This window comes from Eubalaena glacialis, chromosome 1 (assembly GCF_028564815.1).
Source record: "Eubalaena glacialis isolate mEubGla1 chromosome 1, mEubGla1.1.hap2.+ XY, whole genome shotgun sequence".
NCBI classification, from domain to species: domain Eukaryota; kingdom Metazoa; phylum Chordata; class Mammalia; order Artiodactyla; family Balaenidae; genus Eubalaena; species Eubalaena glacialis.
Window position 1 is genome coordinate 4,651,140 of NC_083716.1, and position 1,018,020 is coordinate 5,669,159.

Genomic DNA, 1,018,020 nt, shown 5'->3' on the forward strand with positions numbered 1-1,018,020 from the left:
GGGGAACAGCCCCGGTCAGGTGGGGCTAGGTAGCCCAGTGACTCCAGCCAGCTGTCAATATCCCTGCGTGGTGGCCTCCAGAGCCAGCCTTCTGTACAGGAGGCGATCACTTCAAACTCTGATGAGCACAGTTTTGCTTGTTAACCCTGCAGGGCTGCAGAGGCAGAGACTGTGATGCAAGAAGAGAGAAACAAGTTGCCTTTGTCAGACATCTGCTGTTGGAAAGTCAGCAGCTGGGGGAACATGATGAGGGGCAGATGGTGCCTCTCTCCGGGTGAGATCCTCTCTGCTGGACCCCAGCGATTCTTCCCGGAATTAAGCAATATCCCTCAACCTCTGAAGTCTAAAGACATTCATCATCGTCGTACAAGAGTGTGTTGTCGGAGACATCGATCCAGGGTTGTGTTGATTCCCATTCGGAAGCCCCTGGATCCTCCACATCCATCTTCCTTCCACCTCTCATGGGCTCAAGGCCCCTCCTGACGTCAGAATCAATTTCCTTATTCCCCTCCTAGGCTCTGAGGACCACCCCCAGCCTCTTGCCATCCTGAACACCTACGTACTCTCATCTTTTATGACCCCAGGACATGGCCCTTCTTACCTCCACAGCTTCCTCTTTAGCCCCTGACGCACTTCCTGTTTAAACCACCATCGGTTTCACATACGCCATCCTCCCACCTGTCTCTCACCTCCTCCTCTTCACCAAGCCATGCAGCTCCTTTCCTTTAAAACACAGCTGGAGGCAGTGTTCCTGTGACTGGTAATGTTAACTGTAGTTATTTGTCTCGTCTTCCATTTTACTGGAGGACCGGGCCTTTGGATTTCTCTGCAGGAACCCAGATAATGCCCGTCATGCTTTAAGGGCTCAACAGATGCCAGTCAAAGTTAAAATGCTGAGGACAGAAATGGTCTCTAGAAGAATAAGCAAAAAAGGCAAAATTGGTATGTAGAGAGAAATCAGAGTTTGCTTTTAAACATTGTCCAGAAACATTAACATAAAATTGCTCAAATTTAGGAGATAAAATCAGAAGGTCTTGGTGACTGTTGGCTACAGAGCAGGGCAAGGAAGGAAGACTGATTTTTTTTAATTTAATTTTTATTTATTTATTTACTTATTTATTTTTGGCTGCATTGGGTCTTCGTTGCTGCGCGCGGGCTTTCTCTAGTTGCGGGGAGCGGGGGCTACTCTTCCTTGCGGTGCGTGGGCTTCTCATTGCAGCGGCTTCTCTTGTTGCGGAGCACGGGCTCTAGGTGCGCGGGCTTCAGTAGTTGCGGCTCACGGGCTCTAGAGCGCAGGCTCAGTAGTTGTGGCGCACGGGCTTAGTTGCTCCGCGGCATGTGGCATCTTCCCGGACCAGGGATCGAACCCGTGTCCCCTGCATTGGCGGGCAGATTCTTATCCACTGCGCCACCAGGGAAGCCCAGGAAGACTGATTTCAGGACCTGTCCCCACATAGAGAAAACTCAGGATGGATGGCTATTCCAATCTCTAGAATGTGCCAGAATGAGTAACTCTAGTGGTCCAGAACTTTCCATTTTTACATTACCCATCTATCCTTCTCCCTCTTCTTTTCCCAAGTTATGCCCAAGTATTAACATTTACTAACCAGTGAAATCATGAGGACAGACCCTTTGCTGGAATTGTCCTTTACCCTTTTTTTCTTGGATTACTTTTCATTGTTGAATAATATATCATGTATTATAGAGATCCTAAATGTACAGTTTAATAAATAAAGACAAATGCATCTATCAAGATATTGAACATTTACATCACCCCAAAAAGTTCTCTCATGCCTCTTCCCAGAAAATCTCCCACTCCTGCTAAAGGCAGCACCTGTTCTGATGTCTATTACCATAGATAGTTTAACCTGATCTAGATCTTCGTATAAATGGAATCGTACAGAATATACTTTTTTATTTCTAGCTTCTTTCACACAGCAAAACCTCTTTGAGGTTCATGCTTTATTACCTATATCAGTAATTTAGGTAATGTATCTTTTTTCTCTCATTGCTTCAAAGATTTTCTCATTGGTTTTTTAAAAAATTTGATTAAAATATGTCTTAGTGCAGTTTTCTTTGTCTCTATCACACTTGGGATTAGTTGTACTTCTTGGTTCATAATGTATATAATATAGTTTATAATATCAGTTTATAGTTTTCATCAAATTTGGGAATTTTTCAGCCATTATTTCTTCAAAAATGTTTTCTGCCTGCCCTCATTTCTGGGACTTCATTTATATGTACATGGTATATCCTAATATTGTCCCATAAGTCACTGAAGCTCTTTAAACTTTTAAGCCATTTTTTCCCTCTGATTTCAGTTTGCCTAGTTTTTATTGCTATATATTTAAGCTTGCTAGTCTTTTCTTTTACAGAGCTTAATCTTCTCTTAAGTCCACCCAGTGAAATTTTCATTCAGATATTGTATTTTTAGGTCATCGAATTTTTATTTGGTTGTTTTAAAACTAATTTTTATTTCTCTGCCAAGTTTCTTCATATGTTTGTTTATTGTATTCAGCTTTCCATTAAATCCTTGACTATATTCATTATAGCACTTCTAAGTTCTTGGCTAATTTTAACATCTATGTTATCTTTGAATGTGCATCTATTGAGTTTTTTTGTCCTGATTATTTTCCTGCTCCTTTGCAGGTCTAATTTTTTTTTTTTTTTATCGTTTGCAGGATGCAACATTCCTGAGAGTTTAGATTGGTTGATCTTTTGTTAGAATAAGTCTGTAGAAATCCTTATAGGTAAGAGTAGCCCCAGTTTTTTTTTTTTTAATTTTATTTATTTATTTATTTATTTATTTATGGCTGTGTTGGGTCTTCATTTCTTTGCGAGGGCTTCCTCTCTAGTTGTGGCAAGTGGGGGCCACTCTTCATCGCGGTGCGCGGGCCTCTCACTATCGCGGCCTCTCGTTGCGGAGCACAGGCTCCAGACGCGTAGCCCCAGTTTTATGACAGACTTCACTGAAGTTTCATCCTGATAATGTACAAGTTAGTATTCTATGGAAGACTTCAGGAACCCTTATGCAGACCTCTAGAACTTCTTTTCTGCACAGATTTATTCTGCTTTGGCACCCCGTCTCACACATTCCAGCCTCCTCGGTAGCCACAAACTTTGATTTCTGTTCCTCTACTCAGACACAAAGCTGCTGTCTCTTTGGGCTTTACTTCTCTGTGCTGCAGTTTAGAAAACTTCCCAGGCAGAATGCTGGGGTTAATGTTGTAATCATCTCATATGTTTCCTTTCTTTCAAGGATCACAGCCTTCCATTGATCAAAACAAAACAAAACAAAACAAAAATGAAAAAACTTTACCATGTGTGTTTTTCCAGTTTCATACACTTTTATATGGCGGGAAGATAATTTTGATATCCTTACTTTGTCATGGCTAACACAGGATTTCCTACATTTATTTTAAATATTTATTGCATTGTTTTGTAATTATCTATATGGACCCCTTCCCCCAAGGCTTGGTCTAAGTCATTTTTGCATCTTTAGCCGCTATCAAGCACCTTAAATGGTGCAGAGTGAATGATTTTTGAATGAATGAACTAATATATATGTGTATATATGTGTGTGTGTGTGTGTGTGTGTGTGTGTGTGTGGCAATTCAAGTTTTATGTTATGTGCTGTTTAGAATTGTAATTAGTTTAGTAAAGTTATGTGGTTATGTTATTTAAATAGCAGTTAACTTTATACTCAAAAAAAATAGGGAACACATATACATGGCTCAAAATGAAAAAGGTTCAAAAAGTGAAATAATGAAAAACATGTCTCCTTGCTTCCTTGTTCCCCAGACAACCAATTCGCCTTTTTTGAGACAAAGTTAGTTACCAGTTTCTTGTCTAATCTTCCAGAGGAATATTAGGCATTTGCAAACATATGTATATATATGAATTTTCTGTTAACTAAATTGCAAGATATGGGTATTTTTCCATACTAGTACTTATAGACCTACTTCGTTCATTTTAGCCTCTGGAGTCAATATGTGGTTGCACCAGGATGTATTTAACTCTGCTTCTGTTGTAGACCACATAGGTTATTCCCAGTCATTTTCTAATACAAAAACAGCTATGTGGAATATCCTTGTTCATATGTCATTCATATGTCATTTCAAGTATATGAGTATATGTGTGAATATAGAATTCTTGGTCACTGGATCCAGGTTGTTTTTTTTAAAATAGATGAGCAATATGTGTGTGTGTGTGTGTGTGTGTGTGTGTGAGTGATTCTTTGGAGATAAGTTTTCACTATGTGAGTATGAGTGCAGTTACCATTCCACCTGTAATGACAAATAGCATTAATTACTTCTCTTCTTATATGATTAAGAAAGTTTGATTCAATCCCTTAAGTAAACTGACATCTAGAAACTGGAGTAAATACCACTGGAAGGCCAAATAATAAAACAATTCAGCACCTTCCAAGATCTGCTTCGAGGGATGCATGGAATTCCCTCCTATTCCCCACTCAAAAAATCATAAATGTTTATGCTTTGGCAAAAGTATATTTTTTCCTCAACTTCTTTGAGAAACTTGAAGACCTTCAATGGATTTCTGGCAGAATGAAATGACAATTTCTTTATTTTCCACCATGAAATTCGTGTCTGTAATCCACAGAACATTATTACTTGTGGAATGATTTAGTACCCACCTAGGTTTTGCCTTGTGTATACTTTTGATTTGCTTCAGGAATTGAGGAAAAATGTTGGTAATAGACTATAATACAGCACTGAGATACCAAGGAAAGTCTCTTGGTAAATAGGAGATAGACAGCTATTTCTTATCAGCTATTAAAGCAGGATAGAAATTTAGTTCTTAAATGTTTAATTTCCGGAAGTATTGCAATGTTAAGAAAGGCTTTTATGTATTAAAATATTGCCTGTTTGAAAGATAAATACCATATGATATCACTTACATATGGAACCTAAAATACTACACAATGAACTTATCTACAAAACAGAAACAGACTCATAAACAGAGAGAACAGACTTGTGGTTGCCAATGGGGAGGGGGTGGGGGAGGGATGGAGTGGGAGTTGGGATTAGCAGATGTAAACTATTATATATAGGATGGATAAACAGCAAGGTCCTACTGTATAGCACAGGGAACCATATACAATATCCTGTAATGAACCATAATGGAAAAGAATATGAAAAAGAATATATGTGTATATAACTGAGTCACTGCTGTACAGCAGAAATTAACACATTGTAAATCAACTATACTTTAATAAAAAATTTAAAAATTAATAATTAAAAGAATTTTAAATTGCCTCTTTAATGGAAAATTATGAGTATGTCTAGGCAGCTTCTCTATTAAAATGATCCCAAAGTACACACAGTCTACATACACTTTATAACAAAAGTGAAAATGTACATGAATTAATTAAAAATAGTAAAATAAATCCTGTTATATTCTTTAGAGTTCTAGGTGCTGTAAGATGTATACTTGGGATTTAAAAAAAATGTTAACCTTTAATAACCCACATGACAAACAAAAGAAGAAATCAGCAGCCTCAAATTGTAGAAATAAACAAGAAAGCTAACAGCTTGTCCCAGTGCTTTATCAGCTAGACTAGCACTTTCCAAAGCAAGAATCCTTTAGTAACGATATATTGTGGAGGAAGGAAGAGATGATTGTATATGGTAGACAGTACAAAACGGCCATTTTTAAACCTCATATATGAGTTGCATATTTATTTTCATGTATTTATTTTCATATTGGTACATCATCTGAGATTTTATTACAAGTAGGCTAATGGAGATAGTATCATAGTCAATTAATTTGTAAAAATATGAATATAGAAAAAATATTAAGGAATTAGAGGTGGGAATTCACATCTGTCAAAAATGGCACCAGTGGAGCTGGAATGATGGAATTGTGGGAAGTCTGGAGCCAGGGCCACTGCCCAGGCGCTGACATGACCTTCATCCTAGATTTTGGTCTTGTTCTCCAGTCTATGAAGTCTTTGTGTTCCAGACTGTGCTCTATTTGCAGCAGCCTCTATACCACAGGCTCTGACATCACTTTTCTTTTGTCTGCCACACCCAGCTCTGTCTATCTCAGCCCATACTTCATGCAACCCCTGCCCCTGGAGGAGTCCCTGGACATCTTTCACTCTTAACAGAGGGGGAGACGGTCCCCAATGTCAAGCCCTCTGAGATTCCCAAACCTAGTTGGAAAAGGTTCTTGACTTGAAGCAAGATCACAGATTCTGCCTCCCCAAACTCAAATGAATCAAAAACAAGACCACCTCCCCACAACTCTAGGAGGTATGTGTGTGACAGCTTTAGAGCTAATAAAATGCCAAGAGATTTCTGGGGTAGAGGCATATAATTGTTTTTTGCAATAAAGCTGAGAGGATAAAAGTTCTGGACAAGGATGAAAGTCCATGAACTCAGGAGCAGATCCAAAAGAAACATAACCAGGAAAGAGAACAAGACAGGTGACCTCGTTTGAGGCCCTGTACCAGGTTATGCATGGGACTTCCCTTACCTGAAACGTATGTGAGCTTAAGTCAACTTGATTTAGGTATTTTGTCAAAGCTCTGTACATTCTTTCCTCCTGGATGCATTCGGAGGGGGTGGCGGGGGGCGGGGGGGGGGAAGTGAAAGAAAGTCATCCAGCCAAAAACTGAAGCTTGGTGAAGATAAGACAAAGTGAGCCCAGATAAGGTAAGAAGAATATCAGCGGAAATCACTCACAACGTATTAGAACAAAGCAATGGTTGGACAGAACTGCCCAGGTTAAGCATAAGCAAGATAAAAAGAAATGCCAAGGGGACTATGTAAACATACAGCCAAAGGAAAGAAAGACAGAGTAAACCCTCTGGGGTTGGGAAAACACAATCCAATGAACAGTTTCCTCTGCATGTATTATGCTATGTAAAGACTTATAATAAGAAGAATTTATTAAAATAAGAAATGAATAATGAGATAATAAAACAATAGAGACGAACTGAAACTCCAAACCACACAATTTCAGATTAAATACATAAGCTAGAAAAAGACTTGACTGAAAGACTAGTTATCCCCACAGAGGAAAGTAATGGTGAGTGCACAGGAAGAAGGTAAAGAGACCAAAGCAATTAGAGAGAGATGGTGGATGTGGAGGTCAAAGATAACCCAACCCAAGAATGACTGATGTGCCTCAAGGTAAGATTTCAGCGAATGGGGCTCACAGTTCAGAAATATGATACAGAAAAAATGTATCTGCCATGAATTGAGTGAACAGATTGAAAAGACAATCTAAGAATGAGAAAAAAAATGATACAGAACAATCTATACAAAATGTATTCAGGTCAGCTATTGCATTTCATGAATAAAGGCTTTTATAACTATGCTATCAGAATAAGAAAGTCACAATCAGAGAGAAGAAATAAAGCCGACCTCAGACTCTTCCACAGCAACATTCAATGTCAAAAGACAACAGAGTAACATGCACAAAATTTTGAGGGGAAGAAAATGTAGCAGCCATGCTGTCATTCAAGAATAAAAGCTGACTGCTTCTTCTGACCCTGATGGAGGAACAGGGACCAGATTGGCCCTCCAGTAATAAAACAGAAAATTATATATATAAAAAAAGGGTTTCTAGACACTGGACATCAGGCAGAATAGGACTTTAATTCCTGAAAGAAAAGAAAAAAATGAGGTTTTACTGACCACTGCACCAGGGAGTTTCCAAGGAGGAATTCACAGGCAATGGTGCAAGAGAAGAAACCAGGAAGAGCCAGTAATCATCTGGAGTTGAAGAGAAAGAGAGCAGAGTTTGGGGAAGCAAAAGTGGCTAAAATTGGTGGTGCAGAGTCCTGGAGAGAGATAGCTGCCCAGGCAAGCTCTAGAGGTCTGCAGGGAGATCCCTCAAATCTTTGGTTGGTTGCTGGTCCAAAAGGGTGAGAGGAAGCCATCTGAGGTCACAGGAAAAGAGCCACTGGAAAGCAGTGTGACAAACAGTTCCTGGAGTTGACACAGAGCTGGGAAGAAAGACTTTGTAATAGAGAACCCAGAAAGAGACCCACACAATGTGGTCATCTGATTTTCAACAAAAATGCCACATGCCAAGACAATCTATCAGGGAAAGGGTAATCTTTTCAAGAAATCAAGCTTAAACAATTGCATACCCACATGTATAAGAATGAATCTCAGCCATTACTTCATACTATATTAAGAAAAAAACCTCAAAATAAGCAAATAACCATAAATGTAAGAATTAAAATTATAAAACTTCTAGAAGAGAGCATAGGAGAAAAATACCTTTGCAATCTTGGGTTAGGCAAAGATTTCTTAAATATGACATTTAAAGCACAATCCACAAAATGAAAACAATTGGTACTTAGACTTCATCCAAATTAGAAAATTTTTCTCTTCAAAAGATACTACAAAGAATATGAAAAGATAAGCCAGAGACTGGGAGAAAATAGTCGCAAAACATATATCTTAGTAAAGGACTTACATGCAGAATGTACCATATAAAAAACTCTTGAAACTAAAATGTCCACCAAGAAGGATATGTATAAATAAATTCTGATTACTTCATACAATGGTAAACCTGATGTATTGGCATGAAAGGGAGTCCTATGACAAACTGTGGAGATTTTTAACAGACGATTACGAAATAGAACACGGAGTAGAACTTGATTTTAATATAAACGTGTACGGGCATAAGAATATGGGTATAAAAGTCATTGCCCAAGTATGAACACAATTATTTCTTTTAGGATGAATTTTTAAATTATATTTGCTTTCTTCCTTTTTTCTGTGAGTTCCATTTGATATTTTTTCTAATGAGCATGTATAATGCTTGCATCATGATATAAAATTATTTTCAGACTGGAAGAAGGCTAGAAGGACATAACTACGGAAATTCTGTCCTATCCCTAAAAATGTAGTTAAAATGAATAGACTTAAGTAGAAAAAACTAGTTTTCCCCATAATATGCAACGCTGTGAAGGGAAAGATGCACATTCACTGTGTTAAGGGTGTGTGGTTAGCTTGGCACAAGTTTTTCTGATGAGCAACTTAGCAATGCATAGCAACAGCTTCCGAAAACGTTCCCATGCTTTGACTCCCATCTAGAACTCTAAGCAAGGAAATATTCAGAGATATGGATGCAGGTTTATCTAGAAGGATGTTCATGCATTGTTGTTTTTCAATCATAATTTAAAGTTTGGAGCAACATAAATGTCCACAATAGTGGAGTATTTGTGCATATATCCCCGATAACTCATTCAACAAATATTTGCTGAGTGTCTGCTGTGCCAGGCTCTTTGGCAGACCCTGGGTCTAGTGGTGACCCAAACAAACATGTCCACCTCCTGGTCCATAGTCTAGTTATTCTAGTGGGAAAGACAGACATTATCAACTCATTCCTCAGATAAGTTAGGTGCTATCCAAGAAAAGTACAGGATGAAAATGTGCATATACAATATTACTTTATAGCCAGATAAAGAATATAATAAAAAGAAGTGTACATAATATGCTGTGAACATCTATTTATTATCTCGAGAAATGATCTTCTTGCCAAATGGGGGACTTTCTCTGAGGGCCAGAAATGATCATTTACAAACTATTCGCCACTCAACAGGGAGAATGGAGTCACAAAGACTTAAAGCAGGAATGTTCAGAACCACTTCCATCAGAGAACTAAAGAGAAAGAGAGATGAAACCTCTCAAGTTATAATTTAAATAATGTGCAGGTGTCTGTTGGTGGGAATGTAAATTGATACAGCCACTATGGAGAACAGTATGGAGGTTCCTTAAAAAACTAAAAATAGAACTACCATACGACCCAGCAATCCCACTACCGGGCATATACCCTGAGAAAACCGTAATTCAAAAAGAGCCATGTACTAAATTGTTCATTGCAGCTCTATTTACAATAGGCAGGACATGGAAGCAACCTAAGTGTCCATCATCGGATGAATGGATAAAGAAGATGTGGCACATATATACAATGGAATATTACTCAGCCATAAAAAGAAATGAAATTGAGTTATTTGTAGTGAGGTGGATGGAGTTAGAGTCTGTCATACAGAGTGAAGTAAGTCAGAAAGAGAAAAACAAATACAGTATGCTTACACATATATATGGAATCTAAGGAAAAAAAAAAAGTCATGAAGAACCTAGTGGCAAGACGAGAATAAAGACACAGACCTACTAGAGAATGGACTTGAGGATATGGGGAGGGGGAAGGGTAAGCTGTGACAAAGTGAGAGAGTGGCATGGACATATATACACTACCAAACATAAAATAGATAGCTAGTGGGAAGCAGCCGCATAGCACAGGGAGATCAGCTCTGTGCTTTGTGACCACCTAGAGGGGTGGGATAGGTAGGGTGGGAGGGAGGGAGATGCAAGAGGGAAGAGATATGGGAACATATGTATATGTATAACTGATTTACTTTGTTATAAAGCAGAAACTAACACACCATTGTAAAGCAATTATACTCCAATAAAGATGTTAAAAAAAAAAATAATGTGCAGGTGTGATCCAGTTTGAAAGAGGAAATTTGAAAGGTGCACTTCTTTATCAAGGTCTAAAAATAAGGTGTCAACTTTTCTCTTTTCACTCTCCAGTATCTTTAGCAAGGGCTTCATCTCCTTAGGGTTTCCTTTTGGAACACTTGTTAGGGTCAAGTCATTAACCTGGGTAGGTGGGACTCTGTGTTGTTGGCTGCTAGAATCAGCAACATTTGGGGGGTACGGATCCTTTGCTCCCTCATTATTTAGGAATTCTAGTTCTCTCCTGACGTGGTAGGCTGAATTTTCTTCCAAGGCACTTGAAAAAGAGTTATAAATTAATTGTGTGATTGAGGAAGTCTTGGAAAGACCATGCCTACCCCCTTGTTCCTGCTGGTTGGCTGTAACCATAGCAACCTCTTACTCCAGACCAAAGTTCAGCTACTGTAAATCTTTATGACCGTGTTCATAGTCCAACGTTCATTAGTATGACCCTTCCTCATGGAGAGCAACGTTTTATATCTTACAAGCAAGTGTTAGACTCCATTTCTAAATACTGGACCCCAAATGAGAAGGTCCAGAAATATTATAAAAAGATCTTTGTTTTTTCACCCTAGGATCCTTATTTTCCTGAGAAGATGCCTACGGCAACGAAAAGTTTGATGTTCTTATCCAGCTTTGTCACAAGCTTGGGGGCTTCCATCGTAATTTGTTCTATTCTTACAACTCAAGAATGGATCCGCAGTACAGTTGTCATTAGTGACCCTTCTTCGAATGGTAGTGTGATTATCACCTACGGACTCTTTCGTGGGAAGAGTATTCAAGAATTGAATCATGGACTTGCAGAATCAGACAAAAATTTTGAAGGTAAATCATAACTCGTTTGAATGGATACAGTGAGATTGAATTAACTGGGTAAGATTCATACCATCCTGTATTTGGGCCAAATAGCCCTTCAAAAGTAATTTCCTTGTGAACTTAGCTGGGTTGTAGATATGAACGCATATTTTTAATTTTGAAAATTCACTGAATCATTATTTCAGCTTCCTCGGTTCTGGTTGTGTCTATTAGCAAAACAGTCTAAATAATTCTAACAGAGGCTATGCTTAAACAGTACTACAGAGTGTATTGATAGGTAAATAGTTAAGTAAAAATATGGAGCACCAACATGGTATTCTACGGCCAGTAGGGAGAGCATTTTTAACTGTATTGACTATGGATTTTTAGTTGGAGCAAGAACCTCTGTCCAGAACTTCATTACTGGCATCTACACAAGGAAAAAGTAAAGTGGAAAATATGGACAATTTCTTATCCTTATATCTCAAGTTCATTTCTTTCACTGATTTGAATTTGCAGTCTTACCTCCAATATCTCATTGCTGTTGGAATTGATACTAAATTTCCATTAAGTCTATTAATCGAATATTTTACAGGAATTCCTAAATTTTTTTCTGATTTCATACACACTAATGTCCTACACTCAATGGGTGGAAAACAAAAATTCCTTGAGAATGATAAGTTGAATTTAGCTATTTGTTTGGCATTTGAAGTTTGAATATATACCATTATGTTTTCTAAATTTAAAACCAAATTTGTAACTTGTTTACCACCTTAAATGGACTTTGTTTCAAAGGGTGCTGCGTGCAGCTCACTACACAGGCTTTATCAGGTATTATGCAGTCATTACCTCTTTCCTTATAAACGTACATCATTTTCTGCCTTATACAAATGTAATGTTTAGCCCTCATGCCCTGCATAATGGTGGGACATTAGCTTTTGACATTAGCTCCAAGTTCTAGCTCTAATTTGTGACTTTATTAATGAAATGATTTCCTTAAATCCAGAGCAACATAATTATATTTCCAAATTACAAATTTGCCTTTTAGACCTTAGTAAAAGCAACGTCTCCCCCAGTATTTTAGCAGCGTTACACATCTCCTCTGGTACCAGCCTCAGGTCCTCAGGAAAATGAGGAATATTCTCTTTGCGGCGACTAGAAAAGAAGACTTTCAAAGATTCACTCCCATTTTCAGTTCTGTGAATAGCATTTGCGAAACCAAAACTTGTTCTACTTCCTGAATTTCCAGACACTTGTAAAAATTTTAAAATACGAGAAAACAGCCTGTGAATTTTTTGATTTTCATACAGTGTCTGTTTGGAACCAGTTGGCTCCAATTTGAGATAACTGGCTTCAATGAGATCCCTGACTCCCTACATCCAGAGAAGCGCCAAAGAGGCCCGGGTGGGCCAGCGCCTGGTTCTAGAACCCCATGGGAGTGACGTGAGCATGGTGGCTTTGGGAGCGCAGGGACAGCTGTGGTCAAGGATAGCTCTAAAGGCGGCAGGGCAGCCCAGTGGGCCCACAGAGGAGGTGGAATATTTGCATTTGCTTTGCCTGGCGCTCCATTTTTACTCTTTTCTTTTTCCTACTTCTACCCTTTTCCCCAGAGAGCCACATTCCAACTTCATGTCACTGCCTCCAGTCACCCCAGGGGCTGTAGAAGATAAACGACCTCCCAGGCACTGAGATGCTACACCATTGCAGGGCGTTAAAATCGTCTAGGGACACCTCAGAGCCCAGGGGGTCTTCGGTGTTGATGGTTTTAACAGTCGTTGAACTGGGAACACTTGCAAACAGTCCTCTCGGAGAGGGAAAAGTCACGTAACCCGAATGTAGATGGTGGTTCAGCTGGTGCAGGTGTGTGGACATGGTCGCCCGGGAGCAGAGCTGCAAATGTGCAGTGAGACAGGTTCTTTAGGACCCCACGGGCTTATTTCCAATCAGAAACCAACCATTGGCAGTACAACAGAATCATCGTACAAATGCCACTTTCCTGCCCTGCCGTGGTGGATTGCCTTTTCATATGAGAAGTTAACCATGTCAGTTTCTTAGTTAGGATGAGGTCACACTGAAATCTCCAAAGAGTAATGAATGTTGCAAAGCTCTGCTATATTTCTACATAGGATTTATCACATGGTGCCGATTTGGGGCTGTAGATTTTGAAATGAAGTGATGATGGCTGAGTTCAACTTGCCAAAATAATTCAGCCTACAATACGCCAATTGGTGAGGAAAAGAATCAATCCAACCTGGGGTGGGGAACTCTCCGTGGTGTAGCTAGATTGTTCGGGCAGCTCAGGCTCACCAGGAGCTCTACTAGCCTCATCCAGAGGCATCCCAGCTTGTCCAACACCCAGATGAGAAGTGCCAGGTGTCCACCAGTGAGCACGTTGCCTTGCTACTCCAAAGATTCTGGATATTTAATTTTGGTTCAAAAAAACCTTCCTGAGCAGCTACTATGTGAGTGAGGGGCTTGGATCCCAAGCGGAACTGCACAGAGCTGGGTGGACTCACCACCTAGTCTTTCTAGAGAAAGACCCCGACCCCATCAGTTAAATCCATCAGCCCGCACTACTTGTAGGACAAAGGTGTGTGCAGGTCACTATGAGAACAAGGGGGAGTTTCACCCCAAATGTGCCTCCCCCTGCCCACCACTCTCTTTTCACTACCTACCGCTTTTGTTCTGGGGGAACTCAAAGTTTTACTCTTGGCTCAAGCTAAAAATAATGAGGAAAGTGAGTCGGCTGCCAAAATCAATTAACTGCAAGAATGACTGAACTGAAGAAATGAGGTTTATATCTCCAGAATTTACAAAAAGCCCCTTCTTACTACTCCTAAGTGTCCTCCCATACACATCCCATACTTTCCCCCCGGGGTGGGAGCGACATATCATTTGCCCCCAGAGACGTGACCACACTGGGAGGTGGAACATAAAGGGGCAGAAAAAGCTTTCCCCCATCCTTCTTTCCGAGACAACCCTCGTCAATTTCCTAGAGGCTGAAGCCATCAGCTGGGATGTCCTGGGAGAGCTCCTAGGCCACACTCTGGGATCCATGGAGTTAATGAGCCCTTCCAGGGATACACTGTGGTCCAGGGACTGAGAAGCTCCACTGGGTCAGGCCCCCTGGTGACCAGGTGCTTGAGGAGGGGGTGGAGGCCATTCCTCCGCACAAAAAAGCCACCGGCTCTCCCTCAATTTCCGAGGACTTCCTGAAAACCAGAGCTAGAAGGGCCAGATGGCCAGTGGGGCTTGAGTATAAATGTCCATGCACAGGAAGCCCGGATGTCCGGATGACCCCCATTTGTGCACTGCCCACCACCCAGTACATTTCGGCCTCCCAGCTGCGGGAGCCGTGGCCTCTTTCCCCGGGCCTGCCAGAATCCGAGCGATTAGTTTCAATTGTGAGGTGGCTTTCTCGATTCCGACGCTTGACCCCTCAAAGGAAGGAAAAAGAACAGAATGTATTTGCTAATTTTGTAGGCAGAGAGCAGCTGTCAGATGCTGTGGAGGTTGATTGTGATTTCATTCTTGCCAACTTTCACTGAATATCCAGCTTTCATTGTCTGAGTTCTGAGCCAGGAAGGGGAGGAGAGATACAGCTGTCCTACCTGTGTGGCAGGGAATTCAGAAGGCCGAAATAGAATTTGGAAATATGGCAGTTAAAATTAAGATAAATTGTCACATTAATTCATAGAAAAGTGTGAGTCAGTAGGCTCCAAATGGACTGCCTTTTGAGAACTGATGTCTAGTAGATCTTACCAACAGTCAAAAAGAAAGCCAAACCTGACTGTCACTTTCTAATTTACTCTGAAAAGGTGGAATGTTCACCATTTGCAAATGAACATCCATTTACAGCTTTTAATAAGAAAGCTTCCCCAGGGCAATTTGGTGCCTTGGACACAGGACATTTTTCCCACACTGAAATTTTTATTTTCTAGTTACGTACCCAAATTTTGTCTTATTGGCTAAGGACAGAGGTCATTTAGTCCCCAGCCAACTTCTGATTCGATGCTGGAGTTTCCTCCTTCATGTTCAGGCAGAGGCTGTGGGAGTGTGGTACTAACAGGAGCAGTTCTTGCCGGTGGTGACTAAGTTTGGAAACATCTGCAGCATTTGACCCTGCACCTCTGAACAGGTGTGTCCTGCTTCTTGTTTTTCCTATTCTGGTGTCATCTTCCACGAGCTGCAAAATAGGTGTGTGCTACATCACAGCCATGCCAAGCCCTCACCACTGCATCTCCGGGGTGAGCCAGGCAAAGGAGCTAGAGCCTCGGGCTTGAGAGCAGGGCCTTCGGAACTGTCCCAGCCCAGACGGCTTCCCGGAGGGCAGGGGGCCCATCGGGTCCCACCCAACCCCACGCAGGCAACAGGGGGTGGCAGAGAGGACCGCATTCTCGGTTTAACCAATGCCTTTCAGAGTTCTTACCTGGAGTGCATAACAGAGGGGGCTGCGCTGAGGACTTAGGCCTTCCCATGGGTTAATAACAGAAACAGTGACAAGGGCTGGGCACTGCTAGGGACGAGCAGACTGGACGTGTGTGCGCTGAACTTTGCACCCAGGCCCGTCTCACTGAGTGGTGAACTCATGGCCTCTGTGTTGTTGAACTGGTATTTCCCTCTTCTGTCCTCTCTGGTCTCCCGTGGGGTTTGAAGGGCTGGAGCTGTCCTCACGGGAGACCATACCCACATTTCTTTTCTCCTGCCCCTCGTCTTTCCTGACTCCTTTCTTGTCTGCTGGCCACACCCTCCTGCCTGCGGACAGCCCTGTGCTCATGGCATTCTATCCCTGCTCTGTCTGGAGACACTTCCAGCCCTGGGCTTGGCCACGTGACGTGGCCATCAGGATGAATTCTCTCACACACGAGGGTCTTTACAACCAGATCCCCAACGTCCAGATGTGTGAAGGCAGATTTGCTGGCCAAATCTCTTTCATGCCCACCCTCTGTCCGATGACAGGAAATTTACCTCTCTCGCAAAGTACCGCTGATTTAAAAAGAAAAACATCTGAACTAATAACATGTGGGTATTCAGAGATGGAGAGAGGATGGACCCCGCACAAGTATCATCACATCTTATCGGGAGAGTTGAGCCCGTCTGGCCAGCACGGGTAGGGAGGTAAAGTCAGACTAAATGTGTATGGAGTTGGGACCAGGCTGGCAGGAGCTTTGGAATCACGTCTTATGAAGAACACATTGGGGTTTATATCCCTTTTCAAACACTGGGAAAGGCTCCAGGCAGGAGAGGAGGGAGTGGATTCTGCGTAGCTCCAAAAGAGGATTAGGATCCAGGGTAAATGTTGTAGAGACGCAGAATGAAAAACCTTTAAATGACTAAGGAGACGCAGTGATGGAAAAGGCCACCTTGCAAAGAGAGGGCTCCTCGCTGCCAGGACACGTTTCAGGAGGAGGCTGCAGATCTCCTCTGGCTCCCAGGGCCCTATTCTTGAAACTGTGCCATCCACGGCGGAACAAGAAGGCTTCCATGGCCGTTCTGGTTTCTGTTCTTTAAAGTTGCTCTGGGGTGAAGATGTGAGAGGCTCCTGCTCTCTCCCAGGGGACCTGAAAAACAGGAATGGAAAGAAGGAAGCTTTTACTTTTTCTTTCCCACCCCCATCATGGTTCTAACACCTTGTAATTCCCAATGATGGTGTTAGTACATTACCAAGGACTCTGAAATCTTTTTCCCAATTTACTTTTTTCCTTCTGTCGCTGTGACTTTCACAGAACCTCTTGGTAAACACTTTATTGAATGTGGTGGCAATCTCCTAAGGGCCTAAAACACACTGGCTGCTCTTGGAGATGTTTATAAACGCATGGCTGGGTTTCCAGGTAAGTGCGGGGAGAGCGCGTCTCTGGTGTCTGCTCATTTTGTAAACAAAGGAGGGAGGAAACAGATGCCTGGGGAGGCTGGCTGCTGGTGGTTAGAAAGAAGAGAACGGCAAAAGCAGGAACTGATGGCAAACGGCCCAGGGCACCTGTGTGTCACGTTACACAAGTGCATATCCACGTCTGGAGCTCCCCTACACTTAAGAAGTATGCAAATTTTATGAAAAGGCTGACAGTTTCTAACCCCAGTGCCTAAGTGGGTAGAATGGGGTGCGTGAGGGTGGACCTGCCCTCCGGTCCAGAGTTGGTCTTTGCATTTGGTGCCACGTACTTACCAAACATTGCTTTAGTTTTAGGGACATTGAACAATTCTTCCCCAAAGACTCTGCACTTGGTGGTCATCCTGTTCCTGGTCCTCAGTTTGTTGACTTCGCTGTTGAGCTCTGGGTTCACCTTCTACAACAGCGTCAGCAACCCCTATCAGACGTTCTTGGGACCGATGGGGGTGTACACCTGGAGCGGACTCAGCGGTGAGTATCGGCCGAGACGACGTGCTCTCTGCCTCCGTCCCCCTGCTTCCCTCTCACACACGTGGACACACACGGTCACGGTCAAGCCATGGGCATTAAGAGGGCCCCCTGTGTGCTGAGTTGGGTGCTGGGGGCTGAGGTTTATTTTTGTAAACTTACAGCATTTATTCAGTATCTTTGGAAATAAAATTCTGTTTTAGGTGCCCAGGTAAGAGACCAGAGTGAGGTGAGGAAGGCGTGTTAGGTGTTAAAATATATGATATACCCAGTCTTTGCTTTGGAGTATCTGGTGTAAGGAGTTGAACAAAAAACACATGCATCCACAAAACATTCACTGGGCTCCTGCGGTGTGCTTGACTCCAAATGAGGCTCCACGTGATGTGTGGAAGTCAACACGTGAACACACATGCACACACATGCATGTGTGTTATTTAGTCTCCTTCTTGCCCCCATAGAACAGCACTCAACTTGGCTTAAAATCTAAACCTGAGAGTGGCACAGAGAGCCACCAAGAATGTCATTTTGGAGAATCTGGGGCCAATGCCCTTCTTGTGGGCAACCTGTGAGTCCCGGATGTTGCTGGGCGGTGCTGCTAGGTTGCATTACTTGTTTGCTGGGAAAGGTATTGGGGTGGGGGATGGGAAGTGGAGCCCAGCTTGAGTCACAGTGTTTTGGACTTTCTCTGGGTCTCATGGACTCTGTGGCCACTGTGTCTGCCCAGGGACGTGGTCACGTGGGAGCCTTGTTGCCCCTGCCGGGCAGCCGGGTTTCTCCTGCTCTTTCCCTCCCTCCACCATGAGAACCTGATCTCGAGATCGGATCAGAAGCAGCCCATCCTACTAACCGGACGGCTCTGGAGGTGGTCGCGTGTAAGCCACAGGTCGTGCATTTTTTTTTAAATAAGTTACTTTATTTATTTATTTTTATAAATTTTTTTTTAAATTTTATTTTTGGCTGCGTTGGGTGTTTGTTGCTGTGCACAGACTTTCTCTAGTTGTGGCGAGCAGGGGCTACTCTTGGTTACGGTGCACAGGCTGCTCATGGCGGTGGCTTCTCCTGTTGCAGAGCACGGGCTCTAGGTGCGTGGGCTTCAGTAGTTGTGACTCGCGGGCTTAGTTGCTCCGCAGCATGTGGGATATTCCCGGACCAGGGCTCGAACCCGAGTTCCCTTCATTGGCCGGCGGATTCTTAACCACTGCGCCACCAGGGAAGCCCGGTGGTGCATTTTTTTTTTTTTTAAAGATTTATTGATTGATTGATTGATTGATTGCTATGTTGGGTCTTCGTTTCTGTGCTAGGGCTTTCTCCAGTTGCGGCGAGCGGGGGCCACTCTTCATCGCGGTGCGCGGGCCTCTCACTATCGCGGCCTCCCTTGTTGCGGAGCACAGGCTCCAGACGCGCAGGCTCAGTAATTGTGGCTCACGGGCCCAGTTGCTCCGCGGCGTGTGGGATCTTCCCAGACCAGGGCTCGAACCCGTGTCCCCTGCATTAGCAGGCAGACTCTCAACCACTGCACCACCAGGGAAGCCCCGGTGGTGCATTTTTAACACAGACCAGGAACGTTCAGGGACAAAGAAAGGTGCCTTGGATATTAGGCTGTAAGGAAGCCTCAGAGGAGGGGCTCTGGGCAGCAGCTCTCTCCTGTCCCCCTGCTGAGAGGCCATCCTCACACTGGCCGGTGCAGGTGGCTGGAGGGGCCCCTGTGCTGTGGTTCCCAGCGGTGCGGTGCTGAGAACGAACACCCGGCTCTCGGGGGAGGGAAGCCCTGGCTGCAGCCCTGGCTGGTACGAGTGTGTAAACACTTCCACTGCGGCCTTTTTCAAGCTAATGGTTGAGGAGATGTGTGAGCCAGTCCCAGCCCAGCATGGATACAAGGGAGAGCCATGCAACTCACTGATCAAGCAAGCGCAGTTCATAACTATCGTGCACCACAATGGTGGAAACTTGGGCTGCCCTGGGCAAGCCTGCACCATGGTCACGTCGCACGCTCACCCCTCAGCTCTGAGCGTTTGGTGTCAGGCTGGTGTAGCCACATCCACACACGACTAGCCCTCTCCTTTCTTTCTGTGCTTTTATTACCTGGTGGTAAAAACAAACAAATGCCCCAATTTAAAGGGCATCTGCTGTGGGCCAGGCACAACAGTCCTGCTGAATGAGTATTCCTGCTTCCTGGCTCACAGTGGAGCTGGGGGAATTGGTTCCAAACTCAGAGATCCTCATCCAAATGCCCGGGTTCCTTGCCCCAAGCTGTTTCTAGGATGGTAGTTCACCTCTGTCAACCAAAGCAAAGGCAAGACTCATTGGCACTCATTGCCAGGGTAAAAAATAGATTATTTTAATTTTTGCTCATATGATTAAGAAGCTAAGGGACACTGTGGCTTCAGGTACAGCTGGATCCAGGGTCTCAGCCAGCACCATCAGAACTCTGTTTTCCTCCAGTGTTCCCTCTATCATTAAGCAGCTGGGCTGGTCCTCTTAAAGGCAAGAGGGCTGGATGAACTGGCCCATTACCAATGCAGCAACCCCAGGAGAAAAGACGACTTTTCCCCCCAAATCTGACTCTCACTGGAATTGCCCTTCTCCATTTCTGGAGCAAGCTCCATGGCCGGCAGGGTTGAATTCACTGACTGAGCCCCTTGGCAGAGGACTGACCACCTGGGAGCTGGGGAGGATGGATCCGAGAGGAATATCGGGCTCTCGGACCAGACGGGAAGGTCCGATGTGGGCCCAGTGGGACAAAGCCGGCCCCCGTTCCTCGATCTACACCTGCAGGGCTCGGAGTGCATCTCTCCGTCTCGGCAGGAGGGAGCCTCAGGCTTTCAGCCTCTTTCTCCGTGGTCGAGTCTAAGCTGGCTTTGCACAGGGCACGTTTGTGGAGGAAAACATGGAAAACGGGGCCTGCAGCCTCCCTCACCCCGGTCCCCACCTGCTTCTAACAACAAAAAATTGTTTGCCAGGCAGCAAACTCCCGCCACGTTCCCTCCCAGGCTTGGGGCAAGTTCTGACACACAGAGAGGCTGTGAGCTGGGCAGAAATACATTCGGAGACTTTGACTTTGCCTCTATGTTCAGCATTTGGCTTTGCCTCTGAAGGCCCTCACAGCCTCCAGCTTTGATAGGGCAGACTTGGGCCCCGAATCTGGTCGGAGAACTTAGTGAAAACTCAGTTCATGGGAGGCTTAGCCTGCAGAGGGTTTTGGCCACAGAGATGCCATCACTGTGTCCTTGCCTTGGGTCACCGTGGGGAGAGGGCAGGGGTCAGGCTGCCCTCAGGGGTCCTGGAGGCAGAGGGAAGGGCCACACACCCCTCTCCAGGCTGGGCTTGGACACCCTCTCCTTGGCTGCAGGGAAGAAGAGGGAGTGGTTCGCTAGTTTGTTTCTGAAGGATCAGGAGGGGGTTCTGCTTTTTTAAAATATTTATTTTTTTATTTTTGGCTGTGTTGGGTCTTCGTTGCTGCATGCAGGCTTTCTCTAGTTGCAGCAAGCGAGGGCTACTCTTCGTTGAGGTACACAGGCTTCTTATTGCGGTGGCTTCTCTTGTGGAGCACAGGCTCTCGGCGAGTGGGCTTCAGTAGTTGTGGCTCGTGTGCTCAGTAGTTGTGGCTCGTAAGCTCTAGAGCGCAGGCTCAGTAGTTGTGGTGCATGGGCTTCTCATTGCGGTGGCTTCTCTTGTTGTGGAGCGCGGGCTCTAGGCACACGGGCTTCAGTAGTTGTGGTGCACGGGCTCAGTAGTTGTGGCGCACGGGCTTAGTTGCTCCACAGCATGTGGTATCTTCCTGGACCAGGGCTTGAACCCGTGTCCCCTGCGTTGGCAGGTGGATTCTTAACCACTGCGCCACCAGGGAAGCCCTGGGATTCTGCTTTGAGGAGAAAAATACCAGCATCACCTCCCGGGCCCCTGTGCCCTCTGACCCCAGCCTGGTGTGGCCGAACCCTGACCCCAGGGGATAGAACTGTAGTCTGAGAGATGATGGAGCCGGAGAGAACCTTGCAGACGGTGTGTCCCAACACATTTGATCCTCAGCCCAGGAACTGAGAGCAGAGAGTAACCCGGCAGGTCACACGGCCCAATGGGGACAGGCTGGGGAGGGAAGCCAGTGTCCCAAGCCTTCAGGGGCTCCTCCTTCTACCAGGGGCTCCCTCCAGGCCCAGTAGATCTTCCGTCCCAGAAGCCGGACGACAGGCTCTGAGAGGCGTGCCCTTTTTCAGGGGGCTCAGGTCAGCATCCGTGTCCATGGCGGCCCCTCCCAATTCAAATCAAAGCATCCACTTCAGGAAAAAGCATTTAACCCATTTCCATCCTACCCCTTTATGACTAAGCTTTCATTAGAAACTTCCCAAGAGCACAGTGAAGGATAATTAAGGGGTGTGAGACGCATAGCGCAGAGAGCAGGGGGTTTGTATGTACCCACTCCTTTTATGATTAAGAAATAAAACCATTAGGTTGAGGATGAAAGACCGTCATCACGGAGAGTGAGAACTCCTCACGCAGAAGCCCTCTCATTAGGGCCTCTGGAGGGCCATTCCCTGGGTGTGGGTTACGATCAGGACAAGTTTGATGCCAAAATGTCCTTCTAGTTCTGGGTAAATGTCAGCAGATGACGAGTCACGCAGCCTGTGTCCCAGAGGACCTCCGTCCTGGGGATTCCTGGACAGCCACCCGGCGCGCTCAGGCCCCGCTCCACCCGACGGTGCGCCGGCAGCATCACGAGTCTGGAATGTCTGCGTCCTGACCTTCCTCCTCCCGCCTTTTTAAACAGCTTTATTGAGATATGACTCACATACCATGCAGTTCACCTATTTAATCTGTGCCATTCAGTGGTTTTAGTGTATTCACAGATCTGTGCAACCATCACCACAGTTGATTTTAGAATATTTTCATGGTCTCAAAAGGAAACTCCTCTCCCCAGCCCATCCCCAGTCCTAGGCAGCCACCAATCTACTTTGTGTCTCTAGCTCGAGCACATTGGAAGATGAGGGCGAGGCTCAGGGAAGCTAAGCTCATCTCCCAGGACCAGTAGCGGGAGCCCCTGAGCCCTGCTCTCTCTGACTCCAGAGCTGTGTTCCGTAACTAGGCCAAAGGAGCTTTCCAAAGTCAAAATGGAGGAATGTTCTCTAGTGAAGGACATTGTGAAGAATAAAAAAGGGAAGGTAAACAATTTAAAAGGCTCTTCTAAAATGAGTTTAGTAAAGAGATCCTTCCTGGTTAAATGCTGTACTCCGTTGTGTGTAGAATGAAATCCCAGCTCCCGAGCCGGCATTCAGAGCTCTCCAGGTGGGCTCATCCTCTGTATCCAGTGCTCAGGACCCTCAGGACCCCTCCCTGTCAGATGAGCTTGTGCCTCGCAGACCCGGATGCTCTGAGTTCATCATCCACCACGAGTCTCTGTTTGCGCTGCCTTTTCTATTTGTCCTCCCTCTGCATTCCCATCCCGCTGGCCTCTCTAGATAGTTTCCCCGTTGACCCCCGTGTTCAAGCGTTTATTCCTTACTTGTTCAGCACACCTGCTATTGCCCCGGGAAGTGGGCAGAGCAGCTCCTTCTGGAAGGACTCGAGCTGAATGCTTGTCCCTGTCCGCAACTGCCCTGCACCATCTTTAGCATTTGGCGCCTGGAATCTAGCTCGCGTCTTTCATTCCTTTTACATTCTCCCTAATGCTTAAAAGAGAGTAAATCCCAGTGTAGATATTCAGTGAGTACCCACAGGGTACGTGTGATAAAGGAAAACAGTGACATTAAAAAATGTATCACCATGTTACCTATGAAACTATTTCTTCCTTTCAGCATCCTTCATATTCATAACCATGGTGCTCTTTGTGGGAAACACACAATCCAATCACCTCTCAGAAGAGCTGGCCCAGAGGCTCTACCCACTTTATCCGGCAGCCAGTCACCGAGGAGCCTCACACAGTTACGGATACTCATTCTGGCTCTCCCTGCTCGTCATTCTTCTAAACATGGTCACCGTGGTCATCATCATCTTCTACCAGAAGGCCAGACACCAGAGGAAGCAGGAGCAGAAAAAGCCCATGGAATATGCCCCAAGGGATGGAATTTTATTCTGAACTCTGTACCCGCATTTGGTGGTTAGGTCTACTCTGTTGTGTGCCAGCTCCCCGAGCGGTAACTGGCTGGCTTGTCTGAATGATCAGCAGGTAAAGTGCAGCCCTGTTTGACTGTCATTCTGTGACAGTTTTTGTATCTCATGACACTATGTTCTTCATAACTGATGTACCCTTGAAAAAGGATTCTTCCCATGAGGGTGGGGAAGATGAAGAAGAAAGCTCTCCAGTCCTTGTAGTGTTCAAAGCAGTAGAATGATTGCGAGCCTATGGACCCTTCTGACCGGGTCTCAATCTCTTAGGTAATAAAGGTTTGGGTTACACACCTTCCCTTTGAGTTGCTCAAAGCACTTTGGTACCTATGATCTCATTCAGGAGAGACCACGCATTTTTCTTCCACTCTATGAAGGAAGACTTCCAGGCACAGAGAGATTCAGAGCTTGTTTTTCCTAGACCAGGTGTTGGAAGCAAAAGGAGAGACTTAGGGGTGTATGACCTGGTCCTGTGGACCCTCAACTGCCAATATAACTTAAACCCAATGGTGAGTAGAGATGCTGATATTCATTTTTGAGTTTCCAAGATGGGTTTTTTGTAGGGAAAAGATTAGGAAGGAAGAAGATCAAGGAAAGATTAAAATTATAGCCCTACAGCCTCATGCTAAGGAGGTTAAATCTATTTTTGCTTTAAAAAGATTGTGGTGAATTCAGTCAAAAGAGAAATGTCATATTGTGGTAAGTTCTAAAAACCCCATCAACCAAGCCTCTGCTTAGTTGCTGCAGTGTCCCCGACACAGGTGTAGATGGTCAGGTGGGAGTGTATCACCCATCAGCAGACTCCTGCCCAGCCAGAGGCTAAGAAATGGGTTCCAGCTCTATGGCTTGCACGTATACCCTGATGGTAGGTGCACAGCCCAGGTGATGGGTTGTGCACAGCAGGGCAGGTGCACAGCACAGGTGATGGGTTGCCTTCTAAGAACAGGTGGGTGGAACGAGTTCATGGCCTCATGAGAGGACAGTGGGTGACCTGGAATATTTTAAAAGACACCAGATGGATTCGACCTACTTCGCCAGTAGGATATTCTCCCGGAAAATCACTTTGAGAATCTTTTGGGCTTGACAGAGCACTGACAGAATTCTGAAATAATCACCTTTCATGTCTTGATGAAACCAGAGCCAAAAGAAGCAGAATTCCCTTAGCGTAATTTACAAAGCAGCAGCTCTTTGGACAGAAGGATACACCCTCTATGAAATTAGCAGAGATTAACCAACTTCTTACCCATTACTTTTTAACAATCTGCCCTAGAAATAACATTTTTCATTTAAGAAACATGCACTGAATGCCTGCGATGTGATTAATGCCTTGCTAAGCCAGGTACCTGCCCTCGCGGAGATCACAATTGAACAGTCAAGACAGACATTCAAAAAGCAGTCACTAATTCCGTGTGAAATCCGTTCTTAGTCACAAAACTGTGTTCATTCTTTGAAAGGTCAGTTCTCCATAACCTCCCTCCGCCAAATCCTACTAAAGTCAAAATTACTCTAATAAATCAACTTAGTGTGAAACTGAACATATTAAAAATATGATTACCCACAGTGAAACTGTTCTAAATTCTTTGAAGCTAAAAACATTTATGTTCTTTGGAAGTTTGAATTTTTGTATCAGATGTTGATAATAGGGATGAGTAACAAAGAGGAAACAGATGAGGGTAACAAATTTGCCCTCACATCCTGTATCGGTAGGAAGGATTCTGTAGCTGGTGAAGACTGTGTTTACTCATCTCAGCATTGGAGCAGAGCTCGGTTTCTTTAGAGGACAAACTATCTTAATCCTTATACCACAAATGGTCTTTGAGGAACCACTTAAGACATGGGAAAATCAGGTAAGTGGAGCTACAGTTCACAGTTCGGGACACGAAGAGCTTTGCTCTCTTACTACATCTGAAGGTAGAAAGTAAAGAAGCTGCCTGTGTGTTCAGTGGAAATCTTCCTAAGGAAGGACAGGGCTTGCTGACTATTCACAACCACAGGCAATGTGGCACGACCCAACTCTGGCCTCCTGCCCTGGCCCCCGAGATGGACCTTTTAGTGAATGTCCGTGGGGCAGGGAGGGGGACTGACTTTTTTTCAGGGAAAAAAGTGCCGTTGAATAGTAATTTGCTGTTCTAAAACTACTAATAAATGTGCTTTCTCTTACTTTTCTTGTAATGGAACCACCTGAAACACTATTTTGAAGGGGTCCAAACTGTTCCATGAAATATGAATGTTTCAAGGGTCGTGATATGACCCCCTAATCAGTCCACGTGGTCCTGTTATGATGAGCTTAGCTTACCATATAAAATATCGTGCTCTTCAGTTTTATAAGAACATAGAGTCTGTGATAATGATTGTAGGGAAAGTCGTACTTTACACTAATGTCAAAGTGATGGGGCTCCTCTAATGGGCTGATGCTTGCAAAGCACGGTGGCAGACAGGAGCCTTAACCTCCAGTTAAGCTTCGCCTTCATCATTACAATTTGATTTGATCATCTCACCAAAGCCTGTGGACCAGGCAGGGCAGGGGGAGTTGTCTCCTTGGATATGCCACTTCTCTGGGTCTAATTAACCATCCTGTAGCCAGCCCCACGTGGCCGTACAGGATTGGTACCCGTGGCACATAGCCATACAAGTAGACATATCAGCAGCCTCCTGCCTTCTGATTGGCCTCTTGGAAGCCCTAGGAGCCTGCAGTTCTGCAAAGCATAGGCAGGTGCCAAGCAAAGTTCCAGAACAGGTTCTCCCTCTGCCGGCCCATCGCCCACCCACAGTGCATCCTTCTTTTTCACTGAAACCAGCCACTGAGTGCAGACTTGAAGCCAGGTTCTTAGCTGTCTAACCTGATGTCTTTCTATAGCCTGGACCAGGACACAGAGCAGGCGTGTGTGGGACCAGATGTCTAGGAGTCAGGAGGCTTTCTGATTCTGAAACTCCAGCTTGGAGAGAAGCCAGGCTCCTCGGTCCCTGAGCCCCACAGGGGTCTCCTGACCCTGGGACCCAGATCCCCACTGAGGGCCTTGGATACATAGGTCCCCCTGCCAGGGTCGTGGAGGGCTGATGCCTGCATAGCAGCTGGGGCTGCAGTCTGCTCTCTGGGCCTCATTCCCTGTCCTCACCCCCAAACACCCCCCGACCAAGGACGCAGGACCCAGGTGGAGGCTCCATTTGTACACTGCTCTGACATCTCATAGGAGCCGCAAGAAGCCAGCAGTCCCCCCCCTTCTCTGAGCTTTTCTCATGATGAAAAAATAAGTAATAAATAATAGAAATGACAACCGGTGTGGGATTGAGCAGGGAACGTCTGCAGTCAGTCTGCCTGGGGTGGAGAAGTTAATCTCAGCAAGCCTCATTCTCATCATCTGTGAAGTGGGATCACAGTACCAGGCTTCACTCTCAGCAATGTGAGAATGAACTGTGATAAAGGATGTAAAGAACTTGGGGCCTTGATAACTGATGGCCATCCCTCTCCTCACAGAACTGGGAGCCTGCAGAGCGTGGTGGTGGCAACTTGAAAAGCTAGAGAATGGTGCCCCTTTAGCTACCACATTAATAATTCTTTTGTTCCGTAAATGAGCAACAAACAACTTAAACCCGGGGAGGCTAATAAACTTGCCCAAGTATCCACAACTGGCAAGTAGCAAAGCAGCATGAAAAACAGGTCTCTGGGCCCCTGTTCTTTTTTACTAATGTTTGATTCGGTTCCGTAAACATTTGTCTGCATCCGGCTGAGGGTGGACCGAGGGGACAGAGAAGAAGGTCCCTGCCTGTGAGCTCTGCCCGAGAGGAGGCATGGCCTTCGCGGTATTGCCCGTGGGGCTAAGCCACACATTTCACTGCATTTGTGTGTCTCACAGTGGATCTGGATCTGGTTCATTCAGAACACAAAAGAGCAGCTTGCTCAGGCAAAAGCACCCAATTTGTTTCAAATAAATCCTCAGCTGGGCTGGAGAGGGCGGGGTCCCCCGACGTGACCCTCCCACACACACTCAGATGAGGCAACGCCCCATGACCTAAGGACTTTGTGCTTAAAATAGAAAGCGAGGCCCAGGTTACTCATGGTGACCTGGATCACTGGATTATTAAAGCCGAGCCCAAGGAGGAACCGAGACCTGGGGAGTTTGTGGAATATTAAATGCCCTGAATGCGACTGCACGGAAGGTCAGCCCAGGCTGTTCTCCCTGCCCTTCCTGCTCTGTGATGTCACGCTGCCCGCAGACTCTGAAAATTCTTAGAGCATCACTTAGAATTCCAGACAACGTCCTAGTTACAAAAAAAGAAAAGTGAATCTGTCTTTGTGACAGGCTTCAGACCATGAAGGTTTCATTTTCAAAATGTTTAAATGTTTAGTTAAAAAACAAAAATTTAGCTAGAAATACGTTGTATTTTATGACTATTCCTTTTAAATGAACTACTTTAAAAATGAACACCCCTCTTACCTCTGTCTCCCACTCCTCCTCAAGAGGCGTAGACTTAATAATTTTTAACCTTGACCCTTTGTAGAATGCTCTGCCCCTCTGGCTGTCCTGGAGCAGGGCACGCCCACAAAACGGTCCCTTCCGGAAGCAGGGGTTTCTGCTTTTCTAATTCAGTGCACAGATGGTGGGTTTTCCAGAGAAGAGTGTGGTCACAGCAAACGTCACCGTCTCTCAACGTGTGCTTCCCCTAAATGCTCTACAGGCGAGAATCCATTGAATCCTCCTGGCAAAAGCAGGTGTTGGTTTAGAATTAACTCATTTCACAGATGAGGACTGAGGCTTACACTGGTTAAATGGTGTGTCCACAATCCCACAGCAAGGGAGACATTGAGCAGAGATTCCAGCGCAGACTGTCTGCCATGTCTTGGGTGAGGCACGTGCCCTGGGGGCCGATAATCTTACGGTGGCCCCTTGTGTCTGTATCAAAGGGTTGTAAAATGTCCCAAGTGCACATCCACGCACTAGACCTTGGCCTCCATCAGGTGTCCTCCTGGTAAGTTTGCTGGATTCCTGAAGTGCTGAATCATTCTCCTTTGGCTTAAAAGTTTAACTATTTTCACCAGACACTACACACTGAGTGTTATCTTTATGTACTTAAGGCAGACTAACCTCTTCTTAATGGCTCCATCACTGTGCTAAGTAGAGGTTAAGTATTCTGTTGAAGGCAGGTGAGGAAGTGCAGAAAGCACATGCTTATGTGCTGAGACTTAGGTTTCAGTGAATACACAGTGAACAAATATTTATTGAGTGCTAAGTCTATTTAAGATGGGTGGCAGAAGGTGGGAACCCAGCTGGACAGACAGACCTTGAGTCCACCCTGACGAGGCTTTCCAGCAGAACCTCTTTGGGAGCATCTTGAAGGTGAACCTAGACTAATTGGGAAGGTTCCCCGAGAAAGACGTGGCCTTTGCTCCACCCCGAATTCTGTGACCTTAGAGAGGATCTAATCCAACCCTCGGGTTACAAGGAAAGCAAGGGAAGCTCAGATCTAGGAAGTCGAGGGTTTCTAATCTCTGCTTCCTCATTTGAAAATAAGAAATAAAAGGGTAGAGGAAGATTTAGGATCCTTTAAATTCTTGGTTTTTTCTTCTTAATTTCATTAAGTTTATTGTTTAAAGAAACATTTACATAAACACAAAATGTGAACAGGTCAAGGTTCCAAGTATGCAGGACACATGTGATAAGTGTTTCCCAGGGAACTTCCGTTCCTATAAAAATTTTGTTTTTGCGAATGCTGCTATTATATTCCAGGAGGGGTATAACAAGCCTGCTCTGCAGGGGTCTTACTTTGCTGTATAGCGTTGTTGAAATGTTCCTTTCAGCATTTGCCTCACAAAAGTTAAATAACGCCGTCTGCAGCAACATGGATGGACCTAGAGATGATCATACTAAGTGAAGTAAGTCAGACAGAGGAGGGCAAATATCATCTGATATCACTTATATGTGGCATCTAAGATATGGCACAAATGAACTTATCTATGAAACAGAAACAGACTCACAGACATAGAGGACAGACCTGTGGTTGCCAAGGGGGAGGGGAGGTGGGGAAGGGATGGAGGAGGAGTTTGGGGTTAGCAGATGCAAACTATTATGCATAGGATGGATAACCAACAAGGTCCTACCATATAGCACAGGGAACTATATTCAATATCCTGTGATAAACCATATTGGAAAAGGATGTATATATGTATAACTGAATTGCTTTGCTGTACAGCAGAAATTAACACAACATTTTAAATTAACTATATTTCAATAAAATAAATTTTTTTTAAAAAAAAAGCACACACAAGAACCTCAGAAAAAAGGGCAATGAATGAATGATGATGACAATCAGGTACACTTGATAGGATAAGAAAAATTCGCTTCATATTCCAGAATGAGAAATCTTTGAAAAAATTTTCTAATTTCCAGACTCTTCCATTTTTATTTACAAATGAGTGCCCAGGAGCTCGTGGTGTACTGTTGAGGAAACTCTGAGGTCATGTGTCTGGGAGCTGTGTGGCTTTTTACTGAGCGTACCAACCCACGCATGTTTCACACCCTGCTGTGAACGCAGTGCCTTTGGAAGGTTTTTTGGCTGTACTCTGACCCAAGTCAGTTAATGTCACTCCACCTGATAAACTGCCACCCCCAGTGCGGCTCAATGCAAACATCTAGCTTAATGCCTCCATGAAAACTGGGCTGTCATGGACTCGTTCAATCAAATAAAAACTTGTAGCGAATTCTGATAGCAAGATAAATGATGCATCACTTTTTCAGAGGGTCATAGAGATGGATGGCATTTAAGATGCTCATGGCTAAAGATCAGGAGTTCTTAAACCTTTTGGTCTCAGGAGGACTCCTTTGCACTCTACAGATTGCTTGAAACCCTCAAGAGCTTTTGTTTATGTGGGCTGACGGTACTGATATTTACCACATTAGAAATGAAAACTGGTAAGTTTTCACAATGATCATTTTTTATTTATTAAAAAACCCCAACAAATCCATTACATGTTAATATGAACAACATATTTGAAAGAAAAATAACTATATTTTTTAAAACAAAAAATAATTTAGTGAGAAGAGAGGCATTCTTTTGTATTTTTGTGGACCTCTTAAATATTGGGCTTAACAGAAGACGGCTAGATTCTCCCATCTGCTTCTGTCTTCCATCTGTCATCAGTTGTTTGGCTGAAGAAAACTCAACCTCACGTGGTGATATGGTCAGAACAGAGAGGAGTGTTTTATGGCCCTTTATGGGTCTTTGCTTTAAGGTCAGTTGCCATGTGGAATCTGAAACTATAGGAGTGAATTTTTCCTTCTCTGTTACATTAACACATTGCATCCTTTGCATTGGTCTCTTTTGTACTGTGACCGGATCATTTAACAACCATGCATGATTTTGTAGCATCAAATATTGATCACTTGAAAAATACTGGTTCACTGACTTAGGCAGATCTTCCAAATGTTGACACATTAATTATAAACATCGAAAATTCACATTTGTTAATATTGCCACCAATCTCATCAGAAAAGTCTGGAAGGACTGGGAAGCTGGTAAGCTCAGGATGGCAAATACAAGTTTTCCAGAATTCTAATCTTTTGCTTGAAAGCTCAAATTTTATCCTCGGCAACAAATACTGTCAGTTGTTTTCCTTGAAGGGACAGACTCACTTGATTCATTTTTGAGAAAAAGTTTGCCAAATACTCCGGCCTGAATAACCGTAGTTTGTCAGTCATTCTTTCAAATAGAAATGGCACTGCATGAAAGAGGCAGTAAGTTTAGCTCACGTTTCTACCAATCTCACAAGTGCTTTCCCTGGAGACGTCACAGTGCTTGGGTATGCCGCAAACATGCTGTGGGCATATTTTCATTTCGATCAGAGGTGTTCTTAACTAGAACTGGCTTTTTTCCCCACTGCAAGTACATGGTGGTGAAGAGCATGGCAATGTCTGGTGAAGTTTGATGAGTGTCTTCATCTGTGCTAAAGTGCAAAGCAATTTTACCCACCATTGCAAGTACCAACCCAGTTCAAAAGGCAGATGACATCTTACTATTGTGATGAAGATAGTTTTGACCAGAACCCAGAACTGTATTGCAACAATATTTGAAAAGGAAGGTTAGGATTCCAAGACAGTTTCCAAGATGTAAGTGAGAGTCTGTGTCTTAAAACAGCCTCACAACATGGTCCCAACTAACAGAGTAAGACAGCCATGTCTTACTCTGTTTCTCTGGAAAGTGACAGTTACAGGGGATGGAGATGTAGAGAATGTAATTATATCCACATCATGCGACGTGATGAAGCAACTGAAAATGATGATTGAGAAGGAAATATGTACACATAATATTGTGTGAAAAAGGCAGGAGTTCTACTGCTAACGGGGGTATCCCAAGGTGCAGAGGGGCAGTGGATTTTATTTTTTCTTACATTCTCCTGTATTTCCTACATTTGGCATGCATTACGCTCATAGTCAGAAACAACGACCAACCTTCTTTCATTCTTTTTAAAAAGGCAGAGATCAGGAAATGGGGAAAATCAATCCATTGATCACGAGGTCAGCAGGTCTAAGTGTCGTAGTCAGAATCATAGAAAAAAGGTAAAATTTGAGTTGCAAAGCTTGCTGAGTCTCAGTCCAGCGGCAAAGCTGGGAGAGCAAAAAGACGACATCCACCCCGGCTGTAGAGGGGAGTCCCCAGAGTGAGAGATGATCCAAACTGGTCATTGTCGGGCAGATGCTGGCCACGGCTGCTACAAATGTTTATTGGTAGCATTTGTAGCTGTAAATGGCCTCCCATGTTTATTTGCTACAATCCCCAGTGGCAAGAGGTATCTTCCAGGATGACCTTGAACGTTTCCCACATTCTTTGGGTGAGGTTCTGTTGTGGGCTGAATGTTTGTGTCCCTCCAAGTTCCTATGTTGAAGCCCTAATCCCCAGTGGGATGGTACTTGGAGGTGGGCCTTTGAGGGTGATCAGATTTAGATGAGGTCATGAGCGTGGGGCTCTCCTGATGGGGTTGGGGCCCTTGTAAGCAAATGAAGAGAGGGGCTTCCCTGGTGGCGCAGTGGTTAAGAATCCGCCGGCCAATGAAGGGAACTCGGGTTCGAGCCCTGGTCCGGGAATATCCCACATGCTGCGGAGCAGCTAAGCCCGTGCGCCACAACTACTGAGCCTGCTCTCTAGAGCCTGTGAGCCACAACTACTGAAGCCCACGGTCCTAGGGCCCATGCTCCGCAACAAGAGAAGCCACTGCAATGAGAAGCCCGCGCACCACGACAAAGAGTAGCCCTCGCTCACTGCAACTAGAGAAAGCCCGCGCGCAGCAACGAAGACCCAACACAGCCATAAATAAATAAAGTTAAAAAAAAAAAATGAAGAGACAGCAGAGCTCTCTGTCCCTCCGTGAGCACCAAGGAAAGGCCACATGAGGACGTGTGAGCAGGTTGCTGTCTGGAAACAAGGAAGTGAGTCCCCATCAGGAACTGAATCTGCAGGCACCTTGATCTTGGACTTTCCAGCCTCCAGAACTGTGAGAATTAAATGTCTGTTGTTTAAGCACCCCCAGAATGTGATATTTCATTATAGCAGCCTAAGCTGACCAAGACAGGCTTTTTAGACCCATTCATCTATGGGGGGCATGGTCAACTTGAGCAGACGGGCCTCTCAAAGGTAACTGTGTTTTGTGATAAGCCCCGCAGAGCACTGGACAAAGGAAAGCAATGAATTGGGTGCTGGCTCTCAAGTGGGGTAAGAGGAGGCAGCAGGGAGCTAACCTTGGCCACTGCTCACTCTAGTACGTGCTGGGAGTGCGGGTGGTGGATGAGCCCACGATCAGGAGCTCGGCTCCAGCCGAGGACTTCCAGCTAATCAGCTGTGTGACCTTGAGCTGCAGCTTTTCCTCTTTGGGCCTCGGTTTCCTCATTCACATGATGGGAGGCCTTCCTTGACCCTGGCTCACTCCTACATCTAAATGTTGATTAGGTCCATTGGGGTCTTTCATGAGGGTTTGAAAAAGGCAATTCTGCAGATTTTTTGTTCCTAACCATGATGTTGCAGGTAGCCTTTGGGTGGGTAAGAGGGTGGGGAGATTGGGCTTAATCTGGGGTCAGGCATGCTGACAACGAATGGGCAGATGTGAGAGGAGGACAGATTTGTATCCTCCAGAGGAGGATGGATTCCAGCAAAGGGGAAGAAGCCCTGTGCTGACAGGCGGTCGGAGGCCCATGCCCTGGATCCACAGGCTGGCACGTGCTCGCCTCCGTCGCTTAGAGGACACCACGGAGCAACTTGTCCCTCTCAAATGATTCAGCGCAGGCTCGGGAGATGCGGAGACTGAAGAGGCCTTTCACAGGGCACACATCTGAGCTGTGAGCACAAGAGCAGGGCAAAGCCCAGGGCTGTCCCTGCCTGGGACCCAAGCTGTGAAGAGAGGAAATCTAATGGAAACTTCATGGGAGACTTCGTATCTTGTTCACCATCCGCTGAAGGTGAGAAAAGACAGCCATGATTTTTAAGGGAGCACCACAGCCAGGGTGATGGTGGAGGGAAGGGAGTCAACGGGGAGAGCCTGTTGGCCCCAGATGAGAATGAGAGAATTTACCGAGGCTCCCGCGGTTCCTCTGAGGGACACGCAGACCAGACACCATTGGCGAACAGCCTCCTTTTCTAACCACTGGGACACCTGCTCCCTTGCCTGAGACTTTCTGTTGGGAGCAGAGTTGCCAGTTACACTTCAGAGTGTTCACAACTGCCCAATTTCACCCACACGGTGATGTTTTGATGCTTTTCAACCAGAGAAAGCAAAGAGCCAGCGCTCAGGGGGCAGGTAGAATCATTAGCTCTCAGAGAAATGCAAATCAAACCACAATGAGACACCACTTTGCATCCACTAGCCTGGCTGGAATCAGAGGCAGAGAACAGTAAGCGTGGTTGAGGGTGTGGAGAACTCAGAACCCGCGTGTACAGCTGGTGGGGATGTGCAATGGTGCAGCCACTTTGGAAAACAGTCTGGCAGTTGCTGAAACAGGTAAACAGAGTTACACACAACCCAGCAATTCCAGTACTAGCTATACACCCAAGGGAATTAAAAGCACATTTCCACATAAAATTTGTACATGAATGTTCATGGCAGCATCATTCATAATAGCCAAAAAGTGGAAACCATCCAAATGCCCATCCACTGACGAATAGATAAACAAAATGTGGTGTAACTATGCAGTGGAATATTAGTCATCCATAGAGAGGAGTGAAGTACTGGCATATGCTACAACATGAATGGGCCTTGAAAACATGATGCTCAGTGAAGAATCCAGACACAAAAGTCCACATATTGCAGAATTCCATTCATATGTGATGTCCAGAATACAGAGATCAGGAAAAACAGAAAGTAGATCAGTGTGCTTAGAGCTGGGAGGGGGGACACAAGGATCAAGGAGAGACTGATCAAGGGTTCAGGGTTTTGTTTTGAGATGGTGAAAATGTTCTAAAATTGTGGTGATCGTTTCACCTATCTGTGAATATACTAAAAACCATTGGATTGTACATTTTCAATGGGTGAGTTGTATGGTGTGTGAATTAGATCTCCATAAAGCTATTTAAAAAGTCTGTTACATTCTCTTCTAATATTTTTACATGAAATAAACAAAAAATTGCTAAGACTGTGGAAGCCTCCTTTCTACCCTATCCCCGGTTTTGTTCCCCTTCTTCCCTCACCAAGGTAGCCACAATCACAGATTCTGTCCTTCTGTCCATGGTTTAGGTCACTTTTCCATAGCCTCTAAGCATCTTTTATTGTCACCACCACAAGAGCTCTGGGAGACTGAACCATTACTAACCCCATTTGGCAGATGAGCAAACTGAGGCCCAAAAGGTCAAAATTGAGCTGCCCAAGGTCAAAAGTCCTAGCCGACTCCCATTGGATGCTATTGTCCCACCCTTGTGTTAGCAACCTGCTTTTTCATTCCCTGTTTTTCCAACCACCTTCTTTGGTAAAACCTCACAAATGATCCCATTAATCTGTTTCCATGAAGAGAACGTTATGAATAACATTATCAGTGAATATGTTACACGCAGAAATCTCAAAACATCTCTGGTATTTTCCAGGAAACATTTTTACAGTTCTAAGGTGATTTTATAAATCCTTCTATAAAAGGTGAAAATTGCTATTCTGAACAGCTCGAGCAGACGATCTAGGTTTCTTAAGTAGAACTCAACTAATTCTCACCTGCCAGACCTGCGAATGTCACAAATCTTCCAAGAAGCCTTGAACATCTTATGGTTTTTGTCAGCAAAGGAGGAGAAACAGACAGAGGAGCTGAGAGCCTTTGCATTTCACACACTTCATCATGGAGAAGACGGACGTGCTGTGAGCCATGAAATATCTGCCAAGAAAGGATGAATGAAACCGGTAAACTCTCCTAGAAGCCCGACACGGGCAGCCCCCGACCACTCCCACCCCAGCACCCCTCTGTGGCTCACCCTAAGAAACTAGGCACTGCACCTCGGACGAGCCGCCCTGCTCACTGGCTTTTGTGGGGCCCCCGGGATCTGCGAGGCATCGTGGGCAGACACAGAGATGGACAAGACGTGGCCCTTGCCTTCAGCGCAGTGTTACCTATCAACTGATGTTGACTTGCTTCTTATCAAAAGTTGGCCCATAATAGTGAGAAAGAGTGGCTTTTTACGGGACCCTTTATATCCAGGAACAGAGATGCACAAATTGGCTGGTGCATCTCAGGCCACGGTGTTTGCAGGTGAGCCGGAGCCCACGGAACCCCAGATCCACTCGGGCAATCCAGGCGAGAGCCTCACTGTTATGGGCTGAATTGTCCCCCAGAAAGAGATGCTGGAAGTCCTCATCCCGGTGCCTGCGCATGTGACCTTATTTGGAAATAGGATTCTTGCAGATGTAATTAGCTAAGATGAGGTCACACTGGGTTAGGGTGGGCTCTTAATCCAATATGGTAGCCTTACAAGAAGAGGGAAATTTGGACAGAGACGCAGACACAGAGGAGAAGGCCAGATGAAGACAGACACAGGGACAAGACAGCCACGTGGAAATGAGGCAGAGACTGAAGTAATGCAGACACAGCCATGGAACGCCTGGGGCCACCGGGAGCTGGAAGAGGAAGGAAGGATCCCCCCAGATCTCAGAGGGAACCTGACCCTTCCATCACCTTGATTTTGGACTTATGCCCTCCAGGACTCTGAGAAAATAAGAGTCTGCTGCTTTAAGCCCGCCGGTGCGTGGCACTTTGCTGTGGCAGCGCTAGCAAACCAGTACACTCACTCTCTGAAATCCCGAGGTCCACTCCGCCGGGACCCTGTTCCTTCCCTTTTTTGGGCATGGGGTCCTGGACTTGGATCTTTCCCGCTCTCTGCTGTTCTTGGTTGTTGCCCCCGCTCCTGAGCCCTGGAGTACGACCTTCCTGCCTGTCCTTGATGACACATGGTCCTAGCCTGGCTTCATCCAGCAGGGACCCCTCAGGGAGCTGCCGAGACATGCTGGTGGGTTTCAGGACCACAGACTTCTCTGAGAAGCTCTGTCAATGACAGGACACAGAGTTGAATCCCCTCAGCCTCCTGACTAATCACAGGGTCTCAATCCAGGGTCCAGACAAGTACTCCCAGGGCTGTAGACCCTGGTCTACTATTTCCAGGAACCCAAGAGGAGCCTCATGGAAGATGCCCGTCTCCCAGCCCCGAGGAGCACCTGGAAACCTCTGCCAGCGCCAGCCCCTGCAGGACCATCTCCATGTTTCCAGGTCTCCGGCAGCCTTCTCTTTCTAAGAATCTGGGTCCAGAGTTTGTCCGGGTCCCTGAGACCAGGAGGGTGTGAAGAGCCAGGAAGCTGGGAACTCCTGGCCTCCCGGCCCCTCTGGGAGGTGTGGTTCCCGCCCTTGATGGGCGCCCATCTGACAGGAGGCCTCCCACCCCGGACCTGGGTCCTCGGTTGCCCAGTGGTGCATAGGTGGCATGTGTGGAGAGCTCCAGCCGGGCTGAGGGTCCCTGTGACCAGGGCCCGGAGCCGTGTGATGCCCCGTGGCCACTCCGGAGGGGATGCTCCTCAGCGGTGGAGCCACAGCCAGTGACTGTGACGGCAAGGACAGCCACAGCTACAGCCCTTCGGCCGGGACACGGGGCCCTGGGTCCCAAGGTGCCACCCGAGCCCCTACGTGACAGTCCCCAGACCTCACGAACCCCTCCTCCCCTCCGGCTGGCTTGGCTGACCCTGGACTAACGCTGCAGCTGGCGTTGCACAGGAGCCAGAGCCCAGAGCTCATTTCAGCCTCGGGTCTGCAGGCTCTTCATTCCCTGTCCATCAGGAGGCTAGAAGAGAGACCGAAGGCTTAGCAACTGTTATAGACATTCAACACAGTGAATTTATGCCTGTTGAATCTAATAATACATTTTACAGGTCTTTTTATCTTATTTTCAAGGTTTCATGTTTATTGAATTTTACAGAAGTATCAGTCCAAGACGAACTGAGAAAAAGAAATAAACCTGTCCTTAACCATGGAGAGTTTGGGATGCACTGGTCTGTATCCTGGCCCAGAAGCGAGCAGATCCCAGGGGGCCGGGGACCCTGGTGGTCTGCTTGGGGGTCGGGGCAGCTACTCCCATCAGGCTCCACTCTGTGGTCAAGATGCTGAATGCCTGTCGCTGGACCCAGCCTGGGGACGGGCACCAGAATGCAGGTGCCCTGGGGAGACAGAGGCGAATCACAAAGCCCCAGAGCTGTCCCGTGGGGCTGCTCTGGGAGCTGGGATGGCCTACTGTCTCACTGTGGGGCATTTCTGAGACAATGGCTGTGCCCTGGGGAAGCTGGGAGGAGGGTGGCAGTGGGCAGGCATGGGGTCAGGGGTCACCAAAGGCTGAGTGAGTGAATGAATGAATGAATAAAGGAGTGTTGGTGTGGGATGGAGGGAGACAGGAGGGACGGGAGGTGTCAGAGCTGAACGGGGCTCCCTGCACCCTCCCATCCGCATCCCACCCCCCCACACACACACGCACAGCTGAGGGACAGCGTGGAGACTCGGGGGGAGGGCGGCGGGGAGACTCAGGGAACTTGGCTTTGCTCCCACGGGGTCAGGATCTCACTTCCTGGCCTTGGCCACTCTCTGCCTCCTGCCCCTGCCCCTACCAGGGACCCTCCCGCCGAGCTTCCTCGTCTGTAAGCTGCAGCTCTAGGCCAGAGGCCAGCAAACGACTTCCCTTTCGTGGGCCAAGTCCAGCCAGGCCCCAGCTTTTGCGGTCACAGTTTTACGGAAGCACAGCCGTGCCCGGGGAGGTAGGCACCGCCCGCAGCTGCTGTGAGGCCCCCGCAGGGTGAGGGGTTGTGAGGACAGCCTATTGCCCTCAAAGCCCTTAACTGACTATTTCGCGTCGGGCCCCTGCTCTGCCGTTCTCAGTGGGAGCAACACTGCCTCCTAGCGGGCTATTTGGAAAATGTTTCTGGTGAGTCACTGGAACACTCTCATGTAACTTACTTTCAGTTCTTGCAGCTCCGCTTTCTATTAGGGTCAAGCCGTTATGTTTATCTTTTTGAAAGGTGGAGCATAAGCAGATGATAGTCTCTATGGATTCACTGTGGAGGCATTAGAGACAGCGGGACGACAACATCCTTACGGCCCCCGGGCGGCCCGGGACCCCGCCTCAGCGTCCCGCGGCCCTTTCAAGGCGCCACCACTAGAGGGCAGTATAAGCCCGCGAGTGCGTGGCTGGAGCCTGGGCCGCCGGCGCCGCTGAGGAGCAAGTGCCAGGGACTGGCAGGGGGTCCTGAGCTCTCAGCAGGATTCGAGGAACCAGCGGGGCCTGGGCCCGAACCGGGGAAGGGACCATTCTGGTACGTGAGCCATGGGGGAGCAGAAGCCCACCTGCCTTTACTTGGATGTCGCCCCAGCCCCAGTGATTTTGGAAATGCCTTGTCCTCAAAGATGCTCCTTCAAAGAGGGCTCTGCTTGGTCCTCCCCTGCAGAGTCACATTTACACTCTAAAGTTTCCAGAGGTCGGAGGTCAGACAGTGAAGGAATCCGCCCCTTCAGCTAAAATGACACCCTCTCCAATTTATTTGACATTAGGGTCTTGTGTGTGTGTGTGTGTGTGTGTGTGTGTGTGTGTGTGTATAACACCCACACCATGAAGCGGACCTCGGTGAATGCTGACTGACCCTTTTTGGGAATGCTTGGCTTTTGGTTTGGTTTTGTCTTTAAAGCTGGATCCTTGTTCATTTTCTAGCTGTCTTTGCCAGTAAACCAGGGCTGGTTTCTCGGAGGGGGGGAGGGAGCATGCTGGCAGGCAGGGTCCCATCCCCACAGGGCTGGAGGGAGCAGATCCTGTGCTGCTGCGGGAAGGAGCGCTTGCCAAGAGGGAGAGCGGGGCTCACGGATTCTAAGTGCTCTCGGACCACATCTGTCATAACTGTGGGTCAGTTCACTTCTCCTGATTTCTGTGTCTCCCCTTAGGCCCCCTCTTGTCTGGGAAAACGATGGGTGGCTGATAAAAGCAGCGGATAACTAACGAGAGAAAGTTGTGTAAGAAATGTGGAACGACCCCAAACCTCTAACATGGTTGCCCTGTTCCTCCTTGGACTAGGGCTCCCGGGATGGACAACGGGAGAGCCGGGAGTGGTGTGGTCCTCCTCTCCGTCTCCCCCGGCCTGAGAACACAGGCCGGTGCCATAGGACGCGGGCGCTGGGTGATGTAGCCGGGAGGAAATGCAGATCCCTGCATCCTGAGACGGATGGGGCTCATGTTGGCAACAGCCACTGAGCAGTTAGACTAACGTCACTCCTCTACGATGCGAAAGGTCAACTGCCGCAACAGAAACCTGGAGATGAGTCTCCATCACCATTAATGGGTGTCACTGTGCAGTTGATTTTTGCTGAAATCCTTTTAAAATCCCATGCCTGTTACATCCTTGTAGATTCCAAGTATTGGAAACCCCCCTCCTTCCCTCCTCCCCTTGACCTCACCCACTACCCATGACAATCTAATTCTTAATTCTTCCACAGTATGTTCAAGACCTTGAGAATAGGCCACCTCCTCCAAGAAGCCCTCTGGGGCCCCCTTTGCTGTGCACCCTCAGCATTTTATTTGCATCTCTCCGGTGCCCACTGTGATGGGCTGGGAATCCTTCTTGCACAGAGTAAGCTGATTGGATTAAACATGAATCAATGAAATAATTTTCAAGGCAGGCATCTTGGAGGTGCGTCATACCCACCCCTCTACCACCCACCCCTCCTGGGGGGCCCTGGCAGCAGTCCTGCCTTCGCCCTGCCTGCACGCTGCCCTGCTCCCGCCCACGGCCCCAGGCCCCCTCACCACCCCACGCAGGGCCATCCCAGCCCCACCTCACAGGACCTCAGCCCCTGCTTCCTCCCGGCCATCTGGACCCTACTGCCCTTGAGTCCCCAGCGTCGCACCCCAGCCAGGGTGGCCCTCCAGTCCTGTGTGCCTGTTCCTCTCTCCCCCTGAACTTCACTTCAGCCCACGGGGTGCTCCTGGGGCTGGGGGCGCTCTGGAGGCTGCGTCCGATCCCCCCTTGTCTTTCACGTGGACCGGTGGGGCCTGCCCACCACCCTGCCCCCCAGAGCTTTGGCAGTCACCCCCTGCCGACCAGCCCAGCCGAGGTGCATCCTCGGCCCGGCCAAGTCCCACGGTGCCTTGCAGACAGAAGGTGACAGGGCCCGGCCCCAGAGCAGTGGTCGGGGGTTTACAGACCACACTCAGAATTAACTTGGAAACCGCATGCTCTGAGCACTTGGTGTCATGTGCACACTCAGTTTTGAGTGTTCACTTCGTCCATCTCAGGTAGTGACATTTCTAAAAACTCCTTTCTTCTCTGCCTGAGGGATGGCGACCACAGCTGGACCTTGACCGTCTGCCCTCCCGTGAAGGGCAGTTGCTGCCAGCAGAGCCCTGGGAGTCCGGGGCGCAGCGGCCAGACCACGGCCTGTGGCCCGTGGCCCGTGGCCCTTGGCCCGTGGCTGTCTCCCTGCCTCCCTGCAGGGCTCACTTCTTTCTAACAGAGGCTCGCGCGGCCCAGGGCGCTGCTTGGAGAAACCAGCTCTCTGGCAGTGGGAACTGAGATGTAAAAGTTAATTGTTTTATTAGGCTTTAAAGAGCAGAAGAACAGCCCCCCAACAGCAAGTGCTTAGGAGTTGTTTTCTAATTTATTTTTATAACGAGTTTTCACTTGGTATTGATCGTCAAGGGCTCTGGGGGGGACCTGTGCCCTGGCCCCTCTTGAGGGCTGATGCAGTGGAAGGCAACGTGTCTTCTGGTTTATAATTAATTCCTTTCTTTTAAGGAAAGCAATCAGGAAGAATCTCGTGACGCTGGGGATTGTCCCTGAGTGAAATATTCTCAAAGGCATTGCCGGTCTTTCTGGAACAGAGCAGAGCAGCTTCTGGGGGGTGAGTGGGAGCGTTGGGTTAGCGTGAGTCTTGCTAATCCTTCCTAGAGTGAAAACTTGTTTGCATTGTGAGCAAACGACTTCCTTCCCGGACCTGGGGTGGGGCGGTCACACCAGCTCCCTCCCACCCTTTCCCCCTTTGATGGGATTACAGCTGCTTGGGGAGATTCATTTCACCTAATAGGCTCTGATGGATGGCCTTCGGCGGGGTTGAAACATCCCCTGGCCTGAGGGAAAAACTCGCATTTCTTCTTCTTGAAAAATTATTTCTCACAGACTCCATTTAAATTCTTTCTCAATAGAAATTTCCCATAAATTTATAGCTCTTGAAGATTATCATTCTCTCAAACAGAACCCTAGGAAGGAAGGTAGATTCTTCTTCTTTTTTTTTTTTTTTTGGTGTCTTTCCTTCTTTTAGGTGTTAAATGTCCATGTATGATTTATTTGAGTGAACACAGGTGGCTTAATTCTATAAACAAGGACCCCAGAGGAGTCGGTATTGCTGTAACGTAGAGAACCTTATTGTGACATAGGCCATGGAATGGCATTGACTTTCTGTGTTTTTCATGGGATTCAGAGGACATGTATGCATCGCATCCGCCTGCTGTGGACACCAGAGGTTGCTGAGCAGGTCCTGGGAGGGATGTGAGGACAGATGGACCCTGCAGGGACTGCGGCCAGCTCTTCCCTGTGCTGGTCCCTCTCCCACGGGTCTGTCCTTCTCACCCCCCAGCCCTCTGAGCAGGTACTGCCTCCCCACCCCCTCTCTGCCTATTACCCCCTGCATCACATCCCCACCCCCTCTCTGCCCGTTACCCCCTGCATCACATCCCCACTCCCTCTCTGCCCGTTGCCCCCTGCATCACATCCCCAGCACTTTATCTTCTGGTTTGTCTGATTCTCTGTCTCCACATTCCCGCTCTAAAACTTGTGCCCGAAATGGCCCCTGGACCACAGTCGTGCCCACAAGGGCTGCTGTCGAGTGAACGGAGGATGGAGAAGAACGGGGGTCTGGTTCAGGCCGCACCGCATTCGCTGTTTGGCTCTTGGGCAGGCTCTTTGGAGCCCCCAAGCACCAGTGCTCCCATCTGTGCTCTGCACCTGGTGGGGGGGGTGGGTAAGGGGGCTCCGGAGCCCACCTCCTGCCCCCTCGGATTGAAGGGAGGATGGCGGATCCCTTCTCCCCACGTCCTCATTATGGCATGGGGCAGGGAGGACCAAGGTGAGAGGTGAGAGCTGTGCAGGTGCCCCGATGGAAAGCCTAAGAGGGAGGAAACATCAGCTGGGGTCGGATGGAAGAGACCGCAGTTCTCAGACGTGTGAGCAGAGGCCGGGCCAGGGGGTCTCCCGAGGATTCCCAGGGCACCTGGCACCTCTGGGCCCCCTTGTCACACGATAGTGTCGTCATTCAGGGCCTGTAGCTCCCAACCCCACCTCTACCCATAGGCTGGTGGGCACAGGTATGGGGTCTTGTTGGTCTTGGCGTCCTGCTGTCCTGCAGAGTGGGTGCCATACAGGCGGACGCCCTCAACCAATGGCGATTCCGTGCGGGTTTAAGGGTGGGGCTGGGTGGCAGCAGGGTAGGATGCCTGAGTGTCCCCGGGCACCGGGTCTGTGCTGGGTGGGGTGAGTGGTGGGGACGGAGCCGGAAGAGTAGCCAGAGCAGGGCTTGCGCGCTATTTCAAAACTGCCTCCCAGCCTCGGGTTCACTGGCTGAGCTTTGTCTTCTCAGGATCCCCACCCACCAATGGCTCCAGGTCACAGGCAGCCTGTTCTACACGGTCCGGCTGGAACAGTACCTCCCAGTTTCTTGTTCCAAGTAGATTCTAAACGAAAATTATTAGAGGAAAGAAAGGCAGAGTATCTCTTGTGGAGTGAAATATAATCCAACAGTTGCTGAAAGAATGCTGTCTGAGCACCTGGCACTTCGGGGTTTGAGGAGAGTACGTGGAAACTAAAAGAGATGAATGTACATAGCACGTCACCCAGTCCCACGGTTAAGAGATGCTCTGCAAAGGGACATAGGTGTTAGGTTAAGTAAAACAAAACCACAGAGCTTTGCTTTCCAAGGTCAGAGCTCTGGTACCCCATCTTATTACATACATGCATGACACATAATTTTATGTATGTAAAATTGTATGCTATGTATGTGTATATGTAGTATATATGTAATAAAGATGGGCTATAAAATTCATAATTTTGTATACATGTAAATATATAATCAAATATATAACACACACATATACACACATATGCTATACCAGGGTCACAGCTAACCTCTTAAATGCCTGATTTAAGATGTTTAATTTAAAACACAGTTATCCTGTGGGCTGCAGTGCTATTAACCCTGGTGAATTTTTTTTTCCTGAGACCTGGTGATGGACTCCTTTACCCCAAATCTAAGAAACAACAGATTTGCTGTGTGTGAGCCCCAACAGAGACGAACATAGTCTTGAGTAGAATGTGCCTGCTACCCTTTAGGGAACAAAAGACAAAAATGCAGCATTTTCAGGGGATGGGGTGGGATGGGATGGAGGAGCATATCAGAGAAGGCTTCCTGGAAGAGGTGATGTGAAAGCCAGTAGCAACTAGTCAGGCAGCTAGGGAAGAAGCAGGTAGAAGAAGCAGCAGGTACGAAGCCCCTGAGGTGAGGGACTGTGCCGGGTTCTGGGGGCTCCACGTAGGGGAGGGTGGCTGGAAATCAGCCTGGAGGAAGAGAGCAGTGAGAAGGCAGAAGTGGAGGCTGGATTCCTCTGTGATCTGCCCTGAATGCATGAGATCCTGTGGGGTCTGAGCTGGGAGGGGTGGCTGTGAGTGTGGTTTATTTAGGTGGGCCATCTGGGTCTCTGTGCAGATGCTCTGGCCACTGTTCAGTGATGACCAGGGCGGGGGGAGGAGCAATTGGGAGGGAGCAGTGGGGCTGGGAGAGCAGGTGAGGGTCTGAGCCACGGAAGGATGTGGGGCGGCAAGGAAGACCATGATTTAGCCAAGATAAGAAGATGGGACTGCTGGGCTCTGGGGGTGGGCTGGAAGGGAGTGGGGGGCAGGGAAGCCCCTGTGGCTTCTGGGGAAGGCGGAGGGTGGCTGAAGGAGGGGCAGGTCCCGGATGGCGGGGGAGAGTTCACCGTGGGACATGCTGAGTTCAGGTGCATTTGGGACATGGGCTACCCAGGAGGAAGATGGCCATGCCACCGGGGTCCCCGAGAATGGTCTAGCTGCAGCTTCTGGAGTCATCAGTCTGGGGACGGGTGGTGGAGGAAGACGCGGGAAGACATTCCTTGGCCAGGATCGTCCAGAGCCCGAGAAGAGGCCGGGCTGAGAGCTGAGCCCACAATCGTGAGGCCCTCTCCCCCAAAACACACCCTCTCCACCAAGGGCCCCAGGAAGCAGTGCCCCCGACACTGCAGCCCCGAGTCAGGCGGCGAGTGGGAGGCCCCCTGCAGCCCCCAAGGACCCTCGCAGTGCTGGGAGCCTGCTCTCACGCCCAGCGGGCTGTCCTGGAAAGACGGAGCTGAAGATCCCCCAGATCAGTTTCCACGCCAGGTGAGCTGCTGCAGAAAGGCTGAGTGACAGCCACGATAGAGATCGCTCCCTGTTTACCTGTAAACAGAAAGCCGCTAATCTCTTCCTCTGCTGCCCCTCATTTAAGCAGGAGATGACAGGGATGAAAAGGCCCCCAGAGAGTTGAGAAGCCTGGGGCTTTGTCCTTTTCTGAGGGGGACTTGGGTGCCGGGAACCGACTCCCCGACAGGGACTCACTTCCCCTGTCAGTCCAGGCAGCCCCAGCCCAGGTTTAGCGCCCCTGTGAACAGACTAAACAAGCACATGGCCTGTCGAACAATAAAGACAAGGCTGAGTCCCCAGATTCTGTTTGTGCGGGAGAAATAGTCTGCTGTTCGGCTAGCTGGTGAACTTGGAGATGCTACGGCTGGGGGGTGATGGGGTGAAGGGGAAGCTGGTCGCCCCGGAAGTTGACAAGGAATTAATTATTAATTAATTAATGCCTTGCAGGGTGTTCTCGGGGATGGGGGGGCACTCCTTCTGCCCTCGCAGGGTCTCCAGGCTCTGGGCGGTCTCCCCAGGTTGACCGCTCACCTCCACCACGTGGTATGGCCCTGGGACCCCCGTTCCTCTCTTTCACCTTCAGGGAGGAGAAAGCACCTTATGCAGAATTTGCAGGAGGGTCTCTGCTGGGCTTCTGCATTTTCTCATTTCTCTGATTACATTTATTCTTTGGCTAAAGTTTTTCTACAGATGAGAGGCAGGCGGATGACATGGAGGGGGTCTGTCCTGGGAAGGCCCCAGAGGGTCCCGCTCGGTTACAGGTGGACCCTCCCTCTTCTTCTTGTGTTGTCTGGTCTGGACAGAGGCTGCGATGTCCTTCAGAGGGAAGGATCACATCCATCGCTCGTTACACAAATCTTTCCTTCACCCACTGGTTTACTCACCCTCTGTTAGGTGCTCTCTCCGCTACACAATTCTAGGAAGGACACAAAGACCGAAGACAGCACTCTGTCCCAGGACCCTGCTGGCATCTCACAAGTCTTCCTTAAACATTCACATACTCACCTGCGTTCCAGGTTTACGGGGGAAACAGCTGTGGGATAAACCCTTCCTGGAAAAGCACTCTAAAGGGTCAAAGCTTTCAAAATTAGACACCCACACACACAGTCACACGCATGCACACATACAGGCATGCTGTCTCTCTCTCTCTCACACACACACACACACACAGTCACACGCATGCACACATACAGGCATGCTGTCTCTCTCTCTCACACACACACACACACGCAGTCACACGCATGCACACATACAGGCATGCTGTCTCTCTCTCTCTCACACACACACACACACACAGTCACACGCATGCACACATACAGGCATGCTGTCTCTCTCTCTCTCACACACACACACACAGTCACACGCATGCACACATACAGGCATGCTGTCTCTCTCTCTCTCACACATACACACACACAGTCACACGCATGCACACATACAGGCATGCTGTCTCTCTCTCTCACACACACACACACACACAGTCACACGCATGCACACATACAGGCATGCTGTCTCTCTCTCTCTCACACACACACACACACACAGTCACACGCATGCACACATACAGGCATGCTGTCTCTCTCTCTCTCTCACACACACACACACAGTCACACGCATGCACACATACAGGCATGCTGTCTCTCTCTCTCTCACACATACACACACACAGTCACACGCATGCACACATACAGGCATGCTGTCTCTCTCTCACACACACACACACACACACAGTCACACGCATGCACACATACAGGCATGCTGTCTCTCTCTCTCTCACACACACACACACACACAGTCACACGCATGCACACATACAGGCATGCTGTCTCTCTCTCTCTCACACACACACACACAGTCACACGCATGCACACATACAGGCATGCTGTCTCTCTCTCTCTCACACACACACACACAGTCACACGCATGCACACATACAGGCATGCTGTCTCTCTCTCTCTCACACATACACACACACAGTCACACGCATGCACACATACAGGCATGCTGTCTCTCTCTCTCTCACACACACACACACGCAGTCACACGCATGCACACATACAGGCATGCTGTCTCTCTCTCTCTCACACACACACACACGCAGTCACACGCATGCACACATACAGGCATGCTGTCTCTCTCTCTCTCACACACACACACACACACAGTCACACGCATGCACACATACAGGCATGCTGTCTCTGTCTCTCACACACACACACACACACAGTCACACGCATGCACACATACAGGCATGCTGTCTCTCTCTCTCTCACGCACACACACACACACAGTCACACATACAGGCATGCTGTCTCTCTCTCACACATACACACACACAGTCACACGCATGCACACATACAGGCATGCTGTCTCTCTCTCTCACACATACACACACACAGTCACACGCATGCATACATACAGGCATGCTGTCTCTCTCTCTCTCACACACACACACACACAGTCACACGCATGCACACATACAGGCATGCTGTCTCTCTCTCTCTCTCACACACACACACACACAGTCACACGCATGCACACATACAGGCATGCTGTCTCTCTCTCTCTCTCACACACACACACACACACACAGTCACACGCATGCACACATACAGGCATGCTGTCTCTCTCTCTCTCACACACACACACACAGTCACATGCATGCACACATACAGGCATGCTGTCTCTCTCTCTCTCACACACACACACACACACACACACACTTTGTTTTGCAAGTCACTTCAGTGTCTCCCAGAAAACCTTAATCATAAAGGCTGTACCTATTTCCAAATATCACATTAATTTTAATCTTGGGCTCCTGGTCTATGTTTTCTCCTTCTTCCAAAGCACATGTTCATAAAGCAGAAAGAGGAAACTTCTGTTGCAGGCAGAGAAAGATCACTCAACATCTAAGTCTTAGTAGACCAGGATTAAAGCAAGTGAACACCTGAAATCAAGTTCCCGCTGCCAGGTGTGTCACCCTGGACTAGGGGCTGTCCCTGCGGACACCGCTGAGTGTGTACGAGGTCCTCAAGAGGTCCCGTGGTCACCATCCTCCCGCTTCCAAAGCTGGCTTCCCCGGATCAGGTTACCCAGCAGCAAGTGACTTGCCTGCGGAACAATGACACCCAGTGACAACCAAGCGTGGAGAAGGAGGCCATGCTGGGAAGTCCAGGCCTGTGACTGGGCTTTGAGCCTGGCCTTGGGTCTGCTGCTTGTCAGCCCTGGAACCTTGAGCAGGTTGATTCTATGGCTTCTGCCTGTTTCTCCACAGATATGAAGTGTCAGTTCCCTGCGGTTAAGAGAAAAATGGCTCCTGATGCAGAGCTTGGGGACAGCGCCAATGTCTTTATCGACCTGGGTTTTTGGGTTCACCTGGCTGGCTGGTGAAAGCCACATCAAGGTCCCTTAAATCACCCTGACAGGGGACCAGCCAAACCCGCCCCGTCCATCTTCCTTCATCTTTCACAAACGCAGGAGGAAGACCCAGCTAGCGGGGCCACCAGCTTACCCTGCCCTCGTATAAGAGATTTTAGAAGCCCCCAAAACAAACAGAATGAAACTTCTGATGGTGATTCCTCACGGGATTTCTGAGCTTGCTGAGAAGAAACAAACACCTTTATCTAAAAGTTGGGATTGTTGACGGAGTGAGATGAAAACTCTCCCTCTTGCCCCAATAACTCCTTGCTGCTTCTTGTTTTAATCTTTAGGAAATGAATGTCCATTCCTATTACAAATTGAGAGGCTAGAGAAATTTAAAAACATTTAAATTTATATTTAAGAATATCATAGCTTATATATCCTAGGAGGAAGCTATAGGAAGCACACAGTGAAAATTGCATGCTCTCCAAAGTACAAATCTTGCTGAGACATTGTGATTAATAAAAAACTATTTAGTAAAGCACAGTGACCGCCTTCTTTTTAAGAACAAGATAGGGTTTTCAGCATTATGAAATTAATACAAATACCTGGGAGCTAAGGACCTGTGGGGTAAGTGATGCTTTGAAACTGAAGCGGAAGCCAGCATCCTCCCGCAAAGGAAGGCAGCCTGGGAAGCAGGCATTGGGAGTGGTCCAGAGGGAGCCGCAGGAGGTGATCCTCTCCTGCAGATGCTGTGTAACTGGGCTGACTTTTTTTTTTCCTATTGAATGTCAACTTCCGGCAAACCAGTGGATTCCTTGTGTCCTCTATTTCCCTAAATTGAGATCTAGGCAGCTCCCTCCCACGCAGCCGCACCTCTGGGGACTGGAGTTTTCCCTTTGAGTTGAAGCTGTTCATCCTCCATCTGGATCCGAACCATCCCACTTGCCCCAGTCTTATGGCTACTTCACCTCTTGCCGTCACAAAACGTACAAGAAGCATTTCCTCAGATGCCCGCTTTGAGTGCCTGTTCCCCAAGAAAAATATCTAGTGAAGGAGCAGGTTTCTTCCCTTAAAAAACTACTTCAGGCTGGTGTCCAAGGACCTATCTGTTGTATAATTTTAGTAGGACAGATTCATCAGGACTTCTTGACTGCTATCTTGAGAATTTGAAAAGCTTGTTAGCACAAAAAAAGAAAAAAAAAGAAAAGAAAAAAGAAAAATGAGAATGTTTGGAGGCTCCTTTTTGTTATATCCCTTTAAGCAGAAAACCAGTTGTAACCAGCATGAGTCAGTTCAAGTGTGCTCTGTCCTGTAATTCACACCACCAGCCTGCAGAAATGAAGAAGAATTTCTCCTTTAAACTTTTCCACATTAAATGATGGGTTTTTATGATTTTAAAGTATGACTGTCACTGCGGTGAGAAAATTGTACACTCCCTTCATCTTGCTTTTCTTCAGGCTTTCAGATGAAAATGAGGGAGCAAAGTCCCCAAACCAGGAAGGTGGAATGTTTTCCTTTGCGCAAAAATTGCTTGGAGTCCTTCATTTGTACTAAAAGAGAGGTGACCCCAGCGAGAATCTCCATGACAGTGGAGTGTAATTGCAGTGAAAAATTAGTCTAAATTAGTGAAAAGATAAATGTTGCCATCTGTCAAATGACATTTCAATTGTCTTTACATTTTCATCCGTCTTTTAAAGTTTGAGTGTTTCAACCCAAAGAAAAGATTTTGAATGCCAAACAGAAAAAGGGCTCCACATTCGTATTTCCATTCGGCACGTGAGGGTGAAAGGGATTACATCCTCACACGAATGCCTCCTGAGCATTTTTCTAACTTCCTTAATTACTGGCAGTTTTTAAGGACTTTAAATGTGCCTCTGCAATTGCTCTCGGCATTGCCAAAGGGTCTGGACTTAACGGTTTCCACTGGGAGAAAAAAAATGAGCTGTGCATCTCGATCTGTGTGTGTGTGTGTGTGTTTGTGTGTGTGTGTCTGTGTGTGTGTGTGTCTGTGTCCCTACAGAATCTTCACTTACAAAGTGGTTGAGAAAGAGGGCTAGCTTCATCAAAAACAGACATCTTTCTACGGGTATCTACATAAACTGATGCTAATAGCAGATGTATGATTTGTAGAGACTTGGCATGGTCTTTCCAGGGAAGCTGCTTGGAAACCCCAAAGTCTTTTTTAGCAAAAGTTTATAGGCAGCTTCATACTTTTAGAGCAGGGATTCTCAACCCCAGCATGACTGACATTTTGGGCCTGATGATTCTCTGTCCAGGGACTATCCGGTGCATTCTAGGATATTTAGCAGCATCCCTGACCGCTACTCAGTGCCAGTAGCACTACCTCCTTATCCTAAAAACTGTGACAACCAAGGGTGTGTCTACACATGGCTGCATGTCCCTGGGGGCGAGACCACGAGAGTGAGGTCCACTGGTACTGTAGAGACCTGTGTGTGTGTGTGTGTGTGTGTATGTGTGTGTGTTACTGGTGATGGGAAGTTAAACGACCCCACGTATCCCAGACAGGCGTCCATGGGGCTGACTCCAAGCCATCTGACACGTCTCAAGGGACACTGGTGTCTTTTGTCCTGTTTACCTTAGGGGCAGGTGGCCGGCTGGCGTCTTTAGGAAGATTAATCAAATGCCTCTTGGAGAAGCTGCCCTGACTTCGCCTTCGGGGCTCTGCCTTTTGCCCCGACTCATCCCCCCCTCCTCCACCCCACCTGGTCCTCGGGATTCTTTGGGACATGGTGACAGGGAGTGTTGATTTCAGAAGATGCATGAGCTCAGGGAGCCCCTGGCTGTGTTCCCAGGACCCGCATCTCTGCCCTCAGCCCTGGACCTAGCCCACCCATCCTGTTTCCGTAGCCCCTGACACCACTTTCCTGATCAATGAGGGAGCGCTTGCCTCGGGACACGGCTCCCCCCTTCACATTCTTTGGAGGCCAGTGGACTCTCCCACAATCCCCGGGGATGTGGCAGCCCGGCCCTATTTGCAGCCACCTGGCCCCGAGAGCCACGTGTGCTCCGGCTGCTGGCGGTGATGCTGTTGACTATAAAGCTGTAAAAAGTCAGCGCCAAACAGACCGCCCTGGAAGATGAGGGAAACCGAGTCCGGGATTCACTCAGGATCACACAGCTAGTGTGGACAGGCTTCCCAACTGGGCGGCCTGTTCTGAGTCTCTCTTGGCCTCCACAAAGCCAGAAACGGGTGCCTTCTATAGGCAAAGAAAGGCCACACAGAGCAGCTCCATCAACCCTCCCTCTGGGATGCGTCCTCACTTTGAGGACTAGACCCCAGAGATTCAGAGGGGAAAGAACCACCAGTTCTGGCCTTGAAGATGGAACTTCATGGTGTGCAGATGAGGGTGGGGTGAGGAGGGGGGTAAGAGACCCAGATCTATCGCCAAAGACTTTCTCATTGATCTATCCACCACCTAGCCACAAATCACAGACCCCCGGCCTGCCAAGCATTGTGCCGGGTGCTAGGACCCAAAGACACAAAAGAGATGGCTCCTTCTCTCCAGGGGCTCAAGGTCAAGTGGGCCATCAGCGTTGCTGTGGCCAGACGTAGGGCCCCTCCTGGAGGTGGGCAGGCAGCTGGCACCTGCCTCCTCTCTCTAAGGAGGTCCCCCGCCCAGTCCCTGGAAGGTGACTCAGGGCCACGATTTCGGAGAGGTCAGCCCCCTGTCCCTGCCAGGATGAGCTCCGCGGAGCTCGGAGCCCGGTAGGCAGAGACCCGCCTGCTCTGCACCCCCCGGGGGCGCCTCCTGCAGAGAACCTTTGGTGTTGCTGAGGGATCTGTGTTGTTTAGAGAAAGAATTAAGCAACCACTTTTGTTTTTTTTTTAAAAACATCTTTATTGGAGTATAATTGCTTTACAATGGTGTGTTAGTTTCTGCTTTATAACAAAGTGAATCAGTTATACATATACATATGTTCCCATATCTCTTCCCTCTTGCATCTCCCTCCCTCCCACCCTCCCCATCCCACCCCTCTAGGTGGTCACAAAGCACCGAGCTGATCTCCCTGTGCTATGCGGCTGCTTCCCACTAGCTATCTATTGTACATAAGCAACCACTTTTGTTTAAAGACAAATATCATATGATATCACTTATATGTGGAGTCTAAAAAAAAAAGTGGTACGAATGAACTTATTTACAAAACAGAAATGGATTCACAGACTTAGAAAACAAACTTATGGTTACCAAAGCGGGAAGGAGGGAGGGATAAATTAGGAGTTTGGGATTAAAATATACACACCACTATATGTAAAATAGATAAACAACAGGGACCTACTGTATAGCATAGGGAACTATACTCTATATCTTATAATAACCTATAATGGAAGAGAATCAAAAAAAGAATAGATGTATATAAATGTATAACTGAATCACTTTGCTGTCTACCTGAAACTAACACAACACTGTAAATCAACTATATTTCAATAAAATTTTTTTTTCAAAAAGAAAGAATTACTAGGCTGAGGACCAGAGGGAGTGGGCGTGAGGACGGAGGGCATGAATCTCCTTAAACACTTTCATGAAGATATTGTCCTTGTCTCTGCTTCCTGTGGACCAATGTCTGGATCTCGTCTGTGCCTCATTCAGGGGACAGAGGACAGTGGAAACCTGACAACCCAAGCAGCTCGACTGGGGAGACTTTTGTCCTTGGAGGCCTTGGCTAACCCAGGGCCCGGGCAGTAGAGTTGCCCCATTGAGCAAATAAAAATATAGGAAACCAAATTAAATTTGAATTTTAGGTAAATAAAAAATGAGACATATTTACACTAAAATTGTTTGTTGTTTATCAAAAATTCACATTTAACCTGGCATCCTGCATTTATCTGGCACCCCCATCAGGGATGATGGGTCAGCTGACCCCTAGGGAAGCCCCCTAGTCTCACCCCAGGGGCACCCAGGAGGTGGGTGTCCATCTCAGCCCCGCATTAACCACCACCAAGTGACCTGGAGTGGCTCATCTTACGTCTCAGCTTCCACTTTCAGACAAGAAAAGCTTACCCAGGCCATCTTCAAATTATGGGTCCATAATTTAATTTCCCTTTGCTTTTTAAGTGTACCATCCGTTACATTAAAGCCTATACAAGTTGATAAAAAAGCACAACCTTCAAGGAAGCTGCCAGGTTTATGGATCCAACGCCATTATTTTCCAAATCATGTTCTTTAGGACAACAGTAGGTTAGACAAAATGAAGTGTTTTCTCCCCACCCCAAAACTACATTAAGAACTGCCAAAAGGAAACTGAAAACATTCTACAACTCTTTTTTTGAAGAAAAACTACCTGTCAACATGAAGTGAGGCATGCGAATTGCTAAGCCCAGTATTCACTGCAATTTAAAATACATTGATGAACAGAACAGGAATAAAGACATAGACATAGAGAATGGTCTTGAGGACACGGGGGGAAGGGGAAGCTGGGGCGAAGTCAGAGTGGCATCGACATATATACACTACCAAAGGTAAAACAGATAGCTAGTAGGAAGCAGCCACATAGCACAGGGAGATCAAGCTCGGTGCTTTGTGATGACCTAGAGGGGTGGGATAGGGAGGGTGGGAGAGAGGCTCAAGAGGGAGGGGATATGGAAATGTATGAGTGCATGTGGCTGATTCACTTTGTTGTGCTACAGAGGCTAGCGCAGTATTGTGAAGCAGTTATACTCCAATAAAGATCTATTTTAAAAAATACATTTTAAGATGAAACTTGAGCAATCTCTAGCAAGTCCTTCATTTATGCAACTTACATGAGTTCAGTCAGAAAACATTCTAAGAGAGGAAGAGCCTGTGATTAATGCCCCTCGCCATGGTTCTTCCCAAGTGCACGCTCCAGAGTGAGTGTGGGCAGTGATTCAACCCGAGAGCCCGCAGGCCTCTCCTGGAAGCAGGGGAGTAGGATCCTAGCCCCTAAAGATGTGGATGCAAAGTTATCCGATGCGGCGGCACCTTGAAACACAAGGCGACTACTTCAACCAGCGCTCAGATGCCCCAGTCTCAAGCGGGACCCTGGTCATGCCGAGTTACTGAAGAGGGATGTCGTGTTAGTTCCCAATGAGGCACCCCCTTAAGAAATATTCAGAGGAATGTTCTCGGCTGATTTTGATCAGACTCTCTTTTTAAATTTAGCACTCTGTTAGTTACTGACCTCCAACTTAGCATCTTAAAACCTCAAAACGCATTTATTATCTCACATTGTTTCTGTGGGTCAGGAATTTGGCCATTGCTTGCTGGATGGTTCTATCTTGGGGGCTCTTTTGAGGTTGCAGTCAAGAATTCAGGGGGTTTACAAGGATTCACAGGGATTTCAGGGACTGGCAGGGGGCCGTAGTCACCTGTCTGCAGGCTGGACTGCAGCTGGAGGAGCCACATCTAAGATGAGGTCCTCACGTGGCCACTGGCAAGAGGCCTCAGCCCCTGACCACGTGGAGCTCCCCAAAAGACCGCTTGAGCATCCTCACAACATGGCAGCTGCCCTTCCCCAGAGCAAAGGAGCCAAAACGGAAAACAAAGGAAGTTCTTGGGCAGGGGCCATGCTAATCTTCTCTGTATTGTTTCAATTTTAGTAGATGTGCTGCTGTACACCTGAAATGAACACATTATTAATCAACTATACGCCAATATAAAATAAAAATTTAAAAAAGTCCTTGATGCCTTTTATAACCTAGTCACATCCACCATGCTCTCTATTCATTAGAATCGAATGGCAAAGTCCAGCCCGTGCCCCAGGGGAAAGGGATTTGACTCCACCTGTTGACAATAGTTGTTGGCAAACCTGTGGACATAGTTTAAAACTACCACAAGGATAACACATTCTAAAGCTGTACAAGTAAAGCTCAAACAGATGGGGTTTCAGGCTTTAGCCAAAGGGAAGGCAAAGGTTGAATCAAGGTTCCTAAATCTACAGCTCCCAGGTGGCCGGCACTGCCTCTACTTGGGGACTGAGAGACGGTGCCTCTCTGGAAGCCCTGGCCCGGGGGGAGTCTCCTGTACCTGTGCCCTGGGAACCTGGCATGTAAACTGACCTCCCCCCCAGGGCACTCCTCTTGGCGCCAACGGGCCAGAAGGCAGCAGTACTGATGGGGAAAGACGGGCCACCTGGGCTCCCGGGCTCCCCTCCCTTCCAGACTCTGAAGAGGACATTTTGAGGCCAGCTAGGGCTTGAGAGAAAGGGAAAGAAAGCGAGAAATTACAACAGAGGCTGGGCCTGAGGGCCACATTCTGGAGAGGCTGCAGTGGAGGAAGGCAGAGACGGATCCAGGCTCAGCTCTCTGGGCCTCTGCAATTCTGCCTCCAGTGGACATGAGGTTGTCTGGCTCGCGAGGCTGATCTGCTTTTCGAGCACATATGGACACCAGACTAGGGCTTGCTTTGGGAACCCAAGGGCCTCTTCTGGACCACAGGGCCTGGGCCTCTCTGTGGTACCCAGGCGGTCTGCTGTCTTGATGGATGCTGGGATGGTCCCATGAAAGTGAGAGAATTTTCATTGGTCAACAACCATTGTAACTTTACACTCAAACATCATCTGAGGACAAGACCCCAGGTCTGAAGAGCATCACTGCTCCCCTGCTTCTGTCCCCCCCGCATCTGCTCAGACCCCCTTCTTCCCGCACGAGGCTGGTGAGCAGTGGTCTCCCCTGGTCCCCCCAACCCTTAGCTCTCCTTGTCACAGGCAGTAGCTTTTCTGGGCGTCTGTCTCCCCTCTCAGGCTGGCGTTCTCTGGTCCAGTGAAACGTCCTCTTCTAGGTCTCCTGAGGGTTTTTGTTCATGGGCAGCGTCACTGAGAACTCCAAACAATAACGAAGCTAATGGTCCCTGGTACTCATACTTACTCTGAACCACGGGCGCTAAGGAGTTCCCTGCACCCCGCGACACCCCATGAGGAGGAAGCAGGAGGCGGGTGGAACTCACCCAGCCTGCGGGCAGAGGACCAGCCCTGGGGGGCGCGCTCAGGGACCTCTAGGTCAGGGCTGTCTCACAGAGCTCTTGCCGATGATGGAGATGTTCTGTTGCCTGCACCGTCCAATACGTGGCCACCAACCACACGTGGCTGTTGAGCACTTGAAACGTGGCCAGGGCAACTGGAAAGACGAGGTTTTGCTCTTATTTAATTTTAACGTCTTTAAAGAGCCACGTGTGGCTGGGGGCCACCACGCTGGACCACGCAGGTCGTGGTGGTCCTGCCCCTTCATTTTACACCCATAGGAACTGAGCTGCACGGAGAGGAAGCAGACTGCTTAAGAGCCCTTGGGGGTTACAGGGAATAGGATTCCCTCTGGCGGCAGAGTCCTTGTCACCCACAGCAACTTGCTGACAGGGGCGGGTGTCTGCCAGGCTGAGTGGCAGGACAGGTCCCAGACGGGCAGGGAATCCCTGCTTTGTCCCGGCAGGTGCTCAGCTCTGCTGGGAACACAAAATCAACACCTCCAAAAAGCAGGGGAGGGTCAAATGCTGGGGCGTCACAGCGTGGAGCCCCACTGCAGACCCCACGAGGTTGGGGCCTCTTTGGGGTCTCCTTTTTGGGCCTGAGCACTCTGGTGACTATTTCTCCCCAGCTGACTCCCTCAGACACTGAAAACCCTGAATGAACATGCAGCCTGGCGATCACCCCTCAGATCAACGTAAAGGCCTGTGAAAGCCACGTGAAGCAATGAGTCCGGCGGGTATTTCTTTTCCACTTAAGCCCACAAATAATGCTCTCTGATTGTACAACCATTTGTGGACTCTACAAGCCAGACGTTTAGGCAACAGAGTCGAGCCTGTTTGCCTCAAGCAGTCTGAAAAACCCAGAGTTGCACGTCAAGTATTACTATTTTTAAATGAAATGGAGATCAGGGTGAGGAAAAGACTAATTTAGGCTAATCTGGCAAGTACATATAATTTACAAAATTATGCAAAAGTAAAAGACTTCAATTTCCTTTCCATCAAGGCATATTCTGTGAGAAAAACCAAACTGTCTCATGCCTCTGCATTTGTGCTGTTAGGTCCTGGGACTAATTTGGGGGATTTTTTTGTAGAACTCTGAGCGGTTCACCACAGGAAGTCTGTGAAAACTCTTAGGGGCTGTGCCAGGGTGCTGCAAAGGCAATGAACCTCTATCGGCAATAATTCTCCTTCTTCTCTTGTGGGCTGTTACCCTGGCAACCCTCTGGGTGGTACCCCGCTCCACCCCAGGTGTTCTAAAACGCAGAGCCCTCACTTCAGAGCTGGGACTGCTCTCAGGTGTCGGATCCTCTGTCTGAGGGAATTGCTTTACTTTCCTTCATTCCACAAGAATGTAAAAATTCATTCTTACACTGTCCTAAATTGAGAAAAACAAAATGTAATTATGTGAAAGTCAGAAGACCCTAACAGAAACCAGTGATGAGCACTGTGGGGTCATTGTTCCCTGTTTGTCATCCCCCCCCCCCGCCACCCAATCTATTTCCACTCTCTCTGTCCTGCTCTGTGCTCAGGAGGCCCCCTCTGTGGGGGAGAGAGGACCGGGTATTTCTACCCCCTTGCTGCCGGATGCTTCCCTGGAGGTGGTGGGTCCCTCTGGGACTCTGCTCCTTTGAAATGGGCCCTGTACAAACACAAGGGCACATGTCACAAACTTGCATACACATCAACGTACTAAGGAACAAATGATCGCCTCTCACTTGAGAAGTGTACTGGAACACGCCACCCAAAATGTGCCTCTTTGGCATAGCAATTATTTTGAGCTAAGGGCAATTGAGAATAGGCAGATGCAGGAAAAGCTCTTTACCTCTCCCTAGCTGCCTAAAAATAGAGTTAAACTTCCCCTTTTGTAAAGGAAATTTCCACTTATGAAGACTTCTCCCACCAGGAGGAGAGCTACCCCTGGAGACAAATCCATCACCCAAGAAACTCGCGTCTGCACAAGGCAGCCCATAATGGCGCCCATTTCCTCCCCTTCCCAGGGCTTCCCTCCACATCCAGAAGCCCGACCCCTTTTTCTTTGTTTAACCTAAGATGGTATGTAAACCTCAATCTTCTGGCCATCTCCAAGAGCCATATTCTTCATTGTGATCTCCCTTAAAACTTTTTTTTTCCTTGTTAATATCTTAGATCAGTTTGACTCTGGGGCCCCAGCCTAGGAGGGTAAAGGGAAAAGATTTTTCCTGCCCTACTTGCATACCCACCAGCATCTGTCCGGTGACTGAGTCCTTCAGGCCCCAGGAGACACATCTCTACAACTCTCCCCTGAGTTCTCATGGTGAAAGGTAACCCGGTCCTCCACCGTCTGGATCTGCGGGCTGTACCACGGCCAAAAAAAGTCAGAGAAAAGTCAGATGAATTCCTCATCAAGTCCTTCCTCTCGAGGGCAGCAGTGTGGAGACTCTTGCACAATGCAGCATCAGCCACCGCTGGTGCCGGGGGACCACTTCCTGACTTCTCCTCCTGTTCTGATGTTCGGTTCTGGTGGGTCTCACACAGCAGCCACTGACACATTTGTCACCAGGAGACATGGCCTCAGCTTAGCCAAAGCCACGCCATTCTTCGGCACCATTCTAAGGTCATAAGTGGTATCTTCTGCATCTGCCCATGCTGGAACATTTTGATAAAATGCACGTCAAATGTTACTTTGCAACCACTTTAGACACACAATGGAATGTCGACTACATGCTGTTAAAGCACTTAGGTTTGATTTAGGTGAGATAAGAGACACTCTGGACAGTTAAGGAATGAGAACAGAAGATTCCTGAATAAAGAATCTGGTCTGTCATGAAACATCAGATTAATTTTGAATTTGCGATGCTCACAGTTATTTGTTATAAACAGTTGCTTGCTGTTGCTCATGTCAGTAAAATTACACCAAAAAAGGTCAAGTTGGTCATAGTTTGGCTATTTTCACTTTTTAAAGGATTAAAAATGTTTTAACAATTTTTAGGAAAAAAATAAATTGAAAGAAACTGCAGGTGAAATATAAACTAAAGTGACATTCCAAAATGCATATCAGAAAATTAGAACAAAAAAATAAATATTTTGCATGATTATGAAGGAGACATTTCTATAAAATATTCCTGAAATGATTATTTATTTAGTCTGTAAATAAAACTATAATGTCAAATAAAAAGAGAGTTGAACAAGCTGAGCTCCATACTACTATTTCAGTTTTTTTTTTAATAGAATTCCAGCATTTAAAAATGTGAAGGAGAAGGGAAAAACTAACACTGCATACATCTATATGTTGGTTTAAGATACATGAAATTGCTTAATAAGTGAGAATAATTTATCTAAGCTTAACATATTGTGAATTATTTTTTTCAGTAAGGATAATTTATCGTAGGAGATCCCATTATAATTTTTGAATACAATATGTAAATTTTATGGTTCATTTGTGAATTTAAGCATTGCTTAAAATTTTATTGCCAATTCCAGCTGCTACAGCCTCAGCAGGGCAAACTGCCTCCAAATTGAACTTAAGAAAAGACATAACTAAGAACTACAGTAACTCCAGAAATGTTGTCTAATTTGGCATTACTGTCAACAGAATAGAAATAATGTAAAACTCTTGAATATGAGACATAATTTGTGATTTTCCTAAAATGAAGCCATGGAAAATAGATCTTGTGGATTAGAATATAAAAATGTATGGATTATGCAGGCATTTTGCTATTCATCCATATATTGCTAGCCTATCAACAGAATACTCAGAAATGGGTAATAATAATTAAATTTAGTTACTGTTGGCATTTTGTTGGCTTTAGACATATACAACTGTAGCTTTACTTATATTTTTCTATTTTGTCTTTATGCAGATGTATTTATCATGGTAGGAGGATAAAACAAGTTTTATTTAACAATTTGGTAGTTGGATATATCACTTGAAGATATTTAGACTTGTGGCATGCACGCCTTTATCTGTGTGCTTGCTGGGGCCTCTGTGCTCCCTCTTCCACCACCAGGCTCTCCGGGGCCCAGCTAATTCCACTCTCTCCCAGGCTCTTCAGGCCCAGGAAGGTTCTATCTTCCCCCTGTTGCTAGTTGCTGGGGCCTCAGCCTCCTTGGTGGTCCCTTAATGTAGCCCACACCTCCATAACGGTCCCTTCCTTTAATGGTTTTCAGATCAATCTTTTTGAGTGCCCTGCATGGCTCTCTCCAGGACGCTGACTGATGCTCCTGGTACGTTAGAGTGTTTAAGAACACACCCCATTGCCATGCATCCTTCTGTCCTTCCAAAATGCTCCATTTTCTTCACAACACTGATTCCCTCCTGACATTATAGGTTGGCCTGTTGGCTGCTGGTTGCCTGTCTCTGCCCTAAACTGTGAGCTCCCTGAGGGCAGGGCTCTGACTGGTTCCCTGTGGGAGTCCCAGGGCTAAAAACAGTGCCTGTCACATAGGTGCTCAATAAATGTTTGTTAAGTAAATTTGATGGAAGAAGAGAGCATATGAGTAAGGTCTACGAGAACATCTAAAATTCTAAATGAGGTCTAAAATTCTCCAAGAACTGGCCCAGCGTACGTTTTTATACAATAATCAGTGAAATGGGAGTGAAAGTGGGAAATATTTCAAAAGGACGTAGGTACCCACCTACCATGTTCTGCTGTTGAGAAGGCTGTGATAAGACACCTAATATGCCCTCAACGCCTGGCTTATGGTGGGCACTCAATCTACACAGTTCTCCATACGTCCTTTTCTTCGTTAAGAAATGGGAGGGATTTCCAAAGGCCCCTTCCCACCTCAATTACTTTCTTAGTTTAACTACTTTAAAATTGGGGGCAGGATGTTAAAATCAATGAGGTTAAAAATTGGCCAAGTGGAGAATTATAATCTTAAATTGAGAAAAATAGTGTGTGGCTCAGAAGTGCTCAATGTGTCCATTAAAATAAGAGTTGCCAATGTTTGACTCACGTAAATCCTTTTTTTTTTTCCCCTCCCATAATGAGCTGCTGAGTACTGTGATGTACAGTCACACAGCAATTACACGGAACCTGCAGCCCGACGAACAGTGTTCATTATTAGTTGAAGGGATTTCTGCAGAGTGGATGAGGTTGTGTGAGGGTCGGGCTGCCTGAGTGAGAAATGCCCTGATCTCCATCCCTCACGGGAGAGCAGGTTGGCGGCCCCAACCGGGGAAATTGCTACTTGGCTGCATAGGGTGACAGGCACACACTACACGGCTGTCCGGGTGGCATAGGAAATGAAGGAGTGTCATGGCAGGGTGTCAGGAGGTAATTAGTAGCCCCTCAGCTGTCTGTAAACAAACATTTTTGATGCATGCCATGAAGAGCTGAAGCTAGTTTGGTGATCAATTTTGCACTCCCAGGAAGCGGAATTTAATTACTTGTCTGATTCCCAGAGCCCTACATCAAACCAGCACCGACATGAGGGAAACGGGCTCCCCACCTGCAGAGGTGGCAGCTCTCTGACGCCAGGGTCTTCATTGTGTCGCTTTCTCACTCTTCTATAGCAAACCATCCGTCTCCACCAGTTCTTATTTAAGGGCCATTTTATTTTTGTTTCTAAAATCAATCAAAAAGCCCAAAGCATCACTAAAAGGCAGCAGCAGATAAACATAACAAGAGTTCCACAAACTTTTACTGAACGTCTCCTATTGACTGTATTCCTATGTCAGGGATGCGAAGACAAAGCGGAGTAAAGACCTAGTGTCCGGGCTCAAGGAGCTTGTAGTGAAACAGGAGAAGTGGCCGTATCAAACACAGAATGTCAAGATACAGTTTAGAATAGACTTTCATTTCCTATCTCTTGCGTTTTACCCCTAACTAAATTTAAATGTCCATTTATTAGTATCTTTAACACTAATTAAACAACTGAGTTAGACTCGGCAAAAGATATAATAGTTAATAAAAACAAAATAAAAATGATGTGCATCTATGTAGTGCCAAACCCAAGATTCAGCAAATGATAAATATTTAATAAAAGCAATTACTATTATCTCATTAATACAAAACCCAATAAGTAGGTATTGTGATTGTCCCATTTCACAGAAGAGGAAACTGAGGCTGGGAGAGACTCAGCTACTGGCTCAAAGTTACTCACCCTGGTCTGCCTGATTCCTAGGCTCTTAAGCCTAATTCCCTTCTAAATAAGATGTGACCCACGCTCTTAAGGTGCTCTCGCTCCGTTGTTGTGGAAGCAAAGAAGACAGGCATGTATGGACATAACCTGCACGAAGAAGAGGAGAGCATGGGGTGGTCCAAGTGTGACAGTCCCTGGCCTGTGGGTTACAGGTTAGGGTGTGGGAGGGACCTCTTCTCAATGTTATGTTCACTCCGCTCACCTCTGGGAAGGAGTCCGTCAGACCTGGAAGACACACCTGAGCAGCATGGGGAGCTGAGAGCCAGGGATGTGAACCTACACAAGGTCTTCTGTCCATCAATCAGGACAGTCCTGAATGTAGAACACATTGTACTCCAGGCCCTTCTCCTCCAGCTCTTTTCCTACATCTTGTCTCCTGGGATCTCCTTCTGGCCATGTCTACCAGCCATGGACTTCTCTGTGTCCAGTAGTACAGTATGCAGTCTAACTTAACAGTATTGCAGTGGGAGGAGGGGAACTGGCAGGGGTGGGGGAGAAAAGCATAAAGACAGAGGTAGAACCCTGCTCTCCTGATTTCAAGTCAAGTTTCCACTATTATTCCACAACAATTGAGAATGTATTAAGAAGGAAAATGCAACATACAGGTTTGCTTTTCTTTGAGGTAATCTTCCCCATCACAAAATTTTTAATCATACAAAATGTTATTGACTTCCCTTACAAAAACCTACCAAACCCAATGTTTTGCATGATCCGTTTCTCACATGTATTTCGGGCTGGCTCCAATATTTTTGTCACCATTTTAACTTTGTAGAAATTCTAATCTAAGGCCCTTCTCATGCATGACATCTTTCTTGAGGATCACCTAGTTGCAAGGAGCAGAAACTCAAATAAGGTTAATCCAAAGGAGATGATTTGCTGCTAATGATAGTATTCATGGTGTTGGTGGTAATTTATGATGGCGATACTGAAGATGGCGGCTATAGTGTGGTAAGGGTGACAGGAATGGCGGTTGTGATGGTGAAGATGGAGGTTATGATGGTCGTTGATGGTGGTTGTGATGGTGAAGATGGAGGTTATGATGATGACAATTGTGGTGACAGTGGTGGCGATGGTGATGATGGTGATGGTGGTCATGGTGATGGGGATACAGTTTTGGTGATGATGGTGATGATACTGGTGATAGTGATGATGGTACGGATGGTGATGGTGATAGTGGTGGTGATGATGGTGAAAGTAATGCTGGGGATGATGGTGGTGATGGAGATGATGGTGGTAATGAGGATGCTGATGATGGTGAAGATGATGGTGGTGATGCTGGTGAAGATGATGGTGCCTATGACGGAAACAGGTGGTGATGGCATCTTTGGGATCACATGGCAGAAAGCAGGGTCAGATTTTACAAGGGGCTAGACTTGGGCCATGAGTATTCCATTAATGTGGCTCCTTTTTTTGTCTCTCTGGAGGCACATGGTTTCTTGTCTCTGCTTCTGTCTGGGCCTCTGCAGCACCATCTTGTGTCAAAGGGTGAAAAATAACCACTCTGGCCCTGGCTGCACATTGCCTTCCGGTTAAGAGCTCTTCACAGACTAACTCAGTCTGGGTACCTTCAAGTTATTCAGAGCAAACAAATCAGATAGGTTCAGACCAGCCAATGACTTCATTTCTCTGGAGTCAGCTGTGGCCATACATCATTTAATACAAACAGAGAACCCAGGACAGTGGGAGATAGGTTCTCCCAGAAGACTGTGGGCCAGAGAAGGCAATGACAGGCATCTCTAGGACTGGAACATCTGGAACAGGAAGAGTAAGAGTGAAGATCTGACAGGAGGAGTCGCAGGGGACAAATTTGCTGAAATCCAGAGGAGATGGGTTTAAAGGTGAATATCTTCTCATTTTCAAATTCCAACCCTTGAGAAGTTTTGCCAGGAGAGAGATTATTTTTTCAGCCATATGGGTTCATACTTTCTAGTTAATACCTGCCTGAAAATTGGGGAACATTTAATCTCCCAGTTAATGGCCCTTTTTTCCTCCTTTTATATTAGCAATTAAATATCTGCTTATAGTGTATATCTTCCAAAACTAAGAGTTCACTTGTAAATGTATTTATGGTCAAGTAGCTTCCACAATTACATGGCAGTCGCTATTCAAATTGTGATTTTAATGATTTTAATGATCCACAGTGACAATTTTCCTCTTTCTTCTTTGCCCACTTTCTCTGTCAAAATAAGATGATAAAACAACCCCAAACTTGACACGTGTGATTTAGAAAACAAAGGGGACAATTGTGCAGACTACAAAGACCCAGAACGTACTTGAGGTCTGTGGATGATCCACTGGGTTAATTTTGTTCTTAAAAGATACTTGTGGGCATCTTCCTGTGCCATTATCTCTGCAGCAGAAGGTGGAAAAGAACTAAGTCTAAGATTCCATGGGCTCCTGACTGATGAATACCTGAGAAATTCTGCCATATCGCTGATCAAGGAAGTGAGATGTGTGTCTAAGAATCTAGGTTTTCTATAATGCACGTGGCCTTTTTATCAACCGGCCACTCTATGAGGTGGGAACACATGGGAAGGGGTGTTTAAAAGATTATATTTCTTAAAGCAAAGAAACCCCAACCTCCTCCCTGCCCCACCACCCCCGGAGTTTTGGTGACAAGGAACTTCAAGATGTTGGCACAATTTTCAGAACACAAGGGCTACCTTCCCCAACTACATGCCAAACCTCCAAAATGCAGTAATAGAACAATTTTTTCCAAAACCTTATTTGAAAAGAAGTTTAAAAATGGTTAGTAGAGAATGGTTAAGATTAGCTTACAGAAGCTCTGTGTCCTAAGGGAGGTTGAAGGCTGGTTTCACACTTGAGAGGTGCACATACCAGGGAGCATCAAGAAAGAAACATGGAGGTGGTGAAACCAAAAGGTCAATCAGACCGGCTTTATCAGCCTGGCATTTCACAGAAGGAATGGGCTCTGGGTTGACATCAAGGGGCCTGCCTGCCTTCATCTTGTTACCAAACTCAGGTTCGACTGCTTGACACTTGAAAGCCACTACTCAAGAGACAAGTGTTGGTAAGAAAGGAAAGTTTGCTTTATTCTGGAGGCCGGCAACCTGGGGAGAATGTGGACTCATGTCCAAAAGCCAACTCCCAACAGCCGATCAGGGAGTAAGGGTTTTAATGGAGAATTTCAGGGGTGCACAGGCAGAGGGAAGGGGGGCTACGTGCAGAACATCACAGTCAGCTCTGGCAATCATTTTGAAATTGGTCATGGGGTGGTCTGATCAGCATCATCTTGATTGTTTTAAGTACAGTTAATCTTCAGCTCCAGGGTCAGTTTGTGCCCATTTCCTTAAGGACAGTTCTTGGAATTGTGCAAGATGCAGAAGCTTATGTCATGGCTACAGTCTGGTCATCATATAGTTAACTTCTTCCACCTGGTGGGGGTTTCAGCATCTGCAAAACAGCTCAAAGGATGTGGCTCAGAATATGATCTATAGCCCTTGAGGAGGAACTAAAGGTCCTTGACTTTATTTAATGACTAAACTATTATTATTTTGTCTGGTTTGACTGCTTTCCTTTGCTTCTGCATTTTATTACTTCTCTGATTAAATTTATTCTTTGGCTAAAGTTTTTCTACAGACAAGAGCCAGGTGGAGGACACTGGGAGGGAGGGTCCTGTCCTGAGAAGGCCCCCTAGGGTCCTGCTCTGTTACATTCTCTCTCGCTCTCTTTTTCTTCCCTTCCATCCTTCTTTCCCTCTTTTTTCCCTCCCTCCCTCTCTCCCTCATTCCTTACCTCCCTCTCTCCTTCCCTCGGTCCATTTCTTCTCTTCCTTCCTTCCTTCCTTCCTTCCTTCCTTCCTTCCTTCTTTCCTTCCTTCCTTCCTTCAACTTCCTAGTCATGGTCAGTCCCAAGAATCTTCCAGCAGAGGTCACACTTTCCTTGGAGATGAAGCAAGGTATTTTTTATTTGAGAGAGTAACTTATCTGCTTCTTCTGGGCTGTAAATTTCCACACTATTTGGAGAGATTCCACAGTGACATGAGGCCATTGGAGAGGTATGGGACATAGTGTCAGAGATACAAGACCACCAATCAGCTACGCATCATACATCGTGATAAAGATAATAACACCCATATTGACCATGTCCAGATGCCCAGCGCTGGCCTTTTGTGCTGCCATTTGTGTTTATCCCCTCTTTGATGTGTTGGTTGAGCTAGTGATAGGGACCCCTGGACATTAGCCTTTCCTTTAGGGGTGTAAGCATCACTGGGGCCTCCTTATCAAAAACTTCCTTGTCCACAGACTGGAGGGGTTCCATGAATTCCTTAGGACTATTGCTGTGGGGTCTCAGCAGAGACCCACAGAAGGGTCTGAACTTACCAACAGCTGTCCAGGTGCTTCTGGTTTGCTGGATTGTGAATTCATCATTCATGAGGTTAGAGAGGACTTCATGGAGGTGGTGGTGAGAACAGAGCATGGCTTTAGGAGACTTGTTGAAACTGGACTGGCAGAGGGAAAGAGGAAAGACATTATGACTCAAGAAGAGTCAGAGCAATTTGCTTGGGGAGTCACGTGGGGCATTCTTCTGGGTGACAGTCCGTTTGGTTTCTAGCACTAAATGCTAAGAGCTGAGATCTACTGAGCACTTCTTAAATCCAATCCTCTGAGCTAAGTGCCTTCCGTACCTTAGCTCATTTGAGTTCTACAGTTGGGAAAATCAAGGTTAAGTAGTCTGTCTGAGATTGTGCAGCTTCTAAGCAGTAGAGCCTATATTCAGACCCGGTAGCCTGATTGGAGGGACTGAGTTTTAACCATTATTCTAATCGGCCCTCTTATCCTACCTCAACTCACAGCACAATCACTCAACTTCGTTTGGGTTGATAAGTACGGCTGGGGAGCTGGTGTTTAATATGATTAAATTATGACAATCTTAGTACGTGGTCAGCTCCCCATACTACTCAACTCCCTTCAATTCCTTTACACTCAGTTTACACACAATTCACACACATGCACACACACCTACCTACCAACTTTAATAATTTAAAATGAGCTGTATATAAGTTTCCTGGAGTTTAGTCCTTGAGTACTCTGCTGATGTAGATTTGATGTCACATGTCTACAAACTGAAGGTCCCAGGGCCCCAAAGAGGGATAAGGGCTGGCAATGCCCTGGTGTTTCTTCCTCTATACTTCCTCATTTCTTATAAGCTACAGTAGTTCCTGCCAGGATTTATGAACCTATTGCACTGACGGTACACGGATTACAAAGTAGGAATGTTCTTTGGCTGTCAGTTTTGGGGACAGGAGGAGTGTTTAAGGCTGTCACATAGGAAGTGCCATGAACTTACACAACAGAGGCCCTATTTTTCACTTGGACCTCATATAGATTTCTAAGGGGATTTCGCAATCTCTCTCCTATCACCACAGCCCACGGAACCCTGCTCATGACAGAGTCCGCACTGGAGAGCACATGGAAGAGAGGCCAAGTTTGTCCAAGGAAATGGTGAATAAGGCATGGTGCGTCAAGGCTCGCCCTAGCAAGGTGTCATGCAAAGGCCAAGATGCACAGATGGAGCACACAGAAGAAAACCCAGGCAGAGCTGTGCCCACAACATCTGGCAAAGGTTATCACCAGTCCCTCGGGGAGAAGAAACTAAAATTCCACCTCAGGACCTACTATGTACCCTTCGCAGCACCTTGCATAAAGATACGCAGAGGAAACACACATAGTTGTCATCAAGAACTGCCTGGACCCCAGTCATTGGCTATAAATAATTTTGTCTCATCTTGGAATCCTTAAATAAGAACCCCTTGAAGTAGTTCTATATTTTTACCTAAGGGAGCTCCAGATAACCATAAAAGTCTAGATTCTGGTGTCCAGAGTGGGCAAACCAGAAAAAAAAAAAACCCAAAACCAAACAAAACCCCAAAAAAATCCTCTCTCCTAACATGAGTTTGTCCTGATGGGGCCATGCGTGTCTGGATCCAGATAGACTCTATGCACACAACTGAATGGGTATTGCTAACCTAGCTTTTTTTATGCCTTGCACACATTGATGGCTCAGTTCGCTACCTGGCTTAGGGAAAGGAGCACGGATGGGGAAAGCTGTTGAAGGGAACGTGCAAGGAGGCTTGCTGGAAAATCGGGGTCTTGGCCAATCAAGATCAGAGGGAGATTGCACAGAGAGTTTGTGATTGACACAGGGACATCAACTCTTCACAAAGCTCTTGCCCACGGTGGACACAATTAACGTTTGCTAAATGAATGAATGAATGAATGGACAAAAATTACACTTTAATTCCACCTCTGAGGATCCTAGAGTTAACATATATCCTACATTAAAGAGCCTATGTATACAGATCCTGTATAAATGGGTTCTATAGTTAATAAAGAAATCCAGAGAAAGTCTGAAATGTTGCGTAGAAGAAAAGGCTGGAACATCAAATAGCCCGAATATAGAGACTCCAAAATAGTTCCTTGTGTGGAGAGCATCCGGTGAACCAAGCATCAGATCCAAAGTGCTTAGACCCTTTGGAATTATTTTTTAAAATCCCTGTGACATGGACAGAACATTCTTCTGGAACAACCCAGGACCACGGTTCACCTGGAGCAGCTGGAGGAAGCTAAGTCTTCTGTGTTGTTTGTCTACTGGGGATGCCAGGTCACTTTGCAGAGAAGAATTGTTTGCCCTGGAGTCCCTGATCAAATTTGTGAAGTTTCACTAAAAACCCACAGCAGCCCCAAACTGTCAGACTGCATTCTGACTTGACGGTTTGTCATCTCTTCTAGTGTTGCCTGTTTCATTGTGATCAACACCTCCAATATTTTTTGGTTAAGGGATGATTTGTTGATTTCCTCTCCTCCCGCTCAGTTTCTCTGGAGTGAAGTCTCAGGAATGTTGACACGTGGTTATTTTCAGCTCCTGTTAAATCACCATCACCCTTAGGGCTCAGATCCCATGGTACTGGGGCCCTGCTAAGACATTTGAGAGCCGAGGTCTGGGGCACGGGAGGTGAAACAGGAGAAGCCTGGGGTTTAAGCTTACATTCTTCTGTCGCACTGCTAGCGGGAGGTCACTGCTATAGCTTTCTGAGATTTTTGGTTTCCACAGTGGGGTGCTTATCATGTAGAAGATGTTAAAGGAATTATGCTGTGGGCTTCCAGAGTCATTACATGGATCTCGGGAGAACCAAGAACTTGACTTTTACCTCCTTTCTTATCCTTTTCTCATCTGTGCAAGCCTGAAATTAAAGTGCAAGCAGATAGAGCTAGCCCCAGGAAGAGTGGAAACCACAGGAAACAGATCAGAGTGTGCTCTTAAGGGTTTGAACCAGCTTTATCCACTGACTCTCTCGGAAATTGACCAAAGCAGAAAAGGTTTCCTTTTTCAATTATTTGTAACAGTCCAATCACACACTAACTTACTCTACACCTGTTTTTCTCCTTTGTATGGATGATTCCAGATTTTCCAGGCTATTTAGGAAATAATTGCTATACAGCAGCATTCACTCCATAAGTTAACAATTCCTGAAGCTTTTCCCCAGTAACAGGTATCATTGAAGTAAAAAGTATTTTTTTCCTCATCATTTTCTCCTGAGATAATACAGGTTTTTCAAAGCAGAGGAGCCTTCATTCATTCAACAAATATTTATTAATAACCTACTATGTGCCTGGAACTAGGCTAGGTGCAGACAACCGGTCTTTGCCACCATCGTCCTATGTTATAGTTAAGCAAGTAAACATCATACGTGGGCAAAACACAGTGTGGTGGGAAGTGCTACGGAGACAACTAAGCAGAGAAGGGGGTCGGGAGAGATGGGAGCATCCCTGAGAAGGTGACATGTGAGTTTCAATGATAGATGCCCCATCAGCAGGTGAAGGCTTCTCTTGGTGGAGTCTGGGGCACTCGAATTTTTGGATTGGACCAGTTGAAGCCTGGGGTTTAAAAATCAATAAAAGGCTAGGGTTGGAAGTGACCTTGCAAACCCTACTGTCAACCCCGTTCATTCCACTAGTGGAGACACCAACCCCTGAGATGTTAACTGACCAGCTGTGTCTCTGCTCAGCCCTGGGTTCTGTAAACTGTGCTTCACACATGGATACTTGTGTCTAATTACCTTTCCTCTCCCTGAGAATTCAGTCCACCTGCCCCCCTCCTTCATGGTTTTGTAGGTTGCTTATGGAGCAAACTCTAATCATTGTCAGGAACCAAAAGGCAAGCAGGGTCACCCCGCAACTGTCCATTGTCTTGGACTCAGAAGTGGCTGCAACCCCACATTGGACTATCAGGTCATCGTCTCTGTGGAATTGAATTCCATGGGCTGCTTGGCAACCCACTTTACCTTTCAGAGCAGGTATAGTGCATTCTCCCGTGTGCACCTGTAATATAAACTCCTACTGGCGTTGATCTTCAAGTGGGAGGTGAATTACACATAGAAGACCCTGCACACTTCTGCTGTCTCTACACACCAGCACAAGTGTCAGTGGCTACCATGTGTTACGATGCTAAAATGGCTGGCTCTTCTCTTTGTAGTTTTATAATGCATGTCAAATATTAATGCCTTCTTTCCGTCTGCTTGGAAAAGAGCAGGTGCAGAATTTGACATGTGAAAGTAATCGGGATTCTTCTGCTGGAAGCATGTTCTACAGGGTGGCAGGTCATCAGTGTTCTATAGGCTAGCCCACGGAGCCCAGGGGCTGTCATTGCTTTGAGCAAAATAAGAGTGATGCTTCTGTTCAACCATCCAGACAACTCAGGGGTCAAAAGAATGTCTCCATTCCTTGGGCAAAAAGCTCATAAGATGAGAGTATTTATTGGGATATTAAAGTTAACATATCATACTGGTCCAATCATCCATTAATTCAACACACACACAGATGCTACAAAGAAGAACAAGACAAACCATGGTCCTTCCTCTCTTGCAGTCCAGTGGGGGAAAGCAGACCTGTGAATAAATAGTTCTGTTTGGTAAGTGTTATAATCATGATAAGATACAAATTCTTATAGGGTGATAGAGGAGAGAGATACAAGCCCTGCTTGGGTTTGGGGTCAGGGAAGGCTTTTTAGAGGAGGTGAAATTCAAGCTGGGTCTTGAGGAATGGGTGGGAGCTCATCCATAGAGGAGAGAAAAGACTTTGTGGGCAGCAGGAACACCCAGCATGAAGACACGGAATTCTGCAAGAACAGGCATGGGGTCCAGGAACCAGGAGTCATTCCGGGTGACTGGAGTTTGAAGTGTGGATGGGATAGTGCAGTGGGCGCCGAGACCACAGCTGATGGGGCCCTGGGGAAAGGGTCTGCATGTCCCTCTGTTCTTTGGTTGGTGGAGTTGTTACCAGCACATATCCCCATCTCCAAAGGTGAAGACTGTCTCAACCTGCATGCCAGTCAGAATCATGAACATACAATTTGCACTGGGCTCCTAAGGATGTCTGGATGTACTCACTCCTTCCTAGGGTCACTGCCTTTCATGTGCCCACAGCAGAGCAGCAGACGTGCAGCTGTTCTGGAATTGGTGAGTTTCAGCCCTTTTCCAAAGACTGTCTTTGCACACCAGCTCCTACCTGCATCAGCCAGGCAGCCTGCGCTCTCTTAATTGCTGTGATCATTATCATTATAATAATGAGACAGGCTCCCTCATGGAATCGGATCCAATTACGTGGCTGCAAAGCCGGCTCAGCTTAGTGCCCGGGTCTCCACATCACCGTCAGATGAGTCATTGGCAGACAGAGCTAATTGCGAGCTGGCAGCTTCGCCGGCCCTGAGACAGGAGCGGGTCACTGCAGTAATTTCACATGAGTGCAAAGGGCAGCCTTGGGTAGTTTCCATCTCTCTCTGTGAAACAATAGAGCTGTTTGAACTTATCTTGGGGCAGCAGCAGAGGGTGGGTGAAGCTGCAGGAAATGTGACAGGCAGACCTCCGAGTGGAATCCTTCACGTGCTCCTGACGGTGGTCTGGACTACAGACAGTGAGGCATGGAAAAGTGTTTTCTCTCTCCCCCTGCCTCTGCCTTCTTCCTTTACGATTGCACCTTTTGTGTGAGGGGACAATCAATTAGACCACAGCAGAGAAGCCCCCATGCACTAATCCCTTCTTAAGGAAACCAAAGGCACACTTAGAATCCCTTAGAGTAAACCTCACTGCAAGGAACAAACCTCATTTTTAAAAAAAATGCTTATTCACCCTATTCCTAAAGCTTAGGTTTCATGGCTGTAATTAAAAAACAAGGATCTTATTTAAAAACTTAGGTTCCATTAAAAAGCACACACAGGGTGAACAATCCCACAAACACTGGCTCAAAAATAGAGTGCTGTGGATGAGGGAGGTGGCATTTTCAAAATACAAATGGAGAGGACCAAATGGGAGTAGTGACAGAAGTGTGCTCGATCAGTCAATCAGCTCTAGAAGATTTCCTGAGGGCAGAATACGGCATTATTGCTTATGATTAAAATAAACAGAGAAGACAGTATCTCTGCCCAGTAGGAGAATAAGCTTTTCTAGAGCAACATTTTCAACAAGTCCAAACAATAGATACTGTTCAAATAATGGAGTGCATTGTGGGGTGATGCAGGGGACAGCATCTAGAAGGGAGCTCTGACTGTGAACCTGTCCTCCCAGACAGGATGGTTCTGGAGACCCAGCATTCTGGGGTTGCCGGGAGACAAGTAGAGATTGGGGGCAAAAAAGGCTCAGAGGAGTGAGGTTCCAAGACCCTTGGGAGGCTGCAGAGGGAAAGGCGAGTCTGGCCAAGGAGGGGGTGGGGCACGTGGCCAGCGATGAACAGAAGTCATCACAGAGAGAGACGTCAGGAAGTCCTCCCGGGAGCCTCTGGATGGACCCTCTACAGGCCTCATGCAGGACCAGAGCTCTTACTGGGCTGTTTGTTTTGCACATCTTCCCACCTGCTGGCGTCCAGAGTAAGTGGATTCCCAACTCCTTCCTCTCTCAGAAAAGCCACGGGGCAGCAACAATTATGATCCCATCTCACTGACTGTTTCCCTTCCTCCTCCTGCCTCAGTCCACTTCTGGCTTTGTTCCCCCAAATCTTCAGGAAGGAATGCCATGGGAGTTTCTAGAATGAAAAAACCCTCTTTTGGACTTTTTGTCTAACCCAGTGGTCTGAGCACAGCCTTTGGAAGCTGAGGTCCTAACTACGCCCACTGGAGGTGACCTTGGGAGGCACCCCTGTGTTTTGTCCACTGTATTGACAGTCAACAGGGAGGGAGTTGTCCCAGCTGTTTAGAATGTCAGCGAAGGCAAGTGTGGTGGTGTTATTCTCACCAGCATAAAGATAATATTTACTGTAAATCATTCGAGTTGCTTCATATCTGCTAATCACAGTTGAAAAGGAAATAGGCTCTCTGTTGGATTACAAATAATATGACCCAGATAAGTGACTGGGTGGTCAATTCATTTTCATCCCAGGAGCTCTTGGCATTGGGGTGGAAAGAGGAAATCTGTAGGAACTCCAACACCAACTCCAATGTCATTAAAGGAAACCTCCGTTGTTGCATAGCCTAAATGTTAGTTTCCAGAGAAACACTCTGACGAAGAAATGAAACCATATTGATCTGCATCTTTGTCATAATAAAGTTCTAAACACGGATTTAGGAACGTTGTTTTGTTTTTCCACTGGAAATGAGACAACATGTTGGTGTTTACCAGGCTGTAGGCTGTGTCAGAAGCTCAGTGCTGTTACCGTGGCAACAAGATGCTCTTGCACCTCTCTGCAGTACCGCCATGGCTTTGCTTGGACCATTTCCCAAAGAGTCTGGAGGGTTATTTCCCAGTGGACATTTTGACCTGACGTTACATTTACAGAATCAACCAAAGGACTCACACAGAGTATTCATCTTAGATTCAGAAATCCTCAGAAATTTTGCCCCCCACCCCCAAAAAAGGCAATGGTCAGTCAGAAGTCTGTGTGAAGTCTACCTTAGCAGCCAGGGAGGGTAAAGGGTCAGGACATTCTCTACTGAAGAGGCATGATTTGGGTCCAAGAAAACAAGGAGCCATTTGTCATGCATCATAGATGAAGTCAACCTTAAGAAAAAAGCCAAGACCCAACACAAGGTCCCAAAGTCTCTGCTGGAGGCTACAGAGACCCCAGAGGAAAAGCAGGAGCAGCTAGAAGGAGAAAGAGAACGTTTTTAGGGAAATAGATGCATAAATATAGTCTTGAGGGCTTCCCTGGTGGTGCAGTGGTTAAGAATCCGCCTGCCAATGCAGGGGACACGGGTTCGAGCCCTGGTCCGGGAAGATCCCACATGCCGCGGAGCCACTAAGCCCGTGCGCCACAACTACTGAGCTTGTGCTCTAGAGCCCGCGAGCCACAACTACTGAGCCAGCGTGCCACAACTACTGAAGCCCGCACCCCTAGAGCCCGTGCTCCTCAAAAAGAGAAGCCACCACAATGAGAAGCCCACGCACCGCAACGAAGAGTAGCCCCTGCTCACCGCAACTAGAGAAAAGCCAGCGCGCAGCAACGAAGACCCAATGCAGCCAAAAATAAAATAAATAAATTTATTTAAAAAAATATAGTCTTGGGCTTCCCTGGTGGCGCAGTGGTTGAGAATCTGCCTGCCAATGCAGGGGACATGGGTTCGAGCCCTGGTCTGGGAAGATCCCACATGCTGCGGAGCCTAATTGCTCCGCAGGCCACAATTGCTGAGCCTGTGCATCTGGAGCCTGTGCTCCGCAACAAGAGAGGCCGCGACAGTGAGAGGCCCGCGCACCGCGATGAAGAGTGGCCCCCACTTGTCGCAACTAGAGAAAGCCCTCGCACAGAAACGAAGACCCAGCACAGCCATAAAAAAAAAAAAATATATATATATATATATATATATATAGTCTTGAGAGACTGTTCGATTCTTTTTTTTTTAATAAACAAATTTTTTTTTAATTAATTAATTATTTATTTGTTTGTTTTTTGGCTGTGTTGGGTCTTCGTTTCTGTGCGAGGGCTTTCTCTAGTTGTGGCGAGCGGGTGCCACTCTTCATCGTGGTGCGCGGGCCTCTCACTATTGCGGCCTCTCTTGTTGCAGAGCACAAGCTCCAGACGTGCAGGCTCAGTAGTTGTGGCGCACGGGCTTAGTTGCTCCACGGCATGTGGGATCTTCCCAGACCAGGGCTCGAACCCATGTCCCCTGCATTGGCAGGCAGATTCTCAACCACTGCACCACCAGGGAAGCCCTGTTCACTTCTTTATAAGAAGCCATGGTCTTTAGCATGACATGGACTGGGCCCAATACAGGTTCTGCTAAGTGTTAATTCTGTGACTTTGAGGAGGAACTTGACCTCTCTGAGTCTTGGTTTCCTTATTGGAAAAGTGTGGTTTATAATATCAACTTCTGCAGGCTTTTGGGAAAAGTATTGATAATAAATACTGTACCGCATGTGAGTACTGTGTCATGATGTCTGACACACAGTAAGTGCTCAGTGACTCCCTTAGCTTTCTCATTCATTGTCTATTGGGCATTGGCAGGTGATGCAGACATTCAGATAAACATGTTTCAGTTCCTACCTTCAGGGAGCTGAAAGCTAATTGGGGCGGGAGGAGGGGGATAGGTGTTCATCTAATGGTCATGCAGTGTGGCAAATCTGAGAGCAAAGGAGCAGACAGAGCGTCTAACCATATCAGAAGAGTTGGGTGGGGCACCAGAGGAAGTGGCCCCAAAATCATGCCTTGAAAGAAGCACCAGAATTTACCAATAGAGATGTAGCTGGAAGGGCATTCCTGGCCAGAAGGGCACCAGTGCAGAGGATAGGACTTCTTGGTGCATGGAGGAGCTTCACATGATCGGATGAGGCTGCCACATCGGGCAGTCACCCAATGCCCTTCAGCACCAAGGCCTCTGGGACAGTTCCCTGATCACTGTGTGTGTTCGGGGGTGGGGATGGAAAGGGGGTGCTGAAGGACCACAGACTACCTTAAAACTATGAGTTCACCTTGTCAAAGAAAATCAACACATACTAACCGCTTGCTTATTTTTTAAAAATAATATTTTGATTGCGATATAATTCACATACCATACAATTCACCTATTTAAAGTACACAGTTCAGTGGTTTATAGTACATTCACAGAGTCATGCAACCATCACCACAGTCATTTTTAGGAGATTTTCATCCCCTCAAATGGAACCACCTGTACACATCAGCAGTCACTCCCCATTTCTTTCCAGCCCCCAGCCCTACGCAACCACTAATCCATTTTCCTTTTCTCTGGGTTTACCTATTCTAGATACTTCATATAAATGAAATCATATAACATGTGGCCTTTTGTGACTTGCTTTTTTTTACTTAGCCTAATGTTTTCAAGATCCAGCACTGTTGTAGTATGTATCCGTACTTTATTCCTTTTTATGGCCAAATAATTCCACTGTATGGATATAACACATTATTTATCCATTAATCAGTTGATGGACATTGTGTTATTTTCCCTTTTTGGCGATTACAATTAATGCTGCAATAAGCTTTCATGTACCAGTTAAAATGGATAAAAGGGACAAAGGGTGTGATGACAGATGGAAACTAAAGCTTTGGTGGTGAGCACACTGTAGTATAGACAGAAGTCAAAATATAATATTGGACACATAAAACTTATATAATGTTATAAATCAAGAAACAAATAAGTAAAATTTTAAAAGAGGTTAATATCCAGTGAAGTTATCCTTTACAAATGAAGACAGGATAAAAACATTTTCAGATAAACAAAAATTGAGAGAATTAGTCAGCCACAGACATGTTAACAACAAGAACAAAAAATGCGAAAGAAAATTCTTCAGGCTGAAGGGAAACAGCACAACTAACATTTATCAGAGGAAGGAAGACTATCAGAAATGTTAAATATGTGGGCACATATAAAATATTATTTATATACTTTTTTCTCTTAACTTTATTAAAAGATATATGACTTTTCAAAGTAATTATGGTAGCAGTGTATTGATGGGTTTATAATATCTATAGATGTAGTATACAAGATATTGCTATCACTAAGATTGTGGGTGGAGATAAACGGAACTATATTGCTTTAAGTTTCCTATATTTTACCTAAAGTAACTCAATATTAACTCTAAGTAGTTTGATGTATGTTTAAGATGTGTATTGCAATCCTAAGAGAAACCACTAAAAATAATGCAAAGAGATATCTACAAAGTCACTAGATGAATTAAAAACGGAATATGAAAAGGTCTGATGAACACATACATGTATGCACACAAGGGAATGAAGAAGAGATGAAAAGCAGACAAACCAAAAACACATAGCAGAATGGCAATCTTAGATGAAACATCAGTAATTAAATTAAAGGCAAGTGGATTGAACACCCTACCAAATGACAGGATAAAATTCATGAACCAACTATATACTGTTATAAGATATTTACTTTGAATACAAAAACAAATAGACTGAACATTGAAGACTTGATAAAGACATACCATGAAAATTTGAGACGGAAGTGGCTATGTTAATATCACACAAAATACCCTTAAAGACAAGGACTAGGGCTTCCCTGGTGGTGCAGTGGTTGAGAGTCTGCCTGCCAATGCAGGGGACACGGGTTCGAGCCCTGGTCTGGGAAGATCCCACATGCCGCGGAGCAACTAGGCCCGTGAGCCACAACTACTGAGCCTGCGCGTCTGGAGCCTGTGCTCCGCAACAAGAGAGGCCGCGATAGTGAGAGGCCCGCGCACCGCGATGAAGAGTGGCCCCCGCTTGCCGCAACTAGAGAAAGCCCTCGCACAGAAACGAAGACCCAACACAGCCAAAAATAAATAAATAAATAAATTTAAAAAGAAAAAAGAAAAAAAAGGCAAGGACTATTACTAAAAAGAAGAACACATTTTATATCATGGTGATATTAATTTACTCTTTTTGCCATGCAAAACTTTTTCTTGTGAAATCAAATTTATCAATCTTTTTCCTTACTGATTGTGGATTTTGAGTTTCCCCCACTGAACCTATATAGACAAGTTCACTCATATTTTCATCTAGTACTTAAAAGTTTTCATTTTTAAAAAATATTTAAATCTCTGATCCATTTTCACAAGCACTGAAAAAGTAGAATAGTCATGAGAAATTTTTGCCTCAAAATCTACAAAAGGTCTTGATTTGGTGCAACTGAATTAAGCTGACATTTGTTAGTTAAGAATGATTGTATTTTCACTTGCACTTCCATGTGCATTTCATTGGTAAATAATCAGCATGCAAGTTTTGGATATGAAAGCAAAACTCTCCAAATACGTTCTCTTTTTATGATCAAATGGGTGAGAAATTTCACAAGCCTGAACTAGCTCAGGTCCCTTACAACTTTCTTGTCTTTCCATCTGTCACCACACCCTTGGTCCCTTTTATCCATTTTAACTGGTACATGAAAGCTTATTGCAGCATTAATTGTAATCGCCAAAAAGGGAAAATAACACAATGTCCATCAACTGATTAATGGATAAATAATGTGTTATATCCATACAGTGGAATTATTTGGCCATAAAAAGGAATAAAGTCAGCAGGAAGCTGCTGGGGCATGGTTTGGGAATGGATCCTTTCTGGAAAAGACAGGGCTGTGACTTCTGTTTCCCAGCATGATCATAGTCATTGAGTCTCTCTTTGGTATTAGTAGCTTTCAGAGTGTCTCCCGTAACTGTCCAGCGGGTGATGTGTGGCTCTATGCTAAGCCCAGCCCTAATGCATGAAGACGGGTCAGGTTATACAGTAGCAATGAGACAGGCAGACAGCCATGGGGGGTGAGGAATCTCTACACAGGCTCTCTTGATTCCAAGGGGTTCCCATGTCTGGCTTTTCACAACTATAATTTATTAAAGGCGTTAGTGGGATCCTGGTTAAGTTTCTCATTTTATAGAGAACTTACACAGTTCGTATTTTTGTCTTTTTAGAAGACATACTTTCAGGATTAGAATACACATATACATGTATACACAGACACATTTTATCTATCTTCTATCTTTTCTGGCTCTTAGATCAAGGTTTACTGCGGTGTTGTTTCTTTTGAAATACAAGTTGATTTGGAGATCCATAATTGTTATCAAATAATATGTATAGGGCTTCCCTGGTGGCGCAGTGGTTAAGAATCCACCTGCCAATGCAAGGGACGTGGGTTCGAGCCCTGGTCCGGGAAGATCCCACATGCCGCGGAGCAACTGAGCCCGTGCACCACAACTACTGAGCCTGCGCTCTAGAGCCCGCAAGCCACAACTACTGAGCCCGCATGCCACAACTACTGAAGCATGCACGCTTAGAGCCTGCGCTCCGCAACAGGAGAAGCCACCTCAATGAGAAGCCCGCGCACCGCAACGAAGAGTAGCCCCCGCTCGCCACAACTAGAGAAAGCCTGCGTGCAGCATTGACGACCCAATGCAGCCAAAAATAAAAAATAAAAATAAAATAAATAAATTAAAAAAATAATATGTATAAATAGTAATATATGTATAAATCATAGGTATAAATCTCAGTTCCTGTGACATGCAAATGTTGGAGCATGTGAGGATCTTGCAGTCACAGGCACTAATTTAAATAGTTTTAATGTGATACAGGCACCCAGCTTGGGGGGAGAGAGATGTTGTTGGAATATCCTTCAGTTACGCGATACTTTAGCAGACTTGCAAACGGATGTGTACTCCAGCAATTAAACTGGAGTCTGCTTTTCCTCATCTCTGGGAGGTGGGCCTCCCTTGGGGTGTGGTGGAAAGCGCCCAGAAATCAAAGTCTTGTGGCTGAGGCCAGAGTCCTTGTGTGGCTTCTTTGAGGCTAACTGCTCAAGCAGGGACCAGCCGCTTAGACTGTCAGCCTCGACCTCTGCATATGGAAGCTCATGATGAAATGATGTACAGATCTAAAGAAATGATACTGGGAATTCCCTGGCAGTCCAGTGGTTAGACTCCGCACTTTCACTGCTGAGGGCACAGGTTCAGACCCTGGTTGGGGAACTAAGATCTCGCAAGCTGCGCGGCATGGTCAAAAAAAAGAAATTAAAAACATAATAAATAAATGATACAAATGAACTTATTTACAAAACAGAAACAGACTCACAGACTTCAAAAACAAACTTATGGTTACCAAAGGGGACAGGTGAGGGGGTGCGTTAAATTAGGAGCTGGGGATGAACATATACACACTGCTATATAAAAATAGATAGTCAATAAGGAACTACTGTAGAGCACAGGGAACTCTACTCAGTACTCTGTAATGACCTACATGGGAAAAGACTCTGAAAACGAATGGATGTATGTGTATGTATAACTGAACCACTTTGCTGTACACCTGAAACTACCACAACATTGTAAATCAACTATACCGCAAGATAAAATAAAAATTAAATTAAAAAAAAAAGAAAAGAACATACCTACCCTAAGGCTTGTTTGTGGGGCTCAGATGGGTCATTTATGTATAATAGGCAAACTGGTCTCTTGGTTGTGGGAGGACTCAGTCACACTGGGTTCAAATCCCAGCTCTACACTTAGTTGCTGTGTCATTTGGGCAAGTTATTCAAACCTCTCTGTGCTTTAGTCTCCTCATGTATAAAGTAAAGATAGCAATAAGTCCTACTTCTTAGGTTGTAAGGGTTACATGAATTCATTGGTTAAAAACCAGTTAGAATAAAGTCTGGCACATAGTATGTTAGCTAACATTATTACAAAGAAAGACAATTTTAGAAATGTTCTGGAACTGCAGAATAAACAATTAACATGTGTTGTGTCCCTACCAAGTACCAGGCACATTCCAGGTATTTTATGTATATTTCCTCATTCAATCCTCAAAGAATTGCCGTGAGGTGGTGTCTTTTACCGTGGGGGAACGGGAGACCCAGGGAGCTTATGAATTAAATGGTTTCCCTCCAAATAATCCTGATGGTAAACATAGAGCCAGTGTATGAAGCCAATACCCAGATTCTACGTACTCAACCATAACTTTTTCCAAAAGCGACCACTTCTGTATAACCCCCTCTTCAATAGGCCAGCCCCTCTTGGTACCATAAGCACCCACTCCTTTGCCCTGGGGGTCAAGTCCTAACTGCCCAGAGGACTCAGTCCGTGCTTAGCCCTCCAGCCTCTTCTTATGCCACCCCAATGCTGGGCACCAGCCACGTTCATCTTTCACGTCCCTGAAACATCTCTTCTTCTCTTGCTTCCAAGTCTTTGTGCTTTCCTGCTGCCCAGAATACTTTTATATTCTTGTTCAGCGTTTTATTTAAACAAAAGTATATGTCGCCGTGAAACACAGGCAAAAGGCTTGAAAAACAATCTCAGGGACTTAAATTTCTTTTGTTTGTTAGTGGGCTGTGCTGAAAATTGTCTCTCTCTGTAAGAGAAAATAGACAAGGACACAGAATATTTATTACTCAGTGGGCTAAACGCAGAAAGCTGTTTTCTGGCTAACCAGGTTGAAGCCATGGACTTAAGTAAGAATAGACTTGACTGTACTTTGTTCTTTACCATTAATTAGAGATTCTCTTCTGTGTTCCTTGACATTCAATGTACGGAAGGAATGACTCCCTGAAATGTCAAATTATTTTACTACAGAGCCTGTTTTAATTTCTTAGGAATATAACCTTTCAAGCAAAGGCTTATGTTAACTCTGAAGTTGGTAAAACATGTTCTGGAAAAACAGTATGAAATCATTAAAGTGTTTGTTCCAGGATAACAGGATATATAGCAATAGTTCATAAAAGATGCCTGTGATTATTGGATTACATTGGAAGTAAACACACTTGGCTTTTATCTCTTCTCCCTTTGTTACTCTGAAAATGGGACTGTACCCTGGGAACTTGCTGGCGAGGAAAAAATGCACCCATGCCCAGCTACCTGTATTTAAAATGCCTCTGGAAGTTTCTGACGCAAACGTACCAGAATGCTGTCTTGCTTCCATCCCCTAAATACTGTGTCAGAACAGTTTTCTGAAGTTTCCAACTGTCACTCCCAGAATGTGAAGCTCTATCTGTGCCCATCTGCTGATGGGTTATAAAGAGCACCTCTCCCAGACAGCACAGCCCACGTGCCTTCAACTATGAATACTCATTCCTCAAGCAAATGTTTTCTGACCATCTACTGTATGCCAGGCTGCATTCTTACCAGGGCTCCAGGCTTTGCAAGCCACACACAGTCTCTGTCACATATTCTTCTTTGTTTTTTGTTTTGCTTTGTTTTGTTTTGCCCTAGAAACTTAAAAGCCATTCCTAGCTCAGGGCCATACAAAAACAGGCAGTGGACAGGATTTGGCTCCTGGTGATATTTCAAGGTGATATTGTGATGAAAAATGCAAACACAGCCCCCCCCCTCAAAGAGTGATGGAGAGCGATGAGTCATCTATGAGAGGAAGTAAGAGGGTTGTGAAAACAAAGACTCAAAGGCCAAACCCAGAGAGGCTTCCTGGAGGAGGGACACCGCCTGTGCAGGGAGGATAGAGGTTGTGAGGATGACTGCAGTGGGCACACCGGGAGGAGGAGTGGGGCCGAAAAAGCTGTTTGTGCAAAGTTGGTGAGGCAGGAGAGAAAAGGAAAGAGTAAGGCCCTGTATGGCTGCACTCAATAGCCTGAGGGTGTCAGTGTGGCCTAAGGTGCCTTGTAGGGTGTTCAGCCATGTGGGTTTAAAAGGAAGAAGGAGCTACTGAAAAGTGTGAAGCCAGGAGGCCAGGAGTCATCAGCCTAGGGCTGCAGAAGTGGGCGGATGGAGGGAGCCCCAGGGAATGTGGTCCAGACGGAGGCGGTGGAGGAATGCAGGAGAGAGAGGATGGAGCTTGGACTGACCTTGGAGCTTGCCAGCCCCTCTTAGGCCAGTTAGAGGCCAGAGAGAATGACTAGGAGGTGAGCCTAAGCCCTCTCCTTATAGGAGAATTGCTTGGAGAGTGGAGAGAGGGGCTTTGAGATCAGCCTGGGACCCTTCCCATAGCCCGTGGGACCTTCCAGAGACGAATCAAACTTCCACGCTCCCCTATTGCCTTAGTGATGGAAAGCAAGGTTCTGCAAACAGACAAAAAAGTACCCAAACCCTTGTCCTGTGTTTACTGAGAGTCCATCAATGTGCCCCAAACCTGGGTCTTAGGGGCCTGAAGAGTGATCAGCCTACTCTGTCTACAGGGAGTTGACTGTCCGGTTAGGGAGACAGATAGGCGAAGTGACCACAACACAAGAAAGAACAAGATGCGGTTAATCCTTAGTTTTAGGAAGACAGTGCTATAGGAGGAGATGGAATGATGGTTTGATGGGAAGGCAGCTTCCCAAAGGCCCTGGTGCTGGAAGCTGGAAAGGCTTATTTATTACTGCCTCTCCTAATGGAACGTTTCACAGTTTTCTGGACATCTGTTTGGGGAAACCCACCTCAGCCACACTTTGAAGCACGCATTGGGAAGAGGAGCGATCGGTGGGGCAGAGAACCCACCTAATTTCAGATGGCATCTTAGTCACCTTGATGAACTTGGCTACCTGCCCATCCGTTTGTGCCTGGTAAGTAAGGCAACTGTGCGAATGAATCTTCCCTTTCTTGTACCATCTCATGCCAACAGCAGCCTCTGTCCTGAGTGCTGGAGGGAGTCGCTAACAAGCCCAAGCCAGGGAGACAAGAGCTACTTGATGAGAATGACTCACATTCATTTGTGAGCGATAGTAATGATTCAAGGGAGAATAATGACAAATTTTCCTTTCTCTCAAACAAGGAACTTTGTGCCAAACTGGTTTTTGATGAGGTCAGAAAGATACTAAGAGGTCATTAACACACTTGTCCCAGTTTTGTGTTTCTATTGTGTAAAACTTTTAAAGAATCAGACAGATTTACAATGGATAAAAACGTGTAGACTTCTAGATCTTACTTTTTTTCAGTTATACATTTGTTGATGAAATGTGCAGAAACGTGCATATGATTCAGCTGAACCTTTGATTATGCTTTTCACAAATGTATTTTCCCCCAAATTATGGGATTGTCAATATGATGCTGAACTGGGTCATAGGAGAAGGACAAACTCAATACCCTTTCACATTCTACACTGATTAGAGGACCACTTGTGGCCTTTCTGGAAAAATAAAGACCCTAACTAGAGAGATAAATTTTATGGCCGATGGGGATAACCAGATGCAGTGGGACCCTCTTGTAATTTCACCATGTAGTCCTTGTAGGTGGTGGACCTGAGTTCTTACAGATAACACTGTTTTCAGTTCCACTGTTAGAAGGAATTACTCTTATTTATAATCTTCAGTGATGTTGAAGCAGTGAGCCTGTGATCAACAGAGCCTCCAGTTGGGAAGAGAGATGAAGGAGAGACATTCTGAACAATTTTTTTGGAGGCTTGTCTGATGGAGGAAAGTTGGGTTAGAGGGAAGAGAGAAGCAAGATGCAACCTGAGGGCCCCCTCCCCCAACCTGAGGGCCCCCTCCCCCAACTCCACCTCTAAACCTATCAGCAGCACATGACATCATCATTGGATTGGGCATCTGGGTACCTGCACCACTTCTGAGATAAGCAAAAGGATCAGGAAGGCTGGCATCAGCCAGCATAGCTGAATAGAGCCACCTTAAGTATTTCACACTAAATTCAGTTTAAAGAGATTTTCGTAGGTATAGACTTTTTTATTTCCACTGTTTATCAATGTATCTGTAAGTTAAAACGGAGGATATTCCTCAGAGGAATGACATCGGGAGAAATAGTTTTTAAAAATATTTTCATTTTTATTACATTTTATCCCTTCGATTCAAGAGAACAATAAAACTAGATCATATATGTAATCTGATCAGATTTTTCACTGAAAACTTGTAGAAGCTTTAAGTTCAATATTATGATTATTTTCAGTTAAGTATCTGAAGCCAGTAGGGGGCATTTAGGAAAAAATTTTGCCTATCAAGTATCACCTTTAGAAGCTGTGTTGCACCATCAGCTCTGAATTACTTCTGCTGATATTTAGTGCTTAAGCTTGGCTAAATCTGGGTCATGGTAATGCCCACTATGGCCTGAATGGTGAGATGTATCCCTTGCAAAAGGAAACAGAGCAAGATTTATCCAGTGTCTGACTGCTGGCTCATCATTCATACAGAATTTGAGTGTCAGTCTCTGGACAGAATAAACACACCTGTGAAAATTGCCTAGACCTGTTGAAACTGCAGTAAAATAAAAATATTAATGATAAAAAGAGATGGAAAAATAAAATAAAAAAAAAAGTAAAAAAAAAATATATATGTATATAAATGATAGTGGTTGGAGACCCTCTTTGCCAGAAATGCTGTCATGTTGCTGGGAACAGGCTTGTTCAGTGGAAACACCTAGTTCTGGGCCTGGAATGACCAGATGCTCAATATTGGGGGAAGCCCAGGTGTTTGGCAGAGGCAGAGAAGATACTGAGATGGGTCAGCGAAGACACATGAACCAAGTCTCACAAAGAACAAAATTCTAGCTCCATAAGCCCTTTCCCTGGGAAGGTCTCCTGAGAGGTTAATCTGGATTCTTCTCCCAGCATCAGTGCCACTGAACTTGATTTCCAGTTCTTTTCCATATCAGGTCTGTAGCTAGAGCCATCCCATATTTCACAGCCACGGTCCCCTACTCAACTGATGGAACCTCAGGAATATGGGTCACACGTTTACCCTCACATTCCCCTCATATCTAACTGCTGTTTCAAGACCCTTAAGTCTTTGCTCACCTAGTTTCTGCTACTAGGGGTGCCTGCCACTCTGCTCACGTGGCGAATCTCCACTCCACCTTCCAGGGTTCACGACGAGGCTCCCTCCTGATGAAGTCTTTGCTGGGCCGCATGCTGCTGTGGAGATGGCAACAACCCCTCTCCCAATTTCATTGGCCTCCTTGATTTACTTAACTACTTTTTCTGATGCTCCTGCAGGCTGTTTTTGTAGAATCCCAAGTATATACCAAGCACTCAAAGTTTGCTGAGAAAATGAATACATAGATCTGTTCGTAATTTTGATAAACTTTATTCAAGCCCCTCCAATATAACATCAATTCAGTGCCAAAGTAATTAATCTGCCTGGTATTTTCCCCCTCTCAACTATTTAAAAAAGAGCTTGACTCCAGCTTAATTAACCAGAAGCTACTCTCTACTGTTTTATGAGGCGAGTCTGACTAGACTTTAAAACACATTAATGGAGAATTTGTTTATCTGTCTTTTCCCTTTCTCAATGAACACACAGCTTTCCTTCATGCTGAGTCTTCTACATTTAAGTCTGATAATTTACTCAAGAAATAAAAACATGCAAAATGAGACAAATGAATGTTTAAAGATGCATGGGATTCTGCTTATTTTTCCCAAGTTGTATTATTGGTTAATACAACAATCAACTGTTTTCTCAGTGTATTTCTCTGAGGCCATGATAATAAGAGTGTCAAGTGGGCAAAGGCAAACCTAGAAATCAGCCAGGTAACCTCCAGGCCAGGATGAAGATAAAAGTCAGTGATAAGTGCAGATCTTCCCATTTTATAATAGTAAGCATTGTTTCTGTGCAATAAAATCCCATTTTCCATTAAAAATTTCAATTTTCATATTGGTGCTTAGTGCGGGAGCTAATATTTTTTGCTTGCGGTATACTGCCAACTTCTGACAGCAAGAGGTAAATAAGGGATGCGTGTTCTCAAAAAAAAAGTCACATTTTTTTTAGTGGGGAAAAAAAATATACGAATAATCACGCCTTAGGGTGTGCTATGGTCTGAACGTCGGTGTCTCCCCCATTATTTATATGTTGAAATACTACTGCCCAAAGCAAGGGTAGTAGGAGGTGGGGCCTTTAGGAGGTGCTTAGGTCATTGAGGGTAGAACCCTCAATGAATGGGACCAGTTCTCTTGACCCCACAGAGCCCTCTCGCCCGCCCCTCCTGCATGGAAGGTTATCAGGAAATGGGTCCTCACCAGATACTAAATCTGCTGGCACCCTGTTCTTGGACTTCAAGCTTCCAGAACTCTGAGAAAGAAATTTCTGTTGTTTATAAGCTACCCTGTGTGTGATATTTTGTGATAGCAGCTGAAATGGACTGAGACAGAGTGTCAGATGTCACAGAAAGTGTGTGTGTGTGTATATGTGTGTGTGTGTGGGGGGGTGTAAACGTGGATAGGGAGCTGATTCATTCTGTCTGGGAACTGAGGTAAGATCTTTAAGGGGGTATTCAGGATGTGGTGGGAGATGGGGAGAGAGAAAGGGCACTTGGCGGGGGGGAGGGACTGGCCCTGGCATACTCGGTGGGGATGAGTGAGAGGAGTTATGGTGGAAGAGAATGGAAATGATGTAGGGCCAGATGGTAAAGGACCTTGCGATAAGGTCCAAATGATAAGGAATTCGGACTTTATCTGACACTCATGGTATTTTAAGTATGGTGGTACCGTAGGCAAAGGATTGGAGACCATTGAAGTCAGGAGACCATTGGAACACCCTAAACAGAGATGGTAGAAACCTAAGCCAAAGTTGTGGCAGTGAGGATGGAGAGAAAGCCTCTGAGTTAAGAGTTATCTAAGAATGAGGTTTATTGATGAAATAGAGGGATGTGGGGAGGGCGTGGTCTGGTGTCTCAATGGACCATGGTGAATACAAGGCTAGCAGTTGGCTTGGTGGGGAGGCACCGAGGTCCAGGTTGGCAATGTGGAATTTGAAAGGCTGATGTGACATCCTCCTAATGGCTAGAGATGTGGGTCTGTGATTGAAGGGAGAAGGTGAGGCTGGAAATGATTTAGGACTCCACAGCCATCTGGGCATCAGTCAGCTCAACAAAACAGGGATTTTTGTTTCTTGTGTTCACCACCTCATGACCAGGCACATAGTAGGCATTCAATAATCTTTGAAAAAGGTATGAAGAGGGCTTCTAGTTTCAGCTCTGACATGTAAAGAGCTTATAAGTCATCACTCCCATCTTCACAACAAGAAAAAGCTGAACCAACTGAAGACCAATGACTTTTCTTGAAACCATCAGAGAACAAACTGCCACCCTAAGATCTAGAAAGAAAGGCAAACCTAGAGTCCCAGCTGAGATCTGCTTACCTGGGGTAGAAGCCACTGGAGCTATAAACTGTTAGACACACTTACGGGGGGAATTTGATAAATTGCTCGAGGCTGAATGCAGACAAGAGTGAGAGTGAAAAGCCCTCAGGGGGATCACAGTCTTAGGGTTCCCCTAGACTTTCCTGGGTTTTGTTTCCAGGGATCCCTCTAAGTTATCATGATAAGGAGCCAAGAAAACCCCTTGAAAGTCAGGAAAAGGGAAAGGATAACCATTGGGAAAAACACCCAGAGTGTTCTCCATAACAAAAGCCTACTTTCCAGGGAAAATGAATTTTACCAAAGCCTTGCCTCCCTTGGGAAAGAGCATTTCTCTGACTCTACCACCCTCTGGTATTCTTGCCCAAGAAAAGTGAGGGGGCAATAAGAAACACCTGTGAAGGTCACAGCCCAAGGACACAGACACACTCAGAGACTGAGATGGAATCACAAAGTAACAGAATGCTTCCCCTCCCCCACACAGTGGATTAGAGATGAAAGAACTACAGCTTCAGGTTTCTAAGGAAGAGGACTTCAGGAAGCCCAAAGCCAACAGGAGAGACAAAAACAAGGACAATAGAGAAATTTGAAGCTTCTGGCACCTACTGCAAATATTAAATGCAGCCCAACCTCTAGCCAGATTAACACACAACCTCACAATAAAGGCCAATTTACCCAATCCATCATGTTTAGCCTTCTGCAAAAAATGACCAGGCATGCTAAAAGGCAAGAAAAAACACAGTCTGAGGAGACAAAGCAAGCATCAGAACAAGTCTCCAATATGACACAGATGTTGGAATTATCAGATAGGTGATTTAAAATAGTTATGAATAATATGTGAAGGACTTTAATGAAAAATACAGACAACATGCAAAAACAGATGGGTAGGGACTTCCCTGGCGGCACAGTGGTTAAGAATCCACCTGCTAATGCAGGGGACACGGGTTCGAGCCTTGGTCTGGGAAGATCCCACATGCCGCGGAGCAACTAAGCCCATGTGCCACAACTACTGAGCCGGAGCTCTAGAGCCTGCGAGCCACAACTACTGAGCCTGCGTGCCACACTATTGAAGCCCACGTGCCTAGAGCCTGTGCTCTGCAACAAGAGAAGCCACTGCAATGAGAAGCCCAAGCACCGCAATGAAGAGTAGCCCCGGCTCACTGCAACTAGAGAAAGCCTGCATGCAGCAACAAAGACACAATGCAGCCAAAAATAAAATAAATTAAAAAAAATAATAATAAAGAAAAGATGGGTAATGGAAGCAAAGTGATGAAAACCAAGAAAAAATTCAAAGGAAATGCTGGAAATCAAAAACACTACAACAGAAATGAAGAATGTCTTTGATTGGCTCATCAGTTGACTGGCCATGGAAAGACTCAGTGAACTTAAAGATAAATCAGTAGAAAATTTCCAAACTGAAATGCACAGAGGTAAAATAATTAAAACACAACAAAATAAAACAGAATACAGAACATCCAAGAATTGCAAAATGCATAACACACAAGTAATTGAAATACCAGAGGAGAAGAAAGATAGAAAAGAGCAGAAGAAATATTTGAAGTAATAATGGCTGAAAATTTTCCAAAATTAACGACAGACACCAAACCACAGATTTGGGAAGCTCAGAGGATACCAAGCAGGATAATTACCCAAAAATCTCCCACCTAGACATATCTTATTCAAACTGCAAAAATAAACAAAGAAAAAGATAATATTAAAAGACACCAAAGCAAAAAAACCACCATACAGTTATTATTGAAATATAGAGATGTCTGCTACCTTTTCCACAGTACATTAGCATGGTTGACTGAGTTGAGAAACAGAATCTATGTATAACTCTGCCATTAACTGGAAGACCTACTTTGAACAAATTATTTGACCTCTTTCAATCTTCATTTATGTTATCATGACTGGAAGCAGATTTAATTCCACGTATGAACTCTGAGAGACAGGCAATGTCCTCCTGAAGGACAAAAATGAGAAAGATTCTGAAGATAACTGAAGATGGAGTGGATAAGAATCCAGTGATTGATTATTAATGTCTGCCCTGAGAGTGAGGAATGGAGAGACAAGTGCAATGTTATTATCCATCCCTGGAATAATGATCTCAAAGGGTCATTCTAGCTCTAAAAGGCTTGAATTTTAAAATACTTTTTAAACCAATACAACTTCAAGGTTTTAGTTGGAAACAATTATTTGAAGATACTCATCACAGGTTTTTATTTTTTAGGTGGTGTCTCGAAGTTTCTGACCCTCTGCTTGATATCAGAATTGAGACCTGAGTAAGGAACCTGTCCCTACCTTCATCTGGAACCTTGGTGATGGTCCCCAAAACTTTTAGGGACATTTAGTCTTCTCCTTTTGTTGTTCACCACTATATTCTTCTGCACCTTCTCTTCTTAAGACTCCCTTTCTCTTTCCTTAACTCCTCCTTCACTCCCTCCTTACTTAACTTTTACCTCTCAACAGGTAACTTCACATTTTGCTTCCCAGAGAAAGTAGAGCCTCACATGGAATTTCCCCTCTTCTCCGTGTGGTAACTGCAATCTTTCTTACCTCCTTCCCTCCAGTCACAAAGGAGCATTTCAGGGGTAAGAGGGTGGTAGGGGCTGAAGATACCCATTTTTCCTGATAATGGCTTGCTGATTCCTTTTTCTTTTCTTCTTGATCTGTCTTTCCAAATTTTGCCTGCTTTATTCATTTTTTGAAGAAACAACACCTGATTTTTTTGATTGTCTATATTGTTTTTTCTTCCATTTCACTCATCTATTTTTATAGTCACAATTTCCTTCCTTTTTTTAAAACCATTTATCTCTTCTAGTTGTTTGTATTGAACACAAAGCTCAATTATTTTTTATATCCTTTGTTTTTCCTAAATACATTGATTATATAAATGTAATGCTAAATGTTTCCCTCTAACAGCCATCTTTTAAGCACTTTTACAATTGTTCATTTCAATTCTCTCTTTACCCCATGACATGTTTAAGAATTTAAGAATTTTAAGAATTTATTTTGGTATCCAGACATTTTTAATGATCTTTTATTGCACTGTAGTCAGAAAACATGGTCTATGTGACAAAGTCCTTCCATCATTTTTGAGATTTACCTTTGTGACCTAGTCTGTGGTTACTTTACAAGATAAAAACTGTAAGAAATATGTATTAATATCATTTTAGCATATGGTTCTAACTATCTCTGTTATATCAAGTTGGGCAATTTTGATATTCAAGTCCACAGCATTACTGATTTTTTTTTTTTTTTTTGTCTACTTGATCTAGATAGAAGTGGGTTCAAATCCCTACTCTGTGGATTTGTTAAATGTGTGTCTTTCTGTCAGCTTTTCTTTACTGAATTGTGAGAAAATATTGTTGGTTATATATATTCTTTATATCTTCATGATGGTCAATTTCTTTTATTATTGTGTAGTTTTCTTCTTTATTCATATCCATGTATGTTCACTTAAATTTTATTTTTTATTAGTGTTGCTATACCAACTTTCTTTTTGTTAGAATGGGCCTGCTATTTCTTTTTATATCTCTTCACTTTCAATTCTCCTTGAGGTTTAATTCCAGGTATATTTCTTATCAGCAGCTTATAGTTAGATTAAAAATACATAAATCCAGTCCTCTGTTTTTATTAGAGCAGTTTCATCATTTACATTTATTATGATTAATTATGCATTTGGGCTTATTTCTACCATCTTATTTTGTGTTCACTCTCAACTATTTTTTCCCACTCGCCTTTCTATCCTCTGATAAATGTTGACAACTTTTTTCTGTAAAGGGCAGATGGTAAACATTTTAAGGTTTGTGGACCAAGGGTCAAAATTGAGGATATTTTGTGATACTTATATAACAAGAGAGAAAAAAGAGATTTCCACAAAATTTTTATTGATGACATTCAACTTATAACACATAATTACAATAGCACAAAATTGAGGACAAAAGCTAATAGTCTTAAGCAAGTTTACTTTTTCTGGATATTTTCTGAGCACATTTCTTCAACTGCTGCTATCAAACCTGATTTAATCAACACATCATGAATAAACAGTTTTTCTTACCCAGAACCTTACTTTGTCTGGTTGCAGCTTCATTTTCATTTCCTAATTTTTGTGGAGAAATTCTGCTGTGGTGAGATAGCTTGTTTAGAAAATAGACAGCTATTTTCTAATTTTTCTGACCATCACTGTACTGAATGGAAAGGAAAGGCTTAGTCTGGTAATGGTGATTAAAGTGTATTCTTTAGCACATGTATGGTGTCATTGCCTGATAAACACAGTGCCTGGCCATCTAACTCCATAACAGAATAATCCACCCTCTACTGTGTCTTAAAATTGCAACATTTGAAGTCCATTTTTTTTTCTTTTCTTGTTTTGATATAATGGGTATGCATTGGTAATATAAAAAAAGTCTTGGAACATCCACATACATGGTCCTTAAGATGCAGGGCTCTATCTGTCACTGGGATCTGCGGTGTGTGTAGCCATGAGAGCACGTTGGTCTCTAATGCAGCTGTGGTCTCTGATGCAGCGCCAAAGCAGCTGTGGACAGCACGGAACTGAATGTGCAGGCTGTGTTCAGTAAATCTATATTTACAGGCGTTGAAATTTTAATTTCATGTAATTTTTACGTGTCACGAAATATTCTTCTCTTAGGTTCTCTTTAAACCATTAAACAATGTGAAAGCACTCTTAGTTCGTGGGTCATGCAGAAACAGGTGGTGGGCCAGATATGATCATTTGGAATTTCCTGGCTGTAATTTTTTGTGCCCTCTTTTCAGTTTGGAGCCTATAGATTGTATTTCTGTTCATTTAAAGATTGCCCTTAATTTTTAAAATTATAGTACTAAATTCTATTTTATAATAAATAACAGTCATGTTTCTCTTTTCTAAAATCATACCCATTGAATTATGTTTTTTTATATAATAAAGTCCAAAGTCAGTGATGTTTCCATCCTGTGTCTGAGCTTTCCTGGGGATGGGACACAATGCATTAACATCTCTAGAGCAGAATTTGAGGACAGAGAATGCGGTGTTTCTCTGCCGCTCCCCGCAACCCCCCCTCCCCCCCCCCCCGCCATTAGCTACAGGAAAGGCAGTGCAGAAAGTAGGAAAACCAGTGACTTTGGAGTCAGACTAGTTTAGCTTTAATCCTTGGTCCCCACTGCCTTACCCACCTTGGGTGAGTCACTTAACCTCTTTGAGCCTAATTTTCTCGTTTGTAAAGATAAGTTAATACCACCTTCCTTGCCTAGTAGCTTTTAGTAGAAGTCATGTCTTTAAAGCCCCTGGTGACAGTGAGCACTCAGTACCAGGGCATCATCCTTGATGACCCAGGCCTGCCCGGTGCATCTTAGCGAGATTCCTTTCAACTGCAGGGATCTGTGTTCCTACAATCAAAACCCCAGCTCTGCAATTTTGCTCTCTTTTGACACTGTCACTCTGTAGCATGTTTGAAGACGTTGATTTGATTATCTCTAAACTGAACATCTCCACTTCACAAAGCCCACAGCATCGTGTCTGGATTTATGAAAGCCTGTTCCAGTGGATGGTGAACAGGGCATACGTCTCAGCATCGGCTCTTGTCATTCTACACCCAGTTATGCTAAAAGTCTTTTTTTACTGTGGATGCCCCAAAGGGAGCCATGGGGTTGCAGTATGAATGAGCCCAGGTGAAATCTGAGCCGGAGAGGGGTTCCTCCTGAGAGGTCAGAAGAATTCAGAAACATCCATCTTACTAGTTACTTGAAAATATGTGACTTTTTCCTGTTATAAATCTCATTTTAATTTTGTGCCTGCAATGAATGCATTCATATGATATGTGTACTAACAGACTTATACATTCAAACCCAGAAAATGAAGAAACATTCCTGCCAGGGATGAAAAAAATTCTTGCTAATGAAGAAATATTATTATTGTAGATTCTTATATATATTACGTTTCTTACATATCTTTTATGTATTATATATCCTAACTAGAGTGTTGTAGAAAAATTAAAGCGATAATGAATGGAAAAAGAAGTTTAAGGGCAATATATCTCTTAAGAATTGCATTACAAATGAGTCTTTAAAAGTTTTCTTCTTTCCTTCCCTTATAATTTCTTTCTTACATTGCATGTAAGTAACATGCAAGGTTTAAGTAATATGCCAAATTCCTTTTAATTTTCCTCAGTTAAAATATATGATGTGATTTATTCTTCTTAACAGAAATTTAAAAATAATAAATCAAAACAAACCAAAGTAAATAAAGCAGCAAGGCGATCTTGTTCCACTCAGGATTCCAAAAGAGCATAAAGAATTAAGCTCCAACTTTTCAAGAATCCTGAAACAGAAACCTTTCATTAAAGTATTAATTCTACTTACTCAAGAAAGTCCATCTTCCCCTAAACCGACCTGCCCTTAGGCTTCTAGGACTAAAGTGTTCCCAGCCCAGCAAAGCGAGGCCCAGTCAAAGGGCATCGTTCGGTTCAGGTGCAGAAGTTAATGTTCCCCTTAGGCAGAGGCAAACCGCCAGTGCGTGCAGGAGTGAGTAGTGGCCACAGGTGATGGGTTGCTGAGACAGATCAGGGGCCTCGAGCCAGGCAGACACCTGAACACTTCTAGAAGATGCAGTCAAAATTATCAATTGTACATGCACTCTGCCTCTCCCCATCTTTTAGTCCAGGCCCTGTGGGAGGATCACCGAAGCATGACCCAATTCTTGTCCTTAAATTCTTCCTGCCTTCTTGGAAGCTGAGCCTCATTCTGGACAAGGATGTAGGTCTGGGCAGAGCAGAGGTGACAGGGAAAGGTATTCTGGAAAAGGCCCAGGCATCACTGGCAAATAAAGACTCATCCCTCCGATAAACGTGTATACATAGCTAACCTCTCATCAAGGTGTGGCCATGGAGGTGTCAGCCTGGATTCTCTGTGACGTTGTTGGTATTATTATGATTGCTTTCGTGTTCAAAGTGAGAAACTAACCAGACCTTATTGGCATCATCTCCCATCACGTCTCTGGCTTTTCCTACGCGTAGCTCCACACTCCTCAGCTCACAGCACTCCAGCACAGGGCACTCTGCCCGACAGTGGTCTCCAAGGCTGTGTCTCATTCTTTTTTGTATCTGCAGAGTCCAGCTGAAGCTCTGGCTCTATACATGGAGGAATCAGGCCTGTCATAGGAGACTAGGGGGCCTATGAAGGGAGGGAGAGTGTATGGAAAGCTTAGGGTACAACTCTGCCCACTCACACTCTCATTCATTCATTCATTCAACTGCTACCCTCCCCACCCCTACAATATTGTGTCTACAATATGCCTGGCACTGGGGATGTTCCTGTGAAATAAAGCAGGCAACTCCTCCCCACATAGACCCCAGGAGAGGATGGAAGTGATGACAGGGCCTTCTGGGGGAGGCTGATGAGGCAGTCCATCCAGGAGCTGCAGGAGCAGAGCAGAGGGGCACCTAACTTGGACTTGGATGCCGGGGAAGGATTCCTGAAAAGTGAGCTCTCCCTCAGACCTGAAGGATGAAGTGGGAGGCAAGGAAGTCAGGGGCGGGTGGTAGGTAGGTTCTTGCTGACACAGCTCTGAATTCTCTGTGGCCTCTAGGAAACAAGCCACTTAATCTGTCTGAGCCTCAGTTTCTGCATCAGTAAAATGGGGATAATAATACTTGCCTCCCTGGCTGGTTGTGAGGGCTTAAATAGATGATGTCCATTAAGCATTTAACAGAGTCCTTGTCACCTTGATGTTCAATCAGTGTCGAATGAATGAATGGGTGATTCTTGGGGGTAGAGAAAACCTCAAAGACTTATCAGTTCAATTAGCTCCATGTTAAAGAAGGGATATAACTCTGATTTTTTTTTTGGTGGAAATCTAATTTAATATACTATTCATTTACCCTCTGCGAACTGAATGAAACTAAGAATATTTCACATTCTTTGTGTCCAGTCCCTGATGGGAGTTTACCAAAAAGAGTAGGCAGTTTACTGCAGGTGCTGGGCAAGTAGCCTTGAGGAATGTTATTTAGCAAATTTTACATTAGATTAAAAGAGAAAGAGTTCCCAAAACTTCAACAAATGGATGCAGGGATGCACCAAAGGAATCCATGCCCAGGAACCTTGGGGAAAGGCCAGCTCTGGTCCCATGAGTCGCCATCTCTTGTGACCATCAGTTAATAGATCTTCTAATAAGAGGACAGGCTTTATGTTAAAGTTCCCAAATGATGCTGTGGAGAAGGGAGCAGATCACACTTGTTCCAGGCCAGGGCAGCGTTCAACACCTGGCCTAAATCACAATGAAGTTATAAAGCTGAGAAAGCAAACAAACACTTCCGAGTTTTCGGAGTGTAGGAAACACAGCAATGAGGTAATTTTGTGTTTACAGATGAGATGGCTTATGGAGTTGATCATAAAGTCATTGTTTTGGAACCAAATAGCCACGGTCCAGCCTATAACTGCTCCTTGATCTCTGCCTCTCCCACTGGAAGGAGGCTTTGGGAGGGCAGCAACGGCCCAGGGTATTCACTGCCGGGCTTAATACAAAGCCAGGTACAGAGTTGACACTCGAAAGATTTACTGAACACATCGCATTTTATTAGGATGTGTGACTCCACCCCTACTACATTCTATGATGGTTGCACATGTTCCTCTCCATCTGAAGTCAAATCCTGAATGCAAATGTGATACTCTTTTTTTTTTTTTTTTTTGGCTGCTTTGAGTCTTTGTTGCTGCGCGTGGGCTTTCTCTAGTTGCGGTGAGCAGGGGCTACTCTTCGTTGCGGTGCGCGGGCTTCTCGTTGCAGTGGCTTCTTTTGTTGCGGAGCACGGGCTCTAGGCGCACGGGCTCTAGGCGCACGGGCTCTAGGCGCACAGGCTTCAGTAGTTGGGGCCTGCGGGCTTCAGTAGTTGTGGCTTGCGGGCTCTAGAGCGCAGGCTCAGTAGTTGTGGCGCACGGGCTTAGCTGCTCCGCGGCATGTGGGATCTTCTCAGACCAGGGCTGGAATCTGTGTCCCTTGCATTGGCAGGCAGACTCTTAACCACTTAGCCACCAGGGAAGTCAGCAAATGTGATATTCTCACAGTATTGTTTGAAAATACTGTGCCTTTGAGTATCATGGGTTTGTGTGGTCATCTATGGCTTTTTTCTTGAGGATCCTGGTCAAGACGTGGCTCAATGATGTGTGTGTGTGTGTGTGTGTGTTTGCATGCGCGCACACACGAGCAAACGGATATGTACACGTGAAGATGCATTTCTGAGTGTGAGCCATAGCAAGGTTGCGTGTCTATCAGGAGCCCTTTTAGTTCTCATTAGATGAGCTTCTGGAGATCGCTTAACCCTTTGACTCAGCTTTTCTATCTGCAAAATCACAATGAACTTCAGTCTCTTGTTTCACTGAAGAGTTAACAATAATTACTGTAAGGTTATTTCCCTGAATAAAAAAATGCCACTTGATTACAATGGATACACTCAGGAAATTAAAGATTAAAATTTGAACATGAATAGCCCAAGGCGGCATCGCCAAAATGCAAAACTTGCGTTCATCATAGGTGGACATACTCAATGTTGAATCCATATGTGAATTCCTACCTTGAAATCCAGTGCTCACTTTTTAAAACTCTAGTTACTACCCTTTAAAAAATACTTTTAACAAATATTTGGGATTTCATCACAAATGGTTCTTCTTTGCCTGGGGCACCTCTTCACCCCATGACTGTTTCCAGGGGAGGTAATATCATAATTTATTTTATTTTTATGCTCTTTGGTTTTTCAGTCACCTGAAAATTTCCACTATTATTTGGCAACGGAAAAAATTCCTAAAAACCTGGTATCCTGACAATTCTGTCTTTCTCCTCTGAAGTTGGAAACACATCATTTCTATACTTGAAACTATTCAGTGCCGCTGAAATGTTGATTCAAATGAAGAGTTGAGTATTTCAGTGACACTCCATCGTGTGCTTATAACATCTTACCAAGGCACTCCTTTCGTAAAGGTTTGCAGTTAGTTTTAAAACAACTTGGAATTTTCCTCAAGAGAAAAGCCATAGCTTACAGCACCTACCCTTGATATGCAAAAGCACAACATTTTGCTATTTCAAAGACCAAAAAGACAGAGGGGTGGAGATGGGACCCTGAGCCCTGGGGAGAGGATTCTTCTGGCCTCCTGGCCGCAGTTCCTCCATCTGACCAAAAGGAGCTGGTCCTTCAGTTGCTCATGTGCAGGCTGCTCTAGAAACTAAGGTCCGATTCACTGAGTCCCGGCCCAAAGAAGATATTTAATTATAAACCGGTAACAGGCTTCTTTGTTCTTTTTGCTTATTTTGATTTCAGCAGTTTCTTTCCTCTGGGAAAATATATCTTTGGGATAATGCAAAGTGGTTCTGAAGCTGACTGCCCCAGGGCCCAGAAACTGCATTTTGGTCTCTCCCCGTCCCTGCCCCTCCATTATAAAAATATATCCAGACACATAGACTGTCACGGAGAAGGGATGGTTTCTGATTTCCAAATGCCCTGCACTGCCAGAATTACTTTAAACTCTACTTTTCTCATGAAGATTCCATCTATTTGGTTATACCATTACCAATTAATGGTGTAAAGTATGAATGGATGAACCATTTTTAAACATCAAAAATAGATTTTTAGTCAAACAAACTAAAAGTTGAAAGATCTTTTTGAAACTTTTCCCCCCTCTATTTTGTCAGAAAAACCATTGTTGGAAGATTAAAAAAAAAGCAGCTTCGTACCAATTTCTAGCAGTCATGCAGCTATGATACACAATGTTTATATACATATTTATCAGCCAATTTTCTGAAAGCTCTATTAATTGTAAAAGTGTACGTTGTACTTTCCCAATGTTGTCAAACTTATTTTTAAAAATTCCTTTACTCCAAGTTTCCTGCAGATGCAGAGTCTAAACTGAAAATGTTGGAAATAGTGGTGGATTCTTCACATGTATAGAACAGCAAGTGGATTCAAGTTACAGTATGTTGGTGTTTATTTTTTAGCATTTGTTGTTTATTAAATGGGCCTGAGAGAAAATTCTTTCTTTTCGTAAGGTGATGATTTTCTTTTTCTGGTTTTCTTAAAGTGTATTACATTTGGGGAGTGTTTTCCCCAAAAAGATTTTGGGTTGGTTGTAAGTTTGGCTGGGCAGCATAGTATCACAACAGAGGTAGGACGCTGCTCGCCTTCCCACAGCCTGGCAGCAGACAGAGGCGACGTTGACCAGTCTGCAACTTTGTGCCTCACGACCCAGGCTCCAAATTCACCGCGACTCTTGGCTTGTTCTAGCCATGCCCGAAGCCCTTCCGCTTCCTCTAAAACTCGCGCCCTTGGAGGCACCTGCTCTGCTGGGCTCGCCAAATCCCCTGCCCTCCTCCAAGTTCGCAGGGTCCTCTCCCTGCTCTCCCCCAGGGAAGACGCCTCTCCTGCGCATCCCCAGCGCAGGGAAGGTTGGTGCGGGGCGACAGCCGCTCCGGGAGGAACCAAATGATCCCGGGCCCCGGCCGCCAGAAGCTCGGGGAGGTCCCGAAGCCAAAATTTTTCCTCCCAATGGCTGTTGGCTCCAAAGATAACCTTCTGGGTAAAAGTCATACAAATTGGGGAGGGGGGTTTACATTTGCACAGAAGGCAGCCGCTCCGCGCAGGAGTGGGGACTCTGGGGACCAACTTGGGGGATGAGGGGTACCGAAGGGAGACGAAAACAAGAGTCGTTTCTCCGGCGTGTGAGTGTGGCTGGGTGGCAAACCTAAACCCACCCTGAGACTTCAGCGCGCTCGGCGCGCCTCTGGTGGCCCCCGGAGGCTCCTGCTGCTACGACAGGGTCAGGGAGGCAGGCGCTGAGTGGCAGGGAAGGAGCTGGTGTCCCCAGGGCCGCTCATCCGCAGCCCTCCTCGCATCCAGCCCTCAGGAAGTCCCTCCTACGCGCGTCCGGTCCCCACCGTCCCAGGTGCCCCTCACTGGCTGCACACTCCCCCCGACGGTGGGGGGAAGCCGCCCGGCCCCCCGGGGCTGCTCCGGAACCCCGCGGGCCTCCCTGGAGCGCCAAGGAAAGGCCCTGTGCGCCGGGTGAGCCAGGCTGGGGAGGAGGAGAAAACCCGCCCCACAAGGGCCCGGGCGTCCCCACTAGCACGTATAAGAAGGCTCTTTGGGGTGCGCCAGGTTTCCCTCAGAAAGGCTGGGGTGAGCGCCAGCCTGTGGCCCCTTTAAGGCGGAACCCCCTGGGAGCGTGGGTTCGAGGTCCAGGTCAACTGGAAGCACAGACGGAGTGGGCGCCCGCTCGCCTCACCTGGATGGTCGCCTGGGTGAGGGGTGCACGACAGGCTGGCTCGGTTCCCTGCATCCCGACCCGGGGCCCTGCGCTCCCTGCGCTGCCCTGACCCCTGCGGAGCGAACACGTGGGGCTGAGCTCATCGCCTGTGGACACCGCACGCGGGACAATCCCCGGCCTCCCTTCAAACTTCGGTCCCTTCCCGACTGTAGACGAAGTGACCGACGCGGAAGCCGGTGGCCGCCGTCTGATGGCCAGCGGCGAAGCCGAGCGCGGGGCCGGGGGCCTGGGTACCGTGGGCAGCGACCGTCGTCGACCTCCCGAAAGAAAAGTCGCCCGCCAGGCCCCCGGGAAAGGTAGCGAGGCCTCCAGCCAGGGCGCCCATGGCCGAGGCGAAACTGGAGAAGCAGGAGGCTGCCTCGGGCGCGGGAGGGGACGACGAGAGCCGCAGGTCCGGAGAGGCGGCGCCCAGGGGCTCCAGCTCGGGCGCCTTGGCTCCTCCCGGGCTCCGGGCACCCGAGGGTGCGGCCGCGCTCGCCTCCCCCCTCCTCTTCCTCTTCCTTCGGAAGTTCCCGTTGTCGAACATCTTCTCGCAGTTTGGGTCCAGGGTCCAGTAATTGCCTTTACCTGCGGAAGAAGAAAGGGCCCAGATCAGAAAATCCGGGATTTGACCGAAGTGATGTGAGAACGTGAGAAATGGAGGTCAGCTTCACAGAGATCCCCCCACCGGCCCCTCCGTGAGCCCTCACGCCCACCCCAAACCTTGAGGGGGCACTTTGTACCGGATCAGGCCTCCACAGTCAGACTGGGAAGAACGTGGGCATCCCAGAATGGGCATCCTAGAAAGACCAGGGAAGGGCGACCCCCAGGAAATACAGAGCCTCTCTAAGGTCAAGGCCAGAGAGAAGACCTATGAGGTGTAGAGCCGAACCGGCTCTCCTCTGGCACTCGCTTTGCCAGTGGAGTGGAGCCCACCATGCCAGGCCTCTCTGCAGGCTCCAAGGCTTCCCAAAGCGGCATGTGATTTGTCTTAATCTTCCGGGAGGCCACCGTCTTTCCCATTTTACAACAAAGGACAAAGGCCCAGAGAAGTCACTCCGAAGGTCCCCCAGCAGGCTAGCTCTCCTGCTTCTTCCTTAGCGGGAGCGCGCGAGAATGAGAGACTCCTGTTGCCCTAGACCTCAAGTCAGGGCCGCGGGCTCTGCTGGCGTCCTCGAGCCGTCTGCGGCCAAGTACGTGTCTCCTCCCCACCCTCCTCCCGCCTCGGCACCCTCAGCTGTGCAAAGAGGACCCGGTTGTCCAAGGCCGCCCCGTCCCTAGAGTGCCAGCAGGCCAGCTGCGGGAATCCGCGGAGTCCTGGACGGGGCGAGGCGGCGAGCTTCTGTTACCTGGGTCGTCCTCGTCGCGGGGAACCTTCTTGAAGCAGTCGTTGAGCGACAGGTTGTGGCGGATGGAGTTCTGCCAGCCCGCCTTGCTGCGCCTGTAGAAGGGGAAGTTGCCGGCCACGTACTGGTAGATCTGGCTGAGCGTCAGCCTCCGCAGCGGCGCGCTCTGAATGGCCATGGCGATGAGCGCCGAGTACGAGTAGGGCGGCCGCACCAGCCTCAGCAGCTCCTGTTGGCCGGACAGGCTCAGCCACGCGAGGTCGGCGCCCGCCAGGCCGCCCGGGGCCCCGAGGAGCGGGCCAGGGGTCCCGTAGGGGGACGCGGGCGCGGGGCCCGGCGCGTAGGGCGCGGAGCTGAGAGCGGGCGCGTTCAGCCACAGGCGCGGGCCACCACCGCCCGCCACGCCCAGGTCGCCACGCGCGTAGCCCGCGGGGTGCGCGGCCGCCCGGGCCTGGCCGTGCGGGGCCGCGCAGGGCCCCGAGCCGTCGCGGTACGCGGCCATGGCCAGCCGCTCCCGGGCCTGGGCGGGCGGCTCCGAGCCGAAGCTCATGGGCGCCCCATCCAGCGCGGCCGCCAGCAGCTCCCAGTGCGGCCCGCCGGGCCCCGCCCCCCGCCCTTTAAATGCCGTCGGGGCCCGAGCCCCAGGTGAGTGTCGGCGGCGAGCCCCTCCCCGACAGTTTTGGAGGAGTGATGTCTCCATCCCCGCCCAGGAGTCAGCTTTCCGCCCCGCCCAGGTCCCGAGGCGCTCTGGACGAGACGCTCCAGTAATTCCCAGACCATGTGCTGTCTGCGCCATCTCGAGCCAGAACCTTTGCCACTGTCACCCTGGGTCCTCGGGGATCTCGCCGATCCCAGCCTCGTCAGGCCTTCAGGGCCCCGCAGCCCTGGCTGCCCTGCACCCTGCGGCAGGTACCACGTCTCGCGCAGGCCCCCAAGATTTCGGAGCGGGATCCCCGTCCAGCGCGAGACCCCCTTGCTCGGCCACCGGGGACTCGCTGTGTCTTTCGGGACACCGAGTGAGCAGCGAAGGGCTAGTGTGCGCGGCGGAGAAGGCGAGGGGCCCGGGCAGGGCCTGGCCGGATGCGGACGGTGGCGCTGGAGTCGTCGGGAGCCCCGATAAGCTCGAAGGCAGACCAGACCCCTGTAAGCGCGGAGACGCTGGAAACTCGGGACGCCCCAGTCATCCAGGGAGCCCGAGATCCCACCTGCCCAGTCCGCGCAGTAGCCTCGGGCACAAGGCGCGGTGGGTGGCAAAACCCTCTGCTGGGTTTCCCTGGACGCCGTGAAAACACGGACGTCCCTGCGGTGCGCCCGCCACCACCCGGCGGGCCTTGGCGCCACCCGGCTTCGGGCCGCGCCCGAGGCTCATGCGCGGAGCAGGGAAGAGCCACGCCGCCTCCCGGACCCCGAGCTGGGGCCCCTCGCCCTCGCGCGGAGAAGCGGTGATCAAGGTTCGGTTCAGAGATGAGGAGACGGGCCCCCGACGTTCAGCGCCCGCGGGGTTAGCACCCTTCCGGTAGAAATCGGTCTCGCCCTGGGACCTTCCCAGCATCCCGGGGCTGTGCAGGGTCAAAGCCACTACATCCAATTCATTTAGAAATCAAACGTTCCAACCCACCTGTCCCACGCCGCCCCCTCCCCGCACTTCTGGAGGTGGGGAGGGGGCAGGAGGAGGCGCGTGGGTGGGGCTGAGGATTAGACGGAGTGCAAGACCCGGGCTCTGGGAATCAGCGGCCCAGTTGGAGTCAGCCGTGAATCTCCGTGTGGTCTTAGGCCTCTCAGGTTGTGATTTCGAATTTCATGTAAAACAACCAATTTGTGGAACTATTTAACAAGTAGCAGAAGGGAGAGTCCCTCTATTGCCACGTGGGCCTCTCCTCTTAGAAGTAACAGCCCCCTGGGAAGTGGTCTTCGAACTACAGGCAGTTCTGGGGGTTTGTTTGCACTCTGAGAGGGTAGAGACCAGGGACCCTGGTCTCTCAGACGACGTCAGGAAAGACACCGCCAGAACTGGTTCATCGAAGTCAGCTTCTCAGCCGGCCTGTACCGGCCCTCCCCTCTCCCCCTTCCCAAAGATTTCCAATTGATGTCAAAAGCTTGTGGGTTGTGAGGATCCCAGTACCTTTCAGAACTCCCCCCCCCCCGCCCCCCATCACTGCAGGGATTGTTCTGGGGGGAAGGGGGACAGTAGTACTTGGGATGGGAAGCACGCCCCTGACTTTTCTTGCTTCTGTCAAAAAACAGCAGCCATTGTGTCCACCTAGAGGGGTGGGATAGGGAGGGTGGGAGGGAGACGCAAGAGGGAGGAGATATGGGGATGTAGGTGTATGTATAGCTGATTCACTTTGTTACACAGCAGAAACTAACACAACATTGTAAAGCAATTATACTCCAATAAAGATGTTAAAAAACAAAACAAAACTAAACAACAACAACACAGCAGCCAGAACCATTGGCCTGTCAGTTTAGAGATTTTCAGTACATCCTCACAATTTTAAACACACACTACCTCTGTAGATATGACAAGCTTTTTGGTGACTGCGTCTTAAAGACAGTGTCTTTCCATCAGCAAATATGACTGCAGGCATGACTTGGATGGGTTCATTACCAGCAAACTGGGTATCAGCCCCGCACACACCCCCTCCCCTCTCCTCCCCTCCCCTCCCCTCCATAGTAGCCATACTTAGTTTGCTGAGAGTCAGCAGTTTTCCACACCTGACACTTTGAAATGGCTGCTGGTTAGGGGGCAGCTTTCCAGAAACCACCCTTCGTGAGGATGGGACATCACAGGAGCCACGCAGCTCTGCCTTAACCCGAACTATGGGGGTGATGGAGAAAGAGTGTGATGGGAAACACAGCCGGGTGGGCGGACTTACCAGCCAGGCCTGAATCCACAAAGACCAGGCTCCGCCTTCCCTTTGTTCCAGCAGCTGCTGTGTGACCTGCAGAGGCCCCTGGAAGAAACCTGCTGCTCCTCGTGGGGGGTTTGATTGCCCAAGGCTTCAAGTGTAGGAAACACTTGTCTTGGTGGAGTGACATAATGATATGGAGGAAGAATCAATTTTATCTGCAGTTATCTGTACTGCATCATAATACAATCAAAGATACTGAATTCTAAAGAACAGCCTGGGTCATCTCTTGTAATGTGAAAGAATTAAAACAGTTGATAGTCCTTTCCAAATTCCTTTTAATTTTAACAGCCTTTCTTCCTGTTAATATTGTAACTCTTTACTACTTGTGAGTTTCAGGACTTCTAAGAAAATCAGATGAACCTCCGTGAAATTTCCCTCAGTTTCACCTTATAGAAGTCATTACAACTTGTGCTGTGCAGGAATGTCCATATTTTAATCAGCCGTCCTTGCTTTCTGAGCCCAGTGTGCATCTTCATCTCTACTGTAATCATTTCCTCATTTTTCAACAGATTGGACTCATAAAATGAGTATCAGGCGATGGAGCACAGTCATTTGGGGGAAAAATGTTTTAACATTTGAGTCAGTCTTGGATGGAACTCTGATGAGAATTTTCCAAGAGGAGAAAACCAACCAACTCCCCCCCCCCACCAAAACAAACAAACAAACAAAAAACCTCAGGTGAAGACATAACAAGGGAAAAGGCTATGCCTTTAGAGTCCCCAGCTTCCCCTGGGTCCCTGGCCCTGCCCAGGAGCCCTAAACACAATTGGTCCCCTCCCTCAAACATCTGACCCATTGCTTCTCCTTCTCAAACTTGACCCACTGCCTACTTTGTGGGTAAGTCTCCCCAACCTTCCTCCATCAAACTTCCAAGCACACCACGGCTGTCTTCCTTCCTCTGGTCACCATGGGAGAGGTGTCCTTTCTTCATCATGTCAGTCTCTCTCTTTGCTTCTCTTCAGCAGCCCAGTGTCTGGAAGGGTTGCCTCTGTTGGCTGTTGGTGCGTCCTTCTGTCTGGAGAACACACCTGTGCAGCCCAGACGGGCGTCCACCCCCGCGGCTCCACTGAACCTGCTCAGGCATAGTCTCTAGTGGCCTCTGTCACCCTAAGTCCAATGGTCACTGTTACTCCTTTTGCTTGACTCTCAGCAGCTCCTGACACATTTGAGAATCAACACCCCTTTTTCTACCTGCTTTTGAACTCCGTCCTTTGGTTTACCTCCTCTTCTCTGGCTCCTTCTCAGGCTCTGGCTTGGCCTGCCCTCCACTCAGAGCTCTGTTCCAGGCCCTCTCCTCAGTCCTGTGGCTTTAACTACTGACCGTAAACTCAGGGTTTCTCAACCTCTTCACTATTGGCATATTGGGCTGGATAATTCTGTGCTGTCCCGTGCACTGTAGAGCGTTTAGCAGTATCTCTGGCCTCTACCTGCTAGACGCTGGCAATACCCCTCTGCTGTGACACCAAAGATGTCTAAAGCATTGCCAACCATTCCCTGCAGGGCCAAATCACTCCTGATTGAAAACTTCTGCCTTAACTAATGATTTGGACATTTTTATCATCCATTTGGATGTCTTCCTCTCCAACTCAACATGTACTGAATTCATTATCTTCCACACATGAGCACTGAGAGCAGCCTCTAGCAGATGAGAGCACTCCCTACCCCCCCACAGCCATCGAGGAAGCAGGAACTTCAGTCCTACAACCACAAGGAACTGAATTCTGTCAATAGCAAGGATGACCTTGGAAAAGGACCAAGGTCCAGATGCAGCAGCCAGCTCCTTGATTTTAGCCTGAGCAGAGAACCTAGCCCTGCCTTGCTGGATATCTGACCTACAGAATGTGAGCTAATAAGTGGGTTTTGTTTTAAGCTGCTAAGTTTGTGGTAATTTGTCACACAGCAATAGAAAACTTAAAAACACAACCACCAAACCAAACAGGACCATGTCACCCCAGTTCAGTAACCCCACCTTTGTGGTCATAAGGAGGTTCCCACTTCTCCTGGGGGTTGTGCCTCCCCTGAGAAAGGCCCTGCCCCTGGGCCCTTAATTCTCACCATCCCCTGTGTGGAACTCCAAGTAAGGCACAACCACTGTTGGTCAAGGCTGATTGGTGGGGTCTAGTTAACTTTTTTAAACATTTGAAATTGGAGAGAACTCAAGGGGTTTTCGGTCTTTGAATGGATCAGTTACAACATCATCAAAAACTGGCCTTGACTTTTGCAGTTCTTCTCTGCCAAATAATGTCCCAAGTTCTGGAATTAGCTATGGATTTCTGGTTTCTTACTCTAGAAGGGGTCAGGTCAGGAGTCACTGTGACCAAGCGCTCAGGCCCGGTGTCAACCGGACTTTGGCTTGAACCCTGTGGAACTTAGGTCAATGATTCCACCTCTGAGTTCCATTTTTTCCCCCACCTGTGAAGTGCTTTGATGTATTAGGTTTCTCAGTTAATGCATATCCTGTTTCCTTACCACACCATGGTAGTTCATAACTGAAATTTACTTCAAACTCTTATCACTGAGAAAAAAATTGAGACAACATTCAGACTGTACAGATTGCCAAACCTTTTTTCAGCTGGCAAATGTAGAAGGTGAGAGCTTTAGCTACAGACAGACTTGGATTCAAACCTTGGCTCTGGTCCCAATCACCTGAATGGCTAGGCTGCTTAACCTCTCCAAGTCTCAGTTTCTCCTTCTGCAAAATGGAGCTAGTAGTGCCCAGCTCATAAGTTATTATGAAGACTAAATGAGATCATGCATGCCAAACACACATAAGCATTAAGTACTTACCGATAGTATGTAACGTATTTTTTCTCTCTCTCTCATTCAATCATCCATTGGTCTGGAGAATCCAGACCTGATCCTGAGTTCACAGTTTGTCTCCCTACATGTTAAATACACTTTCATACCTAAATATGTTATCCACATTCTTGACATGAAACTGAGGAAAGGCTTTATTATAATATGTTTTCTCCAAATACGCTCTAGCGTCCTTTACTAGGGAAAATCCTGGCTGTGCTGAACTATGTTTAAACAGACCTCATCTTATTGATTTTAAAACTGTTTTAAATATTATATATTTTAACTTTTATTCTAAAAATGATCAAACATTGAATTCAAGTTTGTACATTGTTGCTGTATTTGCTTCACCTCTGTGTAGATAATGTATTTTGTTGCTGAAGCCTTTAAATGCAAATTATAAATCTTTTGATTTATAATTATGTTTACCCTTAAACATGAATCAAGCTTTAAAAAAAAGACATTCTCCTGGGTAACCACAATATTATAACCACAACTAACAAATTAGCAGTGATTCTTCAATATTATCTAATATACACTTCATACTTAAATTTCTCCAATTTTCCCTAAATAACTTTTTAGCCTTTTTCTTTTCAAATCAGAATCCAATGTGCCCACGAGAGCTATCTTGTATTTGTCAGGTGCTTTCCATTTCTTTTATTCTAAAACAGCCCCGACCTCCCTCTCAAATTGAATATTTAAAGGCATTGACTCTTTGAAAAGAGCAGTCCCACCATCTAGATGTGTCTGATTGTTTTCTCCTGGTGATGTTTAACTTATTACCATATTCCCTGCATTTCCTTTATACTGGAAGTTAGCTCTCAAGATTGGTGCAGATTCAGGTTACGTGGTTTTCCCCCATCATATCAGGAGACACACGATGCCAGGTTATGCCTCTCTCACTGACTCTGAGTTTGATCACTGGGCTAAAGGAGTGACATTGAGAAGACAATTAGGAACTAATCCATGGGATGATGCTTGGATACAATAGAAGTTCTCTGGTGGTCCAGTGGTTAGGAGTCAGCGCTTTCACTGCCGTGGCCTGGGTTCAAGCCCTGGTCAGGGAACTAAGATCCCGCAAGCCGCCCAGCACGGCCAAAAAAAAAAAAAAAAAATCCAACTCCCCACGTAAAGGTATCCTCTCCAGGTAAGAATTGCTATTGATTTTATTTTCCATTAATGGTTGCTCCCTAAATCAATTACTCTACTGGGAGTTGCAAAATAAAAAATTTCTAACTCTGTCATTCTTTAACATTCATTAACTGTCATTTTTCTGTGAAACAGAGCTGTCATCAACTGGATTTATTGGGTTTCCCTGAACTATAATTTATATTAAAAAGACCAGAAAATTATACACTTATTTCCCTTTACTGATCAATTTTAAGAGTAAGGAGTTGGTGAAACAGTCATCTTAATTGGAAACGGTAAGTTCTAGTTTCGTTTTGTTGGATTTCTCTGAGTATCATTATGGACTCATAAATGTTTATGTATTTAATGTTTTAATAAATTATACTTACTTTTGTGATGCATATATTGTCCAAAACTGAGGCATTGGGGGTCCCTTTGAGCTGGCCACCGTATCTTTTTGACATGGTCCCGATAGGCATTGGACGTTTCTTTGCTGTTTCACACAAGCAGTCCTGGGCTTATTTTGTACTTTCCCTGACCCAGATCTTGAATCAACTATTTCTCCAATGGGCCCTGGCTCCTTTTTAGAAGGACTAGTATTAAGAGACTAAAATATAAGGAGTAGGATATTTTCCTGGCGAAAGGGGTAACATTGCTTTCAGACCTTTCAATGGACAGAGCTAGGAAATATATTTTTTAAAAATCATGAGTTAATATACTTATTAAAATTTAACACTTACAAGGTTTGTTTAAAAAAACTTTATACCTGTGTCTTCTTTCTCTTACACTGGAAATCTGATTCCTAGTCACTTTAGCATAATTACTTCTTGCTTTATCTCACAGCCTACCTCCAATAACCATGCCAGTATCATTATTAACAGAAAAACTATTGAATGAGAATTAAGACTTCTTTGCAGTTCTTTTTTTTATCCTTAAAATACATCCCACTAAAGAAGTATAGTCAAAGCAATATGTTGTAAAGTCCCTTGAAATTTTTCTTTTCTCTGTGTGGTCTGTTGCTGTTTTGGCAGATAGTTGGGCTCACTTCATTTTATTCCATGTATGTTTAAAGCCTGGAATTTGCTGAGCAGTAAGAAGTTGGAAAGCACACTTGGTCATTTAACTGTACAATATTTATTTCCTTTCCTGTATGTATTTAGTAAATAAATGTGATAGACTTCATATGGGGTTACTTGAGTATTAAAAGTTATGGCGACCATTGGGATCATCTAAGGATGTTCTAAGTGTCGTGGTAACATTTATTATCTTGTATCAGGCAGCCACTTTCAGGGACTGAGTGGGACCATGCTAACAGGGGTTGGCTTTGACAATGGGGAACTGTCAGATGCACTCCGGTTTGCATCCTGGTCCTGCCAATTACTGACTATGTGATCCTGGATGAGTTAACTTGGACCCTCCCTTTCCTCATCACTAATAGAGTAATAGTAACTGTCTCCCAGGTCCTCCCCTCCCCACTGGGGCAGAATGATATCATGCATATAGAGCACTGTGCACGTTTCCTGGCATAAAATACATGGCAGTGAGTGTTATTAGGGTGGCAAAGAATAGTGCATTTTCTCTCTTCACTAGTCTGCTTTATTTTTTCAGAAAAAAAAATTTTTTTTTTTTTTTAAATAATGAGCTTGGCTTGCCGTCATTGTAGCAAATAAACAGTAAACTCCAATAAGCTGGGGGTGAGACAATGATTTTATCCTTTTTAGAATCACGTGATGACTTTGTTTATTCATCCTGACTCTTCCCTCTGTAATTATGTGACTGTACTGCCATCTAGTGGAAAGTTATAGAGTCTATTTCCTCAAGTAGCCCCATTTCATAAAGAAAAATCCCACATTGATGTTACAAAATAGGTAGCTTAAGTTCCATTGCTTCCTCGGTATAAAGGTAATGAAATAGACAAGAGAAAAGAAATATTCAGAATCCATAGTCTTCAATAAAGATATTTTTGAATGAAAAACATTTAAGGATATAACCTACCTACAGAGAGGGTAGGCTTCTTTCATTATAAAGGTTTCTTTTATATTTCTTATGTCTGTATTAAAAATTCTAATGCCAATTTTCACGATCATTCTATTGAATATTTTTTAACGTAATAAATAGACAGGACTTTTTAACATTTTATTTAAGAGAAAGGCATTTTATTTAAAAGAAAGACCTATTGCAGTTAAGTACCATGAATATTCCTTTGATTTAAAAAAAATAATAATGTATTTGGAATGAAAATAAAGTTGCACCGATGGTGAAGCTAAGCCCATCCAGTTTAGCGGCGGCGGTGGGATTGCCTGGGAACCAGGGAACCAGCGTTCTCGTCTGGGTTGTGCCTTTCCCATCTTGGGTGACCTTTGGTGGGGAGAGTCCCCACCTGAGCTTCATCTGTAAATGATAAGGTTGGATGAGAAGGTCTCTCATCTTCCACCTTTTTTTTTTTTTTTTTTCCAAATAACCCATTAACTTTAATTTATTAATTTATTTTATTAATTTATTTTTGGCTGTGTTGGGTCTTTGTTTCTGTGCGAGGGCTTTCTCTAGTTGCGGCAAGCGGGGGCCACTCTTCATCGCGGTGCGCGGGCCTCTCACTATCGCGGCCTCTCTTCTTGCGGAGCACAAGCTCCAGACGCGCAGGCTCAGTAGTTGTGGCTCACGGGCCCAGTTGCTCCACGGCATGTGGGATCTTCCCGGACCGGGGCACGAACCCGTGTCCCCTGCATTAGCAGGCAGATTCTCAACCACTGCGCCACCAGGGAAGTCCTCATCTTCCATACTGTAGATCCTTGAATCCTTAACTACTGGTTTGTAAAAGTGAGGTCTGCTCTTTACGACTGCTACTTGCCAATTGTATGAACATCTAAGTCCTATTTTTCCCGTGAAATGTACATGGCCATATAAGTAGGATAGATCAGGATGGAGACTAAGATACTCCTGACTAGTGGATGGGGCATTTCTCCTCCTTCCTTGCTCCTGCCCAGATGTAACTCTGACTACATCTTGTAATGACTAAAGGTCAGAAAATCGTTTTCTTTTCAATTTCTATCATTTTGTTTCTTCAACTTAATCAATGTCCCCTGATTCCTGACCACTCTGGTTCAGGAGTGAATCAGGCCAGCAAATGCAGGAGGACAGAAGGGGCTGGGCTCCTGGCTGCTTCTCGCCAGAGATGCAGATGGAGATGATGTGAAACACTGAAAGGAATGGTGTCGTTTCTCCATCGTCGGCACCAGGTCTGTTTAGGGGCCACAAAGAGAAGGTACAGCTCTCATTTCTGAAGACTGCTGCCCCTCCAGAGATGAGGAAGGTCTGAGTGGTCTTCCAGATCTGGCCGATGCTCCGGCTGCTTCTCACTGCTCTCCTGTCCTGACACAGAGCATGAGCCCAGAATGCTTGTGCCAGGAATCAACAGGACACAAGAGCTCACATCCTGCCTAAGTGGCAGTGAAATTAGCACTTAAGAGCCTGGGCTCTGGAGTTAGGCAGTCCTGGCTTTGAATCCGTGTCGTTGCTCTGTGCCTTTGCCTAAGATACTGAATCTCTCTGAGTCTCATTATCCATGTGTGTGACATGCATATAATAATAATACCTGCTCCACTGGCTCAAGGGAGGATAAATCAGGTAACGCACGCTAAGCACCTAGCTAGTGCTTAACACATTGTAATTCAAGAGTCACTAATATATATTAAATCAAATATATTAATTTAATAATATAGTAATTACATTTTATATTTTATCCTATACTTTGTTATATGGTGTACAATATAATTATTATATGAACATACTATATTAATAATTATATATTATGTAAATTATCTATATTATACTGTATTATTTAGTAATGTATTAAATTAGATTAAAATATTGAATTAAATATTTGTTATATGGTATATACTAATATGTGAAAATTTATTTTTTTGATGATTTATTTATTGACTTGGTTTTCTGGGTGACCCGGCTGAAGGAAATGATGTTCCTATTTCCACATAATGATTCCATATAATTTGGTTCTTAGCTTCTGCCGTTTCCACAAGTCAATTAGATCAGTCTGGTTCTCCTTCCTCTTGCTGTCCTTTCCAAAATTAGAGCATTTTTCAGGGGTCCACCCCCCTGGAGTTTGCTTGCTCAGTATTTTTTACACCTTTGGATTTCTGCAATTTTGTCAATTTTGTGTGTAAGCTGTGGAGATGCTCTCTGGAATGAATTGGTACCCTCAGCTCATACCCTCTGACCTCACGGATTTCATCTGAAGGTCCCCTGTGCCCACATCAGCTCAAGCATTATCTACGATGATCTGGAATTGAACTAAAATGCTCTGTGTCCAAAGGACTTCCATCCAGAACGCTTTACCGTGCCAGGCACTGCTTCCTCCCTGGCCAATGGCCAAGCATTGCTCTCTTTCCATCAGATTCTCCCAGGGGCTGGTGGGAAACAAGTCATTTTCCTTGGTATTTTAGAAATTCCCCTGCGTCTCTAGTTACCTTCAGATAGCTACTCACACGACAGCTCTGCAGACATCTGTCCAGTTTGGTGGCACATCTATAGAGAATTGCATTAAGAAAAGGAAACCAATCTAATTACAAGATGATAATTAGCTGTGTGTCTCTCCAGGCGCAGTGGAGGGGGTGGCGGGCATCGGTTCAGGGTTGGTCCTGAGGCATCACGGGGGCAGGGGGGACCCAACCGCCCCACATAGGTTATGGCGAACAGGGCTGGTGGTCCAGCTTCATTTCCCACCCAGCCTGGCTTTTCCAGTTTACTGGCACTTTCCCTACTTTAGAGATGCTCCTGAGGGGCAGAGAGCCTGGCCAGGGCGGAGGATGAGGTGCTCCCAGCTCCCAGTTAGGCCACTGACCACCCCTGTGCCCTTGGGCGCATCCCTTAAACTTCCTTGAGCCTCAGTTTCTCTATCTGTAAAACATGCCATATCTCAGAGGGGTTTTGCAAAGGACAAAAAAAAAAACATGTTGTAAAAGCACTTGTAATGCGCTGTACCAGATTGGGGTTTTTTTCTCCACAAAAGAAGACACTTCGTTGAGAAGTAAATATGCACATCTTTTAAAAAGAAATAATATTCAATGAAACTTTTACAAAACCAGAAACATTTTAAAGGTCTACACTTCTCCCCACTTATTTTTAAAAGAAGAAAATTTAAAACTAACTTCAGCCTGATGGGTCTAAGTTTCTCCTTAGATATCAATGTGGTTACAGTGATCAGGGCTGTTTACTTTTACAAAGTAACAAATAATGAATTTAGTGCCAGATATTGTCTGTAGCACTCATTTATACTTCTGCCTTTCTAGGGTTTTTCTGTACGTTCTTTTGTTCTTCCAGCATAGAAGCCTTCAGAAGCAACTTTCCCATCAGAAGCAGGGTTTCCATTGGTTTCCTCCAATGGGAGGTTGAAAAGGCAGGGGAAGGCATGAGCTACTCTGTTTCGGGTGGTGCCACCAGCCAAGGCAGGGCCACGAGTCAAGGGGCAGCTGCAAGCTCTGGTAGCAGCACCTGTGGCAGTGGGAGGTGGGCTGACTTCTTCCCGTGAAGCTGGGGGCCCGTAGAACATGACTCCTGGAATCTTGCTCAGGGGAGCAGAGACAGTGGGCCGTGGGCTCAGGTGAGCCCTGGCTGCAGCAGCGACGTGACAGCTTTCTGCAGCTCCTGATGTCGTTGTAACGCTACCTTTATGCAATTAGTTTATCACTTAATTCCCTGTGTTAAATCCTCTCTGTTTGTAATACCTGGAGTAGTGTCTGTTTCCCAATTAGACACTGATACTTGGAGAGTTAATTTGGTGGTTGTTGTTGAATTATTTTGCTGTTGCAGTGTTACTTTTGGTGGTTTGATTCTGAATCAGTGCTACCAGCAAAAATGGTAACTCTTCACATGTACATGTGCTTTGGAATACACAAAACACCCTTAGAGATGTCCCATTTGAGATTTTCTGGTAGTCCACGAGACAAGAAAAGTAGATCGCTATTATCACCTTTACACAGGCAAGGAAACAGAAACCAGGGGTGGTTCAGTCAAGTTTCTTAACTGTAAACCTCCTGTTTCAGGTTTAGTTCACCTGTCAGAGGCTGATGTGTGGTACCCAACATGTATACTCACCAGAAAGCACTTCCAGGAGGAGAAGGTGACTTCTCCACTTTAAACTTCACACGTCTCCTCCACCTTGATTGCACAATACCCTCTGGATGATTTCTTTTTCCTCAAGGCTTGTTCATGGTCATCACTTTAACAAGGTGGCACCTGCATGAAACCTGCAAGGTTATGCCAGTTTCTGTGATTTTTTTTTTCCTTGTCTACACATCCTAGTTCTCATGAATTACCACAAGGACATGTGTTAATTCTCAATCAACAAGAATTTACTCAACACCTACTATAGGCCAAGATCTGTGTTAAGTCCTGGAAGGCATGACACTCATGCCAGCAAGCCAGTGAAGAAGGTCTGAGACAAGCATCTAACTGCAGTGCAGGGCAGCAAAGGACCAGGCAATGCAAGGGCACATATTGGTTCACGGTGGAGGCGTGATGTTATCAGAATCAGGAGGTCAAGAACGAGGAAGAGGGGATGGAAAGGGCAGAGGCACTAAGGGAGAAAAACCTGGGACAAAAATTTGGAGCAGGCGAGGATAGCTAAGCTTGTTATGATAAGATATATATGCACTATTTTCTTCTCTAAGCCAGGAATTTTATAAGGTGCTCAAGTTGAGCTGGAGGTGAACACGCCCAAGAATACATCAAGACTTCTTCCCTGGTTCAATTCATGTTTTTTTTGTAAATGTTATTGCTATTTCTACAGATAAGTCTACAAATCAGGCGTACAGCTTGGCAAACTTTCACAGAGTTGATTCATCTCTGCCACCAGCACCCAGAAGTTTACAGCACTTTAGAGAATTCCAGAAGGCCCTCCTGCTCCCAGTCATGGCTGCCCCTCTTGAGGAGTAACCTCTGTGCTGACTTTTAACTTGGATGAGTTATACCTGGTTTTGAACTTTATATATATGCTAACATTAGTATGTGCTGTTTTGTCTAGTTCCTTCATTCAACATTTTTTGGTGAAATTCAGCCATATTGCTGCAAGTACTTATAGTTGATTCTTTGTTGCTGTTGTTGTTCTGTAATATATTCCATTGTGTGACCATATCAAAATTCATTTACCCATCTCTCCTGCTGGTGGATATTTGTTTTGTTTCCAGTATTCTGGCTACTAGATATAGTGCTCCTATGAACATCTTAGGCAAATCTTTTGGTGAAGATAAGTATGAATTTCTAGAGTAGAATTACATACTCAGTGAGGTATGTATACGCTCAGATTTATTAGATATTGACAGCTTTCCAAAGTGGTTGTACAAATTTACACACCAGCCCCGCCTGTCTGAAATTTCTAATTGCCATGGTCCTCACCAACTTTTGATATGTCCGACTTTTCATCGTATTGACTCAATACCATTTGGGTGGACGGTAAATGTAGGGTTTTGTCTTCAGGATTTGTAATGGTTAAGGTCCATAAATGCAGTATCTTGTCCTGAGCCCTAGTAGTTAGATTGGCAGTGGGCTATGTTTCGCTGGATCATGTCATTGAATTTTCAAACCTCTGACATTTTCTTCCCTGAGAGCCCATATTTCTGAAATGAGAGCTTCTTGTTATAGCCTAACATAGCTAAATACTCTGACATAGACACCAAATCCAGGTTCTGGGGGAATATTTTTTTCAGCATACATGCTTTTGATGTGAACAAGAACTTTAGCAAAAGTGAAATGTAAGACTTGAAAATCTAGTCGCAAATGTCTTCAGAACATAATTCATTGTTGCTGCCATTTTGACAAAGAAAGACTATGAGTCTTTTTTTTTACAGCTGTCTACCTGCAGGGGAGTAATGCAGTAGAGTGAAAAAAAGGCATACGTTTTGAGCTTGGGACTACTTAGTTTTGAATCCTCCTCCACCATGACTTGTAACTAACCAAGTTACCTAACATAAACTTTAATTTCCTTATGAGTTAACTTGGGGATAAATCAGCAGTGACCATCCCATAGCATTTTATTTAAACACCAAACATGGTAGCTCACGTTAAAGCATTTAGTTCAGTAACTGGCACTCAGTAAACACTCAATATTTGTTAGCTAGAACATTTTCCTTTTGGAGGGTTGCTAGATATTTTGATATCTATTTTGTAAATTGCTATAATAAACTTAAATATGTTCATTTTTGATCCTGTAGTGATTTTGTTTTTATTTGTTATTAAAGTAATATGTACATAATGCTAAAGGTTTAAAGTGAAATATTAAAGTCTCCTTCCCCATCACCAACCCTATTCCCAGAGGTAACCACTTTTAATTCTTTCTGTGTTAGATATTTTGAAGTTTCCTCTCTAACTTTAAATTACATGCTTGTACCTGTTTTCTTTTTTTAATTAACTTTTTAATCAAAGTAATAGAAAATTATAGCAAAAACTTATTTTCTTTCCCTCCTCCGTACCCCATTCTGCTCCATAGAAATAATAACTTTTAAGCTCTTTTACTTGATTTTTAAAAGATTTACCTCCACATTTCAAATAATATGCAGATATTGTTATTGCCCGATTCATTAATTTTTAGCTTTACCTATTGGCTTTACTTTAAGGGAGATGAAATTTTGGTTCCCTTATACCTAATCCTCCAACTCATTTTTCCAGTTTAGTATCATAATTTTTATTTAAATACATTTTCAGTGTTTTAGCTATTATAATTATGTAAATATCATTCACTGCTGACGAAGTCAAATATGATTACATTTTCTTTTATGTAAATTTTTATTTTTCCAAGGGTTAACAATTGCTTCAGTTTTTAAAATTTACATTGTTTCTCTTGAACAGCTGAGTCTTTCTATACCGCCAATACTCGCTCCAAGGCTTATCAGTACAATTTTTCACATAGCCTAACTTGTGAGACAATAAACTACCTAGTTTTGTGTATGTGTCTGAGAAGTAGTCTTTCTGGAGTCCTTCTTTTAATTTCTCTAAACCAGGCTGCCTACTATTTTCATGGGGACTTTTCTCCACCATTATCCAGGGGATTTCTTTTTCCTCTTTCCTTCTTGAATCTCCTGCTTTCTGGGTCTCATATCTTTCTCTTTCTTGGATTATTCAGTTCTTTTAATGGAGGGCACTTCTTGTTGCTTCTCAAGAAAGGGCACTTGGGAAATATTTGTTCTTCAGATTTCATACTTTGAAATTTCTACCTTCATTTTGATTACTAGTCTATCTGAGTATAGATTTATATGTTGGAAATTATTTTTACATAGAGTTTCGAAGATGTTTTTCCATTATAGTCCAGCTTCAAAAACTTCTGAGAAGTACACAGTTATTTAAAATTCTTGAACCTTGGGTTGTGGTGTATATTTCCCCTTGGAAATGTTCAAGGTCTTCCCTTTGTTCTTGGGATTCTGAAGATTCATGATTACGGGCTTCTATTTCTCTGATTATTCTGAACACATTTTCTATCCAGAGGCTCATGTCCTTTGATTATAAAAATATTCATATTGACATTGTTTTTAGATCATTTTACCCCATTCTTCTCTCCTCTCTCTTTCTGTAATGCCTACTAGTCAGGTGTTAGACACCCTAGATTGACCCACTATTTTCTTTTCATTTCTGTCCTATTAATTCTCCCTTTTCTTATTATTGTTCTACTTCCTGGGAGAATCCCTTGATTTTATGTTCCAATTCTTTTATTATTATTTTAAAATTTTCATGGATACTTTTAATAATTTCTTTTTAACCAGAGTACTTTCTTATTTTTTGACTGTTCCTTTTCACAGCTTCTAGTTCTTGTTTCATGGATGCAAAATTCTCTCTTACCTCTTTTAAGATATTAACTATAATTGTTTTGAAATTATCTTCTTCATCCTGTGTTGCCTCTGCTTCCTTTGAGTTCATTTAAACTTTTTAATATTTCATTCATTTCCATCTGTATCTTTCATATTGGAGCCTGTCATTAAAAGTCTAGTGATGCTTGGCCGACCAATCATATTTAGGAGTGAGGCAATAAAAAAGTTGGTTGGTAGCTGCGTGTGTGTGTGTGTGTGTGTGTGTGTGTGTGTGTGTGGACGCGCACAGAAATCAGGGCATCTTTTGAGTCGAACCCTGAATGTCAGCTCAGAAAAAAATATGTTGTGGAGCTGGGAAGGGGAAGAATACTCATGTCTCACTGTTCATTTTGTAGACTCCTACTTAATCTCCCCAGTGTGAGTAAGATATTTTTCTCCCATTTTCCTCTGTGCCTGGTGCTCTTAAGTCTGAGACCCTCTGGTTTAGTGTTCTTTCTTTTTTTTCTTCTCTTTTTACCTTAAATTACATTTATTCAATTAAGTCTTTAAATGCAAATACTAGTGTTGTTTCTTTTATGGGTATAGGGTACTCACAAACATTGGATGGGGGTCTAATTGCTCTCTTATATGGACTTTCAACAAACCATCCCTTTGTCTTTAGTCGTTTACCCATCCCTGCCTTTTTCTGTTCTTAACATGTATTAGCTTGCTCCCACCTACGTGTTGAATCTCAAGTTTTCTAAGGATTAGCATTTGGGGACCCTATTCTCAGCATTCCTGCATCCCCATCCCTGCCTTAATCACCAACCCCTCTATCTCTGTTTATCTAAACTTCAAAACCTTTGAGAAGTTACAGAATCTCTAAAGCAATTGTTGAAACCAGAGCTTCTGACCTATTTCTGTAAAATAGCTGGTCTCTAGGCATTAGACTGAGACCTCCCTGAGTTAAGGCTTAAAGATTATTTTACCATGTCAAGTAACAGGAGAATAATTCTGTGTGGGAACCAGAAGTGTATGGAGTTGAGTGTCTGTAACCTTCTATTGGGGGAGGTGTAATTCCCAGACATTGAGTGTCACAGAGGAGGAAATGAATAGAAAGAGAATCCCCCCTGGTGCTTTAGGGAAGGATTCTTCATCTGATTCTATGCAGGGAACAGCAGGGGTGTAGGTGAGACAACACCCTCTTGTTTCAAGGAAGCAGCTGACACCGACTCCCAAGCACTTAATAGCCCAGCTGGATACTTTTGGGGAGTCATTACAGCATTTGTCCCTAATGGGAGCCCCCTCAGCAAAGGCGAGCCAGCCTCAGCTCGTAACTTAATCCTCACGACACCTTCACTGATGACACAGAAGACCTGAGAACGGGAGGCTTGACCACGAACACAGTTTAATTGGTCATAATAAGAATCACTCTTGGCTGGTGAGCCGACATCCCAGGCGGCAGGACTCCTCTTGGCAACAATTAATCACTCAAGGGGGAAAATAATCAAAACTCCCATCATGTCAAAGCAGGATGGATACACAAATTCTTTCAAGAAGTTACCTGGGGTCTAGAATCTGCCTTGAAGGAATCATGGTTTTATTTTTCCAAGTACCTTCCTTTAAGTGCAGAGGTGATCAAATTACTGATTGCAAAGGACAGTTCCAATTTGGAATTAACAACCCAAATCACCGTTGAACCTTTGCAGCATGAACTTCCTATCATGTGCATGAGGGTAATTTTGCCAGGAGCTACAGCAGATTGAACCTCCCAAAGGGTTCTCCAGCTCTGAAACAAGCACTGACAATGCTTTAGTGGATAACAGGGTCTTTCTAAAAGAGAAGGTCACGGGCTTAGTCTTTGCTTAAGCAAGGTGGATGTGCATTATTCAGCTCTTTACAAAACTGCTGCTTTCTGGAAAAAATCAACAGCCATATCATGTGTCCTGTACAGTAACTGATTAAATAGCTGTCAAAAACCAGACTGGATCCTTCTGGTTCTGATTTTATCTGAGGCATAACTGAAAAGCACATATGTTGCCAGGGTTAGTATAGCAGCCCTGAAGCTCTGGGCAGTGTCCCTGCCTTTGAAGACCAGGACTGGTCCTTCCTGTTACCCCTGCCTTGTAGGAGACGTGGCAAAACAAAGTGACTTTTTAAAAAGCTCTTTATTTATTTACCGAGTGTTATTTCTGCACACTGCATTTCAAAGAGGGGTTCATAAATATTGTATAATTCCTTTAAATACCGACATTTTTTAAACAGAAAAGAAGATTTAAAAAGTGTATCTTATAGTAATTTTCCTGGTGAGTAAATGTACGTGAAATTACTGTGAAGGATGATGTCAGAATGCATTTTATGGGTTTAAAGACAAGTGTTAAGATACGTTTTATCATGGATTAGTCATATCTTTCGTGTAAGAGATTGTTGCTATTTTTTCTTAGACTAAGGTCATTGGAGGGGAATTTAAATTGAATTGGTAGAAATTTACTTGTCCCTAAAACTGTGTTTTAAAAAGGGTCCTGTAAACTTTCTAAAGTGGAGTGGCTTTTCATTGTTGATTGATTTAAGTGCTGTTAATGATTCCTTCTGGAAAAAAAAATTTTTTTTTAAGAAATAAAATGTCCCAAACTGTTAATGTACACTTTATTCTCTTCACTGAAGGTTCAGAGAAAAATAGGAAGGTGAGACATCTACATGAGTGTGTACATTCAAAATGAAGAGACAAGCCTAATTTTAGGCCTATCAATCTTGACAGCTCCTTTTAAATCCTTTGGATTTGCACAGATATGCAATCAGAGGAATCAGAAGTGAAGAACTCACAATTTAGAAGTCACATCAGGGCTAAAACTGCTTGAGAGGTGCAACGATTTGTAATTCGTTCATTACACTCTGAATCCAGAAATCTATGGTTCTATTAAAAATGGAAACCAGAAACCATCTATAATGTACAAATCCATATGAATGACATGCTTATGTGTAAATGTCAAATCTGAGGAGCCACAGATATGCTCTACACAGAAATGCCTCGACTTGTCTGCGAGTGGGGTGTCTTCCCACTGCCCCCTTGGCACTGGGAAAATGAAGGCTGATACATAAATGAAACCATTAGCATCCTCCTACACAAGTCTTACAGGGGGATAAGATGGGCCTTTTAAAAACGCTGTAACAGAGCCTTTTAAACTTGAACTTCTCCCAGTCCTCTTATTCCCAAGTCAAAATTGGTCATGTACTTTATACTAGTTGAATATTATAGTTTGACCTCAATGCAAATGGAGGACATAAGAATCTAAAATGTATTTCTCCTAGGAACTGAATGAACCTCAGGATTCTACAGTCGTGTAGAGCATGAAGGTAGAAACCATTTAGCCAGGTGAGCTCCATGCTTTATCTTCTAGGTGGAGCATGGCTGGCTGCCGTCCAGAAGCACTTTCATTAAATCACGGGCTCTCTTTGAGCTCTTGATGCTCGGGATACGGCGCCACTGTAAGTCATCCGTCTGCTGGGCTAGTAAACCACCGTATGATCAATTCCTCTGCGAAGGATGATCATAAAGTTTTTCAGAGGTAACTGCAGAATTCTCATTTCATGAAACATCATGAAGTGACGCATTATGATCAATGTTTAGTCAAAGACAGGGATTAAAATATACAGCCAAGGCATGTCATGGCGGAGGAGGTGCTTCTGAAATGTGGACGCTAAGCAGACACAACGCAGGTCCAGCTGGGTTGCTAAGGGGCCTGGCCATTTTCATCACGTGGCTTCTGTGAAATGACTTCAGTCTTCATCTGACACATCTTCCCCCTCACTGCTCCCACCCCACTCCACCCAGCTGGCCCTCGTCCTGTGAAAACTTCACATTAGCACTAACTTATATCTCTGCCGGAATTCTCTGCAATCGGGTTTGAACTCACCAGGCAGGAAGACTAAGCCACCCCCACAGGAGCAGAACAGAAAGGATGCTGGATGCTTCAGAGACAGCGGTCCAGCAGGATGCTCTGCGCTGGCCCCAAGTTCAGGGCCAAGTAGTGGCATTTCTTTCTCTGTGACCTTTGAACATAGAAGAGGTGTAGGAGTGGACACTCCATAAGCTCCTTCAAGTTCTACAGTGTTGATGTCTCATTGCTACTCAGCTTCGTCACAGAGAACCCTGGAAAGAATGAGAATACTTTATTACATACGTGGCCCCATAGCAGTGGCACGCGTATCACTCTGTTGGGTGCCAGTTTTTCTTCATGCTTTATGAATAATCCCATAATATGTGGAAAGAAGGAAACAATGGTGCGCAGCAAAGCACTCTGACTTTGGAGGGAATTCAGGGGGAAGGGAGTCTTGCTTTAAAGGCCAGAACTGAAAAATATACAGGGAGCTGATGCACATTGCCGGGTTCAGAATTCCGAGCTCCTGTGGTGTGAACGGCTCTCTCTGCTCCCACTTTCCAAAATCAGCCAGTGGAAGTGATCATTTCTTGATGGGATCATTTCTGGCAGCCAGGAGGCTCCCAAGTCACCTCTCACTGTCAGCTGACACTCATTTTCTCTTTTTCTTTTCCTATTCTTTCTTCTTCCCTCCAAGTGGTGCGCACACGTAGCTGTCCTTGTGATGGGGCCCCTCTTGTGCAACATATTCTTTTCAGCATACAATCCAAGAGCTTCGTCTACTGTTTCCTCCACAGGTAATTCTCAGCATCTTCAGCATCATATTTTATGTGGGTGAGCAGGCTGACGCTGCTACCTGACACCTTTCAGGGACGTTGACTTCCTTTTGTGAACTTGTACAGACACTTGTCTAAATTATTATTTATGGAAGATTTGTGGCCTATTGTTTTAGAAAAGCACTCAAAGCATTTTCTACACATATTAGTATTTCAAAGTTGATGAGTCAATAATTTGAATTCCATTCTTGAGGTAAGCTTTTTTAAAAAGGTAAAGAAAACCTATACCTAAGCATTATCTACCAGTGTTAAGTATTTTCTGTGTCTTTAAGTTGTATTCTGGTAGCATCAGCATGCTGATAAAATTATGGAAAGTGGTATTTTAAGAAGCTAGGTAATATAATTTTTAGTGAAAAAATAAAGTGTGAATGCTGTTTTTAAAAGTAATTGTAGGTAAAACTAAAAATATATGCACAAACACATCTCTTTATAAACACACATGTGTATATAAACGCAGACATATGCATAGACACACATTTGCATATACATAAATGTATGCGTGCACATATAGTTTTAAAAAAATTATGCGTATTGCTTGGCATTTTAGTTCCTTAATTTCACAGCGTCTCAGTTATCTATCTCCTTTGTACTCCTGGATTGGTTTCTTAATATCCTCCTATGGGTTTACTACATTTTATTTGCTGCTAGTGAAACCCTGACTCATTTTCTCTTGGGGCTGGGTCGGAGTGTACATGAAAAATATTAAATATCAACAGGAAAAATGACTCATCCTCCTCAGATTTCAATATGTGCTTTTATTTATTTATTTTAATTATTATTTTGTTTAATCTCTAATTCCCTTTAACTTTCATGTTTTCACTCATCCCACCAAGAAGTAGATTTCATATAAAAATAAAATTCCTGTTTATAACTAATTGAGCTGTCTTTCCCACCCTCTCAGTTGTACTCTGTAGCAGGAATGCTTTTGCATCTGAATAAATGTCAGCAAACAAACATCTTGTGTTGAAATAAAGGCTCCTAAGTGCATACAAAACTCAGTATTGTTTTTAAGTCTCTAATCTTTAAAAAATGTTTTTCACTCTATGATTCCAATTTTCAGCACATTTTAGTTTGGTTTATAGGTTTGTAGAGCATCTGCATATTCATTTACTCAGTGAATGAATTTATTATTGTAACATTAAATTATTTTCAATTGAACTTTGATAAGGATCACTTATTACAACTGAAATATATCTCATATTTTTATAATATATGAATTTATTTTGATATACTTTAAAAAATGGACTTGGGAGATGTAATTGATGTTATTTATAGGGAAAGGCAATTGCCCCAATACGCCAAAACAGCGCTCTTGTCTCTGAAAAGCCCTTCGTCGTTCACGGGGCAGAAAGCTCCGAGAGGATGTCTTCAGCCCATGGCCTGAGAGAGGATGGGGCAAACGGAGCTGCCATACGAGCGTTGTCAGCAGGGGGCTGGCACATGCTGCAACCAGAACACCGTCATGGCCATAATTAAAGTAGGTAAATGGAGAAATGTTCACAGACGTGGACTATTAAAACAGAGGACATTTAGGCCTCCCCGCGCCTCTTTCGCCGCCGCCGCCGCCCGAGACTCGCGCAGAGCAGTCAGGGCGGATCCCGCAGCGCCCGCGCCCGCAGTCCCGGCTCCCGCCCAGGTCCCGGACTCGCCCCGGACTCGGCCTCGGCCTCCGGGCCCGAAGCCGGCTCGCAGCGGCCGCGGTTCTCTCCCGACCTGGGGTCGGGCCCTCAACGCGGCTCGGTGCACCGCCGGCTGGGGCGCCTCGTCCACGGCGAGGGCGAGGAGGAAGCCGCGGGCGCTCGGGCTGCCCCCAGGCGGGGCGCGGGCCACGAGGAGGGCCGGGCCGCCCGCTGCGCCGCCGCTACGTGCGCGTCCGGTGGTACCCGAGGGCGCAAGCAGCACGTGGAGACCAGGACCAGCCGCTGACGAGCCGCGATGTCGCGCTCCGCTCCAAGTAACTGGCTGAAACCCTAGCCGGAGGGAACCAGCAGAGCGATAGGCAGGGTGGGGCTCTCAGACTTCCTCAAAGTGACCCGCCATAGAATAGACGATACATCGGGACCCAGGACACGTGTATGTTATATGTGCGCCTGGAAAAGTTTTCTCGAAACAGTACTTAGGGGCTTCCCTGGTGGCGCAGTGGTTGAGAATCCGCCTGCCAACGCAGGGGACACGGGTTCGAGCCCTGGTCCGGGAAGATCCCACATGCGGCGGAGCAACTTAAGCCCGTGCGCCACAACGACTGAGCCTGCGCTCTAGAGCCCACGAGCCACGACTACTGAAGCCAGCGCACCGCAATGAAGAGTAGCCCCCGCTCGCCGCAGCAACAAAGACCCAATGCAGCCAAAAATAAAGTAAATAAATTAATTAATTAAAAAGAAAAAAAGAATACATTTAAAGCAATTGCCCTTAAGACTAGTCCTAATAGATGTTAACATGTTAAATGAAGTCCCATTAATGAATCTAGTTTGGCCCTGAAAAAGGATGGACAATGCAGCGGAAGAGAGCAGCAGATTAACAAGAGAATCAAACTCAAAAGGTAATTTATAATATAATATAGGTAAGCACTTCAAATAAACGGGGAAAAGAAAGATGATTTATTAAAAATATAACCAAACTATAGACTGGCATTTAGAAAGAAAGAGGGAGAGAGATTTCTATTTACTTCTTATAATCAGTTCTAAACAGATTAAAGAGTAAAGCACAAATAAAATAAAACGAAATAAGATAAAGCCATAAAAGACAAAAAAAAAAACCTACACATGAATTTATATATAATCTTACAATGTAGAAATCCTTTTTAAGCAGGGCATGGAACTCAAAGCCATAAAAGAAAATTGAGGTTTCTTTACTTATAAAATTAAAATTTCAGTATGGATAAAATGTCTTAAGTAACGTCAAAAGACAAATGACAAACTAGAAATATTTGTGACACATATGGCGAATTAAGGGCTAATTTCCTTAATTTACAAAAAGCTCATAAAATAAATGAAAGTAAGACAACCCAATAGAAAATGAAGGTAGTAAACATGAAGTTCACCACAAAGAAAGGCTCTGACTAATTAACCTAAGAAAATCTTATGCATAATTAAATAAACATGACATAGCATTTAAAAAAAATTTATTTATTTTATTTATCTTTGGCTGCTTTGGGTCTTCGCTGCTGTGTGCAGGCTTTTCTCTAGCTGTGTCGAGTGGGAGCTACATTTTGTTGCGGTGCGTGGGCTTCTCACTGCAATGGCTTCTCTTGTTGCGGAGCCCCGGCTCTAGGCACGCGGGCTTCAGCAGTTGTGGCACGTGGGCTCAGTAGTTGTGGCACACAGGCTCAGTAGTTGTGGCTCGCGGGCTCTAGAGCACAAGCTCAGTAGCTGTGGAGCACGGGCTTAGTTGCTCTGCGGCATGTGGCATCTTCCTGGACCAGGGATCAAACCCGTGTCCCCTGCGCAGGCGGATTATTAACCACTGCGCCACCAGGGAAGCCCCTGACATAGCATTTTCAAATCTATCTGATGGTTAAAAATTTGACAATACCCAGTGCTAGCTTAAGTGTGAAACCTGAAACCCCAGTTACTGTCAGTCAGAGCATATATTATGACAACAATTTTTAGAGGGCTTTGTTCTAATATTTTAAAATTGAAGAAAATATGAACCAAGATTTCTGCTTACAATAATGATGGAGTAGCTTACTTTAGGCTAATCCACATAAAACAATTATAAAATATTTTAAAATAATTATTTGAATGTACTATAAAGTGACCCAAAAAATGTAGGAAATGGAAAGGGTTGAATGTTGACATGAAGGAAAGCATTGGGTGAGATTTGCATTTATGCAGCCTTTTGCTTGAAGGCACTCACCAGTCTTCTCGGAGTGTGGTAACTAAAAATGAAACAGAAATCCACAGGTTTACTGCATTGTGAGTAAATGAGGACTGAAACAAGGGAAGAAAGCCCTTTCTCTGCCAGGCACATCAGGACTTGGTAAGTAGAGTTTGGGCGGGGACTTAGCCTTCACTTGACCCCTTGGTTGGGCAAAATCATCCCCTGTACAAACTGCCCAACTGTATGCATAGCCCCTGGAGGAAGCCATAAAACCCTGGGAGATGGGCTTGACTCTGGCCAAGGGTTCTAGCTTTGGTCTTGGACAGCTCTGAGTTTTGAGTCCCCCTCACCCACCCCCATCGCTTGGTAGATATGAGATTTAGAGCAAAATATTTAAAGGCTCCTTCTTAATAAGAGAAGAGAAAGTCTAAATATGACTTTTGCTGATAAATCATTACTGAGTTTCCTGTTGTTTTTAATCTTCAAATGGAAATGCCTGGAGGCATTTAGGCCTTCATGTCCTTTTTTAAAAAGTAGCAGCTTTATTGAGATATTATTCACATGTAATTCACTCATTTAAAGTAAACAACTCAGTTGTTTACTAAAAATGCAGAGTTTTGCAATCATTGCCACAATCAATTTTAGAACATTTTTATCATTCCAAAAAGAAACCCCATACCCTTTCGCTATCATCCCTCAAACCCCCAGCTCCACGCCCTGAGCTACATAAGCACCAGCCTACTTTGTATCTCTCTATGTTTGCCTATGTTTGTCTGGACACAATATAAATGAAATCATAAAATATGTGGCCTTTTGTGACTGGCTTCTTATACTTAGCATACTATTTTCAAGGTTCACCTATGCCATAGCGTGAGTCATTCCTTTTTATCGCCAGATAATATTTCATGGTATGAATATACTGCATTTTCTATCCATTCGTCAGTTGATGAACCTTAGGTTTGTTTCCATCTTTCAGCTCTTCTGAATAATGTGGCTATCAGCGTTCATGTACAAGTTTTTGTGTGGACATATGTTTTCCTTTCTATTTACACTTAAGGTAAAGCCACAAACCCATGTCATACGCTAAAGGCCCTACCTGGTTGTCTCCAGATACTCTTGCTCCCTTGCCAAGCCCCAGACATACTGGCAATCTTCCAGCTCCTTGAAGAAACCCCATCAGGTTCTCTGCCTGTGAAGTTCTTCTGTCTAGAATGTTCTTCCTCCAGGATTTACCTGTCCCGTCCTACTCTTTCTTCAGGTCTCAGTTTCAGAGCAGCCTTCCCCGATCCCCTTCAGAAAACAGTCCAGCTGCAATCCTCATAGTACTTTGTGCTTTTTCTTGATAATCTTTATTGCAGTTGGTAACTATGTTTTTATTTGTGTGATTATTATTTGTAATATCAGTCTTCTGAAGGAGTAAGCTCCCCACTAGGACAGGGGTCAGGTATGCTCTGATTTTCCTTGTATTCCCAGCACTTAGGCCCTGGCACGTGGTTAGAGGCCTGGTAAGTACCGAGTGAATGAACAAATGAATGAATGAAGAACAAATGGATGAATGAATGAACAAATGGATGAATGAATGCACGAGGCGGAGGTAGACCTCTTAGAAAAATTGAAAACCAAGACATCTAGGTTTTAAGAATGGACCAAGACTCAGTGTCACAAAAGGGTAGTTTGAGTGTAGACAGAAGTGGGTCTCTTGGCATCACTCTCCCTGTGGATTCCAAACATTCAGCCCCATTCTCTTATCAGTTTAGTGCTTTCTGGCGCTTGATTCCAAGCAAGGTAACACAATTCATGTCACGGCCTTGATGTGTCCTTTCTGAGAGCGCTAGCAATCAGTTTGTCTCCTGATTACCTTTATCCACCATGAATAATTATTAATGTTATTATTAGACTTAAAATGTGACTAACAAACAGCCCTCTTGAAAGGCCTCTTACGTTATACATAAAGATCCTCCAGGTGCTGTTGACATTAGGTGGACGAGGCCGGGAGCTCTCCCTAGACTTTCTTTCAGGATCGGATTTAGAGGGGGTTTCTAAGACCTTGCTCCTGCAAGGTTAGTTAGTGATAAATTCTGAAATTCTGCTCACCACGTGCAGAGCACCATGCCAAGCGGTTTACATGTGATTCCTCACTGAATCTGTACAGGAACCCAACAGGAGGTAAGGGATACTGTCATGGCCATTTTGTGGGTGAAGGAACAAGCCAAGTGGCGTGAGATAACTTGCTCCAGGGCACCCAGAGAATCAGTGGCTGAGCTGGCTGGTCAAGCATATTCCAGGACTCACCTTCTCAAAAGCAATCTTACTTGTTGGACTTGAGGGGGAATTCTATTCCCTGACACTATGAAAATCCGTAAAAAAATCCGGGCATGATCTTAAGAAGGCTCAGCAAGGCCACGTCCATGACCTTTCTTTAATCACAGTTCACAGTGTGGGTTACCGAAGAAGAGTCTGGACCACCCTGACATTTCCCGTCATAGAGACCGCCACGTTTTCCCAGGAGATTCACACACAAGACTCTCACTTCTGGCCCAACAGGGTAAGCAATCGTTTTCATCTTTACTACTCTTCACAAAGTGGTTAAATTAAAAATGTAATACAATTCTTCTTCTAGATTTCTGTAGTTTTATAATCTACTCCTATGGGAAACCATGAAACCTCAGACAAAATAGGTCATGGCTTAAAAGGGAAGAAATGTGAAAATCAAGTATATTAATAAGATTTCTTAATTTAGAGAAGCACCAATATTGGTGATGGGACAATTAGTGAAATGCTCAGGAAACGAATTTCAGTATCAGGGAAGGTAGATGAACTCTTTTTCAGATTGTGAGGACATTAGGGAAATAGCCAGAGTCAAGGAACCTCCAAGCTTGAATTGACATTGGAGATAATTTCACCCAATATGTTCATTTCGCTGACGAAGATCCAAGTGGGATCATTTCCCACTTGCACACCTGATTGTCTCTTTAACTCAGAGCTCTTCTGCTGAGAGAGGATCCTAATTTTTACCAAATAACAAGGGAATAAAATTGGCAAAACAGGAGAGAATTTCTTGGATTCAATTTCAGTTAGCTCCTGGCTTGTGTTCAGTTTGACTTTCCCTTAAAGCCAAAGGACCCTGGGATAGTTATTCTTTTATGATGTGACTCAAGTGTCAGGCTAGATTTTTGTACTGTTTTTGGAGGCAATTTTCTTCCAGAAGCAACCGTACATCCCTTATCCTGACGATCCAGCCATTTGTTGAAGGCAGATATACAAAGAGAAGCCCAAGCAAGCAGATCTGAAGAGGCACAAAAGGAATAAAACATTTTTAGCTCAAATGTTACTGATAACTTCAGTAGATAACACTTATACTGCAAGCATTTTTATTTGCAAGGGAGTCACAGAGTAGTTTATACATTTTTTTTTCCAGAAAACATAACTTCAGGAAAAATGTTGATCTAATATATTCCATGAGTTGAAGTCAGTATTTAGAAACTTTTAATTTTCTGTACTTGATAACAATTGCCTCACCTACTTTTATTTAGAGTGATTCTTGGATACAGAAAACAGTTTTTGTTTTGGTTTTGTTTTTGTTTTTTCTGTATATTATAGTGATCATCACTGTAAAATACAACACTAAGTATATAGAAATTCAAAAGCTAGATTTCCACTCTTCTCATTAGACTTTTTTTTTTTTACTGCTGAAAATAAACATGTTCTCATTTGATGCCACATTTAATTGGAAGCATTTTTGGCTTCATTTTCCATTCCTTGTCAGAACCATGTATTACAGAGTCATTTAAAACAGACTTGAGCTGGGCAATGACCGAATAAATCCATTCCAATGAAAGGAGATCTATTCTGCTATGCATTTTGGAAATCCACCTTTTAGCTCATATTTTACCACATGCTACATAACTGGTAGCAAGCTGCAAGATGTATTGTACTCTTGGGCATTTTTGGAAGGGAAAGAAGTCAAGGACATTACTTGCCAGAAAAATATTTTTACATGAGGCAGAATACATTTGTGAAGTTCCATGGAAACATCTTTCTCTCTAGCAGCCTCCCCAAAAGCACTGTGCAAGAACGGTGACTTGACCTTCTTTCTGCCTCCCCAAGTGTCTTGAATGAGAGCCAGGGCCATGGGTTCCATGTCAGAGCTCTGGGTATGATTCAACCTACAATACAAAGCTAGTCAAATAATTTCTCAAGGATGTACAGAGGAAGTAGCAATTCTCCAATTAGAAAGACAGAGAAGGACTTTGTATAGGATTATTATTAATTATATATGATACTAAAAAATATTTAGAGGTGAGCTCAGACGATTTTAAAATTTATTTGTCTGGGCTGCCTCCCCCTTCTTTATATGGCATTAAAGCAGAGTGGTATCAGGAGACATTTGCTGATGAATTTTTCTTCTCTCTGTTGCCCCAACTCATGTCTTTGGAATACCACCATATGTACCAATTCCTTCTGATAGGATCTGGTCCCACCGATGTGAACAACTTAGGTGACTTGGGATCATCAAAGCATTGTGTAGAATTTGCCCCTGATGTCAAACATTGGACTCTTAAAGAGTGAGATAAGACCACTACATAATCTCAGGTCAGAAAACGTTCTTTCTCTCTCTTTGTGATATGGAGACTGCAAGGTGCAGAAAAGGAAAGTACTGGATTTGGAGGAAGCTGAGAGAACTCATGGAATCTTTGTGAACGCTTATCTCTCTAACATTGGCCTTGGGTGGGACATGGCTGGATTCTCACTCGTGCAGAGTAGATACCACATAAGTCATCAATTTGAATATTCTTCCAGTGAAATGATGCGGTATGTTACCCCCATTAGTCATCAACAGAGGAAGGGATATTTGTTAGGGACTTGACATACCCAGTGGAACTTAGCAGCTGGAACCCACGAGAAAACATCTAGTGGCAAGTAATTCAGTGTACTTGTGGAGGTGCTTGATTCAATAGGGTTGTTTGTTTTGTTTTTAAATTGTGGTGGAAAACACATTACATAAAATTTACCATTTTAACAATTTTTAAGTACACGCTACAGTAGTGTTAACTATATTCACATTGATGTGTAACTAATCTCTAGAACTTTTTCATCTTGCAAAACAAACTCTATATCCACTGAACAACTCTTTACTTCTTCCTGGACCCAGCCCCTGGTAGCCACATTCTACTTTCTGTTTCTGTGAGTTTAACTACACTAGGGGCCTCATATAAGTGGAATCATTCAATATCTGTCTTTTTGTGACTGGCTTACTTCATTTAGCATGTCTTCAATGTTCATCCATGTTGTAGTGTATGACAGGACTTCCTTATTTTTTAAGGATGAATAATATGCCATTGTATGGATATGCCACATTTTCTTAATCCACTCATTTACCAGTGGTCAATTAGGTTGCTTCCACCTCTTGGCTATTGTGAATAATGCTGCAATGAACATAGGTACAAATGTCCCTTCGAAACCCTGTTTTTAATTCGTTTGCATATATACCAAGAAGTGATATTACTGATCGTAGGGTAATTCTATGTTTAAGTTTTTGAGGAACTCCCATACTGTTTTCCATAGCAGCTGTACCATTTTATGTTCCCACCATCAGTACACAAGGGTTGCAATTTCTCCATATCCTTAACAGCACCTGTTATTTTCCATTTTTTTTTAATAATAACCATTCGAACTGGTGAGAGGTGTTATCTCGTAGTTTTGATTTGCACTTACCAGATAATTAGTAACGTCAAGCATCTTTTCATATATCTGTTGGCCATTTGTATGTCTTCCTTGAAGAACTGTCTATTTAAGTCCTTTGCCCATTTTAAAATCAGGTTACTTTTGTTGTTGTTGAGTTGTAGGAGTTCTTTATATAGAAAAGAACCCAACATTCTTTTGCATGTGGATATCCAGTTTTTTCAACATCACATGTTGAAGATACTATCCTTTCCCCATTACGTAGTCTTGTTCAATAGAATTTTAAAATAAAGATGGTTTGAGAAGGTGTCATGAGTTAAATTGTTCCCCACAAAAATTCATATGTTGAAGTCCTAACTCCCTGTGTCTCAGAATATGACCTTATTTGAAAATAAGGTCACTGTAGTTGTAATTAGTTAACATAAGGTCATACTGGAGTAGGGTGCATCCCTAACTCAATATGACTAATGTCTTTATAAAAAAGGGAAATTTGGACACAAGCTCATATACAGAGAGAATACCATGTGAGCATGAAGACAAACATCTACAAGCTGAGGAGATGGGACGGGTCCTCTTTCACAGTCTCAGAAGGAACCAGCCCTTTGGACTTTGATCTTGAGCCTCTGGACTCCAGAACTTTAAGACCATAAATTTCTATTGTTTAAGCTCCCCAGTTGTGATCTTTGTTACAGCAGCCCTAACAAATTAACACAGGAGGGATATTGTAGGAAGAGTGGTTGAAAAAGGCAATTAGGGGCCATATCAAGGAATTTGGATACTTTGTTTAGCAATTACATGAAAGGGGAAGTGACAGTGACAGTTTTGGGGTAGAAAAGGGAAGCACATACCTTGTGCTTCAGGAAAACAGCACATGGAGACCTGACTGCCATAGTTGGGATGGGAGGCCAGGAGCTCCGAGAGCTCTCCTGTGGTCCAGGCAGGAGGAGAAGAGCCTGGCAGAGGCAAGGCTGTGGGACAGGAGGCCTTGTTGCTGATGGACTTTGAAGGTACTGCAGGGGAGGTGGTAAACCAGGCGCTGAGATTGCAGCCTGTTCAGAGCAAGGAGGAATGGTTTCAGGGATTCATTTTGGAAATACTGGTCTTGTGAAAAAAATCCATCCATATGGAGAGTGCTCAGTAGTCGGTTATAAGTTTGGAACTGGCCATGAAAGCAAAGCTGGAGATGTCTATTACGGAGCTGGCACCTTTGGGGTGAAGCTGAAGCTGCCACTGTGGACAAAAGCACCAAGTGGGGGACTCTGAAAAGAGGGAAGAGAGCACAGTGTCTGCCTTTGAATGAGTCCCTTAGGTGAAATTCTTGAAACGCCCATGCATATTTTTATGCCTCTTAGTATGTGCTGCTAAATTGCTCTTGAAAAGGACTGTACCAATGCCACAAACTAGCACTGCACGAGTAGATCATTTCCTATTACATTTTACAATCTATGTGTGGTCTGTGCTTTGAGCCATCCTTGACTTCCTGGGGTAAATCTTGCTTCATCAAGATGAATTACTCTCTGAATGCATAACTCAATTTCCTTTGTTAGAGTTATACTGTGATTCATTTCCTTTGTCATTATTTTTTCCGTGATCACCATGACTATCACCATCACCATCAACACCACTATCACGTTAGCAGAAAAGCTGGGGCTCACCCAGTGTCCTATGGTAGGTTGCCAGGGAAGTCCTAAATCCATGGATGCAGTGGACCTTCATGTATCTGTTCCCTCCTTTTTCAGTTTCTGCTTTATTCAGACACTAGATGTGGCAAGGAGTGTGGAGCAGGACCAGCCACGCACAAAACTGGAGTGAGGTCAGTTGGGAGCTGAGAAGAGAGGAAGTGGAAGCTGAGGCAGCAAACGAAAAGGAGGCTGGATGGGAAGGAGTAGGTTCTACCAATGATCTGGGAGCACAATTTGCCTGATACCACCGTTCTGTTCAGCTAGGGAGCCCCTCGCAGACACACTGAAGCGTGAAAGGATAGACCCATGGTTACTTAAGTCAACTCATGTAGAGCATTCTTTGTGGTCACCAAGCTAAAGCACCATCCCATAGGTCAGACATTCTGGCTTGTTTTCCTTAGATCCCAGCACACAGCTTAGGGTTCCTCTGGACTCAAGTGCGGTCAAGGGCACTTGTTTCATGTGCACTTGGGAAGCAGAGACTGAGGCTTGAAGAGAAACAGAGACCAGCCCCATGTGTGGACGCATTCTGAGACCCACCGGCCTGCCAGACTGCTCTCCTCTGCTGCCTGACCTTTTGTGCTGTGTTCCCTTTATGACAGTTACGTGCCTAATTCAATGCCAGAAGGAGATGAGCGCCTCCACCATTGTAAATGTAGCCTGAAGAACTCACCTCTGCCACAAAAGCAATTATGCCCATAGAGCACGGTTAGTAGGATGGACTTTTTTTTTTTTTTCGTAGGGTGGACATTTTTCCTTTCTGTGATGCTTCTGTTATTCTTTTACCAAGTGCAGTTGTTATGATGTAAATGCTATGTTTTAATTAGTTTTAATACATCTGTTAATCCAATTAGCAGCGTTTTTTCCACGAGCAAGATGAGCGGAGTCTAGCTAACGAAGTGCGCATGCGCACACGGGGCGGGGAAAAGTTGATTGATGGCCCCAGACACGTGGCAAATAAAACATTTGACAAGCAATCTTCTGTTTTTAATAACATGAAACATTTTGAGGGAAGAGAAGCCAGGAGGAAAATAAATCTATTTTTATAGAGCAGAAGAAGCAATGAAACGCCATATGAGAAGGCCAAGTCTGTGTTCAATAAGATTATCATTATAGGTGATTTCAATTATTCCAAACTAATTGAAAAATCTCTAAGGTATTCTGCGCCACAGCCGCCGTAAGGAAGAGACATGCAGCAGAGAGCTTGGCTATCTTCTGATTCTGAAACTCCCCAGAGCAAAATTCCACATTCCTCACCACGGACCAAGATGGTGCCTGCAAATTAGCATTAGCCAAAGACACCAAGGTCAAATCGGGCTGCAGACTTATTACAAAGACGACAGGACATTTCATTTAAAAAGAGTATTTCTCTCTGCTCCTTGGAAAGTGCCTTCCATTGTGTGATGCTTGCTGAGTGATTGCAGACTGGATGGAAGCCTTCCAATTGCCTTCCAGGGTACCCAGGCTCTTCCTGGAGCCTCACTTCCGTAAGTAGGGCCATCTTTTGAGTAATACATCATCGGTGTGTCCTGTGCAGATTATTACACTAATATATCATTAGGCCAACAACTTGCTTTGGTGATGGATGGCATAATTGCACCCTGGGAGGTGCAGTTCACTCCGTGATGGAATGCCCCCTCGTTCTGATATATACTCACAATACTGCCTTACGGGTCCTCTGTGAAGGAGAGAGGACAGACTTCAGAGTGGGTTTTGTTTAAAGAAGCACAAATGAAGCTCTTTACAGAGGAGTGTTCCTTGTAGATCAAGCCAGAATATGATTTGTATTCTGATCACCAGGCAATAAAATGACAAAAGCATTTCCAGCATTCAGCTAGATTCTAAAAAGCCCATATCTTGGGTAAGCCATATTGAAATTTTCAAAGGGAGTGGCCACTTTAGGACATGTGTGTCTCAACTACTGGGGCAACAATGGATTCTCTTTGATTTTCAATGAATGTGTTACTCTCGGTGTCCTGTATGTCAGTTTTGAAAGGAGAGCTATAGCAGCCCTATTTTCTGATAGATTAGGTCTACTCTTAGGTAAGTGGGACAGTCCTAAAAGTCAAACTCTACCAGTTATAAGAAGGGTTTGATTTCTGCCTTGCTTAGCTATGGATTACAAGTGGACCCACTTGAGTGCAGGAAGAGGAGTACCGTATTCATGTATAGGCGTCATTCACACCCAGTTAAGTCTTCTGCTATTTATAATCCTCAGGCTTGTCATTTAGCAAATCAACGAATAAGATTTCCCAAGTCTCTGGATGATTCTTTTAAAAGAAGCTAATAGTACAGGGGCCAAACCTGGGGCATCTTTTAAGCAACTTTGGTTTTTGCTCTAGTTTAAGATTATTTCAGTGAATAGGTATAATGAAATATGTTAATATATTGATCTGTACAGTTTGGATCATCATGGGAATGATTAAGAACAACAGTAACCTCATATTATTAGAGTCTTTTGAATACTAGAAAGCATAGCCACATCACTATCCAATTTTGAAGGCTCTCCACACATCAACCCATCATATAGGTTGGGCAAGTATTAAGGTCCCCCTTTACAAAAAGGAAATTGATATGTGAGGGGTTAATGGTTTTACCCAAGGCCATCATGCCCCTTTGGGTCAGAGCCAATGTTGGACACATGCCGAGGCACTGGCAAGTCCCACCTGTTTCCCTTATGCCAGGCATCTGCCGTCTTTACCCCATGAATCATTTCAGAATCCCTGAAGTCCTGACCACTCCTTCAAAGTGAAATACCTGGGAAAATCAGTAACAATATTGTAAAATAAAGTCGTGTGTAGAGGTATTTTGCTGGAGTCATCAGAGTCATTTCAGCTGCAACTAAAATTTCAAAAGTGAAGGAAGTGAACAGGAACCTCAATGGACCTGAAGGACCCCAACGTTCCTGAAACCACAATTAGCCGGTTTAAAATCATGTCTCCAACTGGAAAGATAATTCTTTTTCACTTCGAAAGAGTCTTGAAACTGGACAGGCTCTCATAATCCTATTCTCTGCCCCTTATGGATAAATAACGCCCAACTCTCCGACTTCGACAGGCTCTGCTTGTGTTTAATTAAGGGTGTGTTATGGGCTGACTGTTCTTTCTGTTGGTTGTCTTCTGGGGACAAGATCCTGCCTTGGGTGGTTCGCCCCTGCTGGGGGCCACTGCTCATGCTGGCTCAGCACTCAGCTTTCTCAGCTTGTCTGGGAACTTCTACCCACTGGAGGTGAGAATTTCCCCCCAAAGCATGACTGTTTAATGTCACTCCAGCTACCACCTGGTTCCCTCTTTGATGGCAGAGGGCAGACTAGCCGCTGTCCTGGAACACGACGCTTCCTCCACAATGGACTCTTTCTCAGTATTTTCACACTTACAGTGAAATGCTTATTTCTGAAGGTAATTTATCTCAGCCCCTTTTATCCTTTCCTGTGTAGCTTTTTCAGAACCTCTACCAGTTCTCCTAGCAAAGGTTTGTGGTAGATGTTTGAAAAGAAGTTCCGCTGGATCTTGATGTTTGTTTTTTACATTAATTAGCAATATTTAGTGTTCTCTGTTTTTTATTTTTGCAGAAAGCTTGGGATTTATGTGGTTTTATTTGTTCTGCTTGTTGATTGGTAAAGTTTGTGGTAGATGTGTGGAGATATTTGTATTGAAGTGTGTAGTCTCCATTGCTTTGGCTACCAGGAAATCCCCTTGATGCAGTTTTTTTTTTTTTAATTAATTTTTATTAGTATAGTTGCTTTACGATGTGTTAGTTTCTGCTGTACAGCAAAGTGAATCAGCTATACATATACATATATCCCCTCTTTTTTGGATTTCCTTCCCATTTAGGTCACCACAGAGCACTGAGTAGAGTTTCCTGTGCTGTGGAGTAGGTTCTCATTAGTTGTCTATTTTATACATAGTAGTGTGTATATGTCAATCCCAATCTCCCAATTCATCCCACGCCCCCTTTCCCCCTTGGTATCCATACTTTTGTTCTCTACATATGGGTCTCTATTTCTGCTTTGCAAATAAGTTCATCTATCCCATTTTTCTAGATAAGCAATATTATGTAATACTTGTTTTTCTCCTTCTGACTTACTTCACTCTGTATGACAGTCTCTAAGTCCATCCATGTCTTTGCAAATAGCACAATTTCATTCTTTTTTATGACTGAGTAATATTCCATTATATATTTCTACCACATCTTCTTTATCCATTCCTCTGTTGATGGACATTTAAGTTGCTTCCATGTCCTGGCTATTGTAAGTAATGCCTCAATGAACATTGGGGTGCATGTATCTTTTTGAATTTTCTCTGGGTATATGCCCAGGAGTGGGATTGCTGGGTCATATGGTAGTTCTATTTTTAGTTTTTTAAGGAATCTCCATCTGTTCTCCATAGTGGCTGTACCAATTTACATTCCCACCAACAGTGTAGGAGGGTTCCCTTTTCTCACACCCTCTCCAGCATTTATTGTTTGTAGATTTTTTGATGATGGCCATTCTGACCAGTGTGAGGTGATACCTCTTGGTATTTTGTTTTTTAATAAATAAATAAACTAACTAATTTATTTATTTTTGGCTACGTTGGGTGTTTGCTGCTGCGCGGGCTTTCTCTAGTTGCAGCGAGTGGGGGCTACTCTTCGTTGCGGCGCGTGGGCTTCTCATTGCAGTGGCTTCTCCAGTTTCAGAGCACAGGCTCTAGGCATGCGGGCTTCAGTACTTGTGGTGCACGTGCTTGGTAGTTGTGGCTCGCGGGCTCTAGAGTGCAGGCTCAGCAGTTGTGGCTCACGGGCCCAGTTTCTCCATGGCATGTGGGATCTCCCTGGACCAGGGCTCGAACCCGTGTCCTCTGCATTGGCAGGTGGATTCTTAACCACTGTTCCACTAGGGAAGTCCCTCATTGTAGTTTTGATTTATATTTCTCTAAGAGTTAGTGATGTTGAGCATCTTTTCTTGTGTCTGTTGGCCATCTGTATGTCTTCTTTGGAGAAATGTCTATTTAGACCTTCCTAAATAATTTAATTTATTCTTTATGCATGCCATTATAGACGGGAAAAAAGATACTTACAGAATAAGTGGAAATACTTTTCTTTAAAATTTATTTTGTGTAAAACAATTAAATACTTGATAGTAAGACACATTTGTTTGATAAATCTTCATTAACATACAATATAAATTCAATTGTTAATATAATTGGAATATCAGTCAATATTGTGTATCCTACTGAAAAACTCATAATAACACATTTAGTTTATTTAAAATTTCTGTATTTCATGACATTTGAAATTCTGGACCATGTATGAATCCTCTGTGAAGTACTGATAGCTTAACTATGTCTCAACACAAGCTTCTTAAATATAATATTCATCATGCTATCTAGAGATGGGTAACAGCAATGAAAACAAAGATAATTAAATAGGATTAAACTGTACAATCCAGAGGAGTTAACCTTGTTGAAAATTTCTTAGTGTTATACCTGTTAATAAATAATTTCTTAACAGTGATTAGAAGTTTGTTTATACATTATAATTGTATTGTATAATGAGTCTTCCTGTTATGCAGATTATAAAGACAACTGGGATGTACTTTGGAGAAAATGCTGAAGTTTAATTAAAGATATAAATTATGGATTCAACAAATGCAAAATAATAAGTTTGAACCATATTGTTTATAGACTCAAGTAATCATTCTCTTATTTTCTTCTAATATCCTGTTGTTATTAGAAATTTTATACCCTATTAATCTTCCTTGACTTTTTCCCAGAGGTAACATTACTATTAAACACACACATTTATATACACACAGACGTTCACATACAAACAGGCACCTTGTGAGTATAATTACTAACATTGATAGTGAGTAGTAGTACCACTGAAATACAGAAGAGATAACAGACATATCTTCCTAAGAACGTAATGGACTATTTTCTAGCTTTATCCTAAAATGTGTGAATTAGGAAAATTTGAACTCAGAGGAAAATATATGACTAGAAGTTGGAGTGGTATTTTTTGTGTGAGTCTTTGAATTTGAGGAATTCAGGTTAACGTGATTTTGAAAAGCATCTGGCAGCCCAAAGGTTTCTGAGGTGTTTCTTTCAAAACCACAGAGGAATCCTGATTAAATGAATCTTCCTTATGGCCCTTCGTAATTCCTTGTGAGAGACATGATCCAAATTAATTTAATGTCACCTGAGGAAAAAGGTTAAACTTATTGACTAAAAGTCCCTATCTATGTGTAACATTTATTCTCTAAGCATGAATAACCCAGCGTTGACTACAGGAGCAGTTCACCTTATATTAAATCACACCTGTTTCGGAAATATTCAGAGTATGTATAACAAAGGGGGATGGGGATGGAAAGAGAATGTTTAATTGCAAAAACATTCTGTGATGCTTTAAATTCTTTAAAGTGCATTTATGTGCACTTGAACTAAATGAGCCACCTAAAACCTGTGGATTATGTAGAATAGGTATTGTCATCCCCCATTTGATACATGGGGAAACGACAGCTACAGGAAGTTGCCTAAAATCACTTGGCCAGACTAAGATAACTGGGGTTTGGGCAGAAGTCTTCTGTCTCCTCATTCAGTGTTCTCTCAACTACATCCTTCAGCTTAATTGCTTGCAAATTGATCCAATATTCTCTAGTTAGACTGTACTTTGGAAGCCAGCACTAAAGCTTTACTCACAACCAAGGCGTCTTTATTGACTTAGCTCCTGAATTGTTTCTACTTCATAGAGAGATTTGGAGAGTGGATGTAGAGAGGGAAACAGGGAGTGGAGGAATGAGAACCCTTATTGATCACTCAATTATGGATGAGATATTTGATCCTCATCAAACTCAGAATGGCAGGTTAGTGGCCCCTTTTTCTGTTGACTTGGATACTCCATCAAAGAAGCAAAAGCCCTTGATACACTGGGCCTCTAAAAGCATGCAGCCTAACCATTTTTCAGTCAGTAGAGGGACCGCAATTTCTGATGAAGTCTTCAAAGTCTGAAGTCTTTGGGTGAATTTCCTTCCAAACTGTTTTCTGGGCCGAATTTCACCTCTGCTCATAAGTCTTGATCAGATCAATATGAACCCAATGCTCACACTTTCTGACACATTCATCTAAATCATTTTTTTTTCTTTTCCCACTATGGAAAATCCATCCTTAAGACAGGAGTGAAGCATATTTTTCCACATCAAAATAGTGCACACAGAAAGTCATATTATTTTTTTGTCATATGTAATACACACATTATTTTCACCCATGGAAGAGTCAGATTTGATTCCTGTAAAGGAAGGGTCAGTAATAAGAACTTGAGGGGTTTCAAATCCTTACTCAGACTTCTTTAAGAAAGGTCAATGCTGAAATATCTGGTCCTGTGGTCTGAAACCCAGTGTTTGAAAACACAGACACACACAGGCACACACACAGACATACACACACACACACACACACAAGTTAATGATTCTCAGCATAAGATAGAATCAGTATTACTCATCGCATTTTTATATTGATTTACACTATAATTTGGGATGTAAAGTCAGTATTTCAGAGAAGGTATTCAGGGAGGTGAAGTTATATGGTGTGATTCCTTTTGCACAGTACTAGAAGCTGTGCACTGGAAGTTAAGACCCAATTTCTAGATTCATAGCTTACCCATAGGAATATATCTCAGACTGATATTTGACACATGATATAACCCTTGATTTATTAGAATCCACTTTTTGCATTTTGGGGGGATAGCAATTTGGTATTTGAAAATTCAGGGCCAAATATGTTAGGTCACATTCTTGCTTGCTGTGTTATAGTGGCAGCTATAATTAATACTTTTAATTGGGGCCTCTCCAGGGTGTTTTTAAACAATATTTTGATCTCAGTCTGTAAGTATGAAAATCCTGTTTTTCCCCTGATCTAAAAGCGAGGATAATTCAGGTGCAGAAGTGCGTCTTCTTTCTGTGCAATATGTTCATCACACGAAAGATATATATGCTTCTTGATATGCATTAAGTTTACTTTTCTGGAGTAGGAGAACTTTCAGTTTATACATAGGTCATAAAATAGCTTTGCCAGCATCCTAAGTAGTTATTCAGGCTAAAACTGAATCACTGAAAGTTTGGAATTCTGGCTGAAATTCTTCTAATCAAGAAAATTCATTTCCTGGGTGTTGGACCTTGGCATTCTGATGTATGTGATAAACTGAAAATGGTTAGAAAAAAGTAAGTGGATAGAAATATACCCTTGTGTTTCAATAGGTTGGAGAATTTAGACATTTTTTGATGTCCTTTTCTACAACATGAGGAAACTCTGTATGTGTATGCTTAATTTTGATAAATATGATACTTTGTTATTTTAATTCTTTTTTCTTAGATGTAAGGTCTAGATATGCCTTTTTCTTCATCCTCCTTTAAATACTATTATAAATTCTGTTGGAATATTTCTAACTTTAAAATTTTATATTTGATATAACTCGATTTATATCATTGCTCTCCAAGTTAGGAACTTCAAACTTTCATTTTTCTAAGATCATTTTTCATCTTTCCTGAATTCATCATCCAGCTGAATTTAGAGACCTGGACTCCAGGGTAAACCCATCTTCTCAAGACAGAAAGACCTGCCTTCAGGTCTCCTGGGTACATTTCACATCTCCCACTTTTATTTCCCGTACTCCTTCCCTAGGTATTCATTGTTATTTCAGCAATTTGAGTTCCACAAGCTGTGAATGCTAGTACTCTAAGGCAGTGGTCACCAATGGATTTGGTTTATTCACCCCAGAAGAAGAACTTGGAGAAACGGCCTACCCTCTAAAATATTTTAAATTTTACATCCAAATGCTTTCAACGTATGAGTGAAATATGCAAACAGGCATCATTTCCAGAATATCGTAAGTATTTACATTTAAAATAAAATAGTCTGTCATTCTTTTTAATGATCTAAAGGAATCTGATACCATAGTGATTCAATATCCGCTATCATCCATTTAAGAAATACACAAACTATCCTTTAACAGTTAGAAATTATATATATATATATATATATATATATATATATATATATATATATATATATATATTTTTTTTTTTTTTTTCTATTTGAACTTGCATTTTCATTCCACTTCTGGAACAGAATTTTCTCTGAGTCTAGCATATTTTATGATTGAATGTCTTCTGTTGATCAGCCTTTAATGCTTCTTTGTAAAAAAAAAAAAAATGATACATACGTAAATCTAAAGTTTTAAAAATTTATTGTGATCTAAGGCTATGTTAAAAAATTTATTCTGGCTGAGGCTACTATTAGTATGCAATTGATCAACTCACCATAGCATATAGTATAAATTTTAATAAGTAATTATTAAACATGTCAAATGTTATTGGAAATACATCTTTTGGTAAAATGGATGGAGATCTTTATAGTTGATTTGAAATGCATAATGAATATGGCTGAATATGACATTGTTGGAAATGTGGCAGAGTCTGCATCTATTTTAAAAAAGATGTAAATGCTGAGAGGACTTGTCGACATCAACGAATAGGTAAAAGGAGTTTCATGATAGAAATTCTCTGAAATACTTCTGAGTTATATGTCAAAAATCTTAGTGACCTAAAATTTCAAGAAATTAATTATCTGTCAGCTGCCAGCTCTATTAATTCCTCCTTTAGTTTTGCTAAAAGCAAAGGTTTGGGAAATACCTGAATTGAAAAAGGAGTTGGTACCTATTCATTAGAGTAATTCACATTCTCAGAGTGACCTGGATATTTCCAATTACCCTTTGTGTAGGGCTGGGCTTCATACCCCAGAGCAATATGCCAAAGTAAGATATACGTCTTTTTTTTTTCTGTTAAAGGGAGAAGGTGATTGTGATAGAAAAGGAAAGAAAGGAGAACCTACATTCTCAGGGTCATTTTTAGGAAAAAGTACATATGGGATGGAGATTCCTTTAAAACAATGATTGGTTGCATATCCCTTGAAAAGCCCAGAGACCTGAGTCCCCACCTGAAGGTGGTTGAGCTAAGGCAACATGGTGGCGTATTGTAGTCCATGAATTTCAGTGTGTAAGCAGAAGTCCTGGATGTGGGGTGAGGAGAGGCTGCTTAGACAAGTCTGTGGCCAGTCTCTTTTTCCTCGTATTCCTCATTCCTTATTAAAATTCAGTATGCCTGGGAGGTAGCCCAGGAACCTGCATTTTAGACTAGACTCCCTGAAGATTTTGTTGCAAGTCACAGACAAGTCATCCTTTGAGAAACACTGGATCGCAGGAAAGAGGATGGACTATGGCCTTAGCCAAGAATCTTCACTCTCTTACCTACTACCTATGCAGATCCTGGGCCAACAGGTGAACTTCTCTAAGCCTCGGTGTCTTCAGGTAGCTTTTTGGGGAAGTGATCCTGTGAAGCAGGAGTAAGGGACAGGGGAGAGGGAGGGAATAAGGTTGCTTTATTGATTTGGCCACTGTGGATGACCAGTGTTGCATTCTACTGGGACTTTCTGAGGAGCCCTATGAAAGATGTTTCATGACCATCCACCTGAGGTCAAAACACAGAAGCATTCTGCCCCCTTGAGTGTTAACTGCCCACACTTGCAGGGTGTACAGGTGAGAGCACCTGGCAGGTTCCCAGCAGTGATCCACATCATGGGAAAGGATGGAGGAGCCCCAGAGGCAAAAGTAAGAAGTATAATGATTGCTCAGTAACTTCCCTCCACCCAACATCCTAGTATGTAAATGGTCTGGGTAGGAGATTTGGCATCTTTTAGAGTACTTTAGTGTTCTCTTTTTAAAAATAATGTCTATTCCCATCTTGACTTTCAGTTCCCGCTGGCAAATTTTCATTCTCCTCTTTTCAATCAGAAGATCTTTCTCCCTACAAAGAAGAGAAGAGCAATATGGCACCTAAATGGTCCCCATCACACCATGAGCACTGATGGCTGGTCAGTTTGCTTCCTGCTTATTTTCTTGTTTTCTTTGTAATTCTACAAGCTCTTAGTTGACCTTAACATTGATTAGGATCCAGTGTTTCCTTCAATTCTTTGCTGCTCCTAGTCTCAGCTCAAGTATCCCCTTCTTATTTTGAACAACCCTGTCCATTTAAAACTGCAAACCGCACCCTCCCTCACTCCTGATTCTTCTTCCTCTCTTCTACTTTAAAGAAATAGCACTTAGCACCTCATAACACGCTGAGATTCGCTGAGATTTGCTTATGGTTATATTTAAGTTCCACAGGACAGAGGACTTTAACTTTTGGGTTCACTAATGTATCCCCAGTAGCTAGAACAGGGTCTGACACTTAGTAGGTGCTCAATAAACATGTGTTGATTGAATGAATACATTGTGAATAGTTCTGGCACATTCCTTAGTAAATAAAAGCAGGGTTTGACTTTCGACAAGCATGTTGGAATTTTCTATGGATTGAAGCTCAATGAACGTGGTCACTGTAATCAATGCTGAGGCCTTAGTTGAATTGATAACTCGCCTTGAGAAGAAAAGTTTAAAGAGATGCACAGTGAGTATTATTTTTGACTGCTCACCATCAGGAAGAGATAGAGAGCTAACATAGGCAGCTGGCTCCCTTCCCAGTCCAAACTTGAAGGTGCCAAAAAAGGAAGAGGAAACGGTACAGATTTGGAGAAGGAAGATAAATCCCACGAGGACCCCTGGGGACTCAGATGGAGTGGTGACTTGTTTTCGGGAGAAAATAGCAGTAAAGCAGTGAAGGAGCAGATGGTGGGCTGGGCTGGGGGAGGAATAGGTCGAGCAAGAGATATTAGTTGCACTCTTGTCCTCATGGCACAGCCCTGGGCTGGCCATTGCTCTCCCCATCACCAAAGTGGCACAGAACAACAGAAGTAATACCCCAGCACCTTGGCGGTGAGGGTGGGAGACTGACAGTGGAAGAGCAAAGAGCTCCCCTGTGACAGGTGTGGGCATTCTGGCTCACCCCTTCACCCTCTGCAGGCTGGGTGATTAAGATAAAGGGGGAAGTCTCTCTGAAGACAGTGATCATGGGATTTTGGTTTAGGCTATATTGAATATGAACACATGGACCACACTGAATTTGGCTGAGATGAGAGAAATATGATTTCCCCTCTGATGTGCTCTGTGAACTCAACTAATGAGAGCTATCACTTATTGAGCACCTACTATGTACCTCATACTTGCTATCCACCATTCAATTTAATCCCACCAAAAGCTTTGCAAAATAGGTGGCAATCTCCCGTTTTTCCATGGGCAATCCTGAGGCTTCGAATGGTTGGCGACATTGTGAGTGTACCCAGAGGCACTTAAAAATGGCTAAAAGGGTAAATTTTATGTTGTGTATTATTTTACCACAACTTAAAAACTCACACCTCACATTACATTAACCATTTAACTACGTTAAAAAAAATGATGGTAAGTGTCACAAAAAGGGCTTGACCCCAGGCCAATGAGAAAGACCTTGCTTTTCCTCCTGCAAGTAGTTTGCATTTTCCCCTGCCCGACACAGGTTAACTTCTACCGTGCAAAAAAAAAAAAAAAAAAAAAAAATCACCTCAATACTCAATGGCTTATTATCTTTCCATGGAATTCAGGAGTGGGTCAGTGGGTTGTTCTGGCCTGAGGTCTCTTGTGAGGCTCATTTGGATGTTAGCCAGGGCTGCAGTCATCTCAAGGCTTGCCCGGGCTGGAGCATCTATTTCCAGGATGGCACATTCACATGGCCACCAAGCTGCTGTTGGCTGTTGGTGGGACGCCTCCGTTCCTCTCTATAGGGGCCCCTCCACAGGGCTGCTGAGGCCTTTAAACAGTATAATCTCTGTCCCTCAGAACAAGAGATCCAGGCAGAAGGTGTACTCTCTTAAAGACTTACCTGTGGAAATGACAAAGCATCACGTCTGCCATGTTAGATGCCAGGCACTAATTCTGGTCCACATTCAAAGGAAGAAGAATTAGTCTCCAGCATTAGAAGAGAGGAGTGCCAAAGAATTTGTACATTTTTAAAAAATTCAATATGGCTTTCCAGTATTTTTAAAATTGTGGCAAATAAAGCAGATCTAGCTTCAGACATAAGATGTTGTAGGTTATGACTCGATGCAGAAGCTTAGTATACAACACAATATTTTTTGCCATGTTCTATATATTTGTCCCTAAACAAAAGTTATATTCAAAGCTGCAGTTTTAAACAATAGCTATATTTTTAAGTGATCAAAACATGAAGCAGATGTCAGTATATATAATGGCATAAAATGGATATTCTCTCACGTGTGAATATTTCAAGTAAATATATGGTATATATTCTGACTTTGTGATTTGGATTTATTTCCAGGGTCTTATTTGATCACATTTTGAGAGTAATCTTTATATCTACTGTGAGGTAGATTTACATCTAGAGAAGCATAACATTTTTTCACAAGGTTCACTTATTAGGCAGTAATCTCTTTTTAGAGAGAGAGAGAAAGGAAAAAAATTTGAAAGAATCTTTTTCGGTTGTTTTCAAACATTTACCAAAATTACCTCTCTCTCTCTCTCTTTTCCTCTCTTTCTCTCTCTCTCTGTATATATATGTATAAAATTATAAACTCAAAATAAATATATAATAAATAACATATAAGTAAATTTTATATACAAACATATATAAACATTTATTTTAGGGAAGAGATATGGGAACATATGTATATGTATAACTGATTCACTTTGTTATAAAGCAGAAACTAACACACCATTGTAAAGCAATTATACTTCAATAAAGATGTTTAAAAAAAAAACATTTATTTTGTGTTTATAGTATATATGTAGACTCTACTATCCAACTGAATTTTTAAAAATACTTTTAGATTATGAAATTAATACAATGTATATATTATTTATTTATTTATATTCTTTATTATAAATATTTATTTTGAGTTTATAGTTATAGCTTCATAATTTCATAATCTAGGTATTTCTTTTAATTCAGTTGGCTAGTAGAGTTTATCAAACTTTAAATTTGCAGTTGAACGTAAATTAAATTTTATTTCGTAAAAAGTTCAAATCTATTGATTTCATATATTTGTAATGGACATATAATGTCAGTGAAAACAATTATTTTTAACAAAGCTAAGCAGTCCATACATTCTTTAGACGCACATTTGATTCAATTGTTGGAATCAACTCTGGTATATTCATATCAATACATAGTCACATTCAGGAACACTCACCTTATGAAGAGTTAATAAAGCACATTCTCCGGGATTTACAGTTTCTAATGAGCTGAACATTTTAGAGCATCTCACCCCAGTAGCTCCCAGGGTGTTAACAATCCCAGGGAAAATGATGGGTCCAGAATTTAGGTATAACAGGAGCCTGCTGAAGGCTGCTTCTGCTTCTAGAATAAGAGCTTCTAAGTGCTATTGTCATCATTATTTCTCAGGCACAAAGTCCCCAACCTCATATTTCAAACACATTCAAAAAAGGCATTCAAAAAGGAAAGGAAATAAACCAGGGGATTATTTAAACCTCTTTAAGTGGTACTAAAATATAAAGCATTTAGCACAGCAAGCAATGAATAGAGCATCCTGAACAAGAAGTGGGACATTTTTTGACAGGGTGAGCGTTCTGATGCCCCAAGGAGAGGTTAGAAAACAATAGCTTCTCTTATTTGACATTGTCCTATAAGTTTCTAAAAAATTAGAAACAATGATGGGTTTGGGTTTGCTATATATAGGTCAGCTTTCTTTCCTCTCTGTCTTTCCTTCTCCCCTTTCTTTCCTCAGTATATTATATATATTTTTAATAAAAGTATTCTAATCACTTTGAATTAAAAATTGAAAATACAGAAAACCATCCAAAGTGTATAAACCTAATAAAATAACTTAATACCACTTTGGAATATTTCTCTCACTTGGTCCCTTTGTTGCCTAGATTAACACACACACACACACACACACACATACACACACACATACACACATAATTAACTATAAATTTTCAAGACTGCATAAGATTTTTTTCAACTCTTCCTACATTGTTCAACATTTCAATTATTTTTAGTTTTTCTAAATTATAAATATGCTGTATTATGCATCCTTATGAATACATCCCCCCAACCTACGTTTAGAATTGCTACCTTGGAATTGTTGGATCAAAGAGTATGAACTTTTAAAAAATGTAATACCTATTGCCAGATTGCTTCCAAAGGAGTTGTACCGTTTTACACTGTCATCAACAATGGTGGTGTCTGTTCACATCACCTCACCCTCAGCCAGCAAATTAAAATTAATATTTCTCCTTACTTTAGTGGAGTGAAAGGGAGCCCATTCATTTAGCAAACTCTTATTAATCACTTGCTGGAGATAGTAACGAAAGACCCACGGTCTGTGTCCTTGAGGGTCTCACTATCTAGTGGTGAGAAGGCTGCTGGGTAGCTCATGCTCCCGTCTCCCTTCCAAGGGCATCCTTCCTGAGCCCAGGGGACCAGGCAGAAGGCTCTGGCTTGTTGTCTCCCTCAGGGCCGCCCTCTGCCAAAAGGCCGGCTAGTTTGTGGGATTTTTACACTGTTCCCGAATCTTTGGGGAAGGTAGGGGGAAGGATGGCCAAGCCCTGCAGTCAAAGGCGGATGTGGATTCCCCTGGTTGGGCTCCTTTGCAGTGTTCTTACCAGCACAGCTGCGTAGGGATGCTGGGGCCTTATGTGAAGCCCACCTGTGACCACCTGCAGCCCTCTCCAAACCAGTCACCCATTTTTGAGAATAACCCAGTGTGGATCCAAATTGAGGACGAGCTGGCTTCTTTTCCGTGGCTCCATTGTTCTACAGAGGTGTGTGTGCTTCTTCCCTGCTTCTCCCGGATCCTACCTGATCAAAAAAGGTGCAGGGCAGGTGAAGGATGAAGATTCCAGGCTTCTCTGTGCCTTGGGGGTCTCATCTGGAAGATGGGCATAGGGATCATGGATCATGTCTACCTGACCGGTGTAGTGAGAAGAATAAATGAGGTAAGATATGGATAACTTGTAACCCAGCATTGTTTCAACTATACTTTCAAGCACTTCCTCTACAGATTATTTTGAAACAAATCCTAACCGTATCATTTTATCTACAAAAACATCAGTATGTATCACTAAAAGCTAAAATATCTTTGTGAAAAACATCACTACAGTACCATCATCAGACTTTAAAAATTAACAATAATTCCTTTATATCAAATATACGGAGTTCGAATTCTGCATTGTCCCCATACTTGTTTTAAGGTGTTTTGTTTGAATGAAGATCCCTATAAGGTCAATACACAGCAACTAATTGATAAGTCTCTTAAATCTTTTAAAATTCATGTCAGTCTCTGTCTCCGTCTCTCTTTCTCTCTTCACTGCAATTTATTTGTTGAAAAAATATGCTTTGAATATAAGGCCTTTTGACATAAATATATACGTGTGTGTTATATAATACATAATATTTTCTTCCATTGTGTGACTTGCCTCATTGTTTTCTTATCAGTGTTTTTTTTTTTTTAATTCGGGTTTTTCATTTTTTTTCTTTCTTTTTTTTAATGCTTATTTATTTATCTATCTTTGGCCGCACTGCGCAGCATGTGGGATCTTAGTTCCCCGACCAGGGATCCAACACGTGCCCCCTGTAGTGGAAGCATGGAGTCCTAACCACTGGACCACCAGGGAAGTCCCAGCCGTGCTCTTCAAATATTAAAAATTTTGAATTTTGATAAAGACCAATTTACAATATTTTTCATTAGGGTTCAAATTTTTGTGTCCTATCTAGGAAATATTTTCTTAAACCAAGGCCATAATATTTCCCCTATGTTTTCTTCTAGAAGTTTCATAGTTTTAGACTTTACATTGAAGTCCATCATTTATGTTGGGTTAAGTTTCATGTGTGGAATAAGTAAAGGGTCAATGCTTGTTATTTTATATATGAATATCCAGTTATTGCAGCAACATTTGTTGAAAAGAATGTTTCTTCCTAGAATTGCCTTGGTAGTTCTGTCAACAATCTACTGGCTATAGATGTGAGGATTTGCTTCTGGACCCAGTTTTGCTTGTGTCTATTTTTCTTTCAATATTGTATTGTTCTTATTACTGTAGCTTTATAGTAAGTCTTCCATCATGTAACATAAGTTTATTATTTTAAAAGTTACTTTTATTATTCTGGCTTATTTGCAATTCCATATAAATTTTATAAACAGCTTTTCAATTTCTACCCAAAAAAAACCTACTGGAACTTTGATTGAAATTAGATTGAATCTATATACCAGCTCCTAGAGAAGAGACATCTTAATAATATAAAATCTGCCAATCCAGACTAGGTGTATCTTTCCTTTTATTTGGGTCTTTTAAAATTTATTTCAGCAATGTTTTGTAGTTTCCAGTGAAGAGGTCTTGCGTGTCTTGAGTTAAATTTATTCCTAAGTATATTATGTTTTTGACTCTATCGCAGTTGGGATGATGTTTTAGTTTTCTTTCTCTAGTTCTCTTTTGCATCCTTCTGACGAGCTGTCTCCCTAGGAGTGTTTGAGTCCTATCTTGCTTTCTAACACAGTGAGATGTACTTTTCTTGCCTGAGGCGTGGAATGAATAAGTTTTTCAGGTAATTCTGGTTTCCCCTTTAGTGCAGAATGACATTTTATCTTTAGATTTTATCCCACTAATGATGTACAATCAATGTATCGAGACAAAACTCACTTGAAGTAATATCTTATGATCTTATGTTACTTATTTAATATACTCTTGGGTTTATTTGATCCCATTTAATTTCAGTCTTAGGCTTGCTTTTCTTACTGACTTAATTTCAGTTTTTGAATATGTATAATATTAACTTGGCTCAAAAGGCCAAACTGTATGATCTCAAAGAAGTCTTACATCTTCATCTCCTCCATATTTCCCATACAATAATCATTTTTATTATCCTGTGCATTATCTTTCTGAAGGCTTTGCTTTTTGCTACTATGGGTTCTTATTTCCCCTTCTTTCTTTTACAAATTTACCATGATACATATACTTAAATTTTTTTTTTCATTATGGCTTATTACAAGATATTGAGTATAGTTCCCTGTGCTATACAGTAGGACCTTGTTGTTTATCCATTCAATATATAATAGTTTGCATCTGCTAATCCCAAACTCCCAATCCATCCCTCCCCCACCACTTGGCAACCACAAGTCTGTTCTCTATGTCTGTGAGTCTGTTTCTGTTTACCATGATACATATACTGCTCTGCATCTTGTTTTTATCATTTAATATAACCTGGAGATTACTTCATATAGAACGAAGATGACTTTCTCGTTCATTTATATGGCTCTATAATATCCTTTTGGGTGGATGTACTATGGTGTTGTCAACCAGCCTCCTGCTGAGGGACACCTGGGTTGTTTCACATCTGTTGCTATTATAAATAATGCCATTTTTTTTTTTACAAATTTATTTAATTATTTGTTTTCATTTTTGGCTGTGTTGGGTCTTCGTTGCAGTGCGTGGGCTTCTCATTGTCGTGGCTTCTCTTGTTGCGGAGCACGGGCTCTAGGTGCACGGGCTTCAGTAGTTGTGACACGCAGACTCAGTAGTTGGGGTGCACAGGCTTAGTTGCTCCGTGAGATGTGGGATCTTCCCCGGGCCAGGGCTCGAACCCGTGTCCCTTGCATTGGCAGGTGGATGCTTAACCACTGTGCCACCAGGGAAGCCCTAATGCCATCATTAATAACCTTATGTATGTGTTGTTTCATATTTGTGGAGGTATATCTTCAAGGTAGATTTCTAAAAGGATTGCTGGGTCAAAGGAAAATGCATAAGTAATTTTGTTACTTATTGCCTAAGAGTTCCTACTATTTTGTACCCCATTAACAATAGATAAGAATGCCTGTTTCCCTACAGCCTCACCAAAAAAAACACTGATCCTTTTAGTTATAACTAGAATATTTTCTGAGACTACCACGTTTTTTCAAAGATCATGTGATAAAACCCACAGATAAAACTTGTGATGTTAAGAATTTGTGATTATCCAATAAGGTAGTTAAGACCGATTCTATTCAAATCATATAACCGGGTATTTGTTATTTTTACATAATTTCTCACTGCAACTCAAAATATTTCATACTTTCAATCTCTTGGTAACAAAAAATATAATAAGTTAGCTCCTGGAGAGATAGGATTTTGGCAATATATCATTTTCTTTTTAATTAAATATGTAGGAAAAGTTTAGTTTTGAAGTGTATTGACATTAATGACATTATTGCTGACTTTATATCCATTTTATTTAATTTTTTTCAATAGCGAGACACCAGCGTCTGACACGTGAACATATAAACAGTTTTACTGAAGAATGCCACATCACTTCCATTCTTCACTTTAATTTGGTTACACACTAGTTAACTATTGTGTATAATCACTCATAATTTAGCTCCACGTCAGTGTATTAATGCTAATTAAGTAATGAGACATAACACGTTGATTTATCTTGTTTTAAAAATTAGTACAAGTCCTTCACCCATTTTTAAATTAAATTATTTGTTTTTTGCTACTGAATTGTATAAGTTCCTTTGGTTTGGATATTAACCCCTAACTGGATATATGGTTTGCAAATATTTTCTCCTATTCATAGGTTGCCTTTTCATTTTGTTGATTGTTTTTCAGAGTCATCATTCATAATGCTGACTTTCCTCCTTATTGTGGGTGCTCCTTTTTGCCCATTGATATTGAGAATGACAGGCCGGGAGCTGATATGGGAATTGCAGGTTTCTTCTGCAGTACTGGCCGAGGGCTGGGGCTGGGGAGCTTGAATGCCTAACAGGCAGTTCTGTAAGCTGGTTGTTTCTACTAAAAAACTTTGCATCATGCGAGCAGGAGTAGAGCAACCCTAAAAATTAGTGATGTACATAATGATGAAATCAGAATGCTTGGAAGAGAATTATGATAAGATATAAGCATAATTAGAGAAACATTTCCTCAGTTAAAAAAAAACAAAACCTGATTATATGCAGATTGAAAATGGCCACCATCTTCCAGACAAAATTAATTAGAAAATAATTACATTTCTGAACAAGATAATTAAAGGACAGATCCTAGAAACACCTGAGATAGATGAGGCATGATGCTCATAAGGACGGAAAACTCAGACGTCTTTGAAAAACCACAGTCCAGAAAACAGAGGACCGTTGTTTACATGTTCTTGGGGAAGAAGTCTTGTAAGGTCAAATTTTATACCCAGCCAAATTTTGATCATGTGCAGAAATAATGCAATGATATCTCCATCTGTGCAGGGTCTGAGATGTGGTCTTTAAAAACTTACCTTGATATATATGTCCCAGCTAACAGAGAAATACGGTCTCATTAAATGCTCCAGGTTGGGTTACTTGTTAAAGAACAGCTTGTAAGAGGTAAGCTAATTAAATAGACAGCTAAATGTGAATACCTGTCACTAGAGTTCTAGAAAGACCATAAATATAAATAAACATTTTTGAAACTTCAGAGCCATACCATAAGAAATGCATACCATGAGGAATGCATACTGTATGACTGAAATGCAGATTAGTTATAATAATAATTATGGCTTCAAACCAAGAATATGTGAAATTCTTCCTTTTACTTGGGGCAAGGTGAAACAAGAAGAAATAAATTAATTCTTGACTTTGTAATTAAAGAAATGCAGATGTAACTGTTTCTAAGAATGCTTAAAGTTACACTCTATTAGCATTTTTTTAAAAATGGAGAAAAACTAACCAAATATAGTTAGCCCATAGAGAAAAAAGTAAACAAAGAAGAAAAGCATAAAATGAAACTGAATATGAGATAGGATGAGAGAAATGAAGTGAAAATTATCAGTGTGACAAGAAGTGAAATGCCTTAATGATTATTAAACACGTTCTTTAACTAGGATGTTTCAGAAACTGGTTTTCACCATTAAAATGCAGACTCCTGGGCTCTACAAGAGTTTGGTTTGCTGAGGCAGGGTTTGCAGAAGTGAGAACAAGAATTTGTAGTTGAATTCATTCCTCTGGAAGTTCTGTTTGAGAACCTTGACTTAAATGTTGGCAAGAGTTTAGATTAGATTTAAGAATAACCTGCTGCACACAGCCTAAAGACATACAATTAAAAAATAAAACTACAATTGAATGTTAAAATAAAAGGATGAATAAAAATTGACTAGGCAAATATAATCGTAGAAAGGAGTAGCCAAATTGGTCTCAAGCACAGCAGAATTTAAGGCCAAAACCATTAAGTAGGAAAAGAGTCATTTGATATTGATGAAAGGTGTCATTCACAAGGAATATAATAATGACTGGACTATGTTGAAATAAACAAAAAATATGTAAAACAAAACATAAAGAAGTTACGAGAACCCTTAACTTTTCTCTCTTTCCCTCCCCCCACCTTTGTATCCTAAAACCAAGAAACATCTAGAAAAATTAGGAGCCTATAATATATAATAAAAATGAACAAATGAACAATTCAATAAATTCTAAAAAGCAAAAATTACTGTCCAGATCGTCTGACCATGCTGTAATTCATATGCTTTTAACTAGCATCTATTGAACTTATACAATATAACCACATGTTGGGCTCTCTGTATTATATTTATTATTTCCATCCTCACCCTAGGCTTTTCTGGAAAGAGTATTATATGTACTCAGTGGATTAAGAAACTGTGAATCAGAAATGTTACAAAATTTACCCAAGGTCACTAAGACTAAGAGTGTGAACTTAAAGCTCTGTTGGCCTGAGATTTTTCTCTTATCATTACACCTCATCCATCTATTAATTCAACACATATTTTCTGAGCACCTATAAGGTGCCAGCCACAATTCTAGGTGCTGGAGTCCAGTGATGAACAAAACTCACATGACCTGGCTTAATGCTCTTATAAGACAGTGAGGAGAACAAACATAAAAATATATATATACTCATTATTAAAATTGGTGATACAGGCTAAGAGCAAAGATAACTAGAGGGATGCATTCTTAGACCTGGAGAACAAGGAAGACCTCTCTGGGGAGGTGACTTCAAAAAGGAAACCTGAAGGATGAGAAGAAGGCAGCCATGCAAACAGCTGAGGAAAGAGCATTCCTCCCAGGGGCACTGTATGGGGAAGGGCTCCGGGGTGAGAGGAGCTTGTTGTAGGAGCTGGAAAACCCGTGCAACAGGTACAAGTGATTGAGAGGAACAGCAATGACAACTGAGCTTTGAGAGTGGACAGGATCTTAGTCTTGAGAGGATTAAGATGTTAGGATTTCATTCCAAGCAATTAGCAAGATGGGAGGATCTTAAGCAGGGGTTGAAAATCATCCAATTATGTCTCTAGCTGCTCCCTGGAGAAATGATTGGAAAGGAAGTGGGCAGAATGATTAGAAATCTATTAAAGAAGTCTTGCTGAAATATAATGATTAATTGGATGGGATGATAGGAGTAGAAATGGAGAAAAAAATCAATGCATTCAAGATGGAATCCACAGGAATAGGTGATGAATTGAATGTGAGGAAGGATAAAGAAGATGCAAGAATGGCTCTTAGTTTTCTGGTCTGAACACTTAGATGGATGGCAGTACCATATTTTAAGATAAGATATTACTTATCGTTTTCCAGATACATGCATATGTATCTGTCCAGAAAAACTAATAAATACTTGGGCTTCAAAAAATAGCACAGAGCAATAAAAAGAAATGAGTTAATATACCATAAATAGACATGGATGAATCCTAAATGCATTTTGCTTAGTGAAAGTCAGTCTGAAAAGGCTCTAAACTCTATGATGCCAATTACATGACATTCTGGAAAAGGCAAAACTAGAACAATAATCAAACAGATCAGTGATTGCTGAGAGTTGAGAAGAGAGGGGGAAGGTTGAATAAATGAAGCACAATGTAATTTTTAGGGTGCTGAAATGATTCTGTATGATACTGTGAAGCATTTGTCATGATATTATGTAATTGTCAAAACTCCTAGAACTTTACAGAACAAAGAATGACTATTAATGTAAGAAAAGAAATTTTTAATCACTTAGGAGATTGGAGGACACCAGGATGGAATGTGGAATGTGATAAATGAATCTAACTGTATTATAAATATATGAAACAATCTCATTGAAGCAGATGGGAGTGTAAGATGCTGAGGTAGGTAACGTTGGAAATGTCACTGTAAGAGGAGAGGAAAAAGAAGCTGCACACAGTATGCTAGCTGATTAAGTTGCTACCCATGGAGATGGAGGTACAGATTAACAATGCTGGCAACATGGCACGTGGAGACAGAAGCTGAACAATTAAGGTAGATGGATCGCAGATGCTACAACAGGCTTATCACTGTTCTCAAGCTCACTAATCTTTTCTTCCCCAGTTTCAGCCACTGATAATCTCTTTAAGTGTAGTTTTCACTTCAGGAAATATTTTTCATTTCTGAAGTTTGATTTGGGCCTTTTTGATATTTTCCCCTCTCCTCATCATGTTTGTTTCCTCTATACCTTGAATGAATGGAGAATGTGTATAATAGCTGTTTTAACATTACATTTGCTAATTCTATCATCTCTGTTATTTTTGTCATTGATTTACTATTCATTGATTTCTTTTTTTTCTGGTTATGGGTTGCACTTTCTTGCTTCTTTGCATGTGTGGTAATTTTTTATTAGATGACAGTCATTGTGAATTTTACATTGTTGGATGCTAATTGTGTTTTATTTCTTTAAATATTTTTTGGCTTTGTTTTGGGATGCAGTTAAGTTATATGAAATCAATTTGATCCTTTCAAGGCTTGCTTTAAAGGGGTTAGTTCACCAAGAAAACATTATGGGAGTGATATCCCATGTTCATGGACTAAGACATTCAATATTAAGATGTGAATTTTCCTCAAATTTATCTATAGATGCAATGCAATGAACAAGCTAATTCCAAAAATAGCCAAAAAATGTATAAAGAAGAACAGAGTTGAAGGACATACTGTACCTGATATCAAAACTTATTATAAATTTACAGTAATTAGTCAGTGTGGCATTGACAAAAGACAGATATATAGATCGGTGGAACAGAATAGAGAGTTCAGAAATAGACACACATAAAATTTGCCAAGGCAATTCAACAGTAGAAAAGATAATCTTTTCAATATATAGTGCTAGAACAATTGGACTGCCATATGCAAAAAAAAAAGAGTTCCTATATCACACCATATAATAAAAACTAACAATAAGAAATAAATGTACCTTAAATTATAAAATTTCTGGAATAAAACATTTTAAGGAATTCTTAATGATCTTTGCTTAGGAAAATTTTTCTTAAATTGTACACCAAAAATGCTAGTCACAAGTATTGGATCCTCAGGTTAACCACACTTCTGTCCAACTTTACTGCAAAGTCAGTGGCTTCCCACAACTCACCCCCCCGCCCCAATTTCAGGTTTGATAATTTACTAGACTGGTTCACAGAACTCAGGAACAATCTTTACTTACTCTTGCTGGTCTTGTTCAAGTGAAACAGCTTAGGGACAGGCAAATAGAGGAGATGTACAGTAAATTATGGGGGGGACACACGCTGAGCTTCCGCTCCCTCCCTGGGCACCCTATGCTCCCAGCATCTTGATTCATTCGCCAACCCATAAGTTCTCTGAAGGTTTCATTATGTAGGTATGATTGATTAAGTCATTGGCCATTGGTGATTAACTCAATCTTCAGCCCCTCTCCCCTCCTGGAAGGTTGGAGAGGCAAGGGCTGAAATTTCCAACCCTCTAATCAAGGCTTGTTCTTTCTGGAAAGTCCAAGGATTTTACGAGCTACATGCCAGGAACTGGGAACAAAGACCACATATTTATTTTTTATTGCATCACAGAAGCCTTTGGAAACTATGAGACGAGGAGTGACATGATACAGGTTGCATCTTAAAGGACCACACTGGCTGCTGTAAGGAAAATGGATCATGGCAGGGGTAGGGTTAAGCAGGTGACACTTTTGAAGGCTGTTGTGATGGTTCAGGTCAGAGGCTTGGATGGTGTTGGTTAGAAGGGAGAGTGGTTAGATTTTGGATGCCCTTACAGGATAGAGCTGTCGACTAAAAAATTATATTCTCAACCTAAAAGTTGAGAATTATGTTTTATTCGGAGGGAATTTTTAGGACTTCAAGCCCGGGAGGCAGCATCTCAAGTAGCCCTGAGGAAACTGCTCTGAGGAGGCGAGGGACGAGCTAGGATATATAGGAGTTTTAAAACAAAGGTCAGGTAGTCAGAACATCAGAAGATTACTGTTAATTAAAGAAGACCAGACATCCCAAGTTAAGGAATTTAGTGCTTTTCTATGTATGGGAAGACACAAGAGTCTGGGCTTATTGAAATCATTCCTTTGATATGCACCTCAGCTACCTGGGGCCAGTATCCTGTGTTTTTGTATCCTGAGTTTCCTTAGGGCTCACCAGAGAGAGTGGCTGCAGTCTGAGGGCTGCTAGGTGGCAGGTATTCTTTGTTTCCTTCCTGAGTTCCCTCAGGGCTCAGCAGCTCACCAGCTCACCTTTGGTGGTGGCTGCAGGGCTGCAATCGCTGAGGACGGTGGCATCCTTTGTTTACTGATATGGCGGGCAATAGTCATTGATCAGAGCCGAGTGGCTTCATCCAGCTATTGCGCCATTGAACTATCTTTAAATTCCATTTTCATTTAAACGTTCACATATTTATGTCCTGGTTCGCCCTGGTTGTGAGTGCACTGAAAGCGTGGTCTTCCTTTGAATCCTTGCAGGACTTTGAGCTTGGCTGGTGTTCGTCCACACCTGTGATTTTCATCACACTCAAGGCGGGTGATGTGGGTCTCTAAATTCTCACCCAATAATAGTTGCAGTGAATGTTTGTAGAGGTCTTGGTATTTGCCAGTCATTGTTCTTAGTGCAGAACTTGTATTATTTCATTTAATTGTCCTCACTCATCAATAATGTAGATATTATCATTATACCTGTTTCAGAGCGGAAGAAAAAGGCTAAGTCACTTGCCCAGGGTTACACCACTAGCAAGTGGAGCAGCCAATCCGATCTGCTTCCTGCTCTCAGGAGCCTGTCATTGGTCGCCTCTGTCTTGCACGCCTCCCATACCACCCCAGTGCTCTCTGGCCCACTGAGAACTGGGAAGAGAAGGCAGGAGATGCATCCCCCTTGGTTTTCAAGGAAGAGCCATGTCAGTTGTGGCATGTCATGTGGCATCATGAATGATGCACAGAACGACCTGGATTACCTTTTCACTCTGCCTCCTAGGATGTGTCTCTGTGGGTCACACGAGGGATGGGGTGGGCAGACAACCACCACACAAGGAGCTGCTGAAGCCACTCTGCGTCTCAAAAGTCTGCCTACCTCTAGAGCCAGGAGGAGCTGCAGGATCCTCTTTGTCTACAACCACTGTCCCTGCCCCTCACCAGCCAGCCTCCCGACACACCTGTACCTTCCTCTGCCCTTTGAACCCTCTCACTCCAGGCTCACTAGCTCCAACCCTTTCTAAGCCGGGTGTGGTTGAGTAACACAACCCCACTAGCCATAATGTGGCCCTGGGGCAGGAGGCTCCGTGGACCCGGGATCTGGTAAGACATGAGTAAGTCCTGGGAATCCTCATCTTCCTGGGGTCCCAGGTGTCTCACCCCACATTTCGGTGCCCGGGTCAGAATACTCCCTTCCTGTTAGCCTGCTGATTTCTTTCTGCGCCTGGAACCTGGACATTCCACCTGTCTGGTCAAGTCCTTCTCTTTCTGTCCCTGGCAATGGGTCACCAGCTCAATGTGGTGAGCTGAAAAATGGCCCCCCAGAGACATCCACATCAAGTCCCCACAACCTGCAGATATTACCTTATATGGCAAAAGATGTGATTAAGCAAAGGATCTTGAGAGGAGTGATTATCTGGATTATCTGGGTGGGCCCTAAATGCCATCACAGGTAGCCTTAAAGGCAGAAGGAGATTTTTGGTTTTTGTTTTTTTTGAATTTTTGAATTTTATTTTATTTATTTTTTTATACAGCAGGTTCTTATTAGTTATCCATTTTATACATATTAGTGTATACATGTCAATCCCAATCTCCCAATTCATCCCACCACCACCCCCACCCCGCTTTCCCCCCTTGGTGTCTATACGTTTGTTCTCTACATCTGTGTCTCTATTTCATAGGCAGAGGGAGTTTTGATATACCAGGAAGAAGAGAAGACAATGTGACCACAGAGGCAGACATGGGAGTGAAGCGGCCACCAGCCCAGGAACACAAGAAACCGGAAGAGGCAAGGAACGGATCCTCCCCCAGAGCCTCAGGAGGGAGCTCGGCCCTGCTGACACCTTGACTCTGGAAGTCCAGCCTCCAGAACCATGAGGAAATGTGTCTGTTGTTTTCAGTCACCCAGTTTGTGGTAATTTTCTATAGCAGCCCCAGGAAAGGAATTCCGGGTCTGATGAGTTTTGCTGAATCCCCAGTTATGACGGCCCCTTCTGATGGACCCTGAGTGTCTCTGCTCTCGGGGGCCACTGCAGTGCCTGGCAGGTCAGGCTCCTTAGACGCCCACAGTCACCGTGATCGGGAGATGCATGGCTTCCCGGCTGCTGTGTGGGGACCGCTCTTCTCAGCCCTGGTCCCGCCTGAAGCATCCTCACCAGCACTGGTTGCCAGTCTAGCTCCCAGCCGGACACGAGAGGTGGGTGTTGACTGAAAAAGCAATGCACAACCTAAAAGTTGACAGGTATGATTTATTTGGCAGATAAAACTGAGGACTTAAGCCTGGGATGTAGCATCTCAGAAAGCTCTGAGAGGCTGCTCCAAGAGACAAGGAAGGAGCCAGGATTTACAGGAGTTTTACAACAAAGGGCAGGGAGTCAGAACATCAAAAGATCGCTGTTAAGTAAAGGAAACCAGACAACTCAAGTTAAGGAATTTAGTGCTTTTCTGTGTATGGGTAGATGCAAGAGTCTGGGCTCACTTAAATCATTCCTTTGATGTACACCTCAGCTACATGGGGCCAGTGTCCTGTGCTTCTCATCCTGAGTCTCCTCAGGGGGCACCTTTGGGGGTGGCTGCAGGGGCTGACCGCTAGATGGCTGGCACGCTGTTTCTATCCCAAGTTCCCTCAGGGCTCACTGTTGGGGCGGCTATCATGTGATGGCTTGATGGCTGCAACACCCTTCGCTTACTGATATGGCAGGGGGCATTTTTTCATTGACATGGGCAAGAGTGGTGTGGGAGGGTTCTGCCTTTGCAGCAACCTCAACTTACCCCTTCCATCCTCACGTACACTTGACACGTCCACCTCCCTCCCAGCCATCCTTTATGGTTAGCTGTTCCTCCCAAATGTGGTAAGCACCTGCACTGGGTGTAAGAAGTACTCTGGGACCTCAGAGAAACAGTAAGTACAGCAGACAAAGCTCCTGATTTCATGGAGCTCCTATTTTAGGAGGGGTAACAAAAAAAGAAGCAAATAATTAAACAAGATGATTTCAGAGGCAAGTGACAGAGGTCCAATTCAATCGGAAGAAAGCTAACAGAGAATTTTTTGGGTCATGTATTTGGAAAATCCAAGCGCTAAACCAGCTTTAGGCCTTAGGTAAACAATGTCATGGAGCCTTCGCCTTTTTCTATTTGCTGTGTCCTGTCCTGCTGGGCTCGTTTCCAATTGTCTCTCTGCACATGGAGCAGATGGCTTCTGGCCGAGCCTACCCACCCCCTTCAGCCTTTCCCTCTCGGAGGGCTCTGACTGGCCTGGTCGAGTCACGTGGTCATCTCCCAACCAATCACTGTGGCTCAAAGGGCTTTGGTTTGCCAGCTGGGGTCACGTGCTCACTCCTGAGCCTCTCCCAAATCAAAGGGATTAAATGGGATTACAGGGAGATGGAGAGCTCGACTCCCCAGGGAGGGTTTGCTGGTCAGATAAACCTGTGCACCACAAGGTTCTTACTTCTTCTCTCATATGTGCCCCCCAGCACCTCCTAAAAGAGGAAAGCAGTCAAGAGAGGAGAGAGGGCAATCAGCTTGGCTGCATCTCTCTCAATGAGTTTTTATCTTTGCTTTGGGGAAAGGGTGACGTCACAGGCTACTAGGTCTTGTAAGTGTCCCTTACAAGAGCTCCCAAGGCCTCTTCCCCAGGGCGGTTTTCACCCCATCAGAGGATGAACACTAAGGACACATTGCCACTCAAAGGCGATCGTTCTTTCAGGTTGCAGATGTTATCAGCTCCCTTCCTTACTAAGCGCTCTTCAAGAAGGAACAGATTGTTTTTATTTTTAAAAAACAAAAACCACAGCTGCCCAGCTGTACTGAATGGGGTCATCTCGGAGGGTTTTGCCGGGGGAAGCCAGCAGGCTGGCATTCACTTCTGCCGCGTTACCCACCAGAGAGGTTGTGTTTGCAGGCATGCTGACCCTAAATCCACACGAGGCGGCTGCTCATCCAACAGCCGCCACATCACCACGCTGGGAAGAACGTCCCTGATGCATTTACTAGCAGCCTCGCCAGACCTTAGGGGAGCAGATTAGACCCTGCAAAGGGGGGCATAATCCAAAGCTGTGATTTGAGCCAGGATCTTGTCACAGTTACATGCAGCTGTTGCATTCAGAAATACATTATTTTTTTTCCCTTCTAAATAGACTCTGTTCATTTCAACCGCTTCATTTACTGCCTTTTTCTACCGCTTTGGCAGTTGGGTATAATAACGAAACTGTTGAACTCTCTGCTGTTAACAACCTTTTTTTGTGACATTCTTTGGATGTTACAGGCACTTTTGAAGAAGGAAATGTTTCCCCTTTCTGTAGTTTTGTCAATCATGATTTTCTTTTTAATAGCATTTCATGTTTCCTCGCATGGTTTCAAATCCCCAGTATAAACAGAATGAAACTACCTGCTGATACGAAAACCCCTAGATGACTTTATAACATGGCCAGCTCTTTTTGTTATGATGGTATTTAAAAGAAAAAGTACTTCTGTCTTGAAGTGCTACCGTCTGAGATACTGAGACCACCCTAGCGCTGGTGGGGGCTTTTTGTGTTTGTAACTATGAATTAATTCAATTTTTTTTCTTGTAGTAAAAATAGAGAAGATCTCCAGCGTCTGAACTCTGGAGTGATTGAGATGTTCCATTTATCTTCAGCAAATCGATCCACACAATGCAGTGCGTGTCTATTAAGCACCTACTATGTCTAAGTCTTTGTGTCCCATTCAAGGCGGGATTCAAAGATGAATTGTTCACCTTCTGCCCTCTGGAAGCTTGCTACCCAATGAGAGAGTCAGACAGGGTGACAGCTATCTCTAAAGAAGGGCAGAACATGGATATATTACAAAACACAGAGAGTATAGCCATTATTTATGGTAACTTTAAATAGAGTATAATCTATAAAAATATTGAATCACTGTGTTGTACACCTGAAACTAATATAATATTAAAATCAACTATATTTTAATAAAAAAAATAAAGGAAAACAGAACACTTGGAGGGTGATTGAGTAGAGAGATGCCCGCTGCCCCACAGACCAGGACACTGTGGGAGGCCCCATGGAGGGGTAGCATCCACTGGGCCTTAGAGAGTGAGTGGATTAGATGTCAGCGCATGAAACGGGTGGTCAGAGGCTCAGCCGCAGCATCAAGCTGTTGGTGTTTTCAGGTAATGATGAGTGGTCAGGAATATGCAGGCAATAGTGGTGGCGAGACGGCTTGATTGCTGGGGCCAGACTTTGGGAGAACCTGATGCACCAGCCCAGGAGGATGAAAAGCTTTCCAAAGGCGGGGGATTCCCCGGGCTCATCTGAGCTTCGATTTTCTTTTTGGAAAAATCTGATCTAGAATATCCTTCACTTGCTGTCCTCATTCTTAGGAGGTGCACGCCAAGGAATTTGGGAGTGAGTCTCATGATGTCTGCAATTTATTCTCAAATAGTCCAGCAGAAAAGGTCACACACATACACACACACACACAGAGAAAGAGGAAAAACATGAACAAATGTCAAGTCTAGAGGAAGAATATATGGGTGTTCACTGTACTGTTCTTTTAATTTTTCTGAAAATTTGTAAGTTCTCACAATACAGATGGTGAATAAAAAAGAATGGCTCTGTTCTACCAGAGAGTGTAGACCAGTTAGTAATATCTGGGTTTTGGAATTTAGCTCTGGTAGCAAACATTCTGTTCTAATAAACAGTTCCAGCTTCACCATCTGCGAGCCACGGGGCCACAGACAAGACACTAAAGCCCCTTGAGCATCAGCTTTGGCGTCTATCCAAAGGTTGCGAGGACAGGACCTGCTGGCCCCCAGGGCTGAGGGAAGATTAAGGGAGAGACTCCACATCTAAAGTACGTAGCGTGAGGCCTGACGCATACTGCATGCAGCTCAGGAAATGGAGCTGATTGTTGTTATTGTTACAACTACTGTTATTAAACGTTATGCTGACATCTTCTAAGTCCTATATCTGCCCAGCGTCCATGATTGGTGTTATAGGCTCAGAGCGGCATCCCAACGACTCTGCTGACACCACATCCTCCAGTAAGTGCTGAGTTACAACACTCACGACATCCTGCACTGGAAAATATGATCTGTCTGTCCAACCTGATGTATGGAAAGGACCTCCCAAATTGCACTGGTGAGCAGATTCTGAACATTCAGATCAAATGTCAATGTCGTCAGTGGGGTAGTCATTTGGTTTAAATTAAAAAAATATTCAAATAACGTGAGAAAATGGTACTATTCTTTCAACTGCATCAGCAGCCCCACTGTCCTTTTTACTATTTATTGTTTCTAAACAAATCAAACATTTCGGTGTGACAATAAATCGTCATAAACGTGACATGATTGATTTGAAGATGGCCAGAAAAAATCTCAAGGATCATCTTTTCCCTGGTGCATTCTGGTCTTTGCCTCGTCCCTCTTGTCCCTATAAAATGGCTTTACTCTGATCCAGGAGACATTCTGCATTTAAAATAGAACATTTAAGAGCGCTCGCTCAGCTAATCAAAAGTAAGCTCAAGGGACTTTCCTGGTGGCTCAGTGGTTAAGAATCCGCCTGCCAATGCAGGGGACATGGGTTTGATCCCTGGTCTGGGAAGATCCCACATGCCACAGAGCAACTAAGCCCGTGCACCACAACTACTGAGCCTGTGCTCTAGAGCCCGCAAGCCACAACTACTGAGCCTGCGAGCCTCAACTACTGAAGCTGGCGCGCCTAGAGCCCTGCTCCGCAACAAGAGTAGCCCCCGCTCGCCGCAACTAGAGAAGCCCGCGTGCAGCAACAAAGACCCAACACAGCCAAAAAATAAAATAAAATAAAGTAAATAAAATCAATTTTAAAAAAAAGGTAAGCTCAAAAATTCTGCATTGAAGCCGTGTGTGTCTTTGTTTTATGTTTGCAAGTGTTCATAAACATACATGTGTACAGATACCCAAAGTACTAAGCAAAATAAAATAAGAGTGACTTAGTGCATATGTTAATACCTGTATGACTGCAATGCTCCAATAAAATGCAATTCAAGCTATGAAGGTAACGAAATAATATAACTAGCCAAGTAAAACCACTTCAGCACAGCTACACATGAATTCTAGGCCACCACAAGTCCTTCTCCATTATCTCTACTTTTAAGTAGATTTTATTTTTTAGAGCAATTTCACATTTATAGAAAAATTGGGGGGATGGGATAGACAGCTATCTGGTACCTCACACCAACTTCCTCCGTTATTACATCTTTACATTATTATGGTACATTTCTTACAGTTCACAAACCAATATTGATATGTTATTAACTAAAGCCCGTACTTTATTCAGATCTCCTTTGTTTTTACCTAATGTCCTTTTTCGGCTCCAGAATCCCAACCAGAGTCCTACTTACATTTAGTTGTCATGTCCTCCTAGGTTCCTCTTGGCCGTGGCAGTTTCTCAGATGTCCCTTGTTTTTGGTGACCTCGAGCTTTGAGGTCTCCTCATCTTGTTATTGGCTTCATTTCTCAGCCTTCCTATTTCTAATCACTTTGCCTTGTAAAACTAGAAGCCTTCAACATTGCTCACATGCTTTGGACGGCCTTGTATTATCATGTCAGAGCAACTGTGATTGGCTAGTAGTTATACTTTAAAAATGTGCTCATGTTGGGCTTCCCTGGTGGCACAGTGGTTGAGAATCTGCCTGCCAATGCAGGGGACACGGGTTCGAGCCCTGGTCTGGGAGGATCCCACATGCCGCGGAGCAACTGGGCCCGTGAGCCACAACTACTGAGCCTGCGCGTCTGGAGCCTGTGCTCCGCAACAAGAGAGGCCGCGACAGTGAGAGGCCCGCGCACCGCGATGAAGAGTGGCCCCCGCTCGCCACAACTAGAGAAAGCCCTCGCCCAGAAACGAAGACCCAACACAGCCAAAAATAAATAAATAAATTAATTAATTTAAAAAAAAATAAAATAAAAAAAAATTAAAATGTGCTCATGTTTAATAATAGGTTAGGGCATTTGCATTCAAAATTGTTTTCTGGTAATTAGATAATTTTGAGATGTGTCGGAGACCCCCGATTTTCATTTTATTTGAAATTACAGTTTACTGCAATTATAAACATAATCCGTTCACATTGGCTCCGTCTGGTAGTGATATTATGGGCATAATTACAACTCTCCTGTACTCATGTCCCGCCTCACTCTGTAAAAACATAACAATTGCCAGAAAACTAGAGTTGGAGGGAAATTGTTAGAGAGGAGAGCTGATGGATGGCATCCCATCCTTCTGTCTCCTTGCTTCCAGGTCATAAAATCCTAAATCACAAAAGCCTCTGTCAAGAGCCTTTTGCCCTAAACACAGCTGTCAGGTCTTTGAGAGTCCATGGACCTGCTTCTTCCCTGACTTGAAAAGATACCCAGGCTCTCTGTATAAAGCACTTGGCATGAACAGTGCAAACGCTCATCCGTGCCTCATGGACCAGTCTGTCTAGGGACACAGAGTGGATAAACCACTCAAGGCTTGGTCTACCCTGTCTGTATAACTACATCACTGTGCTCTGCACCTGAAACCAACCTAACATTGTAAATCAGCTATACTCCGATATAAAATAAACATTAAAAAAAAGACATGGTGGGCTTCCCTGGTGGCGCAGTGGTTGAGAATCTGCCTGCCAATGCAGGGGACACGGGTTCGAGCCCTGGTCTGGGAAAATCCCACATGCCGCGGAGCGACTAGGCCCGTGAGCCACAATTGCTGAGCCTGCGCGTCTGGAGCCTGTGCTCTGCAACAAGAGAGGCCGCGATAGTGAGAGGCCCGCGCACCGCGATGAAGAGCGGCCCCCACTTGCCGCAACTAGAGAAAGCCCTCGCACAGAAACGAAGACCCAACACAGCCACAAATAAATAAAAAATAATAATAAAAAAAAAAAGACATGGTGTCCCCCTACGTTGGGAGAGTCCCAAGTCTTGCCGTGTTCCCACTCTTTTTTCTCCTTCTCCAGTCTCTCTGATGCTAACCTGCCACCCATGTGGAGTTTGTCTGTGCTGCTGCATTACTCGGAACGCTGCTTGTGACTCACCCCAGCCTGCCTGGTCACGGGCCAGCCCCCTTCCATCCATCTCGATGCCCAGTTTGGACTTGCCTGAGATTTCTTAGCTCTGACAGCTGCCCACTTTGTTAGCCAGGCCCTGCTGCCTGGCCTGTGAGACACTGGATAGTATTCATGGCAGGTTAGACAATGTAGAAGAAAAGAGTGGTTGAACACATAGTAAACACAACTGCTCAAAATAAAACAGAGAGAGAAAAAGACCTAAAATAATTCATAGAAAATTAGTGAGCTGTAGGAAAAATTCAAGTGACCTATTGTATGTGTAATTGGAATCTGCAAAAGAATAGAAAGAAGGGAAAGACAGAAAAAAAATCTGAAAAAAAAATAGAATTTTCTAAATTTTCATACAAAGTTGATTCCAGGGCCAAGAATATTACCAGAGATAAAGAAAGTCATTTCATAATGATGTAAGGGTCAATTCATCAAGAATGCATAACAATCCTAAACAGGTATGCACCTAATAAGAGAGTTTCAAAATATATGAAGCAAAAACCTGGTAGAACTGAAAAGAGAAATAGCCAAGTTCAAAGTTGCCAGAGATTTCAACCCTCCTTTTCAATAACTGCCAGAATGAGTCCACAAAAAACTGGTAAGGAAATCTGAAATTTACTTTGATATTAACATAGCCAACACAGATACAGTTTTCTTTTGATCAGTGTAAACATATCTTTTACCATCTTATTACTTTTAACCTATTTCTGTCTTTATGTTTAAAATGCATATGTTATATGCAGCATAGAGTTAAGTAGAGTCTTACATAGTCTAATCAACCACATTGACATAATCAGCAATTTTGGGATACTCTGCCAAACATAAGAGAATACACATTTTTTTAAGTACACACAGAATGTTTACCCAAATTAACCAAACTCTGAGCTTTAAAATATGTCTTAATACTTTTAAAGGGACTTGATTTGTGCAATGTATGTTACTTGGCTACAGTGGAATTAAATTAGAAATCTAAAACAGAGAGAGTGCAGGTAATTCCCAATTATTTGGAAACTAAATAATATACTTTAAAATAATCAGTGGATTAAAGAAGAAATCAAAAGGGAAACAGAAAGTATTTTTAAACAGTAGTTTAAAACAGAAACACAGTATTTTGAAAATGTATTAATATATCTGAAAGCATGTGCCAGAATTTGTGTGATGCAACTAATGTAACACTTGAGGGAAATTTATGGCACTAAATATCTATACAAGAAAAGAAGAAAGATTACAGTTTATGATCTCAGATTCCCCCTTAAGGGGGAATTTAAATTTAAAAAGTAGAGCTACTCACACCCAAAGTAAGCAGAAGAAAGTAGATAATAAAAATCAGAGTGGAAAACAATGAAATGTAAAACAGGAAATCAGAAGGGAAAATCAATGAAACCTAAAACTGTTTATTTGAGAAAATCAAAAATGTTGATAAGCTTCTAGCCAGGCTGAAAGAAAAAAAGAGAGTAGATACAAATTATCTATATCAGGATTGAAATAGATGACAACACAACAGATTTTACAGATATTTAAAAATAAGGGAATATTGGGAATTCCCCGGCGGTCCAGTGGTTAGGGCTCCGCGTTTCCACGGCACGGAGCACAGGTTCATTCCTTGGTTAGGAAATTAAGATCCCGCATGCCGCGCGGTGAAGCCAAAAAGAAAAAAAAAAAAATTAGGGAATATTATGAACAACTTTATGCCAATAAATTCAATAACTTGGATAAAATGGAGAAATATCTTGAAAGGCACAAAAACTACCAAAGCTCACTCAAAAAAAAGTCAAATTTGTAGTTAAAAATCCTTCCAGAGAGAAAACTCCAAATGACATCACTGATGATTTCAGGAAGAAATAATACTAATTATATTAAAACTCTCCCAGAAAATTATACAGGAAAGAGTATTCCTCAATTCATTCCATGAAGCTAGCTTTACCCTGATACCAAAACTATACTAAGATATTACAAGAATAGAAAACTACATACCAATATCCCTCATAAAAATATATGCCAAAAATAATGTATTATGAGGAAATGGGGTTTTTATCCCAGAAATGCAATGTTGATTTAACATTGGAAAATCTATCAATGTAATTCAACACATTATCAGACTGTGAAAGAAAAAACAATACCATATGACCATCTCAACAGATGCAGAAAAAGCATATGACAAAAATGTAACATCTGTTCCTTATTTTTTTTTTTTTAATTCTCAGTAATCTAGGAAAAGAAGGAAGTTTATAGTCTAGGAAGTTTATCTTCCTCAATCTGCTAAACACTACTTAATATTGAAAGACTGAATTCTTTCTTCCTAGGAAGAAAGAACTCAGCACTTTTATTCAACATTTCTCTGGAATGTTGAATAAAACATGTGCCGTAAAGCAAAAATAGTCAGCGCTGTAAAGCAAAAATAAATAAAAGTTATCCGGATTGAAAATGAAGGTGTGAAAACTCCCTTGATTCATGGACAATATGAGCATCTATGCTATATTATCTACACAAATCTACTGGAACTAACAAGTGAGTATCAAGTTTCAGGATACAAGATTCATATACAAAAATCAATTGTAATTCTAATCAGTAGCTATGAAAACTTGAAGGTAAAAATAATACCATTTACAATAGCATCAAAAACATGTAACATACTTCGGGGTAAATCTGTCAAAGGGAGTTCAAGACCAGTACACTGACAACTGTAAAAGTGAGAGACATTAAAAGGACCCAAAGGGGCTTCCCTGGTGGCACAGTGGTTGAGAGTCTGCCTGCCAATGCAGGGGACACGGGTTTGAGCCCTGGTCTGGGAAGATCCCACATGCCGCGGAGCAGCTAGGCCCGTGAGCCACAATTACTGAGCCTGCGCGTCTGGAGCCTGTGCTCTGCAACAAGAGAGGCCGCGGTAGTGAGAGGCCCGCGCACCGCGATGAAGAGTAGCCCCCGCTTGCCGCAACTAGAGAAAGCCCTTGCACAGAAACGAAGACCCAACACAGCCATAAATAGATAGATAGATAGATAGATAAATAAACAAACAAACAAACAAATAAATAAATAAATTTTAAAAGGACCCAAATAGTGGAGACATAGGCCATGTTCATGCACTGGAGGCCTCAGTGTTGTTATGTTGTAACTCACCCCGAATAGATCTATAGATTCAACACAATTCCAGTCAAAATTCAAGCAGGAATTTTTTTTTGGTAGAAATTAACAAGTTTATTCTACAATTCAGATGGAAATGCGAAGGTTCTAGAATAGCTATAACAACATTGATGTGAATGTACAAAATTTTCATAGCTGCTTTATTTATAATACTCCAAAACTTGAAATAACCCAAATGTTCCTCAACAGGTGAATGGATAAGCAAATCAATGGAACTCAGCAATCAAAAGGAATGGAATACGGGTGCGTACAGCAAAATGGATGCGTCCCAACTTGACTTTGCTGAGTGAGCCACACCAAAAAGAAAAGTGCATGCTGTCTGATGTCATTCATACAAAATTCTGGAAAATGCAAACATTCTATCATGACAGGAAGGAGATCAGAAGTGGCCTGAGGACAGGAGTAGGAGCCAAAGGAAGGGGTGGAGGGGCAGAATTACAAGAAGACGCTAGAAAACTTTGGGGGTGGTGGGTGTGTTGTATTTTGATTGTGTTAATGGCTTCATGGTTGTATACAAATGGCAAGACACATCAAGTTTTATACTTTAAATAGGTACAGTTTATGGTATATAAATTATACTTCAATAAAGCCATTAAAAATATACTACCTACACTTCTACCCAGTAATCCCACTCCTGGGAATCTATGCTTTCAAAACCATGTCACCTCTGGGTAAGGATCATGCAAAGGGATGTTACTGCAATGCTTATCATTAATAAGTAAGTAATTGAATACGTCTGGTACGTATTTGCCTTGGAATGCTATGAAGCTCTTTGAAAAGATTGAGCTGGATCTCTAGCAGCTGGTAACTCATCTACCAGATGTGTTAAGTGAGAAAACTGATACAGAATAGTGCATGTAAGTTAATTCCCCTTTTGTAAAATGACGAACACATTTCTGTCACATGACTGTGTGTGTGTATGGAGTATTGTTAATATTGGTTTAGAGTCAGGGAAAGAGGGAAAGGAAGGGAAGAGAAGAGGGAAGCAAAAATAAAATTTCAGTTTTAAAAATGATGCTCAACTTAGCTTGGATTCTAATTCAAATAAATTTTAAAATATGAGGTAATCAGAAAAAACTGAATGACAATATTTGATGATATTAGGGAATGACTAGTGAGGTTTTTTTTAGCTGTGAAAATGGTATTGGAGATTTGTTCAATGTTCCTTATATTTTATTTTATTTTTTTAACATCCTTATATTTTAGAAACACTAACAGAAATGTACATTCACGAAATGATATAATTCTGGAATATAACTCTAGGATTTGGAAACAGTGGGAGGGCGTATAGATGAAACAAGCTTGGGTAAGACTTGATGATTACTGAAGCTGGGGTATGGGTTTGGGGGCTTCTCTAAGACCGTATATGTTAATTTTTTTCACAATAAAATGATTGAAAACTGTAGTTTCTGGTCTGACATATAAAGATATTGGAAATTGCCACTGGGGACCTCACAACAAGAAAAAAGCTGAACAAACACTTGTTAGATCTGTCAGAGAACTGAGCTCACGGGGTAACAGCTGCCCCCAGAATGGAGAGAAAGGTGAATACAGAGAATCCCAGCTTCTGGAGCAGACGCCCAGGAGCCGAAAAGGCCACCAGAGCCAGGGCTGGGGTAAGAGACCCTGAGCTGTAGCTGCCGAATTGCTGCAGGCTGCACGTGGACCTGCTTGAAAGTTAAGAACTCCAGGGGGACCCAGTCGCAGTGCCCCCCACATTTGCAAGAGTTTTACCTCTAAGAATCCCCCTAGATTCTCAGGGTGTAGAGCAGAGAGAAATGGCGCTTCTGGCAGGGGTAAGGGCAAAGCACTCATTTTCTGTCTTTAACATTTTTATTGGAGTATAATTGCTTTACACTGGTGTGTTAGTTTCTGCTGTATAACAAAGAGAATCAGCTATACATATACATACATCCCCATATCTCCTCCCTCTTGCGTCTCCCTCTCACCCTCCCTATCCCCCTCCTCTAGGTGGTCACAAAGCACCCAGCTGATCTCCCTGTGCTATGTGGCTAAAGCACTCATTTTGAAATACACCCAGAGTTTTCTGTTCTCCGTCACAGAAGCCTGCCCTTCTGTGAAACTGTTTACTAACCACCTTGGGTTTGACCGCAGGGTAACCTACCTAGGGGGGAGGGAAATGTCCAGATCCAGCCCCTTATAGCCTTCCTCTCCCATCTAAGGGGGAAAACAAAACAAAACAAAATTGAGCAGCACTTGTGAAGGTCACACGCTGGAGACACAGAGTCCCTGAAAGATGGAGACCCAATCCGAGGACCATGGAGCCTTCCTATCCCCACACCTCACCACCGCCTCTAGAGCTCCTGTGTGAAGACAGGGGATTACAATGGAAAGAACCACACATCCCAGACCTTACTGAGGAAGAAATGTCTAGAGAATCCCAATGACAAAGAGGGGGGGCGACAAAAACAGGCACCAAAGTAGCCTCTGACACCAGAGCTACAGCCCACTGTGACTACAGCCTAGCAGCTAGCGAGATAAACACAAATCCTGCACTGAAGACCTTTTCCCTCGCCTCCTTTCACTCACTACATCGTGCCTGCCTTTCAATAAAAAGATTGAACGCTAACTAAACAACAAACAAAAGGAAAAAGAAGTACGTGGGGAAAAAAAGTACGCACACATCATCGGAACCTCACGTCTTACCATCTCCATGGCTCCTACTCTGGTCCCTGGTCCCTGGTCCCAGCCGCCATCATCTCTCTCTTTTTTTGGTCATCTTCAAATTCTGGCCTCAGCTCTCCTTTACAATTTAGTGTCTCCTCTTTCCTCCCTTGGCCCTGAGGTTAGGACGTCCAAACTCGACTTTATCTCCTGAATACTCTCCCCTAAACCTGGCTTGTGGGGTGAGCAACAAAGGCTTGGCTCACACGACTCTATCTTCTTGTGGGGGGGAGGATCGCTGCATCCACCCTTGAAGATTCAGCTTCTCTCCGACCTGTACATCTTTTCCTATCTCCTCCGTTCTGAGCCGTCCCAAGGGGTGAAGCCAGCACGAGGGCGACTTGAGCGAGGGTATCCCGGCCCGCGGCTGTGCCACACCCACACCTGACGTGACCTTGAGCAAAAGCCATGTGTGCGTTTTAAGTCCCACGTAACTCAGAATGAAAGGAATATCTCCCCTGTATCATTACCTCAGGATTGCTGGGCGAGATCTTCTGTGAAGGATTTATGAACTCATATAGTATGGTTATTAAGAAATCGTGGACTGTTACTTTATTTTCCATGCATTTGTCTTTTCTCCCAAGGAATTTGCAAGCTCTCGCCGGCCAGGGTTTCTGCACTCGCCTTCTTTGTATGCGCTGAGCAATTTGCCTTGTGCACGTAGCAAGTGCACAGTGAATGCTTTTCTGAACCAATCATGGCTTTGTTGGCTCAAAGGTGATCTTTCTGGCATGCTGTCCCATCCGCATCTTCAGCAGCAATATTTGTCATTGCCAGTTACGGAAATCTCTGCAAACAAAATCCAACTCGGTAATTGAGTTAACATTTCTTTATTTTCTACAGTGTTTTGTTTTACTTTACAAGCAAAGTAACATGAAGTGGCTTCTTAATTTTTTTAAGCAAAATATGAGTTGAGTAGTCTTTTCTGGTCAGTAATTGCATCACATTTTCCTTATGTATCACTTTATAGCAGGCGTATTTCTGCCAAAATGGTAGTGATCGTGTGGTCGATTCTGAGAGCATGATTTCACACAGACCCCTAGCTACCAATCAATCAGAATTTCAAAAGTTACGGATATCCATGGGCGCCTAATCGGATTTTCCTAAAATTACTATATTTGAGGAAAGTAAACTGTACATTTCATATTAACCTGTTACAAAATATATGAAACAGCTATGATTTTTCTTTTCAATCTTAACCTTTATAACCTATGTCTCAGTGGACTTAACAGCCCAAATTTCATCTCCAACTCCTCAGCTTGTTGTCATCAAATCACCCTTTAACACAAACTTTAAAAAGGATAAATTAACTGTAGTATATTTATATAATGAACTGCTATTCAGCAGTAAAAAGTGAGAGTTTTTGATACACGGAACAATATGGGTGAATCTCAAAAATATTATGTTGCAGAATAAAAGAAGCAAGGAACAAAATAATACGTAAGACTTTTTATATGAATTTCAAAAACAGGCAAAACTAATCTATGGTAGTAAAAGTCGGACTAGTGGTTACCTGAAAGGTTATGAATTGGAAATGTTCATTATCTTGAGAGGGTGGAGGTCACCATGAGTGTATACAAGTATAAACATTAACTAGCTGCTCACTGAAAATGTGGGGATTTTTCTGTATGTAAACTATATATCAGTAAGTCCTATTAAAAAAGAATTAAGTGTAGACTTCCTTCCACTTCTGGAAAGATGAAGTAGACATACTTTCTCCTATTCCTCCAACTAAGTACAACTAAATACCCTCGACATTGTATATACAAAACAAACATAAGAAAACCCTAAAATGCGGGAAGAAGAGGGCAAACTCATTAGGGACCTCAGGACCCAAGGAACAACAGAGTGGAGGTTCTTTGGGTTTTCTTTTTGCCTCATATATCCCAAGACTTGAGTGAAAGCAGCCACAACCTGGCTCACGCGTTCATCACTGGTAAGAATACGAAATGGTACAGTCACCGTGGAAAACAGCTTGGCAATTTCTTTTTCTTTTTTTAATAAATTTATTTATTTATTTATTTATTTTTAGCTGCATTGGGTCTTCATTGCTGCACGCGGGCTTTCTCTAGTTGCAGCGAGCGGGGGCTTCTCATTGTGACGGCTTCTGTTGTTGCGGAGCACGGGCTCTAGGCGTGGCTTCAGTAGTTGTGGCACACGGGCTCAGTAGCTGTGGCTCGCAGGCTCTAGAGCTCAGGCTCAGTAGTTGTGGCGCACAGGCTTAGTTGCTCCGCGGCATGTGGGATCTTCCTGGACCAGGGCTCGAACCCGTGTCCCCTGCACTGACAGGCGGATTCTTAACCACTGCGCCACCAGGGAAGTCCGGCAGTTTCTTCAAAAAAAGAAAAACAAACCTCCAAATACCACTTGACCCAGCAATGCACAGAGAAATGAAACCTACTGTTCACCTGTACACAACCATTAATAGCAGCTCTATTTACAATAACCAGAGCAGGAAGCCACCCAGATGTCCTTCAACAACTGAGTGATTAAAGAGACTGATGCAAAAAACAATCAAACAAACAAACAGACCAGTGTATCCATACTATGGAAGACTACTCAGCCATAAAAAGGAAACTACTGGTTTATGTGCAACCAGGATTAATCTCCAGAGAATTACACTGGGCCGGGCAATCCAAAAAGGCTACATACTGTATGATGTTATTTATAGAATATTCTTGAAATGACGAAATTATAGAAATGGAGAACAGATAATTTGTTACCAAGGGTTACGGACAGTGTGAGGGGGGAGAAGAATGGCTATACAAGGGCAATGTGAGGGGTCCCTGTGGAGATGGAGATTTCTGTGTCTTGACTGCATCAGTGTCAGTATCCTGGTTGTGAAACTGTGCTGTAGTTTTAAAAGATGCTTCCTTTGGGGAAAACGGTGGAAAAGTTACATGGAATCTCTCTGTGTTGTTTCTTGCAACTGCATGTGAATCTACAATTATCTCAAAATAAAAAGTTTAATGAAAAATTTTAAAACATCATAACAGAGCAGGGTTTGACTGGGGAAGGTCATGAGGGAACTTTCTGGAGTGATGGTAATGCTTTATACATTGACAGAGATTTGGGTTACACATATGTATGCACTTGTCAAAACTCAGCAAATGGTAAGATTTGTGCAATTATGTGTACATACGTTTTACATTTAAAAAAAAGAATTAAGTAAAAGTGTCTGGTCCCCACATCCCTGCTCTAGGGATGCTGAGAAAGCCACCGTCCTTTCAACGCTCTGGGGAAGCTAGTGGAGGGGCTGGGGCTGTACTTCTCCTGGTTCCCCTGGTTCTAAAATTGTACTTGCATTGATTCTCTGTCCTGACTCTGCTGCTCTCGTCTGCCCTCTGTGTGTTTCTTTCCCCACTGCATTGCTTAGCTGGGGCCCCTACCCTTCCACTCAGCTCTGTGTGTGAGTGACTCAAAACCAATCAACTTAAAATCAGGTATTAGGCATCCCTGTGCTTACAAGTCCTTCAGCCATTTCTGACCCTGGGAACCTCCACTGGTGGCTTCCACTCAGGCTCTGGCCACTTGTCAATTTCTGGATCACACCTATTCCCCTCTTTTTATCCTCCCCCCTGACTCCCTGACCCTCCACCCCAGCTCATTCTTATGAAAAGCTTCCCCACAGCCCAGCCTGACCCCTAGAGTGTTGTATAGGAGATGGGAGCTTGCCCAGAGGTTGCCTTCCTGTAGTGCCCAGATTCTCAGTCACCTGTCTTGCTCCTAGGAGTGTCGAGGCAGCACTGGAAGGGTCTCTGCTCTGCTCCTTTCCCTGGTGCATCAAGCCAGCCTTGAATTGGGATGCACAGATGCTCTAAGGACCATCTGGATGCTCTCTTTCCAGAATCTCAGACCTACGTGACCAGGGGGAATTAAGGTTGCAGATGGGATAGAGGTTCGTATTCAGCTGACCTCAAGATGGAGAGATTTCCCTGAATTATCCAGGTTGGTCCAACATCATCAGAAAGTTCCTTAAAAGTGGAAGAAGGAGGCATAAAAGGAGGATAGGAGGTGAGTGTGTGATAGGGAAGCGGGAGCAGGGAGTGACAACGCTGCTGGCTTTGAAGACAGAGGAACGGGTCACAAGACAAGGAATACGGCGACCTCTAGAAGCCAGAAAGAGCCCAGGAATTGAACCTCCGGAAGGAACACAGCCCTGCCAACCCCTTGATTTTAGTCCAGTGAGACCCATGTCAAATGTCCATCCAATAGAACCGTAAAATAAGAAATTTGTGTTGTTTAAGCAGCTAAGATGCGGTGATTAGTTACAGCCACCATGGATAAGGATCCACGTAGGAATATAGGTCCTGTGATGGGTGAGTGGGAGCACGGAGGAAAAGAAACAGTGCCCAAAGGCTCTGCAATGGAGCGGTTTACTTTAACACCCTTGTAATAATGTTCAACAGTCATTGCTGGGCTATCTCTGTAAAGCAGATCAACCTCACCAGGGTTTTAATGATTTTTTTTTAAAGAGAGTTACATCTTTCTAGGGGAGTCAGTTCTACCCTGACCAGGCATTTCTATTTGAAGGGCCCTATGAATGAACATATTCACACGGTCATGGAATTTACCAAAGTAAAGTATTTTAACTCCAATCAGCTTAGACTAGTGCCCATTTCTGCTGCAATATTTCCTCATTTTGGGTGGTGTGGAATGGCCACAAGCATTTTGGGGGTTGGCTCGGGAAAGCTGATTGAGGATGCCTTTCTTTACATTTGGTGGGAGATGTGATTTCAGTTACTTTCATGTGCATAGTTAGTACAGCCAGTTTCAAGCCCGCAAAACACAGAGTTGGATCCATACTCAGGTTTAGAGGTCTCGAATTCTAATGGTCTTAACTCTGCACTGTATGGCCTTTCATATGCTCCCAATGTGTCAGGAATTGCTAAGGGTCCAAGATTCTATCCCCTTTGCACATTTGACAAGTGAGCCTGCCACAGTTTCACAGATGCTGGCAGAAGACATGAGAGCCGGGGGTCAGAGACAAAGGATGCTAGTACTCACATACATCAGACCTTTACCTCCACAGGGAGAATTTCTTTATTATCCTGGTCAGGAAACAAATCGGCCCTTTGCTGGGAGGTACTCTCTCTGTCTTCCAAGGTCACGTGCAAACATCCTTGGAAAGCTAGCCCTGGGAAAAAGCCATCGGTCACTCTACTGAGAAGATGTGCAGAAATACTAGAGAGTGTGGGGGACTGTCTCCAAAACAGAGATTCACGTACAGGCCTTGAACCTTGACCCCAAGGCAGGGGGGCCACTCCCAACCTCTCGGCAGCAGTAGACAGCCTTTCACTTCCCTCCTTGAATCTCACCCGTTTTCCCCATCTTATCCCCCTCTCCTCCCCTTCGCTACACACCATCCATCTATAGGAACCTGCCCAAGCACATTTATATAGGTTCTTTTTCAATTTCTTGCTGATTTGTCATGAAATTCTGACATAAAAGGTAAGAAAAAACAATAAGCCACTACAATGTGAGAACTGACAGCAAACTGGTTAGTGAGGGTCCTCATTTAAAAGAGTAAGTTAAGATTAATTCCTTCAGAAGAAAACTTGAAATGCCCTGAAACTTTACAGCTCACATTTGAGAAACTTGATAGTTTTTCTAAACATGACAATAATTCTAAATAATTCATAATATTACCGATAATGACTTTGGGAAGCTTAAAATCAAACTTTCTAAGCCATCAGTAACAAAAAATAAACGTTGGTCCTCCATGACAGAAGAAAGACTGGATTATCTTTCTAGTTTTGATAGAGCTGCCCAGTCCCATATGGTAGCCACTAGCCATGTGGCTACAGAACTCTTCCTGTGTGGCTAGTATGATTGACAAAGTGATGTATGTGTAAAAGACACACCAGATTTTGAAGACTAATTAAGGAAAAACTGTAAAGTATGTCATTAATATTTTTATTAATAATATGTTGATATCATAATATTTTGGCTATATTGGGATAATGAAACATAATTAAAATTATTCTCACCTCTTCCTTTTTAAATGTGACCACTACTAAATTGAAAACCATACATGTGACACATTGAAGGGTTTGCATGATATTTCTATTGGATAGCATTGCTTTCTAGAAAGTGATGGCCAGATTGTTTTTGTATGAAGAGATCATTAGAGTATGCAGCCAAATACCTAGGAAAATATATTATTTTTTCTGGATTTTTTAGTGTTTGTGGATTTTTCAGGCCTTCTAAAATTTGTAATTTGTTGTAATTTATCATGTTAAATAAATATTTACTTTCACACCTATTTATGTCTTTATAATTCTGCATTCTCCTTCTTAAAGAAGTACCCCCAAATTGTATAAGCTTCATGCCCCAGCAAACCTGGATCCGCCCTGGGTGTCAGGCTCCATGCTCTGCAGAGGGGCTGGAGAACATTAGTCAGTCCAAGGGTGGGGTCCTGGAAGTTGATTAAGAGATCTTTTAATGTGTTGTTTCCAGTTTGCTTCTCACGTGGTTCAAAGTAGCTGTGGGATGAGAGGACAGGTGAGAGAAGATTGCTGCGGGGTGGACGGATGGATGGATGGATGGATGGAGAGGAGGTGGGGGAAAGAAGAACGGAAAGGTAGACAAACTTCCCACTGAGGGAAATTCCTACTCTTTATTCTGAGGTCATCCCATGTGGTATAAAGTCCTTCCTTTTCATTAGCACTGATATTAAAGAACAGGAAAGAATGAGTTAATGGAATTCAGTTTATATAAACAGAGCAAGAACAGAGCACCTCTGGAAGGAAAGGAAAATGTTTTCATAAGAAAGGCCAAGCAAATTTGCAGGCAGGTGTAGTGATGAGGGAAGTCAGGCAGCTCATCGATGAATCTGCTTTTACACTGCGGAGGGACAGAATCGGAAGTTTTCTAGTAACTGAATTTAAGGACAATGCAGAAAGCAGGAATTAAAAGACAGCCAGGTAACCCTGGATCAGAGACTTCCTCAGAATTCACGTTCGAACCCCCTGGAGTCGGAGCTGTGCTTTAGCCCACTGCAGTAGCAGAAAGTGAGAAAATAGCAAAAAGATATGTAAAAGGGAGATCAGGCATTCCTGGGATATTAGTTAATCCAGTGAGGTAGTATATACTATACTATATATAGGACTTGGCGTCCAAGTCCTTCCTTCTGCCCGTTGCCCTCTTCTCCTGCAGGGCTCTTCCCCTTTCTCTCCATCAGTCCACCGCGCATGTGCTCACCTCCTCAGGCAGCAGCTGGGTTCATCCTCCTCCAGTCAGTCATCACTAGTCCCTGCACCTGCGTGGACCTCTGCCTTTGGACATTCCTGTGGCTCCTGCTTTTGGAATCATTCCTATTCCAGCCACCCGGTAGTCCTTGCTACTTCTGGTTCATATCTTACTTTCCACTCTGTCGTAGTGACTCTGGCTTAGCCTTCCTTTTCCTCTCTGGCTGGGAGAGATGCACACTTGGCATACTTTAAAAACATTGATGGAGTAGGTCTTGATGTATGTTCTAAATCATCAAAGAGGAATTCAATTCAATATATTAAACTGCTTAGTATTTTTTATGTTTGTGTTTTCAAAAGTGGAAACCCATGTGAGCTATTTCACGCCATAACAATCAGTTTCAGTGTTTGAAGTCAGTCCTGGAGGCGTACTCTCTCCATCCATCATTCTGAAGTCTGCTCTCATAAGTAAATAGGGGTCTTGGTTAATCAATGTATTGAACCAATGGATAGACCCCCACTCAGAAAGAGGCAGAAATAGGCTGAACCATCGCAAATATAACTACTAAAATTACAATTCATGATCATCCAAAGTTCCAATTCAGATCAAGTTAAGCAATAAATGGGGCAAATTTGCCAACATAATTGGGAAGGACAGGGCAGGAAGGAAGGGCTCAGACATCACTGAGTTGGTTCAAATAAGGCCTTTAGGATTCTCGATTTCTGTCCATCTTTCCTTGTGGCCTCTGTCCCTTTGTCGCCCTCATCTCTCAGGATCCTCCTGGTGATGGGGATGTAGATTCCGCAGCTATGGTCCCATTCACGCAGCGGGCCAATTTCTCCCCCCAGCGCCCTTATGTAATTGGCCTGACTTGGCCATGTGCTCATCCCTGGACCAATCTCTTTGCCAGCACTTGGAAACCTGGATTGGTCAGGCTAGATCCCATGTCCACCAGTATGGCCAGACAGAGAGAAGGAAAGCAGGCTGCGTGGATGAGGGGCAGTTAGCACAGTTACCAGAGGAAGGGGCATGCGCAACACACACCAAGCAAATAAAAGCAAAGGTGCCCCTGCATTTAAACATTTAACCGGCTAATGTATTTGCTGGTCATAAACAAAGACATGCCAGAGGGAGCAGGAAGAGCCCCTCGATGATAATGTGTCGGTGAAATTCTCTCGGATCTTCCTATTATCATTTCATTTGACTTCGGTTTCCTGAATTCTGACCTACAGAGATGTCTTTGTTTTCTTCCTTGTTCACGTGGGATAACAGAAGTCCTGCTCTCATACCACCCGCCTGCCTGCCACAGCTCTCGGAATTGCTGCTGCTTCTCCTCTACAGTAAAAGTGCTTTACTGTGCATCATAATTGCTTCAGGGTGAAGCATCACCCTTCTCTGGGACCATCTCCTTGAAACTTCAAAGACCTCAAATCCCACAGATTCCCTTCTTTTCAGCTCAAACACAGAAGCTAATGAAGGAACAGAGTAAGTGAACCTGGCTGAAGGCCCTTGGAGGACCTCTGATCGTTCCTTCCAAGTGGGATGAGATTCACACCAGAACTTTCTCCTTGTTCAGCATCACGATGCTGTCTTTGCTAAGCCTCACTCCAGTTTTACCAGCTAAATTTCTTAACGGAATGATGTTGGTATTTTAAAAATCTCCTTTCTTTGAGTTATTTGAAACTGACTTTGAACCTAAGAGTGATTTCAAAGCAGTGTTTACACAATGAATATCTTCAACCACACAACTTAACAACTAACAAGAGCCTATTTCCCGATTCCCATTGAAATAGGACATGGTGTTGTAGCCAGATTCTCTCTCCCTTATCTTTTGCATTTTTCTTTGTATAAAAAAAGTATCTGAATCACAGAATTTTATCCCTTTGTAAAGCGGGAGCTTTCTCACCAGCAGGTTAGGGAAATACATGGATTGGTGGGGATCATTTAAATTCACACCTTAATTCATCTCAAGATTATCTGTGGAAAACACATAACAAGTTGGCATCCTCAGAGCCAATTTCTGGTCTTGGCTTACAAGTGAGGCCCAGGAAACCTCTTTATAACTTTGCTTTCTGTAACTTGCACACTCTCTGATTGCTTGAATATTTTTATCAGTAGAATTAACCACCATTTATTTAATGCTTGCTATGGGACTGGCTCCGTGCTAAGCAATTTCATTTAAACATTACTGCAGCCCCTAAGTTAGGCGTGAGCTGCTTCCTTTGATAAAAGAGGAAAGTGTGGCTTACAGAGGTGAAGTACCTTGCCCCAGGTCAGCCAGCTGGCAGTGGGGCCCTAGGACCAGAACCCACATGCCCCTAACAGCTACTCTGTCCAGTGAAAGATGGTCTGGGTATAGGCAGAGCCTTATTTAGAAAAGTTTTGTTTCTAATCCTCTTCCATTCATTTCAAAATTATCCTTCAGTCTCCAAATTTTCACTCAATCTTCACTTTACTGATAAGAGAGGCTCTTCAACAAGAGGCAAAAAGGGTTCCTTAAAAAATCCCTACATAAGCATTCTAATTCTGAAATCATTATTGGAACAAAAGCTTCATTTTCTGATACTGTGGTTCAGCATGGTCTACAGGAATGTAAGTCAGCTTGCTTACCCTTCTAGGAGATGCAGATTTTGCATGGAGTTTGGTGGAGAAAGTCCCATGGTACCTTGGACCAAAGACCTCAGTGCTTTCCAGTCTTGTGGCTAAACGTCACACACACACACACACACACACACTCACACACAATAGCAATAACTCCTTTTAACTGTTTATATATATTTATAACCAGCTGTGTGATAAATTTACATTTAGAAAATTCACCTTCTACACAGCAGTGAAAGGAAAACCTTTGATGTTTTAAAAATTGTTAATGATGAGTTATAAACAGAAGCACAAATGAAGTTATTTTGCAAGTCCTGTATAAACAGGACTTTATTGCCTATGAAACGACAAAAGAGTAATGAATGGATATTGGACTCATTTGTCACCACTAAGGAGATCATACATTTGAAGCAGTTTATAAATTTTGGACTATTTCCCCTCACACAATTGGAAGTGTCACACGGCAGGGGTCGGTGGTTTTCGTGAACAGCAGTCCCAAGGCAGCAGCTACCATTATTTATCTGGCATAATAAAAACAAAATTTAGTACACAGGAGGGCTCATAAAATGCTACAGAAAGTGAAGTGAGTTCACTCTCCTTGAAGTAAGTAAAGAGATTGATTAGCAATATGCATTTTTTAACCTAGTTTAAATGATAAACATTTTATTTTTCCCAAAGTTATGTTTGTAAAGAGAATCTACATTGGAGATGTCCTTGGTTATAGAGTGTATGATATCTTTCATCAATAAATGGCACATCTGTGTCTTGATGAGCAGACTGGGGTGGGGATGGTAGAGGGTGATGCAGAGAGAAGAGTGGAATGGAGGCTTGGACGGGGCTGGACTGGAGAAAACCCTCGACCTGACATGCTGCCGCCCTGGAGTGTTGCATTCTCACCAGTTTTCACTCACTGATTTCATTCTCAAGAATACATAATCTCTACACCTGAAACTAACAGAACATTGTTAATCAACTATATTCCAATATAAAATACAAAGTTTAAAAAAAAAGTGTTTTGCTGAAACCCTTCGAGGAGTTTGGGGGTTTTGGGCACAAGCCACCTGTCTCCGTGCATAGCCCTGCAATAAACCTTTCTCTGCTCCAAAAAAAAAAAAAAGAATATATAATCTCTTGAAACCCCTGTAATCCTGTAATGGGTTCTTGTAAGTATATTACTTTAAAAATATATTTCACGGGTAGAACTTTCATGTCTGATCAGTGTACTAGTAATGATTTTATTCAAATTAATTTTTGTATAATCTTGAATGTTATTTATAAATATGTCTGGCTTTCTTTCCATTTAAAAAAAAGATGCATACTTTCAATTAATTTTAAAAGCAAAAGCATAATTTGACAAAGATAAAAATTTAAATGGCATATGGTGTCACCACTGGGTTGGGGACCAAAAATGTATCAGTACATTGAAACATGGGCTGATTGTTAAATACATGTGGCGGCCGTACTCTTTGGAGATACCAGCTCTTCTGACCTTCCCACCTGGAAGGGGAAGACTGGGAGCCCCTCCCTCCATCTTTTGCCACAGAAGCTCTCCTCGCAGCCCTGGATTTCAACCCCACCTAGAACCCTGACACTAGACATTCCCAACCTCACCCTACTGACAATTTGGCCTGGATGATCCTTCATTGTGTAGTGCTGTCCTGTGCTCTATAGGATGTTTCAGGGCACCTCTGGTCTTTACCCACAAGCTTCCAGGAGCACTTATGACAGCCAGGTTGTCACAGCCATAAATGTCTGCAGGCATTGCCAGTGCCCCATGGAGGGCAAGCTCTCCCCAGGTTGACACTGTTTAATAACATCACCTCATCTGCTCTCCAGTTGGCCTCCAAACTATGGCCCACGTTCATCCCTAGTGTGGGAGAGGAAATTTCATTTTATATAGGCACAAACATGCTAAAATTTTGTTTTAAAAATCCTTTGCTTAAAAGGTTCCCCCCCAAAATATTTTCAAATCTAACAAGTGTTTACTAAACACTCACCTTTTGCAAAGCATTGTGTTGGTCCATTTTTCTCCTTTATTGGTTTTCCAAGCTCTTTTCATGTCTCTTTAGCAAACAAACAATTTCCAAATCCAGAGACAGCCTATGAGAAAAATACCTTATTTTGCCTTTAACACTTTAACTTTGTCAAGTTTTCCTTTGCAAAAACCATTCTTTTTGTACGAGGAGGGAAGGAACTGAAGCTGCCAATTTACGTTAACTCATGTCTTTGTATTCACACTGATGTTACAAAGATTTGATTTTGCAAAATTTGGAGAGATTTTGCTCCAGAAATTTCCACTGAAGGTGCAGAGTCATAAATCTCAGAGAAGTGAGACGTATACAGGAATCTCTCACACATCCTTCATTGGTTCCCTGTGGTGTCACCATAGACTGTGAATAAAGGACACGTGCCTTGTGATGCAGAAAACCTCTCCAAACCACCCTTAGACCAAATTTGCCACATGCAGATAGAACACTAGATGTATCATCTAGCTAGTAAGACCAAGAGGGAAATGTCATTTGCTTCAAAAGCACGTACACATTCACCTTGCCTTCCTTTATAAAATCATAAGAATTAAAATAAAAGCTTTTGCTAACATTTTTCTGAAAATAAGTTAGGAATCTGGGAAGTCAAAACAAAATCTTTTTGTTTTATCCAGTTATTTAAAAATAAGGAAGCATACCTTCATAATTAAATCTGCAGAGTCAGGAAAGAACCAGTTCATAGAAATGCTGCCAATGCCAGTGGGAAAAAAAAAAAACTTGAGCTCTGTGAATGTCTTCTTTTAACAGGTTATTTATCCAGGCTTTTTTCCTGAGCATACATCCTCTAAGACGTCTTTGGAGTCAGGTTTTTCCTTGGGCTATTTAGAACCAACTTTGCTGTGTAGTGAAAACTCAGTTTTGTTTTTTGTTGGTATGGTTTTTTGTCCATCCACCCACATACCTCATCCATCCATCTATCCCTCTATTCACTTATTTATCAGACATTAGTTGAATGATTCTCCTGGCCTTTGTGTGATTTCTCTATGCCAGGGACCGTAGTAGGCATAGAGATTCAGAGATGAAATAGATCGTCCAGTTATCACAGACCTTACAGTCCTAGAGGGCAGCTGTGTCTGCATACTCTGGGTTTTTTAAGACTGCCAGAGCCACATCTCCATTAGAAGAATTAGGTATGTGCCTAGTAAACGTGATTTATGTAGAACTGGGTAATTCAGAATCTTTTTTGATGTTGTATTTGGCAGGGGGCTGTCTATACTTAACAATCATTAGCCACCCATCATCCTCTTGGCCTAAATTAGCAGCAGAGACAGCAACAGGAGGCGATTTCTTCCAGACTTAACCTCTAACCCTCATTTGCTTCTGCAGCCACTTGCCAAGCCCTTTTGACCAACTGTGTGAAGTTCAAGAATCTCTCACTTCAGGATTGCAATAAACAATATCAACCCCAGCACTTTTCTTGCCATAGAATTTCTCTGACATCCCAATGGCTTATTCGGTGGAATCAAATTTGGCAAAGGGAAGAAAGTATTAGTATTTATTTCCAAAATTCAATTTAACTTTCTAGTCTAGAAGTAGCCTGCATCTAACAGGGCAACTAATTGAAAAAAAAATCTTTCTTCTCAAAACGTTAGCTCACCAGAATTCAGTAAAACCTAACAACCCAAATCAATGCGTAGACAATTCATCCCATGAAATTTTGCAATATTAACCAGCTTCCAAAGTATTTCCTGGATCTCTACCAATTAAAATTTCCTTAAATAGTCCATGAAATTGCCCAGTTAACCACATCTTCACTTGATATTATCATTTAGGCCAATCTGCTTGGAAAAGAAATGCATGCCTATTCATGTTTTATAAATATTTTCCTGATTATGAGGGTACTTTTTTTTTTTTTGGTGTATTGCCCATTTACATTTCGTTATCAATCAATTGCTGTTAGAATTCTTTTCCTACTTTTATTTTGAGTTGTTTGGGTTTTCTTTGAATGTGGAGGGCTGTGGGGGTCATTTTAGATTTTCTAAATTTAAATGAACTGAATTTAAACTTAGAATTTAAATTCTAATCCCCCAACTGAATTCCTGGTCTTCCCCCTCCCTCCAAACATGTTTACCCATAGGCTACCCCGCCTGGGGGATTACAACTCCATCCTTCCCATGACTTATTGAAAAGCACCCACTTTCCGTCACCTGAAATGTTCCTAGTAGCTTTTGTAAATTTACCCTAATGACAACTTTTACTCATTATAAATAAAAAACAAAAGCAAAGTTGTATTCAAGTTACATTGCCTCTCTGCCTTCCTCTACACTTTCAAATCAAATATGGGAGAGTCTTTGCACCTCGTTAGAACCCACAAGGTAGAAGTCAGAATGACAACCAAACATTGGTGGTTTGAGATCAGGAAGAAATGTGGTGTTCCCCAAGATGCACAAGAACCAACTGCTGTGTTGTTGTTTAAATTCTACATCTGAACACACTGTGGAGGAACTTTCACTGGGCCTTCCTTCTTGTTACCACAGAGGAACCATCCGTATCCTCATCTGAAGCTGACCTTCCCTCCCCCGCTCAAGAGGGTGCTCCAACGAGATCATCCTCTCTCTGTTCATCAGTGGCTCTCCCCCCTCCTGGGATCATCCCATAAATACACAGACACCAGACACCCTGGACTTTCTCCATTAAGAAAATTAACAAACAAAACAACCCCAAGAACAAGAAAACCCTTTCCTTTTCTAGCACCATCGGACCCATTCCTTGGGCTCTTTAGAACGCTGTTAGTCCTCAGGATGCTAAGTACCCTGGAGTATAAAAAGAAGGACAAGCCACAGACCATCTTGAAACCAACCCCAGTGAGGGAGGTTAAGACACGGGGGAATCTCCTTGGGAAGTGGGCCACGGGGGATATGGGCAACCAAGTTTTTGTATTTGTCATAGTTTTAGCAATGGGAATTTTATTAAGTCTCCTTCACATAAAAAAAAACATCGCTAAGAAGGCATAGCTCTTTTTTCAGTCTGGATTTGTCCTGAGACACCCAAACTCACTTCAGAGGCCCTCTGTCTGAGACCAAGTAGACTGGGAGCTGAGGCTCCGCGGCTGGGAAACGCGTGACCGCCCCAGTGAGCTCCGGGTGAGGGTCATGGAACACAGCCGCAGGCTGGAGCACGAGGAGTTCCAAACGTGAAAAATTAATTAAAGTGGATCCTAACGGTGTAATTACCTGTAAGGTCCTGATCCGTCATTATTCGTGTCATGGGATGGTTTAGGTTCCCCTAAAACAGATGGGGGAGCACAGACTTCTTTTTCAAGAGTCCTTCAGTTTTCTAAAGCGAGCTCTTCACTGGCTGGCGTGACCCAGTAGTCCTTTGCCGCGTGTAAATTTGGACACAGAGCGTCTTGGCGCGTTGACAGTAGTTAAAAGTGCACCCAGCAGATGGCCCGACTGGTTCACGTTAGAAATAGACAGTGTTTGGAGAAATTCTCACTGTGCATCAGAGGTTTACCCGCCTGAACTCCTGGAGGGGGGGAGGGGGGGAGGGGGGGAGGGGGAGAGGTGGCATCAAGTTGCGAAATCTGCTCTGCAGGGAGCCCTGGAAAGAACCACCTTCTCCTGTCTGCTGGGGCTTAGTACGTGGTTGACACAGAGTAGGTGCTCAGTAAGTGTTTAAAACCAGGCTTCTCCTCTGCTGATGACCCAGTTTCATTAAGGTGGAGAGTCTTAGTCTTGCGCCTTGGGGGATATGCGCGTGGCTCATGGGGGAAGTGGGGTCAGCTCCATGCACGGAGTGTCCTCAGCTAAGCCCCGCACATTTGTACCCCTACTCCTACTCACTCCAGTAATTTCCACCAGTGACCTAGGTGCTGTCCAATGGGAAATAGTGTAGCTGCTTGATTCCAGCTCGCTGGGTGCGTGTTCTAAGGTAGGAGCCCTCTAGCTTGGGTCATCCAGACGGTCATCAGTCTTTGACCCACCGAATATTTCTGCTGGACGTACCCCCACCAGTAGTCCTTTCCCATGAGCTGAGTGCTTTTCGCACCGGAGTGGAGGTAAATGTGTTTGGCTCAGGGCTCACCTTCAACCAAGCGCTGAGGTTGGGGAGCGATGGGATTGTCACCAGACGAACTGGTGTTGAATTCAAAGACTGCCCTGGTTCCCGCCAATCAGGTGAAGAAGTTGTGCTCCATAAACACTTTGTTTACAAAAACTATGTCTAAGCTATGGGTCAGGCACAGAGAGTTTCCTGATGGCATAGACACGCTAAAAAGTGGAGGGTTTTATGAGTTCCTGTCTTTCTTCATTTGCCATTTTAAGGTGTAATGATTTTTTTTACAAATTGATTCCCTTTTGTGTTTTTTTAAAAACTGTCATTGGAAGTTTATTTGGGGGAAGTAAAAACTTGTCCTCGGCGCAAAATCTTGAACTGGAAGCCATTTTTCAAGGGAATGTGTCACTTCCTGAGCCAGTGTTTGATTACAGAAAATAAAATTGGCCCATATTTATTGGCTTGTTTATTTACAAGCCAGTTTAACTTCCTGCCATTGTTGACTTGGCTCAAACGTTTTGTTTATCAAAATGCAACTATTCCTGGTTCCAGTTGCAATGAATTTTCATGACAAAAAGGACTACAAATTTAGCTCTTGCTGAGTTAGTGCCATTCTTCATTTCCCCTGTTAAAGCATTATAATTTAAGAATTATATTTTAGATTGGGAGCTTGAAACGGATTGTTTTTAAAAAGGGAAGTTAGAAGTCTTAGCTTGAAACAAATGAAAATATACTGGGTAATGAAGACATTCAGAGCCTTCTGGAGTCACTGAGGATTGAGGCAGACTTGCCTTTGACTCTGAAGCTTCAGACATTGAACTTGATGTACCAGAAGGTGCTTCAAGCACAGCCAACACACCAGAAGCCAGCAGTGTCAGCCAATCAAGAAGGCATGGATGTTCTTAGAAAGTTACCTGAAAGATGAATTTTGTAATTGTGACAAAGCAAATATGCTTAAATCTTATTGTCTCCTGTTTAACAAAACTGAATAATAAATTATACCAAACAAGATCATGATGGGATATTTGAAAACAAACCTGCAAGCTTTAAAGAAAATCTGAGAATATTTTCGTAGCTAGAAAGAGTAGTCTTTTGACTAGAAACAATGAATGAAAAGTAAAAGCAATAAAACTTAAAATAAGAAGTTGCTTGTCTCTATCATCAAGCTTGGTTTCAGAAATCACTTGAACGGTGAAATTCACCTTACAGGAGAAAAGCTGGTGAAGTCCTACCCTGTCAGTATGATTGATTCTAGTTTGGAACCAAATATAGGCAGCCTTGCTAGAAACATACCCTTCTCAAATGGCATGATAAGAATGCATTTTATTCTGATTAAAAGTCACACTTTGCTCAAATAAATGGATAAGAGACTGAGTTTAACTCAATTCTTTCCCTTGCAGTTGGTTGACCCCATTACATAGATCAGTGTTCACAGTGCTTATGATGATGATATCTATAAACATTAATTATGCTGCAAAACACCTTATGGTTAGATGTGGCACAGAAAATTTCAACGATGGGTGAGCATTTTTTTTTAGTAATTGCAGAATTGACTAGGGGGAAAAATGATGTACATTTAGATGCACTGATTAGGCTACAGTGATGACAGTTGATGTTTTAGTTTGGGTTCCTGAGAAGCATTCCCGTAGGTGAAGATGTCTGTGAAAGTAGTTTATTAAGAAGTGATCCCAGGAAAACTGATATAGGAATGAGGAGGCAGGACCAGGAAGGCAAGGATGACAAGTGAGGTGAGCATCAGACGAGGCCCCAGAAGGGCAACTTGGCTCAATCCCTAGGGGAAACTATGGAGATAAGTACAGTTGACCCTTGAAGATGCAGGGGTTAGGAGTGCCCACCCTCGATGTAGTTGAAAATCTGAGTATAACTTATAGTCGGTCCTCCATACAAGTGGTTCCTCTGTACCCCCGGTTTTGCATCCTCACGTTCAACCAACCCACAGGTCCTGTAGTCCTGTAGTACTTACTACTGAAAAAAATCTGCATATAAGTGGCCCCATGAAGCTCAAATCCCTGATGTTCAAAGGTCAACTGTAGTTCACGTCTCAGAATCATTCCTATTAGTGTAAAGAGAGATGAAGCACTTATACTATTGTTTAAGGGCTGATCCCGGTGTGGCGGAGGTGTAAATTCTCAAGCACTTCCCTTCTTTTTCTGTATATAAGTGAAGTATGCTTCTGCTGAAGCAGCCTTCCAGCGAAGAGACATAGGTGCTGCCTATTAAGAGTGAAAGCAGGTGTGCATGAAAATGATAAAGAATCAGAGGATGCGAACATTGTTGATACATCTGCTAAGGTCCATTGCACAATCTAAGTATATCAAGCACATCTCCCCTCAAGTAGCCTGTCCCTTGATTTCTGTATTTTATGGTAGAGTTTCTCCTAGTTGCCTGGTCAATATCTAGTCCCCCCTTTTTCCTCATTAACAGGACCTTGATTGTGTTTCAGGCACCAGGTCCCCAGCTAAACTATGCACATTTCCAGACTCCCTTGCAGCTAGAAGTGGCTGAGGGGATGCTTCTTCGCCTCTCTTCTGTCCTTTTCATCTTCCTTGTTGAGGCCAGCCTGCAGGGACGTCTTGTGACAGCAGACGTCAAGCATGCTGATCAGGAGGACTGCCACAAAGGCAGTGCAGTGCAAAGATGGAAATGTGGAATCGCCTAGATCCTGGAGGCACCTGTACCAGCCTTATTTGGTCACCTCCTAAATTTTTATGTTGTGGGTGAAATAAATTCCAAGCTAAGCTATTGCTGGTGATTATTTTCAGAGTGTTATTTGCAACTGGAATTATTCTTAACCAAGGCAGCACTAAATGGAGTGGTAAAAACAATATATTGAATAAAATAGACAGCACTTTTTTGTTTATTTTTGGTCAAATTTTAATAAAAAGGGAGGTGGCCTTGAATTTTTGTCCTGATCCATGAATATTAGCTGACTTGGTTGGAAAAAGGCACTGGTCAGTGTTTTCCTATTCATGGTCAAATTGCTTTTCTTCAAGGAGGAAAAATAACAGGCATCACTTGGACAAGGGGAATGAATTCATTATTCATCCAAATGCTAAAGAGTAGCTCACAGAGATGGTTTATTTTAGCAGATGTTTAACACACTTAATCAACAATTTCAAGGGAAAATGGAATACATTTATTGCCGTTGACAAGATTGTTGAAATGAAGATGAGCTTGGGAATTGGATGAAGACAATTGATCATGAAGATGATTAATCATTGGAGACTCTTGGGTCATTTACATGTGATGAGATTTACTGCATTTGCAGCAAAATAAAGTACATCATCAATCGTCTTTCCTTACTGAGAGATAGTTGTGATGACCACGTGAAAGACTGACCAGGGTGCACTCCCTGCGCTCAGTCCCCAAGCCCCCCGTCGTGTGACTCGCAGCGGGTGAAATTGCCAACCTTCCCTACCAGGCTCCGAGCTCCAGGAAAGTAGGATGTGTCCCTTGTTCCTTGTTTTATCTCTTTCCTTGGCCACATGATGGACTTGCAAATATGAATAATCACAGAGAGGGTCAGAGACCCTTTTAGTCTGCCATATGCACAAACAATTGGCCTCCAATCAGAATATGTGTTTTCTGAGATCCCCACCAGCGGGAGCCTAGACTCTGCACAGTACAATAACCTGGGCAGCGTTGGGGGCGTTTCTCATCAGAATTACTCTAGCTCCAGTGGTAGAAAAATGTTAAAAACACTGACGCCATTGATATTCATGCATTTATGCTAGCCTGGATTCTCGAGATACTGAGCTAACAAGTCAGAAGGAAAAAGGACCTGGATATAGAACCTGATATGCAGAGACAGCTTTTTTTGCAATTCATTCCAGTTTGGGGAAGTGGGCAGAATCACTGCACCAGCATTTTATCTGTTAAGCAACAAAGCAGAAAGAAAATCTTTTGTTCCTTTATGATATACTTAAACCATTATTTTTCATGGTAAAGCATGCATAAATACTGAACTGGAATACAGGATTTACTTGTGATTGAGTGGCAGCAAGAAATTCCCAGTCGGAAAAAAATCAAAAGGAGTTAAAATTTTTTTCCGTCTAATTATCCTTTAGAAGGAATGCACTGGTATGCCCAGGGGTGTATGGTGAAGGGCAAAGAGGCCCCATTGACATAAAATTTTCCTGAAATTCTAACAGTTCTGAAAAATTAACATTTTATATATTAAATTTCTTTTAATCTATAAAAACCAGAATAGTAGCACAAATGTTTTGAAGGAATAAAAGTTACACAAAGGCTTTAAAATTTTTGTTATATAACACTACATTCTAGTACTGAAGGATTGGCAGTTACATGCCTTTTTTATCCTTTCATTTATAAAGGAGAGTAATCCAATGGAGAAAGAATACTTTTCAAAAACCATGCTGGAATAACTGGACATGTATACCCAAAACAATAAACATTGACTTACATTATGTTATATTCAAAAATTAACTCTGGGTCGATGGTTGTAAATGTAAAACCTAAAATTATAAAACCACTAAAAGAAAACATTTGAGGAAAGCTTTATGACCTTGAGTCAGGCAAAGATTTTGGATACAAGAAAAAAAAATATGCATTATAGAAAACAAAAAGATATTTGGACTGCTCTTTGAAAGATATCATTAAAAAAAAAAAAATGAGAAGACAAGCCTTGGACTGGGAAGACATATTTGCAAAACACATATCTGATAAAGTACTTGTACCCAGACTGTATGAAGAACTCTCAAAACTCAAAAGTACCGAGAAAAGAAACAACCCCCAGGTACTCAGGCACTTTACCAAAAAAGATAGATGGATAGAAAACAAGAACATGAAAAGATGGCCAACATCATCAGTCATTAGGAAAATGCCAATTAAAACTGCAATAAGATCCAGGGCATACATTTCATAGCAGCTTTAAACAAAGAAGACAGAAAATATCAATGCTGGCTAAGATACAGAGCAAGTGAAACTCTCATTTACTACTGAGGGGAATTCAAAGTGATACAACACTTTGAAAAGCAGCTTAGGAGTCTTTTATAAAATTAAACATATACTTAGTTTTCATCCCAGCAATCCCAAGCCTATATATTTACCTAAAAGAAATTAAGTGCACAAAAACCTGCACACAAATGTTTGTAGCAGCTTTATTACTCATCCCCTAAAACTGCAAAAAACTTAAATGTCCATCAACTGGTAAGTGGATGAACAAATTGTGTTCCATCCATATGATGGAATGCTACTCAGTGATAAAAAGGAACAAACTACTGATATATATAAGGACATGGATGACTCCCAGAGGCATAGGCTAATTTTAAGAAGTCAAACTCAACAGGCTTCCTACTGTATTATTTGATTTATATGACATTCTGGAAAAGGCAAAATCTTAGAAATTAGATCAGTAGTTTCCAGGGGTGAGAAGAGGCAAGGGACTGGTTATCCAAGGGCTACAGGGAATTTGTGGCATGATGGAAATATCCTGTATCTTGAAACTACCACCAAGGTAGTTTCTTTACTATATAAGTTGTCAAAATTTATAGTCATACACCTAAACATAGTGACTTTTACTCCAGGTAAATTCTGCCACAATAAATCTGTGGGGTGGGGGAGGAAAGAGACATGATAACCAAGTGCAATGTGTGATTTCAATTGCATCCTGAGCCAAAAAGAGAAGCACATAAACAAAACAACATTTTAAAAAACCCAACAGCTATAATCACATTATTGGGACAGTTGGGGGGAAAAAAATCAGTGAACTGTATATTGGTTAATATTATTGTACAAACGGTGAATTTCTTGGACATGATAAAGGTAGCATGATTGTATAGGAGAATGTCTTTTCTTTGGAGCTGCAGGCTGCAGTGTTGAGGGGTGAGAAAATATTATGATGTCTGCAAGTTACTTTCCAAAGTCTTAAATTGTTCAGGGAAAAGACTCTGTGTGTGTGCTGGGGGGAGGGGGGAGTGGAGAAAAAAATGAGCAAAATGTTTACAGTTGGTCAAACTAAGTGAAATCTTCATTATACTATTCTTTTTTTTTTTTTTAATAAGTTTAAGCTAACTTTTATTTATTTATTTATTTATTTATTTATTTATTTATGGCTGTGTTGGGTCTTCGTTTCCGTGCGAGGGCTTTCTCCAGTTACGGCAAGCGGGGGTCACTCTTCATCGCGGTGCGCAGGCCTCTCACTATCGCGGCCTCTCTTGTTGCGGAGCACAGGCTCCAGATGCGCAGGCTCAGTAATTGTGGCTCATGGGCCCAGTTGCTCCATGGCTTGTGGGATCTTCCCAGACCAGGGCTCGAACCCGTGTCCCCTGCATTAGCAGGCAGATTCTCAACCGCTGCGCCACCAGGGAAGTCCTATTATACTATTCTTTCTATTTTTTTCTGTAGGTTTGAAATTTTTTCAAATAAAAACTTGGAAAAAATAAATCTGTTAATCCTTTTTCCTCCAACAGGGACCTTTGAAAAAGTTTATCCTAATAAAAGAATTAAAGTTGTACACAAAGATGCATGAAAAAAATATACTCAACACTACAAGGTTCATAAAGCTAAAAATCAAAATGTCTGAGATGTCCAACAACATATGGCCCCTGACACAAAGTGGCACTCGATACCTTTTTATTGAAAAAAATGAGATTGCATTAAAAAATAATGGGTAAATAAATTACAGCATAATAACACAATGGAATATTATGTAAACATTAACCATGTCTTGCTAAATATTTAAGGAAGTGGGAAATGCTTATGCTATGTTAAATGAGAAAGAAATCAGGATGCAAAACCTGTATATATGAAGCTATTTTTTCAAAACACACTTAAAAAAACCACAGAGTGAAAAACCCGGGAAGGTTGGGTCTGGTGATAGGGGTTTATTTTTTGTTTGTAGTTTGCTCTGTTTCCAATTTCCTACACTGAGTCTATTATTTTATTTTATTTTATTTTATTTTATTTTATTTTATATTTTATTTTTGCAACCTCTGAAAAAGTGTTTGAATTTAGCAATGCAGTGCATTGGAAAGGAAACAAAATGTATGCAGAAGAATCTCTTAAAACAAGTATTGCAGGTAATGTGATAACGGGGATGAGATATTAGAAACTTTGTATACATTCAACACATGCATGGTGGATTAATTGCTTCACAATAATCTACCTCATTATAGCAAAGCTTCTGGACTTAAATTGTTACCTTCACTGAGAAAACATTTTCAAATATGCTTTAATAAAATGACAGCACTTTCTAATTGTGTATTACTCTTACCATGTAAAAACAGCATGAAATAAAACCTTCCATCAGATGAAGCAGGAAAAATCCAGTTCTATTTTTCCAGAGTTTTCTTGGCAAACCCCTTGACCCCTGGTCCGGTTCTGCTCTACACTGGGTGGGGGTGCATAGGAAGAGGCTCCTTCCGATTTGTTTCCACCTGAGATTGTTCCTGTGTTAGTTGAGTGACTTCAAAGAGCAGTAAAGACTTTCTTTTTGAAATCATATGGCTCGAGGGAGTGAGCGCAAAACAGGAGAGAAGTTGTGAAAAGCCCAAGTGGAAACTGTGTAAAAATGCAGAGCTGTTTGTCAAGATCTCCCAGCCAGAGGCACCTGAATCCTGTCCCCCAAGATCAAGTTCGGGTCACGGAGTGGAAGCCCGAGGGCCCTGGATTTCAGAAAAGGTCCATTTGTGCAGCTGCGGTTGTTGCATCTCCTGGATGGGGAGGGCTGTGCAGGGGCCCCGGGCAGCGTAGGGGGAGAAACCTGGCAGACCTGAAGCACAGTAAGATGTGCTCAAGCTTTGAGCCTGGAAGCCAAGGTCCTCGGGTGATGAAGCGGAGGTCAAGAGCGTCTAATATGGGGAAACTGGCCTTCAGGGAAGTGTTGGGGATGCGTTTGCTTTGGGGATTTGATCACTAGAGTGGAGGAGAAGCTCCAGCAGCCCAGACTCAGGCCGAGCAGAACCAGGAAAGCCAAGCACATCCTTCTGCATCCGGGAGAATTCACTGTGAGGACGAGGCCCGTGGCAGTGAGGACCTGGGATGCGTGTAGAAGAACTGGAACCATTCAATAATTGATCACCATCTCTCGCTAAAACGAATACCATGAACTCCTTTAGGTCTTGATATCATTATAGTGTCAGGTTGATTGGGTGTTAAGAGAAAAGGTTGGCAGTACTCCAGCAAAGATTTTTCAAGCAAATTATCCTTTAAAAAAATTATGAGTCAATTTTTTGAGAGAAAAATTTTTGAATAAAAAATATTTTTTATTTTTTTTCTGGGGATCACTATGAAGGCCTGAGGGAAACTCAAAATAGTGGCTTTGCACCTCATTTTAACATTAACTACCATGAAATTCAAGCGCTGTCAGTCACTTATAACATCCTGAAATGGACACTTGCCTTTAAATAATGTAACAGTGTTGCAAAAATACTTTCATGCCTGTGAACTCAATTAAGTATTAAGTGTAAAGAGTTCTATAAATCCATGCAGTTAATAAATGGTGTTACAGCTTAATGTGGGTGCTTTGGAATCTTTGAGAGTTTTTATCTTCGTATTTTAAATTCTTAATGATTCCTCTCCGTTTCTTATTAAAGCCTTTTGGCTAAATGAATCTTTTTATTCAGGAAATCCTTAATATTTTCCTCAGTAGTTGGAAGGAAAGGGATCCCAGTGAATGCTGTCTCCACCCCCCCCCACCCCCCGGCTTCTATCTGAGTTCAACTGAAACAACTGGAATTAAGTTTTAGTGTGAAAATTCAGTTGCTATGATTGTGGTGTATGGGTGGGGCATCTACATGCTTTCCCATACTAAGCTCTTACTGTAGTGAGAGCCCTATGTGCGTGGATGCGCACACACACACACACACACACACACACACAATCATGGTTGTGGGAAACATTCGAATATGAGTACAGCTGAAGTACTCCAGCAATCATCTGAGTCCAACTCTTTCCTTTTACACATCAGAAAACTGAGGTTCGGAGAGGGAAAGTAAAGTGCTCAAGTTCACCGATGGGTTTTAGGCGGCCTGAGGCCACTGCCCAGTCTACTTGTCTTTCTGTCCGGCCATGTGGCGTGGAGGGGGCAGGAACTCCCAAGTCTGAATATCAGCCCTCTGGTTTGCCTGCCCTGTGAGCTTCTGCACGTCACTCATCTTCTCCGAGCTTGTTTCCCACCCCCAAAGTGGGGCGGGTGTCCCCTACCCCACAGGCTGGGAGGTGAGAAGGGGTCATGCATCTCAGAGCTTTTTAGGGTGCCTCACTGGAAGCGGATTCCTAGAAACGTTCAGTGGCCACGTGGCCCTGCCTTCAGTCCCATCGTGCTGAGGCTGTACTGCGTGGATGTGAAAGGGACGCAGCCGGCACAGCCAGCCTCCCCGTGGACATTCCTGGGGCACAAGTCTCGCCCCACGCGCGGTGAAAAGGGGCTTTGTAATGAGATAAATGGGGGGACCACCACGCGTTATTCAGCTTTGGTTAATTCAGCAGTTCCCGAAATGACTGGACCCCATTCACCAACATCCTACTGAATTAGGGTGGTCAGGAACACACCAGGCTTTGTGACTCCAGCTCGAGGTAGGTAAAATCAAACCAAACCTCAAGAAAACAAAGCAAAAACCAGTTCCAGGGCTGAGATTCTCCAAAACGGCCAGCCCTCGGTCACCCCTCTCCCAGTCTATGGTTGCTGTGGCTGAAGGGCTGCTGCCTCCTGGTCACACACGTCCTCTGGTCCCACGAGTGACCCCTACCCGCCTTCGGTGCTCACTTGAACTTGGCTTCGGTGGGGCCTCCAGTGTACTGTTTCTCACTCCCTTCCCTGGAGCCCAGCGTTTCCTGCCCTCTCTGAGGAAGAGCCTAGAATGTGCTTGGTGCATGGAATGTGTTCCGTACGAGTTCCACGAGACATGAGCTCCCTCGAAGGCTCCCTGCCCTCCTTGGTAAATGACATTTCTGAACAAAGCGATGGGCTCCTGCTCCTGGTGTCACGTTGACCTGGATGAATGCATGTAAGTATTGAGATAGTGACTCCAATTTTATAAAGTTTCATCAGGTCTTGAGTTCTGTTTCATGCTTGTCAGATGTAGCTGTTTGGGTTTCTTTTTTTCCTTCTTTTTCTGTTGTTCTGTGTCTTCATACATAAAGAAATCTCAGGTCACTTAAACATGTTCGAAAGCCAAAATAACTTCTTTGGAGTATGTCATGTACCAATGCAGAGATAAAGCTGGATCCCATTTCAATGGGGAAGGAAGGACCACCCTCCAAGTCCTAAGATGCTGCCACAGGACATTTACTGTGACAGGCCCCTAGCCTGGGCTCTCCTTCCTTTTATGGAAGTGAGGACAACTGTCCCATGAACAGGAGGATGGGCCCTGTGCGATTCACAAGACTGAAATCATGAAATTCAAAGATTCCCACTGTGAACCATCACTGCCCTTGAACATGTTTTACACTTTGGCCCAGGGATGGCCAACACAGGCCTTCTTCAGATCATTTTACTCTTCAAAGCACTGAAGAACAACTGGCATTACGAGACGCTGGTAATTTTTATGAAAAGAAGAAAAATTACTTTAAACTAGAAATTGTGCTCCTTTTTAAATGAAGGGGAAATGACTAGCTTATTTCACTCAAAAAAAAAAGAAAGGTAGTCAAAACCATTTATTAACCAGCTGGTGGCAGTGTTTTCACGAAGAAAAGATAAAGTGATGTTATGCACAATTTACTTCTGATGCATTTTTCAAATGTTCAAGAGGAAGGATTTTAGGTCTTTCTCGTTAAAATGCTTAAAACGCCAACTAAACGATGGGAATCAGAGTTTTTGATAGTTATTGAGCAGTTTCTACCACCAGGCAATGATATAAATTGTATGAGGCGAGATTACAATATTTAGCGTCTTTTCTATTGCTAGCCGCTTTGTTAAGGTATATACGGATAGACAGCAGTACTGATTGGCTAGGGTTACACTTCCACTGACTGGCTTACCAGTTGACTAGAGCTGTATGACTAAGACACTTTTTTAAAAATTGAAGTATAGTTAATTTACAATGTTGTGTTAGTTTCAAGTGTACAGCAAAGAGATTCAGTTATATATGTGTATATAAATATAAATATACTTTTTTCTTTTTCAGATTCTTTTCCATTACAGGTTATTACAAGATACTGAGTACAGTTCCCTGTGCTACATAGTAGGTTAAGATGCATGTTTGATGGCTTAAATGTTCCTCTTCCTGTCTTCTGTCAAAAAAAAGAATAGAGTTGTATTCAGCTTTCTTCTCTAAAATTATCCAACCAATCCTTTTCTCACACATTTCCTGCAGACAGCACCACTGAGTCATACGTCACAGACAAGCAAATCACCCTAAGTTTTATTTCTGTAACACAATCAGGTGACAAACAAGCTAGCATCCTTGCCAGTGTTTAAGTTCCATTATGCCAGAAAGGACTGCCAATCAGGTCTGGGAATAACATTGTCCTCCTACTGAAAGGCACCAAAAATATCTACAGCCTTGACCTCTCCATCTGGAAATAGGATTTTACTCCTTCTCCAAGGGACTGAATCCTCCCACCTGTATGTGCTACCGGTACGATCTGCACCGTCTCCATCTGGGAATTGGATCCTAAACCCACGCAGGTACTCAAAGCCAGTGCCTCTACCCAGCAGCCACCCTGACCCCTGGGCCCAGCAGGAAACACTGGCAGCACAGAGCAACTTGTCTGTCTGTATCTCATCCCTCCTCAACTAGAATCTATGTCTGCCTCCTCTCCCTGGGATCAGAATTGGGTTATTTTGTGTTCAGAGTTTTATTTCCAAGGGTATGTTGATCCAGTTGGCATTGCATTTAGGACCATCTTTATTAATTGTCATTGCAAATCTCCCTTGTTCTCCCCTGCTCCCTGTAAGATGCAAAGCCCTCCATATGGATGGAGGATTGGGGTCACCTGCCCAGGGTTGCACAGCAAATTACAGGAAGGTGAAACTGATAGACTTGGATTTGCAGTTTTCAGTCCATGAAAACTATTGTGTGTGAGTGAAGGGCACTTTGTTGATTTAAATTTGCAGAAGTACAAAACCTGCTCCAAGAACAGGAGTGGCATGACCAAGAGCAGATGGGCCTTGAACACTTTTCTACGGTTACTCCAATCTTCACACTATTCAATCTCACATAAGCTTGCAAAGATTACTAAGCATAATGCTTGCAACAAAAGCTGTCGTGAAGAGCTTATAGCAAGGCCATCTGAGGACCTGAGAATCCCAGTATCCTGTGGGATTCGCAAAATGGCCATCAGAGGGGAGAAAGCTTCCAAATGCCCTTGAAAGAGACCTTGGCCAATAGTCCAGGACACTCATGTCCTCACGGGTGCTGGTGCCTGGAAGACACTCAGCATTTGATGCAGAAGTGGTCGTAATTTGGTCTTAGCTTCAAACCATTGAGTGGGAGCCCAAGAAGGCATGGGGGCAGAGTAGCTGTTTTCAAATGCTCTTAAGGGTCATCAGATCAAAGAAAGGAGTTGACTTAAATAAGTGGCTGATTCCAACTCAGTGTTTGGAAGGGCTTTCTAACAATTCAAACCACCCTCTAGATATTACACAAGTGAGAACATTCCTACATGAGGCATTAGAATGACTTGAGTGCCTGGGTTCAACTCTTTACCAGCTGGATGATCAGTTGAAGGTTATTTAACTCCTCTGATCCTCTGTGTTACCTGGTCATCCTACTTTTTAGGACTGCTATGCTGGCCAAATAAGAATGCGTGTGATGGGTCCAAATTTGAATTGTAAATGGTATGGCTTGAAGTGGTCATCTTTTCTAAAGGGTGGAACCAGTGGCTACCAAGGTTATAGATGAGGCAATTCATTGGGTAATAATAGTTTCATTCACTGAACCACTAATATACCAGACATTGTGTTCTGCTTGTTTACATGCTCTCAGATAATCCTCTCAGGAATCTTTGAAAGAATGTTGGAATCCTCATCTCATAGGTAAGGAAATTGGGGCTTAGAGATATGACATCCATTGCCCAAATGAATTGTCACGCTGAAATTTGAACCCAAATCCAGGGAACCGTTTAAGTCACCTCCCACTCAGCTGCTCTCAGTCTCTTGACTAAACCCCTTTTAATCAAGAAAGAGGGTTGATATTCAGTGATTCTGACAGGGTCACTTGCAACGCAAAATAGAAGGAGGATGGTACAAAGATGTGTGCACCTTATTACAAGTCTCCTCCTACTGAAGTCAGATAACATGCGGGAGGAGACCAGCATCAGTTTAAAGGTTGCTTGCCTGTTACTATTCCACAGAGCTGCCCTGTTCCTCTCTCCCACGTGGCACCCAAACCTGCAAGTGTATAAGGCTTGAGAAGATCAAAAGGCTGTCTTCAAAAATCTGTTCTAAATAGCTGTAAAGTACTCCTTTAATCTGAATTGTAAATTCTGCAAACATAGCCGTGATCTCCCAAGTATACCACAAATGTGTGAACAGCTGGGCAAAAGCAACACTGGTGTTAATTGACTCACCTCAGACACGTCCGTCTTAGCCCAGCCTAAATTGGGAGAATTTTCCTGTGACATTCATTTGGTTTGTTAATGAATGATTATAGTCAGTTCAAGAGTGAGCTAAAGCTTACAGTTACTGTCATGAGGAAAGGAGGGAAAACATGCCGATGCACACATGGTAGACCAGATCGTGCAATCTGAAAACTCTGCAGCCTGAGTTCCAGAGCCTTGGACCCATCAGCCAAAGGGTGGTCTGCCCAGAAAAAAACAAGCTACGTGGCCTTTCCCTTCATTCCTCATCCCTCTCTTTCATTCTTTTCCTACTCCCTCCTCCCTTCCTCCCTCCCTCCTTCTCTCTCTCTCTCCTCTCTGTCAATCTCTCTCTCTCTGTTAGTTTTTAGTTTTATCAAACTTACACATGTGCGTAGATTAAAGAGTCAACCAAACAAACTTCCTTATAAAAACAGCTGAAAATCCTTTATAAAAATCCCCCACTTCACACCCACTTTTCCCCTTTCCAGAGGCAACAACTCCCATCACCGACAGCTGATTATTTTGGAGTTCACCTCCATATCTCCAAGGATAGGCTTGTATTTCTTCTCAATTTTTCAGTTTTAGGTATTATACAGTTAAATCATAATTTTGGTGAGATCGGTATGTATTGTTTATGTATTGTGACTTTGTAACACTAGGCACAGGTAAGCCATATAGAAAGTTAAGGTTACTTTTCTTTTCCTGCACAACTTTTGTTTTCCCTTGAGATCATATTTTATCTCTCTAATTTGCTTCATTTTCTATGCACTTATGATTAATCCAACCACGAAAACGTCATTAGTGGCATAATCTCCTTTCAAGACATTCAGACACATCAGCATTTTTATCAATCAAAACTTCCTGGTGGGGCTTCCCTGGTGGCGCAGTGGTTGAGAGTCTGCCTGCCAATGCAGGGAACACGGGTTCGAGCCCTGGTCTGGGAAGATTCCACATGCTGCGGAGCAACTAAGCCCGTGAGCCACAACTACTGGGCCTGCGCGTCTGGAGCCTGTGCTCCGCAACAAGAGAGGCCACGATAGTGAGAGGCCCGCGTACCACGATGAAGAGTGGCCCCCGCTTGCCACAACTAGAGAAAGCCCTCGCACAGAAACGAAGACCCAACACAGCCAAAATAAATAAATAAATAAATAAATAAATAAATAAATTTATTAAAAAAAAAAAAACAACTTCATGGTGCAGCATCTCCCAGAGTCTTCTGACCAGCTCCAATCTGGAACAGTTGCCCTTTATGCTTGGGCACTGCTGTTCCCTGGATCTCCCTTCACTGTCTCTCCCAGGGTTCCCTTCATTTGTCTTCTGCCTGGATCACCTGCTCTTTTATCCCTGTGTTCCTGTATTTCTTGATCTATTCTCTATTTGGTGTGAAGCACATTCTCCTATAGTGTCCTGAGAATAAGTGCATTGGAAGAACATTTCCTAGACTGTACTTCTCTGAAAATATCTTTATTTCACTCTCACAATCTATCAATAACTTGGTTGGGTATACAATTCTCTATTGGAAACCATTTTCTTTGGAATTACAAAGATCTTATTCCATTGGCTCTCAGCTGTTCATTAGTGTTATTGAGAAATCTTTCTGATTCTAGATCCTTTGCATGTGACCTTTTTTCCTTTCTTTCTAGAAGCTTGTAGGATCTTTTTTTGTCCTAAATATTCTGAAATTTCATGATGTGTGCCTTAGTGAGGTCTAGTTTCAACTATTGTGCTATATGTTTAGTGTATCCTTAACTGGAAACTTACGTCCTTTAGGTATAGGAAATTTTCTTGAATTATTTCATTGATGGTTTCTTTTTCTGTGTATTCTCTTTTGGGGACTACCATTGTTTAAATACTGAACCTATTGAAGTGGTCCTCTAATTATGTTCTTCTATGTTACCTTTCCTCATCTTTTTGTTCTGCTTTCAGGGACACTTTCTTGACTTATATTCAAAATTTTCTGTTGACTGTGTTTTTTATTCCCAATAATGTCCTTTTTGTTCCTTGAATGTTCTTTTTCTATAACATCCAGTTCTTGTTTTGTGGTTTCATTATATTATCTTATCTCTGTAAGGATATTACTGATGGTTTATTGTCATTGTTCCTTGGTTTTGCTTTGGTTTTTTCATGTTTTCCTTTTCTTGCATGGCTCTATTTTCTCCAAGTTGCTTTTTTCTATTTGTAAGTGTAGGTATCTATCGTCCCTGCTAGAGCCTTTCTTCAGACTTCTCTCAATCCTTGTTTGTCTGCTTCTACTAAGTCAAGGGCATTGCAGAGTTGACTGAATCCTCTAAATGTGTATGGAGGTTGTCATCTGTGAGCCCTGCTGCTATGTGAACTGGCTGATTGCTTAGTCGGGGAACTTTCAATGTTAACATCTTTAGGTCTTTCCTTTTAGCCAAATAACCAAGGGAAGAGTCTCCCCGTGTCCCAACTGGAAGATGAAGTTCATCCTTACAGAAGCTGATGCGAGCAGAGGGTTGAGGTGGGTTCCCAGCATCCAGGACACCCACCTCCACCTGACCCCTAAGTTCTCAGTAGAGTACCCCTGTATTTAATCATGCCTAGTTCCTTTGATCCAGAGACCCCCTTTCTTATCCTTGCTAAAGAATAAAATTCCAGTTTTGGACCATGCAAAGGGGGCAAGGTGAGAGGTGGTCACAGAGAATGGGAGATGGAATCTGGAGGTCTAATTGCTTCTTAAACAGACTTCTAAAATTGCTCCTTGTTTTAGTCACCCCACTTTAACCTGCTTCCAGAGGCATCCAGTGCCACTAATTACTGGGCCTTCTAAGGATTAGGTAGTATAAATCAACTCAATTCTAAAATTTTCCTGCTGCCAGTTTAGGATTAAGTTTTCTGGGGTCCACTAGGTCATTTATCCTTTTCTATCTTCTTTCTAACTTCCCAAATTTGCTTGCTGTTATTTCCTCTCTCATTCTCCTTAGTCTTGTGGGTTTATGCCTGTTTTTAAAATTCCTTTGTTATGATTTTAGTGTAGTTGCTGGTGGATATAAACAGACACATGTGTTCCTTCTTCCATTTTGAACTGAAAGGCCAACCAACGTTTCCCTGTAAAAGGTATTAAAAATCAATGCCATCAGCACAAATCAACATATCTATGAAGCAAAAACAGACTCACAGATATAGAGAACAGACTTGTGGTTGCCAAGGGGGAGGGAGAGGGTGGGGGAGAGAAGGATTGGGAGTTTGGGATTAGCAGAGGCAAACTATTATATATAGAATGGATAAACGACAAGGTCCTACTGTGTAGCACGGGGAACTATATTCAATATCCTGTGATAAACTATAATGGAAAAGAATGTGCATCATTTTGCTGTACAGCAGAAATTAACACAACATTTTAAACCAACAGTACTTCAATAAAATTAAAATTTTAAAAATAAACTAAAATACAAAAGTTAATTAAATAATAAAAAATCAATGTCATCAGAAATCATTTTATGTCTACCTCAACTATCACATATTAATGTTTAACTCATTTTCTCTTGTCCCATTTTCCATGAAGATGAAACACAGCTAATCAATGTCTTCCATGTTCACATTGTCAAGTATACTATTAAACCACTATCAAACGTGAATGGAAGTGACTCCTCTCTTTCATTAATAATCATCTTAATTTTTAATTTGTGCTTAAGTGCAGTTTATTATCCATTGTGTTTCCTTAAGTCTTTTTTAGCTCTACTTATTCCTAACTAGTTATTTCTTAAAAATAAAGCAAGGTGTAAGTAAGTGAATAACTTATTCATTTAGTCAGTAAGCATTTATTATTTTCCAGTCACCGTGTTAAGTACAGGGATTGCAAGAGTAAATAAGAAAAATATACTCTGTCCACAAGGACTTTACACCCTGTTCTAGTGGAGCACATATTCTATGTTCATTTTCTAAACTGATCATTGAAATTTGGCATGACCTGTGTTCTCCTGACTGGCTATTTCTCAAGAGTTTGTAGTCACTTTGAATTCTCTTCAGAGGTTCTCTCCTGCAGTGTGATGATACCACTGTCTCAAACAAATTCACAAAAAACTGAATAATCATTTTAGATGCCATTTTGGTGGGGGGAAGAACATCACTGTTCTTCTTGGAACATTAGTTATCTTTTATATGTAACATGGAAGTGCCACTTCACAAATCTTCTTTCCCAAGTTCTAATGATGTATAATAAAAGAAACATCTTATATTCTTCTGTGATACATAATGACAATTTTAAACATTTTACATAATACATTTAGATTTGCCTTCCATTAAAAACTATAAAAATTTTTACGTATTTATAAGAACCATGTTTGGAAAGCAAAACCATTATGGTTTATCACAGGATATTGAATATAGTTCCCACAATAAAAAAATATATGTTTAAAAAAAAAAACATGTTTGGGACATGGTTATTCTTAAGGACATAAAATAAAAATTGAGAATATACTGTATGAAGCAAATCAATTGCAACTGCTGTGTTTTTGCGTCAGGCTGGAAAACTGGCAAGAAATAAGAGAACCATATTGAAACTTGGAAATAAGGGTGTACCTATGCGGACTCTGTGGATATACTTAGTTGTGAAATCGCCTGAGGATTTTCTAATCACCCAATGGAAGTGGCTACTCAGGCCAAATGTGCCCACAGCTATACATGGCCAGGAATCCAGGGCAAGTCATAGTCTCTGAGGCAAGCACCCCTGGGGGCTTCCTCTTCCGCGAGGCTTTGGCTCCCATGGTTGTGCAGGCTGGGAAGACTTACAACGGGCTGTCTACAAGCTGGGGAGCCAGGAAAGCCAGTGGTATGAGTCAGCCTGAGTCAGAAAGCCTGAGAGCCAGGAGCTCTGATGTCTGAAGGCAGGAAAGATGGGTGTCCCAGCTCAAGAAGAGAGAGAAAGAATTTGCCCTTCCTTCACCCTGGGCCCTCAATGGACTGGATGATGACCACCCACATTAGTGAGGACAGAGCTCTACTCAGTCTCCTGACTCAGATGCTAATCTCCTCCAGAAACCCCCTCATAGACACACCCAGAAATATGGTTTTACCAGTTACCTGGGCAACCCTCAGCCCGGTTATGTTGACACATAAAATTAACCGTCACACATCCTTTTTCCAATGAAGTGTCCAAGGAAGGGCTATGAAGGGAAGCTGGCCCAGAGGATTGTGGAGGTGACACTATCACCTTATTGCTCAGGTCACCTGTCCTATTCCAAAAAGCTGAGGGGAGGTGCTTAGATATCAAGAATGACCAACCCTGCTGACCAAGTCCAGTCCACAGCACATCAAAGCAACTGGCTGCTTAATTGTTTTTCCTAACTGATTCGTCCTTGCATTCTGATGTTTTGTAGACTCTCTGGGAGATTCGGTGAAGGGCTGTTTTGGAATGAAAGACCAATGGACAACTCACCTTCTAGGGCATGTCCGTGAGATTGTCTGTCCTGAGTGGCTCCCTTCTGAGAATGACCCTCCACATCATGGTTTCATGGTTGTCACCCATAAATGAGATTTGTTCATACGTATGTGTGGTTCATACATGAGATTCAACGTGTTACACACCATGTTCATACAGAAGGGTCTTCACTCCTGGCCCCAGCCAATTGATCCAGAGGAGGGCACCTCCTTCTCAGTGGCTGAAACTGTTAGATGAGCTCAAGGTGGCCCCGTATCTAACTACATGAGGGAAGCTCTTGTATAGAATTAAAAAAGAGTGAAGCCAACACAGAGAGGGAATGGAGGAGAGCTATCCAGACAGAGAGAGCCTGGCAGAGACTGAGCCCTGGTCCAGAGGTTCAGCCAGTCTTTACGCCATATCTTTGTAACACACTTATTTATCCTAAAACCTGTTTGAGTTGGGTTCTTGTTATCTGCCAGCAACGGAGTATTAACCAATGCTCTCCCTACCCCAGCGAGCACACTTTGGTTTTCCTCAGGAGCAGCTGTTCTGACTTCCTGTGGTTCTTCTGCCTCCAGCACATGAAGCCAAAGCCTCTCGAGAGGCTGGTGTGCCTCTTCCATTGGGGTTGCTCTTTTCCCAGAGCTCACCTGGAGCAATGTTTCAAATTAAAGTGGAGAAGGGGAGAAAACAGGCAATGAGAGTCTGCTGGGATCAAAGTTGCATTAAAATACACAGGACCTATCTCTCTGAGCCAGCAGTGATGGGGGAAACCAACCACCATGAGAGGTCCCTCAGAGGGGAAGCTTATTCCTCTGCTTATGAGAAAGTTCCTTTATGGAGCATGGAGCCAACCAAGGGTGAATCATCGCATCTCTTTCTGCACTGATTTACCTGCTCATGCAATATTTCAACAAGCCTCCTACTCAATGGCAGCTGCTTGAGGACCAGGATGCATCTTCTCTTTCCCCTTCTCGCTCTCCTTCTTCCTTGAATCCTATGATAGATAGTAGAAGAAGGTCACGACAGATCCTAGTATATTAATAGCTTATCAAGTGTCTTCCTTTGACAAGGATCTGATTATCATGCAATAAGACAAATGTTTTTCCTGGTGCCCAATAATACAAAAAACTTGTCATATGATTATGCTTATATCCCAAGAAACCAGAATTATTATGTTTCAATGTTTGTATTAGTGGCTTCTCCTGCTTCAAATCCCAAAACCAATTATATTACGACCAAAAACAAAAGACCACCACATCGCTCAGAGGGCTGTGTTTGCAGTTTCACAAGGGTTAGAATTTTGGATTTTATACTCACAAAGAATTGCTATAAGTTAACAGGATTTTGGATTAATAATCATGTAATATACACTCAGTTTTCTATGTGTACATATTTTCTGCAAATTTGAGTGCCATCCTAAAATTAAATGTGGAAAAAGAAACTTGTGCCCATAACTTAAGCAAAGAAAATTTAGCCCACATAAAAAGACATCTCATACAACCACACTACCATAAGAATTCTAAAATCTTAAGATTTTTAAAAGTATGTCGTCTAAATTTTATAATTACTTTTCTTCTTTCTAGCAATTTACTATGGAGAAGAGGAGGGAGAGAAGAAGAAAATAGATTTTTAAAATCTATTTTTCTTAATCTTTAGCCTATTTTGTTCCAACATCTGTCTCAGATCATTTCACCAACAGGGGAAGGCTTTCTTTTCTTTCACTAAGTCAGATATTTTGGAGGTTGGAAAGCTTTCAGCAGCACTTTGCACCAGTATTTTCTTAGTGAAAATACCCAGTTGGAGGAGGTCTCCTAATAGCAAGTGATTTTCCAAGCCATAGCTGTTTTTTGTTTCTGTTTTTGTTTTTTAAATATATTTGATCATAACGAGGAGGCATGAATCAGCAGGACTGGGGCAAAATGAAGACTTCAGATTTAGCTCCAAGCAAAATTCAGAGTCCGGAATTTCCTCTTGGGCTGTGCGGCATTAGAGCCCTGTGAGGAGAAGAGTGAAAGAAAAGCAGAGTCATCACTACAGACAGCCACAGAGGCTGATTTCAAGCCACTTAGGATTAAGGCTATAAAATGGAAAACACCCACATGACCCACTAATTTGCAAGTCCAGGGCTTGTAGAACAACTGAGTCATTTGGCTTGAACGACGAGACAAAAACATTAGTGTAAAAAAATTACGTCTCTTGTCATATTTTATGCTGACTCCTGTGTGCTAGGCTTGAGGTATGGTATGCAAAGCGCACTTCTCCATCGTGGGCAGACAAGCAAGAACATGGACCGCTTGAGTCAGGACACTAAGTTACGGTAGATCACGGGCAGACAGCCATAGCTAGATTTCCCAAAAGAGAGACCCAGCTTAGTCTGATGACCAGGACCACGATGATGATGTCGATGATGTTGGTGGTGCTGTGCTAGGATGATGCCAAAAGTAACAGTGACACTTGCTGAGCCCTTCAGGTATCAGGCCTCGCACTGAGCTTTTATATGTCTTGCCTCAGTGGGAGGTTGGGGTCAGCAGACATAAACTTTTTGTATGGAGTGGATAAACAGCAAGGTCCTACTGTAGAGCACAGGGAACTATATTCACTATCCCGTGATAAACCCTAATGGAAAAGAATATGAAAAAAGAACTTATATACATATAACTGAGTCACTGTGTTGTACGGCAGAAATTAACACAACCTTGTAAATCAACTAGACTCCAATAAATGGCCAAGAGGCACATGAAAGGATGCTCAACATCACTAACTATTAGAGAAATGCAAATCAAAACTATAATGAAGTATCACCTCATACTGGTCAGCATGGCCATCATCAAAAAAATTCTACAAACAATAAATGCTGGAGAGGGTGTGGAGAAAAGGGAACCCTCCTGCACTGTTGGTGGGAATGTAAATGGATACAGCCACTATGGAGAACAGTATGGAGGTTCCTTAAAAAACTAAAAATAGAGCTACCATGTGATCCAGCAATCTCACTCCTAGGCAAGTATCTGGAGAAAACCATAATTCGAAAAGATACACGTACCCCAATGTTCATTGCAGCACTATTTACAATAGCCAGGTCATGGAAGCAACCTCAGGGTCCATCAACAGAGGAATGGATAAAGAAGATGTGATGCATATGTACAATGGAATATTACTCAGCCATAAAAAAGAATGAAATAATGCCAATTGCAGTGACAGGGATGGACCTAGAGATACTAGTCATACTGAGTGAAGTCAGTCAGACAAAGACAAATATCATATGACATCACTTTTATGTGGAATCTAAAATAATAGTACAAATAAAGCTATTTACAAAACAGAAATAGAGTCACAGATGTAGAAAACAAACTTATGGTTACCAAGGCAGAAAGAGAGAGAGGAATAAATTGGGAGATTGGGATTGACATATACACACTTCTATATATAAAATAGATAACTGAGAAGAACCTACTGTATAGCACAGGAAACTCTACTCAATACTCTGTAATGACCTATATGGGAATAGAGTCTACAAAAAGAGTGGGTATACAGATATGTATCAACTATATTCCAATAAAAGTTATCTTAAAAAACTATACTTCAATAAAATAAATATTGAAAAAAAAAACCCTGCAAAATAGTTATGACATGAGATTGTCCCTGGCTCTATGACACAGAGCCCATGATCCTGAGAGAGACGGGATGAATCCAGGGCACCTCAATCCCAATCCCACCTAATTTTGCTCATTGATCTGAGGCCAGGAGCCCAGGAAGATCTGCCTACTCACATTCTATTCGCAATGACATAGCTGTTTCTATCCCACAATTAGAGTTGTACTTCAACTGTCATCTTGCAAATGTCTGTCCCTCCTACGTGATACAATTTGCTGCCTCTGAAATGATAGCCTTAAAGAGATATGAAATTGGGTAATGATTTAAACCTTCCAAAAGTTCTTCTAAAATATTGAATGTAGCCTTTAAAATTAGTTAATTTTAGGAGTTACTAACGAAAGCATAATGGCAACTATAATGCTGGCCCTTTGCAAAGTCCTTGTATAAATTAGAAACTTCTGGGATCTTAAACAAGAGATTTTGCGTTCTCAGTGGCAAGTTCCTGCGTGCTCCTCTTGAATTATAACATGTTAATATCATCTGAAAGTCTGAAAACAGAGACAGCGCTTATCATGAGAACCCACAGAGTTGGCTACTCAAAAATTATAGATTCGTAATTAGTTATATGTCCTCAGCTTGTTCCTATGGATCTCAGTTTCATCAACTGTAAAATGGAAATTATAATATCTTTTCTACCTATGTCAGTTTAGATACAGGATGTGAACTCTCTTCGAGAAATAAAAAGATAAAAGCCTTATCCAAATGGAGGACATTATTTTTTATGGTTATATCCACAAAATAAAGCAAAAAAATGTAAAAGTGTCATCCACCTCTTCCTTCTCCTGCTCTTCCATTCTGTCACCGTTTTTCATGCTCTCTGGCAGGAGTTTATAACGGAAGATGTCACCGCCTTTATTATTCCTCTCTGCTCCCAGGTTATACGAGGCAGACGTTGAGTGCACATTTGAGATGGAGGGTAATTCAGAGCCTTCTCAGACCCACTCTCGTCCTGGGAGTATATTAACGTTCACTTTGAAGCCAAGGGAAGGAAGTCTCCCACTTAAGACGAGGGTAACTTTATATTGATTTTGCTCGTTGAAATCTTTATGTAATACTTCTAGTGAAACAACACCCTAAGGCAGGTCCCTTGGGCAAATGAAATGCTATGGCCAAGTTATTAGAGAACATCCAAGTTATTTAGTAGAAACCGAGACCTTGGAGGAAGGGCTGACATCTGACTTCAGCACAAGTAGAGAACAATGAAGCTCTCGCTCAGGTCCAAGCCACAGAGGTGCCCAGGGTGCGGTAGAAAGTTTGCAAGCTGCAGGAGACTCAGCTCAAAGCTATTGAAGTAAAAGGAGATTTTACTGGCTCACATCAAGGGAAGGGTGGTGGGACCTGAGCAACACAGCCCAGGAGTATGGAGAAGGGAGTAGCCCAGGGGAAAAACTTTGATGGAAAGGAGCAAGCAGACCAATTTGACCAAAAACTCGGCAGACAAATGATTTACACCTCCACCCCCTTCTCCAGTGAACTGTCTTAAGACCAGCGGTTCATGTAGTCCCAGAATACCAACTATGTTTTTTGATGATGGTATGACCAGCTCGTAACGCACAACCTTGTATTTGCTATTCCTCCCTCTTCGTTTCACTTCCATTCTCCTTTCATCCTTGCTGTCCTGGAATTGCACTCCAAACAGAGGGTTGCCATGAGGTGTTGCCCACATTCTGTGTTCTGGGGAATTCAGACTAAGGTAGTGATCAAAATGTGATAGACGTTGGATATTGGATATGGATATTGGGTTCCATGAATTAGAAAATAAAAGAGTAGAATTACATGATAATAAAATGTAAGAGAAGAGAGCTTTCAAGGAAGTACCATGACCTGGACAATTAATTAATAGAGAATGATAAATATCCTGATAAGATTTATCCTGATAAGATTACTGAACTTTAAACTTTTAAACTGAACTTTTAAGAAAACTAAAATAATCTTACAAATATGCAATAAGAAGAAACAGGTTACTCACAAGCAAAAAAAAAAAAAAAAAGAAAAAATATTAAAGACAAGCTAGAACTTCTCAGCAGCACAAGATTCCAAAAGACAATGAAGTAATCAGATATCTACAAAATTTTGACAGAAAAAAAAAAAAAGTCCCAACCTCAAAATGCTGTAAGCTGTTATTTACATTAGAGGTCAACCAAAGGGCATTCTAAATATGCAAAGAGGGCTGATGTACGTTTATGTAAATACACTTGAGGATGTAATCTAACTCAGCAAGAGATGATGTCCTGGATCAAAGACTTAAATAAAATCTTAAAACCTTTTATTTTCTTGGAATGGGAGCATTTTCTTTCCCATGACCCAATAGCCAGAAAATGTGAAGGAGAAAAATAAAAGATATTTGCAAGTTAAATACAAATAAAACAAAAATATAATCACAAAATATGACAAAAATGCTCAATAGCCTGTTACATAAGGAAGTTTTAAAATTGATAAGAAAGGATATCTAATTGAAAAATGGGCCAGGTACATGAAAAAGCAATTCATAAAAGAATTCCAAATGTGTGTGTCTGGGTTGGTGTGTGTGTAGGTATGTAGATAGATAGATAGACGACAGCTAGATAGAGAATAGATAAATGTTTAATCCTACCAGTAATGAAAAAATGAAAAAGTACAAATTTAAATATCTGATACTGCTTTTTACCAACCAAATTGGCAAATTTGAAAAAGATAGGCAATGTCCAGTGTGACCGTTCCAGAGGACACTTCAGCAGCATATGTTGAAATTTTAAATGTGTATAACCTGTTGACCAGCTTTCCCAGTTCTAGCATTTTATTACAAAGCAATTGACCAAATGTACAAAAGTATGAGTTGTAGCATTTTTCCTATTAACACAATATTGAATGATTGAAATGTCCATTAACAGAGGATGATTTAACTAGTTGTGATACATGCATACAGTTGAATCCTCTGCAGACCTTAAACACAATGGTATATTTCAACATCGACAGACATAGAAAGCTATCTATGCATATTGTGAATTCATAGAACAGATTTCACAATTTGAACTGTGTAACCACATTTATATAAAAATGTGCGTGCGTGTGTGCAGGCCTCTGCTCCCACATCATATAGATGTCTGAGGACACAGAGAGGTTACTGATGGGCAGTGAGATTAGGGTTACATTTTTCAATTTTGGGTTTTTTTTTGCCTTTTGGGGTTTTTTTGCCTAAGTTTTCTAAATGTCTGGTTTTTAAATTTACAGTAAGATAAGTGAGTAAAATGTCTTTATTTAAAAAAAAACCAAAACACTGAAAAAAGTTCAAGCCAACAGATATTTACTTTCAACCAATATTGTAGATTTCCTGGGCAGTTTTTCTTCATGTATGTCACCTTGGTTGTATCTATTCATGGAAACAAATAGACCACCCAAATTGGAACAAACAGGCTATTTGCCCACAGCTTGCCATAGCAAGGGAGTCAGCCACCGTCACTTGCGTTTGACAGAGACTCGAAGACAGAGGAGTACAGAAACTTTATAGTGGAAAAACAGGGAGGTTTCAGGTCTGCCCTGACTGGAGGCTGTTGGCCTGGAGAAGGTGGAGGCGGGCTGACTAGAAGTGGGGCATCTTATGTGATTGGTTTGAGAGCATATTTGACTTCCTCTGTTGGTTATGAGTTGGATGTGGGGTAAAAACACTAGAGAAATTGGCAGTCATTGACCAAGTCCTGACGGTTCTGTGCCAGTTGCTGCAGAAATTGACTTCCTGGCCTGGTGGCTGCAGAGGCGCGGGTCTGCATCGTCCTGTTTATTCTGGTCCTTGCTGGTCTGTATATTCAATCTCTCAACGTACTTGCATTAATCTACGTTATCGGTCACACTATTTCTAGAGGGCATAGAACATTTCCCTCCCGATCAGCCATACCAGCATCTATAATAGCTTAGCAGTACACTCAGGATAACATCCAATCCATACTTCCATCATCAACAAACCATATCTGCCTCCAAATCTTCACCAACTTAATTTGTAAGTGCGAGTTATATACCGCATTTTCTAGGCAATGTTAGACCGGGATGTTCGGTACATTCTGCTGCAGCTGGTCACCGTCTACAGAGCACTCAGGTGGAGACCTGTGTTAGGTGCATGACACGTATTACTTCACGTACTTCTCACTACGGCTTTATTGTCATGTCACCCTGGGTTCCATTTGACAGATGAGGCAACTGAGGCTTCAGTTTCCTGAGAAGCCCAGGATCATGTCCAGCCACCAAGCTTATCAAGTGGAAAGCTGTTAAAGCTCCCATAGGTCTAAATCAAAGCCTATGCCTCTAAATCTCAAGCAACACGAGACCCCTCGGAACTGACTGGCCACGCACAGCCTGGGTCACCAAAGCCCAGAGGATCCCGGGCAGAGAATACAGTGTGCTGATTCTGAGCTGCAGATTTTGTTTCTTAAAGGCTATAAAAGCACCTTAACCCATAATTCTTCGATATACCTGGAGGGTTTCCACCATGGTGGCAGGAAGCAGGATTCTAGCTAATGTCATCCTGTGGCAGTGACCGTAATTCACTTTGATAATTACTAACCTGCTTGCCCAAGGATATGAGAAGGCCCATCATGGACAGGGGAACAAGAGTTACACACCTCCTGGAGGCTGTCTTCTCCAGTATAACTTTTAGCAATTTTACTGCTATAGAAGGAAATACTCTCTCTCTCTGTTATTTATAGAACAGTTACTTCACGATAGCACATTGCTATTTATCAAGGGCAGAGGCAGCTCCTTCATAATTTCCAAATTTTCTAATTGAACTGGATCCAGTTATTTTCTAATTGCTTCTTTGCTCTCTCCCACAAGAACACATTTCACCATGGGAAACATGTCTTGGAAATTTCAAATACACCATTTCCTTTCACTGTGTCCTTTTTGCCTTTTTGCCTTACTCCCTAGCCTGTCTTTCCTATACTCCAGCTGCAGCCAGCTTTTCTTCACTCGCCTGTGCCATTCAAAAATGCCTGAACACTCCCAGGAGACGGCAGCTTTCTTCGTCTAAGGGTTTTAGACGCTGAGTAGGGGGAAGATCCTCCATCTCTGGAGTTAGACCACCTGGGTCCCCATCTTGACTCTACTGCTCACAAGCTATGTGACCCTAGGCAGGTTACTTAACCTCTCTGCCCCTGATGCCTTATCTTTAAGATAGTAAGAGCACCTACCTTAGAGGTATTTGACTGTATTCTTGAAGAAGTTATCGGAATTGAATGAGCTCATGCATGAAACTCTTTAACCAGTGCCTGGCATATAGTAGAACCCCAATAACTTAATTTTCACTCTGCATTTAAGCCTTGAAATCAATCTAAGTCTTACTAACAGACCGCCAGTCTGCCAGACCACCTTTGGTGTGTATCCTACTCCTTCTCAGAGCTCCGGTCTAGAGACAAATGGTTCTCTCCCACAGCCAAGGCCAGTCACCCATAACTCCCCTGTCGACTCTGAAGTGGTGCCCATGATCCTCACTTCCTGGTGTTCACACCCTTGTGTAAACCCTCCCCTTGAGTGTGGGCAGGACCTCTGACTTGCTTTTAGTCAATAGAATATGGCAAAGGTGGTAGATGTCACTTTCATGACGATGTTACAGAAGACTGCAATGTCCATTTACTGCAAGATTCTCTGTCTTGCTGGCTTTGATGAAGCTGGCAGCCACGGTGGGAACCCACATGGCAACGACTGATGGCAGACTCTAGAAACTCAGGACAGTCTCTCAGCCAGAATGAAACTGAGACTCTCAGGCCTTCAGCCACAAAGGACTGAATTCTGCCAACAATTACGTGAGCTTGAAAGTAGATCCTTCCCCTGTTGAGCCTTAGGTGTGACTGCAGTGTTGATGACATCTATACTGCAGTCTTGTGAGGCCCTGAGTTAGAGGACCCAGCTGTGTCTGGACTCCTGACCATCAGAAGATAACAAATGTGTGTTGTTTAAACCACTAAGTTTCTGGTAATTTTTTAATGTAGCAACAGAAAACTAATACACTGTGTTAGTCAGGGTTCTCCAGAGAAACAGAATGTATAGGACATAGGAAGAGAGAGGGGGAGAAGGGGGGCAGGGGGGAAAGAGAGAGAGATAATACGCAATTGGCTCTTGCAGTTATGAAGGTTGAGAAGTCCAGACCCCGGAAAGCCAATAGTATATTTTCAGTCTGAGTCTGAGTCGAGAGCAGAGAAGACCAATGTCTCAGCTCAGAAACGGTGAGGCAGAGACAGCGAGTTCTTTCCTACTCAGCCTTTCATTCTACTCAAGCCTTCAGGGGACTGGCTAAGTCCCACCCACACCTGGGAGGGCAACCTGCTTTACTCAGTCTGCAGATTCAAATGCTAATCTCATCCAGAAACTCGGACACACTTAGAATAATGTTTAACCAAATATCAAGTCACCCCATGGGCCAGTCAAGTTGACACATAAAATTGACCGTCATGTACACTTTCTCTGATTTCTTATTTCCTTCTCTTCTCTTCACTGCCTGACACCATACCTGTGGGCAACTGGACATCACAGGTCACAGGGCACCTTCTCTGCAGTCAGGCAGACCTGCCCTTTACCTGGTATTTGACCTTGATCCTCTATGAGAAAACCACTGGATCGCCGAGCTTCAGTTTCCTTGTCTGTCCATGGAGATAAGAGCATCCCAGGGCCCTCTCCCAGGGCTGGGGTTGTGGAGAGTACAAATGGGATGGAGTATGGAAAGCACTTCAAGCAAAGCCCCCAACCTGGTAAGTGGGAGTTTGGAGATCACTGCAGAGGAGACAGTTTGTGACCACACCGAGTCCCGCTTAGCAAAGATCTCTTTAGGTTCGGTTTTTTTTTTTTTTTTTTTGCAAGTTTTCTCCATCTAGGGCATTAGTCTTGATGGGCAGGGGTCAGCCAAGACGGTGTCAGCCAAAGGCCCAGGTTTAGCCTCAACACCACACCATGGAGGGCAGAGGTCAGGGCAGAAGGCCCAGCAGCTGGGCAATGCCTGCAGGGCCTGTTCTGGGTCCCACAGAGAGGTGTGCTTGCACCTGCATGGCTGGACTCACCACGGTTTGTGCTCCAGGAGAGAGGGCCTGCCAGCCATCTCACTTTCTGCAGGTCAAGCAGGGGAATGGATTTGTTAGCTGGGAAGAAACAGTCTGAACTGGATTGTCAGCTGCTCAGAAAGTTGCATATCCCAGCCTGGGGGGAGTTGAGGGGGGCTCAGCACTCATGAAGAGGAGGAGGACTGACGACAGTCATCCCAGGCAGCTCAGGGGCAGCTGTCCGGCATCCAGAAGACAATCCTTCCTCCATAGAAGAGAATTAAAGCAACAGACTTCCATCAACAGAGAAACCTGCCTCTACACTTAGCATGTGAGTCTACATGAATATTAGCAGAAAGAAACACATCTGGAGGGAAGGGTCAGAGAAGAACCTCCTGATGTTTCCTTTTTGCTGTTCTTGTCTGAGGGCCAAAAGGAGATGAGAATATTGAGTGTAGAAATGGGACTTTGATGTCAAACTGCTATATTCTGGGTCGTACTATATGAGAGAAATGAAATTCAATTGTTTTTAGATTTTCCTTCCCTAAATTGTTTCTCCTTCTGTGACGGCTCAAAAGTGAATGAGGCTGAGTGTTTGGAGTGGAAATTTTGTAGCAGGCATCCTTGTTTGTTTTTTCATGTTTCTGCATTAGAAATAAATCACCACCAGAAGGAAAATGAGAAGAGCATCTCAAAAATTCAAGTGTGTGAGTTGAAAGCTTAATTCTTATATTTGTTTGCTTGAGCTTTCTACCCACAGATTTACACACTCATGCATCCCTCCCTCAAAATTTGGGATGTTTCTATGGGAATCTCGGTAAATGTTTGAGAACAAAATGTTCCATATTTGTACATGAAAGAGAATCCAGTGAAATAGAATTTCACATTTAAGGTGATTTTTAGTGGATGGGACAGGAATCTGACTCTCAGTCATGTTCTCTCAGCACCTTGGAGAGTGACAGCTCTCCCTTCCCATGTACTTGCCCAATCAAGGGTTCCCGCTCAGTTTATTTCCCGGGGCAGAACTATGAATCAGGCTAGGAAGAAAAGCAATATGAGTTCCTGGGTGTCAACCGTAGAATTAATTACTGCTACTATTATTGAGACCTACTATGTATGTACTTTATTTCTCATTCTTACAAATCAATGAAAGCTGAAAGATATATTTGATAATGTCATTTCTCTGCTCAAAACTCTCCAGTGCCATCCCATGTCATTCAGAGGAAAAGCAAAAGTTCTGACAAGACCATACAGAAGCCCCCTACCAGTCTGGTACTGAAACGGAGCAGGACCCTATGGTCTTGGCCCCCATGTCCTCAGCCTGCCTCTCATCTGTGGAAAAACTTTAGCTAAAGAATAAGTTTAATCAGAGAAGTAAGAAAATGCAGAAGCAAAGAAAAGCAGTCCAACAAGACTAAATAATAATACTTTAGTCATTAAGCAAAGTCAAGGACCTTTAGTTCCTCCTCAAGGGCTATAGACCATATTCTGAGCCGTATCCTGCGAGCTTGTCATGTAGATACTGAAACCCTCACCAGGTGGAGAAGTTAACACCATGATGACCAGAGTGTAGCCATGACATAAGCTGCCACAGTTCCGAGAACTGGCCTCAAGGAAACGGGAACAAACCAATCCAGGAACTGAAGATCACCTGTATTTAAAACAATCTAGATGATGCTGATCAGATCACCACGAGACCAATTTCAAGATGACTGTCCGAGCTGAATGTTCTGTTTCTGCATGGAGCCCCCTCCCTCTGTCTGTAAAAGCTCTTGCCCCCTGATTGTTGGGGGCTGGTGGGGAGATGGCCTTTGGGCAGGACTCAGCCCTCCCGCCCCCTCTGGTTGCCGACCTCCAAGATAAAGCAAACTTCCCTTTCCACCAATTGGCTTTTGAGCAGCGGGCAGCCAGACCCCACTTTCGGTTACAGCACCGTATCCTCCCACCCTCTCCCTGTTCACTCTATTCTTGGAATTTGGGGGGTTTTACTAATCATTCTCAACAACGCCTTCCCTTATGACAGTATCTGAAATTATGCCTCCACTCCTAGACCCTCTGCCCTCCCTCTCCCGCTTCATTCCTCGTTCTCCTTATCACTTATCCCTGATCCCCATCTAATATGTATAACCTTCTTTTCTCCAACCCCCCTCCCACTCCACTAAAAGATCAATGAGAGCAGGAATTTGGTCTGTTTTCTTAACTACTGTACTGCATTCCCACTGCCTAGAACACTGTCCCTGGAATATAGTAGGTGTTCAATAAATATTTGTCAAGTGAATGAATTGGCAAATGAATGGACAATCCTGTAAGGTAAGTGAGTATTAGTCCCATTTCATAGGTGACGAAACTTGGGCTCAAAAAATTCTAGAAGCTTGAGCAAGGTCATGCAGCTGAGTAGACACCGGCCCTGGGATCCAAGCGCGGTTTGTGTGGCCAGGGGGTCTTTGGCATCCTGCCTCCCCAGGTCCTGCTTTGTGGTCTTTTTCTCCACACAACATTCTCTCCCCCAGGCACTCATGGCCCTCAGGACTTTCTTCCTTCCTCTCCAATTATACCTTTCCAGGTAAGAAATGAAACTTAAGTGAGTGAAGGTAGAGTTGATCAGAATGAACACACAAAGCTACTCCTCCTTCGGGATGCTTGCATTCTGAGGGCTTCTAACCCCTAGCCTGAGGCAACTGGCTCCAAAGGTGAAATTCAGGCCTCCACTAATACCCCCTGGTGACAAAGGGAAGTCACCAGAGTCACTAACCTCTGGTGACCCTCTCATCACCATGCCCTCTGACCCCAGGCCATTCTTCAGGCAGCCTTGGGAGTAGACAGCCTTGCTCAGGACCCTGCAGAAACTGATGCCAATGACTGAATATGACCCACTGGCCACTCAGGTGCTACACTGTCTTAGGGTTCACTTTCTCCAAAGGTTTCCATGGTCATCCTTCGGTCACCTCTCTAATGACACTATCTAAACACGACTTGGCAGTCTTCTTTATCTTAAACACTTTATTCCTAAAACCTTATCAAGAGGTACCATTTTTCCTCAGAAAGCAAATTTCCCTGCCTGCCAGTTTTTCTCTGCTACAATTTTTAGAGTGCAAATACTTCCTCATAGGCCAATTTTCCCCTTGAGGTTAGAATGATATTTCAGATCCAGAAATGGGAAGAGAATGTTTCCAATTATGTTTTTGATGTTTTATTATTCCAACCAATTCATATAAATGCAAATAGAAAATTAGGAAGATTCGTCTGCAATAAAAACCTTCTCTCTTCCCTACACAAGGTGCCTGATGGACACCATGCTTGCCATGAGCTTATTAATGCAGTAACTGTTTTTCAGCTTTGCAGGAGTAAATAATGTCTATTGGGCTATTTAATTAGCTTCCCCACCAACAATTCTAGGCAGATAAAAAAATACCAATTTCCCTGACAATCATCTGTCAGATTTTCCACAGTTTCTTGGGGGCAATTTACATCTCACCCGTTAAGTCTCCTGGTGCCGCAGAGCCTGTCCGCAGGCAGGGCGTAGATGGATTCCTTCCTGCCATTTCCAGATGCTTCGAGGGGAGTCCAGGCTTGCAGTGGAGGGTGAGGAGAATGGAGCTGCCAGTACCAGTTGGTTAGATTTCTAAAGCTGCCCTAATAGGAACAAAGGCCAGGACTGCAGGGACAGAAAACAAAAGGACACAAAGGTCCCGAGTCCTAAAATGCATTAGGACTTTTTCACCTCATCTGTGTCTACACCGATAGAGTGAAATGGAAAACGTAATAACTTTCTTGGCTAGAATGCCCTTAGTGTGTTGCAGAATTAAACACGCACATACACATTTATGAAGATTATGCTGTTGAAATAATAACACAGCAACCAGTGTTGCATTATCCTTTAAAAAAAAAGTAATGTCAGGGGATTTCCCTGGTGGCCTAGTGGTAAGGATTCCGGGCTTTCACTGCTGTGGCCCGGGGTCAATCCCTGGTTGACCTGCGGCTAACAACAAAAAAAAAGTAATAACAGGAGTTTCAGTGGAAGGGGTTTGAGGTCTTTCCTGGAGTGGGAGGGAGTGGGGCTTTAATCAACACAGTTTTGGGGAGCTGCCTCTCAAAGGACTCCCTGCACCCTCATACCACTCCTGGGCTACCAGCTGTCTCTCTGCTGTCTTTACTGTTACTGGCGATATATCTGTGTTTTAAGATTTAAAAAGAAGACAAGTTTCCGAGACAAAACAATAACCCATGTCTAAGTATATCTGGTGGAAAAGGGTAGCAAGAGTTACATCCAGAGGGCCCTGGTCATGTTTGTTTCTGGTATCAATCGATTGAGGAAATTACACTCGTGTCGTGAATCTTAGCTTTTGTTAATTTCACAAGACTCTCTTAGAAGCTGAAATAACACATCCCAAAAGCATTGGCCTTGCTAAAGTCATTCCAGAAAACCATATTTAAAGGGAAAAAATTCAGTATTATGATATGATAGGCAGGGGAAAAAAATCATACCACTGTCGTCATAGTAAAAATGCTCATACTTTCTGGCCAATTTAAGATCAAAGCAAATGTGTCCATGCCTATTCCGGAAAGTTACTAACTGATCACATAAATATTTTATTCTCTCACAGTGGAAGTTTGACACGGGTTTACATTTTTTTAAACTTAATTTATTCCGTACCAGCTAGGAGAGGGAAGATATTTGAGAACTGAGAGCATAGCAATACTAAATGATAAAGATATAAGTGACTTTTAACACATTAGCCACACCGTACAAAGTCTGAGATTAATTCCCAGAGTCCTTTGCACACTTAGTCATGATTTTGCTCTTTGAAAGGAAGTTTTTTTCATTCCTGTGCCAACTCCATTGCGAAAGGACCTTTTCATAAGTGTCTTCTCCAAAACTGGCTTTAGAAAATCCAGTCCCTCTCTCCTGCCCATCCTCGTGGGGCAGCTGTTCAGCAGGACGACAAAGTAGTCAGATTTTCCAGACACCTGGCAGTAGAGATGGGGGAAGAGGGAGAGAATACAGCTTTAGGGTTCAAAGTTTATTTCAATAGTAACAATTTTCAAAATCTTATGGCAATAAATCCAATATATCCAATATTTAAAGAGGGTTTTACTAAAACACCTTTTAAAATATACACTTTATCAAAATACAAAGTACTATTTGGAGCTGTCTATCCTCTTTTCTAAATTTTACACTACTTATGTGATTGCAGCTCTTCAGTGTTTGCATCCTACACTGTACAGTTATCTTGTTGCTATTACTTTATAAAGAATCTTTCAAGTGGCTCTAATTAGTCTTGGGACTAGTTTTTTAAATTCACTGAGAAAAACAACCCATGATAACCAAACTCCAAGTTTCAGCTGGAACCATTTTCCTTCTGGGGTCTGTCCTGGGCCATTTGCCAGGGTTATCCACAAGGATGTCTTTGAACTTGAGAATTGACATCTTTGTCTTTTGACTTTGGTTCAGTTCCTCATCAGGGCCTCAAAGGCCTGGATGATGTAGGATAGTGTAGGGAGCACTTTGTCGTAGAAGAAATAAGTCTGGAATCTTAGACCTCAGATTAGCCGTTGAGAACTTGCAGTTCATACTAACCCCATACTTTGTAGATGAAGAAACTAAGTACAGAAGCAAAGGGGCATGATCAGTGATCTTTGTGCTACATGCTTTATGTGTATCATCTCATTTTATCCCCTCAAAAAGCTTTATGAAATCGGTACTATTATTTCCTTGGTTATAATTTCCTTTAAATGAGGAAATTAATTAAATGGCTTGTAGGTGAAGCGGGATTTGAGCTGAGGCATCTGACTCCAAACCCATGTTTTTCAACTGTATGAGAACTATAAGAGGACAAGGGGGCTGAATGTCCCCTTTACAAATAAAGAAACATACTTCAGTGTCAAAAGCACACATTTTCCTATCCTGATGCAGGAAAACAAGTTTGGTTTGGGGTTACTTTGGAAGTTGAAATGGGGCCAGTGCATAAAATACTCCCTGGGATTCTCCACCCGTCACTGGGTGGCTCCCTGGAGGGTCCAGCAGTCAGAGCTCCGAGGAAAACCATTCCCACTGTTCTCTGGAAAAAAAGATGGGCATTTTTGGATTTGGGATCTGGGAATTGTCAGAGAATTTCAGAAGTATTGGTCATGGGAAAACCAATCAAAAATTCTTACACTATGTGTTTTACCCTGTGTTAGCAGAGGAGATCTAAGTGTGATGCAATGCCATCTATTTTAAATTCCCAGCAAGGAGGGGCCTATGAGTCATTTCAGGAAGGGAAGCATTCCAGTTCTTTCCAGAAATTCTCATGATGCCACTTTTATATTGCAAAAACAAAACAAAACAAAATGCATCATTTCTAGTTATGAGATCCCCAAAACATCACTAAACATCCCTAAAAGGATACTGATGCACTTTGCTGATCAACGAAGGGAACCCGTATCAGGCAGACTCGTTAACTGAATAATATGGTAGATTTGCCTGGTTGATAAACTTTATGAAGTTCACAACAAATATGATAAAAGCCTATATGTCCTTTGCATAAACACTCACCCTAAACAGTCGAATTGGCACCATTATTACGTGATTCAGTTATAATGAGAAAAAAATTGTCACATGAAAAAGTAGAAATACAGAAAATGCAGTGAAGGAAGAAACATTTCATTTATGGACAAGGATATCTTATAAGAACAACAGAAGAAAGAACATTCTTAATTAAAAAAAAAAACCCTGCACACAAGTGCCTATTGTTCAACAGAAATGTCATGAACAAACCTTCAGGGAAAGAATAGAAAGTAATTAGCAATACACTTGAGAAAATATACCAATTTATGGATCGTGAGTCATCTACTTGATCAATGTGGTGTCTTATAGAATCAATGACTAAATTAGTGAAGAATGCTCATAGGAGTAAACCAGGAAAAAAGAAACTAGATTAAGTAAACAAGAAATAGAAAAATGACAGATACAAAGATTAGTGAGAAGACTCATAAGTAGCTAGATCATTATGTTTGGACATATATTTATTATTGAGGATTCAGGTGGCATCTCATTATCCTAAACGTGGTTTCTTAATTACATCAATTTCAGTAATTACAGTATGCTTTTAGTGAAGCAAAGTTAAAGTACAAAACACTATCAATGACAAAAGATATTTAAAATTTTTAGACAAAGTATTGACATAAAAAACCTGAAATATCATGTAGCAACAGCATTAAAAATTCCAAAGAAAGACATTCATTTTCTGAATGTGTGGAACAGTTCAATGAATATAGTTAGGAGTTCAATCAATAGTCTTGAATAAATATATGAAGTAATATTTTATATGATATTCATTGAGAACTAGCATATTATCTATATTCTGTATCTGAAAAGGTTACCATTTTTGTAAAACTAAGAAAGTTGCTGTTTTTGAAAAATAATCCATTGTATTTTTAATACAGTTTCAATGGTTAAATGTTCACTTTGATTATGAGTGGATGCATGTGGAACAAATAAATTGTCATGGGCAAAATAATTTACATTTTACAGTGAAATGAATGCAGGGGCAAACTTCTAAATAATTCAAAGCAAATTTTAGTATACTATGCATCATCTATTGTAAAAATGTTTCTTTTTACCTAATTTTATGACTCTACTTACATTTCTTTCATTGTAAACTCTAGTAATAAGGGAAGTAACTTTTCTTTCAGATATTCCTAGAGATTTTTTGAATTTACGTACTCTGCAATTCTAGTCATTTAGTCAAGCATCAAAAATAGAGGCAAATCTCTTACCTTAGAAGACGGAACTGGATGACACCAAAACACATGCATTGTAGAAATCAATAGAAATAGAATAAGATTGGATTTTAATGAGCTGCAGAGTAGAAAAAAAAAAAAAACAACCTCAGAAAAGTCTTACTCAGGCAAGTATAAATTAAAAAGCATATACAAATTCAACATTTTTCTTTGTGGAAAAATACAATCTTTTACCTGATCATTTTGGACTTCCTGAAATCTCTGTAGCTCGGTGATTTTATTGCCAAATTCCTCACCCTTACTGTCAGATCCTCCGTTGGTGATCCTTTTATACCAGGAAAGTTCAGGAGTAAAAATAGCATCATGTCCCATCATATTTGACTAACTGATCTGGCCATGGCCTTTTGTTCCTGTTAAGTTGGAAAAGGACAATAACATATAGGCATTGTCATTGACCTGCCAACCATTGACTTCATTTAAAGTTTGCCATTAAAAATGTCCTTCAAAAGTGCTGTCTTCTAAACTGTGTCTCTGTGACATAGATGGCCAGAGGTCTCAAAAGGAACCAAAAGTTTGTTTAGCTCAGAGTTTAAACACTCAAGAAGTATGATATTATTTCCTTGAATATCCAGACATCTCTTTTCAGAGGATAACGCAAAAGGAATCCTTGCAGGAATGAAGAGCATCCACCCAAAAAACGTGCACACACTGAGTTTTCTATAACAGATTTCCTTCTTTTAGGACTTCTGAGGTTAAAACAGGGAAATAAATGTCATCCCCTGCTTTGCCGTTAATCATCCAAATAAAGGAAGGACACTATCTCTACCCCCCTTTCCATGAGCATCCCGAAAGTTCCAGGGCCAGAGTTGTAGGCGAACCTGCCTGCAGTGGCCTCTTTTTCTCTCCAAGACATGGAATTTCTCCAGGAAGCCTCTTCTGTCCTTGCACACCAATGGGCATCCACATTAATAATGGATTCAGAAGCGCTAAGTGTGAAGGAACAGATGTTGCCAAGGCTTACAATGGAGGGAAACACCAAGCGAGGTGTTTTCTGCTTGTATAGATCGTATTTCTGAGATGGAGCCAATATTTTTGGAATAGAAAGAAGTGGAGGAAAATCCTTGCCTTCTCAAGATCAGCACCTTTTGGAGGACAAAGCTGTCTTAGGTCTGGGACCTCCGCTGCTCATTTGTCAGTGCTGCAACCCTTTCTTTTGTAAATTGCCCCTCGGTATGATTCTCATGTAGCTGTCAATCAGTCAATCATATAGTCACACTTAGCCTTCCACAAGGAAAAGCAGGTGACCTGACTTTCAAGAGAATCCAGATCACAGAAATTAGTGCCAAGTTGGGAGCTGGGGCACGTGATCCAATACCTTTGATCATTATCCTTTTGGAGACACCAGATGGAGTTTGGGAGAAGAGCCTTAAGGGCACCAAGGAACTGAACACACACACTTACTTTTAGTCTCTCCTTAAACCCAGCAAAAACACACACATAAGAACAAAAGGAAGGGAGAGAAGATGACAACAACAGCATTTTGCTGAGTGAGGAGCAATTGATGAAGCAGATCCGAGGAAGGTGCCTATCAAAATGGTGGTTTAGTAACAAACCCTCAACGGACTCAAGTATTCATGGAACCAGTTACTTTCAGATGTGGTGAAGGTGGCACTAAAACACGGAGGATCAGCTGGAAGTTTAAGGATCTGTTCAATCCCACATCCCCGCCCCACTTCCCATGCCCAGACAGCTTCTGCTTTGTCAGAAGACCATAGATTTTTTTTTTTTTTTTTTTTTTTTATGGCTGTGTTGGGTCTTCGTTTCTGTGCGAGGGCTTTCTCTAGTTGCGGCGAGTGGGGACCACTCTTCATCGCAGTGCGCGGGCCTCTCACTATCGCGGCCTCTCTTGTTGCGGAGCACAGGCTCCAGACGCGCAGGCTCAGTAATTGTGGCTCATGGGCCCAGCTGCTCCGCGGCATGTGGGATCTTCCCAGCCCAGGGCTCGAACCCGTGTCCCCTGCATTGGCAGGCAGATTCTCAACCACTGCGCCACCAGGGAAGCCCCCCATAGATTTATTCTAAAAAGAGGGTAAAGCAGGAGACCTCCTGAGTGAGGGAATCGGGAGACTCCCTAATGACATTAGGAAGTCTTCTGAAAACAGAGGTTGAACAAGCCTTTTGCTCAAAGCTGAGACCCATGGATCTCTTCCCTGACACAGGTGCCAGCACACTGTCAGCTCTTTACCCTCAAGACAAGTGAAAGGAAGACCCGTCTTTGGGGTTCACCCTAACCTGTAAATGTCCGATGCAAGGTTTTTCTTTCAACCAGGATTTGATTGTGGGGAGAAGATAGAAAGCCGATTACTGGATGCCTAAAAATGTGGGGTGGATTCTGGGCATATACTGTGGAGGGGGGATGGGACTGGAGTCAGGAGACTCCAGAGAACTCTGCCCGACGTTGGCTCACAGCCCTGGGACTGACCATTTCCTTTGGTGACCGTGCCTGTCCTGTGATGTCTGTGACAGGTGTTTATGGTGCAATTGGAACCTGCAGAGACTCACGTCAACACCTAAAGGGCAGGTTAGCACTCAACTTGGAATTTAATGGACTTTTCATTGAAAGTTTACCCTCTTATTCATCACAGTGTAACCGTCTTAGAGTCACCCAAGCCCTTTTCACACATTTCCTCATGACATCAGTGTGAAAGCCAGAGGGAGAAGGAACAGATTCTTTTTGACTTCTGCTTCTCATTGGTCAACACTGAAGTTGACAGACATGTCCTGAATCATGCCTCAGAAGTTCAAGCACATCAAGTCAGATGTATTTTGTACCGAAAAGATCAATGAAAGCCTTTTCTTTTCTAATTTCCAGAGCTTCCTGTTACAACACCAAGAAACTTCCCCCAAACACCAACTCTATCGCTACTGTGTTTGGCTCCTTGCTAAAAACAGGACTTGGAAATGTGTTAAAATGATTTTAACACATGATTTTGCAGGGACAAGCTGGAAAAGGTCATCAGCTCAGAATCATTTAGAACTTTGGTGTCTTAAAAATAATTCTACAATTGATTCCATTGTCCCCAATGATAACACACATTAAGCCCTGCATCTTTCAGCATATATGGAAAAATCAATTCAATTTTATTGCTTCTTAATTCATACAACTGTTATATCCTCTGAAAGTATAATTAAAATGTAGAATGTGGCTAAGTGCATTTTCTGGTTTTATACTAGAGTAGGGGAAATAGAGGCTTGAGCAGAGCTTAGGTTAATTTATTGAAATAAATCATCTCTCCAGTTCCTGGTTCCTCCTAAAATGCTCTATTACAGTTTTCACATGGGCATTCAGAACAGGCTCAGTGTTGAAGATCAAGGTTCTATGGAATAAAAGGCAAAGAAAATCCAGAAGGTGAGGGTGGAATGTAAAAAGTGCAAGGAAGTCTCCTTGTTTTAGAGCATCGTGTCTCGGTGTCGGCACTGTTGACATTTGAGGCTGATGGTTCTTTGTGGTTGGGAGCTGCCCTGTGTGTTGCTGCTTCCCTGGCCTCTACTCAGTAGATTTCAATAGCTCCACCATCCCAGCTGGGACAACTGAAAATGTCTCTGGACACTATCAAATGTCCCCCGGGTGGGGGAACGAAATCACCTCCACTGAGAACCACTGTTTGTAGATAAACAAGCTCTCTGCTCTCTCTCTCTCCTGTTGGACGTGGAGAGTTAGCACGGACATACATTTCACAACCACGGCGTCACTGTTCAGAGGCAGCATGTTTTTCTTTCTTGACGATGCATAAAGTAGTGCTGTATCTTCTAATGGATAAAGTCTTAGGTTCGATATAATAGTACTTACTTTTATAAACCATCAAAGGCAGTATTTGAGATATATTACTTATATATTACATGTTAACTTAAATAATTAGTAATAAAACATGCTCTTAATTTTTTTTCACTGACATACGTTCTCAGTTACAAACTTCTGCATATTGTCCTATTTTTCACACACTTTGGTTTTATTTTAACAATACTCTGAATTGTTTTTAAGAAAGCAGATGTTATATTGGACATAGTGTCATCATATCATGAATGGCATTTTGTTTAATAAATTCCATTAATCATTGATGTGATAGCTACAGTATACTACTTATATACCTGGCGAATAGCAGCCTGAAATGGCCTTCTTAAGGAATCAACATGAGAAGAGAAAAACCTGCTATAAAGCATCTTGTTCTGCCCGGGCAGAAAGCATTTTTGGGAAAGATCTTTGTAGCAGCCAACACTTCATTTATGACTTCATCAAAGAATCAATGAAGGCCCACTCTATGCCAAGAGCTGTGTGACTTTCTGGGGATGCAGCCATAAAGAAACCCCACAAAGGGTAAACACAGGGGGAAATGACAACTCCAAGGTCAGGGTCGGGGTGGGAACGGCACCTAAAGGAACTTGGCCTTGACTATGAGGAAGGGCAGAGCAGTGTTTGCCCCACAGGGACAGGGAAGAAACCCACCGGTCGTCTGAGGACACGAAGGTGGCTCAGTCTGGTGACTGCAAAGACTCACTTGGGAGGGCACAGGGGGTCCCCACCGTGCAGGGTGTGCACATCCTGGACTTGATTCTGAGGCCCACAAGGCTCATCACACGCCTTTAAGCAGGGGTGGGACCTAATCGGATCTGTGTTTTAGAAGAATGGTCTGGCTGCCAGGAGCAGGCGGAATGGGAGGGCCAGGGACCAGGACAGAGAGGACCCCCTGTGGGCTGTGGGGTGAGTGTCCAGATGGGACGATGGGGCTGTGAGCCAGGGTGGTGGCCCTGGAGCCAGAGAAAAGGAGATGCAACTGAGACATTTGGGAGACGGAAATTAATTGACACAGTTACTAATGGGAGATGAGGTGATTCAGTGATCTTTTTCACCAGCTCATCGTAGCCACTCAAAAAAGCTGCTCCTCCAAAGGTCAATGGTGACCCAGCCGACCACATTGTCCCATCCTCCCACCCGCTCCCCCATCCCACTCCTTCTTCTCCAGAGCCTCTGACGCACAAGTGTCCCACCTCTGTTCCTGCCTCACCCTCACCATCCATCACACTCAGAGGGGTCCCTCCTCCCCCACCACCCAGCTCAGAGCCCGCAGTCCATCGTTATAATGATGCTCCCCGAAAGCACCCCCTCTCTCACAACTGGCCAAACTCCATCCTTAAGTGACCCCATGTGACCCCATCTCTGAGCCTCACTCAAGTTATGACCATAAAAAGCCTTACAACAGTGTTTCCTAGTCTCGTGTAAAAATTCATGACCATACGTCTCCAATGAGCTCCAACCCTACCCAATGAGTATGATGTACCTGGTAAGGAGGTCCATCCTCTTAGTATGTAAAAGGGGGATTTCACACCTTCTCTCCTCTAATGTTCACATGGCCCACAGTCCTCCTCCACGCCCCCCTCCCCCCCCACAAATCTGAGTTGATGGCTTTGCCTCTTTCTTTGTTGAGAAAGCAGAAGCAAGGAGTTAGGGACTCTTTCGTCTTCTCACCATAAAAACCACCAACCTACTCATGTCTGTACCCATGTCCTGATTCCTGCCTTGCAGCTATGGATAAAAATCCTTGCTCCTATTGGGGGCCAAATCCCCTGATTTCCCAAGGACTTTGTGCCCACAGCTATCTCCCCTCACTCCCCTGCATTCTCTCTCTCTCATATTTTACTACCATCAGCTTCCAAACATGTTGTTATAGTTTGTATCAGACAAAACATCTGGATATTTTAAAATAGAGCCTACACGAGCTTCCCCACCAATTCCGAGCTGGTGCCTCCACCAAGACCCTTCTGTTAAGGGGACCAAAGATCTTAGCAAACATGAGGTCACCTCTCTGTTCCTGTGTCACTTGATCCTTCAGCTGCTTTGGATCCAGATTGCCAACCTCTTTCCTTCTTGAAACACGTTCTCCTCCAGCCATCCATGATACTCCACCCTCATGATCTTCCTCCCTCTCTGACTTCTACTTGGCCACCTCTTGCTGGCTTCTCCTCCTCTCGCTCACCTCCCAATTTTCCAAGTGCTGAGACTCCATCCTGGACCTCCTTCCCGTCTCTCTGCACAATCTCCCTATAGAATCTCATAGAGTCTTGAGGCCTGTCCCTGACTCCCCACATTTTATCTCCTTCTCTGATACTCCCTGGAGTGCCATATGCATTTAGCCAACATACCTGACACAACCTTGTTGTCCTAAAGTCATTTCCAGTTGTCTCCATCTCTGTAAATAATGACATGATCCCTCCATTGCTCGAGCCAAAAATTCTTTGATTCTTTTCTTCCTTAGCCTTCCCACCAGCAAGTCCTACCAACTCTTTCCCCAGGATAAAGTCTACATCCATCCACCTCTTCCATCTTCCCACCATCATTGTTCCTGGAACGTCTGCAAGAGCTTATAAGCTGGTCTTTGATACACAATAGCCAGAGTGATCCGTAACCATCTTTCACCATGTAAATTGAGCACTGTCATTCCAGTGTCTCCTCACTGCGTTGAGAATAAAGTCCAGGCTCTCGTCCCTGGACTACAAAGCCCTGCTCAGGTGGTGCTGACCTCTTAAAGGGGGTTGGAGATGAAGAGGTGTGCACTCCTTCCCGTCACAACTACTTGCAAGTACTATTTGCACTTAGTGCCCAAAGCCCAGAGGCAGTCCCGCCCACTGAGGAGTTGACTTGTTCACAGTGTCAACTACGCCCCCCATGGAGACAATGCATATAACCGGGACTCAGCCCACCTCCCAGCCTCATTTACCCTCTCCTCCCGAGCACACTGGCCTTCTCACTCTCTTAGAACCTGGAGTGCAGTTCTCTACGTGGGATGTAATTCCCTCTGACTTTGTATGCCTGGTTCCTCTTGCACTTGATCTTGGCCTAAACATCACTTCCTCAACAAGGCCTTCCCTGAACCCTCATTAACCCACCAGGGAACCCTGTACCACATCACCATGACCATCTGATACTTTCGTTTCTTTAGTTTATTTTTGGTACCCTGCCTTAATTAACACACAAAGAACAGTAAGGATTCAATCATTACTTGTTTTTTTTGTTGTATGTATGTATGTATGTATGTATGTTTGGCTGCATTGGGTCTTTGTTGCTGCATGCAGGCTTTCTCTAGTTGTGTTGAGCGGGGGCTACTCTTCATTGCAGTGTGCAGACTTCTCATTGCGGTGGCTTCTCTTGTTGCGGAGCATGAGCTCTAGGCACGCCGGCTTCAGTAGTTGCAGCACACGGGCTCAGTAGTTGTGGCTTGTGGGCTCTAGAGCGCAGGCTCAGTAGTTGTGGTGCACAGGCTTAGTTTCTCCACAGATCTTCTCAGACCAGGGATCAAACCCATGTCCCCTGCATTGGCAGGCGGATTCTTAACCACTGAGCCACCAGGGAAGTCCAATCATTACTTGTTGAATGAACAAACAAACATAGGAAGTAAGAAATCAAGAGAATGAGTGCCTTCTAAGTAACAGATGGATTATAGCAAAGTTCTGTTGTATGAGGAGAATAAACTGTTCAGTTTCACTCTAGAGGAAGAATGTGTTTATACAACAAGTATTTTTTGAGCTCCTGCAGTCACATCCTGTTCTATCAATCACAGGGTGGGCTGCAGGGGGAATACAAACTATGAAGTGCCCAGGGGTTGTCTTCTTCCTGCCTTTCCTGCCTGAGGTGCTGCTAGCCACCCACCCCCACGCCCCTTTCCAGCCATGATGGGGGAGGGGCGAGGCATGTCCAGTGCTAACGGGGCTGCCGATCAGCTTGGGTGAGATGGGTATGAGATGGGTGTGCAACAATGCAGGACAGTCACAGCCCCCAGGTTACATACTTTCTCCAGCAAAGGGGGGCGCTGGGAGAGCACCATAGATACCACAGGTGCCTGGGCTCCTGCCTCTGGGAATTGGCAATGGGTGTCTGAGGGTCTTGGGACATCATCTAGGCTACCCATGAGGATGCTCCTGGGATGGTTGACCAGATGTTGCAGTGCAGGGCGTCATGCCAAGTGAAGCCAGGAGGGGTTGATTGATTAAGTGTGACAATGGGTTTGAAGGAGAGGAGTACACCATGATCCGAAAGAGCAGAGGTGAGGAGGAAGCAGGGGAGGAGGGAAAGGAGACGAGGTCAGAGGAGGAAACTGTAGCCCCCTTGGCTGGTGGGTATGGAGACACTGGAGAAACCAAGCAGAGAGCAAGTCTGGAAGCTGAGAAGGAGAAGTCAGGTTAACACATAACTCTATCTTCTTTTTGAGCATCTCTCTCTTCCCCACCTTCTCCCATAGGAGACTAGACTGAGGTGGGCTGGGGAATGGAGGACAGTGTGTCCCAGGCATTGAGCTAAGCATTTTACGGTCACCGACTCCTTTCATCCTAACCACGGCCTCGAAAGGCAGGGGCTATTCTGGTTCCCATTAACGGGTATGGACCCAGAGACACCATGTGGGCTCTGGTTTAGACATCCTGAGTCACTCTCCTGAGGCTCCAGCCAGGGCGTGACCCCACACAGCCATGACCAGGGAGAGTCTGCAAAGAGATGACCATCAGCTCCTGGGGCTCAGCCCTGACTCTCCTTCCTGCTCCTCTCCTTCACGCTTCAGAGGCTGTTCCCCAGATGATCTGAGTATCGTAAAGAGGAAAGCAGATGCAAGGAAAAGGAACAGCCCTTGCCCGGCCACTGATACTCCAGCAGCCCCCATCGTGGGACTGGGGCAGAGGAGCACATCCCTGACAGAACTCTGCCTGGGATTTCCCAGCTTAAAGGCTCAGAGTGGAAAAATACCCCTCAGAGCCTTAGGGCTGCCGCGGGGAGAACCTAGCCTGCTAGATTTGCTGAGTGAAGGCTCTTCCCTGCAGGCAGCCCTCCGGGATTCCCGTAAACGCTATCTCTCAGGATGACCATGCTGAATACAATCTTGCTTTTAACCTCTCTCCTCATCCTTTTCCCCCAAGGTTTAGACATCACATCCATAGATTCTGCCATCTAGTTTTTACGAGCACCGTAGTTATTTTCCAACGATGTACCCATTTAAACTTTACAGTCTTTTATTAGGGTTGTATTCATGGACAAATAAATACAAGGCACTTGAAACTTTATCTACTGGAAGCTTCCGTCTCTGCCTACAAGACGATCCTGATCTCCCAACTAATTTCATGTCATTATCTCTGAAAGAGAGAGCTTTCTGAACTTTATGTGCCTAAACAGGGTGAAGATAAATTTCTATCTAACTGACAATCTTGTTATTTTGTGGATTTTTTTTTTACTGTTTTGAAAATTATTGTATTAATATTTAGAATTCTGAAGCTGTCAATGAATGTTAAGTACATATAATTTCCTGCAAAAAGGAACATTAAGTTGATTACAAGTATGAAATGTACACTACATGCATTTGAGTTTGGGGTGGGTGGTTTATGGTCATGTGCCGCAGCTGTTGCCCTGCCACATCGCATATTTAGGCTGGTTATTTACATGCAGTTACCCGTGAACATTTCAAAGGCATCCAACTAATATTTTAGCCATACAATTAGTAATAGACACTATAATTCACTCTTGAACAAATGAAAGGTTTCGGAGCCCAGTGAAAGCATCTCATTTGCTTTAAATATGTGTGTCATTTCTCCTGATCTTGACTGATGTTTAGTTGAGAAAGATTTGTAATACAGGTCAGATGCTGGCCAGAAGGAAAAATTAAAAACCTGAGAAGTGTGGGTGTGGGGGAGGAAGGAAGAGAGAACAGAAAGTTTCAGGCAAGGAGCCGCTTCATCGGGAAAATTAATCCAGCTGGGCAGCAAAGCCAGAGGGCATGCTTACACCCCCTAGGACAGAAGTGCCCCAGCCCCGTGCGCATGACAAGAAGATTAGGATGGTTGAAATTGGGGGCTACTTGTCTTCATTCCCTGCGCTTTCCTTCTGCTGGCTGAGGACTTGTCACTAAGATCGACAGATTCTACACAGCCTCTCTCTTCCCTGAAAGAAGGTGGGAATGATCTGAAGGTGGCATTTCAGGCTGCAAGAGGAGCAAGGCGATACATGGCCAAGTTGCCTTTGGGGCTCCAGTCTGAAAAGCATTAACAATAGCATGTGTTCAGTCTCGCTTTTGGACACCACATTCATTTTTTTCAAATGTACTTTGAAGCATTTGACCCTTAAAACAACTTTGTAAATTTAGGAATGTTTATTTTTATTTTACAAACAGGGCGGCCGAGACACAGAGGTAAATGAAAAATAATCATTGCCTCTATTTTTGCTATTTGGTGATTTCTTTCTCTGCAAGATCCATACCAGGATTCTTGGGGGAGGGGAGGGCGAAAAGGGTGTCTGGAAATACACTACACTTGCCACTTAAAGGTCTCTCGGTTGCCAGTAAGGGTCTCCTTCTATTGAAACAGCTGCCTTCACATCCACCGGGAGTGTTGGGGTAAGGACTCCATCCCTGGCATTTCTCCTCCTGCTTCTGTCCCAGAGCATCCCGGGAAGCACCTTGTGGCAGCTGGCAGGGATTCCTGTTTATGGGCTGGTACTTGCTGGAGCGGGGGTATCCTCTAAACATCCAAGACTGGCCTGACTCTCACCTAGCCTGCTCTGACCACCCCATCTGCCCTGGCCTGCTCACCCCACAGCCTCGCTAAGGGGCCCGTCCTTCCCATGTCCTGACCACTCCATGCTGGAATGATGGCTCTCCACCCTCAGTTGTTCTGTACATCTTCCATTAGGAGAAGCAGGAACTTCTGGATCCCTCCCTCTCCACCTGATGGCTGATGGAGACCTAGGGAGTTATCTTTGCCTTCTTTCTGGCTCAGAAAACAGTCAGCAGCATGGTAACTCTAGTTTTAATTTTCTGAGGAACCTCCATATGATTTTCCATAGTAACTGCACCAATTTACATTCCCACCGATAGTGCACAAGGGTTCCATCTTCCCCACATCCTCGCTGACACTTGCTATTTGTGGTCTTTTTGATGATAGCCATTCTGACAGGTGTGAGGTGATATCTCATTGTGGTTTCGATTTGCACTTCTCTGATGATTAGTGATGATGAGCATCTTTTCACGTGACTGTTGGCCATCTCTATGTCTTCTTTGGAAAAATGTCTATTGAGGACTTCTGTCCATTTTTTAACCTTACCTCTTGCCTCCTTTTTTTTCCCTTAGGGAACACGAAAGGCTGCCTTTTACCTCCATTTTCTGAATTGCAAGGAATTCCCAGAACGATACTGTGGCTCTTCTTAAGACAGCCGTCTCGCTCCCATTCCCCAGTGGAGGGGCAGTAGAAAAACATGAGTGATAAGTTATACAGGTTACAGTTTTGTTTTCCCTTATTTAACATTATCCAGATATATACCAGTCGTACGAGGTTGGAAGACCAAGGAATGCCCTCTGAGTGGGGACCTCGCATTATTTCATGTGCACGTGAAGAAACGATGACCACGGGAAAATGTACCGAAATGGGTTAAACTGGCAAAGTTCTTTACAGCTGGCTTCCATTGCTGGGACATCTAGTTTAGGTGGGGAAAAAATATTAGGAAGTATTAGGGCTTTTTGCTGTTGGCAGTAATGAATCCCGGAACTTCCTCTTGATCGAGTCGGCCTCAGAGATTTAATGATTGTAAGAAAACTCCTAGCGGTCAGAGACGATTTGGTTTAGGATTCCTGACTGTGGCCTGGGAAGTCTTCTGCCCGTGTTCTGTCCCAGAGTCCCATCCACCTCTTTCTGGAGCCCTGTTTCTCCTTATTGCCCAGCAGGACCCAGAGGGGACTTGTTGCAGATCAATCTCTGAGCTTCCATCAACTCTTAAACTTCCCTGGGAAAGAAACATGCACGCCACCCCCTTCCTCTGAAAGGACTCTTCGGGCCTCGTGCTGGACTCTGCTTTGCCAGGTCACTTTATCTCCCAGTAGCTGTCACAGCAGCTCCTCGAGCACGCCGGGGGCGGGAGGGGGCAACTTCCCCTACTGGAGGTCACAGCCCTCCACAATAGCCTTGCAAATCACTCCTTTCCCTCAATGGAGAGAGCTCTGCTGGCCCACCTCAGTCTGCTGGCTCAAGAAATTGCCAATAAAAACCGCTGTGGAGACATTGCCAGTGAGAGGGGCGAGGTTCAAGCCTGGAGAAAGGAACACATTAGGGGCTCTCTGCTCTGCAGATCCCTCTGGGTGCTGCAGCCATGAGGCAATGGAGGAGCCTCCTCGGTCCCGCCACGTCGTCCCCTCTGCGCCGTGCGCATCCTCGCAGGACTCCCTTCTCATTTTAGGAAGCTTTCCTGGCTTCTTGGCACTGCTTCCACCTTTTCTGATTGTACATGCTGCCCAGGAGATTTATCAGCTCTGAAGTCCTCTTAGTAGCTGCATATTTTTTCCTTCTTTTCAATACAGATTTCTGAGTGAATCCCCAAGAATCAGCAGGGTGGAGCAAGGGAGGACTATATTCTCGGGATTTCCAACTACGAGATTGAGGCAATTCCTCCAGGGAGGGGCCCAGAGAGGCAGACTCTCCTGAGTAGGTCCTGCTCCATTCCCAGGCTGCCCTGCTCCAGCAGTGGGACCAGCCCTCACTGGTCAGCGAGAGCTGGCAGAACCTTCGCGCAGACAACTTCAACCCCAGACGTGAATAGCACGAATAATCTAGTTTTGAAAGATTTGTGAGGACTTTGGAATGCCACTCCTTTTGGAATTATTTTACTTATTTTCCATGAATGCCCATTAAGGCTTGCCCCATTCAGCCTAAAGTATCAACACGCATCTACATGGCAGATCATTCATTTCCTTTACATCCATATATGTGCTCCCGGAGAAGGGCGGTTGGGGGGGTGGATGCAGGCAGAAAGTAGGACAACCTTACAAGGTTCGGAATGTGACGCCCGACGCCCAGGCTGCACCACCTCTTCTTGGCAGCAGTTAGAGAACCTGAGGGGCCGTGTCTGTCTGCCAACATGGATTATGATTGCACAGGCTGCTCAGAGAGATTCTAAAGGAAGTTGCTGCTCGAGAAAGATGTCAGCATTACGAAAAAAAACCACCTGTCAAAGATGAAACCTCATTTCACTTTGAATAAAGAGCTCCTTTGGATTCTCAGCTGAGCGTACGATAAACATGTAATTTCTCAGTGCAACCGCAAGAATGGATTTCCAGTCACGCTGTGAAAAAGCAAAGCTGCAGGAATGTGAAGATCATATTATTTAACTTTTAACTTGCATGGCAAACGCCCCCTTTTTCTGAATAACCTCTGCGTGTCAGGTCCGTGCCAGGCAGGATGCGAGCATCATTCTGTCACCACACCCCAGTGTGACAGGCAAGGTCACCGTGGTACAGAGGAGCACCTGAGGCCCAGTACAGTTAGAGCTCTGCGATCGTAAGAGACAGATGTGGGCTCTGGCTAATTCGGGCCTGGAGAGATTGTGGGAGGCTCACAGAATTAAAGGAGGATTTGAACATCTGTGCCTGGGACAGGGCCTGGGCTGACCCAGTATCTCAGTAGCAGGAACTCACAGACCAGCTGAAGTGGGATAACACTCATCAATGCTGCCCTGGAGGACAATTCCCAGGAGGGAAAGTCAGATTAACCTGGATGGGTCATGAGACCTCATGGAGTGGGTTCAGAGAAAGCAAGAACCATTGCATCAGAATCATCCAGAAAAGGGGCGGGGCCTTCCCAGGAGGCCAAGCAGAGTGCTGCTACCACAGGAAGCCCGGGGACACTGGGCTGCCAAAGGCACAGACGGACTCAGGGAGAGCAAGCTCCCGCCTGAGAGGCAGCGGAGTGTAGGGCTATGAGGACAGACTCTGGACCACTGTCCTCGCATGTCCTAGCTCTGTGACCTTCGACATGTGGCTTAACCTCTCTGTACCTCAGCGTCCTCATCTGCAAATGCAGCCAATATAAACCCCAACAACTACCCTGTAAGCTTGTGGGGAGATGCTTTAATACGAGCAGGATGCTTAGAACGGGGCCTGGCGCTGCATGACGGGCTGCTGCTGTTCTCACGTTCTTGTCAAGATCCAGGAACTGCTACACCATTTGTGGAGCCCGGTGCAAAATGAAAACGTGGGCGTCCTCTGTTCAAGACTAGGGGGACTTTCTAGGCAGCAACAGCAGATGGTTACAGCAGCCCAGGCCCTAGGGGGCACGGGGCCCCGAGGAACTACACGGACCCCACCCACGTGAAACCAGCCCTGCCTGGATCACACGGTGGGCAGAGCTGGAATTTCAACGTTAGACCGTCTCCTGCAAAACCCAAGCATCTTCTGCTTTGCCGCATCGCCTCCCTGTACAGTTTCCCTTTTTCTAAAGAACCACCTCGAGGAAATAGCTGGGCTCTCTTGGGGGCTCAGGAATTCGGGAACATGAGAGGCAGAGTAGGTTGCTGACGACAGGCCCCTGCTCTCTGGAAGGAGGCGAGCAGCCCGACCCTGAAAGCTGTGGACAGACCGCGAGGCGGGCTTAGTGACCAAGTCAGCCAGACCGCCTTGAAATCTCTTAGGCTTGTGGTTCTGCGGGGAAAACTGTGTGGGCAGAGTGAGGTATGAAGTGAAGGAAAGAATGTCAGGTGGAAAGGAGAAAGGCCAGAAGGAGTTCAGCCCCACACTATCTCAAGGTGACACGCTTTATTAAGAAGTGACTGGCAACAGAAAAGAACCGCTGAGACTGTAAATGTCAGTTGGCGCCCAGAGTTGATGCCTTTCATCGCCTGCAAAAAGGTCCCTCTTAGAGAAAGCAGCGGTGTCACAGCCGCACACTCCCAGCCCGCGTGATGAGCCTTGTCTGGGTCTGAGCCCCTGGCCCGGCTTCCACTCATCCAAGGCTATCAGATGCTCTTGGGGAGAGAGGGTTCCAGTCTCACCCCCTTTGCACCAAGTCTGAGACTTCTGCCTTGCAGGCATCATTTTCTGGATGCCCCATGGCCAGGCCACAATTTGTATGCGTTAGTGATTTGGGACTACCTGTTGGAAGGCTGGGAAGAACAAATGCATTTCTTTCTTCTCCTAAGAAGCCCCTAAGTTCACCACTTTTTAAGACAGAAAAATGCAAGTGGCCCCTTCTGAGCCTCAGGGCTGGCGGTCACTGGCTAAGGTCCCTAGTGACCACATAGTCCCGTTTTCTTGCTGTCTTCCTTGCTCCCCACCTAACTTTTCAGGACTTGTCTCTCTTTCAACCACAAACAAAGATTCAGTCCCCTGCTCAGCAGCTCTCCGGTCCCTGTTGGTGGATTCTGTGCCCCGGCCCTGGGATGGGCTTTTCCACAGCCAGCGCCCAGGGCTCCGGGAGGAGAGGGCAGAGCGCGGGGAGCCGACATCCCCTGACAGTCCTTAACCAGGAGCTGTTCTTGCCCGGGGGAAAGCCTGGCTGTCGTGTCCCCATTCGGGGCTGTGCTGAGACATCACTTAAGAGGCTCAGCCTGGAGCAGGGCCATGTGACGCTTTTCATGGGCCTCTTCCTCCAAAAAGAAATATAAAAATTCCTTTGAAAGAAATCATTAAAATTACATTTTATGACGGCGTTAGTAGAAAGACAAATAAAATCCAGGCCGGCTTGTAGTCTTCTGATTTTAAAAGAAATTGAAACATTTTGGGAGGCCCTGAAAATAGCGTGGGTCCCTGCTGTGCCTTGTGGAGAAGCCAGGTGGGCTGGAGGGGCTCTGTGGGCGGGTGGCCAGAGCTCACATCCTTCCTTCTTCCCCGGTGCTGCTCCCCCAAGCCCGTCCTGGACTCTCCCCGGAGCTGGTCCAGCCCATCCCCTCCGCCACTGGCCTCCAGGCCCCGCTGTACATTTCCCACCTTGCTTGTCCATGTTGGGGGGGAGTCTGTCTCCCCAGGTCTCAGAACCACAGCTTCCCCAATAATACCTGGCCCGTTTTGGACCCATGATAAAGGGCACACAACAAACGCCAGCCAAATACTGTTGAATTCATCCATTCATTCCTGAACAATCCTTCATGATAAATTGAAGTCGGCAGACACTTTTTTAACCCAAAAACCATTATGTGGGAAAAAACCGACACTTAATTCCAAGTCTGAGAGAATAAGGAAGACTATTCCTTTGCATTTCCTCACTGTTGCCAACCATTTTAGCCTTGGATGGAGTTGACTTTCAGAAAGAGGAAAAAGTCGTTCAGAACCAGGGCTGAGAATTCAGTGGGGAATCAAACCAAGCATTATTAGGACAAAAAATGAGCCATGGCTGGGAAGCCACGAGAATGATTTTCTGGAGTTTCGAACAATGTGGCTCTGAAGAACAGAGCAAACGATTGTTTGAGCGATCACAGAAACACTGGAAAACGTAAGTCGACTCAAAAAGTGATGATTTTGGGGGCTTCCCTGGTGGCGCAGTGGTTGAGAGTCTGCCTGCTAATGCAGGGGACACGGGTTCGAGCCCTGGTCTGGGAAGATCCCACATGCCGCGGAGCAACTAGGCCCGTGAGCCACAACTACTGAGCCTGCGCGTCTGGAGCCTGTGCTCCGCAACAAGAGAGGCCGCGATAGTGAGAGGCCCGCGCACCGCGATGAAGAGTGGCCCCCGCTTGCCACAACTAGAGAAAGCCCTCGCACAGAAACGAAGACCCAACACAGCCAAAAATAAAATGAAAATAAATAAATTTTTAAAAAGTGATGATTTTGAAAGGGAGTGGTACTCTCCCGTATGCGTCGGTTCAGGATTATATTAAAAAGCACATTCTCATCCCATTGTAATCATAGCTCGTTACATCTCTGAAATGTGGCATGTGTTGATGATCCGAAAGTTCTTTAAAAATGTGATGTACTTTTCAGAGTTAAATAACCAACAGAATTGCAACCTTTCCAAGCACATTGGTAATCACCAATAACGACCTGGGGCCTCTCTAACTCCTTATTTCTGTGATAAAGTGGAAATTGGATCACACACACTTCATAATGCTTCATTATCACAACATTGATAATGCTGGAAGGCAGGGAATTTTTCTGGTGATGTGGTATCAGGCCATTTTTGATCCAGCAAAGACTAAATCTTTATTCCCATTTGTCAACGATCAAGAATTTTCAGTCTTTCCTCTATTGTAGGTCTCTGACATTCTCAAGTCTCATTTTCACGTTGGAATGCTAATTTGTGGTTTCAGATAACTGCCGTAGTATTTTCTTCTTTTAGTAACACTTTACAGCTCAGAGTCAGGACCACATTTTCAGAGCATCTTCATAGTTTAGGTGCGTTCGGCTTCCTTAAGTGGTTCTACCCCGGTGGCTCTGCCCACTAGGGGGTCCCCTCTCCAGACAGCCTGGCCACCTGGGGACACCTTGGCTCCTGCCTCATGGCCACACCTAACTTCCTCTCATGAACACGAGGACGGCTTAAGACAGGATGCGGCTTTCCAAAATACTCCAAAAAGACAAAAAGAAAGAAGATACCTTCTCGTACATTTGATTTGGCTTTCTCCTACTGACATGGATTCTCTTACAGCCATTTCATCTGGCACAGGTGAACCAGGAGAAAATATTAAGGACGGTTTGTCCTGTCAGTGGGACCCATCGCCTGATACAGAAACTATCTGCCTAGCTGCCTCTGGGAGCTTCTTTCTCTTCTGCCCGAGGAAGAGGTGCTTTATTCCACCCCGAGGAAACTTGAGCATCAGTTCTTTTGCTCATTTGATGGGACAGCGTTTCTCACTCCTGGTTTCTGGCTTTGTGAATTCAGTTTCTTTCCTTTCCCTCAGGAATGTTCTGCATTGCCAACCAGTGCTTTTAGGTTTTTGCATCATGTTGCAGAGTTGGAAAGAGGTGGGGCGGGTCCACAGAGCGGGTGTGGAGAGGCATCTAAGGAGAGAGATGCCAGGTTCCCTGGAGCACGTGAGATAGGCAGATAGAAGAGGAGGGAAAGTCCCCAGGCACTGTGTAAGCCATTCACATGAGTGAAAATACAAGTAAGGACTTTGGGTTGGTTTGAAATTACTTTCTGTTGGCTGAGCTGATACTTGATCTTCTGAGATAGGGCTCTGAGGGTTAGGGCTTCAATAGTGATCCATTTCCAACCCAGTCATCCTTCCCTCCTTCAGTCTTAATTAACTCCAAGCTCTGTGTGAAGCCAAGTTCTGCTGAATCTCTGTACCCATCTTGGCCTCATCATCTTCTTTGACACCGTCCCACTGCTAATGGCCGTCATCTTCCATCTGGATGATGAGAGTGGCCTTCTAATTGTTGCCTCTGCTGCCAAGCTCTAGGCCAGTGGGTACCATGGATCAAATACAAAAGATCTTGCTCAGGCATCATCCATAGGCTGGTCCTGGTCAGTGGGTGGCTCTCCTCCACATGGTGATCAAGGACCAAAGCTCCTTCCATGTCAGGACTCCAACATCATCTAGGGCCTGTCGCTGCTCTGAAGTCTTGGTCCTGAGATGGCACCCATCATGCATTCACTAGAACTCAGTCAGATGGCGGCAGGGGAGGCAGGAAAGGAGCCCAGGAGAGAAGGTGGGTGTGGATGAAGAATAGCCATCTCTGCCACGGAGTAAACAGTGAAGTTCCCAAGTCTAGGAGAAGGGCCCACAAGGCAACCTCAGCTTGGTCACTACCCACCTGAAAGGCCCAGCTCACTTCACTTTGAGGATTCAGTTTATTAGTCATAGGGGAGGGTTTGATGAGGCAATGCCTAGGTGCTAAGAAACCACGGTCAATGTTCAGTGTGCTTCAGAACCATCCAGAAGTGTTCAGGCAGTTCTTCTTTAAAGAAGGCCTTTTGACTCTCCTGTCATGAACTTCCTCTCTCTGGTTGTCTCTTTTTTAAAAATCTGTGATTGAAATTGTTAACGAGTAGCATTAATTATAAAGTTCTTCTTTGCTGCTAAATACTTCAGTGCTCACTTGATACTGCTTCCCCTTATTTTTATACCCATATAACCATTTCCGCTTAGAAATTTAAATATAGGTAATTGAAAGTGTATCTTGTAGCTGGGTAATAAGTGGAGAGCCTGTCCATCTGTTGGCAAAGAAGGTAGGCACGGTTTACCTCTCCCTTGAATCTGCCTTCCGTAATTTGGGCTGCAGACAGCACCACCTGTTTCCAAAATCCACTTATCTGGAGTCGAGCAAGAGGGTAATAACTTTCCTGGGCTGGATTCAATCCACCCCTCACTTCTGACCAGCCGCCATCCTCCTGTCCCATCTGTGAGAAAGACTGACAATGGACAGCTGGGATCCCAGGCCAGCTCAGCCAGGAGAGCCTGCTTTCCTCCAACAAAGGGGATGCATCCTGCTCCCCACAAAACCCTTAAGTCCAGGAGGAAAGAAGCTGGGAAAGCGCCCTGAACTGGTGTATATGAACACATTTCTGTTTCCCGGGTAACGACTCCCTTTGTGTCCTGGGATCAGCACAGAAACATTCTATATATTTTCCTCTCAATGATAGTCTCATCTTGCTGATGTGCAGCATATTGAGAAAACCCTGACATTTAATAAAACTTGGATGGCAATCCACTAAATCTGATTAACCCTTTTTAGCATTAACTGTCACTTCCTGACACCCACAGCAATGCTAAAAGCTTTAAGCATGAGTACAACTCATTTCAAGTGATAATACAACATCTCGGTTACAGGAGAGACTCCCTCACTTTCCAACTTGTGAAGGGGGGAGGCGGCGGGAATAGGGTTTAAACCATCTGGTATATTCTTAGCAAACCAGAAAGAACTTTGTAAGATAAGACAGCTGGTTTGGTCACTAGTCCTGCCAAAGGAAGGCTTGGGGAGAATTAAACTCAGATTCATTTAGCTGAGTCATCTGTGAACAACGGTTAAATATGGGAAGCTCATTAAGAAGAGACTTTCTTCATTGAAATTTGTACGATAGTCAATTCATTCTTACCCACAACATGATTAAAATCTGGAGTCACAATTGCCACTTAATCAACATTCTATTCTACATGCTTATTTCAAAAAAAAAATCTATAATAAAAAAGTGCTAGTAGTGTGTACATAAATTTTCAGTGGTTGTTCCCCCAAATTGCTGACTATCTATGTCTCTACCCAATTTAGAGATATTATCCTAGAAAAGTAACCTGTGCAAAAACTACTTTAATGCCAGAATTAGATCACTGTTATTTGTACTTGTCTTCAACGCTAATAGGAGAGGCTTCAAACTTTTGGAGGGCAGAATAAAAAGAGCTCACATGGAACTGGGAAAAACTGGCAAAAGGACATAAACGATGTCACTGATCAAGGCAGGTTCACTGATGGCCCTGGGGCTCCCTGCTGTGAAAGGCGGGCAAAAACCAGACAAGGCTGCTCTCCAAGGGGGTTGACAACATGGGTAAGAAATTCTGGTTCTACTTAAGCCAGTATTTCTATTGCAATACTCTGAGAGCAATAAAACAGTACTCATCTATAAAAGCCCTACTATGTGCCAAGCACTGTGCCAGGTTCCAGAGACTCAAAGAAGTCTTTGTCCTGCTTTCTGTCCTCAAAAGATTTATAATAGAGCTGGAGAGACGTATGCACAAAGAAAGTGGATGGTTCAAAGCTGCCTGAAAATGCCAGCAGGAAGGCACAGGAATGGGAAACTCTTGATGTCATTTCTACCTCTCATGCCCGTGCAGGCAGCACTAGTCAATCATGACACTCGTTTTGTCTGAACTGAGTTGTAGTTGCTGTATTTTTTTTTTTTTTCATAGCATCTATCATTTATTTAAAAATACATGTCTCCTTGGAAGGAACACTGGTAAACCTACCAGTGTCATGCTTACATTGCTTCTTTGCTATTCCTCCCTGGGAGGGCTGGAAGGTTGAGCATCATTCAAACTATGTCACTTACTTAACATCAGAGAAATCAACACTCCCTGCTCACCCCCTCCTCACCAGAGTCGTAAGTGGCCACCACTTTACCCCTCTTTGCCTTCAAACCAGGGTCTTGCTCAGGTAAAGCTGCCGCCCCTTCTTTACCCAAATTCTGGGCCCCAAACTTTACAGTTAGCCTCATCGTGCTGGTAGAAGAAAGTTTAACAGATTTCCTAAATTTTGCTGGTGGTTCTCAAAGCATCTTCAACACGTGTTGTTTGCACTGGTCATAACACAGCGGGCTAGGATTTTTCCCTACGTGGTCCTCCATCCAGGCAGCCATTGATCAGTTGCAGTTGTCACGTGCAAGGACACCCACGTGCCATCCCTGGCCTGTACAGTCTGTGCTGGGAGGAGAAGGAGATGCCTCCGTGGGATCATATCCACTGATATTTCAAAGGCCAGTCTGTCTAGCTCTTCAGAGCTGAGCCAGAAGTGACAGAGAAAGGTTAAAGCTCTTGGGAGCAAAGTACCTGAGTGTGGAAGAGTCACCACGACTCCTCTGGGCAAGCTCAGATTCCTGATGTTTGGCTGTGGAGGTCTGGGGTGTGATTCCATCCTGGTGAGAGACGAGGCTACCTGTTCTAAGCCATTTGAGAGGGGGTAGGATGAGGGGGTGTGAACTGAGTCCCCATACACAGTTTCCAAGGTGAGCAGAGGGTGAGTCTTGCCTGGAAGGGACATTGTCAATGTCTTGTCAAGCATCCCAGTCCTACCATTTGGCTGGGATAAAGCATGTTCCTTGGGACAGAAATGAGACCTGCAGGGGAGGGCTGAGATGGGTGTGTTTTGACCTTAAAAAACAAATAACATAGCAGGAAGTAAGATACTCACATTTTGCAGAGACCAGAGACCAGGAAGTGCCAGACTAACAAGATAATATGTCCTTGAGATTGGCATATGGTTATCTCAGGAACAGAAGCTGTCTTCAAGAAATGTCCTCAAAAAATTCATTCGTTCAACAAATATCTCCTGATTGCCTACCACAGGCAGACCACAATGGCAAGCAAAATACACCTGGATTCCATACTCGTGGGGTTTAGAGTCCACTAGGAGAGATAGCATTCTTCACCCGAGCCCACAAATGGTGATGTGCCACTGGGTGATATTTTGATATATTACTGTACTACTGATCTCAGAGAGGCAGCCGTGAGTGGTGGCGTGAAACGAGATCTTCATTCCCTGCCCAGGAACTGAACCTGGGTAGCGTGGATGAAAACCAGGAATCCTAGCCACCACACCCCCTGGCTCTTGCCCCCAGTGAAAAAGGCATTTCTCACGGAGGCAAAACTGTAAAAACAGGTACCAAGTTTATTAATAGAGACATAGCGCAACAACAGGTGGGAGAGCTCACAGAGAAACAGTTTGCTTAGTTAAGACAGAAGCAGGGCAGAGACGCACCCCCGGAGAGAAAGGGTGTGGGCGTCCCGTCCCCCCTAAAGAGGAGGAGAGCCGTGAAGAGGCGGTTAAGTCACTTATATAGGGCAGTTCTTCCGGGTCTCTGTTTACCTCTGGCCAATTATCTGGTTTCTTTTTCCACCTGACCTGCCCTGGGACCCTCCCCAGCATGCGTGTGCAACTTTTTTCCAAGATGGATTACAGCCCAGAGGCCTATGGGACGGCCTTAGCATCACCTATTATGGGGTGGTGCCCCCTCCTTTATGACCCCCGAGGAGCCTTTCTGCACACGTGCAATGTTTCCCTTGCCCCAAGGATGGGAAATGCATGACCTCTTGACCTTTTAACAGAGTTTAGTCCCACTCTGTCCCTGCCATAAAAATGTCCAATGTCCGGTTATTTACCCTATTTCTGTTGCTGGCTTTTATATCGAGCTGCAGATCTTGAAATATAGACAGGAGTCCAGTCATAAACATGTAGTCCTGGAGCCCGTTTGTCTCTTGCTTCAGGGAATGTAAACAGGGGGCTGGTAATGAATGTCCGGCCTGGAGCCCATCTTCTTCTCACCCCAGGAAGTGTGAACAGGAGCCCAGTTGTAAATGTCTAGCCTGGAGCCCATCTATCTCCTGCTTCACTACTTTCCTATTGCTGCTGTAACAAATTACCACAACTGTAGCGTCTTAAAAGCAATTCAAATTAATTTTCTTAGCGATCAGAAGTCCAAAATGAGACTTATGGGACTAAAATCAAGATGTCAGCAGAATGAGGAAGAAGGCAGTCCTGCCATTCACCACAACATGGATGGACCTTGAGGGCATTATGCTAGGTGAGATAAGTCAGAGAACACAAATATTGTATATCACTTATATGTAAAATCTAAAATGCTGAACTCATAAAAACAGAGTAGACTGGAAGCTACCAGGGTCTGGGGGAATGAGGGTATTGGGGAGATGTTATTTAAGGGTAAAAAACTTGCAACTGATAGATACGTAAGTTCTGGAAATCTAATGCACACACAGTGATTACAGACAACAATACTGTAATATAAACTACAAAGTTGCTAAGAGACTGGGTCTTAATTGTTCTCGCCACAAAAGAAAAATGATAATTATGGGATGTGATACAGGTGTTAGCTAACTCTAGGGTGGCAATCATATTGCAATATACAAAGTATCAAATCAATACCTTGTACATCTGAAACTAACACAATGTGGTATGTCAATTCTATCTCAATAAAAAAAAATAGTTTTAAAACACATTTGATTAAAAAAAGATGTCAGCAGGGCTGTATTCCTTCTGGAGGGTCCTGGAGAGGATCTGTTTCCTTGCTTTTTCCAGCTTCTAGAGGCTGCCCCCAATTTCTTGGCTTGTGGCCCCTCATTCCATCTTCAAACCTCATCTCTCCAAACACAGGTTCTGTTGTCGCATCTCCCTTTTCTGATTCTGACTCTCCTGTCTTACATTTATAAGGACACTTGTGATTACATTGGGCCCACCTGGATAATCCAGGAAACTCAACCATCTCAAGATACTTACCTTAATCACATCTGCAAAGTCCCTTTTGCCATTTAGGTAACGTCAGTGGTTGCAGAGATTAGGTTACAGAGGTGGTCATCCTTGGGCAGCCGTTTTTCAGCCTATAATAGTAAGGATTTGTTTTTCCTTTTAATTCCTTTTACTTCTTCCCTCCTCTCCACCATTCAAGCAGGGAGAAGGGCTTTCTCTATGACACCCTGCCCCCCCGCCTCAAAAAGTAGCAATAAGAAGATAGGAGGAGACCAGAGCATATGATGATCTTGAAAGCTACCGTGTCCAATTCCAAGAGCCAGGCCCTTGAGAGAGAAAAGCTGATTTGAATGCCAAAAACCTTTGTTTGGAAAATCAAAAGCTCAGGTCTGAAGGATGAGAGCATAGCGTTATTCCATATATAACAGATGAGAAAGAGAACTCGCTTGTTTCTGTTTAAAAGGGGATAAAGCTTTGCCCAGCTGGCCACAGGAGAGAGACTAGAGGCGACTGGCACGAATTTAGGAACAGTGGGTCCCTGAGAAGTTCACAGCCCTGACCCCTGCTGAGGTCAAACCCCAGAAGATGCGTGGGCAGTGTGAAGCATCAGTCGCCAGGTCCCTCGAGCTGCCCTTGGGCCTCTCCGATGCTCAGAGCAGCCAGGGGCGGGCACCTCTGCAGGCTCTTACCCTGTGCACCCCACACTTCTGTGCACCCACAGTGGGGCAGGAGGGCACCTGAGTCATTGTTTCCCTCCAGGCGGGAGTGGAAGGACCTAGAAAGGAAATAATGGGTCCCACAGTTTAGGAAGAAGTGGGGCTCAGCCTTCAGGAGCAGTTGTTGACACATAAGGATGGGGCAGGATGGATGAGCCTCATCCCAGGAGAGGCCAGCAAGGACCGAGGCAGCCCAGACCCCGGGCCCACCCCCAGCTCCAGGTGACACGGGAGCTGCTCCTGCCCGGTGGCGTCTGGACCGCCACCCGAGAGTGAGCGCGGGGATGAAGGGAGGGGAACCTGAGTGCTGAAGCCCAGGCCCCATTTTGACCACATTTAAAGCAGAAAGTGACTGGGTTACCTTTAATGGGACTAAGGGGCTATAGAGAACCCCTAAAACTTAGATCTTAAAAACAGGAGACCCTGGTCTAGACGGGTTCAGAGAGGGTTGCTCATGCGGAATGCGTGAGAGGGGTTCCCTCACCAGGAATGATGTTCGAGACGCTGAGATCAACAGCTGTTGTGTCATTTTGTCATCCCCAGCTCTCTGATCCCCCTTAATACTTTTTGAAGGCGTCAACCCAGTGTCTCGTCGGTACCCAGCGAGGGAGCCATAGTCACCGTAACTCACCGATGGAGGATTGGCTGTGGGACAGTTACGCAGCCCAGCACTCTGTGTGCATCCTCTCACGGGCTCATCACCTTAGGTTTAAGAAGTAGGTCCTACTGTTGTGTCTGTTCTGCACATAAGGAAACTGAGGCTCAGAGAAGTTGTCACTTACCCGAGGTCCCACAAAGAAAAATTCTCTATCTGGCCAGAGTTTGTGCCTGGAGCCAATAACAAAAGAGGTCTGTCTTCACACGCTTCTGAAGGGGGCAGCTGGCCAGGACCATGTGGAGAGCCCACGAGGAGGAGGGTTTAATTCCTTCAGTCCCATCTGGATCTCAGCATCTTGCCACCCAACCATCCCCTGCTTCTGACATTGGTGTGCCAGCCTTGGTGTAGGAAGGCAGTTCTTAAAGTTTCTGAATAAACTTTGAACGATTTCCTACAGCGCCAATATTCCTTCAAGATTTAGGAGAGGGCAATGAGGTACTTAATCAGAAAACAATTTCAATGTTTTCTTAAGAATATAATCAAGCATATAAAAAGTTTGAGCATAACTAACATACAGACAAGTTGAAAGAAGAGTAGCCTGTACTAGTCACCATCTAAATCCACACTTGTCAATAATCAATTGACAAAATGGTAAATGGTAAAAATAATCAACTTACCTGTCCAGGTCGGTTGGTGTTGAACCATTAAAAAGTGAGTTGCACGCATCCTGACACTTTACTACTAAATATTTCAATGTGTATCTCTTAAAAATACGAACGTTGAAAATAGGGATTGTTATCACAGCTGAGAGTATGAATGATAATTTCCCAATCTTGTCTAATGTCTAGTTCATGTTCATATTTTATCTGTGGTCCCCAAATGTCTTTTATAGCTAGCCTGTTTTCTCACCAGGAGCCCATCAAATTTCATGTACTGCATTTACTTTAGTTGTGTCTCCAAATTCAGATAGTCTGCCACTTATTTTTAACAGCATTGGCTCTTTGAAAAGACAAGCCCCGTTGCCTTGAAGAATGTCCCATATTCTAGGTTTGTTTGATTGTTTCCTTGAAGTGTGGCTTAATTTGTCCTTAATTCGTAGACCGCCAAGCTTTTATAATTCATATTTTTAGTATTTATATATTTATAATTTCACTAATTTATAGCTAATTACAACAAGAGGATAAAAATTTGCTTTGAGCCAAGTAAGTGTGTGTTACATGCATTGTCTCATGGAATCCTCACGGCAACTTACAAGAAAGACATCCTGACACTTTCATTATGTCCAAATTGCAATGACCGGTCTTTGAAGTGTTCACTTACTTTCTCAAGGCTACAGAGCGAGTGGTTGCACTCGAATTTTAATACTATTCTGTCTCCAAAGCCCAAGCACCCTCAGCCTCATGCCTGTGCCACCCACTGGAACACAGGCCCTTTGAGGATGAGGCCACGTTTTAACCTCTCTAGACTCCTGACATGTGGCACAATGCCTCTGCCTTAATACAGACTCAGAACCAGGAACACTGAGTGAAGTTAGTTCTCTGCCATAGTCCATAATGATGAGTGGCACATAAGACATGCATTTCTTGAATGAATGAACGAATGAATGAATGACCATCTTTTGGGTTATTAACTCAGCCTTAGATATTTAAGATTCATTAAAATCCTAGACTGGGGAGAGAGTGATGAACGGGACTGGTTTTTACACCTGGCCAGTCCAGGTTGCCCTTAAAGGGGGCTTGTGTACTTCATGACGGACAGCACTGACCTTACTGTGATCGTGTAATCCTTCTGCAAATATCACAAGGTTTCAAACAGTGTATTACAAGGAACGAGTAGCTTTGATGCTTAACACCTTGTCACAGGTTCCCATTTACTAAAACATTTTCTCTAAAGACAGATTTTCCTCCCACGGTCCTTTGCAATCTTGGCACCTAAAAAGCCAACTTGGGAGAATGAGAAGTCAGCCTTGTACACCGCTGGAGCGTCTGCAGGACGAGCGTTGATGAGACAAAATTCATCTGTAATTCTCAGGAGGCGAGACGTAGGCGGCACCCACACAGGAATCATGAACTTCTTGCCTTCCCGATGGGATGACTGGAAGCGGGTGCTTTGGAATCCAGCAGGGTGGACGCCCTGCTCATCCTGGCTTAGAGCACTGACTCCACACTGCTCAGAATTAGAGACGTATATATGCATCAAACAGTGTGCATTTTCAGGATGTATTAAAATATTTTATGTGCTTATTTTCTCCTGAGAATACCAAAAAGGAAAAGATTGCAGAAATGCTCTCACTGTTCTTTGATCACCATTTCCCCAGCAGGATGCTAGGAGGAAAAGGCCATGTCTGATTCATTGATGTTTCCAGAAAGAACCTGCAAGGTGTCTGCCCAGCATAGGTCTCATGTGCTTGATAAAGCCATGTTGAATAAGTGAAGTTTCTTGGGAGAAACTGAGACATAAAAGAATGATTTCTCATGGAGTCAAATGGCACACTCCATTTCCTCCGCCTTGTTTGGTTTTTCAAAGGAGAAATCTAGACCCGTGTTCATTTTTTTCCCGGATAGGCGATCCCTCCATGAGTAACTAAAGAAGCCTGCTGGCATTCAGATAACCATTTAGAGCTGGGGAGCTTATAAAAGAGACTCTGATTTCTGGTCTTTGCTCCTAAAGATTCTGATTCAGCAGACCTGGGATTTTGCTCAGAAATCTCCACTTTTAAATACCTATTGGGATGATTCTGAGCAGGCCCATTGTGGGAACCACAAATTTATTATTATTCAAAGCCAGCTGCAAGTTCAGCATACTTTGAAGGATTCATTCACTGAAAGATGAAAGTTAGATCATCTCAGATGGCAGCTGAGCAGCTAAAGCATCTCAGTCCTGGGTGCACATCTCAGTTACTCGGAAGAGCCTTTTTAAAAACAGGATGCTGTGCTCTCTTTCCAAACCACTTGAGTCAGAATCCCTGTGGCAGGGTCTGGGCATTGTTTACTTTTTTAGAGCTTCCCAAGAAGATTCTAGAACAGCCAAGATTGAGGACACGATTGAGTTAAACAAACCTGTTCAAATACACATCAATTCGGTTGCCTTGTGCTGACTTTCCAGGTCATTCAGTCAAAAAAATAAAAAATAAAAAAGAGTCCTTCTTGCTTGCTGTTTACCTTAATAATGGTCTATACTTTACAAAGTACAGTCTGTAACACTCTGAATTAGGTAGGGCTAATTTTACCACCTCCATTTTTTTACAGACAAAGAAAGTGATGCTAAGAAAGGTAAAAGTAGTGCACGAGTCAGCACAGCTCCAAGTGATGGAATTAGCACGAAGGGTTACAGCTCCAACCTGCGAGTTACTAAAGGTTTACTGCCGAGTTTGATCTCCCTCAAGTTAGAGGTTATTTGATAATTGCTTTTTAAAGGTCCATGTGATTCTTTAAGGTTGCCTTTGAGTGGTGGGTAAATGTCCAGGGCAGAGGGGAGAATCCACACGATCACATACCCTCATAGAAGACAGCCGGCCAAGGAGGGACTGAATTTTCTGTGGTGTCCATAACATACATCTTATTAAATATGATCCAAAAAGAAAATATCTTCAAAGACAAGCAGCTAAGTGGACCAAAAGTTTGCAAGGAAAGGAATAAATTACTCAGGGAAAGAGAGAGCAAAAACAAGATAACAGAATGTATATATTTAGGATCAAATTTCTAATTTACTGCAATCTGTAGTACTCTGAATCTGACTACATTGGGTATAATTATTTCTGTCTAAATACTTTTGCAAACTTGCAGCATGATAACTCAGGCTCACAAATCAGAATCAACTCTGCTATGCTCACAACACAGCAATAATTACATTCTTGAGTTGGTACAGCTTCTCACAGCTTGGTGCAAAGTAATTATGTTTTCTTCTTTATGCAAAGCATATTAACCTGTGGAAATTACAAACCATAAAGTCTAAAAAAAAAAAAAGTCTATTTCTAATGGGAAAGTACCAAATTTGGCCTACAAAAATTCACATCTAAGTGAATTAGGTGGCGCTGTGAGACCTCCCTGAAGAAAATTAGTGGTCAGTTTGTCAGCTTCCCGCTTGGATAGAGAGCACTTTTCAGTGGAAGAGATACGAAAACAGCTACCTCCATGCCCAATAAAGATACAAATGTGCATTTTATTGTGGAAAGGGCACTGGAGTGTTTCAGATCTATCCAGGTTGATACCTGTGGTTTTAGTCATTCATTTGCATGGCTGTACATTCTGTTCTATGAATATATTATAACTTGTTTATCAATGAGTGGTTGCCTCTGGGGAGCGATGAGGGTTGGTGTGGAGTTGAGTGAAATGTGATTAAAGAGAAGTACTCAGTGGGTTTCTGCTACAGTTAGGATGCTTTACTTCTTAAGCTGGGTGGTGATTATGCAATATTTGTTGTATTCTTGTCCATATTTTTGGTTCACCTGAAATAATTTATAATTTCTGTGATGGTTAATTTTATGTGTCAATTCGACTGGGCTAAAGGATACCCAGATAGCTGGTGAAACATTATGTACAGATGTTTCTGGAACAGATTAGCATTTAATTAATGAACTGAGTAAAGCAACCAGGCCTCCCCAATGGGATGGGCATCATCCAATCTGCTGAGTACTAAAATAGAACAAAAAGGAGGGGCGGGGGTTCTCCATTTGGGCTGAGACATCTATCTTCTCCTGTCCTCTGTGCTCCTGGTTCTTGGGCTTTCAGGCTCAGAGCACAACCTACATCATCTGTCCCCCAGTTCTCAGGCCTCTGGACTCAGATGGAATTCTACTACCAGCTTTCCTGGTTCTTCAGCCTGCAGATGGCAGGTAGTGGGACTTACTGGCCTCCATAAACACATGAGCCAATTCCTACAGTAAATCTCCATTTCTCTGAAGAACCCTGACCAATACTATTTTTTCTTACAAAGGAAAAAATGCAATTCAGGGAAGATGGCAGGGGGTATATTTTGGGAATTTTCCAGAATATCTACATAAGAACAGATAGAGCAACTACATTGCAGGTCAAAACTCATGGACAAAATTTACAACAAAACTAGGCAGTGAGATATTCCTGCAGACTCCACAATACAAGCAAGTAGAGAAAAATCTCCAAAAGCCACTAGACTTTTGGTGTCAGTACGGGAGAAAGTAGAAGAAAGACCTTAGAAAAGAAAGACCTCAAAATAGTTAACAAATATTTACTGGTGAGCATAGCCTGCCAATCTGAGAGCAGCAGCTGAAACAGAGAGAGGGTTTTGCCTGTTCCAGTAATGAGAGAGGGCCAGGGACCTACGTTAAGAAGGTTTGAAAGATCTGAAGCTGTCCAGCCTGTGAACTCTTGAAACTGACCCTCAGGAATCTCATCTAGCACAGAGTTCCAAATTGAGAAGATACGGTTAGAAGTGCCATCAAAATTGAGCAAGGAAGGGAAAACAGAAATGAAAAGTAATATAACAGCATAGGGATAGAGGAAACAGAGCCAAGAAATAGAAAACAAGCAGCCTTATTTTGAACATCACATTTAAATAGCAGGTGAAGGAGCTCTATGAAGTTAGGAAAGCTATATTTGAAACAAGCCTCCTTCTAAAAGTTAAGAAAAACTAATTTCACTTAAAAAAAAAAACAACCTAGAATACAATCAAGATCAAATCCCATACAAAGTTACATAAGAAAAAATGGATTATGGAACAGAATAACATCCCTACAAACAATGAAAGCACTCCAAAAATTCATACCAAGAAGGAAAGAAACCTATTTCAAAATGAGCTGAAAGACATGAAGAAAACAACATGAGACACAAAAGAACAACATATATCAGAATTAGAAAAACTCAGAATGAGGTAACAGAACTCAAGAAACACTTGGAAATAAAAATTTTTGAATATAATTGGAAACGAGGGTTAAACTAGAAGGAACGCAAGCACAAATAAGTGAACAAATAATTTCTTAGTACAAATAGTAGTGAAAATGAAAAAGAAAGGAAAAAAATGTAAAGATTCAAGGTAATCTTTAAAATTTGAAGATAGGCAAAGAAAATCCAACATACAGATAATAGTACCTAAAGAAAAAACGAAAGGAAGGATACAGAATAGATTATACAAACTCGAATGAAAGGAAACGTTCTTGAAATAAAGAAAAAGATATGAAACTACATATTGAAACAGCACACTATTTATCTGAGAATACTGACACAGAACCAATAAGAAGATATTTTCTAGTAAAATTATGAGACTTACTAAAAGAAAAACTGTAAGGAAAAAAATCCTTTTGATATCTAGACAAAAATAAAATGTGATTTATAAGGAAAATAAAATTATATTTTTATCAGATGATTTTTCCAGTGTTGTTTTCATGCCAGAAGAAAATGAAGTAGCATATTTAAGATATTTAAGGAAATAAAACGTTAGTCAGGATTTTATATCCGGCAAAGCTGATCTTCAAGTAGAAAGAGCTCATACAAATGGTTACCAAGATAAAATAACTCAGGGATTATTGTTCATGTGAGATTTTCCCAAGGACTCAACTAAAGAACAAGTTTCAGGCAATTCAAGTGATCAGAGTCATGAGCATTAAGGACTGGCAGTGAGCACTAAACATAGAGTTACCTATAGAAGTAGAACTAAAATTAAATAAGAGCTAAAGGGGAAATATGTATGTAATGGCTATATGACCTGAAATATAGCTAGAGTATCAGCATAACAAAAAAATTAAAATGTTTTCAATAATCACAGTTGGTAGTAGTGCAAGAATTGTCATCAGGAAACTCTACTGTGTATAAGTGGAATGAAGCTAATGAGTCATTTTGGAGTATTCTACTTTTATCATCCCCTGTGTTCTTTAGAATCAAGACTCAGTGTAAAAGAAAAGAAACTCAGATGTAATATAGTCAAGGTCAAATTAAAACCTTGTAACCTTGAATATAATTTGGAAATATCAATATGAGCTCACATGTTATTATATCTGTATTTGGGGGAGAAATACATATATCTCCTAATTCTGTACACTGTAACTATGCACACCCAGTAGCAATGCTCATTCCAAGAACCCAAATTGTGGTCTTGAAATATCATATCCCAGTAAAGGAAACTAGGGCTTAGAGAAATTATTGATTCCAGGTCTGGAGCAGGAGATGTATAAGATGAATTTGGAACATCTTGTAACAACCAGATAACAAGGAAACTACTACAGCTACTTCCACTGATCAAATATGGGATAATTAAAGTGAGCTTCAATAAGAAAAAAAAATTGCAGTGGATTGAACTCTAACAAATATATTTAAATCCAGGAACGAATGACAGGAATCAAGTCACCGTCTTGGAAGCTGGAGAAATAGAGAAAAGAATCAAGCATTTACCCTGCCTTTCCTATGTGAACTATGCCACCGGATGACCAAATAGCAGGTGAAGGAAATATCTCCTTAGAAAATTATTCCAGTGAATCCATGCAAATGAAATGGTAGAATCAGTACATCACTATTCTACAACCGCCAGTAAATTAATGGATCAAGGCATCGAGCACCATGGCTCTAACCTTTGAAAGAGCATAAACCGAATCCTCTTTCCGCCCAATGAAAGAACACAACTTGTGGCCTTGCCAAAGGGGTCCAGCTGAGCCTCATTCAGCCTCCAGATCCAACTGCCAAATTCCAGGAAATACAGAGGGCCGGGGCATATTGAACCACACCATGATCACGCACTCAGCAAAGTCCAATCTATGGGGAACCATAGGTCAAAAGGCTACACAGATTGTACGGAAAAGGATGTTGATTACACAAAACTTAAGAAAACGTATTGTTTCAAAATATGGGCAAGATTAAACTATAATGTCTAAAGATGACTTGAGTGACAAAAACATAAAGACTCCCAAGGATGTGGTTACTCTAAAAGTCAAGTAGTAGTGACTTTTGGGAAGAGGGAGGTCTGTGATTGGAATGGGGTACATGGAGGAATTTATAAGGTGGCTGGCAAAATTCTATTTCTTGATTAATTGTTGCAAGATTACTTGCCTTATAATAATTCGCTAAACTATTTAAGAAATAAACAAATGAATAGATGGTAAAAAGAAGGAAAGATTACTAAATTTGGGATTAGACACCCCTGGGATTAAAAATATATCCCCTCTTTTATTAGCTATTTCACTTGGGCAAGTCACTTAGCTTTGCTGAGACTTGGTTTTTCTCCTCATCAAAACTGAGTTGAACTTGCAGAGTAATGGTAAAAAAAAAATGCTCCTACCTCCAAATTTTTGTGAAGATGGAATAAAATATGATAATGTAAGTAAATTTCTCTGAGCCTCGCTAGCACTAAAAAGATCTCGGGAAATGATCTTGGGATATGAATATGGATCCTAGAGGCAGCTTTGATTTGGAAATAGGAGTTGTGGATTGGCCAGCCCTAGTGACCAGGGAAAATCACTCAGAAAATGGGAATGCAAATGATACCTGCATCCCTGGGTGACTGTGACAATGGAGGGAAAGGATGGGCACGTATACCTGGTGAACTGTCCATTCCTTACAGAGAGCGAGCTACCGTCATTACCCTGCAGCACCCGGAAGGGGTGCTCTGCCTAATAACCGGTGGGATGATCAGCTGTGTCCCAATGATCACTCCAGCCCATGCAACATTTTCAAATTCATCTTTTTTTTTTTTTTAACATAACAGGAAACCTTTTCTGAGTGATTGCTATGATTCAGGTATCAGGCAATTTGCATGGATTAAAACATAAGCAACAGCATTATCATTCCCACCTAGAGAGATGGACACAGAGTGGGCCTAAGTCACAAGTTCGAGATGCAGCTAGAGGAGCAGGATTCCGCGGGTGGCGACACAGCCCAGCTCATCATCACCGCAAGTACCCCGTAAAGGAGCGCAGAGGAAAAAGAAAAGCATCAAAACCCTCCTCAGTGCTTTTCCACCCCGTCCCTCAAGCCACCCTTGCTCCTGGGTCTGAGCACACCGCTCAGAGGTGGAACTTGCTCAGGGAACCCCTAGCCTCAGCGGGACTCCTTGGTCTCATGGCTCCCTGTCATCCCTACCACAGGGTCACTTTGGAACCATAGACTTGCCTCAACTCTCAAGGGGCTTTGCTCACCTTTGAGCCATGTTCCTGGCTCCCCTGGGGCAAGGTTCCTTTGTCATCTATTTCATTATCACTCTCTGCCTTGATGCTTCAACAAGGCTGCTGCTGTGTTAGAACAGATCGACTCTGCAAATGTTCTTGTTGGAACATGGACATTCAAATCCACTATTGCCCTTTAAAAGTGGGAGGCAAATAGCCCAGAGGGTAAGGGTTTAGACTTGGGGATTCAATTAACTTATACTGGTAAGTTATATGCTTCAAATTCTGTCTCCATCTCACACTAGCTAGATGGCCTTGGGCCTGTTCCCTAACTTCTCCATGTGCCTCAGTTTCCTCCTTGGCAAAAAGGGAATCATATGGACTACTCCCTAGAGCCGGTGCTTAGCACAGCCCTAGGCTCAGAGTAAGTGCTCAGTGACAAAAGGTAGCTTTCATCATTATTATTTTATTATTGCAGTGAGGCCCAAGTTGGGAGGGCATGACCTGCCCTGCCTCTCAAACACCCTCTGAAGTATTGCAAAGGAAGGTGTGTCCCTTAGCATTGACCCTAAGAGAGAAAGCTTCTATTTCGTTTTTTAATTAATTAATTAATTTATTTATTTTTGGCTGCGTTGGGTCTTCGTTGTGGTGCACGGGCCGCTCATTGCGGTGGCTTCTCCTGTTGCGGTGCACGGGGCTTAGCTGCTCCGCGGCACGTGGGATCTTCCCAGACCAGGGCTCGAACCTATGTCCCCTGCATCGGCAGGCGGGTTCTTAACCACGGCGCCACCAGGGAAGTCCTGAGAAAGATTTTTAAGTTTCATATTTTATGTTCAAATGTCATATGATTTCTGAAATTTTTGTTTTTTAGAAGACTTTATTTTTTAGAGCAGTTTTAGGTTGACAGCGAAATTGAGGGGACATCAGAGATTTCTCATGCACCCCTGGTCCCCCCCCGCAGGCACAGCCTTCCCGGTGATCAACACTCTCCACTGAAGCAGTAGCTTTGTTACAACTGATGAACCTGTGCCGAGTCCATGGTCTACATTAGAGTTCACTCTTGGTGTTGTTTATTCTGTGGGTTTGGACAAATTCATAATGACAGGTATACGTCATTATGGTATTACACAGAGTAGTTTCACTGCCCTAAAAATCCTCTGTGCTCCACCCCTCCCTGCCAATTCATGATGTTTACATTTTACTTCTTTGTTTTCTGGGAGAAAATATTTACATATTAAAGCTAAGACAAATCTCTTAACATACAAAAAGTTATTTAAAAGCAATAATAAAAGGGCCATAAACCTGATTTCAAAAATAGGCACAAAACACAAAAAATTTAAAATAAAATAAAGATAAATGACCTTTCACTATATGAAAACATGCTCGGTCTCAGTCATAAAAACAGAAAGGCAAATTAAAGCTAACTGAAATATTATTTATTACCTACTTTTTTGAAAAAATGCAGACATTGAAGAAATCTGTGGAGAAATGGGCTCTCTACATATTGCTGGTAGAAACACACAATTATATGAATTCTAGGGGAATGTGGCATTAGCTAGCAAAATTGCTATATTTGCCCATGACCAAACTATTTCCTTTCTAAAAAGTTGCCTTGAAGATAAACCTCCACGAACACAAAAACATGTATGGTCAAGTTTATGAATTGTGGCCTCTTTTAGTAATTGTAGATAATTGGAACCAATCCATATGTCATTAACAAGAGACTAGTTGAATAAACAATGGAAAGTCCATGCAATAGAGTACTATGCAGCCATGAAACAGGCAGGAAGATCTCTATGTATTGATTTGGGGTGATCTCAAGCACATGTTGTTACACGAAAAGAAGCAAAGTGCAGAACAGTATATATGGAATGCTGCTTTGGGGGTAAGAAGGTAGGGGAAATACAAAGAAATGTACTATTTGCCTATTTTTGAAAAATAAAAAGAAACCCTGCAAGGATAACTGCAAGTGAATGAAATGATTGTCCAGAAGAGGCAGGGGAGGGGGAATAAAGTGAGAGCAGATATTGATGAAAATGTGATTTCTCAGAGATCCTTTTTTATATAATTTTGACTTTTGAATCCTGAAAATCTTTTAGATAGTCAAAAAGGAAAATTAAATATAAAAGAACAAAACAAAAAAACCCCTGAAAACTAAAAGTCAAATGGAATCTATAAAACTAACGACATACCAAGTTGGTAAAATAATCACACAGAAATGAGTTCTTCCAAGTGACATTTGAACACAATACAGAGGTCCATATCCAGTGAGATCTATCACCATCAAATGAACAACAAATAAATTTAAACTTCACTTAGTGATTTTATCTATAGAAAATATATTGGTATAGTAATTTTAAAACAGTTTAATGTATATTTTAGGGTAAAGCAAATAAGTTAATAAATTAATATATTATGTTATTAGGAACCAAGATATTTAGTGTAAGAGAAAAGAGGAGGTACAACTATAAAATCTAAAATACTTTTTCAACGTTAAATTTGAATTTAAATATCAAGTCATATTAAAAAAAGAAACCCTAACTTTGCCTACTGAGAGGGCCTAGAGGCAATGAACCTACCTAGCACCCAGATCTTGGTCTGTGCATACCATTTTTCCCTATAAGGAAATAAGATTTCTTAAGGTAGGAAATAATGATTCCAGATATGAGAAAAGATGGTGATCCTGGGACATAATTTTGAGCCAGAAGACACAAAAATACTCAGAGACTAAATAGACCTTGTCAAAATGCACCAGGAGTCATTTTGGAGCCCCGTTGGCAAATTAGGGATGGGTGGCAATCTGAACTTCAAAAAACATGACTAATTCACAGAGTAACAAAAATCCATGAGTCCACAGTGATACGCTGCGGGGGTGGGGGGGGAGAGGGAGGGGCAGGGATCATTTCCCAGTGTTGGAAGTGAGTTTGTACCAACTTCTTACTCTGAAACTTGGTAAATGAAGGGGGGAAATAACCATTAACTCTGTATTATCTGAGAAACTATAGTTTCATCTCCAATTTATGCTGGCAAGCTCTTCTTTCATAAGATTAATGCTACCAAATGTATAAATAATGAGGAAATGAGAAAAATCACCATTCTGCAGTCCTCCAGGAAATAACTGATACAGGCAAGGAGAATCAAATGATGCTAAAACCATTCTGAAGCATTCAGAACAAAATATATTGCCTGGTGCTGGAGTATCCCCTCCCAGATTTCTGACTTCTCACTAGGGGAAAACCTACCTTCACACGGAGAGATCCCATGGTCGACCCTTAACAAAGTGGTCAGTCTTAGCATCACTAACGGAGACACAGGCCAGCATCACTGTCCTCCTGATGTGATGCTTTAAGACCTGCACAACATCATCTAGAAAACATTCTTTCCAAAAATGTTTAACCTGAATCTAAGCAAGCCATAGAACGAACTGCCGGTTTACAGTAAATTTGGGGGATAAGGGGACATATCAAAGAGTTGTCACAGGAGAGAACCATACAAAGCCAAACACTGTAGGACTTAGAAGGCATTATTCCCTCAGTATGCATGTTTCTGAGTCTGTTCTGAGGTTAAAACATGGGCTCATCCCCAAAGGGCCTGTGTTCTGGTGGAAGACACAAGCCCGCACCTTAGAGCTTTCATGGGCTTTGGAGAAAAGGGGCTAAAATCCTGGTGCGACCACTTCCTCTGCAGTCTTGAGAAAGTAACTGAACACTTCAAAGCCCATGTCCTTATTGTAAAATGGACCTGAAGAAAGCGTCAGGATGTCTTCCCCATAAAGTTTCTGTGAGGACCATGCACGAGGTGCACTTAGCACAATTATCTGGCCCCAGGCACATGTTCAGTACATTTAGCTTCCTGCTTCTGAGATCCATTCTTCTTTTTATAAAAGCTTGAAAGCCACGAGGTGTTGGAGAATGGCTCGTATCCCCTGGTGATCACAGCTGGGGGAAAAGTCTCATCACACTTGCCAACTCCACTAATTGAAGGGAGAGTCCAGGAGTACTGTGTAGGGAAAAATTTTTTTTTTTGAGAAAAACACTGGATCTCTCAGAAAAGAAATTACTTAAGCTGAGTCTGGTGGACCAGAAGGGTTGTTTCCCGAAGTTTCTTCGGAAACTTTCAGATTTTCAAGGTAGATTGTGACAGAAACATATGTCAACCTCTAGAAACTTCTTGTATCAAGGGAAAAATGCTGCCTCTCTTTCCTCCCAGTTGTAATTCTCCCTTCCTATGGGCTTGATTTGATGGAGATCATGTTAGAGAAATAGGAAAAATAACAAGTTATGTGCATTGAGATCTCCTGTGTCTGAGGTGAAGGATGACGGCACATGCTGAGCTGGCGCAGGAACCACACGGCACAAAAAATCCCGCCCCCACCCCATCCTCCAGTGGAGCCTTCCTTGGTACGGTGGTGGGCACAGGTGATGGGAGCGGCTAGGGAGGTGAGTTTCGCCTTCCAAGACCTGCCTGTGGTTCTCTCTCTGAATCACCCTGAACTGGAATCCATGAAGGGAAGGCTCAGAGGAAGCACCTTGGAGTACCAAGTACCTCCTCCCAGTACCCCCACTGACAATTTAAGCAAACACAGGCTGCTCTGTGACCAACGTTTACGTATTTCTTTAGCTGGTTCGCTATGTCCGTGATGGCAAAGCATTCAAAGTCAGAGGATCCAAAGTTACACATTTTAAGGGCAAGTTCAAAAGATTCGACTGTGTAAAAAATACTCAGTAACAGCGTCTTCCTACCCCAGGCTGCCAGTCCTAGAAGAAGCCATTGTTAACAATTCCTTTTGTATACTTTCAGATATTGTCTATTACGTATATATATATATATATAGTATATATATGTATAAAATAAACTTACACTGAGCATCTTTATCTGTTGGAAATATTTCTAGTGTTTCCTCCACTAGCTGGATGCTAGCTTTTGGTCTCACCTTGTAGAAAGACTTCTATCATTTCCTAGTTCATTAAGAGAAAGTTTTTATAGTGTCAAGATTGGATGTTAAATTTTTTAACATATATATTTTGCCACCCATGGAGAAGGTCATTTGATCATTGCTTTTTGATCAATTAACATCTTGAATTATAATAACGGATTGCCTAATGTCCAATCATCCATGCATTCCCAGGGTGGGGGGGGGACATATCTGGTAGTAGTAGATTCAGGTTTTTGTGATACATTGCTAGAATCTATTGCTAATATTTTATCTCAAATTATTGCATCAGTACTCATGGCCTTAGTCTTTTTTGTTGTTTTATGCTGTTTGTCAGGTTTTATTTTCTATGGGATTCTGGTTTCAATAAATAATTTAGATTATGTGTCTTTTAAAGTTTTGTCAAAATTTGCCTCTGAAACTTACAGACAATTCTTTTTCTTTCATAGAAGTTTGTATACTTCGATGCTCTGTATCTTTGTATTAGTTTTCTATTGCCGCTGTAACAAATATCCACAAATGTAGCAGCTGAAAAGAGCATCCATTTATTATCTCACAGTTCCGTAGGTCAAAATTCCATGCAGCCTCAGCCATCTCTTCCGTTGAGGGTTGTGTAAAGCGGAAATCAAGACATCAGCTGATCTGGGCTCTTAACTGGACACTCTAGAGGAGAATCTGCTTCCAGGCACATTCAGGTTGCCAGAAGAATTCAATCTCTTGTGGTTGTAGGACTGATGCTCACATTTCCTTGCTGGCTGTCAGTGCAGGACCACTCTGTTCCTAGAGGCCACCTGCATCCCTTGTCATGTGGCCCCTCCATCTCTGCTCCAGTAGTGGAACCATGAGTCCCGCTTACACTTCGAATCTTTCTGACTTTCTTTTCTACTATCAGCTGGAGAACGTGCTCTGCGTTAAGGGCTCGTGTGACAAGAAAAACGTCCATCTACATAATTTCCCTACTTTAAGGTTAGCTGTGCCAAGTCACAGAACACAGTCATGGGAGTGATATTTTACCATATTCACAGATTCCAGGGATCAGAGTGGAATATCTTTGGGAGACCATTTTAGGTATTCTACAACAATCTTATAGGGCTAAAGGCTGATTATTAATAAATCAATAAAGCATCCTTTCCATCCAGGGTATTTATGCATATTATTAATGAAGTATATTCTTATTATAACAATTATTTTAATTACATTTATATTTGCTCTAATTTTTCGATCTCTTTTGTGATTTTTGACATTTATGCTTCTCTCCTTTTCTCTTAATTATGTTAGCTAGAGTTTATCTCCCCCACTGCAAAGAACCACCTCTTGAAGTAATGAATTAGTTCTACCGGGTTTCTATGTCTGATACATTAATTTCTACTTTTATCTTTATTATTTCATTCTGGTTTTATTTGTCTTAAATAGTGTTTGTTTTATACTCCTTATTTAAATGACAATTCATTAATTTTCAGCCTTTCTTGTTTCATAACATAGGTATTTAAAGTTAGAAAAATAATTTTAATCCTTTAGCTAGTTATAAGTTTTGATATATAGTTCTTATTATATTTTCTAGGTAATTTTGGTTGTTATCTCCTTTTCAACTTGTGCTTGAGAGTTTTTAAATATCCAGGCGATAAGAAATGTTTAGCTATTAATGGATAGTTTTATTTCATTTTGAGCAGAGTATATACTCTGTATAATTTCCACTTTGGGGGAATTTTAATTAGTTATATTGCTTTTTAAATTCTTTTAGGAGTTATATTTACCCTTAACATATTTAAACCTTTAGTTCAGTTATTGTCTTTACTTCACTTATCATCTTTGAAAACATCTATTAAAAAATGAAGAATCCATGCATTTACATTTTTTCCCACTTCCTTGACACTCTCTACTGCCTGATATTTACACTTAGATTATTCTACATTTCAAGGTTTGCAATATTTATTCTGTTTTGTACACACAGTTATCATATTTAAATAAATTCAATGCTCACCAGCAATCCTTTCACTCTGATTTTTTTTCATTTTGCTGGATTTTGTTGTCATGTAATATGTTAAAGAAGGGCTCAAATATTCTCTATATACTTATTTTACTAAATAAGTGATTTGAATTTTATTCCTTTTTGTCTGATACCCATACAACTTATTCTTTGTCTTTAAATTCCAGACCATCTCTCCAGTTTTTATTCTGTACCAGTTCTTCTTGTTGCTCTTTCCAAGTTCATATTCAGTCATTCCGTTATCACAGGCGTTGTTATATCTTTGAATATGCTTTCAGTTCCATTTCATCTTTTCTTTTTTCCAAGAACACCAGTCTTCTACACTGTGTATGTCCTTTGGCTGCCTTCCATACATAACACTTTCCCTATAATCTTTTAAACTCTGCTTTTTTTCCATTTTATTTCCCCAAATTTCTTCTTCATATCTCTGACTGCAATTTTAGCAGCACCAGTCTCCTTTTTTACTGACTCTAGTTTGGACTTTATTTCTGAAATTTTTCTGATTTTTCTCTTCCATTTATTTCTTAAACTCTTTCAGTTCACTTGTCACTACCTTCTGTTGTCTTATCATCTGCTTTGGGGTTTTTATAGCTCATTTATGTGTGCTTATTTCAAGGTGACCATACCGTCTTTTATTTGTTTGCTAACATAGAGAAGTGCTTGTCCACAAATAGCTGCTATCTCATGGCATAATTCTTCTTCAGTTGTGTAATTTGGATCTACATTTGATTTAGTAGATTCTTTTTATTTTGCAGTATCATTTTATTCTGCAGTTTTACTTCTGAGACCCATGTAGATTCTTTTTTGGTTGCTACTCATCTTTAAATGAGTTCTTTCAAAGCCAGCCATTTGCTCAAGAACAGCATGGAGGATGGACCAGGAGAGTGAATTGGGAGAGGACTGAAGAACATTGTCCTACCCACCAGGCAATCTGCCCTCAAGACAGATCTCTGCCTTGGGCAAGCGGGAGATTTGACCGGCTCACAGAGAAGTATTTACCGGGTTCTTCTGGTGGTAACTTAATGTTTACATCTTTTCTGTTGACTGAGATCAACAGCTGCAGAGCTGCTCACCACCAACCCTCTTTCTTACAACACAACACTCAAACAATCATCTTGCAAACACGCTGTGTCTGCATGAGTCCTGCTTCAGCGCAGCCTTAACCAGAACTCTGCAATGTCACAACCTGCTCAGGGATGCTCCACCAGAACCCACGATTCCAAGTGGTTTGGCCCCTTGGTCCTACAGAACTTGGTTTACTGCCCAGCATCTGCAGAGCCTGTTCCCTTTCTTGGCACACTCACTACATCCTCCTGCTGCTAAACTACCAGGCACACAGGTGTTCATCCTCCATAAGCAATGTTTGCATCCTGGCAAAAAGAGAGCCTTCTCACTGGAAGCCCACTCATTTTACAATAAGCCAAGACGACATTTCCAAAAATGTTTCTTTGAAGCCCACAATTAACAGGTGAGGCTCTACGTACTGAAACATAAAATGGCGTCTGCATGTTTGCTGACGTTTATCACGGATGATAAATTGAGTAGGAGTACCAGCATTTTATGTTCTTCCCGAGATTTTCCATCTCTTTTATTTTCTGCTAGCCAGAAAAATTGGGCCATACTATGTAATAAAAAATCTGCCGTCTGCCTGTTTTCCCGGGTTGTTACATTGAGACAGGAGCGCCCTGATGGGACAACTCAGCTGTGATGACAATATGTCTGATTTCAACCTTCCTAGTGTTAATTGGGGAACTTTCCTGACACACAGAATAACAAAGGTGGAAGTGATGGATGTAGTAAATGATTACATGTCAGAGGCATTATCAGGAATGCTTAATGTCTGGATCCATTTCCAACTAATGACCAAGATGGTATTAGGAAATCAGTGAGAGCTAGACACTGGGGTCAGGCCACTGCACAGTGATGAAATTGGTGTAGTGTGGAAATAAAAGAAAAGCTACTGGCAAAAATTAAAGTGTCACTCCAGTAGGCAGGAAGGATGCTGGTGGAGCACATACAAGTCAGAAGAACTCAGATCCTGTGAAGCACTTTCGTCTACAGAAATAGAACAAACACGGAAGCCATGGCTTCTCTGAGAGGCCGTGATTTGTTTACTGAAATGGCAATGGAAACACAGTTGTACGAAAATGAAAGGCTGATTACAGAAAAGACTTTGCAAGAAATCAAATAAATATGGTGCAATGTTAAGAAATGGTCGTCTTCACTCTGAAATAGAACTGGGCTTCTGGAGTAAAAGGAAAACCACTTCAATTTGGGGATATGCTTGGAGTGGACTGGATTCCTGACCCCACTCCTTCACTCCTGTTACAGGATTATATACAAACACAGCCATCGCCATGTTACTTTGCATCCCCCTCCCACTGTCGGAAGAATAGTCTTTCCCTGTCCATTGTTTTGGTCTTGACCATATGGCTTGCTTTGGTCAATGGAATGTTAGCGGATGTGACATGAGCCAGGCCTTAACTGCTAGCACAGTTGGCTTTGGTCCCTTGTGCTCCTGCCATTGGCTATGAGAAACTCATGCCCCAGGGAGTTGCTGGCTCAAGGGAAAACCCATGAAGAAGACCCAAACTGCCCCCCTGCCGCCCGCAGCTTGGAGCCCCAGGCAGCCCACCCGCCACTGACAGAGCTGTTCAATCCAGCCCACTGCTTATTTCAAAATTTTTTTAATGAAACTCAATAAAACTCAAGTCTCTGACCTCTAGTCTAATGTGGTTTGTCTTTTTCAATGGCTTTATGTTTTGTGAAAAATCGAAATCCCAGTTACATGAAAAAGTTTAGAACTTTTAGTAAGTTATATCCATATTCATAGCACTTTTTCAAAATTGTGGTTAAATATACACAACGTAAAATTTACCGTTTTAAGCATTTTTAAGTTTGCAGCTCAGTGGCATTAAGTATATTCACATTGTTGTGCAACTATCACCACCATCCATCTCCAGAACTCTTTTCATTTTGCAGAACTGGAGCTCCCTACTCATTAGTCATCAGCATTGCATTCCCTACTTCCCCAGCTCCTGACAACCACCAACCTGCTTTCTGTCTCTGTAAATTTGACTACTTTGGGTGCCTCACATAAGTGGAATCACACAGTGATTTTGTAACTGGTTTATTTCACTTAGCATAATACCCTCAAGGTTCATTCATGTTGTAGCATGGGTCAGAATGTTCTTCCTTTTCAAGGGTGAATAATATTCCCAAGTATGGCTACAACCACATTTTGCTTATCCATTCATCTACAGATGGACACTTGCGTTGTCGCCATCTTTTGGCTGTTGTGAGTAATGCAGGTACGAGCATGAGTGCACAGATATCTCTTGGAGACCCTGCTCTTAATTCTTTGGGGTATATAACCAGAAGTGGAATTGCTGAATATATGTTAATTCTACTTTTAATTTTTTGAAGAACCACCATACTGTTTTCCACATTTCAAAGGTTTTTAAAACTATTGTCTTTTGGAGGCAGAAGCACCCACATAGACCACAGACCAGGCCCTGCATATCTTAAATGAAGAAACTCAGTCTTCAGAGAGTGGGAATTCATACCTGCTCACAAATATCTACGTTACTGATAGGTAGCTTTGTCAATTCCAGTTTTGCTAGAAAGCTTTAAAAGTTCAGCTCAAGAGACACTCCCCCTGGGAAACCTCTCTTGATTCCCCCAGAGGGTACTGTCTGCCATACACTCTGGCCCCTCTGCACCCTGTGTGCGCCTCTGTCTTCCTTTCTAAGTCTGTCCCCCCCTCCTAACTGTAAGCTCTTGGGAGGCAGGGCCAGCACCTTTTTATCTTCTTTCTTGAATCTGCAGTGATTTGCATAATTCCCAAGTGCTTAATTGGCACTCATTGGAGGCCTCATGCAATACTCACCTCTGAATCCCTGTCTCCCCATTGGCCCTCAGGCCACCAGGATTTGGACCCCATCATGGCTACTGTGCTCTCACAGCCCCTTGTGAGCTGGTTTCCTGACCCACCGAAGCGCAGGGTATGGTTGGCCCCTCCCTCCAGGGCAGGATCCCTGGTCTGGCCTCTCCTCCCCAGCTCCGTCCCACTCTCTGGTCACTGCTCCCCTCCTCAGGGTCCTTCATGACTGTGCTCTTACCCATGGCCTTTGCTTGCTAGTCAACAGTCCCTGAGAGGGTCCCACGCCCACCCACGTTTCAATGTGAACTCCATCCCCTCCCCCTTGCACCTGCGTATTGGCCCCTGACATCTGTTCTGAGCTCAGCACCACTTTCCCAAGTGGCCTGGGAGATGTTCCTACATGGAGAGCCTTCAATCCTTCACACCCCTCCTCTCATCCTGAGCAACTTATTTTTGGTAATGGCCTTGCCATCTTCCCCATTAAACCCAGAAGCCACTCCCACCCCTCTCCCTGACATCTGCTAGTTGACTAGAGCGCTCGGCCTGCCCCCCCCCCCCGCCCCGCCCCGTGGCTCTCAGGGCGCTTGTTCCCTTTGCTGGTACCACCACTGTATCACTGAAGCATTTGCCACTCTGTCTTACTGCCTCCAATTTATCCTGCTCACTGCTACCACGGTGGAATTTCTTGTACACCAAACCCCTCCTCCAATGTACCTGATGGCCTTTGACCCTTAGAGCGCCGGCAGACACCCGGGCAGCTGCCGGCCTGGCCCCATCACTCTCTTCTTTGCCTCTTCAGCCCTCGGCCAGGCGCTGCAGGGAACATGAAATGTGCAAGTCCTGGTTCCAGCCCTCACTTAAAATGTCACTGGGGAGAGAGCCTAGACACACCCAAGTCACAGCTCCACCTTTGAAACGTGTCACTATTTTCTGGTTTAAAGAGAGAGAGATCTCAGAATAACCCATCTCTGCCCAGACTTGTGTCCTCACCCCTTCTCCTGCAGAGTCCTGTGGAGGCTGCCTCTTGCCTCCTGCATCTCCCTGACAAGCTACATCTGTCCTGGGTTTGGCACAAAATTTCATCCTAGGAGCGCTGAGATGGCAAACCTCCCGCTCTTGGACTCCCCTTGTCCTTGCCGCAAATGTGTCCACCTGCGCTTGGGGTGCAGACACGGGCCAGGTCAGGGTCTTCATCGTGGACGCCTGTCCCCTGCCTGTTGGACCTGCTGCTAAACACCATTCGGAGGCTGCTCCGGCCCCACGGGCATGACGGAGGGATCGCAGGAAGAAGCTGCTGCTCGGGGCCACGTGGATTAGCGAACGGACAGATGGTCTCCTCTCTGGACACCTTGACAGTACGCTCGGGCTCAGCTGGGGCTGATGCCCCGGGCTCAGCTAAGTCCGCTCCCCACCTAGCAGCCTGGGCGCTACCAGCCAAGGCCTGCAAAAGAGATCAGGAGCGCGCGTTAAGCAATTGTGATCCCTGCGTCTGCGCAGGGAAACCGAGGCGAGCTCTGAACCCACCAATCCGCAGGTGCTACCAGGTGGGTGGGGCTAACAATCCTCTTTAATCAGACGAGATTAATTTTCAAGAGGCAAAGACCACTAGGGAAAAGAGGACACATTCCAGGGATGGTGGATCTCAGAAGAGCTGATCCATTACAGACACAAATCCTTACAAGTGCCAGGACCACTTCCAGGGTTCCCAGTCTGGACCCGCAGGCCCAGAGCTGCAGCGGGATGGATTTAAGCTCCAACAGCTGGGAATCAGCTGGCTAAGGGGAACCACAACCAGACATGGCCCGAGTGTGCACTTCAAGAATAAATTCAGGCCCGGCCACTTCCTTCCCCGCATCATGAAAAAAAAACAATTAACCCCCCTCTTCTCTAGAGAGTAGGAGATTGTGTACATCCTTCGACCGCCCAGAAGGGCACGCACGGTTGGCTTGGGAAGCTGAACTAATGTCCTTGAATCTCTGAAGCGGCCTTAAAACACTGTCAGTGACAGTGCATACGAAATCAGTTATTTGGATACTTCAGAGGAGACACTGATGGACTTCCTCGTGGCAGGCTCCTGAGAAGGAAGTGAGCCCGGGGGGACACAGCCAGGGACGTGAAAGTAGAGAAAGTGCCGGTTCATTACATAAAGCAGATGTTACTTACCCACGCAGGAGCCAAAGGGAGGCTTTGCCACGGCCGTGGACGGAAACCCTGGCAAGACACAGGTGAAGAATCCAGTGACAGCTCGCAGGCTGTCAGGATGAGCCATCTAGAGCAAGCTACCCAGAGGAGACTGGTGGGGGGTACAGAGGTGCAGGCAGAGGACAAAAGTAATCAGGGTCCTACCAGAGAAGGAAAGTGTGTCTCTGAAGAATTCAGGGGCAGTATATACCATAGCGGGACACACAAGGGCCCAAAGAGGGACTGGAATGAAGGCAGAGCCATTAGGATCTTGAGAAAACAAAGAGTCTGAGATGGGCAGCCCTTAGAAGACTAGACAGAACACATATGGACTCCAGGATCCTAAAAAGGGTGGCCCACATGGGATTTTTAGGGCAGTGAAACTGTCCTGTGGTCAAGTAATTTGCTAGAGTAGCTCACAGAACTCAAGTAAACAGTTTACCTAATAGCTTGTCTGTTTATTAGTAAAGGAGATAACTCAACAACGGCCAGAGGGAAGAGATGCATAGGGCAAGGGAAGGGGTGCAGACCTGCCATGCTCTCTCTAGGTTGCTGCTCTCTCAGGACCTCCACGTGTTCACCAGCCTGGAAACCAGTACTTCGGGATTTTCGTAAAGGCTTCATCACGTAGCCATGATTGATCATTGACTCAATCTCCAGCCGCCTCCCCTTTGTGGAGATGGGAGGGGGAATGAAAGTTCCAAGCGTCTAACCACAGCTTGGTCTTTCTGGTGACCAGCCCTCATCCTGAAGCCATCCACCCAGAGTCACCACATTAGAACAAAGTCACTCCCATTGCCCAGGAAATTCCAAGGGACCTAAGAGCTCTGCATTAGGAACTGGGGTCAAAGACCAAATATTAGAACAAAAGATGCTCCTAGTGCCCTGATTACTTAGGAAATTACAAAGGTTGTAGGAGCTCTGTGCCAGGAGCAGGGGCCGGAGACCGATATATGTATTTCCTACTATTTCACAGACACAGAGGAGGTGATCAGAGAAATTCTCTGTGACAAGAGCTTGGCCTGCTGTTGCTGGTTTTGAAGAAAGAGGAAGGGGCCACATATTAAGGAAAGCAGGCACCTCTAGAAGCTGGAAAAGACCAAGAAATGGATTGTCCTCTAGAGCTTCCAGGAGGAACCAGCCCTGCCCACACCTTAACTTTACTCCAGTGAAACCTGTATCATCCGTCTAACTACCGGACTATTAGCTAATACATTTGTGTTGCTTTAAGCCAGTAAGTTTGCGGAAACTTGTTACTTCCACACGAGAAAACTAACCTATAAAAAATGACATTGACTCAACCAACGTTTATGGAGCGCTGTCCGTGTGCCAAGTACTTAGCTGTTTTCTTGTTCTATCCTGACGACAATTCTAGAAGGAGAACACCTTTATTTACCCCCATTTTAGAGCTGAAGCAACTGAGTCATAGGAAGATTATTGTTTAAAGCATAAAAGGTGTCAGGACCAGAATTTGAATGTGGGAAGTCCACCTGCTTCCCACCGAGGGTCTGCAGTTAGAAAGGGAAGGAGGCGGGAAGGCCCACAGGCCATCCCAGAGGCTCTGATGCCTCTTGGCAGAGTTCCTAACAGGTGGGAAAAGAAGCAGGATGAGCAAGAGCAGCCCTCGTAGATATAAATCATGCACTTTTAAAAACAGACACCACCTGTTGTTGGCTAATGAGGAAGACGAGGCATAGTTCTGTGTTTGCAGGATAGTAAGTTAGCACCGCGGGGAAGGGAACCCAGGAGGGGGGCGGGGAGAAGACGGGAGAGTTGTAGCCGCAGAGATGGATGCTCATGAGATGGCTGGGAATACGCTTTGCTGAAAACTGGGAAAGGTCATGTCGCCTCCAGAGAGCCATCTGATTTACCTGAGAGAACATGGCCTTGAATTTAGATGAAAATCTATACAACCTATTGAAAGATCTTAATTGTGAGTCTGCCGTGTGCCACTACACACATACAGGGGGGTCCACACCCTCAGGGAGCTCATACCTTGTTGGCGACATAAGATGAACTTTCTACAAGCAGAAGCAGAACGTCAGCAATCCCATCACTGTCATTTCTTATATTAAGAGGTTAAATGGGAAAACCATATGGCCATTTATATGGATGCCAAAAAGACATTTACCAAGATTGCACATCCGCTTCTGAGAAAAATTCTAAGTCTCTGGGGAGTAAAAATACATTTTCGAAAATTCAGAACATCTATTAGAAACATCAGGCAGGCACCATACTTAACACTCAATCATCACATGTCCCCATTAGAGTGGCTAACTGCCAAAAATGGCCACGCATCCACCCGCCTGTGGGTGTGCCCTCCTTTGCAGTGCTGCTTTGCCACTTGTCCCGTAAGTGGTGGAGTCTCCAAGGTGGTGCAGTTCCCACCTCCTGAATATGGGCTGGCCTCATGACATGCTTTAACAATGGGACATAGCGGGAGTGACATCGTGTGAGTCCAAGCCGAGGACCCTGGAGGCCTTGAGTTCCTGCTCGTGCGCCTGGGGAGCACTGCTCTGAGAGCACCCTGGGAGGAAGCCCAGTCTCGCCCACAGGGGATGCAAGGCCACGTGGAGCCGAGCAGGGCTGTCTCAGCTGATGGCCAGCACCAACTGCTAGACTTGTGAGTGAGGCTGCTCTTGGCCACTCTGCCCTGGTCAAGCTGCAGATGACCGCAGCTGTATGAGGGATCCCAGGGGAGACCAATGAAGGACAGTCCAGCTACGCCCAGACCAAACTGCTGACCTACCATGTGATGAACAAATGAAACAGTGACTGTTCTAAGCCACTAAGTGTGGGGTGATTTGTTATATGCATTAGTTTGCTAGGGCTGCCAGAACTAAGTACCCAAACTGAGTGGCTTCAACGTAAATAACAGAAATGTATTCTCTCACAGTTCTGGAGGCCAAATGTCTGAAATCAAGTTGTCGACAGTTCTGAGGACTGAGAGGGAAGGAGTTGTTCCAGGCCTGTCTCCTTGGCTTGGAGATGGCCGTCTTCAGTGTTCACATAACATTCTCCCTGTGTGCGTGTCTGTGTGACCAGTCTTCTCCTTTTTATAAGGACACTAGTCATATTGGATTACTGTCCAGCCTAATGACCTCATTCTAATTTGACTACCTCTGTAAAGACTCTATCTCCCAATGAGGTCGCATTCAGGAGGTTAGGACATCAACATATAAATTGGGTGGGGGGCATATAATTCATGCCCTAACATTATACAACAATATATGACTTATATAGTCAGGAGCAAGAATAATTGCTATTATTCAACTTTTGTCCTGAAACTTTAACTAATGTAATAAGGCAAGAGCAAGAGGCAAAATGTTTAAATATTGGAAAGGAAAAGACAAGATTATAATTCCTGGAAGATTAGCTTACTGTCTACATGAAAAATCAAAGAGCATTAACTGAAAAAACTATTGAAATTAAAAAGAACATTTCCTAAGATTCTTACATTTAACATTAAAATATATTTCAAAACACTTTCCTTTATATCAGTAATAACCAATTTGAATATATCATTTTAAAGACTATATATACAAAGAGTTGTATATAAATGTTCATATCAGCTTTATTAATAATAGCTCCCAAATAGAAAAGAAACTCAAACATCCATCAACTGTTGAATGTCTAAACTGCAGTGTATTCATACAATGATTGTTACTTTTGATAATGTATACATATGTGGTATACACATTTTTATTCAAAAATGTATTCATTGGGAGTATAAAACTCATCAAACCTGCACTTGATATGGATGCATTCATTTTATTGTACGTAAGTTATACCTCAATAATGTAACTTTTTCGGATTCTAATTTTATTAACGGGATAAATCTAAAAATATTAGAAGACATTAAAATGCCAAAAGAAAATTTAGAAGGATATTTTTTATAACCATATGGTAAAAAATAATTTAATTATCATGACAGTAAAGCAAAAGCCATAAATTAAAAGATTAAAAATAGATGTTATATAAAACATTTTACACGATTTGTATGTCAAAAGGCATCATCAAAAATGTTTAAAAATCAGCCACAAACTTGGAAAAATTGCAACATAATAGGCAAACAATGGAGCCTCATGAAAAACCCTGGTCTAGGGTGTGAAGTGAGAAAAGAAAAAAACTATTGGAATTTAGGAGATCCAGGAACTGAGAAGATGGGGATTTTAGATCCAGGTGGATCTTCCAGGAAGGAAAACAAGAGGAGGGGCTGGCAGATAGGTCCTGCATGAGGTGTCCACCACAAGGGGTGGTGGGAGCAGTAGGGACACCCTCTCCTTATGTGTTTAGCTCGATGAGTAGTGACCTGGCTTAGCAGTTAATGTGATACAATCAATAACCTATGAGATTACCACCTCCCCTCCTTGGATAAGAGTGAGGAATGATGAGACACACGTTCTATGCCAGCAGTTCTCAAACCTTTTGGTCTCAGAAACTCTTTACACTCTAAAAAACTAATGAGGATTCCCCCAAAGCATTGTTTATCTATCAATATTTACCGTATTAGAAATTAAAACTGAGAATGCTTCTAAATGTTTACTAATACATTTTAGAAGAAGAAGAATAGTCATTATGCGTTAACATAAATTATTTTATAAAAATTAGCTAAATTTTTCAAAACAAAAAAAATGATGAGAAGAGTAGCATTTCTGCATATCTCTTTAATGTCTGGCTTAAGAGAAGACAACTGGATTGCCACGTCTGCTTCTACGTGCAATGTGTTGTGATATGTTGCTTTGACTGAAGTATATGAAGAAAATCAGACCTCACACAGATATGTAGCTGGAAAAGAGAGCAATTTTTTTTTTTTTAAAGAGTGTGTTTTTTTTTTAAATTAATTAATTAATTAATTAATTTTTGGCTGTGTTGGGTCTTCGTTTCTGTGCGAGGGCTTTCTCTAGCTGCGGCGAGCGGGGGCCACTCTTCATCGCGGTGCGCGGGCCTCTCACTATCGCGGCCTCTCTTGTTGCGGAGCACAGGCTCCAGACGCGCAGGCTCAGTAATTGTGGCTCACGGGCCTAGTTGCTCCGCGGCATGTGGGATCTTCCCAGACCAGGGCTCGAACTCGTGTCCCCTGCATTAGCAGGCAGATTCTCAACAACTGCGCCACCAGGGAAGCCCGAGAACAATGTTTTAATAGCCTCTCAGATCATTGTGAATATTCTTCTTGCATGCTACAAGTTATAGGTTCTAAATGTTTTGTTGCAGTGTGGAACCCAAAACCCCATCAATGAACTTTCTCTACTCCAATCCATTAAACGCCATTGGTCCATCTTGTACTTTGAATGGATTGTTTTCTCACACACAATTTTGTACCATCATTTGGAAAAATGTTGGTTCACTGAGTCTGCAGGTCTTCCAAATGTTGACACATTTCATTATACAACATAAAAAAAAAAATCGTACTTGTTAAAATCACCCCCCTTCTCATAAGTCAAGTTCAGAAGTACTGGGAAGCTGTCAGACTCATGGTGGCTGATACAAGGTTTCCAAAATTCCAATTTTCACTTGAAATCTCAAATTTTATCACTGGCAAAAATACTGTCAGTTGCTTTCCTTGAAGTGACAGGTTGACTTTGTTCCTTTTTGAGAAAATGTCTAGCAAATACCCCGGTCTGAAGAGCCCCAGCATGTCTGTCAGTCATTCTTTGAAGGCAAAGTGGCGTTTCCAGGAAGATGCAGCTTGTTCAGCTCAAAACAGAAACTACTGCATGAGTGCTTTTCCTTGAGACAATGCACATCCTAGGGTAGATAGCAGAAATGCTTTATGCGCAAGTCCCAGGATAGGAAAGAGATGTGTACACAGGGTCAAAATTTTTAAAAAGTAATAGTTTGTACTGCTTCATCAAGGGCATTTTGAAGTGAACCTAGCTGTTTTTAATTGTAAATACATGAAATGGCCGTGAAGGCAGTTTGCTGCCACTGCTTTGATTCCTGCTAAGGCATCGGCTGCTTTACCCACCATTGCTTTTGCACCATAGTTGCAAATGTCAACACAGTTAAAGAGAGAAATGACGTTTTAGTATTATCATGAAGAGTTTTGACTTCACAGACTCCCTATAAGAGTCTCGGGGACCCTCAGGGTCTACATTTTCAGACACACTATGTTATGCTACTCCAAGGAAATAATCAGAAGATTGTTCAAAGATGTATGGTCAAGCAATTCCACTGCTGGCTATTTATCTGAAAAAAAATGAAAACACTAATTCGAAAAGATACATGCACCCCAATGTTCATAGCAGTATTATTTACAAGGTAGGGATGCAACCTAAGTGTCCATTAACAGATGAATGGATAAAGAAGATGTGGTGTACATATATACAAGGGAATGCTACTCAGCCATAAAAAAGAATGAAATAATGCCATTTGCAGCAATGTGGATGGAACTGGAGGGTATCATGCTTAGTGAAATAAGTCAGAGAAAGACAATACCACATGGTATCACGTATGTGTGGAATCTAAAAAACAAACTAGTGAATATAACAAAAAGAAACTAGTGAACAAACTAGTTTTATAGAGAACAGATATAGAGAACAAACTAGTGGTTACCAATGGGGAGAGGGAAGGGGGGAGAGGCAAGACAGGGGTAAGAGATTAAGAGGTACAAACTACTATGTATAACATAAATAAGCTACAAGGATATATTAAACAGCATAGGGAATATAGCCGATATTTTATAGTAACTATAAATGAACTATAACCTTTACAAATTGTGAATCACTATGTTGTACACCTGAAGCTTGTATGATATTGTACATCAACAATAAATTTTTTTTTAAAGATGTATGGTCAGAGATGTCAGTTTCAACATTGCTTGAAACAGTGAAAAATTGGAAATCATCTGAACGCTCCTAGGTGAACACCACTGTTTAACTAAACGTTGGTACATCCATGCAATGAGAAAAGCAGGTTGGATGTCAAGGGGATCAGACAAAGGCAGAGTTTTGCACAATGGAGGTTTGTCGGGAAGTGCACCTGGGAACATCTCTAAGGACCGGCAGGAGGAAGGGTTGAGTTGATGCTGTTCGGAAAGAGGCCCCAGCTCATCCCACTTTTCAGAGGTGCCCAAAGCGTAAGGCACGCGGCCTCTGCACCCTCACATGGGCCAGTCGTCGGAGTGGCTGGCACAGGCACGGGCAGCTCTCCTCCTCCGTGTCAGTGCCCCTCGGATTCTGCTGTGAGCCATGAGCGAAGCGCTCTGTCTGCCAAGGGAACGAGCGCCCTCTTCCTGAAGGGGGTTCTGGGCAGCGTTGTACAGAATCCACTGCAAGCTATTGAAAGAGACAAGGCACTCCTGCAGCTTTTAATGTGAAAAGATGTTTTCAAGTAAAGTAGAAGTTTCTAGTGTAAGTCCATGCTCTGTGCTGAAAAATAAGATCTCAAGAGTTTGTAATACTGATATGGGAAAGGAATCTGAAAAAGAATAGGTATATGACTATGTATAACTGAATCACTCTGCTGTACACCTAATACTAACACAACATTGTAAATCAACTATAGTCCAATATAAGATAAAAATTAAAAAATAAATAGGGACTTCCCTGGCGGTCCAGTGGTGAATACTCCGCGTTTCCACTGTAGGGGGCACGGGTTCGATCCCTGGTCGGGGAACTAAGATCCCACATGCCACGCGGCACAGCCAAAAATAAATAAATAAATAAAATCTAGGAAAACATTTTGTTTAGGGTGTCCAGGTGGGAGCTGGTGGTGGTCAACACAAGAGCGGTGGCAGCGGGGATGGAGAGCTGAAGGGCTCGGTGTCCAGAGGAGCTCGAGTGGAACGGATGTGGGGTTGAGAGACAGGGAGAAGCCAAGGAGGTGTCCCAGTGTCCCAGCTGGGCAACCTGAGTGCTGATGTGCCATGCACTGAACTAGGGGATGGGAATGCAGGTTGGTGGACAAGGGCAAGGCTGGCAAGGCTGGCAAGGCTGGAAGGTACAGAGCCAGTGGGGATGTTGTACTGGTCAGCAGGGAACAGAAGGCACACCCATCAGGCTAACCACGGGGAGGACAGCGAAAGCACCAGTGACAAAGGTGCGGGCAGGATTTAAGGGGCAGAGGGATGTGAAGCTGCCAGCAAATGGGGTGGGGAGGCCAGCACCACCGCAATGCCAGAAGGTGAGGGAGAGCATCAGTTACCTGAGTCAAAAAGAGTAGAGTTATGTGGAAAGGGACACGGAGTCAATCTCCAGCCCCATAGGGAGGGGTCTGGGGAGAAAAGCCCTGACCTCAGTCTCTCGAGCCCCGACAGTCTCCTGCAGAAGCAGAGGGTGAGGGAGCCAGCTGGTACCTCCTGGGCACCAAGCAGGGTGGAAGGTGGTGGAGAGGCAGATGGAGGAGAGCCGGCACAAGCACAGTGACTGTAGGGCCTACAGGGCGTTCAGGTGAAGCTGTACCCAGATGGTTGAGTACGTACACCTGAAGCCCGGGTGATCTGAGCCAAAGACACAGAGTGATAGGAGCCATCAGCCTGCGTCTGGGGCCAGCAGAGGAAGATCCCATGGAGGTTCTTGAGAGGGGCCATCAGGGAGGTGGGAAGAGAATCAGGAGATGTTCCTCAAAGGGTGCTGCGTGGAAGGCTGCTCACAGGGGAGCCGAGAAGGGCTAAGTATTGCCCACCAGTGTAACAGAAGTGGCATTGGTGGTGACCTTAGCCATAAGGATTTTACTGGACTAAGGAGGGAAAATCTTATTTGCACTCAGTTGCTGGGGGAGGTAAGGGAGTGGAGGTGTCAGGGGTGGTTTGGCTGTGAAGGGGGTAAGGGCAGAGCTGAAGGATGATGATGATGGTGATGATGATGGTGATGATGGTGATGGTGGTGATGATGATGATGGTGATGGTGATGCTGATGGTGGTGGTGATGATGATATTGATGATGGTGGTGGTGATGATGATGATGGTGATGATGATGGTGATGATGATGATGATGGTGATGATGATGATGGTGATGGTGGTGATGCTGATGGTGGTGGTGATGATGATGGTGATGGTGATGCTGATGGTGGTGGTGATGATGATATTGATGATGGTGGTGGTGATGATGATGATGGTGATGATGATGGTGATGATGATGATGATGGTGATGATGATGATGGTGATGGTGATGCTGATGGTGGTGGTGATGATGATGGTGATGATGGTGGTGGTGATGATGATGATGATGATGGTGATGGTGGTGGTGATGATGATGGTGGTGATGGTGGTGGTGGTGGTGATGATGATGATGGTGATGATGATGGTGATGATGATGATGATGATGGTGATGGTGATGCTGATGGTGGTGGTGATGATGGTGATGATGGTGGTGGTGATGATGATGATGATGGTGATGGTGGTGGCGATGATGATGGTGATGGTGGTGGTGGTGGTGATGATGGTGATGGTGGTGATGATGGTGATGGTGATGATGATGATGACGATGGGAGGTTCTCTCTGGTGCTGGAGGATCCAGGGGTGAGTGAGTGCAGAGCCAGGAATAAGGCTCCTTACAGACTCTATTTCCCTAGCCCAGGTAATGCCATGTTTTCTGTGGATTTGGATCCAGGTAGGCCACTGGAACCTTAAATAAAGGATATTGGAACATCTCTTTGCCAGGCCAATTCCTTTTTTCCATACTGAGGGGAAGTGGGGATGACAAGAGAATTCCCTTCCTGGACCACAAAAGGAGTGAAGGTGAAGGGGGGATGTAGTGGGCACAGCCTTGTAGAAAACAGTAGAACACTGACTCTGTAAACACCCAAGATTTTCCAGGCGGTGTTGAAAGCCAACTGATGCTAGTCACGGGTAAGTAATATGACCTTGAGAAAATTCCTTGGCCGCTCTGTCCCCCACTGACTTCATCCACTAACTGAAGGTCATAATGTCCCCTCCATAGTGTTATGGTGACAAATGGGAGGATGATTGTCAAGTGCTGGAGAGGGACTGGCACGTAGTAGGTGCACAATTGGTTAATTCTCCAAACTCTCTGAATATTTCTGGAAATGTTAATCTTGGCTCTTCGATCAACAAAGAAGACTTAAAACCTATAAAGTCAAAGGAAATAACTTGAGCACCACAACAGGAGGACCAAGGCAGGTAATAACTCAGCCTTCTTCTAAGATAATAACTCACCCTTCTTCTAAGATAATAACTCACCCTTCTTCTAAGACACTTGAGTGTCTCTTTTGGAGGAAGGTTTTAATCTGCAGACATTCTGACAATGGAAATCCTTAATATATTAATGACTTAGAGCAACCAAAGAAAAATGCTTTATCAGATAGCATTTCACCTGGTGTTTCAAATACAAACAGAATAAACCTTTTTGTCAGGTTGTTCAATCCTTATTTAATGTTGGTTTTAATTAGTTCAAGCTGTAGCTACCTAAATTATCAGAGGAAAAAATTAAACCTAGCCTGCTAAAAAAAAAAAAAAGAAAGAAAATGTTCCGCTACTAGCAAACAATTGAAGAGGGCAGGGAGAGGGTATTCTATTTTGTTCAGCATCTCTTAACTGTTCTTGTTTGACAAGAATTATTTTATTGTCAACAGATTTGTTACAAATTTATGAACCATTTTAAGCTTTTTCTATTGCACGGGGAACATTTCCTGGTGAAAGAATTTGAAGAAATTGTTCAAAGCAGACTCTTGGGTGGCAGTTTCCCCCTCCCTCCCTGGAGGGTTCCTGGGAGGGTGATGGACTCTGTAGAACAATCACTCGAGTCTGTCGATAGGAGCGTAATATTTAGGACGTTTAGAAGTCATCTTTGTAATACAATAAAGAGAATGAAGCGCCAAGAGATTATTCATGCCCATTGACCTATGAAAGTGAAAGAAATGATGTGACCACATTAAAAAAAAAAAAAAAGAGGAGGAAATAAAGTTCCCTTTATGGAAACATTTTATAAACACTTTACTTTTCATCATTGGTCAAAATACCCCCAAATTACTATTGGTCAATCTACTTTTCTTAACCAAAACTCACCTCTGATATTCAGGTAGAGGGCATAGCTACATCCATGATAAACTGCTAGAAGGAGAAATATGAATGTCCGATGAGCTGATTACATTGTACCCTTTAGACAGGAATCTTTGTCACAGAGCTCTAAAACAAGAGAAAGGGATTAAAAGTCTCACTATCGCTTTTATTGCACAACGAGGTAAATTTTGTGTAGAAATGTCATCATCTCACTAATGAGCTTTGAGGATGAGCATTAGGATATGATCATTTAGCCAAAGTGTTGCCCCTTTCCTTCTGCAGAATGAAAGCTCTCGAGTCAAGTTTTCAAGCAGTGATGAGACTCTTGCTGTGTGCAGTGCCCTCATTATGCCTTTCAATTAGTGACAGAATCCAACGAGCATTCAGGGAGTCAACAGAATGGCAGCAGCCTTTCAATGTTTTGACCCACGGACCTTTTTGCAAATTAAAACAATCTCCAAAGAAAACTCTGTAGTTTAAAAATCCTTGAAAATGAATATCATAAAGAAGAAAGGGAGGCTTCCCTGGTGGTTCAGTGGTTAAGAATCCGCCTGCCAACGCAGGGGACACGGGTTCGAGCCCTGGTCCAGGAAGATCCCACATGCCGCGGAGCAACTAAGCCCCGCGTGCCACAACTACTGAAGCCCGTGCACCTAGAGCCCGTGCTCCGCAACAAGAGAAGCCACCGCAATGAGAAGCCCGCACATCGCAACGAAGAGTAGCCCCCACTCGCTGCAACTAAAGAAGGCCCGCACGCAGCAATGAAGACCCAACGCAGCCAAAAATAAATTAAATTAAGAAAACAAAGAAAAAATATTCTCTAAAAGAAAAAAAGAGGAAAGGGTTACAACCTAAGCTCCTGATAATAAAATAAAATAATATAAAAGGAATTGTGCTCATATAACATTCAAGGTAGTGGTAAATAATCTTTCTTAAAAATATCTTCATATACCATATGGTATCTTGCATGTGCCACACAGAACAGCAGTTAATGCAACTAAGTAAGCGTTGGATAAATAGTTAGAAACTGAACATTCCAAGAATCTTAAATCTACCGTGTACATTAGACCTTCACAGGCAGTAGCAATTCACCTAGTTGGCTACCTGTAGGAACCAGGTAATTTGAGCAAGGCAGGGGATGTATTTTTAACCTCCAACTGTCAGACTGGATTGAGAATAATGAAGCTTGACAAGACTCAAGTTGAAAAAGGGTTCATCACAATAGATCTGCTACAAGGTCTGAATCTTAACACAAAGGTAATATTGTGCTGTGATTGAAGAATTAGCTAATCTGTGTGTTTTTCTATAAAACACAACACTTCACAGAGAAAATGTGCACCCAGCCGACACTAGAGTTATCGGATTTGGAAATACATTATTCAGTAAACATTTACAGATGTATGTATTTGAATAACATTATTTTAAAGAACATTTGCTATTCTGTATCAAGTATGGTGCTAACCCCTGGGCATGCAAAGAGGAGGGAGCCCTAACCTGTCCTCAGAGAGGAAGGAAGGAAGCCATCGACTCAAACTGGCTGGGATCACTCCAGTCATAGTAATATAACTAAGTGCTGTGAGGACCCAGAGGTGATTTGGGAAAATTATCTCTTGTGCCTGAGGGTCAGGGAAAGCTTTGTAGAGGAGATGATGTTTGCTTTTACCTCTGAAGGAAGACTGAGAGTCTGACAGAGTGGGGAGGAGAAATATTTGAGGCAGAAGGGACAAAGTGATCATATATATTTTTAATTGTATTAATATTTTTTATATTTATATTTATGCACACATACATATATCTGAATATATAATATAATATATAAACATATAAAACTTTATCCACCCTATATCTAGGGTATGCATTATTCCAAAATATACATACATGGACCATGTATAAAAATTTAAAATATTCTAGAAAGAGAAGAATGTTTAGGTCACCTTCTCAGATCACAGTGCAATAAAATTACAAATGTATGATTTTTTTTAAAAAAATTAAACCATTTTGGAAGTAAAACATTTCAGTCCTGTAGTTAATACTTGAGACAAGAGGAAATCAGAATTGCAATTACAGAATGTTTATATAATAATGACAATGGGAACTTTAAAGGTAAAATCCTTAGTTATCCTCTCATATGCTCTTTATTATTAAATTAAAAAAAATTAAATATGCTTATCATTCAACTAAAGAAGTGAAAGAGATAAAATCCTGAGAAAAACATGGTGAAGAAATTAATCAAGATAAAAAGATAAAATAATAAAACTGGAGTATATTTTTAAAAACGCAAAACATTGGCAGGTCCAAGCAATGTTTCTATAAAAAGCAATAAAACAGACAAGGCTCTCGAAAATCTAATCAAGAAAAATCGTTGACAACAAAAGCACACTGTTCTGAGTGAGGAAACGATGTAAGCACAATACAATCATTTCAAAGATAGAGAATAAGCAACTCTATGACAAGACATTTTAAAGTTTGAATGAAATGGATGATTTTTTAGGAAAACATAACTAGACCAAAATCACTTTTAAAAGTTGAGGACTTCCCTGGTGGTGCAGTGGTTAAGAATCCGCCTGCCAATGCAGGGGACACGGGTTCGAGCCCTGGTCGCGGAAGTTCCCACATGTTGCGGAGCAACTGAGCCCGTGCACCACGACTACTGAGCCTGCGCTCTAGAGCCCGCGAGTCACAACCACTGAAGCCCATGCCTGGAGCCCGTGCTCCGCAACAACAGAAGCCACCGCAATGAGAAGCCCGCGCACCACAACGAAGAGTAGCCCCTGCTCGCCGCAACTAGAGAAAGCCCGCGCGCAGCAACGAAGACCCAACGCAGCCAAAAATAAATAAAAAATGTTTTTAAAAGTTGAAAACAAATAAGCCAAAAATAATTTAAAAATCTACCAAGAAGCTATCACAAAATCAAAAACCCAAGGTCTGATGCAGCTGAACAGGTCTGTCCATCACATTTAAATCCACCGCTGTCTACCATGAATACTTCTGTTCCCCACTTACACAGCCACCCCACCTCTCTCTCTGTCTCCCTCTCTCTCTGTCTCTCTGTCTCTGTCTCTGCCTCTCTCCCTCCATCTTTTTCTCTCTTTCCTATGTCCATCTCCATCCCAGCATCCCCACTCTCCTTTGTCATAATTCTTCTCTCTTACAGTCTTCTCACAGCCCTATTGGTCCAGCCCCACATACTTAGACAAATGAGTGACATTGTACATGTGCACCTTTGTTTCTTATTTTATAGAAATTAGTCTGCATCCTTCTTTTATAGATTCTAACTCTTGGTTTATTTTGCAATAAATGAATCACGGTATGGAAACGAGATAGGAAAATATATGCACTCATGTACATGTGTGAGTGTGAGGGATGCCGTCATAATGCTTCATTTACTATTATTTCTTATGACAAGATTTGCTTTGATTCATCCAGATTCGCTTTATATGCAGATTTCCAGGAACACGTTTGCAGCTGAAAGTCGCTCCTATTTAAAGCCATAAGGACTCACTATCCTCCAACCAAACTTGCTGTGCTTTGATGACCTCTTCTCCTTGGCATGTCAGGGGCAGGTGAGAACTGGGAGGGAGCACCGCTGGGGCATCCAGTGGTCCACGGACCTGGGGATGGAGTCCCTGCGGCAAGGAGTTGCCTGGGTTGTTTGCATGTGGAGACTGAGGGCAAGAGTTGTGAGTCCAGGTTGGATTAACTCCCAGGACAGAGACAGGCAGCAGGCAGGTCTGCCAAGTGGTCTTCCATGTGGTCCTGTAAATCAAGCCTGCATTTCTTCCCTGCTTGTTATTTCTATTTCCCAGGGAAGAATTCCTCCTCTCCAGCATACTCCACTTTGGAGGATGCTGTTCAGGCCATTCATCCATTCACCCGCCCATCCATCATTCTGACTAAGCACCCATTAAGGGCAGAAGTCCAGGTGCTGAGGGGCTGGAAAGACAGACCAGCCTGTGGCCCGCCCTGATAGGAGGACCACGCCCTGCAGGCTAAAACCAGGCAACCTCGGGCACTCTCTCTTCTCGTAACAGGGCGATACACACTCTGGAGTAACCAAACCCCCTTTTCACTGACAAATACTATCCTTAGTATCATGTTCAGCTTCCCTGGAAATTAGGTCTATTAATACCATCTGAGGACACAGCTTGCAGACTTGCTAGGAGTGTTGCTTTCATGACGGGCGGACCGTGCACTTCACGATCAGGCAAGTCTCGGGGCTGTGAGGGACAGGGCCAGGCTGAGATCAGAGACCAGGGGATGCTGGGGAACCCCTCCGCCTGTTGTGTGGTCCAGCTGGTGGATTGGTGTCAGCATACCCAGGTTATGGAGTGAGTTCTTCCTCTGTGCTGAGCCCACCTGGGGACAGCCTTCCCTGCAGGATTCCAAACCACCTCCAAGGAGCAGGGACCAAAGCTCGCCACGTGATCAGAGAAAGGTGGGCCTGCCAGGGGCCCTGCAGAGGACCTTCAAAGGGGAAGCAGTGGTCAGTGCACACAAGCTCAACAGTGATGATGTGAATGGACCGGGCTGCCGTTGACCAGGACGGCTGTCATCATAACAGCCAGGGATGCACTCCACCCATGGCTCTATTCAGCCTGTTCTGGGTATCCAGCTGTCAGTTGGAAACAAGACCCCCTCCAGCAAGCAAGTTCTAGGATGAACAGAGAGAAGGAACTAGAGGCTGGACCTTGAGTTAATTCGTAAGATGAAAGGCTCTAGACCATGAAGCCCAGAGTGTTTCCCTGGACTCAGGGAGCGGACCATGGACCCATGAAAAATCTGAAACAGAAGACTCTCTGTCCAGTGAATACTCCTTGGTAAGGCTCACATTGACTCTCATGGCCAGGCAGGGCTCCATACAGACATATTTTAGATTCTGAAATTCATTACTGAGGAGCTTAACATTTTAATACAAAAAGAAGTTCAGCAAGATAGGCACTTGGATGTCTCCAAAGTTGATATGCTCAGGAGAGAGCCATATATTAAAGATGATGTGTTTTAGAGGTTTTTTGTTTTTTTTTCTTGTTATTATTGCTCCTAACATGAGTTTCTGCTGACTTCTTTTATCATTCCCGTAAGTTTCTCATCACTTAGTGTGATGGTTTAACTCATTCAGCAACTAATAGTTGTGTATTTAATGTAGAAAGAGCCAGGAAATGAGTAGCTAATGGGAGCCCAAGAAAGTTAAAGTAACTGAAAACCAAGCCAACTTTCTATGGGGTGAGCCATGCGGCCAGGGGCAGGTTGGACAGGGGGCCAGGCTCAGTTTGAACTGGGTTTAGAAGGAAGTGATGGGCATGGCCTGATGGACACAGGAGAGGAAGGTGTGCCGGGTGAGGGGGGAGAGTATGAGTCAAGGTGTGAAGTAGGGCTGTGTAGACATGCAGACGATAGAGGGATGGGTGAGGCCCTGAGCCGGGATCCCGTCTTCCCATCCAGCCGTGACCGCCAGGGCCCTCTGCTGGCGGACTGTGTGCACTGCAGTTTGTCAGGTGCAACACCTTGCTGGTTTCAGAGGCAGGCTGGCTCCGCCCCTTGTAAAATCCGACGGCCTTGCCGCAAGCCGGTCCAGTACAGGGCTGGAGGGGCTCCAGCCTTTTCCTTTAGGTCGCCAGTCGGCATGCTGTTCTGTCCTGGTCACCGAAGCCTCCGGCCACGACACTGGCTTGGCTGGCCTTGGTTTCCAGTACTCTGCTCCCTCCTGGTGGGGCAGGGGTTCCTCCCCTGGGGCCTCCCGCCACATTTACTCCCCGATTCATTGGGCCCAGAGCCTCTGTCGTACGCAGCCCACGTTTTCCCAAAGTGTGGAACCTGAGACACGTAGTTTATTTGGGGACGTGAAATGCGCACACATAGGGGATGATGGAGCCGAACTCACCTGCCCCCCTCAGGGCCGAGCCTCCGTAAGGAAGTCCCAGTACACACGCTGCGGAGCTCGACCACCTCTTCGCGCGGTTCCTGGGCGCTGTCGCACACCACGAGGACGCTGGGTCTCTTCTGCACTGGGAGCTGCTGCTGAGAGAAGGCCTCCTCCCGTGCCCCTGTGGCCGGGGTGGGTGGGATGGGGGGCAGGCCTTGGGAGGAGGGGGAGGGAGGTTGAAACCCGCACTGGGCCCCAGGTGGGTTTAGCACGTCTGCCTCACCTCCTGCAAACAGCCGGGGGTGGGGTGGGGTGGGGAGTCCAGCTTGAAGCCAGTTCGATCCGGCCTGAAGTGCTGGGTCTCTGGTCAGCTTCCTCTCCTGTCAAGTGGATACAATCCTGTCTAACAAGGCAGAGGAAGTGTCTGGTGCAGCCGGAAATATAAAACAGATGACCTTTCTGTTTCAACAGCTATTTGTTAGCATCAGTTTCTAAAGCATCTTGCGTGTGCTCGTGTGCACACACGCGCACGCGCACACACACACACGCGCACACACACACACGCTCTCAGACACTTCAGGTCACAGGAGATGAGCCACTGCAGCGTTTCCCAGGAGCTAAGCAGGGGTCTACTGAGTCTTCAGCTATTGCTCAAAGAACCTGCCTCTCCCCACCATCTTCACCTACAAAGGGAGAGGCATGGAGATGGCCGAACGTTCCAGAACCACTCTCCTCACTCTATGCAGGGGGCACAAGCCCCCACGGGCCTCTCCCCAGGGCAGAGGTGTGCTAGGAGGAGCTGGGGCAGTGGGTCTCTCTGGAGCTCAGAAGCATTAGCTCATGCCACATTCCTTGTGTTCTTATTTTAAAAAATTCATCTTATTGAAGTATAGTTGATTTACAGTGTTGTGTTAAATTCTGCTGTACAGCAAAGTGATTCGGTTACACATATGTACACATTCTTTTTCATATTCTTTTCCATGATGGTTTATCACAGGATATTGAATAGAGTTCCCTGTGCTCTACAGTAGGACCTTGTCGTTTATCCATTCTCTATATAATAGTTTGCGTCTGCTAATCCCAAACTCCCAATCCATCCCTCCCCCACCCTCCCTCCTCCGCGTGCTCTTCTGAGGCAGCACGGGGAACGTGTGCGCTGAGCGAAACACTACCTGGCATGCTGCCGTGGAAATGGGGACCTTCCTTTGATGGGAAAGACTTGGCCACATCCTAAGGGATAATTATGATCAACTGAGAGTCAGAAAAGCCCCCAGTGGTTCCCCACTATTTCATTAATGTGCAATACCAATGAGGTGGGGCTGGAGTTATCAAGACCATTTGGGAAATTCACTGATAGGAGACTCAGTGCTTTTAGGACACATGGGGCTGGGCTCCATCAGCCCCCAGAGAATGCCTTTATTTACCAGCCTGGGTCAAGCACAGGGTAACGGTGGTCCTGTAAGAGCCTCAGGCCATCCCAGACAACAGAAGACCTGCAGCCCACCCCCAGCATCCTCAAAGACAAGAGTGTTTCCTTGTATCCAAGTGTCTTCTTCCTCAAGGAAGAACACCCACCCACCCACGGCTGCGTGATGACAAGCCACTTTCAGTTACGCTGCCCCATCGCTTAATGCTCTACGTCAGGCAGAAATGAGAGCAGTGGAGGCCAGGCAGTTCTAAGAGGAAAATTGTTTCTTTAGTGCAACTGTGACCTGCAGAACAAGCGACCGCTCCCAGGGAAGCGACATAATGATGGGTCAGCAGGCATCGTAAGCTGCTCAGCAGCAGTGGGCACAGCCCTTCCACAGTGCAGGCTGTCATCAGCTCAGGGACACTCCTCCCCTGACAAAGGCCAGAGAGGCGTGGGAACAGAGTCTCTGCCCGGATAGCCTAACTTAGGAATTCGATCCAGGTTGGAATCCCAGCTTCTCCCCAGTGAACTCTGAGACGTTGGCAAAGAATCTTCTCAGACACAGCTGTCTCCACCATAAAACGGAGTTAATCGTGGTGCCTGCTCCCCTAGGTGCTGATTTCCAAAGTGAGAGAGTCAAAGGACAGCTGCTATTTGCTGTGCCCAGCACTGACTGTACATCACGTCACTTCACCTTCTCAGCCACACAGGAGGCAGGGGACCAGGGAGCGTGCTTGCAGCTGGAAGTAACCAACGCCTAAGAGAAGAGCAGGCTAAACGCAAAGCAAGCAGAATGAAAGAGTGACGAAGATGAGAGCAGAAATAAATGAAATACAGAGAGAAAACCAGTAGAGACAATCACCAAAACTAAAAGTTGGTTCTTTGACAAGAGATCAACAAAACTGACAAAGCTTTAGTGAGGTGGACCAAGAATAAAAGAGAGATGACTCAAAATACAAAAATCAGAAAGGAAAGGGGAGACATTGCTGGACCAACCTTGCAGAAACAGATATGCCACTCAAAGAAGCAGCAAAAGCATTATTTCACATAATTGCAGGTCCAGAGGCAGGGCATGGGGGGATGACGGCTTAGCAATGCCATCAGGGACCCAGTTCTCTCTGCTTCTCCACTCTGTTCACCAAACATTTCTATGTCCCCTGCCTTCCCAGGACATGGTAGGATTACACTACCCACGCCCCACCCGCTCTTGACTTGCTTTGGTGAATGAAATGTAAACAGAACGGCCTGGATCACTTCTGGGAGATTGTGTTGAGGCACGTTCTTTTCACCGCGCCCTTTCCCCTGCTGTGATGATTGCGGAAGCCAGTGTTGAAATGGAGCCTCCGTCTGCTTGGACTACCGAGCGACTACTGAGTGAGCAGGAGCCCCTTCTGCTGTGGGCAGGTCACGTAGCATGAGTGAGAATGACGTGTGTGTTGCTTTAAGCCACTTAGCTTTCAGGATTGTCAGTGCATGTGGCTGATACACCATCTCCTGCACCAGCGCCACGCCGAGGTCGGTTTCCTTCATGATCACTACAGAGCTATGCAATGGGGCCAGTGCGTCGTCATAATGGACAGCGAAAGCTTTCCCTTTCACGTCCATCAGGAGGGAGAGAACCTCCTCCCCAAGCATGAAAAATAAATCTCTTGCTATGGCCTGATTGGGTCAGTGTAGGTTGCATGTCCAGCTCCGGATCAATAAAGGTTGCCAGGGGGATGTCCATGCTGATTGGCTGGCGCTATAGTCAGCTGAGGCATCCACCCCAGTCTCCAGTACATGGATTCATATTATTATTCATATTACTAAGCATGATTGATAATCATGACATGAGGCTTAGGTTATTAACTTGCTCAAGGTCAACAGCAAGCATGCAGCAGAGCTAGAATCGTACTCTGCTGTCAGATTCCAGAGACAGAGTTCTTACCAGGTTGTGAGCCCCCTGAGGGGAAGGAAGAACTTTCATCTACTCATTCATTGCTTTATCCCCAGCAACTAGGAAACCAGACATGTGTTGAATGAATGAATAAGCTACGCTTCATCCACCCCATGGGGTGTTGAGAGGATTGAACGAGACGTTTGTGCTCTAGGGTCCATCGGATGCCTGGCTGGGCTTGGAACAGGCCTGTGGGGAGTCACGGCCACATGTCACTCAACCATCTCACGTGTCAATTCCTCCTCCATAAAATGGGAAGAGAAATATGTTACTCCTCTTACCTACTTACAAGGCAATTTTGAGGATCTGATGAAATAATAAACAAGGAAGTACTTTGGAGAACAAAGAAGCTAATAACAAAAATAATAATTATTATTTTATCTTATATCCAATAACAATTCATCAACATGATCATTTCTTGACCCACTACTAAGTGTCTCCAGGAAGCTGACAGCAGGGATTAAAGTTTGGTGAAGATTTTTCTACTCGCCATTTCCCCAAACTCAAGATGGCATTTCCCATCCCGCCAGAGAAGTCTGGAACAAGTGATGGGAAAGGGTGAGTTTTAACCTTGCCAGAGAGAGGCAAGCCGGGGCATCTCGTGGGCATTGACTGAGACTTGCTGGGGTTTTTTTTTTCTTTCTTTTGCTGCGCATTCTGTGAGTCTGTGAAATTAATGGCAGGTTCCCCAGTGAGTACAAATTAGGTAGCGGTGCAGGGCAGTTAACCCCCTTGGGCCACCCTAAACCAGTGGGAACCCGAGTCTAAATGCCCCCACGAACTCACTCTCAGGTCAGGTGTACCTAAGAGCTGGGGCATGAGGATAAGGCAAATCGTTGGCCACCAAAGGGACAAGATGACTGTGAATGCTGGTCTTGCACAGGGCAGGAGGACGAGGAGGGTTCACCGATTTGGCGAATTTCTACAGTTGACCTGAGCTCCGGCTCTAGAGCATGTGGAAGGCTCCTCCCTGCATCCAACCTGCCCCTTCGCCTGCGGAAAGAGCAAATGGTTTTTGAAGATATGGTACGAGGGACAAAGGCCCACAATGGAAACTGGGTAGCCAGCCATTCTCCATCTGCAGCAGGAGCTGAGGATTTGGAGTGGGTCCCACGGGTGCTGCCCCGAGTGCAGAGGAGGGATGTCCAGGGGGAGAAGGGGCGGTGGCTGGCAGGAAGGAAGCAATGATCCTCGAAGCAGGAGGGATGTCCAAGTCCTTCCTCAGAGGCATCACCCCTCCTCTGCCTTCACATGTGCCATAATCACATAGCGGGAACTAGTGGGGAGAGCACAGCCTTCTGAGCTCCTCCATGCCCACCCAGGAAGAGTCTCCGATAGCCAGATGGCCTCTGTGGCCTTCAGGGAGGCTGACAGAACCCTGGGAGCAGAGAGCTGAGACCTGGAAGGAGGAAAGACTTCCAAAAATGGGGAGAAAGACACCTAGAAATGCCTGGACACACAAACATTTGGGGATGGGAAGGAGTGAGCTCTCCCAGAGGGTTCTAGAGGGAACTGGGAATGGGAGACGAGAGTGCAGGGGCAACAGGTGTATCTGTGCTGAGGATAAAGGGTGACGGAGATGGGAAGAGGGTATTTTGAAGCTGGTTTGTGGGGCTTTTCAACAATATGCCTGCTGCTCTTCCCCTTCCTTTAAACTCAGTAAATTTCTGTAAGACCACTGGCTTCAATTCCATTTTTCCATCCAAATGATGTTTCTTTGAATTGACTTTTCTCAAAGACTGAGTCACCCAAGGTCCTGGCCACAGTGTGAAGACCAGCCCTGGACGGGGCCCCTTCTGAGAGCAAAGGTAAGCACGGTCCAGCCTGGTGAAGAATGGTCCACACCTGCACTTAGCCGTCTTCTCTTTCTTTCAGCGTGGTTATCTGTGAGAGGTGATGTGAAATGATTGCTGCCCAAATTACTGGCAGGATAACAACTCTGAGTAATTAACACACACACAGTGTGGTAAGGTACCGTAGCATGAAGAGTCATCTTCGGGAACTGCAGCTCTGGCTCGCAATAGCATCATTGTTAGAAAACTAACCGCAGCCCCGTGGGCTACTTTGTCACACTTGTAGAGAGAAAAATAAAGTGCCCAATAAAGCAGCCCGATCTGCTGCTGGTTTTTAGTACTGAGTTATGCTTAACACCAGTTGGGGGAGGCTTGGAGCCTTAAAAAAAATAAAAGACTCGCCAATGAAACGGCCCATTTCTAATCCAAAGTGAGTTCTAAAAATGTCACCATATAGAAAACCAGCTATGTGACATTGGTAAGTCGTATGACCATTCTGTGCCTTAGATAAGTGCCTTGTGCTTACTGGATTCACATTACACGTTCTGATGAGTAAGGAATCTTAAAACTGAGGATTTTGAGCCATATAAGCTCTAAGGGTCTCTCCTAACAACATTGTGGGACTTGTATTCTCCATTTCTAAAACGTTAAGTCTGTGCCAGTCGAGGACGCCCCCATTTCCTTTATTCTGATGACAAAGCAGCCAGAAGGATGACCGTGGTGAATTCGTCCTCCCTGGCACCACGGGTTCTGAAAATTCGAGGCTGCCTTGCAGAGAAGGCAGGCTCTGGATGCCCCGTTTCCTCTCTGCTGGCACATCGCTGACCCCGAACTGCTGGGAGCTGGGCCTGGAATGATTCCCGTATCACTGAACCTTCTCCCTAATTTATTTCATTAGGCTTGTCTCAGCAAGGGGGACCAAGGCACCTGGGACTGTACAGTTCCGTTCTTCAATCTTTGCATGTAATTCCCAGCATTCCTGCCTTGGGGAGGCATCATCCAAGGGATGATCAAAGGAAGAAAGGCTGCAGCCACAGGCCCCATCTTCTGCCCACTTTGCCTTCAAGCTGCCAACGGAGCCTCCTTTGGAGGCCATCAAACCAGAGGAAGCAGCTGGCTCTTTTCTCCACGGCTAAAATATCAACAATATGGTCTTCCTTTCTATCGAAGAACCCTCATGCCACTAATGTTTCTGAAAAACTGAGAGATGAGTCTGATGTCGCTTTTCTGTTATGATAGCTTTGCCCTCCAAAGTTTACTTTTCATGTGAAAACACTTTAGCAAGGCAGTGAAAGCCCACGACGCTGTCTTGTGTTCCCTGCAGAGAAATCAAAAATAGGTAGTTTAAAAATAACCCTGCCTTTTCCAGGTAGCTCCTCACTCGGTATTAAGTGCCCTTCTCTCCAACGCAAGTGTTCATGATGCTAAATTAACTGTTACCAAGGACTTTAAAATAGTATAATGTATGCTAATTCAGAAATATTCCCGTTCCCAAAGTGATTATTTTTACCTTCCAAATTGCTGCACTTTTGCATCAGCAGCTGAGGAGTCAGGGCGCTGTGATCAAGCATCTTTCTGAGTGGCTTCTGGATTCCTGGTCATTTCAAATGCGTGGTTTCCACGGAGGCACACAGCTTGTGTACAGTGTGCTCTGGATGTGATCTGTCGTGATTATGGGAGAGGGAGGATGCCCCCAGCACTGACCGCTGCTGAGTGTCATCCCTCAAGGTCAGGGCAGCACAGGAAAAGCCATATGCTCCTGCCCAGGCCAGCATCGTGGGAATGGAGGGGCTCAGGCTTGCTTGTTGGCCTCCTGGGGGTGCCCATTTCTCCCTGCTCACCCCCCCAAAAGATCATCATGAACTCTTGTGGTGAGGACACAAGCGCAAAGCCCACTGCTACTCTGGGGGGGCTTTTTGCTTTCACTGAGATGTGGCCATGGTGAGGATTCGTCTGATGGAGTAAAGTTTAGGAGACCTCGTGGCCATACCTTCCATTTCTCTCCAGTCCTTTGAAGGAGAGTCCCACCTGCCCCCTACCCGGGGGGGACACTGCTCATCTCTCCCTCCTATGGCATTTGGCTGTGACAACCATGGTTCCCCCATCCTCTTCCCCAGCGTCGATGCCTACCTTGCTTTGTCCCAATAATGGCCAAAGACTGAATTGTTCAGGGAAGAAGGGAAGGGGAAAGAAAAGCAGCTTTATTTTTTGAAGCGTGAAATCTCTGAGAAAGTCCTAATGGCAGGAATCAGATGCCCCTGGAATCACCTGTGATGAGAAGCAAGTCCACTGGTGAGCTACGGAGGGAATGCGGGAGTCCCCCAGCAAGCAAGATGGTGCTGCTGCCTCTTGCGTTTGTGATTCCACCAGAAGGCTCATGAAAGCCAAAGAGGACGGGGGAGGGATAAATTAGGAGGTGGGGATTAACAGGTACACACTACTATATATAAAATAGATAACCAGCAAGGACCTACTATATAGCACAGGGAACTCTGCTCAATATCTTATAATAACCTATAATGGAAGAGAATGTAAAAAAAAGAATATATATATGTCTGTATAACTGAATCACTTCGCTGTACACCTGAAACTAACACAACATTATAAATCAACTATCCTCCAATAAAAAACTTTTTAAAAAGTCAAGGATAAATGGACTCCATGCTCCACATCCTCCATCATGTTCCATCATGGTCTATCATGTTCCATCATGGTACATCCTGTTCCATCATGCTCCATCATGTTCCATCCTGGTCTATCATGGTCTATCATGCTCCATCCTGGTCTATCATGTTCCATCCTGGTCTATCATGTTCCATCATGTTCCATCATGGTCCATCATGTTCCACCATGCTCCATCATGTTCCATCCTGGTCCATCATGGTCTATCATGCTCCATCCTGGTCTATCATGTTCCATCATGTTCCATCATGTTCCACCATGCTCCATCATGCTCAATCCTGGTCTATCATGGTCCATCATGTTCCATCCTGGTCCATCATGTTCCACCATGCTCCATCATGCTCCATCCTGGTCTATCATGTTCCATCATGTTCCACCATGCTCCATCATGCTCTATCCTGGTCTATCATGGTCCATCCTGGTCCGTCATGTTCCACCATGCTCCATCATGCTCTATCCTGGTCTATCATGTTCCATCATGTTCCACCATGCTCCATTACGGTTTCTGTGGCTCCATTAGCGGAGAACATGACATGGAGCCTGTGTGGATCCTCCCACCCTCAACACGGGCCCTGGGGTACACAGGACAAAGCCCAGGGTGCTCACAATAGCTTGGGAGCATACGAAGCCCCCATCTGGATGCTGCCCAGTTCCCTGGGCTTCCTCAGCCTGCTCCTCCACACTGGACCCGCTCTGCTGGTTTTCTGGAAGTTCTTCCACAGAGCGGGGCTCCCCCTCATGTCTGGGAGGTAGCACACACTGCTTCTTCCCGTCCCTGACCCTCCTCCAAGTCTGCCCAATTCTGCGCATTCTCCAGACGTCCCCCAAAGTTTGTGTGAAAGGCCCCTCTGCTCTGCCCTGCCCAGTGCTCACCACGTGTCCTTCAACAAACCAAATCCTACTTGGCTGTTGGCTCATTCATTCCCTCACCAGATTCTGAGATCCATGAGGACAGGACTGGGTCTCTCTCCTTCCCCGTTGTGCAGTGTGCCTGGCACGTAGCTGTAGACACACTCCAAAGATTTTATAAAACGGCACAACCAGTTAAGAGAAAGAATAAAGAACAGATGAAATTCAGCACTCCCCAATAATGAAAATAAACGTGAATTATTAGCAACAGCTGAACAGGTGGCAATAGGTGTACAAAACTAAAGGAGACCAGGGAGGCAAGGAAATGATGCTGTGAAGCTAGAAGAAGGAATGGGATTACTTCCCAGTGGTGGGAGAGGCACCACAATTGCCAGAGGATTGTAGAACAAATTTTGGAATCTTCAAATCTTACAAAGGTCGACAAGAGAAGAAAAGAGCAAGAGAGCACGGCCGCTGCGTGAGGCCACTTCCAGGACTGGCCAGCTCCAGAGCCAATGTTAGAGGAGCAGCAGGAGATGGTGCAACCGGCCGCTCGGGGAGAGGATGCAACTTGACCCGGAGGGGAGCCCAGACCGAGACTGGGTGGACTGAGATGAAGGGCGCCCCACACCCCTGCCGGGTCGCATGGGAGGGTCGCGGCCACAGCCTCACCATAGCTTAGCAGAGAAAATAACTCTGTTCCGAGTTTAAACAGGGAAATTCTTGGCCAGGCGAAGTAGCCTCTTACACATGAAACAGTAAAGGAGGATGGAAGACAGCTGAAGGGGGAGAGAGGGAGACACAGACAGAGACAGGGAGATAAAGACAGAGAGAGAGGGAGACAGAGGCAGGGAGACAGAGATAGAGACAGAGACAGACAGAGAGACAGACAGACACAGAGAGAAACAGAGAGAGGCAGACAGAGACATACACAGAGAGGTAGAAAGAGAAAGACACGAAAAACAGGGACAGAGAGAGAGGGAGAGAGATAGAGATAAAGACAGAGAAGAAAGAGAAAGATACACAGAGATGGAGACAGAGAGAGTCAGAGAGAGAGGATGCTCAGCCAGCCCCAGCGCCAGACCCATGGAGGAAACCATTTGGACATTCCAGCTCCAGGAAAACAAATAACAGCATGGGCAGTTCGTATTGTCAGCGTGTGACTGAGGAAGAAACCCGTGCATGGCGGGGCCGAGTGGCTGTCTGGGGGCTCCAGATTCTGGACTTCTACCCGGTAGCTTTCCTCTAAAGCCTACCACTTCACTGAAGGAGGTTTGCTGCCCCTTGTCTTTTGCATGAATTATCTTGTTTTGAACCTCTCATGACACTCTTGTATCGTGGTTCTCCACAGAAACAGAGCCAATAGGAGATACATATAAATAAACAGAGAGATGTATTTTAAGGAATTGGCTCATGTGCTTGTGGGGTCTGGCACGTCCAAACATTTGTAGGGAAGGATGGAAATGCAGGCGGGGTTGATGCTGCCCTCTTGAGGCAGAATTTCTTCTTCTCTGGGAATCCTCAGGTCTTGCTCTGAAGGACTTCGACTGATTAGACGAGGCCCACCCACATTACAGAGGGTCACCTCCTCTACTTTAAGTCAGCTGATGGTCGATGTTCACCACATCTACCAGCAATACCTAGATTGACGTTTGATTAACCGGGCGCTAGAGCCTAGCTGAGTTGACCCATAAGACGAACTAACCATTGTAGGTCTTTTGTCCAGGGCTGACACAGTATTATCAACTCAGTTATAACAACTGAGTTGTTATTGTAACAACTCAGTATTATCAAAATGAACTCTGCTGTGCCCCCCGTCCCACACAGTTCTTTTTCGCCTCCCCTCGCAAGCTTGGGCCACTCACTGCATGCAGGCCTTCACAGGACCTGTGAAGGGTTATTGGCTCACCAGGTTTCCTGTTACCATCATCACCAACTAAACAGCAGAGTTTAAATAATTCAGAAAAGGCAGATTGGAAAAAAAAAAAAAGTAAAAGTCCCCAAATAGACTTTAAAAAGTAAGCAAAATACTAAAAAGTAATTAGAACTAAAAAGCAAAAGCCAAAATCCATTACACCAACAAAGACTTTGGTGAACATAAAACATAAAGTCCAATGCCATAAAAAAAAAAAAATCCAGAGCCGAAGATAACAAAATCTGCAAAATCTGTACAGAATTGAAAGAGATCAAATCTTTACATGAAAGAATAATCTTAACATTGATTAAAAAATAATTTTTTAAAATATAATACTAGGAAGCAATCTTCAAGCACCAAGAGTTGTTTTTCAATAAGAAAAAATTTTTACACTTGTAAGACATAGCTTATATGCTATCTTCTTTTAATAAAGATTTGGGGAAAGCACATGTTAAACTGAATAGTTAAAGATGGATTTGTAATACACGAGGAAGTATTGTGAAAGGCAAAAGAATAAAACCAAATTTAACTGAATGTGTGAGAGCTAAATTTGGCTTTGAGCTTCCTGGCCATCAAAGCAAAAATAGACAATAAGACCCTCACCATTCCTGTTTTAAAGCAAGTATTCTCAACGAGGCAATATCACCCGAAGGTGATGAAAACTGGTTCTTGGGGAACAAAACAATAATCTTACTTTGTCAATGTAAAAAGCAGAGATAGTCATAAAGTATGTAAATAGATGTATAGTATATCCGTACTGTTAAAACTTCTTGAGGGAATGATTAGAAAAAAAAATGTCTAAAAAGACTCCTGGGAGGCAATTATGAACAAAGGTTGAGAAACACTGTTTCTGAGTAAAAGGAATACATTAGTGCATCTAGAGAGGCAAGCTGTCCCCTCGAACCTCCTTCTAGAAGGAATGTCTCCAGAAGACACTTGATGACACAGAGGTTTCTCCTTGACTATAGTTTTGTAGCCCATGTTGATTTAAAAGGTAAAAAAATAAAAATAAAAATGTGTCTGCCTAGCTTGAGAAGTTCACTTTTTGTAAATATACTTTCATATTTATATTAGGAAATTTCTGTAACACCTGTAAAAAGTGTCCACTTTTCCTTTCCTAACTGTTGTGTTTGCCACGTACCTGGCAGCTCTGGAGGCCAGCGTGGAATTTCCGGCGGCTGGGGGGATGGGGACATGGGGGCGGGGGTGGGGCAGGGGGGACCCGGGCGGAGTGTGCAGTCCAGGGATCATCCAGGGGGACTTCCTGGGGGATGCGCTGGTGCAGGGCAGGAACTAGAACCCAGATGCTGTTCTAGAATAAAAACAACCATTGCCACAGGGCCAGGAACTATTTCTATAAATTTCGGCTAGAGCTTCCGCGAAGTGAAATACTGACTATCCAAATATCACCCGCGGCCAGAGGCTGGCCCCTCCCAGGTGGGTGTGCCCCTGCAATTATTTTAGGATGGTGGATAATATCTGGTTTCTAACATACTCAGTGGAGCGTGAATATTCATGTTGGTCAAAGAGTAAAAATTCAAGAAGAAAAAAATTCCATATTCACGTGTGTCTAAAATTCCCTGGGGGGTGGACTGGATATTTACAAGTTCGAATAAACTGGGGACCAGCCATTGAGCCAGAGAAGGATCCTCCAAGCCTCCTGGGGGGTTCCGCAGCAGCCTCCTTCGAGGCCTGGTTAGAAGGGGCAGAGTCACACCCTTGTGTTTAACCAGGGACACATTTGGATGGAAAGCAGGACCCCAGCGCCTTCTTTGTTTCTTGCCACCTACGATTCAGAGAAAGCTGGGAAGTCTGATGCCTCTCAAGTGCAATGACACACCCCAGTAAACAAAGCCCTCTCTCAAATTAGCAGCTGAAAAGGCTAAAAGGAGATGTAAATAATGGGCAGCCAGAGGGCCCCGGGGTTGGGTTGAGGGGAGAAGGCTCCAGCCTTCGCTAGGCTCAGGTCTGCTCTGTCTGTAAGGACATGCAAAGACGCATGCAGAGGCACGTGGGTGCTGTCTATCCGGCCTCCAAGTCAGAGACAATTAAACACAGATGATTAAGACCGGTGTCTGAGGAGGATGCACATACAGATAAACGCGCGTCACCAAGCTCTTTAAGAAAGCAAAATGGAAAACAGCGGCTTTTAGATTTTACATCAAGGGATAAAAACATAGTATGTCAGACACTGCGAGTCTTTTTAAATGACATTTTATTTTTCGTTGTCACGGATTAACTTTCGAGCCTACTAGAAGAATATCATGATTACAGTGAATAAAAAAATATAGATGATAGAATAAAAATATTAGGTTATACTAAGTTAGTTTTTTTTCTTTTTTTTTTTAAATCCTTGTCGACAATGATTTTTAGGACGAGCTTTGGGGGGAAAAAAACCCAGAAAATTTAATTTGGGTTTTTTTTACACTTCCCTCAGTTAAACGTTAAGAACACATATTGGGAACCATTTGCGGACACATATTACAATAGACAGAAGGACCACAAAAATTAAAACAAGTTCTAAAGACCCTCATATATACAAACTTCTGTACAGAATGGCACAAGAGTTCACCCAATTAAAACCATCTCCTGTGGTCTACGTTTTGTTTTTTGAAAAGGAGAGAAAATTGATCTGCCTATACTCATTTATTTTTCCACTTGATCCCAGTATTTTTAATGGTGTCTCCACTCCATAAATTAGTTCACTGTTCAGTAGCGGAGAAATATCCTATTTTAAATTATACCCAAGGAAATCAGGAACTTCCCTGAAAGGGCTGACCTTAGTTGCCTGATGTAAGTTGAAGGGACACTCAACCAACAAAAAGTCACGCCACCAGGTGCAGCCAGGAGGGTTTGATAAAACATCCTGCAAGAGTCAGCCGGGGTTTGGCCTCGAGCGATGAGGGTCCCTAAGCTGTTACTACACAGTTCTGCAGTGAAGGCCTAAGCTCTCCTTACTGCGCTCCACTCAGGTCAACTGGCCTCTTTGCTAATGCGTCATTTGGCACAAAAAGAAAGGACTTCTGGGCAAGACTTAGGCTCTCTCAAGACGGACACACTCAGAAGCCTCCGACTTTGCTAAACATAAAAGCACGTCCCAGGCCCGTATCCACCTCGCTCCCCAGTGCTAAAGCCCTCTCACTCCGTGGCTGGAGACGAACTCCTGTTAAGGAAAAGCAATTGCACTAAACGTCAGACATCACAGGCCCAATGAGGTAAACGCCAGGCGTGGGAGAAGATGCGGAGGGAGAGGAAGGATACCAGCTCGCTCTCCGGCGGCCGCTGCGCGTTCACTGCACGATCCCGGAGTCCACCGAGGTCTGCTTGCGCGTTGTCTTGGGAGGCGGCGGCGGCGGGGTCTTGCTGGGCAGCGGAGGGGGGAGATGCTGGAAGACAGAAAATGAGGGAGACTCCAGGCGGGTCTGAGCCGGCGGGGGGGGTGGCGGTGAGGGCAAGTTGACCTGCAGCCCTGGGTGGGAACTGCCCTCTCCTCGTGACTCGGGGCCGGCAGTCGGCCATACTCAGGACCACGTGGCTGTGGCCCCGGCCACTATTTCACACGTGGTATGTCACACGTCTGCACAGCCCCTGAGACGTGTAACCGCTGCTCTTTGGGTGGTGGTTTTAAATCCATGTGCTGTTGACCTAAGGGCCCCTGGAAATGGACCGGGTTCAGAAGCGGGCAGTTGAAATGGTCAAGGACAAGTGAATGTGGGCAAAGCAGGACCCAGGGCCAGCCAGGCAGCCTGGCCATGTCACAGCTGAGCCTCCCAGGGTGAGGACCACCCAGAGGTCCCTCCTCATGCCCCCTGAAGATGCCCTGAAATGGTTCAGGGACAAACAAGTCCTTGGAGATGCTCTCCATGGGTGGGTGGGTGAGAGGTCTGCTTTGCTCTCAGAAATGGAAAGGCCACATGAGAGAGGGTCAGTGAGTGGGTGATGGTGGCACCTGCGGCCACCATCCAAGTGACCCATTGACAAGGTAGTTTCTCATCCACAGTCTCTTCCCAAACTGTAAACAGAGGAGGATGAACAAGGTTAGGGGGATGTTTAAATTCTTCATGAGGGGAGCACAGTTTATCAAGAAATGGGTGCAGTTGTGTTCTAATAAAAGTTTATTTACAAAGACAGGCGGCGGGCTGGACGTGGCTTATGGGCCACAGTTGGCCTTAGGTTCTCAAGAATGGATTTACAACCGTAACGGCGATAAGAGAAACGGGATGTACCTGTCAGGGTGTGAATGATGGAGGGCAGCTGGTGGCCTTGCTCTTGGTGGGCACGTGACACGCACAAGAGGTCAACGTGTGTTGACCACATACATAAAGAAATGAGTGAACAAATGAATGAGTGAATGAATGAGCAGAGGAACATAAACAGACCAGGATAAGTGGGCACACGCCACAGGCAGAACAAACCAGAAAGAGATCACAAAGCACTGGCCTCTAACTAAGGCTGACAGTGGACTGTTAACAGCCTCTCAGGGGAGGTCCACATTTAGCTCAACGTGAGAAAAGGAGTTTCAAGGACAGAACAGTGACGAAGCCGCGTCTTAACTCACCGCCCAAATTTCCTCCTGATTCTGAGACACACAAATACTAAAGTGATCTAGGGCTTAAGAGAGAGAAGAGAATCCATGTGGAAACACAGAACTGATGTAATGATATTTAGACATTGTAACCAGGCAAGCAAAAGAACAGACTTGTAAATCTTTTTAAGTTGGTATGCACGGTCAAAAGAAAGACCGATTTCCGGCTCTGATGAGGCAGCAAGCTTGTTGACACGTGGAAGTCAACAGTGCGGGCCGGTGTGAGCGGCGCGGGGCCGGGCCACGGTCGGAACTGCCCTCTGTGCCAGAGACGTGCATGGCGGGCTCGTCACCACTGAGCGGCTCGAGAGCTCGGACGACCGGTCGTAACAGCCATTTCGAAAGAAGTGACAGCTTAAAGTGGCAACAACTAGAGAGAGAGTTGACTACAAGCCTGAGGCTGATCAATGAGAGTGACAGGAGGACATGGGTCAGCCCCCATGGAGGGCGAACCGATCATGATCCCACAACAGCTCTTGGGGCCTGAAAGGGAGGCACCCCTGGAAACCCAGCTGCTTCCAGAGATGACACCCTAGCCCACAGGCATGCCTCCTGAAGGGGTACTCAGCTGCAGGTACGTCAAACAAGACACCGACAGCAAGGTGACTTGGGTAATTAATCTCATGGAACTCACACCCCTTTATAAATGGAGCCCAAGCTTGTGCATGTTTGTCCTTCCCCCAACAGCGGTGGCAGCAGTAACTCAGATGATGTGTCCCAGAAACCGAGACCATCAAATGTTGCCCCTGAATTGATTTGTAACAAAAATGGACTCGCTCACACTTCCAAGTTCAGAATTTTCAGTGTAGGGAGACCTGGGGGACACTCTTGCTTTTCCGATAAAATAAAGATATGAAAATCAAGATGGAAGCAGTTAACTACGCTGTTAGGAAAACAACACCCCAACCAATCAACGGTCTCTCTCAACTCCCTGCGCCTCTTTTTATTCTAACCTGTCGTGAAAATCTGCGGGAAGGGTCAGACTTACATTTCCTTAGTTGCTACAAACTGTTCCAGCTTCCTAAAAAGCCATCATGGGGCACCTGGTCCCTTCTCCGGCCGGTCCCCCATCATGGAATCTCGAGGGACAGAGGGCTGATCCGAAAGGCACTGCAGCCTCGGAAGGACAAACCATCCCTGCAGCACCAAAGAGGAAGCCCCACTGCTTGTCTGGTTTTCTTACGCAAAAGGAATAATCGAATAAATATACTGTCAATATATCCCCTCTTTCTTCCGCTCCTCTCACAAGAAGGTAATAAACTTGCAGAAAGCTCAGTGAAAAAGTCTCCATTAAAAAAAAAAAAAGAAAGAAAAAAGAATGTAGGATTTATATTGTTTTAGAAGGGGAAAAAACACACCTTGCTGTTATGAAAAGAATCGTGGCCACATGACTACCTCACGTCTTCGATGTTCTACAGGAGTTCTGTTGCCGTATAATTACGTTATAGAGGCTGACCAGCTGCACGTGTGATCGGGGATATTCTACTCTTCAGCCTGCATGGCTTTAATTTCATTAGGCTGTGAATAGCGTGGCTGGGGGAGGGATGAACCTGGATGCGGATCTCCCGGCGCTGCTGGGTCATTTCACGTGGGCACGCGGACCTCTGCACGCAGCCGGGCCAGTGAACAAAGGAGAGGCCTGTGTGACAGCAGCCTTAAGAAGCAGGAGAGAATGCGGGGGGATCTCAAAAGAATGTTTCTAGAGCCGTGAGCCGGTAACAGAGGCACGGGTTTAGGTGTTTTTTTCAGACTTTTAGCTGACGTTTGCATAAGCAGGCAGGCCCAGAGGCCAGAGCAGTGAGCACATAAGACAAGATTAGTGAAGGTTTCCAAGGGGGGACCAGCCTGGGCACCAATGTTGACGAGGGTTCGAGTTGGCTGACCATGCTTGCGGCAGCCAGCACCCCGAATCTAAATGGGGTGGGGTAGGCTTCAGGGCTAGAGGTGTGGCTAGGGATGGGTGGCCTCGGGGAACAGGGTTTGCCCAACCTTGCTTCTCCTTTGCAGATTCTCTGTGCAGCAAGTGCCTGTCCCCACCCGGGAGTGGCCGGTGTGAGGGCGGGCTGCCTGGAGGAAATGCCGGGACCAGGGCTTCTCAAGGGCAAGGCTGGTGTCCAGGAGCACAGGCCCCCCACCACGTGTGGCATCGGCCAGCTTCTTAAAAAGTCAGACAAACCTCTTCATACAAAAGCTACTTCTCAACACCACACTTTCCTAAGAAGTGCAGTGACCTCCAAGGTCACGAGAGTGGCCCTTCGATCCACGGGCTGGAGTTCTTCCCCCTTTGCCTTGTCCTGAGGCCCCCGTGGGAAAGTGCGTCCCTGCAGCGAGGACACAGAACGACAGACCACACGCGCCGGCGTTCCAACCACTGTGACCTCTGCTCGGAATCACATCTCGGCTTGCCCAGAGTAAACACGCTAACGCCAGGAAGCAGGGGCTTCTACCTGGTGCAGAGAAGGATGTGAGCAACCCCCTCCCCGAGTCCTGACTTACCCTCTGGTGAGGAGGAGGGGGCAGGGGGCTCGGCAAGCCCGCCAGGTCCAGGTTCTCGGTCAAGGTCCCGTAGTCTGCGCTGGTGCCTTTGAGAGGCAGAGGGGGTGGAACCTCAGCCACGTCCAGCCCAGTCATGCCGTTCAGCTCCAAACCTGGGAAACAGGGTGGATGAGAATGAAACCCACCCCCCCAGCAGGCGTGGGCGCACACACGGCGGCTCTGTGCTCTCTCAGGAGTGGCAGGGAAGCGGGAACCCCTTCTCCTCCCAGAAATGCTTGTCAACAGGGCACAGAAGAGAGCAGAGAGGGGCAGAGAAGGCCAGGGGTGGCATCGCCTCCGAAGGGCATGCCCTAGAAAGAGAATACCAACTATCACGAGATGCCTAAAACCTGAGCTTAAAGGACAGATCAGACCACCGGAAAAACAGCCATGTCGACCTGGGACCTTTATTTATTTATTTATTTAATTTACTGTTTATTTATTTACTTACTATTTATCTATCTATTTATTTATTTATGCATGCTGCGCCTTGAGGCTCGCGGGATCCTAGTTCCTCGATCAGGGACCGAACCCGGACCCTTGGCAGTGAAAGCACAGAGTCCCAACCACTGGACTGCCAGGGAATTCCCAACCTGGGACCATTCTGATCCCTCCTAGGCCCCTCTGCCTTGGTGGCATCTACACAGCACGGGGTCACAAGGACTGTCTACGCCTGGAGTTTTCAGAGCCCAGCCGGGACGCTGCACCAGGCGTCCTGCAGTTATGAGCCGGGGAGCTTCACTAAAGCCAAGTCTAATAACACAGCTCACAACCAGCCACCTGCCTTGCAAAACTCTCACACCAGGAAAAGCCAATTGTACGAAATGCAGTTATTAGCAGTAGCAGCCGCTGCGGCTGGTGCTTTAAGTAAGCCAAGGGGAGGTACCATTTTTAAAGCAAACGAAAAAGGAGCTGTTTTCAGACAGAGGAGTGATCATTAAGGCAATATACTTTCTCAGCCTTTGTTGAGACTCTTAGAAATAATTTGTTTGTCATTTATGTTAAAGAGAGAAAAACTGACATTTTTGCTGTTGGGTCTCTTTTAAAGTTTTCCCCGATGATGCATCTGATGAAAAACCCTTCACTAGGAAAGTGCTTCCTAGGAAGAGTTGTGTCAATTTATAAGGAAGTCTTGCAGTTGAATCCAGGAGCAAGAAGGTGGTCTCTGATTGAATGACTGCCCTTGTGACTGGTTGTTTTTATTATGGTATTTATTTAAAATTTACCATTTTAACCATTTTTAAGTGTACAAATCAGTGGCATCGACCACATTCACACTGTTGCACAACCATCACCACTATCCATTGTATCACCCCAAACACAAAGGCTCTACCCTGAAAGTGATGATTCCCCCTCCGCTCTCCCCCCAACCCCTGATAACCTCGAATCGACTTTCTGTCTCCATGAATTTGATTATTTCACCTATTTCATATAGCTGGAATCATATAATATTTGTCCTGGCTTATTTCACTTAGTGTTTTCCAGGTTCATCCATGTTGTAGCATGTACCAGAACTTTTTTTTGTAATGGCTGAATCATATTCTATTGCATGGGTATTTCTCTGGATGCACATTTTAGTTTAACTATTCACAAAGTGATGGACACTTGGGTTGTTTCCACCCGTTGGCTGTTGTGAATGACGCAGCTATGAACATTCGCGTGCAAGAATTTGCTTGAGTCCTTGTGTCCAAGTCTCTGGGGTAAATGTCTAGGAGTGGGCTTACTGGGGGTTATGGTGATTCTATGTTTAATTTCAAGGAACCACGAAAGTGTTCTCCACAGCAGCTGCAATGGTGCCTGTTTTTAGCTATTTATAAAAAAAATTAAAATATTTTTGAAGCAGATCACTGGTTATATATAGTGCAAGGATGTGAAACTAGGACACACCAGGAGACCATCTACCTTCCAGAGCCCAGAAACGCGGGGCTCTCTCAGGCTCATCACTGTGGCAGCCCCGACTCCCGACCAGATGGACCATCTCCCGATTCTGCCGTCCCCTTGCAGCAAGAAGAAACCAGATGCCGAGGACAACTGTTTGCTGCCCTGCACAAGCCACTCCTCAGGGTGGTGCGCCCTGTGCCCCCACCTTCTTTTTTTTTTAAGATTTGGACCATTTTTTAAGATGTGGACCATTTTTAAAGTCTTTATTGAATTTGTTTCAATATTGCTTCTTTTTTTAATGTGTTCTGGTTTTTTGGTCACGAGGCATGTGGGATCTTAGCTCCCCGACCAGGGATGGAACCCGCACCCCCTGAACTAGAAGGTGAAGTCTTAACCACTGGACCGCCAGGGAAGTCCTCCCCATCCTCCTTCTCCGGCCGCCCTCATTCTACTGCTGCCCTCAGTCCCTGCCACTTTCTTCCTGCCAGGATGTCGCCTCTCCGGCCGGCCTGGCTTTAGTGGTGAAAAGCCGGGTACCACTTGCAGTGGGTTCCACAGCATCTGTCCACAATTCACACCCACCCAGGACCTCAGAATATGACCTTCTTTGGAAATAGTGTCTTTACAGACGTATTCGTTAAGGATCTCGAGAGGAGATCATCCTGGATTTACGATGGGCCCTAAACCCAATCTCCAGTCTCCTGTAAGAAGAGGACAGAGCACAGAAACACGGAGAACAAGGCCTGGGAAGAGAGGGGAGGGATTAGAGTGATGCGTTGACAAGCCAAGGAACGCCAAGGACTGCCGGAATCCACCAGAAGCTGGAAGAGGCACGGGCAGATTCTCTCTCTGAGACTCTACACGGTAGCAAGGCTGTTGATACCTTGATTTCAGACTTCTGGCCTCCAGACTGTGAGAGAGTAACTTTCTGATGTTTTAGGCCACCAAGTCTGTGGTGATATATCGAGCGGCCCTAGAAATCGGGCAAAACTGGAAAAGTTAAGTTCTACCCTTAGCCCCTCAGCGCAGCCTGGCAGGGCTTCTTTCCTTCCCATTCCTCCTGGACACAAAAAGGCCCACAACCCCCCACCCCGCCCCCATGGGCTGCATTATCTGGTGGCACGAAATGGGGGACATCCCACATGCCTCTCGAGTTACCCCCAGCACACAGGAGGTCTGGAGAGCTGAACGGGCCCCACGCTTTCCTCCCAGGGAGCGCAGGAGCCCAGGACTGGGCTTTGGCCTGATTTGCTTTAGTCCCCGGGGACATTCCCAGGCAGTCAGGTGCTCGTCAAAACTCTCACCATCTGCTGGACAGAGAGGGTAGGTCTAACTTTAGAGACTTCGATCGAGGGGGAGGTCACACAGCAACGGCAGGAATTCAAATGCGGACAGTGTTCCACTTACTAGACTGCAGGCTGAAGCTGAGCTTGGCCCTCGGTGTGGCCGGAGGCGGCGTGTGCTGGGAGGATGGTGAGGACGGCGACACCGAGAAGCGCCTTTCACTCCCCATGACGTTGATCACCTGGCTCTTCGGTCTCTGGGGCCGCAGGGGACTTATCTACATCAGAGGGGCGGAAAGAGCATAGTTAGGCTCTGTCATGGGCTGAGTTGTCTCACTGCAAAAATTCCTATGTTGAAGTCCTAATCCCTCAGTACCTGCGAATATGACCTTATCCGGAAATAGGGTGTATGCAGATGGTCAAGTTAACATGAGGTCGTTACAGGGGCTCCTAATCCAATATGACTGGTGTCCTTATAAAAGGGGGAAATTTGGACCCTGACACATGCATACAGGGACGGCGCCACGGGAACACGAAGGCAGAGATCAGGGTGATGCTTGTACAAGCCAAGTGAGGCCAAAGACTGCTGGTCGACCGCCAGACGCTGGGGAAGAGGCCAGGAACAGATGCCCCTCACAGCCTCAGAGGGAACCAGCCCGGCTGACACCTTGATCTTGGAGGTCCAGCCTCCAGACCGTGAGACAATCAATCTCTGTCGTTTCAGCTGCCCAGCCTGTGGTACTTTGTTACGGCAGCCCTGGCAAACGGACACAGGCTTCACAATAATCTCCTTACCCACTCTGGGGTAGATGTCACACCACATGTTTCCTGGACATAAATGTAATGTGGGCCATTCAGTGGGGGTGAGAGCACACAGGGAAAGCTCCAGCGGGTCACGAGTGGACTCAACAACCTGCTCAGTGACCAGAACGCCTCAGGCGCCTAATTTCTTGGTCTTTCTTGGCAGGTACGTGAAAATCTAGAAACTTGCCAAAGGATTTCCTTTATTCATCTCCTGTTTCTTCTCTCATGCTACGCTATTACTGAGTAGGAATTCTTTCCACTTTTCATTGCATTTTTCCTCCCCATCTCTGACTTTCGGATGCACTTGACTTTTCCCACCTAAGCCTTTTCCTGCACCTGTAACATCGAGGTGTTTTATTTATCTTTTTCTTACAACCTGGTCTCAGATCATTAGGCCTGGGGGAACACAAGCGGTTCAAAATACTCCAAGGTAGGAGTAATTAGGAAAGTTATTAACCCAGCTGAGAAGGAGGAATCAAGATTTCCGCTCCAGGATGGGCAGGGCGGGAGGGCAGGGCTCTGGGCCTGGTTCCGGGGGCTTGATTCCTGAGCCTGCTGGTGAGGGTCAGCTGCAGAGCCAGTGGGCGGCAGCATGTGCCTCTAAGTGGTCTGCAAAGGCAGGGCCTCCCTGGAGGCTACTGAGGCTGGAAGGAGGGGAGGAAGGCTTAAGCCCTTTGGTAAACGGGGAACTGAGGGCCGTTTCACAGGCCCTTTGGTAAACGGGGGACTGAGGGCCATTTCACAGGCCGACTTCCAGAACTATCCCATGCCAACGAAGGAGATACCGGAGACCAGGTGTCACCCCTCATCTGCAGAAACCGATGAGTTCCCTGCAGCTCAGCTGCTGCGGGAGGTCTGGGACAGCCTGCCGAGCTCGGGCTTCTCCTCGGGTGCGTGTGTATGGGGACTGGAGACGGGGATTCAGGGATTGCATAGGTGCTCCTCCCATCCTTCCCACCCCATCCCATAAGTGCACATTCTGACGATTCGGGGAGCAGAGGACATTTTACTGGTGAGATGCAAATTGCAGGTGGAGGGCGCCCCTCCTGCCCCAGGCAGACTCTGAGAGGCTTAGCTAGAGGTCATGAAATTGTTGATGATGCAAACTCAGGCAGGAAGCCGAATCCAGCCCCGTGGAGGGAACAGAGAAAACCTCTGCAGAAGCACGAGGAGGCCAGGTGGGCGCACAGAGCAGGGCAAGCCCAGCGCCGCCCCAGGGAATGGGGTTACTGCCACCACTCAGTAAGCCTCCCTCTCACGGGCCCCACCAGCCCACCTGCTCTGTCCCGCAGCACCTGGCCAGTCACAGGCACACAGAGGTTTGAATAGGAAACTCCAGGTGCCTAACTGGACTCACAGACCTTGCCAGCAGCTGTAACCCGGAGGACAGACTGGTACCTGGGCTGGACAAGAGCAGCTAGTCTGCCTCCAGCGAGAAGTCAGGAGGCCTAGCCCCTGGAGCTACAGCGGTGGTTAGTCTGAGACTCCTCAGAGGCCGACAGCGGGGTCAAGGTTCTGTGCTCTGACCTTGGTGGGTTCTTGTGGATTGGCTGAGGGTACCCCGGGCCAGCCATGGGGGGCGGGGTGCACTTTGTGCTGAACTCAGCCCATCTTTGCTAGCATCCTCGCGGGAAAGCAGGGCCACGGCGGGGAGGGACAGACTTATACTGTGATGATGGCTGAGCCTGGCACGTCCTTTCCCTTCTCTGCATGCAACTTAATTCTGTTCAACTCTGCCACGTGGCTCAAATTCTCTGAGGCCCTCAGTTTTAACATCTTAAAGTGGAGCTTAAATTAAAATGTACGAAAGACTCGCACAGGGTCTGCACGTAGTAGATTTTCAAAAAATGCTGCTGTTCGTTCCCCCACCCAGTGATGGTGTCTGGACTCTAGAGAGAGGGGGGTGCCAGCCAGTCCCAGCAGGGTCGCTGGCCCCCCAACTTTCCAGAAGAGTGGACAGAGCACAGGGGGCAGGGGCGGGTTCATCAGAAACCTCTGGATCCCCCTGCGTGAGGTTGCATCTGGGCACTTAATGCTAGCCTGTGGCCAGTCCCGCCCCGGGCCCTACACCCTGGGCCACCTGCACTCTGCAGTGAAACACCGAAGCCCAGCTGCAGTCCGAGCTGTGTCCAAAGGCCTCGCGAGGGCATCTGCCTTCATGAAGACCGCGTCGTGGCTCTGGGGTCTCCCTTCCACCTCTAAACACCCAAGTAGCATGTGACTGCTGGTCTCCATGGCATGCGGTCTGGATGAAACATACCCTCTGGTATTCAAGATATAAACAAGCAGTGAAGTATGTCTTATTAAACGGTGGTCCCACCTGAGCCCTTTGATAAGCAACCCTTCAGTAACAGCCAGGACAGGACTCCCTGCCCAGGGCAGGCACATTCTTGGCCACCGTACAGGCAAACGTCCATCCATTTTGAGAGGGAGGCAGCTCTAAGCCTGACTTAACCTTTGAAGCTGACGGCCTCGGAGAGCCTCTTCTTTATTTTGTCTCCAGTCTACAAATAGCACGTCCTGAATACAGTTCACCCCAGAAGCTGTCTGTGCCTCATTTCTGCCCCCAGACTCCAAACGCTGCTATGCGCTGCTGGGCCCAGCCCTGGGAGGAGAGCATGCTGCTTGGGTTCCACTGCCATCGCACAACCCCAGACTCTGGAATGAACGAGATTCCCTGGGATCCATCTTTAATGTCAACTCACCAGCACGTGTCATGTTAAGTCCCTGAAAATCCTTCTGAAAGATGGCCAAGGGATTTAGGCATGGAGCACATGAGGCTTGGAGGATAACACGGACCTGTGTACAGCTGGCACAGCCCAGCGGGAAGGGGCTCTGGGACTCTAGCTGAGCAGATGATAACATTCGGGCAGAAACGGTGGCTTAGTGATTTCTGGTCAGGAAGGGGCAAGGGAACAGCGTTAGCTGGCCCGCAGTACTGCTCTCTGACAACAAAAGCATCCTGTTCATCTCCAGAGACGTCTGGATGTCTAATGGAAGCAAGTCCAACACTGCCGCGGAGCCTAGAACCATGTGGGGCCTGCTGATGGCTGGCCCTGCCCCCAGCCCCTGTGGGATGGAGGCTGGAGCACGGGGGCAAAGACAAGCATCCTCCGGAGAGATGCAGCTCTCCTCTGCGCCTCTGGATGCCCTACGGCATCAGTTATACAAGGGGAGAGCTGGGAGAGACCCCCGATTTTCAAATGACTATTTCATAGCCAATGCAATGAAATCCAATTGACAGCCCCCTTGGCTAAATGTGGAGCATAGACAGGTCCCGGCAGCTACCGCGGAGCGAGGGAAAGCTCCCTGTGAAGTTACCGTTTCTGAAAGAATCACAGCCTCAGATTGCTGCAGGGGAATGTCGGTGGGTTTAAATTCTTTATCAAATATCTCTTGATGTTTGCTGTTCCTTTTTTCCTTCTTCTTGTCCTTCTTCTCTTTATCTGGGTCGTCCTTGTCTAGCTTGTCCTGGGACCGGGAGTGCATTTTCTTTGGCAGGAGGGGCTCCAGAGCAAACCTAAAGGAAATGGTTCTTTAAATCAATGACGTCTTACTAGGACAGCCACTGCTTTTCGCCCTGCAGCTCCATGTAAAGTCACTCAAAATGAATCAGGTGCTCCCTGGGAAATGCCCAATTTTACAAGGAAAGAAAGGATTTTAAAAGGAAGGTCAAGGGAGACTTAAGATACACATTGCCGATTGCAATGGTTATAGTTTTGAATTTCTATAAAAACCAATTGGAAAAAAAATAGAACACTTACAGGATGATGAGGGAAATGTAAAGTCTTACTGGATATGGGATGATTATATTCAGGGATTCTTGTTGATTTACGACGGGAGGATGGTATTTGGGGTCTATTTCAAAAGGGAAGCCCTCACCTTTGAGAGAGTCATACTGAAATATTCACGAACGCAATGAGGAGAAATAGGCAGATGCTAATGCAAAGAAATGTCTGTATCGGTACACAGGTAGCTTCCATTTGAGAACCCTTTGATGGCTCAGTGAGAAACAAGCTAATTCCAGCTTGCAAGGATGTGGAGATGCCCTCAGTTTTTTAGCCGAGAACTGAGCTTGAGACAGAGATTCTGGGTCTCAGCTCTGCCACCTTCTGGTTAAGTCTCCACAACCTCTAAGCACCATGGGCTGGATGTCCCCCTTCACAAAATGAAACGGAATGAAAATGGTATTTAAGAAGAGATATGATCTCTTAAAAGAAGCTAGAGTCATACAGTCATATAGGAGAAATAGCCTATATTGTGATTTCTGATAAATGTGTTTTTTAAACTGTGGTCTACCCATCATTCCCATACGGTTAAGAGAAGCAAAGTGGTCAGCTGAGAGGGTTCACGGACGCTCCCTGTCCTTGAGCTGCCCAATGTCAGGCAGCCCCTGAGCCCCGTGGGAGGGCAAATCCCACCCCGGTAACGCAGGTTGTCAGGATAAGGGGCCAGGTCCCGAGCCTGCCCCTGGGAGCCCCCAGTCCTCACTGCGACCTTCCAAGCCTGACTTCCTGGGACACCTGGAGACTGAAGTGTCTTCTTCAAGGGGACACTGATTGTAAGAGAAGGAAATCTAGAAAGCCCGTCACATTGTCATCCTAGCTGTGGTTTGTTTCAAACTTATTTGTGAATGGGACATTGAGAACAAAACCACTGCTCTGAATAAGACCATTCCAGCACCTTGGCTCCCCAACATGGGAGAGGTAACATGAAAGTCAACACTTAGATGGATCATTCACAAAAGCACATTTCAAATCCATAGAAGACGCTGACTGCTGAGAGCAAGAATCACATCTGCTACATTTTGTAAAAAAAAAAGGAAAAATTGGATGGTCAGCAGGATTTGAACAGTAATGGTATTGAATGTAGGCATTGATTATCAATAGCTGCTAACATCACTGCAAGGGAGAGAGACACGAATGTCCTTCTGAATGGAAGAACATTGAAGTCATCCTGTCCCCAAATCATGCCTGAATGTGCACAAGCCTCTAGATGTGACCACTAATCTGCAGGAAATACGAAAGACGGAGATACACAGTCAATAACACTGTAGGGGATGCAATAAGCAAAATCCAGACGACACCAGAAGCAACCTGGATTTTTTCAACAAATAAATTACAAGGAAAAGAAATGAAAAGAAAAAAGTAGAAGGGGAAATCTATTGATTAAAAGAGAACTAAAGAGATACAGCAGCCAGCTGCAAAGTGGGGCTCTTATTTGGATCAGTTTCAAACAAACTGAAAAGAAAAAAAGCCATTTATGCCCCAATTGGAAATTAAAACCAATATTTGATGATAGTATGGAATTACTGTTCACTTTTTACATGTGCTAAAGGTAGTATGATTGTGTTTTTGGTAAATTCTTACCTTTTAGAAATTCACACTGAAATGTTTACGGATGAAATGATATGATGTCTGAGATTTGCTTCAGAATAATATGGAAGAGGGAGACGGTGGGCTAGGATTTGATCACTGTTGAGGCTGGCTCATGGGCTGGTACAGGGCCTCATTATGCTATTTTGTCTCCTTTGTATAGGTCTGAAATTTTTGCATAATAAAAACTTGAAAATAATGAAATACACCAGTGTTGACTTTGATTATTAAGGCATTTCTGGGCATCTGGACTTTTCCAGTTGGATACACAATAACTAATAGATCAACATCCATTAGGTGTTAAATATTATCTCTCTTCTACTCTAAACAAAAATTTAAAAATCTTCATGATTTTATTCTAGGTTTGGCAGAACTTGGGATAATAATTAATGTAGGGAAACAAAGGATTAGTGGACATCTTAAAGCTCCGGGGAAAACCTGTGCTGTGAAATCCAGACGAATATACAAGAAACCAAGAGGAAGGCTGAGCTTTAAATTTTTCACATTATGAGAACCACCTGCCGACAGGACGAACTTTATTCTGCACATAACTGGTGCCATTTGAGACCAAAGCCTCATTTTTTCCACATCCATTAGGTAGTGAAGGGTGGTAACCCCGAGAATGAACAAAAATCTCGACTCTAATATATTAGATGCCTTCTAGTTCAAGGTTAAACAAATACGGCTCCAGGGGTGGAGACAACGATTCCCACTCATGTATTCACATGTGCAGGACAGTACTCTTCCATCTAAAACCTCTAGATCACTTTCTGCCCTCACCCCTACGTTCCTGGAAATATAAAAACCTTTTCATAAGTAGCCTGGGGATTTACCTGGGGAGAAGTTGAATTAAGTTTCTTTAGCAATCTTGCTCTCAGTGACAAGCACACTTGATTTAAATACCTCTAAATTGAGGTTTTCCATATGGACTTGGCCTTATAAGTAGCAGACACTGATAAAAATTACTGTTAGGAAAAAAACGTGGGAACAATTTGCCATCCTTCATTGGGCACACTGGTCGTCGGCAACAAAGGGCACTTGGGTTGGAGCTGTCCCTTGGGGCGCTCTGGAAGTTTGTGTCTGCGTGTCGCAAGGGCCAGGAGCCTGTGGGTTTGATAGGATGGGATGATGGATTGTAAACCAAATGGGCTTGGACAAACACACAACTGTGCAAACTTGACAGCAAAACAGTTAGAAGTTCTTCTCTACTGTTTAAATTGCATGTGACATTTTTTCTTTCTGTATAATCAGAACAAACTTTTCATATATGCTAGTCACAAAACACACAAAAATGTCAATAACGAGGTTCTTTTTGCAGGAGACACAGTGGGAGCTCAATGAAACGTTTACCCGTCCGTTCCGTTCTTGATCCCTTCTTAGTTGCTTTGTGCCATCCGGTGCTCAAGAGCAAAACTGGGTCTCCAAAGAGATCTTGTAGAAAGAAGGTGGCCCTGCCAGCTCTCAAGGAAGCCTGCCTGTGTGTGACAGTCCTGCCCTAGCGTGACACCTTGGAAGTGAGCAAGAGATGAAAAGTAGAAGCACGCAGCTGGCAAGGAATGCATCACACTGCTTCCGGGACTTGCTGAAAAGGACTGAACACTCACCTGGAGGTTTTACAATTTGATGGAAACCTCATCCAAAGTGGTACCCAAAGCGAGAAATTTTTTCTCAAAAATTCACAAGACTCTACAAGTCTTAGTGGCACCATGATTGTAAAAGTCTTGGATGGTCTCCATTTCAAAGAGAATTTTGATTTTTAAAAATCCTCTCAGGTGTGATGAAACAAACCCAGGGCCCTGGGTGGCTCCTCGAAGCCCCTCCCAACCCTCCTCGGCTGCTGAGCCAGACTCACCCGTCGGAGCCCGGCCTGGAAGGGGTGCTGTCTGATGACAGGGACGAGACAGAGGCCACAGACAGAGGCCGGGACGAGGAAGGCATTGTGAAGGATCGGACCATGGACCGGGGACGGCTGCCTCTTCTGTCATCCAGACTTGAGGGCTGGGTTGGGCAGAGGGGAGAGAAACAGAGAGAGAGAGACTTGTTTGATGCTGTGGCAAAAGGCGCCCAGCCTGGCACGGTCAGACACCTCGGACCAGGTGGTCTTAGCAGCCCGGAATCTAGATCAAAATTGTCCACACTTTCATGAACAGTGCATGTGCTTGTTCAAAGCTGAAGACAAAAACGATGATTATTTGGAGGCTTTTTGAAATCTGATTTGATATTGTGAAAAATACCAGGAAGAACTTTGTTTTTTTTTAAATTTAAAATGCAGTTTTCTCTACCAAGACCACAAGGCATCAACTTGTTCCAGAGTCATAGTACAATGTACTGATCAGAAAATTTAACTTGTAGAAAAATATCTAGAATATGAAAGAATTTACAAGATCTTTAGAAGAACTTTGTATCTCTGCATGGTGACAAACCAAGAAGATCATTAAATATATGGATGCATAATGACTGAACTTCTCTAGACTAAAATAAGATGCACCTGCTGCTTAATTAATGCACCTGCTTAATCCTCCCCTGCCAGTGACTGGTACAATAGATTAGATGGATCCATGGCTGGAGTTGCTAAAACTCCTCCTTCTCATCAGGAAGTGGACCAGAGTGATGCATTCTAGAGAACAGTCTCTGGATAGAGTTTTCCATCGTCTCTTTGTCATGTCATACTATTGTATATTAACAAAATAAGTGTCACTGAAATACAGCACATGTCAACACCTAATTAGCTACAAAATGCTAGTGTACCTGCACCCCGAGCCAGATGTTGGCACATCTGGGATGGCAGCTGCAGCAGAAGCTCCTTTCTTTAACCTGAGGATGTGGAAACCAAATTCCTGTAAGGCATTCCCTCTCTGTGTGGCTTCAACCTCCCTAAAGCCCATCCTCACTCCACCAAAGCTGGTGTTTCATTCAGCCCATCACCTATAGAAGACCTGCCCGGGACCACGGTTGATTACAGATTGTACAACACCATTGAAAAGACAGTCTGTTTCTTAAATATTTGTTTTGCCCATGAAATACTATTTGATCTGTACACTACCTCTTCAGTAGTAAAAGGTTCAACAGACTTGTGGTTGCCAAGGGGAAAAGGGGTACAGGAGGGATGGATTGTGAGTTTGCGATTAGCAGATGCAATCTATTACATACGGAATGGATAAACAACGCAGTCCTACTGTATAGCACAGGGAACTATATTCAATGTCCTGTGATAAACTATAATGGAAAAGAATATGAAATAGAATGTATTTATATATATATGTATGACTGAATCATTTCGCTGTACAGCAGAAATTAAGACAATGTTATAAATCAACTATACTTCAATAAAATAAAATTTTAAAAAATAGTAAAAGGTTCAAAATTGCTAAAGAACAGTGTAAAGCAGAAGCTGGTAACTGTTTTCTGCAAAGGGTCAGATAATAAGTATTTTAGGCTTGCGGGCCATACGGTCTCTGTCCCAAGCATGAAAAGAGTCATAAACAGTACAGAAATAAGTGAGCACAGCTGTGTTCCAATAAAACTTTATTTACAAGAACAGGTGTCAGGCCATAGTTTACTGATTACTGGCTCAATATGCAGCTGACATCTGCCAGCACAGAGGGTCTGGTCCGTCTTGGGTTTAGCACCAATGATGGTGCCATGGCCCATCTCCAGGGAGACAGCCATTGTCATTAATTGGCTTTTATAAGGAAAACTTAAAAGGAAGTGGTTACTTGCAGATTAACCCAAATTGTAAAAATGTTTCTAGAAACTCAAAGTCTACAATATCCTCTTCTCAGCCATTTTTTAAAAAGGTTATATTCCATTTATAGTTATTATAAAATACTGGCTATATTGCCTGTGTTGTACAATATATCTTTGTAGCTTATTTTATACCTAATAGTTTGTACCTCTTGATCCCCTAACCCTATAGTGTCCCTCCCCTCTCCCTCTCCCCACTGGTAACCACTAGTTTGTTCTCTATATCTGTAAGTCTGCTTCTTTTCTGTTATATTCATTAGTTTGTTGTATTTTTTAGATTTCACATATACGTGATATCATACAGTGTTTATCTTTCTCTGTCTGACTTATTTCACTGAGCATAATACCCTCCAAGTCCATCCATTTTGCTGCAAATTGGCAACACTTTATTCTTTTTTTATGGCTGAGTGGTATTCATATATATATATCTCTCTCACATCTTCTTAGGTTGCTTCCACATCTTGGCAATTGTAAATAATGCTGCTATGAACATTGGGGTGTATGTATCTTTTTGAATTACTGTTTTTGTTTTTTCCAGATATATATCCATGAGTGGGACTGCTGGGTCATATGGTAGTTCTATTTTTCATTTTTTGAGAAACCTCCATACTGTTTTCCACACTGGCTGCACCAATTTACATTCCCATAAACAGTGCACAAGGCTTCCCTTTTCTCCACATCCTCACCAACATTTGTCATTTGTGTTCGTTGTGATGACAGCCGTTCTGACAGATGTGAGGTGATATCTCATTGTGGTTTTGATTTGCATTTCCCTGATGATTAGTGATGTTGAGCATCTTTTTATGTGCCTATTGGCCATCTGCATGTCCTCTTAGGAAAAATGTCTACTGAGGTCCTCTGGCCATTTTTTAACTGGGTGGTTTGTTTTTATGATGTTGAGTCACATAGGCTGTTTATATATGTTGGATATTAACCCCTTAGCAGTCCTATCATTTGCAGATACTTTCTCCCATTCAGTAGTTTCCCTTTCTTAAACACGTTCAGACGGCAAGCCAAGGCCAGAAGTGTTCCTCTCATCCAGCCTCTCGGCTGAGGCCTGGGAGCCTGTTTTGTGTCCCTCTGTTCCTGACCCTCCCAAGGAAGAGTCCTGCCTGCTACTCTAGGTGCGTCCTGACCCCCCCCATCTGCTACCCCTGGTACCACCCCGCCCAGCTCGGCTACTGTTCCTCTCTCTGGCATCTCTGTGGGACTCTGACCCTCTTTATGCTTTGAGTGAGACCTGTTCATGGCCTCTGCCTTTCAAAACCCAGGCTCTCCCCTGACAGTTCTTCCACAGCAGCAGCTTCTGAGGATGGCTCAGAGGTGGGGTTCAGCGTTCCGGAAGTTGGGGACTGTCTTTCCGAGCACCCACCTGCTCAAACCACCTCCCGACCCGCGAGGGGCTGCCTTCCCACTTCTCCCCGGCAACCGCCTCAGCTTGACTTCAACCCCGTCCTCTCTGGATCTAGGTGACGGGCAGAGGAGAAGACAGCCATCAACCTCGTGCTCGGGTTATTTTTCTGGCTTGGCAGATGCTGCCTCCGTTGTCCATCATCTTCTGAGCACATGGAGACACAGCCTTCCAGGAAATGCAGCTCTGCTTACGGTGGAGAAGAAACACGACCCATCTGACATCTGGGTGCTGTGAGCCCCATTCCTAAGAGCGCCCAGCATGACGGTTTCCATTTCTCTGATGAAATGATCTTCATGGCAGCCAGCGTTGAGGGAGGGGGTGCACAGGAGGGAACCGGTCAGGGACCAGGAGGTGCAAATGGCCACAGGATGACCTCATCCAGCACGTGGGAAGGCCCAGGAAGCAGCCGTGGACGTCCTGCCCCCAACCACAGAGGGCTGGCGATTTGCCCTGAGAGGCAACCTTGAGTCTTGGTCGGGATGCACAAGCACGGATTGGGAAGAATAAAGGAAGGGGGACGGCAGGAGCCGGCTCTGGCAGAGGAGGGAAAGAAGCCAGTCTTGGTCCCATATCAGCAGGGCAGCCACTGGGTGTGGCCCTGGGTTCTCCCGGGCCATTCACCTCCCAATTCCTTCTTGACCAAGCAGAGCCTCTAGAAATTGAGGATCCAGGGCTTCTGTTTTTTCATCTGAAGCAGTTGGTCTCTCCCAGCCCTGATGGGGTAGCTCCAGCGCTAGGACACTTAGAGAGAGGGGACGTCTCTGTCCCTGCAGCGGGGCAGGCAGTGGGGGGGGAGGTTAGAACTAGGCGGGAATGTTGGCTCTGGCACAGACTAGGTGACCCGGCACAAAACATGGAACTGCTCTGGGTCTCAGCTTCCTCCTGAGCATGTAGGGAATAATCATGACACCTTGAGAGGCCGGCGAGGATGAGCTGAAATGACGCAGGTGATGCGCGTAGGGCGGGCCACGCTCTGAACCACAGCCTCCGTGGCCCTTGCCATTGTTACCACGGCCTGAAGCACAGACTCACTCCAGCCCCCTCACCAGGAGCTGGGGACCAGTGCTGACCGTGCCTGGTGCTCGTGGCCTCTTCTCTGGGGACCCTGGGTCTGCCCTCCTCACTATCTAAGTATAAGGAGGAGGCCAGGCTCCTGTGCTTTCATCCGGGGAGCGGTGGCACCTTAGAGCCCAGGACTGTCTGAATGAAGGCCAAAGCTGAGCGGGCCGGGGGTGTCTCATGGAGGCGCCGGTGGAGTAGGAGTCAGGGGGTGTCCAAGTCTTCCCTTTCTATGGCTTAGGCTGACCCAGAAAAATTGACAAAATGGTTTATGTCCTTTCTATGGGATTTTTATTTTTATTTTATTTTTTAAAATTTTATTTATTTTTTTGGCTGCGTTGGGTCTGTTGCTGCACGCGGGCTTTCTCTAGTTGCGGCGAGTGGGGGCTGCTCTTCGTTGCGGTGCGTGGGCTTCTCATTGCGGTGGCTTCTCTCGTTGCGGAGCACGGGCTCTAGGCGCCCAGGCTTCAGCAGTTGTGGCACGTGGGCTCAGTAGTTGTGGTTCGCAGGCTCTAGAGTGCAGGCTCAGTAGCTGTGGTGCACGGGCTTAGCTGCTCCGCGGCATGTGGGATCTTCCCGGACCAGGGCTCAAACCCGTGTCCCCTGCATGGGCAGGCGGATTCCCAACCACTGTACCACCAGGGAAGCCCTGGGGTTTTTACTTTTAAATCCATCTTTTTCAAAACAGGATGATACTGTATTGCTTTTGAAAGTATTCTGAGAAGCTTGAAAGTTCTCAAAGTAGGTAAGATGGGAAAGCCTCATTCCAGACGGCATTTTATCACCACATTTTTCAGAGAATGTGATATCTGCCTGACCTTTTGTCTGCTCAAGGGAGGCTGGCCGCAGAACCTGCCTTCGGGGTCCCAGGATGGAGGCAGACTCAGGGAGGCGGCTCCAGGGGACAAAACATCCACGGGTGGAAAATGCATCCTTAATTCTGTTCCCAACTTAATTCCCAATAAGTCTGGTCAACCCCTGGCTGGGGGGTGGGTGGGGTGGAGATGCCTTGGCTGCCCCTGCCTCGGGGTGGGACTTTGGTGGAGAAGATGCCGTCTCAGGCTGCGGTGCAAATGGCTCATCACCGGCCGAGGACGCCCCACTGCCTACACAACCGCCCCGCCCTCCTGCCCTTGCTTCCCTCCTCCTCCGTGTGCAAGCACAAGCAGGCAGAGAAATCATGAATCACAGCAGAGAAAGGGATATGAAGGACGTCTGGTGAGCCAGACAGATTTCTGTCATCCTGAAATATACATGCAATGATTGATCAAAGAGGAAGCTTTTCACTTAGTAAGAAAACTTGGAGATTTCAGAAGTGTTTACTTCTCAGAAAGAATTAAAAGTGGCATCAGACTTTGAAAGAGGTGCACCGTGATGCACTTTGAAACTCTTCTGGCCACTTGACGCTGATTGTAATGAGTCACAAGCTCCAGAGTGATCAGGCACGGCTCGAGGATTCTGACTTGCAATGAAGGCTCCTCCAGCGTGGTCCTGATTTCTAAGCCTGCTCACCTGTAGCAGTTCCTGCTGGGCTGACGGTCCCAGATTCCTGCCTGCTGAGTCTTCAGACCATAGCCCGGCAGTTGTGTTACTCTTGGCTTGGTCAGGCTCATGCTCTGCTGTGGTCAAGGCCAAAGACACCTCATTTGATCAGCACTAGGTCCTGGGCTTGGAGGACCTGGGCTCGGGGCCCAGGCATGGCCGGCAGGGCTGGGGAGGGTGGGAGAGCATAGAGCATAACCCCTCTCAGGGGTGGTCCGGCTCTCTTACATGTCTCTAACCACAAGGGCAAGAGAAGAAGAGCTCTGCCACTTACTAGTGTAAGCTCGGGCTAGTGAACCTTCCCATGTTCCTGTTGCCCCATCTATAAAATCGGGATGTCCACAGTGTCTCCTTCCTCGTGTTGCAGGAACCTAGCAAGTTCATAATTGTTAAAAACCTCGGAAAGGTCCCTGGCACATGGTAAGCACTAAATTAGTGTTTGCTAAGTGAGATAAATGTGTGGACAAAAAGAAGCCAGCTCAACAGGGAGCAGCAGAGGACTTTAGAGAACGGCAGAAAGATGGAGCTGGGTCAGAAAAGAAACCAAGACGGCGCACCTGGTTGGACACCTGATTCTTCAGGAGGTAGAGCGTCCTGTGTTAGGAGAGGTGGAGTAGCTCCTGCAGCCTGCCTTCCCTTTGCAGGATAACAGAAGACCTGCTCGCATACACCCGCTCCACGCCAGCAGGCATGGGATCCCAGTAGACCAGAAGAGGTCTCGCTGCCTCTTTCTGCGACACTGATGCTCACCCCCGAACAATGGAGAAAGGGGGCCTCAAGCCATCTGCTAGGCCAGACGTTTCCCGAGTCCACAAGCAGTCAAGGCTTGGACTCACCAAGGCTCCCAGAGACCCTGAGTAAGGGTGGAAGTGATGCTCTGAACTGCACCACAGGGGTGCTCTGATGTGAGGTGTCGGGCCCTGCCCCCGGAGCTGCTCAGACATGGCTCATGAAGACTGCCTCAAGCCCACCATTAAGGCTTAAACTGTCAGGGATTTTGCATCCATAAAAATGCCTAGCCACTTTATCATGCTCCTGATCTCAGCCCTGGCTAGGAGACCTTCCACCAACTCTTAGCAAAAGCCCAGGTCTGATCTCCCTGTGCTATGCGGCTGCTTCCCAGTAGCTAGCTATTTTACATTTGGTAGTGTATATATGTCCAGCCCACTGTCACTTCGTCCCAGCTTAAAGTAATTATGCTCCAATAAAGATGTTAAAAAAAAAAAAAGCTCAGGTCTGTCCTTCATCCTGGAACATCCTGGCATTCCAGGCTCCGGGGGGCTGGTCACCTTCCCAGCTCCTCCTTACAATTTGTCCTCTGCCCAAGGCATGGCTGTGTCTGCACCGGCCCCTGGCCTGCCATTCAAATCCCTGCCTTCAGCCTTTGCTGAGTGAGTCCTCTCTCCAGCCAGTGTCCCGCCCATCTCCTGCAACTTACCCTTGGCCTAGATCAGTGACCCCTTCCTCCAACAGGTAACAGCTTCAGACCTCAGCAATCCACTCCTCCCCTCAATGACTCTGACCTTGGCCTGGGCACAGGCTCTACCTCGGCTTTGGGACATCATGAGTGCTGTTTCCCTGTGTGTTATTTAACCCTTCGTGCGTGTTGTGTTACTGTAGGTGTGGTCTCTGTGAACCAGCCTGAGTTGCATGGATCTATGAGATTTTTCTGTTGATGGATCTATGACATTTTTCTGTTGATGGATCTATGAGATTTTTCTGTTGCTCGACAACACTATGGGTAGCTTGTGTTCACAGCCATAAGCAGGATATTTGGTGATCAAGCAAATTCATGAACGTTTACACACCCTGACATTTCCAGTTATCGAAAGGTGGTGGCTAGTTTGTTGGCACACGAAATGATGAAGGGGCGGAGGTTCCTTATCTCACTTCCTAAGCAGGCATCACGTACACAACTCAAGTACTCGGCCCTGTGAGCCTGTCACAGCCAGACAGTGTGACACAAAGACACGCTCCCTCCCCTCTGCCGCGCCAGCCACTTACCATGGTCCGGACTCCGTACTGCTTCTCCACTTTTTCCTTTAACTGTTTGAAACAGGCTTCCATTCTCTCATGAAATGGCCTCAGTGCTTCTGTGACTTTGTCTCCATGAATCCTGATCCCTTCGGCCAAAAACGGAATCTGAAAAACATACAGGTTGACGTTCCTTATTTCTTGCTTAGTGGTCTAGGGAGAGAAATGCACACCAGACAGCAAGTGGCAACGTGCAAAATGCATCTGCTTTGGTTTCCCAGTCAAACCGGCTGATTAAATTCATCAGCAGGCAGGTTACTCCCCCAGACCAAAATGTGTAAATGACAAGCATTTGTGTTTTAAATCGGACACGTCTCGTGCGCTGTGCAGCACACGGCTGCTCCGTTACTTTGCCTGACTCACATTTGACCATCAACCCCAGAATAGACTTCTCCGTGCTTTCCACTTGAATTCGGGAAGGGCTGCGTTTTGGATTTGTTTAGCTATGACTTGATCTGTTAGCAAAGGGCCAAGTCACAGGACAAAGATTTTTTTCGCTAAGAATATTGCCTCTACAGGCAATTGAGAACCCTATTCCAAAATGTAAAAACCGAATAATACGTGATCTATAGTCCTGAAGGATGTTCTTATTTGGAAAGGAAAACCAAATTTATTCTTCCTTAAAACTAAAAAGAATCATGTCTCTGCCAACACTGCTGTCACAAATATCCATGCCAAGACTTCACATTGGAGTGTGGAGATACAGCTGACCTTTAAAAGCGTCGTAGAGACATTTTTATTCCCCAGCCCCAGAGACCCTCCGGAGTCACAGCCGTTGGGGGTGGGTGTGCGAAAGCCTCCTTTCTTCCCCTGGCTTCTGCTTCCCCTGAGGCTCAGACTGGGAGGTAGATGCTCTTCAATGCAATCAAGCTAAGAGGCTTCCTCTTAATAATTTACCATTAAATCAAAATACTGATTAAAAACAGATTTTCTTAATATGACAGAACACCAATCTAAATGAGATTTATTAGTAAGAAGGATAGTAAGTACACGATTGAATTTCATGTGAACAAATTCAAGAAATCTTATCAAGATGAATCCATGCATAAAATGTATTTGGCTGCCATTTACAGCATGCAGCTGGAGCCTCTTGTGGTGCTCCAGGAAAGGACGGAATAAGTGAGCGCTCCCCTGTGTTTACACCACCCAGCCTGCTCTCGAGCTGCCCTGGCACAAAGTGTGTTTGGCTGACAGTTGGGCTTATACCCAAGGTACACGCCAGGCATCCCTTTCCGAACAGCTATCACCAACAGGACAGCGTGCAGCTAAGGTTTCAAACCAGATGGGACGTTTTACTATTCCATATGAATTCCTCTTGCAGATGGCAGCCTCCAGGGGCTAGCTGCAGTTCGTTCACGTTCAACGGAAGAAAATGCTCACAGAAATCCTTGTGCTTCCTGGGGGCCAGCACAGGCAGGCTGCAGACAACTTTTGGTGGGATGGTAAACGTGTCGTGGCTATCTGGGCGTGAAGACAAACGTCGGGGTGCTGTCTCAAGGTTAAAGCACAGCCACTCTAGATCCTGAAAGCATCTTGTAAAATGGCCCTCTCTCAAATGTATAAAAGTGTGGTCCAATCATTTCTGCATTTTTTTTTTGTTGGTTTGATAAAACTCTTAATTGGCCAGATTCTTGACATCAAAGAAGCTACTTGCTGGACTAAAGTTAAGACCCTTTGGTTCAGGTCTTGGGACTGAGTGAACGGTGATCTGGCAGGTGAAATTTATGGGGTATGAAATGTATCCCCTCAACAGGTCCCTGACATGGGTCAGACATAACCTTCTACAAGAAGGGTGGGATCTGGCCCTTGTTCTATGTCTGCTCGGGGCTGAACTGAAGCTATGAATAAAAAGATGCTCTGTGCAAACACTCTAACATATGAGGTGCTTAGTACACAAACAGAAGCCATGGACTGAGGCCTGGAATGGTCTTTGGATTCCAACCAAGCTGAGCGTCAAAATCTCTCAGGCAGATTCCTGAATCCCACCCCCAGAAACCTGATTTGGTCTAGAGTAGATCCCAGGAGTCTGCACATCTAAAGAGTTTCCCAGAGCCCAGAGAGTGGGGAGGACTTCCCCAAAGTCACACCTCGAGTTGTTCAAAGAGAGCATGCAGCCTGCTCTCAAAAGACACCCTTCTAAATGGCGGTGCTGTATTTGAAGTCTGCTCCTGCGTGTCTCCTACATGGATTCATGGCCTGCCAGCGGCAAAGAACATTTGGAAGCACTGCTAAGTGTTCCAGGAGCACCACCACTGGCGACATCGGTACGACTGTCATCGGCTGGGGATGATGAATGGGTTTGGTCTTTCATCTCTGTGCATTTCAAAGAGAAATATGGGGCTTCCCTGGTGGCGCAGTGGTTAAGAATCCGCCTGCCAATGCAGGGGACATGGGTTCGAGCCCTGGTCTGGGAAGATTCCATGTGCCACGGAGCAACTAAGCCCGTGTGCTGCAACTACTGAGCCCGCGTTCTGCAGTTACTGAAGCCCGTATGCCTAGAGCCCGTGCTCCACAACGAGAGAAGCCACCGCAATGAGAAGCCTGTGCACCGCAACTAAGAGTAGCCCCCGCTCGCCGCAACTAGAGAAAACCCGCGTGCAGCAACAAAGACCCAACACAGCCAAAAATAATAAATAAAATAAATTAAAAAAAAAAAATATGCACGCACCACAGTGGTTTCATATGAGTCTATATGGATTCATCTTTGGACACACAGCAGGGATGCCCAACAAGACAGCTGCGTGTGGGGAAAGATGGAGCTGTGCCTTTGAGGAAGGGGCTGGCGCTCACTGCTGACCTGGTGTCAGCCGCAAACCTAGAAGAGGCCCCAGGCAGCCTGCACCCGACCCCAGCTCCTGCCTGCGAGGGGATTAGCTCCCTCTGTTTCAGCAATGGCAACAGCAGAGCCAGGAGCTGCCTGGGACTTAATAACCGACCTTCACAAATGATTTTAGGCACCAGTGATGGAAACTCTGCCAAGGAACCCTTGGGACTCCCAGGAGGAAAACCTCCCTCTGCCCTGATGGAGTTTCAGGGAAAAAAACAAACCAAACAAATGAACACAAAACCAGAAGAAAGCATTCCGATAACCCCAAACTTCTTATTTTTAATGACCGTATGACTCAATTACTGATATTAAAAGATGGGTCTTCAAAATATTTGCAGATAAAAGCAAGGTCACAGGTAATGTTTTGAATATGTATTTTTCATCACTCTTTGATTTAATGAAGTGGCTAGAAAACAGATTTTTTTCCCCTGACTTTCCTGTGAGCTACTTTAAAATTCATCCTTTAATATACTTATTAGGGGTGATGACATAGTGCTGACATAAAGTTCTCTCTGGGGAGCAAATTATTTTCCTCTGTAGGGCTTGAAACTCTTAAAATCCAATTTTCTGTAAAAGCTTACAGGAAAAAAAAAAAAAAATCAATAGAACTTTTGCAGACCAAACTAGTTTTTGTGTAGCAATGGTTTTATAGCCTTCAGTGGAGTTTTGAATTTTGTACCCTTTGGTTTTTACAACATCTAAAATGGAATCATTCAGACCTTTAAATTCTCTCCCTCTTTTTTAGTAACAGAGGGAGACTGCCTACCTGAGGCTTACATCTTGTGCAAAGAAACCATCATGGCCAAAAAGTTCCCTTAAATTCAGCTCCCAGGGTGTCTTATCACAGAAGAATTCCAAGGCAAATTGATATCAAATGCCTACGGATTTGTGGCAAAGTCACACCCATTAGGATGGCGGCTATAAAACAAACAAAAAGAAAACCAAAAAATAACAAATGTTGACGAGGATGAGGCGAAATTGGAACCATCGTGCATGATTATTGGTGGGAATGGAAAATAGTGCAGCTGCTGTGGAAAACAATACAGTGCTTCCTCAAAAAATTAAAAATAGACTTATATGATCCAACAATCCACTTCTGGGTATATACCCAAAAGAAGTGAAAGCAGGAAACAACAGATATTTGTACACCTACGTTCATTATAACATCATTTACAACAGCAAAAGTGGACGCAACCCAAGTATCCGTCAGTGAATGAACAGATAAGTGAAAAGTGGTCTATACAGACAGTGGAATACTATTCAGCCTTAAAAAGGAACGAAATTCTGACACATGTTACAACACAGATGAACCTTAAAAACATTATACTAAGTGGAATAAGCCAGTCACAAAAGGACAATGTATGATTCTACTTATATGAGGTCCCTAGAATAATCAAATTCACAGAGGCAGAAAGTAGGATGGTGGTTTCCAGGGGTGGGGAGGATGGAGAGTTATTGTTTACTGGGTACACAGTGGTTTTGCAAGATGAAAAAGTTCTGGAGATGGATGGTGGTGATGGTTGCACAACGATGGGAACATACTTGATGCCACCGGACTGTGCATGTAAAAATGATTAAGGTGGTAAATTTTATGTTACATAAATTTTATCACGGCAATATCCATATATATTTATAGATACAAAATAAATACTTGTAATTAGGCTTGAAACCAAAACTCAGCCCCGCTCCACCCTAACAGGTCACACAGCCCATGTGCTGATGATGAAGCCAGGACGGTGAGGCTCCACGGGCACTGGTCACAGCCTGGGACCCCTGGGCTAGGGTGGGATGCCACCCAGGCACAGGGAGACCCTGGCCTCTGCCTTCCTCAGCCCTCTTCCCTCAGCCTGGCGTGTGGGGTGTAGATAAGCAGCACCCTCCTTGCCTCCCACGTGAGAAAAGGAAGCTTAAAGAAGCAAGTTGCCCAAAGTCCAGAGCAAGTAGGCAGAGCTCCCACGGGAACTGGGTCTGGATGTCCCCTCCACCTCCAGGCTCATGAAAGCTCCAGAAGCCCAGACACACGAACAGGGAACTTCCAATGGAGCCCAGGACACCCTCCAGAGCTGCCCAGCCTTTCCAGACCATGTCCCGCTAAGGAAAGACTCAGAAGGCCTCAGGAGTACAAGCAGAAAAGCCAAAGAATATGCAGAATTACAGCTGAGGAAACAGAAATGAGGACCCCTTCCCCCAACTCTGACCACCAGCAGGGGCAACAGGAGGGTGGGTGCTCGGCGGTTCCCCATCCCCGCCTCTCACGTCGATGGCATCGGCTCGAGCGCCCTCCCAGGACAGGCTGGAGCCACGGTCTCTAGGGCATCACCGTCCTGACCTTGCCCGTGATGTTCCGTTCTGTCGATACCAGACAAAGATTTTCCAGCAGGCACTGCACTGACCGAGGGGAGGAAACAGACCAGGTGCATTTGCAAGACAGAACTTTCTAGGTGTTCAAATGCACGACTACAGCCAGGGGTCGAGTTAATCACGGCAGTGGTGAATGGGTTTATCCGGGACAAACATGGTCACGGGTGCTCTGGCTGATGTCCAGGGTCCTCCGTGGCGGCTGGCAGGTGTGCCAAGGTGGCCCTGGTGGATCTGGTCCCAGACTCCACTTTCCCCGCCTCGGGCCCTGCAGCTGCCGCTGGACATTTACCTGCCAGGCAATCAGGTCCTTGAGCTTCTCGATCTTTTCGTGGGCCTCAGGGTGCTCCTGCAGGTACCGCTCTGTAAAGAAGGCCTGGTGGAGACAGGGAGAGCCACTTAGTACACGAGCACACGTTTCTGTACACCAGGCCTGGGGAGAGAGCTGTGTGTGAAACAGATGCACACGCCGGCCATCACCCAGCTCATTCTCCCCAGGGTTGGATCCTACCCCAGCGAAACACCCAGTAAAGTCAGCACAACAAATGGACATCGTTCACTCACTGTGGCGGCCCCGTCCACGGAGCCCAGCAAAGCCACAGCTGACCCGGGTCGCTCACTTCGCTGGGAGGCAGCTCCCCATCTGCTCTCGTGCCCCTGACCCCCATCCCGGGTCCGCCCTACAGCTGAAGGCAGCTGGAACAGAGCATCACCTCTCTGTCCAGGGCAGTTTTGCCTCACAGCCCGCTTTCAGGCAGAGCCCCTTCTGCTTCAGTTTTCACTTTGTCTAGATCAGGGGGGCAGCAAACCTTTTCTGTGAAGGGCCTCAACTCTGCCACTGTTGTATCAGGAAAACAGCCACAGACACCAAGTAAAAGAATGGCTGTGGCCACGTCCCAAACTTGATTTACAAAATCAGGCGGCAGCTGTAGTGCAGACCCCTTGTCTAGAGCACATCCCATGATCTTCAGCTTCTGCCTGATCTTATTGAGATATTTTCCAGGGAGACCAGCTGGCTGTCCCCACTGCACCAGCCTCCCATCTATTTTAAATATTCTAAGTCTTTTGTCTTTCACTGAAACTGTATCTTTTGGCCTTTAATGATCCCAGGTCTCTGGACAGTCACGAGGGTCACTCTCTAGAGCTCCATTAGCACAGCCCGGTGGGGGGTGAAGATGAGGGGACAATGCCCAGGCCGGTCGGGCCTGGGGTGGGGCTTTGACCATCGGGAGCCCGCAGAGGCTGCCTCTGGGCAGCCCGGCCCAGGCTCGGTCACTGCAGAGCTCGCTCAGCGAGACCAGGGTGGTTTCCGGGCTTGGAGACAGGGTTTGGAGACAGTCCGTCCCAGGACAGGGCTGGAAAGAGGAAGCTGGCGTGTCACGTGCCTTTTCGTAATTCGCAAAGCCTCCCATGACGGCGGGGTCCACGATGCCGTTCAGGAGCATGGAGAGGGGGTTGATGGGGAGGCTGGGGTCGTCCAGGTGCTGCTGCACCATGCTATTTATCTTGTCATTCGTCAGCTGCATGGTCTCGATGGCGTTCTCCAGGGGGCTGATCTCCACCTGCGCGAGAGGGAGGACGGAATGACATCGGGCCAGCTGCCTCGTCCCCTGCCCCGCCAGGGCCTCTGCTGATGCCTCTGGCTCCTCGCCAGAGGACACACATTTCTGAGTGGGGCAGGCTTCCTACTCTCCATGCACTTTTCTTCCCAGTGGCTTCTTGGGGCAAGGTCCCTCGTCACCCAGCCAAGAGAAGCTGGGCATTTTAGGATCTTTATGTGTTTCCATAGACCTGTCCCCACATGCAAATTCCAAAGGCACAACGCAAGGTCCCCTAGTCCTGGGGAATGTGTGTGCACATGCACGTGTGTGCGTGTGTGTGTGCACGCATGCGTGCGTATGTACACGTATGGTCATCCCAGGAAAACACAGCCCTGAGTGGCGCTTGAGCACGGGCTATGTGCTTCACAAAGCAGGCATGTTAACTATGGCCTTGTTCGTTGCTTGTCTTAAGGAATTTTGAGCAATCTCTCCCTGTCCCTGAGGCAGGAGGTCTGGGCGCTTTGTCCCTGGACTTGCTTGGTTAGGGAAGCGGGGGAGGGGCAGAGGGGTCCTGCCGTGGTCTCCACAGGAGGCCACACGCCCTCCTAGGAAGGAAGAGCTCCCTCCGCCCGGTGGTCACCACTTCAATTGGACCTCACGGGCCTCCCTTGCAAACCCGCCACTGGTCAGCGGGACCTTCAGAGCAGGAGGCGGGGTGAGCCAGCATGGGCCCACCTCGCCACCGCTCCTGCACCTCTGCCCACACCGCCAGGGCCCTTCTTTCTCTGGGGGCCCCTGCAGGGCCTGGCGAGGCCCCACCCCGCGCTCCTCTCTGGCTCAGCCCGCAGGTGCCAGGAGGGTGTGTCCGCATTTAAAACAATACCACCACCTTCCCACCAGGCCTGGCTCTAGCAGACCCTAGGCTGGGCCCTGGAGCCACGTCCAAGGGTGCCCACAACACATGATAATCTGATGTTTCCCTTCCCCAAGGGCAGTGGGACGGGTCCCCACCTGTGCCGGGGACCCTAGGGTGTCTTCAGCAAATGGCAAAGCAGAGCAGCCTGTTTTCTCCTTCTACAGCCCCTGGGGATTGTCTGAGAGGTAGAGAGGGGGGTCGGGGGTGCAGAGATGTTCAGAGAACGGAGAGATCCTAGACTGACACCCTCAGTCGCCACTGGCGAGCACCTGCTGGAGAGGTGACCTGATGGAGAGGAGGTAACACGCAAAGAGGTGGCCGCCCAGGTGCTGGCCGCTGAGGGTGCCCCCTGGTTGCACGTGCACCGCAAACAACACGTACCCTAGGGCCTTTGTTTTCACCCCACACCTGGCTTTATCAGACCCTGGAATGCACCATCCCAGACACATAACTTCGCCAAATGGACTCTCCAGGGCAGAATTCCATTTTGACTGATGGCTAACTCCCTGTCACTGATCCCGCTTGCCACAAGAAAGAGCAGTGTCCTAGCTTTATCAAACCAAGAGGGTCAGCTGCTGCCCTCACAGTATCCCGTGCTGGTCTGTTCCAGCGATGGCGGGGCCAGGGGTGTGGACAGCAGGATTATTACAGTCCTGCCATCCTGGGATTATTCAGCCTCCAGCTTTCTTCGTTCACTAAAAAGGGCAAGCATAGCCCGTGGCAGAGCCACATCCTTACAGAAAATCGGGGCTCAGCCCTTGCCACCTCGAGCTGTTAAGCACCGTCCTCACACATCCTCACGCATCCGGGCTGGCTCACGGAATCCCCGATTACAAACGGCTTACGGGAAGAGGCTCATTAGGAGGATAGGAGTGGTGTCTGTTTATGGAAGGGTCTCCTGTCCTGTGGTCTCCCACATGTACATCACCAGCTCCAAATGGTGCCAGCGAAGGCTTGCATTTCTGCCAGCTGCCACGTCTCCTGAGCCCTCCAGAGGTCAGGGCCCGCCTGGGTGCTAGGAGGGGACAGAGTGGGGTCTCTGGGGACACAGGAAGTGGAGGCGCCCTCCAGGGGTGGGGAGGTGGGCACAGAGCCCTAGGGCTTCAGAGCAGGAGGAGGGGGCGCTGGAGATGGGGATGGGAGGCAGCTGACCACAGGCATGCTCAGGGAGAGGCCCAGAGCTCAGCTGGCGTGGACGAAGGTCAGGAGTGGAAACAAGGCTGGGAAGACAGGCGCCAGCCACGTCCTAGGGCAGAAGCAGGAGTTTCCAAGGGGACTCATGGTAAACTGAACAGTGGGCACCACCCCTCTGGTTAAGATCCTGCCAGGTGAAAACCAAGGGCATTGAGACACATGACAAAGCACACATATTCCAATCAGACCTTGTTATACTGGCAATGGTCACGCTGCTGCTGCTATACCTTCAGTAAGAACCTTCTGCCCAACTCTGGCTCCTGTGATTGGAACTGTCCGATAGCTCAGCATCAAGGCAAAGTGTAGCTAATGAGATGCGGGTCATTATTTCTTTAAAAAGTACGGGTGAGGGGTATATTCTCAAGCTATTTTTACTTGAAAACGAGCAAGTACTATTAATCAAGTTGTTTGTCATGTAAATGGCAATAAAACCATCAGGAAGAAAGATCTTGAAAAGCATATGTAAATTGGAATTTGTCAAACTTTTCATTGCGGTAACAGAAAGAACTGTCAAAACAGCACAGTGAAGACTAGATTTAAATATTTTGTAAGAAGAAATGAAATCTTAGTTCTGGTGTCTTTCTACGCTAGAGGAGGTTGTGATTACACGGCATTTCCACCGCAGTATCCGTGGACGGGGAGAGTGATTCTGGGTTAAGCCTGATGTAGGGTCCGAAGCATGCCTGCCGGCCACGGTGACCAGGTGACACGCCCGGGGAAGAGGCCGTGTCAGACCGTAGAAGAAGGGGTGATGGGCAGTTCCTCCTGCGGGGTGTGCTTACCATGAAAACAGATTTGACCTCAAACCACCTTAAAATGCCAGGCAATTTATACGCAGTCGTGTATATGGTCCTTTCGATCCACATATTCTGCAAAGGGAACACACACAGGACACTTGTTAGGAGAAGGATGTTGCAGGTAGATGACAGCTTCTGTCCTCACGGGGATTTGCAAGGGTCTGGGAGGCAAGGTCACCAGCCGCCCGGGGAACACCTCACAGGCCATGCTCTGCTGAATTGCCAGACTGTTACACAGGACACCGCGGCCCCCTGTTCCCTGGTCAACGGTGCCCGTTTCCCTAGCATTTGGCCAAGAAAATACAATAGAAGGGGAGAATTATATACGTCCACACGAGGGAGGTTCCCTCTGAGCAAACATTTTTGGAAAGGCTCCAATGAGCTTTACATTAGCCTTACTTAGTGTTCAAAAGAAACTTGAAGATGCAAATCCATTGAGGAAGACTGGGCTTCATAAAAGTGACCTCTCAACATTCTAATAAAATCAGTCAGTACTTCAATGATGAATTTTTTTCTTTTTTTGGCGTAACATATATATTTACATCAGAAAATGAAGATATGGAAATAGAAGGCAGAAAAATCACTCAGTACCTAAAGATGACAACCTAACCTTTTACTATCTGGGGTTCAAGGCTTCTTACTAAGCATTAACAAGTGTGTATACGTGTATTTTCAATGAAAATGTATTCTTCCTAAGATGGTATAGTACATATCGCGGGAAGCTGTTTAAAGCCAATAAATGTAACTCCACCCCTCTTTAATGGTTGCACAGAACTCCGCTGCAGGGGTGAACCATAACCCTTTCGTCCCACCCCCTACTGCGGGATGTCTAGCTGGTAGCAGCCTTTGCCTGGTAAACCTCCCAGTAACAGAGAATCGCTGAGCAGTCTGAGGCTGTCCATAGTGATCCAGGTATAAAAAGATGGTGTAATGGATTGTCAACATTTCCAGAAAACTGGCTGGAATTTAGAAAGCATTTTCTCCAAACCTCAGATTCCAGGCTGGGAGAGGGGAAGGACCTGGCCGAGGCCCCAGGGACACAGGCCAAGGCTGCTGCCGCCCCCAGGGGCTGCTGGCTCAGGCACCGGCCTGGAAACTGCAGGCTGCACTGCTCCCCACCAATCCCAGCGTCCCCGGGGGGGGGGGGCTTCGGGTTCCACGTTGACCCTGTCTCTGGCTCCCTCCTCCTTGCCGGCTCTGGGTTTCAGAACTTCATGCGTGGCCAGGTTTGGAGGCACCAAGCTGCTCTGAGCTCCCGGGATGGCCTGGCAGGGCAGCTTTCCCAGCACCCAGGCCTGTGAGCCAGGCTCCCTGCAGCAGGCCCCAGCCTGGCCTCCCATTACCACCCAACCCCCTGCGCTTATCTGGAAGCCTGGGGCTTTGTCAAGCATGTGAAGGACTAAATCCCGTGGCTTCTGAAAGCCTCATCTGTGTGTGAGAACCTAACGGGGCCATTAGGGGATTTCTGGGCCATTTAGAAACAGCCCAGCCTCTAAGGTTTAGCGCAGCTCCGGCATCAGGAGCCGTGGTTATTCTCAGCTCTGCCTCGAATGGCTGCGCAACTGTCGGCAATTTGCTCGACCTCCTTGTGTCTCTTCCTTCACAGTATAAGAACCTACATCGCCGCGAGACGTGAGAGGCCTGAGGGAAATTCAAGAACTGCCCATACACCCTGCAGCCAGGATGCTACACAAATGACAGAGTGATTGCTGTGATGACCAGAGCAGAGATGGCTCCGAAAGCCCAGCCCCAGTGTGGGTGTCTAGGTGGGACCTTGCCTCTCTCACCACTGCAGACGGTGCCACAGTGCAACCAGTCACCAAACAGGTTCAGGATGCCACACTAACCAAGAAGTAGGGCTTTGGTTTTGAAAGAGCCAGCGATGAAACTGGGGGCAGCCTTAGAATTTCCCGACTCCAAGATCCTAGTTGACACACAGGAAACTGGGCTCGGGAAGGGCAGGGCCTTTCAGGGGCTGTGACTGGAGACTCACAGGCATCACCGTGGGGATCAAAAGATTATAGGAAACAGGGCTTCGAAGGGAGGGTGGGTGGAAGGCAGCTTTGCTGCAAGTGCTCTGGGCTTCCCTTTGGGTCAGCAGCATGGTGCTAATTCAACTTTGACCCCCTGCATCCCTAGAGACCTGCAGACAAGGTCCCCGCCAGGGGTCCTTGGGGCTAATGCCACCTTGAAATATGGGCCTATCTAGGGATTTCCAGAGGAGGTTTTTCAGGGCAGGAGGGGAGAGAAACGTTAACATTAAAAATAAATAAATAAATAAATATAACTATGCTTTCAACATATAGTTTTGAGGGCATTAGCCCACTGTGGCCCCCTTTGCCTGGTAAAGCAATAAAGCTATTCTTTTCTACTTCAAAAAAATTAATTAATTAATTAATTAAAAAATAAAAAAGCCATGCTTTATTTCTTGCCTTTCCGAAATGGAATCCACTAAACCAGTTGTATGTATATTTTTTAAAAGGTTGCAAGAATCTGTGTTAACATTTCTATGACTCTAATGCAGTGCCTTCAACAAGGCACAGACGTTTAGCAATGTGTGGAAACATTTGTGATTCGCTGTCACACCCGGGGAGGCTCTAGCTGGCACCTAGTGGGTAGAGGTCCCGGAGGCTGCTCAACATCCAACGAGGCCTGTTATTCAGCTGTGCCCGCGGGGACCCTGTTCCGGCGTATTGTGCCACAGTGAAGTTCAGGTGTGGGCACTGGATAGTGAGCCCAACTCACCTCCTGACTGCTTGTCCCCTGCAGAGAGCCATGTAAACACTCGGCACCTCCGAGAGCTTATTTATAACTGAGACACCAGCACCTGCTCCAGGACCCGGGGCGCAGAGGAAGACTCAGATACACGCAGGAGGGAAGCAAGTGTGCTCAGAGCACGGAAACACTCTCAAAGCACTAGTTACCTTCTTACAGTATCACAAGCACCTTAGTGATGCTGTGTGTGAAATGGTCTTCATTTCACTAAATTTGCATGGGTGATATGCTAGGATCTCTGCACATAACACACAAAGGCATTCAATCCTGCACTGCGGGAGCCTTTGAGAACACACTTTTCCATGCGCAGTTTTGTTAGTGGTGGCATGAGTTTGGGGGTGGTTTTTTTTTTTTTACCGCAAATTCGTTGTCTGGGTTTTTCTCTCCCTTGCGGATCGGACGAGAATATTCAAATCGCTGGACCTCGTTTACTCTGTAAAAACTGTACAGAGATAGAGAAATCATTAGACATTTAACCAGAAAAGCAGCCGATTTGCTTTTAGACACAGGATCCGGTCTCCCTATAGGTCACTGCATCCCTTAAAACATCTCCAGCCTTGACCTGGAGCGATAGCTGGGCTTTCTTTCCCCGCCAGCCTCAGAAGAGAGACGTTGGCAGGTGGAAAAATTACCTTGAATTTTTGCCTCTTCCCTGTCCCTGACAACGCTCAAGGGAGAAGAGATGCTGAGTAAGAGTGAAACCGGCAAAAACAGAAAAGGTGAAGCAAAGGAGAGGGGGAAAAAGGCCTTCATTCTCCATTTATGCGTTTATTATTTAAAATTTGAATCCATAATTCAACAATTAATTTATTAAATAATTTAATCTAATAAGTTATTAAAAATTTAAAAATATGTCTTATTTTTTAAAAGGTCTTGCATACTTTAACTTCAGATCTACAAAAGGCAGATTTGGCAACCACCAAGGGTGGCATACATAAGATGGAGACTGTACCTTCCTCCCCTGGGGAGGGGGTGGGTTTCACGCATGTCCCAGAGGCAGGCTGGGAGGCTCACTCACCCCCCTGCGCTGAAACACAGGTGGGCACCCCACATCAAAGGGAAATATCTGAGCATACACTACAGTTCACTAGTGCTTAATGCCTCTCTGAGAAAAAATGTTGCAAAACTTAAAATCTAAGCCTTATGAAAGCGATCATCCATCAATAAACCAAGTCCTGGTTTATTTCCCATGTTTGCTGATGAAAGGTTAAAGAAATGGTAGTGAATTTTGTAGAAGAACCCAATCCACCAAACTTCAGGATATAAAATAAGCAGATCCTGAGCATTATTAGGCCATCAAAGAGGTTAGTTGTTTTTTACCAGTACATGGATCAAATAGAAAATTCTTCATATCAAAGAGACATCTAGTGTAGGTGTTTCTACACCACTGCTAAGTCAGGGGCAATTCAATGTAGATGCGTAATATCTCACTCTAGTTTGGACAGTTGGCCTGTGAGTTTTAAAATCCACCTCCGAATCCCATGTTATGTAATCACCCTGTTGTAGGGGTGAAGGCTTCTTCTCATCCCCCACCTGGTTCTCCATCACGAGCACATGTCTGAATCCCTATTCCTGCCTTCTGGGATCCAAATGCTCAGGCCACACCACAGGCACACAGACTCATATCTGTGGGGTGAGGGGCAGGGCCTGAGCCCTGGAGAAAAGGTCTACAGGGGGTCTCTCACCTGGTGGCTCAAAAGGAGCCCAGAGTACCCTTCCTCCCCCTGACTTTCCCTGTCTCCCAATCTCGGGTATAAGGAACAGCCTTGCACCCTCCCGGCCACACTTGTTCACATCTTCCTTCCCCTTTCTTTGATGCTGAACACGATTAGCTTCCCTTGCTTTTCGAAGTAAACAGAAAGAGCATCTGAAAAGTTAATCAAAGGCTGACATCCACCCTCTGAGACGTGAAATTATGAAGCGATCTGAGTACGCCTCTCACTACCCTCATGTTGGAAAATGTTACCTTACAATCTGCTCTGACACAGGCCTGTGAAATTTAGGGGGCAAATCGAGTTTGGGCTTTACTGTGAAGCACTGAATATCTGAAGGTCAAAGGGGTTAAGGATCATAAGGCAGAGTGGTCATCAGCCAGGAGCAAGGTCCCACGTACACCCAACCACCCAAACGACATCGCCATCATTTTATATCCGACATGGTTGTCTGAAAGGATACACTGGCCAGCAGAGTTTTTAATATCGTCGCCTGGTGGAGATGTTGTCTTCATTTTCTCAGCATTTGGAAACTGAGTTAATAGCCGAGCTTCAAAATCTTCCCTGCGTTCATACTCCTTCCCTCGGTAAATGAAAACTTTCCCCTGGAAACAATGACATTCATTAAATAACACCCCAGGGGAAGGGCCAGGAAAAGTTCACACATAAAGGCATTGGTCTTCAAAATGGGCTTGACAGTTTTTTATTAAATGTCACTGAATTGAAGAACAGCTTGTAATTGCGGTGATCTTACTAATCAAGAACACAGGAACAGAAGCCAGGTAAGTTAATACTGTTTGAGAAGCACTAAAGATGACGTTACTGAAGTCTGGTAGTACATTTCAGTCTTAACAGTAGCAATCAATTTACAAAACCATGAGAAACCAAGTGAGTGATTGAAGCCCACACACTAGTGGGCATGAAATGGTCAGACAGGGTAAAGGCACCAAGGCAAGTGGAGGAGAATGGTGTCCGTATCGTCTCCCCCCGCACCCCAGGTAGGCCCTAATTAAATAGTTTCCATCCTGCCAGAAAGAATTCAAGGGAGAGATAGCCTCATCCACCAGAGGGCAGACAGCAGAAGCAAGAAGAACTACAATCCTGCAGCCTGTGGAACAAAAACCACATTCACAGAAAGATAGAAAAGATGAAAAGGCAGAGGGCTATGTACCAGATGAAGGAACAAGATAAAACCAGAAAAACAACTAAATGAAGTGGAGATAGGCAACCTTCCAGAAAAAGAATTCAGAATAATGATAGTGAAGATGATCCAGGACCTCAGAAAAAGAATGGAGGCAAAGACTGAGAAGATGCAAGAAATGTTTAACAAAGACCTAGAAGAATTACAAACGAGATGAACAATACAATAACTGAAATGAAAAATACACTAGAAGGAATCAATAGCAGAATAACTGAGGCAGAAGAACGGATAAGTGACCTGGAAGACAGAATGGTGGAATTCACTGCTGCAGAACAGAATAAAGAAAAAAGAATGAAAAGAAATGAAGACAGCCTAAGAGACCTCTGGGACAACATTAAACGCAACAACATTCGCATTATAGGGGTCCCAGAAGGAGAAGAGAGAGAGAAAGGACCCGAGAAAATATTTGAAGAGATTATAGTTGAAAACTTCCCTAACATGGGAAAGGAAATAGCCACCCAAGTCCAGGAAGCACAGAGGGTCCCATACAGGATAAACCCAAGGAGAAACATGCCGAAACACATAGTAATCAAATTGGCAAAAATTAAAGACAAAGAAAAAGTATTGAAAGCAGCAAGGGAAAAACAACAAATAACATACAAGGGAACTCCCATAAGGTTAACAGCTGATTTCTCAGCAGAAACTCTACAAGCCAGAAGGGAGTGGCATGATATACTTAAAGCGATGAAAGGGAAGAACCCACAACCAAGATTACTCTACCTGGCAAGGATCTCCTTCAGATTCGATGGAGAAATCAAAAGCTTTACAGACAAGCAAAAGCTAAGAGAATTCAGCACCACTAAACCAGCTCTACAACAAATGCTAAAGGAACTTCTCTAAGTGGGAAACACAAGAGAAGAAAAGGACCTACAAAAACAAACCCAAAACAATTAAGAAAATGGTAACAGGAACATACATATTGATAATTACCTTAAACGTGAATGGATTAAATGCTCCAACCAAAAGACACAGGCTTGCTGAATGGATACAAAAACAAGACCCATATATATACTGTCTACAAGAAACCCACTTCAGACCTAGGGACACATACAGACTGAGAGTGAGGGGATGGAAAAAGATATTCCATGCAAATGGAAATCAAAAGAAAGCTGGAGTAGCTATACTCATATCAGGTAAAATAGACTTTAAAACAAAGAATGTTACAAGAGACAAGGAAGGACACTACATAATGATCAAGGGATCAATCCAAGAAGAAGACATAACAATTATAAATATATATGGGCCGAACATAGGAGCACCTCAATACATAAGACAACTGCTAACAGCTATAAAAGAGGAAATCGACAGTAACACAATAATAGTGGGGGACTTTTAACACCCCACTTACACCAATGGACAGATCATCCAAACAGAAAATTAATAAGGAAACACAAGCTTTAAATGACACAATAGACCAGATATATTTAATTGATATTTATAGGACATTCCATCCAAAACAGCAGATTACACTTTCTTCTCAAGTGCGCACGGAACATTCTTCAGGATAGATCACATCTTGGGTCACAAATCAAGCCTTGGTAAATTTAAGAAAACTGAAATCATATCAAGCATCTTTTCTGACCACAACGCTATGAGATTAGAAATGAATTATAGGGGAAAAAACCGTAAAAAAACACGAACACCTGGAGGCTAAACAAGATGTTACTAAATAACCAAGAGATCACTGAAGAAATCAAAGAGGAAATCAAAAAATACCTAGAGACAAATGACAATGAAAACAAAACGATCCAAAACCTATGGGATGCAGCAAAAGCAGTTCAAAGAGGGAAGTTTATAGCTATACAAGCCTACCTCAAGAAACAAGAAAAATCTCAAATAAACAATCTAACTTTACACCTAAAGGAACTAGAGAAAGAAGAACAAACAAAACCCAAAGTTAGCAGAAGGAAAGAAATCATAAAGATCAGAGCAGAAATAAATGAAATAGAAACAAAGAAAACAATAGCAAAGATCAATAAAACTAAAAGCTGGTTCTTTGAGAAGATAAACAAAATTGATAAACCATTAGCCAGACCCATCAAGAAAAAGAGGGAGAGGACTCAAATCAATAAAATTAGAAATGAAAAAGAAGAAGTTATAACAGACACTGCAGAAATACAAAGCATCCTAAGACACTACTACAAGCAACTCTATGCCAATAAAATGGACAACCTGGAAGAAATGGACACATTCTTAGAAAGGTATAACCTTCCAAGACTGAACCAGGAAGAAGCAGAAAATATGAACAGACCAATCACAAGTAATGAAATTGAAACTGTGATTAAACATCTTCCAACAAACAAAAGTCCAGGACCAGATGGCTTCACAGGTAAATTCTATCAAACATTTAGAGAAGAGCTAACACCCATCCTTCTCAAACTCTTCCAAAAAACTGCAGAGGAGGGAACACTCCCAAACTCATTCTATGAGGCCACTATCACCCTGACACCAAAACCAGACAAAGATACTACAAAAAAAGAAAATTACAGACCAATATCACTGATGAATATAGATACAAAAATCCTCAACAAAACGCTAGCAAACAGAATCCAACAACACATTAAAAGGATGATACACCATGATCAAATGGGATTTATCCCAGGGAGGCAAGGATTCTTCAATATACGCAAATCAATCATTGTGATACACCATATTAACAAATTGAAGAATAAAAACCATATGATCATCTCAAGAGATGCAGAAAAAGCTTCTGACAAAATTCAACACCCATTTATGATAAAAACTCTCCAGAAAGTGGGCATAGAGGGAACCTACCTCAACATAATAAAGGCCATATATGACAAACCCACAGCAAACATCATTCTCAATGGTGAAAAACTGAAAGCATTTCCTCTAAGATCAGGAGCAAGACAAGGATGTCCACTCTCACCACTATTATTCAGCATAGTTTTGGAAGTCCTAGCTGCAGCAATCAGAGAAGAAAAAGAAATAAAAGGAATACAAATTGGAAAAGAAGAAGTAAAACTGTGACTGTTGGCAGATGACATGATACTATACATAGAGAATCCTAAAGATGCCACCAGAAAACTACTAGAGCTAATCAATGAATTTGGTAAAGTTGCAGGACACAAAATTAATGCACAGAAATCTCTTGCATTCCTATACACTAATGATAAAAAAATCTGAAAAAGCAATTAAGGAAACACTCCCATTTACCACTGTAACAAAAAGAATAAAATACCTAGGAATAAACCTACCTAGGGAGACAAAAGACCTGTATGCAGAAAACTATAAGACACTGATGAAAGAAATTAAAGATGATACCAACAGATGGAGAGATATACCATGTTCTTGGATTGGAAGAATCAATATTGTGAAAATGACTACACTACCCAAAGCAATCTACAGATCCAATGCAATCCCTATCAAAAGACCAATGGCATTTTTTACAGAACTAGAACAAAAAAATCTTAAAATTTGTATGGAGACACAAAAGACCCAGAATAGTCAAGGCAGTCTTGAGGGAAAAAAGTGGAGCTGGAGGAATCAGACTCCCTGACTTCAGACTATACTACAAAGCTACAGTAATCAAGACGATATGGTACTGGCACAAAAACAGAAACATAGATCAATGGAACAAGATAGAAAGCCCAGAGATAAACCCACGCACCTATGGTCAACTAATCTATGACAAAGGAGGGAAGGATATACAATGGAGACAAGACAGTCTCTTCAATAAGTGGTGCTGGGAAAACTGGACAGCTACATGTAAAAGAATGAAATTGAACACTCCCTAACACCATACACAAAAATAAACTCAAAATGGATTCGAGACCTAAATGTAAGACCGGACACTATAAAACTCTTAGAGGAAAACATAGGAAGAACATTCTTTGACATAAATCACAGCAAGATCTTTTTTGATCCACCTCCTAGAGTAATGGAAATAAAAACAAAAATAAACAAATGGGACCTAATGAAACTTCAAAGCTTTTGCACAGCAAAGGAAACCATGAACAAGACGAAAAGACAACCCTCAGAATGGGAGAAAATATTTGCAAACAAATCAACGGACAAAGGATTAATCTCCAAAATATATAAACAGCTCATGCAGCTCAATATTAAAAAAACAAACAACCCAATCCAAAAATGGGCAGAAGACCTAAATAGACATTTCTCCAAAGAAGACATACAGATGGCCAAGAAGCACATGAAAAGCTGCTCAACATCACTAATTATTAGAGAAATGCAAATCAAAACTACAATGAGGTATCACCTCACACCAGTCAGAATGGCCATCATCAGAAAATCTACAAACAACAAATGCTGGAGAGGGTGTGGAGAAAAGGGAACCCTCTTGCACTGTTGGTGGGAATGTAAATTGATACAGCCACTATGGAGAACAGTATGGAGGTTCCTTAAAAAACTGAAAATAGAACTACCATACGACCCAGCAATCCCACTACTGGGCATATACCCAGAGAAAACCATAATTCAAAAAGACACATGCACCCCAATGTTCACTGCAGCACTATTTACAATAGGCAGGTCATGGAAGCAACCTAAATGCCCGTCAACAGACGAATGGATAAAGAAGATGTGGTACATATATACAATGGAATATTACTCAGCCATAAAAAGGAACGAAATTGGGTCATTTTTAGAGACGTGGATGGATCTAGAGACTGTCATACAGAGTGAAGTAAGTCAGAAAGAGAAAAACAAATATCGTATATTAACGCATATATGTGGAACCTAGAAAAATGGTACAGATGAACCAGTTTGCAGGGCAGAAAGTGAGACACAGATGTAGAGAACAAACATGTGGACACCAAGGGGGGAAAGTGGCAGGGGTGGTGGTGGTGGGATGAATTGGGAGATTGGGATTGACATGTATACACTAATATGTATGAAATGGATAACTAATAAGAACCTGCTGCATAAAAAAATAAATAAAATAAAATTCAGAAATTCAAAATAAATTAAAAAAAAAAAAATTCAAGAGAGCATGAGATTAAGGTGGGGCCTCAGAGCCTGAGCTCGACTTTCCAAGCTGGCTCCTATAGGTCACAGCCAAGAGATGAGCAGAACTGGAGCGAAGAGGGTCCAGACCAAAGCAGAGGGACCCAAGGCTCCTGGCCTCCCCTGGTGCTGAGAGGGCGGAGGTGGTGGCCGGACTCCCCTCGTGGAACGTTTGGAGTTGTCATGTGCACAACAAGCCATCAACGGATGACAGGGTAGAGCATACAGAGTGCTCCTCCTAAAGGCTGGAGTCTGTCCCTCTCAAATGCCACTTCTGTCACCTCCACAAAGTCTGGAGAGTCCATCTGGGGGTTGTTTTGGGTGGCTGGGCTGGGCGACCTCGAGGGAGGGTGATAAGTAGGTAAGCATTCCTCTCTACTCAGGCTGTCTCGTTGAGACCTGTCTCGTGACACGGTCACTCTGTAAATACGTCTGTCAGGAACGTTCTGATTCCAAGATGGAACTGGTCTCCATACCTTCAGAGATTCAACGAGTGTGTTCTGAGTGGCAACTGAATCACAGAAAGGTGTCACACATCACCCATCACAGTGGGTGGTGTGATGCAGCAGCTGGTTCTCGAAGCCCTCCACCTCCCCCCACCCATCTTCTTGCCCCATCTTAGGGCTGTCTCAACATCAATGAAAACTGCCACAAGGTTTTCCTCGTTGCAATGAGCAGAACCCACAGAACCCGAGGAACAGGAGGCTGTGGGCTCGTGCTTCTCCTCCTTGGACTTCGTTGCTGTTTCATCAGGGACCCTGGGCAAGAGGGTCCGGGCCAGCCGGTCATGAGTTAGGGGCAGCCCTGTTATCTGCCCTGACCCTGGACGGATGCCAGCGTGCAGGAAGGGGAGAGGTGGGGAGAGGGGGAGGAGGAAAGGGAGGGGGCAGGGGAAGGATGGGGAGAGGGAAGAGGAGGAGAAGGGGGAGGAGGAGGAGGAAGGGGAAGAGAAGATACACAAACAGATGCATCCTAGAGACTCAGCTCAAAGCCAAATTAAAATTTGTCTAATTAATGAATTTTCACAAAAACAGAGCCCCTGTGGCATTCCATTTATCCCCTTCCCTAGTCCAAAGTTATTCCGAGTTCTTGTAAATCACTAAAGAAGGAACAATTTAAAAATTGAATATGTTTTTTTCACTTTGTGCTTAGGTATGTCTTAAAGTACCCATTACAGGAGAAAAATGTGCTCTTTCTTTAAAAAAATAATCTGAAGCAGAAACCAAAGTAATATGTAGTCTTAATTAGAAATATAAATACACACTACGGGCATCTTTTAGGGCTATAAAAAGCCAAACATTTCAGAAATTCAGGGTGATTTAATGTATAACAGGCTACTACGAAACTAGCATGCATTTATTATGCTTTACACTAGAAGGAAGACATAATAATAAAAATGTATATAAAGGCTTTAACAGAAAAACACTAGTGAGTTATAGATGAACACACTAATCACATTTTCTAGAAATGTCAATTACTTTGCATTTTGAAGGGGTCCATTCAAGCCTGAAAACAGGAGGGAAACGTACATATAGTCAAAGATATTTATTCCTTGTAAGAATCATAAATATTCATATAAATGCAAAAAACCCCAATGCGATCAATTCTCAAAGCAAAACAGAGGGGCCAGCGAGTCAGTTCTCAGAGGCTGTGCTCCCAGCACTGAATGAAGTAGACAAACATCCCACCCACTTTTTTGTAACTGCTAATGTCATTGTCAGATGGAGCCCTGACAGGTAATCTGTGAAGCGTAATGAATGTATTGCTATAGCCCCACAGAATTATTCAGGGGTGGGGGGGAAGTCAGTTCCATATTAATCAAGCCCGTTAAACTTGTTATTCGTACTCTGCATTTTGCCCTTGTGACGGGCAGGTGACCCAGCACGGTCCCTGGAGCACGGATCTCATGTGACCTCCCAGGACAACCCTGGCATCAGTTGGCTTGGGGGCTGCAAAATGCTCACCTCGCCCTGCTGCCTCCTCAGGACACCAGGACAGAGCCGTAGTGGCCTTAAATTATGGCACTGTCCAAGAAGGGCCACACACACACTCTACACCCAGCACAGCACAGGTCAGCTGTGATTTAGGGTCTGTCCCTCCCTCTCAGTCTTTCTTAGAGACACACACACACACACAAACACACACACACACACACACACACACGGAAGCATATGTACATATTCACATACCTTAATTAAAGCCTTGGGCAACATTAGGTGACTTCAACTCCAGGCTCATTATCCCCTTTGGATTGGTTTTTTACTTAAAGTTAATTTCAAAATCCTCCCTAACCACTATCTTAAATGCCACAGCTGCACAATGAAGGTGACGGTGTTAAGGAGAGACTGACCAGCAGTGACAGGGACAGGCCAGATGCCCCAGGCGCCCAGCCAGGACCCTGCGTGAGCGTATCAACTAACAGGTCACCTTCTGGAGCTGGTCAGCCCTGAGAAGGCCACTTGCTGACGTTCCTATACAGAATGACAGGTCCTCACCAAGTAAGTCCTTCCTGCTGGTGCCAGCGTGAAGGGATGTCTTATACTATCAGGGCCTCCTGGGGGATCAGAAACACCAGGGCCAAAGGAACACACCTCTGGGGCTACAGAAATCTCCCAACTGGATCTAACTGCCCCGGACAGGTGTGCCCTAGGCAGAGAGCTCCTGCTTCTCTAAAGCCAGAAGGATCACGCATGGTCTCCCAGGATAAGAGAAAACCAGGTGACATTAAAAAAAAAAGGTCATAAGAAATGACAGGAAATCATGGTCAATGGCATCCAAGAATGAGTTTTTGAGAAACTTTAACAATTCTACTAGTAGGCTAGGCAGCATTTATTTACACAATTTCTGGCCTCATGATTATTGGGTGACTTGGCTGGTGATCACAGTATTTCTTCCATCATGTGTCAAAGAGCACATGCTTGCCTCAGAAATGGAATATGATTCTGAGTTTCCAGCACTGGGAATCCATTTCCAGTTTCTCATATAATTAAAAATACTCATGTTCATAGCAGTGTTATTCATAATAGGCAAAACAACCCAAAGTCTATCAAAGGACGGATGGATAAACAAAATGTGGTACATCAGTACGATGGAATATTACTCTTCCATAAAAAGGAACGACGTTCTGATACACGCTACCACATGCATAAGCCTTGCAGACGTGATGCTCAGGGAAGTGAGCCAGACACAAAAGGACAAGTTTTATATGATTCCACTTAAATGAGGTCCCTAGAACAGGCAAATTCTGAGACAGAAAGTAAGAGCGTGGTTGCCAGGGTCTGTGGGGAGGGGAGAAGGGGGAATTATTGTTTAATGGGATCAGAGTTCTAGTTCGGGAAGATGAAAAAGGTCTGGAGATGGATGGTGGGAATAGTTGCACAACAAACTAAATAAACTTAATACCATTGAACAATACACCTAAAAAGGGTAAAGATGGTAAATTTTATGTTATGCATATATATCTTACAGAATTTTTTTTTTTTTTTGGCCGTGCCACGCGGCTTGTGGGATCCTAGTTCCCTGAATAGGGATTGAACCTGGGCCCCTGGCAGTGAAAGTGCGGAGTCCTCACCACTGGACCACCAGGGAAGTCCCCAACCACAATTTAAAAAATATACATTAATCTCTGAACAGGAGTTCTATTTGGGAAAAATGAGATGGAAAGTTTATATGCAATCAAAAAATATGATCAGCCCCTCTCTGGCACCCTAAGCCAAGCACAGAGCTGTTAAAATAATACAAAGAGTCGGACTTCGGATGCAAAGTCCAAATTCTTCCTCGGAAAGGGAAGAGGCTCGCTGCCCAGGGAGCAATCCTGACCCAATCAAAACAGAATCCAAAGTTACCCGAAGGAACGTGGGGAATCCTTGTCCGTAGTAACCGACAGCAAAATAGTCAGGCTTGGGTCTTATCACCTTGACGATGTTTTCATAAAATTGAGCCTGTTTTTTCTGAAAGGAAGAAAGGAAATGCATTTCAGGTTTGAATGGAGTAGTTGAACATCCACGCATCTGGATTCTTCCAGCTTTGGCAGTTCTAGCGGGTGGGAGGGGGAGAAGGCGGGGGAGCGGTGCTGATGCAGGCATTGAACTTAATCTCACCACGAAGCTTTGACAGTACTCCTCACTCATCCTCCAACATTCAGCAGGGGAATTTGACCAAAAAGCCAAATTCAGCAACCAGTTGTGATTCATAGGTATTTTAATAACCAAAGAGGTGCCAGAGAGATGGTTTTTCTTCTGATTAAATGTCTGATCTTTAGGATTTTTTAAAAAAAGGTATCAGTCAGATAATGGGATACATTACAAGAGAATTTAAAAGGGCAGAATTCTGTTCCGCATTCATGATACACATCACAACATCATAAGTCGATCTGCTGAATACAAAAATGATACAGCAGAGAAAGCAGTAGTTAGAAACCGATAGCTTCTGTGTCAGGAGAAAGGTCTGGGCTAGCCTCCATCCGTCCCCCTCTTGTAGACAGGCTCACAGTTTTAAACGAGTGGAGACTCCTGGAGACCTTTGGGCCATCAAGACCAACGTACACCTAGACTCAGCAGTTGTTCGCATATAAGTCGTTCAGAGGCGTCTTAGAGTTTGGTTACAAAAGCTCACTGGGGAATAAAAAGTGAATACTCGTGGGCCAGAATCAACCAGCAAATAAATCAAGTGTCCTCCTGGACAAAATGAAGGAGAATCCCAACGTTCAAAGGAAAAGAAAAATTCCAGAAGAACAAGCTGAGACTGCATGTTCATTTAAAGAGAAAGAAAGACCTACCAGCAATTCGCTAAGTTGTTCATAATCAAATATCTCGTTTTCATACTGTTCAGCCAGTTCCTTGCCCAGGGCGATGGCCTCTTCCCACATCTGTGAGGGAAAAGAAAGAAACAAGGGAAAGAGAAACTCAAACCTGAATCGTGCGGTCAAAGAGTAATGCTGCAACACAACCGTTCATGATGAAACAAGCTGGAAACACACTCGCTTAATCTGAAAGCATTGGAAAAATACAGATATTTTCTAGAGGCTCATGGCCTTTGGCTCGGGCACCAGTTGACCAAACCGGTCAGCTACTGGCTCATCAATCATGCTGGCCACTGCCGCCGGTCGGAGCAGTCGGCCCGCCAGTCCTGCCTCGCCTGCTGCTGGCCGCTGACGCCCGTCTGTCGGAGCAGCCGTGGAGCTCAGAAAGGAAACCACAGGGCGAGGTTGAGAGGAGCGTTTGCGTAGAAACCACAGGCCTGATTTTGCTACTTCCCCAAACCATCCCATTTAATAAGCTCTATGTGTCAGTGGTCAGAAAAACAAGGATCTACTTCAACTCTAAATTAAGGCTTTGCAAGAAGTTCGTGTTATGTTTGCAGATACCGTCAGGATGTAAAATCTGCCATCGTTTGGAAAGGGAGAATTTTTTATGGTAATGGTTTAAAAGCGGGTTTCCCAATCAGGTAACATTTATTAAAATGCTGATAAACTTTTGACACATGTGGATTAATTTATTGATACATGTGGTAGGCCTGAATTTCCCTTATTTTCCTTGGGAAAAATAAAATACAGTGGTTTACTTGAGAAAATATGGAGGAACTAACTCCTCCAGAAAGCCTTCCTGGGTGCCACCCACACTCTTCCTCTGTGCTCCTACAAGACCCAGGGTTCCCCTACTAAAAAAACTTTGGGTAATGTACTGAAAGTGGAACGTTCCTTTGTCATTCCTCCTCAGGGACTATAAGCCCCTTGAGGGCAGGGCCTGAGCATCATCAAAACCTCTGGACCGTATGGAGCCCAGAACCTGCTCAACAATGTTTCTCAAACAGAAATGAAGGTTGTTGACTTAGAATCAGGAAAGTGCCACACCACCCCACATACTGGGTCCCCCCCTGCTCAACAATGTTTCTCAAACAGAAATGAAGGTTGTTGACTTAGAATCAGGAAAGTGTCACACCACCCCACATACTGGGTCCCCAGACACGAATCGCCCACTTCTCCGCTGGAACCATCCCCACAAGGTGGTAGCACTGTTAGGGCAGTGACTGCAAGCTTATTCTACTTCCAGCGAGATGCCACCTGCATTGTCTTGTTAAAGTCCTTCGCCTTGTCAGGTGGGGTATCTTTATTACACCTGTTTGGCAGATAAGGAAGTTGGGGATCAGACAGGTAAGTTACCTGCCCAAGGGCACACAGTGGGGTGTACTCGGCCCTGCTTGGTCTTTTTCTGAAGTTCTTGCTCTCGATGACTTAGTTGGAGGTGCTATAACAAAATCCCACCCAACAGGTATTTCCTTCTCACAGTTCTGGAGGCTGGGAAGTCCAAGATCAAGGTGTAGGCAGATTCAGTTCTTGGTAAGCGTTCTCCTCCTGACTCGTAGACAGGCACCTTCTTACTGTGTGCTCACATGGCCTTAGGAGAGATCTTTCTCTTCCTCTTCTTATAAGGGCACTAATCCCATCATGGGGGGCCCCCACCCTAATCATGACCCAATATAAACATAATTACCTTCCCAAAGCCTCACTTCCAAATATCATCACATGGTGGTTAGGGTTTTAACATATGAATTTTGGAGGGATGCAAACATTCAGCCCATAACAATGACCATGTGCCCGCACTTCCAGCTGCCCCACACCCCCTCCTCCTGGAATGGGTTTTAAAGGATGCTAAGCTAGTCCCTAACTCCAGGCTCTCACTGAGACCACAGGGAGCCGGGTCCCATACGTGGCATACCCTTGGCACTGAACCCTCACCTGCCTGCCAGTCTTTGCCTTTTCTTAGTAGAACCACACTATCAAAGACCTTACTTATTACTGAATCACCCAATAGACTTAAAATACTCTTTACACAGCTGCTACTTAAAAAAACCGTCTGCTATTTTTGACGAGAAAAAGCTATTCCGAAATTGCATTTTAATACTTTGAAAGACATCTTAAAAATAAGCCCAGAGTAGAAAAAGATTTCAGAGTTAGGACCAGCAGCCAGGGAAGAGAGAAAGTGGCTGAGATGCTCTTCCTAGAACCACACACTTCTCTTCCCAAGAACCCCTACCTGTCTCCTTCATCCTGCTGAAGCTTTGCATCCTTTGAATATATTCATCCGTTGCTGCAGCTAGCTCAGGTCCTTTGCCAGAGCCCAAGCTCACATTTCTCGGAAGAGGGAGCTTCTCCACTCGGAATGTTTCTTTTAAGCTCCAGTGACCAATTCCTCCCTTAGTACATTTCCATTTCAAAGAAATCATTACCTTTAGTTGTAGTTCTCATTCATCCAATTGATTTTTCTTTAGTTTTCCGCAAGCTAATACACCACTCTCTTAGCTGCCTAGAATCTTAGGGCTTCTAATTCACTGCTTAATCTGTTTTTATCCCAAATGACAGATGAGATGCTTTAACCTATCAAAAGTAATTGTTTTTAAAAGAAATATGTCTTGAATAAATATTTTATCCAACTCATCCAGAGGTTACACAGTTGTGTTCTGTATCAGATTTTCTATAAACATACATTCCCCTCTCCACCCCCCTCACCCCGGAATGTTTTAAAGGATTCTGCATTAAGGAGATTTTCATCTACTTTTAATTGGCTAGGGCTCTACAGAGTGTGGGATGCTCATATTTCCCGTGTGAATACCTTGGAAAATATCTCTGTGCCAGAGAGAAAACAAATTCAATATGATCGAGATTTAGATTATCTCGGTGGAAGAATCGCTTTAATCTGTGTGATTGAACGTCCTACCCTGGCTCCATTCTTAGACATGCAGTAGGCAGATGAGGTTTACCACAGTCCCAAATGAAAAAGCACCCTAGCAACGCTCCGCTTTACTTTCTGATTTGAAATCCTTAGTCCATTTTACAGCATCCTTGGCCTTGTTCGTTTACTTGCAACACGGAGCACACTCTTCCCGCCTCCTCTTTTTATCAGATGATCTCAGCCACATTCTCTTGCGATGATCACCTTTTCTTTCTGAACCTCTCGGTTCCAGGAAGTCCCATTTCTGCAAGTGTCATGAACAGAAAACTTTTAAATTTTTTTCTGATGAAATTCCTTCGTTAGTTCCAAGACTGAAGTGGCTGCACAGCACATATCAGCGATTGCTTTCCTACGGAGAACTGTGAGGTTGACGAGTGGCCGGTCGGGTAGAATGACAACATTGATCTAACGGGATCAGGGAGGCAGCAGATGAAAACCAAGATGGCAGCCTGGACAAGCACCCTTTACAAATAATTCAGGCCAGTGATGACTCACCAGGATGTTGGTGTGCAACTGCGGTTTAACCTGCTAACTAGCTCGAAGTCCCTCACCAGTGAAGACGTTTTATGGGATGCTCTTATTGCAGTCATTCTAAAATTCATCTGGCTTTCCAGGCAGTTGTTGGGAAAAGAGTCATATTCAATCACCCTCTAAATTTCCAGTGCCCTGCACAGGAAATGAAGAGCCAATGCTGTGGAAGATTCCAGAGCACTGTTTGAGGGCCCTCAGCTCTGGAGGGGACCCATGTGGCCCAGAACTAGCCTTATGCCCTGGCCAGTGAGTGCTTCACTGAAGGAATGACGTGAGTGAGAATCTCTTTCCAGTCCCTTGAGGATGAGGGGCTGGAGTCCCCAGGAAAGATGTGTGTCATAAGTCTGGATGGCGACTCCAAGGGGTGTGGTCCAGCCGAGAGGGGACCCAGCCAGTCCCAGCATTGCTGCAACCTCTTCTTACAGAATGGAGACTCCTTATGGGCACCTCCACTCTCTCTAGGCCTCCCCATCTCTCCCGGAGCCCAGCTGCATCCTGGGTCCTCCTGCGGTTCTCAGCTGATCTCCACTAATCTCAGCAAAAGCTGGACACTTTCTGAAGACATTTCTGAGAGTGAGTCAGGCCCCGCTCTCCCAGCCCCTGCAATGGAGCATTTGCTCTGTGCTCTGCACCAAAGCCGCCCAACCGTGCAGTAACGACACCACCCTCTCTCTGAGCGCACGCATGACAAAGCCAGTGCCCGAGAAAGGGGGTCAGATGGGCTGGTTGCCCTCTGGTAGGGCAGGAAACCCAGTGGGATCTGGGACTTGGGCTGGACTTAGGAAGCCTTGCTGGAAAGGTTCTTACACCGACTCGAAGACGAATCCTGCCTTGTGGTGCAGTCAAGTACTCAAGAATTACTGACCATTGAAATCATGTTCCTTTTTTCCCCACAGCAATTCTTTATTAGTCCAAATGGAAAACGGTTTGCTCAGTTTTAATGCCCCGGGGTAAAAATGGAGAAAGCATAACTTTTTTTTTTTTTTTTTTCCCCTAAAAAAAGGGATTTTTTTCCTTTTTCTTTAAGCCAGGACATCTGTAGTTCTGCAAGCCCTTAGAAAGCCTAAGCCAGACAGCGAAAGACACAGTTGCCTTTTGCTCGGTGGTTTGATTGGAAGGAGAAGGGACACATCCTGTCACTCACCCCCTCATTCTGTAGATAATTATTGGGCACCTGTGATGGGGGTGGGTTCAGGGAGAACAGAGGAGGAACAGGAGGGGTACACACAGCTCTTGAAGGAGAACTGGAGAAAGAAGAGAAACAGGCAGTAGCTGGAGAGGGGAGTCAGAACGAGAGAGAATTTTTTTAAAGATGGGAGAACTAATGGCATGGTTGTAGGCGAGTGTGTATCAGCCAGTGGAGAGGAAAACAGTGCTGCTTGTCAGGGAGACGGCGGACAGGCCAGAGTGATGTCCTGGATGGGGAGGGGGATCCCGGGCTCAGAGGGGGAAGAGCGGCCTTGGACATGATCACGGAGGGCTGTCCCCGGGACAGGAGGGACAGATGCAGACCCGTGGACGAGGGTGTGACGGGGCCAAAGCTGCGCCACACAGCCTGGGTATCACTAGCTGGAAAATCAATTACTTTGAAAAAGAATTCACACGTGAAGGAATGGAGCCTAATCACTCAGAGCTGCTCGAACTGCTTGGAAGGAAGTAAAATCTCCCTGGACGGATCGGAAGTCACTTCCCTGCCAGCTCTGCGGCCGCGTGAGGCTTGTTTTGCTCCCGGCGTCTGAGCCACCCTGGTACCCGGCTCCGCTGGGCGTTCACACATCTGACATTGACCCCATTTGAGAGACACTGTGTGATCAGCTGACTTCAAGTCTCTGGAGCTGTCACCTGCCTCTCCTCATCCCTGCTGCCACCACCTTTCCCTGGGCCACCACATGTCAGGCTCGGACCACAGCTCCAGCCCTCCACCCTCAGGGCTTCTGCCACCTTGTAGCCAAAATCACTCCCTGAAAAGAGGAAAATAAAGGCATCCTTGCCTATGTTCATAAAATCTCATTGGCTCTTGTGCCTTATGGGGTAAGTCAAATCTTCAGGAGACACACAAGGCCATGGACAGACTGGCTCCCAAGTTCTCTGCATCTGTGTCTCCCAGGACCCCTTCCTCGCCCCCCCGAGAGACAGACTTCTCGGCTTCTCCAGAAAAGTGAGATGTCTTCGGGAGTCCTGGCCTTGACCAGTGTGATTCCCATTCTTCTTTGGAATCCCTGCCCTCCCAGCCATCATCTGGCGAGCTTTGTCTCATTCTTCAAGACCCAGTTTACATGTCACCTTCTCGGGGACAAGGAAGTCTCCCCTTTCTCCTCAGAAGAGGGAATCATTCCCGTACCTGTTAGGTAGGTTGACTCAGCGCCCACCAGTGCAACAGACCAGAGGAGGGTTTTGGTATTTACCTGCTCACGCCTCGAGGCAGGCCTTTGTCCTCCCGCCCCCCTGCACCCCGTAATTCATGGGTGCAGGTGGCACCTGGCACCCAGGAGGCTGGGTGGTGGAAACACGTGTGAGGGGTCCTGCAGGGCGGGGCGTGGGGCAGCAGGGTTGTTACCGACTCTAAACCTTGATTTTCTCATGCTCTGATCGTAAATCGTTCTTTTTTGGGGGCGAATCATAATTAACACATGATCTCTGAGCACTCCAGCCAAATTCTTGCTAATTGAACAGATTCTGGCATATATCAGGATTTTCAAAAATTTTGGAAATGCTGAGAACAAACCAAGAAGAGGGTGATATGATGCTCGCACCTGTAATTCCTCTCAATGACAACTGTGTTTTTAAAAGGAAACTCAGAGGATGAGAAAATGTCACCCCCAATACTTAGAAAAGAAATCCAACCATTTCATCAAAAGTGGAAACTTGCTTCCAAACCCCTATTTTTAATTCACGAGATGAGGCAAGATGCCTCCTCTTTTGACTTGGGCACAAGGCAAAGTGCAAACTTCGTCAAGGCGAGGTTATTTTAAGGGAAAAGAAGACAGAGCTCCAGCTGAAAAGAATCCCAGAGCTTCATACATCACATGGGCTGTCGGCTATGTGCCCCCTTTGCTGACGCTGCCAGGCTGCTTCATGGCTTTCGAAGTGGTTAATGTTGGTTAATACTGGCTCCCTCACTCTGACTACATTTTCCTGAGAGCAGGGCTTCTATTTTAGACACACCCTCCATAGAGAAGCCTGGTAATTTTCAGTGCAGTGCTTGAACTAAGGGCTTTATTGAAAATTACTAGGCCTCAACCAAACACAATAAGACAGACAATTCAGAGCATCTTCAGGACAGAACGCTCGACTGCCACGATAAAACCCGAGAGCAGGCTTTCCGGAGATGCAAAAACAGGTGGTAAAAAGAGAAAGGAAAAGGAGCAAGGAGTAATTATTAGCCCAGGAAGGAAGAAGTGCAAAAGAATGAAAAGGGAAACAGATGGAAATGACGTTTTTTGGAGAGAAAGAAACAGATGAAAAGACCAAAAGCTGGGCTGAAAGACATTCAAAACTTTTTTAAATGGTGGAAAAGCAAAAATAAAAGAATGATTTTTGTGAAGAAGAAATACAGAAAGATAACAGAACATAATTCAAAAACCGGAGTGTCCACTATGAAGGAGCAGAAAATCCATTCAGCGGTGCTGCTTTCAGAGCACAAAGGTAGACAGACTTTTAATACAGTCTGACCCCAGTCTCTGGCGGGTGCCCTGGGTTGTCCCTGCAGGTGCTGGCATCCAAGGGATGGGGTGGGAACCCGCTCCTTTAAGGGCCTGCGCTCACGGTCTCCAGGACACAAATCTGCCTTGGGTTCTGTAAGTCCCTACTTCCCCTGAGTAGCTGCATACATTTAAAACAGTGAAAATTAGCTCTAGGATGTGTAAAGTTTCCACCTATTAAGGACATAGTGAAGATTTCCTTAATCACATAAGGTGACGGCCTGTATCACTGGCGCTATAACTGAGTCATACTTTTGCCAGGCTCAGGTACCGGGTAGAGTCCATTTTACAATTGTGTGGTCCTCAGCCATCACTGGTCTTCAAGTCCAACTGTAGTATTAAGGCCCATTACCCAAATATATGGTTTTAAACCAAAATTGCAATTTTTTTCCCCTAAAATGAAACACGTGTAAAATCAAACCCAAGAAACTCCTGTGATTTAAATACTCATGCACTGCAGGAGAACATTTAGAACATGGACCTGGGATGGACCTTGAGTCAGCAGTGAAGTCAGAGCCTGTGGCCGATGCCAGACGGCCCTCCCCGCATGACCATCCCTGCCCGTTCACTTGATCCACCCCTGCAATCATTCTGACCGAGGACTTATTTCTAGCAGACGTACGGGAGTCCAGGCAGGACAAGCCGGCCCGGGTCTTGGAAGAATCTGTCTTTATTCCATCCACAACTTCTGCAATGAAGGCAGAACGTAAGCCAAGTCAGCATCAGGCTTGGGAAACGAGCCTGCGGAAAAGGCAGTCCCAAGACCGGCACCTCTGGAATGAGGAGAGGGATCTGCCCCAGGGGGCTGCCGGGCAGGAGTGGGGGGCAGGGGGGCATGCCCTTCAGACGTTTCTGGGGCTCAGAGTCTGCGCCAGGAGGCCAGACCACACACGCGAGACAAATAAGCCCCATGTTAGGAACTCTGTGGAATGTCTGAGTGATGGCGGCCTTTTCCAGTGTTTGCTCAAGCATTGGCCAGAATGTGCTTAATTCAATAAAAATGACACTGTTAACAGTGGGAGAGGCTGCACATGTCGGGGGAGGGGGGGCAGGGGTACATGGGAACTCTCCCCATCTGCTGCTCAATTTTGCTGTGAACCTAAAAACTGCTATTAAAAAATAGTCTACTTAAAAAAAGTGACTGAATACCCAGTCTGTGTGCAGCACAGGGCTCCCGAAGAGGGACAAACAGAAGTGTCAGACACAGCCTGCCCTGTCCCCAAGGAGCTCCAGTCAAAGCAGGACCTGGTGACCCAGGGGTGGACCCTGGCCCAGCTGCATTGCCATTACTGGGAGCTGCATAGAAATGCAGAGCCTCAGGCCCCTCCCAAAACCTAGTGAATCAGAATCTGCATTTTTTTTTTTTTTTTCTTTGGCCGAACCATGTAGCACGTGGGATCTTAGCTCCCCGACCGGGGATCAAACCTGCGTCCCTGTAGTGGAAGCGCAGAGTCTTAACCACTGGACTGCAAGGAAGTTCCCAGAATCTGCATTTTAACAAGATCCCCAGGGGACTCAGGGGACCATTAAAGTGTGAGATACTCAAAGGAGGGGATACAGGATACATAGAAATAGCTCCTGGACAGGGCAGGGAGAGCCCAGAGACAGGACTCTTTCTGCATGGGGGGCAGGAAAGGCTCCAAGGTGGAGACAGCATGGAAGCATGCGGAGGAGGTGGGAAGGAGTCACCACAGGAGATGGCAGGTGAGAAGGGGCCGTTCCCCATCCGGGGGAGACCACAGAAGGTCCCGGGGCTGGGAATCAACAAGCATATTCAGAAAGAGGCAAGACGCTGTGGGTGACGAGAGGGTAGATACAAGGGCAGAGCCCTGCTGTAAGGGGCCTCACCTGCCAGGTAGAAGCCTGGATCTGCCTGTAGAGGAGGTTGGGGGACCCTGAGGTTTGGGCATCCTTGGAGCGATTCAAGCTATGATGCCGTGGCCACTTTGTTAGAGCCCAGAATGGTGGCCCGGGGAGCAGAATGGCAGGGATGGATGTGGGTGACGCATCTTGGACTGGGAGCCCAGGGAGGCTGAGAGCTCACGGGGAAAACACGCCGGATGAGCTGACGTCTGCTCCGAGACCCACACCGTTCAGCAGCGTCCCAGGCAGAACCCGGCCAAGACGGTGCAGACCTTAGAGCCAGTCGGTCGGTGACACTCATCCCCGAAGGCACGCGGACACACAAATCACAGTGAGAAAACGTGGCTCATCCTTAAGAGCTTGGGAAACCAACAATAAGATTACAATAGACTTTGGTCAAAGCACAGAAGAAAACAACTGAGAGGCAGAATTCTAAATTTTAAAAATAAAATACATTCAGTACCAGAAAACTCCATCTTGCTCCAACAAAGCTATGTTGCTTCTTCCTGATTTCTTATGGTTTATCTTCATAACTGCCTCTGTTTCTACTCTTTCCTTCCCTCCCTACCATGTGCCTTGTCTGTATTTCCTTCAGAGGATCTTCTGTTCATAAAAGAGCCCCTCACATGCCCGTCCCTCCAAATCCCCTAATGCTAAGAACAACCATACTCTGGACACTTATTTCAAATTACAGAAATGACACTGGGTCACAAGAAAAAAAAAACCCAATTTTGGTGCTTGTGATCATGCTTCCCCTTGTCATGCTGATGTACATTCTATTATCTCCTGGCTTTGGTTCCCATTTCCTAATTCTCTTAGATTTATTTCAGTTTTTCAAAATATTCATTTAGTGTAAGGAATATATCCCAACAAGCACGTAGCGATGCCGCTGCCTGTGATGACCCCAAAGGACATGCAGTAAAGCTTCGATTTACCAGCAGCCTGTGGATGGATGTGCTAGCAGATACCGTTCTCAACAAAAGCAAAGTCTTTGGCTCAGAGCTGCACTCTCCAGTGGAACCATCAGTCAAGATACATGTACAATTTTTCTAATAGCCACAATTTAAAAAGTGGAATTAGGGACCTGGTGGCGCAGTGGTTAAGAATCCGCCTGCCAATGCAGGGGACTCGGGTTCGATCCCTGGTCTGGGAGGATCCCACATACCACAGAGCAACTAATAAGCCCGCGTGCCACAACTACTGAGCCTGCGCTCTAGAGCCCGCGAGCCACAACTACTGAGCCCGCGTGCCACGACTACCGAAGCCCAAACACCTAGAGCCCGTGCTCCGCAACAAGAGAAGCCACCGCAATGAGAAGCCCGCGCACCGCAATGAAGAGTAGCCCCCGCTCGCAGCAACTAGAGAAAGCCCGCGCACAGCAACGAAGACCCAACGCAGCCAAAAATAAATAAATTTATTAAAAAAAAAGAAAAAAGCTTCAAAAATGAGCAAACTCTTAAAAAAAAGTGGAATTAATTTTAGTAATATTTACTATACCTGAAGTATTCTTTCAAATGTAATCAATAACACAAAATTAATGAGATGTTTGACAGGCTGCCATTAACAAAGTTCCAAAGATTGGATGCCTTAAACAAATTTATTTCCTTACAGTTCTGGAGGCGAGAAGCCAAGGCCGAGTTGTCAGAAGGATGCTTTCCTCTGAGGCCTCTCTCCTTGGCCTGTGAGACAAATTCCCACCCTGTGTCCTCACCTAGTCCTTGCTCAGTGTGTGTCTTTGTCCTAATCTCCTCTTCTTATATGGAGTTCAGTCATATTGGATCAGGCCCTATCTCCAAATAGTCACCTTCCGAGGTACTCGGGTTAGGGCACCAACACATGAATTTCTGGTGGACACAATTCAGCTCGTAACAACAGTCTCTTGTTCACGCTGAGCCTTAGAAATCCAGTGCTGCTGTACGCTGATGGTGCGTCTCAGTTTGGACTGGCCATGTTTCAGGTGCTCGTGGCTGCATGGGTCCTGTAACTCTTGTAGCAGACAGCTCAGGTCGGAGCCCCCCAGAGGGCTGGCTCCCTGGGCACCTCTACCCAGAGGACCCCACAGTGAGCGGCCTTCCTTCAAGTTCCCATGGGCTGAATCACTTGCCAACTATCACCCATTTCAAGATATTTTTTTCCCCAAGAATCGACAGAGGAGTATGGATAAAGGAGAGGTGGTATATAAACACAATGGAGTAGCACTCAGCCAAAAAAAAGAATGAAATAATGCCATTTGCAGCAACATGGATGGACCTAGAGATGATATACTAAGTGAAGTAAGCCAGACAAAGACAGATATCATATGATATCACTTGTATGTGGAATCTATGAAAATGATACAAATAAACTTATTTACAAAACAGAAATAGACTCACAGACATAGAAAACAAACTTATGGTTACCAAAGGGGAAGCGGGGGGGAATAAATTAGGAGTTTGGGATTAACGTGTACACACTACTATATATTAAATAGATAACCAACAAGGACCCACTGTATAGTACAGGAAACTCTACTCAGTATCTTATAATAACCTATAATGGAAGAGAATCTGAAAAAGAATATATATACATACATACATATATATATATATAACTGAATCACTTTGCTGTACACCTGTAACTAACACAACACTGTAAATCAACTATATTTCAATTAAAAAAACCAAAAAACAAAACTTCAGTCTGGGCACGGAGTACAGAAATGTGTGCATCTAGTCCTTCCCAACGTGAAGTTCTGAATCTGCAGCAACGACCTCAGCCATTGTCTTATTCCAGAGAAGGCAGGAAGGATGTTCTTTCTCAAATCACCGCATATACCCACACCTGGCAGGTATAACAAGACCATGTCTCGGTCTTGTTTCCTAAATGAATGTGATTCTAAATCTGGCAGGAAGAGGCAAACTTACTTTCTGCTGTGACATCCTGCCGCCCCGACTCCCCACCTGCTGAGACTTCGGGCGTCCTGGCCACAGGGAGCTGGAACCAGTTCTCAGGTGCTACTGCCCCTGCACTGCCCAGCCCGGTCACGTCGTTCCCAACCCCTCCCTAACCCGAGGAAGAAAGAAATTCAACTACGGAGGAGCTGGCCCAGCACCAGTTTCTGGAGATAGCTCTATTCTCGCATGTCCAGTTGTGGGAAGCTGTGCAACTGGGGGATGAGAGGGAATATTACCTTTTTAGAACATACATATACTTAGGTAATTTCCACGTGTCTTGAGAGCCCTAGGTTAGAACCGCGCCTCACTTGTCCGATTAAACGTCCTGGTAGTTTACCTGGTTTACCTGGTAGATGTAGGCGCTACGTACATTGCCTTCCCTTCCGGGCACTTCCCCATCCACTGAAGCTCGTTGTGGCCGCGTGATCTGCTTTAGTCAATGACACGAGCACAAACGCATGTGTCATTTCTGGGCCAAGTGTGTAGGGGCCGGGCAGTGACTTGCTGTCCCTCTGAGGCTGCATTCCTTTGCGTTGGGACCTCCGCTCACCTGGGTCCCCAGAAGTGAGGACGGACTGGCAGCATGAGTGAGAAATCAATCTGGGTTGCGTAGCACCACTGAGACAGTGAGAGGTTGCAACCCCAGCAGATTCGAGCCCATCCCAGCTCATACAGAAGATGGATACTTACTTCCTTCTGTTACTTTTTCCCCAGGAAATTTAATGCTCGTTGATGTCAAAACGATTTTTTTTTTTTTTTTGCTTTGCGGCTCATCATCCAGGTACTTGAAATTTCGTTTGATGAAATTTTCTCCCTCACCCTCACGTTAGCCTCAGAAAGATGCATGAACTTCTGTTTCTTTTTAATGTTCTCGTGGAGAAGTTATGGGCATTCAAAAATGGCTTTTCAGTCTCTTTTGCCAGTACGCCTCTAACAGCTGCCGTGAAGACAATTCTCCTCAGTTTTGATTAACAAGTTCAATCAAGTTGAACATTCTTGACTCCAGGTGAGCTAAGTGCTCACTTTACCAGAGCCATCTTTCTGGCTCCTCCAAAACACAGAAACATGTGAGAACATTCCTTCAGCCCCTTTCTCTTTTTGTCTGTAATGCTTTATCACTTGAATTCGCTTTTTTTTCAAAACCAGGATTTCTCAACCTGGCCACTACTGACATTCTGGGCTGGATAGCTCTGTGTGGTGAGGGCCGTCTGCCTTGTAGGACGTTGAGCAGTATCCCTGACCTTGACCCACTTGATGCCAGTCACATCCACACCCCCAGGCATGATAACGTGAAAGGGTCCCGGTTGAGAACCACTGTTCTAAACTGAACATGTTCATTTTTTTCCCTCCGTATGAGGCGACTTTGGCTAAAAACCAAACCAAACCCACTTGGTTCCTCAATTTATTATTTATTGAAGGCCAGCTGTCCTGCTGTCCATGAGCACCTCTCATGTGTCCGAAATCACCCTTAAATGCTGAGTATTCACTCATTTGTTTGTGCATTCTTTCACTGATTTCTTTGTTCATCTAACGAACGCCCCTGTGTTACGTGCCCGGCTCTGTCTGAGAGTTACATGTGTTGTGAGGGATTACACGTGTGCGGCCTCTATCTTCACAGAGCTCATGGCCTATGGGAGACTCGCTAAAGGAATACACGTGCAAATCTACTGTTGCAAGTTGTGGTAAGTGCTATACAGGAAAAGAAGAGGACATTGTGGGCATCGGAGCAGAGGTGACATTAAGCTGGATGAGGACAAATGAGCCGAGGGCAGGAGCAGAAGAGGCCTGCCAGGCAGAGGCAGGAAGGGCTGGTGTGGGTGAGGACCCAGAGGGGGTGGTGTGGCCAGAATATAAGGAGCGAGGCGGGGAGGAGAGCTGAGACGTGGCTGGAGGGATCTCGGGGCCAGTGCTGTCAGAGGACGTGAGAACCCAGAATGGCTATCAGCAAAGGCACACACTCTTTCAGCCCCAACGACCTCTGGCCCTCAGGCTTCCTGGGCCTCTCTGGGGTCCCACCTCCTGTTCTGCCCCTTCCATAACACCTGATTACCCTTCTCAAAAACATAATAAGCCAGAAAGCCATCGGGGGAAGGAATGGATCCACTTTTTTAGCAGTTTGTGGAGAAACGGAATTCCCCTGGCTAAGCTAATAAAATTTTAGCAATTGGCCTTAATTGTGAAACCATCTCATTTCTATGAAGAAATATATTCTGTTTCACTATAGGACCAGGTGTAATTCATAGACCATTTCTAAGTGGCCTCTGGCCAATCCTCATGCTATTCTGAATATTTTGATTTTTGTCCCATGTCAAGGACCCCAGGGAATAAATAAAACACACACGATCTTTTCAAAAGGGTTCGGTTTATGTCAACAGCCACAAAAAGGGTCAGCCATCATCCTTTCCTGATATGGGTGCTGCTGGGGGTAGAACTGGGTCCCCCCCAAAAGATATGTTGAAGTCCTAACCCTTGGTATCTGTGAATGTGACCTTATTTGGAAACAGGGTCTTTGGGCATAATCAAGTTAAGATGAGGTCACACTGGATGGCGTGGGCCCTAAATCCAATAACCGGTGCTCTTAGAAGAGGACGATTTGGACACAGTGACACACAGGGAAAAAGCCACACGAATACGGAGGCAGGAACTGCAGTGATGTGTCCACAAGCCAAGGGCTGCCGGCATCACCAGACACTAAGAGAGAGGCAGGAAGCAGATTCTCCCCCTGAATCATTCTCTCTCAGAGAGCACGGCCCTGCCGACACGCTGACTTTGGTTTTATAGCCTCCAGAACCGTGAGAGAACAGATTCCTGCCCAGTGGGTAGGCCTATGTTACCGCAGCCCTAAGAAACGAATACAGGTACCGTCGTGGAATTCTCTGTTCACTCTTCTCAAGGTTAAAAAAAAAACAAAAAAAAAAAGGCTGATAACTGAGATGAGTTAAGAATCCTGATGTAGGCACAGAATGAGCTTCGAAGTCACTTTGGTGGCAGATTTTAAAAACTTCTTAACTGAAGGAGCCCCTTTTTTTTTAATAGTTACTATTTATCTGAATCACATGAACTACAGTGATGAGGTCTATTACTGGCTGATTAAAATGATGGCAGGTTTCCTTTTAGTAGAAGTCAACAGATTAAATAATTTTGTTTGAGCCAGTTAATGGAGAGGCCACCAACATGAGCGATATTGGTCTTGCCGTGGGGTTAACATTTTGTTGACAACAGAAAAACGCAAACTGTCAAAGGAAAGCATTAGCTCCAGCGTAGCCAGAAATTCCCCCAAATCAGCGTCCCAGCCTGGGTTCTCTCTGGCAAGGACTATGAAAATACTTGCGCTTTTCAGTCCTAACTTTCAGCAGAGCATCTACAAAAGGGTGACTGAGTTTTTGTTTTTTTGGTAGGATTTCTACTTAGAAGTGCCAGCGGGAGGGCCATGCATAAAACCTTCAGATATACAACCTGTAACAAATTTCTGGTACCACAAACACCATGTGTTAAAAAGTGTGTTTAGAGTCCAACCTCCGATCTGTTTAGTAAGAAGGCGCCTGTGTCTGGCAGAGCCGGTGTGAGACCAAGAGACAATCCTTCCCAGCCGCCGGGATAATCAAGAGTTTTGGCCGGAACTTTGAACACACACCGAGATAGTGAAGAGCCAGACGAAAAGCACAGACTATGGCGCTGAAACGGATTAATAAGGAACTTAGTGATTTGGCCCGTGACCCTCCAGCACAGTGTTCTGCAGGTCCAGTTGGGGATGATATGTTTCATTGGCAAGCCACAATTATGGGACCTAATGACAGCCCATATCAAGGCGGTGTATTCTTTTTGACAATTCATTTTCCTACAGACTACCCCTTCAAACCACCTAAGGTTGCATTTACAACAAGAATTTATCATCCAAATATTAACAGTAATGGCAGCATTTGTCTCGATATTCTAAGATCACAGTGGTCTCCTGCTTTAACTATTTCTAAAGTTCTTTTATCCATTTGTTCACTGCTATGTGATCCAAACCCAGATGACCCCCTAGTGCCAGAGATTGCACGGATCTATAAAACAGACAGAGATAAGTACAACAGAATATCTCGGGAATGGACTCAGAAGTATGCCATGTGATGCTACCTTAAAGTCAGAATAACCTGCATTATAGCTGGAATAAACTTTAAATTACTGTTCCTTTTTTGATTTTCTTATCCGGCTGCTCCCCTATCAGACCTCATCTTTTTTAATTTTATTTTTTGTTTACCTCCCTCCATTCATTCACATGCTCATCTGAGAAGACTTAAGCTCTTCCAGCTTTGGACAATAACTGCTTTTAGAAACTGTAAAGTAGTTACAAGAGAACAGTTGCCCAAGATTCAGAATTTTTTAAAAAATGGAGCATGTGTATTATGTGGCCAATGTCTTCACTCTAACTTGGTTATGAGACTAAAACCATTCCTCACTGCTCTAACATGCTGAAGAATCATCAGAGGGGGAGGGAGATGGATGCTGAGTTGTCACATCAAAGGAAGCAGCATTATTCTAACAGCATCCATTCTTGTTTAAGCCTTCCACTGTTAGAGATTTGAGGTTACATGATATACTTTATGCTCATAACTGATGTGGCTGGAGAATTGGTATTGAATTTATAGCATCAGCAGAACAGAAAATGTGATGTATTTTATGCATGTCAATAAAGGAATGACCTGTTCTTGTTCTACAGAGAATGGAAATTGGAAGTCAAACACCCTTTGTATTCCAAAATAGGGTCTCAAACATTTTGTAATTTTCATTTAAATTGTTAGGAGGCTTGGAGCTATTAGTTAATCTATCTTCCAATACACTGTTTAATATAGCACTGAATAAATGATGCAAGTTGTCAATGGATGAGTGATCAACTAATAGCTCTGCTAGTAATTGATTTATTTTTCTTCAATAAAGTTGCATAAACCAAAAAAAAAAAAAAAAAAAAAAGTGTGTTTACAACGCTGCAAGAAGGTGCACACAAAGATGAAAACACCGGAAAAACTGCATTTTTTTTTTACCTTGCCTTTGTCGAAGTAGTGGATGATTTCCTGGTAGAGCCGCTCTTTCAGCTGTCCCTGTGTTGTCGCCTGGTACCCGTCCCGCTGGGTGAGATGGGCCGCGCACACGTCCTCCGACCACTGAGGCAAAAGCAAAGCGTGAGCGGTGCCAGGTGAGGGCACGGCCAGGGCGACCGTTTCCCTACCGTCAGGTCAGAATGCACAGTAAGCCCTGAATTCGGTGTGGGCACTCGGGCCATGATTCCGGGGATCGTTGGAGCTGCTGCCATCAGGCTGTCGGGTCTGGAATTGAGGGCAGAACCTCTGTGCAGAGGCCTCAAGACGAGTGAAAGAAAGAGAAAGGCAAAGCTGGGTCTAGATTCACACAGAAGAGAAACCCAGCAGGTTCTGGACAGCACAGAACTGTCAGCTTGCCCATGATGCCTTGGAACCTTCCAGATGAATGAGGAACCGGGTGATCTGTGGCTGCCTCAAGTGGGGCATCCCTGGGCGGTGGCCTCAGTCCTGTGCTGCTCAACATTTTAATCAACAGCAGAAGGCACATGGATTCCACTTACAGGTCGTAAAGAAAGCTCCTTACAGACAGGGAGGTGTCTTGGGATCTTCAGCTCTAGGCACATTGCCTGTCGCAAAGGCAGGGCTTGGCCAGCGTTTGTGGACGTGACAGTGGACTTATGGGATGAAAGAAGGATGCATCAAAGTGAGGCAAGCTCATTTGACACCTAAACTCCTAAACTTATGCTCAAGAAATCAACGGCACTAAATATAGGGTTCAATAAACTTCAATATTTGATGGGGACCTACTATGTGCAAGGCACCAGGTCAAAGATGAGTCAGAAGATGCCTGCTCCAGAGAGAGTGCTATTACAAATTAGAGCACAGTGGTATATAATAACTCTGCAGAAAAGATTTCATGGGCAATTTAAGGGCGGGAGGCAGGACGAGGGGGTCTGGGGAGGCTCCTTGGAGGAAAGAATCAGGATGGGCTCACGCATCAGTTGGACTCAGGAGGTGGGTCTTGACCCTGTTTTAAGATAGGACAGTGAGGATGCTACCAAGAAAGCAGCAGACTTGCAGGCTGCCTGGACCACACGGGGGTGGGGGGGTCCCCACTGGACTCAGGGCTGGCCAGGCCGCATCTGGAGCAATGGGACCAGCTGTGGTGCCACATTTTAGGGGTCATGACAAATGGACAGGAACCACTGGGGCAGAGGGCAAAGGCCCCAAGGGACAGGCCTGCAAAAGTGCAAGACTCCCTAAGGGGCGGGCTCTCACAGCACACACCCCCTCCCACCTTCCCGAAGCCAGAGGGGCTCTGGAGCACTCCGTGTCGGACCTCAGGGCTCCAAAGAACAGGGTGAAAGGGCCATGGGGCCAGATGGGCTCTCCAGCACCTGGAGTGTCAAGTAAGAATGAGAAACCTTTACGCTGCTGCAAATTCTTTCACCTTCAAATGAGAAGTGCGTAGCCCAACCATAACTGAGAGTTTACAAACTCAATTAATTGTGGCATTTTCACCACATGGCCAGATTTCTACTTTTATGAAGGGTAAAAGTAAAATTTTACATGATTCTGAAATGTAACTACAATAAGATAAATAAGAATAAGAAAGTTTGGATGCCAAATAACTTCCTTGGAGTTTAAAATCACCTAAAAAAATATTGAATGGAGAAGCAAAACTCCTTTATACCTTCCACTGAAACAATGAGTTGAAATAACTTGATTGCTAGGCGAAAGGCTGATGTTTTTATTGCCCTTGTTTTTTTGACAAAATAGCCTTGATCAAAAAAAGAAGACCCTATTTGAGGATTTTTACTTAATGAACAAGAATATATCAATCATGGTGAAGAATTTTCATAAAGATACAAGTAACGTTCTTTAGTACGTTGATTAACCAGCATGAATTCACATTTACTGCAATATCAAAACATATTTAGGACAAACTGCAAAATGTAATGATGTAAAAGATATGGAGAGCGATTATGTGGCATCTAACTGGAAAATTCAAAACCCCAGTGGAAATAATAATGCAATTGGGCCGATTGATTTGGGTTGTGAAACATCCTTGTACTGTTTGTGACAAACCCGTCTGCGCTCAATAAGTGCAATGATTAAACAAATGATACTTCATACACATATATCTACTTTCCATTCACACGCCCGTAGAAAAGTTTATGTACTATGAGAGAGACTAAGGGTGACCAAGCAGCTTGTCAAGCCCATTTTAATTTCCCTGGTGTAAAAGAAATATCTTCGTAGTTTCAAAATCACCTTGTTACTAAAATTTGGGTTTCTGGGTTTCCCTGGTGGCGCAGTGGTTGAGAATCTGCCTGCCAATGCAGGGGACACGGGTTCGAGCCCTGGTCTGGGAGGATCCCACATGCCGCAGAGCAACTGGGCCCGTGAGCCACAGCTACTGAGCCCGCGTGTCTGCAGCCTGTGCTCCGCAACGAGAGGCCGCGACAGTGAGAGGCCCGCGCACCGCGATGAAGAGTGGCCCCCGCTTGCCGCAACTAGAGAAAGCCCTCGCACAGAAACGAAGACCCAACACAGCAAAAATAAATAAATAAATTTAAAAAAAATTTATAAAATTTGGGTTTCTAACTAATGAAAGCTATTAGAATTCAAAGTGGGATGGCTGGTGTGAGACGCCCCAACTGATATCTCTATCTTCATAAATGACAGTCCTTAGGAGAGCTTTATATGGTGCAAAGCCAAAGGGGTACCATGGATGACTATGGATGAGGCATTCAGATTGAAACGAGTCTCACTGTGTTTTCTTTATAAGGACTCTTGTTTTCAGGCAAAGGTAAATCTCCACACTCCAGTGTCCCTAAAGCAGCTTATAAGTATGCATATCACACAAGCTACTGGAGAGTTCAGGACTGGGCGAAGGGCTGGAAGATTCTTGCTGGGGTTTCACCGCCTAACACAGCACCCTCCTTAGTCCTCTCATCACCCAGCAGACACTGCTTAATGCTCATTTTTAATGTAATCTCATCTGGTTTCCTTTCATTCAGTTTTTGGTACGTGGTGGGGGGCTGGCTTGAGTTTAGACACAGGATCCCTTGAATGAGCAATCTTTATGTAGGGACACTCAACTCAGTTCTAACTCTCATAGCTGTTCCTCTTTACCTAGTTTATAATTTTTCAATTTTTTATGAGGGTGTAATGGGAAAGATGATCTAGTGACTTGCTAAAGTTTTGAAGTATAAAACTAGAAGTTGTAAAGAATTCCCTCATCTATCCACCTACCTACCCACACATCCATACACCCACACATCCGTCCATCCACCCACACATCCATCCATCCATCCATCCACACATCCATCCATCCACCCACACATCCATCCATCCACCCACACATCCATCCATCCACCCACACATCCATCCATCCATCCATCAACACATCCATCCATCCATGAATCCATCCATCCATCCACCCACACATCCATCCACCCACACATCCATCCAACCACACATCCATCCAACCACACATCCATCCATCCACCCACACATCCATCCACACATCCATCCATCCATGAATCCATCCATCCATCCACCCACACATCCATCTTGCCATCCATCAGTACAAACAACCACCCAGTTATTTACTGTGGGTCCACTCTGTATGACCGACTGGGCTGAAGATGGATACGGGGAGAGCATGCAATGTCCAAAGCTATCTGAATAACAAAAGGACACTGAGAGCTGAAAGCTGTCATGCCAGACCTATGCTGAGGGGTAACATCCCCCAGGAGAGTCAGGCAGGAAGTCCAACATGAACTGATGGACCAACAGGAGATCTCAATGGAGCCGCTTAGAATGCACGGAGAGAAAATTCATGATCTGGTCCCTACACTCTTCGATAAAATGAGAGGTGGGCTCATCCTCTCTCTTAGCTATTGTACCACAGAAGTTCCTTCTTATTGAGGTGGCCCTCCGGCATTACTGGGTCCTGTTGGCAGGAATAAAGAATCACAGAATCTCTAACTCACTGCTGGCAGACCAATGATGGGTGTTTAAGATGCTCAGTGATAACTTGCTCTGACATCTTGCCCAATTTGCATTCAGGAGAGCCAAATCTATAATCAAAGTACTTCTTAATTATCTTCGTTTATGTCACTGCATTGAGTCAACATCCATTAAATCTTAAGTTCTAGGTTTACTGAAATTTGTCATGGAAAAATCAAATGTTAAATGATCTTATAATTTATAACGACAGGATCATGAAAGTATATGGTAATTTTTACTACCTTCAGAAGCTTCGCATGGAGAAGCAAGGTATAGGCTGCTTCAGTGTAGTTATCACATTCTTTGTGCAGGTCACAGAGCTTGTACAAATACCTGAGACGATAAAACATAGGTACATTCTTAAAGCATCACCAAATAATTTGTGTTGAGAACTGCAAGAGCTAAATTCTACCTTCAACAGTAAATCATCTCTATACTTTCTTTTTACAATCTTCACAATGCATAATGCCTTGGAAGCTTCTGGTACACAAAGCACTAAGAAAAACCAACCAGAGTAATACACAATAGATATATTTTTAAAATTTAAGTCCTCTCTTTTCAGGACAAAACTGAAGACGGCACAAGGAGGTGGAATTATACTTCAAGGTTTCTCATTCTTTCTCATCTTTTCCAGAGTTTTCTTCATACAATTGAAGTGAGAGTACACAATGTTTGATTGTGATTTCTTACATTTCTATTGAGTCCAAATATACACACACACAAAATCCATAAAATACAAATCCATAAGAATAAAGAGCTCCAACAATCACAGCGAACGTGATCAAAAGAATTCCTCTGCCATAAAGAAATAAAGGTTGCTTTTCTAATATAAAGCAACCTACATCTTTTTTTTTTGTATACACTTTTTTTTTTTAACATCTTTATTGGAGTATAATTGCTTTACAATGGTGTGTTACTTTCTGCTTTATAACATATACATATGTTATACATATACATATATCCCCATATTTCTTCCCTCTTGCATCTCCCTCCCTCCCACCACAGCCTACACTTTGGATAAAAGAAACTGATTGTTTCCTCAAGGTTTATTATATTCACATGGTACTGTTTTTAAAGGACAAAGTTAAAAAGTCTTAGAAAGCAAAAGTTAGAAAATCATGTTTTTGTTTACTCTTTATACAAATAAATACACTAGAGACTTAACAAAAAAAGAAAGAAAATAATGCTTAATGTAACTAATCTATCATTAAACTCTAATGCCACATGGATTATATAATTATTCTGGTCTCATAAGTGGTAATCTTACTAAAATTTGACACTGGCCCTTAAGAGTGACCAAGAAGGAGAGGGTACCAATCATAGCCCACCAACCTAGAGAAAAAGGCAAGTGAAGGAGAAAAATCCAGAAGAAAATACGAAACTTGAGAATTTGGTACCCAGGTAAGAATAGACTGAAAATTTATAATATTGCCTTATTTCTGATAAAGTTAAGACTGGACTTCTCATTTGATCATACGGCTTACTGTGAAACAATAAAATCTGTGGCAGTGCCTTTTTTCTAAAGGGCCATAAAGGTCGGTCAAGAGGAACAAAACCCCTGTGAAATAATACTTTTCTTCTGAGCTGGCTAAGGATGCCCCCCACCCCAAACCTCCGCATCAGCACGGACAAACTGCACCAGGCCTGATGATACTTCTGGGAGCTCCACCAATTTCAAACTCTAGCCTTCACGATTTCCTACAAGATCAACCCCTGTGGCTATAAAACACTTTTTAGCATGGACTTGACAAACAGCAATTATCATAAACAGGTCGAGGGTGCAGACGAGCCAGATGCTCACATACCTTATATACATTTCTTCTCTTTCAATCTCTTTGTAGAAATTCTGAAAAATCAAAAAACAACACTGTTTTAAGAAACCTGTTCTATAAAAGGTGTCACATACGCATTAAAAATCCACAGTTCTTCAGCCTGTGTCAAACACAGCCAAATGGACCCAGATCTTTGGATATGAACCATAAATTCACATAAAATGCAAAAACACCTTACACTGCTCTTCATTTTTTTTTTTTTTTGGTTGGGGGGGTGATTCTAATGAATAAACTTCCTATACTTTAAACAGTGTAGTGTGTATATGTTAATCCCAAACTCCTATTTTATCCCTGCCCCCCACTTCCCCTTTGGTAACCATAAGTTTGTTTTCTAAATCTGTGAGTCTATTTCTGTTTTGTAAATAAGTTCATTTGTATCATTTTTTTAGATTTTACATATAAACGATATCACATATCTGTCTTTCTCCATCTGACTTACTTCACTTAGTATGATAATAACTAGGTCCATCCATGTTGCTGCAAATGGCATTATTTCATTCTTTTTTATGGCCGAGTAATATTCCATTGTGTATATATATCACATCTAAATAGACAGCCAACAAGAACCTACTGTATAGCACAGGGAACTATACTCAATATCTTGTCATAACCTATAATGGAAAAGAATCTATATATTCAGATATATATAGACCTGAATCACTTTGCTGTATGCCTGAAACTAACACAGCATTGTAAATCAACTCTATTTCAGTAAAACAAAAAGGAAAATAAAAACATGCTTGGCAACAAGTTTTTAAAAATTAAAAAATGAAATAAACGCTGTGATGGCTTAAATCTACTTCTGTCATTTGAAAGTCACCTGTTTTCAGTTAAAACAAAGGATTACCCAAAGATATGATATCTTCACCATTCTTAACCGTTGTAATCTCATTAGAAGCGAAAAAAAAATTTTGGAATAAGCATCATCAACATGATTGAAAGCATGCTGGGTCTAGCCTCACTTACCAAGAGCCACAAGAAGGCAACGTGGCATTATAGACCTGATGTCCAACACAGTAGCCTCGAGCCACATGTATTCAAATAGAAAGTCAATTTAATTAAAATTGAATGAAGTTAAAAATTCACTTCCTCAGTTGCACTTGCCACACACTTTTGAGTGCTCAATAGCTGTATGGAGCCAGTGCTACTGTCTTGAACAGTGTAGATACAGAGCATCTCCATTACCAAGAAATTTCTATCGGAAAGCGCTGTTCTAGACAGACCTTCCAAAACACAGTAAGAAAACTGGTTGCTGCTTAAGAAACACCTCGTGTACGGCATTGATAGAGCAAGGTTAGTTAGCAAATTATCAACAATGGGCTAATTCTACATACTGTACACTATTTTCAGGATGGGCATAAATATTTCTATTACAATTACATTTCTTAATGTGAAATCTCTATAAACACTCTAAAACCTTTATCGTTCACGAGGCACCAGAAAGGTGCAGAACAGTCACCTAACAAGGCCTAAGGTATGGAAACACCATTGCCACTTTCAATGTGAAATTTAGCACCTGCACACAATGTTAGAACTCTAGAATGGGGGCCTGAGATTACCAGTGAATAGCACCATCATAAAGGCATGCAATTACCCAAGAAGATGAAACAGCCTGTCTCATTTCATTAGCCAAAGAAAGACACTGCTTCCACAGCTGACCTCTCCGAAAAGAAATCATAAACAAATGCAGAGTAAGCGGGGCGCGTTTAGAAAGACGCACTGAGATTTTCACATTTTGCAGCACCTGAGATTTGCGTGTCCTCTGGTTCGTGTGCTGTGTCTGGGTAATGAGGATATTTTCAGCTGACGGCTCGGAGCGATGTAACAAAGGGAACCTACATCAAAGGCAGAGGATGAGCCCTTCACTTCCAACTCACCAGTATTTACACGCTACGATTTCACACCACCCTCTTCTGCACTCCTATTTTTAATCCTTTCCTAAGCTTTTGATCATTCTCTTCTACAATTTCACAACGGGGATATCATGCGACTTTCCTCCCTCTCTCCGAGATATGGAAGTGTCTTCTATATCCTGCCTGCTCTGCGTTCTGTTCCCTGCCTAGGACTTCAAAACCTCCCTAGAACTGAAGGAAGTTCATCTCAAATCCCAATTTCTTTATAAAACTTTTTCTTTCTTTATGTAGAAGTTCACACTGCTCGGTGCCCCACTTCTGGGCTCTGCGGGCAGCCTCCCACCCCCCATGGTCCTCTCCGCACCAGGGCTGACATCTGTCCAAGCAACCCTGTTGGGACTAGGTCCCCAATTCCAGTCCAGCGCTATGCGTTGATCTTTCAGAGCGCAAGCATTTTCACTGTATTTCAATTTTGTACTCCTTCATAACTAAGACACATCCTAAGATTTTTAGAATTCTAGTTGGAACCACCTTAATTAGCCTGTAAAGGGGCCATGAAGGACCTAACTTATGTCTGTAAAACAATGATTCTACCATTCTTGGGTATCAATACGATGATAAGTGCATAGAAGAGCCAGGTGACACACAACAAATCATGAACCAGTAATTAAAGATTGCATGATTATGAGGTGATGATGAAATTCCACTTAATTACAAATATGCATTTTGCCTAGCGGGAACCATGATCCAGTACACATGCAGACTTGCTTGCAGAGGTACATCTAAAGGACTAGGCCGCTGGGCAGAATCACAGCCCCTGTCTCTCATTTTTTAATTTTAATTTGTTTTTTAAGTGATAGGGAGAGTAGGACATTAACGAGCCCACACAACTTAGAACGTTCCACTAACTCTATTAAAAAAATAATAATAATAGTGCTGGTTTTAAAGGAAATTTTGCAATGAGCTTACATTTATTTATTGATGAATAAATCTTACGTTCTTTATTTTTTAACCTTAGGATTTCAAGGGGATTTCTGCTTAGTGATCAGTTGTGTACATTTTATATGTTTCTAGATGTATGTTTATACATCCATACTCATCTAGAGATGGATAGACATATTCACTTCTATGAAACTCTATTTGTTTCACAAGAAAAGTACCAGGAGAAAAGGTAAAAATGAACCCGGAGGTTAGAAATATATTTATATGATTAAATGTTCTTGGCAGTGAATATTAAGAGACAGAACATCTACTGAAAAAATCCATTTTTGTTTCTCTGTAATCCATAGATCTCTATTTTTTAAATGAAAGAACTGTGATAGTCTGGGATCCATCTTATCCTCCCCAGGAAACAGTTAAGAATAGAATACTTGACTCTTCATGGAATGATTCAGGATGTTTCAAGTTGAAGGAAGTGAATGATGTCCGATAATCTCAGGATGAGAGAGGAACACGCAGTAACGTCAGGAACTATCATCTCAGGTGTCCTCACGGGACCTTATTTTTCTGACCCTGATTCTGATTCTGATTCTGAGTCTGATTCTGACAAAAGGCCCCGTTCAGAGCTTGTCACCATTTCTCCACTAGGTTTTGCATCCTGGTGAGCATGAAAGATGCTGCTTGAAACAAATAGTAGTCAATCATCAAAGCTGGAAACCTAATCGACATAATAATAATTCTTCCTCTGGACACAAATGGGCCTTTTGAAAAGGTTTCTGTTCCTCTCCTGCAGAAAGACACTGATTTCTATTTCGTGTTAACCACACTGGCATCATCAAAATAAATTCCTACGGACAGAGGCAAGAACGCAGGAAGATAACAGAGCAAGAGCCAGGCTCATTCCTGAGCAAACGATCGAGGCCCTTACCTGGGGCAGAGCTCGCTGCCGCCCTAGCACAGTCAGGCTACAGGTGGATGGAGAGGCAAACATAGCCAGTGGGCCAGATCTCAGGGATGGATGCCAGTAACTCCTACAGTGGCCCCCGACCCTTATGATGCACATGCAAACATATTTAGGTGTTTCAAGCTCAATGATTCTTTCCTCAGCCATGTCCAGTCTATGGATAAGTCCAAAGGCATTCTTCATTCTGTAAGTGTCCAGCATTTTCTCTTTGATACTTTCTTAGAACTCCCATCTTTCAGCTTATATTACCTGTTCTTCCATAACGTCTACTGTTTCTATTAGTGCCCTTAGCGTATTTACCATGGTCATTTTAAATGCCCAGTCTGATAATTCTAACACCTCTAAAGTCATGTCCAAGTCCAGCTCTGATGTCCTGTCTCTTCAAACTGCATCTTTTTTTTCCTTTAAGACCCCTTGTTATTTTATGATGAAAGTGGCCACGATGTACTGGGTAAAAGGAGTCCAGTAACGGCTCCAGTGTTAGTTTCTGCTCCGGGAGGCTGTGATTCTCTGCATCACAATTTTGGGAGCAGGAGTTTTCCCTGTGGATCGAAGAAGAGTTGTTGATTTTCAGTTTGCCAGTTTTTTCCTTGTGGTGAGGAGAGGAGTAACGACTTCCTAGCTCCTTTTACATACTGGACCAGAAACCAGAAGTCCCCCGTGTTTAGATTTTCAAGGAAAAAAAAAAAAAAAATTGCTCTGGAAATGTTTATCATTGGCCAAAACGGGTTGCCCGGCCCCTGAATGTAGGGCTGAGACTGTGCGAGGTTTCAGCGGCCGGCTCGTCGTGGCAAAGCTCAGATTCGGTGTTGACAATAAAGGAGATGGAAGGTGAAAAATATTCCTTTTTGTTTATCTTTTTAATCCAAACATCTCTGGTGATTTTCAAGAATGAATGATGTGTCCTGCTCCTCCTGGCACAAAAGTCCACTCCCATAAGCTCAAAGCACCTACAAGTCTGTATGAATGGGGGAAGTCAGGGCAGGGCAACCACCTGCTATCCACCAACCAGGTGGTGATGAGGACAACCCAGAGAAGTAAAGAGAAGAAACCAGGCACAGTGTTTCCTTGCATTCCTGCGTTGGGACAGGCGGGGGAAATTGAGGAAAACACTACCAGGGCCAGGAGTCTGCTTGTCTAGCTTCTAGGAAGCAGCAGAGGAGGAAGATGCAGAGAGATGCAGAGAGCGCTGGAGCCAGATGTGGTGGTCACGTGGCTCCTGAGAGCCACGAGGCCAACCAGCCATGCCCTGCAGCTGAGCTTGTCGTAAAGCTTCCTAGAAGTTCATCGCCCTGAAGCATTTCCTGATGTACCACAACTACGTCAAAAACTGATGTCCACAGAACCTGACCATGTCACAGTGAGAGCAGCTGTGCAAGACACCAGTGGATGGCGGTGGTCAAGTTCACCCAAGCCATCATGTGGCCATGCACGAGTTTCTTATGGCTGCCATAACAAATTACCACAATCTTGGGGACTTAAAACAATAGCTCTGCATTCTCTTTCAGTTTTGGAGGCCTGAGTCTGAAATCCAGGTGTCAGCAGGGCCACATGCCCTCTGAAGGGACTAGGGGAGCTTCCTTCCTGCCCCTTCCACCTTCCAGTGGCTCCAGGTGTTCCTTGGCTTGTGGCCACGTCACTTCCATCTCTGCCCCTCTCTTCACGTGGTCTTCTGCTCTGGGTCTCTGTCTTCTCCTTTTCTGTCTCTTATAAAAATACTTGTCATTGGATTTAGGGCCCACCTGGGTAATCCGGGACGGTCTCATCTCAAGATCTTTGACTTAATCACATCTGCTAGGAGCGTTTTTTTTCCAAACAAGGTCACGTTCACAGGTTCTGAAGATTAGGATGTGGACCTATCTTCCGGAGGCCACCATTCGACCCACTACAGGACATGTTTACAGTCTCCTAGTAATGAAACACTTAGGATCTGTCATCCGTAAGGGTGCTCCCCTGCTTACAAAATAAGGTGGCTCATCATTCTGAACCAGGGGAAGAACAGTGTGAAAACACCCAGAAGGAAGATGATTTCGCTGACGTGCTTAAAGCAGATATGCAAACAGTTCTTCCTTCCTCCTTCCCTCCCACAGCCAAGGAAACAGGCAAAGCATGCTGTGTCCTGCTCTGCAAAGCTCTGTGGCCAGCTTTCACAAGGCTTTGAACTTCTGGTTCAATCTCCGGCTTCCTGGGAAGACTGGATATTTAACTTTTCACTCACCAGCACGTTGACCGTGCAGCTCATGCGATTTTCTTTGTTCTCATCATGCATGATGGTTCTGTAATCCAAAAGTCTTTCCATCAGGTGCACGACGAGCTTTACAAAAGTTTCTCCCGTTTTGGCGAGGTACTTGTGCTTCCTGCAGTGCTCTAAGAGACTGAAAAATAATTACACACACCTTGTTAATCACACTCAGCAAAAGAAACGTGACTGAGGTGCAATTTAAAATATTTTCCATTATTAACACTTTTTTAATTATCTCTGGGCTACAAAGTTCATTGTCGTCTAATTACAGTCTCTGTCTCTATTCTGACATAAATCCCACTGTTAATCAACACTTACATTTTATCAAATAACACTTTGTACTGCTCATCGCCTCTACCTCCTTCCACTTCATGATCCAGCTTGGTGATGATCTCATTTTCAAACTATAATTAAACAGAGAAAGCGTAAATAATCAGCATGATGGATATTTCATTTCGTGACTTGAGCGTCAAAAATACATAAATCGCTGACAGATCATCATCGGAGAGTTGCCCTACACCTTTGAAGCCTGATTTCATTTAAGAGTTGTCCTTCCCGGGGCTTCCCTGGTGGCGCAGTGGTTGAGAATCTGCCTGCCAATGCAGGGGACACGGGTTCGAGCCCTGGTCTGGGAAGATCCCACATGCCGCGGAGCGACTGGGCCCGTGAGCCACAACTACTGAGCCTGTGCGTCTGGAGCCTGTGCTCCACAACAAGAAAGGCCGCGATGGTGAGAGGCCCGCACCCCGCTTGCCGCAACTGGGGGAAGCCCTCGTATAGAAATGAAGACCCAACACAGCCAAAAATAAATAAATAAATTTAAAGTCCAAATTTAAAAAAAAAAAGTAAATAATGAATGATGAGGATTGAATTTAAAAAAAAAAAAAAAAAAGAATTGTCCTTCCCAAACTCCTGGCGGTTTCTGATGAGCCCCTGTCACAGGGGGAATCTTTCATTTTCCTTCCCTGGTTAATGAAGCCTTGATGCATATTCTGATCACAGGAGCAAGAACCAGAGAAAGACAGACAAGGAAACTATAGGGAAGAAAAATCAAGGAGCAACATGAAAAAACATCCCAAACTTCATCTTTATGAACAAGTAACAGTTAAAATAGCTCCTTGGTTCTTGGAAAAGAACAGATGCCGTGTCACTTGCCCGCAGAGTTCTCTGCAATCTGAAAACAGGCAAAGGGCCACTTCCCTGCCATTCCTTGATGGATCCTAGTGAAATACCTCACTCTGGCTGAAAAACAGAATAAAAAACAAGAGGGGCAATGCCTTTCAGACAGACCAGCAGACACCTCAAAAAGGTCCATCCCAGGCCTTTCCTGGAATTCCCCAAAGCTTCTGATTGGATTTCTAGAATATCATGGTGGGAAAGGGTCCTCACAACTGATGGTCTCTCTGTCTCATGCTTTCAGGAAAACTCTAAATTCTGGAGAAGAGCGACTCTCTAAAATGTTGTCACAGAGGTCATGGACCCCATGGCCGATCAGGCTGGAAATAACTACCGCAATAATGATGGACATTCATCCCCATCCTCGCTGCCCAGTCCCCCATCCCTGGCAGAATTCAGAGCCACCTCAGTACTGGGACTCTGGCCAGGTGAGTGCCCCTGTTGCAAGGGGATCCTGCAGTTACTCATGGATGTGGGCCAGGTAGGAAGAAGGGGCTGCAAGAGCTTCAGCTCCCTAGAGATGGAGGCACCCACGCTGAACTGAAAGAAGATGGGCAAAGGAGGAATTGAAGGAAACAACAGCTGAATTCAGGGTTCACAAAGCAAGCAGACCATGGCATGTATGCAAGGGTCTCTGGGATCCCTTTTTTTTAAAACATTTTATTGATGTATAGTTGATTTACAATGTTGTGTTAATTTCTGCTGTACAGCAAAGTGACTCAGTTATACATATATATATATTCTTTTTCATATTCTTTTCCACGATGGTTTATCACAGGATATTACATATAGTTCCCTGTACTATACAGTAGGACCTTTTCGTTTATCCATTCTCTATATAATAGTTTGCATCTGCTAATCCCACACTCCCAATCCTTCCCTCCCCCACCCCTCCCAAGTCTGTTCTCTACGTCTGAGTCTGTTTCTGTTTCGTAGATAGGTTCATTTGTGTCACATTTTAGATTCCACATATAAGTGATATTAGATGGTATTTGTCTTTCTCTTTCTGACTTATTTCACTTTGTATGATCATCTCTAGTGGGATCCCTGTGAAACGTATGCTCAGACGTTGCTTCCCCAGGCAACTATTACTCGGATCCCATAAGAATTTAAGCTGCGTGAGAGAAAGAACTTTCCTCTCTCTTGGTCACTGCTGTATTCCCAACCCCTAGGACAGCACCTGACATGGATGCTCTAATGGGATGAATGTGCTATGTGCACATAAATTATTGGATAGAGTTGGTGCTACACTGAAGCTGGGGAGGGCTGAATAGGGCCCCAAAGGAGTGCGCCAGTAGGTTGCTAAGACACAACCTGCTCTCTTGGCCACACAAGCCAAGTGGTGAACACATTCATTGAAGTGCTTGTAATAGGTCCGTCAGGCACCGTCTACTGCACTGGGGACCCAGGGCACGGCTGCTGCAGTGCCACCTGGTTGTGGACCCTGGGAAGCAGAAGGCAAGGGGGCTGGTGAGACCCAAGGAGGGGCCTCAGAGCGTGACCTTGATCGGGGCACGCTGCCTGAAGCCACAATTTCATCACGCTACAGATGAAACAAAGGCTTAAAACAGGACTGGAGAGAAGTACTGATTCTTGCTTGACATCAAGGACTCAGCAACATCACAAAAACTAGGACTTCAGTGAATCCCTGCAATTCTCTGCTCCATTGCCTCCTCCCCCAAATAAACACCCTCTTTGATTCTGTTGGGCTTAAGAAGTTCAGGGATTTTAGGAACAGAGGAAAAAGCATAGTTCTATTGAAGAAGAAAGCACGAGTTGCTTTCTTTTTGTTCACCTGAGATCTCATGATAAGGACTTTTACTATATAATAACAACCTTTGGATACTAACCCGCTATTACTCTGTTCATTACAGAAAAAAATTCTGCAAAAGGCGGTTCTTCTTGGAAACTAGCACAAGAGAGATGGCTTGCCACTAGACCAAAAGTTGGCAGCCCCCTCTTCCGTGATGGGAATGCCAAATATTAAGTGGTGACTGCTGACTCTTCAGAAGAAATAATCGAGAGACAAAATAAGGCTAAATTTAATTAAAACACATGATTCAATTCCACACATGTTTAAGGAGCATACAACAAAGAAGGCTTAGAGAATGAAGAAAAACATACCTTAACCTAACATTGGCAAGCACACACTGGCATTTCAAATTGCTCATCTCTAGTTAATCAGAAGGTATTTGAATTTGGAGTCTACTTTCTGGAAATGGCATGTTTTCTCTGCTTCCACATAAACCTCACTGTCACAAACAAGGGCAATAAAGGAAGCTCCAGCTCCTTAAGTATGCTGCTTATCAAATTTTGACTGATGAATTTAATGTTCTCTAAAAAAGAGTGGATGAATGATAAGTAAATCAGAAGAACACAGCTGATTCTAATTTTACTAACCTCTAGTCTAAACTCTGTAATTTCCACAAACACCTGGCAACCCTACTCCGTTTATCAGCAAGGATTCAATTCCACAGATCTGCAGCCAGCCTCGAATTCTAGGGCCTTCGTTAATTTTTACAGAATATACTAGAATCAGTTTGCTCCTGTGCTGTGAATTGTTATCATAATCAGGATTAAATGATCCTGTCCAAATAAATTGGAGAAAGTAAGTCTGAGAGAGGAGAGCTGGTTTTATAAAAATTATGCTTATTATCTTACTCGGAAATGCATGCTGTCTGGTAATTTGCAAAAGGATTCTCTATGGTTAGGATAAAATCAGCAAGGGTTTACTGTGTTGCTCAAAAGGTAGCAGAGGCTCACTCATGTGCTAAGCAAAATCATTATCTTTTCCTCTCTTTTCTGAAACACTAATATGGCTTCGAAAAGATCCACAGAGTGTCCAACTTAAAATATTGAGCAGAGCAGCTCTAAGCATCTGATACCAGCAGCCCTCTGAGAATATGAAACATAAGAGGCCACATATATAGGGCTTTTCAGAAGGTTGCTATTAAGTTGAACACAGTGGAGGATGTCTGGGTGGTGGTGGGGGGAGCCATGCTCTCAGGGGTAATGTATTAACATCATCGTTAATTCAATGAACTTAGAAAGAACCATTGCTTTCACCACTCAGTGCCACTGTGAACCATGGGTTATTGGCTCCAATTTAGGAGATCATGGAGTGAAGGGTCTCAGCAGTGGATAATCCAAAAGCCAGTTCTCCTTGGTTTGGAATGCTTCATTTCTGTTGGGGCTTAGATTTACCATTCTTGCTATAATGCATTTATAAGTGTATAAAAACCAGGCTTGCATTCTCCAGGCATCCAGGGACACATTTACAGAAGAGATCTGGGGTTATGTCAGAGCAAGGGAGGACCAGGATGGAAAGGTTTGCACAAATAACTCACCACATGGGTAAAGCGCTTAGAGGTTACCAAGAGCTGGGAGAAAGCTGAGCTCTAGGACCGCGGTCAGCTTAGTGCATTAGCTAAAGGGTTTCTTTCAAAACCCTTTATTAATAACCCTAAATAATAACCCTAAATTATTCGCAAATAATCCTGGGTGCAGGCATGCTTCTTTTTATTGTGCTTTGCATTACTGCGTCTTTTACAAATTGAAGGTTTGTGCATTGAGCAAGTCTACTGGTGCCATTTTTCCAACAGCATTTGCTTACTTTGTGTCTCTATGTCATATTTAGGTAATTCTTGCAATATTTCAAACCCTCCAGCAGCCTTTACGGCTCGCTGAAGGCTCAGACGATGGTTAGCATTTTTCAGCAATGAAGTATTTTTTTACTTTTTAGCAATGAAGTATTTTTAATTAAGATATTGCTTTTTTAGACATAATACTATTGCACACTTAAGAGACTACAGTATAGCATAAACAACTTTTATATGCACTGGGAAACCAAAAACTTCATGTGATTCGCTTTATTGAGATTTCCCTTTATCGCGGTGGTCTGGAACCAAACCTACAATATCTCCTGGGTCTGCCTGTATGGGTGCACTTTGCCCTACTTTCTGTTTTTTAAGAAAAGCTTCTCACAAGGTTCTGGAGGTAGGACCATGGTTTTAGACCACCCCGTAGTATTAGAGAGCTCGGGAAATTAGATTCTCTTTGGTTCTGCACCCCCCCCCCCCGTTGGAATTGTCCAATCCAACAGCACTGCAGAACCATGACCTTCTCTTCAGCATCACTGGAGGGGCTGCGGGGGAGAAAGTCACTGAACTGTGTCTGTGTGGGTCACATGGCCAAGAAGAGGGCACTGGCCTGGCACAGAGCAGCCTGCTTCTCTGACACCTTTGGGGCTCCGGGCTCACATGTTGACACCCAAAAAGTAACTGATCCCCCCAAATCTGTCACTCAGCCTTTAATCCTTGTGCCCAGATACACTAATATTTTGATGTATATTGCATTCCTCTTGCTTAACCACTCTGTAAACTTAATTACACACTTAATTAACCTCTGGCACTCCATATCCCACGTTCTAAAATCCCCACATCCTTCTACGTCTAACAAGCGGGCAGCTCAGTGACCTTGAAGCTTTTGTGAAATACGCATGAGCCTAGAGGCCCCAAGCCCCAGACCTGCAGCAGCCTGGCGGGGGAACTGGCTGCTACACCTGGCAACACCTCGGACAGGTGTAGCTGTGCCCCACTGCTATACAGCCCAGACCGAGGATTGACTTTAGGGCTGTATTCACTGACAGTGGACTCCAGGAACAAGTCTGCACAGTAAGTCCTGTTGGTTAAAGGAGATTATGGGAGTCTAGGCATCTCTTTGCTGGAGAGCTTTTCTAATAGGATTCAATGTCATCAGAACTCTCAGAGTCCAGGGTATTATTTTCCATGATCTCTTGGCCCACTTTTGGGTCTGGGGTTCAGTGAAATAAAAGCCTAATTCTTGGGCCATATTTCCCCTCTAATCATCCAAAACGACAGAATCAAGTATTATTTTTTAAATGAAAGCAAAAACAAACCAATCGACAAAATCCTAATGAACTGAAGAATAAACAAGATAAGATATAGGGGTATATGTGTAGTTGATTCACTTTGTTATAAAGCAGAAACGAACACAACATTGTAAAGCAATTATACTCCAATAAAGATGTTTAAAAAAAAAAAGAATATACAAGATAAAATCACCACCAAACTTATTCACATTCGTATTACAGTTCAAAATATATTGGCTTTGCCACCAAGTGGCAGAAGCTGCCAGCATCCACTTGGGTTATTCAATTATTTGCTTAAGGTTACCAGCCTGGGTAGTAGGAAGAGATTATTCAAACAGGAACTTGGAAACATTGCAGACACAAAGATTACTCACATTCTAATATTTTTACAACTAAATAGGAATTTCTGGAAGTTGTGGAGCATTTTGCTGACCCTCACGAAGATGACAGAAAATAGCTCCATGATTGAAAATATTACTTTGCTGTGGAGCCTTTTCCATCCCATTTTTACGAATGGTCTAAGAGCCCAAATAGTCATTTGCTGCAATTCTCAGCTGTTAGTTCTATATTTTCCAAAGATATAACAAATGCATTTCTTTAAAAAGGTGCTACGAGAGAATTTAAAGGTATGCTTTTCTTCTGAAGCAAAATCCAATGAGGCTAAGACTCAGAATGGTACTCATTTGGGGGCAGGGATCTCAGTGAGATGGGGGAAGCGTTAGTTAAGGCTCATCTTGTGGTTACATGGCTCAGCTGGTCCACTGGATGATGTAAGAGGCCCTAAGACAAGGATGCCCCCAAACCTCTCCGTGCTAGCTGGGCAGATCCTGAAATCTTCACACATAAGGTCTCTCCTTTGGAAAAAAACAAAAAAACAAAACAAAAAAACCCCCAAGATTTCCCAAGGTCCTCAGTTTCAGGGTAATCACGCTACTCTGGGATCTCCGGGATTGGGGTAGGGTAGGGTGGGGACGGGGGACAGTGGCTGACAGTGAACACACCTGCAGGGATGACTTGAAGATCGGACGCATGCCAAGGAAAGTGAGAAGAGAATGTATCCACTGCGACTAATGCACTGGAGGGAAGCAAGCTCTGAGAGATACAGCGAGCTCTAAAAAAGCAAGGCTACGTCACATGTTCAAAACACTAAAGTTCTGTAAAGATGAAAAACCTTCATCTTCCCCTAACTCCATTAGGTTTGTACATCTGCTATGAAGGTAGAGCCAGTTTAAGCCTTGTTCATGTGACTAATAAGGTTAGATAATTGGACTCCATCCTAGGAGCTCCCTGGATGGAGGCAGGGAAGGCTGTGCCCTGCTGTTCTGTGCACGTGCAGCTACACATATTCACCAGCATCACCGACAAGGAACAGAGGGCATGCCTTGTGCTTCAGGAGAGCAGCCACTGGAGGATGAGAGTTGAACCGAGAACAGAAAGGAGTCAGAAAAGATACAGCAAGTCAAGAGACAAATGCTGTGGTCCAGGAGAGCCCTGGGATAGGGGGTGAGGGAAGCAGACGGACACTGGGGATGAGACAGAGGAAGAACCCACAAGTCATTGCAACCCACCACGGAGGCCAAGAGAGCAAGCCAAGGCCAGGCCAGTGGGACTGGACCCGTGAACCGAATGACAAGGAGCCAGGCAGAAACGGGGATGATGGGGAAGCAGCAGAGCTGGGAAGGATGACGTCACGTGGCATCCACGTGGCCTCCCGCGGGAGGCTGAGATCGGTCAATAGAAAAATAGAGATGTCCCAACGAAAAGGAAATTGATCATTTCGCAATTCACCAGAACACATTAATATGGCAGAGAGATTTTTTTCACAAGCTTTCGTTTTTCTGCCTTGATTTTTACCTTCGAGGTGTTCTACCACCTGTCTGTGAGGGTACAAGCAGATGACAACACAATGAACAAATGGCCAAGGATTCTTCACCAAAAAACTCGAGCAGCTGTTTACACTTAGCCCGAATGTGGGTTCTTTTTTTGTGGACCTTTGTCTTCATGTTTGTGTTTTTATTTACACATGTCCAAGTGAGGCATGTTTTAGGCTAAGGAAGTTGTTGTGAGGTGGAATTAAATAGGTGTAACTACTTCATGGTACGACTTAAACCATTTGGTTTTCTGGAAAGATGTCTCATGATGTTGGGACAGATTCTGAAGCCACTACTGGGCACAGGGTGTTGAGAATGTAGGCAAAAATGCTGTGACTCTTGTCAACTTTGGGCCATTTACTGACAAACCTGAGAACTCTGTGAACTGGAGAAAATGAAGCACATGCGCATAAGGCGGTTATAAGACATTTTAAAACTATGGTGAAACAGGAGTGAGACAACGAATGGGAGGATGAGAACAATTCAGAAACCAAACTCTCAATTCCAACGGCCCTTATTTTGACCCAAAGACTCCTTGAAAGAATGACAAATGACATAATGTTTTAAAGGTTTTTGATCTTACATTCCCGGGCTAGTAACATATATCTATATAAATACATTTTTCTCCTTTACCTGATTCTTTAATTTAATAGCATCTTTCCATAAGGTCCTTCTTTGAGGCTTGATTCATACACAATTCAAAACATCTGATGCATTTGCAGCCTAGGGAAGAGCATTTTAAATTACAGTTCCTAGTTCTGGTGAGTTGGCAGTGAGACGGGGCCATGATTTCGTGCCGGTGGCAGTAGGGATGGGTCACATCTTATGGCAATAAGATCAATTGGCAGTAATGTCAAAAGTCACAAAAAATATTTTGAATCAGCAATTGCATTTTTGAGACTGTACAACAGGAAAACTTTCAAAAGAAATTCAAGCTACATGCATGATTATGTTCACTGCATATTTATTCATAGCAGTGAGTACAACCTAAATGCCCCACTAAAGGGGACAGATCAGAAAAGGATGAGGCCACTCATTCTATGAAATGTTACACCATCCTCGAAATCATGGTAACTACGCTGCAGTCGAGGAAAACGTCCTCAATATATTGACAAACAAGAAGAGCAACGTTAACAAAAAGGGGACAATGTTTACGATGTGACACCACACGTGTACAAAGGCTGACGGTGAATCCGAGAAACCAAACCAAACGAGTTGCTCTTTCAAAATAGTCTAATTTTACAAATAAATAAATGTAAGGAAATCTTCCTCACCCAAAAGGAAGAAAGAAAAGAAGGAAAGAAGGAAGGAAGCGTGGGCTTTATGGGTTTGATTTTATATCTTACAACAGCTCTTTCGAATAGATTCTATTTCATACCAATTTTACAGCTCTGAGCTGGAGACATACAGATGGTCAGTGATCTGCTCAAGACCCAGGTGGTTCCTGACTGAGCAGGGCTTTAGGGTCTACCCAGACTTCAGCGTCTGAATGCCATGCTTACTCACAGACAGGGCTTCTTTGGGCTTTGTATCTGTCTTTTGTTCTGGGAAATAGTAAAATTGCTCTTCATGGCTACTAGCTTCATGCAATAATGACGAAGACTGACCAATTAAAGCCTATAAACTATTCAAAGTTTCTGAAACTGGAAAGTACAAAAGTGAGGAAGGAAAACCTCCTCTTTAAATATTAGATCTCACTAAAATCATGTTACCTTGATTGATGCAGTTTTGATTTCCATTCACTATAGGAATTTCTCTCTAAATTCCTCAAAAATTTATGTAAAATGCTTAGTACATTAACTCCCCTGAATCACTATAATATTTTAACAGAGGTAGTTTTCAATTTAGAGGACCCCCTATCTCTGGGTTTTTCTCTTGCCTCCTGCAAAGCATCATAACCAAACCATTAGTACACAAAGGAGAAATCCATTATATGTGCATGTGTGTGGGCCTGTGCGTACCCACCCAGGAATCCATAAACACCATACTTATCCAGGGAAGGAGATTTTGTTCCTTTTCACATGTCAATTATTCAGATTTTGTCCTTCATGTTGATACAGGATGTTTCTAGCACTTTACATACACTTTCTTTATGGAATTTTCATCAGTTCCATTGCACAGGTAAAAAGACCAAGGCACACCCTTAAAATAAAGGCAAAGACTTTACACTTAAAAATAACGTAACTCAGTAAGAAACAGCCGGTCTGACAGAATACAGTAACATCTGATCAAAAGCTCTAGTGCACATACAAAGGAGAGCCAAAGAGAGAGTTTTACCCAGTTTTAATGTGTCAGTAAATCCACTTAAAAGTAAATAAAAGCTAAAAATGGAGAACAACATTCTCTAAAGACGAGAGTGATCCTCCCTAAGAATGACAGGCTTCTTCCACAAGGAGAGTCTAGGACTTTTCTCTCTTAAGCTGTAGGGAATTATGTTTTCCATATTCAGCATGTGTAACTGGAGAACCATCTATACGTCTCAAGGTACTCAGGCTTGTTCCCCTTTCCTCTCCAAGCCACTACTGCACACCCACGTCCTTACCATCTGGAAGCTTCGGGTGGAATGGAATTCACACTGCATCATGTCAAAGAAGATGGGGATGGTGGCTTTGCGAAGCTCTGTCTCAGGAATCAGTGTCATTTCTAATATTGGGCCGACCATTTCTGGAATGAACTTTATCTTGTGTTGACCTTGAATAAAGAAGTGCATTATTCAGAAATGTTTTAAAAAAAGGATTCTGAAATGAGCTTCAATGGACAGAAACAAAACTACACAGATCACTGTGATTTTGAATGCTAGGATCTTGGGAATATGTATCCATTTCTCACCTACAGGCAACAATTTTGAGTGTGTCCAGCCTTTACTATAAGAAGTGAACTGTATTCCAAATAGTGTAAGTGAAGCTGTTAAAAAAAAAAAATCTACCCAATATAAGGCCTGCAGTCATGATTTGTCTGTTACCGACGACAAATGCCATTTCACAAACAGACAATTACATCACACACATCGGGGCGTGAGCAGCTTACGGGTACCCAATTTTGGAAAGAGCAGGGCTGGGAGATGGGACCCTTGGCATCTCATTTTATGAACAATGAACAAGAGCTGATAAAGTGAAGGGGTTAGGGCAGGTGGTCTCTTGGGCCCTTTCTGTCTGCAACATCATATGAAAAAGAGTTTACTATTTGGAACCTCTGTAAATAATGTCGAGGGATCTCTATAACATTCCGAGTGACTGATCAGAGAAATCAGAACCAGATCTCAGAATGTGAAGCTGTGAAAATAGAAAGGACTCTGCCTTTTTGGACTTACTATTTGATTGGATAATGCTTATTAAAATAGCTACTTTATTAATCTTATATCCCAACTATCTTGTCCAGATATGATTTTTAAAGCATAAGATTATAATACTCATTATAATTCACAAGGGCAATAGTATATGCTTAAAAACAACTTTTGAGAAAACTTTTCAAAAGTTGTTTTTAAGCACATACTACTGCCCCTATGATTAATAATGAATATTACAAAATTAGCTAACATTTACTAAGTACGACTACATGCCAAACCTCATAGGAAGAGTCTCACTGAATTCTCAACATAATTTTGTGAGACGGCTACCATTCCTCTCCTCTTTTTAAAAAACAGACCGTATTTTATTTTTTAATAGACTTTATTTTTTAGAGCAAAGGTGAGCAGAAGGTACAGAGATTTCTCCTATACCCCTGCCCCCATTATGACATCCTCCCCCAGCGGGGGTGCCATTCTGAACTCTGTTTTACGGATGAGGAAACTGCAAATTTCCCCAAACCAGCGTGCTGTTCAGTGGAAATGGTGGAGCAGGATTGGAACCCGGGTCTGTGATTCTGAAGCATCAGCTGTGTCCCCCGTGCCCTGCCTGCTTGTCACGAGATCTTTCCAGGACACTAGGCCTCTCCATCTCTTGGTAACAGAAACGATGCTGGCTGTCCACAGCACTCCCTTACCTGTGTGCTGTCATAATAACCCAGATGCAGAGGACAGCGACCTGTCATTTTATCTAGCATTACTGGGGTGTCACACTTCTAAACTGGGTGCCCCAGAAAGTAGAGACAGGATTCTTACAGGCTCCAAACCTTTTTATTTATTTTTTTCTTTTCTATTTCAATTATTTTGTTGGAAATCTGGGTATCACACCTTTTGAGGCTTCTGCCTTCGACTCAGACACTGCTAACTCAAAATCTCCATTTTTTCATTTTTTCGTTTTTTGCTGCCATTTTGCCTCACCCCAGCAGTGGCCTCCACACCCTGCTACATCTAAATTCCTGAGGGCTGGGAGTGATGTGGGTGAACTTCCAGAGAACTTGAAGTGATAAAAGGCCGCCAGAGGGAAGGAGCTGTTGGAAAACTCATTTCTGAAAAAAGGGGGCATTGACCTTATGTAAGGTGATATGATTAAATTTAGAGGCAGGTCCCAACACGGAAGTGGTCTTTTATAATTCCTGCCTTCTTAACTTTAATTTCAGAAATCCTGATTTATTTTCATTTCACCCCATTACAATTTATATCTTTTTGTTTCCAACATATAATAGAAGAATGCACAAGAATTAAATGCTTGAATGAATTATTTGTGACATTTTGTTATTAACACTCGTAATTTATCCAGAGTTAATCAATGTTACTAATATTTTTACACAATCTGGAAATACAATGGATACACTAAATTATTTCATTTTCTTTATAACTCAGCTAATGCAGATTTCTGTAAAGAGAACCATAGCGATTAAACAAATTTGGCTATTATAAATAAAGACCCTTAACAAAATACATAATCCTCATAAGTGGTCTAAAGTATTCAGAAATTTGTATTGGGTGGACACGTACATAAAATGTAACCTTCAACAAGGAATCTGAATATAATTAAAATCTTATTAACCTTTACTAAATAATACTTTGACTAAGGCCCTAATATAACACGTTTCTCATCGCTTCCCCAAGTGCTTAATGATTCTGAAAAGCATGTAAGTGATGCAAAGCATTCTCTTAAAAATGCTATTATATCCAGTCTCTCAGGTGACACTTTTCTTGTATTATGCCTAAAAAATGTCAAAGCCAATGTTTCAGAAAACAGATGCTGGTGACAAAGAGTTCTTCATCAACCACAACTGCAGTGTCACAGAGGGCTCTGTCACTGACAGCCTTTATTGTTCCAGGCTGGGAGGATCGTATAAGGGAGAAACAAGTGGTTGCGAACGCAGGGATTGGAAAAATATGTTCCAAAAACGAAGGTGTCCTTAGCTTTGATTATTACCCCTCCCATTAACACAGGACACGTTGGCTGGGGGCCAGCACTGAACTTCAGCCACAGTGATATCCCCAGGGTTTAACCTCGGAGAACCAATGGTCCTCAAGGTGAGTAAGCGTTGGATGCAATTCTCCAGTATTCATCTTTTTTCTTTCTTTCTTTCTTTTTTTTTTTTTTTGGCATTTGCATTATGGATTTCCCCTGGAGCATCTCTTGTTCAAATTTAATGATGAACTCAGGTTTGGAATCAATGGGAATCAAGGTGACTCCTGAAATGTAGGCTTCAAGAAAAAGAGGATTTACTTTTTTTTTTCCCTTTTGAGATAAAGGAAGAACAAACTAATTATCGGATCACAATGGGAATCGACGGATCACTCTGGTCACCTTGGCCAAACTCCTGGTTACCACTCCTCAATTCTTAAAAACCCACCGAGAGTCTTTCTTCTAGTGACAAAACACGGAGCTTCTTCCCTGGGAACCAGACCGCGCTGTCTCAGGGAAGCCGGCTTCTCCCCCATCAGCAGCCTCCCCCTGGGTGCCTGGATGATCTCTTGACAATCATGAGTGTTCAGAAATCCGGGACCTTAAACATCGTCTAATCCCAGGAAAATCTCCATATACACAAGAGTAGACAGAGCAAAAATTTCCATCACCCAGTCCAACGGATTAGGCCCCATTGTATGTGGGTTTTAATGAAAAGCACACAATTTTTTCCAAGTCTCCAAAAGTACCCATGAAGGAATCCCTGCATGACAAATGTCCCAGACCGAGCCTGGCAGATAAAGATCTTGCTGCGAGCACATTTGTTCTGGACAGATTGGAGAGACTGTGGGGTCCGGGGTGCTGTATGTAACAAACAAAATGTAAATCGAGGTGAGGAAGGCGAGAGAGAGATCAGGTGCTCTGCAGGCTGCCGTACAGAGTGCGTTTTGATAAATAACTGAAGAGTTGAGTAAATAAGCACATCCGCTTCCCCCGCCCCCCGCCTTTTTTGGGAGAGAGTCTGCCTTTGATTTCTCCTTTCACACTCAAAATATGACAGGTTTGGGAGGAAAAAAAAAAACAACCCATGCTGCTCTGTCCCGTGGGGCAGCACTGTTTCTGCACTTGCATTAAATTGAGCAACACAGACCCTGGATCCTTTGCTCCGATGCTGTGCAGGGAGGTGGGTTCTGGGCCGCTCACACCACACGTGTGACCGGAGAGACTCGAGAAGGAAACGGTCTCACGGCACATTCGGCTCAGGGCCTGATCCAGTGACAGGTGACTGATTGTAAGAGGATAAATATATCTGACGTCTATTTTTATTTTCTTGGCGGAGCTGGCTAGATCAGACTGCCCATATGATCTCAAACCTGAGCCCGTTTGAAAAAAAAATTTTTTTTTTTTTGTTCAAAAGCTGTGTAGAAAATAGGTTGTGTACATCTTAGGAAACGGAGATGTGCTCTCGTTAATTTCTAGAGTGGCATCCTCAGCAATGACACTGGCGGGCAGGATCCAACACCTGAGATTCACAGCAGCAAAGAAAGGGCCAGGTGGCCGGAGGTGACCCCACGGAGCTAGCCTTAGCCATTTCGAGGGGAAGTTGGGCCAGATCTTGGGAGCAGCCGACATGTTTATTATTTTTTTTTAACTTTCAAACATAATTTAATTATTTTATAAGCAAGGGACCCAATCACGTGGGTTAATGATTATTTCTTGCTGTTACCAAATCCCTGCCCTTCACTGACCACAGCCACAGTTTACATTTGACCTCCTGGCCGCTTCTCATGCTAGAGTCAAAGGTCCTGGTAGAAAGCTGCCAAACACAGAGCTGATGCATTCATCACTGTATTCCAATCAGCAATGGACAGGGAAGAGACGGGACATTTGCTCTCTTAACTGTATCCTTTATGTTGCAAATCAAAAGTCTCTGTCACTTGACTCAGCCTATTTAGAACGTAATGACATAATGTCGAGAGAACCAACCATTCTGACCACTGGAGGCTTCACGAGGGCCCAGAGGTGGCTTCACAGAGAAGCTCATGCTTCCCTGGGCCCATCTCACTGTCCTCCATTGAAATCGGAGCAAATGAGAAGGAGTCAGTTTCAAACTGTGCTCGATCTTAGGGATTCCAGAGATGACCTTGAAAATACTTTGAAGAAAAAAGAAAAGAAAGAAAAGAAAACCCGAGTGTCAGGAACGCCCATGTGTCAGGCCAGCCTGGGCTTGAGCTGGCTTTTGGAGGCTCCCTCTGAGCCAGGAAGTGGCCCTTCAGTTGAAGGTCAGAGAGGAGGGGAGGGTCCCGGGTGAGCTGAGCTGAGACAGCAGCTACTAATCAAACAAGAAGGATGCCTTTGAGTGCGTTAAAAACCAGTCTGAATATCTACCAGGGTGGCTGTCTCTACTTATCCTAAATGATGAGAAAAATATTACCAAGGCATTTCGGAATGAAGCATTTGAAAACACACCTAAAACGGTCCTTTTAGGGGAAATAGACTAGCTCACAGTTTGTACTTTAGAGGTGACACTGAACAATTCAGAAGGTGTTGTCACTCTCTCTGGAAGGGCCGGGGTGAAAGATGACCTCAGAGGGCCCTCATGCAGAGGCACATCAGGTCCCCGCTGAAAAGCCTGGCCACAGTGGGTGCAGCCCATCACCCACTGGACTCTGGCACCTAGAAGAGCCCTGGGCTCCCACCTGTCCAGCCGAGAACGACTCCCTCCATGCCATCTCTCTGAACCTTCCTGCCCGCCCTCACCTGCCCCTCCCTCGGAATGGGGCTACAGATAGAACCTTCCTGGCAGGAGTCCCACAGTGTCTGACCTGCCAGGAAACATGACAAATGAACCTGTCAGAGCAGGATCAATTAAAATGAATCATGAACGGTTCTAGGAGCCTTAGCATTTCACTACCGAGATCACCATATATATATAAAAAGCATTATTGAGCTTCAGAGTTAGAAGGCTCTTGAAAACTTCCGTCCAGCCTCTGCATCTTACAGCCTAGAAAGCTGAGTGAGGGAAGCCCAGACCGACTGAGTCACGCAGCCAGGCAGGGACAAGGCAGGATGGAAACTCAAGTGGAACTCATCCAGTCTCTTCCCTCGGAGCCCAGGGTTCCCGCTCTCTCCCCAGGGACGGCAGGAAGACCAAGGATGGGACAGTGCCTGGAAGGTTCTGTGTTGGAGATGCAGCCAAGCACTTTGACACCGAGAGCCAGTACTTTGATTCTGGACGTTTAAGCTGCTGCAGCAAAGTCCCAGCGGAGAGTTTCCGTAAGGGGTCCCCAGTTGACTCCAGGACTGATGCCCACACGGCAGGTGGGGAGCGGATTCTCCTCCCACTGAGAGCACAGGCAGAGAAGCCATCCCCACCAGCTCCTTCTCTCCACCTGGGAGCTCTCGCACTGGATTTTTATTCTTGAGAACCCAGGAGGCGCCTCACGTTAAACCAAGCTTCTTAATTTCCATGTTCTTAGTATTATCCACAGAGTATCGATTTCCTCCCCAAAGAGCTGTACACTTATTTTTCTGGATGAAGACCCATTTGAAAAAGACTCCATCCTTCATATAAACGGAAAGACAAAGAATATTTGGAAATTCTCCTAACATTCCCTAGAGATGCGACAGAGCCTTCCTTCACACACTTCTGCTGACCTCCGGGCACTCAAGAAGGATTAGGAGTCAAAGGCCTCTGAGGAAACCTGGCTTCAGTTGAAAAGAAGCCGCTGTGAACGTGCTGACCGCTAAGCCAAGTAGCAGGGCTGGCCCTCAAAACTCTGGCCCTGTCTGCTCAAAGGACCATCAGGAGGGGGCTGGAGTCCAATGCCACGCCTTCATCAAAAACCGTGTTTAGTTTTGTCACCTCGTTTCGTTCTGCCCAAGGAATGTAGATACATCAGGGCATCTTTCCAGCCACGAAGAAAGCTATTCCAGAAGCACGCAGGTTGGGATACAGCTAAGGCGCCCCAGCCCTGGTGGAACAAACGAAACCCGGATGCAGTGGGGTGACTAGAAGAGCTTCATCTCAACTAGGAGAGGCCAGGTTCATAGAGGACACATAAAGGTGGTGAGGAGACACCAAATTATAATCAGTTGTTTATTCCTTTATAAGGAACATACCCAACGGAATGACATGTCATAGTGGCTAACATTTTAATAGAGGATTCCTTGTTATATTAATTAATTCACTTAGTAATAAAATTGAATTAATTGTATTAATTTCTTATCATTTTTACTTTTTTCTTGCTTATTGTAAGAATACACTTAAGATGAGATCTACCTTCTTACATCTTTACATGTACAATACAGGATCATTAACTTGAGGCACCACGTGTATAGCAGATCTCTAAAATGTATGCATCTTGCAAAACTTCAACGTTTCACCCTTTGACCAATACCTCCCCACTGCTCCCTCGGCAAACCCCTGCCCCTGGCAACCACCATTCTGCTCTCTGCTCTAATGAGTTTGACTCCTTCAGAGATCTCATATATGAGGATTCATGCAGTAATTGCCCATCTGTGACTGGCTTATTTCACATCCAACAGTGGTCTTCAGGGTCTTCCATTTTTTTTCATATGATGGGATTTCTTTTATTTTAAGGCTGAATAATATTTCACTGTACATATATACACCACATTTTCTTTACCCAGTCATCTGTTGATGGGCATTTAGGTTGTTTCCATATCTCTGTCATTGTGAATAATGCTGCAATGAACATGGGAGTGCAGATATCTAGATTCTGATTTTAATTCGTTAGAATATATAACCTGGAGTGAGATTGCTGGATCATAGGGTAGTTCTATTTTTATTTTATTGAGGGACCTCCATACGCATCGTTTTACATTCCCACCAGCTGTGTACATGAGTTCAAATTTCTCTACATCCTTGCAAAAACATGATTATCTTTTATTTATTTTCTTCATAACAGCTATCCTAACAGGCAATAGCTCACTGTGGTTTTTGATTTGCATTTCCCTGATGATTAGTGATGTTAAACAACTTTTCATGTACCTACTGGCCATTTGTCTGTCTTCTTTGAAGAAATGTCTATTCAAGTCCTTTGACCATTTTTAAATTGGTTTATTTGTTTTTTTGCTATAGAATTGTAGGAGTTCCTTATATATTCCGGATATTAATCCCTCATCAGACATGGGGTTTGCAAATATATTCTCCCATTACTTTTCATTTTATTGTTTCCTTCCTTTGTTGTGCAAAAGCTTTTTAGTTTGATGTAGTCTACTTGTCTTTTTGGTGCCACTTCCAAGAAATCATTGCCCAGGCCAAGGTCAAAAAGCTTTTCTCCTATGGTTTCTTCTAGGAATTTTATGGTTTCAGGTCTTATGTTTAAGTCTTTAGTGTGTTATGAGTTGCCTTTTGTGTATGGCGTTAAGAGTCCAATTTCATTCTTTTGCAGGTGGATATCCAGTATTAACAACACTATTTGTTGTTCACAAACCACTTGTTAAAGTCACTTTCCTTTCTTCACTGTGTATTCTTGGTTTCCTGTCGAAGATCAGTTGACTGCATATGTGTGGGCTTATTTCTGAGCTCTCTCTTCTGTTTCATTGGTCTATATGTCTGTCTTTATGCCAGTACCACACTGTTTTGATTTCTATAGCTTTGTAATTTATTTTGAAACCAGGAGGTATGATGCCTCCACCTTTGTTGTTCTTTCTCAGGATTGCTTTGGATATTCAGGGTCTTTTGTGGTTCCACCTGATTTTTAGAATTGATTTTTCAATGCCTGTAAAAAATTCCATTGGAATTTTGATAGCGATAACAATATCAAGTCTTCCAATCCATGAACATGAGATGTCTTTACATTTATTTGTGTCTCTTTAAATTTCTTTCATCAGTGTTTTGTAATTTTCAGTGTACAAGTCTTTCACCTTCTTGGTTAAGTTTATTCCTAAATATTTTATTCATTTTTATGCTACTGAAAATGGGATTGTTTTCTTAATTTGTTTTACAGGTAGTGTGTATAGAAATGCAACTTTTTTTTTTCTATGTTGATTTTGTATCCTGCAACTTTTCTGAATTTGTTTGTTAGTTTTAACACATTTTGGAGGAGTCTTTAGGGTTCCCTACATATAAGATCATGTCATCTGCAAAGAGAGGTAATTTTACTTCTTCCTTTCTGATCTGGATGCCTTTTATTGCTTTTTCTTACTTAATTGGTCTGTCCAGGACTTCCAGTACTATGTTGAATAGGAGGGGTGAGAGTGAGCATCCTGTCTTGTTTCCAATCTTAGAGAAAAAGTATCAGTTTTTTACCACTGAGTATGATATTAGTTGACAATATATGCCCTTAACTATGTTAAGTTACATTCCTTCTATACCTAGTTTGTTGAGTTTTATCATGAAAGGGTTTTGAATTTTGTCCAATGATTTTTCTGTATCTATTGAGATAATCTTATTATCTTTCATTCAATTAATGTAGTCTATCACTTTTATTAATTTGCATATGTTGAATCATCTTTGCATCCCAGAGATAAATCCCACTTGTTCCTGACATATGACCCTTTTAATGTGCTGTTGAATTCAGTTTGCTAGTATTTGGTTGAGGATTTTTGCATGTGTTCATCAGAGATGGTGGCCTACAGATTTCTTTCTTTTTTTTTTTTTTTTTTGTAGTGTGTTTGACTTTGGCATCATGGTAATGCTCATGTCATTAAATGAGTTTAGAAGTGTTGCCTGCTCTTCAGTGTTTTGGAGAGGTGTGAAAAGGACTGGCATTAATTCTTCTTTAAATGTTGGGTAGTATTCACCAGTGCAGGCATCTTGTCCTGGACTTTTCTTTGTTGTAAGATGATTCAATCTCTTTACTCATTATTGGTCTGTTCAGACTTTCTATTTATTCATAATTCAGTCTCAGTAGGTTGTATGTTTCTAGGAATGTATCCATTTCTTCTAGGTTGTTGGCACATAAGTGTTCATAGTAGTCTCTTATGATCCTTTTTATTTCTACAGCATCAGTTGTAATGTTTCCTCTTTCATTTATGATTTTATTTTTTTGAGTCTCCTCTCCTTTTTTCTTAGTAATCGAGCTAAAGGTTTGTCAATTTTGTTTATCTTTTCAAAAACCCAACTCTTAATTTTATTGAAGTTTTCTATCCTCTATTTTGTTTATTTCTGCTCTAATCCTTATTATTTCCTTCCTTTTGCCGACTTTAGGCTTAGGCCTAGTTTTTTTTTGGTTGTTGTTGTTCCTTGAGGTGTAAAGCTGGGTTGTTTATTTGAGATCTTTCTTCACCAGTAAGCCAACACTATAGATCAATGGACCTAACAGACATATACAACACATTTCCCCTAACGGCAGCAGAATACACATTTCTCTCAAGTGCACAAGGAACCTTCTCCAGGATATGTCACACGTTAGTTCACAAAACAATTGTTAACAAATTTAAGAATATTGAAATCATACCAAGTATCCTTTCCTACCATGATAGAATAAAGCTAGAAATGAGTAACAGAAGGAAAATTGGAAAATTCACAAATACTTGAAAGTTTAAAACTGCACTCCTGAACAACCAATGGGTCAAAGAAGAAATCAAAGAGGAAATCAAAAATTATCTTGAGACAAATGAAAAATGAAAACACAACATACCAAAACTTTGCGATGCAGCAAAAGCCATACTAAGAGGGACGTTTATAGTAATAAATGCCTATGTTAATTTCTTATCTTAAACACACATATCCCTTATTGTTTTGATTGCACAAGTACTCATCCTACCACCACCTGGTGGCAGTACACCTAAATACAGGGTCCAGTTTTGAGTTGGCAAATAAACCCTTTGGAAGGTAGATTATGTGAAACTGAATAGAATAAGTGATGGAATATATAACAGTAGGATGAGCTACATGCTTTGATTCATGAGAAACGGAGAGAATGGTAGTGTTGCCCAGGAGCAAGAGTTCCAAGGCAGAGCTGTGCTCACCCGACACAAGAGGGCGCTCTATTGACTTTTCTGTTTTCTCCACCAATCAGATTTTCTTCCCTTTACTTTGGTCTCCCATCTCTTATTCACTGAAAGCACTTACTGCAAAGGTAGCAACTGCTCTCGGAAGAACAGAAGCTGTTCAGATTTTTAAGATGCCCCAAAGCTGACAAACAGGACCAATGGCATCGCCCACGACCGAGTCACGATATTCACCGTGATGCCCTGAAGTCCCGGTTACTCACCAAGGTTGTACCACATGTCCCTGATTTCGAAGCCAATCTGTCTCCTCATATCTCCGTACCTGAAAACCAGGGACAGGAAAAACGCTGAGTCACTCTGTGGAGCATTTGAAAATCAGACTTGGATTATTTTTAAGTGCAATGAAACTCTCCCATCCCTGAGACAAATAAAGAGAGTGTCAAGGCATCAACTTCTTTGGCCACCAAAAGGAACCGAAGGAGGAGGAATCCAGCTAGGGAATCTCATTTTCCCATCACCACAGATTACATAATATCCTCCCCTCTGTGGAAACACTGGGGAGGTGGTGGAGAGAAATGAAAGTATTTTCCTTTCTTCAGTCTCTAATGGCAGGAGAAAGAGAACCCGGCTCCTTGGCTTGAGGGGGAGTTTGTTTTCCACGCATGTTATAAGCATCCAGGCACCAGACACCAAATGATATCCTACAGCCCGGCACACAATAAGCAGTTCTCACATGTTAAATTAAGCCCTGGAGTCTTAGACAATCAGAGCAGGGAAGGCCTCTTCCATATAGCTCCCAGCTCCTGGCTCTTTCTTTATCATTTTCAATGTAAGGAAGGGCTTAACACCAAAAGACGTCAACAAACATTTCCCCGTTTTTATGTACTAGCAAAAATAAATGCTAATTTTCTTCCCAGTGGGTCAGCAGAGGGGGTGTGTGTTTCATGAGTAAACAGAATTTGATGCTTCAGAAGATAAACCTTTATTAGTTTGTGAGCAATTTAACATTTTCCTTTACTGCCTAAGGAAAAGGCTGATTATATTACAAATAATAATTTGCAAAATTATCCTACAGTGTTACAGTTTAGCAGCTGTGTCGTGGCACCTGCTCTGTGCTTCCTTATGTCAGCTGATGTGGGAAGAAAAGCTCTGATTACAGATGACCGACTTGTGCCTCCACAGGTAGAGATCCCGGCTGGTAAATCAACAGCCCCAGCTGGCTGCTGCCCTTTATCAAAGTTTCGGGTACCCTAAGCACCTGTCTGTCACTTACAGCAGGAAAGGACAGCAGACCCTGCGAGAATCTCAACCAGGAAAGACGAACGCACCCAGCAGCTCCTCTTTGGAGAATTCAACCTGGGGAGCATCACAGCCGGACAGGTGCCAGGGCATTCACTGTACACGTGGAGAAACTGAAGTGAGAGGGCAGCGTCATACCCCTTCCTCCGAGGACAAGCTGGTCCTCTGAGGTGAATGTATTACCTTGCAGAGCAGCCCAACACCAGGTGAGCACTGCTGCAGGGAAGTTCGGTGAGTGAGAGAGAGGGGATCTCTGCCCAGGAATGCTCCCAGCACCAAGCCCCAGGGAGCAGGGACCAGGTCACCCTTCTGCGCCTAGCTGGCACCCAGAAGTGCCCCAGGGGCACAAGATCTGAGCACCAGTGAGGCGTGCATCCTTTTGAGGCTTGCAGAGCTGTTTTCCAATCCCCATTTTGCTCCTGTAGGAATGACAGAGGGGTCCCAGCACCCAGGCCTGGAGAGGATGCGGGTGGCTGCATGATGACTCACTGGGAAGACCATTCTCTTGGCTTTTACCAGAAGAGGACCGGGGAGAGGAAAACCACGCTCCATCCAGCGCAGATGCTTCCTCCTCAGGCTGGAGGGGTCCTCGCTGTCCAGGGGGCTGAGCTGCCTTTCAGGGGAGCAGGTGTCTGGGGAGGTGAGGGGTGTGGCATTGCAGGGAGGATCCCGAGAATGTAGACATCCCAGGCCCTGCTACCAGGCGTTCAGACCTCAACACAGTGAGGACGCCAGAGGCCCAGAGGAGGCGAGAGCCTGTCCCAGGGGTGGGCCTGTCACTAACTCAAGCTTAAAGACTCTTAACTGCCAAGCAACTCCTTCTCAGCCCGGAACAGTATCTCTTGAAAAATACGAATGGTTAAAGCCAGGCTGATCTCCATCAGGGTCTGCGCCTTGCTGGCCCCTGACTCAACTTCCTCTCCTCTTCCTCTTCCTCTCTTATAATAATTCAAATCAAACCCCAAAGTTCAGAAAGATAAAGTGCAGGAGAACCTTGGCAGCAGCGGGCTCACGGTTTGGGTTTGGATCACCAGCAGTGACCCGATGGATGTCTCAAGTCCTACAGTGACTGCTGTTTGTCCAGAGCTGGACTTGACCCGGGGACCCCAGGAGGCATGCGAGGAGAGCGAAGCCGGCCCCCGTCCCTGTCTCTCCGCCCAGCGCCCCTGCTCCTGGTGCCGGCGGAGCGTGAGGGGCTCAAGGATGCCTGGGTTACATTTGTCAGTGACGCTTTACTGTCTTCTACGTGGGGAATGATGTGTCTTCACAGTATTTCAGAGATTAGCAAAGATCTGAGTGCACATCGCTCAGGAGAGTCAGGCCTCTGGTAGAAAGGTGCTAAAAATGACATTATAATAGTCAAGTAAGACACAGGTGCTCGAGGCTGGTACAAGCTGAGTAAAGAGCTGGAAGGTGAAGGGCAGGACCGAATCTCCCTGGCAGTAAGATTGATCTTTTCTCTCATTTTAATAAGGAGGCAGCTTTGACAAATCTATGCACGTCTCAGCGTAATCCCCAAATGGAGTCACAGCTGTCACCAGAACTTAAGAGGGATTCCTGAACCATTTGTAATTCTTGCCCCAAGGAGGAGAAAAAAGCAGTAATGGAGAGTATCTGGGATCATGCTCCTACCTGGAGAGAGAATTCCAGAGCTGGTGGCAGCCTTAGAGATCGTAACTAAGTCCATGACTAAAGATTTATAGTTGAGGGAACTGAACTACTGCTGGGGGGGAAGCAAAATGACTTGGCCATGGTCACAGGGCAAGGGGAGAAGAGACTGCACAAGTCTCCAGACTCCCAAAGAACTCCTGTTCTTCACCCCCAGCATGCACCTCGAGGACCAGAGAGGGCAGACTTCCACGATGCCACAGCACAGCACTGTGTCTCACCCCTCAAAGTGCATGTGTGGTGTGTTTCATTTGATTTGATTCTCAAAGTAAGACCACAAGGTGAGGAAGAAGACGTTCCCGTAGCCATCTTCCCACGGAGGAAGCAGAGACTCCTGGGGGTGAAATGACATGCCTGTTTCTGCAAAGCCGGAGTCACCTGGTGCTCCCCACCACACCCAGGTCGCCTGTGCCCACCCACAAAGTGAGTGGACAACTTCAAACGGCCAGCCCGAGGGAGCTCCCAGGAGGCATCCTTTAGACAGCCCAGGGAGATCCCAGATCCCACATCCAGGCCTGTAACTCTGACCCAAAATAGCATGACTCTGGTCTCTGAGACCTTACCTTAGCACCTGCTTTCCTGAATCTTTGCCCCAAAAAGCAGGAATCCCATGTCCACCAGAGATAGCCTGAGCTTGGGGGTAAGACCAACCTGAGACCAAATCTAAGCACACTGGGAAAATTACCTGACCACTCTGACCCTTGGTCTCCTCATGTGTAGTATTGGGATAATGATGGCATGATGTTCATCTCCCAGGCCTTTGGGAGAACGAGGAGATGGTGCCCTTGTCTGTCCTAACAAGCAATGAAGCCAGGCTGGTCCTTCCTTTAAAAGCTCAGAGTGGGCCTCATCACAGCATCCCCCTCATGGTTGCAATGGTCTTTTAGATTAATTTGTTCTGTAAGCATTATTCATTGTTTAATGAATTACTAAATGCTTACTGAAGGCCAGGCACAGAGCTAATATGGGAACACTAATATAATGTGGAAAAGAGACACAATCCACAGACCTGAGGGACTATTAACATGTAGTAGAGATGGGCATTAAATAATCATACAAGACTCACACATATATGTATATATAGTAGTTTTTTTTGTTATTATTTATGTTTTTTTTGAGGTCATGGTCACAATTCTTTAGGAAAAATTGGAGGAGTGGGTCCAGGTTGGCTGTGGGAGAAGCTCTCTTAGACAGTAATTTTTACCCAAGATTTGAAGAAGGAAAGGTGTAATCCAGACAGAGAGGGGAAGAGACCAGCAGGTGCAAAGGCCCTGTGGCGGGGGTGGGGGCGGGTAGGTGAGTATATGGACCAAAAAAGGCAGTGAGACTGGAGGACAGGGAGCTTGCCTTACTCCTTCCCCTAAAAAGGAGGGGTGTGCTGTGAACCAAGGCTGCAGAGGCAGATTTATAAGTATTTTTCTTAAGTTTCAAAAACTCTTTTGCAATAAGAAATATACTTTACTAAGCAGCATGCATAAAAATGTATGTATACAAAAGTTCTATGAAATAATATTTAACTTTACTACCTGCAATCAACTCTGATGCTTTCTTATATTCTATTTCACTGAAAAAAAAAAAAGGGAAAAAAATGTATGTTGGTCTTGGCTCATGTGGTTGACTTGTGTCTTCCATAAAGATCTGTTAAAGCCCTAACCCTTACTACCTGTGAATGTGACCCCCTAAAGAGGGTCTTTACAAGATGTAACCCTGTTAAGATGAGGTCATGCTGGATGGGGCAGGCCTTAAATCCAAGGACTGGCATCATTATAAGGAGAGGGATACATTTAGAGACATAGACAAACAAGGCTGAAGGCCACGTGAAGAGGGAGGCAGAGACAAGAGTTAGACAGCCACGGCCACGGAGCACCAAGGATGGGGGCCACGGCCACGGAGCACCAAGGATGGGCGCCACGGCCACGGAGCACCAAGGATGGGGGCCATGGCCACGGAGCACCAAGGATGGGGGCCACGGTCACGGAGCACCAAGGATGGGGGCCACGGCCATGGAGCACCAAGAATGGGGGCCACGGCCACGGAGCACCAAGAATGGGGGCCATGGAGCACCAAGAATGGGGGCCATGGCCACGGAGCACCAAGGATGGGCGCCACCCACCCCCCAGAAGATAGGAGAGAGGCATGGACAAGGTCCTCCCTCTGAGCTTCCAGAAGGAAACAACTCTGCTGATGCCTTGACTTCAACCTCTGGCCTCTGTAACTATGAGACAATAAATTTCTGTTGTTTCACTTAGTTTGTGTTGTTACATTATGGCAGATGACTCTAAGAAATTAATACAATGGCCCACTAAGTTGCTATCCCAGCCCAATGAAGGGCTGAGATGCACAATTTAAAAGCTGCTATCTTAAGGAAAGAGAACAGAATGAGAAGGCCTAACACCAAGACTTGAAGAGCTCCTGCACTTAATGGGTGGAGGGAGGAGTCTGAGCCTGACAAGGGAGGAGCGGAGAGGCCAAAACTAGGAGGAAAACCTACAGAGGGGTTCTGGGAGCCCAGGACAGAGCTGGCCCGCAGCCAGCATCAGGAGTGGGTGGGGGGTGTGGAGTGAGAGAGGCACGGAGGGAGCTGGAGGGAGATGATGGGTGGGGTGAGACATTTTTATTTTTATGGGAAAGACTGGTAAGTTCTGGGGAGGTGGGAGGAGACGGGACCCCAAATGTGACAGATGGGAATAAGCCTTACTAGACACAGGGGTCTGATGTGTCCTCCACTGCATAAAGTTTTATCACGTTCAAAAAAATTCAGCATCCCTGGGTGGTGGTGGGGGGGGTGAGGGGGTGGTGGTGGTGGGATGAATTGGGAGATTGGGATTGACATATATGCACTAATATGTATAAAATAGATAACTAATAAGAACCTGCTGTATAAAAAAAAAATTAAAAAAAATGTTTTTTAAGAAAGAAAATAAATATGTGCACAAAAAAAAAATTCAGCATCACTAAAAGAAGATGTGGTATATATTTACAATGGAATATTACTCAGCCATAAAAAAGAATGAAATAATGCCATTTGCAGCAACATGGATGGACCTAGAGATTGTCATACTGAGTGAAGTAAGTCAGACAGAGAAAGACAAATACCATATAGTATCACTTGTATGTGGAATCTAAAGTATAATACAAATGAATTTATTTACAATACAGAAAGAGACTCAAAACAAACTTACGGCTACCAACGGGGAAAGGGATGGGAGGAGGAATAAATTAGGAGTATGGGATTAACAGATACACACTATTTTATATAAAAGAAGTAAGCAATAATGATTTACTGTATAGCACAGGGAACTATATTCAATATCTTGTAACAACCTATAATGGAAAATAATCTGAAAAAAATATATAACTGAATCACCTTGCTGTACACCAGAAACTAACACAATGTTGTAAATCAACTATACTTCAACTAAAAAAAAAAAAAAAAGAATATAGCATCGCTAATGCATGTGGGACACTTAATTAACCCTTCGAAAAGGACCTTAGCACAGGTTACAGCTTGTTGAGTCCATCTCCTTGGGTCCCCTTCTAATTCTTAGTATATAGTGAATTTATCTGGAATAATTTGAGTCTCTTGGGAAAAAAATTAGCACAAACACAAATTATTTCCTTTTATAATTTGGAACGTTCAACTGCAGCTTCAGATTAGGTCACACTGCAAAGCAAGGCTTGTCACTGTGTACTTCTTTCCTTTTGGTTTCCCTAAAAAGTAATGTGTACAGTATGAATTAACACACTGATGTTTCAGAACCCAGTGTTTGGAAACATTGTGATATTTTGTTTATGAGGTATTTTGGTCCAGTAGTGAAACCTGTCCTCTTAGAAGAGGCAGTGAGCTGAGGATAGACTTCTATAGGAAAAACAAAACGAACCAGAAAAGGATGGGAAACATCCCGGGACCAACTGGGGAGAGGGTACCATGAGGAACCCACATTAATCACATAGGTTCAAATCCACTGACCTGGGCTTGGCCATCACGCTTTACCCTCTCGGGCTGGAATTTTTAAATGGGCATTTTATGCTTAGCGCTGCTGAAGGCCTATTCATGGACCCCTTTCCTCTTCCAGAATGCAGTCTGGTCCTGAACACAGAAGGCCATTTGCAGTCCCATCACCCCATTGCCCCAAAGCTAGGACACACGATGTCTTACAAACTAAAATGGTCAAGCTGGCTGCTAATCCAAAGCCAACTCTTTCACATTTGACTCATGCTTCCGGAGCCCCCGTAATGTACAAGGCGTGGGGGATGGAGGGTGGGACATTCATGAAGGTCAGGGTTAGCATTCTGTCGCCTTCTCTGTCTTTGTTAGGAGTCACTAGTGCCAAGGATGTCTGAAGGTGAGTCAGTTAAATGTTCACATTATGGACTTAGATTCCTAGAGGTTATTTATTTTGTGGCTCATTGCCAAATCTTGTACTCAGTTTGGGTCTGACATAATCAGTGTTCTGCACGCTATGGCCCATTCTTTGATGTTACTGCCACGTGCTTTGGGGAATGCCTTTGGAATAAATATCCTAATTATCTCCCCAACCTAGGTCACCAGGAGGACGTGAAGCTTAACAAGAGGGAAGGAACAGGCAGATCTTCTGATACTGGAATTTTCTATTGTTCTGAGCCACAGTGCTGTGGACCAGGCAGACGTGAGGAGCTGCAGGCCGCGGCAGAGAGGAAGGGCAGCGTTGGGGTCACGAGGGGGCTCACGCCGAAGCCCTGGGCTGGATTCACAAACCCTACAGCAGTAGACAAGCTGATGTCGACGGCCAGAGGCTACTAAACAGGGGGGCATCACTCCACTTTCAGACCCCACGGCCTTTCCCTCTAGAAGAAAATAACCCCCTGAATCACGCTCCACTGTGCTGGAAATCAGTAGCCAGCCATTTGCTCAGACGCCTGGGGTTAATCCCCGTGTCACCTGGTCCCTCGCACCTTGCCCCAAGTCCCAATCACTCCAGGCTCGGCCCCTCACTTATGCTTCAGCAACGCAGAGCATTTCCGCTTATAGAGTGGGCCATGCCCCTTAGGACGCCATGACCCCTTTTGGGACTGGCTGTTTGCTGACAAGGGGCTCAGTCAATCAATCTGGTAAACATCTCAGCCACCTTTGCCACCCAGGCTGAGTCCTACGTGCCCACCTCCAGGCTGCCAAGGCATCTGGGGAGCACTTACGTTCTACTCCAATCATGTAATTTTGCACAGCTACCTGCCCCCTAGACTGTGAACGTTTTATCTCTGGGTCCCAAGCACCAGGACTCTAGTGCCATGAGTACATGGCACAATGTGAAACAAATTAAAACATTTCTAAGGCACTAGAAAATTTAAGCATTTGGGTAGGACCATCTCCTAATATTTCTCATGCAGGTTTTGCTATTTAGAAATTAAAATTGCACATGGATGATAAAGTGTTCAAGGTGTGGCGAGAGGCAGGGTGAATACAACAAGTGAACCAACGTTTTATCTCAGCCACGCGGCCTCATAGGCCAAGAGCGCTCAACACGGACGCTGGAAATTCCTTCTCCTCGGTGGCCTGTCATGGCCACACACTGAACCTGTGCCCCTGGGAGAGGGCCCCTCGGGCTGCACAGAAGCTGAGACACTCCTGCAAAGACAATTTCTGAAATGTTTGGGGCTTTTTCCCTCGGGGGATCCATGAGACAATTTCAAAGGGAAAATCCGGAGTCTCTCCTTGCCACGGCTGTGAGAGAGAGAATTCTAAAAGCCCGATTCAGAGGCCCTCTGGGAGGGGCGACACCAGCTAGCTGTGTTTAATTTTCCTTGGCTTTGAAGCTTCAGAAGGCACAGCACGATGTGGGAAGCAAACGTTTTCTCTGGTGGACAAGGCCCTGTGTGGTGAATGAATTTATTGGTGTCGCTCTAGCTTAGATGTTAATGCTCTCACACCACCAAGGAAAGGGCCCAGGGAGAGAGACGGGCCCCACCCTGACCGGAGAATGCTCAGAATCAAATGGTTTTATTCGCCAAACTGTGAAGGAGACGTCAGCTCTTTTCAGGCAGATTTCCGGTTTAAACTCAGTTCTTCTCCGCAGGCATCTCTAAGGGTAGGATGTGCTACGAGCTTGGCAAGGAATGGGCACCAGTGTCGGCTGGAGCTGGGGCTGGACCCCAGCCTCACCCCACATGAGCACTGCACACAGGAGGGCAGGACAGGATAACCAGGGCTCTGGAGGGCTCTGGGGGGGAGCGGCTAGGGCCGAGTTCTGTGTGTGCTGGTTATTAGTGTTTCCATTACCAACAGCTTTCCCCATGACAGCCTTTCATCAATGACAACAAGCTGGGAGCCATCCCTAACTTCCTGGGAGCACTGAGGGAATGTAAATTTCACAAAGTGGTAGCATCCCTGTTGAGCCAATCCCCGGAAGGTGCTGCCTAGAAAAGTCTGTCTCCTGAGCCAAGATGAGGGATAAACCCTGCTGGCTCGGAGGGGGGGAGGCCATCTTCCCTGCCATCCCCGCTGGGCACCCACTGGGCCCACGCCACCCGGGGTGCATTTCCCTTTCTGAAGAAGGAACACTTGTCTCTATCAACGGCCAACAGACCAGTCATTCAACTGCGGAAGCTTGAAGGAAAGACGGCTCGATGTTTTGTTTTGTTTTGGTTTTGGTTTTGGTTGCTCCACGTGGCATGAGGGATCTTAGTTCCCCGACCAGGGATCGAACCTGGGAAGCAGGGAGTCTTAACCACTGGGAAGGGAAGCCAGGGAAGTCCCAAGATGACCCGATGAAAGCTGACTTTCAGATGGTCTCAGGGAAGGATTTAAGGTTCTAAAAGCAGCCCAGCTAAACGTCTCGGGCTCTGAACTGCCCGAGTTAGAATGACTCGGTGTGAGACATGGGACCCTGGTTCACAACCTGCTTCACTTCCTCGTCTGGAAAATAAAGATGATAAGAGAACCTATGGAATAGTTTTGGTTTTTGTTCGAATGATTCTATGTGAAAAGTGCATAAAACGTTCTTAGAAAGTCACTGGCAGGTCATACGTGCTCTGTAAATATCCGCTGAACTACTTCTTACTCCCCAGGGATAGTGTGCTTTCCATTTGGTCTGCAAGGGAGACACACACTCCTGGGATGCCAGGAGGGCTGAGCAGCTGTCCCCTTCTGAGAGGCCCTGGAATCTCTAACCTCAGTGATGGTACCAGGCTGGCAACGCCTTGGAACCGTCAACACGGCTCAGAGGGATTACGAAATGAACAGGGACGGATGACTTAGCAACGTGATGTACTGATGGAAGGGGCCCCCAGAGAACTGAGACGCTGGTGAAACTGAGGCAGAGAGAGAGCCCAAGGGTTGCAAAGAAACCCACGCAAGGGTTCTTTTCCTGACCCTGGACCAGGATCTGTTCCGGATGCAGTGCTGAAGGAGCCAGGCAGGGATCCTGGTTTCCCCGGGGCTTCTCAGACGTTTTCAGGATAATCCAAGGGCTAGTTAAGCCCTTTCAGAGCTCCTGCCTGGAAGAGGACCGGGGTCATCTCTTGCAAAGAAGGAACCCCAGATGACTCCTCACTCCGCAATGAGTTGTTCCCCAATCCCAAGATGCCAACAGCTTCCATCAGAAGCTTCCTTGTTTGAAGCAGCGTTGGACAATTAAGCAATACAGCAAACCATACGTGGCGTGACATCAGCACGGTGCACAGCGAAAGCAATTATCTCCCGAACCTCCCATTCTGTTCGGTGCTAATAGTCTTGAATGACACTGACTTGCAGCCCACCAGAATGAATCTGCAATTTTAGATCTGGATTCATGGGTCAAAAAATGCAATACTCAATTCATGGTTTGAAACCACCCTCTCATTACACCATGATTACATCTCAATTGGTACCCAGTTGGCTTAGAGGACGCAAGAAGACTGTGCTAACAGAATTGCAGGCTCCTGCCCGTGCAACTGGGGCTACGTGGACTTACTTGTTCAGGATTTTCCCTCTCTTTGCACTTGAAAAATTCTCCAGCTGCAAGGACTCTTGAGTGAGGAAAGCGACAGCCAGGTGAAAATAGTTGTTCCACAGCTGAAACCAAAAAGGGGAGATGCTAAGGTGCCGAACCGATTAATATAGGATCTCAGAAACGCTCCGAGACGTTTAGAATAGCATTTGCCCAGCACACACTTCTGAAAGGTTTGAAAGCCACACTCTCTACATACACATTGCTAATCAGCCACCCACGGTGTGGTTCAGGGCTGAGCATGGGCTCTGACAGTGCAAGCAGTCAGATCCCAGCTCAGCCACTTACTTAGGCAGACACTCCAACCTCTCTGTGCCTCGGTTTCCTCAGGTAAAGTGGGAATTTCAACAGTACCTACCTGATAGGGCTGCTCAAGGACGGAGGGAGTAAAGACATGCAGTCCCCATCCAGTGGTGCCGGGAGCACGGTAAGCACGTAATAAATGTTAGCTGTTATTAATACTGTATTATGGCGCCCCTTACCTCATAGTATACAGCAAGTCCCCTACATATGAAGGAGTTCCGAGAGCACGTTCGTAAGTCCAACTTGGTCATAAGTCCAACAAAGTTAGCCTAGGTACCCAACTAACACAATCAGCTATATACCACTGCTTTTACGCTTGCTTTCGGACGTCCTGGGCTTGAAATAAAGATACTGTACTACTGTACTCTATACAGTACTGTAAAGTACACAAAAGCACAACCAATTGTAGAGGATGCATGCAAGGGACAATGTACGCCAGACACGTGAACTAACGTGCGTGATTGGACATGCGAACGCACATTTGCATTTTTGAAAGTTCACAACTTGAAGGTTCGTAGGTAGGGGACTTACTGTATAGATATCTATAATTTATCATTTTTGTGATACGAAAAATATATAAACACTAGAAAATTGAGGAAGACGTAAAAAGATCCAACATTTCATATTTCAAGGACTTACAGACTGTACGTGGCTTAAATGACAATTTACTATAAAATGATTTTGTCATCGTAAAGCTCTTCACTGGAAGCTCTGTGTATCTGGACACAGTATCCCATAAAAGTATTCTTCAACAAGAAGTGTTACGATGGGTAGATTCCTAAAGTCATGAAACTAAGACCCCCTGATTAGGTCAATGTTTAAGACCAGGTGAAGAAAATTAAAATGAAGGACGAATTCTTGGATCATGAATGGGGGCTTTCCGCTTGAACTCAATAAATGGCACGGGCATACCCCTCACTGCCCAGGGGAGAAACCTGGGATTTATTCTGGGCTTTGTCCTTCACAGCATCCCACCGTTTCAATCAGCAAGTCCTTCCGCTTCACCTTATAAATCCCTCCCAAGCCCACCCACTTTGTCTCAGTGCTGGGGTATCACCCACCCCAGGTCAGCATCATCCCTCACAGACCAGAACAGCCTGCTTCCTGTTTCCTGTCCTCGCCTCGTCCCACAGGGCAGCCAGAGGGAACTGACACTAATCTGAGGGGGCCACACCCCAGCTCAAACCTCTTCAGGAGCTTCCCACACGTTTCCGGTCAGAACAGAGTTTGAAGGGGAGTCCCGCGGCCTGGTTCCCTCTGCTTCCGCCTTGCAGCAGCCTTTCCATCCATACTCTGCACCCTTGTCTTCCCATCAGATCCCTGAGCTGATGCTCTCCCCGCCCCTGGGCCTTTGCAGATGCCGGGTCCACCCCCCTCTCCTCCCTCACTGGGTCTCAGCATACCTGGACCAGGTGTGTTCGCCCTCTCCGCACCCTCGAGCACCTTGGTCTGTCCCTACGGTCCTGCCCTAATCATCCTCCCTTTACACTCCACGGTACACAGGGTAGGGGCAGGATTCCAGGTCTGGGGCAGAGCCTGGCTCAACCTAAGTGATCCATCAGGAATAATCAATATTTGAGGGATGAACGCCTGGGGATTTCTCAAATGCAAATGAAAACTCTAGGGACATTTCCTCCAGATTGCTTCCATCTGCATCCTCTCTCAGAGGGCGGCACCCGAGGGTGGGGGATTGGGGAGAGCAGGTGAGAGATAAGCGGGGAGACCCTCCCCACCCCAGGAACTGCAGCAAGGGGCTCAGAGACTGGCCATCACAGATACTCCTCAGTAGACCATTCTTGTACCACAGGATATTTCAGGGGAACTTTCACCTGCTCCCAGTGGAAAAGAGCTGGACAGAGTTTCCATCACATGTCCAAGCTCCAAGGTGCCTTCAATGATCTTAGGAAGAAATTTGTGGGTATTCATTTTCTTATTTACAAAACAGGGATAATATTCATTGCATCCAATGAGATGGTTACACAGAGTTACGTAAAAACAAAGTGTTAACAATAATGACTCTATTTTCAGTGACCAGAGAAATAAAAGAGGAAATTTTCAAGCATGGATGTAGCTAAGAGTGTGGTGGGCTTCATTTATCCAGAGCTCCTCAGGAACCGGCATTTCCTCAGGAACAGAGCAGCTCATTCCCAGCTAAGTGCTGGTCTTCCCATTTCACAAATGAGGTTCAGAGACTTGCTCCAAACCACAAAAAAAAACCACGTGAAGCAGAACAAGGGTCTCCAGCGGGCCATCCTGGACCTCACAGGCCACACTCTTTCCTGCCCACAAAGGCACTTCCTCTGTTAGGCCTTTTTATAATAAAAGGGGTGACTCAAATCAATAAAGTACAAGTTGCTTCCTTTGTTTCTGGAACTAACACCGCCCCGCTATGGCCACCCATCTCCCAGCAGTGCCCTCCTCTCACAGCACTGGCAGGGGTCCCTGGCCACGTTTGGGTCAGGGGCACCACTGGAGCAGGACCCAGAACGTATTTTAATGTATACCTGCTGCCCATAAAAACAACATCAACAAAAATATGAATGTGTCTTTTTAAATGCCAGTTTCACTAACTCTATATTCCTTCTCTTCACTCACACAGCGGCCAGGACGACAGCTGAGCCACAAGTCTCCTGAAAACCCTGCCCTGGGAGATATTTAGGGGAACTGCGTAGTCCAATGCCCTGAAGAAGGAGCTTCCCCCGTGGCCCGCGTGCCTGGCGACCCAGCGTTTCCACCTGTAAAGCAGGACTGGGACCCACAGGAGATTTTTATATCCTTAGGAATGAGGAGCCTGCCTATTGTGCATCTCAAAAATCCCCTGGCCATTGTCAGAGCCTGAACAGGACGAGGGGGCCCCCCAGGAGTTGGGAGCATCTGGCATGGGGGGCAGGGGTCATGACTTCTGTGATGTTCCTCCCAAGGGCGCAGTCTGGGTCTAAGCACTGGGGAACGTGAGGCAACCCAAGTGCAGGGCCGTCTGCAAACCCAGACCTGTGCTCTGCTAGAGTGCCGAGGACAGAACAGCCAGGAAAGAGTGAGCAACTGTGCTAGCCTGAAGGAGACGAAAGACACACAGAAACTGAACGTATCGGGGGAGGGAGGGATGAATAGGAGGAGGACAAGGAGTTTTAGGGCAATGGAACTGGATGCGTGTCATTCTCCATTTGTCCAAACCCACAGAGTGGACAAAACGTCTACAGTGTACCGTAATGTAAAGTAAGGACTCAGTGATTATGATCTGTGAGTGTAGGTCCATCCATTGTAACAAATGTACCATCTGGTAGGGGATGTTGATAGTGGGGCAGCTTCGTGTGCAGGAGGCGGGGGTCTACGGGAAATCTCTGCACCTCCCTCTTCATTTTGCTGTGAACTTGAAACTGCCATTAATAAAGTCTTTAAAAAAATCACATAAAAATACAAACATTAAAAAAAAAAAACCCTGTAAGCTATGCGTGATTTCAGATGTGACAACTAACGGCATTTGTGATGCTGACCTGTGAAGGATGGGATTGGGACGACTGAACTTGAATGTGGTCTGAGGACTGGTTAGGGGTGATGAGAATGTAAGTTTCCTGCATTTCGTATTCTTACTCTAGTCACGTAGGGGAAGGTCTCTGTTTGTATGAAATATACACTACAGATCTGGGGAGGTGATAGGGTGTCAGGCTGGCAGCTCACTAGGATAAGGTTAAGAAAAAAGAGTTCTTGGTAGCATACTTGCTGGCAATGAGAAGCAGACCGAAGAGGGACAGAGGGAAGCAGAAGCAGCCCACAGGGATGATTAGTTAAAGGAGAAGGAAGTGTCAGGAGAGAGAACTGTGCAGGGAATGTCAGAACATAAAAACGCACCTTGTGGGAGCGCCCGCTGCCTGGACCACACGCTGAAGGCGGCCTCGGCCACATGGCACCCAAGCCTCCCCCTGGGGGTGGGAGGGTGGGAGCCCTCCAAAGTGGAACAATCAAATGCACTTCACACTTGCCAAGGGACAAAGGCCAAAAGGGCTCACTGCAGCCAAGGTGTTGGGCCTGAAGGGAGCGTCCAGAGGACCGTATGCATGAAACAATGCACAAGCTCAGCAATAACCAGTAAGCCCACACCCACAGCAGTCACACCTGAAATACACAGCCATGTACTCAGCACGTGATAGGCACGGCCTACATGGATAAAACAAGAAAACCTAATGAAGGACACATAAAAAGGCCTAAATATTCCTGTGTGGGATGGGAAAAAAAAAATACTGCCACGTATTCCCCGAAGTGCTGTTACATTTCCCCTACAATTATTTATGAATTCAATAGAATCCTAGTTAAAATGTAGACAGCATGTTTAAGAAGTTTAACAAGGTGATTTTGAATTTCACACAGAAGAGGAAACGCGCAAAAAGAGTCAAGATAATTTTGCAGTAACACACTAGCGGGGAAGTCCTGGTTATACTAGCTGGGTATAAAACCCATAGGTAATAACACAGAAAACAGAACTGTACACACATGCATTTGTAATTATGAGTTTTCTCAGTGGCAGTTCAAATCATTGGGAAAGAAGAAACTATTTATAATGTGAAATAAAATTCATATGTTATTTAAACATAAAAATTCTTCTCTGCCCTTTGGACTCCTTTCTCCCCTCACTGTGCATTGTGTATCTGCATTAGGCATTGACCAAACCTCCGCCATTGGCAGAAAATAGCTGCTCAACCATAAAGAGAAACATTCTCCTCCCATCAATAAGACAACTCCTTAAAAGATAACATCCCATTGTATATATGTGCCACATCTTCCTTATCCATTCATCCGATGATGGACACTTAGGTTGCTTCCATGTCCTGGCTATTGTAAATAGAGCTGCAATGAACATTGTGGTACATGACTTTTTTTGAATTATGGTTTTCTCAGGGTATATGCCCAGTAGTGGGATTGCTGGGTCGTATGGTAGCTCTATTTTTAGTTTTTTAAGGAACCTCCACACTGTTCTCCATAGTGGCTGTATCAATTTACATTCCCACCAACAGTGCAAGAGTGTTCCCTTTTCTCCACACCCTCTCCAGCATTTACTGTTTCTAGATTTTCTGATGATGGCCATTCTGACCGGTGTGAGATGATAAAAAGAAACAAAATTGAGTTATTTGTAGTGAGGTGGATGGAGTTAGAGTCTGTCATACAGAGTGAAGTAAGTCAGAAAGAGAAAAACAAATACAGTATGCTAACACATATATATGGAATCTAAGGGAGAAAAAAAAAAAAAAGGTCATGAAGAACCTAGTGGCAAGATGGGAATAAAGACACAGACCTACTAGAGAATGGACTTGAGGATATGGGGAGGGGGAAGGGTAAGATGTGACAAAGTGAGAGAGTGGCATGGACATATATACACTACCAAACGTAAAATAGATAGCTAGTGGGAAGCAACCGCATAGCACAGGGAGATCAGCTCTGTGCTTTGTGACCACCTAGAGGGGTGGGATAGGGAGGGTGGGAGGGAGGGAGATGCAAGAGGGAAGAGATATGGGAACATAGGTATATGTATAACTGATTTACTTTGTTATAAAGCAGAAACTAACACACCATTGTAAAGCAATTATACTCCAATAAAGATGTTAAAAAAAAAAAAAAAGATAACATCCCTTCTTGACCTTGTAAGGGGTCACACGAAACAACTTGATGACTTAGATCTGGATTATGTAAACTGTCAATAATATGTCATTTGATGTACCACCCTCTGTCTCAAAAAAACTTATATAAGTGTGCCTTGATTTCTAACTGGCAGAACAGTTCTCAGAGCTTTCTGAGATGTTCTCCCTGGGTTATAATCCTCAAATTCAGCTTGAATTAAATTTTCCAATTCTTTCTTAGACTGACTAATTTTTTCTCGACAATAAAATAATGTGGGAAAAAGTGAAGTTAAACTCTAACCCCTAACACTAACTATAGAAAATGCAGATGTAGATAAACAACACGGACCAACTGTATAGCACAGAGAACTATATTCAATGTCTTGTAATAACCTATAATGGAAAAGAATCTGAAAAAGAATATAGATAAATATATTTTATATATATATATATATGTATCTGAATCACTTTGCTGTACACTTAAAGCAAACAGAACTGTAAATCAACTATACTTCAATTTTTCAAAACTCATTAAAAAAAGAAATCACAGATGGATTAATCATTGGAAAGTTAAAAAAAAAGCAGAACTATAAAGGTAGTAGCAGAGACTATCTACATAAAGAATAGTTAAATTCATAATCAAAGACGGATTTGCCAAGCAAAACATAAAACCCAAAAGCCATAAAAGAACTGACACATTTAACTACAGAAAAATCAAACATTTCTATACGATAAACCTAAACCCATGACTAGGCTATATCATGAATTCCAACTTACAAAAAAGTATGACAAATAGCCTAAGAGAAAAATGAGCAGAGGAAATGATCAGACAGTTCATACTAGAAATCCTCACAGCCAATTAGTACTCTCAACCCAACTAGCAATCAGAGAAATACCAATAAAAATAAGAATCAACAATTTTAAAGAAATTGGTATGGGAGAAGACTCTAGACAATGACTGCTCTCAGAGAAGGCTGGTGAGATTGCAAATTGCTAGCGCATATTAGGTCGGTAATTTATTAGTGTCCATGAAACTTAAAATATCTTACCAGTCAGCCTGGCAATTATGCTTCCAGGAACCTGTTCTATAGCAATGCAGCACTGAGATGCGTGTGTCACACTGTTCATGGAAGCACTGCTTGGAAACGGGAAAAACTGAAAATAGCCTGCAGGTAATCAGTGCAGGAATGCCTGCACCAATGTTGGTACATTTATGTTGTGGAATATGATAGAAGTGAAAACCATGGGTGGCATGACCCAATTCACGTTCAAAACCAAAAGAAAGCAGGCCTAGGTCCAGATACAACTGACTCTTGAACAACTCGAGTTTGAATTACTAGGGTCCACTTACAGGTGGATATTTTTCAGTAGTAACTACTACAGTACTACATAGTCTGTGGTTGGTTGAATTATACTCAGATTAATCACCTTCCACCCCGCCCTCCCACATTTTTAAGGGTCAACTGTAAATGCTTAAAGAAGCCTCAAGGAGAACACACAACAATGATTTTAAAAGTTACCCAGCAGAGGGAGAAAAGGGTGAAAGGGTGGTAAGGGGCCTTTCATATTTTATTCGATGTGCGGATTTACCCTGCATAAATATTTTACGTGCATGTATCTGTGTATTAGGACATGTGAAAACAAACATTAAGCAGAGAAAATAATGAAACATTTAAAACTGTGAAAAATAGTAAGTAACATTTCCAAATACACGGTACCGGATGTACTACTATGTACTTAAATGACGATAAAACATTTTTAATTTAAAAAAATGATACAAGAAATAGGGCATAGGCACCTAAGAACTTAATCTAATAAACCGAGTAGCATATTAGCTCTAAATTTTCTGAAGACAATGCAAAAGGGAAGGTAGATGGTTATCTAATTTTTGTTATCTGGTAACTCATTTTTGAGCCAGACCACCCTCTGGGTATACATAAATTCTTCAGGTTCCTTCTCAGTGAAAAATCCCACCCAGGAAACTAACCTGTTTGCATTTGGATGCTTTTATTTGCAAACTTTAGTAAATGAAACTACATAATGGCAAAATCATGATTAGCAGAAATATATCTGAAGTTCAGTGGAAATGAGAGTCACAAAGAGCAGATGCATAGTAAGAAATCATGCCAGGGAAAAATCAATCCTTTTTACACACACACACACACACACACACACACACACACACACGCACTCCACAAGCAATGGAGAAGTAGGGCCAACATGGAAGGATCAGCTGACCACAACCCAGGGGTGTTGCAGGGCTGCGACCTTTTGCCTGGTAAAGGCCAACTGGGGCAGCACAAAGCCGGAAGAGAATATATCAGGGGAAAATCTATATCTACAAGCAAGCTGGGCTCCGTGATGCAGACTCACTTCGCCTCCTGGGCTGATCCTCATCACATTAGGATGGTCTGAGACAATCCTGGCAGCCTCACCAATTGAGACGTGGCAGCCTTCCTGCTCAGAGAGCCCCTACTTGTCACTCTGATTCAAGACTTTCACTCTGAAACAGCTCCATCTCCTTCCTCGATAAATTGAGCAAATAGCCCAAAGGCATCATTTTCAATCCTCAGGTTCCAGTATCACACACTGTAAATTCCATTTCCACACCTTAAATGGGAAAACTTAAGTTCAAGGATTAGAAATATAAGATATGGGCTCAGACCAGCAATTTGTTTTAACATGATTTCCCAACAAAGGTCACGTCTACCTCTTCTCTTACCTGCAGCTCAAAGTTGGCTTGATCCAGAAATTTTTTGTTCAGCATATCTGCATACTGATTAATCGCTCGCAGAAAGACTCTGAAAGATCAAGAGAAAATTACATAATTACACACTTCTGCTCTGGCACCTTTGGAGGTTTGGCATTTCAATTAGCTACAATCCAAGACTGTCTGGCACGGGAACTCTCTAAGTCCTGTGAAAAGCTGCGAGGTTTTGCCAGTGAAAAGCCCGGAGAATTATATGCAGATGTTCTCCAAATTAATCAAGGAAACATGCAGAATAAAAGAAACAGGCCAAAATAACAGTGTGAAAGTAACATATGAAAAATATCACTAAAAACCCTAATTTTTTTAAAAAAGAAAAGGTGCAAATTAAATACTTTTCTCAAGTCACAATGTATTAGTGTTATAAAATTGGTCTTTGCTTAGCTGGCTTTTTAAAGTGAAGCATTTGAAACCACTATTACACACTGTCAGGCTTGGAATGGTTTGGCATGTCGACTGGAAAAAAATGCACAACCTAAAAGGTGAGAATTATGTTTTATTCGGCGGACAAAACTGAGGACTTAAGCCTAGGACACAGCATCTCAGATCGCTCTGAGGGACGGCTCCAAAGAGGTAAGGGTGGGGCCAGGATCCACAGAAGTTTTTGCAACAAAGACCAGGTAGTCAGAACTTCAAAAGATTACTAAGAAATGGACAAATTCTTGGAAAGGTACAACTGTCCAAAACGGAACCAGGAAGAATTAGAAAATATAAACAGACCAATCACAAGTAATGAAATTGAAACTGTGATTAAAAATCTTCCAACCAATAAAAGTCCAGGATCAGTTGGCTTCACAGGTGAATTCTATCAAACATTTAGAGAAGAGCTAACACTTATCCTTCTCAAACTCTTCCAAAAAATTGCAGAGGGAGGAACACTCCCAAACTCATTCTATGAGGTCACCATCACCCTGATACCAAAACTAGACAAAGATATTACAAAAAAAGAAAAGTACAGACCAATATCACTAATGAAGATAGACGCAAAAATCCTCAACAAAACTCTAGCAAACAAAATCCAATAACACATTAAAAGGATCATACACCATGATCAAGTGGGATTTATCCCAGGGATGCAAGGATTCTTCAATATATGCAAATCAATCAATGTGATATACCATATTAACAAATTAAAGAATAAAAACCATATGATCATCTCAATAGATGCAGAAAAAGCTTTTGACAAAATTCAACACCCATTTATAATAAAAAAAACTCTCCAGAAAGTGGGCATAGAGGAAACCTATCTCAACATAATAAAGGCCATATATGATAAACCCACAGCAAACATCATTCTCAATGGTGAAAAAGTGAAAGCATTTCTTCTAAGATCAGGAACAAGACAAAGGCGTCCACTCTTGTCACTATTATTCAACATAGTTTTGGAAGTCCTAGCCACAGCAATCAGAGAAGAAAAAGAAATAAAAGGAATACAGATTGGAAAAGAAGTAGCAAAACTGTCACTGTTTGCAGATGACATGATTCTATAACATAGAAAATCCTAAAGATGCCGCCAGAAAACTACTAGAGCTAATCAAGGAATGTGGTAAAGTTGCAGGATACAAAACTAATGCACAGAAATCTCTTGCATTTCTATACACTAACAATGAAAGATCAGAAAGAGAAATTAAGGAAACAACCCCATTTACCACTGTAACAAAAAGAATACCTAGGAATAAACCTACCTAAGGAGGCAAAAGACCTGTACTCTGAATACTATAAAACACTGATGAAAGAACTCAAAGATAACATAAATAGATGGAGAGATATACCATGTTCTTGGATTGGAAGAATCAATATTGTGAAAATGACTATACTACACAAAGCAATCTACAGATTTAATGCAATCCCTGCCAAACTACCAATGGCATTTTCCACAGAATTACAACAAAAAATTTTGCAATTTGTATGGAAACACAAAAGACCCGAATAGCCAAAGCAATCTTGAGAAAGGAAAACAGAGCTGGAAGAATCAGGTTCCCTGACTTCAGACTATACTACAAAGCTAGAATAATCAAGACAGTATGGTGCTGGCACAAAAACAGAAATATAGATCAATGGTACAGGATAGAAAGCCCAGAGATAAACCCACGCACCTGTGGTCACCTTATCTTTGACAAAGGAGGCAAGAATATACCATGGAGGAAAGACAGCCTCTTCAATAAGTGGTGCTGGGAAAACTGGACAGCTACATGTAAAAGAATGAAATTACAACACTCCCTAACACCATACACAAAAATAAAATGGATTAAAGACATAAATGTAAGACCGGACACTATAAAACTCTTAGAGGAAAACATAGGAAAAACACTCTTTGACATAAATCACAGCAAGATCTTTTTTGAGCCACCTCTCAGAGTAATGAAAATAAAAACAAAAATAAACAAATGGAGATTGATCCTTTGTCAGCTGCTTCATTTGCAAATATTTTCTCCCGTTCTGAGGGCTGTCTTTTAGTCTTGTTTACATTTTCCTTTGCTGTGCAAAAGCTTTTAAGTTTCACTAGGTCCCATTTGTTTATTTTTGTTTTTATTTCCATTTCTCTAGGAGGGGGGTCAAAAAGGATCTTGCTAAAGCAGAAACTAACACACCACTGTAAATCAATTATACTCCAATAAAGATGTTAAAAAAAATAAACAAATGGGACCTAATGAAACTTAAAAACTTTTGCACAGAAAAGGAAACCATAAACAAGACTAAGAGACAGCTCTCAGAATGGGACAAAATATTTGCAAATGAAGTAAGTGACAAAGGAAATACTCTCCAAAATATACAAGCAGCTCAATATCAATAAAACAAACAACCCAATCAAAGAGTGGGTGGAAGACCTAAATAGACATTTCTCCAAAGAAGACAGGTGGCCAAGAGGCACATGAAAAGATACTCAACATCACTAATTATTAGAGAAATGCAAGTCAAAACTACAATGAGGTATCACCTCACACCAGTCAGAATGGCCATCATCAAAAAATCTACAAACAATAAATACTGGAGAGGGTGTGAAGAAAAGGGAAGAACCCTCTTGCACTGTTGGTGGGAATGTAAATTGATACAGCCACTATGGAAAACAATATGGAGGTTCCTTAAAAAACTAAAAATAGAACTACCATATGACCCAGCAATCCCACTACTGGGCATATACCCTGAGAAAACCATAATTCAAAAAGAGTCATGTACCACAATGTTCATTGCAGCACTATTTACAATAGCCAGGACATGGAATCAACCTAAGTGTCCATTGACAGTTGAATGGATAAAGAAGATGTGGCACATATATACAATGGAATATTACTCAGCCATAAAAAGAAAGCAAATTGAGTTATTTGTAGTGAGGTGGATGGACTTAGAGTCTGTCATACAGAGTGAAGTAAGTCAGAAAGAGAAAAACAAATACCGTATGCTAACACATATTTATGGACTCTAAAAAAAAAAATGGTTCTGAACCTAGGGGCAGGACAGGAATCAAGACGCAGACGTAGAGAATGGACTTGAGGACACAGGGAGGGGGAAGGGTAAGCTGTGACAAAGTGAGAGAATAGCATTGACATATATACACTACCAAACGTAAAATAGATAGCTAGTGGGAAGCAGCTGCATAGCACAGGGAGATCAGCTTGGTTCTTTGTGACCACCTAGAGGGGTAGGATAGGGAGGGTGGGAGGGAGACGTAAGAGGGAGGGGATATGGGGATATATGTATACATATAGCTGATTCACTTTGTTATACAGCAGAAACTAACACAACATTGTAAAGCAATTATACTCCAATAAAGATGTTAAATAAAAAAAAATCTACAAACAATAAATGCTGGAGAGGGTGTGGAGAAAAGGGAACCCTCTTACATTGTTGGTGGGAATGTAAATTGATACAGCCACTATGGAGAACAGTATGGAGGTTCCTTACAAAACTAAAAAGAGAACTACCATATGACCCAGCAATCCCACTACTGGGCATATACCCTGAGAAAACCCTAATTCAAAAAGACACATGTACCCCAGTGTTCATTGCAGCACTATTTACAATAGTCAGGACATGGAAACAACCTAAATGTCCATCGACAGATGAATGGATAAAGAAGATGTGGTACATATACACAATGGAATATTACTCAGACATAAAAAGGAATGAAATTGGGTCATTTGTAGAGATGTGGACGGACCTAGAGTCTGTGATACAGAGTGAAGTAAGTCAGAAAGAGAAAAAAAAATATCGTATACTAACGCATATATGTGGAATATAGAAAAATGGTACAGATGAACCTATTTGCAGGGCAGGAATAGAGGTGCAGATCTAGAGAACGGACATGTGGACACGGAGGGGAAGGGCAGGGTGGGATGAATTGGGAGATTAAGATTGACATATATACATGACCACGTGTAAAATAAATAGCTAGTGGGAACCTGCTGTATAGCACGGGGAGCTCAGCTCGGTGCTCTGTGATGACCTAGATGGGTGGGATGGAGGAGGCGGTGGGAGGGAGGTCCAAGAGGGAGAGGATATATGTATATACATACAGCTGATTCACTTCATTGTACAACAGAAACTAACACAACACTGTAAAGCAACTATATTCCAGTAAAAAAAAAAAAGAAAGAAAGAAAGAAAAAGAAAATCAGATATCTCAAGTTAAGGAATTTAGTGTTTTTCATATATGGGAAGATATAAGAGTCTGGGCTCACTGAAATCATTCCTTTGATATGCACCTCAGCTATCTGAGGCCAGTATCCTGTGCTTTCTCATCCTGAGTTCACTCAGGGCTCACCACAGGGGTGGCTATAATGTCATGGCTTGATGGCTGCAATATCCTTTGTTTACTGATATGGCAGGTAACATTTTTTTTTTTTATCGATAGGTGAAATATCACCAAGCTTGGACGTATGGCTTACTTCAGTATCATTTGTCCTATATGCCAAATGCTAATTTTAGTCACTGTTTACTTGTTTAAATAAAATAAAAAAGCTTTAGTAGATATGAGAGTAATTTGACAAGAGTTTTAGCAGGAATTTTAATTCATTGATTTATTGATAAGGTACCATTTTAAGAACACAGGACAAAATATCACACCCTTCCACACCTTGACCTTTCCTTTTCTGTGATGAAATATATTATACAACTCAGGGTTGTCACAAATGACTCCAGAGTACTAAGTGTTTCACAAGGTTGTTTGTTCAGTAGATTTGTTTTATTACTCTGGAGAGTGTTTACAACAACAGAGCTTAGTCCTGATACTTCTTTTGAAATGACCCTTCTCCCTTTGCACAAAGGCAGGACGCAAGAGGAATTAGCATTTGGTCGCAGATAATAAACTTCATTACACTTCCTCTATTTAGACAGCAGGAAGCAGCCAGAGTGTAAGAGAAATCTAGGTTACTTCCTAGGAACTGGTGCTCTCTGACAACAGGATCTCTTTAGCTATGCATGCCTGGAGAAGCTCCCCAGCCCTGACAGTCCCAGAGCCACTAAAGGCCAGTTAGCCTGGGAGGAGGGAGAGAGGGAAGGTCCACCTGGGGCTTTAAGGAGGTCTCCATCACCACCTCCCACCATCACCTCCTGTCCAACACCCGCTATCATGCAGCTTTCTCTGGCATAGCTCAAAGAAAGAGGATTTGCAGACATCATTTCATTAAGAGACCTATCAGGGATCCAGGACCAAGAGTACGACAAATGACCTGTGCCGGAGTTTGCTATCTTAGTGGCTGAAGAAAACCGTAGCCGGAGTTATCTGAATTCTTCCCCGAGGATGTTAAGACATAACCAGAAAGGAGGAATTGGTGCTGGAAGTGACTATTAATGGAGGGGCATGGGCGTGCTGGCTTGTCCACTAACCAGGAGCATGGAGTGGGCAGCAGCATATCCATCAGCCATAGGGTGGCCAGATTCTGCCACTATAGGACGCCTAGTTAAACTGGAAAAATAGATCTTCTGGCTGAATTTCATAATTTATTGAAAAAAAAGCTGAGTACAGGGCATTGAGGGCATCCTGACAAATTAATCCAGGACCAGGACAAAATCACTAGATTCAGGATATGCCTCATATATACAGGTCACCTGGCAACCCTAATCAGCCCTCCAGTCTTGGGCTGAGGTTGCCCATGTCATGTTCGGTCCTCAGAAGTACGGGATGCGTGGCTCAAGAGAAGATGCTCTACCTGGCCCACGTGACCCTTGGCAATTGTGTTCCATAGCACCTGGGGATGTGCACTGCACTGACCCCAGCAACCGGAGGAAGTCCCAGGTGTCAGTGGAGTAAAACAACTTCCTGTCATGGGGCGGAGAGGGGCTGTCATACAGCACAAAACCACTAGGCTTACGGCCAGGGACATTTTCTTTTTCCCCTTAACTTTTCCTTCTGCTTCAGAAATTGGCCGTTCACTGGCGTAGCCCAGAGTCCTTATGAGCTTTAAGGAAGCCACTCCCTCCAGCCCTCTATGACAATAACGACAAGTTCACTAGGACATGCATTATTATTATGGGCTAATTATTGTGCCTCAAGATAGCACCCAAACAGCTGCAATATGCTACTTCTAATTGAGCTCTGGAACAATTTCAGCTAGTTAAATAAAGATATTGCTCAAAATGACTTAAAAAAAACGATGCCATGCTGAAATAATATGAAGGCTGAGCAAACACTTTTTAATGAACTGACAACTGAGAAGGAGCAGTGCTGAGAGAGAGTCTATACTTCACAGTCGCTATAACGGTTTTCAAAAGCCAGGACAGAAAACCAAATAACACAGAATACAAGTTGTAGGGGAAAAACTAAAGGGATGATCAAATAAAAACCATCATCAATGCTGCAACAGAGGTGAGCCACTCAGGCTACAGGTATCAAGGGCCACCTCACTTCTGCAGAACCATCCAGGACACACGTACATTCCATCCTACCTTTCACACTTGATGGGATTAAAATCTTAGCAATGTTCCAAGTCCACCTGAACACAAATCAATTAACTAGGCAAAAAGAAACATAAACAGAGGCTAACTTTTAGGTAGGAATATTTAATATCTGCTGTAATTCATGAGTTATTTCTAATAACTATCAAACTGAGGGAAATAAGTATGAAAGTCACATTAGAAACTTTTGCGTAACAACCTGCTTTCAGTCAAAGATTATGGAAAGCATCAGAGCTAAGCCAAGCGATTGGACAGCAGGATGCCTTACTAGTCTGAAATGAAGGGTTTCAGCCCAGCTCAGCAGAGGGGAAGAGCAAGTCTTTTCTGTCGGGGAGCAATGAGAGGGAGGATGGGGTGCAAGTGGGCTCTGCTCTGCGTCCCTGGCGACCCTGTCCACGCTGGGCACCGCTGGAGTTGCACTCAAGGACAGAGAAGCCCTCCAGACTGTTCCCAAATGGTCCTGTTTATTCACCCACGTGTCTGCAATGCCAAATTGGCATCTGGCACATCACATATGTTCACTACGTATTAGCCACAGGAAAGAATGAATGGATGAATATGGATGGATGGATGGATGGATGGATGGACGGATGGACGGATGGATGGACGGATGGATGGATGAGCTGGCCCAGAAGATCAGGCCCTGACCCACATCAGAGGGCTCAGGGAGGCTAGAATATTTGGTAGCCCCCGGCTCTCCCTGGAGTCCTTGCATTCCGAGTAGATTTTCCACTGTGGGGTTCAGCTCTTTAGAGGTTCTTGATAACCAAATTTCTCTTTAGGCATTTGGCATTTATGGCTGGGCATTGCTCCCCTCCACTTCTGGAGCTAGTTCCTTAATGGAGGGAAGCTCGTCTTTTACACATCAGGATCCCCCAAAGCACATCTTACCACTGTGCGTATTTAGAAATGTTCTGATCTAACGGAGCATCAGTTTATAACTGCACTAACAGATGTCTCAGAGCCAGTGGTATGTCCAGGAACTCCTACCACGCAAACAAACACCCATACACACACACACACACTCAGCGCCTGCTCGAGAGGGGAGGGGGAATCCACCCTCTGGCAATCTGCATTGGTCTTTATTCTCTCCATCCAACATTACTGTACATAAACGTCAGGACCCGGTGAATAGAGGTCATGCCTACTGTTCATAACGTTCCCAGCTCCCAGGAACACGAGAACGAGATGCTTGCAGGGAGGGGACAGAGAACATGGCGGGTGGAAGGCAGGGAGCAGTTCAGACAGGTGTTGCTTTGACTCTGCCAGAAAAGAGAGGGAGTGGAAGAGATGTGAACCAAGCAAGTCATGTCTCATTCTGAGCCACGAGAATGAAGTAATTTCTAAAAAACGAAGCTAATGGTGTGAGAACTAAATGCTTTCATGGATGCTGTCCCACACGGTCAAAATGATTAAGAAAAAGGGCAAGCCAATATTTCACAGAGCTCTTTTCAATCATTTTTAATCTATGAAAGGATTTATTTATAATCTAAAAATTTTAAAGGTAAAACCAAACACACAAAATAAATAATGTAGAGAGAGCCACAGGCAAATCCCCCAAAGATTCAGAAGCCCTAAGGTCTGGATGTACTGTCTGTAGACATTCAAATTATTCAAGACAAATGGCTGCACCTTTTCTTGTTAATGGCTCCATGGAAAGAACTCCATCTCACTCTGCTTGGTAACTGACACCTTCCTGTCTCCAGAGAGTCAAGGTCACCACCTTTACCCCTCTCGTCACAACGCTACCCATTTTAAATAATCTGGGGGCCTGGTGACACAGACATCATTCATTCCCAAAGCTCATACAATTAAAAACAAACAAACAAAAAAGCCCAGGAAGTTTTCCTTGACTTCCTTCGCTTCTGCATGGACATTTACCTACAGTGAGCTGCCACTGGAAACAAAATGCTGTGCTATAATTCCTGATGGTGTCAAATACGAGTTTAATTGTCTACACACACAGACACATCCAATTACAGTTTTAATCTAATTATTTCTATCAACTATTATCTATCTATCTATCTACCTATCTATCCATCCATCCATCTACCTACCCATCCATCTATCCATCCATCCATCTATCTATCCATCTATCTTCTATCTACCTACCTACCTATCCATCTACCTATCCATCTATCTATCATCTATCTATCTATCTATCTACCCATCCATATCTCTCTCTCTTTACATCCATGTAAACATTTGGCTAGAAGACCTTCAAAAGGTGCCCAAGTTTTTGAGATTCTCCTTTTTTCAACCAACACATAAAGGTACTAAACTATGGGGCCTCTAAACTATCTTGAACTTTAAATCTCAGGTTGTTTGTTTTTTCTTTACCTTTGAGGTTAAAGGTAAGGAAGATGTACTGCCACATAATTCAAAGTCATTTGAACACTATGATGTCGGCTGACGCTTTACAAACTGGTAAGTAGCATTTGGTAAAAAGGGGACACAAGCCCCATGACTCGACTTTTGCATGTGTTCGGGAGAAGGCTGGGTGAGGAGGGGCAAGGCTCTGAGTAGGAGGCAGCTGCCGGTTTCCAAGTCTCCCAACCACAGGCGTTTTCCAGAAGCCATCCCCGGGCCTTGCCTCTCACCCACATTCCCACTGTATCCCTGCACAAAAGGGCCAAGGCTGCCTTGTGAGCTCCAGCACGGGACCGTCCCCCAAAGCTACCTATTGGAAAGCAGTGTGTGCTGAGCAACCAAAGTAGCACAGTCCTAAATAATTATGTGTTAACTGAGAAGAAGGGAACTTAGAAAGCGGAACATAATCAGAAACCAATTTAACTACTAGAAGCTCCTGGCACAATTACAGCCCCTAAAATGACTTTATTATGACAGGGCCACAGGCATTTCTGTATCTCTGTTACCCAGTGTTCACTGCCAATGAAACTGGAAGATGAGAGGCCTTATTACTACAGAGAGAAATACATCTATCGAGAGATGCCCTGAGCTTCCAGTGCAAGGCAAAGCCCCATTTCTCAAATGGTGAAGCTGTGGGGCTTCTCTGATTCCTTCTCTAAACTTACTTTAAGCTATATAATTAGATTGTACAGTTCAATATGAGGGCATTTAAATACCTCTGGCATTCACATAAGAGCCGCTCTGGGGGAAAAAAAAATCTGCATCTTTTAACAAAATGTTTTGCCCAAAGTGGTTAGAAAAAAAGGCAACAAATGTAAAGCGACGCATCCTATCCCTGCAGAACAATAAGTCAAGGAATCATAGCTGGAAATTTGCCTGAAAATGATTTCCGCATCGTTCAGGAATGCTGGGAAGGAGAGGCAACTTCAGGTGAGGTGATGAAAGTGGTGCAGAGGCTGCCACTTCAATTCCAAGGGACGGACGCTTTCCTCCAGCTGATAGGTCTCCCGGCACCTCCCACAAGCAGCACGGCATCAAGTCAGTGTCTGAACAGCATCAGCCACTTCCCCTGGTGGGATCTTGGGTGAGGAACGAAGACCACATGAACACAGAGAAGTGACTTCTAGGAAAGACCCTGGTGTGTCTCGAGGTGAAGTGATGCACACAGAAGGTGGGGGGCTTTGGTGGGACTCGCCTCCAGTCTTTGCAACTTGGGAAACAGTGGGAAGACCAGTGTCATGAGAACTTTCTGGGAATGAGGCTGGAAGAGTTGGCTGGGGCCGTGAGAGGTTGGAGACAGCAAGGTGCAGAATCTGTACCTCTGACGGTAGGCAATGGGGGCCCTGAAGACTTTAAAGCAGGGAAGAGGCCAGAAAGGCAAAAGGGTCAGCCGCCCTTGTTTCCTGAATGCATGAGATTTCCTCATTTCTTTTTCAAATCAATAAGCCTTCGACATCCATCAGACTCCTAACTAAAATGCAAATCGCTCTGAACCTTTCTGCTGGCCAGCTCTGGGAGAAGTGGGCTCAGTCCATGAGGCCCAGCAATACAGAGAATTCCCAGGGAGGGTCTGCTCCAGACTAAGAAGGTCTCATTGCTGCTGGGGGTCCTCCTGGAGCAGACATCTGTGGGCCCTGGTCTGCAGGTCCGTCTCACGCTCAACACACTGGTACTCTGGATGCATGGTCTGTCTCCCGTCTCAGGTTCCGGCCAAAACAGTGCGTGTTGCGCAGGAACCATTGTGGGCTGAAGGCGAGACACCCTGGAAGTGGCGGGACCGACCACCGCTCTCTGCCTCTGCCACTTGACCACCCCCCTAACTTTCTGCGGCTTTGCTGGTGAGCATCTTCTGAGCACCTTGTATGTTCCAGGCAGTGTTGTTACTTCACAGACATCACTGTGTGCGATGCTCACAAGTCTTGGGGGGTATGAATTACCTAATATTTTACAAATAAGGAAACGAAAGCTCAGAGGGGCAAAAGTCCATGTTCCTTACAGTAGGCTTAGATCAAGGTGACAACGGGTCACAATTATGCCACCTTCCTTAGGAGCGTCAATCAGTGAGGTCAGCATGATACAAGTATAACCCTGCAACTGTGTTCCTTTTACACTGTATCGAGGAAAATTTCCAACATACGCAAAAGTAGACAGCAAAAGAGACCCCCGTACTCCTCACTCAGCTTCGACAATTACCACCTTCTGCTCGTGCTTGCTTCCGCTGTCCCCCATCCTGCCCCCCTCCCACATTATTACTGTTGTTGTTATTTTTAAACAGACTTGATTCCTAAGGGCAGCTTTAGGTTCACAGCAAAATCGAATGCAATGTACAGAGAGTTCCCCACCCCCGCTGGCTCCTACACGGCTGACATCCTGCACCAGGACGGTACATGCGTTCTAACTGATGGACTTAACATTGACTCATCATCATCACCCAAAGTGCAGAGTGTCATTAGGGCTCACTCCTGGGGTTGTACATTCTATGGCTTTGGACAAATATACAAGAACACATTTCCACCATGACAGTATCATACAGAATAGTTTCACGGTGCTAAAAACCCTCTGTGCTCTGCCTTTCCATCGTCCCCCTCCCACTGCGCCCCTGGGAGCCACTGATCTTTACTGTCTCCATAGATCTGGTTTTTCCAGGATGTCATTTTGTTGAATCCCACAGTGTGTAGCCTTTTCATAGTGGCCCCTATTATTTTTAGAATGTTGTCTAATTTTTCCCAGGTTTAAGACCCTTAACATTTAAGGCACTTTACAGCAAAGACTTGAAACACATTCTCTTGTCAAACTCTTTTCTAACTCATCTGGGCAGCAAGTGCCCGCCGTACACAGAGTTCATGGGTCATCGCGGCCTCAAAGCACATCCTGCACCATAGCCCGGGCTAACGCTCAGCAAGAACCTCTGCCCCTGATGGGCCGGATGGTTTAGGGTGGGTCGCTCTATGGAAAATGGGTTATTAGCACGGACCTCACCAGCCTTTTCTGACGTCTCCATGTCTGTGATGTGGCAGTTGTCCCATGAACGGCATCAATTACTGTTACGACTAATACACACCCACCCCTGGTTTCTTCCCATGCTGCCTGCAGCTCTCTCTCCCATCCTTCAAAGCAAGGCTCCCCACAGCCTAATTTTGTAAATAAAGTTTTTTGATTTCTTTTTTTAATAAAGGTTTTAAAAAAAATTGTGGTAAAGTACATGTAACACAAAATCGACTATCTTAACCATTTTTAGATGTACGCACGTTTCGGTGGCATTAAATACGTTCACATTGTTGTGCAACCATCACCACCATCCATTTCCAGAGCTCGTTTCATAAAACAGAAACTCTGTCCTGATTAAACAGTAACTCTCTACTCTCTCCAGCCCCTGGCCCCTGGCAACCACCCTTCTCCTTTCTGTCTCTAGGATTTTGATTACTCTAGGGACCTCACAGAAGTGGAATCCTACAATGTCTGTCATTTCGTGTCTGGCTTACTTCACTCAGCATAATGTCCTCAAGGTTCATCCAGGTCGTAGCATGTGTCAGAACGTCCTTCCTATTAAAGGCTGAATAATATTCTATTGTATGGATAACGCCACATTTTATTTATCCACTCATCCATGGATGGGCACTTGGGTTGCTTCCACCTTTTGGCTACAGTGAAGAATGCTGCTGTAAACATGGGTGAACAAATATCTCTTCAAGTCCCTGCTTTCAATTCTTTTGGTTCTATACCCAGAAGTGGAATTGCTAGGTCAGGTGGTAATTCTATGTTTAGTTTTCTGAGGAACCTCCATACTGTTTTCCACAGCGGTCGTACCATTTTACATTTTGGCCAACAGTTCAAGGTTCCAATTCCTCCACATCTTTGCCAACGCTTGCATTTTTTTGTTTTGGGTTTTATGTTTTTGCTTTTGTTTTTGGATAGTAGCCATTCTAATGGGTGTGAGGTGGTATAAATGAAGTTTTCTTAGAACACAACCACGTTCTTTCATTCAGGGATTTTCTATGGCTGTCTTCCCACGACAAAGGCAGTGTTGAACAGTGATGCCTGCAAAGGTACCTGGCCCTTAACAGAAAGTTTTGCCGACCTCTGCAAAGCTGTGCTTAAGTTCTGATCTGTCCTCTACACAGATTTTTTGGAGAGTTCTTCACCTATTTCAGGAGGGAGCCAGGGTTCTCATCTGTTTCTTGTTGATCAAACAGATGTTAAAAAGCCCCCTCCAAAGCTTAGAGAAAGCAGCTTCCCTCTTTGAGCCTGGAAGTGGTGTTACCAAGAGTTGGGAGAGGGACCTCCCTGGTGGTCCAGTGGTTAAGACTCCGTGCTTCCACTGCAGGGGGTGAGGGTTCGATCCCTTGTTGGGGAAGATCCCACATGCCGTGAGGTATGGCCAAAAAAAAAAAAAAAAGAGTTGGGAGAAAAACGATTTGGAAACCAAAGTCGGCAGGTTCCCTCCATTTGCACCTCCAGGGCACCAAGCATGTCTTAACTAACGGTTTTATTTCAGGATCAAGTTTTTTACATGTATAAAGCCACCCTCTCCCTCTACTCTCTAGTACCTCCTTCTTCTACTTTCCTCTCCATCCCCAATCCTGCCTGCCTCACCTATTTCAACATCACACAACATCACAAAATAAGTGTTGGCTGATTTAGGGACATCCTGAGTAAAGGAGGAAAATCCCCAAGACAGACACATCAGGAAGGCCCAACAGCAAATGCTAAGAAGTGAGATGTCTCCATTGATGGAGGGGCCATGCAAGGGACAGGCATATCCCCATTCTAGAATCAGCCATGGCGAATAAGCGAGGGTCCTGGCTGACCCCAGAGACCCCTGCCACCAGCACCCCAGCATCCATCTGGCAAGCCTCCTCCCTCCTCTCCCAGGGTCCTCCTGTTGTTCCCGTGATTATAACTAGAGGCGGCAGGACAGCCATGGTGGATCTGCCCAAGGACAGCCACGGGTGGGTAGGCTAGGGGGCAGAGGAAGCGGGAGGGAGGCGTGACCACTGACCCATCCCTTGGCCATAAGCCCCAACTGCCCTGGAAGACGTGCTTTCCAGGGTGTAAGAGCGTGTGTATCTGTCACCAAAGTATTTTCTGAGTTCCAGATATGTGGGAGTAGGGGGTGGCGGTAGAAATGAGGACTCAAGAGTTGCTTTTTAGTGATGAAACATTTTGGAAATAAATAGTGGTGACGGTTGCACAGCAAGGTGGATGGAATGAATGCCACTGAACTGTACCCATATATACGGTTAAAATGGCAAATTTTATGTTATATATATTTTACCCCAATAAAAAAAAAAAGAAAGAAAAAGAAAAACATGAGAAGGGAAGAGAACAGGGTATTTCCAGAAACCGCAGCGGGGGGATCCTGATTTTTCTGTTCATAACCCCACCATCAGTATGATGCAGTGCCATGATTTAAAAACAAACAAAAATAAACCAGCAAATGAAGAAAAACCAACTTGGGAATAAGAACTTCTGAATTTTCCTCCCCAAAGAACCAGGTTGTTCAGATTTATTTTGGGAGGAGGCAGGGCATTAAAAAAAAAGTGTGAATATAAATAAATAGAAACCTGATGATGACAACAAGCATCCACCCAGAGGCCTTTAAGATCCTAGTACGTCATTTCTCACTTAACCTGACACATGACAGAGGTCACCTAACACGGCATGTCTCAAATCTACTGCAAGTCCATTGACACTTTATTCCCTATAGCACTCAGCAGTGTATCTTGTATAAAATACAGTACAATTGAATCCGCTTAGTAAGCCCAGGAACACATGAAGTCAGAGGTCAGAGGCTCTGAGCCAACTGCAGGGCCCAGGGCAAAAAATCTTAAGAGAAACTAGCATAGTTACACAAAGGGGATGATTCTTTCCAGCTATTTCACACTCGGAATATACTAGCTATGCCCAGAATCTATCCTGGTTCATTTTCACGACTTGCTAATGGGCACTGTCATCATTTAGCAAACGAATGTAATTTGCTTTAGGTTCGTTTGCCAAAGGCTAACAACTGGGACAAGGTTTTCTGCCCATTCAGGGGGCTGGGTGCTTGCACGTGTGCATGGAGCGGGCACCTGGCAGCTGGCGGTGTTTCCACATTTCCCCTCCTCACTGGTGTTCGGCTACTTCTACTCACTACTCGTTTAGCTTCTCTCCCACTAGGCTGGTGGGCCTCTCTGTGGTGGGGGGTACCCCTCCGAGAGCTCTGTGCCTAAATCACGTCCCATCCCTCAGGCTGTGCAACCTTGGGCAAGTGAACGAACACCTCTGAACTCCAGTTTTCCTTATCGAGGTCTGGGAGTGGGGGAGATAGAGGGGTCAGTGTTTGCAAAGGGCTTGGGTTATTCTAGCTGCTCAGTAATCGGCCGGTGCTATCAGGAGTGTGATAAAGACACAAAAAATGAAGACCTCTGTCCTCTTCTTTGTTATTTGTTTCCAAAGAGGCCTCTGAAGGAGCTCTTCAGCTTGTCGTGAGCAAAGGAGACTTTACGAGATCAGTGTTCATGAAAGCTCAGCTGTTGTTGAAGCTCTTAGAGAAGAAGAATGTCTTGTAACTTCAGGTCTTTGATTTTATTGGGGCTTAGAATTCTTATCACTCAATGGTTGAGTGTATGGAACTTTCTTCCACTATCTTTGTCCGTGGAGAGCAGCTCAGATAGTGCCAAAGACTTTCATGGAAAGGGTAACTTCTCAAGACGGAAAAGGGTGGCCTGGTGAGGCTCACGCTCGGGTTTTGAGACGAACGGTGCTGCAGAGACAGGTCCCAGCCCAGGGCCGCAGCTCATCCCCAGCTCCTGGCCGGACAGGCATCACGGGAAGGCCACCTGCCCTGGGCAGTGCCACCATCTTGGTAGGTTGTCTGCTGGTGTGTAACAAATTACCACAAATGTAGTGGCTTCAACAGCCATTATGTCACAGTTTCACAGGTCAGAACTCCCTGCAGGCTAAGCTGGGTCTTTGCTTGAGGTCTCAGAAGGCCTTGGTCCAGGCATTGGCCAGGGTGGGTTCTGCTATGGAGGCTCTCGACTTCCAGGCTCATCCAGGCAGAAGCCAATTCTTTGCAGTTGTAGGTCTCAGGCCCCCATTTCCTTGCTGCCAGCTGGGGTCCCCTCTCTGCTCTTAGGGGCTACCTGCATTCCCTCTCATGCGGCCATCATCACGTCGGCATCTGAGCCCTTCTGATGCTTCAAACTCTCACTTCCTTCTGCCATGAGCCAGAGAAAACACTCTCCTCTTATAGGACTCCCGGGACGACATTAGGCCCACCCAGATAATCTCTCTATCTTAAGATCCACTAATTATATCTGCAAAAATCCCTTTTTCCAGGCGATGCAACACAGTCACAGGAACGTTAATGTATCCTATTCATACTCCCATCCACGCCCCAGCAGAGGAGATTCTCCAAGGACCCTCACTGACAACTTGGAACCACAAACCTCTATGCCAAACTGCTTTTTCTGGGTCCCACTGTCATTCTTCTGCAAGCCCGAGAGGGAGAGGGAGAGGGAGAGAGAGGGGGAGAGAGAGAGAGAGAGAGAGAGAGAGGCTGCCATCATGGAATTCTCTCTTTTGTTGGCCCCCGTGCTGTTCTGAGTATCTGAGACAAGATAAAAGACTCAGCTTAGTGAAGGGGAGGTTGGTGGAAGCTAAAGCTCGAAATACCAACCTGAACCAGGTCTTGCAAGAATGAAGTGGCTCTTTCAGAAGCCGTTTGTTTGCAACCCACCGAGTGACACTTTCTATTAACAGGCATAACCTTATTCCAAGCCCAGGATGCCGTCTGATTCCAAGCTCATTTGCTCGCTGGATTCAGTGTAGCAACCCAGAACACAAGAGCTCAAGAACTGAATAATGATTTTCTTCCCCATACAGTCCATAAAAATCACCTAAGCAGCCATTCTTATTTACATAATTCCTCTGATTTATCCTAAAGAAATGAGGCTTTCTTTTTACCGAGAGTAGCATGGTCTTGCACATTAAGTACAGAACTAGAATTTCCCATGCTCGTGTTATAACCCTAAGCAAGGAAATATAAAATTGGACAGTATCATATCTCAGAGGTCAGCAAACTACAGCCCATGGGCTAAGTCCACTCCTCTGCCTGTGTGTGTAAATAAAGTTTTACTGGCACAGAGGCATGCCCATTCATTTACATGTTGCAACAGGGAAGGCAGAGCCCACAAAGCTGAAAATATGGCCTATTTTTTATTTTATTTTTATAAATTTATTTATTGTATTTTTGGCTGCGTTGGGTCTTCGTTGCTGCGTGCGGGCTTTTCTCTAGTTGCGGCGAGCCGGGGCTACTCTTCCTTGCGGTGCGTGGGCTTCTCATTGCGGTGGCTTCTCCTGCTGCGGAGCACAGGCTCTAGGCGGGTGGGCTTCAGTAGTTGTGGCTTGCGGGCTCTAGAGCGCAGGCTCAGTAGTTGTGGCGCACAGGCTTAGTTGCTCTGCGCATGTGGGACCTTCCCAGGCCAGGGCTCGAACCCATGTCTTCTGCATTGGCAGGCGGATTCTTAACCACAGTGCCACTAGGGAAGTCCTGACCTATTATTTAAACAAATGATTTTCAAGCAGAAAAGATGTAATTACCTATTCCAATCTCTAAATTCAGTTTCCACTACTTTCTCTCTGTAAACTAATTAATCCTCCCCTATTTGCTAGTTTAAATCTGTTTACTTTTTACTATTAAGACCGTTTGATCTTGTTTATTCTTTCCTGGAGAGAACAGTGAGCATCTCCACATCCTCAAACACAGCCATCAAGCAACCCTGAGCTTCCTCCTCATCAAAAGCCTCGCCACGAGATGGAAGACTGGAGTCAAGCCTTGGTTAGTGTTGCGAGGCAGGTCAGCACAGTGGTTAGAGCAGGGACTCCAATGATAAACAGCCTGAGATGAAATCTGGCTTCTACCACTGACCCACTGTACAAACTTGAGCTGGCTTCCTCCTCCATGAAATGGGTGTCAAGAGCATTCGACCTGCTAGGTGGTGAAGGTTAAATGAGCTAAAACGTGTACAGTGCCTGGAACAGTTGCTGGAACACAGTAAGTTCAAGGTGAGTGTTAGGAGGTCTGAAAATTACGCTCAAGCACTTCATCAGAGAGTGCTGGTTTAAGGGGTAAATTCTAAGTACTACTATAGACAGTTGGTCATCAACCTTTAATCAGAAAACCACATTCCAGAAGACTGCTTGGGCAAGTGCTCTGGCTAAGCTTCTTGATAGGAAGCAGAAGCGTGAGAAGAATAATTGTTAGAAATTGTTTTCTTTTGGGAAATGTGTGCCTTCTTAATGAATATAATGGTTCATAGAAGTGGGCTGTCCTAGTGGAAATCAATGTTATGCAAGGGAAGTGGATCAGCTAAAATATTTTAGGGACTGTTCGCTCCTGTGTGAATAGGGTGCTTGGTTCCAAGGAGCCCAGTGTTGACGGACGGGGCCCAGAGCTTGACCCTACGCTCTAGTGGCAAGTCACTGATCTGGAGGACTCTGGTTGCCTGATGGTGACTATAAGCTTGTATGAACCTTGCCTCCAGCAGATTTTCTCAACACCTAAACTGACCGAGAAATGGGGCATCTTGAAGTCTCAGAACAAACTGTGTGCATTGATTGTTGGTGAGAAAGCGTTTCCTAATAGACGTCTGTCTCTGTGTGGCAGACTTCAATCTGACACTTTCACTATAACTTGGTAGCAAAGTGGTGAACAGCCACCTTTCACCCATTTTCAGTAATGAACAGCTCACAGTGTCTATGAAAAAGAACCTAGAATGTGCCTTCGGTCAGCTTCCAGTAGTACTGCTCTCCCCCAAACAGAGGCATGATGGGCGCTGGACTGGACATCAGCTGTCACATCTGCAAAACGGGCTTAGAGACAATGCTGCCTGGGAGATGGCGTACATAGGGGTCCCCGATCCTGCCCTGGAACCTCAGTGGGGGCCAAACAGAGCTGTCTTCTTCAGCTGCCCCCCCTCCGAAATCAACTTTCCAGTCGTTTCTAAATTCTAATATCGACACGTTACTTTAACGAATGCCCAATTAATGGCAAGTCTGAGATGACAAGGGATGACGGTGATGTCTGCTTCATGTCTCCCAGGAGATGTGGCTGGTGCTAGGTTGTCAACTGAATTTGAGATGGGTTATTTCTGCTCAGCCCCTCTCTGTCATTTCGGGTCCAGGGGTTGAAGGCGTCAGAAGCAGATTTCATTTCCCATAAAGTCTCCTCTGAGTCAGCATCTACAACACACTTCTTGAGGGCCTGGAGAATGTCTCTGTGGACCCGCTGCTTCCTGATCCCATGACAACACACAGCTAAGCTGGGAGAGCCGAAGGACCCCGCCCACCTCAAGATTCAAGAACCAGCATCCTCCCTGAAATACTTCTTTCCACCTCTGCTGCGACCCCTCACCCTGGAGAGATGGCACAAGACTCAGATGCATGGTGGATTATTCCACAGTTGACCTTGACACCACCCATCAGTGAGAGAAACACTGGACACCGGCCGAGATGCTGAAACGCACAGTCGGAGAAAAGTCGGCTCCTGGTCATCCCATGCGAGGACAAGAGAGGCAACGTGATCAAGCAACCCTTACAAGCACCTATTGTGCCAGGACTCACCTGTACACTCATGTACGCTCAACAGTACACAGGCGGGAACCATGAAATCAGCCCTCACCCAGGTCACCCAGACAGTAGGTGCAGAGCCAGGAAGCCAAGTGACTGCCCGTCCTTCTCCCTGCCCCACGGCTCACTGGCCACACGGTGTGCAGGAAGTGGAGGCTGACGCCCAGACGCAGGCACCCACATGCAGGAAGCACCCCACAGATGTAACGGAGCTGCCTGGCCTTACCATGGAGGTACCCTTTATAGATAACTTAGATTTGGCCTTTAGAAGATACACGAGGGAAACTACAGTTTAAACAGCCTGCCTTCCTTTTCCACAACTGGCTAAAAGGAAATACACGCACTTGGCTCAAGCCCCAGAAGCATCCATGGTCGAGACGGTCCTGATGGAAGGGGACATCCCGAGAGGCTGGGGAAGGACGGCATGGAGCAAGAGGGCACGTGGGAGCAGAGCCTTCCAAATATCAAACTTGCTTGGCGGACCGGGTTGGGGGGGAAGGTCACGTCTCCAGCTTTCCCAGGAAACGTTAGTTTACACGCTGTGGGAAGCAGCAGTCACACAGCCCGGTACTGGGGGCAGCTGCTCCCACTAGGGGGCACCACGGTCAGTGGGGGGCTGGGGTAACCTCGTGGGGGTCACAGAGCTCCAGGTTATGGGGAAAGCAGGGCGGATGTCGTCATTCTCCACTTTACAAGGGAATGTGGAAAAGGCATGGGAGGGAAGGACAGGTGGAAGAGGTGAGACTTTGTACCCACGGGAAGTGGCTGAAGTCACCCCTATAAGTGCACATGTTGGGCCGGATTATTCCTAAGATTCTTAGGGCTCTAACGTGGAGTGACTCGATAACATCTGAGCACCCAGAATTTGTGACACAGACTGTGAAGGACACAGGGGAAGCCCTCATCCATGGCCAGACCAGGGGCTCTGCCTCGAGGGTCATCTCTGCCCAGCCTTCGGCTCCCCACGTCCCCACCCCAGGGAGCGGGCAGAACACTGTAAAAGGGAAACCGAAGGTGGAGGGGAGCTCGGGAAGGTCCCTGGAGAGGAGGGCAGAGCCTTTTGAAGAGCCGAGGGTGCAAGGGAGAATAACCACCTTTCTCTCTGCTCCAGACTGAGTCATCCCACTTGCCCAAAGTGTGAAGCAGCATCATGAATTTACAACTGTAATGCATCTAATTACTTTTTTACTTTGAGATAAAGAACATCTTTATGAAACTGCCATTTAGAAGGAAATCCACAAATGTCAAGTTAAAACAAGAGGAGGGGACAGCCGTTGCTCGGTGCTGATTTATTCTCAGGGCCACAAGCAGACATCACTGGGAGTCCCGGACCCCTACCTGGCCCGGGTTGCAAAGAGGCAAGGCCAAGAGGACAGGGGAAGTCGAGCGATGTTCCTGAGTGTACTACTTTCCTAAGGCTGCTGTAACAAATTACCACAACTTAGTGGTTTAAAACAACACAAATGTATTATCTCACACTTCTGGAGGTCAGAGTCCAGAACGGATCTTACTGGGCTAAAATTGAAGTATCAGAAGAGCTGCATTCCTTCTGGAGGCTCTAGGGAAGGTTCCATCTTCTTGCCTCTTCCAGCTTTCCACTTTCCCTCTGTAACCTTAAGATGCCCCAGCCATGTAGCCTAAGGTATTCACAGGATCGGGGGGTTGGGGTATGGGCATCTTAGCGGGACTCGTGCTCTGCCCACCACACTGACAGAATCAAATGATCTGGCAACCATAACACCTGTATTGGTCCAAAGTACCGATATGGTGCATCTCTCCCTGCTCCAGCCACCTGAGTTACTGCCCAAGGGTTGATATTCTTCACTATTCCTTTCATGATAATGATCCTGTCTCCTGCAAGGCAGAGTCCACAGGTAGTCATTTTCTGTATCCTCCAGACCATCATTTACATAATAGGTTCCCAGTTAACATCAGAATGATTGATTATCGATTATTAATTATTGATGACAGCATGCAAATAACATGTCCATCATTAACATGGCATTTACCATGCTGGATAGTTTAGTCCAGGGAGCAGCAAACTTCTTCTGTAAAAGGCCGGATAGGCTTTGCCAGCCATTTGGTCTCTGTTGTAACTACTCAACTCTGCTGTTGTAGCAAAAACCAAATGAGTGGGTGTGCCAATAAAACTTTTTTTTACGAACACTGGGATTTGAATTTCATATAACTTTTGTGTGTCACGAAATGTTATTCTTTTGACTTTTTGCTTTCGACCCTTTAAAAACGTAAAAACTGTTTTTAGCTCGTAGGCCATACAAACAAACAAACAAAAATGACCGAACCAAATAAAACAAAACAGGTGGCAAGCCAGATTTGGCCCGTAGGTTGCAGTTTGCCAACCTCTGGTTTAAGAAGTCACGTTTGTGTCCATTTCCCACGGCCCCTCATTCTTGCCCTCTGGTTCTGGAATGAGACTGGGCACCCACTGTGCACTGGGAAGTGTGCTGATCAGGGGTGAGTGAGGGGCTGAAGCTGGGGTGCGGCAGGAGCGCGAGGCTTCAAAGGCGCCAGGATGGAAGCTGCCATTTACGGTGATAATCACCGTGATTATCACTGAGAAAGCTGAGAAAGCTCCTCTGGGGAGTGAGATCTTGGCTTCAGGCTCGGGGTCGCACTGCTGTCAGTGAGGTCTGGGATCAGGTGAGAGGTCAAGGGTGGGATGTACACATTTGAAACTAGATCTCAGCCCAGGTACAAACAGATCCTTGTGAACGGATGAGAGAACACGGAAAAGAGATTTTAGAGTAAGTGGGACAAAAGGAAGGCCAAGAATAGAGCGTAGGGAAACTCCAGCCTTTCTGGGCAGGGGAAGTAGAATCTGGAGGCGAGGGGAGGGGAAGGGAGGGGAGGGGGAAGGGTTCCCGTGGTCTGGGCTGGGCTGACTCCTTTCCACACCAGCTGCACTGACCACTCCATAAATACTTCTAGAGCAAACCAATGCCCAAAGGAACGATGTGAGACCGGATTTTAAACTTGGGATCTGCCGCCTGTCACCACTGCTGCTCTAGCCCCTTCCCTGCTCTCGCCATGTCCAGGCTTTGGGCTCATCACCCGCCCCGCACACCTGCTGCTCAGCCCGTCTGCCTTGGGCCCATTTCTCAGCTTGTTCTCCGGTTTACAGCCCCGTTGACCGGCTCTGCCCTTATTTTGGACCTTCGTCAGGTCCATGGTGTTGGATTTAATGCTATCCAACCCGACGTGCTCCCAGCCACGCGGCTGCGTGGGAAGGAGCCCTGGGCTTCCCGTTCTACTTACCCAGCTGCTTGTTGGCTGCACTGGCCGCTGTGTGTCAGCAGCCCCAGCCTTCCCAGCCAGCCTTCTGGAAAGGCTCGAAATAGATTAAAACAAACAAAAAAAAACAAACAAAAAAAACTAACTCCACATCTGCCTCTGCTCTCCCCGCCAAATTCCTTCTTCTTCTTTTTTTTTTTTTAAATGACCCCTTTATTCCTTTCATGCTCTCACCCTAATCGGCTATGTTTGTGCTAAAGAGGGGAGGGGGTGAGGCAAAGCTTGAGAGTCTGCAAAGCCAGGCCCCAGAATCTTCTGCCTAGTAGACGGCTACTGGAACAAAGAGAGGGAAAAGAATCGTGAGCACAGACTAGGTGCAGAAGGGCTCTGGGTCCTACCTTTTTACCCCTGAGAAAAAGTCCAAGGGGCAGAGTCCACTGCCTATAAAATATGAAGGATTAGGGCTCCACCTCATGGGTTGATTTAAGATTAAGTGAGATGCAAGATGAGTGGATAAGGGCTAGCATCCCTTTTTTTTCCACATTAAAAAAATTTTTTTAAAAATTGAAGTATAGTTGATTTACAATTGTTGTGTTAGGGCTAGCATCCTACTTCCCCTTTACCTAGGAGTCCATGAGGTTCTCATGCAGGAAGCAAGCCGTGGAGCAAAGACCAAAGACTGCCTGCTTCAAAGCCCACGCTCCTTAGCCACAGTTAATGAAACAAAGCAGTTCAGACACATGTGGCCATGCTGTGCTCTGCTTCTGGAAAGCCTAGCGGAGATGATCCAAAGGCCACCTTCTCACATGACTATGATTTTTGGGAACCAGACACGGCTTGGGCTGAAGGAGATGGAATCCAGGATCTCCTTATTCTGTCTAGTCAATTGCATTCACCAACAAAATAATTCCGTTTTCCGTGTTACTCCACTTTTCACCACCCGAATGCGGCCATGACCATGGTAGGCAGTGACTTCGCTATTAACAGGAGGCAGTTGGGTGATCACGGGCTAATGATCATCTACTTGCTAATGCTAAGTGACTTATTACCCATAAAGACACGTGTAAAGGGCTCCGGGAAGCCCCCGCCAGCCGAACACATGCAAGTTAAGCTTCTTAATTGAAAATATAATCTGTACTGCAGAGATTAAAATATATTGGATTCATTTGGGCTCTATTCTTCCCCATTGTCCCACATACATTTTCTTTATGCTACACAATCAAATTAGTTCCCCTGCTATGGAAATTATTTCCACACAATAAATCAATTTTACAGTGAAGCTATGTCTGAATGTCCTATTTAAAGGAAAAGCAAACTGGGGATGGAAACAATTTTCTTACTGATGCGATCAGTGTTCGCACCACATGCTTGGCAATCTTTGTTGGTTTTATCTCTTTTGATTTCTTAGTTTTCTTGTCTTCCCCTTTATCGTCCTCGGGAAGGCTTTGGTTCTGTGCAGTGGGGAAAAGGCAGGTAGGAGGAAGCCTGAGAGGAAAAACCTCGGTATTCCAGCCTCTCGTCTAGGAACGGCCCATTCCCACCCTCCCCGGAAGCCATCCGGACCCCTGCCAGGGGCAGCACAGCCGTCCAGGGGCTCTCCAGCCCCCTGCCATATTTATTTTTTCATAGCACTTATAGTTGCTGACGTTACATGATCTAGTTATATATTTGGTGATTACTGAGTCCGCACCAACTAGAAGGCAAACCCCATGAAGGCAGGGGCTTGATCCGACCTATTCAGTGTTAGATACCTGGTGTCTACAGCAGGGCCTGGCACAAATCTAGACCAACAGTCAAATACATTACAAAATGAGATGATGCCACCATATTGGGGCCGACACGTGGTGAGCTTCGTTCCAGCTGGAAGGGGGTGAGGGAGGGAAAGTGTTCATCAGAGGTGTCCTCAGGGCCCTAACACGTTATGGGGATGTGTTAACTTGTAGGATGAGCCTAGGCCTCACTGACCTTTCAGTGCTTCCCACGTGCAGGACCTTTGCAAGTGCTGTTCCCACTCCCTAGAGGGCTCCTGCTTCCTGCCTGGACACACCTGGCTAATTCCTTCCAATTTTTCAGCTCCCAGCCTTCCCAGGCCCACTCATCCCTCATAACATGCGCCTATAGAACCATGTATCTCTTCACCAGGGTGCTTGGGTCACATCTGTCATTAGACATTCACTTGTTTGGTGGTTTGAGCCAAGTCCAGCATCCTCCTGTGGACCCTCAGCTGCCTGACAGTAGGCTCCACATCTGTCTTTGCTTACATTTATCCCCAGCATCTAGCACTTTATGTGGCCTTAGTAGGCACTCAATAAACACTTGACTAGAGAAAGAATGAACCAATGCTGCCATGAAAATGATCCCCAAGTTCATTTATCATTTCAAATTTGAATGAGGTTGAATTGAGCAAATCAGTGTCCATTTGTCTCACGTATGTCTCTACGTTAAGATGGGACTAAAGAAGGTTAGTAACTGCTGGGTGCAGACTCTGGTCCGGATAGGCTGCAAGACACCCTGCCTGCCTTCAGAATAGGGGCTGATTATGACCCAAAGGCCACTGTCTTCCTGGTCCATCAGCATCACTAAGGCAGAGCCTATGCGCGCTAGAACGGCAGCAAGTTCCACTGGTGGGGGCTACAGTGTACCTCACAGCACAGCGGCTGTGTGTGTTCAAACACCCTGGGGTGTCCAAGACAGAACTCGGGTGTCCACCAGTAACGCACGGGGCTGGAAAGGCACCAGCATATTAGTGGAACACCATGTTAGTGGCGTTCAGAACTTTGAAAGATTGAACGTTGTAAGTTGTTCAAAGCCTGCCGTGTTTATTATCTCAACTAACCAAACCCTATGTGATGGCTCCAGGACATGTCTGTCTTGAACTGCCATCCAGGACGCTGTATCCCAGGCTGGGGTTTCAGGGAACTACCTTCTCAATGTCACCAATGAATAAATTGGAACCAGAATCCAGAGCGCCTAACTCTGGACATTGGACATGGTGTATGTGTTCTCACCAGCCGACTGTCACTTCTATGATTATAAATTAATTCAGGTGATCAGAGGTGCAGTGGCCTGCTTGAGCAGCAAGACCCCTGCGCTCCAGGTTAGACATTTGAGAATTACCTGTACGAACAGGGCAGGCAAATGAAGAAAAATTTGTACCATTTCAACAAAGCAAAGGATTTCAATATTATATATCAAGTTTGAGAAAAAAACACCATTTCAGTGCTGTTCTGTAAAAGGCTGCAGTGGACTAAGCCTTTCTCTCTGGGTCCAGCCACACTGAGATGCAAAGAGTGCACTAAAAGGGGAGGGCTGTTTTAAACTCAGGATCCTGGAATCAGAACACAGTGCGTGTCATTGCACCCGGACCCACAGGCTTACACAAAAATACACCCTTAATGAGGTCACAGAGTTAAGACTGAAATGGCTGAAATGCATAGTGTGGGCCCAGAAAAACTGTCAGCAAAGTCTCAAAATAGCTTTACTAAGGTCTGTCAAATTTGGGGAAATAATTCAGGAAAATGATACAAGTGCTACATAGACGCAGCAGCTCATTTGAGCATAAGGCAGCTCAGGGAACAAGGTTTGGGGTGAGACATTTGATTATTTAAGGGGAATTTCTTTGTTCCATGCTGACATTTTTCATCACCTCAGGGTGTGTTTGGGTCTTCATTCTTGGTGGCGGTGTCTATTTCCAAGTTCACGGGCACAGATGCCTGCAAATGCTCTGGGTGATGGCGGTTGGGGAGTGGGGTGGCCCCAGAGGTGGCAGTTGCCTGGGGAATGTGAGGGATCCCTGTCTCGGGCCCTAGTCTGTGGTTTCCCTGTCCTTTTGCTTTAGTTTTTCTGCAGGATAATGCTGTTTCATAAACCCACACTCAGTTGTCTTGTCAACACTATCCCATTGGGTTAAAGTCATACATCTTTGCTAAACTCACCCACGGTCTGAAAAAATAAACCCAAAAAATCACAAAAATAACAACCGAAACACAGCACTTTCAAATACGAAAAAGAAAGAAGAAACAAAGCAAAACTTTTTGGTTTTAATGCTCTGTTTAAAATGAATCCAAGTAAAAGCTAAACAGCATACGGATGGCTTTTTATACTTTCTTCTAAACATGATTTCTGATTTCTGAAAAAAAATAATCAATATTCCCTCCTATCTTTTCACCAATGTCGTGGAGTTTTACTATTGGATAAATATAGTCCATCCGTCTCTTTTCCCCAGAAATTCTAAATAAAAGTACTCAAATGCTTGTTCCCCAGTTGGCTGAGAAGGATGCATGAAACCCTGAAATTCAGCTGATGTGACTTCGGGGGCAGCCCTCATAACAGGTAAAGAAAATAGGGTTCTGTATTCATTTGCTAGGTTTGCCGTAACAAAGTACCACAGACTGGCGGTGTACACAACAGAAATGTACTTCCTCACAACTCTGGAGGCTGGGAGTCTGAGATCAAGGTGGCGGCAGGGCTGGTCTCTGGTGAGGCCTCTCTCCTTGGCTTGTAGACGGCCGTCTTCTCCCTGTGTCCTCACACGGTCCTCCCTCTGTGTGGGTCTGTGTCCTGATCTCCTCTTCTTACAAGGACACTAGTCAAATTGGATTAGGGTTCACCCTAATGATCTCATTTTAACTTCAATTATCTCTTTAAAGGCCCTATCTCCAAATACAGTCACATTCTGAGGTCCTTGGGTTAGGACCTCAACACATGAATTCTGGTGAGGACACAATTCAGCTCAGAATAGGTTCACTCCTGTGGAATCTTTATCATCTCTTTTTAACAGTCCACAGAACGTGGTTCCCATGATGTACCTATGGGTTTGGTGGTACTTTTTCCCTTTGCCAACTCTCCATGCCACCGAATCCCAAACCTTTGTCATGGGGGAGGGGACAGGTCTGCACTGTGCCGACTGGATAACCCCCTTGGCATAAGGAAGAATGAGCTGGCCCAGTCCAACCCTAAGACCAGGAAGCACCTCTGGCCAGCACCAGCTGGGCTGGAATGGGGGACTTGCCTCTCCCGGGGCTCTCTGCCCTGGCGGTGCTGCTCATATGCTACAGTCATCACCTTATCACTGTCACTACTGTCTTTAGGTGTCCATCTGCCCATCTCCTTGAAAGCAGAGCCCAACTCCTTCATCTCTGAATCCCCAACGCACAGAGTAAAGACACAACACACTCTAAACAGCAACCCCTACAGTGTGTGGACTCCTAAAAGCCTGTGTGGAGCACCTGTGCCGGTCGTAGGAGGGGTAAGCCAGGTCAGGGTTCACAGACCTGAACGACCAGGCGAGACAGACAAGGTCCCTTCCCCTACAGCCATTTTCTAGAGGAATCTGGGGAGACTCAGAAACCAGCTTCCCTCAGATGCACTTCCCTCGGATGTGACTGATTTGGTCACATCATGGTTCCTAGTTTTCAACAGAAACCTAACGTTGCAGACAAGATACATGTGGCTTTGCCTACATATACACATACACTTGAAATCACTCAGAGAAGCAGCAGCTCTGGGGCCAGAAAGCATGCAAAATAACTTACAACTTAAAGAAACCCACTTATAATGGAAGTTGCTGGAGTTGTTTTGGACTTTCCCCAGTACCAGCATGGTACTCAGCTCAGAAATCAGCAGGTGCAGCTTTCCATGGTTCATCCAGAACACAGCCCAGGAGAACCATCATTCATTTCCAAGTGGCCTTGGCCTTTGTTATGCCTTTTCCCTTCTCCCATCTTACAGTTGAGAAAAAATGACTCCCAAATCATACTTAAGCACACACAAACACACAATCCCAACCAACTCTAAATATTCCCACTCCTACGGAAAGCATTTCTATGGCCTGCCCTTCCTTGTTTTCAAGATGCACTAAAAATAGACATCATTACGCTAACCCAGGTCCCTGGAGGAATTTCATGTCATGAGCAGGCTCACCAGCCAAAGTGTAAAAACAGGTGCGTGTGACATGCTCTGAGTCAAGAGGAATATTTCCAGTCTCAATATTCCTGGGCATGAAAAGTCATTTTCTCTGAAGGGTGCAAAGCTCTAAAAAACAACGCATAAAATCTGTTCCACACAAAACATCTTAACAGAACAAATCAATTGTGCACATCAGAGAGCTGCTATACAAAAATAACACACACACACAGACCCAGCTCAATTGCAAACATGCCCAAACTCAGAGCCGAGCCAGATAGGAGCCCCTGTGAGCCAGGAGTCCCTGGAATCACAGGGCGGGGGCTTTAGTTCTAGACTGGGTCTCTCTGCCCTTGGGCAAATCCATCCCAAGAAAAGGCACTTGACAATACATCTCCAAAGGGAGGTTCCAAGCAAAGCCATGATGATATCAGAAAATGAGAAATGAACTCATTGATTTGAGGAGGAACTGTTTCCTTCGACAAAGTCTCTGATAATGTGTGGGGATTTTGGAAATATCATTGGCTATTTTGTTGACTTCAAAACACTCGAACTGGAGCAGTCAGTAGACTACTGCCTTTCTAGCCCCCTTTGAAGTCTCCTTAAGTTCACGTCTTAGTGGACTTCGGGGAGCAGGACTTCCAGCAGGCTACAGTGAAAGCAGAAAAGGCAAGAGACCTGTGGTCACACTCCACTGCCTTCATCCTGACAAGTGCCTTAGCTCCTTGCGGAGAACTTCTATCTACAGAATGAGGACAGATTGAGGAGTTGTGTGAGGATAATAAGGGGAAGCCAATGTACTGTAATAAGAATGAAGCAAAACACACCTCATATCCATTAGGATGGCTACTATCAGAAAGGAAGGAAGGAAGGGAGGGAGGAGGGAGGGAAGGAAGGGAGGGAGGGAGGGAGGGAGGGAGGGAGGGAGGGAGGGAGGAAGGAAGGGAAAGAAAGAGAAAGAAAGAAAGAGAAAGAAAGAAAGAAAAAGAAAGAAAAGAAAGAAAAAGAAAGAAAGAAAGAAAGAAGGAAAGAAAGAAAGAAAGAAAAAGAGAGAGAAAAGAAGTGTTACTAAGGATTTGGAGAAAATGGAGTCTTTGTTCACCACAGTGCGAATTTAAAATGGAGTAACTACTGCAGAAAACTATAATGGAGGTTCCTCAAAAAACGAAAAATAGAATTACTATCTGATCCAGCAATCCCACTCCTGGGTATATACCCAAAAGAATTAAAGGCAGCGTCTCAAACGGATGCTTATACACTCATATTCATAGCAGCATTATTCACAATAACCCAAAGTGGAAGCAACTCAAGTGACCATCAACAGATGAATGGGTAAACAAAATGTGGTCTACCCATCCAACGGAATACTATTCAGCCTCAAAAAGGAAGGAAATTCTGGCACATGCTATAACATGGATGAGCCTTGAGGACATTACGCTCGGTGAAATAAGGACAAATACGATATCATTCTACTTATATGAGGTATCGAGAAGAGTCAAACTCATAGAAATAGAAAGCAGGGGGTGGGGGTACCAGGGGCTGGGGGAGAAGAAAATGTAATTAGTGTTTAATGGGTGCAGAGATTCAGTTTTGCAAGATGAAAAAAGTTCCAGCACAATCACATGAATATACTTAATACTAATGAATTCTGTACTTTAAATAGTTTAAGATGGTAAATTTTATATTATAGATACTTTGCCACAATTAAATTTTTAATTAAAATTAAAAAAAAAAAAACAACACCCACAGTCAGCATGCTTATGACACAGGAAGGGCTCCATACATTGTTTTGTTAATATCAGCCCATGGATTTTGGTGCTGTACCAAAAAGTCCATTACCGCTGGTCATCACTGGCTATTCTTCTCTGTGAGTGAACCGCAGGTTAATTGGTCTCTTTTCATATTGTAAGATGGGGAAAGCCTTATCTGCTATGGGTGTTAGCAGCACTGGGCAAAGATTAAATAAGATTCGTGGATCCTCACAGGCTGCAGAATTGGAGCCCATCCCAGGTTATCAGAGAGAACGTCATGGGCCAGTGTCACGACCAAGGCTTACAACGATTACAACAAGCCCCGGTATCCTGAGGAAAGCAGCAAGGCTGACTCAGGCCAGAGAAAAGCTGGAAAGGAAACAAGAACTTAAGTAGTTTAAGCAAATCCTGGAACCACCACATGAGAGGCGGGGGGACCTGCCTTCTCTTCAGTGGGGTTGAAGCGAGAAGGGAATGAGCCTTGGGGAAGAAACAGGGAAGAACCCCTCCTCCGGGGAGGAGCAGGAGAACGGGGTGGGGTGGGAAACATCTGGCTGGCTGGGCGCTCACTCCCCATCAGCTGTGGACAGAGAGTGCTCGATATAAAGGGTGACTTGAAGCTAGTTTGCGGTTCTGCCTGCAATCAACAAGGATGGGTGAGAACCTTGCTCCTTACCGTGTGCCCCATGGAAGAGCTGCCTCGGAAGTACCTGGGAACTTGCTAGAAAATGCAGAGTTCCAGGCTCCTTGCCAGATCTTCTGGATTCGAAGCTGCATTTTAATAAAATCTCCAGGAGATTTGTGTGCACAGTAAAATTTGGGAAGGACTGGGGTAGATGGCCCCCTGGTCCATTCTTATGTCTCATCATATCCAAGTATCTGTACATGAAAAAAATAAAATAAAATCCACTGAAGGAGCGTTAGGTCCAAACTCGACTGGAACTTATGAACAACACATGGCTGCCTGCATCACACTCATTTCAGATTAATTTTCTGCCATTGGCTTCAGTTGGCCTTTCTTCCTCTCTCCTTCTAATTATCATCTAATAAGACATAAGAGGAGACAAATCAGCCTCCTAGTTTGGGGCATTAAGAGATCGTAGTAATGTGTTCTAGCAGCCCACTGGAGTTTATTTCCTTCTATTTCATGACAACCGAGGCATTATATAGTCTTAAATCATCAGGCTATCCCTTGCCTGCTCTGTGACCACTCCTGTGGTTTTGAAAATCCAATATGAGAAATCATTCTTTATCGCAACCTCCGTAGTTGCAAGTGAAGCAATTTAGAGAACACTTTTCTGAGACCAGTTTCTACATACTCTGCTTCTGTTACAAATTACTCCCTCGTTTTGACAATACTTATAAAATACACAGTTTAAGTAATACAAATGGCTTATCAAATTTCCATGATGTAAACAGTCAGAAAAGTTGTTTCCTACCAACAAATCCATAATAAGCAGCCACAAAGCTCAACTACTGACTTGCTACCCAGTCTTTCCAGCTAATTGGGCACCAAGCTGTCGGAAGAGACCTTGAGACCTATTTCCTTCATTTGCCAGAGTAAATTCCCAGGGGTGGTGGGGTCTGGGGTACAACATGCGACAGGCTCCCATCCATATGATGGGAGTCCTAGCTCTCAGATTTGATATCACCAGAACCTTAATGGAAAATGCAGAACACAGAATTCCCTTGACCTAGAATATAAGATGTGAAGGGAATTTTTTTAATGCTGTGAGTCATCTCATTGCTTAAAAAACATTAACGTTGAAAATTAAGAAGGTCCTCCATAGGCTGGCCCCGATAAGTCTTGGAAATGGTCAGAGAAACAGAAATGTGGTCACAGCTGTGTAATTTCCTAATTACAAGATGTAGATAATCCCAAACTGAGATCAGAGAATGGGCCCTCCATCTCAAGTCCCCTCCACCACGAATGAAGAGCAAGGACACGGGGTCCTGTACCGGAGGGGCAGCTGGCCAGATGTCTAGCACACAGACCATGTCCAAAGCAGATACTAAAATACTCATCAGGATTAGCCAAAGAAAGGGTAAGCTCAGATGCAGCCATGCCACGAGAGACAGTCCCGTGGCAAATCAAGTGGTTTCTAAATTTCCACAAACCATGAAACCAACAGGATGGGATTGAGACACAATCTGAGACTCATTCTACGGTGCTATGAGAAACAGAGTAACCTCGCCCACCACCAAGTAGACAGGACAACACCAGCCACAGATCTCCTCCTGGTTCAAAAGGCAGTCTTAAATGCAACCAGCCCACCAGGGGGCCATTCCATTACCAAGCCAGCCAGATGGCCACCTGCCCACCAGCCCCACACAGAGTCTCACCTTCTGGGCTGTGACAACTCCAGGGAAACATGAGATAAGGAGCTCCCACAAGAAGGCTGTAGGTGGCAAGAGACAGAAGACGCCTGGACAGGGGGATGTCCCAGAGATGGTGGCCTTGTCTGGAGATGTGTTCAGACACTGGGGGTGGGGGGCGGGGGGGGGGGCAAGCATTCAAATGTGAGACCCAGGAAGTGGGCCAGGAGCTCTGCAGTGAAAAGGATCCAAACAGCACCCAGACTCAGAGTAGGGCCTCCCCAGGGGAGAGGCCAGGGCTGCAGAGGTGTCTGGATGCCACTTCTGTCCAGGCCACGGTGGTGGAAGGGTCACCGCTACGCACGTCACCCCTCCCAGGATCTGAGAAGGATGCAGACAGCAGACTGGGCACTGTTCACTAGGATAGACAGGGCATCGAACAGGAGAATTTCTTTTGAGGATTTGGTGTCCAGTTTTAGAGACCAGGTTGAGATCTAAATCATCTCAGAGGAGATGGGGATGGGTGGGAAAGAGTGGATGGTCCCACAGAGAAAGTGCAGATCCTGAAAAGGTAAAATGTCAAAACATGACAATGTCACAATATGTTACCACGCCACCCCATGCCAAGGACCTTGCTGCCCAAGTGTGTGCGGAAGGAGGACGGATTCTCACTTGTCTTTCACAGTGACAAGCTGTCAATCAAAGTGATGAAATGCCAGAAAAATAAGAGATGCCCTCAGTCTGATTTGCACAGTTCCAGTGGGCTTTCTCCACCACTTTCCACCACTTTATATTTAAGTTATCAAACTAACATTAAAAAACTAAAATGAAAACATTTTCTTATAAATGGATCTTACTTTTAATCCTAAAATGGTTCCCAAATTATTGTCAGTGTATCGCATCTTTTCAATTATGGCTAATTTAATGGTTACACTTTGCACATAATACATGTAAATATTTTTCTTAATTCTTATCCAGAGAGACATTATGGTAAAATTCTTTTTAAGAAATCGAGATGTTGATTCTCAAACTTCAATTTCAACGCCCCCCATGGCTTTATTTTTGGTTTAATTTCATAAATAGCTAAAAATCTAACACATAGAGATAAATGTAAAAGCCCCCCAAACAGTTATCCAAGCTTCCCGTAACGTAGTCAGTATAAACGAAACATATTTCCCTGATAAACTCCTAAGACCATAAAATGCCAAAGTCAGAGAAAAGTAGGCCTAATGCTGAACTGAGAACAAACTTCTACGTGAAAGAAAAAGAATTATCATTCTCAACAACAGAAATATGTTTTCAGGTAATCAGTCTCCTAAATGCCGCTAAGATCTCCTATGATACCTAAATTTTTGCTTCTACATGCAATTACAAACCAGGTTTTAAGATGAACACCCACATTCACTGCTCCTCAGTGTATGAGCCAGAGGCACTGCAATAGCACAAAACGCCAAGAATTCATTTAGATCAAAAAGTAAATGTGTCCCTAATAAGAACAATGTTTCTAACAACCCACTTTTGAGGTTTTTAAATTGATATACCAACTGAAAATCAAATATATATCTAAAATATACTGGAGCTAACCACAAAAAACATTCAATTTGTGATTACCTTATTTAGATACATAGATCCCACAGTCCTGGGTTCAAGCCATCTGGTCAACCTAGTACAATGAAGGTCAGGGGCCTGATCTACGAAATGAGCAGGTGAAAAGAACCTGACCCGGAAACAACCACCTCTGAAACCAACCAGAAGAAACAAATCAATAAACTTCTACCTCAGTATAGAAAGGGTACAAGCAATGGAAATCTCAATTCTGTAACAAAAAATACAGTCCCTCTGGATTCTTTTCTGATTACAAATAGATTGCCAATCTATCATAAGATTTGGTTCTTGAGGGTAAATTTTTGAGGTTGGAGAGCATGTTCCAGCTACTTTTGGCCTTATCTCCCCAAGGGCACATCACTTTTTTTGCACTGTGTTACCAGACTGCCATCCTGTGTCCTAAACCACGTGCCCTAGGGCAGGGCCGGGTCATGTGCATCATGGGTATTCCCCTCGAGACCTAGCACAGAGCTAGGCACGTGTTAGGCACTCAACTACCTGAAAAAGCCTCTGAAATCATTTCTAGGGAAACACATTCCCAAGTTCACCAACGCTCTGCAGAGCCTCAGTGAATTATACTGACGGGTGTCCTGGGCACGATGACCATTGCAGCCACAGGCTTCTGACTTCCTAGACTTTCTGGGCTCCTGTGGCCACACTTTCTAGACTTCTAGACTTCTGGGCTCTTCTGGCCACACTCTTCAGGGCACGTAATCCCAAGGTCAGTTGGGTAATTAAATAAGATATGAAGCAATGAATTGTGAGTGCCCAAAAGGAAGAACCATGTTTTGAAAACTAAATTGAATGCTTTAGAAAGATTATAAAGGTAAATAGTTTAAAAAATTCTGCAAAAGTAGGCATGGGTGAGACAACTGGAAAAACTAGAAAATGTGAAGATCTCCTAACTCCACTTTAAAGGAATCTTAGACAGAATTGATTGACTCTGTATTACGAAAGTGAATCAGTGGAACCACATTCAAAAACAGGCACTGACTCTACATAAAAATATCAGGAAAAAAAAAAAGTGAAAAAGGCACACTTCTGTGTTTTATGTAAAAACAAAATAATTAAGGGGTATAATAATCAAAAGGGTAGCTTCCACTTTTTCAACTGATCCCCTAACTTCTGGTTTAACCACACTGTAAGATTCCTGCTGCTCTGGAAGGCCCTAGAATTTAACTGAAAGTCACAAGTGCACAGAAGAAACTTCAGGAAAAGGGCTGACATCTTCCTCTTGGGTATGACTCCTGAAAATGCAAAAATACCGCAGAATTTTGGTCATGATAAAAGAGGAAATTATTTTCTGAAGCACACGAAGGACCCCTACACTAATCTCACATCACAGCGAGCTGAGTGACAAGGTGCTAGGGTAATACCTCATAGAATAGCATGGTTTTGATCATTGGATAAGTTTCAACTCCTGTCCCTCTGTGCCCATTGGGCCACATGGAACCCTGCATCCTGAGAGGCAAGAAAGCTCTTGTGTTCTTTACACTGCTTTGCACATGCTGTTCCCTCGCCCCCAGGCCCTTTCCACCCTCAAATGCTCTCATCCTAGCAAACTGTTAAAACTCTTTTAAGAACAATCCCCAAAACAGCTTCTCCGCTGAACTCCCCCAGTTTCAGGCTGGCCCGGCTGAATCCTTCCAGTTGATAAGCCTGCACTGTGTCTTGTATGAGACCCCATCCCAGCACATCTCAATGCACTGTGATTACATAATGCCCTCTCATCCTTCCTCCACTAAAAAAATATTTTTAAACCCCAGTACCGAACCCAGAAGAGGTCAGTAACTGTTGAGTAATAAGACTAGGTCAAGTGCTGACAAAGACTCTCTTTGATGAAACTTGAGTCAGGCTCCTCTGAGTCCTCTTCTTGATCAGGCTTTGACTTTAGCCCCCATTGTTGCTGGGCCTTAACAGCCTGGTTGTGGCAAGAATCCTGCTAAGTCAGTTTAGATACAACTCCCTCCTCCTCAATTTCTAATTAAATTCTTCATCCCCCACTTCGGATATACAATCAGCCCTCCATATCCACGAGATCCTCATCCATGGATTCAACCAACTATGGATCAAAACACCACTTTATATAAGGTACTTGAGCCTCCTCGGATTTTGGTACCCGCAGAGGATCCGGGAACCAATCTCCTGTGGATATCAAGGGACAACTGCCTAAGTCCTTGGCCTGTCTTCAGGCTTTAGCAACAATCCCCCAACCCTTGATCCTCTTAGTAATTCTCCACCCACTGACCCTCCCATCTTGCTCCTTGGCTATAAATCTCCACTTGTTCTTATTGTATTTGGAGTTGAGCTTGATCTTTCTCTGCTACTGCAAGTCTTGACACCCATCACAGCAGTCCTGAACAAAGTCTTCCTTACCATTTTAACAAGTGTCATAATGATTTTCTTAACTGTGCGCAGCGTTTTTGTATTTTATTGCAAACTTAAACACGAGATTTAATTGTGCAACCTCATGGTAAAAAAATTTTAAGATCACACTAGTATTTTAAGAAGCTAGACATTTAAAGAAAAATGCAGCTTTTCTAGTGACCTCACACTTGTGTTTTCATTGCACACAGAGCTGGCATCCATGTTGGATGTTCTCATGACAAGACCCATTTAGAAATGTTTCTTTTCCATCTGTTTGAAGACCCACACACCTACCTCCTTCATGTAAGAGCTGAGAAAAAGCTGTACCTGGGTATAAAGCAGTACACCTACAAACTATCAGCATCAACCACAAGACTCCAATGGAAGTAATAAAGTTAAAAAACCAAATTGTTTGGATTGTTGCCTTGAGCACTCCATTTCTTAAACCACAATTTCCATGCAATGGCCTAGACTTTAGACACAGTGCTAGGTGAGACTGGATTCTGTGGGGAGATATCTTTGCCATCCTCAAGATGCCTCTAACTATGAAAACAGCCACGGCTTTGATTCAGAGACAGGCAGAGCTAGCAGAGAATTAAAAACAGCCTCAGAATTCCCACCGAGAGTAGCTCTGGCCCCGCAGGAATTGTCTCCTGGGGCCCTCGCTCCAAGCTCAGGGCCCATCTTGTCTGTTCAGTGATGCCTGAGCACACAGGTCCCCTCAGCGCCTCCCTCACCCACCTGCCTTCCTGCCTGCCTCACAGGTGCGTGTGGAAAGGGCAGGCATCTGGGGCTCCAGGTGCATGGTGGGCTCAGGTGGGCCAAGCAGAGAGGTCAAGGCTGGCTTGAACTCCTCCAGGGCAGACTGAGGGTGGGAAACACAGGCTGTGGAAAAGAGCTGGGCCAGAAAGGGACCTAGATCAGCATCCGAGACTCTTACCTTTATGCACAAGGGACCCTGGATTCTGAGACCTGCCATACTAACTAACCCATGGGGCCACCGGAAGGAAAAAGGCCCAAGAGACCATCGCCAAATGAAAACACAGAGGTCTGGGGGCAGCGGGCTCACCGGGTGCACTCATGCATCCTCAAGTAGCTGACTTGATATAAACCCTTGCCTACAATACATTCAACTTTTTTTTCCAAATACTGAAACCTGAATGTACATATTCACAGGTGACCACAAAGCCTTGAGAAATTATTATTCCACGCAATGAAAGTGAAGCTATTTTGCAAACACCTATCATCCCTCCTACCCCTCCCTCTGCAAAAAGAAGCCACTAGTACAGTACTCACTAAAGTTAGTTTGACAGATTCATATTCGTTATGTCAATCAAATATTTGGGTCATTTTGCTAGGGTCAATACACATGCTAGATGTTTAAAAAAGAATGCAAAATCTACTTTTCAAAGGTTTTGTTGAATCACGCTGGTGTGTAAAACGGGCTCAAAGAAACGTAACCATTAACCCGCTAATCTAGACGAAACCTGTGCTTCAACCCCTGCATCCAAGTGCTTTGGAAGCCATGGCCCAGCGCGCACTCAGAAATGGACGTCAGCCTCTCAACTGGAAAAAGCTTCCAAAACCCTCCTCTTTGTTGATCTTGGCTTCTTTCATAGAGACACAATCACACGGATGTGCACTGACTCTGCTAGGACAGAAAACTCAGCTGCTCTTTCCAGGGGAGGCGTGATTCTAACATCTCAGCTCCAGTGTTGGAATGAGGCTGGAAGGTTGGGAAAAGCTGGTATCTCTTCTGGAGGCTGCAGTGGAGGGGTGCACCCAGCCTTCACACCAGCCTGGCTGCAGGGGAGGCCGGAAGTGTCTGTCATCGCCTTCAAAATGGCCAGGAAGAAGTTCTGATAGAACAAGTTCCACCACAAACGCAAAACAAAGAAAGTCAGGTGGTGCCCCAGGGAGCACAGGAGGGCCAGCTGAAGAGGAAGGAGGGAAAAGGCCTGGTACAGCCATCCCAGGGGTGGCCAGGGTGCAGACCAAAGGCCCCCTCAAATGAACAACCAGAAAGAATCCAAAGGCAGATCTACAAGGAATCCCAGGGCCCGCAAAGGAAAAAGAAAATACACTGTAAAAGGGGAGGGGGCAGACCTTTTCTGTTTCGTGACCTAACACAGTTTTCCTGGAGGGCAGTCCCTGATGGGCCATGGTCTATGCATTTGCATAAGTCCCTGCTATTGTCTCTGGGGTCCTTCATTCTAGTACATACTGACCTTTGCTACTTCGGCTGTCTTTGTCCACGCCGAGTCTCTCAGTGGCTGTTTTCCTATTAGGCTTTTTCTAAGTAGCTCAGGAAAGAATCAGAATTATCAGGAAAGCACAAGGAAGATGGGATGGGTGATGGAGAAGAGGGCAGAGGGGAGCAGACGCAGGAGAGAGGGCTTCCGTTGTTCAATGTCCCCCTTCACATTGTGGTCTCTATCTGGCGATTCCCAAGAGCCCAGGTGGGGACACGTGCTCCCAGGCTGCAGCCCACCAGCACCTGTCATCAGGGGAGGACGCCAGCTCAAGCCCAAGGCTGCCACCAGCCTGTGGGATGTCCCTGAGGGGAAAGGCCAGAATTTGCTGAGCCCACTGAGGCCACTGGTCACCTTCCTGTCTGTGCTCCTCCCGGCCTTTCTGCCTGAATCACCTCCTCCAAGCACACAATTAATGTTGGGTGGGTGGGTGGAGGGTGGGCTGGCTTTGGAGAGACAGAGTCAGGTCCCAAAGGCAGGGCTGCTCCAAGAAAGGACACAGAGTCTGGGAGAAGTAACACTGCACAGATACTTTTCTCTCTTAAAACTACATCTCCAGAAAGACAAGCAAAGGATGGGGGTGTGAGGTTTGGTTTCACTGGTTGAGGTGAGTATGTGGTACAAGAACTTAGTTGAACTGAGCAAGTCCTGTCTACCCTTGACCACAGCATGATGACCTTCCAAAGTAGCCACAATGGGCCTGGGAGGTCCCATCAGGACTCAACCAGACTGGCCGAGGTGATGTCCTAGTGTCCTAGGACTTTGGTAACAAATGACCACAAAGTGGTGGAGTAAAACAACAGAAATTTATTCTCTCACAGTGCTGGAGACCGGAAGTCCAAGGTCAAGGTGCCAGAGAGCCGTGCTCACTATGAAGCCAGTCTGGGAGACCCTATTCCATGCCTTTGTCTTAGTTTGTGGTGTCCCTGGCATCCCTTGGAGATACATCACTCCAATCACTGTCTTCACTGTCACATGGCATTCTCCCTGCAAGCTGTGTCTGAGACTCTGTTTTCTCCAGTCATAGGATTAGAGGCCACCCTACTCCAGTATGACTTCTTAACTTGATTACATCTGCAAAGACACTATTTCCAAATAATGTTATATTCACGGGTACCAGGGGATAGGAACTCAATGTATCTTTGCAGGGACGTAATTCACCCCCAAACAGATGCCTTGGCTGGCTGCATCCCACCTCTACATCATCTGTTCCTTTATGAATGAAACGATCACCAGGCTTTTTGTCACCCTTGGGTAGATTTTCTCTTGTCTCTCACGAGCAGGACCTTCATGTTCCTTCCCCAGGCCAACAAAATCTCAAGAAATTTCTGGCAAATGTGCCCAGCTGATTTTCCAAAGTGATGTTCTGCTCACTGCGGTCTCTGGACCTTGTGATATGAACCCAGAGAAGTTTGCAAGGTGTTTCCCTTGTAATCAACCAATAGCAGTTTTTATGCATCTTCAGAAGGTTTAACAAAGCCCAGCTCTGAGCAGATCATCAGCTCTCGTGTCTCAGGAGCAGGCGGTAATCTTGGTTGTGAGACAATTTATGTCCCAGTTGGGGAAGAGGGAGATACTGAAGGGAAACGCTTTCTGGCTGACAGTGGTCAAAGCAATTGCTTGGGTCACTCAAGGAGAACTGAAGGATATGCCAGTAAATTTAAAAAGAAAGGAAAACTCCCGATTAACTCAACCATGAGAGATAATTTAATGAAAAGATTTCATTTCAGTTAACGAATGACTTACTGAAAATGCAAGCAAATTCACCCTCTGCTACAGTTATCACTAGAATTCCAAAAGAGGGAATTCACTCTCTAATTTGTCACAGACTAAAACTAACCCTAAACAAAGGGATTCATCTGTGAAACATATGATTGGCTGACCAGTGATATTTTTAAAAATAAATAAATAAATTTATTTATTTATTTATTTATTTTTGGCTGTGTTGGGTCTTCGTTACTGCACGCCGGCTTTCTTTTTAGTTTCAGCGAGTGGGGGCTACTCTTCGTTGCAGTGCGCAGGCTTCTCATTGCGGTGGCTTCTCTTGTTGCGGAGCACGGGCTCTAGGCGCACAGGCTTCAGTAGTTATGGCACGCGGGCTTCAGTAGTTGTGGCTCGCGGGCTCTAGAGCGCAGGCTCAGTAGTTGTGGTGCACGGGCTTAGCTGCTCCGCGGCATGTGGGATCTTCCTGGACCAGGGCTCGAACCCATGTCCCCTGCATTGGCAGGCGGATTCTTAACCACTGCGCCACCAGGGAAGCCCTGACGTGTGATTTTTTGACACTAATTACCATACAGGTATTATTTGTATGGGTATTAGGTTTTAAGGTCACAGAACATGGTATCACAAAGTATGCATAAGCAAATACCAAAATGATGGTGCTCATAACTAGGAACCAATTTGATCTTAATAACAGTTTCTAAATTCACATTGATTCACACTTAATGGATTATTTTCCCTACAGATAGGTTATTATATGGAGTGGGAATAATTACTTTTCCAATATGATGTTTGGTGAGATTAATTAAGTAGTATTTGTTTCCCCTCAAGATAAAATAAACAAAACCTTGAAATGAATAATATTCAGACCAGGAAGTGGAGAAGGCATCCTGATACGTCACAGTGGTGGAATTGGACTCCTGCTCCAAAAGGATGCTCAGAGCTGTTATCACTTCCTTCTAAAAATGCTTCCTGCATTTCCCTTCTCATGGAACTGATTTCACTGCAAGCGCTTCTCAAGCTAATGCTAGCAGTGTTTGGTTTATGTTTTCAATATTCCAAGATGCTAAAACCTAACTACAGAGAGTTACTAAAATTTATTTCTGTAAAATTGGAAGAGGGATAGAGCATGATTGAGAGCTGCTTCGCTTTCTGAGGAATATCATTCTGTTGTTTAATTGTAAGAACTTGATGAGAACACATCCCACCTGAGGCTTCCTTCCTTGGCATCAGTTACACAGGCTGGTTCTTCTCTCTCCTTCACTGCTCAGTGCCCCTCTCTTTTCTCTACCTGCTTCCATGAGGATGGTCCCCAGGACAGTGTTCCCCACGTCTTACCACTCCCTCCCGCTCCGGAATCAGGGCTCATGATTCTCGTGCCCCATCGCCTCTCTACCTTCCACCAGGATAAGCTATTCCTCCAGAGGCTACTTGTTTCTCAGCTCCAGGCCTATACTTGCAGGTTCCTACTGGTCAGCCCATCCCACCTGTAGGCATCTCAAACTATGCATGTCCCAAATCAAACTTACAACGGCCTTCTTCCCTTCCAAACCGACATCTGTAACGACAGCATCCTGCCTTGTCTTTTCTAGGCCCCTCCTTGCCTTCCGCAGCCAGCTCACTGGCACAACAACAGATTCTGGCTCCTAACCACCTCTTGTTTCCCCCCCTCCTTTGTACTCGCCCAGCTGCTGCTGTCCTATGAGCTGTGAATAGCTGCCCACTCTCTCTGCTGGCATCCCTGTCTCCACAGCATCCTCACCTGAGGCCTCAGCAGGTGGTCCAGAACCCCTGACCCAGTCTTCTTCTGGTGGACACGTGAACGACCCCACCTCCAGCCGCTGACAGGACAGGGTGCACCTCTCACATGGGGGAGGACGCCCTCTAGGATGTATTGACGGATGGCTCCTCTCCTTCACGTGCCGCCTGAGATCCAGGCGCACGGGGCCACCCCCGTCCACCCATCAATCTCCTCCCTGTTTGGGAAGGCCCCCTCCTTCCTCGTGCACACACCACGCAAAGGCCACCTCTGCCAGCCTCTCCCTCCTCGCCCTCATCACCTTGTCCTGAAATTGGCTGTGTACAGGCGGCCTCTCCTGGGGACCAGGGTTTTGCAGAAGGTCAGCACTGAGGGAGGTGAGCAGAAAATACGCTGTGCAGCAGCTATGCTCCAGCCGCCGTGAGCTCAGCGCCGAGATCAAGTGCACGCAGGGGTAAGGGAAGACTCCACCTTCCCTTGGCGGGGCCTGGGTGGCAGGTTTCTGGTTTGCTTGCTTGCTTGGCAGGCAGGCAAAGAGAGAAAAGCTAACTGAACTGCTGGATAATCCTCTGTTTTGCCAATTAAACCACAACTAGTCTGGGTCACCCGTTGGGCACTGAGGTGTGATGAACAGGTGGGTGTGCTGGGGCCCCAAGAGGAACACAGGACTTTCCGGGAGAGGCAGGGGCCGAGGGCACTGTGCAGGGGACGGGCTGGCTCCAGGCCCCGCCTCGCCCCCTTCTTCCGCCTTCCCTTGTGAGTACCTTGACGTTTTGGTGTTTTATAAGGACCTATGTGAAAACTAATTGGCCCGTCTGCTTCGTAATGAAATCTGGTGCCACCCGGCAGGTAATCAGTCAGGTGGAAAGAGGCAATCCCACATCGTTAAAAGTACAGAGGCAGACTTTTTGAGTGAGAAGGGACTTCAAAAATCATACAGCAACTATAACACCCACGCATTTCATAGATGAGGAAGGGAAATCCCAGAGAGGTTAAGAAACTTGCCCCAAACTGCACAGCATGCTCTAAGAAAGCCAGAGCCTGTTCACCCAGAATTGACCCCTCCTGTACTTAACTCTACTTAAAAGCACAATTATCAGTATCCGTTGGAGAAGAGTTAAATACCACAAATCTGATCTTAGGTTTTTCATGTTGTTGAAGGTTTAGTTACACCTATCAATTGTTTTTAAAAACAAAGATAACATAACATATTCTAGCCATCCAAATGGGTAATCCAGGGGTGAGTCAGGAATCCTGACCTCCATCAGAAGCTACGGGCCATGTTTGTTAAAGGGGCTCCTTTCCCTGGCCCCAAATCCCTCCCATCATGGTTCTGTCATCTTTATTTAAGAATAGGAAAATTCACATACAATGCAATACTTCGTACAAATACACGTCTCTTGGGAAAAGGTTCAACTTCAAAATTGTTCCATTCCAAGTCTATCTGAGTGAGAGAGGCCTTAAAATAGGCAGGTGATGACCACCCAAAGGAACGTGAGGATGGGGGGCAGGAGAAATGACATGAGCTGAGTCGGGGGGACAGATGGACCGCAGGAGGCAGGCACCCACACCTGCCCTGGAGGCTGCTTCCCTTCGCTGTGCATCCGCAGCATGGTCCCCGTGGCTCCCCAGAGAAGTGAAGAAGCTCCATGCACGTGAATGCGGGGGGCAGACCAGATGGTCGGAAGGTTCTAAAACCATGCCAGAGGCAGAGTCCGGGAGCTGGGAAGACGCCGGCAGAGGAGGGCTCCTGGCTGGTCTCACCAGCTTTTTAAAAAATGAAGAGCCCTCCCATTTTTGCTGCTTTCTTTTTATCTTGTGTAGTCATTCCACAAATATCTATTGGGTGCCACCTCTATGCTAGGCTCTGGGTGATCTGGCCACAGAACCTGTTGCCCAGGTTCAGGAGGGCTGATCGCCTGGCTCACTGGGCAGGCAAGTACCCCGGTCCTCACAGACCCACGGCCCCACACTCACCCCCCACAAAGCTGCCCAGCAGGCTGAAGAGCATGACCTGCCCACGAGGGGAGAGGGGAGGGAGGGCGTGTGCCTCGGTCAAGGACACATGTCACGTCCACCTCGGCTGCAAAGCCACTGCTCTGTCCCCTGAGAACGGACCATGAACCCAGTCTGGGCGGGATGCACCAAAGGAGGATGCAAGTAACACCCGAAACTCGGTCCTGGCCCTTCAGGGTCCAGACAAGGGAGCAGTGTTCCTCCACAGCCTGAGGCACAGGGAAGGGAGAGTCACAGCCGCCTGCAGGCCACCAGGGCTCTCTCCGCAGAGGCAGGCATTTGCTTCTTTTCCCACCTAGACTATTGCCCCCTCAGAGATAACAGATTAGATGCCAGCCATCAGTGCCCCATGTCCCCATAAAGCCCATGCCTCCAAGTCCGTGCTTCTTCGGAAGATCCGGAGCAGCAGTTCAGAGCGCCGGGAGCCCCACGTCTCTGAAGCTTCCTGACCCCAGTACTCTCGCCCCGCCCAGCAGTGCCATGTGGAGGGGGCCCTTGTGGGATGCTGCAACACTCCCACCACTAACAGCCCCCCTTCCTCTCTTCATCTTGCGGAGTTCCTGGCCGGCAGGTCCGGCAGGGCACTGCTGGGCTTCTGGATTCCTTCTTTCCCTCAGAGCCTTTCACGTTACAAATTGAACCTGTCAAGTTGGGACTTCCCAGCCCTGTTTCTAATGTCCCTAACAACTCCAAGGCGGCAAGCGGGTGGCCAGGAGACAGGGCATGAAATCTGTCTGCCAATATCAACTCTCGGGGGGTCGAGTGTCACTTCGCATCATCAGCAGGTTTCCTCGGCAAGAGGAAAGCATAAAGCCCATCGCTGCGGGTGAGACGTGAGAACAGCTTTTATTTCTCCTTAAATAAATGTGGTCAACAGCCTGGCACCTTTCAGCAGTCAACAGGAAGGCAAAAGTATCCAATGAACTTACTTACAAAATGGAAACAGACTCGCAGACACAGAAAACAAACTTATGGTTACCAAAGGGGAAGGAGGAGGGGAAAATTAGGAGTTTGGGATTAACAGATATACACTACTATATATAAAATAAATAAATGACAAAGACCTACTGTATAGCACAGGAAACTATATTCAGTATCTTTTAATAACCTATAATGGAAAAGATTCTGAAAAAGAATATATATATGTAAAACTGAATCATTTTGTTGTACACCTTAAACTAACACAACATTGTAAACCAACTGTACTTCAATTTAAAAAAAAAAAAAAGGGGTATCCAAAGACGCGTGCAATGACGCATGTGAAAATAAGCGTCTCACAGGTAGTAACACCACACCTGGGATTTGTCAGTTACCAATGTCCTTTACTTCACAGCATTATACCCATTGTTCCATGGCCTCAGTTCAGTGTTATTTGGGGCATGTGACCCTGAGGCCCTGTGACAAACGCTGGTGGCCCATCTCTCCTGTAAAGACACATAAAGGCCCAGGAGCACTGTTTCACACTCCTGGTCCATGAAACAGCAGAAGAGAACTCTGCAGCGAGGCGGACATCGGCCACAGGGGATGTCCCAACCAGCGGAGAGCAGCCCAAGTCCCTCTGGTCCTGGGGCTCAGGGAGAACCCTCACCTTCCTTCCCTGGGGCTGGCACACAGGGTCTGGAAAGATCCCATCTGGCACAGACATGGAGACCCCAGCAAACATTTACAGAGGATTTAAAAGGGGGAAAAACAACCACCTGGAGAGACCGGGAGTGGTCTATTGGAAATGCACATAATGAAAACTGTCCAAAATCAGGGTGGTCTGTTAGAAGCGCTGTCAGAGGCCAACTGTGACTCAGCCCAGGCAAGTTGATGAAATAGACGCAGAGGTGCTTTGGACACGCAGGGTTTTCAGGGATCCGCTGCTGCTTTGTCCTTGTCAAGCCACAGATATTCACTCCAGAGCAGTGCAGGGCACAGAGCCTGACGCAGCCAAGGGTCGGTGAGCTTGGCTACATCCTACACCATCCCACACCATGTAGGATGGAGACAGCCCGGGCGAGCCCAGTGAAATCCCTTTCCTCACACAGGCCCCCTACTGCCAGACCTCTTGTTTAACAGATTATCTATGGCCTGCATTTCACTTGACTTGGCTTGTGCCTCGAATTGCTGTCTGTTCCTCCGTGTTCTATCTATTGAGGCTTATAATAAACACTACACACCCACTGTAATAGTGGAGCAGGAGGCTGAGCTCTCCCCAACAAGGTGGAGAAAGAAGCAAAGCCACGGGGTAGGAGGCAGCTTCCTGGCAGGGGTGGCTCAGCCACTGAGCCACTGGATGGCTGGATCGAGCCTCATCCCGTCAGGTTCTCCCAGCGAACTGACCAACAGGGGCGCCTCTGATCAACAGGTGACAATCCCACCTCTGCTGCCTGCTCGCTACACAGGGCTGTGTACTAGGTATCGAGCCACAGGAGCATTAGAATTCCACTCGAGGGCTTCTAGAACTCACACGAAGGGGCAGGTACACCCGTCTGTCTGCGAATGGGAGCTGCGTGTGGCAAGTAGCCCTTATTCCCCACCTGCCACAAGGAGGGGCGGGGGGGGGTGGTACGGGGGGTGCATGGTAGCAGGAAGAAATGAAGCTGGCCCACACTGAAAGCGTCGAGAGGTACTCAGCAAGCCACTCCTGCAGATTACCCCCAGATACCCATCAAAGCTGTGCCTGACATGTGCTCGCATAGTCTCTGTTGTGCCTAAGCCCCTCCTAGCCTGTGTCCTGACCCTTGTAACCAGGAGTCTTGACTAATTCAAAAGATGAGGATACGCGGGCATGTCACACCTTCCCAACCTCGACCCGTCCCAGCAGTACTCAGGCTCCAGGTATGTGTCCATGGTTGAAGCAGGGGGAACTGCACATGCCCCCTGCACTTAACACCACCAAAGGGGTGGGCAGACCACCTAAGCCACACCTCCCACCTGAGCCCTGGACCTGTCCCTACCCTCACCCCATATAAGGAACCAGCTCGCCTTGCCTTGGGGGAGTGAGCAAGGGAACGTGTTACTTCCTTTCGCTCCCTCCTGCTGCAGCAGGGGGCCCAATAAAGCCTTGCCTAAATTTCTTATCTGGCCTCTTATCAATTTCTATTGATTAAGGAGGTCAAGAACCCTGGTTGGTAATGTATTTACTTGTATTAAAAGTTAAGTAATAATGTACAGATGAACAACAAAGTAATAAAAATGGTTTCCTATAGAGAAAGGGAGGTGCAGAAATGAAAGCACTTTGAAGACACCTATTTAGTATATTCGAAAGACATAACAATATAAGAAAATAAAAGAGTAAGCACTAATTTTTTTTTACAAAAAGAAACTATTCTAAATATCACATTGATGACTTTAACCATACAGGAGGAATCTCCTCAAATGTATGCAAAACACAATAATTTGACTGTGTATTTCTTGTAGAACACATCCTCCAGAAAAATAAACTATTTCCAGTAATCATATTGTTAGTAATAATATTAGCATTGCTATTCTGAAACTATTTTACACATGTGTGTGAAAAATATATAATATATGCTATATATTCTATATTATGTATTATAAATTATTGTATATTTTATCATCTATATACATATATATGGACAAAGCAGTAAGTAATTATGCTAGTGTCATTAGAAACCAAGATTTTTAGTGTAAGAAAAAAAATTACAAATAAAATAATCAAAGAAGATAAGTTAAAAACTCCGTAACTCTAAACTGGAATTGGGACTATCGGTATGAATTCCTATTATTGCTTTCTCTATTGAAAATGTATTTCCCAGCACTGCCCACTAAGACCTAGAAACAATGACTAATTCAGGTGCAATGAGCACCCTTATTGCCCAGCTATGGTCTCTAAATACCAATTCCCACTAAAAGCAACTAGGCTTCTTCAATGGCTAACTCCAGATTTGGGGCAGGAAATGTACCAAATCAGCCTGGGACAGCCTGTCATATCAGAAAGCCAAGCCATTATCCAAGATGACTTGGGCTGTGTGAAAAAGACCCAGGCATCCACATGAAGAAAGTCCGGCTGGCCTAAGATGGCACAATTGGGCAGCAAAAACAGTAATGATGTCAATAGCCTGAGACACATGATGATTCATGATAATACTAAAGGAAAAAAAACACAACTCATTGGTCATTGTTGGAGGATACTAGCGATCCAATTCACTATTTAGAAGATAAGCAAATAAAAGAGGCAAGCATTTATCCTTTTGTTCCTTTGAAAACTGCTCTTTGGGCTAACCAAATATTTTGTGAAAAAACTTTCTATTTTGTGAAAGAATTCCAGCTAATGAATGCGGGTAGAATAACAGAATATAAATAATAAATTTTTGTAAATGTTCCCCCCCCCCCGCAAAATAATGGACCTAGTCAATGATCATCATTGGTTGCTATAATCATTGGGTGAAAACTACTACATTTTTAATAAATCCTAAAAAAAAAAAAAGGATAAGTGCTGACAATACTGTAAGATCCTAATTAATCTCAGCATTATAAGACAGACAGACATGATGTGCTTCTCAGTATGAGGGAACAGAAAGGACACCAGACCACCTGAGAGGTATTCTTACCAAGAAACAAACAGAAAATAAATCTCACTGAGTTTGTAAATATATCAGTTTAGGGTAAACATAGTGGACTGGGAGATCCAATTTGCGAAATCCAGAATGTGGAAATTCCTACAGGATAAACATGGCAATATTTTCCTTAAATAATTTTTTTAAAGTGAGAGGTTAAACCTCAAGATTATAAGAAACTCACTAGATATAATAACCAAATGCAATGTTTGTACCTTGTTTAGTTACTGATTTGAGCAAACTATAGAAAATACATGTAAGATGATGTTTTTAAGGCATAATAATACGTTGTAATGGTATTTTTAAAATTCTTATTTTAAGAGCTATAACTAAAGTATTTATGTACGACCTGATATAATGCCTGGAATTTGCTTAACTATAATGGTGAGAGAGAAGTTGTTCAGGTGATATCTAGAACAAGCTTAGTCACGGTTTATAACAGTTAAAGTTGAATGATGGTTATAACAGAGAGACATTATACTATTCTAATTTTCCATATATGTATAAAAACTTCCATAATAAAAAGTTAGAAAAAAAAAGAAAAATACATTGGCATTAAAATTCCACTGGAGAAAAAGACACATTACCTTCAGACAAATAATAAGACTCTGTAGAATAAATAAAAGCCAAAAGATAGTGGAATAATTACCTTCAAGAAAATAACTTTTTCAAACTGAAAAAGAGTCACTGCCAGCCTAAAATTATTTCCTGAAATATTCTTCAAAAATGAAATTAAGAAGATATTACATAGTAAAGAGAGAATTCAAAATCAGCAGACCCAGCTGTTCCTCAATCAGAAAAAAAAAAAAAAAAGATCCCAGATGGAAAGTAAGAGATACATGAAGGTCATCATTTAATTATCATGGAAAGGAAACAAGATGGAGGCCTGCACAGGAAGTTACCTGGAGGGAAGGCAGGAAAAGTAGAATTGCAGAAAAGCAGGCTGGCAGCTGAATCTAGGAAAGCACGATGGGGGCTGAGTCAGTTGAAAAGCCCACCAGAAAAGGGCATTCGGGGACACCCTGCACGGACCACAGGAGAACACCTGCTCTGGCTTTGTAGGATGATTTGAGAGTGAGGTGCCACCCCTATGTTCACTGGAGCCCGATTCTATCCTATCAGCTCACTGAATAATCCGCTTAGACAGCTACACTGAGCCCAGAGTGAGGTCTTTCAGGTAACTCCTTGCTACAAAGCCCCATCTTCACAGAGAGCATACTGTCAGTCACTGTGGCAGGGATGCTGAAGCGTGTTCTCCAATCTGAAGGGCAACCTCAAATTTCCCACATCACCGCCACCCTGCCCAGGAGCACTTGATAAAGACCCCAGCGACCAGAGGACAGCATGACCTTGGAGGTCTGACTCCACCTTTACCAACTGACCTCACCTGCACTCCTAGCTGCCTGGGCCTGGTTCCCTACAGATGGGACAGATGGCACCTGGGGTCCTCAGCATGGAGTCCCTCTCCAACCTCCACACTGAAGGTGAAGCAGGGCTGGGAGCTGAGCTGTGAGGCTACCCCCCACCACTGCCAAAGCCAGGAAAGGAGAAATATGTGCATACACCCAAGGGTCTACATTAAATCCAGGTCAGCAAGGTCATTTGTGGGCGATGAGCCACTTTATTTTTTATCTTCTAATACCTTCCATAATAAACATGGATTTCTTTCATGAAATAAACAAATACATTAAGCATAAAAGTCAGCACCATAAAATGTGCCTGCTTCACACTTAGATCTAATGCAAGTCCAATCAGAACGTGAAAAAAATTATTTTTGGTAGGAGATTTAACAAAATAATTTGAAAGTTCATTTGGCAGAATAATAAATTCGAATATTAAAGAAGAATCAGAGAAAGAGTAATAAAGAAACACTGGTGCTGTTTGATATTAAAACATACCATAAAGCAGTAGTAATTGAAACAATGTGGTCATGACCCAAGAATAGAAGATTATATCATGGAAGCAACAGATTGCCCAGAAACGACCAATAACATTACCTAAAAAGTTAATTGAAAGAATCATTTTAAACTATACAGGATTATTTAATAAATGATGTTGTAATAAGTAGCTGAAATTTAAAAATCAATTCAGAAATGCTTAGCACAAAAAATCAAACTCAGATAAAACTAAAATCTTAAGTATAAAATAAAAAAATAAAAATAAAACCTAGAATTGAATATCACATTTGTGGATGGAGGATGCCATTATGGAGAAATCATAAAGAAAAAGATGGAGAGATTTGATAAGTTAGAAATTTGGATATAAAATAACAAAAGCAAATTCTCTAAAAAAACATAACCAAATGAAGTAGCAAACAACAACACAGGAAAAATAGTTGTAGAAATATCAAATGGGTTAATATGAGCACTGTATAAAAATGCTAATAAAATTCTTTAAAAAAACCATTAAAAGACAATAGATAAATAGGCAAAGGTTCTGAACAGTTTACAAAACAAAAAATGCAGTTAGAAAGAAAATGAACGCAAACTATTTTCTCTTGCAAATAACTGAAAAAACGGAAATGTAAACGAAACACGGCCACTTTTTGCCTGCTAAATTAACAAAAAAAATTTTTTTTAAGATAATACTGAATTCTGGCAAGTGTGCAATAAAATGGGTAAAAATCCTTTTGGAAAGCAATTCAACAATATGTATCAAACTCCAGTAATCCCATTTCTGGGAATGTATCCTAGGAAATAATCCAAAACACAGAAGCCATATGCAGGAAGACACTCATCACAATGTTATCTACAACAGATAAAACTTGAGAGCCATCTAAGTACAAGAAATGAGAGAACGTCCTGGCAAGTCACGGGATAGATTCATGTAGCCAATAAGAACACTGGTGATGACAATTCTGTGCTAACATGGAAAATTGTCTGTGATAGACTGGTAAGTGAAAAACGTAGCACACAGATGATATTTATATCAGGATTATAAGAAAGTAAAACATACATGTAAAAAGATCTGCCTAAAGCCAATTTGAGAAAAGGGTTATATGTATTTTTTTTACTCCTTTCAGACTAGGTATAGGATGGTTTCATTCCTCCTATATTTACTGTATATAATGTATTGAAAGGAAACACTATGCAATTCTCCCGTGCCCTGTGAGGTTGGAAGCAGGCAGCATACCTTCTGGAGGCTTCTGTAACCTCTAGGGTGATAAATCAGGTCAAGACCACAGAACAGGGTTCGGGCCCTGCTCTGGGCTTTGCTCTGACCTCACTGGCTTGTTTGGCTACAAGCACACTCTTTCCGTCCCCACCCTGACCTGCTCCTTCCAACAGCGACTACCCGTGGCAGACAAGGAACACAGCCGCTCCATCCAAGAGCAGAAGCGTGAAAGCACAGATGGGAAAAGAAAACCGATGATTCATTCTTTAGTGCAGCCAAGCAAGACCCCAGTGTGATGCTCTGTGAGCAAAACTTCCAACTGGCATTCAGGGCCTTTTCGCAGAGCTAAGCAAAGGGCACCATAGCCCACCACAGCCCCAGCAAGGCTCCGTGTCTCAGCCAAACAGGACCCACAGAAGCATGGCGCTTCTAGCACATTTTCAACTCACAGGACACTTGGCCCTTGGGTGGAGAACTTTCCACATTTATCTGTTCTTACCTGGTGGGAAGAGAAAGGGTAGGAAAGTATTTGGTAAACCCATGAGTTACCTGGGTCCCCTCTGGCAGATCCCGAACACACTCCAAAGAGACTGTCCTTTTTTTTTTAAAGTCTGCGACTAACAAATGACAACTGGTTGTCACCAAAACAGCTTGCTCTCAGGACTCAGGGTGATGTCGGAAATAGCTGAGGGAAAAAGAATATGTAGCCGAGAGAATCTTGTTGCTGCTGAAGAAGTAAAGAAAGAAACGGGGCGGGGGGGGGGGGCGGTGGAGAGGAGGGTGGGTAGGGAGTAGGGGAGGAGTGCTGGCTGGAGACAGGAGGCATAACGAAAAGGTGGAGGTGTGCTGTCGCTTCCCTCAGGTGACCTCCTTAGGCTTCCACTGGCTTTTTAAAATTAATCTTTGCAACGGAATTCTGAACACCATTCATTCCCGGGCAGATCACCATCTGGTGGCTGAAGCCACAAGGTTTCTGAGAGAGATCAGCTGCCCGGCCCCGTGAGGGGGAAATCGGCCTGCGTGTCTCAGGTTCGAGGGAGACCACAAGCCACATCCAGGGACCATGGGGCTCCGTGCAAGTCACATTCGCCTGTGCCTTTGGCCTCTCTTCCAGAAAGAGGAAAAAATACAGCAGAAGGAAAAAGCCCCGAAGTCATCTATACTAAACTCAAAGGCCCAGAAGCTCAGAGCCTTCCAGAGGACAAGACATCACTGAAAGAGGAAATGACAGCCGTCTTTTCAGGCATATGTGATTTTGCCAAGCAAAGGAATCAGCATCACAGTTAATAAAGATGCTTCTCAGGATTATAAACTCCAAACATTTCCACTCCTTCTCCCAATATGATATCATAATCAAGTAGGTTTTGAAAACCATCTACACACTTAAAATGGGTGAATTTTACTGAGTAGACATTATACCCCAATAATGTTGATTAAATTAAAAAGTCAAAGAGGAACTAGCTCTAACTCCTTTGAAACATGATGCTGCTGTAAAGCAATAATTGACTATTTCCCGTCTTGGAAGAAGGATAACTGCCTTCCCTTTTGGTTCCTCAAAGTAACTTGTAAACCTCTCCTCCCCACTAAAATAAAATAAAATAAAATAAAATAAAAAGAACGTTTAACAGCATCAAAACATGAATTATGCCAATTTATATACATAAAACTTCATGTTCTCTAACCACCTCTCAAGATAACATTGTCTTTGCTGAATAAAAGACTTGTAACAACCAAAGCAATTGAGTCTTTCCTGATATTTTTGGGGGGTGGGATGAATGTCATGATTTGATAAGATTTAATAGGTGTAGGGTTTCCCTGGTGGTACAGTGGTTAAGAATCCGCCCGCCAATGCAGGGGACACGGGTTCGAGCCCTGGTCTGGGAGGATCCCACATGCCGCGGAGCAACTAAGCCCGTGCACCACAACTACTGAGCCCATGTGCCGCAACTACTGAAGCCCATGCGCCTAGAGCCCATGCTCTGCAACAAGAGAAGCCACCGCAGCGAGAAGCCCGTGCACCGCAACAAAGAGTAGCCCCCGCTCACTGCAACTAGAGAAAGCCCACGTGCAGCAACAAAGACCCAACTCAGCCATAAATAAATAAATAAATAAATAAGATTTAATACGTGTAGAAAAGCCTAAAGTTGATTAAGAATTTAGCTGATTAGAGACTAACTCAGCTGAGCCAAAGGAGACAGCTCACCTTGCCCTGAGCAGGAGACTCAGAGGAAGGGAGACCACCTCCACAGAGGATGCAACTGGCATGTAATTTGTATGAAAGGGAAACTTTTGGTCAGTGCCCCCATAAACCTTGTACCAGAACCTCCTAGAATAAAACAGATGTATAGGTACATAGATATATCTCCCAGTGGCAGGAAGGAGACAAGAAAGAGGAAAGCAAACATTCGTGGTATACCTACTATGCATTCCAGGATAATTTGTGAGCACCTAGTAAGCGCCAGGCCCTATTCTAGACATTCACATATTGGGACCAACAAGACAAGTCTTGCCTGCTTCAGTAGGCAGAATAATAGCCTTTCCATGCTACCTTCAAAGATGTCTATGTCCTACTCCACAGAAGCTGTGAATGTGTGTTAGGTGACATGGCAAGGGAGGAATAAGGTTGCAGAGGAAATTTAGGTTGCTAACAAGCTGACCTCAGGGCCTGAGTCTGTCATTCAGGACTCCTGCTACCTGGCCTGAGAGCACCTCTCCAGGGCCCCATCCTGCTCAATCCTATGGGTCCCTCTGCCCAGCCATCCTGCGTCACCAACAGATGCCCTAACCCAGGCCCTGCATAGCACTGGGTCTTTGCATACCATGCTCCTTCAAGTCACAGGAACCTTCCCCCCGCTTCTGCTGACTGAGTTCTATTCTGCCTTTATAGTCCAGCTCCCAGATCCCCCTGTGCTTGGCACTTTTCCTGAACCCCTGTGAGAGGAAACCTGCACTGGTGCCCACAGTACATGCGTACCTCCACTCTGAGACCATTTCCTCCCTCCTCATCCCAACGGTTTAGCCTTGGTGGTTTGCACATCCTCCCTAGACAGGACTTCTCTCAGAGAGAAGGAGATAAGAGGAAGGAAGGGTGGGGACCAACCAAGCCGGGAGCTGCAATGTTTTCTGCAGTCTTTTCCTAGAAGTGACATACCACCTCTGACCTGTAGGGCAGTCAGCGTCTTCATCCCGGCAACCCCAGCATCAGGGGTGGGGTCAGGGCCCCCATGGTGCGAAGTCAGCATCTGCTCGTCTGAACCAACTTGGGCCATTTGGTTCTCAAAGCATCCTGTTCAAACAGGCACCCAACTCTCAAGATGAGGCTGCATGAGCACGAAATCGGCCCCAGGTGTCTTCAGCAGGCCTTTGACTCTCACAGGCCCTCTGGGTCCCGTCCCCAGCAATGCCAGTGAAGCACGGAGTCAGCAGACAGGAGGAACCCAGTCCTACCCGTGCACCTGCCGGGGGTGTGACATGCCTGTGTAGCATCTGCGACCCACTCCCAGGAACAGCACTGATCCCTGGCATATAGTGAAAGACTTGCCTCCTAAGCCCTTCTGGAATGATCTGTCCTTCTATGTTGCTCCCGCAGGGTCGAGAGCTGTCCTATTGCGAATTCTCCCAGCAAAAGCGGTCTTTGTGTCACTGTCAGAGAGCTCATGAACTCTAAGTTCTGTGTCATTCTCTCAACAAGCCACAAAACTACCTGAGACAATTACAGTTTGCTGTGCCACAGCTCAACAAGCTAATCCCTCTTTCTTGCGAACTTTCTACCAATTATGACTTTGGCAACGCCTTTCAGGAAAGCTGCAGCTTTATGAATTTGCTTCTTGAAGGACATTAAACAAATCCACTTTTCAATTTAAAAATAAAACTGTATCCGTGTGGCAAAGCCCGGGGGCCTCCATTTCCCGCCACGATGGAAACACAGAGACAAAGTCTCCAGCACAAACCAAACAAGGAAGCCAGGGAAGTTATTTAAAACAAACACTCACTAAATGGAAATATATTAAATAAGGCTTTACTGTAAATTCCAACGGAGTAACTTGCTAAACTAAATAGTGTCAGTGATTCACCAACTCAGGGAATAAAATATGGACCATGGGGCTGACCTGATCTTCATTTCCTTTGGACATTTCATAAATGGAAAAGCTGAAAATATTCCTGATTATTCCTGGCTTGGGGAGAAAAAAAATAAAAGGGAGGGAAAACAGACAGACACCTTCAGTTTCAAACCAACACGGATTATCAACGGCCTCATTAAGGCCTCTCAGTACATGCTGAAGAACCAGGGCATTTTGCATTTCTCCTATAAGCCCCTAACTTACCTCTACATCAATTTGCCTCCATAGTCACTGATCTATGCCCTGAATTCTCTGATGTCGAAGTGCCTGGCAAGAGGCTAAGTGCCTGTAAGAACAGTGAACAAACTGCCAACTTTGTCCCCAGGAGTTGTCAAGGCTGAGTGAATCCCCTGCATTTTGGCCTTCAATTTTCCAAATGTCTGAAAGCTGTCTGAATGCAAGGTGATGGGAAAGGGTGAAGATGATGCTGTGTGAAATGTGTGGTATTTTTGTCTGAGTTATGAAAAAAAAAAAAATCTTAAAAAGAAAAAAAAAACAAAAACGGTTCACTGCCAGGGCATTTTACTCAAAGAACAAAGGTTTCTCCCTTTTTAAAAAGTAAAACATATAAAATAAAGTTTTTAAACCACAAACATATTTCTTAAAAAAATGAATGTGCTCTCAAAGTATGACATTTGACTCGACTTTCGGGTCACGCTTCTACAATTTTACTGATGTGGAGATATTATGGAAAAGCCACTGATGGGATGAATGAGAAAGGATGGAGTGAAATAAGTATTTTCTTTGCGTGTGACAGTCCCTTTTGGGCAGCCATGCTCACAAGTGCAAGAACGCGAGCTGCGGTCTCCTAATGCAGCTGCAGCCGGGGGAAAGTGCACCAGGCTGACTGGATCTTCCTTCTGCGCTGTTCTTCCAAAGCGCGCTGCAAAAAGGCTCTGCAGTGAACACTAGCACATTTCTTTACTTGAATTCCAGCCATATTTCTGCCCCTGACAAAGATCTTCTCCTTCATCAAACTCGGGCTCCCCTGAACTCTCTTCTCAACTAAGCCCTGACCTGTGGGCTTCCGTGGTTGTCTCTGCGTCATCCAGTTTTAACAAGAATCCACCACCCTCCATAGCTGATCACCCCGGATATCTGATCTGGTTCCTCCCCCCACCTCCACCCAGGTGATGTCTGATCACCCTGGTCTGCCTTCAGCAAGAAACCTGTTAGGTTGGTTTAGCCAGCATCTTCCCTTACCTCTGATGCTTCCTTTTCATGATTTAACATCCACTGATCCCACCCTGCTCCTCGGCTAAAAGTGCCCACCTTTTGCTTCTTATATTCACAGGGAGTTGAGCCCCATTTCTCTCCACCACTGCAAAACCCCACTACTGTGGTCCCTACAGCCATCAGGATCGTCCTGAATAAGGTCTGCCTTACCAATCTCTAACAAGTGTCAAGAGTAATTTTTTTTAATACCCCAAACATTTATTTAACTGACAAAGGGGCTGGAAGTTCTATATCAAAACAGTAGGGGAAAAAATGTTTATCCAAGCAATTGCATTATTGGATAATCTCATGCCTTCTCCCCCATTCACATTCTAAAGGGTAAAGAAGGTACAAAGGAGGTGAAAAATATAACTGGAGATTAAAAAATTAGAAAGTGAACTATGGTGTCAGGCAAACCGGGGTTTGAATTTGGTCCTCTCTGACTTATTAGTCACATGACCTGGCATGAACTGACAAAATCAGTATCAACTTCAGCTCCCTCACCTGCAAAATAAGGATCATATGATCAGCCTTCTGTGGCTACAGAGAGGATTGTGTCAAAGGATGCAAGGAAAGTGCAGCCCAGACTAAAGGCTTGATAAATATCAAATGCTTTTATTATGATCTTTATTATCCTTGATGATAATTCCTGTAAAATACACCTACAAGCCTAAGAATATAGTTGGGGCTTTTGAAGCTGTTTCAAAGCATCATGAATGCTATTTTATTGTGAAAAAGCCAAGTGTATTGATTTATACTCCTTTGTAGAAAACACTACATTGCAAAAGCATTAATTACATATAAAGCAGGATCAACAGATTCATCTAATATTTCTTGGGAACCCAGATGTTCAGGGCACTGAGCAGATGTCCTGGGGGCACAGGAGCTACAGTAAGTGGTGGGTCTCACCCTGGTGTCTGTTCGTTCAGACCTTAAGAATCCGATTAGGTACTTATTTTTGCACCCATCATCGTATAAGCAGCAGATCTAATAACCACTTGATCTGATCTCCTGTTTGTCACACAGAAGGAAACTTTTTATTTGGTAAACAATGCTAGAGCATCTCATTAGTGTGCTAACATCAGTGATTACATTTTGATAAGAAGAAGCACATCTTTTGAAAGGGAAACAAAATAAGGTTTTCTCCTCTCCTCTCTTCACCTCCACCTGCCTCGCCCCCTCCCCTGCCAGTCTCACAGCCTGGGTGATGCTTTATCCTGTGATCAGTTAGCATGTGATCAGGTTCCCCCTGCGCTCATCTGTCACCACGTGATCAGGTGGTGCTTTACCACATGAGCAGGTTCAATACTCAGGGTTAGGAAAGAACATAAACCTTTTAAGTTTAATCAACCTTCTTTTATAGTTTTTTTTAACTTACTTTCCTGGTACTCCCTAAACCTCATGTAATCTTCCTCCAGACTGGATGTGAGATATTTAGGAGAAAAGTGAGAACAAAACCCTCTGGTCCCTTGAATGCCAGTTGTGCTTCATTTACTACTTTTCTCTCAGATCTTAATACTTGGTCTCATTTTCTGAGGATCTGAGAGCTTACCCACCCGCCATCTTTGAGAGGTCGGCAAAGAGCTAATTAGAAACAGTAGGGAACCCTCTTGTACTGTTGGTGGGAATGTAAATTGATACAGCCACTATGGAGAACAATATGGAGGTTCCTTAAAAAACTAAAAATAGAATTACCATATGACCCAGCAATCCCACTACTGGGCATATACCCAGAGAAAACCGTAATTCAAAAAGACACATGCACCCCAATGTTCACTGCAGCACTATTTACAATAGCCAGGTCATGGAAGCAACCTAAATGCCCATTGACAGACGAATGGATAAAGAAGTTGTGATATATATATATACAACGGAATATTACTCAGCCATAAAAAGGAACGAAATTGAGTCATTTGTTGAGACGTGGATGGATCTAGAGACTGTCATACAGAATGAAGTAAGTCAGAAAGAGAAAAACAAATAACGTATATTAACGCATGTATGTGGAACCTAGAAAAATGGTACAGATGAACCGGTTTGCAGGGCAGAAGTTGAGACACAGATGTAGAGAACAAACGTATGGACACCAAGGGGGGAAAACCGCGGTGGGGTGGGGATGGTGGTGTGCTGAATTGGGCGATTGGGATTGACATGTATACACTGATGTGTATAAAACTGATGACTGATAAAAAAGAAACAGTAAAGGCCAGTGGTTGCATAATTGCCAGGAGTGCATTTAATGCTAATTTAAGTATGTTGATGTCTCTTTTCTTGGGAAGGTCCAACACTATCTAGTTAGGCCTTTTTCTTCTAATGCACACGGATTTAAGAGACATCTGTATGCAAAATCCCTTACACCCAACACCAATCGAGGAGGACCTAATATTCACTTTAACAGAGATTTTTCTTTTTTTAGTCTACACAACAGTGACACTACGGGTAACATTAAATAGCTCTCCTTCGATGTGATCATGTAACCTCTATAGTTAAGAACAAAGCACATACACACGTATGGTTTGTACATACAGTTGTGTGTGTTCCCTACCTGGTTTATATCCAGGAAACCTGTTATCATAACTGCATAAATTACTTAAAAATTATATGAAATGATAAACTACGACTATGAAAAGAAAGTTGACTTTCATGTGAAAATGAAGTCAAAGCTTTGAAAAGACTACACGGATGACTTGCTTTAAAAACTGCTGTCAAATCAGATGGGCGTGAGAGCATCCCAGAAATCCAGGAGCGTTCAAACCGCTGTGTTACTGGTCTTGAGTTTTCCAGTTTTTAAAGGCATGAAAACTCACTTATTGCAGATGTTTTATGCCAGAAAGACAATGTGGAGTGCTAATCAGTAGACCCATCTTAAATTAAACAAATAAGGTAGAGCAATGTGGCAAACAAATGGACCTTGTGAAACAAATGTACGTTTACATCTTACAAGTTAAAGTGTGCAAGGTATATATGTACTATCTTTTTTTTAGTGATCTACCCCTACACCAAATGCTTTGATTAACAACCAATACTGTTCGTGATTGTACTGTATGAAATGCTTCTACAGTAATGAAAACAGAGAATTTTTTATTGAAGTATAGTTGATTTACAATATTGTATTAGTTTCAGGTGTACAGCAAAGTGATTCCATTCATATATATATATATATATATATACATATTCTTTTTTGTATTCTTTTCCATTATAGCTTATTACAAGATATTGAATATAGTTCCCTGTGCTATACAGTAGTTTCTTGTTTGTTGTTTATTTTATATACAATAGTGTTTATCTGTTAATCCCATACTCCTAACTTATCCCTCTCCCCAGGAAATTTTTTAAAGTCAAAAGGACATTAGAATCTCTGCTGCTCACAAGATATTTCTACACTCACTTTTTCTAAAAGGGAAACTGATTATGTTCCAATTGAGCTTGCTCTCCACTCTCAACATCAAGGCAGCTGAAAAGGGAATCCCTTCATCACGGCTGCCCAACTGGCATTAGCATTTCCAGCTAGATCAGAGAGAGGAGACACTTCTACGTGAATGTGATCAGTGAGATGCATGAAGGCCATTAGCTTTCAGGGCTCTATGCACCCTGACCTGCTGCTCGCCGGCAGCAGGGACATGCATCTTATGTCATTGAGGAACTAGAAAAGTGAAGTTAGCAACAGAAAATGGCCCATAACGCTCAGCATGTGATTTCTAAAATCCCTTCATGCATTCTGCAACCGAGCAGTTCAAACAGCAATGGAGACCAAAGAGCAACTAGGATGATGGAAGAGAACGTGGTTCTCAAAATTCTTGCTGCGCCCGAGATTTCCTGGGACTGATCAAGAAGCGCTGAGCAGAGCTTCTGCTTCTGTACCTCTAAACAAAACAGAGAAAGGATGGCAAGCCACCAGCCTGAAGTGTACCACTGCTGGGACTCTGGACCACTGTGCCAGAGTATGTCCTAGGCTCCTGCTTTTCCATCCTTAAGGGCTGGGGTGCGGGGGGGGGGGACACAAGATCGTAATCACTGACTTTTCCGAAAACCCCTTCTTGCTAATGATCTTGCTTCATACTTTAGCGAGAAAAGAGAAACAAACATGCTGAAATCTTCTCATCATACAACAGTCACCTCTACACCTGTGATGACGTCTGTACCCACTCTGTCTTCTTTCCTGTTACAAGGGATCCATTGTGTTCGTTCCTATCAAAGGCCAGCCCCTGCCCTTCCATCCCATCTACTATGGACCCCAGAGCTCACACTGAGCTCCTCCACCCAGCCCACCACCACCCCTCATCTGTTTCTCTCTTCACTGGATGATTCCTATGTCAACAACAAATACATGTCAAACCCATCTGGCATCACAGTGTCCCCCAGACAGCAATGCATCACTACATCCTGACAGAGGTGCCCGGTCAGTGTGTCCACTCTCTCCATGACCCCTGCAGGCTGGTTTCCTCCTTGACAATTACAAGGATACCGCTCTGGTCAACAGCAGCAGTGACCCCTGTGTGGCCGATTCCTCTGTTCACTTCTCTGTGATCTTACACACCCTCTCATCAGAATTCAACCTCGTCTTCCCTCTCCTGGCTTTTCTCCTTTGATGACATCTCTTCCACTGTTAATCCCTTCCATGCAAGAGTGTCTTGAGGCGTCAGCCTGGTCTGCTTCACTTTTCCAGCCACACTCACTCCCCAGGTGGCTTCAATTTCATCATCTAAATGCTAGGGACATCCAACTGTATCTCCTAACCTCCCCTATCGTCTGAACTCCAGTCTGAATTTCCACTGCTAGCTGAGCTTCTCTACCTGGCTGTCTCCTAGGCATCTCATTATTAACCAGCTTGTTCATTCTCCACAGGTTGATATCTCCCCTAAGGGGGTGAATATTGGTTCTTGGGGAAGATGTAGAACATTTTAGACATTATACTGGCCTGTGGCCCTCCAAGCTCACCCTACCTACAAAATTTTACTTCTTAGCACTTAATGTCTCTTCTTAATTAAACTTAAATCTAATTCAATCCTTCTCCTTAGGAGGGTGATAATGAAAAAAAAAAGGTTGAGAAACACTGAACTAGGCCGGAACAGAGCTCCCCTCAAACCTGATTTTCCATCTCATTAAAATTTCCACCCATCCCTTTTTTGTGTTTTTTGGTGTGGTTTTTTTTTTTTTTTTTGGTATTACTGTTATACCTCTTTTATTATAGTTGATTTACAATATTATATTAATTTCAGTTGTACAGCATAGTGATTCAGTATTTTTATGGCTCATACCCATTTGAAGTTATTTATAAACTATTGGCTATATTCCCTGTGCTGTACAATATGTCCTTGCATCTTATTTTATCCTTAGGGGTAGGGATTTAAGAGGTGAAAACTATTATTTTGCCCCCCCATCCCTTGCCCCATCGGTAATTACTAGTTTGTTCTCTGTATCCGTGCATCTGCTTCTGTTTTGGTCTATTCTTTCGTTTTACTTTTCAGATTCCACTTATAAATGATAACATACAGTATTTGTCTTTCTCTGCTGTATTTCTCTGCCACGTCCATCCATGTTGTTGCAAATGGCAAGACTGTGGTCCTTTTTATGGCTGAGTAATATTCCATTGTATCTATATCCACCACATCTTTATTCTAAGAAATCTAAGGTTTCTCCTTGATTCTCCATTTTCCTTCCCTCCCTACACAGTTTGCAACAGGTCCATTTGACCCCGCCTCCAAAACATGCCCCGAAGTCCCCATTCCTCTTTCTCTCCCCAGAGACTATCTGAGCCCAGGCCACAGACATCTCTTGCCTAGATTCTTCCAGTGGCTCCTCATTGGCCCTCCAATGACACAGTTCTCTCTTCTTCTCTACTCTTGGCAAAGCAGCCCAAACAGTCTCAGAAAAACAAACGTCAGTGATGCCATTTCTCTGATTTAAAGCTTCCAGCAACTTTCCAGCTCAAAATACATCTCTGATAGAACAGCACGACCAGCCTTCTTTCTGCTCCTTGTATCTTGCACACATCCCACCAGACAGCCTGTGCCCACCTGCTCTCTGAACAGGACACTCTTCCATCCACCGGGTTGGCCAAAAAGTTGTTCATTTGGGTTTTTCCATAACATCTAACAGAAAAACCTAAACAAACTTTTTGGCCAACCCAATACTTTAGTGAGGATTTTTTTTTTTTGGCTGCTTCGCGCAGCAAGCAGGATCTTAGTTCCCTGACTTGGGATTGAACCCAGGCCCCTGGCAGTGAGAGCTTGGAGTCCTAACCACTGGACCACGAGGGAATTCCCTCTTCCATCTACTTTAGGTCCCAACTTCACGGCCACTCCCCTGCAGAGCCCTTCACTGAACCCTTGGTCTAAAGTAAGCCACCGAGCCTTGCCTATCACAGCCTCCCATTCCAATTCTCTGAATGATCCTCATCACCATCTACATTTTCCAACATGCCTCCTTCATTTATTTTTTTAAATAAGTAAATTTACTTATTTATTTATTTTTGGCTGCGTTGGGTCTTCGTTGCTGCGAGCAGACTTTCTCTAGTTGCGGCGAGCGGAGGCTACTCTTTGTTGTGGTGCGAGGGCTTCTCACTGCGGTGGCTTCTCTTGTTGCAGAGCACGGGCTCTAGGCGCGGGCTTCAGTAGTTGTGACACGCAGGCTCAGTAGTTGTGGCGCACGGGCTTAGCTGCTCCGCGGCACATGGGATCTTCCCGGACCATGGATCAAACCCGTGTCCCCTGCATTGGCAGGCGGATTCTCAACCACTGTGCCACCAGGGAAGCCCGCCCCTTCATTTTTAAAAAATTTTAAGTAAATTTAAATCTGGGAATAGGTTTAGATTTACAAAAACATTTGCACAGAGAGTTCTCGTACATGATTGTCACTCCGTTTCCCTGGATGTTAACATCTTACATCACCGTGGTACCTTTGTCTCCATCATGGAACCAGTGCTGCATCATTGCTCTTCACTAAACCACACATTATTCAGATTTCACTAGTTTCCTCCCCATGTCCTTTTACTGCTCCAGGATCTCAGCTAGGTTACCACATCACTTACAGTCCTCCTGTTCTTTGGGTCCCTCTTGGCTGTGACAGTTTCCCAGACTTTTCTTGATTCTTGATGACCTTGACTGGAGCACCTGTCAGATATTTTGTAGAATGTCCCTCAATTGGAGATTGTCTGAAGCTTTCCTCATGGAGAGACTTAGGTGTATTCATGTGCTTGTCCGTTTGTTTCTTGGCCATCTTTTCCCAATGCCCTGGACCCCAGATGCCTCTGAACTCTGACGACTGAAACACCTGCAGCTCCTGGAGGCTGAATCAACTCTGTTTTACTCGTTCTGTGTCCCCAGAGCCAGAACAATGCCCGTCCCACAATAAACTATCAGTACACATGCATTGACACAGGGGCAAGAATATAGACACACACCACAATCTAAGCCACATGAAATTTTCTCCCATTTTATAGGATCATGCAAAATCATACATCTGTGTCCGAGGATTTCACACTGGGTTAAAGATGCTCACATGTAGTTAAGATAAAACTCCATCTTAAGTCTATTTGCAGCATCCTCCCTCTCCCTATCTCAGTGGGAACACTATACTTTTTAGAAAAGTCTTCATTCTTAGAGGCACCAAATTCTCTCGCTATTTCCTGGCTTTGTTGTGTTTTTGTTTTTTCTTATATTACAAGATCCCGTGCATCTGCTTCAGGCCAGTTATTTGCTTTACAATATCTTCTGGAATGCTCATTGCAAGCCACTGTCATCTCCACTTCAGGAATGAGGAAGCTGCAACTCCAGGAATTAATGGAGTCACCAAGGCTGTGTGGCTTCTACGTGAAGGAACTCAGGTCTGAACTGAGAGCCTGAGCCTCGGTCTGGTCCCTCCACAGCTTTGTGGACCATCCATTGCCTCCTGGTTTTGCCTCCTGGAGCATCTGTGTGGCTGAAAGGAGATACGACATTTACCGGAACGGATGTCCATCAGTGCCTCAGATGCAGGAGAGCACGCAAAACCGAAGGAAAACACCACATGGGAAGCCAGGGAAGAGATGAAGGTAATGAAAGCTGGAATCTCAGCAAGTGTAAGAACTTGAGGAATGTGAAGGAAAATAGGGCAGAAACGGGGTAAGACATGCAAGCAATGGCTAGAAAGAAGGCGACATAGCTAAGAGGCAGGGAGACCGAATGCCCATTGTTCATAGAATGAAAAATAAAGACAGCCCACGTTGCTTATAGAAGGTGTCCTTTTTGCAAATACAGATTGCCAAACTATAAAGTCTGGGAAACGGCAAACTTGAAAGCTCTGTGCTATTTTCATCCCTTTGTCGAGGATTTCCAGAAGACCAGAGGCATCTTTAGCTATCCATCCCTTCACCTCCACGTCCATCCAATAACAATTCTTTAAATCCCAAATTTGTGTGCTGCTCTGTGTGAGAGGCTGGGCTGACCCTCTGCAAAGCAGGAGAAGAGCCGTCCTTGAATAGCTCACCTTTGAAGCTGAAGTGGGTATTTCAAGAAGATGAACTTAGAAATTCAAAGGGAATTACTTGAAAGAAATAAACACCTGAATAAAGTGAAATGTAGCAATGAGGCGGAACAGGACCACCTGTCTAAAAGAGACACAGTCATGTGCATATCACCCAATAATAGGACCTAAAGATGGTCTCCTGCTACCTACGGCGCTGCAGCAAGCCCCCACGCACTCCCCAAAGCAACAAGAGCGTAAATAACTAAACTGATGAACGTTCCCTTTTGTGATCAGCAGAATCCCAAAGGAACTGATAGACAGTGCGGTGCTTCCTCGTGGCCCCTTCATCACAGCGATGCCTCGTGACCCTGAGTGCAGAGTCTGCCCTTGCTTCCTAAACCTCACTCCAGCCTCGGGCATTTCCCAGCCCTGGGAGTACATGATCTAGAATTGTCCCTCAGAGAACAAATCAGAAATCCCAGCAAATAAAAAGAGTTCCCCTTGAATCTAAACTCAAGAATTTTCACTGATCTCAAGACAACCACTACAAAATCTGCCTCTAACTTGGTCACCTGCGGTCTCGGCCAGGTGGTCTTTCACAGGCAGTCCCGCATGTAGCTGACCAGAGGCTGACATGAGGCTACCAGATCCTTCTTCTTCTTCCTCAAGCCCAGAGCCTCCCCACCCGCAGCTCTGGAGGCCTCACTGGGCTTGACCCTGGGCACAGGGTCAAAGGGTGGGTAGTTAGTGGACCTCAGCACCTTGATGTGGAAGATTATAGCTCCTCCGATACAGGAGCACTTCTGCGGCCCCAGGGGAACCAGCCACTTTCTTCCAGGAAAGGTTTTTGGCTCCAACACCCCACAGATCTATAAAGTGTAAACAGAAGCCAGCCCTGAGGGCGATTTTCTTTTCAAAGCTGTACAGACTGAGCAGGAGAATGAAGGGGGCTGCCCAGGGGCAGCCCCCAGGCCTGCAACACAGAGAGCAAACTCTCTTTGGGGGGGCATGGGTTTAGCATCTTTGCAACTTCCGTCATTTGGAGTGTCAGAGGAGATGGGCTTCATCCCACAGGAAGGCCACGCACCTCAAGGGATGCAGAGAACAGCTTCCTGGCATCTTAGGGAGGCCGCAGAGCAGGGATGGACCCTGTCCCCATTGCCCTCACTGCCAGGACCAGAGTCAAGGCCAAAGGAAAGGTTGATCCCCCCTGAGGTCGGGGAAGTGGACGTGAACTGCACTTAACACGCAAGGTCATCCCAGCCACCCAGGCAGGGTGGGGTCGGGACTCTCTCAGGGCAGGAACACACTGAATCACAAAATGTTGCCTCCTGCGGTCCCGCTGTGGATTTATCTCCATCCACTAAGCGGAATCACAGGCACTGCAGAGAGCTCGATGCAGACAGCTCCCGTGTTGCCCCACCCCAGGCCAGCTCAACTGACAAGGGAGAGAAAGGGGGCCAGAGCTGCGTTAGCTGCCGGCTTTCCAGGCTCCCAAAGCCCCACCCCTGCATCTTGCTAATTCAATAATGATCATCCAATAACACTCATCACGAGGATGGTGAGGACACTCCCTCTGGCACTGGTGGAGGGTGGCTCTTAGCTGGCCACTGGCATAACCATCGTGAATCCTTCCAGACGGCTGTTAATTCACAGGGGGCTGGGGAAGGCAAACCACTGCCTCAAGGCTGTCCGACTAGCAGGGGTGTGTTTGAACCAAAGTCTGTCAAACTCTAAAGCAGGTGTGCTTCTCCATTTACAAAGGGAGCTCCTTACCTGATGCAACCTTAGTGACCTTGATAATAACATTACAGAACTGGGATTCACTTTTCTGTCCTTTCACCCAGGTGATCATGAGTAACATAGAAAGAAGACTTGTGCCACCTCTTCGAATCTGACACTGAGGACATATTCTATGATGTAAAACAAAACAAAAGCAATTGCAGCCTCACCTCTAAGGACCAAGATAAGAAACTTTCATAGAAATTTACATCAAGAAACATGGGATTCCCCTGGAGAAAGCAGTAGTTCCTTTCACATCAGACCCCAAGGATGATGGCACTCACACTGTCCCTCATTTGTCTGGGCGGAGACACATAGTTATGCCTGGGTCCCACAGGGTTCCCTCTAGCCCCTTCTTATCCCAACAATCCCAGCTCAATACATGTTTTCTTTCAAGTGTTGTGTTATGTATATGGTTTCTTTAAACTGAAAAACCACCAAAATCTACCTTTGGGGCAGACGATCAATAATTAGCAGGATGTTTGCCTTCTCGCCGTTTTTCTCAGTATGAGAAACTCGCTTTATAATGCACTGGATATTGGGGAGCTTAGTTCCAGGAGAGAACACCTAACTATTTGACAAACACTGCTCCGAAATGCCAGGCCCCCCAAAATTACATGCAAACCATGTTTACCTCCAAGGATGTCTCATAAAAGAGAAGCACTCCATTCCCTCTAAATCAAGCTTAATTCGTAGGTTTAATATCAAAAATAAAGAAATCTATCCAATATGCAGCTTCTTCTCATATTCCATTTCCAAATCATCTGCAGGTTAATAGCTAATTAAAAACACCTTGGACACAATACACTGTAGGATCAGATGGGAATGAGATAGCCATTTACTTGAGTGGAACAGTAACATTCAGCTTGAAGAATCAAATCAGATTCCTGACCCCTTAATCCCAGGGATGTTGGGGAAAGCAGAGAGGCAGCTGGCTCCCACATGGCAGGGAAGGGGGACTTCCAAGGAAGGGCCAAAGCTGCCCCCATCAATGCCTCCATCGCTGCCTAGCCCTCCCCAGCCAGGACAAAGGAGGAATCATGACAAAGGTGTGCAGGATGAAGGTGTGGAAAGGTCCCTGAAGCAAAGCCACCCTGGGAGGTATTGATGGTTCAGCCTCCGTCAAAGGAGCTCAGCCCTACGAAACACCCCCCCTCCCCTTTCAACACATACATCCTATCCCACCGAATCACAGGTGGGGAATTCAACCTGATAACTTCAGATTTTCTGGCTCTTGCACAAAACCTCACTAAGTTTTTCCTCTGAACATAATGAATCAAGAAAGAGAAAGGAGAGATGAAGGGGGCTCTCCTAACCTCCTCTCCCAAACCTCTACAACCCAAACAGCCCCATGTTAGGGATGCAATGGCAACAATTCAGAAAAATATGGGGAAAAGATCATCTCTGCATATGAAAAATGGATTGAAAGCTGAAAAAAGTGGTAAGTGCTAAAAAGCTACCCACGGGTCAGACAGCTGGAGTGCTCCAGGGATGGTTAATATTTATATTCACAAATATTAACATTTAGCACTTTCTATCCCTTCCTAAGATCCTGTGTACCCAAGACATGGAGTCAGTGGACACTGGGTCTTGAGCAGAGAGAAGGGCTCACGGCATCTCTGATACAGCAATGCGGGAAAAGGCTTTGGCTATGGGGCTTTTGTTTGGAACCATTAGAAGCCAATGAAATGAAAACAGCAAGCTGTCAGAGTTCATTTTCTTCCTAAATCAACCAAATGTAGAATAACAAAATATTTCACTTTTCAATATAATTTGTATTTTCAATTTACTTGCAGCTCTGGGAATTTGACAGGTACGGTATTAAGTAAAACCCTCCTCTGAAGTCTCACTGGAAAGGTTAAGAAGAAACAGCAAGCTCCAGCAGACAGCAGCCGGCAGACAGCAGCTTACAGACCTGCAGTCAGAGGCTGGCTCGTACGTACAAACACGGGTCTCCCTCATACATTTCTGTGGTACATTTAGAACACCTTCAATTATGGAAATTCATTAGCTAATAGCTAATCACTAGCTAATCATCTGTTTTTTGTATACCTACATCTGGAATTATTTCTTTGTGGACCCAAAAATAACAAGGGTAACTGTGTTTCATTCCTGGAGAAGAACCACTACAAGAGTATGTCATGTATTTTATCAGTTGACTTTGTAATAAGAACATTCCCTATCGACATTCATTCTTTTCAGTCAGGCAGTTACTCAGCCACTGTTTGTTCAGCACCTACTATGCGCTGGACAGCAACACCGAACTCCGAGCATCACTGAGATGATGAGTGATTTCCCACAATGCAGAGTCCAAGGGTCATGCACAAAAGTACAGAATCCCATGAAAATGTACCACATGACACATAAAAGCATCTTATATGAGCAAAAATGTATAGAAACCATCACGAACCTAACATTCTGAGTCCATGGAGAAATTATACTAACAGTATTATCATTTCTTTATACACCTGCAAATGTACTACATACGTGAATTTTTTTTTAAGTATTCCACTGTCAAGCTGAAGATGGAGATAAAATATTACTCAACTTTATTTCCCATCTTGTGTCTAGAGAAGAACAAGAGCTTGATAAATAATGGTGTAATTCCATGTTCAATCTTCAAGATGATTTCATGTCAAAAACTGCATTTCACGGACCTTCCATATAGAAAAAATGTTAAGCCCCACTATTTGGACGGTCACCATGCTTGTTAGGACCAACTGACCAGCAGGAAGTCCACTCGGTTTCCTTCTGCAAGAGTCCTCAAAGATTTTTTTTAAATAAATTTTTTCAAATAAAAAATTTTAATGTCAACCCAGAAACACCACTCTTAAGAGGGGGTAAAAAAAAAAAAAGGACTCACTGAGTAAGAAAAGATATCAGCAACACACATCCCTGAAACAAGGTTCAAAGATGCATGGATAAAAAAGATGTGGTGTATATATACAGTAGAATGTTAGCCATGAGAAAGAAGGAAATCCTGTCATTTGTGAAAACATGGATGGACCTTGAAGGCATTATGCTAAGTGAAATAAGTCAGACAGAAAAAGACAAACACTGTATGATCTCACTTGTATGTAGAACAAAACAAAAACAAAAACCGTAACTCCCCCATAAGAGACACTTGCTAATATTTTCCACACATGTCCTATGTGCCAGGCACTAGAAGGGCACTCCTGGGATCTAAATTCTTATCAGTGTCACTTACTCTCATTGTCACGTGAACCTGAGCCACGCCCACAGGGATCTTCTGTGAAGCTGTAGCACCTGGCAGGGCATCTTGGGGAAAACTGCCTCCAATCCTCACCCTCTACAGGAAAGCTCAGCCCTGGCATCGTCAGTGGACGGCTGCTATTATTTATGGTAAAGGCTCCTGTCTTTGCTGGGGTCATGCAACAGAGAAGGGTGGCTGAGAAAAGCGGAAATAAAGAAAAGAGGATCACTGAAATGGATGACATATATTTCTATTAATTACCTAACATTACTGAGACTCAGTTTTTTCATCCATAAAATGGGGACATAGTTGACATGGGGGGGGATGATTCTTTGCAGCAGGTGACTCTCACGTACACGGAAGGATGTTCAGCAGCATCACTGGATTCTCCCCACAAGATGCCAGTAGTCCGCACTGTGATACCAAATTGTGTCTGGACATTTGCCGAATGTCCTCTGGGGGGGAAAGCGCCCCGGGTGGAGAACCACAGAACAGATACCTAAGACAATGCTGGCAACACAGCAAGCATTCAGTTATCATGGGCTTCCTCCTCCACCCATTCTAGACTTAAAAGCATGACACCAGAGGGTCTCACACTACACACGCTTTCTGCTAAGTCCCAGGAACACTGGAGGTAAAATTTTAGGATGGAAAGATCTGGAATACAACCTATAATAAATATAGGAAAGATCTGGAATACGACCTATAATAAATATAATAAAATATATGGAAAAATATAAGGAAATATATGGAAAGATCTGGAATACGACCTATAATAAATATAATAAGATATATTGCCTCCATTTTGCTTTGCATTGAGAGCAGTCTCATGCAGCAAATAGAGAGGGCACTTGGCTTCATTCCTCCTAAAGTGAAGTACATCCTCTAGCATTAAGTGCCAGGAGGATGGCGTCGTCGACACCAGCCGGGAGCTCATAGCAAGGTGGGCACTGGCTCGGAGAATTCTTAAACAGATTTTGCCCTTTCAAAACCTTCCTCTAAAGCACGCTTCCCTAAATGAGAGTCCTGGCTAAGAGTGCTTCATCACTGCCATTCCTTGGAGAGTACTTTGATTTTTCATCTCGGAATTAAATAAAGAGGCCATTTGAATAAGACCCAACTGTATAAAATATCTATGCCATGTGCAATAAATTAGTGGTTATCAACAACCAGGTAAAATCTGGAATTATCTGTTTTAATTTTAGGCCAAGCTTAATTATTAAGCAAAGAGCAAAAGTATCCATGCCAGAGAATAACTGTATGGAAAATGGTAAAATAATTTGTGAAAATGCCGTAAAGGATAAACAGAATTCCAACTAATAGCAAAGCACTGCGCACGTGGGGTCCAGAGCACCATTCCTAGATCCAAATCAAGAGCTGGCTTAGAATCTCGGTGCTTCACGATGGCCACCTCTGCCTCGGAAGAAGATCTCACGTGTTTCTCCCTGAGACTGGCCAGAAATGTGCTCGGCTGCAGCCCAAGTGGGCCCAATCCGGAAGCAGGCCTGGGCCTCAGTGCCCGCAAACTGGGGTCTGAGCTGCAAAACATCTCCGCTTAGCCCAATTTCCCTGTAGAGGATTAAGGTTCCAAGAGTGATGTTATGAAGTGATGTTATGATGTATGAGCCAAAGAATGTGCAGGCATGCTGAGCACTAGGGAAATTTTCATTCCAGAATGTTTTCATTATCCTGACTTTGAATTCCTGTTTCTTCACTCAAAAACAATATATATATTTTTCCTTTTGGTCCTTAGCTAGTGGGGTTGTGACAGTGTTTATGTCAGCTACTGAATACTGTTTCAAAGGAAAAAATGATACTTAGGTGTGCTTAAAACCGTCAAGTTATGGGATATGTAAAACCTCAAAAGGAACCCAGTTATTTTCAAAAATAAATTAAAAACAACAACTAAAACCCCACGCTTCAAAGAAAGGAGAAAAGATGTTGAGAAGAAATAATCCAAGAGTCTCTTGAGCCCAAAATGCTTGACACCCATGCTTTTAACTTGCACAAAGATTTCAACCCCATACCCTTTCACCGGAGCAGCGTTTCCTGGAAAGGAGGTTGAGTTGGAAACAAAACACGCTGTCCTTCCAGACTCGACCATTAGGTATCTGTTCTGGCTGTGGCTAGTGCCACAGTACTTCAGGCTGGTCCCCAGAAAGTGGGGACCCCTACCTTCCTCTCTCCCGAAAGCAAATGGTACATATTCTCTGATCTAAGCCCAAGGCACAGAGCTGGCAAGGACGAAAATTCTTCCACAGCAATGAAACCCAATGGCACTATACCTGCAAAGAGCCTACCCTGCAAATCTGCCTTCTGAGCAGTTTCACGACGTCTAAGAAACCTGGCATCTCAAAGATGGAATCCCTTTCTAAGTCTTAAGGACCCTTCCTATCATGACTATATGGCAGATTAATTTTGGCAGAAACAGCCGTGAGCTTGCCTTCCTGGATGCTGATACATCTGATGAATACTACTTATCAGCGGGAAAAATGCCATATTTTACAGGAGAAAAATAGCTAAGTTACAAAAATATGCATGGAGAATTGACCCAATGAAAGGAGCCATATGTGGTTGTAAGTGTGTGAATATGTATTGTATGCATTAGGTTGGTGGAAACATAATGCACTGTGTTGATGGACTGAGGAAAACACTCCCTGGTCCAAAAATGCCTGAATCACAGGTGAGAGAAGAGGAGTAGAAATCAGCCAACACTGCCATGCAAAGACGATCGAGAACGCAGACTGTGCTCCCATCACCCTGGACTGTTCGGCCTTCAAACGGCCATGATCAAAAAACGAGTAACACCCAGACATGTGACATCAACAGCAGTATGATCTCATAAATTCCAAGCTGGGAAGAAATGTCAGTGTTTGAAAGCACAAATTTAAGATGAAACCGTGACTTCAGGTAAAGTCAAACCAGACAATAGTTTAGATGGGTTGGTCTCCAATATTTGAATGGTCAGCAACTAGACAAGACTAAATTGGGCAGCTCAGCAAAATCCACTACGTTCGAGAAGCTAGCCTTTAGGACGCGTCCAATGATGCCCAACTGCTCACGGTCAGCATGCTGCCCAGTAACACCTTAAGCATCTCAAAATTGAAATAAAAATAATCTCTTCCATTTTCTGTGGGCACAATTTTGAGTTCTCAACTGATTCCTTCAATGTGGTATTCTTTTGCTCAGTATGTCATATATAAGGATCTCCACCATAAATTGCCAGTCTCCCCTGACAAATTGCAAGAATCTTTTTTATCACCCAGTGAGAATTTTGCAATCCATTATATTTTCCTTCGTGCTCTGTCTCCCAGGCAGCTTCAAGTATTTTGGCTTCTAAAAAACTTCCAGTTTTCTCTATGGCTTTACATGGTCTATTTTATACTCACAGTCTAGGAATCCTTACTTGTAAAATATACCAAGTTCTGTTATGAATGTGTGTAGGATATTAAAAAAACAAATTATAAATATAACCTCCTTTAGGCCCCAGCTTAACATGGACAAAACCAAGGAGAATGAGACACAAAATCTACACCAAAAGAGGACACTGGAAAATACTGATAATCAGAGCTGTAAACAATGAGAGCTCTGAGGAAGTAAAAATGATGGTTTAATTTATTTTTCATCCTAAGAGAAGAGGACACAAGCAACAAGACCTAGTGAGAAGCTGAATCAGGGTAACTGAATTTTTAAAATTCTTCTGCAAGTCTGAAGGGTGGACAAATGTAAGAAAGGTTTTATCCCATTTTCTGCAGTCCACATGAATAAGAAAGTCTAATTCTAAAAATCTGAAAATTATACTCAATCCTGCCCCTGTTTTCACCCCATGGCACACAGTAGAAATGTCTTCTGCAAGTAAATAAAAGCAGTTAATAACAAATGCTTCCTTCAAGGTGAAAAAGGAACTCAGTCAAACCAACAGACTCATTTCCTACCAAGTCACTCCTATACCTTAAAATTCTAGTCAGGATTATTGGTGCTCAAACACTCTACTGGGATGAATTCAAGCCCTACAACCGGAAGAAAGACACAGAATGCAACTAAGTGGTCACGTTTGTGTTAACAACCAGAGAGAACTCTAAGAGAGCCACAGCATAATTCTTCAACATTAGACTAGGCTACACACACCACAAACTGTAAACCTGAACATTTTAGCTGATAGAAGTTCAAGAATGGCGACTAGCACTTATATGCCAACAGTGAAGGTCTATGCGTCCAATACCACCTGAGATCTTAAATGGAAACTTAGCATTTGCTTCCCTCTGGGCAGATTAAATAGCACTTCTGGATGCTAACACACAAGTACACATCTACTATATCTGAACTGTGCTTATCTTAAATGTCATCTCACCGTCTGACACTAGTATATCCTAGAGCAGAGTTATAACGTCAGGCCGTTGCCAATCACTTACTATCTTGAATATAGTAACCAAGTGACTACTGTCCTTTGGGATATTCATTGTATCCTATAAATTTGATTCCTGATTTACAAGTTGTTGCCCCAAAAGTAATGTAAAATGTAATTAAAGACAGCATCCAAGCCCCACGAATTGAAGAACAGTCCATCTGCAGAGGCAAAGCTGAACAAGCACACGAATATTTAAGGGGCCGTAGAGGCTGATTTTGTCGATTTCTAAGCTGTAGGTGGTAAAACTGCATGTCCAGCTGTGCCATTAAAACTTAGATACAGACTCTGGAAACTTCTGGGAATTACTGCTTATCCCAAGGAGGCAAGGAAACATCCTCTGATGCATGCTGGAAGGAGTGGAGGAGGAACAGACAACTCTGGCAGCATGTAAGATATCAAGCTCTTAAGTCATAGGAATAAAAAGGGGCAAATAGACAACGACAAAGAAACAGTGTTATATGGTACCTATGTAATTTCTATGGGAAATTATTTTATTAAGATATTAGTGAGATTCTGTCCTAAAAGTTCACAGCAGGACTCCATAAAGCTCAGTAATGGATGCGATCCTCTGTAACAGCATATACTTTTAATGGCTCCAAAAAGCTAAGTAGGAACATCTTGACTTCTGTGCTTAAAATTCACTCAGGTAAGTAGTAAATCTTGCAGAAAAGTTGTGTTTTAAAGACATAAGGATTAAAAACAAAACAAAATACTCTCTTCAGGAAACAGGAGGCATACTCAGGGTAGCAGGGTGGTTTTAGGCTACGGGCTCTTTAAATACTGGCCCTATAACCTCCCAGCTGTGTGTTTTTTGGCAACTTAAGAAACCTTTGTGCCTCAACTTTCCCATCTGTAAAGTGGGCATAAAAACAACAGCTGTCTCAGAGTGCTGCTGAGGGTATTAAGGACATGATGATTTGTAGTCTCCCCCCAGAAGTGCTTGGCACGTGGAAAGCATACGTTTCAGCTCACCCTTAGCCTGAGGATGAAAACGCACAACACATCACAAAGAATGCGTGTGTTAAATGAAAAAGGAGATAAACCCTCCTCTCTGAAACTGGCATTTAAACAAGGATGTTAAAGAAAACTAAAGGGTCACCAACCAGATGTCTTACGACAGCTTTAAGTGTTACCTAGTTGGTTGCATGGAGGCAGTATCTTCCTCAACCACCTAACCGATTCAGCTTCTAAAACCCAATATTGTTTATTCAACAGAGGGGGCAGCGTTTTAAGGCAGTAAGATGTAAGAAAGAAAATTACAATGATCACAGCCCCAACTTTTTATTTATTTATTTATTTATTTATTGACTTATTTATTTATTTTTGGTTGTGTTGGGTCTTCGCTGCTGCGCACGGGTTTTCTCTAGTTGCAGCGAGCGGTGGCTTCTCTTGTTGCGGAGCACAGGCTCTAGGCACGCGGGCTCAGTAGCTGTGGCTCATGGGCTCTAGAGCACAGGCTCAGTAGTTGTGGCACACGGGCTTAGTTGCTCCGCGGCATGTAGGATCTTCCCGGACCAGGGATCGAACCCGTGTCCCCTGCATTGGCAGGCAGATTCTTAACCACTGCACCACCAGGGAAGTCCCTCACAGCCCCAACTTTGATCAGAGTCTAAAATGCCTCCTTCATGGCCTACTCTTCTGCTACTCCCTGTGGCTGGGGACCTTGTGCCTGCAAAGTGTGTCAGCTGTGAGAGGAAGGCGGATTGGCTGCAGCTTCTCAGAGTCAGAATCTCTGCAAATAAAAGTTTAGGGAACTCCCTGGTGGTCCAGTGGTTAGGACTCGGCGCTCTCACTGCTAGGGCCTGGGTTCAATCCCTGGTTGGGGAACTAAAATCCCACAAGCTGTGCAGTGTGGCCAAAAAAAAAAAAAAAAAGGTCTTTACTTGGTATCAACAAACCCACACACACGTACACAGACACATACACACATGTGCGTGCACACACAGCCACACACATGCACAAACGTCCACATACATGCGCATGCACACATACCACACACACACACACACACACACACACACACACACACACACACACACACAGAGGCATACACAGACACAGCTCCTGCTTGGGACGTTCTGATGGAAGAAACGCTGTCAGCTGGAAGACTTGCCTCAGAGTACCAGAATTCTTGATGAGACAGCTCCGTACATTTTAGGCACAACATAAAAGAAACCACAGGGCTTTTACATTCTGAGTGTTTCCTCCTTTATGGAGATGTCTTTTAGGGCTGCAGCCTATGAACATACTGCCCAAGATAATAGGATGGACTTCTGGCTCCAGACCCTAATTCCATCATCATCGACACAAGACTTTATCCTCAGAAGTCTCCGGCATCTGCCTTTACGAGGACACAACAAACTGGGGCTTCTGCCTTGCAGAGCTGCCTTTCCCTATGAACAAACAGCTCTCCTCCCTGTGGCTGAGACGCAAAGGCTTGGGTTGGTGGAGATGCCACGGCACACCTGCATCTCTGTCACGTGGCTGCACCCTGCAGAGTGGTACGTGAGGAGGAATGCAGGGATGAGGCCGGCTCTGGAGTGCAGGGAACGCACAATTCCAGCAAGCACGGGTCAAGCCACATCCTCACCCCGGGAACTACAGAACATCTTGGGAGAAGCTGGACAGGGTCTCCGGAGAAGGAAACTCTGAGGGCTGCGCTCCGTGCTTTGAGTCACAGAGCACGTGGCTTTCACCCACGTGCAGGTCTGGGGTGATGATCAGATACCTCAGTGTTGGCAGGAGAAGGCAGAGGACGCAGTAGCAGGAAGAGGCTATGATGCAACCGTAAGGGTATAACTGAAAACAGACTCTCCATCATCATCAAAATAGCATCAAAGTAAAGTGTGGCTGCATCCTCCTCAATGGGGTGACAGTTTACCTCGGTGGGACCCCTGGGACTGGGGTCCCCAAGTCACACAACTTCTGAGGACAGATGGCATCTGACGTTGCAGGAGCAGCCCTCTCCTACCCTTGTCCCCAGGGTGTGGAATGCACAGCCTGGGTGCCAGGACACGGCCACTCTTGCAGGGGAGATGCAGCACAGGTGAAGTCCACATGCGGGGTCATGCGTCCACACGCACGCCTCCCGACCACACCCGGGGCCGCCCGGCTGCCTGACTCAGCGGCCGCCTTTAGTTCTACTCAGCGGAGTAACGGAGTCGTGGTTTCACTACCGAAGTGCCAAGTTTATCTGCCGGGTCTAGTTAAATGCAGAGGCCCCGAGTTATTTCATTGCTAGACGGCAAGGACGGGTCTGTCGTTTTCAGCTACAGCATCCAGCAGAGCAAGGAGAGCCCGAGTCTTCCTGTAGATCCAGGACAGCGGGTTTTGTTTGTTGTTTGTTGAAAATAGGCCACTGAAAACATGAACACTGCAGCTCTCTAGACGCATTCTAAATTGTCACTCACAAAAGTTAATCCCGACAGAGAAAAAGGAAGAAACTCCTCGTGCTTTAAGTTCCTCACTTTCTGGGTGAGGATTCAGATCCCAAGAGGGAGCAGGTGGAAACGCAAGAGGCCAAGGCCAGGACCCCTGCTGTGAATGCTGGCCACGTTTACATCTCCAGCTGTGAGATGCCGCTCCCTCCCAAGCCTCTCCACTTAATTCTCAGATGTTGTCCGATGTGAGCAAGGAGGCTTCAGCCACAGCAACGTATGACTTAAGATGGACAACACTTACTTCGGCTCAGCCCTAGCGGAGGCTTGCTCAGAACCCGCAGCTTATGGTACACAGGGCCGAATCCATCCCTGCTGTCCTGGAAAGGAGCATACCCACAAAAGGCAAAGGGAAAGGCCCTTGCTGTTATGAATTTATCCATAGGGCGGACAAATCATTAAAAAGAGGCAAAGACATCAGGGAAAACGTAAATGAAAACCACAACGAGACATCGTACACACGTACCAGAAGGGCTAAAATGAAAAATGGTGACAACAGCAAATGCTGGCGAGGATGCAGAGAAACTGGATCTCTCTTACATGGCTTGTGGGAATAGAGAATGGCAGAGTCTGGCAGTTTCTTACAAAACTAAACATATGATTACCATGCAATCCAGCATTTGCATCCCAGGACGGTTGTGCCAGAGAAATGAAGACTTAAGTTCACACAAAAACCTGTACAGGAATGTTCATAGCAGATATATTTGTAATAGCCCCCAAACTGGAAATAGTCTAGACGTCCTTCAACAGTAAAAATGGTTAAACCACCTGTGGTACATCCATACTAGGGAACACTAACTCAGCAATGAAAAGGAACAAACCACTGATACGAGAACCTAAATGAGTCTCCAGGGAATTAGGCAGAGTGAAAGAAAAAAAGCCAATCATCCCAAAAGGTTACAGCCTGTATGATTCCATTTATATAACATTTTTGAAATGACAGAATTTTAGAAATGGAGAACAAATTAGTGGTTGCCAGGGATTAGGGAAGGGGGAGGGTCACAAATGGGGAACCAGAGGGACCCTTGTGGTGAAGGCAATGTTCAGTGTTTTCACCGTGAGGGTGGATTTGAGAACACATGCATGTGAAAAAACTGCAAGAAACTAAACACAAACACTAATGAGTACAAGTCAAGCTGGGAAAATCTGAAGAAGATGGGTAAACTGTATCAATGTCAGTCCCCTGGTTGTAGTTTGGTGCTACGGTTTTACAAGGTTTTACAAAATGTTATCATCAAGGAAAACTGGGTAAATTGTACACAAGATCTCCTGTTTTACTTCTTACCGCGGCACTGACTATGAACCTACAATTATCTCCATAAAAATTGCAAAAAGAAAGAAGCAGAAAAAAGAAGTCAACAGAAATTCCTTCTAGAAACCACATGTGATTGAGAACCCCATGATCTTTGTTGGCGCTTACAGAAATTATAAAACCCAAGTGCTAGAAAATTAACCAACAGCCCTCACAGGAAGATGATGAACAACGCACGTGTTTAATATTTAATAAGTATGATGAAAATGCTCATGATTTTTTTAAGCTGAAATATGTGAAATGCAAACACTTTTCAAAAAACTCCCACAGAGCTGAGAATCGCTTTGGGTAACAAACACATATGGTTAAGATTAGATGGCAAACTGATGCCCTTGACAAAGGTGAAGGGAAAGGCGGATCACATTCATGTTTGTTTTCTCCAGGGGGCAGAGCCCAAGTTCTCAGCCCCAGAGCCTGTGCTGGCATAAGGAAAGCACCCAATCTCCAGGCCCATTTCTCCAAAGGACCATCTGCATCACAGAAGGGGGCGCACCCGGTACATTGTGGGAGCCCCCATGGTATCCAGGCAACACCTCCCTTCCCACCAGACATGAATCAGGCACCTCGTCAAGGAGAGCCTTCCCCCCTACTCACTTATTCTGCATCATGTTCATGATCACCCAGTCGAAAGGGTAGACATTCTTCCCAATGAGGTTCTTAAACATGATGAATGTTTCCATCAGGAAATCCTGAAATAAAAAAGAGAACATTGAAACAACCCACCCAGAAAAAGGTGAAAACCAATGCTCCCTGGAATAATTACATTATAAATGACTTTTTTTTTCTTTTACCTGAATGAGAACATATGAAAAAGTAATGAAGATGTATTTCACAGGAGGTATGTATTACCCTTCTGCTTTTCTGTTTGCCTGAGCACCTCGTGTCCTGGAGAACTCTGTCAAGGACATATTAAAAGATACTCCTTGGGCATATATAAGAGTCACAAAGAGTAAATCCCCAAAGGTTCCAAATACATAGTCACACTCTTTCTGCTTAAAGAAACCTTTTTAAACAAACATAACATGCAGGTTGTAACTATGTCTTATATTTACTCTACAGAGGTTTTTCATTATGAACAGGGCCCATTGGGTTGAATATGCGGTATTATTATCCTTTCCTTTTTCTTATGTAATTTAACAGCTGAAAGGCTCAAACAGGAACTCCTGACCATCTGCACCTATTCAGCTCCCAGTAAACCATTTGAGCATGCGGTCGCATTGCCAGACTCTTTTATGTGGCATCCTCAAATCCATAAGCTCCTCAGTTATGCCTCTGTTGTCTCCTAGATAGTCCCTGAATTTCACGAGTGGTGCCCTGCTGCCCGACCTTGCTTCCTGGCCAATTAGACCGCTCCTGGCATCAGGAAAGGGGTTCCCCTTTCCTAGTGGGTCCACTCTGTGCCTGTCAGAATTAGGAGAATTTCTTGAATCTGACAATTTAGTGCTTATTCTGAGCTAACCTGAACAAAACAAGCGGTTATCCTGAAAAGCACACATCCCGGTAGCCCGGGATGCATGCTCCCTCAAGATCTGGGTGGGAAGGGGACAGGCAACTGAGAATTCATGTAGGAAAATGAGGTCATAGTCAGAGATGGCCAAATAGAGTGGATGTTTCTCATTTACTTAATCTACTGATTCATAATTAGGTACAATGGCTGTGAAGACCAAGGTGGTGAACAGAATTTATGCAGCCAAGAAAGCAATTGCCAGCACAAAGTTCTACCCAAGAACTTCTTGCAAAGAGACACCAGTTCCATCTGACAGCAGCAATAAGCCAATGTTCAAAGATGCTTCCTCTGCAACAGTAACAGCAATGCCAGGTTACAGCGAGTCATCTCTGCCTTGGGAGGGGTTTGTCAAGCCTCTTCCCATGAATAAAAACTCAAGGAGCGATCGTGATCACCCTTTTAACAACAGAGGCCTCCAGTGCAGGAGAGGTTAGGATCCCGGGCAGAGTCAAGAGGGAAAAGTCAGTACCATGTCCTCCAAACTCTGCCCACAGGAGCCCTGACCAGCAGGGCTTGTGAGCAGGGGTGTTCTAGGTGCCCCCTGACACAAGGAACAGTTTCTCTCCCCAGTTTAATTACTGAAATTCATACTTCACTCCTTAAGTTTCCCCACTTTGTCAAGAGTTTCACATTTTAATGACCAGGTTGCCTACTTTGCCGGCTGAGTGCCGTAATTTAGTCACATCTCTATTTGCATGAAATTGCTGGCTTTCTTGCTGATCACTCCTCAAAGCCTAATAATTGAGATACAGGGTCTGGTTTTTATTATTCTAGAAGAGAAGCATACTTTCCCAATTCCTTTTTTTTTTTTTTCCTCTAGGAAACACAGTCCCATACTTCATTAGTATGGCTCAGCTGTTAAATGTTGGTACTTTGCTGATCAAACAAAATGCTGCAGATTGTCGGATTTGAGGTTTTGCAAGGCTTCCCTGTTGGTCTGCATAATTTACTAGCCAGGGTGGTGGTCCCCACCACTGCATTTGCCTAGAACGGCTGATGAGGCTGAACAGACTATTACCACTGCTATCTCCAAGTCAAGGAGGGGAGTTGGAAGATTAACATGAGATATTCTGTGAAAATTTCATCTTTTTATAATCAATCCATCCCTGCTGCATTTTTAGTTTGATTATTCACAAGATGCTCCATACAATAAGAGGACAGCTCTAACAAGAGCCATCAGTGTGTTCCACAGGCAAAATCTTCTTGTAAAACCATCTGCTTCTGTCCATCTCTATCCCCACCCACTTGGATAACTGATCATCCTTTTTCACCTGGACTACCAGTGGGGAGTCCTAGCCCATCTACCTATGGTCATTCTTGTCTCTCTTGGTCCCCACACTTCACCCAGAGTGACCTTTTCAAATTACAAATCTGATCAGGGCACCAACACTTCCCCCAATCTCCCACTGAACCCACGTCCTCAGGGGCTTCCCAGTGTTCCTAGATTAAAGCCAAAGAGTCTTGATTCTCAGAAGTAGGAAGTCACCATTCTCTTAAGTCAAAGAAATAACTGTTTCAGACAAAGACCATCAATATATGCTAAACTTATCAGATGAAACACTGCTAGAGGATAGGACCTTTGCAATTTTCTGCAGATGCCAAAGTATTACCCAAAGATTACATGATAATCTTTAAAGGGGCATGTATCTTCACAACAGAGAGATCTGGCAGTTACTCCCTCTTAACCAAGTGATCAAACCCAGCATCATCAGTAGTGGTCAGCCTGGCATTCCCAGACTCCCAACAGACACACCAGGGAATGCTTAACACCAACTTCTATTCCGCTTGCCAAAAGGGTGAACTTGAATTTTAGATCAAGCTTCCAGTTTGCAGGACACAGGAATTTGCAGCAACAAATCTGCACACAAGGCAGCAATCAAACATTCCAGAATGGGTGAAAGTCTGCAAAGCTAATGACTTTATCCCTTCAGAAAAATAAACAAAAGTGACAGAATGGGTGAAAGTCTGCAAAGCTAATGACTTTATCCCTTCAGAAAAATAAACAAAAGTGACAGAATGGGTGAAAGTCTGCAAAGCTAATGACTTTATCCCTTCAGAAAAATAAACAAAAGTGAAATAAAATTTTAAAAAGCAATGCCATGAATGGGAAGGAAAAACGAGGTGATGAACTTATTCTAGAAAAAAGAAGAGATTAATGAGAGATAACCAAATACGACATGTGAATCTGGACTAGATGCAGATCTGAGAAAGCCTATAATGAAATACAACAAAGACTGGGGAGAACTGAGGAGAAATCTGAATATAGACGGTATGAAGAGATGATTGTTATGTTCTGGAAGGTCATTAAGGCCACTGACTATCGTCTTCAACCTTGAGAGATGTTTGCTGAACCACTAACATGTTTCTCACATGCTTACGGGATTTGGCTACATAGAAAGAGGTACATAGAGATACAGGGGAGGCAAATATAGCAAAGTGCTTGCAACCGATGAATTCAGGTGACAGGAATAATGGTTTTCATTGTACTATTCTTTCAGCTTTTCTGTATGTTTGAAATTTTTCAAGATAAATAGAGCAAAGAATTCAAGCAAAATGGAGAGAATCAACATGAGATCAGTGAACTGTATCACCGTCAACATTCTGATTTTGACATTGTTCTATAGTTTTGCAAGATGCCACTGTTGGGAGAAACTGGGTAAAGAATACAGGGATGCTCTGTATTATTTTTTCCAGCTGCATGTGACTCTACAATTTTCTCAAAATAAAAAGTTTACTCAAAAAATAAATGCTTTAAAAATAATTTTAAAATAATTAAGGGAAAAACGGTAAATAAATGATACAGAAACGGAAACCAAACAAGCAGAAAAACACAAAGCCTCTTAGCATGACCAATGGGGCCCCATGCAGTTTGATGCCCCAGCACCTCTCCGGCTGCACCTCACCCCCAGTACCCTTGCCGCTCTACCACCTACAGTGCTCTTTCTTCTATTCCTCGATAGTCCACAATCCTCTCCTCTGCAAAGAAGGCTTCCTGACCACCCGACTCAGTCCAGTCTGGCTGCTTTACAGGGATCATTCTTCTGGAGCATGGATAACCTGGGTTATTTGAAGGACTCCCTGACTACCTGTGATATTCTCCACTAGACTGGGGGCCACGAGAGCAAGACCCGTCTGCATTGCCTGCTGTCACTTCCTCCACCTGTTAACACAAAGTCAGTCTCCAATGAATAGCTATTGAGTGAATTCACTATAAAAGGATTCTGCACCCCCAAACTCATCATCCAGTGGAGACAGTCTTCAATAAAGCTTCATCTACGAGGAATGGTCACAAGAAATAAAGAAACGGATGCTCAGAGCAAGGCTCCCCCTCCTACTCATGACATTCTCTACACAAGCTTGCGAATCACCCTTCGGTGGCCATTTCACATGGAAATCAAGGCTCTTTAAGACCAGGCCTGCCCAATAGCAGAATGTTTCCTAGGCAAGGACAGTCACCTGGCAAATATTCTTGCTTTCAGAATCCCCGTGAGCATCCTCACCACTTTCCATTTGTGAGAAGTCACTCTGGACCACCCCAGCACAGGCTGATGGTTGACTGGGATGGACAAGGTACAAGGGAAGGGGCAGTGGGCGATAGCCACCAGGTGAGGTCAAGGCAGGTGTCGGGTAGGGGTTCCCAGCAGGGGTTGGGATGGAAGCTGAATGGAGGCAGGAGGGTAATCCATGAAGAGGACGCTGAGAGCTCAGAGCTCTGCCTGACCAGGCTTCCCTACATAGCCTACAATTGGACAGGACTGGGAGAGGCCACAGAAAGAGGTGGGGATGCACGGTAGCCTGTGGCTGCCCCTGGGTCCTCCTTGGAGATGAGAGGGACCCCACAGCCTGGTTCTCTCAACCTTCGCTGTCCTGTATCCTGCATTCACTCAACCTGTAACCAATAAGCGTTACTTCCACCTGCACTGTTCTTGGATACGTCATTATTCACTCAGTCACTCCACAAACATTCCTTTATGGCCATTTAGTGGGAAGTTGGGACAAGTGTCAAGAGTACAGGCTCCCCTGGAAGGTCCAGAGTACTCCTCATCACCTCTGATCTTACTACAGATACTGAGTAAGTTCTCCACCTGTGGTCCTGCTTCAGTAACTTGGACACAAGACAGCTAGCAGCCCCTTCTGCAGGCCAGCATCTCCACTGCAGAAGAACTTAAAGACCCCGCATGGCTCACCATCCTAAAGGGACTGTCTCTATTATGAGAGAGTTTTGAGCCAAACATGTCCACCCTTTTCCTTTCCTGGATTAGTCTTTCCGTTTCATGCTGTGGTCCATCCTTTCACTGTCTTGGGGTCCAAAGGGTCATTTGAGAGCCTGTAAAAGTACCAGTTCTGAGGCCTGTGACTTTGGTGTCGATAATAACTGAGATTTTGTATGGGAATGACTCATCCAACCAAGAAAGAGCTAAATTTGAAAACCTGAAGTAGCACTTCTTACAAGGAAGTAGTCTTGAGAAAATGGTCTAGGCTATTCGTACACTGCATTACTAATAAACTTCCAATTATTTAACACAAAATGATCTTTCATTTTTGTGAGCATTTGTCCAAGTAGAAAAATAGTCAAATACTCTCTATGTATAGTTAATAGATAGGAACACATTTTACAAAGGTTCTGACAGATTAACAACAATTAAAAAAGGTTTACAATCCTTGCAGTATGAATTCATGATATCCAAACCACAAATGCCATTTTATAATGGAAATCAAATTGTCTGCAAATAATTGATGTTCTGAACTACTGTGTCTAAGGAACCAAAATCCCTTGGGAAATCAGGACCACAACATGCAACAAGTATCTGATGATCTACTCTGTGCAAGGAGAGAGGGTACACACTTGGAATTCAGCAAATTACAGTTATTTTTAAACACTATTTTGTATAATCGCTTTTCACAATACATTGAAGCTTCCCTACCCACAGCAACACTGAATAATTCAGATTAAATATTTTTAACAGTTTGCATGAATCGTGTGAGTTTGATCATGTGACTACTCTGATAAAGGGCAAATAATTAAATGGAGTCCTAAGTTTTCAGCACAGGTAATGCTTCTCATTCTGAAAAGTTTATTATTCAGCCTGAAGTGTTGTCTGGGAAATTGTTCATAAAGGTTCAGTTACAACTATCCTTCCCCTGATCAAACATGAGGCATGAAATGTTTCACATGGCAAATCTGATTTCACTATGCCATGACTGCTGAAGAATCACAGGATATAATCACATGTGCTATATGTTACACGCATGAGTACAGTCCTACATTAAACTGCTCGTTAATATTTTTAAAGAAGACTAAACACAGAGACACACAAACACATACACAACACATTCTTGTTCCTTGACTTTTATTTAAGGAAAATTGCTATGATTTTAAGGTATAAATCCATTTTTGTATCTTTAGAAATTTAAATACATATATTTATTATTATGTATTATAATATTAAATATTATATATACATAAAATTTAAATATACATATGCACGCACACACACATATAGCAGCAACAGTTAATAAGGTAGTTTTTTTAATTAGAATTAATCCTTTGGAAAAAAGCCTTAAATGCACTGTCTCTATCCCTTAATAAGATTGATGTAAAGTGCAACCAACCTTGTTCTGGAAATGCTAGTAGAACTTGCTGTAGTCTATAGGAATCTAGGGGCCCCAGAAATGGAGTCTGTGTTCCCAGACAGGAGAGCCAAGGTAGACATCTACTCAGAAACTCTGCAGACACATTGGCTGCGGCTTCGCAGAAGACATCTGCTGTATGGCCCTGCGATGTCAGCTTGTTAGGGACAGAGCTCCTAAGTTCCCCTCTGTACGTCTCCTAATTAAGTTGTATCATAGTCTCACTGAGGATGACTAGAGAATTATTTCGAGAAATGCTAATGAGCTTCCGTGACTAGAGCTAATTAATAACGGAGCACAATTTGAGGCTGAAAATGCTCCCTGGCTTCTGGTATTGAAAGCCAATCCATAAATGAACAGCAGTTAATGACAGACTCTCCATGGGTAACATCTCCAAATTTTCCGTGACCACAAAGCATGGGAGAGAAAAGAAAAAAGAAAAGGGATTTTTCTCGGCTGACACCCTGAGTCACTCCCCAGGTCAGCACGAGGAGAGAGTCTGTATCATGACCCTTATCTTCTTACAAACACGCCTTTAAGTTAGACCATCCCTGGTGGCTTCTGAAATCACGTGGAGGCAAGTCCAAAATCGTATTGAAAATGGAAATACTTACATCAGCATTTTGCCTAAAATGCTGGCCTCAAAACACAGTTATAGAAAGTCAAAGTTACACTCACCACCACGTCGGTCCTCATTTTCCCAAAAGTCTTGATCAAATGGGCATAATGATAATCTTCCATTTGTCGTAAAATAGCTGTCATACAGGCCACGAAGTTCCCCTGTAGACAAATCAAAAGATACAATTAGATGAGGAGACAACAACACTCATGGGAGAAACTGATGTAAACTAAGAGTCTGGGATCAAAGCCCATCAGGGAGAAGCCATGTGCCAGGCTGGCCAGCTGAGTGACCGGTCACTCCAGCCTCACCATCTTTTCTTTTGCTACATTTCCTTCTAACTACATTACATGTTTCCTGATACATGACTGTCCAGTCTGGAAAAAACAAGCTTGAAATATTCTCGCATTAAATATGTGCAATGAAAGACAGGCTCAAAACCGCCACCACTGTGCGTTGTGTTCCCTGGAAAGTTGCTGCCCCTGTTATCAGGCAAAGCGTGTGTGCAGCCCCTGCTCCCGGGCTGTGGCAAAGAGAGGACTTTTATTTCTCAAAATCTGCCTCTATCCCCCTTGGCCAATTTGGAGGCAATAACCACCGACTCCACAATGAGTTATGGCTCACTTCTCCTCCACCAGAAGCATGTGAGGAGGAATGCAGCCTCATCAGAATGTAAAGTGGGAGAGACGGGAATTTCTCATACCAGACAGAGCTGGCAGGAAAGGAAAAGAAGGGGAAAAAAGAAACCACCAAACAAAATCAAGACATGGAGAAACTGAGGGGCCAGAGCACTTAGCAACAGAAGTGCCCAGCATGCAAGTGGCTGTGCATGTGGACGCGTTTGTGTGTGCAGGTCTGTGCACCTGTGTGTGTGTGTGTGTGTGTGTGTGTGTGTGTGTGTGTGTGCAGACACACTAAGGGGGATTTGGTCTAGCGGGGGAGCAAGGGGTGAAGCAGTCCCACTGCCATTAACTGCATTGTATCACTTCTGGGGTTCACGGCTAACAATTCCCTAAAAGACTTCTTTGCTTTTAAATATTTTCCCCTAAAGTAATGATATTTCAAGAAACAGAGGACATATATTTTCTCCCATTAAACCAGCACAAGTCTGGTAAAATTATAGGATGAGATATACTTTGAGACATGTCCTTAGTTTTGCCTTATTAAATGAGTTCACAAATTGCATTCTTTTACTAACTGTTTTACAAGCAATGTATTTGAATGCCTAAATATCCCTTGTATTCATTTCAAATGCACGCTCTACAGTGAAATGTTAAAGTCCAAAATTTTTCCGGATCCATTTTATATCTATAATATACATATATGCTTCCAAATGGGTCCTCAGAGGATGCATTACGTAAGTTGAACAAATAAAATAATGATAATAAGGTATCTTCCATTTGCCCAGAAATGTAAACTATTTATGAATGATAATTGCTGAAATTTAGATTTCAAGTTGGTGTTCAGGGAAAGAGCTAAATAATGCTTGTTTTCCTTTGGAGGAATGATTCGTAAAATGGTAAAATGTCTATTTATGAGTATACGCTTTTCAAATATGTAAATATTTGGCATCCCGTTGAGCTCAAGAGAAGCCGCCTTTGTATCTTCTTTACTCCTCATGAGATGCCACCTTTGGGATAACAGTCTTCATAATTTTACACGTTGACCAATTGCAATATGTCAGGTGCTGTGCTGAGGCCATTAGAACCATGGCCTCATTCAATCACACCACAGATTCTCATCTCGTCCCATTTTATAGGCAGTAAAACTGAGGCTGGGTGGTGTTCCCCTCTCGATGAGAATATGGAAAACCGGTTGTGAACCCAGCACACCAGCTACAAGGTGGGTGCTTAGTGGCTGAGCTAATTTTCCTCTTATCCAGATAGGCATATTAATTCTTTTTCTGAGAAATCTGAGGTCACTGACAATGGCCAACATGAAGCAGAGACTTCATGCACTTCTGTGGTCATCAGAGTAAGTTGGGAAGAGGATGAGGAAATGGAAAGGCGGCCACAGACAGTGTCCCAATTTCTACCCTGACCGAGGTGGCTGTGACCTGGACTCCGCCCTACTAGACAGGGAGCTTTTCTAGAGCAAGAAAAGGCCTACATCAGTCAAGGTTCACCTAACAGGGGCTCAGATTAATTCTCTGCAGGTCAAAAGAGTTAAAGAATAGGGACTTACAAATTAGAATCATTGAAAGCACAAAGCTAGCTATGTATAATTCAAAGCAATAGGCATATGTACTGTACTTAAGATATCAAGTTGAAAGTGGAAGAAAAGAAGACCCCAGAGCAGTCTTGAAAATGCAAAGGACATGCACACTGAGTAACATTAATGGAAAAAAAACTAGAGCATCAGGAGTCTGGCCAGATACTCGAACAGGTGACGTGGACATACTCAATTTAGGGAGCAGAGTGCCATGTAATGCTGAAAATTCATGCAAGGCAAAGGCTAGGGGAACTGACACGATGCATAAAATGAAAAACTGAAGAGAACGTAGCAATTTCCATAAAGCAAGTCCTGGGAATACTTAAATGGCCGGTCGGGAAGCCTTCTCTTTGGATGAGAACATCACAGAAAGGGCAACCAAATGGCCTCTTATTTAACTGTAATGGGGACTAATTGGAGTAGCCCAGAGAAAGGGTCAGAGGCAGGTCATCGCCATGAGTTAGAGGTCAAAAGGCCAGCAGGTGCAAATGTGCTCTTTACTTAACTTAAGGAAATGTTCCAGAAGCAATTTGTACTGTTCAGTCTTTCTTAGAGGAAGCAAATCTTGCTATTTCAGCCCTTTTCTAAGCTGAAGCTTTAGACCCCACTAGGAGAGAGGTAATATGCCTGTCAAATTTCACAGAAAGGCTCCCCCTTTCCTTTGGAATGGAGTCCCATCCATGGGGGCCAGTATCTTTAGAGAAGAAGCATAGCGGACGCTATGCAGCATGACTGCCCACGTGAACTCAACGGAACCCTCTAGAGCAGAGTGGTGGGTTTTTACGGGTAGATTAAAAGCAGGTATTTATGGAAGCTGTATTTGAAACCAATCATACACTAGAAACAGAAATGGGGGAGAGCTGTGAAAAGAAACTTATTCTGCAGGCTCAGAATAAAATTACTATTCTATGCTTTGTCGCTGATTTATTGGAAATGCAATTTAGAAGTCCTAGGAAGCTTTCATGTCAGACAGTGGGTGGGTTGGCAGGTAGGCTGGTGGTGACTGTGCAGAATTCTTCCTGGAACCTGAGCCTGGGGACGGGGTTCCAGCCCCAGTGGCTGAGTAAAAATGAGTAAATAAATAAAAATAAGACATATTCCTTATGACTTCAAAGCGATGCAAAATAGGAACAGAGAAATCAGGAGGTAGTGGCAGAAATTTTAAAAATCAGGTCATAGAAAGAAAGCCTCATAAACAAGAAATGTGAACTTCATTAGTAATCAAAGATGAAAACGGTGTATCATTATTTGCCTGGCGAAATAGCAGAGGAGTATTTAAGTGATGATAATGTCAGCAAGGGCGCGGGGATGAGCACTCTTAGACGCCACTGGTGGGACCATAAATTGCTATAACCTTTTTAAAAAGTGATTTGGCAATAGGTTTGCAAAGTCTTGGGGAAAAAAATACTCATCTCCTCAGGGTAATTCTACTTCTAACAAGCCGCCCAAGGAAGTAATTCAGAATTAGAAATTTTATGCCCAAAGATGTCCATTGCATCACTGAAAACATCTCAGTGTTCAACAGCTAGGAACTGTATAAGTAATATGAGACTTTGTAAGATTGCAAGATAAAATACAGGATGCCCAGTTCAATCTGAATCTCAGATAAATAAGTATGTCCCAAATTTTGCATTGGAAATTTCACATCAGACATTCATATACTAAGAAAATGATCTGTTGTTTACCTGAAGTTGATTTTTATTTGCTAAATCATGTAACCATACCATAGTTTTCTGATGAAATATTATGCAACCATCAAATACTAATCATGAAAATATGAACTATTTCAATAACATAAGAAAATGCTCAATGATGAAAATCAGACATAATTATGGTACATATACTTTTCAGCAAAACAAAGAATATAAATATAGCATAGGAAAAAAATAAAAAAGAAGAAACAATTAGAAGAAAAGACACCAGACAGTCGTGGGATGGGAGGAGGAGCCCAGATTACTTTTATAATGGAAAATATATTAGTATTTTATTTTTCATATAAATTTTTATTGATTGATTGATTTTTGGCTGTGTAGGTTCTTTGTTGCTGCACGCGGGCTTTATCTAGTTGCGGTGAGCGGGGGCTTCTCTTGTTGCAGCGAATGGGCTCTAGGCGCGTGCTTCAGTAGTTGTGCCATGCGGGCTCAGTAGTTGTGGCTCGTGGGCTCTAGAGCACAGGCTCAGTAGTTGTGGAGCACGGGCTTAGTTGCTCCGCGGCATGTGGGATCTTCCCGGACTAGGGCTCGAACCTGTGTCCCCTGCATTGGCAGGTGGATTCTTAACCACTGTGCCACCAGGGAATTCCTTGTATTAGTATTTTAAAAGGTAGTCTTGAGAGAAACAGATGAGCTCTCCACTTTCTCCCCCTGCCCGTGAGTCCCCATTTCCTACTCCCTTATCCTCAAAAATCTCTTTCATGGGGCTCCCCTGTCCACGAGGACTAGGTCACTGCTGCTCAAGCCCTGGACTGAACTTGCCTCTGAGCCCTCCCTCCTAGAACTACCCTCAATGCCCCAGTTTTAAATCTGTCTGGCACCCCAGTGCTCTAGGCAGGTGGACAGGTAGAATGGAGGACAGATAGGATGGAGGACGGGTAGGACGGAGGACAGGTAGAATGGAGCACTGGTGGCGGAGCAGGGGACACTGAGTGGCAGGCTAGTGAACGCACAAAGTCCCTACAGGATATAGAGACAAAAGGTTTTTAAAAAAGAACAGATTTTGGAGAATGGGAACTTAGGATGAGTTCTTTTCAATGGTATCTTTGTCATCTTTGGCTAGTCTAAGGTCCAAGACTGAGTACGTGAATTAGAAGGAAAAATCCCAAGGATATGAACTCACAGTCCTGAGTTGTGAAGGGGTGCTTCCTTTATGTAATAACATCAGGACTGAGTTATGTGGCTCGAACAATAAAGTATGAAACTGCTCTTGGTAATTCCATCAACCAGTCCAGAATGTTTCATATGACCGCGGAGCTCACATTGTGCATGGGGCACTCGGCACAGGCAGAAAATTTAACTCTCTTCCAAGTGTTCTAAACGCCAAGGGATTTGGGGGCAGCTCCAAACCACAGAAGCTATTGGAGATGCGGAGAGAGCCCCAGGAGCATGGAGTCTGGAGGATGGGCACCAGGCCTGAATCAGAGGAGAATCTATTATTTGAATCGGGGATTACATTTCTTGGTGGCCAGTGATGACATGTTAAAAATTTTAAACATGTTTTCACGAAGACAAGTGCTTTGAAGAGGAATTCCCATTTATATGTTTCATTTCAAATATATCAATGAAAACAAACCTACTTCATCACCATTAAAAATTAAAGAAAAAGTAATCCTCCAATGATACTGCTAAATGACACTGGGCAAGAATTGTAGTAAAGACAGGAAGATGGATGACTTGGTGGATTCTGGATGACTTTCGCATTGGGGAGCATTCCAGCCGAAGAGTCAATACTGTACAACAACATAATGAGGACGAGGATTTGGGAAAGGGAATGTAATTGAGAGCTGGGTGCTCTGTTTCAAAGACAGGGGTGACGTGAAATAAATCCCCGTACGGATAAGTTCTTGGACAGATGAGGAGAAAGCCCTCAAGAATGCAAAGGCTTTCTGTTTTCAAGAGGGAAAGCCAATGGTGAAACACTTAAAGGTTCTACTTGTTACAAGGAAATTTAAGAGAGAAAAAGAGGGAGTCCAAAAAGATAACACAAAGAATATCCCAAAATGTCATTAACTGGCCCAAAGCGTCCTCCAAAGTCTCTGCAGAGTTGATGTTTGTGAAAATATACGTAGGGGGCTTCCACGTAACAAATTTAAAACAATGAAAACACAAACTCATCTGTCTCCTCACATTAAACTGACAATAAAAAAAGTTTCTAAAACTCACAAACCAGATAGCTAGTGGGAAGCAGCCGCATAGCACAGGAAGATCAGCTCGGTGCTTTGTGACCACCTAGAGGGGTGGGATAGGGAGGGTGGGAAGGAGATGCAAGATGGAGGGGATATGGGGATATATGTTTATGTATAGCTGATTCACTTTGTTATACAGCAGAAACTAACACACCACCGTAAAGCAATTATACTCCAATAAAGATGTTTAAAAGAAAAAAAAACTCACAAACCCACAAAGACCAAGAGACACAACTACAGACAAGAGAATTCTGGAAGCTGACAAATCGATGCAGGAATGGTTACCGGCGGCCCTGGAGGCAGGAAGGGAGTGAATATCTATCAGGAATCCTGTTGATTCTGGGCAGAGAACCCTAGGAAGGCTCGGAAACTGGAGGTGCCAGGTACTCAGAAAGCGAGGCTGCATGTCAGGTGGAAACCAAAAGCACTGATGTCTTTAAAACGTGGCCAATATGCCCACCCCAGCACATCCACCAAGGGAACCCACTCACTCCCGGCAGGGAACCAAGTGTTTATCGTCTGGACAAAGCAAAAGAGACAGCGTGGCAGCAGCCACCTGGCTGAGACTATCCAATGATAAGAAGCCAATCACTGGGTGCTTCCCTGGTGGCGGAGTGGTTGGAAATCCACCGGCCAATGCAGGGGGCATGGGTTTGAGCCCTGCTCTGGGAGGATCCCACATGCCGCGGAGCAACTAAGCCCACACGCCACAACTACTGAGCCTGTGCTCTAGAGCCTGTGAGCCACAACTACTGAGCCCACATGACACAACTACTGAAGCCCACGTGCCTAGAGCCCGTGTCCGCAACAAGAGAAGCCACCACAATGAGAAGCCCGCACACCGCAACGAAGAGTAGACCCCGCTCGCCGCAACTAGAGAAAGCCCGCGCTCAGCAACGAAGACCCAACACAACCAAAAATAAATAAATAAAATAAAAAAAAAAAAGGAAGCCAATCACTGTAAACTCCCACTCTGCTCGGCTCAGCTCCCAGCAAAGCAGCAAGGCTCAGCCCCTCCACCAGGCTTAGTCCCATAGCAAACTGGAACAGGAGACTGGAAGAATCCTCTTTGGAGACACTGACCAGCCCAAGAGCATACCCACTAACTTCCTATGGAGGTTCTGACAGCGTGAGAGCCCAGCCCACAGTGGTTTGCCATGCAGCGAAGCCCACCAGCCTCCAGGCTCTGTGAGAAAAGTCAACCAAGTATTAATAAAGGAGACCTGAACAAACAAAAACAGAAGCCAGAGGAATGAAAGAAAATTTAGAAAATATAAGAAAATTCAAAGAACTATCATTATTTTCCTCAGGTAGATAGGAGATTATATCCATAAAACAAGAACATAATGTTATAAAAAGAAAAAAAGGAACAAAGACAAAGAAATGCTTCTGGAATATTTCAGCTCTATTAGCAAAAATAAACATTTTAATAGAAGCGTTGGGATAAAAAACTAATGAAATCTTCCAAAAGTAGAACAAGAAGACACACAGAAAGAGAGAAAAAATTCCATTTACAAAAGCATCGAAAAAATACTTAAGAATAAATTTAACTTGGTCCCCGAAAACTAGAAGGTAGTGTTAAAAGAAATAAAAGAGGACCTAAATAAATAGAAAGATACCCCATGTTCATGGATTAGAAGACTTAATATCATTAACATGGCTATACTCTCCAAATTGAGGTACAGATTCAACCCAATCCCTATCAAAATTCCAGCTGGCTGCTTTGCAGAAATTGACAAGCCAGTCACAGATGATCATATTTTGCATAATTCTATTTCTAGAAAATGTCCAGGATAGGCAAACCTATAAAAGCAGAAAGTTAGACTTGTGATTGCCAAGGGCTGGAGGTTTGGGGGGAAATGGGGAGTGACTGCTATTGCGTACAGGTTTCCTTTGAGGATAATGACAGTATTCTAAAACTGATCATGGTAATGGTTAAACAACTCTGTGCATACAGTTAAAACCCTTAAATCGTTCACATTAAATAGATGAATTTTATGGCATACAAATTAGATCTCAATAAAGCTGTCAAAAATTTTAAATAAAAGTTAATTAAAAGATGTAAGATAATTTTTCTAAAATGTCACGCATATACAAAATGAAAGGGCCCACTGTGTGTCAAGCACGACCCAGACTCATATTTGTGAGATTTTGGAACACTACGGATAGAACAATGAATCTCGAACATTCAAGAACAAACGAAAAGCAAAAAGAGTTGCAGGTATGGATCAGGAATTGATCATGGAGGGGACGGTGAAGGGGCAGCTAATTCTCAGGGCAAGTCAAACTATCCGTCCTTGTAAACCAAGTAATATACTATTCTGATTTAAAATAATAACCTACTTGGAAAACTCCTTCCAATTCTACGATCCTTGTGAAATTGTTCTTTGTCTTTAGATTTGTGAAATAGATACAAGTCAGTTTTTTTCACCTTTGCTTTGATTTCTTCACTTACATGTTTTCCCGTCATATGAAATTACTTAACCCTTTTAGGATGGGGGTTACAAGGAAGAAATGATAATGCAGATAGAACAATGGTGTAAAATGGAGAGAAGACAGTGTCCCACGTGAAAAACATCAGAAGGCAAAAGTCACTGCTGTACTTTGCAGAGTATTTCACATCTTGTTAATTAAATATGTGCTTAAGCATAAGATACAACAAAACGGCTGAATCGGGTACTACTGTTAACACTGAGGTTCTTGGAAAAATAAATATTCACTCACATCATTTGAACTTAGAAACAGACCAAGCCAACATCTGTCAATAATTTTGTGTTGTCCTTTCCAATCGCTGTAAGCTGTATTTCTGTTTCTGGACTTACTACACAGGCCCTCACCACCAAGACAATGGCAAGCTGTAATAAGAGCCAGCATCTTTGGGTTTTTTTTAGAGATTTTAATGGGCATGCATGCCTTTAGGGTCTAATGTTTTACTTTTATTTTTTTAATTGAGATTTAATTGACACAGTTTAATGCATACAATGTGTTGATTTCATACATTTATATATTGCAATACAATCACAACTTGAGGTTAGCTAACACATCTATCATGTCCCATAATTGCCATTTTTATGGGTGGTGAAAATATTTAATATCTAGTCTCCTGGATATTGGCTTAAGATAGACCTTAAGATGTTAAGGAAAATTCCTAACCTAGAGATCATCTCTGACAAAATATGTGAAGCTAAACAAATAGGATTATGGATATTACTAAAATATAAGAGTTTTATATTGAAGGGCAAAAAGATCCAGCAATAAAATCACGCATCAAAAGAGCACATAGGGATGCTGTTAAATTTTACTAAGGGGGCAAGAAAGGTACTGCCCCCTAAAATAAATATGTAAGGTCAAGCTATAATAAAACAAAACTTAGAAGAGGGACATTTCTTCATAAATCCCATTTCCTAGGAAAGGCATCATCTAACAAACATTTACAGAGGCACACTGTGTTAGGCACTATTCTTGAAGCCCTCATGAAACTCACATTCTATTGGCCAGAGTGTGTTGATAGGGAGCTTACTGTCAGCTAAATTTAAACAAGAGCTTCACTCAACCCTGACAAGTGAAGCTCTTGTCTAAAGCTCCTTAGTATCTTAAGGAGACCCTCTGGTACCTGCTCTGAGGTATCATCATGCACTTGGTAAGTATACACTGTAGGTACTGTCATATCACATTTTGCAAAAACAAGACAAAACCAAAACCCCTTCCAAGATGTTGAGAAAAATATTCAAGGGGATATCAATCAAAATATACAGCGAGTACCCAGAGTTATGTATACATTATTCACATCTATCTATTCCTATGCAGACTTAATGAAAATACTAGAAGAAGCCATTCCCCTACTCTTATCAAAATTTAGAGCTGTGTCTTGTAATTACCAATCATAATGGTGACCACCACAGTTTTCATTATGGAATATAAAACACTGGTTTTTTAAGATTAATCTCTTTGAACCAAATACACATATTTTGAAGATTAATGTTTTAACATGACAATCATAGACATTTCAGCTACTTGACTCACGCATAAAAATAAAAAGGAAGCATCGGCTCAGGGGGCTCCGCTCGCCTGCCCGCACGTCGCACGCCGCCCGGGACCACTCAGACCCCTTCCGACAGCCCTCTCTGCGCAGGCTGGGACGCCTCTCCCCCATCCGCCCCCGCCGCGGAAAGTTAAGTTTGAAGACGGGGGGAAGAGAGAAACATGGACATGAAGAGGACGATCCACCTGGGGCTGAGGAACTGGACCCCGGCAGCTGTTCGAGAACTTGTCCTGGACGATTGCACATCAAATGATGGGAAAATTGAGGGCTTAATGGCTGAATGTGTGAACTTAGAGTTCCTCAGTTTAATAAATGTAGGCTTGATTTCAGTTTCAAATCTCCCCAAACTACTAAATTGAAAAAGCTTGAGCTCAGTGACAACTGAATCTTGGGAGATCTGGATATGTTAGCAGAAAAACTTCCAAATCTTACATATCTAAACTTAAGTGGAAATAAACTGAAAGATATCAGCACCCTGGAACCTTTGAAACAGTTGGAATGTCTGAAGAGCCTGGATCTGTTTAACTGTGAGGTTACTAACCTGAATGGCTACGGAGAGAGTGTCTTCAAGCTCCTGCCCCAGCTGACCTACCTAGATGGCTATGACCGAGAGGATCACGGTGCCCGACTCAGATGCCGAGGTGGATGGTGTGGATGCAGAAGAGGACGATGAAGGAGGAGAAGATGAGGACCAGGAGGAGGAGGAGGAGGATGGTGAGGAAGAAGAGTGTGATGATGAAGAGGATGAAGATGAAGATGTAGAAGGGGAGGATGAAGATGAAGTCAGTGGGGAGGAAGAATGTGGACATGATGGAGAAGCTGATGAAGATGAAGATGAGGAGGAAGAAGAGGAAGAAATCGGGAAAGGTGAAAAGAGGAAGAGAGAAACAAATGATGAAGGCGAAGATGATTAAGACCCCAAATAACCTGCAAAGAAAGAACTGTTCAGGATTGGTTGGACTGCTCACATGGATTTGGTAGCTGTTTAAGAAAAAAAAAAAAAAGGTAGCTGAGATTACAAACCCCAGGACACCCACCCACCCAAAGAGCCAAAGAATAGTTTCTGTGACATTCCGCCTTCCTCCATTTAGTCCCTCTTAGAAATCCACCACCAAGCTTGGGGACTTCACCTCAACCAAATTATAAGCGTTGTTAGGTTTTTGTGTAAGACTCCTGCTGTCGCGTGGAGAGCTGTGATTGGTGAGTCAACCATCCGTGGCTGCCAGTTACACTGAGATTTTAACAGCATTTTTACGTTCTGTACAACAAAGAAGCTTTGTAAATAAAATCTTAACATTTAAAAAAAAGAAAGAAAGAAAGGATGCATCACAAATCACATTGGTTTCCCTTCACCTGAACCCAAAACTCTCATCACAAGTCACATCGAGAAGATCTAAATTGGGAGCCACTTTTCAACAGATGTTCAGCAGAGATTTTTTTTTTTTTTTTTTAATCTTGCTTAGACAAGATCTTAACAGCACGTAGTGGAAGGTAAATCCAGAAAATCGTACTATAATGACTAATTTTAATTACTTTCCAGAATCACTCCTTGTTTGCAAAATTGAGTATGTTTTTCACAAGCTAATTATCTGGCTACACAGTTAAAAGTCTGCAAAATGTAGTGATCCGAGTTCCTGTCTCAACAAGAAGTACATGGGATAATGAAGCCCACTAGTTTTGCATTTAAATCAGCTGTTTTGGTGTCATGAAGGGGCAAAAAGCAGAATTCTAGACTGATCAGTTAAAGAGAAGCACGGTCAATAGGAGGTATTTGTTTGAAAGAATTGGAAACTTCACACAACTACATGGGAACTCTGGAAAGGAAAGCACCATTATTGGGGATGAAACCATTATCACAAATAATAATTTCTAATGTCGACCAATGAATGGGCCTACAAGACCATCCATGAGCTGTCCCACCTCTCCACAAAATACCCCTGACTCCATCTCTGATATGAGCTGAATTTTGTCCCCCCTCCCCTGCAAATTCATATGTTGAAGTCCTAACCCCCCAGAATCTCAGAATGTAAACATATTTGAAGATGGGGTCTTTAAAGAGACAATTAAGGTAAAATAAGGTCATTAAGGTGGCCCTCATTCAATATTACTGGTACTCCTTAACGAAGAGGAGATTAGGACACAGACACACACAGAAGGAGGGCCATGTGAAGATGCAGTAAGAAGACGGCCATCTACAAGCCAAGGAGAGAGACTTCAGAAGAAACCAACTCAGCAGGACACCTTGATATTGGACTTCTGGCCTCTAGAACGATAAGGAATGAATTCTGGTTGTTTAAGCCACCCACTCTGTGGCTTTTGTTATGGCAGCCCTAGAACCTAATATAACCTCATGGCTTCAGTCACAGTCTCCATGGGGTCTTGGAACTTGCCCAGACTCTCCCCTTAAGAGGCTGCCCTGCCTGTGTCCTCTGATGAAGGCTCCTCCCCAAGAAGCCCGCCTTACTCGCAACCCCTTCCTCCAGCGTGTGGCTCCAGGGCCTGCCTCCCCAGTACTGATGCTGCCCCATCCCATTCAAAGCTAGACCCCCGCTCAGGCCCCAGCACACCCCATCCTCTTACACCACCTTCTCCAGCACGAGTTACCTTCATACACAGTCACATAATCCACCTACTTATTAGAATTGTTGTTGATCAACTCTCCCCACTGGAATATAAACTCCAAGAGGGCAGGGATCACTGTTTCACTCGCCAACCAAGCTCTAATGCCAAGAAAAGAGCAATAAATCCTTGGACGAAGCAGACTGAACGCCCATGCTGTTGTCATTTAAAAAAAAAAAAAATTAAAGCAAAAAAAGGCCTAATATAAACAAATAAAAGGGAAATTATTCAGTCCAGCAAAGGCCATAATTGGAAATAAGGACAGATTGATTCTATCAATTAAAAAAAATGTACTTCTAATGAAGTTATCCATTTCTTTCTAGTCTTTTTAAAGATTCCTAAACCTACTGCTAAATCACACTTTTCTGAAGAAATTCATGTACCAAAGTATTTTTTACAATCAACTTGAAATGTATGTTCTGAGACGTTGACAATACTACCAGAATTTTTTGGTACCTAATAGTACTGAATTCACATTACTTAGCAAATGTCTCTGTGGTGGGGTTTGCTGTGAGGGCATCTGAATGTAAGAAACTACCTTGGGGATTCGCCATCTGCCTTTTCTCTAAAGAGAGCTCTCTCTCTGGGTTATCATATTCAAAGCAAATTTAAACGCTGTCCTGGAAAAAAAGAATTGCCAGATGAGCCTTAAAGCAAAGCTGCCTGGTCATTTAATGGACATTGCATTGATAACGACAACCTGATATGCTAGAAAATTTGTGCACTTTTGTACATGGAGTAAAAGCCCAGGGCCCTGTTGTAAGACATGGTCTGGGAGTCTATTTACTGGGCAGTAATAGGTGTGTACAGGTGCAGCCAGTGGCTTCCATCCCACGCAAAGCTTCACCTGAGTCACATCACGTCATTGTAATAAGCCTCCATCAAAACACAGGGCAAAGGCAAAAACCAAACAAGAGTGCGCTGGTAGCCACCCAGCGATCACAATGCAGCCACGTAATCCAGCAAAAATGAGGAAGCAGAAAACCTCATTTTGCTTACAGGCTTTGTATAGCGTTTGAGAGAACATTCCGCCAAGCGCACCGTGCTGCGCCCCGTCCCACAGATGAGAGAGAAAGAGTCTTCCCACCACCTGGGGACCCGGGCACGTTCCTGTGACTCAGGGACACCTTTCTGGAGGGTCTCCTCATCTACACTCCATCAGGAAGGAGAGAAGCCCTGCAGCCAGATGATTCAACTCCCCTCCCTCTACAACCTGTGAGCAAAATCCATTCGTACGAAAAATAGGCGAGGGCAAATGTGGCTCGTTTTGAAATATTAAAATTATCGTCATAGAACACAGAATGCAGAGAAGAGTGTGTTGAAGCCCAAAGGACATTAACCCAGCATGTGTATGTCACCATTTGAAAAAATGTCTGCTTTGAAAGAACAGAGAAATTCAATAACATACAAAGAAATATGTGTGATCAAGGAGATCTTTATAATCTGACAGAGAAAAGGACATATTTATTTATTATTTTGAGATGCTAATGGCGTCAATAAAATTCTGAGAAAATTTTGATATAATGAGAGTCTGGTTAGGATAACGAGGTATTTATATGGTTCACATTTCTTGTGTATTTGATAAGTCCTTACGTTGGCATAATTGCTATGAAATAAATTTCTATAAAGTCAAAAAGATAAAAATAATAAAATCATCTTCAAATTTCTAATATTTTCATGATTTTACCAGATGGAAAATCTACTCGGTTACTAACAAGTATCAGTTATAGGGTAGGCAGTAAAATTTAAGCTAAGGGTTATAAAGGTAATGGGGAAGAGATCAGTCAGAGCTCAGGAACATCCAACAGAGCAGGTTTATGCAAGGCTCAAAAAGTCCTACCTTGTCGCATGTTACTCGGAGGGAGCTGAGGGGGATTGCTAGGAATCCATGCTCAGCCCAGCCTGAAAGTCACTCCGAGATCTGGCTTCCAGATCTGACTGTGTCTGAGCCGCAGTGAAACCTCACCAGCAGCGCCCCAATGGGAGAGTCACACATCAAAGGAGGCTCATCCTGATTCTGCCAGCATGGAAGGAAGTGTGAGATTCTCACTGCCTGGAACCCTAAGAACAGGAGGAAGGCTTGGGCATCACTATGGCCCCGCCCCTTTCTACACACTACCTGCCCTTTATAACTGGCCATGAAGTAAGCCTTTTCCAACCAGAGGGCAGCATTTCCAGGAAGAGCAGGGTAATTTCCAGGGGAACCAGAATCGGAGTAAAGTGTCCAGACCATCCGCTGCAGCCAGGCATTTCAGATAAAGGGCTGCTGGCGGACAGCTCAGAATGAAGCCAGTAGAGGACGAGAGAGCCCACCTCACATCCATTTTTTGTCTGCTTCCTGCCCATCAGTTGGGTGCTCAGGGCGTGTCTGAGGATACAGAACGGAGGCCTTAGGAATACCGCTTGTAAAATGTGTTGGTTACAAATGGTCACCAACCATGCTGCAGCTGAGGGAGGCCCACACTGGCAGAGAGTTACAAGTCTCAATACCTTCTCCCTGCCCTGGGAAGCTCTTATGATGGCCAGGTGTCTTCACCTAGCAAGTATATTCATGCTGCCCTGACCCCGAAGAGAGGGTGTCCAGGACAGCAGCTCTGGAGCAACAAGGACAAAGACTAAGCCAAGTGCAAGAGATAAAGGAGAGCACAGGCAGGGCAATGAATTACAGGTGTGATCTCCAGCGAGCAATCGAGAGCTACCTGGTGAGTGGGAGGAGTCAAGAACGGCCACACGGGGGAGCTGACTGTACACTAGGACCTCGGAATCATCCACTCACTTATCAACACACACATGCATCATTACTTGCTACAGGGCCAGGTCCTGTGCTGGGGCTTGGAATATGAATGGAAATAAGCCACAGGTGCCTGCCCCGGTGTCTGGTGAGAAAAGACCCATTAAAGAACAGTTGTATTAGCGTGGCAGGGTCAAGACGGGGTGACACGGGTGCTGGTGGGGAATGGAACAGGGGCACCCAGCCCGGTGGAACTGGGAAGAGAAGTGGGAGAAATTCAGTCCAGGCAGAGATGCTCCCTAATCACAATGGTGAAGGTCCCTGGAGCCTGGGAGCTGGGAGCCCAACAGGCCCCTTTGTGGGAGCTGGTCAGAGAGGCAGAAAGTAAGACAGAAGCAAAGACAGGGCAGGGACCTCAATGCTCAACTTTATTTGCCTCCAAGTTTCCTGTGTCTTTATACATAGTTATTCTCTTTGCCAATTAGATCCTACGCCAGTCCACAAGTACGATCAATATGCTGGGGATAGAAAGTTGCCTATTAGGAAAATTTCAAAACATCAACAACTTTGGTGCTCACTTAGAAAGGAGCATATTGTATTAACTACTTCTTACGGATGACAGGTTTTATCTGGCTTTCTCTTTGCATACTCTTGTACAGGAATGCAAATCCTTCCCTGGCAATTACAGAGTGAAATAGTGGAAAAGATACTTTTGCAACATCCTGTAATTTTCTAAGCTATGTATCCAACAGCTAGAACTCGGAAGGCTAACTTGTCTGCATTCTTCCAAAGCAACCCTCACTCCTTGGAGAGGAATCCTTCAATCTAATTGTAGTTAATTAGACAAAACTGATTAAGCCTTGCATTTGGTTGCTGGCAGTCTGGATCAACATGAGATGGTGAACAGAATAAACAAAGAAAAGGACAGGCTTGGCTGCATCCTATGTTGAGCCCTTTCTCTGGGATCTAAAAGGAAAGAATGGTGATCAGAGAAAATGTCAATATTCACAAAGCAGAGGGCACACCATGGGCTCACCTGTCCTCTTCAGGGAAGTCTCTGACACACCCCTCTCTTGCCTGTAGCACTGATGCAAAAAGTGGGGCAACTCTTTGCTTGACTAAAACTTGTTCCTTTCCTGTCCTTACCAATAAAACACTCAATTATAAAAATTTTTTAAAGTCAGTTTAGTACTTAGAAAATTCAGTTACGAGGGGCCTGCAAACAAATTACAATTCTTGTTCCCATCTATTACTTTGTGTACTTTTGACACATAACAACATATGAATTCCAAACCTCTCTCATTCAGATTTACTGGCAGAGAGAGAATAGAGTTAATCGGTGGAAAATGTGAATTTCAGTATATATTTTGTAAACATTGATTTTATGTACGTAAAGGAACTTACTCAAAACTAGATTACAAAAGGATATATAGTAATTTTTCTGATACTTCTAATTTAATGGTTACATATAACTTTTTCTTATTCCAACGGCACAGTTAACATATTCAAGTTCATTAAAATGTATTTTAACTTTCTACTAGTTTGAGTTTAAGCAAATTTTTTATCATATACACTCCTTTTTGCCCTTCCACAAAACTCCTGCTTTAAATTCTTGTTTATTTTTATTTGAAATTCTTTATTACAAATAACTTAAGCCATGGTAAAAAAAAAATGTATACACATTTTAAAACAGTATTTCTTAATAGTCCTTCTCCATCCTAAAAAAAATAGTCCAAAGTTATCTTTGGATATAATTAAAACAGGAATTTTTTTCTTATTAAATAGTTAATGGGACTTCCCTGGTGGCACAGTGGTTAAGAATCCGCCTGCCAATGCAGGGGACACGGGTTTCAGCCCTGGTCCGGGAAGATCCCACATGCCACGGAGCAACTAAGCCCGTGCGCCACAACTACTGAGCCTGAGCTCTAGAGCCCGCGAGCCATAACTACTGAAGCCCGCGCACCACAACTACTGAAGCCCATGCACCTAGAGCCCGTGCTCCGCAACAAAAGAAGCCACCGCAATGAGAAGCCCGCGCACCACTACGAAGAGTAGCCCCCGCTCACCGCAACTAGAGAAAGCCCGCGCGCAGCAACGAAGACCCAACACAGCCAAAAATAAATAAATAAACAAATTGGAAATAATTTTTTAAAAAAAAGACTGCTTTGAAAAAAGAATAGTTAATGGGTTATCAAGAAAACCTGATTTTCCAGGGACAGAAAGTAAATACATAAATTTTTAAGAAGGCGCATGTGAGCCCAAAGCATGGCTGTAAACATATACCCAAGAAAACATCAGTATCTTATTTTTCTGGCGAGTCTCCAAGTCATTTTGATAAGCTAAGTAGCAGAAAGCAAACCTCAGCTGGTCTGTAGTCCCTACTGATAAAAGCTTACGGTGAAAAAAGGCAAACTGCGCTGATCCGGGGAGTGTGTGTACGGAGATATGGAGAGACCAATGACAGAAAGGTGATTTATTAAGCTAATCACACAATTACTTTCAACAGGCCATTTGTAAGCACAAATCTTGATAAAAAATAAATGCTGGAAACATCAGCGTGTATAAAATTCGACATCTGTACCCCTCTGTGCTGCTCCTGGAAGCTCAGATACAGCAACTTCCCTCCCTACACACATGGCTAAAGGCGACAAAGACAAAAATACTGATCGATGCTATGAGAACAGCATCTCCCTGACAGAACGTCATTGAATTAAAGGGTGTCTGTCAAACACTCTCACCGTAACCGTACTTTGCTGTCCAGCACGCCAGGCTACACATGGTTCAGCTTTCTACTCTCCTCCGAATGAGGCCTCAAAACAGAAAAGCTGAGCTTCACAAGATGTAGACCGTCCTCCCAAAGGTTTAGTTCAAGAGTCTTTAATTGAAAAAGCACTGAGCTCTACATCAAATTAAGGAAATAACTGAAGGAGACTCAGTAAAGTAAAGATAAGCCATGAGGTGCAAGTTCCACACAAGATATCATCTTTTTAAGATGTTGTGATTCCGAGAGCTGCACATTAAACCACTTGCTGGGTATCGCTTCTCCTCACTCTCTCTGGACGAACCTTACACTATTGTACCTTTAAATCAACTGAGAAAGGCAACTGCTCGTTCACCCAGGAAGGTACAATGAAGATCAATCCAGGACACAGGAGCGGAAGGAACTTTAACCAGATGACATCTTTGAACATTTTTGGTTCTGTCATTTATCCCTAATGCTCCTAGCATTCATTCTGAACCCCATACTCTGGGCCAGAGACTGTGGGAGAGGCTGAGGATACAGAAATATGAAGACACAGTCTCAAGGCTTGAGAAGCTCCAACAGTAAGGGAGGGGACAGTGTGAACAATGAAAAGGGCTGCATGAGTGACAGTCAAAATGGTAAGAGCTGGTCTACACCTGCCACTGGTGTAGGCTGGGGACATGGTCAGTATCACAGACTGGGCTGGGACAGAGATGGGACAGAAGGTAAGGAAGACAGGGTCTCACTCAGCACTGGAATCAAGTGGGCTGAGAAGATGACCAGGGGATTCCACACCAAGGAATGCTTTCAAAGCCAGCCCTGATTGTCTAGAGTAGTAAAATCCACAGAGACAGAAAGTAGAAGGGTGCTAGGGTACCAGGGGCTGGAGGAGGGGAGAAGGGAGAGTTAGTGATCAATGGGTATAAGAGTTTCAGTTTGGAAGGATGAAAAGAGTTCTGCAGATGCACGGTGATGATGGTTGCATAACAGCGTGAATGTACTTAATGCCATTGAACTGTACACTTAGAAAAGGTTAGGTGGTACCTTTTGAGTTACGTATATTTCATCACAATTAAATTAAAAAAAAATTAATTAGCTCCGACAAGACATAGTACTCCCTCCCTCCCCTTTATAGACAAAATGGCCAAGATGTGAGTAAGTAGAATGATGGGAGATAAGGAAGTTAGCCAAAAGCTAAGTACATAACCCCAAAATAGCAGTAAGCTTAACCAAAACCTTTACTTCTTTAGGGCTGCTTTGAACAGATCATGAATCCACATGTTCACACTTGTTAGGACTTGTAGAATATATTTCAGCAAGTCCAGTCCAACCACAGTGCACTGACAGTTTCTTCTTTACCCCCAATCTTCTTGAACCTAAAAGGAAAAGCTCAGGGCAAATCCACAGACCCAACTCTGAATCTGGAGAATTAAATAAACAATATCTAGAAGTTTGACCTTAATAACTGATTATCCTTTGATTGGGAAATAAAAGCACAAAATAGGAGGAAAAAATAAGGAAAGGACCGTGAATTTCAATGTGACAGAGACAACGGGCATCAACAGTGCAGAGAGTATAGAGACATGTGAACTCTGAAAAAGCCCTGCTTTGTCTCAGTGCAAACGGTAGGGGGTCATTGCCAAGAGCATCCTTGGCTGGTGGAGTGAGAAAAGTTTGATAAGCACAGGTGTGGGCAGGAGATTAGATGGGATAGAGGTCAGAAGCCACCTGTCCTAGTCGTTGGCAGCAAGCTAAGTAAGTTACCAATTTTTCTCATTTAAAGAAGATTCCGCCCCCACCCCCAGCCGAAAAGTAAAAAAAAAAAAGGTTCCTCCAGTTCAAAATGTTATGACTTGATGATTCCATTTTGAACCAAAGTTATTTATCTGGCTCTACTATTAGTGATACAAAAAAAAATAGCAGATTCTACTTTGACACAACAATATTTTCAATGGTGTGTCTCACATATACTACTGCATATTAAGTCAAATTATGCTCCTATTTCTATAAAGGAAATCCCTATTCAAATATTTTGATGTTCTTTTAATGAAAGTAATTATATTCTAAAATTTTTAATATCTCATAAAAATATTTTCCATGTGGCATTTTTCCCTCTGATACATGGCACCAGCATACAAGAAAACTTTGTTCTTCAACATGCAAAAGCATATATGAGCATACTCACATTGCCAGTATGCTGGCATTACATGTCTGAAGCATGACTTTGCCATTATTTCCATGAGGATCTCCAAACAGATAAGCAACTGGTAAGTGAACTTAACATTTATTAACTGGAAATCTTTTCAAGATATATCTTTGCTTTTTTTTTTTATAGTAGAATGAGAAATCCCTAGGAGCTCAGAACCTCCTGGCAAAGCACAGTATGCTCAACAGACACACAGTAGGATTCTCATCCTTTTGGCTTCCAGAAAATTAGCATACTATCAGTTTATGAGAATTATGATCCAAACACAGTGTCATTAATGAAATAACACCCAGCGTGAAACTGCTTAAACCGCTTACACTATCCAGTTCCAAGGAAGTAATGTGCAGAATCCAATTAAAAAACTAGTTTTCATCTCTTAAAGCTGGAAATCAGGGACAAAGGCAAGTTACATTGAAAGGAGAGGGTCTTAGCAGGTGTCCCATGAGCGGGTTCTCGGTACAATGGCACGAGATGCCTGACTTTGGAATGTTTCTTACTTTTCCCTGCCCTCACCTTTTCTCTCCTCCTCCCCCCTCCCTCTGTGTTATAATAAAGCCCCGCTGAGGCCAGGGAACAAGGCTGATGGGTGCAGAACTGAATGCCTAGCACTTAGAACATGGGAATGTGGTAATCACCTAATAAATATGGCGACAAGTGAATGAGTATCTCCTCCAACTGTCGCCTTTACTACCCTCTGGCCAGACAACAGCTGGAGGGAAGAGGAGAAATGATGGTCAATGATCACTGCTCTTTGGACTTGACTGGATCAGAGCTATAGGATGAACTATGCAAGAACACCAAACCCTGCCCCTGATACGGACTCAACGATGGAAAGGTGATGGCTGCAACCAGCAACTGGGAGGCCACTTCCCCAACCAACGATTCCTCCCCTTAAAATTCTGCTCAAATCTTCACCTGACTCCAGCCATTATTCCTAGCAGAGCTTGCCCATCTGACAACCGAAGGCTTCTATAAATTCCTCTGTCTGGCTACAGTTGTGAACACGTTGTTCTGAAGGCCAAAAATTTTCCAGCAGCAGGCGAGAGCATTTAGAAAATTAACGAACCAGAATTCTGTTACCAGTAAAATCTTGCTTTAGTATAAGGACCAGTCTGGGTGCTCACTGTGGGACTGGGTATCTCAATAGTTGGCAAAATGGAATATGGAATATTGCCAAGAGGAAAAGTGATGAAATTCAAACATACTTGTAGAAATGTAAGCTCCTGACCATTTACTGAGATCCATGATTGGCTTAGAATCAAGGCAACATGTTGCTTACAAACATAATGAACAATAATACATAAATAGGCACTTAAATCTTTTCTGATTCGTAGATAGCATTTCATTTTTAGCTTTTAAGCTTGCGCTTTAAATTTGATTTTCTGTTTTGTTCATCCAGTCTCCCAAATTGACACGTTTAAGTCCTCCCTTTAAAATGCTTTTGACTCAGCAACATTGCTTGTGGGAGTTGATCCCAAGGAAATAAACCTAAATAGAGAGATGTTTTGGCAGAAAGATGGTCCATGAAGCATTACTTATCCCTAAAAATAACTTAAATATTTCATAGTTATAAAATAGTGAAGAAAAATAAAGAACACTCATTTGGTTGATAAAATTTATACCTAAAAGTGGATGTTAGGAAGACAAAGCAACGACATGGGAGAAGTGCCTGTTGTAGGAGATTAACAACCTCTAGCAAATGATGGGACATGCAGACGCAGAACACAGAAGTTTGCAGAGAGGTCAAGATTTGTGCAGGGACTATTCCCAATAGCCAAAACATGGAAACAATCTAACTGTCCATCAACAGATGAATTGATAAAGAAGATGTGGTGTGTGTATATATATATATATATATATATAATGTAATACTACTCAGCCATTAAAAAAAAATGAAATAATGCCACTTACAGCAACATGGATGCAACTAGAGGTTATCATACTAAGTGAAGTAAGTCAGAAAGAGAAAGACAAATACCGTATGATATCACTTATATGTGGCAACTAAAATATTAGGCAAATGAACCTATCTATGAAACAGAAACAGACTTGTGGACATAGAGAACAGACTTGTGGTTGCCAAGGGGGAGGGGGTTGGTGGAGGGATGGAGTGGGACGTTGGAGTTAGCAGATGTAAGCTATTATTATATGGAGTGAATAAACAACAAGGTCCTACTGTATAGCACAGAGAACTACATTCAGTATCCTATTATAAACCATAATGGAAAAGAATATTTAAAAAAAGAATGTATGCATACGTATAACTGAATCACTTTGCTGTACAGAAGAAATTAACAAAGTGTAAATCAACAATACCTCAATAAAAAAGAAAGAAAGAAAGAAAGAAAGAAAGAAAAAAAGGTTTGTGCAGGGAGATAATAAGAAACAAAACAAGTTGAAAGAAAAATATTAGGGTGACAACAGTATGAGGATAGCTACGCTAAAAGATGCCATAAAAAAACAATGATTAGGACTTTCCTGGTGACGCAGTGGTTAAGAATCCGCCTGCCCATGCAGGAGACAAGGGTTCGAGCCCTGGTCCAAGAAGATGCCACATGCTGCAGAGCAACTAAGCCCGTGCGCCACAACTACTGAGCCTGCAATCTAGAGCCCATGAGCCACAACTACTGAGCCCGTGTGCCACAACTACTGAGCCTGCGCTCCTCAACAAGAGAAGCTACCGCAATGAGAAGCCCACGCACCACAACGAAGACCCAATGCAGCCAAATATAACTAAATAAATTTATTAAAGAAAAAAAAAACAATGATTAAAAGTGCTGAAGGAAGTAAAATAAATTAAAATTAGGGTCATAAATGAGGGATTACAGTGTATTTAAATAAAAAAAACAACTACGTCGTGAAAGAATTCCAATTTTTTCATAAATAATGTAAACCAGGGAGATTACTTAATCTTTCTGAGTATCAATTTATTCATGTATAAATTTAGGGTGTTTAATTCTACCCTCAAGTGTTGTTCTGAAACTAATAATGGTTTGGCAATGTGTCCTTTTGGTCTATCCATCAGCAAAAGGAAAGAGGTACTCAGATGCCCAGGAAAGACTCAGGAGGATGAGGGCTGTCTGATCGGCATGGGATGTGGTTATCAGATGATGTTAGGGACTCCAGGACAGAACAGTTCCAGAAGGGAGGGGAGAGAAGGCGGGGGCATGGGTAGTTAGAAGTGGTGGCAACAGCTAGATAATCTCTAGGAGTTGCCAAACGGTGAACAGAACAAGACAGAACAGACTCTAGCAACCTGGCATGAAGCAGGGATGGTCGGCAGCATTTCTGGGGCTCGGAAAGTTCTACGCACAGAACAAGAAGCGAGAGGAGATGCAGAGATGGGAGATGCAAGAGGACATGGAAGAGTGAATGCAGCAAGTGCTAAAAAGGTGAGGGAAAGAAACCGGGCACATGCAGAACTGGCTCTGAAAAGGAGACGGCACATTTGCCTCCAATCCAGGAGAGAACTGTAGGCAGGACATACAAAAACAGGCAGTTTGAAGTGAGTGAAGGAAAAGGAAAACGACCACTCACATCTGGTGGCTCAGATTAAACGTATTTACCAAGCACGAGCTCCATGCACGGAGCTCAAATTGGATGGTCATGTCACCTGCAAGGCAGCAGTAGGGGACACGGGCGGACGCTAAGAACAGTAACAGGAAAAAAAAGTGCTATCCTGCAAACATCCATATCCTGCGGGGCCACCTAGCAAAGCAGAGCTAACCGATTAACAGACACGCAAACTTCTAAAAGGCAAGGGTCCTGGCCTGGTCTCAAGGCAGGATCTCAACCAGATGGAAACGGCGCCAGTCCCCGCAGGACATCTGCACTGCAGAGGACACGTATCCACTCGGAAGGGAGAGCAGGGGGTAACAGGTGTGGTGCAACTACCTTCTACTCAGGTCTGAATCTTCTGTTAAATTAGCAAATTGGCAAACTTCATCCACACTGAAAAGTAAGGAGAAAAGGCAACAGTTCTGAAACGTAGGCTGGGGACGTGCGTATGTTTCCTGGACAGCAAAACCCTCGAGCATTTGAGGGTGAGGCACATTATTATTATTGCACTGGAGAAATTATGAACTTATCAACAGCAGCCTTTTGCCCAAGTATGAGAGTCGGTTTGAGCCTCTTCCTTTTTCCAGCAAATGGAAGTGAGGTTGTCCGGCCCAGAGGCTGTAACGCATGGTCATCAAGAACATATATATGTATAACTGAATCACTGTGCTGTACAGCAGAAATTAACACAACATTGTAAGTCAACTATACTCCAATTAAAAAAAAAAAGAAAAACTATTTGAAGGCAATCTGCCAACTTCCAAATAATGGGGATATTTTAGTGAATATAGAAGGAAATAACTTTTTTTGGTCACAAATATATGAAGGCATTTGATACTTTTCAAAATCATACACTTGTTGAAATTTAAGAAAGCGTAAAAGTGAAATGTTTTCTCTTATTAAATATTAACTTTAATCCCCACGGAAATAGTCATTTGTCCCAAGCGGGTACTCTTCTTTAAAGAAGAAATGATTAAAGAAGAAATGCCAACATTATGCACTGAAATAATTTAAAAATAGACACGTTTGGGGATAGCCTCTGACTAATTACCAGTACCACCTAAATACATCAGTACAATGTATCATATTTTAGGTCAAAGAACCTAAAGAACAAAAAGTTTTGTTTAAAGGAAAATGTAGTCCAAATGAACGGCAACCTTTTGACTTCATAATAAATACTCAAGGAATCAAAATATACATTTTAAGAATCTAGCCAATTTAAGCTTTGGTTTGGATTTCCATTGTCTTGTCCTCCAAACTTTCAACAATTAATAAATATTAAAAAAAAAAAATACTCCCAGGTGGCACCTCCTGGGTACCACGCTCTCTCTGAAAGAACACCACTGCTCTGACAAGTTTCCACTAAGTAGCGAGAGGTCTTCCCTTAAAAGCTGGCAATGCTTCTAAGGACAGGCACCAATCTGTCTTCTGCTTGTCCTTGCCATTGTGTCTGTATCATTCACTTTCAGATTGGTTCCAAGGACTTTTTAAATTTTTTGACCAAATATTTACTTCTGTGTGGAGTCTGGTAGAAAAGCTCACAGAAGCTACTTCCAAACTTGGTACTTAAAGAGTCACTACAACAAATAATACCTTGACCAACAGGTTCCAATAGCCCACAAGTGACTCCAAAGGGGGGTTCTTGTGCTTTGTTTTCCGCACTGCAGCCCAAGGATCTGGTAGACTACACACCTTCTAGAGAACAATTTCATTCATGAATTCCGCAACTGACCCCCAGGTATCAGGGATTCTATTATGCCCAACCCTGTGAATCAATCCTCCCGTCACAGCTCAGATACAGCTACTGGGGAGCTACATCTCCATGAGTTTACATTTCCGATGCAAAGGTGCAGTCAGATAACTCAGCAGCAGAAACACAAGTGAATATTCAGAGCCACATCTGAATAGAAGAGGTGCAGTTCCTGTAGGCTGAGGGTACAGGGTAATAAAAGGGAAATCTTGCTCTCCTGCTCATGTTATTTAGATGTTTTTGCTGTTGTCTTCTGGGTTTTTTTGTTTGTTTGTTTGTGTTTGCTACCAAAAAAAAACAAACAAACCTGGATTTTGACTATTTTGAAAATGCCCGTAAACCATCCCATGTGTAGGTAGGGTTTTTCTGCCTTTATTTTCTTTAGCTCTGTATAATTTATCTTGAAATCAACCTTGTGGAAGCAAGGTTTTAAGCTTCTGAATGAGATCTGGATACAAAAAGTGCCTATCAGTCAAAGAGGATTATCAAAGCCATCCTGTCTATTTCAGGGTCTAAAAAAACAAGGCAGAGCTATTTGTTCACAATCCATCATTATTCGTACCTGCTAGCAGGAACTCATGATAAACAGGGTAGAGAATTGAGCTGAGGCTTCTGTTCTAAATTGTCTTGGTTCAATGCCCTGGGCTCCCAGGGGAGCTGGAGGCTCAAGAGAGATGGAGGGGAGAATACCCAGCTTCAGGCCACCAATATGTTCCCATCACATAGAAGGGATACGTGTATATTTAAAAATACGACCCCATAAATACAAGTCTGGATTAGGAAAAGAGAATAAAGATTAGCCTGAGAAGGAATCACAGTGTCTGTGTCTATGTTTCACGATTACTGCACAGACTTTTAGAGCTTAAGAAGGATGGGGGATTCTCTTTGCCTAAGGGTGTATTTGCCTAAAAGAGATGCTCTACCCCCAGGTACATAACCTAGAGAAGCTTTCACACAGGTGTGCCTGGAAATAGTGAGATGAATGATCTTAATGGCACCGTTCTCAGCACAAACCCTGATACCACCCATATATCCAAGCATGAAAAAGGGATAACTCAAGTCGTGAACTATTCCTACAACTGGAATAGTACACAGTAAAGAAAATGAACGAACCACAGCTGCAACCATTGACACGGACAGATTACCAAACCATAATGTTGAAAGTAAAAAGCATGCCACAGAAAAATATGTATTGGATGATTCAAGGACTAAAGCAGGCAAAACATAAGAAAATACTTTTAAGGGATACATAAATATGTGATGAATAATTAGATCATGTGATGAATAAAAAGATCCAGGCAATGGAATGTAATTGAGCAGTTAAAAAAAAAAAAAACAAGAGCTATTCAGAAGAGCAAGGAGATAAGCCAAAAACCTGACTAAAGATTCTACCAGAAAACGGTAGAGGGATACACTTGAGGGCCAAGGGAGCATCCAAGGATCCTGAGCTGGAAATGGCACAGTAGACCATTTTATTATTATTTTAAGCCGTACATACTTATTGTATTTACTCGCTTGCATGCATGATATATTTTGATTCAAAAGAAAAAAGAAAACAATGATGCTGATGAGCACCATCTGTCAGCTGGAATAAGACAGAAACCTCAACAGGGGGAAAGCTCACGACCATACATGTAATAGCCCATGGAGCATCATTTCCCAAGGTGTGTTCCCTGGAACACTGGCCATGGCACGCTTCACAAAAATAAATGGAGAGCTCCCTAGAAAGGAAAGTTAGGAAAACATTGCAAGGCTAAGCCCTATCTCGTCTTCAACAAATTCATAGGATACATTCACATATTAAGGTTTCTGAGACCACTTCTATAAGGCAACATTTTCATTTGGTTGAACTCCGTGTTATACAACCTCATATGACCAATCCATTATGTAGAACTCATCACTATGCCAAAAGGAAATGTTTGACAACACCCCAAAATATGACGCTCAATCAAATAACCTCTAACCTAGCCCAAAAGTAGACAAGAGTACTCTATGAAGAATAAATCAGATTTTTCATAGGAACTTTCTAAATATATGATCTTTCCAAAGCACTAGAAAATATTATTGATTGCTCTAATTAAAAAGAAAAATTATCTGCCATGTTTTTTCTCCATCTAGAATACGACTAGTTGCCTACAGTACTAACCCAAACACCTAACTTCCAAGTCATGTCTTAAAATAACTCTTCCACCATGAAGAACAACACAAATGTATTTGCAGCAAAGATAATTAATACCAATAAATTTGTTCTGAAAAATTAGGGAAGACATTATAGCCTTCAGTTTATAGCAGACGAGGAATGCTTGAAGAATATTCTGGTATAATAAAGCAAAACACTTTAAGATCTGTATCTATGGACTGCACGAATGCCCATGTTATACTGTCAAATGAAAAAAAGCAATCTGACAAAACAACGTACTCTTACGTTAAGATCCTTGGGGCAATTTTGCTCCTTGGTATTTACCAAAGGAGTTGAAAACAGATGACCACGTGAAAATCTGCACACAGATGTTAATAGGAGCTTTCCTCACAATTGCCAAAAGTTTGAAGCAACCAAGGTACCCTTCAGTAGGTGAATGGCTAAAAAACTGTGGAAGATCCAGGCAATGGAATGTAATTCAGCAGTTTAAAAAAAAAAAAAAAGAGCTATCACACCATGAAAAGACATTGAGGAACCTTGAATGCATATCACTAAGTGAAAGAAGCCACATAATGTATAATTCCAACCTTCTGGAAATGGTATGGGGCCAGCAAAAAGATTAGTGGTTGTCAGGGGTCAGAATCTCAGGGAGGGATGAATACCCAAGGACCCACAGGATTTTCAGGGCAGTGAAAGGATTCTGTACAATGCTATAATGGTGGATATGGGTCATTATACATTTGTCCAAACCCATAGAATGGAAAATACCAAGAGTAAACCCTAAGGTGAATGAGGTACATTGGATGAGTATGAAGTGCCATATGGGTTCATTAAATGTAACAAAGGTACCATTCCTGTGGAGATGTTGATAGTGGAGGTGTTGTGCATGTGTGGGACCAGGGGGTATATTGGAAATCCCTGTGCCTTCCACTCAGTGTTAATGTGAACCTAAAACTGCTCTTAAAAAACAGTCTCAATTAAAAAATTAAAAAAAAAAGCAATGAAGAGTAATAGGAACATATTAATTCTACTCTGTAAAAACACACAAAACACCCCCCCCTCACCATCCCAATAATAATCTGAGCTTACATGTGTAAATAAAATATGTATGTATATTTTAAAATTGCATAAGTACTTATGAACAAGAGGAAAGCTGTGTAAAGAAACAAGCCAAGCTGTCAACATTGTGAGTGACAGGAGAGGGTGGGAAGAGGGACTGGGGAGAGATGAGATTAGATTTGACTTTGTACATCCTTCATTGTATTTTTGCTCATTACAAAAAAACCTATATGACTGCTAAAAATGAAAAAATAAGGAATTTGGGGTTTTAATTTTCCCACGTGAAAACACTTCTCCAAATTTAAACTTAAGAAGCAGGAAATCATCATGGAAGTGAGATGCAGGCAATCAGCCTCAGAGTAAGTGTGATACATATTCTCCATCCTTTTGAGGGGACAGGGTGGGGAGTGGGGAATTAAGAAGTGCTGACAACCACACAACCCAGCAATCCCACTCCTGGGCAGATACCCGGAAAAAACCGTAATTCAAAAAGACACATGCACCCCAATGTTCACCGCAGCACTATTTACAGTAGCCAGGACATGGAAGCAACCTAAATGTCCATCAACAGAGTAACGGATAAAGAAGATGTGGTACATATATACAATGGAATATTACTCAGCCATAAAAAGGAATGAAACTGTGCCATTTGCAGAGATGTGGGTGGACCTAGAGATTATTAAGTCAGACAGAGAAAGACAAAATCGTATAATATCGCTTATATGTGGAATCTAGAAAAATGGTAGAGATGAACTTATTTGCAAAGCAGAAATAGAGACACGGATGTAGAGAACAAACGTGTGGATACTAAGGGGGGAAGGGGGAGGGTGGAATGAATTGGGAGATTGCATTGACATATATACACTACTATGTATAAAATAGGTAACTAATTTTTAAAAAAGTAAAAAATTTAAAAAATTAAAAGTATGAAAGGTCAAAAAAAAAAAAGTGCTCACAAAACAAGTCACCTAACTAACAAGGACTATCAAGGTCCTTCAGAGAGAGCATCCTTCACAGAAGGGCACATAACAGATTTGGTAAAGTCATCCTTTATTGAGAGAAAAAAGTCCACACAAATACCCCAAATACCCATAAATGGAACGAGAGCTTCTGAATGACTGGGCATCCAGGAAAGCCCACAGGGAAAGGCTTAACTCACCTGGGGGGATCTGAAAGCACAAAAAGAAAATGAAGTAAGGACTCTGGAAGCATGAAGCCCAGTCCTCAACAGCCAGCAAGTGCCTGGCTTATAATATTAAAGTCTTTTTACCTTCTCCTGGAAACCCATTTTCAAATTCTGTATGGATGATATCACGTGCTTACATAGTCCCTTCAAGCACACCTAGGTACAAAATAACTTACAAAATGAAGTCTCGCTTTTCTTGAAATGCAGCCAGTGTTGTCACATAGTGGCCACGTGTACATCTGCTTCAAAAAACATTTCTTACGAGTGCAAAGACCAAAAGGATTCTTGAAATAATCTCATACATGATCTAAAGCAGATACATAATAGGAGGCCAGCAGGTAGACAACTCAGAAATCAGTGAGCCAGGGTTAAATAACCCTTCTTCTTTCAGGATATTATCCTCTGAGTCCTTGAAAAAAAAAACGCACATAACCAAAATGATACACTCACTGGTGATGGGTATTTTTTAAAAATACAAAAGAAATAAAATTGATTTTTACAAATCGCCACGATAAAACCAGTTTTGAATAATTTTGCAATGCATGCTTATTCTCCAAATGGATGACTCCTTCAAGGAGGAAAACACTGTATTCTCAAAAGTAAATTGAATTTGGTTTGCAGGTTTAAGTCTTTGTAAACGGTGCTGTTTTCAAACTCTGCAATCACGGCACACTCGGCAGTGGTTTGGAACGTGCGGCAGAGTTGTTGACAAGGACAGGAAATGATTTGCAAAATTCACCTCCATGTGGACAAGGCGAAGGGCCGGAGTCAGGGAAGGGTGAGTGTTCACAGGAACAGCCTGCACCTGGGGGCACGTCCCTGGGAAGACTCAGCCCCACCCAGGGGGTGGCTGCAGAGCACAGGTGGACTGCCTGCGATGCCATCTTCCTTTTTCACCAACTGCATGTATTACTTCTGAATATGTTTTTATAAAAATGATGGTGCCTGAATTTTTCTTATTTGACCAGTCATCTAACCTATCATTTCGACTAGGGAAAAAAACCAAAACTCAGTGTATAAAAACTCAATAAGAAAAGCTGTTAAACGTTAGAGGCAAATATCACAATCATAAAAAGCACAGAGCATTTTTAGGGCAGTAAAATTATTCTGCGTGACCCTATAATGATGGATATGTGTCATTCCACATGTGTCCAAACCCACAGAACATACAACGCCAAGCCTGAACTAATGTCATCTATGGACTCTGGGTGATCATGATGTGTCAGTGTAGGTTCATTGATTGTAACAAATGGCCCCCTCCAGTGGGAGATGTTGATAGTGGGCGGCGGAGGGGGGCTGTGCATGTGGGAGAGCAGGGGGCGAGGGAGAAATCTCTGTATCTTCCCCATGATTTTAATGTGAACCTAAAACTGCTCTAAAAAAAAAATCTGGAAAGAAAAAAAAAAAAATCAGTACTGAAAGCTGTTACATGTCAGAGGCAAACATGCCAATAATGAAAAGCACACAGACAGCTATGCTTCTAAGGGGCACCTGATGCTGGTCAGATCATATCTCAAGACCCCAAATTCACAAAGGGGGTCAATCCACACTCCCCTATAAAGGCAGAAAACAGGAAACACAGAGGCTGGCTTGGCAAAGGTCAATACATGAGTTTTGGGGGTAACCTGAGGAGGAGCCTTTCTCCCCTTAAGGTGTCTGATAGCTTAACCCACTGAGTAAATTAAGAGAAATGCCCTTCCCAAAAAGGAAACAGGCAGACCCCATCTGTCCAGCTACCTGCACTTGGCCTTCCCCAGAGGCCCTTCCTGCGATGGGTGTGCAGAGCTGGGCAGCCCAGCTGGAGCTCTAAAAAGGATGCCAAGAGCCACTGGTTGTAATGCATTAAGTCACTAAGTCTTTGTCACATTTAGAAACCAGCCCCAAGAATATTCTGAGCTTTTATTTCACTCTTTTAAAGAAATGTAGTCATGCCTAAGACAATGCAGCAGAGGGAGAGAATGTGCATTATGCTTTCAATTGCATGTGCTGAGGAAATCTTTGGGGAAGGAAAACAAAAAGAGAGAGACCAGTAGAGGTCATCCTGCTCCCAACCTCGACCAGCAGCCCAGCTCCTGCAGGGAGGGGCAGAGTGGAGAGCTAGGCCTGGCACCCACATATTCATGGCCTATGCCAATCGCATCTAGAGGTGCAACGCCGGATGGACAGGAGAATTAAAGGCCAAGAAAGCAGAGGAGGAGGGACAAAGAAACAGCCTGACTTAGCTCCTGCTCAATTTGCATGTCTGGATTCCTGGGCTCAACTTGACAGTTCCTTCCCAGGAATCCCAGAAAGTCCCCTTCCGACTGCATGAGCGTCCAATGGTACTGGGTCCCCCATCCCTCAGAATAAATTTTCCAGCGTGGGCTCCTTTACGCCGGCTCTAATGCCTCACACCACCTCCCTGGCCCTCCAAGGCTTCTGTGGGAGTCCTTTGCAGAGACAAGGAGGGGCCCTTCTTCCCGGGATGAGCACTGGGGCCACGTTACGAGCACTGATGGTGCCCAGAGTACGTGTCGATGGGAGCGGAATGGAGTCTTAACGGTAGTTTCTATAGGCAATGGGACGATAACCACCAAATTTAAGATTCCATAAAAAATTTTCATTCTCACTGTGAGGGAACCAAGGAACTGAGATACAAATCTTCTCTTTTTTTTTCCTGATTTGAAAAAAAAAAAAAAAATCCTGGCAGAGCATCATAATGAGTCGAAGTGACTATAAAGTGGGAATGATGACTTATACCAGCTGCACAGACGCCAAGCTTAGGATTTCCTTAAGCCAAGCCTCCATGTCCTTGGAAAATAGCATAGGGGACATCGAAACCCTTGCGGCCCTGCTAGGGTGAACGAACATGAAAATGAGAAGTCTTGGGAAATGGGCCCCAGCTGAATTCATGTGCTCCAGGGCCCTGCATATTTGGGTGCACTGCTAACAGGAGGGGGGCACTGCTAACAGGAGGGGGGGCACTGCTAACAGGAGGGGGGCACATCCATGTATAACTGGAGTTGCGATCCCTAGGCCTCTCTGAACAGAGTTCCTTCAATAAATTCTACGTGTAACACTTAACTGCCCCGGTTGTGGGATGTATTTATTTTTACAACTTATTGGATGGAGCACTTACTGGTGTGAATCATCTTCTTGCACTTTTACTACTTTTCTATTTTCCAAATCCACCATTTTAAAATGAAAGGCAGCTCCAACCAAGGGAAAAAAGAAGAATCGCTCGGAGGACTCCCTGTAAGCCTCCCCCCTCCAGCATGACATGAGGTATCAGATTCTCAGTTCTGACAAAAAGGATGAGAACTACCCTCCCCGCAAGTCCAGGCAAGTCATGGAAAACACCAGGTCACCAAAGACTCCACGGGCTTGACCCCATCCCGAGCCCCTGCTCTCCCTGTAGTTCCAACTTGCCCTTGCTCCTTTCTTCAACCTTCAGAAAATCTTGAATGCGATTTTCCCACACAGGTTGACCTCAGATTTTGCTTTCTTTTACAAAAACCCAAATCAAGCCCTAGAACACACGCAACACACACTTGCCTGTGCTTTTCTTCTTCAACTCCAAAGGCAGGGTCAACCTTCTCTTAACTTCTATGTGTTAAACATTCTGATTCATCAAGTGAAACCTTAGTATAAGAATGAAAACTGGTTCTCAGAACTGCCACTCGTTGTCAGCTGAAGGAGAGCATAAAACCAAAGAATTGCCTCTGGGTATTCCAAGGAATCTCAGTACTTCCAAGAGTTATACAGTGAGAAGATAAATTCAAAGACGCTTCCTTCAGTTAAACACACTTGAGAGAAATGCAATGTATGTAGGTTAAGATCCTCACTGCTAGGTAAACACACGGCCATTGCCAAAGAGACATTATGTTAACTGCAACTTGCTAAATTACAGCACAACACACAACAAACTAATTTTAGTTAATAAAGGTGCACCATAGTCCTAATGACAGGCTACAGAAAAAAATGTTGTTATATAAAATTAAATTAAAATGCAAGAGAGAGGAAATATGGGGATATATGTATACGTATAGCTGACTTACTTTGTTATACAGCAAAACTAACATACCATTGTAAAGCAACTATCCTCCAATAAAGATGTTAAAAATAAATAAATACATAAATAAAACCATGGTAAAGTGCAAAAAGAAAAAAAGTTTATCTAATGTCTTTAGAGATTATCACAAAGTACCAACAGATGATACAATACTGACAAATCTTTTTTTTTTTTTAACATCTTTATTGGAGTATAATTGCTTTACAATGGAGTGTTCCGACAAATCTTAAAGTTGGGTGACGATACACAATGAAGTTTATTGAATTCAATGATCACTAGGTCACATCTTTGGCATGTTTAAAAAAATGATACAGGGACATGAAATCTCTGCTCCCTGATAATATTCAAACCTGAAGGATTAAGTATAACATTAGTAAGGATATGTGAGTATTTATTCTTATTTTAGTGAGAAATTCATATGAAGCTAATACTTAATCATTTTTCATATGGTTACAAAGACCAATGATAGAAACTTAACTATTTATCTCAACTGTTTGGAAACTACCAAAACAAAATATATCTCATATCAGTCACCATAATAGCTCCAGTATTAAAAGCCTACAGCAAAGACATTCCATTTGGTTTCTTGAAGCACCTAAATAAATCAGGCATAGATGAAAATCCAATAACAGCTGTCTAGCATTGTCTCGTCTTGACTTATACAGTGTTCTCTCCAGGGGTGTGGAAGTTCAAAGGCCCCAAATACACTCACTTTCCCTTTTACTGCCTTTTAGTTCCAATAACTAGAGTATTCCCATAACCAGCGAAGCAAAATCCTTCTGGTACACAATGACAAAGATGTTGCCATTCCCAGTTTTGTCTTTTTGGTTTTTGTGTTTTTCCACGAATGTGAATCTTGATGCATGGAATTATCTTCTGTTACTCAAATAGTAACAGATGAACTGCTCCATCACCATATCGCTCACCAGAAGTAATCCTTGATAGGATACACTGATCTCATTCTGCATAAACCTCAGATGAAGCAGTATTACCTAGAATCCAGTGTATGTGAGAAGCAGAAGGAAAAAACACTGTTTCTTGTGATGAGTCAAATGCTTTATTAATTCATCCGTAAAATGTGGGCTTATAGATGGCACCAAAATTCTTCAGAACAACTTATGCTATGTATCAGGGGTCAGCAAATCTGGCCCACTTCCTGGTTTTATAAATAAAGTTTTACTGGAACTCAGCCATGCGTATCTGTTTACCTATTGTCTGTGGCTGCTTTCCTGCTTCACCAGCAAAGATGAGTTTTTACAACACAGATTGTATGACCCCCAAAGTCGAAAATATATTTATTATGTAACTCTAAGAAAAAGTCTGCCTCCCACTGCTATAAATTCTTCTTTCCATTAACAATTAGGTAATAAAGTCAGTTGCCTATTAAGGCAATCCCAAAATTGCCTTATGATAATCATCCGTGTTCTCAACATGTACAAGAATGAATGATGTTCTGTTTTCCTGGGGAAAAAAGGGACAGTACTTCCAGGTCTCCCAAAAGTTTATTGGTTCATTCATGTACAAGCTGAAAATTAATACTAACATCTATATTTTGCCTCACTGAAAGTTGAATTGTTCTCCGATATTTCTGGAGAAGATTCCTAATCACCCACAACTTCTTGGTAGTGGTTTTTAATGTAAGATTCCAGACCTACTCAGTCACATGTGTAGACCTCTCTGTGCTTCTTTTCTTCAACTGACATGGTGCTGATAACCATGACCTCGGTTCATGGAGCTTTTAGGAAGGTTAAGGTCCTAATTCATGAAAGGTCTAGAACCATGACCAGCACAGAAGAACCAATGGGCGTAAAGTGAGTCAGCTCAATGAAGACTAGAGAATGAGGGTGGTGGTGTTTTCTATTTCCCCATGAAGGTCAAGAATGTAATAACAGTTAATGGAGAAAAGATGGTACCCGAAACTGACTGCACTTTATGGAGAATAGAACCGGGGATGCCAAGGCTTTTCATTTATCCAGAAGAAATTAGCATATATTTAAATGAAATATTTAATAAGCCAATACATCTATTTATATTAGCGAGAAGAGAGTGTTGGCTACCGTAAAAACAGGAATAAACTCAACTAGACAAGGCCTGTAAAGTACTTAGAAGAACACCTTAGTAAATTCCAATTTACTATAACTCTGAAAAGTGGTGTAGGCAAAAAAAAAATCTTCCAAGATGCTACACAACCAGCCCTTCGATTTGCATTTCACACGTTACTACTTCATAACGTTGTGGAGGCGATGAAGTAAGAGAAAACATGGAAAGCATCTAGCACAGTGCCTGATCCTTTGGGAGGTAAGTCTACCTCTTTATTTTTTTAGCTCTGGTTTGTACTCAGTAAATGTTATAGAGAGGGTAAAGGGGAACTTTAGCAAACCGAGAACACTGATAGTCTGCTTTGACAACCCAAATCATGTCTAGACTATCTTACTCGGGGAATGTGTACAGAAACCCACCGCAGGCAATTTCAGGAGTTTCCAGTGTATACGTGTATTCATATGTGTGTATAAACAAGATTGTATAGTAGACGATACTTGATGCAAAAGATGTAGTCCTGCAAAGTCACGTATTAAGTAACTTTTGACAACCTGAATCCCTCTAAGTGCATGAGAGACAGTGGTTATTTGAAGGTAGCCTTCGTCGAAATGAGCATTTGGTAAAGTTATCAGTTTGCCTGTTGCCAGGCCATCCTTTCATATAAGGAGTTTGCTTAAAGTGGGTGGCACCCACGAATGAATAACTCTTTTAAAATATTGATTCTGTTCTGTATTCAAATGAAGAGATTATGCATGCTTGTCAAGAAATAAAGAAGAAAGAAGTCTATGGGAGATCTTTGCGTTTTACATGGTATACAGACATTATTTCTGCTTTACTGGAGCTTATTTAAATTTCATGGCGAACTCAGCCACGTTTCAACACTTGCCACATGCATGCATCACACCTTAAGCTGACTTCACTACAGCGATGTTTTAAAAATGTCCTTTAAGGACTAACAAAGTATGCTTGTCCATAGGAAAAGCAAGAATTCAACAAAGAACTCTACATATGCCCAATGTACAACAGGAACACATTTCTCTGGAAAGCCACACGCTCCGTGCTGTGGGCATCTGCCTCGGATCACTTACGCGACCAGGAGGGGAGTGGTTACCAAACTACGACGTGGCTTTAATCTGCTTACTTGCTTATGAGAGGTTGTGTAAAATATCAGATCGAATTCATGCAATTCACCCACAACCACAGAGCCCGAACATGGAATTCCCGGAGCTGAGACCCAGAGCTTGACATCCAGAACCCTCATTCCTAATTCCGGATGGAGTCGGGAGCAGAGAAAGCTCCAGAGTGAAAATGTTCGTTAACACCCAGGGACCAAAAAGGAAAGAGCCAACAGCTGATGAACCTGCAGGTGAAGATGTTGGCTCTTTACTATTTTCATGGTGTGAATGAATCACAACTCTTGTTTTAAGGGACTTGGAAGTATCATCAGCAATTTCACGTGACAGTATTTACTCTGCTGGAGAGAGTGGGGAGAAAGTACCATTAAAATAAATTTCTTCATGTTCATATTTGGATTCAGTGAAATAAATAAATCATCAATAAATTTCATCTTCTACTAGAACTTTAGGGCACAATGCTCATAGCCCAAGACATCCTCATAAAAGGATAATTTTACATGTGCTCATGCTGAGCAAAGGTAGCAAGGTGATCCACATTCAAATGGGTAAAGAGATCTGAAGCATGAGATGGGCCAGGAGGGGACAAATCACGATTAATGAGGACACGCTGAACTGAGGCCAAGGGAGGCCATTTAGGGACTCAGCTGTCAGTCTCGAGAACCCTCACTGATTGCTGAAATGCCAAGCCTCGGTGAACATTTTCAATATTTAACAAATTCTGAAACATTACATGTTGGGGGTCCATACTGAGGACAGAATAAAAATGAATTAAGATTTCCTTGAAACCTGACACTGAGTAACAGATTTCTCTACTAACGCTATTTCATCTTTTTGGTGACTCAGTTTCCAAATTCACACCTCAATTTTATTTTTTTTAAAAACAAATTGATTTTCAAGTTGCTTCCTTTAATCTCCTGAAATAGCCAACCAATGAACACCAATGAGAAAAAGCTTTGTATGATTTGCCTCTGTCCCTGGAATGAAATGCATGTTCTGGGATATAAAGACCCCTCCCCCTTCTTCTGAGCTCAGAAGCCTGGGGGCAGGGAGAGAACCCACCAGGGAACCGTGATCCACTGTACAGGGGCTGTGGTCAACCCTGGCCATCTGCACCACGTTCTAACCATACGCATTTTAACCTACCACACTGGGTTTTGTACTTAAAAAAAAGGGAAAAGAAAAAAAGAACACTAAGCAACATTTAAAAACAAAATGTTTTGCTTTTCTTTGAATCCTGTAAGAAGTTAAATTTGTATAAGAAATGTGTTAAAATATGTCTTCGTTTATTGCTTTAACTTTAGTTAAAGGTGCACTAGTATTAACACATGGGAACCCAGAAGTGAGCTTCTAAGGCCAGGTGCACGTCTAGAGTGTAACACTGCTCCAGAATGTGCCAAAACACAAATTAGGCAAATTGGAAACAGGGAGCTCTGCAACGCGACAGCGCAGTGGAATTAAAGTAATGGCCTATTTAATTCTCCAAGGATTCGGTAATACGAGGAAAAAAAAGAAATATTTATGAAAAACACAGAACTGAAAATCTGTGTGTAACCTTAGAGATCACCAAACAGAACTAGAGACTTTTTAAAATTCTGTACTCTTCCCACTTGGAACTTGGCGTTTAAGAACAAAATGCTTGCTTTCCGATGGATGGCAGCTGGCTACCTCATCACCCAGGGTCCACCTTACTAAGCAAATACATCTAGAAGACCATTGTAACACAGCGTCATGATACCTGGCCCCGGAAGAAACTGAGATGGTCTTCTGTGGTATATACGGAACATGTATATTATGATGGATCCTTTTAATAGCAGGTATTCAATAGAGAAAATGTGTGCTAAGATCATTGAAATTACATTGGAGAAGCAAAAGGTGCTATCCAAGTTCGAGATGATTATGGCATATTGCTGTTCCAAAGTATAATTGATACAGTGATCAGATGACGTTTAGGGAATAAAGGAGAAACAACGCCTGGCCAAAACCGTGCCTCAGGCAGCCTGGACACGTGATCTGCTTTATGAGGGCTTGGCATTAGCATTTAACATTGCTAGTCAGAATCTGTTCCATGACAGAGACAAGATGACACCACAAGAGCCTGGAGGGGTGAAGTCCACTCTAGACACGGGTAGCTGGTGTGGCCAGGAATGGATCTCGCTGGTTAAGGCCACTCCTCAGGTAGGACCATGATGTCTGACCAGTGCGTGGTACAAACAGGGCAACACTCAATCTGTCCCTGAGCAAAGCTCAGATTGATACAAAAAGCATAAACCTGAGTGGGCCAGTGTAGCATTGTGGCAGTCAGCAGTATTGGACTTGAATCTAGACGCCATCACTTCCTAGCTGTGTGACCTTGGAGAAATTACTTTCTTGTTCTTCCTCTGTGAAAAGAATATATAGGAGTATCTATTTCATGGTTGTCTTGTGAGGACAACAGGAGATACTGCGCAGTTTACCAGGTACGTGGCATTCTGCAGAAATAGGACCAAGGAGGACCACCATTATCGTCAAATGCGGTTTGTGGAAGGAAAAGAGTGAAAGAACGAGGGTTCCTTGTTTTTCTCCTTGCCCTTGTGCCCATCCCTCCTCCATGTCTGTGAATCCCCAGCTGCGAATAGAAGGCAAACAAATTAATACCTGTATCGGATACCCCACAGCAAGTGCTGAGGGGAGACCACAGGCCTCCCTGAGGCCCTGCCCACACTGACCACAGGCCTTGTGTGCCCCAGGGCAGACGGCTCAAGGAAGGGTCATCAATAGTCTGGACACCAGCAAAGTGGGTTAGCAGAGCAGATACTGACATTTGAAAGCAATTTTTATCCCTTCTTGACCTAATTCTGGTCAAAGGTATCATTCTTCAGCCGGGGTCGACTGCCTGCTTGACGAGGGGTTGACTTTGCCACCTCAGAGAGGCAGCCAGCACCACCGGCAGGGATTAAGCAAAGCCCCTTACCTTCTACCTCATCCGGAAGAGATCTGCTCCCCAGCAGATTAGACTTGGATGATGAGAAATCCCCCATGGGCCCCATCACCCAGACTCACCAAATGAAGGTCAGGTAAATAAGGTCCAGGTGTTTATTTCTCAGCACACCCACCTAAAGGAGAGGGGGCAGTAACGGCCTTGGGGGAGGGGAAAGCCTCTGGGTTTGCAGAGCCCTGCACGTGAGGGGTCCTGAGCGGCGAGGGGAGAGTCAAAAGCAAGTGCCCACTCCTCACCGTTTCTCACGTACCATCGCCTCGGCTGCGTGGTGTGTTTAAGAAAACCTACCACCACTTTTGTTCTCTTCACAAATAAAACCATTCCATTTCCTACTGATAAATGAGATTCAGAATGATGCGTTATAGAACACCAGGAATTTCAACTCATCTGCGTGATGTTCAGTTTTTCGGAACCAAATTGTGTTCCAAGTCAATAGCATCATCCCTCGTTGCTCATCGTGGAAGGGAAAGAAACTAGGGATGGGGAGAATCCCCAGCACTCGAGAAACACAGCTCTGATTCCTACCAGGAGGAAACGCGGCTTTGTTGCCAGGACAATGGAAGAGCCACGGGCAAGGGACTCTACACAGAAGGAGACTCTTAGGCGCAGAAAGTCAGTCCTGAAAGCGGGCAGTAAACGCTTGAGCAGAATACGACGAAAGGAGTGATTCAGAAGCCTTCTCACTCGTCTCTGAGGCAAAAGATGAGGTCTGGCTGGAGCCCCTTTGAGTGCTATATCTTGTTCTTGAAAGAGAAAAGAAAAGTGCCCTGATGTATCTGATCTCTCCCCTACAGGCTTAGGTCAACCCGAGTTCCCTCCCCTCCGTAGGGGCTGAGCGTGGCTGATCTGTACCCACAGCTTCTGAACTGAAGGGTGGAACCTGCCATCACAGACACAGGCTCACCTGACAGTCACTGCAGAACATGAAAGGACGAGGTAGGAAAATCATCTCCAACGTGAACTCTACTGTGGTTGTATCCTGAGAGTCGAGCAGATGTCTAGGAGCAGCCTCCCAAGGAAGGATGCTCCAACATGCAGGTAATCAGTGCCTCACCCACAGCACGAGTGAGTCTGTCGACACCCCTCTTTCTCTGGGCTTGGGTTTTGGAGAGAAGGTCACTTCGGAAGACACAAGCTAATTTCACTGACGGATAGATAAGCTGGTTCATTTAAAGGGATAGATTATTGGGGGAACTTGTGTGCAGACATTGCAAAGACGCAGGGACAATGTGCAGACAGAATGGAGGCATCCTGAAAAAAGAGAACGTCTCGATGAACTTTTCCATAAGTACACAACTGTGCAACCACCTGGTTCAAGATACACAGAAGGCAGTGTGACCCTGTATGACGAGTGTGCTCAAAGATAACCATCCTTCTGACATTTACCACCATCGGTAAAATTTTCACCCTCTTGGACTTTATTTAAATGGAATCATATGACACTGACTTTTGTGTCTGGCTTCTGCCGCCCAAGGTTTGTGAAGGTCACTCATGTTATCATATGCATCAGCAATAACTTCCTTGCTGTGTAGTATTCCACTGTATGAATAAACCCCCCCATTTTTATCCACTCTACTGTTGATAGAAATTTGGGTTATTTCCAGTTCGGAACTCAGATGTACAAAACTAATGAACATTCTTGTACATCTTTGACTATATTCTTGTCTTCTTTAACGTGGAAATTGAGACCTCAAAATTTACTAAACTGTAGGACTGAAAAGCTAGCAATTCTCTGCACAACACCTGCCCACATCCAAGAAGGAGGCAAATGAAAAGACACTCGGATATTTTCTTAATCATCTGTCTTGTACTTTCTTGTATTTTTATTCTTAGGTGCTTCTGCTTTCGGGAAATTCCACTTTAAAAGTAGCTATTTTTTTCCTTTTGCCAGTCCATCTTTTCCAGCAAAAATCTGAAGCAAAATGTAAGAACCCAATTTTTACCAAGCTGACTCCTAAAATGAATCTACTTTCTACCAACTTTTAACTCCTTTTCCAAAAGAACTAAACATGATCTATTCTATACCCTAAAAATACGCACACTTCCATCCATAAAAAATAATGCCATGGGGATCTGGGAGCAGGAAGATGGCTGAATCCCCTGTGTCCCCGGCCAGCCCCCAGCACAGCGTTTGCTTTAAAGATTAGAGCATGATGAGGCATCAACTTCACCCATGTGGAATACCTCTCCACAGCCTAAGGTAAGGTGCAACAATGTTTCCCCATCATTTACCTTCGTGAAGTTGAAGACTTGCCATGAACTAATACGACAGACAATTTTTTACTTCAAAAAAGAGGGGGGATACCAATAATTTTAATAGACTCATGTCTACTAGATCCATGAACAACTAAAAGTAGTCTTGATGATATGAAAAAGGACAATTAAATCCTCCTCTTCATATTAAGTGGGTTTTCTAACCTGCCAATTACAGCTTTCCATTTTCTTCCCAGAATTATACATCATGTGGGTCACAAACACCATTGTCCCTGGAGCTTGCCAGCTTCACGCTGCCACCTGTGGCTCAGCTCTGTCCTCGGCATGCATTTACGCATTTATGTTTATCTGTTTTCGCTCATGGTCCCTAAAAATTTAGTTTTCCGTTACCACCAGCACAATTTCAGGATGCCCTGGCAGCTTTATTTACAGTGACATGTTTAAGAGATGGAAGACAGATTTCGATGTCGTGCATTAGCAATAAAGCAAGATTTACAGAAAGTTGCCCAGACCACTGGGAGAGATTATTGAGCCCACATGGCAACAGCCCATTCCCGGAGGATTATGTTGCAGGCATCCATGGCGACGATCCCTCTCACCTGGCACTGAATGTCCCCAAGTCCTACACATCCCCAGTATCAGTTCCCTTCCAGGCAGAACAGGGGTTACAGGTTTCCGGGCTGCTCACACATCACCTGGCAAATCTCTCCAGCCAGCCCCACCAGCGCCACTACCAGCCAGAGAAGTAAACAGGCTGAAAATGGGCCTTGAAGAATCTAGGTTAAGAAAGGATAAGAAAGAGCACGGTGACAGAGTTCGGATCCACAGGTTCAGGATTCCCTTCCTGGGCATATCTGGAGGCCGAGGATTGTAGAGTTGTATCCCAAAGGATGAGGGAAGAGATTTCAGGATGCTTTTCTTGTGTAATGTCTGGACACATCACCCCAAGCATCCACGTAGAGACAAATAAAGAATTTCATATAAAGTGAGTTATAAAGAACTGACACCATATACAGCATGGAGCTAGGCTCAATTCACCTCAGTGAACAAGGACCCAGCAGTGTCTGAGTCCCAGGCACAGGGCTGGAGCGTCAGGGATGAGCAGGCAGGGTGTGTGCACCAGCAACTGTGTCTGAAGAGATGCTTGAGTGAAAGGACGTCACCAACTGTCCTCCCAATGCATTCCCCAGAGCCTGGCACTGCCCTCCAGTCTACCATTTCTCTGACCTTTCTTGGGAAATATTAAGTCTAATGAACGTGGCTACTTTCACACATTTTCAAAGAGAATGAACTTCAAGCCCCAAGCCTGAGAAAACTTAGGGAGCCAGGTGACCCGCAGCTAGCTGGCTGTCGCATCGCAGGCACCAGGTCCTGCCAGGAATTAGCAAAGCCCCTGGGGCCAGGTGCTTTGAGCTCAGAGGACCTACTCATAGGTGGGTTTGGGGGGCAGCGGGTGTAGCTCCTTGTGCCTCCCCAAGCGAGCTCCACTCTGGCCTGAACCTAACGCAGCAAGCGCCCTGGCCTGGCAGGTGGGTGGTGAGCGTCAGTGGAAGGGGAGGGTCTCGGTTAGGAGCAGCGGTGGCGCCGGCTCTGGAGTGTTCCTAAAGGTCCTCAGACAACGGACGCCGCGGGCAGCCCCACTTCGGTCCCCAGGCCAGTCGCAACGAGCCTGCCGGTCAGTCTCCACTTAGGGAGGGCTGACCCCGGGTTGGGCCCAAGGCAACGCGCCCCTAACCCTGGCCTTCACCGGGCAGCAATCCGCAGGTGAGGGGGCAGGCGCCTAAGCCCCCCGCGCTCCTGGATTTCAAAGCCCCGCTGGGCTGGGTCGGCCGGCACAGCAGGCGGCCATCGCGCGGGGTCCCCACCGACCCCTCCCGGTAAAAACCTAGGGGGCCCCGCCCTCCAGCTGCTCCGGAGGCGGCTCCAGCTCCAGGGTAGGCTCAACAAGTTCCCGGGCCGCGCAGCGCCGCCTGCAGCCCAGAAACCCCGAGGACGCGCCGCGGTAGAGCCCGGCGCGCAGGCGGCAGCCGCCGGCGGCTCCTTCCACCTCCTCCCTGGGCTCGGGCGTCGGCGGGCGGGGGCTCCTGCACTCCCGCCCGCTCCGCTCCCTCCGGTCCCCCCACCCCACGCACGCGGCCCGGCCCGACCCCGCGCCGCCCCGGCTCCCGCCCCGCGGGGCCCCGGGCTCCGCCCGCCTCAGTGCCAGCCGGGCGCACAGGCGGCGGGCGCGCGGCTCCGGCGCCCTGTCCTCCGGCCGCCCGGCTCGGCGGAGTAGCTGGGACCCGGGGGCGCCGGCAAGGACTTCCCTCCCGCTCCCTCCCCGTCTCCGCCCCCGCCTCCCGGCCTCTGCTCCGAGATCTCGCCGGAGACAATCGCAGTAAATGAGGACATCGGAGGAGCACGGAGCCTGGTGGCTGTGGCTGCCTCCGCCGCGCCGCGAGCCAGCGAGCGCGCGGGCATCCCCGGAGCCGGCCAAGCCGCTGCCTCCCCGCGCGCGTCGCTGAGCCGGGCCGGAGGGACGCGAGCTGCGGCGCGGGGGCCGGCCGGGCCGGGCGGGCCGGGCCGGGCCGGCGGCGGTGGAGGGGGCGGGCGGCGGGCGCGCAGCCGGCCAAGTCTCCGGAGCCGAGCCTTCCTCCGCGCGAGCCCGGCGAGCCTCGCCGCGGATGCCCTGCCCTGAGTGCTCCGTGCCGCGCCAGGCTTGCCCGGGTCCGCGGCGAGACATGCCCGAGCCCGGCGCTGCACCGACCTCGACTTATCTGTAAGCAGCCGAAGGTAAGCGGAGCCCCGCGCGCCCTCTTCCCGCGCCCCGGCGCCCGCTGCACTTGGCCGCGGGCAGAGCACCGCCGGGACGGGCGCCGACCCCGGCTCGGGAGCTCGCACTCGCCCCCGAACGGGCTTCGCCGGGGACTCGGTGGCTCCTGGGGCCGGGACGCGGCGGGCGGCGGGCGGCGGGCGGGGCCGGGGGGGGAGGTTACGCAACTGCATCTGGCACGGCCGGGTCGCCGAGGGGCGTCAGGCAACTTTGGCGACGGCCAGGGAGGAGCGGGGCTGCGTGTCTGCGATGTCGGTTCTAGACAAACGCCACAGCCTCGTGAGCGCCCGACAGCCCGAGTCAGGCAGAACTGGGGGGATCGGGGGCGGCCGTGGCCCCGGCAGATTTCGAGGTTTTTAAGTCTTTTCCAAACTAAAGCGAACTGGCAAGTACGGCTGATTAACTTCGGGGGCATAAGTCCGAGTGGAGGGGCCCTGGCGCCGGCCGCGATGGAGAGGCGTGGGCAGAGCGAAGGCAGCTGCCCACGTGAAATGCCCGTCTCTTCCCGTGGCGCCAGGGCTCGCTCGGGTTGGCACCTTCCCGGGGCTGTGGGCCGGGGTCGGCGCCCGCGGGTCTTCCGGGGGCTCGGCATCCCGAGTCAGACCGGGACAGGCGTGGGAAACCAACCAAGGCTGCAGACCGAGCTAAGCAGGCTTGCTGGCGAACCAGGGCAGGAGGGAGGAGGGAGCCCGCGGGCCGGGCCGGGGCCGGGGCAGCGCCCGGAGCCCTAAGTCAAAAGCGAGAGTCTGCGTCTTGCTGGTTCATGCTCAGGGTTCCCGGCCGGCATCTCCATCGCCAGGATAAAGAGCCTGTCCCCGTGACCTCAGCATTCTCCTAGCCCAAAATATGCCACAGGGAGATGGAGCTAGCGATAAGGGGATGCCAGGAGTGGGGGAGGAGAGGCGCATCTGGTGTAAATCGGGGAGGAACGGGTGCGTTTGGCTCATCTACAGAGCGGGGCCCTGACCCCTCTCCTGCTGCAGGTCTGTGCCGGAGGGCTGGACGCCCGGTCGGGCCGCTGAACCATGAGCAGCAGTGAAGCCGTTTAATTTGACCTTGTCTGCTTCGGCGCTTAAATTCTGCGGAAGCATCCCGAGGTGAAGTGGCCAAGAGAGGGAAGGAACTTTGGGCCAGCCCTGCCTTGGCTGGGAACCCACGCGATCATTTCACAGGACTACAGCTCAGACTAGGAGGGTCCAGGCCGGCGCGTTGGGAGGTTTTCCCTTGGACGAGCACTAACCAGGAGGTTCCCTTTCCATTTGCCGGGGGAGGGGAGGGGGGGAATGTCAAGGTTACCGGACTGGGGATTTGATTGAAAACTACCACCCAAATCACCTGACCTGGGCCATTCCTGATGAGTGGTACACGTATGAAAACGCTTTAACCTCATTAAGCTCATGCTACGGATCCAGCAGAAAGTATAACCATCATTTCACTTTGCAGAGGCGGAAAGTGCCGGGTTTTACGATTCACATTGTGTGCTATTTATTACATTCATATCCTGTTGAATGTTACTTTTCAAAGAAAAGTTCATATTCATCTTTGCCATTTTTTTTTGCCAGTATGATTAGCAAACGTGCTGTCAGCTCAAAGGAAAAATGGAAGTCCTGCCATCTGCATGCCTCACCAGATATTAATAATTCACTATCTATGTTTACTACTTACATTAGATGGCACTGCTACTCATGATGGTTTTATTACAGGAGCATTTGGAGAAAAAAAAATGTCTAGCACAGCTATCACTAATTGCATGATTTTGCATAAATTATGTTAGCTACAGAGAGTTTGAGCTTTTCTTCACTTCACGAAATTCATCATTTCCTTAAAGACAGGACGATTCAGTTTAACTTCTTAGCTAAAGGAGAGGCCTCTACTTAAAGATGGGTACCCTTGAAAAGCAGAGATTACCTTTAAATTTACTATAGTTTATTATTGTGATTAAGACATTAGCTTTTACTTAACTCAGGCCCATTATCCCATTGAGACACACAACCACTGGTGATGACATAGGTTAATCAGGCCAAAGCTGGAAAGCTTTTGAAAGCCTAGGGAAAGTTGGGTACTCTCTTCGTCTCCTGACTTTGGGGGCTTCTCTGTTCTGCCACATTTGTTTTCCCCACATGTAGGGTATTTCTTTTATTTCTCCCTCTGTAGAGAAAAAAAAATTTAACTAAATAAGTAAATTAATGAAAAGACTTGTGCGTGAAAGGCATTGGTCTACGGGGAAGATTCCTGCACAAGGAAATAAGAAGTCAGAAAATAAAAATGATTCTCAGAATGAAGAGTTGAATCCAGCAAAGCAGTTGGACAGATGTGTTCACTTAGCTCCGCATTTGTATTCTCTTGTCTGCTCTCACCCATGGCTGCCTCATTTAGAGCTACAACAACTGAACTCTTGTATGAGAAGCAGATTACTTATGTGGGGGACAGGCTGCTTCCGCATGATAAAGAAATCACAGCTACACTGCAAAGCGGCAGTCCTACGGACCAGCATCAATTTAGGGAGGTAGTGACCAGGACCAGGTAGTCATCAGGACCAGCCCACCGGACACCTGAGTAGGTGCACAGCAAGGCTGCTGCTTTAACCAATCAGAAGCTCGGGGAACCACACCAGTTATGCCTATTTAAGGCAAACCATGGTCATTTAGGGACTATGAGGTCATGATGATGCCCCAGACAAAACTGGCATTGTTATTTTAAACAGTTCCTTCATCACCAATTCCCTTAGCAACCTCTTCCCCTGAGCCCTTCATTCCCCAGCCAACGAAATGAGCTGACATAATTTATGAAGCAGTTTCTTTTGTCTCCTCACATATTTGATTTTAATATTTCATTATGGAGTGACTTCAATACTTTAAAGCAAAATTTAGTATGATTGATATGACATGACAACACATTTATTACCAGGGTATTTGCATACAAACATTTGGATAAGTCTTTAATATTTGGGCTAACCTATAACATAAATGTAGAAAAACCTTATAACTTTTAATCAGTGTATATTTAAAGTCTATTTTTCTTATATATCAAGGACAGAACATAGAGATTTAGTGCCACATTGTGGGGACCCTGCTGGGATTCATATGAAGAGGCTGTTTAGTATTAAACAGTAAGCCGTACAAATTACAGGTTTGAACCTTTGGACCGTGTATGATAATGTATCTGTTTCAGGTCCAGAGGCCCTGAAGTGTCTCCAAGCACCCAAGAATCTTACCTCTCAGATTGACAAAAAACATAACTTGGAGACATTTCCGGGTTCCAAATTCAATTCCTGATATAAACCCTTTCAAACACCCCCTCTACCACAGGGGTAGGTGCACAGCAATATCACCATAAGCCACCGTGACATTCAGTATGGGTCTGAGTCATACGTACTTGAGACATCGTTCACAACACAGTGAAATGAGTTGAGGGGCTCTAAGGTAGACAAAGATATTAATTATCAAGTGACAAATCGCTGATGTAAATAAAAACAAAACACTTTAACCTGATGGCTCTGTGTCTTTCTGCTGAGTGCATATTCCCAGCTCTAGTTGGGAGAGAAAGAAAATTAACTTGACTACAGAAAAGCAGATATTAAGGACAAGAAAGACTTAGGTTTCTAAATTATAAACCTTTTGGCTAACACCATATTTTCAAGGAATTTGGAAAGAACAGTCTTCAAATTTATCATTTGCGAATATTGCTTCTGTAGAGTATTGAACTGATTATTCAAAGTATTGTACATCCACAGACAAGCTCTCTTTACCATGTCATCTTGCTATTAGGAACTGGAGCAAAAAAGGAGGAAAGAGACTCACGTTTACACACTGAACCTTCACCCGAGTTACTCTATTATGGCCACGACACGGGTGAAGAAACTTTTTGAAAAATCACAACAGCATAGCAAAAGGCTGGTCAAAGTTTATATTGCAGTTACTATGGAAAATTCCAATTCAATCCTTAATAATCTAGCCTCGGGCATAAAATGAAATGCAGTAAACTACAGCATATGAAAGACATGAGAAGGAGGATTTGGGATGCCAGAAATATTACAAGCAGCCCTGCAAATAAAAGTTACTCTCTCGCCTCACCAAGACTCCAGAGAGAAAAGGGCAGGAAAAGGAGGCTGATGGTCTGGGGCCTCCTTTCAGCTGCTCAGTTAAGAAATCACCCTGGAGGTTCAGCATCTCCACTGTCAACGATAATGAAACTGACCAATCTTTGTTTGTGTTTCTAGGTCATTCCACCAGTGATGTGGGTCGCTCCATAGTGGTTGTTCCCTAGGAAGTATCCAGTGTTTGTCAACTGCCTATCTCTTTAGCTTTTCTGTGTGTACTCAGTAGTTAGACTCAGAACACCTCATATGATCTGCATTTTGCTCCCTGGAAGCTGCTTGCTTCTGTAGTAAGTGATTTTAGCATCCTTGGAAATGTAATGGAACTATTAAACCTGGACTTGATAATGGGCAAGCACTGGAAAGTAGGTTGATACACAGATGGCTTGGTCCAGAAAGGAAGGCTGGTTTGTGGAAATGTACCCGACAGTAGCAACAGTGGCCATGGCAATGTGTGAGGTGTTGCAAGATGAGTGAGAGGTCCTCAAGAAGTTCAAGGCCAGGAGGGCGAGAGGAGGTGGGAGGTAGGATCAGGAGTGGACCAGCGGTGTGCTTTGAAGGTTCCCAGGCAGGAAAGGGTAATGTCCTGGCTGAGACAAGGGTTGAGACTGGCCCCGTACACACAAATTCTGCAGCTTAAGCACAGCTGCCGCGTACTCAGAGCAAGAGACTTGTGTGGGAAGGGTAAGAAGTGACACTGGGCAAAGGTCTCGGGGTGAAGATCAGAGAGTGAAGAAGCAATTTGAAGTCAGTTAACAGAGGAACAGGCAGGAAAGAAAGGTCCTATGTTCACTGGCGATGGGTAACCACTGAATGTTTTGAACAATCACATACACTTCCAGAAGATTAAGTCTTGACAGCTAGAGATCGGCTGAGAGGGTGTGACAGGTGAGAATTAACTGGTAGCAAAGGTGACTGGTGACAGTGGGAACGGTATATAAGGGGGTGGCTGGGAGACAGACATCCCCAGCGGCAAATCTTTATGACATGGCAACGTGAAGAAGGCATTAAAGATGCTACTAACCCAGGCAGACAAGGTGGCTGGGGACTCAATGGAAACAGAGAAGCCAGGGAGCCAGCAGATTTGGGGGGGGAAGATATTATTACTATTAGACATTTGAACTTGAGTTTCCAACTGGAAATATTATTTTAAAACATAAGTTCTTCATCATTTCTTACTTCTTAGAATGTCCGTGAGATATACTCTCAAAGAGAAGAAAACTGGATCAAAGGATCCTCAACACAGAGAAATTCTTAAAGGACTAAGAATAGCCCTATCAAATAACAGGTGCTTCATGAATATTTAATGAGGCTATTAACAATAAACCTAGTCAGTGATCTTGCTAGAAATTCACAGACTCCAGATTGGACAAAATTTTTTTTTCTTCCATTTCAAGTTGTTTTGAAGTAGGAATTAAAAGGAAGTCTTGTGAGAAGATGCTAACAATGAAGACAGCTTCTGGAGATGAACAGTCCTTACATCTGCGCCATACAGTGATCAGGAAAGAAAAGAGGATCAAAGTTCTGGGGTTTTCCACCCCCAAACTCAACCTTATCGAGTTTCCTTTGGTAAAAGTTCACATGAGTAGAAGCTGAGTTTTTAAAGAAAGAATGTGGGCTCTCCCTGGTGGCGCAGTGGTTAAGAAGCCACCTGCCAAGGCAGGGGACACGGGTTCGAGCCCTGGTCCAGGAGGATCCCACATGCCGCAGAGCAACTAAGCCTGTGTGCCACAACTACTGAGCCTCCGAGCCACAACTACTGAGCCCGTGCACCACAACTACTGAACCTGCACTCTGGAGCCTGCGAGCTACAACTACTGAGCCCGTGCGCCACAACTGCTGAGCCTGCGCTCTAGAGCCATGAGCCACAACTACTGAGCCTGCGAGCCACAACTACTGAGCCTGTGTTCTAGAGCCACAAGCCACAACTACTGAGCCTGCGCTCTAGAGCTGCGAGCCACAACTACTGAGCCCATGAGCCACAACTACTGAGCCTGCGAGCCACAACTACTGAGCCTGCGCTCTAGAGCCACGCGCCACAACTACTGAGCCCACGCTCTAGAGCCACGAGCCACAAATACTGAGCCCGTGAGCCACAATGACTGAGCCCGCACACCACAACTACTGAGCCTGTGCTCTAGAGCCGCAAGCCACAACTACCGAGCCCGCGTGCCACAACGACTGAAGCCCGCACGCCTAGAGTCCGTGCTCCGCAACAAGAGAAGGCACCGCAATGAGAAGCCCATGCACTGCAATGAAGAGTAGCCCCTGCTCGCCGCAACTAGAGAAAGCCTGCATGCAGCAACAAAGACCCAACGCAGCCAAAAATCTATAAATAAGTAAATAAATTTTAAAGAATAAAGAAAGAAAGAATGTGTTTAAGTTTAGTGACCTAGTGTTAGAGTGAAAGAAACAAGGGAGAAGAACAGGACAGATGATGACTCTATCTCGCCTCAATCCAAGAGATTAAATGCTCTTTTACCCCAAACGCTGACATTTTGGGGTTGAAAGGAATTTTCACTTTACCAAAATACCGGAGAGTTCACTGGGTCAACCCAAGACCACCAGAAGATGTCTGGTCTCTTAGCCTTGACCCCACCTCTCAATATGACGTCATGACATGTCCACTCCATTGGTTTTTGTGCCAGACCCATCAACGTAGCACTTCTTTTCTAATCAATACCAGAGTGGCTCATAACGACTTGGGGTTTTTTTGTTTGTTTGTTTCTTTTTTCCTTGTTGAAATTGCATGGCACAAACAACTAGACAACTAGTTCCCCATTAGTCATGCACTTAAGACTCGCCTAGCTTGGGGAAGTGTGCCGAAGAATCACTCCCAAGAAAAGTTCATACCACGTGCAAGCGTGGAGAGTTTGAAATTTTAAAAATGTTAAAAAAGATAAGTTGCTCACTTTTAAACCATATTTTTCATTTGACTTCTCAGGCCATTGAAAAACCCCATGATAACTGCTTTTCTCAAGTATTTACTGTCTGTCTGTTTTCAAAGTAGTTGTTAGTTCAGTGGCTTCATAGAAGTATTTTCCATTCTTGTTTGTTTTGTTTTTGCTATTTCTATTTGTCTCCATGTATACTATTTACTGTCCTCTAAGTATGTCTCTGCTTTATTTATTGTTTCTATCAGATTTGCTAGTGTGGCAAACATCCCCAAGGGTTAGGCTAAATGATGGAATTTATCACATGGTTGCAACACTGGGTCTATGAAAATATCACCTGCTCTTGCTGCGCAGGGGAAGCTCAGGGGAGGCATCGCTTCTCGATGGGGCATGATCAACTGCTGAGTGAGTGGGAGAGAATGGACTGGAATCCAGGGCCCCTGGCTCTCAATTCATTCCTAGTGACCATTTAAATTCTATTTACATCAAAGCATCACATCAATTCTAACTCTACATCTAAAGATTATGTGAAAAGGACCACTGGCATGCCCTGTTTTCAAGTAAAAACCTAGGACAACTGTAAACTTTTTTTTTTTTTTTTTTACTTATTTATTTTTGGCTGCATTGGGTCTTCGTTGCTGCACGCAGGCTTTCTCTAGTTGCGGCGAGCGGGGGCTACTCTTTGTTGTAGTGCGCGGGCTTCTCATTGCAGTAGCTTCTCTTGTTGCGGAGCACAGGCTCTAGGCATGCGGGCTTCGGTAGTTGTGGCACGCGGGCTCAGTAGTTGTGGCTCGCGGGCTCTAGAGCGCAGGCTCAGTAGCTGTGGCGCACGGGCTTAGTTGCTCCGTGGCATGTGGGATCTTCCCGGACCAGGGCTCGAACCCTTGTCCCCAGCATTGGCAGGCGGATTCTTAACCACTGCGCCACCAGGGAAGTCCAACTGTGTACTTTTTAATCAGCCAAAGTGGAAACCTTACAAGTGGTTCTCAAACCTGTTTCTCTCAAATAACATATCCGGTGTCATCTACACCCGTAACGTATTCTTAAGCGTGCTGTCCTTGTCAACAGCGCTTCATCACCAGCAGCAGCATCGCCAGGACCACATACTGAGGGCTTCATAGGCACCTACCTCCTGAGCCCTCATCACAGGATCAGAGCACTGAGAGCCGTGTCCAGGGGACACTGTCCACACCTGCACCCCCAGTTCTGCCAATTACTATCTGGGTGATGTGGACACGGGCTCATTTCTCAGTGCCTCAGTTTCTCCGCCTTTTAAAATATGGTAACTCCTCCTTCAGAGAGTATTTGGAGAATGCAATGTAAGAACATGGATAAAGTACAAAATGGTACCTAACCCATGCCAAGCAGGATAGAAACATTAGCTTTTTATTACCTTTACTTGGCCAGGTCATATAATGTGCTCAGGATTCTGGGCTAATATGTGGAAGGGCCAGAACTCAAAGCCAGGCAGTCAGTCTCTAAACCCCAGTTCTTAAGCACCATGTGACACGACATAGCCAGGAACGACCATGACAAGAAAACACTAGAATGAGTCTAGTCTAAAGGGATGACCTTGCATACCCCCTTGCTAACTTATACAATCCTACATCTAAATCATTCACTGAAAAGCACTGGCACTAATAACTGATCTCAAACCCCAGATCCCTGGTGAGAAGAGCTGCCCCCACCCACAGAATTCCCAGGAAGGGGCAGAATCCTAGATGTGCTGCATCCCCAGCCAGAATCATCAAAAGAAAAAAAGATGTCAATATGTCATATTCCTGCTATGGACCTGCCAGGTGACAATTTACCTGGAATTCGCCACTTGATAATTAATGCACATTGCAAAAGACCTGTATTTTAAACGATGACAATGACAGGTCACTAACTGTCCCTCCCTGTGGAAGGGGAATCCATGCCCACTGATGCTCCATGAACAGAGCCATGGAAAGCCCACCCTGCTGGCCTCGACCTGGGCTCTGTTTGGTGATCAGCAACCCCTGGCTGAGTCCCAGGTTCATTCTAGAAAAACTAGAAGGGGACGGCTCTGCTTGCTCCCCTGGGACATCATTCATTCATCCCTTCATTCAGTAAATATTTATGGGTACCTTTTATGTGTCCCATGTAGCTCCAAGCTTCAGGGATACAGCAGGAAATACAAGAGAATGAGGGGAACAAAACAAGACACGGAGACCGGTGGTTCTTCATCTTGCATGCATTAGCAAAATGATCTCGGCCACCCTGTCACCAGTTTCCCCAGAAACTCTGACTACCTAGACTGGGCTGGGGACCAATATATGTATTCTAGAGAGTCAGGCCCAAGGATGGAGGCCTTGAGGAAGATGCGTGTTTTCCTACTTCCTCTGGGATAAGCACAGCCTCCCTTCGGATTCTTTTCCCCTAGGTGGCCAGAAAGGCTGTCTTTAAAAACAACAACAACAAAACTTGTAAGAGGTACCACTTCTTCAATGCTGTGCTCTCCTCCAAAGTTTCAAGAAAGCCAAGTATAGAGGGGTCGTTTGAGGTTTCGGAAAGGCTTATGTTTTCCTTTAAAACAGTATTTTTAGGATTCTGATGGGTGCAGAGAATCATTTCAAGACCAGCAGTACTGCTTACGCACAACGATGGTAACTTCTTGAACCTCCACAATCTTACCCCTCTGTTCTCTCTCCCTTTACCACAATCCCTGTGAAGGAAGAGAGCATCAGTTCCAGCAAAGTGCCAGAGAGATTAAAAGGCAGAAGCAGAACACAGAAATGTCAACTTGAAATGTGATTATTCATTCAGTTTAACACTTGTGTTCATTGTGTGTTGGGTGCTTCATAAAATGTGAAACTGTATGATGGTCCCGCCTCAGTTACCTGTCCTTGGCTTGATTTTTGTTCTGCCCTGGGAGGAACTGTCCAGCTCCGTTCTGGATGGGAGGAGAAGGGTTGCTGCAGCTGCCTGATACAGAGCAGTGGAAAGCTGACGGTAGTGGCTCTGGTCCATCAGAACGATCTGTGCCTCCATCCCCAGTTAATAGCACTCAGGATGTAATGCCCTCTGCCTGGACTGGCTTCCCTGAGCACCGCCCCTTCCTCTCCTGTGCCTGTCTGTGCGGTTCTAGCATTCACTGTTCCCCTCACATTCTCCCTCTCATTTTATTTCCCCATTTCCCTTTTCCTTCCTCCCCATGTTCATCACAAACAGTAGCGTAGAATTATATTTCTAACTACTGATTTTATTTATTGAGTGCAATTTTATACTTTATGTTCTCATTTCAAAGTAAGGAAAAATGAAAAGCTATTTATTTCATTCAACACCTTTGGGCCAAAACACACATGCTCTGAAGTAACTCAATGCAAAGGTGCGATTCCCAACCCTCTATTGATTCCCCACCCTCGGCCCTGAAAGGTCAGGGGTTCCTCCTCTATAGTAAAATCTAGAGTCCAATTAGAAGGCTGAGATTACACCGATTCCACGCTCTCTAACATGTTTATGTTCTCCCAAGCTATTGAGATTTTTGAATTAAATTCTTAATTTATTCTGCCATGACCACATCCCACTCCCAAGAAGAAAGCCGGGCAGTGTAAGAACAAGCCTGCTGGTCACATTTACTATAACAAATATGTTGTAAGGGCCCCAATGCACTTTATGATTAAATATAAAATACACACCACTTCTGAACCATCTACTCATTTTTGTGAGTGTGTGTGTCATCTCGTTTCCCTCCACCTGCACAGAAAATAATTAAAAGTAATACCGTGTAACAACCAAACTCAAGATGGTTACGCCAAGGTTCAGAAGATAAAAATCTGTGGACATGGTTTTACTCAAACTAATGAAACTCTGTCCCGTTCCCTTTCCACTCATCCGATCCCTACCCAGGTTGCAGAACACAGCCATGTTCACCAGATCTGAGGATCCAGGTTACGCAGAAAGACTCCATGGAAGCCAGTAATACTGAGTACCTACTCTATACCTTCTTAAAATGTCATGGGTAAGGCCCCTGCTGTGAGGATCCTGGGATGTATATCATTATATTCTTAAACTAATTAGCAAGGATCAAAGGCTGATTGAGTTCAAGAGAGAGGAGATGCTTAGCGGAACCTAGTCTACAAACACAACACTTACATAAGAGAGAACTGGCACATCAAAGAAAAGTGACTCAGGCTTTAGGCCAACTTTTCCATGTCTCCCAAGGGGAGGCCTGCCTTGACTCCCAGGGAGCCCTCTCTCAGCACTTTCTTCTTCCTGACGCCAGGATGGTCCTGAGCACAGTGGGCTGGTGCTATCCACAGAGGAATGTCTTTCCCATGCTGAGCTGCACATTGCCGAGGACTGTTCCTCGATTCCCTGGGTGCCCAGCACACGTCACTCTCCACATGCAGGTGCCATTCACTGAGTCAATGGAAGCAGCCATGAAGACTGGAGTAGCCAGAGAAGGCAAGGCTAGACCCGGACCATTAAAAAGGAGGGTGGGGCACAGCCCCAGAACATGAACCACCGGAAGCAAAGACACAAAGTAGGGAGTGACCAGGGTGTATTCTAGAGACAGTACAGGAACTGACTTAACCTGAACAGACAGAGTTTGTGAGTACCCATGAGAAGTCCAGGGAGATTAGCAGGATGGGAAAGATTATAGAGGACCCTTAAAAAATTGCTTTTTGGAAGCACTACCAAACTGGGACTCAGGTAGGTACCCACAGAGAGGAGAGATGTTTGCACTTGAAGCCTGGGCTAAGAGAACATGCAGGATGGAGGGATAGAGAGCTGAGGGCAGGGGATGTAAAAACACCAAGGTCAAGGTGGGAACGGTGGGAACAAAATGGAAGAAATCAATAGGTGAAGCAAGAGGAAGGAAAAACAAAAATCAGTGGGACCTGGTGATGGCTGGGTTGGGGGCATTAAACTAGGGAGTCAGTCAGGCAAAGCAGTGTCAGCAGCTGTTAAGGCACCCTCAGAATAAAAGGACTCAGAGACGCACACTAGCCTACGATGGATGGGCTGGGATCTCTTGACCCCGCGGTAAGACAAGTTCAGTCCTGCATTTAACACCGGGCACCTTTGCTCCATGCTTGGCTGAGGTGAGCACAGTAGCTTTGTTACTGGGTTGAGTACAGACCACCAAGGTCTCAGGCCATTGCCCTGTGCCAGCCCTCCTCCCAGGAGGGCACAGAGTCCTCTGGGCTGCCAGAGATGCTACTGAGATTTTCATGTGGGGGAGGGGTGTAGCTTCATTATTTTTTTTACAAGTAGCTACATATTGTTATGCACGGAGAAGACAGAAGTTCACAACAGCTGTTAGTCAAGGAAGGAATTAACAAACCAACTGGCCTGGCAGAGTAGAAAATCCCACCAGGATCAATGAGAAGTCGAATTTATGTTAAGGAATAAAATGTGACAGCTATTTGGATGCTAAAGTGTGTGACACACAGACACTTTTTGTTTTCTCTTTTTCATCTCCCACCCCTAACAATGACATTTTGGGTCCTGAACACTGAAAGTTCACCCTTAGTGCACCTGCAGTTGGGAACTATCACTTGCTACTAGTAACGTTCCCTCAGTTTCCCTGTCCTCAGTGAGAGTGTACACTCTCTCCCTGCCGAGCCTAAGTTTGGTCTACACTGACGACATCGCTCTTGAGGGTAATGAACTACTTCTGAGGTTCCCCCTCATTGTTCATCAGCTGCAGTGGAAGGAAAGGGGTCTTAATTCATGTCCTTTTGGTCCTCTCAGATTAAATAATGCCTGCATCATTTTTAGCCCAAGAATCAAAGGAAAGACTCAAGTGTTCAGACCAAGCAACCTTTCCACCCTGGACCCCAGCTGATAAAACATGAGCCATACGTGGGAAGACCACACACCCTGACTCTGACTGTGGCTTTTTGTTAGGATTCTGACCTGGGCGGTTGTCTCTCTACATTTTGCCACCCACTTATAAATAGAAGCCGATGACAAGAAATGCTCATTTCTCCCTTTCTTTCTTGGCTTGCTACCGCTGCAGTACACCCAAGACCTTGCAAAGTCTACAGTTTGGCCAGACCACGGAACACGGGAGACACACTACAAATGAAAAACACACGGGGGATCCGTTTTGATGGTAATAGATGGACACTCCCATGGCCTTACCAGAGAGATGGATTACATCCTCAACTCTAATTGATTTCAACTGTAGTGAATGGTAACCTCCAAGCAGAAACCCTGCCGGGGTGTTCCAATATGGTATCCTGAGATTCAGCTAGTAGAAGCAGCAGGGAAAACATACTCTTTTGACAGTTATTTCTTGGGGAAATTACTGTTCTAATTTTAGCTTCAGATATATCACGAGTCAAAACGTGCCATTTAGTAAAAAAAAAAAAGTATGGATTCACCATAGTTCATCAATAAGGCAAAACAAGCCCAAAGCCCATCCCAGTATGCACACGTTCTCAAAGGAGTGAGATTCCCATAAATAGTCTAAGAAAGGAAAGCCATCTCATTTGCATCCTACTAATTCCAGCCTCTTGGGGTTGGGCCCCAAACTACCAGCTGATTGTTGCTTAATTACTTGGAACCATCAGGGAATAGAGTAGGTGAGCTATTTGCTACAGTAATCTAAATGCACTCATAAGCTATGCTCAAAACTAAGGCCCTATAGTTAACATTTTCTGTAATTGTCATACCGATGGGGGAGAGAAGAGGAGTTGGGAAATCAGTTCCTCTGACCGGTCTTACAGATGATTTTGGTGAGCTGTTGGAACCAGGTTTACTGAATTCTTTTGGACATTGTTAGTTAGCAAAGCTAACTGCGACACATAAAATTTCTTACAGTGATGGGGCTTCCCTGGTGGCGCAGTGGTTGAGAATCTGCCTGCCAATGCAGGGGACACGGGTTCGAGCCCTGGTCTGGGAAGATCCCACACGCCGCGGAGCAACTAGGCCCGTGAGCCACAACTACTGAGCCTGCGCGTCTGGAGCCTGTGCTCTGCAACAAGAGAGGCCGCGACAGTGAGAGGCCCGCGCACCGCGATGAAGAGTGGCCCCCGATCGCCGCAACTAGAGAAAGCCCTCGCACAGAAACGAAGACCGAACACAGCCAAAAATAATAAATAAATAAATTAATTAAAATTAAAAAAAAAAAAATTTCTTACAGTGATGTAACACCTCATTTGGAGGAGGTATTTTTTCCAGTTGGTTTTTGCCACCATCATAAACTTTTGCTAATTCATTTCTAGTAATTTAGATTCTATTTGGACAGAGGATGAACAAAGGTTAATGTCAGTATAAGCTGAACGTCAAAGAACTAAGTAAATAGTGAAACACAAGTGAAGAGGAAAGTCTGGTCCAAAGGGCGTCTTCTGGTTCTTCTAAAACCTCCACACCAAACCCAAGCATCCATGTAGAAAATGGATGGTTCACTCCCTCTGTTCCCACTCATTAGAAACAGGCCAGTGAGAATCTATTTATGTTACGTGGCTGAAGTAATTGAGTAAAGGTTTTCAGTAGGTTAAAATGGGTTTTCTGAAATCAAAGATATACATGAGCCAGGGCCCCACCTGCCATGCTGTTTCTTCTGCCCAAGACCTGCAGTGAAGCTCCCTGAGTGCCCTTTGCCCTGCTTCCGACTGGATGGTCCTCACTTCTTAATGATGGAGGCCTCACTGCAATAGTGCATAAATCCAGGGATTGGGGTGTGACTTGGGCGTTTCCTCCAATGGGCCACCGCATTGGAGGCTGAGATGGGAGCAGCCTCTGCCCAGGGCTCGATCTCAGGGGGGTGTCGGCATTCACTTTTTTACCCCATTTCAGCCCTCTTAATGACCTCTGAAGAAGAGAACAACTGTCTGGGAAAATATCATTTCAGTGTATTAAAGGAAATTAAACTGGATAATAAATCTAACTAAGACACAGTCCAAAATCTATAGCAGTTAGCTTTGCCCTGAGGAGAGGAGGGCTCCCATTTTGGAAGAATCAATCAGTCATTAAGACCTATAAAACAGGTCTTAATGTTAACTATTTCAGAAGGCAGATGAATTCATTAACGGGTGAGGCTCTGTCTCACTTCCCTTTCCCTCCGGGAAGCAGCGTGTTAAGGCATGGGATATTCTTTTTCACCACTCCCCCGCTCTGAGTAGCCTAATGTTCAGGCATTCCCTCCGCATATAGAATAAAATGCTGACCCAATTAATCTTGAATCCCAGCCAGTATCTTTGACACCAAGGTGTCTCAACAGTGGGAAAGCAACGAGAACAACCAATGATGTCACGCAGTCCCTTTCCAAACTCATCGGGTTGCTTGCCTAGCTTTTTTGCTGTATCCACTGACGGATGCGACCCTGGGAGGTGTCTTAGCAAGGCCGTCCCATTCCCCAGCCCCCACTGTCAGTCGACTGCATTATGCCATTTATATCACAGCTCAGGGCCAGACTGGAAACCTCTCAGGTCCCTGCAGACACTAAGAACAGAACTAACCCAGTGGAGATTCTCTCTCGTGCTGAAATCCCACAAAGTTTCCTTCAGATGGTAACTGCAGATTATAGGTCAAAACTGCTTGATTCCTAATTAAAACAGATGGCAAATTCCAGCCGACAGTGAGTTTTCGCACATGTGGATGTATCTTCTACTAAACGCTCCCTGGATCTCCCAGCCAGTCCGCACACACCTATATACAGAGGCATGTATGTAGATGTCTACACCCTGCAGATACACATACACACACACGAACACTGTGAGGATTTTGAAATCCATTTTCTTTCTTTATCCAAGGTTTCCTCAAAACAAGAAAAGATGACCTTTGGGAGACTGCTTGTACCCAGATCTAATCATTTCTAGGTTTTTCTTCTTTTGATCCAAGTGTTTCTACTTTCCAGAGGCCTGATCCTGTCATGCTGCCCTAAGGTGTGGACTAACTTTGCCCTGTGTTTTTTTCATTGGCAAACAACATAACGACACTGCAACTCCCCCTACCCAAACTGGAAAACAGAAGGGAAAATAAACCTCCCCGACAGCACTGTCTCAACACCACAATGATGACCAGTTTTGTTCATGTTCTTCCAGTACAATTTGGTAGATTGCTTTCTTTCACTTAACATTATTTCGTAAGCGTTTTTTTCCGATACTAAATAATCTTTTTTTTTTAAATTAATTTATTTATTTTTGGCTGTGTCGGGTCTTCGTTGCTGCGTGCAGGCTTTCTCTAGTTGCGGCAAGCGGGGGCTACTCTTTCGTTGAGGTGCGCAGGCTTCTCATTGCGGTGGCTTCTCGTTGCAGAGCACGGGCTCTAGGCGCGCGGGCTTCAGCAGTTGTGGCAAGTGGGCTCAGTAGTTGTGGCTCGCGGGCTCTAGAGCACAGGCTCAGTAGTTGTGGCGCACGGGCTTAGTTGCTCCGCGACATGTGGGACCTTCCCGGACCAGGGCTCGAACCCTTGTCCCCTGCATTGGCAGGCGGATTCTTAACCACTGCACCACCAGGGAAGTCCTAAGTAATCTTTATAATTATCATTTTAATGGCCTCACTGAGTGAATGTACACCATAATTTACTTAACCGTCTACTTATTGTTAGGCGTTTAGTTGCTTCCATTTTTCACTCCTTTAAGCTGGGACGAACATCTTTATATAAGCTATTAATTTAAACCAGCATGCAGAGATGACTCTCCATCACTAATCTAAAAATACAGGGTTTATAATATTTACAACTCACATTTGATTATGAAATTTAATTTGAGGGTAATTAAGACATTTATATTCCAAACAGCTCCTTGACATCAAGCTCTCCCCGAGCTAGCCAGGCGCAACCATGACTTGCCATTTTCACCTCAAGACAGCACAGTCCAGTGAATTCTAAAACACAATTTTCTTATGAAAAATAAACTTTCTGAACTCTTGCTGCTTTAGAGCCAAGAGATTAACTCCAAGAGTCCATGGTTCTCTGCAGTGACACAGCCAAGGCAAGCCATCGTTGAAAATGCCATTTTGGTGTCATGCTCAATCCAAAATTCAAGGCAACCCTTGTTGAGTCTGTGCTCTAGGACCAGGTACGTTCCTGGGACCTACCTGGAGGTTCTCTGCATAACCTGCACCCAGATACTTTGTGGCAACAGGCCAAGGAAATTGCTTATGTGAGTTGCAGCTGTTTGATGCTTTATGAGGTTTATCATGGGTCACTTCCAGTTACAGATTTCCCCAGGCAGGGGTAGTTGTTTAATGCATGGGACTTAAAGGGATGTACATGGCTGTGTGATTCTGAGCAGGTTTCGAAAAAATCTTGTGCCTCAGTTTCTCGATCTGCAGCTTGAGGATAACAATAGTACCGCCCCTGTGAGGCTGTCATGAGAGTCAAGGAGAAGATGCAAGTGAAGTGCCTAGGACAGTGCTGGCATTTGGTTAGGACACAGAAACAGGGAACTTATGGACTGAATGTTGAGGTTACACTGTAACGTGTACATGAACAAATGCATGAAGAAACGATGAAAAACGAGTGTGCCAGGAAGTTCCACTTGTCTCAGACTCTCATCTAGAGAATGTCCAATTTTCTTTCATGACACAATCATTTTTTTATTTGTTTTTTTAAATTTTATTGAAGTATAGTTGATTTACAGTGTTGTGTTAATTTCTTCTGTCCAGCAAAGTGACTCAGTTATACATATGTATAATTCTTTTCCATTATGGTTTGTCACAGGATATTGAATATAGTTCCCTGTGCTATGCAGTATGACCTTGTTGTTTATCCATCCTATGTATAATAGTTTGCCTCCGCTATTCCCAAACTTCCATACAAAATCATTTTCTTAATGGTAATCACTTCAAGCCCAATCCCCCCCAATAAACAGTAAATGAACACCCTGGAAAGATGTGCCCAACTTGATATAAAAGTGATTCTTAATGCCCAGGAAAATTCCATTGTGAAGCTTTAGAAAATATCATCCAGTCATCAGTAGAGCTCATAAACTCATCTGAAGGCAAAATAAGTCATCGACAAAACTCCTTGGTGTCTTTACTACCAGTGAAATTAGGACGACTTCATTACTATACTCAAAAAAACTTCAGCAACAGCAAACTAAACTGATAAAAAAATCTTATTTATCACCATCATTTCTACTAATAAGGAAATGATTTTTATATACTTTGCAACTCCCTGTGAAACAGAGAGGTGCTTAGGAATTTTTTATTATTATTATTTTGCCACTGGCAATTAATTCTTCTGATTTGTTTTATTAGTTTGATGATTGGGTCCAAGACTCAGAATATCTTTCCAAACCAGCAGACTGATGTAAAAAAATTATTTCAGTGCAGTTCTTGGCAAATCGTGATGACGAATAGCATGGTAGGACAAACTTATTCAGACACACATTTTTCTGTAGTGGCAGGGAAAAGGCTGAAAAATTACTGTAAATTGCTTTTTGTAAAAATGCTCTCTCTTTCAAATTTTCCCTAGTATGAAGGTCTTCCGCAGAATGATAGCACAATACATTCGGACATACCTGGACAACAAAGGCATTAAAGAATGAACATGAGATAAGAGTGAGGGTTAAGATTTCATTTCCTTATTATCCCACCCCCCCCATACTCTCCCCAACACGAGGTCCCTTGTGTGCATCTTTCTAACCTCATGGAATAAGTGTCTCTTAACCATATATATTATCTACCCTTAGCGGGCATGCTCTGTCCCCACCACCCATAATCTAGTTCAGTCTGTACCTCTCCCTTTTCTTCTTTCCAAAACTGCCTAGTTTTTCGAGTTTCAAATGACAAAGGTCTCCAAATATCCTCAGTACCCAGTAGAGCACCAAAGACCAAAGAAGGCTTGTTCTCTGTCTTTTCCAAACTACCCTCGGATTGTGATTGTTTCGGATTAATTCTTTTGTCGGAGGACACACAGGCTGCAATGGAGTGAGGAGTTGCCTCGATGCTGGCTCAGCACAGAGCTGGAACTTTTCCAGATTGGAGTGTCAGAGCTGGCACTTTGCAGACACCCTGCCCCCTGGGAGGTGGGACACTGCCACCCCTTCTTGGTCTTTCGCGTGGCTTTCCACCCCAGCCTTACCTTCAGGACACACTCTAGCCACCCAAGGTTACAGGTCTAATGTGGTGGTTCTCAACTGGGGATGGTTAGCCCCCCCCCCCCGACCAGGGCCATTTGTCTGGAGCCACTTCTAGCTGTCACTTTGGGGTGGAGGTGCTACTGATATCTAGTGGAGAGAAGCCAAGATGCTAATAAACATTCTATACTGTGTAGGAGAGCCCGCCCAACAAAGAATTACCCAGCCTGTAATGCCAGGAGTGCCAAGGCTGGGAAACCCCGGTGTGATCGAAACCAAACTCTGCAGGGATTATTTTGGATGTCCTCTAACATGATTCCCAGCTCACTGTTCAAGGCAGAATTGATGAAGTACCTGCATTTTCTCTAAGCCTTTCGTTCAGTAACACTAGTGAAGTGCTGGACCGCGCCAGTGCCATGCTGGCATGAGATGTCAACCTAACGGAGTCCCCAGACTCCAAGGGGGGGCAGTTCCATTAACTCACTCTCAGACAGGGGCTCCAGGCTTCTCCTCTCTTCCCCTTCTCTGAACCACCACCCCCGTTAGCCTGCAATCCTAAGTCAGTAAGGACTAGGGACGTGGGGAAGTGTCCTGCCTCTCTGTTCACTGGACACCTGAGGGACGAGAAACAGCATGGACTCGGGGGTCAGGTAGATCAGGATCCTGCCAGTAGGTCTTACTTGCTGTGTGACGATGACTAAGTATCATAACCTCTCTGAACCCGTTTCCTCCTTGAAAAGGGACGTGTGGCACTGGAGGTACTAGGTGTGGCCCTCCTCTATCCGCAGAGCTCCTGGGGCCCACACACCCACTGGGTCCCAGAGCGGCAGCCACGTGATCGCACTGCCGCTAGCATTTCACGGAAGTGCTCTGGGAGGGACATGGTGGCCTGACCCTGTTCTTGTTCCCCTCTCACCGGCTCCTGTCAGTGACCTGGCCTCTCTGGGCACCTTGCTTGGACGCCAGTGCCCTGTACAGCCTAGCTTCCTCCCATGTGTTTTCTTCTCAAACACAGGGGGAAAAAAGTGAATGCTAACTCACAAACAGCATACTTAACTATATTTTCTCGCTTTCAGTTCAACCCTCAAGAAAGTTCTTCCATGTGCAATACACAGCTGTGAATCTGCCTAATAAAGTGAAGGCATTTTACCCACTGGTATTCCCCCAGAGCAATCATTGGCCACCTGCATCTTTTTAGTTGCATTTAATAATTCAGCCCAAGATGAATTTGCATGATTAACATAAAGCCTTGTGATTTTATTTTCTTTCAGGATTTAAATCCTGAAACAACCACCATTGTGTTCATTTTCAGAGGTTGTGATCAAAACACAAAACTTGATTTTAGAATGAATAATTTCTTTAAAAAAAAAAAAAACCAGTATTTTCAAATACCGCTCTGCACAGAATCAAAGAAAAGAGTTGCTAACACAGACTTTGTAGATGTAGGGAAACCCATGTCCTTTCTATGGCTACTGTTAACCCATTAGAAGCAAGCCATACTGCAGAGATTCTTTTCCTTTATGCTTTTCCCATAAAGCAGCACAGCCCACTATCCCATGGCATCCAGAATGGCTACCATAAATAGATTTAGCTCAGTTCCTCATCGGAGGGCTCTCCACATTTATCCGATCAGGAGCTAGAATCCCCAAGAAGTCTTCAAGAAAAAATAGCAATTCTCTCGGATTCCAATAATAGATTAATCACGTCATCTTCAAAAAAAGTAGTAAAAACCCAAACCAAGTAAGTTGCATTTGGAAAACCATCTGCCTGTGAAGTGGAGATGTGCGTGTGAAATGGCAATTTGCAAAGCAGAAGAGGCAGCGCCGTCGGGTTTCTTCATGAATATAGTAAAACAGGTTTCTCTAATAGGGAAACATGCCTTACTATCAAAAGAAAAACGAGTGTATCCCACATGGAGAAGGAAGCAAGCTTTAATATCTGAGAAGCATTTCAAGCTGTGCCTGCCAGCGATTCTCCGCCTGTCTGATTTTCCTTAACATAAAAGCCGACCTCACCTGTTTAAAAATAATTAGGGAGCAGGCAGTAGTCATTCTGGCCAAAAGTTTGTGCTGCCTGTGTTTGCGTGTGTGTTTCTGTTCCACTGACACGTCCTTTGCTGTCTCCGACTGCAGGAACCATGGTCAGTAAGGAACCCAGCAAATGCGCACTCACGACCTCGGCGAGTGAAGTGGAGCCTGCCGCCTGCCTGGCCCTGGAGATGAAATATGCCCTGGATCCCAACCGGCAGATTAAGAAGCGTAATAAAGCCCTGCAGGTGCGGTTTAAGGATATCTGCGAGGCACAGAACGAGCGGAGGGACACGCAGCTCTCCTCGGGACAGCTGGGCGACAAGCCGGCGTCCTACAGGGCCACCTACCGCAAATACATGACCGTGCCCGCTCGGAGGTCCATCCCCAACGTCACCAAGAGCACAGGTGTGCAGACCTCGCCAGACCTTAAGAAGTGTTACCAGACTTTCCCTCTGGACCGCAAGAAAGGGAATCTCAAAGGCATCCCAGCCGCGGATGCCTTTAAAAGCCAAAACAATGGGTTTGTAATTGATGCGAAAGAGAAGAGTGAGGAAGGGCCCGGGGAGGAGTCCCGGCAGTGGGGCGCGGACCGGGTTCAGAAGGCGGCGGCACTGGTTTTCCACTCCGATGAGCACGAGAACGCGCTGGACCAGCCCGCCGGGGTCAACGGCGCAGAGCCACGCAAAACCCCCGACCTGCACCGCTGCCGAGATGCTCCTCTCCAGAACTCCACTCGTCCTCCCTCCCAAGAGCCCGATGACCAGCTGCACGGGAAGGCAACGCACGACCGGGCGACCCCAGACGCCGAGGAACCCGCTGCATCGGCCCACGGCATGGTGTTTAAGACGGAGGTGGCCACCGTTTACGCACCTGCCCCTGGCGCTGGGGCCCCCGAGCTGGCCTTGTCGAACTCCGCCCCCTCGAGCGAGTGGTCCCTCTGCCCCGTGGCCGACCAGGAGCGGAGGAAGGCCTCACAGGCCAATGGGCTCCAGGCCCCGCCGGGCGCCGCCCTGGCCTGCTCGCCGCCGATGCAGTGCCTGTCTCCCGAATGTAGTGAAGCGTCCCTGCAGACTCAGGCCCCCCCGGGGCAGGAGCACCAGCCTTGTCCGACAGCGCTCGCTGTGGGTGAAGAATGCCAACAAATCGTGCCTCATACGGAAGTGGTCGATCTGAAAGCACAGCTTCAGATGATGGAGAACTTAATCAGTTCAAGCCAAGAAACCATCAAAGTGCTCTTGGGGGTCATTCAGGAGTTGGAAAAAGGAGAGGCCCATCGGGAAGGGTATGTATGTTCACGCCTTTCTTATGATGCTCTGCAGGCTTATCACCCTCAGGGGCCATCAGTAGCCCCCAAAGCCCAAATCCTTAATGAGACTAAAGCCTGCATTTCTGAGAACAGGCTGTAGTCTGAGGACAGAGCAAGGTCAAAGCAGCCCCAGATTATTTTATGATGCTAGACCTCATTCATCCTCACTTGCAAGATCGACTTGTTGGTTAGCATTCCTGTGCCTGGCCTGGAATTCAATACCTATTTCTTGAATGAACTGATGGAGCTTTCCTTTTTATCTCCCAGGGCTAAAGGTTTATGATACTGATGAAGTATAATAGGTATGCCAGTCCAGAATATCTAATCTAAATAAGAAGCTACCTGCCTCTTAGGAATCATATTATAGAAAAGAAATTCGGATGGCATTTTGAAAAGTAAATGCTGACTCGCTTATGCTAAATAATTGGAATAACATTGATATTCAGGACTGTATGAGGTTTTATATTTTATACAACAGACAATTTTTTTTTTTCTTATTTGGAACGCATAGAAGCAATGCCCATCCTTAGACAAATCCTATCTGTATATCATTAGGAGCAAGATGCCTTTCTCCACGAGTTGCCCTGTGTGTACAGATGGGCAGTAGAGAGAATGAAAACAGCCAGGACTGTCTGCCATTGATAACAGATTGCTGAACTTTGTTTCCCATCTTTTGTACTTGAAATTGTGCTAGGACGCCCAGGCAGTGTGCTAGGCTGATACGAAACAGCCAGCACTGCTCTGCTTCCATGCTTCTTGAAACAGTGTCATGGCTCACTGGTTTTGTCTAGACGGCCAGACCTTCTCTTTCCCATTCCCCCATGAAGCTGTCTGGATTCCACCAGCCCATGTTTTGGAGGTGGCATCTGAGGCAGTGCCCTGTTGCCTCACTGTGATTAGCACGCTTCACCCTGTGGGCTCCTACCCCTGGTTAAGTGAGCTGGCAGCCAGCATGAAGATAAGCCAAGAAATGCACTGTCAGGGCAGCAAACCACCCTTGCGCAGGATTGCTGTGGTTGAGTTACATTGTGTTTGCATATTGCAAACAAAGGGGAGGAAACAACCTCTGTGATCTTAAGGCCTGGCCCCAGAGGCAAGATGCCTGGTGCAGATGTTGCCCTTGGTGTCTGGCTTCTCCAGCTTCGTGCAGGTGGTCCATCTACAAAAGGAGTTAACTCTCAATAACCCCCACCTCCTACGACCTAGCATTGTTTGCAGGCTACAGTATTCAGCAAAACAAGTTGCTAGCCAATCGTAAACTAATCTAACAGTAGATTAATAGTAACCTACCATTGTAGAATGGTTTTCAAAAGGCTTTCTTAAATTTTGGGTTTACATCTCCATTTTCATCCCACTTCAATCATTTAGACTTGAATAAATACATAACCAAAAGCAACACACTAAGGTGGGTCTGTAAGGGATGTGTGATCAGTAGACCACTCCCACGGAAACATGAAAAGCCCAAACAGGGACCGATCACTGACGTCGATATAGCTGGTAGTGACTTAAACCAGACAGCAAACTAGAAAGATACCAACATCACCAAATGGGAAATAAAATTCAACAAATGGTATAAATCCAAATGCATCTACTAAGTCGCGTGCATCTCACAGGGGTGTGTGCCAAAATAAACACCTGCATGGTTTGAACATCCACAAACAGCCCGTGCAAGGAGAACTGTACTCTACACGGAGGTTCCTTCTGTTAGAACAGGGCGGAAAGTTGTTTTAAATGGGATCCTCTTAGTTCTCTGAGACTACATCAGTCTTCAAAGTGGTTCTGAGTTTATTAAGACATGTCTAGGTGGGAATTCTGGCTCTGAGGACTTGGGCGAGGGCTGCACCTCTCTGTGCCTCACTGCTTCACCTGTAAGTTGGAGCTCATCACCCGTCCTGCAGACCGAGGGTGAGGAAGACAGGGAGTGACCTTCTAATGCATGCAGCCCAGCACCAGGTGCATCTGAATGGGTTGGTGTCTGCTGGTGGCGTGAGGGTTGCCTTGCTGGTCAGCGGTGTTGGGGTCTGGGGAACACTTAGTGGCCCCATGTCTGAGTCCAGAGTGATGGATGCACCCCACACACTCTCAGTACACAGGCTGCCACCAAGTGCCATTCCTGCACGCCCTGACCTGCTTTGTCCAACACAGTGGCCACATGTGGCTATTGAAATTCAAACTCGAGTTAATTACAATTGAAAATTCCGTTCTTTAATCATATCGGAAATATCACAGGTGCCCAAGAGCCACCTGTGGAGACTGACTCCTACACAAGACAGAGGACATTTCCATCACCACAAAAAGGCCTTCGCCCCAGTATCCCCAAAACAAGGGACAGTGCCTGGCTCCTAACCATTTGAGGAGTGGGCACCTTAGATCAAGGCAAAGGATGACTTGACTTAGAAATCAGTCTCTAGGTCAGTTGTTGTCTGCACAGGACAAGTTCACGGTAGAAAAGCAGGACCATATCCAGGTGAACTCCCACATCTGTTCCTAATAATCTTCATTTCCACCTCCCTCTCTGAGCTCTCTGGATAACAGTGAGTCAAGTGGTTTCAAATTCCAAAGCCACCTTGAAGGTGACCCCTCTTGCTCAATTGCCCAGGGTCATTAATTTGCCCAGAATTCAAACTTCCACCACTCTTTTCCATGTCATAATATGGAAAAGGAGACAGCAGCCTCAGAGGCGGGCAGATAAGAAGCAAGCTCCTTCTTCATCCCTTTCTCAGGGGTCTGGGTCCAGCACAGGGTGGGAGAGTGGGGGAAAGGTCTGCTGGTACATTTTTAACAACTGGCTCTCAAAGAAGGGGGAGTAGCATTTGCTGATTTCCATGGTGTAAATACTGCTATTGTGGCCAATATCAAACAGCTCATAAAATCCCGAAAATTTAACCTTCGGCTCCTCTGAGCACTGGACCAATACCCTGAAAGACATGCACCAGGACAGTCACTTTAAAGGAGGAATTCACAGGACTTATTTTATGTACTCAATCTAAGCCAAGAAATGTTATCTTATCGTTGCATCTCATGGTAGACAATAGGAAAACTCACTCTACTTTATGTAGATTATTATTATAGTCATTATGTAACATGACAAGGAATTTCATGACCACGTTAAAACATTGGAAAACACTCCACGTCATCACCTGTGAAGAATGCTCAGAACCTGGGTACAATCCATTTCTCTCCTCGCCCTTCACCCCCAAATTAGCTTGCAAGGGCCTCTGTATAGAAATTTACCTTCAGTAAGAGAAGTCTCAGTGAGGGAAGGAATTCTGTGTGCACTTGACTTAGAAATCAATCTAAGAGCTCACGACTTTGAAACCAAGTGACACATTTTGCCCCCAGATCCCCACTGCACTGCAGGCTTGAGCCAGGCCTGGCGAGGCCTCGGGCTTGCTCTTGTGGGTGATGTTAGCACAGACCAAAGGAAGACAATGCTCGTTGAACTTGGCTAGCATGGCCATGGGCAAATTATATTGAATGTATAACTTGAATAGAACTTCTTTTCATTGTTGAGTTTGTTTATCCATTACCAAGTTTGCCAGGCAAGTTCTTGCAATAGTTCTTACTCTGTGCGTAGAAATTTCTGTATCACCAACCAGGACCATTTTCAGTAGCTTCCAAATTATTTTTCAGAAGAGACTCTTTCTTTACTCTCGTTTGGTTATATAGATTTCCGAAAGGCCTCAGCAGAGAAAGTTCTCAGTTTAGGCAAGTTGCTTAATCTCAGCGAGCTTCAGTTTCATCTTCTATGAAACAGGGATGCTAGAAGCTTAACAATGTTGTCCACAAAGGTCTCAGCAATAACCAACACACAGCGGGCACTGAAAAAGGACCTATCCTAATATGAGCATTTCAGCGGGATGCATTCTGTAAGCGAGTGGATGTGCACAAAGTGTTCAGGAACATGCCTTCTTATCCTTAGTCCCTTGTAAAATGTCTGGGCAATTCACTAAAACCGCTCACTTTATACAATCCAGGCAGCCTTTGATCCCTCTGTTTGCGTGAATGCCAAGAATGATCCTGCTTATTTCAAAGCTCTCAGCGTTATTCTTGTCTCTTCCCAGGAAGTTCAGGGTCACACAGGGTATCTAAATGAGCCACAAAAGTAATCGCTGAAGGCTGAGACCGGGCAAACGGGGCACTGAGTTTAGAAACCCAACCAATTCTTGTAACAGTCGTAATTCCCCAGAGCAGCTGTGGGTTGCTGGGCAGGTGACCCTCCGACCCAAGGCTGTGGGGCTGCAGCACTCAGCTCAGGTGCTGCACCCTCACCGGCCACCTCGGCAGGGAGATGGCTGCTTACTTCTAAGATGCTGGCAGCCCCACACGTGTGGTGTCTTGAGGGGTTCACTAGCTGATGACAACCCAACGATCCTCGGTTCTTCAGAGAAGACCTACAGATGCCATGAGAAGCTTTACTCCACCCATTAAGCAAGAGGGCAGGACCTGCCATTGCCCAGAGTGAGATAGGTTCTTTCACTGGTCGGGTCTCTCCCAGCACCAGCCAAGTGTTACCTGCAGGCTTGGGTGTGTGGGGAGGAGGGAGGAGCAACCAAACCCAGGCCACTCCTGGCCCTTAAATGTGACCAGCAGGCAGAGACGAAATCATGAAGCTCTGGGGGCTCTGTACTGAGTCAGAGCAAATGTGAGGCCATCACATAAGAGACGAAAATCCTAAGTAACCAACCAGCCCAAGGAGCCTGGTAGCTTGCAGTGAGGGTTATAAATCTAGTGATTCAATCTCCCAGTCATGGGGTCCTATTCAACCTCACTGAGAAACGGGCTTCTCCATGGGGGGATGTCCCGTTCTCCCAAGTCCAAGTCACACAGTGACAGGAAAGGGAAAAACTAGCCAAGGGAATCACCCTGAGATCAGGGGCCCTTTGAGGGCACACTCTCAGTGGCTCTGCAGGCGAAGGCGATAGAAATAAAGGTCTGGGGACGGCCACGAGTTAAGACAAACCCAGTGTGGAATCCTGTAGTCATGTTTGCTCAACTTTGTTTTTCCTTTTAATCACTGACAAAAGAGGCAGCCACAGAATGGGTGAGGGCATGTGTGGGTGGTACGTACATTTAGAAATAAGGACCTAGGCCTGCAGGATCTATTTTTACTGAAAGACCTCAGGATCAGCTTCCAATGTAGCAGATGTCAGCAAACTTTTTCTGCAAAGGGCCAGACAGTAACTATTTTAGGCTTTGAGGGCCGTGCAGTCTCTGTTCAAGTGGTTCAGATCTGCCACTACGTCATAAACACAGTCATGCACGACACACGTACGAATGAGTATCGCCATGGTCCTATGAAACTTCACAAAAACAGGCGCTAGCCAGACTTGGGCCAGTTTGCCAGCTCCTGCGACATGGTCTCGTAAGTGTAGTAACCATAGTTCCTCGACCTGAAACCAGGTCACAATATGGGCGCAGGGCAATCCCAGATGTGACTGCCCCACAGACGAGTGTATCGTTCATTCACAGGTTCAAAAGGCTTCTACCAGGAGTCTCCTAGGTGTTGCACACTGTGTCAGGCAAGGTGGAGGGGGGAGGGTACAAGTCAAAGAACTCAGGCCCTCCTCTGAAGAGTTCTCAGGTCACTGACACTCTGTCTGTACAAGCCTACCCTTAACTGTTCATCAGCCCATCAAACCTTCAGGATTCTGCTGGGGAAGTGTGCATGTGCGTGTACATGTGTATTATACACAAACCTGTAATTTACATGCATATACATACAGGATGTGGAAAAGGTCTCACTCTCCCACCAGCAGCAGTAAGAGGTCATCACAACACCTATTTATATGATGTGACTTGCTTTCACCTAGATATTAACGCTGGATGGACAGAAATTACATACTTGCTTTACCTTATGTCCTTATATTGACAGATCACTCAGCATCAGGCACTCTTCAGAGGGACCTGTCAGGGGATGAGAAATCTCTCCAAATTTTCTCTAATTATCCATGCCCAAACAGAATAAATACTGCATTGCAATTACAGAGGAAGCATAAAGGGACAATTTAATTTGTTTAAGTCACAGAGCAGAAAGAACCCACAGGAAAATCAAACATCACTGCAGCAGCCAGGGAGTAGCCCGGAGTCACGGAGGTCCCTGCAGGAGGCGTGCAGCCTCCCACCCGGAGCCCAGGGGGAAGCCAGGCACAGTTAGGCAAACCCATCTCAGGTCGGCTGTGCACCCTCTAGAAGGAGACTGGGTTACTCTTGCCCAAACCCACCCAATTAATTGAGATCAAAGTTTTCCACCTGGTTAGCTGGAATGGCCAAATGTCAAAGAGGGGAGGTGGGTGCTTCTGAGGTCTTGACAAGCATCCTGGCGGATGTCTCTGGAACGTGAGCACTGCCTTCCCAGGTGTCTGGCCCGACAGCGCATCACAGAAAAGAGGGTGTGTGAGCCGAAAAGGGAGAGCAGCACACAGCATCAAGCTCAGAAACAAAAAGGTTCTCCTCCTGCCAGCTGCACCCCTGTCCCCTCACGCTCCCTATTTGAACGGGATGGAAATGTCAGCACTTCATTTTCTAATGTTCTTGAGAAATCAGTTTTGGTGTCTCTGGCCATTTGTTGCAACCCAAAACATTTTAAAACATGCCAGCCAGCGGACTGAGGTTCCCTCCTGTTCACGTGGTTTTTCCATTTTCCGAGAATGACCGGGGCTCTGCAGCCAACTGGTCCTGAGCTGGCCACTTTGCCCCGTCCCTCCCTGTCCTACATGTGCTTGGGGATGGTTATTAACCTCTCCAGTGCCTTTCTCCAGAGGCTTCTGACTCTGTGAAAGAGACCGAAGAACACCCGCCCCTCCTGGGCTTCCCTGGGAGATTAAATAAAATACCGAGGACCAGGCTCTCACTCCTTTCAAGTTACTTTGTTACTGAGAAGCAGCCTTCCAGGTGCTAAAATGCAGGGAGGTGATGCAAGGGTGCAGGCGTGAACACCTGCAGAGAGATGTTCTTGCTTTACTCAAAAGGCAGGTTTATTTCCAAGGATTAGGAGGGGCTGAGGATTACAGAATGGAGGCATCAAGCTTTGTACTTGTTTTCAGAGAAATGTACAGGGCAAGGTTATTTGGTGTTACAGCTAAGGCAGCTGATGTGGAGTCAGGAAACGTGGTTTTGTTCCCAGCTCATCCTAGCCTCGCCCCTCTGAGCCCCACGCTCCCACATGAAAGGAGGACAGTCCACACGAGACAAGGGACCTCAAGGGTCCTTTCTAAGAACGAATCCTCCAGAGATGTCCAAGAACTTCATAATTTCAGCCACTGCTGTAAATACACATGGAAGTTGAGAGAGAGAGAGAGAAAGCAACACAGCCCTTTCTACGGATGTCGGTTAATAAATGCACACAGTGGTCCCACTATTAGGTTTTCTTTCTCCTCCTGATGCTTCAGCCATCCCTTATCTCTTCCACTGCTACACATGCTGGAACTGGCCTCTGTCCTTCTAGCTTGCAATCCTTTGAATAGTCTTCAGGGAAACTCCCCTTTTTTTCTTTTTCTTTTATAACTAATGGCTTTTATATATTTGTGATAAAATATTCAAGTTCTAAAGTCCAAGTATAAGTTACCGTGTTTTATGATTTTGAAATAGAAGCACACATGATATTCTCTTCTAGCATTTTCTTCATTTAATACACAGGGCTGCACCGAGTCTTTCCTATAGCTTAAATTTATATAACGTTGTAAGTACTATTTTTAAGTTTTTAAGCAATAATAAGCCTTTCCGTCCTTAATAGGAAAAATGAAGCACATATATTTATGAGAATATAAAACAGATTCCAAATTCTTGCTTTGGGCTTCATGTAGGTATCGCACATACTTGAAAATGTAATTTAAATAATCTTCCTGTGCAGAATGCCAAAAGAGATTTCAAATACCTCCCTAGCCTTTTAAGTTGGTAGGTGAATAAAAGCCTCACTACTGAGCCACTAGGCAATTCAGACACCCCATTCGTAGATAAAATGAGCAATTCAAGGCATGACATGAACGTTTATGGAATTTATGGATTTGTGTCCCAGAACTCGGATTTAAAAAAAGAGAGAAATGAAATGCAAGTTCTACTTTTCAAATACTTTTTTTTTTTTTTTTAAACCCCATGCAACTTCTGCTAAGCTACGCAAAAATGGTTTGAGCTCTATTTCCCATTGGCTCTGGGGGAGAGTTCCGGTGAAATGTGTGTCTCTGGGCAGAGCACCAACAAAGCTCATCCATTCTGAGCACCTACAATATGGTGGCCATTCTGCATTGTCTCATTTAATCCCCAAAATAACACTGTAAGGTAGGAATTGCTTCCACCAGGAAACTAAAGCTTGGATATATTAAGTAACATCCCCATGGTCAAGACTGGTGAGAAACAGTAAAGACAAAACTCACATCTAGACCCATCAGGCCCCAGCAGCATCCTCTCCCTCCTCTGAAAATGGGAAACCTGGATGTCTGCACAGATTTGAAAAGCAGACATTTTTATTGCTCCTGCCAATTCTGGGTTCTTCCTTTTACTTGAAGGGATCAAGAGGCTCCTACACCCAGACCTGGTAAGGTCCACGTGAATTTATGTTCTGGAGAAAGCACATTTTTAACGCTCGAGGGAGCAGAAAGCACCTTGGAAGGGATCCCGGGAATAAAGTATGTTTTTAAGGATTCCTAATCAGTAAGAGGAATCCCCTCTGTGGGGTAGTTTCAGAAAAATCAAAGCCGTTGATATGGAAGTCCAGGGACCAGCAGCCATCCATGAGCAACCTTCCCAGAGAAACCACTTCAAAGCTTTCACGTACCGCCTGTCACCTAAGTGGCTCGTCCAGTGACCACCAAGTGCCACCCGAGCTCTACCTTAATCAGATTTCTGTCCACATTCATGTGAGCAAACGCTGAAGCAAAGTTTTTAATGCACCATAAAAACAAGCAAACTTGTGTTTTAAAAGCCAGATCTGAACAGACAATTATGAAAAATGAGTTCCTCTAGGTAAAGAAGGTCTAAAAATGGGCCTATTTTGACCCAAAACGGAGTCAGATTTTTTTGGTCAGTATCTCATTGGTTACAGCACTAGACTAACTCCCCAGATAGAAGTCTCATAATTGGACATGAAGAATTTTATACTTGCTGACACCAAAATTTGAAGATTTTAATCTTCAGCTACAAGAGCTCTGAAGCATTTGTTTAAAAAACGAGTGCAATGTCAAGCTTCTGAAACAAAGCACAGAAGCTTCACGGAGAGGAAGTCTGATTTAAAATTGTGAACTAACGTGCTCTAAAAAAAATACATCAAAAGAAATTATACATCAAAGATAAAAGCTCTGTGGTTATTTACCATCGGAACCACTGCCCAACGCACATCATTAATGCTTTCAAATTAAAACCTCTGTAAGATGGTAAGTGACAATACTACAGCTGAAGAAAATGGCAGCCCAGAAAGAAAATTTGTTTTCATACAGTATACTCACATTCCTATTTTCCTTCTAGTTTGGTAGCAATGCCACCAAAACTCACTTTCATTAATTTTCAATAAACTATATAGCTTTAGCTTTATCTCTCCTTCAGGAAACAAGTTAATCAACTCAGCTTCAGCTCAGCCCTAAAAAGTTGTTTCCTTTATTAATAGCTACTCCTGGTGCCCTCTGGGGCCAGTGACTTTTTTGTCATTATTGTCATCATTTTGCAACTTAGCGTCTCCTTGATTTCAGGAATATATGAAAGAAACTGGAAGCTCTGCCCTATTTGTAATATAACTGGGCAGTTCTACATGCCAAATAATAATTAATATCTGCCCCGATTTTTACATATTATGATTTTATATTATGGAAATAGGATTAGAAAACACTAAAGAAAAAGTCCTGCCCTAATAATAGCGTTCATCTCCGTGTCTGTCTCTGTTCAAATCTCCACGTATTTCTGATAGGAGTAATAATGACTATGCAATAATAAGAAGACATTCCCTCTTCTTCATCATGCATGGCTCTGTGTAAAGGGAAGGAAGCAGAGAGCTGGGGCAGGGCCCAGGGAGAGGAGAGGCAGAAACAGTGAGACGCCATGCTGGAGGGGAGGCACGCAGCTCCTGCCAAACCCCCCCCCCGGGGGACGAGACGCTGCATGGCCTTGACCCCCCATGCTGGCGGCCATGCTGCGCCACTCACCACCATTACAGTTTCCCTTTAATTCTTTGTAATGAAAACAAGCATTAAAAGCTTCCCTCACAGCCAGAGCCTCCCCAGAATAACAGAGTCACTGTATTTGTTGGGGGGCTGGGCTAATAAAAGTTAATTTGTCAACAGCGTCTAAAGAAAGCCACCGAGTTCATTATATATGGTGTTTGCCACTGAAACGTGTTCACCAGGATTCCTTCTGGGATAAAGAAATGACATTTCCTGGGGTGAGGAGGGGAGCTGGTTTAGGTGCAGACTAAGCCATTTATTTTAATAACTGGGTGTGGGAAGCAGAGGATGACTGACCTTTCCCACTTGTGTGGGGAAATTTAAGATGGTATCAGGGTAATACTTTTAGACAGGTGTTTTCACCTGATCCAGCTGGGAACATCACGGAACTGACCACCCTGTGGGTGGGTATCAGTTAATCCAGCAGAACACTCAGGCAGATTCTTCATTCATTCATTCACTCATTCATTCACTCGTTCATTATTCGAAAATATTTCTTGAGTACTCGCTACACTTCAGACCCCAAAGTGAGCACTAAACATCCATCAGGGAATAAACAGACAAAATCTCTGCCCTCGGTGCTGACACTCTAGTAGGAGAGACAGACTAAAAAGCAAAATCATAACTCAAATTTATGGCATGTTCCATGGTGGTAAGTTTAAAGCAGAGAAGAGAGGTAGGGTACTGACTTTCTATCAGTCACGACAGAAGCCGGCGTTGACGAAGCACAGCTCCAGCCCTGCTCTCCAGAAGGTACCAAACTATGTGCTGGGATTGGGAAGATGGCTGAAGCCGTGTCCACAGCCACCAATATGCTGTCAGCCACACAGGAGAAAGACACCTCTATTGGACATCATCAGCATTCACTGTGGAATGATCTGGAAAAGAGCCACAACAGGGTGCTGGGAATTTGCCAGAAGCCATGCTGGGCAGCCTATGAGGGAAGAGAGGAGCTGGTCCGGACCAAGGATGCTGGTGTGAATGAGCACAGAAACTGCCCCACGGAAGGAGTGCTACTTTTTGAAGTTACACAACTTACTCCGTTAACTTAGAAGCAATTCCTTCATCTTGGAAACAGATGTCCTCTAGATTTTAAGTGTCGTGAGGGCAAGGTCTGTGTTTTATTCATCCAAGCAACTTCTCCCCAGCAAAGGGCCACGCACAAAGCTGGCGAACAAGAACCATCCCATGAACTGAACACGCAAACACGGTGAAAGCCAGTTGGTTACTTTGGCTAATTTATAGCAAAGTGCTTGAAAGTCTAAAATCAGAACACTACACAGAAATAACTAGGATTACTGAAAATCATCCTGATGTGTTTAATAAGCTCACACGGGGTTACATAGAGAGCTCGTTCTTCAAGGGTCCACATCTCAATTCTTGGCTCTGGGAGAATGGTGCGTGTACAACTTTGAGAACTTCACCCTCTGGTGGAAAAAATTAAGTAAGGGTAAGACTAAGGGGAAGAAGAAAGATCCAGCTCAAGCTATGATTGGGCTGTGCTCCAAAACATCACCTCTAAGTAATTTGTTTGGACCTCTGCACAATTTCCAACAAGCCAAAATCATACATGGTGTTGGAGTTCCCAGGCTAGCCCTCAAGTTTTTTCAGCTGTATTGAGACTCAACAGAGAATGCTGTGAAATCTAACAGTCAAGTTCGTAGAGTGATTATTTCTTCTAACACAGGACTCCAAAAATGGACCTCCCTTAAAGGTTCCAACCAGAACAACTCTTATTTTATGCAAGCGACATCTGGAACATACACATTCAAATTCAGGAGGATCGCATGAGTGTGTGTGGAAAGAAGTATTCGATGTCCTTCAATCTCAATGAGAGCCCTTTCCTCCAAAAAGAAGTCCAGAAGACAAAACTAAAAACAGAGGAAACCAGTAGTTAATGAGAATGGCCTTACTGCCTGACCTCACATCTACAGGCAAAAGAGCACGAGAAGAGAGAAACCAGGGCCCTAGAATAAATGATTGCTGGCTAAAATTCTCTAAATACAAACAATGCAGCGATTGTAACCAAGAAACTAGTGCAGGCACTGCTCTACCACATTCAGGGTAATAAACAGAAAACATGGAAGTTAGTCTTTTAAAGCTTTCTTTAAATGTCAAGAGCTGCCAAATTCCACTGAAACAGAGATCAAACCAACCCTCATAGATCGACTGAGACAAAGTTACCTTCCCAAATAACTTTATCTTTCATTTGCTCTTTCACTCATCATTCCATACATCCAAAGCCTTTCCACCTCTCCTGTGCCCAGCAAGCCAGATGTTGGCTGGGCAAACAAAGAAAAAGGCAAAGCACGCCATGACGATACCAAATGCTGGGAGTGCTGGTGGAGGAAAGTCATTGAGAGCTGGCCAAAGGGCACCTGAAGAGCAAGTGATGGTGCCGAATTCTAACAAGGCTTCACAACAACCAGCCCACTTAGACATCCCTAAAGCAGGGGAAAGCAGGCGTGGTGAAAAGATCTGGGGTCAGTGTTAGTCTGTGTTCTTCAAACTGCAACCTCAGTTTTTAAAACAAACACACTGCTTTGTCAGCTTGGGGATTCCAGGCCACTAATGAACAAAGAATCGCTCAGCCTAACACAGCAAGTCTGCCACTGGCTACAAAACGGCTCCCCTCAGCTACTGGGAAAAAGGGACCTGGTCAGACCATCACCAGTGAAAGCCAGTACTGCCCTTTATTGACCAATGGGTGTTCTTGGCGTTTGTTAAGAAAATTGACGTCATATTTTTTTAACAAACTTAAATTGGATGTCCCCCAAATCCTGGCATTTAATAGCTCAAGTTAATAAAACAGATATAGTTGAGTTTCCCTGGTTATATGGGGAAAGTCTACATTCACTTTAGCCACTAAACAGCTGATATAGGAACTAAACTACAGTTGCAGGGCATAATCTGGCAAATTCCTAGTGAGAAATTAGACTTAGGAACAAGCCAAAACTACTGCCAGAGGTGGGCTTAAAACATAGGAGACGGACACTGAAAACAGCTGAGTTTGACTATTTTTGAAATTTAATTTCCCCCAACAAAAGTAGTGGTATCACTTTATGCCTCTAATTAATGTCACTTTGAGACTATTAAGTTGAAAAGCCCTTTAAGATGCTGACATAAATGATGGCTCAGTTATCAAGAAGGCACAGCTGGAGCACAAACCTGGCCTAGAATGCGGATGGGAAAAAAAAAAGGGAGAAGATGAAGTGAGAAGGCTGAAAGAACAAGAGAGATCAAAATTAGGAGAATAAATTAAACAAGGGCATAAAATGATCACTGAGAGCAGAGACTGTGCCATGTTCTTCGTTGCAGCAAACCATGTCCGAGCAGCGGGCCTAACACATGCCTTTGAGTTCATTCAACGTGACTCAATAGCCTACGGAACCAGTGTTTTGAAGACCCCAATTCAAGGATCACGCCCTGATTTTAACATTACCCAAACACGTCTTTCGCTTACATGCTAAGAGCTCTAAACTTGCTGAAAATCACCGTGTCATTTAAAAGACCCACAAATTAGCAATGGGGTCACTTGCGCTGTGTGTCCTGTGCCGTGCGCCCTGCTCTATGTCCCAAAGTGGAAGTGGAGGAGGGGCCCCTCCAGGTGCATGCTGACACACTGGTGATGCTGGTTGAGAGGAGAATGCTTTTCTGAAATCTAAAACCAAACACTCCATCCACAGTTCCCCGGGGAATGTGAGAAGAGATTTTTCCATGGGCGATTTAAGATCTTCTGGCGAAAACAGTGTTGTGAGATGTGGCAGGAGAAACAGCACGTTAAAGCCCATCCAGTAATCCAGTACCAGTGATTACAATTCAATACCATAGAATTATTGCCACTTGCCAACCACGCTTCTCTGAGCTGCTTATAACTTTGTCAGACTTTGCTTTTGAGAGCAGGCACAGTAAGAGACATTTTTTTCCCTTTCCTGACCTTTCCACCAAACAATTTTTCTCTGCTGGGGCTGGAGTGGAGACACAGAGTTGTCAGTCTCCACTCTCAGGCCCCATCTTCAAGGTCTCAGAGACACTGAGCCACTTGGACATGGAGCCAGGAAGAAAGCTTCCGGTGACCTTTCTGTGACATTTTGCAGCGCCCTCTCCTACCACCCAGGGCCCTGCTATCTTAGATCTCCCTGTGATGTGTTCATGAAAAAGCAGATGCCGTCCGTCCCCCCGGTCCCCGGCTCTCCATCCCTGCCTCCCAGGACACACCCGTGGTCCAGCTCAGGCTGAAGCTGGCAGACATCCTCCTTTGTTGATCATTCCTAAGGCTTTGTGACAAAAACCGCCACACCAGCCCTGCCCTTGGCCTTCCCTTCTTTGTTTCTGTTTTTTAAATCCCATTCCTCATTGCCTCTTTTGTTGCTGATCTGCAACGGGACTAACTGAAGACTTGCAGACCCAAAATTGTCACCAATGCTGTCTATTTCATACAAGTGGACAAAAGTATATTTTTACCTTCAGGAATTTTTGATAATGACAACTAAAGAATTGGAGCAGATGTCCTCAGAAGCCAAAGGTAGCTAGAGAAACTGGTGAACCACATTCTGAGTTAAACTTGAAAATTCTAGGCCATTAAGAAAGGAGGGTCTGATGTTTTCTTTGAATGGGGTGCCCCAACTAGAGCTCCATGCTGTCTTCTATAAAGGACCCTCATTTTACTTTCTTTAAAGTACAGCAAGGTCTTCGGAAGAAATCTGTTTCACTACAAAGTGGAAGTGGAAATGACTCTCAAACTGGACTCCACCAAAACTACCTTGTAAAATTAGCTTGAGCAAAACCTTCTGCTTTAACAAATCAAGAACAACAATCCCTCCATGTGCTTTCCACAAAGTCCATTCTCTTTACATCCCCATTAATTTCATAACTGAAGTCTAGTCTCCTTTACCTTTCAATAAAGCCCACCCTGACCAATGAGTGTCCAAAGGGCATCAAGGAAGGAGAAGGTCAGGATCCCAGAAATGGTCCCTGGGTTAGAACCGTGATCTGGAGGGATGGGAGTCAAGAGGGTCAATGGAACAGGAAAAAGGCACCTTGGACTCTTGGCGCTGTCCTTGGTGCTGAATGTTTTGCTTTCCACTCCCCCACCTCCCCCCACCATAGTAATATAGGCTGTTGAGTCCAGAACATTGACAAATGGCAACTAACTGTAGTGAGATGATAAATAGCAAGTGCTGCAAAGATCAGTGCATTAAAAAAATCCATGTTTGCAGTGAGCATGCCTATCACTGGGATCCAAGAGAACCAGAACTTTTCATAATTTATACTTTTCATATGCTTTTTGCACTCAGAATGTTTTTCATTAGATTTGTCTGTTACTGGACTTCCATATGAGAACACAGAGACTGACTGTATTATTTGGTTAATAAATTAATATTAACCAAACACCCAGCGTGTACCAGGCATTGTGACAGGCGTGGGGTTATAAACCTATATAAGGTATAGGTTCCTCAAAACAAAAGAGAAGAGAGTTTTATAAAGGTAGCAATTAATGTGCAAGACAGAAAATTTATAATCTTTGATCAAGATGTTTTCCCTCTGTGGCTTTGACATCCATAATCTAAGCTCTCTCTTCTCCCAACTTCTAATCACAAAAGACCTCTAGCCCTACTGTCACTGGAGAAGCATCTGCTCCAGCAGTTCAGAGTTTCTGGATCGCTTCTCTTTTTGGCAATGGCAATCCAGAAAGATAATCATTCCAAGTACTGGTTTTATGACTTGTTTCCAAGCGAGAAGGAAAAAATAGGGACATTCCATAATGGCCCTTGGTGTGCCCTGTCCTGTAGAAAGGACTTATCTGTTTTGTCTGTATTTGGAGAACACATTCATTCAGATTCTGCAACACAATTATTAATGTGACCATAAAATCATCAGCGAAGCCAAACCCCACATCTTGGAAGCCCCAAGGACAATTAGATGGATTATCAAAGCAATAAGCACAATGGGTTACACAGTTTAAGCCCTCTACTAAGAACACCCTCATGCTTAATAAAATTGTAGTGGACATACCTTGATTAACAATAGCTACTGGAGGCAGCCTGTGACTTAACCATATGACACAAGGACAACACTTTAACTTTTATCCACAAATTTATCTCTCACTGACATCCATTTTTATGAACTACCTTTTTGGACTCCAAACATTTGAATCCTTTCAAAAAGAAAGGTCCTTAACAAAACCATGGAAACATCCTGAAGGGTCTTCCCAAGAATAGTTCGTGGCAATGAGATCTTGAAAACACTTCTCACACATGGTGGCAATATGGCGGACCACCAAATTTTCATTTAAATTAGCTAAAAAAGGGGGGACCACACACAGATATGTCTCTCTATAAAGCAGATATTATGACTCACTTGATTATAATCAACAAGCATCAGCCAAACCATACTGTATCTCAGGATTGTGTGAGTTAGGTTGGGCTACAAATAAAAGAAGGGAGAAAAAAGAAATTGAACGCAAATGATGTGATAGAAAGGGCGGAGTGAGAGTAAAGGTTAGGAGGAAGTAGGTTCCATGTCATTCTGTCATCCACGTATAAATAAACCTCTACAGTGGCTTCCCATTAAATTTACAACAATGTCCAAAGAGTTTCCTATTTTATATGATCTGTTCTCACCTCCCACTTCTCTCATGTGCTCCAGCTATTCTAGCCACACTGGCCCTTTTTTCTGTCCTGCAAACATGCCAACATCATTCCCATTATGATGTTCACAAGTGATGGCCCTTTTGTTTGCAAAACTCATCTCTAGATCTGGAGATGACTAACTGCTCTTTCATTATCATCCAGGTCTCATTCCAAATGCAGGGTCCTCGGGGGGTTAGCCAAAGCCACCCGTACAACATTTCCTTAACAACGAGCCGTATCCAAAGTCATTCATTCATTCATTCATTCATTCATGTGTTCATGTGTTGCCCGTCTGGCTCTCCCACTCTGCTGTAAGCTTCGAGGACAAGGACACAATCTTATTCCAAAATGTCTCCTCAGTAGCCAGAATAATGTCTGACACCTAATGGCACTTAATCATTATTTGCTTACTGATTATAACAGGGAAAAAAGGCGTGCTTTTTACAAAGTGATAAGAATAGTCTGTTCAGAAAGGGCTTTAAAAAGAGCAGTTTATAACTGAAGAACCCCAAGGTCCTGGAAGAGAGTTCTCTTGTGCGTTTTAGGTGCCTGAAGCCTTTGTCCTGTCAGTGCTGGACTCATTGACTATCCCAAGGTGGCAATTATACAAAGTGCAGAACACAGGTCCCAAGGTTCGAGCAGGGCGTCACGGAGCATCAGAAGCCTGGGGTCTAAGAATAATGAGATCCCAGACCTGAAGTGTTGCTATATTCTCCTCTGTAAAATGAGGTAGCATAATTAATTCGAGGACTCGAGGCTCTAATGTAAGTGAGACACTTGGGAACTCCATGCTCCTGGGCAAGGAAGGGGTGTTGGTGTCGATGAGAACTGATGCAGATTCGTCCTGAGGTCTCGAGCAGGAAAGTTCTGCAAGCATGGAAGTCGGATTTTCCTTAGAGCCCAGTAAGCGTGCCCCTCAAATAAAGGTTAGGAAATGCCCTTGATTTCGTCCGTTTTCTTTTAAAAGCCTAAACTTTAGAATGTGACTAGCGCATACAGAAAACTATTACATATCCTCTTCCCTGGCTGGTGCTTAATACACACCAATGCAACACACAGAGGAGCAGCCCCTCGTCTGCAGCCCAGCCGAACAGCGGGACAGCACGTCCTGTAGCAAACACGTCATTGCCAGGACACGTGCTCAAGTACCATGCTTATTTCACCATACAAAATGACCATGGTCAGACGTGAGCTTAGGACAGAGCACTAGTAAAATCAGTGGGATGGAGAAAGGCCTTTTATATATAATAAGGCATGGGAGAATGGAGGTCAATGTCTAACACAAGAGGACCCTTGGTATGGGTTCAGCAAATCTGGAGCCAGGGAGGAAGGTTCAGGAGGAATGTACCCTTGGGGCTTGTCATCAGGAGGAAAGGGCTAAGGAAAAGAGGAAGGTGTGATGCACAAGCTCTTCCCTGCTCCCCTCCTGACAAAGCTCGGGGGAGAGGAAAAGACCCCAAGTGGGCATCCAAAGGCGTCCAATATGGGGGACAGAGGTCAACACAAACGCAGCCACAGGGTGATTCCAATCCTGGCTCGAATATCATGGGCCACAGGCACTGACTGGTGACACTTGAGGACAGAATATTGTCACTTGATTAATAAATGAAATGCACAGAACTCAAAGGTCAAGTCCGAGTTCACCAAAGCTCACTGCGACAACATGGCATGGAGAGGAAAATCCTTTTGTCAAATGTTTATGCAACACCAAATATAATGAGGAAAACAAAAGTTAATTTCAATTCAAAATCCATGACGCATGCAAGAGAAGTTTACATAGGGAAGGTGATAAAATATCGACTATCCATGTTGACAGAAAACCTTCTGAGCGCTATTATTATGGTGAGTCACTCTCCAAACGTAAATGTGCCCCCGAAGTATGTATAAGCCAATTCAGATGGAAGCTTTTTTTCTGCCACTAATTTAACAGATTCTGGTTACCATGTTCGTCCCTTAGCACAAAGTAATATTCAGAATAAAATATGCCTGCACGTTAAAAATATCAGAGAGGGAAGGCCAGCCAAAGTGGTGGGAAAAACATTATGAAAGCTCCCCAAAACTAGCTTCTTGGGGTGACTGGGCTGAGAAAGATTCAAGAAAAGCCTCTCATCAAACCTTTAAGTCTATACAACCTTCCAGAATATACTCCAAAAAGTACTCTAAGGTTATTTCTGTTAATGGGAAGAGAATCAGCACCCCTACCTCTCCTCCTAAAAATGTCTAGTCTCATAGGGCTGACAGAACTCACCAGAGAATATAGCCAGGGACGGTGTCAGAAGGCATTGACAATGCAGCACGATACTCTACCACATAGGTCAGCAAATTTTTTTCTCTACAGAGCTAGAGAGTGAGTATCCTGGGATTTGCAGACCAAGGGTATTGTAGCTACTAACGTAAAAATTTTCACTATTCTTTATTATCAAAACTTAAAACTTTATTTATGGACACTGAAAATTTAATTTCATTAGTTTTCACGTGTTCCAAATATTATTATTCTTTCAATCTTTTTCAACCATTTATGAATGTAAAATTCAATCTTAGCTTGCTGGCTCAGAGTGGGATTCGCCTGAGGGCCCCAGTCTGCAGACCCCTCCTCTCGCAGGCCAAGGGGTGGTGGGGCAGAAACAAGTCAGAAGATCTGGGGTTGGTTTCCCATCGAAGTTTCTTTTAAACACCATAAATATCAAGCTGCACTGAAACATCCCAAATTCCCTTTGCTTATAACAAAATCAGATTATTTACTTCATCCAGTAGTTTATGTTCGCATCCTAGATTTAATTTAAATATCAGCTGTAGAGGTTGCATTGGTTGTATACAATAAATGCAGAGACAGGAGCAAAATGGGAAACACGCTGATCGATTTCTATTACCATAACGAGCAATGGCATTGGGAAAGAATCTGACTGGAGCTGTGTGCTCTAGAAAAGCCAGCAGCCAGCAGCCACCACGTGTAATGCTCTCCTGTTCTTATCTTGTAGGCTTTCATATCGGACTGGGCAAGACACAGCTAATTGTGACACATGCAGGAACAGTGCATGTATTATCTATAGGTATGTCAACGTTCTCCTCTTCCCACTTTGTTATTATGAGTGACAAATGATGTTTACCCACGAATGCAAGAATCATCTGGGATCATGCTGGGGTGATTACATCAGACAAAAAGTAAAGAACCTCTCCTGACCATAATTCTAGGCTGCTTCTAAATAGTCAATCTCACATATAGAATCACGGGATGAGGGAGAGCTTGAACCCATGTATCTTGCAAATGTATCTTAGCAGTGTTTCCAAAATCGGTGTAAGTTTGATGGCTTGCTCCCTCAAAATCGATAGCCATGAACACTATACTGTGTGTTCCGGAACAGCTGTGAAATATAAGCCCTTCAGATGGTATAGATCAAAGGCTGCAAACCACACTGTACGTGTTAGGAATACCACAGAAAAACCCAATGTGCAGTTTATTTCCTGGGGAATCACCAGGGTTGTGGCACTTACGTCCCTTGGGGCATAAGCCCCTGTCTAGAGCCCTATGGCTGGTCTTCCTGTTTTTCAATTTGAAGTGCGTTTAGATTACTCACATTGACAAGAATACAGCAGAAACTTTCAACAAGCAAAAAGCATGTTAGGCTTTTGGCAATAATTCAGGATTTTAAGACATGGTCATGACCTTCAGAGAGGTTACTGTCTTTTGTTTTTCTTTTTGGAAATGTAATTTTCATAAGCAAAATATGAGAGCAGTGAGAGATGTTATGATTTAGTTCATTTTTTAAAATTATGCCTGAAGAACAATTTTACTTGATTTGCCAAATTATCAACAACAAAAAAAAGCTGCATAGTTTTATATCTAAAACTGTATAAAGGAACCCCAATCTCAACCAAAAAACACCTTCTAAAGAGATCTTCAAAGTTACCACCCTCCTATCAAGAAGGCAGAGACAGGGAGAGGGTATAAATGTCTTAACAATGGCAAAAAGCTTGAGTCCGCACAGTCTTGGGTCCATCCCATCTCCAATCCAGACGGAGCATCCCAGACCGGGCCCCAGGTTCTTTAAAAGTAGAGTTGGGTCACCTGGTGACTGGTGTGGCTGCAGCAGAAGAAACCACAGGGCAGACACGAGCTCCGGTACCACCGTAGCAAAGTCCGTCCTGCAGAGGTTCTCAACCCAGGGAGATTTTGCCTCCCAGGGCACATTTGGCAAGAATGGAGGGAGATGCTTTCAGCTGTCACAACTGGAGAGGTGCTACTGCATCTACTAGGTAGAGGCCAGGGATGCTGCCTAGGACAGCCCTCCACGACAAAGAGTCAGCCCGTCCAAACTGTCAGTTGTGTCAAGACTGAGAAAGCCTGCCTTGCAGGAACCATGGCCTGGTTACGATCTAGTAAAAGGCACACAAACTGCTAAGGCCTCCTGGCTACCCAGAGGGACCCGGGTCCCCTGCAGCAGCCCTGGCCCAGCAGGCCAAGATGCCTGATTGCTCTCCACTATTAACAAGGAGGTGAAAGTCAAGCGCCCAGGCAAGAAACGTCACACACTCCAAATACAAACTTATCAGAGAAGTTTGGTTGGTGGGAATCTTTTTACTACACCCATATTATGGGAAACAATTTTGAATCAACAGGGAAGGGATGTTAAGTGACATAAAATAAAACGCTTTCAAAGAAAAAAAAATGCTTTCACTAAACCAGTCAATTAGGAAAAGAAATGAAGAACTGAGAGCTCCTGGCATAAATATCCTCACCATTTAGCTTTTGCTACTCTGGGAGCTAAAACTCCTCCAGTCTCCAATGCTACAGAGTCGAAGTGAACACAGATTTCCAAAGACGTTGCGAAGAGTGAGCTTGATGACGTAAACCCACTTAACGTTTTGTGGGTGACGGAAAGAAGAATTTATTAGGACACTCTCCAATGTAAATTGAAGTAATTTACATAAATTTAGCTCTAAATCCAGAAGTAACTTACATTAAAAAATAAAAAGTGATGTTACAAGTGACTTAACAGTCTGTGAAGGACAGGAATTAGCCTTGAGTGGTTATTGTTTAGACAAGGCTCACCCAGCGATCTGTGTGAATCCCAGTACACAGGCCACTGGCCCATTTATCATAAGAACTGGGAGTTCCAGCACCACAAGAATTTGACAAGATTTAGTAAGACTCACCCACCAGGTAGAGGGATTGAGTCATTGCGACCACTTTGCTCATCTCCTGCAAACTGGGGAAATGCGTATCTCTTCATAGAGACCTTGTCATCAAAGACGTGACTGCAGGGACCGTGCATCCTCAGGAACTGGGTACAGTGGGGGCCTCTACAGCCATGCCGCCCTACAGTAAGTGAACAGAGCATCCCGGGAGAGGCGGTACTAGAGAAGAAGTGGAGTTTTAGATCGCTCTTTCGGGAAAGTGTTTTAAAATCCCCCCATCAGACTGATAGCAACAACAAAAATCTCCCAACATGCCAACTTCTGCTGCAAAGAGAAGTTACTCGGAAGGCTTAACAGTAACATTTCAGCTAGACTCCCACTGCCCCAAAAAGCAGTCTTCCTGCTATGAATTCAAATAGACGTCTCTATATCATTACCAAGTTGAACATATATATTCGTCAAATTCTGTTTCCCAGTTTTCCTATCACTTTATATAGGATATAATTTAAAATTATAACTCTTAAAATTTAACAGTTACTCTTGACATTGGTTACTGACATTAGCAAGAGTTTTCTGAGCACTACAGATGAGAGGAAAGAAAGCTCACTTCTGGTTCACTAATTGGAACACCAGTCAAAAGGGAAATCATACACGTAAACATGTTATTTGAATTTGAATCATACAATTGTCTTACAATGTACATGATTTTAAGTTATGCCAGTCTTTTGAGGTGAGGCCCAGATGTCTCCTGTGCCCGTGGTCACCCCCACTGGACTTCCAAGGTATCTGCCACGAACCACACCCATTTTCCTGAGGTAGAACACCGTCTTGTGACGGAACCTGATTTCAGGGTCCTTCTGGATGCCGATTTGCCCCTCCCTTTGTCACACTCAGTAGTTTGTAGCACGCTGCTCTGTCCAAAACATCTAACCCACAGAAATAATTCTCTCTTGCCTCCAGTATATCTCATTGGTTTATGTAACACTCAAATAAATCACATCATTTCAATGGTGAGTACAAATGGCATAAACAGATCCAAACCCAGCATCCCCTTGGTGAGCACACAGCTGGAGAAGTGAGGACAGAGGGTCAGGGATCAACAACAGTGGAGCCTGTCTGCCAGGAGCATCCAGCCCTGCGTGGGTGGCAGTTCCATCATGGGGGGGCACAATGGTGGTGGCTAATCCAGCACCTCGGTGAAGGGGGCTTTTATAATCCCATCAGAAAACCAAAGACCGGTACAAAAGAGTGGTGGCTGGCAGTTGTTGATACCTCCAGATAGGTAATTTCCCTTAGGGTTCCCTTTTGCCAGAAAAGAATGGGGAGTGTAGAGCAAGGGAGAATTCACCCAGATGATTTCTCAGTGTACGGTCAGCCCTGTGATTCAATCCTCAAATGTCAAATGCTTCATGAAGGATAGAGGTTTCTTTGATAGAAAAGCATTCAGAACGCAACAGGCCTTGGGCAGAAGAAGTCACCTGTCCAGGTGACCCTGTAGCAGTGCAAATGGGCAGCCAGAACATCTCAGAGGTGAGCCAGAGGGAGTGTCCAAATTGCAAAGGCTTTATGATTTAAGCGCATCTCTTTTCACGGAGGACGCTGCAACAAATCCTCCATCAGTTCCAGCAAACACCTCTGTAGAGACGATCCCATCAGAAGGGGATGAGTTCAAGCTTGGAGTCCCTGCAGTTGGTTCTATGCCTGGCTCTGCACCCAGGCTCTCAGGTACCAGGGCCTGCACCCTAGACTTCAGGAATGTTCTAAGAGTCCCTGTACCACCATCTCTGCCACTCTTCTGGGTCTTTCCCAGAGGATGCCCGCAGCACCTCAGAACTGAATAGGTTGAAGAAGTTTCAAAATAAAGACATTTTAAAATGCCAAAGGCCTGTGGTTGTCCCAGAGCCTGGGCAAACACGAGGGGCCATCAGAGCTGCCAGTTAACACATGTTGTCATTTGTCATACCTGTTTGCTGGCAGGCAGAGAGCCCTGGAGGTCAATGAATTTGATCCCGCCCATCTTGCATTTACACACTGCTTTTCACCCGAAACCCAAGTACCCTCTCCGAGCGGTGTAAGAATCCACCATGTTGCCAGTAACACTTGGCCTAGGGACATGCAAAGGGGGCCGTGTCCAAGACACGGCTGCCTGTGGTTCTAGCAATGCAAGCCCTTGAATAAATGTGTGCCTTTCCCATGGGTGGCAGTACATATTTCTCTGTAAAAAAATAAGTCTGTCATGGAAAAAAAATATCAAAGGGACAAAAGATCTTGAAGCGATTTCATGGAAAAAGGGCCTCCAGGACCACAAACAAAAGGTTGTGAAAATCAGCCTGCCTGGGACTGATGCTCAGATAGGGGGCGCCCCAGAGGTTAGGGCTGAGCTGCCATCCTCTGTCTTTGGAGGGGTGTCCATTAGATCTCCAAGTTCTGCATGATTGAAGGAAGGGATCAGGTAGGTCCTTTCGAGCTCTGAAATCCCGTGAGTCAGTGATCTACAATTATGAAAGGAATGGATCTGAGAGCTTCAAAAGAAAGTCTACGTGGAGATAAAAGTTTGGGCATTCACAGGGCATTTCTCAACCAAATAACATCCATTCCTGTATTGGCAAATCGATTTACAAAGAGCCGAAACAACCATCCTTGGGCAATGGATTGCCCTGCTTCCTAGACACTGAAACCCAAGCATCAAAAGTGATATCTTCCATCACTGGGAATTTGGAGGTGGTTGACATGACTACAGTTTTTGTTTCCTAAAATGACATTCTTTCCATTTTGATCTGGACCAATTGTGAAATTCTAATTTAAGACCATCTCAGCATGAAACAAGATAACAAGAGATACAAGTTCTAGTTTTCTGTAGTAAAACTTTTCTGGCTTATCATCCATATTTCCTGTCAAAATAGGCTGTAATTATTTCAGAAAAATGTTTGAAGGATAAATTACTAATATAATCTGTGCTCATAAGCAGTTGAAATCCTTTGTATCCACCCTATCTCAGTAGGTCTCTTGTCAGACTAATCTGATGAGTCACGCTAACTGATGATTCATCCTTTGTTCAGATTTTGTTTCAAAAAGGAACAATGCAACATACCATTTCCCAGCTTTACTGAAGTGGTTAATTCGTAAAATAATACCACAACAAAATGGCTTGAATTCAAATTTGTGCATTTTTATGAGGATAGCCTGTGCTAACCTCAGTTCAAAGGCTTTGGGGAATGAAAGCGAGCTCTGAAAGATAATGATAATGATGATTCAGACTAATTAAGTAGAATCTTTACCAGAATTTAAATCTTCCTGTAAAGTATTAGAATTCCTACCATTAGTTTCAAGTCCTGAAACACCTGTCCCCTTCAGGAGGACACTGCCCGCACCTGCTTCCTTTCTGTATCATCAAGGCCACCCACAGCCAGCCTCAAGTGACACTAATAATTATGCAGTGAATCTGTGAGTGGACTTGGCCCCCGAAGGGAAGGGAACACTGCCCGTCCGCCTGTCACTTTGTTTTCAACACCCCAGAGGGAGGGACTTTGCAGGATGCCCTGTTGTCTATGTTGTATTTTCATCTTTTGATATGATCCATGGATGGTCAAGGATAGACAAAATTTCAAACAACTGTTTTCATAAAGTACCCGAGTCCCTTCCATGTGGTGCTTCTGTGAATCTCCTCAGCAAGCATTTTTCATGGAACTCCTAGGAGATGAGGGGCATGGTCCCACACACCGGGAGACGGGAGGAATTGGTGATCTGGCTGAAGACAAGCCCGTAGAACCCCTACCGTAAGACCTTGTAACAACAGAGTGATAACAACAGGGAACCTTCTGTACCGAAGGTGTGGGCCACAGACACAGTGAAGAAAGGCAGAGGACGGGGAGATGAGGCAGCCAGGGTGCTCCACGTGGGGACAGCTGACGCAGAGGACAGAGCACCACCTTGGAGGGGTACCGTATTGGGGAGGGTTTACATGTGTTCTGCAGAACACCTCCCCCACCCCCCAGGCTAGAGGGTTGGAAACAACCAGAAGGATTACGGGGAGAAACAGCCAGAGCATTTCCAGGGATGAAAGGGGATGCCTTGCTGCTGGCACGTAAGCATTCAGCTTTACAGCAGCTGGGGAACTTTCCAGTGCATCGAAATCTTTAACTGTTTATCAAGGAAGCTCCCAAATTCTGCAAGGTCCTTTCCAAAATGATTGGAGGGTTTCAGGAAAGACGAGAAAAATACCCTAATATTATGAGATGGAACAAGGAATTCACAGAATTAATGGTTTGCAGTTTCTCAAATCATCAATAGCCAATTCATTGCATCACCAATAAGAACACAAAATAGAAGGCTGCAAAGATTCCAGACAGAAATGTGCACGGAAATGTCACTGATTCCAGAGTATTGCAAAAAAGGAGCTGCAATCAGGACAGCCACCAGAGCTGGAGGCCTCGAAACTAATGAAGTCTTATTATTAAGAGAGGTAATTGCATTCGTATGCAGAACCGGGGCCAGGTCTAGCCTGTCCAGAGCCCACTTGGAGTGGAATCTTTGCTGCCTTTGTCATTTAGTGATTATCTCTTAGTGGAAGTGGCCTTGGCAGGCCTGCTTTCGATCACCACCACTTGTGCATATTAAGTTCTTTACCAACATGAACTGATGTGGAGGAAATTAGCTTTTGTCTAATACTTAGTGCTCTGTTCCTAGTATTTACAGTGACTGATGGGGCGGGAGGAAGATGACAGAAAGGATTTCCTTGGATAATACTTTAGGCGATGTTATTCTGATGTAAGGAAATATGTCTTAATAAAGTAAATTAAACGTCAGAAAAAAAAAATGACTTAACAGACCTCAAAATTCTCCTTGAAAATTCCCCAAACCAATAATCCAAGTTTTGTCTATTCCATGAGAATTATAAAAATATATTCTTTCTTTTTCCCCCAATATGTAAGGATCAAGTTTTACTCATCTTTAGTGACCTTTTACTAACCTTTAGTATCAAAATTCTATGTGTAACTGATTACAGCTGTAAAAGTGAAAACTGATTACTCATCTCAACATATTCTTTGTAAAGCAGTTAGTTAAAAAATTATTCAGCAGAGAAAGGTTAATTATACTGATAGCCCTCCTCTTAAGACCCTCAAAAGTCAAAATTAACGAGGTAGTCACCTATGTCCAAAACAGTGTGAAGGAGTTACATTGTCAGTGTCATGAGCAAATCAGTGTAATTCACTTTTAGACAACCATGTAGATTTTTCTACGAGCTAGATGCAGCATCCAGTCCTTACCTGAGTGCCCTAAGTTAGCATGTAAACTTCCTTGGGGACTCAATGACAAAAGAAACCACCTAGGGTTTGCTGCCATCACTCAGCTGACTCTTCTCCCCCCATCAGCCACCTTGAAGGAACTGATCCCACAGACAACACATCCCTGGAGGTGTGGTAGGGAACCCGGGGGTTTAGACAGGTCACCAGTGACACCATAAGACATGCACAAGAAGCTAATGGTTTTCTGGCCTCTGCACTGAGAACTGTCACTGCTCCATATCCTCTCTCTCTCCGCTCATGTCAGAACAGGGGAAGCTCCTGAGAGCGTCAGCAACTCAGCGTTCTGGGCTGGTGGCTCAGAGGGGCCGGGTTGCTCTGCACTTTAGCTCAAGCACTGTGACCCCAAGTCATTCCTCTCCGGGCAACAGATTGTCCATCCTCAAGATGAGAACAGCAGACAAGGTCACGGCCAAGATCTTAGCCGACCCGACTCAGGTCACCTGGCTGGGTGTCCCAGCCCTGGCACCTGAAGGACCCACTACAAACAATTTTGGAGAGTCCTGTGTTGTCTCCTTTTAACTGGAGTTACAATGCACTTCCTGCTCGAAGATTAAAAAAAATAATTGTGTGCTCTTTGTTGAGGCCAGGGACAGCAGTGAATTGGCAGTCCACATTTAATTTAATAATTATCCATCCCTTCTAAATATAATGTCTGATCTTGATGGCTTGCTAGCAGTGTGACATCACATATGCTTAATACACATGTGACACTCCTGTGAGTGATCTGGTCCCTTTCTTACTCGAGAAATTATTATGGTTGGAGTTATAAACAGCGCTTGAGTCTTTGTGCCTCGACCTCTCTGTGACGCAAAATTATAGGAGGCTCAAACGCAGTTCCCTGATTCCTGTGCATCTGGCCAGCCCTCAAATTTGGGCACTTAGATGAAGCCCGGGTGCCAGACCAGTCTTTGTATTCCAGAGGAGTCAGAGATAAGAAAGATACCGAGGATGGAGCTTCAGTCAAGCATAAAAGGAAGGACTGTCCTCCTGCGTGGTCAGGCTACATACCAAGATGTATTCAGAAAGGTCGCTGTCTATAACTTTGGATACTTTGGAATATACTTTATAGCTAGGATAACTGGCTAATGTTTTGCTTTTTATAACCATAACCATAACTTCCTTGCCATAGGCCATCACGAAAAGGGGACAGATCTTATAGTTCAGGTATTAGTATTATTGAATACCCATCTATTTCTGGTACTTTAAATCCTACAGTGACTCTGTAAACTTTGATTATGCACCTACTGTGTGAAAGAGTGGCGGGAGAAGGATTCAGAGTTATGATGAATCACTTCTATGTTCAAATTATTAATATTGGAAACTACTGGAACAAGCTCCATATATATACACAACAGGTATATAACATATGGACATATTTTGTGTACGTATGTTCGTTTTGATGAATTAAGTTATAACTAGAAAACAGAGCAGCATTCTGCGGAGACTGGAGGTGAGGGGATTCGGGTTCAGTTCATCAGTTTATTTCAGTTCAGTAAACAAAGAGGTCACGTGCTGAGTCTGTCACTGTATTAAAGGCATCACAGATGCAGCTGAATTCAACACGGTCTATCCCTCAATGCGCTTCACAGACCTGAGAAAAAGGAGCTATGATCCCACATGAGCCAGAAGTGCTCTGATAAAAATGTGCAGAGACCCTGAGCAGTGTGGCCCAGAGGAGTCTGGACAGGACGGAGGGGCGGGCACATGTGGTTAGTCTAGAAAATCCACGGAAGGAAGAGGCAACAAGTGCCCTCGGTTTAAAGGATGAGTGGAAGTTTGTCAAGCAGTTTCAGGTTTTCCTAAGGTGACTCTGGGACTTGGAAAACGCGTTAGGACAGGAGAGAGATGGAGAGAGGAAGCAGTGGACGGCTGTTTCAGTGGCCAAAGTGAAAACTGCCCAAGTTCTTCGGGGGCAGAGGAAGGCGCTGGAGATTGCTGAGGGCGGCTGCATGGTACCCAGCTGATGGAAGCAGGCGGGAAGGGCGAGTCCAGCTAGATGCCAAGGTGCCCGGCATGGCAGCTGAGTTTGGGAAGCCAGAGCAGCAGCCGGGGGAAACGATCTGATTCTGGACATGCCGGATGGATGGGGCCCCTCAGTAGTCACACGGAGATGCGTCCAGAGGAGTATGATGGCTATTTTGGGTCCTGGTTCTCCCACTGCCTAAAGGCACAGCCGAGACCACATATGTAAACTGAGGCCGACAAGTAAACAAAAAGAGATGTGCCTGGTTCACGAGGCTTGCAAGGGAGACAACCCAGCCTGTTACTTGGAGCCTGACTTTCAGCTTCTTCTGAACAACACCGTGTCATCCAAGGCGCTGACGTGAAGCCAGCCGGACATAAAGCACTGCATTTTGAGGACACCGTGAGAGCCATCGCACGCCCCAGCGAGCTGGCTGCCCTGGGTTTGCCTGAGTTTCCGTGCAGGCGTGGTGGCTCCATGGAGCCCCCTGGCGGTGGGCGTGCATCTCCACTGTCATTTCACAGCCCCGGAAGCTCAGGTCCCTGAAGGTGGGATGATGTATCCACGGTGGCAGAGAGTGGGTCAGTCAGAGCCACACCGAGCACGGGGGACTCTGCGATCTGATGCAAAGAAAATTAAAAACGGAGGCTTCCGCTCTGCAGTCCACTGAGCCCCGCCAACACTGTCAAGGTTGGAGAAATCAGAGATTTCGGGTTTTCTTCCAGCCCAGAAAACACACAAGTGCCTGGGAGCCGAACTCACCTGCTTTTAACTCTTCACTGCTACACCCAGGGGACTGGAGAAAGGAACGTTCTAAATCCATTTCCCCTTCAATTAACTCAAGGAGCTGGCGACAGCTTGCTAAGGAAACTGTGGCAGGGCCCGGGTATTTATAGGAGCAGCAGACAAGCAGAGCATCCGCTGGAGATGCTGGGACCACGCTCCCCTGCAAAATCGCATGAAGTCGTGGGGAGAAGTGTTACTACAAAGCCCAGCAGAGAGGCCGGGAAGCAAATAAAGCTGGTGCCAGCTGACAGAGCAGCCTGAGGTTCACGGCAGATTTTTATTTCTTTGGAAATGTACAGAGTAATAATTCTGTAAGCAAAGTCCCTACACATAAAACTTCTATTTTCAAGAGGAAAAGACTAACCAAAAAATGCAGTCTGCAGCCCGTGGCTTTAATCCTTCATCACCGTGAGTCACGTAGATGTGGCCAATGGCTTTCGGCGGCACGCCTGGCAGCACGGCTTCAGTTACCACGGAGCTCTCAACACAAGCGTTTTGTTGGATGGACGCAGGCAGGGGAAGGAGAGATATAAAACGTAAATAATGATAGCTCCCGGGGATTTATATCTTGTAAACAGCCCCAGCAGTCCTGGGGCCGTTCTGGATCACCCAGCACAGTCTGCAGTCTGCATTGTAACTCAGGCACTAAAGGAGAGAACAGCCAGCTTAGGGGAGGCTGGCCTGGCTCCAGTCCCTTCACACTCAGGCTCGGACTCTCTAGAGTCAGGACTTTTTCCAGGCTGCTTATCCTCGGAGGTGCAAGTGTTCCGCATGATGCGTGTGTCCCCTCGACGGTGCGCTACAAACGCCAGATCTGGCCTGCAGGAGGCGGGCGGTACCACCAGCAGCCTCCAGCCTCGTGTGCGGCCGGACCCCGAGACCCTGGACATTGCAGGAAGCTGTGCCAACCCCCAGCCGAGTCCTAAGAGATGAGGACAAGGTCTAGAGGCCAGACTTGGAATACACATGCTCCTGTCTGCCTGTTCAATTAGCGGGTAAGTCTCTGAGCTGGAACTGCTCTGGGAAGGCAGGTCCAAACCGCACAGGGCAGGTACACTGTCCTTGACGGAGCTTAGAAGCAGCATCATGCAGAAAACCACACCAGGGCCTCCAGCCCACCGGAAAAGTGGAAAGGGAATCAAAAGACTCCCGGGTTCGAAGAGCACAACTGACCACACCCTGCTAACCCCACCCATCTTAAGATTTTACCACAGACTCTTCCAGAAAAGGGGAAGCCAGGAGTAGAAGCAGGGGAGGCAGGCTCCAAACAGATCCTGGTGTGTGTTTTGCAACAAAAGTTTCAGCATCTTCTTCGATTAAGTTCTGAGAGAAGGGAGCCTGGCCACAGATTCCACCGGGAGTGGGTCCAACAGTGCTGCCTGGGGGAGAAGCCCTGTTTACCGGCAGTGAGGAGGGGGCTCGATGGGGGGGAAGAGCAAGGGGGCACAGCCAACATCACCGACCAGGACAGAACAGCCCAGGGCAACGGGGACGAAAGACGAGACGGGACTTGTCTTTTACGGCTCATGCGTTAATTCTGTAAGTATTACATAGGCAACTGCCGCGATTCAGGCCGTGCTGTAGGTGCTGGGAGCAGAGACGGGACAATAGTCACCTCGTCACAGCAGCCGCATTCGGGGGACGGAGGCAAAATGATACGGAGACAAATGCAATCATCTGTAGTGAGTGCCAAGAAGGAAGAAAGGAGCGGAGTGGGGGAGCTTTCAGTAGGTGCTAGAGAGTAAGGAGGTCATGTGTGCCTGGGGACAGAGGGGCAAGGAGTGGCCAGGACACGTGCTCCGGACAGGGGAGAAAGTGACAGCCCTGAAGACGGTGACGGTGCCCACACGCACCGTCTGCCGGGCAGCTGCAGCCAACCCCCGCCAACACGCACCCCGTGTCCCTCCGATCAGTGTGGAAGCCCAAATCGAGGGCCATCGCTTCTCCACGAGGCAGCACCCACCCCCCATCCCCCGCTCCCAGGCCCTATCTGGACAGCTCGCTGTGTTAAACAGGGAGGGGCTCTGGGCACAGAGTCCAAGTGCCCTAGACTGTCCACCGCTGGCTTCTGTCCAAGTCCTCTGTGCGGACCAGGGCAGCAGGTGCTGCTTTATTCTGGCCATTTGGCCGCTAAGACTGAAGGGACCTTTGCTCTGTGTCAGCTAGAGTCGGCCCGACTATTAACCTTCGGACACTGCCCTCTCCAGCCAGCTGTCTGCTTCAGATTCACCCCCGTGACTTGGTGTGATCCACCCTAAAGGAGAAAAGTCCCCCAGTGGAAAGCACTGGACAGAGCCACGTTATTCCTAGCTGATAGCAGGGCACAGCATCCCCTGGTACCCAGACATCACCTGACAAGCAGGTGCACTGCAACTTGGGGTTACAGACCGGGAGGGAGGCGCAGGGCGCGAGGTCACCTCACTGCAGGCACCTCCCAGCGGGCGCTCACGGCCACTCACACTCCCTCCACGAAGACACCAGCTCCTGGCAGCAGCTTCTCGGTCGTGGGGGGGTGCAGATAGGAATCAACTGACAGATGAAGTCGAGTCATTTTGTTAACAAGAACTCAGATTAGATTACGCTGTGATTACAGCGGTGGTTCTGCGGTGTGATAAATTGGTTAATAATAGGATTCCCAGTGTAGGAGCTTAATGGGAATTCAATAATTACAGGTACCCAGAATTGTACTGTTAACCCAGCAAATGCTAGCACCCACCCTCTGATCTAATAACACAAAACCTATCTGGGCCTATTGAGATGGTTATGATCTGGAGATCATGCTTTCAATACTAACCAAGCACCTTGACAAAATTACTCTTTTGTACCTAAAATACCATACTGGATGCTACACTGTCTTACAGACTCAGTGGCAAGGTTCTTGTTTTCCTTGTTAAATGTCCAAGTTGAAGAATTCTTGAATAGGTATTTCTTAATCATTGTTAGCTCTTGTCCCCATTATACAATCAGTGATCAACAGACGATAAGGAGAAAATAATATCTGAATTGCATCTTATAGTTTAGGAAACTCTTTCTTTCAGGAGAGAGGGAGTGGGGAGGATCCTTACCATTTTTCAGTAAGAGACCAGGACAGTAATTATTATACCCCTTCAAGTGAAGGAAACCAAACCTTAAAGAGGTTAAGGGATTTATCTGAGCTCCCACTCCCCCCCTTCCCCCCTCCACAGCATCAGATGAAAAAGCCAGGATGGAAATCCCTGTTCTTCCTACTGAAACGATAACTGAGGCTGGTGTTTCACAAAGGCAGCACGTCCTGAGATTTGCACTTTTCACAACTGTCCCCAAGAGGAACCATGAATACATTATCCCCTGTTCTAGATTAGCAAGTCATGAGTTCACGGGGGTTTATTCTATTTCCTATAAACTGCAGCATAACTCAAAGAGGCCCTTTGAAATGAGGGGGGAAAAATAATTTTTGTTTTGGGAACAGGGGGAGAACTAGCCATAAACTTCTCTGACAATATTTTTAGTTTTTTCACTAATACAGTCATTGATGATAAGAAAAATGGAACAGTGGATTTAAAGCATAAAACGGTCCATTAGATGGGTCTTGAACTTGTTTTTAAAACTCCAGATAATACAGCTTTGCTGTTTTTGTCTTTTCAAAATGTCAAAATGTGGCTAGGATTAATGGTTCTCTAAATCAATAGGGTATCATGTTTGTAAATGGTTTACAGTTCCGCTGGATATAAAATGTTCTGAGCTCATGTATTATCGTCACTGCTGAGCCTTTAGTGAAATCTACTGACATTTCCACTGGCATCCAGAGCAGAAATGGAAGGAGTACAGAGTGGGCATCTCCGGAGGCCTGGTGTGATGCAGCACCCAGGTTCAACTTCTAGGGGTACAGGCAAGGGAACCAGAAGGGAGGCGAGGCCCACTGCCCCTGGGCTGATCACAGAAGAGTGACACTGGAGCAGGGGGGTCCTACCCAAAGTTAGGGGGTCAACAATGGTCCTTGCCAAAGCCATGGACGGATGGGAGGACTCTAGGCCAACTGCAGCATTCTCAGGAGAAATTTCCTAAGACTTAAGAAAACCAGCTTTAACCCTGTCGTTCTAACACAAACCCTATCACTGCTGGCAAATGTCCTTCCCCGTGGCTACATGTTTGCACATTTTCACCGAACACTATCTAACTTTTTGCCTGGAAAACTATCTTTGCGAACAACTAACTGAGTGATATTCAATGGTGTTGATTTGATAAAACACACTCTTTTCCCCAATGTTGGATATTTGGGCTCTTACCAGTTTTTTAGGCAGGTGAGATTTTGCAAAGGAGACCAGAAGGCAAGGTCACTTCATTTTACAACTGTTTCAGGTGAGATAAATGGTTTTCTCTGACCTTGTGAAAAGTTGCACAGAGCTTCCAAATACCTGGTGTACATGCACTAAGATGACCCCTGAACACTCATATCTTCGGTTACCTCTCTGTCCCATGAAGCACATGTGTGCAGTCTATGGACAAGGGTTACTCACATGTCACAATTCTCATTTCAACAAACACAGTCTATGCTTTCACACCAACTGTGTACATTAATAAAACTTCAAAAGTTGGCAATGAATGCAAATGAGTTATTTTTCAAAGAAAATGAAACTTTCTGAGATAGTTCACAGTGACCGAGCACTAAAACATATTATAGCCCATTGCTTAACACTGAACCGTCAAATGGCATTATAAACATCATACGAATGATCATTACCCTGCTGGGATGGCACCAAATTCTGCTGTCTCTAAGGGAGCTCTTTATATAGGAAAGACCAAGCACTAAATTCTTCCCTCTCTTTTCTTTCTAGTGTGGAGCTAGATTTTAAGCAGCAAGAAGACAAACTCCAGCCAGTTCTGAGGAAACTCCATCCTTTCGAGGAAACTCAGGTCGCACACTCGCCTTACTCTCAGGAGACTTACTCAACTCCCAAGCAAAAACCCAAAACTGAATCTAAAAAGCACGGACGATGGAAACTCTGGTTCCTTTAAAACTCATGGTGTTTGGAGTCTAAAGGCCGTCTTTAAAACCCACTGGAGTTCAAAGTAAATCCTTTTCCAAAACGAATAGGACGGAGTGAACGGTGGCTGACTCGGACGCCACCAGTTCTCACCCCGCTTACCAAAAAGGCCTTTGTAACAGATCAACGCACAGAAGCGAAGCAGTACATGTCACACCTTGCCTGCTGTTCTTTGCAGTTCGTGGATGTGGGATGTAAAACCGGAAACGAAACTTAACATAGTCAAAGATGATAAGTAAAAATTCTATGCCCGCACCCCAGATCAGCAAGGATTACATTATCAACCTGCAGAACGGCGGGCTGTCACTCTGTAACACAGCTAAAACTCATAATCATTTTCAAGCCTTTATTTTTTTTTTAATCCTGAGAAGAAAAAGTAGCCCTTACGTTTGCAAAGGACTTCATTTTTATGTTTAATTTTGCAAATAAGCGGGGGGCGAGTGCAATTTTCAGCACATCAAATTCCGGAGAAAGCACAATTTTTTTCAAGTGGTCGGAGACCATGAATAATCTCTAAAATGTGACTATATGTATATTTGCCTCATGTGCTGTAGCGCTAAGCCAAGTGACATCTCAGCGTCACACTGAAACCTCAAATTCAGCGTTTGCTTCAACTCCAGACCGGCGACAGGCTTACTGCTCATCCTCCAAATGCCCAGCCAGGAGTCCCCCAAAGTCAGGACATGCCTTTAATCACTGCAAGTTGACAGGGTCAGAGCTTTCGGACACTAAGCTTTCATAGATCTCATTTTTAATCTTTTGGTACCCAAAGGCCAAATGATAAATCCTGGCAAGAATTTGAAAACACACGTGGAGATACACAGCTGATAATACAGTCACCAATAAATCACAGGCGTTCTCTGCCACCGGAAAGTGTTTCTGTGGATCAATCTTTGAGACACTGTTCATCATGAAAGCTCAGCCAGACGTTTTATACAATTCGTTATGCTTTGTAACAACTGTAGAAGATCTGACCATCTCAAAGAGAAACCGCGTGCTTAGTTTAGCTGCTACCAACAAACCAACTAACGTCACCTACGTTTAACCTATTAGTGAGTTGTACTAAATGACATACCTAGGGGAAAGCTGTGAATCAAATGTTTTTAGGTCTTTTTTAAATAAATCGTGACACTTCGAGTTCTCTTTTGATTACACATTGCAATATAAATCTTAGTTCCTTTATTTTTTCACTCATTCCTTTGCACCTTTGCAAGTATCTTTTTATAGAAATCAAAAGCCCCTAGTCTATTAAGGACTCTTGTCTATCAAGTTTTGGCTTTTCACAGTAGGAAGTAGGGATCTTCTTTTGACTTCTTTTGGTTCAACTTTAATTTTGAGTCGTTTGTGAATGTACAAGGAAACCAAGTCTTCTGGTCTCTGTCCAACCGTTTCTTATCTAATCTCGTGCTCACACGCACACCTCATTGACCAGATGCCAATAAGGTGATCGGCCTTAGTGAAAGGATCTACCTGTGCTTCTCAGATTGGAGCTATTTCTTGCCACACATTTTCCTCCTGACTCAACAGCAAATCTATTTTCATTCTAAGTGTTTTGATTCTAGAAAGACCTTAGTGGACTTGAAAAAAAAAGTGACAGGAGTATCTCATGTAAGCATTCTTTGGAGGTTACTCAAACTATATCACAGATGTGTGCTTTAATTAAAAAAAAAAACACGCATCTTTTGTGGACACGATACATGAGGATACAAATCCTTGAATATCAGTTAACAGAATTGAGAAATACTTTTGTGCAAGAGGAAGGCTAAGTTGATCCTGTACCATGAAGGAAGTGCAATTGTTTCATGTAGAGATAAAATTTAAAAAAATGTGTTTCATGTATTTTCTACTGTTTTTAACTAAAGTTATAAAAAATGTTTGCAACAAGCTATCTCTCCTTGTGTTTTCAGAATCCCGACTATCTCAGTGAATTGAAATAAGGGTGTTAGCAGCTCTCTGATTAGTACCATAATTCCGTCTAAACAAGAGGACATCTAGTAAACAAAGTTAACATCACTGTTTGAAAGCAGTCTAGACAAAAAAAAAAAAAGTTAATATTTTCAGAATCAAAAAGGAAACTGAAGATAAACAAATTCCTATTTAAAAATGAAACTGTCTTCAGAATAGAAAAAAAAATATTTTCAAACTCATTTCATAGTTTAACTGCAATGTGTCCTAACAGATGATGACTCTTCTCTTAGAAAGATTTAAGTAAAATCTTTGATACAAAACCGAGGTAAAAAGTACAGTGTTCCCTCATATGTAGATGTACACATGGCATTACGTATAGAGATTAAATTATTATACTTGTCACTAAGTTCTTTATTAATTTTTAAATAAAAAAAAATCAAAGGTCATGTTTTGTGTGGCTATTAATCTTATTTCGTGGTTTCAATAATTTGGGAAAAAAGAAGTAATCTGAGGAAATAATAATAAAGGAAAGATGTTCGGGCTGAAGAGAACTCCATCGGGTCTTTGGGAGAGGAGAAGGGGCGTGGGCACTGCCTACTGGCCTGGCCTGGCTGGGGAGGGGGCAGGGCTGAAATCCAGCTCAGACTCAGTTGACCAGACCACGCACCCTGGCATGGGCTTCAGCTGCCAGGAGAACAGGATGGCTTTTAAGGGCAAAGGGCACCGTACACAGCAGCATCTGGCTGAGGTCTAATTTTTAAAGACCCTCCGGGGGACAACTGAACACATTGGTGTTTCCAGGGCAAATCCTGTCATGCCCCCCTGGAGACAGATTCTCTCTAGATCATCCATCAAGCAGGTCCGCAGCCCCAGGGGGTCGGCCACCTCCTTCCTTTCTTCTTCCCTCCCCGGGGTGGGGGACCAGTGCCCCAGTGGCACTGAGCACCCTGCCTCTCCCACGGAGACCAGCCCAAACCAACCTCCTCTCCCAAGGGAGAGGGCCCCCTGGAAACTTAGGAGAGGAGAGGTCACCACCCCCTTTCCTGGGCTCTGCAATAGCAGAGTCCACTTGCAAGGTGCAGGAGCAAGGATGGGGCTGAGAGGGAAGGCTCCCACTGCCTCACAAGTTCCTCTGGGGAAAGAAGTGGGTGAGTGCAGCTCACGTACAGGATAGAGAGGAAGACTCAATGCCCGGGGCACCGGGGGAAAAAACTCCAAGTCACGTTCTACAATTATCTGTGAGCTGAATACTGGTGCAGCCTCAGAGGTCCTCTCTTATCAATAACTAGATCCAACAAAGGGCATTCTGCCACATAGGTGCCCACCAGTCATTCTGAAAGTGTGCGACTAGCCTCCAAGGAGAGGTCCCAGGCCTCTGCATCTGGTCCTTCGATCTCAGACTCTCCCCTAAAGCAGAGTAAAATTGGGGAGAAAATCAAGGTGTGGGGAAACCTCGCTATCTTGGAAAGGGCATATGAAGTTGGCAGAAGTTTCCCGCATCCTATGAGGTTGCCAAGGTGTCCGCTGCCATGGAGACCTGAGGTGTGGCAGAAATGGCATCATCATTCATGGACCCACACCAGGCCGAATGCAATCGCAAACAGCAACAACGAGCACACCTTGCAAAGCCATTCTCCTTGGGGTACCATCATAGGCAAGGCAGATACACAATCCTCAATTCCAACTCAGAAGACACACCATTAAATTCAAGTGCTTGCTTTGTGCTTCTTATTGAAGAGAGCAAGGACAAAATACAAGAAATGGGCATGAACTCCTCCATTCCACCCTGTCTGTGAGGGCACAACACGTTTACAAAGCCCACCACAGCTGGAATGATTCTTTGGGAGCATTTTTATCAGCGAATAAAATTTGACGTGACTAGTAAGGAAGACAGTGTCACTGGTGCAGTGTCACCTAAAGATAATAGCAGCTGCCTCGACATTGATATATCTCCTTTTATCTAGAAAAGCTCTACCACTGGCACATCTGGCATGGGATAAGTGTGCAACCAACTTATTTACCGGAAGAGAAGAACTATATGATTCAGAAATAATGTTCTGTTTTGTGAACTAGGGATAACTCATCGTGCTATAATGCGCAGCATACGTTTTGGCAGATGAGAAGGTCATATGCAAGCAGCATAATGCCTTTTAAGGAGCTCAATAATTAATTTAAGATATGGTTTGGGATGAATATGCAAGAACTGCACAGCATATTTTAGCCAGGTAATGATATGGTTTTCATTTCCTCTGCAGTAAATCCACAGTCAGTGACCAACCTTGAAAAAATACTACGGCCACAGAAACATGTGAAAGGCAGGAAAAATTGCTATACCGATACCATATGGAAATGAATTTATAAAGTCATCACAACTCACACGTGTACCTGTGATAGGATGATTTTCTGGAAGTCAGATGTTTTCTAAGTAGGTTTATTAACAAACATACAAGTTAGAGACACTTTTTGCAACACTCACAGAGAAAAACCAGATACTGTCCACTTGAAACTTTTATAATGCATTGCTTTCTTTTGCAAGGCAAGATTAAGAATAGCATTTTGTTAAAAGCACATTCATACGTAAAGTCCATTAGAATAAATATCGCAAAACGAATGTTCGTGCATGGGGAAATAACATCTTTGTGTAAATATTTGATGATGAGTCTTGGTAAAAGGGAGACCAAGTCTATTACAGTATCTTTTAAATGAAGAAGTATGTCAGGTCATTATAAATCACGCAGGCTCAAAGACATCAGTGGATTTTCACTAGCAGCATCTCTTCCCCACCGATGGTGCTGCTGTCACAATGAAACACACCGCACCCATCTACGTCCCCTACAGCTGGTGTTCGGAGTAGAAACAAAAGAACTTCCATCACTTGAGTCTAGGGAATCAGGAGGTCTGGTGGTCACAAGAACAAGTGGAGAATGCAGGAAGAATGTTTCCCTTTCCTAAGCCTACTTCTGTGGATTTTCCAAGGGAACCTTTCTTTTGAAGAAGGCCACATTTTCATTTTCGTGAATTAGTAATTCTCAGTCCTCTGGTGTGTATCCAGGCCATAGAAAAATCTTTAAAAGTCCTTCTCACTCAATTACATTTTTAAAGGACCCATTAACAGAATGTAAATCTGATTATCTGAAAGAGGCAGCAGAGGCTAATATCACAAGAGAAGGAAGGGTCACGTGTACTACTCACCCTGTCTGCTCTCAACCCAGCTTTATTTACAGCACTTACTCCAGCAAAGACACAGGCATGTGTGTGTTGGTGGGGGGGGGTCAAGGGAGGGGGTAACCATGTCACCTGCCCACCAGACAAGAGCACCTAAGCCACCACGGCCCCCTGCTCAGAGCCGTACACAATGACCAAGAAGGTGCCCAACGCTGATGGCCTAGAAATCTTTTCAAAGAGGAAGAGAAAAATAAAATCTGAAATCAGACAATGTAAAGCTCAGCACCTCACTCAATTATTCTATAGCATTAGACGATCCTGGAATAAAGATAAAATGGCATCTTAATTCTGTGGCAAGGTTACTGCAAGCCTTCTGTGTTAGGGCCTGCTGTAGGCATCCACGCAATCTACAATCCTACACTTGCCAAATGGAGTTTTATTTGTTAAAAAAACTATAATACTTAGGATCATGGCATATTTTTATCCTCTGCCTGAGATGCATTCCAATAGCCCATTTCAAATATAAAGCTGAAAGGTATAAAATGAACTAAAACAAATGATATATAACCAACTGCATGGTGTTTGTAAGGTACCACAGATACAGTTAAAAGAAGACGCTTATACAGTACATCACAGCTTAGCCAATGGCGTGTGAAGCTCCCCACTTCTCAATTCCATATATAAACAGATGGGGAAACTATCAGGCCACAACTGATCCCCAACGAATAACTTGTTTTGATGGAAAGAGAGGTCACGCTTCTATTACTGTTGACAATATCATGAAATAAACCATTAAGTGAAGCACAGCTATTCAAAACCTTTTTAATCACTTAAATTGTTAAAGTCCATTTTCAGCGATTATTTAGAATTTGTGAGCTGATTCACAGTTATACCATTTCCATTCCACTGATGCAAAAAAGAGGAGCAAACACATAAGGTTTGGAATCTCTGTGGTATAATGGAATGTTATAGCTACGCCCAAACAGGCCTATAAACCATTTTCTGCTCTTCTTCCACTCTAAAAGGGCCACCGATTAAGTTTTTTGGCCACCTTGTCAGGGATATTTTTTTCCCCAGATCTTCCTCTCATCTAAATTCACGGAGCTACAACAGTGACGTTAAGAAGCTAATGCATAAATCTGCATGGGAGCCCATGTGGAAAGCAAGGCTCAGCTCACCAAGCAGGACAACATTTCAGTCTCACTGCTCGGTGGACGCCACAAAGGGGACTCGTGGTTCCTTGACGACGGAAAGAGTCTCTGAACATCTCCAATTTGAAATGGACAATGTCCTTCCTGAAAACATCTTAATGCTGTCATCACTCATTAAATAATTACAGTATATTCAGTTGTTTGTTTTGTTTTTTGTTTTTTTTTTTTTGAGATTCCTTCCCTGACGGCCTAGTTCATTTTAGGAAGGAATTTCTGGGCTCCACATTAGAGATGCTGGCATTGGGAGGAGTTAGCTTAGGACCTCAATCCTGTTCCTGCTTCTGGAGACTTCTGCTGGAGAAGGACAGGGCGGTGGGGGGAGGCGCCTGGATGTAGGCAGCTTGCTCTAGTGCCCCCCGGCCCCCGACGGTGCCCCGGACCCCACCACCTATGCAGTAGGAGCAGGGCCACAGCTAGGTAAGACTGAGCCTGGGTCCTCACTTCATGCCCCCTTGGTAAAGGGGCAAGGACTCTTCCCAGGCGCCCCTAAGGGTTCCTTAGGACACATGGCTTCCTCCAAGCCCTTCAGGAAAGGGGCAACCGATCCGTGGTCTGGCCCGTCTTCCTCCAGGACATCCTGACATTTGGTCCACGAAAACGACTGAAGGTGGCAAAGGGCAAAAGGTGCTTATTTCCCTGGGCGGCTGCCTCACTAACTACGATGCAGAACCAGGAGGAATTCTGAGTCCTCCTCTGGACCTCCTGGACCACCACTGAGATCAGCATCATGAGCCTCAGTCTTACAGAAGACACCAAGGAAAGCCAGCTCTGGCGCCAAACCCGGGCTCCCCACAAGCGCCGCCACGCGAGCTGTGGGTCTGGGACCGTTTCCCATCTCTCTGCAAGGCATTTCTGCAGGGGCCTATGCACGAAGAAGGGGAGGGTTAAGTGAGGATCCTCCATTCATTATACAGTGCCCAGCACGTCCACAGATTCTCGGTGAGGAGCAGCTATTACTTTCGCCACTATTATCACTATGTCTGAGATATGAGAAATTTCCCAAAGGCATCCGGGACCACATGGTCTGAGAGAAGTCACCATGCTCCATTCTAGATCCTCTGATTGAGCTGCGAGCACGTCTTACAATCTTGCCCCAGGCTAAGGTCCCATCCAAACTGTTATGGGCTTCCTCCCTGCCTTCCTCTCCCCAGTTCAACTGCTGGCCAGTGTGGGCTTACAACCCAAGTGAACACACCCCTAACCAGAGACAGAACCATCTCGTCAGTTCACTGGCCTCCACATCGGCCATCTCCTCCATCTGCCCATCGTGAGTGCCCAACACGTTCACTGTGACTCCATGACAGCCAGGATGTCGCCTCAGCCCCTCTGCTCCAGCCTGTTCCAACAGGGGTCTTAGCAGAATGACACCAAACTTGGTTCAACTTTAAGCCACATTCATTCTTTCTACTTAAAGCCCTCTTGAGTTCCACAACGAGAGAGTGTTCCAGGGGCACCCAGGGCACAACCCCAAGAAGACAGGAACACTGGACCCCGGGGGTGCCCCTGGAGTCACCCCAATTCTTCCTCCACAGGGCTCAGTCTCTACCCACGTATACAAAAGCATTTCCAGATTACAGGAAAGAATCGTTATGATGAAGAGCATGAAGAGGCAAGTGAGGGTTACAGAGTAATGGAAAAGTCCACTGCAAGCAACGCCAATTTATAAGGAAATATTTTATTCCCTAATTTATGCATGCTATAATCCAAACCTAAAAGACATATACCTTAAAAAGGAAAATCTTCACATAACATGTGCTAAAACTCTGAGACATAAACTAGGCAATTTTACTGGATGGAAACATACAAAGGCAGCAGTTATTCTCCTGTGATTCACCCAAAACCACAGACCGCATCCTTTACTGTGATGCAGCCGCAGAAACCAACACAAGTCCAGCGCTCCGGTCTTGCTTTGCTGTCTGATGGAGATAGACGGGTCACTGTACTTGATCCATTCCCAGGCTACGCAGACAGAACTAAAATCGCCCAAGGAAGACCAATGTGCCTAGTCTGATTGCCAGCGAAGACTCCAACTGGATTTTCTGTTCTGTGATTAGGAAAGCTATTTTTTTGAAATGCGATCCACCAAACTTAGTTATACGGTAACATGTACTACAAATGAAAGAAATTAAATGGGACCTACAAATGCATCTTTTGCCCACGAAACCAAATTTAAGAATAATGATGGTGAGGAGGAGAGTGGCAAACTCTGGAAAAAATCACCATAATATGAAAATGGGAAGACTGTCTAAATTATTGTTAGAACTCTGAGAAAAAGAACAGATACCATTCCTTGTCTCGACAATCTGAACAAGACAAGACATCTACAATACTTTAGAGTAGACATTAAATAGCGAAGTCGGAGTGCCTCAATTCCTTTTTAAGGTCCTTCATAAAATTTTATTAATGGCATCTTAAATGTAAACACGCAGAAAGAAACTGCCATAAGAATGAGGACTTAGAAGGACATATGCATCCTTTGCTAGAAGTAAGCAATGAGAAAACTAGAACCAAACGTTGGTTTGTTACTCTTCAACTTTGACACTTACTTACAGAATCGTGGAAATGAGTACCTTTAACCTACTAGACTGTAAATAAATGCATCCCAACTGCTTGCTATATCGTAGTACAACACGGTTAGTTTCAAAAGGCAGGTGGAAAAGAACCACATGGATTTTCGGGCTTGAGAGTGAATGACTTTCCCGGGAAAGATGCTCTCAGCCACAATGAAACCCACAAGCGCGTGTCACCGAGCACTTACGATGAGTTCGGAATCCCGCCCCATGGAAATGACGGTTCGGTTCACTGTCCGGAGAAGCTTCTCCATGATAATCTGGACATGCCTCTGAGTTGGTCCCTGCAGGAGGACACACCAGTGTAAATAAACCACCACCTAAGACAGTCATTAACATGCCAGTCCCACAGCTGTCACTGAATCCATTTATCCTGTAAAGAGGAAATCAATTACAACCCTTAACGAGAGGAAAAATGGCCCTTGTCAGAGGCAAAAGCCTTCACAAAGAAAACTCAAGGCATTTTATTAATTATAGTCCATTAATGATAATGTGTTATATAATCATAGTAATTTAATTGAAGCAAACCTTAAAAATAAAAGCAAATCTGTTTAAACAATATAATGTTTATGATCCCTGATTAGCTCACCAATGAGTTTTCTAAAGACACTTGGCCATTTGTAAATGGAAGGCTGACAGATAACAAACAGAGATGGCTCTGCATGTCAGATCCCAATAATGTGGGGAACAGTCACATAGAATCAAATGTTTAAATATCATTTTAGCACACTACTTAAAATTCAGAGTGCCAGAGAACCTTCTATCAGTAAGAATTTGCTCCTTTATTTTGTGTGTGATGGGACTGCCGATTCTTCTTCATGAACTTTGAACGCGTTTAAATGGGCTTTCTGGATGCTTCCGCACAGGCCAGGCAGGCACTACCTCCTCTGTGAGGCTTGGCCACACAACCTCTTTACTCCCAACCTTTCATCTGATAAGAAAAGGAAAAGGCCTGGCATGGGACCCCTGGAGGTTGGCCTTTGGGTTAAGGCTTCCAACACCTTTCAAAGGCAAAGCATGGGAAGAGCGGATGCAGCCACCATCCCAATGAATTATTTTACCTTATCTCTTTCTTCAAGGGCAACACCCAGGCTCTGAGAGAATGAGCAGGTGCAGCAAGAAAGTGGGCAGGACAGGCACGCGTGCACGCGTGTGTGTGTGTGTGTGTGTGTGTGTGTGAACTGGGGAGGTGGCAGGAGGTCACGTGGGGGAGAGCTAAGAGAAAGTCCTGCTGACTTAAAGTCCTGGCCCATCTGGCCACTGCTAGAGGCAGAGACAGACACGGCCCTGTACACCTGTCCAGACACACCTGGAGAACCAATGACTTTACATGTGTGTGCACACGTGTGCCCAAATGAATGTAGCGGGTACAATGGGGTCAGGGAAGCATAGGGTCAGATGTTTCCATATGTGCTTGCACCAGCTTTTGATTAAGACAGAAGGTCAGTGGAATAAGCATACAATTGAGAAATGCAAAAGGAAATACCATTTTAAAAAAAAAAATAGCCAAGAAAGCACAGAAAAAAACTGCCTGTGGGGGGAGGAACCCGGGAAAAGGGGCAGAGAACTGCTCTTCTCAAAACTCTCAGATGCACTTAAAACAACCAACAACAACTACATGCATGTATAAAATAATAATATTATCTATTTATTAAATATAAAATAATAATTGAAAGAAAGTAGGCAATTAGCCTCCCTTTGTTTATTTCCAATTTTTAATATCAAAGCCTTTGACCTTAAATATCAAATCTAAGTCTTGGGAGCCACCTGGCTGAGAAGTCACAGGAAACAAACATAAAACAGTATCTTCAGTGCTGAAAAGCACATGTGATAATATAATCATCATGCTTTACACATAAATAAAAAATAATATGAGGATGCAACTCTACAGAGAGAAAAAGAAAGGGTAACCCTTAAAATTCAGGCCATACTTTTTTAACTAAATCAAACGTGACTTGGTCCTGGGAGGCCGGGGCCCCTGGGGATCGCAGGCCCACACTTGCTGCAGGGTCCACAGAGGCAGCCCCGCCATTACTCACCACGTCCTTCCTGTACAGAACCTCCAGGATGTTGCTGAGCAGCTGGCAGCAGGCCTCCAGATCTTCCTGTCTCTCCAGATGGTACTTGAGCTGATCCGTCATCATGGGAAGCAGGATCTCTCTGCAATCTGCAGGGGACACCGGGTTGCCAGTCAGCAGGAGACCCACCAAGATGCAACTCTGTTTGCTAGAAGCTTGTTTTCCTAGCTTGTGACACTGCGTGTTACATTTACATACTCTGCAATGTGAAACTGACATCTGGAGGGGGTCAGACTACTTGACTGGGAGGAAATCACTTGTTTTCTTATAAAATAATTCACTCACGTGTGCACGCATATGTGTGTGTGTCACCATGTAAATACACAACGATAATTCAAAAACAAACATATAAATACATATTCACATATATCCAATAGTATGTACGTAGATACAAATGCAAACAAGCATGCTGGGGTTTTAACTAATTTTCTGTGCTGAACTGTAAATTTACTGATTTGCAACTTTAGAAGAAATACTTGTTACAACAAAAATGATTTGAATTGCAGCTCTTCTTATTATTTCCTAGGAAGACCAGAGCATGGTTCCTTCCTGCCCCCATATACCTCCCAATGAGCTTGGCCGGCTCATAGCTTACTAAATTCCCCACTTAATGTTTACCCACTCAGGGACAATTTTCTGCTGGGCTCACATCTGCAGAGGGACAGTCTGCAGGGGGCTGAGAGCTCAGGCTCTGGAGTGAGGTTGTCTGGGTTTAAATTCTGTTGGCTTCCTTGCAAGGTTATCTCGGGAAGAGCTAGTTACCTCTCTGAGCCTCGGTTTCCTCATCTCTAACATGGGCACAGTGGCACTAGCTACTCACAGGTTTGAGGCACAATGTACTCCTGCAAGGTGAGGCATGAAGGCCTGGGCCTGGCACAGGTGAGATGCTCAGGACAGGGTACTTGCTCTTATGATGTGATATAGATACTGGTGAACAGCCCCAGCCCCTCTCTGGTCTCCCAGACCCCTGGGCTAATGAGGGAGGAGGCGGCGGGGAGCAGGTATTGACCCTGGAGGTGAAAGTTAGGGAGGCAATACATTCACCTGCTGGGAAGAGGAATCAGAATTTCCCACATAGGGTGGGCCATCCAGGAAAAGGAACCCTATTCACAAAGTCAAGTAGACAGGAGCAGATGACTTATTCACAGAGCCACACGCACAGTTCAGGAGGGTGGGGAGAGGAGAAGCAGAATAAAAGACCAGACGGGCAGTTGGATTTCATCCTGAACATGATGGATGAGACAGAAAGAGGAGGAGAACTGGAAGATGCTGACAGGGAAGGGATATGATCAGATCAAAAGGCCAGAGAGAGCCGCCGTGATGGCGCCAGGTAGGGCAGTGGAGATGGGAGGCTCATTACTGGACAGTTAGCTACTGTAAGAGTCCAGGCAAGAAACAGTAAAGGCCTGACCTCCTGCTACAGTGGCAAGTTTGAAAGAAGAGGCCTTGAACAAAAGCAAACTGGAGGCAGCCTGAACACAGTGGCAGGTGATGAAGTGGAGAGGAGGGTGGGGGCTAAAGGAGAGTCAAACACAGCACCCAGCATCTTCGTGACGAGTTCATCCAAGGCACCGTATGATGCCATCCAAGGAGAGGAAACTGGGGACAGAAGGGTGTTTAAGGGCAGAGAAAAGGACCAGGTTCTGGACAAGTTGAATTTGAGTTGCTGCTGGACATCCAAGTGGCCTCATCTAGTAGGCACTTGGATAGAGGGTTCTAGACCTTAGAGATTTCCGGCCTTACAGACTGAAGAAGCAACAGCGCTAGGCCGTAATAAATGCCAAGTATGTGAATAAGACCATCAAAGAGGAATGTGTAGAATGAGAAGGGAAAACTGTGAATAGCAGTCAGGATGTTGGTATTAGAACAGAAGATGGAGCGAGGAAAGATGTGGGCTGACGCAGATATGAATGACGTCACCCAAACCAAGGGAGGGCAGGTGGCCAGCGTGGCCAAATACAGTGGCAAGAACGGGTAGAAAAGCACAGCCCTGGGATGTGACAATAAAAAGCACACGGAGGGGAATTCCCTGGCGGTCCAGTGGTTAAGACTCTGCGCTGCCAATGCAGGGGGCGCAGGTTCGATCTCTGGTCAGGGAACTAAGATCCCACATGCCGCGCGGTGCAGCCCAAAGATTGAAAAAAATAAAATTAAAGAAGAAATAAATAAAAGCAGATGGAGTCCTTCTCAAGGCAGCTTCCTGGAGTGGGATGAGAAGACAAAAATAGGAGCACAGACATGGCTCCGGAAAGCACAGCTGTGAAATAAAGGCACACTGGGGTCTAAGGATTAAAGATCACTTGGGTTTTCATTTGTTTTTTAGGTAGGACAATAGAAAGAATGTTCAGAAAAATCAAAGAAAAATAATGAACCAGACACAAATAAGATTCGAGATGAAATGCAATTACTAATTGTCTCTTCCTGTCGGGAAATCCCGTTTAACACCAGCACCATCCATCCCCCAACGTGAACTGTCTGCTGACAACACCAATTCTGTATGGTGAAACCAGCCCAGCCACTGTAGGTCCCTTTAAAATGCAGTGCACGAGAGAAAAGACAGCAGAGCTCGGGAACATTAAATATCCTGTGCTTGTTTTTAGAATTTTACATTTTAGGACTTCCAATGTTAATGATACCTAAAAGCATGTTTTGCATTAATGTTTCCTGAGTTTTCTGAATATAAGGAAAAAATAAGCATGCAACATTGGAATGGCTCCTGAAAGTATGCAGAGACTCGCTTAGAAGACTTTCCCAAGAAGTACACGGTAAAGAAGCCATGGGGATGGAGGTGCGAGGCAGCTCAGGGGGAGGTGCAGAAACCACACACGCCCTTCCACTCCTCTGCCTTCCAGGGGACCGCATGTAGGAAGCTCACGCTAAGGCTTTTTCAAGCTCCATTTTGATTTAATTCCTAGAAAAGGAACTGATAGCAACTCCATTTATCCAGATTGAGTTTTGTCCAATGAATATATAAGTATATACATTTACTTGTTGATGTCACCATTACAGTAATCAATACATAGGCAGGGGTAACGCAGAGATGCTGAAGTGCTGCATATCTTCCAGGCAGAGGCCAGCCGGCCTTGGATGACTATGATGTCAGGAGTCGCCGAAGGTGAGGGAGTGAGAGCACAGCACAGGGAGGAGGCGCTGTCCCAGTGGGGACCAGGCAGTCTCTCCACATTGGTGCTCCTGGATGTCACGGGCCATCACACGATTCCCTTATCTTCCCACCCAACCCTTCCTGTGATGCCAAGGGTGAACACAGGGCCCCATGGAGAGCATCTCTCTGAATGCCACAGCCCCTTGAACTTGTAATGGAAGTGCTCCCAAGCTGAGACGGGCCGCCAGCGTGGAGGGGAGGGGGGAGCCCAGGCGTCAGAGAGCCGCCCAAGGACAAAGCCAGTCCAAGGGACATGCCACAGGAAAATGACCACATGCAGTGAATCCAGCCTGAAAATGCAGCTGCCCAAAATGCTGACCCACTGCATACACAAACTCCACAAGCATCCCAACCCAATGTCTTTCCTACACAATCCTGACGTTCACAAGTTACATCCGCCCCAGTAGCTCTGTTGACCTTAACCACATCACAGCACAACGTCCGCAGGAGGGGCTACACTCCCAGCTCCCAGAACCCAAGGGGCAGGAGAGGTCCCTTGGCAAAGCTGTCTGAGTGCAGCCCCGCCTGCGTTCATCCTCAGGGGCCCAGGCAGAACATCTCCAGGGTGAGTCCTCTTTCCCTCCCACCTGAAACACATCACCCAGTGTGACCTCAACAGGGGGTGAGCCCTCGGCCACCCCTGTCCACGTGGTCCTCCCTATCACTGCCACCACCGTCCTGGGGATAAGTCTAGTCTCCAAGACATGTCAGTGGGAGAAGTAAGGGCCACGAAGAGCTGAGAAGGTAAAAACAGACCCTGACCACATGACCAAGGAAAACATGACAACGGAGGCTTAGCAACGCCATGTCTGAAACAAGCCTGGGAGGGACCCAACAGCGGCAGAAGGCCAAGTGGGCTTGCTACGCCAGCACGGGAGCAGGCGTGTGCCCACGAACAGCCCTAGAAGATCAGAGGAACACAGCTCTGGACTCAGAGGTGGCAGAAATGCCTCTTTAGGCTCTGGCAACCCAGATGCCCTGGCCGAAGTCCATCCCATACGGCCTCATTTATCTGTCACGCCGGACAGGCAGGTGTGCACTTCACCGTTCCCAGAAGTAACTGAGTGTGTTGGTGTCGTCTGTCAGAATTACTCCAGGGGGAGGGAAGTGATGGGCGCCCCGTCCATCCTCCCCAGGGAGAGATGCTATCAGCCATCCTTGGCTACCTGGTGGGAACGCCCACCCTCCTCCCAGCCCAGGGGTCTGTGATAGCTCCGTGCATTTGTTATCCAGCCTCTTCTGAGGCTTTGGACACCAAACTTTTGGACACTTCGCTACCATTCTGTCACGTTTAGAGACATTTCATTGTCCTAGCCCCTGAGAACATAAAAAACCCATTTGTTATAATCCTTCAGATGAACCCATAGTATTTACACGTGGGATGTTTTCAACATCCATAGGACAACTGTAGCTCTAACTCTATAACCCACCCCACCTCTGTCTGGTCAAGATAAAGGCGGGTCATGGGGATAAGCCTACTTCATCGAGAGGATGAAACAAGACAACACAAGCAGGACTTTGTGAAGGTCCAACATTCCTGTGTGGAGGACCACACCTCCGGCCCCAGGACAGAGCCCCAGCCCCTGACCACATGCCCATCACAGGACCAGATCACCAGGCAGGAGCAGCCTCATGCCTGGGCTTTTCTTACAGGCACAATGACCACTCCAGGCATCTCATGCAGGCCTCCAAAGACAGAGGGTCACAGAGCAGCAGCACCTTCAGAAACACGTCCCAGGTCCCCACAGGAGGAATGGCAACGCCCCAGAGTCCTGCAGCGGCCGCAGGGACCAAAGCTGGAAGCAGCCCACCTTCTTGGTGAGCCGTGATCAGCAGGCCCCAGCTCAGCCCCCCGACGGTCCTGGGGACAGGCAGGCCTCAGGTGGCAGCTCTTGGACTGCTGGAAATTACAACTAGCTCTGTGACCTGTTTCTCCTTCCTGGGACGCAGTCTCCGTGAGAGAAGAGGTCTTGTTCTCATCCATGGCAGTAGCCCTCACACATACACTAAGACCTGACAGTGGAAGTGTGCGTGTCCATGCGTGCACATATGTGTGTGCAGTGACTTCAAGCACGTGTGCAAGCGTGTGTGTGTGCACGCGTGCATATGCTCATGTGGAGAAGCGCACTCTTCCCAGCAGGACAGCTGCTGCATAGGACTTTTGTCCATAGGACTTTTGGTCCTTTTTCATGAGCAAACGTAGCACTTTGCTCCTATCAGTCAAGGAGAGACCCGCAGCCGCCCCGTCCCATCCTGGGAAGACACCAGAGGGACAAAGGCATCATAGCAAGATCCCTCCTGCCTTTCTGGTGACTCAGTTTCACTGGATAGTGTCCAAGCCGATCCGGACAGCAGTGTTCAGGCGCACGGGTACACGTGTCTGTGCTCGCACCCGCACACGAGCGGTGGTCTGGGGTCTCTGTGATTACAGGTGCAGGGTATCACAGGAGAGTCTGCAGTGAGAAGCAGGTCCACCTCCTGGTGCCGTCCCAGCCACCCAGCAGCTCCCAACCAAAGCAAAACAAACCTCACTTTACAAAGGACGTCCCCTACTCTGCATTTCAGCTCCTTCTAATTTTTTTTCAAGAAGTGGTGGGACACAAGTTTGGAATAACACTAAAGATCCTGAAATTTTATTGCAAGTCAAGACAAAAAATTAAGACCACAGAGGAAGCTACTACCCCCCCACACTCACAGCACACACACTCACACACACACTCACACCACACACACACACACACACCACACACACACACTCATACCCCACACACACACACCACACACCACACTCACACACACACACCACACACTCACACACACACCACACACACACACACACACTCACACCACACACACTCACACACACACACTCACGCCTGCAATGAGCTGTTTTAAAGCATCCAAGGAAGAGGAATCTCCTGTCATATTCTGAGTGTCCCAACTCAGTGTCCTGAATACCCTTCTCCATGAAAAGAATGTCATTTCTCTAGCATGATTTGTGCCCATTGTCCCATTTGGTTCAAAACAGGTGGCCCAGGAAGCTGACAATCCCCCCACTCGAGAAAAAAAAAGAAAAAAAAAAGAAAGAAAAACAATCAACCAAACAAACCCTTATATTTTAAAAAGAAAACACATTTTAAATAAACTACCCATAGATAACCACATGGAAAACAGCTGCAACAAATACCTCACTGGAAGTCTAGGAACCTGGGTCAGTCTATTCGATTTTGTTTGTTGGCTTTTTAATTGAAGTCGAGTTGATTTACAATGATGTGTTAGTTTCAGGTGTACAGCACAGTGATTCAGTTATACATATATCTAACCTTTTTCAGATTGTTTTCCATTATAGGTTATTACAAGATATTGCTTATCAGAAGGTCCTTGTTGTTTACCTATTTTATATATAGCAGTGTGCTTTTGTTAATCCCAAGACTCACAGACATAGAAAACAAACTTATGGTTGCCAAAGGGGAGGGAGAGGGGAGGGACAAATTGGGAGTTTGGGACTAACAGTCTATTTGATTTTGGAAAAGCCTTTTGGCCTCACTAAAGTTCAGTTTACCCATGCACATAGGAAATAATAAAATCCACCTTGCTCACTCTTTGCCTTGAATCTTAGGCAAGTTACTTAAATTCTCTAATCCTTAATTGTCCTTCTTTGCAAAATAGGCCTGATATTGTTAACCCCTCAGGTTTACTGTGAGAATTAGATGATACAATGTGTGCATCTGGCAAGTAATAAGCATTCAATAAATAGTAGTTGTCAATAACAGTAACAGAAATAATATTATTATGCAAAGTCAGCCTTTTCAACAAAGTACACACAGAAAACTAATGCCTTAGAGTTTGTTATCCAGTAGGGTAGCCAGTGAACCCCTGAAATGTAGCTAGTAGCTGAGGAGTAGAATTTTCCATTTCAGTTAATTTTATGCAATATTTTAACTTAAATGGAAAAAAAAGACATCTGATTCAGTTATTGTTAACAACTGTTTCGAACAACGGGAACAAATTGGGTATGTAAGTCTACTTTTCAATGGTAAATTATATTAAATGTTAAGAATACAGATCAAGTATCTGTGATGAAAATTTAGCATCCAAATTGAGATGTGCTACAAATGTAAAAACCACACTGGATTTTAGAGACTTCGTATGAAAAAAGAATGTAAAACATGCCATTTGTCATATTTAGATCAAAGTCATGTTGACATGATATTTCAGATAAAATATATTATTAAAATTAATTTCACCAACTGCTTTGTACTTTTTTTTTTACTGTGAACTGTATAAAATTATAAATTACATACGTAGCTGGCATTCTAACTCCGCTGGACAGCGCAGTCTCGGAGTATGCTAGGAAGCAGATGTTAAAGACCTCTTGTGCGATTTCTCATTTTAATAAACCAGTGTTCATCTTTGGAAGGAGAATCAAGGCCACAGCTTCTTCCTGTCAGATCATCTTCACACGTACAGGACTGCAGGCCTCATCGGTGCCTGGTAGTCTGAGTCAAGGCATAGGCCTGACCCCACAAGGAAGCGAAAACCAGCCAGCACAGTTGTCCTGGTTTTCGCTGCCGTGCACAGAAGGGAATGCTGACAGCCCAGCCCAGACAGCCAGGAAGGAGCAGGCAGCCCGTGGGCCCAGACTCCATGCAAATCAGCCGTGGGGATCAGGGGTCCTGCAACACACCAGCCAGCCTTCCACACCCCCTTTCCCAGTGTGATCCACTATGATTACAGACAGCAATGATTTCACATCTGTTCATCCTCAGCTATGCAGGCTGAAGCCATGATGATTAATGCTCTGGTAATGGGCACAGAGTAAAAAATATTAATCTTTATAAAAGGTATTCAACAGGCATCATCAGCTTATAAATGTCCAAGCAGAATATCCGTCTATAACTCCATTACAGCTCTACATCAAAGCAAGATGCAAATACAAGAATGAATTTGTCCATTTAAAACATTCATTTTATGAACACTGAATAATGTGCTTCTTAATTTTTAGTTTGGTCACATTAAACAAATGATCCATAAAGTGCATTTAATAACCTTGAGCCTGTTACTCAGAACTGAGATCCAGACGAACACTTTTAATGAGAATTAAAGAGTAAGAGCCATATAAATGGGGGATGCTTGCTATTCATCTTACACAATCATCTTATTTTTCAACAATCTAAGAACTCTGTACCCACATGATTCGATTTGTTCAAATAATTCTCTCCTTCCATACAAATCTTTAAACACCAGAAATAAAGAAAACAGAGCCAGCAATGGAAGGGATCACAGGAGCAATCTACTCATGTCCAAATTTTACAAATGTGGGAACCAGGAGCCTGAATATAGGGACCAGGCAGCAGCTGAGCCAGAATTAGATGCCTGATCCTGAAGCCAGAGCTCCTTATGACCCATGCACGTGCACGTGTGTGTAAACATGTATGATTCAGGTATCTTTACATGTCTAATGCAGATTAAATTTTTCCAAGAATTACTTTAATTCGCTTTAAGTAAGCTGTGATCATTAGCAGTACCAGAAGAATAAATTCACATCAAGTAACCCTAAGTATGTCAGTTTTCCTTTCTGAACTTCAGTTTCTTTGTCTGTAAAACGGAGTAAATACAACTGCCCTGCACTGTGTTTCGATTCCTATCTACGGGTAGTACCTCTGTAAGTATTCTGGTAAGAAGATTCTCAGCACCACTTGGCTGAATGCTGAAATGATCAGAAATAAGATAATCTGCCTGTCAGCTTTGAGGTACCCAATGTCACAAAATTTTAATTGAGAGGGTGACAGAGCAATTAAAAGTATCTTGAAAATTGGAAGGGAACATGGCAAGATACAGATTGCAGAACAATAGGAAAAAGAAGCTGGTCAAAGACACATCTTCTGGATGAAGCCACCGGGCCTCGTAAAAAGTGTGTCATCTTTTGAAAGAAGGGAGTGGGGCAGCAGATATTTTGTATCCTGTAGTTTGGAGAAGTATAATCATAGAGGTTAACCAGCCACTAGTATTATAATAATAAATACTTTGTCAGAAGAAAGAAATGGAAGAAGAACCAATGGAGAAAAATCTAAAATGAGTCCCATTTAAAAGCAGATGAAAATATTAGAAAGACTCAAGCAAAATGCCAGGGAAGATAGTGTGGAAAGTACTGGTCAGACCAGGAATCTATCCTCTGGATGGAAATGCATTTAAGGAGGTGGCTTGGTACATTTGAGAGGAATTCGATAGGTCTGCCAATCCTTGGGCAGAATCTTACCACGTGGAGGATGAGAAAACAGAGAGAAAAACAGAGCTGGGGAGTCATGTGCATGCTTTTACCCAAGAGCATGAAGCTAACCAAGAACACAGGTTTTGGCCAGTGTGGCCCAGCACACCTCCTCTACTGCTTGCCCCCATATTGAGCTCTACAGTTAAAAAAACGTCAAAACCATATGGTCTGTCCATTCTATCTTGAGGGAAGGACTGTGCCCTCAGGGAGGGGTTTACGCAACAGAAAAAAGTAGGGTCTAGAAGGAGAACATAGGAGACTGCAGCCTGACCTGGGGCTCCTCCAACTGTCCCAGGCAAGTTTCTGTAGGCAACACGGTGCAGGTACAGAGCTAAGCTTGGGGCCGGGAAGGAACCGTGAACTGGGGAGACACAGAGACCTGCCGTCCCAGTGCCAATGTGAGCATGACTGGATATGGGACAACCATGGCAGCCTCTTCTAAGACTGCTCTTCATGTCCCCAATATCAAGCAACAGGGACAGGAGTCCACTCAGAGGTGGCTGCAGAACAGAGAGCCAACAGACTATGATAAAGGTTAGACCAACTACACCCTGAGGAACTTAGCACTGCCAATTTGATCACACAGAAAGAGAAAAGGCTATGAAAACTCCATAAGCACATGAACACAACACTACATGGTTTATGTTTAATCTATTTATGTGTTTATTTATTCACATACTTGTACTTTATCTTGTTCCATATGGCACTTGAAGTGAATTCAGTTTTCAGAATGCATAACTCATATGGTGGATGTGAAATAGCTTATGAAAAGAGTAGGGGATGGATTTGTAACAAGACAACTCCCTAATCAGCACCACGGTGGTGGACAGCTCCTTGCTGGGATTTTGCTTGCAGACTAGGACTTGCTACTTAACTCCTGGGTCGTTATCTGTAAATTAAAAAAATTACTCTTTTCCAATTATGCATTTTTAAACTGATGGCTCTGAAGCCATTCTCAGAGGAATCAAACTTGCTAACCAACAGTCCTGAGCACATAGTAGGTACTCAACAAATTACAATGGAATTGGAACGGATATAATTAAGAAACTGAAACTGAGTTCACCCTCCTAGATTCATTAAGCCATTTCTAAAAAGGCTGCACTGTTTTAACAAATGATCTTTTCAAAAACACATATAATGAAAGCTATAGAATGATATATAGAATGAGGGATGAAAAAAGGTACAGTACTTTACAGATAAAGATTAAAATTTTCTCAGGGCATGAAAAAAAAAATGAAAGAGGAGAAAATTGTATTCATATTCCATCATTACTTAAAGAATTAATCTTTGGGGTTCACAGCTGGTAACGTTCATTAGAAGTCTTCAGCACAACTATCTAATTAAAGTATTCCAGAATGCTATACGAGTGGTACATTAAGTAATTATGGCATATGATGGTCCCAACCCCAATTTTTCTTTCTGTGAAACATCCATCAAGTTAACAAAAACTACTACAGAGTAGTCCTGGGTTTAAGAACCCTTTCAATAAGAGAAATATCTCTCCATTCTCCACAGTGGAGAAGCTCAGGAGATTTTATTTTGATTTGTTCATGGATCCAAAGCATTCAGAAGGTATATTTTACTATAGGTCTGTATTAAACACACAGCTTTTCTTTCTACGATTTAAAGCACAACAAATTGATTAACAGGGTAATTTTTTTAGAGATATAAAACCTTGGATCGAATCACAGTGAAAACGGTCTAGAAATCTGACTTTGCTAATTCCTACTAGCTAGCCCCAATAGGCATCTGGGTCTTTGCCCTCAGATTTTAAAGAGCTGCTGTAACTAATGTTTCCACCATTAAAAAGGAGAATTTTACTCTGCTTGACAACTGGAAGAATCATTCACCTTGAAAATAAGAATGAGGAAAATTATTTGAGCTCTCCAGGCTTACATTTTTAAGGAGCTCTGTATTGTTCAAAAATGGAACACAAATGGTTCTCATGAACCTAGGGGCAGGACAGGAATAAAGACACAGACGTAGAGAATGGACTTGAGGACACGGGAAGGGGGAAGGGTAAGCTGGGACGAAGTGAGAGAATGGCATGGACATATATACACTACCAAATGTAAAATAGATAGCTAGTGGGAAGCAGCCGCATAGCACAGGGAGATCAGCTCGGTGCTTTGTGACCACCTAGAGGGGTGGGATAGGGAGGCTGGGAGGGAGCCACAAGAGAAAGGGGATATGGGGATATACATATGCAAATAGCTGATTCACTTTGTTATACAGCAGAAACTAATACAACATTGCAGAGCAGTTATATTCCAATAAAGATGTTAAAGGAAAAAAGAAAACAAAAATGGAACACAAATGAAGTTTTATGAGGTTGATGAACACTGTCTAAAAGGAGCCTATTTGTTATATTGAAGGAAAGAGCTACAGGAATGGCCAGAGAATGAAGGAATGGCACATTTTCCATTCCTACTCACTGCTAGATTCCAAACATCAGGGAAAAAATAAAAAACAAACAAACAAAGTGGCCCCAATGAACAGTAAGCTTAAACCAAAGTAATCCACCAAGAGTATTAAACTAAACTACTATCAAGACTATAAAGGGATTGTCTTACCACTAAATCTTCAAATCTTTATTCTCCAAATCTTACACTCTTCTGCAAAAACAAACTTATGACATAAGGTAAGTAGACAGTAAGCTCTAAAGGAAATCTGTCAGTTGCTTTGGTCTCTTTGAATATGAGAATATGGAAAGACTAGATCTTGAAAGGCAAGGAAATTCAGCGTTAACTGGAATGAGCTTTCCCAAGGTCTCAGGTTAAGGACTGCAGCAGAAAGGAGCCCATGTGGGTAAGAACACAACTCCCATCTCAACTGAAAGGCTTCTTGCAAGGATGTCCAATGCTCTTGACTAATGTAAAAGTTAATGGTATCTAAGGTTGATTTCTTTTATTCCAATTCCTATAACATTAATGTAAAATATTTGTGTGGGCATAAATCCCAAACCTTGGTGTCCTAGTGTTTATTTTAAATTAATTATATTGAAACTTTTCATTTCTATAATAGGATTTAAGCTTTAATTTTCACAGCTTTTGTTAGATATGTGGGCAACAACATAATCACATGGGAACAAAGCTACAAATGTACAAATTATGAAGCTCTGACCTTTCCGTCTCTTCGTAACTTGCTTTGAAAATCTGCTCACTCCATGCCGCAGATTACATGCAAGAGTCATCTTTTTGTGAAGCACATAATCTATTTAAACCAGCTTTCAAGTAGTCAAGTCACATCTCAAAACAATGCTTGGAGCCATTACTGCCCATTCATTGGCTGTGCGCACACAGCATGATAATGAGTCCAAGCCCTTCACCTCAGCTGGAGAGCAGGAGCCAGAACAGCCAAGGTGGGTTCCTGGCACCAACGTGGGGATCCACCCCTCTGCACATCCTTCGTTTTCTGAAACAATGCCATTTACTCTGACCACAAACTTACATTTGAAAAGACACCCTCATGAAATGCTGTGAAGGCTGGGATTTGCCTCCAAATACCTGGGGCAGGGGGAGGGATGGGCTGGGAGTTTGGGATTAGCAGATGCAAACTATGATGTATAGGATGGATAAACAATAAGGTCCCACTGTGTAGGACAGGAAACTATATTCAATATCCTGTGATAAACCATAATGGAAAAGAATATGAAAAAGAATATATATATATATATACACACACATATACACACACATATATATACGTATGTATAAGTGAATCACTTTGCTGTACAGCAGAAACTAACACAACCATGTAAATCAACTACACTTCAATAAAATAAATTTAAAGAAAATATCTGGGGGAGGAGCACCGAGATAAAAACAAGACCATGACTTGGTAGGTTTTGAAGCCCAGCGAGGGCTACATAGGCGTTCATTACACTCTTCTCCTCATTTTCCTATATGTTTAAAATTTTCCGTAATTTTAACAAAGAGCTATCTTGAGTCCAGAGATAGAGTTGAGCTGTCCCCTCTGCCACTTCATCTTTCCACAAAACAGGGGAATAATAAAATCAGAAGCAAAAAGACAATCTTAAAAAAAAAAAAGCCCCATAACATTGTAAAGCAACTATACCCCAATAAAAATTAAACACACACACACACATTAATATATATATTAATATATCTATATCTATATATCTATATATATAGATAAATAGATATATAGATAGATCAGGGCTTACCATGGCCCCTGGCACACAGTAAGAGCTCAACACTATTTAACTATCATAATTATCATCTGCATCCAGACCTCAGCACAGTGGATGGGACACCAGAGACCCCACAGCAGTTGTCTGGGAGGCCAGAGACGGTTTCCTGGGTAGATGCAATCATATAAAAAAAAAAAAAAAAAGAAAAGAAGACAATCTTAATTTTATAAAACTGCTCACGAATGACCCTCCGTATCTTAACTCTCTCACTTATCTCTTTCTGTTACTCCTCCTCAAAGACACCTCCTTCCTGCTCCACGACCAATCCATTCAGAGCCCAGACGGGGAGAGACAGCCAGCTTTCCCGTGTGAACACAAGACCTCTCCTCCCTCAGATCATGTGAACTACATATGCATGTCATGCTTCCTTCTCTGCACTGCTCCCTGGGGAAAGAAGTGCTGGATTTGAACATGCGATAAATACGCACTGTGAGCCAGGCACTGTTCTAGGCACCAGCGATAGAGGAACAACAAGATGAACGAGAAGGCCACGCTCCAAGACCTCTCATTTTAAGGAAGGACCAGAGAAAATAAGCGAGCCAAGAAGTAAAACCAGGCAGTGATTGCACGCTGTGGGGAGTGGCAGGAGGAGCCCAGGGGCAGTGTGTCTGGGGAGATTTTATTTATGCAGGGTGATCAGAGCGCCTCTCAGAGGAGGCCCGCTATGTAATCCCTTCCAGTATTTGGTCCAGGTCTGTTTTCTTTTGCCCCATATTTGACATGATAGCCCCGCCCCCCCCCATGAGGGCAGGGTCTCACCTGCCATTTTTCTAATGAATCCTCAACAAAAATGAAAAGACATGGCTAACATTTCTTGAATGTTCATGAAACGCTGAGTGTAAATCTCAGTACCACACATGTATTAATCTTCAAGATACGTCACGGAGGCAAGAAGAAAAGGGCAGCTGGAGAAATTGAAGCCTGGAGGGTAACTTACCCGAGGTCACTGAGTTAGCAGGTAATAGAGGCAGGATTTGAACCCAGGCAATGTGATCACACACACTCGCAATCCTCTCGTGAGCTGCCTGCCCTCATCCCAGCAAGGGCTTCAGACATGCATAGTTCTTTATTAATGAGGAAGTAAAATCATTTACAGGAGAAATGATGCAAACCAGTCATTCATTTTATTTTTTAAGCAAAGCAAAGGGAGAGAGATATGTGCTCAGAGAAAAGGCTAATGTGACTGGCCCCCCACCACGCACTCCGAGTCGCTGGAAACCTGCGGAGGGGCTGGAGCCCTGGCATGGTCAGTAATCTACTGTGGCAGACGTGCAGGACGGCCAGGTCCACACACATCTTCTGAACAGGCTTCTTAAAGTCGGGGGAGATTTCTACATTATGAGCTCTCTTTCCCCAGTACAGAAGCCAGAACTCAAATCCACAGCCACCCTTGCAACTACAACTATGTTCCAGGTTCTGCCAAGGAGGCGTGACTTCTTAGGATGGCAAGTGGACATGAGCAGCGGAAAGGACAGCTCTGTGAAGAACTCTCATTTCCTTTGGACCAGGGTGGAGGTTGCAGAGGCAGCGGGAGTTGCAAGGTCCTGATTCAGAAGGAGCCTTACAGCTGGTACGGCTGGGAACAGATGGCAGTGACAGCAGCCATGGTGTCCACACCAGCTGGGGCCAAACACAACCCGATTTGCCAAAAGACACATCTCCTGTTGTAGCCTAACAAACTCAGCAGGATGCGCCCTCAGTCTTCTGGTCCTTAAAGAGGACAGAAGAGGAGCCAGGCTGAGCCGACCAGGGCACTGGAAGCCTTGGCCTGCTAGGACCCAAACCTGGCAAGGGAAGGCTTTCCTGCTGAGGGGCAATGGCAGTTTCAGAATTCACTGCCAGCCTCACGGCACCCAGATCAGCTTCCCGCTTCCATCAAAGTAAGACTCTCAAAACGATGCAATAGCTTTGATATTGGAGGGAGATGGAAAGAAACGTTTTAGAGCAAGGCAACAAAGTGAGTCTCTTCTATGAGTGAAGCAACACACATGCTGATGAGCAAAGACGTGCCCTGGAGCCCAACAGAGGAACCGAAGGAGCCAGACAGCGATGCACTCTGACCACATCCCCCAGAGAACACTGACGAAGGTCTAGCACATCCAGTAGCTTGTGCAGCTAAACCCCGTTACGACACATTCCAAAAATCCAGACACGAAGGGAGTTAGTTGGACTGATTCCACTTGGATCAGGAAAGAGGACACGGACAACTACATTTTTTTTTTTACAAATTAACAAGAAATGGAACAAGGCAAGAAAATCACAGCCATCATATCTCACCAGAAAATGGCTTGGCTTTAAATATTTATACCAAATGTGGCACAGAATATTTTGCACAAGTAATGACATCTTCGTAAGAACAGACCAACCGGATGATTTCCAGTGATAAATCTTTCCTGACAAGGAGGTGAGACGGCTCTTGGTAACTTTGAAGCAGTAGGGAGCCTGAAGATGAGAAAAATCAGGGCTGTCCTTGCTGTCTTTACCCAGAAAGATTCTTAAAACTCAAAGCCTGTAAGCGGGGCCATTTTCACATTGGACAACGCATTCTGAAATGCTTCCAGGCAGCCAGTGAGCGTCTGGAAGTACATTTGCACTGACGATTATGGCTTAGACAATGTCGACTGATTGGACGATTCTAGAACTGCTTGTAAGACATGAAGCTTCAGGCTAATGTTGGCTCATTTTGCCCGTGATAATTCTGGATTCATGTATTTCCTACAATCTCATTTACTACGTTGGGTGCAACTGACTCTTAAGATTAAATTCCTACCTTTGCAATATCTAGAAAGATACTAAGTTAATAATTCCAAAATGTTACACATCCTGAGAACTCCCTGTCAAACAAAGCTAAATATTTATTTGCATGCTGCATTATTTCCAAAACGAGATGTAAGGCAGTCTATGATAAAAGACTTACAGAACAGGAGTGAAAACAGAAATGGAGCACAGAAAAGAGAACCGCAACTGCCAAATACAACGGCTGATACAATTCGCAAAAGTCAATACTAAGTTTGCCTTCAAGCTATCTACTAGCTAAAGAAATAGAGTGTCCATAGAAGAAAACATTTCCTTGAAATATACTCTTAAAAGAAGATCTATTTTAAATATTTTTAGTTGAACCATTTATGCCTTAGGTCCTTATTCAAAGGACGTGGAACAAAGTTTTGCAATAGAAATTTTGAAATGTATGTAAGATGTCCTCAAGAAGGTCGTCCCTGTATCAACACTCAATAAAAGCCAAGCACAGTCAATCCGTGATAACTGTTATTTTTTTGATAATTGTTAGCCCAGTGAAGGCACTGGTGGTGGCAGCAATGGTAATGGTGATGGTGGTGGTCGTGGTGGTGTGTGTTTTTGCGTGTCTTGGGGTTGGATGGTTGGAAGGAGAGATATTAGTAAGCTACCTAATAAGACCCAGATATAAAACTTTCAGGGGATTTCACCTGCTGTGGTATAAAGTTTAGTCAATATGGAAAGAAACAACGAAGCAGCATCTCCACGTATCGCCTCCATGCCTCCCTGGAGTCTCACAAAGTCCCAAGCTTTAGAAGACACCTGAAGAATAAGCAATTCAATATCCAGCCTTCCAAGAAGAGCCTGAAATACTGACGGTTGGAATTACTGGCTTAAGGAGATTCATGGGCTTTGAGTCCCAAATAACGGCGACACAGTTGACTTTCTTTTATGCCAATGAAAAATAGAAAGAGATGTCTGTTTGGAAGGGCTGCAGAAAGCTACTCACTTCTTGGTGTGATGTGTTTTCTCCAGAAGAACACTACCACCCAAATGAAGTCTTAGCATTTCCTCTTGACATAAGCCTTAGCTATAAGTGCAGACTCCAGTGAATTGTATAAAGTTAAATCAAGAAATAAGATTAAAAACATAGGGTCCAGTAGTCTAGATGGTACAAAGGACTAAACCAGACACACACCGAGTTCTCAACAGGGACATCTCAGGCCTGAGCTGCTCCATCCCTGAAACACCACACGTGAGGACAAAAGAAAATGAACGGAACAGCCAAACGTCTGGACACCAATGGAATAGAATAAATGTATGCCTCTCCATCAGAATGTCACTCAACAGTCTTCACATTTATCTCCAATAAATGAGGAAGGTTGTGGAATTATGCAAAGGTCTCAAGCTTTCAATAAAACTTCTTGACAAGTGTAAAATATTAATTCAATCTGTCCAAACAGAAAGAAAGTGATTAATAAAAAGGGTAGGGAGATAACGTGTGGAAACGTGAGGTGTTCCTTGGGATAAATGAATTGAGGAATCATTAAAATTCTTTTTCCTTTGAGCAGGGTTTGAAGAAAGCCTGTCACAGAATGCAAAGTTCAGGCTAAGACATAACCATGACTTCTACATTTAAAGAAAATTTGAAATATTTTGTTGCAATCATCTCAATGGAAGCCAGTGATTGCCTCCCCAGGATAGATAATCACACATCGTAAAGGCTACAATGTATGCTGATTATCCTAGGGCTCTGGTGTATACCTAAATTCCAAACTACAAGGTTTGTGCCTTCATTTTTCAATGATCTGTTACCTACAGTATATGCCAATTACCATTCTCTGGTAAGGGCTAAATCTTCCTGTCTTGTAATGGAGCTGTTTTAACTGGCTGCAACCTCCCCACTCCTTTTGACAAAGAAGAGAGAATTCAGACGGGGCGAGGTCTACAGACAATGACGAATGTGACAATTTAACGATTCTCAGGGTTTCACTCACCATGCTGTGTGAAGAGGTCACTGTGAATTATTTCAATCAAGCAATATAGCTTCTGAATGGTCAGCAAACCCACGGGAACATTTAGGATGAAATCAGTAAACATTTTGCTATAAAAGGAAAAACACAAGTGAAAAGAGATGCTGGATATACTGCAAAACGACCCAGTGGGATACAAGACAGTAACGAGACGCGAGTTCAGTGAATGGTCATTAGATGCCACCAGAATGTTGGAATAGGCCCATTATACAATATGGGCCAAAATCTCTTCCAAAAGAATGATGTTTTAAAATGTTATTTTTCACTTCACACCCACTAAAACGGCTATAATCCAAAAGACAGCCAGTAACAAGTGGTGACTAGGATGTGAAGAAACTGGTACCCTCATACCATGCTGGTGGGAATGCAAGATGGGGCAGCCACTTTGGAATACTGTTTGGCAGTTCCTGAAAATGTTAAACATAGTTACCATACGACCCAGCATTTCCACTTCTAGGGATATACCCAAAAGAAATGAAAATATTTATCCATACAAGACCCTGTATATGAATCACAGCAATGTTATTCATAACACTTGAAAAGTGGAAAAACCCAGATGTCCATCAACTGATGAATGGATAAACACAATGTAGTAGATCCACACAATTCACCCATAAAAGGGAATGAAATCCTGACATTAATAGACCTTGAAAACATTATGCTAAGTGAAAGAAGCTAGTCACAAAAGGTCACGTATATTATACGATTCCATTTATAGGCGATGCCCAGAAAAGGCAAATCTATGCACACAGTAAGTAGGTTAGTATTTGCCTAGAGCTGGGGTGGGAGTGTGCAATGACTCTTACTGGGCACGAGGAATCTTATTGGGGTGACAAAACTGTTCTAACAGTAGATTATGGTGATGGTGCAGAAGTCTCCTTCCTGATGTGGGAAAACAAGATGTCTTCAGCACAGGAGTCCGCTGTAAAATAACAAATGTAATGCTGAATTCTTTTAGGGGTGTATGTACATGTGTGTTAGTGTGTGTGCACACACGCTTGCACACAAAAGATAACTAGAAAGATCCAGATCCTCGTGGAATTAACTTTGAGTTATTCTCCTCTGTGATCTCTTCTGTTCCATCAAAACATGACTCAATTTTCTAAACAGGGAAAAATACATCCATGATTTTCAATGTCATTTTTTTAAAAATCAGTAGGTAAGGTGTTGAAGAGGAACCCACGCACGCAGAAAGAGTCAAGGGCCCAAGAGCAGATGGGGCCGGTCCCGGGGAAGGGAGTCTTCCTTGGATCTCCAAGCACAAGGCACAAGCACCCGTTGTCAACATGGATGTCACCCCGCTAGTGAGCAAAGGCCTGGTCCCCGTGCCCCAGGAGGACAGGCCCAGAGTATGGCCATGGCCCACCCAGCTGCAGCTCCCCCCTCGTCCTCTGTTTCTCCAGACCTGAGGTTCTCAAACAGGAGCATTCATTGAGAGTGTCTAGAGGCATCATTAAAACCAAATAGCTGGGCCCCACCCCCAATGTCTAATTCAGAAGATCTGGGAAGGAACCCAAGATTCAGCAAATTCCCAGGGGCTGCTGATACTGCCCTTGTCTGGACCACTGTCTGAGAGCCGGGCTGCAGAGACAGAGCACACAGAGACCCAGGAGGGCAGACCTGCTGCCCATGGGCCCATCTGTGCCTCCTTTTCTCATTTAGAACCTGATAAACTATAACCAGTATTGTCAGTGCCTGGGAGCAAAAATAAATGTGTCCATGCAGGACACTAAATCCTCAGGCACATCAGACCCGTGATGATTCGTGGGGAGAGCAGCTTCCCAAAAGCCCCTCACCCTTCACTTCCAGGGCATGAGTGACCTATGGTGGACATAACGTACGGAAGGGTGACCGTTTTTCATTCTGTTTAACCACCCGAGGGACAGATGGCCCTTTACTAATATTTAGGTGGACTTTTCTGGCTGGTCAAGTGGTGCCATCACCTGCAGGTAAGTTTATTGTGTCAAATGTTAAATCAAAACCCAAACAAGGAGCAGACGAGGGCTGTGCTGTGGATGTCTGGGGTCACAGAGGCCGTGCACCCACTTGCTCAAGACACCTCTTTTCCAAATGCAGTGACATCTGCACAGTAAACAACTGAGACTGAGCTTGGATGGTGACGGTGACAAAATCGGAAGGTGAAAGGAAGGATTTGGTCCCCAGCCTGACTCCTCCATCTGAAAGCCAGTGTCCAGCTTGCCCAGAGTTTTGTTTTGTTTGGTTTTCATTTTACTATAACCTGAGCTGACAACTTGTGGCTCCTCTGTCTGAGGCTCACAGCCCTTGGGCAGGAGCCCCCCGAGAGAAGCTGTATGGTAATGAGGTGGAGGAGGTGAGACACCAATATTAAAGCTCCCGAGTCAAAACGTTTAGGTGCTGAAACCCAAACCCAAACCCAAGAACCACTTATTGAATTTTAAACTCTAAAGGATGCAAAATGCCCAATTTGTATTATGTATGCATGAGGCTATAAATAATCTTCTAAAGAAAATATTGTGACTGTTGATGACACCTTTTCCACATAAAGACATAATGAGCAAAGTGTCACAGACACCATCACTAGAACATGTTCCAGAAAGATCCAGGGCACTGAACTATGTGGACATGAGACAACCCAAGCATCCCGTGAACTAACGCCCTCAAAAGGAGGCCAAGCGTGGCACACGGGAAGCCTTCGCCTTGGGTACTTCCTTACCTGAGCTCTTTGGGATCAAATACCAATTTCACATCGTTGACAATGGTTGGCAAGTATTTCAGCGCTGCACCCTGCAAACCAAGAACAAAGAAGAATGTTGAGCCTAAGGCAGTTGGCAAATGTTAATATGAAGTTGTAATTACTTTGAAAAACCACACACATACCAAGAAGACAAAGATCACTTTCCAGATGAGAAGCTGATGGTTAAACACAACAAAAATAGAGGGGAAAAAATAAAGCCTCTGATCCACAAACAGTGGAGATGTGTTACATGAATATCCTGACACATAATAAAAGTGATATTAGCAGAAGCCAACATTCAATGCTTGCTCACGAATGCCTATACTGTGCTAAACTTTTATGTGATTTTCCCCTTTACCCTAAGGAAATCCTAGCGAATGAAGACCTGTGCCCCCAGAAGAATCCTCCACCAACAAATTCACTGTAGCGCTACCACATTCAACAATTAGAATGACTGCCTTTGTTCCATTCCAAAAATGACTGCCTGTATATCTAGGTCCCTGAACTTGGAATCACTTTCTTCTTTAGTAACTTTATCTCCTATATTCACATTCTGTGTCTTCTAGAAAACCCACACTTTCAGAAAATAGAGTGATGGTAATAATGATAGATCCTAATACATGCTCTGTGCTGTGCTAGACCCTTGTATAGTTTATCTTTAATTCCAACAGACCTCCTACAGGGAGTTAGCTGTGTAGGAAGGCAAGGAAACTGACAATGGAGCTGTTAATTACTTTGCCCCTGATCACACAGCTAGTACTCAACTGAGCTAGAATTAAAATTCAGTTTGGTGGGAAGCCAGAGCCTCAGCCCACCCTCAGCTATATGCGATTGGGAAAAGGTCCTGGATTTTAAATGTTCTGACCCTGGCTGGGACGCCCCCCTCTGCCTCTGACTCTAAGTGACTCCTTCTACCAGGGGGGCTCCCCCTTCCTGAATGAAATGGAGGAAATAATACTCATGTTAAATACCTCCAGGGGCTGCAATAAAGCTCAAAATCTAATTGAAAAGAAAACTGGATAATACTCTGAACACTGGAAAATGCCACACCTAATACCTAAACAGCTGTTAGCATTCTTTTCCAAAAGCAAGTAGGCAGAAACCCACCTTAAACGGATTACCCTGAATATATATGGTCAATTGATTTGCAACAAGGGACAAAGGTGCCCCCTCCTCCAGCACCAAATAAAATTCCTTCCATACCTCACACCCTATATGAAAATTCACTTTAAACGGATCATAGATCTTATATTCTTAAAACTATAAAATGTCTAGAAGAAGATACTTGTGACTTTGGGCTAAGCAAAGATTTCTTTCATATGATACCAAAAGCATAATCTGTAAAAGAAAAAAATTTGATCAATTGTACATCATCAAAATGAAGAATTTCTGCTCTTCAAAAGAACTTCTGCTGAGACAACAAAAGACGATGAGCCACACACGGGGAGAAAATAATTGCAAATCAAGTAAAGGCACAAGTGAAGTGAAGTTGTTTGCCAGGATTTGGAGCCAGTCCACCTCCAAGCCCCTCAAGCCTTAGCGCTCCACAGTCAGGATGATCAAGGACAGGTAAGCAAAGTTTACCTCTAAACCTGCACTACAGAGTTAGGGGTGTTTTTCCCCAGGTGTTAACCCTGACCTTCCATGCCGCCCGATCAAGGAATTCCAACTCTCTGCTTTGAGATGCAACTTTTGAAAAGAACCTTAAATAGAAACAATTTCATTCTGGCTTCCAAAGTTCTGCTTCAAATACCTTGGAGTTGCTTTGAAAAACTAAAAACTCTTTATTGTGACGTTTAATAATAAGCGTTTGCACAGCTGACTGCTCGGGCCGGAAAGTGTCTTGTCTAGTTTGTGAGGGTCCCGCGGGCGAGGATACATCAGCATAATGTGTTTTATCCTGTACCCCACGAAGCAGCATCTGCCTGGAGCAGCGTGATAAATACCATCTTACAAGGACAAACAGCGGCAAACAAGACAGGCCTTCGTGGCCCACCCTCTGCTCGCTGCCCGGGGGCCGCCGGGCGCTGCGTTAACCGGCTCCCGAGGGCTCCCCGACCCGAGGTCAGGCGACACCCACAGAGGGAGGGCTGTACCCGCGGAGATCCCCAAATGCTGGTTAACAGGGAACTCTGCCTAACTGACCCAGATCCTGGGGACGTCACGTTTTACAGTTCATGAGGGTCACAGAGAACAGAGAGCAGCCACGAGCCCACGTCAGTCCTGGATAACATAACAAGGACAGACAGACAGAATGAAGTGAAGGCGAGGGGGTGGCCCCGCACCCTATTTCCAGCTCTGTTCTCTCCGTTCTCCGGCGATCGTGGGCTCCTTTCCACCCTCCGCCTTCCCCCAGTGACCATCTCAGCCTCTCTTCGCTCTCCTCCAGCCCAGGATCCCACCCCCTTTTCGCTCAGCTCACCTCCTGCTTCAGGGAAAACCAAAACCATCAGGAGAACAGGCTGGGCAGTTCTGCCCACCACTCAAGCCAAAACACTCCCGGACGCCCGGCCTCCGCCTGTCCCTCCAGGCAGAGGGAGGGAGCACCTGCCTCCACTGGGGGGGATCCTGCCCGCTGGGCACGGCCCCTGCCCCACCGTCAGATCAAGCACCTCCTGCATTTCCCATCCCTGCCCTCTCCAGGCGGCCCAGTTCTCACCCCAGCTGCCCCCTTCCCTCCACCCTCCAGCCCACGGCAACCGCTCCCCTTGAAACCACCCACAGCCCCAGGCTCCCCGCTGCCCACCCCGGCACAGACAGCTCCCAAGCTGTGCACTCACCCCGGTGTCCACTACCAGCGCACTCGCCCGACCTCCCTCCCCGCCCTCTGCAGCCTGACTTGGCCGCCATCAAGTCTCCATTCCTGCCAAGGCCACAGCGACTCCAGATCTTCCCTTAGGTGACCTTCTCATGACACTGCTGTGACCCCTCATCTCCCGGGGCATCCACAGCCCTCACTGCCAGGGCGACCACCTTCCTCTGTCCCCTGCCCCTCCCTTAAAGGTGGGTGTCCTTGCAGTCCTGTTCTAGACTTTCCTCCTCCCTCTCCATACCCCTTCGGCCAGCTTCGGACGCCTAATGCCTGTCTCCCAGGTCACCTCTCTCCTGAGCTTCACACTCACACACCCGGCGGCCACTGGGCTCGTGGCTGCCCCACAGATGCTGCAAACTCCCCCTGCCTTAGAGGAGGCCCTACCCTACGCCCCGGTGCTCCAGGCTCAGGGCGCTGCACCCGGGAGCCCCCAGGTCACACGGTCAGGATGCTCTGTCTTCGGCACAGCCCACTTCTGACCAATCACAGAGCCTGGTGGATCCTCACTAGTCCATACCCCCTGCCTCTTCCGCCTTCTCCATTTCTACAGTGTCCACCACCTGGCCCAGGCCACTTGTGTCTCCCTCTGGCAGGAAGGCACGGCCTCCTAAGGGACCTCCTGCCTCTGCTCTGACCTCCTCAAGGTCATGTCCCACACGCAGCCAGAGCAGCTTTCCTAAGATGCAGATCTAACTGAGATACTTGGGTGGCAACGCCCTGCTCCTGGGATACAGGCCTGACCACCCAGCATCCTCAGAGGCCCGGGCCCCACCCCCCCGTGTCCCAGTCAGTGGTCTCCACCTCCACCTGCAGGACCCTTTCCAACAATGTGGAGCCTCTTCCCGTCTCCCCCGCGCTCCGGACCCCTCTGCCAGCTCCGCGGCTGTGCCCATGCTGTTCCCTCTTCCTGGGTCACTGCTCCCCCACTCCTGCCCCTGCTCCTAAACACGCAGAGTGAACCTCGTGACTCCTCAGCCCTTAGCTTAGCCATCGTTTTCCTCAAGACACACGGATTCCGGGTCAGCCATCTAGGAATACTACCGCGATGGGCCATGTGTCTGTAGCCCCCAAACCAGGGTCTCACGGCTGTGGCCCGGCCAAGGACCCTAGACACAGTAGAGCCTCCATGACTCCCTGACCAACAGAGCTTTGCCCAAAACCACCTCTTTAACCTCAAGAGACTCTCCACCTCTTTGCTTTGCACCCACAGAAATCGGCCTCGTTAGCTGAGAGACCCAACTGCATCCCCTCCAGGATGACGAGCAGCCAGAAGAGGCCGAGGGAACCCCGAGGTCCCCCCAGGGCAGCCCAAGCCTCCTGAAAAAGCACACGCCATCCCCCACTCTCGTGAAGGGCACAGCCAGCTTTGCCATTTCTAACACTGGCTATTTGATGAGAGACTTGAGTGTTTTCGTTTCCGCTCGCGCTTGCAGGAAAAGGCTCCCGTTTCCTCAGTGGAGTCAGGCTGCTTCACTGAATTCAGGTCTCTTTCAAGGGCAGGGGCTACTGCTTCGAGAGCTTCTCAAGATGTGCAGCGCGGGGCAGACAAGGCAGGGCTCCCGCTAGGTGATGGACAGCGCTGGGTCGAATCTCATCTGCAGAAGACGCCTCCAGAAACAGAAGGCCCGAACGCAGACGAGAGAGGGTAGACGGCATGACGCCCAGGAGCGGGTGCCCCCCCACCCCGGACAAGGACCCGGGCTCCGGACCAGGCTGTCGCCTCCGCCACCCACTATGTGAACTCAGGAAGGGAGCCTTTCCTCTGGGTGCCCCTCAGTGCAAAAGGATGGAGGTTAGTAGCGGTGAACGGGGCGGCCTCCAGCGGCAGTCAGGAGAATGGAAGGGCGCCGAGGAGGTGACGGGACACCCCCAACTCATCACTCGTGCTCACGGACGGTGCTCACCACTCGTTGTGGTGGCAGGAGTGTGGATGTGTGCAGATGTGAACACACACACCTTCTTCAACGTGCAAAACTCTCCATTCAGTGAAAACTTCCATTTATAAAGTCCTGATTAAAGTGGTAGGTAATGAGTAGAATCATTTGCCAAATCTCAGAGGTAGTCGGGTAATAGGAATGGAGGGCATTGGAGACGTCTCTTTTTCTGTTGTTGTTTTATATTACTTTTTGTAAACCAGTTATTTATTTACACAAAATCTTGCTCAGAACATGCCAGCCTCTTTCAAATGGTAGGGGAGAGGCCAGGACGCTGGCATGGCATGTCAGCAGCCACCAGGGTGCCTCCCAGGCCTTGGCTAGGGTCCCTGCAGGCAGTGGGAGGGGCACGCATCAGTTCACTGGGCGAGTGGGGTGGGGAGGAGGTGAGGCCTGTGGGATGTGCCCGAGAGGCAGGGCTCAGCTTGGAGTGGAACCTCCTAGCCCACCCTTCCCGGGGCTGTGAGCCGGGGGCCACATAACCTGTGTGAACACACGCACCTGACAGAGCCTAGCCGGGAACAGAGACCAGCACAACAGAGGAATGTAAATGAATTCAATGTTTGAGCTTTGTTTATCCGTCTCCTGTGTTTTAAGTCATAATTGAACTTACCAAATCAGTGTTTGCTTTTTAAGAAAGTTATTCTTTCACAGTTGACTTTAAATTTACCTAAATCAACAAAATGGCAACTTAAGTCCAGGCTGGCAGTTCTCTTTGAACTTGGAAAAGCTTTGATCTGTCCCCATGAGGACGGACGGGTCCAACTCTAAAGGCCTTTGGGTCTCAAATACGTGTGCAATGACCCACTGACATGCTGAGCACACGCACTTCAGTCCCCCACACACTCAGGTACGTGAAGGATTCAGGTACAACTGAAACTACCACCAAAAACAATAGGGCTCCCTGCCATTGAGCACTGATTGAAAGGCAGCAATCCACAGAAAGATACAAGAAACAAAATCAGGGGCCAGTGGTAAAGCTATTTCTACTAATATTAAAAGACAGGCAAGTTGCTGAGTGGTCCTCTTAATACTGGGTTCATCACTTAACATCCAGGCAATCAAGAACTCATGGTATCCATAGTTACCATATGATCCTGCAATCCCACTCCTGGGCATATATCCAGATAAAAATATAACTTAAAAAGATACATGCACCCAATGTTCATAGCAGCACCACTTACAATAGCCAAGACATGGAAGCAACCTAAATGTCCATCGTCAGATGAATGTGTAAAGAAGATGCGTGATATATATATACAATGGGATACCACTCAGTCATAAGGAAGAATGAAATAATGCCATTTGCAGCAACATGGATGGACCTAGAAATTATCATACTAAGTGAAGTAAGTCAGACAGACAAAGGCAAATATCATATGATATCACTTACATGCAGAATCTTAAAAAATGATACAAAAGAACTTATTCACAAAACAGAAAGACTCACATAGAAAACAAACTTATAGTTACCAAAGGGGATGGGGGGGGGGGAATAAGTTATGAGTTTGCGGTTAACAGGTACACACTACTATATATAAAACAGGTAAACAATAAGGACCGGGCTTCCCTGGTGGCGCAGTGGTTAAGAATCCGCCTGCCAATGCAGGGAACACGAGTTCGAGCCCTGGTCCAGGAAGATCTCACATGCCGCAGAGCAACTAAGCCCGTGCGCCACAACTACTGAGCCTGTGCTCTAAAGCCCACGAGCCGCAACTACTGAAGCCTGCGCACCTAGAGCCCGAGCTCCGCAACAAGAGAAGCCACCTCAATGAGAAGCCCGCGCACCGCAACAAAGAGTAACCCCCGCTTGCCGCAACTAGAGAAAGCCGCGTGCAAAAACAAAGACCCAATGCAGCCAAAAATAAATAATTAATTAATTAATTTCAAAAACAATAAGGACCTACTGTACAGCACAGAGAACTATACTCAATATCTTGTAATAACCTATAATGGAAAAGAATCTAAAAATATATATATATGTGTTTGTATGTGTATAACAATCACTTTGCTGTACACTTGAATCTAACACAACATTGTAAATTAATTATACTTCATTTTAAAAAAAAGAGAGAAACATCTCTGAAGAGGGCAATAATAAAGTAAGATTTAAAGGTTAAAACAAAAAGAACTCATGGTATCACAACTCTGAGGAAGGAAAGTGTGGTCAGAACTGAATCAAATGGACAAAAAACACATTGAAACCAAAGTTCTAGAGAGAAAGAAATGAAACGCGTAAAAGAATTATGAAATGGCAGAAAATTCCAAAAGTTTTCTAATTGCTGAAATAGTTCAGGTTAAAGAAATTATATAAATTTTATACTCTTCTCTAAGCAAATTTAATTGTCATGCATCTCATGAACATGCCAACTTAATCCAAACTGTAAAACAAAACAAAAAATGCACTTTCCATCTAGTATCGGTTTAATGTTGTAAGTGTCTCTCTGGCTAAAAATATTACTACTGATGATGATTAATAGACACTATTATAGGGTAAAGTTCAGGCTACATTTTTCAGTATAATTAGTTTAATTAAATCCATTAGCATATCTTTATATAAGATTATAAGAGCTATCTGTGATACAAAACAAGTTTTTCTTGAATAATGTATGAAGCAATTATTAATTTACATATTTCTCCAGAAAACACATATTAAAATGATTCCATTTGGAGGTTTTGAGCTAAAATATATATGGTCCACAAATTCCCCTTTCAGACTTGGCTCAGAAGAACCAGAGCATCCTGATACAGGAACATATAGCAAGAACAGTTCAGCCAATAGGTGCCCCTGGACCAGAGCGTGTGTCTTTCATGGGGCACGAATGAGATGGAGCACATGGCTGGACATGAAGGTTTCAGGCAGTTAAAATGGAAACACATGGCACTTTGGAGAGATTCAAGGATGAGCCACGCTGTTCTGAGACACAGAAGAATCCAGAACAAAAAGAAAGATGATGACAGTGACTGCTTCCGCTCCTTACACCCTATTCCATCAAGACTACCTACAGGGCTTCCCTGGTGGCGCAGTGGTTGAGAATCTGCCTGCCAATGCAGGGGACACGGGTTCGAGCCCTGGTCTGGGAAGATCCCACATGCCGCGGAGCAACTAGGCCTGTGTGCCACAACTACTGAGCCTGCGCATCTGGAGCCTGTGCTCTGCAACAAGAGAGGCCAAGATAGTGAGAGGCCCGCACACCGCGATGAAGAGTGGCCCCTGCTCGCCGCAACTGGAGAAAGCCCTCGCACAGAAACGAAGAGCCAACACAGCCATACATACATAGATACATACATACATAAATAAATAAATAAATAAATAAATAAATAAATAAATTTAAATAAAAAGCTAGAGACATGCAGTATTAAAAAAAAAAAAAAAAAAAAAGACTACCTATATCTTCTGTACCTTAAACCTAAAAATACCTTTTCTCTTTGTACCAAGCTCCCTTGAAGCAGATTCTGGTCTTTAAAATAACATTCCCCATCTCTACCGCCAACGTTTTGGTTCATTCAATCCCGACTGACCAGTGAGCAGCTGGAGGAAATCACTCCTCTGAGTAGTTTTATGTTTCACTATCACAAAGTCCAAATGAAAAAGGTACAAACTTACTAACATTAAGATTCTTCAGTGAGGACTTCCCTGGTGGCGCGGTGGTTAAGAATCCGCCTGCCAACGCAGGGGACATGGGTTCGAGCCCTGGTCCGGGAAGATCCCACATGCCGCGGAGCAACTAAGCGCGTGAGCCACAACTACTGAGCCTGCGCTCTAGAGCCCGCGAGCCACAACTACTGAGCCCCGCGTGCCACAACTACCGAAGCCCGCACACCTAGAGCCCGTGCTCCACAACAAGAGAAGCCACCACAATGAGAAGCCTGCACACCACAACGAACAGTAGCCCCTGCTCGCCGCAACTAGAGAAAGCCCGCGCGCAGGAGCGAAGACCCAATGCTGCCAAAAAATTAATAAATTAATAAATAAATAAATTTATTAAAAAAAACAACACAGAACAACAGAAAGTAGCGGGTGTGGGCAAAGACATTGAAACCTCTGTGCACTGCTGATGGGAATCTTAATGGTACAGCCACTGAGGAAAACAGTATGGAGGTTCCTCAAAATATTAAAAATATAACTACCATATGACCCAGCAATCCCACTTCTGGGTATTTATTCAAAAGAAATGGAAGCAGGATATAGAAGATACATTTACACACTCCTATTCACTGCAGCATTATAAGCAACTGCCAAGAGGTGGAAGCAATGCAAATGTCCATCAACAGATGAATGAATGAAGAAACAAAATGTGGTCAACAGGAGCTTCAAGACGGCGGAGGAGTAAGACGCAGAGATCACCTTCCTCCCCACAGATACATCAGAAATACATCTACACGTGGAACTGCTCCTACAGAACAGCTACTGAACGCTGGCAGAAGACCTCAGACCTCCCAAAAGGCAAGAAACTCCCCACGTACCTGGGTAGGGCAAAAGAAAAAAGAAATAACAGAGACAAAAGAATAGGGACGGGACCCGCACCAGTGGGAGGGAGCCGTGAAGGAGGAAAGGTTTCCACACACTAGGAAGCCCCTTCGCGGGCGGAGACTGCGGGTGGCAGAGGGGGAAGCTTCGGAGCCACGGAGGAGAGCGCAGCCACAGGGGTGCGGAGGGCAAAGCGGAGAGACTCCCGCACGGAGGATCGGCGCCGAGCAGCACTCACCAGCCCGAGAGGCCTGTCTGCTCCCCCGCCGGGGCGGGCGGGGGCTGGGAGCTGAGGCGCGGGCTTCGGTCGGATCGCAGGGAGAGGACTGGGGTTGGCGGCGTGAACACAGCCTGAAGGGGCTAGCGCACCACAGCTAGCCGGAAGGGAGTCCAGGAAAAGGTCTGGAGCTGCCGAACAGGCGAGACACTTTTTCTTGCCTCTTTGTTTCCCGGTGCGCGAGGAGAGGGGATTCAGAGCGCCACTTAAACGAGCTCCAGAGACGGGCGCGAGCCGCGGCTATCAGCGCGGACCCCAGAGACGGGCATGAGACGCTAAGGCCGCTGCTGCCGCCACCAAGAAGCCTGTGTGCGAGCACAGGTCACTCTCCACACCGCCCCTCCCGGGAGCCAGTGCAGCCCGCCACGGCCAGGCTCCCGTGATCCAGGGACAACTTCCCCGGGAGAACGCACGGCGCGCCTCGGGCTGCTGCAACGTCACGACGCCTCTGCCGCCGCAGGCTCGCCCCGCCTCCTCCGTACCGCTCCCTCCCCCCAGCCTGACTGAGCCAGAGCCCCCTAGTCAGCTGCTCCTTTAACCCCGTCCTGTGTGAGCGAAGAACAGACGCCCTCAGGCGACCTACACACAGAGGTGGGTCCAAATCCAAAGCTGAACCCCGGGAGCTGTGCAAACAAAGAAGAGAAAGGGAAATCTCTCCCAGCAGCCTCAGGAGCAGCGGATTAAAGCTCCACAATCAACCTGATGTACTTGCATCTGTGGAGTATCTGAATAGACAATGAATCATCCCAAATTCAGGAGGTGGACTTTGGGAACAAAGATATATATATTTTTATCTCTTTTTCTCTTTTTGTGAGTGTGTATGTGTATGTTTCTGTGTATGATTTTGTCTGTATAGCTTTGCTTTTACCCATTTGTCCTAGGGTTCTGTCTGTCCGTTTTTTGGTTTTTTTTTTTTACTTAAAAAAATTATTTTTTCTTAATAATTATTTTTTACTTTTTATTTTAATAACTTTATTTTTATTTTATTTTATCTTCTTTCTTTCTTTCATTTCTCCCTTTTATTCTGAGCCGTGTGGATGAAAGGCTCTGGGTGCTCCAGACAGGTGTCAGGGCTGTGCCTCCGAGGTGGGAGAGCCAAGTTCAGGACACTGGTCCACAAGAGACCTCCCAGCTCCACGTAATATCAAACGGCAATAATCTCCCAGAGATCTCCATCTCAACGCCAAAACCCAGCTCCACTTAATGACCAGCAAACTACAGTGCCGGACGCCCCATGCCAAACAACTAGCAAGACACGATTACAACCCCATCCATTAGCACAGAGGCTGCCTAAAATCATAATAAGGCCACAGACACCCCAAAACACACCACCAGACGTGGACCTGCCCACCAAAAAGACAAGATCCAGCCTCATCCACCACAACACAGGCACTAGTCCCCTCCACCAGGAAGCCTACACAACCCACTGAACCAAGCTTAGCCACTGGGGACAGACACCAAAAACAACGGAAACTACGAACATGCAGCCTGTGAAAAGGAGACCCCAAACACAGTAAGTTAAGCAAAATGAGAAGACAGAGAAACACACAGCAGATGAAGGAGCAAGGCAAAAACCCACCAGACCTAACAAATGAAGAGGAAATAGGCAGTCTACCTGAAAAAGAATTCAGAATAATGATAGTAAAGATGATCCAAAATCTTGGAAATAGAATGGAGAAAATACAAGAAACGTTTAACAAGGACCTAGAAGAACTAAACAGCAAACAAACAATGATGAGAAACACAATAAATGAAATTTAAAATTCTCTAGAAGGGATCAATAGCAGAATAACTGAGGCAGAAGAACGGATAAGTGACCTGGAAGATAAAATAGTGGAAATAACTACTGCAGAGCAGAATAAAGAAAAAAGAATGAAAAGAACTGAGGACAGTCTCAGAGACCTCTGGGACAACATTAAACGCACCAACATTCGAATTATAGGGGTCCCAGAAGAAGAAGAGAAAAACAAAGGGACTGAGAAAATATTTGAAGAGATTATAGTTGAAAACTTCCCTAATATGGGAAAGGAAATAGTTAATCAAGTCCAGGAAGCACAGAGAGTCGCCTACAGGATAAATCCAAGGAGAAACACGCCAAGACACATATTAATCAAACTATCAAAAATTAAATACAAAGAACAAATATTAAAAGCAGCAAGGGTAAAACAACAAATAACACATTAACGGAATCCCCAAAAGGTTAACAGCTGATCTTTCAGCAGAAACTCTGCAATCCAGAAAGGAGTGGCAGGACATATTTAAAGTGATGAAGGAGAAAAACCTACAACCAAGATTACGCTACCCAGCAAGGATCTCATTCAGATTTGATGGAGAAATTACAACCTTTACAGACAAGCAAAAGCTAAGAGAATTCAGCACCACCAAACCAGCTTTACAACAAATGCTAAAGGAACTTCTCTAGGCAGGAAACACAAGAGAAAGAAAAGACCTACAATAATAAACCCAAAACAATTAAGAAAATGGTAATAGGAACATACATATCGATAATTACCTTAAATGTAAATGGATTAAATGCTCCAACCAAAAGACGTAGACTGGCTGAATGGATACAAAACCAAGACCCATACATATGCTGTCTACAAGAGACCCACTTCAGACCTAGGGACACAAACAGACTGAAAGTGCGGGGATGGAAAAAGATATTCCATGCAAATGGAAATCACAAGAAAGCTGGAGTAGCAATTCTCATATCAGACAAAATAGACTTTAAAATAAAGACTATTACAAGAGACAAAGAAGGACACTACATAGCGATCAAGGGATCAATCCAAGAAGAAGATATAGCAATTGTAAATATTTATGCACCCAACATAGGAGCGCCTCAATACATAAGGCAACCGGTAACAGCTCTAAAAGAGGAAATCAACAGTAACACAATCGTAGTAGGGGACTTTAACACACCACTTTCACCAATGAACAGATCATCCAAAATGAAAATAAATAAGGAAACACAAGCTTTAAATGATACATTAAACAAGATGGACTGAATTGATATTTATAGGACATTCCATCCAAAAGCAACAGAATACACATTCTTCTCAAGTGCTCATGGAACATTCTCCAGGATAGATCATATCTTGGGTCACAAATCAAGCCTTGGTAAATTTTACAAAATTGAAATCGTATCAAGTGTCTTTTCCGACCACAATGCTATGAGACTAGATATCAATTACAGGAAAAAATCTGTAAGAAATACAAACACATGGAAGCTAAAAAACACACTACTTAATAAGCAAGAGATGACTGAAGAAATCAAAGAAGAAATCAAAAAATACCTAGAAACAAATGACAATGAAAACAGAACGACCCAAAACCTATGGGATGTAGCAAAAGCAGTTCTAAGAGGGAAGTTTATAGCTATACAAGCCTACCTTAAGAAACAAGAAACATCTCAAATAAACAACCTAACCTTACCCCTAAAGCAATTAGAGAAAGAAGAACAAAAAAGCCCCAAAGTTAGCAGAAGGAAAGAAATCATAAAGAACAGATCAGAAATAAATGAAGGAAACAATAGCAAAGATCAATAAAACTAAAACCTGGTTCTTTGAGAAGATAAACAAAATTGATAAACCATTAGCCAGACTTAACAAGAAAAAAGGGGAGAAGACTCAAATCAATAGAATTAGAAATAAAAAAGGAGAAGTAACAACTGACACTGCAGAAATACAAAGGATCATGAGAGATTACTACAAGCAACTCTATGCCAATAAAATGGACAACCTGGAAGAAATGGACAAATTCTTAGAAATGCACAACCTTCCGAGACTGAACCAGGAAGAAATAGAAAATATGAACAGACCAATCACAAGCACTGAAACTGAAACTGTGATTAAAAATCTTCCAACACACAAAAGCCCAGGACCAGATGGCTTCACAGGCAAATTCTATCAAACATTTAGAGAAGAGCTAACACCTGTCCTTCTCAAACTCTTCCAAAATATAGCAGAGGGAGGAACACTCCCAAACTCATTCTACGAGGCCACCCTCACTCTGATACCAAAACCAGACAAAGATGTCACAAAAATAGAAAACTACAGGCCAACATCACTGATGAACATAGATGCAAAAATCCTCAACAAAATGCTAGCAAACAGAATCCAACAGCACATTAAAAGCATCATACACTATGATCAAGTGGGGTTTATCCCAGGAATGCAAGGATTCTTCAATATATGCAAATCAATCAACGTGATACACCATGTTAACAAATTGAAGGAGAAAAACCATATGATCATCTCAATCGATGCAGAGAAAGCTTTCAACAAAATTCAACACCCATTTATGATAAAAACCCTCCAGAAAGTAGGCATAGAGGGAACTTTCCTCAACATAATAAAGGCCATATATGACAAACCCACAGCCAATATCGTCCTCAATGGTGAAAAACTGAAACCATTTCCACTAAGATCAGGAACAAGACAAGGTTGCCCACTCTCACCACTATTATTCAACATAGTTTTGAAAGTTTTAGCCACAGCAATCAGAGAAGAAAAAGAAATAAAAGAAATCCAAATTGGAAAAGAAGAAGTAAAGCTGTCACTGTTTCCAGATGACATGATACTATAAATAGAGAATCCTAAAGATGCTACCAGAAAACTACTAGAGCTAATCAATGAATCTGGTAAAGTAGCAGAATACAGAATTAATGCACAGAAATCTCTTGTATTCCTATACACTAATGATGAAAAATCGGAAAGTGAAATTAAGAAAACACTCACTTTTACCATTGCAACAAAAAGAATAAAATATCTAGGAATAAACCTACCTAAGGAGACAAAAGACCTGTATGCAGAAAATTATAAGACACTGATGAAAGAAATTAAGATGATACAAATAGATGGAGACATATACCATGTTCTTGGATTGGAAGAATCAACATTGTAAAAATGACTCTACTACCCAAAGCAATCTACAGATTCAATGCAATCCCTATCAAACTACCACTGGCATTTTCACAGAACTAGAAGAAAAAATTTCACAATTTGTATGGAAACACCAAAGACCCCGAATAGCCAAAGTAATCTTGAGAAAGAAAAACGGAGCTGGAGGAATCAGGCTCCCTGACTTCAGACTATACTACAAAGCTACAGTAATCAAGACAGTATGGTAGTGGCACAAAAACAAATATAGATCAATGGAACAGGATAGAAAGCCCAAAAATAAACCCACGTACATATGGTCACCTTATCTTTGATAAAGGAGGCAAGAATATACAGTGGAGAAAAGACAGCCTCTTCAATAAGTGGTGCTGGGAAAACTGGACAGCTACATGTAAAAGAATAAAATTAGAACACTCCCTAACACCATACACAAAAATAAACTCAAAATGGATTAAAGACCTAAATGTAAGGCCAGACACTATCAAACTCTTAGAGGAAAACATAGGCAGAACACTCTATGACATAAATCACAGCAAGATCTTTTTTGACCCACCTCCTAGAAAAAGAAATAAAAACAAAAATAAACAAATGGGACCTAATGAAACTTAAAAGCTATTGCACAGCAAAGGAAACCATAAACAAGACGAAAAGACAACTCTCAGAATGGGAGAGAATATTTGCAAATGAAGCAACTGACAAAGGATTAATCTCCAAAACATACAAGCAACTCATGCAGCTCAATATCAAAAAAACAAACAACACAATCCAAAAATGGGCAGAAGACCTAAATAGACATTTCTCCAAAGACGATATACAGATTGCCAACAAACACATGAAGGAATGCTCATCATTATTAATCATTAGAGAAATGCAAATCAAAACTACAATGAGATATCATCTCACACCGGTCAGAATGGCCATCATCAAAAAAACTACAAAGAATAAATGCTGGAGAGGGTGTGGAGAAAAGGGAACCCTCTTGCACTGTTGGTGGGAATGTAAACTGATACAGCCACTATGGAGAACAGTATGGAGGTTCCTTAAAAAACTAAAAATAGGGGGACTTGCCTGGTGGTGCAGGGGTTGGGAATCTGCCTGCCAATGCATGGGAAACGGGTTCAAGCCCTGGTCCAGGAAGATCCCACATGCCGCGGAGCAACTAAGCCCGTGTGCCACAACTACTGAGCCTGCACTCTAGAGCCCACGAGCCTCAACTACTGAGCCCACGTGCCGCAACTACTGAAGCCCGTGTGCCTAGAGCCTGTGCTCCACAGCAAGAGAAGCCACGGCAATGAGAAGCCTGTGCACTGCAACAAAAGAGTAGCCCCCACTCGCCGCAACTAGAGAAAGCCCACACACAGCAAAGAAGACCCAATGCAGCCAAAAATAAATACATAAAATAAATAAATTTATAGAAAAAAAAAAAACTAAAAATAGAACTACCATACGACCCAGCAATCCCACTACTGGGCATATACCCTGAGAAAACCATAATTCAAAAAGAGTCATGTACCACAATGTTCATTGCAGCTCTATTTACAATAGCCAGGACACGGAAGCAACCTAAGTGTCCATCAACAGATGAATGAATAAAGAAGATGCGGCACATATATACAATGGAATATTACTCAGCCATAAAAAGAAATGAAACTGAGTTATTTGTAGTGAGGTGGATGGACCTAGAGTCTGTCATACAGAGTGAAGTAAGTCAGAAAGAGAAAAACAAATACCATATGCTAACACATATATATGGAATCTAGAAAAAAATCGTTCTGATAAACCTAGGGGCAGGACAGGAATAAAGATGCAGACGTAGAGAATGGACTTGAGGACATGTGGAGGGGGAAGGGTAAGCTGGGACAAAGTGAGAGAGTGGCATGGACATATATACACTACCAAATGTAAAATAGATAGCTAGTGGGAAGTAGCCACATAGCACAGGGAGATCAACTAGGTGCTCTGTGACCACCTAGAGGGGTGGGATACGGAGGGTGGAAGGGAGACAAAAGAGAGAGGAGATATGCGTATATATGTATATGTATAGCTGATTCACTTTGTTATAAAGCAGAAACTAACACACCATTGTAAAGCAATTATACTCCAATAAAGATGTTAAAAAAAAAGTAGATAAATAAACACTTGTTATGCCTCCCTTGGAGAATATCAACAATGGGGGAAAGGTCTCGCTGTTTCTCATGGGAGGGATGTCATTTTCATTGGGCAGGACAGCTTTTACCACCTCTCTGACTCCTGCCCATTAAATGCACGTTACCCCCTGCCCATAACAGACACACACAGAGTCACTGTCACAATCAAATGATGTCCCTGACATTCCCAAACAGCCCCTGGCTAAGAACCACCAGGTTAGACCAGAGCTTCCCCTTCTGTGTCACAAATGGGTCCCCATTGGGCAGAAGCCCTCAACCCTTGGGTCAGCCTGGCCAGACCCAGGCCTCTGGATCAATGGGCTAGTCCCCTCTGGCCAAGAGTAGCTATGCTATACAAGGATGTGCCCATGTATGGAAACGGTGGGGACGCACGGGCTCAGGTGTGGCTCTGCTCTCCCTCGTTTAGCTCCTCTCAGTGGTTAAGACTCACTCTTGGAACAAGCTCCTGTACCTGTTTCATCCTGGTTCCCCGATGCTGGGCACATGGGACACCAGAAGGGAGTTCGCTCAAGGACGGAATGAACTATAGGACATGAGGCCAGGGGAGCCGCCATGACTCAGGAAATGAGGCCAGGCTGAGATGCTCAGCAGAGCACAGGGGCCCTGCAGAGTTGGCTCTAGGTAGCAGGACCACGGTGCAAAAAGTACAAGGCAAGAGACAGAGAAGGGGACAAATTAGCACATTCAAGAACAAAACCTTCTTCTCTGGAGCCACTGTGCTCTCCCTAGCCTTCTAAAATCCATTTGCCAAGAATTAAGTCATGCAAAATAGGAGTATTACCGTAATGTCGGCAAGAACAAATTTGAATTATATTATGAACTTTTTTTTACTTTTTATTGGCACAGCCATGTAGCAAGGAGGCCCAGTGAGAAGGGGACGATCCTTTAGAACAGGCTTCCACAGCCTCCAAATTGGCGAAAATTAGTTACCTGTCTAGACAGCTTCCAGGAGGCAAAGCATGCCTTCCAAATGATGGCGATTTTCTAAAACACACTTGAAATTCCGAAGTCGACAGACAAGAAAATGGTCCTTTCAAAGCATGTTAAGGGGCTGCATTTACACAGCCTTTGAGGAACAGAAATGGGTGGACGAAGGGGCTCCAGCAGACAAGGCAGGACGGAAGATGCAGGAGGGAGGCTGGTCTCCTCCACCCTCCCAGCACCTCCCGCTGCCTGCTCGCCCCAACCCACCCGACCCCGCCTCAGGAAAACCATTAGAGATGATGCTCAAGGGTGTGGAGACACTCAACAGGCAGATGTAGCCAAACCGGGTGAAGAAAAGGCCCCTCAAGAGAGTAAACAGTGAAAACAAACAGGGCCCAACACTCGGACCCAGGCTCTCCCTCCCACTCCTACCCCAACCCCAAGCCCTGTGCACACTGGCTGCCCTGCATCCAATGCAAAAAACAGCCCATTGTGGGTAGAACTGTGCCCCCCCCCGGCCAAAATATGTTCCACTTCTAACCCCTGGGACCCATAAAAGTAAACTTATTTGGAAATAGGGACTTTGCAGATGAAATCATATTAAGATGTGGGCACACTAGAAAGGGTGGGCCTTAAATCCAATGCCTGTGTCTCTGCTTTGTTTATTTACTCGTATATTGTGATTTACTTATATTTATTTATTTTCATTGAAGTATAGTTGACTAACAATATCATTAGTTTCAGGTGTATAATATGGTGATTCGATAATTTTATATATTATGAAATGACCACCCTGATAAGTCTGGTTACCGTCTGTCACTATACAAAGTTATTGCAATATTATTGATTATATTCTCTAGGCTGTACATTACATCCCTGTGACTGACTTAATTTATAACTGGAAGATTGTACCTCGTAATCACCTTCACCTATTCCCATCTCCCTACAGGTCCCTCCACTCTGGTGATCACCAGTGTGTTCTCTGTATCTATGAGTTTGTTTCTGTTTTGTTACATCTGTTTATTTGTCTTGTTTTTTAGATTCCACATGTAAGTGAAATCACACTGTATTTGTCTTTCTCTGTCTGACTCATTTCACTTAATACTCTCTAGGCTATCCATATTGTCACAAATGGCAAGATTTCATGTTTTTATGGCTAACATTCCTCTGTGTGTGTGTGTGTGTATACACACAACATGTTCTTTATCCGCTAATCTATTGATGGGCGTTTAGGTTGCTTCCAAGAGAGGGGGCTGTGCACAGGGGCACAGACAGGGGAAAAGGCAGAGGCTGGGGGGAAAATGAACACGCAAGCCAAGGAAAGCCAAGGATTGCCAGCAGCCACCACAAGCTGGAGGAGACAAAGAAAGAGAGAAAGATGCTCCCCTAGAGTCTTCAGAGAGAACATACAGCCCTGCAGACACCTCCAGAACCACGAGAGAACAAATTTCTGTTGCTTTAAGGCATCCAGATTGCGTTCATTTCTTAAAGCAGCCCTGGGAAACTAACGCACTTCCCATCCCAAGACCAAAAGGAAAGGCTTCTCCCACTACCTGTAGTGAAAGACGAAAGTTTACTTTTATTTTCAGTCTGTTTTCAACCAATAGCTTTGTAAAATAAAATTAAAATGATTTTCTAGTAACTCGAAATGCCACTTGGGTGACATAGCTGTGTCAAATTACTGTATAAGTTCCTAAGCATTTACTGTCAATGCTTGTGCTGATCTCACTAGGGAGAAGTAATAAACACCCGTGCACAGGCAAGGGTCTGAGACCACCCGCTTTCAGTGACACCAAGAGCAGCATGTCCAAGTCCCCTGGGGGTGGGGATATGCCTTGGTCAGGGATGACGGAGCCGGGATTAGAGTTCCACCTTTCCAGGTTCAAATCCTGACACCTCCTCCCACACCCTCCTCTCCAGCACATCAACATTACTGCTGTGGTCACCCCAGTGTTGTCTCGCCAGCCCTGTCCAGGAGAACTTCCTGCAGTGATGGAAGATATCCTACAGTTGCTCTGTCCAACGTAATAGCCACTAGGTACATGTGTCTATGGAGCACTTGAAATATGCCTAGGGTGACTGAGGAGGAGAAATCCCAGCTTTATTTAATTTGAAAGGATTTAAATTTAAATAGGGCAATGCAGGTCCAGGAGACACCCCACAGCAGCATTCCTCAGTGTGCTCCTTTTATCCCAAAGTTGGTCCCTGAACCCTGGGGTAGGTTGGTATTGATTTCTCTTGGATTCTCCCAGAGGACGAATCTTGTGAGAATTAAATGGGAACCTGCAGGGAAGACGTCTGATGCACGGTCAGTGCTCAATCATTTCCTTGAGGACAGGATTCGAGTCTTCTTGGCCCTGAGGCTCTTCCATGTCATAGGTTCTAAGATTTAGGAGGTTGTAAATAATACTGATGTTGCTGTCTTTGATTAGGAATGGTGGGTTTTGACAGGGTGTACTCCTGGAAAAATATATCTGTTGTGATTTCTAAATTCTCGAGGTTGATTTGCTGTCCCATGACTCTGACCTTATGTCTCCTCCTTCTCTTCTTTCTGGATGCCCTATCTCCTGCTCAGGGAAAAACACTGCATGAACTTGAATTCTTTGGGTCTTGAATCTCAGTGAAGATCCTAGATATTTGAAAACATAAAATACAGCCCTGCATTTGCCCTACAGAGAAAGGTTTAATATAATAAAGGAGGGGGGACTTTTCCATATCGACTTTCATGTGTAATCCAGGAGTTCATACGATACCGTACATTAAAGAGATTCACCATACCACCCAGAAGTTCCACTCTTAGGTCTATTCCCAAAGAACAAAAACAGGTCTTTAAAGAAAACCTTGTACAAGAATGTTCATAGTAGCATGATTCACAACAGTCGAAAAAGTGAAAGCAACTCAAATGTCCATCAACTGATGAATGGATACACAAAATGTGGTCTGTCCATACAATGGAATTTGATTCTGCCATAAAACGGAAAGAAGTACTGACACAGGCTACAACATGGATGAACCTTGAAAATATGCTAAGTAAAAGAAGCCAGACACAAGAGGCCACATATTTCATTCTGTTATTTACATGATATATCCAAAATAGGCGCATTCATAGAGACAGAAAACAGATTAGTGGTTACCAGGGGCTGAGGGAGGGAGTAACAGGGAGTCACCATGGGAACAGGGTTTCCTTCTGGGGTGGTGAAAATGTTTTCGAACTAGGTAGTGGTGATGGTTTCACAACACTGGGATTGTACTAAGTGGTTGCTTTAAAATGGCTAACATGGTAAATTTTACGCATGTACATTTCACCACCAAAAAATTAATTTAAAAAAAAGGAATGTGCTGTCCCCCCAACTATAAATGACACCCACAAGATTGCTCTTTATTTAGTCCTTCAGAGTCACTCTCTGTCACTCGAGCTGTGACACACAGGACTGACCCTCAGGATGGTTTCCAGCAGAGACAGACCAACACCTTGGAAACAGCACGGTGCCTCAAACTTCCTCTAAAATGAGACATGAAATTAGTCATCATAATAATGATTCCAATGTCACCGCCTGGTTCACTGGGAAAGCTACGTCTCGCCTGAAGCAAGCCACAATCAACGCTTTAATTAAGCAAAATGTAAAACAATCCACCAAAGTAGAAATCCAAGGAAACCAGAAAGGAGAGCCACCCCAATGCCCCCAACACCAATCACTGCCCCGAAATGCCACCCCTAAGACCCCCCCTTTCCCACTTTTCTATAGCTGTGTCTCAGCATTTACCATGTGGGTCAGAGGATTCAAACCATGAATACCTAAATTAATAACTTTGTAAAAAGGTACTCAGAGACGTGGAACGGGGAATTTTTATAAATGTTGCCGAAATAAAGAAAAGCTTGGGGTTAGGTAATTAAAAATATTTCTGCGGGTCAGTCTCTGCTCCTCCATTGGAAACGCTGGTTGGGAAGACTAATTATCGCTGTACCAGACACCAGCTCGGGGCAGCGTCTCTCCTGGAGACCCAAGTGTCAGGTGCTCTGCTGCCCCACATGCCCCTCATCCCCTCGGCAGCCCTGGCCTGGTGCCAGGACTCGGGAAGCCTGCTCCCCTGGCTGGGGTTTTCTCTCCTAGAATCTTAGATGCGGGGACCTGAATCCTCAGTTATCCTGAGGTCCCCCAGAGGGGGAAGCAGGATGTCACAAGGGGACTGAGATGAGACCAAAGGAGTGGAAGGAAATAAAGTGGGTGCACAGAGGGTGTGAAAGCAGAAAATGAGGGGGGCAGGCTGTGACCCGCCAGCGAGGCGGGGGAAGGCTGCGGGCACCGTCTGTCCTTCTCTCTGAATGGAGCAGGTGGGCCTGCTCCAGGAATGCAGACGCTAAGAAGGGAAGGCGCCCCAGGTCAGGGCTTCGTGGACACAGAGGGAACAGACAGGTGCTGGAGAAGGTCACAGAGGGACCAAAATAGGCGGACCGGGGAGGACAAAGGAAACCCCAGCAGGGCTGAGTCACCGGGGAGGACAAGCGCATGGGCCTGGATCACCCTCTGGCTGCCTTGGCAAGACCCCCTCCCCTGGGCGGCAGGGTGATGAGGAGGAGGGGGCTAGGAAGTCAAACCCAAGTTTAGGCAACTCACTGGGATTTGCTGTTACAGGCCGTGTGAGTCAGCAAGGGGTGTCGTAACGCCCACGGATAAGGTGGCTCCTAGAAGCCCCAGATCGAGGTGTCACCAGGGTGGGCTACTCCTTGGCTTGCAGAGGACCTCCTTCTCCCCGGGTCCACCCCGGGTCCTCCCTGTGTCTCTCCTCTTTCCTATGTGTCCGTGTCGTAATTTCCTCTTCTCATAAGGACAGACTGGAACAGGGCCCACCCTAAGGGGCCTCGCTGTCCCTGAATTACCTCCTAAAAGCTTTGTCGCCAAAGTACAGTCACACTCGGAGGTACTCAGAATAGAGCTTAAATTTGTTGGGGACACAATTCAGCCCATAACATATTGTTCCCCTCTTCTCCCTCCTTTGTGCAAAGGTATTTGTTTATTAATAAAAAAGACTTTTTTCTTCTACCTAATGGCATTCTCATTGTTTTACGTTCTTCAGCACAGAGCACTGACAAAGGCTCTTTTGAAGGAAAGGCAAGCCCAAGCGGGGAAAGTTCGAAGTCAGCCAACAAATATGTTCTCTCAAAAGTATCTTCTGCAAACCTCCCCACCTCCAGCCACGCAGGCACGAGCTCCCATCAGGACCACAGGCCGAGGACTCCTGCTGCCCTGGCCGCAGACAGCTGCGCCTCTGCAGATCCCTGGGGAACTAGCGCCAGGGATTAGAGCCCACGGGTTAGGAGATGCCAGACGGTCAGCGTCCTGAAGCCAGAGACCAGCACCTGGCACACAGGAAAGGTCAAGGCATGTTTTTGGAAAGAACTGTAAGAGATGATTATGTGGGGTGTTTTGTCTAGCTCCCAGTGGCTGCTGGAGAAGAGAGAGAACGAAGCCCAGAACATGCTGCCGGCAAGCTAAGGTTCAAGGGAGCAACGCCATCCCCACACATGAGCAGCAGGTCAAGTCAGCTGGATGCGAGGAGTTAAAGAAATGTCTCTGGTTCTGTAACAGCACACGGAGCAGGCACACGGGGTGCTCTGTGCAGAACGAAAGGGTGACCAGGAAAGACGGCGTCTGTGCACACAGGGCCTCCCCCAAGCGCCGCTCAGCCCACCGGGCCTGCTCACTGGTCCTCCTCTGCCCTCCATGACCGCTCATGAGTCCCCACGAGCTGGGGCTGTCTGTGTCCAAAGCCCACGTCCTCTGTGCCCAGGCCGCCTCCCAACACGTGGGCATGATTTCCAGCAGGAAAGTCCTTCCTCCTCCGCCATCTCCACCCGCTTTCCGGCTGGAAGGTCCTTCCCCCTCCCCGCTCCGCCATCTCCAGCCGCTTTGCTCAGTGCTTCCTCCACTGGGACGGGTCACCACGGCCTGGCACCGCTCCTCAAGGATGCCGAGGTGGGTGCTTTCCGCGGGAGAGCAGGGAGCTGGTGCTCCATGTCCTCCAGAGCCCCGCAGAGCCTGCAGTGCTCCCGGTGGATACGGCTTCAACCACCGCAGAGATACCCACCCAGTGTGCCGGGCTGGCTCAGCATCTTCCTTGCTGAGCACCTCCAGGGATCTGGAGCCCCAGGAGGCCAAAGTCCCAGCTTCTTTCCCTAACACACAAGACAGCCATAGCCTGGCCACTCCCCACTGACTTTTCCATCCCCCAAAGCTAGGCTCCAGCCACCTTTACTTCTTTCCAGATTCCTGAGAATGCCAGGTGGTCCTGCATCCTCCCCTTTGCCTCTGCCACCCTCTGCTCTCTAACCCACTCACTGAGCCCTTGACCAGGTAGCCGAGATGCCCCGGCACTGGCCATCCATTCATCCCTTCCTCAGATACACATACAGACACAACCCAAGGCTAAGACCAGGGCGAACTTGACCATAACCTGCTGTGAATGCCACCATTTTCTATTAACCCAGCCAGGCTATAGCAGCCAGCTGTTCAATCAAACATTAGCCCAGCTGTCCCGTGAAGGAAATTTGCAGATGTGATTAGGAACTCCAATCAGGTGACTTTAGGTAAAGGACACCATCCTGGACAAGCTGGGTGAGCCTGATCCAATCAGTTGAAAGATGTTAAGAACAGAACTGGGATTCCCCAGAGTTTCCAGCCCGCCCTGTAGACTTCAGACTTGCCTAGGCAACCCCACGATCACGTAAGCCAATTCCTTGCAATTAATAAACATATACCCTACTAATTCTGTTTTCTAGTGGATGCCAGACTGACACACCTCCCACGCACATCTCCATCAGAGCCCTGCGTGAGCTCGCCTAGACCCGCTGGACCAAGCACCCCTGGAGGGGAAGGGCCTTGCCTAGTTCTGCTGGATCTCCCAACCTCTGCCCCGCCGTGACAAGACACTCAAGAAAGAACTGTGGAACAGGAGAGAATGGTGCTCAGTAATCAAACACTAAATTAATAAAAGGGGAAAAACCACAAATGCTCAGCCAATTTACAAAGGCAAGAAACCCTGCTCCACATGATTTAGCCATTTACTCACTCGTTAAACCAAAATGCACTGATTAGCAGAGATGTGTTAAAATTCCAAAGAGGATGCTCAGCAAAGCTGTTGAACCCTCTAGAAGAAACCTTCCAAGTACAGGGTTTTCCTTTTTTAATAGCTTTGACCCCTGAGGAAGGTGCCGTCTTTGACCGTTCAGCAGACATGCGATCCTCAGTCCCTTTCAGGCCTGAAGGCCTCCGAAGTGGATGCAATTAAACATGAGAGTCAGGGAAAAGGCAACATAAATTCATTTAAAGTGACTTCCCCAGAACCTGGCTTCAAATCCATTTTTCCAGGTAATGCTAAGAGAACTAAGATGGACCTCTCGTGTTTTCTTTCCTTGATACAGTTCAAATAAATTGCAAGCACCATAATCATTGTTACTTCCAGATGCAATAACAGGAATGATAGATTAATTTGAACCAAAACAAGAGTTCACAGAAAGACATAAAACCAGGGCAAAATCAAAAAACAATGTTGAGGCTTCTACTGCAAAGATAAACAGTAGTCAAGTTAATAGCTTTTAATGATTTCTGAAGGGTATTTTTAACACAGACATGGGAGGAACGTCCCTGTTTGCAATCTGGAAAAAAATGGTATTTTGCTCCAGAAGAAGACAGCACCGGCTTCCAAAACTGACTGAAGGATAGAAAAAATGTCAGAGAAAATGACAGTAAACAATGCAATAGTAAGTGAAAAGGACAAAAGCCCCAACTTCCAATTTATAAAAGGTTTGTTATTTGAAGACTCCACAGTGTGTCTGAACATATAATTAAAAAAAAAAAAAAAATCTGAGGCACTTGATGGCAGCCAACTGGTTATCAAGTTAAATAAAATTTGGAATGAATTTTACAATTACACTCATAATTGCCACCATCAAAACAGAAAACCTGCTAGCTTTCACTTGGCATTTGTAAACGATGATTTAGAGTGAACGAGAGAAAACTTTGCAATTAAATACAAAAGCAACTGCAGGAAAATAATTACATTTATTGGAAAATGAAATGACATGATTATCAGAGAAAATGACATAATTCAGCTCTCGATCTTGGAAGGTCTAGAATTTGACAAACACAAGAATATATAAAAATAAAGCTGTGAAGAAGAAAGTTCAGGATGAGACTCCCCGTTAATGTCTAAGATTTGTATTTGTAAACAAAAGTCATTTATCTCTTTTAATGACCAGTGACTACCAAAATTATTCTGGTTCTACTTAACATAGATGGCCCTAAATGATGCAAATTTTTAGCTCTCCAGTGCCACTTACATTTCATCGGAGTAATCTCACAAAGGCTTGGCTGCAATCCCAAACCCCACAGAACCCTTGAGAAAGAGGAGGGGAGGGGCAATGTTTCTTGGGAATGAAGTCTGCAAACTAATGTTCCTTCACTGCCCTCACATTCAATAAGCCCCCCAACCCCCCCCCCCCCCGGTTAACCCTTAATTGGCTTCTGGAAGAGTGAGCACTCATGATTTCTCAGGGACCCCCACCCCCCGAACTGTGATCCATCCTTAACAGCCCCTGGGACCAACCCCACTCAATATTCTCCCCAAGATGGGTCCACAGAGCGGCCCTGTCCCTTTCCCCACCCCCATGAGCATCACGAACTGAATCCCAGCATGAACTTCTGGGACTTGATCAACCAGGACGAATGTTATAAAGCAGTGATCTATCTGATTTGATGCTCTGAACATCGCAGAGCTTCTCAGCATCCACTCGAGAAGGTGTTTCATGTGCTGCTTGGAAAATGACAAGCCCATCCTCTGAAAACTCTTACTACTTTGGCAAGCATCGCGTGAATCTAATACACGCATTACATGAACAAAGGCTCTGTTTAATCGCTAGTGCTCTAAGGACAAGCTGCAGAGTGGATTTCCTTCCATCCAAACCTGACCATGTTCCTTCACATTCTGGAGCCTTCTGGAGCCCACCGTGAACATCTCTTGCTATATCCACTCCCACCTACCCAGCTGTATGGAACTTCCTATGAATCAGCTGACCCTGGATATAAGACAGTCCCTCATTTTTCCAATGAGAGATTTTCACATTTTGGCCACTTCAAATATATATACTTTTATGGATATAGGGAAAAGCCAAGTGTCTAGTTGTAATATTTATACTTCATTAATTTAACTATGTAACATCTTAGTATATGGATATTAATTTAGAAATATTTTTGTCCACTCTCAGATTTCACAAAACTATTCTATATTAACTTTTTACTTGCACCTTTGATATCTAAGTACATATTCATGATCTTTCATGATCTCCACAATGTAACCAGTTATTCTATTTTATAAATGACCTTCAAAAGGCTTATTATAATGACAACACTTGAGTTCATGCTAGCAGGAAATCACAAAATGTGTTAAATTTCTTTGCTCCCCTTTTATCCATTCTACCAGGTAACCTGTAAAATCATGGCAAACTAGCATCAAGGTTTCAGGCTAATGTGTTTTAGTATTTTTTTAACAAAATAATGAGAAAGATGTTCTAAGACCAGAGAGAATGTTACTTAGCTTCGAGAACTAGGAGGCAATTGTGGGGTGCACAGACCTAGGCCATGACACTGAGAAGAGCAAGCCGGGTTCCTCCTCCTGCATGTGGGCGCTTCTCCAGATCTGATTTGTAGGACTTCACAGCAATTTCCTACAACTCCCACACATCCCAGGACTGAGGGGGCCCTGGTCCCTCTCACTGGGGTCCTCTCGCACCCCATCACTCACTCAGGACCTCCCCAAGAGCTGAGACCCTCTTATCTTTCTGCATCTCCAGCACCTTCCATAGTATCTGGCCTTGAGTTAGTGCTGGCAAACGTTTGTTACACGAATACACGTATGAATAACATCACCAAAATGCTTTAAAAAAGAAAAAGGAGGGGCACGGGATCCAGAGGTGAGACCTGGGGAACAGAAAGAAGGCCTTTGGTTCAAAGAGTTCTGAAGTCAGAAGTCTTAAGTACCTGTGGGCAACCTAGGGTGACCCACCACCGTCCCCCCACTGGACTGTGAGAAAATAAGAAAAACGGACACAAAGAAATAGTTTTATTACGGCCCAAATTTTTAAAAATTTAGACCTGTGTCCTATTATGAGATTGGGGCCCTTCTTCTTTAGGAAGGTTAGGAGGGCCTGTCTTAAATAAAATGACAGTGATAATAAACAGCAGTTGATTTTTATTGTTGTTTATCACTAAGTGACAGATGACTCCATTCTCTGCCATCTCTTTCCCCTGGTTAGAATGTAATGCCGGCTTTGCATCCACCCCCCTCCCCAAGTCCTAGACCACTGACAGATCTCCATGCCTAGAATATTGCCTGGCAAATATACAGGGGCTCAAAAATAGCTGGCGAATACGACTTTTTCGTCGGTGGCAATTTCTCCTTAGCGGCCCATCAAAATCCCGCTAACTGTGCAAAACCACCCAGGAAGCCCACGCAATAAAGAAGGTCAAGGGTAAGAAGGATTCTTAACCTCCCTCTCTTCTACCAAGTCTTTCCCAAATTCCAGGCCCACGGCTGCTCCACGCTGCAGAGGCCAGAGGTTGATGGGATGGGTCAAGAATCAGGGTTGGGGTAGACAATGGGCTAAAATGCAGAGATGGGATCAGAGAATGATGAACATCCAGGAATCAAAAGGCAGAGAACTCCTGGTTTCCATCCCACTTGGGGTAAGACAGTCTCAATGCCCTGGTAGCTGTCCCAGGCTCCCACCTCACCATGTCTTCATGAGGGCAAAGGCCTCCTCCGGTCAACCATCTTTTGCAGAAGCCACCCCCTACCCTCTTCCTCACTTTTGCAAAATTCTGTGTCCCCCTGGTGGGTACGGCAGGGGGCACCAGGGAGCAGCCTGGGGGCGGATGTACTTTGCAGAGAATCTACTGGAATGTTTGAGTTCTATCCCTTGAACAAGGAAATCCTCATAGAAACTCATTGAAAGACAGGGCAAACTAATATTCTGTTGAGATAGTAATTTGTGTTTTGTTCTCACTGACATATGACACAGGAAACAAGTGGTCTCTCTGCGTCCCCATCCCAGGAAGACTGTCCTGCTGTGTTGAACAGAATACTGCAACCACAGGATTAGTAGCAGCATCTGTATGTTTCCACTTAGGTTCCCAAAGAGAAGCTGCTGCACACTGTGAGGAAAACCCCGACCCCGTTCCGCTCGCCGGCCCCTCCAGGGAGAGGGTCTTCCACACTATGATTAGATTTAATGTTTTGACATGCTGGTGAGAGAGGGGCTTTGAACCAGAAGTCTGCTTAACAAAAATAAACGAGGAGATCAGTGATTATAAGGAGGTCACCAGATGCCTCCCAAACCCAAGTGCTGTAGCAGAGAACATACAAAGTTAGCTCAAAATGGCTTTATATGTTATCTTCCTAATTGCAATATATAACAATCACTCACCAATGAAGAATTAATTAGTTATAAGTGATGAAACACCCACAATATGAGAGATTACTGGGTGAAGAATTTAAGGATAAAGAGGATAAAGGAGGTTAAAACAATAGCATTATTTAGTCATCAAACAACAGAACAATATTAAGTACAGTCAGCCCTCTATATCCGCAGGTTCCTCATCCGCAGATTCAACCAACCTCAGACTGAAAATACGCCCCGCCCCCCACCCCAAAAAAAATCCCAGCAGTTCCAAAAAGCAAAACTTGAATTTGCAGCACTCTGGCAAATATTTACACAGCATTTACATTGTATTTACAACTATGTACACAGCATTTACTTTGTACTTATTACTATTTACATAGCATTGTATTAGGTATTATAAGTAATCTAAAGATGATTTAAAGTATACAGGAGGATGTGCCTGGGTTATATGTAAATACTACCCCATTTTACATACGGAACTTCAGCATCCATGGATTTTGATATCCAAGGGGGGATCCTGGAACCAGTCTCCTGCAGCTATGGAGGGATGGACTGTAAAGGGATTTGGAAAGATTTAGATTCATTAAGAATACTAATATTTTGGTGGCAATACAGCAAAAGAGGGAAAATATTTTTCATGTCTAAAAACCCATGATTCTGCTTATGACAAGCGTCAGAAACCCGATATTGTGATCAGTAAAACGTCTAGGAACTTTGTCCCCACGTTAACAAAGCACAGCAGAATGGATGTCTATAATTTATTTTCTCTCCTGTGTCACAACATAATAAAGGGACAGATAAATAACTCAGTTCTCAAGCTTTAAACAGCTTCTTAAAGATTTTAAGCAACTATTCATGGGCTTATTCTTTTTCTTCTGTGTATCAGAGGAATTTGTTTGGAAGATTAAGGAATCACCTTAGGAAAAACAGAAAAGAGGACTCACTAATCATCTTCCATTTAGCCTTTTATATGAGTAAACAGGGAAATCATTTATAATCACATCCATTATAAAGAATTCAAATTACTCTACTCTGTTTTATTGTCTGTCAACAGGAAGCATACTTCCTCACTATGAAGTTCAGTTAGCGTGTTAATCGTATGATCAGCTCCTACGGTAATAGCCAAAGGGTCTCTCAAATCAAAGCAGTCAGGTCAGGAATTGACACCAAAGGAGACAGCAAGAGGTGAGATGCAGGCACAGGGCACACTCCCCAGCCACACGACAAGGAGGTACCGCCGCGGAACCAGGGATGCTCAGCCCACCTGGAGGTGTCCTGGAAAGCAACGGCACCAGGTGTTCTACAGCTCCTTGGATGCCAACAGCAGGTGTGTTTTCAGAGTAATTTTCTAATCTCCAGTTCATGTGTTTGTAAGGTGCCAGGCCAACTGCTCAAAGGAAGAGCGTCTTGATCTGTGGGAGAAGCAGGATGTGCAAGCGACGATCGCCAACACACCTGCTTGCTGTCATTTAATAAAAATGTGGAGTCTTGCAGAGGACGCTGGGAGGCACCTGCTCGAAGCACAGGAGGCCAGGACAAACTGGTACCAGCAGCTTCAGCACTGGGTTTCAGAAGCTGACTGGCAGGTCCCGGCGGGAGAGGTGAGGGGAGCCTGCATTCCAGGGAGAGAGATCTCCGCATGCAAAGACTCAGAGACAGGCAAAAGCACAGCACGGCCAGGAAGTGAGCAGTCCTGTTTGGGGCCACTAGACGAGAGGGAGCAGGGAGGAGTAAGGCTGACAAGGGCTTGGAGCCCGTCAGGAGCAGACTGCAGGGGGTGGGGGGACAGATGCCCAGGGCACGTTCCGGCTCCTTCCACACAGCCGCTGTCACCTTTTATTCTCCCACTTAAGCCTCTATCTGCCCCATCCACTGCACACCAGACCTGGGCAGACACCAACTCCCCGGGCCTAGAGGGACTGGGCATGACTTAACATTTCCACATACTGAAGAAGCAAAAAATGACTGGGAGAAAGAAGACTCTTGTGTCCAGGGTGAGGAAGTGATACCTGGTGGGGAAACTTCTCCTCGTTACCACAATTAACCTTCACTGGCCTGAGGTGTCAGCAGCTTCTCACAGTGACAAAGGGAAAAGAGGAATTAAAATAGAAAAAAACTGTAGCTTAGAGAAAAATCACAGCAGAAGCCAAAGGAAAAGAGATCAGGGCTCTTCTTCTCCATCTTTGGGTACAACTGCTCTCCTGTGAAGAACCAGCATACATATAAGCGTCGAGGGGCTGGCAAAAGAAGCTCACAGAGGTGATGAAATATTCTATCTCTGGATTGTAACAGGATGAGACGGTGGGTACATTTTCAGAACGCTTTGAGCCATAAACTCAAAAGGATTGCATTTGTAAGACGTAAATTATACCTCAATAAAAGTGATTTTAAAAAGAACTCTCAGGACTTCCCTGGTGGCGCAGTGGTTAAGAATCCGCCTGCCAATGCAGGGGACACGGGTTTGAGCCCTGGTCCGGGAAGTTCCCACATGCCGTGAAGCAACTAAGCCCGTGCGCCACAACTGCTAAGCCTGCGTTCTAAAGCCCGCCAGCCACAACTACCGAGCCCACGTGCCACAACTACTGAAGCCCATGCACCTAGAGTCTGTGTCCCGCAACAAAGAGAAGACACCACAATGAGAAGCCCACGCACCGCATCGAAGAGTAGCTCCCAGTTGCTGCAACTAGAGAAAGCCCGCACGCAGCAACGAAGACCCAGTGCAGCCATAAATAAATAAATAAACTTATACAAAAATTTTTTTAATAAAATAAAATAAAAGAACTCACAAGGGGCCACGATTCTGCTTGTCCAGGGCAGGGCAGGAGAACCGCAGAGATGGCCTGAAATTCTGAGCCAGGACACAGGGATTTCCTTCCAGCCTTAGACTCAGGCCACGTGGCTATTGGAGTTGCTCTCCCTGGAGAGGTAGCGACCATGGAACAGCACAGAGAGCACCAGAAAAGAGACGGAAGCAGACGAAAGAAGAGTGAAGGCAGGAAAGGCAAGAACCATGCTGACCCCTGGGTCTGGTCTGTTGTAGGCAGAGCGTCCAGGGGACACATCCTTTCTCAGACCTGGGGCCACAGAAGCAGTGTGAAAGGCCATGAACTGCCCATCAAGGCAGGAAGTCTCAAATGAACAACAATGCCCACGCTTAGGGTCTGCACAAGTGCAAATCAGTGAGCAGGAACTGTCACATATACAGACTGCAGAAATGCCAGCAGCCACTTCTTCCAAGGTGAACATCAGTTGATAGTTACATGCTTCATAAGATCATTATATCTCCTAATAAAAGGAAATATAAATGGATGGGTTTTAAATTCTCTGCAAGTAGTATTTATTTTGCCAAAATATAGCATCATGGGTTCAGGAACATTTCAAATAGAGATGACACGTATAATTCATAGAGAGAGCAAAATCCCACTTAACTACCTTGGGGGGGGTCACAAAGGGTTGAGAGTGAGATCACACCAGACTCCGAGGAGGTTACGAAAACAATTATGAGCTAATGAGTAGATGCTGGGAGGGTGAGAGAGGAGAGCGGCAAATTGTAGGCTGGCTAACTCTATCCTCACTCATGACAAATAAGAGACCAAAGATGTCATTTTTAAAATATTAAATTATTGGGTAGGAAAGTCCAAATTCAAACACAGAATAAATAAAACCAATCTGTAATAGCCTAGCATTGAAGACAGGTTGGTAGACACAGACTCAGCGTGAACTGTGATACAGAATCTACTCAGGGCTCCTTCCAGCAAGGATATGCATGTTCAACTCTGTGAGATGCATGAGCCAGCGGGCCTAGAAAACCCGGAGGACCGTGACCACCCAACCCCCAGCACGCCAGATGATGCGATTTTCCACATCCAGTGGAAGGGAACTGCAGGGAAGAAAACCTCAGGATGGTTAGACATTAACTAGCACTTATAATACACAAGCAAATATCAATCAAACCCTGGACTGGAGGGCAGTGGGGGTGAGGGTGGGAAGCAGGGGGCACAGAGATTAGTAAAAAGTCTGAGGTAAGAAGGATAACTTTTCAAAAAACAAAATGCTATTACTTTCAAGTTTTCAAAGGAAATTAACAGCCCAGGTCAGCATGATATTGGCAAGAACTCAGAATTTCAGAGCTCGAGGGGGACCTGGAATTCATCACTTCTAAGCTCCTTGGTAGAAATCTGGTGGAAAGAAGAGTTGAGGAGGACTGATGCATAATGCGGTACCTAGAAAGATGCTACTCTCTTGGGCTTCCCTGGTGGCACAGTGGTTGAGAATCCGCCTGCCAATGCAGGGGACACGGGTTCGAGCCCTGGTCCAGGAAGATCCCACATGCTGCGGAGCAACTAAGCCCGTGCGCCACAACTACTGAGCCTGTGCTCTAGAGCCCGCGAGCCACAACTACTGAGCCCGTGTGCCACAACTACTGAAGCCCGCGTGCCTAGAGCCGGTGCTCCGCAACAAGAGAAGCCACAGCAATGAGAAGCCCGAGCACCGCAACGAAGAGTAGCCCCCGCTCGCTGCAACTAGAGAAAGCCCGCGTGCAGCAACGAAGACCCAATGCAGCCAAAAATAAAATAAATAAATAAATTAATTAAAAAAAAAAAAAAGAACTGTAAAAAGATTCTACTCTCTGAGGAGGTATAAGCACGCCATCAATGACTTAAACCTGCTCACACTATGGATTTGTCTGGCAAAGCTTCATTTTCCTAGCTGGAAGACGTGAATGGCAGCCCAGCCACTACATTAATTATCCCAAATTATGCATAAGTGGGGTGTGAACGAGACTGTGCTCCACTGAATTTAACATAGGGTCAAAAAAAAAAAAATGAGTTGGCAAAAGATTTTAAATATCACACAACTGGCATACTAATTTGGGGAGTTATGATTTGTTTAAAATATAAAGATGAAGCACTTCTAAAGGACTGACTACTGCATTACACACTCAACTGGCTTCTTTTAAACATTCCATCTCTGTACACACTTCAAAGAAATTATTTCCCAATGCAAGCCAATGATGGCATTTTGACCTTTTCAGCCTGTGCAAAGTTTTCTTTGATGTTCATTGTTTATTTTAAAGAGGTGTTTATTTTAAAGAGGTGACCGTTTCTACAGAGAGGGTCACAGTGTGTAAATGCAGGGGCAACCTCAGAACACAGTCTAAACCATTTCCTTTATTTTACTGATGGGAACAAGAAAACTCAGTGGAGTAAAAAGTTTCATTCTGAAGGAACCAGAGCTGCTGAGGCAACTGGGATTGAGAGGCTCAGATTCCAGAGAAGAAAAGAGAAGAAATGCACCCAATACCACCAGTCAATACACCCAATGTACAAAACTGGTGATGGAATGCTCTTTATTTTGATGGAGGTGTGAGTTACATGATGCAATCATTTCTCAAAACAGAGTAAGCTGGACACATCACATTTGTGCATTTCAATGTATATGAATTATACCTCAATTTAAAATTCAGTTTTTTGATATAGGTATTGTAAACAAAACCAAAAAAAAAAAAAATCAGTAGATTAAATACTCCAAATAAATGACAAAGGTTTCAGACTGAGGAAAAACAATACCAGTAGCTGTCCTTAAATATAAGAACAAAGAAAGGTTGAAAATAAAAGGGTAAAGGAGCTATTTTATGTAAACGCTCACACACAGAAAGTGGATGCAGTTGGAATACACGAGAAATAATCTAAATTCCTGCCCCCAATAACACAGCTTCCGCCCGTTTTCTGGGTGAGATAGTGCCTCCCAGCCCCTAATGCAGTGTTCTTTCCGCCCCACAGAGGAAAAGGCTTGCTGGCGTGGAAGTTGCTGGCACACTAGGTGACCGAAAAGCCCACAGGGCAGCCTGAAAAGCTGCAAGGGTCCCAGACGTGAAGGAGAGCCATGAAGCACAGAAGGCGGGGCCCCCGGAGCCACCTTCACATCAGATGACGACTCAGGACACGTCACATCCTCTAGCAAATATGACTGACACACTTGGAAAATGGTCATGATTTCTACAAATACATTTCACATACGCAAGACATCATCACCTCTCCAGCTGAGCGAAGCTCGAGGAGGGAGGGACAGGGGCCACTCCCCCATACCCCCAGCAGCTTCCCTGGATGGAAGGTCACCACCCCTGGGAGAGCTCCCAATGACAGCCACAAAACTCTGAGAGGGGACTTCCAAGATTCCAGGAAAACTTTTTTTTCCACTAAAAACATGTTTTACCTAAAAATACAAATGAAAAAAGGTATCCGTGACACAAATAAAAGAACAAAGAATTCTCTAAGATAAAATTTCTAGGATCTCATGTAATTTTCATACTGAGAGACCCCTGGGGGGAAAGTCCATTTTTTACTTCCTTAGGAGATCCTGTCCTTTTCTAAAAATGTAATTTTAGATCAAAAACCAAACCTATATGCCAATTCTCAGGGGGTCAGTTCAGAATCTCAGAGATTACTACCTGATTAACAGAACAGGACTGCATTCCTCTTCTCAGCTCTGAGGTCCTGGGGTCGGACCAAGGCTGCCCGCCCCCCTGCTCCTAATGCAGCTGGCCACTCCAGTCCCTGGGATGTGGTCTTCTCACAAAACCAACCCGTTCCCGCCATCCCACCCTCTCCTTCTTTTCCTTCTCCCTCCCATCCCGAACCTTCTGCCCCCTCCCTGGAATGTCTGCTTATCTCTACTCCCACCAACCCTTAAAGTTCAGAGCCAGCCCTATCTGCTCCCACCATGCCTTATCTGGTGATCTCAGGCCACCTCCACTTTCTCTGGGTCCTTGTCTGGCCTGCAGTCTCCCATCTGGATGCCCAATGATGCAATAATGCACCACCTCATCTGTTACCTACTTTGCGGACCAAATACCTGCTTTCCTCTCCTGCAGATAGAAGGCTACACCTTCCTCTGCGTATTCCTCATGTCCTTGGGCCAGGACGAGTCCACAGCTGGCACCAAATGAGCATTTAACAAGCTATAAAGCCAAGTAATCCAATCCACACCACCTCTGCATACGTGTTAAAAGTGCATATATATTAAACTACTAAATCTGACAGCAACATCATGAAGATCACAACATCTAAAGCAGACCTGGAGACGCGCTTAAGGTTGTTTTCTCGGTAAGAATTTAATAAACGTCAGGCAAACACCGCACAGATGTTTAAGTTACCACAACATTTTTTCCCCCAAGAATAATCCACCTGGCCACTCCCACAGAGGCACCAGGTCCCTCCTCACTGTGGACACGCAGGCTACTGGCACCTACCCTCCTCCATCCGCGGAAGCCTGCAAAACGCGGCGAAACTCCAGGCAAGAAGGCAGGGAGGAATTTGTCGGAGTCACTGAAGAAGTCCTGTGCCCACAGAGAAACAAGCAGGCGCAAGCCCGACGTGGACATGGCCCCCGGGAAGAAGGAAGGAAGGGGCGGGCCCTGGAGGAAGAGGAGGAGGCCTGCTCAGCGGCAGTGGGCGGTGCTGAGTGGCTGTGGGCGGGGCTGAGGCCCACCTGGATAGGCCAGCGCAGGTGAAGCAGGCACAAGAGGCAGGCCCATCCCTCGCAGCAAGAAGAGAACCAGGAGGAACGGAAAGGACGTCAGAGGCCTCAGGTGCATCACGGAGAACCAGGGCTGCCCTAGAGCCCCAGTAGCACACCTGCAGACCCTCCCCAGACCATCAGCACTGACGCTGCCTTAGGCCTTGAACTCCAAGGTTCCCACTGAGGTTTACACGGAGACCCCTGCTTTCTGGTTCTTTGCTTTTCCTTAATTATGACTGCTGATCATTTTGACTGAGCTTTTTTGTGTCATGTACTGTCAAGTAGTTCTGAATTTATCAGCATTTCACTGGATCCTGATTTGGTCCAAGCAGCAAGTCTCTCTGTGTCAACAAGAAGGTATCTATTCTGTAGAAAGAAGTGCATACATGCTGTGCGGGGAAACAAAGCAGGGGACAGCGCTGGCCAAGTATTTATCACCGGGTTATTGGAAATCACATGTATAATCCATACAGAAACAGAAAGAATTCAGACACAATCATGACCAAAGGGCTGACAGTGAGTAAACTCTCACTGGTAGATTCATGTGTGTTATTTTGTGGTACTTTACTCTTTTTTGTTACCTGTCTTTGAGAAGCAATCAAAATAAAGAAATGAAATTTTCATTTAAAAATAGTCCTATAGTTTCTGTTAGCTCAAGGTTCTGTGCTAGGCAAAGTTTTAATAATGAAGCACAAAGTACACTCAGCTCCCACCCCAGCTCGCTGCCACACAGAGCTGCCCGCTGCCCCAGGGGTACCTCTGGCTGCAGAGGAAATTGTAGGAAGCTGGGAAACTAGAAGGGGTAAGTGCCTGACACTCACATCCGAAACACACCCAAAGGGCAAATTTCAGTAAATAAATCATATAACCTGGAGCCCTCCGACGTACTGCTGAACCAGTGGTTTATCTTCAGGTCCGGAAAAAATAAGGCAGGGGAAAGGAGAAGGGGCCAACCGGTAGACCATGTAAATCAGCAAGGTGATTGCCAAGGGTAATGGATCCACGAAGCTGCTCCCCTTAAGGATGCATTGATGGGAACACATCAGCAGAGTCATGACCTACCAGGAACTAACAAGATGATCAGCCTGACAAATGGCAGCAGGAATAGTTTTTTTTCCATCTCAGAATGAATCGTTTAAAAGAAAAACAAAGGACAGACTTGGCGGTCACCTAATTTCTCAGTCATATCACCTTTGTACTTCATCTTGAGTGGTGACCATATAAAATGTGTAATGTCACAACGTGTATTTCCTGAGATTTTCTATGAAAATCTCATTTTCAAAAATTAATTACACTTTAGTTATGTTTTATTTAATCAGACAATGGGGGCTGTTGTTCTTCCCTAATCATTAAACTAGAGAGAAGACAATTTACGTTTCAAAAAAAATATTAGTAACTCTAAGAATCAATCACTGTATCTAAAGATTACACAGGCAAGAATAAAACCTGCTTTATTTTTACAAGATATGCCTTTTATAGCCTTTTCTTTCCTTTACCTTTTCCCTAATGCAGTGTACCATATTGAATGCATAGGATTTCCCAAGGGAAAAATAATTCTACTCGAATTATAAAAGCGTCACATTCACAGTTCATGGAGAATGATACTGCTCAGATTCTCATCAAAATTATTCTGCCTGGCACAGGATTCTCAGGTTTACAGTGTAAGGTATAAGCTTAATGTCTGATTCGGGATATCATGGGGAAAGCAATGGGCTGAAGAATGGGAAAGCAACGGGCTGACCCTCCCTCACAGAACCATTCTGTCCCCTCATAAATCCCTGGAAAAACTCAGGTATGACTTTTTCACTCCCCAGTTCCCTGATTTCCCAATGTTAACTACTTGAGCACTTTTGCAATTCAACATAAAGTCCAAGATTTCGTCCATACATACACAAAAATAATTTATTCCATCATAAAGTTCTGAAAAATAGCTTTCATGAAATTTTGTAATTATTTGATCTAAGTATAATGGAGCTGATGATTTTTTAAGCTCAAGTATGAAATTTTTTTTTTCACACTTGCTAATGCTCTAACACTAGCCGACTCGTTTCTCAATAAAATTCTTCCTGGGCATATTTAAGGGTATATTCTCCTCTCGGGCCTCAGCTTGGGCTACTTGGCATGCCGGCTGGAATACCAAGCCTAAACGAAGGCTTTTACTACCCTTTCCATCAGCCCAGCAGACAGTCTGGAAAATAGCTACAGAAGCCATTTCACAAGGTCACTAATTTGCACTGGCTTCAGCTACCCTCACAAATGTCACATCAGCCCCCCTACTGGCTGCCTTTACCCCTCTCTCTCTACTCTCTGCAGCAGGAAGCCCCCATTGCTCTTCTCAACTTGCTTGTCTTTTCCTTTCAGGGATGGTGCCTTCCTTTACAGGAGGATGGTTAGTGAGGGTTCTTTCTGTGGATGGTTTTGGCCTTGAAAAGCTAGACAGTCATTCTGGGTCCTCTAGGATTACAAATAGTAAGAAAACTACAAGCCTCTGACTAGTGGTGGCCATTCTTCTCTCAAGCAGAGAGAAGAAAGTACTGAGCCGAGAGGGAGGATCTCTTTCAACCCCTGGACACAGTCATGACTAATGCCTTGGCCTCCCCAATGACATGAATCAGTTATTTTCCTTCTTTCTGAAGTGAATGTGAGTCGGGTTTATGCATTTAGATTACTGTAGCTTTCCAGAGAGACCAGAAGTCAAGGAGTGTCGGTGCTCTGATGTTGTTCTCCTTCAGTATGGAGTGGAATGTTCTGGGTCTTCTGCCCTCTTCATGTCACTTTTGTCAATAGTGACACAGTAACTTGCTGGGACTTTGACTTGGGACGGCATTGAACCTACAGATCAAGTTGGGAAGGTCTGACATCTTAACAATAGTGAGTCTTCTTACCCATAAACTGGAATATCTTGCCATTTATTTAGCTCTTGTTTGAGGTTTACGTCATTTGCAATCAAAAGAAGCCTCAATCCACAGAAACTCACAATACAAAAAGAACCTACAAGCACATGCACTTAGAAGCAGCATTCCACAAGCAAGGCGCACGTGACCTTTGCAGACCCTGTGCCTGCAGTTCACCCGGGAGACCCTGCTTTAGATGGTCAGACTGCTTTTGACTCTGTTTTAAACCCCCTCATCTTTCCTAGAACAAAATCTTGGAAGGCGCTCCACGGGGCAGCTGCAATGTGAAGATTGCAGAGGAGAGCCAGTGGATGTGGGTTCTAAATGTCTCCATCGACGACTCTGCTATTGAACTCACCGACTTTACATGATCGTGTTTCCTGCCCCTCCCTTCTGCATGCTTTTTCATTATTACTTTGAACGGGGTGCCCTGGCAGCGCTGGGAGCATCACAGGAAGGTGTACTGAAAGGTTCTGACGAGTGAGAGCGCTGCACAAATCGAAGGGATTAGGATTATCTCAGGCTCCCTAATCCACCTGCACAAAAGCAGCGGGTAAGATCTCTCCAAGCCATATAGGAGTCTGGGTTTGGTACTTTCCTCCACTGTATTATGTAACGTAACCAAGCATCCAATAGCAACAAGCACTGTATCTGTGTAGACACCTCCAGCCACCCAGCCAGCAGCACCACTGAGTAGACACCAGACAAGGAGTGGAAACTGGACGCTGTCTAAAGAGAACCGGAAAATGAGAGCCCAGTCCTAAACGATGGTCACGTAGTTAGAAATGTCAGGTAGATACCCAAAATGCACGTAAATAAGGACGTTTTCAGCACACTACGGCTGCACAGGAACATGTTTCCCGTGATGGAGTGAAGCAGAGTTACTAGCACAGCCGTTCTCAGAAAGAGATAACTTTTAAGCAGGGTCTCAGGAGAAGCCCACCCTCAATGTCCAAATATTCTAGAATCTTCACCCGCTTCTTTATTTTTTTTAAATAATTTTTAAAATTTATTTATTTTTGGCTGCATTGGGTCTTTGTTGCTGCGTGCAGGCTTTCTCTAGTTACGGCGAGCGGGGGCTACTCTTTGTTGCGGTGCGCAGGCTTCTCATTGCGGTGGCTTCTCTTGTTGCCGAGCATGGGCTCTAGGCGCACGGGCTTCAGTAGTTGTGGCACACGGGCTCAGTAGTTGCGGCTCGCGGGCTCTAGAGCGCAGGCTCAGTAGTTGTGGCGCACGGACTTAGTTGCTCCGCGGCATGTGGGATCTTCCCGGACCAGGGACTGAACCCATGTCCTCTGCATTGGCAGGCGGATTCTTAATCACTGCGCCACCAGGGAAGTCCCTTCACCCGCTTCTTAAGGTGTCTCTCCATTGCGCAGTGGCTTAAGCCAACGATTTGGGAGGTGATGACACCGCCCTGCCTCTTCCTCATCTCCCACATTGGAGCCACCACCGCAGTCCGTAAATTATACCGGCAAGTCTCTTCCTCCTTCTCAAAACTCATCACCAATACTGGAGCCCAATGTCTCAACCAGGGGCAATTGTGCCCCCACCTCAACCCCAGGAGACATTGAGCACTATCTGGACACATCATTGGTTGTCACGCTAGGGAATGCATCTAGCGTGTAGAGGCCACGGATTCTGCTAAACACCTGTAGTGCACAAGACAGCCCCACAACCAAGAAGGATGGGCCCCAAATGTCAATAGTGCTAAAGGAAAGAAGCCCGCTCTAGCCCCAGCCCCATCGTCTCTTACCTGGACTTCATGACAGCCTCTCACCCCACCGTGTCCTCTCTTAACTGCTCCAGCCCATTCTGCAGACAGCAGCCAGATGACCCTTTGAGAAGCCAAGTCTGACCTGACCACGCCCATTCCGGTGGCGCCCACGGACCCTGAGCAGGACCACAGGGCTCTGCCCCAAGCGCCTCCCCCGCCTCTCCATCCTCTCCCCCCAACCCTCACTGGCTCACTGCCCACCCCGTCCAGCCACAACCACTGATCTTATGGCCAGTCCTTGAAAGCAGCAAATACCCTCCTGTCTACTGGCCTCTACCTGGAACTTCCCCCACCTCATGCTTTCTTCACCCAACTCCTCCTTGAAACCTTCCTTGAACCCCCCAACTCTTCCCCATCCCCTGATATCCCTGGTCATCCTATCCCTTACTTTCCTCAAAAGGACCTTTTACAATCTAAAATTAGAGATTTATGTCTATGGTTTGCTTAAAATCGCACAACTATATATGTGTGAGTATGGTGATTTGATTAATATCTGTCTCGCTGACTTAAATGTAATCACCATGAGAACAGAGCCCACAGCTGTATTATATGTGTGTGCCCAGCACCTGGCACAGTGCCTGGCACACAGAATGAACATATTAGTAAATGAATTTTTAAAACAAATGAGCCAATAAATGAACAATGAGGGGCTAGGCATAAAGCCATCCATGAGACCTGCTCAGTTTCACAGAGCACTGAATAAATCCTGACTGTGATGGAGGAAGGAGAAAAGGGCTGGGGGGCACCTTGCCTGGTGGAAGAGGTGGGCAGAAGGCTTGGATAAAGAAGGGGAGCTGGGGGAGAGACCCCTGAAGGCCAAGGTCAGGAGCCAGGAGAAGGCAATCCCTCCAGGTGCCTGAGCTCTGAAGCCACGAATTGAAAGGAGTGCTTTTCCACTAGAGAGCATCACTGAAGGGGGCAGGACAGGCAAGGTGGCGAGGAAAGGCCTGAAATCCTGCGATCCCAAATTAAAGCCCTGTCCTCCAACACAGGCAGGCACATGAGGGTAAAGAACATGGAGGAAACCCACCACAAAATTAAAGGAAAGATCAATGCCACCAACTACTTCTCAATGAAATCGTTCACTGCAGGCTTAAAATGCTAAAAGCAAAAATCCTAGTACTCAACAATGGAAAAATTAATGATGAAAAATCATTTGATTAAGCAAACGAACGCACATCAATGCAGGCACGTGCTCTGAACTGGCACAGAGCCGTTACAACTACAACTACTCATTCATGTGGAAAGGCACTCATGATATAATGACAAAAAGGGAGTAAAGCGAACCTCATCTAGGTTGTAACTATAAAAATTCTCACGCACGTGCACCATAACTTAGGTAGAAAACCAACACAAACGGTTGGTTTGCTGAAGGAGAGTGGAGAACAGAAATGATTTTGCTTTCCGCTAAGGCTGCATTTCTGCTGCCGCTGCAAAGTCCTGTCCACTACAAATGGGGGCAGGGAGGTGGTCAGGAAACAAGTGTCTCCATCCAGACAGCTCCAGACAAAGTCTGCCCACATGGGTGGTATCTCAAGTGTCCTGGGGCTACAGCCGAGAAGACTGTGCAACTCCCCTGCAAGGAACTCTGGCCAGAAAAGAGATTCCAGAAATCCAACACTGGGCGAATGCTCTCCACATTATACACTGGGGGAAGCTGGAAGCCTCAGTGTTGGTTGAGTTCAAATTGGAAGCATTTTGAGCCAAAGGTTTACCAAGCAAACGACCTAGAATGTTTTCTTCAACTTTTTTTTTTTTTGGCTGCTGCTTCTTTTTTGATGCGAGTCATGACTTCACTTACAAGTGTCTTATCATCTACGCATAAGGAAAACTTGTGAAATCAGAATAGTCCAGAACATCGGGCAGCGGAGGGCTGATGCGCAGGTGAAGCCAGCCCCGAGGGGAACACCTGCACCTGCCTGGACTCCCACGCCCCCCACCCTCCAGGGCAGCCAGGACACTCACTGCGCAGGTGAGATCCAACCACACCCACCTCAAAGTGTGGCAGGGACCAACATCAGCTGCACTCACTGGGTGATGATTGGAAATGAAAACCCTCGGCCCCCTCCCTGGAACTACCGAGGGGGAATCTGCATTTTCACAAGACCCCCAGGTGATGTGTGTGCACACACTGAGGGCTGAGAAGCACAGGTCTCCAGCTCCTCTGGGGTCCAGACGGCTACGGGAACCTGGGCCAGGGTCACCTTCCTCTCCAGCTGTTCATCAACCACTGGCCAGGGTGCCGTTGGCATCCATGATGATTCTACATTGACCTCTATTGTAGGTTCAATTTTATCCCAGAAAAAGCTATATTCAGATCCTAATCCCTGGTACCTGTGAATGTGACCTTATTTGGAACTAGGATCTTAGCAGATGCCATCGAGTTAATGTAAGGTCACGCTGGAGCAGAGTGGGCCCGAAATTCAATGTGACTGGTGTCCCTATGTGAAGAGGAGACAAAGACACAGACACACATGGGGAACACCGCGTAAAGGTATAGAGAGAGATGGGTGTGACCCATCAACAAGCCGGGGCTGCCAAGGACCACGGCACCCAGCAGACACTGGGAGAGGGCACAGAACAGGTTCTCTTACAGAATGTCTGAATGTTTGTGCCCTGAGCCCTCAATTCATAGGCTGAAACCCAGCCCCACTATGTGATAGATTAGGAGGCGGGATCTTGGTACGTGATTAGGATTAGGTGAGGTCAGAAGGGTGGGGTCCTCAAAATGTGATTAGTGCCCTTATAAGGGTCACAAGAGAGCTTGCTTCGTGTCTCTGCTATCCACCACGTGAGGATGAAAGAAGTCAGCTGTGGGCAATGCAGAGGAAGGCTCTCACCAGAACACTGCCCCGACGGCACCCTGATCTTGGACTTCCAGGCTCCAGAAACGTGAGGAATAAATTTCTGTTGTTTATAAGCCACCCAGTCTATGATATTCTGTGACAGCAGCCCAAACTAAGACAAGCACCCAGAAGGAAGAAATTTGATTCAAGCTGCCATGTTTGTGGTATTTAGATGCAGCAGTCCAAGGAGACTGGTGTCACTTCCAAGCATGGCTTGGTCCCCTCGGCCCCTGGAGTCTGGGACCACCCTCTCCTCCCTGTTAGTAGGAGAACTCTCCAGAAGGCCTGGCCCGTTGCTCATTCTCAATCAAATGTGGCCGTTCCCTTCATGGCTGTCTTCTCCTGAGCTGCCAGCCTTCAGCTGCTGAGTACCCTGGTTCAGAAAGTTTTCCCCCCAAATGGACACGTGACCTGGAAAGTCACCATCCAAGCCATCTCGGACAAATGATGACAGACTTGCAAGCAAAGCCCTGACTCGCATCTGCGGCATCCTGGATCAATCAACACAATCAACAACCACCAGCCCCCACCCTCAAAAAAAAGTGAGGAAAGTATTTTATTCTCCCTCCCACCCTCCCTATCCCACCCCTCTAGGTGGTCACAAATCACCGAGCTGATCTCCCTGTGCTATGCGGCTGCTTCCCACTAGCTATCTATTTTACATTTAAGGAAATGAAAACCATGCTTCTTGGAGGGCAAAACTCACCCAACAACTGCATTTACTGTGATTACCGTATAGCTTATTTATTTCCAACACAGTTCTTCCCGGAGAAGGCCAGACAGAAGTGGCACCACCAGGGGTCAGAAAGGCAAGCAACAAGGAAGCTGGCACCCAAGGGGCAGCCCCCTGGAAGGAAGGCAAAGCCTCACGCATCTGTGTGCCCATCTCAGCTCAGGAGCCTCAAATTCAATTTATCTTCACCCCAGTCCAATCCACATGCTGGTAAGGGAATTCACTGAGCACCAGGGACCTGTGTATTTACAATGGAAGACACACAGAACACTAATAATATTTCATACTAAACCGAACAAGAGGGTGGAAGAAATAGAAAGAACGGTAAAGAGCAGTGTTTTTCAAATGTGGGTTGAGATACGTTCGCTGTTCAGGAAATAAATTTAGTGCCTGTCAACCAGCAATTTTTTTTTTAGTGAAATACATTAGTTCAGAATAGACTAAAGGATACCAGAATAGAACAGAAAATGCCAGAGTACATCCCATGGAATAAAGGGTTAGAACTTTTTCATGAAAGACTTTTCAGCTTCACACATACACACAGAGACACGCCCAACAATGCATTTTTTATTGTGGATCAGGGTCAATGTTTCCCTCAACAGAAAGTTCTAGAGATTTCTAGGGAGGCTATGCCTAGTTCACAGGGTAGTCTTTTCCAGGATCATCCCACAGAGTTGTAAGATTTGTGGAACAGAGTGAAAATGTCAGTGCCTGTGTTAATTCTGATGGCAAAACCCCAAGTGCCCCAAATCTAGCACTGCAATCCACGAGTGGTGAAGAAACAGAAGCCTCTCTGGCCAATGCAGGGGGCCCATCACCGAGACCCATCCTCCAAGAAGCCTCAGGACCAGCCCCATGGAATCGCCTTTACCTCCCTCCAGACACAGCCAATATCTGCTGGCATAGCGTCCAAGTTTTTTAATTGCTTTATGCCAAAAAACACAGGACATATCCACTCCGATGAAAAGCTCCACAGGGAACGAAGCTGATGTCTTTACAGCCCCAAAGCATCTGATCCAGAGCTGTTGTCCATCGATGTGGACAACCACTTTAGGCCCTGTTTCTGAGCCATCGGATCGCTGGTGCCCAGTGACCCTCTCTGGGGGAACTGAATGGAAGGATGTGGCTCTGGATCCAGGCAACGTGGGCTTAAATTATCCCTCTGCCTGGTCCCATGGCCTTGGGCAAGTTCATTAACAGCTCTAGGTGTCTCCACCTAAAATCAATGATAGCACCTACGGAACGGGATTACTGTAAAGATCATAGAAGATGATAAACATAAAGCACTCAGAACGGCAAGTGATCGATGAATATCAGCCGTTGGAGCTCATGCTTCTTTCTATCAACCTTTGGAATTAATCCTCCGGGTGGCTTCCGAGCATCCAGAGGGGCACTCTACTCGTGTCTCTAAGAATCAAAGCCTAGGAGAGTTGGCTGGATTGACTGTGAAGATTCTGAACGGCAGAACCTGGAACCTGACCCATTTCTCCAAGGCAGCTGGAGAACATCACAGCTTCCTGAGAAAAACAAGTCCATTGCCAGATGTGAGTTTTAGGGAAACGCTGAAATACAGTCAGGGAACAAGAAGGGCAGGTACAGCACTGAGGGTGTAGCGAGTAAAGAGAGGTCCTGCCATAATTTCATCAAGAGTAACTGAGCACCAGACACACAGTGGCTCGTGATAGGCACGGCCAAGGTGAGCAAAGGAAGAGAAGGCAATGGAAGAGGATGATCGCGTCTGGCTTGGAGATGCTGCAGGTGAAGTGTCATTGGGTCATGCGTGAGGGAGAGGCAGACGGTGACCACACAGGGTAGAGCAGAGAACAGGACCAGACGGCGCTGGCCACAGGTACAAGGACCTGCTCATGGGGAGGGGAGGGGAGGAGACGGAGAAGTGTGATGGCCAAGAAGGTTCCCCGAAGCACCTGCTGAATGCTGAGAATGTCTGGGGGTGGCTGTAGGCACGTGAAAGGGGCAATCTGATGTGCAGACAGAAGATTCCAGACTGAGAGGAAAGGGTGAGGGATCCATCAGGACCGCAAAGGAAGGGGCAGGTAGGGGAGAACTCAACACAGGTGGAGGGTTAGTTTCAGGTAGTAGAATGGACTCGTATTCTTCGGAAGGAAGCGAGAAAGGAAAGGTGATGTTGGACAGGTATTAGAGGATATTTTCAGCACAGCAGACAGACCAGCATCATTTGCTAAAGGTGGAGGGGGGTGGGTAATGAGCCTCAAGCTTGAGAAGCTGCCAGAAATACTGTTAAGATAAATGGAACGAGAAATCTTTTTTTTTTTAATTTTTATAAAAAATAAAATGGTATGGTTGCTGTGGAAAATGACATGGTAATTCCTCAAAAAATTACACATACAACCCAGCAATTCCACATCTGGTATAGACCCAAAAGAAGTGAAAGCAGGGCTTGAGCAGCTAGTTACTTGTAAACTTACTTTCACAGCAGCATCATTCACAAAGGCCAAAAGGTGTAAAGAACCCAAGTGTCCATCAAAAGGTGCATGAATAACAAAATTTGTTAGATACATGCAATGGAATACAATTCTGTCTCAGCAAGGAAGGAAATCCTGACACCTGCTACAACATGGATGAACCGTGAGGACATTATGCTAAGTAAAAGAAGCCAGTCACAAAAGGACACGTACGGTATGATTGCACTTGTACGAGGAACTTGGAATACTCAAGTTCATAGAGACAGACAGCAGCACGGTGGCTGTCAGGGACTGGGAGGAGGGGAGGAAGGGGGAGCTACGGTGTAACAGGTACCGAGTTTCTGTCTGGGGAGATGAGAAGGGTTCCGGAGACGGATGGTGGTGATGGTTTCACATCCACGTGAATGTCTTTCATGTCACAGAACTATACTCTTAAAAGTGGTTAAAGTGGTCATTTTTCATGTTATTTACCATATAAAGAATTTTTTTAAGGATTTGGCAGCAGCTCTGAGGTTGGGGGTCATGAACTGAGGGATCGTAAAGCAGCACAATAGTGAGTGTGTCTCTAGAAACACATGGGGGCCCCAGAGCATGATCTAGAAGAGGAGACCTGAGGCCACCTGGCAGAGCATCGCCCACATATTCACCGTGGTTCCCTCTCCCATGTAACAAAAACGTACCCAAGTACGCTCCTGCTTAAGTTAAACGACCCCGCTAAAAACTCCAAGTGCAGTGGAAGGCAGAGCTGTTGAAAATTCTACTTGGATGCTGTGTTTATCCTGCAGTTAATTATTATCAGAAACTCCTCTCGCCTCTCCCTTCACTGAGGCATAAAATGCTGACTTGAATCCGCAAGGTGGGTGTAAGTGGTTCTTACAAGTCTGAGAAGGGTGGCGGCAGGGTGCTCAGAACGGCCACTCCCACCCCACAAGTCCATCAGGTCACGCTGAACAACGCCAAGAAGGCATGGAGCACGCTGAACCCCTACTCACAAATGAGATCATCTCCAAGACCAAAACAGCCAACAGGGGCCACCCTTAGGAAACAACGTTTAAACCCCTAAGAAACGCCAGTCTTTTTCATATTTCCTCTACGTAAGATGACTCACTATTGTATTCCCATTTCAACAGAGCAAAACGTAAAAAGTTAAAACAACACAAAAACAGGATCCCGTGATGGGAATTCTTAAATTTCAGAAGTCGAGGAAGCACCTATTGTGCAAGAACAAAATACAAAATTAGCAGCAAGGAGGCAACATTTCAAGTAAAACTCAGTCATCTGTCTTGCAGATGTAAGGTTTGCATCAATGCACAAACGTCACTGAATTCACCCATGTCTCATAATAAAACACCCACTGAAGGAAGGACTTCCAAGTCTGCGGTTACTAAATGCCTTGACATCCAGGGAGGTGGGCAGACACAAGTCAAGCCCAATCAAATTTAATAATCTAACAGTATATTTAGAAACCAAAAAGGACTTCTGGGCTCAAAACTTCCTGTCATTTGTATCTATTCTTAGACTCCCTGCGTCTGTTTTTCAGAAATGCCAGAGCATTTCATAGTAAATGTACCAAACACATTGTTAATTTTAACTTCAAAACAATAAGGCAGCTTTAGGCAATAAGTTGCCAAAATAATTAAGCCGAAGCTTGAAAATACACGCCACATAGCTTTCTCTGTGGATCACCGGCTCTACATGAAGACTGAGAAATGATACCGAGGATGGCACGGCTCTGCCAGACAGCAGCTTCACCTCTGAGATGAAAGGGCCATCGTGACTGTTCATGTTTAGTGACACTGCTCCCCTGGTCACAACAACCGTGACACACATCTGAGCACACGTACATCTCTGTCCCAGACTTAAAAGCTGGGAAATCACTTTCCCACAATATTTTTAATAGCCATAAAGATGTTTCCTGGGAAATGATACAGTAGAAGAACATTCAAAGCGGAAAGTAAGAATAGAGGCTGCTACAAGGAGCAGCGGAGTGAAAGCTACAAGTTAATCGTTTGGAAGATTCTTGTCCTTTGTAGGAATTAGCACGGGCAGCACACACAAATCGCACGGCTTCTTCTGCAGTAATTCAGCCACACTGAAACTGCCAGACAGGGATGCTGGCGAGTGTGCGGGTCCTGGGCTGCTCCCTGGGCCCTCCCCACGCCCCACCTCCTGGCACCTCCATGCCGGCGTGTCCTGAAGACCACACAGACCCCACCTGAGACGCAGGCATCTTTTCTCCCAAAGGACCACAGGGCAAGAACAGATAATAAGGTGGTGAGAAGAGCAGGACCACGGGAAGGTCAGATCCCTCGGTTGCTCTTCCAGACTCGCTGGAGGGACGAAGATATGTCACTATCAGCATAGGTCAGCCTGAGGTCGGACAGATGCCTGGGGCACCTACAGCCTCAGCCTCCCACACCTGCTCAGATACCGAGAACCTCTCCTTGCTGAGAAGCAAAGAACAAGGGCAGCATTTAAGAGCACCTACAGAGGAAGCAAAAAGAACCCCATTACAGGGACCACCGTCACGGTCACTGCAAAGCCACTCCTGAACCTTCCGCTCAAGTCCAGGCTTCGAAGGACACGCAGACCCTGCTTTTCTCGGCCTGCAGGGAGTCCTGCATCTAAGAGCGGGGCCCTGAGTGTGGTCGGCGCTGCCCCGAGGACCTACCTTCACCCGGACGGTCTGGTCCGACACGCCGCCCATCATGTCGCTGATAGATCGGAACAGCTGCACCAAGGACTCCACGAAATCGGCCTCTCCTTTGTTTTCATACAGCCTGCAAAGGAACACACAGATCTGTGGGCCTGGCACACGGCACATCACCACTTTCTGCTCCTGCATCTACAGACATTAAAGTTGCTGTGAGGGAACATCCTCAATAACCATGGAACACGGGAGCTGACTTGGATTATAATCTGGACCTCTCAGCTAGGGAGATGTGCCTTCACGCTGAAGAAGCCGATTTTTAATCATTCTATTGATTGCCTTTTGGCTTGTAACATAACACATTCTACAAATCTGAAAAACGCAGAAATGTATAAAAAGGGAGGGAAGGAGGGAGAGGGTAAGGAAGGGAGAGAGGAAGGAAGGACGGAGAAATCCAGCTTTAATTCTACCCCACAGAGATCACATCATTAATATTTCAGTGTATATCCTGCCAGTGTTTCTTAAACCCATAATGTCACATAATTGACAATCACAAAGACAACTAAGTTTAACATGATCTTAGAACCTTCTGAAAATGACACTATAATAATAAACTCAAAATTACTTGATTTCAGAGTAATGATACTATATACAAATTCTTCCATCATAGAATTGGTGGTTCCGGGAAAACATTCAAAAAGTGGATCATATTCAGTAAATGGATAATAAGGAAGTGGTACATTGGTTACATGTATGCAAATACGTGCTGCTAACTGTAAATAAGTTTCATCTATAAATTATTTATTAGCAGTTACTTCAAGCTGCCATGTTACTAACAAGCAATACATTTGCATTTTAAAATGCTGCAGCGCAGATGTTTTATTAATAGACTAGTTTTCTGCCTAATTAAAAGTATACCATACCTGAAAACTTGTGTACAATGGAAAATTTTGTAAACTAAGTGATAATTAATTACCCTAGAAGTAATCTTATATTTAAATGAGTTCCATTGTAAAGCAACAAATTCTGTCTAAAATGGGAAATTGCAACCTAGTGTATCTGTTTTGTAAAGGGTTTTCGAATATGGGTTTGTATAAACAGTGTACCAAACTGACAATTATGAAGTCATGAACTTCTGCTTGCAGGTGAAAAGGAACAAGGTTTGGCAGACTGGTGCAAATACTTGGGGAGGCTTCTAGCATGTACTCATCCATTCTCCCCCATTCCCCCCCCCACCCCGCTCCCAGTATATTTGCCAATTCCTAAGGCTCCATGGCGCAGGGGACTGAAAACCAAAATGAAAACATCTACAAAGCAGAGTGGAGTGTTTATCTGTCTCCAGAGATAAAGAATACAGTTTGAAAAATGCCAGGGAGAGGGGCTCCAGATAACACAGCAGACTCTCAGTTGAAAACCCTGGGGAACCAGAGGAAAACCATATAAGACTGAGGCTCACAAAGGCTACATACAGCCTCTGTAGTGTAAAGGTTCAGTCTCATTTTCTCTGCCTAGAAAAGAAAAGGATGAATCATCTCTTGAAGAAGATCGCATCATCTGGAGCTTTGACAGTTTTATATATTCACAGTCCTGTATTCAAACAAAGTCACTAAACACAGCAAAATACCAGACCACATGGCCAAATCAAAAAAGAGACAACAGAAACAGATCCACAAGTGATCAAGATATTGTAGTTAGCAAGCAGTTACATCCTGTATCAAGAATGTCAAAATAAATGTAAGTATTATATTGTAAAACAAAAAGAAAAAGATGGAAAAAATAGAAAACTGGAAATATGAAAATAGAGAGATGAAGAAAACAGAAGGTAAGACAAAAAATTCTAGCAGAGAAATGAATGTACAAAAAAAGATGAAAATTCTGAAACAAAAATATAATATCTAAAATTAAGAATTCAGGGACTTCCCTTGTGGCACAGTGGTTAAGAATCCACCTGCCAATGCAGGGGACACAGGTTTGATCCCTGGTCCAGGAAGATCCCACGTGCCGTGGAGCAACTAAGCCCATGTGCCACAACTAATAAAGCCCGCACACCTAGAGCCCACGCTCTGCAACAAGAGAAGCCACCACAATGAGAACCCTGCGCACCGCAACAAAGAGTAGCTCTCGCTCGCTGCAATTAGAGAAAAGCCCGCACGCAGCAACAAAGACCCAACGCAGCCAAAAAAAAATTTTTTTTAATGATAAAATAAAATAAAGAATTCACTATATGGGTTAACTTGAGATTAGACAGAGTTAAAGACAGAATCAGTGAAATGGAAGACAATCCACAGGAAAATAAACAGAAGAGACAGAAAATATAGAAAAGTGTGCTAGAGATATGTAGGACACAATGAAGAGATCTAACATACAAGTAATTGAAGTTACAGAAGAAAATGAGAGCTACAATGTGACAAATGCAACAGTAGAATAGATAATGGCCATGAATTTGCCAAAATTAATAAAGATATCAATCCAAAATTCAAGAAGCAGGCTTCCCTGGTGGCGCAGTGGTTAAGAATCCGCCTGCCAATGCAGGGGACACGGGTTCAGTCCCTGGTCTGGGAAGATCCCACATGCCGCAGAGCAACTAAGCCTATGCGCCACAACTACTGAGCCTGCACTCTAGAGCCCGAGAGCCACAACTACTGAGCCCACGTGCCACAATTACTGAAGCCCGCGCACCTAGAGTCCATGCTCCGCAACGAGAGAAGCCACCACAATGAGAAGCCCGCACACCGCAATGAAGAGCAGCCCCCGCGCGCCACAACTAGAGAAAGCCCATGTGCACAGCAACAAAGACCCAAAGCAGCCAAAAATAATTGATTGATTAATCAATTAATTTTAAAAATTCAAGAAGCTCTCAAAATCCAATGTAGGATAAATAAAAGGCTAACCATTCCTACGTAATCCATAGTAAAACTGCTAATAACCACAGAAAAAGAGAAAAATTGTAAACATAGGTAGAGAAAAAATTTTAAAGACACCTTTACCTTCAAAGATGTAAGAGTAAGTCTGAAAGCTGACTTCTCACCAGAAATTATGGAAATCAAAAGAGAAAAGAATAACATCTGGAAGAAGAAAATAACTGCCAATGTAGAATTCTATATTAAAAGAAAACATCCTTCAAAAACAAAGATGAAGTCAACGATTTTCATACAAACAAAACCTGCAGCAGACTTATACCCAAAGAAATTCTACATGAAGTTCTTTGCACCGAAGGAAAATTATCCTATAGAGAAACATAAAATTAAAAGAAAGATGGAAAAACAATAATAAATATAAAACATGCTGAATGAATACCAACTATACAAAATAATAATAGTAATGCCTTAAAATATATGTAGACTTGAAATGCGTGACAATAATAACACAAAAAAAAGAGAGAAAATGGGATAAGAAAAGAAAATTTTGATTGGTACAAAAGAAGGCAAAAAAAGCAGGAAAAGGAAACATAATACAGATGGGTAAAAGAGAAAATTAATAGAAAGACAGTAGATATATTATTTATAAATGAACTAAACACTCAACTTTACAACTTACGATCAATGACTATTCAGGAAGCTAACAGCAGGTGACAGGCAAACACTCAACAAAGCACCAGAAAGACAGAAGAGGAACTGGGCAGTAACTAGCTTTAGTGACTGGATTCAGAAGGTCTGGTGCAGGATGTGTCTATTTTCTGGCTTTCCAGTTAATGTGACCCGCCCACTTAGAAAACACAGACAAACAAAACCAGTGGAGAAGTGCCCCTGGCTGTCAGGAATCTCTTGGTGGGTTCCCCAGGAACCAAATATCTTTGGACCAACTACTGTTCTCATTTCAAAACAAAATGAGCTTTCTAAACAAAACAAAAAGCATGGATTTGCATAGTGAGAAAGACAGTGGAGTAACAGTGATAAGTTTCAATACCTTCTCCTCCAGAGTTTCACCCCTTCCTTCTTTGGAAGGATTACTGTCAATTATCATGGCATTTTACAAAGCTACTACATTATGTGAAAACACAGTACACCAGTTTGAAGGAAGAAGAAAAACAAAAGACCTCAAAAGTTTATTCCAACTGCAAAAAAGAAAAACACAGCTGTCAATTCCAGCTGTGAACACAACTGTTTTTCTCCCAAGGTAATAGGTGTGTTGCAGGTAAGAAAATGAGGACCTGAGTGTGATTTCTTCCCCACCTCAAGAAAACCATGCATCAGAGCTGCTTACAAATCAAACATCCCAGACATCTGTGAAGGACACAGGATGGCTTTTTCCTTAAGCAGACTATACAAAATAGGAACAGTGTTTCATCTCAATGCCTTTGATAAGACAGATGAAGAACTACTAAAATGGGCCGGGGGGCGGGGGGGGGGGGCGGTTTGAGGACAAGACGCGACCAAGAGACTTTAGCCCTGTTGTCCATGATTTTAAGGTTATGATTTTTTTTCCTACCATAGATTCTTCTCAGCAATCTCAGACTAAAGATTTAAATTTAAGAAGTACTGTATCTGTGCAGTGTGGCTACAACTGTGTTCTAGATTCCGAGAGGAAGGTATGTCCTTCTCTGCCCCCGAGAATCGTAAAGGCAGCCAAGATACGTTTAGGGAACATTTAGAGAAGAAAACTAAGGTCAATATACTATAAAGTATATTATAAAAGTATACTATAAGAGTCTGGGACAGTCAGGTCTCCAAAGCTCATTAAGCGCTTGGGAAGGAAGGATCCTGATTGCTACAGTATCTGGTGAGATGAGGTCAGGATTGTCCAGACAAGGGTCTTGGAAGGTTCTGGAAGCCTCACTGCCTTTTGGCAATTGTTGCTACTCACCTCTGACCTCTTTGCACTTTTGGTCCTGGACAGTCTCAGCTCTTGACAAACATGTTAACCTGGCAAAGAACCTCAGCTGGGGATCAGCCCTGGCTCCTCCCACTCCAGGACAAAGGCTGGCACCGGGATCCCGGTCTGTGCCAACACCTTGTGGCCAAGGGTCAAAGCAAAGGCATTCCTAAGGATGTCTAAACTTAGAACACTTCCTGGGTCACAGGAAAGGGTCTGCTGAGTATTTCACTCCATTTCTGTGTAACACAGTAGGACTGAATCACGTCTTGGATCACTTAGGGCTCAGTGACTTCAAGTCAAAGAGATACTAGAGACAGGAGTCTCAGAGACTGACCCCCAAACTTATGGGGAAGAAAGGCTCTCGGGGGCCTAATTACGTAGGATTTACTAATCCAGAACAAGTTAGGGATGTTCTAAACTGTCAGGAAACAGAAATTCTTGGTCAAAGCTATGAGAAAGAGAATGTTCACTGCCCATCCAATAAATACTTCTCCTTTACTACTTTACTAAAAGAAATTTGATTTTGTTGAATGCATCAATAAATCCTTTCTCACCTCCCTTGCATCTAGGGTGGTCATGTGACATAGTTCTGGCCAATGAGACGGAAGCACCTGACCCTTTGTAGGCACTGGGGACAATGCTCTTTAAAAGGAGAGTAACTGGAAGAGCTGTTTACCCCTCACCTTCCCTACTCTGCTGCCTGGAATGCGATCCTGACGCCAGGAGGGGCAGGAGCCACTTTGGGGCCATGAGATAGACACAGATCCCTAAGGATGGTGGGGCAGAGAAATAAGCAGACAAGGACCCAGAATAAGTAACCAGAGACCAAGTGCACGAGCTCCGGACTCTGGGCTCCACGTCATGTGGGGAAAAAAAAGTCAACCTCATCTGGTTGAACCACGTTAAGCTGGGTTTTTCTGTAACATGTAGCCAATCATATTCCTAACCTCTGTTAAGATCAATCAAACTCAGTAATATTTATGGACCATGGTTCTAAAATCTCATGCCATTTGTATTTTGAGGTTGAAAGAGATTAAGGAGAGACAGAGAGAAATAATTTTGCTACTGGTCCACTTGGGTGCCCCAATCTTTTCTAAGTAGCAGTATTTTGTAAAAGATTAGAGCATTTACGACAATAGCAGGAACACACCGACCACCAACACACACTTCTTTGCATTATTCATCTCTGGATGAGAAGGAAAATCAGCAGCGTGTTTGGAAAGGAGATGGGCATCAATGAACCCCTAACCCAGTGTCATACTGATCACAAATTGTACAAGATGAAAAATTTTTTCAAATAAAACATGACATAATCCGTGCCACCTGACTGTTCCGTTCTTTCAAGTTCATCCTCGCACCTTAGCATCGATTTTGTTTTAGAGTACCCAAGAATTTAAAATTAGTGGGGAAACTTTATATAAAAGCAAGATAGAGGGTGCCAAGAAGTTCATTTTTACAGAAGTAATTTTATTAAAAAATAAAACACAGGAAAACAAAACCTAGTTTACTTGTTCATCTTTCATACTGTGACAGTGAGAAAATCATCAACAGCTTTGACCTTGAAGAAAAGAGAAAGCTTCGACCCACATCAAGAGTCACACTTATCCACAATAAGCAAAATAGAAGAGTGTGCCTTTGATATCTCAGTCAAGGATAAGAGCACAATAGCCTCAAACCGTGGGTCTTAGATCACGGGAGCGTCAGAGTGAACAAAGCACAAACAATCCTTGACCAGTAACACAGGGGCTGTGACCACTGATCAATGGTGGGTACTACCCCGTCTGTGACTCTTTTTTTTTTTAAGGATTTTTTTTGATGTGGACCATTTTTAAAGGCTTTATTGAATTTGTTACAATATTGCTTCTCTTTTATGTTTTTTGGTTTTTTGGCCTCGAGGCATGTGGGATCTCAGCTCCCCAACCAGGGATCGAACCCGCACCCCTTGCATTGGAAGGCAAAGTCTTAACCACTGGACCACCAGGGAAGTCCCTCCCATCTGCGACTCTTACAGTTGTACACACAGTCAGTAACTTGCTCCTTTGGCTTACATGTACCATGGTGCGCACAGGCTGGATTTTGAATACCTTCCCTTTCTCCCCAGCCCTTCTGGAGAAGCTGACTTCAGGCCAACAAAGATAAAGTAAAGAGTCAATAAGGAGGTACCAATGTGGGTCCACACTCGCTCAATCCCGAAGTATTCACTGATACGTTTCGAGAGGGCTGTGCTTTTAAAACTCACATGTATTCTCTAACTCAGAGGGACATTGATTCTTAAACTCCATCTCTGTGTTTAGAACTCACCACAAGAACGTCAACCTCCAATAACCAACAGCAACCAACACCATCCACTGTAGGTCACCCAAAGCAGCTACAGTAGCAGAGTGAGTCAATTTCAACACCCCAACACCCAATCTACCCACTTCACATCTCTTCATTCATAGAGTTAAATATTGTGGACCAACTGAAAGCTCATTTAGTTTAGCACATCTCTTTCATCTAGAGATATATAGGAAAAAATACTAATGTTCTCTATAAAATAATGAAGTCATTATTTTAAAGTGGATTGGGACTATCCCAATCCACTTTAAAGTTCAAACACAACTCATAAATTCACCTAGATAGTGTATGAAACACATCACTAGGTTAAAACGCTGAGTGTCCATTTGCACGGCAATCTTGTATGTGGGAATCTCTCTCTAGAAACAAAACATGATTCTAGTTGAAGGAAAGAGGGAGGAAGCCCCACAGTCTTCCCAAGTGAGGTAGTTTCACTTGGTTTTGGCTTTTTGCTGTTGTTGCTTGTTTGTTTTAATTGTGTTTGTTTTTCAAGGGCTTTTTTCTCTGTAAGATATACTGAAAAGAACTTCAGAACCCTTGGTGTTCAGTCTGCACTACCTCTGAAGAATTGAATTTCTTCAAACTACCTGGACCAACGCTTTCAGGAGACGATGTCTGACTCACAGGCACACATTTCAGACTCAGGGCTCAAGACTCAAACTCATGCTTGCCTTTCACTACACGCGGGAGCAGTTACAGTGAGTGTGGGCAAACCCAGCCCAGGACTGTTATCTGTTACTGCTGTGTCATGCTAGACAGCAGGGGAAGGAAGGAGAAAGACGGGAGGAAGGGGGAGAAGCAAGAGGAAGGGGAATGGAGAAGGAGAAGGAGAAGGAAGGAAGGAAAGGATTTCCTACAAGTCCTCTGGAGAGCCAGCACGGCGATACGCACTGATTGAACAGGATGCGGGAGCGCACGATGAACTTGAAGATGTACTCTAAAGCTTTCATGGCTTTATACAGCTGGTCGCTGATTCCTGGCTTCACGGCATTGTCCACGTAGTTCCTTAACACTTTCGTCAGCTTCCTGTTCACAATGGAAACACAAGTTAACAAGTTCAGAAGATTACAATATCTCAGTTCTTAACTGGGACAAAAATACACAAGTGGGTTCTTTTTATTTGGGTACACACTTATCAGTATATGCGTATTTGTGAAATGTATTTCAAGCAGATTAAAAGCGACCCACATAATAACTCTCAGAGGAGCGAGATCTGAGCATTTAACAAGGACTTTCTAAGTTTTAGATGTTTTTGTAAGCATTTAAATGTATTATATAATTTATTCTTCACAGCAACTCTATAAGGCAAGTGATGAGTTTTATCCCTAATTTACAGATGGAGGAGCCCAGGATTAGGTAGGTAAACTAGCTTTCCCGATGCTAAATAACAAAAATCAAAGGGATTTTTACAGACATATCTATTTTCATAATGCTCACTTTTTTTTCATTGAGCATATGGTATTTTCAAATGATGGAGGCAGTAATGGTAATAATCAGTTTTTGATTCTGTCCAAACGTCTATATTTCCTACCACTACTGGCCCATAAACGAATAATCACTGTTCAGTGTTCACAAGGATGACCCTCAAGCTATGCTTTCTAAATCATAAAAGAAGAATTAAATTAACTGCACTATACTATCAGCTTTTAGTGTACTGGGCTACACTGTAACTCTCCAAAAACTAGCAGCATATGTAAAACCTGTATGACAACCACCGACAAGACTACTCCCTAAACCAAACTTCTCCACTCCCCAACTTCTTATGTAATCAACAGAACTTCCCTGTGGCTTTTAAATATTCATCACAGTCATAAAAATAACCTGCCAGGGTACTCACAGCATTTCCCGTTAAGCTGTGAGCCAGCATGCACTAGCTTGTTATTCGAGATTATTACAAGACGCTCATAAGAGCAACTCTAACTTGGATTCTGGATGACCTCGGAACAGTTCTAAGAGTAACAATTCTACTGATAAATCACAGTAAAAAGGCTTTTGGGTGACTGAGTGGATACGAAGTCATTTCTAACACTGATCAGGCTGCAGAACTCAAGAAATGTGAGACTACCATAGAAGCCTTCCTGCCAGTATGTCCTGAAGAAGCGAAGCCAGAGAGATCCCCTTCCCACAGGCTCCCTTGGCCTCGATGTCGGGAAAGGTATTGTCCCATACATGTCTCCTGATGGTTCCTGAGGCACAGCAGAACATCTCAAGTCCTGGCATAAAACCTGTTTCACTCGGTTTAACTTACTTTCCCAAACTGATTGGACCACACACCTTTTACTCTTAAACCTTATTAATATCCCAAGAAATATACATTCCATAGAAATACATTTTGGAAATCCTTCCAACAGATTAATCAAAGAAAAGAATAAAAAGAAGGAATGATTCACAAAGAGAATGACCCAGAACCAGAAAATAAATCTGGAAGTCAGAAGACCCGAATCCACGCCAGCCATGCCACTTGTAACTGCAGAAAGACCAAATTCCTCGGCACCAGCTGAGAGGGGCAGACCAAATGGCACATCGGTTCAGTGGGAGGAAGGTCTGACCCAGCTCTGGGCAAGGCAGCTCTGTGGACAGAAGGAGCCTGTCCTGCTGGTCTTCTGGAAGAACCGTCCCCGAAGCTGACACCTCCCTCCCTCCTCGCTTGGACCAGAGCCGGTCACTCTGATCCGTGAACTGCCCACGCAGGGGAGCTCCTGCTTTGTGAGAGTCGGAGGGCTAAGAAGTAATGCCCATCGCCTCCAGTCATCTTTAATTTCTTCTCTTGGAGTTCTTTGCAAAGAAAGGCTACAGATCTCAACATTTATCACAGGAAAGACATAAAGAAACTACCTGGACCAGACTCTAACCTAACCAAGGCTCCTAGAAGAGGCGGAGGAGAGACTAGCTGTGATGACACTTAGGACCCGAATGTCCCCTGGGCCAGAGAAGGCTGAAAGTACTTCATTAGTGCAGACACGGCCTTCCATGATTGGGTTAGAACTGCGTGAACCACAATTATCTCCTCTGGTATTTCAAGGCAAAAATACTCAGATTCCAACGGCTGACGAACCACTTGGGGTTGCTGGTTTACCAAAACATGACAAGAAGACTTATTTTCCGAAATTAAAATTTCCTTTTTGGCAGGGGACAGACTGAATGAGAGGATACCGATTCTCAACTCTGTCCCATCGTAACTTAACAATAAAATGGTACTTTTTGTGTCTCCCACTGAGTAACTTGCCCAAAGCTCCCCAATGTTCGTTTTCCACCTTTGAGAATAAGGGCACCGTTCTCCCCAAAGTCACAGGCAGGGGGACGCCAGCTAGAGGACCTGGAATGCGGCACGGTGACCTTACCACTGTTCTGATTTTCTGAAATGAACGTGCAAAATCTAATCTGAGCAAAGCTGTTTGGCCCCCTTTCAATAAAGAAGGAGAATGGTGAAAGCGACACATATGGATGGCACCCAGAGCAGTGTGCAGGCCACGCCCACAAACCCTGGGCTCCCTTCTGGTTGCTATAGCGAGATGGTGCCACATGATCAGCCCTCCCACAGTCTGCAGGGAACTGTCCAAAGTGTGACAAACTGGGCTTCTCCACTGAGAGAACAGAATGTTTTAAACAAACGCTTATTAGTCAGCAAGCACAAAGCTTGTCACAGCTTGCACTGCGTGGTGAGGACATCGCTGCTCCCCGCCCACTGGGGGCTCCACCCACTGCCCTGCAATAAATATGCACTCAAGCAGACAGGGAAGAATCCAAGAATCAGGGACAGGACTGCTGACCTTGAGTTCCCACAGCCAAGGACAACAGGTTCTGACCTAAGTATGGTCAAGACACAGATGGGAGCTTTGACTCAACTTCCTGGCCCTAGGAGAATCATTTCTAATGATTCTAATGATTCTAAGTGGAATGCTCTTAAAGAAAGTAAACCTTTCTTTTTCACTGCAACTCACACAATAAAAAGTCTGAATAAATGCCAATAAATCCCATTGTGAGAGAATGAGGAACTCGCCCTAATAATTCTAATAATAACAAAACCTAACTACTGCTTGGTGCTTTCTGAGTGCCAGGGATTATTCCAAACACTTGACATGTAATAACTCATTAAAATTCTCAAGAAAACCTACAGCCGTGCTGTTGTACAGATGAGAAGGCTGAAGCTCACAGAGTTTAAGCAACTTAAGCTTGAAAGTGACAGAGTGGTAACATAAGCCCAGGTAGCCGGGTCCCAGGGCTGTGGCATCAACACCAGGCTTCACACTTTCCCCTTGGTGTCTAGTACACCCAACAGGGGCCCATGTGGGGATGTAGGGCAGGTGGAGAGCAGCTGGGTGAGTAGTAAGAATCCTAGTTAGTTAGAGCCGAAGCTTCTGGAACAAAAGGAAAGGCACTCTTTAAAAGGCAAAAAGAATCTGAAAACAATATATATATGTGTATATATATATTACACACACACATTTTTATATATGTATAAGTGAATCACTTTGCTGTACACCTGAAACTAACACAACGTTGTAAATCAACTATACTTCAATAACAAAATTAAATTTAAAGAAAAAATAAAAAAAGAAAGAAATGCAAGAGTATTAAAAGCCAATATCCAGATGAAGTCTAAAAACAACTGTCAAACCTGCAGATGTTTTATCTGGACAACGTTAACATTCTGGCTCTCTAAACATCACTAACCAACCAATTTAAAAGAAAAAATAATTTTTTTTTAGATCTAATTTTTTTTTGGCCATGCTGTACGGCTTGCAGGATCTTAGTTCCCCAACCAGGGATCAAACTCGGGCCATGGCAGTGAAAGCGCCGAGTCCTAACCACTGGACTGCCAGGGAATTCCCGAAAAAAACAATTTTATCCAGCTTTGTCCAGCAGAACAAAAATAAACAAATCACCTGCAACCTTAAAAATAATAATAAATAAATAAATAAAGAGCAAAAAGATAGATTGAAAAGTACAAAACTGAATTTTATGCACACTAAATAACCAATAACCTCAATACAGGACCACGACCATTTATTCATTCATCAAACAGTCGTCAGGAAGCTGCAGTGCGGCTGCATTCATGTATCCGTTTCATCAAACACAAACTGAACATTTCAAAGACAAACAAAAGGTGTGGAGAAGAACAAAAACTTATTCCGGAATCTTATAATAAATCACCTATCTCTTTCAACAAGATCTTTAGGTCTGTTAAGAGAGAAACAATAATAAAAATGATCCCAGTAAATTCACAGTTGGGGAAGGGAAACGTAGAATCACAGGCAAAAGTATATGGAAAAGAAGATTCTTACAAAAATATACAGAAAGAAGTACTGGTTTTAAAACAACAAAAAAGAACTTACGTGTAGGCTAATGTTGCACTAAAGTGTTTCTTAATGTAGGTTTCCAAAACAGGATTAAAATGCTGAAATTTTCTATCAGCAATTAGTCCAATGATAAATACCTGTTAAATTAATATTTTCATTAGCAAAAGAAATGCAAACCATTTTGGAATCTTCAGCTGAATCACTTGCACCTCTGTGTGAGTCAACGAGCTATAACACTTTCGGACACAGGTTGGTCAGCCACTTTACTTCTTCCCCTACAATTTACATTTGCCTAACTACAGTGTTACAGTGGAAGAAACTTTCTACCTCTCAATTCATCTGCTTTGATTGGGTTTACAACTGAAAGCGCTTTCAGGGTTACTGTGATAGATCCCGCCCCAGCTTCAAAGGCTGCAACATGAAAGCGTCCCGTAATATCTGAGCAGATGCAAAGTCAAGGCCTCTTACCAGAGCATCAAACACTAATGTATCAAAGGTCTCGCTCTCCGAATTCTCCATCATGATGTTGAAGAGGGCATCCAAGGTGTCCTGGAGGAACTAGAGAGACACAAAAGGTCAGCAGACGAGGTAAATTCACCCCACTCTCCCCAGCCTAGAACAACTATCATCCTTGGCAATACTGCAAACACCCACCTTTCCCAAATGGCACCTACCAAGCTATAGACTTTGGGGATTTTTGTCAGTCATTAGATTCACAAGACAAAAATCTGAGATGAGTGAATTCAGAACAAAGACATGCCACCCTGAGTCAAGCAGAGGATGGGCAGCAGGGAGATGCCCTATAGCCCACCGCCCACCCACCCATGAGACCTCTCCAACCCTTCTCCTGATTTTCATCAGGACAAAGAGCTCAACAGCAACCCTGGGAAGACCGAATCTGACTCATTCCATACACTCTTGAGTGTGGGACCTGAGCTAGCAACTAGCCAGAAGCCATACAGGGACAAATTTCTAGTATAATAAAGGATCTTCTACAGACACAGATGCCCAAGGGCAGAAGAGGTGTGTGATTCTGAAACGGGGGTACAGAACAGAGAGCCATGAGCTTCACTTATTCAACAGTAATTTAGAAATTCCTTTTATGCTTACTGTAATTCACCAAATAAATATTACAGCATAGAATGACAAAACATTACGAATTTAATTTAGAAAAAATTAGGAGACTTCAAAGTTATGTCACACTAGAACTTGGCTTTGAACCCTAACCCCATTCTCCCCTGAAAGAAGTATAAGATGAACTAAAAAAGACTACATTGGAAGTAATGAGTTCCCTGTTTACGGGGTAGTTCAAGACTAGGCAGAATGACACACAATGGAATACTGACCATAAAAGGGAATGAAGTATGGCTATATCATCATTAGTCACTGGGATTAGTACATCGAAATCACAATGAGATATCACTCCAGACTGAGGTGACTGTCATCAAAACGATGTACAATAGTTAAGTGTGGGAAAGGATGGAGAGAAATTAGAGCCCTTATACAGTGCTGGTAGAAATGTAAAATGACGCAATGGCTTTGGAAAACAGACTGACAATCCCTCAATGGGTTAAACGTAGATGTACCATGTAACGCAAACATTTCATTCCTGGGTATGTAACCAAAAGAATGGAAAACATACATCCAGACAAAAACTTGTACAGAAATATGCATAGCAGCTTTATTCATCATTGTCAAAATGTGTCCATCAGCTGATGAATGGATAAACAAACTGTGGCATATCCATACAATGGAATATTTATTATTCAGCCATAGAAAGGAATGAAGTTCTGATACATGCCACCCCGTGCCTTGAAAGCATTACACTAAGCTAAAGAATGCCAATCAAAAAAGGCCATATATTGTCTGATTCAATTTACATAAAATATCCGGGGTAGTCAAATCCATAGAGAAAGCCGGTTGCAGGGAGAGGGGAAGTGATGGCCAACAGGTATGGGGTTTCTTTTTCCGGTGATGGAACTGTTCTGAAATGAGATAGTGTGGACAGGTGCACAATTCTGTGAATATACTGAAAACCACTGAATTGTACAAAGGAAAAGGTGCTTTCAGGTATGTGAATTACCTCTCAATCAAGTGGTTATTAAAAACAAAAGGAGTAAGTGAGACAGGCCCACAGCCAGGACAAAGGTGTAACTGAGTGAGATCCCTGGACCAGATCTTCCTGGGCGGCTCAGCCCATGCACAGAACCTCAGGGGCCTTCATGTCCCCAGCAGAGGATCTCAAACGGTTCGACCCGCAGACAGAGACCTGCTCCCCAGCCAGCGCTCACTCCCCACCCCCCGTGAGCCGTGGAACCTTGCAAATCTAGCACCCCACAGCTCTTCTTCCTGAGGGAGGCCGCGTTCCCAGACCTAGGAAGTGATCTGAGACGCGTCAGGCATAAAATCCTCATTCTATTCCACCGTGCCACCTACCACCTAGTCTGTGCCAAGAAGGGTCACATATAAATGGCATGGGAATGAAAGCAGCCGGACCAGGAGGCATTCTGGTCTGGACATCAAGGGCTCCGTCCACTCCGTAATTGTTTAAGCCTGCACCACCTCTCGTTACTTTTGTATCATTTCCCATCATTTCAGATTGTAAAAGCTTTGCGAAGGTCAAAACTTGACGCCGCCATCTGCTAACAGCCCAATGTTCCTGCCAACAGACACACCAGTGTCCAGCGCCAAGCCCTGGCTTTTCACAGTTCATGGAAAGAGGTCTACCGCCCCACCCAGACAAATGACACAGAAACAGGACAGCAGACAGCGGGGGCCCTGTGTATCTGGCCGTCGAGCCGCAGCAGTGCAGGGACACGAGTGTCCTGAAGGCGGCCCCTCACACAAGGCCACGAAAGGACTTCTTTTGACACCCACCCTCTCTCCAAGACCATCCACTGGAACAGCACAATCACCATTTTCATTTCCCACTAAAATGGGAAACTACACTTTTTACTAAATGAGCAAATACTTTTCTCAAGCAATGTCACTTTTACTAAACAAGCAAATACCTTGCTCAGTCTATCAAGCAATGTCATCTTTCCACTAAAAGTTATAAAGACACAGAAGGGAGGTCTTGAATAAATGGAATAAAACCCACAATCCATCAGTGTCCTTCAACAGAATGAAAACAGCCCCATGCAGGCTGGGATTCCCTCTGTTCCTGGCTCCATTAACAGCCTGGTGGCCTGAGACGAGTCCATTCCCTGCTCCAGGCCTACAGGGTATTAGGATACGCTGTCAATGGGAAGGAATAAACAGGCAAAACAAGTAAGGGCCGGACAGGACATCCAAGCCTGGGCGGTACCAGTGAACACAGGAAGGAGAGGGAGAGAGGTGAAAACCATCTCCAGGGATGAACAACAGGATTTGATAATAGATTAGATAAGAGGAACTGAGGGGGGCAATAAAACCAGATGGTTCTAGAATTTCCCTGGTCAGTGTGTCAATAGTTCAACATAAATACAAGTAATTCCTGATGTGATACAGGGACCGAAAAATGAAAGAGGACAAAATTTCATTAACTGTGGGTCTTTTAAAATGATGTTAACTTATTCACCCAGTTTTCACCTGAATTAGGGAATTCATAGAACCCAGGGAAGTTTAAAATGCAGTTAATATTGTCCAAGCCAGTAGAAGAAGACAAGGGCCAGGAAAAGGTGATTAAAATTTGAAGATTAGTGAGGATATGTTTGAACAGTTATACAATGAATTTAGGAGAGCGGTGCCACCAAATTAATTTCTACTGAATTAACCACATTGCTGTTTAATTAAGGCCATTTTAAGTAATTAATTTTCACAGAGATAAGGTCATCTCCCTCAAGCACCTCTCACGGAGGATAAAGAACTGAGGCAGCGACACGAACCTGGCTGTGGGTACCTTGCTCACGGACAGCCACGAGTGGTGGCCCAGCTTGTTGCACGCCAGCCAAGGTGGAGCCCAGTGGCCACGGAAATGCATTTCCTTACATACAAGGAGAAGTCACTGAGCACAGGAGTGGCAAGGAGAGCCTTTTACTGAAGAAAATATTGGAACCACCAACGATTACCAAATCTGAGCGCTCAAAGGGACCTCTGATCACTCTGGTCTGACTGTCCTATCGTAGATGAAGATTCAAGAGGACACCTAGCATTGCTCCAGGGCCTGCTCTGTGTGAGGCTAAGAAATCAATCCAAGACCACACGGGAGGAAAATGGCCAAGACAAGACTGAGCGCTGTGATCTTTGTGACACACCACAAAGCTCTCCACATCAATGACAGGGCTTCTAGGTGAGTCGAGAGCCAGGGTTAACAATCACGGGGATGGTCATGACGGTGATAATGATAAATCCTGATACTACCAGACCACCTCCCAGGGGCCAGTACCTCATTTAACCTCCACAGGGACCCTCTGAACAAGGCACTCTGGTTATGTCCATTTTACAGCAGGGGAAAGCAAGGTTTAAAGATGTTATTTAACCTGTGTCAGCCCCACAGTGAGGACCCGCTGGAAGAAGAAGCAGAACTCTAGACTTGGTTGATTCCAAAGCCTGTTTCCATCACAGTGAAGCCAGGCCGCCCTCCCCGGACCAGAGTCCAAGAAGGATTCTGTCGTTTAGAGGCGTATGTCAACATCCCGAAGACTCTAGTTGTTAAAAGGCCTATGACCAGGCAGACCTCGTTTTATTGCACTTGGCAGATATTGTGGTTTTTACCAATCAAAGATTTGTGGCAACCCTGGGTCCAGCACGTCTCTTGGAGCCATTTTTCCAACAGCATTTGCTCACTTTGTGTCTTTGTGTCACATTTTGATAATTCTTGCAATATTTCCAACTTCATTATCATGTTTGTGATGGTGATCTGCGATCAGTGATCTTTGATGTGACTGTTGATTATCACTCACTGAAGGCTCAGGTGATGGTTTAGCGTTTTTTAGCAATAAATTATTTTTTAATTGGTTTTTTAATTTTGAGGGTTTTTTGTTTCTTTTGTTTAAACTTTTTTCTTTTTTTTTTTTTCCCACTCACTGCGAGGCATGTAGGACCTTGGTTCCCCGACCAGAACCCGTGCCCCCTGCAATGGAAGCGCACAGTCCTAATCTCTGGACCGCCAGGGAATTCCCTTGTTTGTTTTTTGGTTGTTTTGTTTTTAATTGGAGTATAGCTGATTTACAATGTTGCGTTAGTTTCAGGTGTACGGCAAAGTGATTCCGTTGTACGTACATATATCTATTCTTCTTCAGATTCTTTTCCTTTTTTTTAAATTGTAAATAATATTTTATTTAGTCATTTTTGTTTACAACTAAAACTCTTGCAAGGAATTTGAGGGCATCCTCCTCTTTCATTTGCAGGACGTGAAGGGCTCTGGACATTGTGAAAGGTTCCCTTTAAGTTACGTCGGGAATCCAGAACAACGCTGTAGGGACCCCTGTCTGGGGTCTAGCTCGGAAAGCCAGATCCTTTTCCATTATAGGTTACGACAAGATATTGAGTATGGTCCCCTGTGCTATGCAGTAGGTCCTTGTTGGCTATCTACTTTATACTGTACCTATTTTTTTCACATGATGCTACCGCACGCTCAGCAGGCTACAGCAGAGTGTAAATGTAACTTTGATACTCACTGGGGAACCCAATCATTCGTGTGACTTGCTTTCCCGCGGTGGTCCGGAACCGAACCCGCCGTGTCTCGGAGGCGTGCCTCTACCGTCTTGGGAGGCAGAGCCTACACCTCTTCATATCCGTAAGGACAACAGAACAACCAGAACCAGCGTGGGAGCCACGTTACCTTCACCACTTCGCCACCATCCACCTTCATCAGCTGCCTCAGGTTCTGCTGCAGCAGGTTGGTGTTGGATCGCCACTTCAGCAGCCCCAGCAGGTCCACTGGAAACAGTAAACAAACATCAGTTCCTCACAGCAAGGACTCTGTCTCCCTCGTTCACCCATCATGGGAGGTCCTCTACATAATTTTTTGAACAGATGAACCAAGCCTATTTGGAAACGTCCGCCACGCAAATATTTCATTACTTTCTAGCAACATCCTTGACACACCCAGTGTGACTGGATTCATTATTTCCAACTACGTTTACCATGAAATGACTTCCACGTGGAAGCTTTCAAAAGGCATCTGGGGAGCCTACGGAAGAGGGACCGGCCTTCCGAACCCACAAGAAGGCAGATCAGAGCATGGAAGAAGGACCAGCCTTTCCAACCCACAAGAAGGCAGGTCAGAGGAGCAGCGGCCTGCGAGGCTGCTGGCCATTCAGTGCTGTCCTGGCAGCTCCTGCCAAGGGGTTTTCTCCTGTTCGAGAATAAGATTCTGAGTTTTTTAAGATAAAATAATAGAAAATAAATAACCAACACAAATTCAAGTACTGAGAATGCAAGGGGACAGTCCCCAAAGGAGACAGGAACCCTGGCCCCGGAGACCACTGCCGCACTGAGCTTGCCACCTTTACCAAGTCCTGGCCCTTCCACAAGTTTTTGTATGTTTGTTTTCTAATAGAAAAATCACAAGTTGAACGTATTGGTTTTTGCAGACTAAATGTGGAAGACAATGTTGAGAAATGACTTTGTTTAAGGCAGGAAAACAGAATCCAAAACATCTCTAGGAAAGGACGTTTTCATTTGAAGTCATATTAATATCCCATTACGTGAAAACACACAGTTAGCAAAGCACATCTAATTTACTGTTTATGCTCATCGGGAATGAACTTCTGCTACAGAAACTGTCTCCATAAAGAAAAAAAAACCCTAGTTAATACTGAAAAGAAAAATATAATTTTGGCAATAGGTAGAATTTCAGAGAACACAGGACACCAGTTATAATTCAAGGATCGAACCACACAAAAGGCATACAGGTGATGAGCACCAAACACACATTCTCATTTATATCACCTTACCCCCGAGTACAGTTGATGAAGGGAAGAGTTACAAACAGGGAAATGTGAAGGGGACAGCATCCTAGTGTCTTTAGAATGCGTAGAGAGTAGACTCAAACACCAGCCGGGCCACACCACCAAGATGTGACCTTGGACAAGTACCTTCACCTCAGTTTTCCTATCTGAACAATGGGTACAGTGTTGCCTGGGTCACAGGGTTGATGCAAGACTTAAATGGCAAGACGTGGAGAAAGAACTTAGTGTGATGCCAGGCAGGAAGACCAACAGCAGCCACCCATCAAAGAGATGAACATTTTAGCCATTCATCATGAAGGTTAACATGTTTTAATTTCTAATTGAAAGTGAAGTCATGAGAAGGGCTACACCCTGCCCAGACACGCTCTCAGTCCCAGGGTTAATGGAGATTTCCACCTCATAAGAGTTACCACCGTTTTTTTTTGTGGGTTTTTTTTTTTGTTTTATTTTTAAACAGCTTTTGCGAATGCTAGAAGCTACTGCTTATCTTTGGTTTTTTGTTTGTTTATTTTTGGCTACATTGGGTCTTCATTGCTGCACAAGGGCTTTCTCTAGTTGCAGCAAGCAAGGGCTACTCATCGTTGCGGTGCGCAGGCTTCTCATTGCGGTGGCTGCTCTTGTTGTGGAGCACGGGCTCTAGGCACGCGGCCTCAGTAGTTGTGGCATGCGGGCTCAGTAGTTGTGGCTCTCGGGCTCTAGAGCACAGGCTCAGTAGTTGTGGCGCACGGGGTTAGTTGTTCCGTGGCATGTGGGATCTTCCCGGACCAGGGACTGAACCCGTGTCCCCTGCATTGGCAGGCGGATTCTTAACCACTGCACCACGAGGGAAGTCCACCAGCGTTTTTTTAGTGGAGGTGAGTTAATACTCTGGATCCCATTCATGCAAAGTTAGTGGCACTTTGGATTAGAGGGAGGCTGAGGTTTACCTCAGTGTTGTACTTTTGAGAAAAGATACAGCTGGGCAAATTAGCAGTGGGCAAACACCTTTGAGGAGGGGGAGCTTGCTCAGCCCCCCTGCCCTCTCTGTCCCCTCTCATTCCCAGGGAGCCACCCCAGTTTGGCTCGTAATAATTCTCTGCCTCATGGCTTCTCTCTCTCTAATTACATAGTAAGCTGATGGAGGAGAGGAACCACGTCTCCTACTTCTTTTTATATCCCCCAAAGCATCCAGCATAATGCTGAGAACAGAGATGTTTAATAGAAACCTCGATGAATAATTCAGCCACCACTTTTCCCTAAGTAATGGAACTTCGCAGTAACAAATCACGGTTTCAGAAAAATGACTCCCTCAAATGAGAATCTGGGACTCGATGCCAGATGCCAATTGGGGCAGCCCCATCTTGCACACACCTGACACGCCACCATCCAGAAAAGAGGCATTGTTGGCTGGTGTGAAATGAACAACAAAAGATGTGTCCCCCTCACGCTTAGTGAGCTGCATCACATCGGAATTTCCTGGTTGCCTGGCAACAGCCACTGGCGAGACCAGGGTGCTGTGCCCCTCAGTCCCAAAGAGGGGATTACCCTGTGTCTGGTGAGATTCGAAGAGCTTAAAGGTGAGAGGAGGTGGGACACATCTCCCTGGGAAATTACTGTGACTTAATACCTTGAGAATGTCCTAGTTCACAGTCGTCTTCTCCAGGGATATGTGGGTTAAGAAGGATTCTGTGCGTAGGCCTCACAACCTAACTGCTGTTCAACACAGTGTTTTAATGGGGAAAATATATTCAAGTTCCAAATAACAACTTCCAAACGTGCTTTTGGAATATGACCCATTTCTAAGAAGGTGGCTTCCCACACAGTGAAGATGGCAAGACACAGCAGAAGCTTAAGTGCCCCATTGGAGAGGCTGCCCTGAGTTAAATGAAGCCCTAGAAGGAGTAGCCAGCCTTCAGGCTAGTGGACTATCAGGGCCGTATCCAGAGGGTAACATCTGACCTACGGGGTCATCATTTCTATAACCCAGTCTCAAACCAGCACCCGCCTTGCTGACAGCACGTTCCCTGGGCACTAAACGTGCAAACTCCCTGCGCATGATCTACCCCTCTCCATGCGTGCAGGGAACCCTACCCCTCTCCATGCGTGCAGGGAACCCAGTGCCCCAGGGAAGGGTTTCCACCTGCTCGTGGAGGTCCCTACAGCAGGCGGTGAAAGTCTATCAGGACCCGCACTCTCCACTACCACGCAGGGCCTTCCAGATGACGGGGCTACTTCTGTCCTGTGATCAGCCTGTTAAAGTCCAAATGATGACTGTCCCTTAAGCCCATCCGAGACCACTGCCAAGCTTTACGGACAACCCCCGGGAACACGATTCACGACAGCAACCGACATTAATGATTAAAATCCACATCAGTGGCTGAGACGAAAAAAAATTGGAGTTTCAAGCTGACTTTCAAGAGAGCGTAAAGCTACTCTGCACGGCTGTGAGACCATCACATTTGGGGAACTCGATTTTTCAATGGAAGATCTGTGCAGAGGACCCTCTGCCTCAACCAGACAGCATGCTCTGAATCAGGAGCGCCCCCGGCCGGACAGCCACGCCCTGGGGAGGCTGCAAGCCCGTGGGAACAAAGCCGAGCAGCCCGGCCCGCAGCGTGGGGACGCCGGGCACCATCTAATGCTGCGTTAAGGCCGCACTTCGCTGTGAGTGCATCAGCAAGGGGCGCCTTGTCTCGCTGTCAGGGGGACCAGAAATGCCATCAACACCAACTTGTAAAACTAAAGGTAACTGGTAATTATCTCAACGCGCAGCCGAGAGAGGGGAAGACCCAGGGAGGGTAGGGGCCTCGCCCCCTGGAGCTCCCGCAGCCCTCAGACAGCCCTCGGAGGCAGGCATTATAGCCAGGGTATAGATGAGGAAAATGAGCTCAGAGACCCTAGCTCGAGGTCATTCCCAGGGTTATCAGCACAGGGCCAAGGCTCAAGTTCAGGGCTTTGGTCTGACTCCAAATTGTGTGGATTTCTCCCTTCCCTTGGCCAGAAAGCTTTTTTTTTTTTTTAAAGTAAATCCATTGCTTTCCCTCTCTTTGAGATTCATCCTTAGCATAAAATCAGAATGTGAGTTTCAAAGCAGAACAATGTCACCCTCTCCCTCTCTCCTTGTCCAACAGCATCCACACGGGCCATTACGGAGGGAAGGTATGACTGACTCGCCGGCAGGGTTCAGGGACCTAAGGAAGCCTGCTCCATTCAGCAGGGAGCACGACAAAGATGGGGTTGAAGGAGAAAAACTCCAGGGGTGAACCCGTTTCTGGCCCCAAACTCACCATTCTGGGTCAGTTTGGTGGAGCACACGAGAGTTGAGATCTGGAAGGAATCTTTGCTGATCGTGCAGCTCCCGAGACTCTGCATGCTCTTGCCCGTCGCCGAGTGGCCCTTCTCTTCTAACTCAGCTTTGGTGGACGGCAGGCTCAAGTATGTGCCGGCGTCTTCCAGCTTCTTCGCTTCAGCCTGTGGGTTTGATGATGCAACAGGTCAAATGCAATTGACAATCCCATGCAATATTTTCTACCCCTTAGGATCCTTAATCTTTTAACCATCATGATATTTGCTCTTTATCATTTGCTAAACCGCTATTTTTTTTTTTTACTTTTTATTTTATATTGGAGTATTGCTGATTAACAATGTTGTCTTAGTTTCAGGTGGACAGCACAGTGATTCAGTTATACATACACATGTGTCTATTCTTTTTCAAATTCTTTTCCCAACTAGGTCGTTACATAATATTGAGCAGAGTTCCCTGTGCTAAACTGCTTATTTTAATGATTTCCCGTATTCCTGTAGATGAATTCACATTCACACAGAGGATTTTTTTAAACAGCACTTAATGTGCTATTGTGTATCAGCTTCTCTCCTTAGGGACAGCTGGTCATCTGTTCATTTACATCATTAAATGTTGCTACATAGCAGTGTTCTCACAAAGATGGGAAATGTCAGCTCAGGCCAGGAAGCCCAAAAAGACTTGAAACAGCCAATATTAGCAACACTGCCCCAACAGAAGAGCGTACCTTATAGACAATAAGATCATGTTCCCCGTCTCTCAGGGTGGTCCCATCATAGCGCATCAGCTTTACAAAAGCGAGTGCGAATATTTTCTCGGATTTATCCTTAGCTGCAATAGAAATTAATAATCATTTTCTACTGCCATCACGACAAAAAGAACATCATAAAATGCTACAAGGGCTGCCTTTCTGAAAAAAATTACAAAACTGTTCTGACAGATGTTAAAGTAAACATAAACAGAGATATAGACAATGTTCACTTATCATAAAGGGATCAGCTGTGCTCAAACTAATCTGTAAATTCAAAGCAATTACAATCAAAATCTCATGGGAGAGCTTCCTTGTGGAACTTGAAAACTGATTCTACAGTAAAGGACCAACAGTAGGAGGATGGTTTTGAAAAGGAACGTGGAGGAAAGCCTGCAATACTAAAACCCAACAGTAACTGGAAAGTGGTAACAATGAAGACAGTGGTTTTTTAACACAGGGATTCACAGACCAGTGGGAACAAACAGGGCATGAAAACACAGGCCATTGCAAGTGACCACTGGAAGGGGCAGACCCTTCAGAGTGTCAGCAGGGACAAACAAAACGGATGCTCACCTCACACCCTCCACAAATGTAAGTCACAGGTGGACTAAACACCCTGCTGTGAAACGTTGGTCTCTTTGGCAAGAAAGTCCTTCCCCCAGAATTTGCATGTGAGACTCATTCTCTCACTTCTTTCAAGTTTCTGCCAAAGTATCACCTGCTCTGAAGTGACCAGCCTGCCTAGAAGAGCAAACGCCTACCCTGGTCACACTCCTCCCACTCGACTGATTGTTCTTCATAGTCGCTATGGGCTGAACTGTTATGTTTTGTTTTGTTCAACAAAATTCTTATGCTGAAGCCTAACACCAACCCCCGCCCCCCGCCCCCACAATGGCTATATTGGAGAAAAGGCCTATAAGGAGGTTCTTAAGGTTAAAAGGTCATAAGGGTGAGGCTTTGATCCTATAGAATGGGTGCCCTTGTAAGAAGGGGAACAGATACCACAGCGGTCCCTCTCCGTGTGAGCTCACAGCGAGAAGGCGGCCGTCTGCAACCTGGGAGAGGGTCCTCACCCGAACCTGACCATGCTGGTACCCTGATCTCAGACTTGCAGCCTCCAGAACTGTGAGAAAGTAAATCTCTGCTGTTTAAGGCACGAAGTCTATGGTATTTTGTTATGGCTGCCCAAGCAGATTAAGACAACAGATTACCAAGAGATTACTACCAGATTACCAAGAGATTACCAAGCCTGTAGGGTGTCTGTGCATGAGAAAGGGCCAGGGGAGGGGGGAGACGAGGTGGTGTTTATTGTTAGTTTCATCCACTGGGCTTTCCCATGCAAAAGACGTTGTGTATTTTTTCACTGCTATTTCCCCAGTGCATGAAATAGTGCCTGCTATATGTTAGGTACTCAAATATTTGTTCTAGATGGGGAGACGCCAACAAACAAGTCCTTTCAGGGACTTCCGTGGTGGTCCAGTGGGTAAGACTCCATGCTCCCAATGGGGGGCCCAGGTTCAATCCCTGGTCGGGAAACTAGATCCCGCATGCATGCCGCAACTAAGAGTTTGCATGCCACATCTAAGGAGCTGGTGAGCTCAACTAAGACCTGGTGCAGCCAAAATAAATAAATAAATAATAAGTTTTTTTTTTTTTAAGTCCTTTCAGATAACAAAGAAAACAAAATTTGGTGGCTTGTTAAAGCATGATGATGGGAACAGAGACCACCCAGCTGGATAGTTGGAAAAGGTCTCTCTGAGAAGGTGGATGACATAGGAGCCAAGATGTAAACCCTCCAGGAAAAGAGATGGCCAAATACGGAAGCCCTAAAGTGGGACGGGCCTGCCTTGTTTGGGGGCTGGAAGCCAGTGTGGCTGGTGAGTGGTAGGCAGTGACAGCTCCAAGGTGGGCAGGTGCCAGATCAGGTAGAGACAGGTGAGGAGTCTGGACTGAAGAAATGGATTTGCGACGAATTTTTCAAGATGCAAGCTGAACACAGCATGGAAACACTGAGTTTCAGGGCTACAAAATACCTTTAAAATTACAGATCCCAGATTCTCTTTTTGGAGATGAAAGGACAGAGGTTGAAGAGCATACATCTGCCCACCTTGAGTCAGGAGCTCAAAATATTTGCTATAGGACATCACTGCCTGAGATACCATGTCTCATTAGTCTTTGCGTTCCTGGTGTCCATCGGGATCTGGCACACATTAGGTGCTCAATAAATGCTAGCTAATTAGCTGGGTGAATGATTGACCAACCAAAGCTAAAGGGAGGGATAAAAGCAAAAAATATGTACTTCTAGGAATTGAAAGAATAACTTTGTGAAAGGGTTCTTAAAAACATAAAACTCAGTGTTCAGTTGAGAAGGAACAGATCCTTTAAGTTTGGGCTGACATGAAAAAAATTAAAACACATCTCTCTGAAAGCAGCTGCAGTTCAGGACACGTGACCATATCTGCCAACAGAAGGCTTCCCCTGACCCTACTCTTGAGTAGCACACAATTTAAAAGTGCACCTTTTATTAATACTCTGCATCTTCACATAGGGAATGGACTGCATTTGTTACATCCTCATTAGCAGCCATTATGAGGCAGACAACAAATTTACAAAACGCCAGGGGCCACAGAAGAAAGCCACATGCCCCAGAGGGCGGGCAGCGCTGGCCGACCTAACCAGCCCCCTACAAACAAGGGAAACTCAGCTCCTGGCAGGCCGGCCCCAGAAGCCACTCATCTGCCCGCATCCACGTAAAACATCGGCTGATGCGTTTGGAACGGCTAACAAGTTGCAGAAGAGTGTTAGACGTTCACACCAGCGCCAAACTTCCCAACCCCAAGGACAGACCCCAGTACGAGAAATCCCCTCACTTTCTTCCACTAGGGGTAAAGAGCGCGCGTTTTGCCTGGGGCGGCGGGGAGGGCGTGCAGTGTGGCCTTCCTCCCATTTCTGACCCAGAGCATCTGCAGACGAGGCCGCAGCAGGGGCCCCGGTGGCCCCCATCCCTCCGGCAGCGGACGGCTCGGGACTTCGTCAGCATCACACTTGCAGTGCTCGACACGTTCCCCAAACCCCACCAGCTGTGGCCAGGGAGACTTCATTAATTATGCAAATGTGTCGCGGGAGCCGGGTGATAGCATCTTGTCTATAATGAGTACTTAAAACTGACAAGAAAAACAAGGATTTTGAAAATTAAAATGCTACCAAAGAGATCCCTCTGCCCTGGTGTAATCTATTAATTAGAGAGAATGAGCTTGTTCTAAAGAGGGAGCGTGCTTCTGAGACAAGTCCCCTGTGCATTCTACAACTTTGTCCTTGCCCTGCAACAGGGCTCCCCATCCTCTCCTCCCCTGCAGCCCATTGCCACCCCTGGCAACTTCCGGTGTGCAGGGCGCTGGGCCCACCATACCTTCTGGGACTTGGCTGAGGACATACCTGCCCCCAATTCCCCCAATCACCCACCTGACCCTGCTCACCCCACACCTCTGCCTAATGCATGCGACGCTCCCAGGCCGCTGTTCGGCACTTGGCTCTTGCGAGCCGATCTCAAGCCTCAACCCAACCTAAGTCTGGCAAGAGGAGAACTCTCTCTGTGAGTTGCATATACAGCAGGTGCTAAACAAAGACCAAATGACGGCAGTGGCCTCGGTGCTCCCCAAAGGCAGGGGAGACACAAGGACTGGGGTGGGAACCAGAGCTCTTCCACTGACCATTAGGTGACTTTGGGCCACTGAGGTGGGGTCTCTGAGGCTCAGTTTCCTCATCTGTAATGTAGGAGGCGCCAATGATCCACCACATGGCATCGTGGTGAGGACTCATCTAAATAACGTGGTAACAATACGTGCGCCAGGAGAGAGTAGGAACACGATGAACACGTACGAAGAGGCGTTCACATCCATCCGAACATCTGATCCATCCACGTTTCAGCCGTCCAGGAGTGCCATGCACAGTCAGCAGACCCCAGCCCACTGCCTGGCGGCCTGGATTTGGCCCGAATGGGGCGGGCCCTGCTTTCCAAGCTGCCCAGACTTCACACCCTGCGCTTCCCACACTGCTTGAGCCCCGACCCCTTCTCAGCTGGCCCCTTAAGCACTGGGACAAGGGGAGGGGTGGAATGATTCTCCAGAGCACTCCCACCACTCCCCCCCGGCACCCTCCACACGCCCCCTCACCACGAGGGACCCCGCGCTGCTCTAGACCCCTTGGTTCCGCCACCTCCCGGCCTCACCCCACGCAAGCACATCTTCGGGCTGATATTCACACTTTCCACACACCAGCCCTGTAGTCCTCAAGCCTCTTCAACCCCTCAGAGCTTCCCACTGGTCCCACACGGGGGTCTACACACCCCCAACTTCACGCCTCTGCTCACGTGTTCACCCTCCCGGCTGCTCTCCTGCACCCTTGCCTCTGCGGGCTCCACGCTCTGGGGAGGGCACAGGTCAGGCGGGCCCCCAGAAACAGTAAGGAGGGTGGACACACCATCACAGCAGTGGTGGTCCTGTGGAGCCCTATCCTACGGCCGGCATCGTGCTGAGGGGTCGGCAGCCCCCATGCATTCCCCTCCTCAGGCTGAAACATCTGTGAAGACACACAGAGCCAGGGCTCAGGTCGCCCAACCGCAGGGCTCCGGCCCCCACAGGCTGGTGGGTGACAAACGCGCCCACCCAGACCACCGTTCCCTCGATGCCGCTGCACACACGACCCAGCATCACTTATTTTCTCAAACCTTAGCCCACTGTCAGATGGATACAGACCATGAAGGGCAGGGGGCGTATCTTCCCCTTGTGATATCTTACTTAGTGTCTAGCACAGGGTGACATCCTTAGCAGACAATGAATTCAACACAGGTAAGGAGAAAAACTTCAATCATCAATAATAAATCCTCCTGGAAGGTGAGTGATTCGAACTTCTCTCCTCCCAAAGTCTTGGCATCACGGCCAAGGCTACACCAACGTGGATGAGAAAAGGTATGCCAGAGCTCCAGGCACCAGCAGCTGCCAGCAAAGCCAGAGGTTTTCAACGCCAATGCAAGAGCATTAAGGGCAATTTTTGAAATCTAGGTTATTATATCTCAGTGACTCTTCTGATGGAGGGGGCAGTATTACAAGCCAAAGGGGAAAGAGGAAACCCAAGGGGAGAGTAGGAAGGAGCAGCACCTCATCAGACAAATTCGAGAAGAAACCGAAGATCTCCTGGGATCAACTCAGAGTGGACGGCGCTTCACAGCAGCAGGTTCACGTGGGCACCGAGCTGACGTGTCAAGACCTCACTGTGTTACGGTAGCCACATTCTAGAGCAATCCGGAGTAAAGTGCATGATAAACACGGGATAACGGAGCGTGTGGTTACTCACAGTCCTGGGACGATCTGTGTCGGAAGGTAAACCGTAGGTGACTGCGGTTCACGTCCTCGATGGGGATGGCCACCTGCAGAATAAAGAGGGAAGCTGAGCATCTTCTCCCTCGATCAGCTTTACTCCCCCGGAGACATCCTGGACCACTCTACACTCTTCTACACTGCAGGGAGAAGATACCGTACGCCTCATCTCCTTTGTGATTCTCCCAGAAGCAAATGCCTTTTGAAAATTTACACCAGATAATATTGTCCAGGATGCCAAGCAGACTGGACAAGGCAGCTGAATTTTTTTTTTAAATGTGCTGATCCTCACCATGAAGAGTCTATTTTTAAAAATTGCCATTTTCATTTTTAGCCCCGATTCGGAGGTGTCTATATTCCCTCTACAGTCGTAGGGACCTGCCCTCGGCTGCAGCGAGAAGGCGGTCCTTTTGTGACTTACAATAAAAGGAAAAAGACTTAATACCTGCTGCCTTTAAGCCAAGATTGTCCCTAATCTCATAGCTAACATCCGTATTCCAAAGCCAACCGCTGGCCTGGTGTCCCAGTACCCAAGCCCGTGGTGTGTGGGCTGGTTCACCACGGTGGGCTGCGTGGGGTATCGGCAGGCTGCATTAGGAGCCTCAGAGCACCAAGGCCAAGGGAACAGGATCCATCTCTCCAGCAATGCCCTCCATGTATTATCATCTCTATTTTTTTCCATTTGGTGTAAAGACAGCATGCCACACATAAAACAGACCCGAGAAGAGAAAGATGATAGCTATCTTTAAAGGACTCTGTATGTGTCTCCAGGAAAAGTCCTGTTTTTAGGTCCAAAAGGAGATGAGAGTAAATGTAAATTCCAAGAAACACCAGTGTGGTTTCTTAGCAACCCTAAAGGACTTTGTTGAAAATGCCTTGGGGCCGGCGGAGGGTGCCCACTGGTGGGCAGCCCTGGGCTGGGCAGGAGGCGGGGACTTCCTCAGGGTACAAATGAGCATTTCATAATCAACCCCATGGGAAAAGGACCATGCAAATGATACCTTAACCGTCTCAAACCAGCGTGGCTGTTTCACTTGGTAATAAATCACGGACTTGTATTCTGAAATAGCTTCATCACCAGCACCCGGGAAAATCACATGCTTTAAAAGAAGGCATAAAGAGATCGCATCAGCCCTCACAGAGCTTGAGGCTGCATCCATCTCCCCCAACCCCCCGCCCGGTTTGATGATCCAGAAGGAGCGAGGGCCCTCGGGGAACACCAATAACCCCGTCGCCCATGGAACACCTCCCAGCGATGGAAGAACAGATCCGGCTGGAGCCAGCGGCCAGCAGAAAACCTTGCTCACAGACATCTAAGATCTTGATCTTGATGGCTATGGGGACGCTACTGTCCTCCATCCTTCGTACCCTTACCCTTAATAACTTTCACCCTGGACCTGCAGGAAGTTGCCTGACTGACTCGGCAGCTGGAGTAAAGGGCTACAGACCAAAAAGGAGGTGGCAGCACTCTGTCCCTTCTCTAGCCACAGACACTGACCACTCGACTCTAGGGAGAGCGATACTGGTAAAGCCCAGGGGAAGGACAGGGACACTGGACACAGGCCACCCAGAGAGAAAGGATGCCACCCACCTCCTGGCACAGCTGAGCCTCAGGAGCACCCACAGGGCATTGCTCTCGGCCATGTGGGCCCAGGGGAGCCCAGGCTGCAGCCACGGGCCAGAGAAGCAGCTGGCAGGGGACCCCTGCTTGGGCTCAGCCTCCAGTCCTCAGAGGAGGCCACAGCCTCTGAGCACTTCCCAGGACGCCCGCAGGCTGCTGTGACCACGCACAAGGAGGTCTTGGTAACCACCACCGATAAAGCACAAGGTTCAGAGGCCCAGATTCACAACCCAGTTCCACCTCTCATGAGCTCTCTGACCTTGAGCAAGGTGACTGATTTCTCTGGGGCTCAGTTTCCATCTGTCTCAAAAGATGCTAATAACAGTATCTGAGGGGCTTCCCTGGTGGCGCAGTGGTTGAGAATCCGCCTGCCAATGCAGGGGACACGGGTTCGAGCCCTGGTCTGGGAAGATCCCACATGCCGCGGAGCGGCTGGGTCCCGTGAGCCATAATTACTGAGCCTGCGCATCTGGAGCCTGTGCTCCGCAACAGGAGAGGCCGCGATAGTGAGAGGCCCGCGCACCGCGATGAAGAGTGGCCCCCACTTGCCGCAACTAGAGAAAGCCCTCACACAGAAACGAAGACCCAACACAGCAATCAATCAATCAATCAATCAATCAATCAATCAATCAATCAATAAATGAAATTAAATACCAGCTTGACTTCTTTAAAAAAAAAAAAAAAACAGTATCTGAACTTCTAATGTGATCATTCGCCCTCTGAGCCTCGGGTTTACACCGGCAAGTGGGACCCCAGGATAGAGTCTGGAAAAGAAGGTGGTCAGTGGGACTTCCCTGGTGGTGCAGTGGTTAAGAATCCACCTGCCAATGCAGGGGACACAGGTTCAAGCCCTGGTCCGGGAAGATCCCACATGCCACGGAGTAACTAAGCCCGTGCGCCACAACCACTGAGCCTGCACTCTAGAGCCCGAGAGCCACAGCTACTGAAGCCCGTGCGCCTAGAGCCCGTGCTCCGCAACAAAAGAAGCCACCGCAATGAGAAGCCCGCGCACCGCAACGAAGAGCAGTCCCCGCTCGCCGCAACTAGAGAAAAGCCCGCGCGCAGCAGCAAAGACCCAGCGCAGCCAAAAATAAATAAATAAATAAAAAGAGGGTGGTCAGGACCCCAGGGTCGTCCTGAGACAGGCCGGCTGCTGGGACCCGGTAGAAACCAGCCCTCTTGGGCAAGGGAAGAAAAGGAAGAAAAAGCAAATGCTCTTCCCCAGAAATGAGACTGTAGCTTTTGGCATGCTGCAGCAGAGCCAAGGTGCACACTTGGGAAGTAAAACTTAAACACTACAGGTTCAACTTTGCAACAATCAATACCTCCAGTCGTTTTCCATCTTCATCGTAAACAGACACTGTAACCTCAACATTCTTTGCCGTCGTTTTGCTTCCTTTATCAAAATCTCCTTGAACTAATGTTACGTAGATATCGTTTCGGACATCACCTGGGGGGAAAAAAATTACACCTTTAAAACCAATCCATTATTCACAGTGTAACTGTGAATTTTGCCATTCCTAGCAGAGTATCATAAATACTGTATTAGACGATTATGAAATATTTTCTACAAAATAGTGTCCGCATTTAACAGCATGACAAAGGCAATTTTCATCATCACCGTAAGACTTGCAAGAAAGAGGAAAATGTCAGGGCCCCTAATTATCTGCTTGGTGCTTCACGTGGGCAGAGGAGCTCTTACACTCCGTGGGCAGCCCATGCCCGGCGCAGCTCGAATGCTGTCAGTGGGTTTGCACAGACGCTAGACACCCCCAACCCCCAGCATCCATGGCCCATTGCAACCCACATTGCCACCCCTTGTTAGGGCACGGCTGCGGTCATCTGAGTCTCAGTAGCCAAGGAATATCCCAACACCCACTGGCGCACCAAGGATAACCAACAACACTGGCCTCCTTTCCGTTCCACTAAGGAGTTGAACAAAAACAGTATTTGAACCACAAGCCAATGTCCTGAGTTGACACTTAGGATCAGGGACTAGGGATGGGTCAAGAGAGAAACTTTCTGCAAAGAATCCTCTCTCCTCCTGGCAGGCAGCTGTCAAGATCCTGAACGGGGATACAGGGAGCAAAGACTCATACATTTTTAAAGTGAGATGGGCCTTAAACTGTGCCCAAAAAAAATACAACCACACACACACACACACACACACACGCAACAAATGAGCTCAAGACACTTCCTCCTCCTGAGAATACACAAAGCCCCCGGCAATGGTCCGACTGGGAAAACTTTGCAAGCTTCATTAGCAACATGATTTAGAGGAAGCATCGCTACGCTCTGACGGCTGCTCTGCTGTCTGTCTGGCTGCCTCAACAGTGTGGCCAGGAGCAGCAAATGACCTGCTCTGGGCAAAGAACAAGGATCCCTGAAGAGAAAAAACCCCCTTGGTTTCTTGTTTTTCTTTTGCTTTCTAGACTGCTCTATTCTGGCTTTTAATGTATCCAACTATTAGATTAAGCTTTCATTTAAATGTCATTATTGTAATAATCCCAGCGGGTTGCTACCACTGCCATAGTAGCTGCTGGAAAAGAAGCAGGGCTGTGATCGCTGAGAGCGACCACGGAGAAGTTAAGAAGGATGGCGCACAGGGCTGGGGGCAGGAGGCAAGGCTGCCGGTCCAGGACCTGCCGCTAATTAGCTGTGTGACCTCAGACCAGTCACTTAACCTCCCAGGCCACTCACCACTAAATGGCCTTATCGATAAGGCAGGGTAGTCTGTACAAGCGCTCCGCCTGAAAATTCTATCGAAGCACCAACGCCATAATCAAAAAGGGCCACAGCAGCTTCATACGGGCCTCATCAGCCAGAGAAGCAGCAGGCGCTGGGCAGGGAGGCGGTTGAACCTCAGGGTCCCCTTCTCCTATGGGCCTAGGGATCCTGACTCCAGCCCAGAAGTAAGACCCCAGTTATAGGAGGTCAATACCCCCGATGGGCACTCACAAGAGGGTCTCAGCGAATGCCTCCCGGGCTACAAGGTTCTCATTCTGGGGAGGAAGGAGGCTGGAAGCAGACACAGGTGGCCCATCCAAGCCTCCAGCCGCCTTCCCAGCTCAGGAGACAACTCTGCTTCCCCACCAGGATCCTTCAGAAGGACCCAGGGATTCCCAGTGGGTCATGAGAAGGTAGGAGAGCCAGCAACAACAGTGACACGGCCGGCTCTCCCACTGTGCAAAGGAGACGCACGTCTCCATAAACACGCGCATACAAGAAGGCACAGGTTCTGCGAGGCTGAAGGCGGGGGTCTGAGCGAGCCCCCCCAAGAGGGTAAGATGCGGTGCTCACAGCCTCTCAGCGGTCACTCTGCCACAGAGGACGTGGGGGACTCACTCAAGCCGCACTTGCTCACTATGGGAAGCCCAACCCCAGACTTAGGACATGGAACAAGCCAGAACAATGGTCAGCTGCACAGTTTTCCCATGCATCGATCATGAGATTATCTTAGAGGTTTAGACTTACTTTTTAAGTCTATCAATTGTAAGGGAGGCACAAGCAGTGTGAACTAGAAGTTTCCCAGGTTTCCCTGTGCACACGAGGGCCTCCTAAGGTCACCCAAGATAAATGCATGATGTCAATGACGTTATCCTCATCTATAAATTTGCACCTCGAATCCAAATGCAAACAATATGTCCACTCGGAAGTCCAAGTTAATTAGCTGCATATAGAACAGACTTGACTCGACTTGACTCATACAAGCAATAGGTGTTCCATCGTTTCTTAACTTGCCGAGTGTCACGCTTACCTCCTCTACAGGTGAGACTGGCAAACATTCAATCTAGCTGATGTTAGATGTCTTTCCTATCGTTTTAACAGACAGAGTAGACAATGACCCACAACAGCCCTGAAAGGCAGAGGGAGGAGAAAGAACAGGTCCCTAAAATGCCCTAAAATAAACAAAGCAATAACTTTGAGGCACACTGAGTGACCAGCTCTCCCTGTGAACCTACAGCAAAGCCCTGTACCAGGAGGCTGCAGGGAAGCACCGACCATAGGGTGGTTTGGCCCCGTTTCCACTGCTCGTTAGCCGTGTGACTTCAGGCTGTGGCTTAATCTTGATGGGAATTAGTTCAACACCAATTTGTAGGCTTCCAAGATCCTTATATGGAATCAAGCTAGATTATTAATGGGAGCAGTATTTGCAAACCAAAAAGTATCCCACGGACATCAAGGATAAAGATTCATGCTTCCCAAGATCTCGTGAGAATCAAATCAGATGATTAATATGAATGTCATTTGGAAACTGAAGGCATATGTAAGTATCAGAGATTAACCTTAACATGGGCTCTCATTATCAGTTCAATAAGTGTAAAACCCATGGTTGGGTTGGGGCGATACTAGTGTGATAACTAATACACACTGAGCGGGTACCAGGTGTAAACATTCACAGGCTCCATCCATGGAACCTGTGCATTCGCCCTACAGCAGCCTTTGTGTTGGGCTGTCACTTTCTGCTCCTCCTTCCTTCTTTTGATCAGATATCTATCCAGACATGTGTAGTGTGTCCCTGTCTCCCTCACACAACCCTTGCAGCTGGGGGGAGCTGACTCCTTCCAGAGGTCCCTGTGGCCGATGTGCATGTGTCACCACCATTGCTGTCCAGGGTCCCCAGGGGACCTGAGGAGTCCAGGCCAGATGACGCTCGGCCTGCTTGTTTGGAAACACTGGGTGGAAAGCATGTCGTCTTCTTCAGGGCACTGGGATTTGGGAAGAATATGGGCGCCAGCAGGACCTGTCCCCAGAGGATAAAGTCAATACACAAAGGAGACAGCTCAGCAGAGGGGGCTGCAGAGAACCGGAGCCAGTGGTCCAGGCTGACCTGGCAGCAGGCTCTGTCTCTTTTCCTCATTCACATGACCAACAAATATCCTCAGGGTATGGCCATTTGACCTGGCCTTGTGTTTTCTGTTACTTACACCCTAAAGCATCCTAACTCCAACCAGATCTATAGGTAGGAATTATTATTATTCTCGTTCTTCAGAGGAGGAAACCACAGCTAAGAGAGATCGGGTAACTTGCCCAGGGCCAGGGAGGGGCAGAAATGAAATTCATACCAGAGGGTGGGATGCCTGCACTCTCACTTCTGGGGCCAATGGATGGGGTTCAAGGCTGTGGACCACTGTGGTGAAGAGACATTTAACCCATAACCTACCAAAGAGGGTATATTTACCCAAATTGTGCTCCCTTCATTTTGAACACATTCTGGATAATTCAAATGCTGTTATAGGATCATAAGACGGGCCCAGGACCATCATCGTGAACGTACATTATTATCGTAAAGGAGTCGCCTTAGTCCTACCCAACCATCATAATCAATCCATTCCTCAGAGCCTAGAAGTCAATTCTGCACAGCTCTCCAAACGGCCCCCTGTCTGATCACCCTCTATCACATTATTAAGTATCACCCGACCAAACGCACTCAGTCCTTCAGCCAGGGTGAGTGGGATGTCACACGCCCATTCTTCCATTCCAGACACTGTGGGGCAGAAGACAAATCGCAGGCATCCTGATTAAAGACAACAGCAGAACACGGAACGGCAGTGCATTTGATTACGATCATGACGGCGTTTCGCCCAGCTGGCGACAGAAACCATCTCGAGGTCTCAGGGCTGGGTCTCTGGCCGATGCTGCTTCATCCGCTTACCCCTGTTCCTGTATCACCAGGAGTCGCTCCACACCAGCCCTGCAGGGTTATTATAACCAAGAGAAACCTCGTCCCCTAGGCCTGACCCCGGGTGCTCGGCTGTCACGCTGGCCGCAGCTCCTGCCTGCAGGAATGACCCATCGCCGCGCTGGGCTTTACACCCTCGACCCTCTGCTTCCTTGAGCTCCTACCTAAATGTCGCTCTTTGCGGCCAGCTACATAAACCCTCCCGATGCCGGCCGCATCCACCCCACGCTCAGAGGGGCCAAAGGATTCATCCCTTCTTACCAGGCATGATTATCTCCGGAAACCCCGTTTTCCGAGCCACTGCTGTGGTCCTGTCCACCAAATGAGGAAATTCTTTTCTAATCTGATGGATATCTCCAGGAAGTAATTTCAATGTTACCCACAAACCTAGAAAAGCAATGGATGCATGAGTCACATTTTATCTTGTACATCTTTATATCTTGTACATTTTTAGAAGTTTTCATGAAATCAATTTCAATGAATGAGCAGCTTTTAATTCACAACACAATGCCTTAAGAGGAAGTGTGGGTGGATGAGAAAGACAGGAGCGGGACCAGGAAAAAGGTGCCTGGCACAGATGCCTGCATCTGATGAGCTGGGATGCAAATCCCACACTGGAGGAGCCTAAGGATGTAACAGCAGTTATGTGCTACCTCTCCCTGGGACTGATGGCTCTTCTGAGCTGATATACATTGAAGATAAATCAGAAGGTAGCATTTTTCTGGAAGGGGATTGAGAAGGCTATCATTTTCCATTCTCCCAAGAAGGATGAGGATTCAGGAGGTAAATTCGCAGCTTCACAAACCCACGAAAGCATCCAGTTGCTCAGCGGCACCCGTGCTCCCGGGAAGGGGAGCCGCAGAGCACAGGGCTGGGCACCACCAACGGGCCACCCACACGACTGGGACAGCGGCAGTCAGGGCAGCCCTGTCCCTCTGTTGCACAATGTCACAGCGAAGGAGCAACTAATGCTCTGGCCACCACTCAGCTCCTTTCTCCAAGGGGGAAAATGAAGGCTTTCAAACCCTCTAAAAGAGATGCGAGGATGCCCGAGAGAGAGAGCACGGTGTACCTGGGAGGCGTGTGTGCCCTGCCCTCTCCCCCTCCCTCCACAAAGCTGACGCATTTTGTAGAAAATGCTCCAGTAGCAGCAATCAAACAAGAAGAGGGAAGAAAGCCGACACTTAACAAAGTCAAAGGCAGGACACAAAGCAGTCGCTTGGCTCTGTCAGTGTTTTCAAGGACGTGCTTTCCTAGGGAGGGAGGGGTGTCACTATCAGTTGGCAGGTTGGGGTCTCCATCCTTGAGACTTCGGGGCAGGTCAGGGTCTCCATCCTTGAGACTTCGGAGGCCTGGCCTGCTTGCTCTCCTCTCACTCAGCTCTGCGGGACCCCACCTGCCCATCAGAACGTTAACAGTACCTGTCCTCACTCACATGACTATTGTGTGTGTGCCCACGTGTGTATGTGTCTGTCTGTCCAGCTGTCCCTCCTCTAGATGCATGCTTCCGGGGACCACTCACCACTGTTTAGCTCAGCACCCTGCACTCAGTAGAAGAAAATGGGAAAACCACAGACCTTGTTCACAAACAACTTTCATTCTAACTGGACCTGGAAGACAGCTGATGGGGACACACAAGGAACACATCTGAGGCTGCTTCTGCTGCGAGCGGCTCTGCTGAGTTAAACCTCACGCCTCACTCCCTCCCCCTCCCCCCTCCAGCCCCCTCGTCTCCCAGCAGCTGGCCTGTCCTCTGCAAAGATTTACACAACTTGTCGTTGAGAAAGTCCACGGTCACTGATGACATTTTATTCTTTACCAGCTGGTGAAAGCCCTCTCCTCTTGCCAACTAGACTGTCCCTCTGATTTATTCAAAAGTACCTAATGTGCTGAGTGCCAGACACACACAGGGCACTGCAGACACAGGGCAAAGACTCACTACACCACTGCCAGGGGCTCACTTCTATTCCATGAGCCAAACACCAAGGGTGTCTCTCTGTGAAATACGTGCCTACAAAGAGCTTTCTAAAGCACACGTGGAGACTGAGCTCCTGGGCGTCACAGAGGCTCCCCTGAGGAAGGAACACTGTGCTGAGATCTGAGGGGGGAGGAGACGCTAAATAAGGAGCTTCCAGGCTGCAGCCCCGAGATGCAGGGGGAAGAGGCGTGGGATGCGGCTGGGAAAGCAGCACAGACCTGACCCCAGGGTCTGTCGGCCGTGGCAGGAGCTATGGTCCCCACCAAAGGGCCCGGAGGAGGAGTCCGACCAGAGTCTGACCTGACAGGACTCAGGTGGCTGCATGGGACTGGGCAGCTGGGAATTTAGAGCGAGGTGAGGACCCCAGTGAAGAGACCACTGCAGGAGCCCAGGCGGACACTGGTAGGACTTCAGCACCGGGGGCAGGGGTGTTGCGAGCAGCATGGGGGTCACATCAGAAGTGGAGGAAGGAGGAGTGGAGGGGGAGTGGCTCTCAGAGATGGCGACAGTCCTGGGCATGACCAACAGCAGGTGCTGGCACACCCTGCATCCCAGTGGAGACGTCCTGAAGGGTCAGAGCACAGAGGGAGGAGAGCAAGAAGACGCCCGTCCTGTGCCCAGGAGAGCTGCTAACATTGAGAGTCCGCACAGGGAAAGAGAAGTCGGCGAGAGACAGGGGAAAGCAGAGGGCAGAGAAAAAGGAAAACCAGGAGCGGGTGGCATCAATGTGGCCGATGGCACAAAATGCAGCCCGAGGAAAGGGGAGTGTCTGCAGCACTGGGCAAGCAGGGTGGGCCTCAGCAGGAGCCCTCCTGGGGGAGGCGAGGGGCAAACGCTGCTGGGAGAAGGACAGAGAAGTTACAGGAGACGAAGGGCGGACAGCAGGCGAAAGATTCCACTGAGAAATCAACAGTGCAGTCAAGAGATAGTCAATACACAGAGACAGAGGGAGAATTTTTTGTTTGTTTCCTTTTCTTTTCTTTCCTTCTATATTTTTCCCCTTTCTTTCTTTTTAAGATATAACATTCCCAATCATGAGAGGGAAAGTTGAAGAAGTAGGAGAGAAGCATAACCAACAAAAAGAGGTCTCTAAAGAGTCGTCAGGGGGTAGCACCCCAGCAGGGACGCGTGCATCATTGCTCAGGATGTGCACTGCACAAGGCAACTAGCAAACAAAGGCAAGTGGGAGCTAAATCCAGCCTGCACTCTGCTCACCAAGCTGTGCATCCTGGCAGCGATGCCTCTCCCCACTCACCCAGAGGACAGACCATCTCTTTCTAATTCACACAAAAGCACCACACGCGGGAGTTCTCTGGTGGTGCAGTGGTTAAGAATCCGCTTGCCAATGCAGGGGACATGGGTTCGACCCCTAGTCCAGGAAGATCCCACATGCCGCGGAGCAACTAAGCCCGTGCGCCACAACTACTGAGCCCACGTGCCACAACTACCGAGCCTGCACTCCAAAGCCTGAGAGTCACAACTACTGAAGCCCGTGCACCTAGAGCCCATGCTCCGCAACAGGAGAAGCCACAGCAATGAGAAGCCCGCAACGAAGAGTAGCCCCCGCTCGCCACAACTAGAGAAAGCCTGTGTGCAGCAACAAAGACCCAACGCAGCCAAAAATAGATAAATAAATAAATAAATAAATAAATAAATTTACATTTAAAAAAAAAAGCACCACAAGCTGGCACAGCTCCAGACCTGTAGGATGAGTGAACAGACGGACCCTCGGAGTGCCGGGCACCTAACCCCTGGCTCTGTCCTCCCGTAGAGCAGACCAGGGAAAAGGGACGCTCACAGAAGTGCAAGGGGAATTATCACTGCACATGCCACTTGACATGAACGTGGTCCCTGCTGGGGACACCAGGACGCACCTAAATCTTAGGAGTCTGAGTCCCGAAACCTCCCAAAGGAAGGAATATCTCCAGAATAAATCTAACTCGAAGACACTTTTCAAGGACTTGCAGGATGTGCTGAGATAATTATTTAAGAGGGTAAAAGTAAAGAAGTCTTTCCATCACCTTTTCTTTCTCACAAGTACCAGCCTGCTCAACTAGTTGATGAACCAGTAACTTGGTGACACAACTTGTTATAACACAATTTAAACACAGAGATTAAATTTGCCCAGTTACGTTGGGTTTAAAAAACACTTTCCTCAGAGGAGGAAATGAGGCCAATTTTCAAGGGAAAAGTGCATTTTAGGTTGACTTTTGCTAAACCAGAGTAACTAAACACAAAAGGGATTAGCATATGCTATATTTCAAACAACAGGAGCAGATGTCTGGGGGTGTATGAGGACTCACCGTCCACATAAAATACCCAGCGCCTCTGGGTTCAGGGTTCAGAATAATTTGGGCTAAATATAAAAGATGTCCATTGCAACAAGTAAACATGTAGATGTTAACCTAAACTAGGCCAAAGCCTGGAGACCAGTTCAGAAGGGACAGGCCATGTCCCTCCAAGTCCCTTCCACAGCTCTGTGCACTTGACTGTGTGACTTGATGGATCACCATGGATGGAAACATGGGGCTCCACTGGGCAAAACCCCGCAAACCTAGCAGCTCGCTCCGTGCTGCATTCACTGGGCCCCGGGCCTCTCAGCTCTCCCTGGAATGCACTGAAATAGGCCTGAGAGTGAGCCCTGGCGAAAGGTCACTCCATCACTTCCGGTTCAAGGTCAACCCGAGCCAGTGATGTGGCCCAAGGGCATTTTGGTTCAGGAAGGCACCAACCGTCCCTCTGAAAACAATCAATGTTCTTGTCGCTTAGCTCTCACTGTGACCTGAAAGCACCCCTCCTCCCCCCCAGAGTTCAAGGAATCGGGGTCCCCTGGCAACAGTCCATCTCTGTGACACAGATTTTGGCCACAGTACCAGTGGGACTGACAGAGGCGGGCCATGGGTCCTCTTTGTGAGCAAGTTCCTGCTGGCCGGCCACCAGTCTCCACTTTTCCTGTGTGACTCTGTAATAAAAGTGTATCAAAACTCTGATGACTTTGCAAGAGGAGCCGGGGGCCTGGGGCCACTGCCTCAGAGCGCTCTAATCAAACAGCTTTAATTGGATCTCCCTGTGGTTTTCAATTAAAGTGCAAATTGGGAGGGCTGGTAATTTATGAGAAGACAGGTCCTGGGTCAGCTGAAAATTGCTCTGTCTAGAGAGGCCACGATTCATTAACGTTTTGGGTTGGGGTTTTTGTTTTGTTGTTTTCCAGGGAAGGGGGGTGGTTCATACCAAAAGAAAGCCAAAAGTCCCTGCAGAGGGATAGGGGCTGTTAATTCCTCCAGGACATTCTTTAGGTTTGATTCACGCTCTCCCTTAGAACAATGGGAAATGAATCAAGATAATTGTTTCTTAAAAGTCTGGTGACATAAGGTAACTAGACAATGAAACAGGTCTATTCACCTCAGCTCTACTGAATTTATGGTTAAGTCTGCATCTAATCAAGGACTGAGGAATGGGTATTCCCACTGGTGCTAAAAGCAGCCTCAGGTCAGAGCAACTCAGAAGGTGACTCCCCCAACTTCCCTTCCAGCTGGAAGCGGGGCCTCAGTAAACACTTGTTTTCCGGCAGCTCTCCTGGCCAGCCAAGTGCCAGCTGTCACCAGCCCGTGGTGATTGATTCATTGCCTCTGCCAACAGAGGGTCAGCCGCTGGGAAACTTGTCAGCGTGGGATTAAAAACGATGACTGCAGGCTGGGGAGCAGGGGAGGAGAAATCCCCTCGATTACAAAACTGAAGGGGAACCAGTCTGAGAAATGGAGCCACTTTCTCAGGGGGACGGGGTGCGGGAGCCCCGGAAAACAAGGTGGCAGTGATTAGTTCACAACACGAGTGAGAAAAACCAGCGAGAAGAAGAGCACGTGGGGAGGTGGGTGATGCTGAATGTCTCTCTGTGTCTCTAAACAGCAAGGTGGAATCACAGGCAGTGGACAGTTATTTTATTCTCTTGTGAAGTCATTCAAGTGTTCTGAACAGAGGAGGTGGCTGGAGAAGTCTGAGGAAAGCAAACAGAGGAGCTGCTTCCAGTTCTATCAACTCTGGGCTCTTTCCAAACATTTCACTGTATCCTAGTCAGTTTTCTCCTCTCATCCAGGAGCTTGGCTCTCAGCAATGCTTACAAAGATGATCGGCAAGAAAACCCTCATAGGCTGTACATCAGGGACAATGAGTACACCATCACCCAACACTGCCACCATCATCATTATCAGCATCAGCATCAGCAGCACCATCAGTATCATTGTCATCATCATCATCGTCGTCGTCATCATCATCATCAGTATCATCATCACCATCATTGTCATTATCACCATATCAATATCACCATCATCAATATTATCATCACCATTATCATCATCATCATGTCATTATCACCATCATCACCATCGTCATCATCATCATCATCAATATCATCATCACCATCATTGTCATTATCATATCAATATCACCATCATCACCATCATGTCATTATCACCATCATCATCATCACAGTTATCATCATCATTGTTGTCATTTTCATCATCAACATCATCATCATCATCATCATCAAACTAAAATTCAAACCACAGCATGTTCCCAAGTTCATGTAAATGGACTCTTATAGAAACAAAACCACAGAATACATACCCTGGCCCTTGTGGTTGACTTCTTTGGCAGCAATGACTTTGTTTATAACAGTCTGAAGGAAGTCATTCTCCCCCGCCACCCTGGGTGAAAAACGGGATGACATGTTCAACGGCTTGTGTCGAATGGCGTCGTCCAACGCGAGCCTGGAGGGCACGGGACGACCAAGACCACAGGAGACAAAGGGGCACAGGGACCCAGAGGTCACGGTAACAAGGGAACACAAGAGATCATCATCACCGAGTGCGAGGGAGAGTCATCACAAGTCAATGCACGACAAAGGACAGGATAGGTGACAAGAGACACAGGGAAGAGCATTGATCAGGAAAATGCTGAACCACACGAGAGAAGTAAAGCAAACGAGGTCGACCCTATCCCCAGGAAATAGAGGTGAACCAGAGCCCCACTCCATGTCTATCAGACAATTTACAAAAAGGGAACTTATCTGAAAATAACATGGTCGAACAGCATTTAATCCCAAGGAATGTTTATGACCATTTCTTCTTTTTCATTAATTCCTGACCATATAGCATAGGTCAAGGGGTGGGTGCTTTGAGGGGAAAAGCAAAATCAAGACCAAAAAAACAAAAGATCCCTCGGACCTAACTGCTTGGGAAGCTTGGGTAGCAACCACTCTGCTCCATCAGACTGTGTACTCAACGTAGCCTAAAATAACTAAATGTGAAAAGAATGGCATAATCTTCAGAGAACACAACTACCATGCCTGAAGAGTAAAACTGTGACACAATTATGAATGTAAATCATCAATGTTTTGGGGACTCATGGATCAGGAGCTTTTAATAGAAGCTGCACTAGGACTGAGAAAATAAAAACAAACAGGCGACATGGGCAAAGGGAGATACCATGTAGCACAGCAAAGCACAATATGCAATAAGCAAGAAAATATACGTCATGTATATAATGTTTAAAATTATTTCTAGAAACTAGGACAAGTGCTATTTATCACTTGAGCCCACATTACTCAAGAAAGCTGAGGGCTGTTTTCATTTACTTCACCAAGTTAAAAAAGACAGACAGAGAAGCGTACTCTATGCTTCCTTCCCTAAAATTTATCCTGTGGTATAATAAATCAGTTTTAATGGAGCAAAAAATGGGTTTCATTAGCATGGCATTTCCCAAAGAACTACTTTCATTGCTTATTTTGCTATTAAAATCATGCTTCTCTTTTGTTTCTAACACTGAACATATGAATCTGTATATCAGTCTTCCTTTAATGGAGCAAGACGTCACAAATTACAGTAAGAATTGAACATGTAATAATATTTTTTAAAGTGGACATTTCACTACGAGAGAGAAAAAGATGGCAGCAAGATGCCACCTCAAGTAGGTCATAACACGTCCCGGTGAAATTGAGATTAGTGAGTCTAAAACTAACCCCCCTCACTTTTCAAACCATAACCCAAGTTTTTTTTTTCCCTTGACTTTTCCCAGAAGACACTAGTAGGCAACAGGTAATTTCAATGCAGTGGTGCATTTGGGCATCAAGAAACTCTGAGGTCTAATGAATAAAACGGCATTCAAAACATCACTGGGCTGCATTGTTTTTCTCATGGGCAACTTAATATTACCGTTTTATAATGGTGTATTTTAGTTATTACCTCAATATCTGCCCATATTCCAAGATTATGTTCTCCTTGTTTACTAAAGAAACTTCCAGATTCTGCAGAAGGGAGTTCCCTTTGTAACTTTCTTCACCAGGTATGATTCCAAAGTATCACGTTCCAACAGAACGTTCTATGATGACGGGAATATTCTCTACCTGCACTGACCAATCTGGTAGCCACTAGCCACCTGTGGTACTGAAGACTTTAAATGGAACTAGTGTGATGGACGCACTAAATATTTAATTGTAGTTAATTTTCATGAATTGAAATGGCCACACGTGGCTAGTGGTTACAGTGTTGGACAGAAGAATAAATCTAAAGCAATGAAGCCACAAAAAACCTTCGCCTCCAGCTGTGTGGTGAGATACGTAAAAGTGAACCCCAATTTCAAGCACGTTAATGCAAGGTTTTCTGTTATTCTAAACGCCTACTGAGCCATGCTTCAAGATGCTGTCTGACCAGATCACCTGCCTGCAAAGGAAACCACTCTGTTCCACCTTGAACAAGTGGTTCTCAAGCCCGGGGTTGAAGGCGCGGTCCGTCGTGCAAAGACAGGGGTGCAAAGGGAGACCACCTCCCACCTCCTGCTCCCCCATCCCCCCAGGACAGGACTCCTCCCACCACCCGCCAACCTCCAAACCCCCTCAGCCAACACCTGCAAACAACCAAAACTGGCTAAAATAAAATTTCTTTCAAGCCTGGAATCACTTAAGTAGAAACAGAAATGAGGAGAAAAGACAGAATGCAGGGCACTATGACAGGTCATTCTAACTCGATTTATCATCTACTCTTTCTTCTAAGATTTCACACCGCCAGGAGGAAGCCCCCTCTTGCAGCTAACCTAAACCCCTCTAATTCCTCCTCCTTTCTCTCTGTCTAAGGTGGAGAAGTGCCCTTGAAGGGACTACAGACCATTATCCAGGTGCCCTCTGGCTTTAATCTCCAGGGAAATAACACCAATTCTTTCAGCCTTTTCCACGGGAACTACCTTCAAATCAGAGAATCAATTTAATGAATCTCCTCCAAGTGCTTTCCAAGCACGCCTCTCTATAGACTTCAGGTCAGAACTAGACAAACCCTAAAAATGGCAAGCACAGACAACGTCCACTTGAGGCAGCCCCAGAGACAGAAAAATCACAAGTATTATTTCTCGCTTTACAAAAGAATTCATTCTTACTGTGTGTGGTTTTTGTATTTTGAAGACAGCAACTTCCCATGAGGAATTTGAAACTACTGTATTTTGAAAATGTGAATAGCTACTAGAATAAATCAATTATGTAAAGAAACATGCATGCTCAGATTGGAATTGTAATTCTGAGTGTCCTACATGATAAGGCAATCAGGGATCACATGTAAAATCTTCTACTCGCGAGACCGTAAACTTTAACCCAGGTTTCTGGCAACTACAAAAATGCCCTTCACTAGAGCAGCGACTAAACAGATGTTTCATTATTATTAAATAATCAGTTCCTGTTTGTGCTGAATTTATACACTGAATTATAAAGATAATTATTACAAACATACATTTTCCATATTCTATCTGGTTAAGTACTTTGCCCCATACTTACGGCTGAAAGGGAATGAAATGCTGTTTGTCTTCATCATCTACTTTTCCATTTATTATATCTGTTACATCCATCACTGGGGACGAGAAAAGAACAGAGGTGGTTTTGTTTAAATGCTATCATCATAGAAAACAAACGAACAAAAGAACATCAGAATGTCCTCTGACCAACAACAAGCATAAACTGGCGGAATTTTTTTACATTCTAGTTTAAAGTATTTCCATGTTTGAAAGACCAATTAAGTTATCTGAAACCCAAATGGGGTTGGGGCTTAAACAGCAGAGTTCTACTTAATAAATTCCTTTGTCTATTATCCAACTGGCACTGACTGAGCTGCATTTTCCAATAGAACCTTGTGTGGTGATGAAATGTTCTATCCCAAGGAGCATCTAAAATGTGGCCAGTGGAATGGAGGAACTGAATTTTTACTCTGATTTCATTTTTATGCCAAAATAGCCACATGTGGCAGGGCGACCATACTGGACAGCACTGTCCTGGAGCCTCACATCAGCCACTGCACGGCCCCAATAAGGAAACAGTACATAAAGTGGCTACGGTTTACCCACCCCGTGCTGGCATCTGTGGACACCATTTCAAGAAACACTGGACAGCTAATCCCCACAGTCACCTACTGTATGGTTGAGGAAACTAGGCTCAAAGACCTGAATGAATTTGCCCAAAATCTGGCAGCTGCAACATCACCGATGCCCAGCTCAGACCAACACAGCGAGAAACCCCAAGAACAGCCCTAGGGGCACTGGACATGTGCTCTGTCTCTGCTCGGCTACCACAACTGACTGCAGGTAAGTGAGCAACACGCCTCATTTATTTCCTTCTGCACAATCCCCTCTTTAACAACATACAATCATATATTAAAAATGGGGACAATTTCCATTTCTACCACCTCCCTCCACCCAAGAAAGGGGGAAGAGATTTGCAGGACCAGAACAGAAGCATCCCACCTACTGTTAAGATGCTCATATGGCCAAGACCACATCTTTACCACCAGTGCTGAACCAACAAATAGAGCTCATTTTTCAGCCCAAGTCCAATCAGCCTTTGGTATTTGCAGCGGCAGCTCAGACAACTGGCTCCATATGGGTCAGAACAAGTGAGTCTAAACCCAGGAGACTACCTCCTACAGCCCGGGCCGCAGTGAGCAGCCTTCCTGTGTCCGCAGACCTCTCTCCTCTGGGACTCATCCCACCGGCTGACTTACGAGTCTCTCTGATGATCCAGCTCCCTTGTCAAAGCCCCGTCTCTAGCCCTGGACACATCCAGGAGCCCAGCAACTACTGGCAGGAGGGCAGCATGTGAGCAAGAAACGCAACCTAGGTCTGAGCACCAGTAAGGTGAGAGCAGCCTTAGCTCTGCTACTTCCTGGGAGTGACAGCCCCTTTGGGCCCCCAGCCCAGTCTCAGAGGGAAAGGCGTTGAAATCGCCCATCACCATGTCTTCCCCTCACTGGTCTTCAGCACACAGGCCCTGGCGAAGAAAGTTCTCGCTGTGATTGGAACTTTGGGCATCAAAGGTCCCCGCTGCCCAGGGAAGAAATGAAGGACTTGGGGGTGTCACCCCCAAACTAAGAGCCCAAGCGTTTCTGTGTTCAGGTATGAGGGTCCGTCTTAAGAAAGCCAAGAGTCCACTACTGGGCAGATACCCTGAGAAAACCATAATTCAAAAAAGAGACATGTAGCCCAGTGTTCACTGCAGCACTGTTTACAATAGTCAGGACATGGAAGCAACCACAGCATCCATCGACACAGGAATGGATAAAGAAGATGTGGCACATATATACAATGGAATATTACTCAGCCATAAAAGGGAACGAAATTGAGTTATTTGCAGTGAGGTGGATGGACCTAGAGTCTGTCGTACAGAGTGAAGTCAGTCAGAAAGACAAAAACAAATACCGTATGCTAACACGTATATATGGAATCTAAAAAAAAAAAAGGTTCTGAAGAACCTAAGGGCAGGACAGTAATAAAGATGCAGATGTAGAGAATGGACTTGAGGACACGGGGGCGGGGGGAGAGGGGGAAGCTGGGGCGAAGTGAGAGTGGCACCGACATATATACACTACCAAATGTAAAACAGATAGCTAGTGGGAAGCAGCCGCATAGCACAGGGAGATCAGCTCGGTGCTCTGTGACCACCTAGAGGAGTGGGATAGGGAGGGTGGGAGGGAGACGCAAGAGGGAGGGGATATGGGGATATATGTATATGTATGGCTGATTCACTTTGTTGTACAACAGAAACTAACACAGTATTGAGAAGCAATTATACTCCAATAAAAATCTATTAAAAAAAAAAAAAAAAGAAAGCCAAGAGTCCAGCTGTATATAGTCACTAAGGGCGTGTGACAGAGGAGGACCTAAACGGCCCAGAAACATGACATCACACGATGCAGGGGGTAGACGGAAGGTGGCGTCAGGATGCTGGTGATGGAGGAGGGACAGCACAGGTAGAAAGCCAAGAAGGCAGGGATGAGAAGCAGGCTGGAGGGGCGACGGGCCGGGCAGGCTCGAGTGACGCCTCCCTACAGCCTGCTCATAGCAACTGGGCACCACGCATCCAGGTGGCCAAGATGCACAGCATCCGCTTCTAGGGGTTCATCCTCTCCCAACAGTCAGAAGAGACACAAAGATCCAAGTTCAAGGATGTGCACTGCCTACCTGGGGAAGAATATGTTTTAATAGCTCCCCAGACTGTGTATATGATTGTATGAGTGCAAATGAGAAATACACTTAGGGCTGAGAATCGTTGCCTTAAAAGATTTACCTTTTGTGCCCAAAATGTACATGGCCACATCGCACGATGAAATGTCCTCCCTCCGTCTCAGAGCAGATAGGAGTAGGAAGTTGGGAAATACAGAAGCAGAATGCTCAGGTCCTTACGTAGTATCTGTAGAAACTCACCAGCTCAACAGCTCAGGAAAGTCAGCCCTCTGGGATGAACGTGGACGGTAAGAGATCGCCTGCCCCCTCCCTACCTCACCTCACTGCTCACTTCTGCTCTGAACCTAAAACTGCTCTAAAAATAAAATCTATTTAAAAGGGGCCAAAACAAAACGAAACGAAACGAAGCCCTGAGCTTCCTGGTAGCCCAGGTAAAGTGTCCTTCCATCTCCGCTCATACAAGAAATCCAGTGATGTATCAGAAAGGAAGAATTTTCTCACATACCTATTGATGTAAATCCCAAGAATCACAAAAAGGACAGGAAGAAATAGAGGGCTGGGTAATGAAACTCCACTGCAGCCATCAAATCGTGAGAGAAAATCACTTCCCAAACTGTGAAAAGTGAGAGTGACGCTTAAAGAGGTCAACTAATTAGGACGTCCTGGGGACACTTTCCTCTCCCCTCCACAGGGATAACTCAGCACTCCCTTTACCTGTGTCGTCACCAAAAACAAAACAAAAACAGAGCACACGTCCGCAGGACAAAAGGCCCCTATGTGAAGAGAACTCTGTCCTCTCCGGGCTTTCTGCTCCTACCTTTTCATCCCTTTGACCAGTCTGTGTAAATTCATTCCTAAATCAATCAATCACCAAGTCCAGAAACCCTGCAACCCTCCAGTGACCGGTTTCCCTCCAGGTTGAGCATGTGGGTCAGGGTCTCCTCCAGGAGATAGGATCCACTTTCACACCAAATATATAACTTGCACCTAAAGCTTGTGGAGCAAAGACCCTGAGCTGCATGTGGACCTGAACCCATGCAGAGAAGAACGAATAGATTTTTTTTTTTTCCTCTCCAACAGAAAAGCTTATAAATCAAGCAGCCCACTGTCCAATATTCAACAGCAGCTCATATTCACAGCAAAGGTGATGATCTTGAAACTCTTAAGAAAAAGGAAAGAAATGGATTACCGGCCACCCCGAAAGGCCGCCGCAAGCCGGAGGTCAGCTTCCTTGTGTTATTGTCTCTCAGTTCCATGCGACCCACTCGAACAATCTGACACACAAAACTGATTTTCTCCCTTTTCAGGTCTTTGCTTCCGAGATCCTAGAAATATTAATTTCCATAAGTTATTCTGGAGAACCATTACTCAATGCAGGTTCAATTGAAACAGACAGTAGAAAGATGGATTGCGACTCTCTTCTCCAACCAGTTTTTAGCATTTTAGTAAGTCATTCACAAGACAAAAAGGAGCTAAATCACGAAAGTCAATTAGCATTAAATGAATTTAAGATCCAAGTTTAAGAGACATACTCAATGTAATGGAGTACACATCTTTGTTGTGGGGATTCTAAGGGTAGCTAAAGACCCAGAAGATTCCTGGGCAGTTATGTTATTATAGTAAATTAACAAGTATTAAAGGCATCCCAAGGACCCATGCTCTAGTGTGGTGAGAAGTCAGACGGCGGTCATTAAAAGTCGTCATTACAATGGTGGGCAATTCAAATGAACATCTTTGGTTGCACTTACAGTGAAAACAGCTCGCAAATTATGTAATCTGTCTATATCTTTAGGCAATCCTGAACTTGACCAGCGAACCAGGTAGTTTTCACTTGAAAAAAAGAAATAAAAGCACATTAATTTCCCAAATAGAACAGGGTACCAAATGTACATCCACACTGACTTTTAATGAATACCACGGAGGTCCACTATGCAGACAACTAAATGGGTTCAGAAATATCAACCACATCAGATACAGCTGCTCTGCCATTACCATGTAAGCAATTTCCATACAGGATAGTACGCAAGGACAGCCTATACAAAATCCTTGAGGTTTTAATTTTGGATATCCAGGGTTATAATTCCAAAGGAACTATATGCAAATGGCATTTCAAAGTTTTTATTACTTTTTTAACCACTTTTTAAAATTGAAGTAGAGTTAATTTACAATGTTGTGTTAGTTTCAGGTGCACAGCGCAGCGATTCAGTTATATACATATGTATTCTTCTTCATATTCTCTTCCATTATAGGTTATTACAAGACACTGAATATACAGTTCCCTGTGCTATACAGTAGGTCGTTGTTGTTTATTTTACACAGTTGTGTGTATATGTTAAAAGTTTATTATGAAAAGCATATTTGTTCATTTGGAACAATTATAGTCTCACATTCACCATTCATTCATTTATAGTATAAAGTAAAACTGCCTGATTATTTCAGAGCCTGACACAAACCAAATATGACCTAAAAATACATACTGAATCCTACAACAAGAAGAAATAAAGTCCTTATCAGAAGTGGCTATGAAATTTGTTCTGTTTTCTGTCATATACTAAGTTTTTAAATTTTCAATAATACGAGTGAAGATTCTAGACTTTTAAAACACACACACACACACACACACACACACACACACACACACACAGTTTAAACCATACATTTTCCCCTCTGGACAAAGAGAAAGTTATACTGAGGAACAAAAACAAGAACTGAGAAAGAAAGCACATGAGAAAGGACAGACATGGCGGAGATGGGATTTACAATATTTTATTGAACAAACATTCTTTGAGAGCCTTTACATAGCAGGCACCGTTCTAGACACTGTATCCCAGCCAACCATCTTGGAGAAATAACAGTAGGTCAAAGGTCCAGAAATGACATTCACAGAGAACCAAAGCTCGAAAAAGCAAGATTAAGACAAGAGCAATATATTGGGTGGGGCTGGGGGGGCGGTGGTCAACAAACAAAACATCCTCTAAAGACAACATAGGAAGCATGACTTCAACCTGTAGTTGCCAGGTCCTTATAACATTACAAGACTACAGCTTTACCATCAAATATCCACGTATGCGCAGGAAAGCTGACCCTGACGCAGAGTTCAGCTACCTGGGGGAAGTCTGGCCAGCTGATCACCCCTAGGGCTCCCTGCAAGAGCAAGACTTTGTGGGGGGTCCTGAGGCCATCTTCCCAACAGTAACCAAAGAGGAAAGACAGCAGCCAGGGAATGTCACTGACCTGATGAACTTGGACTCCACAGGGTCATACAGAGACATGAGCACTTCAGCATCTTCTCCGATTTTACACACCACGTTTTTGAGGTTGACAAACAAGGCCAGAGAAGGGGTGGCAGCAAACTTGGCTTGCCTGTTAATGTCTATGTTCTGCTTTTGAGACTGTCAGTGGAAATAAAACAATACAACAGAAAGTCGACAAGAGCAACACTCTTGGCTACCGCTTGCTTTGTTCATTCCCGACAGAACAGAAAACCATGTGAAAGTAGCTGCAATAACACAGCAAGGCCCTTCATGCAGTGTCTTCCTTGTCCTCACCTGACACTCTCATCACAGGCACGCACCCAACTGAAAATAACAGCGCCCTGTGCGATGGTCCCAGTCCCATAGCAGCTTACACTGAGTATTTTCTTCAGATACAAAACATTTAGGGGCCCAGTCAATGAATCAGAATGGAGACTACATGCGGAGCTGCTTGTTTACTTTTTGGTTCTCCCATTAGATCAAACCCTCCGAGGACACCTCTGTTATTCATCATTATGGCCGCAGTACCGGCGCAGAGTAGGTGCTCAACAGGTGCTGAATGGATGGCTCAATCAGGCAATCGAGTTCTCAGTATCAACTACATACAAGATACCATTAAAGGCCACGGAAGATGACAAAGATCAATGAGATACGTGTTCCCTGCCCTCACTGAGCTTGTTTTTTTTAATTAATTTTCACTGGAGTATAGTTGCTTCACAATGTCGTGTTAGTTTCTACTGTACAGCAAAATGAATCAGCCTTACATATACATATATCCCCACTTTTTTGGATTTCCTTCCCATTTAGGTCACCACAGTGCATTAAGTAGAGTTCCCTGTGCTCTACAGTATGTTCTCATTAGTTGTCTATTTCATACATAGTATCCATAGTGTATATGTGTCATTCCCAATCTCCCAGTTCTTCCCACCCCCCGTTCCCCCTTGGTATCCATACATTTGTTCTCTACGTCTGTGTCTCTATTTCTGCTTTGCAAATAAGATCACTGAGCTTAGATATGTCACTCTCCTACTCCTATCAAAGAGGAAACACAGAATCGAGTATTGTTTCCCATGAGCTAAGACCACAAAGCCAATGTCATTAAAATACTGCCCCCTGAGCTGAAGCACACCCCCCTCAAGGGATGAAATGCTTTCAGGTCATCAGCAGCATGTTTTTGACGCTGGGCTCCATTCCACCCCTTGTTGTATGAAATATACTGTGTAGCTGTGCCTTTTCAGGTCCTTTTCAGTGCACATAATGGGCATCACTGGTGATGTTTTACTAATGTAGTAAACTGCTGCTGAGAAAATGTGCTCCATATGTAAATGGCATATTACAGAGAAGTGAACTTACTTTTTCTTCTTGTAATCTTTCCTCCACTTGTTTAGAAGCTACTTCGTGAGCTCTGAAAAGACTAATCGTGCTAGTTAGTTCTGGATCCAGAATGTTCCCATCTTCATCTCTCACCACCAAGTCCAAATCAAGGATCCTAGAACAACAAGAATTCAGAACTTCACAACCCAAGGGCTTTGAATTCTCTAACAAACTTCAGTCCCAGCAACTGAGCAGAAAACATCACAGAAAGTCGGGGTCATCCATACAATATTAGGAAACACAGTTCTGCAAGGTCACTGCCTTTAACTTAAAATGTATACCCTTGGAATTAAAAAAACAAAAAACAAAAAAAAAACTTATTCAGTTTTTACTTCCATTGCCATAGTGGCTTTGTCTTACAGATCTACAAAGTCCAAATGAAATGTATGTTGCTAATTACCATGTGAAGTGTATGGACAGTTTAAAGCACACACATGCCATGTATATACTGCGGCATACGTGTGTATATAAATTTGCGTGTGTACGTGTACGTATATACAGTCACATGCCCACCAGTATGCCCAAATATATACAGCTGGTGGCTGGGGAGAGGTGAGAGGAAGGAAACGCTGGAGCAGAGGCACACCCACCGCTCCATGTCCTCACCGCTGTCTCTGGCAGGTTCCACTGCACTACTTTCCTTCTACCTAGAGTCAGTTCTAATCCCTTAATTAACCCAACAGAAGATTTTCGATAAAGACGTTCTACCGTTTCGACATAGAACATATGGAAGTCATCCACAGTAATGTTAAGCAACGTTCTGGCCAGATGGCTAAATGGAGTAGCCAACTTAGAACACAGGCAGCATCTGACTAATACACCTGTCCGTCTATATCTGGAAATGTTTTTGGCAACATTCTCTCCATTTCCCCAAATCCAACGAAATAGTTAGGTGATTTTTACCACAATGTTTATTTAAAGAATAAACAAAGGCAATTATATAAAGAAAGAAACCAAGAGCTGTGCTACGGTGGTATGTTCTGGTGTCCTTTTAACAAGACATGAGGATCTTAACCACAGATGCCTTATACTTTGCCTTTGGGATTTTTCCTCCGCCTCTTAACAAGTCTATAGAAGCAGGACATTTTTATTTTTTTTAACCATACAACAAAGGAAAACATCTTTTGAAATGAAGATAAATTTCAATTAGAGAATATGTTTAACAGTTACAAGTTGAAGAGGAAAGTTGACTTGGCAGTAAAACTTCCATTTAGATGAACTAATCTCTGACTTCTCAGAGGTCACACACCTTAAAGCTACACGTGAATGAGTCTGATAACGTGTCAAGCAGGTTTAGTTTTGTGGGTTGTGCTGGACCACTGCACTATTTGTGGAAGGCAACCACAAAAACCTCATTTTATCCTGTTAATATATCTACTGAGCAAACTCACTGATGGTGAAACAAGACCAACCGGGCCTGTCGGCAGCACGAGGGTAAACAGGCTTTTAAACAAATAGAGGGTTTTCCCTTTGCGTGAGAAGAACCTTAGTGGCTGTAATGATTGTGAGGGGTTTCAAGAGGTACAGGAAATAAAACTTTTATGCTCTTATTAGCTGTCTTTGTAACAAGATTCACCAATTTGGTAAAGCCCCTCCCTCTTAAATATTACTACTCATCCCCTGGGAGGAGCCAGTGCTGGTGTGGGTGGAGTCAATGCTAATGAAGTGGGATCTGTTCTGATGTGGGCGGGGTCAATGCTAATGAAGTGGGATCCCTTCTGATGTGGGCAGGGCCAGGGCTGGCATGGGCAGAGTCACTGCTGTTTAGGGTGGGTAGGGGTTCCTGTTCTGGTGTGGGCAGAACTACAAAGCATCTGGCTTTAGGAGGACTCGCCAGAAGGTCCTGCAGGCCACACAGAATCAGCCTCCCTGAGAAGCAGAGGCTCTGGCCATGCTCCTGCTGTGTACATCCTGCCATGTACCTCAGGCCTGCCAGTACAGATGGTCAGACCCATTTCACAAAGGAGGAAACCTAAGCTCACAGAAACATCTAAAAGACCCCAGGGCCTGGATTCTGAGCCAGAACCCTCTCATGGCAGAGCCCATGCTCTTTCCAGAATGCCACATGGAAGCTGCCATAGGAAGTGGTCTCTCAGGGATCTTCACACCAACCATTCCATGCGCTGTTCTCAACAGCTGGTGTTCCGGTGGTTCTGAATCCAGACTGAGCCTCCACTGTGAAGGTACATTGCAGCAGAGCAAGGGGCTCTAACACCATTAGAAACTAAATCCGTGGAAGCCCAAAGCACCCTTTGGGGGGAGGGACCCCTGAAATTATGTGCAAAATTGTGTGTGTGTGTATGTGTATGTGTTATGTATGTGCATTTTCCTAGAGAGATGGTCCATGACCTTAATCACATTCTCAAATGTCTCCCAGAAACCATTTTAAAATCTGACTTTCAACACAGTGATTTTATTTTCTACTATTTTGTTTTCTGAAGAAGGAACTAGAAAGATATGCACAGAGTATTGGGCTTTAGAGAAGTTATGGAGTAGATCTGAGTTCCTTGGGCAAAAACCTATCTTGTTAAGGACTGCATTTCCTATCAAAGTAGTAAATTACGTTTGGAAATACTTCCTCTCTTAACTAGATTGTTCCATGACATAATGTATTTTGGCTTCCCGCGGCCAAATTAAGCAGGTGGTTTCTGGACATAAGTTCAAAATATGATACTCCAAGAGAAAATAAAATCAAAGCTCCAAAAGTTTGATTTTTTAGGCAGGTGGTCTTGAAATGGGTTTCACTGCAGCAATATCTAATATCCTATACCCAGAAATCTCTGGCTTTCTGGGGGAAAAAAAATTAAAAAGCCTTCTCCTGTAGCCTTTTCTAATCCAAACATTACATCTTACTAATAATGCAGCTTTTAAAAACTTTTCACACTTGAAAGTCTGAATGACCAGAAAACAAAACTGTTATAATTCTGATTTTACAAAACACTTTTTTAGTTTTTCCAGGGCTCCCTTCAGCTGAATGGAGCTATTTTCTGAGCTTTACGTCCTAATGTGTAAAATGAGGAGGTTGGACTAAACCAGGAGTTTCCCAATCTCCTGTCCATCACAGTGCAAGTCTGTTTTTAAAGACTGGGATTTCTAGCCAGCATTCCAGACATCAGCAATCAGGATCTTAAGGAGTGGTTCCCAGGATTCTATACTTTGAAAGCTTTCCAAGTGATTCTGATATAGACCAGCATTTGGGGGTCCTGTGACCAGATACTTTTTAAGGCTTCTTGCAGCTCTGACATTATATGAACAGTCAAATAGCTTTCCGGTAGAAAAGGGCGTGGCCTCATTCTGGTTACAGAATGTGGGAGAACTGGGATGCCTGTGCATGAGAAATGCATGCCCACACTAGAACAGGCATCTCTGTGGGAGAGCGAGTGCACCATTGTTAAAGGCATTCAAGCAGAGCTGGGCGGCGCCCTGCTGTAAATGGGAACTTTTGCATGACACATGCTCCTGTAAAACAATTATGTGTTGTTTATATCGAAAATGCAAATTTAGCTGGCTGTATTTTTTTTCCAACAAAAGGTCTCACATATTTATTATTAAGCCAAAGCACTAGTGCAGAAAAACTGACACAAAAATAAAACACATCCGGCTGTTCAGATAGTAGTGATGTTCTCAGAGAGATATGGTAAGATGCACGTGATCTTGACCCAGCATAAATGTGTGCCACCTCATGCGAGGCTCCTTATAGACCCAGCTTGGTTCTTCTCCAATGTCTTCTCTTGGAATTGTACCTGATTTTATTACCAGTTTTCATTCGAATCCATTGGGGAATAGGACAATTCTCCTTTTGTTCCTTGGCCAGGAATCACTTGATCCTGAAAGTCTTGTGAGAAGACATGGCAAGGAGCAAATTCAACCACACATAGGATGACGGAGAAGAGACGAGACCAGCTGGCTGTATTTTTGTTCGCCAAATCTGGCGTCCCTACACTGGTGACAAGTTTTAAGGTGCCCTTCGATGCCCCTTCCAACTTTCAGAACGCAGGATTGCACAGAAAGAAACCTGGTGCTTGTTACTACACAAAGTACCCCCATGTCTGGACTCAAGGTCAAATACTGTCAGCAGAAAGGAAACGTTCCGCGTCAGGGGAATCACTGTGCGGTCCCCTCTGGAAGAGTGACAATGACAGGTTACCCCAGGCCCATCTTCTTGAAAAGAATACTTTTCAAAAATGACTCAGAAAACTCCTGATCTTCAGGATCCAAGAGAATATAGCTCATCCTTTTAAAAATGAAACCCGTGCCATTATTTTGATGTTAGAAATTTTGTTTTATCGTAAGATAGGATTATATTCTCCTCAAAGTTTATGGGGATGCTATTATATTGGATAATTTAAGCATGAAATCATCTTTCAAATAAACAAACCTGTTTCCATAATCAATTTTGGCAGTGACTTTCTTCTTCAGTTCTTTGAGCTCATCCTGTGGCAGAGTTCCAGAAAGAATTTGCGATCGCCACTCAATAAGGTCGTAGATCATGTGCCGAACGTTTCGAAACATCTCCCTGTTATCTTGCTAGACGAGGGGGGAAAAGCCAATTGTTAAGTTCTTGATTTAAAAGAGCATTGTGGATTTCTTTTTTTCTCAAATAGACATGTCTGTGCTTTATATGATGGTGTTCAATTAATTTCAAATTAAAGATGTTTTTAGCATGAAACTGAACACATTAGATAGAATTTGGTTCCCAACACACACGAAAAGATTAAAAGAATAAAAGACAATGCACGATCTTGCATATTCCAGCCAACCAGAGTGGACCAGGGCAGGATCTGGACTTGGTGCCTCAAAGCCAGCACGGGAGCTTCTAGAATTTGGCCCATGAATGGGCAACCCTTGTAGCTCCCTGAGGAAGTGCCCAGCCTACAGATCTTGCCTACTGAGACTTCAGAATACCTTCTCCCCCAACAATTCTCAGCACACAGAGAAACTCAACCCTGAGGCCTGCCTGTCAGCTGAGCTACAAGAGAATGTGGCTCTGGGCTCTTCTGGTGACTGTGGTGCATTTGGCATGTGCAGAGAGGCTTCTGCAAAAGGCAAAATCTGAATCTACAAGCTCTCGGTGCGTTTACGCCAAAAGGGAAGCACAAACAAGATACAAAATTCATACCTCTTATCACTTTCTACATATTCCAAGGGGTTTGATGGTACAAAGAAAAGCAACAGTTTTGCAACAGCAAGAGTACAATTCATCAAGAGGGACTTCCCTGGTGGCACAGTGGTTAAGAATCCGCCTGCCAAGGCAGGGGACACGGGTTCGAGCCCTGGTCCGGGAAGATCCCACATGCCGTGGAGCAACTAAGCCCGTGCGCCACAACTACTGAGCCTACGCTCTAGAGCCCGCGAGCCACAGCTACTGAAGCCCGCGCGCCTGGAGCCCGCGCTCCGCAACAAGAGAAGCCACCGCAATGCGAAGCCCGCGCACCGCAAAGAGTACAATTCATCAAGAAAATGAGGAATTACCCAAAGGAAAAAGAATCCTGTGGTTATTTCCATGAAAAAAAATCTAGGTGAAACCTAACTTGATAAAATTCTACATGGCATGGTGCCTATAAAAAATTAAAATGTGGTCATTGCTACATTTTAGAGTAACTTCTCCTCTACACAGCTGCATCTCTCACCCCCACTATTTCTATATTTGACATCCTTTCTAGGAATTTCTAAGATCCCCACCACTTACCCATCCTATCATGCCCTAACAGATTATCTTCCATCCCATGAGCTTTTTTCCTTAGTATCATCCTAATCTTAATTTCTTTCTATTTTTTTTTTTCCACCACACCACAAGGCTTGCAGAATCTTAGTTCCCCAACCAGGGATCGAACCCGGGCCCACGGCAGTGAAAGCACTGAGTCCTAACCAACCACTGGACGACCAAGGAATTCCCATAATCTGAATTTCTTAAATGAAAACTAAATAATCAAAATCAATGGTTTATTCTAAAATTAAGTTTGTTTCCATCTTATTAATTCTCCTTGTCCAGTTTTATAAAGCATTACCAAATATCCAAAATCCTTAATATTTTCCTAACTTGTCTACAGCCACAGAGCAGAGGGGAAAAAAAATATTTATGAGCTATATGTACATATAATATATATAAAATAAGCATTGTTGTTTAGCTTTGCACAAATCTAGCAATGTAAATCCCTAAGAGGCAAAAGTAAATTTTTTAAAAGGAAACCAAGGTGATAGTTAGGAATGCCTGTTCCAGGATTGTATGGCTAAAACCGTGTCCACTAACATATTTGTCAGCATCCACTCCTGTTTGTTTTGCCGCTGCATTTTTGTTTAAAAATTGCTAACATGAAACACCGACTCCAAAATTGCTCAGATTTACACAAAACATTCATGGCTAACTTTACGCTTTTAGGTTTTTGAGAACATTTGATGAACAATTACTGCAACTGCTTATTACTGTGCATTTATAGGAAACCACTGTATAATCAAAGGCAACAAGGCTGCCTGGAGAGCAGCTGTGGGACGTTGGGAAGTTTTCTGTTCCCGAGAAATTGAAGCATGGCCTTCCCTCCAGAGTCCAGGCTTTGTGCTGACAACATTAGCAGGTGAGAAATCAAGACTCTGAAGAGAAATACAGGCTTAACAAAAGGTATTCGTCTGCAAATATGAATTTATGTGCAAAGAAATGCCCCGGGGAATATGAAATGGAAGATGTCAGGGCTCCAAACTCGCCGCATTAATAAGGATTCTTCCATCATCAGGAGAACTGGACATCGCACACGAAGCCAGAAAGTAAACTATTTCCCTCCCTCTGCAACAGACACGCTTAGGTCTAGAAGACTATGTCATTTTTCTCAAATGATAAGAGGCATTATCTACATGCAAACAATGGCAAAGATAGTCATCCCTCTCTACTGCATCCATAAAGAAGCACCTACGACAGTTTAAAAGCAGATTTCCGCTTTCATACTCACATACAAACTTTGAGGGAACCCCAGCACGGGTTGCCTCAGCCTGTCTTCCAAAGCCTGAAAGCAGCCCATTTCCCTTTTCAACACAAGGAAAGGTGAAACCCATGGCCCCTTCCTTGACAGCCACTTCACTGCAGTGAGCACGGCTACACCCCAACACAAAGCAGGTGGAAGGGCACATGGTCCCTGAGGGTGGCCAGAATACTGGGCCAGGCTGCTAAGTATGACCTGCTCCCACAAGCTCTGCTTTTGAGGTTCCCGGAAAAAGGAAAACTATCCTGTTGGTTCAGCAGGGTCCAAAAAGACCATTCTCTATTGCTAAGCTCTGATTCAAAATCCCATTTTCTCACCACGTAGAGCTGCCTCCAGATGGTGGACCACTCTCTCAGTGTTGTGGTGACTTCCTGTATGAGCGGGAGGTCGCCTGGGATGACCGTTTCATGTTGCCTGGGAAGGATGGAGGAAAGGACAGAGACGGTCATGGCTTCGTTAAACCAGGGGTACCTTGTAAGTTCCAAATCTAGGCCACAGTGTGCAATATTTAAGCAAATGGAGAGACAGTATACAAATAAGACTGTGCCCACAAAGGAATACATACATCTCTAAGAATGACAAGTAATTTCTGTACAGAGTCTGAGAATGTTGGTACGTCATCCTCCGTGTAAGCCATCTACCTCGTATGTCAAGGTAAGATGAAGGAGGCAAGTAATATCCCATCAGAACATCAAGGTCTGAGAAGTGGAAAGTATATTCATAATACGTGTACCCATCTATTTTATAGATGCCATAAATTACCACCAGTCTGTGTGGCATTAAAATGCAGGTTTGGGATAAGATGATTTTTTACATTTCCATCAGGCCTAAAACTCATTATATGATAATATACATGAAGCGGTTATCCTTGCGAAATATGAGCGAGGTTACAGCTTTCAAGTGTCCACAGGTGCCCTGATCCCCAAATTCTGATTATCCTCTTTCCCTTTTCTCTCCACCCCAGAAGGTTAACCCTTGACTTATTCTTGACTCATGATCTATCAATATTTGTGCACTGGTTTTTATTAAATCAACCGTTGTTTTCTGGTCATGTGCTCTGCGTCGGGCATTACGCTAAGTAGGACTCATAATATTGATATTTGGGACTGGCTCAGAGACTGAATTTGGTGGCTTGTGAAGTTAGACCACCTGGGCCTACAGGTCCTGAACAGACAAGACTCCCATCAACATGAAGTGTCCAGGGGGCATTGAAATAGGTCCCACCTACCTATCTTCAACTGCCTGGAGCCCAGACCTGTGGGCAGGACCCTGACTGCAGCTCACAATCGGGGTTCAGGGCTGTGATGACTCATTGATGGCGGGGTGCTCCCCAAGGAAGAAACACTGGAGTTCCTGAGAGAGGGCCAGTCCCTCCAGAGAGGTCTGGCCACGTGCACCAGCGAGAGTAGCAGGGACCAGACGTCCGGGGAGGGCTGCCCGTGGGACCACCCCACACAAAAGCGCTGTTAGGAATTACCCTTTGATGGGACATCATCAGGATCCATTACAGGACGTGACGGTTACAACAGCCCTACCACCTCTGTCACCGAGTTTCCCAGTAGGGATGTTGATGAAAATGTGGTTGACATCATATGACTCTGTGATGTCATCCTTGCAAAGCCTCCAGGGAGAGCTTCTCTACTCACAGTGCGAGGACACTCGTCAGTAACTGGGTTGCATTCATGTCACAGAGCCTGAGTTTCATGCTGGGTCCACTGGGCTCTTCCCACTGGCTAGGAGACACCTGGAACTCAATGAGACCCCGCTTTCCCCGTGGGGAGAGGGCCTCACTGCACACGGTGGACCCTGGTCTCGGCTCTGGATCCTTCTCACCTTCTTTCCTGAATTGGCCTGATCTGTCCCTTGGACTAAGTGCCAGCTGGCTCTAAGGTATTTGATGCAGCTGTGCTGTTACCTCTGTAATCACCCGGTTACCTGCTGGGGGCCAGCAGTAAACAAACCCAACAGCGCCTGTCACAGGTGGTGATTCATATGAGCTCCTTGGCTCTGCATGACCGAAGCAGATGTCCTGGGACAAGTCAGGGCCAGAGGTCCCCATCCAAGTGTTCCCCACAGAGAGGGCAACAAAGAACCAGGAGAAGGTAAGGAGGGCGCCCTGAGAGGGGCAGGCAGGGGTGAAGCAGGGCAGGGAAGCCTCAGAACCCACAGGAGCTGAGTGCAGCGGACGCCCGCCAGTGTCAGATGCGATAGACAAGCTCCAGAGAGGACGGCTAAGAAAACACTGGCGTCGGGGATTAGGAGGTGTGGTAACCATGTCAGTGTCAGGGGAGGGGACAAACGGGAATTGCCTTGGTCACGAGGCTAAAGGTACAGGATCGGTGGCAGCTGCAACATAGCCACGATCTGGGGTGTCTGAGCGTGAAGGAAGGCCGGTGTACAGAGAGGAGAGAGAGCCTGCAGGAGAGACAGGATAATGAACTTGGACAGCAAGGAGACAGGCAGGGGCAGGATGAAGAGTGGCCGGCACTGAAAAGGAGGAAGGACCAGGAGAAGAAAGGGAAGGTGATGCCCACGGTATCCGGAGGCAAGTATGGAGTGAGACCACCAGTCAAGTCTGAAGGCAGGAGGTTCTTTGCCAGGAGGGAGGCGGGAAGCAGCCAGGTTTGGGTGGGAGCAGCTGAGGGGGGGTTAGGGCAGGTTTCAGTAAGAGCAATCACAGGAGCTCTGGAGCATCAGCAGAGAACTTTCTAGACTGCTGGTTTCACCGGTGCCCCATTCGTTTGCTCACACTGGGGCATGTGACACTAACCCAGTGACAGGAACAAAAGTGTCTGTCTGCCTGTCCATCTGGCTGTCAGGGGGTGACTCCACTTACCAAGAATCCACACAATCCCTTGTGCCCTTCACTATTATGCTTCATAATTACATTTTACATATACTCATTTGTATACATCAAAGTGCTTTTTAAAAAAATAATTCCTATACAGTCTGATGTCCAGACTGATCCTGATACAGACCGATGTAAAATACACGAAAAGCACACTTTATTCAACTATTTCCACAGGAGGATGAAAGTTTCAAAACTTTCCTCTTTTTACTTCCCTTTGAAACTGTACATACAAAACATTTTATCTGTAGAAAAAAGGACCCTATTACAGGTCATCACATTTATGCCTCTAAATTATTTTCTTCGTTTTAATCATGCATCATGGAACTACAGAACCCGACCTAGTCCTTTTCGTATGTTAAAAGTACACTGCTTGGAAAGGCAATTTTGTAATCAGCCGCAGAGATGTCATTATGCAGTAATCATATGATTAGTAATTTTATCATTTACATATTTAACTGAGTGTGAAGATGTAGCAGAGACAAAAAAGGAAAACATCTTAATGTTCCTTCCTCCAAGTTCACACCTGGCTATTCATTTGCCATTCCTGCCTAATGGGTTTCTGTTCTACAAATGTCCTTTTAAAGATCTTATACATCAGTTTTATGACCTCTAGGAAACATACATCAGCATTAGGCAACATGTAAATTCACACACGCCCCAATTTAACAACTGTTGCTTCACCCTCAACTCCATTTGCGTCACAGCCTGCAAAGTCTTCCGGAAAAATGGATTCAGAGCTGGGGGGCCGTGCAGCCTTTGCCTAATAGGGTGCCTCACAGAGGAAGAACTAGGAAGCTTTCCAAATCCACATCAGGTTCAAGGAGGTTGACTGCAGTTCCGACGCTGACTTAACTTAAGACTGTGTAAAGGCTCAAAGCCATGTTATGGACAGCCCTAGAGCAGAAGTTTTCCTTCTCTCCCCAAACTCCTGTCACATCAGGGTCAATGGCACCCATTGTCCAACCCCCAACATCGCCCTGCAAAGAGCCTCAGGACAAATACAATCACTGCATGACTTCGTTTAAATATCAAGACCAGACTCACCCTTTTCCTTCAACTATGGCTTCTTTAAGATGAATATATGAAGCAGGAAATATACCCTTTGGGAGGAAAAAAGACAGTAGGTTTTATTATTAATATGAGTACTGATTGCAAATCAAACGACTGCCCCCCCAAAATGGAGGTGGGGATGGCTGGATCACTATTAAATCTGCAAGCCTAATGCTAAGTCTCATACACAACATAGCACAGAAAACAAAGAAGTGTAAAAGATGGCAACTCAGTCCGCTTGTGTTTCAAAGAGGCTGCAGATGTCTTAGAAGAAAACAGACGCAATCTGTTTGCAAAGAAAAAAATCCCACAGGGACTTTGCTGTGTCTTCTCCATGGGTCACACCTCGTTTTTACTGCTGACCTCAACACAGGCAGATCCACAGCCAAATGATGCCTAAAAAACAATTTCTGACAATGGCTTCTCACAGTTCTTCCTTTCGAAATACTAAAATTGTCATCAAAAGTTAGTTTATACCGTTGATCATCACATATGCACTGACTGCTTACCTGACCCAAGGAGTCTTTCTCAACAATCTCCAGAGGGGCCATCAGATAAAATAGAGAAACTGGGTGCATTTCGCCCAACCTGCCAGACTCCTAGGGGGAGCACACCAGGTTACACGAAGACAGTGCTCAGCACCCCCAAGTGTACGGCACACAGGGGCCCAACAGACAGTTCCGAGGGAGACAGTTCCTCAAGAGGACGGTCAGTGTCAGGCGCCGTGCGTGAAGTGCCAGGAGCTTTACCAAGAGTTTTGGTCCTGCTTCCTGAGCAAGGACACTACCTCCCTTCCTGGAGGGCAAGCAATGGGGCACCAGGCCCTGGGATCTTGCAACGAAGCAACGCAAACAGGTTGCGTCTTCCCACGTGAGATGTCATGCACGCAGCAAAAAAGCCAATCAGTGGCCCTGGTGGCTTCGGGCACCTGCTGTGGGAACAGGAGCTTCCGACTAGGTTTCCCTGGCATCTGGCCCCAAAGGATTTCCACAGGAAATCCAGAAACCACCCTACTAATCCTGCTTGGGAAGGGGGCATGGGCACCACTGGTTCAGACTCCTCCTGCCTGCCAGGGAAGTGGCCGCATTTCATGTAAAGAAGAATTATCACAGAGAGGGAAGGAGTCAGGCAGAAAGACAGAGGCTGAGCACCAAAGAGGATTGCGGGGGCCCGATGCTAGGACACCTCCAGATCCCAGGACGGTCTCCAGGTGCACAATTGATGTCAACAGGTGAGCACGGGGCGGGGAGGGACGACGGGACGGACACACATACAAATAAGCCAGTCTCTCCCCCTGCCCATGTCCATGGACAGAGATGTCCCTCAGTCTCGGTAAACCTGCTCTCGAGAATCATGGAGCCACAGAAGGGACAGTGAAAGAAATGAGGCTGGACATATCTGGAGGCTTAAAATAAGCGACTTTTTTTTTTTTTTAATTCATTTTATTTTTGGCTGCATTGGGTCTTCGTTGCTGCACGCGGGCTTTCTCTAGTTGCGGCAAGCAGGGGCTACTCTTCGTAGCGGTAAGCGGGCTTCTCATTGCGGTGGCTTCTCTTGTTGCGGAGCACGGGCTCTAGGCACGTGGGCTTCAGTAGTTGTGGCACGAGGGCTCAGTAGTTGTGACTCGCGGGCTCTAGAGCGCAGGCTCAGTAGTTGTGGCGCACGGGCTTAGTTGCTCCACGGCATGTGGGATCTTCCTGGACCAGGGCTCTAACCTGTGTCCCCTGCACTGGCAGGTGGATTCTTAACCACTGTGCCACCAGGGAAGCCTGAAATGAGCAACTTCTCCAGCTGGGGCGGTCAGGACCAGCCCAGATCTATTGCTCATTTGTGAATACCGATAAAAGGATGCTTCCAGAACACAGAGTCATGTTACTAGGAGCCAAGTCCCTTCTCCGCTACTGCCTGGGGCAGGGGTGCTGATGCAAAATCACGATCTTTTTAAGGCTTCAACTTCCTCATCTGCTAATGAAGATTTTAGGTGGAAAAATAAATATGCCCCTACCCAGCTCTATGAGCTGTAAAGTCAGGGCCCTGTGGTGCAGGGTAGGAAGGATTAGCGCTCACAGAGGCATGGGGAGTTGGGAGAGATCCCCGACTGGGAAGGTGGTACCAGACACCAAATACCAAATATCAAAGAAAAGTGAACAGCTTCCCTGGGATGCACCTAGCACATGAAGTTGCAGCTTTGTCACTGGGGAGGGGGGATGGTCCATGATCCTAATCTCTTTATTAATAAAGTCCTCAATTGTGGCTTTCTCACATGAACCTCAGGTTTTCATCTGTAGGAATACATTCTTTTTTTTTTTTAATTGAAGTATAGTTGATTTACAATGTTGTGTTAATTTCTGCTGTATAGCAAAGTGACTCAGTTAAATATATATATATACATACACACACACACATATTCTTTTTCATATTCTTTTCCATGATGGTTTATCACAGGATATTGAATATAGTTCCCTGTGTTATACAACAGGACCTTGTAGTTTATCCATCTTATATTTAATTGTTTGCATCTGCTAATCCCAAATTATGGAAGAGATAATCAAGGTGAAAATAGAACTTTCCCTGGAGAAATCTATTCCACCAGCCGCCTGGTTGGAATCTACCTTGTTCAAAGCTCAAGGCTCCAGGTCACTGGATGTGTAGAGACTCATAGCCCAGTCTGAGCTTGGCAGGGCGGGGGTGGGAGGTCCTGGCTCCCATTTGCAGATCTGGCTCACCAGGTATCCCTAATAGCATCTCTCACATTAGGACAGACTATGCCAGAGAAAGGCTGCCGTGAAGCTCAGCCTGGATGCCTCCGAGGTGACTGAGACCAGAGGATGGACAGCTCCCACCTGTCTGGCACAGCCTGGTAGCAGGGCGTCTAGGGAAAGCAGATCAAGAAGGCCCTGTGCTTGAACAGCTGGACTTCAGCAGCCTTAGCTATAGGCTCAGGACCACAAGAGGAGCCCAGCCCAATAAGTAGATAATGAGAGGCCAAGCTAAGAAACAGAAGTAAAATGAACCATCTGTCAAGTATAATTAGAGTTTATAAGGTAACGTGGACAGCCAAACCACAGCTTAGAATGGACAGTACTTCAGAATCATAGAATGAAATAAATGGAAGAGCCATCATTAGATTTTATGAAGCTCAGAATGGAAAAGCCACAACAGAACTGCATACGGGACTGTCCACCGCAATGTAATTGCACATCTTAGCTTCAGAAATTCAAACAACCACGCATGCAAACTGCCTTGGAAGGCAGAACCTCTTTCTTTTGCCAGCGACGTAAGCAGCATAAAAATAGTTATAAGCAAGAGGGGGAAAAAGCAAGCATGAGCTCTGCAAATCTGCTAATTTATCATCAAGGATAATGCAAGATTGAAAATCATGAGCAGTACTTTTTTTCTCAAGTCATTATACCCAGATCATTCTCTTACACATCCTGTGGTTAAACAGGATGCAGAATTCTACCAGGAAAAGAAGAGTCCACCTCTCTTGACAACAGGTCAACATCACCCCACAGCCCAGCCATTCACTCATAGAAATGAAATTGCAATTTCTACGTACATATGTTGTTCAGAAGAAAACAATTCCGGAAGGGAAGTGATAAATTAGAAGTTTGGGGTTAACATATACACACTACTATATATAAAACAGATAACTAACAAGGACCTACTGTATAGCACAGGGAACTCTACTCAATATTTTGTAATAACCTGTATGGGAGAAGAATCTGAAAAAAAATGTATATATGTATATGTATAACTGAATCACTTTGCTGTACACCTGAAACTAACACAACATTGATAATCAATTATACTACAATTAACAAAATAAAAATTTTTTTAATTAAAAAAATTTTTTAAAGAAAACAATTCAGGGTAGCCCACATTTCAACCCATGTATTTTTTTAATTCAGAGAAAGAGATATATAAGGACAACCCTTAGGCACCATGAGACAGAATTTATTTCCTCACCTGTTGTGATTTACGAAGGGACATGCACTGTGTTTAATAACAAGAAGGACTTACCTTCTTAGACTTTTTCCTTAAGGTGTAACCTCTGTACCACCCTAAACAAACACAAAAGTGAAACAGTTAGTACAAGGAGACATCACAGCGTCCTAACAGCACCTTCCTGTTGTCAAGAACTCATTGTTTGCAGAACCAGGGAAGTCAGCCTGTAACAGAACTCAGTAATCCTAGGGCTTTGGAGAGATGCTATGGGGTTTCCTAAACAGCATCTCAAAACCATGCTTGAAGCCTGGCCAGGGGCCTTCACACACAGACCTCCAGCTCTTTCACCTCTATCTGCCGCACGTGGCCTTGAAGGTGCCAATGAGAACTGAAGAAGCACAGTTCCAGGAGGAGGAGTGGTCCTTTTGACCATTTGGCCCTAGGCAGGCTCCTGGAGTGTGCATTTTCGTATCTGTTCCTTCGCCGGATGGAGCGGGGTCACTGCCAAGTGCACATACCAGCATCCTCAGATCATCAAGAGCTGCCGCAAAACAGAAATCCTATTGAGAGCCGACTTCCTCCCTCTAAGGGATGGAGGGGGGCTTTGCCCTGGAGCAGCCACGATCACACAAAGTGCTTCTGTGGCAAAGACTGGACCCCCAACAGGAAGCACCGGGCCCAGGAATACGGGTCCGCCTACCCCCTTGGGGTCTGGCCTAGATTCAAGTTCCCATTCCCTCACGTGGGGAGGACAAGCAAACAGCGCAGAAGACAGACGTGCTAGCACTGTTGGCAGGAATTAAATGCCAAATGGAAGAGACATTCAGTGCCGGACTGGACCTGACCACACCCTTGTCCCCTCTGCTTCAACTGAGGGCAGAAATCGTCCCTGCCAGTGCCCAGGGGTCCACGGCCGGTCACCCACCTCCCAACAACTCCGCCGGACGGAGTCCTGCTCCGGCAGGACGTCGGTGGATGTTTCCTTATCCCAAACGCTCTGAAGCTGCTTTAGGCCACCTCACTCCAGAAAGGAAATCAGAAGCTCAGACAAATTCCAACTCAGCCCCCCAGGAGCAAAAGGACGGAGATACTTGGAAAGTGCCAGTCGAGTCAACTCCCAGAGGACAACCAAGTATTGGGATTTTATACAGTATAAAATAGTCAAACCTCGGAAACCTGGGATACATGAATGAAGGTTCCCAGAAACTGAAAACGGGCCTATGTTGCACCAATGACCACACACCTCTAACAGAGCAATAATTTAACAACCAGAGGTGGAGAGGATCCAGAAAGTGATGGGGTTAAGATCCTCCAGGGATTATGAACAGATGCTTTCTGAGCATTCAGAAAAGAAGCTGGAAATTGCTAGGAGCCTCGCAAAGGATTTGCTAAGACCTAGATACCACCAATGAACCCATTTCATTTCCTGACAAGGGAACGACACAGATTGATTAGGGGGCACCGCAGACACAAAATGTCTAGATTTTGCTGCACATTTGGAGGATTACCTCCTGAGAGCCATGCACTGTCTCCTTCGGTGGTTTCTACCTGCCAAGGCCAGAATCAGCGTCCACCTAGGACAGTGTCCACAGACAGTGAAATGGAAAAAGATGGAAGGTCAATGTAGTAAGTTGTTCAAAAGGCTGTATTCAATGTAAAGGACTGTCCGCTATCCTGTTATTTTATCCTTCCCGTATTTTCAGTATTACTTTGCCCTTCCTTTTCTGAAACTGACATGGGATGAATGTCCTAGAACATCTAAGGAAATACTTCAAAGTGACAAGAAGAAGACAGAAACCAAGTCAAAAATAAGCAATGTTTATAATCAATGTATAGAAGAAGGAACCTAAAAGACTTACACATGAATGAAGAGATGCTCACACTAATAATCAGATAAATGAAAATTTAAAACATAATGTTACTGCACGTTATTATAGGGAGGGAAATCTCAACGCTGCAGGATGCAGGCAGCCCCTGGCACTGAGGATGGGAGTGGAGACCACACAACCAGTGTGAGCGTGACCCTACTTATCCAGAGTATATACCCCACACCCCGCGAGCAGCCACGCGCCCCAGAGACATCCCACATACCCATCCACACGCAGCGGGGCAGACACAGGAGGCCCATGGCAGCATGACCTAGGGGGGCAGAACGAGTGCCCAGAACTGGGGGATGGTTAGTAAAACATGCAGGTGCACACAGAGCACTGAGGGCCACGGACTAAATACATACACACAACAGGACTGCGTCTTGGAGCACAGCGCTGAGTGAAAAGGTAAGAAACAGAATGAGGGGCTTCCCTGGTGGCGCAGCGGTTAAGAATCCGCCTGCCAATGCAGGGGACACGGGTTCGAGCCCTGGTCCAGGAGGATCTCACATGCCGCGGAGCAACTAAGCCCGTGCGCCACAACTACTGAGCCTGTGCTCTAGAGCCCACAAGCCACAAGTACTGAGCCCATGTGCCGCAACTACTGAAGCCCGTGCACCACAACTACTGAGCCTGTGCTCTAGAGCCCACGAGCCACTACTACTGAGCCCACGTGCCACAACTACTGAAGCCCGTGCACCTGGAGCCTGTGCTCCACAACAAGAGAAGCCACCGCAATGAGAAGCACGCGCACCGCAACAAAGAGTGGCCCCCGCTCGCCACAACTAGAGAAAGCCCGTGCACAGCAACGAAGACCCAATGCAGCCAAAAATGAATAAATAAATTTTTTTAAAAAAGGAAACAGAATGAGAGCTACAACCACATTTATATACATGACCTAGAGGGGTGGGATAGGGAGGATGGGAGGGAGGCTCAAGAGGGAGGGGATATGGGGACATGTGTATGCATATGGCTGATTCGCTTTGTTGTGCAACAGAAACTAACACGGTATTGTGAAGCAATTATACTCCAATAAAGATCTATTAAAAAAAAATATATATATATATATATATGCATACCAACCAGTACAGGCCAAGAGAAAAATTCACTTCAAACACAGCAGAAGGGTTTTCCAGGAGAAGGGAGAGGAGAAAGAGCTGAGCTACAGGGATAAAAAAGATAAGGAGTCTTTTTCTTTTATTTTACTTTATGATAATAGATGGTGGTTTCTTTTTTAATGGCTTTCCTAAGCAAAAGGAACACCTAGGGTTTCCCTTCCCAAGAATTTCTGCGTCTGTTATGCCTTCCACCAACTGAGCCCCCAGACTATGTGCCAGAGGCCACGCTAGACAGAGCAAATGTAGAAATATCAATAGATTAGACCCAATTTCTGCCCTCCAAGGGCTCACACACTGGAAGATTCTCCCACGACAAGCAGGGCTCAAACCACCAACAAGGGCAGAGATTTGAGCATGAAGGAGAGAGGACATCCCTGCAAAGGCTTCATGTAGGGAAGCGGGGGGACACAGAAGGATGATGAGTGGCTGCTGCTTTGGAGGGGCAGGCCACAGGGAATGCAGCTAGGCGCAGGAAGATGCACATGGCTCACTGAATTAACAGGCTGATTCGCTCCTCCCAGGCAGGGCTCAACCAACCTGCTCCAAACAAGAGACACCCCCCACCCAAGAGACACCCACCCAACGGCAAGTATAGGTCAGACGTAGTCCCGAAACTCAGGGAGGGCCCCGTCCAGCCCAGGAAAATGGCAGCCAAGTCAGTGGGTACACTGGAGCGTTCCCAACAGGACAGGAGCACACACGCTCAAGTCCAGGGCTGGAACCAACTGAGGACGGGACCAGGCAGAACAAAGCAGGCGCAAGGCAGCCGGAAAGGAGCTTCTGCCCAGGGAGGTGTGCTTAGGCGGAGTCTTCAAGGATGGCTAGTCAGATGGAGGAAGGAGGAGGGAGGCCCAGCAGAGCACAGGTGCAGAGGGGCGCTCACCAAGCATCTGAGAAGCCACCAGCAGCAAAGCTAGGACACGCATGAGAAAAAGGCTGGGGGGACTTCCCTGGTGGCGCAGCGGATAAGACTCCATGCTCCCAATGCAGGGGGACCAGGTTCGATCCCTGGTCAGGGAACTAGATCCCACACGCATGCCGCAACTAAGAGTTCACACGCCGCAACTAAGGAGCCGGCGCAACCAAATAAGTAAATAAATTATAAATATTAAAAAATAAAAGGCTGGGGCTCAGGTGGGACAGGAGGAAACCAGATCACTAAGGTCCTGGGTCCTGCCCAACTCACAAGTACCTGCCTGAAGATGGACAGCACAGTCACCTGTGTCAGGTGTACTGTGTCCTGCTCTGAGTACTGAACAACAAGACAGCCAAAGGCCGGATCTGACCAAACCATGTCCTAATGGACAGCATCTGCATGCACACTGGGTGTTCTGGAGCTGTCCTGGGTACAATATTTTGCAGGCACCGGGGCGGGGGCGGGGCGCAGACCCAGCCCAGAGGATGGAGGTTCTGGAAGCAACACAAGATGAGAAGCACAGCTGCGGTGCTCTTCCACTGGGCTGGGGCCAGGTGGCCAGTCACCTGGGACAAGGTGCAAAGGATGCCTGCTGGGTGGAGGCTGCACTGGAGGGCCTGGTGGTCTTCTGTGAAATGACAGCCTTATCAACATGACTACTTTTCCCAGTTTGTTGTGGGTTGAACTGTGTTCCGCCCACCCCAAACAGATGCTGAAGTCCTAACTCCCTCTACCTGTGGGTGTACCCTTATCTAGAAATAGGGTCTTGGCAGATAATCAAGTTAAGATGAGGTCATTACAGTGGACCTAATCCAATACGGTGTCCTTATAAAAAGGAGGAAAAGACAGTCAAAGTCAAGCACAGGGAGGACGCCATGTGATCATAAAGGCAGAAACTAGGGCGTTGCATCTACAAGGCAAGGAATGCCAGCGATGTCAGCAAACCACCAGAAGCTTGGGGAGACCCGTGGAACAGCTTGCCCCTCTCAGCCCTGAGAAGCAACCAACCCTGCCGACACCTTGATCTTGGACTTATAGCCTCCAGAACTGTGAGGGAACACACTTCTGTTGTTTAAACTCTCCACTGTACGGTACTTTGTTACAGTCGCCCCAGGAAACCCAGAGGCAGTCCTCTCAAGACCTTCAGTTGACAGATGCTGGTGGCAGGAAAAGGAATTAAGGTGCATTTTGGAAGAAAATAGATCATTATCACTTTGAAAAATTTGAATGAATTAAGTTCCAGTGTTGTGGTTTCATCAAAAGAATGCCTTCCTAATCTGGGTGCAATCTCCTCTCACACAGGCACGGCATCCAGCCTGTGGAGATCCTTCTGGAAATGAGCAGGTGATAGGATTGGCACCTCCTTGGCTGGAGAGTCACTTAATCAACATCGGTGACCTGGGCTCACCTCTCCTGTCTGGCTGACCCTGGACACTGCTTAAAGGCAGAGGCATACCCCGAATGACCCCTCAAAGCTCAATCCACCTCCCTGGTGACCGGAAAAGTTCTTTTCTTTGTTCTGTGCTCCAAGCCTCCATGAGCCTGAGACAGAAAAATTAACCATAACTTCCAGATAAATGTGTTCTTTGAACCTTAATATAAGGAATGATCATCTAGAAATTATATTCTCCAGAGCAATCCCAGTAATATCCTACCCTGAACAGGATCACATAGAAAAGGAAAGTTAAATTTGACAAACATAAATAAATTTTCTTAGGGGAAAAGTGGAAGGGGCGAGGAGAAAAGAAGAAGAGAAGGCCAAATTCTAATATAATCCATAAAATTTAAATAGAACAAGAGGAAATAGCAGAAAAACAATTATTCCATTGTTATTTGATGATAATAAAGTCACCAAGTTTCCCAAAATCAAAACTACTTCCCCAAATGCATTTCTCCGATAGGATTCTGACTAAAACCAAAAAAAGACAGCAGTTAAAGAAGGGGAAGTCGTTTTATGTTACAGGGTCTTTACAAAGACTGGAATATTTTTATCAGGACTTAGAAGATTGATGAGCCCGGAAACTAAGTGCTCACTGAAGAATCCTTTATCACGATGCTGGCCAAAAAGTCAAATGCCTGCCACCAATTTTTTTTTTTTTTAGTTAAATGTACAGGGATCATCGACTCACCTAAGGATTCCCCTGTTTAAAGAGTGCATTCTTCTTACAAAGCAAAAAACAAGAAGTCGCAGCCCCTGCTACCCCGGGCTACACAGGAAATTGTTATCTATTCAGGAATGATGTCATTGCCCAGTGTTTATTAACCAGGATTTCAAATGCAACTGACCGGGGGCAGAAATAAAAAAAGATGTAAGAGCACTCTTCCTTCAGATCGGAAAAGTGTCCGAGATGAGAGGTTTGATCCTTAACCTCTTGTTAATTTCTCTGTTTCCTCTCAGCCACTGGCCATATATATACTGGGAGCAGATAAGGCAATCCAACTGTCAGCTGTAAAAACTGAAATCAGGCAGAAGGTGCCCATTGCAGCTACTCATGCACATAAAGACCGGTTCTGTTTTTGCAGTATTACATCTGCTTCCAGGCATATGCCATGAAAGCTGATTTTTTTTCCCCCCAATAGGACATTTCTTAGGGTAAAAGGTGCAAATGGAATGGAATTCCAAGCCAGCATGAGTCGGATGGGGAAGTGAGGGACATGGACGTGGACATGGGTATTTTAATGAGTTTGTGCTTCTCCAGGAACATGCGAGCAAGCTGCAGCTTGCCTGCTGCACAGAGGCTGAACGCTACGTCACTCGCGTGCAGAGAGGATTCTGAAGACCGAGTCTGAAGATCAATTTGTGATTACTGTGGGATGTCTGCAATTTCCTCTCCCCATCGCCCAACCTCCTACTTGGAAGGGTCTGGCTAAACCCAATCTGAAAACCATTTTGCTGTTGGAATTACCAATTTTAATCTGTTCTCTTTTTTCCTATGTTGTATGGAAGTCACCCCTGTGAACAGGAAACAAAGCCACCAACACTCCTCTCACACATGTGAGGAGTGTAAAACTCAAGCCCGTCATTGCTCCTCTTCTGTGCAGCGACAAACCACAGCATAAAACGAAAGGTGTCCCGTTTTAATGATTTGCAAAACCCTAAATATGAAAACCAATTGTCTGAAAAACCAAGGACATCAGGAAACCACTGTCACCCTCAGTATGTTTATTGGATAATTACAACAATTGCTTTACTGGACCGCATCCCACAAAGCTGTAACGATCTCTGTTCACCCCTCAGAAAATGGGGTCATAGATTTTTTAAAAAGGAAATAAGAAATGACAATGTTGGTTCCTCTCAGGAAGTTGTTAACAAGTCTACGTGAGAGTATAAAAAGTCTCACCATTCACATAAAACACCTCAAAACAATGAGCCTAACACTAAAATATCTTCAATGTATTTAAAAAAAATTTTTCAAGTGGTCAGTTATTAACAGTCAAGATGGACATACATTTGCAAAAAAGGAAACAATGGGGGTTTTTTTCTTAACAATAAAACAACTATTTCAACAGAAAACTTGAGAGGTTAAAAGTTTAGGAATTTAGTTTTAAGTTCACCTTAAATTAAAAAAAAAAAAAAAAATGATTTAAATAACAGATAACCTCACCACTGCCCTTTCCCGACACAGCATCTATCGTGCAAGAAAACCAACCATACACGCTTTCCTAACGGGGTAATGCTTTGCCCATTACGCACTGAAAAATGTACTAACTGCACAAAACTACAAACGGAAAGACACCAAAACAAATACGCACCTTCATACGTTTCCAGGATGTGCACGGTGTCTCCTATTTGTAAAGAAAGTTCATCCGCTCCCCTGGCATCATAGTTATAAAAAGCTGTTCAGAGGAAAAAGAGGTAAGAAGATATTAGTAAAGGTAACTATGCTGGATTGTTTCTGCCCATTTTTAAGATTGAAATATTCAGTCTTTGCCTGGATCATCCTCTCTGATACCCACAAAACGAGGCTTTTTTTTCAAGGGTCCTCAGTTTAAGAAGAAGAAATTCATCACTACTCATAACGCCAGAAAACCACAAGTGGTTTACTGTGGTAAAATACGTATGATGTGAAATTTGCCTTTTTAACTATTTTCAAGTGTACAATTCAGTGATGTTAGTTACATTCACAATGTTGCTCTCCCATCACCACCATCAATTTCCAGAACTTTTTCATCACTCCAAACAGAAACCCCATAACCATTAAGCAATCACTCCCTATCACTCCCTCCGCCAGCCCCTGATAACCTGTAACTCACTTTCTGTCTCTATGAATTTGACTACTCCAGCCACCCCATTAATCATACAGTATTATCCTTTTGTGTCTGCTTCTTCCACTTAGCATAATGTTTTCAAGGTGTATGCACATCGTACCATGTATCAGAACCTCATTTCTTTTTATGGTGGAATAATGTTTCTAATAGGAAGAAAACTAAAGCTCTTGTCAACAACATTTCAATTATCACTTCATATGCTATCTTATATTTCCATTAACAGACTTTTTTCATTAGATGACTTTTTCCTATCTGTAAATCAATGACACATGGACTGAATATTTTTTGAAAACCAAACTGATTCTTTAAATTACCATATAGCCAATGCTGCTACCAAGCAATCAAATAGGCAAAAAATATGTCTAATATTAGGAAGCAATCCTTCAAACTGACAATATGCAACAAATGTCTGAAATCCCTGGGACTTCCCTGGTGGTCCAGTGGGTAAGACTCCGTGCTCCCACTGCAGGGGGCCGGGGTTCGATCCCTGGTCGGGGAACTAGATCCCACATGCCGCAACGAAGAGTTTGCATGCCACAACTAAGAAGTCTGCATGCCGCAACAAAGATCCCGCATGCTGCAACTAAGACCCGGCGCAGCCAAAAATAAATAAATAATAAACTAATAAATAATTTTTAAAAAAAAAAAAAAGCAGTTCTGTTCCTCCTAGCTAAGCATGTAAAAGTCATTCCATTAAATTCAGGCCATACTTTTGCTCAAGCATGGAGATAAAGGCAACTATCACACTGCTTATGATTCCCAAATATTCAATTAGCCCATAAATACAGTGATGTTTTTCCTTCCCAGTGGATTCTCCCTAAAAAGATGTCAGACTTGAGGCAAAATTCATCGTAAACCTTTCATCAACCAGGATCAAACTCTCATCCATCCATCCTGAACACCCTGTTGGACTAGGCTGTCCTTTACAGGCACCATTACTGTGTCTATTTCTGAAGTTCTCCCTGGTCACATCATGTGCAAACTTCTCCAACAAGCATGGGGGGCCTCCATCATCTGACTGACCGCCTGGCCCTCCTTCCAACCACACACTCCTGGTCCCTGTCACTGCTTCTCCTTGAAAGAAAGAAGCCACACCTGTGTGTCACTCCTTATTCCTCCCCTGCCAAAGGGGTCTTCCCACCAGTGTCACCTCTTCCAGACAGCCAAGTCCAAGCACGTGTTGGCTCTTTCAAACCCCTTCTGCAAAAATACCCAGCAACACAGCACACTTCCTGTCGCCAGCTCCATAACCAAGCTACATTTGTGGTCTCTGGAAGCAGACAGAATGGGCAGGGTACCACCTCTCCCCATGTAGACCTGGGTGACCTCCAGCAAATGCCCTATCCTCTGCATCTTCAGCTTCCCCGTCTGTATAATAAGGAGACTGATATCTACCTCATAGGATGGTGTGTGTACTTTGTGTCTTAAAAGAAAACAATGCTGGGACTTCCCTGGTGGTCCAGTGGTTAAGACTCTGCACTCACAATGCAGGGGGCCCGGGTTCGATCCCTGGTCAGGGAACTAGATCCCACACGCCGCAACTAAGATCCCGCATGCTGCAACCAAGACCCGGCACAGCCAAATTAAAAAACAAAGAAATGGATCTGTTAATTTGATGCAATGTGTTGCCTGCAGTGAACACTTAGTAAACTGTAAAAGCTCTTATTGTGTTTGAGGGTATTTTGTTTTTACTGCCACGAAGACTTAGCAGACTATCACATGTTCACAAAGGTGCTTTGTGTCCACCTAGAGGGGTGGGATACGGAGGGTGGGAGGGAGACGCAAGAGGGAGGAGATATGGGGATATATGTTTATGTATAGTTGATTCACTTTGTTATACAGCAGAAACTAACACACCATTGTAAAGCAACTATACTCCAATAAAGATGTTACAAAAATAAAATAAAACATCAGTAACCATATATACATAGAAAATTCTATTTTCACAGGTATTTTCCTATATTTGAGTTTTGTTTCCTATATTTGAGTTTGAGTTTCACCCAAACTCATAAAATTTAAATGTCAACTGACATAAATGGTTATTAGTAGTTATTAAGTTTATTTAGCATTTTATGGTGAATCTTTAACAAGAAATAACAGCATTAGATAAAGAAAGCTCAGAACATGTGCCAGCCTCTCCCAGCCCAGCACAACCACTTTCAAAGCCTTTAGGAACTATAAATGCATTTATCATCGTTCTTAACAGCATCCTTGCTAGCATGCCTATTCTATTACAGATGTGGAAAAAATAAACACGTCAAAAACAATACAAATAAATAAAATGGACAAGTCCACTGTAAATACATTCAGGTCCATGTGAATTTGTAAGGCATACACGCAAAAACCTTTAAGTAGTGGCCCCTCCATCTCTGAAGTAGGCAGAGAAAAGCAGTTGTGAAAATCTCATACAATAATAGAGACTTTTCAAATTTAACTATGAAATGAGGCTTAAAGACCCATGATTTCACAGATGAAGGGAAAGGGAGCCTCCTAGCGTTTACGCACGTGGTCCCAAATGACACAGCAGCGCTTGGACCACAACAATGGCTGCCCAGCCCCCCCAGCCTTAAGGATCCCACATTTAAATGCAAATTAAAAGACTCAACTATACACATTATTGGACAAGGAAGTGGGAGGGAGGGGGAAGTGTGGTAGATAGAAAAATGGCCCACAGAGACGTTCACGTCCAAATCCCGGAACCTGTGAGGATGCTCCCTTACACAGCAAAGGGAGCCAGTGCAGATGTGATTAGGTTAAAGATCTTGACATGGGGGTGCTAATCCTGGGTTATCCAGGTGGGTCCAATGTAATCACAACGTTCCACAAGCGACAACAGGAGTGTCAGAGTCAGCCAGAGAAGTGACCATGGAAGCAAGGAAGGGGCCACAAGCCAAGACTAGAAACTGGAAAAGGCAAGGAAAGGACTCTCCCCCAGAGCCTCCAGAAGGAACAGAGCCCTGCCGAAACCTTGACTTTAGGACTTCTGACGTCCAGAACTGTAAGATTATAAATTTGCGTTGTTTTAAACCCCTACGTTTGTAATTTGTTACAGCAGCAATAGGAAACATATGCAGGGAGGAATGTGGAAAACAATTTAAAAGTGGTATTTTGTGGTTGATTTATTCACTGCTGAGCAGGGTTGCAAGCATCTGAATCTCACAAGTCTGAGGCTGAGGTTCCCCGATTCTTGGGGGATAGAAAAATGAGAGCAATGCAGTGAATTTTTCTTAAATAAGCCCAAAAGTATTCAATGTAAAAGGCTACGCCTTATTCTGATTATGTGACCTTTCGAAGCTGCCCCTTTTTGGTGTGTGTGTGGGGGGGTGGGGGGGGGTGAAAGCAGAGACGAGAAAGACCAGAGGCATCTTCTCCTTTACGAAGGATGATGATGACAGATGGCATCTGGCTTTAAAAACGTCTTTACTTGACAGGAGCACAGAGATGGCAGCCTCTCTGCAGTTTGTCTCCCTTATCTCTCCGGTCTGTTAAGACGTGGGGACACCTCTGCAAGAGAACATGGTCGGGCTTCCCTGGTGGCGCAGTGGTTGAGAATCTGCCTGCCAATGCAGGGGACATGGGTTCGAGCCCTGGTCTGGGAAGATCCCACATGCCGCGGAGCAACTGGGCCCGTGAGCCACAACTACTGAGCCTGCGCGTCTGGAGCCTGTGCTCCACAACAAGAGAGGCCGCGACAGTAAGAGGTCCCCGCACCGCGATGAAGAGTGGCCCCCACTCGTCGCAACTAGAGAAAGCCCTCGCACAGAAACGAAGACCCAACACAGCCAAAAATAAATAAATAAATAGCGTTCCCTTTCAAAATAAATAAATAAATAAATAAATGTACCAATACTTTAAAAAGAAAAGAGAACATGGTCATTGCGCCCCCATCCACATCTTTGGAGAGAGCAGCCTTCACCTCCCTCTGGCTGGTGGGTGTACCCTTAATCGACTCCTCCTCCTCAAAGCCATTTACCTTTCTTAATAGCCTGGCTTGAGGCGGCGCCACTGGGTATAAATGCACCTTCACATGAATTTCTCAATCCTGGACCGCAGAGTCCAGCATACAACCTTGACGTGTTATTCATGTGAAAAGTGAAATGGGAAAGGATGTGGAGATGAACTCAACTCGAAGCTTCTTTCCCAGGATGGCGTGTTTGGGGTTGGGGTGGGGGTGGGGGGGCGGGGGGTAGCTTTTTTCTGGCAGAGCCGGCAGCAGCACAGAGTAAGGAAGCACATGGATCTTTTTTTCCCAAAATAAAAAACACTCTGGTCAGTGCTTCACACAGCTTAGATGCATCAGAGATGTTGAAAAGCCAAAGTCATCTCCTCTGCTCAGTCTCCTGAACACCCTAAAAACGGCTGCCCAGGAACGTAAGGAAAGAACTGTGGCTCATAAATCATACAGGAGGGCTTCCATTTACGCCAAGATTATTAATAACACTGATGGCGACGATACTACAGATGAAGATGATGATGATGGTGAGAGTGATGATGATGAGAGTGATGATGCTGGTAATGATAGTGGCTAACATTTACTGAGTATATTCCCTGGGCTAGCCAGCGGGCTAAGAGCTTCACATGTTCAGCTAATTCAACCCTCACGACAGTCCTAGGAGGTGAAGATAAAATTTTTCCCACTTCCCTCATCAGGGTTTATAGCAGCTCAGAGTCGGCCCATACATGAGCAGCCAGTGGAGGGGCTATACAGGGCCAGAGGCCAGCCTGGATGAGAGGCCAGAATGCCAAAGCCCTGCAGGGTCTCTTCCTCAAACTTCGCCCTCTCTGGGCTTCATATTGCCCTCCTGATGGCTTCCCACAAATCACAACATCCAGCCTGGATCCCTGACAGGCAAATATGCCTGGGCATTCCTGAAGTCCACCAGTGTCTACAACATCATGGTAATGGATTTCTCATTCCTTACACAGAAGAACCCAAATTGAGGTAATTCCAGAAATGCAAGATTGGTTTAACATCCAGAAAACCGATTAATGTAATTCACCACTTTAACAGAGTAAATGATAAAAAAGCGTATGATCATCCCAATCGGTGCAAAAAAAGAATTCAATGAAATGTAACTCCTATTCAGGGAAAAACAAAAAAACCTACTTGACTACTCTGACATTAGGCCGGGGGCGGAGGGGTCGGGGGGTGGGGTGGGGGGGGTGGGGGACGGACTACAGTCCATCAGCCCATTTAACAGATGAAAACACAGAGCCCTCCAGAGGAGTCATGACTTGCTCAAGGAGGCACAGCAAATGACAGCAGCCCTGGGACCCTGGGGTGTCCCTTCCAGACTGTCTCCACCACACCACTCTTCCTGACCCAAGCCTTCACCATCTCTCATTGAGATGAAAAATAATACTTCAGCTGGTTTCCTATATAAAATCTCCTCTCCATCACCAAAGTTACCTTCCTTAAATCTTACTCCAAAACACTACGTGGTTTCTCTTGGCTTTCTGAATAATGGCTAATTCTCCAGCCCAGCATTCAAAGCCCTGTGGGATCTGATTTCGGTCCACCTTTCCAATCTCGTCTCCCCCGACTCCCCCTCCTCCAGCTCCACCTCCCCCCACCCCAGGCCTATCACAAGCTGCTCCTGCCACTAGGAATGCCCCTCCCCCAACTCCCTCTGAAGACCCCACTTGTCTACAAGGGCTGCCTTTAACTTCACATCCTTTTCCAGATCCTTACTGAATTCTGACGTTTTCCCCCGGACCAAAAAAAGGTACACGCACACCTGAATTAATTGCTTGCTTCCCAACTTTCCTATGAGCTCTGTGACACCCCACGGCCTTGGAGGGTTACTTATCTATATCTGTCTCTTCCTCCAGACCCAACTCCTTGGGGAAAGTAAACATTTGTTAATCACTGGATTTTCCACAGTAGCTAACACCATGCCTTGCAGGCACTCAACAAAAATTCACTGCATTTAACCAGACCACAAAGTATTCCTTCTTGTGAGGTTTGCAACAGAGTGAAAGCAAACACTGTATCATGTGTTCCTTTTCAAAATGATCTTGACCTCTACAGACAGATCCAGGAGCCCGAGACTTATTCAATCAATAAGAAAGAGAGACACAATATTAGCTTTCCCAGCTCTGCTTTGGGTTTCTTCCATCTAATGAGATAATCCACCATCAGTGCTCGGGTTCAAAGCCTCCTTAACGCACCAAAGGCATGGGCTTGACCACACATCACTTCTCAAAATCTGCTCAGCTCCGAGCTTCTCTCTCTATTCCACACACTGTCCCCCTGAAACATGACTTCAGGATTTCCAGTAGCAATTTAAAAGTTAATTAATTCTTTTAGAAAGTCAATTTGTGAAAATTAATGGCTCTGTGATCTCATTCCCTTTGTCTTGCCCTCAGTGGGGAAAAAATGTTCAACAGCAGGCATCTTCACAGGCCTGGGGAAAATGCAGACCGTGTCCTTAAGGGGACAGGGCATGGACCCTGGCTGTGCCCCCCACAGGGCCTCCTTCTAAGGGGCTGTCTTGCTCTCCTTGAGTTTCACAAGCCCAACACGTGTTTATCTAGTCCATGCCAACCACAGACATACAGTGTTTCCCAAGCCTCTATCTGGCTCCTGCTCTGGTCCAGCAATGGGCTGGTGCTGGTGCTGCAGAGATGGGCTGAGCACAATGCAGCCCCAGGGAGTAAAGTCACCCCGCAGCCTGGTCTCTAAGGAAAAATCTTTTCACATACTGGACCCATTCAGGAAAAACAGTGTAGAAAGAATCAGAACACTTACGTACAACCTTTGAACTTGACTCTGGGCAGGGAGCAGCTCCCACCTTACATCAGAGCTAGAGGCTGGGCTTCCTAAATTTTATTGTGAAAAAGAGACTGACACCCACTCAACTACCAGCTTCTATGACCCACAGCCCAGTCCTTCCACCTCTCTGATTTTGGGGCAGGCGACTCAGGCAGGGTTAGAGCCTCCTAGAGGCCTGAGCCATGATGACTCTCAGCACTGCTTTCACCATCAGCCTTACTTTTGCCCAGCACCTAACAGTACCTGGCTCACAGCAGGAACTCTAACGTGGGTGGAAGGAAGGAAAAGGAACAGGATAGGGAAGAAGGGAAGGGAAGGGAAGCAGGAACTCTTAACGTGGGTGGAAGGAAGGAAAAGGAACAGGATAGGGAAGGGAAGGGAAGGGAAGGAAGACTCTTAGAGCCTGGTCCTAAGGATGCTGCTACGGGCTTCCCTGGTGGCGCAGTGGTTGAGAGTCTGCCTGCCAATGCAGGGGACACGGGTTCGAGCCCTGGTCTGGGAAGATCCCACATGCCGCGGAGCGACTAGTTCCGTGAGCCACAATTACTGAGCCTGCGCGTCTGGAGCCTGTGCTCCGCAGCCAGAGAGGCCGCGATAGTGAGAGGCCTGCGCACTGCGATGAAGAGTGGCCCCCACTTGCCGCAACTAGAGAAAGCCCTCGCACAGAAACGAAGACCCAACACAGCCATAAATAAATAAATCATTTAAAAAAAAAAAAAAAAAAAGGATGCTGCTACAAGTGTTGTCTTTAATATTTTTTAAAGATAAAACAAATAAAAAGTAAAATACTTAGGAACAAACTTAACTAAGGAGGCAAAAGACTTGCACACTGAAAACAACAGACCAGTGCTGAAAGAAATCAAAAGATGCAAATACATGGAAAGTCATCTCATGTTCATGAACTGGAAGACTTAATATTGTTAAGGTGTCAATGCTACCCAAAGAGATCTACAGATTCAATGCAATTCCTATTAAAATCCCAATAACAGGGACTTCCCTGGTGGTCCAGTGGTTAAGACTCCAAGCTTCCACTAAAGGGAGCATGGGTTCGATCCCTGGTCAGGGAGCTAAGATCCCACATGCCACATGGTGTGGCCAAAAAATAAATAAATAAAAGAAACCCTTCTCTAGAGCGAGCACTCGCCCATTAAAAAAGAAAAAAAAAAAAAAAATCCCAATGACATTTTTGCAGAAATAGAAAAATCCCTCCCACAGGAGCCCAAATAGTCAAAACAATATTGAAAAAGAACAAAGTTGGAGGCCTCACACTTCCTGATTTCAACACTTACTACAAAGCTCTGGTAATCAAAACTGTGTGGTATATACATACAGACTAATGGGATAGAATAAAGAGCCCAGAAATAAACTCTCACATACATGGTTAAATTATTTTGACAGGGGTGCCAAGACCTGGAGAAAAGACAATCTTTTCAACAAATGGGGTGTTGGAAAAACTGGTATCTGTATGCAAAAGAATGAAAAATCATTCACAAAAAGTAACTCAAAATGGATAGAAGATGTAAACATAAAAGCTAATAAAACTACAAAGCTCTTAGAAGAAAACACACGAGAAAAACTTCATGGCACTGAATTACGCAGAAATTTCTTGGCTACGACACCAAAAGCACTGGCAGCAACAATGACAAAAAACAGATGTGGACTTCATCAAAATTAAAACCTTTTGTGCATCCAAAGGAGACTATCAAAAGAATGAAAAAGCAACCCACAGAATGGGAGAAAATATTTACAAATCCTGTATCTGATAAAGAATTGATAACCAAAATATATAAGGAATTCCTACAATTCGATAATAAAAAACAACGTAATTCAAAAATGGACAAAGGTCTTGAATAAACATTTCTCCAAAGAAGATACACAAATGGCCAATAAGCACATGAAAAAATGCTCAACATCACTAGTCAAATCAAAAACTACGAGATAGCAACAAAGAGCCAACGCAGCCAAAAATAAATAAATTAAATAAATAAATTTTTAAAAACTACGAGATATCACTTCACATTCACTAGGATGGCTTTTTTTTTTTTTTTTAATAGAAAAGAAAAAGTATTGGCCAAGATGTGGAAAAATTGGAAACTTTATAATATTGCTGGTGGGAATGTAAAATGGTACAGCCACTGTGGAAAACAGTTTAATGTTTCCTCAAAACATTAAACTTAGAATTACCATATGATCCAGCAATTACACTTCTGGGTATATAGCCAAAAGAACTGAAAGCAGGGACTTGAACAGATATTTGTACGGCCATGTTCACAGCAGCATTATTCACAATAGCCAAAATGTGGAAGCAACCCAAGAGTCCATCAACAGATCAAATGTGGTCTATACATACAATGGAATATTATTCAGTCTTAAAAAGGAGAGAAATGCTGACACAGGATACCTTGAAGACACTATGCTAAGTGAAGTAAGCCACACATAGAAGACCAGATATTCTATAATTCTTCTTCTATGATGTGCCTAGAATTCTTAAAATTCATAGAGACAGAAAGTAGGATGGTGGCTGCCAAGGGCTGAGGAGGAGGGGAATGGGGAGTTAGTGTGTAATGGGTGGAGTTTCAGTTGGGGAAGATGACAAAGTTCTGAAGATGGAAGGGGGTGATGGCTGCACGACAATGTGTATGTGCTTAATGCCACAGAACTGTACACCTAAAAATGGTAAAAATGGTAAATTTATGCTATGTCTATTTTACTATAATAATAAAAAAAAGATGCAATGAATAAAGATTGCTAAAGCAAATGAGGAAAATTCCCAGTGGACCCAGCATCCCCCATTTCTGTGAGCTGTGAAACATACAAACTCCCAGTGGGTGTAGCAGCTTCCCTTACCTGGTTCAAAACATCAGGTTCAAACCAGAAGGAGAAATATAGGAAAACTAGAGGTGATGGGCTCAAGGTCAAAAAATACCTCCAGCTGCATGCATGAGTGTGGGTCTGACAGAATACCCACATTTCTGAAAAGGATACCACTTTCAAAGTCACAAAGTTACTTCTCTGGGGTTCATCTCTTTCTTTCCTAGGAATAGAGAGATTGTTTTCTCTGCCAATAAAATTCCCTGCGGCAAGATTTCATGCAGTGTTGGATATTAGAATCACGGAATTCATGCAAATAATTAAAGAAATGGTGCAGGGGCATAGCAAGATAAAGGAACCGTTTTTGGTTATTCATTATTTCTTTTTGCCTTTTGTATGGAAACAGGTGTGAGGGATGGCAAAGATAAGATCGTGAAAAGAAATACATAAAAGAGTCTTCTGTCAAATTCTCACTGAACTGACAGACACAATTCAAAGATATTTTAATATCTTTCTTTAGAATAAAGTATCATTGTAGCCTTATCCACAATGAGGCAGAAACTATCTCATTTCTATCTCATCCAAAGGGTCGCAGTGCCCCAAATGTGCAGGTTTCTTAGAAATATACTGGTTGTGGATGAGTTTGGGCTTTATTGCTTTTCCGTGACACGAAAAATGAGTCCACTTTTCAACACTTTTGTCTTTCATAAAGTCAGTGCCAGGGGAGAAGACCATTGACTTCATTATTGATGGTCTTTACAAATCCACCCACAAATCAGAAAAGATTTAGCTGACCTGAATATTATCTCTTTTTGCATTTCATTTTGCTCAGCGACAAAGAGATGCAGAGAAGAGATGGGGGAGAGATCTAAACTCTTTTATCATCCTTCTTCAGGCAGAAAGGTTACTGCAATTTGGGAAAATATATGCCAGTGAAACAACTCGGCTCTTACCCACCCCATACCCCCTCCACCACCCCACTCCCACCGCAGCCATGAGACCTTACAGTGACCTCACCCCATAGGGCTGGGCAAACACCATGAGGCTCCCTGTAGACGGCACTGCAGACCCACCAGCCATGTGGGATGTGAGCCCAGGGCACTGGACAACCAGGGGCTGGTCTAGTGAGATTCCCGATGGGGAAGACAGGAGCCTGGACCCGTCTCCGATGTTTGTCTGATTTGACGCACGTCTTATTTCTCTGCTACAGACCTGGCCAGGACTTGCAACTTCCTCCCACTGGTCAAACTGGTTCTACCTAAAGGGCACAGTGAAAACACACACAGGCCTGGGGACCTGGGGAGACAGAAATGAGCCAGGTCCCCTCCACCGGGGACACACCATAAACAAGGAGAGGAGTGACAGAATTGAGCTTAGTCCTGTTTACCTGTGATTCTCAACGATAAGGTCTCTTTGACACAAGCCCCAATTCCTCTTACTGGGCTTAAGCTTTGATTGGTTTTGCAGAATGAGGCCATGCCTTCTCCTCTCGTTTTTTCAAATCTAATATTAGCAGTGATGAATAAAGGGGAAAGACAAAAGGAACATTCCAGAAGGCTAATTTGTTTTTCTTCACGGCCAAAAATAATAATATCACAAATAAAGCTAGCAGTCAACCTGCGGGAAGCCTTTGCCATTGTGCAAATGTAAGCAGAGGGGTTCCCAGGTCACCGTACCACAGGGTCACCACAGCCCTCACCCCAACCCAGGACTTTGTCCCAAAGCCTACTTCTGTCTGGAATGCCCTTTCTTCCCCCTCTTCACCTGGCTTGGCCCTCCACTTCATCCATCACACGTAAGGGAAGCTTCCCCATCACTTCTCACCCAATGAGTTAAGCGTCCCTCACAGGAGCTCAAGAGTGCCCTCTGCCCACCCTGACGAAGCGCCATCAGAAAACTGCCCGTTTGCTACTCACTGCAGGAAGCATGTATCACTTAGCAGGTATCCAATAAATGCTTGTCACGGGGAGCCTGAAGAAGGGCCCCCTCCTCTGGTTTCCCATTCCATGAGCAGTTCTTCTACAACACCATCGGACCGTTTATCCCTTTACCTCTCTGCTCTTCAACTCCTGCCACACCTGCCCTGCATCAGTTCCATCTTTGCATCCTCGCTTCACACTGCCTGGCGCCCAGAGTGACACCAGTGTTGATTGAGTGAATCATTTAACAAATCAACACAGGTTTTCAAGGCGGCAAAACTACTACTTGAATCCCAAATCCATTGGAAAACACTGCAGTTTTGTTTGCATTTATTTCACATTAGAAACTAAGGACCAGACTGGGGTCTTAGCCGGCAGAGACAGCTTCTAACACCTCCGTTCTAACAGCCTCAGCAGGGAGGCGTGTCCTGGAGGTCTGACCACATGCTCAGAATAAGTACAGTTTCACTTGGGCAAATGGTGCCAATGATCCTGCCCAGGGCACCTGCACACTCAGGCCCATTAGCAAACCACACGCCCTGGACGGGCTCTGAGAGGCAGCAAGACTGAGCAGGTCTCTCTTGGCTCTGGGTGTGGAAAAGATGCTGCCCGGCAACCCAGCCCCTCACTGGTCACCCTTGTGTTGACCCTCGTCGAGAAGAAGAGGCCTGAGTGGAGAGTGTCCCAGCACTGCCCTGAAGGAGGGAGCCGAGGGTCCTGACTTGGCCAGACCTGGGCCACCTGCCTCTCGTGTCTGTCTTCTCAGGTGTGTAGAAGAATCTGATCCAAAGGCCTTCCTCCAGCCGAAGCCATCAAGTGTGAGGTTCAAGTCCCCCGAGGACACAAGACCAATCTTCCCTTAATCACTTGACCAATTTGCCCTCCACGGACAGTGCACAGAGGGGGAGAAGGCAGCATGTTCACTGAGGGGTGTTTACAGGTGGGCTGCCTTTCACAAAGCAGACCCCAGCATGTGCTCACAGACCTTATGTGACGTGGACCCGCAGGCAGGACTGCAGATCCAAGACGAGGCAGTCAACAAACCAGTGCACATGGGGAGGCTCTCCCCTGCCCGCCCATTCACTGCTCAGAGCTCTCCTCTGCCCCAGACCCGCCTGCAGGAGCTGCTCTAGGCCCAGACAGCACGAGCTTCTGTCCTCCCCATCAGGTTGCTAAGCCCACACCTGGCCAGACCTTCATGCTCTTGAACGTGGCTGTAAGTCCACAGAACACCCAGCAAGGCCGAGGCAGGGTGCCTTCCCAGCAGAACTGGCTACATAATTTTCAGAGCCCAATGCAAAGAAAAGTGTGAAGTCCTTTATTCAAAAATGATTAAAAATTTTAAGACAATTAGGATGGCTATTATCTTTTAAAAAAAAGGCAAGTGTTGGTAAGGAGACTGGGTCCCTTGTGCACTGCTGGTGGGAATATAAAATGGTGCAGCTGCCGTGGAAAAGTTTCGTGGTCCCTTGAAAAATTAAATATATGATTAACACCTGACCGAACAATTCCACTTCTGGGAATATATCCAGAAGAACTGAAAGCAGGGACTTGAACAGGTATTTGTATAGCCATGTTCATAGCAGCAGTATTCACAATAGCCAAGAGGTGCAAGAAGCCCAAGTGTCCATCAATGGACGAGCAGATAAGCAAAATGTGGCCCATCCATACAATGGAATATGATTCAGCCTCAAAAAGGAAGGGAATTCTGACACATGAGACAACATGGATGACCCCTGAGGACATTATGCTAAGTGAAATAAACCAGTCACAAAAGGACAAACATTGTATGATCCCACTTATATGCGTGTTCCCAGAGTAGTCGAACTCATAGAGACAGTAGAATGGTGGTTTCCAGGGGCTGGGGAACAGGGGGAGTTGTTGCTTAATAGGTACAGAGTTTCAATTTGGGAAGATGGAAGAGTTCTGGAGATAGATGGGGATGATGGTTGCACAGCAGTGTGGATGTACTTAATGCCACTGAACTAGACACCTAAAAATGGCTAAATTCATCAATTTTACGGTATGCACCTTTTTACCATAATTTTTTTAAAAAAGAAAGAAAAAGAAGTAAGTGCAAGGTCTTGTGTCACTGCACAGGTTTCAGGCCTATGAGTCTGGCTCTGGCTCCCAAGGAGGGTTCTTTTTCCAGGACGAAGCTGCCCCATTTCGCAAAGGCAGTGCTTCTCCAGCAGAGTTCCTGCGAGCCTGACTGCGATGTTATATTTTAATAGTCATTTCAATTGACTAGAAAAATACAGCCTCACATAATAAAATTGCTTTTGCACCATGGTAGAAATACATAGCAAGAGATGAGCAATACTTAGCAAGAGGCTATAAAAACCTATTTGCTTCCTTATAGAGTTGCTGCTGAACAGCACAAAAGCAGAAGAAGATAAAGGGAAGGCAGGAGAGAATCCATCCCAGGATAGGCACGCAACAGTGTGTCCGCCACTACACTCAACAGACAGGATCCACTCAGTATTTTTTTATAATGCACTGAACAAAAAACTGAACATCTCCCCACCATTTCTACTTGTTTCATTTTTAACTTTTACAGCTCCATCACATCTGACATCAGAAAACACTCATTTCCCTGCAATTCCCTGTTGTTCCCTGTCTCTCACCACAGCAGGCTCTAGATAATACCACGCCTGACCCCCGAGAAACCACAACACCCACCAACCCCAAAATATTTCCTCCGCCAAAGCAGTTTCCCAGGAAAAATCCCAACTGCCAATGAGGTATATCCTAGCACCCTGTTCCCATGAGGGCTTTGCCGCAAAGGCTTCCAGTGAGAAAGATGGGGGGCTCACCAGCACCATGATCATCACCAACAGCACACCAATACCACCAGCACCACGACCATCATCACTAACAATACCGACACCAACACACCAGCACCACCAATACCACCATCACCACCTCCACCACCATCATAGCTAAGTTTCACTCTGCACTTACTAACAGCAGACACTCCATTTAAGACTCCACGTACTGGACCTCCCTGGTGGCGCAGTGGTTAAGAATCCGCCTGCCAATGCAGGGGACACGGGTTCGAGCCCTGGTCCGGGAAGATCCCACATGCCGCAGAGCAACTAAGCCCGTGCGCCACAACTACTGAGCCTGCGCTCTAGAGCCCGCGAGCCACAACTACTGAGCCCGCGTGCCACAACTACTGAGCCCGCGTGCCACAACTACTGAAGCCCACGCGCCTAGAGCCCGTGCTCTGCAGCAAGAGAAGCCACCGCAATGAGAAGCCCGCGCACTGCAAGGAAGAGTAGCCCCCGCTCGCCTCAACTAGAGAAAGCCCGCACGCAGCAACGAAGACCCAACACAGCCCAAAATAAATAAATTAATTAATTAATTAATTTTAAAAACACTCCATGTACTTCCTCACTTCACCCCACACTAAGATGTGGGTACTAACTGCGTCCCCATTTCTTCATATAAAGCTCTGAGCAAAGAACAGGGAAGGAGGATGTGCTGCATAACTGACCACCACAGGCATCATGTGACCTCTGGCTGGGAGAACACCCTCCCTGGCTGTTCAAACAAAGAGCAACTATGCTGCCGCTTCACAAACAAGGGCTGCGGAGCGCCTGCTCTATAGCCAGCCGCACTGTGCTTCAAAGGACAGGGACAATCGGGGACAGCAACAAAGGCCCCACATCCCTTACTCCAGAATGCCGTTGAGACATCATGAAATAACAATTCCATTAATCCCATGAACAGAACCCTAGTCTAGAGGAGAAACTTCCTCCCCATGTCACACCTGGCTAAGCTTGCCCTGCAAGCAAGCACTCACCAGAACCCCGAAGACTATCAGCCCGTCCAGCAAACGAGGAATGTTTACCACCCAAGGTGCTAGGTGAGCACCATGGGGCAGGTGGAGACTCACAAGGCGAACAAGACAAGATTCCTCCACCCTGAAGAGCTCCCCATCTCAAACAATCTCCCTCCAGCCAAAAATGGAGCCATGACTGATACACACCCTGCCATAGACCTCTGATGGGAAACCAGGTGTCCAAATGACACAACCAGCAAAAACTGTAATGAGAGCTATTCAGCCATGACCATGAACAGTCTCTCAAGGATCACCTAATACAATTACCTCAAGACTTGACAAGGGAGGTATTACTACTACCATTCCCATTTCACAGGTAAAGAAACAGAGGCACAGAGCTGTTAAGCTGCCTGCTCAAAGTCACACATCTAGAAGGAGGGGAACACTGCGTTTTGGAGCCAGGAGTCAGACGCTGGCGTGTGTGTTGCTACAAAACATCCGGGTGACATTCTAAAGGAGGACCACCCACACAGGCAACTGGACACGGCTCTTCCGCCCTGGCTACTCTCCCTCTGGTGCTCCCTGAATAGCTCTCATAAAACCAGGCGGAAAGACGTCAAAACAAAAGTCACACAAAATATCATCTAATATCACACAAAGACTGTCACAAGCAAACCTTATCACCAAGTCCTTTTTAGGTGAAATATTCTCTAGTAATACTTTTCCCTCCAGATCCTTCCCGCATCCGTCAAACTGCTACATTTTCCTGTCTAACATGAATTTATGTTTATTGCACAACAAGGACATTCAATACCCCACGCTCTCATCACACAAAGAGATCCATCCGTGTCCCAGTTCTGCCCTGCTCCTCTGAAGTAAAACAGGGGAGCACCGATGGTCTGGGGAGAGGAGGGGTTTGCAAGGATGGATCCCATCATAGGAACATTGCTCACCCACCTACCTATTCAGGACCGCCTTGTGCAGTTGCTAGGTTGTTGACTGCACAAGGGTCAGGGCCGAAGGGCATATGTGGGAGGGAGGCCTGGGTGAGGGTCAGGGGTTCTGGCGAGCACACCGGCTGGGTGTGCTTCCCGCCGGCGCCAGCAATGCCTCAGCTGCTCTGACGACCGGGTGCGGAGACACAAGCCACACAGGCACACAGCCTCCACCTCAGAATGGCGGACAGGGGCAAGGGTCCCTTGTGAGGGAGAGGATGGAATATCAAAGGACCAGAAGAGCTGATACACTTGCAGGGGCAGTAAGTTCGGGGTTAATCGTAGCCGAATAGCTGGATGCAGGAATCACGGGTGGCTTAAGAGGCTAAGACTCCGGGGAAACGGGGCCTCTGGTCCAGTGTGCTGGCCCTCAGACCCGGGCACTGGAATCTTCTTGCTCCATCTCTGGTACTGGAGGGCCCTCTCCCAGTCTCCAGGGCATCATCCTTGATCCTGCGGCAGGTAGGAAAGGTTTAACGTGTATATATAGTTTATACACACTTTTTAGTTTTTAATACTAGATATAATAAATCTATACTAAATATAAAATTCATATTTTTTTTTTTTTTTTAGTTTTTAAGCTAGGGAAGGTTGGAGACCGTTTCATCTTTAATAAGCAGCAGTGCTACCCTAGATAAACAGACTTATAAGCCTCCTCTTTTTTTTAAGAGTTTTAATTATTCCAAGGAAGGGAGCATATCTGTGGCAAACTATTTTCCACTCAAATCCTGAGTTATGCTGGATGCTTTCACTTCTTCTTCCCTTCCAGTATTATAAGAATCTTAGAGTCAACACTTGGATTCTTTCTTTGGATAGTTATACTTTTCGATAGGCGGCACCCCCTTTTTTTTGAAGTGCTCTTATTTATTTATCTTTTTTTTTTTTTTTTTGGCTGCGTCCAGTCTTTGTCGCGGCGTGCGGGATCTTTGGTCGTGACGCGTGGGCTTCTCTCTAGTTGTGTTGCGGGAGCTCCAGAGCATGTGGGCTCTGTAGTTGCGGCACACAGGCTCTCTAGTTGAGGCGCTAGGGCTCAGTAGTTGTGGCCACGCAGGCTTAGTTGCCCCGTGGCATGTGGGATCTTAGTTCCCCAACCAGGGATCAAACCGGCGTCCCCTGCATTGCAGGGAGGATTCTTTACCACTGGACCACCAGGGAAGTCCCGATGGCACCACCTTTAGGCAGCTGCGTGGGATGGGCTTGTAAATGAATGTCTTGTCTAACGTCCACTGTCACCTTGTGTGCATTTGTCACTCTTCTAAATCTAACCCATGCAAAACATGTATGCTTTTCAAAATTTGTAAATAAAAATAACCTTAGCCAATACATACGTGTGTAGGGACCTTCTCGTGAAGCACGGTGGGTTCCCCCGCACGATGGGCAAGAGTACAGGGCCGTCCCGTGGCCGAGTGGTCCCCACCCTGGAGCCTGGCGGGATGTACACGGGGCAGAGGCACAGGGTCGGGGAGGGGAGGGGAGGGGAGGGGAGGTTACAGAGACCCGGGTACCTCAGGTACCACATCCCCGGCTGCTCAGGTGGGGGCTATCAGTGCTCAGGATGCAGGGCGCCCCTCCCAAAGGCTGCCTGCTGCTCTGCGGGGCACCTTGCCAGAAAACACCTAGGACGTTCCACCCAGGCTGACCCCAACCAGTGACAGGCTGACACCAGAACACAGAAGGCCAGGCCCCGTGCCTCAGGAGGATCAGATAGCGGTACTCTTCACACTGGGAGTTTCTTCACCTGTCCTGTCTGCTTCCCTGTTGACCTTCAGGCCTCTCCTGAGAGCACCCTCACTCAGCCGCTTGACCAGAATCCCGTCCTCAGGCTCTGCTTCTAAGGTACCAGCTTAGAAACGGGAGTACTCCTGACAAAGAGTCACCAAGGGAATTTCCTTTTTCACCAAGGAAATTCTAACTTCTACAGATTCTCAAGGCAAGAGAAAGTCCAAGCATGGGCCAAGAGGAAGTGAGAGAGAAGGAGAGAGGAGAGGAGAGGGGAGGGAGGGAGGGGGAGGAGAGAGAAAGAACTGAGCTCAATTTTTAAAACAAACCCAGAGAGGTTAAGTAACTTGTCTGCAGTCCCACAGCTTAGAAACGGTAGTGTCAGGAAAGCAAAGCCCTAACCACCACTCCCCAGAGCCTCTCAAAAGTGTCCATATGATCTCCACCAACCCCGAGTGCAAATTTTAACAAGGATAATAAAACACAACATAAAACTTGAAGTGAGTATTGACAACCATCAGTGAAAAGTACTTGAGGCATTTTATTTCCTCATTCCGTAGATCAGGAGTCAGCAACCCTAACTCACAGGCCAGTCTGGCCTGGTGCCTGTTTTTGCAAATAAAGTTTTATTTATTGGCAGTATAATGATAGAGTCGAGTTGAGTTGCCCCAAAGCACCCAAACCAGGGTCTGGAGAATATGCTCAAGGACTCCAGGCCCAGGGGACATCTCACCCCGTCATCCTCAGGCGACAAGGACCCAGGAAGCACCTCCTCCCTCCCAGCGCACCCTGCAGTTTCCTTCCCACAGGACAGGACAGGCGACCTACTCCGATAAAACACACCCAACAGCAAAGACGGCCTTCCCCTGTGCCTCATGAAGACGAGGAGTACCCCTCCCCTCGCCCCAAATATAACAGCACTCAACGTATGATATGTTATAAAACAATTTTTTTCTACGATGTAATCTTTTCTGTTTCCAAGGGGGCACCTCCCTTCAACCTTCAGGTCCTTCCTACAAGGACCCCGACAGGGAGCTAACACTTCCTGCACAGTCATCACGGTGTGTGCAGGGCATGTGCTGGGCGCCACGACAGCCTGAGGGGGGCAGGTCGCCAGGACCCACAAAGGGGAGGACACAAACCTCAGAGACTGGGACGAACAGACTTCCGAGATGGCCACCACGATCCCGCCTCCTGCTGGCCACACCCGCGTGGTCCCCTCCCCGTCAGTGTCAGCTGGACCTAGTGACTGACTTCCAGCCAATGAAACACAGCAGGTGATAGGCGGCACTTCTGTGATTAGGTTACAAAAGGACTCGGGCTTCTGTCTCTCTAGCTGGGTGTGTGTCTGTCTGTCTGTCTCTCTCACTGCTTACTCATTCTGATAAAACCAACTGCTATGTCTGAGCTGCCCTATGGAGAAGCCCACGTGACAAGGGCCTCCAGCTAACAGCCGCCGAGGGATCCTGCCCACAACCACTGTGGGCGCTTGGAAGCAGGTCCCACCCCGGCTGAACCCGGAGAGGCCCTGGGCCTGACCTGCAGCCTCACGAGACAGCCTGAGCTGGAGGACCCTGCAAAGCCACATTCCTGACCCACAGAAACTGAGATAACAAACAGTATCTAAAGCCACCAAGTTTTGGTATAGTTTGTTATGCAGCGGTTGCTACCTAACACAGAGGATCACTGGCAGAGCTGCCTCAGTCCTCTGCTTCCCAACAGCCTCCAGCCCCGAAGCTCTCCAGACGCGCGTACCTCTCTCCAGCCACATCCTTGGCTCTCCCGCCCACTCAGTCTCCAGCCACCGCGCCCCTGGACCTTGCCCCTCAGGGTCATAGACATCCCAGCCACTGACACTCTCCACCTCTGTCTTCCCGACCACTTCCTCCTGGGCCTCTACTCTCCAGGTTTCCCCCTCTTCAGTCCTTACCCCCGATGCCCCTGGGGTCCTGTGGCCTGAGCCACTGCTTCTCCTCTTCCTGTGCCTAAGTCACCTCCGGCTTCCGTCACCATCTCACTATCCATGTGATGACTCCCAACTCTATCAACAGTGCCCAGTGACTCCGGCAGAGTCTGGGTGTCCCAGAGACACTTGGCACTCAGCCCTTCCAAACTGAGTGGATGCTCACCGTAGGAGTCAGCAGAGACCTCCTGAATGTCCGTCACTGGGTCCGTCCTTCCCCAGGACCACCCACCCAGTCACCAGCAGAGCCACCCATCTGGCCCCCACCCCCAACCAATCAGGCACAACCTTGCATTACTTATCCTCCTCACATTCCTCCAATGCATCCGCTTCTCCCAACTTCTACTGCATCGTCGCCCTTGCCCAGGCCACCGTCACCTCTCACCTGGATGGCTGCCACAGCCTCCTCATCCCCCACCTCCTCTCCTTCCTCTTTCCTGCTCTTCAAACCACTGCTTACGGGATCTTTCTAGAACAAAACCTGACGACATTACCCTCTGGCTTTAAACCCCTTAATAACTACTCACTGATCTGGGGATAAAGTCAGATTCCTCAGTGAGGCTTGCAAAGACCCAGCTTAGTTATCCAACCTCAACCTGGACATCAATCCATCCTCACCCACCCTCAAAAGGTTTCAGACTCAATGTCAACGTCCCATGCACTCTCGTGCCGCTGGGCCTTCAGATATATTTATGCTACTCCTGCCTGCCCTTCTTCATCTCATTAATTCATACCTATTCTTCAAATCACCCACTAAGATGTCACCTCTTTCAGGAAGCCTTCCTTGATAGTCCCTTCTCCCTCCCACCGTTCACCCCTCTGTCTTGTGGTTGCCGACTTACTTGCCACCCCCCGTATCTATCTTGGTCCACATTGTATCCCAGGGCCCAGCCCAGTGACTGACATTTTGTAAGCATTTGGTAATTATTTACTGAATATATGAATTTAGCTAACTCATTTGCAGAGAAAAAAACTGAGGCATGCAGAGGTTGACTGGCCTAAGGTCACCCAGCTAGCAGTGGCAGAGCTGGGGTTTGACCCCAGGGAGTCTGGCTCCAGAGTCTGTGCTTCCAACCACAGAAAAACTAGCCCTTTAAAGAAAGTAAGAAGGTCAGGTTCAAAGAAGGTCTTAAACCCTTTGTTTGTTCATTTTTAATGATCATTTCTAGTTGAAAAAGGAAAGGAAGTGAGTATTTTTTAGGATAGTAATTAAAATCACAAGTGAAAAAATCCATATTGAGGTTGTGAAACACATAATCTATTTAAGTATTTTCTGGAAAGAAACACCTTGTAAATAAACACCCAGGACTTCCCTGGTGGCGCGGTGGTTAAGAATCCACCTGCCAATGCACGGGACACGGGTTCAGTCCCTGGTCTGGGAAGATACCACATGCTGTGAAGCAACTAAGCGCGTGCGCCACAACTACTGAGCCTGTGCTCTAGAGCCCATGAGCCACAACTACTGAAGCCCACGCACCTAGAGCCCCTGCTCCACAACAAGAGAAGCCACCACAATGAGCAGCCCACGCACCACAACGAAGAGCAGCCCCTGCTCGCCGCAACTAGAGAAAGCCCGCGCGCAGCAACAAAGACCCAACACAGCCATAAATAAATAAATAAATACATACATACATACATACATACATACTCAGCCAGAGGAATCATCAGCTATCCCTTGCTTTCTATTACAAGCTTCCCAAAAGGACAGATCGTGGTTATCTTTTAATGAATTTTTGTAATGCTGAGTGTATTTACAGGAAAAATAAGCAGGATGTTATGTCTCTGCTTCATCATAGGTCCCAGGTTCCCAGAGATGGCTGATCCCTGGAGGCCAGCTCATTCCATTAAGGCAACTTCCTGCAAATCAGAAATAAGGAGCAGATTCATCCATTACTCTCAGATTCCAATGCTTGTAGGTCTTCCAAGATTTATTTCCACTGTAACAGCAAGCAACCTGCGTACCACTTCAACCGGAAATGAAAAGTGAGCTTCACTCCACTGGAAACAAACTAAGGAGAGAGACTGGGCCCCACCAATCCTTGTGCCCATTCCTGGGACTCAGGAGGTCCCAGACGATGCGTCAGCTTAGCACTCACATCTAAACACTCAAACAAAGCAGCTTAAAAGACATGCAGAGAACCACCACCAGCACCTTCACATGAGATTTGGAACTCTTAGCACCCCACCTGCAAAGGCACTGAGAAAGGAGAGAGTTTTCCAGGAAAGGCAATTATACTCAGACAGGTAAAATCCACACATTCTGTTTGACTCTGATTTTGCTAGATTTTTTTGTTGTTGTTGGTTTGACTGATTTTGTTTTATGTGATTATTGATTGATTGATTGATTGATTGATTGCTGTGTTGGGTCTTCGTTTCTGTGCGAGGGCTTTCTCCAGCTGCGGCAAGTGGGGGCCACTCTCCATCGCGGTGCGCGGGCCTCTCACTATCGCAGCCTCTCCTGTTGCGGAGCACAGGCTCCAGACACGCAGGCTCAGCAATTGTGGCTCACGGGCCTAGTCGCTCCGCGGCATGTGGGATCTTCCCATACCAGGGCTCGAACCCATGTCTCCTGCATTGGCAGGCAGATTCTCAACCACTGCGCCACCAGGTAAACCCCTGTTTGTGTTTTAAAGGATGACTAGAGTCCAAACTAGCACCATAAAGTGAAAAATGTCATCAGGATATAGGTATGTGCAATCTATCCACAAAAGGTAATCCCTTAACGTATTCTGTTCAGGGCTTCTTTATACAGTGCATGCAGCATCCTTTCATAACCACAGAACACACACCATCAAACTTTCTCTTCCTCTCTGGTACCAATAAAAACATGAAGCTCCAAACAGTTTCTAGGAGGTTAAGCTGCTGAAACGCCCTCTGGTCAGATCTCAGGGCAGATAACATCAAACAACATTATGAAGAATATCCTTCCAGACAAAGACCTAAGAGATTACTCTGGACCAGCAGGTCCTTGAAATACTGTGATGGAAAAATGTAAATGTACAGCTGATAATTACTTTGGTTGTTTATCCGTTTGCTTTCTCATATATATGGTTTCATGATTACACTTAATCACCCCCAAAAGAATTATCTTGGTGAGTTCACAGAGCAACATAATAGAGTCACTATAATTCAATAAACACTTTTGATTTCCCTGATAAGATAAAGAGTCAGCAATTACTGTTTGTTATCACAACTCCAGGTCTTGTCAATACGATTCAAATTTTACTTGATAAACTAATTACATAAACCCTGGCCAACTACAAAAGTCCGAACCCTGAGTTACTTGCAGTGAAGCTTGTACAGGTACTTTGAAAAATTACATTGAGTGTAAAATGCCCCAGATTCCCTGTGTTATCTAACTTGGAAAATCACCCTGGTTTGAAAGAATAAGCAGAATGGTGGCATGGATCTCCCCCTTCCTAGGGCTAGTTTATTCCGCATCATTCTCAATCAACTCCCAACAAATTAATCTAAATTACGAACCAAAGCAAGTCCCTGAGTTCTCAAATGCCCCATGGTCTGCCACCATTCCTACAGACCATGCTAATTCACTGGGTCAATTTCTTGTCAGTTATGGAAACAACAAGGAAATGTCCAAATCAGAGGCAACAATGTCACACATGTAGGACTTTCAAAGGTTAGAAAGGCATTTGGGAGGAAGCAAAAAACTGTGCCCACTTTCTTCTCCTTCTTGCCTCTCCTCCAATCTGTCTTCTCCTAGACCTACTGCCACACCAGCCCTGACCCAAGGTGAGGGCCAGCCACCAGCTCACCCACGCTGCTGCTCAGGCCAGCCTCTGGGCATGACCCCCAGAGGACAAAGGGCCCAAATGAGGCAGCCTTCTTCACTCAGGAGCATGTGCTACACTTACAGCCACCAAGAGAGAGACCCAAATACAGAAGGACCTAATACTATGACTTGTCGGATTATCAAATACCAAACCAAAGCATCCAGGAAGAATGAAAGCAGCTACACCAAATCCAGATCTCTGAACTCATCTATCAGAGAACACTGATCTGGTAGGTTACGGGTAGATTATTACTGAATCAAGCCATTGCCAGTCAGGGGAAAATTAAAAGACAAATACATTTAAATTAAAATAAATAAAAACTTTGACATCCTTTAAACTATCAGCCAAGAAATAAACCGAAAGTAAACAGGTACATGCAAGGAATCCCAAAACAAGCTTGAAAACAAACAAAAGCTGCAAGACTCACACTTTCTGATTTCAAAACTTACTACTACAAAGCTACAGTCACCAAAACAGTGTGGTACCAGCATAAAGAGGCACATATAGGCCAATGGGATAGAATACAAAGCCCAGCAATAAACTCTCACATATATGAACAAGTGATTTTTAGCAAGGGAGCCAAAACCAGTCAACAGAGAAAGGACAGTCTTTTCAACAATGCTGCTGGGAACACTGATATCCACATACCAAGGAATGAAGCTGGACCTCTACCTAACACCGCATACAAAAATCAACTCAAAATGGATCAAAAATCCATTTATTGGGGTAAAATACACATAACATGTAAAAACAAAGGTAAACAGGTAGTACACCAGGGGAAATTTTGGGAATCTACGTCTCCTGACAGGTTCGATCATTTGTCTTTGATTTTACACTAATGTTTTTTATTCTTTTTAAGTGGGAATTCTGCCCTTTTCGGGAAAGATTTCGAACACAATCCTAATCAACAGTAACTACTTAGACCAGAAGTCTGCAAACTGTAGCCCCACCCAAATCTGGTCGGCCACCAGTTTTTGTACGGCCGTGAGCTCAAGAATGGTTTTTACATTTTTAAATAGTTGGGGGAAAAGATCAAAATAAGAATATGTCAAGGGCTTCCCTGGTGGCACAGCGGTTGAGAATCCGCCTGCCAATGCAGGGGACACGGGTTCCAGCCCTGGTCCGGGAAGATCCCACATGTCACGGAGCAACAAAGCCCGTGCGCCACAACTACTGAGTCTGTGCTCTAGAGCCCGCGAGCCACAACTACTGAGCCCAACATGCCGCAACGACTGAAGGCCATGCACCTAGAGCCCATGCTCCGCAACAAGAGAAGCCACCGCAATGAGAAGCCCACGCACCACAACGAAGAGTAGCCCCCACTCACCGCAACTAGAGAAAGCCCGCGCGCAGCAACGAAGGCCCAACGCAGCCAAAAATAAATTAATTAAATAAATAAATTTTTTAAAAAAATGCTGGAGAAGGTGTGGAGAAAAACCTCCTCTTACACTGTTGACGGGAATGTAAATGGGTGCAGCCACTATGGAAAACAGTACGGAGGTTCCTCGAAAAACTAAAAATAGAGTTACCATATGATCCAGCAATCCCACTCCTGGGCATATACCCAGACAAAACTAATTCAAAACGATACCTGCACCCCTATGTTCACAGCAGCACTATTCACAATAGCCAAGGCATGGAAACAACCTAAATGTCCATGACAGATGAATGGACAAAGAAGATGTGGTACATATATACAATGGAGTACCACTCAGCCATAAAAAAGAATGAAATAATGCCATTTGCAGCAACGTGGATGGACCTAGAGATGATCATACTAAGTGAAGTAAGTCAGACAGAGAAAGACAAGTATCATATGATATCACTTATATGTGGAATCTTTAAAAATGACACAAATGAACTTATTGACAAAACAGAAACAGACTCACAGATATAAGAACAGACTAGCGGTTACCAAAGGGGAAAGGTGGTGGGGGGAGGGATAAATTAGGAGTTTGGGATGAACATATACACACTGCTATATATAAAACAGGTAAACAACAAGGTCCTACTGTATAGCACAGGGAACTATATTCAGTATCTTGTAACAAACCATAATGGAAAAGAATCTGAAAAATAATATATACATATATAACTGAATCACTTTGCTGTACACCAGAACTAACACAACATTGTAAATCAACTATATTTCAGTTAAAAAATTTTTAAAAAAAGAATATGTCATGACATGTGAAAATCATCCAGAATTCAAGTTCCAGTGTCCATAAATAAAGCTGTATTGGAACACAGCACACTTGTGCCTTGACGCCTCACCTGTGGCTGCTTTGGGGCTACAACAGCGAAAACGAGTAGACGCCAACAGAGGCGTTATAGTGCATAAAGCCTAAAATATTTACTTTCTGGCCTTCTGCAGAAAAAGTTTACCAACTCTTTTCTAGGCCGGCCCCAATTTCAAATGTTCTGCAATGCCGCGCCCACAGACCATAAAAAGATTTCCGGAACTTTAAGATTTCAGCCTCGTTTGTTCAAAGATTGATGAAACACCAGCTGGGCCAAGGTCAGCACCAGACACCAGGGGTACGAAGACAGGCCCTCCCTGCCCTCACGGAGCTTCCAGTTTGAGGACCAAGATGGTCAGTAATCAGGCGGTCACAACACAGCCCGTGACCTTGGCCTCTACTACGCTGGACATTGTGGGCAGCACGTAGTAGGGGCACCTTAACCAGGCAGAAGGCAAGTGTCCAAGGGGGCTTCCAAACCTGGAAGGAGATCAGAGAGAAGCAAGGCAAAGGGCAGAGGGGAGAGGGCAGGAGGAGTAGGAGGGCAGGGCAAGGAACGTGCACTCAGGTAAGAGAAAGGACACCTTCACGGACCAATAGCCGTAGGGACGTGGCTTGGCCTGGCTGTCCCTCGAGAGCAGTGGTGAGATGAGCCGGGGCAGCAGCAGAGGCCAGGCCAGGCCCGGACAAGCCCTGCTGGCCCTTTAAAGAACCGGCCTCCAGTCCGCATGTCCTGGGCAGAGCCTCTCATCTGCGAGGCAGCCAGGATCCCTCTGGGGGCCACCAGTCAAGTTTGTGGTAGAGCCCTAACAAGCCCACCACATACGAGGATTTTCTAGATAAAAACCACACGCTCAGGACTTCCCTGGTGGTCCAGTGGTTAAGACTCCCCGCTTCCACTGCAGGGGGCACGGGTTCAATCCCTGGCTGGGGAACTAAGATCCCGCACACCGCAAGGTGCAGCCAAAAAAAAAGGCACACACTCAATCATCAGAAACCAATGAAATGTGTTAATATCACGACTACTCTTCAAACATCATGACGTTCTCAATAGCAAATTCTAGATGAAAATCTGTAACGTCCCAATGAAGGGTTTTCACATAACCACGATGTAAGAGTCCACATTTCAAAAGAAAAGTTCCATACCTTTCCTGATCCGTATCGTCATCCCATGCCTGTGAGGGTTCCACCAAGTAGACAGGACAAAAATAAAAACTAAGCCCCCATAAATTCCAAATAGGCTCTGGCTAGCCATGACACTGAGCCACATCCAAAGTCAACTCATAGCAGGTGGGAAAACAGATAAAGTCGACACCCATCTGTTAAGCAGGAATAAAACCCTGAAGAGCTTCGATGTGGATTTAAAGCACCTGCCCAGTCTTGCTACGATGTATTGCTCCACGTCAGGTAACTGTGATTTTTTTCAGATAAAGTTAAAACTCATCTTCCGGTATCTGCAGAATTTACCAGGCTTGGATCCTGAACACCAAGTGCTATGATTAGGAAAAACCAAATCAGTGATGCACAGCCTCTCACAGAAGGTTGGGGGTCTGCCACAGAGCCACCATAACAGTGTGCGTGTCACACTCAAGGTCACGACTAAGATCTGCATTGTCACACAAAGGCATCCCTCTGACTTCCAACTTGGATGATGGAAGGGCAAACGGTAAGGCAAGTACCACACTGTTTGGTTTTGAGTTTGGGGGCAATGAAAAACTGTATTTTAGGAGTTCCCTGGTGGCCAAGTGGTTAGGATTCCGGACTTTCACTACTATGGCCCAGGTTCAATCCCTGGTCAGAGAACTGAGATCCCACAAGCCATGCGGTACGGCCAAAAAAAAAAAACACTAAATTTTATTTAGACTAAAAGATCATGGATCATGCTGTATATAAAATCTGGGCTTATATGTAATTAATGCCACAGTGTTAAGAGCAAATAAAATGACTTCAGATTCACGCATCTGAAGACTGCCGGAGAACCCACATCCTGGGTGGGAGTTCAAGTTGCTTCACAGAAAACGTCTGCCCCCTTTGATAGAATACTGAAGGCCTCCAAGGGAAACACGATGATAAGCACGTCATTATTTATAGCTGGATGAAAATCACCCCATTTCCCTACACGCCTGTCCTGCTCTCCCAGGATGCAAAGCATCCCAGGAGCGAGGGCTGCCTCTTCCATCCCTTTGATCACCAGCCCTAGGCCAGCGCCAGGATGTGGAGCCCTCAGCTAATGCCATGTGCAATCCCAGAACTTCAAAGATCTTCACAGAATCATCACATATCCTTCAATCACTGAAATATTTAACTTAAAAGAGGTAGGAAGCAACACTGCTCCACAGGGCCCCGAGATCCCAGGCGGGTGGTGGCCTGGGCCCCCCCTCTTCCTTGCCCGTCTGACAAGGCAAAAGATAAATGTTTAAAGGAGGACACCATCGCCCCTGAGGCTTGGCGCTCCTTACGGGAACGGCTTCACCCAGCATCATCACATCAGCCATGAGATGCTGCAGGTGCCGGCGTCTATCACATCACAGCACCAACATGGACCACTTTTATCACCTACATATGTTTCCCTCCAAATAAAGTCACATTTCCATCTCAACATACCTGCAAGAGCTACAGACCTCAACACCTGCCCCCTCCTCCACCCAGAATCTATCCCAACTGTGGGAAGTGGACACCAGCAGACCAGCGCCTCGCACACGGGTAGCCCCGTGAAGGTCAGTCCATCCATCGGTGCCCCTGGCACCTGGGCAGTCCACTCCTCCAGCTGTCCAAAGCCAACTGGTGTCCTCCACCAGCCACCCAATGCCTTCAGGCTCCCTCGATACCTACCCAAGTCAACCCATGGGAAATGGTCCGAGGACAGATGTTAGATACACCAGGGGAGAAAGGGGGCGCCCTCCATGAATCAGCGATGACATTGTGAGTCAACCTTTGTGTGACCTCGCTCTGGGTCACCTGCTGTTAAAAAAGCTCCCCCAGGACCAGCAGTAACTGAACTGAATCTCAGAAGGAAGGGACTCAGAGCTCTTCTAGTTCAATCCCGCTGGGCCTTCCTGAGTCACCAAGGTGTGCACACTCCCATGTGTGGTTCGTGGTGCTCCAGGGGACATTCTGCCCCTTATCCCCGCTCTGGACCCTTCAACCTGCATCGCCGGGCCTTGCATTTCCCTGGTGCCACCAGACCAGGTCCCATCCACTGCTCCAGGACGGGCTTCCATCACCACACACCCCACATCTTCCCTCCTCCAAACCTCCAGCTGTGCTTGTCCAGGACAGCCTGCAACGCTGTGAATTGTGCTGTTCTAGCAAGCCTGACACGCTGCTGGTTGAGATGCTTGAACAATGATCTCTAGGTTTCCGCAGGAGGCCAGTTTTGAAGGCCTCACTCTGCTATCTTGCAGCTTGTCCGCCAATTTGTGTCCCTGACCATTAAGACTCCACAGTTAGCCTGGCAGAGGTTCACTTGATGTCCTTAGGCCTGTGATCCGAAACAATCAAGACCTCCCTGAATATGGATTCTGTCGTTCAGCTCTGACTATCTGCAACCTTCTAGAATCCAACGGGCAGGAGTTCCAGAGGATTACCTTCTACCCATCACTACTCTAAAATGATCATTCTAGCCCTAAGAATATGCCCACACTTCCACTCCATCCTGTTAACAAAACATTTAATGCCGGGACTTCCCTGGTGGCGCAGTGGTTAAGAATCCGCCTGCCAATGCAGGGGACACGGGTTCGAGCCCTGGTCCGGGAAGATCCCACATGCTGCGGAGCAACTAAGCCCCTGTGCCACAACCACTGAGCCTGTGTTCTAGAGCCCGAGAGCCACAACTACTGAGCCCGTGAGCCACAACTACTGAAGCCCGTGCGCCTAGAGCCCATGCTCCACAACAAGAGAAGCCACCGCAATGAGAAGCCCACGCACCGCAACAAAGAGTATCCCCTGCTCGCCGCATCTAGAGAAAGCCCGCGCGCAGCAATGAAGACAGAACACAGCCAAAAATAAATAAAATAAATTAGTTTAAAAAATAAATACCGTTTTAAAAAAAGAAAAGACTTAATGCCTTTTTAACATCTGACTATATCTTGTTGCCTTTCTAATACCTTTCCAGAAAGGGGCCCGGAGTCCATACCAGGCACCACTTAAAGCGCTTTCCATCCTTCCTTCCCTGAATCCCACACCAGGAAAAAGGCAGGGTCCAGGTGCACCAACTGTTCATAGATGAAAACACTGCAGCTCCTGCAGATGCGAGCTGTGTCCTACGCCAGCCTGGATGCAGGCGCTCTGCGCTGTAGCCCCGCCCCCTCCAGGCTGGCTTCCATAAAGAACCAGAGAAAACCCGGAAAGCTGACCGCCCCATCCAACACACAAGGTCCTCCGGAGATGGAAGACCCCCTCACCCCCAGGTCAGGGGCTTGTCCTTCCAGCTCCATCCATGACTCCCCAAGTCGGAGCCCATGAGAGGCTTCCCGTGAAAAAACACTGCTGTCCTTCCCGTCCAGGGTCATCTGGGAATAGACTGTCCAGACCGTATTCCTGAGGAGCTCCAATCCTCAGAAAGGGACTGGACATTTCAGAGACTTTATCAGTTCATGCCTGTCTCCCCTTGGAAACTGTAGAAATCCCTTTCCTAGAAGCCTTGGCTGGCTTTTCGAGGGGGTCTGATCTCTGAGATAGAGGGCGATGATCTGCCCACCTCCCCAGGCTGTTTGAAGCTCCCCAGTCTCACCTAAGTGAGATCCAAACAGTGTTCCCCTCCACGGGTTCCCCGAACTTCTAGGAGCTGTAACTGTCAGCCCAGCAAGTCAAGAGTTAGAGAAGCTCAGCTTTAGCAGATGGAAGCTTCCAGCAGGTATCCAGATAGAGGAACTCTGTCCACGCTCTGTCGCCCAGCCCTGTCCCGAGACAGCATTAAGAGAGTGCGGCATGGGCGTGTCCTCCCAGGGCGTCAGCACTCACCCAGGTTTGTGGTCTTCTGTATATTACCTCCCTAATAACCTTCTGGAAATGGGGTTTCTACTAACCTGGAAATAGATCTAATCAAGGTTAGTAGATCTGTTTGACTGGTTTATTTTGAAACATTCATAATTAGTAGCTGTGGTAGGTTAAATTTTGTCCCCCCAAAAGTTATATTCAAATATCTAATCCCCAGTCCCTGTGAAAATGACCTCCTTTGGAAATAGGATCTTTGCAGATGTAATTAAATTGAGATGAGGTCATACTGAATTAGGGTTTTCTACTGTTCTTACCAGAAAAGGGAATTTTGGACACAGAGACTCAGAGAAACACAGACAGAGCACCATGTGAAGACAGAGGCAGAGACTCGAGTGATGCTGCCACAAGCCAAGGACACCAAGGACTGCCCGAAGCTAGCAGAGAAGCAAAAAGCAGATTCTCCCTCTGAACCTCCAGAAGGAACCCACCCTGCCAACACCTTGATTTGAGACTTCTGGTCTCCAGAACTGTGAGAAAATACATTTAGTTATTTTAAGCTACCCAGCTTGTTACAGCACCTTATGATGGCAGTCCTAGGGAACCAATACGATAGCTGTCATCCATCAATCAAGCCCACCGCCTGGCAGGCACTGTCCGTGTACTTCACACCCCTTAGCTCACAACATCCCCACCATGGCCCTAGGAGGTAGCTTCCTAACCACGCCGTGTGGAGAGATGAAGAAACTGAGGCATGTAACTCACCCATGGTTACTCAGCTGGAACGCGGTAAAGATGGGCGAGGACCCAGGTCCAACTTCCCTGTACGGGCACTATCCCCTGTCCCTCTTCCAGTCCTATTCCTAACACCCGGCCCTGCTGTACCTGAGAGACACCTGCTTCTTATCAGAAGTGCACACACGTCAGTGACACACCCATCCAGTCTAAGCGTGGGTCTGCAGGCTGAGATCCCGTACTGCCCTCGCCCTTCTTCCAAGTAATCTTCCCCCATGAAATGCTGGGAGCCACCTCCAACCCCACCTTGCCCTGGATGTCAGAGCTGCTGCCTCCTAAAGTACCAGACAGAGCAGGGGCTCCCGGACGACCCTACACATTAGGGCTCCAGCAAAACACAGGGACCTCGCTCAGCGGGTTAACAAGCCTAAGAGAACCCCTCACTCCAAAGCTGACCCCTGACCCTGTCCAGGACTCTGCTGCTGGCATCTTTACTGCTCAGCCAGCGTTTGCCGTTATGTCCAAGAATCTTGCAACTAATTTAAACACAGAATTACCATATGGTCCGGCAATTCCACTCCTAGGTCAGTACCGAAAAGAACTGAAAACAGGCGTTCCAACAAATACTCATCCCTGAGTGTTCATGGCATCATTATTCACAATACCCAAAAGGTGGAAATGACCCAGATGTCCCTCAACAGATGAGTGGAGAAACAAATCATCGTATAGATACATATAATGAGATACTCTTCAGCCATAGAACGCAATGAAGCATTGACACACGTTACAATGTGGATGAACCTCGAAAGCATTATGTCAAGCCAAAAAAGCCAGACAAACGAGGTTACATATTGTATGATCCGGAATAGGTAAATCCACAGAGACAGAACACAGATCTAGTGGCTGCCAGGGCCTCAGAGGAGGAGGGAAGGGGGAGAAACAGCTTAATGGGTGAGGGCTTTTACTCTGAAATGATGTAAATGTTTTGAAACTAGATGCAGGACGTTGCACAAGGCTGTCAGTGTAGTAATGCCACTGAACTGTTCACCATATCATGCCTAATGGTACATTATGTGGATCTCACCCCAATACATCACTTTTCTTGTAAATCCTGCCACTGATTCATAAACTGACAACTGTGCCATAGGTGCTGCTCTGCCTGCCTCCCCGCTCTGCCCGCCCCCGCGGCTTTCAGGACCAAGTTCCCACCCCCTAACCTGGCTTGCAAGCCCTTGGCCCAGCCCCTGTCCTCTCTCCCCCGCACCCCATGCTGCAGCCCAGGCAGAACCTCCCACGGGCTCCCCGCCGTCGGGTGCTCCCTCTCTGCTTCCCTTCCCAACCTCAGCATCCTCGAGGCCCACCAGGAGTCCTCGGTGAAGCTTCGCAGACAGCCTACCACCCACAACCAAGCACCAGACCCCTTCAAGGCCAAGGGCGAACACTTTGCATCCCCATTGCTGTAACTGTCACCCTAGACTCTTGAGAGCAACTCCAACAGATAACAGCATGACCTGGGTGTCGACTTTTAATCCATGCCAACACTAGGGTAGCAACTGCTATTACCCCCAGTTTATAGGGGAGCAAATTCACCATCCATGGCACGGATGGTAAAGTAAATTCTTAAAATTACGCAATCAGCAAGGCAGATAGCCAGAATTCACCCCCAGCTCAGTCCAACTGCAAACGGTCCCTTACCCCTCTGGGATTCAGCCCAACAACCATCCAGCCCATAACAGGACCTGACAACGAGCTGCAGAATCAATTCTGACGCAAATAAACTTGCATGGATTTTCATCTGTGCCTGACAGACCTATACATGGCTGCAAACCCTGGTTCCTTCTGCCTTCCCCAGACAACGTCGGCTTTCATGTTTAGCACATTTTCTTCCCTGCAGTCCCTCCGGACAGAGACGCCACCCTCAAACAAGACATATGAAAATGCTTCCAGAGATTAAATGCTTACAGCCAAGCTTCTGAAGGTGACCTGATTAAATACTTAACCATAATACCAGTCTAGACTCAATAGATCAAACCCTTCTGGCTCAGGGCAATCGTGGCTCTGCGGCAACTGTGCAAAATAATGCTTATAAATGGAAGAAAGGAAGCCCATTTCTCCTGAGTTTCTAGTAAATTGGGGGTTGGAGACTTAATAATGCCAGACAAATTTACAAGTCAGGCAGCAGGTTCTGCGGAGGCCCCTGGGGGCAGAGCCCGGCCATCCGCCCAGGACACAGCTCTGGCAATGAATCACGGCTGAAAGCCAGGGAAAGGGGTCCAATGCTCCCCCTCCCTTCCTTAGGCTCCTTCCTTCCACCTGGGGCTTGGAGACCATCACTTCGCTCTGTTTTATATTCTGAATCCAGGGAATGCCCTCACTCTGTTCATGTTTTATTCTTTCAGCCTCTCCAACAAGCCACTCATCCCAACTCCAAACCTCGGACACGTAGTTCCCTCTACTGAGACCACGTGTCTCGTCTCTTCCCCTGGGTACCTTCTGGAGGCCCCGGGTCGCTATAAATGATACTTGCTCCTGCCAGCGTTCCCAGGCTGTCCGGCCCCTGGGTAGGGGTCCCCCACCTGCACGGTAGGCGCCCTCCCCCTTAGAGAGCGCTCACTGCCAGCATCATAACACCCGGTCCCAAGTCCGCCTTTCCCACTAGACAGTGGGCAACCCGAGGGCACACGCTACGCTTGCCTTGTACTTCAGTGAGTCCCCAGCACCTAGAAGGGTGTCTGCCATGGAAGCTCTGACTCAACGTCCACTTATAATGATGAAGCAATGAATGAAGGAACTCAGATGGTCTCTCTGGAGGGAAAGAAAGAGATCACCTCTCAGATGCCAACTAAAGAGGCAGCTGCAAACCAGAAGAATCTTCCATGCACATTTCAGTGCCTTCACCCTTGGGAGGGATGGCAGTTTATTAAGCCTTTTCTATTCGCCTCAAGTTCTGGCCAAGAAACTCCACGTCGGGGCTTCCCTGGTGGTGCAGCGGTTGAGAATCTGCCTGCCAATGCAGGGGACACGGGTTCGAGCCCTGGTCCGGGAAGATCCCACATGCCGCAGAGCAACGAAGCCCATGCGCCACAACTACCGAGCCTGCGCTCTAGAGCCCGCGAGCCACAACTACTGAAGCCCGCGTGCCACAACTACTGAAGCCCGCGCGCCTAGAGCCCGTGCTCCGCAACAAGAGAAGCCCGTGCACCGCAATGAAGAGTAGCCCCCACTCGCCACAACTAGAGAAAGCCCGTGCGCAGCAACGAAGACCCAACGCAGCCAAAAATAAATAAATAAAATAAATAAATTAAAAAAAAAAAAAAAAGAGAGAGCAAAAACCTACAAACAGTGTCACACATTTGCACATTAGTCACCACCTTAGTCTCCAGACAATCTTCTAAAAAGATGATGCAAAATATACCGGGACACAAGGTCTCTGACCATCAGCTTCCTCACTGAATGGAGACCAGAAACTCCTTTTCACCTGTTTCTCAAATGCATCTCTGCCCTAATCCTCTGTATTAGGGCCACCATAACAAAGTACTGCAAACCTGGTGGCTTATGACAACAGAAATTTATTCTTTCACTGTTTTGGAGTGCAAGAGTCCAAAATCAAGGAATGGGGAGGTCCATGCTCCCCTCCAAAGCCTTGATGGGAGGGTGCTCCCCTGCAGCCTCCAGCTCCTGGTAACCCCAGGCGTTCCGTGGTGTCCCTCGGCTACTGGCAGCTTAACTCCAATTTCTGCCTCTGTCTTCACCTGGTCTCTCCCGGGTCTCCCTCTTCTTATAAGGACCAGTCATCTTGAATAAAAGGCCAACTCTAATCCAAGATGACCTCATCTTACCTAATAAGATAATTGTATCTCCAATGACCCTATTTCCAAATAAGATCACGGTCTGAGGCAATAGGGGTTGGGGGGGGGGACACAATTTAACCCACAACATCCTCCACCTTCCATCCTAGAATGTGGATTAAACGATCCAGGCACGATATTGCAAGCATCAGGAGCTGTGTTTTCCTCAAGTTAATATGTAAATATATGCAAATACTTTTGTGAAAATGTTGTTTTTCAAAGTTTAATTTTTTTTCTTTTGTTTACTTTTCCTGGATATCTAAATTCAGACTGAAGCTTGCAAGTAGTTTAGAACCGAGAACAAACATCAAGTAATATACGTGGAAATCCAATGCTTCTACTTAATAGCTCTGTAATCTTTAATCTTTTCTTTCCTTTTTTTTTTTTTTTTAAACAGAAGACTAAAGTACACTAAACAGAGGTGGCTTTGTCACCAGGGGTCCATTTTCAGGCTTATGTGGTGCTGAGGATGGTGTTCCCAAGTACTAAGTGATTAGCGGGTGCTAAGCATTTGACACTTAGCCTGTCACTCCTCTCCACAATCATCGGAAGTGGGTACTATTATTATCCCCACTTTACAGATGTGCAAACTGAGGCTCAGAGAGGTTAAGTAACCGGCCCAAACTCAAACAGGAATCCGGGGGTCTGAATACATGCCAAGTGCCTCCCCCATGGGCTCAACTTAGGGATTTTGGGGATCAACCGCCCAGCCTCCACACACACACACACACACACCAGGCACACCCCACATTACATCCCTGCCGAGAGAGAGCCCCTCTGGGAGGTCTTCCATTTTCCTAGTCCTGCCTGGTAGGATTCTAACAGCTACAGACACACGGCCTCCCTGACGGCTCCCCCAGAGGGTGCCCAGCCTGGTCAGACACATGGCAGTCACATCAGCACTGGCCAGGCCCCCAATCCTCGGCAGGCCTTCACGCTCCCAGGGATGCCACTGGTCACCGATGACTTTTTAAGCTTTGACTTAAAATTGCCACAGAGGTGGAGGGGTGCAGGAGGGGGATCGGAGGAAGGCAGTCAAAAGGTACAGACTTCCAGCTATAAGATAAGTACCAGGGATGGAATGTACAACGTGATGAATATAATTAGCACTGTTGTATGTGATACATGAAAGTGGCTGAGAGTAAATCCTAAGAGTTCTCATCACCAGGAAATTTTTTTTTTCTATTTTCTTTAACACTGTATCTATACGACATGTCGGGTGTTCACTAAACTTATTGTGATAATCATTTCATGATGTCTGTAAGTCAGATCATTATGCTGTACACCTGAAACTTATACAGAGCTGCATGTCAGCTATACCTTAATGAAGCTTGAAAAATAAATAAATAGATTGATTAATTAAATAATGAATTAAACTGCCACAGTATTTGATTCCAGCCACGGAGCTCCCCGCTGATGTCACGGGGCAGCTCCTCTGATAAGGCCGGTACTCCAGAGCAAGGTCAGCCATCCCCTCCCGCCTCCTGAGGCTCTCCGCGACTTCTGTGATAAAGATGGCGCTCGTTTCACTCACCAGAAGTGGCAGTTTAAGAAAATCTCATTCCATTGTTAAGAGTCATCTGTACTAAGGGGTAGTTGGGGGGACGGGGGATAAATTAGGAGCTTGGAATTAACAGATACACGACACTACATATAAAATAAACGATAAGGACCTACCGTATAGCACAGGGAACTGTACTCAATATCTTGTAATAACCTATAATGGAAAAGAATCTGAAAAAGAATATATATATTCTTTTATATATTCTTTTTTTTTTAAGAATCAATTTTATTTACTTATTTATTTTTCATTGCCTTGGGTCTTCATTGCTGCACGTGGGTTTTCTCTAGTTGCAGCAAGCGGGGGCTACTCTTCATTGCGGTGCACGGGCTTCTCATTGCAGTGGCTTCTCTTGTTGCGGAGCACGGACTCTAGGCGCGCAGGCTCAGTAGTTGTGACTCGCAGGCTCTAGACCGCAGGCTCAGTAGTTGTGGCGCATGGGCTTAGTTGCTCCGCGGCATGTGGGATCTTCCTGGACCAGGGCTCGAACCCCTGTCCCCTGCATTGGCAGGAGGATGCTCAACCACTGCACCACCAGGGAAGTCCCATATATATTCTATATATATATTTATATATATTATATATATATATAAATACTTTATATATTTTATATACATAAACTAACTCACTGTGCTGTACATCTGAAACTAACACAACATTGTAAATCAACTATACTTCAATTTAAAAAAAAAGTCATCTCTACTTGAACTTTTGGGTATTCCCTCCACTTGTCATCTCAGAAAAGGAAGAAATTGGAAGCGTTCCTGCTCTAGAAGGGTCCCATGAAAGGTTTTCTAATAACATCACTTCGTTTGGTCTCACCTGTCCTTCGAGGTTTTCGGTTGTCCACATGGGTGCAGCTATGACACATATACTCTGCCACGTGTATATGTTTAGAAATGTACCCATGAATCCCCTGAGTGGTAAGAAAAGGTAACAAGAAGAGTAAAGTGGAGAAGCTGGACCAGGTAATGCCAGGATTTCAGCCAGCTGTGTGTGTCTGTGTGTGTGTGTGTGTGTGTGTGTGTGTGTGTGTGTGTGTGTGTAATTAAAAGTATTTTAGAGCATAAGCAGAGGGCAAATAGGCCCACTGCCCAGCAAGGTGGGCTGTATGAAACAAGAAGTGTTCATAAAAAAAATGAAAACAAGATTCAACACCACCATTCCATTTCTTCCAGCTGTGGTGCAATGCCAGCCACGAGATGAATCATTATTAAGTCAGTGATAAAGGCAGGAAGCCCGATGAAAATTTTATAAATTTTCCAAATGGTCCAATGGTCCATTGGACCATTTATAAATTTTCCAAATGGTCCAAAACTTGTTGTAGGCTGACACATTTAAACCACGTCTGCAAAGCCGCTGCACATATTAGCAGATAAGCGGCAGACTTTGTTAGGTGAATAAAATGTCGACTTCAAAAATGGAAGTAACTACTGCTATACTATTTATGCCATGATTATTAAAACTTTGTCCTTAAGAAACACTTTTATCCACTACTTCATTCCCAGGCACTTAGATTCTTCACTCTGAAGGCTCATTCCACGTTAATCCCACCTTTAAGTGCCTGCCTGTAAATCACAGCAGTCGAAGAGGGAAATTGAGCAAATGCTTTCGAGCCCTTGACCACACGTGGTCCCCACTGGTAACTACTGGTCAGATTAAAACTGTAAAATGGAGGTTTTATTTTCTGTTCAACTGGAGGCAACACACGGTTGAAGAGGCAGGAATCCTACAGAATTGGATTTCTGTTACATCACTGGTTTTAACCTTTCCCTCAAGGTTCCCTGCCCCTCTCCCACTCCCAGCACTTCCGAGGCCTCTTGTGTTCATTAAAGCTCTAAGGAGGCCTGCCAGAGAGGGTCCCAGCCCAGCTCTACCCTCACAGCCCTGGTCCCTCAATTAGAAAACCAAGACAATGTTGCCCTTTTTGGCTGTAAGAGTCTAGCAATTACTGTATATAACATAGATAATCAGGACTTCCCTGGCGGTCCAGTGGTTAAGACTCCACGCTCCCACTGCAGGGGGCGCAGGTTCAATCCCGGGTTGGGGAACTAAGATCCCGCATGCCGAGCAGGGCGGCCAAAATAAATTAATAAATGAATTAATTAATTAAATAAAAATAAAATAGAGAACCAACAAGGACCTACTGCACAGCACAGGGAACTATACTCAATATTTTGTAATAACCTAGATACACACACTCACAGCTTTCAAATTAGCTCCTGATACTTTGCCGAGATGAACTCTCGCTGTCCCTTCACCTTCACTCAACAAGATGTGCCAGGGACCACACAGCTGCAGGGAACAGAGGAAGGAACACAACTCAGCCCTTGTCCCCAGGGGCCCTCTGTCCAGCAGGGGACATGAATGAGGAGTCCACCAATGGCGCCCACAGACAGAAGCATGTTATGAAACTGCAGAGAGCAGCCTGGAGAAGGGCCCCTCGTGCAGCCCGGGTGAATCAAGGAAGATTGACCAGTTGACTTCCTACACTGTTGGTGGGGATGTAAATGGAAAAGAGTACGGCGATTCCTCAAAAAACTGAAAATAGAGTTGCCATATAATCCAGCAATCCCACTTCTGGGCATGTATCCGAAGAAAATTCTAATTCAAAAAGATACATGCACCCCAATGTTCACAGCAGCATGATTTACAATAGCCAAGATATGGAAGCAACCTAAATGTCCACTGACAGATGAATGAATAAAGAAGATGTGGTCTATATATACGATGGAGTGCTTACTCAGCCATAAAAAGGAATGAAATAGTGCCATTTGCAGCAACACGGATGGACCTAGAGATTATCATATTAAGGGAAGTAAGTCAGATAGATAAAGACAATATCATATGATATCACTTATATGTGGAATCCAAAATATGACGCAAATGAACTTATTGACAAAACAGAAACAGACTCACAGGCATAGAGAACAGGCTTGTGGCTGCCAAGGGGGAGGGGAGGTGGGGGACGGATGGACTGGGAGTTTGGGGTTAGTAGATGCAAACTAGTATATATAGGATGGATAGACAACAAGGTCCTAATGCAGAGCACAGGGAACTATATTCAGTATCCTGTGATAAACCATAATGGAAAAGAATATGAAAAAGAATGTATATATGTATAACTGAATCACTTTGATGTACAGCAGAAATTAACACAACACTGTAAATCAACTACACTTTGGGACTTGCCTGGCGGTCCACTGCAGGGGGCACGGGTTCGATCCCTGGTCAGGGAACTAAAATCCCACATGCCTCGTGGTGTGGCCAAACCAAAACAAAACAAAACAACTACACTTCAATAAAATAAATTAAAAAAAAAAAAAAAGAAAGAAAGGTTTACAAGTTGAGCTGAGCCTGGAAAAGCTTGACAGACGGAAGATAAACAACGGACATTTCCAGGCAGCCAGAAGAGCATATAAAAAGGCACTGTGGCACTACCAGAACACAGAGGGTAGAATGTGCCAGAACTTGAGTATGGAAATACCACCAGACATCAGTGAGGTCAGCCAAACTAAGCTCTCTTCCCTGCTATACGTGGGAGTCCCCAGTACGGCTTCCCGTCCCCATCTCTCCCTCCCCCTGGCCTCTCCAGGCTGATCCTCAAAGCAATAACCCCCAAGAACAATCTGAAGAAACTTGGCAGCCTGGTCACAGCGCCTGGAGGACCAAAATGCATTCTTGCCTTTGAAAAATGGGCAGTAGAACACACATGATGTTAGAAGGACTTGAAAATTAATCTTGTGAAGTTAATAGAAGCACAGCAATTTGGAAGAAAAATAATCACATTTCCCTCCTGCTAAATCATTATTTGCCCCTGGTAAAGCCAATTATGTTCAAGAAAATAAGTTATTATTTTGGGGGGAAAAATGGAGTCTTGATAAGTGCCTTTATTCCAGCAAATAAAACTCCAAGAGCGAATGCCTGACCTCCTGTATTTATGAAGGTCTGTGGGCAGCCTGAATGATATTTCTTAGACAGAATGTTGGGGATGGACCATAATTCCCTTGGTAATCTGTGCATTTTTCCCAGGACCTGACCTCAAAACTGCTGTTTGTCTCTCGGAAAGAAGAAACACAGCTGTCTCCTGATCATCCTCAGACAGCCCCAGTGCCCGGCTAACCCCCTCCCCCAACTCCGTTAGGCTTCCTCCTCCTCCTCGCCCTCTTGCCCGAAGCACACCCTTCGGGAAACAAGTCCTGCAGGTTTCTAACTTTTCCTCCCAAATATGCGGCAAAGACTGCTTCTAACAACACAGTCACAATACTACAGTGAACAACTCCAGAGCGCTGACTAGGAGTTGGGGGTGACTCCCAGCACTTTACTGACACCAGTGGGGACAGCTGGCAATGTCTGGACCTATTTTGGGTTGTCACCACTGAAGGGAGGGGATTGCTAGCGGGATCTAGTGGATAGAGGTCAGGGATGCTGCTAAGTACCCTGCAACACACAGGACTGCCCCCCATGACCAAAATACATCCAACCCAGAATGCCACTAGTACACAGGTCGAGAAAACCTGCTTTACATGAATTCGCCCATTTAACCCTTGAGCAACTCTGTGAGGCAGAAACTACTGTCATCCATGGTCGACAAGTGAGTAAACGGGGGCAGAGGGGCTTCGGAGCCCCAGGGGCATCCCGACGCAGCACTACGGTCCTAGACCGGACAGCCTCCACTCAAAGTACCTTCTTTGCAGGGATGTCACTGAATATTGGAGGGACAAGGCACTGAGCCTTAGACAGGTTCCCTCCCCCATATTCAGGCCAGCTGCTCCGGACCCCTTGCTGGGCACCACTGCTCTATCAGCCAAATCTGTACGGGACTCTGGCTGATGAAATTAAGAAGGGAAACCAGAGTGCTGTGAGCTCTGGGGGAGGCTGGCCTCTGGTCTCCTCGATCCTGACTCCCTGACCCCAGGGCCCGCTTGCCCCCTCCCCATGCTCTCTCCACCACTCCCCTCCCTTGTCCCTCAAGACTCTCAGGCCCTGGGGACTGAGGACCATTCTCCCTGGGGCCTCAGCCCTCACACACCCCTGTTCCGCAGCCCGAGGTTGGGAACACAGGGGACAGTCAATTCCGGAAGGGCTCAGCAGACCGGCAATGCCAGGAGGGGGGAATGAGCCGAATCTGGCACAGACCCTATCGAGCTGAGGCAGGAAATTGCAGACCGTGACCTGGGACCAGCCAGGCAACCGGTGGAACGGGAGTACAGCAGGAAAGGAGGCCAAGAAGGCCGGGAAGGGCGTTTTCAAGGATGCCCTTTCCAAGCAGGCGGCAGCCACTACGGTCTCGGGAGTCTGATCAGAGACCTCGAGAGCTGGGACGGAGGACACACTCTCAGAAGACAAACGGAACGTGTTAGTTTAGGCATGAAAAAGGAATCAAACAGATCCACATGCCTGCAAACCCCAAAGTTCCAAACGCCGCAGAGTTTTGAGTAATTCACTTAATGGCAAAAATCCAGCGGAGATGAGACATGGGGTGTTCTAGGAACAAAGCTGTCAAGTAAACAGGAAGGGGGGACGGGGGAGGGAGGGAGGGAGGAAGGGAGGAAGGAAGGAGGGAAGGAAGGAAGAGGTTGTTTGAAGGCACCATTTTCTTCTGTGGCTAATTCCCTGTGGTTGAGGACCACTGCGCTCATCCCTGAAGCTGGGACACACTTACTCCATCACTGCATCACTCCTCATCTCTACCTACACGCGGGTTCAAGTGCCCAGGTGAGCAGCTCATTCAGAATGCCATCTGCCCACGATGCTAGCCCATCACCAGACAACTTGTCTGTAACAAATAAAACAAAAATTAGCAAACTTTAGGAAAAGGAAAGCTCACGAGGCCACACTGCCCTTTTCCAATTAAAAGTAATGAAAACCATCACCAGAAATTGCGGATTTTCTCTATAGTAAGTTAACACCCACACAGCAAGCGAATCCGAGCGGTACTTTTTCTTGCTGCAAGCTCTCCCGCACACGTGATCTCTGTAGCTCCTCCCGGGCAGCTGAGAGGTGAGCACAGGCTCTGGGATTCTCCCAGGGCCCCGTGCAGGGCCTGAGGTTGGGGAGGTCAATAAGGTGGCATAAGTGTTGCACCCAGGCCTGGATTCCAGGCATTCTGACTCCTGGTCCAGTGCTCTTTAAATTCCCACACCATCAAGTCCCCTCACATCACTTTCAGTTACTGCAGTTCTGACTGATTTACCCTTACAGCCTTTTTCAGTGCCTGCTTGGTCATAAAGACAAGTGCTACTTCAGAAAATGAAGGTTCGTTCATTGCAGCACTATTCACAATAGTCAAGACATAGAAGCAACCTAAAGGTCCATCGACAGATGAATGGATAAAGAAAAGGTGGTACATATATACAATGGAATACTACTCCGCCATAAAAAAGAATGAAATAATGCCATTTGCAGCCACATGGATGAACCTAGAGATTATCATACTAAGTGAAGTCAGACAGAGAAAGACAAATATCATGTTATCACTTACATGTGGAATCTAAAAAATGATACAAATGAACTTATTTACAAAACAGAAACAGACTCACAGACACAGAAAACAAACTTATGGTTGCCAAAGGGGAAAAGGGGGCAGGGGGCGGATAAACTAGGAGTTTGGGATTAGCAGATACAAACTATTATATATATAACAGATAAATAGCAAGTACCTACTGTATAGCACAGGGAACTATATTCAACATCTTGTAATAAACTATAATGGAAAAGAATCTTAAAAAGAATGTATCTATATTTCTATAGATATATTATATATATATATTAACTGAATCACTTTCCTGTACACCTGAAACTAACACAACATTATAAATCAACTGTATTTCAATTATAAAAAAAAAAAAGAAAGATAGAAAATGAAGACTCCATTCTAACAAAGAAACAAAGGCTAACACTCAGAAGCAGACACAGTTCTCACTAGCAGGCTTTAGTAACCATCTTCTGAGGTTGAAACAATTCAACAGACCCAGGAATGGGGTCTGGGGTGCTGCATACATTTTAGGGTGGTGAGAATAGGAACTGCCGACAAATATGAAGATGACCAATTTAGAGAGCTTTCCTTATGCTCATGGGTCCACTCCCCCGACCCCAGCAGCCGTCCAGATTAAGTATACAGCAAAGAACATCCTGAAATCTATAGGACATAAGTAGTGGAATATACCTCAAAGAAAAAGGCGGCATCTGTCCCCATTCACATCTCTTCACATCTTTGTAGGGGTCTGGCCATCCGTTCCGCCAAAGGATTCTCAGGAACTAAAAGGTATGAGATCTTACAACCCCTTGCTCAATGCCCATGTTGCTAACCGGTCCATCACAGCTCTTGCTGATCAACGGAAAACACAGGGAGAAGATCCACATCGTCCTCCTCCTGCAGGGCACACAGCAAGACTACATTTCTGAGTCCCATGCGCTGGCCAGGGATGGAGCTCTAAGCAAAAGAATGTGGGCAGAAGGATGGCACCACCTCCAGCCCTGGCAGGGAAGAAAATCTCCTGTGAACTATCCTTCATCTCCTTCTTTCCCCACCCCCAAATTAAAAGGCAAGGAGCCCAAGATCCTGGCAGAGGGCAGAGCCACAGGATAGAAGACGCCCTGGTCCCTGAATGACCCGATGGAACAGAGCCCCCGTGCCCGCTCCCCACCACCCACGTGGACTGTGCCCTGAAGGAAAAACGAACGTTCATTGTATGAAGCCAGCAAAATGGTGGGGCTGTTTGTTTACACAGCTAGGCAACCCTAGTTCACAACGGAAATCACAATAGTTACATTTATACCTAAAAGTATACCTAACGTATCCATGTAAGTTAAACAAAATCAGCAAGATGGCATATAAATTGTGTATCACACTCTTAAGGAAAAGCAGCAGCAACCGTAAACAGCAAAGAGGCCAGGATACAGACTGAATAAAGTTTTTTTTTTTTTTTAATTATTAGCACCTTTAATTATTATTTATTTATTTATTTGGCTGTGTTGGGTCTTCGTTTCTGTGCGAGGGCTTCCTCTAGCTGCGGCAAGCGGGGGCCACTCTTCATCGCGGTGCGCGGGCCTCTCACTGTCGTGGCCTCTCTTTGTTGCGGAGCACAGGCTCCAGACGCGCAGGCTCAGCAGTTGTGGCTCACGGGCCTAGTTGCTCCGCGGCATGTGGGATCTTCCCAGACCAGGGCTCGAACCCGTGTCCCCTGCATTGGCAGGCAGATTCTCAACCACTGCGCCACCAGGGAAGCCCTGAATAAAGTTTTTGATGAGGGCTTCGCTGGTGGTGCAGGGGTTGGCAGTTCGCCTGCCAATGCAGGGGACAAGAGCAAATGTCGGCGAGGATGTGGAGAAACCGGATCTCACACACACACACACACACACACACACACACACACACACACACGGTTGGTGGGAACATAAAATGGCACAGCCGCTCGGGAAAAGTTTAGTAGTTTCTTAAAAAGCCAAACTACCTTTCCATTCAACAATTGCATTCCTAGGCATTTATCCCAGAAGATGAAGACTTCCATTCATACAAAAACCTGTGCGTGAATGTTCACAGCAGCTTTACTGGTAACAGCCAAAACCCAGACATCCTTCAAACCATGGATACACACAGCAACCTGTTGACTCTCTGGAGAATTATGCTGAGTGAGAAAAGGCAATCCAAAAAGGTTACATACTGCAAGATCCCATTCATGTAACATTCTTGAAATTACAAAATTACAGAAATGGAGAACAGATTAATGGTTGCCAGGGATTACGCGGAAGGGCAAAGGGCAAAGGGCAAAGGGCGGTGGGTTTGGCAACAAAAGGACAGGAGGGGTCCTCCGGATGATGGAAATGCTCTGTATCTTCTTCAATGTCAATACCCAGGTTCTGATATCCTGTTGCAGTTTTGCAAGATATAACCTTGGGGAAAAATTGTAGTGGGTATACAGGATCTCTCTGTACTATTTCTTACAACTGTTGGGTCTGTAATTATCTGAAAATCCAAAGTTAATGAAGAAAAAAAGGGAGAGGAAGGAGGAAAGGAAGGAAAGAAGGGGGAAAAGGAAGAAGGAAGGAGGGAAGAAAGAGAAAAAGAGAGGAGAGAGAGACAGAGACAGAGAGATGGCAGGTCCCCTTGGGCACTGTGGCTTCTCAGCTGTACCCCGCACAGGACTCACAACTGCCTGTTTCTTTCTCCGTGTTTGCACTACCTGCATCCTCAGAGGTCACAAGAGAACAAGAGAAAGAACTAGTCACACACGCTAAGACAATCCTGATAAGACACCTGATATTCTGGGCCAACACTGCCACTACAATAAATTTAAAATTTTTATAGTGTTTCCAAAGTAAAATCAGGTTTGTAGAAATATAATATGCCTTAATTTCATTTTTCTGCAACTCCAGTGAATAAAAACGTCTGCATTTCTATTTACTTACAATCAAATCTAATTTTTCTTCCCCCAAAATAGCAGCTTGCTTGCTACTCTAAGCAACAAAAGGGATCTCCCTGCAACTCTCACACTGCCAAATTTACTGGGATATTACACTATTCCTAGCAATTATCATCGCGCAGGGCTAATCTGAATACACACGTCACAATCCCTAACACCAAGCAAAATGTCACATCCCCCTAATATGGGGGCAAAACACACCATTAAGACATCAAGTTTGGAAGAAAAGCATTCCTCCAGCCACCGTGACTGTCAAATCCAAACAGGAAATCACTTGTCACTACATTTCTAAACTGCGCTTCATTAAATAAAAAATTACTAAAAGCACCGTTCCATGGCGTACCTGGCTTATCACAAACGCTGATCTCAGGGCTTTGTGCTCTGAGGACATTATCTCAGTGAATCCCCACCGGTCTTTGCAGTAGGCAGGCTTGGGTCCACTTTCCAGATGAGGAAACTGAGGCTAAGAAAGCAGGAATAATTTGCTCAAGGGCCACATAACAACTAAGAGCCAGGCGTTAAAGATGTCTCGGTGCCAGTGCCCACATCCCGTTTGAGGTTTGCCTGGAGTGGAGAGTGAAGGGCACGCTGAGGTCACTGGTGTTCGTTCAATCTGCCTCTAGCAAAGCTAAAGGCTGGAAAGAGAACCGTAGTCTCGCCCAGGCTGCTCTCCACACCACCTCCATTCCTGTTCTATTGCTGCCATAACAAATCACCACACCCTTGGCAGTGGAAAACCACCTACATTCATTATCTCACTGTGCTCCAGGTCAGACACCCAGTGGCTCTGGGTCTCAAAGTCAAGGTGGTGGCCGGCTGGGCTCCACGGGAGGCTCTAGGATGAATGTTTCCAGGCTTATTCAGGGGTGCTGGCAGAATCCAGCTGTAATTGCAGGATTGAGGTCCCCATTCCCCTGCTGGCTGTCAGCTGAGGCCAATCTCAGCTCCCTGAGGCCTCTGCCTGGTAGCAAGTGGACCTCGACATCTCCGGGCCAGCATCCGGGCATGGAACCCTCCCAGGCTCGGAATCACTGACTCCACTTCTGCCGAATCTCTCTTGTGTGAGCAGACAGAGAAAGTTCTCTGCTTTGGGGGCCCACGTGGGTAACCCAGGACCATCTCCGCACCTCAGGGTTCACAGCCGTAATCTCATCTACCAAGTCCCTTTTGCCGTGTCACACACCACATTCACGCGTCCTGGACACTTGGGGGGCCGTTATTCTGCCTTCTATGCCATCACTGAGATGTGAGCATGCCAGCCTCAGATGTGACGGCTGCATCTTTTCCACCTCATCTGAAGAACAGGATCCATATGAACACAATTTTACTGGTGTTGGGATGTTATGACTCTGCCTAGTTGGGGGATGATGGGAAAGTTCATCTGGTCCAACCCCTCAGTGTGACAGCTAGGTCAAAGTTCATGTCTGTGTTAATAAGCCAGGTCAGTAAACACTGACCCACCAAACTCAAGCCCAAGGGGAGAAATTAACAGGCTGGTCAATTTCACAGGTGATTTCCCCCCCCCCCCACTACCAGGAATGGGGAGGAGGGGAGCAGGGGAGGAGGGGAGGAACCAGCGTTTCCTGCCTTTGCTGAGCAAGCAACAGATCAGCTGTTTACTCCTTTCCTGATTCCACAAAGTAAATAAATAACTGAAGTGTCTCATTTACAAACAATGCTTCTAACAGATTCTAAGTACTTGCAAACAATGAGCTGTGATTCATGTTTCCAAATGAGATGGAGTTTTACCATTTTCTCTCCCCTCGTGATTCATTCACGGGCCAAGTCACTGGCCGGGTAGAAGCCTGGCCGCCCACAGACCCACCAGGGCCCATCTAGGGAAACACAGTCCTGTTGTGAGGCTCCCCCCAAAAAACGCTGTCGTTGGTAAAGGGGATCTCCAGTAATTTTCCCTTAGGCAGAAAGAGGAATTAAACTCATGGAAATGAATCCCTACATCCAACACTTACATCTTCCTAGCCAGCCCACTCCCTGAGAACCAGCGGAATCCTCCCCAGGCAAACTCCCAGACAAGAGGGCAGCCTGACTCAAGCGTCCTCGGCTTCCCCCTGCCCCAAATCAGGAACTCTAGGAGCTCTAGGCCTGTGCGCCCTCCCTGACAGGGGGTCCAGTTATTTACAGTTCCTCCTGCTGCTGAAAGAGTTGTGCTGTCTCGTCCTCTCCACCTGGTGAAACTAGGCAAGACAGCCCCCTCCCATCTCCCCTGCCTGACAGCCACTCACATCCTTCCCAGAACTGGCTCCAAAACCTCCAGGATACCCTTCTTCTCTCGAAACTTTTCAACTTGGAGTTTTCTTAAAACCAAAGTATTAGCCAAAGGTGTGATGTTAGAAGGCACTGCCGTGAGTGCTAGCAAAGCTTCTGGAAGGCATGTGACTTACCGTGGGAAGGACACAACCACGTTCGTGCCCACAGCTGCCTCCCCAGTGGGGAGACCCTGCTTGTGGGACTCTACTTGTGAATGTTCCCATTGGTCATGAGACACAAGTCACTCCACAGGTATGGACACCTCCAGGGTTCTCACTGACACCATCCAGGTCGCCCTGGGAGCCAAGGGTATCAAGGTGACCTTAAAGAGAGGTCCCTTGCCCATCTCCTGGTGAGCACAGTGGGGTGAGCATGAACTCTAGAGCCACCACCAGGGTTCAGTTTCAGGACGGAGCACTTACTAGTGGCGTTAATCTGTCCTTTGCCTCTGAGAAGTGGGAGGGACAGTAGTCCCCTGAGAGGGCAAGTCCTGAGCAGGGGGCTCTGCTGCCCTCTGCCTGCCCCCTGCCTGCCCCCCGCCTCTCCCCAGGACTCCAGCTCCTCTTCCATCTTTAAGCACTGCGTTCCCTGAGGGTCTGCCCTCAGCCCTCGCCTCACACACAGCATCACAGCAGGCTCACTGCAGCCCAGACCCCCCCATGCCGCCCCACACCCGAAGCTGACCCAGCAGGAATCTCCACACCCAAACCTCCCTCATCCAATGTGGATTGATGAGGACCTTTCTGTCGGGGCTGAAACCCCCTGAATGGGCACAGGATGCTGCTTACAAACTCAGCTGCACTCGGAAGCCCAGCTCTGCTGCTGACCTTTGTAGATGTGCCTGAGCCTCAGAGGCCTCATCTCTAAAACAGGGGTGGGAAGGGAATTCAGCCACAGCAGTCCTGAAGCAGCGCCACCTGTGCAACAAGCCCCTGCGGGCCCAGAGGGGACCTAGAACCGTCCCGATGTCTAGGCCAGCTCCACTCTACGTCCCTGGCATCTAGCAGAAGCATCACAGAAAGAAAAGAGAGAGCCCTGGGGACTAGAATCACCCAGGCTTCCCAAAAGTGGGAGGGCTGAACCACACCAGCAGTGGGAGTGGGCTACTCCCCGCAAAGGCTCAGAGTCGGGAGGGCAGGGCGGGGCGGGCCTCAGGATCTGGAACCCCAGGAGGGCACCACCTGGCTTCGGAGGGGAGGCCAAGGTTACAAAAGGTCTTCCAAGTCAGGCAGAGTGCAGCCTGGCTGAAGAGGTGGTCAAGGACCCCTCTGGATCGTGGAGCAGGAGAAAAGAGAGACTGAAGCCAACTGGGAAGCCGTGGGGATGGGGAGACCAGCCGCGGGCCCAGACAGAAGCCTCCGGTGGGCAAGTTAAGAGAAGGCAAGAACCCACAGGCCTCCGCAGGCCAGGCTACCGATCCCCTCCAGGAGGGCGGCAGGGCGCACGGGGCCTGGGGGGCTGGTTGTTTAGCCATTAAGGAAAGCCTCCGACTCTGGAATGTGTACTTGCTCCGCAATGTAAACTTGCAACGGACTCTCCCTACTCCCCTCAGGAAGCGACAAAGAGCAGCGGAGCCAAAACAGGTCCCCGCCCTTCCCAACCCGCTCTCCGGCCCCGGGGACCCCGGAGCGCTCGGCCGCTGGTCTCCGAGGGTCCCGCGCCGTCCAGGGCAGGACCACCGAGCGGCAGGCGGCGCGATCGGCCCGCCCCGGTCGCACACGCCACCTCCCACCGGGGGAGAGCACAGTCGCTGCAACTTGAAACTGTCCCCCCGGAGCCGCAGACACTGAGCACAACTTCATCCGAAAAGCAAAAAGGCGCGGCCGAACAATGCCCCCGGGGCCTCCCGGCCCGGCCCGGCCCGGCCCGGTCCAGCTGGGGTCGAGGCGTCGGGGGCAGCCCCGGAGGCTGGAAGGCTCCGCCGCCGGGGTGCCCGCCCGAGAGCTGGATGTCGGAGGGGACACCCTCGGGAAGTGACACAAGCCTCCCCCCACCCCCGCGTGTCCCCGGCCCGGCTCGCGCGGGCTCCGGAGCGGGCGCGGGGACAGCGTGCGCCCGGGGTCCGAGTGGGCAGTGCCCGCCGACGGACCCTCGGGCGGGCAGGGCGGGGACGCGGGTTCCCGGCCTCCGCGGCCCCTCCGCGTCCCGCCCGCGCCGCCCGGGCCGCCGGCAACAGGCTCCCGCGCGCCCCCGCCCTGCCCCGCCGGCCCGGAGCGCGGCGCGCGGGAGGTGCTCACCCACGCCGTATTTCTCCTCCCGCTTGGTGGGCACCCAGCGCGTCATGCCGCCGCCCGCGTCCCGGCGCCCAGGCCGCCGCCGCCGCTCCGCCAGGAAACTCCGCGCCTAGGCCGCCATTTTCCATTCCTTTCGAGCCGCGACAGGATGGGGTGGAAAAAGTTTGCGGCGGAGGCGGTGTCATGTGGGACGGGGCGGGCGGAGCGTCGCGGGCCGGATGGGAAAGGCCGGGAGCGCCGGCGGGAGGCGGGACGGCGGTGGGCGGGGGGCCATGGCCCACGCCCCCACCCCCCGAGGAGCAGCCCCGCATGGGCGTCGTCTCCCCCTTATCCACGGAGCCCTCCCGGGGGCTGGATCTCATGCACGGAGAGGGGTGCGCCCTGGCCGGCAGGTGGGCAGGGGGATTCTTGGCAGTTTGTGAAGCTTGTGGCTTGCACAGCCCCGGGTTAGACTGGCGCGCGGTGATGTGATGTCCCCAACTCAGTTTCCGCCTTGGGGGGAGAGGCCTGGAGCTGAGCAAACCCGCAGGTTCCCTGGGAGGAGCCTTCCCGGAGCACGTGGTTCATTCATTCATTTGACAGGCATTAACTGAGCACCTACCCAGTGCCGGGTGCGCTAGGAGCGCCACACTAGCCAAGCTGGGGTGGGGAGGTGATGAGAAGAATAACAAGAGGTGGGTCGGCTCCTAGTGCTTGGGCAGGGACACCCAAGGCTGGCGGGAGGAGACGGTGCAGTGCTGGTCAGGGAGCGCTTACCGGGGAGGTGACCTCTTGCGGGAGTGTGGAATGAGTGCATTTACCCAGAGAGGCCAAGAGGGAAAGGCAGGCAAGGCCCCGCTGGGGCCCAGAGACCTCAACCTCCTTGGGCCCCCAGAAACTTCTGCTAGCTGAGTAGGACTCAAGGTCTGTGAAGTGGGGAAAGAGGGGAAGAGACGCTGGCCTGGAGAGGAAACCCCAGGCCGGGTCTGGAGCAGACACACTGGCCTCTTAGGAACGTGGTCTTCACCCTGTAAGAGTTCTCAGACTGTTGTGTTTTCCACAGCAGTAGAAGATGGGGCTTCAGATTTCTCCAAGGAAAAACTTATAACAACAAACACACACACAGTTATTTTTACCATAATTTCAGAAAAGAATAGAAAAGGTCAAAACCAAGAAAAGGAGGAAGGAGACAGCTTCAGAATGAAGACAGCCCATAAAATGGAGTAAATTTGGTGTCACGGCATATTAACTGGCTGTCCGCCTCCTCATGCCCCCAAGAACCAGTGACAAGGCAGTAGGCCTGAAAGCCTTCAAGGATTGGACGAAGGAAGGTAAGAAAGATTGGAAAGCCCCGTGGCGTAGGGACAGCACTGGATGGCAGAGCTGGGGAAGGGGCTGGTAGGGCCTAGGAAAGGCCAGGAAGGCCACCATTCTGCTGTAGAGAATGCCCATCGCCTGTCCTTGGGACAACTTTGAGACCGGGAAATCTCAACATTCCACCCAGAATATTAATTAATTAAACACTTGAGAATGCCCTAAGAGCTTGTCGGTTTGGGTGGCTGAGAGGCAACCTCCTACATACAGAGGATAATATATGACTTGAGAGTTCACGGACATCAACCACTGGTTTATAGAAAGTTGCAGGCCCTGTTTTACTGATAAGGAACTTAAGTCCCACAGAAGGAAGGAAACTGAGCTCCAACCACACACAACCTCATGTACACACTTAAAACCTCCTGTAGAAATTAGAAACCTCAGGAGCTGAGGCCCTGAACCCGTGGCCTGGTGACTCGGACCCTTGAAGGAGAAGCACAGTGAAAGTGCTGTACAGGAGAAGTAGGGCACTCTGAGACAAATGACATGTCGGCCTGACCTACTCCAAATCAGGACGGGCTTCCCTGAGAAAACAGAGAAAGCCAAGACTTTAAGGAAAAGCAGAGACTAGCAGAGGGAACAGCACGTGCAAAGGCCCTGGGGTGGGAAGGAGCACAAATCCTTCAAGGAACTTATAGGCCACTGTGGCTGAAGCACAGGGAACCAGGGGAAAAGGGCCAAGAAATGGGCCTGCAGTAGAAGGGCCTTCTGGGTCTTGTTAGGAACTTGGAATTCTGCAAAGAAAACCTGCAAAACATTTTAGTGATACTGATCTCTCTTGTGCCCAATTTTAGTTTTGCTTGTGTGGCTACATGCTGGGGAAGATGGTGTATTGTAGTGAAAGACCAAGGGCTTGAGAGCCACGCACATCTCGGAGTCCTGGCCTTGCCATTGCCAGCTGTGTGACCATTCTCCTTCCATTTCTAGCCTTCTCTGCTTGTAAGCCTTAGGGTTCTGAGAGCCCTACATATGAACTAGGGGTAATGATACCACCCTCACGCAGCTCTTCTGAGGATCAAAGGTGAAGATATGGCTGAACAGGTAAGACATTCTCTAGCTATGCTTGGTTTCCTCATCTGATGCTGCCCCAGGTTTTTTGCTTAATAACATCATGGTTAACATTTTCTAGAGCAGTTTCCACTTTCACCCTGATAAAGGTGACCCATTGAATAGATAAATAAATGTGGAGTGGGATTTGTATACTTTTGTAAGACACTCATAAAAATAAATTTCTAAATCAGAATTTTAAAACTCCAGATGGACCACAGACCATGTGTTGGAGACAATGAAGTTTTGGTCCCATTACTGCGATGTGTGCCCAAGTTTGGCCACTGTCCCTAAAGCACTGAGAGGTTTCTCAGCGTTCCCTGGCTGACTCTGACAGTGGTCTCATCTTGCGGCTCTAGATCGAGTCTGGGCCCTGGCTCCTTGCCCTGTGGTCGCTTGAGCTCCAGACTGGCATCATCTCCAATTCCACGAGTCCTGGGGGGTTATAGTGAGTTGGCATTTTTAACTCCTGAGTTGACGTGGCTGGGCCACAGAGCTCAGCCATACCTCCCAGGCATCACGCAGGACTTGGATCTCTGCCGTGCTTGCAGATCTCTTGGGCTCTTAGTGCCCAAGAGAGTAGCCCAGTCCTAAGCGTCAGTGGGAGTTCAGACTAGTGACCCCCTCCCAAGATAAGGCAGAATCTTGCGATGGAGCCATGAAAAAGCGTAATTGATATTACAGTTTTAATTTTTGAAAATTAAAATTGGGACTTCCCAGGTGGTCCAGTGGCTAAGACTCTGCTCTCCCAATGCAGGGGGCCCGGGTTCGATCCCTGGTCAGGGAACTAGATCCCACATGCCTCAACTAAGAGTTCACATGCTTCAACTAAAGATCCCGTGCAGGGACTTCCCTGGTGGCGCAATGGTTGGAAATCTGCCTGCCAATGCAGGGCACGCGGGTTCAATCCCTGGTCCGGGAAGATCCCACATGCCGCGGAGCAACTAAGCCCAAGCGCCACAACTACTGAGCCTGCACTCTAGAGCCCGTGAGCCACAACTAATGAAGCCCGCCCGCCTAGAGCCCATGCTCCGCAGCAAAAGAAGCCAGTGCAGTGAGAAACCAGAGAAGCCACCGCAATGAGAATCCCGCACACCGGAACGAAGAGTAGCCCCCGCTCGCTGCAACTAGAGAAAGCCCGCGTTCAGCAACGAAGACCCAATGCAGCCATAAATAAATAGATAGATAAATAGATAAATAAATATCCCATGCAACTAAGACCCGGTGCAGCCAAATAAATAATAAATATTTTTTTAAAAAGAAAATTAATTTTTTTTATTTGAAAAAGTTATCCATATTCACAATGCAAACTCAAGAGGTAAATTCAGCAAAATCTTGCCTGGTGGAGGTACCAGAAGGCACAGTGAATGGGGGAGGGGGACATGTTTATCTGGCGAGGAAGGGTGGCGAGCAGATGAGAGTAGGACAGGGAGGCAGGGATTTTACACACTTCATCAAGGGGCTTAACCACAGACTGTTTGCCACCTGAAAGAGGAGGTACGGGGTCTGCAGTGAGGCATCTAGTTGCTGCCCCTTTGATCCAGTAGCAGATGTTAGCATCATATTACATGACCAGGCATGTGGTCACAGTACATAATGTCGCGCAGAGCTAAAAAGTATAATCCAATAAAAAAAAAAAGTATATTCAAGACTTTAGACCTAAATTCCAGTTTACAGAAAATAGAGGAGATTGAGCAAAAAGTTAAATGACATCACAAGAACCCCCGACAGTCCTCGACTTAGGATGGTTCGACTTCAGATGTTTCAACTTTAGGATGGTACAAAAGTGATGTGCATTCAGTATAAAACTTACCTCGAATTCTGAATTTTGATCTTTTCCTGGGCTAATGATACACAGTCCAATTCTATCTCGTGATGCAGGGCAGCAGCTGGGAGCTACAGCTCCCAGTCAGCCCTGCAATCAGGAGGGGAAATGACCAATACACGTACAATCATTCTGTGTCCAGACAACCAACCATTCTGCTTTTCACTTTCAGTACAGTATCCAATCAATGACATGAAATAGTCAATACTTTCTTATAAAACAGGCTTTGTGTTAGATGATTTTGCCCCACTGTAGGCTAACTTAAGTATTCTAAGCATGTTTAAGGTAGGCTCGGCTAAGCGATGAGGTTTGTTAAGTTCGGTGTGTTAAATACATCTTCAACTTACGATATTTTCAACTTACAATGGATTTATTGGGACCTAACCCCATTGTAAGTTGAGGAGGATCTGTACAGTCAGATGAAGATAGAAGGTAGTCTCTTCTGTAGGACACTGGTCTGGTGTCATCAACAAGTCAGTATTATTGGAAAAAAATGGGTGGATGGGAAAGAACTGTTCTAGATTTTAAAAGACAATAAATATAAGAGGACTTCCCTTGGTGGCACAGTGGTTAAGAATCCCCCTGCCAACGCAGGGGACACGGGTTCAAGCCCTGGTCCGGGAAGATCCCACATGCCGCAGAACCACTAAGCCCATGTGCCACAACTACTGAGCCTGCGCTCTAGAGCCCACGAGCCACAACTACTGAGCCCACGTGCCACAGCTACTGAGCCCACGTGCCTAGAGCCCGTGCTCCACAATGAGAGAAGCTACTGCAGTGAGAAGCCCGCACACCGCAAAGAAGAGTAGCCCCTGCTCGCCACAACTAGAGGAAGCCCGCACACAGCAACGAAGACCCAATGCAGCCAAAAATAAATAAATAAACAATAAATAAATTTTAAAAAAGAAAGAAATATAAGAAATTCAGTCCTTGACTGGGTACTGCTTTTAACAAACCAACTCTAAAAGTTGTTAAGGACAAGAGAGGATTTTAACTATGAACCAATAGTAGATAATATTTTTAAAATATTTATTTTGCTAAGTGTAATAATAGAATTATTGTGGTTATAGCAAAAAAGTCCTTATATTTTAGAGATACATGCTGCAGTGTTCAGAAGTTTGTCATTTACTTTAAAATACTGCAGCAAAAACAAAGAAAGGTGAAACAAAATTCTTCAGTCTAGGTGATAGGTTTATGAGTGTTTCATCCCTCTACTTTTTTTATATGTTTGAATTTTTTTTTTTTTTTGGCCATGCCACACAGCATGTGGGATCTTAGTTCCCCAACCAGGGATCGAACCCATGCACCCTGCAGTGGCAGCGTGGAGTCTTAACCACTGGACAACCAGGGAAGTCCCTGAAATTTTTTAATAAATAAGGTGAGGGAAGGGAAGTGCTTGCGATTTGAAAAGCCGCTTGTGAAACAGTAGGCTGGGCTGGCCTCACTCCAATCACTCGGGCTCTGCTTCATTTTCCAGGTGCACCGCTCTGCGTTCTCCGTGAAGATCATTAAGGCAGACCCTTGATGTTAAACTTCAACCAGCTCCATAGAGCAAATATGTTGTTCAGTAGAGGATGCTGCCTGCTGACCCAATGTGCCTTGTGGGCAGATGTGACTGTGAATATAAATGCAGACCAAGCAGTCCTTCCCACACTGAGTACACACAGAAATGAGCTCTGGGGCCGGGGGCCAGGACACCTGCAGGAGGGGGAGTGTCCTGAAATAGAAGGAGCCTGGATCCAGCTGGCAAGGCCTGAGATGGTCAAGGCCTTGCCCCTGGAAGCTGGATTCCCTCAGGGTCCAGAGAATGCATGGTAGCATTCTCAGAGTCAGGCAGACACATGACCAACACCTTGGCAGCTGTCTGATTCAGGGAAACTTACCTGGGTGCTCTAAGTTTCCTCGTTTTTATTTTGTATTTATTTTTTTAAAATAAATTTATTTATTTTATGTATTTATTTTTGGCTGCGTTGGGTCTTTGTTGCTGTGTGTGGGCTTTCTCTAGTTGCAGCGAGCAGGGGCTACTCTTCGTTGCGGTGCACGGGCTTCTCATTGCGGTGACTTCTCTTGTTGCGGAGCAGGGGCTCTAGGCGTGCAGGCTTCAGTAGTTGTGGCGTGTGGGCTCAGTAGCTGTGGCTCACGGGCTCTAGAGTGCAGGCTCAGTAGTTGCGGCGCACGGGCTTCATTGCTCCGTGGCACGTGGGATCTTCCCGGACCAGGGCTTGAACCTGTGTCCCCTGCATTGGCAGGCAGATTCTTAACCACTGTGCCACCAGGGAAGCCCCCCCTTGTTTTTAAAATAGTCTGACTTCTAGAGTGTCTTGAAGATTTAATGAGATGATGGTAGCAGAGCTTTCACTCGTAGGGCCTCCAGATGAAACAGTGGTTTTCAGGTATCAGACTCCAGGCGACGCAGGGCTGTGAGCCCTGAAGAAGGGAAATGAATGAGGTGCGTTGTATGGCTGCCCAGGTGGCTTCCTGGAGGCAGTTTCTGGGCCACAGCACAGGAAGGGGAACTAAAGCAAGCCTTGGGGCTCACTCACTGAAGACAGACCTGAGTTCAGGAGACCCTAGGCTGCTAGGAGTCACAGGTCAGAGGACCCAAGAGGAGGGAACTGTCCACACAGAGAGAGAATTCCAGAGATCTGCAGAAGGGCTGCACTGAGTCTCTGAGGACTCTGCATGGGTGGGTTGAAATCCTAGGAAGCCGGCTGTGGAAAGAACACCAGGAAGTAGCAGGCCCTGAATAATTTCCAGAGCTCACACAGGAGTTAGTATTCCCTCCAACCAGGGTGGAAAGACCTCATGATATAGAGTGGAGTAGAGTAGAGTCCTCCAAAGGATCACACCTTCATAGTGGGATGACATTAGTCCTAAACTAAAGGCTGCTCTAGTAAATAATAAAGCCTAGAAGCAAGATCAAAAGAATAAAGCTGAGCCCAAGTAACATAACAGCATGCCAGAACAAAATCCAGTGCTATTTAAAAGAATACAGTAAAATCCAGCACCCAACAATACCAAGTGCACAATGTCTGGCATCCAACCAAAAATGACCAGACATGCAAAGATGCAGGAAAATATGACCCGTAACCAGGGGAAAAAACACATCAGTAGAAACAAACACAGAAATGACAGGGATGATGTAATTAGCAGACAAAGACCTTAAAACAGAGTTATCAACATGCTCCAAGTCCCAAAAATGTAGAGGAAAACATAAAAATGGTGTGAAAGCAGTGGCAACCATAGAGTCAGAGTCAGTGCTCATAAATGGGAGCTGTTATTGTCATGGTGGGTTTGGTGGTAGATACCTCTAAGAATAAGAATAAGAATAAGGTACCTTAGGGCTTCCCTGGTGGCACAGTGGTAAAGAATCCGCCTGCCAATGCAGGGGACACGGGTTCGAGCCCTGGTCTGGGAAGATCCCACATGCCACAGAGCAACTAAGCCCGTGTGCCACAACTACTGAGCCTGCATACCACAACTACTGAAGCCCATGCGCCTAGAGCCCGTGCTCCGCAACAAGAGGAGCCACTGCAATGAGAAGCCCGTGCACTGCAAGGAAGAGTAGCCCCCGCTCGCCACAAATAGAGAAAGCCCGTGTGCAGCAACGAAGACCCAATGCAGCCAAAAATAAATAAATAAATAATTAATTAAAGAAAAAAAAAAGAATAAGGTGCCTTATTCTTTTTTTTTGGCCACACCACATGGCATGCAGGATCTTAGTTCCTGACCAGAGATCGAACCCATGCCCCCTGCAGTGGAAGCGCAGAGTCTTAACCACTGGACCGCCAGGGAAGCCCCTGGGGTAACTTATTCTATCTGGGAAATTCTGGGATTCTCCCAGCCTCTTCCTTTTAAACTTATCTAGATGAGACCCTTCCTGTCTCTGGTTCTGAAAGTGCTCACTGCTTTCGGCATGGGGCCTGAGTGAAGAGGGAGTCAGGAATTATGGTGAGTATCTGTCCCCCCAACTCCATCTTTGGACAATGCCATTCTGGCTGTCCTTTGGAGATCCACTGTTATGCACTGAATTTTGTCATATGTTGAAGTCCTAATCCCAGTACCTCAGAATGTGACTGTATTTGGAAATAGGGCCTTTAAAGAGATGATTAAGTTAAAACGAAGCCATTAGGGTGGATCCTGATCCAATCTGACCAGTGTTCTTATAAAAGGAAGAAATGTGGACACACACAGAGACATCAGGGGTGCACGCACAGAGAAGAAAGGCCATATGAGGACACTGCCTGAAAGTGACCACGGAGAGAGGCTTCAAGGAGAAACCTACCTGCTGACACCTTGATCTCAGATTGCAACCTCCAGATCTATAAGAACTACATTTCTCCTCCCTGGCTTCTTGCAGTCTCCTGCACAGCAGCTGCCCAGGTTTCCCGCTGTCATGCATCCTCACCCAGGCCACCTCGAAAGGGACAGGATGTGGGCCGCAGCGCGGGAGGCTGGCACGGCTCCAGGGCCTGGCCGTTGCCTTCTGATGGTTCAGACAGCAGAGGCAGCACTTCCTCTCCTGAGCCTCGCAGCCTGACCCTTGGCCAGAGGCTCCTTCTCAGCCACCACAGAGGAGTCCAGGTGAGCGCAAACTTACGAAAGGCCAACGGTGGGCAGGCCCCGGGCCTGTCAGTCACGGGGCCCAGATACGCATGCAAACCCACACCCCTGCCTCTGGAGGCTTAGGGATGTTTGGGGGAAAGAGCAGTTCATACCACCTGGAGGAATCAGGGAAAGCAGACAATGTGGTGGCCATCACGGGGAGAAGGTGAGACATGAGGTGTCATTCCAGGAAGAAGGAACAGCGCGAGGAATGGCTGAGGTCCGGAAAGCGCTCAGTGCCTGAGATGGAGCACGGGCGTGGGATGAAGGGTAGTGGTGGGTATGCGGCCAGAGGAGAAGGGCTGTGACCACCAAGCCAAAGGGACAGCACAAGGCAAATCTGTGCTTTAGGAAGCTCACCCTGGTGGCAGAAGGGAAGATGGACTGAGAAAAGAGAAACTGGATCTAGAAAGTGAGTTAAGGGGAAAGGGGGGATGAATTTGGGAAGTCCTTTGTTTAGAGTTTTGACATTCACAAATTAAACAGGTGCACAATACCAGCTAATTTACTGAGAACACACCCACTAATGCACTAGGAGCATGTCATCCTCACAATAACCTGGGAGTTAGGAGCTATGGTTAGCCCCATCTTACAGATGAGGAAACTGAGGCTCCTAAAGGTTCTCTGTAACTTGCTCAGAGTTCACAGCTAAAAAGCAGTAGAATCCAGATTTAACCCAATGACTGTAATGTCCGACCCCAGACTCTGAACCACCTACATGAATTTGGTCTTGACAGCAAATCTTTGGGGTGGATATGATGGGGGCTGTTCTTATGCCCACTTTGCACATGAGGAGGCTGACAGGGAGGGTTGCTGGGGCTGAAGCCCAGGCCTCCAGACCTCTAGTCTTCAGCAACCAATGCTCCTTGGATCTCCCTGTCTCTGGGACTTGGCAGTCCAAAGGCACGTGTCGAAGCTGAATAATTCTCATCATCCAGACCACACAATGGCCACCTTAACCACTAGTGTCCCAATACCATGACTGGATGGAGCTCCAGGCCCAGGGCAGCCATGTGGCTCCTCTCTAGGTGTGGCCTGAGCCCAGAGCAGCCCTGCCAGGAGCGGCCATCACACCAAGACTACTCCTCCCAGCCAGCTCACCTCCCGCTCTACAGGCACACACCCAACCCGCCAGCTTAAACTGTTGTGCTTAAGCCCTACTAGCCAGGTGCCCCAGGGACTTGCGCCCCTCCCCGCCAGCCTCCATCCATACAAATTCCTGCCAGACCCTGGACATACACCACTTGCTCAGGCCCTAGAGGGCACCTAAACCAAAGCCTTCCTAGACCAGTACAGTACCTGCCCCTCCTCTCTCCCTCTGGCCAAGGCTAACGCTATCCCAGCCTGGGTCGAATGTCAGCCAGGTGAGGTTTTTTCACCCTGCAGACAGTTAGTCCCTCCCTCTGTAGCACTCACAGAGGCCCTTCCCCCTCAGAGAGCATCTACCTGGACTGACTTATCTGGTCCTGTAATTATCTGTGACTGCTCCACAGGCTGGGAGGGAGGCTTTATGCATCTTATCTGCAGAGCCTGGCACTTGGGGCTAATAATAGCGAGCTGAAAGCAGTAATAGTACAAAGAGGCAGGCTTTATTGAGCTCATGTATTATCTCATTTAATTACAGCCTATCATTTGCAGGCAACCACGTGGGAGCATTTCATGTACTGCTTGGAGCACAGCGAGTGTGTAATACATGTCAGCTCCTACTGCCAGTAGAGTGGGAGCTCAGCAGATGTTTGCTGAATGAATGAGTGAGCGCCTGGGGTGACTCGGCCTCCCTTCTGGGTGCTGCGGGGACCGCACACAGCATGGGCTGTCAGTGGTACCAGCGCACGTCCTTGGCCTACGGACCAACTGGTCCGCCTGTGCAAGGGTGCAGCTGAGCGACAGTGGGGACAGAGCTCACCCCAATTAACCTTTTCTTGAACCTGCACAAAACTCCTGTGGCTCAGCGTCATGGAAGGCCCACTCCCCAGCCTTTTCCCCAGAAGAGGGCAAGCCTGGCCTCGCAAACACGTTCACCAACAAGCCCTCTCCACTCCTGGGCCCCGAGGCAGGGCCACAGCCAGATGCAGGCAGACACACACACCCTGTGCCTGCTTGGCTGTCACCCAAGGACCAGGACCACAGACAATGAGGAAGTGGCTTCTGGCCCGAGCCAGACACACACCCAGGCCCAGCGGAGGGACTCAAGCATGTGGGGCTCAGCTCATGGCAGGAAGTGTGCACAGCACACCCACTGTACGAGGGCACCATGGGGGTCCTGGAGACACAGTGATGACCACCCCCCAGGAGTTCCCAGTCTGGAGGACCACATACTAAGGAACAGCTGAGAAGGTTGTAAGTGCAGGTGAGGACAGAAACAGCAAGGGCCGCGGGTTCTAAAAATCCATCCCTCTCTTTCCACCCTGAGGACTTTTGCTTGCCCAGCACCGCTTGTGCTACGATTTGCTTAATATTTTTCTTAAAAATCAAAAAAAGTAGGTTGATTTTAAAAAGGAGAACCGGTATTACTTGCCGTAAATAGAAAGGAACTAAAAATAAAGGCCTGACTACCTGAAGAAGGAAGTGTTCATTCACCTGCCTACTTCAGACCCTCTCCTGTCCCACCCCCGGGAACACTCTACTCTCTGCAGGGCCCCTCACCCCCGAGGGGAGGTAGGGCTGAGGGGCAGGGGGGGGGCCTGGGCAGGGTTTCCAGGAGAGGGTAGTTCTGCAGGAGGGGCCCTGCAACAGTCACGGGGCTGCGGGGAGGTGGAGGCGGGTAAATGAGGGCAAGAGTGGGTGAGGAAGAAGGGCTCCACCAGCAAGGGCGCAGCGCAGAGCCGCTTGGGGCCGGGGGTGTGTGTGTGTGCGTCCCTAGAGGGGAAACTGTCTCGGTCTCTCCAGGTGGCTGTAACAGAATATGATAGACTAGGGGGCTTGCAAACAACAGACATCTGTTTCTCACAGTTCTGGAGGCTGGAAGCCCAAGATCCAGGCCCCAGCAGACCTGTCGGGTGAGGCCCCACTTCCTGGTTCACAGCACCATCTTGCTGTGTCCTCACAGGGCAGATGGGGCTCAGGAGCTCTGCGGGGTCCCTTTTATAAGGGCACTAATCCCATTTATGAGGCCTCCACCCTCATGACCTAATCACCTCTTCAAGGTCGCACGCCCTAATCCCATCACATTCGGGGTTAGGATTTAACATATGAATTCTGGGGGGACATAAACAATCAGACATGGGGATTCTGTCTTAACAGCATGGAGAGTTTTCTGCAGGGAGCAGCATAGGTGATAAGACATGAGTTAGAAACCCATTCTGCTGGGTTGGAGGGGACAGGACCCTGTAGCTGGAGAAGCAGAGGCTGTGGGGCTGCCGGCTGCTGGGCTGTCTGGGTTCAGCCCTTCAGTGCGATTTCAAACTCTGGATACGGGAAGATAAAACCCTGAAGAAATAGGGTGTCTGGGCCCTCCTGGCCCCTCTCTTCCCCTCTGACCCGACTGCTGGTGAGAGACCAGGTAAAGGCATGCTCGGGAGGCATTTGGGAAGAATTCTTCCTGCATATACCGCGCTCCACTTTAACTCTGAGACACAAAAGACCCCACCCCCATCCAACCCCAGGTAGACACATGAATGACTTCCAGGGTTGACCTGAATGGTTTTTATCATGTTATAAAAAAAATAAAACTGCAAACATTTTGAGTGTGTCATAATTGCAATATGCATTGAATCCCTATTTTAGATGAATGCAGATTTCAAGGAGATCTTTGTTCTCTGAAGTTCAATTTTTTTTTTTTTTTTTGGCCGCACTGCATGGCTTGCAGGATCTTAGTTCCCCACCTAGGGACTGAACCCAGGCCACAGCAGTGAAAGCACTGAGTCCTAACCACTGGACCGCCAGGGAACTCCCACAATTTTTTTTTTTTTAAATCAGTGGAATAAAACAGTTTTAAGAAACAGGTTCTCCAAACGTATGGACACCAAGGGGGGAAAGTGGCGGGGGGTGGTGGTGGTGGTGTGATGAATTGGGAGATTGGGATTGACATGTATACACTAATATGTATAAAATGGATAACTAATAAGAACCTGCTGTATAAACAAATAAATAAAATTAAATTTAAAAAAAGAAAGAAAGAAAGAAAGAAACAGGTTCTCTTGCTGTATTCTGGGCATCCTTGATTTTCTTCTTTTCTTTCTGCCAGTACAAATAGTAGTAGAGGAATTCTGCAAGAACAGGATCACTTGAATGGGATTTCCTAAGGCTACAAAATCTATAGCTTGAGGCTCTCCCGCTGCTTGTAAAGGAAATGAGTGACGGAGAGGACTCGGGTCAGGGGAGCTGCAGGGAAAGGGGATCCCCGCCATCCCGCTCTCCCTGCTGCCAGTGGACAAGCCTTCAGAGTCTGCGTGGCTGGCCACCTCGGGGGCTACAGGGCTCCTCGGGAGGGCAGGAGGGTGGCCAGGCCTCCTTTATTCCCCGCTGCCCCCGGCACACCCGTAGCTGAGAGCTAACATTACTGAGCGCTTGCTTGGATGGCAGGACATTTGAGATATGGATTTGGGTTCCTCCCTGCCTGTTCCTCTTCCTCTCCTTTTGGGGCAGAGGCCCTGCAGGCTGTGGTCTCTCCCTCCTGCAGGCAGGGCTCTTGCAGGCAGGAAGCTGAGGCTGCCTGAATTCAAGAGCCCCGCCCAGGTAACCTGACCTGCAGTCCTGGTGAGTGTTGCCTATCCCCTTGGGAGCATCGCCCCACTGGGCTGGATGAGAGCTCAGGAGCCCCACAGTCACCCAGACTGAGGCCAGTGACTGAATGGCCAGAGGCACAAAACAGGACTTCATACCTCCAAGTGGGACAACTCGTGCCCTGCCCCTCACCTCCTGCCTCAGGGTCAGGCTGAAGCTAGTCTTCAGCTGAGTTCCTCCCTCCCTGCTCCCTCTCTTTCCTTTTCCTGGGAGCACTGCCTTAGCAGAACATCACGGAACAAGACTTCCCATCTTGGGCCTAATTCTAGAGAAACTGCCCTAAAAGGGTTTGTTAAAGAAAGAGGCTGGGACTTCCCTGGTGGCACAGTGGTTAAGCATCCGCATACCAATGCAAGGGACACGGGTTCGAGCCCTGGTCCGGGAAGATGCCACATGCCACGGAGCAACTAAGCCCGCACGCCACAACTACTGAGCCTGCACTCAGAGCCCGCGAGCCACAACTACTGAATCCGCGTGCCACAACTACTGAAGCCCGTGTACCTAGAGCCCGAGCTCTGCAACAAGAGAAGCCACCGCAATGAGAAGCCCGCGCACCGCAACAAAGAGTGGCCCCCGCTCGCCGCAACTAGAGAAAGCCCGTGCGCAGCAGCGAAGACCCAATGCAGCCAAAAATAAATAAATAAATAAATTTATTTTTTATAAAAAGAAAGAGGCTGGTGTCCTGGATAGGAGGGAGAAAGGAGGACGTTTGTAGAGTCATGGAGAGAAGGGGGGGTCCCCCAGATTGAGAAGGGGACCTAGGGACTCGGGACCCCCAGCGTCTAGGCTGCCTGCTTCAGCACACAGCCCGGGCCCAGGTGAGATGTGTTGAACTCAACACCTGGCGGGCAGGGATCCTGTTGGTGACAGTGAAGGCCAGGGGCCAGGCCTTGACTTCCAGTCCCCCAGACACGCGTGGAGTCTGGGGGTGTCCTAGAGGTTCAGGATGTGGAAATGACAAGAATTCCTTCTCTGATGGGGCAAGGGTCAGGAAATAAACAGGCAAACAAGTAAATCAGGGAGGTAATGGGAGAGGATGACATCTGAGCTGAAGGGAAGGAGGAGGTCTGCAAAAACCTGGGGGCAGAGTGTTTAGAATTGAGGGACCAGCAAGTGCAATGGTCCTGAGGCAGGAATGCACTTGCTGGATGCTGGGATCAGAAAGAAGACCTCGGAGTCTGAGATGGCAGGGAGAGGGGAGGAGGTGCAGGGGTAAATGGCGGAGGAAAAGCCATGCCTTGGAATTACTCGGCATTAGGTATGACCATTTATTTATATGGGTATATTAGTGAACACTTCTAGTACATACATAATATAGTATATGTACTTATTATTATGTGTTATCATTCACAAGACCTCTGCTATGCCAGGCTTGTGCTGCAGGCTGGGAGCTCTGAGACTGCAGGAAGCCTGGGTTCTTCCCACTGTCAGGGAGCTCCTAGGACCTGGAAGCCCAGCCTTTTTTTGAGGTTCATCATAATGGTATAGTTCCACTGTCTTTTTGGCCGTACCACGAGGCATGCAGGATCCTAGTTCCCCGGTGGGAATATCCCCAACATCTCTGTAGGGCCCCGGTGGCTGGGTTTGCTAAATCGCTGGTTTTAGGAGCTCAGAAGCGAGGTGCCAATGCAAGGATGCAGCTATGGGGCATGGGATGAAGGTGGGGCAGAGCCAAGGCAAGTCTGTCATGCGGTCTGCTCCCATCTATTATACTTGGATCCATTCATTAGTCTGAGGCGGGGAGCCCTTGGCTAGCTCACATCCAAACAAGCATGGGTGACCTTAAGTGACCACACTGGGCTCTACTTTTCTAAGGAAATCACTAAATCTCAGATTGTCTCTCTGTTCGTCTCAAGCAGATAATAGAGAAGTACATTTTTGTTCTATTGAAGAAACATGACTTAATCCTGTCCTGAAAGCAGGAGTTGTGTGGGTGAATTTCTCCATTTGTCTGCAGACCAGAAAAGCCATACGGAGCCTCCTGAAACAAAGCAAGAGGACAACTTTTTTGTGCATTCTGATTCCTAGAGAGGTTTTAAACGCGTCTTTGCTTATAGACGTAGTTATTTCATAATATATAGAAAAGAACAGGAGACAAATGAGGTTCTAGCTTTCAAAAGGAAAATTGTCTTCATGGGACAGACCTTTGTTTTCACTTAAAAAAATCTTCTTATTACAAAATAAATCAGAAATTCAGAAAACCTCCCAAATCAAATATATGGCTTAGCGAATTCTTTTTTTTTCCCCTTTCTTTTGGTGGGCGGGGGCTGTGCCCTGCGGCATGTGGGACCTTAGTTCCCCAACCAGGGATTGAACCCGTGCCCCCTGCAGTAGAAGTGTGGAACCCTAACCACTGGACCGCCAGGGAATTCCCAGTGAATTCTTCCAAGGCAAACACTATCAGGTTGAGATATAGAACTTTGCCAGCCACCCTGATAGCTGCTTCCGATGCCTGTCCCAATCACAACCCCTTCTTTTGCCCCAGATGCAACGTTATCCTGACTTTTAATTTCTTGTGCTTTTTGAAACTGATTGTTTTTTTTTTTTTTTTTTGGCCGCTCATAACACTTCCGGCAGCAACTGTATGGATTTTCCACAACAAGCAATTCTCCAATTCTCCCACACCACCTGGGCGTCCTAAAGTTTAATTCAATTCTGACACTAACCGCAGTAGTTAACGCCAGACCTCACAGGTTAGGGGCTCAGTCCCCCAAGACTGCCTCCTAACTTCAGATGCCAATTACCAGTAGTGGGTGCCCAGGTTACCCACACTTCTGTACGACTTGGCTACAATTCAGGGGTTCCTACAACCCCCTTCTCACGTTTAATAATTTGCTATATTGACTCACAGAGCTCAGGGACACACTTTATTTTCTATTACTTCTTTATTATAAAGGATACAAATGAACAGCCAGATGATGAGATACAGAAGCTGAGGTCCAGAGGCACCCCAAGCACAGGAACTTCTGTCTCCATGGAGTTTGGGTTGCACTACCCTCCCGGCATGTGGATGTGTTCACCAACCGGGACTCTCTCCACACCCCTTCATTTGGGGTTTGTATGGACAGTCCATTATGTAGGCACAACTAATTAAATCTTTGGCCATTGGTAATCACCAAGGTTTCGGGGTGGTGCTGAAAGTTCCAACCCTCTAATCACAGGGCAGGTTACTCTGGCCTGGAACCAGCCCAGATTGCCCAGCCCTCCATGCCAGAGGGACCAGCCCAGATCCTGACAACTTACACCTTACCTAGAGACCCCTCAGCTAAGAGTCATCTCATTAGCACTGTGGAGAACAGTATGGAGGTTCCTTAAAAAACGAAAAGTAGAGTTACCATATGATCCAGCAATCCCACTCCTGGGCATATATCCAGAGAAAATCATGATTCGAAAACATACATGCACACCAATGTTCATAGCAGCACTCTTTACAATAGCCAAGACATGGAAGCAACCTAAGTGTCCACTGATGGATGACTGGATAAAGAAGATGTGGTATATATACACAATGGAGTATTACTCAGCCATAAAAAAGAATGAAATAATGCCATTTGCAGCAACATGGATGGTCCTAGAGATTATCATACTAAGTAAAGTAAGTCAGGCAAAGACAAATATCATATGATATCACTTGTATGTGGAATCTAAAAAAAATATGATACAAACGAACTTATTTACAAAACAGAAATAGACTCACAGACATAGAAAACACACTTATGGTTATCAAAGGGGAAAGGCAGGGGAGGCATAAATTAGGAGTTTGGGATTAAAATAAACACACTACTATATATGAAATAGATAACCAACAAGGACCTACTGTATAGCACAGGGAACTATACTCAATATGTTGTAATAACCTATAATGGAAAAGAATCTAAAAAAGAATATATATATATATATGTGTATGTATACTGAATCACTTTGCTGTACACCTGAAAATAACACAACGTTGTAAATCAACTATATCTCAACAAAAATTTTAAAAAAAGAATCATTTCATTAGCATACCAAAGACACTCAGAGCACTTAAGAGATTTCTAGGCTCTGAGAAGCTCTGTGCCAGGAATTGGTGGGGTGGGGGTGTGGGTAGAGACTGAATATATATTTCTTATTATATCACAACTATAGTCTTACATTGAAAACATTTTTGGTTTATCTTTCAAGTCTCTTTTAACCTCTAGGTTTCTCTTCCCTCCCTTTTGTTTCCATACAGTATCTGTTGGAGGACCACTGGTCTGTAAAATTTCTCACAGTCTGGGCTTTGCGGATTGCACATTTATGGTACAGGTTTTTGGTTTTTTAAAAATATTTATTTACTTATTTGGTTGTGTCGGGTCTTACTTGCGGCATGCATGCGGGATCTAGTTCCCTGACCAGGGATCGAACCCAGGGCCCCTGCATTGGGAGACTGGAGTCTTCACCACTGCGCCACCAGGGAAGTCCCTATGGTACAGTTTAACATGTTCCTCTGTCTCTGTATTTCCTGAAAATTTGCAGCTGGATCCAGAAACTGGATCAGATTCAGGTCAGGTCCCTTTGGCCAGACTATAGGATGCACTTAATAACTAGTTGTCTCTCCCTTTGTAATGTTAGCGGGCTTTGGTGCTCAATGCCTTTATCTGTTAAGTTATTAGAGATTGCTAAGTGGTGGTATTCTAATTCCACCATTTCTCTTTTCATTTATTAATTGAAATACATTTTTAAAGAGACACTCCTCCTCATCTACTACTTGGTTCCACAGGGAGTTTGTAAGATAATGTTTAATTCTTCTTTAGTTACCAGTTTTCAGGATGATGAACTCTTTCTCTGTAATCTTCCAAATGCAGTCCCCTTTTTTTTGGCCTTAACTTTATGAAGTTATGGATTTAAACATATTGGGTGGGTTTCAATCCATTGCAGTTATTATCATTATTGAAGATATGGTCCCACCTTTGGTCTGAAGGTGGCATTTCACATTGGCTCCTGGGTCCTTTTGACATGACCCTAGGAGTTGTTGATAGCTTTTGTGCTATATGATATTAAAAGATATTTCAGGTCATTTATATGTTTTCTGCCCCAGAACTATAATCAGTCATTTCTCCAAAAAGTGCTGGTTTCTTTCAGTGAGAAAGAATGCTCTAGGAATGCTCATTGTTACTGGATTAATTATTGTTTCTCAGCCTTTTCAGCAACTTTATATATACACATATGAAAATATATATATATAAAAATCATATGTATACGAAAAAATTTTTCCTGAGTTCATATTGATCTTCCAATTCAAACTTAAGATTCTAGAGCTTTGACATAAACTCTTCTCCAGTTTTCTCCTACTATCTCTGTAACTCCTAGGTTTTTTTTGTTTGTTTTTATTTAATAAATTTATTTACTTATTTATTTATTTTTGGCTGCATTGGTTCCATTGCTGCACACGGGCTTTCTCTAGTTGCGGCGAGCAGGGGCTACTCTTCGTTGTGGTGCATGGGCTTCTCACTGCGGTGGCTTCTCTTGTTGCGGAGCATGGGCTGCAAGCGTGCGGGCTTCAGTAGTTGTGGCTCGCAGGCTCTAGAGCGCAGGCTCAGTAGTTGTGGCACGTGGGCTTAGATGCTCTGTGGCGTGGGAGATCTTCCTGGACCAGGGCTCAAACCTGTGTCCCCTGCATTGGCAGGCAGATTCTTAACCACTGCACCACCAGGGAAGCCCATAACTCCAGTTTTTAAGGACACAGGGGATGATAGAATTAATACGGCCCAAAATTTTGCACTTCTGTTATCCCCTATCAAGCACACAGCAGCCACAGAATAATAGTGCTAATACTACCACGAACATATTTAAATACTTTTTGAGCATATGTTCTCCACAATCTCTAATGCCCCATTAGAAAAAAAACAGTTGTCTCTACCTACATTGTTAGAGCACATCCTCATGACTTACTATGACCTCTACACTTCAACCCTCACTTACTCTTAGTTCTACAAATAATGATATATTTAGTGTTCACCATCTGTCCTTATGCCGATGACTGTCTGATCATTTGGGGATCTGAAAGTCATTCTCTATTAAATTCCTCAGGAATAGCTGATTGGAACACTATTCCTTGCTTTCTTGAAAGTTCATAGTAATTTGTGTTTACATTGGAAAGTCAGTTTTGCTGGATATAAAATCCTTGGCTTACCATCCCTTTCCTTGAGTTTCTTAAATAGGTGCTCCACTTTCTTCTGGCAGGAAGTATTGCAGTTAAAAAGTCTAAAGATGGTCTAATTATCTTTCCCTTACAATTCCCATGTTCTTTTTTTCTAGATGCCCAAAGTTTTTTGGGCTTTTTTTATTTTTTAAACTTAATAATTTTACTAGACCATGTCTCGGTGTTGGTTTTCTGGGTCAGTAGTCTCAGGTGTGTACTATGCTCTTTCAATATGTAGTTTCATATCCTTTTTTTAATTTCAGGGAATCTTTCTTGAATTATGTTTTTAATATTTGTTTTCTTCCCTTGCCTTGATTACATTCTTAAGGGACTCCTATTATCTGCATGTTTAATCTTCTTTGCCTACTTCAATATTGGCTACTTTTTCTCAAATCTTTTTTTAAATTTCTTTTTGATTTAAAATGCTTTTTAAAAATTCTGCTATTACTCTTCAGGCATTATTTCTGTCAATTCACCACTGTGTTCCTTCTAAATTAGTCTTCAACTCTTTTTTTTTTTTTTTGGCTGTGCCACGCGGCATGTGGAATCTTAGTTCCCCGACCGGGGATCGAACCCCCGCCCTTGAATTGGGAGCATGGAGTCTTAACCACTGGACCACCAGGGAAGTCCCAAGTCTTCAATTTTTATATAAACTTTTTTTTGACTTCTAATTCTTTTGTAAGTTCTGTTATCTCATTCCTGAGTTTTCCTAAATGTTGTTTACTCATATATTTTAGCTTATCTTGAAATAATAGGTTACTTTTGATCTGTCTGTTGTCTCATCTTTCTGGCATGCTTTGATCATCTATTGGGATGTTTATTCTGCCTCTTCTGTTCTTTTTCTTACAGTCACTTTGTATGGAATTTAACTTCATTCCTTGTCCATTGCTCATTTTTAAGTGGAATTAGTTCTCCTTAACTTTCCAATTAAGGCAGAGCTCAGGAAGGTTTGTCTAACTCCCCAGAGTTCTTCTAAGTCCTCCTCTGTTGTTTTCCTGTCTTGTTAAAAGATATGCACGACTCCTTTGGGCCACTTTTCACATTGATCAATTTCTAGGTATTTTTCATTGGCCCCTGGGCATTGCATTCCCTCAATAGCAAGCACAAGATCTCTCCACCACTTGGTTTTTGACTGAAGGGGAAATATAGGAACATACTGAATTTGTGATTTCTGGTGTCACCTGTGTTACCAAAAATCAAAACATATAAAATCTTCTTGATCAAATGTTTAAATATGTTTTTTAATATTTGGAGCATGAGTTGTCACTTCCTCTTTGCCTTTTTTATAAGGAAATATTGGAGCGTTACACCATTGCTAATGTAGAAATGTTAAGTGGAAAAACATACAATTTGCTAAAATAAACTGTGGGTTTTTTCCCCTCCTTTCTTTCCATAGCACTTTTGATAACAAGCAAGTGGCTTCCTTTTTGAGTTATTTAAAAAGAGAAAGGAAAAACAAATGAAGCCCGACTACCTAACCTTTTCTTATTTGTATTTGTTTTAGTATTGTGAAGTTGTGTTAAATAGCACTAGCTTTCTAAGAAATATTGATTTCTGGTTATCATTTATCTTCCCTGTGGCACTTGACATTTTAATTGTCTTAAACTTTTTGGTGTACATCTTCTGGCCCCTTGAGTGCTGCCAGAGGCGAAAGATGTTTGTTTAATTCATTCCATTTGCATTGTCTCCTGGGATCCCATCTGCAGCCTAAAGTGTGGCTGGGAATCGGACTTAAGAAGATCAGCTTGAATTAGATCCATAATCATGTGTGAGCCCATCATTAGTTTATTGGAATTTGTGTTGCATGTAAGGCAATCTTTCCTGTTGGAAATCTTCCTTTTTTTATGTACATATATTTTGAAAAATATGAATAAACATGAAATTTTAAAAGCTAAAAAAAAAAAAAAAAAAAGATATGGCAACTTGCTTTCCGAGCAAGGTTTCTGGGATCCATTCCCCTTAACCACTGTGACCTGGATCTTACCTTCATCTCTACTGTCCCTGTCCTGATCAAATTTATTCCATTCCCTGAAGTTTCTCCTCTGTGTGTGCCCTGTTCTAGAAGAAATCCCTGGCAGGCCCTGAGCTGCCCCAGTCCCTTTGTCCTTCTTCCCATGGGCCCGTGGCAGTCACTTGCTCTTGGAAGGGGCAAAACCCCTCCTGGTTTCAACTGCTGTTCTCAGAATCCACCTATATCTTTGCTTTCGGATGGCTTATAATTATGGTCCCCTCTTTCTATAATTGCACTCCAGCTAGAGGTAGCAGATGTGAGAAATTTTGTCACTGTCATTTGCTATTATAGTGGGAAGAAGAACAAAGAATATACTCTAGAAGCTTGAGCTTGGCAACTGAACTTTTCCTAAAAATTAATGGTTTATAATGTGGTTGAATGGATACTTTAAATAAATAGTAGGTTGACTGACTTCCTAATTATATCATAGCTGAAAAGAGTGATAAGTGTTTGTTTTAGTCTCACATCTTAATTTGGAAAATTTTGACTTGATTGTAATTTAGGCCCAATTAATAATTTTTAAAGTTTTCATTAATGTCAATAATAAACACTTAATTCTAAGATATTAATTGAATAAAAAGATAACATCTTAAATCTTGGGTAGGTCTGTTAATCTCTGTATTAAAATAGAAATGAACTGCAAGGTTATTTTAAATATCACTCTACTTTTTAAGGGGCTAATTTAAGTTTAAAATTTAATCTTGAAAATGAAATGAAAATTCATATTTTGTGACAAGTGGAGAAAATCAAGTAATGAATCATTTATAGTCTATAGTGAATAAAAATATTATGAAGAGAAGAATAATCTTTTCATGGAATATCACTTTTATTCTTGGGGTTGAATGCCTTGGCTGAGTGGGGTGGGACCATGAAACCAGGGTGGTGGCTTGAACAGAGCTTGTTGGAAGATTACACTTCAAGGGGAAGAAAAAAGAATTGAGTATCAGCCAATTATCCATTTACGGAGCAGTTTAGCTGACTGTAAATGTATGACCCATAGGATCTGAGAATAACAAGCTGTAGCATCATCCATGGGCCCATGTGAATTTTTCTGCACCTGCAGACAACTCCCAGCACCCTGACAACGCCCCACCTTGAACTCTGGTTTCTCTCTCTTCCCGTCTGCTTGAAGGGCTTTCTTTGGCACTTGAAGCATGCCTAGACGCACACAGGTGCAGCTTGGAAGTGAGTGGAGAGTGATTGCCTCCAGGGATAAACTTCAGCCAGTGGGAGAGGGATCGGTGGGTAAATGCTCTACTGGGCATTTTCCAGCTGGTATCTCAGGTGACCCCCAGGGGCGACCAAGGAGTATCCTGATCATCCGTGAATCTCATCGACTTTTCTCCCTTCCTTGTTCACTTTCCTCACTTCTTCCCTTGTGTTTCCTGGGATCACCTTCCAAAAAGCTATCTATCTTCATGCAAATCTTTGTCACAGTATCTCCTTTTGGGAGCAACCAAACTATGGCACTAACTAATTTGGGTATTATTTCCAAAAAGTCTTCAACCTAGTCCTCTCTATCCAGTCTGAGGAAGGGAGAAGGGCTAGAAAAGGTGCAGACAGAAAGCAAGAATTTGTCAGTTCAAATCCAAGTTTCTGATGGTAGCTTAGAGCCCACTTTACAATAAAGATGGGGCATTGGCTGGCGGAGTCCCTTGGCCTTAGCCTTCAGGTCCTCCAAGCAGCAGCCTTTGCTGGACTCTGTGCTTCCACTGCCCTTCCATTGACGGTGTGACTTCCCTTGAGGTCCCCCTCCAAGAGAGCATGACAGATCCACAGACATGAGTCTTGCAGGCGACTCAGCATTTTATTTTTGGATATCAGTGAACGTGTAGCCTGTATTATTTCATACATTCACCTCTTGGAAATTTTGTTAACCTGAATTTGTTCCTATGCCTGGTCAACCCTAGATTCAGTTTCGGCTGCTGCAATGTTGATGTCCTGCACCTGGCACATGGGGACATCAACTAGGACACATCTAGCTGGCGCCCCCTGCGAGGCCCAGCGGGCACACTGAGTGGCCTCCTAGGGGACAGTCATTGCCTGCTTTTCCTATTGCAGCAGGAACTCTGAGATGTCAGTTGTTTGCTGATCCCAGGACAGGCACTGAAGCAAATTCGATGGGTGGAGATTCCTGCCGTGGCTCCTCCAGAGGGAAGCCCCGTCTCCCAGCTCTCAGGTGGTTGCCTGTGGGTGTCCCCCCATCAGTCCTGCGTTGAATGAGTGGGTTGTTCGTATACCTCACGGCCTTTCCTTTAATTCAGTTATTATTATTATTTTTAAAATATTTATTTATTTATTTGGTTGCACCAGGTCTTAGTTGCAGCAGGTGGGCTCCTTAGCTGCAGCATGTGAACTCTTAATAGCAGCATGCATGTGGGCTCTAGTTCCCTGACCAGGGATCAAACCTGGACCCCCTGCACTAGGAGTGCGGAGTCTTATCCGCTGCGCCACCAGGGAAGTCTCTCAGTTATTATTTTTAAATACCATCTTTCTTTACATCCTCGCTTTCAGATTCCTTTCCCAATCTCTTTCTTCTTTTGTTTCTGTTCACGACCCCTTCGAGCAAACGTACATAGGTCAGGACAGTTGTCTTCTTCACTGAAACGCGAGTTAGAGCCCCCATGTTTGGCACCACAGAGACAGCTTCTCCCTTCGATTCCTGTGCCACCTCCACGGTGGCCCGACAAGTGAACTTACCTTCCCTCGAAGGCTCTGCCCCAGTGTGGACACTGGCTGCTTGTCTGGCTCCTCTTGGTCCAGATGACAGGAGTGAGCATTTTTTTACCAAAGCTTTTAGCGTCACTGTAGTAACAGGCCCATGCATTCAACCTTCATTTGGTTAACCTTTGTGGAGTGTCTGCTCTGTGCCAGAAAGCACCCTGACCCTGCCCTCAAGGAGATCACTGCCCAGTGGGGTAAGTGGACCAGAAAAGTTTATTGGGAACGCATTGTGTGCACTGGGGATGATGGGCACCCAGAGGAGCAGCCTGGAGCCAGGTCTGAGGACCCAGAAGACTCACCGGCGGAGGTGATGCTATGCTTCAGGAGATGAGTAGATGTGAGCTGGGCAGGGAGGCGGGCAGGGGAGAAAAACCCTTCAAGAAGAGACAACAGGGGTGTGAGTAAAGCTGAGAAGACGTGAAGTCACCTGTGGTCTAGCAGAGTCCAGACAGGAGGGTGAGGAACAATGAAGGGCAACTGGAAAGGTGGGAAGGGGAAAGTCAAGGAGGCAAGAATGAAGGTCAGCGTGGGAAGGGGGAAGGTCATGGCTGCTCGGGTTCAAAGACTTCTCCTGTAGGCATCCCTCCATGTCGAGTGAGTCCCAACGTGGTGATTGCATTTGTCCTGCAGACCAGATGCAGGGGCTGCATGCCGAAGGCTGGGCTCCAGATGTCTGTCCAGAGGGTGAAGCGTCTGGGCAGTGAAACAGTGTTGCCAGGGAGAAGTGATGCGGGCCTGGCCCCGGGTAGGGAGTTAGGATAAAAGTTGATAGAAGAGATGGAAGATAAGATAAGAGACCACAAAGAGCTAAGATCTTCTCAATAGGACTCTGGTTGTTGGCACAATGAATGACCTCATCCTCAGTCATTCAGGAGTGGCATGTCCTCAAGTAAGATGTCACATGGCAGTAATGGGATGGTGGTTCCATTAAACCCACTTCCTTAAGTCACAGAATCCACATCTGGAATACAATGGTATTGGGAAGTTGATTATTAGTATTTAGTGCAACACGAATAACACTATCTTCATCAGGCTTTAAGCCAACACATACTATAAACTGAATTAAGGTTTTAAAATATGAATTTTAAGGAGAAAGTCTCTGGCTCTAGGTCAAATGGGGTCTGAGAGTGCCAACTGTTATCAAAGAGCAAATCCATCTCTAGGGAGAAGTCCTGCTTATTTTTCATTTAACAAGCCCAACCCATCTTGCGTATTATACTGTGCTCTCTACACATCCAAAGAGTTTGCCTCTTTGAACAACAACAACACTAAGTTTTAACTTTGCACAGCTGTGGGCCACTCTGACCTCTGGATTATTATATGATAGAGGTTCACAAAACCTTGCTTGTTCGGTGCATTTTTTTTAATGTCTAAATTTAAGACCTATACTTCTGATTTCAGATAGGTTTTCTTACTGAAATATCTTCCTGACATAGAATTATAGAAAAATGACAGAGCAAAATCCAAATCTCAATGAAAGGAAACCTAGGCAGTTGATCAATAGCACAATTGTAAAGTTATCACTCATTGTACGGCATTGAGTGGCCAGCACGAGAGTTAAGGGTTAGAGAGGAAACACACATTTCTTTGAAGTTTGAGCCTGAAGATTGTAAGATGGGCCCACTTATTCTCCATCGTTCCTGGTGTCATTGATTTACCATCGAGCTCAGGTTGACTCTGTAATGTGAAAGGAGCTAATTGCAATGACGAGATTGACTTAGAAGAGGAATCAGAAGGCAATGTCCTTGACGGGACTTCTGGGCACGCTTTTTATTTATCATCGGCTTTGGGGACAGAAGAACGGTAATCTCACTGTTCTTGTAGGCGGCTTAGTTCTCAGAAGACTCTTGGGGATGCCCGTTTTTGAAAGAGACTTCACAGCTTGATTGCTCTTGGTTTGGGTCAATTTAAACATTTGTCCATTCTGAGTTCATTCAAGTGCTTCGCGGTGACAACAATGTTCAGTCACTCCTCCGAGCGCTGGTGTGACCATGGTGAGTGAGTCTGGGAAGACAGACAGTAAACAAACAAATCTCTAAACAGGAGAACGAAGGAGGTGGGCTCTGCAGAGAATGAAAGTGGGAGGGGGTCACAGAGGGCAGAGACGGGGAGAGGACCTTTAAGATGGGACTCCGTGATGCCCAGGTGAGGGGTGTACATTTCGAGGAGAGGAACTAGGGGTGGCCAAGGCCCGACGTGAAGGATGAACTTGGCGTGTTTAAGGAACAGACACAGCTGCGTGGCTGGCAAAGCATGGACCATGGGAGAGAGGCACAGGTCAGTGTTAAGAAGTAGACAGCCTAGAGGCCTGGCAGGCCATGATAAGGGCTGGGTTTTATTCTAGATGTGGTGGTAACCTTTGGATTTTAGTCTGAGAGAAGGAACACATCTCGTGTTTTTAAGTTCTGCCTCTAAGAGTTGAGGCAGGATACCCATTACGAGGTGCTGAAGATCTCTGGAGATCAAGGTGTAGAGGTCCACGCTCAGGTGGGGGCTATGACAGAACCCAGTAAGGGACTGCAAGTGGGGAGTGAGGAAAAAAGGGGGTGCCAGAAAGACTCTGAGATTTTTGGCTTGGAAATCTGGGTGAGTGATGGGGTGGTGATCACAGAGATGGAGGGGATGCAGGAAGGATGCAGGCTGCGGGCAAGGGAGGGAAATAAAGAATTCTGTTTGGCCTCTTGAGTCTGAGATCATTCTTAGACATGTGAGGAGCCATGTCAATAAGCAGTTGGATCTAGAAATCTGGAATTCCAGGAGGAGATGAGAGCAGGAGATATGGATTCAGGGGTCAAATACAAGGCATTTAGAGCCTGGAGACAGGATGAGATACCTGGGAAGAATGTGCAGAGAGAAAGAGGAGGGGACCCGGAGCAGGCCCTGGATATGCCCTCAGTGAGGGTCAGAAGGAGGAGGAGGAGCTGGGAAGGAGCATCAGAGACCAGGAGGGAACCCCAGAAAACGTGGGGTCCAGCAGGCAGGGGAAGGCGGCGTTTCAGCAGGAAGGAGAGGCCCACTGTCAAGGTCGCTGAGAGGCTGGGATGAGGACAGAGGAGGGATCACTTGACTGGCCAGGTGGAGCGCATGCATGACCTTGACACGCGCGCCTAGAGCCCGTGCTCTGCAATAAGAGAAGCCACCGCAATGAGAAGCCTGCGCACCGCAACGAAAAGTAGCCCCTGCTCGCCGCAACTAGAGAAAGCCCACGCGCAGCAACGGAGACCCAGTGCAGCCAAAAATAAATAAATAAATTTATAAAAAAAAGTTCTGAGTTCTTTGGAAATGCTGTGCGGTTCCTTAGTCTAAGTCTCCCTCATTTCTCCTGCTGCCCATTTGCCTCTTAAACCTGCTCCATTGTCGTCTTCCAAAGACCTCTGCTTTTTCTGCTCACTTCCCCCTCTCTGATTCTTGTTTCTGTTTCTTGCCTGTTGCCTATCATGACTCATGCCACCCCCTGGCCTGGGCTGATTACTTGCGCAAATCCTTTAAGCCATGAAGCTGCATGACTCAGCAGCAGCCCTAGGGACTGAAAGAGTTAAGATGGGTTTTGTTTATGAAGTGCCTTCCAGGGCTGTGGAGGGAAAGAAGCAGGGTCTAGGAGTCGGGGCTTTGGAGCCAACAGGTGCCCACACTGCCGCTTCCTAGCAGAGGGATGCTTGGCAAGGTACCACCCTTTCTCACCCAGGGCGCCCGGACACAGTTGCCCAGGCTTCGCACTGAACAACACTAGGAGGCTCCAGTCATGTAGAAGTCTGCACGAGTAGCTCCCGCATGGGTGTGCTGCGAGAAACACCCACGGCCCACACGCCCCAGCCCTGACCCTCTGGGTCTGTTTCCTTCTCTATGAAACACGCTTGATGATTTCATAGCACAGAGTCCTTGGGGAGCATGGAGCATGGAACCCTCCTGGTCTGACACTGGGCACAGGGTATTGGTCAAATATGTGGCAATACATGTGATAGGATGCCGGGAGGTGTAGGAGGGGCCTTTGTCCTTGGACGGGTTAATAGTCCAGCGTGCGAGGCAAGACAAACGCCTTAAAAATAACCACTTGGAGGTGTGTGATCCTTGGGGGGACACTAGGAGTGTCTCGGCCACGTCCCCTCGCCTTTACCATTCCGGTGCAGATAGGCCAGAGTCCCAACACCAGCATAGCCTCCCACACGCCCCCCTGAGGGATTCTGCTTGCCCATGGAGCAGGTGTCCTACACTGGCTCCCAGCTTCCCCAGCAGGATGAAGCTCCTTCACCCCACGGGGATGCTGGCTTGATAACGCATCCTTTATTGGCTGCTTTCCTCCCTGGTCTTATTCTCCACCCCCTACTAGCATCGCTGGCACCTGTTGAGTAGCTCCCTGCGTTCCAATTCTCGCCTCAAGGTCTGGGTGTCCCCAGACCCAGACAGTGACCCGCCACTGTGTTCCTGAAGAGTCCACGTCATTCCTGACCCATTACCCCCATATGTGAGCATCTTGAGGGCTAAACCCAGGTCTTCTTTGACCTTATAGCCCCAGGACCCAGCACAGCCCATGGCACACGGAGGACCCCACTAAATGCGTGCTGAGTGTGAGATGCGGTGTGAGCTTCTCTCATGCAGCACAGCTCCAGGGCTAAGATAATCTGAGTTAGTGTATTTCCCCCAGTATCTGCTGGGGAATGCACTTCGTCATTTTCATTGCAAGTTCTACTGAGTGATCCTTAAAAATTAAGTCTGTAATTTCAGGCAGACTTCATTACAGATTCTGGAGAAGGGGCAGGTTGAAGATTCTTGAAATGGAGTGCAGAGTCCCCAGAAGACTTTTGCCAAGGGACTGCCCTCTCCTTTCCCCTGAGGACGTGGGTGTCTGTGAACTGCCAGACCCGGACACCCCCTGCCTGTGGCCGAGGTCTTGCTGGAGTATGTGGGAGGAGACACTGGGGTGGCAGCCTGCCTTCCCCTGACAGCGGCAGCTGCTCTGTGTCACTCGGCTTCCAGTGTGCAGCCAGCATGGGCTCCCTGCCCATAGCTCGCCATCCCCGGATAGGAGCAGGCCGTACATCTCACCCCCACTTCCTCTACTGCCCCTTTTATTGAGATACCAGTCTACCTTCTGATTAACGTGAATGCTTAATACCTGGGTGGTATTTTATTCCCAGCTCCTGACCCTCTGCCTGTTGGTGATGACTACAATTGCTGTCACATCTCCAGCGTGTGTTTCCTCGGCTGCCCCGAGGTTGCAGCTCTTTATCTTGATTTATGATGGTTCCCTTCTTGCCTCTCCACGTTTGTTCTGATATCACACAGATCCTTGAGCAGGTCACTTGACTCTTCAGTGCCTCAATTTTCTTGATAGAAAAGTGGGGATAATGGCATATACCCTATAGAGTTCTTGAAGGATGAAATGAGATAGTCCACTTAAAAATGCTGGCACAGTGCGTGGCATTGAGCAAGTGTCCAATCAATGTGAGTTATCATTGTTGTTGTTATTAGCCAAGCCATTTAGCTGGGTCCATGCATTCATTGCTGTTTGCTTTCGGATCCCTTTGAAAGCCTCGTTTGCCCTGAAGGTCTTGTATGCGTCGTGCTAGCCCCCCGGGTAACCTTGGCTCTGAGATGATCATTTACATCAACTGCAACCCCTTCACCCAGCTTCCACTGATGAACCCTCTCCTCTCACATCTCTGGGTTGACTACTCACCCTCTTCGGGGCACTTGCCGCATCTAGCTGTTTCTTCTTCACATCTGAAGCCAAGGTTGGAGGCTGAGACCATAGGAGGATGCGGAGGGGGACTATGAAAGCACGCGGGGACTTGTGTTAGGACCCAATTAACATCTCAACGCTGGGCCGGAAACAGCTCAGGAGGGAGAGAGGCCCAGGAATGGCTCCTGGCCTCAGGAGCTCTTCTGCCCTGTCCTTCCTTCCACTCCCCGAGGCTGCCTTTGAGCCTGGATCCCAAACCCCAGCCTTGTAATTAACACTTGCATTTCCCGTCTCCAGTCCATCCTTCACTGTGATGCACCCTCAAGTTTCTTCGACAGACACTTTTACCACCTCGGCTGACATCCCTGACGCTCCTGGTCATAGGTTACTGTGATATTTATAGGCTTGTGGATTGCAGACCCCCATAAGGGGAGGCAGGCTGTGGAGGTGAATGAGATGCCAACAATGCAGAGTTGAGCTGGGCAGGGCTCGGCTCTCGTTAATGTCTCTGTAAATCTTCCCATGCCTTCAGGATGCTCAATATTTTCTTATTCTTCTCCATTTTTCAAGGGGAAAGTGTTCAATCTGTCAAGCCAGTTCTTTACAAATGGCTTGTCAGTTGTAGAGGCATCATGGACCTATGATTCTACCAAAGAGCTAGGGAAGGCTTGATGCCGCATGATAACATCCTACTTAGGGTCCTAACTGAGCAGCAATTATTGTCCAGCATGTGCCAGCAACTGTGTAGGGGCTGTGGCTACGGAGACCAACAGGAATCATGCCATTCTCCACTCGAGAGGCCCCTCGTTCGTTAGTAGTTCCATGGTGGCCGTGGTCAGTGTGTCAATACAAGTGTGTCCAGAAGACCTGAAGCAGACCTGGGGGTGGGGAGTGGATCACCCCACGTGGGGCCGCAAGAAAGGCTTTGCAGAGGATGGACTTTTTAAAAATGTTTTTTTCCAAATTGTGGTAAAATGCACATAACAAAATTTACCATTTTAACCATTTCTAACCAGTTCAGCAGTGTTAAGTGTATTCACCCTGTTGTGCAATCAGTTTCCAGAACTTTTTCATCTTCCCGAACTGAAACTTTGTACCCATTACACAATAACTCCCCCCAGCTTCTCTCCTCCCCCCACCCCCTGGCAGCCACCATTCTCCCTTCCGTCTCTGTGAATCTGGCTGCACTAGGGACCTCATATAAGTGGAATCATACAGTATTTGTTTTTGGGGTCTGGCTTATTTCACTTTGCATAATGTCTTCAAGGTTCATCCATGTTGTAGCATGCATCAGAATTTCCTTTCTTTTCAAGGCTGAATAATATTCCATTGTGTGTATATACCAAATGCTGTTTATCCATTCATCCTTTGATGGGCATTTGGGTTGTTTCCACCTCTTGGCTATTGTGAATACTGCTGCTATAAATATAGGTGTAGATTTATTTATTTTTTTTAAGTTGAGTCTTGAACACATAGGATTTCCCTGGCAGAGCAGAGGAAAGCAGCGGCCAGGAAACACACACAGTGCAAAGGCACTGGATCATGACAGCATGGTAGCCTGGGGATGGCTCAGGGTTCTATGTTGCTGGGGTCCACACAGGTGGTGCAGAGCAGGGGGAGATGAGCCTGGACGGCTGAGTGATCTGGGATCGTGACGGGCCTATGTGCTACAGAGAGGGCTCCAAGTCACAAGACATCATGATGTGAGGGTTGTAAGTTGATGCAAACTATCACTCAAGAGGGGACCACATTAAACATTTTCTGGATCTCAATGGAGCACACTAAAGAAAACGATTTCTACATCTCCCACTCACCAGTCATGGGGGACCGAGCCCATGCATGGTCTATTGGGCTGCTTATAAAACTGGTCTAAACCCAGAGGAGGATTCAATACCAAATCCCACTATGTTGCTGACAGAACTTTCCATAGCTGCTTGGTCCTGAGAATTGGAACCCCGTCTAATTCTAAAGCTCTGTGATCTTGGGTGAGCTACTTAACCCTTCTGAATCTCAGACTTTTGCTTGTTACATGAAGGATTTGGATAACTTTAAAAAATTCGCAAAAAATCCTCTTATGTACTTATGAATTCTATCAATGTTATTGTTAAATATGCTGCTATACGCCCCTCTTGCCCTGCAGGAATATAAATCTACAAATGGTTGACCTTAGACAAATGGCTTAACCTCACTCCACGTCTTTGTCTGAATCATCATCTGTGAAAAGGGATGTTAGATATAATGCCTTCCCATTTTTTCCTGCAGGTCACTGCATGTACCCATATGGAACTTATAAAAGAAAGCGTTTAAGGTAAGATGTTGCTGTGTCTTTAACAGTTTAACAATTTATCATCAGGTAATTTTCTCCACCTCTCAGACCTCCACGGTGAATACACATAATCTTTCCCAGCTCTTTTCTCCAAAGTTCCTGGTTTTCCTCAGGTCCTAACATCCCACTTGACTTACTCACAGGATAATGTCTTTAGCAGCTTCCCCACTGTCTTTGGGACACCCCAGGCCCTGCCCCCGGCTTCTCGTCTGTGTCAGGCCTGCCCCTTCTGGTGCAATTCCCTCCCGCCTGTGGCCACTAGAAGTCTTTTCTGTTCTTCGTGTTTCAGATAAAATCTGCCTGGCCCGCAAAAAACAAGGCCACCAGGGAAGACAGTTTCTCCCTCCTCCTGCTGGGGATCACTCAGAGTTGTCTTATCATTGTTTATGAACTTGTGTTGCTGTCCCTTTGTCTTAGGTCGAGTTACCCAAGAATCAGATTCTGTGAAGCAGGTTTGTGTGCAGGAAGGAACTGGGAAGAATCCTTCAGATCAGCCCCATGGGGAGCAGGGGGTGTGGGGTGGGAAAGCAAGATTGGGTGAAGGGAGAAGGTGAGTGTGATGCAGTCCAACTCAGGCCTCGGCTCATCCCCTGGGGGCCCTGGAGCTGGAGTGCCTTCTTGGGGATGACCTCCTTGGCCAGGCCTTTATACCCCATCATGGACTGGTCACTGTGGGCTGCCCCCAGGTGGGATGCATGACCTTAGGCTTGGCGACGGCCTTTGTGAGGCTTGGAGGGGGCCTCAGCTGAGCAGCATCCTCTGCCAGCACTCCCAGCAGTTGGGAGAAGGAGCGGCTCAGTTCTGAAGGGGCCCCCGGTGGCACAACCCCACGTCCAGCCTCTGGACTCGAAGCCCAGGGATGAGAGGAAACAGGTCTTGTGCATGTGTTCTGCCCATCGCATCTCACACTATCCTGACATGTGGTAGGTCCTTAGTAAACGGTCGTTAAATGGATGAAGAAATCAACAAACGAGTAGCCTGTAGCATCCACAGCTTCAGTCGGATCATTTTTCGTTTTTGTTTCCAAAAAGTTATTTTTAGTCCCATTGATTTTGTTCTCTCTCTTTTTTTTACATCCCATTTTAATGTTGACTGTTATTCTAGGCCTTTCCTAGACTCTGCACCTGGGCTTCCCCGGGACAGTCCCTGGGGAGGAGTAATCATTTTTTTTTTTTGATGGTGGTAAAATATCCACAACATATAATCCTCCTTTAACTATTTTTTTTTCCTTTAACTATTTTAAGCGCACCCCTCAGTGCCGCTTTAAGCACGTTTACATCGTTGTGCAACCATCACCGCTATCCACATCCAGAATTTTTTCATCATCCCGAATTAAAACTGTACCCATTAAACACTAACTCTCCGTTCCATCTTTCCCCCAGACCCTGAGAACCTCTATTCTATTTTCTGTCTCTCTAAATTTGCCTTATTAGGCACCTCATATAAGGGGGATCATACAATATTTGTTCTTCTGTGTCTGGCTCATTTTAAGGTAATGTTTTGAATGTTAATGTTTTTAAGGTTCATCTATGTTGCAACACGTGTCAGAATTTCATTCCTTTTTTTTTTTTTTTAAATTATTATTTATTTATTTATTTATTTTTTTGGCTGTGTTGGGTCTTCGTTTCTGTGCGAGGGCTTTCTCTAGTTGCGGCAAGCGGGGGCCACTCTTCATCGCGGTGCGCGGGCCTCTCACTATCGCGGCCTCTCCTGTTGCGGAGCACAGGCTCCAGACGCGCAGGCTCAGTAGTTGTGGCTCACGGGCCTAGTTGCTCCGCGGCATGTGGGATCTTCCCTGACCAGGGCTCGAACCCGTGTCCCCTGCATTAGCAGCCAGATTCTCAACCACTGCGCCACCAGGGAAGCCCAGAATTTCATTCCTTTTTAAGGCTGAATGATATTGTATGGATAGACCACATTTTGTTTGTCCATTCATCCATCAGCGGACATTTCAGATATTCCCACATTTTGGCGCTCATGAATGATGCTGCTATGAACATTGCTGTACGTGTATCTGAGTCCCTGCTTTCAGTTGTTTTGGGTATATACCTAGGTTCATTTTTTAAAAAATATTTATATATTTATTTATTTGGCTGCATCAGGTCTTAGTTGTGGCATGAGGGATCTTCGTTGCGGCACATGGGCTTCTCTCTAGTTGTGGCGCATGGGCTCCAGAGTATGCGGGTTCAGTAGCTGTGGCACGTGGGCTCAGTGACTGTGGCTCACGGGCTCTAGAGTGCAGGCTCAGTAGTTGTGGTGCACGGGCTTAGTTGCTCCGGGCATGTGGGATCCTCCCGGACCAGGGCTCGAACCTGTGTCCCCTGCATTGACAGACGGATTCTTAACCACTGCGCCACCAGGGAAGCACCCTAGGTTCACTTTTAAAAGAAATTTTTTTACCTTCTTTTTCTAGAGGTGAAAACTTTGGCCTGAGGGAATAAAAGCCTTTTGTTTGATATTTGAAACTTTTGTTTATGGGACATGTTAGTGGGACAAGAAAGCCTTTTTGAAATAAGCCTGCTGCTTCATGCTGTAAACCAAAAGAAACTGCAACAAGATTGAGAATGTTCTTAATCATCGCAAATTTTTGCGTGTATATGTTTGTGTTCTTTGGCATCTATAGCTTTCATCAGATTCTCAAAGTATCTGCAACCAGAAAAAATTGGTTAAAAGCTACTGGATTATAAAATTAAATATAAAAACTCAAATCATGAAAAGTTGTAAGAGGATAAAAGGAGTACGTATCCCACCTATATGGAGAGGAGCTCTAAGTAGCGTACGAAAAGATAAAAACATAAAGGAAATTATACAAGATTTCTACATAAAAAATAGCAAAGTTAAAACTGACTGGGGAAAAATATATAGAAAAAGGTAAAAATTATTTTTTGCTATTTTATTAGTTTCCTGTTGCTGCTGCAACAAATTACTGCAAAGTCAGTGGGATGAAACAACGCAAAGTTACTACCTTCCAGTTCTGGGGTCTGAGGTCCTAAGTGAGTCTCCCTGGGTTAAAACCAAAGTGTCAGTCAGCAAGGCTGTGTTCCTTTCCTGAAGCCCTAGGGAGAGAATCGGTGTTCTTGCATTTTTCAGCTTCTAGAGGTTGCCCATTTCTTGGCTCATAGCCTCTTCCTCCATCTTGGAAGTTGGCAATGACCCGCTGAGTCCTGAGTCTTTCCAACATCACGTCCCAACATCATATCCCTTGGACACTGACTCTTCCGCCTTCCTCTTCACTTCTAAGGTCACTTGTGACTACAGTGGGCCTACCTGGATAATCCAGGAGAATCTCCCTATTTTAAAGGCAGCTGATTAGCAACCTTAATTCCCCCTTGCCATATAACATAATGCACTTATAGGATCTGGGAAGTAGGATGTGAACATCTTTGGGTATGTTAATTTCCTAGGACTGCTATGACAAAGTACCGTAAACCGGGTGGCTTAAAACAACAGAATTTTATTCTCTCTCGGTTCTGGAGACTAGAAGTTGCCCTGATGGCTCTGCTCCCTCCGAAGGTTCTAGGGAAGAATCCTTCTTTGCTTCTTCCAGCTTTTGGTGGCTCTGGCAATTCTTGACGTTCCTTCCCTTGTAGCTGTGTCATCTCCATCTCTGCCGGTGTCTTTACATGACCCCTTTCCTTCCTGTGTATCTCTGTGTGTCCTTTCTTCTTATAAGGACACCAGTCATTGGATTTAGGGACCATCCTAATCCAGTATGATCTCATTTTAACATAATTCTATCTGTAAAGGCCCTATTTCCAAATAAAATCTCATTCTGACTCTTAGGGTGGACGTGGATTTGGGGGGACACCATTCAGCCCATTCCAGGTGGGCATTATTCTGTCTGCCATGGACACAAAAGAGGTCCCCTGAGCTTAGAGTGTTCCTACTTGGATCACCCCACTCCTGGGCCTCAGCACTGCTCTTGGAAGAACCTGAGGGAGATCTTTAGAGGCCCATGTGCCCTGGGAAGACCTCATTCCCAGCTCCCACCACAAATTACTCGTCTTACCTCAACAAGATGCCCAGAAGATCAGTCCAAGAAAGCACCTCTAATCAGAGCTGGATTTCTCCGCTCTGCAGCTCATGGAGACTTCAGCATCCACATAAATGACCATCAGACACCCTGGCCTCTCAGCTGCTTCATCTTCTCATTTTCAGCCTTCCTTTTCCTTCTTCTCACCTTATCTCCATACTCCCATGTTCATACCCTTCACAGTGGTTCTCAGTCCTCAAAGCAGAATTGTGTGGAGAGCTTTTAAAATGTACTGGTGCTGGGACCTCATGCCCAGAGGTTCTGAGGGATGTTGTCTGGGGAAGGCCCAGGCAGCAATATTGTCAAAATTCTTTTGAGCTTCTTCTAATGCACAGCCAGGCTTCAGAGCTTCTGCCTGGCCCAATCGTTGGAGCTCTTTGAAATCTTTTTTGTTTTGTTTTGTTTTTAAATCCCTGGTCAGTTGTAGATTTGCAAACATCTCCCAGTCTGTCACATTTCTGTTAATTTTACCAATGGGTACACTTCTTATCAGAAATTCTTAATTCTGATGCATAGCTCTTCTAAATCTTGATCGCAGTCTTTTGCTGCCCATTTTCTAGCTTACTTCCTGCAATACCACCAACATTCAACAGGATTTATGATGCCCTGACTCTTCTACCTGTTCATTGGTCATCAGCAAAGTCCTTAATCCTCTTGTTATGTGTCTGAGATCCTTGCACCATGGTTACCATCCTGATCTTGTATATACTCTGACTGGAGGATTTGAGCCCAAGAATGACAGGATTTGATGTACATTTTAAAGACTGTGCCAGCTTCTGCATGGAAAACAGACTATAAGTCAGGACTAGAAGCAGGGAGACTGGTCATTCAGGTAACTTGGAGGTCCCTGCAGTGACCCAGCAGAGAGGGGACAGTGCAAGGGGTATTGCAGGGATGGACGATCATCCAGGGATGTGTGGTAAAGGTGGCACCTTCAAGACCTGCTGATGCATCAGATGCTGGTTTTGAGGGAAAGAGCAGAACCAAGATGAATTCATGCTTTTTGTCTGAGCATCTTGGTGTCCTGCGTCATTTGCTGAGATGGGAATACAGGTGGAGGTGGAGGGACCTCGAGCTCAGCCTTGCACACGCCAAGAGGGAGAGGCCTGTGAGAATCCAAGAGGAGTAGTCTGGGTCTGGAAGCTCAGAGGAGAGGTTGGGACCGGGAACGTAGATTTGGGTTTCATCAGTACATGTAATGTTTTATCAGTACATGTAATGTTTTATGCCATAGGACCAAAGGAGGTCACCCAGGGAGTCAGTGCAGATAAAGAAGTGAGTCCTAGGGTTACATAGTGGTCAAGGGGAGGGGCAGGATTTAGTAAGAGATGGAGGAGGAGGAGCCAATGAAATAAGGGGAAAACCAAGAAATTCTGGCATCCTAAAAGGATGAAGGAAATAATGATCTGTGGTCAAATGTAGCGAAGACATCAGGGCACCGCAGCGCTGAGACCTGACCACAGATGCGGTGCCGAGGAGATCATGGGGGACTTGGCAGGAGCAGGATGCTGGTGGGACAAAGGTCCAGCTGGAGTGGTTTCTGAGAGAAAAGATGGAAGATGTGGTTGGCAGGATAACCATCTCCTAAAGATGTCCATGGTAGAACCCCTGGAGCCTGTGAGCATGTTACCTAACTCGACAAAAGGTGCCACTGAAGATGTGATTAAAGGTTTAGAGATGGGCATAGTATCCTGGATTATCTAGATGGCAGTGTAATCACACGGTCTTTATAAGAGAGAGACTGGAAAAGGGAAGGAAGTGGATTCTCCCCTAGAGCCTCCAGAAGGAACGCAACCCTGCTGACGCCTTGATTTTAGCCCAGTAAAACCCATTTTGGACTTCTGACCTCCAGAACTGTAAGATTATAAATTTATGTTGCTTGAAGCCACTAAGTTTGTGGTCATTTGTGATAGTAGTCATAGAAAACAAATACAGGAGGTAAATCCATGTGTGTTTGCAAAGTGTTGGGGATGATCCAGATGTGGTAAAGCTCTCTGAGGATGCAGGAGAGGAAGGGGAGGGTTCTAGGAGCATCATCCTTGAGTCAGCAAGAGAGGCCAGGACCCAGGACCCAGGACCCAAGAGGATGGAGGGGCTGAACTTCATCTGTACAGGAGGGAGGCCAGATAGTGTGATGGTCCAGAAGCAGGTAGGTGGCTGGACTTGGTCAAGGGAAGATAAGAAAGTTCTCTTTGATGGCTTCTGTCTTCTCAGTGAAATCAACAGGGAAGGTTATCAGCTGAGATGAAGAGGAAGAAGGAAAGATGGAAGCAAGAAGGAGAAGTTATGAAACGGTCCTTTAGAGAGTGGATTTGCCACGCCGTGTAGCGTGTGGGATTTAGTTCCCTGACCGGGGATTGAACCTGGGCCCATGGCAGTGAAAGCACTGAGTCCTGACCACTGGACTGCCAGGAAATTCTCCCCTGATAACTTTTCTAAAGGGAATAATTGGAGAGATGCACAATGTTTTATACATAAGAACGTTTCTAGCAATATTGTTTAAAAAAGTAAAAAATTGGGAACAGCCAAAAAGGCTGACAAAAGGTTATTAATTGAAGAAATATGTTATATCCATGATGGATTACTCTGCAGCCATTATAAATCGTGTTTTAGAGGACCGTTTAATTAAATATGAAAATGTACTATTTTGTTAAGTGAGAGCAGTTCCAAACAAATATGCACAGAATGAAACCAATTTTGCAGAGATAGTGTATTAAATATATGCATTAAAAAAGATGGTCAGGAAATACATAAAAATTTAAATAACGATTATCCCTGGGTGAGGGAATTACAAATATTTTCATTTACCTTTTACATTTTTCTGCATTTTTATATTAAATAGAAATTATTTTTATAGTATAAGGCTCTATGTGTGTGGAGAAATGAAAGGAAAGTAGTCAAAAAGGGAAGGACTTGGAAAACAACACTTATCCATTAGCTAAGTACTCAATAGATCTATTATTTCATGATCAAAACAACCCAAGAAGTAAGCACGACAGTCACACGTGACTAGTAAGGAAATTAAGGCTCAAAAAGTGAAGTAACTGGGATTTCCCTGGTGGTCTAGTGGTTAAGACTTCGCGCCTTCACTGCTGAGGTTGTGGGTTCGATCCCTGGTCGGGGGATTAAGATCCCGCATGCCACGTTGTGCCACCAAAAAAAAAAAAAAAAAATTGGAGTTGTGTTTAAAAGGGTTTCCATGAGCACGTGAGTTTGAGATTGCTTCTGAGTAAGGTGTCTATTGTCAGTGGAACTTACCAAGGCTAAGGCTGTACGTTCAGGTCACCGTGCCTGTTCTGTCAGTCAGGAAAGTCCAGTTACATCATTGGTGATGCCTACACATGTAGGTCTTTTAAAGTGATGGTCTAGAGCTGCACAACCAATATGGTAGCCACGAGCCACATGTAGGCAATTACATCTTTTAAAATTTCATTTTCAATCTGCATATAATAAGTCACTATATATATATATATATATATATATATATATATATATATATATATGCCGTACCACACGGCTTGCGGGATCTTAGTTCCCCGAACAGGGATCAAACCCGTGCCCCCTGCAGTGGAAGCACGAAGTCCTAACCGCCAGGGGATTCCCAATAAATCATTATTTTTGATGTAGGGTTCCATGAGCTTTGACAAATGCATAGAGTCAAGTACTGCCACCCCAATCAAAATGCAGAAGAGTTCCATCACTCCAAATTATTCTATCAGGCTGCTCCTTTGTGGTCAACCTTCTCCCAACCCCTAGCCCCTGGTAACCACTGATCTGTTTTTTAATCCCTATAATTTTGCTTTTTCAAATTTAAATTTAAATTAATTAAAATTAAATAAAGTTAAAAATTCAGTTTGTCAGTTGCACTAGCCACATTTCATGCACTCAGTAGCCATGAGTGGCTAATGGCTAACATTTTGGATAATGCAGATATAAAATAGTTCCATCATTCCAGAAAGTTCTATTGGGCAGCACTGGTAAAAGTACATGTATTCAGTGATTCTTAAAAGTTTGGGGGGTCGTATCCCCTCTACGGATCCTCTTCCTAGAAAAAGACACATAATACAGACGTGCAAAAAAATCTGGTGCACATTTTCAGGGCCTCTGTTGATCCCTCCAAGCCCCACCCTAAGGGTTAAGATTCCCAAATTTCATGTAAACTCGAAAAGTCTAAAAGCTTTTTCCTCAAGTCTAGTTTTCCGCTTTGTGTCTTCAAGTTGGACAGCAGACCAAAGCATTATCTTGTAACCTTGCTGTTTCCCTTTAATATGCCATGCTGACAGGCAATTATCCATGGAGATTACTCCATGCACGGCATCTGCCTGCTGGGCCGCCCGTTCTGAGTTGCAGGAATGAGCGTTTGGAAATCATCATTATTAGTAAATATGAATCGGGGGTGTTTGAAACGACTTAATGGAAGTTTAGCTTCTCGCCCATTAAATCTTCTTGTTAAAATCTAATGGTAAAGTCATTTCAGAATAAGCTTAGACGGTAAAAAGAAAGGTAGCTTGTTCCTTACAACAGTGTTCTTGGCAATTTTTGCCCAGATCAATTTCATTCTGAAAGCTGCTTTTTTCCATTCTGCAATTTAGGTGCAATAATTGTGTTGGCTTACTGATGATGTCCTGTCCACAATTTCTGTTTGATTCTGGATCCTGCTCGGCTCCCCTGAAGACGTGGGGAAACCTTCCTCTGTTGCGGAGGGTCCTTTGTTTATAAAATGCCCCATGCAAAATGGGAAAGGGCCTGGTTTAACTGTTGTGAATAGATGCTCATGTGTGGGTCCTGGATCACCCGTGCAAAGTGATTCCATCAAAGGAGAACATTTTAGTGACTTGCATACACACACACTTCCTTAGAGCAGAATAAAGCACAACATTTAAAGAGGTTACCTGGTCCACGTTTTAATGTCTCCTCTGATAACAAGCCCTGTTCCTTTGTGACCAGGTGTCTTCTAGGATCTCCAGGTCCCATGCCATCTAGGATAACAGTGACTCAACTACCCATTCTGGGCCTCTGGAAACCAAAAAGACTATCTGTCAGTGACTGCAAACAGCCCATGGCTTAGCTTCCCATGAGAGGATCAGACCAGAATTCTTGATTTCCTGCTTGAAAGATTCTCCTTCTGTGCTCTGCCTCTTGTGATTATTCCTTATGTCTACATTATGGTGAGCCCAACTCTGACCCTACACCTCCCTTCCAGCTGCCATGAATATAGGCTGCTTCCACGTGGAAGAACTTTTCCTGAAATTTACGGTCATAAGGAGTAGTCCCGTTGTGCAGCAAGCATTCGAAAACCCCGCATTATGTACTGCTGTCCTTAAGGGCACGTTAGAGCCTCTGCAGATTCAGCCAGGCGGCGCCCTGCCTTCTGCCAGCTTCCTGGCTCCAATCTTCTGCCCCCTCTCTCTTCCCCTTTCTCTCTTCTCTCCCCTGAGGTGTGAATAGATCTTGCTAAAAGATACTCCTAATGCAGAACAGCTCGTGCCCTGTCTTCTGTGCCCTTGGCTCTTGCTAGCTCCCACATCCTCGGGACCTCATTTCTATTCCATATTCACCAGAACGTTTGGGTTGCAAATGACAGAAACTGAACTCAAATTAGCTTAAGGGGGAAAAAAGTATTCCATCGACTCACAAAACCCAAGGGGAAATAGCGGGGTGAGGGCCATCTTCTGGGCTGACTTGAGGGCCTGAAGTGTTTTCTTGCTGTCCTTTCAGCCTCTCACAGTTTGGGGGATTTTTATACAATCAGCTTTCTCCAGGTAGTGGAGACATGGCTTCAGGCAGTCATGGACTCCCATTTGGCCAGCTTGCCTCCAGCAAGGAAACCAAGACCTTTCCCCAGTACCTTCAGGTAAAACACTGAAGGTAAAACCTACAGGTAAAACACTGATTGGCCCACCTTGGGTTACACACACCCACCCCTGGACCAATCACAGTGGACAGAGGACAGGGGATTGCCACCTTGGTTGAGTTCCCTCCCCTGCAATTAGGGCGGTAGATTCCAGATCCAGATCCAGGGGACGGGAAGCCAGCAGGATAAAAACAACAGCTGGTGCACATAGCAAGCTGTTCATCAACATGTTTACCTCCACGAGAGCAGCTCCAGACGAGGACACTAGAGCTGGATATCCCAACACGTTGCAGATCTCATGACTCACCCACAAGAGAGGCGAGGCCAGAACCAGGTAACTCACCGTTTCTGCCTCTAGGAAGGGTTGGTAGCCCCGCAATCTATCCATACCCATCTGGACATTTTCAAAAGTCATAACAGATGCCAACTCACTGCTTTTTTGTGCCTATTTTATTTGTGAGATATTTTTGGTCAGTTCTAAATCATTTGTTGGCATGGAATTGTTTTTGCTGGACCTAAAATGAGAGCACGTTTCATGGAGTGGTTGTAGGTCACTAGCCTGAGCAGCTTTTGAGAAACATTTAACGTTCTGCCAGGTAAGCATTAGGAACCGATCATGTAAGACAGAGGAGGACGTGGCTGAGCCTTTTCTCAGATGCAAATCCAAAAAGGGCAAAAGCAACCATCCCAGTTGTTAGTCAGAAGGCAGCACGGGTTCCAACCTACATACACTGGGGTCAAAGAAAGATGCACCCAGGAGCAGGAATATGGGAGGAAGAGCATCTGGCTTGCTGGTGGGATCATGGATCTCAGGTGAGAGCACACCCAGCAGTTGAGTTCTCTCCCTGATGTAGGAATCCACTGGTAGCCCCTGTGATGGTTCTAAGGGGGAATTCACAACTTCAAGAGCTGAATGAATGAATGAGTGAATGAATGAATTGAAGGTAGTTATGATTGCTAGGAAAGCTTTTTTTTTTTTTTAACACCTGAAAGTTTGTACCTTTTGACTCCCTTTACCCATTTCACCCCTCCCCCCCACCCTCTACTTCTGGCAACCACGAATCTTTTCTCTGTATCTATAGGCTTTTTTTTTTTTTTTAAAGATTCCACATATAAATGAGATCATATGGTATTTATCTTTGTCTGACTTACTTCACTTAACATAATGCCTTCAAGGCCCATCTATTTTTTCACAAATGGCAAGATTTTATTCTTTTTTTATGGTCAAATAATATTTCATTGTGTATATACACCACATTTTCTTTATCCATTCACCCGTTGATGGACACGTAGGCTGTTTCTATGTCTTGGCTATTGAAACTAACGCTGCAATGGCAGATATTTCTTCAAGATAGTAATTTTTTTTCCTTTGGATGTGGACCCAGAAGCGATATTGCTGGATCATGTGGTAGTTCTATTTTTAATTTTTTGAGGAACCTCCATACTGTTTTACATAGTGGCTGCACCAATCTGCATTCCCATCAACAGTGCACAAGGCTTTAGGTTTTCCTTCTCAGCTGTATTATTTGGGGGATTACAGGTGGATTCTGCTTCCCCATCAAGGTGATGGCTCAAGAAGAACTCCTTACTGCTGTGCAGGTCTTGTACTGTGAACTCCAGCAGGGGCCTTTCACATCACTCTCTATGGCAAAGGGGTGCCCCGCAGTTGTTCAGTGCACAACCTGCATGGCTGTACATGGCCACCCCATCAGTCTCAAACCCCGTAGACCTTCTCGTCAAATCACTATACCCATCTGTGAAAGGGCTGAGCACCACCCACTACAGGAACAGTGGATACACACAGGGGAACGTCTGAGTGTCATAGACAAAACACAAAATTTTACGTAGTTCTGTTAAATTTCTGTTGATGTTTGTAGACATCTACCGCCTCATAAACTTTGTTTTCAATCATATATGCTCACAAGCTGTTCCTTTTTTGATATATTTAGGAAAAGTTCAGTCACATTTTCAGAATTGTAATGATTTCCCATAAAATATCTGATTCTGAACTTTTGTATCTATGCAGCACAAATAACATAAGGGCAAGCTAATCATGCTACATATTACCTTCCTTAATGCTGTAGTTAAAGTTATTAAAGCTTTCCAAACAGTTTCTTTTCAATATCATAAATAAAGATCCTGGGGTACAGGCTATTTTAAAATATATACATAACCTGGAGGCCCAGTATTTACTTATCTTTCTAAAACACATCATATTTCTTCTCAGCCCAGTTTCTTCAATAATATTAGTACAGAGGTGGAATCTTTAAAAATGCTCTCTTGCCCAGGGGTCCAGTACAATTGGAAAAGGTACAGTAGGTAGAACAAAACTCCCCAGGTACTGGATCTGGGGTAGGTCGTGATATGGAGGTTTAGCTGGAAGAGAACCGTGCATCTCGGCAGACCACAGTCTAATCACCCTAAACAAGGAGCGTTTCTGTTTTTCTAAAGGAGAGGCCGAGGATGTGTGGTTTGGCATGACCAGGGCGTAACTCTTCTGCTCTAATGATCTTCGCAAAACTAGCAATGAAGAAAGTCTCTATCCTTTAGGAAGGTGGTGAGAAGGATGAAGAGGGCGTCCAGGGATCAGTGGGGGTACCCGGAACCTGGATATGTGAGGCAGGGCTGCTTGGTGCCAGGTGACAAGTGAACAGGAGTCTGGGCGTCTCCCCCCTCATTCAGGCTTTCATGCCCAGAGGTTTCCAGAGGCACTGCCAGGTCTGGGCAGAGTGGGCTGCAGGAGAGGCAGGGACCTCTGGGACTATGAAAGCTGGCATTCCCTCAAGCACTCATTCGTTCCTTCATTCATCCACACATCCATCTAATTTCTTAATCACCCACAATTTGCCCTAAATCTCTTTCGAAATAAGGCAGGCTTGAAATCAGGCAGCAAGACAGGCAGCATGGGTGGCACGGATTACTGCCATACACGCTGTTTGGGGAGGTACATCAGACACAAACCTGCCTGCAAGATGCTGCCAGACCAGCGGGAAAGCGAGACGCGTGAGGACAGAGAAGCCACATCAAAGGGTAGAAAGAAGACTTCATGAATAGAAAGAGAATGGAAGGAATGAGGAAGGATCTCAAACGGGGCGGTTTGACTTCCAGCTGGAGGGTGGGGTGGTTTTATCCAGCTATAATTTTCTTGCAGGATCTTCCAAGACCACGTCTTTGATCACCTCACTCCTGTGCTCGGAAACCATCAATGGCTCCCTTTTACCTGCAGAATGAATGACAACTGCGTTGGCATTGCGTTCGAGGGTGTTCCAAAGTGACCCCCTTCTACGTTTCTGGAACGATCTCACATTCTTTCCCTCCTACCTTTCATGCCCCGACCTGATGATCTCACAGTCTACTTCCATTGTCCTTCCCTTCCTCTCCTCTTCCCTGAAACTGGCGTGGGGATGCCCCCTTTCCCTCACCCCACAGCGCCAGGAGAGGGGTGATGATGTGGTGGGTTTGCCTGGAAGCCTGGGGAGAGCCAGAGAGTTGGGGAAGAGAGAGACCAAAACATTCAGAGGGCATGGCACCTGGTGCCATCTGGGGCCTGAGAGTAGGCACCGTTGGAGTCTCGTGTGCAGGATTGGTGGGAATTAAGGAGACCCTAAATGGGGACCCAGGCTGAGAACACCATTTGCCTGGCTACCTTTCTAAGCAAGTTTAATTGCTGGATTTCAGAAATGCTAACAAATCAAAGGAAACGTGCACTGGAAGTTCTGGCGGAGATTGATTCCAGTGCCTTTATAACTAAATGGTATTGTGATAAAATTTTTTACCCTATCTTTGTGAACTCAAATGACTAACGCTTCAATAAGTGATTCACTTTGTTATAAAGCAGAAACTAACACACCAATGTAAAGCAATTATACTCCAATAAAGATGTTAAAAAAATAAAAAATAAAAATAAAAAAAGTAAAAATAAAAATAAGAATAAAATCTTAAAAAAAAAAAAAAAAGCGACTTTGGTCCCCATGACAGCAATGTTTTAGACATTGTTAAATAAAACCTTCAAGATTTTTCTTTAGAAATGAAACATTATAGGAAATATATGAATATAGGTCGGCTTCCTTGGGCATGCCATCCAGAAGGTGTGTCCATGTGGGGGGCACATTAGCAGCAATAACCACAACCATTGGGGCTTTCTGGCTATCACAGGACTTCCAAGGACCCTTGGAAAATCCTTCCTACACGCACCGGTTACTAGAATCCCTAGAGTGAATTCATACCATGTACACTGAGAAATTTCCTTGGGGGAACTCAGAAGGGTCCCTCCTTTCCAACCACAGTAGCTTTGCTCTGGGGACAGCATTTAGGAGGTCCCGTCCCACTGCCTCCCTTTCCCCTCTGCACCAGGAGCAGCTATAAATCCTCCTCATCCTCCGGCCCTGACCTTTTCATCCCAGGAGCCCCAACCAGAGCTGAATCCCCACGTCAGTCATGGGTGAAGCTCAAGCTGCATTTTAATGAGATGGAAAATAACACCTAACTATTTCTTAGAGGATCGTAAATAAATTAGTTATTGATTGTAAAATGCCTTGGCAATGTAACGGGGGAGGCAGTGCAGTGTACACGGGCCTGAATCATTAACAGGAAAAGCAGAGGGAGGGGCTCTGGTCCCATTCTTCCACTGACCCCTGGTATCTGGAAACTAACCTAGTCCTCAGTCACTAGAAAGGGGCAGCTGCCATGGGGCTTGGGGCCCGCACTCCTCTGCAATACACACCTCAAAGCCTGCCGGGCGTGGGAAAACCTCCTGGACACGCAGGTATCGCCAGAACTCCCTCTTCAGGAAAACCAGAAACAGCAATCTCAGCTGGCTGTGGGCAGAGAGGTGACTATAGATCACCTCCTCTTAGAAAAAAAAAAGCTTTATGATTTTTTTATATAGAACTGGTAGTAGATGCTAGCTATAGAAAATCTGGCAAGCACCGAGAAGCAGAAAGGAGGATCAAGTAACATAAACTCATCACCCAAAGACAGTTAACATTCTTGCTGTTTTCTTCTGGTCTTGTATTCGAATTCTTTGATCTTTTAAAAATGCCTTTACCATAATAGTCTTCATATGACTTTATATGGCATAGACGATTTTGTTTCCCATTAATATTAGATCATAAGCATTTCTAACATTATTATAAATGCTGGATAAACATCATTTTAAATAGCAACTTAGTGCATTGCAATTCTATTATTTCCTCAACCGTTTCTTGATTGTCAGACATTTAAGCTCTAGATCATTTGTTTTCGGCAACGATAAGCAAATGCTTGGCTTTGGAGATCAAATGTTAGTCCACGTGCCACGTGATGCCACAGAGGAGGGCTCACAAGCACTTGTTAAATTGTCATTCATTCATTCAGTCAGTCAGTCATTCAACAATTACTGTGCACATCCATGCGCCAAGCATTGTACAGCTCTGAGGATACACTGATGGAGGCTGGTCACTTAAGGCCATGTGGGTTTCAAGCCGGTGATGGGGAGGAGGCGCCTGGAGCTTCCTGGGGGGCCTGACGTCCTTCCAGCAACAGGTAGTGTCGGGGGGCAGGTGGTCAGGACACCCCCTCCCATCCTATGTGTGTGGCTGGTCCATGAGGCTGTAGCAGCAGGTGTAATTAAAGAGATGTATGCTAATTTCCAACTCGGTTAGGGGATATTAACTTAGACAGATGAACCTCTCCTTTCCCAATAATTAGGTATCCAAACAAACATACGCTTTTCTCCCCCGTTAAACGAATGGAAGCTTTAAACTCTGGAGCTCGATTTCAACATGCCCTATTTGTTACTAGTTTCCACTTCACTGCTTCCTTTAACTTCACGAAAGCAAACGACACTATAAAGAAGCATAATAAAATCATAACAGTAAAAATATCCTTTTGATTTTTAGAGGACAGAAAACGCTCATTTACAATGGGAAAAAAAGACCCCACGTTCACCTTACATGTCACATTCTTTCCAAGAGAATATAGTTTAAAGGGCTCAGGGGATGATGGCATCCAGGTGGCACACTGCAAAATTATATTTAACCTAAAACAGTAATGCCCATGCCTTCGGTATATAACAGATGGACCATATCAAGCAAGGTTGTTTTTAATTAAATTACAGAATTAGTGAAAGAAGGAAGTACACTTGATCAATTTATTTATACACTCTTTGGTATAGGCCAGTGATTCCCAAAGCACGGCACCTGTACTACATGGACTGAAAGCGTGATGCTTTCAGTGCCATGAAGGCAAAGGCCTTTTATTTTCATGTCTGTGGCTGCTGCCTGTGTGTGCACGCAGCTGGCTGGCCCTGGTGTGGCAGACCGGGAGCAGGTGAGGATGGGGCCCAGGAAACCATGCTCCTTTGCCTCCTGCATCCACTGGTTTGGACTTGAGGGACATTTCCAAAATTAGGGTCACTGGACTTGGCACAGACCACCTCTCTGCTGTCCAGGACATGGCATGGTACAGATGGAACTGCAGTGTGCCATGCAGTGTAGACCAGTGAGCCTACTTAAGCGAACACAAAGTGAGAAGTTAAAAAAATAGGTAGGTTTACCATCAGTATATGTGACATTGTAATGGTGTCTACATATGCACGTGGGACTCCTGCTCAAAGTCAGAATGAGAAACTATGGTCATGGGCAGAACCCCATCTGTAAGCAGACCCCCAGCAAAGAACAAGTCTGGTGACCCTCATGCCTCGGTCTAAAATTCCACTGATAGCTACTGTTTGAATTAAGACTCCAAGGCCCCCTCACCCCCCAAATCATGAGCGTGCCCCTGGGAGGCTGTCGCAATCAACACAGGGCTTCACATAATCATACTTGGGCTCCAACAGGCTGTGAAGCATCGGCACACAGACAGGAAGGACGTGATGGGGAGGGTACGGGTCATGTGGCCCGGAGAGAGTGGAGGCCCACCTGGAGGAGAGCTGGACCAAGACGGAGAGTCACAGAAGCAGAAACCCCAAGTGACCCAGGTGGTCGGTGCCAGAACCCCTGATGGGCTCCAGCTTTCTCTACCCCAAGGGCCCCGCCCCACAGTGGTATCACCACAGCCCAGGCAACTCAGGTGGGTCTGATGATGAGTCCCCAGGGGGAGGGGACATCCCCTGGTGTGATGTCGGGTCACACCGTGGACTCAGAGGCCGGCCCCGGGAGGTGGTTACGACTGTGGTCGGGGGTCAGGGCTTCCTTCCCTGGTGACAACGCAGGTGGGAAAACGCACAGGTTACCGCCCCAACAATGACAACAAAACCCAGCCCAACAGATGCACGGAACGGCTTTGATGGAGGCCTTCCATATTGTCAATCACACAGCCTTTCATGAGGAAACTTTCAAGACAGGAACTACTATCATTATTCCCATTTCACAGATGAGGAAACTGAGAGGTTAAAAGACAGAAGACACAGCAGGTGAAGGTGGGAAACTGGGCTTCAGCCTCATGGTCAGACTCCAGGTCCACCATCCACTGTGTCCCCAGCATCCCTTCAGCAAACAGTGTGATGAGGAAGGATGGAGAATGTGTGGGACATGCTCCTTCACGCAGCAGCGGTTGTGCTGTCTTTTTCCACTTTTAGGTACGCTTGGGGGACAAGGCACAGTGCCTCTCTTCTCCAGACAGGGTTGGGCTGTGACAGCACATCAACACAACAAAATCGCACTTTGTGGGGTCATCAGACAGACCTGGGTAGGATTTGGATGTGCTCTTTTCTGTGTGATTTTGGGCATATTATCCCATTGTCTGCTCCTTGCTTTCTTTGTGGGTAAATGAGAGTAATCTGTCCCCCACTCCCAGTGCTGTGAGGTTGTCCATTTCCCCAGCAGACCCCTTGAGGGGCCAGGCTTTGCCCTCCTGTGTTTAACTTGCCATAGGCTGGGGGACCCTGGCCTTTCAGACTTCAATGGACCCCCAGCCTCCTCTTTCACTCCCAGGCTGTTTTTGTGATCCTGAGGGGCTTTAGTTCTCGCGGTCGGTCCTGCGGCTTCTGGGGTCCTGCCCTTGCTGGCCACCACCCTCCCACTGCCACCCTGCTCCAGAGGTGGTATTCATCCCCTTGTCTGTCCCCTCATCTCTCCTGCACCACTCACTCAAGGCAGATAGACCCGAGTCTGGCCGGGGATGAGGGAGTTGGTGTCACAACAATGCAATGTTGACATGAGACATCTTTGTCCTTCAGAGCCCACTGGGCACAGTGCCCCAGACACGCCCCATTAGTCTCCCACCCCCACGTCCCCCACGGTCTGTTCTGCTTTCTGCTCCTCTCCTACAGTGTGAGTTAGCGATTTCTTTGTTTTGCTGCCTCTTTTTCTAAGTCAGAGATCACAAACCGGTGGCCTACGGGCCAATACGTTCAGCTCACGGGTGTGCTTTGTTTGTTCCATAGCCTTTGGAAGTTTTTGAACTAGAGACCAATATTTAACATTGGGTGCCCTGCCGAAGTTTGAGTTTCTTTGGAAAATTTGGACAATCTGGCAAAACCAGCACCCCTTCCTGTGTCAATCTGTCCCTTGAAGGGGGTCCGTGTTGTCCATTTGGCCAGAGTCCTGCCACTCATGCCACCTGACAGCAGGCAGCTGGGGAACCCTCCTGCGGGCTGACCTGTGGTCTGTCTCGCTGTGCACAGCGCAAAAGGCTGATCAAATTATTCTCCTAAGCCTAGGCAGGTGTTGATGGCAGCTGTTAATATTTGTCTGTCTGTCTATCTATTTATCCATTCATCCATCTCTCATCTATCTATCCATCTATCATTTATCTATTGATTCATCATTTGTCTTATTTATTTATTTTTGGCTACGTTGGGTCTCTGTTGCTGTGCGCAGGCTTTCTCTAGTTGCGGCGAGCGGGGGCTACTCTTCTTTGCGGTGCGCAGGCCTCTCACTGCGGTGGCTTCTCTTGTTGTGGCTCGCAGGCTCTAGAGCGCAGGCTCAGTAGTTGTGGTGCACGGGCTTAGTTGCTCCCCGGCATGTGGGATCTTCCTGGACCAGAGCTCGAACCCGTGTCCCCTGCATTGGTAGGCGGATTCCCAACCACTGCGCCACCAGGGAAGTCCATCGTTTGTCTTTTTTGACTCTACCACCCATGCATCTGCAGCACTTAGCACAGTGCCTGGCACACAGTAGGTATTCAGTAAATATCTGCCAAACAAATTGACAAGTATGTTATAGATGATGCAGCCAAGGCTCAAACAGGTTGAATTAGCGGCTTGCCCCGGGGGCCCACAAGCGGGGGAGCCAGATCCTGACTCCAACCTTCTTAGGGAGCCCTTGGCTCCCTCTCACCTCTGGGTCAGGTTGGTTGGGGCTTGTTCTGGCCACCATAGCTCCTCTCTCTGCACCTTCCTCACCCCCGCCTGTGCCGGTGCTGCCTTTGCTCACATAACTGTCAAATGCTTAATTGCATCTTCCTGGTGACCACTGGGTAGGCACCTCAGTGTCCACAGAGCCCTTTCAGGTTGGGGCTCCATGGAGAGACGCCCCCTTTCCTCTAAAGAGTCCATATTTCCACGATGTTTATCAAACAAGGCCTAGCCCTGACCGAAACGTCTTGGTCTTTCCCGCCTGCCTCCACTGGCTTTTTCTAGAGCTCAACCGTGACAGCAGTAACAACGGCCACTACTTACTGCTCACTCCCTGCAGGCCACAGACTGTGTGTCCTCTCGTGTCACTGGGACAGCAGCCCTCGGTTGGTTAAGGCCACACAGTTAGTCAGACACACTGCCAGGACTTGACCTTAACCTTGCACTTGACCTCTAGATGAGGCCCGACTATGGCCCATGGGCCAAATCCAGCCGCTGCCCATTTCCTGTTTTTTGTGTGGTTCTTGAGATAAGAAATTTTACATTTTTAAGTGGTTAAAAAAAAAAGCAAAAGAGGAATCATATTTTGTAATACATAAAAATTATATGAAATTCAGATGTCAGTGTCCATAAAGTTTTGTCTGAATGTAGCCTATGGCTTAGGTATCATCTCTGGCTGATTTCAAGCAGCATCAGCTGAGCTGAGTGGCTGCCCACCTGAGCTTGTGTGACTCACAGAGTCTAAGGTGTTAACCATCTGGCCCTTTGCAGGAAAAGCTTGCCCGTTTCTGCTCTAGGCTGAGACCCAGCATCCAGGTTCTGGGGGTTGATGCTCAGAACCCAGGCGTTTCCGGAGAAGAGCTGTGAGCATGGAGAACGTGGGTGAGCGGTGCTGTGAACAGCACGGGCCCTGGGGGTGAGGGGATGTCGAGGTGGGGAGGGGGCCGGGGAGGGCCTCGGGGGTGTTACAGCCCAATCAGGTGCTGTGTGTCTCCCCACGCGTCCTCACCCGGCAGCCCTCGGTCAGCCCGCAAACATCTATTGGCCCAGACCATGCTGTGGCGAGAAAGGGGGCTCTCAGGACAGTGCCACCTTGCTCTCAGGGTGACCCTCAAGGATGGGCAGCAGTCATTATAGTGTTATGATGGGCATAGCCAGTTCAGGGCTAATTTATGTGCTTTGTGCTTGTACCGACTGGTTATCCAGGAGGGTAGATGCAAAACCTTACTTTACTCAGTATGTTTTTGAGGGGAGAGGGAGTGGGAGAGAGTAAGTTAGTCAAGGGTTAAAAGCGAACCACACCCTCTTTTCCCACCCCAAACACGCGCGTGCTCGTGCACCCCTGTGCCCCCAACACGCATCCATATTGGAACCATGTGGACACAGACTTAGTTGAAACTCAGGGGCCGAAAGGGCCTTAAATAGCACGTACTACGGTGCTTTTCATATTTTAACGTGTGCACGAACCACGTGGAGAATCTCGTTACGCTGTGGGTTCTGAATCAATAGGTCCGGGGTGGGTCTGAGATTCTGTGTTTCTAACAGGTGCCAGGTGCTGCTCTGGGTCCAGGTAAGGACCGCCCTGAAGCATGAGGTTCTCGTGCTGGGGTTTTCCCCGTGCGGTTTCTGGACCAGTAAGTAACAGAAGCTGGAGATCTGCTAGAACTGCAGTTACTCAGACCCCATCCCAAGCCCTCAGATAAGAATTTCGGGGTCCAGCCTGGCCCTCTGTGATTAATGTGTCCTGCAATGATTGGGACACTTACTCAGGTCTGAGAACTGCCTCTCTGGTCCCTTATTCCAGGTCCCCCTCCTCTGCCCTGAATGTCCTCCCATCTGTTCTGAAGCCAGCTGGGCTTCCTGCCACGACTTGAGAGAATCATTAACCATCCTCTGATACCTAAATCCCGGAGGCCTCTCACTTGGAGCAGGTGATGCAGCGTTGCCCTTGGGAGAAGCAGCTCAATTATAAGCCAATGCCGGCAATTGTTAGCCTCGGCCTGGGTAATTTTCCATTTGGGGGCTTGTTTTGAACCTACTGCTTGCTTCCTCTGTCCACAGTGTCTTAGTATGCAGGCACTATCGCTCTCTTGGAAGGGAGTCACGTGGGGTGGGCAGAGGTGCCAGTCTCAGCTGTTCTGGGACGCCTGCCAGGCTCTGTGAAATGCACCCACCAGGGCCGCCCCCCCCACCTGGCATTTCCTAAGCTGACACCTTATATTTTAAATCACGACATCCCAAACCTACCCTCCCAATGTTGTGTTAATCTGTTCAAGCATTTTTGTGTGATGCAGTAATAAGAGAGAGGACCATAATTTTATCTTTAATAAAAGCATAAATTACATGTTTCAGAGAGTAGAAAGTTATTGCAGAGATGAAGAGTTAGTTTCCTAGGAACCTAGCTAAAGCCTCTTTCTAGAGAGTGAGAAAGTTAACCTAAAACCTATTGGAGAGTTTATGTTTGTACTGCTGTTAATTCCTATTATGAAAATATTAAATTTTTATTTTCATGATAGGTTTTAATCTGTAAAATTGCCCTTGTGTTAGCAGGTGGAGCTCTGGGATTCTGGAGCCCTTATTTTGACTTTTGGCTCTTAAATAAATGAAGCTTTAAAAAAAATGTCGTGCGTAATACTAAAATAGAAGGTAGTTAGATTTTACAGTGACTATAATTGTGGTTACAATTAGATGACTGTAACGATACAAAAGACACATTATCTTTATAATTTATGATCCTCCTGGACCAAACTCAACATCTTAAAAATGCAACAGTTCAGTACCATCTGGGAGATTTGCCCAACAAAATTATGTATAAACAAAGTTCTTTATTGACTCGCTGAGATCCAAGTGGAATCAATTATATATTATTGTTGTCTTTGTTGGCACTGCAAAGTGTATGGCAGCTAAAGACCCACATTCCGTAAATCATCCAAGTGTAATTTCCCCAGGGGCTAAGTTTGGTGGAAACAAAGCATTGTTGGTATTTTCTGCTTAGATGTTTTGATCCTATTCAGAGAGTGAGTCTATCCATTTTCCTTGAGATCACCAGTGAAACTTGCCAGGTTCACCAAATTGGGCATCAAGTCTTGCCCTGGAGGCTTCAGATCCCTGGAGTGTGTGGTGCGCATGTGTGAGGGGGAGGTGGATTCCGGTGATTGCATGTCAAGCTACGGCCTTTCAGTTCCATGATTTTCACTTGTGCACCCTCAATGTCAAAATTCGGAGGAGTATTTTGCAACGTAAGTGAAAGATTGTACTGAGCTACATGTCACTGAAGGAAAAATCACTTGATTTCAGAAATGTGGCCAAAAACCCCCCCTCAAACCCTGTGGACCTAGAATTTATATTCTGTTATTCTGCGGATAGTTATCTCAGAGCTCACGAGGGAAGATACTCTGAAATAGTCCACCGACAATTAAAATACAGTGACAGTACTCATCTCGAAGAAAGCGATGGTACCACAGAGGAGATTGATGATCGTTTCGTGTTGACTTGATCAGAGAGGAACATCACAGTGAGTGGCCCCAAGAGAACTGGCCAGGGCTTTCCCATCTTGCGCCTTCACTGAAGCCGTGTCTGTAGTCGGCTGGTCCCCAGGCAGAGGTGACGAACTGGTGGACCTGGGATGGCTCTCCACCTGCTCTGGTGTTGGTCTAGACTGGGTCAGGAGTGGCTTCTTAGGTGGCCCTCTACCTCTCGTCTTTAATATATTCATTCTGCCAACATTCCTGAGCATCCATTAGGAGCCCACCATGGGGCTGTCATTGTCAACGTCAGCCGGGCAGGGCGTGAGACAGCATTGAGCAACGATAGTTAGTGTGGCCAGTTCCTGGTAGGGGAACCCCATAGGGATGGATCTGCTCCATGAATGTGACCCAGAGGCTAAAGGGATGAGAGGTGAGCCGGGTGAAGCGGGAGGAGGGGACTGGATGAGGCTCATGCTGGGCCAGGAGGTGAGGGTCCAGAGGGAACCTCTGAGGACTGAGTGGGTCTGAGGGTGATGAAGGAAGCAGAACCTGGGGAGGTTGGCGGGAACAGACTTGTGAAGAGCCCACCTCTATCCTGAGGGCACCGGGGACACACCATGCGTTTATTTCAAGTGGGGGCAGGGACGAGTCAGACCTGCAATCCAGGACGCTCTCTGGCTGCTTGCAGAGCACAAGGGGAGGGGCATTTAGGAAGCAGATGACGATTTGGACCCAGTAGGGGTAGGTCAGATAGAAGATTCCAGACGTGCAGGTGCATGTTTGCAACAGTTGACTTGAACGAGAAACATGGCTGTAGACTTGCTCTTTGCAAGCAGGTGGGGTCGGTACTGGAATCTCCACTTTCCCAGGACAAGTCATCCTCACCTCTCCTTCTCGAATGTCTTCACCTCTCCTGTGGTGATTTTTGATCTTGCAGACGGGGCCATACTACCCTTTGATAAGAGATGCACTTTCATATCTTCCTAGCCTTCGGTGTTCTCCTGGTTCTCTCCCCAGGGGGGACACCAGGACCCCTGCTTCCTAAATCCTGGTAGGGGGAAGAGGAAAGGCTTCACTTCTCCAGGGCGGTGGCCGAGACTGTATTGTTTTGACCATGAATATCCAGGATTTTCCCTTGGCTCATAGAAAGCACTCAGTAAATGCCTGCTATTGTTTTTATTATATGCTTTTATCAATAATAATATCCTTAGGCCTATAATAGATGCCCAATAAATATTTGCTGAATATTGAGCATCAGATAAATGAGGGTTGTGCTAACTGATAAAAAATTGTGGCTTAATCATTAACTTTGGAACAAGGAAGTATTGGGTTAGCCAAAAAGTTCGTTCGGGTTTTTCCATAACATCTTACAAAAACCCGAACGATCTTTTGGGCCAACCCAATATTTTTAGTTCAGCATTTTTCTCTTGGTGAACTACTGTACTCTAGTAAAGATTTTCATCTCTTTCTAGCTTGTAAGATGAGACAGTTTTGGGAAATCAAGGATCCGGGATTCTTTGATCTTTGAGTAGGTGAAGCTGATGTCTTAAATGTCCTTTCTCTTTCTCTCTTCCTCTCTTGCTTTTTCCCTCTCTCTTGCTTTTTCCCCTCTCTCTTGCTTTTTCCCTCTCTCTCTCTCTCTTTCCTGCCTTGTGGAGGGTCTATAGATAATGAAGCCATTTTATCATTTTGAGACAGTCTCAAGCCCAAAAAAAAGGCTTTGCAAGGAGCAGTAAATCTGGCTGCCTGGGAACCCCTCCCCTGAGTGACAATCCAGCCTGATGTCTTCAGCTGTCATCAGACCTTCTTGGGATAAATATTCCCAGGAGGAAGGTCTCTGTTCCTTCCAAAACAGCCCTGAACACATCATTCATTAGGAAATTGCTGGTCTCCTGTGTGTGTCAAGATGCCAAATTCCCCTCAGCAGAGCCTTAGAGTTTCTTTTTGAAAGAACTGTTAAGCTTCCTCTTACTAAACATCAAAAAACCATGTAAACTATGGTTATCCCTTGAGACTCGATAGCCAGGAAGCTCAGAGCTATCTATGTTCGGTGAACAGCCCCAGTAGCACATTGTCAGTAATTCTTAGTAACGTTGGATTTCTTACCTGTTAGCAAACATGTTTGCATATGGTTTTTAATTGGATTCTTACAACATTGCTTGAGGGCAATGCCGAAATCATCCCCATTTTACAGATGGGAAATAAATGCTTACATGGATTGATGGACTCGTCCATGGCTGGTGAGTGATAATGTTGACCAAGGATCCTGGAATCATGCTCTTCTTCTTTCTTTGTTTTTTTTTTTTAAAGGTTTAATTTTATTTATTTTTTTAATTTTGGTTGCGTTGGGTCTTTGTTGCTGTGCGCGGGCTTTCTCTAGTTGCGGCGAGCGGGGGCTACTCTTCATTGAGGTGTACGGGCTTCTCATTGTGATGGCTTCTCTTGTTGCGGAGCATGGGCTCTAGGCGCACGGGCTTCAGTAGTTGTGGCATGCAGGCTCAGTAGTTGTGGCTCACAGGCTTAGTTGCTCCGCAGCATGTGGGATCTTCCCGGACCAGGGCACGAACCTGTGTCCCCTGCACTGGCAGGCGGATTCTTCACCACTGCACCACCAGGGAAGTCCCGCTCTTCTTCTTTCTTTACTTGCTTCTATTTGCTGGTGGCTCCAGAGATACCCGGTCAGGGTGCTGTATCCTTAATAACTAAGAACAGAATATGAACAATTAAATTCGGTCTCTCCTGAGCAATAATAAGAACTATGCCTGGCAGTGTTGTTTACAATATACACTGAAAGCCTTAAACTCAATAAATATTTATGTAAACATAGCTCTTACTAAAGATTTAGATGTTCGTTGCAAAGACTGTTTCTAAATGTTAACAACTCTGAATAATTCTTATTGTATTAAAAATGTATGTTATGAGATCCAGAGTGAATAAACGAGGGTGATGTGACTGGTTTTCCATGTTCTGGGGGAGATGTGCATTTCATCCAGTTTGACAGGTAGTCGTAGAGGCCCTACTATGTATTGGGCTGAGCAGGAAAGGCATGATGAGTAACCTATGATCTGTCCACGTGTGTCATACAAGTTAACCAGGTAGCAAGAGAAATACCAACTCACCACCAGAGGAGGCGGATGTAGGAGGGCTGTCAGTGGGCAGGCAGAAGGAAGCAGGGCTCATGGGGCCTCTGGGCCGCTTGGTTCATCCCACTAAACCCTCATGGGAACCCTTCTGAGTGGGAGTGGCTGCATCTATTTTACAGATGGGATTCTGAGGAGTTTACTCAACATCACATGGTGAACGAGAAGCAGAACTGGCTTCCAGCTCTGGTGGGAAAGCCCAAGCACTTTCCAGGACCCCGTGAAACTCCATATACTCTTCTGGTTTCCTTAAGAGAGGTGGCAGGTGTATCAGGTGTAGAAAAACAGATGCGGGCACAGTCAGGGAGAACGGGTGGTGGGAGGTGGGATGGGAGTGCAGAAATCTCTATCTGGAGGGGATAAGTAGCCGGTGAGGGTTAGTTTGAAGGAAGAATGGCTCTCAACAGACTTGGTGGGGTAGCATTGATTTTCTTCCAGTTTATTGAGCTATAGCTGACATACAGCACTGTATAGGCATAATGATTTGACTTATATACATCATGAAATGATCATCACAGTAAATTGAGTAAACATCGATCATCCCACTGGCGGGGGGCATTTTTGCAGAGAGAACAACAGAAGCAAAACAAAAGAGGGAGGAAGGCACAGATGCTGCTGGGGGCTGATCTGTTGTAATAACAGAAGTGAGACTAAGGGGCAGGTGTAGCTCTGGACTGCGGGTAAGGACACCCATGTTGGAATCAGACCAGCATGAGTCTGAATCCTGGCCCCAACATTAGTTATCACTGCGACTGTGTGATAAGAAACTTGTCAGAGAAGAACTTAGCGCGGTGCCTGCCCAGCACAGAGGAGATGCTTCGTGAGTAGGGGCCGTGTGGTGCCACACACTTGTCAAGAAATGGGAAGCATTTCAGGGTTTTGGGGACACAAAAAGATGTGGTCTGTGCCATTGGGTTCCTAGGTCTCAGGATCTATTGGTTCTGACCCTTAAGAGAGCTAAACTTTTTTTTTTAAATTATTGATCCATTTTTTTCCTTACAAGGCTTCATTCTTGTTTACTGTTAATGAGAGCTGGCCATAGCAACTCAATGGGAAAAGATGTTTAATTCTTTATTATTGTTGCCTGTCTCCAAACTGGCACATTTCTCAAACTTTCAAAAAAAAGTGGGCAGAGATTGTTGTTGTTTTAAATGCTTTGTATGTTAACTTATCTAGAGAGGGGTCACCTATTAGAATCGTGATGATTGTGGACTTGAACCAAATACCTGTATTTCCCCTTAGCTTTCTTTTGGGTATCACAGTGCTTGCTTTTTAAATTTTATTTTATTGAAGTATAGTTGATTTACAATGTTGTGTTAATTTCTGCTGTACAGCAAAGTGACTCCATTATATATATATATATATTCTTTTTCATATTCTTTTCCATTATGGTTTATCACAGGATATTGAATAGAGTTCCCTGTGCTATACAGTAGGACCTTGTTGTTTATCCATTCTCTATATAATAGTTTGCACCTGCTAATCCCAAACTACCAATCCATCCCTCCCTCCCCCCACCCCAGGCAACCACAAGTCTGTGCTCTATGTCTGTGAGTCTGTTTCTGCTTCGTAGATAAATTCATTTGTGTCATATTTTAGATTCCACATATAAGTGATATATAGTATGGTATTTGTCTTTCTCTTTCTGACTTGCTTCACTTAATATGATAATCTCTAGGTCCATCCATGTTGCTGCAAATGGCAGTATTTCATTCCTTGGTATATATGTACCACATCTTCTTTATCCATTCCTCTATCGATGGACATTTAGGCTGCTATGAACATAGGGGTGCAGGTATCATTTTGAATTTTAGTTTTGTCCAGATATGTTGGGTGTCACAGTTCTGTCACTGTTTCTGGGGTTGCTCCTGCCCCCTCCCAGAATCCCTGTATCTCGTTCCACTTAACCTGTAACTACAAATGTTTTTTTTTCCTCCAAAGTGCTCATTTATTTAATTTCATAAAATTAAGGGAAAAGAGAAGGAAAGAGCCATAATTCATTATTCTAAAACTTTTTTTTTTCATTTTGCAGTCTTTGTGCATCTGTATATTTATTTAGGTACAGTTGTAAACCTCTGCTAGTGTAGAACCTGGTTCAGAACCACAGTTACTATGATTTATTGTGTTTCCCGAGTGCTAGGCGTAGGACAGAGGGCTTTACGTCTACAGAAAGTGTAACAAGGTTCTGAGCCCTGGTCGTAGGTTCAAATCCCTGCTCTCTCCTGCACTAACCCTGTGAATAGAGATAAACCTGAAACGACAGCTAGCTTTTACTGATTCCTTTGAGCAAGCCATGGGCTAAATACTCCCATACATTCTTTATTTGTCAAACACCTCTATCAAGTATGTGACATTTTTATTCCCATTTTATGGAAGAAATAGAAACTTACAGCAGGTAAGTATATAGCTTGCCCAGGGTCACAGAGCTAACTTCATAATTAGCATTTGTCTTGTAGCGTTTTGAATCAATCTCCTGTGAACAGAGCACAGACATTTGAATTAATCAATGAGTGAAGTTTGTCCCAGAAAAATGTATTTTTCTGATTCTTAAGAGTGAAGCCATGTAGACACATTTAAAAGTCATCAGAGATGCTGGATTTCAGAAAGTTCTAAGACCCCTTTCTCCAGTCTGTACTCATCACGGAAAAAGGTCTTTAAGATAGAGTGTTACAATTCATGGAAAGATCCCCAGTTGATTGGCATGTAATGGGAAGGATGTGTGTGTGGAAGAAAAAAACAATCTTGGCAAACCTCCAGCAGAGGAGCGGACCCATCCATTATGCAACGCATTTGTCATGACTGGGGTTCACACATGTCACCAGGAAACGATGTCCCTTGCACCTTAAATGCATGTAAAGTCATCTCTGGCTCTGCCCTTGCCAAGGATTCAGGTTGCATCTAAGGATTTGGCACTGAGGCGCCAAAGGTGGATGGTGTCTTGTCAGAAGGGAAGATCCAAATGAAAGCTTGGAGCTGAAAAGAACCAGCGGGAAGAATCCCAGCAGCCAACACAGGGCCCGGCACAGGGGCTGCTCAATAAATACTGGAAAGAGGATAAGCCAAGTGGCTGAGTTTCAGAGAATGGAGAGCAAGACAGCATCAGAGAGAAGCAAAGCCAAGGAGAAGCATCAGGGGAAAGAAGGTTCTAGAATGAGAATGGGGCTCCTCAGTGCACCTGGACCCTCCTGTGATACAAGCCTCGGCAGGTGGACACTCACAGGGACCCTGGCTGTATGTCCATCTTCTGGCCTGGTCTCGGCTTTGTCCTTTGACCCTGACAGCTGGAATACGATGACCTGGACCATGAGCCCCTCTGGTCCAGCTTCCCAGTGCCATTGGTTGGGATGTGGACTTGACTCTGGGTTGGCCTTTCTGGGGCTTCACTAGAAACCTGGGTGATTACCAAGTGCCTTTAACTTGGTCACTGAAATTCCAAACTGTTTCCTGGTGGGAACAGAAATCCCTGCTTAGCACTCAGCTTTCCTGCTGTCCCCCCTCTACTTGGAGTCCCATTGGTCATATATACAGTTCAGGGCCAGCCAATGATTTGGAGGTGAGATTATTCAGTCATGGAGCTCCCCTTTCTGTGCCTCCCTCCTTTATTGGATTTCCTCCTTAATTTCTTACAGCCTGGCAGCCCCGAATTTCTCCCGATTCCTCTCGCCAACAGGTTGTGACTTGCCTTGAAAGCTAAGGGACCCCCACCATGCGGGGCAGAGTGTTCTGGAAGGAAAAGCAATTAAACGTGGATCACACCCCCTGTGACTCCTTTCTTTCAAGGGTTGAACTACCTCCAGTTTCTGCCTAATTTTGGTTGCTCTCCAGTGCCTCCAAAAATTATATTTTAAAGATTTTTGTCCAGAGCTTATAATTATTATAACCAACATGAGGCTTAGTCTGTATGACCAGAAGGCAGAACTCTGATAAGTTTATAGCTTTATTTTTCGCATTTTGTTTTGCCCCAGCTATATTTCTGAACACTAATTTTGGTTGTTTCCAATATGATTTAAATTCTTCTTTTTCCCCATGTGGGGGGCTTGAGTAACTTCCAACCCTATAACACTGGGCTCCCAAACTACTTAAAAACTTTTTTGTAATTAAAAGTGTTTTTCCATTGGAAAATTTTTAGATGTTTTATTTATGTTATGAGGTTTTGTGAGCATTTTATGAATTGTGAAAGCAGTAGTGCCTTCTTTTTTAATTTAGTTTTTATTTTATATTGGGGTAGAATTGATTTACAATGCTGTGTTAGTTTCAGGTGTACAGCAAAGTGAATCAGTTAGACATATACATATATCCATCCTTTTTCAGATTCTTTTCCCATATAGGTTATTACAGAGGATTGAGTAGAGTTCCCTATGCTATACAGTAGGTCCTTGTTGATTATCTATTTTATATATTGTCATGCGTATATGTTAATCCCAAACCCCTAATTTATTCCTCTCCCCCAAACTACTTTTTTTATTTTTAAGATTTTTAAAAATTGAGGTATAGTTGATGTACTGATTTGAATTTGTAAATGTTTTTATTTTTCTTAGATCTTCCAACCTGCTTGTCTTCTCCTGGTGCCTTATAATATCTGTTTGAATCTTTCTCTCTTCTTTGATCTCTTATCAGAGAATCAGGTTGCCTTTGTCTTAGTCCACTTTGGCTGCTGTAATAAAAATACCATAAACTGGGTGGCTTATAAACAACAAACATTTATCTCTCACAATTCTGGAGGCTGGGAATCCAAGGTCACAGTGCCTGCAGATGCGACGTCTGGCGAAAGCCCGCCTTCCAGCTCAGAGATGGCGCTTCTCCCTGTGTCCTCCCAGGGTGGAAGAGGCAGGGGATCTTTCATAAGGACACTAATCCCGTTCATGAGGGCTTCACCCTCATGACCTAAGCAGTTCCCAAAGACTCCATCACCTAATACCATCACCTTGGGGATGAGATTTCAGCACATGAATTTTTTCATCTCTCCCTCAGGTCAGATGCCATGTCCTTCATAAATGAAAGTGGTGTCTCTTCGTGGTTTCTCCTTTACATTGACCTCTTCTGACCATCCGTTAATTGGTTTGCTTCTAGCATGATCTACCCTATTCACAGATCTAATCAAAGGCTGATGAAGAGAGTAGCCTTTCAGGACCGTGACGAACTTTTATGGGCATTGGTGAGTAGCTTAAAATCTGAAGATGTGCCTTATCTCTTGGCGTCTTCCCCATTTTTGACCATGTTTTACAGCACCCTGCAGGCATGCATCCTTTTGTGCTTTGGAGTTGTGGCTCTTTCCCTGTCCATTTTAAGATGAGGCTTTCCGTTCATTTTCAGGTTGTTTGGGGTGACCTTGAAAGGGGTGGGAGAAGTAGGTTTACTCACCTGTCTTTAATCAAAAAGTTCCCTTTGCTCCCAATTTTAAGGGGTCATAAATTACTAAGTAAGGGTACAGGCAGTCCTTGATTTTGCATGGTCCCAATGTGCACCACCATGCAAGGTGAGGACCATCTACACTCATACTGTTCCAGGAAGTTTTAGAAAATGAAATGGTCATGTATTTCACATTTTTCCTTCATATTTTCATAAATGTTTATATACATATTTTTTGAGGTTTGAAGGGGTGCATGATACAAATGTTTCTTTCTTTCTCTTGGTATGATTTTTGTTGTTTCCTAAAGCTAAGCATAGGCTGAAGATGACCCGTGAGGTCAGGGTGTTCTCCAAGCTTGTTTGGAAAGGGTTGATGTGTGAGTCTGTTTCAGAAGTCAGCGTGATCAATATTTTATGGTCCAATGTGGAAGATTTCATATTATCAAAATAGAAATGGAGACTTTGAACTGCTTTAACCAAAGCTTAGCTGCTACAGAAAGGAAAAATGGAGAAACTCTGAGATGGGAAGGCAAGACAGAGCAGAGTTCAGAGATGTGTCTTGCTTGCCTCTTGCAATGTGAGTCCCTTTTCCTGCTTTTCTCTCCCCCAAACCTGTGCCATGAGGGTGGACACAGACCTGGCTCCTCCACTCCCTAGCTGGGGTGGGAGTTTTTTACTACAGTGTTAAGGCTAACCTAGGGGTAGACAGGAGATTTCTGTTCCTAGTTAACTTCCTATTTCGTGACCTACTCTCTCCAGCCTGGGTTTAGGGAGCCATCTTTGTCTAAGGGAAGAGTTCACCAATGTGTTTGCCAAAACAAAATGGCTGCTTTCTACCCAGAATGTAGAGATTCTGACAATTTTTATAGTTTGTGTCCATTTTTGGAACTATGAGGTTTAATGAAGGAAAGTTAGCCATACTGGACGATAAGTGTTGAATGCCAGGTGAGTGTCATGGAAAGTTCTGGGCAACATCTTCACATGGTGAAGTAGGATGAGTGGGCAGAGAAGTCCTCAGGGGAAGTGGGGTTGATTTGGACGAGGCGGACTTTAGCCCTGTGGAGAGGAGTAGGAGGAGTTTGGAGGAATGGTATGAATAATCTTATGGATGCTGAGGGCATGTGGTGTGCCTGGAGGGTGGTGAGACCTAAGGAGATAAAGGGAACAGGCAAGGGAGCAGGCTTGCACCGCTGTTCACGCCACATTTGGTTCCTGAGGTTCTACCATCAGAGTCAGCGTGCCTTTGTGTGTGTACAAAGTTTAAAAGTCTTCTGCTAAGATGCAAACTATTATATACAGAATGGATAAACAACAAGGCTCTAGGGTATAGCACAGGGAACTATATTCAATATCCTATGATAAACCATAATGGAAAAGAAAAAAATCATCTGCTAAAGGCCATGTATTCTGACCTAAACTTAATTTTTAGCTTTTACTACACAAAATTTCAATCATATACAGAGTAAACAGAATCATACATATGCACAAATGTACCAATCATACATACACATCATACATACATATGCACCAATGTACCCATCACCTAGTTTCAACAATTATGAACATTCATCCATAATTTTTTTCATTAGTAATTATACCCATTCTCCTCCACACTTACTTTTTTTTTTGGTAAAATGTACAAACTTTGCAGCACACACTTCTTAAATATGTGTTCTGTAAATGTCTATTAGGTCAGAGGTTTTAGAGTGCCATTCAGACCTTCTGTATCACTGTTGCTTTTTCTAATTGTTCTATCAATTACTTAGAGGTATTAAAATCTCCATCTCTGATTATGGCTTTGCCTATTTCTTCTTTTTTAAAAAAAATTTATGTTAACTTATTTTTTTTTTTTAGTAAAGTATAGTTGATTTACAATATTATATTAGTTTCAGGTACACAGCATGGTGATTCAGTACTTTTACAGATTATACTCCATTGAAAGTTATTATAAGATTATGGCTATCATTCCCTGTGCTATACAGTATATCCTTGTTGCTTATGTAATTTATACACAGTAGTTTGTATCTCGTAATCCCATACCCCTAACTTGCCCTTTCCCCCTTCCCTCTCCCCTTTGGTAACCACTAGTTTGTTTTCTACACCTGTGAATCTGTTTCTATTTTGCTATATACATTTGTTTATATTATTTCTTTAGATTCCACATGTAAGTGATATCATGCATTATTTGTCTTTCTCTGTCTGACTTACTTATTTCACTAAGCATAATATTCTTTAGGTCTATCCATGTTGCTGCAAATGGCAGAATTTCATTATTTTTTATGGCTGAGTAATATTCCAACATATATATATATATATCTCCCATATCTTCTTTATCTATTCGTCTGTCAATGGACATCTTTTTTTTTTTTTACACACACACACTGTATTTTATTTTTACAAGAGATAAATAGACTGACACCAAGCATTGTAAATGAATGGACATCTTTTTTTATTATCAACTTTTGCTTCATGTATTTTAAAGCTCCATTATTAGGGATACAGTTATGCCTCCCTGCTATGTTGACATTTTTTATCATTATAAAATGCTCTGCTTTATCTCTGGTAATGCTTCTTGTCGTGAAATCTGTTTTGTTGGATACTAATGTAGTCACTCTAGTTTTGTTATGATTAGTGTTTGCATGGTATATGCTTTCTTCATGTTTTTACTTCCAACTTATTTGTGTCTTTTAAAAAACTATTAAATAACTCCTTTGTAGACAGCATATACTTGGGTCTTAGTTTTTTATCCAGCTGGAAAATCTCTATTTTATGATTAGAGTTTTTAGTTCATTTACATTTAATAAACTTATTGATACAGTTGGATTTAGGTGAGTTATTTTGTGATTTGTTCTCTATTTGTCTCATTTGTTTTTTGTTTCTCTGTTTCTCCTTTCTTGACATCTTGTGAGTTAATACAGTATTTCTTTTGTTTCTTCTTTAGGCATTTTTGCTGTTTTAATTTTTTTTTTTAGTAGTTCCTGTAGGGATTACATTAATTTATCACAATCAACGTAGATTTAACAATTCACTACTTTATATATAATATAGGAACATTGTAACAGTGTCTTAGTTTTACCAAACTACTCCACTAGTACTGGAAGCTGGAACTCACCTTTCTTTAAAAAAAATTATTAAAAAATAATTTTAAAATATACAGTAAATTAAAATTTTTTTTCTTTTGGTACAGTTCTATGAGTTTTGACACATGTATATCTTCATGTAACCACTACCATAATCAGGATATAGAACAGTTCCATTACTCCCCCAAAATGTCCTTATGTTTTCCTTCCATAGTGATACCTTCCCCTTACCTGTCATTCCTGGCAACGACTGATCTGTTTCCATAACTATAATTTTGTCTTTTTGAGAATGTCAAATAAATGGGCTTGTACAATATGTAGACCTTTGAGACTGCTGCTCTCGTGCAGTATGTCTTTGCAATTCATCCAAGTTGTCCCATGTATCAATAGTTTGTCTCTTTTTTCTTTTTTACTGCTGAGTGGTAGTCCATTGTACAGGTGTGTCACACTTTATCAATTCACCTACTGAACAATATTTGGAATATTTCTAGCTTCTGGCATTCACGAATAAAGCAACTATGAATACAGGTTTTTGTGTGAGCATAAGTTTTCATTTTTTTCTAGGGCAAATACTCAGGAATGGGATTGGTGGGTCAAATGATAAAATTTAACTTCATTTGAATATTTAACTTCATTTGTCTGCCAAGCTGTTTTCCAGAGTGACTGTACCATTCTGTATTCCTATCATTGATGTATAAGAGTTGTCATTGCTCCACATCCTTGCCAGCAGTTCTTATTTTCATTATTTTTAAACATTTTAGTCCTTCTAGTAGGTGTATAGGTATTTCACTATGGTTTTAATTTGCATTTCTCTAATGGCTAATGATGGTAAACATCTTTTATGTGCTTATTTACCATCTGCAAATAGTCTCTGATAAAGTGTCTGTTCAAGTCCTTTTCCCATGTAAAAAATTGGGTCTTTTGCTTTCTAATTGTTGAGTTTTGAGAGTTCTTTTATATTCTGGATATAAGTACTTTGTTGAGCATGTGATTTGTACATATTTTCTTCCAGTCTATAGCTTGTCTCTTTATTCTCTTGACAGTAGCTTTGAATAAGGACAAATCTTAGATCTTAATAAAATGCAATTTATCAATTTTTAAAATGTTTTGTCTGTGGATACCTGTCAAATTATTATTGCTGAGTGGGAATAAGAGCCAAATACCTCCTCTTCCAACACCTGCTGAAGTTCTATCTATTTTTAACATAGTGATTTTGGTGTCATTTCTGTGAACTCTTCATCTTAAAGACGCAGGTTTTGATGGTTTCCCTCTAAAAAAAATTTTTTTTTAAATCTTTTGGCCACGCCACGTGGCATGTGGGATCTTATTCCCTGACCAGGGGTCAAACCTGCGCCCCCTGCATTGGAAGCGTGGAGTCTTAACCACTAGACCACCAGGGAAGTCCCCTCCTCTAAAAAGTTTTATCATTTGTATTTTATATTTAGATCTCTAATTCATTTTGAATTAGTCTTTATATAGGTCAAGTTTTATTTTTTGTGTATGGCTGACAATTGTTCTAACATCATTTGTAGCAATAACCTTTTTAAAAATTGTATCTCTTTCTTGCCATTTGCAGCAAATGGACCTAGAGATTATCACACTAAGTGAAATAAGCCAGACAGAGAAAGACAAATGTCATATGATATCGCTTATATGTGGAATCTAAAAAAAATGATACCAAAAAATGTATCTCTCTCTCTCTCTTTCTCTCAATTGAATACTAGAGCTCAGTAAAAATAAATGAAATATACAGTAAAAAAGTATATCTCTCTTTCTCCACAGTCCACTAGTTCTCTGGTTACCTCCCCAGAGACAGAAACTGTTATAAATTTCTAGTGGATTTTTGCAGTGAAGTTGTGTGTATAGGTAAATATAAGGATCTATCTCTCCTTTGAAAATACCCCCACCAATTGTAGCCTACTCTATCCACTGTTTATGGCCTTGCTTTTTTCATAATATGTTGTATTGGAGAATATCCCATATTAGTACAAGAGCTGCCTCATTCTTTGAAATTGCTTTATAATATTCCATTGTGTGAATGCCATCATTCACTTAACCAGCTCACGCTGATGCACCCTTAGGATGTTTCAATTCACTTGCTATTCAGTTATATCCTTCTAATTATCTTATTCACAGGAATATCAGGTTCCTATGAAAGTCCAAGCAATAGGTAACATCCTTCCTATTTAAAAAAAAATAACATAATACAACAGGGCTGATTTCCCTTCAACGAAGATAAAAGAAACTTTCTACAAGTGCAAAAGAATTATCTTCAAATAAAATTTAGACAGAAATACATCAAGAATGTCTCTCACAATGAAACTTCCCTCTTCAAGAACAAGAAGGCAGGGATTCTTATAGGCACTTATAGTGCTGCTTAAGAATGGAGTCAAATGGTCTCATTTCTTTTTTTTTTTTTTAAATAAATTTATTTGTTTATTTGCTTTTATTTTTGGCTGTATTGGGTCTTCGTTGCAGTGCATGGGCTTCTCATTGCGGTGGCTTCTCTTGCTGGTGAACACAGGCTCTAGGCACATGGGCTCAGTAGTTGTGGCACACAGGCTCAGTAGTTGTGGCTCGAGGACTCTAGAGTGCAGGCTCAGTAGTTTTGGCGCACAGGCTTAGTAGCTCCATGGCATGTGGGATCTTCCCGGACCAGGGCTCGAACCCGTGTTCCCTGCATTGGCAGGTGGATTCTTAACCACTGCACCACTAGGGAAGCCCCAAATGGTCTCATTTCTTTTCACAAAATGCCCTGCTAAAGAAGCTGTGTCTGGGAAGGACTTCTGTTTCTGTCTTCTGACTGTAAGTGCTGCTCACGTGTCAAGCAGACCTATAAACCTGGACGCAAAGACCTTCTTACAGCCATGGATTTACCTGTTCTGTCAAAGCTGATGCAAAGAGCAGGAAAGGGCAGGATGGTGGTGGTCTGTGAGGTCCCCCTGAGGTGTTGAGACCCCTGTTGCTGTTGACGAGGCTGGGTAGTTAGACTATTTGCCCAAATGTAGGAAATACGATAAAGATGAGAAAATGTGATAAAACGTGGGCACCTTGTCATTATCCCACAGGCCACAGGAATCTGAGACTAGGACTTCCCTGGTGGCGCAGTGGTTAAGAATCCGTCTGCCAATGCAGGCGACACAGGTTCGAGCCCTGGTCCGGGAAGATCCCACATGCCGCGGAGTAACTAAGTCCATGCGCCACAACTACTGAGCCCATGAGTCACAACTACTGAGCCCGAGAGCCACAACTACCAAAGCCCGCGCACCTAGAGCCGGTGCTCTGCAACAAGAGAAGCCACCGCAATGAGAAGCCTGTGCACCGCAATGAAGAGTAGCTCCCTTTCACCGCATAGAGAAAGCCCGTGCACGGCAATGAAGACCCAAAGCAGCCTAAAATAAAATAAATAAAATTAATTAATTAATTTTAAAAAAGACATCAGCTCTACTATTAAAAAAAAAAGAATCTGAGACTAATATTTAAAATCAGAGGAAAGAAAGCTTATGTGGAGGGTGGAACATAAAATCCTCTTTCATCATCTCTGAAATGTGGTTCTAGGGCAGGAAAGGTTAATAATGCCTCATAACTCTTATGACTCCCGTTACTTAACTTGAGGAAACATTTTTTCCCTGAGTTCAAAGTACTTGGTTCAGTATATTTTAAATCTTCAGAGCTAAGAGCTTCATAAAGGTGAATGAATACTGCCTTGTGTTTGAGCTGTGCCATAATTTTAAGTTTAGATCATACAGTGTAAGTGACAGAAGCTTCTGGAAAGAAGATTCCTTGCTTTGATTAAACTGGCTGGGTCATTAAGTCTCCATTACACTCATAGCAGTCGGCAATGGTAGAACGCAAACCACTGTGTTTATGACCTGAGAACACTTTCAGCTAAATGGAAATGATGATATTAGTTCAGTGACATAATTACACTATTTGGTCCTGGGAGCACATCTGGAATTGGTCCCTAATGTGTTTTAATTGCTCATGCAACTTTATGGAATTTTTAAGAGTCTGTAGTAGTTATGTTATGTACATTTCTTCCTGCACAGTTAGGCTTTCCTACCACTTCCCCTCGAGGGGTGCAGTTTCCTTAGTCTATTCTGTATTTTTTGTTCTTCTGATCATTTGAAATGTTCTATTCTGAAGTGTAGTTGCAGACAGTGACAAAGATTCTAGATGCCAAAGGAACTAATAGCAGTTACCATTTATTAGACACTTACTGTATGTCAGGCTTTATTCAAGGCACAATAATGAGAAACTAATAATTCTATTTTTGGTAACATCTACTGAACACTCGCTGTGTGCTAAACACTGTTCTAAGTGCTTTACATAACATCATCCATTTTATCCTCATAGAGTGCGTTTGGGCAGATATAGTTTATTTTCATCCTCATTTGACAGACAAGGAGGGCAGATAAGTAAACGCCTAAATAACTCGGCTAGTGAGTGATGGAGAAAGGACGTGAGCCCAGGCTCTGAGGCTTATGATTCTAACCACTATGATTACTGACTTCCTAGAGGACGGGTATAAGTTCACACACCAGTGTTCTCTGGGCTCCAGCCCCCGGTGAGCTGGCGCATTGCATCATGGAACGTGAAGCCAGACGTGTCCTGCTGTGCCAGCCAACACGGAGCTTGGATTTATTCATTCAACAAATGCTTGCTGACCTCTGTGCCCATCTGGGGAAATTAAACACACACTCAGTTGCTGAAGAAAGCTAAGCATTAAAGAGTGCTAAAAATGGGATGTTATGGGAGTTAAAAGGAGATAAATGGCTTCCAGTGGCTTCGAGGGTGCAAGAAAGACCACATGGGGGTGGGTGGGTCGAGAAGAGCCTTGTAGGATGCATTGCACCCGGACGTTCTGAAGAGGGGAACGAGGGGCTTTCGACATAGAGGGAGAGAGAATCATAAGCCAGCCACCGGAACACTCTGGGTCTTGGTTTCTTTTTATGAAAACACGGCAAAATGAGAAAGTTAAATTTGATGACCTCTAAGGTCACTTCCACCTTTGAAATTCTGTGATTCTCTCAATCTAAGCCTTATGGGCATTGAGTAATGAACCTGACAGCATACTCAAGAATTCAATAAGAAATTTATTTAATTGTATCTTAGCTATATTCACCCCAGAAAGTCATCTGCCGAGTCTTATTTTCTAGGAGAGGGCTCTCAAACTTTTTCTTTCCATGGATCCTTCCCTGAATCCCTAACTCATTTGTTTCCCTTGCAGCCACAAAACATTCCCTAGATTATAGAGTGCGTTTGACTGGGCAGATAATTTAATGTCTTCAAATGTCCGTTAAATATTTCATGTATTAAACCCTTAGTGTGATTAGTTAATTAATGGACATTAAAAATATTTAGTCCTGTTAATTAATTAATCAATTAACAATAAACCTTTGTTGAGTATCTATTTGGTATCAGGAACCATGCTAATAACAGGGAATATAGAAGTGAGCAAATTAATCTCAGTTCTTGGTGTCTGGGGGTTTATACTCTAGTGAATCACATTATTACCATAGAATCAGAATGCAGATGCCCATCCTGGTTCTACCACTTATGAGCTGTGTGACCCTGGGCAAGTTACCTAACCTCTCTGTGTGTCAGTTTCCTCCTCTGTAAATGAAGGTTAATATTAGTACTAACCTCATAGGATTGTTAAAAGGATTAAATAAGTTATTTTTAAAGTTATTTGTAAAGGGTTTGGAACAATATATGACACACAGTGGGTTCTAAGAAGAGATTAAGTAAGTAAATTATTTAAATCAATTGATAGTTGCAGGTTTTCTCTGCATATTGATACACCATAGTTAACTGTCCTTCTAAATATCACTGAAGTTTTATCTTTAACTCAATGTGTAATTTTTGCAGCAATAGGACTGCTTGTCGAGTTAACTCCTGAACTGCTTTTCCAGAAAGAGACTAATACATAACAGGCATAGATACGAAAGGTTGCCACATTTGATATTTCACTCTGTAATCTCTCCTACACTTCCATTTTCTGGTTAAGAACCATCATTTCTTAGACGCTTTACTTCCATCACTAGCACCGATTTTCTTTCTGGCATTATTTTGCCCGAAGAAACAATGTTTCAAAGAGAATTCCTTCATGAGAGTTGCGGCCTGAGACATGGCCTCCAAGGAATAAGAAGGCTTTGTGGGTATAAGAATCTGAGGCTTGGGAAGCAGAACCTCAGTGTGTCCGCGCGTGAGGTGGCGTTAGCCAGATGTTCAGGGCAGAGGAAATAGACCACGCGAGGGCCTGGAGGCGAGAGAGAGCAGTGCTTGCAACAGACCAGGATGGCAGCAGAGCATGTGTGGTTGGGAGGGATGCACATGAGCGGAGAGATAGGCAGTGGATGGATCTTAAAGGGTCTGCAAAGATCTGACTTTGCCATGGAGGCGCCGGAGGACCACTGAGCTAACATTTTACGGGGGACGAGCGCCAGAGAATTTATCCCTGCCCAGAACGAGATCTGGCCTTTGCCCTCAGCTTCTGGGAGGCGATCTCTAAGCCCTTGGAATGTTCTGCCTGATAGGAGCATCTTTGTTTTCCTGGGGCCTTGGGCCAAGCAGGATAGCAACAATGTGATGTAGGGTGGGGACTTTGGGTCGGGAGTCCAGAGGGGCTGGAGACAGACCAGCTCCACGGGCAATCAGTGATGCCTATGTGATGGAGCCCCAGTACAAATCTGGACACCAAGACTTGGGTGAGCATCCCTGGTTGGCAATACTCTGTGCGTATTGTCACACGTTGATGTTAGGAAAGAAGTGCTGTTCCTGACTCCACAGAGAGACAAAAATGGAAGCTCTGTACTTGGGACTTTTCCTGGACTCTGCCCATGAGCCCCTTCCCTTGGCTGATTCTAATTGAAGTATCGTTGATTTACAATGTTGTGTTAGTTTCAGGTGTACAGCAAAGTGATTCAGTTATACATACATACATATATATCTCATCTCCATCTCTGTATCTATCTCTGTATCTATCTCTGTATCTATCTATCTATATTCTTTTTCAGATTCTTTTCTCTTATAGGTTATTACAAGATATTGAGTATAGTTCCCTGTGCTATACAGTAAGTCTTTGTTGGTTATCTATTTTATATATAGTATTGTGTGTGTGTTAATCCCCCAACTCCTAATTTATCCCTCCACCCACACTTGGCTGATTTTAATTTTATCCTTTCCCTGTAATAAACCATAACCACAAGCATAACAGTTTTCAGTGAGTTCTGTGAGTCCTTCTAGCCAGTTATCAAACCTACAGGGGATTTCGGGAATCCTCCAGACTAGCAATTAGTGTCAGCAGTGAGGGTGATCTTGTGCACTGTGCTTCCTCTAATTTTGCAGTTTTCTAACCTTTACAGGGATGGTTCAGTGGTTGACACTCTCAAAAAAATAAACTTTAAAGATCATAAATGTAATAATAGTCATAATTAAAATGATACAAAAATTTACAATTTGAAAGTGAAAATCACCTGAAACCACAATTCTCTCTCTCTCATACACAGGCTCATATGCATGTGTGTGAACACACACACACACACGCACACACACAGAGTATCTTTTAGATATTTGTCTGTTTTAGCCCAGGTACCTAGCTTATTTGCTAAGGCTTTCCTGGGAGGTGCAATCCCAGGGCAGCCACAGTGAGGGAAAAGGGGAAGGAGGCAGAAGAGGTAAAAAAAGCAAATATAACGTGGTACATTATTGGGCTATCAAGAGCCTCACAGGAAGACACAGTGGGCTGTCTTCCAACAGCCTGTGTGGGACCTCCATGTCTCAGAACACTCTTAGGGGTTGGAAGGGAGAGGTTCTTACCTGAGGGCTCCTTCTAATTTCTTGCCTCTCATTGGTCAAGTTTTGCCCCATGGACATCAAATACCTGGCATTTCTGTGCTTTGTTGCCAGCCTCTCCAGGCAGCCATTGGAGAAAGCAGGTCCTACCCAGCAGCTCAAGTGCTTCATTTGGATCTGGAAGTGGTGGGAGCTGCCATACATGGGGTTTTTGATTTAGACCTGCCTGTTGGAGCCATGGGCTTGAACCTGAACCCAGCCCTTGTCTGGGGAGACTGAGACACCAGGCAGGGTCAGGAGACTAAATAGGTCTTGGTGGCAGCAGTGGGATTCTCACTGAGCAAACAGCCAAAGCTCTAGGGGTGGCAGGATCAGGGGACCAAGCAAACTGGGTTCACTACAAGAGAAGGCATAATTTTCCCACTTAGCTCTCTGCCATTAATATGTTATTAAGCAAATATCTGATTATAGCATGTATATCTTAAATGGCTGTATAATCTCTCAGTGGGTATAAATTGTGGATTAGTGCTACACTTCTAGACATTTAAATGATTGCCAGTTTTTTAGTATTCAATCAGTGCTCTGATAAATATCATTACACATATATTTTTTGGATCATACTTCCTGGGGATATGTTTCCAGAAGTAGAAAAGCTAGGTCAGAAAGAAAAATTGTGCTTTCTAAGTTAAATCAATGAGATTTTTGAGTCTTGGACTTTTGCATGTGTCCCTTGAGAACCTAAAGGACTCTCTTGGCCTTTGAGGCTGACTTGGGGTTAAGACTCCTTGAGAAGCGGCTGAAGTTCACAGCTGGCCACAGAACACTATAGAAAAGTCACTGGTCAAGGAGGCAGGAAACCTGACTGAAGTCACAGAACCAAATGTCCATAGGATCCCAGCAGAGGTGACAACTGTGGGATCTGGTGGGAATGGGTCACTGAGTGGTGAGGGCGACAGTGGGAAAATGGAAAGCACACATTTGAATGGTCAGCACTATGGAACTGAAAATATTCAAATGTATAAGAAAACAAACAAAAGAAAACCAAGATTCGTGTGCTGGCCAAGTAAAGCTTACTTTAGAAGCAAACCTGCCTATTGTAACCTAAACTTAGCACTCCCAGCTTCTCAGGGCTTTAGCTGTAGGATGAGGGGGTCACCTTTTATGTCACGGGATATTTTACAGAACTTTTCCTCTCCATGGAGCTCACTTTGGGAAAGACTTTGCATACAAAGTGTATTTCTTATTTTTTAAAAAAAATTTGCATTGAAGTATAGTTGATTTACAATGTTGTGTTAATTTCTGGTGTACAGCAAAGTGATCCAATTATATATATGTGTGTGTGTGTGTGTGTGTGTGTGTGTGTTCTTTTTCATATTCTTTTCGATTATGGTTTATTACAGGATATTGAATATAGTTCCCTGTGCTATACAGTAGGACCTTGTTCTTTATCTATTCTATATATAATAGTTAGCATCTGCTAATCCCAAACTTCTAATTTATTCCTCTCCCACCCCTTCCCCCATTGGTAACCATAAGTTTGTTTTCTACATCCATGAGTCTGTTTCTGTTTTGTAAATAAGTTCATTTGTATCATATTTTAGATTCCACATATAAGCGATATCATATGGTATTTGCCCTCCTCTGTCTGACTTACTTCACTTAGTATGATAATCACTAGGTCCATCCATGTTGTTGCAAATGGCATTATTTCATTCCTTTTTATGGCTGAGTAATATTCCATTGTGTATATATGTATATATACACACATACCTATATACATATATATGTATATACATACATACTACTCAGCTTTTATATATATATAAAATCTGAGTAGTATTTCATTTATATATTATATAAATATATATATATTTCATTATATATATATATATTTTTATATATATTGGGTGGGCCAAAAGGTTCATTCAGTTTTTTCCACAAGATGGCTTTAGTAGCTCTTAGTTGTCTTTAACTTCATTCTAATCAATTTTGTTAGATTGTATGTGACTGCTGTTATATCAGCGTGCATTTAAAAAAGACATCAAAATTGGTGAATTTTTGTGTAGCCATTTTAATATTGAAGATGGAAGGTAAAAAAGCAACACTTTCGGCATATTATGCTTTATTATTTCAAGAAAGGTAAAAACACAACTGAAAAGCAAAATAGATGTGTGCAGTGTATGGAGAAAGTGTTGTGACTGATCGAATGCGTCAAAAGTGGTTTGCGAAGTTTCGTGCTGGAGATTTCTTGCTGCACAATGCTCTATGGTCGGGTAGACCAGTTGAAGTTGATAGCGATCAAATCGAGACATTAATTGAGAACAATCAATGTTACACAACACGGGAGATAGCTAACATACTCAAAATATCCAAATCAAGGGCTGAAAATCATTTGCACCAGCTTTGTTTATGTGAATCGCTTTGACGTTTGGGTTCCACATAAGTTAAGCAAGAAAAACCTTCTTGACCATATTTCCACACGCGATTCTCTACTGAAATGTAATGAAAACGTTCCATTTTTAAAACAAATTGTGACGGGCAATGAAAAGTGGATACTGTACAATAATGTGGAATGGAAGAGATTGTGGGGCAAGCGAAATGAACCACCACCAACCACTCCAAAGGCTGGGCTTCATCCAAAGAAGGTGATGTTGTGTGTATGGTGGGTTTAGAAGGGAGTCCTCTATTATGAGCTCCTTCTGGAAAACCAAACGATTAATTCCAACAAGTACTGCTATCTCAATGAGACCAACTGAAAGTGGCACTCGACGAAAAGCATGCAGAATTAGTCAACAGAAAACGCATAATCTTCCATCAGTATAACTCAAGACCACATGTTTCTTTGATGACCAGGCAAAAACTGTTACAGCTTGGCTGGGAAGTTCTGATTCATCTGCAATATTTGCCAGGTATTGCACATTCGGATTTTCATTTATTTCGGTCTTTACAAAATTCTCTTAATGGAAAAAACTTCAATTCCCTGGAAGACTGTAAAAGGCACCTGGAACATTTCTTTGCTCAAAAAGATAAAAAGTTTTGGGAAGATGGAATAATGAAGTTCCCTGAAAAATGGCAGAAGGTAGTGGAACAAAAGGGTGAATATGTAGTTCAATAAAGTTCTTGGTGAAAATGAAAAATGTGTTTTTTATTTTTACTTAAAAAAACAGAAGGTACTTTTTGGCCTACCCAATATATACATAACACATCTTCTTTTTCCATTCAGCTGTTGATATTTAGGTTTTTTCCACATCTTGGCTATTGTAAATAGTGCTGCAATGAACATTAGGGTGCATTGATCTTTTTGAATTATGGTTTTCTCTGGATATATGCCCAGGAGTGGGATTGCTGGATCATATATCAACTCTATTTTTAGTTTTCTGAGGGACCTCCATACTGTTTTTCTATAGTGGCTATACCAATTTACACTCCCACCAACAGTGTAGGAGGGTTCCCTTTTCTCCATACCCTCTCCAGCATTTATTATTTGTAGACTTTTTAACGATGGTTATTCTGACCATTGTGAGGTGGTACCTCACTGTAGTTTTGATTTGCATTTCTCTAATAGTTAGCGACATTGAGCATGTTTTCATATACCTATTGGCCATCTGTATGCCCTCCTTGGAGAAATGTCTATTTAGGGCTTCTGCCCATTTTTTGATTGGGTTGTTTGTTTTTTTGTTATTGAGTTGTATGAGCTGTTTGTATATTTTGGAAATTAAGCCCTTGTCAGTTGCATCATTTCAAAGGCGTTTCTTATATAGCCGTTCATAGCCAGTGCTACCACAATGAACTGTTATGATGCCAACCAAGAGCAATTTTGAAAATGGATATTTTAATGAGCTTCTGCAGCCTCAACTCAGATAAGTGCATAGGAAACAGAGACGATAAAGCCCCATTATTACCTTTTTGGACTCCAGCTGTGTGGGAACCACTAGGTGGGAAGGAAGCATTGAGATACCTGAAGGGGTCTGCGCTGTGTTCCGATGTTAGAAACTCAGCTTCCCGGAGCTGCCCTGGCTGGTTTCCTTTCTGTATCGGTTCCTGGCCTCTCCCAGGTGGTTCTGCATCTGTCCTCTCCTTGGCAGGGTAAGAGGGCTGTGCCCGGTTGGTGATGTTTGTCTTGGGGGCTGGAGCGGTCTTGGCATGCGTGCTCTGTGTTTGCTGCTGTGGCTTCTGGAGACTTGAGTGCTTCACGTGTGCCCCCCACCCCCTATCTCCCACACCCCGATTTATTCCTCCTGCGAGGAAAGCGTCTTTCACGGCATTGTGCAGAGGAGCAGACTTGGCTCTAAGAGATGAAGGAACTTGTTGAGGTCATGTGTCCATCACAGCAATGCAGCGATCTGGAGCCAGGCTGGTCAGACACCATCTGCTTTCCAGTGGGCTAAGCCTACCGTCAGGGGAGACTCTGTGGAGGAGGCAAGTCACAGAAGGTACCCTGGGCTTCCAGGTAATCAAGGAGAAAGTGGGGGAGCCTGAGAGGGCTTATGGAAGACTGGAGGGGGTGGTATCAGATAAAATGAATCTGGACTGAGGTACAGAGAAACTTCGTTTAAAAGGATTATTGCAGTGTGGGGAGGGAACTACTATTTTAATGAGGAGGACACTTGACCATGAAACTGCAAGCTCTCCAAGGTCAGGCAGAAAAGGCATTTTCTTTCTTTTCTTTTTTTTTTTTTTAACATCTTTATTGGAGTATAATTGCTTTACAATGGTGTGTTAGTTTCTGCTTTATAACAAAGTGAATCAGTTATACATATACATATGTTCCTATATCTCTTCCCTCTTGCATCTCCCTCCCTCCCACCCTCCCTATCCCACCCCTCTAGGTGGTCACAAAGCACCGAGCTGATCTCCCTGTGCTATGCGTTTGCTTCCCACTAGCTATCTATTTTACGTTTGGTAGTGTATATATGTCCCTGCCACTCTCTCACTTTGTCACATCTTACCCTTCCCCCTCCCCATAGCCTCAAGTCCATTCTCTAGTAGGTCTGTGTCTTTATTCCTCTTTTTTTTTTTAAAAATTGAAGTATAGCTGATTTACACTGTTTTAGGTATACAGCAAAGTGATTCAGTTATATATGTATATATACATATACCTGTATATATATATATTCTTTTCCATTATAGGTTTTACAAGATATTGAATATAGTTCCCTGTGCTATACAGTAGGTCCTTGTTTATTTTATATATAGTAGTGTGTACCTGTTCATCCCAAATTCCTAATTTACCCCTCCCCATCTTTCCCCTTTGGTAACCATAGCTTTGTTTTCTAGGTCTGTGAGTCTGTTTCTATTTTGTAAATAAGTTCATTTGTATCACATTTTTAGATTCCACATATAAGCGATATCATACGAGATTTGTCTTTCCCTGTCTGACTTACTCCACTTAGTATGATAATTTCCAGGTCCATCCATGTTGCAGGGGATTTTCCTTTATAGGGTGGAGTCGACGGGCTAGAAAGCACCAGGCATGGGGGAGCAGGAGGGGCGAGTGGTCAGACAGCGGGCCGGGGCGTGTTTGGCTCTGAGCTCAGCTGGTTCTGTTAGGAAAGTTTTGCTCATTGGTCCAGGGCCTGAGGTCAAGTTCAGGGGCCCTGGGGAAGGGGCTCCGAGCCTGATGAAACTTTGGCCAAGTTAGCAGGCATTTTGTCCAGATTGGTCAGTGGGGACAGCCAGTTCAGCCAATCATTTATGAGACAAAAAACGGGAATTGGGGGTCTGGGTCCGGCTTTCTTATGGGTAAACAAGGGCCGGGCGGGGGGGGCATCTGTGATTCTGACCTAAGCCCCGTGGCGAAGGGCAGTTCTCTGCAGTTGGCTGTTCGCTGGAACAAAAAAGGCAGGGGCAGGGGTTTAACCATCGCTGTTTTCCAGAGCAGGGGGCTTGGGAAAGTTCGACGTCACCAGCAGAAACGGTAGCAGGCAGCAGAGGGCAGTCGGCGGCGGAGGGGAGGGTCGCTTATGAGCCAGGCCCGGAGGCCAGCAAACCAGGCCCCCGGCGGGGGGCAGGGCGGCGGTGCGTGCAGTGGCCGGGCAGCCGTCCTTGCACGCACACGTGGTGTGGTTGCACGCACGCGGTGTCACCCTTGCACGCACGCGTGGCGCCGTTGGCCGGGCCCCTGACTTTCAGGCGCTCTTCCCTCCAGGACAGTCCGTCCCAGCCGGAAGAAGGACCTTACCAGACAGACTCCTTGCGGGGCCTTTGGGTTGGCTGCTAGCCCAGGCAAGAAGCTTTGGGCTTTGAAGCTGGATGGTTTTGAGGCGCCGACACTTGAAAGCGAGGACCCAGAAGAAAGCCAGAAAGGTCTGGTGGCTGAGATCACCTTCTGGGCCTGTTCAGGATCCTTCCTCTCTCTCGTTACCGCATCTGAGGGTGGAGATCAACGTTTGGCACAAACAAGGCAGAAGCTGCTGGGTCTGTTTGCTAAGTTGCATGTTTCAGTTAGAAGCATGTGCTGAACTATAATTTTCTATCACACCAGTTGGTCTTTGCCTTGCAAGATCCATTTAATTATCTTTGCTTAAAACCTACAAGGTGTAAATGGAAACATCTGTAGAGGAAGACTCCTAAAAAAATCACAGGTTTTGGGCCAAAAACCAATTTCCATTCTTTTGGTCGACAAAGAAAGATTTCCGGGGCTCCTTTTGAATGCAAGCTGGCTGGGAATGTGGGTGTGGTGCTCCTGGGACGCCTTGGTGGTGGTGGGACCTCCCGCACTGTGGAGCTACTGGCTTTAGGCGCTCCAGCAAGGAGGCAAAGCCGGGGAGCCTCCTGCTTCCAGCCTCATGGTCATCTGGTCTGGGCAGTGGGGACATCCTGGGACGTGGCAGGGAGGGTCCAACCTCCAGCTTCCCTATTTGTCGAGTCCCAGCTCCATGGATTCTGTGCTGGCCTTGGAATTTGTTTCTTTCACCATTGAACAGTCATTGCATTGAAGACAGAACCTTATTTTAACTTTGTGATAATTCCGTAGGGAGGCGCTAGTATGATCTGCAGTTTATAGATGCCCCCAAAATACAGACTCTGTGAGGGCAGGGATTTTTGTCTGGTTTAGTCACTTTTCTATCCCCAGCACCCCCTAAGATACCTGGCACTGGGTAGGTGATGTGTCTAAGCGCAGAGTTTAGACCCGGCACTTCTTTCTCTTTCTGTCTGTCACATTGGATGACTCTGTCATGATCACTCCCACTTTCTGTAAGAGTAGTTGAGTGGCTCTCTGGATCAGATGTGTTTTATGAGCCCCTCCAGGTGGATTCTATGACCCTGAAGAATGACATCTAAAGCGGGGAGCCCACCGGGAATTATTTTGCTCTGATCTTTGGATAGAATATTTTGCACAGTTGGCCTCGGAGTTTGGGCAGGGAACTTCCTAGCTTTCCTTGAAGTGACCAGATAGTTCTGGCGCATCCTGGCTGCCCATGCACTCCTCAAAGGCTGCCCAGGGGCAGAGGTCCTCTGTCAGCCGGGGGTGGATGGGTGTTCGCGGCGGTCCTGGCCCTGGCCTTTCCCAGCTTGCCTGATGCTCCTTGGGCTTGGGCAGTGCCCTCTATGCCCGCTCATGCCCTGGGCTGAGACCTGGGCCTCCTCTGATTTCTGCTCCCCACGTTTGTTCCCCACTTGAAACCCCATTTGTGCATTGAGCCATGCCTACCTGGAGCCCAGGTGTCCTTCAAAACCCAAGTCAAGTCTTGCTGCTTCTTGAAGCCTTCTCACTGATATTCTACTGACCTCTTATTTCTTCTTTTTTTCTCTTTACTTATTGCCTGGACCCAATCATTTTCACCTCCTTCCATTGCATCTTATTTTCTCTTATTCCCTATTGTGCTTTAGCTGTGTATTCTATCGCCATGTGTATGTGGACATAAAATCCTCCTGGCTTGGTGAGGTCGCTGCCCACTCCCTGGGAGACGTCAAGGCTTCTGCTGTGCAGAGCCCCAACTCTTTCTTCTCGACTTGTGGACGTGATGGTGGCCTCCACCAGACTGGTTTTCCTAAAGTAGGCACAGTTTATAATTTTTCTTGATTGCACCGGTGTCAGACAGGTGCCTGGCATGTAACAGATGCTTCAATCAACATTTCTATTTTGAAATGAGAAGTTCCCACCTAAAGTGGACACTCTTTAAGCAAGGGGGCTATTCCCAAGACCCCTTTGAGCTTGGACTGATGCCCAAGAGAGGTGATTTGAACTGGCCTCTGGCTGGTAGGCGGGGGGTTGGGGGGGGAGTGTAAGGCTCAAGGAAAGGGTGGGCCACGTGTTTGGGGCAGAGCCCTGCGGTGTGCTGGGAGCATCCCCCTGACTGGTGGGGCCCTGAGGCCTTGGCACTGCCCATCTCTATGGAGCAGAAAGATTTCACAGGGAGGGGACTGCATTATTCACCTGTCAGTGTTGAGACTGACGGGCTAAAAGGTGCCAATCCCGTTACCTGCCTGAGTTCAGAAGAGAGAGCGAAAGACAGAGAGGACAGGGAGAGACAGAGACAGGGAGAGAGAGGGAGGGAGAGAGACCCTTCATGGGAGGAATCAAGCAAACGGCAATGAACACATCCCGTTTCCAGATGAAGAGTCAGTAAGAGGACAGACCCAGGTGTGTGGCCACACGGGGCTCCCCACATCCATAGTATGGACACCTTCTGGCCCTCCCCACCACCCCAGGGCTATAGCTGCCCTGTGAAACTCACTTTCTCAGAAAGCAAAGCACACAAGACAGGAGGTGACCCAGTGCCTCCTCTGTCTGCAATGGCTGGGGACTCAGACCTTTCAGCCACTCCAGCAGGACTACCTGGTCAGCAGGGCTGACTTTAGCTGCTTGCCCAGCAGGGGGCCACCTCTTTGGGGGACTAGGTGCGTACACTTGGGAACTGGGCAGATCTGGTGATCATCCTGGCCTTGCCATCAACTGCCTGGAGGCCTCAGGAAAGTGCCTCAACTTTTCTGGGCCTCACCTTCCTCATCTGTAAAATGGGGATGCAGGCATCCCCCACTTTTGGAAAGTTCACTTAATGCTTTGCTTTTCTGAAAGAGCTATACTAGTACTTGTTTTTGCCAACTGAAAGAAACCGGAAGAAGATTTTCACTTTTACAAAAAAAGGTGAAAAGCAAAAATTGTGAAAGTTGTGTTCAGAGTTTGTTTTGCAGCAGTCACTTTAGGGGCAGTGGACCCCCCCACCCCCAGCAGTGGGAGTGGCCCTGCCAAGCTCCTTCCGCAGGACTATACTTAGCATCTCAGTTTCAAGTCACCAGAGCTTTGAACTGTGTCTGTGAGCATCTGTGCTTTATCTCAATTTATTTTGTACACCTGTTAGCAAGATATGTCCTAAGGTAATTGTTTCTTCCCTTTATGCTGTTTCAGTTACAAAGCTTTCATAGGAATGCTCTGCTTTTGGACAGCGGGGGAAACCTGTAGTTCCATTTCCTCCTTTAGAGGCTGTTGTGAGGATTAGATGAGACAATGCACATAAGATACTTAGCCCAGGGCTGGCATGAGGTAAGCGCTCAACAAACATTATTGACTATTTTTATTTTTTGAAAATAATGGTGTTAAGCTGTGTCACCTCTCAGTGATGCCCAAGGCTCCCATTGTCATGTTTTTTAGACATTGGATTTCAAAAGTCCTTTCCAATTCTCATATTCTGTGGCTTGCTTTGACTCTGTTCAGTTATGAACACTTAGCAGAAATGAAGAACAACCTTCTCATTTGGCATGAATTTGAAGAGCATGGAATCTCTTAGCTCTCTGTTCTCTGGGACAAGCCAGCTCCACACCCAGCCCTCCCCCAGCTTCCCGGAGGACCAGAGGTCCTCCCCGGGAGAGGTTCACTGGCTTGTTTGTACCATGTCTGAAGCCCACATCCTGTTCCTACCTTGCTTCACTTCCCGCGCCTTATTGCATACAAGCTAACATCTAATCTGCTTTCATTGCTTGATTTCTTTGCCATTTTTAAGCATCTCATTCCCTGTGACTTTATCTGTTTGGGATTATTTTTCCTATATGCATTAACTGGCATTTATCCAGCAGGAATCTCATTTTCTTATTTTCTAGCTCTGTTTATAATCTCCTTAGGTCCATTTTTATTTGTCTTTCTTCTGTGATGTTCCTCAAACTGACCAATTGAGTTATAAGGATGCCACAAATTACCAGCACAATGTTTGAGATTCTATTTGCCCACCTCTGTGTGGGTTTAGCCAGCATGCATGCTTGGATCTTCATGTTCTGATTTAGCATTTTAAAAAACAAACCACTCATTCTATTAAGATATTGTCTCCAGCCCATCTGATTCTTGAATAGTTTGGTATGTATCTGCATCTTGCCTATAACTGGATATAATGAAATCAGTTTATTTCAGAATCAAGTTAGATTAACCAATGATGTTATTATGATGGACATGTTGGTAGATTAAAACAAGCTTTTAATTTTTATTTTTGCAGATGTGTTGCCTGAATTTCAGAGTTCTGTGAGTTTTTTCCATTTTGACCTCTGCTTTCTATCCCTTTGATTTACAAAAAGTGAACTTTTAAAAAACAGTTTTAAATTTACAGAATTATTGCCAAAATAGTACAGGGAGTTTTCATGTACCCCACATCAGTTCCCCTGTTATTGACATCTTATGTTAATATGATATATTTGTCACAATTCCTGCATCTAAGTTGATACATTATTACTGATTAAAGATCATAGTTTTTTTTTTATTCTTTTTTTTTTTAGCCACGCCTTGCTGCTTGTGGGATCTTAGTTCCCCTACCACGGATTGAACCCACGCCCTCGGCAGTGAAAGCGTGCAGTCCTAACCACTGGACCGCCAGGGAATTCCCAAACTGTCTTCCAAAGGGGCTATACCGTTTTGCATTTCCTACAGCAGTGAATGAGGATTCCTGTTTTTCTGCATTTTTTCCAGCAGTTGGTACTGTCAGTCTTTTGGATTCTAACCATTCAAATAGGTGTGCAGTCGTGTCTCATTGTTGCTTTAGCTTGCAATTCCCTAAGGACAAATGTTGAGCACCTTTTCATATACTTATCTGCCATATGTTTATCTTCTTTGTCGAGATGTCATTTCAGATCTTTTGCCCATCTTTAAATTGGGTTGTCTGTTTCCTTATTGTTGAGTTTTAAGAGTTCTTCGCCTATTTTGGATACAAATCCTTTATCAGATATGTATTTTGAAAATATTTTCTCCCAATCTGTGGCTTATCTTTTCATTCTCTTATCAGTGTCTTGTGCAGAGCATGTTTTAACTATAATAAAGTCCAACTTACCAATTTTTTTCTTTCATGAATCATTCCATTGATGTTGTATTTAAAAACTCATCCCCAAGCCCAAGGTCATATAGATATTCTTCAAGAAGTTTTATAGTTTGGCATTTTACATTTAGGTCTATGATCCATCTGGAGTTAATTTTTGTGTAAGGTGTAAGGTCTGTGTCTAGGTTATTATTTTTGCATACAGTACTGTTTTTTTTAAAACCATTTTTAAAATACAGTACTGTTTTTGAAAAAACTACCTTTTTCCATTTAATTGTCTTTGCTTCTTTGTCAAAGATCAGTTAACTAGATTTTTGTGGGTGTATTTTTGGACTTTTAATTTTGTCTCATTGATCTATGTGCCTGTTCTTTTACCAATATTGTGCTGTCTTGATTACTGTAGCCTTATAGTAACTCTTGAAATTAGGAGGTGTGAGTCTTCCAATTTAGTACTCCTTCAGTATTGTGTATGCTATTCCAGGTCTTTTGCCTTTTCCCATAAACTTTAAAATTATTTTGTAAATATCTACAAAATAGCATGCTCATATTTTGACTGGGATTAAGTTGAATCCTTAGATCGCATTGGGAAGAAGTTACATCTTAACAGTATTGAGTCTTCCATTCCATAAACATGGAATATCTCTCTATATAGATTCTCTTGATTTTTGTCAGTGTTTTACAGTTTTCTGCATATAGATCCTACACATTTTTTGTTAGATTTGTACCTAAGCATTTTATTTTTTGGATGCTACTGTAAATTATTTTCTTTTTTATTTCAAATGGCAATTGTTCATTGCTGGCAAAAGAGAACAATTGACTTTTGTATATTAACTGTGTATCTTATAATCTTGCTATCTTCTTTTATTAGTTCCAGGAGGTTTTTTTCTTTGTTTTTTTTTTTTTTGGTTGATTGGAATTTTTATGCATAACCATGTCATCTTAAAACAAAGAAGTTTTATATCTTCCTTCCACCCTGTATACCGTTTACTTTCTTTTCTTACCTCATTTTACCAACTTGCACTTCCTGTGTAATGTTGAATAGGAGTGGTGAGAGAGAACATCCTTGTCTTATTCCTGGTTTTAGGGAGACAGTGTTCAGTTTCTCACCATTAATTATAATATTAGCTATCACACTTAATAGTTACCTATAAAAACTAAATAGATTTAAAAATTTTTTATTTTATTTTAATTTTTTTGAAGTGTAGTTGATTTGCAATGTTGTGTTAGTTTCAGGTGTACAGTACAGTGATTCAGTTATACATACACACACACACACACATATATATACATATATATATCTTAAATAGGTTTTTATAGATGTTCTTTATCAGATTGAGGAAGTTACCCTTCATTCCTAGTTTGCTGGTAATTTAAAAAAAAATCATGAATGTGTGTAGATTTTGTCAAATGCTTTTTCCGTGCCAATCGATATGACAATATGATTTTTCTTCTTTAGTCTGTTGATATGGTGGATTACATTGGTTGATTTTCAAATGTTCAACCAGCCTTGCATTCCTGGAATAATAATCCCACTTGGTTGTGGAATAGAATATATTTATACATTGTTGGATCAGATTTTCTAATATTTTTTGAGGATTTTTGAGTATGTGTTCATGTGAGATATTGGTCTGCAATTTTCCTTTCTTTTAATTTCTTTTTTTTTGATTTTGTTTTAGGGTAATGCTGGCTTCATAGAATGAATTAGGAAATGTTCCCTCTGCTTTTATTCTCTGGGAGACATTGTGGAGAATTGGCATTATGTCTTGCTTAAATGTTTGGTAAAATTCACCCATGAAACTCTCTGGATCTGGTGCTTCTTTTTTGGAAGGATATTAATTATTAATTCAATTTCTTTAAAAGTCATAAGGCTATTCAGGTTATCTGCATCTCCTTGTGTGAGTTTTATTAGTTTGCCTCTTTCAAGGAATTGGTCCATTTCATCTAAAATATTAAATTTGTGGGCATAGAGTTGTTTGTAGACTTTCTTTGTTATCTATTTAATGTCCACTGTATCAGTAGTGATGAACCTTCCAGATTTATGATATTGATAATTTGTGCCTTCTCTTTTTGTCTTGGTTAGCTTGGCTAGAGCTTTATCAATATTATTAATCTTGCCAAAGAACCAGCTTTGGGTTTTATAGATTTTTCTCACTTATTTTCCTGTTTTCGATTTTATTGATTTTTGCTCTAATTTTCATTGTTTCTTTTCCTTTCTTGCTTTAGGATTCTCTTGATTTTCCTTCTCTAGTTTTCCAAGATGAAAGTTTAGATTATTGATATTCTAGTTTTCTTCTTTTCCAATAAGTACATTTTAATGCTGTGTATTTTTCTCTAAGCACTGATTTCACTATATCCCACACATTTTGATAGGTTGTGATCTCATTTTAATTTAGTTCATAATATTTTTACATATCTCTTGATACTTCCTCTTGGAGCCCTGTATTATTTAGAAATGTGTTGCTTAATTGCCAAATATTTGGGGGCTTCCAGCTATTTTTCTGTAACCGATTACTAGCTTAATCCCTTTGTGGCCTAAGAACACACTTTGTGTGATTTCTATTCCTTTAAAGTTATTAAGATGTATTTTCTGCCCCAGAACATGGTCCATTTTGCTGAATAATCCATGAGAGCTTTGAAGAAGGTATATTCTGCTGTTGTTGGATAGAGTATTCTATAAATGGCAATTAGATCAAGTTGATTGATAGTATTATTCAGGTCTATTGTATCCTTATTTATTTTCTGTCTGCTTGGGCTATCAATTACTGACAAGAAGGTATTGAATTCCAACTTTAACAGTGGATTTGACTATTTCTTCATTCAGTTGTATCAAATTTTGCCTCATGTATTTCAATGCCTTCTTGGTAAGTGCATACATCTTTAGAACTGTTATATGTCTTCTTTGAGAAATAGCCCCTTTATCATTATGTAGTGTCCCTGATAATTTTCCTTGTTTTAAAATCTGCATTGAAATTAATATAGCTACTCCAGCTTTCTTCAGAATAGTATTAGCATGGTCTGTCTTTTCCATTCTTTTACATTAAACTTTATGTTTATAGTCACTTTCATGTGGATAACATATATTGTGGTCTTTTTTTCTCTGACAGTCTATTTTAATCATATTTAATGTGATTACTGATATATTTGGATTAATATATCAACCATGGTTGTAACCATTTTCTATTTATTGTCAGAGACTTCTTTTCTGATCTTATTTGAGCATTTCATATGATTAAATTTTATCTACTCTCTTAGCATAGCAAGTATGCTTCTTAAAAAATTGTTGCTCTAAGAGTTTACAAAACTCACTTTTAAACTAATTTAAGCCTACCTACAAATAACATTATTCTACTTTATATGTAGTGAGGTTATCTTATAAAAGAGAAATCCCAATTTCTCCCTTCCATCCTTATGACCTTGCTGCCGTTAATTTCATTTACCTATTTGCTGTAATCACCTAATACATTGTTATTATTACTACTTCAAACAAATAGTTATCTCTTAGATCAATTAAGAATAAAACATATTTTCTTTACCTTCATTTATTCCTTCTCCGATGCTTTTCCTTTTTTTTTTTAAAATGTAGATACAAGTCTTGGACCTACATCATTTTCCTTCTGCGTGAGAAAATCTTTTAATGTTTCTTGCGGAACAGGTGATGGATTTCCTCAGTTTATGTTTATATGAGTAAATCTTTCTTTTTCTTTCACATTCGAAGAACATAGAATTCTAGATTGGCATTTTTGTTACTTCAACAGAAAAGCTTTGACTCCATTCTCTCTTGCATGGTTTATGGTGGAATGGCTGCTAAAATTCGGTTTCAACTGATAAAGTGTCTTTTTTCCCTCCCTCTGCCTTCTTTCAATAATTTGTCTTTGTCATTGGTTTTCTGCAGTTTGAATATGTTACGCCTGCATGTAGATTTTTTTTGGCATTTATTCTGCTTAATGTTCTCTGTTATTCTGGATCTGGGATTTGGAGCAATTATTATTAATTTTGGAAAGTTATTTGCCATTATTATTCAACTATTTCTTCTGTTCCATTCTCCTTCTTCCTTCAGGTATTCCAATTATGCATTTATTATACCTTTTGAAATTGCCTCATCACTCTATTTTTCTTTTTCTTTTTGGCCACACAGCATGTTTTGTGGGATCTCAGTTCCCCGACCAGGGATTGAACCCAGGCCATGGCAGTGAAAGCCCAGAATCCTAACCAGGAAACTCCCCTTTCCCATCATTCTAGAATGTTCTGGGGATTTTTTTTTCATTCTTTGCATTTTAGTTTGGAAAGCTTCGATTGACCTATTTTCTTCTTAAAGTATAATTGATTTACAATGTTATATTAATTACAGGTGTACATCTATTGACCTTTTTTTTAAACATCTTTATTGGAGTATAATTGTTTTACAATGTTGTGTTAGTTGCTGCTGTATAACAAAGTGAATCAGCTATATGTATACATATATCCCCATATACCCTCCCTCTTGCGTCTCCCTCCCACCCTCCCTATCCCACCCCTCTAGGTGGTCACAAAGCACCGAGCTGATCTCCCTGTGCTATACGGCTGCTTCTCACTAGCTATCTATTTTACATTTGGTAGTGTACGTATGTCAATGCTACTCTCTCACTTCATCCCAGCTTACCCTTCCCCCTTCCCGTGTCCTCAAGTCTATTCTCTATATCTGTGTCTTTATTCCTGTCTTGCCCCTAGGTTCATCAGAACAATTTTTTTTTTTTTTTAGATTCCATATATATGTGTTAGCATATGCTATTTGTTTTTCTCTTTCTGACTTACTTAATTCTGTATCACAGACTCTAGGTCCATGCACCTCACTACAAATAACTCAGTTTTGTTTCTTTTTATGTCTGAGTAATATTCCATTGTATATATGTGCCACATCTCTTTTATCCATTCATCAGTCGATGGACACTTAGGTTGCTTCCATGTCCTGGCTATTGTAAATACTGCTGCAATGAACATTGTGATGCATGACTCTTTTTGAATTATGGTTTTCTCAAGGTATATGCCCAGCAGTGGGATTGCTGGGTCATACGGTAGTTCTATGTTTAGTTTTTTAAGGAACCTCCATACTGTTCCCCATAGTGGCTGTATCAATTTACATTCCCACCAACAGTACAAGAGGGTTCCCTTTTCTCCACACCCTCTCCAGCATTTATTGTTTGTAGATTTTTTGGTGATGGCCATTCTGACCGGTGTGAGGTGATACCTCATTGTAGTTTTGATTTGCATTTCTCTAATGATTAGTGATGTTGAGAATCCTTTCATGTGTTTGCTGGCAATCTGTATATCTTCTTTGGAGAAATGTCTATTTAGGTCTTCTGCGCATTTTTGGATTGGGTTGTTTGTTTTTTTGATATTGAGCTGCATGAGCTGCTTGTAAATTTTGGAGATTAATCCTTTGTCAGTTGCTTCGTTTACAAATATTTTCTCCCATTCTGAGGGTTGTCTTTTCGTCTTGTTTATGGTTTCCTTTGCTGTGCAAAAGCTTTTAAGTTTCATTAGGTCCCATTTGTTTATTTTTGTTTTTATTTCCATTTCTCTAGGAGGGGGGTCAAAAAGGATCTTGCTGTGATTTATGTCATAGAGTGTTCTGCCTATGTTTTCCTCTAAGAGTTTGATAGTGTCTGGCTTTACATTTAGGTCTTTAATCCATTTTGAGTTTATTTTTGTGTATGGTGTTAGGGAGTGTTCTAATTTCATTCTTTTAATGCAGCTGTCCAGTTTTCCTAGCACCGCTTATTGAAGAGGCTGTCTTTTCTCCATTGTATATTCTTGCCTCCTTTATCAAAGATAAGGTGACCATATGTGCATGGGTTTATCTCTGGGCTTTCTATCCTGTTCCATTGATCTATATTTCTGTTTTTGTGCCCGTACCATACTGTCTTGATTACTGTAGCTTTGTAGTATAGTCTGAAGTCAGGGAGCCTGATTCCTCCAGCTCCGTTTTTCCTTCTCAACATTGCTTTGGCTATTCGGGGTCTTTTGTGTTTCCATACAAATTGTGAAGTTTTTTGTTCTAGTTCTGTGAAAAATGCCATTGGTAGTTTGGTAGGGATTGCATTGAATCTGTAGATTGCTTTGGGTAGTATAGTCATTTTCACAATGTTGATTCTTGCAATCCAAGAACATGGTATATCTCTCCATCTGTTTGTATCATCTTTAGTTTCTTTCATCAGTGTCTTATAGTTTTCTGCATACAGGTCTTTTGTCTCCTTAGGTAGGTTTATTCCTAGGTATTTTATTCTTTTTGTTGCAGTGGTAAATGGGAGTGTTTCCTTAATTTCTCTTTCAGATTTTTCATCATTAGTGTATAGGAATGCAAGAGTTTTCTGTGTATAAATTTTGCATTCTGCAACTTTACCAGATTCATTGATTAGCTCTAGTAGTTTTCTGGTGGCATTTTTAGGATTCTCTATGTATAGTATCATGTCATCTGCCAACAGTGACAGTTTTACTTCTTCTTTTCCAATTTGTATTCCTTTTATTTCTTTTTCTTCTCTGACTGCTGTGGCTAAGACTTCCAAAACTATGTTGAATAATAGTGGTGAGAGTGGACATCCTTGTCTTGTTCCTGATCTTAGAGGAAATGCTTTCAGTTTTTCACCATTGAGGATGATGCTTGCTATGGGTTTGTCATATATGACCTTTATTATGTTGAGGTAGGTTCCCTCTATGCCCACTTTCTGGAGAGTTTTTATCATAAATGGGTGTTGAATTTTGTCAAAAGCTTTTTCTGCATCTCTTGAGATGATCATATGGTTTTCATTCTTCAGTTTGTTAATATGGTGTATCACATTGATTGATTTGCATATACTGAAGAATCCTTGCATCTCTGGGATAAATCCCACTTGATCACGGTGTATGATCCTTTTAATGTGTTGTTGGATTCTGTTTGCTAGTATTTTGTTGAGGATTTTTGCATCTATATTCATCAGTGATATTGGTCTGTAATTTTCTTTTTTTGTAGTCTCTTTTTCTGGTTTTGGTATCAGGGTGATGGTGGCCTTATAGAATGAGTTTGGGAGTTTTCCTTCCTCTGCAATTTTTTGCAAGAGCTTGAGAAGGACGGGTGTTAGCTCTTCTCTAAATGTTTGATAGAATTTACCTGTGAGGCCATCTGGTCCTAGACTTTTGTTTGTTGGAAGATTTTTAATCACAGTTTCAATTTCATTACTTGTGATTAGTCTGTTCATATTTTCTATTCTTCCTGGTTCAGTCTTGGAAGGTTATACCTTTCTAAGAATTTGTCCATTTCTTCCAGGTTGTCCATTTTATTGGCATAGCGTTGCTTGTAGTAGTCTCTTAGGATGCTTTGTATTTCTGTGGTGTCTGTTGTAACTTCTCCTTTTTCATTTCTAACTTTATTGATTTGAGTCCTCTCCCTCTTTTTCTTGATGAATCTGGCTAATGGTTTATCAATTTTGTTTATCTTCTCAAAGAACCAGCTTTTAGTTTGATTGATCTTTGCTATTGTTTTCTTTGTTTCTATTTCATTTATTTCTGCTCTGATCTTTATGATTTCTTTCCTTCTACTTAATTTGGGTACTTAGTATGATTTTAGGCAGCCTCTTTGCTAATGGGTCAGGTTGTCTTCCTGTCTTGCTAGTTGTTTGGCATGTGGAGTCCAGTACTGGAGTTTGCTGGGCATTGGGTGGAGCTAGGTCTTAGTGTTGAGACAGAGATCTCTGGGAGAGTTCTCGCCGATTGATGTTACGTGGGGCCGTGAGGTCTCAGGTGGTCCAGTGTCCTGATCTTGGCTCCCCAACCTCAGAGATTCAGGCCTGACAGCAGGCCGGAGCACCAAGACCCTGTCAGCCACACGTCTCAGAAGAAATGGGAGAAAAAAAGAGAGAAAAAATAAATAAATACAGAAAAGTAAAAAAATTATTAAAATAAAAAAAATTAAAAAATAATAATAATAAAAAAAGAAGAGAGCAGCCAAATCAGTAAACAAATCCACCAATGATAACAAGCGCTAAACACTAAACTAAGATAAACATAAAAATCAGAAAAAAATCAGTTGCAGACAGCAAACCCCAAGTCTACAGTTGCTCCCAAAGTCCACCGCCACAATTTTTGGATGATTCGTTGTCTATTCAGGTATTCCACAGATGCAGGTACGTCAGGTTGATTGTGGAGATTTAATCCACTGCTCCTGAGGCTGCTGGGTGAGATTTCCCTTTCTCTTCTTTGTTCGCACAGCTCCCGGGGTTCAGCTTTGGATTTGGACCCGCCTCTGCGTGTAGGTCATCTGAGCGCGTCTGTTCTTCGCTCACACAGGACGGGGTGAAAGGAGCAGCTGATTTGGGGGCTCTGGCTCACTCAGGCCGAGGTGAGGGAGGGGTATGGAATGTGGGGCGAGCCTGCGGCGGCAGAGGCTGGTGTGATGTTGCACCAGCCTGAGGTGTGCTGTGCGTTCTCCCGGGGAAGTTGTCCCTGGATCATGGGACCCTGGCAGTGGCGGGCTGCACAGGCTCCCGGGAGGGGAGGTGTGGATAGTGCCCTGTTCTTGCACACAGGCTTCTTGGTGGCGGCAGCAGCAGCCTTAGCGTCTCATGCCCGTCTCTGGGGTCCATGCTGATAGCCGCGGCTCGTGCCCATCTCTGGAGCTTGTTTAGGCGGTGCTCTGAATCCCCTCTCTTCGTGCACCCCGAAACAATGGTCTCTTTCCTCTTAGGCAGGTCCAGACGTTTTCCCAGACTCCCTCCTGGCTGGCTGTGGTGCACTAGCCCCCTTCAGGCTGTGTTCACGCAGCCAACCCCAGTCCTCTCCCTGGGATCTGACCTACGAAGCCAGAGCCTCAGCTCCCGGCCTCCACCCACCCCGGCGGGAGAGCAGACAAGCCTCTCGGGCTGGTGAGTGCTGGTTGGCACTGATCCTCTGTGCGGGAATCTCTCCGCTTTGCCCTCTGCACCCTCTGCAGTCTCCTCCGTGGCTCCGAAGCTTCCTCCCCACCACCCCCCGTCTCCACCAGTGAAGGAGCTTCCTAGTGTGTGGAAACTTTTCCTCCTTCACAGCTCCCTCCCAGAGGTGCAGGTCCCATCCCTATTCTTTTGTCTCTGTTTTTTCTTTTGCCCAACGCAGGTATGTGGGGAGTTTCTTGCCTTTTGGGAAGTCTGAGGTCTTCTGCCAGTGTTTAGTAGGTGTTCTGTAGGAGTAGTTCCACATGTAGATGTATTTTTGATGTATTTGTGGGGAGGAAGGTGATCTCCATGTCTTACTCCTGAGCCATCTTGAAGTTCCCCCTATTGACATTTTTTAAAGCTCACTGATTCCTTTCTTGGTTTGTCCATTCTGCTGATGGGCTCATCAAAGACATTCTTTATCTCTGTTACAGTGTTTTTTTAAAAAATAAATTTATTTATTTATTATTATGTTTGGCTGTGTTGGATCTTCATTGCTGCACGCAGGCTTTCTCTAGTTGCGGTGAGCAGGGGCTACTCTTTGTTGCGGTACGCAGGCTTCTCATTGCAGTGGCTTCTCTTGTTGCGGAGCACGGGCTCTAGGTGTGCGGCCTTCACTTAGTTGTGGCACGTGGGCTCAGTAGTTGTGGCTCACGGGCTCTAGACCACAGGTTCAGTAGTTGTGGCGCACGGGCTTAGTTGCTCCACAGCATGTGGAATCTTCCCAGACCGGGGATCAAACCCGTGTCCCCTGCATTGGCAGGCGGATTTTTTAACCACTGTGCCACTGGGGAAGTCCTTGTTACAGTGTTTTTTGAGTTCTTGCATTTCCTTTTGATTTTTTCTTAAAATTTCCATTTCTTTGCTTACATTTCCCATCTGTTCTTGCACGTTGTCCGCGTTTTTCCATTAGCACCATTAAATATTATTGATAATTATTTTACATTCTCTGTCTGGTAATTCAGACATCTGTGTTATACCTGAGTCTGGTTCTGATGCTTCCTTTTTCTCTGCAGACTGTGATTTTTTCTTTTCCTTGCCTCATTTTTTTTTCATTTTAACTGATTTTTTTTTAACATCTTTATTGGAGTATAATTGCTTTACAATGGTGTGTTAGTTTCTGCTTTATAACAAAGTGAATCAGTTATACATATACATATGTTCCCATATCTCTTCCCTCTTGCGTCTCCCTCCCTCCCACCCTCCCTATCCCACCTCTCTAGGTGGTCACAAACCACCGAGCTGATCTCCCTGTGCTATGCGGCTGCTTCCCACTAGCTATCTATTTTACGGTTGGTAGTGTATATATGTCCATGCCACTCTCTCACTTTGTCACAGCTTACCCTTCCCCCTCTCCATATACTCAAGTCCATTCTCTAGTAGGTCTGTGTCTTTATTCCCATCTTACCCCTAGGTTCTTCATGACTTTTTTTTTTTCTTAGATTCCATATATATATGTTAGCATACAGTATTTGTTTTTCTCTTTCTGACTTACTTCACTCTGTATGACAGACTCCAGGTCCATCCACCTCACTACAAATAACTCCATTTCGTTTCTTTTTATGGCTGAGTAATATTCCATTGTATATATGTGCCACATCTTCTTTATCCATTCATCTGTTGATGGACACTTAGGTTGTTTCCATGTCCTGGCTATTGTAAATAGAGCTGCAATGAACATTGTGGTACATGACTCTTTCTGAATTATGGTTTTCTCAGGGTATATGCCCAGTAGTGGGATTGCTGGGTCATATGGTAGTTCTATTTTTAGTTCTTTAAGGAACCTCCATACTGTTCTCCATAGTGGCTGTATCAGTTTACATTCCCACCAACAGTGCAAGAGGGTTCCCTTTTCTCCACACCCTCTCCAGCATTTATTGTTTCTAGATTTTTTGATGATGGCCATTTTGACCGGTGTGAGATGATATCTCATTGTAGTTTTGATTTGCATTTCTCTAATGATTAGTGATGTTGAGCATCTTTCATGTGTTTGTTGGCAATCTGTGTATCTTCTTTGGAGAAATGTCTATTTAGGTCTTCTGCCCATTTTTGGATTGGGTTGTTTGTTTGTTTGTTGTTGAGCTGACTGTTTTCAAGTGTATAATTCAGTGGCATTAAGTACATTCACAATGTTGTGCAACCATCCCCAGGCATAAAGCGGGTGGCCACATGCAGGATGTGTGTGAAGAAGGTGGGCATGAGCTGAGTGGGCTCTGCACATCCTAGCCCAGCACATCCTGACATAGAGTGGTAGCCACTGAAGTCTTGAGTGAAAAAATGGAAAGAAACAACATCTGTTTTCCATTTTTTTTTTTTTTTTGAGGAAGCTGATTATATTTGTGTTTAACTTTTAAAGAAGTAGAGCTATGTACCTTGTTATGTAGCCCAGGGCATCTCAGAGTCATTGGAGAGTTTTTAAAACTGATTCTGCGTGTCTGGATTGGAATCTGAGACTCTGCATTTCTAACCAGGTGATACTGATGCTGTAGGTCCCTGGACCGCACTTGGCAGGTCTCTGACTCAGCCCATTCTCTGGCTTTGTATTTAATGCCGTTAAGAGTTGGGTGATCCCCTGGGTGAAGCCTCCTGATTACTGAGCTTTTCTGGGTGCACTGCAGCTCGAGTGGTAGCTGGCTAAAGCATATACACCCCCTTAGGCTGCAGTGGCTTCCTTAGAGCCTCTGAGGGGTTCTTAAAATCACAAATATGAGTGGTTGTCAGCCCCATCAGGGACTGTGAAGCAGTGTATACCTGGTTCCACCCAGAGAGTAGAGGTCTCCCCAAGATCAGGGTGGTGTAAAGCTGGCTGAGGACAGCTGTGAGGCTGCAACCCTCTCTACACTCCAAAAGGGTCAGAAAAGGGAAGTTCACTCCATGAACCTTGGAGCCTACTTTGCCATGAAAAGAAGCCTGGAGTCAGTACATCATTATTTCTCTGCTTCCTCTTCCAAAAATCTCCCTCAGCAGAAGTCTTCCAAAGAGGAAGATTTGTTTTGAATTGTTAGTCTCCGTGGTTTGATATCAGCCTCTTTTCCTAGTACCGACAGGGACCAGGAGATGGCATCACATTCTGAAGAGTCTTCTAGATGAGAAGTTTCCATTTCCTGTGTTATTATTTAAATATAATGCAGCTATTATCTGGAATATCACTCAGCCATGAAAAAGAATGAAATAAAGCCATTTGCAGCAACATGGATGGTCCTAGAGATCGTCATACTGAGTGAAATAAGTCAGACAGAGAAAGACAAATATCGTATGATATCGCTTACATGCAGAATCTAAAAAGAAATGATACAAATGAACTTATTTAGAAACTGAAACAGACTCACAGACTTAGAGAACAAACTTATGGTTACCGAGGGGAAGGGTCAGGGGAAGGGATACTTAGGGAGTTTAGGATTGACATGTACACACTGCTATATTTAAAATGGATAACCAACAAGGACCTACTGTACAGCACAGGGAACTCTGCTCAATATTCTGTAAAAACCTAAATGGGAAAAGACTTTGAAAAAGAATAGATACATATATATGTATAACTGAATCACTTTGCTGTACACCTGAAACCAGCACAACATTGTTAATCAACTATACTCCAGTATAAAATAAAAAGTTAAATTTAAAAAAAGAGAAAAAAATAAATATAATGCAGCTATTATCATTTGTCAGATGAACCTCTAGATCTTATAGAGCAGGATGTAAGCTGGGCGTTGTAATATTAGATATCCATGGCTCTGTGCTCCCAACACACACCATTGATGTTTTGAAGATTTAATATTCATAATAATGTTGGTAGTTGAATCAGTATTATTCTTTTCTTGGTAAGAAACATGGAAACTGAGGTCAAAATGTTATATGTGTTGGCGAGAGGAATTCAGACCAGGACCATTAGTCACTGGGACCTAAAATGCATTCTGGAAGTGAGACCGGCCTTCCTCTGTCAAACCTGGCTGTTCCATCAAATGTAGACCACGGAAGTTTTGTTTCCTGTTGTCAATGAATGAATGTTCTAACACTGCAGTTCTAAGTCTGTTCACCGGGTCTTGTAAATGGGGACCATCTTCGTGCCCTAAGATCTTGTGCTCCACAGAAACAATTACAACTCCTAAGGTATACTTTATTAACCTCAAAAATGGAAATGTGTGAACTGTAGACTCGGGGCATGTGACACGTCAGTGAGTTCTCATATACACTCACACGTGAGGATGAAACTCAATACCCACTTCACCCGGGCACCAGCTTCCTCCTTGTCACGCACGGTTAGGTGGATGACATTGACAGAGCTGTGTGGTAAGAATTCCAGGTGTGGGGAGACGGGGCCACTGGTTTCCTGTGATAAAGGTGTTTCCATGGAGCTCCAGGATGCCTTGCATGTCCCAGCTGCTGCCTTGAGTCCTGCATGACTGTCAGTGTGTGACCATCTCATTTCTCGGACGACCAGCCCAGGCTCACAGCCACGAAGAGTCTAAAAGTCATTTTCTTCTTCTCTAAGAGCTCACGGGACTCTCAGTGCCAAATGTTCGCCTTCACAGGGTGGAGATTCATTTGATGTTTGAGGCAGTTTCAGAAACTCACTCTTCTTTAGAAAGCTGACTTTTCTTGTCCTCAGCCCTGGGCTGTTAGATTTCCTGCTTCTCTTTTCCTGAAGGTGTAAAGGAATCAATTAACATACGGTTCTCTCCTCATTGCTTGATTCTAATTAATCGCCTTTCTGTGTCTGAGCACTCAGTCTTTTATGTTTGAAGGAATGACAATGGAAATGAATGGGGTGGCTGTTTTGGATTTAAAAACATACTCCTTGATGCTGGGAGGATTCAGAAATAACCTAGCAGTACCCATCTGCATTGGACAATCTCTGACTTATTTGGGCTTCTGTGTTTAGAAAAGGCACTGTGTTGATTGACGTCTAGTCCACTGTAGGGCTGCCCTATCCAGTCATGGAACCCACCAGGCACGTGTGGCTCTTGAGTTTTCGAAATGTGGCTATTCGAAGTTGAGATGGGCTCCAAGTATAAGATACACTCCAGATTTCAAAGACTTAGTAGGAAAAAGAGAATGTAAAAATATCTCATGAAGATGGTTTATATACATTACATGTTGTAAGAATAATAGTTTGAATGTGTTGAGTGAAATACATCATTGAAATTAACTTCACCTATTTCTTTTTATTTTTTTAATGTGGCTACTAGAACATTTATGTCTGGCTGACATTACTTCTGTTGGACAGGGCTGGTCTAGACAGTTCAGATTATTGTGCAGTTCAAGCAAGGATATACACTCTTTTTTTTTAATTTTTGAATTTTATTTTATTTATTTTTTTATACAGCAGGTTCTTATTAGTCATCAATTTTATACACATTAGTGTATACATGTCAATTCCAATCGCCCAATTCATCACACCACCGTCCCCACCCCCCCGCGGCTTTCCCCCCTTGGTGTCCATACGTTTGTTCTCTACATCTGTGTCTCAATTTCTGCCCTGCAAACTGGTTCATCTGTACCATTTTTCTAGGGCCCACATACCTGCGTTAATATACGATATTTGTTTTTCTCTTTCTGACTTACTTCACTCTGTATGACAGTCTCTAGATCCATCCATGTCTCAACAAATGACCCAATTTCGTTGTTTTTTATGGCTGAGTAATATTCCATTGTACATATGTACCACAACTTCTTTATCCATTCGTCTGTCGATGGGCATTTAGGTTGCTTCCATGACCCGGCTATTGTAAATAGTGCTGCAATGAACATTGGGGTGCATGTGTCTTTTTGAATTATGGTTTTCTCTGGGTATATGCCCAGTAGTGGGATTGCTGGATCATATGGTAATTCTATTTTTAGTTTTTTAAGGAACCTCCATACTGTTCTCCATAGTGGCTGTATCAATTTACATTCCCACCAACAGTGCAAGAGGGTTCCCTTTTCTCCACACCCTCTCCAGCATTTGTTGTTTGTAGAGTTTCTGATGATGCCCATTCTAACCGGTACGAGATGATACCTCAATGTAGTTTTGATTTACGTTTCTCTAATAATTAGTGATGTTGAGCAGCTTTTCATGTGCTTCTTGGCCATCTGTATGTCTTCTTTGGAGAAATGTCTATTTAGGTCTTCTGCCCATTTTTGTATTGGGTTGTTTGTTTCTTTAATATTGAGCTACATGAGCTGTTTATATATTTTGGAGATTAATCCTTTGTCCGTTGATTCGTTTGCAAATATTTTCTCCCATTCTGAGGGTTGTCTTTTCGTCTTCTTTATGGTTTCCTTTGTTGTGCAAAAGCTTTTAAGTTCCATTAGGTCCCATTTGTTTATTTTTGTTTTTATTTCCATTACTCTAGGAGGTGGATCAAAAAAGATCTTGCTGTGATTGATGTCAAAGAGTGTTCTTCCTATGTTTTCCTCTAAGAGTTTTATAGTGTCCAGTCTTACATTTAGGTCTCGAATCCATTTTGAGTTTAATTTTGTGTATGGTGTTCGGGAGTGTTCTAATTTCATTCTTTTACATGTAGCTGTCCAGTTTTCCCAGCACCACTTATTGAAGAGGCTGTCTTTTCTCCACTATATATTCTTGCCACCTTTATCAAAGATAAGGTGACCATATGTGCATGGGTTTATCTCTGGGCTTTCTATCCTGTTCCATTGATCTATATTTCTGTTTTTGTGCCAGTACCATATTGTCTTGATTACTGTAGCTTTGTAGTATAGTCTGAAGTCAGGGAGTCTGATTCCTCCAGCTCCTTTTTTTCCCCTCAAGACTGCTTTGGCTATTCGGGGTCTTTTGTGTCTCCATACAAATTTTAAGATTTTTTGTTCTAGTTCCGTAAAAAATGCCATTGGTAATTTGATAGGGATTGTGTTGAATCTGTAGATTGCTTTGGGTAGTATAGTCATTTTTACAGTATTGATTCTTCCAATCCAAGAACATGGTATATCTCTCCATCTGTTGGTATCATCTTTAATTTCTTTCATCAGTGTCTTATAGTTTTCTGCATACAGGTCTTTTGTCTCCCTAGGTAGGTTTATTCCTAGGTATTTTATTCTTTTTGTTGCAATGGTAAATGGGAGTGTTTCCTTAATTCCTCTTTCAGATTTTTCATCATTAATGTATACGAATGCAAGAGATTTCTGTGCATTAATTTTGTATCCTGCAACTTTACCAAATTCGTTGATTAGCTCTAGTAGTTTTCTGGTGGCATCTTTAGGATTCTCTATGTATAGTATCATGTCATCTGCAAACAGTGACAGTTTTACTTCTTCTTTTCCAATTTGTATTCCTTTTATTTCTTTTTCTTCTCTGATTGCCGTGGCTAGGACTTCCACAACTATGTTGAATTATAGTGGTGAGAGTGGACATCCTTGTCTTGTTCCTGATCTTAGAGGCAATGCTTTCAGTTTTTCACCATTGAGAATGATGTTTGCTGTGGGTTTGTCGTATATGGCCCTTATTATGTTGAGGTAGGTTCCCTCTATGCCCACTTTCTGGAGAGTTTTTATCATAAATGGGTGTTGAATTCTGTCAAAAGCTTTTTCTGCATCTATTGAGATGATCATATGGTTTTCATTCTTCAGTTTGTTAATATGGTGTATCACATTGATTGATTTGCATATATTGAAGAATCCTTGCATCCCTGGGATAAATCCCACTTGATCACGGTGTATGATCCTTTTAATGTGTTGTTGGATTCTGTTTGCTAGTATTTTGTTGAGGATTTTTGCATCTATATTCATCAGTGATATTGGTCTGTAATTTTCTTTTTTTGTAGTGTCTTTGTCTGGTTTTGGTATCAGGGTGATGGTGGCCTCATAGAATGAGTTTGGGAGTGTTCATTCCTCTGCAATTATTTGGAAGAGTTTGAGAAGGATGGGTGTTAGCTCGTCTCTAAATGTTTGATAGAATTCACCTGTGAAGCCATCTGGTCCTGGACTTTTGTTTGTTGGAAGATTTTTAATCACAGTTTCAATTTCATTACTTGTGATTGGTCTGTTCATATTTTCTATTTCTTCCTGGTTCTGTCTTGGAAGATTATACCTTTCTAAGAATTTGTCCATTTCTTCCAGGTTGTCCATTTTATTGGCATAGCGTTGCTTGTAGTAGTCTCTTAGGATGCTTTGTATTTCTGCGGTGTCTGTTGTAACTTCTCCTTTTTCATTTCTAATTTTATTGATTTGAGTCCTCTCCCTCTTTTTCTTGATGAGTCTGGCAAATGGTTTATCAATTTTGTTTATCTTCTCAAAGAACCAGCTTTTAGGTTTATTGATCTTTGCTATTGTTTCCTTTGTTTCTATTTCATTTATTTCTGCTCTGATCTTTATGATTTTTTCATTCTGCTAACTTTGGGTTTTGTTTGTTCTTCTTTCTCTAGTTCCTTTAGATGTAAGGTTAGATTGTTTATCTGAGATTTTTCTTGTTTCTTGAGGTAGGCTTGTATAGCAATAAACTTCCCTCTTAGAACTGCTTTTGCTGCATCCCATAGGTTTTGGATTGTCGTGTTTTCATTGTCATTTGTCTCTAGGTATTTTTTGATTTCCTCTTTGATTTCTTCAGTGATCTCTTGGTTATTTAGTAAGGTATTGTTTAGCCTCCATGTGTTTGTGTTTTTTACATTTTTTTCCCTGTAATTCATTTCTGATCTCATAGCGTTGTGGTCAGAAAAGATGCTTGATATGATTTCAATTTTCTTAAATTTACTGAGGCTTGATTTGTGACCCAAGATGTGATCTATCATGGAGAATGTTCCCTGCGCACGTGAGAAGAAAGTGTAATCTGCTGTTTTTGGATGGAATGTCCTATAAATACCAATTAAATCTATCTGGTCTATTGTGTCATTTAAAACTTGTGTATCCTTATTAATTTTCTGTTTGGATGATCTGTCCATTGGTGTAAGTGAGGTCTAAAGTCCCCCACTATTATTGTGTTACTGTGGATTTCCTCTTTTATAGCTGTTAGCGTTTGCCTTATGTATTGAGGTGCTCCTATGTTGGGTGCATATATATTTATAATTGTTGTATCTTCTTGGATTGATCCCCTGGTCATCATGTAGTGTCCTTCCTTGTCTCTTGTAACATTCTTTATTTTAAAGTCTATTTTGTCTGATATGAGTATTGCTACTCCAGCTTTCTTTTGATTTCCATTTGCATGGAATATCTTTTTCCATCCCCTCACTTTCAGTCTGTATGTGTCCCTAGGTCTGAAGTGGGTCTCTTGTAGACAGCATATATATGGGTCTTGTTTTTGTATCCATTCAGCACGCCTGTGTCTTTTGGTTGGAGCATTTAATCCATTCACGTTTAAGGTAATTATTGATATGTATGTTCCTATGACCATTTTCTTAATTGTTTTGGGTTTGTTTTTGTAGGTCCTTTTCTTCTCTTGTGTTTCCCACTTAGAGAAGTTCCTTTAGCATTTGTTGTAGAGCTGGTTTGGTGGTGCTGAATTCTGTTAGCTTTTGCTTGTCTGTAAAGCTTTTGATCTCTCCATTGAATCTGAATGAGATCCTTGCCAGGTAGAGTAATCTTGGTTGTAGGTTCTTCCCTTTCATCACTTTAAGTATATCATGCCACTCCTTTCTGGCTTGTAGAGTTTCTGCTGAGAAATCAGCTGTTAATCTTATGGGAGTACCATTGTATGTTATTTGTCGTTTTTCCCTTGCTGCTTTCAATAATTTTTCTTTGTCTTTAATTTTTGCCAATTTGATTACTATGTGTCTTGGCGTGTTTCTCCTTGGGTTTATCCTGTATGGGACTCTGCACTTCCTGGACTTGGGTGGCTATTTCCTTTCCCATGTTAGGGAAGTTTTCAACTATAATCTCTTTAAATATTTTCTCGGGTCCTCTCTCTCTCTGTTCTCCTTCTGGGACCCCTATGATGTGAATGTTGTTGCACTTAATGTTGTCCCAGAGGTCTCTTAGGGTGTCTTCATTTCTTTTCATTCTTTTTTCTTTATTCTGTTCCACAGCAGTGATTTCCACCATTCTGTCTTCCAGGTCACTTATCCGTTCTTCTGCCCCAGTTATTCTGCTATTGATTCCTTCTAGTGTATTTTTCATTTCAGTTATTGTATTGTTCATCTCTGTTTGTTTGTTCTTTAATTCTTCTACATCTGTGTTAAACATTTCTTGGATCTTCTCGATCTTTGCCTCCATTCTTTTTCCGAGGTCCTGGATCATCTTCACTATCATTTTTCTGAATTCTTTTTCTGGAAGGTTGCCTATCTCCACTTCATTTAGTTGTTTTTCTGGTTTTATCTTGTTCCTTCATCTGGTACATAGCCCTCTGCCTTTTCATCTTGTATATCTTTCTGTGAATGTGGTTTTTGTTCCACAGGCTGCAGGATTGTAGTTCTTCTTGCTTCTGCAGTCTGCCCTCCAAGGATATACACTCTTTTAAAATGATGTCAAATCATCCTGGGGCTTTTTCACACTTCTGATTGCCCACTGCTTAGGAAAGCTTCCATGACATAGAAATTTACTTGAGACCCTTTTCAATACCCAGGCTATGATGCTTTTTGAAGAGTCATACCATTTCACATGAGACCTCTGAGAATTTTCTGATGCACAAGAAATATAACTGGTTGTCAACTTTAGCTTGATCGTCTTGAAGTCCAAGAAGAACTTTGACAGTCAGTGGCCCAATTATGACTCTGTTTGAGCCACACTCTGTTTATTGTAGGCAACAGGTGATGTCTTTGCTTTATGAAAATAAAATGCTCAGTTCGATACATTGGTTGGAATGACATTTTTGAAATGTATATTTAGTACCTGGGTAAAAGTGGGCAAGTTTTAAAAATGCAGAAAACCTAACATTAGAAAAGACAATAAAATTAAGATCAGAGAAATATTAATGTGGAGATAAGAAAGTGTTAAGCGAACCATGACTGTAATTTATAAAATTGATGAGTACAATGTGTGATGCAATAACACCAGCAAACCTCGCTAATGGCCTCATTGTAGGACACTAGCTCCCTTTAAGTAGTTTCCTTCCAGATGCCTCGGAACTATTTCTGTGAGTTCCTCCAGGGTTTCTGGATTTAGCAAATGAAAATACAGGACACCCAGTTAAATGTGAATGTCAGATAAACACTGAATAATTTTTAGTACAAGTATGTCCCGTGTAATATTTGGGTTTTGTGTACACTAAAACTGATTTGTTGTTAATATGAAACAAAGAGTGTTGAGGACCTGCCCCCTCCCCCGCCCCAGTTTCCCACCTTGGCCTCCTGCACCTTGGGGCTCCCCTCTGCGGCCTCTGCCACCAGTGCCTCTTGGGTGCCTCCTTTGCAGGGTGCAGCTGCCAGTGCTCACTTGGGCTGGGGCTGGAAGGTTGTGGAAGGCTAATAATGGTTTCTCAAGGTGTCCAGGTCCCAACCTCTGGAGCCTGTGAGCATGTTACTTTACATGGTGAAAGGGATTTTGCAGGATGTGACTAAACTGCGAATGTTGCCATGGGGAGATCCCCTGATTCACCAAGTGGGCCTGATATCTTCACAAGGGTCCTTCTAAGAGGGAGGCAAGAAGGTCAGGGTCAGAGAAGCAGGTGCAAGGATGGAAGTAAAGGTTGGAGTAATGCAGCCATGAGCCAAGGAATCCAGGAACTCTCTAGATGATAGAAAAGGCAAGAGACTGATGCTCCCCTAATGCCTCCAGAGGAAACACCAGCCTTGATTTTAGTTCCTTAAGACCCATTGTAGACTTCTGACCTCCAGGAGTGTAGGAATGACTGTGTTATTTTAAGCCACTGAGTTTGCGGTAATTTAGTACAGCAGCAACAGGAAACTAATACAAAGGCTGAGCTTGGCCTTCCCCTTGGCTCCTCTGGGTCCTGCACCACAGCAAAGACCAGTTTCCAACTTCCAGAAAAATATTAAAGATGGATCTGTGATCACAGGAGACGAGCAGAATCACATACAACCACTGCAGGGCATCTTCCCCCAGCCCCCTCCTTACCTCGGTTCACAGCCCGCTCCTGTCTCCCCACTGGTGCACTCCCAAGATCTGCCCCAGACCCCAAGGCTCAGAGGACATTTTCCCCTTAACTCTAGTAAGAAGGCCATCTGGCTTTGATCTCTTTAGAATCATTGGTTTGCCCCACTACTAGCCACAGAACATGAGTACATTTCTCCAAGCTGGGTTACTTGATCTTAAATCCCACCTGCAGTCTAGGCTGGGCTGGGCCAAGGGGAGCTGGTGTCCTTTTGAGTCTCTCCTCTTGGCCTAAGGGGCTGGATGGGCCTGCATGTCCTTCCTGTAGCTCTCAACACCCCATCCACCCCGCCCAAAACTGCTGAGAACACGCCCACAGCTCTGTAAGGACGCAAAAGAAAATACGCTAAAGGCAGGCTCAGTCCTCACTTAGGAAAGAAGCACTTTTCCATCACTAATACCCTGCAGAATAGGCAGCTCTGTCCACAAAAATAGCAGCATCTCAGAGGACGACGCAAAGGAGCATGGTGCCCGGTGCCATGTTTTCTCAAGGCCCTCCTTTCCAGTAAAGTCCCTTTGCTTTGCAGATACTGAAGGACTTTGGCTTGTTTCCCCAGAACTAAGGAGCAGACAACATCAAAATGCAAATCCAAGCATCTCCTGCTCAGGAAAAAAAATGCTCACAAATGTACCTGAATTTTCCCAGTTTCTCTTCATCTGCATTAAAAAAAAACCCGTGACCCATCTTACCTTGGGCTAGCACATTTTACACTTCCTGTGGGAAATGGACTTGGTCACCGTCTCCTAGACCCTAGAGTGAGGAATCATCCAGAAACTTAGAGGAAACAGTTTTAGAGTCTACAAGTCGGGGGGTAAATCATGAGTTTACAGAGCAGGGGATCTTAGCCTGAGTTGCCAGTTACAGCTGTGTATTACTGGTGGTTAGTTACACAGTATCTCTACTCTAGTGGGTGAATTTTCCTAATATTTTCTTCTTCTTTCAACCATTTCTAATTTCTTGCTTAGTAGAAAAATATTCCTTTCTAGCAAGGCTGCCTATATGTTGTATGTTATGCAGAGTTGGTGCTCAGAAAATATATTTTGTTCTATTTTTTATTTATTATTATTTTTATTGATGAAATAGTGTGTAATTTTTCTCCTTGCTGTGGTAAACTTGATTTTAATTACTGTAAACAACATAAGAGAATATCTAATTAAATTTTTGTATATGTTTCTCTCCATATAAAGTATAAAACTGAAAATTAAGTGAAACTGAGGTATTCCCATTCTTTAATTGTGTCACATTTGCATCTTTTTTTTGAAGTAAGTCAGAAAGAGAAAAACAAATACCATATGCGAACACATATATATGGATTCTAAAAAAAAATGGTTCTGATGAACGTAGGGGCAGGACAGGAATAAAGACACAGATGTAGAGAATGGACTTGAGGACACAGGGAGGGGGAAGGGGAAGCTGGGACGAAGTGAGAGAGTAACACTGACATATATACACTATCAAATGTAAAATAGATAGCTAGTGGGAAGCAACCACATAGCACAGGGAGATCAGCTCGGTGCTTTGTGACCACCTAGAGGGGTGGGATAGGGAGGGTGGGAGGGAGACGCAAGAGGGAGGGGATATGGGGATATATGTATATATATATATATAGCTGATTCACTTTGTTATACAGCAGAAACTAACACACCATTGTAAAGCAATTATACTCCAATAAAGATGTAAAAAAAAAAAAGGAAAAAATATTTTAAATGGATGACAGTTGAGAGTGAAAAGGAGGAAGAGGACTTCGTATATATATATTTTAAATTTATTTATTTAATTTATTTATTTTTGGCTGTGTTGGGTCTTCGTTGTTGCACGTGGACTTTCTCTAGTTGCAGCGAGCGGGAGCTACTCTTCATTGCCGTGCACGCCTTCTCATTGTGGTGGCTTCTCTTGTTGTGGAGCACAGGCTCTCGGCACACGGGATTCAGTAGTTGTGGCGCACGGGCTTAGTTGCTCCGCAGCATGTGGGATCTTCCCGGACCAGGGCTCGAATCCGTGTCCCCTGCATTGGCGGGCAGATTCTTAACCACTGCGCCACCAGGGAAGTCCTGACTTGGTACATTTTAAGACTCTAGTTTGTGGTTGAGGACGAAGGGAGAAGGCGACACAGAGCCTTGAGGATTTTCAACCCCGAGCGAAGATGCCAGAAGTTGCTACCACCCCAGTTTCCTGCAGAGTTTTTCCATCAGTTTTGGGCATATAGGAAATCTGACCATCTCTGAGTCCATACTGAGAAAGTGAGAGGAGGAAATACCCAACTGAAGAGTCGGGGGCTATTCATCCTTAATCCTTTATGTGCTTTGCTGAAGGTATATCTTTTCCTGGTGTGGGGAGGGGGAAGCTCTGTTGTGAGTCACAGATCTCTCGAGTCAGAAAAAAAATATGGAAGAAGATTTCCAGGGGCAAATGTTTTCTTTTCAAAAATTAACGGTAATATCAAAAAAAGAGACTTGAAGGCAGGGCATCCCCAAGTGCCATGCAGAGGTCCACCCATGTTCCCTCATCCAGGCTCCCCAGATTCAGGTAAATCCCTGGGCGCATTCGTTTTTGTTTCTGCGGGACCCACAGTCTCTCTGGTCCACGCCATCCTGACTGCATAACTCTGTCCGTCTGCTTGATTCCACACACAAGGCAGTTGTGTGGGCGGTGGACTTGGAGGAATGTTGGCAATGATGGAGCTGCTTTGTAACTCACACTTAATAAACTATTCTGTCCTTCGAAGCCCCTGGGGACCCTCCGCTTCAGCCCTCCCTTCCTCTCCCCCCTCCTCTCTTCTCTCCTTGACCTCTACATGCAGAGCATCTGAAGCCCATCTTTTATTGACTTGCTTCAAGCCAACTTGAGTGGGGCAGCCACTCAAGTTGGGGAGCCACTTTAAACCCCGTGAATGGATGACTGAGGTATTTTCCAACATAGTGCCTGCACCCTCCCTAAAAGAATGTTGGTCTTTCCATTAAGATGATATTTTTAAACCTTACTCCATAAAGATAGTGTATATGCCCTTTAAAATTATGTATCATAATGTACCTTTTTGCAACATATCTGAAAATTCAGCCTTGTGTTAGCTTAATAACAAATTCACGTTTTTTCTATCATTAAAATAATGAATGAAAAAGATTCCATGAGAAAGTGCAGTCATGCACAGGATTATCTTATTATCTTCATTAAATATTTCCTGAGAAAGTGGTAATTATGGTCGTCAAACTGTCAAAGCCAAAATGAGTCACAAGACAAATATTGTAGGTAAACCTTGTAGTCCCCCAGTGTAGGAATTTGCCGACAAAATAGAGTTCTTAGTTCTTCTAATTAACAGAGGAGAGCTTTCTCAGAGGTGATAGAAATATGATCCCTTACCAAGATATTCCATTTAAGAAAATTTGCAAATTGTGAATATAAACTAGTTATGGTCATGTGATGTCATTTTCAAAAAGGGAGTTAGAGACCTACTTCAGGTGGGTCTAGCAGCGTGTAATTTGCAGTCAAGACATGCCATCTCGAGAATTTGTAAACATATTTATGAACATATATGCCAGAGCGATTTGCATATGGTAATTTTTAATTGGTTCGGTGATTCCGCATGGAAATCTTTAGTTGAAGATTTTCATGGGAGATTCTACTCAACCTTTTTCTAAATAGGAAAAAGTTTCTAAAGATGCCTTCAGAGGCTGCCTTAACAAAAGAGAAAATAACTTGTATCATCTTTCTTAGCAAATATGCGACTTTTTCCAATAGAGCAATCATTCCCCTCACTGCCGAATCCACTTTACGATCAGTCATCTTCTATTTTGACTTTGGAAATGCAATTGTCTCCTCTCCTGGCCAGGAAAGAGTACACTCCCAAGCTTTCAGGGAATTGAGAAATCAGAAGGCGTGGCTTTACTTGTACTTTCTTCAGTTTCTTTAGATCACTGTTGAGTAAACATTCAAGCAGCATTTCTTTCTTCTTGGGCATTTTGTAGTTTACAATCATAAACCCTTATTTAGCATTGTTCTATTATTCCATAGGAATTGGATTATTATTCTTTCATGAAATTTCAAGATTAGTGTTGTAGTTGCCAGCTAAGCGCATCTATCCAGGTGATTCAAAATGGAAACCTCAAGTTTAAGGAAAATTTCAGAAAATTTCAAGAGGATGCAAACATCAGAAGGCAACAAGGTTCATTTCAAAGGAGGTATTGAATCCACCCCAGGGGAATTTATTTTAACAAATGGATTTCTCACAGCAAATAAGAATTGCATGCTACAGTGAGATATTGCTGTGTGGCATCCATCAATGAACAAGACCCAGACTGCTCTCTCACGGCGTTTATAACCTAGTGAAGAGAACGGGCATGTGTGCTCATGGTTCTGATAAAGGCAGCAGAAAAGCAGGGATCCAGGAAGTTTTCCTGGCAGGTGGACCAGAGCTGGGCCTCAGATGATTCTGCTAAGTAGGGATGGGAAGTAAGGAAGGGTGCTCCAGGAAGAGAAACCCATGTGAGCAAAGGCCCTGGGCACGCACTTGTGTAGTGTCCATACTCTGGTTACGAGGAAATAAGCAGTGCATGTGAAGGAGGGGTTGGCTGGGGCGAGACCCAAAAGAAACTTGAATGCCAAGCTGGGGGGATTGAGTTATACAGAAAGCAATGTGAGAGGTGGACATGGGGGCTGAGGGTTTTTAGATTCTGGAACTGTGTGCTGTAACTTAGGAAGATCTTCTGGGCAGTTGTGTAGAAAGAAGAGATACTTGGGACCAGGCAGTTGGAAGACTAGTGTCCAGGAGAAATGCAGTGACTTGAGCAAACGGTGGCAGCAAAAAGAATGGAGAGAATTCACAGGGCAAGTAGGGAATAAGAGGGAGCATTCAAAGATGACTTTGAGTTTGTTTTCTTAGGTTGGATGGTTTGAACCATGTTGGCCCAACTGGGTGAAATAAAAGAGTTTAAGGTAGAAGGCAGTCTGAGAAAGGAGATGAAAATTTAGTTGAGCATGAGATGAGGGTCTGCTGGGACATTCAGGGAAGGATATCCCATAGACAGGTGGCAGTGGGGGCCAGGAGCCCAGGGAGAGTTTGGCTCAAGGGTCCTCAGCGGGTCATTGGCTGCAGCCCAGGTGGGTTGAGAAAGTCCAGGAAAGAGGATGTAGAGAGAGTGGGACAGAATTGGGCCAAGAGATGGATCCTCACTTAGGAGGCCTGGAGGAGAAGAGGGAGAGAAGAGAATCCTTTATCCTGGAAGGGAGCATAGTAGTAGGAAGTATTTCCTGTTTGGGAAGGTCTACATGTGTTTGCTTGGAGCTAATAGAAAAGAAAAGAAGGGAGAGCGGGAGAGTCATGAAGGGGCAGAGGATAAGAGCAGGTGAGCAAAGATGATGGAGAGGAGGGCCACTTCTTTCTAGATAGGGAGAGAGATGGAGAAGCCACAGGACTATTTTGGGAGACACTCTTCTCTTTGTCACATCAAATACCACCAAATAACACAGACGTGATCTCTTCAAGATGTGAGTTACATTAATGTACACTGAAGTCATAAGACTTTACATTGTATAGTGCTTCCAACAATCAGACCTTCCTGGTGATGCTGTCAGCCCAGGGTACGGTGGAAGGCCAGCATCACCGAAGGGGAAGTCAGGCACTGCATGCCATTTGGAGATTGGACCAAATTCCCTTAATCCACTCTACCTTTTTTTGCTTGGATGCCTCATGTCTCTGTATCTACTGCCTTAGCATCTAAATATTGATCATAATTTGTGTGTATTTGGAACTGCTTTATTTTCATAGTGCTTTCCTGTACATTCGATCCTCACTATGACTGTGTGAAGAAGTTAGGGCAATTTTTACTATATCTACCTGTCTGACCAGTAGCCTGAGACCCTGGGACGAAGGGTGATTTATCAAAGTCATACAGGAACAGTGTTGGGGCCAGGAATGAGCTCTTTTAAACTGATGGAATTCTCTTCCCATAACGCGAGACATGGGGTTAGATTTCCCAACTGGACACGATATCTTTCTGGTGGTCCTTTTGGAGAGAGGAGTCAGCGTCCATGCCTTCTATGTGAAGTGAGGCTTTGGGGTCAAGCCTGCAGCAACCAGGCTGAGTATGGTCTCTTACTAATTACTCCAAGGAGTGGGATTTTTGTTTTCTGAGCCATTATGCTCATGATGGTGCTGGGCAGACTTCATGAGTGTATGCAGGATTGCACTCATTTGTAGTGCCATGCAAATTGACAGTCTGATGCAACAAGTGCCAGCAAGTGAGGGGAAGGCAAAGCAGAGGGAGGTCGGGAGGAAGGAGGTAAGTCTTGCCAAATGGGTACTTGGCATTATAATAGGGGTGATGCCACGAGCCGAGTAAATCCATTTAAATTTCTGATAAATAACTGCTGCTGTTGTCATCGTGCAGTGATGTCAGGTTCCCTTCATGCATCCATCCTTTTCACAAAGAATCCATTAGTCTTGCATGAATCTTCAATTATCTCATTACACGGTCTACAGAAAGCAAAGTTATTTCAGTTGGAAAATCTCCTTTTTATTCTCCTGTTTAAACAGGAATCAGACCCTAGAACATTAATAATCTTTCCTTACATCACATAAAATATCAAAGGAAAGGTTCCATGGATTTTCTGCTTTGATGCCTGTGTGTAGGATCCACCCCTATTCATTCACTCACTCAAAAACTTCTGTAGAGTACCTACTATGTGCCAGGAACTGGGATAAATCCTGGAGACTTTTGCCCATTTGACAAGGGGCCCATCTACCTTGTTCAAGGGATGTGACACATTACAGTTATTGCAAATCAACCCCGACAGGAAGAATATTAATAATACTGTTGTGAAGTTGCCTCTACTGATGACGAGCCCATCAAAGAGCTTAGACTTCTTTATGTTTAATTTTTTTAATTTTAAAAGAATTACAAAGTTATAGAAAAGTTGCAATTGGAATATAAAGAATGGTTTTCTGGACCATTTGAGAATAAGTTGCTGAGTCGATGCTTCATTTTCCCTGAACACTTCAGGGAATTCTTTATAGAGAAGATAGAATTTTACCTAAATCCTAAAAAATTAGAAGAATTTGGATCTATGGGGATAGGCAAGGGGCATCCCAGATAGAAAGAATAGTTTTAACAAAGCCAAGTAGGTGGAAAATTATGGAGTACACATGGATGACAGTAAAATCAGGAAAAGCAAGATCAGATCATGTGTCACTTAAGTCTCTTTGGGTTGGAAATGACAAAATCCAATACCAGTCAGCTAAAGAGAAAAGGAATCTATTGTCTCACTTAAGAGAAAAGTCAGGGGTAGCCTTAGGCATGACTCAAAAATGTCCCTACCCTGTTTCTCCCCATCTTGTCACCTGGCTTTAGTGATGGGCTTCATCCCAGAGAGGCTTTCTTTTCATGACTACAAAAGAGGTGCCATAGCTCCAGTCCTCGTATTTCTTAGCAGAAAATAATATGTATTTCTCAGGATACCTGGAAAAAGTCTTATTGCATCTCATTGCCTCTGATTGGTCATGTGCATAACATTGAACCCATCAGTGTGTCAAAGGAAATGTGATTTATTCACTGATTGGCTTAGATCTTGCTGGTGTGCTTCACCTTTGGAGCGTGTCCTCTGGATGAGGCCAGGTTTCCTCCAAGAACCAGGAGTGAGAGTTTGGTACAGGTGGTTTCTCAGAGGGAAATAAGGATGTAGTTAGAAAGGAAAGTGGAATAGATGCCAGGAGGTCATGAAAAAAAGCCTGAATGTTCATAACAGGCAAAGGGTTTGGGGTCAGATCCCAAAAGGCCTTGAATACCAGGATATGCTTACTCAGGACATTGAATGCCCAGGGATCAGCTTTGATGTCTTTTCAGAGTGATGATGATGATGATGATGATGATGATGGTGGTGCTGATGGTGATGATGATGATGATGATGATGATGATGGTGATGATGATATTGAGGATGATGGTGACGGTGATGTTGGTAATGATGGTGCTGATGATTACTTACTCTGTGCTAGACATTGTCCCCTGGGCTTCACTCACCTGAATTAAAATTTTATATGTACCTAGAACAGTACTGGGTATACATTTGTCACTCAGTAAATATCCACTAACTGTTTGAAAATACCCAAAGACATAGCACTGAGGGCAGTGTGGTCATTAGGGTTATAGAGAATCAGACATTCCTGGAGTGTATTGTGCTTGTTTAAAATGTTTAAACTACAGAAATTGAAATTATTAACTTTGATGACCTTAGAGTAGATAATTCCAAGGATAAGTTTACTGATTACCTTATTTGTGTGAACTGGGAGTAAAATAATATTATTTCAAATTAGATGCTGAGGAGGAGCATGGGGATGCAAAGAAGAGGAAACTAGTTAATTTTGATTTTTTTTATAGCAGAGGGTCAATAGATTAAAAGTTAAGTGAGGAGGAAGTAAAGTATTATAAAGAGGTGTTTGTGTAGAGGTAATTACTTGCACAAAAATACAAACCTCATTAAGACAGAAAGATAAAAATCCGAAATGACTACATACTGAAAGACCATTATATGTATTTCCACATACATGTATATGTGTGTATAGGTATGTATATACATACATATATGTACATAAAATATATAATATGGTGAAACTGAGGCAAAATATATTGATTGTGATAAATGTAAATTGGCTTAGACTGTTAAAGGAAGGATTTACATTTTTGGTTACTTAAGAAAAATCCAACACTATGCCCTATATAAAAGACATTTCTAAAATAAAGAGATCTAGAAAGATTAACAGTTAAAGAATGGACAAACTTATGCTATGTGAGATAATGAATAAGTAAAATAAAAAGAAGGATAAAAATGCAAGAAAGAAAATTTGATATCTGGCAAGGTAGATGTCAGACCAGAAAGCATTATAAAAGACCGGGAAGACAGTTTATAATGTCAAGGCTACGATCACAGAAGATACCGCAGTTGCTAGCATGTAGGCACCCAGTGACGTGGCAACAATTGCAGTGCAGAATCTATAAAAGATTCAAGGAGAATTAGTCAAGCACATAACATTAGACTTAACCCACTCCTCTCAACTGAAGCAATACCACGTGGACAGAAAATTCGTAAGAATATAGAAGACATAATAGCATACTCAGTGAGTAAATTTTATAGATATGTATAGAAATCTAAACAATATATGAGAAGACACCTTCTCTTAAAGTACAAATGAAACATTAAGACAATTGACCAAATCTTACCTCACAAAGAAGATCTCAATGAATTTAAAGGAATAGAAATAATACAAGCAGGATTCTCTAACCACCATGAACCAGAAATTGACAACATTAAAAAACAAAAACATTCTTCCACTCGTAAATATAAAACAACGACAGCAAACACCGGCAACAAAAGCTAAAATCAACAAGTGGGAATGCATCAAACTAAAGAACTTCTGCAGAGCAAATTGAAAAATAATCAATAAATTTGAAAACAATACATTGAAAAGGCAACCTACAGAATGAGAGAAAATATTTGCAAACCATATATCTGATAAGGGATTAATAAACAAAATATATAAAGAACTAAAACCAAAAACCACTACCACCAGCAAAACAACAACAACAAAACACCCTCTATTAAACAGCTCTTGGTTAAAGGGAAAATGCAAAATGAAATTGTGGACGTTCTGAAAAGTAAGTATAGGTTAAAAATATGATCTATCGGAATCTAAGGGATATAGCTAAAAGAGTTATTAGCAGAAAACTTGTAGCACTAAATACATATAGCAATAATAATGAAAAAGAAGGAAAGAGTTAATAAACGTAAAGGAGTTAATATATTAGGCAGGAGAAAAACAGTAGAGATCTTAAAAAAATGCAAAGGTGGATTTCTTTAAGTGAAAAAACAACAAAATAGACAAATCAATAGCTAAGCAAATTAAAAATGGAGAAAGCAGAAATTCACAGCATTAGAAGTGACAAAGGGTGAAACGAAAAATAAAAGAAATTAAAAAAGATCAAGAGAGTACTTTTCACAACTTTAGGCAAATAAATATGAAAACCTAGATGAAATGGATAGTTTTCTAGAAAAATACAACTTACCAAAATGGAACCTAGTGAAGACATTAAGTCTAAACAGACTTATTACCACAGAAGAAGTAAGAAACTATTAAAGAACTATCCTCCCCAAGAAGCACCAGGCCTAAGATGCATCTTTCAAGTTCATGTAATCTCAATACCTCTCAAACTATTCTAGAGTGTAAAAAAATCAAGGAAAACTTTGCTATAAAGTGAGTATATTATTAATCTTCAAATTTGAAAAGATTTCATTGGAAAATAAAACTTCTGATTGATCTTACTGTTAAATATTTATGTTAATTTTTTTTTTTTTTGACTGCATTGAGTCTTTGTTGCTGCACGAGGGCTTTCTCTAGTTGTGGTGAGCAGGGGTTTCTCTTGTTCTGGAGCACAGGCTCTAGGCGCACAGGCTTCAATAGTTGCAGCGCATGGGCTCAGTAGTTGTGGCACGCGGGCTTAGCTGCTCCTCGGCATGTGAGATCTTCACGGGCCAGGGATTGAACCTGTGTCCTCTGCACTGGCAGGAGGATTCTTGACCATTGTGTCATAGGGACCAGGGAAGTCCCTATGTTAAATTTTTTAATAAAAAGTTATCCAAAAGAATGCAATAGCACATGAAAAGAAAGATACATTAAGAACAAGTGAGATTGAGGAATTCCCTGGTGGTCCAGTGGTTAAGAATGGGCACCTTCTTAGCTGTGTCCTGGGTTCAGTCTCAATCCAGGAGCTAAGATCCCACAAGCTGTGCAGTGCAGCCAAAAACAAAACAAACAAATAAACAAAAAACAGTGAAATTAATTCCAGAATGCAAGGATGGTCCAATATTAGGAAATATACTGATATACCATACTATTAATAGAACTAAGGGGATGAATCATATGATCATCTCCATAGATACAGAAGAGGTACTTGACATAATTCTATCTATATTAGACTGCTAAAGGTGTTATAACAAAGTACCACAGACTGGGTGGCATGAACAACACAAATGTATCTTCTCACAGCTCTGGAGGCTGGAAGTCCAAGATCAAGGTATTGGCATGGGTGGTTTCTTCTGAGGCTTCTCTCCTTGGGTTGCACGTGGTCTCCTTCTCGCTGCCTCACCTGGTCTTTCCTATGTGTGCATGTGCTCCTGGTGCCTCTTGGTGTGTCCAAATTCTCTCTTACAAGGACACCAGTCAGAATGGATTAAGGCCCGCCCTAACGGCTTCATTTTAACTTAACCACCCCTTTAACAGCCTTTTCTCCAAATACAGTCACATTCTGAGGTACTGGAGTTAGGGCTTCTACATATGAATTTTTTTTGGGGGGGGTACTCAATTCAGCCCATAACAATACCCATTCATTTTATAAACACTTAGTAATATATGAATTGATGGATACTTTCATAACATGATAGATATATACGCTTCAGACCAAAATTAGCTTTTGACTTAATAGGAAAGCACTTGGGGCTTTGCTACGATGGTCTGGAACAAGAACTAATGTCTGCTGTCTCCACTACTGCTAAACATTGTGTTATTAGCCAATGTAATCAGACAAAATAAAACATCTACAGAGTATATATTAGAAAGGAATATAAATGTATTTCTATTTACAGATAATATGATTATGTAGCAACCCAAAGAATCAATGAGAAACTACTATAAAATAGTATGAAAATTTAGTAAATTAAGTTATAAAATCAACACACAAATCAATAGTTGTCACATATATAAATAAAAACCTGTTCGAAAACTTAGTGGAAGAGAAGACTGCACTTATAACAGCAAGAAAGAAAATGAAATATTTAGGCATAAACTTACATAGAAATGTCCAAAACCTTATGGAAAACTTAAACACCCCGGAAGACACAAGAAGGGCCATGAAGAAGTGGAAAAACATGCTATGTTTTGGATAGAAAAACTCATTTTCACAAATATATCAATTCTTCACAGGTCAATTTGTAAATTAAAGTTTATTTCGAAGAACAAATGAGGAAGATTCACAAGGAGAACCTAGAGGAAGCTGAGCCACGGGCGTGAGGAGTACAGGTTAAACATACCATAAAACTTCTAGAATTAGAATATTAAAACATGCCAGAAAGGCTCTGTAACTACAGTACTATGGAATTGGTGCTTGCACAGACAGACCGATGGAACAGAAGTGGAAAAATCTGGAAATAGACCCAACTGCAGATGGAAATTTAGTACTTCATAAAGATGGGTCTCAGACCAGTGAGGAAACGGCAAGGGCATCTTCATCCTTTGCTCAAAGAAGGTGACAGTTACAGGGTGTCCTGGGCTGGAGACTGTTCCCCCCCAAACTGATGTCCTTCTCAGAACCTCAGAATGTGATGTGATTTGGAAATAGGATCATTGCAGGTGCCATTGGTTCCGATGGGGCCATGCTGGTGCAGGGTGGGCCCTTAATCCAACACGACTGATGTCCTTATAAGAAGAGACACGGTGCCACAGGGGAAGACGCGTGACAATGGAGCCAGAGAGACTGGAGTGTTGTACCTACAAGCCAAGGACAGCCTGGAATAGTGGCAACACCAGAAGTTAAGAGCAAAGCATGGGACACGTTCTCCCCTAGAAGCTTCAGAGGGAACACAGCTCTGCCAACTCTTCGATCTCACATTTACAGTCTCTTGCGAGAGAAAAGCCTCTGTTGTTTTAAGCCACCCAGTTTGCGGTATTTTGTTGCAGCAGCCTCGGGACACTAATACATTGGGTGTCGAGACAGAGAGGATGCTTGACAGGAGGTGGGACCCTCCAGCCTGTGAGGACCCCGCGGTGGGGGGAGTTAGGGACATAAATACTCCGGTCTTACTCCCTTCCCTCCCTCTGATCTCCCAGTCTGAGCTCTCCAGGGCGGTGGGCGCTCATCAGACGCAGCAATGGTGCCCTTGAAATGTGGCTAATCTGAATTGGGATGTGCTGTAAGTATAACATACACACTGGATTGCGAAGGCTTGGTGAGAAAAAAGATTGTAAAATATTTCACAAATAAGTATTTTTTTTCATATTGATCACGCTTTGACATGGTAATGTTTCAGATACACTGAGCCAAATAAAATACATTATTAAAACGAACTTCACCTATTTCTTTTTACTTTTTAAAATGTGGCTAATGGAAATTTTTGAATGATACCCGTGGCTCATGCCAGGGGCTTGTATTTTATTTTTGTTGAACAGCACTGCTGAAAAAGCCAGAGGGCAAGACATCCTGCTGAGATGGTCCATCAGGTCAGCTTCCTGGGCCCAGGACAGGGGGAGAAGGGAGGAGAGTGGATCCAAAGAGGCAAACAAAAGATATCACACAAGCACCTACTATGTGCTAGGAATGATTCTGCACAAGCACCTACCATGTGCTAGGAATGATTCTGTGCAAGCACCTACTATGTGCTACAAATGATTCTAGAGGCTGGGAATAAAGCAGTGAAATATCCAGGTGAGAGATGGCAGTGCCTTGGGGTGATAGCAGAAGGAATGGGGAGAAAAGGAGGGATTCAAGAAGTATCTAGGAGGCAGAGTTAACAGAACTTAGGGACTGGACTGGGGAAGAGAGAGGAACCTCATTTGTAGATGGAGTGAACATGTGAACAGTGATTTCGTTTCCTGAGATAGGAACAGCTATAAGCTGCAAGTCTGGTGTGGGAGAGGAGAGATGCTTTCCATTTCGGAAATAATGAGTTTATTTGTGAAACCTGGTTGCATATATGGAAACAGAGATGAGGAAAAATCATAGACTACAGATTCTGATTTGGGAATTATCAGCATATGCTACAAATCATTGCCTCTTAAATATTTTCAACATTAATTATTTGAGACGCAGACACTCTGGCCCCAAACTGCCCTGTTCGCCTTCCTAGTTGAAGAAACACTTTGAATAATCACAAAATTTCACTGTCCAAAGACATTCTGAGGGAATGATTTCTATAACAACAAACTAATATATATAATATATTTATCATTATATAATTATCTAAAATAACACCTCACAAATCTTAGCAATAGGAGTCTGAAGGGTTCATATTTGTACCATTACACGTTGTCCTAAATCTGGGCGCTGGAAAATTATGGGCCAAAAATGCAATGGATGCTAATAGGCATCTCATTATATAGCTGACCAAATAGCTCACAAGAAATTAAAGTGATAATGATGAAGTCAAACTAATAAAGATTTCTAATTGAAATGGAATAATAGTTGCAAGCCCAAACCACAACAACTCAAGGCAACGTTGACGACGCATTAATGACCAAGCATTAACCCTGAAAATTCCAAATGCTTATTTGCACAGGAAGTAGGAGAGAAGCAGTATTGTTTGGCAGAATCCTCAGTAAATTCTTATATGGGGCTGATTTTAGTTTAAGAACTCCAAATTTAGAAACACATTTCATGGGTAATGCTTAATCCCATAAAAATAGAAGACCTTGGCACTGCATGCCATTTGTCTGTTAGAAAAGAAAGCAATTTGTACAAAGGTATTTGCACATAAGTATTTTCAACCTGTCTTATTCCTCTTCCCGGGGGATCAGGGGTTTTTTTTGTGTGGGGGGGGGCGTTTTGTTGTGTTGATCTGTGTAGAGCATGGAGAAGAGAAGGGAAGAAAGCTAGATAATCATATGAGAAAACGGGAGAAGTAGTTGTAGAGAAAAGATGGATCCTGAAAGCCAAGATAGGCTGGAGGGTTTTTTTAGGGTTTTTTTAGGAGGGGGGAAGTGGGAGGAAGATGCTCAGGAAGAACTTGACGAGAAAGGAGAGAGATTTTTGGAGAAGGCGGCTGCCTGGAGTGGGACTTTGACACAATTTGCACCATCTCATGGAGTACCAGGCAATGTCATCCCTTCTTTGGCACTCACAATCTAAATGGCTTTTCAAGTTGTGGGTGCTGGTCTTGTTTTTCTATTGCATTTTTACTGGGGAAGCAGGAGGAGATTTCACAGCCTCTCAGGGACAGGTTGAGAAATCCGGCTGCAGATGGTAGTTGGAAGTCCGTGAGTTGATGAGATTGCTCAGAGTGGGGACACTCTGTGCAATAGCACAGGAATAGCACAGGAATAGCACAGGAATAGCACAGGAATCCTCTGGTCAGCAAATCCTCCATCCATTGACCTTTGAGGACTGCTGTCCAAGAGGGCTGCTCTTGAGATCTTTCATCTTCACAGAGACCATCGCTCTCCCCATGGAGTGATCAAAGTCCTTCCATACGTAACGAGTGTCCTGCACCAACTCAGAAAACCGAAGCCCACTTGTCATGAGATCTGCAGGGCTGGGAATTTGTCTGCAGGGACTCCCGTTCTCCAGGCACCCAGCTTCTTCCTGCTCTCCTTTGCTGTTGGGGAGTGACGTCTAGAACCGTGGTCTTGTAACCTATGTAAGAGTCAGCGTGTGTGCAGATAGGGTGCTGCCAGTGTTGATTAGGTAGCATGTGGCACGGGCAACTCTTCTCATACACTCTTGAAATGATTGAGGACCCCGGAGAACTCTTGTTCATGTGGGTTTTTATCTAATGAGATTTCCCACATTGGAACTTAACTGAGGCATTAAAAATTATTTATTAATTAATTTAAAAAGAACAATAACAGACCTATTACATGTTAACATAAATAATGTATTAATTTTTAAATTGAAGTATAGTTGATTTACAATGTTGTGTTAATTTCTGCTGTACAGCAAAGTTATTCAGATATACACACATACACACACACACATATACATATATATACATTCTTTTTTGTATTCTTTTCCATTATGGTTTATCACAGGATATTGAATACAATTCCCTGTGCTATACAGTAGAACCTTGTTGTTTATCTATTCTATATATACTAGTTTGCATCTGCTAACCCCAAACTCCCACTCCATCCCTACCCCATTCCTCCTCCTTCTAGGCAACCACAAGTCTGTTGTCTATGTCTGTGAGTATGTTTCTGTTTCGTAGATAAGTTCATTTGTGTCATATTTTATTTATTTATTTATTTATTTGGCCATGCCGAGTGGCTTGAGGGATCTTAGTTCCCCAACCAGGGATCAAACCCAGGCCCCGGCAGTAAAAGCACCGAGTCCTAACCACTGGACCACCAGGGAATTCCCTGTGTCATATTTTAGATTTCACATATAAGTGATATCATGCAGTATTTGTCTTTCTCTGTCTGACTTACTTCACTTAGTATGATAATCTCTAGGTCCATCCATATTGCTGCAAATGGCATTATTTCATTCTTTTTTATGGCTGAGTACTATTCCATTGTATATATGTACCACGTCTTCTTTATCCATTCATCTGTTGATGGACAGGTTATTCCATGTCTTGGCTTAAATAACACATTAATTTTTAAAAAAAACTATATTTTCCAAGAAAAAGACAGTGAGAAGAGTGGCATTGTTTTACATTTTTACATATCTCTTTAATGTCTGGCTTACTAGAAGACAGCTACATTTTCTTATCTACTTCTTTATGGAATGTGATGAGTTTTGTTGAGGTATATAAGAAACACCTGGCCTCTCACAGGTATGTAGTTGGAGAAAGGAGGGCGATTCTAATAGTCTTTTCAGATAATGGTGGCTACTCTGCTTTTATACCATATCAAAACTTGAATGTAGTAGTATCCGCAAAGTTAATTGCAACGTGGAATACGGAATGATATCAATGAACTTTTCATTCTCTGTTATATTAAAATCCATTTTTTCTATCACTTTGGATGGCTCTTCTACCCATGCATGATTTTGTAACATCATGCACTGGCCACTTGGAAAATACTGGTTCACTAAGTGAGGCAGCTCTTCCAAATGTTGATACATTTCATTAGACACTATCAAAAATTACTTTGGTTAATATCAATCACATCAGAAAAGGGTTTACATATTGGAAGGCTTTCCAGCTCGTGGGGGCATATGTAAGTTTTCCAACATCTAATTTTCACCTGAAAGCTTGAAATTTTATCACTGGCAACACATATCAGTTGTTTTCCTTGAAGTGACAGGCTTACTTCATTCACTCCTGAGAAAACGTCTGCTAGTTACCCAAGTCTGAATAACCATAGTTTGTCAGAGGTTCATTCGAGTAGAAACAGAGTTCCGTGAAAAAATATCTAGTTCAGTGCACAACTCAAATAACTGCACAAGAACGTTTATTCAAGACAACTATCGTCCTGTGGAGTGCAGCGGAAGTATTTTGTGTGTATTTCCCAATTTTGTCACAGGGATATTTAGAGACATGTTCTCATAGGTGAAGACAAAATAAAATGAATAATTTTTACTGCTTCATCAAGAACATTCTTGAGTGAAACTAGCTTTTTTTTTTCCTTCCAATGAGCACAGGGCAGTAAAGAACATGATGGTGACTGGTGCAATTTCGTGGCACGCCTTCATTGGTTATTAAGGCACCTGCAGTTTGATCCATCATTGTTTGCACCATCTGTGCAAATGTCCATACAGAGAAAAGGGCGCATATCATCTTGGTGGTATTGTGTAAACTGTTTTACTGTCACAGACTCTCCGAAAGGGTGTTAGCAAACCCAGGGGTCCACAGGCCCTAGTTGGTGAACTGCTGGTATACTTGATCCTCATTATTCACGGATTCAGTATTTGTGAATTCACCTACTCGCTAAGATCTTTTTGTCACCTCCAGTCAGTGCTCACTGCACACTTGTGGCCATTTGTGGACAAGCATGTGCACAGAGTGGCTTAAATTTCGTGGCTCGGTGGGCACGTTCCCAGCTGAGGTCAAACAAGGGGACCCTCTGCCCTCCTTGTCCGGCTCTCAGACCATAAACCAGGGTCCTTTATGCAGTTTATTTAGTGCCACACTTTTAGCTTTAATTCTGTGCTTCTGTTTGGTGATTTTACTGTTTAAAATGACCCCCACGTGTCATACGGAAGTGCTATCCAGTGTTTCTGAGCGCAAGAAGGCTGGGATGTGCCTCATGGAGAAAATACACGTGTTAGATAAGTTTTATTTTGGCATGAGTTACGGTGCTGTTGGCCCTGAGTTCAACGTTAAAGAGTTAACAGTACATATTACATAAGGTGTCTTTAAACAGAGACACACATAAACCAAGGTTCTATATTGATCAGTAGATGGAAATGTGACCAGAGGCTCATAGAAACCTAACCTTGTATTTCCTTTAGGGGCAATGACTCAGTATTCCCTAGTTCAGTGTCCACGACAACTTTATAGAACATAACTACTGCGAACAATGAAAACTGACTGTATAAGACAGCGTGGCCCACATTGACCATCACACCGTTAGTTAGGATCAGCTAAGTTATGCTGTAGTAACAACATCTCCTACATCTTTGTGGCTTAGGATGATAAAGATTTAGTTTTTACCTCATGCTTCATGTTTATTGTCGGTACCTGGGCTCTTCTGCATACTTCCTTCCTTCTGGGACACAGGCTGACAAAGACCCCAGCAACTAGAACATTCATGGTCATAGTGGCAGCAAAAGAACATATGGCTCACAGGCACTTAAAGACTTTCTTCTGGAAAGGGCATCATTTCTGCTCACATTTTATTGGCCAAAGTCAATCCCACAGCCGCACTGACTTTCCAGAGGGCAGACAAGCGCAATTCTACCATGTGTCCTGGAGGAGAGCAGGTGATATTCGGTAAATAGCACAAATGACTGTCTTATTCATTACATTTCATCGACTCTCGGGTGCCAATGGTTGAAAGTGCACCATTATTTTATCTACCAATAAGAAAGAAAAAATGCTGCTAATTAAGCTATGACATGCTCTCCATTATAAGACTCATCCTGATTTCAAGGAGGTTAAAATATAAAAACACAGAAACTTAAAATTGAGGAAACTTGGTAGATGCTGGAGGAAAACTAAATATTATACTTGAATATGAAAAAGTAGTGTAAATGATCTTAATTTTTTTTCATGGCTTACTCTTAATGTCTTATTGCCTCGAAGTATAACGCTTACTATGCCTACCAGTAATTGTGGGTTAGAGCAAACTCATTGGTATGTTATTATTTTGACTTTTTATTCTTAAATAATTATAGGTTCAAAGTTAATTGCAAAAAAGGTACAAGGAAGCCTCACATACTCTTCGCCCAGTCTCCCCCAATGGTAACATCTCGTACAGCTAGAGTACAATATCACAACCAGGAAATTGATATTAGTGCAACCCACAGAATTATTCAGACTTCACTCATTTGTGTGTGTGTGTAGTTCTATGCAATTTATTATTGTGTAGATTCGTATAACTACCACCCAATCAAGATACAGACCATTGGCATGTTTCCTGTGATATTAGCAATACATTTTATACACATAAGCTCAGTGGTCAGGGGATGACTCAGAACAGTTGCCTGTTTGCGGCTTAAAATTAGTGGGCACGTTGTTGATGATCTTGATTCCTTGAAATACTTTCGATCGACTTGAGTAAGAAGGGTTTGTCTAACGTAGGAATTCTTTGACTTGAGAGTAATTTGTGAGAGGTTTTTAAAAAGAGCTATTGAGGCCTGTTAATTTTAGAATGAGATCCAACAAGCAGTGGAGGAATTGAGAAGGGAAAAGTAAAGAACACGCAAGATTGTTTGTATCAGTTTCTTCGTATTTTCAGACCTCATCTTTAGAGGAAAGGGGGCGTGACTTTATTACACACATGTGTGATTTTAAAATGTCTATTGTCATGTTGGCGAGGAGGTGGAGAAAAGGGAACCCTCGTGCACTGTTGGTGGGAGTGTAAATTGGTGCAGCCAGTGTGGAAAGCAGTACAGATGTTCCTCAAAAAACTAAATATAGAACTACCATATGACCAGCAATTCTACTCCTGGGTATATATCTGAAAAAAATGAAAACACTAATTGGAAAAGATACATGCATCCCAATGTTCATAGCAGCATTATTTACAGTTGCCAAGACATGGAAGCAACCTAAGTGTCCATCAACAGATGAATAGGTAAAGAAGATGTGGCACATATATATATACTGGAATACTACTCAGCCATAAAAGAATGAAATTTTGCCACTTGTAACAACATGGATGACCTGCAGGGTATTATGCTAAGTGAAACAGGTCAGACAGAGAAAGACAAATACTGTATGATATCACTTATATGTGGAATCTGAAAATTATAACAAACTAGTGAATATAACAAAAAAGAAACAGACTCACAGATATAGAGAACAAACTAGTGGTTACCAGTGGGGAGAGGGAAGTGGGGAGGGGCAAGATAGGGGTAGAGGATTAAGAGGTACAAAATATTAGGTATAAAATAAGCTGCAAAGATATATTGTACAACACAGGGAATATAGCCAGTATTTTATAATAACTATAAATGGAGTATAACCTTTAAAACTTGTGAATCACTATTTTGTACACCAAGAACTTATATAATATTACACATCAACTATATGTCAATAAAATAAAATAAAAATGTCCATTATCTCCCCTAGTTTCATTAAGTTACGTAAAGAACCTAAAACAAGGTGTGGGGTGGCAGCACTTTTGTGACAGTTGCCACCGAGGGACTGCCTGCCCTCTGCTAAGCCGTCACGCATACTGTCTTGTTTGTTTGGACATTGACTCAGCGGGTAGGGTTTCTTCCTCCCATTTCACAGATGAACAAACTATGGAAGACAAATGACTTGCCCCGTGTCCCTTAACCAGCAAGTGGCTGAACTGGCCCCGCAGTTTCTTTGACAACCAGGTCTGTGTTCTTCCACTGGGCAGTGCTGCTTTTCTCCGCCGCTGGGCATTTCACCCTATTTTTCAGCAGACCTGGAGAGGACCCACCAGAGCTTTAAAGCACCTATTGCCTCTTCTGTCAGGTGCCAACTCTCAGCATGACACCGGGGAGCCAGACCTGCACCCAGCAGTCATTCTTCTCATAGTTCTAAGTGTCGATTGCTTTCCTTTCAATTTCAGATACTCTCTTCCTCTGCGCCTCCCATTCCGCCAAGCCATCCGCTGTTGGTGTCGCCTTGGTCTTCCGTGGGGCAAATCGGAAACGTGCAATGGCGCAATGCAGGAAAAAACAACCACCACCAGAGGGCGCTGCAACTCTTATGTGGTTGGTACCTCCAGGACAAATGGCCCCGTCCACTTTCCCAACAGAGAAACGTGATTTCTCTGAGATTTACTTTCTCTTTTGGCTCAGGCATTGCCTTCGTTGCCTTATGCGGATAAATCACAGTGGTTGCGGCATGTTACAGAATCCTTATGTGCTTCGCTGGCATATTGCCGTTGAAAGAAAACGACCCACTTTAAGGCATTTCCCCTTCCATCTAACCTTGATGGATGAGGATGGCTGAGGCTGCTTTTTCCCAAAGCACAAATGGATTCAGTTGCTCTCTTTAGAACGCACCATTCAATTGATTCTGACACTAAAATATAATAAGTGGTGGTGGAGAAAGGTCAGCAGATTGCTTGGAATCTCAAGCAAAATCCTAGGCCCCCCAGCCCTTGTTGATTTCAGTAAAAGGCAGTGTTTAGCTGTCAGTCAGCTCCTAAATCATCTAGAAGGGGAGCTATAGCTCGGGATGGGGAATGCCAAAAATTTCTTTATGTAATGGGAATTACTGTTATCTCTGTATCAAACTGCCCAAATGTGACTGGTTTATTTATTTATTTCTAATTCATTTATTTTTTAAAACTCTTTATTTTATATTGGAGGATAGTTGATTAACAATGTTGTGTTAGTTTCGGGTGTACGGCAAAGTGATTCAGTTATACATGTACATGTATCTATTCCAAATGTGACCAGTTTTAAATTCTCCTGACCAGGTAGAGATGCTGCTATTTAAAGATATAAAGTGATCTGGAACATTAGGGAAGGGAGAACATGAGATGGATAACAGGCCAGTCCATTTATAATTTAGTCCATGGGTCTTCATGTGCACAGGCAGCATCTTTGCAAAAGGAAATCCTGTGCTAGAGACAGTTTGCAGGAGGACTGGATCTGCCAGTGGGGCATCATTATCCATCCAAGAAAGGGCAGCGCTCCACAAATCCCTCTTTTGACACGTATCTTTGGTCTGTAGATGGGGAATTGCCATGGACAGGGCATCTCCACCATGTGCATTCTGTCTGGGCTCTGACAGCCCCTTTCCTGTGAAAATCCCTGGGCTAGTTCCCAGCAGACTGTAAAATAAATGCTCCCTCCCATAACTCACCCAGGTTCCAACCAAGCTACTGGACCTCAGCATGGAATGACCCTTCCCGTAGAGATCTCTATTTTAATAAGGGACTGAGGATTTTTTAAAAATTACAAAATCAGCCCATTCTAAAAAAAAAAAAAAAAATGAGAATCACCTTCTTTATCACTCCCTCCCTACCAATTACATTCTCTGGTGTAACCATTGTTCTTAGTTTAGTGTGTATCCTTCCAGATCTTTTTCTGTGCACATAGAAACATATACCCATATATTATATATTGGTAGACATCTTAATATTTTAACAAAGTTGTGTCTATATTCTATCTATAGTGGTCTTCCCCTAATAATCCAGCATGGGTGCCCTTCCAAGTAAGTACAGACAGGTACCTCATTCATTTTAACTGCTGTGCAGAGTTCCATAGCTTGGGGGTATCATAGTTTATTGGTCAATTTTTATTGGGGGACTTTTAGGAGGTCTGCAATTTTTTGCTGTTACAAACAAGACTGTAATGAACACCTTCTCACAAATATCCTTGACTGCGTGGAGTTGCTGTGTGTTTTAACTTTAACTTAGTAGGCATTGCCTCAATAGCCCCAGTTTATTTTCAGTAGAGGGATTTTGAAGAGGAACCATTTTAATGCTGAGAAGGATGGCTATGAAAGAATGGGTCTGGGGTTGTGGAGCTCCTGGCGAGGGAGGGCTGGTCCTACTCACAACAGAGGCAGCCAGTAGCCTTCCAGCCTGTGTGGTCCTAGAGTTAGGGCATCTGGGCAACCATGGTGATGGACACTGCAGTGCGCTCCCCGCTTCATGATAAAAACGTGACACATCCGGAGACTCATCATCCACCCTCTCGACTGAAAAAGATTCGATCGTGACCAAAGCAGCTTCTAAGATCCTCCTTCCCATGTTTATAGCGCTCAAATTCTAGACAAGGAGTGACAGCGAACGTGGAGAGGCTCGTTCACCCCACTGATATTAAAGGAGTCAATTCATCTAGAGAAGGATATGTTTTCTGTCTTTCTTCCTTGATGCAATCTCTTTCTCTTGTACACACACATACACACACACACACGACACATACACACACTCTTGTTCTGTTATTTCAAGTCAACCTCGACACTTTCCAAATCACACTTTTCTCTTGTGAATTTCTGCGGAACATACATTCCACTTCTTTAAAAAGTAACCTATGTTTTTCTTCTTCTTCCCATAAACAGTCAGCCTCAAATATCGTCTCACACCTAATAAAAGACCTAATTAACCTCACATTTCTGCATTTTTGTGATTGCAAGACCTGTTGATGGCATATTTCCTATGATCTGAAATGGCCTCCCAAGATGGCACCTCTGATGGCATCAAGTCAAGGGGAAAAGCTGAATGGAGAGCAGTCAGTTTAAATCATATCTGGTGAAGAGTAATTAATGAATGTGTCAATAAAGCCATTTACAGAGCACTTACGAAGGGCCACACAGTGGCAAGTACTGGATACACAGAGATGATGAAGGCAGTCTGTGTCCTCAGAGCCGACAAACACACGGTAGGGAGAAAAGACAGTTGCCCTTGGAAGGATAGCTGAGTGTAGACCTGTAAAGGCTCACAGACACTTCAGTAGATGGTGAGACACCATTTAATAGACAAGGAGACTGAATCACAGAGGAGGGAAGGCATTGGTTCTTCTGTCTAGAGCCAAACCTACTGGTTTGTGCTTATTCCTTCAGGCCATGCTGGGGTCCTATAGGAATGTTAGCTGACAATACAGCAAGACTTCTCGGAACAACCTTAGAAGCCCCTCTGGTCCTCAGGTCTGCATGTCCAAAGGGGTGTTTCAGGCACCCGCCAACCCAAGGAGATGGGGCAGCAGCCAGAGTCCCCTGCCACATGATGCTGAGTCTTCCCTTTGGCAGTCCTTCTTTGCTGCTTCTCCTTTTCATCCCCCTCCCTAGGTCCCAGCCTCTTGGAGGTCCTAAGCCAGCTCTGAGCTGCTTTTGTGGCCTGAAGCATTTGCCTTACATCAGAGAGCACATCTTCCATCTTCCACTTTTCACTGCAGCCCTCTTCTCTTGGAAATGATAACTCAATGTCATGTTCCCGAGAGAGTGCTCTGTCGAGTGGCACAGCCCATTCCTCTAGCTGTGTGGTGTTCAACAGGGCCCCCTTCAAATATGCACTGGTCCATGCATTCACCTGCACAAGGGAGCCATTGCGGATGGAGTTCACCTTTGCTCCTACCAAAAAGTGCTCCCGGGGCAGGGTCAAGCAGAACATCGACTAGACCCCGCTGCCTGCCCCAATGAGATCAGTGAATCTCTGGGCTGTGCCTTACAGATCACAATGCATGAGAAACACCCAGTGAGGCCAGTGTCAAGTGGACACGCAGTACATACTTGCTGAGTGGCCAGAGACGAGCAGTGACTCACCAGGAGGCTGAGCTGTGCATCCAGGGAAGCAGACCTGGCTCCCAGTTGGTTTTTCTCCGAGTGGTGTCCATCCGTGGGTGACAAACACCAGGCCACCTGCATCCAAACCTCCCAGGAGCGGCTTGTTAAGCATGCAGATTCCTGGGCCCCACCCACAGGGCTTCTGGTTTGGTGGGTCTGAGGTGGGATAGGAATCTGGGTTTTTAACAACATCGCAGGTCACTCTTATTATACGTGGGCTGAAGTAGGGGTATCCTAGGTTAACGACTGGCCAAAGGGCTGCTTATAACTCCTGCATGCATCTTTTGCCTCCTAACCTGTCCTAATGAATAGAATAAAATTGGAATTAGTTACCATTAAAAATCAGAATTTTTTTCCCTGGAGTCAGAAGGAGTGGAAACTGACTCCTTCTCGATGTTGGGGAGAAGCAGCCAAAGTGCCTGGCAGGGCCAGGAGACCCCAGGCTGTGAGGACGGCAGGGTGGATAGTGGGACTGATAGAAAGTCTGCACCAGAGCAGCTGGCCTCATATGCATCTAGGAAATTCATTCTCTAAAGAAACTGAGATGGGGAGCATCTGGGCTGCAGAAGGCGGGGGTGAAGTGCAGGGCTAAATATAGAGGGTTTCGTGGAAGTCTGCATCCTGAGCCTGAACACCCGGCTCCTGCCCCCACCCTGTCTGGAATGTTGCAGCCAGACTCTGTCCCCAGGTAGGACTGGAGGATTCCACTCTAGGGACACAGGCAGAGCTATGGAGAAAAGACCCTGGATCCCATGGGGTGACGCTCACCAGTCAACAAGCACAACCCATAGGCACAGCCTTTTTAGGTCTCCCTCCTGGGTATGAATGAACAGCCAAGGATGGCCAGAACTTTGAGGAGGAAATCCTGCACTTGAAAGTGAGAGAACAAAGCAAACACGTGCAAGGGGGAAAAATCCTGAGGAAACGCCATCGTGGGAATCAGAAAACAATTTCAAAGTTTACTTATTATTCCCAGAGAGATAAGAAGACACATTGCATCCAGAAACCAAGATCAGAATGCCAATGGGGAAGGAACCATCAGGGACATAGAATGAGCTCTTGGAAACTGACATATGGTAGCCATCAGTAAACTCAACAGAATTGGGCAACAAAGGTCCAGGAAATATCTCAGAAAATAGAATAATAATTAAAAAGAAAGAGAAATGGGAAGTAGGAAAGAATGGGAGCAGGAGAGGATGAGTCTAGGAATCCAATGTCTGGCTGATGGGATTTCCAAGACAGAAGAAGAGAGAAAATGGAGGGAGGAAATGACCAAGATGCAGTTCAAGTAACAGGATGGAAGGACACAAACCACCGCAAGAAAAAGCCAAACTAGAACAAAGAAAGATGATAGTATCAGCAGTCAAAACCCCCAATATCCAGTGGTTGCTCACTACATGCCAAGCACTGTGGGGTTGTTTTTTTTTTTTTTAATTTTATTTATTTTTGGCTCAGTTGGGTCTTCGTTGCTGCACGTGGACTTTCTCTAGCTGTGGTGAGCAGGGACTAATCTTCGTTGTGGTGCACGGACTTCTCATTGTGGTGGCTTCTCTCACTGTGGAGCACGGGCTCTAGGCACGCGGGCTTCAGTAGTTGCAGCACGCAGGCTCTGTAGTTGTGGCACGTGGGCCCTAGAGCGCGTGGGCTTCAGTAGTTGTGGTGCATGAGCTCAGTAGTTGTGGCTCGTGGGGTTAGTCGCTCCACGGCATGTGGGATCTTCCCAGACCAGGGATCAAACCCGTGTCCCCTGCATTGGCAGGCGGATTCTTAACCACTGCGCCACCAGGGAAGTCCCTGTTTGAAGGGTTTTGATGTATTATCTCATTACTCTGCATATGCAGTCTACATGAAGGGCACTCATCCCGATTTTACAGAGACACAGTGAGGTCAAGTCACATGTCCAAGATCACCCAGTTCATGAGCGTCATTGCAGGGTTTGAAGCCCAGGAGGTCTACCTGACACCTCCGTTTGTTGCCATGAAATGTCCGAACACCATGCATAAAAAGAAGAGCCTAACATCGCAGAGAGAGAAGCAGGACACAGCCGAAGGAACATGAATCAGAGTGTCAGATTTATCCAACGCAACTCTGGAAATGGGAAGACATGGAGAGATGCCTTCAAAATCTGAAGGAAAACAGTTTTCCAGGCAGAAATCTATACCAGCCAAATTCCAATCAGATGTGAGTAGAATAAACACCTTTCAAATGTGTGAAGTCTCCAAAAATTTACTTCCCAAGCAGCCTTTTTAGGAAACTACCAGAAATATATCTCAACAAAACGATAACCGAGAAAACCATGGAATCCAGAAAACAGGGGTCCCAACTCAGGAGAGGGGCACAGGTATGCCCCAGGGTGAGAGCAGGAATAAGTAGCTGGTGAGACCGAGGTCACTGAACAGGGGCTGTGACTGTGTCGGGAGGGTCGGTGCAGTAAGAGCTAAAAAATATCAGCCTCAGTGAATGCAGGAAATAAATAGGCATTGCTTAGAATAAGCTAACAAAGAGCAGAATAACCATACTTTGTAGTAATAGGGAAGAAATAAAAAGAGCATTTGAAAGTGGTGACTGACGATGGTGATTGGAGAGAGATGGGGCAGGGGCCACTGTTACTATAAGCCTTTGATTTTTTCCCCCAGTTTTTCTTTGCTCTTTAGCTTGGATCTTTAGAACCTTTAGGTTCACAGCAAAATTGTGAACAAGGGGAAGGTACAGAAATTTCCCATATAGCTCCTGCCCCACAGGTGCACAGCCTCCCTCACTATTAACGCCCCCACCAGATGGTATATTTGTTACAACTGATGAGCCTATACTGACACATTGTTATCACCCAGAGTCCATAATTTACATTAGGGTTCACTCTTGGTGTTGTACATTTGGACAAATGTATCATAATGACATATGTCCACCATTATAATATCATCCAGAGTATTTTCACTCCCTAAAAGTCCTCTGAGCTCTGCCTATTCATCCCCTCCCCCTCCCTCCAACCCCTGGCAACGAGTCTTTTTACCATCTCCATAGGTTCTAAGCCTTTGATTTTTAAATTATATGCGTTCATTAAGTTAATTAAGAAAAATATTCAGTGGCTTTCACCTAAAAAAACCAAATATCTGGCTTCTTTTGAAAAACCAGAAAATCTGGCAGCTCAGGGCTGCCACTGTGCCGGTAGCATTGGATGCAGCTCTCTAGCTGGAGATCCTTCTGGACGAGCTGCCCTTCGAAGTTCGCTACCATCCCAAACAGGCCAGCTTTCTGCATTCCCTTACCCCTTTTCCTTATAACCTTGGAGTGTGTGCCCCGAAACCAAGTGAATCACCTGTGTATGCTGCATACCTGTCAACCTGGCTGAGCACAGGTGTGTGGAAGATCCATTAGCTGCAGGAGGAGGCTCTTGGGTGCCAAAGCTGAGGTTGACATCAACGGTACTGGGGTCACATTCAATACCCAGAACAGCTTCTTGCTAAATCACACTGTCTCTAGAAAGCCCCAAGCAGTAGATTATGTAAGTGGGATTAACATTGGTGTAGTGAAATCCCACTTGGAGAGGTTCAGCTTGCAGGCAAATGCATTCAAGCCCTATGGCTTTCATGGGGGTTGTTTCTGTTGAGTAGATGGCATACGGCCCCTCCGTTATGCTTCCAGGAGCTTCTCATCTAGCAGATCTACCAGGATCGCAGGATAAAATCATCTAGTCAGAGTGTTGTCAGTAGGAATTATGAAAAGTGTATTTCATGCCCCCAGGAGTCGACACTCTGATTTTAGTGAAGTACTACACAGATCTTTGATCTCTTGGCATGTTGTTTAAAGAATGATTGTCATCCTCATAAGAGGAACAAGAACTCATGGAACCCCAGATCAAGGTGGTCCTGGCATTCAAAAAGAGCAGTAGGGATTCCTTCTTGTTAAGAGAGAGAGAGTGTGTGCATAAAGGAGCAGCTGTAGCAGAAGCCAATTCAGTGTCTGAGTAGCTTCATTTCAAGATACAGCCGGTTAAGAGCCAAGATGTTAATTTCTTCTCCTTTTAGATCCTTTGTCAAGAATACCAGGGAAGTTTCAGACAAGAGGCAACTTTGATGGGCTTTTCAAAACTGCACACCCTTCCTGTATTGCAACCAACCATCCCATGTGGACATTCACTTCCTTTTAGGAAGTGTCAAGAGCAGGCGCCACTTTGGGAAACAAACGTAAAGACTCCTGATTGGAATCCACAGCCTCGGGCATCCCAACAGTGAGTCAGGGACAAGGCAAAGATTTGAGTGCAACTCCCTCTGGGTCCCTAACAGGAATGTATTCCATTAATATCAGGCTCAAGAAACACTAACAAAGATAAAGCACAGCCAAAGTTTTGTTAAATTCAATATATTTCAAGTGACCTTTTCTGCAATTATCAATTGTGTCACTGGTTTAATGTTTGAGTTAGTGGCTGATCATATCCCCTTGGGAAACTTTCCAGCCCCTAAGCAAGAAGTTTCCCCATTTTTGAGCCATGAACCCACAGGATTGTAGGTGTGGTTGTTCCCAAAATTCAGCTTCACCTAGACTGTGTTGTGGAGCTGCTGGTTATCGCCCTTCCTCAGACTTTCTGAAACAGCCCAAGTCCCCTTAAGTCACCACAAAAAATGTACTAAAATTAGTTCACTTCTGTTCTGAAGTGCTGGCAGGGAATTTGTGTGTGGATGAAATAAATAGAAGTGTGTGATATTAATCTAATATGTCAAGTCCTATGTAATGAAATATGAGGCAAGGAAGATCACAGTCATGTGTAAGACCTGGAAGGGGCCGATACTATTGAGTTCCCTTTCTGGTGGGTTTGTTTTCTTTACAAATCTATCACAAGTGTGGAGTGTTTCTAAGGCACTGATCACATCAAAGCCTGCAGAGTGGGTGAAGAGCACCCTAAGTGGAAAATGCCACCCTATTATTCAGTATTTTTAAAGTGTTTTCCATGGGCTACTTGTATCAGCATCACCTGCGGAACCTGTTAAATATTTAAATTCAGATGCCTGCCTCCTGTCCCCAGACCTAATGAAGGTCTAACGAAGGAGGCTTTCTGAGGGAGCAGCCTGGGAAGATGCATGTGTAGCAGATAACCCAGATGATTCTTGAGCTGTGAAAGTTTGGGAATTTGTGGATATTTCCGAAGGTCCCACATCCTGGGATTCTGTATATTCTGGGAATGATGGAAGAAGTAACAGCAAGTCTCAGACATTCAGCTTCCAGTCTGCAGGACAGAGTCACAGGGACAGTGTGTCACCAAATGCTAAGTGATTTGAACGCTTAAGACATTTAAATGGTGAAACACGCATATTTGCTTCTAGTGATGCCTCATGTTTCAGCTTCACCTCTAGTGACATCAAATGAGTTTTTTAATCTACTTCAGACCCAATTTTGTTGTTCTCATTAAAGAAAGCGCTGACAGAAAGAGTTGAATTTTAATCCTGACCTTCATTTAGTATGAAGGCCAGGGACAAGAGGGTCACTTTTTTTTTTTTTTTTTTAATAAATGTGTGGGGTTTTTAAACATTTTTTTAAAAATTTATTTATTTTTGGGTGTGTTGGGTCTTCGTTTCTGTGTGAGGACTTTCTCTAGTTGCGGCGAGCGGGGACCACTCTTCATCGCGGTGCGCGGGCCTCTCACTATCGCGGCCTCTCTTGTTGCGGAGCACAGGCTCCAGACGCGCAGGCTCAGTAGTTGTGGCTCACGGGCCTAGTTGCTCCGCGGCATGTGGGATCTTCCCAGACCAGGGCTCGAACCCGTGTCCCCTGCATTGGCAGGCAGATTCTCAACCACTGCGCCACCGGGGAAGCCCAAGAGGGTCACTTTTAAAGACAAATGTTTTGCTAAAGTGTAGGTAATTTAAACACCTTAAAACACAAATGCCCTGCAACCTCTTCGGAAGGGAAACTCAGGTGCAAACTGAGATCTCAGTGGGAAGATGGATAAAATCTGAAAATAACCACAAGAATGAAATGGAGATGTCAGAATGATGGGAACAACTCAAGATTCATCAGCATCTGCCCCTCCTCCCCATGGCTTCCTCCATACCAGCCTCCAATTCTTCTCCGAACCACTGGGATGTTGGAGGATAAACATTCTGGAGGGAGGAGAGCAGGAACTGGAAGGAGGGAAAGTGTGGGAGAAATTAATAAGGAAGAAAAAGAAGCCAGTGTTTGTGTGGAGCTCAACGCTCATTCTTCCAAAAAGTTGAATGGGAATTAAGTTACCACAAGGACCGAAGCCTCACCATCCTTCCGCCATCATCCCCACGTCCCCCAGTACTGATGACATGATACGGCCCAAAGCGTCTTCACTCGACTTTACTGCCTGCTTTATCAACTTTGGGCTCCTCTGCTTTAAGACAAAGCTGGATGAGTGGAACTCTTTGGCACAGGGTGAGAAGAAAACCTGTTTCTGTGGAATCCAAGCTCTTAAACCAGCTTCAATTACTCACCAAATAACCCATGGAGACGTGGTTCATGAGGAGACTTCTGTGCTTTTGCTTGATAAGTTCTTGCCTTTCTCTTTTATTTATGCAGTCTTTTCCCTAAAGAACACCAAATACCTGAAAATTGACCGTACTTGTGGGAAATATGAGGGTCGTGTAAGGGATGTTCCCACAATGGAAGGAGGGACTTATAAAATTTGGGTAGCAGAAGTGATCATGAGGACTAAGGCCATTTGGGAAAATAAATATGATTTGCATGTTGGATTTTTTTAAAAAGCTGTTTATTTAGCAGGAGTTGCAGGAAAATGTACATAATTAGTAGTTACACAAGCTTAAGACGCAATTATTTTTAATAATACGTCTAAACAACTAAAACTCTTTTACTTAACAAATGAATACAAGTAATAATTGCTCTTGCTGGAATATGTCGTAATGATTTTGTAAAGTACATTGTTAACCTTCATGACGGCATTGTGAAGTGATTATCATTCTAACCATTTTTACAGATGAGGAAATAAGCAATAGAGGTCAAATGACCTGCTGAGTTGCAAAAGCAAGCTTGTTATACCAATCTTAAGAATTTTTCTATCGTGCCCATCACATTTCTAGAAAGAAAATCATTAAAAACAGTAGAGGGAAGTTATTTATTTTTATCAAGTAACTATGGCTGAAACGGTTGGCTTGGGAAAACTTTAAAATGCAGTAATGCATGTGTTTGTTTACCATATATCGTTGACTTTACCTTGATATTCACTGCCTGATATTGAGAAACCCCAGTGAAAATCCAGGTCAGAGGAAAGACCTATATCTTTTTGAATATTAATCCACTGAGATCTCTGCCTAATTGAGGGAAAACATGTAATGAAGTGTGCCTGATCTTTTTTTTCTTTCCATAATGAGTTATCACAATCCCTTAAAATAGAAGAGAAATGTCTCTTAGATTGAACGTGTAGATAATGGTGTGTGTAATAGGGTATCATCACAGATCCAGGTCAAGACTGATTTCCGAAGAAGAAAGGCATCATCTTCTAGGTCTAATTCTGTCCGTTTCTCATGGCACATTACTAGGCTGGTAAGAGAGGCATTTCCAAGTTAATGGTCTTGCACCCTAAATTGGGATTCAGTACGGTGGTCGGTTTGTCAATGTTAAGTCTAAGCAGTAAGTCCTGGTGAGTAAGGGCCCAAGAGTGGGGAGGGCATCTGAGGCCAAACACATAGTGTCCAACTCTGAGTGCTGGCTGCCTTCCCGGGTTTGTGGCTTGGGACTTCTTTGCAGGTGCCACACTTCTTCAGGGGGCTCCTTGCTTTCCTTCCCAAGCCCGATTCTCCTCCCAGGTTCTATGCTTCAGCTCATGATGCTGAAACACTTAGGGTCTGGTAGACCATGCATTGTTCATCACTTTGTCCCCAGATACAGCATGGTGCCTGGCACGAAGTTGGCACTCAGGCAGTATGTGCGAATAAGTGACCACATCTCTGCCTCTTCCTGTTCCCTGGCCCCCAGAGCTCTATGTGTTTGTTCACATACTCCTGATGCTGCCGGTTTAGACATCACACTGCCCCCCTCCCCATGCTTCTGAGTTCAGGCTTGTGTTAGCTCTCTCTTGAACTCAACCATTCCTTAGCGTTTTTGAGCACCTACTGTTTGCCAGGAAGTATCTAGACACTAAAGATGTCCAATGAATATGGCTCCGATCTCTCCTCATGAAGCTCACAACCCAGAGAATTTTCATTTTTTGCTTTTCTAGATTTGAAATGTATCAAAACAAAAGTGATGCATGCTCACTGTTTTATTTTTATATTTAAAATGTTATTGAAGTATAGTTGATTTACAAATGCTAATTGTTTAGAAAATCACATTCTCAAAGTATATAAAGTGTGGAAGACTTCTATATTCCTTGAGATACTTTTGTAAATATATATGTATATACGTATGTTCATACCCATACGTACATTATTTTATAACATGTTTAACAGCTTGCTCTTTAAATTTAAATCTTAGATATCTTTTTATGTCAGTATAATAGATGCATCTATTTTATTCTTTCTTTTACTGTGTAATATTTCAATGTATTGAATAATTGCTGAGAAGTTCATAAGTGCATGGAATAATTCATAAAATGAGTTTATTCATTCATTCAATAAACATTTTTTGAGTGCCTTCCACATGCCAGGCACTCTTCTTGGTGCTGGAGATAAAGGACAAACAAAACAAAGTCCTTGTCGTTATAGAGCTGATATTCTAGAAGAATAAACAAATTGTTAAATACATAGCATGTCAGATGGAGAACGTAACATAGGGTGTGGAGGAGAGGAGTGAGTGTCTGGGGTTACTATCTCCTACAGTGTGATCAGGGAGGACCCCCCTGGAAAGGACGCATTTGAGCACAGACCTGAAGGAAGCAAAGGGGTGAGGAGACAAATCAGGACAGGTTGTTCTAGGCACAGCAGTGCTGTGCTGTAAGTAACTAACAATCAGCTCTCTGAAATGAGATTTTACCTGCAACAGTGGCTGATTTCCATTGTATAAACATACCCACCATAGCTGATTTTAAGCCACCAACATGATGTCACTGAATGTGGAGTCAGCAAGGGACACTCATAATTGTCCCCTGAGAGCCAGATCCAGGGGGCATGAGCTGGCCCCAGCACACCACAGAGGCAGAAGGTGTCCCTGGTGTGGTCCCAGGGCAGCTAGAAGGACCAGGTGGTTGGAGTGGACTAAGCAAGGGGGAGAGAAGTAGACAAAGAGGTGGGCTGGGGCAGGTCACATAGGGCCAATGTAAGGACTCTGGTTTTTCCCCGTGTAAATAGAAAGACTTTGGAAGGTTTTGACTGGAAGGGTGACTTGATCTGACTTACAGTTTTGAAGGGTTGCTAAGAGATTATACGAAGGTCAAGGACAGAAGCAAGGGGGGAGGAGGAAGCTATTACAATAATCCAGGAGGACGATGCTGGTGACTTGGACCCAGATGTGAGTGAGTAGTGATTGGATCATGGGTGACTTTTGAAGGAAGATCTGATGGGATCTGCTGACTCATTGGGCAAGGGTTGGTAGAGAAAGAGAAGAGACAGGAATGACTCCAAAGCTTTGGTTCCAGTAGCAGGAGGCACAGTGTTGCCATTTCCTAGGGTTGGGAACATTTCAAGAAGAAAAGGTTTAGGGGAGGAAATCAGGAGTTCCGTTTTGGCTATTTTGACTTCAAGAGGCACATGACACAAGCAAGTGGAGAGGATGAACAGGCCGTTGGAAATGCAAATCTGGAGTCCCAGGCAGAAGTCTGGACTAGAGTTATAAATGTGGGAGCTCATAGCCTATGATGGATGCTCTCATCCAGGGAGTGAACACCGATGGAGAAGAGGTGCCCGAGGACTGAGTGCTCCAAGGTTTAGAGATCAAGAGGATGCAGAGGGACCAGCAGTGTTCCTGGGAAAGAGCAGCAGTGAGAAGGGAGGAGGAGAGAGAGGATGCAGCGGGCAGGTGGGGAAAGCACGCCTGGAGGAGGAATAATCAATCAAGTAAAAAGCTGCTGATGGTCCAACAGGATAAGAACTGAGACAGAGCACGGGACTGAGTGACCTGGAGGTCACTGGTGACCTTGAGGAGAGCCTGGCAGTGAAAGCTCCATTGGAATGAACAGCACAGAAAATGGGAGGTGGAGAGCCGGACTGTGCTGTTCAGGTGTCTCTGGCCGTGAGTTTCTTGTAAAGTACAATAGTGGGATGGAGCCGAGGGACAGCTGCGGAGGTTGTCGGATCAAGGCGGAGATTGATGACTTACACTGCTTTATTAGCATCATCGCACCACATATACACCAACGCAGAAAGAGGTATAAAGTTCTATGGTGATAGCTCTTCTACAACTGTAACACCAAACCAAGTGATTCATTAAATAAAAACAAAATTACAATAGCAATAACATTCAAATCACAACAGCATTAGGACAATTGACACTGTTTTCTTGAAACTGAATCATTGATGTTAGGTTTCCCAGTAGAAAGGTACATCTTCATGTTTTTAAAAAATTCGTTTGTTGCCTAACTGATCTTTTAAAGTGTTTTCTTTTGAGCCCACTGGGCCTCCCCCTACTGCCACCTGCCAAGGTTGGAAATCCTAGTATGTTTGAAAGCTGCTGGGAATGATCTGGTAGACAGAGGAGCAACAGATTAGGATTTATTTAACCAGCCCCCCTCTAATCATGCATCATTGAGCACCCCTGTGAGGCCACACCTGGTCTCCCTGCTTCCAGACTTTTCCTTTCTCACCTGTCCTTCATACTGCTGCCAGATTACCCTTCCTGGAGCCCAGCGCTGATTACATCACTGCCCTACTCTGCTGAAATGCGATCAGCAGCCCCGTTTCCAACCAAATCAAGTCCTCAGGTCTTGGTGGGCATTCATGGTGCTACCCTCCCTGGTCTCAATCTATCTTTCCATGGAAAGGGGCAGCATCTGTGGACGTGGCCAAAACAGTGCCTGGTCATGTGTCAAAACCATGAATTCCCTTCCACGAATCCCTGTCCCACACCAGAAGTTCTTTCTGTTCCCCGGAAGCCTCCAATGCGTCTTCTAGGATCTCAATTCTTGGTGTTTCTTCTCTCCACATTGTGCATCCCTGGATGCTGAGATTTCCAAATGCCAGTCTACATTCTGAAACTCCTTCTCTGCAGACTCTCGCGGTTTTATCGCCTTTTACACGTGTCTGGGCTCCAGGGTGTGGGTGCAGGTTTGTCCTCCTTCATCTTGGCACCTCCACTGGGCTTTGCCCAGACCCTGCATACAGCTCAGAGCATTAATAGCAGTGCACAGCATTCGTTGACACTTCTTTGTGCCTGGCGGTGTGTTCAGTGCTTCTGTGCATTATGTAATTCATCTTTTTTTTTCTTGTACTTTGAATATCTGACTTCCTCTTCTTTTTTTAAAATTGAAGTATAGTTGATTTACAATAGTGTGTTAGTAAATAACCTTTAAACTGCATCAGAAGAAGGTGCTTTAAAAAAAAATCCCTATTTTGCTGTAAGTGGAGGAGAGCCTTGTCCAAGGTCAAATATTTGGTGAGCAGCAGTGGTTGAACCTGGGTGGAGAGCTCTTCATCCTCCATGCCCTACTATCAACTGTCAGCTGGTAGCCCTCCTGAATGAATGAATGGATGCATGGATGCATGGATGGATGGATGCACGGTTGCATGGATAAATGAATTGTACAAAGGGTACCTGAGTATTTCATGAAAATCATCGTTCTTCCTGGGAAACAGGAAAAGACGTGTCTTCTAACTGAAGGAGCAGCCAGCTCCCTGGCACATTTTGTTGGCACGATGGAAATGCTGTAGTGGGGTGAAGGGAGTGCTGCAATGGGACGGCAAGGTCACAAGGCTGGGTTCTAAGATGCTAACGTCTCACGTTACAAATGTGCATCCTGGCCCACTTGCCTAGATCACCCAGCGTTCACTCTAACGCAACTATTCTGTGGAATAAGAAGCTATTCAGAAGTTATTTCTTTACCTCTCAGAGAGAGCATCTTCACTGAAAGAATCAATAGCTGAAAAATGAATTTTTAAAAAGATTTCTTTTTTTAAAATTAATTAATTTATTTATATATTTTTGGCTGCGTTGGGTCTCCGTTGCTGCGCGCGGGCTTTCTCTAGTTGCAGTGAGCGGGGGCTACTCTTTGTTGCGGTGCGTGGGCTTCTCATTGCGGTGGCTTCTCTTGTCGCGGAGCAGGGGCTCTAGGCACGTGGCTCTAGCAGGGGCTTCAGTAGTTGTGGCACACGGGCTTCAGTAGTTGTGGCTCACGGGCTTAGTTGCTCCGCGGCATGTGGGATCTTCCCGGACCAGGGCTCGAACCGATGTCCCCTGCATTGGCAGGTGGATTCTTAACCACTGTGCCACCAGAGAAGTCCTAAAGAGAATTCTTTAAAAATCAGTGTTATTGCAAGAGGAGAAGGTGTCCCGTATCTCACCTGAAGATAAATAAATACAGTCTACAGCTCTCTCAGTGTTTCATCCTTCCAGACTACAAGTTATCAAACACTTAAATATTTAAAGCCTCAAATTAACTTCAAGATAACACTAAAATGCTCCAGTGTCTTCTACCCTGATAAGAAGAGCAATGGATGATTTTAAATTAATGCCGAGTGCACATGCTCTGAATATATTAAGGAAGCCATGCAATTTGTATGCCTGGCAGAGCTGTGCTTGTTCTCTCTGCAATTGAGGAGGTTTGGTGCTCATTAAACAATGCCAGTGACAAACAGCGCTGTGATTTCCAAGTGACAGCCGTGGACCAGCGGGCTGCAGCTCCTGCCTGCGTGGCTCAGCAGGAGGCCACCAGCTGCCTTTGAAGCACTTGTTGTGTTGTCAACAACATTTGCACATTTCATAGTGTGGACACACACTGGGTCCGATGTGGTCCTCACAAGCTCCCTGGGAGGTAGGCAGGGGACAGATTACTAATTGCCTTTTTACAAGTCAGGAAACTGAGGCATAGGAAGTTTGGCTTATCAGAGCGGGGTGCTACTTTGTTCCTTCAGTGCTTTGGGATTTTTGGAGGTCACGTTGACATTGTCTTTTAGAATTAAGATGTGCACAGCTTTTGACCATGCGGTTGCACTTAGAACTTAGCGTAGAAAAACTGACATGGGAAGGTCTCCTAGTCATGTTGTCAAGAGGAAAAAAAAAGGCAAGTTGCAGACAAATAATATAGTATTTATGTAAAGAAGAATCCTATGCATTTCTATGTGTAGAGATATATGTTTGTAAATGCTTGGTAGAAAGATACACAGTAATTGTTACCAGTGATCACATCTAGGGGATCACTGCATCATTAGTGTTTCTACTATTAGTAGATGTAGTGGCAGTGGTTTTAATGATAGTAACAACATTGCGGGAATTCTTGTTTTTTTGACAGATATGTCGCAGCATAAGATACAAAGAATTTAGAATCCGTACTTTTTGTTACTCACCCATGATTCAGAAATGGCTTTAAAGGAAGTATATCGGTGGCGTTGGAGATCCCCAAAGCAGCTTGAGGGCCACTTGATGCCTGATATTTAACATGAATGTCAGCAAATATCTGAGGTGTCCCCTGTTCACAGCTCTGTGGCATCTTGTACTTTTTTTTTCTAGTGCTCATTACAGTTGAAATTAACTGGATTTTCTAGCATGTTATTATTTCCTAAATGCTTGTTTTATCCTCAGGGCAGTAAGCTTCTTGGAAGTAAGGATTGTGACTAACTGAATGAATGAATGAATGAACGAATGAATGAAGCAGACCTCGTGTCTGTGTGGATCTCTTCTGATGGCCTCACACAACACTGTGGGCAAACCAGTACTTTCAAATGCATTTTAATGAAAATATGATTTGCTTAAAGACCCCATGAATTATAAACAACCTGGAAAAAATCCAAATTTTATTTCTTTCTCTGTCTTCTTCTATACTTGACATGGGAGGTAGTGAGTGCCAGTGCTCCTTGAGTAGCGATGGACAGAAATCCATCTCAAAGTAACTTAAGCAAGAACAAGGAGTTTATTGGGTCGTGTGAACCTAGCCCGGGGACCGGGACCTCAGTGACATCGGCTGGTCTCTCCTGGTCTTTCCCCGTGGCTTTTCCCTGTGCGGTTTCATGGTTCATGCCACTCATGAGCTTCCTTGATGGGATCATGGCGCCGTCAGGGTGCGGGGACACAGGGATGACCAGAGACCTATGGCTTCCCTGATTAGAGACCCCAGGGGACAGGGGGAAAGGACAGCTCCTCTGTCACAGCCTCTGAGTATAAAATCCCAAGGAAGGAATGGACTGACCCGTGTGTCCATCCCTAGGCCCAGCCTTGCGGCCATGGCATAAGCTTAGGTGACTGGCCAGCCTGGGAGTGATGCCCTGATAGGAGGGGGAGTGGGAGTGACACAGGAGGGGAGTGGTGGGTCCCCAAAGAAAGGTAGTGACATTCTCAGAATAAAGAGATGAAACCCACTGGGGCTGGCACCCCAATGTCTGTGCAGTGAGCTGAAGAGAATTTCCATTACTAGTTTTTATCTTTGGGGTGACTGTGCAATTACAGCTCAAGCAGGGAGCCCTTTTCCGTTGCCATCTGACCCAGTGTTGCTGCCCCATCCCAAGGCCCGAGGTCCCCTCTCCTCTCAAGTCCGTATCCATAGACCAGACACCAGCCTGCAACAAAAAATATGTGTATGAAATACACACTCCCTGCTCTCCCATGAATACAAATCCCAGCCCAAAATCTACCAAAGGAATTGTGTTTGTTTGTTGGGGCTGCCTAACCAATTGCCACAATCTGGGGGGCTTAAAAACAACAGAAATTTATTCTCTCACAGTTCCAGAAGTCAAAAGTGCAAAATCAGGGGCTCTCAGAAAGCTCTATGTAAGAATCCTTCCTTGCCTCTTCCACCTTCTGGTGGTTGCTGGCAACCCTTGGGGTTCCTTGGCTTGTAGACGCATCCCTCCAATTTCTGCCTCCCTCTTCCCAGGCCTTCTTACCTGTGTGTTTGTCTCTGTGACTCTTCTCTTCTTATAAGGATGCCAGTCACATTGGATTAAGGGCCCACCCTCCTCCACTGTGACCTTATCCTAACTAATTACATCCACAATGACCCTATTTCCAAATAAGGTCACATTCTGAGGTTCCAGGAAAAACATGAATTTTGGGGAGAACACTATTCAACCCAGTACAGTAGCTATAAGGAAAAAAAGAAAACAAAATTAGATAACTCAGTGGATATTGAGACCAAGTATTTCATCTTTGGAACAGTAGAGAAAATAGAAAGAAGGGCTATAGAGAAAAGTGGGAAGGGAAGGACACGGGCCGGGAGAGGGCAGATGACATTTCTCTAATGAGAAGCATCCTGTAAAGCATTTAAAGTCTATGCGGTGCTGAGGGAGCCTTGATTTCTGGCTTAAGCACCTGGGGCCTCACCGTTCTCTCAGCTCTGCTGCCACGTGACACCTTCCTGCCGTTGAGACTAAGGGCTAAAGTGTGGCCGGTGACATCACCCTCTCTGCCCTGATTGCTGTGAGAAGCACATAAAAGACTCTTTATAGAGTAAGTTATTGTGCCAAGAAATTGACTTTCCTTACCCCTTTCTTTCACTCTGGAGAGGGCTTCGACTGCATCCCCAGTGAGAGGAGGTCCTCCACTTCACAGGTGAGAAATGAGTGTGAAAATGTTTCCCAGGTGTTCGCTGGCTCTGTGGGTACAGAAGCCGCGAAGCCTTTAAAAGCTCACCACGAGTTCACTGCACCATATTCTCCAGGTTACTTCTTGATATAGGTCCCTTGGAAAAATAACAGGACCCCAGCTGAGGTGGCAGGACCACCGTGGAAATTGTAATCACTTGGCAAAAGGTCAAATGAATGGTAGGTGTGGAATCCTTTCCTTCAGTCAATGAGCCTGGCTTGTGCTTGGTGCTGGCGACACAGGATGTGAAGGACATAGCTCCTCTTTCTAAAAAGCACAGACTTTTTCAAGGGTTTGTAAGCTGGGACCCATAGGTCTGGTGATCTGGGCTTCAAGGTCTATGAAACTTCTGAAACTTCTCACAGAAGTTTTTGTGTGTCTACGAGGGTATGTGGCCGTAGTCACGAATACTCAGTGCCCATCACATGCTGAGGATTCCAGTCTGCACGGCATTGATGATAAAATCTGATGTCTTTCAACTTTTATGCTCCGTTTAGCATCTTTATAGTTTAGCTGAATCTACTGAAATATTTACATAAAAATTTGACTGTTTGACTTTTATCTCGTCATTCAAACTGCCAATCTCTGAGTTGAATGAGCATCTTTATTTCATTTCCTCCTGAAACATTCTGTTTGCCTGGCAGTGATTCTGCCTGCCTTTCAGGGTGTGTTTAGAACTCGGCATCTCAAAGGCCGAGTTACAATAATGTCCAAGTGAGTCTCAGCTCTAACTGTTCATTAGAACCACCCAGGAAAGCATTTAAAATATACCATGGATGGCCAGGTCCCATCTCCCAGTGGCTAAGATTTAAGTTCATCCCAGAAATGGCCAAGGCATCAGCATGTTCTAAAAGTTCTCTAGGCGATTCTAACGTAGAGCTGGGAGGGAGAACTCTGAGCTGAGAGGCTGTAGGTGAGACCTCACGCAGGCACACCTGGGTTGCTGGGACTTTCTGAGGTGGGAGCAGAGGCAAGACCACCTGCACCGGGGACCAGGAACAGGGAGGGTCTCCAGCGGACCCTGCAGAGGGCTGGAAGCCTGGGGGCAAGAGGAAGAGGCCTGAGCTTTGAATTACGAGGCAAAGAAGTCTGCCCAAATATGAAGAGGGACTGGCAAAGGTTGCAGGTACCAATGGGCGATGCCCTCCCGGGGTGGCCAAAGAGCCTGTCTTCCTGCTCCCTAGGGACCCAAGAGAGAAAGCAACCTTGCCTCAATGGGCAAATGGGTTTTCCAAGCCTCTGGGAGTGGGGTCAGTGGCATGGATGGACCGGGGCTGAGAATGGTGGGCACTGGGAAGGGACTGGAGATTTCCAGCAGCTCTGCCAGCCCAAGAACCTATAGTAAGTTCCCAGCTTGGCTGTAATAAAAAGAAATAATAATTATTATGAACAACAATAATAGCACATGAAGTGCTCATACAGCAGCCACTCTGCTAAGTGCCTTTTGTGCATTATTTTATTTAAATATCAGAAAATGCTGTGGTTCTTCTTCCATTTGCTTAAGTCAAATACATAATTAAGGCATTCTTTTTTTTTTAATTCAGATATAATCGACATACAACATTGTGTAAGTTTAAGGTGTACAATGTATTGATTTGATACATTTATATGTTGCAATATGATTCCCACTGTAGGGTTAGCTAACGCCTCTATCACCTCACATAATTATCATTTCTTTTTTGTGGTGAGAATATTTCAGATCCAGTCTCTTAGCACCTTTGAAGTTTATAATACAGAATTGTCTGGAATCACCAAGTTGTGCTTTAGATCCTCAGAACTTATTTATCTGCTAATTGTAAGTCTGTACCCTTAAATAACATTCCCCCATGTCCTCACTGCCAGACCCCTGGTAACCACCGTTCTACTCTCTGTTTCTCTGAGTTTGGCTTTTTAAGATTCCCCGTATAAATGATCTCATACAATATTTGCCTTTCCCTGTCTGGCTTATCTCAGCACAATGTCCTCAAGATCCAACCATGTTGTCATAAATGGCAGGATTTCCTTCTTTCTCACGGCTGAATAACATTCCATTATGTATATATATTTATATCATTATATATGATAAATATGTATCACATCTTCTTTATCCATTCATCCATTGATGAACACTCAGGTTGTACTGCAATAAATATTGGGGTACAGATAGCTCTTTGATATTTTCATTTCTTTTGGATATATACCCAGAAGTGGGATTGATGGATTATATGGTAGTTCTATTTTTAATTTTTAAAAGACCCTCCATACTGTTTTCCACAGTGGCAGAACCAATTTACATTCCCACTAACAGTGCATAAGGGTTCCCTTTTTTCCAAATCCTCTCCAACATTTGTTATTTCTTGTCGTCTTGATGATAATCATTCTTACCTGTGGGAGGTGATATCTTAGTGTGCTTTTGATTTGCATTTCTCTGATGATTAGTGATGTTGAGCACCTTTTCATGTACCTGTCGGCCATTTGGATTCATTCTTGGTTTTCTTTCCACTTCAGGATACTCACCTGATCCTTTAGCACATCCCATCAGCTTTACCTTCGGAATACATTTCCCCTCAGATTTTTTTTTTTTTTTTTTTGGCTGCACCATGTGGCTTGTGGGATTTTAGTTCCCTGACCACGGATTGAACCTGGACCCTCTGCAGTGCAACCCCGGACCAGGGTAATATTTTTATGACCTTAGAGTAGGAAAATATGTTTAAAAGGATACAAAAACCACTAAAAATCAAGGAGGAAATTGGTAAATTGGGTTATATCAAAATGTACAATCCATATGGAAATGTTTTTTGTTTATGGCATGAAGCAGGGGTTACAATTTTTTTTTATATACATATCCAATTGACCCTGCACCATTTATTGAAAAGACTATTTTTTCCTACTGCCCAATAAATAAATAAATTAGATATCCCCCTTTGTGAACCTGTTTCTAGGCTCTTTTCTTTCCCACTGGCCTATTTGTCTCTCTTTGTGACTATACCACACAGTCTTAATTACTATAACTTTAATATGAGTTGGTATCTGGCAATGTAAATTCTCCCACCATTGTTCACCTTCCAGATTTGCTTTGGTTATTCTTGACCCTTTGCATTTTCATTTCCATTTTAGATTCAGCATGTCAGTGTTCTCAAAAAGCCTGCTGGGATTTTGATTGAAAATGCATTAAGCACATAAGTAAATTTGAGAGAACTGATATCTTTATAATATTGAGTCTTCCAAATTATGAAATTGACATATCCCTCCATGTATTTAGTTCTCATTTCATGTATTGAAATATGTATAAAAAATTTTCAGTATACAGATTTTCTACATTTCTCTTATATGTATTCATAGCATTTGAAGTTTTGTGATGATATTATAAATGGTAATTTAAAAATTTTCATTTCTATTACTTTGTTTCTCATATATGGAAATATAATTGGTGTGTGTATATTTACCTCATATCTAAAAAACTTGCTAAATCTATTAATTAATTGTAATAGTTTTTCTGTAGGTTCATTTATCCATTCTCCATATGCATATTTCTTCATTTCCAATCCTCAAGCAGTTTACTTTTTTCTTGCCTTATTTTACTGGCTAAAAACTGGTTCAAGGTAAATGGAAGTAGCGATAGTAGGTATCTTCTCACTTCCAATCTCAAGGGAAAAGTTTTAATAGTTCAATTCGACAATTCAATTTGATGTTTGTTGTTGTGGGGTTTTTTTGGTAGGAAATATAAGACTAGGAAGGTATCCTCATATTCCTAGTTTGCAATGAATGCTGGAGTGCATGTATCTTTTTGAATTAGTGTTTTGGTTTTCTTTGGATAAATATCCAGAAGTGGAATTGTTGGATCATATGTAGTTCTATTTTTAATTTTTTAAAGAACCTCCGTACTCTTTTCCATAGTGGCTGCACCAATGTACAATTCCACCAACAATGGACAAGGGTTCCTTTTTCTCCACATCCTCACCAACACTTGTTATTTGTTGTCCTTTTGTTGAAAATCATTCTGACAGGTGTGAGGTGGTATTTCATTATGGTTCTATTTTGCATTTTCCTGATTTTTAGTGATGTTGAGCACATTTCATGTGTCTGTTGGCAATCTGTATGTCTTCTTTGGAAAAATGTCTATTCAGGTCCTCTGCCCATTTTTTAATTGAGTTGTTTGGTTTTTTTGATGTTGAGTTATATGAATTCTTTGTACATTTTGAATATTATCCCCTAATCAGATATATCATTTGCTAATATCTTCTTCCATTCAGTAGGCTGCCTTTTAGTTTTGTTGATAGTTTCCTTCATTGTGCAAAAGCTTTTTAGTTTGATGCAGTCCCATTTGTTAATTTTTGCTTTTTTCCCCCTTGCCTGAGGAGACAGATCTAAAAAAATACTGCTAAAACTAATGTTAAGAGTGTACTGCCTGTGTTTTTGTCTAGGAGTTTTATGGTTTCAGGTTTTACGTTTAAGTCTTTAATCCATTTTAAGTTTGTTTTTGTATATGGTGTGAGAAAGTAGTCCAGTTTAATTCTTTTGCATGTAGCTGTCTAGTGTTTCCAACACCATTTATTGAAGAGGCAGTCTTTCTTCATTGTATTATTCTTGCCTCCTCTGTCATGACTGTATAATTGTGAGTTTATTTCTGGGTACTCTATTGTCTTCCATTGATCTATGTGTCTGTTTTGTGCCAGTACCATGTTGTTTTGATTACTATAGCTTTGCAGTATAGTTTGAAATCAAGGAGTGTGATATCTTCAGCTTTGTTCTTCTTTCTCTAGATTGTTTTGGCTATTCAGGGTCTGTTGTGTTTCCATACAAATTAAAAAAATTTTTTCTAGTTCTGTGAAAGACTTTAATAGGGATTGCATTGAACCTGTACATTGCCTTGGGTAGTATGGTCATTTTTTTTTTAATTTAATTTTATTTATTTTTTTATACAGCAGGTTCTTATTAGTTACCCATTTTATCCATATGTCAATCCCAATCTCCCAGTTCATCACACCACACCCCCTCCGCCACTTCCCCCCTTGGTGTCCATATGTTTGTTCTCTACATCTGTGTTAGTATGGTCATTTTAACGATATTAATTATTCCAATCCATGAGCATGGTATATCTTTCCATTTGTTTGTGTCAGCTTCAATTTCTTTTATCAGCATCTTATGGTTTTCCAAGTACAGTTCTTTTACTTCCATGGTTAGATTTATTCCTAGATATTTTACTCTTTTTGATGCAGTTTTAAATGGGATTGTTTTCTTAACATCTCTGACAGTTCATTTTTAGTATATAGAGATGCAACAGATTTCTGTGTATTAATTTTGTATCCTGCAGCTTTACTGAATTCATTTATGTCTAATAGTTTCTTGGTGGCATCTTTAGGATTTTCTATATGTAGTTTGTCATCTGGAACCAGTGACAATTTTACTTCTTTTCCAATTTGGATTCCTTTTATTTCCTTTTCTTGTCTGACTGCTGTGGCTAAGACTTCCAAGAAATCTCTTTAATGTTGCTTTAAACAAAGTTTGGCAACAAATTTTCTTGGGTTTTATTTGTCTAAAATGTCTTTATTTCACCTTTATCTTTGAAGGATTTTTTTTTTTTTTTTTTGGCTGAGATTTAAATTCCAGGTTGGCAGTATTTTCTTGAAGAACATTAAAGGTTTTTTTCCCCCCTTGGCACTAGAATCCATAGTTTCTGTTGACAACTCAGCTGTTAGCTTTTCTGTTAGTCTTTTGAAGGCAATTTCTTTCCTCTCAACTGCTTGAATGATTTTCTCTACATTTTTAATTCTTTTTAGTGTTAACATGATAGACCTTATTATGGCTTCCTTTATACTTATGTAGAACATCTTGGATATGTGAGTTTATCTTTCATCAGTTTTAGAAAATTCTCTGCCATCATGAGTTCAAATGTTACTTCTGTCCCATTCTTTTTCTCTTGTCCTTCCAGACCACCAATTATACACATCTTAGATATTTTGACTGTGACCCACATAAATGTTAATTGTTCCTTCCTGCTTTTATTCCATCCTTTTTTCCTTTCCATGCTTCTGTTGGATATTTTCTATTAATCTATCTTCCAGTAGAGGTCAACAATCTTGTATTTTACTATGTTAAATCCAATTAATGAGTTCCTAATTTCAAACGTTATCTACTTCAGTTGGAGACTGTCTGTTTAATGTTTTATAGATAATAGTTCTATGTTAAAATGATCTACCTTATATCTATTATCCATTTTAAAAATTATCAGAAACATGTTAATTATGGTTATTTTATAGTTTGTCAGCTAACTTCAATATTTGGATCCTTGTGGGTATGTTTGTGTTGTTTAGGTTTTTTTCCCCTCTTGTTATTTGGTCATGTGATTTTGTCTCTTGGTGTACCTAGTAATTTGTTAATTTAGAGGCCCAAAATGGTTTTGTTTTCCTCTAGATAGGACTAAACCCTTTTCTCTGCTGGGATCAGGGAGCAATGGCTGATTACCCCAATGCAATCAGGGTTTGAGCTGCTGATCGTCTGCAGCCTTAGGAAGGCTCAGGTTACTCTGATCATCTCTGACCCTAGAGGGCTTATCTGCTGTGATCCAAGTTAAGTCTACAAGGCTTCTCTTCTTGGAAGGTCCTGAATGCAAATCTTTGTCTCTTGAGACTGTGCTTTTCAGAGGTTTACACCTAAATTTTTAGCTTACATTGTGTGTAGCCTCAGAGTTCAGCTAATATTGAGAGGAAACAGGTCATATAGTTCTTGAGGACTCCCAAACGTGTACCAGAATTCTGCTGGGTTTTTTTGTCCCCCTGCAGTGGCCTTCCGCCTAGTTTTTCACTGAGCTTTACGACGTTTTCAGTCTTTTTCCACAATTAGAATTGGAAAATGTCCTGAGAGTACCAGCAGCCAGTGACAGCCAGCTTTCCTCTCTAATATTCTTCCTTCTCTGGAATCTTAGCCCCTCTAATTCTCATTGCTTCAGCAGCTTTCCACTGCTTCTGAACAGTAGATCCTCACAAACCTCCAGTTATGGGAAGCACAAGTGACCAAGATCCCCAGCTGCTGTGCTCTGAAATCCATCCCTGCCTTTGTACTGAGCCCACACTTTTCCTGAGTTGCTCTCAGCTGGTGATTGAAGGTGCCACGGATACTAAGGCAGACACACTCCTGGGAGACACAGGACTACTCTACCAGATGACTTTGGCTTGAGGGCCTCCTGGGGGCTTTTCCCAACCTCCTCAGACTGCACCGCAGCCTGGACCATCTCCTTCCCTCCTTTTCTCCTTCACTTGCCATCAGACTTGCATCATGGTCTGATGACTTTTCCCAGCTCCCTCTCAATTTTCTCTCACAAGGCATTTTTTTTTCCCCTAAAAAAAGTCACTACACAGTCAATCTCATCTTGATGTCTTCTTCTTGGAGGACCTGGATTAACACAGGCTATTTCTGTATTTTATAAGCTGTTGCTGCTGTCTTAGGTGGGAGCGCTGGTCAGCCATCAGTGACCCCAGCCCATTTGGAAGTGAATGTCTCAATAATATTTTGAACTGTTAATCTATGTTTTCCCCTGGTATTTTTCTATTCCCCCTAAACACATTGCCTCTAGGGCAGGGTTGGTAAGGTTAGTTTAGTCAAATTAAAAAAAAAAATGAAGAGAGGCAATTTTCAGTTTTTATTTCAGAAGTTGAGGTGTAGGTATAAGAAAGTAAGACTTAGAAGAAGACTTAAGGAACCGATTTTCTTGCTCTAGAGAAGAAAAACTTTCTTGGGTTCTTGCTGGGGAGGGTCAGAGGGAGAACCCAGGAGTTAGATGCTAGCATGGGATTCTGAAAAGGGACTTGTTCCGTGCCCCCCTCCCTACCCCAAGGAGTTTGTTAAATATCCCCAAGGAAGAGAGATAATAAAACCTCTAAAGCAAAGGAGGGTTGAGCCTCACTGCCTGGTTGGGGCCAGGAAAGCAGCAAATGCTCATCCCCCACCATGTGTAGTGCAGCAGCCGGGGGGGGGGTGGGGGGTAGATGTGGTGGGGCAGGGGGTCTAGTCAGAGCAGATCTTAGAGACTCAGGGGCTTATGCAGCCCCAGAGTGTTGGGCAAGGGCATCGGGAATATCCTGTGTCTCAAAGAAACAGTTGCCTGTATTTTTATTTGCTAAACCTGGCAAAGTGGCAGGGGAAGTGCAGAAGTAGGCGGAGATGGCTGTTAAACTGAGGGGTCCTGGAGGCTGGGGTGAGAGGTCTTCACGTTGACCTTGTTGACTTTGCTGGTAGACCAGCTGGCGCTGAGGCTGTCTCATAGATGCTAGCAGACACTGACGCCGATGACCGGTGACTAGAGGGAATGAGGGCTCCCTAGCAGCTGTCACTTGGACAGATGACACCAAGGCTCCCCTCCCCCTTTCCCTTCTCTGCTTGACACAATATAAACCCCCCTCCCTGAATTTAGAGGCCAATCCAGTAAAAAGGCGGGGAAGAGGAGCCTGAATTGACTGGGCTTAACCTGAATGATCTAAAGTTACGTTCCTGCCACGGGTGGATGAAATTTAAGATAGAAATTAAGTTCAAGTACGAAAAAATAAAATTACCTTTGCATATGCCCGAGCTTGTGGCTGGAAAATGTGGGATCTGGGGATTATATAATTCTTTGTAAAATTGGTTTAGATAATAATTTCTGTCAGGGGAAGGATGTTGTTATCACTTTTCTATCTCCAGTTCTCAGTACAGCACTTGACACACAGTCAGTGCTTTTCTCTCTTCCAGAAGTTCTTATATATTTATTTTACTGCCTGTCTACCCGCTCCCCGCTAAATGCAAACTCCCTGAAGGCAGGATACCTGCTTTACATCCTATTTAGTTGGACCCACATGGCTTCATCAGTTTTCCTTCATCCGTCAAGTCTGGCCATTCTACATGGGGTATTCAACCCAAACTTTGAAATAGAATCACACATTTATCCTCAGTGTTTGGCTCCCTCACTGCCTCCTTAGGGGCTGGAAGGTCTGTGCCCTCTTCTTCAGAAACCCTGGCTTTTTGACTCCAGAGATCTTGATGGGGGGCCCTTTCTGCATGCCAGACTGTGCCTTGGCCCGGAAGAAGTGCAGATGAGCTAGCTGGTCTCTATTTCAAAAGGGTTTACTCTCATGGAAAGCCAGAGAGGTAAATGCCAATAAGACAGTTCCATAAGCACCATAATGGGATGTCTTTACCCTTCTGAGGGAGCTCAGGGGAGGAAGCCACCCTTTCAACCAGGGGAAACCCAGGTAGACTTCCTAGAGGAGGGGCCACTTGAGCTGGGCCTTGATGATTGAGTAGAATTTCCCTAGCTGGATATGGGGCAGTGGAGATGGAGGGCTGGAGGAGAGAACAGCATGAGGAAGGATACAGAGGCGTGCTTTGTTTCAGGAGCAGCAATCAGGGTGGCTGAAGCCTCTGGTACAAGGGTGGGAAATCTGCGTTGCCTTATGTTGGAGATGCATTTCTGACTTGCGTTTTGAAGTGTTAGATAAAGGTTCTTACTTTTTGTTTTTCCTAACTAAATAATTATTTTATTGCTGCTTTCATTATTTGAAATCTCTGCAGATTCACAATACCCTCGTATTTTATAAAGATAACGTGTCTACCCTTAGCAGAGAGCATCTCTCTCTGGGAAAGCACAGGAGGTCAGGAAAGACAGAAGTTCTCTGTGCCCTTAGGAAGCTCTATTAACACTTCGAGGTCATCCGGATATGAAGGCCCGGGAACAGCTATTCATAATGCCCTGTTTCGAGGCTCTCAAAAGCAGTGGATGCTTCCAAGGCTGAGTAGTTTGGCTGCTTTTACGTAACCAGATCGTGCCCAGGGCAGCGGGAAATCAGGTGGGTGCTGGGAAATTCCTGATCTTAGAAGCAGGGTCCCTTCACTGCTGTGCCCCAGAGGCCCAGTGAGAGAATGAACTCCCTTGACAGGAGTGTAAGGGGGACAGATCCGCCAGCAGGTACAGGGGCTGGTGAGCCTGGAGAAGGGCTTGGAGGAGAGTAGCTTTTTAGGGGAAAAGACAGCCCGGGTCCTACAGGAAGCTGAATGTTGGCTGGGCTGGTTGAGGCAGACGGCAGTTGTCAGAGGGGAAGCTGAGACTTGAACTGGTTGGTACAGGAGGGAGGTTCAAGCAACACGGGCACCCAGGGATGTTTTCTGGAGGGGTAGGATCAAAGCGGGTTATCTATTCCCCTCACTCCATGAGCCAGGGGAGGTGGCAGCAGGGACGGACAATGCACAGAGTGGAACGGAAGAACGCCCAGGAGGCCGGGGCTCCTCTCTGCCCGGGGCCCCATCCTCATTCTGAAGGCTGAGTCTTCTTGCCTTGCCCCAACCCCTTCTTCTCTTCCCCCATGGCCTTGGAGTTAGGCACACAGGACCGAGCCCAGGATGTCTGCGTTTGTCCCTGCTCCATCACTCATTACCACCGTAACCCTGAGAAAACATTGTAACATCCCCGAGCCTCAGTTTCCCCATCTATAAAGTGGAGATATGGTATCTGATATGAGAGTCAGCACTCCATCAAAGTTTGAGTCCTTTATCTCTTGTTCCTTTGAGAGTTCTCCACTACTCCTGTTTCTACTGTCTGTTCCCTGAGACAAGGGTCCAAACAGGGAGGAGGGGGAGGAACGGGATGCAAAGAAGTGCTGGGAGGATGAGAACCTTCTCCTGGTTTCCGCACACCTTTCTCAGATGGTTTTACCTGGGACCTTGCTGAAGATGGAACCAGCAGGCTTCCCCGTTTGTTCTCCTCTGCTCCAAGCTTAGCTAGGACCGGAAGGCCATTGCAGCCAGAGAGCCATGCCCTGCCTGGTCCCTGCACACCAGACTCTTTCCTCACCTTTCCCCACCTCATGTTCCCCTTCTCCAAATCCCCTCAGAGATGCCAAGACTCCTGTGGCCCTGGGCCTCTGCACTGCCAGCTCTCCGCATCCTCTCCTCTTCCAACCCCTCTCCATGCCCCCGCCCCTCATTCCCAGGTGCCAGTCTGGAAACGCTAAGATTTCCTTTCCCAGTTTGGATAGCACTGCCTCCAGGAAGTCTTCCTTTCTGACACCCTCCCCTCAACCCAGTTATAAACCCCTTTTCTGTGCCCATAGTATCCGGCCTTTCCCTATTGATGCCTTTGTCACACAGATAGTCATTTCCTGCTTCTTTTTTGTTTCTCTCTTTAAGCTGTAAGCTGTGGCTGGTAGGGCTCTTTTTTTTTTATTGTGATAAAATACACATAACATTTACTACTTTAACCATTTTAAAGCACGCACTTAATTGGCATTTAGCATCTTCCTAATGTTGTACAACCATCTCTTCTATCTCGTTTCAGAACATCTTCATCACTCCCCAGGGAAACTCTGTACATATTAAGCTGTCATCCCTCATTTCTCCCATCCCCCCCAGTCCTCGGCAACCACTGATCTACTTTCTGTCTTATGGATTTGCCTATTCTGGACATTTCGTTTAAATGGAATTATACACTATGTGGCCTTTTGTGTCTGGCTTCTTTATTTAGCACGTTATCAAGGTTCATCCGTGTTGTAGCACGTGTCAGTACTTTATTCCTTTTTATGACCAAATACTATTCCATTGTATGACTAGACCACATTTCATTTATCCATTCATCAGTTAATGGGCATCTGGGTTGTTTCCACATTTTGGCTATTGTGACTAGTGCTGCTATGAACATTCGTGTATAAGTTTTTGTTTAAACACCCATTTCAGGATGGACCTAGAAATTATCACACTAAGTGAAGTCAGAGAAAGACAAATATCATGTGTTATATGTGGAATCTAAAAAATGATACAAGTGAACTTATTTACAAAACAGAAACAGACTCAGGGACATAGAAAACAAACTTATGGTTACCAAAGGGGAAAGGGACGGGGATAAATTAGGAGTTTGGGATCAGCAGATACAAACTACTATATATAATATAGATAATCAAGGACCTACTGTAGAGCACAGGAAACTGTATTCAGCATCTTGTAATAACCTATAATGGAAAAGAATCTGAGAAAGAATATATAAATGCATGAGGATTCCTGCTTCTCCACATCCTCATGAGAAATATATGTAAGAAAAGAGTCTGGGGGAATCCCTCAGAAAGTTAAACATAGAATTATCCTATGATCCAGCAGTTTTACTCCTAGGTTTACACCCAAAAGGACTGAAATAGATGTTTTACTTTTTTTATTGAAGTATAGCTGATTTGCAATGTTGTGTTAGTTTCTGGTGTACAGCAAAGTGATTCAGATATATATATACATATATATATATATACATTCTTTTTTATATTATATTATGCTCTTTTCCATTATGGTTTATCACAGGATACTGAATATGGTTCCCTGTGCTATACAGTAGGACCTTGTTGGTTATCCATCCTATATATAATAGTTTGCATCTGCTAACCCCAAGCTCCCAATCCATCCCTTCCTCAACCCCCTCCCCCTTGGCAACCACAAGTCTGTTCTCTATGTCTGTGAGTCTGTTTCTGTTCCATAGATAAGTTCATTTGTGTCATATTTTAGATTCCACATATAAGTGATATCATATGGTATTTGTCTTTCTTTTTCTCTTTCTGATTTCACTTAGTATGATAACCTCTAGGTCCATCCATGTTGCTGCAAATGGCATTATTTCATTCTTTTTTATGGCTGAATAGTATTCCATTTTGTATATGTACCACATCTTCTTTATCCATTTGTCGGTTGATGGACATTTAGGTTGTTTCCATGTCTTGGCTCTTGTGACTAGTGCTGCTATGAACATAAGGGTGCAGGTATCTTTTTGAATGATAGTTTTTCCCAGATATATGCCCTGGAGTAGGATTGTGGGGTTATACGGCGACTCTGTTTTTATCCCACAGAGTCCTTATTGTCCCCCACAGCTGCCCAGTTCCCATGGGCAGGGATAACTGCTACTGGGGTCTCCAGCCCTGGATGTCACCTCCATCTGGGTCCTGTAGTCACCAAGCAGGTATTGACCTGCTGGACACGATATCTAAAGCCTGAAAAGGTTGCTGGGTCTCCAATATGCCTGCTGCCTATGGGGGACCTGGCCCAGGGCAGCACAGAAAACCATTTCCTGCTTTTTATCTTCCCCGCGTTTCTCTCATTGCCACTTGAGCTGCACGGCACAGTGCCCTCGCCGTCACTCAGGCTCCCTGGGTGCTTTTCATCCTCTTAAAACGCTGCTCACAGGAGGCAGGGCTTTGCCTTCGAGGGCTGCTCTTTCATGTTAAATCACCTGGAAGCAGCTGGAATATTGATAGCTGTTATTGCAGAAACCTAGAGGATGACACAGATTTTTTTTTCACTCCTATTTTGGAGGCAGCCCTTACTAGGAAACCCTCTTGGCAAACACCTGTCACAACCCTGCCCGTGGGGCCTCAGCTTGGGACCAGGTTACAGACGGAGCAGGGGTTCAGGTGCTTGTTTGCAAGCAACAGAGACAAACATCAGCTGGCATGCAACCCAGAGAGGCATTTGCTGGAAGGGTGTGGGGCAGAGCACAGACAGATGGCAAGCTGAAGACCCCGGCCTCAGAGGGGCTGCTGTGCAGAACTGGGGAAGCAGCAGTGAATGCGTGGCCTCTGCCAGGAGCAGCGCCAGCTGGGAGGTGGGGCTGGGGGCCTCGACCGGCCGTCCCAGCATCACCACGTACTATGTTGGAGTGGGACATCGCGAAGGCCAAGTGTGGCTGCTACTGCAGAAGTGGGGGAATGGGTGCAGGCAGGCAAATGCGCGTGTGTCCTCTGCATGTTCCGGGGCAGGGCGGGAGTCAGGAATTCTCCAGCATTTAGTCGGGGATTCATGCAGCGCTCCTGTAGGAGTTCTAGCGAGACATTCAGCAAGCAAGGACGTACGGATCGTGATCCAGGGTTTCTCCAAAGGTGTCCCGTGGACACACACATCAGAATTGCTTGGGAGAGCTGGTTGACCCCACAGAATCAGAGTCTCAGGGGACGGGTGGGCTCAGAGTGCATATCAGCGTGTTTCCTCAGTGGTTTTTCTGTAAATTTCATCTTGGACCCAGTGTGCCATTTAAGCTTTTTGATTTCTAGAGCAATGTGCTGGCTGCTCTTTGACTCTGTGAGAATCACATTCCACGAGTCTCCACTCGTGAAGCCAACCCGTCCAAAGACGAGGGGACTGAAGGCTGGGAGGTGTGATGGGAGAGAAGAGGACCTAAAAAGGGTGGATGCACTTGAGCCAGCAATCAGTGGCCCTTCATGGTGGCCAAAGCATTCTTCCCCATTAGTAGCAAAAGCTGAACTCCTGTGTCATTTTTGAACTTCTGTAAAGATGGAGACTTCTTTTAAAGGGTGATAAATAAATAATAACACAGTGTTTATTGAGGGCTTCATCCTTGCATTTTATCCTGGCAGCTTTGAATTGTGGAGGCGTTCTACTCTGCTCCTAGTTTTATAGGTCAGGAAAGGGATGCACAGAGACGTCCAGAAACTTGCCCATGGCCATGTGGCGGGTGGCAGCGGAGCTGGGGGGAGACCAGGTGACCTGCTGGCAGGGCCAGCCTCTCGACCCCGTGCTGCCTCCAATTTGTTGACACAGGGTTTTTACAGATGGTGAAAGATCTGCCAGTGCAGGCAATGTGGTTGTGTCCTTGTGTTTTTGTCCAATTCTATTCTATTAGGATGGCATTTACTAAGAGCCAGGCACCGGGGAAGCCAAGGTGACTGAAGCATTATCTTTGTCTTCAAAGTGTTGGTTCTGGGCAGGGCTACAGAAAAACAAACCCACAATGCTGATGTAACAGCCTAATGCACGAGTGTTCTCAGCCAGGGGCCCTATCTGTATGGTGTGGAGCAGTGGGCGGGACACAGGTAGAATCAAGGAGGGCTCCAGGGAGAAGGTGACCATTGGGCTGGACCTTGATGGGTGAATAGGAGTTCAGCAGGTGGACAGGTTGGGAGAAGTGGGAACGGGACAGGCGGGCGGGGCATGTGTGCCAGTGCCTGAAGCATGAGGACTCCAGGCCAAGTGGTCCAGGGGGGATTGAATGGGGAGAGGTAGGAGGAAAATGGGGTAGTGAAGGGGTTAGAGATGGAAGAATGGCTGGAATGAGATGGGAAAGTGAGCCCAGGTTACAGAGTCCTGGACACATTCCTAGGCATTGTCCATTATCCTGTGTGTTAGTTTTCTATGGCTGCTGTAACAAATCACCGCACCTTAGTGGCTTAGACAATGCAGTTTTATAGCTTACGGTTCTGGATGTCAGAAGCCTGAAATGGGTTTCACCAGGCTGAAATCCAAGGGGTAGGCAGGGCCACATTCCTTCTGGGGGCTCTAGGGGATAATCTGGTTTTTTTGCCTTTTCCAGCTTCTAGAGGCACCCACATTCCTCCTGGCCCCTTCCTCCATCTTCAAAGTCGGCGACAGAGGGTAGCAACCTCAAGCTGCATCTCTCTGGTTCTCTTTTCTACTTTTTTAAAAAAATTAATTAATTAATTTATTTATTTATTTATTTTTGGCTGTGTTGGGTCTTCGTTTCTGTGCAAGGGCTTTCTCTAGTTGTGGCAAGCGGGGGCCACTCTTCATCGTGGTGCGCGGGCCTCTCACTATCGCGGCCTCTCTTGTTGTGGAGCACAGGCTCCAGACACGCAGGCTCAGTAGTTGTGGTGCACGGGCTTAGTTGCTCTGCGGCATGTGGGATCTTCCCAGACCAGGGCTCGAACCCGTGTCCCCTGCATTGGCAGGCAGATTCTCAACCACTGCCCCACCAGGGAAGCCCCTCTTTTCTACTTTTAAGGTCTTTTGTGATTGTATTGGGGTCAGGCAAGCAATCCAGAATGGTTTCCCTATTTTAACATCAGATAATTAGCAACATTAGTTCCATCTGCCACCTTAATTCCCTTCGCAATGTAACCTAACATATTCAAAGGTGCTGAGGATTTGAAGGTGACCATCCTTGGGGGCCATCATTCTGTCCACTGCACCTTGTATCACTGAAGGTTCTTAACTTGTGGAGTAACATATCAGAGTTTGAGAATGATGATCTTGGCAGCAAGTTTACAAACAGGATCATAGAATTCCTTTTTCTGCCCCTCATGGTGGACAAGACATAATTCATTTTCTGTATCCTTATGTTAATGTCACTTTGTGACATTTACCAAAAAAAGGAGAATGGCAAATTTGGAAGTTTACATTGTGATGTTTATTTACCTGTGTTTTCTCCATATTTTATGTATATTTTGCCTCAGACAGCAAAGAATTTGATGTAACTTCCCAAAATGTACGTAATACACGATGCTGGAATAAGTAGTTGTAAACAGGAAAAAGAAAATTTTAGGTAGGAAATAATGAAGCCAGAGGGTTAGGTCCTTGCTGACTGAGGTGGTTCACAAACTCAGCCTCAAGCTTCCTAGCTCACAAAGCGAAGAGAGAAACAGGGTCAGTTACAAAATTCACACTAGCAGTAAGATAAATACAGGTGAGTTGTTTAGCAGATGCTCAGACACCTATGGCTGACACTTGAGAATTTCTGCTCTGGGTCCTCACAGCAATAGTGTTGGTTGATGCAAACTTTGTCCTCGGAAGAGCTCTAGTGGAGACAGTAATGACCTTTGTATGAACGCCAGTTTCATACCGAGTCCCTTAATGCAAGCAGATGAGCCAAAACCAAAGTGCATTTCAGTGAAAGATACCACAAAGGGTGTGCGGGTGTGGAAAGTGTTTCAGGTATTTATTGCTGCATTAAAACACCCCAAACTTAGTGACTTGACACAACGACCACAATTTATCTCTCCTGAGTCTGCCAGTGGATTGGGTTCAGCTGGGCAGTGGTGATGTAGCGTCTGCTGGGGCTGCATCCTCCATGAGCTTGGCTGGGGTGAGCATCCAGCACGGCTGCTGGTGGTACTGGCTGTCAGCTGGGAGCTCAGCTGGGCTGTCAACTGGGATGCCTCGGTTCTCATAACAAGGCTGCTGGGTGCCAGGAGAACCATTCTAACTGCGAAGGGGAAGCTGTGGACATCTTTAGATATGTAGACATTCCAGGGTCCAGCCTTGGAAGTTTCACAGTGCTACTTTCTCCACATTCTATGGTCAAACCAGATCACCAGGCTAGCCCAGATTCAAGGGAATGGGAAGTTGACTCCACTGCTTGATGGGAGAAATAGCAAGGAATGGGTAGCCATTTTTAACCCATCACAGTGGCCAAAACAATGACCAGGTGTGCAAGCCCCTGATAAGCTGACTTGATGCAGGGGTGAAGCTTGGAAGAGCTCAAGGAATGGATGGGTTGCCTGAACATCTCTTTCTAGCAATTCCCTTAACATCAGCTACTTAAAATGGTGTTCTTGATAAAGATCAAAGTTTACAAAGATTTTTCACCCCTGATATCTCAGTATGTCACAGGCTAAGTGCCCAGAGTATGGACCAGTGATGTGGGTGACCAGGAAGTGGAAGTTTCCTGCTCAGAGGGTCAGTGTGCAGGATTTGGGGAGAGAATGTTAGCATTCACTCGCCCTTGATTACTCACCTGGGCTCGTTCACTGGGTATATCATGTCCAGCGAGTGTTTAATTCCATATTGGATCATCCTAAGCAACTGGCTGTCTGCGGTGGAAGTGAGACATGGCTTAGAGGGCGAGACTGGTGGGCTGAAATCATGCTTATGAGGGAAGCTCCTGTTCCTTTCAGTGACAAGTTCTTTTGCAACTTTGTGTTTTGTGTGGTTTCAAACTTAGAGAAAAGTTGCAGAAATTTTTATAAAAAATCCCAATATCTCTCTAGCAAGATTCACCCACTGTTTACATTTTGTCCCCATTTGTTTATGTTTATCTTTGGTTTTTTTAATGATATATTTTTAATTGAAGTATGGTTGCTTTACAATGCTGTGTTAGTTTCAGATGTAGAGCACAGTGATTCAGTTATACATATATATATATACATCTATTCTTTTTCAGATTTTTTTCCCTTACAGGTCATTACAAATATTGAGTCGAATTCCCTGTGCCATACAGTAGGTGCTTGTTGGTGATCTGTTTTATGTACACTGTATAGTGGTGTACACTAATCTCGTCGTGGAGGCTCCGTTCTCACGACTTCCTCTAAACCTAGTTACCTCCCAAACGCCCCACCTCCAAACACCATCACTTTGGGGCGGCTTCAACATATGAATTTTGGGAGGACACAAGCATTCAGCCCATAACAGCTCTTTCGGCAAGAGGAGAAATCTGAAACCAGTTCCTCTGTCGTGACTAGACATGGACGTCTCCATTTAGTTTTGATTTAATACTCCAAAACACTGGATTCAAATTGTGCATTTTAACTCTTGATCGCATCCACAGCCTGCCAACATGTTGGTAGAATAGATTCAAAACAGCGTAATTTGAGACTTTGAGGCAAAAGAAAAATCAGTCCTGTACTGTGGAAAACAAACTCATTTCTTTTAGCATCTTGTTGAGCTCTGAGGCATTCGTATTTACACATCTTATCAGTTTGTGATATCTTTCAGAGAAGAGTATCATCAGAAATTCCAAGCCATCAGTGGTCTTCTCCTCTGTGATGTGCTTTCTATGGGTCTTGGAAACACTGATATTTCTGTATCTGTTTGTGTGTTTGTTTTAGTTCATTTCCCCCTAATTTCTAAAAGCATGACATATCACTTTTTGCAAAACTGAGAAAATAACATGAAATTATAAAGAAGAAACTGAAATCACCAATAAAGTTATTTAAAGACAATTATGGATGTTCCTTCAAATTTCCCAGTGTGTTTGACATAGGCATGCCTTGCTTTCAAAAAAAAGATGATTATTCAAAAGTCCCTATATACATGTGAATTGTTGAACAGGGCAGTGGGACGGACATTCAAGGATACCTTGTCTCAGTCCCTCATTTTGTAGCTGGGTAAACTGAGGCTGGGTGAGGCCTCAGAAATGCATGACTCTGCATCCTGTCTGCATTTCACAAAACGTGCCATTTCTGTATTTCTCCCCCGTATTATCTTAGTCATGTATTGGAGTAATCATTTTTCCTAATAACCAGTACTCTAGGATGAAAATTAAAACATTTGCCCATGTCCTGCCTCAGATTCTATCAGGCACCCTACCTTGTCCTTGTCAACAGCAGCCAGTGGGAATTGAGTTAGAGAATGGTGGTGTCTCTATAATTATCTGCATCACTTCCGTGGATCTTTTCATAAATTCCAAATTATGAGAGGAGTTGAGAAAAATCTTACAGTCCCAGGATTCTCACTTTTTAGAATTTTTTATCTTAAATAATTTTAAATGCACAGAAGCGTTGTGAAGACGGCAGGGGGTTCCCTTCACCCTGCTTCGCCTAGTGTTAGTATCTTACGTAACCACAGTGCATTCATCAAAACTGAGGAATCAGCGTTGGTGCAATGCTGTGACTGAAACTACAGACTTATCTGGATTTCTCCAGGGTTTCTACCAATGTCCTCTTTCTGTCCCTGGAGCTAATCCAGGATCCCACGAGGCACTTAGTCCTCAGGGCTTCTTAGCCTCCTCCTATCTGTGACACTTCCTCAGTCTATCCTTGACCCCCCTACTCTTCACACTTTTGATCAGTTCATCCCTCAGCTTGAGGTTCTCTGATGTTTTCTCATTATTAGGCTGAAGTTACAGATTTGGGGGACGAACACTGTAGGGGTCACATCGTATTAGGGGGCACGTGATACAATGTGACTCATTACCAGTGATGTTAACCTTGATCTTTGGTTGAGGCCGTGTCTCTCTACGGTTACCATTTTCCCCTTCCCATTCTCTCATCATTAAGGGAGTCTTTTCAGCACCGCACTGACGGGGTAACGCAGAGAGGCACAAAAGACCCACGTAAGTGTTTCTCCTCCCTGCTTCCCTCCGTGAAGTCGGTCCCTGAGCAGTGATTCTCAACGCTGGCTGCGCACCTGGGGATACCTGGGTCCCTTCCTAAGAGCAGTGGTTCTCCAAGTGTGGTTCGCAGGCCAGCAGCTCAGTGTCCCCAGGGAACTTGTTACAAATGCAAATTCCTAGCCTCCACCTCTGACCTACAGATTGAAAGCTCTGGGGGTGGGGCAAGCAAACTGAATTTTTTTTTTTAACATCTTTATTGGCGTATAATTGCTTTACAATGGTGTGTTAGTTTCTGCTGTATAACAAAGTGAATCAGCTATACATATACATATATCCCCATATCCCCTCCCTCTTGTGTCTCCCTCCCACCCTCCCTATCCTACCCGGGGAGGGGGAAGGGCAAGCTGGGGCAAAGTGAGAGAGTGGCATGGACATATAAGCAAACTGAATTTTAATGAGCCTTCCAGGTGATTCTGAGGCACAGGTTTGAGAACCATCTCCGAGCTTCTGTTGGCCTGATCACTGGGCGTTCCAAAGCTTCTCAGCTGATTCTAAGGTGCAGCTGAGGTTAAGAACATGACCCCTGGAGCCATATGCCAATTTTAGGGCTTGCTTCTCCAGCAAACTGGCCTTCTGCAGGCTGCTCTTCATCTGAATAATGGCTTTTTCTACTGTTTATGGCAGATTTTTCTTCATCTCTGTAATCTGTATTATAAAAAAGTAGAAATGTAATTTCCTGGTTAGCTTATGTTTTACATGAAAAATGGCTAGTTTGAATCAGACAAAAGAGAAGACATCCTTCAAAGGGTAATGACCCCTGTTTAGTCAAATGGCAGCTTCCCTGTTACTGCAAGAGAAGGGAACAATTCATTTCTCCTAAGTTGCTTTTCTTCAGGGCATCTTCTCCCTTACAAAGGAACACTTCTTAGAAAACCAAGAGTGGGTAAAATGGAGGCAGCCTTCCAGCCTCAGGACCCTCTGGCTTTCAGGTCACTTCGTGCATGGTGTGAGTGAGAATATCAGGTTGTTTCCAGAGCTTTGGGGGTGGGTCTGAGATTTGAAGTAGAAATTCTCGGAAGGTGGGGACCTCCCACGTGTGGCACCACTTTGCATTTGAAACTTCGAGTGCCTTCCGTGCTGGTCTGATGGAGGCTTTCTTGGCCTCAGCACTGTTGAGGTTTGGGGCAGGATAACCTCGTTCATGGGAGATGTCCTGTGCACTCTAGGGTGATTGGCTGTATCCCTGGCCTCTGCCCACCAGATGCCATAGCACGTCCTCCCCATTTTTGATAAGCACAGATGTCTCTAGATACTGCCAAATGTTCCCCAGGGCGGGGGCAGGGAGGGCAAAATGGTCCCCAGTCATGAGCCACTGGTCTCAGGAGGTAGAGGTCACAGGGGTCTTAACCAAATGCCAGCTCAGCGGGTTCAGCAGCCGTGCGGTAAGCTCTTCTGCTTCCCCGGCCTCCTCCCTGCCCGGCCCTGCTGCCTCTGCCCTGGGAGCGGCCCCCAGCTCCCAGTTTCCAAGCCCACCTGGCTCAGACTCTGCATCCCCGCGCGTTTGACTTCATCCGTGGTCTCCGAGGCAGCTCGTGGTGCTTTGCCTGGCGATGCACTCCAACCGGGTCACCTCTGGCCGTGAGGGACAGCCAGGTGGCCTCAACAATCTGTGAGCAGACTTCAATCCTAGGCTTCCAGAACTTAGAGGACACGGGAGACCTAGGCGTGGGGGCCTGGAGGAGCCCACCTGCCGTCTGTGTGTCATTCTTGGTTTTGTAGTGTGGCTGGCTGAGTTTGGTGCAGGGTCTTTTATGTCCACTTATTGCATTTTCACATGTGTTTAGTGCTGGATTCCAGAGGGATGTATTTTCCCCCCTGCATATAAATATGTGTTGCTTCTTTTTGAAGAGGTTTTCCTTTCATTAGACTTAGCAGGTTAATAGAATCAAATCTTCAGTGCTCAAAACTATTCCAAAAAGCATATCCCTCTTTTGTCCCAGTCTTTACCTTTCCAGGTGACTCTGATTCTGTTGGACCAATGGCCGCTGGCCTCTGCCGGTTTATACGGTATAGACAGCCCGCATCTGTCAGTGGATTGTGAATAGTATCGCACTGATGCCCATCATGGGAGAAGCACATTTTCTCTTTCAGATGTTTCACATCCAGAAGGAAGAAGACTTTTCCCAGTGGGGAATTCCCATCCACTCTATAGCCCAGGGCTTCCCCAGATGAAGGAATCCTTACAGGTGTAGGTGGGCAGAACATCAGGTACTGCTGAGACTCGGCTTTGAAAGTCTCTGGTTTTACCGTCTAGAATAAGTAAGAGCCCCCCGCCCCTATTCCCACCCACATCTGAAGTTTCCCAGGGACCATAACTCTGTAGGATCAGATGTCTGCAAAGGGTAGGATTCTGGCCTCCCCAAAGCTGACCACACTGACCAGTTGATTGGAGTGGCTGGTGGGGCATCCATCCCTCTTACGAGAGCAGTTCCTCGTGTCATGCAGGGAGGAAGTGAGAAAGAAGTGAGGGGTGTGTGGGCCCCTTAAGATCTGTCTACATTCTCTCTTCTTAGAAATGTTAGGACTCACAAAGTAGGGCCTTGCTGAGCTCCGTTTGCTTTTGGTGAGAGGGTCTGACTTGTTTTATGTGAATGATTTGAGAACCTAAAGCAAATTAAGCACTGAAACTATTCAATCCAGCTCCGGAGGGAGAAACCAGGGGCAATAAGAGGCTGTCCCACCCTCCCTGTCTAGACTCAAAATGGCAACAAATTGACTTACTTCTGATGCCAGTTCTAGCCCCCCAGCAGTGTCTGCCTGGGAGAGTGACTGAGGATTGTGAGGCCACGTCCAGGGTGAGTAGAAGCTTTGCCTTGATTGACTCGAGAGGTCTCAATAGGTCCTCAGAGGAAGTGGTGGAATATGGTGGGTGAGACAGAAATAACCACAGGACAAAACAGTAAAATGTGCTTGGAAGAAAACTCACAGAATATCAGAGGGTTGAGAGACAGAGAGTTTGCATTGAGTTTGGGGAATCATGGAAGACTTCGTTTGAAATAAGACCTTACTTCCTCCTTCTTGTTTTCGTAAGGGTAGCTGGTGACGGGTGTTGGTGCATCCAAAGTCGATGACAATTTTGAATTCCCCAACGACACCCCAACAGGCAGTTCTGTATCTATAGGTGTTCACTTTGAGAAGGTAGAGGATAGAAGCCCTGAAGTAAAGAAAACATGTGGCTTATTGGGCAGAGGAAGAATGGTCCAGGGCTCAGGTGTTCACATCTGCATGGTCTATACTGTGTTGTATTGGACTGTTGAGCCCAGTGGTCTTCCCTTGGTCAGATTTAATTTGCTTCCCTGAATCCTCGGTTCTGGGTCTTCTAAGTTCATCTGCTGATATACTTCTGGGCACACAGTAGAACTCTATAGAGGGATGAAAGTGCATGTAAATGCAGCATGGCAGAAGAAACCACCCATCTAGCCAGGTGATCCTTTTCCTGGCAATGTTTTCAAATCTATGAAGCAAATTTAAGTCCCCTCCTAAAATCCTGGCAGATACTGAATAGCAGTCTTTAAAATGATTAGAAAGACTTGATATATGATGAGAAAGTTCCTCTCTGAGTTGTTTCTGTTGATACTTTTGTTTTCCCCCAGGCTGGAAGTACGGGATTGATTAGCACAGCCCTTTGTGCCACATCCCAACTGTGCAGTGGGAACCATCCCAAGAGTCTTACAGGCAGCTGGCTGGGCCCATCACTCAGATGCCTGATAGGTCCAGCCCCCAGAGGTCCATGGACTGCTTGGCCATTAGCTATGATGGTAGTGAAAAAAGATTAGCCAGATGGTCATAACATCATTGGCTCCTGAACTCTTTGTTTCTCAGAGTTTCCAGAGCCTGAAGATTGTGTATTTGGTTGGATTAGACTTGAAATGCCAATTGTGTTTTGTTTTTTTTTACCAGCTATTAAACACAAATTATTTCTAAATAATTTTCATAGCCAATGTCTATAAGGGATAGAAACAACAAAAAAAAGTTATGTAAATTGTTTGTTACAGTTTTCGAACATGCAGGTTACAGAGTATCTTTTTTGATTCTGTGGCTTGACAGACACTTTGTCCTGGACCTAACTTTACCCTCCTCTGAGACATCTTTTCCTCTAGGTCTTGACTTTCGCCCTTGTCCTATCTTTGGTCTGCCCAGCCCATCGTAGCAAGAACCCCCTACTTTTTTTTTTTTTTTTTAAAGATTTATTGATTGATTGATTGATTGATTGCTATGTTGGGTCTTCGTTTCTGTGCTAGGGCTTTCTCTAGTTGTGGCAAGCGGGGGCCACTCTTCATCGCGGTGCGCGGGCCTCTCACTATCGCGGCCTCTCTTGTTGCGGAGCACAGGCTCCAGACGCGCAGGCTCAGTAGTTGTGGCTCACGGGCCCAGTTGCTCCGCGGCATGTGGGATCCTCCCAGACCAGGGCTCGAACCCATGTCCCCCGCATTACCAGGCAGATTCTCAACCACTGCGCCACCAGGGAAGCCCAAGAACCCCCTACTTTTGATATCTGATCAAACTTCTCATCTCCCATTTTTGATATCTGATCACCTCGGCTTGCCTTTAGCAAGAATCCCTCTGACTCTTTTTTGTTTTGTTTTGTTTTGTTTTTTGGCCACGCGGCATGCAGGATCTTAGTTCCCCGACCAGGGATTGAACCCATGCCACCTGCAGTGAAAGCATGGAATCTTAACCACTGGACCATCAAGAAAGTCCCAAGAATCCCCCTGACTCTTGATGTCTCCTGTTAGGAATTTTCCATCCGTTGAGCCTCTCACTCTGTTCCTTGGCTATAAATCCTCAACTTGCCCTTGAGCTTGGTCTCTCTCCTATTGCAATAGTCTTGAATAAATCTTCCCTACCATTGTAACAAGTGTCAGAATCATTATTATTTTTTTATTAATTAATTAATTTTATTTTTGGCTGCACGTGGGCTTTCTCTAGTTGCAGTGAGCGGGGGCTACTCTTCGTCGTGGTGTGTGGGCTTCTCATTGCGGTGGCTTCTCTTGTTGCAGAGCATGGGCTCTAGGCACGCAGGCTTCAGTAGTTGTGGCATGCGGGCTCAGTAGTTGTGGCTCACAGGCTCTAGAGCGCAGGCTCAGTAGTTGTGGCTCACGGGCTTAGTTGCTCCGCGGGATGTGGGATTCTCCCAGACCAGGGATCGAACCCGTGTCCTCTGCGTTGGCAGGTGGATTCTTAACCACTGTGCCGCCAGGGAAGTCTCATTATTATGCTTTTTTGTCCCATTATTTTTTAATAATTATTTTTAATGGGCTACTATCTAAGGTGAGTAAGGCAAACATTGCCTCTGTTTTACTAGAAAAGACACTGAAGCTCCAATTGTTCAGTCCACAGAACAGATGGCAGTGTTGGGACGAGCTGCAGGGTCCTGACCTCTGGTTGGTGGGTCTGGCTTTGCAGATCACACACTCTGCACTCATCCCATCGAGCCAGACATCTGAGTTTCCTTATTTGGTTTTACTCCGTGTGGACAGAAAACTCCATTCAAGATGTGCAGGGGGAAGGGACCCACCCCACAAAGGGTGCAGAGGGGAGAGAAGGGGGGAGGAGGGTACCACTTTGACCTCTGGGTCCCCCAGAGACCAGGCTTCCTGAAGCTGCTGGTTTAACCCGTTTTCACCAGTTTCCGCTTCTGCTCCTGGAAATAATCTTCAGGGCGGAGTCTTTAGCTCCTATTTAAGATTATCCCCGGGCTTCCCTGGTGGCGCAGTGGTTGAGTCTGCCTGCCAATGCAGGGGACACGGGTTCGAGCCCTGGTCTGGGAAGATCCCACATGCCGCGGAGCGACTAGGCCCGTGAGCCACAACTACTGAGCCTGCGCGTCTGGAGCCTGTGCTCCGCAACAAGAGAGGCCGTGATAGTGAGAGGCCCGCGCACCGCGATGAAGAGTGGCCCCCGCTCGCCGCAACTAGAGAAAGCCCTGGTACAGAAACGAAGACCCAACACAGCCAAAAATAAATAAATAAATTTAAAGTACATGCCGAAAAAACCAGGAATTAAAAAAAAAAAAAAAAAGATTATCCCCAAACAGCTTCCATTTAGAATAAACAGGAAGGACACCTCGAGCTGGCTGTGTGATATCAAGAGAGTTCTTAACTCCTTTATGCTTTGTTTTTTCTTGTGTTCAACCTAGAAGGCAGCCAGCACCAAAGCTAATTCCAGTTACAAAACTCGGCGAGTCTAGTGTTCAAGAGCATTGATTGTGGAAAAGAGGGTGAAAGATACAGGGAGGGGAGAGAATCCAATTAGTGACAGAATTTGGAATCAGGGGTTCGGCTCCCTTTCTCACTGTTCTTTCCTCTCTACCGTCCGAGTCAGCTCACTGTGGACTGTCACGAAATCTGACTCGGTAGGTGGAGTGATGGCCGCAGTTGGCCCTTCTGGGATACAGGCTCAGGATCGGGAGTTTGAATGTCCCCAGGAAGTTTGGCTCCTGAGCTGGTGCCTCCACTTAGCATCATACATGATATGCAGCCTGTAGTGCATTTGCTGATGAAAGACATTCAAATCAACAGGGTGCTAACCCCATTTCAGGGGAGGATGGGAGGTAAATCAAGGTAGGATGCACCTCTGGATTCTGTGTTAAGCTGAATCTCTCAGGAGTGCCCCAGTCTGACTCGCGGGCCACAGGCCTCAAATTCAACAGGAGAATCGATTACCATATGCAGACCTGCAACAGACACTAACTGGCTTCTTTCCGTATTTCCTGGGCCACTAGGGCACCCTCCTGGGTCTTCCATGGAAGATTTTTAATCTCATACCTATCACCGTAACAGTCACGTCACGTGCTGTGATTGTGCGCGCGCCCACATCCCGGGGGATCTGTGTTCCTTCAGGCAGGGATGTCGTCTTTGGGGCCCTGGTGATTAGCCCCTGGGAAGTACCTGATAACCCCCTGCTGACTGTGCTACTGCATTTCCTGGGAAAACCCCTGGACCGAGGTGGGCCGAGCAGAGTTGGAATCTCAGCCATGGGATGGGAATCGGGAAGGCAGGACCGCATCTGTGCTCTGCCCCTTTCCAGCTGTGCGCCTGTGGTCTGGTTGCTTGACTTCTTTGAGACTTGGTTTCTGCACCTGCCCCAGAACCCTTATGAGAACTAAATGAGCAACTTTTGTGTTAGTTTTAATGGAGCGTCTTACTGAGCAGGATGAGCTTTGATGGGGTGACTTGCTCCCCTAGAGGTCTAGAGGGTGGGCTCTGAGTCAGACCCCAGCCCACCTCCACATTGTGTCTTTGCCCCAGGGAGTCACACTTTTCATGCTTCACCTCACTCTTCACAACCCCCCCTTGTGGGGGGTGGTTTGTGAGGATTAGATGAGCACCTTCTCTCCATTAAGCCCTCTGCTTGGCACCTGGAATCCCAGTACCCAGTAAGTGTCAGTTATGCACCTAATTCACGCTCCAGTTACTTCTCATCAAATATCTGTTTGATCTCCCAGGTACCACTCTTCAGCAGTAAGAGAAATCATTTTTAAACATTTCCCTAAAATTGTTTTTGATGAAGAGTACTGCAGATTCATTGCTGAAAAGAAATTCAGCAAGAACAAATTGCCTATATAGTAGCACCACGCAAGCAGACCACTGGTAATATTTTATCACATTCCCTTTGCATCACTTTCTGTGTGTGTACAATTTTATGTTATATAATTGGTATTGAAATAATTTGCTTTCTTACCTGGAAATTTCAGTTGTTTCTTTTTTATATTATAATCAGCACCTTTGCCATTTAAAAAATATCTTTTTCCTCACTTCTGATTATTTCCTTCGGATCTCTCCTCATCAGGGTTTTGGTGAAACCTCAGCTAGGGATGGTGAGAGCAGTTTTGTCCTGCGTCTTTTAGTCTCCTTGAGTTTGTCTACGTCTAATCTACTAACCAGTATCAGCCCATGGCAGTTGCTCTAAGAATGCCCACTTATTTTTATTTAATTTTATTTTTTAATAAATTTATTTGTTTATTTTTGGCTGCATTGGGTCTTCCTTGCTATGCCCGGGCTTTCTCTAGTTGCGGCGAGCGGGGGCTACTTTTCGTTGTGGTGCGCGGCTTCTCATTGCGGTGGCTTCTCTTGTTGCGGAGCGCGGGCTCCAGGAGCACGGGCTTTACTAGCTGTGGTGCGTGGGCCCAGTAGTTGTGGTGCACGGGCTTAGTTGCTCTGTGGTGTGTGGGATCCTCCCAGACCAGGGCTCGAACCCGTGTCCCCTGCATTGGCAGGCGGATTCTTAACCACTGAGCCACCAGGGAAGTCCTCGCTTATTTTTTTTTTGAAATAGGCCCAGTCAATGCCATTTATTATACATGTTGAACAGCCTCTGAGACCCAAGGGCGCCCATATGAGGTTTTTTCCTTTTTCCTTTTTGCATCAAACAGGTTCTTCCAAGAGCCTGCTTACAAGGAAGACAAAAACAGAGTAATCCTCAATAAAATGAAACAAATAGGAAAAGCTGAACAGTTTACATACGAAGAACAAAGGTTAAAAAACTCACCAGACAAAAACCACACCAAACACTCATCCTAATTAATTTCCTGTTACATGCTCTGAGGAAGCTGAGAACACCAGACCCCAAGGCAGCAATGCTCTTGAGGCTCTAGTTCAGGCTCCCTCTATGTGACAGTTTCATGCACACAGCCCCGCACACACCAGTGACCCAGGCAGGAGTACACATGTGTGCACAGGTGGCCAGAGAACCACGGGGCGGGGTTGGGGGAGAATGGGGAAAGGAGGGGCCAGTCAAGGATATGCTATTAGCTGGAAACTGGGGACCCAGAGAACCCTTCTGCTGTAGGCTAAGCAAGAGTAAAAATTAAAACAAAGGCAGAACACAGGATAAATGTACGATGCTCAGATGAGATGGACAGATGAAAAGGAAAAGATGCAGGTGGAGTTTCCGGAAAGCAGCCTCAGAAGCGGAGGTTTTTCTTCATTGGGAACTCAGATGATCAGAGGTCCTCTGTCTCCAGTGAAATACTGAGGCTGAAGGAACATGCCACGGCACGTTCCTTTGCATCCTGTGCTCTCTCCCAAGGCAGAGGGAAACCACAAGCACCCACCCTCCAGCCCTCTCCATTGCCACTCTTAAGGACTTTCCCCAGTACCTCCCCCAAAATGGCGCCCACACACACAAAGTTAGGCCTGGCAAAAAGCCAAGCATAGAAAGCCTCTGTAACTCTTCTTGGTGGAACCAAAGCCAGAGAAGCCCATCACAGCTGCCATCTCATCCTCCTCCTCAAATGTCAAGTCCTCCTCCGCCCTCCTTTTCTTCTCCTTCTGTTTCTCTTTCTTGTAGGCTTTGGCCTTTTCCTCCTCTTCTCTGAGTTCCTTCATCCTTTCCTCAAAATCATAATCCTTCTTCTTCTTTTCCGTTTTCTTCTTGTTGACTTCAAAACGTTTCTTCACCTGATCCAAAGTGGAATGTTCCACACGCATAGACATGCCCAGGTTTCACTGATGTTTCTTTCCATGGATGTGATCCAGGAAGTTGATGAGTCTTCCACCACACAGTCACAGACATTGCAGTAGTATCCTCCCATCTCAGACCGTGGGGTGGTCTTGGTAATGACCATGGGGTGGTCTTGGTAATGACCGTGGGGTGGTCTTGGTAATGACCGTTGTCTTCCCGAGCTTGGATTCCAGGTCCACCTTGTAGGCCCTATGCCGGAGAAGCTCTCGCTTGACTGGCCGCACTGGTTTTCCATCCTTCTTTTCTCTCTCTTCCGTGAGCCTCTTCTCGGCAAGCTTCTCATATTCATCTTTGTCCCACTTTCAGCAAAAGTCCAAGTTTTTTGTCCCACTGCCCGACGCCATCTTCACTGCCCCTCACTTATTTTTAAGTCAATACTTATATCCTAATTTCAGGGTGTTTTCAGTCTCTCTGAGTCCAAATTCATTCTTGAATCTACAGCGATTTTCTGACTCAGTTCCATAAACACTGTAAATACATTTCTATTTTTCTAGCTCTAGATGTTCCATTTTAATATTTTACTTATCTGTGCATTATTTAGGAGGTGTGGTTTCTTTTGTGATAAGGCTGTCTTCGAGACAATTTCTGCAACTATCCTGGCAGGCAGAGAGGTTGAATACGCCTCTCTGGTTTTTGTGAGGAGAGAATATCTCTGTTGGACTCAAAAATGCCTGGAAGATTCTCTCCAGTGACTCAGAAGTTCCTTTATCTCTTCTTTTCCTCCTTTTCCTCCCATTGTGCATTTTCCATTACACCCCACACAAAGCATGTCGGGTAACAAATTGTATGTTCTTGGGCTTCATTACCGTGAGACACCTATAAGGGGAAATAGGGAAATTTATCGAGCTCCTACTAGGAGCATCATCCTAGGCACTTCTCTGAGGTATTTAAAATTTAATATTTATTCTAATCCTGTATGGGAGACAATCTCCTCCCACCCATTACTAAGTAAACTAAGCCTCCATGGTGTAGGCAGAGGGAGAGTCCAGATGGAGAATCCAGTTGTTCCTGATTCCCAGTAAGTCCTTGCCCTTCTGGCACTGTGATTCTTTGATCCATCCATGGATTCCTTGAGCCAATGGGTTCCTCTCTTTGTCCAGCCTGGTGCAGGTGGGTTTCTGTCAACCCCCAGAATCCTAACACACTGTATATATTTGACCTTCCACAAGACTTCCACTGTATATGTTTGACCTTCTCAAGAGCTCCTTGAGATTAGCTACTGGGTCCATTCTTACTCTCTGACCCCCGCAGAAGAAGGAAGAACATCTTCTGAAACAAAAATGATCGATTGATTGAAAATTGAACAGAATCTTTGAAATCAGGATTATTTTGCAAATTTGGGCAAAATTTGGGCCACGTGGTCTTTTAATATAAAGTTCCTTTCAACTTGAACATTCCATTAGTTATAACCAAGGCATGAGTGTGTAAAAACTTGGAAATTCCCATCATGAGGACTTGGGCGTCTTAGAAGATCATTGACAGTGTTTCCCTGCAGCCCTCTCCAGAAGCCATTCATGAGTGAGCAGCTGGTGAATTAGAAAGGAAGAAGAAAGGAAGGCAGGGCAAGGAAAGCTGATGGCCTGGGAGAAGCCTCCGGTGTCGGGAAAGGGGGGTGGATGAGCGGCCCCCTGTGCTCATCCTGCAGAGCCAAATGAATCCTGCAAGGTACAAACGTCTGCTCGTGTAGGTGCAAGTAATGTGGGATTTATGGTCAGAATAAAAGTGTATTCCTTGGATCCTAAATACAGTGAGGACTGGCCAGCCAGACCAGGGTGCCCTGGAAGCTCTCTCTCCCCTTTCATCTTTGCTGCCAGTCTGCTTTTTTTCTGCTCTCTGCAGCCCAGCTTCTCTGGTCATCGCCTTGCACATGGTCCTGGCATGGTCAGCCTTAAACAGCAGTCCTCAGCTAGTTGGCTCATTCTCTTTGCCCCCAGTGACAAAGCTTCTCTGAGGAAATTTGATTGGCTAAGCTTGAATCGAGCTTCCACCTCTTAGCCAATCATCTGCAGTCAATGGGGTCATGTGATTTAAGGAGCTCTCTGATGGAGAGAGAAGCTCGGTCAGTACAACCTGCTTAAGAAAACATTGCAACGACTTAAACTTGGAGCAACGTTTGCAAATAATTAATAGTTTAATAAGCATTGTTAACTGTAGAAAATGACTCACCACCAGTTCACTAAAAAAAAAAAAAAATTCTTGATCCTTTTGTGTATTTCAAGAATGACCCAACTACAGTATTATTGGCATACACTGGGTTTTCCTGGAAGACATCTGCTGTGTATGGCGAGGTAGCCTTGAACTTCACGTTTAAGCCCTGTCATGTCTACAGTGGCTTACAAGGCTGTCAGGTGGCAGTATTTTATGCAAATGATAGCTCCCTCTTACAAGGTTGTATATTTTTCTAATTTAACACACGTGCATGTTCACGTAATCCTCGAAAGAAATAAGGTGAAAGAGCAACAGCAAGATAAATGCGACCGGGATACGTGAATCGGGGAAGAATAAGCTACTGTTATGCTACTTTGATTACTTTCTACATTGTGACATGATTGATAGAACAAAAGCAGGACAAGACAAGATAAAATAAAAATGGGACTTAAGCCTATTAATCAGATTAAAAATCACAGTGCAGGAAGCATCCTGTGAACACAATTGACTGAGATATAAGAAAACATAAACATGTCCCTCTTTCCCCTAATAGGTAAGATATGAAGAAAATGAGGCAACTATGGGGAATTGAGTGAGAGTAACAGAGATGCTCGAAATCATGGCGCTTGGCCCTCCCCTTTGCTCCAAGTAAATACACAGGGTATCGTCTCTCCCTCCTGTGATTTGTCTTTTGTGGGTGGTCTTGGGTCCATGTGTGGAGAGAAGTGGTGTTGAAGTCAAAAGGATGAACAGAGACCTCAGGATGAAGGGTGGAACTCATTGGCTCCTGAGAGTGAATGGAGCACAGAAGCCATCATCCATGTCCCACCAGAAATAGCTCCAGGTTGAGTGAAGTCCAAGGAGAGTCTCTTGGTCTATCAAAGTCAGCAATAAAAATGAGATAGGACCACATCAACAGATGAATGGATAAAGATGATGTGATATATGTATATATGCACATTCACACATACATACATACACACACACAATGGAATATTACTCAGCCATAAAAAAGAATGAAATAATGCCAATTTACAGCAACATGGATGGACCTAGAGATTATCATACTAAGTCAGACAGAGAAAGATAAATATCATATGATATTGCTTATATGTGTAATCTAAAAAGAGATACAAACGAACTTATTTACAAAACAGTAATAGGCTCACAGACGTAAAAAACAAAATTATGGTTACCAGTTTTCTAATTTAACACAGTGATGTGTGGAGGGGAGAGATAAATTAGGAATTTGGGATGAACAGATGCACACTACTATATATAAAATAGGTAAACAACAAGGACCTACCGTATAGCACAGGGAACTCTACTCAATATCTTGTAATAAACTATAATGGAAAAGAATCTGAAAAAGAATGTATGTATATGTATAGCTGAATCACTTTGCTCTTCACCTGAAACTAACACAACATTGTGAATGAACTATACTTCATTTAAAAAAATGATTAAATAAAATGAAATAGGACCAAATCAGAGAGCCAGTGTATAATTAGGATGCATTGGGTCATGAACTCAAACCGAGTTTAAACAGTGTTTGGGATTAATTTGCATGTGCAGCTGGTCAGTCTAGAGCAGGGTGGACTTCAGGGATGCTTTGATCTGGCTACTCCATGTCATCAGGGGCCTGATTGCTTTCTGTGCATCCACTCTGGCTTCCCTGCTGTCAGGCTTTGTCCTCAGGGGAGAGATGGCTGTAGAAGTTCCAGACTTCACAGCCCCCTCCGCCTCCAATACACAAGGAGCCAGTGTCTCCCAGCCTGCCCAGAGCAGGGATGAGCATCTTCCTTGGAAACCTCAGCAAATTCTCCTCCCTCCAGAGTGGAACTGGAATTTACCGAAGACAGAGAGTGGTCAGTGGCGGGGCTGCCGTAGCACACTTCTGAGGACCAGCGGGAAGAAGTCAACCCTGGACAGTGCCATCCTCCCAGTGCTGGAGAAGTCTGTCACAAGTTCCTTGAGAGTGGGGCTGTGAGAAGACCAACCACAGTGGGACATCTAATGGCAGGCTCTTATTCTGGTAGGGAGAGCCCCCCAACCCTCTCATTTTGGGGCAAGTGGGTGAGCTTGGCCCCAAGATCAGACGTGGAGGTGACGCAGCAATGGTTTTGCAAGGCTCAGCCATTCACAGTTTTGAACAGTGACAAGCAGTCCCCAGAGCAGCAGGAAAAGGTCCCCAAAGAGAGTAACACCTGAACTCTCCTTGACCCCACTGGAGAAAGGGGAGGGGAACAGGGTCATTGTTTCTGGACCCTCAATTGCCCTTCCTAATACAAGTTTGGTGGCCTGGTGGGCAAGGGCCACATCCCCACTGCCACTTGTCATCGCCAGCGCAACTTGACTTATGATGCTTCCCAACCCGCCGCCACCTCTACCCCACACCGAGGAGGAAACAATTCCAGTTCTGTGAAGTGTCCTCCAGGATGGGGGCTCCAGACGACTTTCCATCTTTCATCCCCACCCGCGAAGAATTTTTAGGGCACTCCTAATATAGGACCAATTTTTGCCTCTAAAGTATGACCATGAGCTATTGTATTAACAAGTTCTATACAGATATTGAAAAAAGATGAGATAAAGGTATGTATAAATAAAAGATGTAATCTTTCTCCACCCCTGTGGACACCAGCATGTCTGTGCAAGAGCCCAGACCAGGTTTGGAGGCCATTGTCCCAGGGCCACCAGACTTCAGGAGCCTTGAGAGCAGGCACCATGCTTGGTTTCTTTCTTAAATTATTTTTAACTGTGGTGAAATATACATAACATAAAAGTTACCATCTTAACCATTTTATGTGTACACTTCAGTGACATTAAGTACACTAACATTGTTGTGGAACCATCACCACCATCCATCTCCAGAACTCTTTCATCTTGCAAAACTGAAACTCCATAACCATTCAATAATAGCTCCCCATTCCCCTCTCCCCCAGCCCCTGACAACCATCATTCTACTTTCCATCTCTATGAATTTGACTACTCCAGGTACTGTCTAAAAGTGGAGTCATAGAGTTGTCCTTTTGTATTCGGCTTATTTCACTTAGCATAATGTCTTCAAGATTCATCCATGTTGCAGCACGCATCAGAACATTTTTTTGTGTGTGGCTGAGTAATATTCCATCATATAGATAGACCACATTTTGTTTATCTGTTCATCCATTAATGGACACTTGGGTTGCTTCCACTTGGCTGTTGTGAATAAGGCTGCGGTGAACATAGGTGTACAAATATCTCTTTGAGACCTTGCTTTCTGTCCTTTTGGGTATATACCCAGAAGTGGAATTGCTGGGTCACATGATAATCCCACGTTGAATTATTTAAGGATGCGCCATATTGTTTTCCACAGTGTTTGCACCGTTCTACCTTCCCACCAAGGGTGCACAATTCAGGGACCGTGTTTCACTTACCCTTGTGTTCCTCCTGCTTAGAACTGCGCCTGCTCATCAGAAAGTGTCCACGGAGTGAACGCCTGAGCAAGAGGCAGCCGAGTTTCACTGAAATTCTGGGAGAGTTGGCGGGGGGAGGTAAGAGCATCAGCTTCAGCGGGGACGAGGTCGGCTGGCGCAGGAAAGTCTGGACACGGCAACAGGAGGCTCCACCCAGCGGGACCTGCGCTTGACTCGGAATTAGTCATTTTCTAGCTAAGACGCCGAAAGGGCTGCCACTCCTTTCTTCAGAGGACTCAGGTTGTACCTTTGAAAACTATTTTAGCCTTTGCCATTGGCTGGCAGGGTGGATTCTTCATGTAAACCTTCCCCTACCCCAAACCAAACCCTCAGACTTTCTGTTTTCTTCTTTTTGAAAAGGGCCCTGGATGGGTCTGGCCCTATATTCCTGGTTCATTTCATTTCTCCAAAACAAGGCTGTTTTCTTGTTTATGAAACAGTGAATCCGGTGTTATGGTCAGTAAGCACTTTAGAACTCTCATTGTCACGTTAACTTAGGCTAATATCACATAGTATTATAATTTGTGTCTAAATTCGGATTGGGATAGAAATTACTTAAATTGTGGGAGTTGCTTCTTATTTCACATTGTAATAGGAAATGTTTCTATGAATTCAGCTACCTAAGATAAAACGAATAGTTTTCTTTTTTTTTTCTTTCCCTTTTTTGGTCATCGTTAGTGTACTCAAAATTCTGATCAATGAGTTTGTGTGTGATGCTGAATGACAAACTCTGAATGATCCAGTTGAAAACCAGTCCCTCTTCTTTCTTCAGCCCATTTTTGGAGAGGGTTATTTTCCCTCAGTGTCCTGTGTTATACTAACCTAAGGGAAGAACGGGTAACAGGGAGAAATAAATGTCTGTCTAGTGAAAAAAAATAGGGCTGTCAACCAATTTGAATGTTAACTGTAGGATGAGAAGCACAGAGAAACCTTAGCAAAGGCAGAAGGCAGGAGCAAGGAAACCAAAGACGGGGAGGAGAAAGCATGCAGGAAACCCGAGGAGGCGCCCTTTGTGATCAGCTCCAGGGAGGAGAGATGGAATCCGAGGTCCATCCCCTCGGATGATGGGCTGGCTGGGAACACAGGCCGGGCAATGCAGCCAAGGGTGAAGAGCCCCAAGACTGAGAACCTGGGGACATGAGAAAGGGGAGAGAGCGAATTTGCACCTTGAGGTAGCCTTGCCCCACACCTGGTGCCCGGGCGCAGGAAGTTGGCACAGTGGACAGTGCGTGCTGGACATAGACACTGGCCAGACTGGTCCAGCAGGCTTCACCTCCTGTCAGCGAGGATGCTACAGTTTGTTTGTCACCCTTGGCCTGTGGAGGCCTCTCAGACAGGTGCTGAGGGGGGCAGGGGGAGGGGGAGTCCACCAGGTGATCAAGATGGAACACACCTGGAAAACAACAAGGTCCTACTGTGTGGCACAGGGAACTATACTTAATATACCTTGTAAACTGGAATGGAAAAGAAAAAATAAAAATAAAAAGGCTATTAAAGCTGAGTGTTAGAAAAAAAGAAAAAGAGGGAACACACCTGAGGAGATCTGGGAAGTGTGGGCTTCCTAACGGGCGTGAGATCACTTCAAAGGCAGCTTAGAAATGAACTCCTGTTCTAAAGAGGTGTGCATTTTGCTGAATTATATTCAAACCTCTTAATAGAAAGCTATTGCCCCAAGAGGGAGACGCCTATAACAGGGTGAGGGAGTTACCCATTCACGGGCACAGATGGAGTTCGGACAAAGGCTGGAGATACCCATGCTGGCAAGCTTTGGAGAAGTGGCGGGAAGAGCAGCTTATTTTACGGAGTCTGTTCCTTTTGCTGGTGCCCTAACAGGGATGCCCTTACAGGGATGCCCCAACAGGGGTGCCCCAACGAGGATGCCCCAACAGGGATGCCCCAACGGGGATGCCCCAACAGGGATGCCCCAACGGGGATGCCCTAACAGGGATGCCCCAACAGGGATGCCCTAACAGGGATGCCCCAACAGGGATGCCCCCATAGGGATGCCCACTGGGGCAAAATCTGCTAGGCCTACACTTCCCTTTACCGGTTCTGAATCAATAAGAGATAGCCTTATACTCTCTCAGCATGGGTTTCAAAATAACACCTCGGTGATACTTCCTCAGGCTTACACCCCCTTGAAGACAGGTTGGAATCAGAGAAAAACCTATAACGAGGCATTCAGCCTCTCTGTGACCTGCCTAAGTGTTTGACAATCCTTCACCCTGATTCCTCCAGGAGAAGGATGCTGACCCTCAAGGAGGACCATGGAAAGAGTTCCTGGGCCTCTGAGTCATACCAGGTACTCTGAATGGTGATTAACTCAGCATTCTGTGAGGAAGGCTGATTCGTGGCCTCTGGCAGTCTCCTTACTCACAGGCTTCATTCCCTATTCCTCTGTGTGGATGCATTTGTGACCACACTATCACATGTAACCGATGGTTACTGGGATTCTGTTCTGAGCAGGGCACTGAGCTGGACATTAGGAGGACCCAGCGGAGATTCTGATACTCATCCCATTGAGAGCAGAATGGGCACCACCAAAGTGCCTGGGGGACAGATTTCAAGGTCAAAGATGGGACAGGAGAGGTCCCTGAGGGACCTAGAGGTGAGGTGTCAAGGGGACACCATAGGCGATTTGGAATTGGGCCCAGCCCGGGTTCTCCTGAGAGCAGAGCCTGCAGCAGCTGACCTGGGATGTGTACCCGGGAGCGGGCATGAGTGAGGAACCAGGGAGGGAAACTGAGAAGGTGGGAAGGCCAGGGAGAGGGTCTGTGGGGCAGGCACCCTGGGCAGCTGGTGCTCCGTCACCGGCCCTGTGGATGAGCCTTAGGAGGCTCATCTCAGGCCTGTCCCTGGGCATCAGCCAGCCGCTGATCCCACTGACCCAGGTGGCCCTGCACAAAGCTGGCCAGAGCTGCACAGAAAGAGGGAGATGGGGTGGAGGGGACTGGACGGTGCCACAAGAGACGTGCGATGCAGCGTCCCAGGGCTCCAGGCGTGGCCTTAGGTGCGAGGTCTGCATGTAACACCAACCCACGCCTCTCCAGATATTGCCGAGAATGTCTAATCCCTGTAAGTCCTTCTTTTAGGGCAAACCCCCCAACATCCACTTTCATAACAGCCTGGCGTAACCTTATCGTTCATCTGAGCTTTAGGCAGTGGAAAGGGGGCAGGGAAGGAGGGGCAGGGAGGAAGGAAGGCAGGGAGGAGGAAGCAAACTTGAGAACCAGCACCACCACCGGTGGCACCACGCCGTGCTCTCTGGGAGTTTACATTCTTGGGGGTAAGGGAGAGACTATAGAAAACAGTCATGAATATATATGTTGAGATAAGAAGTAACATGAAGAAGAACCGAGTAGGGCAAGGGAGGTGTTTGGCCTGGGAGGGTCCTTTCCAAAGACGGCATCTGAGCTGGGGGCAGAGCAAAGTGAGGAGAAGCTGAGCAGATGTACAGGGACGGGGGACCAGGCGGGAGTGCGATTAGCAAGTCACAGCGGCGAGTAGATCTTCATAGAATTATCTGGGTCAGGCTCCCCTCCCCTCACCTCTAACTCTTTCAGCACATTCCACGGGGGCAGGGGCTGTGCTGCCTTGCTCTCAGCCATAGTCTTAGCCACAGTCGAAGGCAGAGTCTCAGGCTGGTCCGAGCCTGGTGCCCAGCACTTGGGACCGTTCACTGCAGGGTGCGCACACCTGGCGGGCATCCCGCTTTCCCGGGGCGCACCAAGCCCAAGCATGTACAGCAGCTGGGTTACAGGCTAGAGAAGCGGGTTTGGTCTTTGGGGCTGACTTTCCTGTTTCACTGGGGACTTCATAGGATTGCGGATCTTAGAGGTCACGGAGAGTGGTCAGGGCCAGTGGAAGAGGTTCTGCACTTCGTCTGAGTGCTGGCTCTGCCACTTACCCGCAGGGGCCTCACCTGCTCATCTGTGAAATGGGAATCAGGATCATCCTCTCACACTCGCAGTGCCGTAAGAACTAAACAGGGCAATGAGTGGGACGATGCTTGGGAAAGAGCAGAGAGTGATGGAAAATGTCGTCATTGGGGGTGTCGGAGAGCTGAGCCCTGTTTCCCGGACCCCCCCGCTCCCCCCCCTCATCCGGAGATTCTGATCCAGGGGCCGGGCGGGGCCTGAGGGAACGTGGTTTCAGAAGCACCCAGTGCTTCTGTAGCACACGGAGGTTCGGTAACCCTGGGCTAGTCTACCCGCCACGGTCAAAGCAGGGGTCTCCTCTCAGGCTCACGGTTACAGAGTGAGCTCACTGCCTCACCAGAAGGTCTCATTTCAGGGGGCTGCAAACCTTTTCTGTCAAGGGCCAAATAGCAAATCTTTTTGGCTTTGGAGGCCACACAGTCTGTGCTGCAGTCACTCAACTCGGCCACCCTGTGAAGAGCAAAGGCACCGCAGATAACACGTACACAAGTGGGGGTGGCTCTGTGCCAATAAAACTTTATTTATAAAACAGGCTGTGGGCCACATCTGGCCCACAGGCCATAGTTTGCAGGCCTCTGGTCTTATTCATTGATGGACAGCTGAGGTGGCTAGAAAATTCTTATATTTATACGAAATGACCTAAAAGGTAACTTGTACCAGGCCTATTTTATTTTCAGAAAACGCACACGGACTATTACACATCTTCTGTGGATGTGTTTGTGTGTGTGTGTGCGCGTGCAAAAACAGTCATTACATGGAACTGCTTTTTATGATGTTTGGGAAACCAGGAAACTGCCCACACTGGTTGCTGGTCTTACTGTGTGAGGATGACCCAATTGGCCACCTGTGTTTCCTCCATAAAGTGGGAGAGAACCTTGGAGTTACCACTTTGGTACCCAGTAAGGGGATCCTCTGGGGGCTCAAGGAAAGCCCATCCTCTGACCAGGACAGGACAGGGGCCTGACTGCCAGTGGGTGCATGTGGAAGGCCATTCTCTGTCAATAAGTGTCAGCTGTGGCCTGGGATGAGCCCTCACCCACACAGGTGCCTGCCACTCTGCACTGAGGGCGGGGTCTGGTTGCCCCCCAAGCAGCTGCCCACCTGCTGTCCCCATGGGAGGGAGGGTCAGGGTTGGAGGTCCCAGAGGTTGGCAGTGGCCACACTATCGGCTGGTGCTAGGCCTGTGGTTTCCCCCGGGGCTTGGGTGTCTTCCTGATAAATACTGGATTTCAGGAATTTGTTCAACACACTCATTAATTCATACAAGCAAGGAAACATGGCAAAGAGTGACAGTCAGTGTATCTGTGAGAAGGAAATCTGGGCAGAGTGGAGTCCTCTCTCGGGGCAAGGCCATAACGCCCCCTCCTCCCCCCGCCACGTTGTTCGTTGCCCACAGCCCGGCCTGGCATCCGTTTCTCGTGGCACGACAGTGACAAGTGGCTGACACTAAAGGTTTTCCTTTTGGGTAAAATCGACCGAGGATGTAAATACCAAATTGATTTTTATATTTCCTTAAAGTTTCAACCACAATCTTCACCACCCCCTCATGCTTGCCAAAATATATACTTAAAAATCAAACATAGTTTCTAACAAAGTCATAGGTTTTCTTTATTCAAAATCTATTCAGACATTGGAGGGAAAATATGAAGATACCATTTGTTGTCTTCAAATAACTCATTCCTCCCAATGAGTTTGAAGGAGGGCTGTGTGATCTCTCCCTTGTCGTGGGTTGCTTTGGTTTTTACCAGTATTAGAAGTGGCTTTGAACGGGGAATTGGAGTAGTTGGCCCAGAGCTGAACACCCAGCGGGTGCAAAGTAAATGATTTTTGAAGGCTTGCAAAGGGGGAGAAAATGAATCTTGTGCATGAATATGGCAATGTGGTTGGTGCCACTGCTGCAGTTTTCTCCTTGGTTTTGCCACTTCCTCTTGGAAAGTTAGGAGAAACATCAAATTATTGTAGTTTCCAAACATCGTATAGTGAAGCGGAGAAAAAGTTTTTTCCATTTACAGAAGAGAAAAAAGTATACAGTTTTAGTTAGTAACCCCAGGGACCAATTTGGGGAAATTAAACACGATCTGATGCTTTATGACAAAATGTGTGCATGGAAAGTGAAAAGTGAAGGCCTTCCGTTGACTTTTGTGCATGTAAGGCCAGCCATGGGAGAAAAAGTATACCATACAAGAAAAGATAGTTGATACCTTTTCATTTTATTCATCCATTGAACAAATAACTATTGAGAACCTGTAACTGATCACTGAAACGATCACCCCTTTTCCATGCATTGATGCTAAAACCCAGCAGAGCTGAATGATTTGCAAGGGAATGGGGTTCATCAAGCAAACTTGCATTCTCTTCTTACCGTTGAAAGGTGCAGGATTCCATAATCAGCCATATTATTCTCAATTCTTTTGTTTTGTTTTAGAACCCCAGCGGGTAGGGATTAAGAGGAGGAGAAATACATTGCATCATTTCTACCACAGCCCTTGTGAATTTCACACATCTGTTTTAAAAGGATGATTGTTTAGATGCTCTCACAGCAAGCACTGTGCCTCTGAGAGAAAACTTCAGCTCCCACCTGATGAGTGAAGCACCCGTAAATAAAAATGTCATTTCCCGCAAAAGGGAAATCAAATTATGAATTCAGAAATTCAGAGTCATCTGTTTTTATTGTTGCCTAATGCTTTTAGTTCTGCACAGGCCCTGCAGAAAATCAGCTCTGAAACTGCATAATTAGGATGTCTTTCATAGTCGTAAATGCTAATCTTATTGGAGAAGAGATTAAGAATTCATAGGCGTAAATTCCTGGCATCAGGTACCTGTAGTTCCTTTTCTTTTTGAATAATTCATTATTTAAATACTTCATTGGATATCCTATACAACCCTACATGTTGTATCAGGGGCAAGGGAGAAAGAAGAGATTAATTTCACATATATTTCAACACTAAATACATTCAAGGCTTATTTATGTTGATTTGGTGTCACTGAATTGCAATTGCTAACAATGGTACAGCTTTAGTTAGTCACCTCAGGGACCAGTTTGGGGAAAATTAAGTAGGATCTTCTGGACATTAATAAGGTCAGGGATCTAACTTTTATAGATGACTGAGTATTTGGTTTAAGAAAAAAACAGCAAAAGATTCAGGTAGTTGTTTTCCAGAAAGAGTGATTATTTGCAGTAAATATGGCTTCAGTTAAGGCCTCCCCTTCTTGGCTGTGACACTTTATGGCAAAATGTATGCACAGAAAGTGAAAAGTGAAGGCCTACGGTTCACTTTTGTCCACGCAAGTTCAGCCATGGGGGTTTGGCAGCCCATCAGGCATCCTTCAAGACTGCAATGTCCTTTCTTCCTTGAGGGTTTCTCAGGGTCTCCATCAGCCGATGCAAACCTCCCTCATTGAAAGCACTCCCTGTGCTCTGGGGACCTGCTTGTCAGGTGTCTATCCCACTGCTGGGCGGTGAACTCTTTGTGGAAGCAAAGTGTCCCTTTCATCTGCGTGTCTCTGCTGCCTGTACAGCGCCTGGCACCGAGAAGCACGTCACGTGTGTTTGTTTAATAGAATAATGGATTTTCAAGGACTAGCCCAAAGTCTGTTGGTTGCAAGTGACAGAAACTCAAATCGTTTAAGCCAAAGGAGAAAGTAGTAGAAAGACACAAAGAGAAAGTTTAATTTTCTAAATATATAGTTTATTTATTCAGGGGCACAGTAACTTGATTCAGGTATACATATACATGCATCCATTCTTTTCCAAATTCTTTTCCCATATAGGTCATTACAGAATACTGAGCAGAGTTCCCTGTGCTACACAGCAGGTCCTTGTTGGTTATCTATTTTAAATATAGTGGTGTGTATATGTCAGTCCGAAAGTTTCACATACACTGACTACCTGACACAATGTTCACACCAAACTGCTCGGCGGGGAGGCTATCTCTGTTTTGCATTTGGGGAAGTCAAGGCTGTCCTGCCCTGGTTCCGCTCACCACTGCATGGTGGAGGGAGTCCTAGAATTAGGCTCTTATGACGTCCCGTTCAGTCCGTTTCTCCTTAACAGTCTTCCTTACTTATTATTCAAATAATATGTCTGGCAATTTACCACTTTGAAAATCTTTGCCTTTTGAGGGTGACTACAGCTGGGGTCTGTGGAGCACACACCCAGTGCCAGGCTGCCCCAAGCCCTTTACACGTGCCAGCCCTCCATCTCCGCAGAAGCCCAAGGAGGAAGGCACTATCGTGACCCTGTGAAACAGATGGGGAGACTGAGGCAACGGTGGTTTGCAGTTCACCTGAGGTTGCAGGGCCAGTGCTGGGAGCCCCAGAGAGAGCTGAGTCTTCTGACTCGGAGACTGTGCTTCCGGATGGGGCAGTGATGGGGCTGTGGAGACGGTGGCCTCGCTGGGAGTGAGAGTGCTGTTTCCAGGGCTGGTTGGAAGGACCTGAGCCCCCTCCTCAGCGGCCCAGACAGGAGGAGGCTCTCTCTGCAGAGGGCCTGCTGCCTCCCCTGGGGTGGGGGACGGCCCTGGGTGGGAAGCCGCTCTCTGCTATGTCCACGCACGGCCTGGACTGACCCACTCTTACATTCAGGGGTGTCAGAGCCGCCAGGGGCTTGTTGAGAACTGAACTGAAGCGCAGGGGAGGGGCTTGTCTGTAAGTCATCACATGCTACTGTGTTTGGGGCCCCATCCCCTGACTGTGCCCTTTCCAGACCGCTGACTCGCCACCAAGCGTCGCCCCCTGCGGGCCTCTGTCCTCTTCCTATGATGAGGGATCAAGTCCGACAGTCCTGAGGTTTCCGACCAGTCTTACTGACCAAGAATTCCCGAGACCTGCTGAAGGTCACACTGACACCGAGGCCCCCTAGAACCCAGTTCCTCCGCCGGGTTTCCAATTAACCTCTCTATCCAAAACATACCCACGTGTTCTCCTCAAACTTGAGGCGTCACGGAGAATAGCGGGGGGATTGTACTGGGGGTTACCTGGAGACCGTGAGCGTGGGACCAGAGCGCGGGGGTCAGAGGTCGCGCTCCGCCATCAGGGTCGGACAGTGGCCGTGGTCTTCGCGGCAGAGAGTGAGGTAAGAGGTGGTGGCGGCCTTCTCCCCGGGGCCCTCCAGGCCCTCCGGCCTCGGGCTGGCGGGTGAGCTGGGGGCCTGGGGACAGGCAGGGGACCGGGCCCAGCCCTTGGGGCCTCCGCGACCTCATGGAGCGGCCGTGGTCTCCACGGGTCGTGGTTCTTGGGGCCCGGCCCCCTGTTTGGGCGGCCTGAGGAGCCTGAGGGCCGGCGGGGACCTGGGCGCCTGGCTCCCTCGGTGATGATGGCTGGGCAGGGTCTGGGGACCTGGCCCTGAGGGCGCCGCCAGCTGGGAGCGGCCTCTTCAGCCGGGCCTGGGCATTGGCGGGAGCAGCCAGGCTGGGTGCTGGATGAGCGCTCCCGGGGGGCAGGGGGGAACCGGCCCCCCCCAGGCACCCCCTCCTCTTAGCCAGGCCTGGACCTCAGAGTGTGAAAGTCGAGCCTTGGGACCTTCCCTCTCTTGTCAGAACAGAGAATCACATTTGTTTTGGTGGAGATTTACAGGAACATCCTGACCGGACCGTGACCTGACCTCAAGAACAAAGGATCTGACACCGAGAAGTTTGCAACTAACCACGCCCCTCCCTCACCTCTCCTCTAAAAGGACTTTGCTGAAAGCTTTCCAGGAGCTCCGGGTTTTAAAGGCATGAGCCACCCGTCTCCTTCTGGGGCCCTGCGACAAAACTTTCTCTGCTCCAAACTCCCACGCTTTGGTATCCTTTGGCCTCACTATGCATCGGACACACGGACTTGCGTTTGGTAACAACATGACTGCTTTCTCTGGTGGCTGCAAAGGCTGGTTAAAGCCCAGCCCTGTCTGTGGTCAAGGGAAGAGAAAGTCAGCCTTGACGATCTTAGGAGCCTCCGTAGCCACTGCTGGCTGACACGGCCTATGACAGGCGGCTCTCACCAGCGGCCAGCACCCCTCAGCAAACCTCTCACTGCTAGTCAAAGCAGTTGGATGGGCAGTGCACTGGCCTCTATCTTTGTTGCCCAGGGTCCTTTGGTGTGCTGTGGTGACAGGAAAGACTTGGCCTTTTTTTTCTTTTTCTTTTTTTAACCAGGTTTGCAGGAGCTCTTGGTTGGGAACAGATAGGTGCCAGCAAAAGCTGGTTCAAATGGTCACTGTGGGGTCTCAGGAATGGCCTTCACAGCCCCCAAAGAGCCAAGTGGTGCCCTCTTCCTTTGCTGTCCCTGTTTAATTTTAATTTCTTTATTGCTTGAATTTCTTCCCTGTCTTTTTCTGGGAGCTTCCATATCTAGGATGGCGCCCCCATGCTGCTCCCTGCGGCGTGTCCAGCATGCCTCCTGGGCATCAGTCTCGGTTGTGCTGTGTTTCCATGGGAACCATGACTGCCATCAGTTGGTCTTGACCTTCTCATTGACCTCCTTGGGAGAACCACAGGCAGAACCGGACAGTATTCTGTTTAAGGAATAGGGAACTCCACTGTGTGGCCTTGGGTTGGCATTTAATCCCTCGGGGTCTGTTGTCTTAACACTCAAATGAGAACGTTGGCCTAAGTTACCTCTGAAGTCTTTTCTATCTCCTACTCTGTTTTCGTTCTCGGCTTCAACATTCCCATTGCCTCCAAAGGGGCAAGTTTAACATTCCACCCTCCAAGTCCTAGCACCGCCGAGTGTGATTTGCTGAGCTCCCGCCTGCTGCAGGAAGGGTTTGGTTCTGGGCCACGGACTGCTGCTCTGTTTTCAGGAAAGTCATTTGGAATCATGTCTTCATTCAGTCTACCCCATGGCTTTCCATGTGGAGAGGGAGAACTCTTCAAGGCGCATATTTGCCAAAAGCTGAGAGGAGGCTGCCTGCAGAAGAGAGTTCTGTGTGTGGGCTCAGAGCATAGCCCAGGCGCTTGTCACCTGCCCTCTCCTGGCCCAGACCCCTGATCCAAGGCTTGTAATTCCCACTTCTCAATGACTGCGTTAATAGAAATAGTACCAAAACATGAAATGAAGTGAAAAGGAGTATATCATGCATCTGCATTTCTGAATGATTTGAAATTCAGAATCCAGTAATTTTCAGCATCCTTTAAATCTCCACTATAGCAAGTCCCCTACATATGAATGAGTTCCGTTCCGAGAGCACATTCCTAAATCCAATTTGTTCGTTAAGTCCAACAAAGTTAGCCTAGGTACCCGACTAACACAATCGGCTATATAGTACTGTATTATAATAGGTTTATAATACTTTTCACACGAATAATACATAAAAAACAAACACAAAAAATAAAGAAAACATTTTTAATCTTACAGTACAGTACCTTGAAAAGCACAGTACAGTACCAGCTACATCCTTGCTGCTTTTACGCTTGCTTCCGGACATCCTGAGCTTGAAATAAAGATACTGTACTATTGGACTCTATACAGTACTGTACAGTAAAGTACACAAAAGCACAACCACTTGTTGAGGATGCATGCACGTGACAATGTACGCCAGGCACGTGAACTAACTTACGTGATTGGACATGCGAACGCACGTTTGCATTTTTGAAAGTTCGCAACTTGAAGGTTCGTATGTAGGGGACTTACTGTATATTATATGTGCAGAGAGAATGTTACTGAGTCCAAGCTCGTACTGCTTGCTGCATGACAGGCTGATAAATTGAGAGATGAGTTGTTTCAGCAAGAAATAGCGACTTTATTCCAAAGAACCACCTTCCCCAAGGTAGAATTCAGGCTTCTTTTATACTAGAAGGGGAGGGGGTGTGGTTGGTTGTTGCAGATTTCTTGGTGTCAGACTCCTTTGTTCTTACAGCTGTCCCTGGAGGTCTGGTCACAATGTTCCTATAAACCTCCAAGACAAACAGTCTCTGTTCTGCAACTTTTTATCTCTATATGAATGGAAAAGTATTACACCCATAAAGGTCAGAGCCTTGAGAATGGGCTCTCTGTATATTTCAGGCTATAGGCAACATTCTTAACTTGTAGCAAAAGCAATAGAATACAAAGGTTAAAGTAAAAGAAACAGAGCTGATACAGAGGCGAATTTGTTCTTCCCAATGAGGAGAATTGTGTGCAGCATAATTTGGGCAGAAGAAACGCAACTGTTCTTTGGAAATGATGCCTTATGTGACTCTGTTACATGCTATTTGCTCACCATTTTGCTCACCTGATCCTCCTAACGACCCTGTGAGCGGCAGGCATTATTATTCCAAGTTTCCTCATGGGGAAACTGAGGCTCTGGGTGGTGAGGGGATTCCCAGGGTTGGCTGGGGACCAGAGCCCTCAGCTAAGCCAGGGCACTCCCCCAAGTGGCAACCAGGACATCCTACCCGAGCTCTGTGTCTCTGATGCCAGCTTGTACCCATCACTGCCTCTGTGCTCGACTTCTCTTTTTCACTTGAATGTGTTTCTTATCTTTTCCAGGGCTGAGGTCACCCTTTGTGTCAGTAGCAGTCTGTTCTTGTTCCTTTCAGTCCTGGCAAGAAAAAGCAGGAATTCTAAAAAGCGGCAATTATCACTCCTGGTCCCTTTGTACAGCGCCCCGTGAATAATTTATTTGGATTCGAGGG

At 44.7% G+C, this 1,018,020-nt stretch overlaps 5 protein-coding genes, 1 non-coding gene and 3 pseudogenes across 7 annotated transcripts; 5 read left to right on the forward strand and 4 right to left on the reverse strand.

Annotated features, from left to right (window-relative positions):
* The first annotated feature begins 10,978 nt into the window (after positions 1-10,978).
* CLRN3 (clarin 3) lies at positions 10,979-25,834 on the forward strand. Its single transcript, XM_061192109.1, has 3 exons — positions 10,979-11,327; positions 17,476-17,655; positions 23,439-25,834. The coding sequence occupies exons 1-3, from the start codon at positions 11,099-11,101 to the stop codon at positions 23,717-23,719; spliced, it is 690 nt and encodes a 229-aa protein (XP_061048092.1). The 5' UTR covers positions 10,979-11,098; the 3' UTR covers positions 23,720-25,834.
* Positions 25,835-55,575: 29,741 nt separating this feature from the next.
* Positions 55,576-55,654, reverse strand: LOC133079098 (U6 spliceosomal RNA; annotated as a pseudogene).
* A 45,810-nt stretch (positions 55,655-101,464) lies between these two features.
* On the reverse strand, positions 101,465-103,167 carry FOXI2 (forkhead box I2). The gene is made up of 2 exons (XM_061192124.1): positions 102,669-103,167; positions 101,465-101,907 (listed from the first exon to the last, which is right to left on the reverse strand). The coding sequence occupies exons 1-2, from the start codon at positions 103,165-103,167 to the stop codon at positions 101,465-101,467; spliced, it is 942 nt and encodes a 313-aa protein (XP_061048107.1).
* Positions 103,168-305,165: 201,998 nt separating this feature from the next.
* Positions 305,166-823,956, reverse strand: DOCK1 (dedicator of cytokinesis 1). 2 transcript variants are annotated; one of them, XM_061183775.1, is made up of 52 exons: positions 823,793-823,956; positions 772,268-772,351; positions 764,688-764,728; positions 760,659-760,714; positions 757,081-757,177; positions 754,171-754,319; positions 749,772-749,907; positions 748,399-748,556; positions 746,913-746,994; positions 746,354-746,489; positions 742,490-742,562; positions 739,300-739,442; positions 732,960-733,085; positions 728,341-728,465; positions 726,396-726,494; positions 725,372-725,444; positions 719,996-720,099; positions 719,255-719,438; positions 714,857-714,954; positions 709,561-709,650; positions 709,129-709,229; positions 704,684-704,818; positions 696,662-696,770; positions 646,813-646,883; positions 644,082-644,188; positions 625,666-625,793; positions 623,815-623,910; positions 512,134-512,235; positions 504,912-505,006; positions 423,841-423,919; positions 415,171-415,271; positions 404,539-404,597; positions 393,634-393,782; positions 383,472-383,557; positions 383,130-383,286; positions 377,129-377,169; positions 375,566-375,656; positions 371,310-371,429; positions 354,305-354,394; positions 353,373-353,477; positions 343,807-343,948; positions 343,598-343,676; positions 341,989-342,073; positions 338,842-338,928; positions 335,794-335,970; positions 334,701-334,784; positions 329,194-329,331; positions 321,283-321,428; positions 317,377-317,575; positions 313,376-313,529; positions 310,049-310,200; positions 305,166-306,353 (listed from the first exon to the last, which is right to left on the reverse strand). In XM_061183775.1, the coding sequence occupies exons 1-52, from the start codon at positions 823,836-823,838 to the stop codon at positions 306,258-306,260; spliced, it is 5,661 nt and encodes a 1,886-aa protein (XP_061039758.1). In that variant the 5' UTR covers positions 823,839-823,956; the 3' UTR covers positions 305,166-306,257. The 2 variants fall into 2 exon arrangements, with proteins under 2 accessions (XP_061039758.1, XP_061039812.1); XM_061183829.1 differs by having other exon boundaries at positions 739,300-739,379; positions 823,793-823,955.
* LOC133092628 (ubiquitin-conjugating enzyme E2 D3) lies at positions 369,800-371,211 on the forward strand. The gene has a single exon (XM_061192136.1). The coding sequence runs from the start codon at positions 369,955-369,957 to the stop codon at positions 370,396-370,398; it is 444 nt and encodes a 147-aa protein (XP_061048119.1). The 5' UTR covers positions 369,800-369,954; the 3' UTR covers positions 370,399-371,211.
* Positions 522,378-523,142, forward strand: LOC133092636 (acidic leucine-rich nuclear phosphoprotein 32 family member B-like; annotated as a pseudogene).
* On the forward strand, positions 578,579-614,743 carry INSYN2A (inhibitory synaptic factor 2A). The gene is made up of 3 exons (XM_061192161.1): positions 578,579-579,753; positions 599,536-599,607; positions 614,563-614,743. The coding sequence occupies exons 1-3, from the start codon at positions 578,579-578,581 to the stop codon at positions 614,741-614,743; spliced, it is 1,428 nt and encodes a 475-aa protein (XP_061048144.1).
* On the forward strand, positions 774,232-774,304 carry TRNAV-CAC (transfer RNA valine (anticodon CAC)). The gene has a single exon. It is a non-coding gene; the product is annotated as a tRNA-Val (tRNA).
* A 175,587-nt stretch (positions 823,957-999,543) lies between the features above and the next one.
* LOC133092645 (zinc finger matrin-type protein 2-like) lies at positions 999,544-1,000,229 on the reverse strand (annotated as a pseudogene).
* Positions 1,000,230-1,018,020: the final 17,791 nt, after the last annotated feature.

What these genes read in the sequence shown, in the direction of transcription:
- CLRN3 (XM_061192109.1), top strand. Translation starts at nt 11,099, where the DNA reads ATGCCTACGGCAACGAAAAGTTTGATGTTCTTATCCAGCTTTGTCACA. An exon ending in ATCAGACAAAAATTTTGAAG is followed by an intron (nt 11,328 to 17,475) that starts GTAAATCATAAC and finishes ACATTGCTTTAG; the next exon opens with TTTTAGGGACATTGAACAAT. An exon ending in CACCTGGAGCGGACTCAGCG is followed by an intron (nt 17,656 to 23,438) that starts GTGAGTATCGGC and finishes TCTTCCTTTCAG; the next exon opens with CATCCTTCATATTCATAACC.
- INSYN2A (XM_061192161.1), top strand. Translation starts at nt 578,579, where the DNA reads ATGGTCAGTAAGGAACCCAGCAAATGCGCACTCACGACCTCGGCGAGT. An exon ending in GGAGAGGCCCATCGGGAAGG is followed by an intron (nt 579,754 to 599,535) that starts GTATGTATGTTC and finishes CTTATCTTGTAG; the next exon opens with GCTTTCATATCGGACTGGGC. An exon ending in AGTGCATGTATTATCTATAG is followed by an intron (nt 599,608 to 614,562) that starts GTATGTCAACGT and finishes TTTTCTTTCTAG; the next exon opens with TGTGGAGCTAGATTTTAAGC.
- FOXI2 (XM_061192124.1), bottom strand. Translation starts at nt 103,167, where the DNA reads ATGGCCGCGTACCGCGACGGCTCGGGGCCCTGCGCGGCCCCGCACGGC. An exon ending in CCGCGACGAGGACGACCCAG is followed by an intron (nt 101,908 to 102,668) that starts GTAACAGAAGCT and finishes CTTCTTCCGCAG; the next exon opens with GTAAAGGCAATTACTGGACC.
- DOCK1 (XM_061183775.1), bottom strand. Translation starts at nt 823,838, where the DNA reads ATGACGCGCTGGGTGCCCACCAAGCGGGAGGAGAAATACGGCGTGG. An exon ending in AGTCAACCACAAGGGCCAGG is followed by an intron (nt 733,086 to 739,299) that starts GTATGTATTCTG and finishes TTGCTTTTCTAG; the next exon opens with GTTTGTGGGTAACATTGAAA. An exon ending in AAGCCAACTTTGAGCTGCAG is followed by an intron (nt 415,272 to 423,840) that starts GTAAGAGAAGAG and finishes TTTTGGTTTCAG; the next exon opens with CTGTGGAACAACTATTTTCA.
- LOC133092628 (XM_061192136.1), top strand. Translation starts at nt 369,955, where the DNA reads ATGGCGCTGAAACGGATTAATAAGGAACTTAGTGATTTGGCCCGTGAC.